The 990179-nt window shown below is 48.6% G+C and overlaps 3 protein-coding genes across 3 annotated transcripts in view; 1 reads left to right on the forward strand and 2 right to left on the reverse strand.

The window, feature by feature from the left end:
- Positions 1-158577, reverse strand: part of synpra (synaptoporin a) — a 556562-nt gene extending 397985 nt beyond the window's left edge. The window contains exons 1-2 of the mRNA XM_072472343.1: positions 158408-158577; positions 158231-158296 (exon numbers count right to left, since the gene is read on the reverse strand). Of these exons, the coding sequence (XP_072328444.1) occupies positions 158231-158296; positions 158408-158425 (84 nt within the window). The 5' untranslated portion in view covers positions 158426-158577. The remainder of the gene's footprint in view (positions 1-158230; positions 158297-158407) is intronic.
- Positions 158578-324342: 165765 nt separating this feature from the next.
- Positions 324343-398588, reverse strand: nampt2 (nicotinamide phosphoribosyltransferase 2). The gene is made up of 11 exons (XM_072470894.1): positions 398490-398588; positions 392101-392236; positions 388285-388388; positions 387072-387200; positions 384196-384354; positions 354984-355114; positions 340215-340440; positions 329255-329374; positions 329016-329156; positions 325997-326122; positions 324343-324734 (listed from the first exon to the last, which is right to left on the reverse strand). Exons 1-11 carry the CDS (start codon positions 398571-398573, stop codon positions 324579-324581), a joined length of 1512 nt encoding a protein of 503 aa, XP_072326995.1. The 5' UTR covers positions 398574-398588; the 3' UTR covers positions 324343-324578.
- A 62555-nt stretch (positions 398589-461143) lies between these two features.
- Positions 461144-974486, forward strand: LOC140387634 (calcium-dependent secretion activator 1-like). The gene is made up of 8 exons (XM_072470829.1): positions 461144-461795; positions 599470-599583; positions 624967-625299; positions 845168-845248; positions 860598-860834; positions 861646-861767; positions 973537-973648; positions 974340-974486. The coding sequence occupies exons 1-8, from the start codon at positions 461460-461462 to the stop codon at positions 974484-974486; spliced, it is 1482 nt and encodes a 493-aa protein (XP_072326930.1). The 5' UTR covers positions 461144-461459.
- The last annotated feature ends 15693 nt before the right edge of the window (positions 974487-990179 follow it).

The raw sequence follows: 990179 nt of genomic DNA on the forward strand, positions 1-990179 counted from the left end.
CTAAAATGCCTGTCCTGCCGGCGTAAATTAAACCACCTACCTTACCGGCGGGACAAGGCGGCGCGGCGGGCTCCGGGGTCCTGGGGGGGGCGCGGGGCGATCTGGCCCCGGGGGGTGCCCCCACGGTGGCCTGGCCCGCGATCGGGGCCCACCGATCCGCGGGCGGGCCTGTTCCGTGGGGGGCACTCTTTCCTTTCCGCCTCCGCCACGGTGGAGGTGGAAGAGACTCCCTCCACTGCGCATGCGCGGGAATGCCGTCAGCGGCTGCTGACGCTCCTGCGCATGCGCCGCCTGGAGATGTCATTTCCGCGCCAGCTGGCGGGGCACCAAAGGCCTTTTCCGCCAGCTGGCAGGGCGGAAATTCGTCCGGCGCCGACCTAGCCCCTCAATGTTGGGGCTCGGCCTCCAAAGATGCGGAGCATTCCGCACCTTTGGGGCTGCGCGATGCCCGTCTGATTTGCGCCGTTTTGGGTGCCAGTCGGCGGACATCGCGCCGTTTCCGGAGAATTTCGCCCCTGAAGATTACAGAATCACTGATACTAACAGTACTAAATTATAAATGTATGTTATACATTGATTCTATGTTGTACACATTTATAAATTAGACTGTTATTATTAAGTGCTGTACATTTCATCACGACTTTGTTGAAAGAGAGTTAATTCTTTATTATGGTTCATTAAAATTATCATTGTATAGGATAAACTGATTTTGGGGACAAAACTGCCCAACATGATAAATCCCCGGGACCTGATGACTTATATCCCAGAGTGTTGAAAGAGGTAGCTGTTGAGATAGTGGATGCATTAGTGATCCACTTCCAAAATTCTCTCAGTTCTGGAATGTTTCCTGCAGATTAGAAGCAAGCAAGTGTCACTCCACTATTTTTAAGGAGGGAGGGAGAGAGAAAACAGGGCACGACAGACCTGTTAGCCTTACATTAGTAGTAGGGAAAATGCTAGAATCTATTATAAAGGATGTGGTAAATGGAGATTTGGATAATAATGATCTGATTGGGCATAGTCAACATGGATATATGAATGGGAACTCATGTTTGATGAGCCTGTTGGAGTTTCTTGAGACTGTTACTAACAGAATTGATAAAGGGGAGTCAGTGGATATGATATACTTGGATTTTCAGAAGTCTTTTGATACAGCCCCCCACAGGTCGGAATAAACGGGTCATTCTCGCATTGGAAGGATGCATCGTGTGGGGGACTGCAGGGATCAGTATTCAGGCCCCAGCTGTTCACAATACACATCAATGATTTGGATGTGGGGACCACATGAAATGTTTCCAACTTCGAGGATAACACAAAGCTAGGTGTGAAGTGTATTGTGAGAAAGATGGAAAGCGACTTCAAGAGGATTTGGACAGACTTCAGTGAGCGGGCAAGGAAATAGCAAATCGAATTTAATGTGGAAAAATGTGAGGTTACCGACTTTGGAAAGAGGAACAGATGCGCAGATTTCTCATTAAATGGTTAGATATTCGCAAGTGTAGATACAAAAAGGGTCCTGGATGTCCTCGTCAATAAGTTACCGAAAATGCAAGTAAAACTTACAAAATAATTAAAGGGTAGATGCAGGTAAGGTGTTTCCCCTGGTTGGGGAGTCAAGAACCAGAGGACAATATTGCAACTGAAGGGGGGAGCCACTTAGGACCCAGATGAGGAGAATTTATTTTACTCAGATGATTGTTAATCTTTACCTCAGAGGGCTGACACAGAAGCTCAGTCATTGAGTATGTTTAAAGTAGAGATTGACAGATTTCAAAATGCCAACGGCGTAAAAGGATATGGAGATAAAGTGGGAAAAGAGCATTGCAAGTAATCAGCCGTGATCATATTGATCAGACTCAATGGACTGAATTGCCTATTCCTGCTCTTAATGTTCATATGCTGGAAGAGAATTTCCTGTTATTGATGAGAATGGAGATTGAGGAATCTTTTGATTGCAATCCCACTCAGATGCCACTCTGAAAAAACATAAGCAATTTTCTAACCAACATTTAATGTCAGTTTGTCAATAAGCTAATTCCCCAATCAGGCACTCGTTGGGTGCAGCTGTGCTCTCAGGGTGTGCTGCTCAAGAGATCCTTGCCAGACAAGCCATTGATTTTCTGTCCATTAATTTAAATGTATAAAAAAATCAGATTTTGCAGGCGCACAGAATGTAAAGAAGCGAATGATGCATCTAAAATTGTGCAAATAAAAGCATTAATATGCATGCCTGTTTTTTCTGAGTTTCTGGCAAATGTCTGTCCAACATTAATCCTGCTCAAAATGCACATCAATGAACAATATACAGCACACGAACAGCTCCTTCGACCCTCCAAGCCCGTACCCTCATGATACCAACTTTTGCCAAAACCCTCAGCACTTCCTTGAGCCTATCCAATCCATGTGTTTGTCAAGATGCCTTTTGAACGCCATTAATTTAACTACTTCCACAACCTCCCCAGGCAACGTGTTCCAGACACTCACCACCCACTGTGTAAAAATACCTGCCTCGCCCATCTCCTCTAAACTTTGCCCCATGGACCTGAAAGCTATGCCCCCTGGTGACTGGCCCCCTCAATCCTGGAAAAGAGTGCCTGCCCATCCATTCTATCCATGCCCCTCATAATCTTGTAGACCTCTATCAGGTCGCCCCTCAACCTCTGTCGTTCTCATGAAAACAGTCCGAGTCTATTCAGCCTCTCCGCATAGCTAACACCCTCCAGACCAGGCAATATTCTGGTAAACCTCCTCTGCACCCTCTCCAAAGCCTCCACATCCTTCTGGTAGTGTGGCGACCAGAATTGTGCACAATATTCCAAGTTTGTCAAAGACAAACAAAGGGTGGGATTTAACCACCGCATTTTGCCTGGTGCTGATCGAGGCAGGCTGGGTGAATAGCCGGAAATGTCAAAATCAAGTTTCGTTCCGGTACAAACCAGTTTGAAATTCACCCCGTCTGCTCCCGATGCCGAGCTCCGGATCTTGCCCAAAAATGGTGAGAATATCATTAACCCTCATTTGCGTTCATATCAATCTCATTAGCAAGATTGAAGTCGAATGCAGCGATTACCCGGCTCCCCAGCGTAAAATCATGCGGGCGTTGTTTAGTACTTTTAAAAAAAGATGAAGCTGGCACAATGGCTTCTGAGGGGAACTGAGGAGGTGAATAGCCATTTCGATTTTCAGGCGGCCATCTTAAAATATTGTGGAGACCTATAATAGGGGCAACTACAGCTACAGCCTCACTGTCCTACCAAACATTTCAGGACAGGGCCCTGCTGTAGCTTCTATCCCGAAAGTCAATTTAACCCACGTTGACTGGGAGCAGCCTCTATCTTCACAGCTGAAGTCTATTTTAAATGGGTAATTAGCCTTGTTAGTTGTGATAACACTTCACGCTCCTCAACCCTCAAGTGTCTCCTTGAGGGCACATGCGCCATGTCTCAGAGGATGGTTAGTACATAGCATGTTAAGCAAACTTTGATACCTGAACAGTGTGCCTGAACTCTTAGCACCCTAGCGGCAGTTGCCAACAATCAAACATTCAGGGTGCAATCGAATGGCCTCGTCATGCCCGACTAGGTGACGTGGTAAGGCCGGTAAATCTCATCAGAGGTCACTCACGGAATGCCTTGTGATCTGGATCTCCCTCACTTAATAATAATAATACTATTTACCACCTTCTCCCCCCCAACCTCCATTTCCCTCCTTCTCCCAATCCCACTCCCCCTTCATTTCCCCCCTTCCGCCCAACCCTCGCCTCACGTTGATTCCCTACCCGCCCCCCCCCCCCCCCGTCACACTTCCCTGTCCCAAACCACCCTGTTCCACCCTCCAAGAATTTGTGTAACATCACTCCAGGGGGATGGGCCTGTCAACAAGTCACTATACAAATGATGATAACTCACTGTGAGACAGCTCTGGTGACTCCTCAGTTTCTACAAAAGTCGGCCTCCTGTCTTTCTGCTGACAGCGCTCACATCCATCCTCTGTACGGGGTCTGCATCAGAGGCGTTTGATCTTGGACCACTGTGCCCAGGGGTGGGAGGTGGAGGGAGCAGAGGGCAACAGGGGGTGGGGGTGCAGGCAGGCCCACTGTGAATATTAACTTGACAGAAGCGTCACATATATCAGGTGGTACATGTTTTAATAGTCAACATTTTACATTTACATTCCCCACACCTACAGATAATGAACCCCCAGTGCCCGCTCGGTGCTCCTCACTCTCCTTCATCTTTTGTGGTCTAGTGTTAGGTCTAGGTGTGTCCCCAGAATGTACATCAGAGGTGGAGGCAGCCTTCTGCTTTCCGCGCCCTGTGTCATTTGATGACCTTTGTGGATGTCCACTGGAGGGACTGGTGCCAGAGGACCCTAGCCGACTTACCGGTATCACAGGCATCACCGTGACAACCTGCTCTGCCCGGTGCCCTTGAGATGCACTGGTTTCAGGAGGGGTGCATTCGGAAGAACTGGAGACCATCATTGTCACTCTGGTGGCAGGCCCCGGGTTGGCCTCCAGCACTTACTCCTCTTTGACGGTGCCCATAGAGCCCAGGGGACTCCATGAGCTGAATTGAGTTCTTGTAGCCTCTGAGTCATCTGGCTCTGCCAGTCCTAAAGGCTCCCCACCATGTTGTCACTGCCCTTAGCGATGCTCCTCAGTGACTCCCCACGCTCTGGAATGCCTTGGCAACGTGCACCTGTATCTGGGACATGTCCCTCATCAACTGGGACATGATGTTGAGGCCCTCAGCCATGGTTGTCACAGACTGAGCCATGGTTTGGGCACCACCACTCAAGATGCGGACAATGTGCTCCAGGTTTTCCACTGCGGTCGCCACCCGAGCAGCATTGGCCTCGGCGCCATGCATTGTCGGCACTATCTCCTGCGCCTGAAGCCTTTGGGACTCCTCCAATCGGTTTGCAGTCACTGGAATGTCGCTGGAACCCATTCTCTATGTCAAGGCTGTGTCCTATCATCTGCATCACCCCTGGAGAACGTTGTCCAGAGGCTCGATATCTGACTGGACCCGACTCAGTAGTGGGGTCCAGCAGACCTCCAACTGCCGACTCCCTTGGATGTTTATGCCTCCACCTGACGTGCATCAACTGTGTGGTGCTCACCAGATTGTGTTCCAGAAACCTGTCCATTAATGTTGCCCACCGAGGTGTGTGACTGCGCTGGTGGAAGTTGGGAGTGATAGCTGTGATGCCTCGATGGTGGTCTCCTCACAGCTCTTCTCAGAGGTGGTCTAGTGTGTGGCTGGGAGGGGGAATTAACTCAGTTGAGACAGCTCATCTGGGTGAAGAGGCAGGGTATCCTCAGCTCAGTGACTGCTCTCTCCTCGGACAATCCCGCAATTTCCAGGGCCCATTCCTCATAGGGGTGAGGACTCGGATCTCTGGCATCCTGCCCCCTAATCTTGGCCTTTTCCCACTTATTGTGGGCTCTCCTCTCCTGCGGGGACAAAGAGAGGATAGTGTGAGCCACATGTTTGATGGGTCAGGGAGGTCTATCTCAGGTGGCAAGTGGCACCTGGACATGAATGATTTGGGTTGGTGGGTGCCAGGGGGTGCTGAGCACCAAAATCGGATGTGACGAGGGTGTGAGGTGCCAGTGAGTGATTTGTAAGGGGATGGGGGTTTGGGAATTTGAGAGGTGGCAGGCGGAGCTGATGCCCAGAGAGAGGTGGTAACTTATCCTTGCAGCTCGGTGGAGGTCGTTCATCTTCTTCCGACATTGGACGGTGATCACCCTGGTCGTGCTGCCCAACTGAAAGCCGCTGCCACTGCCTCCCAGGTGGCTTTGCTGACCCTGCTACTGATCCTCCGACCCCCCTCGGGGAAACAAGGTAGCCCGGCTCTCAACCACAGCATCAAGAAGCCTGGCTAGGCCGGCACTACCAAACCGAGGAGCAGGTCTGCGTGCTGCCATGCTTGTAAGGCGTCTGGGAGTAAGTGGTGAGGGAGAATTTAAAAGCAGCTCCGTCTTGTTAGCGGTGAGAAGCTGAGGCACAAGTCAGGTGAATCAGACAGTGAGGGTGCCAGTAATGTCAAGAATCTTGTGGGGGCTCAGTTTTGGCACTAAATGCCATTGAATATGGGCCGCGATCTTGCCAATGGGGCCATTGATAAATAGCACACCAAACGCACCCAGAATTACACTTAGAAATATTTCCGTTAAATTGCACCCAAAATTTCCATACATGCAGAAGACAGTTCTGAAGATCATTTACTATTCATGATGAGATTTGCTGAAAAAGTGTTGAATAAAAGTTTAGGAACATACATCATACAAGCCAATATACAAAACTCAGAAAATCTGAAATCGGAAAGAAAATGTATTATGTTTGGATTTAAAATTTAAAATGTCTTGTTCAGTGCCACCAGTGGTCGTTTCTATGCATTATATAAATTTAAAGAGCCGAATATAATATTGGTGGATTTTGACAAAAATTGGCTTTGCATTTATCCTTTAACATTTCTGGAAAAGGATTACAACTGTCCATCTAATCTACATTTGTATTCCAACCCGCACCCCACCCAACTCTTGAACAAGTGGGTGTACGTCAACCTTCTCAATGACCACGAGAAGATCATAGAAACATGCAATACAACAGAACATTTCTCAACTATTTTGTGCCTCCTTAAGCCTGTGAACTGGATAGTAGCCACATTCTTAGATCATAGCACCATAGAATCTCAACAGTGCAGAAGGAGGCTTTTCGGCCCACCCAGTCAGCACCGACCTCTGAAAGAGCACCCGACCTAGACCCACTCCCCCACCCTAACCCTATAATCCCACCTAACCTGCACATCTTTGGACTATGGGAGGAAAACAGAGCACCTGGGACAAATCCACACAGACACAGAGGGAACATGCAGATGCCACACAGACAGTCACCCAAGGTCGGAATTGAACTCAGGCCCTTGCCACTGTGAGGCAGCAGTGCGAACCATTGTGCCACCGTGCTGCCCATTGGAATTCTTTTTAAGGCTGCTAATGTACTTGCTGGTTTTTCACAGATTGGTGAAGAACTCTTTCTGAAAGATTTGTAGTCTAACAGAATTGACACAAACAGCTTTATAAGGCTCAAATTTACGTCACCCGAGCGCCACAGTTTACAACCAGGTTGCTGTGAAATAATGGAGGAAATATAACCCTTTCTGCTACAATTATACCGACACTATGCATACCTATGGATGATAACAGGGATAACTTTCAATACAGTATTCAACCCTTGATAGATGGATATCAGGGTGAGAAATATTTGTGTGATTGTGAGTTTGAAAATGCTGACTCAAATGTTTGTGGTGGGTTAACCTGGCTGAAATCACAGAATCACTACAGTGCAGAAGGAGGCCATTCAGTCCATCATGGCGATCCTCCAAAAGAGCTCCCTACAGAGGCCCAATCCCCCACCCTATCCCCGTAACTCCACTTAACCTTTGGACACTAAGGGGTAATTTAACATGGCCAAACCACCTAACCCACCCATCTTTGGGCTGTGGGAGGAAACTGGAGTGCCTGGAGGAAACCCACGCAGACATAGGGAGAATGTACAAATTCCACAAAGACAGTCACGGGAAGTCGGAATTGAACCCGGGTCCCTGGCATTGTGAGGCAGTAGTGCTAACCAATGTGCCAACTTACGTCGAGCAGATTTTCATCTAAGGTCTCCTCTGGCAAAGCAAAAAATTTAAAGGAACAGAAGGAGTAAGAGGAGTAGGCCATTGGTCCATTTAGCTTGCTGCAGCATTCAATAAGATCATGGTTGATCTGACTGCAGCTTTAATTCCATTTTTTTGCTTGCCGCACCACTTCCCTTGACTATCTTGTAGATCAAAAATCCATCTAATACAATCATAAATATACTTTATGACCCAACTCCCACTGCTCACTGGGGAAGAGAATTTCAAAGATTAATGACGCTCTGAGAAAAGAAATTCCTCCTCGTCTCCATCTTAAATGGGAAAGCCCTTAGTTTGAAACACCCTAGTTCCAGATTCCTCCACGTGGAGTAACATCCTCTCGGCATCTATCCTATCAAGCCCTCTCAGAATCTCATATGTTTCAATACGAATTGCATTGTTCTGAAGTCCAACCTGCACAATCTTTCATTATAAGGTAAACCCTTCATCTCAGGAGTCAGCCGAATGAACCTTCATAGAATCATAGAATCATAGAAGTTTACAGCATGGAAACAGGCCCTTCGGCCCAACCAGTCCATGCCGCCCAGTTTTTACCATTAAGCTAGTCCCAGTTGCCCGCACTTGGCCCATAACCCTCTATACCCATCTTACCCATGTAACTATCTAAATGTTTTTTAAAAGACACAATTGTACCCGCCTCTACTACTACCTCTGGCAGCCCATTCCAGACACTCACTACCCTCTGAGTGAAGAAATTGCCCCTCTGGGCCCTTCTGAATCTCTCCCCTCTCACCTTAAACCTCTGCCCTCTAGTTTTAGACTCCCCTAACTTTGGGAAAAGATGTTGACTATCTACCTTATCTATGCCCCTCATTATTTTATAGACCTCTATAAGATCACCCCTAAGCCTCCTACGCTCCAAGGAAAAAAGTCCCAGTCCATCCAGCCTCTCCTTATAACTCAAACCATCAAGTCCCGGCAACATCCTAGTAAATCTTTTCTGCACTCTTTCCAGTTTAATAATATCCTTTCTATAATAGGGTGACCAGAACTGCACACAGTATTCCAAGTGTGGCCGTACCAATGTCTTGTACAACTTCAACAAGACGTCCCAACTCCTGTATTCAATGTTCTGACCAATGAAACCAAGCATGCCGAATGCCTTCACCACCCTGTCCACCTGCGACTCCACCTTCAAGGAGCTATGATGTGCAAACGTCTCTGAATTGCCTCCAATGCAAGTATACCCCTCCTTAATTAAGGAGACCAAAACTGCACAACATTCAAGGTGCAGTCTCACCAATGCCCTCCATAATTGTAGTAAGACTTCTGTACTTTTCAACTCAATTGCCCTTGCAATTAAGGCCAATATGGCATTTGCCTTCCTAATTACTTGCTGTATCGACAGGCTAACTTTTGGGGATTAATGTTCGAGGACTCTCGGACCCTCTATAATATACCATTCTGCAGTCTCTCTATTTAAATAATATTCTGCTTTTCTATTCTTCCTTTTAAAGTGGACAACCTCATATTTCCTTAAATTACACCACTTGTGGTGGCGTGACCCCATTAAGGTGGAAGGCTCCACAGACAATGTGATCAGCTCGGGAACAATCGCGTGGTAGCATGTGAACCCCGGCCAATGGGGAGTTTGTACGGGACCCTGGGAGCAGGACCCCGGGCAGTGTGTGCCAGGGAGCCAAAGTGCTAAGACCTGTTGTAAAGTGTTCTGTGCTTGCTACTTAACTGTCTTTGCCTTTCATCAATAAACCACTTTGTTAACTACTGGAAGACACCAGTGCATGTCTCAAGCCACCAAAATACTCCATCCACCAAATTTTTGCCCACTCACTTAATCTATCTGTATTCTTTTGCAATCTTTATATTGTCAGCAAATTCCCTTGATCCAAATCAATAATTGACCTGACAGATTTATCAAAATTCTTTGAGATGGTAATGAGCAGGATCGATAAAAAGGGAACCAGTAGATGTAATATACTTGGATTTCCAAAAAGCATTCAAGGTAGTGCACAAAACATTATTTAATAAGATAAGAGCCCAAGTTACAGGTGGTAGTATATTAGCATGAATAAAGGATTGGCTAACTGGTAGAAGACAGAGAGCTGGGAAAAGAGGGGCATTTTCAAGATGACAACCTGTAACTAGTGGAGTGCCACAGGGATCAGTGCTATGGTCTCAATTATTTACAATATATATTAATGACTTGGACAAGGGAAGTGTATGCACTATTGCCAAGTTTGTGGATGACACAAAAATAGGTGAAGATAACACAAAGAGTTTACAGAGGGATACAGCCAGGTTAAGTGAGTGGGCAAAAAACTTGGCAGTTGGAATAGAATGTAGGACAATGTGAAGTTATGCACTTTGGTAGGAATAATAAAGGAGCTAATATTATTTAAATGGAAAAAAGCTGCAGAAAATTGCAGCACAGAGTGGATTTGAGGGTCCTCGTGCATAAATCACAAAACGCTAGCATGTAAGTTTAATTAATTTAATAATCATAATCTTTATTGTCACAAGTAGGCTTACATTAACACTGCAATGAATTTACTGTGAAAAGTCCCTTGTCGTCATATTCCGGCGCCTCTTCGGGTACACGGAGGGAGAATTCAGAATGTCCAAATTACCTAACAGCACGTCTTTCGGGACTTGTGGGAGGAAACCGGAGCACCCGGAGGAAACCCATGCAGACACTGGGAGAAACGTGCAGACTCCGCACAGACAGTGATCCAAGCTGGGAATCGAACCTGAGACCCTGGCGCTGTGAAGCAACAGTGCTAACCACTGCGCTACCCTTCAGCAGGTAATTGGAAAAACAAATGCAATGTTGGCCTTTATTTCAAAGGGAATGATGTATAAAAATAGGGAAGACCAGCTAAGCTTTACAAGGCACTAGTTCCACACCTGGAAAACTGCGATCAATTTGTTCCCTTATCTAAGGAAAGATATACTGGCACTGGAGGCAATCCAGAGAGGTTGATCCTGGGTATTGAGGGATTTTATTCAGAGGAGAGGTTAAGTAGGTTGGGCCTGTTTAGAGTTTAGAAGAATCAGAAGCAACCTTCTTTAGACATATAGGATTCTCATGTGGCTTGACAGAGTAGATGCTGTGGGGATGTTTCCCTTTGTGGGCAAGAGTTTAATTCCTACCTTGGGGAACTGTGTGGCATTTGCAAGTTCTCCCCATGTCAGCGTGGGTTTTCTCTGGGTGTTCCGGTTTTCTCACACAGTCCAAAGATGTGCAAGTTAGATGACTTGGCCATGCAAAAATGCCCCCTAGTGTCCAGGGCTGTGCACGTTAGGTTATAGGGATAATGTGGAGATGCCGGCATTGGACTGGGGTGAGCATTCACCTGAGGAAGGAGCAGTGCTCTGAAAGCTAGTGATTTGAAACAAACCTGTTGGACTTTAACCTGGTGTTGTAAGACTTCTTACTGTTATAGGGATAGGGTGGGGTGGGCAGTGGAGTGGACCTGGGAGAGTACTTTTTCGGAGGGTCGATGCAGATGGCCTCCTGCTGCTTTGTAGGGATTCTACGGACTCTGTATTAATGCTATTAATTCACACATCTTGTTATAAATGCTGCTTTCATATAAAGAGTTGAAAATTCTGTCTGCTCCTATTTCCTGGTACACTCTTGTGTTTGTATGCTCTGCCCCCTCCTGCCACACTCTGGTTATCATTCCATATATTGCCTTGTCTTTTCTTGTTAACTTTCTAAATCTCTCCTCACGTGAACCCTCCACCCCCAAAAAAACTACTTTGTTTAAAGCACTATTTACAGTCCTAAATAGTGAATGATTCCCTAAGTTTTATTATAAAACAGAATGTTACCACTGTCTCATGAGTAATCAGAGAGGAAAATCTGCGTGGTTGAGAGAGACTCAGGAAAATGGAACAGAAGAAAGTGGTGCAGTGTGCAAATAAGATTGAAATGTATCTATACCTCTTCATTGACAAATGTAGGGCCCATGTACAGTTGAAGGTCGGACTAAGGACCCTTGAAGAGGTCCAGCAATTTGTTCATGGTGGTTCTTTTACAAGGAGGCTGACAGCTGAATTTGTCATGGGCAACTGCTTGCCTAGGCATCAAGACTGCATCTTTCAGACTCTTTATATCGATCAGGCAAGATGTTCCCCCAGTAGGCCACCACCTGCATAAAGATGAGATTACCTCCACATACTCCAGTCAGGGGTTGGGAGGGTAAATATCCAGATCACAACCTACAGAAATCTCAGGACCAGAATAGTCTATTGAGTTGTACACAATGAATAATTTATGGTTATAAAATATTTTCCCTGCCACTTGTACTATAACCAAGTTTGGTTTTAACTACTTGAAAACAATTTGTAACTGAAATGTTTCCGCATTGCATAAAACTATATCCCTGATATAAAGTGCTTTTGGGGAAATATATATTTTATGTGGGGTGGTGGTCCCTTAAAGAACTAGGATCTGAGTTCCGGTTTTAAAAAAACAGCTAGGTTCCAGTAAAAGATCATGTGATAAGATTGCTTCGGACCTGAACAACAGAAAGAAAACAGTCAATATGTTAATAATAGTGCTGAGTAGGTTCCTAAATAGGGGGTGTGATCTATAGGCCTCGTCGCGCCTGACGTGGGATGCAACGAGGCTGGTAAATCTCGTGGATTTACGATGCTCGTTACGCCTTGCGGGATCTAACGAGATCTCGCGAGGTGTAGCGATCTGGATCCCACCCTTTAAAAATGGCACCCTGATCTTGAAGAATGTGATATAAAATATTTGCTTTAGAGATATTAGTTACTGTAATGTAGATAGGCCGGTCTGATTTTATTAGTTCACAGACAAAGGATTTCAGAACGCATGGCAAAGCAAGGGGGAGGGGTGTCCAGCTACGGAGGAGAAAAGGATGCTGGGTAATAGGGGGCCAGAGGAAGGGATGGGAAGTGAGCCAATTAGGATGTATGGCCAGGTCAGGAGGGGTATAGGATGACCTATGGGAATCGTGTATGTGAAACTTGATGCCATTTGAATGTATCAGTAGAGATTTCTTTGTTCTACAGAGTCACTCGATTCTGTTCTGGAGGTGCAGAAAGCAGGATGTGTTCTGTACCTGTGTGAAATGAGTCAGACTTGCAAGTCAAATAAAATAACTAATGCTATACCTGCAAATCCATCTCGACTTTTATTGAGGCTAGACTGACGGGTAAAGAAATTTATGTTTTGTCAATCTCTTTCTGTACTGACGAGCTGAGCTCGTTAATGCAGGAAATGTGTCTAAGTGCGGCTGTTCCTTGTCGAGGCCCAGAAAAGAAGCAGAGTCCTGTTTAATGGCGGGGTCGTTTTCGGTGCTGCAAGTGCCGGGGAACAACCAGCTAAGCCTGTCCTAAATGCGACTCTGTTTCTTTTCATCATGCCCAGGGTTTTTCTGTTCAAGCAGCTTGGTTTGAGAGTTCAGAATATGCGAGAGTGAAGGAAACATCTCTTCAAGCAGAATTCAGTTGAGAGTCTTGGCACTGGCTAAAAAAGTTAAAACTCTTGTTAACTGAAGGATTCAACAGTGAGTTTAGTTTCTGGTATTTCAAAGTTGAGGAGCAAGAGATACAAAACTCCATAGTTAAAGAAGATTAGGACCAGCAGAGTTCTTACCTGAGGTGGCTACACCCATGTTGAATGGGAAGTGTGCAACCTTAGGAAGTTTGGAGGAAATCTGAAACAGAAGTGAATGGAAGGCCTAAGAAATCTCAGCTCATGTATGAATTTTTGACACACTACTCTGCCCAAGCAGCTAATCATTCATGCTTTAGTAAGTATTTGACTTGAGAATTTTGGAAGACAAGTCGATGGGTGGAAAGAAAGTGGAGTGAAGACATTCAATTTAGAAAATAAGTAATTCTATTCTATTTTATTATCTTTAATGTGACTAACTATTTAAGATAGTGCAGTTATTGTAGTTCATATTCTTTGCTTTTTGTGGCGTAAAATTATTTTGTTTAAATGGTGAACCTTGTGATTTCATTCTTACGTTTGTACCGGATTCTTCAGGTTTTTAAAAAAACATTTTATTCAGGCATTTATAATTTTATAACAATAAACCCAAACCTCTGATTTTGGGGGCTTCGAGTCCCTCCACGCTAACAATATCCGTCTCTGGGCTACGAAGGAGGCAAAGGCCAAAACGTCAGCCTCTCTCGTCCCCCAGACTCTCGGATCTTCTGACACCCCAAAGATCGCCACCTCTGGACTCGGCGCCACCCTTGTTTTAAGTACCGTGGACTTGACATCTGCAAATCCCTGCCAGTATCCCCTAAGCTTCGGGCATGCCCAAAACATATGGACATGGTTTGCTGGCCCTCCCGCACACCTCGCACACTTGTCCTCTATCCCAAAAAATGTTCTCATCCGGGCCACCGTCATGTGTGCCCAGTGAACCACCTTGAATTGTATCAGGCCAAGCCTGGCACATGATGAGGACGTATTGACTCTATTCAGAGCATCTTCCCACAGACCCGCCTCTACCTCCCCCCAGCTCATCTTTCCATTTACCCTTTAGCTCATCTATCTGAGTTTCCTCCCACTCCATAAGCTCTTTGTAGATATCCAAACCTTTCCCCTTCCCCGCCCCCGTTCTAGAAACTACCCTGTCCTGTATCCCCTGTGGCGATAGGAGTGGGAAGGTCGAAACCTGCCTTCACACAAAATCCCTTATCTGCCGATATCGAAACCCATTCCCTCCCGGCAATTCAAACTTCTCCTCCAAATCCTCCAAACAGGGAAAGCTTCCATCAATAAATAGATCTCCCATCCTCTCAATCCCTGCTCTCTGCCATCCCTGAACCCCCCCCCATCCACCCTCCCCGGAACAAACCGGTGATTATGACAAATTGGAGCCCACACCGATGCTCCCTCCAATCTCATATGCTTCTTCCACTGCCCCCAGGGCTTGTGGAGTACCGGGCCAGGGAGAACGGCAGAGGTGCCGTTACCAATGCCCCCAAACCCTTACACGATGGGGATTCTTCAGATTCTTAAAAAAAACACTACTGGTCGCTGCTGAGATCACAACACTTGCCAAAATGAATCCAAAGTTCCAAGTCACAATAGTGCCTGAAACTGCAATTGAAGCAACTTGACAGCAGATATATGTAGAAAACAATAATGGAACTAAATCTTCAATTCCTGGTTTAATTTCCTTGGGAAACATCTGAACCCAAAAGGCCTGTTCTTGCTTCCAAGATAACCAATGTCTCAGCCTCCACTGTAACATGTGAACAATAGTATTTGATGCCAAGTTTGAAAAGCAGCATTTTGCGAATGCTGGAAATCTGAAACAAAAGCAGAAAATCCTGGAAGCACTGCTGCCTGACCTGTTGCCTTAATTTGACTGTGTTTTAATTAGTTTTTGACTGGTTTCAAAGTACAGCATTGTAACAAAAAGTCCAAAGACTGGCAATATAGTATTTTTAAACTTAAATTATTTTTGTTGTTAAGTACAAGTGTGAAAATTTTCTTTAGTTGTCCATCATGATCCATTGGGAGAACTCTGGCCTCGCAGTCAAAGGTTGGAATTTCAAATCCTGCACCTAAGATGTGAGCACAAAATTTAGGTTGCCTGTCAGGTGCAGTGCTGTGTGAGTTCTCTATGGTCAAAGGTGCAGGGGACTAAATTCAACAGCCTCTGAATGTGAGAATAGGGGTGAGGATGTGGTATTCACCCAAATCCACTGCTTCCGATGCAGGCAACCTGCCAATTATGTGCTGCATGCTAATTGGTATCATTGCTGCACACAGCCAGTGCTAAACATGCTGTTGAATGGTTGCACACCTGAGCAGGGGCCCAAGGTTGTAAAGGTTAGCCTGCATTGCTTAAAGGCAGGGTGAAATCTGAATAAGGAGGTGCTGGAACTGTTTGTGGAATACATTCTGAGCAGCAAGATGAGTGAAATATGGTGAAACAAGGAAGAGATTGTGCTTCAAGATGCTGATGTTCTCAATGTTTTGGTGGAGGAGGTGGAAAGGAGGAGAGAGGTCTGTGATGTTCTATGCTTTCTTATTAGGATGGCTTTGATATGTAGTGTTCAACAAAGAACATCAAGCTGTGTTGATTAACAAAGCTGATTTCTTAACACTTCTCAGAACTAAATTCAAATGTCTCACTAAGATACAAAGGTTGCTAAATAAACTATGCTATAACTCTACCAACAGATCTCTTGAACACACGACTACTCTCTGTCCCGCCTAATCACCTTCTCCCAGAATCAAGGGTGTCATGTGATCTACGTGACTTCTCTTGATCACCATCTGGTGGTTAGAGCATTTACATAAAATTGTTAACACTTCATTTACCATACAATATCCGTATTGTCACATCCCCCTTTCTTTGAAGTTGCTTGGAGACTTGTACAAACATATTTACATGATATGATCATTATTTGTGCTATACGTGGTTTCATTGTTACTGTCCATGTGTTAACAATATTTTATTTTCTTTGATGTTCACAAATTGAGTCTGTCCGATTTCTTTTTTATAAGTGTGGACCTTTTCAGTTGTGTTGGTTGTTCCATTGCCGTTGTTGTCTTCACTGCTGTAACAATGTCTTGCTGTTGTGCTGGAGAAGTTGTCTTAAGCAGCTCTGTGTCAAGCTCTGTGTGTGGAAATACAGGTTGAGCGGTCTTCACTTTGACAAATGCTCTACGGTTCCTTCGTAGGATTGAACCCTCATTTGTTATGACGATGTATGAGTGTGGAGCTGCCTGGCGAATTACATGTGCCATGCAAGACCATCCTCCAATCAGAAGCTGTACCCGTATTTTATCTCCTGGGTCTAGCATTGGTAGATCCTTCGCTGTTCTGTCATAGTAACGTTGCTGTTTCTGTTTGTTTTGCTTGATTTTCTGCACTGCATCGTTATTGTCAGGATTTGCTGTAGGTAGACACGGTAGTATAGTATGTAGCTGTTGATTCATCAACAGTTGTGCTGGTGAGAATCCAGTCACTAGTGGTGTCACTCTGTAGCTTCACAAAGTTAAATATGGAGCGCTTCTGGAATCCAATGCTTTTTTGAGTAGTTACTTGGCTATATGTACACCTTTCTCAACCTTCCCATTAGATTGTGGATGAAGCGTGCTGGAGGTGACATGCTGATGGTTGCATTGTTTTGAGAACTCCGTCCAGTCACAGCTGTCAAAACATAGTCCACTGTCACTCATGATAGTTCATTGGATTCCATGCCTTGCAAATATCTTCTTTGTAGCCTTTATGACCGCTTTCAAACTGGAATTGGGTAATTTGATCACCTTGGGGGTAGTTCGAGAAGTAGTCTATGACTAACAAATAATCATTTCCGTGGAAGAAAAACAGATCGATGCCGACCTTTGACATTGGTGTTGTGACTATTTCATGCATCGTAAGTGTTTCCTTCTGCTGATGGAACTGGTTCCTCAGACAGGTTTCGCATGCTGCGGCAAGGTTATTAAAATCCTCATTGATATCTGGCCAAATACATGCTGACGAGTTCTTCGTTTACACTTTTCCATCTGCAGGTGGCCTTCATGCACTTTGCTGAGGTCTTGTCTCAGCAGGAATCCATTTATACAGCTCAGATCCGCTCATATGCTCTTGTAGTTGGGCCAACATGTTCCTTTGGGCCAACCATCTCGCATGTAATGCAACACATGTTGGATTGTTTCATCTTTGGACGTTCCTTCCTTGATTGGTTTCATCTTTTCATCAGCGACAGGTAGACTTTCTTGAATCAGGGTTGCTTGCGCTTTGATGAACTGGATGCTGCCGATCATCCCTGGATCTTCAGTTGCATGCAACAGTGCATCCGCTACAACAATTTCTTTACCCGGCATGTAGACTAGCTCAAAGTCAAAACTCTGAAGTTTCAGAACCATACGTTGGAGTCTCGGAGACATGTCATTCAAGTTTTTTTTTAGAATGGATACGAGAGGACAATGGTCAGTTTCCACTGTGAAGGTGGGTAATCCATACACAGACTTATGAAATATGTCCAGACCAGTGAGGAGACCCAATCATTCTTTTTCAATTTGCGCATAGCGCTGCATGGTTGGTGTCATCGCTCTTGAGGCACATGCAGTCGGTTTCCATTGCCCGTCACATGTCTGCTGTAACAGCACAGCTCCTATGTCGCCTTTGCGAGCATCTTTAGATATCTTTGTGTTACTCCAGTGATCAAAGAAGGACAGGACTGGTGCTGTGGTGAGTGCTGTCTTTAGGTCAGACCACTCCTTCTTGTGTTCTTCAGACAAAGTGAAAACAACATTGATTCCGTATTAGCTGTCTCAGAGTTGTGGTACATGGTGACAAATTCAGAATGAACTTTACCAGAAAGTTGACCACACCTAGCATTCTAAGAACCACTTTCTTGTCTTTAGGAGAAGACATTTCGTTGATGGTTGCAGCCTTTTCGGTGTCTGGCTGCACACCACGAGCTGAAATCTGATCACCTAAAAACGTGACTTTGGAGATACCAAATCGATATTTGGTTCTATTTAGTTTTAAACAAAATTTCTCAACTTGCTGCATAAGTTGAAGAAGTTGTGCGTTGTGTTCTTCTCATTCGCTGAGCATATGATTGTCATAATATACACCAGTATATCATGGTGCAGACACACACACTGATGGACATACAGCAAGACCAATCAACACACACAACACCGCAGCCAATCACCAGTTAGAGCACACTCACTACATAGACAGAGGACATCAGTTTTCCCGCTCATTCGGGATGCAGCCTCTCAGTAGGACAGAGCTTACAGCTTACAGCACAGATCTTCACCATATGCTGAGTGCATAGACTGGTTAGGACAGGCATAGGTCTTTAGTTTAATCTAACATCGTGTTAACCCACAGTGAAAGTATGTTCAACAGTTTCTAACTTAATAAAATAGTGCTATACTATTTTAAGTGTTGGTGGCCTGTATGTCTTCCACGGATCCAGAGCACCCAACACATCATGATACCAGGAGTTGAGGGATGTTAGAACTTCTTAGACCTACCTGCAAGTGATCTGCCTTCCACCAGCATACAGCCAACCTGCAAAATGGACAGCGTCCGCCCGCCGCCGCCGCTCCGCATCACCGGTAACCTCGGGGCCAACTGGAAGATATTCAAACAACGCTTCCAGCTCTACCTTGAAGCCACAGACCGGGAAGCTGCCTCAGACACCAGGAAGATCGCTCTCATCCTATCCACAGCGGGGAACATGCCATCCACATTTTCAATTCTCTCACCTTTGCTGATGGTGACGATAAATCAAAATTCAAGACGGTCCTCCTTAAGTTTGACAGTCACTGCGACATCGAGGTGAATGAAAGTTTCAAGCACTATGTATTCCAACAGCGTTTGCAGGATATGGATGAACCTTTCCAGTCCTTTCTCACCCACCACCGCATCCTTGCGCAGTCCTGTAATTACAGGCCCACCTCTGACTCCATGATACGTGACCAGATCGTTTTCAGTGTTCAGTCGAAACCCCTACGCCAGCAGCTCCTCAAGGTAAAGCAGCTCACCCTAGCGATTGCCATCGAGACCTGCTTGCTCTATGAACACGCCACTAGTCGGTATTCCCACATCCAAGCGGCTGAAACAGCGGTCCCCACGAGGCAGAACGGGTCCAAGCAATTGAGCAACTCCAGGGCCTCAGCCTGGATGAGGGCGGCCAATTCGTGCGCTTTTCGCGTACTCCCGCACTTGTGCGCACCGAACGAGGGGGCGGGGACGTCGACGAACGTACTGCGCAGGCGCGCACCACATACGACCGCACCGCGCATGTGCGGTGGCGCAACGAACGTACTGACGCTACAACGTGCGGCAACTGTGGCTCCGCCCACTTAAAGCGGCAATGTCCTGCCAAATCCCGACGATGCTTGCGATGTGGCAAACTTGGCCACTTACCTCCAGAAACAAGGAGTGATTTCCAACGTCACGGAACCGACCGACTGGGTCAGTTCCATGGTATGTGTAATAAAAGCCTTCCGGCGAATTGAGACTTTGCATTGATCCCAAGGATCTAAATTGCAATATTATGAGAGAGCACTATCCAATTCCCAAGCGCGAAGAGCTCACATGTGAGATGGCTCGCGCCAAGCTCTTTACCAAATTCGACGCGTCAAAAGGATTCTGGCAAATCCAGCTCGATAAATCCAGCAGAAAACTCTGCACATTTAACACCTCCTTTGGAAGATATTGTTACAACAGGATGCCATTTCGGATCATCTCTGCGTCAGAAGTGTTCCATAGGATCATGGAACAAATGATGGAAGGTATTGAAGGTGTTCGCGTCTATGTTGATGACATAATCATTTGGTCCACCACCCTGCAGGAGCATGTTAGTCGCCTCCAGCGCGTATTCAGACGTATACATGAGCATGGCCTCCGCCTCAACAGGGCCAAATGCTCTTTTGGTCAGACAGAACTTAAGTTCCTCGGGGACCACATCTCCCAATTGGGTGTGCAGCCAGATGCGGACAAGGTGGCTGCCATCACAGCTATGAAAACACCAGAGGACAAGAAGGCAGTCCTCCGATTTCTGGGCATGGTCAATTTTTTAGGGAAATTCATCCCTAACCTCGCCTCTCACACCACGGCTCTCAGGAACCTGGTCAGGAAGACAACAGACTTCCAATGGCTGCCTGCCCACGAGCGCGAATGGAGAGAACTCAAGGCAAAACTGACCACGGCCCCGATCTTAGCTTTCTTTGATCCAACAAAGAACAAAGAACAAAGAAATGTACAGCACAGGAACAGGCCCTTCGGCCCTCCAAGCCCGTGCCGACCATGCTGCCCTACTAAACTACAATCTTCTACACTTCCTGGGTCCTTAACCCTCTATTCCCATCCTATTCATGTATTTGTCAAGATGCCCCTTAAATGTCACTATCGTCCCTGCTTCCACCACCTCCTCCGGTAGCGAGTTCCAGGCACCCACTACCCTCTGCGTAAAAAACTTGCCTCGTACATCTACTCTAAACCTTGCCCCTCTCACCTTAAACCTATGCCCCCTAGTAATTGACCCCTCTACCCCGGGGAAAAGCCTCTGACTATCCACTCTGTCTATGCCCCTCATAATTTTGTAGACCTCTATCAGGTCTCCCCTCAACCTCCTTCGTTCCAGTGAGAACAAACCGAGTTTATTCAACCGCTCCTCATAGCTAATGCCCTCCATACCAGGCAACATTCTGGTAAATCTCTTCTGCACCCTCTCTAAAGCCTCCACATCCTTCTGGTAGTGTGGCGACCAGAATTGAACACTATACTCCAAGTGTGGCCTAACTAAGGTTCTATACAGCTGCAACATGACTTGCCAATTCTTATACGCAATGCCCCGGCCAATGAAGGCAAGCATGCCGTATGCCTTCTTGACTACCTTCTCCACCTGTGTTGCCCCTTTCAATGACCTGTGGACCTGTACTCCTAGATCTCTTTGACTTTCAATACTCTTGAGGGTTCTACCATTCACTGTATATTCCCTACCGGCATTAGACCTTCCAAAATGCATTACCTCACATTTGTCCGGATTAAACTCCATCTGCCATCTCTCCGCCCAAGTCTCCAAACAATCTAAATCCTGCTGTATCCTCCGACAGTCCTCATCGCGATCCACAATTCCACCAACCTTTGTGTCGTCTGCAAACTTACTAATCAGACCAGTTACATTTTCCTCCAAATCATTTATATATACTACAAAGAGCAAAGGTCCCAGCACTGATCCCTGTGGAACACCACTGGTCACAGCCCTCCAATTAGAAAAGCATCCTTCCATTGCTACTCTCTGCCTTCTATGGCCTAGCCAGTTCTGTATCCACCTTGCCAGCTCACCCCTGATCCCGTGTGACTTCACCTTTTGTACTAGTCTACCATGAGGGACCTTGTCAAAGGCCTTACTGAAGTCCATAGAGACAACATCCACTGCCCTACCTGCATCAATCATCTTAGTGACCTCCTCGAAAAACTCGATCAAGTTATTGAGACACGACCTTCCCTTCACAAAACCGTGCTGCCTCTCACTAATACGTCCATTTGCTTCCAAATGGGAGTAGATCCTGTCTCGAAGAATTCTCTCCAGTAATTTCCCTACCACTGAAGTAAGGCTAACCGGCCTGTAGTTCCCGGGATTATCCTTGCTACCCTTCTTAAACAGAGGAACAACATTGGCTATTCTCCAGTCCTCCGGGACATCCCCTGAAGACAGCGAGGATCCAAAGATTTCTGTCAAGGCCTCAGCAATTTCCTCTCCAGCCCAAGTATCCGGATAGCGATGAGGACTGTCGTAGGATCCAGCATAGATCCAGCAAAGGAGACCAAAATTTAGACCGATGCCAGTCAATCCGGCTTTGGGGCAGTGCTCCTTCAACGTGATGAGGCCTCATCAAGGGCCCCCGTTGCATATGCATCACGTGCGATGACCCCCACGGAGCAGCGCTACGCGCAGATAGAAAAGGAGTGCCTGGGCCTTCTGACCGGTGTTGTTAAGTTTCACGATTATGTCTATGGACTTCCTCAATTCACTGTCGAGACCGACCATCGCCCGCTGGTCAATATAATACAGAAAGACTTGAACGACATGACGCCTCGCCTCCAGCATATTCTTCTCAAGCTCCGGCGATACGACTTCCAGCTGGTATACACCCCAGGCAAGGGCCTGAACATTGCTGATGCAAGGCTGCCGATGCTGGGTCTGATTTCTACTTTGCCTTGCTGGCCTATCGCTCCGCCCCACTATCCACTGGCCTGTCGCCAGCCCAGTTACTCATGAGTCGCACCCTGAGGACGACGGTGCCGTCCATCCATGTCCCAGACCGCGATCACATTCCGGTCCTTCGCCGAGTGCAGCTGTCTCGTGCACAGCACAAGGCGGCTCATGACTCCCGTGCAGCTGATCTCCCTGCTCTGGCTCCAGATGACAACGTCCGCGTCCATCTTCTGGATGGTGGCTGGTCTGCAACCACTGTTGTCCTTCGGCAGGTGGCCCCCCGCTCGTTCCTGGTTCGTCTACCGGATGGCTCTATTCTGCGCCACAATCGACGTGCCCTTCGTCTCGTTCCACGCTCGCCACGTGATCCTCCAGTGTCGCCTCGCCCTCCTGCTGACCCCACCATGGACTATGCAGAGCTCCCTGTCACTCTGCCTCCCCCTGACTTTCACGCAGTCCAGCCCGCTCCTGAACCGGCGGCTATCGACCCACCCTTGAGGCAGTCAACCAGAATTCATCGCCCACCTCAGAGACTAAATTTACGAACTATTCGAATTTATGGACTCTCTGAATTGTTTCGTTGCTTTGTTTGATCGTTTCCCTGGTTTGTATATAGTGTTGATCTCATTATTCTTGTTACATACTGCTTCTCTGTACCAGGCATCTTCCCATGTAAATAGCTTAGTTCTCATCTATGTAGTCCTGTAAATATGTCTTCGCACCCCACACGTAGTTAGGAAAATTCTCACCATGCATTATTTATTGCCTCACACACACATTTTTTATAAAAGGGCGGATGTCATAATATACATCAGTATATCATGGTGAAGACACACACACACACTGATGGACACACAGCAAGACCAATCAACACACACAGCACAGCAGCCAATCACCAGTTAGAGCACACTCACTATTTAGACAGAGGGCATCAGAGTTCCCGCTCATTCGGGATGCAGCCTCTCCGTAGGACAGAGCTTACAGCTTACAGCACAGTTCTTCACCATGTGCTGAGTGCATAGACTGTTTAGGACAGGCATAGGTCTTTAGTTTAATCTAACATCGTGTTAACCCACAGTGAAAGTATGTTCAACAGTTTCTAACTTAATAAAATAGTGTTGTACTATTTTAAGTGTTGGCGGCCTGTATGTCTTCCACGGATCCAGAGCACCCAACACATCAGTGATGATGTCATCAACATATACTCTGACGCCTGCAATACCTTCTATCATTTGTTTCATTGCTGAATGAAATATTTTGGATGCTGATATGATACCGAAAGGCATTCAATTGCAGCAGTACCTTCTATATCGAGTATTGAAAGTACAGAGTTTACTGCTGGCTTCATCGAGCTTGATTTGCGAAAAGTCTCTGGATGCATCCAGTTTTGTGAAGATTCTGGCACCTGACATCTCACTCGTGATTTATTCATGTTTGGGAATTGGGTAGTGTTTCCTCTTTATATTTTGGTTCAGATACTTAGGATCAATGCAGATTCTTAGGTCGCCATTTGCTTTCGTAACACTCACCGTAGAACTAACCCATTCAGTTGCTTCTTCCACTTTGGCGATTATCCCCAGCTACTGCATACGGTCAAGTTCCAGTTTTAAGCGTTCCCTCAAGGGAGCTGGTACCCTCCTTGGTGGATGACTGACTGGTCTGGCATTCTCTCTAAGCTGTATTTTATATTTGAATGGTAATGTACCCATTCCATGAAAAACATTAAGAAACTTGTAAATAATGGCTTCAAATCTATGAAAATCTATGAATTCGGTCTTTGCTATTGGCTGAGATCTTGTCTGAGCTGTGAATGCGCTTCACCAGCTGCAGTAGCTTGCACGCCTGAACACCAAACAATGAAGATCGCCTTGGGTCCTACGATTTCCAATTAGATCGGAATCTTCTTGTCTTTGACCTGAACCGTTAGATAGCAGGTCCCCATTGTGGTAATAACATTGCCACTGAAGACCGGCAACTTTTCGTCAATTTGAGGTTTTGTTTTTAGTTTGGCTATGTTTGATTGATTTATTAGATTAGCTCGCGCATCGGTATCTAGTTTCATTTGGTTCAGTTAATTTTTCATGGAATCGTCCAACCATCATTATCGTGAACAATTGTGATCTGTTTTGAAATGTCCGCATCGGAAATTGCCTGTTGACCTTTGTCTACGCTTTCAACTATATCGACAAAGAAAGGGTCTTCTAAATCTCTAGGGCTTGCGGTCCAGTCATTGTTAGAAACAACACTATTTTTCACTGGTCGTGTCCACTTGGAGGTCTAAGGCAGAGATATATAACTCAAACTGCTGTTTGAAGTTTCTCCATTTAACAGCAACTTTACCCGATGTCCGAAATTGCTGTGGGGTTTGCAAACCTTCCAACTCGCTTGGACTGGGCAGTTCTTCGACATTACCAGCTTGAAGGAGGTCACTGAGATTGGAGCCAAATAGAATTTTTTTCTCTCTTTGCAATTTTATTTTTACACGGAGATTTTTGTTTCTCTTGCTGAGATTTTTTTTTTTCTCTCGCTAAACCTTTCTATTTTACCTTAGCAAGTTCTCCTGGTACCATGTGAGAACCACTCCTGGTACGATGTGATGTTCTTTGCTTTCTGATAAGGATGGCTTTGATGTGTAGTGTTCAACAAAGAACATCAAACTGTTTTGATCAACAAAGCTGATTTATTAACACTTCTTCGAACTAGATTCAAATGTCTCTCTAAGATACAAAGGTTGCAAAATAAACTATGCTATAATTTCATCTACAGATCTCCTGAATACACGACTACTCTTTATCATGCCTAATCACCTTCTCCCAGAATCAACGGTGTCACGTGATCCAAGTGACTGCTCTTGATCACCATCTGGTGGTTAGATTTATATAAAATTGTTAACCCTTCGTTGACCATACAATATCCATATTGTAACAATATTTCAGAGGGGTCCAGGAGACCCACTAAACAAACTATGCAAAGACAATGGTCAAGATTCACCGTTCCTGAGTACTCCTGCCAGCGGAGAATCATGACATAAGAACATAAGAACTAGGAGCAGGAGTAGGCCATCTGGCCCCTCGAGCCTGCTCCACCATTCAATGAGATCATGGCTGATCTTTTGTGGACTCAGCTCCACTTTCCGGCCCGAACACCATAACCCTTAATCCCTTTATTCTTCAAAAAACTATCTATCTTTATCTTAAAAACATTGAATGAAGGAGCCTCTACTGCTTCACTGGGCAAGGAATTCCATAGATTCACAACCCTTTGGGTGAAGACGTTCCTCCTAAACTCAGTCCTAAATCTACTTCCCCTTATTTTGAGGCTATGCCCCCTAGTTCTGCTTTCACCCGCCAGTGGAAACAACCTGCCCGCATCGATCCTATCTATTCCCTTCATAATCTTATATGTTTCTATAAGATCCCCCCTCATCCTTCTAAATTCCAACGAGTACAGTCCCAGTCTACTCAACCTCTCCTCGTAATCCAACCCCTTCAGCTCTGGGATTAACCTAGTGAATCTCCTCTGCACACCCTCCAGTGCCAGCACGTCCTTTCTCAAGGAGACCAAAACTGAACACAATACTCCAGGTGTGGCCTCACTAACACCTTATATAATTGCAGCAGAACCTCCCTAGTCTTAAACTCCATCCCTCTAGCAATGAAGGACAAAATTCCATTTGCCTTCTTAATCACCTGTTGCACCTGAAAACCAACTTTTTGCGACTCATGCACGAGCACACCCAGGTCACTCTGCACAGCAGCATGTTTTAATATTTTATCATTTAAATAATAATCCCCTTTGCTGTTATTCCTACCAAAATGGATAACCTCACATTTGTCAACATTGTATTCCATCTGCCAGACCCTAGCCCATTCACTTAGCCTATCCAAATCCCTCTGCAGACTTCCAGTATCCTCTGCACTTTTTGCTTTCCCACTTATCTTAGTGTCGTCTGCAAACTTGGACACATTGCCCTTGGTCCCCAACTCCAAATCATCTTGTGAATTGTGAACAGTTGTGGGCCCAACACTGATCCCTGAGGGACACCACTAGCTACTGATTGCCAACCAGAGAAACACCCATTAATCCCCACTCTTTGCTTTCTATTAATTAACCAATCCTCTATCCATGCTACTACTTTCCCCTTAATGCCATGCATCTTTATCTTATGCAACAACCTTTTGTGTGGCACCTTGTCAAAGGCTTTCTGGAAATCCAGATATACCACATCCATTGGCTCCCCGTTATCTACCGCACTGTTAATGTCCTCAAAAAATTCCACTAAATTAGTTAGGCACGACCTGCCCTTTATGAACCCATGCTGCGCCTGTCCAATGGGACAATTTCCATCCAGATGCCTCGCTATTTCTTCCTTGATGATAGATTCCAGCATCTTCCCTCCTACCGAAGTTAAGCTCACTGGCCTATAATTACCCGCTTTCTGCCTACCTCCTTTTTTAAACAGTGGTGTCACGTTTGCTAATTTCCAATCCGCCGGGACCACCCCAGAGTCTAGTGAATTTTGGTAAATTATCACTAGTGCATTTGCAATTTCCCTAGCCATCTCTTTTAGCACTCTGGAATGCATTCCATCAGGTCCAGGAGACTTGTCTATCTTTAGCCCCATTAGCTTGCCCATCACTACCTCCTTGGTGATAATAATCCTCTCAAGGTCCTCACCTGTCATAGCCTCATTTCCATCAGTCACTGGCATGTTATTTGTGTCTTCCACTGTGAAGACCGACCCAAAAAACCTGTTCAGTTCCTCAGCCATTTCCTCATCTCCCATTATTAAAACTCCCTTCTCATCCTCTAAAGGACAAGTTTGCACTGCTGCTAAGAGCGCTAGTGAGGAGCAATTCATGGTATGCTAATAAGCCAGCATGCTGTCCAGTTGCATCCTACTCAAGTCCCGAATCCCGAGAGGTCTATAACGCTGGGGTCAGAAAGCCCGTTGAGATGCTGACAAGCTGGAATAGCTTTTAAATGCTCCACGCAGCTACACTCCCATTGCACCAACAAGGTGGTAGCCAAAAGACCCGCTCCCAGGTTTCTGAATGCCGACATCAACAGGATGCTGGATGCCGTCGGGGAGTGGAGAGACACTATCTTCCCAAGGTGGGGTGGAGACAGAGCCAGGTATAATGAACAAGGCCTGGGAGGAGGTAGAAGAAGGCACAGTAGTTAGCACTGCTGCCCACAGCTCCAGGGACCCAGGTTCAATTGCAGTCTCTGGTGACTGTCTGTGTGGAGTTTGCACTTTCTCCCCGTGTCTGCGTATGTTCCTTCCGGGTGCTCCGGTTTCCTCCCACAGTCCAAAGATGTGCAGGTTAGGTGAATTGACGATACTAAATTGCCCCTTGGTGTCCAAAAGGTTAGGTGGTGTTACTGGGTTACGGGACTAGGGTGGAGGCGTGGGCTTAGGTAGGCTGCTCTTCCCAAGGGCTGGTGCAGACCCGATGGACTGAATGGCCACCTTCTGAACTGTAAATTCTATGATTCGATGATAAGCAGTGAGTTCTGGCAGTCACATCAAGAGGACCGGCATTGAATGCAGGAAACCACCTGTGTGCCCCTGGCAGCACTCTGAGCCTTGACCCCTCACATCTTTCCTCAATCTCCTAAATGCCAGCAACACCCCTCCTGCCAGCATGTCCCTCAACCCACCCTCCAGGAACCCCAAACACTTAGAATCCTAGAATTTGGCCCATCAAGTCTGCACTGATCCTTCAAAAAGAGCACTCTACCAATGTCACTCTCCCGATGTCCACTCCCCCATCCACTCTCGCCCTATCCCCGTAACCCCATAACCTAACCTGCACATCTTTGGACACTAATAGTCAATTTAGCATGACCAATCCATCTAACCTGCACATCTTTGGACTGTGGGAGGAAACCGGAGCACCAAGGGGAAACCCACGCAGATACGCAGAGAAAGTCCACACAGACAGTGACCCAAGACCGGAATTGAACCCTGGTCCCTGGCACTATGAGGCAGCAATGCTGCCACTGCGCCATCGTGCCTGCCCTCTTTGGGCAGAAGCTTTGACCACACATGCACCAGCTAGAAACCCCAGGCCTGAGTTTCACTATGTCCATTGTGTCACCAAGGATAAAGTTGGCTTTAATAATAATAATCTTTATTAGTGTCACAAGTAGGCTTCCATTAACACTGCTATGAAGTTACTGTGAAAATCCCCGAGTCGCCACACTACGGCACCTGTTCGGGTACACTGAGGGAGAATTCAGAATGTCCAATTCACCTAACAAGCACATCTTTCAGCACTTGTGGGAGGAAACCGGAGCACCCGGAGGAAACCCACGCTGACACAGGGAGAACGTGCAGACTCCGCACAGAGTGACCCAAGCTGGGAATCGAACCCAGGTCCCTGGCGCTATGAAGCAACAATCAGAGGGAGCATCAGAAGATGGCAGGGGCATCTGAGAGATTCAGGTCCATACCCCCTTTTGAGATCTCACAGGGAGAGGGCAGTGGGTGATATGGAGTTCAGCATGCAGCGAGGAAGTGAGAGTCCAATGCAACTTCGAACTCCATATCTCAAGTGAGTCCATCCTCTCCTACAGCCCAGTCCTTACCAAGATCTGACCTTGTATCTTTTGCCGTCCAGGATCCCCATCAGATGAGGCTTGACCACAGCCCCCATCCAAACCTTCAGAACACGAGACACTGACTCCTTGGCACAGATTTCATCTGCACCATCCACCATCACATAGCACCATCCACCATCACCCTCTGGTGAGCACCACACACATGCTGCAGCACATCAGGTGGAGGCAGGGACTCCTGAGGGTGCGGACAGTCGGAAGGCTGTCCAATCCCAGGAAACAGCTGCCGCCAAGATAGATGTTGTGCCTCTAGAAAAGATGAACCCATCACTGTTGCAGATGCAGATTCAGAGTCAGAATTTACAGGAGAGGGTGTCACATCCAAAGCTTGGGGAACACTATTCTGTCCATGGCTAAGGTGCTGGACAGGAGGGCCCAGCCACAGGCAGACATGCCCCAGGTGCAGATGGACATTGCTGTGGTACTTCAGAGCTTGGCCAACTCACAGAGGATCATTGCTGAGGGCATAGAGAGTATTGACCGGGCGTTAATTGACCATGGCCAGTCACAGAGGTACATGACCGAGGCTATGAGAGACATGACTCACTCGCTGAAGAACATTTCCCAGTCACAGTGCTCCATGGCTGAGGGCATTAACACCATGGTTCAGACAAGGGTAGGCCTCCAGGACTGGAAGGGCCACATGAGATGGCTCCGGAGCCCATCTGGCTTCCCCTCCATCCCGTGGAATAGCCCGTGTGCCAGCGAGCACCCAGAGGGAGGAGGAAATGATGGTGCCCATCCCAGCGCCATCCACAGGGGAGGTGTTGGAACACTTCACCCCTTCCGAATCCGCCCCCCTCCCCGACCTGACACTGGTGCATCTGCAGGGCAGTGGGCAGAACAAGGTGACACATTGTCAACTGTGACACTCCAACGTTGGTCAGGCCCATTAAGATCCAGGCCCTCCAGAAACACCCGCCAAGGGCATCACCAGACAAAGAGTGGGACAGGAAGCAGACCACCACCACTTCTGATGTGCTGCCTGGGGTAACACCTAGAAGGAGCAGTAGAGCATGAAAGATAAGAAAGACAGACAACACATATGTTGGCATGGGTGCAATAGATTGTACATAGTCAGGCGGAAGGAGACCTAAGTTGTAAATATGCACCATGAAACACGTTTGCACTACCAATCCGATCTACCTTGAATCTGTCCCATTGGTGAGAAGGGTGGCCTGGGTAGTGGGCTGTGGCATGTGGGGGGCTCAGGGCACCTTGGACGCATGGATGTCCCTCATGCATACACCCTCAGCTAAAAATGATAGGCTATGGGAGCCTAATATGACAGCATCCCCAGTGAATGAGCCCAAACTGTTCACCATAAGACCATAAGACATGGGAGCAGAATTAGGCCACTCAGCCCATCGAGTCTGCTCCTCCATTCAATTATGGCTGATACTTTTCTCATCCCCATTCTCCTGCCTTCTCCCCATAACCTGATCCCCTTATTAATCAAGAACCTATCTATCTCTGTCTTAAAGGCACTCAGTGATTTGGCCTCCACAATCTTCTGTGGCAAAGAGTTCCACAGATTCACCACCATCTCTCACTAAACCACCCCCCCCAATATCTTGGGGCCCATGAGACAGAGTCCCCATCATACAACTAGGAGCATTCGTGCGGACAGTGGTATGTTATCGAAAAGGCAGGAGTCAGACTTAGTCACACAATGAGGAGCGAGTCTCACAGCGAGTCGTCACCATCCTCCATCCCACAAACAAGTCCCGCTGATCTGCCAACCCAGGCCCAACACCCTGGCGTGATGCTGAGATGACCCTCGGAGGGGGGACAGGTAGCTGTGCGAAGAGGTGAAAGGCTTAGGGGAAGGTGGGTGAAAGGCTATGGGGTGGCTTGGGGAGGGGAAAGAAGGCAACAGAGCTGCTAATGTTTTGGTCTCCTAATCAAAAAATTGGGAGATGATCAGTTTGTCCCTGGTGCAATGGCCCTGAATGACTCATCTGGTGGCCTGTCAAGCCAGCTGCAGGTCTTCGCCTGGCTCCTCCTGGACACCATCCTCGTCAGCCGCATCTGACGAGGCCTAGCGTTCTTTCCCCTCCTCCAGCATGTCTCCCGCTGCTATGCAATGTTGTGCAGGATACAGCAGGCTACCACGATGTGTGCGACCCTCTGAGGACTCTATCAGAGTCTTACCAGAGTGGTCCAGGCAGCAGATGCACATCTTAAGAATACCGAAGCACCGCTCAATGTCGCTCTTGATTGCTGAATGAGCATCATTACAAAAGTTCTCCTCCTTGATCTGGGGCCTCCACACAGGAGTCATCAGCCATGACCTCAGCAGTTATGCCTTGTCACCCACTAGTCAACTCCTCATCTGACAGACAAAAACGCACTCAGTAAGCTTTGCGCAGGTGAAGGAGACACATCCTGAGTGAGTGAGACACATCCAGAGTAGGAACTGGAACTTCGTAATTTGGTGCAGTGAGGTAACTCGGTACAGAGTGGGAGAAGGTGCTTTTTCCCTGCCATTTTGTTCTCTTTCTTCTGGCTTGTAACTGTTAATCGGCAGGTAGAGAACCAGAGAGCATCCCGGGAAGGTAAGTGATTTTTATTTTTATTACCTTTTCAAATTGTGTGGGGTGGGGGGGGGGGGGGGACTGTAAATTATATCACAGTAAAGCTGTGAGCTGATTGGCTGGTTGGGAATCTGTTAAATTTGAAAAAAATATTATTGCAAAAAAAATCTAATTGATTAACTAGATAGTGGAGTAACTAAACCTGAGGGCAGAGATCGGTATTTAGCATTTAATTTTGCAGTAAAAATCATCTAGCATCAGGGCCATATCGTTAATTGTAACTCAATCGAACAATAATCAAGTGTTTATTTTAAATGAATTAATTGGTGCTTAAATCTCACTCAGCGGGGTGCAGTGCTCCAGCTGTGAGATGTGGCAGATCTGTGATGCTTCCAGCGTCCCGGTCGACTACATCTGCAGCAAGTGTAACCAATGGCAGCAATTGGATGCACTTCGGAGTATGCAGGTGGCGGAAAGCGTCATAGATAGGAGTTATAGAGATGTGGTCACACCCAAGGGATAGGCAGAGAGATGGCTGACCACCAGAAGGGGCAGGCAGTCAGTGCAGGAATCCCCTGTGGTTGTCCCCCTCTCAAACAGGTATACCGCTTTGGATACGGTTGGGGGGAATCCCCTCTCGAACAGGTATACTGCTTTGGATACTGTTGGGGGGGAATAGCCTATCAGGGGAAAACAGCAGCAGCCAGAGCAGTGGCACCATGGCTGGCTCTGATATTCAGCAGGGAGGATCAAAGTGCAGAAGAGCAATAGTCATAGGGGACTTTATAATCAGGGGCACAGATAGGCACTTCTGTGGACGTGAAAGAGACTCCAGGATGGTATGTTGCCTCCCTGGTGCCAGGGTCCAGGATGTCTTTGAACTGGTAGCGGGCATCCTGAAGGGGAAGGGCAAACAGGCAGAGGTCGGAGTACATATTGGTATTAACGACGTAGGCAGGAAGGGGCATGAGGTCCTGCAGCAGGGGTTCAGGGAGCTAGGCAGAAAGTTAAAAGACAGGACCTCGAGGGTTGTAGTCTCGGGATTACTCCCTGTGCCACATGCCAGTGAGTCTAGAAATAAGAAGATAGAGCAGTTAAACATGTGGCTAAACAGCTGGTTAGGACCACAGGGAGCTCTTCTGGGGCAGGTGTGACCTGTATAAGAAGGATGGGTTGCATCTAAACTGGAGAGGCATAAATATCCTGGCCGCGAGGTTTGCTAGTGTCACACGGGAGGGTTTAAACTAGTATGGCAGGGGGGTGGGTACCGGAGCAATAGGTCAGAAGGTGAAAAAATTGAGGGAGAACTAGGGAATAGGGCCAGTATGGCTCTGAGGACAGGGAGATGTTGCTGAAAACAGCGGGACTGGTGGTCTGAAGTGTATATATTTTAAGGCAAGAAATATAACAGGTAAGGCAGATGAACTTAGAGCTTGGATTAGTACTTGGAACTATGGTGTTGTTGCCATTACAGAGACCTGGTTGAGGGAAGGACAGGATTGGCAGCTAAACGTTCCAAGATTTAGATGTTTCAGGTGGGATAGAGGGGGATGTAAAAGGGGTGGAGGAGCTGTGCTACTGGTTAAGGAGAATATCACAGCTGTACTGCGGGAGGACACCTCAGAGGGCAGGGAGGCTATGTGGGTAGAGATCAGGAATAAGAAGGGTGCAGTCACAATGTTGGGGGTGTACTACAGGCCACCCAACAGCCAGCGGGAGATAGAGGAGCAGATAGGTGGACAGATTTTGGAAAGGAGTAAAAGCAACAGGGTTGTTGTGATGGGAGACTTTAACTTCCCCAATATTAACTGGGACTCACTTAGTGCTAGGGGCTTGGACGGGGCAGAGTTTATAAGGAGCATCCAGGAGGGCTGCTTAAAACAATATGTAGATAGTCTAACTAGGGTAGGGGCTATACTGGACCTGGTATTGGGGAATGAGCCCGGCCAGATGGTAGAAGTTTCAGTAGGGGAGCATTTTGGGAATAGTGACCACAATTCAGTAAGTTTGAAAGTGCTGGTGGACAAGGATAAGAGTGGTCCTAGGGTGAATGTACGAAATTGGGGGAAGGCTAATTATAACATTAGGCAGGAACTGAAGAACCTAGATTGGGGGCGGATGTTTGAGGGTAAATCAACATCTGACATGTGGGAGGCTTTCAAATGTCAGTTGAAAGGAATTCAGGACTGGCATGTTCCTGTGCGGAAGAAGGATAAATACGGCAAATTTTGGGAACCTTGGATAACGAGAGATATTGTCGGCCTCGTCAAAATAAAAAAGGAGGCATTTGTCAGGGCTAGAAGGCTGGGAAGAGACAAAGCCTGTGTAGAATATAAGGAAAGTAGGAAGGAACTTAAGCAAGGAGTCAGGAGGGCTAAAAGGGGTCACGAAAAGTCATTGGCAAATAGGGTTAAGGAAAATCCCAAGGATTTTTACACGTACATAAAAAGCAAGAGGGTAGCCAGGGAAAGGGTGGGCCCACTGAAGGACAGGCAAGGAAATCTATGTGTGGAGCCAGAGGAAATGGGCGAGGTACTAAATTAATACTTTGCATCAGTATTCACCAAAGAGAAGGAATTGGTGGATGTTGAGTCTGGAGAAGGGTGTGTAGATAGCCTGGGTCACATTGAGATCCCAAAAGACGAGGTGTTGGGCGTCTTGAAAAATATTAAGGTAGAAAAGTCCCCAGGGCCTGATGGGATCTACCCCAGAATACTGAAGCAGGCTCGAGAGGAAATTGCTGAGGCTTTGACAGAAATCTTTGGATCCTCATTGTCTTCAGGTGATGTCCCGGAGGACTGGAGAATAGCCAATGTTGTTCCTTTGTTCAGAAGGTAGCAAGGATAATCCAGGGAACTACAGGCCGGTGAGCCTTACGAAATGGTAGAGAAATTACTGGAGACAATTCTTCGAGACAGGATCTACTCCCATTTGGAAGCAAATGGACGTATTAGCGCGAGGCAGCACGGATTTGTGAAGGGGAGGCCATGTCTCACTAACTTGATAGAGCTTTTCGAGGAGGTCACAAAGATGATTGATGCAGGTAGGGCAGTGGATGTTGTCTATATGGACTTCAGTAAGGCCTTTGACAAGGTCCCTCATGGCAGACTGGTACAAAAGGTGAAGTCACATGGGCTCAGGGGTGAGCTGGCAAGATGGATACAGAACTGGCTAGGTCATAGAAGGCAGAGAGTAGCAATGGAAGGGTGAATTTCTGATTGGAGGGCTGTGACCAGTGGTGTTCCACAGGGATCAGTGCTGGGACCTTTGCTGTTTGTAGTATATATAAATGATTTGGAGAAAAATGTAACTGGTCTGATTTAGTAAGTTTGCAGACGACACAAAGGTTGCGGAATTGCAGATAGCTATGAGGATTGTCAGAGGATACAGCAGGATTTAGATCATTTGGAGACTTGGGCGGAGAGATGGCAGATGGAGTTTAATCCAGACAAATGTGAGGTAATGCATTTTGGAAGGTCTAATGCAGGTCGGGAATATACAGTGAATGGTAGAACCCTCAAAAGTATTGACAGTCAGAGAGACCTAGGTGTACAGGTCCACAGGTCACTGAAAGGGGCAACACAGGTGGAGATGGTAGTCAAGAAGGCATTTGTCATGCTTGCCTTCATTGGCCGGGGCACTGAGTATAAAAATTGGCAAGTCATGTTGCAGCTGTATAGAACCTTAGTTAGGCCACACTTGGAGTATAGTGTTCAATTCTGGTCGCCACACTACCAGAAGGATGTGGAGGCTTTAGAGAGGGTGCAGAAGAGATTTACCAGGATGTTGCCTGGTATGGAGGGCATTAGCTATGAGGAGAGGTTGAATAAACTCGGCTTGTTCTCACTGGAACAACGGAGGTTGAGGGGCGACCTGATAAGAGGTCTACAAAATTATGAGGGGCGTAGACAGAGTGGATAGAGGCTTTTTCCCAGGGTAGAGGGGTCAATTACTAGGGGGCATAGGTTTAAGGTGCAAGGCTGCAAGGTTTAGAGGAGATGTACGAGGCAAGTTTTTTACACAGAGGGTAGTGGATGCCTGGAACCCGCTGATGGAGGAAGTGGTGGAAGCAGGGACGATAGTGACGTTTAAGGGGCATCTTGACAAATACATGAATAGGATGGGAAGAGGGATACGGACCCCAGACGTGCAGAAGATTTTAGTTTAGACGGGCAGCATGGTCGGCACAGGCTTGGAGGGCCAAAGGGCCTGTTCCTGTGCTGTGCTTTTCTTTGTTCTTTGTTTATTCTTTGTGACCCACTTACATATATATATGTTGCTGATATTTGTGATTGTTCCCATGGCCTGGGCAGAGGCCCATGTGGTTCCAGTACCTTTCACCCTCATAATGCTGAATTGTCCCCTCAGCTTTCTAAAGGCAACAACCATATTTTCATTTATGTGATACAAAATAAATATCTTTCATTGCCACCAGAAGATGGATGAAGGGTAATGCATTTCTTTCACTGACAGTCAAGCGTGGCTGATGAAAAATAATGCAAGCACGACACAACCAGCCATCTCCCACATCCTGAGGCATGAAATGAAATGAAAATGGCTTATTGTCACAAGTAGGCTTCAAATTAAGTTACTGTGAAAAGCCCCTCGTCGCCGCTCGTCGCTACATTCCGGCGCCTGATCGGGGAGGCTGGTATGGGAATTAAACCGTGCTGCTGACCTGCCTTGGTCTGCTTTAAAAGCCAGCTATATAGCCCAGTGAGCTAAACCAACCCCTGGTAAAAATACTGAAGAGCTGAAATCATTGAATGAACGTACGCTGCTAAGAATTAAACCTGGGCCTTTTGGCCAGCTTCCCACTGCTCAACCAATCGAGCTATTTACCACACATACAAAATGATATTTCTAAAAGTAAACAGCTAACTGTTTGCAAATGTTGCTCACTAAAATAAATTTAAAAAGCACGCAGAACAAAATATATAGTGCTCAGTCTACAGCAATAAACAAACATGAACTGTTTTTAAACTCTAATGTAAAACATATTGACACAGTTTTGATTATGTTCCAAAATGTAAATACTACACCAAAAGGGTTTTTAAGAATGAATAGAAAAGGAGAGAGAAAAATCATCAAAGTCTGCAAAGTATTTTTACATATATCGAATATTCCGGCTTGGAGGACAGAAGGGCCAAAATGCAACACTGAAGCTGTCAAAATATCTGAACACCGCACAGCATTTTTACGCTTCCATCTTACTGGTTATCTTCTACTATACTAAAGCTAACATTTGATCACCAGAGACAATGCACATTATGCAATGATATTTGGCTATTGTAGATAAAGATTAGACACAAATAATTTGCACAAAAATATTAAACAAAACCAGCTTACTAAAATCCAACAAAAATTAACGACAATAAAGCTCAGGCATAAAAATAGAAGGCCATGGAAAAACTGTAAAATGTTGCTTACAAATTGTCAGTGTCCTCTTTGAAGCTAGGAAAGCCAATCACCTGTGATAATTCAGCCTCGTAAAGTGAATTTTTGCAAAGTGTAGAAACAAAATATTTTCATAACCTTAATTAATGGGATATGTTCATTATTCTGAAAGAGCCCTATTTTGAACAAACATATGGGGCGGGATTCTCCGAAAACTGGAGCGATGTCTGGGACCCGGCGCCAAAAACGGCGCAGATCACTCTGGCGTCGGGCCCCCCCAAACAACGGAATTTCTCCGGCCCCGAATGGGCTAGCAGCGGCGTGACGCCACTCGACGTGGACGGTGACGCCGTGCGGCGTCATTGATGCCGCATGGCGTGACGGCTCAAAAGACGCGCCCCCCCACCCCGGAAGACCCGACAGGAAGGCCGCCCGTCGCGCAGCCCCGAGGTTCCAGGAAAGCGACATCGAGGCGCTCCTGGACACAGTGGAGGAGTGGAGGGAGTCCCTGTACCCTGGACACGGTCGCAGGGTCACCCCACGCCTCAGCCGGCGTCTGTGGAGGGAGGTGGCAGAGGCCGTCAGTGCTGTAGCTCTGACACCACGGACAGGCACCCAGTGCCACAAGAAGGTGAACAACCTCATCAGGGCAGCCAGGGTGAGTTCCCCCCCCCCTCCCTGCCCGATGTGCGGCACACCCCCAGGTGAAACCAACCCTGACCCTAACCTTTGCACTATACGCACAACCGATAGCGTGCATTCATATACCTGTCTAACACTGTTGCCCTTTACCCCTGCCACCCACCCGCCCACAACAATAGGGAGCATGAGAAGACTGGAGGGAGCCCAGCTGATGAGAGGCCACTCACCGTACATGAGGAAAGGGCCCTGGAAATGGCTGGTGGACCTGAGGACCAGGAGGTTGCCGATGCAGAGGTCGGGGGCCCACCAGCAAGTGAGCCACCAACAGCCCATCCCCATATCCCCCCTCCCCATATCCCCCCTCCCCCATATCCCCCTTCCCCATATCCCCCACATCCCCTTCACCCATATCCCCCCTCCCCATATCCCCCTCCCCCATATCCACCATATCTCCCTTCCTCCATATCCCCCTTCCCCCATATCCCCCCTCCCCATATCCCCCACATCTCTTCCCCCATATCACCCTTCACCCATATACCCCACCCCCCCATATTACCCCTCCCCATATCCCCCACATCCCCCTTCCCCATATCCCCCTTCACCCATATCCCCCTCCCCATATACCCCATATCCCCCCTCCCCCATATCCCCCTTCCCCCATATCCACCACATCCCCCTTCCCCCATATCCCCTCCCCATATTCCCCCTCCCCATATCCCCCCTCCCCTATATCCCCCATATCCCCCCTCCCCCATATCCCCCTTCCCCCATATCCACCACATCCCCCTTCCCCCATATCCCCTCCCCATATTCCCCCTCCCCTTATCCCCCCTCCCCTATATCCCCCATATCCCCCCTCCCCCACATCCCCTTCCCCCCTATTCCCCCTTCCCCCGTATCTCCCCTCCCCCATATCCCCCTCCCCTATATCTCCCCTCCCCCATATCCCCCCTCCCGCATATCCCCCACATCCCCTTCCCCCATATCCCCCTTCCCCATAACCCCCATATCCCCCTTCTCCATATCCCCCATATCCCCCATATCACCTGATCACCGCCTGCGTGTCTAACCATGCATGCTGCATTGTTTTTTGCAGGAGCAAACGTCGAGGCATCTATCCCCGCAGATGCAGACCACCCGCAGGATGCCCCTGGGGGACCACGGGATACGGAGAGACCCGGACCCTCTGGCACGCGACGCCCGCAGGATGCCCCAGGGCGACCACGGGATACGGGGAGACCCGGACCCCCTGGCATGCGACGCCCGCAGGATGCCCCAGGGCGACCACGGGAGATGGAGAGACCTGGAGCAATAGGGAGACGACACCCCATCTCGTGCGATTGCGGCGACGCAGGCGTGTGCCACCCAGCGACGAGCAGGGCAGCCACAGGCCCCCGTCGCAGCCGAGCCAGAAAACCACTACCCAGGACACCACTACCCAGGGCACCCCTATCCAGGACACCCCTACCCAGGAACCCCTACCCACGACACCACTACCCAGGACACCCCTACCCAGGAACCCCTACCCACGACACCACTACCCAGGACACCCCTACCCAGGACACCCCTACCCACGACACCACTACCCAGGAGGCCACTACCCAGGACACCCTACCCACAACACCACTACCCAGGACACCCCTACCCACAACACCACTACCCAGGAGGCCACTACCCAGGACACCCCTACCCACGAGACCCCTACCCAGGACACCCCTACCCAGGAGACCCCTACCCAGGACACCCCTACCCAGGAGACCCCTACCCAGGACACCCCTACCCACTACCCTACCCCCTACCCCTGTTTAAGAAGGGTAGCAAGGATAATCCCGGGAACTACAGGCCGGTGAGCCTTACTTCAGTGGTAGGGAAATTACTGGAGAGAATTCTTCGAGACAGGATCTACTCCCATTTGGAAGCAAATGGACGTATTAGTGAGAGGCAGCACGTTTTGTGAAGGGGAGGTCGTGTCTCACTAACTTGATAGAGTTTTTCGAGGAGGTCACTAAGATGATTGATGCAGGTAGGGCAGTAGATGTTGTCTATATGGACTTCAGTAAGGCCTTTGACAAGGTCCCTCATGGTAGACTATTACAAAAGGTGAAGTCACACGGGATCAGGGGTGAGCTGGCAAGGTGGATACAGAACTGGCTAGGCCATAGAAGGCAGAGAGTAGCAATGGAAGGATGCTTTTCTAATTGGAGGGCTGTGACCAGTGGTGTTCCACAGGGATCAGTGCTGGGACCTTTGCTCTTTGTAGTATATCTAAATGATTTGGAGGAAAATGTAACTGGTCTGATTAGTAAGTTTGCAGACGACACAAAGGTTGGTGGAATTGCGGATAGCGATGAGGACTGTCGGAGGATACAGCAGGATTTAGATTGTCTGGAGACTTGGGCGGAGAGATGGCAGATGGAGTTTAATCCTGACAAATGTGAGGTAATGCATTTTGGAAGGTCTAATGCAGGTAGGGAATATACAGTGAATGGTAGAACCCTCAAGAGTATTGAAAGTCAAAGAGATCTAGGAGTACAGGTCCACAGGTCATTGAAAGGGGCAACACAGGTGGAGGAAGTAGTCAAGAAGGCATACGGCATGCTTGCCTTCATTGGCCGGGGCATTGAGTATAAGAATTGGCAAGTCATGTTGCAGCTGTATAGAACCTTAGTTAGGCCACACTTGGAGTATAGTGTTCAATTCTGGTCGCCACACTACCAGAAGGATGTGGAGGCTTTAGAGAGGGTGCAGAAGAGATTTACCAGAATGTTGCCTGGTATGGAGGGCATTAGCTATGAGGAGCGGTTGAATAAACTCGGTTTGTTCTCACTGGAACGAAGGAGGTTGAGGGGCGACCTGATAGAGGTATACAAAATTATGAGGGGCATAGACAGAGTGGATAGTCAGAGGCTTTTCCCCAGGGTAGAGGGGTCAATTACTAGGGGGCATAGGTTTAAGGTGAGAGGGGCAAGGTTTAGAGTAGATGTACGAGGCAAGTTTTTTACGCAGAGGGTAGTGGGTGCCTGGAACTCACTACCGGAGGAGGTAGTGGAAGCAGGGACGATAGGGACATTTAAGGGGCATCTTGACAAATACATGAATAGGATGGGAATAGAGGGATACGGACCCAGGAAGTGCAGAAGATTGTAGTTTAGTCGGGCAGCATGGTCGGCACGGGCTTGGAGGGCCGAAGGGCCTGTTCCTGTGCTGTACATTTCTTTGTTCTTTGTTCTTTGAGACCCCTACCCAGGAAACCAAAATACAGGAAGTGACACAGAGTGGCTGGGTGGAGGCGAACCGCCACCCCAAAGTACCATGGACTCAGAGTCGGATAATGCGCACCACACAACGCCACTGCTGTCTCCAACACCCTCCACCATCGCAGAGATACTCACCTCGGTTGGGCACTTGAGTGATGAGGCGTCTGGTACACTCACTGGTGCGCACAACACAGCCGTACAGGTACAGCAGGTGGAGGTAGGAGCAGCAGAGGGGCTGGGAGGTCGGAGGGCATCCTGGCGCAAGCGAACATCTGCCCCCCAGATGGATCCTGGGTTCCTGGAGTTACCACACCCACCCATAGCCCCGATGCAACCACCGAACCTGGGATGAGCGAAGAGGGTGACGGCCGGCTTGCAGCTGCTGCAGTCGCAGGTGGAGGAGTACACCCGCGTCCAGGAGCTGGGAGTGGTGCTGGTCATGCGTGCCACCCAGGCCGACACCGCACGGGTGGCGTCCGCGGTGGAGGCAATGGGTGCCACGGTGTCAAACATGGGAAGCAGTATGTGAGGCCTGGGGCTTTCCGTGCAGGCGGCGTCTGTGGCCCAGAACATGGCTGCCCTCTCACAGGCAGATGGCAGAGGCGCTCAACGGCGTGGCTCAGTCTCAGCAGGCCATGGCCCAATCCCTGCAGGCCATGGCCCAGTCTCAGCAGGCCATCGCTGAGGGCATCGGCGCCATTTCCCATGTGCTAGCCGGCGTCGCACAGTCACAGACAGGGATGGCCAACTCCCTGAGCTCCATGGCTGCAAACCTGCAGACCCTTCTCGATACCAGCACGGGCTTCCAGGACTGGCAGCGCCAGGTGTCGGAGGGGCGTCGGATGGCCAGTCCGTTCACACCCCCGATCCATGTAGAGGCCTGGGGCCAATGGGCACCCCGAGTTAGGAGGAGTTGCTGGCGCCCGTCCCTGGTCCCCCTGTAGGGGAGGTCCAGGAACACTGCAGCACCTCGGACTCCTCCCCTTCTGTATCAGGTGCATTGGGTGGGCAACGGGCAGGACAGGCTGGCAGCTCGCCATCCCAGTCGCCCGGGCCGCAGCCTGACCCATCTAGGCCAGGACGCCCCAGGAAACGGCCGCCAAAGGGATCCCGAGTCAGAGGGCAGGAATCGCAGGACTCCACCTCCAGTTCTGCTGTACCGTCTGGGGAACCACCTAGGCGTAGTCAAAGGGCCCGTAAGGCCAAACAATTAGACACTGAGTAAGTTGGCACGGGTGCAGGGCACAGATTAGTTATAGGGGCTAGGGCACGTTTATGCACTGTTTGTTATTAAAATCGCTTTAACACCTACAGAAGCTGCCTTTGTGCTCTGTCCGAAGCTTGCGGGGGTGTCATGTACGTTGAGCGTCAGTGTGTGTGTGAGGGATGGTCTTATGTGGGCCTCAGGTGAGTCTTCCCCCTTCTCCCTGGGCCGCCCTCACCATCCCCCCCGGGCAGAGGATGGGACCGTGCGCTGCAGTGTCGCAACCGCATGCAGGGATGGTCCGGGTGGATAGTGGTACTGTGGCCATGGGTCAGACATCGTCCAACAATGTGGAGCCAGGAGCTCATCGCAGAGCGGGTTGTCATCATCCTCCATGGCCTGCAATAGACACGCGTCCACCGGCAACTGTGATAGCCGGCCGTTGTGCCGCAGGTGGATCGGCAATGGAGGGGCGGTGTGCATGCGGGTGGGGTGGGTGTGGTTGGTGGGGGGGCGGTGGGGGTGCTGGGTGGGTGGCTGGGTAGGGGGGTTGAGGGTGTTCGGGTGTTGCGTTCGGGTGTTGCCATGGGGCCATACTCGCCGATTCCCAAGCCCCTTAGTGAGTGAAGCGGGTGGCTATCAGCCTGTCCCGTGTCCGCTGGCCCAGTCGGTAACGGTGGACAGCCACCCACCCATGTCTAGCCCGTCTGCCCTGACCATTGCCCCCATCCCCCTCATCTGGGGAGGACTGCGCCTCTTCCTGCTGCTCCTCCACTCCGCCGTCCTCTGCCTGCGGAACATCGCCCCTCTGCTGGGCTATGTTGTGCAGGACGCAGCACACCACAATGATGCGGCCGACCCTATCTGACCGATACTGGATGGAGCCCCCAGATAGGCCCAGGCACCTGAAACGCATCTTCAGCACGCCAAAGCGCCTCTCTATCACTCCCCTTGTCGCTACATGGGCATCATTGTAGCTGTTCTCCGCATCATTCTGTGGCCTCCGTATAGGCGTCATCAGCCACGACCGCAATGGGTAACCCCTGTCGCCCAGCAACCACCCCCTCAGCCGGGGGTGGTGTCCCTCGTACATGCCGGAGATGTAAGACCGCGACAACACGTATGAGTCATGTACACTTCCCGGGTACCGTGCGCAGACGTGCAGGATAATCATGCGGTGATCGCAAACCACCTGGATGTTCATGGAATAGGTCCACTTCCTATTGGTGAACACGGCCCTGTTATCCGCAGGTGGCCGCACGGCGACATGCATCCCATCGGTCGCGCCCTGGACCATGGGGAACTTGGCCACGGCAGAGAAGCCCACGGCCCGGGTATCCTGGCTGTCCCGGTCCACAGGGAAGCGGATGTAGCGGTCCGCATTGGCATATAGGGCGCCTGTCAATGCCCGGTTGCACCGGTGCACCGATGTCTGCGAGATGCCGGACAGGTCCCCACCTGGCGTCTGGAATGAACCCGTGGCATAAAAGTTCAGGGCCACCGTAACCTTGACGGACACGGGGAAAGGGTGTCCCCACCCAGTGCCACGCGGTGCCAGGTGTGCCAGCATGTGGCAGATGTGTGCCACCGTTTTCCAAGCTCATCCAGAGTCTCTTCCTGCATTCCTGGTCCGTGAGGTGCTGGTACAACAGCCGGGGCCGGTACACACGGGGCCTCCTCGGGTGCCTCTGTTGCCGTGGCGCCGCGACGTCCTCCTCCCCCTCTTCGTGTTCCTCCTCCACTATATGCTCCCCCTGCTCCTCCTCCTCGTCCTGTCGGGCGGGTGTCTCTCCAGCATAGGCGGCTGCCGCCTGCCCTTCTGCGGCATGCTCCTCTGCGGCAGCCTGCGCCGCCTCTCTGGCACGCTCCTCCTCCTCCTCCAGGGCAACATGGAGAATAGCGGCTGCCGCCATGGCGGCCAACATCGCTGGCTGATCAGAAAACATGACGGCCTACGGGAGGGGGTGGGGAACGACGACATGTCATCATTGCCCGTACCCCCCCCTCCCCCCAGCCAGGTGGCATGGGCTGCATGGGCGCAACTGTTGGAGAATGGCACCTTTCCAGGCGGACAAACCCCCTTGCCCTCGCACCCCGTCCCCGGCACTCATCCCCCCGTCCCCCTCACCGGCACTCACCCCCCCCCCCCGTCCCCGGCACTCACCCCCCGTCCCCGGCACTCACCCCCCCCCCGCGGACCCACCATTCACCCCCCGTCCCCGGCACTCACCCCCCCCCGTGGACCCACCATTCACCCCCCCTCCCCGGCACTCACCCCCCCAACCCCGGCACTCACCCCCCCCCTACCCGGCACTGACCCCCCCCTACCCGGCACTCACCCCCCCCTACCCGGCACTCATCCCCCCGTACCCGGCACTCATCCCCTCACCCCCTCCCCGTCCCCGGCACTCACCCCCCCCACCCGGCACTCCCCACCCCTCCCCGGCACTCATCCCCCCCCTCCCCGGCACTCATCCCCCCGTAGCTGGCACTCACCCCCCACCACCCCGTCCCCATCCCCGGCACTCATCCCCCCCTCCCCGGCACTCACCCCCCCGTACCCGGCACTCATTCCCCCGTACACGGCACTCATCCCTCCCTCCCCAGCACTCATCCCCCCCGTACAAGGCACTCACCCCCCCCCGTACCCGGCACTCATCCCCTGTCCCCGGCACTCACCCCCCCCCTACCCGGCACTCACCCCCCCCGTACCCGGCACTCATCCCCCCGTACCCGAAACTCATCCCTCCCCTCCCCGGCACTCATCCCCCCCGTAGCTGGCACTCACCCCGCACCCCCCCCCCATCCCCGGCACTCATCCCCCCCTCCCCGGCACTCACCCCCCCATACCCGGCACTCATTCCCCCGTACCCGGCACTCATTCCCCCGTACCCGGCACTCATCCCCCCCTCCCCAGCACTCATCCCCCCCTCCCCAGCACTCATCCCCCCCCCCGTACAAGACACTCACCCCCCCCGTACCCGGCACTCATCCCCCCATACCCGGCACTCATCCCCTGTCCCTGGCACTCACCCCCCCCCCCTACCCGGCACTCACCCCCCCGTACCCGGCACTCATCCCCCCGTCCCCGGCACTCACCCCTCCCGTACACGGCACTCACCCCCCCCCCCGTACCCGGTACTCATCCCCCCGTCCCTGGCACTCACCCCCCCTACCCGGCACTCACCCCTCCCCCCGTCCCACTCGCTGGCACTCATCCCCCCCGTACCCGGCACTCCCCCAAAGTCCACTCCACCCCCCCTTCCCCCCACCGCCGCACACACACCCACACACGCCTCTCCCCCCCACACACAGACTGCGGCCACACCATCACCTCTCCTGCGGCCACCCCCCAGGCCGTGACCTACCTCCACGCTGGACGGCGTCAACCATCAGCACTGGTTGACACCGTTAAAAAGATGTTTTGATTTACGCCGACGTGACCCATGGTCACACTCGGTGGGACTTCGGCCCATCCGGCCGGGAGAATATGGGCAGCCCCGGAGTCCATTGTCACCCGCCCGCCCCTGCCATTCTCCGAGGCGGGCGGCGCGATTGACGCCCCGCCGACTTTTCACCCTTCGGAGAATTCGGCGGGCGGCGGGGGCGGGATTCACGCCAGCCCCCGGCGATTCTCCGATACCTGGCGTGGGGTCGGAGAATCCCGCCCATGTTGTGTGGCTTTGCTTGAACCATCAGCAGACAGTGAGGCAAGGACCTGACTAGGAGCAGGGCATTCATGGAATTAAATGAAATATATGTCTGTAATATGAGTGAAACACCGTAATATTCAAGAAGGCCACACTCCATTCAATAACTATGTCTATTCTAATTTTAGTTGCATTATAATTCAGAGCAACATTTTTGATGAAATTTTAATCTTACTGTGTAGCACCTCAAACCTACAAAAGGTAGTCTCATCTTGGTAATGGGCTGGAAACTGAAATTATCGTCACATTTTTAAACTGAAATAGCTTTTATGACCACATTTTGTAGTGTCAACGAATTAAGGTCAAATGTTCCACACCCTCCAATATTGATCAAAGATAAGCTCCCAGTACAGTCAGAAAAGATATAAATAATGCAGTTGGTAGTGGCATTAAGCCGTATTGCCCAGGAAGATTCTCAATCAACTAACATCTATTAGGGCAGTGGGATAGTAAAAGCGAGTAAAAGAAAATCAACCCATGTCACTACTCATCATTGTCAGTACAACTCAGGGTCTGACTGTAAGCTCCCTACTGTTGAGCAGTTCGCGAACCCTCTTTGCCATCGTTCATACATAAAGAATTACCAGTTGATCATGATACCAAAAGATTGTCAGAGCTGTGGAACCATATAGCAGTACGATTCACTGACTCTTCAGGTGAGGAGGGAAGAATGGCACCACCTGCCATTACTGTAGGCATCAATTATAAAGTTGCAGCTTAACTGGATCCCTTTTCCTTGTCACAAATTCCAGGCCCTGTTTTAGAAATCAGGTTTAAAAGTAATGCATTACCAATTATTCTGTGACCGATGATAGAGATGCAGGTACGGACTTTGTCTGTTTGCTTCACCATCTGAGTATAGTTGGAGCTGCTTGTACTCATTCAAGTATGCAATAACAACCCACCACCTCCAGTGTCCCACAAGATGCCTAAAATCTCTTAGCAGCTTGGTAATAATGTCATCAGTGCAGGGGTGATGCCTGACTTCTTGTTCTCCATTAACTCTGGGACTGGTTGGTCATTAGGATCACAGAATTCCTACAGTGCAGAAGGAGACCATTCGGCCCATCGGACCTGCACTGACCCTCCGAAAGAGCCGCCTACCTAGGCCCATGCCCCACCCTACAATGTAACCCCGTACCCCACATGACCTTTTAGACAGTAAGGGAAAATTTAGTATGGCCAATCCACCTAATCTGCACATCTTTCGACTGCGCGAGAAAACTGGAACACCCACACAGACAGTCACCCAAGGTCAGAATTGAACCAGGGTTCCGGGTCCTGGTTCCAAAGCCTTTTGCAAGGAGGTGAGAGCTCTTTTATATCAAAGTGCATTGCTGTACCCACCCAGTAAAGCAGTCAAATTGCATTGACACCTGTTATAATTGATAGGGACCGTATTCCAGGTAATTTTATGCTGCTGCACTAGAATATATAGCTATTAAGGTTATGTCTGCAATATAACCTGAGATATACCTTCCTCCTTTATTGCATTTTGATTCTTATCATTTTCCAATGATTTTCTAAGTGTTGACTGTACCTGTCTAAAATGTAAACATCTGTATGCATTAAACAGTCACATGTTTTGCTTTTTGAATCAGCATTGAATTCTCATCCCTAATTGCCCTTTAATTTAGCCAGCCGCTCAGAGGACATATAAGAGTCAACCACATTGTTTTGTTTATTTTTAATTTAGAGTACCCAATTATAATTTTTTTCCAATTAAGGGGCAATTTAGCGTGGCCAATCCACCTAACCTGCACATCTTTTGGATTGTGGGGGTGAAACCTACGCAGACACGGGGATAATGTACAAACTCCATACGGACAGTGACCCAGGGCCGGGATTCGAACCCGGATCCTCAGCGCCGTAGTCCCAGTGCTATCCACTGCGCCACCGTGCTGCCCTCAACCACATTGTTGTGGTCAGGTAAAGACCAGGGACGGGATTCTCCAATTCTGCGGCCAAGTTCTGATGCCGGCGTGAAAAGCGGCGCCAACCACTCCGGCATCAACGGCCCTCGATTATCAGGTATGCTCCCCTTCCTCGGGGGCTAGGTTGACGCCGGAGTGGTCGCCTCAGCTCCAGCCGGCGCGGCACGGCCGGCGTGAGTTCGTGCATGCGCGCTACGGCCGGCGCGAGTTCACGCATGCGTGCTACAGCCGGCGCGAGTTCACGCATGCGTGCTACAGCCGGCGCGAGTTCATGTATTCGCGCCAAGGCCGGCGCGAGTTCACGCATGCACGCCAAGGCCGGCGCGAGTTCACGCATGCGCGCCAAGGCCGGCATGATTCCGCGCATGCTCGTGGGTTCCCGTCTCTGCGCCAGCCCCCGGGCAATATGGCGGAGCCCTACAGGGGCCCGGCGCAGAGGAACATAGGCCCCCACGGAACCAGCCCGCCTGCCGATCGGTAGGTCCCGATCGCGGGCCAAGCCACTATGGAGGCCCCCCCGGGGTTGGATCCCCCTGCCCCCCACCAGGATGGCCCCCCGCACACAGAACTTCCAGGTCCCGCCGTGTGGGACCATACGTGACCCATGCCGGTGGAACTCAACTGAACTCGGCAGCCATTCGGCATGTCGGGACCCGGAAAATCGCTGGGGGGGGCCGCTTTCAACGGTCCCCAATCAGCGAGGTGGTGATCCCGCAGGCACCTGAGAATCAGCGAGGCGGCGTCGGGGCGGCGTGGCGCGATTCTCGAGCCCCCCCCCCCCGGGGATTCTCCGATCCGGCATGGGGTCGGAGAATCCCGGCCCAAGTAAGGATGGCAGATTTCCTTTCCTAAAGACATTAGTGAACCAGATCAGTGTTTCTTTCACGACAATGGTTTCATGGTCATCGTTAGACTTTAAATTCCAGATTTTTTTTTGTTGACCCAGGTCCCCAGAGCATTATCCTGGATCTCTGGATGACTAGTCCATCGGCAATACCACTAAGCCACGCCCCCCCCTTCCCATTGGTTTCAGCACAGAAGGAAGACATTTGACATGTCAATCTCATGCTGACTACCTGCGAGGGCAAGTTGATGAGTTCCACACCCCTGCCCTTGCTACCTACCCTTACATTTCCTTTTTCCCTTTCAGGTGCTTATCCATTTCCCCTTTGAAAGTCACCATTGAATCTGCCTCCACTACCCTTTGTTCAATTCCAAAAATTCAGTTAGTGAAGCTCAACACTGGAGCCAATCGCTACTCAGATTTACATTTATTTACAACTTGAAACATTACAAGACTACATTTCCTAACTCAACCACAGCACAGTTTCAGTAAGTGTCTCTTTTTAAAAGCTCAAACGGAACTACAATGATTGTCCTCCACATTCGTATAATTAAACTCAACTGATATCCAATTAACACCCTTCAAGTAGATTCCAGATCATAACCACTTGCTGCACTTTGGCTGAGGCGATGAAAAGAACGAGGTGAAGATAGAATTTACAGTGCAGAAGGAGGCCATTCAGCCCATCGTGTCTTCACCGGCCCTTAGAAAGAGCACCCTACCTAAGCCCACACCTCCACCCTATCCCCACACCTCCACCCGTAACCCCCACCTAACCTTTTTTGGACACAATGGGCAACTTATCATGGCCAATCCATGGCTAACCTGCACATCTTTGGACTGTGGGAGGAAACCGGAGCACCCGGAGGAAACCCACGCAGACATTGGGAAAACTTGCAGACTCCGCACAGACTGTGATCCAGCGTGGAATCGAACCTGGGACCCTGGAGCTGTGAAGCAACTGTGTTACCGTGGCTGATGGGGTCTGAGTTACATTTAGTACTCTGGAATCTGTGCACAAGTGGTGAGGGCTGCCCTAAAACCCCAGTACCAAGCAGAGGCAAAGAAAGCAGCAGATGTAAATGTCTAACTAAACAAGTTGAAAGAGTAATGTGACATGAGCAGCTGCCACAGTGTTGAGCTTTTGAATATGAGAACTCTTTGAGCCATCATCCTGAAAGATGGAACTGCAAATCCATTTAAAGACAATGACCACGATCAAAAGGTCTTGTCGCACCCGACTCGGTGAAGCAACAAAGCTGTTAAATATCACAAGAGGCCTCTCGCGAGATTTTCAATGCTCGGGACACCTCGCAAAATCTAAAGCAGCATCGCGATCTGGATCTCCCCCTCACTTGGTGGGATCCAGACTTGCATATTTAAATGAACAGTTAGCTTAACTTAAGTAAGTCTACGCCGGAGTCTCCCAAGGCACGAGATCAAACGCCCACGCCTCGGATACTGCCCTGTGACACCATTTGCACTGGTTTCCACAAACATGGACCAGGCGTAACATCACATTGCGGGAGTCTCCCAGGCGACCAGAGGCCTGGGAGACTCGGAGGCAGTGTTCGGGCCCTGAGCAGGGTGGTATCCTGGCACCCGATTCCACTCGGGCACCTCAGCACTGCCAGCCTGGCACCTTGCCAGTGGCACCCAGACATGCTTGCAGTGCTACCCTGAAAGTGCCACCCTGCCAGTGCCAGGCTGGCAGGCACATTGTTAGGCTGGCAGTACCAAGTTGCCCAGGTATCAGGTTGCCAGTGCCAAGGTTCAGGCCCGGGGTGCCCTGCCCTGCCCTTATGGGGTGGGGTAAGGGGGGGCTCAAGGATTCCCCTAATCGGTAAGTTGGGGGGTTCTGGCAGCCAAGGTTGGCGATCTGTTCCTGAATTAACAAGCTGAGCTCCTCAGTGCAGGAAGTGAGGTAAGTGCGGTTCAATGGCGCAGTCTCCACAGTGGCCCCAGAAAAACAAAAGTCCCATTTGGCAGTGGGGTCATTCTTGGCGCTGTGGGTTCTGAGAAACAGTCCACTATTCGCGCCCGAAACAGGACTATTTTTTATTGTCAAATTGCGCCCTGTGACTGCAAAACTGACTGATAGTCAGTGGACGGGATCCTCCGCAGGCGGGATGCTCCGTTTTTCCAGCAGTCCGAGGCTGCCCCACAATGGGAAACCCCATTGGCCGGCCGGCGTAATGGAGCATCCCGCCGGCGGGGTGAAGCAGAAATGTGGCACGATGGGGCAGAGAATCCCGCCCCTTATTTTTTAAAAGAGGTTTTTCTCATGTCACCTTGGTTCTTTCGCCAATTACTTTACATCTGTGTGCTCTGATTTTTATTACTTTTGTCAATGGGCACAGTTTCGCTCTAACTACTCTGTTCAGACCCCTCATGATTTTGAACATCAGCTATGAGCTGGCTATGACAGACTAGGAAACATTACTGAAAGGAAGGACAGCAGACAGGCAATGGCAGGCATTCGAGAAACGAAAATGTGAACTCCAAAAGTTGTTTATTCCTATTTGGCGCAAGAGTAGAAAAAGAACTGTGGCCAAACCATGGCTTAGAAGGGAAATTAGAGATAGTATTGGATTCAAAGAAGAGGCATAGAAATTTAAAGAAAAAACAGTATACCTGAGGATTGGGAACAGTTTAAAATTCAGCAAAGGCAGACCAAGGGATTGATTAAGAATGTACAATGTTTGTGGAAACCAATGTTGTACAATTTGAAACTAAACTGGTAGGGAACTGGTAGGGAACATAAAAACTGACCGTAAAAGTTTCTATAGGTATGTAAAGAGAAAAATAAAAGGTTAATAAAAACTAATGTAGGCCCCTTACAGTCAGAAACGGGAGAATTCAAAACAGGGAACAAAGAAATGGCTGAGGAACTAAATTTGTACTTTGCTTCTGGTTTCACAAAGGAAGACATGCATAATGTGCCAGAAGTTCTGAGAAGCACAAGTTTTAGTGAGGAGCTGAAGGAAATTAGTATTAGTATTCCAGAGTGCTTAAGGAATTGGCCCTAGAAATAGTCCATCCATTGGTGGTCATTTTCCAAAATTCTTTGGACTCTGGAATGGTTCCTTCAGATTGGAGGGTAGCTAATGCAACCCCGCTATTCAAAAAGGGACGTAGAGAGATAAAAGGGAATTATAGACCAGTGAGCCTAACGTCAGTGGTAGGGAAGTTGCTGGAGTCAATTATCAAGGGTTTCATAGCACAGCATTTGGAAAGCAGTGGTATAATCAGACAAAGTCAGCATGGATTTACAAAAGGAAAATCATGCTTGACAAATGTACGAGAATTCTTTGAAGATGCAACTAGTAGAGGTGACCAGGGAGAACCGGTGGATGTGGTTTATTTAGACTTTCAGAAGGCTTTCAACAAGGTCTCACATATAAGATTAATGTGTAAAGTTAAATCACATGGCATTACAGGTAGTTTCTTGAGATGGATAGAAAGCTGGTTAGCAGACACGAAGCAAAAAGTTGGAATAAATGGGTCTTGGAGTATTTCCAAATTTGCAGATGATACAAAGCTGGGTGGGAGGGTGAGCTGTAAGGGTGAGGAAGATACAGAGATGCTTCAGCAGGATTTGGACAGGCTGAGTGAGTGGGCACTTGCATGGCAGATGGGGTGTAATATGGATAAATGTGAAGTTATCCGCTTCGGTAGCAAAAATAGGAAGGCAGATTATTATTTGAATGGGTGTAAATTGAGAGAGGTGGATACTCAGTGAGACCTAGGTGTCGTTGTACGTCAGTCACTGAAAGTAAGCACGCAAGTATGGCAGGCAGCAAATGTTATGTTGGCCTCCATAGCGAGAAGATTTGAGTATAATAGAGATGTTTTACTCCAATTGTATAGGGCATTGGTGAGGCCACACCTGGAGTATTGTGTGCAGCTTTGGTGTCCTTATCTGAGGAAGGATGTTCTTGCTATGGAGGGAGTGCAGTGATGGTTTACCAGGCTGATTCCTAGGATGGTGGGACTGTCATATGAGGAGAGGCTAAATTGGTTAGGATTATATTCATTGGAGTTTAGAAGAGTGAGGGGGGAATCTCACCTGAAACTGACAAAATTCTAACAGGATTAGACAGGGCAGATTCAGAGCGAATGTTCCTGATAATGGGGGACTAGGGGTCATAGTTTGAAGATAAGAGGTAAACCTTCTAGAACTGAGGTGAGAAGTTTCTGCACCCAGAGAGTGATGAATCTGCGGAATTCACAACCACAGAAAGTAGTTGAGGCCAAAACATTGTGTAATTTCAAGAAGGAATTAAATATAGTTTTTGGGGTTAAAGGGATCAAGGAATATGGGGGGGAAGGCGGGATCAGGGTATTGAACTTGATGATCAGCCATAATCATAATGAATGGTGGAGCAGGCTCAAAGGGCCAAATGGCTTCCTCCTGCTTCTATTCTCTGTGTTTCTATCAAATCTCTGCCAATCTTCTCTGGAACAGCCCCAGCTTCACCAATATATCCTCGTAACGGAGGTCCCTCATCCTTTTCTGCACTCTTTCTAAAGCCTTCACACCCTTCTGAAATTGTAGTGCCCAAAATTGGAAGCAATACTCCATGGTCAAACCAATATTTTATAAATGTTCATGATAACCTCCTTGCTTTATACTCTACGTCCTTACATTTAAAGCCCAGGATCCTATTGGCTTCTAGCCACTTTCTCAATTTATCTTCCCACCTTTCACAATTTGTGTACATATGCCCCCAGGTCTCCCTGTTCTTGCATGCCCATTAAAATTATACCCTTTGGCTTATACTATCTCTCCACAGTCTTCCTATTTCTGGCCCTTCAGCTTTAAATTCCTACTCACCACCCTAATTGTCAGGAAATCTATCTTTATGCCAATTAAGGGCTTACCCACTGAAAAATATTAACTTGAAACAATTTCCCAATGGAGGCGGGTTTCTGACCTGTTTTCTGCCACTGTACTAAAATTTCAACCTTGATTCCAATGTAAATTATCAAATGCCTTTTGGAAGCTATATATACACATCAACCCCATTATCCTCACCAACCTTCTCTGTTAGCTCACCAAATGATTTGCATTTAATAAATCCATGTTGGCTTTCATTAATTAATGCAGACTTATCCAACTGACAGTCCCAATTATCATTTCTAAAATCTTTCCCACCCTGAGGTTAAAATGACTGACACTACAGGTGCTCACTGGTGCACACCAAAGGTGCAAGTTTCAATACAGCTAGCACACAACTGGCGTAGCCTTCATTACAATATTCATTGCAACCACATCAAGTTCGATTTAAATCATCCACCACTCAAGCAAATGCTCTAGATCTATATCAATCTTGCTTCCTCGTCTTTTACTGGTTCATCACAGCAAGAGTCGGGGGAATTAGGAGCAGAAGTAGGCAATTCAGCCCTTCCAATCCGCTCTGCCATTCAATCAGATCATGGCTGATCTCTTCCCGGCCTCAAATCCACCTCCCTGCCTGTTCCCCATATCCCTTTCACCCCTTATTTTTATCAGAAATATATCCATCGCCTTCTTGAAACCATTTAATGATTCAGACTCCATCGCACGATGGGGCAGCGAGTTCCACAAATTCACCACCCTCTGCAAGAAGTAGTTCCTCCTCCTTTAACGTGTAAAAGTAGAGTCAGTGTAGAGATTGAGGCTGATCTTCAAATATTCTTATGACATTTGCTTATGGTACACATGGGGAGATTTCATTGCGACATGTGCATAGATGCCCTTTAAGTGCCTTGTGATGATTAGCAACATTAAAGTCACTTTATAAATGCAAGCACTTGTCTCAGTGAATTACCTGGATTCAGAAAATAATCATAAATAAATACATCGGGTGCAATCTGATAGTCACAGCAGGATAGCCAGTTGGCTCCATCAGTTAAAGTGGATGGGAGAGCCCCTCTGCAGAACAGCCTTTGGCTGCACTCCCATCCAGATAAGTGAGGACCTGTAGGCACTCCAGCCTCCCACTGATTTACCCCATTGTTTTGCTTTTAATTGGCTTCATGGGGACAGGCAGTCCTGCCTGCCCAAAACTCACCTCAGCAAAAGCGGCCCACACTGGGATGAGATCAGGAAACTGGTATGTCAGCTAGTTTTGGTATTTCCGGGTACTCTGGGCCTTCATTCCCAACCTCAGCAGGGCCTGAAAATCCTGCCTCGAGAGTGTCTTCCCATTACAAAATCTAGCTAATTCTTAAATCAGGTGAATATCCTGGTTGCAACTATCTTTCCTGGCAACTCCTGTGTAAAGAAATATTTCCTAATTTTTTTAGAACTGAACATACGCGCTTTTATTATACTGACCTGCCCATCCAGGATGAAAAGTCCAAGCTTATCAAGTCATTCCAGAGAGCTCTTCCCTCTGACACAAAAGATTGTTGCTGACTATAGCATTGCCTGTGGGAATTGAATGGCTCTCTGATGTCGCAATGATCAAAACTATATACAAAGTCCATATTGCTGGTTGATCAAGGTACTCCATAGCTTTAACAAGATCTGTAGGAATCAGAACACGACTGATTTTACAATATAGCCCAGAATATTATTTGCTTTGTTGCCCTTCTGATTCTCTGAATATTTCAAAATTGTTCACAAAAGGCAGTGAGTGAAGAGAAGGAACAATGAGCTCTCTGCATGACTCTGCTTTCTTGCACATGCTGTTCAGCTGAAGTCAGCAGTATGATTGAAAGCTGCTGTACGGGTAAATCTGTAATCCGCCCCCCCCCCCCCCCCTTGTGCTTTTACATTTTGTTCTGTGTAATGTTCTAAATGTTATTTTTAGGGTAAGTAATGAATTCATTGAGAAATTGGTCAGATAAACTTTTTAAAGGTTTTGGGAGAGGAAAGAGAATTTGGGATAAAGGTTTTATAGTTTAAACGAGTTAACAATTGGAATATATATATAATCAGAGAGCCGAGGATCACAAGTGCTTCACAGAATAAAATAAAAATTCCATAGCAAAGGGGGTAGAAAATGCACACACTTAACCGGAGAAGAAATGGACATAATCTTGACAACAATTTGTTTAGGATGTTCATGATGTTTACTAAAGGGGAGTTTTATTGTATAGTAGGTACATTTCCCTGATCTGTAACTTCGCCTAATTCCTAGGTCACTTATTATTATTTTTTAAAATATTTTTTATTCTCCTTTTTCCCATTTTCTCCAAAATTTACACCCAACAATAAATAATAATCAGTAACGAATGTAATGTCAATCCCCATATCAATAATAACGATCCCATCCTCCCACCAAACCCCAGACATTAACCCGCAAGTTAACATAAACAAATGACAAAAAGAAATCAGGGAATCACCCATAGTCACCATTAACACATACAGTCCCTCTCCCCCCATCCACCCCAACACCCCCCTCCCAATGTTCGATGTGATCCAATTCTAGAAAGTGCATAATGAATAACGCCCATGAATCGTAGAACCCCTCCATCCTCCCCCTCAGTTCAAATTTGACCTTTTCAAGCGTCGGGAATTCCAGCAGGTCCCCCTGAGGAATTGAACAAACGAATGTGATATAAAATAGTTAGTTCAAATATTAGTTACAGTAATGTGGATGTGATCAGGCTAATAGTAGTAAGTTCACAGACAAAGGATTTCAGAAAGCATGGCAAGGAAGGGGGGAGGGGTGTCTGGTGGAGGATGGGAAAAAGATGCTGGGTAACAAGAGGCCCAGGGTTAAGGAATCAGAAGTGAGCCAATCAGGATATATGGCCAGGTCAGGAGGTGTATAGGATGACCTATGGGAATCTTGTATGTGAAACTTGATGCCATTTGAATGTATTTGCAGAGATTCATTTGTCTCCGATAGCACTCAGTTCGGGAGACCCCAGGAGACAGCTTGTGTTCTGGATCTCTGTGAAGCGAGTCAGACTTGCAAGTTGGTTAGAAATAAATAATACTATGCTTACGAATCCATCTTGAGTTTTATTGAGGCCAGACTCACAGGTAAAGAATTCAATATTGTCATTTGGTGCCGAAACCCGGGATTTCTCCAGACGGTCACCGGCCAGCTGCGAAATCAGAATTAGACTGAAGTTGGACAAGGAAAGTGGAAATGGGCCCACATGAAGTGTGTAGCTGGAAAATGTCATTGGTTTTCCCCTCTTCTCATGGTCTGGTCACTTGCGGTTGGAACGGAAAGATCGTCTCGACTAAATCAAAGGTCAGTCTGGGGATTAGAAAATTAAACTGATGGGACATCGGAAGGATGGCTCAGTTCCACGAGTGTTTTTGATGAACTGATGGGATGTCGGAAGAATGGTTCAGTTCCTCGAGAGTGCTTTTAAAATTATAGTTGATTAAGCTAAAATTGTATCCTTGGACTGTAGTGGCGAGAAATGCAGTCTTGTGGACTAGTTGGAGATTATGGAGAATTGCTTGGATAAATTTCAAAACAAAGACGCATCCATAGAACTGGATGCTGCATGTTAGTTAAAGCAGGAGTCTCTCAAAGGGTTAACAGCAGCCAAAGTTAAAGACTACAGACAGTGCTTCTCACACGGGCCTTGAGATAACAGCAGCAGTCTGTGGTGTAATCGGATACCTTTCCTTCGAGTCAGTGAAACTCCAGCAAAGTTGCGTTTTGAATTGTCACCCCCGCCATGCCAGAGCACAGGGTGGAGGGGTTGATCTCCACCCTAACAGGATCCGCCTTTGGGCGATCAACGAGTCAAAGGCTACAACATCTGCCTCCACGCCTGTTTCCAACCTCGGCTGATCCGACACTCCGAATATAGCCTCCCGAGGGCCCAGGTCCAGCTTCACGTGCACCATTTTAGAGATTACCCTCAACACCTCCTTCCAGTAATCCTCCAGCTGCGGACATGACCAAAACAAATGAACATGGTTTGCGGGGACCCCCACAACATTCACACACATCTTCTACCCCCTCAAAGAGCCAGCTCATCCTCGCCCTTGGAGGGTGGGCTCTATACTCCAGGTCACTTATTATAACAAACTAATTTTGTTCCAAATACCACGGGCTGGATTCTCCACATCACGACGCCGAAATCGCGTTCGGCGATGGGGGGAGAATCCAGTTTCCCGCATTGGGATCGTCGCCGGTTCAGCGATTCTCCACCCCCCCGAAAAGCCGTGCTGATTATAGAATCATAGAATTTACAGTGCAGAAGGAGGCCATTCAGCCCATCGAGTCTGCACCGGCCCTTGGAAAGCGCACCCTACCCAAGCTCACACCTCCACCCTATCCCCATAACCCAGTAACCCCACCCAACCTTTTTGAACACGACGGGCAATTTAGCATGGCCAATCCACCTAACCTGCACATCTTTGGACTGTAGGAGGAATCCGGAGCACCCGGAGGAAACCCACGCCGACACGAGAACGTGCAGACTCCGCACAGACAGTGACCCAAGGAAATCGAACCTGGGACCCTGGAGCTGTGCAGCAACTGTGTTAACCACTTGTGCTACCGTGCTGCCCTGGATGGTGATTACCCACCACCTGAGGCCATTCCCTGAGGCCCGCCCCTCTATTCTCCGCCACCGACCGGCCAAATTCCCGACGGCGTGGACCACTCATGGTCCCACCATCCGTGATACCCGCATGACAGCTGCGGACGCGATCCGGGGCCACCACAGTCGTGGGAGGGCCGATCGGAGGGCACGGGGGCCTCATTCAGGATTAGGTTTTTGTGCGGGCGGTCCAGGTCGCGCAAGCGGCCAATCAGGGGCACTATTTCCGCGGTCCAGGTCCGAGTCCGCCATGGAGCACCCCACCGCCGCTGGAGGCCGCCGCTGGAGGCCGCCGCCGTGCGCATGCGCAGCCTCTGACCCAGAGGTGCGGGGGGCGGTATCGGCAGCTGGAGCTGCGAGTTCCACGCCAGCTGCCTGCTAGCTCCCTGCAAGGCTGTGAATCTGTGGCCTTTTGACGCCAGTTTTTCTGGCGTAGAAGATCACAGTTTTCACGATGGCGTGGGGACATAGTACCTGAAACGGAGAATCCAGCCCCATGTAATTATTAATAAGTTCTAAAAAATGGAGTGTATTAAATGTGGAATTAATGAAGGACATTGCAAAATGACATTGTTTTGTGTTCCTTGTTTCAGTACATGTTTTATTTTTAAATAGCTTTATTGATGCTTCTCACCATCAGGCACAATAGCAACCAACATCACAGCCAACTTCACCAATCATCAGATGGAATAAAATTCCATTTATTTTGATATCAGAGATTGTAGCCCCAAGGGTTTCCATGGTTACTTGATCAGATGACATATCGTACAGCTTTCCATGTCCTGTAGTCATTGTCACTGTGCTGTTTCAAGCCAAGCCACCCACTGGGATTTAATTGGGTAAAACCACTGACACTATCCTTTACATGCTGCATAATGGGCTCTGTAGCTCTCGAACTGACAAACTAATTAGAAAATGCCTCAGAAACAGCACTTAATGTAAAAAATATGATGGCACAAATCTTCAGGCTAAGTACTTGTGCAGAAAAGTACTTGAGGGCAGCACGGTAGCATTGTGGATAGCACAATTGCTTCACAGCTCCAGGGTCCCAGGTTCGATTCCGGCTTGGGTCACTGTCTGTGTGGAGTCTGCACATCCTCCCCGTGTGTGCGTGGGTTTCTTCCGGGTGCTCCGGTTTCCTCCCACAGTCCAAAGATGTGCAGGTTAGGTGGATTGGCCATGATAAATTGCCCTTAGTGTCCAAAATTGCCCCTAGTGTTGGGTGGGGTTACTGGGTTATGGGGATAGGGTGGAGGTGTTGACCTTGGGTAGGGTGCTCTTTCCAAGAGCCGGTGCAGACTCGATGGGCTGAATGGCCTCCTTCTGCACTGTAAATTCTGTAAATTCTGTAAAACAATTCAAAATTCAATGGATTCCATTGTGGTGTGTTATCAGTATCTAATATTGCAATATTATTCTTCCATAAGTAGATCACTATCTTGGTGGTTCAACAAAGTAATACATTTGAGTGCAATGTTAGTCTAGGTTCAGTGACATTCAAAAATCCTCTTTAGTATTTATGCAAGAAATACATTTACAGTAGAACTTAAGGGATGTCTCAGAACATGCGGTAACAGACAACAGAATATTCTAAGAATTCTTTGTATTATATTACTTAATAAAAAGTTTGAATCTGTTTTGACAAAACATGATGAGTTGACAATCTGAAACCAAAGAGAAAATGCTGGAAAATTCCAACAGGTCTGGCAGCATCTGTAGGGAGAGAAAAGATCGAACGTTTCGAGTCCAGATGACCCTTTGTCAAAGCTGAAGATTTGATTGCCTCTGAAAACGGGTGGGGGACACACAATGCGTGAATCTGCGCCCATGCAAAGTAAACAGGCAGCAAGCAAGTTTAGCATGTATGTGCATCGGAAGCTCAGGCTGAGGTCATGGAATCTCAGCTTGCTGCCATGCAGGCATAGACTGCTGCCACTATGGCTACTTAAAGGGGATTTCAGCATCTCATAGCAATCCAACAATCTGTGCTCCAACACAAGACTCAGATTGCTGAGACACTGTGCAGGAACTGTGTCAGTGGCTCCTTGGAGCACAAAGCTGTTGCCCTCCTTCAAGAGGACAGTATTTGTTCCCCCAAATCTGCCACTCCACTATTGCCCTTGATTATGTCTGCAAGTCAGCAAGCCCAGATTGCTGCTACCCCCACTCAGGGGCTGCGGTCCAAAGCTGGACCTTCTAGGCTTGAGGGCATCCTGCAAGGCCATCTGCAGTCTCCCCAACTGAAAGTCACCAGCCTTCTACCAGCCATGCTGGAGCACTGGGTAGCACCTCATAGGAGCACTATAACAGGCAACGGCAATTGCAAGATGGGCAATAAAGAAATGCACAATGGTAATTAGTTAAGTTTTGTATATTTGTTGGATAATACTGGTACAGAATGGTTGTATTGTGCTTGTGTTTATGCATCGTTATGTAATTTATGGCACAGAAGGAGGACATTCAGCCCATAAAGTCCATGCCAGTTCCTCAAGGAGCAATCCAGATGGTCCCACTCACTCAATGCTCGTAGCTTTGCAAATTTATTTCCTTCGAGGGTCCATCCAATTTCCTTTTAAAGTCATTGATTTGTTTCTGTTTTCACCATCCTTACCCTCATAGTTGGTGAAAACCATGTTGAGGCACCCTCATGGTCCCTCACCTGCCTCAGCAGTGCCCACCTCTCTCAGTGATGTTGTAGAGGCTCCAGACGTGCTGGCCCGTTGATTGGGCCTGCAGCATTGGGGGTCTTAATAGGTGAACAAACTCAGAGGTAGCCAACTAGGAGACCGTCTATGAGGCAATTGTGCCTCTAGCCTCGCTGCCAGCAAGCAGAGGTTTGGGACTCCCCGGCCAGGATTCTCCGAAATCCCGGCCAAGTGTTGATGCCGGCGTCAAAACCGGCGCGAGCGCCGCCGGAGTCAACGGGCCTCCAGGCCCAGGCACTCACCCTTTCCTCGGGGGCTAGAACGCCGAGGTCCCACCGGGTAGGACCATAAGCAAACGACGCCGGCGGAACTCGGCCTGCACTTGGCCCGTCGAGCACGGAGAATCGGCGGGGAGGGCGCTTTCAACGGTCCCCAACTGCTGCCCCGACGACCGCGCCGGCGCGATTGGCGGCGATTCTCCGGTGATACATCGGAGCGGTGTGGCGGGATTCACGCGCCCACCCCCCCCCCCCCCCCCCCCACCCCCGCCGATTCTCCGACCCGCCACGGGATCGGAGAATCCCGGCCCCCATTTGATCCCAATGTCGTGATCCCAAAGCCTTTGAGAAAATCAAGCCCAATGTTTCATTAACATTAACTCTATTTCTCCCTTGACAAATGCTGCCTGACTTGCTGGGTATTTCTAGCATTTTCTGTTGTTGTTCACATTTCAAGCATCCACACCATTTCTCTTTTGTACTGGAGGAAGTGACCTGGTAACAATCCGTACAGTCACAACCAAGGTTCTCTCTATATGCTTCACCACTCCCTGTCGATTTCACCAACTTTAACCAACACTTTAAAACACCAAGCACTTCCACAAAGTCATAAAGAGCCAGTGGAGATCCAGTAGCAATAACCCAGACATTGTTAATGATCCCTATAAATAAAACTGGAGGGAGGTCCTTCCTGCTGATGAAAGCATTTTCTGCTATGCATGTTTAAGGAATGGTGTTAACGTAAAAGTTAAAGTCCAAAATTGCAGCACTGACATCAAATCACTAACACACTGACTGACATCATGATCTACCAACTCATAAAATCATGAAATTCAGCACAGAAGGAGGTCATTGGCCATTTGTGTTTGTCCTGGCTCTCTAATAGTTACTCAGCTAGCGCCATGCACTACATTTTTGCTGGAGCCATGCAAAGTATTTCTCTTCAGTGATGCACGATCAATTGTACAAAGACTCAGGTTGGATACAACTGTGGCTTTATTGCAGTAAGATGTGTGGCCTCCCACAGCAACTGGCGAAATGGCTGCTGAATAGAGGACACGCATATTTATATTCCTCCTACTTGGCGGAGCCAGCAGGCAGGGGCTACCGGTGAACCTGTAGTACAGGTCCTACCTTACATCACCTAAGACAGGTGTAACAGTGGTTTACCACATTCAGATAATTATCCAATGCCCTTTGAAAGCAATGATTCAATCTACCTCCACCAAACTCTCCAGCTGTGCATACTCGATCCCAACACTCGCTGCGTAAAAGCTTTTCATTATGTCCCCTCTGGTTCTTTTGCCAATTGCCTTAAATTGGTGACCACAAGATTATTACAATAATACTAATCTTTATTGTCACAAGTAGGCATACATTAACTGCAATGAAGTTACTGTGAAAAGCCCCCAGTCGCCACATTCCGGCGCCTGTTCAGGTACACAAAGGGAGACTTCAGAATGTCCAATTCACCTAAGAGCACGTCTTTCGGGACTTGTGTGTTTGGGACTAGAAGAGTTAATGTGGGACTGGGCAAAGTGTTATTAATAAACATCTTCTGAGCCATTTTAAAGTTAACAAAGGCTAACGCCTCAAATGTCTGGAACGTAGCACTCCTGGTATACTATAAACACTCCAGCTAAATCAACACAATGGCTCTGCTGGGTGTTATAACCCCCTTGGGGGCCAAGGACTGTGCTCCATTAGTTTTCCCCCTTACACAGCTGAGTATGAGCTCCACCAATTGAGGGCAGGGTTTCCCCTTAACAAGTATAAAAACCCTGAGCTGGGTGCAGGTCAAGAAGGGTGGCCCTTCAGGAAGAGGAGTCTTTCACAGTTTAGTGTACACCATAATAAACCTGTCGCAATTCCTACCCTACCGTGTGTTTCTGTGTGTCTTTCCCGTTCGGCTTCTGCACTGGCGATGAAGATGGGATACCAGGTTGCCATCCAGCAGGCTCCGATCCCTAAAGACCCAACCGAGCTCTGTTCCTTTTTGGGACTCATAAACTACTATGGAAAATTCATCCCCAACTTGGCCATGCTGCTCAGTCCACTCCATAGCCTATTAAAAAAGGGGCACCAGTGGGAATGGAACCACCCTTCCCCCGCACCAGAAGGCATTCCAAGAGGTGAAGAGGCAGTTGTCCTCTGAGAAGCTATTGATGCACTTCAACCCAGGAAAGCCGCTTCTTCTGATTTGCGACACTTCTGCCTATGGCGTAGGTGCCATTCTCGCCCACCGAATGCCCGATGGGTCAGAGCAAAGGATAGCTTTTGCGTCGCACACACTGGCCCAAATTGAGAAGGAGGGCCTGGCAGTGGTATTTAGTGTCTGAAAATTCCAGCAGTATGTTTAAAACCACGCATTTACAGTCTGTACAGACTACAAACCGTTACTTGACCATTCAAGGAGGATTGAGTGATTTCCCCCGATCACATATGCCAGGATCCAGCGATGGGCATTGCTCCTGGCTGCAAATAAATACAAATAAATACATGCTGGAACACGACAGGGAACGTGGATCCCATACGCCAATGCATCGAGCCACCTGCCCCTTTCCTCAAGACCACCGGCCCTGGCCTCCGTCTGTCGAAGCCCTTGACGCTGAGATGTCTAGCACCTCATCGGAAGACTCCGACGCAACTCAGACATGGACATCGGCCCGCGCGCCGTGATCGTCCAGCCACCCGCAGTGCAAATGCCACTGCCAGCCATGCCACCCCTGCCTCGCTGATCCACTCACAAACATCGGTCACCGGTATGTTACACATCTCTCGGACCCGGGCCGTCAACACCGCACTGCCGTCCACTCCCGAAGCGGACAAGAGAGCCTCAGCCTGAGGACATGGACATGTCTCCGGACTTGCAGGGTGAGGGGGCAGAGAGAGGTGTTATAACCCCCTTGGGGACCAAGGACTGTGCTGCATGAGGGCAGCACGGTAGCACAGTGGTTAGTACAGTTGCTTCACAGCTCCAGGGACCCGGGTTCGATTCCCGGCTTGGGTCACTGTCTGTGTGGATTCTGCACGTTTTCCACGTGTCTGCGTGGGTTTCCTCCGGGTGCTCCGGTTTCCGCCCACAGTCCAAAGACGTGCAGGTTAGGTGGATTGGCCATGATAAATTGCCCTTAGTGTCCAAAAAAGGTTAGCTGGGGTTACTGGGTTGTGGGGATAGGGTGGAGGTGTGGGCATAAGTAGGGTGCTCTTTCCAAGAGCCTGTGCAGACTCGATGGGCCGAATGACATCCTTCTGCACTGTAAATTCTATGATTCTATGATTCGATTTCCCCCAGTAATTGGGGGCGGGGTTTCCCCTTAACAAGGGAAATCCAGGAGGGTGGCCCTTTGGGAAGAGGAGCTATAAGCCGGGATTCTCCAAAATCCCGGCCAAGTGATGACGCCGGTGTAAACACCGGAGTGTTTCACGCCAGCGTCAATGGGCCTCTTGGCCCAGAGATTCAGTGGGCCACAGGGGGCCAGCACGGCGCCGGAGTGCTGCGCGCTGCTGCGGCGCCGATACGCGGCCCTGCACTGCCGGCGCGGGTCCGCACATGCGCGTGGTGGCCGTTTCTGCGCCGGCGCCACGCAACATGGCGCAGCGACACAGCGGGCCTGTGCGGAAGGAGGTAGGCCGCTTCCAGATCGCGCGCGCCCACTGATCGGTAGCCCCCGATCGCGGGGCTGGCTGTCGTGCAGGGCCCCCCCCCGGAGTCTGATCCCCCCGCCCCCCCCCCCCCCCCACCAGGACGGCCACCGCGGCCGCGGGTCCGAGCTCCCGCCGCGTGGTACCAGGTTGGAACCACGCTGGCGGAACTCGGCCGGTCGACCGCGGAGAATCGCTGTGGGGCCGCCGACTGGCACCACGTCGACCGCGCGCGCGACTGCCGCCGATTCTCCAGTTGACGGAGAATCGCGTCTCGCCGTCGGACCAGTGCGGTGGGAATTTCCGGTGTCACCGGCGATTCTCCGACCCGGCGCAGGCTCGGAGAATCCCGGCCATAGTCTTTTGTAGTTTAGTGTACAACGTAATAAACCTGTCGTAATTCCGACCCTACTGTGTCTTCCTGTCGTCTCTTGCATTCGGGTTCAACACTGATGATCAGTCTGCTCTTGCCAACTTTGAACAAAGACAGCCTTATGCAAGTTCTATTCTTCAATAATGGTGTTGATGGTCTAAGCATAAACTGTTCTAACACAATAGTTTCAACAAAACAGCCTTGTTTAACATTCCAAAACCAGTATCACATGACCAAGACAGGCCAGCTGACTTCCTTTAATTATATAGTCCTGAAGCCTTCTAATTAGTTCCTGTTGGACCTCTGAAGGAAACAGCAGCTCCAGGCACTGTCTACCATCTTACCATAATGTCGGTGGCAGCGGAGAACACTTTGACCCTCATCCAAAACTGCAACTGTTGGAACTTTGGAACTTGTACCTCCAAGACTAACTCATTCTACATGCCTTCTCCTGTGGTGGAAGTCTCGCTTCCACCACAGTTTGACAATCAGTCAAACTCCCTTCAGACAAAACATTCTATTATGTCCGCCAAAAGGAAGGAATCCATACCAAGTTGCAAGGTTAAACAGGAGGTTTATTTCTAAGTACAGGAGCGAGCTCAAGCAAGTGCTACCCAACCGAGTGAGTGCCGGCCAGTTCTGGGCCAGCCAGTTTTATACCAGAAGCCTAGGTAGCTCTGCCCCTTTAGTGGGGGAGTGTGTATTCCCCTAGGGATTCTGGGAAGACTAGATCCCCGAGGCTTCAATAGGGCCTGGGTTATGACACATTCTATTATACCTCTGATTCTGGACACATGTAAAACCCGAACTTGTATTTTATTGTATTCATGCCCTGAACCCACTTCCCTTTTTGAATGATAAAGGGGTGGATGTTGCAAAATATCTCTTACGTTTGTGTGTGTGTGTGTGTGTGGGTGCGTGAAAAAATGAACCAACCTTTTTATTTCACCTTACTTCACATTTGCTGTGTAATCCATTCATAAGATTGGAACACTCCAAATTTAAGGTTTGGGGGAAATGCACCATCATTTATGAAGGGGGAAATCAGAATAAAAAAACACCTTTCTATTTATGTGTGGATAGAATCATAGAATTTACAGTGCAGAAGAAGGCCATTCGGCCCATTGAGTCTGCACCGGCTCTTGGAAAGAGCACGCTACTTAACCCCACACCTCCACCCTATCCCCGTAACCCTGCAACCCCATCTAACCTAAGGGCAATTTATCATGGCCAATCCACCTAACCCGCACATCTTTGGACTGTGGGAGCACCCGGAGGAAACCCACGCACACACGGGGAGAACATGCGGACTCTGCACAGACAGTGACCCAAGCGGGAATCTATCGTGGGACCCGAGCGCGGTGAAGCCGTAGTGCTAACCACTATGCTACCGTGCTGCCCGGATAGTGAGCAGGAAATCAGGGCATTTTAAATTGACCCATCTCCTGTCTGTAATGCAACATAGACCCTTACCACAGTTCGCAACCGTTCTGTCAATGGGAACAGTTTCTCCATGTCTCCTCTGTGATTTTGAAAACCTCATGATCTATCAAATCTCTCAGCCTTTTCCTCACCAGAACCGCCCAACTCCGCTAATCTATCCTTGGAACTGAAGCTTCTCATCCCCAGAACAATTTTCATAAATTTTTCTCCATTCTCTCATGCCTTTGCATCCTTTCTAAACTGTGGTGCCCAGATTTGGACATAATGCTCCAGTTCAAGCCAAACCTATAGGGCGGGATTCTCCGTTAGGCGACGCAGAAATCGGGAAGGGCAATTGGGCGGCGAATCGGTTCCGACGCCAAAATCGCAGCAGGCGGCGAATTGACGGCAATCCGCAATGCTCCAGCATCTCGACAGCGGCGTTAATGCGTTTCACTCCACATGTACAGTAGACACCTTTTGCATATCATTAGAGAGCCCGACCCATTATTCTCCGGGGCCTCCACAATTCTCCGCTTCCGATGGGCCGACTTCCCGCCGGCGTGATTCACTTGTGCTTTTAAAAATCGTGAAACCTGCGTGGCGGCTGCTGAGGGAGAGAGAGGGGGTATGGTAGGTACCCAACATTGCTACAGTTTGCTGACAGTTGTGTCGCTGGCCGGGGGGGTTCTGCGCGGGGAGAGAAGTGGGGGCTGGCCGGGAGATGCACTGTGAGGTCGGAGTTGACGGGCAGGGAACACCATTGCTGCAGTGGGCAAGGCAGCCATGCAGCTGCACACACCGCTAACAGCCTACTTTGAACTTAATGCCACAGGTCATAGAATCATAGAATTTACAGTGCAGAAGGAGGCCATTCGGCCCATCGAGTCGCAACCAGCTCTCGGAAAGAGCACCCTACCCAAGCCCACACATCCACCCTATCCGCATAACCCAGTAACCCCACCCAACACTAAGGGCAATTTTGGACACTAAGGGCAATTTGGCATAGTCAATCCACCTAACCTGCACATCTTTGGACTGTGGGAGGAAACCGGAGGAAACCCACACACACACGGGGAGAACGTGCAGACTCCGCACAGACAGTGACTCAAGCCGGGAATCGAACCCGGGATCCTGGAGCTGTGAAGCAATTGTGCTAATCACAATGCTACCGTGCTATAGGTGTCACCGCAGGCCACCCTGCCAGGGTGCTCTCTGGTCCCAGTCGACCCTTCAGCTGTATGGGCGCACTCCAGCATAACCAGTGCCATCTTGTTGGCTGGGATGAATGTGATATTCAGGCAGCTGATCGCAGCTATTAGATGAGATCTTGATCGGAGGTCGGCGCTTCTGATTTCATGGCGTGGGAAGGTTGCCCTCATTAAAATGAACATGGTGCCCAGATTGTTGTACCCCTGGAAATGCTGCAAATATTGTTGTCGGCTAGAGTTGTTAAAGAAATAATTGGATTGCTTAGTTCATTTATTTGTGAAAAAAATAAACCTCGCCTTAAGTTTGCTAAGTTCCCGTCACAAGGAGCTGGGGGGGGGGGGCTTCCAAATATTAGGCTGTATCAACTCTCCTCTCATCTAAGATTCATCAGGGATTGGGCTAGGATGGACTCAGCCTACATATGGCTCGATATTGAAGGAACAGAGCAATCAGTTTTCCCTCGACAGGTCTTGTTGTTTTATGGTGACATTAAGGTGGGCTCCTCTAAGTGTGATAATACTATTATTATTAATACTCTTAGAGCATGGAGGTTGGTCCACCACTAGAAGGGAGATCTAAGGTGACTTCCACTCTTTTTCCTATCCAGGGTATCCAGACTTCCCACCCTTCATAGAATTTCATAGAATCCCTACAGTGCAGAAGGAGGCCATTCAGCTCATTGAATGTGCACTGACCCTCCGAAGAAGCACTCTACCTAGGTCCACTCCCCTGTCCTAGCCCCGTAACCCCACAAATTGATCATGACATTAAGGGGCAGGTTAGCATGCCCAATCCACCTACCCCGCATATCTTTGGACTATGGGAGGAAACCAGAGCACCCAGAGGAAACACACGCAAACAAAGGGAGAACATGCAAACTCCACACAGTCACCCAAGGCCGGAATCAAACCTGTGTCCCTAGCACTGTGAGACAGCAATGCTAACCACTGTGCCACCATACCACCCCTTGACGATGCATTCGATACCTGGAGAGATAGAGAAGCATTTGTAGAATAAATGAACAAAGAACAAAGAACAATACAGCACAGGAAAAGACCCTTCGGCCCTCCAAGCCTGCGCCGACCATGATATCTGCCGAAACTAAAACCGTATGCACTTACGGAGTCCATATGCTTCCATTCCCACCCTGTTCACATATTTGTCTAGGTGCCCCTTGAATGCCGCTATCGTACCTGCTCCCACCACCTCCCCAGGCAGCACATCTATATATTTATCACCCTCTGTATAAAAAACTTGCCTCGCACATCTGTTCTAAACTTTTCCCCATGCACTTTAAACCTATGTCCCCTCGTACTTGACACTCCTACCCTAGGAAAGAGCATCAGACTATCCACTCTGTCCATGCCACTCATAATCTTGGAGGCTTCTGTCAGGTCGCCTCTCAACCTCCGTCGTTTCAGTGAGAACAGACCGAGTTTATCTAACCTCTCTGGTTGGGAGACATGTTCAGAGATGTTTCCTTGTTATCCTTTGAGCTGCAATGTCAGCAATGTAACATTTCAAGACAATCCTTTTGAAAGTACTTACAGCTTAGACTTTATCCTTAACAAGATTTCCTTGGTTTTGATTCCTCAATTTCCCCGGTGGAAAGAATCCTGATTTCTGTTGAGCCCAAACAATTGATTAGCAAGTCCTATAATGTTTTTAATTCTAGAGCCTGCACCACCATGCTGAGTGCCTTACAGACATGGAAAAAGACTTACCAATCAAGATCAATGAGGAGACTTGGGTAACATTTGGGAGTATGCCAGTAAAATTTTGGTTTACTATAAGGTGAAAGACTCAGTTCAAGTTACTACATTGCATGCATATTGCACCTAGTCTTAGACACAGGTTTGATCCTGCCTTATTAGATTCTTGATTAATAAGGGGATCAGGGGTTATGGGGAGAAGGCAGGAGAATGGGGATGAGAAAATATCAGCCATGATTGAATGGCGGAGCAGACTCGATGGGCCAAGTGGCCTAATTCTGCTCCTATGTCTTATGGTCTTATCTCCGATGTGCCCAAAATGGCAGGTAGTCGAGGATGATTATATACACTGTTTATAGACTTCAATCTTATTGGTCAGGTGTGGTCAGAAAACTGGAGAGAGTTTTTGATAGAACCTTAGAGTCTAATCCTGTATTTCTGATCCTGGGTCTCCGAGGAGGGAGAACCACAGATTCTAATGCACAAAGATGACATAACATTCTGACTTTTGCCGCTTGCAAAAACATACTATGCTTCTGGATCAGTGACAAATATCCTTCTATTCAAAACTGACATCGGCTGATTATTGAATGCATCCCTATGGAATTTATGACATCTTTCTCAACTCTAAATCCGATGCATTCTGTAAAGTATAGGATCACTACCTTAAATTCATAGGCTCCACTTTGGCTGACTTGCTCCTGTTGGGCTTTCTACGAGCGAATTCATCTCATTTCAATTCAGTTTAATGCATCTCATGTTGTTAGTCGGAATCGTAATACTTTGGGGTGTGAGATCTGTATTGTTATCCTTCTGTACCAATATGGTCTTGCCCTCTTTTTCCCCACTCACTGTGTTAACTTGTTGTTTGTTAGATCGATTCAGTTTTGCAGCTCTGGTCCCGAAAGTTGTCCTGTTCTAAATCTATTCTGTACTGTTTTGCTTGTATTTATGCCAGCAATAACTCTTGTTCTGTCTGTACCCGTTTGCAACAATTTGTTCTGTTATTCATCATGTGTATTGTTTTTAAAAAAAGGGAAGAAACCTAATAAAAATATATATTTTTTAAATCACCTGTCTGGCCATTCTGCCAGCCTGTCTATGTCCTCTTGGAAGATTATCATTATCCTCCTCACAAATTATTGCACTTCCAAGATTTGGATCATCTGCTAATTTTGAAATTGTGCCTGCACACTCAAGTCTAGGTCATTCATTTAGATCAAGGAAAGCAGTGGTTCTAATAATGACCCTGAGGAACTCCAATAAATATCTTCCTCAAATTCAAGAAACACCATTACACTCTGTTTCCTGTTAATTGGCTAACTTTGTATCCATGGTGTCACGGTACCATTAATGCCATGGGCTTCAAATTGAAGTTGGTGTGTGAACTTTATCAAACACTTTTTGGAAGTTCATGTCCACCACACCAACTGCATTATCCTCATCAATCCTTTCTGTTACTTCATTTAAAAACTCAATCAAATTAGTTAAACACAAGTTGCCCTTAGCAAATATGTCCTGGATGTCCTTCATTAATCCACATTTGTCAAGTGTTAATTCAGTCCTGGATTATCATTTCTAAAAGTGTCCCCACCACAGAGGTTAAACTGATTGGCTGCAGTTGCTGGGTTTATCCTTGAATCCTTTTTTGAACAAGGATGGAATAGTTCCATTTCTCCAGTCCTCTGACACCAACATTGTATCTAGGGACATTTGCATGTTTACGGTCAATGCCTCAGCAATTTCCATTCTTTCTTCCTTCAGTATCCTTGGATACATCTGATCCAGTTCTGGTGTCTTAGCAACTTTAAGTAGCCTTTCTAATACGTCCTCTTCATCAATTTTTAGCCTGTCCAGTGTCTCAACTATCTCCTCTTTCACAATGACTAACAGCATCTTTTCCTTGGTAAAGACAGAAGCAAAATGCTAATTTAGCACCTGAACCATGCCTTCCATCTCCACATAAAAATCCCCTTTCTGATTCATACCTCACACTAATCCTACTTTTATCACTATTTTACCATTGACATTACTAGAGTAGACTCTTGTATTCCCTTCTCATATTCGTTCTTTGCTGTTTTATTTTTTTTCACTTCTCCTCTGTACTTTTTTTGTTGACCCTGGTTATCAATCTAACATCTGCCACATCCACCCCTTTTTTGTTTCATCTCACTCTTTACCTGTTTGGTAATCCAGAGAGCCCCTGCTTTGTTTGCTGTACAGTCTTCCTCATGGGAATTGTGGTAACTTGAGCACAAAAAGGAAATGGAAATGCGTTCTAAAGGTTAATCTTCTTTAATATATAAAAATGACAACATTTAAAATACAGCATGGATTGAAAAACGGAACAGCTAGCAAAATAACAGTAACAGAACTAACGGCAGTTAAATACAAATATACACAGGTAACAACAACTAATCATGTCTCAGCACTTACTTACATCAGGAATGGATGTAAATAAGAAGAAGGATAATTGTAAAACTCGATAATCCCCCCTTAAATCCCCATGGGTAAAGAAGGTGCTGCTGAAGCAGGGGTGCGGGGGAGGGGTGGGGGGGTGGGCTAGTCTTGCCAAATATAATGAATTATTATTGGGCAGCGAATATAGCCTTGGTTAGGCAGTGGGTAGTGGGGGAGGGGTCGGCGTGGGAGCTGATGGAGGCAGCCTCGTGTAAGGGCACGAGCTAAGGGGCATTGTTGATGGCACCTCTGCCGTTCTCGCCGGCCAAGTACTCCACGAGCCCAGTGGTGGCAGCAGCATCTGAGGCTGGAAGGTGCCTCGGTCTGGACACCGATTTGCGGGAATAATTTTTGCACCGTGGGTTTGGACCCGGGGTTTCAGGGGTGGTGACGGGCAGGGATTGAGTGGTGTGGGGACCTGTTTGTGGGGGGCAGCTTTCCGAGCTTAGAGGAACTGGAAGAGGAGTATGAGCTGTCCTGCAGGAATGGGTTCCGGTACTTACAGGTCCAGGATTATGTGAGAAGGCAGGTGCTGCTCTTTCCTAATCTGCCGCCCCCGGGGCTACAGGAGGCATCGTAAGCAGGAGTGGGTGAGGGTAAGGTATTCAAGATTTACAAGGAGTTAATGGATTGGGAGGGAGCCCCGTTAGAAGTCAAACGGAAGTGGGAGGAGGAGTTGGGGGGGAAATGGAGACTGGGTTATGGAAGGAGGGTTTTAGGAGGGTGAACACATCATCGTCGTGTATAAGACTTGTATTATTCAATTCAAGGTAGTGCATAGGGAGCATATCATGGTGGCTAGGATGAGCAGGTTCTTTGAGGGAGTGGAGGATAGGCATGCCTGGTGCGCGGGGGAGGCCCGTGAACCCTGTCCACATGTTTTGGGCATGTCCAAAGCTGAGGGGGGTTCTGGCAACGGTTCGCAGACGTAATGTCTGAGGTGCTGAAGGTGAAGGTGGCCCCGAGTCCAGACGTGGCGATATTTGGTGTGTCGGAAGACGCGGGAGATCAGGGGGCGAGAGAAGCCGACGTTTTGGTTGGCATTTGCCTCTCTGGTAGCCCGGAGACAGATTTTGTTGGAGTGGAGGGACTCGGAGCCGCCGAAGCCGGGGGTGTGAGTGAGCGATCAGGTGGAAATTCCTAAGGCTGGAAAATGTGAAGTTCGCCTTGAGAGGGTCAGTGGATACTGTTTATCGATTTCTTCAAGAAGAATTAAGGTGGCAGCAGGGGGGAGGGGGGTGGGGGGGACAGGAAAGGAAGGAGGGGGTAATAAAGGGATTAAAATGGGGAAGGCAGGATGGGTGGAGGGGAGTGGCAGGGAGACTGAGCGGTTGGTAGTTATTATTCGTCATGAGATTTTCTGTTTAATCTCACTCTGGTTTCGGTTGTGTTTAATGTATATACAAAATGCCTTAATAAAAATATTTTTTTTAAAACACTTCTCCCTCCTTTAAATGTAATCCCCCTTAAAGAGAGAAATACAATGGAATTAATGCCTTAATTATAAGTCAGTCTTCAGGAGCTTTGCGATTACACTGTGATATATGGACCACTGGTGACTCCATCAACTATTCCTCCACTTTGCCTTTCAGGGCGTAGGGCTCTGTCCTCGGTTTGAAAAAGTGAAAAGTAGCCCGAGATTACAAACAATTTAACTGTCGTGTCCCACAATGTCCCCTATTCATCTTTGAAAACCTCAGGATATTTTTGAATGACATCCTCTGTCCCCTTTGTGTGCTTTATCTCACCCCAGTTCAACTGAATTTTCCTGAGCCAGTCATGCCTTAGTAGACCAGGCCCATGCCCTTTTACTACCAGGAGCTGTGCTCTTACTTCTTGGCTGTTATATGCAATGTCTACCTCCAAAGCTACAAGCAATGGTATTGTCTCTCCAGTGTACTTCCAAAGGTTGAATCCTACCTGAGTAAGGGCTGGTGTCTGCTTAGAGCCCTAAATCTTCCTGAAGGACTTCTCGCTGATTTCCAATGCAAAGGCTCCTGTGTCCACCTCCATTTTCATTTTCTGTCCATCGATCTCCACACTGCATGCCCCTCATTCATATTAATCATATAGTAATAGTGTTCCTATGCCTGGTCTGAGCTTTCCAAGCAATGTGGCATTGACTGAGGCGTCTTTACATTTGAAGTTCCTTGCTCAGCCTTCGGCTTTCTCTTAGCACTCCAGCACTTCTTTGCTAAATGCTTCCTCTTGTTGCACTGGTCACAAACATCAACCATAAACTTACAATGATTCACATAGTGTGGCCCCGTTTATGGAGACCATAGAACATAGAACAGTACAGCACAGTACAGGCCCTTTGGCCCACGATGTTGTGCCGATCATTTTTCCGAATCTAAGATCAACCTAACCTACACCCCTTCAATTTACTGCTGTCCATATGCCTGTCCAAGAGTCGTTTAAATGTTCCTAATGACTCTGAATCCACCACTTCTGCTGGCAGTGCATTCCACACACCCACCACTCTCTGTGTAACGAACCTACCTCTGACATCTCCCCTGTACCTTCCTCCAATCACATTAAAATGATGTCCCCTCGTGACAGCCATTCCGCCCTGGGGAAAAGTCTCTGGCTATCCACTCTGTCCATGCCTCTCATCACCTTGTACACCTCTATCAAGTCACCTCTCTTCCTTCTTTGCTCCAATGAGAAACGCCTTTGCTCCCTCAATCTTTCTTCATAAGACATGCCCTCCAGTCCCAGCAGCATCCTGGTAAATGTCCACTGCACCCTTTCCAAAGCATCCACATCCTTCCTATAATGAGGTGACCAGAACTGGACACAATATTCCAAAACCAGCACTGAATGGCGCTCGCCCGAGATCTTCAAGGGAAGGGGGTTAGATCCCATTGCCTTCGGCAGATTGTGGGAGTGCATATTTGAGCGAGACTAGCTATCTTACCCTAATATATAGATTTACCAAAAAGTGATCCACCCACAATGGGCGGGATTCACACTGCGATGTTTCGCGAGATTGCGGTAGACCTCGCGAGGCGTGGCGAGCTGGGGAAATCCTGGAAGGGGAATCTCTCGGCATTTACTGGTCACACTGCGCCACACTGCCTTTCAGGCATAACGCGGCCGGTAGATCGCGCACTCTGTCCTTGTCCTCTCCAGCACATTCTCTCGCTCTCCAGCACCAATATAATCCTGAATAAATATTACCACCCCTCCTCCTTTTATCTCTTCCCGATCTTTCCTGGACACTTTGCAGCCAAGAATATTTAGCACCCAGTCTTGCCCGTTTTTGAGCTAGGTCTCAGTATCACAAAATCATACTTCCATATGGCAACAGATTTAGACTCGGCATTCATCTGGCGCACATGTAATGTCAATGTTAATGCCAAGATAGTTCAGCCCTGCACCTGTAGGAATTACACGCGCGGCAGGGATACCATTTTGCTTACAAGGCGGCACCAATACCACTGAAACAAAGGAAATTAATTTTACAGATAGCGTTTTCTCTGGCTCTTAAAAAAAGTGAAATGTATTAGAAAATAAAAGTGGCCAAACATAATGGCCTGACATTTCCGCATGATTTCCGATTTTTTAAATGAGAATGCATGATGCATGCCTTCCCCATCTAACCTGCAATGTGCAACCACAGAGGGAGGAATAAGTGGGGTGGCCTATTGATGCAACAGGTGCCAAATACACTTGTGGCTACTGCAGCATGAATTCATACATTTGTGCAAATGATCAGTGAATTGCTAAATGTTCTTTAATTTGTCATTTTCAGCCTGTCATCTTTATTTGATATGATGTGTACAATTCTGAATGAAAACCCAAAGTTCCCATTTGCTCTGATACAGAAAATGGAGAAATTTCACTGACATCCAGAATATAATCATAAACATTTCAACTGCTTTCTCAATATGTTTGTAATTGTAATCTTCTAGTCACTTTCAAGGCCTACAATGAATAATGTCTACTTAGATACTGGAGAGTGATTGAAATCTCTGCACTCATCCTTCCAAACAGCCAATGATTTCAGGAGAGGGAAGGAAATTAACTTCCGTGCATCCCATCATATTACAGTATCACCTTGCATTTATCTAGTGCATTTAACTTGGTAAAACATTCCAAGGTATCCAACATCCAAAGAGCATTAAAAAATATAATTTAACATAAAGCGACATAAGGAGTTATGAGGGCAGGTGACCATAAGCTTGGTCAAAGTCGTCTGTTTTGAGCAAAACACTGTGGATGCTGGAAATTTCTGAACTTACGAAGTAGCTTATGAACTTACGAAGGAGTTTAGAGAATGTAGGGGGGGTGCATAAAAAACTAGGAGGGTAAAGAGAGGCCAGAAAATATCATTGGAAGACAGGATTAAGGAATGTTATAAGTATATTAAGAGCAAGAGGATGACCAGGGAAAGAATTGGGTCCAATAGGGACTATAGGGGCAATCTGTGTGTGGAGCCAGGAGACATGGGTGAGGTCTCAAATGAAAAATATTTTCATCTGTATTCACGAAAGAGAAATAAATGCGGCAGAATTTTCCATTCCTGAGACCATGGACACAATCTTCCCAAAAGGGAAGCGTGTTTAGCCGCGTATTTCCCGGCACTGGCAGTGCTGAGAAACACATGGCTATTCAACACGACTTGCTTTGAATAAGGGGCCTGAATGGGGAGCGCACGGCTGAGGTCGTACGTAGCCACATTTTTTGCAATGGGATACTCCGCTCGCCGGAACTTCCCATTGTAGCAAGAGATCAGGACGCGGGGTCTCCTGGCTTTCAACGGCTGTGTTGCGCTGTGGTGAGCTGCTTTTCTGGTGCAGCATGGCGCAGTGGGATATCCCATCTAAATAATTATATTGAGTTTTTTGAAAATTAATTAATTTGTTGATTGTAGGGGATTCAGCCATGGTAATTCGATTGAATGTCAAGGGGTGATAGTTAGATTGTCTCTTGTAGGAGATGGTCATTGCCTGGCCCTTGTGTGGCGCGAATGTAACTTGTCAGCCCAAATTTGGTTTAAGTCCAGGTCTTGCTGCTTTTGGACATGGATGCTTTTTTATCTGAAGAGCCTCGAATGGTGCTGAACATGTGCAGTCATCCGCAAACATCCCCACTTCTGACCTTATGATTGAAGGAAGGTCATTGATGAAGTAGCTGAAGATGGTTGGACCTAGGACATTTATAATGTGGAGTTCGAAATGTTTTGGTACTTGTCTCCATCTCTGACCACCTAGAACCCACTTCCAGTCAAAAATCTCCCTAATATTTGTATTAACATTTCTACTTATTTTATTGGAAGAACAGAGTACACAAAATTACATGAAGTGAAAGATACAGTTGTAATGGGCATTCATAATACAAGACTAAAAAAGGTATTTTACAGATTATTCTCAGAAACTAAATGAATATATTTACAAGTTATTGTGCATGTAGAAATTTTAAAGACACGCGAAGATCAACTTTAACTTTATCAGCAGGATTTTCTCCCTTCAACTGTTCTGGAAGGTTGTCAGCATATTAATTCATAAATCGTGTTTGAGTTTGAGTTCAAACTGTTTGTTCACCATTAAGTCTAGTGGCTGGAGAAGATCTGTGCACAAAACAGGAAAGGATATCAGTACCGCATCTCACTTTTTGAGAATCTGGAGAACATTTTTAGTCATGTGTGCTGAAACAGACCCAGAACGAGGGTGATGTGGTGTGCTGTTCATGTGGTCGAGCCCTCATAAATTTAATATATGTGATGGGCAGTAGCAAAATGGTGTTCCTCCCATCATGGTTGGTCTACTGAATGATACCCCATTCTGAGGGGATTTGAAAGGCTACATGACATTGCAATGCATTTCCTTCAGAAATGATTAGGAAAGCAAGAGATCCTTGAGCAATATGCACGATAACACAAACAAGCTAAGGAAGTGCCATGCTTTTAATACAGGAGATGTAACACTTTTCATTCTCCAAAGCACCAAACGCACCTTACACGTAAAGCAGCTACTTAATTGTACTTCTTTCATCTTAGTTTATTATATTTGCTGATCACAATGTGATACATATACCTATATATTGGGGAGACCAAATGCTGACTGGTGACCGCTTTACAGAACACCTCTGCTCAGTGCACAGGTATGACTCCGACAAGCTTGTGGAATAGCACCCTATTTTCCAATGAGACAATTTATAGTCTTGCGGTCATAACATTGAGTTCAACAACTTCAAATTATGGTATTCAGAGAGCACTGGACATTATTCTGAGATTAACACTTTCTGCTACTTTGCCTTCAGACAACATGTATTCTGCTATTAACACGTCTGCTATTTTACTTTCAGACAGCACTAGCCTTTATTCTGCAATTAACACAAACTGTTATTTTGCTTTCACACAGCGCTGACCTTTATTCTGACATGAACACTTTCTGCTATTTTGCTTTCAGACAGCACTGACCTTTATTCTGACATTAACACTTTCTGCTATTTTGCTTTCAGACAGCACTGACCTTTATTCTGACATTAACACTTTCTGCTATTTTGCTTTCAGATAGCACTAGCCTTTATTCTCCTCGTAACACTTTCTGGTTTTTTGCTTTCAAACAGCACTGGCCTTTATTCTGATATTGACACTTTCTGCTATTTTGCTTTCAGGCATCACTCACATCTCTACTCTGTACCAACAGTTTGCTCCTTCTCTTCCCACTCTCTTTGCCTTTTTCTCCGTGAAATCTGTATAATCTAATCTCCCCCACCCTCAAACCTATCCTTTATCTTCCCTTTTTGCTCCACCTGACCCTCCCCTTTTCCAACTGCATAAAACTCAACCACATTTTTGTTTCTCTTCAGTTGTAAAGAAGACAATAATGGACTTTATATGTTAATGCTGCTTCTCTCTTTGCAGTTGCTGTCAGACCTGCTGCATTTTTTCGGCACTTTTTGTTTTTATTTATTCTAGTTGCTGAACAAATTTATTTTGAGAAGCCCCCATTGTTAACCAATGAGAAACTATCTTTTATAAATGGGCATTTTCTGGTATCACATCTGGGGAATATGGCACTCATTATAAATTAAATAAGATCAATTCAATGAACCTGGGAACCATGGTTGCTGGGTTGTTGTAAACTAGCACAGTTAATCTCACCAAATTCAATGGGATTAGTTCATTAACTTCATTTTGAGTGACTTTTCTCCATGTTTGGCCACAAGCTCATGGTGCAGATTGACTGCATGTGGGTAAGAATTATGAAGATAAGCAGCTCTAAAAATGGGGGTTGCTCCTTTGGAAATATGCTGCTTGTTGCTTTGGGACCTCAACAGAGAGCATTCCAGAAGAATCCTTTCAATCTGGCCCAAAAAAGGTCTCATGATCTGAGTGTAAAACAGTAGGTATCTATGAAATGTCAGAATCCTCAGAATCGCAGGTTGCGTAAATTATTGTCCAAGTGAGTCTGCATTTCAATGCTTCTATTGTTTCTACCAGTGGAAGCAAGAACTTCAAGAGTAACCTGTATAAAGAGACCTCCAATGCAGATGACGTTTGAGAGACTATGGGCTGGATTGTCCATCCTGGGATGCTCGGATTGCATTCCTGGAAAATCCGGCGTCGGGGCAAAATTGGATCGGCACTGGGTGCTGACCCGAACACAATGCTTCAACCCCCCGCTGGCGGCGTGAACAAGTTCCACGCCGCACGCCAACGGGAACATGTAAATAAATGCTAATCATTTGCACCTATTTAGTGGGTCTGCCGCTCTATGTTGCGCCCTTCCGTTATTCTCCAGTCCCCATGGCTGGGAATCACAAGGGGGCGGTTCACTTGTGATCTATACAATCATCGCCCTGGCGTGGTGGACCTCGCAGTGGACCTTCTCATTGGTGGTGATGCAGACACAGAGCCAGGGTCTAAAGGAGGGGGTGTCAGCAACTTTCCAGCACCTGCAGATGGAGTACAGGGTCTAACTTGCAGGAGATCGTGCTGACAACATATGGTACCCACGTCAACACCAAAAGAGTGGCATCTGCGGTGGAAGTCTTGAGTGAGAAGGTCGCAACCATGGATCAAGATATCCAAGGCTTGGGGCACACTGTGCGGTCGATGGCTGAGGGTCAGGCCAGGGGAGCATCGGGACCCTGGTTGAGACGAGAGCGAGCCTCCAGAACTGGCAGCACCAGCAGATGGTGGAGCCTCCGGGGCTCACTCAGGTCTCACCTCCATCCCATGGCGTAACCCAGGGGCCATCGAGCACCCCAAGGGAGATAGGAGTGATAGAGCCCGTGTTGGTGGCCCCTGTAGGGGAGGTGCTGGAACACCCCAATGCCTCTGAATCTCTCCAACCTGACACTGGACTGATGGGCAGCGGGCAGAACAGATTGGCACCTCGTCACCTGTGACACTTGAACGTCGGCCAGGCCCATCCAGGTCCAGGCCATCCAGAGCACGTCCGGCAAAGGCACGTCAGGTCACAGGGTTAGAAACACAGCAGGCTGCCTCAGTGTCTTTTTAAAAAAAATGTATTTTATTACAAACATGTCTCAAAACATGTTACAATACATAAACACCCCGGAAAACATACATCCCAGCAATCAACTATACGGTCTGGACAAATATTTTCCCCTTTTTCACCTTCCCACTGGTCGCCTCATTGTCTGATGTGTTGTCTGGGGAAACACGTAGAAGAAGTTAAACACCAGTTAAGTTGGCATGGGTGCAGCACATAGATTTGAGTTCAGGGTCAGGGCACAATAATGTACATAGACACAATAAAACAAAATTGGTCTGAAATTTTGACCTGCCTCAATCATGGAATCAAAGACTCCCTACAGTGCAGAAAGAGGCCATTCGAGTCTACACCGACCCTCTGAAAGAGCACCCTACCTGCCCAAACCCCCCGCTATCTCAGTAACTCCACCTTGGGCCAATTTAGCATAGCCAATACACCTAAGCTGCACATCTTTGGACTGTGGGAGGAAACCGGAGCACCCGGAAGAAACGCACGCAGACACGGGGAGAAAGTGCAAAATCCACACAGACAGTCACCCATGGTCGGAATCGAACCTGGGTCCCTGGCGCTGTGAGGCAGCAATGCTAACCACTTGTGCCACCGTGCCACCCATAATCCTTTGTCTAAAGGGCGTGAAGGATGGGCAATTAGAGTGTGCCACGTGTCGGTTGTGGGAGGTTGGTGGTGTGTAATGTTGGAAGATGGTACGGGGCAGGGCCCACAGGACAATCTAATGTTCCACCTAGGGTCATCCTCAGAGGTGGCAGGGAGCAGGGACACAGTGTGGGGGTGCCATGCAAGACAGCTTATCCAGTGAGTTACCCATCACCGTTCACCATCCCCGTTACCGCACCCCCCCCCCCCCCCCCCATACACCCAGAGGATATATGGGCCGGTGAGATGGAATGGCCAGCAGGCATGCAGGGATGACCCGGCGGACAGTGAAATGTGATCCCGAAGGCAGAAGTCAGACTTTGTCAAATAATGAGGAGCACCAGAGCGAGTAGTAATCATCCTCCGTCCTGTGGACAAGACCTGCTGAGGCTGCCAACTCAGGGCCCACAACCAATAGCGATGCTGGCAGGACTCTTGGAAAGGATGGGGTAGCTGAGGTGGGGGGGGAGCTGGAGTGAAGTGAGGAGGGACGGATTAGTGGTTGTGTGGGAGTATGGAGGGGTTGGGCAGGGTGGCTGATCTACAATTGGTCAGGCCCCCTAGTCGGCGAACGTGTAGGTGATGAGGTTTTCTCGTGTGTGATGCCCTGGTGCACAAGTAAGGTGGCCTCCTGTGCCTGCTTGGGTCCTCCTAGTCCTCGTCCTCCTGACTATCATCCCCATCCCCTTCGTCAATTGAGTCCTGGCGTTTTCCTCGTCTTCCACAAGCATGTTCCTCCTCCGCTGCGCAAGGATTCAGAATGCAGCAGGCCACCACGATGTGGGAGACCTCCTAGGGGTATCTCGGAGAGCCCCACCAGAGCGGTCCACGTATCAGAGCCGCACCTTCAGGACACCGATGCACCTGTCCCTGATGCTCTTGGTTGCTGCATGGGCATCATTATAACGGTTCTCCACCTCGGTCTGGACCTCCAGATAGCGGTCATTAGCCAAGATCTCAGCGGATAACCCTTTTCGCCCAGGAGCCAACCCCTCACCCGGTGAGTGCCTCCAAGGTGCCGGAAACCAACGATGCCCCAGCGTGTCGGCATCGTGCACACTGCCCGGGTATCGGGCGCAGATGGGTATGATGTACAATAGGTGCTCCTATAACATCTGCACATTCAGGGAGTGGAAGCCCTACTGCTGATGAAGAGCACCCCATCATGAGCAGGTGCTCATAGGGGGCGATGTGTCCTATCTATCACTCCCTGGATCTGGGACATGCCAGTGATGGTGGTGAATCCTGCTGCCCGGGTAGCCCGGTGGGCTTGGTCCATACTAAGGTTCATGTAGTCTGCCGCTGGCTGGGCATATAGGGCAGCCATTACGCCATGGATACACCTGTGTGCCAATGTGTAAAATATCCCACACAGGTGTCTGCTTGGCGCCTCGAAAGACCCCGAGATAAAAGCGTTCAGGTGACCGTCACCTTGACGGCCACCAGGAGTGGATGTCCTCTTCCAAACCCCCATGGTTCCAGGTATGCTATTATCTGGCACAGATGTTGCATGGTCTCCCTGGTTCACTGAAGTCTTCGGCGACATGCTCGGTCCAGCGGGTTCCTGAAGGACAAGCACTGACAGTATATACGTGCTCTGATGTGGCCCCTCCTTCACACCTCCTCCTTAGCCTATTGGACGGACGGCTCTCCAGCCTCACCAACTAGCCCCTGCTCTTCTGGGGCAGACTCCTGTTCTGCAGAGTGTTCCCTGAGCAACACCTGTGCCTGCAGTATTTGTGTGTTCGCGAGGGCAGCTGCAGCCAGGTAGATAGCAAGCATTCATGGCTGTACTCTGAAATTCATTCTCTGCAGAGGGAGAAAAGAGAAGACATGTTAGGAAGATGAGTATTCCCTTGCCCATCCAATTCCAACAGGCTAACGGTGACCCTGAGTTGTACTTCAGCTTCACCCTCCACGTGCCCCCACACAAAACCCACCCCCACTCCTCAACCATCCCCCCTGACATGTTGCCTCCACACTGAACCTCTGACCCCCATTGGTGAGTGTCATCGAGAGGCCTCTATCTCACCCCCGTCTCTGTCGACAGACGTACCGGTGACTGCCACAACCCATGTCAGCGGTAAGCACTGCGGCACCCAGTGTCTCCCAGTTGGGTCCAATGTGGGTGTCCTCACTGGGTGGGCTGTGCGTTATTCCGCCAGCAGGGTGGCACCTTGTTGTGCAGTGGAAAGGGTCACAGTGTGCCACCAACTGCCTCCATGCTTGGAGGCTTGTTTATGGGCAGGTTCTACAGATGAGGTTGAGCGAGAAGGGTGGGCATCTGCTGGGGACTTAGCTGCATGTGATGTGGGTCCTGGGTGTGATACACAGGTTATATCCGGGGGCAGGATGGATCCTTGTTTACAAATCCCTCAGTATCCTTGACCCTCCCTAACTCTATAATCTCCTCCAGCCCTGCAGCCCTCTGAGATATCTACCTCCCCTAATTCTGGCCCCTTGTGCACTCGCAATCATAACCCTTTTTAACTAAATCTTTTTGTCATTTGGCCTAATAAAGCCACATGTTGCTCAGTGTAATACTTTGTTTAATAATGCTCCTGTAGGGACATTTTATTACATTAGAGGTGCTATATAAATCTAAGTTATTGTTGTATTTTAAAGCTACTCAACCTGTTGACTGCATTATGAACACACCTTCCTTGGCCCTCAAGTTCCGGGGTGGGACTTGAACACAAGCTTCTGGCTCAAAGGTAGGGATGCTATCTATTGTGCCACAAGACATCAGAATATATAATAATTTAGCAATTAAAGGAGTTGTCGAAAACTAACACCGTGCTTTTGAATGATGTCACCAAGGAGCAGCACATTAATGAGAAATAGGAAGGGGCCAAGGATAGATCTGCCGTAAATACCAGAGGTAACAATGTGGGAGCATGGAGAGAAGCAATGTCAAATGATACTCTGCCTATCATTTTATAGATAAGAATGGAAGCAGGTGAGAGAGGTCTTACCCAGCTGGACAACAATGGAGAGGCATTAGAGCAGTCCATGCCCAAATGCAACAAGACCAGGACAATATCCAGGCTTGGACTGACAAATGGCAAGTAACATTTGTGACACACAAATGCCAGTCAATGACCATCTCCAACATGTGAGAATCCAACCATTGTCCCTTGACATTCAATGGTATTACCATTGCTAAAGCCCCCACCCACCATCAACACCTTGGGGGTTATCATAGATCAGAAACTGAACTGGACCAGCCATATAAATACTGTGGCTTCAAAAGCAGGTCAGAGGCTAGGAAACCTGCTGCAAGTAACTCACATCCTGACTCCCCAAAGCCTGTCTATCATCTACAAGGCACAAGTCAGGAGTGTGCTGAAATGCTCTCCACTTGCCTGGATGAGCATGGCACCAACAATACTTAAGAGGCTCAATACCATGCAGAACAAAGCAGCCTGCTTGATTGCTACCCCTTCCGCAAACAGTCATTTCTTCCACCACCGACGAACAGTGGCAGCAGTGTGTACCATCTACAAGATGCACTGTAGGAACTCACCACTATCATTACTATACAGAAGAACAAGGACAGCACGGTAGCACAGTGGGTAGAATTGTTGTTTCACAGCTCCAGGATTCCAGGTTCGATTCCCGGCTTGGGTTACTGTCTGTGTGGAGTCTGCACTTTCTCCCTGTGTCTGCGGCCTGCTGCCTCATGGCGCCGAGGTCCCAGGTTCGATCCTGGCTCTGGGTCACTGTCCGTGTGGAGTTTGCACATTCTCCCCGAGTTTGCGTGGGTTTCGCCCCCACAACCCAAAGATGTGCAGGGTAGGTGGATTGGCCACGCTAAATTGCCCCTTAATTGGGAAAAAAATGAATTGGGTACTCTAAATTAAAAAAAAAAACAATGGCGCTCCCTGTGTCTGCGTGGGTTTTCTCCGGGTGCTCCGGTTTCCTCCCACAAGTCCCGAAAGAGATGCTGTTAGGTGAATTGGACAAAAAGTATGAAAGACAATCACAGTCTCGGTGACTTTCCACCAGAGTTACACTGTGAAAATCAAACTTCCTAGACCTGGCTCTATTTTAGCTCCAGCTTGGTGGGAAGGAAGGTGAGTTGGAAACATCCCCACTGCTTTGAAATCAAGACTACCAAAATATTTTAACTCCAGCTCTTCATTAACATGCTGTCAGTTCACTTCTCTCCCAGAATGGGCAGGAAACGGTTACCAGCCCATGAAGAATTAGGTAGATCATGGATGTACTGTAGGATCCAGTCAGGTGTTGGTATAAATCATTAGATTTATTCATCAGATTTCAAGAAGTTTACTTTGGTTAGACAGCTTGGCTGCTCATCCAAGAGACTGCATAAAAATGACAGTTGGCAGGATTTGTTCAGTTCAGGTTGGAGTAAAGAACCTGATTTAACTGCCCACCCAATTGCTGATGGGCAGATAGGCATTATCCATGCTCCTCGCCCATGTATTTTACCTTCAATATCTTCATACATGGAATATATCACAACACAATTGCATGAATGGAAATTTCAAATGAAACACAGAGCAGAAAATCTATTTATGCCATCAGCATGTTCTGCTCAATTAAATTAAGCTAAATAGTTTAATTATCTCTGAGATTCATGGTCAGCAGGAATCAGGAAACACAATAACGTCCATTTCCACTCACAGTTTACAAGTTAAATTATACTGCGAATACACTTTGGAAAACATAACATTATTCTAATACTAACAAACTGGATCTCGCTGACTTCAGCTTTTACAATTTAACCTTTACACAAGTGAGTGCCTCGAATCATTATGATTAAGAACATGTGTTTCCTTGGTGATAAGTCTTCCATTTGCTAGGCAACACTTGAAATAGAATGTGCGAAGCTGAATTCTCCCCTGGGATGTAGCGGTGCACTTGCTAAATCTCTTGCATTTTGATTCAGTAATTAGTTTTGAAGACATTTTACTTTATATGGGAGAATGTTTTGTAATCAGTAGAGCAGCTTCTTAATGTATGATTCCAACATTTTACAGAATTTGATTTGTGACAAGAATATAAAAAACTGCATAAGCCATAGTCCTTAACATATATTGTATAAAGCACAGGTGTACAAATGATCCCTGTGTTATTTCAATGCTGACGAATACAATATAGGATTCAGAAAATGTACCTAAATCACAGTAAATGTCTCTCTCTTATACTTGAAGGATTGCTTTGGAAAATCTGAGTTAGGTTTGATATTCATTTCATGTCACCCAATCTTTATTGATACCATAGTGGAATGTTAAATGCTCAACACCATAAGTCACAGTCCCACCACTTTGGTGTTTTAATCAGTTAATGTCAACTTTTACGATTCACCTGTCATGCTCATGTGGTAGTATGCAGGTCTGCACATTGTGGTGTCCCAATCAATGATCATATGAAAGGTTAGACACTATACATAGGCTAGCTACTTCTCCATGGAGAGGGATGTTTAAAGGGAACTTACCCAAGACCAGGTTCATTCAACACATGGTCCGTGGGTCACCACCCAGCATGCCAAGACTCTCTATTCGGCGCGCAGGCCCTGTGTTCAAATTGCTGGTGTGTCAATTTGAAGATTCTTCAAAAAACCACTCCTCCAATCACTGGCCATTTCTCTCCCACGTTTGCTGTTGCTTGGTGAGCCAATCAGCAGCTAACATGGGAGAAAGATAGTCTCTGATTGGAGGAACAGCTTTATTTATACTAACGCCTGAAAGCATGGCGCAATGGCAGTGGTGAGCCTGCTGAGGATAGGGAGAGGTTTTCTGGGTGGAGGCAACCAGAGGGGTGGTCTGGTGCTTGGAAAGTGCAGTGGCTGCCGAGTTGGGGGGGTGGGGTATGGCTGCCGGTAGGGACAATGTGGCTGCCAAGTGGGGGGAATGTGGCTGTCAAGCAGGGATGGAGTGGCTGCTGGGGGGGGGGAATGACGAGTAGCTGCCGAGCAGGGATGGAGTGGCGATCCAGCGGGGACAGATTTTCTGTCGTGTAGGGACAGAATGTCTGCTTAGTAGGGGCTGAGGGCGAGATTCCTTGTTTGGGAGACTGTGGGCGGGATTCTCCAATTGCCAACACCGGAATCGCGTTCGGCGATCGGCCACAGAATCCGTTTTTATGTTAGAATCGGGGGCGTTTTCCAGACGCTCCACCCCCTCCAAAATGGCGTACTCGATTACGCTGCACGCCGTTGGGACGGCCTCAGGACGTCACCTCAGGCCCTCCCCTGATGGGCCGACTTCCCGACCGCACAGGACACGTGTCCTCTCAACTTTCGTGCACTTGGCGTGGCAGCTGCGGACTGTGTCCAGTTCCGCCACAGTCGCGGGGGGGAGCCATTCCGCTGGCCGGGGCGTCTTCGGTGGGGGCTGGTGGTTGTGTCTGGGGGTGACGAGGGGGTTTACAGGGGGGCACTCTCTGGCAGGCCGGGTCCCCGTGCGACTGGCGCCATTTTGTACAGCGCGGCCGCCGGCCTGCGCGTGCGTGCCCACGGAAATTCTGAGTCCATTCGGCAGGTAAAGCGGCTTTACGTGGCGCGGCTGCTAGTCCCCCACTGAGCGGTGTATCGGTACGGGGACAGTCATAAGACCAGACATTTCCTCCGGACATAGCCGCAAAATCAGAGAATCCAGCCCTATGTTCTCCCGCCGGAGGAGAATTGCTACCGATGTACGTTCCCCTGGGAGCGCAAATTTATGCATGGCGAGGAATACGAGGATTCCAAAACGAATATTTTGGCTGATATTTTGAGAGGGCCATGAACTGCAAGCCATTTCTAGTAAGTAAAGTCGCAACAGTCTCAGATGACCATCGGCTTCTTTTCCTCGGCTTCTTTCTTTGAGGGGGAGAGCTGACTGGTGGTAACTTAACCTGAGGATCACCACACCTCAGGAGAGGGGCAACTTTGAGAAGGTGGGACCTTCATGAATAACCTTAGCCGGTACAGGAATTGAACTCGTGCTGTTGGTCTTACTCTGCATCACAAGCTAGCTGTCCAGCCAACTGAGCTAAACCGGCCCCCATGCCTGTCACTAAGTGTATTGCAATAACTCAAGCATGTAACTTCAATGCACTTACAGCTCTTTGATGTGGTTGGTGTTTCATCACTTAGAGTCACTCTTCCATGAACGGAGATGAATGAATCAAGGCTGCCGCTGTTTCGTGGAAGCTGTCAATGACAGTCCACTACAAGAAATGAATGAAAGGCTTGCAGCTAATGGATCTGAGGGGTTGGAACACAGGTCGCAGCTGTTCTCCTTCCAGAAATGAACAAGTAAAGCTTCCAGGTAAGTATTACAGCTATAATTCTTTTCATTTCCTAGCTAGTAATATCACACTGATGTGCGAGCGTGAACTTCGATCCTACCGCCAACGGGAGGTCAGAGCACCGGGTTCAGATCGGCGTCCCGGGGTGGAGAATCCACCCCGGAGTTGCTGCCGAGCGGGAAGGGAGTGTATGCCGAGCGGGAACGGAGTGGTTGCCGAGTGGGGACGGAGTGGTTGCCGAGCGGGGACGGAGTGGCTGCAGAGCGGGGACGGAGTGGTTGCCGAGCGGGGATGGAGTGGCTGCAGAGCGGGGACGGAGTGGTTGCCGAGTGGATACGGAGTGGTTGCTGAGCGGGGACGGAGTGGATGCCGAGCGGGGACGGAGTGGCTGCCGAGCGGGGACGGAGTGGCTGCTGAGCGGGGACGGAGTGGTTGCCGAGTGGATACGGAGTGGTTGCTGAGCGGGGACGGAGTGGATGCCGAGCGGGGACGAAGTGGCTGCTGAGCGGGGACGGAGTGGCTGCTGAGCCGATACTGAGTGGCTGCTGAGCGGAGACTGAGTGGCTGCCGAGCGGAGACTGAGTGGCTGCCGAGTGGGGATGGAGTGGCTGCTGAGCGGGGACGGAGTGGCTGCCGAGCGGGGACGGAGTGGCTGCTGAGCGGAGACTGAGTGGCTGCCGAGCGGGGACGAAGTGGCTGCCGAGCGGGAACGGAGTGTATGCCGAGCGGGGACGGAGTGTATGCCGAGCGGGGACGGAGTGGTTGCAGAGCGGGGACGAAGTGGCTGCAGAGCGGGGACGGAGTGGTTGCCGAGCGGGGACGGAGTGGCTGCTGAGCGGGGACGGAGTGGTTGCCGAGTGGATACGGAGTGGTTGCTGAGCGGGGACGGAGTGGATGCCGAGCGGGGACGAAGTGGCTGCTGAGCGGGGACGGAGTGGCTGCAGAGCGGGGACGGAGTGGCTGCCGAGCGGGGACGGAGTGGCTGCAGAGCGGGGACGGAGTGGCTGCCGAGCGGGGACGGAGTGGCTGCCGAGCGGGGACGGAGTGGCTGCTGATCGGGGACGGAGTGGCTGCAGAGCGGGGACGGAGTGGCTGCCAAGCGGGGACGGAGTGGCTGCTGAGCGGGGACTGAGTGGCTGCTGAGCGGATACTGAGTGGCTGCCGAGTGGGGACGAAGTGGCTGCTGAGCGGGGACGGAGTGGCTGCTGAGCGGGGACGGAGTGGCTGCAGAGCGGAGATGGAGTGGCTGCCGAGCGGGGACGGAGTGGTCGCTGAGCGGGGACGGAGTGGCTGCTGAGCGGGGACGGAGTGGTCGCCGAGTGGGGACAGAGTGGCTGCCGAGTGGGGACGGAGTGGCTGCTGAGCGGAGTCAGAGTGGCTGCCGAGCGGGGACGGAGTGGCTGCTGAGCGGGGATGGAGTGGCTGCTGAGCGGGGATGGAGTGGCTGCCGAGCGGGGATGGAGTGGTCGCCGAGCGGGGGCGGAGTGGCTGCCGAGCGGGAACGGAGTGGCTGCCGAGCGGGAACGGAGTGGCTGCTGAGCGGTGTCAGAGTGGCTGCCGAGCGGGGACGGAATGGCTGCTGAGCGGGGATGGAGTGGCTGCTGAGCGGGGATGGAGTGGCTGCCGAGCGGGGATGGAGTGGTCGCCGAGCGGGGGCGGAGTGGCTGCTGAGCGGGGATGGAGTGGCTGCCGAGCGGGGATGGAGTGGTCGCCGAGCGGGGGCAGAGTGGCTGCTGAGTGGGGACGGAGTGGCTGCCGAGCGGTGTCAGAGTGGCTGCCGAGCGGGGATGGAGTGGTCGCCGAGCGGGGGTGGAGTGGCTGCCGAGCGGGGACGGCGTGGCTGCTGAGCGGGGATGGAGTGGCTGCTGAGCGGGGATGGAGTGGTCGCCGAGCGGGGACGGAGTGGCTGCTGAGCGGGGATGGAGTGGCTGCCGAGCGGGAACGGAGTGGCTGCCGAGCGGGGATGGAGTGGCCGCCGAGAGGGGGCGGAGTGGCTGCTGTGTGGAGATGGGAGTGGATGCCGAGTGGTGTCAGAGTGGCTGCCAAGCGGGGACGGAGTGGCTGCTGTGTGGAGATGGTAGTGGATGCTGAGCGGTGTCAGAGTGGCTGCCAAGCGGGGACGGAGTGGCTGCCGAGCGGGGACGGAGTGGCTGCTGTGTGGAGATGGTAGTGGATGCCGAGCGGTGTCAGGGTGACTGCCGAGCGGAGACGGAGTGGCTGCCGAGCGGGGACGGAGTGGCTGCTGAGCGGGGACGGAGTGGCTTCTGAGCGGAGACTGAGTGGCTGCTGAGCGGATACTGAGTGGCTGCTGAGCGGGGACGGAGTGGCTGCTGAGCGGGGACGGAGTGGCTGCTGAGCGGAGACTGAGTGGCTGCCGAGCGGGGACGGAGTGGATGCTGAGCGGGGACGGAGTGGCTGCAGAGCGGGGACGGAGTGGATGCTGAGCGGAGACTGAGTGGCTGCCGAGCGGGGACGGAGTGGATGCTGAGCGGGGACGGAGTGGCTGCAGAGCGGGGACGGAGTGGCTGCTCAGCGGGGACGGAGTGGCTGCTGAGTGGGGACGGAGTGGCTGCTGAGCGGGGACGGAGTGGCTGCTGAGCGGGGACAGAGTGGTTGCTGAGCGGGGACGGAGTGGATGCTGAGCGGGGACGGAGTGGCTGCTGAGCGGAGACGTAGTGGCTGCTGAGCGGAGACGTAGTGGCTGCCGCGCGGGGACGGAGTGGCTGCAGAGCGGAGACTGAGTGGCTGCCGCGCGGGGACGGAGTGGTTGCCGAGCGCGGACGGAGTGGCTGCCGAGCGGGGACGGAGTGGCTGCCGCGCGGGGACGGAGTGGCTGCCGCGCGGGGACGGAGTGGCTGCCGAGCGGGGACGGAGTGGCTGCCGAACGGGGACGGAGTGGCTGCAGAGCGGAGACTGAGTGGCTGCCGAGCGCGGACGGAGTGGTTGCCGAGCGCGGACGGAGTGGCTGCCGAGCGGGGACGGAGTGGCTGCCGCGCGGGGACGGAGTGGCTGCTGAGCGGGGACGGAGTGGCTGCCGAGCGGGGACGAAGTGGCTGCTGAGCGGAGACTGAGTGGCTGCCGAGCGGGGACGGAGTGGCTGCCGCGCGGGGACGGAGTGGCTGCAGAGCGGAGACTGAGTGGCTGCCGAGCGGGGACGAAGTGGCTGCTGAGCGGGGACGGAGTGGCTGCCGAGCGGGGACGAAGTGGCTGCCGAGCGGGGACGAAGTGGCTGCTGAGCGGAGACTGAGTGGCTGCCGAGCGGGGACAGAGTGGTTGCTGAGCGGGGACGGAGTGGATGCTGAGCGGGGACGGAGTGGCTGCTGAGCGGAGACTGAGTGGCTGCCGAGCGGGGACGGAGTGGCTGCCGCGCGGGGACGGAGTGGCTGCAGAGCGGAGACTGAGTGGCTGCTGAGCGGGGACGAAGTGGCTGCTGAGCGGGGACGGAGTGGCTGCCGAGCGGAGACTGAGTGGCTGCCGAGCGGGGACGAAGTGGCTGCTGAGCGGGGACGGAGTGGCTGCCGAGCGGAGACTGAGTGGCTGCTGAGCGGGGACGGAGTGGCTGCTGAGCGGGGACGGAGTGGCTGCCGAGCGGGGACGGAGTGGATGCCGAGCGGGGACGGAGTGGATGCCGAGCGGGGACGGAGTGGATGCCGAGCGGGGACGGAGTGGCTGCCGAGCGAGGACGGAGTGGCTGCCGAGCGGGGACGGAGTGGCTGCCGAGCGGGGACGGAGTGGCTGCCGAGCGGGGACGGAGTGGATGCCGAGCGGGGACGGAGTGGCTGCCGAGCGGGGACGGAGTGGCTGCCGAGCGGGGACGGAGTGGCTGCAGAGCGGGGACGAAGTGGTCGCCGAGCGGGGACGAAGTGGCTGCCGAGCGGGGACGGAGTGGTCGCCGAGCGGGGACGAAGTGTTCGGCGAACGGGGACGAAGTGGTCGCCGAGCGGGGACGAAGTGGCTGCTGAGCGGGGACGGAGTGGCTGCCGAGCGGGGACGGAGTGGTCGCCGAGCGGGGACGGAGTGGCTGCCGAGTGGGGACGGAGTGGCTGCGAGCGGTGTCAGAGTGGCTGCTGAGCGGGGACGGAGTGGCTGCTGAGCGGGGAGGGAGTGGCTGCCGAGCGGGGATGGAGGGGCTGCCGAGCGGGGACGGAGTGGCTGCTGTGTGGAGATGGTAGTGGATGCCGAGCGGTGTCAGGGTGGCTGCCAAGTGGGGACGGAGTGGCTGCTGAGCGGGGACGGAGTGGCTGCTGAGCGGGGACGGAGTGGCTGCTGAGCGGAGACTGAGTGGCTGCTGAGCGGATACTGAGTGGCTGCTGAGCGGGGACGGAGTGGCTGCTGAGCGGGGACGGAGTGGCTGCTGAGCGGGGACGGAGTGGCTGCTGAGCGGGGACGGAGTGGCTGCTGAGCGGAGACGGAGTGGCTGCCGAGCGGGGATGGAGTGGCTGCTGAGCGGGGATGGAGTGGCTGCTGAGCGGGGATGGAGTGGTCGCCGAGCGGGGACGGAGTGGTTGCCGCGCGGGGACGGAGTGGCTGCCGAGCGGGGACGGAGTGGCTGCCGAGCGGGGATGGAGTGGCTGCTGAGCGGGGATGGAGTGGTCGCCGAGCGGGGACGGAGTGGCTGCTGAGCGGGGATGGAGTGGTCGCCGAGCGGGGGCGGAGTGGCTGCTGAGCGGGGACGAAGTGGCTGCTGAGCGGAGACTGAGTGGCTGCTGAGCGGGGATGGAGTGGCTGCTGAGCGGGGATGGAGTGGTCGCCGAGTGGGGACGGAGTGGTTGCCGAGCGGGGACGGAGTGGCTGCCGAGCGGGGACGGAGTGGCTGCCGAGCGGGGATGGAGTGGCTGCTGAGCGGGGATGGAGTGGTCGCCGAGCGGGGACGGAGTGGCTGCTGAGCGGGGATGGAGTGGTCGCCGAGCGGGGGCGGAGTGGCTGCTGAGCGGGGACGAAGTGGCTGCTGAGCGGAGACTGAGTGGCTGCTGAGCGGGGATGGAGTGGCTGCTGAGCGGGGATGGAGTGGCTGCTGAGCGGGGATGGAGTGGTCGCCGAGCGGGGACGGAGTGGCTGCTGAGCGGGGATGGAGTGGTCGCCGAGCGGGGGCGGAGTGGCTGCCGAGCGGGAACGGACTGGCTGCCGAGCGGGGACGGAGTGGCTGCTGAGCGGGGATGGAGTGGCTGCTGAGCGGGGATGGAGTGGTCGCCGAGCGGGGGCGGAGTGGCTGCTGAGCGGGGACGAAGTGGCTGCTGAGCGGAGACTGAGTGGCTGCTGAGCGGGGATGGAGTGGCTGCTGAGCGGGGATGGAGTGGTCGCCGAGCGGGGACGGAGTGGCTGCTGAGCGGGGATGGAGTGGTCGCCGAGCGGGGGCGGAGTGGCTGCCGAGCGGGAACGGACTGGCTGCCGAGCGGGGACGGAGTGGCTGCTGAGCGGGGATGGAGTGGCTGCCGAGTGGGGATGGAGTGGTCGCCGAGCGGGGGCGGAGTGGCTGCTGTGTGGAGATGGGAGTGGATGCCGAGTGGTGTCAGAGTGGCTGCCAAGCGGGGACGGAGTGGTTGCCGAGCGGTGTCGGAGTGGCTGCCGAGCGGGGATGGAGGGGCTGCCGAGCGGGGACGGAGTGGCTGCTGTGTGGAGATGGTAGTGGATGCCGAGCGGTGTCAGGGTGGCTGCCAAGTGGGGACGGAGTGGCTGCTGAGCGGGGACGGAGTGGCTTCTGAGCGGAGACTGAGTGGCTGCCGAGCGGGGACGGAGTGGCTGCTGAGCGGGGACGGAGTGGCTGCTGAGCGGGGACGGAGTGGCTGCCGAGCGGTGTCAGAGTGGCTGCTGAGCGGGGACGGAGTGGCTGCTGAGCGGAGACTGAGTGGCTGCTGAGCGGGGACGGGGTGGCTGCTGAGCGGGGACGGAGTGGATGCTGAGCGGGGACGGAGTGGCTGCCGAGCGGGGACTGAGTGGCTGCTGAGCGGAGATGGAGTGGCTGCCGAGCGGGGACGGAGTGGCTGCCGAGCGGGAACGGAGTGGCTGCCGAGCGGGGACGGAGTGGCTGCCGAGCGGGAACGGAGTGGCTGCCGAGCGGGGACGGAGTGGCTGCCGAGCGGGAACGGAGTGGATGCCGAGCGGTGTCAGAGTGGTTGCCGAGCGGGGACGGAGTGGCTGCCGACCGGGGACGAAGTGGCGGCCAGGCAGAGGCAGAGTGGTTGTTCAGCAGGCAGCAAGAGGCTGTCGAGTGATGCCCGAGTATGTGCCAAGCGGGAAAGTGGCTGCCAGGTACGGGATAAATGGCTGCCGAGCAGGGGAAATGTGCCTGCCAAGTGGGGGTTAAGTGGCTGCTGAGTTGGGGAAGGGCGCGACAACTAGGTGGGGAGAAGAGACTGGTTTCTGGTGCGTGTGTAGTGTGGCTAGAGAAGTTGGCTGCCAGTGAGAGGAGAGAAACTGTATGTTTGTGGGGGCTGAAGAGACTGACTGCTGGTGCAAGAGGCAGGGAGAGACTGGTTGTTGGTGGGGGAGGGAGAAACTGCTTGCCACTTTGTGTAAGAATGAGTATGGGGAGCCCTCCCTCTGAAGTTGGCCTCCCCATACTCCATACTCATAAACCACTCCCCTTGCCCGCCTCAATTGGCGCACTGCCTTCCCCGTGGACAGCAGATTAAAACAAGCCTATAGCTCCCTCCTTCTATCTATAAGTGCTGGATCTGCATCCCCTGCGTAGCTCCTGTCCACCTCCAAATTCTCATCGATCAGCCTCTGCCGCTCCACCCTCTCTTTATCCACCTTAGCCTTAAACGATATCACCTTCCCCCTCGCCACCGCCTTCAGGAGCTCCCATACCACCGCCTGCGATACCTCACCCTTGCAGTTAAAACCCACGTTCTCCTCAATTACCCTCCCGGTCTTTTCACAAAAACTTCAGACCCCCAGCAATCCCACGTCCAACCTCCACCCAGCCTCTGCACTGTCCCCTTCTCCAAGACCATGTCCACCCAATGCGGCACATGATTTGAAATTGATCTTGCCAAGTACTCTGAATCCTTAACCCCAGCCAACAGCGCCTTCCTTACTACAAAGAATTCCATCCTCGAATAAACCTTGTGGACCGAGGAGAAAAACAAATACTCCCTCTCCCTCGGGTGCAAGATGTTCCACGGGTCCACCCCTCCCAATTCCTCCATAAACCCAGTCAATGCCTTCACTGTGCCCCCCCCCCCCCCCTCCCCGGCTGGGTAAGCGGGTGTGGCTGCGACCTGTCCAGCCTTGGCACCTGCACAAAGTTCCAGTCCCCACCCACTATCAGCTCGTGTGAAGCCTCGCAATTACATCTCAGCTTAAATAAAGTCTCAGAAACATAAATGCCAATTTTTCTGCCACCGTAATCCCATGCCTTCCCAGTGGAGCAATGCACCCAAAGTGTGCTATTCTTTCTGATCCTTACTGGGATGTCCTGACAGTTCAAAGACAGATGCACTCCTAGTAAAGCCTAGCACCAGTGCCACGGTTAGGAAAAATAAGAAACACCTACAAATCTCTCAGACGGCACCTGGTAGTCTAGGGGTAATGATAAGGTGGTCTTTAACCCCTAACAACAGGTGGGATGTGGAGGGATTTAACACTTCTTAAAATTCACACCCAAATCCAACCCACTTGCTTCCGGTTTTAACAGTGCTGGGGCAAGTGAGGGTCTGGGTAGGGGGAGGTAAATGACCAATTTGCTAAGGGGACAGGTTGACCAGTGAAAGCTTACTATTTCTAACTCCTGTCAGCTCGTTTTTCTGACCTTGGGAAACGTGGCTCATAAAAGTAAACACAAACAGATGGATCATATGTGCATTTACAGCACTTCTTATGGGCCAAGAGGAGGAGTGTTTTTTCCGGACCCAACAAGCTTGCCTGCAAAGTCCTCGCCAATCTGTCCACCACCTCTACATTCCCGGATCCCGTGAATGCCCTCGATCCTGCCACAATCTGTCCAAACTCTGCGTTGATGACGTATAACCTCTCTTATGAATTATTAATCAGCCTAGTTCTCAGGCAGTAAATGAAAACACTGCAGGGCATTCAGAAAAACTTGTTCTGGATTTCCCTTCCATGATACGCACAACCACTCTGAGAACATGCTTGGTAGATATCAGGACCCGAGAGTGTCAAGAATGGGGGTAAGAATTATTAAATGAAGGGGCCTGTCTTGATACATTCGAGCTGAGTAGGACCCCCTCGGACCCATTGGATAGTTAAAATTCAGGACAGGTCACAGTACCACCATTACGGGGTGAATTTATGCTGGAGCATCCAACAGGCCGTCAGAAGTTGAAACAGCAGGCTAGGAACGCCTCTCTTACCTCATTACCTCATTCAACAGTTCTATAAAGTCAATGTCTTGTGTTGGCATAGCCACCCTCTTCTACTCACCATACTAAAACCTTTCCTATTCCTCAGAACCCCAGGAAACCCCAGAAATGCAAGTTCAGCAAGAAAGGGCAAAATCACAGCGATGCAGTCCTTCATCCCTTTTTCCTTGACTTTTAAACCAGGGAAATTATTATTTCCATGGACAAGAATCATAAAAATCAGTCCTATTGAGAGCAGTCGATGCAAATAATCATAGCATTGCAGAATCCTTTAACTGAGACTAGCTCATGCAATACTTTTGCAATTTCAATGCTACCAACAATCCGTAAAGCAAAACAAGTAAAACTAATTTTCTTTGAAACATTATGTTGCACAAAGCAACATTAAAAAAAATACAAATTGGAATAAATAAGATGTACAATGGTTTTATGAGTTGTATTTTACAGTCATTAACCTCCATCATGTAAATATTAATTTGAATGAAAAAACAACTGAAGCAAGGGTTACCACTAAGATTGAAAGTAGGCTGTACTGCTTAAAGCATAAAGCTGAGGAAATTACTGAATAGTTGAGATCATCCAATCCACCAAGAGGCAAACCCTTACCTTAGATTCTGAGAACAGAAGTCATCATTTGTTTCATTATACCCTGAAATTAAACTGATATTAAAAATAAGAAACAGAGTTTTCACTCTGTAATTTCCAGCAGCTGCTTGGACATCGTCTATTATTTTAAAGCAATCACAACTGTAAATTATTAGTGTGAAAATTACCTACTGTAGCTATCTATTAAATTGTAATTGTACAACAGCTGCTTAGACATTAGGTATTACTTTAAGCACCACATTGCATACAATCACAGCTTAGAGTTGTCAATCAGAAAACTGCTAACATCTATTTCTGGTTTGTTAGTAGGTAGCGGTAACATTGGAGGATAGAAAATCCGGTTGGGGGGCAAAGCAGCAGTGTAATCCGAGTGAGTGCACACAATTTGAGGTGGAACCCAAATGTGGGTAACAGGATCAGGCTTGAGTTTAAAGGCAAGTCTTTTTTATTTGTTGTGGAAAGCCTCATTTTAACTGCAGGGTCTTAACTGAAAGAGCAATGTGGGCAAAAGTATCTCTTTCAATGATGAAGCATCAGTAGTCTTTCTGCAGCAATGGAGGTGAAGCAGCCAATGTCATTTTCCACATTCAACAAAATAAGTTTTCAGACATCTGCAGAAATGGCAAGATATGTTCACATTCATTTGTGCATTTGCTGTTTCTTAGCTCCATGGAAAGTGTGGCACACATGATTTGTTGTTCACTTGCCCCCTCAGGGCAATCTGTTCCCCTTTCCAAGGTACTTTTGCATCTAATAGAAGATGCAGGATAATTCTGTGGTTGGCTGCTTTTACATCTGTCAGTTAACATTTGTAGATTCTCCTCATGCACAGTACTGCCATCATAAAGATCATACTATTGCCTTCGCAAAGTGCTGGCATCAATAGTGAAAAACAAAGAATTTGCTTTATTTTGTGCTTTCAGATGCTCAGCACATTCCAAAGCACTTCACAGAACAATTAATTTCTTTTGACAGCTTTGTTGGCAAACATAGCCAATTTGCACAGCACACAACCAAGCCCCGGGATCTAACTGGCTCGCTACGCCTCGTGAGATCTAACTCGTTCTCGCAAGATATTGCAATGCGAATTCCACCCATATCACTTTTTGGCAAATCTGCATCTTAGAGCGAGGTAGTTAGACTCACTTTAATGTGCAGTTTCCCGAGACACCCAATGCGTTGGAACCTATTTTCTTCACCTCAGAGACCTCGGGCAAGTGCCGTTCAGTACTGGGGCGGGATTCTCCCCTATCTGACGTGGCGGGGGGTCCCGGCGGGATGGAGTGGCATGAACCGCTCTGGTATTGGGCCGCCCCAAAGGTGCATATTTCTCCACACCTTTAGGGGCCAAGCCCTCACCTGGCGCTGGAGTGTTTGCCATCCTGCTGGTTGGCGTGGAAGGCCTTTGGCGTCACGCCAGCCAAAGCTGAAAGGATTCCGCCGGCCGGGGAAGTCCGCGCATGTGCGGGAGCGTCATAGCTGCTGACGTCATCCCGCGCATGTGTGGGGGGGGGGGGGGGTCACCTACGCGTCGGCCATCGCGGAGACCTACACGGCCCCGATCGTGGGCCAGGCCACCATGGGGGCACCCCCCGGTGCCAGATCGCCCCGTGCCCCCCCCCCCCCCCCCCCAGGAGCCCGCCCGCGCCGCCAGTCCCGCCGGTAAGAGAGGTGGTTTAATTCCCGCCGGCAGGACTGGCATGACAGCAGCAGGACTTTGGCCCATTGCGGGCCAGAGAATCGCCGGGGGTGGGGTGGGGGGGGGGGGGGGGCGCCGACCGGCACGGCGCAATTCCCGCCCCCGCCGAATCTCTGGCACCGGAGAATCCGGCAGGGGCGGGATTCTCCGACCCGGCCGGGAGGGGGGTGGGTGTCGGAGAATCCCGCCCCTGGTCTCCACAAACAGGGACCAGACAGAATGGCATTCCTGGGGGGTCCCCCAGGGGATCAAAGGCCCCCAGGTGCTTGCCATCTGTGCAAGGAGGCACTCTGGCACTGCTGGTGCCACCTGGGCACTGCCAGCCTGGCACTGCCAGGTTTGTGGTGCCAAGCTGTCATTTTTCACGTAGCAGCAATTGGGACGGGGGTGCCCTGTGCGGTTGTTGGGATAATTTCTAAATGGTGTCCTGATCTCTCGCTGCACTGAAGAGTTCTGGCAAGCAGAGCTCTCCTCAGTGCAGAAAACGAGGCTTTGTGCGGACTCGGCCGCGCGTTCCCCACCGAGACCCCTATCTAACTGGGAACCACGCGGCTAAATGCGCTCGCTATGGGACTTTGTTCCCATTTGGTTAAATCGTGCCCACAAGGTAAATGGCTGGTTAATGTGCTTTGTTTCCATAAGTTGGGATAAATGTTATCCAGGACACTAGGTAAATGAATTATGGCATCAATTCTTTTATATCGATAGGATAGAAATATCTTCATTGCTTTTATCATCCAAAGATGGCACTTTCAACAATGCAGCCCACATTCAGTTATATGCTCTAGTATCAGCCTAGATTTATGTGCTCAAGTTCTGGCTTGGAATTTCAACCCTTGATTTTCTGACTCAGGTGTGTGGGCATAAACGTGCTGTCTGAGGTGTGGGAATAAGTTCATTTCATATTTTTCATTTGGTTCTGCTTACAAGGCTGCAAATAAGCAATGGGAGAGCAGTATGATAAGTGGAAGCCAAGACACCTTTGAGGCTCTGAGTACTGCCTCCCCCACCTCAGGGAGAATGCCCTCATTATGTTCCCCTAAGACCTTTGAAGGGATGACAAGGATATGTTTGAAGATGTGGCGTCATCAGCCAGTAAGTATTTTTCACAGTCCACCCTTCGTCCTGTCTGTGGTGCCGTATTTGCTAAGCAGCAGTTTCATACACAATATGTTACATTGATTTTATGGTAATGGCTTGGGGATGCAATGTAATTGTACTTGAATCTGTGCTTGAAAGTAACTGCTATGTGTTGTGTGTAGCGTTTGTAAAATACTATCTCACACAATGCCTGAGACATCACTATAATATAGTATGAAGGATTTTCTCAAATGCGAGAAGCAAGTGGCATTTTATTGGTTCCTTACAGGAAGGGTTTACAGAGGGAATTGGTGACGACTAGGCAATCTAAGACAACCAGGCAGATAGTGCAGGGGTCTATCCTGCATGCTAATTGGTTTTCCATTTTGGATGTTATTGAGGGTGTTGACTCCTGAGAGGAATGCAGCCAGAGCCAAGCCTGTGGCTCCACAGGCAGCTTAGCTGTGCAGGGGAGGACGAAGAATAGAAGAGCTATAGTGATAGAGCATTCTATAGTCAGGGGATAAGACAGGCATTTCTGGGGCAGTAAACATGACTCCATGACGTTGAGGAGCCTCCATGGTGCCAGGGTCAAGGATATCACGGAACGGCTGCAGGACATCCTTCAGGGGGAGGGAAATCAGCCAGAGGTTGTGGCCCACATCGGTACCAATGGCATAGCTAGGAAGAGGGATGAGGTCCTGAAAGCAGATTTCAGGGAGTTAGGAAGAACATTAAAAAGCAGGATCTCAAGAGTATTAATCTCAGGATTACCCCCAGTTCCATGTGCTAGTAAGCACAGGAATAGGAGAACTGATACGTGGCAAGAAAAATGGTGTAGGGGGATAGGTATCAGATTTATGACGCATTGGGACTAGTTCAGGTGCAGATGGGATTTGTAAAGCTGGCTGGGGTACATCTTAACAGGACTGGCACTAATATACTTGCAAGATTTGCTAGTGCGGTTGGGGTGGTTCTAAACTACCTTGTCAGGGGGATGCGAACCTGTGGCCCAAATTGGAAGAAAGTAAAGTTGGCAATAGGAAGTAGTAATGGGACTAGAAGGCAGGAGAAACAAAGAAAAGCATCAAGTATGTGTCGAATGTGGAATTACGTCAAAAAGACAAAGTCAAGGGCGCTCTACCTGAATGTGTGCAGCATTTGTAACAAAGTAGATGATATAAAGGCATAAAGGTAAATGGATGATATTATTGCCATTATGGAAATATGGCTGCAGGGTGACCAAGACTGGGAATTGAATATTCATTGATATTGCACGTTTAGGAGGGACAGACAAGAAAGGAAAGGAGGTGGAATTGGGGTGATAATAAGAGATGGGATCAATGCAGTAGTAAAGAAGGATCTTTGATCAGAAGAGAAATGTGAGATAATACGGAATTCATTAAGAAGATGCTGGCAGCCATTCTGGACTTAGACTCACACCAATTGATTATGGGTGGCAATTCCAACTGAGTTTTAGATTCCAGGATGGATAGGTCAAGCCCCAAGTCATTGAAAACATCAGGAATGACGAAAGAGTTGGGGCGATTCGGGTTTGAGCCCGTATTCATCTCTTGGGTGAGATTGCTCTATGCTTCCCACACAGTGAGTGTAAGGATGAATGCGGTGAGCTCGGGATAATTCCGGCTGCATAAGGGCACAAAACAAGGTTGCCCGCTGTCCCCGCTGTTGTTTGCGTTGGCTGTTGAGCTTTTGGCTATTGTTTTGCGAGCATCAAATGAGTGGAAGGGTATTGAAAGGGGAGGGAGGCAGCACTGGATTTTACTCGATGCGGACGACCTATTGCTATATGTCTCAGACCAGCTGACATGCATGGAGAAGATAACAAGCCTCTTAGGGATGTTTGGCGCCTTTTCAGGTACAAATGCAATGTGCTAAATGGTGAGATATTCCCGGTGAACTCCCAGGAGAGAAGCACCAAGTTGAGAGCCCTGCCATTCAAGCTGGTCAAAACAAGGTTTAGGAATTTGGGGATTCCGGTGGCTAATGATTGGGGTATGATGTACAAATGGAACTTGGCCAGTTGGTAGAGAGGGTGAGAGGGGATCTAAAGGGGTGGGTAGCCCACCCATTGTCCTTGGCGGGGAGAGTCCAGACCATTAAATGGTAAGAAATTAGAAAGTGTAGCAGTACAAAAGAACCTGGGTGTCCTTGTCCATAAATCACTGAAGGCTAGCATGCAGATGCAGCAAGCAATTAGGAAAGCTAATGGTATGTTGACCTTTATTGCAAGGGGATTTGAGTACAGGAGTAGTAAGGTCTTGCTTGACTTGTATAGGAGCATGGTTAGACTGCACTTGGAGTACTGTGTGCAGTTTTGGTCCCCTTAGCTCAAAAAGGATATTATTGCTATAGAGGGAGTGCAACAAAGGTTCACCAGACTTGTTCTGGGGATAGCAGGACTACCTTATGAATAGAGATTTGGCAAACTGGGCCTGTATTCCCTAAGTTTCGAAGACTGAGAGGTAATCTCATTGAAACCTACAAAATAATTAAAGGAATAAGGGTAGATGCAGATAAAATGTCTCCCTTGGTTGGGGAGTCTAAAATCAGGGGGCACAATTTTAAACTAAGGGGGATTCCATTTAGGACCGAGGTGAGGTGGAATTTCTTTACACAGCGAGTTGTGAATCTTTGGAATTCTCTACCCCAGAGGACTATGGAACCTCAGTCATTGTATATGCTTAAGGTAGAGATTGATAGATTTCTGATTAACAATAATGTAAAGGGTTATGGGATAGTGTATGTAAACGACAGTGAAGTGTCTCATCAGCAATGATGGTATTGAATGGCGGAGCAGACACGATAGACTGAATGGCCTACTCCTGTTCCTATGTTCAGGAGTCACAAAACTGGGAGGAACCAAACACTGAAGGAATTTTCTCATAATTGCTGTCACTGTTGCCAATATGTGAATTATGCGAACACTCGGGAGTCTAGTTCTGCTAGATTGGAAAGACTCAAAGGTTATTTGAAAAATGAAATGATGGTGGCTTGATCTAGCGCTGTAGGATGATGAGGTGCACTTCTGGCACTATGGACAATGATCCTTCTAACTTCTCCAGAGGTGACAACTGAGTTTGACAAGACACATGGCTCTCTCTACCAGAATAGTCATTAAGACGTAGGGTGGCACAGTAGCACAGTGGTTATCCACTGCTGCCTCACAGCATCAGGGACCCGGGTCCAATACCAGCCTTGGGTCTCTGTCTGTGTGGAGTTTGTACGTTCTCCCCGTGAGGTGCAAGGTAGCACAGTGGGTAGCACTGTTGCTTCACAGTTCCAGGGTCCCAGATTCGATTCCCTGCTTGGATCACTGTCTGTGTGGAGTCTGCCCATTCTCCCTGTGTCTGCATGGGTTTCCTCCGGGTGCTCCAATTTCCTCCCACTAGTCCCGAAGGATGTCCTGTTCGGTAATTTGGACATTCTGAATTCTCCCTCTGAGTACCCAAACAGCCGGAATGTGGCGACTAGGGGCTTTTCACAGTAACCTCATTGCAGTGTTAACGTCAGCCTACTTGTGACAATAAAGATTGTTATAAATTATAGATGTACGATAGGTGAATTGGCCATGCTAAATTGTCCCTTAATGTCCAGGAATGTGAAGGTTAGGTTATGGGGTTTATGTGGTTGCAGGGATAGGGTGGGACATGGATCAGTTCAGACTCGATGGATCGAATGGCCTTCTTCTGCACTGTAGGGATTCTATGATCCTATGACAAGGCCTCAGAAAGATGCTTTCACTATGTTTACAAATCAAGCAGGTTTTTAAAATATATTTCTAATCACGTTTCCACATAGTTGTAACTTTCTGTGCCCTGGACAACTTTTCCATGTAAAAAGGCTAGGGCATTCCTGGGCGATGGGCTTAGTACTTTTGATGTAGAAATTCATAGAGTAGAGTAACATGATTTTGTGAGGGCCACGAAGAATCCAGCACGGGTTTTAAGGATACAAAGTAATAACATTTATTTACAATAACATATATATATGTATATATATAACAGTAGCAGTAACTTCCCTTGCTGCATACTCCTTCCTGCTGGTTCCTGAACTGGCCAGCTTTATTTGTACTAGGAGTTTACTAATGGTTTCTCCGCCCCCCCTCATTGGGGAAGCTCATACTCCCACAGGATTGTGGGATTGTCATTAGTCCCCAGCCAATGGTAAGTAGGCAGGTTATAACATCCCTCCCCCCCAAAGTCCAAGGAATCCACCGAAGACCCTGGCGAAGGAGGGCGTCGGACTCGTTTGGCCGCAGGCCGGACACCATTTGCACGCGGCGCTGGATCAGGCGGCGTGTAACGAGACGGAGACCGGCACTTCCGTGATGAACGGCGCAACGGTTGTACATCCACGGCCCGTGGATCCGAGGATTCCCCCTCTGATGCATCCTGTGTCTCCATCTCGGAGTCAGAGTCTGCTGCCTCCGTCATGTCAGCGTCTCTATCTCCATTCGGTTCCGTAACAACCTGCGCAGGCTTCGAGTGAGGCACCAGTGGAAGATTGTGAGGACTACCTTCCCTTGTCTCTGGTCTCTGCGGCTGTAGAAATGAGCTCCAGGGGCGGGGAATCTTTTGAGGGGATAGTCTTCTGGACCGAACGTGGTCTACATGTTTGCGCTGGAGACGACCCTGGGCTTGCACCTGGTAAGATATAGGGCCTGTTTGGCGAAAGATTACACCAGGAACCCATTGGGCACCACCAGCAAAATTCCGAACGAACACTGGGTCACCGGGCGCAAACTGCCGAATCGGCCGATGCCGAGAAAATCCCTGTCCCTGCCGTTCTTGTCTGCGGCGTACCTTTGCGCCAATGTCCGGGAAAACCATACTAAGGCGGGTGCGAAGTCTCCGGCCCATTAGGAGTTCTGTGGGAGCTACCCCAGTCACTGCATGGGGGGTGGTCCTATACATAAACAAAAAGCAAGCCAGTCTCGTGTCCATTGATCCGGAAGACTGCTTCTTTAGGCCTCTTTTGAATGTCTGCACTGCGCGCTCTGCCAACCGATTTGAAGCCGGGTGGTAAGGGGCAGTGCGGATATGGCGGATGCCGTTCATCTTCGTGAACCTCGCAAACTCCTCACTCGTGAATGGAGTGCCGTTATCCGTGACCAGCACCTCGGGGAGGCCATGCGTACTCAACGATAAACGCATCTTTTCAATTATTACGCAGGACGTTGTCCCCTGCATCTTATGTACCTCTAGCCATTTAGACTGGGCGTCAATTAGTAGAAGGAACATGGATCCTTGAAAAGGGCCTGCGAAATCTGCATGCAAGCGTGCCCAAGGCCGCCCTGGCCATTCCCAGTGATGTAGGGGCGCGGCCGGCGGAAGCTTCTGATGCTCCTGGCAAATGGAGCAGTTTTGGGCCACCTTCTCAATGTCGGTGTCGAGGCCTGGCCACCAGACATAACCCCGGCCCAACATTTTTATTTTGGTCACACCTGGATGCCCATTGTGCAAGTCTGTTAGTATCAGCTCCTGGCCTTTTTCCGGGACAATCACACGCGTCCCCCACAAGAGGATGCCGTCTTCCACGCTGAATTCTGACAGCTTGGAGGAAAATGCCCGCAACTGGCCTGGGAGCTGTCTATGCTGCCCACCATACAGGACTATGTGCCGAACCTTTGACAGGACTGGCTCCGTCTGGGTCCACTCACGGATCTGTGATGCCGTGACAGGCAAGGTGTCCATTAAATTTAGGGTTGCAACCACCTCACCGGTCGTGGGGGTCGACATGGGGCCGGTCGATAAAGGCAATCGGCTCAGTGGTCGGCATTTGCTATCTGCGTACCTGGTTTGTGCTCCAGAGAATACTCGTATGCAGCAAGCAACAAAGCCCAGCACTGGATCCGTGCAGAAGCAATGGGCGGTATTGGCTTATCCTCTCTGAAAAGTCCCAGCAGAGGCTTATGATCAGTCACGATAGTGAAATGGCGTACACGTACTGGTGGAAGCGTTTCACCGCAAAAACCACTGCCAGGCCCTCCTTCTCGATCTGCGCGTATTTTTCTCCGCTGCAGTCAATGTGCGGACTTTTTCTCCGCTGCAGTCAATGTGCGGGAGGCAAAAGCTATCGGTCGCTCAGCCCCGTTCTCCATCTTGTGGGACAGGACGGCCCCAATACCATATGGGGATGCATCACATGTGACGAGCAAAGGCTTTCCAGGATCATAGTGGGTTAGTAACCCAGACGACGACAATTGTTGCTTTACCCGCCGGAAAGCGGTTTCTTGCGGCTGACCCCAAACCCAGGTGTGATTTTTCTTTAGCAGAAGGTGCAAAGGGGCCAGTGTAGTTGCCAGATTGGGGAGGAACTTCCCGTAATAGTTTACGAGACCGAGAAAAGAACGAAGATGCGAAGTGTCAGTCGGGTAACTACAGGGGCATGAGGGAGGAACTGACGAAAATCGACTGGGAGCAGAGCCTAGTGGGAAAGACAGTAGAACAGCAATGGCAGGAGTTTCTGGGAGTAATTGAGGACACAGCACAGAGGTTCATCCCAAAGAAAAGAAAGGTTATCAGAGGGGGGGGGGGGGGGGGGGGTTAGGCAGCCATGGTTGACAAAGGAAGTTAGGGAATGCATCAAAGCAAAAGAGAAAGCCTATAATGTGGCAAAGAGTAGTGGGAAGTCAGAAGATTGGAAAGGCTACAAAAACAAACAGAGGATAACAAAGAGAGAAATAAGGAAAGAGAGGATCAAATATGAATTTGCCAGTAACATTAGGAATGATAGTAAAAGTTTCTTTAAATACATTAAAAACAAACGGGAGGCAAAAGTTGACATTGGGCCGCTCCAAAATGACGCTGGTAATTTTGTGATGGGAGACAAGGAAATAGCTGAGGAACTAAATAAGTATTTTGCGTCAGTCTTCACAGTAGAAGACATGAGTAATATCCCAACAATTCCGGAGAGTCAGGGGGCAGAGTTGAATATGGTAGCCACCACAAAGGAGAAAGTGCTAGAGAAACTAAGAGGTCTAAAAATTGATAAATCTCCAGGCCCAGATGGACTACATCCTAGAATTCTAAAGGAGATAGCTGAAGAAATAGTGGAGGCGTTAGTTATGATCTTTCAAAAGTCACTGGAGTCAGGGAAAGTCCCAGAGGATTGGAAAATCGCTGTTGTAACCCCCCTATTCAAGAAGGGAACAAGGAAAAGGATGGAAAATGATAGGCCAATTAGCCTAACCTCGGTTGTTGGCAAGATTCTAGAATCCATTGTTAAGGATGAGATTTCTAAATTCTTGGAAGTGAAGTGTCAGATTAGGACAAGTCAGCATGGATTTAGTAAGGGGAGGTCGTGCCTGACAAACCTGTTAGAGTTCTTTGAAGAGATAACAAATAGGTTAGACCAAGGAGAGCCAATGGATGTTATCTATCTTGACTTCCAAAAGGCCTTTGATAAGGTGCCTCGCGCGAAACTGCTGAGTAAAATAAGGGCCCATGGTATTCGAGGCAAGGTACTAACATGGATTGACGATTGGCTGTCAGGCAGAAGGCAGAGAGTTGGGATAAAAGGTTCTTTTTCGGAATGGCAACCGGTGACGAGTGGTGTCCCGCAGGGTTCAGTGTTGGGGTCACAACTGTTCTCTTTATATATTAACGATCTAGATGACGGGACTGGGGGCATTCTGTCTAAGTTTGCCGATGATACAAAGATAGGTGGAGGGCAGGTAGTCTGGAGGAGGTGGGGAGGCTGCAGAAAGATTTAGACAGTTTAGGAGAGTGGTCCAAGAAATGTCTGATGAAATTCAACGTGGGCAAGTGCGAGGTCTTGCACTTTGGAAAAAAGAATAGAGGCATGGACTATTTTCTAAACGGTGACAAAATTCATAATGCTGAAGTGCAAAGGGACTTGGGAGTCCTAGTCCAGGATTCTCTAAAGGTAAACTTGCAGCTTGAGTCCGTAATTAAGAAAGCAAATGCAATGTTGTCATTCATCTCAAGAGGCTTGGAATATAAAAGCAGGGATGTACTTCTGAAGCTTTATAAAGCATTAGTTAGGCCCCATTTAGAATACTGTGAGCAATTTTGGGCCCCACACCTCAGGATGGACATACTGGCACTGGAGCAGGTCCAGCGGAGATTCACACGGATGATCCCAGGAATGGTAGGCCTAACATACGATGAACGTCGGAGGATCCTGGGATTATATTCATTGGAGTTTAGGAGGTTGAGGGGAGATCTAATAGAAACTTACAAGATAATGAATGGCTTAGATAGGGTGGATGTAGGGAAGTTGTTTCCATTAGCAGGGGAGACTACGACCCGGGGGCACAACCTTAGAATAAAAGGGAGTCACTTTAGAACAGAGATGAGGAGAAATTTCTTCAGCCAGAGAGTGGTGGGCCCGTGGAATTCATTGCCACAGAGGGCGGTGGAGGCCAGGACGTTGAGTGTCTTTAAGACAGAAGTTGATAAATTCTTGATTTCTCGAGGAATTAAAGGCTATGGAGAGAGAGAGGGTAAATGGAGTTGAAATCAGCCATGATTGAATAGTGGAGTGGACTCGATGGGCCGAATGGCCTTACTTCCGCTCCTATGTCTTATGGTCTTATGGGGCGGGGGCATGTTGAATTGCACGCACCTTCTCTGCGACGGGGTGCAAACCTTCGCGGTCCACCCGATAACCTAGGTAGACTACTTCCTTTGCCTGAAATACGCACTTTGTGCGACGTAAATGGACTCCAGCCTCCGAAAGGCGTCTAAGGACAGCTCCAGATTTTCCAAATGTTCCTGCTCCGACGTCCCTGTAATCAAAACGTCATCTAAGTAGACAGCCACACGTGGTAAACCTCTCAAAAGGCCCTCCATAACACGTTGAAAAATTGCGCAGGCAGAGGATACTCCACAGGGCAACCGTGTATATTCATACAGGCCCCGGTGTGTATTAATCGTTACATATGGTCGGGAGGCAGGGTCCAGCTCCAACTGCAGGTAGGCGTGACTCATATCGAATTTTGTGAAGGAGAGTCCACCTGCAGGTTTCGCGTAGAGATCCTCGGTCGAGTCGGGAAACCGTATTCACTGTAAGTTTATAGTCGCCACACAAGCGAACTGTGGCATCTGGTTTCACTACAGGTACAATTGGTGCTGCCCAGTCAGCAAAACGGACGGGCCTGATAATACCCAAACTCTCCAAACGAGTGAGCTCCCCTTCTACCTTCTCAAGCAAGGCGTAAGGCACTGGGCGCGCCCGGAAATAGCGCGGCGTGGCTCCTGGTTCGACTTGGATACGGGCTACGGCCCCTTTTATTTTCCCCAAACCAGGCTGGAATACATCTGGGTATTGTCCTAGCACCTCAGTCAACCCTTCAGAAACTGTTTGGAGGATGTGCTGCCATTGCAACTGCAAATGGCGCAACCAGTCCCGACCCAACAGGCTGGGCCCATGGCCGCGCACCACGATAAGTGGGAAATGCCCCTCCAGGCGTCCATAAACAACAGGGGTCATTGTAGTTTCTGCAATGTCCAGTGGTTCCCCCGTGTAGGTGGCCAACCTGGCCTGTGAGTCGGTTAATGTAAGGGTCTGTATACCCTGCTTGATGCGGTCGAATGTCCTCTGGGCGATCACGGAGACCGCTGCGCCAGTATCCAACTCCATCTCAAGCGGGTGGCCATTGACCCGTACTGTCACCTTAATGGGGGCCACACGGGGAGCTGCCACACAATGCAGCTGCAGGCAGTCGTCCTCCGTCTCCACGTCCTCAGGGGTAGTCGCCGCAGGTTCATCCACATGGAAGGTACGGCCCCTGGGCTGGTCCCAGTTATGGCCCCTGGGCTGGTCCCAGTTTCGGTCGGAACGACAGCGCCTCTGGCGCCCCCAGGACCGCCGTCCGCGACGGGGTCGGCGCCTACAAGTCTGACACGGACATGGCTCCTTATCCATTGGTTCTGGAGAAGGCTCCCTTCGGGGAGGAATGTCCGACGGCCACTGGCGTCGGTCCGGACGTTGCCTCGCCCAAGGTACCGCAGGAGTGCGGGAGGACGTTTTCGGACGGAAGGGGTTGCGCCCCAAGGCATGCACTTCCATTCCCTGGCCCCCAAACGTATGCGGGCCGCAGGCGGTGAGCAATATGACCAACTGGCGCTCGTTTTCGGTGATATTGTTTGCCCGGAAATAGTAACACATCCGTTGTGTGTACTGGTTCCAGCTTTCCAGCGCAGCATCAAAAACATCCAAACATCCGTACAGAGGCATGGTATAATAGAAAACAACTTCTAACCTGTATCCAACAAAAATCCAGGGAAGTGGCTTCAGCAGTGTAGACAGCTATTCACTTTAACCTTCGTCGCCAGTTTTGGGAGGGCCACGAAGAATCCAGCACGAGTTTTAAGAATACAAAGTAATAACATTTATTTACAATAACATATATATATACACATATATATATATAACAGCAGCAGCAACTTCCCTTGCTGCATACTCCTTCCTGCTGGTTCCTGAACTGGCCAGCTTTATTTATACTAGGACTTTACTAATGGTTTCTCCGCCCCCCTCATACTCCCACAGGATTGTGGGATTGTCATTAGTCCCCAGCCAATGGTAAGTAGGCAGGTTATAACACATGAACACAATCGCCCAAAGAGCTGACAGCCGCAAGAACCATCAGAGTTATCAATTACATTTTTCATTTGGATAATAAAGTTTACCTTTGTCATTACTGCTGTTACTCTTTCACACCCATCCTAGAACATCATACCACCTCATTGGTCCGACATGACTTTGCAAGTTTTAATTGTGTACTTTATATCTCAGATCTATGTAGCGATAACACTAATTTCTTTGTGCGTGACATGGTTTTCAAATGTTTACTCCATATTTGGAGCTTTGGTATCCAGCTGTTGGTACAGTGTGTTTACTTTTCCCTAAGTCCACCCAGGCTAAGCCAATCAAGCTCAGTGAGCATCAATCAATTCCAATACTTCCAAAATCAAACACTGAACAATTGAACAGTTTGTCTTTTTCCTCTTGTAAAACTAAAGACAAATTAAACCATTCTAAACAACAAATTATGCACATCTTACTGAAACAGTCTGTGACAATATATAACAAAGTCTGGACAACATTCAAGCTCGGGCTGATATGTGCCAAGCAACATTTACATCACACATGGGCCAGGCAACTCCAACAAGAGAGAATCAAACCATTTCCCCTTTACATTCAAGCATCTGCAAAGCACAAGTTAGGCGTGTGATGGAATGCTCTTCACTTGTCTGGATTAATGCAGCTCCAACAACACTCAAGAAGCTCAACACTATCCAGGGCAAAGCAGGCTGCGTTTTTGGCACCCCCATCTACCATCTTCAGCACCCACTCACTCCACCACCGACGCACAGTAGCAGCAGTATGTCCCCTCCAAAAGATGCACTGGAGCAACTCACCATGGTTCCTCCGACAGTACCTTCAAAACCCATGACCTCTACCATCAAGAAAGGCAAGAGCAGCAGATGCATGGGAACACCATCACCTGTACGTTCCCTCCAAGCTACACAGTATCCTGACTTGGAACAATATTGCCATTCCTTCAGTGGCACTGGATCAAAATCTTGGAACTAACAGTACTGTAGGTGTATCAACACATCATAGACTGCAGCGGGTCAAGAAGGAAGCTCACCGCCGCCTTCTCAAGGGCAATTAGGGATGGGCAATTAATGCTGGTCTATCTAACGACCCGCCCACATCCCAGGAAACAAATTTTAAAAACATTGAATCATCTCTTAAAGTTCAGCTTGTCCATTTTCACTGAGTACAGAAATAAACGTTGAAATACAAAAGTCTCAGATGATATTTACTACAAATTTGAGGTTGTAGCTCTTGCTGTGTGATCAACTCGGTTGGGTCATCCTGTAAAGTACCCAATCTCACATTTATGCTGATGGAGATGACTTGATCATCTGTAGATGTGTAGTTTGATAATCAGATCCTGCCACGGCCAACAATGTAGTTAGCGCTTGGTGATCGGTTCAGAGAGTGAACTTTCTATAATCGAGATACATGCGCAAATGTTCGCAAGTGCAGATGCAGGGTTTGCATCCTGCTCTCCTGTAGGTATTTCCCTTCAGTTTCCAATAACGGCATGATGCCTAAGCAGGATGGTGTGTTGCCTACCGCGTGCCAGGGTCAAGGATGTCACAGAACTGCTGCAGGGCATTCTGAAGGAGGAGGGTGAACAGCCAGATATCGTGGTCCATGTTGAGACCAATGACATAGGAAGACAGATAAATGAGGTTCTGTTAGCTAGGGAGTGAGGTAGGAAATTAGAAAGCAGGATGTGACAGATAGTAATCTCCAAATTCCTCCCAGTGCCATGCAATAGTGAGTACAGGAGCACAAACATAGAGCAAATGAGTGAGTGGCTGGAGAGATGGTGCAGGAGGGAGGGCTTCAGATTCCTGAACATTGGGACCATCTCTGGGGGAGGTAGGATTGGGTACAAGTTGGACGGGTTACATCTGAACAGGATGGGACCAATATCGACGCGGGGAGGCTTGCTAATGGGATCCTGACAAGTAATTCAAAGGGGAGAGAAGCTGAGATGGAATTATAAGTTAAAATGCTAGTAAGTGTGTCTGAAAGGCAAAAGAGACAAACATTAGATGAGAAGGAAGTGAGTCTAGCAAGGTTAAATGGATCATATGTTACTGCAACAAGCCTGAGGAAGAAGACAGAAGAGCTGAGGGCACAGATAGGCACGTGGAAGTATGATATCGTAGCCAAGACTGAGACTTGGCCAAAAGATGGGCAGGATTGGCAGCTCAACATACCTGGTTCCAGGGTAGTCAGACAAGATAGAGAGGGTTATAGAAAAGGAGGGTGGGAGTCGCATTTTGCTCAATAAATCATTTATAGCAGTGAGGAGGGATGATTTTCTGGAAGGATCATCAAATGAGGCCATAGGGGTAGAAGTAATAAAAACAAAAGGGAATTACACACTGTTGGGCGTGTACTATAGGCCCCCAGGGAGAGATAGAGGATCAAATACGTAATCAAATTTCAGAAATGTGTTGAACAAATAAGGCAGGAATAGTAGGGGATATTAACTACCCAAATATTAAGTGGGGTAATTTAGTGTGCAAGGTGGAGAGGGAGCAAAATTCTTAAATTGCATCCAGGAAAAACTTTTTAGTCAGTACATAGAAAGCCCAGCAAGGGAGGGGGCAACTCCAGACCTAATATTCAGAAATGAGCACGGGTAGGTGTAAGGCATATCAAAGGCAAGAATCTTTGAGCTTTGACCATAATTCAGTTAGATTTTGGATAGTTATGGAAAAGGATAAGGATGGACCAGGCATAAAGGTTCTTAGTTCAGGAAAGGCTAATTTTACTGTGATAAGAAACAATTTGTTCCAAGTGGACTGGGAGCAGTGGGAGGCTTTCAAGGAGGAGAAATCAAGAGTACCAGGCAAATATGTTCCCATAAAGACAAAGGGTGAGACCAAAACCAGAGAACCCTGGATGTCAAGGCACATAAAGGTCAGGATTAAGAAAAAAAGAGAAGCCTATGGCAGATACAGGTGGCTCAGTATGTCAGAGACCAGGGGCGGGATTATTCGACCCCCCGCAGGGTCGGAGAATCGCCGGGGGCTGGCGTGAATCCCGCCCCCGCCGGTTGCCGAATTCTCCGGCACCGGATATTCGTTGGGGGCGGGAATCGCGCCGTGCCGGTCGGCGGGCCCCCCCCCGGCGATTCTCTGGCCCGCGATGGGCCGACGTCCCGCTGCTGTCATGCCAGTCCCGCCGGCGAGAATCAAACCACATCTCTTACCGGCGGTACTTGGTGGCACGGGCGGGCTCCGGGGCCCACCGATCCGCGGGCAGGCCTGTGCCGTGGGGGCTTGTTCCCTCCACCTCAGCCACGTCCTCCGCGATGGCCGACGCGTAAGAGACAACCCCCCCTGTGCATGTGCGGGGATGACGTCCGCAGCCGCTGATGCTCCCGCGCATGCGCAGACTTCCGCTGGCCGACGAAGTCCTTTCGACCCCGGCAGGCATGGCGCCAAATGCATTTCCCGCCGGCTGGCGGGGCGCCAACCACTCCGGCACAGGCCTAGCCTCTCAAGGTGAGGGCTTGGCCCCTAAAGGTGCGGAGAAATCCACTCCTTTGAGGCGGCCCCACAACGGAGTGGTTCACGCCACTCCATCCCGTCGGTACCCCCCGCCCTGCCGGGTAGGGGAGAATCCCGGCCCTGAGGAGTATAAAAAGTGCAGAGTGGAAATTAAAAAGGAAACTGAGAAAGCTAAGAGAATGCATGTTTTGTAAGGGCCCCGAAGAATCCAGCACGAGTTTTAAGGATACAAAATAATAACGTTTATTTACTATAACAATATATACATAACAGTAGCAGTAACTTCCCTTGCTACCTTCTCCTTCCTGCTGGTTCCTGGACTGGCCAGCTTATTTATAGTAGGAGTTTCTCCGCCCCCCTCATTGGGGAAGTTCATACTCCCATAGGATTGTGGGATAGTCATTAGTCCCCAGCCAATCGTCAGTAGGCAGGTTATAACAGCATGAAAAAGCTCTAGCGAGTAGAATAAAGGAAAACCTAAAGGTTTTTTAAAAAATGATAAAAAGCAAGAGAATAATTGGGGAAAAGCAGGATCAATTCTGGACCATATAGGTAACCGGTATGTAGGCCCGGAAGACATGGGTACAGTCCTCAATGAATCCTGTGCTTTGGTCTTCGCATTGGGAAAGGACAACGCAGGTGTCGACATCAAGGTGGAGGATGGTGAAATATTAGACAAAATTAACATAGAGACAGAGGAGGTACTAGCAGGCTGAGCAGTCTTAAAAGTGAACAAACAGAGGGCAGCACGGTGGCGCAGTGGGTTAGCACTGCGACCTCACGGCGCCGAGGTCCCAAGTTCGATCCCGGCTCTGGGTCACTGTCCATGTGGAGTTTGCACATTCTCCCCGTGTTTGCGTGGGTTTCGCCCCCACAACCCAAAAGATGCGCAGGGTAGGTGGATTGGCCATGCTAAATTATCCCTTCATTGGAAAAGGGATTTAGAGGGGCACTCTAAATTTTTTTTTAAAGTGAACAAACAGGACCGGATGAGATGCAGCCCAGCTGTTGAGCAATACAAGGGAGGAGTTTTCAGGAGCACTGGAGTAATTTTCAAATCCTCTCTGGCCACAGGTGAGGTGCCAGAGGACTGGAGGATTACTAACACTGTCCCATTAATTAAAAAAGGAGGTTGGGATAGACTCGGAAACTATAGGCCAGTCAGTTTAACCTCAGTGGTGGGGAAGTTACTAGAAAGAATTCTGTGGGACAGAATTTATCTTTCCTTGGATAGACATGGGTTAATCAGGTTTAGTCAGTATGGATTTGTGAAGGGACGGTCATGTTTGACAAATTTAATCGAATTTTTTCAGACGATAACCAGGAATTGATGAGGGTCATGCATTTGATATGGTCTTTACCAAAGCTTTTGATACAGTACCTCATGGCAGATTGGTCAACAAAGAAAGGATGCGTGGGCACAATGGATCCAAAACTGGCAAGAAGCAGAGGGTGATGGTAGGGTGATGTTTCTGGAACTGGAAGTCTGTTTCCAGTGGGGTTCCACAGGACTTGATGCTGCGACCCTTGCTATTTGTCGTATACATTAAAGGAGGCGTAGTGCATAGCACTGCTGCCTCACAGCGCCATGGACCCATGTTCAATTCTGGCCTTGGGTGACTGTGTGGAGTTTGCACATTCTCCCCGTGTCTGTGTGGGTTTCCTCCAGGTGCTCAGTTTCCTCCCACAGTCCAAACATGTGCAGGTTAGGTGGATTGGCCATGCTAAGTTGCCCCTTGGTGTCAAAAGATGTGCAGGTTTGGTGGGGTTATGGGGATAGGGCGGGGGAGTGGGCCTAGGTAGACTGCTCTTTCAGAAGGTCAGTACAGACTCGATGGGCTGAATGACCTTCTGCACTGTGAAGATTCTACAAACTCTATGGATTAGAAGGTCGTGGATGACACAAACATTGATAGGGTGGTAACGAGTGAGGATAGCCGTGTATTGCGGGAGGATATCAATGGACTGATAAGGTGGGAAGAGCAGTGGAAAGTGGAAATTGAATGGGAAAAGTGGGAGGGAATGTACTTGTGAAGGGCTAACAAGGCAAAGATTTACACTATGAATGGTAGGACACTGGATAGAACTAAAGATCAGAGGGAAATTAGAGTGCATATCCACAAATCTCTGAATGTAGGGCAGATAGATAAAGTAGTTAAGAAGGCATTTGGGTACTTGCCTTTATTAACCGAGGCATAGGATATCAGGGACGTCATGCTGGACCTGTATAAAATACTGATTAGGCCACAACTGGAGTGCTGCATGCAGTTCTGGTCACCACATTATCGGAAGGATGTGATTGTACTGGAGAGGGTGCAGAGGAGAATTATCAGGATGCTGTGTGGGCTGGAGGATCTGAGCTATAAGAAGAGATTGGATAGACTGGGGCTGTTTTCCTCGGAGCAGCAAAGGTTGAGAGGAGACCTGATTATGACAGGCATAAATAGGGTGGATAGGAAGTCACATTTTTCCATTGGCAGAGGAGTCAATCACCAGGAGGCACAGATTTAAGGTAAGAGGTGGAAGGCTAAGAGGGGAGTTGAGGAGAAACATTTTCAACCAGAGGGTGGTGGGAGTCTGGAACTCACTGCCTGAAAGGGTGGTTGAGTCAGAAACTCTCATAACATTTAATAAGTATTTAGATACTCACTTGCACTGCCATAACCACCAGGGTTATTGGACAAGCACTTAAAAATGGGATTGGTGTAGTCAGATCTTTGTTGACCGGCGTAGACACGGTGGGTCAAATGGGCTCCTTAATTTTATCCAGCTGAAGAAAGTCATACAGGTCCCCCAAGAAAGACGCCAACCTCAGTGACATTGTCGACCGCCATTCCAACAAAATCCTTTGCTGGGCAACAAGAGAGGCGAAGGCCACAAAGTCGGCCTTCCTCCCCTCGATCAGCTCCAGCATTTCTGACACCAAAAAAATCGCCACCATAGTGTCTGGCCCGGCCTCTGTCCCCACAATCTTTCATAGTGTCCCAAACACTCCCTCCCAGAATCTCTCCAACTTCTCGCAGCCCCAAACATATATGCGTGATTTGCTGATCATCGCCCACACTTCTCACACTCATCTGCCACCCCCTGAAAGAACCCACTCATCCTTGCCTGAGTCATATACACCCTATGCATCAACTTAAACTGAATCAAACTCATGCTCACACACAAGGAAGTTGAATTCACCCTACGCATCGCCTCACTCCACACTCCCATCATATCTCCACCAACCCCCCAGATCCTCCTCCCATTTCTCCTTCATCCTCACCACCTGCACTCCCCCCTGCTCCACCAGCCACCCGTATATATCCCCAATCCTACCCTCTCCTTCCACATCCGGGAGCAGCAACCACTCCAACAAGGTAACTCCGGCAGCTTGGGAAACCCTCTCCTTTCGGTCTGCGCCAAGTACTTCACTTGCATATACCTGAACTCGCTTCCCTTCAGAAGCTCCACCCTCTCGCGCAGCTCTCCCAGACTTGCTAACATCTCCTCCAGATATAAGTGCCTCACCCACACCAGCCCCACTTCTCTCCGCCTCCTACACATGGCATCCGTCTCCCCCGGCATAAACCCATGGTTCTCCCACAGCGTAGCACCGACATCCCCTCCATCCTAAAGTGTCTCCTCAACTGGTTCCACACCCTGATCATACACTGTACCAACGGGCTCTCCATATACATCCTCGGTGCCAGCAGAAGTGTTGCCACCACCATAGCCCTCAGGCTGGACCCCCTACAGAATTCCTCCTCCATCCTAATCCATTCTAACCCCTCTCCTTCCCACCACCGTATTCCACCTCTCCGTATTCGCCGCCCAATAGTAGTGCAACATTTGGTAACGCCAACCCCCTTTCTGCCTCTGCCTCTGTAGCAGGGCCCTCTTCACCCTAGATACCTTCACCGCCTACATAAACTCCGAAATCACTACATCCAGTTTCCGGAAAAATCCCTTGGAATGAAGATTGGGAGGGTTTGGAATACAAACAGGAACCTTGGCAGAACGTTCATTTTTACCATTCTGGACCCTCCTCGCCAGTGTCAGGTATAACGTATCCCATCTCCTAAAGTCCTCCCTAATCTCCTCCACCAACATTTTCAGGTTCCATTTGTCCATTATCGCCCACTCCCCCATCACCTGAACCCCCAAATGCCTAAACCTGCCCTTGGCTACCCTAAATGGCAACACCCCAAGCTTGGCTCCCTGACCCGCCGCATTCACCGGAACACCTCATTCTTTCCGACATTGAGCTTATAGCCTGAGAAGGCCCTGAATCTCTCTAGTATGTCCATAATTCTCCCCATACTCTTTAATGGGTCCGATACGAACAACAGCAGGTTGTCTGCATACAGCGACACCCGGTGTTCCCAACTGCCCCTCACAATCCCCTGCCACTCCACTGACCCCCTAAGGGCCATCGCCTAGGGCTCAATTGCCAGTGTGAACAGCACTGGCGACAGCGGGCACCCCTGCCTAGTTCCCCTATGCAACCCGAAGCTCCGTGAACATAACATAAGAACATAAGAACTAAGAGCAGGAGTAGGCCATCTGCCCTTCGAGCCTGTGTTATTCCTGGTGCCTGAATAAAGGTTGTAGTCTTACAGTTGAAGTAGATGCTTTATTTGTGTGAGTTTGTTCTCTCTCCAGCGCTTATACTATGTTACATCTGAGCTGCCTGTCTGTGTCCTGCTCACCAGCTGCCGTTCCTGTGAAGAGTCTTCTAACTTCCTGTCTGTCTGTATTTATACATCTCCCGTCTCCCTCTAGTGATTGCTTAGTTGCAGTGCTTCTACATTGACCCCTTGTATATATACACAGATATACAGATCACTACATCCTCCCTTTTTTCTTTTACATTTTTTCTGTACAGTGTTAAAGAAAATTGTACAAAACAGTTAAGATTAATTATGATCTGTATATCTGTACAAGTGGTGACGATATTGGTTATCATACAAAGCCAATTAATATTTATGAGTCCAATCTTAATAAAAACATTTATGAGTCCAAAAGTTATGAATTTGTTCGGTTGAGATTTTTGTTTCTTCTGTTGTTGACGTGGTGATGTTGACATTGTAATTTCTGTGAATGCCGTCAGTGTTCTTGTTTTGAAGTAACCAACAAGTCATCACGAGGTGTTTGAATGGTCGAACCACTGATGTTGACTGACGTGGACTTTTTTCTGTGCTTGTGGTATCGATTTAGTGTGTCATCTGCCTTGAAAGCTGGTGTGCTTGTTTGTTCCAGAGCAAATGTGAATTCGTGAGATTCGTTGTCATGCTTGGTATGTTTGTATTCTTGTCATTGTTTTGGAGTGTGCTGTTGCATTGTCCTTCATGTGCAGAGTTGTACCATGTTGAGGTCGTTGTTTCGTTATTGTTGTTTCTGTCGTTTCTGTCTTTGTTGTTTTGTTGTCGTTCTTGTTCTTGTTTTTGTCGTACTTGTTGTTTCTGTTTTTTGTTGTTTTTGTCGTTGTGCTTGTAGTTTTTGTTGTTGTGCTTGTGTGCTTATTGTTGTTTTTTTCGTTCTTGTTGCGCTCAATGACTGTTCCATGTGGATAATTTGAGTCATTCTCAAAGTTATTGGTGTCAGTGTCCTTTGTGGTATCTGATATTTCATTGAGCTTTTCTGCTTGAGGATTGTGAGAATGATCTGATGTTGCATTGATCTTGATGACATCAATCATTTGTGGTGGATTTGATTCCTCTTCTTTGCTTCCTTGGTGCTCCTCTTCTGGAGTCATTTGTGGTTCATTTGAATCATCTTTGGTTTCTTGGTGCTCCTCTTCTGGAGTCAAAATCTTCAAGATTCCATTTTCTTGTGGGTAGTTTAGAGTAGATGAGGTTTTAATTGACGTGGTCTCACTGGACTCATGAGTAGCTCTACTCTGATTATTGAGTGCTTCTGTACAGACAAGCTGAGATCTGTCAGTCTTGCTGTGATCTTGCGCATCTTGTATGTCGATTGTGATCACATTGTCACTGTTGTCACATACAGTGGGTAGACTTACATTGTCTTCTTGTTGTTCACGTGAGCTTGGTAGACTTTCATAGTCTGTTTCTGGTTGCTCAAATAAGGTGGATAGAACTTCATGGACTTGATCATGCATGGCGTTCGCTATGGAGTCTTTCATTGCTTCCATTTTGGAGTCTGTCAACGAGCTCTCTGTGGAGGCTTGCATCACTCTCTCTGTGGAGTCTTTCATCGCTCTCTCTGTGGAGTCTTTCATCGCTCTCTCTGTGGAGTCTTTCATCGCTCTTTGTGTGGAGTCGTGCAGTGTTCTCTCTGTGGAGTCGATCTGTGCTCTCTCAAGGAGTCGGTCAGTACTCGCTGTGTGGCGTCGTTGTTTTCTTGGGTATTTGACAGGTTGCTGTCATCCAATGTATCGACGATCTGCCATTGCATCATGGTATTGGATTCATCTACCATGAGTAGAGTCATATTGAGCTTTTCAACTGTGTTGCTGATGCTATGATTAGCATATCCGAATAACTCAGCCATGCCGGAGTAGTATTTTTCGATAAACAAATCATCTCTTTTTATTTCGGAGTTGTTATTGTGCTCTTCATTTTCAGTGAACAAATCATCTTCTTTGGTTTCGGATTTGTTATTGTGCTCTTCACTTTTGGTGGTGCAAACTGCTTGTTCCAGGGTGCTGCAAAATTTATTTTCAGCTGCTTGTAGAAGTTCAGGCAATGTTGTGCCTTTTGAGGTTAAATTTGTTGGTTTTGTGCCTTTAAGAGTCTTGTTTGTGATTTTCAGGCATCTTCCCTATAAGTGGGCGTGGTCTGAGTCTTCTGACGTCATGACGCTCGTGACGTAAAGCGTAGGAATCGATTGCGCATGCACAAATCGATTTTCCTTCACTGTGCGCTTTTTCGTAAACTGCGCATGCGCGATCTTTGAACTGTGTGCTCTTTTTGGCCAACTGCGCATGTGCGCTTTGCGTATCCGCAGTTCCGTCGTCGAACTGTGCGGTCTTTTCGTTAAACTGCACATGCGCGACTTGCGAATGCGCAGAATGATCTGTGCCCAAAACTTCTTTGTTCAATTGCGCATCAGAATGATCTGAGTCCAAAACGGCTATTTGCGACTGCGCATGCGTGGCTTCTGTTTCCTGCGTCTGCACAGACCCAGATTTGCGTCTTTTGTTCCCCGGGCAGTTTAAAATGTGCTCAGGCGCCATTTTAACTGCTTTAGACCCTTGGAGTAGAACTTTTTTGGTGTTCTTTCTAGGTAAGGACTTAATGGTTTTTTTTTGGCAACCTGCACTTTTCAATCGCAATTTCTAGCGTTAAACCTTTCTGTTCTGGTAATGATTGTTTGAGTTTCGCACCACTCATTCCCTGTGCAATTTGGTCTCCAAGCATTGAATGCTTAAAGCAGCATTGTTACTGGTGTTACAGTGATCTTCAAATTTGTTCAGTATTGCTTCTAATTTAGCGTTGTCTTCACCTTTCAAGTATTTAAAGCCATTATAGATTTCTCTAGCTTCATGTCCTACTAGGAGCAGTGCTATTTTCATTTCTTCTGATGCCGTGCTCAAATCATTAGCTATGATATATATTTCGAACATGTGTTTAAAACGTTTCCATCTATGACTTAAATAACCAGTTGTTTTCAGCTGCGGTGGAGTTCCAACAAGTTTCATTGAATAAGCGAAGTCTCCCCACGTTGAATTTCCGGTACAAGTTTTCTTGTCATTTTGATCTTTCTGTGTCTGCATCTTATGTAATCTTAGAGTAAGCGTTCTGAAGTGTCCTGGTGCCATGTGTTATTCAAGCTCGTAGTCTTACAGTTGAAGTAGATGCTTTATTTGTATGAGTTTGTTCTCTCTCCAGCGCTTATACTATGTTACATCTGAGCTGCCTGTCTGTGTCCTGCTCACCAGCTGCCATTCCTGTGAAGAGTCCTCTGACTTCCTGTCTGTCTGTACGTATACATCTCCCGTACTCCCTCTAGTGATTGCTTAGTTGTAGTGCATCTACATTGACCCCTTGTAAAGATTCACAGATATGCAGATCACTACAGAGCCTGCTCTGCCATTCAATGAGATCATGGCTGATCTTTTGTGGACTCAGCTCCACATTCCCACCCGTTCCCAGGAATTCATCCTGTTTGTCCATACACTCGCCACTGGGGCCATGTACAGTAGACGCACCACACCACAAGCCTTGGTCCAAACCCAAAACTTCAAACAGGTACTGCCACTCCACCCAGTCAAAAGCCTTCTCCGCGTCCAGAGGAAGCACCACCTCCAGTACCCGTCCCTTTGGCAGGGTCAGGCTCACATTTAATAACCACCTAATGTTACTGGAATGTTACCTGCCCTTCACCGTTTAGTCCTCTGCGCAACACATCCGTCCATCCTCCCGCCATTAACTTTCACATCCGTGCTTATCAATGATACGGGCATGTCTGACCCACACTCCAACAGGTTCTTCCCCTTATTCGGGATTAGCGTGATCAACTCCTGGATCAGTGTCTCCGGCAATTCCCCTTTCTCCAGCGCCTCGCTATACATCCCCAATAAATGTAGTGCCAACTCGGTTGCAAACTCCTTATAACTTGTTCACTTGTTGAGGGGAGATCTAATAGAAACTTACAAGATAATGAATGGCTTAGATAGAGTAGACGTAGGGAAGTTGTTTCCATTAGCAGGGGAGACTAGGACCTGGGGGCACAGCCTTAGAATAAAAGGGAGTCACTTTAGAACAGAGATGAGGAGAAATATCTTCAGCCAGAGAGTGGTGGGTCTGTGGAATTCATTGCAACAGAGGGCGGTGGAGGCCGGGACGTTGAGTGTCTTTAAGACAGAAGTTGATAAATTCTTGATTTCTCGAGGAAATAAGGGCTATGGAGAGAGAGCGGGTAAATGGAGTTGAAATCAGCCATGATTGAATGGTGGAGTGGACTCGATGGGCCGCATGGCCTTACTTCCGCTCCTATGTCTTATGGTCTTATGGTCTAACTTTGCTGGTTAGCCGTCCGGCCCCCTGGGCCTTCCCCGACTTCATGACTTTTATGCTATCGATCACCTCCCTCAGCCCTCGTGGCTCCTACAGCATCTGCCTCCTCTTCTCATCCAGCCACTGGAATTCCAGCTCATCCAAAGAAACGCCCCATATACCCTTCCTCACCACCCGGATCGGCCCTATACAATTTCTCATAGTACTCCCTGAACACCTCGTTAATCTTCCCCAGCTCCGATACTATCTCCCGCTTCCGTGTCTATACCCTCAGAATTTCTCTGGATGTGATCTGCCTCCATAGCTGATGGTGTAGCATAGATGGACTAAGTCCTCTGGCAGGGGCAGGACCATAGAGTGCTTCCCGCTGCAGAGGCCAGTGGAAAAACACAACAAATCTTCTGACCCCAACCTCATTAGTTATGCAACTGGGTGCTTTGCGCCATATTCTGCAGCAGGGCAGGCCAGATGGTACGTACTCTACTGTCCTATCCGGGCACCATATTGAAAAGGCACCCAACATCATTGACCCACTATTGAAGAAAGAAGGTGGACCTCCTGAAAATTAAGATGGGTATCTTGGACCACTCTGGGGTTGGAAGATGGACCACCTCCAGGACACCAAATCTGGAAGTTCCAACTTTAGATGCTCCCCCCAACCATTGCTGTGAGGGTCCAGGGTTTCTATTGACCTCCTTTCTGAACACCGGAGGCAGCCCCCTTGTTCTGGTGATTCCCAGCATCTGCACGCCACTCTGTTCCAGATGTGTTTCACACCGGTGTATTTTCCAGCTGGCACCGAGGAGATTCCAGTCAGACCTTCACCTGCATCCCATTAGCGGAATGCAAATAAGTTTCACACTGGCCTCGACTGGGTTTCTTGATTCGCCAGCAGTACATCCACAATTTAGGCACAGTGCTGAAGGTATCTGACAGTGATGGTGATGAGACTGCTGAGGTGTCTTTGCCAATAACGTTTATATTGGAGTTGATTGGACAAGCTGCGTCTGTAACCCTGAGTCTGGGGATGCATTTTGAACATTGCAGATTCGATTTGGACTGCCAAGATCATGGGTTGGATTCTCCGCAGCCCCGTGCCGAAATCGCGTTTGGCCCGCGCGGGGGCGGAGAATCAATTTTCCCGACGAAATCAGGCCCGGCGCCGGCCTGGCGATTCTCTGGGCCCCGACTATCCGCCCGTTCGCAAATTATTCTGTGCGGGTGGGGGAGCATTGCCAGAGGCCCAGCCAGCGGTACACTCCTCTCCCGACCAGCCGAGTTCACGACGGCGTGGAACTAACATGGTATGGCCGGTCGGGATGCTCGCGTGGCGGCTGTGGACTCAGTCCGCAACCGCCCTGGTGCGGGGATGGGGGAAACGGGCACCAGGAGGGACATTATGGGCGGCCGGGGGAGAGATCGGGCTGGATGGATCCTCAGGCACGCTGCCCATCGGGGGGGCCTACATCTTCCAGATGCCTCCGCGGTCCGAGTTCGCCATGGCACCTGGCGCGGCCACTGGAGGCCGCCGTCATGCTCATGCGAGGACTCGAAACTGGAAGTGCAGGGGCCTGTATCCGCAGCCTAAGCTGCATGAAGCACTCCGGGTCCCTACTAGCCCCCTGCAGGTAAGTGAATTGGCTTGTATATTTTTCAGGAAACCCGGGAGTGCAACGCCTGTGTTTTTATGCCAGCGTGGGGACATAGCCCCATTTTGGGAGAACCCAGCCCCATATGTCTCATTCCAAGGTTAAATCATCATTGTCCATGAGGAGACATTCCTTAATTCATGGAATTGAAGACTTTTCAATTGGTCACAAATGAACTTGTTGGTCAGTGTTGTAATTTACATGCAGAAACCAATTGCTGCAATTCTATCATGTACTGTTTATTGCATTCACCATTTCCTTGGCATCTCTGCCAGAATATATATCCTTCAATCATCATACTTTTCTTTGGTCAGGGATATTTTTCAAGAACACTTATCGCCGTATGAAACATGGACATGTCTTCCATGAGCTGCTCGAATATTTACTGACATTCTGGTACGAGTATCACCTTCTTGCAGATCACTACCACATTTGGACTTTCCATCCCTTTGGGGCGCAAGTGGGTCCTCAACAACAAAATCCATTGATTATAGGGCATGGATGGTTCTTCCGACGAAGAAAGCAAAGATGTAGGAGTTGTTAGATTTGTTGCTATTTTGCTGTATGTTTTATATCTCAGATTTGTGAAGAGATTGTTTTGAAGCGCTGCTCATTCACAAAGTAAAGGAGGAAGTTGGAACCAGGCTTTCCTTAACAAAGATTTATTCACAAAACTCAGGAAACAGGACTTCCTCTTTGTTCCCCCACACAGGTGGAGACCAGGGGCGGGATTCTTCTGCAATCGGCGGGGTCGGCAACTCCGGCGGGACGGAGTGGCGTCAACCACTCTGGCGTCGGGCCGCCCCAAAGGTGCGGAATTCTCCACACCTTCAGGGGCTAGGCCCGCCCTGGAGTGGTTTGCGCCCCGCCGGCCGACGGGAAAGGGGCTTTGCACCATGCCAACCAGCGCCAAAGAGCCTCTGCCGGCCGGCGCGAGTTGGCACATGCGCGGGAGTGCCAGCATGTGCAGGCGTCATCCCCGCGCATGCTCAGAGGGCTTCGTTTCCGCACCGGGAATGGCGGACCGGTACAGCCTCCGGTGCGGAAGGATAGACTGCCCCCAAGGCACATGCCCGCCCACGGATCGGTGGGCCCTGATCGCGGGCCAGGCCACTGTGGGGGCACCTCCCGGGGCCAAGATCCCCCAGCGCTCCCCCAAGAACCCCGGAGGCCGCCCGTGCCACCAGGTCCCGCCGGTAAGGACCTACTCCAATTTACGCCGGCGGGACTGGCAAATGACGGGCGGGACTTCGGCCCATCGCGGGCCAGAGAATTCGGGCAACCCGGGGCCCATTGAGTCACGCCGGACCCCGCCATTCTCCGAGGCGGGCGGCACGACTCACGCCGGGCCGGTTTTTTGGGGGGCCAGAGAATTTGGAGAACGGTGGGGGCGGGATTCACGCCGACCCCCGGCGATTCTCCGACCCGGCCCGGGGGGGGGGGGGGGGGGGGGGGGGTCAGAGTATCCCGCCCCAGGTCTTGTATAGACTTAAGAATAATGCCCTAACCTTTCCCCAGTTAGTAACAGCTACTCTCACTGACAACTAGAGCATGCACTTCATTGTGACAGGGTTGCAACATTAGCAGAGATTACACTAGTTTCTAAGCGTGTGACAGGTTTTATTCACAATGCATTTAAAATGTCTACTCCACGCGTACAGCTCTAGCTTACTGCTCTTTGTACAGATTGTTTATTTTTCCCTGAATCATCACCCAGGCTTAACTAATCAAACATAGTGAGCATAAACCAGTTATCATCCTCACATATTTAAACTCCGAACAATTGAACACAACATTAATAATCTAATAGAATATCAGCATAAAAGGACGCTTTTTCTATATATGATAATAATCTCCTTCAGAAGTTGTGCACAACATAGTAATACATGGTAATTAAAAGCCAATCTCCTCTTGTGTTACATCATTCTTTCTCCTTAGTAGCCAAACATACATTTCTTTTTCAAGTAGTTCTCTTGCATGCAAATTGATCAGTAGTATTGTAAAATATGGCTGGTAACTGTCATACAAATGACTCATGGAACTGAAGTGACTTTAATTTTATGTCAGCTTGCACTTGAGAGGGAGCAGCACTTCTAAAGTTGTTCTTTCGACTGTCTGGTATGCCCCTTACATGACACTTGTGTGGTGCTCTGGGGGATAAAGTCAAATGCCTGGTATATACTGTTTCTATGAGAAACAACCATTCCATGGGCTCTCTGCCCACACGGATCAGCAGACTGGCTGCTCCAATGACAGCTATTAAATCCTGAGAGATGGCAACCAAGGCCTGAAAGCTGGTATGGAGTTGTCTACTCAGGTACCTACAGCCACAAGAGCTGCCACAAGCATTTCCATAGAGGTAGAGGAAGTTCCGCTAGATCCCAGCCCACTGCTGAGGATTCCTTTCGTACATCTCATTTAGCAGTGCATGAAGGTCATGTCCTCCAGTTAAAAATGCTTTAAAGTACCACAAATTACACATGAACCACTCATCACAGCTTATTGTCAGTCAGATCACTGTGCCAAACATTCTCCTGCAGACCCTGAGCCTGCTGCTGCAATATTCGGCCAATCATGGTTTTTAAGAGTCTGTGTTTCCGATTTTCCAAGCCTCTCCAGAGTACTACTCTCTTGTTACACTGAAGTTACATGACTAAAGCACGATTAATAAATAGCTAGGTCAGCACTGATTGGTGTCAGTAGAGGCAAGTCCTGGTTTGAGAGCAAAACAAATATCTCATTGCTGTCAAATACAACTAATTTTAATCTACAAATTGAATTGGAAAAAGCAAAGGTAACTAACTCAGAACCATGAACACTTAATTTTGCTTCTTCTGTGATCCGGCTGAAAATCCAGCCACCCTCGAGTGTTAATTTTACATACTGCCATATGTTTCTGAAGATGCCTAGTTAACAGCCTAAACATTGATTAAGGATATGAATATGCTCTTTACATTGAACTATTTTCACAATGCCTAGCATTTAAATATCTCCAGATTCTAGAAACCACTTTTCAAATGTTCAAAACAGCTCTGTTGTGAATAATATCATGGCAAACAAGTAATTCCAATGGAAATAGGATCAGGCGAGATGTAAAATGTGCTATGGATTTTTATCAATCTTTTTACACTATCACATAAAGTCAATATTATCTCCAGTATGTTCATAGTGCTCCCTACTCTGTTAATGCAAACATTACCATGAGGCCTGAAAGGTTCGATGACAGGTGCTAGCTATTTTAGCTTTTGGCTTACACAGCTCATTTTCACATCAAGTATGTCGCATGCTAGTAGAAATACTTAAGGTACCTGGGAAATATAGTTTCTAGCTGTAAAATGTCAGCATTAGTATAATATTTGTCTGAGATTTTCTTCCTCACACTATTTTGTTCCCATCAAAGGTTTTTGCTATCCTAACTTCACCTTAAAACCACCTCTCACAACAATGTCTGTCAAATATAGTAGGTTTTTCTACCTGTTCATGACTAGGCTGGAACTGCCAGAATTCATTAATCTTCCCCGCCATATGGTAATAGATTCACTGTGATCTGTCCGAGGTGAATTTGTTTGCAGGCAAAACATAACCTTTCCCACTTGTTGATTGACATTTCCAAACAACTGAGAGATAATTCTATTGAAAATTGTTTTTAAGCTCTATCGATCCCAGATTTTATAAAGGATTGATAGTTTTCACATGCATAAGGAATTTGTAAGAGTTGCTGAAAAATAGAGACGATGATTTTAATGCGGAGCAGGTTTTAGGCCAGTGGGTGGCATGCTGCATTGAGACCCGCCAGCTGCATTAGAAACAGGCCAGAGTTATTTTAACCCACAGGCTTCAGCGGAATTTCACAGGTGAGTTTCCCAGCTGATGCGCTGACACCAGCTGGAATTTTAATTTATCTGGATACTGGGAGCAGAGGAATTATTTCTAATGATCCGATGATCTTATGAGCCTAGTAACATGCAGGGAACCTGGGGGTTCCTCCAGCGTGTTTGTCAGTGGCTTTTTACAAAGACATTCATCACCATCTGATTTCTGGGTTTTCTTACCAACCAGCGCGAGTGACTGTGATGAGTATACTTCAGCTAAATTATTTAAAGGGGCACTGCAAAGATGACATGTGTTCGAACAGAAGAAGAAATTGTACCAATGGATTTTCCATGTGGAAATGCTGTATTCTCAATTCACAGTTGCCCCCCCTAAAGCTGATGATGCGTTCTGTAAGGATCCACAGGGACACGCTCCTCCTGCTGTCGGAAGGAAGAAGCCAGCCACAGAGATCAAGAACATGGCTGGAGATTGTGATGGGGGGTTAGCAGCAAGAGTGCCATGACCTTAGAGGATTTACTGGCCACGTACAGCAAGGATACATCACAGCTCCCGTACCCATCCAGAGAGGGAACAAAAGCACCAGACACCCTGTCGTTTTAGTCGACTTACCCCAAACAGCCGAACACATTCTGGGCATCGATTTTATGAGCTCCCATAATCTTTCCTTTGACCCAGTGAACAAATGTGTCTGGCGAATGGCCAAAGCAGCTAGGGCCCCCGCTACGTTCACAGTAGGGGATTATGAACATAGGATTTGCTCAGTAGGAGACTATTGGTTTAATCCGCAAACAATTAGTGCAGACCAGACGATTAGAGAGGCCCTAGTGAAACACAAAGCTTCATTCACACAACACAAACACGATTGTGGGAAGATCCCAGGTACGGTCACAATTTCAGGTCCTGATCCAAAACCACAGAAGCAATACAGTTTCCCATAGCAAGCCGAGGGTGAAATATCAAAAGTTATTCACTGTTTATGAACATTAGACCAAGGAGTTATTCGGCTCATAGCGTCAACAAATAATGCCCCAATTTGGCCCATGAAAAAGCCCGATGGTTCATGGCAATTAACGATCGACTACCGAGAACTTAACAAGGTAATCCCTTTAGCAGCCCCCATCGTTGCCACGAGTCCCGAGGTCATGCTCAAGCAGGGAGTACAGGCAAAGTACTTCACAGTGCTGGACATCAGCAATCGCTTTTGGTCCATCCCGTTATACAAGGCCTGTCAGCCTGTCAGTATAAGTTCACGTTTACATTTCAAGGGCAGCAGTACACGTGGACATGCCTCCCACAAGGATTCCACAACTCCCCCTCTATTTTCCACCGACAACTGGCCAACGGGCTTTCCAAATTTTCCCGGCCCGAATGCCTTATACAGTATGTGGACTCCTACAGACGGACACAAAAGAAGAGCATGTAAAGCTCCTTTCGGAATTACTAGGTCCTTTGCAATCCATTGGATGCAAGGTCAACCCCAAAAAAGCCTAGATCTTAAAAGAAAAGGTCCTTTACTTAGGCACCAGTATAACCATGGGAAGAGAGAAATTGAACACAAACGAATCAAATCAATCGTTAATTTGCCCCTGCCCTACAATGTCACTGCATTCCGGTCATTCCTAGGTTTAGTAGGATATTGTAGGAACCATATAGATGTTTTTTCCACAAAAGCAGCCCCACTCTCAGAACTCCTTAAAAAAAACGCCCCATGGGAATGTCTTCTGCAGCACACAGACGCCATCGATGAATTAAAACGCGCCCTAGGCACAGCCCCCGCTTTGCAAGTTCCAGACCCACACTCGCCCTATGCCATAGAAGTAGCAACCACCAACCGAACCCTATCAGCAGTACTCCTGCAAAAACAACATGATCGCTATGCCTCACGAGTTTTGGACCCCGTAGAGCAAGGATTCGCAGCCTGCAAACGGCACTTGCCCGCAGTCTTTTGAGCAGTACAGTATTTCGCGTACATCACAGGCCTTAACCCAGTAACGATCTTAACCGAGCACATCCTAACGCAACTCTTGTTAGATGGTAGATTAAAGTACGGTTCAGGCAGCCAAATCAGAGGAGCTCGCTGGACACTGCTGTTACAAGGAAGGGACATTACAGTCAAACGTACCAAGACCCACACATTTCTGGCTGACAATCTTCAGTATGCAGGGACCCCACATGAGTGCCAGATCATAGTAGCCCAACACCACACAGGACCCTTTATTCCAAGGTCACTACACCCACATGCAGGCAGTAAAACACAGGATTCCCAGACCACAGGCAACGCTTTAAAGATTTATGTAAACGGTTCCTCCATGATAGAAAATGGAAAGAGAATAACTGGTTGTGGAATTTATGTAGAAGACGCGCAGGGACGCATATTAGAAGAAATCTCTTTAAAATTGCCCGGCCACCTGGGTTCACAAGCGGCAGAACTCTCAGCCACAACATATGTAGTGCAACACCCAGATTCTTTCCCAACGCCCGCAGACATACACTCCCACAGACCAAGGCGTGGTCTGCTCCTCTTGCTCCATGTGGCAGGCTGGGGACAGTTCCAGTCCCCAGGGTCAGCATGTGTGCAGGAAGTGTCTCCAGTTACAGCTCCTGGAAGTTCGAATTTCAGAGCTGGAGCGGCGGCTGGAGACACTGTGGAGCATCCGCGAGTCGGAGAGCATCGTGGATAGCACGTATAGAGAGGTGGTCACACCGCAGGCTCAGGCTCCACAGGCAGGAAGGGAATGGGTGACCACCAGACAGAGCAAGAGAGCGAGGCAGGTAGTGCAGGATATCCTGTGGCCATTCCCCTGCAGAACAGATATACCGCTTTGGATACTGTTGAGGGGAATGGCCTCTTAGGGGAAAACAGCAACAGCCAAACTTGTGGTGCCACGGTTGGTTCTGCTGCAGATGGGAGGGGTGATAAGTGTGACAGTGCAATAGTTACAGGGAATTCAATTGTAAGGGGAATAGACAGGCGTTTCTGTGGCTGCAAACGAGACTCCAGGATGGTATGGTGCCTCCCTGGTGCTCGGGTCAAGGATGTCTCAGAGCAGGTACAGGACATTCTGGAGGGGGAGGGTGAACAGCCAGTGGTCGTGGTACACATCGGTACAAACGACATAGGTAAAAAAAGGGATGAGGTCCTAAAAGCAGAATACAGGGAGCTAGGAAGGAAGTTAAGAAACCGGACCTCGAAGGTAGTAATCTCAAGATTACTACCGGTGCCACGTGCTAGTCAGAGTAGAAATGACAGGATATATAGGATGAATACGTGGCTGAAGGGATGGGGTCAGGGGGAGGGTTTCAGATTCCTGGGGCATTGGGACCGGTTCTGGGGGAGGTGGGACCTGTACAAACTGGATGGGTTACACTGGGCAGCACTGGAAATGATGTCAGGAGGGTGTTTGCTAGAGCGGTTGGGGAGTGTTTAAACTAATATGGCAGGGGGGATGGGAAATGATGCAGGAAGTCGGAAGGCAGTAAAACAAGGGCAGAAACAAAAGGCAGTAAGGGGGAAAGTGTAAGGCAGAGAAGCCATAGTCAAAAATCTAAAAGGGCGACAGTACAAGGTACAATGACTGAGGGGAGCTCAGTGAATAGGCCCAGTAATACTGAAAGGAATAAAACGGGAAGTAAAAACAACGGGAAAGCGACGCGGCAGGTTGTTACATGAAGATATGGGTTCAACGACAAAGAAAATGAGGAGAAACGTTAAGAGGAAAAATAACTTAGGAGAGGTTACTGATCAAGGTGTTAAGATTGAAAACAGAGGTATAAAAGCCAACATAAGTGTACTTTACCTGAATGCTCGTAGTATTCGGAATAACGTAAATGAGTTGATGGCGACTTCCGGTGACGGCGGGCGGGAGGTGGCCGTACAATGGAGAGCTCCCGTTCGGCAACGGCATTTTCGGGGCTTTAAGCCCGGTCCCGGGGTCCACAGAGGCGGCAGAAGCAGGGAGAAGGCACGGAGAAGGCACAGTGAAGACACAGGAGGAAAAAAAGAACAAAGAAAAATGTCGAGGGTGAGCAAGAAAACGGCCGGAAAAAAAACAGCTGAAGGTCCGTCGGGGAGTGGAAAGGTCACCGCGGGGTCACCAAGGAAAATGGAGGCTGGAGCACCAGGGAAGGCGGCACTGCGTACGGCTGAAGAAATAACTAAGGTGATGGCTGCGGAATTTGAAAAGCAGTTGGCGCAGATTGCGAAATGCATGGAGACAGTGAGGAAGGAGATGAGGGAGGTTTTGAGTGTGCTGGTGGAGGAGGCGGTTTCCCCGGTGAGGACAGAGGTGGCGAGCGCAGTGGCGGAGGTGCGAGAGCAAGGGGAGGCGCTGAAGGAAGTGGAGGAGACGTTATTGCAGCACGGTGATCAACTTGCCTCAATGGGGAAAGAGATGCGGAAGGTGATGGATACTAACAAGGATCTGCGAGGAAAAATGGAAGACCTGGAAAACAGATCCAGGCGACAGAATTTGAGGTTTGTGGGGCTGCCCGGAGGAGTTGAAGGACCGAAGTCGACGGAGTATTTTGCCGTGATGTTGGCAAAACTATTGGGGGAGGGGGAGGATCCCTCCTGATATGAACTGGATCGGGCTAATCGGTCGTGGAGGCCTTTACCAAAGGCGAGTGAGCCGCCAAGGGCAGTGACTCTGTGCTTCCGTAGGTACAGTGTGAAGGAGAAGGTCCTGAGCTGGGCCAAGCAGAAGCGGGTGGTGCAGTGGGCTGGAGCTGGTACCCAGGACTTTACGGTGGAGCTGGTGAGGAGGCGGGCTGCCTTCAACCGGGTGAAGAGGGCACTGCACATTAGCAAGGTGCGGTGCAGCATTGTATATCCAGCGAAGCTGAGGGTGACTTACAAGCTCAGGGACTTTTATTTTGGAACGGAGGAAGCAGCGGAGGAGTTTGCGAAGGCAGAAGGACTGTGGCAGAACTGACAAATTGAGGCATGGCCATGTGCCGATGTAACCTCATGACTGTATTTTCTTCTTTTTTGTATCACTGCACGTGGGTGTAGAGACTAAAGGAGCCAATGTGGTATATATTTGGACAAGGGAAGGGACGGGACTTTCACTCGAAATGAGGGTTCTTTGGGGTGTAGGTGGATATGCGGGGTTTGTGTGCTAAAAGGGGATCTTTGGGCTTTCCTAGGGCCGGGCAAGTGGGAAAGGGACCCGGGCGGGGGCCTCCACGCTGGCCGGTTTAAGCCGGCCAGTGAATGGGAGTGAGGTGGGGGAGGGGCTGCGGCCATCGGAGCCTGGCAGAACAGGGTCCGAGTGGTCTAGCCGGGGTGGAAAGTTGGGGGGAAGGAACCGAGGTTGGGGGGAGGAGTTTTACAAGAGGCAGTGGACGGGAGGAGCTGGAGACCTGGGGCGGGGGGGGGGGGGAGCTGTGTAAGATTAAGGGTGACTACGGGTAATCCCTGATTCCTTTTTGTCATTTGTTTATGTAAACATGCGGGTTGAGGTTTGGGGGTTGGTGGGTAGATGGGATCGTTGTTATTATGGGGACTGACATATCTTGCTGATTATTGTTTATTGTTGATGGATGTAAATGTGGGAGAAAATGTGAAAAAGGAGAATTAAAATTTTTTTTTTATTTTTTAAATGAGTTGATGGCACAAATCATCGTAATGACTATGATTTAGTGGCCATGACTGAAACATGGTTAAAGGATGGTCACAACTGGGAGTTAAATATCCAAGGGTATCAAACTATTTGCAAGGACTGAGTGGATGGTAAAGGAGGTGGTGTAGCTCTGTTATTTAAGGATGACATCCGAGCAATAGTAAGGGATGACATCGGTGCTATGGAGGATAAGGTTGAATCCATTTGGGTGGAAATCAGGAATAGTAAGGCGAAAAAGTCACTGATAGGAGTAGTCTATAGGCCACCAAATAGTAACATTATGGTGGGGCAGGCAATAAACAAAGAAATAACAGATGCATGTAGAAATGGTACAGCAGTTATCATGGGGGATTTTAATCTACATGCCGATTGGTTTAACCAGGTCGGACAAGGCAGCCTTGAGGAAGAGTTTATAGAATGTATCTGCGATAGTTTCCTAGAACAGTATGTAATGGAACCTATGAGGGAACAAGCGGTCCTAGATCTGTTTAATGAGACAGGATTGATTAATGATCTCATAGTTAGGGATCCTCTCAGAAGGAGTGACCATAATATGGTGGAATTTAAAATACAGATGGAGGGTGAGAAGGTAAAATCAAACACTAGTGTTTTGTGCTTAAACAAAGGAGATTACAATGGGATGAGAGAAGAACTAGCTGAGGTAGACTGGGAGCAAAGACTTTATGGTGAAACAGTTGAGGAACATTGGAGAACCTTCCAAGCGATTTTTCACAGTGCTCAGCAAAGGTTTATACCAACGAAAAGGATGGACGGTAGAAAGAGGGAAAATCGACCGTGGATATCGAAGGAAATGAGGGAGAGTATCAAATTGAAGGAAAAAGCATACAAAGTGGCAAAAATTAGTGGGAGACTAGAGGACTGGGAAATATTTAGGGGGCAACAGAAAGCTATTAAAAAAGCTATAAAGAGCAAGATAGATTATGAGAGTAAACTTGCTCAGAATATAAAAACAGACAGTAAAAGTTTCTACAAATATATAAAACAAAAAAGAGTGGTGAAGGTAAATATTGGTCCTTTAGAGGATGAGAAGGGAGATTTAATAATGGGAGATGAGGAAATGGCTGAGGAACTGAACAGGTTTTTTGGGTTGGTCTTCACAGTGGAAGACACAAATAACATGCCTGTGACTGATGGAAATGAGGCTATGACAGCTGAGGACCTTGAGATGATTGTTATCACAAAGGAAGTAGTGATGGGCAAGCTAATGGGGCAAAAGGTAGACAAGTCTCCTGGCCCTCATGGAATGCATCCCAGAGTGCTAAAAGAGATGGCTAGGGAAATTGCAAATGCACTAGTGATAATTTACCAAAATTCACTAGACTCTGGGGTGGTCCCGGCGGATTTGAAATTAGCAAACGTGACACCACTGTTTAAAAAAGGAGGTAAGCAGAAAGCGGGTAATTATAGGCCAGTTAGCTTAACTTCGGTAGTAGGGAAGATGCTGGAATCTAGCATCAAGGAAGAAATAGCGAGGCATCTGGATGAAAATTGTCCCATTGGTCAGATGCAGCATGGGTTCACAAAAGGGCAGGTCGTGCCAAACTAATTTAGTGGAATTTTTTGAGGGCATTACCAGTGCGGTAGATAATGGGGAGCCAATTGATGTGGTATATCTGGATTTCCAGAAAGCTTTTGACAAGGTGCCACACAAAAGGTTGCTGCATAAGATAAAGATGCATGGCATTAAGGGTAAAGTAGAAGCATGGATAGAGGATTGGTTAATTAATAGAAAGCAAAGAGTGGGGATTAATGGGTGTTTCTCTGGTTGGCAATCAGTAGCTAGTGGTGTCCCTCAGGGTTCAGTGTTGGGCCCACAACTGTTCACAATTTACATCGATGATTTGGAGTTGGGGACCAAGGGCAATGTGTCCAGGTTTGCAGACGACACTAAGATAAGTGGTAATGCAAAAAGTGGAGAGGATACTGGAAGTCTGCAGAGGGATTTGGATAGGCTAAGTGAATGGGCTAGGGTCTGGCAGATGGAATACAATGTTGACAAATGTGAGATTATCCATTTTGGTAGGAATAACAGAAAAAGGGATTATTATTTAAATGATAAATTATTAAAACATGCTGCGGTGCAGAGAGACCTGGGTGTGCTAGTGCATGAGTCGCAGAAAGTTGGTTTACAGGTGCAACAGGTGATTAAGAAGGCAAATGGAATTTTGTCCTTCATTGCTAGAGGGATGGAGTTTAAGACTAGGGAGGTTATGCTGCAATTGTATAAGGTGTTAGTGAGGCCACACCTGGAGTATTGTGTTCAGTTTTGGTCTCCTTACTTGAGAAAGGACGTACTGGCACTGGAGGGTGTGCAGAGGAGATTCACTAGGTTAATCCCAGAGCTGAAGGGGTTGGATTACGAGGAGAGGTTGAGTAGATTGGGACTGTACTCGTTGGAATTTAGAAGGATGCGGGGGATCTTATAGAAACATATAAAATTATGAAGGGAATAGACAGGATAGATGCGGGCAGGTTGTTTCCACTGGCGGGTGAAAGCAGAACTAGGGGGCATAGCCTCAAAATAAGGGGAAGTAGATTTAGGACTGAGTTTAGGAGGAACTTCTTCACCCAAAGGGTTGTGAATCTATGGAATTCCTTGCCCAGTGAAGCAGTAGAGGCTCCTTCATTAAATGTTTTTAAGATAAAGATAGATAGTTTTTTGAAGAATACAGGGATTAAGGGTTATGGTGTTCGGGCCGGAAAGTGGAGCTGAGTCCACAAAAGATCAGCCATGATCTCATTGAATGGTGGAGCAGGCTCGAGGGGCCAGATGGCCTACTCTTATGTTCTTATGTTTGGCACCGTGACAACTCTTGTAGACTGGTAAGACACAATGATTCAGATTTTCCGACGGCCCACGCGGCCATGGCACAGAAACGGCAGACACGAGTCTGGCAACCGGGAGATGGTGATGATTCAGATACTGACTCTCATTTCGGTAATGCTTTTACAACGCTGTTTGGTACAGAACCCTGAGGTGTCCAGATGATGAGAAAAAGACACCGCCTAAGAATTAAGGTGTCCTAATTTCTGATGGCACCTACCCACCTTTTTCCTTCTTCTTTTATTTCTCAATACATGGTTTTAATTGATGTCGGCCTGACACCCAATTTCTTGATACAGTCATAGTTACTCTTCTCACAGGGACACCGACGCAATTTATTGACCAATGGCCGTGAAAAGCATAATTGTTGGATCTCACATGACTACAAATTCTTTCCGCTTGTTTCGGTCACCCAGGCAGGGAGTAACGGCACTAATCCCCGCCCTACCTGATGACCCCAAATGCATCCGGTCAGTTAAGCCCGGGTGGTGGGGCAACGGCACTGATCACCGCCCTACCCCGGGATTCCACCCATTCTTGCCCTGCCGCGGCCCACATGCACCTCATGTTCCCATCACTTCGAGTACTTTGGAATGGTTCTTCACACTTTTCACTGTCCTTGGCAGGTCTTAGTTTCCCCTTCTCTGCTCTTTTATTGTGGTTAAAAGAATGCCCTTTGCCATGCTCTGTACACTCACCCCCTCTTTCCTTTACCTTCCGCGACCCTTTGGTCGCTCCCCACCTGCTATTTACACATATGACACAATTGGTTGCTGTACACGCTGCTACATGCAAACTACCTTTGGACCCTGGGACGAAGAAACTTTATAAAACTGGCCGCCCTGAAATTCGGCTGGTTAAGTTAAGCCTCAACCGCCCATGGTTGTGATTTAGGAAAAGACTGGTCGAGGAAATTGTCATACCACTCCCCACATCGACCACAAGCTGCGAGAGTCTATGTACTTTAAAAATTGGTATTTCTTGTCTCTCAAAACGTTATTTCAAAAAAAAAAACCGAGGGAGTCAGACATGGTGACGATCATAATGGGTAATTGGAGTAAGGACAGAAAGACAAATAAAACAAGATATTAACCGAAGATAAAAACAGATACTATGCTTGCACCCCCAGGAATACACGGAAGACAGAAGACAGGATGAAGCAAGGACTGCTGACGTGCGTTTTGATCATCGCTGGACTTCTGCAACTGCGCGCACAACGGACTCTTGTAACCAATACTGTACCAGCCCCAAACACTACCATACAACAGGTCACCCCTAGCCCGGACACCACACCACACATTGAGATAGACACCAAAACCCCCAGTTGGTGCGAAAACATTGCCAAATGGTACTCCCTTTCATACACAGTAGAGGCCCTTCTAGTAATTGCAATAATCTGCAGTGTCATTCAGATACTTCAACTCCGTAAATGTCAAGCAAAAGCCTCCCAGTCCTCGATATATACAGTTCAAGCCCCCTTCTTCGGAATTCAACAAAACTGAACAAAATGTATTAACTGCTGCTAAGAATTAAAACCATGTACCTCTGTAACTTTACCAGATTAAGTAAAAATGTAATGCTGTTTTAAAATTTTTGTACTGTACATAAGTTCTTTTTGATATTCGCCAGCAGCATGAGAGTAGCTTCAATAGTGTTAGTTAGAAATCAACTGTACGGATAAGTTAAATGTTTAATAGTGAAATGTTTTATAGTGACCAGTTAGAGATTAATTAATGTATGATGTGTTAATAAATATTAGGTAAATGCCCCAAAACATAGGATAGGATAGAGTAGAACTTGGCCTTGGCCAACGGTGATTGGCACACCAAGGATGGATAGGGATCAATAGTGTGATCCACCACGCTTCGTGTTCAGGATCAAGAGGACGGGATGTAGCCATCTGAGATGGCCACCTGCAAAGGACCATGGGAATTGTGTCCAACCCCGGACTCAGACAGATACAGAGCTTGTGTAAATTTGCAACCCAGATAGCTAGACCTGATCAAAACCCCCGCTCGTTTACATTTTAATGGCCCGTTCCCCAGAACAATAGGACTGCACTCAAGAAACCGATACAGACACAGACTGATTGGTGCCACTCCCTTTACTAAGAGAGCCCAACCACCAAGGTCAATGACCGCTAAGGACCCGCCCGGCCACCCGCCCCTTTATTGGCCGAAATCGAAGGCAGTGATCGAAGCCCTGTCGAACTATTGGGTCCAAGGTCAAGGACCGCCCCAAAGAGCGCGAAATCCCAGAGGGATAAAAGGGGAAACAGCCATGTGTTCTGCCTCTTTTGGACCTGGCCTGTGCCAGCCTCCTTTGAATCCGACCTGTGCCAGCCCAACTGCAGCATAACAACCAGTCAGCCAAGTTCAAGACCAACGATCGCTACCTGACGGATGACCCCAGCAGAGCCACTTCTTCAAACCAGCCACGTGAGATCAAGATAAAGGCCTTATCAATCTGCACAGCACCGATTGCCCTGAAGTTAAGCATAGATTATTGTAGCTGATAGGTGTAGTTTAACTTGTCGTATATTGTGCTTGCATGTCGAAGTAACCCTTGTGTGTAAATAAACCATCTTTGTACTCAAACTGACTAACTGGTTGTTTGGTTATTTGACCGATATATGGGAAAGCCTTGTGGTTCAGTAAGAGAAATAGAAACACCCACAGTATTGGCGACGCTGTTGGGACATAACATCATATCATAAATAGAGCCTCATCACATAAAGAGCAACATTATTGGTTGTTTAATGTGCTGTACAACACCACATTCCTGATCGTGCCCCACCCCCAACAACCCCGGCCCCCAACCTCCACCCACTCCCCTCACCCCCTACCTCGATGCCCTCAGTGATGCTCAACGTGCTTGGACCTCTGAGATCTAGCACTACGTCTTGGTGTTTCCCCAGGATGCACATCTGAGATGGGGGCAGCCAGCTGCTTAGCTCATCCCATGGTCTTCGATGCCCCTGGTGGGCGTCCTCTTGGGGCTCTGGGACTGGAGGGCCCCGACTCATTTGGCGGCGGCACATGTACAGCTGTGCAGCCTCGTCCCATGTGCTGACCTCGGGACACGGCCACATCAGAGGCGTGGAACTTGGGGGTGCTGGCGGCCACCCTCGCCACCACATGGTACGGGCCCAAGTTGGCACTCAGCGCCCCCTACTCCCGGTCAGTGCCCATAGGGCCTTGGGGTTCACCTTGGGACAGAGGGGTAGCTGGTTTGAGCCCCGGCTGCCCCTGCATCATCTGGCTCTGCCAGCCCTAACAGTTTCCCATAGTCCACACTATCGTGTTGACGCCCTCGGCGATGCTCCTCAGTGACTGGGACATATCCCCCAGTGACCGGGCCATTTTCTACAGTGCCTCGGCCATATTCACCTGTGACTGGGATAAGCTCCACATCGCCTCGCCAATTCCCATCTGAGAGCAGGATATGTCCCGCAGAACCCCATCAAGGTCAGCCTGGTACTGGGTGACATCCTGCAGCAAGGCAGAATTCATTGACGTGACTTTTGCCAGTCTGAGGGCGCGGGAGGAGAAATTTGGGTTACCCCCGGGAAATGCCTTCAGGTATATGCAGGTCAGGGCGTTTGTGAGGAAGCAGGTAGGGGGATTTCCGCTGCTGCCTGCCCGGAGGATACAGGACAGGGTGATTTCGCGTGTGTGGGTCGGAGAGGGTAAGGTCTCGGCGATTTACCAGGAGCTGCAGGAGGCAGAGGAAGCCTCGGTGGAGGAGTTGAAGGGCAAGTGGGAGGAGGAGCTGGGTGAGGAGGTGGATGAGGGCCTCTGGTCTGTCGCCCTAGGTAGGGTTAATTCCTCGTCTTGTGCCAGGCTCAGCCTGATCCAGTTTAAAGTGGTGCACAGGGCGCATATGACAGGGGCGAGGGTGTGTAAGTTTTTTAGGGTAGAGGACAGGTGTGTGAGGTGTTCGGGGAGCCCAGCAAATCACACCCATATGTTCTGGGAGTGTCCGGCGCTTGAAGGGTTTTGGAGGGCCTTCGCAAGGGCTATGCCCAGAGTCTTGGATACTCGGGTAAAACCGAGCTGGGGGATAGCAATATTTGGGGTGTCGGCCGAGCCGGGAGTGCAGGAGCCGAAAGAGGCCAGAGTTCTGGCCTTTGCCTCTTTGGTAGTCCAGAGAAGGATCTTACTAATGTGGAGGGACGCAAAGCCCCCAAGTGTGGAGGCTTGGATCAATGACATGGCGGGGTTTCTCAGGTTGGAGAAGATAAAGTTTGCCTTGCGAGGGTCTGTGCAGGGGTTCTCCAGGCGGTGGCAACCGTTCCTAGACTTTCTCGTGGAACGTTAGATGGAGGTCAATGGCAGCAGCAACCCAGGGAGCGGGGGAGGGGGGTTCTTGTTTTGGTTTATTTAAGGGGCGTTTGCCCCATTTTTGTTCTTAGTTTGTTTGATAGTTTAATGGTTAGAGGATTACGTTTTGCTTTGTGTGTTGGCGTAATGTCCTTTTTATTTCTCTTTTGTATATTTTCTTTCCTTTCTGGAGTGTTTTGTAAAATTTTATTGGAAACATTTTGAATAAACATATATTTTTTAAAAAGAGTATCATAGCAGTCAGAGCAGGGATAGAAGAAGCCTACCTCTACCTCAGCTGAAATCATAAAGGTTGCACCAAGGAGAAGCAAGGGAAGGTCAAAGATTTGTAGTTACCAAGGACATGCACATGGGTGTTTAACAGAATGTAAGATTCTTAAGTTTCTGTTCAATTTTCCAGTCACCTAAAGCATGATCTAGTTGGGGTCTAGTTGACAAGTGAACTTCTTCCCTCAGGCTGACACAATCTACCCCCAATAGCAATCTCCATCACCACCGTCCCCCCACCCCCCGTGCCAACCTCGTCCCCTCAAGCATCATTTCACTCCCACCATCTAGCCATGATCACAATCTGACACCTGACCATGATCAGCCCTCCACCTTAATCTGTCCCAGCCTCCTACACTACATGACAGTTCCTCTCCCACCCGACTTCACAAACTCCCAATTTTGAGATCTCTCTCTCCCTCCCTAACTATTTTCCAGCTGCCTCCTTATACTATAGGCCTTCCTGCCCCATATGCAAACAGCTAAACAACCATGTTGAGTGGAAAACCTGCTGGAAAAAAATGAAAATATATCCTGCACTCAACATCTGCAGGATATCTGGATAGTCCCAGATATCCCATCAGACAGGCAGACGAGTGAAGACTCAACACAGGAACACTTTCCTTTTCCCTAACATCTGCTCCCTCAGACGAATGCCTTTAAAACTGCAGTTTTTTGGAGTGTCAGAGACTTCAGTGCAAGGCCACAGCACTTGAAAAGGCTTCAAAACCCCTGAGGTCCTTTGAAATGCTAAGTATCCATTCAATTTCTCAGAACAATACCTTTCACAAGCCTGTGATTGATAGCTTAATGGTTCAGACGGAGCTGTTAGGGGATTTCCTTATTTATCTTTCCTTTCACGCTTGAATGTTTCTCCCTGCTTTGATGCTTCCCTGATGTAAATAGTTCAACCTACCATAACTACACCTTCTTAAGCCAATGGGAGGGATTTTCCAGCCATTCCCGCTGGCGGGATCTTCCTGTCCCAACGATGGTCCCCCCACCCACCCACCGCAGGTTCCCGGGTGGTGGGTGAAGAGATTTCTCCTCATCTCAGTCCTTAATGGTTCACCCCATATCCTCAGACTGTAACCCCCTGGTTCTAGACTTCCCCGCCACCGGGAACATCCTTCCTGGATCCACCTTGTCTAGTCCTGTTAGAATTCTATAGGTTTCTAAACTCCAGCGAACATAATCCTAACCGACTCAATCTCTTCTCAAACATCAGTGCCACAGTCCCAGGATTCTCCAAAATCGCTGCAAAGTGTTGACGCTGGCGTAAAGACTGGAGTGTTTCATGGCGGAGTCCACGGGCCTCTTGGCCCAGCAATTCAGAAACACACAGGGGGCCAGCATGGCGCCGGAATGCTTCACGCAGCTCCGGCTGCCGAAATGGGCCCCAGCACTTCCAGCCGCGAGTCCAGCATGCGCGCAGTGTCCATTTTCACGCAGGCCCCCGCACAACATGATGGAGCCCTGCAGCCGTCCGGTGCGGAAGAAGATAGCCCCCCCCCCCGGAATATGGCCTGGCCAACGTATAGGTCCCCCTGAAGTCTGATCACCCCCCCCCCCATCCCCACCAGGACGGCCCCCGCAGCCGCGACACCGAGCTCCCACCGGGTGAGACCATACGGGAACCACGCCAGCGGGACTCGGCGGAACCTCAGCCGGTCGACCGCGGAGAATCGCCGCGGGGGCCTCTTTCAACAGCCCCCGACCGGTGCCGCATCGATTGCGCGCGTGCAACTGGCATTGATTCTCCGGTCGCCGAAGAATCACGTCTCGGCATCGGACCCGATCGCGGGCATTCTCCGTCCTCGTGCCGATCGCGATTTCAGTGCGGAGGCTCAGAGAATCCCGCCCAATATTCCAAGTCTGGTCTCACTATAAGGTTAACATACTATTTGCCTTCATTACCGCCTTCTGCATGTATAATAATGATCACTTATTGTCACAAGTAGGCTTCAATGAAGTTACTGTGAAAAGCCCCTAGTCGCCATATTCCGGCGCCTGTTCGGGGAGGCCGGTACAGGAATTGAACCCGTGCTGCTGGCCTTGTTCTGTATTACATGCCAGCTGTTTAGCCCACTGTGCTAAACCAGTCCCGGCATGCTTACTTTAAGCGACTGGTGTACAATGACACCCAAGTATCATTGAACATTCCCCTCTCTCAATCTATAGCCATTCAGATATGCCTTCCTGTTTTGCTACAAAAATGGATAATCTCACAATTATCCACATTATACTGCATCTGCCATGCATTTTGCCCCTCACTCAATTCGCCCAAATCACACTGACATATCTCTGCATCCTCCTCACAGCTCAGCCCACCACCCAGCTTTGTGTCAACTGCACATTTAGTTCCCTCATCTAAATCATTAATAAACATTGTGAACAGCTGGGGTCCTAGCACCGATCCCTGCAGTACCCCACTATTCACTATCTGGCATTTGGAAAAAGACTTGTTTATTCCTACTCTTTGTTTCCTGTCTGCCAAACAGTTTTCCATCCATCTCAATACACTACCCTTAGTCCCATATGCTTTAATTGTACATGCTAATTTCTTTTGTGGAACTTTATCGAAAGCTTTCTGAAAGTCCAAATAAACCGTATCCACTGGCTCCTCTTCGTCAGCTCTGCTAGTTACATCCTTGAAAAATTGCTGGAGATTTGTGAAGCATGATTTGTCTTTCATAAATCCATGCTGACTCTCTCTGATCCTGCCACTGTTTTCCCAAGTGCTCTGCTATTAAATCTTTGATAATGGACTCGAGCATTTTCCCCACTACCAACGTCAGGCTGACTAGTGTAATTCCCAGTTTTCTCTCTACCTCCCTTTTTAAACAGTGCGGTTACATTAGCTAGCCTACAATCCCTAGGAACTGGTTAAGCAGCAAGCCTGCATGGACAGTTCTACACAAGACCATATTTGGAACTGTACATAGTTAACGTCTGCCAATAAATGTCTTTATGTTTATAAATACAAGCCTCAAGATCTCATGAATGAACCATCACCAGTGTAACATGAAAAAAAAACATATTAAGTACATAATATGAAACGTTGGTGGTGGATCAAGTTGGATCCCTGGAATTTTTATCGCTGAGACTGGACCCCTGTTCCAAGTCGACATGGAGGGACGGATCGTTCGTAAACATGCGGACCACTTGAGGAGTAGAGAGACGCTCCTAACAGTCAGTGTTGCCATCAAGAAATGTTTTTGAACCCGTAAGCACCAAAGTACCTGATCAACCTGTTACAGACATAACTTAAGTCTCTGTGTAAGCAAGTAGTAATGAACTGCCTGTGCCAAAACGGGTACCCTTTATCGCAATTGTTGTCACTGTCGATCCTGTGGAAACATCTCAGAATACAGAATTTCTCTGCAAGAAACAGAAAACTGTCCAACTCATGTATATAATGTTTAGTTAGAATTTAGGACTGAGTAACTTAGTTATTGAAGATTGTACACAGGAATTAAAGGGAGAAAGGATGTGATGATTTGTGATGATTGTCTTTTTAAGGGCAACACTGCCGAGTAAGGGTCACCTGGCTAATTGAGACTCAGAGTTAGTAGTCACCCCAGGGATGGAGTCCGCTCATAGGCAGGAAACATGTAGGGAGTTAGTTACAGCCATGTGGCTGCTGTTTTTTTAAATTAATAAATCCTTTTTGTGTTCTGGAATAAGTCCACGGAGGCAGAAGTCCCGTCACTAGAATTCCTTTTATTTACAAACCCAACAGCTGAACAACCATGTCCATTCAGTCTGCTGGCTACACCGGGAGTGCAGAGGATCTGACACTCCCTGTTATATACACAGAAAGGGGATCCCTGATTTGGGCCACTAATCAGGGAACTCGTATTCTAATTTGCCAATCTCAAAGGTCTGGCCTAAGTCATTACATGTTCGCCAAGGCAAGCTTGTGCTAAAGCTTAAAAGAGTGAGATCCGAGGCCTGTATTGAACAAAAAACTTCCTGTGCCTACAGTTAGGTGGATTAACCATGCTAAATTGCCCCTTGGTGTCCAAAGGTTATGGGGGGGTTACAGGGATAGGGCAGAGGATTGGGCCTAGGTAGGGTGCTCTTTCGAAGAGGTGCAGACTTGATGGGGCGAATGGCCTCCTTCTGCACTGTAGGGATTCTGTGATTCTATGAATTGGATAGATTTCTTGGCAATTCCCATTTTTGAGGTGTTTTCCAGGTTTGGATTATTCATGACAGACGCTAAGAAGGTATGGACAAATATATGAGCAGAAAGAATGGGAAATGGACCACAACATTTATCCAAGGGATAATAACTGGTCATTCTCAATTGCTTTTAGTAAACTGTTGCTTAAATACTAATGTATGAGTCTCACTAATGCTTAAGTAAAATTATAACTGTTACCACTATGAAGTCACTTTTAAATTATTGGACAGTGTAAAGAGGTTCAAATTTACTGCATTTGACATTTGAAAATGTTCTGCTGTATGATTTTAACAAAGCATTGCTCATCACTGAAAGACATAATAAATAACCTTTTGCAACCAATTAAGAATTCAAAGACAGTAATTTTATTTTTTATTTTAATTAATGTTTTTTTTAAATACAGCAAACATTTTATTTGACAGCCTTAGAAAGAAATGATTAGTTAATTTATTTTTTTAATGAATAGAAATGTTGCATTGTTACTGAATGTAATGGTTATCACAACTACTGACTACTTACTAACTGAGCTGACAATGAGATGACGATTGGCTGTCAGGCAGAAGGCAGAGAGTTGGGATAAAAGGTTCTTTTTCGGAATGGCAACCGGTGACGAGTGGTGTCCCGCAGGGTTCAGTGTTGGGGCCACAGCTGTTCTCTTTATATATTAACGATCTAGATGACGGGACGGGGAGCATTCTGGCTAAGTTTGCCGATGATACAAAGATAGGTGGAGAGGCAGGTAGTATGGAGGAGGTGGGGAGGCTGCAGAAAGATTTAGGAGAGTGGTCCAAGAAATGGCTGATGAAATTCAACGTTGGCAAGTGCGAGGTCTTGCACTTTGGAAAAAAGAATAGAGGCATGGACTATTTTCTAAACGGTGACAAAATTCATAATGCTGAAGTGCAAAGGGACTTGGGAGTCCTAGTCCAGGATTCTCTAAAGGTAAACTTGCAGGTTGAGTCCGTAATTAAGAAAGCAAATGCAATGTTGTCATTCATCTCAAGAGGCTTGGAATATAAAAGCAGGGATGTACTTCTGAAGCTTTATAAAGCATTAGTTAGGCCCCATTTAGAATACTGTGAGCAATTTTGGGCCCCACACCTCAGCAAGGACATACTGGCACCGGAGCGGGTCCAGCGGAGATTCACACGGATGATCCCAGGAATGGTAGGCCTAACATACGATGAACGTCTGAGGATCCTGGGATTATATTCATTGGAGTTTAGGAGGTTGAGGGGAGATCTAATAGAAACTTACAAGATAATGAATGGCTTAGATAGGGTGGATGTAGGGAAGTTGTTTCCATTAGCAGGGGAGACTAGGACCCGGAGGCACAGCCTTAGAATAAAAGGGAGTCACTTTAGAACAGAGATGAGGAGAAATTTCTTCAGCCAGAGAGTGGTGGGTCTGTGGAATTCATTGCCACAGAGGGCGGTGGAGGCCGGGACGTTGAGTGTCTTTAAGACAGAAGTTGATAAATTCTTGATTTCTCGAGGAATTAAGGGCCATGGAGAGAGCGGGTAAATGGAGTTGAAATCAGCCATGAATGAATGGTGGAGTAGACTCGATGGGCCGAATGGCCTTACTTCCGCTCCTATGTCTTATGGTCTTATAAGCACAGCATCCATAAAATACACAGTTTCAACAATCTTTAGTTAGGCCCTACTACAAATGTTGGATTTATGAAGTGTAGGGATTTGATCAAGGCAAACGCAAAGGTTAATTTAAAAAATCCTTCTCCCAATATCAACTGTGCGGTTTACAGATAGTCGGTTCCAAAACTGGATCACACAGGCGCACTTTTCACTTGCTTCACGACACAGCCAAAACTGTCCCAGCACATGAGGATTAATGAAGTTTTAATGTTCAGAAAGTACACTAACTTCAGGCTTTAGATGTGATGGCTTGGATTTTGCAGAGGTTTTCCAACATAGCTCTGGTAGAATACATATTCTTTGGAAACATTCTGCTGGCTCCTTCATCATCCACATTACTGCATTATTTTAAGTGTATTATGGAGCGCAGATCTGGGTGGGTACATTACAATTAGAGGTGGCTGACAAGAATATATAAAATGATGTGATTGCAGTTGTTTGTGCCATAAATCATGTATGTTCAGTGAAGGAGTCCATTTGGCCCATTGTGCTTGCGCCAGCTCCACAGTATTCCAAACTATTTTCCAAATATTTTATTCTAGCTCGTAAGATTTGTGCTTCAAATATTTTCCTGCTCTCCTGAATAATAGTGATCTTTGCTTCAACAACTCCCAATGGCAAAGGCTTAAATTCTGCAACCTCTTTTTTGCTCCAAGTGACAATTTTAAATCGATGACCTCTCACCACCAACTTCCTAACGAGAGGATATACTTGCCCTATTCAATTCATCAAACAACTTCATCATCTTAAAATACTCTATTAAATCTTCACTTTTCCTTTCCTTCTCCAATTGAAATAGTCCCAGTGGATGAAATTCTCCAGCTCACGATGCCGCAAACGAAAACCGCGATCGGATGGAGAATTGGGCGTCCGACCAAAATCGAGAGCACCGATACAGGTGTTGTGCTCCATTGGTCCTTCACTGGTGGCGGAAACGAGGTTTCCACCCTGTGCCGGCAGCAACATGGAAAAACAGCATTTGCATGCATTTAAATGTGATTAGCGGGTTGGACACAGAATGCTCCGCGATGCTCTGCTCTTCTCAGTGGCAGTCTGATGGGCGTGAATTACTACAAGTATTTACAAATGTGGACTGCGGGTCATGACTGGAAGGGGACTGGGGAGCTAAAAAGACACTGAAAGGCCGTTGAAAATTGTCGGGCTTGCTGGGGGATGGGGACAGTAGTAGGTAGTAACTTGGTGCCAAATCAATGGACTTGGGGTTTCCTGCTCATGATTGGGGTGGCCTTGCTCAGACCACCGTTGCTGCAGTCTGTCTTTTATACGCGCTCCTTTGATGCTATTAACAGGCTCCTGGCTGCTTAGCCTGCTGATTGCTGCCTATGTTCTTTAAATGCTCAGAAGGCATCTGGTCATCTGGGGGACCCCCAGGCTGCCCTTCTGGACACCCTTATACCCCAGCTGTATCATCAAGGGACAAGCTCAATGCTGCCCCATTGAGGAGGAAGAAGAGCTCAACCCAACCAGAGGACACCAGCACTGCAGCGTTTGGAACGCTCCCTGGCGAGTCCTCTGTCCCTCTCAGGTCAGAGGACACACCAGTGACCCCCATCCCTCTGGTGTCTCCTCCTGGTAAGACTGGTAGTGCTGACTGCCTCTGCCACCACCTCCCAGGTAGTGTTCAGGAGGGCAGGCTTGAGTCTGTAGCCCATGCTGGGAAGAGGGTGTCCCTCCGCTCCTCACTGGCATGAAGCTGTGGGTCCACCTTGGGCTCGCAACCTCTGGCGGGCAAGTCGTCTTTGAGCCATCTTGGTGACTGCAGTGAGTGTGTGGTAAGTAGAGCACATATAAACAGCTCGAGCTGTCAGGCTCTTTGGCACTAACTCCAGGCCCAACGTTTAGAACGCCCGCTTGGATGGGAATTGCTCAGAATCCGTGCCATTAGAGGGCTAGCCCATTAGCATGTCCTGATTTTCTCTACAAATTGCACCCTCAACGGGAACACGAACCACGCACAATTCAATCCTGGCATCAACACTTAGGGCGCAATTTAACAAAAAAAAGTCCCATTTTGGGCGCGTATCGCGGGGTGTTTCTCAACATCTGCAGCACCGAAAATGATGCCACTATCTAACGGGGCTCTGCAGGTAACACCATGCTGAGGCCACAATTGTCTCATTTCCTGCACTGACAGGCTCAACTCAGAATACAGCCAGGTCTTTCGGCCCACGTCAGAATCCCCACCGCGGCCTCATGCCCCCATCCCCCATTACCCCAACCTACCTCTTAGGGGGTCCTCATATACCCCCACTCACTCCACCACTTAAGGGTAAGGCACTCCCGGGCCTGATTCCTGGCACGAGCAGTGATCTGCCAGCCTAGGAGTACCACCCTTGCACTACTAGGCTGGCAGCGCCAAAGTGCCCAGGTGCCAGCAAGAGTGCCATGGTCCAGAGCCCGACCACCCGGGAATCTGCAATAAACTGGGAGACCCTCCCAGGTGCCATTATGCCTGGTCCACGTTTGTGTGGACCAGTGCTAAACAGAGCCATAGCGAGGTCTCCCAGGTGAGGTCATTAGTTCCCAAGCCTCGGGAGAATCGAGGGTAGATGTATTTAAATGAGCCTAATGGTTCTTATGAATACGTTAATCTGGATCTCGCTCAACGAGGGCAAGATCCAGATCACAATGTCTCACGAGATCTCATCAGACCTCACAAGGCATTCCAAGCTGCTTGAATCTCATCAGAGGCCTCTCACGAGATTAAACGGCCGCGTCATGTCACCAGGTCGGGCGCAACGAGGCCATAAAATCAGACCTTTAGTCTCCCAAATGGAGAATTTCGCCCGGTATCTCAATCCTCTGCTGGCATTTTTCACAGCTGGGCAAGGCAGCTAAAATCCCTACTGAAGTTAGCATGTTACTATGACAATAGACACATCCTGTAGAATCCCATTACCAACCTTATAAGCTGTATATTATCTTTTGTTTTTCATTATTGCATTATTCTTTTAAACCTTACATCCACAAGTGACCATAAAACAGCAGCTAAAAGCTTGTTTAAAAAATGACCACACTGTTTTGCAAAATCTTGCTGCTCTAACTTCCTTAAAGTGCAGCGAGGATTATAAAGCAGTGGCACTCTTTTCAAATTTCTGAAGTTCACTCGAGTATCAATTACATTTACATGAAGAAGCTCCATCCCAGAGCTTTGATAACATCTGTTACTCCATTTTGCAAAAGCTAAAATAATACAGGTTATTTTCCTACATCATGAGGTGAGATTGGAGTTAGAGATTCTATTTGAAAAGGCAGAATGTGAACTCAGTTTAATGTATAGAATCACTGGGCTAACTTACTGCATGCACATTATTTTAACCTAATTTGGGATTCATTAACAATCACCACCCACACATTCAATTCCGTTAGCTGGGCGCTAGAAGCTTGCTTAGCAAGAGGTAACAACAGCAGCTAGAGTGAGGAGGAGGTGGCAATGACACCTGGAGAGACGGGAAGAAGGTGGGTTGGAACAGTTGGGTGATCGGCCTCAACTAGAGAAATGTGTTACTGAGTGAAGATTGTGCAATCTGCCAGGAGCTGCCCATGGCGCCATCAACTCTCCACTCAGACACAAAATATGAGGTGAATCAGTGTCTCATCTGACACCTCCGAGTCTCTCCTGATGATATAGTTTGCATCCTCAGCATCATTCTATTGATTCTCAGTGCAAGTTCACAATCACTTTAATATCCTTTCTATAATGGAACACGTATCACTCGGATGGTGGCCCAACTCATGTTTTATTTAAATTCATCAGTACATCTTCACTCTTGTGGTCTATGCCTCATTTATAAAACCCAAAGCCTTTTTTTGTGGTTGTATCTACCTGCATATGGGCCGGAATTATCTGTCCGTTCAGGACAATGATTAAACTCCCACTAAAGATCAGTCTCATATGAAGTTAGATTGAAGTTTCAGTCATATCGGTAACTTGATTTACAAACAACCAAAAAAGTGACATTTTTAGATCATCCTTGATAAAGGCTTTTAAAAAAATTGTTAAATGATTGAACGATGAATTAATAATACATTGGATTTAGATTTTTTTTTAAATTCTACTTTTCTTCAGCTGCTCCAGACACCAACGCCTATTCTGCACTCTGACAAGATCCTGCCACAGCCAATCTCCATAAGTCAACATGTCTACCAAAATAATTAAAATAATGTTGAGCCTGCAAGCCTAAATAGAATTGGGACATATCTTTGCACTGCCAGAATTTCTACAATGCTGCATTTCTGTTACCAATATGCAAAATATCTCGGTTCGCCTATCAAGCCATATATGATATATCCATTCCCAGTAGATTGATCTTTTTCACAATAGTGAACCAACCAAATAACATAAGAATGATGAAATTGTATGTGTCACATCTAGTCATTTTATAAGGAAAACATGTCATATAGTTCTTGGAAAACCTGTTATTTGTTCCTTTGTGGAATATAGCTAAGTCATTAGTAAAATAAATGTAAATACATTTATATCATTGCTGGAAATTATTGTTAACAATATAAATGAATGGGCAGCATGGTGGCGTACTGGTTAGCACTGCAGTTTCACGCCGCAGAGGTCCCAGGTTCGATTCCAGCTCTGGGTCACTGTCCATGTGGAGTTTGCACATTCTCCCCGAGTTTTCATGGGTTTCGCTCCCACAACACAAAGATGTGCAAGGTAGGTTGATTGAACACGCTAAATTGCCCCTTAATTGGAAAAAATTAATTGGGTACTCTAAATTTATTTTAAAAAACAATGTAAATGAATGATTGCATTCACATTAAATTTTTCTGTCCACTATTTTATTGCAGGTGTTAACTTGTTTATTTTAAATAGGTTAACATCTCTGCTCACAAGAACAAAAGAGATAGGAGTATGAGTAGATAACACAGCCTGCTGACCTCTGCCATTCAACATTATCATGGCTAATCTTGGGCTTCAATACTTTCCCACTCAGTCCCCATACCCCTGGAGAGTCCAAAAGTTGTCTATCCCAGCCTAAAATATAATTAACCACAAACCTCCGGGATAGAGAATTTCAAAGATTCACAACCCTTGAGTGAAGAAATTCTCCTCAACTCAGTCCTTATCCTGAGTCCGTGTCCCTGTGTTCTAGATACCTCAACCAGTGTCTACCCTGCCAAGGCCATCCAGAATCTTGCATGTTTCAATGAGATCAATCTCTTTCTTCTAAACCTCAGAGTATAGGCCCAATTTGTTCTGTTAAAATGGTAAAGAAAAAAAAAACATTCTTTTTTAATATCAACAGCAGTAACATTGAGGCTATTGAGTATATTTTATTAATAATAATAATAATAATCTTTATTGTCACAAGTAGGCTTACAGTAACACTGCAATGAAGTTACTATGAGAAGCCCCTAGTCGCCCCATTCCGGCGCCTATTGGGGTACACAGAGGAAGAATTCAGATTGTCCAAGTAACGTAATAGCACGTCTTTCAGGACTTGTGGGAGGAAACCGGAGCACTTGGAGGGAAACCCACGCAGACACGAGGAGAACGTGCAGACTCCTCACAGAGAGTGGCCCAAGCCGGGAATCGAACCTGGGACGCTGGCCCTGTGAAGCAATGAATGGCAACGAATTTCAATCATAACAGTTTTTTTGTGACAAAACCACAATTCATAGCTGAGACCATTGGCGTGATTCGACGGACACGTCACACCAGACCTGGTGGCATGAAGAGGCCAATGGATCTCACGAGAGGCCTCTCGCGAGGTTCTCGACGCTTAAGACCTCTTGTGAGATTCAACAGAATCTCGTGAGACATCGCAATCTGGATCTCACCCTCATTAGGCAAAATCCAGATCATCATATTTAAATGAGCCATCCGGCTTTTAAAATATGCTTGTGCCATATTATCCCGGAGCCCAGGAACTAATGGCCTCGCCAGCGAGGCGGCGGCCAGGTGCCATTTAGTAATTGTCCACACAAACGTGGACGAGGCCTAATGGCACCTGGGGGTCTCCCAGGCCTTTGGAGACCCCTGGGTGGTTGGGGACAGGGCAGGGTGGATCTCTGGTTCTCCCTCTGGCACCCAGACACTTTGGCACTGCTGCCCTGGCACTGCCAAAGTGCCCAGGTGGCACCACCAGGCTGGAAAAGGCATTGCCAAGGTGCCCAGGTGGCAGTACCAGGGTGTCCAGCTGCCAGGGTGGCACTGCCAAGGGTCTAGCCCTAACTGGGCCCATGCATGAAAGGGGGCATATGGGGGGCTATGAAAAGTAGGGAGCGCATGAAGGGAGGATATCAAAGGGCCTAATGAAGGTTGTGTGGGTGAAGGGTGGGGGTTCTGAAAGGGGGGCCCAAAGGGAGGGGTGCAGAGGCCTGAAAATAGAGGGGGCCCTCAGTGACCCTATAGAGGGATGCCCTCACTTAGGGGAGTGGGGTGTAATGTCTTTATATGCAGGGATGACACAATCCATGGGTAGGGTCTTGTGGGGGACCCTCAAGCTCACTTAAAAGTCGGGGCACCCTTTCAAAATGGCACTCCGAGCGCTGAGGAGTTTGATCTCACTAGTGAGTTCAGCTGCTCAGTGTGGGTGTAACCGGGAAGAAACACCCCAAGGCTCAAAAAATGACTAAGTATGGTTGAAAAGCGGTGTCGACCTCACACAAAAAGCCAGTGATAAACAGCCCGTCAAACTCACCCAAAATTACACTTAGGGCTGTATTCTCTGGCCGCACCCGCTTGATGACCAGAGAATCCCGCCTGAGGTCAATGGACATTTACATAGTCCGCATGCCGCCCGTGGCGATCTCATGGCGGGCAAGGTAGAAGAATCCAGCCCTTAGAAATCACGCCCCATATCAATGGACCTTTTTCGCATTTGTCTTTGTCAGTTCTTTTACAGTTTTAGCTACATTGCTTCATTATGTTCTATTTTGTTTTTCTTGAAATATTTGAACATTAGGACTAATATTGTGCAAATTCATGCAATGCTAGGCATTATTAAATAATATGAACAGCAACTAAATACCAGCAATTTAAAATCAAAGCTGTTGAAGGAAATTGGGGTCAACAACCTTCAAAACTCCAAATATAGATATAAAAGCAACAAAACTCAGGAATATTATTTATTACTTAATATTTCAAATCAAATATGCTTAAAAGTTTTTATTTGTAGGTAAGAACATTGTGGCAAGTGTGCAGGGTGAGTAGATATGTGAAAATTGCTTATTTGCAAAAAGTACAAAGAATATATAATCCATTTTAGTACACACCCTGTTAACTATAAGTAAATATGAATTTCCTATGTGAACTTAAACCTCTCTAATTATTATGCATCTCTTATGCTACTAATTTGCTGATGTCCAGTAAATTAATCAATTTAAAGTTTTCCCGCATGGATGACTCATCTTTGGATTTTCACTTGGAAAGGGTGTCATTGAACGTTTTTTTTCATTGGTGTCATTGCTAAAAATGTGGCTGTGATAATGATATTTGAAAGAGGTGATGCTTTGGAATTTTCTGATTTATTTTCTCTTTAACTCAGTTTTACTGTCTCTGTCTTTTGCCACCATATACCTCCTCTAGCTGAATGAACAGAATCTGGACTCAATCCTGTTCTGTGGCCAGCTACCAGGAGGAATTATTCAGGCGGAGTGAATTCAACATTATCCATTTTTCCTGTCTTCAAGTCAGAATAGCCAGCACTGTAGGTGAACATGAAAACAGTCAGCCAAATAAAGCAAACATAATTTGAGATCCCAACATAAATTAGAAAATGCTGTAAATACTCAGCAGGTCTGGCAACATCTGTGGAGAAACAAAGTTAACGCTGCAGGGTTTTTTAATTGCCCACCACAAATTGTCCTTGAAAGGGCGGTGGTGAGCTGCATTCTTGAACTGCTGTAGTACAAGTGGTGTAAGTACACCCACAGTGCTGTTAAGGAAGGAGTTCCAGGATTTTGACCCAACGACAGTGAAGGAACAGCGATATATTTCCAAGTCAGGATGGTGAGTGGCTTGGAGAAGAACATTGAGGTCATGGTGTTTCCATAAGCCTGTTGCCTTTGTCCTTCCAGATAGCAGTGGCCATGGGATGGGAAGGTTCTGTTTAAGGAGCATTGGTGAGTTCCAGCAGTGTATCTTGCAGGTTATACATACTGCTGCCACTGTCGTTGGCGGTGAAAGGAATAAGTGTTTGCGGATGGGGTGCTAATCAAGCGGCCTGCTTTGTCCTGGATGGTATTGAGCTCCTTGAGTGTTTTTGGAGCTGCACTCATCCAGGCAACTTTTCCATCGTACTCCTCATCTGTGTCTTGTAGACAGGTTTTGGTGAGTTAGGAGGTGAGTTACTCACTGCGGAATTCCTTGCCTCTGACCTGTTCTTGGAGCTAAAATATATATATGGCTAGTCCAGTTCAGTTTCTGGTCTGTAGTAGCTCCCATGATGTTGATAGCGGGAGAACTCAGCGATGGTAATGCCATTGAATTTCAAGGGGCTATGGTTAGATTCTCTCTTATTGGTGGCGGTTATTGTCTGGCACTTAGGTGGCATGAATTTTACTTAACACTTGTCAGGCCAAGCCTGGGTATTGTCCAGGTCTTGCTACATTTAGACATGGATTGTTTCAGTGTCTGAGGAGTCACAAATGATGCTGAACATTGTGTAATCAACAGCGAACACTTCCATCTTGGATCTTATGATGAAGCAGCTGAAAAGGGTTAGGCCTAGGACACTACCCTAAAGGGTAGTTTTATCAGACAAATTATTGGATGAAAGATCCATGACTTGAAAAATTAACATTGTTTCTCACTCCACAGATGCTGCCAGACCTGCAGAGTATTTCCAGCATTTTGTGTTTTTGTTTCAGATTTCCAGAAGCCACAGCACTTTGCTTTTGAGTTTCAGATTGATGTGCTGTTCAAACTTCAGAAACTTTAGTTACTAGATAAACAAACAATTATTTTGTCTACCAGGGAACTTACTTTGTGTATCTTTAAATAATTATTCCCACCTCAAATTCAGCTGCTAGAATAGTCGACTCCAAAAAATTCACTTTCCAGATTAGTGGAGCAGAAATATTTACATTTTAGTTTTCAAAATAATAAATATGTATTGTGCTAAAAAGCATGAATCAGCAGTGCAATATTTCATTCAATTGTCAATCAAGGGATTGTATTGTCCTTTGTGTATAGACATGAGTAAGCATCTTGCAGGATACTTCACAATGGTGATACTGGTCTTGTAGCTATCTGAAATTCAATTGTTTCTGCTTATTTCACAGGATTATGGATGAAGATTTCACATTTGATTGTAGCTAACAAAATGCGTGATTCAAAATAACAGTGCTAAATAAAATAAAAATATGTATGGTCAATGTAAATTTTAAAAATAACCATTTATTGTTCTGGTTAACAAACTATAATCTGAAATATATTTTTACAGATCCCTTATGACAAATAACAACATTGGTTTCATTATACATAAAATGGCTTTAATATGTTACCCATAATAATCATAACATGCACCCTTAATAGTCATTCTGAAACACCACTTGGAAAGGATTAATCTTTAAAAAGTGATCTTAACCTATATCATTATATTTTATTTTTTGTGTTAAGTAAATTAGATATAGGAGTCAAGTAGTAAATTCAGGTACTACACATCTGAACTGCAGACCCTACTCCAATTAGCATTAGCGATACAGCACTACTTGACCAGAAGATACCACCACAAATAATAAATACGTACATTATTCACACACCAATTAAAGAAGCTTAATAAACTTAGTTTTTTTAAAGCTTTTCAATTTTCGTCAGAATAAAACAATTGCTATTTGTATAGAGTTCTGAAAGTGGCAATTATTCCTCTACATTCTGAGGTCTATAAATGTAGTCAAAATACTTCATTACAAAATCCCACGACTGGGTTCTTATCACAGTTTAATGGCATTAATACATTTTGGCACAAATCACAAAAACTCGAAGGGTAGCTAAGTACACTAAATACCCATTACCTTCTAAACAAACATCATTCATTCCCTCCGGGTTTCGTCTAAGCCAATTATATTTACCATCTGGAAAGGAAACTTAATTTACGATAAATTATATTATTTAACTAAGCAGTCAGAAATGAAATTACCAGGATTTATAAACAAAGAAATGATCCGCTGTGGTAACATGCTTTTAGAAAGAAGAAAATTAGATTCCAAGTTCCCTTCCATACGGCTGCTTTGAACGTTTGCATTCTCAGAAATGTGGAGGAAAAGAAAATCGAGGCAAAAGATAGCGAAAACCTCTCAAAAACGATTGACTCTTCAGTCAGTGTGTACAAGGCAAAATATTAATAAAGTAAAACAAGTCGTAAGATGGGGGCAACGCAGGCAAATCGATTGGCAAATGGTAATGTTTAACGTATGCCATATGTTTGGATACAAGAACTGCCCCAAAACGCCATCCTTCCCATCATCGAATTCCAACGTCAAACATTTCTAGTCATCAATTGCTCGCTGCCAAATGTATAGCTGGACCTTGTTCTTTTTCAAACCGTGCATGGTTAGAGGGGGGCGAAACATTTCAAACGCACTAGTTTGTGCAGTCATTCAGACATAACAGCCCCTCGCCTGAAGGTATAAACAACTGGTAAGGGGAAGGGGCGGCATCACGTTCTCCAGAGAAAACCTTGATTACATTTGTGTTGGGAACCAGCAGCATGCACAAGCCATCTTACAGAATCCGGAAAATTCCTTCAACTGTTCCTTTTGAAACAGAAACAAATCTTTTATTCTACTTCAAAATCAAGCCAACGACAAATAAGTCACCCAAGTCAAAGGGCGTTGCAAAGCAATATCTTAAATTCACTCTCCCCATCTGAAATGTCACAAGTGGATTTTGTGCAAAACTTACCCATTCGAGGAGGCGCACGAACCCCAGGGGCTCCTTGGCGATGCGAAATGTACCAGAGGCGACAAGCTGGCGGGGATAAAGTGCAAAGAAGGTTTATTTTCTGGGACTCCGGACAATCTAACCGTCTCTCTATTTCACACGAATGCCACTCGCGACCTGAGAAAGGAAGTCTCTTACCTGATTGATGATGTCCATCTCCGCAGCCTGAGAGAGTGCCGGTCGGTCTGTCGGCGTGGGGACTTGGAAGCAGCCGCTTGTTGACAGCTCCCAGTCTCACTCTCCGAAGATCAGGCTACTGCCGGAAAGTGCCGAAGGTTGACGGAGCTGGGATAAAAGGCCTTCTCCTATTGGACAAGCCTAGCTTCGCTCAGGCGACCGAGCCGGGAGGAAGCCTCGCTCCCATTGGTTGCCGGCTCCCTCCTCCTCCTCTCCCTAGCCCCCCGGGCCCGGAGAGGGTATGTCTATTGGTCAGTCACCACCGGCGCCTTTGTTGCCTTGGAGACGTCAGGTGCGCGTGACTCGGGGCGAGGGATCCAGTGCTGAGGCTGCCACAGGGGCTAGCGATGTTTCAGCACTCGGTCAAATAGCACCTCTTAAAACCACATGTTGCTGTGATTGGAACATTAGTTTTGCACTGCCCCCCCCCCCCCCCCCCCGGTTTCCTCTGACTGGAGGAAGGTTTAGGGTGGAGTTCCTCAATTGCCAGCGTGAGCACTCCTGTTCTGTTTGACACCTCAATAGCCTGGACCTTGGTGCCCTGGACACAGTTTCAAAGTTTGCAGATGATACAAAGCTTGGAAGCACTGTGAACTGTGAGAAGGAACTTCAAAAGGACATACACGATTTGGGGAAGGGGGTGAATGAAAGTGGTGAATCGAATTTATTAAGTGTGTTTGTAGAACACGGGGGTGGGGTGGAAGCAATATAAAACACGGTACAATTCTAAAGGGGGTGCCAGAGCAGAGGGATCTGGCCATATTCAAGCAGAAATTGTTAAAGATGGCCAGTGAGGTTGAAAGTGCAGTTAATAAAGTATATAGTATCCTGGGTTTTAATATTAGGAATATCGAATGCAAGATCAAGGAAGTAATTCCTGCTGGATCTGTCTAGTTGAATTTGCCAGAATCCTTTCGAGGCGTCAAGTTTGGAGAAGAGCTTGGCCCGAGCCATCTCGCATGTGATCTCCTCGCGCCTGGGGATTGGGTAATGCTCCCTCATTATGTTGCGATTCAGATCCTTTGGATCAATGCAGATTCTGAGCTCGCCGGAAGGCTTCTTTACGCACACCATGGAACTGACCCAGTCGGTTGGTTCCATAACTCTGGAGATCACTTCTTGGTCTTGGAGGTCCTGCAGCTGCTGCTTGAGGCGGTCTTTGAGGGGTGCTGGGACTCTACGAGGTGCATGCGCCACAGGCGTGGCGTTCTGTTTGAGTATGATCTTGTAAGTATATGGGAGCGTGCCCATGCCTTCGAAGACGTCGCGGTGCTGGTCGATGATGGCGTTGAGTTGCGCCCTGAAGTCAGCATCCTGGAAGGCAGACGTGTCATCAGGAGAGAGAGAGTGACCTCTTTGAACGAGGTTTAGCAGCTTGCACGCCTGTGCGCCAAGCAGAGAGTCCTTCGAGGAGCCCACGATCTCAAATGGAAGGATGGCTTTTCGTGACTTGTGCGTCACTTCGAGTTGGCATGAGCCGGTAGTAGGAATGATGTTGCCATTGTAGTCCCAATAGCTGGCAGGCCGATGGGAGAATGGTTGGTTTGACACGAAGGCTTTGGAAAGCAGACCACGCCATGAGATTGGCAGAGGCACCAGTGTCCAGGCGGAATCGTATATGGGACCGGTTGACCGTCAGGGTGGCACACCACTCATCGTCTGGATCGATGCTGTATACCGACAGCAGCTGGTGTCTTTGTTTCGGGTACAGCCTGTTTTTCGTTTCGACACTGACTCGAAAAGGCGCCTTCGGGTCCTCGGTGTCACTGTTGTGTGGGAGGTCGGAATCGGACTCGATGACCATGGGTTGAATTGTCCGAACATGCCTGCGAGGCTGGCTGAAGCAATATGAATTGGCAGGCTGAGCTGCTCGACGGCAGGCAGCATAGTGGCCAAGTCTTCCACATCGTAGGCATTGTCGAGATTTTGCGGGGCATTGCCGCTTTAAATGGGCGGAGCCACAGTTGCCACACGTCGTGACATCAGCACGTTCGCTGCGCCACCGTGCATGCGCAGTGCGGTCCTGCATGGTACGCGCTTGCGCATTACGTTCCTCCATGTCGCCGTCCCCTCGTTTGGTGCGTACAAGCGCGGGAGTCCGCGAAAAGTGCGTGAAATGGCCGCCCTCATCCAGGCTGAGGCCCTGGAGGTGTTCAATCACTTGGACCCGTTCCGCCTCGTGGGGACATTGCCGCGCTGTTTCAGCTTGTATATGGGAGGACCAACTGGTGCCATTTTCATGTAGGACACAGGTCTCGATGGCGGTCGCTAGGCTGAGTTGCTTTACTTTGAGGAGCTGCTGACGTAGGGGGTCCGACTGAACACCAAAAACTATCTAGTTGCGTATCATGGAGTCGGAGGTGGACCCATAGCTGCAAGATTGCGCAAGGATGCGGAGGTGCGCTAAAAAGGATTGGAAAGGTTCGTCCATACCCTGCAAACGCTGGAACACGTAGCGTTCAAAACTTTCATTCACCTCTACGCTGCAGTGAGTGTCAAATTTGAGGAGAACAGTCTTGAACTTCGTCTTGTCTTCGTGATCTGCAAAGGTGAGAGAGTTGAAAATATGGATGGCATGGTCCCCGGCCGTGGAGAGGAGAAGAGCAATATTTCTGGTGTCCGAGGCACCCTCCCTGTCCGTGGCTTCGAGGTAGAGCTGGAAGCGCTGTTTGAAAATCTTCCAGTTGGCCCCGAGGTTGCCGGCAATGTGGAGCGGCGGCGGCGGGCTGATGTTGTCCATGTTGCAGAATGACGGAATGCTGGTGGAATGCAGATCACTTGCAGGTAGGTCTAAGAAGTGCTAGTATGCAACCACACCTGGTATCATGATGCGTTGGGTGTTCTGGATCACATACAGGTCACCAACACTTGAAGTAGTGCAACACTATTTTATTAAAAAGTTAACTATTTAAACATACTTGAACTGCGGGTAAATACAATACCAGCTTTAACTAAAGACCTTTGCCTTGTCCTAACCAGTTGATGCACTCAGCACATGGTGAATGTCTGTGTTGCAGGCTGTGAGCTCTGTGCTCCTAGCTAGCTGCTACTCGAATGAGCGGGAACTCTGATGTCCCCTGTCATTATAGTGCGTGTGCTCTCACTGGTGATTGGCTGCGGAGTTGTGTATGTTGATTGGTCCCACTGTGTGTCTATCAGTGTGTGTCTGCACCATGATATACTGGTGTGTATTATGACAGGAATATCGAATGCAAGAGCAAGGAAGTAATGTTAAACTTGTAACGAATGCCCTTTTGGCCTGAACTGGAGTATTGTGTCCAATCCTGGGTGCCACACTCTAGGAAGAATGTAAAGATATGTGAGAGGTGTGTTATGTAATTTGGAATAACACAAGCTGCCACTTGATGCAGTTTTGAGATGCTCCAGACTTTGAAGTGAGTTGAATGTGTTTTATTGAACTATCAGCACAGTTCTCAATGAGTTCGACTCTCTGCTAATCTAAATGTAGTAACTCGGTCTAACTGAACCAGCCTTGCTCTAAGCCACATGCTGGGGTGTGATGCTGAGGATACACCCTGTCTTACTCTAGATGTTGGTCTGTGGAAAGAGGTGGGGTGTGAGTGCTTCATCCCTTTTATAGTGAGATACCACCCCTGAGTGTCCTGACTGCTCATTGGTCGTGTCCTATTCTGTGTGTTCAATAGCTGCATGTTTGCATATCATGACAAGAGGCTACAGAAAAGATTCATGAGAATGGTTTCGGGGTTGAGGAACTTCAGTTACATGGATAGTTTTGAGAAATGGACCTATTTCTCTTGGAGAAGGGAAGGTTGACAGAAGATTTGATAGAGGTATGCAAAATTGTGGATCCAGACTGGAGTAGATCAGGAGAAACGTTCCATTGGTGAAAGGATCAAACAAGAAGGTACATATTTAGGATAATTGTCAAAAAAAAGGCAATGGCCACATGAGGAAAAACATTTGTACAGTGAGTAGTTATGATCTGGAATGTGCTGCCTGAGAGTGTGAACTTCAATTGAGACATTCAAAAGGGAATTGAATTATTACCTGAAAAGGAAGAATGTGCAGGGCTACAGGGAGAAAGTGGGGAAGTGTCACGCGATGAATTGCTTCTTTGGAGAGCCAGCATAGAAAGGGTGCACTGAATAGTCTCCTGTGCATAACCATTCTGTGATATTGCCCACCAGGGAGTCTTTGTTGTGTCTAGTGCACTCGACCATTTCTTGGTGTCACCGGGAGTGAATGGAATTAGCTAAAGACTAATGCCTGTGATGGGTGGGGCCTCGAGGCCGTGAAGAATCACCCACTCGAAACCTTTGGCTCAAGGTAGTTGTCAACATTTCAGTCATTTGCAGTCATATGCAGGATAATTGATAACAGTGAAATCATGGCGCCACGTTCTTTCATTTATGGCTTAATTATCCATTACCATTCACAACTGGATGTGGCAGAATTGTAGAAATTAGGCCAGATTGCTAGGTTATGGAATCATTAAGCTGTGTCTATAACATGCTGTTTCTGCTCTTTCACATGCAGATTTTCCTATGTGGCTTCACCAGATTGGCACCTCATTTTCAGATATACCTCGTGCTGCTCGTTCCAGGTTCTTCTACACTTTTCATTGAACTCAAGTTGATCATACTGAATAGTTGGTGAGGGATGTGCCAGGCCGCAAGATTACTGATTGTGGTGTTGTGCAATTTTGTTCCTACTAATAGGCTGCAGCTCTTCTGGATATCCAGATTTAACATGTTAAATCTCTTCTCACCAGTTGTGAATGGTGGACTATAATTAAGCCATGAATGAAAGAAAGAGGCTCCATCAATATCACTATTGTCAGTGAGGAGACAGTGGCGTAGTGGTATTTTCACTGGACTACTAATCCAGAGACCCAGGGAAATGCTCTGGGGAACTGGGTTCGAATCCCACCAGGACAATTGGTGGAATTTGAATTCGATAAAAATCTGGAATTAAAAATCTAATAATGGAGTCCCTCACCAAGGGTGCATTCTGTGTCTTTGCTACCCTCAGTGGTGATCAACATCAGCTGTGGGAGGTCTGTTGTATGTAATCAGCAGTACTTTTCCTTATCTATTTGACCTGAACTGTGAGGCTTAATGGGATCTGGGGCCAGTGTCAGGGATTCCCTGGAAACCATTATTGCCCACTCCTCCCATCCCCCCACCGCTGTCACCCCACTCAGGTGTCCTGCCCATGGGATTGTACTTGCAGAGTAATAATTGTTGGAGGAATCTGGAAGGTTGGTTAATAGGATTAATTCTGTCAGTACCAATGACAATGTCAGACGTTGCTTTACTAGCCTGTGAGATGACTCTCCCAAATTTGGCACTAGTCCCAAAATGTTAGTATGGAAACCTTTGCAGGGTTCACTGAGCTGTGCATGTCATTGTCACATCCTGATTTAATATTTAGGGCTTAGCTGAGTGGTCAGTCCTTTCTTTGTTTCTTTCAAGTGGTTTGATACAGCTGAGTGGCTTGCTAGGCCAGTTTGGCGAGCAATTAAGAGCCAACCATGTTGATGTGAGACTGGAGTCACATAAGAGGCCAGACCAGGTAAAGAGGATGCATTTCCTTCCCTAAATATCAGGAGTGAACCAGTTGCTGCGGCCAATGCTATAAAATCAGTATTTTTTAAAAATGCAATTGCAAAATTACCAGATTAGTTGCTGAAGTTTCTTGTTTTCCATTGCCACTGAAATAGTTAAAGTATTTTTGTGGCCAATACTTTGCAGTTGTTTGATTTCCTAACCCAGCTGCCATGGTTCCACAATTGAAACTGCTCAACATCTGTGCTTTTTTTTGAAGAAGGACAATAACTGAGGAATGCTAGGTAGGTCAGGCTGCATCCCTACAGTGGAAGTACACAGGCAGAAATGCACATACATCCATTTGTACAAGGTGTAGTGGCACTGGAGGTTTCAGTTCACCAGGTAAAACATTACGAGGTTATGGTATGTACTGGCCATGACAGACATGGCATGTCATTGGCTGTGAAAATTGTGTCCAAACCAAGTGTTTATGCTTAGGAAATATTTCAAGCTGCCAGTGGAGATGTTATGAATGTTAACCGATCAGCTGTGCATAGATGTGTGAAGCAGGTCACAGCTGAATTGTTTGCTTGAGCATCGCATCTCATTTCCCTCATGGAAGTAGACAATTGCATGATCAGACTCTGCAATGTTACAGACTGGCCAGATTCCGAAAGATACAGGGGATTGTGGTTCACAAGGTGATGCACGATCAATTAAACTCAAAGACGAGGTTGTAACATAACTGAAGGCTTTAATAGACTAGATCTGTTGCCCAGACAACCCTGTAAGGAGGTATCACGGTACACGATAATACCACATTTACCCCCTGTTAAAAAAGAGTCCGGCGGGGGTGGTGGCCAGTGGTTACAATTGCATTTAACATGGTATGATCAGATGTGGAGGTACCGTGATACCTCCTTACAGGGTTGTCGAGAATATTTACAAGCGTGGAAGATATATACAGTCAGTGTTCATTTACAGTTACACTGAAGCAATCCGTCGGTCGGGTGGCCTGGTCATCCTCCTGGATCGTCTGAGCCTCGGTGGTAATTCTGGTGGGGGTCTGGGTGTCTGCGACTCCGGGAGGGTGGCCTCGGACTCCATGGCAGTTTCGTCACCCCTAGACGGCACTGGTGGGGCAAACGGTTGACACGAGAGGGGGGCGCCTGTAGGGGGCGTTAGTGGGTGGGAGGGCCTAGGCAGGAGCAACGGGAGGACTGACCCCCCTGTGAGGTGCTGTGGAGGAGGGGGGGTGGGGGTAATGGTTCGGGTGCGCGTGGGGTTCCGGCGGGCGCCAGGTCCCGGAGGGAGACTGTATCTTGCAGGCCATCAGGGAACGCCACATAAGCATACTGGGGGTTTGCGTGCAGCAGGTGGACCCTCTCGACCAACGGGTCCGACTTGTGCGCCCACACGTGCTTCCGAAGCAGGATGGGTCCGGGTGTCGCTAGCCAGGTTGGGAGCGAGGTCCCGAAGGAGGACTTCCTGGGGAAGACAAGGAGACGTTCATGAGGTGTCTGATTGATATGGAGGGCCTCCGGGAGGACTTCTTGCCAGCGGGAGACTGGGAGGTTCCTGGACCGTAGGACCAGTAGAACTGTCTTCCAGACCGCTCCGTTCTCCCTCTCTACCTGCCCGTTTCCCCGGGGGTTGTAACTGGTCGTCCTGCTTGAGGCGATGCCCTTGCTGAGCAGAAATTGACGCAGTTCGTCGCTCATAAAGGAGGACCCCCTATCACTGTGTATGTACGTGGGGAACCCGAACAGTGTAAAGATACCCTGGAGGACCTTTATGACGGTGTTTGCGGTCCTGTCGGTGCAGGGGATGGCGAATGGGAACCGGGAGTACTCGTCAATCACATTCAAGAAATACGGTTGCGGTCGGTGGAGGGGAGGGGGCCTTTGAAGTCCATGCTGAGGCGTTCAAAGGGACGGGAAGCCTTTATCAGGTGCGCCCTCTCTGGCCGGTAGAAGAGCGGTTTGCACTTCGCGCAGATTTGGCAGTCTCTGGTGACTGTCCTGACCTCCCCAATGGAGTATGGCAGGTTGCGGGTCTTAAAGAAGTGAAAAAAAACGAGTGACCCCCGGGTGGCAGAGGTCCTCGTGGAGGGCTCGGAGGCGGTCCAGTTGTGCGGTGGCACACGTGCCGCGGGACAGGGCATCGGGAGGCTCGTTTAGCTTCCCAGGACGGTACAAGATCTCATAGTTGTAGGTGAAGAGTTCTATCCTCCACCGTAAGATCTTGTCGTTCTATATCTTGCCCCGCTGTGCATTATCAAACATGAACGCCACCGACCATTGGTCAGTGAGGAGAGTGAATCTCCTGCCGGCCAGGTAATGCCGCCAACAGCTTCTACTATGGCTTGCGCCTCTTTTTCGACGGAGGAATGGCGAATTTCTGAAGCATGGAGGGTACGGGAGAAGAAGGCCACGGGTCTGCCCGCTTGGTTGAGGGTGGCGGCCAGAGCTACGTCGGATGCATCGCTCTCGACCTGGAAGGGGAGGGACTCATCGGTGGCGTGCATCGTGGCCTTTGCAATGTCTGCTTTGATGCGGCAGAAGGCCTGGCGGGTCTCCGTCGACAGGGGGAAGGTTGTGGACTGGATTAGGGGTCGGGCTTTGTCTGCGTAGTTGGGAACCCACTGTGCATAATAACTGAAAAACCCGAGGCAGCGCTTCAGGGCCTTGGGGCAGTGAGGGAGGGGGAATTCCATAAGGAGGCGCATGCGTTCAGGGTCGGGGTCTCTCACTCCATTTCGCACTATGTAGCCGAGGATGGCTAGGCGGTCGGTTCTAAATACGCATTTATCCTTATTATATGTTAAGTTAAGGATTTCCGCGGTCTGGAGAAATTTCCGGAGGTTGGTGTCGTGGTCCTGCTGGTCATGGCCGCAGATGGTGACGTTATCCAGATACAGGAATGTTGCGCGTAAGCCGTATCGGTCAACCATTCGGTCCATCTCGCGTTGGAAGACCGAGACCCCATTAGTGACACCAAAGGGAACCCTTAAAAATTGGAAGAGCCGCCCATCTGCTTTGAAGGCAGTGTACTTGCGGTCACTAGTGCGGAGGGGTAGCTGATGGTAAGCGGACTTGAGATCCACTGTGGAGAAGACCTTGTATTGCGCAATCCTGTTCACCAGGTCGGATATGCGGGGGAGAGGGTACGCATCCAGCTGCGTAAACCTGTTGATGGTCTGACTGTAGTCAATGACCATCCTATGTTTCTCCCCGGTCTTCACCACCACTACTTGAGCTCTCCAGGGACTGTTGCTAGCTTCCCTCAGTAGCCTTTGGACCTCTGACCTGATGAAGGTCCAGTCCTGGGCACTGTACCGTCTGCTCCTGGTGGCGACGGGTTTGCAATCCGGGGTGAGGTTCGCAAACAGGGAAGGTGGGTCGACCTTAAGCATTGCGAGGCCACAGACAGTAAGGGGAGGTATAGGGCCACTGAATTTGAAGGTCAGGCTTTGCAAGTTACATTGGAACTCCAACCCCAGGAGTGTAGCCGCGCAGAGGTGTGGCAGGACATAAAGGCGGAAATTGTTGAATTTCCAGCCTTGGACAGTGAGGTCTGCTAGGCAGAACCCCTTTATCTCCTCCGAGTGTGACCCAGAGGCCAGGGAGAGTCTTTGGTTTACAAGGTGGGTAACAAGTGAACAACGCCTTACCGTGTCGGGGTGTATAAAGCTCTCCGTGCTCCCAGAGTCGATCAGGCAAAACGTCTCGTGGCCGTTGATGAACACCGTCGTCGTTGCAGTTGCGAGTGTCCGAGGTCGATTTTGGTCCAGCGTCACCGAGGCCAGATGGAGCAGTTGCGGGTCGTGATCGGGCAGCGTGTAGTCGGCCATGCTGGGGGCCTGGGGCCCCATCCAAGATGGCGTCTCCCATGGATCGCACATGGTGGTCGGGGATGGACAAAATGGCAGGGATGGACAAAATGGCGGCGCCCATCCGTCCAGCGTGGTGTCCGAGGGGCAAGATGGCCGCGCCCGTGGGTCGGACGTGGCCCTAGGATAGGGGTGTGGCAGTGAGTGCTGGCCGCCTGGGGCCTGAGGGGAAGATTGCCGCGACCATTCAATATTGGTCTCTACTAACTGGTCGCCCACCTCCTTGTGGAAAGTACCTTTGCAAAGAAGGTCTGGAGAGAGATGCAGTGGTATTTGTCAAGGTTCATCCCGAGCAGTTCTGTGACACAGGACTCTGTGCTCTACAGACTGTTTCCAGGACACACACCAAGACAAACATCAACAGCTGCTGGAAGGTCATCAACTCGGTGAAAGACGCTCTTTGGTCTGCCCGAAATTTGCTGACCTTCCGGTGCAAAGAATTGTCCTCGACCGAATGTTGCAGACTGGCACATTCCAAGGTCCAGGACTACGTGCTGAGGGACACACTCAAGCTTGGGGCAGCTGCCGCCAAGGTGCAATGGGGAAAGGCCACTGTGTAAGGTCTTACCAGCAAATGTACACCGAGGGGCTGGTAACAGTGTAAAACCCCTTGGTCCTGGGCATTAACACTCCAATGTACAAAAGTATTGAAAGAAACATGACGATGTAAATACTTACAAAAGAATTGTAAAGTAAACAGGGAAATGTGTGGAATGTCATCCCAATTGAATGCAAGAAAGTCAAGTGAATATGTAACTTTGTTGGAAATGTACAGTCACAACAATTCGAAATGTTCTGTAATGTTTATTTGAGATTTTATGAATAAAGTATATTTTTTGAGGAAAAAACGAAATTGGTCTCTATTAACTGGTACCAGACAAAATGGAACTCATGGAGGTCTCCCAATGAATCAGAGACGCCCCCCCACGTGCATGCTCTTTGGGCAAGGTGGTACCCTGGCTCTGCTGGTGCCACCTGGGCATCCTATCAATGAACAGCTTGTCGTATGAGGAATGGTGGAGGACTCTGCGTCTGTACTCGTTGGAGTTTAGAAGGATGAAGGGGATCTCATTGAAACTTACAGGATTCTGCGAGGCCTGGATAGAGAGGATGTAGAGAGGATATTTCCACTTGTGGGAAAAAGGAGAGGACACCATCTCAAACTAAAGGGACGATCCTTTAAAACAGAGATGAGGAGGAATTTCTTCAGCCAGAGGGTGGTGAATAGGGTGGTGAATCTGTGGAACACTTTGCCGTCGCCACTTTGGCTGTGGCGGCCAAATCACTGAGTGTATTTAAGACAGAGTAGATAGATTCTTGATTAATAAGGGGATCAGGGGTTGTGGGGAGAAGGCAGGAGAAAAATATCAGTCATGATTGAATGACGGAGCAGACTCGATGGGCCCCGTCTCCTAAATCTGTTCCTATGTCTTATGGACTTAGAACAAGAACATAGAACATACAAGTGCAGAAGGAGGCCATTCGGCCCATCAAGTCTGCACCGACCCACTTAAGCCCTCACTTCCACCCTGTCCCCGTAACCCAATAACCCCTCCTAACCTTTTTGGTCAGTAAGGGCAATTTATCATGGCCACTCCACCTAACCTGCACGTCTGTGGACTGTGGGAGGAAACCAGAGCACCCAGAGGAAACCCGTGCAGAGAGTGACCCAGCAGGGAATCAAACCTGGGACCCTGGCGCTGTGAAGCCACAGTGCTATCCACTTGTGCTACCGTGCTGCCCCATGGTCCTATACCCTGACAATGCCATCTGGGTGCCAGTCTGGCATTGCAAAGGTGCCCAGGTGGCACTGCCTGGGTGCCAAGTTGGGATTCTTTGCGCAGTAGCGATAGGGCTAGGGGTCCCTGGGCGGATGTTGGGAGGGGGGCTGTGGGCACTCCCATAGCGGCTTGTGTGTGGGGGGTTGGGGATCACTTCGGGGGCTCCAGAGATGCAGGACGCCATTGAAAATTGGCGACACTATCTCTCGCTACAACGAGGGGCTTCATCGAGCAGCGCTCCGCAGTGCACAAAACGGGGCTATGTGTGGCCTTGGCCACGCGTTCATCGCTGAGGCCCCCTATCTAACGCGGGTGCCATTTTATAGCATTGTGTTTCTCGGCACTGCGAGTGCCGGGAAACACGCGGCTAAATGTATTCTCAGTGGAACTTTGTTACCATTTATTTAAATCCTGCCCAATTTGTGAAGTGACAAAGCTTTGTTTGTTAAACGGTAAGTTTTATATTGCATTAACAATATGAGTTGATGTTCAACTTTGTTAGGTAATGTTAACCAAATTAAACTGTGTTCCAATAAATCCCAGGCTAATAATCTAATATCAGCAAGGTTCTTCATACCAGATATTTCTTTATAAATTTAAATAATCAATGAGTATGCAGTCATTGGACCATTTAATCCATTAAAAAGATCCACAAATATCTCAGCTTTAAATTCAAAAACATACCTTGTAAAATGTTTTCAAGCATTTTTACTTGAATTTGTTCAGAAAGCTCTCAATTCTTGTTCAGTGTTGCAGTAGGTAGCTCTGAAGTTAGTTATGGCTCACATATCAAATCAGAATTTGAGAAAAGACAAGAATAATCAAAGTTATTTGCCCCTGTTACAAGGCCAAGTTTAATTTTGAAAATATGGTTTTACAACTTCCAACTGACTGGAAATTTTGTAATTTGAATTGAGACAGAGCAAACTGCTTAAAAAAGCAAGGCCACATACCAAGGTGAAGTTGAAAAAGCAACAAATCACCCTCAGGCGAGTGTGAAGAGAGAGACATTTTGTATAATCCAGACATCTATTGAAATTCATAACTATTTCAGGAAGAGACATTAAGAATGCAAAGTACTGGAAATTGAAATAATAACTGTCACAGACAGACCCACCCAAAATTTCTTGGAAATACAGAATGGGTGAAGCATTTCAAAGGCAGGGCTGACAGCCACTAATATCACTAGAGAGTGATGTGTTGGGTAGGCTGGGTCGATGTGGACTGCACTTGATGCAGTGTGGCGAGAGACAGACCTCCAACACTTGATAAGATGCAACACGATTTTATTTAAAATCTAAACTATTGTAGATGTTCAACTGTGGGTTGACACTATGCTGACTTGATTGGAGATCTGATACTAGCCTAACCAGACTTACTAGCTACCACATGGTGTTTGCACTGGCCAGCTCACTAACTCTGACTGTCTCAGAGGCTGGGTCCCGAGAGAGAACCGGAAAACTGGTGCCCTCTGGCTTTATAGTGGTCGTGTCCTGTCTGGTGATTGGCTGCTCTGTTCTGTGTGCTTACTGGTCATCCTGTGTGTCAATCACTGCCTGTCTGCACTCCATTGTATACATAGATGTATATTATGACAGGGAGAGATTACAAGTGACACAGGTGGTGCAGAAAGTCTTAAGCAGAGGGAAAAGGCTGGGATCTGCTCACTTTCCACTTTTCTCTTGGAATAAACGTGTAGCCTGGTTCAAGAAGCCAACTCTATTAGAAACCGACCAGCGAACTGAGTTCTCGTACTAATTGCAACATCTCCTGCATTTGACTACCTTCAAGAAATCATATAACCTCGGCCTCGATGTTAAAAACCTATGCCTCCAGGGCAATCAAAGGATACTTAAGCATATATTCTTTTACCTATTTTATTAGACTCTAACTCCATTCATTTCTCATACCTGCATGTGTGTGTGTGTGCAGCAGGGTGAGGAGATGGTGGGGGGGGGGGGGGTGCAGATGGTGAGAATGCTTGCCATAACAAATTTGCCCTTTCTTTGATTCAAAAAAACTTTGTCCATTTTGACTCCTTATTGCTCACAGCTTAAATAATTAAATACATTTGATTTGGAAGAGTCATATCCTCATGAAAAAATAAATTAAAACCTTTGTTGCCATCAACAGGAGGTTGAATAGAGGGGAGCCAGTTCACCCATTCTCACCAGGTCACAACAGGTACATAAATGCTCAGCCTTCTACTATCTTAAACTTCCATTAGAACATCTAAGTTTATCACGCACAACCTCAATATTTTTGTCAAACGTTTATCACACTTTGAGTAAAAAGTTTTTTTTTTTCTTTAAGAACTACTTTTTATTAACTGTTATTTACATTCTCTGGTGCTACTTTCCGGGCTTGCTTTGAGACTAGTCTGATACACTGGGCGAAATTCTCTGGCCTCCTCACAGCATATTTATCGGAGGTGGGAGCTGGCCCACCATTGGATCTTCTGGTCTCGCCACTGTCAGTGGGATTTCCCATTGAATCCACTCCAGCCACCGGGACACCTGCGGTGGGGGTGGACTGTTGGTGGGACCGGAAGATCCCATCAGCAAGAACTGGAAGATCATGCCCAATGATTTATGATATTTGCAATATGTCAAAAAAGCCCATATCTGATCAATTCCTTGCATTACTCTCCACCAATATTGTCCTTCATCCTTCTAATCCCACATCCTTTGTATCCTCTTTTTCACCAAGTCACTACAATGTCACTTGGAAATTCTCAACCATCTGGTCTTTGGACCTCCATTTGCTGCAACACTTCTATTAGAACAGGGAGATGACCCTCCACTTAACTGGACCATAGTTAACATCGTAGTCTCCTCCTTACTTGGGGATTTAAGCTAAACATTACTTCAATAATTGACAATATCCTACTTAAACATTTTACTGTAACAATATTTGGATTTAAAAATTGGGTTCTCTACCAGAAGTACGATTTGGGGCATGATCGAATGGCCAGGCTGCGCCCGAAAAGTGTTCACAGAGAAGTAATGTTGGGGGAGGCGGGGGGAGGGGAGAGGATTTGAGGGGGGTGCGGGAAGGATCACCGAGAGAGGCTGGGTCGGTAGTAAGGACAAGATGCGGCTCTCAGCAGGCCCCACCCCCACATCCCAATGTCGGGACCCTCACTCACTGAGATGTCCTCTAAAGGTGATCAGCTGGCTGAACAACATTACCTGCTGTGTATACTGCATGGATACTTGCCCACCACTGGGTTAACACCAGTGGCAGTAGGGTTAGGCTCTAAAGTGGTCATTAATGGGCCTCAAGAGTCTCAGAAGGAGGTGGGGCAGGAGGATCAGCCTCCCTGCCCAAAATGTAATTCTGGTGGAGGTGGAAAGGCGGTGAGTTTATGGTACCCCAACATCCAGCCTAGTTACATGCCCTTCTCACCTCCAAACTCGGCACTGGTGAGAGCACAAGATTCCATCCTCAATATCTACCTTCTCAAGTCCCTTAAGAATTAAAAAATATATATATGATCACCTCTTATTCTTCTAAACTCTGGGGCATAAGACCCAGTGTACAAAATCACTCTTTGGGGGGTAACCTCCTCATTCCAGGAACTGCCCCAGTGATTCATTGTTGCACTTCCTCGAAAGCAGACATGTCCAACCATTTCCCATTGGAGGAGGAGGAACATTTCAAAACCCAATCAAGGGGTAGATGAGCAAATTTCAGAAAGATAATGTTTGGCACAACATTAAACATGAATTTCCAAAAAATACTGAAGTATGAAAAGAAACAACTTGCTGAACAAAAAACAACAAATAATAAACAAAAAGATGAGTATTAGAAGTGTAATAGGATGAGTGCGTTTCCAACTCACTCTCAGGCTGTTTACTCAGTCACCCTCATCTGTGAGAGTGCATGAGAGTGTATGATGGTGTGGGTGGATGAGGGTGAGTGAGAAACCTGATACTAGGAGTGAACCAGACCGAGGGACATATTCTGACCCTGCTGTCTCCACCCCCACACCTCACAGCCCCATACGCTTACCCTCCCCACACTCCCTCACTCCCCCATGCCTTTTCTCACCCTCCCCCCGCACTCTCTCACCTCCCCCCACACTCTCTCACCTCCCATGCCCTCTCTCTCACTCCCCCTGCACTCTCTCTCACCTACCCCCACACCCTCTCTCACCCACACTCTCTCTCACCCCACACTTTCTCTACCCCACTCTCTCGCCCCCACACTCTCTCACCCCTGCACCCTCTTTCCCCACACTCTCTCTTTCTCCGCACTCCCCCACTTACCCCCACACTCCCTCACCTCCCCCTGCACTCTCTCACCACCACCCCGCACTCTCACCCATACCCGCACCCTCTCAACCCCCGCACCCTCTCTTCCCCCACACTCTCTCTTCACCCAAACTCTCTAACCCCAGCACCCTCTCTTCCCCCACACTCTCTCTTCACCCACACTCTCTAACCCCAGCACCCTCTCTTCCCCCACATTCTCTTTCCCCACACTCTCTCTTCCCCCACACTCTCTCACCCCCACATTCTCTCACCCCTACATTCTCTCACCCCTGCACCCTCTCTTCACCCACACTCTCTAACCTCTGTACCCTCTCTTCCCCCACACTCTCTCACCCCCGCACCCTCTTTCCCCACACTCTCTCTTTCCCCGCACTCTCTCACCTACCCCCGCACTCTCTCACCTACCCCCACACTCCCTCACCTCCCCCTGCACTCTCTCTCACCACCACCCCGCACTCTCTCTCACCTATCCCCGCCCCCTCTCATCCCCCGCACCCTCTCTTCCCCTACACTCTCTCTTCACCCACACTCTCTAACCCCAGCACCCTCTCTTTCCCCACACCCTCTCTTTCCCCACACTCTCTCTTCCCCCACACTCTCTCACCGCCACATTCTCTCACCCCACACCCTCTCAACCCCCACACTCTCTCTTCCCTCATACTCACTTCCCTCACACTCTCTTCCCTCACACTCTCTTCCCTCACACTCTCTTCCCTCACACTCTCTTCCCTCACACTCTCTTCCCTCACACTCTCTCTTCCCCACACTCTCGTACCCCTCCCACACTCTCTTACCCCTCCCACACTCTCCACCCCCTCAAACGTTCCACCCCCTCTCATAATTGACAACCTCCTTCACACTCTCTCTCTCACACAGTCTGCAGTCATTCACTCACTTAGATGCCAGTGGGCCCCACAGCTTTTGCCGCATGCTCAGCTCCAGCCACCTAGGCGGCCTGGGCCCCACTCTGGATGCCTGGGCCCTCCATTCCCCAGTACCCATGCTCCCCACCAACTCCAAAGAAAAGCTTTTTTGGAAGCAGAAGTCTCTGAAAGAATTCACAAAGCTTTAAGGCGTAATGTACGGCCACCAAACGCCATTTATCAGCAAGGAGACATAGTATACTGTAAGAGAGACAATTGTAATGAATGGAAAGGGCCAGGGAAGATCATAGGCATAGATGGCAAAACAATTGTTTTGCAACATGGCAATCAGACTATTAGGGTACATTCATCAAGGATAATGGGTACAGATTATAAAGTTTCAAATTTAGACAGTCATCGGGCATGATGAGGAACCAGGGTCATCTGGTATGCACGTGTTACAGAAATATGAGGACCAGTTAACTGATGTAGACAGGTTTTCTGGATCTGTGAAGCAACTGTGCTAACCACTATGCTACCATGCCCCCCTCATCCCACAAAGGACATCCCACAGCAGAAGGGAAAGATCAAGCAGTAGCAGTACAGAACGAGATACCAGGCGGGATAGGGGACGTAGTTTGTCAAGGTCTTGGATCATGGGTAATACTATGAATGCTACTAGGAGTAGAAGCCCACATGCTTGTGAGATTTTGGTGGCCTCCAATAAATTAGATGAAAAAGTTATCAAAGATGCCAAACAGCAAGAACTGCATAGTTGGAGTGAATTTGGGGTACTCACGGAAGTACTGGATAGGGGACAACGAGCTCTATCCCACAGATGGATTTGTATGGAAATGGTTCTTCTGGATGGAACTTATAAGGCAAAGGCCAGGCTTGTGGCAAGAGGATTTGAAGAAAACATAGAAGATCAGGATTTACGGGTAGATTCACCTATGGCATGAAAGATCTTCTTGGCTCTATTAGTCACAAAGGCATGGGAATGCAAATCTTTAGATATAAAAGCTGCCTTTTTGCAGGGCGATCAGCTTCAGAGAGACATTTTTTTCCGTCCTCCTAAAGAGGCAGCTAGCACAGAAGGGGTACTTTGGAAGTTGAACAAATGTGTATATAGATTAAATGATGCATCTAGAGTCTGGTATTTTTCAGCAAGGTCAGGTTTGTTAAAGTTAGGCTGTTGCCAGTTGAAAGCAGATCAGGCAATGTTTTGCTGACACTATAAAGGAAATCTTTCTGGCATCTTTATGATGCATGTTGATGATTGTTTTGTGGCGTGGGACAAATGATTTCGAAGCTATTGTAATCTTTGGTTTGAGGAAATAATTCAGGGTTGGAAGTCAGGCTTCTGGTGCATTTAAATATATTGGACTGGAAATTGGACAGACTGAGTTAGGTGCAACTTTACGTCAGCAATATTATTTGGAGAGCATCAGCCCAATAGCAATTAGTCGTGGCCGAGTTTCACAAAAAGACACAGTAGTTTCAAAGATGGAAAAAGAACAACTGCAAAGTTTAATTAGGCAACTGAATTGGTTAGGTAGACAGACTAGACTGGACGTTAGTTTTGATGTCTTAGAGTTGAGTACAAAAATGAATGTCCCTAAACTAGAAGACATAATGAGAGCAAATAAAGTGTTTGCCAAACTAAAAATGCAGGAGTGTGTTTTGAGGTTCCCGGTTTTAGGTGATCTTAGGCACTTGAAACTCATAGAATCATAGAATTTACAGTGCAGAAGGAGACCATTTGGACCATCGAGTCTGCACCGGCCCTTACAAAGAGCACCCTACCGTATCCCCGTAACCCAGTAACCCCCACTTCATAGTTTATAGTGATGGGTCCTATGCAAATTGATGTGATGGGGTTTCAGGCGCAGGAGGTTTTATAATTTTCCTTTTGAAAAAAATGGTAAATGTTGCCCCCTTGTGTGGGAAGCAAAGAAAATAAGAAGAATGGGCAAAAGCACTTGGCCGCTAAGACGTTAAGCCTTGTAGAGGCAGTGGATATTGCCTTTTATATATCCCAGATATTGACAGACATTTTGGGATTAGGGGATTTGGGTAACATACCCATTGAGTGTCACATTGACAATAAATCCCTGTGGGAAAATGTGCACTCTACAAAAAGCGTGAATGAGAAAAGATTAAGGATAGACGTCGCAAGTTTGAAGCAGATGTTGGACAGAGGGGAGATAGCAAAAATTAAATTGGTTGATAGTAGCTATCAATTGTCTGATTGTTTTACGAAAAGAGGGGCTATTTCGCAGAAACCTTTGGATAGTATTAATGAAGGAAGCCTGTTTCTGTGACTGCTTTTCTTTCCAAAAAAAAGGAGGAAAAAAGGGGGGGTAGAAATTGTGTGTGTTTTTGAGTATCTTGTAATTTAGCTTTTTCGGGGAAACCAATATTTACCAAATTATTTTGTTTCTCCAAGGAAGGGGACACGGTTAAGGAATGGGTTTAGAGACATTCCAATTAGATGTCTCATTGATGTTAAGTATCCAATAATTGACACTGATATTTAAAGGTGGAATTTGTTTGGTGTGGTGTGGTGATAGAGGTTTGTATTGAGTGTGTTCCAGGAAAATAGAGGTGCCTTGGGAAAGGAGCAGAACTCTTGACTTTTTACTCAACAGGGGCCAGAAGCTAACAATGACGTCAGGCTTGTTGATGGTGGAGATGATTCGAGAGGTCAGGAGGTAATCTATTAATTACAAACCACCCAGAGCTGAATATTCTACAAGTCAGAAGGGCTCTATGCCTTAGCCAAAATGACACTGGAGCTTGGAATCCAGAAATCCTGCCCCCAAACCCAGGACTCACCATTTTTGCTGGTGTGGGGGGAATGGGTGGGACTTATTGTGTCCATTCGTAGTTTGTGGGGGCAGTTGCATATTGTAAAGTGCATCTGCCTTCAAACTGAAGCAATTTTGATTATTGAAATTTCAGAAACATAAACCACGGACTTTAGACACTTGAGGAAAGGTCAGGTACCTGGAGAGTCCCATATCCCTTTAGGAGAGCCCAGCTAATCTTTTCAGATTGTTAAGAGTATACATAATAGTGCAGAAAACGTGGATATCTCTGTGGAACCATCAAGCTATCAAGTCATTTAAATATTTTGCCCTTTACATTTTTGGGAAAAAACAGCCAGTGTGAAATTGAAAAATATCAGTGCTTGCAATCTCACAAGTTGTTTGTTGACAAAAACCTGAATGCTATAATTATAGTATTATTTCTGCTTGACTGCTTCCACTACCTATCATTATTACAGTGAGGATCCTTTGAGTACATGGTTTCATTAATAGTTCAAAGTGGTTATAAAGAGATTAGCAGTGGATAAGAATACAAATGTTTGTTTTTATTTTGGATTAAGAACTTGAAATAAAACTTTGTTGTTTTTAGGGATTAAGCAATTTAAATGTACTGAATGGCTTTTATCTATTAAAATGTTTGCTTTAACTATAGATAAATCTATAATAGATACTTAGAACTTCATCTCACTATAGCTCCTAAGGTCTGCCCATGGTGGATACTGGGTGAATTTGCATGCAGGATGTAAGGGAAAAGGGCAGTGGATGCTGTCATGAATTGGCACAAAGTTGACATTGGGACTGTAACAGGATGGGGTAAGTGGGGAGTCATGGTTTGGTTTATTGGCTCTTAAATTGGAATGAGGGATTATGAGGGGACATGGGGGGTGGATAGAGGGTGGCATGGAGGATATGATGGGCCACAGGGGATGGTTGGGGGACATGAGGTGGCATGAATGGAGCATAGCTAGTGTGTGGGGATGAGGGGTGAGGGCTTGAAGATTTTTTGTTTGACTGTGTCCTAGTTGTACAGAAGAAAAAGGCGCAGAGCACCAAGATGGGCCTTTTAGCCAGACCGCTTTGGCACTCGGCACCTCGTGTGGCTGTTTCTGAACTATTGCTGTAGGCAGTGGGCCCAACTCAGCTCTGGTTAGCACCTGTCCTCCTATCCCCCCACTCCTCAGAAGGAAAATCTAGAATCCCAACTCTGCACTTCCAACCTGGGAGGTCAAATATGGGCCCCAATCTCTTATCTTGATCTTCTAGCCATGCTGTTTATATAGTTTATACAATTTAGCCTCAGATCAGTGGCAGTTATCTGCTTTCTCTGTCCCACACTTGCCCGATCGCACCCCAATTAAATTCAGGCTGTTGGGTCCAGTCCAATTAGTGTTAAATAATTGCAGTTCAAAAAGAACCCACCTGTGCAATATAATCAGCTAAGGCCTCCATATTTCACACATGACTCAGAAAAAAGCAGAGTAAGTGCTAATTATCTGGTTCAATTTTTTTTATCAGTATTGTGTAGCGATTTCAAATTATTAATTTGCTTCTGAGCAACACTATTGTGATTTACACTAATTTGTTCCATAAGAAGAATTTTTTGACTAGATGGAAAAGTATTGGAAATACATCTTCATTTATTCTTCATACTTGCTCGGTTTCACATTTCCTGCATGTATTTCCTGTATTTACAATAATACTCTGTAATTTAAATTTGAGCCTATAATCTAGCATCTGTGCTGCTGGAATCATGTTTCAGCTTCAGTCTCCAATATTGGTTAATTTGAATTTGTGGCCAGTAATTCAGAATCAAGACCATTGCTGTAAGATCTTTCATTCACTTCTACATGCATTACATGATATTTGGAGAAGCTTTAATAAACTTAATTTTCATTGTACTGCCTTTAAAATCCTAAAATTTCACCCATAGATTTAATTAAAATTAAGATCACATCATGATCATAATGAAATCACAGACCTTTCAAGTGGCTGAATTTGATTTGAGAAAATTGTTTGGTAATGAATTTGGTGATATTGTATCTTCATATATGTTCACAATAAATTAATGTAAAATTATGCTACAAGGGTATCTTATCCGTTTGAGGGAAAATATGTTATTTGATAGTTTACTTAGAAAAGGTTAAGTAGTTAATGCTGTGGATGGCATGTTAGCACAGTGGTTAGCACTGTTGCTTCACAGCGCAAGGGTCCCAGGTTCGATTCCTGGCTTGGGTCACTGTCTGTGTGGAGTCTGCACATTCTCCCTGTACCTGCGTGGGTTTCCTCCAGGTGCTCCAGTTTCCTCCCACAAGTCCTGAAAGACATGCTGTTAGGTGAATTGGACATTCTGAATTCTCCCTCTGTGTACCCGAACAGGCGCCGGAATGTGGCGACTAGGGGCTTTTCACAATAACTTCATTGCAGTGTTAATGTAAACATACTTGTGACAATAAAGATTATTATTATGATGCAAGTCAGTGGCTGTTGATTTTTATTCTTACATTTTACTGTTATCATACAACATTTGTCCACTTAAACTTTATAAATAACTATCATTTGCAATTGGGAGTGAAGCATGTAACTTTGAAATGTTGGTTAGATCTGGGATAAATGAAAATATGAGAGTAACAGTTAATGAAAACGATAATCAGTTGTACATTCTTCATTAATACACATCATGAAGTCATCACTTTGGTACAGATATTGTGAAGCTTAGTTTTGAACGATGTGAATTATAATACACAATACATAATTTGAAATGCACAGCCCTAAAAGTGACACATTCAAAGTGCATTTACATCAGCCATATATGCAAATGGGACATGATTAGTGATTAAGTTTATTCAATATGAGATCAATTAAAGATACTCCACAGCTTAAGCAAAGCCTGAAGATGGCTCCTGCTTAGAAATGATGGAATTCAAAACTTGCCCCAAGGAAATTCACATAGCATTCTCTGAAGCATGAAATATATTTATTCTTTTGATAATATTTTATTGCATCCATGTGATGCATTCACAGCACTACAAAAATAATCACTGATCGAGCCTCGAGTATTTCACCCAATAAATAATGAACAAGGAAATATGCATATCTGTGAGATAAATACTAAAGAAACACTAGAGGGCTTACTCACCCCATTACAGTGAAAACATGCTGCACTACTTTTGAAGCTGGGTCAATAATTCTGATACAAGTCATTTGTCACCGCTATTAAGGCCACAGTGTGTTAATACCTATTAAAATATGTGAGCTGATATGATGAAAGGTCTAATTTCCAGCTAATTTAAGAATTTCTGGTAATGGTTACTGCAGGAGTTTTTGAGAAAATGTTTGGCTCAAGGAACTCAGCTAGGATTGCAAATATCCTAAGGTGGTATAAAATGAATTTACTGTATTTATATTTACGTAGAATTCACAAAGGCGATTCAGTAAAAGACCATTTTGTAATTATGAATGAACAAACTGTGCATATTTTATAGTCAGTGAGTATTTTGATTTGTCATCTTGATGTTTTTGACTAATATTCTTCAGATTTGTTTATGATGCAAGTGAGTTCAACTGCTGCAATAAAGCACTTGTCTCTATTCATTTACAGACTAAACAAGTTTCATACTTACTAATATATGTGATTCAGAATGTTCAGCCTATACTTTATTGCATAAGTAATAAAGCACACCATAGTTATTCAAAACTCCTCTGCCAACTTTTTAATACCTCTTGGATGGATTCAGTTTGTTTTCACTTCGCACCAGTGACCAGTGACAGTGAGGCTGTTGCTGGGGTGAAGCACATTTTCAGTTAACTTATTGTAATTCTTGTTAATTCTGACCATCATAACTTTGTGTTCTTGAAGAAATCTGATGCATTAGCTGTTTTAACTTGGTAGAAATTAATTCAAGCTGATAAACTGTGCAATCCATATGTATTTGAACAAATATTTTACAAGGCGGAGTTAGAGCTGTGTGTATTCAAGCCATCAGTCTAACTGCACTAAAGCAAATGTTCATATCCTGTGATTTATTAGGAGCCATTTGCCCCTGCAGATTAGCAGTTTCTCACAGTTGGACAGCAGGAAATGACCTTTTTATCTCTTTATATTGGCTTTCCAGAAGACTGGGAGAAGGTGACTAGCCAGGATTCAGGGCGATAACTTCCCAGTATTGGACAGTAGAGAGATTCCTCGGTAGTTCCCACAGTCCGCTTTGTCTCCTTTCTTGAAGGTGATGACGATGACAGCAACCCTGGTGTCCGAAGGAATTTCTTATCTGTTCCAGATTTTCAGCAACAGCTGATGGAGCTGATCTCTTCTCCTCCAAGTTTGAAAATCTCCGCTGGGATCCTGTTCACTCTTGCGACCTTTCCACTCTTCATGGGCGTCAGTCTCCGACCCCCCAGAGGGTCGGAGAATGGCCGTTGGCCGCCGTGAATCCCGCCCCCGCCGGTTGCCGAAGTCTCCGAAGGGAGAAAAGTCGGCGGGGAGTTAATGGTGCCGCTGCCGTCGGAGAATGTCACGGGTCTGCGCAAGGCAGCCGATTTTCGGCCTGACGATATTCTCCCTTCCGGATGGGCCGAAGTCCCGTCGACGTGATGACCATTCACGTCGACGTAAATTAAACCTCCTTTTCATCGGCGTGACACTGTGCTCCAGGTTCACGCCGACCAGCGTGGAGGTGAGTGACGGCCTGGGGGGTTGGCCCTGGGCAGGCGATGGCGTGGCCGCAGTCTTAATGTGTGAGGAGAGGTGTGTCTCGGGTTGTGTGTGTGTGTGTGTGTGTGGTGGTGGGGGGGGGGGGGGGGGGGGTGGTGGTTAGAGTGGGCTGGGCTCCGGGGGAGTGCCGGGAGGGGGGTCCGTGCCGGGGAGGGGGATGGGGGGTCCGTGCCGGGGAGGGGGATGCGAGGGCAAGTGAGTTGGTCCACTTGGCCAGGTGCCAGCCTCCAACAGTTGGACCCATGCGGTCCATGCCACCTGGCTGGGGGGAGGAGGGGATATGGGCAATGATGACATGTCGTCGTTCCCCTCCCCCCCACCAGGCCGTCATGTTTTCCGATCATCCAGCGATGTTGGCCGCCGTGGCGGCAGCCGCTAATGTCTATGTTGCCCTGGATGAGGAGGAGGAGGAGGAGGAGGAGCGTGCCAGAGAGGCAGCGCAGGCTGCCACAGAGGGACAGGCGGCAGCCGCCCAGGCTGGAGGGACACCTGACCGACAGGACGAGGAGGGGGAGGAGGACGTCGCGGCCCCACGGCAACGGAGGCCCTCGAGGGCGCCCCGTGTGTACTGGCCCCGGCAGTCATACCAGGACCTCACGGACCGGGAATGCAGGAGGAGACTCCGGATGAGGCGGGAAACCGTGGCACACATCTGCCACCTGCTGGCACACTTGTCACCGCGTGGCACTGGCGGGGGACGCCCTCTCCCCGTGTCCGTCAAGGCTACGGTGGCCCTGAACTTTTATGCAACGGGGTCATTCCAGGCACCGAGTGGGGACCTGTCCGGCATATCGCAGACATCGGTGCATCGGTGCATCCGGGCAGTGACAGATGCCCTATATGCCATGGCGCACCGCTACATCCGCTTCCCTGTGGACCGATCCAGCCAAGATGCCCGGGCCGTGGGCTTCTCTGCCGTGGCCGGGTTCCCCATAGTCCAGGGCGCGATTGATGGGATGCACGTCGCCGTGCGGCCACCTGCAGATAACAAGGCCGTGTTCACCAATAGGAAGGGGACCTATTCGATGAACATACAGGTGGTCTGCGACCACCGCATGATGATCCTGCACGTCTGCGCCTGTTACCCAGGCAGTGTACACGACTCATACGTGTTGTCGCGGTCATCCATCCCCGGCATGTACGAGGGACGCCATCCCCGGTTGAGGGGCTGTTTGCTGGGCGACAGGGGCTACCCATTGCGATCGTGGCTGATGATGCCTATACGGAGGCCACGCAATGAGGCGGAGAACCGCTACAATGATGCCCATGTAGCGACAAGGGGAGTGATAGAGAGGTGCTTTGGCGTGCTGAAGATGCGTTTCAGGTGCCTGGACCTCTCTGGGGGCGCCCTCCAGTATCGGTCAGATAGGGTCGGCCGCATCATTGTGGTGTGCTGCGTCCTGCACAACATAGCCCAGCAGAGGGGCGATGTGCCGCAGGCAGAGGAGGGCGGAGTGGAGGAGCCGCAGGAAGAGGCGCAGTCCTCCCCAGATGAGGGGGATGGGGGTAATGGTCAGGGCAGACGGGGTAGGCACAGGCGGGTGGCTGTCCACCGTTACCGGCTGGCCCAGCGGGCACGGGACAGACTGATAGCCGCCCGCTTCACTGACTAGATGGGCGTGGGAATCGGGTAGTATGGCCACAGACCACACACCATGGCAACAGCCGACCACCCACACCCCCCACCCATCCACCCACCCAGCACCCTCACCCCCCTCCCCAACCCCACCCACCCCACCCGCATGCACACCACCCCCCCCATTGCCGATCCACCTGCGGCACAACGGGCCGGGCTCACACAGTTGCGGGTGGACGCGTGTCTATTGCAGGCCATGGAGGATGATGACAACCCGCCCTGCGGTGAGCTCCTGGCTCCACATCGTTGGACTATGTCTGACCCATGGCCACAGTACCACCATCCACCCGGACCATCCCTGCATGCGGCTGTGACACTGCAGCGCACGGTCCCGTCCTCTGCCCGGGGGGATATTGATGGCGGCCCAGGGGGAACGGGGCAGACTCACCTGGGGCTGAGGTAACACCACCCCTCACACACACACTTGCGCTCAACGTACATGACACCCCCGCACACTTTGGACAGAGCACAAAGGCAGCTTCTGTAGGTGTAACATTGACTTTAATAACCAAAGGAGTTCATGCACGTGCCCTAGCCCCTAAAACTCATCTGTGCCCTGCACCCGTGCCAACTTACTCAGTGACTAATTGTTTGGCTTTACGGGCCCTTTGACTACATCTACGTGGTTCCCCAGATGGTACAGCAGAACTGGAGGTGGACTCCTGTGATTCCTGCCCTCTGACACCGGATCCCTTTGGCGGCCGTTTCCTGGGGCGTCCTGGCCTAGATGGGCCAGGCTGCGGCCCGGGCGACTGGGATGGCGAGCTGCCAGCCTGTCCTGCCCGTTGCCCACCCGATGCACCTGGGACGGAAGGGGGGGGGAGTCCGAGGTGTCGCGGTGTTCCGGGACCTCCCCTACAGGGGGAGCCGGGACTGACCACACCACCTCCTCCTCCCTCGGGGTGCCCGATGGCCCCCAGGCCTCTACATGGGTGGGGGATGCGAACGGACTGGCCATCCGACGCCCCCCCGACATCTGGCGCTGCCAGTCCTGGAGGCCCGTGCTGGTATCGACAGGGGTCTGCAGGTTTGCAGCCATGGAGCCCAGGGGGTTGGCAAACCCTGTCTGTGACAGTGTGACGCTGGCTCGCACATGGCCACTGGCGCCGATGCCCTCAGCGATGGCCTGCAGAGACTGGGCCATGGCCTGCAGAGACAGGGCCATGGCCTGCTGAGACTGGGCTATGGTGTTGAACGCCTCTGCCATTTGGCGCTGGCACTGGCTCATGGCCTCCTGTGAGAGGGCAGCCATGTCCTGGGCCACAGACGCCGCCTGCACGGAAAGCCCCAAGCCTCGCAAACCGTTCCCCATGTCTGACACCGTCGCACCCATTGCCTCCACCGCGGACGCCACCCGTGCGGTGTCGGCCTGGGTGGCACGTATGACCGGCACCACTTCCAGCTCCTGGACGCGGGTGGACTCCTCCACCTGCGACTGCAGCCGCCGCAAGCTGGCCGTCACCCTCTTCGCTCGTCTCCGGGTGGGTGGTTGCATCGGATCTATGTGTGGGTGTGGTAACTCCAGGAACCCGGGATCCATCTGGGCGGCAGATGTTCGCTTGGGCTGGACTGCCCTCCGACCGCCCGGCCCCTCTGCTGCTCCTATCTCCACCTGCTGTACCGGGACGGCTGTGTTGTGCGCACCAGTGAGTGTACCAGACGCCTCATCACTAAAGTGCCCAACCGAGGTGAGTGTTTCTGCGATGGTGAGGGTGTTGGTGACAGCAGTGGCGTTGTGTCGTGCTCTTCGTCCCACTCTGAGTCCATGGCACTTTGGGGTGGGGGTTCGTCTCCACCCATCCACTCTGAGTCACTGTCCGGTATTTCGTCTTCCTGGGTAGTGCTGTCCCGGGTAGGGGTGTCCTGGGTAGGGGTGTCCTGGGTAGTGGTGTCCTGGGTAGTGGTGTCCTGGGTAGTGGTGTCCTGGCTCGGATGTGACGGGGGCCTGTGGCTGCCCCCCTCGTCGCTGGGTGGTCGCTCCCGCACGTGACGGGGGTGTCGTCTCCCTGTTGCTCCAGGTCTCTCCGTCTCCCGTGGTGTGCGAGGGGCATCCTGCGGGCGTGGCATGCTGGAGGGTCCGGTCTCTCTGTCTCCTGTGGCCTCCGAGTGGCATCCTGCGGGCGTCGCATGCTGGAGGGTCCGGGTCTCTCCGTCTCCCGTGGCCTCCGAGGGGCATCCTGCGGGGGTGTGCATCTGCGGGGATGGGTGCCTGGACGTTTGCTCCTGCGATACACAATGAAGCATGCATGGTTAGACACGCAGGCAGTGATCAGGTGATATGGGGGAGGGGGATATAGGGGAGGGGGGGATATGGGGACGGGCTGTCGGTGGCTCACTTGCTAGTACGCCCCCGACCTCTGCATCAGCAACCTCCCGGTCGTCAGGTCCGCCAGCCAGTTCCAGGGCCCTTTCCTCGTGTTCGGTCAGTGGCCTCTCATCAGCGGGGCCTCCTCCAGTCCTCACATGCTCCCTATTGTTGTGTGCGTGCTTCTCCTGTGGGGGGGGGGGGGGTGGGTGGGGGTGGCAGGGGTAAAAGGCAACACTGTTAGGCAGGTATATGAATGCACGCCATCGGTTGCGCGTGTATTGCAGAGGTGAAGGTTAGGACTGGATTCACTTGGGGATATGGGGGATATGGGGGAGGGGGGATATGGGGGAGGGGGGATATGGGGGAGGGGGGATATTGGGGAGGGGGGATATGGGGGAGGGGGGATATGGGGGAGGGAGGGATATGGGGAGGGGGGCAGCGGTGACGGCCTCTGCCACTTCCCTCCACAGACGCCGGCTGTGGCGTGGGGCAACTCTGCGGCCGTGCCCGGGATGCAGGGCGTCCCTCCTCTGCTCCACTGCGTCCAGGAGCGCCTCCACATCCCGTGACTCGAACCTCGGGGCTGAGCGGCGGCCAGCAATCTAGTCGGGTGTTCCGGTCGGGTGTTCCGGTCGGGTGGGAGGGAGCAGCGCGGCCTTATGAGCCGTCACGCCGTGCGGCGCGTATGACGCTGCACGGCGTGAACCACGTGCGCAAGCGCGGATCCCGTTATGTCGCTGCTAGCCCATTTCGGGCCGGAGACTTTCAACCCATTTTTCCAACGTGACGCAAGTCGGATTTGCGCCGTTTTTTGGCGGACTTTGCGCCGATAACGGAGAATTTCGCCCCATGTGATTAATGGCAGCTTTGACTTCGTCCACGCTTGGTGAGAGTCGAAGATCATGTTTGATGGGGAGTTGGGGGATTTTCTCAAAAATGTCCTCATTTATGGGTGTATCACGGTTTAGGAGTTCTTTGAAGTGTTCTCTCCATCGAAAGCCAATGTCTTCTCTGTCTCTCAAGAGGATTCGGACCTTACTCCACACCTGTTTGAGGCCTAGGGTGTTGGGTCCGTATATTTATTTGGTAGCACTGAAGAAGCTCCGGGTGTCTCGCTTGTCAGCGAGGAATTGCAGCTCCTTAGTTTTCTCAGTCCAGCATTGGTTCTTGATTTCCCCAGTTCTTCTTTGTACTTCTGCCTTAGCTCATTGCTGAGTTCTCCTCTTTGCCTTGCTGGTTATGTTCTTTTGCCAGGTGCGGAGAGCTTTCCTCTTCTTGTCAATGATGTCTTGGATGGTTTGGTTGTTCTCATCGAACCAGTCTTGGTGTTTCCTGGTCTTGTAGCCAATGGTTTCTTCACAGCTTAGATGATGGCTGTCTTCAGCTCTTTCCAGTTTTATGCACTCCATTAGAATGGATACTTTGGAGATTTTGGAGAAGACATTATTAGACGTTCATTAGCATGCTTGGCTCTTGAAGCCATTCAATGTTGATCTTTTTTCTGAGTTGTTTCCTCATCGTCTGCTGCTTCTTGTGGTGTTGGGTGCTCTGAGGTACAGATGAACCAACACGGTTGTATTTGGTACAACGCAGTTTTATTTCAACTTGTTATTTACAGGTCTGTCCTGGTACTCAGCACGTGGTGACTCTCTGAGTGTGTTGTTAATCAGGTCCTGTCCTTGTCCTGGTCTCGAGATCTACTGTCCACCAGGTGTCGTGTTTCTTCTCTTATACTGTCTCTGTCCTTGTCTGCGATTGGCTGTCGTGTTGTGTGTGCTGATTTGTCTGTTGGTCTGTCTATCATGATGTGTGTGTTTGAATATCATGACACTTCTGGTGGAGTTTGATGGACATAGAGAATGGGATGAGCCGGTAGCAGATTAGCTGTTCCCACAGTTGGACAGCAGGAAATTACTTTTTTTTTAAAAATCTCTTAACATGCTCAAGTGGGATGTTCAAAGAATTGAACATTGCATATTCAGATATAAGTCATTATAGATTGCATATTAACATATAAATAAATATATATATATGTCATCTTAAATATTTCAGCTTAACTGAGGTGGTCGGTTAACCCAGTTGGCTAGAATGCTGGAGTGTTGTCTGGTGTAACACTGACGACATGGGGTTCAATTCCCGTTCCGGCTAAGGTAGACTTGGAGCCTGACTCATGGTACAATAACAGAATAAACCCCGTGGTTTGGCGATCCTTGAATAATTGGGGATGCTACCTGGAGAAGAATGAGATCTATTTAACAGTCACCTTTACTGTGCTTGACTACAAATAAACTATGAATAGTGATATATAAAGTTTTATATCATGATCTAATTTTAATGTTTTGTACTTAATCCAATGGAATTGTCTTTGGTGATTGTTACACGACAGTTCTGGATATTATCTGTCTATTGGAAATGATTTAAGGTTTCAGATCAATCATTATGAAAAAGTAATTTCTGAGTCTTTTGTGGGTTTTTTTACCCGTTGACACTGGGTGAAATGAACAATTCTTGTCTTTAACAATTTTCTTTGAAAGATTGGCTCATTGGGGCACTAATCCTTTACTTAAGCAATGAAGGAATAAACCAAGTTGCCTATCTACATCTCAATTACCACCTTAACTTACTTCTTGTTATTTGTGTCTGTGTTGCCCTCGGTGCTCTCTCCTCAAACTCATGATGGAACTCGCTTTTGTGTTGGTGCTTGTAGGCAGTGAGGTGAGTGACTTGATTTATGCGAAGTGATCCATTCCTAATGGCCCTAACTGGTTCTACATCATATTTGGAATAAGTTTATACAGAGGGCAAAAGAAGTATTGCCATATTTCCAGGATACAATGTTTTGTTATAGAGATAAGATCCAATGGCTGGTTTAGCTGGTTTGTGATGCAGAACAAGGTCAGCAATGCGGGTTCAATTCCCATACTGGCTGAGATTATTCATGAGGGCCTGCCATCTCAACCTTGCCTCTCACCTGAGGTGTGGTGATCCTCAGGTTAAATCACCACCAATCAGCTCTCCCCCTCAAAGGGGAAAGCATCCTCTGGTCATCTGGGCCTATGGTGACTTTACCTTACCTTATCTAGACGTGTCCTTCCTCTGTTCTGAATGAAAGTGAGAAAAGGTAACAATTAACACCAAATCTAGACCAAAGCTTTTATCTTTGTACTAACATTGCCACTCCCTTTGCCTTTTGTTCTACGGTATCCTTATCATTTAATCTCTACTGCCATCCAAGCCATACATTGGATCAGTTCCAGCTGTAGATCTCTCCTGCACGTACACATTCATTTTTGACGGTTGAGCAGCCTTTTCCTGCAGGCACATGCAAGACAATCAGATGATAAAAATTGTCAGAGCACCCAGCCAGCCAGCCCTATGGCTAGTAAATATCCCGTCTTGTGTGGGTGTAATCCATTGCAGCATGCAAGACAATGGCACAAGTACAGAGCAGTAATTTCAGCTTTTAGATGCCACAGTGCACACCAAGTCTGCGCTGTGCAAAGTTGTGAGTGTGCAGCTTTTATTCTGTTCTATAGAAAAAGAAGAGTTTTCTCTGATTCCCATTGACTGCAGTTTTGCTAAGACTCCTTGATGCCATGCCCAGTCAAATGCTGCATTGATGTCAAGGGAAGTCACTCTCACCTCTCCTCTTGAGTTCAGTTCTTTTGTCCATGTTTGCACCAAGGCTATAATGAGATAGGAAGCAGAGTGAATCTGACTGAATCCAAACTAAGCACAATGAGTAGATTATTGTTGATGGAATGCTGCATAATAGTGCTGTTGGTGACCAGCACACTGATGATCGACAGTAGACTGATGGGATAGTAATTGTGCGGGTTGTATTTGTCCTTTTTCTTGTGGACAGGATCCGACTTTCCCTATTGTATACAGTGGCTGATTCTGGGGATAATACTGTAATGACGATGACTACCTATTCCAAGAGCTACCAGCCCAATCAGAGTTCCAGCTGCTCAGAAGCACTGGCATTAGTGGTGGCAATACTAGGGTGGCACCTGGAGAATGAGGCTGTATCAATGACTGCCGTGCACCCTCAAAAACAAGTGATTGGATTTCTGGTGAGCTGACCAGACAGGCAGGTCCTGTTGTTTGGATGTGGGTGCAGGACAGGAGGGGGGGGGGGGGGTATGGCAATTATGCTGGGCGAGAAGGGGTGGTTGTCATATTATTAGGGCATTTGTGGTTGGAAGGGTCAATGTACCACTGGGGAAATAATACTACTCAAATTATGATGTATAGAGTCACATCAGGGTAGAAGAGTTTAGTAGGGCATATGGTAGCTGTCAGCTGGGAGATGGCACCCAGTCAGGACTGTACATGTAAATAGTTAAGTGTTATTGAGAAATAGTTATTGTTCAACCTCTTCATGAAACCACACATTACAACACGGCGGCAGCAGGTGAAGAACCCCCAAATCACTAAGAATTAAATAGTAAAGAAACTTAAGTCTGACCTGAGAAAAGTCTAACTTGAAGACCTCAAATACAGAGCTGGAGATTGCCTAAGAAGTTCCATTACTAGCATGGAGGCTGAAAAACTTGAACAAGTAAATATGCTATTATATTCAGTAGGTCCAATAGCTGATGATATAATTGACAATCAAGGAATAAATTAACCTTCTGATAAATTTGAAGAGACCATTAAGTCCTTTGCCACCCACTTTAACCCAAAAGCAGTAAAAGCTCGGAGGGAGCAAAATTTAAAAGAGTCCAACAGCCTAGTGAACCCAGGCACTCTTTTGTAAATGATATAGATTAGCTGAAGGCTGTAACTGTGGTGGTCTTAAGTCAGAGCTCCTAAGAAACTGAATAGTAGTAGGAGTAGCTGACGACACTCTGTCAGATGCACTCCAATTTTTAAAAGTTCTGACTTTGGAAATGCCATTCAAATCATCAGACACTAGGACGCCCACCAGTAAAACTGATCCTTTTTGAGTGGCAAAATTAAACTGTAATGCAGAGCAACCCCAATAATCCAGCTGATATAGCAAGAAAAGGTCAAGGAGACGTGGGAAAAGAAAAGATGTACCCAACTAAAACACAAGATGGTGGCAGACCATATCATTGCTGTGGCACCAAAAGATCTCACAACGATCACTGTTGAGTGATTTCACTTGCAATCGCCTGAGACACTTTGGAAACAGGTGTAAGTCCTAAATCCCACGCAGTGCAGAGGATCCTGAACGGGCCCATGAGATAGATGAGCCACCTCAAGTCCTAAATTGCTTGGGATAAATTAAGGGTCATATTTTAGAATGCTGACATACCTGTAAATTTTACCCCAGAAATTTTGAGTTAGACCCAGGAGCCAGTGTGATGGTCCTGTCAGATTAGAAACTCTGGCTATGAAATGTCTCGCTATGGATGACAAACACACTACTGTATGTTGCTGGAGGAATACAACTACCAGTCATAGGAATAATTCAAGAGCCGCTCCAGTTTGGCCACAAGCAAAAAAGCTAATTTTCTATGTCATCCATGCTAAACTCTTTTCTCTCCTGAACAGAGATGCCTGTGTTGCCTTCAACTTCCCCAAAACAGCAGCAGACATCAAAACAACCACTGTAGCCAACTATACTGAATCGGAGACTCCTGAGGGATCCACTAATGTTAATGATCTTGACTGGGACTTTTCATTTGGAATTCTCCTCACTTTTTGCAGCGGCAGCTATTCCAGTTCTTTTGCAGACAGCAGAAAATCATCCTCTTTGGTCAGACCAGCCAAACTTCCAGGTGAGCACCAACAAAATTACAACAGAAGATACAGAGGAGAAGGAGCAGTAGCAGAAGTTTGAGCCCAAACTTCAGAGTCAAACAATTGCCGTCACAAGGCTTTCAACTGCCTTCACCAAGGATCCACTTCCAGGATTACAATCTCTCCTTTCAATATTTCTCTGCCTTGCCACGTACATTCAAGCTTCCACACAATTTCTCGGGTACTGAGCCATGCCAACAGAACGCCACTGGGGGACATCCGGTGGCGGCTATGAAGGAGTAAGTCGCACATTTGGTGGCTCTCGCTCTGGTCAGACTTTTGGACCTTTTCCCCCGATTTTCTACCGGACTTGAAATGTAAAACTGATGACAGAGGCAATTATGTACTGAATTCTCACATCGGTGCATGGAGAGAAGGACTAGAAGTGCTCGTAAAGGCAGAAATAGAAAGACAGAGAAGGCTTGGGCTGAAGCTGCAGCAGGAGACAGCATGGCGGAGGACCGGACCTCTGGTTTGTCGACCGAGCGGTCAACGGAGCAGCTGATTCAAGTTATTCAGGAAGGCTTTGCTAAGCAGAAATGGGACTGCTTGGACCAGATAAAAGAGTCAATTGAGCGGCTGGAGCTTAGATTGGACGCCCAAGATCGGTCGATCCAGAAAGTAGAGAAGGTGCTGGCTCAGCAGGAGGAACATCAAACTGCGGTGGAGTTGGAGGTGGGGATGTTGAGAGACCAGCAGAAAAGGCTCCTAGAGAAGGTGGAGGACCTAGAGAATAGGTCCCGCCGGCAGTTCTTGAGAATCGTTGGGCTCCCGAAAGGGTCCGAAGGAGCGGACGCTGGGGCATACATAGCGGGTATGTTTGAGAAGCTGCTGGGTTGAGGGGACATTCTCCAGACCATTGGAAGTGGACAGGGCTCACAGAGCGCTCGCGAGGAAGCCGCAAATGGGAGACGCGCCGGGGCAATGGTGGTGAGATTCCACTGGTACTTGGATAAGGAGCGCATTCTACAGTGGGCCAAGCAGACACGGAGCTGTAAGTGGGACAACAGTATCCTGCGGGTTTACCAAGACCTGAGTGTGGTGGTGGCCAGGAGAAGAGCAGGCTTCAACCAGATTAGGTCGATCCTTTTTAAGAAAAAGGTGAAGTTCGGACTGTTGTATCCGGCCTGTCTCTGGGTCACGCCCGAGGAGCAGCACTTTTATTTCAAGTCGCCTGAGGACGCGCTGGACTTCGTGAAAAGGAAAGGACTGGAGGTGGACTGAGAACCTTTGAACTTTGCTGCAACGTTCTTTTGTTTTTTTGTTTTTCTGTTCATTCTTTAAAAATGTTTCTCGTTTTTCGTTTTGTGGAAGCTGTATGTAATGCCTTTTGCATTGATTTGGGACCAGCGGTAGAGCTGAGTGAGTTAAGGTTTTCATTTGCACTGTTGGGGGATGGAGGTGTGCGTGTTTAGATCTTGGTGTTTTTCTGTCGGACAATTGTGTGGGGATTGTTTGATGTTGGAGTATGTTTGTATGAGGGGGGGGGGGGGGGAAGGGTGCGGAGGGAACACTAGGTGGGAGACTATCCGGCGCCAGGGATGGGGGCCACCAAGCTAGCTGGGTGGGCAAGCTCACGGAAACACAGTGGGGGGTGTGCATATGTTCAGTTTATTAAAGGGGTTGGGTCACAGTGTGTTGTTACTGGGGGGGGTGGAGGAGGGGGTAAATGTTCTGCTGACAAGGGAGGGACTTGGGCTAAGGGACAGAGAAGAGGTTGGGGGCGGAGGCTGCCTGGAGGCGGACCGGTGGAGGCGCAGAGCATGGGCTGGAGGTGGGCCCAAAAAAGGGGATGGCTGATAGGCGAAGGCGGGGGGGGGGGGCAATGAGCCCCCCAACTAGGCTGATCACCTGGAATGTTCGAGGGTTAAATGGGCCGGTCAAGAGGGCACGTGTGTTCGCGCATCTTAGGGGACTGAAGGCGGACGTGGTAATGTTTCAGGAGACGCACCTTAGGGTAACTGACCAGATTAGATTGAGGAAAGGCTGGGTCAGTCAGGTCTTTCACTCGGGACTAGACTCAAAGACTAGAGGGGTTGCGATCCTGATCAATAAGCGAGTGGTGTTTGAAGCGGGTAGAATAGTCTTGATGTGGGAGGTCGGTACATTATGGTCAGTGGGAAACTGGAGGAGGTGCAGGTGGTATTGGTAAGACAAACAAACAGAGGGAAAGAAAGGTGTGAATAATAATAAGTAGAAGAAAAAAAGAGTCTTTGTTTCATATGGTTGTCATTCGCACACTGTCCTTCAAACCCTGAGATTTCTGCTTTCCAGTCTGTCATGGTTTTCACTGTAGATTCATTCCGGTCTCTGCAGTTTCAGAAATACAGCAATTCTCAGCCTTTCTGGAGAGAGAGAGAGAGCACGTCCTTGTCTCTGTGTGTCCCGGTTCCAACTATTTTCCTTAGGTCTCAGGAAATCATCCCAGCATCCAATCACCACCTGTTACCAGGTAGAATACTGCCTTTTGGCCAATTCAGCCAACCCATCCAACAAAGTCCCACCCCATCTCTCTGGTGCCACTGCGCCTGAGTTCTGTTGTCCAAAGGTAGCAGAGTGTTCTCTTTTGTAACTTTTGAATTCCTTTCTTCACTGCTCGAGTTAAAGGTCTATGTCTATTCAGCATCCATGGATATCAAAATTATAACTGCAAAAAAATAAAGAAAGAGGAAAATAAGGGAATCATCAAGATGAACTCATACAAAGGACAGCATGGTGGTGCAATGGGTTAGCCCTGCTGCCTTACGGCACCGATGTCCCAGGTTCGATCCCGGCCCTGGGTCACTGTCCGTGTGGAGTTTGCACATTCTTCCCGTGTTTGCGTGGGTTTCGCCCCCACAACCCAAAGATGTGCAGGGTAGGTGGATTGGCCACCTACGAAACACAGTAGAATTCATCGGTAGCATTATGGATAGCACAATTGCTTCACAGCTCCAGGGTCCCAGGTTCGATTCCAGCTTGGGTCACTGTCTGTGCGGAGTCTGCACATCCTCCCCGTGTGTGCGTGGGTTTCCTCCCGGTGCTCCGGTTTCCTCCACAGTCCAAAGATGTGCAGGTTAGGTGGATTGGCCATGATAAATTGCCCTTAGTGTCCAAAATTGCCATTAGTGTTGGGTGGGGTTACTGGGTTATGGGGATAGGGCGGAGGTGTTGACTTTGGGTAGGGTGCTCTTTCCAAGAGCTGGTGCAGATGGGCCATATGGCTGAATGGCCTCTATGAAATTCTAAGGAAGGTTCATTTTGTCTTTCTCCCTATATGTTAAAATGTGCCCAGATCACTTGTTAATTTAAAAGTGATAACTGACTTGTGTAAAGAATTTATACCGACTCTTTGTTAAAAAGGGGGTTTGGCATATGGATGTTATTAGGGAAGTTATTAAGGGTCACATGTAGAGTACTGTATCTGTGGGGGGTAGTTATGTTGGGAGTTGATTAAATGTTTACTGTGTGTGTATAAAATGTTAGCTGAATTCATAGAATAAACATTGTTTTGTTTAAAAATACTTAAGGCCTCTTAACACCTGGAAAGTAGGCCCTTGTGCTCCTCATAACCAAAATCTATTAAAAATTGTAGGGCAAGTAAACTCCATGATATACTTTGGAGTTTTCTAAACCATGGCCCATAACAATTGTACACCCTTTAATTACAATGCAGTCACAGTTTAGCATGACCAAAAACCACAGACATGTGAACACATTTGTTTAACAGGAAACCAACTCAAGTTTTAACACTTTCTAATACAGAACCACAAAATTAAATTTACTTAAAGCTATACTTTTGTTTATAATATACACAAATACAAATATAGATCATTTAAAACTGTTTCTGTTTCTTTTTTCTTAACAATGTTATTGAGGTATTTTAGGCATATAGAAAAAGTGACATTGTACAGGACAAAAAAAAGAAGTCAAGACACAAATTAAACATAGTGCAAACCACGGCTCTGTTCACGCACAGACCTGCCTCAATATCCCCCTACTCTACTCTACTCTACTCATGCCCCCCATCCCTTTCTTCCCCCCCCCCCCCCCCCCTCTCTGCTGACACTTACTCCTCTGTGAAGAAGTCAATAAATGGCTGCCACCTTCGGGCGAACCCTAGTAGCGAACCTCTTAAGGTGAACTTGACTTTCTCCAAGCCAAGAAAGCTCGCCATGTCCGATAGCCATACCTCAGCCCTCGGAGGCTTTGAGTCCCTCCATGCTAACAGTGTTCGTTGCCGGGCTACCAGGGAAGCAAAGGCCAGAACGTCGGCCTCTCTCTCTTCCTGGACTCCCGGATCCTCCGAAACCCCAAAGATTGCCACCTCAGGACTCATTACCACCCCAGTTTTCAATACCCGGGACATGACATCTGCGAATCTCTGCCAATACCCCCTGAGTTTAGGGCACGACCAGAACATGTGTACATGGTTAGCCAGCCCTCCGATGCATCTAGCACACTTGTCCTCCAGCCCGAAGAATTTGCTCATCCGGGCCACGACCTTAAACTGGATCAGGCTGAGCCTGGCGCATGTTGCGGTCGTGTTTACTCTGCTCAGGGCTTCTGCCCAGACACCGTCCTCCATCTCCCCCCCCCCCCCCCGAGCTCTTCTTCCCACTTAAGCTTCAGGTCCTCGATCTGCGCATCCTCAGCTCCCATTAGCTCCTTGTAGATATCTGAGACTCTACCCTTTCCCACCTCTACCCTCGAAACTACCCTGTCCTGCCTCCCCTTCGGCGGGAGACGTGGGAAGGACGGCACCAGTCTGTGTACAAAATCCCGCACCTGCAAGTATCTAAAGTCGTTCCCTCTTGCCAGCCCATACTTCTCCTCCAGCGCCCTCATGCTCGGAAAGCTCCCTAACTGTTTCTGTTTCTTGACAACGACATGATGTCGATACTGGAACAGGAATAAAGTGATAACCAATTCACCAAGATAAAACTCAGGAAGATACCATTACACATCAGTAAACAATGTGCAGCATTAGAAGCCAAACTGTACGATGAGGAACATACAAATATAAGGGAGGTAAACTTTCAGCTTTTAGGAAGAACATGGTAGACCGCACCAAAAAGGAAAACCCAACTCCACTCTATTTATGAACAGAGCGAATATTCCATCCAGAGAGAGAGGGATAATCCCATGGTATCTGACCAAGAAAGTTAGATTGTCACCAAAGTGAAATACAACACGAAGGAACACAAGAAGTGAGCCAGATGTTAATACCAAACAATTGAAAGTACTGAAACTTCAACTCCAGACCAACATAGTCAGCCCAAAGCAATTGATATTGCCTCTCCATAATCCCAACCAAGCTCATATTAAAGCTGCAAAACCTATGACTTGGCTCCTCTCTCTGCAACTGGATCCTCGACTTCATAACCCATAGACCACAATCAGTAAAGATAAATAACAACACCTCCTTCACGATAGCTCTCAATACTTGGGGCCCCGCAAGGCTGCGTACTTAGTCCCCTACTATACTCCCTATACACACATGGCTGTGTGGCAAAACTTGGCTCCAGCTCCATCTACAAGTTTGCTGATGGCACGACCACAGTGGGTCGGATCTCAAACAACAATGAGTCAGAGTACAGGAGGGAGACAGCGAATCTAATGGAGTGGTATAATGACAACAATCTCTCCTTTAATGTCAGCAAAACTGAAGTGCTGGGCACTGTCTTCAGGAAGCAAAGTAGTGTATGTCATGATATTCAAACACACACATCATGATAGACACACCAACAGACAAATCAGCACACACAACATGACAACCAATGATAGACAAGGACAGAGACAGTATAAGAGAAGAAACACGACACCTGGTGGCCAGTAGATCTGGAGACCAGGACAAGGACAGGACCTGATTAACATCACACACAGGGAGTCACCACGTGCAGAGTATCAAGACAGAACTGTAAATAACAAGTTGTAATAAAACAGCATTGCACCAAATATAACCGTGTTGGTTCATCTGTATATCAGAACACCCAACACTACATGGTACAGGAGTGGATCGATACCTGCCGGCAAACCTGCCATCCTGAGATATGGACATCACCAACAAACCGCAGCCGTTGCAAGTCGCTGGGAACCTTGGCACCAATTGGAAGCTTTTCAAGCAGTGATTTGAACGTACATGCGAGCCAACGAGAAACAGACTGCCTCGGATGAAACAAAGATTGCGATGCTCCTCACCACCACAGGTCAGCACACCATCGATGTATTCAACTCACTGGTGTTCGCGGAAGGCGAGGACCAATCCAAGTATGACACGGTCCTCCTCAAGCTAGACCAGCACTTTAACGTTGAAGTGAATTTACCACCAAGCCAGGGGATCAACCCTGGTTCAATGAAGAATGCAGGAGGGCATATCAGAAACTGTACCAGGCATACCGATAAATGAAGTGTCAACACAGGACTACTTGCATGGCAAACAACATAAGCAGCAAGTGATGGACAGAGCTAGCAATCCCACAACCAATGGATCAGATCTAAGCTCTGCAGTTCTGCCACATCCAGTCATGGATGGCGGTGGCAATTAAACAACTCACTGGAGGAGGAGGCTCCACAAATATCCCCATCCTCACTGGTGGAGGAACCCAGCATATCTGTGAAAAAGACACGGGTGAATCATTCACAATAATCTTCAGTCAGAAGTGTTGAGTCAATCATCCATGTTGGTCTCCTCCAGAGGCCCCCAGCTTCACAGATGCCTACCTTCAGTCAATTCGATTCACCCCACGTGACAGCAAGAAATGACTGAAGGCACTGGATAGGCGATGGGCAATATTCCGGAAATAGTACTGAACACTTGTACTCCAGAATCTGCCATGCCCCTAGCCATGCTGTTCCAGTACAGCTCCAACATTGGCATCTACCCAGCAATGTGGAAGATTGACCAGGTATGTCCTATACACAAAAAGCAGGACAAATCCAACCTGGCCAATTACTGCCCTATCAATCTACTCTCAATCATCAATAAAGTGATAGAAGGAGTCACCAACAGTGCTATCAAGTTGCACTTACTTCGCAATAACCTGTTGACTGAGGCTGAGTTTGGGATTCGCCAGGGTCACTGAGCTCCTGACCTCATTGCAGCCTTAGTTCAAACATGGACGAAAGAGCTGAACTCCAGAGGTGAGATGAGAGTGGCTGCCCTTGACATCAAGGCATACCTAGCACAAAGGAAGATGGTTGTGGTGATGAGGTCAGTCAGCTCAGTCCTGGGACATCACTGCTGGAGTCCCTCAGGGTAGTGTCCTAGACCCAGTCATCTGCAACTGCTTCATCAATGACCTTCCTTCCAACATAAGATAAGATGTGGGGAGGTTCACTGGTAATTACAGTGTTCAGTATCATTCACGGCTCCTCAGACACTGAAGCAGTCCACATACAAATGCAGCAAGACCTGGACAATATCCAGATTTGGGCTGACAAGTGGCAAGCAACATTTATGCCACACAAGTGCCAGGCAATGACCATCTTCGATAAGAGAGAATCAAACCGTCACCTCTTGACTTTCATTGGCATCACCATCATTTATGGCGGCACAGTAGCACAGTGATTAGCACTGGATTTGATTCCCAACTTGGTCTGTGCGGAGTTTGAACGTTCTCCCTGTGTCTGCGTGGGTTTCCACCAGGTGCTCCGCTTTCCTCCCACAGGTCCCAAACAATGTACTTGTTAGGTGAATTGGACATTCTGAATTTTCCCTCAAGTGTACCCGAACAGGCGCTGTAGTGTGGCAACTAGGGGATTTTCACTGTAACTTCATTGCAGTGTTAATGTTAAAGTACTTATGACACTATCAAAGATTATTATTATGAATCCCCCACTATCAACATCCTGGTGGTTATCATTGACCAGAAATTGAACTGGACTAGCCATATAGATGCTGTGGCTACAAGAGCAGCTCAGAGACTTGGAATCCTACAGCGAGTAACTCACCTCCTGACTCCCCAAAGCCCAACCATTACCTTCAAGGCACAAGTCAGGAGTACAGTAAGAAGTCTTACAACACCAGGTTAAAGTCCAGCAGGTTTCTTTCGAATCACTAGCTTTCGGAGCACTGCTCCTTCCTCAGATGAATGAAGAGGTGGGTTCCAGAAACATTTATATCGACAAAGTCAAAGATGCAATATGATACTTTGATGCGAGTCTTTGCAGGTAATTAAGTCTACAGGTCCACATGGAGCAACTGGAGAGAGGGATAATCCCAGGTTAAAGAGGTGTGACTTGTCTCAAGCCAGGACAGTTGATAGGATTTTGCAAACCCAGGCCAGATAGTGGGGGGTGAATGTAATGCGACATGAATCCAAGGTCCCGGTTGAGACCGTATTCATGTATGTGGAACTTGGCTATATGTTTCAGCTTGGCGATTCTGCGTTGTCGCGCATCCTGAAGGCCGCCTTGGAGAACGCTTATCCAAAGATCAGAGGCTGAATGCCTTTGACTGCTGAAGTGTTCCCCGACTGGAAGGGAACATTCCTGCCTGCCGATTGTCGCGCGATATCCATTCATCCGTTGTCGCTGAGAGACCTGGAAATCATGCGCATGTGTTCTGGTCGTGCTCAAAGCTGGCGGACCTCTGGACATCCTTTTTTGAGACTATGTTGGCAATCCTGAAGATTGGATTGGAGCCTTGCCCATTGGTGGCCATTTTGGGGGTCTCAGTTGTGCCGGAACTCCGAATGGGGGCGGAGGCACATGTCCTGGCCTTTGCCTCACTGGTGGTAAGGAGGGGGTCCTCATGAGCTGGAGGTCGATTACACCGCCAAGTGCTTCACTGTGGCTGGGTGACTTGATAGTTTTTACATCTCAAGAAGGTTTAGTTTACCGTGAGAAGGTCAGTGGCAGGGTTTTACCGCAGATGACGGCCGTTTATATTGTACTTTAAAGAGTTGGTCACTGTTAGCTGTGGAAGGGGGGAGAACAGGGTGGTTGGGGGGAGACATAGTAACTATGTTTTACTGTTGTAAGAAAAGGGGAGAGGGGACTCTTATTGTTTAATTGTTATTCTATGTTTTTCTAGGTTTTGTATTAAAATTGTGAAATGGTCTTACTAAAAATATTTCCAAAAAAAAAGAACACTTATATATTGAGAGATGAGCAGTGCTGATCTACTCTCACTATATATCAGTTTTCATCTGTACTTGAACCTAAAATTTAAACAAATTGAAGTGAATCATGAAACTCAAGTTTATTTTGGTCAAAATGACTTTAGAATAAATCTTATGGGACTTTGTGCCTCTAAAGAAAGTGATAGCAGAGCATCATACAGCACAGGCCAATCATGTCTAAAGTACTGTTAGCTTTACGCTGAAAACTATTACCCTTTTTGTTATTCTTTTAATCTTTTTCAAAGGTGTATCCAATTTTTGTTAGCCATTGTTATTGGCTGTTTCAGGAGCAGGCACCCATGGGCCTGATCTCCATTGCGGGCAAGCTACCACTTGGGCACCATGACATTGCCAGCCTGGCAACCTAGCATCACTCCTGCCAGCCTGACCATGCCACCTGGGTACCGTGGCACTGCCAGGGTGGCACCCAGGTGGCACTACCAGGAGCCCAGGTGGCAGTCATAGGTGCCTGTCTAGCAGTGTCACGGTGCTCCAGTGGCAATGAGAGTACCAGCGGACCACCCTGCCCAGAGCCCGACAACCCAGACAGCCCAGACGTCCTCCATCGCCTGGGAGAACCCCCCCCAACCCCCAACCCCTCCCAACCGAGTGCTGGTAGTCCTGGTCCACATTTGTGTAAACCAGTGATAAACAGCGCCCGCTTGGGGTGTCTCCAAGGTGAGGCCAGGGTAGACATATTCAAGTGAGACCAACTGCTCGAATATCTAAAGCTGGGTCTCGACCTCAATGGGTGGGATCCAAATCGCGAAGCCGCGAGAGATTTACCGGCTTCACCGATCCCATTATCTGCAGTCCAAACTTTCTCAGTACCTGGATTCTTTTCTACTTTCAATTCTACCATCTTATCTTTGCAGATTCCACATCCTCTTCAGTATTTCTACTTTCACGTTCCTCTGTGAGAATGAAGGTGAAAAAATTAGTAGCCTTGCTAAATGGTTCCACCTCTTCTTTGGCTAATCCATAATTTACTTATTTTGTGTTTATAAAAAGCCTCAGTTCTTTCCTTCACATTGACTGTCTTTTTTATACTACCTGTTCACATTCCGAATTTTGTATACTACTTTGTATATTTCACAATTTTCTTCTGAATGATCTTCCCTATGTTTATCATACATCTCTTTTTAGAACATCAATTTTGCTCTAATTTCACTTAATTATCCATGAAACCAGCCTTTGACACATCCTTTTAGTACCAGTCAAAATATATTTAACTAGTATCATAATGATCCTCTATTAAATATTTCCCATGGCTGGTCTCCTGTTTCAAATGCCATTTTATCCAGCCAATTAATCTGTTGGGCCTCCTTTCATTCAACTTAGCTAATTTATAGTTCAACACCTTTATCTTGAATTCCACACTTTCTTTATCGATTTTAAGTGTAAACCTAATTATATTCTCGTCGCTATCTCTCTTGCTGTCCTTCCATCAAGTGACTTACATGTCTTTCTTCCTTACCCAGGGCCATATCTAGCACTGCAACCTTCCTTGTTGAACATGTGCCGTTCTGCAAAGTAACATGGTATTCAGCAATCTAATTACCAACATGAAAAATAATTTGAGCCATTTACCAATATTCGAATGTCTACTCTTACCCTTGTTAACTAGTGAACAAAAAAAATCAGACAGCTTCTAGATTTAGTGTTCCTTTAACTTCATTTTACTCAGGACATCCTATTGTTTATTAGAGCGGACCTAAGATAATCACATTTTTGGGAAAGAAATACATTTTTAGAAACACCACCAATTCCATCCTTGGTGCCACATTAATTATTAAGTCTGTTCTTTGACTGTATGGGGTTTGGAGTAATTTCTTTCCTCTTTTTCTCCCATCTCGGGTGCATATTAACAGATCGACTTTTGAATATCAAGTTTGCATAATAACCATGTTTTAGTTTGAATTTCCCCTGTGATCTGATTAGTATGCACAGAAATCGCGTGCACATTTTTCACATATTGGATGTAATGTGTCCTATTTACAGTTTCAAAATCCAAATGCACCGAAATCTGCACCTGCAGATATTGGCAGAAAAGGAAACTATCGGTTTTAACCTCTGGCTTATTGAATCTGCAACATTAAAAATCTATCTCTGGGGGGAAAAGAATCATATTTTGTTTGATTATAGCAGTGATGTTGCAGAATATATTGATGGAACAATGTTTTATCGCACGAGTACATTTCATATTAGAAGTTATGAAACAAAAGTTCCAGGTGAGATTGAGCAATATTGATGAAGCTCATAAATTGAATTTTGAAATGAATTAAATGTTAAAAATACACTGTTTGCTTTATTTTTAAATTGGATGCTTTCATGTCTATCCAAATTTTGCTTTTGTAGACGATGGAATGAGAGACATTTCAATTCCAGCTTCAGCTGTCATTCATACTTAAACTTCCTCCAGATGGTAAGTTGTTGATCTCAGCTGTTACACTGAGAAGAGGCAAGGTAGCTAGCTGACAAAAGAGGGAAAAGTCAGCAGGGGTGCAACCTTGGCTTATACTTCAACATCCTCACTGACTAGCCACACAGTGACACGGGCAGATGTCATGTAAATGACAGCAGTTGCCTGTGATCATTTCAACGAAATGCATGTGCATGCCCGTGGAGATCAGGAAATGAAAGATCCTGGGACTATATCATATTCAAGTAGTCATTTATGTTCACTTGGACAACCTTGAAACTACTGAATCACCATATTTATTCCAAGCCAATTAAAAGTCATGGATTAGTCATAATTATTACATGATACTAAGGGTAAGACATATGATTTTGATTCTGTTTGCACCGTGAAAGATGGGTGGGCGTGTAGTCAAACTAACCCACGGGACTTAGCAGCACTGATCCCAGTTGCCTTCCTAACCTTCTCTGAGCAAGTGAACGTGATACCCACCAATAGCAGCGAGGTCCGCTTTTAAATGTACAGATAATGTTACCAGAGCCTAAAAACATTTTAATTACAGGTCTGGTTGGGGAAGCTGTTGGATTTGTTCATGCAGTGGGGTCCTGCTGACAGGCCTGAAAGCAAGGGGGAACACAACTTTGGCAGTCTGCGGGTCCTAAGACCACATCTTGCCATGAATGGTTTGGACTTCTCCTGGACACAACGGGCTGTATTCTATGGAGGCGAAGGGTGATGGGGGGGGGGGGGACAGTGAAGTGCCCATCATCTTTCCACAGCTGTGCTATCTTGCTGGCAAGGGATAAGATGGCGGCAGACAGTCCTTCACCTAAAGGGCAGCATGGTGGTGTAATGGTTAGCACTGCTGCCTCATGGCTCCAGGGACCCAGGTTCAATTCCAGCCCGGATGATTGCCAAGGTGGAGTTTGCACTTTCTCCTCATGTCTGCGTGGGTTTTCTCCGAGTGCTCCGGTTTCCTCCCACAGTCTAAAGATGTGCAGGGTAGGTGGATTGGCCATGCTAAATTGAAATGAAATGAAATGAATGAAATGAAAATCGCTTATTGTCACAAGTAGGCTTCAAATGAAGTTACCGTGAAAAGCCCCTAGTCGCCACATTCCAGCGCCTGTTCGGGGAGGACGGTACAGGAATTGAACCGTGCTGCTGGCCTGCCTTTGTCTGCTTTCAAAGCCAGCGATTTAGCCCAATGTGCTAAACCAGCCCCTGGTTGCCCCTTTGTCCAAAAGATTAGGTGGGGTTACTGGTTTATGGGGATAGGGTGGAGGCATGAGTTTAAGTAGGATACTCTTTCTGAGGGCCAGTGCAGACTCGATGGGCTGAATGGCCTCCTTCTGCACTGTAAATTCTATGGTAAAGGCCAATAGAGCCACTGAAACAGCCAACTAAGGACCTCTTCCCACCTTCACTGCCATTTTATCCAGGCGGGGTGGGGAGTCCTCGGGTGGCCTCCCACCGAGCTCCGGAGAGGGGAATCCTCCTGTTCTTGCATTCTTTATTCCAGAGAGGGGGGGCCCCTTCCTGCCACATTGCAATGGCACTGCCTGCTCTCACCAATGCCCTCCACCCCCTCAGTGGGGTTGCCTGACAGGCATCCTCTTCTTTCAGGTCCACTGCCACTCTCTGATTGCTCAGCTTCCTTTGTGGGAAAGGCGAAGCAGGAGAGTTCCTTTGGGTGCTACAACAAAATATTAGGCCTCCAGTACTCTGGCCTCACCTCCTCACAGAGCCTCTTGCCTCCTGACAACCCACTCCTGCCCAACAGCCAAATGCCATTTCCTGGTGGGATACTGACTTGCAACTGTGGCTGAGAAGTTAAATCTCCAATGCACAGAAAAACAGGGACAATTTCCCCTACACCTCTGCTTCTGCCCACACACCTGCCCCGAATTTAAAACAGGCCTACGATATTCCATAAACCTCTGTGCTGTTTCATTGCAGGATTGATTTTATGTCATATTGCATTTGTTTGAAAACCTCATCCAGAAGGTGGTGCCACAGGCTTTTCACTGACTAAAGGGCTGTATCATTCGTGGAAGCATGCACATCATTTCCAGGAACTGGATGCAAAAAGCCTCAAGCAATGAGCCTATAAAATAATAAATATATTTCATATCAAAAATGTCCCAGCTGATGAAAATTTGATTATAATGGATAACTGAAGCTCTGGGGCCAGTTATCTGTCTGTGGTAAATACAAAGTTATAAATGTGTTGCTCTAATTCTGAATGTGATTTGGTATTGTGTTTACTTGCTAGTGTCCTGCCATTGTAGAAAGGGACGCTGATTCCGATAGACATAGCTATCATTCAGTAATGTGTTTTTAGCTGTGTTGAGAGGAATCGGGTTTCAGGCTGACGACAGTGTTCACATGAATGACTTTCTTTTTTCTGAATTCTGTTCCATTTTGACATTTTGGAACCTTAATCCAAAATATACTTTCAGAGTTTTTTTTTTGAGATACCGGGCACAAGAATTTCATTAATTCAGTTTGTTTACAGCAATGTCGTTTTTCTAAAGGCGACATCCAATTTCTCCTCCGTTCCTGTCTGCAGTCTCTTTACTGCTGATTAAATGAACAGAGACTGAGCAATTTGTCATTAATTAGCCTGATGAAGCACAAAGAAGAAGTGAGCTGGACTGTAAATTTTGCCTCAGGCAAAGTACAAAAATTGCAAATAGAACAGCTTCCTGTGCCTGCCAAAGTGATGACACTGTGAATGCAAATTAGCATAAGCTATGCTGACAACTGAGCTATTTCTGTCTCTACATTATGGCTGCTAGGCACACCAGCTTTAGGATGGCTACAGCTGTACTGTGAAGATCTGATATTAATCTTAAAGTCGTAAGGGAAAAATAGAGCATGCAGGTAGAAAGCATTTTTAATGACAATACAATAACAAGAAATATTGATATTTACTAGTGCAAATATACTATCAATTCCTCAAATTAAAAGCATTTAGACCTACACCCTCGATAGCACCATGTACAATTGTTTATTGAATGAATTGTGCAGGCTTTTCACACAAGTAATAGAACCACCATATCCTCTGACCTTAGTACAGTTACACTGTTAATTATATAAGCTTAATGCTTTTGTGAACATTCACTCTCTGGTACTCATTGCATAGCACCTCCTTACCCAGATCAGGCTAGCCTAGGTGCCTGCACACAATTATCCCCATCTGTTCGCAGTTTTCCCTTGTGGTGTAGGCTGATAGCATCATCTGTCATTCTCTGAGTTTGGTGCCCTCCAACTAGTCACAAAGCAATGCAACTGGCAAACATATCACTCTCAATGCCAAAGACTGTGATCTTGTTGTTGCCAAGTCTTGTCTTTCACGCCGTTCTCTAAGTCTTTCTACACATGATCTCAATTTCTGAATCACTTTTTCAATTCATGATTTTTTTATGGAGCTTTTAATTTTTGAAAAGTGTTTGACACAAACATTCTCACTTTTGATTTTTTTTTTGCTGCAATGGTTTACATCAATGCAGGCATTCAAGATCAAACACTGGGCAGACATCTAAGATTTCTGAAAATCAATAAGGTTTGCATTTATATCAACAGTGATAATATCAACAAAAGTCTTTCCCTTTGCCCTCCTGGATGTGATACACATATCAGACTCTTCATCGTGCTGCAATACTTGCCTGACTTTCAGCCAGATGTGTTACCAAGAGACTATATTACTGCCCTCTTTTGGAGTTGTTCGCAACATCTTTCTCAATCTCATGACGAAAGGTATCTTCCAGAGTTGAGTTGATACTTCCTACAATCAAAAATTCAGAAACGTAACCTTAAGCATTCAGTTTATGGAACAATGTGCTGCACAGAAAATAACTGTATGGGTGGAATTTCCCCCAAAAAATGTCAAAGTGTCAGGTTCAGTCAGGAAGCTGGTGTGTTCTCCTGACAGGATCTTCCCATACTTTGCCATTTTTTTGAAGGGGGCATGTTTTGCACTACCATTGTGAGGGGCTGGGCCGAAACATGAGGTCAAGACTGGCATAACAGAAATCGGGACAACAGTTTAAAGTGTGCACTGAGCTCAAAGTGAAGTTAAAAACCCTCCTCCAACCCCCCCCCCCCCCCCCCCCAATGGACATTGGAACTCCTCGTCATTGATGGTATGTTTCCTCCACCTCTCCCCTTCCACCCGCCCCCAACCCCCGCGACCAAACATAGATCACAGGCCTGATCTCCAACACCTTCCCCCCATCCCTCCGGCACCCCCCTGTATATAGATCACCATCCTTGGGGTCCTCCTAGGCAACAGATGAGTAACAGTATTAACACGCACAAGCAACCTCCGGTCAGTCTGAGATCACCTGACTCTAACATTCACTTATATACTAAGGAGACTCCTGGAGGTCAGTTGGTGAATTACAACACAACATGATATTACCACAAGGTTGAATTCGAGAATCTCTGGAATTCTGGATCGTCAGGTCTATCGTGACCTGAGAGAGAGGTCTCTCGAGGTCTGCTTTGCTGGTGATAATCATTTATGGGAAAACTTGCACCTTGTGGAATGATTGTTTCGACTTGGTATGGTGGGGAGAAGTGAACCAATGTTGGAGAGTTAGGAATGTCTTTGAGACCGTCCCTTTAATGTTACACAGCTGCTAAGAGTAAAAGTGTTTTGAATAAAAGTGCTTTGTAAAGCATCATTTCATTATTAGTTAGTGATTGTGAAACGTACCTTTTTCTTTAGTTTGATGCATCAGTTGCCTGTTAATTAATGTTTGATCTATGTTCGTTTTAATTTGTTTACTACAATAAAAGTCTTAAAAAATGAAATCTTGACCTTCGGTTACTCCCATTAACATTGTGGTGATTCAAATCTTTTTAAAAATTATCAGTCTCTATGGCGATTGTAACAAAGTCTAAGTTACAACATGTGGAAAATACTTCTCCGCGTAATAAGCTGTTACATAATACTAACTGGAGCACAGCTCAGAAATCAAAACCCTCGATTTCCCTGAAGGCAGTATATAAGTGTCTGGCATATAAGGGCCAGAAAAGGTGGGGAAATTTGAAACCGAAGGCTTTTTTCAAGCTTGGATAATAACATCCAGCTCTTATGTCTCTCTTCTCACTCACTCACACTCAAGTGTACACACAACTGCAGAAACATCATGTACGGTTAAATGTCATGTAATACGAGCTCTATTTGAAGATATATTTTGGAATCAAGACTCTAATATTTGTCCCTCTTCCTTCATTGTGGGCCTACAAGTGGCTAGTCATGCCAGAAGAATACAGCAAGATACAGCACCTGCATCATCCTTGCTAAAATTAACGAGGAAAGGCTATAATTTGTGACTTTAAGGATATCGCAGTAGCTGAATCGGAGTGCACAAGGAAAGAGGAACAAATGTACTTGAGTCACATCCAAATTTACCCTTTTCATTAGCTATACCTTCACCTGTCAATTATCATGGGACACTGCACCTTTAACTTAGTTGTCTTCTGGCTCCTTATGCATCCGTGAAAGTTGGTGGTGAAAGACTTGTCTTCATGGACCCTGCCTTCTCCCATTCTCCTGCTCTGAAGTCAGAAAATGTTTCATTTATTTTTGAATTTTTGGTGGATAATAATGCACTATGATTTTAAGGACATTTAGAAATATTCATCGCTATGAATACATAATGTGGAGATGCCGCGTTGGACTGGGGTGAGCACAGTAAGAAGTCTTACAACACCAGGTTAAAGTCCAACAGGTTAGTTTCAAACACTAGCTTTCGGAGCACTGCTCCTTGAAGGAGCTCACTGGTTGATGGAGCAATAGGTCGAGTACCTGGATGAGAAGTTCGCCCGGCATCGCAATGAATGTACAGAAGATGTAACCCAGATGATAGCCTCGATTAAGGAGGTGGTTGACCGGCTGGAGGAGACAATGACTATGCAGGAGCAGGAGATTCTAAAGTTGCAGGAGCTGGCGACTGAATGAGAGGAGGAGTCCACAGCAATAGCTTTGGAAATTAGCATACTACAGGACAGCCAGAAACGACTGCTAGATAAAGTGGAAGACTTGGAGAACCGGTCTCACGGGCAAAATATCCGAATCGTCGGGCTACCAGAGAGGAAGGAGGAATCAGATGCGGGAGCGTATGTGGGGAAGATGTTGCAGGAGATGGTCGGGGCCGATGTGTTTGACATGCCGCTGGAGGTGGACCGGGCGCACAGGGTGCTCGTACGTAAGCCCCAGGGTCGTGAGCCACCGAGGGCCATGGTGGTGAGGCAACATCGATTCCTCGACAAGGAGCGTATCATGAAGTGGGCCAGGCAGACAACACGGTACACGTGGGAAGAATCAGAGATCCAGGTGTACCAAGACTGGGGACCAGAACTCGCAAAGAGGAGAGCAAATTTCAAGAAAGTTAAGGCGGCCCTGTTTGAGAAAGACATTAAATTTGGACTGTTATACATGGCGCGTCTTTGGGTGACCTACGAGAACCGGGAGCTGTACTTTAATTCTCCGGAAGAGGTGGTTACTTTCACGAAAGACAATAATCTGGATTAAGGACTCTTGAATTCTAACTGTGGTGAGCAGAGTTTGAGGGAAGGAATGGAGTGGCGGGGAGGAGAGAAAAATGGTTCTGTGTTCTGCTTTGTCTTGTTTAAAAGTTCAGTCTTTTAATTCGGTGAGTTAAGTTGCGATGTTCGAGAAGAAAAGGGTTTGGGTGTTTTATTTTAAAGAGAAAAAAAATGTTTTTCTCTCTTTTCTTTTCTCTCATCTTGTGTAATTTGATTTTGATTTATTCTCTGTAACAAAGATGGTTTATTCTTGCATGCATAATTTTGATTAAGCTGCTTGAAGCTTCTTCTATTGTGTTTGATTCTCTTTGAAGGTGATATGACTGATAAGAATCGGTCAAAGGGGAAGCGGTAGAACCTGGCAATCTGGTGTAACGACTTATAAACTCAAACTGTGGGGGTCTGAGTTTGGGGGAAGAGACAGGATGGCGGGGAGGTGAGAAAAATGGTTCTGTGTTTTGCTTTGTCTTGTTTAAATTTTCGGTCTTTTAATTCTGTGAGTTAAATTGCGATGTTCGGGAAGAAAAGGGTTTTGGTGTTTTATTGTTTTTTCTTTCTCTCTTCTTGTGTAATTTGATTTTGATTTATTGCTTTATGTACTGGATCACAGAGGGAAGAAATTTAAGATGCGATGGGGTGTTTTAGTTCCTGCAAGAAGGATGGTTGATTCTTGCATGCATAATTTCGCTTAAGCTGCTTGAAGCTTCTTCTTTTGTGTTGGATTCTGTTTGAAGGTGATAGGACTGATAAGAATCGGTTAAAGGGGGAGGGGTTTGCCTCATTGCCTGTACGTTGACAGATGGTATGTTTGCTTTTTGGGATTGTTGTTACTGTGTTGAGTGCTTGTGTTATTGCTAGGTGTGATATAATCTGGCAGTCGGCAGGTTTTTTGACGCCAGAGGGTGGGAGATGCTGAGCTAGCTGGATAGCTGGGAGCAAAGTGGGGGGTGAGCTGAGGAAAGACGAAGTGGGGGGGGCGGGGGGGGGGGGTTACTGCTGACTGTAAGGGACAGTTCGGAGACTGGAGATGGAGATCAGATGGCGGTCGGCGCCGAGGGGCGGATCAAGTGAGGTGCGGAACACCGGCTCTGGCCTAGGAAAGGTCATGGTTGACCGACAGGGGAGGGGGGCAAAAGCCCCCCCTCCAACCAGATTGATTACATGGAATGTTCATGGACTGAACGGGCCGGTTAAGAGAGCTTGTGTGTCCGCTCACCTGAGACAGTTAAAAGCGGACGTGGCTATGTTACAGGAGACACACTTGACGCTGGGAGACCAAATTAGATTAAAGAAGGGATGGGTCGGGCAAGTGTTTCATTCAGGACTGGACTTTAAAACAAGGGGGGTGGCTATCCTGATTAATAAAAGGGTGACATTCGAGGTGGGGAGGATAGAGGTAGACCCAGGAGGCAGATTTATTATGGTTATCGGGAAGCTAGAGGGAATGGCAGTGGTGCTGGCGAATATATATGCCCCAAACTGGGATGATGTCGCGTTTATCAGGAAGGTGCTGGGGAAGATCCCAGACCTTTACTCGCTCCGGCTGATCATAGGGAGTGACTTTAATACGGTCCTGGACCCGAGGTTGGACCGGTCGAGTGCTAGGTCGGGGAAGCTATCAGCAATGGCAAAGGAACTGCGGGGGGTCCTGGAGCGCATGGGAGGGGTGGATCCGTGGAGATTTGAGAGACCAAGGAGCAGGGAATATTCATTCTACTCCCATGTACATAAGGCGTACTCCAGGATAGATTTCTTCCTAATAGATAAAACACTGTTAGCAGGGGTTGAGGACACTGAGTACTCAGCAATTGTGGTCTCAGATCATGCACCACACTGGATAGACCTACGGGCAGACACGGGAATGTCCCAGCGCCCACGGTGGAGACTAGATACAGGGCTGTTAACGGATGAGGACATCTGTGAGCGAGTGAGAGAGGCCATTAGGGGGTACATAAAGATCAATGACACGGGAGAGACTGCAGCTGGGGTGGTCTGGGAGGCACTGAAAGCGGTCATTAGAGGGGAATGTATTTTGATTCGAGCCCACAGGGTTAAAACTGAGCGGTTGGAGCTGGACAGGTAGGTAGGGGAAATCTTATAGGTGGACAGGAGATATTCGGAGTCTCCAAATGAGGAGCTCCTGAAGGAGCGTCAGAGACTTCAAATGGAGTTTGGGTTCCTTACCACAGGAATGGCAGATGGTCAGTTGAGGACGGTAAAAGGGGCAATATATGAACATGAGGAGAAAGCTAGCAGGATGCTGGCACATCAGCTGAAGAAACAGGAGGCAGTGAGAGAAATAGGGAAAATGAAGGAAAAGAGGGGGAAGACGGTGACGGACCCGAGGGCGGTGAATGAAGTGTTCCGGGAATTTTATAGCCAGCTATACAAGTCGGAACCCCCGGTTGGGGAGGAGGGCATGAATCAATTCTTGGGGAGGCTAAAGTTTCAGAAGGTAAATGAGGAGCTTGTGGAGGCCGTGGAGGGCCTGATTGGGTTTGGGGAGGTGATAGATGGACTGGGAGCAATGCAATCGGGTAAAGTCCCAGGACCTGATGGGTTCTCAGTGGAATTTTATAAGATGTTCCCTGGGTTACTGGGGCTGCTCCTGGTTAAGGCTTTCAACGAGTCCAAGGAGCTGGGAGTAATCCCCCCAAAGTTATCACAGGCATCAATTTCTCACATGTAAGAACTAACGAGTTTGGTCAGAATACTTTAGTCTTTGTTGGGGGACAAGGCAGGAATGCCCGCTCTCCCCATTATTGTTTGCTATGGCCATAGAACCCTTAGCAATGGCTCTGAGAGCAACGAATACCTGGAGGGGTATAGTGAGAGGTGTGGTGGAGCACAGGGTCTCTCTATGCGGATGATTTGTTGCTTTATATCATGGACCCGGTGGGGGGCATGACCAAAATCATGGAGTAATAGGAGAATTTGGGCGATTTTCAGGCTATAAGTTAAATATGGGAAAAAGCGAAATGTTCGTGATTCAGGCACGGAGGCAGGAAAGGAGGCTGAAGGAGCTACCTTTTAAAGTGGTTGGGAAGAGTTTTAGGTATCTGGGGATTCAAGTGGCCAAGGATTGGGGGCAGCTTCACAAGTTAAATTTGGGCAAAGCAGTGGATCAAATGAGAAGGGATTTTTGTAGATGGGACATGCTCCCACTGACGCTGGCGGGGAGGATTCAGACGGTGAAGATGACGGTCCTTCCGAGTCTGCTTTTCTTTTTCAATGTCTCCCGATTTTTGTCCCAAAGGCTTTTTTCAGAAATATGAATGTGGCGATATCGAGGTTTATATGGTCGAGTAAAATCCCGAGAGTAAAGAAGACACTCCTGGAACGGGCCCGCGGGGAAGGGGGCTTGGCTCTCCCGAGCTTTATTAACTATTACTGGGCTGCTAACATATCGATGGTCAGGAAGTCGGTAGTGGGGGGGGGGGGGGGGGGGGGGTCGGTCTGGGAGTGGATGGAGGGAGCATCCTGCAAAGGTATGAGTCTGGAGGCTTTACTGATGGCACCCCTGCCGTTCTTGCCGGCTCGGTACTTCACAAGTCCTGTGGCGATGGCAGTCCTGAGGGTGTGGGGGCAATGGAGGCAGCATATGAGACTGGAGGGGGTGTCAGTGTGGTCACCGATCTGGGACATCACCGGTTTGTCATGGGGGGGGCTGGTTGGGGCCTTTAAGGTATGCCTGCGGGCAAGAATTGAGAGATTTGGGGATCTATTCATCCAGGAGGGCTTTCCGACCTTGGAGACATTAGAGGAGGAGTTTGATTTGCCAGGTGGGAACAGGTTTCGGTATCTTCAAGTGCGGGACTTTGTATGGAGACAGGTCCCAAGCTTTCCTCGCCTCCCCCTGAGGGGACTACAGGATAAAGTGCTGTCAAAAAACGGGTTGGAGGTGGGTAGGTTTTGGACATGTACAGGGAATTGTTAGAGTGGGCATTATTACGAAGTGCGAATACGCCACAATGGACACATCGCGAGTCCAATCAATCCTGGCTGTGGATTCCGAGGACGAATGGCATGCAGTGATGAAGGTCAACCACTGCCCCATCCACTTCAAACTGGACACAGGTGTCTCCGCCAACCTGATTTCGCAGGTGGACTTCAAGAGAATCAAGAAGCCCCCCACAATCCTTCCAGCTGCCTGCAAACTCCTAGACTACAATGGAAACGCAATCAAGTCACTGGGGTCCGGCCATCTGCAGGTGTCCAGCCGACACACACAAGCAAGCTTACGCTTCGAGATTGTTAAACCATACAGGGCGACCCTGCTAGGTGCGCAAGCCTGCAAGCAACTGAACCTCATTCAAAGGGTCTACACCACGACGCCGTCCCATTCGGATCTTCAGGCCAGCATCGACAACATCCTAACCCAGTACCCAGATGTATTTAGCGGGATGGGCATGCTGCCATACGAGTACAAGATTCTACTGCGGCCTGATGCCAAGCGAGTGGTCCACGCACCACGACGTGTCCCTGCTCCAGTGAGAGAGCACCTGAAGGCAGAGCTCACGAGTCTACAACAAAAAGGCATCATCGCCACGGTCACGGAACCAACCGACTGGGTCAGCTCGATGGTGTGCGTAAAGAACCCTTCGGGGGACATACGCATCTGCATTGACCCCAAGGATCCAAACAAGAACATTATGTGGGAACATTACCCCATCCCGAAGAGGGAAGAAATCACAAGTGAGATGGCACACGCGTGCTTCTTCACAAAATTGGACGCATCCCAAGGATTTTGACAAATCCAACTTGAAGAATCCAGCAGAAGGCTCTGCACCTTCAATACGCTTTTTGTCAGATTCTGCTACAACCGAATGCCATTTGGCAGCATCTCGGCATCAGAGATTTTCCATCGCATCATGGAACAGATGATGGAGGGAATAGAAGGGGTTCGTGTCTATGTTGACGATATCATAATCTGGTCCACAACCCCAGAGGAACATTTGTCGCGACTCAAGAAAGTATTCCGACGTATACATGAACATGGCCTCAAGCTAAACAGGTCCAAGTGCTGTTTTGGGACATCCACGCTGAAGTTCCTGGGCGATCAGGTTTCGCAACACGGTATGCGCCCGGACACAGACAAAATTAAAGCCATTGAGGCAATGAAAGTCCCCGAGGACAAGAAGGCAGTACTGCGCTTCCTGGGAATGGTCAATTTCCTTGGCAAGTTCATCCCGAATTTGGCCACACACACTACGGCCCTACGCAACCTGGTGAAAAAAATCAACCGCCTTTGAGTGGAAGGCAGACCACCGAACAGAGTGGCTGGAGCTGAAAGCCAAGCTCACCACTGCACCCGTCCTTGCATTCTTTGACCCAGACCGAGAGACCAAGATATCCACAGATGCGAGTCAGGATGGCATTGAGGCGGTGTTGCTTCAAAGAGACGACACGTCATCCTGGGTACCAGTAGCATACGCGTCATGGGCAATGACATCCACTGATACCAGACATGCGCAGATTGAGAAGGAGTGTTTAGGTCTTCTCACCGGCATCCTCAAATTTCATGATTATGTCTACGGCTTGCCAACATTTACTGTTGAGACGGATCATAGGCCTCTGGTCCACATCATCCAAAAGGAACTGAACGACATGACGCTCGTTTGCAGAGAATTCTGCTCAAACTTCGGAGGTATGATTTCAATTTGGTGTACACAACTGGCAAGGAGCTCATCATCGCCGATGCATTGTCCCGCTCCGTCAACTCACCCAGTGAACCACTGGAGATCATCCAGCACATTGAATTGCAAGTCCCACTGTGTGCAAGCACTCTCCCGGCAACAGATGAGAAGATTGTTCTCATCCGAGAAGAGACCCCCTGTTGCAGCGAGTCATCCACAACCTCAGCAATGGCTGGAAGAAAGGGCAATGCCCTCAATTCTACAACGTCAAGGATGACCTGACGCTGATCAACGACATCCTGCTCAAGCTGGGCAGGATAGTCATCCCGCTACGTCTCCAGAGCATGGTGCTGCAGCAGATTCATGAGGGACACCTGGGCATAGAAAAGTGTAGACGCAGGGCCCGTCAAGCTGTCTACTGGCCCGGCATCAACCAGGACATCACGGACATGGTCCTGAACTGCAAAACCTGTCAGAGTTTCCAACCAGCGCAGGGCAATAAGACTCTCCAACCACATGACCTAGAGACTCTCCGTGGTCCAAGGTTGGCATTGACCTATTCCACGCGAAAGGTCGCGACTATATCTTAATCATTGATTACTTTTCGAACTATCCTGAGGTGCTGAAGCTGCCAGACCTCGCCTCACGGGCCGTCATCAAAGCGTGTAAAGAGACATTCTCACAGCATGGCATCCCGAACACCGTCATGAGCGACAATGGCCCGTGCTTCCACAGTCGGGAATGGTCCACGTTTGCCAAGAGCTACAATTTCAGGCATGTCACCTCCAGTCCGCACTATCCGCAGTCCAATGGCAAAGTCGAAAAAGGGGTGCACGGCGTTAAGCAGCTCATCCGCAAGGCCTCGGACTCCGCTTCCAACATACACCTTGCACTATTTGCATACCGGGTGACTCCCTTGTCCACTGGCATGTCACCAGCTCAACTGCTGATGAACAGGGACTTGCGGACGACGCTTCCAGCCATACACCTGCCCAACCTTGATCACCTCCCGGTGCTGCAGAAGATGCAGCAGCTTCGTGACAGCCAGAAGCAGGGCTATGGCGCACATGCCACCAATCTGGACATGCTATCCCCCGCAGGCACGGTCAGGATCAAGATACCGGATGGTGGGTGGTCTGCTCCGTTTGTCGTTGTTCGACAGGCCGCACTCAGATCCTATGTCATACGTATGGCTGATGGCTCCATTGTGCGAAGGAATCGAAGGGCACTGCGAAATGTTGCTTGCCCACAATCACTTTCCCCTCCATTTCCACATGTTGAATTGCCATCTCCAGACACCTCGAACCACAAGGCCACCAGTCGTGCCTCCCACTCGCCTGTCAAGACACCGTCATCCCCTCCACTACCTCTCCGGTGGTCGACGAGGATCAAAAGCAAGCCTCAGAGACTGGACTTATGAGCATTTGTTTTGTTTGTTCTGTTCTGTATTCCTCAGTCAGCCACATTAGACAGACACATTCACATGTATATACATTAAAAAAAGGGAGATGTCATGATATGCAAACATGCAACCAATGAACGCTCAGAATAGGACACAACCTATGAGCAGTCAGGACACTTCAGAGGTGGCATCACCACAAGGGGGCATGACATGAACACTATAAAAGGGATGTGGCACTCACACCCTGCCTCTTTCCACAGAAAGACATCTAGAGAGTTCTACAGGGTTGATGAGCAGCATCACACCCCAGGACGTGGCTTAGAGCAAGCTGGTAGTCAGACTGAGTTACTACAGTTAGATTAGCAGAGAGCCGAACTCATTTGCGAACTATGTTAATAGTTCAATAAACACGTTGAACTCATTTCAGAGCCTGGAGCATCCTTTAGTTAAGACTGCATCAAGTAGCAGCCTGTGTTATCCAAAGCAGCATAACACAACAAATAAGGACAGGAAATTTAGTATATGGGTAATTGGGGATAGGGCGGGAGAAGTGGGGTAGTGGTTTATTGTGTGTTGTTATTTTAGGGGGTATTTTGTGCGTCGACCCGCGCGGTTGTTTTAGAAATGTCAATACGTTAAATTGTGAAAATTACAAATGCTTCAATAAAATATTTTCTAAAAAATAAACATGGTTGCTCCAAAAAAATCCAAAAATACTTATTTTTAATAATCAAAGAAGCATTGAAAATTTTGGAATAAAACAATCTGCACCAAAAAGACACTGTTAAGTCGGAATGGAATAATCCTGTTGACCTTTAAGAGCTCTGTTGTACATGGAGCTCCCCTTGATCCCATTCTAAATGAAATTTGAAAGCAAACAGTGGAACACGGGTGTAAAAGCCAGGAAATGGTGGCAGGTATGCATTTGAATATTTCAGATGACTTCTGAGAACTAAATGAGCCTTTGACATAAAATAAATGATAATACTTTGACAAACAAATGCAGCTGTCTAAGCTGTTTAGAAAATTGTAGGATTAAGAAATTAGATCTAAAACGTGCCGAAGACTCATTTGCCAAAATTTACAATCCCTTAATGTCGATTTTGAATCTGCATAACTGCATAATAAATCTCTGTTCTTGTGTCTCAGCCACAAGTTGACCTTTAACTAACATACAGCTTTTATTTTGAGTACGATATGTTTCTTAAAGCCATTAATATAAAAGTGAAAAAAATAAAACAATTGATATAATTCTATTTTGGCACAACCTTATCATGCCAACTCATAGGAAGGAGAGGATTCTACAAGAAGGAGGTACACGTGAAGACATTTGTAATTGCACATGTCTGAGGAGATTTGTACAAGGAGATTATGATTTATCAGGGATGTTGTGACAGAACTACCCAACTAATGCAACAAGATTTTGAAACCAAACTGAGGACTGGGACAGCGCTCCATTATTGGCTATCAGGGTGACAGCTACAATACATTTTATGCCAAAATGTTATTCCAGGCATAAGCAGAGGATACCTGATGCGTATCCAGAGCTCCCGTGTGTAACGGCATCATGCAGGTGACAAATGTATTATTTAGTCAGCTAGAGATTTTCTTGGTCCGACTGAGGAGGACTAAGACTATCCATGGACCCCCTGGTTTATGATTACTTAGCACACTAAGATACAAGAAGAGGTTAGGAATGCCATGAAGCACACACACTATCAGAATCTTGATGCAGTAGACCATTAGATGTTAAAACAAAGATTCAGCTGGTTCAATGCTGTCAGGGAAATTCGAATGTGCAACTCAGATATCCCCGATTATTGTAGTCAGCCTTGTTTTATAAAATGTTGTCCATTAAAGATTCATTTTGCCATGGATCAATGAGAGAAAGAGAGGCAACCTCAAACCAATGGCAGAAGAATACCCCAGCCAAGAGTCAAAGTAGACTGCAGCTAGCTGACCCTGCTGTATACCTGGGAGTCTTATCTCAGGCTCAACTATTACAGCTTTACTTAAGAGCCAATACGCAGCAGTAATTTACACAAATGCATAATACCTTAATATGTCTTTGATTTGTCCATGGGATGTGAGTGTTGATGGCTGGGCCAGCATTCATTGCTCAACCCTGAGGGCATTTAAGAGTCAACCACATTGCTGTGGGTCTGGAGTTACATGTAGGCCGGACCAGTAGGGATGACAGATTTCCTTCCCGAAAGGACATCAGTGAACCAGATGGTTTTTTTTGACAACGGTCATAATTGGACTTTTAATTCCAGATTTTTATTGAATTCAAATTCCACCATCTGCCCTTGTGGAATTCAATCTCAGGTCCCCAAAGTATTACCCTGGGTCTCTGGATTACTTGTCCAGCGACAATACTACTACATCACTGCCTCCCTATAATAAGGAAATTCCACCATTGCTTTCGACTTAACTTCAATACTAATGTATAGTTCTCTTGTTCTCCAGAACTACAGAAAGGTTGAATAATAATAAAATTGGATGGATTATCCTGCATTGGCCGAAGCAACAGAAACAAAGTCGATCCTGCAAAGACCTCACTATCATCTGGGGACTTGTGCAAAAGTTGGGAAAGGTACAAATGGTCACAGACTGCTTCAGTAACTGAGGAGTTTTGCATGCTACTGAGCACTGTACATCCCCACTTCTGACCTTCTGGTGGGAAGGTCATTGATGAAGCAGTTGAAGAGAGTTGGACCAGTAAGAGAATTAGAAATAGGTATAGACCATTCAGCCCATCAGGCTTCCTCCAGCATAAATAAGATCACGGCTGATCTTAACTCCACATTCCTGCCTGCCCTTCATAACAGTGGCTCCCTTATGTATCAAAAATCTTCCCAATACAGTCTTGAATATATTGAATTCAACCTCTATTGGTCTCTGTGAAAGAGAATTCCAAAGACACACGAGTCTCTGGGAGAAGAAATTCCTCCTCATCTTCGTCTTAAATGGGAGACCCCTTTTCTTTAATCTATGTCCCTTAATTCTAGATTCCACCGTGAGGGGAGACATCTACTCAGCATTGGCCCTGTGAAGCATCCTCAGAATCTGATATGGTTCATTCAGATCACCTCTTATTCTTCTAAACTCCAATAAGCAGAGGCTACACCTGCTCAACCTTTCTTCATAAGATAACCCCTTCATCCCAGGAATCAGCTTGGTGAACTGTCTCTGAATTTGTTCCAGTACAAGTAAATCTCTCCTTTAGTAGGGTGACCAAAAATGTACAGAATACTTTAGGTTTGGTCTCAACAACACCTTGTAGAATTATAGCTAGACTTCCCTACCTTTATACTCCACCCTCTTGACATAAAGGCCAACATTCCATTTGCCTTCAAATTGCTTGTTGTACATGGATGCTTTTTGTTTCTTCATTTACTTGGGCACTGTCACGACAGCCCCACTCGACCCAGCGTCGCAACACAAGTAAAATAAGATGTTATTTAAAATACCTGAGGTCCTTGGTTGAACGCAATAAACTGCAGTCACCAGGTTTATCAGCTTTAACACAAGTTATGTACAGTATTATAATTAAGCTGACAGAAAAATGTAACACCCTTTGCCAACCCCCCTTTCCGATCAACTCCACTCCCTATCGATACACACACAGACAAACAACAACAGAGTGGAAAGGGTGGTTGAAAGGTGAAGCAAATATTGATCAAATAAGAGGCTAAATGATCCTTGATGCACTGGGATGACTTCTAGTTAGTGTTTGTCTGAAGTTCAGCTTTTGGTTTGGGTCTTCTTCTTTCTAGGTTTGAGCTGGTTTTCTTTGGCAGCGTTGTCTACTTTCTCTGTAGATTCAGGATCATTTTCAAGTTTTCAGCAAAGATGTGCCAGGCACTCACTAGTTTTAGAAAAATAAAACAGTTCTTGCAGCAAGAGAGAGAGAGAACAAGTTCCTTCTCCTTCTGAGGTCTAAACACTGCTGCCAAGTTCTCGCAGAAAGCATCACGCAGGAATCAATCGCTGACTGTTGTCAGGCAGGACACTGTCCCTGGTCAATCCACCAATTGCCAGCCAACCAATCAAACCGACTTCCTCCAAAGCTGGTTCCTAAGATCCACTCAGTGCCGATGAGTCTCGTTTCTCCTCTCCGAAATACAAAACCTAGGAACACACTGTCCTGGCGAGCACTCTTCTGCTCAAAGGCACATCCCAATTATGGGTACATGGACCAAAAATAATAAAATAAAATAAAATAAATGGAAACAAAGGAAATGAACAAGAAGAACTCTTAAATCCCTCCCTCCTTCGAGGGATGAAACGTCCATCACAAGGTATGTGACACAAAACACACTTCCATTCATCCTTCCTCTCCCACTTCATAAGTTCCCCCAATTCTTATATCTGTCGCTTATCAATATTTAAACTGTAATAATAATAATCGCTTATTGTCACAAGTAGGCTTCAATGAAGTTACTGTGAAAAGCCTCGAGTCGCCATATTCCGCTGCCTGTTTGGGGAGGCTGGTACAGGAATTGAACCCGTGTTGCTGCCTTGTTCTGCATTACAAGCCAGCTGTTTAGCCCATTGTGCTAAACCAGCCTGTGACAATGCATCTGCAATAATATTGTCCTTTCCAGGAATATGCACAATTTTTACATTGAAAGGTTGCAACCTAAACTCCAGTGGAACAATTTTGCATTCCAAGTTTAAAAATTTTCCACAAACGCATGTGGATTATGTTCAGTATAGACTAGGTTTTGCTTATTATCATGCCAAACATTCCGAACTTAAGCTTCAAAATGCCGAAGAGCTCGTAGCTTCCTTCTCAGTGGTGGAGTACTTCCTTTGACCCAGACTTAGTTTCTTCGAAAAGCATCCCACTAGCCTCTCTATTCCTGACTCATCATCCTGTAGTAACACCGCCCCTACCCCCAGGTCTCTGGCACCGTGGCCGTTTAAAGGGTTTGGAAAAATCAGGGGCAGGCAACACTGGTTTGCTTATGGCCCTCAAATTTTCAAAAGCTGTTAGGCGTTATGGGGACCGTACCATTTTTGTTTGGTTCTATGGGTTCAGTCGATGTAGATGCTGCTTTATCAGGTTGGAGTTACCTACGTCTACATCATGTTCAATTAATGTAGTGCATCCCGGTGTGTCCCTACAAATTGTCTTATACTTTTGCAGTATTCTGCTACTGGTTCCTTCCATCATCTTCCCTATAATGATATTTTTTCAACATACTTATGTGGCACAATCAATCCTTCTTCCTACTGTCTGGAGTATCTAGTAGATAAGTCACCTTACTCCCCCTCCTAACTACCTTATAGGGAACACAGAATTTCACTTTCAGAGGTTCACCCTTCAAAGGCAACAATCCCAGTACCTCATCTCCAGCTTGGCTTATTCTGGACCCGGCATGTTTGTCTGCCCACATTTTCATTCTTGCACCCAAAACCTTTAAATGTTCTTGGGCTACCTGACAAGCTCCTGTGAGTCTTTCCAGAAACGTGGACACGTAATCCAACACTGAGGATTCGTCTTTCTGTTTTAGAAACTTTTATTTCATCAACTATAATGGACCCCATACCTGATGGTCATAGACCAATTCAAATGGGCTAAACCCAGTCGATTCATTTGGAGAATCCCTGGTGGGAAATAGTAAAAAATCCAATCCCTTGTCCCAATCTCTTGGATATTCATGGCAATAGGCCCTAATCATGGTTTTGAGAGTCTGATGATATTTCTCTAAAGCGCCCTGAGTTTGGAGGTAATAGGTGGTCGACTTTAAATTCTTGATACCTAAACTACGAATTGTGCCCTGGAAAATTTTAGGCATAAAGTTAGAACCCTGGTCAGATTGTACTTCTAAGGGTAGGCCATAGCCTGTAAAGAACTGAGTCAACTTCTCCACAACTACCTTCGCTGTAATTGTTCTTAATGGTATACCTTCTGGAAAATGGGTACTCATGTTCATGACCCTAAAAATGTACTGATGCCCTGTCTTTGTTTTAGGCAATGGTCCTTCTACCAATCCCCCAAATCTACCAATACCCCACTAAATAGTTCATCAAACACTGCAATAGCTATCACAGGTGCTGGTCTTATCACATGTTGCGGTTTGCCTATTACCTGTGTAGCCACGTAAAATGGCTGCGTTCCAATTAGTCTGGCCAAAACCCAGTTTAAAATGGCTAACCCGAAAGGCTGCTGGGAAAAACAGCTAAGAAGACACAAGCAGGCAGCTGCAGACAGTATTGCATATTCGGCTCTGGGAAGTTAGCCCAGATCGATACTCAGGGCTATCAACAGCCCATCAACCCAGGTATTTGCAGTTGCATTCAGGACTGTTTGCAGCCCATCTATTCAGACATCCACAGTTAAATCGGCTATCCCCGGGAACAATTGCAACATATTAGCAATTGAATTCCGGGCCAGACCTGTCGGCGCCTGCAGTGGCCGAAACAAAGACAGGTGAGCGACCACCCCCCCCCCCGATCGAGGAATCGCGTCACCATTGGACACATCGACCCCAGAGATTGGGGACAGATCCAATCACTTGGGACTCAGGGTCAAGGGCCGCACCGGGAGGCGGGAAGCCCCTGGGCCCCATAAAAGTGAGGGGCCAAGTTCAGATCTCTCTCTCTCTCCTCTTCGCCTCCTCGAGACCGTCGCAAGAACAGCAACCGGCAACTGTAAGTTTGAATCCAGCGATCGCTATCTGGTAGAGACACCTAGCCACCGACCTGTAGCAGCCTTTTGAATCCCAAGGGCCAGCTCTGATTGGATAAGCCATTCGTTTCCCTGATCTGGTGGGCTCTTCCTAAGTTAAGTATTGGCCAGTAGTGATAGGTTTATTATATAGAAAGTATATTAGGGTATTAATATTGCTTGTTGTATATAATAAATGACCGTTGTTTTAATCATTACTAAGCGGTGTGCTGTATTATTAATCATAACCTGAACTTGAACCATGTGGCGGTATCATAAAGATACCTGGCAACTCATGAGCAAAGGTGATGTAATCAGAGCAAATAGACTAAGTCTAAAAAGAACAACACCTGACAGTTATGACAGTTTCTGCAGAATTGCATTACATCCTAATGCAGTCCTTGTCAGGAAAAATACCTGTTTCTGAATTCCCACATGTCCTACCATTAGTATTTCATGTGCTGCCCGCAGTATTTCCCCAAGATATTTGGGGGGGGGGTACCACTATCTGGTGAACAACCACCCATTCCCCATCTGCAGCTCTATGAAGATGTCTCCACTTCCTCATCAGGACTCCGTTTGTAATGTAATAGCACTCTGGACCCCCTCAGCCTCAATTTCTGTGAGAGCTGACTGTACCAATCTATGTAACTCTGGGTCTGCCTCCTGGGCCTCAATTAATGAAGTCCGACCAAACACTTCCTCGGAACCATCCTCATTCCCAAGGATAGTTTTGGCGACTCTACCATCCAATGGTGGTGTGACTTCCATTCCTGGTGGGGGACTGTGTTTAGCCATTGCCCTGGTCACCAGACATGATGGAAAAATATCTGGAAACTGTTCCTGCAACTGTTCTGTCTCCCTATCTTCCCTCAGACTTTCATTCCCCAAAAGTAAGTCTACTCTGTCTACTGGTAACTTCCTTTTTTAAAAATATTTTTATTCAGGACATTTTAATTTTAGATACAAAACACAACATTCCATCCAACATTATACATTTCTCTTAATAAACACTCCATCCACCTTATCACCCCACATGTCCCGTTTTATAACTATAACACAAAACAACCCCCCCTCACCCGCTGATAGTTACCGTTTCTTAACGAAGGAGATGAACAGCTTCCACCTCGAGTAGAATCCCTCCTCCGACCCCCGAATGGCAATCTTCATCTTCTCCAAATGTAAAAATTCAGATTACTCACCCACCCCGCTACACTTGCCGATTCTGGAGCCCGCAGCTCTAAAAAGGTCCTCCTCAAAGCTATCAGGGAAGCAAAGGCCAAAAAGCTAGCCTCTCTCCCCTCCAGCACTCACAGATCTCCTGATACCCTAAATATCACCACCCACGGGCTCGGGGCCACCTTCATCCCCAAGATTTCCGACATTGTCCCCAAAAAGGACTCCCAAAATCCCACTAAGTTCAGACAGGACCAGAACATGTGTGTGCGGTTCGCTGGCCCCCTTAAACACTGCTTGCAACGGTCCTCCACCTCCCGAAAGAATCCATTCATGCAAGTCTTTGTCATGTGTACTCTTTGCACCACTTTAAATTGAATTGAACTCAATCTCGCACATGAGGAGTGTGGTAAACCACTGTGTTCTGATATTAGGGGTTGTACGGTAGAACCTCCACTACAGGGTCACCTGTGGCCCCTGCATGCTAGCTCCGCCCAGAAGGCGGGTTATAAGTTTGCATGGCCTCCAGCTCGCAGCCATTTCGCCAGCTGCTGTGGGAGGCCACACGTCTAATACTAATAATGCTCAGTTTGGATTCAACGTCGTCTCCAGTCAAATTGATCATGCCTCAAGGAGGTTGAGCTTATCCTACGCAAGGCCTCACTCCAAACCGCCTCCCTCAAATGCCACACTCAACTCTTCCTCCCACTTCCTCGGTGTCCCTTGGCAGCTGAAACCTCTCTATCAGTCCCCCCAACTCTGCTAATCCACTTTCCATGAAAACCTCTCTACCCCTCCAATTCCCAAACCCCTGTATGTCGAATTCAAACCTGCTGGCATAAATCTATGACTTCCACAAATCGGCGCCCACAGCGACATGCCCTCCAGCTTAAAATGTTGCCTGAACTTATTTCAAACTCTTAAACAGGCAACCACCACTGGATGAGTAGAGTATTTGGCTGGCGCGAACGGAAGCAGAGCCATCACCAGTTCCCGCAGACTTGACCCTCTAAACGAAGCATCCTCCCCCAAACGGACCCTCCCTTCAAGACCCATTTCCGAACCTTCTCCACATTCGCCGCCTAATAATAACTAATCAAATTCGGCAACGCCAACCCTCCCCCCCCCCCCCACTCCGAATCCGAGGCAGCTTACCTGCCCACATAAAGGCCAAAATTATCCTATTTACCTTCCCAAAAATGGTTTAGGCAGGACAATCGGGAGATTCTGGAAAATAAAAAAAACTTCGGAAGGATTGTCATTTTCACGGTTTGAACCCGCCCTGCCAACGATAATGGAAGAACATCCCACCTCTTGAAATCCTCCTTCACCCTCTCTACCAAGGTGGCCATATTCAGCTTGTGCAACAGAGCCCAGCTATGCACCCCCCATATTCCCAGATACCGAAAACTTAACCTGACCAACCAAAACAGCAACTTCTCTAGGCTCCTGCCTTGTACCTGGGAACTTACCGAGAACACCTCACTTTTAATTTATAGCCTGAAAAAGAGCCAAATGTAGTCAGCATCTCCATAATCCTACTCAAAGCAGAAATCGGTTCATTCACATATAACAGCAAGTTATCCGCGCATAGGGACATTCAATGTTCCAAAGCCCCCTCTCTATTTCCCTCCACTATGTCAATGCCCTAAGAGCCATCGCCAATGGTTCAATCGCCAATGCAAAAACTAATAGGGAAAGTTGACATCCCATTCGTTGATCCCCTGTGTGAACACAACTAGCCAGACTTGTTGCGTTTGTGCAAAGACTAGCCATGGGGACCCTGTACGACAACATAATCCAGCGAATGTACACCGGTCCAAAATCAAACCGCCCTAGTACCTATAAAAGATATACCCATTCAACCTGGTCAAACGCCTTCTCCGCGTTCATGGATATTATCATCTCCGTTTCTTGACCCATCGGGGGTGTCATCACCACATTCAATAACCTCCTAATGTTGGACAACAATTGTTGCCCCTTCACGAACACCATCTGATCCTCATCTATGCCCCTTGCTCGACACACTACTCGTCTGGTAAATCTTCGCATCATCCACCAGAGGAGGAATTCTATTCTTCAATATTATAATTTTTCCACCTGCATCATCCCCCGTAAACAGGCAAGAAGGCCAAAAAATGTCCTCAGGCAGGAGCCACCTGTGTGCGACACTCACTCCATGGCCACCACCGGAAGTTACTGATAACTTGTTCACCAATATGACAACTACTGGACCTGATAATAAATCACACCCCAATTGCACTTTATACAATGGAACTGGAATATAATCTCCACATATCCCATTCACTAATACCTTAGCTGTCATTGAACTCTCTCTCCAGTAAAAGAGTTTGCATAGCAGCTGTGTCCCTTAAAATAGTTATGGATTTGGCAACATCATTTGATGAAAATTGAGTGATCTTCCCCTTCGACAAAACCCAACATATTTTCCACCTACCTCATTTGCCACACCTGCTCCCACAGCAGTGTTTACCTCAGGTCTCCTAGTTCTAGCCAGAGCTAAATAAATAATCTTTTTATTGTCACAAGTAGGCTTACATTAGCACTGCAATGCCCCTAGTCGCCACATTCCGGCACCTGTTCGGGTACACAGAGGGAGAATTCAGAATTCTCAGCTGGTACAGGAATTGAACCCACGCTGCCGGCCTTGTTCTGCATTACAAATCAGCTGTCTAGCCCACTGAGCTAAACCAGCCTCTAGCTACAGTCTAGTAGTATTGTAGTATTCTCCGCTTTCTTTCCCTTTTGGAGTTCTCCTTATGAACCCCATTATGCCCCGAGGGCTTTCCTCGCAACTTCCAACATGTTGAATGAACGTGCCTCACTTGATTGCAATGATCATACTTAGGTTTTAGAGTCTCTCCCCCACCCTCTACCTTCCTTCCTGATCTGAGGAGGAGATCTCGGAACATTCCCAGCTATCCTTCCCTGCCTTGGCTACCTGCCTTCCTTCCACTCTCCCACAAATTGTTTCTTTTTATACCTCTGGGTTTTAAAAAAAAAATCATCTTTAATGGTGTGCAAACTTTATCTTCCCGAAATTTGCTCATCGGCCCCTTGAGGCAGCAAAATTTTAAAATGTGCACCCCACCCCCCCCCCCCCACGCGAAAAGGCTGGACAACCCTGGCTTAGCCAACATGCCTCCTAACTCAGATGTAACAGGGCTACCACTGGGTCCAGGCTTTTTCAACATAATTTACATTCCACACATTTAATTGACATTTAACAATACTTCCTCAATCCGAAAACAATTCATCGGCTGACTGTGGTAGTCACCATAGTAGTATTACATGTATTACGGCACTGCCCGTATAGTAGAGGTACATGGGTAAATCCCTGCCTGCTGGCTCCGCCCAGTAGGCGGTGTATAAATGTGAGTGCTCGCCGGTGCTGCAGCCATTCTGGTTCCAGCTACAGGAGACACAACATCTTTGCTCAATAAAGCCTTGATTATTCCACTACTCTCGTCTTTGTGGTAATTGATAGTGCATCAATTTATTGAGCAAAGATTTTTTTAAACGATGGATCTCCGCATCAAGCCTGATCGCCTGCAGCTGAGCCCTCAAGCAGCCAACGCTACGTCCGCCTTTGACCACTGGCTAGCCTGCTTCGAAAGCTACCTCCGAACATCCGCTGAGGAACACTCGGACTCGCAAAAGCTCCAAGTCCTCTATTCACGGGTGAGCCCTGACATTTACCTCTCATTCGGGATGCACCCACTTTTACTCCGAAGCGATGGAGCTCCTGAAGGGACACTATGTTCACTACCAGTCAATCAAGTATATGCCAGGCACCTCCTAGTAACGAGACAGCATCTCCCCGGGGAGTCTCTGGACGGTTTCTGGCGTGCCCTGCACATCCTAGGTAGGAACTGTGACTGCCAGGCAGTTTCGGCTGTCCAGCACACCGAACGTTTAATTCGAGACGCTTACGTTACGGGCATGAAGTCTGCGTACGTCCGGCAGCGGCTACTGGAAGAGGCCATGCTTGATTTTGCAGGAACTAGGCAGCTCGCTAATTCGTTAGAAGTGGCCTCCCGTAACATCCAGTCCTACCCCCCCCCCCCCACCCCCCCGACCGCGCGGCACCCTCGTGGGCATCGTGGGCCCCACCAGCTGCCGACTCCAGCTCACCGCAAGCCTGCGCCGCACGGCAGCCAGCCAACTCTGGGGGGCCCAAGTGCTATTTTTGCGGGCAAAACAAACACCCCAGGCAGCGCTCCCCAGTGCGGAGCGCGACCTGCAACGGCTGTGGGAAGAAGGGACACTTTGTTTCTGTTTGCTAAGCCCAGTTGGTCGCCGCTGTTTCCAGGCCCGGCATTCCTACACCCCCCACGTGCGCCGCCATTTTCCCCTTCACAAGCCACGTGCGGCCCTGGGTGCCACCATCTTCTTCACCGCAAGCAACGTGCGGCCCGAGGGCATCGCCATCTTTGATGTTGCCCGCCATTTACGCCCCGTAGGCGCCGCCATCTTTGGTGCCATTTTGGACGGCATCTCAGGACCCCTGCTCATCTGGCCGTTCATCGCCTGCCGCCACCTCCACCACCGCTGACCAGCCCGGGACCTCCCAGCATCTGCCACAGCTCGCCTCTATCACCCCGGATCAGTCCCGGCCCCGCAACCTCGTGACTGCGACGACGACGGTGAAGATCGTTGGGCACGAGACGACCTCCCTTTTTGACTCCGGGAGCACTGAGAGCTTCATCCACCCCACTACGGTAAGGCGTTACTCCCTCCCGGTACACCCCGTCACCCAGAAAATCTCCCTGGCCTCCAGATCCCATTCCGTGAAAATCCGGGGGTACTGCATCGCAACCCTTACCGTCCAAGGCGTAGAGTTCAGCAACTTCCGGCTCTACGTCCTCCCCCACCTCTGCGCTGCCCTGTTACTCGGCCTGGGCTTTCAGTGCCATCTCCAACACCTAACCTTAAAATTCGGCGGACCCCTACCCCCCCTCACCGTATGCTGCCTCACGACCATTAAGGTTGATCCACCTTCCCTGTTTGCGAACCTCACCCCGGATTGCAAACCCGTCGCCATGAGGAGCAGACGGTACAGTGCCCAGGACAGGACCTTCATCAGGTCGGAGGTCTAACGGCTTCTGCGGGAAGGGGTCATTGAGGCCAGCAACAGCACCTGGAGAGCTCAAGTAGTGGTGGTGAAGACTGGGGAGAAGCACAGGATGGCCATTGACTACAGTCAGACCATCAACCGGTATACGCAGCTCGACGCCTACCCCCTCCCTCGCATATCCGACATGGTCAATCAGATTGCGCAGTATCGAGTCTTTTCCACAGTGGACCTGAAGTCCGCCTACCACCAGCTCCCCATCCGCCCGGAGGACCGCCAATACACTGCGTTCGAAGCAGATGGCCGCCTCTATCACTTCCTTAGGCTTCCCTTCGGCGTCACTAATGAGGTCTTGGTCTTCCAGCGAGAGATGGACCGAATGATTGACCGGTACGGAATGCGGGCCACCTTCCCGTACCTAGATAATGTCACCATCTGCGGCCACAATCAGCAAGACCACGATGCAAACCTCCAAAAATTCCTCCAGACCGCCAAACTCCTTAATCTCACATACAATAAGGAGAAATGTGTGTTCCGCACCAACCGCTTAGCCATCCTTGGCTATGTCTTGGAAAATGGAGTCCTAGGGCCCGACCCCGACCGCATGCGCCCCCTCATGGAACTCCCACTGCCCCAAGGCCCTGAAACAATGCCTTGGGTTTTTCTCCTACTATGCCCAGTGGGTCCCTAATTATGCGGACAAGGCCCGCCCACTCATTCAGTCCACAGTTTTTCCCCTGATGGCTGAGGCCCGCCAGGCCTTCAACCGTATCAAGGCGGAAATCGCCAAGGCCACGATGCACGCGGTGGACGAGTCCCTCCCCTTCCAGGTGGAGAGCAATGCATCGGACGTAGCTCTGGCCGCCACTCTCAACCAGGCAGGCAGGCCCGTGGCCTTCTTTTCCCACACCCTCCATGCCTCCGAAATTCGGCACTCCTCTGTCGAAAAGGAGGCCCAAGCCATAGTGGAAGCTGTGCGACTTTGGAGGCATTACCTGGTCAGCAGGAGATTCACTCTCCTCACTGAACAACGGTCGGTCGTCTTTATGTTTAATAATACACAGCGGGGCAAGATCAAAAATGACAAGATCTTGAGGTGGAGGATCAAGCTCGCCACCGGTAATTATGAGATCTTGTATCGCCCGGGGAAGCACAACAAGCCCCCTGATGCCCTATCACACGGTACATGTGCCAGCGCACAAGTGGACCGACTCCGGGCTCTCCACTATGACCTCTGCCACCCGGGGGTCACCCGGTTCTTCCAATTCATCAAGGCCCGCAACCTGCCCTACTCCATTGAGGAGGTCAGGACCGTCACCAGAGACTGCCAAGTCTGCGCTGAGTGGAAGCCGCACTTCTACCGGCCAGACCGGGCGTACCTGGTGAAGGCCCCTCGCCGCTTTGAGCGCCTCAGCACGAACTTCAAAGGGCCCCTCCCCTCCACCGACCGCAACACTGACTTTCTGAACGTGATTGATGAGTACTCCCGGTTCCCTTTCGCCATCCCATGCCCCGATATGACTTCTGCCACGATAACTAAAGCCCTCCACAGCATCTTCACTCTGTTCGGTTTCCCCACCTGTATCCACAGTGATCGGGGATCCTCTTTTATGAGCGATGAGCTGCGTCAGTTCCTGCTCAGCAAGGGCATTGCCTCGAGCAGGAAGACCAGCTACAACCCCCGGGGAAACGGGCAGGTGGAGAGGGAGAACGGGACGGTCTGGAAGGCCGTCCTATTGGATCTGCGGTCTAAAAATCTCCCGGACTCCCGTTGGCAGGAGGTCCTCCCCGACGCTCTCCACTCCATCCGATCGCTCCTCTGCACCGCGACTAACGAGACCCCTCACAAACGTGTGTTTGCCTTCCCCAGGAGGTCCACCTCCGGGGTCTCGCTCCCAACATGTCTGACAGTTCCTGGACCCGTCCTCCTTCGGAAGCATGTGCGGACCCATAAGTCGGACCCCTTGGTCGAAAAAGTCCACCTCCTATATGCGGACCCGCAGTACACCTACGTGACACACCCCGACGGGCACCAGGACACAGTCTCCCTCCGGGACCTGGCACCCGCTGGATCCCCACCCACGACCCTGACCTGACACTGCCCCCCCCCCCCCCCCCCCCCGGTTGTCTCATTCACCCCTGCGCCACTCACCCTCCCTCCAGCAAACCTCACCGCAGCCCCCGCCCCAGTAGGATCCGTCCTCCCACTGGTTCCACACAGGGGTGACGAAGACAAGGACAACACGCTCCCGGAGTAACAGGTGACCAAGCCGGCACCCACATCACCACCAGGACTGTGGCGATCGCAGACAAAGTTCAAGGCCCCTGACAGACTTAACTTGTAATGTTTTCCACCACCCCGCCGGACTCTTTTTTTAACAGGGGGTGAATGTGGTAGTCACCACTATTAGTATTACATGTATTACGGCACTGCCCATATAGTAGAAGTACATGTAAATCCCTGCCTGCTGGCTCCGCCCAGTAGGCAGCATATAAATGTGTGTGCTCGCCGGCGCTGCAGCCATTCTGGTTCCAGCTACAGGAGGCACAACATCTTTGCTCAAGAAAGCCTCGATTATTCCACTACTCTTGTCTTTGTGGTAATTGACAGTGCATCACTGACTAATTACCCTCTCCCCTTTTTTGCTGCTGACTGAGGCTAATTCCTTAAAGTGAGATATGAATGGACACCGTCTCTTGTGAACCCCTCCTCATTCCCTCTTAAGCTAAATTTAACCTTCTTTCGGTTGATGTATTTACCTTCCATAAAATTTCACACCAAAGCCCTTCCTCCAACGTCTCCCCCAATTCCTCCTCCCATTTGGCCTTCACCCCATCCAGGGATTCTGATCCTGCTTTCATAATTTTCCCATAAATAACTGAGCTAACTCCCCCCTCTATTTCCAACACGATCAACACCTCTTCCAAGATTTCGCTGTTGACTAGTTTTACACTGTTTATTATCGTTGGTGTACACTTCAAGCCAGTTTCACTAAGAGAGAAATTTATGCAGATGATGAGGTACTTTGTTAGCTGCCTGCAGATTTTGATTAAGCTTTAATCACTTTTTGTAAGCGCACATCTAATTCTTTTCAACTTAATTTCACAGTTATTCAGTGCTGCTAGACCAGACAGTGACCCTGCCTGTGAACCTTCACATCATCTGTTTCCAGGCCACCACCAAAGTTTCTTGAAGCCTCCTGCAATAAATATGACAGTTGCTGGGAGATGACTTGCTGTCTAATTTTCCTCCCCATAGAGAAGTGACTGGCATTTATTTGCCTGGCAACAGACCTGCGATTGACAAGCATTGCAGAGCGGTAAATCAATGGCACAATCGTGTGTCTCATAATTCTGCTGTGCTGCATGTTGGAGCTGTACCAGCGTGCCAGCCTGTGATCATTATTGCTCAGATAGTTAAGTTGTTTGTAGGGCTGCAGCAGAACGCCACATACCTTGTTTTGTAGTTTGTGGACTTCACACAGAGCACCTTGCTTTGAACCATGGGCAGTAAACACTGTCATTCATATATTGCTGCCTTATCTGCCAAAGATTGTTACCAGATAAACTGATGCATACACAATGTTGTGGAAGCATATGCCTCATAATGATATATGCTGCACTTACAGATGGTACAGATAAATTCATCTATCTTGTATAGAAAAAAAGACTTACATTCAGGTACAGCCTTTGGAAACCTCACGACATCCCAAAGCGCGTTATAGCCAATTAAGTACTTTTGAAGTGTTGTTCCCACCCCCAGATCCCAAGATGGTGTAATCACAAGCTAATTTCCCAGCACGGTTTTGCTGGTATTAGTTTTGCAGGGTGTCCACATCATTGTATTTTTTTTAATGTGACGGACAGGCCTCTCTCTATCCTGGATGCCTCCTTTTCATTTCTGTAGAAACATTTTATTTATGCAGCTCAAAATGGTGACATATTACCAAATGAGGTACTGGTGTAATTAGTAAGCACAGTTGGTTTGCGAGTTTTCAGCTGACATCATGAATATTTATTTTATAACTGAAAGGCTTGCTAAATCAAGATGCCTTTGGAATAAAACTTTGGAAAATATTAAAGTGACTACACCACTAAATGTAGAGTGTTCCAGTATCTTTAGCCATCCTGTTTTCTATTGCTGGCAAGTGCTGTTTCTAACAGAGCTCCCAGATAGGAGGTGTTATTGTACGGTAGGTGTTGAAAAAAACCCTCAAGCTAATCACCCTGAGGAAGATAAGTGATAACTTTCCCAACCTGGCAGCCATACAAGTGGATAAATCAACAGAAGTTCCTGCAGAGATCTGTTGCTAATTTTTTTCAAAATTATGTGACATCACTGGCAAGGTGACATTCATTGTGGTGGATCACCTTCTTGTTGCAGTCTGTGGTTGCGATTATTTTGATACAACTGAATCGCTCACATGACTAGCTGATGGGACAGTTAAACGTCAACCACATTGGTGTGGGACTGGAGTCACATTAAGGCCAAACTGGGTAAAGACAATACACTCGTGAATCAGTAGAGTTTTTACAACAACTCAGCAGTATCATAGCCACTTACTCTGCTTCAGCAGCTTCTTTTATTTTCAGATTTTTTAAAAACCGAAATCTTCAATGGTACGCCAAAAATGATCTCTTCAGATTTATGATTTTATTTGTTCTACATGCAAATAGGAGGAGGCCATTCACCCTCTTCAGTCTTTTCCGATGTTCAGTTGGATCTTGCCGAATATGTATTTCAACTCCATTCACCCACTTTTGCTCCCTTATTCAACAAAAATCTATTTCTATCCATCTATAGCAAGTAACATATCTCATTCTTGAAATTTTCAATTGATCCATTGGGCGCAATTCTCCGGAAAATATTTTACATGTGGTAGCGAGCGGGAATTGCAGCAGCTTCCCGGAGCTCGGTCCAGCGAAGCCGGCAACGCAATTCACCGTTAATTGGGCCACTTAATGAGGTCTTGTGGGCTTTGCGTCGCAAATGAAGGCTCGCCAGCTGATTCGCTGGCACCACACTCGCCAGATTCCCGCTAACAAGGTCGAGCAAAATTTAAGCTGCACTTGCTCGGCCAACCCCAGCCAGATACCCATTCCCTAAGCCTTGAAGATCACCGCAGCCCGGAACATTGATGCCACTGTTTATTCCACGGCTCAAGCAGGGACTTGTGTGGAATATCACAAGCTATAGTCCACAAGCGCATCTGTAAGGTATGGATGCCTTGTATATCTGGGCAGCTGACTATATCAATTTTGAGCTGGACCAAGCCCATCAAGATGCCCAGCTGCAGGATTCTCCGCCATCGTCAGGATGGCCCAGGTCCAGATGGCATGCATGTCGTCTTGCACGCACTGGGCGACCAGGGAGTGCCTTTCGTTAACAGGAAGGGGTTCCATCCCTGAATGTTTAACTCATGTGCGACCACCATCTCCGGATCATGCACTTGTGTGCACCCTTCCTAGGGAGCATGCATAATAGTTACATCCTGGGGCAGTCGGATGACGGGTTGGCTCTTGAGGGTTAAGGCATGCCCGCTGAGGTCCCAGCTGTCGATGCCAGTGCAGAGGCCAGAGACCGTGGCTGAGAACTGATATAACTGATTTGGGTTACAGGGATAGGGTGGTGGCGTGGGCTTTAGTAGGGTGCTCTTTCTCAGGGCGGGTGCAGGCTCAATGGGACGAATGGCCTCCTTCTGCACTGTAAATTCTATGATTCTATGATAGCGAAGCCCATATTGCCATCCGTGCTGTCATTGAGCAGTACAATGCACTGCTGAAAATGTGGTTCCGATGCCAGGACCACTCTGGTGGTGCACGGCAATACACACCCCAGAAGGTCTCCCACTTGTGGTGGTCTGCTCTTCCCTCCACAACCTGGCACAGCAGCGGAGTGACATGCTGGAGGAGGAGGGGGGACATGTGGCCTTATCTGAGGAGGAGGAGCTAGACTAGGAGAGGATGGTGGTTCGAGCCCCAAGGGGAGCTGGAGGGCGAGATGAAGGATGGAGGACAGGCGTGCCAAGGGTCCGGCATGCCCAGTGGACCAGAGAGACCTCATCCTCACCCACTTCTCATTGGGCAAGGCTTTCTCAGCTCCCCACCCTCATGTCCTGTGGCCTTTGATGCCCTTTGGCGGATATCCACTGGAGGACGTGCAGCCGGACGGTCCTGGCCATCATATCAGTGCCACGGGCATCGCCGTGGCACCTTGCTCTGCCAAATAACCTTGAGACGTGCCAGTGCCAGAAGAGGGGGATGCAAAAAACTGATATCACTGTCTTCACCTTGGTGATAGGCACTGCATTGGCACTTCCTCCTCCACTACAGTGCCCGTAGGGCCCTCGGGGTCTCCATGGTATGAAGGGGTAGCTGGAGTGAGCTCCAGAAGCCTCCGAGTCATCTGGCTTTGAGGCCCTCATGCATGGTCGACACGGACTTAGCCACGCCTTGCACCACTCTAGACACTGACCTCGTGCTCCAGGCTTTCCACTGTGGTCGCCACACCAGCAGTGTTGGCCTCTATGCCATGCATTGTCGCCATCATTTCCTGCACCCATAGCCTTTTGGACTCCTCCAATCAGCTACGTATTCGGCATAATGTCACTGACATCCCCTCCTGAATCTCACAGCCATATCCTAGCATCTACATCATCTCTGGGTTAACCTTGTCCAGAGACTCGGCATTTGACTGGGACACAGCTGAGGCCTGGGATCTAACCGACCTCTGACTGCTGTCTCCCTTGGATGTTGCTGCCTCCACCTGATGTGCATCAGCTGGTCAAGTGTTGTGCTCACCACATTGTGCCCCAGAACCCTGTCCACTAATGGCACCCATTGAGGCGTGTGTCTCTGCGCTGGTCGAAGGTGGGGGTGGCAGCTGTGACGCCTCGATGGTGGTCTCTGTGGCACTCTCCTCCCAGGTGTTCTCTTGGATGGGGGGCCCCTGCCCCATCAGATGGAGATCCTGCAAGAGAATGAACTTGTTGTCAATGAAAAGGAAGGATCAGTTTGTCTGACATGAACAACTCACTTGAGACAGGTCATCTGGGTGAAGGGGCAGTGGATCCTCACCTCTGCCGCGCAGGCTAACCTCGCTGTCCTCAGTCAACCCCATGATCTCCAGGGCCCATTCCTCATAGGGTAGGATTTTCCCGTTTATTATGGGCTATCTTCTCCTTTGGGAATGAAGAGAGGGCATTGTGAACTGCTGCTTTATGGATCTGGGTGGTCTATAGCAGGTGGCATATGTGGGCACCGCACATGGACATGAAGGGGTTGTACTAGTGGGAGCCAGGGGGTTCTCAGGAACAACCATGAAGATTGGTGTGGGTACGGTGCAAGGTGTCAGCCATTGGTTTGGAATTTGTGGGCTGGCAGGTGGAACTGATGCAAGGAGAGAGGTGGTAACTAACCCTTGCAGCTCGGTGGAGGTCGTTGGTCTTCTGCCAACATTGGATGGTGGTCCTTCTGTTCATGCTGCCCGCACTGGCAGCCGCTGTCACTGCCTCCCAGGAGGTATTGATGACCACTGCTGCTGGCCCTCCGGTCTCTTCCGTTCTCACATCCACTGTGTCTAGAACCATGGTCAGGTCAGCATTGCCAAAGTGAGGAACAGGTCTGTGCGTTGCCTTGCTTGTGTGTTGACTAGAGTGAGTGGTGAGGAACTGTTTAAAAGCAGCTCCCCCTTGTTAGCGGACAGACGCTGATGTGTGAGTCTAGCGAATCAGATGGCTAGACTGCAGTGATGGTGAAAAGCTCATGGGAGCTAATTACTGGCACAAGTGGTGTTAAAGGTGGGCTGTGTTCTTGCCAATCACGCACAGAATGACACTTAGAAATGTTTCTGTGAAATTGCACTCGATTATGTAAAAAACCCATAAGGCAAGATTCACTATTGGATCTAGAATGAGCCAGAGTAGGTGAGAAAAGTAAAAGTAGGGAAAAATCTAAGCAATAGTGACCAGAATATAATAGGTTTTAACATGAAGATAGAGAAGAACATGAGTATGATGAAAGCCAGTTTAATAGATTAGTAAAAAGCTGATTTTGAGAGACCGAAAATGGAACTTGGATAAATAAAATGGCAACAATATCGGTCAACAACAATGTTAAACAACAGAAAACATTTAAAATGGTGTTCAGCAGAGTTCAGGAAAAATATATTCCACTAAAAGGAAACAATAAACTAACATTAATGCAACTCCATGGATAAATAAAGACATGAGGGATTAGGAAAGATAAACATGAAGTGTATGGGCAGCAGGGGAGGGAATAATCAGAGAGAATGGGAAAAAGTCAAACAAATTAGGGAGGTAAAGAGGAACAATAAAAAATAAATTACCATGGAGCATAGAACAAAAAGTAAGATATTTTATAGGCGCATCAATAAAAAGGAAGGCAAGAATGGAAATTGGACCATTAAGGGATAGATAGGATAATATCATAGGGAACAAAAGAGAATGGAAGGAAAATTAAATCAGTAATTTGCTTCAGTATTTACCAGGGAGATAGGATAGGTAGACAGGACATTGATGAGATGAGCAATGCAATAGTTTAAAATTAAAAAGAGGATATGTTGAATTAACTAATTAAACTCAAGGCCTTAGTTTAGATTGATTGCATCCACATATTTTAAACGAATCCAGAGAAGAATAGTGGAGGTATTATTCCACATGTTTAGTAATTCATTAGAAAAAGATGCAGTGCTAAAAGATTGGAGGATAGCTAGTAAAATTCCTGTATTTAATAAGAATATATCCAGGGAATTAAAGATCACTCAGCTTAACATTTGTGCTAGGAAAAATAATGAAATCCTGCAAAAAGGAGAGAATAGAAAGGTATCTTAAAACTAAAAATATAGCAAAGAATATTGATTTCACAAACGGAAAGTCAAGATAAAAAGTAATAAGTGACTACCTATTCTTCATAACAAAATGTGGCATGGTGGCACAGTGCTTAGCACTACTGCCTTACAGGGACCCAGATTCAATTCCAGCCTTGCGTGACCGTCTGTGTGGAGTTTGCACCGGGTGCTCCGGTTTCCTCCCACAGTCCAAAGATTTGCGAGTTAGGCGAATTGGCCATCATCAATTGCCCCGAGGTGGGGTTACAGGGATAGGGTTGGGGATTGGGCCTAGGTGGGGTACTCTCTCGGGGGGGGGGGGTCAGTGCGTATTTGAAGGGCTGAATGGCCTCCTTTTGCATTGTAGGGATTCTAGGATTCTATGAAAAAGCAATGAGTGAGAGTAAAGGGTGGTTATTCAGAGTGCCTGAAGGTGGGAAGGTGTGTTCCATAAGATCCATGCTGGGAGCACTGCTAGTCACAACTTACATTCATGATTTAGATTGTGGAATCAAAAACAGAATTTCTAAATTTGCGAATCACTCCAAATTGGGGATGATAGGAAAACTGTAACAAATTATAGGAGGACATTACTGAATGTGCAGAATAGGAAAGTTATTGGCAAAGGAAATTCAATGCATATAAATGTGAGGTACTGCATTTTGTTAAGAAGAATAGGGTGGTCACTTATTACTTAGAACGTGTAAGGTTGGGAGAGGAAACTTGGGGTACAAGTGCACCAATCACTAAAAGTTGTGCCACAGCTGAGCAAGGCCAAAAAAACAAGCATTAGACTTTATTTCTATAGGGTTAGAATTGAAAATAGGGAAATTGTGCTAAACCTGTTTGAATCTATGTTACACCATGCTCAGAGTACTGTATGCAGTTCTTGGTGCCATATTATTAAAAAGGATATAGAGGCACCGAGAGTGCAGAAATGATTTAAAAGAATAAAACTTCAGGAAAAGATTGACAGACCATGAGCTGGATTCTCCGCCGGCGGGATACTCCGTTTTGCCGGCACGCCAGGGGTTTCCCGACGGTGTGGGGCTGCCCCACAATGGGAAACCCCATTGACCGGCCGGCGTAATGGAGCATCCCGCCGACAGGGTGAAACAGAAATGTGGTGGGGCGGAGATTCCAGCCTTGTACCTCTTTTCTCTTGAAAAAAGAAGCCCAAATTGAAGTGGTAAACAACACCCATGGGCACATTTATCAACATAATCATGCTGTTTCTTTTGGGCCAATGTCCTGACTTCCATTACAGCAAAAACAACGTCCATCCAAAGCCAGAGTGCTGCAGTGAAAGCTCAGATTACTGTCACCAGGGCTGTGGAGGGATTTTCAGCGTGTCACAACTGTCCAGAAAATCTTTCCTCCCACAGATTGGCAAACGTAGCTTGGAGGATGAGTTCATAGATTGTATTCAGACAGTTTCTTCGGACAATGTGTTCTGGAACCAACCAGGGTCAGGCTATATTGGACCTGGTAATGTGTAATGCAAAAGGATTAATGAATGGCTTCATAGTAAAAGATGCTCTGGCAAGAGAAATCATAACAGATTTCACATTCACAGTTTCGGAGTGAAAAATGTGAATCTAAAGCTTGTGCCTTAAACTTGAATAAAGGTATGAAGGTCCCGTACCAGCCTTCCCGAACAGGCGCCGGAATGTGGCGACTAGGGGCTTTTCACAGTAACTTCATTTGAAGCCTACTTGTGACAATAAGCGATTTTCATTTTCATTCAAGAAGGAGATGTTAATGGTGGGCTGGGAAAATAGGTTAAAAGATAGGACAGTAGAGAAGCAATAGAAGATATTTAAAGAGACCATTCATAATTCTGAAAATATGTTCCATTGAGAAATAGAAATTATGAGAACGTTAGCCACAGATGGTACATCCAAGAAAATTAAGGACAGTGCAAAATTGGGGAAAAAAAAGGCTTGTGATTCTGCAAAGATTAGCAGTAGACTGAAGGTTGGGACATTTTAGAAATCAGGAAAGAATGACTAAAAATAAAATAAACTCAGAAAAATTACAATGTGGGAGAAAACTAGTAAGAAATATTAAAACGGACAGTAAAAACTTATGCAAGTATATAAATAGGAAAAGTGTAGTCAAAGTGAGCATTGGTCCCTTTTGCTTAAAGGATGAAAATGAGGAATTCATAACAGGAAATAAAAAAATGGCAGAGTCTACAAGTATTTGGTATCTATCTTCACAGTAGAAAACACAAAAAGCATCCCAAGAACAGTAGAAAAATCAAGAGGCAAATTGGAGGAAGGAACTTAAAACAATCACAATCACTGAATAAAGAGTACTGGGAAAATTAATGGCTGACACGACCCCTGGACCTGATGGCCTGAATCTTAGGATCCTAAAGGAAATGGCTGTAGAGATAGTCGATTCATTGGGTCGTAAAATTCCAAAACGTCTAGATTCTGGAAAGGTCCCAACAGATTGGAAACTGAAAATGTAACACCTCTATACAAGAAAGGAGAGACAGAAAGCAGGAAACTACAGACCTTAACATCTGTCATTGAGAAAAAGGAACCCGTTGCATTTAGAAACCAGTAGGTTTAGGACATCATAATACAATCAGGCAGAGTAACATGGTTTTGTGAAATGGAAATTATGGGGCATCATGGTGGCACAGTGGTTAGCACTTCTGCCTCAAGGCACCGATGCCCCAGATTCGATCCTGGCTCTGGGTCACTGTCTGTGTGGAGTTTGCACATTCTCCCCGTGTATGCGTGGGTTGCACCCCCACAACCCAAAGATGTACAGGGTAGGTGGATTGGCCATGTTAAATTGCCCCTTAATTGGAAAAAATGAATTGGGTACTCTAAATTTTTTTTTTTTAAAGAAATGGAAATTCTTAGAGCTCTTTGAGGATGTAATAATCAGGATGGATAAAGGGAAGCCTGTAGATGTACTGTATTTGGATTTCCAAAAGGCAGTCGATAAAGTATGATGTTTGGGGCTGATATATTAACGTAGCTAAAGGACTGGCTAACTAATACAAAACAGAGAGTTAGGATGCATCAGTCATTTTCAACTTGGCAAACAGCAACTAATGGAATGCCATAGCGCAGTCATTTTCAAACTCAGGGCCACGACCCGCGGGTAGGTCGCTGGTGGGTGTCGGGAGGATCGCAGAGCGATCGGCTGTGACATTCCTGATCGTGGGACGAAACACCCAACAGCCACAACCGGCTTTGAAATATGCCGACCGCGATTGGCTTTCAAGAATGCCAGCCGTCCGACGCATGTGTGCCCCCTCAGCCGGATGTAGCAGTGCGCAGACCTGGAGCCCAACGGCGCAGTCCGCCTTCTCTGTACATCAGCGCACTGTTCCAGGAGCAGATTTTGTTTTTTAAACGATTCGTCTTTCTGCCAGAAGCGGGGGCAGAGATCAGGTCACATGCCCACTGCACTGACAATCGTGTACTCGGGTGCGAAATTACTGAGGAGAGCTTCCCTCATTTTGTAGCTGCCAGCAAGCAGGCAACAGGACTGTGTGAAGAATTGAAGGTGGATCTTTTTGGAGGAAGGAAGAGAGGGCCAGAGCACAAACAGGTGAGGATCTCACAACTGAATCTGCTGGAGAGAGCTTCACAGGAGTGTCAGAGCAGGACAAAGCAGTGCTGGTGTGAGCTCCAGGACCTCTGATGAACAACCCATACAGAAATGTAACATTGAATGACAAAGCAAGTGAGATCGTGAGGACCAAGCAGGCTCACCTGTAGCATTAAAGGTAAGTGAAAATGGTGGGTCGCGAAGGTCGGTTGGTTGGTAATAATCCCCAGAAAATAAGTTTGAAAAACACTGCCATAGCGAATAGTTGGAACCTCAACTGTTTATAATCTATATTAATGAAGGAATCATCTATATTGCAGCCAAATTTGCTGATGATACAAAGATAGGTAGGGAAGGAGTTTGTGAGGAGGGTTCAAAGATTCTGCAAAGTGTTTTGGATAGGTTAATTGAGCGGGTAGAAAATTATGGCATTGATCAAAATTAATGCAGTATAAATGTGGGAAAATGTGAGGGGCTGGATTCGCCGACCCCCAACGCCGAACTCGTGTTCAGCGACGGGGGAGAGAATCCCCGATGACGCCGACATTGAGTGCAGCGGCGCTTTTGTGATGCGCCGCCCCTTGAAAAGCGGCATACCCGCCGTACCATGGCCTCCGTACATTGGCTGAGGCCCTCCCCGCGATGTTCCGTTCCTGATAGGCCGAGTTCCCAATGGCGTGGGTTGCATTTGGTCTCACCTGTCGAGAGCTCAGCCTGGCAGCTGCGGACTCAGTCTGGTGCAGCCACAGTCGGGGAGGGCCGATCTGCTGGCAGGGGTGGACATATTCAGGGCTGGGTGCACTGTGGTGGGGCGGTCCAGGGTGCGCGAGCCGGCCGAAGGGGGGACTATTTTGTGGGCCGGGTCGGCGAGTGGCATCTGCCGCTGCAGGCCGCTGCCATGTGCACATGCGGCCATGGACCTGACAATTCTCTAGATCGTATTGGCAGCTAGAGCCGGGTGCTCTACGCTGCCGCCCTGCTAGCCCACAGCAAAACGGGGTATGAGTGGCCGTTTTGCACCAGTTTTCCTGGCATACGCCACCGTTCCCATGCCGGCGTGGGGACATAGTCTCCAAATCGGAGAATCCAGCCCGAGGTGTCCACTTTGACCGAAGAATAGAAAAGCAGCATTTTCCGTAATGCTGTGATATAGTGGGATCTGAGTATCTTCGTACCTGAATCACAACAAGTTAGCATGCAGGTACAGAAAATAATTTGGAAAGGAAGTGGAATGTAGGCCTTCATTGCAAGGGGGATGGAGTATAAAGGTACAAGGCACTGGTGAGATACCACTTGCCTCACCAATTGTGTGTTGAGTATTTTGTGCAATATTTCTTACATAAAGAGCGATATACTTGCAGTGCAAGCTATTCAGAGAATACTCACCAGGCTGATTCTTGTAATCAAAGGGTTTGTCCTCTGAGGGAAGGTTGAGCAGGTTGGGTCTGTACTCACTGGAGTTTAGAAGAATGAGAGAGATTGACTTACAACCTGATGGGATGGTACAATCTAGAACAAGGGGACACAGTTTAAAAATATCAATCAGGTCTCCCATTGAAGACTCAGATGAGGAGAATTTATCTTCTCTCAGATGTTTGTTAGTCTTTGAAACTCTCTTCCACAGAGAGCAGTGGAGGCTGGGTCAGTGAGTATATTCAAGTCTGCGTTCGAAAGACTCTTGTTGAATTACGGTCATAATCAGATCAACCATGGCCATATTGACTGGCGGAACAGGCTCGAGGTACCAAAATGGCCGACGTACTCCAGCTCCTATTTCTCATGTTCTCATGTTCCTAAGTGCGATTCAGGTTATTTTGGATCTCGAAGGCATTTAGTTACAATGTATAGGCATATCACAAATCAAAGACCCATCCTATTATTCTAGTACTGACGAAAGCTTTCTGGATTGTGCAGGTGCAGGCTATTTTGACAACACTAAGCCATTGTTTATTCACTTTAGGACTTTGAAAATTGAAGATATACAGTTTTTACAAAATGCACTCTCTATGTTTCCATTTCACTCCAATCGATTGCCATCTTTTTTGACAAAATTAGCCGCAACAGCAGTGAACTGCAATAAAAAAGAATAGCCAAAGCAAGTGTTTTGCCACAGGCACACAACACTGAAATGAAACAAAGCAGATTAACCTTTTTGAGTACAGAATTTATTTTGAAGCTTGCATGTTAGTCAATTGCTGAAAATATTTTCCCGTTTCCATTCCTATAATGCAGGCATTTTAAAGTGGGGGTCGCGGCCCGCGGGAGGGTTTCGGGAGAGTCGCGGGGCCATCCATTGCAGCATTACCGATCGCGGGAATTTACGCGCAACAGCCGCAGCAGCCAGCTTTTAACAATGCCGGCTGCGAGCGGCTTTATAAATGAAGGCTGCGACCAGCTAAAAAAATGCGGGTGCACTCCGCATGAGTGCCCGCTCATCAGTGGAGCCCAGCGAAAAGCACCACCTCCTCCTGGCGTCAGCGATTTGACCCAGGAGAAGATTTTTTTTTAAATTGAATGCAATCTTCCTGCCTGAAGTAAGGAATAGTGCAGGTCACGTGCCCCGAACGCTGATGCCGTGTGCTTTGGACGCGACTCCGAATCCTCCATTTTGTCAGCAGCAAACAAGTAAATGAAGCCCAAGCAGGCTCACCTCTTGCATTAAAGTTGAGAGAAAATGGTGGGTCGCGAATGTCAGCCGGCGTGGGTCGCAAAGGTCAACCGACGTGGGTCGCGAAGGTCAGCTGGCGTGGGCTGTGAAGGTCAGCCGACGTGGGTCCCGAAGGTTGGCCGGTTGGTAAAAATCGATCCCCGGGAAAAAGTATGAAAACACTGCCATAATGTACATCTGGTCAACCCAAAGATTACTTTAGCTTATAAATGAATGACACACTGGCCTAAGTATGTGGAATTCAATATCCCTGGACAAATGAAGCAGCGTAACAAAACTTTTATTCAAGTCTAAAGTGAAAACTTTTGCCATAATAGATAATACTGATAATATAGTAGCAAATATCTGACCCCTGGTCTCTTATGTCATTCACACTCTTTATATACATTAAGAACTTGTCATTTTATTAAGCTTTAACATCACAAAATGTATTAGCTTCTTTAATATTTATCTGACATTTATAAAATTTATGATCCCAATATTAACTATTGCACTAAAGCTCATATTTCTTAAAAGTTCTTTCTAAAGAGTCCAGGGACCTGCCCTTTCCATCACATATTGAACCTAGAAACGTTTGAAAGTAAATTCCCTGGTTTCATTTGCTGCAGCTTTTAAATGTATTTATCCAATCAATTCTGTGAGCAGAAACACATGAATTAAAATATGAAAATCTAATGATTACCGCTCTTAAGGATGATCTTAAGGATGGTTTTCATTAGTCACATTTTAATATGGAGCATAGACTTGGAAAAGGTATTAATATTAATTGGGGAAATTGAAGTTCTTATTCCTGATGAACAAAAGATAAAATATTCATTAAGTTCGACAAGTTATTAAATTCAACTCTTTAGGGTTATGGCCAAGGGTGGTATAATGACTGGTACCGTCTTGGAGGGCCGAAGGGCCTGTTCCTGTGCTGTACTGTTCTTTGTTCTTTCAGTCAAAAGGATTTCAAAATTGCTGAATTATCCCTAGATGATTTGAAACAGAAGTTGGCATGAAATATCATGTAACTATTTCCATTCATCAGAGCGAGTACCTATAGCCCATGCAGGAGCAGGAAGTATGTGAATCCTGCTCAGGGACAACAAACACTGGATTCCATTCATGACCAGAAAATAACAAGAAAAAATTAACTTGAATATTTATAAACTGCCTTTCATAACTTCGGGATATCCTAAACAAAAACATAAATTAACCAGTAAATTTGTTTTTAAATTATAGTCATAAAGATCTACAACACAGAAAAGGCTCGTTGGCCTTGTTTGCTGCTGTCTGCGGTGATCAAAAACAACCAGCTAACTATTCTAATCCCATTTTCCTGCAGTTAGCCTATAACTTTGTATGCCTTGGCATCACAAGTGCACATTTAAATACTTGTTAAATGTTATGCAGGCCTCTGCCTCCACCACCCTTTCAGGCAGCGAGTTCCAGACTCCCATCACCCTTTGGGTGAAAGATTCTTTCCTCACATACTCTCTAAACCTTCTGCCCCTTACCTTAAATCAATGTCCCCCGGCCATTGATCCCTCCAATAAGGGGAAAAGTTTCTTCCTGTTTAGTTTATCTATACCCCTCATAATTTTATACATCTCAGTTTCCTCTCCTCAAAACAACCCCAGTCTGTCAAATCTCTCTTCATAGCTAAAACTCTCCAGCCCAGGCAACATTCTGGTAAATCTCCTCTGCACTCTTTCCGGTGCTATCACATCCCTCCCATAAAATGGATTCCAGAACTGCACACAATACTCCCGATGTGGCCTAACTAACATTTTATACAGTTCCAGCATATCCTCCCTACTCTTAAACTCTATGCCTCGACTAATAAAGGCAAGTATACCATATGCCTTCTTAACCACTGTATCCACCTTAGGAGACTGATGTACATGATCCTCTGATGCTTGGTGCTTCCAAGGGTCCTACCGTTTATCATGTATTCCCTTGCCGTGTTTGTCCTGCCCAAGTGCATCATCTCACACTTATCCAGATTCAATTCCATTTGCTACTGATCAGCCCACCTGACCAACCCGTATATATCCTCCTGTAATCTAAGGCCATCCCCACTAATTGAACCCCACCAATTTTCTATCATCCACAAAGTCACTGGAAGCATGGCTCGGTTGTACCATTTTGAGTCAGAAAGTTGTGGGTTCAAGTCTGACTCTAGACACTTGCTGAGACTCCCATGCAGTGCTGAGGGATTGCTGCATTGTAGGTGAAATCGCTTGAATGAGATATTAAAATGAGCCTCATTTTCTCTCTGAGTTGCCACAGCATTATTTCGAAGAAGAGCAGGCCCTCGATCACCATAATTAAAAGACAGATTATATGGACATTATCTCATTGCTGTTTATGGGAGCTTGCTGTGTACAAATTAGCTGCCTACATTACAGAAAGTGACTACATTTAAAAATTGGTATTTAAAGGCCATTCAGCACTTGGGACATCGAAAGGTAGTAAGCTAACTCGATAAATGCAAATCATTTTTTATTTGTAGGAAAATGCAATAGCCAATTTGTTTGCATAAGTTTCACAAATACCAAAATAGATAAATGATAGCAGAATAGTCTTTACTGTTCCTGTGTCAACCAGAACAGGAAGATTTGATAGTTCAATTTAGTTTAATATCTTGTCTTCTCACCATCCGGCAGCATAGGCATTACATGATGTGAATATGCACTTGCAAACCATACATGCCTAGTCAACATTTATATTCCATGCAGATCAGCAAGCACAGTCCCTACTACCTATTGTTATAGAAGCAATTTACCTGCTATAAGCAGTACAGAATAAAGCCAGTCTCTGATTCATAATAACAGCCAGTCACCAAAGCCCCTTGTTTGAGACCAAGCAAACATAAAATATTAGCATATTTTCATCTTCATGCAGCCAGATCATGTTTTAGGGTCTGATGTGTTAGGCAGGTAGGTTCGATGGGGACTTCACTCGATGCAGGGAAGCTAGAAACACACGTCTAACACTGGAGAAGATCCAACACTGTTTTATTCAACGATAGAACTGATATACATATTCAGCTGTGGGTCGACACTATACTGAACTGACTGGAGACCTTTTAGTAGCCTGACCAGACTTACGATCTACCGGTGTTTGCACTGTGCTAGCTTGTGGACTCTGATCGTCTCAGCGGCTGGGTCCCGAGAGAGCGGGAAATCTAGTGCCCTCTGGCTTTATAGTAGTAGTGTCCTGTCTGGTGATTGGCTGCACTGTGTTGTGTGCTTACTGGTTATCCTGTGTGTCAATCACTGCCTGTCTGCATCTCATTATATACATGAGTGGATATTATGACATCTCCCCCCTTTTTTTTCAGATAAATATATACTAAGGTGTGCGTGGATATATATGCCTGACAAATACAAACGATGCCTAAATGAACGTATAGACATAGGAAGATGTCGATAGTGCAGATACATGGCAAACAAAACAATATTTACAGAGGTTAAATCGATAAAGTCACGAAATGTACAAATGTTCAGTCTACAGATTCAGTCTTTGTGGTGGCCGACAAATTCTTGTCGATCGCCGCAGAGGTGGATCAGGAGCTGCCTGCACGTGGATAGGCGGGATCGCTGCCATCACGGTGGTCGCATGGGCCGGCAGGATTGCTGGTAGATTGGTGGCCTCGTGGCAGGGTACTTCCGTGGAAGCAGCGTGGGCGGCGGGGCACTTCGGTCAGGTAGCGGGCGTGGAACTCTTCGCAGTGCCCATCTGTTGCGCCGTAGCAGGGAGCCATCAGCCATGCGGACAAGGAATGATCTTGGGGCCACTTGTTTGATCACAACAGCTGTGGTTGACCAGCCGCCCTCAGGCAACTGGACACGAACATGATCTGTTGGGGCCAGCTCGGGTAGATCCGTGGCATGAGCATCGTATGTGGCCTTCTGTTGGGCCCTGCATTTGACTGCTGCATTTTCTGTAAGACCATAAGGTGCTCAAGGTCTGGAACATGGATGGCTGGAACTGTGGTCCTCAGAGTGCGATTCATGAGCCTCTGCGCTGGAGACAACCCAGTGGACAGTGGGGTTGCCCTGTATGCCAGCATCGCCAGGTTGAAGTCGGAGCCTGAGTCTGCAGCTTTGCACAGCAACCACTTTACAATATGGACCCCTTTCTCAGCCTTCCTGTTTGACTGCGGGTAGTGGGGACTGGAGGTTACGTGATGGAAGTTGGAGGACTGTGCAAAATCAGACCATTCCTGGCTGTAAAAGCAAGGACTGTTGTCGCTCATTACCATGAGCGGAATCCCATGCCTGGCGAACGTTTCTTTGCAGGCTTTGATTACCGCCTTCGACGTGAGGTCGGACAGTTTCACCACTTCTGGGTAACTGGAGAAGTAGTCGACCAGGAGTACGTAGTCATGCCCCTTGGCGTGGAACAGGTCTACACCTACTTTGGACCATGGAGAGGTCACGATCTCGTGCTGTTGCAGCGTTTCCTTGGGTTGAGCTGGTTGAAACTTCTGACAGGTAGGGCAGTTGAGGACTGTGTCGGCAATATCCTGGCTGATGCCCGGCCAATAGACCACCTCCCGAGCTCTGCGTTGGCATTCCTCAACCCCAAGGTGACCCTCATGGAGTTGGCGCAGCACCATAGCCCGCATGCTCTGAGGAATTATGATCCTGTTGGGTTTCAGAAGGATTCCCTCCACCACCGTCAGGTCGTCTTTTACGTTATAGAACTGGGGACATTGTCCCTTCTGCCAGCCATTGGTAAGATGCTGCATTACATGCTGCAGCAGAGGATCCTTGGCCGTCTCCTCACGAATTTGGACCACCCGTTCATCAGAGGCCGGAAGGTTGGTGGCACACAACTGCACTTGCGCTTCTATGTGGCAGATGAAGTCACTTTGGTCACACGGTGAGGTAATGGACCTGGATAGGGCATTTGCAACGATCAGCTCTTTGCCTGGCGTGTAGACAAGTTGGAAGTCGTAGCGGCGTAGCTTAAGACGAATTCGCTGTAACCGAGGTGTCATGTCATTTAAATTCCTTTGGATTATTTGGACTAGAGGCATGTGGTCCATTTCTACCGTGAATTTTGGCAGGCCGTAAACGTAGTCGTGAAACTTGACTATCCCTGTCAGGAGGCCCAGACACTCCTTCTCAATCTGAGCATACCGTTGCGCAGTGAGCGTCATGGCCCTGGAGGCATACGCCACTGGAGCCCAGGACGAGGAGTCATCTCGCTGAAGGAGCACCGCCCCAATGCCGTCCTGGCTTGCATCAGTCGATATCTTGGTTTCCTTGGTTGGGTCGAAGAACACTAGAACCGGGGCTGTGGTGAGCTTTGCTTTCAGCTCACGCCATTCCTCTTCATGCGTGGGCAGCCACTGGAATTCCGTCGATTACTTGACGAGATGGCAGAGGGCCGTGGTGTGGGATGACATATTGAGAATGAATTTCCTGAGGAAGCTGACCATCCCGAGGAAGCGGAGGACCGCCTTCTTGTCCTCCGGGGTCTTCATGGCGTTGATCGCCGAGACCTTGTTGGCGTCTGGCCGCACACCCTGCTGCGAGATGTGGTCGCCGAGAAACTTTATATCAGATTGACCAAATGAGCACTTGGCCCTGTTGAGCTGGAGACCATGTTCATGAATTCTCTGGAATACCTTCTTGAGGCGAGCGATGTGTTCCTGGAGCATTGTAGACCAGATGATCACGTCATCCATGTATACTCGCACCCCCTCGATGCCCTCCATCATCTGATCCATGATGCGGTGAAATACTTCGCAGGCAGATATGATCCCAAAAGGCATCCGGTTGTAGCAGTAGCGACCAAACGGGGTGTTGAACATGCACAGCTTGCAACTGGACCCGTCCAGCTGTATTTGCCAAAAACCCTTGGAGGCGTCCAGCTGAGTAAAGAATTTGACATGAGCCACCTCACTGGTCAACTCTTCACATTTTGGTATCAGGTATTGCTCCCACATGATGTTGCGGTTTAGATCCTTAGGGTCAATACAAATGTGAAGCTCCCCTGATGGCTTCTTTACGCAGACCATGGAGCTGACCCAGTCTGTTGGCTCTGTAACCTTCGATATGATGCCCTGGTCTTGGAGGTCCTGCAATTGCTTCTTCAGACGATCCTTGAGGGGCGCCGGCACCCGGCGTGGTGCATGAATTACAGGGGTGGCGTTCGGCTTGAGCAGGATTTTGTATCGGTACGGGAGCGTGCCCATTCCATCGAATACACTGTGGTACTGCGTGATAATGCCATCTATGTCGGCTTGCAAGTTTCCATCGGGCGAGGCCGTCGCCGGTGACGATGACATGGTGTGGACTCGCTGAACCAGGTTCAGGAGCTTGCAGGCGCGAGCACCGAGCAGGGACGCCCTGACGATTTCAAATCGTAACGTTGGATACCCCTAGTTGACATGAGCTACTGGCAGCTATGGCATTGCCATTGTAGTCAAGGAGCTGGCAGGCCGGTGGAAGAATGCTTGGTCTGGCGCGGATGGTGTTGAGGTCGGATTTTGAGATGAGGTTCGCTGATGCGCCGGTGTCCAGTTTAAATCAGATGCGAGCCTTGTTAACTGTGACGGCAGCACACCACTCGTCGTCGGGATCCACACTGAGGATCGAGAGGCGTTTCGCCGTTGTGGTGGAAGGCAGCGCATGTGTAGTTATGATGCCCACCCGGTATGGGGACGAGGCACTCAGCATCAGGGTCCGTTGGACTGCCGGGATCAGAATCTGGCATGCCTTGTTGTATTGAGCGGACACTTCTGCACCGCAGCTGGGATCACTGGCTGCTGAGCGGTGGAACAGATCTGCAAAGGGCTGCGTAGTGGCCAAGCTTGCCACACTGTAGACACCGGTGTTCTTTTGCCGGACATTGCCCCTTTAAATGGGCGGAGCCACAATTCGGACACATCATGACGCCGACGTCAGCGCGTTCCGTGCGCCATCGCGCAAGCGCAGTGCGGTCGGTCGACGTACGCACCTACGCAGTCGGGTTGTCGGGCTCGTCGTCTACTCGGTCGTGGCGCGCATATGCAGGGACCCGGGAAAAGCGCGCAAAACGGCCACTCTCCTCGATGCTCAGGCCCTGCATTTGTGCAATGGCCTGCACCCTTTCTGCCTCGTGGGAGGCCAGCTTTGCAGTTTCTGCCGCCCTGATGTGGGAGTAACGATTCTTAGCATGCTCATGGACAACGCACATCTCGATAGCGACAGAGAGGGTCAACCGTTTGACTTTCAGGAGCTGCTGCCGAAGGGAGTCGGAGTGGACCCCGAAAACGATCTGATCCTAGATCATGGAATCAGTCATTGAGTCATAGTTACATGACTGCGCTAGGATGCAGAGATGGGTGATGAAGGACTGAAAAGGTTCATCCTTACCCTGAAGCCTCTGCTGGAAAACGTACCGTTCAAAGCTCTCGTTCACCTCAATGTCGCAATGGCTGTCAAACTTCAGCAGAACTGTTTTGAATTTTGTTTTGTCTTCGCCGTCAGCGAACGTAAGGGAGTTGTAGATGTGGATGGCATGGTCCCCCGCGGTGGAGAGAAATAGCGCGATCTTCCTGGCATCCGATGCTGCTTCGAGGTTGGAGGCCTCGATGTACAAGAGGAACTTTTGCTTGAAGATTTTCCAGTTGGCGCCGAGGTTGCCGGAGATGCGGAGCTGCAGAGGAGGCTGGATGTTTTCTATTTCACTGGATGACTGCTTGCTGGTCAATGCTGATTCACTCGAGGTAGGTCCGTCAAGATCAGTACCACTCCGGTATCATGATGTGTTAGGCAGGTAGGTTCGATGTGGACTGCACTCGATGCAGGGAAGCTAGAAACAGACGTCTAACACTGGAGAAGATCCAACATTGTTTTATTCAACGATTGAACTGATATACATATTCAGCTGTGGGTCGACACTATACTGAACTGACTGGAGACCTTTTAGTAGCCTGACCAGACTTACTAGCTACCACATGGTGTTTGCACTGTGCTAGCTTGTGGACTCTGATCGTCTCATGGGCTGGGTCCCGAGAGAGCGAGAAACCTAGTGCCCTCTGGCTTTATAGTGGTAGTGCCCTGTCTGGTGATTGGCTGCACTGTGCTGTATGCTTACTGGTCATCCTGTGTGTCAATCACTGCATGTCTGCATCTCATTATATACATGAGTGGATATTATGACAGGGTCTACGCCCAAGTCTACACATATTAATTCACCTATTGTAACACGTAGTAGTCCAGTGATTTTTGTCAGTGGCGACGAGGGGATTTTCACAGTAACTTCATTGCAGTGTTAATGTAAGCCTATTTGTGACAATAATAAAGATTATTATAGATACTTTAATCCCCTGTACCACTGCTTCTGCAACCATTAAATCCTAATTTAACTTGGAACAGTTTGTCACAGACATTCCCATGCAGTACATATAAATGAATAGTACACAGGGGAGAAGGGTGGCGTAAAGGCGACTGTAAATTTTACATTGCTGGGATTAACAAGGTCCAAAGCATGTATCGAATTGTTCAAAATAGCCAGACCACTTCCTACATTTAAAGTGCTGCCTGTGTAAGTGATTTCTTTGATAATGAGAACTGGTGAATGGTCCAATATATGAGGCAAGTATGGGGACTGTCCCTAAATTACATGTAAGGGCAGTAACAATCTCTGACCCATACTGAAGCAGCAATGGCACATGCAGGAGTAACAAGTAAACCGTGGAGCTGATCAATGCTATCAGCACTATTAAAGTGCCAAGAAGGCCAAGGTTGGGTCTTGTACTAAACCACCTGTTTATCCCACATCGTGTGCAAGGTGGGGTGGGAGGGCTTGAGGACCACCCACCAACTGAGTCGAAGCGTTGGGTGTGGGGGGGGGGGGTCCAGGGGTTGCATCAGGGCCTGTGTGATTGGGGCACTGTGGTAGTATGTATTGGGGGTCATGTGGGACTGGAAGCCCTAATGTCATTGGCTGACAGATCCCGGGTCCTGGTTGGCCGTTGACCTCATACTCCGCCCTGAAGGCGAAGTATAAGAAGCCGGTGCCTTCCCCCGCATGCCAGTTTACTATCGGGCTGCTGGGGAACAGACACGCTTAATAAAGCCTCATCGACTTCACTCTGTTTGTCTCACGGAGTCTTTGTGCGCCACAATTTATTAAGCGTGCCTAAAAAGGACTATGGAGCTCAGGATCATTCCAGAATGCCTGAGGATCAGCCCCCACGCAGTGAATGCAGCAGCAGCCTTCAAACACTGGCAGACTTGCTTTGAGGCCTACATCACATCGACCACAGGCCGAGTCTCAGATGAACAAAAACTGCAGGTCCTGCGCTCGAGGGTGAGCACGGAGATTTTCACCCTCATTGAAGACACCCGCGATTTCCAGACGGCGTTCGCAGCACTGAGAAGTCTCTACGTTCGCCCAGTTAACCAAATCTACGCTCGCTACCAGCTCGCGACGAGACGGCAAGCTCCCGGAGAATCGATGGACGAGTTCTACGCCGCGCTGCTGATTTTGGGACGAGCCTGCAGCTGCCCGTCGGTGAACGCAAACGAACACACGGACATGTTAATGCGCGATGCTTTTGTTGCAGGTATACAATCCTCCCAAATCCGCCAAAGACTTCTAGAAAAAGAGTCACTAGGACTCTCAGAGGCACGGGCCCTGGCAGCCTCGCTGGACGTAGCCGCGCGTAATGCCCGCGCCTACGGCCCCGACCGCGCGGCAGGCCATTGGGCCCCGTACGTACCCGCCGCGGCAAACCCCCTACCCCCCCCCCGGACACCCCACAGGCTTGCGCAGTCCAAACGCCGAGTCGCACCGGGGGCGCCCGCTGTTATTTCTGCGGCCAGGCGAAGCACCCCCGACAACGCTGTCCGGCCCGCGCAGCCATCTGCAAAAGCTGCGGGAAAAAGGGCCACTATGCGGTGGTGTGCCGGTCCCGCGTGGTCGCCGCCGTCCCGGGAGAACAGGGAGCCCTACAGGCAGTCTATGCCTCCCAACCCCCCCAGCACGCCATGTGCGACCCCCAGGCGCCGCCATTTTGGGTCCCGCGCCCCACGCCTGACCCGCCAGCGCCGCCGACCTGGACCCTCGCCCCCGTCCCGCGCCCCACGCCTGACCCGCCGACCTGGGCCCTCGCCCCCGTCCCGCGCCCCACGCCTGACCCGCCGACCTGGGCCCTCGCCCCCGTCCAGCGCCCCACGCCTGACCCGCCGGAGCCGCCGACCTGGGCCCTCGCCCCCGTCCCGCGCCCCACGCCTGACCCGCCGGAGCCGCCGACCTGGGCCCTCGCCCCCGTCCCGCGCCCCACGCCTGACCCGCCGGAGCCGCCGACCTGGTCCCTCACCCCCGTCCCGCGCCCCACGCCTGACCCGCCGGCAATACAACTCACCTGGACCCCGACCTCCGTCCCCGGCGAGGGACCTCCTCACTGTCCCAGCGCTCGCACTGACCTGCCGGTCCCCAGCGAGGGAGCTCCGCGCGGTCCTAGCGCCCGCGGCCCTGGCGCTCGCACCAAAGGAACTCCGCGCGGTCCTAGCGCCCGCGGCCCGGGAACTCTGCGCGGTCCTAGCGCCCCCCAGACCCCCCAGCACTCAATGTGCGACCCGCAGACGCCGCCATTTTGGGTCCCGACCACCACGAGGGGAGGAGGGGCCCCGCCATCTTGGACCGCCCCCGACCTGTACGACGCATGGGGGCGGCCATTTTGTCCACCCCCGACGCCATCTTGTGACCCCTCATCTACGGGCGAGGTATGGGGGCGGCCATTTTATCCATCCCCGACGTCCTCTTGGACGGCAACAACGGACCCCACCCCACTACTACAACCACGGCTCGCTTCGGTTACGCTCGATCAGGCTCGGCCCCGGACTCTCCAGACGACGACGACAACGGTCCTAATTAACGGCCACGAGACGCCATGCCTAGTCGACTCCGGGAGCACGGAAAGTTTTATACATCCCGACACGGTAAGACGCTGTTCCTTAACTACCTACCCCAGCGCACAAAAGATTTGCCTAGCCGCAGGATCCCACTCCGTACAGATCCAGGGATTCTGCATAGTTACCCTAACGGTACAGGGGAGGGAATTCAAAAACTACAAACTTAACGTCCTTCCCCAACTCTGTGCCCCCACCTTGCTGGGCTTAGATTTTCAATGTAACCTACAGAGCCTTACGTTTAAATTCGGCGGCCCCATACCCCCACTCACTATCTGCGGCCTCGCCACCCTCAAGGTGCAACCCCCGTCCTTGTTTGCGAACCTCACCCCGGATTGCAAACCCGTCGCCACTAGGAGCAGACGGTACAGCGCCCAGGACTGGACCTTCATTCGCTCCGAAGTCCAGCGGCTACTAAAGGAGGGCATAATCCAGGCCAGCAATAGTCCCTGGAGAGCGCAGGTGGTAGTAGTGAAGACAGGGGAGAAACAAAGGATGGTCATTGACTATAGCCAGACCATCAACAGGTACACACAACTAGACGCGTACCCTCTCCCCCGCATATCCGACATGGTCAATCGGATTGCCCAGTATAAAGTCTTCTCCACCGTGGACCTCAAGTCCGCCTACCATCAGCTCCCCATCCGCCCAAGTGACCGCAAGTACACAGCCTTCGAGGCAGACGGGCGATTATACCACTTCCTAAGGGTCCCTTTTGGCGTCACAAACGGCGTCTCGGTCTTCCAACGGGAAATGGACCGAATGGTTGATCAACATGGGTTACGGGCCACGTTCCCGTACCTCGACAATGTAACCATCTGCGGCCACGATCAGCAGGACCACGACGCCAACCTCCAAAAATTCCTCCAGACTGCCAAAGCCTTGAACCTCACGTACAATGAGGACAAGTGCGTTTTTAGCACCGATCGGCTAGCCATTCTGGGCTACATAGTGCGCAATGGGATAATAGGCCCCGACCCCGAACGTATGCGCGCACTCATGGAATTTCCCCTCCCGCACTGCCCAAAAGCCCTGAAACGCTGCCTGGGGTTCTTTTCATACTACGCCCAGTGGGTCCCCCAGTACGCAGACAAGGCCCGCCCCCTAATACAGACCACGGCTTTCCCGCTGTCGACAGAGGCTTGCCAGGCTTTCAGCCGCATCAAAGCGGACATCGCAAAGGCCACGATGCGCGCCATCGACGAGTCCCTCCCCTTCCAGGTCGAGAGCGACGCCTCTGACGTAGCTCTCGCGGCTACCCTTAACCAAGCGGGCAGACCCGTGGCCTTTTTCTCCCGAACCCTCCACGCCTCAGAAATCCGCCACTCCTCAGTGGAAAAGGAAGCCCAAGCCATAGTGGAGGCTGTGCGACATTGGAGGCATTACCTGGCCGGCAGGAGATTCACTCTCCTCACTGACCAACGGTCGGTTGCCTTCATGTTCGATAATGCACAGCGGGGCAAGATCAAGAACGACAAGATCTTGCGGTGGAGGATCGAACTCTCCACCTTCAACTATGAGATCTTGTACCGGCCCGGAAAGCTGAACGAGCCGTCTGATGCCCTATCCCGCGGGACATGTGCCAACGCACAAATTGACCGCCTCCAAGCCCTCCACGAGGACATCTGCCACCCCGGGGTCACTCGGTTTTACCACTTCATCAAGTCCCGCAATCTCCCCTACTCCTTAGAGGAGGTCCGTACAGTCACAAGAGACTGCCACATCTGCGCAGAATGCAAACCGCATTTTTTCAGGCCAGATGGAGCGCACCTGATTAAGGCTTCCCGTCCCTTTGAACGCCTCAGTCTCGATTTCAAAGGGCCCCTCCCCTCCACCGACTGCAACGCGTATTTCCTTAATGTAGTGGACGAATACTCCCGCTTCCCTTTTGCCATTCCCTGCTCCGACATGACCGCGGCCACAGTCATTAAAGCCCTGAACAGCATATTCACACTGTTCGGTTACCCCGCATACGTCCACAGCGACAGGGGGTCCTCTTTCATGAGTGACGAGCTGCGCCAGTTCCTGCTCAGCAAGGGTATAGCTTCAAGCAGGACGACCAGCTACAACCCCCGGGGGAACGGGCAAGTAGAAAGGGAGAACGGCACGGTCTGGAAGGCCGTCCTACTGGCCCTACGGTCCAGGGACCTCCCAGTTTCACGGTGGCAGGAGGTCCTCCCGGACGCTCTCCATTCCATCCGGTCGTTATTATGTACGAGCACTAATCAAACGCCGCACGAGCGTCTCCTTGTCTTCCCTAGGAGGTCCTCCTCTGGAACGTCGCTGCCGACCTGGCTGGCGGCCCCAGGACCCATCCTGCTCCGAAAGCACGTGCGGGCACATAAGGCGGACCCGTTGGTCGAAAGGGTTCACCTCCTCCACGCAAACCCCCAGTACGCCTACGTGGAGTACCCCGACGGCCGACAGGACACGGTCTCCCTGCGGGATCTGGCGCCCGCCGGCACCACGCACACCCCCCCGGCACCATCAACCCAACCGCCCCCCTTCCTGCCACCGCCGCACCCCGCGACCGCCCCCTTCCCAGGAGGATCAGTCCCCCTCCCCTTTGCACCGACAGCTAAAACCGTGCGGTTCCCGGAGGCGACAACGCTAGTACAAGCACTACCACCACCGCCGGGGCCGAGGCGATCGACACGGACGACCAGACCGCCCGACCGACTCGTGGCGTCGATGTAAAACAAAGATGGACTGTCCAATGAACATTTTGTTTTCCTATATCCTCTGTAAATAGTTGTAACAGGACGATACTGTCCAATACGGTCCTACCATGTAACTGTTCTCTCCTCCCAGGACCAGTACTGTAAACCCTTACCACCATACGAAGCATCACCCCGCCGGGTTCATTTTTGACAAGGGGTGAATGTGGTAGTATGTATTGGGGGTCATGTGGGACTGGAAGCCCTAATGTCATTGGCTGACAGATCCCGGGTCCTGGTTGGCCGTTGACCTCATACTCCGCCCTGAAGGCAAAGTATAAGAAGCCGGTGCCTTCCCCCGCAGGCCAGTTTACTATCGGGCTGCTGGGGAACAGACACGCTTAATAAAGCCTCATCGACTTCACTCTGTTTGTCTCACGGAGTCTTTGTGCGCCACAGGCACCATTTAAAAATATATTTTTTTATTCTTCTCCATTTTCACATTTTCTCCCAAATTTACACCCAACAATAAACAATAATTAGTAACGAATGAAATGTCAATCCCCATATCAATAACAACGATCCCATCCTCCCACCAAACATGTTAACATAAACAAATAACAAAAAGGAATCAGGAATCACCCATAGTCATCATTATCACTTACAGTCTCCCCCCCCCAACTCTCCCAACCCCCTGCCCCCTAATGTTTGATGTGATCCAATTCTCGAAAGTGCATAATGGATAACGCCCATGAATTGTAGAACCCCTCCATCCTTCCCCTGAGTTCAAATTTGACCTTCTCAACAGTCAAGAATTCCAGCAGGCCCCCCCCGCAACATTCACACACATCTTCTACCCCCTGAAAGACCCGGCTCATCCTCGCCATTGTGAGGTGTGCTCTATGTACCACCTTCAGCTGTATCAGCCTCAACCTCGCACACGAGGTGGAGGCGTTCATCCTCTGGAGCACCTCACACCAGAACCCCCTCCTCCATGCCCTCTCCCAACTCTTCCTCCCACTTTGTCTTGATCCCTTCCAGCAGTGCATTCTCCTCCTCCAAAATAGCCCCGTAAACCACCGACACTACCCCTTTCTCCAGTCCCCCTGTCGTCAGCACCTCCTCCAGCAATGTGGAAGCTGGCTCGACTGGGAAGCTCTGTACCTCCTTTCTGGCAAAGTCTCGAACACAGTCTCTAAATATTTCCCCCTGCTCCAGCCCATACTTCGCTCCCAGCTCCTTCAATCCTGCAAACCGACCCCCAGGAAACAATTCTTTTAGTGTCCCGACTGATCCAGGCCCACCGCCGCACTCCCTTTTCCCAGCCCCGCCGGCCCAACGCGCACCACAGTTTTTGCACTGCCAGGCAGCGTCGCTGCCACAGCCTTTCTTCTCCACGGCAACCACGCTGGAGGAGTATGTGCAGCCATTTGGTCCCTCGCCGACCCAATCGTCGGGGTCTCCGCCCCCGAACTCCACGGGCGACCCCTGGCCGGCGCCATCCTGGACGGGGCCTCAAGCCCCCAGCGCGGCTGGCTACGTACTGCCGGGCCAGAACCCCTCGCTGCAGCTGGCCTCCGTCACATTGGAGCAGAATGCGCCGCTAGTTTACTCCTCCCCGCCCAAAACGCCGCAGCTCCAGGCCCCGACCGCCCACCTCTCCCCGCCCCACGCCGTGGCCGCAGTCTTCTTCGCACCCGGAACGACGCAGCACGCCCCGCTCCAGGCCCCGACTGGCCAGTGCTCACCGCCCAAAACGCCGCGGCATGCCCCACTCCAGTGCTCACCTCCACCCCCCTGCCCTGGGGCCACGGCCGATCCACGGGCGCAGTCTTTCTGGCGGGTCCCGGCCGTCCAAGGCCCACCTCCGCCAATTTGCTCCTCCCCGCCGCCATCTTCAGAGTCCCCGGACTCCACGTGCGATCCATGGCCGGCGCCATCTTGTATGGGGCCTCAAGCCCCCAGCGCGGCTGGCTACACGCCGCCCGACCAAAACCCTGTGTTGCAGCTGGCCTCCGCCACACTGGAGCAGCGTGCGCCGCCAGTTTGCTCCTCCCCGCCGCCATCTTCCGAGTCCCCGGACTCCACGTGCAACCCATGGCCGGCGCCATCTTGGATGGGGCCTCAAGCCCCAAGCGCGGATGGCTACGCGCTGCCCGACCAAAACCCGTGGTTGCAGCTGGCCTCCGCCTCGTGGGAGCAGAGTGCGCCTCCCCGCCGCCATTTTGTTTCTCCCCGCCGCCATCCTCGGAGTCCCCGGACTCCATGTGCGAGCCATGGACAGCATCATCTTGGATGGGGCCTCAAGCCCCCAACACGGCTGACGATGCGCTGCCCGATCTTCACTCCTTGCTGCAGCTGGCCTCCATCACCCTGGACCAGAGTCGGCCCCGAACGCTAGCAAAGGCCACCACGACGATCGGCATCAATGGCCACGTGACGTCATGCTTCATCGACTACGGGAGCACGGAGAGTTTCGTCCACCCCAACACGGTAAGGCGCTGTTCTCTGGTCACCTACCCCACCCAACAAAGGATCTCCCAGGCCTCCGGGTCACACGCAGTGCAGATAAAGGGGTTCTGCCTCGCGAACCTCACCGTCCAAGGCAGGGAATTCCGCAATTTCTGCCTATACGTGCTGCCGCACCTCTGCGCAGCCACCCTTCTGGGACTGGATTTCCAGTGCCACCTACAATGCCTTACTTTTAAATTCGGCGGGCCTATACCCCCCCTTACTGTTTGCGGCCTCGCGACCCTTAAGGTCGACCCGCCTTCCCTGTTTGCGAACCTCACCCCAGATTGCAAACCCATCGCCACCAGGAGCAGACGGTACAGCGCCCAGGACCGGACCTTCATCAGGTCCGAGGTCCAAAGGCTGCTGAAGGAAGGGGTCATCGAAGCAAGCAACAGCCCCTGGAGGGCTCAAGTAGTGGTGGTAAAGACCGGGGAGAAGCATAGGATGGTTAAAGACTATAGCCAGACCATCAACCGGTTTACGCAACTGGACGCGTACCCCCTCCCCCGTATAGCTGACCTGGTGAACAGGATCGCGCAATACAAAGTCTTCTCCACGGTGGATCTCAAGTCTGCCTACCACCAGCTACCCCTCCATACTAGTGACCGCCAGTACACTGCCTTCGAAGCAGATGGGCGGCTCTACCACTTTTTAAGGGTTCCCTTCGGTGTCACAAACGGGGTCTCGGTCTTCCAGCGTGAGATGGACCGAATGGTTGACCGGTACGGCTTACACACAACGTTCCCGTATCTTGACAACGTCACCATCTGCGGCCATGACAAGCAGGACCACGACACCAACCTCCGTAAATTTCTCCAGACCGCGCACCTCCTGAATCTGACCTACAATAAGGAGAAGTGCATGTTTAGCACCGACCGTCTAGCCATCCTAGGCTACGTAGTGCGAAATGGAGTCATAGGCCCCGACCCCGAACGCATGCGCCCCCTTATGGAGTTCCCCCTCCCTCACTGCCCCAAGGCCCTAAAGCGCTGCCCCGGCTTTTTTAGCTACTATGCACAATGGGTCCCCAATTACGCCGACAAGGCCCGACCCCTAATCCAATCCACGACCTTCCCCCTGTCGACGGAGGCCCGCCATGCCTTCTGCCGCATCAAAGCGGACATCGCAAATGCCACGATGTGCGCCATCGACGAGTCCCTCCCTTTCCAGGTCGAGAGCGACGCGTCTGACGTCGCTCTGGCCGCCACCCTCAACCAAGCATGCAGGCCCGTGGCTTTCTTCTCCCGCACTCTCCATGCTTCCGAAATTCGCCACTCCTCGGTCGAAAAGGAGGCCCAGGCCATAGTGGAAGCTGTGCGGCACTGGAGGCATTACCTGACCGGCAGGAGATTCACTCTCCTCACGGACCAACGGTCGGTGGCGTCATGTTTGATAATGCACAGCGGGGCACGATCAAGAACGACAAGATCTTGCGGTGGAGGATTGAACTCTCCACCTTCAATTACGAGATCTTGTATTGTCCCGGGAAGCTGAACGAGCCTCCTGATGCCCTATCCCGCGGCACTTGTGCCACCGCACAAGTAGACCGCCTCCGAGCCCTCCACAAGGACCTCTGCCATCCGGGAGTCACCCAGTTCTTCCATTTCGTTAAGTCCCGGAACCTGCCTTACTCCATCGAGGTCAGGACTGTCACCAGGGACTGCCAAATCTGCGCGGAGTGCAAACCGCACTTCTACCGGCCAGAGAGGGCGCATCTGATCAAGGCTTCCCGTCCCTTTGAACGCCTCAGCATGGACTTCAAAGGCCCCCTCCCCTCCACCGACCGCAACACGTACTTCTTTAACGTGATTGATGAGTACTCCCGGTTCCCATTCGCCATCCCCTGCCCGGATATGACCACAACCACCGTCATCAAGGCACTCCAAACTATTTTTACACTGTTCGGTTTCCCCGCATACATCCACAGTGATAGGGGGTCCTCCTTTATGAGTGACGAGCTGCGCCAGTTCCTGCTCAGCAAGGGCATAGCCTCAAGCAGGACGACCAGCTACAACCCCCGGGGGAACGGGCAAGGAGAGAGGGAGAACGGCACGGTCTGGAAGGCCGTCCTACTGGCCCTACGGTCCAGGGACCTCCCAGTTCCACGGTGGCAGGAGGTCCTCCCGGACGCTCTCCACTCCATCCGGTCGTTATTATGTACGAGCACTAATCAAACGCCTCATGAGCGTCTCCTTGTTTTCCCTAGGAGGTCCTCCTCTGGAACGTCACTGCCGACCTAGCTGGCGGCCCCATGACCCATCCTGCTCCGAAAGCATGTGCGGGCACATAAGGCGGACCCGTTGGTCGAAAGGGTTCACCTCCTCCACGCGAACCCCCAGTACGCCTACGTGGAGTACCCCGTGGCCTTTTTCTCCCGGACCCTCCACGCCTCAGAAATCCGCGACTCTTCAGTAGAAAAGGAAGCCCAAGCCATAGTGGAAGCTGTGCGACATTGGAGGCATTACCTGGCCGGCAGGAGATTCACTCTCCTCACTGACCAACGCTCGGTAGCCTTCATGTTCGATAATGTACAGCGGGGCAAAATCAAAAATGACAAGATCTTAAGGTGGAGGATCGAGCTCTCCACCTTCAACTATGAGATTTTGTATCGTCCCGGAAAGCTGAACGAGCCGTCCGATGCCCTATCCCGCGGCACATGTGCCAACGCACAAATTAACCGCCTCCAAACCCTCCACGAGGACCTCTGCCACCCGGGGGTCACTCGGTTTTACCACTTCATCAAGTCCCGCAATCTCCCATACTCTTTAGAGGAGGTCCGTACAGTCACAAGGGACTGCCACATCTGCGCGGAATGCAAGCAGCATTTTTTCAGGCCGGATGGAGTGCATCTGATTAAGGCTTCCCGCCCCTTTGAACGCCTCAGTCTCGATTTCAAAGGGCCCCTCCCCTCCACCGACCGCAACGCATATTTTCTTAATGTGGTGGACGAATACTCCCGCTTCCCTTTTGCCATTCCCTGTTCTGACATGACCGCGGCCACAGTCATTAAAGCCCTGAACAGCATCTTCACACTGTTCGGTTACCCCGCATACGTCCACAGCGACAGGGGGTCCTCTTTCATGAGTAACGAGCTGCGCCAGTTCCTGCTCAGCAAGGGCATAGCCTCAAGCAGGACGACCAGCTACAACCCCCGGGGGAACGGGCAAGTAGAGAGGGAGAACGGCACGGTCTGGAAGGCCGTCCTACTGGCCCTACGGTCCATGGACCTCCCAGTTTCACGGTGGCAGGAGGTCCTCCCGGACGCTCTCCACTCCATCCGGTCGTTATTATGTACGAGCACTAATCAAACGCCTCATGAGCGTCTCCTTGTTTTCCCTCGGAGGTCCTCCTCTGGAACGTCGCTGCCGACCTAGCTGGCGGCCCCATGACCCATCCTGCTCCGAAAGCATGTGCGGGCACATAAGGCGGACCCGTTGGTCGAAAGGGTTCACCTCCTCCATGCGAACCCCCAGTACGCCTACGTGGAGTACCCCGACGGCCAACAGGACACGGTCTCCTTGCGGGATCTGGCGCCCGCCGGCAACACGCACACCCCCCCGACACCATCAACCCAACCCCCCCCCTTCCTGCCACCGCCGCACCCCGCGACCGCCCCCTTCCCAGGAGGATCGGTTCCCCTCCCCTCAGCACCGACAAAGAATAAAGCCCAAGCTGAAACCGTAAAGCTCCTGGAGGCGACAACACCGGTACAAGCACCACCACCACCGGGGCCGAGGCGATCGACACGGACGACCAGACCACCCGACCGACTCGTGGCGTCGATCTAAAACTAAATATGGACTTTTCACAAGAACATTTTGCTTTTCTTCCTATACCCTCTGTAAATAGTTGCAACAGGACAAAATTGTACAATACTGTATTGCCATGTGAATGTTTTTTTTTTCCTCCCAGGACCAGCCCTGTAAACCCTTACCACCATACGAAGCATCACCCCGCCGGGTTCATTTTTGACAAGGTGTGAATGTGGTAGTATGTATTGGGGGTCATGTGGGACTGGAAGCCCTAATGTCATTGGCTGACAGATCCCGGGTCCTGGTTGGCCGTTGACCTCTAGCTCCGCCCTGAAGGCGGAGTATAAGAAGCCGGAGTCTTCCCCCGCAGGCCAGTTTACTATTGAGCTGCGGGGGAACAGACACGCTTAATAAAGCCTCATCGACTTCACTCTATTCGTCTCACGGAGTCTTTGTGCGCTACACCCATAAAGATCCTCCATGCTATCATGTCATGGCAATATCCTCTGCAAGCCCCTGTGCACACGCGGGACTTCACCTCTGTGAAATGTGAGTAATGGCAGCGCTATGCCCCTTCCACCTTCCATACTGACGATACATATAGTCGCGCCCTGCTGGCACGTGCCCCGCAGCCCCCCCCGCACCTCCCCCTTCCATCCCCCACCGCCAAGCTTCAATGCTCAGGCCCGGCCTGTCTGACAGTATTCTCTAGTGATGAGAATCGCAAGGGCTGAAAATGTGTTGAGAGCCTGTCCACCTCGAATGTAGGTGGTGAAAAACACTAGGACCCCTAACCTTGGAGGAGGCAGTAGTAGCTGAGATTTGTCATCCAGCGTCTTTGGGTCCCATGTTATGTCTGTCCATTGGCAGAGTGCGTTCAGCTCTCTGTCAGGCAGGAGTCAGACATATCACTGAGGATGAGAGGAGCACTGCTCTGTCCTCACTGCAAGTTATCATCATTCTCCTGCAGTGTCCAGCCAATTGCTTCAGCACACTGCACATGAATGTAGCCACCATCACGATGGCCTCACGCAGACACCTCAACAGTGAATGGATGTCAGACCCCATGGTGGGAGAGGTCTTCATGATGTCGTCCTGGATGTCGCTAAGTCAACAAGGGCATCCCTAGCCCTACGCCCCATGTGGGCACTGGCCATTGCCCAATGTCTTTCCTCCACCTCCTCCGTGTGTTGCCACTTGCCACCTTACTCGACATTTTCATCTGAGGAGATGTGGCGCTGCTCCATCTCCTCCTGGTACAGCTCCTCTACCCGCTCCAGTGCCAGGTTGTGCAGAACGCAGCAGACCACTATGGTGTGGGGCTCCACCTGGGGTTGTATTGGTGGGTTACCCCAACTGCTCCAGGCACCGGATCCACATCTTGAGCAATCCAATCACCCGTTCGACCAGCACATGAGTTGGTACCCTTTATCCCTGAGTAGCCGTCCCTCCAGCCCCTACGTGATGCACAATCAATACGCTTGAGTGCACGTGGAGTCATATCGATTCAGCTTTAATCAGATAGAACTGTACCCAGCAGCGAAGTTACAGAAGTGAAGGCTGCTGGGGACAGCACAGGTTCTTATACCCCGCCTCTCAGGGCGGGGCTATGTACATTGCCCAATGGTAGACCCACACTCGGGCGTGCGTGGTGCTCCGGCGGGCGCCAGGTCCCGGAGGGAGACCGTATCTTGGCGTCCGTCGGGGAACGCTATGTAGGCGTACTGGGGGTTGGCATGCAGCCGGTGGACCCTTTCAACCAGCGGGTCCGACTTGTGCGCCCTCGCATGTTTCCGCAGCAGGATGGGTCCGGGTGTTGCTAGCCAGGTTGGGAGCGAGGTCCCCGAGGAGGACTTTCTGGGGAAAACAAGGAGACGTTCATGAGGTGTCTGGTTCGTGGTCGTACATAGCAGTGACCGAATGGAGTGCAGGGCCACTGGGAGGTCTTCCTGCCAGCGGGAGACTGGGAGATTCCTGGACCGAAGGGCCAGCAGGACGGTCTTCCAGACCGTTCCGTTCTCCCTTTCTACCTGCCGTGATCCTGCAGCTAGGGAAATCTTTTGTGCGCTGGGATAGGTGGTCAAGGAACAGCGTCTTACCGTGTCGGGGTGTATAAAGCTCTCCGTGCTCCCGGAGTCGACTAGGCATGGCGTCTCATGGCCGTTTATTAGCACCGTTGTCGTCGTCGTCTGGAGTGTCCGGGGCCGAGCTTGATCGAGCGTAATTGAAGCGAGACGTGGTTGTAGTAGTGGAGTGGGGTCCGTTGTTGCCGTCCAAGATGGCGTCGGGGATGGACAAAATGGCCGCCCCCATACATCGCACGTGTCTGGGGGGTCACAAGATGGCGGCGGGGGTGGACAAAATGGCCGCCCCCACACGTCGTACAGGTCTGGGGCGGTCCAAGATGGCGGCGCCCCTCCTCCCCTCGTGGTGGCCGGGACCCAAAATGGCGGCGTCTGTGGGTCGCACATGGTGCGCTGTGGGGGGCTGGGGAGCGCTAGGACCGCGAGCGCTAGGACCGCGAGCCCTAGGACCGCGAGCGCTAGGACCGCGCGGAGCTCCCTCACCGGGGACAGCGGTGGTCGGGTCCCAAGTAGGTGGCGCCGGCGGGTCAGGCGTGGGGCGCGGGATGGGGGTTAGGGGGGCGTTAGGGACGTGCAAAACTCCCTCCTCTCCATGGAGAGTGTTGGCCGGGACCCAAAGCGGTAGCGCCGGCGGCGGGTCATACATGGGCTGCGGGGAGGGGGGTTGGGGAGCGTAAGCAACGTGCAGGGCTCCCTGTTCTCCCGGGACCGCGGTGGTCGGGACCCAGAGCGGCTGCGCCTGCGGGTCGTACATGGCGTGCTGGGGGGGTTGGGGCGCGTAAACCGTTTGCAGGGCTCCCTGTTCTCCCGGGACAGCGGCGACCTCGCGGGACCGGCACACAACCGCATAATGGCCCTTTTTCCCACAGCTTTTGCAGATAGCTGCGCGGGCCGGGCAGCGCTGCCGGGGGTGTTTCGCCTGGCCGCAGAAATAACAGCGGGCGCCCCCGGTGCGACTCGGCGTTTGGACCGCACAAGCCTGTGGGGTGTCCAGGGGGGGGGGGTGGGTTTGTCGCGACGGGTACGTACGGAGCCCAATGGGCTGCCGCGCGGTCGGGGCCGTAGGCGCGGGTATTACGCGCGGCCACGTCTAGGGAGGCTGCTTGGCCCGTGCCTCTGAGAGTCCTAGCGACTCTTTTTCTAGAAGTCTTTGGCGGATTTGGGAGGATTGCATACCTGCCACAAAAGCATCGCGCATTAACATGTCCGTGTGTTCGTTTGCGTTCACCGATGGGCAGCTGCAGGCTCGTCCCAAAATCAGCAGCGCGGCGTAGAATTCGTCCATCGATTCTCCGGGAGCTTGCCGTCTTGTCGCGAGCTGGTAGCGAGCGTAGATTTGGTTAACTGGGCGGACATAGAGACTTTTCAGTGCTGCGAACGCCGTCTGGAAATCCTCCGCGTCTTCGATGAGGGAGAAAATCTCCGTGCTCACCCTCGAGTGCAGGACCTGCAGTTTTTGGTCTTCTGTGACCCGACCGGTGGTGGTTCTGAGGTAGGCCTCGGAGCAAGTCTGACAGTGCTTGAAGGCTGCTGCCACGTTCACTGCGTGGGGGCTGATCCTCAGGCATTCCGGAATGATCCTGAGCTCCATAGTCCTTTTTAGGCACGCTTAATAAATTGTAGCGCACAAAGACTCCGTGAGACGAATAGAGTGAAGTCGATGAGGCTTTATTAAGCGTGTCTGTTCCCCCGCAGCTCGATAGTAAACTGGCCTGCGGGGGAAGACTCCGGCTTCTTATACTCCGCCTTCAGGGCGGAGCTAGAGGTCAACGGCCAACCAGGACCCAGGATCTGTCAGCCACTGACATTAGGGCTTCCAGTCCCACATGACCCCCAATACATACTACCACAATGGGGAAGCAAAGAACGATATTACAATGGTGACTTACCTCTATGAGTGTCTACATTCACCATGCCCACTAGATGTCCATCATTTATTACTATTGCACCTTCCCGCAATATCTAAGTGTATCCCAGAATCCACAAACAGCTGAGGTTGAGAGAGCCTACTGAATTCCAAATCCTGTTGCTTGAAATGACCTTGGCATGCATCCCCCGGGGAACCTGGACCTTGAGGGCCCAGGCCTACATTTGGGTTGCACGGGTGTTGCAGTGCTGCCTTCCTCGGTGTTCAGGGCTGGAGGTGCGTCACTCACAGGGAGGGGGGTGTCAGATGGTTTGGACACCCCAGGGTCTCCTCGGTGGATCATCGTCCCTTCGTGTTCCTCCATGAGATACAGGGGCAGCTAGAGTGAGATGCCAAAGCCCCGCCATCCTCTGTTACTGACACGAGTGGATTCCCAAGTTGAAGCTCTGCACCATGGAGCTCATGCCCTCAACCATGCAGGTCATGAGCTGAAACATGGAGCGGATATCCCCTGCCATAGAATGCACATCCTGCGCCAAGCTCTCTATTGCGCACGCCACCCACTGAGTGTTGGCCTCGTTGCGTAGGAGTGACGGCAACATTTCTTCAGACTGAAGCGATGGGGACTCCTCCAGTCAGCCTTGCAGATTGAGGAAGGGTGCGCTGCGATCCCTCCCTGATGCTCGCAGCTCTGTCTCTGTAATTCCAGCAGCTCTGGGATGACCTGACCCAGTGGCACATCATTGGCCTGGGCTCTGGCAACCCTCTGAATGCTGGTTCCTTGGGATGTTCCTTCCTCCACCTATGGATCTTCAGCTGTGAGGGGCAGCACTGTGGCACAGTGGTTAGCACTGCTGCCTCACAACGCCAGAGGCCAGAGTTCAATTCCTGCCTCAGGTGACTGCCTGTGTGGAGATTTCACTTTCTCCCTGTGTCTGTGCGCGTTTCCTCCAGGAGCTCCACTTCCTCCTTCATCCAAAAATGTGCAGGTGAGTTGGATTGGCCATGCTAAATTGCCCCTTCGTGTCCAAGGATGTGCAGCTGAAGAGGGTTATGGGAGCTGCAGGGATAGGGTGGGAGCCTTTCAGAGGGTTGGTGCACACACAAAGGGCCGAATGGCCTCCTTCTGCAATGAATTCTATGATTCCATGAGGTGGTCACCAGTCAGCGACCCAGAAGCCTGCCGACGAGTTAATCCCACCGAGGTGTGAATATCAGCATTGGAAGAGGGTGTGGGTGTCAGTTGTGACGCCTCCTCAATGCTTGTCTTCGAGATGTCTCCCTCGTAACAGCTCTGGTCTGTGGTATTTAGAGGGCGCGATGATGGTCCGGGCGAGTCGACTGATTGACCTATAAGGGAAGCGAGATGGAATTAGTGCATCATGGGGCATAAATGATGGGAGAAAGTTAACTCGCCTGAAGCTTGCACCATGGCAGCCTATTTTTAGGGTTTCTCACTTTTGTCTGCTGCCCTCAGCTTGCCCTCTGAACAAGTGCGGGTCTTGCACCTTGCCTGCTCAGGGCCTCTCTCCTCAAACAATGTCAGGCATCTCAGCTCGGGCATGACTCTGACAGGCTGTGCCTGTCATAATATCCACTCATGTATATAATGAGATGCCGACAGGCAGTGATTGACACACAGGATGACCAGTAAGCACGCAACACAGTACAGCCAATCACCAGACAGGACACCACTACTATAAAGCCAGAGGGCACTAGGTTTCCGCTCTCTCTGGACCCAGCCACTGAGACAGTCAGAGTCCACGAGTAGCACAGTGCAAACACCATGTGGTAGCTAGTAAGTCTGGTCAGGCTACTACAAGGTCTCCAGTCAGTTCAGTATAGTGTCGACCCACAGTTAAATATGTATGTTAGTTCTATCGTTCAATAAAACCGTGTTGGATCTTCTCCAGTGTTAGACGTCTGTTTCTAGCATCGCTGCATTAAGTGCAGTCCACACCGAACCGACCTGCCGAACACATCATGCTACTACGGAGTGATACTGAAAATTGATGGACCTACCTCGAGTGAATCAGCATTGACCAGCAAGCAGCCATCCGGTGACATGGAAAACATCCAGCCTCCTCCGCAGCTCTGCATCTCCGGCAACCTCGGCGCAAATTGGAAGCTCTTCAAGCAAAAGTTCCTCTGGTACATCGAGACCTCCGACCTCGAAGCAGCATCGGATGCCAAGAAGATCGAGCTATTTCTCTCCACCGCGGGGGACCACGCCATCCACATCTACAACTCCCTCACGTTCGCTGACGGCGAAGACAAAACAAAATTCAGAACAGTCCTGCTGAAGTTTGACAGCCACTGCGACATTGAGGTGAATGAGAGCTTTGAACAGTACGTTTTCCAGCAGAGGCTTCAGGGTAAGAATGAACCTTTTCAGTCCTTCGACACCCATCTCCGCATCCTAGCGCAGTCATGTAACTATGACTCGACGGCTGATTCCATGATCCAGGATCAGATCGTTTTCGGTGTCCACTCCCACTCCCTTCGGCAGCAGCTCCTGAAAGTCAAACAGTTGACCCTCTCTGTCGCTATCGAGACGTGCGTTGTCCATGAGCATGCTAAGAATCGTTACTCCCACATCAGGGCGGCAGAAACTGCGAAGCCATTGCACAAATGCAGGGCCTGAGCATCGAGGAGAGTGGCCGTTTTGCGCGCTTTTCCCAGGTCCCTGCACATGCGCGCCACGACCGAGTGGACGACGAGCCCGACAACCCAACTGCGCAGGTGCGTACGTCGACCGACTGCACTGCGCATGCGCGATGGCGCACGGAACGCGCTGACGTCGGCGTCATGACGTGTCCGAATTGTGGCTCCGCCCACTTAAAGCGGCAATGTCCGGCAAAAGATCGCCGGTGTTTAGTGTGGCAAGCTTGGCTATTACACAGCCCTTTGCAGATCTGCTCCACCGCTCAGCAGCCAGCGATCCCAGCTGCGGAGCAGAAGTGTTCACTCAAAACAACAAAGCATGCCAAATTACGATCCCGACAGCCCAATGGACCCTGATGCTAAGTGCACGAGTCCCCATAACGGGTGGGCATCATAACTACACATGCGCTGCCTTCCACCACACCTACGCAACGCCTCTCGATCCTCAGTGTGGATCCCGACGGCGAGTGGTGTGCTGTCCTCACAGTTAACAAGGCTCGCATCCGATTTAAACTGGACACCGGTGCATCAGCGAACCTCATCTCGAAATCCGACCTCGACACCATCCGTGCCAGACCAAGCATTCTTCCACCGGCCTGCCAGCTCCTTGACTACAATGGCAACGCCATAGATGCCAGTGGCTCGTGTCAACTGGGGGTATCCAATAAGGCGATCAAGGCGACGCTACGGTTTGAAATCGTCGGGCCTGACAGAGCGTCCCTGCTCGGTGCTCGAACCTGCAAGCTCCTGAACCTTGTTCAACGCGTCCACACCATGTCATCATCACCGGCGACGGTCTCGCCCGATGATAACTTGCAAGCCGACATAGATGACATCATCACACAGTACCACAGCGTGTTCGACGGAATGGGCACGCTCCCATACAGACAGAAAATCCTGCTCAAGCCGAACGCCACCCCTGTAATTCATGCACCATGCCGGGTGCCGGCGCCCCTCAAGGATCGTCTGAAGAAGCAATTACAGGACCCTCAAGACCAGGGTATCATATCAAAGGTTACAGAGCCCACAGACTGAGTCAGCTCCATGGTCTGCGTCAAGAAGCCGTCAGGGGAGGTTCGCATTTGCATTGAGCCTAAGGATCTAAACTGCAACATCATGAGGGAGCATTACCCGATACCAAAATGAGAAGAGTTGACCAGTGAGATGGCTCATGCCAAATTCATCACTAAGCTCGACGCCTCCAAGGGTTTTTGGCAAATACAACTGGACGCGTCCCGTCGCAAGCTGTGCACATTCAACACCCCGTTTGCCCGTTACTGCTACATCCGGGTGCCTTTTGGCATCATATCTGCCTCCGAAGTATTTCACCGCATCATGGAACAGATGATGGAGGGCATCGAGGGGGTGCGAGTGTACGTTGACGATGTCATTATCTGGTCCACAACGCCCCAGGAACACATCGCTTGCCTCAAGAAGGTATTCCAAAGAATCCATGAACATGGTCTTCAGCTCAACAGGGCCAAGTGCTCATTTGGTCAATCGGAGATCAAATTCCTTGGTAACCAAATCTCGCAGCAGGTCGTACGGTCAGACACCGACAAGGTCTCGGCGATCAACGTCATGAAGACTCCGGAGGGCAAAAAAAAGGTCCTCCACTTTCTCGGAATGGTCAGTTTCCTCGGGAAATTCATTCCCAATATGGCATCCCACACCACGGCCCTCCGCCATCTCGTCAAGAAGTCGACGGAATTCCAGTGGCTGCCCACGCATGAAGAGGAATGGCGTGAGCTGAAAGCAAAGCTCACCACAGCCCCGGTTCTAGCGTACTTCGACCCAACCAAGAAAACCAAGATATCGACTGATGCAAGCCAGGACGGCATTGGGGCGGTGCTCCTTCATCGGGATGACTCCGCGTCCTGGGTTCCAGTGGCGTATGCCTCCAGGGCCATGACGCCCACTGAGCAACGGTACGCTCAGATTGAGAAGGAGTGTCTGGGCCTCTGACAGGGATAGTCACGTTCCACGACTATGTTTATGGCCTGCCAAAATTCACGGTAGAGACGGACCACAGGCCTCTAGTCCACATAATCCAGAAGGATTTAAACGACATGACACCTCGGTTACAGCGTATTCTTCTAAAGCTACACCACTACGACTTCGAACTGGTCTACACGCCAGGTAAAGAGCTGATCGTTGCAGATGCCCTGTCCAGGTCCATTACCACACCGCATGGACAAAGTGACTTCATCTGCCACATAGAAGCCCAAGTGTAGTTGTGTGCCTCGAACCTTCCGGCCTCCGATGAACGAGTGGTCCAAATTCATGAGGAGACAGCCAAGGATCCTCTGCTGCAGCGCATGATGCAGCACCTCAGCAATGGCTTGCAGAAGGGACAATGTCCCCAGTTCTATAACGTAAAAGACGACCTGACGGAGGGAATCCTTCTGAAACTCGACAGAATCGTAATTCCTCAGAGTATGCGTGCTATGGTGCTGGGCCAACTCCATGAGGGTCACCTCGGGGTCGAGAAATGCCGACGCAGAGCTCGGGAGGCGGTCTATTGGCCGGGCATCAGCCAGGATATTGCCGACACAGTCCTCAATTGCCCTACCTGTCAGAAGTTTCAGCCAGCTCAACCCAAAGAAACGTTGCAGCAGCACGAGATTGTGACCTCTCCGTGGTTCAAAGTCGGTGTAGACGTTTTCCACGCCAAGGGGCGTGACAACGTACTCCTGGTCGAATACTTCTCCAGTTACCCAGCATCAGTGAAACTGTCCGACCTCACGTCGAAGGCGGTAATCAAAGCCTGCAAAGAAACGTTCGTCAGGCATGGGTTACCGCTCACAGTAATGAGCGACAATGGTCCTTGCTTTTACAGCCAGGAATGGTCTGACTTCGCACAGTCCTACAACTTCCGTCACATTACCTCCAGTCCCCACTACCCTCAGTCAAACGGGAAGGCCGAAAAAGGGGTCCACATTGTAAAGCGGCTGCTGTGCAAAGCTGCAGATTCAGGCTCCAATTTTAACCTGGTGATGCTGGCATACAGGGCGACCCCACTGTCCACTGGGTTGTCTCCAGCATGAATCGCACTCTGAGGACCACAGTTCCAGCCATCCACATTCCTGACCTTGACCACCTCACGGTCCTACAGAAAATGCAGCAGTCACGGGCCCTACAGAAGGCCACATACGATGCCCATGCCACGGATCTGCCCGAGCTGGCTCCAACTGATCATGTTCGCGTACAGTTGCCTGAGGGTGGCTGGTCAGCCACAGCTGTTGTAATCAAACAAGTGGCCCCAAGATCATTCCTTGTCCGCATGGCTGATGGCTCCCTGCTACGGCGCAACAGACGGGCACTGCGAAGAGTTCCACGCCCGCTACCTGACCGAAGTGCCCCGCCGCCTACGATGCCTCCTCTGGACGTACCCAACCACGAGGCCACCGATCTACCAGCAATCCTGCCGGTCCACGCGCCCACCGCGATGGCAGCGATCCCGCCTCTCCAAGCGCAGGCGGCTCCTGATCCACCTCTGCGGCGAACAACAAGAATTCGTCGCCCACCACAAAGACTGAATCTGTAGACTGAACTTTTGTATGTTTTGTGACTTCACCAATTGGACCTCTGTAAATATCGTTTTGTTTGCCATGTATCTGCACTAGCGCAACCTTCCGGTGTATATACATTCGTTTAGACATCTTTCTGTATATAGTCAGGCACATATATATATATATTTATAAGCATCCACACCTTAGTATTTATATTAAAAAATAAAAAAAAGGGGAGATGTCATAATATCCACGCATGTATATAATGAGATGCAGGCAGGCAGTGATTGACACACAGGATGACCAGTAAGCACACAGCACAGTGCAGCCAATCACCAGACAGGACACCACCAATATAAAGCCAGAGGGCACTAGGTTTCCTGCTCTCTCTGGACCCAGCCACTGAGACAGTCAGAGTCCACGAGCTAGCACAGTGCAAACACCATGCGGTAGCTAGTAAGTCTGGTCAGGCTAGTACAAGGTCTCCAGTCAGTTCAGTATAGTGTCGACCCACAGTTAAATATGTATGTTAGTTCTATCGTTCAATAAAACGGTGTTGGATCTTCTAGAGTGTTAGAGGTCTGTTTCTCGTATCGCTGCATCAAGTGCAGTCCACACCGAACCGACCTGCCTAACACATCAGTGCCCACTCACGCTGGTTGGGCTCTGGTTTGCCCTGCAATGAGACAGATGGGGAGAGTATAGGTGGGGGGCCTGCCAGGTCAGATGGTGATGAAGTCTGGCGTGTGTGGGACATAGGTGGGCGCGGAAAGGTGAGGAACAGGCTATCTGCTGGGGGGGGGGGGGTGGTGTTGGTGGGAGACTTTGGGATGTGGGGGGAGGGCGCCATGAAGTATTGGGATCCCGTGAGGTGGCTGGATGAGATATCACCGTGGAGGTGTAATGGGTGAGAGATCACCGTGGAGGTGTAATGGGTGAGAGATCACCGTGGAGGTGTAATGGGTGAGAGATCACCGTGGAGGTGTAATGGGTGAGAGATCACCGTGGAGGTGTAATGGGTGAGAGATCACCGTGGAGGTGTAATGGGTGAGAGATCACCGTGGAGGTGTAATGGGTGAGAGATCACCGTGGAGGTGTAATGGGTGAGAGATCACCGTGGAGGTGTAATGGGTGAGAGATCACCGTGGAGGTGTAATGGGTGAGAGATCACCGTGGAGGTGTAATGGGTGAGAGATCACCGTGGAGGTGTAATGGGTGAGAGATCACCGTGGAGGTGTAATGGGTGTGTAACAGGATGCAGCGGAAGCCAATAGGAGGCAGACGTACCCCTAGCAAAACGAAGAAGGTCATTTTCCCTTTTACGGCACTGTTGTCCCGTCCTCTTCTGGAGTGAGATGGCACTTACTCTCGCGGCCACTGCTTCCCAGGTGGGGGTTTGATGGCATTTTAATAGAATCTGGGAATCGAAATTTAAAGCAATTGTGAACAGTTTGTACAGCAGTCAAGATAAAGAAATAGTGAAGGAGTGGCGTAAAACATGGAATACTGGATCCGCTGTTAAAAGGGGGCAGGAACTTGTTTAAAAGCCACTTGAAAAACTTGGGCTGGATTTTGGAATGAACCATTGTTTGACTTTCCTTTCCAGACACCTCCTTGACTACGAAATTGGCGACAAGGATAACACGGAACTACTGTCGGTGCTGCGAGCCAGTTGGAGCATAGCCACCTCCCTTCACAAAGGAATAAGGTTTGCCTGTTTTAAAAATGCCGCTCTTTGGCAGACTCGATGCATTTGATGTGGGACGTAGAGGACTGGACTCAGCACGCAGAGCACATGCACTATATTTTTAAGTTAAATGCTACCATCGGGGATGATCGCTGGATGGTAATTCTTCTGACCCCCTGTGGGGCCCCCACCTTCAGCATCATAAGGAGCCTAATGAGCCTCATGGCCCCAAACTCGAAGATGTTCGAAGAGCTAGTGGCGCTCATGACAAACCACTACGACTCCTAGCTGTCAGTCATTGTACAGAAATACTCATTTAATACGGCAGAGAGAATCCAAGGGTAGTCCATTACCGTGTTTTTTTGCCCGATTGTGCAAACCGAAAGAGTTTTGCGATCATGAGCCATCCCATACCCACAAGGCTACGGGACTGCCTTGTATGCCTTGCAAATAATATGGCGACCAGCGGAAATTGCTGGCTGAGCCATTGCTTCACCTTAAAAAGGCCGTCGAGATCTCCCTTTCATGGGAGAGTACAGAAAAGGGAGTCCAGGAACTCCAGGGGATGTCAGGGATGGAGGCAAACAATATTGGATGCCCCCATTCAGACAAACAGCACCTCCTAGGAGCGGGACCCCTGGAACCCAGCCCTGAACTAACTATCGTTGAGATCAGACCTTTTAGCCAAAGGCCCCTGCAACCAGGGAGGATACCTCCCTGGAATCGATGGAGGATCATCAAAGGTGGTGCGCACATGTGGCCAGCGAAACTGCAGGCTTCGGAAATCACAGGTCAGCCAGCAAATCCTGAGGGAGACGCCAGCCCAGAGCCAGGACCCTCCATTTGGAACAGCCTGGTGATGACAAGAGTAGCAATTGCATTGTATTGCCACGCCATGAGTTGCCCCCATCAGGATTATCGTCCAGGTGAGCAGCCAACCCTTGGAGATGGAGTTGGACATGGGGGCCACAGTTTAATTACTAGGGAGGCAAACCTTTGAAGAAATAAGGACTGGAATTCAACACCTGGGTTTGCAGGGCAAAAGGCATGGGAAACCCTAGCCACAGCAGGCACAATGATGACCCCCGTTACTTATGGGCAGCAGTCGCTAGGCTGCCCTTAAAAGTAGTGCAGGGCCCCAGACAGAGTCTGTTGTGCCGTGATTGGCTACAGCACCTCTGACTGGACTGACAACAAATCTTCCGAATGGGCACGGGAGGACTTTACAAAGTTTTGGGGAAGTAGCCAGACGTCTTCCAGGATGGCTAAGGAAAAATTAAGGGGGTCACGGCCGAGATATATGTAGAACCTGAGGCCCTGCGGAAATACTTCAGGGCCTGTCCGGTCCCATATGCCTTGCTTGCAAAAGTCAATGACGAGCTCAACCGACTGGAATCATCCAGCTGGTACGATTTTTAGACTGGGCAGTGCCAGTAGTCACAGTACTAAAATGTGGCAAAACCGTACACCTGTGCGGAGATTATAAATTGACCGTAAACAAGGCTTTCCGTCTGGACAGGTACCCAATGCCGCAGAAAGAAGACCTATACGCGAGCTGGCGGGTCATTCCTTTTCCAAGCTTGATATGAGTCACGCACATCTCCAGCTGGGGTTGGATATCGATTCAAGACATGAAGTAACCATTAATACCCACAGAGGCTTCTATGAATATACGAGGTTGCCATTTAGAGTAACATTGGTTTGTGTTATGGGGAACATGCTGAAAGGGCTATCACGCGTAGATGTCTATTTGGACAATGTCCTGGTCATCAGAGCCATGGAAAGGGAGCATCTGAGCAACCTGGAGGAAATCCTCCACTGGTTTTCCAAGTCGGGCATCCGTCTCAAGGGGAAAGTGTGTTTTTACACCCAGGAAGTCACATACGTAGGGTATCACGTTGATCGAGACTGCTTGCCTCCGATTGAGTAGAAGGTGAGGGGAAAAGCAAGCCCTCACTCTGGAACAGGCGACAGAGTTGAAGTCATTCTTCAGTTTCGGAAACTACTACAGGACCATCTTCGTCCCACTAAACGCATTGCTGGAGAAGGACCCAGAATGGGTGTGGACAGCACCTCAGGAGGAAGCCTTCACCAGGGTAAAGCAGCAGCTAATGTCATCTGGATTGTTGACTCATTACAACCCCTCCAAGTCCCTTTCAGTGACTTGCTACACCTCACCTTACGGAATTGGGGCAATGTTGTCTCATCGCATGGCTGACGTACAATAAAGTCCGCTAGTGTAAGCACCGTGGACTTTAGCTATGGCAGAACGCAATTACGGCCAATTCGAAAAAGAAGGGCTGGCAGTCGTATTTGTGGCAGCCTGGGGATGTTGTCCTGTGGGGGCCCCGATGCCGAGATGGAAAAGGTAGTGGACTCTGACACCGAGATGGAGACCCAGGCATCTGAGGCTTCCGACGGCGACCTTACCAGGGATCAGTTGCCAATGGTACACCCAGATGGCCATCGCAGAAAAGACATTCACCGAAACGCTACACACTCACCGTAGCCAGCCCCGCAGTCACAAGAGGTGCAGCCGCGAGCAAAGAGGATTAAATGTCTACCTGGACTCCCTCCTTCAGACTTACTGACGGACGACGGGGAGGAGGGATGTTATAAACCCCCACGGGACCCACAGGGACAACCCAATTAATCTCTCCATGAGCCTTATGGCGTACGAGCTCCCCCCTTCAGCGGGCTCTTTAACACGTTGCCATAAAAGCTGGCCGAGGCAGGAGCCGAGCTGCAAGTCCCGGCTGGGACTTGGACTGTGGCATATCAATACTTTCCTTTTGGAAATAAACCATTGTTTGACTCTCCTTCCCAGACTCCCCCTTCACAACTAAAATTATCAAATCAAAATTTGGCATGAAAGCAAAGCTGAGAATCCTGGAATGCGGCATCACACCAATATCGATATACGCAAGCGGGTACTGGGTGATGATTGAAGCAATATCGAGAAGAATGCAGTGGTTCAAGAAGGCAGCTCACCCCCACCTTCTCAAGGATAATACAAATGCTGACCTAGTCAGTGATGCCCACATCCCGTGAAAAGATTTAAAAAAGGAATTGAGGCCAAAGCGATGTGGTTTTTTGAGGTGAATAATGAAGATATCCTGGGTAAGTCACATGACCAATGGAAAGGTGCCAGTAAAATCTGAGATGAAAATAACTCTGCTGGCCAAGACCAAGAAGAGACAATTGGAATTTCTTGGGCACTACATAAGAAATCATGATTTTGAAAGTGTAATACTGATGGGAAAGACAGATGGGAAAAGAGTTTGAGGTGGACAAAGAGCGATCCTTTTAAAGAGCCTCGCAAACTGGATGAATATTCCACCATTGAAGATGATCTGTGCCTCTAGCACAAGATGAACATAGACGTCCATAGACGTTGCCAATGCCCTCTCAGGGCACATTTCCTGAAGAGAGAACAAGGACGTTTTTATATTTCTTGCTAGTTTTCTCACTCCAGTTTTTCCCTCTTTATTTACATAGCCCTAGAATATATTAATACAATAGTTGCATCAAGAATGACAAGTCTGAGTGAAAAGCTGCCCTTAACAGCTTAACAATTCAGCACACAATTCTCTTGAAGGTCAAGGTACTTTCTCAATCAAAGGTTTGCCATTAATTGTTGCACGTTTTTAGTACAAAATGTATTAAACATAAAGAGCATAAACTTCATCTTGTGCAGTCATTTGTTGAGGGTTAGCCCTTGAGCGATGTACTGGATTCATCAAAGGCTGTTGAATAAAAGCCCTCGGCTGCCTTGCTGATCAGTAATACTCCTGGACTGATTTTAGCACAGCATATTAATGAGGAGTTTTCTACACCTTGTTCGAGAGTTTATCATTCACAGAAGGTGCAAATATATACACATGAAGTGCTCAGCCTAAGAATCAACACTGCACTAATGAAACTTCCGTCCTCCCCCAGGTACACTTTGTCCAGATGCATAATTTTTCATGTAAAACTTCACAAACACAGACTCCTGCAAATTTCTTACTTGCAGAATCATACTTATTTTGAAGTCTGCACATCTGTGAATAATTTACTGACTGCTGTTTCAGAGTTTATATCATTGAAAGAAAAGCTACTTGCAAATTGTTTTTCTTCAGAAAGTAAAATCTGCCTATATTGAAACACTGAAACCTTCTCTCTACAGTATGAATGTCAAAATACAAAAATACTGGGGATAAAGGTACTCGATATTGAAAAGGATACAGATTAGCCGAAAACCGCACTGTCTGGTCGAAAACTGGGCAGATGGCCACCCTATTTTGAATAATCATTAAGCTAGAAGTTTCAATAAAGTCCTACCCTTGGTATAAAGTCAGTGACATACAAGTATCTCATGGCATATTGTTCATAGTTTTTTTAAGGGAGTGTGCACGAGCCGGCTCTGTGCAATTTGTGACTAAGATAAGCAGGTTTCCATGTTGAACCCAGTGGCACAAGGTGGTGGGTGACACAAGGTTGGTATTCAAGTGCAGGAAGGTGTAAATCAGGAAGGGAGAGTGGGCAGTGAGGATTGTTTGGGTGTAGGGAGTTGCAGAGGAAGGAAGGGCCTAGCTATCTGGGTGTGGTGGTCCTGTAAGGGGGTGGGGATGGGTGCGCAAGCAGGGATTGAAAGATAGATGAAGGATGTAAAGAGCAGGGTCGTGCTAACCTTGAGGGTTGAATTAAGGGTGCTGGGTGGCGGACGGAAGAGTCAGTCAAGTGGGGAAACTGTACTCGGCATGACGGTAGGTACAGAGTCAAGGTTGAGTATTGGATGGTCCATTGGGGTGCATCATAGGAGCGAATGAAAACATGGAGGAGAATGAAGAAAGGGTTTACGATGGGCATTAGCATGTCCATGGGAGCAAGCACAGTGGGGGAGAGATTGTGTTTAATGTCACCAATACAAAAAAACCTTCTCCAGGGACCAACAAACCTTCTTGTTTATCTTGTCCATTGAAATGATCGTGGAACGGACAGGTTTTAAATCTCAAAAATCAAAGCTATGAATCCTTCCACAGGTCCAATGCATCCATCTCCTTAAGCTATAAATCCTTCCACAGGTCCATTGCATCCATCTCCGTCAATATAAAATGAGCTTCATAATTACTTGAGTCTTGATTTAAAAAGAGAGCATCAACTCCCCAAAGTACAAGTCCAATTTCCTTCGAGGGCTTAGAATGGCTACCTACAGTAAACATGCAGAGTTTTGTTAGTAGTAGTACAAAAACGGGGAATTCCTGACACCATAGGCTTGATTCTCCGTGAGGTGATGCCGAAATCGGGAAACGCGATCGGCCGTAGACTCGGCTTTGGAGCCAAAATCGGGCTTGACGCCAGTTTTGTGCCGATTCGGCATTCGCTGGACTCCACAACCTGACAAAATCGCAGCACCTGCCGTGCGGCCTGGAAGTACAGTACGCATCTCATTATCTGCCCTGGCGACCGATTTTCCAGGGCCTCAGCGATTCTGGGCCCCGGATGGGCCAATTTCCCAAAGCGTGTTTCTAACGTGCTAAAGAAATTGTGGAGCCGGCGTGCTGGCTGAGGCGACTGCGAGAGGAGGTAGGAGGTGGCGTGGGGGGACCGCGGGCTCCCGTATCGGACACCGACCATGTTTTCAGCGGGGGGGGGGGGGGGGTTGCCAGGGACGGGGAGGGGTGAGCCGCGGAGGCCCCCAGCAGGGCAGGGGCAGTGCCCGCTCACCAAGCGCCATTACGGTGGCCATTATGCTGCACACCCACTCCGGCTCCTGGGTGGATGAAGAGAAAACGACCGTATGGGTAAGTGCCCCCCACCTCCCTGGCCACCCCACGCAACTGGTGACACCGACCGGGGGACCACCCATGGCCACACCAACGGCAGCCCCCAGTGAGGGAAGAGCCATCAAACGGTAGCCCTGGCAGCAGGGACAGGCACCAGGGCAGGGGGCACTGATGGGGCCGGGATGTGGGAGAGTGGGGCATGCGTGGTTGGGGCGCACGGTGACAACTGGGGCCACCGTGCAGCCCACGGTACCTGGTTGGGCATAGGTATATGCGCAATGAGTACAATTTTTCCCCTCACCCCCTGCAGATAATTATGGCATTCGGTCATCAACCAGAGATATTGGCGACCGTGGCGAAGGCCACTGCCCTGCATGCAGCCCTGTGGCAGCATGAGCGGGGGCGGCTCGGAGGGGAGGCGGAGGCTGCAGCAGAGGAGCGGGCTGCAGAGAGGCAGGTAGCAGCCGCTCAAGCTGGAGGGACGGCCGCCCAACAGGACAAGGAGGAGGAGGTGGTGCCAAGGAGGCGCGTATGCCACGACCGCATGTCCTTTGAGGACCTCCTAGACCGGGCATGCAAGAGGAGACTGCGGATGAGCAGGTAGACAGTGAGACACATCTGCCACATGATGGCACACATGGCACCGCATGGGAATGGGGGAGGACACCCGCTCCCGGTGGCCGCCAATGTGACGGTGGCACTGAGGAGCGCCGCTGCAATGTCCAGCTGGTCCTAGCACATGGTTGCCTGTGATAAGGTAGCCCTGTCCTGGGTCTCGGCCCTCACCTTCATAGAATGCCCTAGGCCTTGCAGCCATTGACCCATGTCCAACACCATCGCCCCCCCATTACCTCCACCGCGGATGCCACCCGTTCGGTTTAGGCCTGGGTGGCACGCATGACCGGCACCACTCCCTGCTTCTCTACGCGGATGAACTCCCCTACTTGCTCCTGTGTGATGTGGGGTGAGGGGGGTGTGGAGTGTGTGGTGAGGGGGCTTGGGGTGTGTGGTGAGGGGGGTTGGGGTGTGGGGTATGGGGGGTTGGGGTGGGCACACATTTGTCATGGGGATCCGCAACCAGACAGGGGGTCTCACTTCCTGGCGTGCCACCGACCTCTGCATCGGCGACCTCCCTCTCCTCTGGACGGCCGACAATGTACAGTGCCCTCTGCTCGGGCACGGTGAGGGGACACAGGTCTGGTGGTCCCCCTGCGGTCTTCTCCCGTTCCCGGCAGTTGCGCGCGACCTTGTCCTGGGGGTCAAACACAAATAGCAACAGTGTTAGACGTCCCGATGCATGCAGCCCAGGGTTTGGGTATATGATGGCATCAGTGGGCAAGGCACCCGGCCATTGCGGCTGGCACAGGTGCAGCCATGTGGGGCAGGGTAGGGGCCCGACCGTCCCCCTGGGTGGGAGAAGGGGGCGGGTCACACGTGTGTGGGGGGTAGGGGGGTTAGTGCCAGGGGCACAGCGCTGGGTACTCACCCTGGCTGCCCTGAGGACGTTGTGCAGATTTTTCCTGCATTGGTCTCCAGTCCGTGTCATCAGCCCAATGGTGCTCACGGCGGCTCCCACCTCCGCCCAGGCATGGTGAACTATGGCGCTTGATGACCTCGTCCCGGCCTGGGGTACAGCACCAGCCTCCTCTCTTCCATGGCGTCCAGGAGGGTCTCCAGTTCGGCGTCCCGGAAGTATGGCGCTGCTCTCCTTGCTGCCATGTTGGCTGGGACGCTTGTGCGTGTGAGGGGGAGAATGGATTACGTGCAGCCGCGGTGGAGTGTCAAACACGGAACCGACGAATCGGCTGCTGCTCCGTTAACAGAGTGTTGAGTTTCCCGATATGCCCCTTGGGAGCCGTTGAATCGCTGCAGCTGTGGACCCGATCACGCCATCGTGAGATTCCACCGTTTTAACGATGGCGTCAATACTTCGTCTCCAGAATGGAGAATTCAGCCCCATATGCTTGTGGAACGAATCAATCATTTAATTTCAATAAACATTAGTTAGAATCATGGCCGGGTGATAGTGCCCATAGTTTAAGAATAGTGAAGTGATTTTCACTTTCAGAGTTCTCAGCTATCTTTTCTCCAGATATGGCCAATGTTGTAACAGACGGCAAGCAAATATCTTCAGCACAGCTAATAAAGTTGTTCTAATCATACAGGAGGCCCAGGGATCTGAAACCTCAGAGTCTCTGTGGCCTCTCCTGAGTACAATCTACCCAGATGAGACAGTCGGAGGTACCTCTTAAACCAGAGACTGCTGGGCATGAATACCCTGGCCCAAGCGTGGACTGGGTACGGGAGTTCCTTCGGGGAGAAGGAGGTGTAAATATATAAGGAAATCAATCTAACTTTATCTACAGTTGTCATTTCCGAGTGGTTGTTTGCCTGTGATTTTACAAACGTACATGGAAATATTGAGGACAGGGTAAGTCCATTACATACATTTTTGCTGTTTATTCATTTTCTCCTTGAATTTCCAGGCATCATTTTTTTAAATATAGATTTAGAGTACCCAATTCATTTTTTCCAATTAAGGGGCAATTTAGCATGGCCAATCCACCTACCCTGCACATCTTTGTGTTGTGGGGGCGAAACCCACGCAAACATGGGGAGAATGTGCAAACTCCACATGGACAGTGACCCAGAGCCGGGATCGAACCTGGGACCTCGGCACCGTGAGGCCGCAGTGCTAACCCACTGCGCCAATGTGCTGCCCTCAGGCATCATTAATACTGTCCTGGCAATATCCCATGTTTGCACCAACCTATGTTGCAAGTTAAAACTTTAAATTGTCTGTTCATTTTTTTTCTTCAGTGCCTGAGTCTGTATCCCCATAGGAGAAATAACTTGAGTCTATTGTCATGTGAGAGTACCCTTTAAGAAATGGGTGTTTAAGAAATGTACCTTTAAGAAATGTTTAGCTGCTCATGTTACTGGAATGATGTCAGAGTGTGGGTGGAGCTGAACTCTACTTCTGCTTTTTCGTTTCACTTTGAGAAAAGCTTGGGTGTGTCTGTGTCTTTTTGGTTTAGCAGTGTGTTGCAGCTGAAGTCAGCCAAAGCAGCTGTATTGTTGAGCTCTCTGCCATGAAGGACTATTTCTTAATCATTTGGTGAATTCAGAATAAAAATGTTTTCAATATTGAATGTGAACCCTGATGTGCTTCTGTTTAGAGGTTTGTTAAGTCTTCTGGGTGTTAAAAGGACAGCATACAGATTACTTAGTTTTGTATTCTTTGAGGGCTGTATGTGAATTGATGGTTGTTAAGATGTTCACTGTTGTTTTAAAAAGGTTAACTTGAGTTCATAGAATAAACATTGTTTTGCTTTAAAAAATACTTTTCCATTTCTGCTGTATCATACATGTAGAGTGAGCCTTGTGCTCCCCATCCCACAATCTATTAAAAGTTGTGGGTCAGGTGAACTCCATGATACACTTTGGGATTCTCTAAACCCTGACCCATAACAATTAGGGGCTCGTCCGGGACAAAAGTCTATCCATTGGATTGGCTTAGTGAACTTAAAGACAGTGAGGGGTGAGCATATTGTGGGTGCTTTTCAGGTGTGGTATTTTAGTTTAAGTGGGGTGTGTGTTGTGGACAATGGCTCTTTCAGAGGCTCAGAAGTTTTTGGGGGTGGAGACGGTCACACGCAGTACCTTACGGACAGAGACTAAAAGCAGACTGTTAGGTTTGACAAAAACATTGCAGTTAACATTACCTGACAAAATGCGAAAAGATGAGGTAATTATGGTGGTGACTAAGCATTTAAAGTTGCCTGAGATACAGTTTGACACATTGGAAGTGGCAAAAATTCAGTTGCAAATTAAACAAATGGAACATGAAAAAGGATTAAAGTAGCTTGAATACGAAAGAGAGGAAAACGAAACAGAGAGAGAGTAGAAAGGGGAAAAGAAAGAATAGCCCTAGCAGAACAAAAAGAAAGAGAAAGGGAGATACAGATCAGAGAAAAAGACAAAGGGAGAGAGTTTGAACTTAAGAAAATGGCCATGAAACATGACAGTCAGTTAAAATTGGCAGATGTAAAGGGAAACTTACAGTTGGATGATAGTGATGAGGATAGTGAGAAAGAGCGTCAAAGTCGAAGGCTTGGTGGGAATCTATTTAAATATGTCCAAGCATTGTCAAGGTTTGACGAGAAGGAGGTAGAAGCCTTTTTCATTTCATTTGAGAAGGTAGCTAAACAAATGAAATGGCCACAGGACATGTGGATATTACTGATTCAAACAAAGCTGGTAGGTAGGGCTAGTGGAGTGTTTGCATCACTACCGGAGGAGGTATCTGGGACGTATGAGGAGGTGAGAAAATCCATCTTAGGTGCATATGAACTAGTGCCTGAAGCCTACAGACAAAAGTTGAGAAATTTAAGGAAAGAATTTGGTCAAACATTCATGGAGTTTGAAAGGATCAAACAGAGTAATTTTGATAGGTGGATAAGGGCTTTGAAAATAGATCAAACGTATGAAGCTCTCAGAGAAATTATACTTTTGGTGGAGTTTAAAAATTCAATTCCTGATGTAGTGAGAACTCATGTGGAAGAGCAGAGGATTAAAACTGCGAGATTAGCAGCAGAAATGGCAGATGATTATGAATTAGTTCATAAATCAAAGCTTGGTTTCCGACATCGGTTTCAGACTGTGAGGGATAGAAACTGGGGATATGAGAAATACTCAAGTGGTAAAGGTAAAGGTGATCTGATGGGAGATAATAAGGAGAGTGTACTGCAGATTAAAAAATAAATCCAGGAGGGTGGAAAAGAAATGAAAAGTTTCAAATGTTTTCACTATAATAAACTAGGCCATGTAAAGTCACAGTGTTGGTGGTTGAAGAAAAGCACTGGGAAGGCTGATGTGGGAAAACAGGATAAGACAGTGGGGTGTGTTAGAGTGGTAAAGGAAAGCCCAAGTGAAGTGAAGGAGGGGCAAAAGATTGTACAACCTGATCAAGAGGTGAGTGATAAGAAGGTGCCAGATCTTTTTAAAGAATTTATTTGTGTGGGTAAAGTTTACTCATGTGTATCAGGAGGAGCAGGTAAAGAAGTCACAATTTTAAGAGATACGGGAGCTAGTCAATCTTTAATGGTAAGAGATGAGGAGTTATGTAGTTTGGGAAGAATGTTGCCAGAAAAGGTGGTAATATGTGGAATTCAGGGTGAGAGGAGTAATGTTCCATTATATAAGGTAAGGTTGGAAAGTCCAATGAAGAGTGGTGAAGTGGTAGTAGGAGTAATAGAGAAACTATCTTGTCCAGGAATACAGTTTATCTTGGGTAATGATATAGCTGGTTCGCAGGTGGGAGTGATGCCTACTGTGGTTGATAGGCCAGTGGAAAATCAGACAACTGAAGTGTTGAAGGACGAATATCCTGGCATTTTTCCAGATTGTGTAACAACAAGGTCGCAAAGTCACAGGTTAAGACAAGAGGGGAAATCAAAGAGTGAAGATGAAGTTGAAGTGCAATTATCAGAAACGATTTTTGATCAGATGGTTGAAAAAGAATAAGAACAGGTGGAGGATGAGGCGGATATTTTTAGTTCAAGAAAATTGGCGGAGTTACAACAAAAAGATGTAGAAATAAAGTGGCTATATCTGAAAGCGTACACGGAAGAGGAATCTGAGTGTATACCAGAGTGTTATTACTGTCAAAGTAATGTCTTGATGAGAAAATGGAGACCTTTACATATGTAGGCGGATGAAAAGTGGGCAGAAGTTCATCAAGTAATATTGCCGGTAGGGTATAGAAAGGAGGTGTTGCGAGTTGCACATGAGGTACCAGTGGGAGGTCATTTGGGGATAAGGAAAACTCAAGCTAAAATCCAGAAACATTTTTATTGGCCTGGACTACATAAAGATGGAGTTAAATTTTGTCAATCATGTCACACATGTCAAGTGATAGGGAAACCTCAAGCAGTGATAAAACCAGTGCCCTTAATACCCATTCCAGCATTTGAGGAATCTTTTACAAGGGTCCTAATTGATTGCGTAGGACCGCTACCAAAAACAAAAAGTGGGAATCAATATCTTTTGACTATAATGGATGTGTCTACTAGGTTTCCAGAGGCCATTCCAGTACGTAATATTACAGCTAAAAAGATTGTGGAGGAATTACTTAAATTCTTTACGAGATATGGACTACCCACAGAAATACGATTGGATCAAGGATCAAATTTTACCTCGAGGTTATTCAAAGAAGTAATGGATAGCTTAGGAATAAAACAATTTAAATCAACTGCGTACCATCCAGAATCGCAGGGAGCGTTAGAAAGGTGGCATCAGACATTAAAGACAATGTTGAGGGCTTATTGTCACGATTATCCAGAGGATTGGGATAAAGGAATTCCATTCGTACTGTTTGCAATTAGGGATGCTCCTAATGAGTCAACCAAATTTAGTCCTTTTGAACTAATTTTTGGTCATGAGGTAGGAGGACCATTTAAATTGATTCAGGAAAAATTAGTGGGTGAGAAATCAGAATTACATTATTGGATTATGTGTCAAATTTTAGGGAATGATTAAATAGAGCAGGTGAATTGGCTAGACAACATTTTAAAGTTGCACAAAATGTGATGAAATGGGTAGCGGACAAGAAATCCAAAGTTCGTAATTTTGCCAGTGGAGATAAAGTTTTAATATTGTTACCGGTGGTAGGTGAACCTTTAAAAGCTAGGTTTTGTGGACCTTATCAGAATGAAAGGAAATTAAGTGAGTTGAATTATGTGGTAAAAACACCAGATAGAAGGAAAAATTACCGAGTGTGTCATGTGAATATGCTTAAAAGGTACTTTGAAAGGGAAGGAGAGAAAAAGGAGGTTTTAATGATTCTAACTCAAAGTGACGAACCAAATCCAGATGACTGTGATTTTGACATACCTCAAATTAAATTGGAAAATGAGGATGTTCTTACAAATTGGGATAAATTGGTGAGTTACCTTCCAGAGGAAAAACAAACTGACCTGAAAGAGTTATTGATATCACATGGGCAAGTTTGTGAAGATAAATTGGGAAGTACTAAAATGGCTATATATGATGTAGATGTGGGAAATGCTGTTCCAATCAAACAACATCCATACAGACTTAACCCTTTAAAATTGGCACAGGTTAACAAAGAGATTGAGAGTATGCTTAAAAATGGCATAATTGAAGTGGGTTGCAACCAAAGGAGCTCACCCATAGTGAGCGCACCCATAGTACAAAAACCAGACCGTACCCAATGGTTGTGTGTGGACTATAGAAAGGTTAATGCAGTTACAAGAACAGACTCATCCTATCCCACGTTTGGAGGATTGCATTGAGAAAGTGGGACAATCAGTTTTTATTTCCAAACTGGATTTATTTCAAGGTCACTGGCAGGTACCTTTATCCGAAAGGGCGAAGGAGATTTCAGCTTTTGTGACTCCAGATGGTATATACCAATTCAATGTTATGCCATTTGGCATGAAAAACACCCCAGCCACATTTCAATGATTAACTAACAAAGTTGTGAACTTCTGGTGGCGGCTATGAGGGAGTAAGTTGCGCATTTGGTGGCTCTCGCTCCAGTCAGACTTTTAGACCTTTTCCCCTGACTTTTTTGAGCACTGGAGGGGAAAACAACAGCACTGTAGATCTGGATCCATAGAGAGTTGTATGGACTTAAGGAGTAGAAGGGAGCGAAAACAGGCGAAGAAGGGGCTGAACAAAGGTGGTGTGGAAGTTCAAGTGGGAGGAAAAATGGCTGACGAACGGACCACGGAATGGACGGTCCAGGCAGCACTGGACAACATGCTGAAGGTCATGAAGGAGAGCTTTGCAGCACTGAAGCGGGACAATTTGGAACTACTTCAGAAAGCGGTGGAGCGACTGGACCAAAGGCTGGACGTCCAGGATAAGAAGGTCCAGGCATTGGAGAAGACAGTGGAGGAGCAGGCGGATTTCCAAACAGTAGCAGACGTGGAAATTAGAAAGCTGAAGGAGCAACAATCAAGGCTGAAGGACGGGCTGGAGGAACTGGAAAATAGGTCTCGCCGGCAGAATCTGAGAATCATTGGGCTCCCGGAGGGGGCCGAGGGAGTGGATGCCATGGCATATGTGGCAGACATGCTGCAGAAGCTGGTGGGGGAGGATTTCTTCCCGCGTCCGTTGGAGCTGGACAGGGCACAAAGAGTGCAGGTGAGGCAGCCGCAAGGGGGGCCCCCCCGGGCGATGGTGGTCAGGTTCTGATGCGCAATCAATTACTCTCAAGACAAGGTGAGTCATAACTAATAGGCTTTAATCTGCTAGAACTATTCCCCAGCAGCTTCGATACAGAAAGTGAAGGCTGCTGGGACGGCATTGGTTCTTATACTCCGCCTCTCAGGGCAGAGCTATGTACATCGGTCAATGGTAGACTCCTGGGTCTAGCCAATGGTCATCCACCTCTCAGGTACCGCAATACCTGGTATTACCACATTCACCCCCTGTTAAAAAAGAATCCGGCGGGGTGATGGCCAGCGTTAATGTCGCCTTTCGCATGGTAGGACCAGGTATTGAGGTGCCGTGATGTCAAGGGTAATAGCAAAGTGTTCATGGTGCAGCAATCAGTCGATCGGGTGGCCTGGTCGTCCTTCTGAAGCATCTGGGCTTCGGTGCTGATCCTGATGAGGGTCCCGGTGGTTGCGATTCCGGGAACGTGGTGTCGTCTTCCCAGGTAGCTTCGTCACCCCTAGGCGGCGCTGTTGGGGCGAAAAGTGGGCAGGACGGGGGGGTGGGGGGGGGGCCTGTCGGGGGCATTGGTGCTGTTTCGGGCCGAGGCAGGGGCGGCGGGAGTACTGACCCTCTGGTCAGGTGTTGCGGGGAGGGTGGGGGTGGGGGCACCGGTGCGGGGGCGCGTGGGGCTCCTGCGGGCGCCAGGTCCCGAAGGGAGCCCGTGTCTTGGCGGCCGTCCGGGAACGCTACATAGGCGTACTGGGGGTTGGCGTGCAGCAGGTGGACCCTCTCGACCAACGGGTCCGATTTGTGCGCCCTCACATGTCTCCGAAGCAGGACGGGTCCGGGTGTCACTAGCCAGGTTGGGAGCGAGGTCCCGGAGGAGGACTTCCTGGGGAAAACAAGGAGACGTTCATGAGGTGTCTGATTTGTGGTAGTACAGAGCAGCGACCGGATGGAATGCAGGGCAACAGGAACGACTTCCTGCCAACGGGAGACTGTGAGATTCCTAGACCGTAGGGCCAGCAGGACGGTCTTCCAGACCGTGCCGTTCTCCCTCTCAACCTGCCCGTTTCCCCGGGGGTTGTAACTGGTCGTCCTGCTCGAGCGATGCCCTTGCTGAGCAAGAATTGATGCAGTTCGTCACTCATGAAGGAGGACCCCCTATCACTGTGAATGTATGCGGGGAAACCGAACAGTGTAAAGATACCCTGGAGGGCCTTGATGACGGTGGTTGTGGTCATGTCCAGGCAGGGGATGGTGAATGGGAACCGGGAGTACTCGTCAATCATGTTCAGGAAGTACGTGTTGCGGTCGGTGGAGGGGAGGGGACCTTTGAAATCCATGCTGAGGCGTTTAAAGGGACGGGAAGCCTTTATCAGATGCGCTCTCTCTGGCCGGTAGAAGTGCGGTTTGCACTCCGTGCAGATTTGGCAGTCCCTGGTGACGGACCTGACCTCCTCGATGGAGTAGGGCAGGTTGCGGGTCTTGATAAAATGACAGAGACGAGTGACCCCCGGGTGGCAGAGGTCCTCGTGGAGGGATCGGAGGCGGTCCACTTGTGCGGTGGCACAAGTGCCGCGGGACAGGGCATCAGGAGGCTCGTTCAGCTTCCCGGGACGGTACAAGATTTCGTATTTGTAGGTGGAGAGTTCGATCCTCCACCGCAAGATCTTGTCATTCTTAATCTTGCCCCGCTGCGCATTATCGAACATGAAGGCAACCGAGTGAATCTCCTGCCAGCCAGGTAATGCCTCCAGTGTCGCACAGCTTCTACAATGACCTGGGCCTCCTTTTCGACCAAGGAGTGGCGAATTTCGGAAGCATGGAGAGTGTGGGAGAAGAAAGCCACGCGCCTGCCCGCTTGGTTGAGGGTGGCCGCCAGAGCTACGTCGGACGCATCTCTCTCGACCTGGAAGGGGAGGGACTCGTCGATGGCGCGCATCGTGGCTTTAGCAATGTCTGCCTTGATGCGGCAGAAGGCCTGGCGGGCCTCCGTCAACAGGGGGAGGTTGTGGACTGGATCAGGGGTCGAGCCTTGTCGGCATAATTGGGGACCCACTGTGCATAATAGCTGAAGAAGCCGAGGCAGCGCTTTAGGGCCTTGGGGCAGTGAGGGAAAAGGAACTCCATGAGGGGGCGCATGCGCTCAGGGTCGGGGCCTATGACTCCACTTCGCACTACGTAGCCTAGAATGGCTAGCCGGTCGGTGCTAAACACGCATTTATCCTTATTGTAAGTCAAATTTCGGATATTCGCGGTCTGGAGAAATTTTCGGAGGTTGGTGTCGTGGTCCTGCTGGTCATGGCCGCAGATGGTGACATTATCAAGATACGGGAATGTTGCGCGTAAGCCGGACCGGTCAACCATTCGGTCCATCTCTCGTTGGAAGACCGAGACCCCGTTTGTGACACCGAAGGGAACCCTTAAAAAGTGATAGAGCCACCCATCTGCTTCGAAGGCAGTGTACTGGCGGTCCCCATGACGGAGGGGTAGCTGGTGGTAGGCAGACTTGAGATCCACCGTGGAGAAAACCTTGTATTGCGCGATCCTGTTCACCAGGTCGGCTATACGGGGGAGAGGGTACGCATCCAGCTGCGTAAATCTGTTGATGGTCTGGCTGTAGTCAATGACCATCCTGTGTTTCGCCCCGGTCTTTCCCACCACTACTTGAGCCCTCCAGGGGCTGTTGCTTGCTTCGATGACCCCTTCCCTCAGCAGCCTTTGGACCTCTGACCTGATGAAGGTCCGGTCCTGGGCACTGTACCGTCTGCTCCTGGTGGCGACGGGTTTGCAATCCGGGGTGAGGTTCGCAAACAGGGAAGGCAGGTCGACCTTAAGGGTCGTGAGGCCGCAGACAGTAAGGGGGGGTATAGGGCCGCCAAATGTAAAGGTCAGGCTTTGCAGACGGCACTGGAAATCCAGCCCAAGGAGGGTGGCTGCGCAGAGGTGCGGCAGGATGTACAGGCGGAAATTATGGAATTCCCGGCCTTGGACAGTGAGGTTCGCTAGGCAGAACCCCTTTATCTCCACTGCATGTGACCCGGAGGCCAGGGAGATCCTTTGGTTTACGGGATGGGTGATAAGAGAACAGTGCCTTACCGTTTTGGGGTGGACAAAGCTCTCCGTGCTCCCGGAGTCGATCAAGCACGACGTCACGTGGCTGTTGATGGAGATCGTCATTGTAGCTTTCGCAAGCGTCCGGGGCCGACTCTGGTCCAGAGTCACCGAGGCCAGTTGAAGTAATTGAGAGTTCGAGTTCTAGTCGGGCAGCGTGTAGTCGGCTGTGCTGGGGGCCTGAGACCCCATCCAAGATGGCATCAGCCATGGGTCGCACCTGGAGTCCGGGGACGAAGAAGATGGCGGCGGCGTGGGATAAAATGGTGGCACCCACCCATCCAGCGTGGTGGCCGGGGGGCAAAATGGCCGCGGCCATGATCAGCTGACGAGAGGGAACTGAACCAGGTAACAGGGAAGAGGTCGGGGGGGTGGGAGCTGCCAAGAGGCGGACCAGGGGAGGCGCGGCACATAGTCAGGGGGTGGGCCCAAGAAGGGGGATGGCTGATCGGCGTGGGGGGCGGGGGGGGGCAGGGTGCCCTCCAACCAGGCTGATCACCTGGAATGTTCGAGGGTTAAATGGGCCGGTCATGAGGGCACGTGTGTTCGCTCACTTACGGGCTCTGAAGGCGGATGTAATGTTGCTGCAGGAGACACATTTGAAAGTGGCAGACCAGATTAGATTATGGAAGGGCTGGGTTAGCCAGGTCTTCCATTCGGGGCTTGTGGTGATACACCACTGTACCTCCCTACCATTGTACATAGTATATAATAGTTGTGCGTAACGTGGCCCTGTAATACTGTGTATTGTACTGTAACTCTGCAGAGGTTCGGTCACTGGTAGGTAACCCGACCTGGCCACGGAGAGCTCCGCCTTAGCCACTCCCCCGGGAGTCAGTATAAGAACCTCTTCTGGGACAGCCCCCATTCTTTCTGGGGTCGTCTGTGTCGGGTAAGCCTCCCTTGTAGTATATTAAAGCCTGAGTTAAAGTCTCACATGTCTTTGTGGTTCTTGACGCTTAGCGCATCAGGGCTTGTCGCTAAGACCAGAGGGGTTGCGATCACGATTAACAAATGGTTAAGTTTGAGGGGGTGAGGGTGGTCCTAGTGAATGTTTACGCTCCAAACTGGGATGATGTAGATTTCATCAAAAGGCTGCTGGGGAAAATCCCCGACTTGGATTCACACAAGCTGATTATGGGTGGGGACTTTAATACAGTCCTTGATCCCGACCTGGATCCGTCATGCTCCAGAACGGGCAGGGTCCCAGCAATGGCAAGGGAACTGAGGGGGTTCATGGAACAAATGGGGGGGGGTAGATCCCTGGAGAATCAGTCGGCCGACGGGGAAGGAGCTCTCGTTCTATTCACGTGTTCACAAGGTTTATTCTCGTATTTACTTCTTTATTATGAGTGGGGACTTTTTGCAGGGGGTGAGGGATACAGAATACTCGGCAATCACTATTTCGGACCATGCTCCACATTGGGTCGACCTGCAGGTCTGCAAAGAAAGTTACCAATGCCCACAATGGAGGTTAGAGGTGGGATTGTTGGCAGATGAGGGTGTGTGTGAGAGAGTGGGGAAATGCATGCAGAACAATACAGGGGAAGTCTCAGCAGCGGTGCTCTGGGAGGCGCTGAAGGCGGTGGCGAGAGGGGAACTGATCTCAATCCGAGCCCATTGGGACAGAATGGACAGGGCAGAGATGGACAGACTGGTTCAGGAGATGATACGGACGGACAGTGAATATGTGGAGTCCCCGAGGGCAGAGCTACTTAGGGAACGACAGAGACTGCAGGTGGAGCTGGGGGTACTATCCGCTGGGAAGGCCGTAGAGCAGCTCGGAAAGGCAAGTGGCGCGGTGTATGAGTATGGGGAGAAAGCCAGCAGAATGCTTGCACAGCAACTTAGGAAGAGGGAGGCGGCCAGGGAAATAGGGACGGTAGTGGACGGGGCAGGGAACCGGGTTGAACACCCAGAAGGATTGAACAGGGTATTCAGGGACTTTTACAGCAAGCTGGATACCTCGGAACCCCCCACGGGGCCGGAGGGGATGAGGCACTTCTTAGATGGGCTGACCGTCCCAAAGGTGGGCAGGGGGATGGTAGAGGGGCTGGGGGCCCCGATTAGGGCTGAAGAAGTAATGGGGGGCCTGAAGGCCATGCAGTCGGGTAAAGCCCCGGGGCCGGACGGGTATCCAGTGGAGTTCTACAAAAAGTTCTCGGGGATAGTGTGGCCGGTGCTGGTTAGGGTGTTTAACGAGGCGAGGGACAATGGGGTGTTACCCCCGACGATGTCGCAAGCCACCATCTCGTTGATATTAAAACGGGATAAAGATCTGGAAGCCTGTGGGTCCTATAGGCCAATCTCCTTGATTAATGTTGACACTAAACTACTGGCCAAGATCCTGGCGTCCAGAATCGAAGACTGTGTACCGGACGTGATTGTGGAGGACCAGACGGGGTTTGTAAAGGGCAGGCAGCTGGTAGCCAACCTAAGAAGGCTACTCAATGTGATTATGATGCCCCTGGAGGGCAGAGAGGTGGAGGTAGTGGTGGCAATGGATGCCGAAAAGGCTTTTGACCGGGTGGAGTGGGACTATTTATGGGAGGTGCTGGGACGGTTTGGGTATGGGGAAGGCTTTGTGGACTGGGTTAGACTGCTATATCAGGCCCCGGAGGCTAGTGTAAGGACGAACAGGACGATATCTGAGTATTTTCGACTATACCGTGGGACAAGACAGGGATGGCCCCTCCCTCCATTGCTGTTTGCGTTGGCCATAGAACCGCTGGCAATTGCTCTGAGAGCGGCAAGGCGATGGAAGGGAATGGTCAGGGGGAGGTAGAACACAAGGTCCCACTCTACTCGGATGACCTGCTTTTGTATGTGTCGGATCCAGTGGCAGGGATGGACGGGATTCTGGAAATCCTGGGGGAATTTGGCCGGTTTTCGGGGTACAAGTTGAACATGGCAAAGAGCAAGATGTTTGTGGTGCAGGCGAGAGGTCAGGAGAATAGGCTGAGGGAGCTACCGTTTAGGCTGGTTGGGGAAAGTTTTAGGTATTTAGGGATACAAGTGGTGCGGGACTGGGGCAGGATGCATAAGTGAACTTGTCTAGGCTGGTGGAGCAAATGAGGAGCGAGTTTCGGAGATGGAATGCGCTCCCGCTGTCACGAGCGGGTCGAGTACAGATGGTGAAGATGACGATCGTCCCGAGATTCCTGTTTATTTTTCAGTGTCTCCCAATTTTCATTCCGCGGTCATTCTTTAAAAGGATCAATAAAATCATCCTGGGATTTGTTTGGGCGGGGAAGTCCCCGCGGGTAAAGAGGGGGATGCTGGAACGGAACGGTAGCGAAGGGGGACTGGCGTTGCCGGACCTCAGCAACTACTACTGAGCGGCTAACATAGCCATGATAAGGAAATGGATGGTGGGTACGGGGTCAGTTTGGGAGCAGGTGGAGGCTATTTCGTGCAGGGGCACCAGCTCGGCAGCCCTGGTCACAGCTCCTCTGCCGCTCCTGCCAGCCAGGTACTTCACCAGCCCTACAGTGGTGGCGGCTCTGCGGATTTGGGGCCATTGGAGGAAGCATGTGCGGGAAGTGGGAGCGTCGGTCTGGTCCCCAATGTGCGACAACCACCGATTTGTCCCGGGGAAGATGGACGGCGGGTTTCGAGCGTGGCGGAGGGCGGGGGTGGGAAGGATGGGCGACTAGTTCCTGGAAGGGAGCTTCGCGAGCATGAGGGCACTGGAGGAGATGTTCGGGCTGGCAAGGTGAAATTACTTTTGGTACTTGCAGGTGTGGGATTTCGTACGTAGACAGGTCCCGTTCTTTCCAAGCCTTCCACCAAGGGGGATCCAGGACAGGGTAGTTTCCAGGGGAGAGGTAGGAGAGGGGAGAGTCTCGGATATTTATAAGGAGCTTATGGGAGCGGAGGACACGGGGACCGAGGAACTGAAACTCAAGTGGGAGGAGGAGCTTGGTGGGGAGTTGGAGGGAGGCGTATGGGCAGACGCTCTGAGGAGGGTAAATGCAACCGCAACATGTGCCAAGGGGTATTGGCAGGGATTTGCAGACGTCATGTCCCGGGTACTGAAAACAAGGGTGGCGATGAGTCCAGAGGTGGCGATTTTTGGGGTGTCGGAGGACCCGGAAGTCCAGGAGGGGATAGAGGCCGACGTTGTGGCCTTTGCCAAAGCCCCCAAAGACTGAAGTATGGCTGTCGGACATGGCAAGTTTTCTCGGCTTGGAAAAAATCAAGTTCACCTTACGAGGATCACTATCGGGGTTCGCCCGGAGGTGGCAACCATTCATCGACTTCTTCGCGGGGAACTAATCATCAGCGGGGGGAGGGGGTGGAGGGGGGGGGGGTGGAGGGGGGGGGGGGGTGCGCAGGTGGGGGGGGTAGAATAGTGTAGAGTAGGGGGGAAGAATAGGCGGGTCATTTTGCGAGAGAGGAACTGTTTTTTGCACTATGTTTTTGTAATTGATATTTGCACACTAATGTATATTGTTACAGTTTACAATGCCAAAAATACCTCAATAAAATTGTTTGTTAAAAGAGAAAACGAACAAAGTCGTTTCAGGATTACCCAATTGTGCGGTATACATCGACGATCTGGTAATTTTCAGCCAGACATGGAAAGAACATTTAAAACATCTGATGGAGTTATTCGATCGACTTCAGGAGGCGGGTTTGGTGATAAACCGAGCCAAAAGTGAATTTGGAAAAGCCCAAGTCACTTTCCTTGGCCATACAATCGGACAGGGTCGAATGGTCCCACGGGATATGAAAACAAAGGTTATTGGGGAGTTTTTTATACCCTCGAGACAAAGGGAAATAATGCGATTTCTTGGCATGAGTGGATCTGATCGAACATTTGTGCAAAAGGTTTTGGAGCGTGATTGCTCCACTGATGGACTTGCTTAAGAAACATCGAGAATTGCAGTGGACAGCGGACTTTCGACAGGCATTTGACTGCCTGAATGCTGTGATAACCAATGCTCTTGTGTTGGAGAATTGCAAGGGATTCTGTGATCAGATTGAACTAAAGCATCTAACTTTTAAGAGAAATGCCGAGGCATAGAGCAATGGACAGATCGTGCAGAGACCTTCTTGTTCAAAGAGACTGTTAATTGAGAAGGATTTCAGTTGGAGGAAGAACAAAAATGGACTATATTATTGTTCCTGTTTGCATGTGTTGTCTTTTGAAACGATAAAGTATATTTACTGTGTGCATTTCTTAAAGGATGGTGAAAAGGTGAAAAATGAAACCATCTTGAAGTTGATGGGGTTTTTTTTCGTGGGGGGGGATGTGTCATGTGAGAGTACCCTTTAAGAAATAGGTGTTTAAGAAATGTACCTTTAAGAAATGTTTAGCTGCTCATGTTACTGGAATGATGTCAGAGTGTGGGTGGAGCTGAACTCTACTTCTGCTTTTTAGTTTCACTTTGAGAAAAGCTTGGGTGTGTCTGTGTCTTTTTGGTTTTGTTTTGCAGTGTGTTGCAGCTGAAGTCAGCCAAAGCAGCTGTATTGTTGAGTTCTCTGCCATGAAGGACTATTTCTTAATCATTTGGTGAATTCAGAATTATAAATGTTTTCAGTATTGAATGCAAACCCTGATGTGCTTCTGTTCAGAGGATTGTTAAGTCTTCTGGGTGTTAAAAGACAGCATACAGATTACTTAGTGTTGTATTCTTTGGGGGGTGTATTTGAATTAATGGTTGCTAAGATGTTCACTGTTTTAAAAAGGTTAACTTGAGTTCATAAAATAAACATTGTTTTACTTTTTAAAAAACTTTTCCATTTCTGCTGTACCACACCTGTAGAGTGAGCTGTGTGTTCCCCATACCACAATCTATTAAAAGTTGTGGGTCAGGTGAACTCCATGCTACACTTTGGGATTCTCTAAACCCTGACCCATATTCTAGACACAGCACTAAGATTTCTGAGTAACACGGCATAAATAGTCTAAAAGAAATTTGACAGCTATCAAAAATGCATAATGAACTCTTTCTCAGATCGTTAAAGGTAAAAGCTGTGTTTTGACAGTCAAGATAAATAATAAATATTAATGAGCTCAGCCTTTGTAATATAAGTATCTTCACCAGTTTCTAGAACATTGTATATATATATAACACGGTATATTAAATTGAGTCACTTCAAGTACATTAAAAGCAGAAATGATTAACCATCAGACATTTTTAAACTTAAATCATTTTACTGGTAGTTTGTTAAGCTTATTTATGCAAAGTTTTCCAGCCATTTTAGCTTTGAGCCAATTGGAAGATATGGCAGTAGAGTGAATCCAATGGGATGTAACACACTTTTGGTACATTGCATCACATGGTAACTAATTTCAATGTTCAACTACTTGGAATTCAGACATGATTGAGGCAAGATTCAGAAAGAAAGGTTTCTAGAGCATTGACATTAATGAGGTTCCAAAGTACAGTGCATAAATTGGATACTTCTCCATAATTCTGCCCCCCATATAAGCAAGATTACAGATGCAATGGAAGCTTGAAAAATCTGATTAATGTCACTTTGCTTGCTGCATGTCGGGTTCGAGTATATAAATCTCCTCCTTTGTTACTGTACTTTGGTCAAAGTGAGGTGGGTTTCTTAAAGGGTTATTATTTAAACATTCAATAATCAAACATTTTAGTATGTTTCACTGAGCTATCAATCCCTTCAACCTCAAAAGATGAGAGTTTGGTAAGCGTTATTAAACAATTTTATCCTAAAATCTTAATTGGCTGTCAGGAACAAAAAGATCTGAAAGTGAGGTGGATCTGTACTTTAAATATTAATCTTTATGTATTGTATGAAGAATAAAATGATCTCTCAAGTACTGTAACAAATGAAGCTCGAGGGAGATGGAGAGAAACTATTCCTTCTCGCTCTGAATCAAGAGGCCTTTCAAGAGTTGCTCCTGCCAGGACCTGTTTTCACATTCATCACGAGTTCATTTGGATCATCTCTGTAAAACTGTGTTTTCTGTTTAGCTTCTGATAGATCGATGTACAGCAGCTCTAAAACCACTTGAGGAAAGGTCAAAAGTCTACTTCAAATTTAATTTATTTCATTCGAGGGCCTTAACTATTGGTATTCAGGGGGATTTGGAGGACTTTTGTCCATGAATCTCAGCAAATTAACTTGCAGATACAGGTAGCAATTAGGATGGCAAATGGTGTGTTAGCTTTTATTGCAAGGGAATTGCAAGAGTAAAGAAGTCACGTTTTGGTCTCAAAACTAAAGAAGGATATATTTATCTGAGGGTGGAAGCAACTAAAGTTCACGAGTTTGATTCTTGGATGGGAGTGGGGGGTCTGTCCTGTGAGGAGAGAACAAGTAGAATGGCCCATATTCTGTGGACTTTCGAAGAATAAGGAGCCGTCTCATTGAAATGTGCGAAGTTCTGAGAGGGATTGACTGACCAGATGCTGGATGGTTGTTTCCCTTGGCTAGAGACTCTAGAACCAGGAGGTATGCTCTCAGGATAAAGGATTGGCCATTTAGAACTGAAGAGGAGAAATTTCTTCAGAGTGAGCTGTAAATCTTTGAAATTCTCTGCCCTAAAAGGCTGCAAGTGTGAATTCAATGAATATCTTCAAATTGAGATCAATAGATTTTTGATCACTGCAGCATGGTGGTGCAGTGGTTAGCACTGCTGCCTCACAGCGCCAGGGACCTGGGTTCAATTCCAGCCTTGGGTGACTGCGTGGAGACAAGGCATTCTCGTCTTGTTTGCATGGGTCTCCTTGGAGTGCTCCGGTTTCCTCCCACAGTCCACAGACGTGCGGGTTAGGTGGATTGGCCATGCTAAATTGCCCTTTAGTGTCCAAAGATGTGTAAGTTAAGAGGTTATTGGGATAGGGCGGGGGAGTGGGCTTGGGTGGAGTGCTCTTTCAGAAGGTTGGTGCAGATTCAATGGCCTGAATGGCCTCCTTCTGCACTGTAAGGATTCCATGAGGATAGGGTGGGAAAGTAGAATTGATATAAAAGTTCAGCCATGTTTTTATTAAATGACGGGGCAGGCACAAAGGGTTATATGGCCGATGTGTTGGGTGTTCTGGATCACATACAGGTCACCAACACTTGAAGTAGTGCAACACTATTTTATTAAGAGGTTAACTATTTAAACATACTTGAACTGTGGGTAAATACGATACCAGCTTTTACTAAAGACCTTTGCCTTGCCCTAACCAGTTGATGCACTCAGCACATGGTGAATGTCTGTGTTGCAGGCTGTGAGCTCTATGCTCCTAACTAGCTGCTACTCGAATGAGCGGGAACTCTGATGCCCCCTGTCTTTATAGTGCGTGTGCTCTCACTGGTGATTGGCTGCGGTGTTGTGTATGTTGATTGGTCCCACTGTGTGTTCAACAGTGTGTGGCTGCACCATGATATACTGGTGTATATTATGACAATGGCCTGCTACTGTTCTTATTTTGTGCCAAGAATTTCCTTTAACTACACCATATATGAATCAGCAATAGTTTTGATGCCATCTTCTTTGGCCAGATGGTCACGGTATCAATTGCAGGGACAAGAGGAACATTTGCCTCCTCTGACTACTCATCGGAAATTAAATGGAATGTAAAAATAGGGGAAGTACCTTTAAAACAATTAGTGCTGCTCTTTCCACACCTTACATAGCAACACAAGTTATAAACTAGCTATTATTTTTTATTGTGGAAAATATTAGCGTGGAGTTTTCCAAAAACATTTTGGTGCACAAAATCAGCCAAGTTGATGAAGAAACCTGTTTCAAATATATCCTGAGAGAACCCTCATTTAATAAAGTGGATTGAAGGTGCTGTGGTTTGGAGAAGTCTGCTATTTGATAAGCATTTTTGGGTGCTGATAGGAAACCACATTGAAAAAAAGTATGCTCCCCTACACTGATTGTCAAAACACTTTGAAGGTTATGTACTAAATACATGAGGTCTTTGACCCCTGGCTAGTCTCTTCATTACATTGGTTTGGGGAGGTTGACGTGAGGGACTAGAGGGAGGTCACATCGGGGGCTGGTTTAGCACACTGGGCTAAATCGCTGGCTTTGAAAGCAGACCAAGGCAGGCCAGCAGCCACGGTTCAATTCCCGTACCAGCCTCCCCGAACAGGCGCTGGAATGTGGTGACTAGGGGCTTTTCATAGTAACTTAATTGAAGCCTACTTGTGACAATAAGTGATTTTCATTTCATTTCATTTTCAGTTGGCAAAGGTTTCCCTGAGGGGTGGATGAAGAGCATTCCAGCTCTTTCGGGCCCATGTTATCGAACAAACTTAACTTCTGGAGTCAGGCGCTTCCAGCACCTGACTTTCCAAGCCACGGGAAGTCCAGTCAGCAAGTACTAAATTTAAATCAGGCTCATAATTGGACTGTGAAACTCTGATTTACATATGTTAATGAATTGTCTCATCTTGGACAGGTCAAGCTGCCCTTCCACCATATAAATGGCAGCAGCTTACATGCATCAGTATTGGGGCTGCATTTACTTTTATTTAGGATTAACTGCCCCATCCCCAGGCTCTTCCTTCCTGTCACGTCAGAATCTGAACCGTTTGTTTTTCCTCATTTCAGTGGCTGGGATTTGACATTTTGTACCTTCTATAAGTTTAATAAAGCCCTTCACTGCAACTCATTCGCAAATCTTTTCCATTAAAATGCGGCCAAAATATTCTTAAACGTGCTCTGTGTTCGCTTCTGGCTGCTGTTGAGTGAAGAGTCAAGAGTTCTGCTCCTTTCCTAAGACACTTTTATTTTCTTTGAACACACTCTATACAAACCTCTATCACCACACCACACCAAACAAGAGCCACCTGCAACCCCTTTATATATCAGTGTCAACTATTGGATACTAAACATCAAACAAAGAACAAAGAACAAAGAAATGTACAGCACAGGAACAGGCCCTTCGGCTCTCCAAGCCCGTGCCGACCATGCTGCCCGACTAAACTACAATCTTCTACACTTCCTGGGTCCGTATCCCTCTATTCCCATCCTATTCATGTATTTGTCAAGATGCCCCTTAAATGTCACTATCGTCCCTGCTTCCACCACCTCCTCCGGTAGCGAGTTCCAGGCACCCACTACCCTCTGCGTAAAAAACTTGCCTCGTACATCTACTCTAAACCTTGCCCCTCTCACCTTAAACCTATGCCCCCTAGTAATTGACCCCTCTACCCCAGGGAAAAGCCTCTGACTATCCACTCTGTCTATGCCCCTCATAATTTTGTAGACCTCTTTCAGGTCGCCCCTCAACCTCCTTCTTCCAGTGAGAACAAACCGAGTTTATTCAACCACTCCTCATAGCTAATGCCCTCCATACCAGGCAACATTCTGGTAAATCTCTTCTGCACCCTCTCTAAAGCTTCTACATCCTTCTGGTAGTGTGGCGACCAGAATTGAACACTATACCCCAAGTGTGGCCTAAGGTTCTATACAGCTGTACATGACTTGCCAATTCTTATACTCAATGCCCCGGCCAATGAAGGCAAGCATGCCGTATGCCTTCTTGACTACCTTCTCCACCTGTGTTGCCCCTTTCAGTTACCTGTGGACCTGTACTCCTAGATCTCTTTGACTTTCAATACTCTTGAGGGTTCTACCATTCACTGTACATTCCCGACCTGCATTAGACCTTCCAAAATGCATTACCTCACATTTGTCCGGATTAAACTCCATCTGCCATCTCTCCGCCCAAGTCTCCAAACAATCTAAATCCTGCTGTATCCTCTGACAGTCCTCATCGCTATCCGCAATTCCACCAACCTTTGTGTCGTCTGCAAACTTACTAATCAGACCAGTTACATTTTCCTCCAAATCATTTATATATACTACAAACAGCAAAGGTCCCAGCACTGATCCCTGTGGAACACCACTGGTCACAGCCCTCCAATTAGAAAAGCATCCTTCCATTGCTACTCTCTGCCTTCTATGACCTAGCCAGTTCTGTATCCACCTTGCCAGCTCACCCTTGATCCCGTGTGACTTCACCTTTTGTACTAGTCTACCATGAGGGACCTTGTCAAAGGCCTTACTGAAGTCCACATAGACAACATCCACTGCCCTACCTGCATCAATCATCTTAGTGACCTCATCGAAAAACTCTATCAAGTTAGTGAGACATGACCTCCCCTTCACAAAACCATGCTGCCTCTCACTAATACGTCCATTTGCTTCCAAATGGGAGTAGATCCTGTCTTGAAGAATTCTCAACAGTAATTTCCCTACCACTGAAGTAAGGCTCACCGGCCTGTAGTTCCCTGGATTATCCTTGCTACCCTTCTTAATGAGACATCTAATTGGAATATCTCTTAACGCATTCCTAACAATCTGAACATTCACATCTCTTTTTTGGTAAGCACAATATATCTGGAATAAACAATTTTCGGTTTTATCCCACTATACATGTGTCAATTTTTAATGTTAACTGCTGCTTCTGTAGATAAGATAAGCTTAGTCGTAATGAGTCACTGACTTCAAAAACGCATTGCAGGTTATCCTGTTTTACAAATAGACTATCTACGATATGACCAGATTTAGTTTTCCAGCATCTCACTGACAGTCCTAAAATTCTCAGTGTATTATTAGGAAAAATTAGGTCCTCTGGGAAGTATCTGGCAGTAATTTATTTTTGGATGTGGGGGGGGGGGGGATCTGCTTGTTTTTCGCCCCACTTAAGTTCTGCTCCAAACGTGGCCAGAGATGAAGGATTCTAGCAAGAGTGCAGATTCCACTTGCTAACTGAGATTCCACCTTTGTGGCATACATGTTGGAGGAGGCACAACAGAGAAGTTAAGCTCATATACAGCACCGCAGGAGATGAGTTCAAACTACCTTGCTCCAGGGTGTTCAAGCTCAGATCTCACTTCAATATATCACTGCAGTAAAACATAGAGAGGCTGTAAATCAACCTAAAAGGCCCAGAAGAGCTTTGCTGCATCCTACAGGGAGATCTTCAAATTTCATCACAAATCAAGTCCACATCAAAGTGAAAACTTTGTATAATTTGGAATAATGTTCAAACACATCCGCACAACTATTCATAGAACATAGAACATACAGTGCAGAAGGAGGCCTTTCAGCCCATCTTGTCTGCACCGACCCACTTAAGCCCTCACTTCCTCCCTATCCCCGGAACCCAATAACCCCTTCTAACCTTTTTTTTGGTCACTAAGGGCAATTTATCATGGCCAATCCACCTAACCTGCATGTCTTTGGACTGTGGGAGGAAACCGGAGCACCTGGAGGAAACCCACGCAGACACGGGGAGAACGTGCAGACTCCGCACAGACAATGACCCAGCAGGGAATCAAACCTGGGACCCTGGCGCTGTGAAGCCACAGTGCTAATCACTTGTGCTACCGTGCTGCCCATTCCGCCCGAGATAGACCAGTTAGACTAAATTTTCTTGGTTTGTGTGCTGCAAATTCTACATAATACTTACTTGGTGCAGAATTACATCGATTAAAATAATATTTATGTTATGTTTAACGAATAAAGAAATGAATGAAATGAAAATCGCTTATTGTCACAAGTAGGCTTCAAATGATTTAATCCTGCTGGATGGGACACAAATGCGATCTCCAATTGGTATTGGGTGTTTGAGAGGACTGTGGGAATGAGGGGCAGAATTATCCGATATTTTTTCCAAGTGTCAGCCTGAAAAGCAGGGAGAATCCTATCAGCAAAACGCGCCATATATTCAGCCTCCTTAACAAAACATTTTATTTCCACGTGTTTCACACCGCACTCATGCCTCTGAATGGCTCGCCCCGGGTAAGTTAATCTTTGTAATCAGTGGGCTGTTCTGTTTAAACGCCTCTCCAGCACTTGTTACAAGTCGGGTCGGGGGATGGCTGTCATGTTTCACAGAGATAGCCCTCACCAAACGTCTGGATGGGCGTCGAGCAGAGGTGTGACATCCTTTACCCACAATCGTTCAGACGTCCAGCAAACAAAGTCGCCAACCCTGCCTGCAAGGCTGTGGCTCTGTGAGTGAGTGTCAGCTCGCTTCAGAAGAGGACAGGGCTACAGTGCCGAAAGAAGATGAATGGCGCTCTTTGTGCTTCCTCACATCTCCCGCTGCGCCCCTTAACACACCCATCACACCTCCACACTGATCTCTCTCCAAGCCACCGTCCATCACCCTGACCCATTCCCCCCCGCACCCCCCCCCCCCCCCCCCCCCCGCACCCCCTCCCCAGGAGATAATCCTCTCCTCATATCCCCGCTCCTACTCACCTCCCATGCATGCCAGACATCATCACCATCTGACCTGAAAGGACTCAGGTCTACATTCTCCCCATCTGACTCATTGCAGGACAAACATGAGCATAATTGGGGTGAGCGGGCACAGCCTGCCAGAGTTATGCCCAAGCTGAGAAGCCTAACGCCTTGTAAGGAGAGAACTCTTGAGCTGGCTGGTGAGAAGCAGGACTGTACCTGTGAAGAGGGTGAGGCGGGGGCTAGAGACTAAAGTGAGAACCCTCAACACTTGGGGCTGGTTTAGCACAGGGCTAAATAGCTGGCTTTTAAAGCAGACCAAGGCAGGCCAGCAGCACGGTTCAATTCCCGTACCAGCCTCCCAGAACAGGTGCCGGAATGTGGCGACTATGGGCTTTTCACAGTAACTTCATTTGAAGCCTACTTGTGACAATAAGCGATTTTCTTTTTTTTTCAACACATGCAGCCATGGTGGAAGCCTCACATGAGTTAACTTTCTCCCACCAGTCTGCCCCTGTGATGCACTAATGCCATCTCGCTTCCTCTGTGATTCAATCAGTCAACCAGACTGACCACTCTCGTGCCCTCTGGAGACCACAGACCCGAGCAGCTCTGAGGGAGACTTTCAGAGACAAGCGCGCGGAGGTGTCACTGCTGTCACCCACACCATCCACTGGCACAAATATTCACACCATGGTGGGGATAAATTGCAGGCTTCTGGGGAACTGTCTGATAAGCACTTCACAGCAGGCGGAGGAAGGAACGTCCCAGAGATCCGACACTCAGAGGGATGCCGGAGACCAGGGCTCTGCTGAGCCCCTGGCCAACGATGTGCCCCTGGGTCCGCTTTTCCCAGAGCTGCTGGATTTACAATGACAGAGTCGTGAGCAGCAGGAACAGATGACAGCATCCCTCCCCGGACTGCAAGGCCGACTGGAGGAGTCCCATCTAAGGAGATGGTGCCATCAGTCCAATGCAATGATACTGACACCGGGTGAGTGACATCCGCAGTGGTGACCTTGCCACAGGATGTGCAATCCATGGTGGGGGCTGTCCGCTTCGTGGGTCAGCTCATGACCGCCATGGTTGAGGGCACAACGTCCATGGTGCAGCGCTTCAACTGGATGGTGCAGGCACTGGTGGACATCCACGCGTGTCAGTGCCAGAGGATGGCGGGGCTTCTGGATCTCACTCCAGATACACCTCCAACCCATGTCTTTCCCACCTCACACACGGAAAAGCAGCACCCAACCCACCACCCATGGAGCATTTCCCCCCTCCCCCAACAGTAATGCCCAACCCTCTCACGTCTGCCAGCATTCTATCATAATTGGGATGTCTATGGCTAAAAAGGTGTAGAGTCTGTCCACCTCGTCAAGCGGTGGAGAAAAACACCAGGACCCCTGACCTCGGAGGAGGCAGTGGCAGCTGAGATGTGTCATTCAGTCTCTCTGGGCCCCTTGATCATCCTCTTCGGAGACAGGTCGCATTCAGCTCTCTGTCAGGCAGGAGTCACAGAGGATAAGAGGAGCATCACACTGTTCTCACTGCAACTCATCATTCTCCTGCAATGTCTGGCCAATCGCTTTAGCGCCCTGCCTATGAATGTAGCCACCATCACAATGTCCTCCCAAAGGTACTACAGCAGTGAGAGGATGTCAGACCCCCTGATGGGCGAGGTCATCACACCGTAGCCCTTCCATGCAGTGTAAAAGGGCACGGAGGACATTTCGTGAGGTGGCTCAGGCTGTGGGACTCCAGTTCCCGAGGGGGGGGGGTTCAGGACTGAGAACCAATGTGAAATTCTGTTTGAGCACTGGTACACTCAGGCGGGAGTCCACTGTACACCTGTGCTGCCTCGAGACCACGAGTGCTGTAGAGTCCAAGCATAGCCGTTTTGAGGTCACAGGTTGCATTGGCCACGGGCTGGACACCCACCTCCGCACATTGTACCAACCCATGGGGTGTCATCCAGCCCACACCTCTGCCATCCACCATGTCCCCGATCCTGGTCACCCTGGCAGCCACGGCCGGTCCCTCCGCCAGCCACTGGAAATGGTATTGGTGGAGGCGCAGTTTCCTCAGCAGCAGCAGCTCCCTGATGACAGCCGCTACTCCAGACGGGGGCGAGAGCTGCAGCGCGAGGCGACCATGTTCCAGACTTTGAACAGGTCCTGATAAAAGATGGGCAATGCCTACAGAGGAGTTACGAAGACCTGTTAGGTCTATGAACAGGAGCTGCACATCATAGTTCAGGCTGTGCACCTGGCAGGAGAAATACGTTGCCAGGGCACACCATCGAGGAGGGGGCTCGATGCAGGGTCTGAAGGCGGAAGGTTGTCACCTGGATGTCAAGGCACAGCAGTGACACGGGAAGCGCGGCCAGCATACCAGCTGCTAGATCCCTTTAAACCTAGAGGCTCACAGCCATTAAGGGCTGTTAAGACCTGCGAACGACACCACAGCCCCCACCTCCGGCCCCTTGTGAGATGCACTTATCTGTGTCCCATGCAACATGCAACCTCTCCGGTGCCCTCTCCGTCATTGGCACCCTGGAGTGTGATGGCAACCTGGGCGTTCACCTCTGATATCCCCTTCGGAGGCGAAGTCGGCAGGTTCTCATTTTTATACAGCTGTTGCAATCGGGGGGCGGGGGGGGGGGGGGGGTTTACTCACTAATGAGATGCTAACATATTCAAATGAAGTTCCGACCTTTCGTGGCAGGATTCTCATTACGTCACTGGCAAGAGGCCTGGGGAAAAAGAACCCGGAAAATGTGATCTCGGCGCAAATATCACCTTTCCCGATTCTCGCCCAAGTTATCGTTCGCACTTACGCCTAACGGGGCTGAAAATTGAGCCAGTTAGTGTTTGTTAAGAGGCTGCAACTGTAAGATTTAACAGTGTGCTGCACTTAAAGCAGAGCCAGCAGCTCAGTCTTTCCACAGCTACTTTAATCATTGCTTCCACCCCATTTAGAATGTTAGCGAGGGCTAAAATTCTCACAAAATGATTCTGTTTCAGTTGGCATGTGTCACATCTAGTTATTACATCTTTTGGCAACTATTTAAAAGTTATTGCTTTTTTTTCAATAAGGGTAGTTTGATGCTGTAGAGAGACCAGTTAAAATACAAAATGACAGGTTTCTTTAGCAATGGTGTCACTCATAATACCAAATACCAGGCAATAATGATATAAAATGGAATTAATTTTTGATGTGCATACAAAAGCTTGTATCTAAGCTTTTAGAAAACTTAAAATCAACGTGAAGCAAAAGCAAGTTGCATTTCTGTAGTGACTTTAACATAGAAAAATAGTCCAAAGTGTTCCAGTTGTGATGCGCGATCAATTGCACAAAGACTAAAGTTGGTTACAACAGTGGCTTTATTACAGTCAGATGCGTGGCCTCCTGCTGCAGCTGGCGAAATGGTAGGGCACTGAAGGTCATACATATTTATACAGTTCTCCGTGGGCGGAGCCAGCCGGCAGGAGCTACCGGCGAACCTGTAGTGCAGGTCCTACCTTACATCTCCTATTACAGTGGTTCACCACATTCACCCCCTGTTAAAAATGAGTCCGGCGGGGGTGACGTGAAACTATATATAATTAGTGCAATTATGTACAGAGGTAGGGAAAGAAAAGTCCATGTTGATGGTCCGGAGTCCGTCAAAGGTTCAGCCGGTCCGGTGCTTTGGTGCTTCGTTGGGAGCGGCGTAACGGTGGCGGCGAAGTCGGTGCTTGCGGTGGTGGATGTGGCACCGATGCCGTTGGTGGCGGTGCTGATGCTGGCCAGTCATCGGGGAACTCCGGGAGTCCTCTTCGTCCTCTTGTGCGGAAAAGGGGAGGGGGGGTGCTCTGGTGGGGTCAATATTGGCGGCGCGGTGGGAGGTGGGGGGGTCGCATTGGTGGGGGGGGGGGTTGTTGGGGTGGAACCTGACGGTGCCAGGTCCCTGAGTGAGACCGTATCTTGGCGACCGTCGGGGAACTCAACATAGGCACATTGAGGGTTGGCATGGAGCAGGTGAACCCTGTCCACCAAGGGGTACGCCTTGTGGAGTTGGACGTGCCTACGGAGGACCGGTCCTGGAGCAGCGAGCCAAGTCGGGAGCGACATCCCGGATGTGGACTTCCTGGGGAAGGTAAAAACACGTTCATGGGGTGTGTTATTAGTGGCGGTGCACAATAGTGACCGGATGGAGTGTAGAGCGTCAGGGAGGACTTCCTGCCAGCGAGGGGCTGGGAGGTTCCTGGACCATAGGGCCAGCTGGACAGCCCTCCAAACCGTCCCATTCTCCCGTTCTACTTGCCCGTTTCCCCGGGGGTTGTAGCTGGTCGTCCTGCTGGAGGCTATACCCCTGCTGAGCAGGAACTGACGCAGCTCATCGCTCATGAATGAGGATCCCCTGTCACTGTGGATGTAGGCGGGGAAACCGAACAGAGCGAAGATGGTGCTGAGGGCCTTGATGATGGTGGCAGACGTCATATCAGGGCATGGGATGGCGAAGGGGAATCTGGAGTACTCATCGACCACACTGAGAATGTATGTGTTACGGTCGGTGGAGGGGAGGGGCCCTTTGAAATCCACGCTGAGGCGTTCAAAGGGGCGGGAAGCCTTCACCAGGCGTGCACGGTCTGGCCGGTAGAAGTGCGGCTTGCACTCCGCACAGACCTGGCAGTCCCTGGTGACTGTCCTTACTTCCTCGACGGAGTAGGGCAGATTGCAAACTTTGACCAGATGGTAGAATCGAGTGACCCCCGGGTGACAAAGGCTGTCGTGTAGGGCCCGGAATTGGTCCACTCGTGCGCTGGCACATGTACCTCGGGGGAGGACGTCTGGGGGCTCGTTAAGTTTACCGGGGTGATACAAGATCTCGTAATTATAGGTGGAGAGCTTGATTCTCCACCGCAAGATTTTATCATTTTTGATCTTGCCCCACTGTGTGTTATTGAACATGAAGACGACCGACTGTTGGTCCATAAGGAGAGTGAATCTCTTACCGGCCAGGTAATGCCTCCAATGCCGCACAGCTTCAACGATTGCTTGGGCCTCTTTTGGAGCGTCGAAATTCAGAGGCATGAAGGGTGCGGGAAAAGAATGCCACGGGTCTGCCTGCCTGGTTTAGAGTGGCGGCAAAGGCGACGTCTGAAGCATCACTTTCTACTTGGAAAGGCAGTGACTCATCCACTGCACGCATCCCGGCCTTGGCGATGTCTGCTCTGATGTTGGCGAAAGCGTGTCGTGCCTCGGCCACGAGGGGGAATTGGGTGAACTGAATGAGTGGGCGGGCCTTGTCCGCATAGTTTGGGACCCACTGAGCGTAGTAGGAAAAGAACCCCAGGCAGCGTTTGAGGGCCTTGGGGCAGTGGGGGAGGGTAAGTTCCATGAGGGGGCGCATGCGCTTGGGGTCGGGCCCGAGAAGTCCGATATGGACTACATAGCCGAGAATGGCTAACCGGGTTGTGCTGAACACACACTTCTCTTTGTTGTAGGTCAGGTTGAGAAGAGTGGCAGTGCAGAGGAATTTATCGAGGTTGGCATTGTGGTCCTGCTGGTCATGGCCGCAGATGGTGACATTATCTAAGTACGGAAAGGTGGCCCGCAAACCATACTGGTCGACCATTCGGTCCATCTCTCTTTGGAAGACCGAGACCCCATTTGTGACACCGAAAGGGACCCTAAGGAAGTGGTAGAGGTGACCGTCCGCCTCGAAGGCCGTGTATGGCGGGTCCGACTTCCGGATGGGGAGCTGGTGGTAGATAGATTTCAGGTCAATTGTTGAGAAGACCCGGTACTGCGCAATCTGATTGACCATGTTAGATATGCGTGGGAGGGGGTACTCGTCGAGCTGCGCGTACCGATTGATGGTCTGGCTATAGTCCACGACCATCCTGTGTTTCTCCCCAGTTTTAACCACTACCACTTGGGCTCTCCAGGGGCTGTTGCTGGCCTCGATAATACCCTCCTTAAGCAGCCACTGGACTTAGGATCTGATGAAGGTCTTGTCCTGGGTGCTGTACCGTCTACTCCTAGTGGCAACAGGCTTGCAATCCACAGTTACATTGGCAAAAAGGGATCGACCTTGAGGGTCGCAAGGCCGCAAACGGTAAGGGGGGGTAAGGGCCTGCCGAATTTGAGGGTGAGGCTCTGGAGGTTGCACTGGAAGTCCAGGCCCAACGGGAGTGCAGTACAGAGATTAAGAAGGACATAGAGGCGGAAGTTACCAAATTCTACGCCCTGGACCGTGAGGGTGACTGTACAAAAGCCTCGGATCGGGACGGAGTGGGATCCGGAGACTAGGGAGATCCTTTGATTGGCAGGGTGGACCGCGAGGGAGCAGCGCCTTACTGTATCTGGGTGAACGAAGCTTTCGGTGCTCCCGGAGTCCAGCAGGCACGAGGTCGCTTGGCCGTTGATTTTAACCGTCGTCGACGCGGTGGCCAGGTTGTGCGAGCGAGATTGGTCCAGCGTCATCGATGCGAGCTGCAGGTAGCCATCGGATGCTTCGGGTGGTGAGCGTGTGCGGTTCCGATGTCGGGATGTCCGGAGACCCTGTGGGGGACAAGATGGCAGCGCCCATGGTGCGCACATTGCGGGGTCGGGACAAGATGGCGGCGTCCATGGTGCGCACATTGCGGGGTCGGGACAAGATGGTGGCGCCCATGGAGCGTACATTGCGGGGTCGGGACAAGATGGCGGCGCCCATTGGTCGCACATGGACCCGGGAGGAGAAGATGGCGGCTCCCATTGTGCGTCTGGCGTGGGGGAGGGGCGATAGCGGGCACGATCACAGCGACTGCGCGGGCCTGGCACACAGCCGCAAAGTGGCACTTTTTACTGCAGGCTTTACAAACGGCAGTGCAGGCCGGGCAGTGTTGGCGGGGGTGCTTCTGCTGACCGCAGAAGTAGCAGCGGGGACCCCCGGGGTGCGCGGATCGGTGTGCGGCGCAGGCGTATTGGGAAGGCAGGGCCCCAGCTGAGGAGGTCGTCGGCGTGGTCCAGGAGGGGAAGGAAGGAGTAGAAGGGTGGGCAGCGCGGTGGGAGAGGTACGATTGTACGTTACGGGATGTGACCGTCATGGAGAGCGCCAAGGTTTTCGTCTCTGCCAGTTCGAGCGTGGCCCCTTCCAGCAATCGTTCTTGGATGTGGTCCGACGCAATCCCCGTCACAAAGGCATCGCGCATGAGGAGATTCGTGTGTTCGGCGGCCGTGACGGCCTGACAGTCACAGTCCCGGACGAGTGGGATTAGGGCCCGCCAGAAGTCTTCGATGGACTCACCAGGTAGTTGCTAGCGGGTGGCAAGTACATGCCTGGCGAAGAGCGTGTTCGCCTTCTGCGCGTAGTGTTCTTTGAGGAGTTCCATTGCTTTTGTGTAATTCGTGGCCTCTTGGATCAATGGGAACACGCTGGAGCTCAGTCTGCAGTACAGAACGTTTATCTTCTGAGCCTCCATTGGCGCAGGGTCCGCCGCGTTGATGTAGGCCTCAAAACATGCTAGACAGTGAGTCGGGCGAGTGTGGATCCAGCTGCAGGCGATCGGGCTTAATTTGGATATCCATTCTGTGGAAAATCTGACTGTAATAAATTGATGCACGATCAATTGCACAAAGACTAAAGTTGGGTACAACTGTGGCTTTATTACAGTCAGATGTGTGGCCTCCTGCTGCAGCTGACGAAATGGCAGGACACTGGAGGTCATGCATAATTATACAGTTCACCGTGGGCGGAGCCAGCCGGCAGGAGCTACCAGTGAACCTGTAGTGCAGGTCCTACCTTACATCTCCTATTACAGTGGATCACCACAAGTTGTATTCAGGAGCAAAGTATATACTGAAGCAAAGAATAAACAGTGTAGGTTTAGAGGAGACTTTGAATGGAGAGGTGGGTAGGGGGGTTTAGGGAAGGACTTAAAGAGCATTGGGTCTCAATCAGGGTTTTTCAAAGCGCGGGTCGCAGACAGGTGTCAGGAGGGCCATGGAGCGATCGATCGCGGAGTTCCCACGGTGGTCCCGATTGCGGGAGAAACGCGCAACAGTCCCTACCGGCATTTTTATTGAGAATGGCGGCCGCTGCCATCTTTTAAATTAGAAGAATTGAATCTGTGTGCAGTCTTTCGGCCAGAAGTGGCAGCAGAGAGCAGGTCACATGTCCTGCACAGACACTGAGGAGCAGCACGGTGGCACATGTCAGCACTGCTGCTTCACAGCGCCAGGGACCTGGCTTCAATTCTGGCCTCGGGTGACTGTCTCTGTGGGGTTTGCACATTCTCCCTGTGTTTGCTCCGGTTTCCTCCTATAAGCCAAAGATGTGCAGGTTAGGTGGATTGGGCATGCTAAATTTCCCCTGAGTGTGCAGGTTAGGTGGGGCTACAGGGATAGGGTGGTGAAATTTGAGGATAAGGGGTAAACCTTTTAGGACTGAGGTGAGGAGAGGTTTCTTCACCCAGAGAATGGTGAATCTGTGGAATTCACGACCACAAAAAGTAGTTGAGGCCAAAATGTTGTATAATTTCAAGAAGGAATCAGATATAGCTCTTGGGGAGAAAGGAATCAAGGGATATGGGGGGAAGGCAGCATCAGTGTATGGAACTTGATGATCAGCCATGATCATACTGAATGGCGGAGCAGGCTTGAAGAGCAAAATGGCCTCCTCCTGCTTCTATTTTCTATGTATGTTTCTGTGTAGGATTATGACGTTGTGACTGCTGCCAGAAACCAGGCATTCACCGAGAGGATCTACTGGTCTTGGCCACACACCAACTGGATGGTGCAGCTATGAAACACCTTCCCATTATATTGCTCTTTGAATTCCAATGTCCATTGTCTGCAGGGGTGAAAGGCCGGCATGTTGGCATGGTGCGTACCGCCACGCACAACCAGGTCCAAGGGCTACATGGTGCCCCAGTTGGCACTGCGGACCCTGCTCCTGCATGTCCCCATCCCCACACCACTATCAGTGCCCAGCAACGTGGGGGCCACTGGCCCTGGTGCGTCTCTCTGGTGCCATGGGTACCGTCGACTGGTGCTGCCTTTGCTAGTGATACACTCTGTGGCACCCATCCGGCGCCTTCCCTATAGGGGCTACATTGGCCGTTGCCCTGGATGGCCCGCCTTACGCCCGCTGGTGGGTGGCGGCGGTAGGGGAGGTATGGCGGAGGGGGGGGTATGGCATAGGGTGGGGTGCGAGGCTGGAGGCTAGTGTGATAAGGTGAGGGCACCCATACGGCCAGTGTCACTCTGTAGAACCAGGGGCCAAGGTGGGTGGTCAGTGGGGTGCGCAACAAGATGGGTGCCTTGCAGGCCGCGGCAATGGCGGTCCATGCCTGAGTACCGCCCCTGTCCTATGAGAGGTCACCCCGGCTTCATGGCCCATTCCCCCGTCACAGCGCACCCCCTCCTCCCCCCCCCCCCCCCCTTACCCTGGCAGGGCCATCGCCACCCCAGCCAGCGTGACCAGTGTCTGGCTCGACAGCCCACAGTCGCTCCTCTCTGTGTCCGAGCTCCTCTTTCTCCCTCTGCAGCCAAGACGCCGGTTTCAGGATTTTTAAAAGCACAAGTAAACCATCAGGAATCCGCCCCAGTGGTGGCGGAGAATTGCAGAGACCCCGGAGAGTACTGGGTCGGGCTGTCTAACGATAAGTCAAGGTTGTTTACTGTAACTGCGTTCTGAAACGCATTGACGCTGCTGTCAAGGCTATGGAGAATTGCAATTTGGCGTGAAACCGATGCCCGCCACGATTTAGGTGTCGGAACAGATTCTCCACCCACTTGTGGTTCCCGATTCTGCCGTTTGCTGACAGCAATCCTACCCCGATCTCTAAAGAGAGCCTTGCAGGAACGTTGTGGAGCAAATTGTGGGTCTGCTGAAGCAATGGTCTTGCTGCCTGGACCATTCGGTAATAATGTCACTGGACCAGTAAACCGGAGACCCACAGTAATCTTCTGGGGGCCCAGGTTCAAATCCCATCACTGCAGGTGGTGAAATCTGAATTCAGTAAAAATCTGGAATTAAAAGTCTAATGATGACTATGAAGCCATTGTCGATCTGGTTCACTAATGTTCTTCAGGGAAGGAAATCTGCCATTCTTACCTGGTCTGGCTGACATGTCACTTCAGACCCACAGCAATATGGTTGACTCTTAACTGTCCCCTGAAGGGCAATTAAGGATGGGCAATAAATGCTGGCGCAGCCTGCACTGCCCACGTTCCATGAACAAAAAAAAAATGTTTTTAAAGTATTTGCCAGAGTATGACATCAAAGTTCCTGGTGGATTGCTGCCTCTTCACAATCTCACTCTTATAGGGATGCAAGCATTGCCACCAGGCCTTTGGAAGGTGCTGAATGAAGGCAGGAAAGGGGCTTTGGATACCTCTTGCTCTAGATTGACTGCACTGATACTGATACTGCAGTTCCCCCGAGATGTCATCCCAACATCACAGTTGCTCCAAAATTCTCCACTTTCAATCCATCTGCTACAGACCATCACAATGTCCTCTTGGCCAGTGTCCTGCAACAAATGTCACAACAAACATATAACATTCTCCACAACCCCCCCTCCCCGCCCAAACAGTCTGTACCGTTGTACATTTCTATTTCTTGAGTGGATGTTTTGCAGGTGCCTTTGCCTGGCTTAGTGTTGTTCAGCAGCATTACACCAGTGTCTGTGGAATATCTGCTGGCCTTCACTGGCAGAGACTGCAGATGGCCTTACCAGCAGTTCTGGGCCTTGTTGACCAGGCCTCAGGGCAGAATCTGCACATAGTCTGGCCTGACTGGCAGAACGGCAACAGCAAAAACACTGGTGCCATGACAGTGGTGGGTGCAGGAATGCTGACAACCTGAGTGGGCATGGAGCCACTGCCACTCCAAACCGTCCCTCACGCCACACCACCTGCCCCCATCACTCCTACAACCAGTGCAGCCTCAGCAATCATAGTAATTTGCTGCAGTACAGATTGCTGGTCGGCTGGGAGAGCCTTTGAACACATACAGCCATAACCATGATGAAGACAGTTTGCACCAGCATGGATCTAATCACCTCAGGCCGAGCTAAACAGCCACACTTAAAGAGGGCGTCTTCCTCCTCGACATTGGCCACCAGATGCTGCATCACAGTTGGGTTAGCAAGTGCTGTCATGGAGACATTCTGGAATAAATGGTCTCCAAGCTCTGTGTGACGTCCTATGCCGAGTTGGAGACAGATAGCTCCATAATCCGTGCAGTGTCAGGAACTTGGAAGACCAGCCGATGCAGCAAGCATCTCATTCTGCCTGCCCAATGTTCTTCTCCACGCCCCCTCATCGGCGTCTTCTGCAGCTGAATTTGGCTGTGAATCTCACTCTCTGGGAAGCTGGCACATAAACTATCATTTTAAAAAAATATAATAATCTTTATTCATGTTTAGTTCAGTGGGCTAGACAGCTGGTTTGTGATGCAGAACAAGGCCAATTCCTGGCCCACCAGGTCTGGGGAACAAATGGCCTTTCGTTCGGGTTCTGAGTCTGCGGGATTCAGAAGCTGGAGTGGACTGGTAGCTAGGAGCGCCTATCTCGTAGCAAGCGTTGACTTGAAACTTACGTTCTTTGGAGGCAGCTGGACAGGTCACTGTCAAAGGTTGGTTCGCATTGCTGAGTGACCCTGTCAAGAAGGACGATTTGAACTTGTGGGCTTTACTTTATAGTCCCCAGGGGCTTCCCGCCTTTCAGGGCGGACCCCGTACCTGGTTCTAGGTGATTGGACTTCGTTCCAATCGCTTGGTTCGATTTCTCCAATACTGGAGCGGTTCCCTGATCGATGGGTGGCCTTTAGGTGTCCGTTAACCTCTTTTGTGTTGGCTCCTGCTGGCGCCGAGGAGACTGGCTTGGCTTTGTTTATCTCAAATGTTTCGATTGTTCCCGGGGATCGCTTATTAGTATGTAGATGGCTGCTACATTATTATGCCGATGGTTGCTGGTATCGATGCTGTCTGGGCTTTTGCAAAGTCTAATACACAGTAAACTTGCACATGCTATTTTCTGCCCGTGTTGGCTGAATGTCCCTTCAGCCTTTGCTGTTCTCCATTTTATGTCGGGAATTGGCCAACCCAAGTGGCTACAGAATGGTGGTGGAGCGGTGGATAGGCAATGTTATTTGAAGATGCGATCATTGACCTCGGGCCGCATTGTTCGGACCTCCCCGAACAGGCGCCGGAACGTGGTGACTAGGGGCTTTTCACAGTAACTTCATTTGAAGCCTACTTGTGACAATAAGCGATTTTCATTTCATTTTCATTTTCATTCTCCGTTTCTGAGACTAAGGGCTGGATTCTCCGATTGATATGTCCACCAGGATACGTCTGGTCTCACGACCAAAAAGACGGCGCTGCCGGCGGCAGGCAGCCGTGCCACGTAAAGCCCTTTTATCTGCCAATACGGACACAGAATTGCCGGGTCCGTGACCGCGCATGCGTATGGCGGCGGCCTATGGCGGCCGCACCATGCAACATGGCCTGCCAAAAACTGCCCCCCTGCAACCCCCTTCGCCACCCCCAGACCACCCCCCACCAGTTTCCCCAGTCCCCGCCGAAGCCCTCCCTGCCAGCGCAACGCCCCTCCCCCCCACCCCCGGATAGTGACGGCGCTATCTGTAAGCTGCCACGCGAGGTCCCCGAAAAGTGAGAGGACAAGTGTCCACACCGTCGGGGACTCGGCCCAATGGGACTGGAGCATCGGGGGAGGGCCTCAGGTGACGTCCTGAGGGTGTCCCAATGGCGTGGGCCGTACTCCTTACGCCGTTTTTGAGGAGGGCGGAGTATCGGAAAAACGTGCCGCCGCCGATTCCGGCATAAAAATGGATTCTCCGGCCGATCGCCGAACACGATTTTGGTGTGAATCGGCAGCAGTGTTCTCCTGGCACCAATCCCCGTCCCACACACCCAGAACCCAACCCCTCCCCGGAGCGTGGCCGAACCCCCACCCTGCACCACATGCGGGTACCCATACTGGCCGTCATGGCCAGGTGCCCTGGCCACTGAGGTCATCACCTACCCACCACCCCCTGGGCTGCATGCTTTGGATTGTCTAACACTGTTGTTTTCTGTGTCCCCACAGAGATCCACCACCCCCTATCCACCGGAGAAGGCGGTGCACAACATGGCTACATGAGGGGTTGTCAGCGAGCATCCAGTACCTGCAGGCGCAGTTGGAGGAGTCCAACCGCATGCTGTAGTCGGAATTGGTGCCGACCATGCTTGCCACACAGGCCAACACTGCACGGGTGGCGTCCGCGGTGCAGGCATTGGGGACGATGGTTTTGGCTATGGATCAACATGCCCAAGGCCTGTAGCATTCTGTGCAGGCGGTGGCCAAGGCCCAGGACAGGGTTGCTGCCTCACAGGTGGCCATGCCCAGAGCCACCTCGATATTGCAGCGGTGCTCCTGAGCGTGGCCCAGTCACAGCAGGCCATGGCTGTGAACATCAGCTACGATGCCCAGGCGCTGGCGAATGTGGCGCAGACACAGAGTGAGGTAGCCGAATCCCAGAGGGAGATGGCGCAGTCTCTGGCCGATGTGACAGTCACAGTGTGATGTGGTGTAGTCCCAGACAGAGATGGTCCACTCCCTGTGCTCCATGGCCGCAAGCATGCAGGCCCTGGTCGTGATCAGAGTTGGATTCCAGGACTGGCAGCATCAGGTGTCGGGGTAGCCTCAGAGGATACCTCCCTCGCACACCTGTCCCACGGAGTAGCTCGGCAGCCATCGGGCACCCCGAGGGAGTAGGAGCTCATGGAGCCCGTGCTGGTCACAGGAGAGGTGCCAGAACACCGCAGCATCTCGGACTTCTCAGGGGCAGCACGGTAGCACAAGTGATTAGCACTGTGGCTTCACAGCGCCAGGGTCCCAGGTTCGATTCCCTGCTGGGTCACTGTCTGTGCGGAGTCTACACATTCTCCCCGTGTCTGTGTGGGTTTCTTCCGGGTGCTCCGGTTTCCTCTCACAGTCCAAAGACTTGTAGGTTAGGTGGATTGGCCATGATAAATTGCCCTTAGTGACCAAAAAATAAGGTTAGGTGGGGTTATTGGATTACAGGGGTATAGTGGAAGTGAGGGCTTAAGTGGGTCGGTGCAGACTTGATGGGCCGAATGGCCTCCTTCTGCACTCTATGTTCTATGTTCCCCCTCCTGTCCCTGGCACACCTAGTGGGCAGCGGGCAGAACGGGGTGGCACTACGCGACCCGGGCACCCGAGCAGGAGCAGGGTCCATCCAGGCTCGGTCACCCCAAAAGACGCCTGCCAACGGGGACCCATCTCGCAGGGCGGGAATCACAGCATGCAGACTCCACCCCTGCTGTACCATCTGGGGAGCATAGCTTTACACCCGTAAGGCCTGAAAGTTAGACACCAGTTAAGTTGGCACACGTGCGGGGCACAGTTTAGTCATGGGGCTGGGGCACAAATCTGTAAATATTTGTTCACAATAAACACCTGTTACCACTGTTACAGCCTGTCTGGCGGGCTTGTCTAGGCTGGCTGGGGGGGGGGGGAATGGGTGGAATTGGAGGGGGGAATGGCCAATCCTGTGGGTGGCAATCCTGACACCGTGACCATCCCCACCACCGCCTGCCGAAGGATCTGATGGGACCGTGTGATGGAATGGCCAGCTCGCATACAGAGATCAGGTGGACAGTGGAAAGTGCTATCGTGGGCAGGTGTTAGATTATGTCAAATGATATGGAACACCGGAGCTCATCGCAGAGAGGGTTGTCATCATCCTCCACCCCATGCACCAGACCCGTTGTTACTGCCAACCCAGGGCCCCCACCCTGTAGTGCGACAGGTATGTATCACGGAGGGAGTCGCAGGCAGGGGTGGCTGGGGGCGGGGGAGTGAGGGAGTGTGGGGTTGGGATGCAGTGGCTGTGCCCCTGGCCAGTACACCCCCCTAACTCCTGGTCGATCAACCTGGAGGCGATCAGAGCGAACCGTGCATGTTGGCCCGACCGCACACATTGTGCAGCCTCCCATGCCTGCCTGGGCCCCATGTCCTGCCCACCCTCGCCCTACATCCTGCTTGTCAGGCGAGGCCTGATGTTCCTCCTCCTCCTCCTTCAACACATCGCCCCTCTGTTGTGCGATGTTGTGGAGGACGTAGCTTGCCGCCACAATGCGGGCGACCCTCCCAGCATCGTACCTGAGGGCCCCTCTGGAGCAGTCCAGGCATCTGAACCACATCTTCAGGAGGCCGAAGCACCGCTCGGGTGTCGTTGTAGCGGGTCTCTGCATGGGTCTGTGGCCTCCGGATAGGTGTCAGCAACCATAATTGCAGCGGTTAACCCATCACCCAGGGGGCTCAAACATGTCAGGAATCCTCAAGTGTGCCAGGATGAAGGTGTCGTGCACACTGCCTGGTTATCGTGCACACTGCCCGGGTATCGGGCACAGACATGTATGATGCACAGCTGATGGTTACACACCAGCTGCACGTTCATCGAGTGGAATCCCTTTTGGTTTGTGTAGAGCGGCCTGTTATCTGCAGGTGCCCGTAGGGGGACATGCATCTCGCTGATTGTCCCATGTACCTGGGGAATTCCGTCGATGGTGGCGAACCCCACTGCCCAGGCATCTGGTGGGCTCGGACCACACTGAAATGGATGTATTGAGCCGCCTGGGCATATAGGGCCTCCATGATGGCACAGATGCACCTGTGCACCGAGGTCTGTAAGATCTCGGACAGATACCCACTCGGTGCCTGGAAGGACCCCATCGCATAAAGGTTCAAGGCGACCACCACCTTGATGGTCACCGGGAGCGAGTGTCCTCCCCCTACCCCCGCAGGTGTGCCATGATCTGGCAGATATGTTGCACTGTCTCTCTGTTCAGCCGGAGTCTTTGACGGCATGCACGGTCCGGCAGGTCCTCGAATGACAGATGGTGCCAGTACACAAGGCCTCATGCAGCACCTCTTTGGCACCTCCTCCTCCTCGGCCTGTTGGGCAGCCGGCTCTCCAACCTGGGCGGCTGCCTCCTGGCCCTCTGCTGTCCGCTCCGCTGCTGCAGTTTCCTCCTCCTCGAGCAGGGCCAGCTCTTATAGCCGCAGGGCATCCCCCAGGGCTGCGGCAACCAGCAGGAAGATGGTTGTATTCCAATATCCATAGTATGCAGGGGATGAACAGCTGACATGTTAGCATGGTGTGTACTCCTGTGCCCAGCCATGTCCACCAGGCTAGATAGTGGTCCCGGTTGGCACTATGGGTTCTGCACCCGCATCTCCCTTCACCCCCTCCTCCCCGCAGCCCTGGCCCCGTCGGTGCCCAAAACTGTGGGGGGTTCTGGCCCTAGCTCCCGTACCTGATGCCAGGGGTAACATTGGCTGGCACAGCCCTCACCAGGGTCTACTGTGGGTGTTGCTCTGGGTGGGACACCGGTGTGTGGTGGCTGGGGGGGTGGGGGGCGGGGGGAGCGGTGTGGCAGGGGTGTGCATGAGTCGGGGCATCCATATAGCCGGTGTCACTCTGCAGAACCAGGGGCCAAGGTGGGTGGTCAATGGTTGTGCAGTAAGATGGCCGCCGTAATGGCAGTCCATGCCTGGACACCGCCCCAGTCCCGTGGGGGGCTCACCCCGGCAACTCGGCCTGTTCTCCCCTTTCCCCCTCCCCCCTCAGCCACCGCCATCCCAGCCAGCCCGACCAGTATCTGGCCCGGCAGCCCGCAATCGCTCCTCTCCGTGTCCTACCTCCCATCTCTGCCACCACGCCGGTTTCACGATTTTTAAAAGCACAGTGAACCGTTGGGAACTCGGCCCATCGATGGAGGAGAATCGCGGAGGCCCTGGAGGACCAGGTCAAGCCCGCTCATGATATCCAAACGGTGTCTACTGTACGTGCGTTCTGGTACGCATTGACGCTGTTTTCGAGGTGGCGGAGAATTGCGATGTGACGTCAAATCGCCGCCCGCTGCGTTTTTGCCATCGGAACCTATTCACCGCTCAATCGCCTTTCCAGATTTCGGCGTCGGCCAACGGAGAATCCCGCCCCTAGATATTCTGCGGTCACTGACCTAGACTTTTCCTTAGCAAGGAGAAATGTAAAATGTGTGTGCTCCCTGACAGGGAGCCAGATAATCGCGCATTGTTATCTCCGCAGACAAAAATGGGCCAGGATGAATTTTTCTCCCCGAATGAATAATTTCTTTAGAAACTCGTGATATTGGGACATTTATTGCCAGAAGGTACCTGCAGAAAAATCAACTAATTGCCAGGGATATTTAAACAAAGTTGTATTATTGAAATGGCATTAAAAACATGTTCCATTTTAATGTTCTTACAGAATATTGTTACTGATGAAATCTTAAGAGCCTGGTGTCTCTTTTTCTAATGAGCTGATCTCAGTGGCAACTGAAGTCTGATTGTTTCAGTTTGCGGTTCTTTTTTCCATCAGCCGACATTACTTCAACCAATGCGTCCAGGTGACTGCACAGCTATGTATTTTGCTCTAATGCTACGACTGTTCTTTTAGTGAACATCTTTGTGCGGGCACTGCGTTTGGCTTGAGATACTGCACGTCACCAGCCTGCAGCTTGGCATTTATTCGGACCTCTGCAAGTGTGTAATCTTGGAGAATATTTCCATCCTCAAAAACAGTAACCAGAAGGTCCTAAAGACAAGTACAATAATCATGTTAGTTATTTATAAGACTGCAATAACACTTTCTCCACAATTTATGTCCGAACTCCAAAGCAAAACGCTAGCCATTTCAACTTGTCTTATAATCTTGGAATCATTCCATTGCCTTGTGGATAGAGAGAGTTCAGCTTCCAATGTGTAGGTTCGATGTTACTCAAGCACAAGTAATAGCATCACAGGAGCACTTAAGAGTGAACCTTTTCAAAGAAGTATCAAATGTGCCAAATCCAGGAAGTGGATACTTCAATCGCCAGGCAATCTTAATGGTGCCACAAGCTATTGAGATGACATTCACAACTGAATAGGCCTAGAGAACAGAACAGATTAAAGAGATGAATGTATTTCTCTGACAAGGGACTGAGGCCATCAGAGTTCAGTGAGCCCCAATGGGGTCAGGAACACTCATCTTGAACACTGTGTCACGAGAATTCTGCAAACGATAGCTTTTTGCTAGCTTACCGGCATGTTGTTTCAGTGTACTGCCTTCTACAAATATTTGTTACAGTTTGGGTGGCTTAACACTACCTTTGAAAAACTTAGGACAGAGGTCTGCCATGGGTAAGTCCAAAGTTGTCCGGAGCACCCCAAACAGAAGAGTGTGAAGGTTATTCCTACATAAATTTGAACATTGTACATATTGTGTTGTACTTGACCCTGAATGTCAACCCTTTTTGTTTTCATGATTGTTTGATCAGGTCTGAACTGTCCTGGCGGATAATCAGATTAATAGACATCAACATAGAATTTACAGTGCCGAAGGAGGCCATTCAGCCCACTGAGTCTGCACCGACCCTTGGAAAGAGCACCCCACTCAAGCCCACACCTCCACTCGATCCCAGTAACCCCACCTAATGTTTTTGGACACTGAGGGTAATTTAGCATGGCCAATCCACCTAACCTGCACATCTTTGGACTGTGGGGGGAAACCGGAGCATCCGGAGGAAACCCACGCAGACACGGGGAGAATGTGCAGACTCCGCATAGTCAGTGACCCAAGCCGGGAATCGAACCTGGGACCCTGGACCTGCGAAGCAACTGTGCTATCCACTGTGCAACCGTGCCACCCTAAATCCATGCTGCCAAATTTGACTGTCAAAGTATTGCAGCTGTTAATCTCGGATTTGTCACATCAACATTTCCCTTCACTGTGCTTATTCCATCCCCCTTTCCCTCGAGTAAAGACACCTTTTCAAAAGAAAGGAAATACGAACAGAAGTCAGTAGTTGCCCATACCTCCTCCGGATTCCCCTTCCCCTCTTGTATTGTTTCAAATATTCCATCTGTATTTCTCCTCAGAATTAGCTGGCCCCTCTTTGAATCTTTGATAGGATCAGTTATTGGCTGTTTGTAGACATCTAGCTAATGATAACACACACAAGTAGTTAAATGCTGAACCAGGGATAGGTGTTGCTGATTGTCACTTTTGCAAAGCACACATGATCAGTGAATAAGCAAAACATTTCAAATCGCCACTCTCATAATTGTCCTTTAAAGACAGAAAAGTTCACAAACAGAAAATATGGCTCACGAAAATAACAGTATTTGCTAACTGATTCATTACATGTGTCGACATCATTAATTCATGTTGACCTCCTGACCTACGACGTCTATCACTGACAGAATTCAGGTGAGTAGGGAAAGGCAAGTTGGGCTGCAGGTGCTTGTGCACAGTTCCTGTTGAACTGGTATTCTACCGCAGTTTCACTCTGAATTGTGAATATCACTTCCTTTGGTTTTGAGCACAAGCCTAAAACAGCACTCCGGACATTCCAAGGAGGTTAACATTTCTTTTTCCCTGTTGTTTGGACAGACCTCTTTCCCCCAGTATTGACTCATGAAAACCAGATGTGAAGGGAACGTGGAACTCTCATCTTCAAATGGGCCAAGCCAGACAACGGTATTCTCTAATGAAAATATGTGCATATCAACGAACTGTGATGAGGATACAGAGATCCTACAGCATGATCTGGACAGGTTGGGCGAGTGGGCAAATCAATGGCGGATGCAGTATAATTTGGATACATGTGAGGTTATTCATTTTGGAAGCAAAAACAGGAAGGCAAATTACTACCTGAAGGAGAGTGTGCAGCAGGACCTGGGTGTCCTTGTACACCAGTCGCTGAAGGTAAACATGCAGGTGCAGCAGGCGGTAAAGGCTAATGGTATGTTGGTCTACATCGCAAGAGGTTTCGAGTACAGGATTAGGGATGTGTTGTTGCAATTCTACAGGACCTTGGTGAGGCCACACCTAGAATATTGTGTGCAGTTTTGGTCTCCTTTTCTGAGGAAGGATGTTCTTGTTCTCGAGGGAGTGCAGCGAAGGGTTACCAAACTGCTTCTAGGGATGGCGGGACTGTCATATGAGGAGTGATTGAATAGTTTAGGATTGTTCTCACTGTAGTTCAGAAGAATGAGGGGGGGATCTCATAGAGACTTATAAAATTCTAACAGTACTAGACAGGGTAAATGCAGGGAAGATGTTCCCGATGGTGGGTGAGTCCAGAACCAGGGGTCACAGTCTGAGGATTCAGAGTAAATCATTTCAGACAGAGATGAGGAGACATTTCTTCATCCAAAAAGTGGTGAGCCTGTGGAATTCATTACCACGGGAAGTAGTTGATGCTAAAGCATTGAATATATTCAAGAGGCAGCTAGATATGGCACTTGGGGGGAATGGGATCAAAGGTTATGGGGAGAAAGCACGATTAGGCTATCGAGCTGGATGATCTGCCACATGATCGTGATAAATGACGGAGCAGGCTCGAAGGACCAAAAGGCCTCCTCCTGCTCCTATCTTCTATGTTTCTATATATCTATGTAACTCAAAATGTGAGCAGCTTTACCATGCTGTGATTTTACACAATTGATGATAGGAAACTGAGATATGGAGAGGAAAAGAGTGACCTTGGAGTGCATGTTGGCAGATTCCTGAAAGTGGGGAATAAGCAGAAAAGGTGGTTAAGAGGCATATGGGGTACTTGCCATCGCCGAGATATAGAATAAAAGAGCGGGAAGATAGTGCTGGAATTGACCAAGACACAGCCAGAGTGCAGTTCTGCCCACCGCACTCTCGGAAAGATATGACTGCACTCAAGAAGTTACAGAGGAGATTTATTTTCCCTTGACTGGAGAATTCTAATTGTGAGGAAAGATTGGATAAGATAGACTTGATTTCTTTGGGACAGAGGTGGCCCGGGGTGACTTTTTTGAAGTGTATAAAATTATGAGGGATCTGGACAGAGTAGGTAGGCCCAATTCCTCTCGGTTGAGAGGTCCGTAACCAGAGGGCATAGATTTAGGGTTCGAGGTAGGGGATTTAGAGGAGATTTGAGGGGAATTACTTTTTACCCAGAGGGTGGTGGTGAATTGGAACTCACTGCCTGAAAAGGGTGGTGGAGGCAGAAACCCTCGTAACATTTGAAAAGAATACTTGGTTACGCACTTGAAGTAACCTACAAGCTTATGGACCAAGAGCTGAAAAGCGGAATTAAGCTGGTTGGCTACTGTCGGCTAGTACGGACACAATAGTCTCTTTCCAACCTGTACATTTATGGGTCTATCATTCAAAGACTATTCATAGATATTTATTTAAGGTTTTGAAATTAGTCAAGGCAGTCAAAATGTCTTTATAACAAGTATATGCAAATATAAATGTCAACCAAAAGGTGCAATTTTTGAATGATCTTTGTTTCATCCTTCGACATCATCTTAAAACACTCACTCAGTGATGGTTGTGTATTCAAAGGACAAAGTTGAACACCGGTTTAGGAAGGATTGCTGAAAAGGGATCGCGTCCTGCAGGAAGGGAAGCTTTGCCCATTGGAAATGGATCATTAAAATTTAAAATACACTTGCACATTGTCCACGACTTTCCAACCATAATGTTGGACCGCAGTGCAGGCCCAATTTCCAGTCTGCCCTACATCGTCCTTTTGAAATAATAAAATAATATATTTTAACCACACTGATGAACCGGAAAACATACCCATGCATCAAAAATAATCAAAACTTAGCAAAATATTTGATAGCTATTGAGATGACAGGTATGTATGCAATGAGACAGCATCATTTGCGGGGGCGTAAAAATGCGGCATAATCATTTGTTCCTACCCTCTGTAAAATCAGAGGTCTGTTGGATGATATTTTCTGGCAATGCCCATTCACATTCTCAAAGTCTTAGTGTGCTACCAGCTGTAGTCCTTATCCGGAGATTTTCTTATTATTTGTAACTCAAGCCAGTAAGCATTTTTACCCCTTTTCCATTTTGTTCAACATAGCTACATTTGAAAGAGCAATTCAGCGTGTCTCTGTTGAGTTTCTGCAGAAGAGCACCGCCACAACCAAAAACAATATTCTCTGCACTCCAGTCTTCATTTTTAAGAGCTGTTAGGATCTGAAAGACAAAATAAAAATCCAGATTTGACAGTAAACCTTTATGGATGAAGTTCATTTGTGACTCCAATAAAATATTGAAAACAAAAATCCACATACTTTTTCTATGGAATTTAGATTTATTGCGTCTCCTTGAAAGACACGGATGAAAGATGGTAGCAGCTTATAGCCCTGACGGTTCAAGGTACTTCCAAAGACTTCTTCCAGAATTCTAATGACCTGCAGGTTATGAGAAAATGATCATTGCTGCACAATAGCTCAAACTGTGGCCTTTATCATTTTAATCACCTCCATAAAACCTGCACATCACCTCTGCTGGACAGTCATCAAAGCTCATAAATGTGAATTAAGTTAATAATTTAGGCATGACAATAGCAACAGCTGGCTTAGTTAGAAGCTTGGCATTGTCTACGCGGTTTTACAAAAGTATTCTGGTGATGATCTATATTAAGCTATTCATCATCATTACCTCTGTGGACCACCCAAGAAAAAGGCAACCAATCCCTGTCCACATTGCTTACAGATTCCCAATCAACCGATCAATTCCTGCATAAAAGGAGTACGTCTTGTGGGGATTGGTTGGTACATATATGCTTGTGTTCAAATTCAGCCCAGAAAAAGGAAAAGAAGGCTGATCCTGTCAGCTTTGGACACCCCAAATGTTTATGTCGAAATGTGGACACTTTGCAAAGCTGACATAGGCGAACATTTTCACCTCCTCTGTAGTGTGTTTTGTGACAATAGAATCTAAAATTTACAGTGCAGGAGGAGGACATTCGGCCCATCAAGTCTGCACCGGCTCTTGGAATGAGAACCCTACTTAAGGCGACATCTCCACCCTATACCCATAAACCAGTAACCCCACCTAATCTTTTTTTTTACACTAAGGGGCAATTTAGCATGGCCAATCCACCTAAACTGCACACCTTTGGACTGTGGGAGGAAACCGGAGCACCCTGACGAAACCCATGCAGACACGGGGAGAAAGTGCAAACTCCACACAGACAGTCACCCGAGGCTGGAATTGAATCTGGGTCCTCAGCTCCGTGATGCAGCAGTGCTAACCATTGCGCCTCTATGCCACCCACAACGTAGTATTACTAACTTTAGTATCATAAAGATAATAGCCAGAATTCTCCGTTTCAGAGACTAAGTGCTGTCGCCAGGACTAAATCACATGAGTTCTATGACCCCGGTCCCGGAGTTGCAGGTGGCAGAGACCATGGGCCCCATCACCAGAACTGGGCAACAGTGCCAGAAGAAGCTGCACGACCTCCTCAGGGTGGCCAGGGTGAATCACTAGCTCCATGCCCTGGGTACCAACCCTATCCTACAGCCCTCCACCCCCTCCCGCCACCAGGCAGACCAGTAGGCAGCGATGTGCGAGGATGGGCAACCCCCCCAGGCCACGCAGGGTGGGTCACCACCACCACCATGCCCCTGGCACCACATGTCAACACCTATACTGCCCACCATGGATGTATATGTCATGATATGCAAACATGCAGCTAATGAACTCATAGAATAGGACACGATCAATGAGCAGTCAGGACACTCAGGGGTGGTAATCTCACTATAAAAGGGATGAGGCACTCACACCCCACCTCTTTCCACAGACCACCATCTACAGAGTGAGACAGGGTGTATCCTCAGCATCACACCCCAGCACGTGGCTTAGAGCAAGGCTGGTTCAGTTAGACCGAGTTACTACATTTAGATTAGCAGAGAGGCAAACTCATTGAGAACTGTGCTAATAGTTCAATAAAACACATTGAACGCACTTCAAAGTCTGGAGCATCTTTTACTCAAAACTGCATCAAGTGGCAGCTTGTGTTATTCCAAATTACATAACAGTATAATGTTTAAGGTGCATTTAACCATGTTTTCACAATTGGAAAAGTGATTATAATTGCAGTTCATGTGGGAAGATGTGACCTCTGACATGAGTTACTGACGAAACAAATACAATTATTGCATTGTTATGCATGTGTTGCATTTTTCTTCTTACTGTGTTGTTGATTTTTTAAAGCAGGTATCCTCCACTTCATAGCTGCACAGAATACATTGCATTGTATGCTCTGCTTTTTCTTTTTGAACAAATAGAAAGATCATCTGACAAAACACTTCAGTGGTGTTCATATGAGGACAGTATAAGCTTGGCGGCTACCACGGTAGCAAATGATTTGCAACTCCTGATGAAAAAGGTTGTGAATCACTATTGCATTTATTGAGGTGGTCACAATTTAATGTCAGCTGAATGCTTCATTGATATTTACACAGCCCGAAAGGCAGGATTTGGGATATAGGTTTCCATGATCCCCTGCATGGCGAGAGAGATTTTGAAGACTTTTTTTTTGATTTCTTGAAGCAAGAGCAAAATTTTGCAGTGGAATTATTCCACTCGCTGCCTTGGTTTGTGCTTGTCCGGTTAGAATTAGTGCTGGGGAATGGAATGTTTTTCCATTTTGAACATCAAGTAATAAAATTCCCTCTGTTCCACCCCAACAATAAATCTCAAACTCAATCTCAGAAAAAGCACCTTTACAACAATGATGTGACTTTTATTCCAGATCTCTAAATTCCTTTATATGATCCATTTATAGCCAGTTAGCAGCATTTTTTATGGTCTCCTCAAGCTGTCAAGGAGTTGGGTTTCGATTACTCAGCCTTTTTTGGAGCCTGGTAGTATCTTGGTTATGTTACTAGATTGATAACCCTGAAGACTGGCCTAATAACCCAAAGAATAGGTTTTCACTCGGCGGCACAATGGCAAAGTGGTTAGCACTGCTGCCTCCGGTGGTGAGGAACCGGATTTGATCCCGGCCCCGTGTCACAGTCTGGAGCTTGCACATTCTCCCCGTGTCTGCGTAGATCTCAGCCCCCACGACTCAAAGATGTGCAGGTTAGGTGAATTGGCCATGCTAAATTGCCTCTTAATTGGAAAAAAATAATTGAGGACTCAAAATTTATTTTTAAAAAAGAAAATGCGTTCAAACTCTACTGGAGTAATTTGAAAATTAAAATTTATTATCGAAAATTATCTGGAATTTTTAAAATTCCATTTCAGCAACCATGAAACAGTTGGATTGTAATAAAAATCCAACCAGTTCCAACCATACCACAGCTCCAGGGTCCCGGGTTCAATTCCAGCCTCGGGTGACTGTCTGTGTGGAGTTTGCACTTTCTCCCCGTATCTGCGTGGGTTTCCTCCGGGTCCTCCGGTTTAGAACATAGAACATAGAACAATACAGCGCAGTACAGGCCCTTCGGCCCACGATGTTGCACCGAAACAAAAGCCATCTAACCTACACTATACCATTATCATCCATATGTTTATCCAATAAACTTTTAAATGCCCTCAATGTTGGCGAGTTCACTACTGTAGCAGGTAGGGCATTCCACGGCCTCACTACTCTTTGCGTAAAGAACCTACCTCTGACCTCTGTCCTATATCTATTACCCCTCAGTTTAAGGCTATGTCCCCTCGTGCTAGCCATTTCCATCCGCGGGAGAAGGCTCTCACTGTCCACCCTATCTAACCCTCTGATCATTTTGTATGCCTCTATTAAGTCTCCTCTTAACCTTCTTCTCTCTAACGAAAACAACCTCAAGTCCATCAGCCTTTCCTCATAAGATTTTCCCTCCATACCAGGCAACATCCTGGTAAATCTCCTCTGCACCCGTTCCAAAGCCTCCACGTCCTTCCTATAATGCGGTGACCAGAACTGTACGCAATACTCCAAATGCGGCCGTACCAGAGTTCTGTACAGCTGCAACATGACCTCCTGACTCCGGAACTCAATCCCTCTACCAATAAAGGCCAACACTCCATAGGCCTTCTTCACAACCCTATCAACCTGGGTGGCAACTTTCAGGGATCTATGTACATGGACACCTAGATCCCTCTGCTCATCCACACTTTCAAGAACTTTTCCATTAGCCAAATATTCCACATTCCTGTTATTCCTTCCAAAGTGAATCACCTCACACTTCTCTACATTAAACTCCATTTGCCACCTCTCAGCCCAGCACTGCAGCTTATCTATATCCCTCTGTAACCTGCTACTTCCTTCCACACTATCGACAACACCACCGACTTTAGTATCGTCTGCAAATTTACTCACCCACCCTTCTGCGTCTTCCTCTAGGTCATTGATAAAAATGACAAACAGCAACGGCCCCAGAACAGATCCTTGTGGTACTCCACTTGTGACTGAACTCCATTCTGAACATTTCCCATCAACCACCACCCTCTGTCTTCTTTCAGCTAGCCAATTTCTGATCCACATCTCTAAATCATCCTCAATCCCCAGCCTCCGTATTTTCTGCAATAGCCTACCGTGGGGAACCTTATCAAACGCTTTGCTGAAATCCATATACACCACATCAACTGCTCTACCCTCGTCTACCTGTTCAGTCACCTTCTCAAAGAACTCGATAAGGTTTGTGAGGCATGACCTACCCTTCACAAAGCCATGCTGACTATCCCTGATCATATTATTCCTATCTAGATGATTATAAATCTTGTCTCTTATAATCCCCTTCAAGACTTTACCCACTACAGACATGAGGCTCACCGGTCTATAGTTGCCGGGGTTGTCTCTGCTCCCCTTTTTGAACAAAGGGACCACATTTGCTATCCTCCAGTCCTCTGGCACTATTCCTGTAGCCAATGATGACATAAAAATCAAAGCCAATGGTCCAGCAATCTCTTCCCTGGCCTCCCAGAGAATCCTAGGATAAATCCCATCAGGTCCCGGGGACTTATCTATTTTCAGCCTGTCCAGAATTGCCAACACCTCTTCCCTACGTACCTCAATGCCATCTAATCTATTTACCTGGAGCTCAGCATTCTCCTCCACAACATTATCTTTTTCCTGAGTGAATACTGACGAAAAATATTCATTTAGTATCTTACCTATCTCTTCAGACTCTACACACAACTTCCCATCCCTGTCCTTGACTGGTCCTACTCTTTCCCTAGTCATTGGCTTATTCCTGACATACCTATAGAAAGCTTTTGGGTTTTCCTTGATCCTTCCTGCCAAATACTTCTCATGTCCCCTCCTTGCTCGTCTTAGCTCTCTCTTTAGATCCTTCCTCGCTACCTTGTAACTATCCATCGCCCCAACTGAAACTTCACACCTCATCTTCACATAGGCCTCCTTCTTCCTCTTAACAAGAGATTCCACTTCTTTGGTAAACCACGGTTCCCTCGCTCGGCACCTTCCTCCCTGCCTGACCGGTACATACTTATCAAGAACACGCAGTAGCTGATCCTTGAACAAGCTCCACTTATCCAGTGTGTCCAACACTTGCAGCCTACTTCTCCACCTTATCCCCCCCCAAGTCACGTCTAATGGCATCATAGTTTCCCTTCCCCCAGCTATAACTCTTGCCCTGCGGTGTATACTTATCCCTTTCCATTCTTAACGTAAATGTCACCGAATTGTGGTCACTGTCCCCAAAGTGCTCACCTACCACCAAATCCAACATCTGGCCTGGTTCATTACCCAAAACCAAATCCAATGTGGCCTCGCCTCTTGTTGGCCTGTCAACAAACTGTGTCAGGAAACCCTCCTGCACACACTGTACAAAAAACGACCCATCTAATGTACTCGAACTATATATTTTCCAGTCAATATTTGGAAAGTTAAAGTCTCCCATAATAACTACCCTGTTACTTTCGCTCTTATCCAGGATCATCCTCGCCATCCTTTCCTCTACATCCCTAGAACTATTTGGAGGCCTATAGAGGACTCCCAACAGTGTGACCTCTCCTTTCATGTTTCTAACCTCAGCCCATACTACCTCGGAAGATGAGTCCCCATCTAGCATCCTCTCCGCCACCGTAATACTGCTCTTGACTAGCAGCGCCACACCTCCCCCTCTTTTGCCTCCTTCTCTGAGCTTACTAAAACACCTAAACCCCGGAACCTGCAACATCCATTCCTGTCCTTGCTCTATCCATGTCTCCGAAATGGCCACAACATCAAAGTCCCAGGTACCAACCCATGCTGCCAGTTCCCCTACCTTATTTCGTATACTCCTGGCATTGAAGTAGACACACTTCAAACCACCTACCTGAACACTGGACCCCTCCTGCGACGTCAAATCTGAGCTCCTGACCTCTATACTCTCATTCTCCCTTACCCTAAAACTACAATCCAGGTTCCCATGCCCCTGCTGCATTAGTTTAAACCCCCCCAAAGAGCACTAACAAATCTCCCCCCCAGGATATTTGTGCCCCGCAGGTTCAGATGTTGACCATCCTGTCTGTAGAGGTCCCACCTTCCCCAGAAAGAGCCCCAGTTATCCAGAAATCTGAATCCCTCCCGCCTGCACCATCCCTGTAGCCACGTGTTGAATTGCTCTCTCTCCCTATTCCTCATCTCACTATCACGTGGCACGGGCAACAACCCAGAGATAACAACTCTGTTTGTCCTAGTTCTGAGCTTCCATCCTAGCTCCCTGAAAGCCTGCCTGACATCCTTATCCCCTTTCCTACCTATGTCGTTAGTGCCAATGTGGACCACGACTTGGGGCTGCTCCCCCTCCCCCTTAAGGACCCGGAAAACACGATCCGAGACATCACGTACCCTTGTACCTGGGAGGCAACATACCAAACGGGAGTCTATCACGCTCCCACAAAATCTCCTATCTGTGCCCCTGACTATCGAGTCCCCAATTACTAATGCTCTGCTCCTCTCCCCCCTTCCCTTCTGAGCAACAGGGACAGACTCCGTGCCAGAGGCCCGTACCCCATGGCTTACCCCTGGTAAGTCATCCCCCCCACAAGTATCCAAAGCGGTATACTTGTTTCTCAGGGGAACGACCGCAGGGGATCCCTGCACTGACTGTTTTTTCCCAGTCCCTCTTACAGTTACCCATCTATCTCCAATCTTTGGTGTAACTAATTCCCTGAAGCTGCTATCTATGACCCCCTCTGCCTCCCGAATGATCCGAAGTTCTTCCAACTCCAGCTCCAGTTCCCTAACTCGTTCTTGGAGGAGCTGGAGATGGCAGCACTTCCTGCAGGTAAAATCAGCAGGGACACTAACGGCATCCCTCACCTTAAACATCCTGCAGGAGGAACATTGCACTCCCTTCCCTGCCATTCCTCTAACTTTCTACCAAGATCTGGCTAACAACTAAATTAAAAATTTTTATATAAAAAAATATATTAATAACAATAATAAAATATGGTACTTACCTCACACCAATGGGTTTCCTCTCCACCAGAATTTATTGGTGAGGGTCTTCCCAGAAGTCCGCGGGTCGACTTCCTGTTCCCACCTTAAACACTAGAATTTTTTTTTAAAAAATTTAAAGGAGAAACTTACCTCCCAGAAATCACTTCCGCACTGCCCCCGCTGAAATGGACTAGCCTGCTCCGCTCCTGCTGAAATCGACTTGGCCTGCAAAGTAAGTAAGTTGTTAATCAGTACTTACCTCACCCCAGGCAGCGACCTTTTAAACGGTCCCCTCTGCCTCGCAGCTCCCGCGCTTTTTCAAATTCCCCCCACAGTCCAAAGATGCGCAGGTTTGGTGGATTGACCATGCTAAATTGCCTCTTTGAGTCAAAAAAAATTAGGTGGGGTTACTGGTTTATGGCGATAGGGTGGAGTTGTGGCCTTAAGTAGGGTGCTCATTCCAAGGGCCAGTGCAGATTGATGGTCCGAATGGCCTCCTTCTGTACTGTAAATTCTATGATTCTATCATTACAAAACACATTATGGAGGAGGGGGAAAGTGTCCGCCCTATGTCTGCTTTGCCAAGTGTTCACATTTCAACAGTGTTTAAATAAAAATTTGGGGTGTCCAAAGCTGACAGGATCAGCCTTCTTTTCCTTTTTCTGGGCTGAATTTGAACGCAAGCATATAAGTACCAACCAATCCCCACAAGATATACTCCTTTAATGCAGGAATTGATCGGCTGATTGAGGAATCCTGTGAGCAGGTGATTTCATATTGCAAATATGTAATAATATGTTTACTCTGACACGCAATCACTGCTGAACTCCGGAGGTTATTATCTAACTACAACAAGAGTTTATGGAGTGAAACGTTGAACTTGTAACAGTAGGGAGGCAAATAGCACATTCAATACACATGCTTACTGTGGTATTATAGGTATTACGGTACCTGATAGGCTAAAGCACCATTGGTGGAAACTGTATGCTTTCTATTGGTTAGAATGTATGATAGCTCCGCCCTGCTAGGATCGCACATTATAAGGTCTTCTCCACGGTGGATCTCAAGTCCGCCTACCACCAGCTCCCCATCCGCACTAGTGACCGCAAATACACTGCCTTCGAGGCAGATGAGCGGCTCTATCACTTCTTAAGGATTCTCTTCGATGTCACCAACGGGGTCTCGGTCTTCCAGCGGGAGATGGACCGAATGGTTGACCAGTACGGTTTACGGGCAACATTCCCGTATCTCCATAACGTCACCATCTGTGGCCATGACCAGCAGGACCACGACACCAACCTCCGAAAATTTCTCCAGACCGCTAAAATCCTTAACCTTACATACAACAAGGATAAATGCGTGTTTAGCACCGACCGCCGAGCTATCCTCGGCAACGTAGTGCGAAATGGAGTTATAGGCCCCGACCCTGAACGCATGCGCCCCCTTATGGAGTTCCCCCTCCCTCACTGCTCCAAGGCCCTGAAACGTTGCCTAGGGTTTTTTAGCTACTACACCCAGTGGGTCCCCAACTTCACGGACAAGGCCCGTCCCCTGATCCAATCCACAGCTTTTGTCGATAGAGGCCCGCCAGGCATTCAGCCGCAACATAGCAGACACTGCAAAGACCACGATGCACGCCATCGACGAGTCCCTCCCCTTCCAGGTCGAGAGCGATGCGTCCGACGCAGCTCTGGTGGCCACCCTCAACCAGCGGGCAGGCCCGTGGCCTTCTTCTCTCGTACCCTCCATGCTTCCAAAATCCGCCACTCCTCAGTCGAAAAGGAGGCCCAGGCCAGAGTAGAAGCTGTGCGACATTGGAGGCATTACCTGGCCGGCAGGAGATTCACTCTCCTCACGGACCAACAGTCGGTTGCTTTCATGTTTGATAATGCACAGCGGGGCAAGATAAAAAACGACAAAATCTTGTATCAGCCCGGGAAGCTAAACGAGCCTCCTGACGCCCTGTCCCGCAGCACATGTGCCACCGCACAGGTGGACCGCTTCCGAGCCCTCCACGAGGACCTCTGCCACCCGGGGATCACCCGCAACCTGCCCTACTCCATCGAGGAGGTCAGGACAGCCACCAGGGACTGCCAAATCTGCGCGGAGTGCAAACCGCACTTCTACCGACCAGAGAAAGCGCACCTGATAAAGGCTTCCCGTCCCTTTGAACGCCTCAGCATGGACTTCAAAGGCCCCCTCCCCTCCACCGACCGCAACACATACTTCCTGAACGTGATTGACGCGTACTCCCGGTTCCCATTCGCCATCCCCTGCCCCGACATCACCGCAACCACCGTCATCAAGGCCCTCCATAGCATCTTTGCACTGTTCGGGTTCCCCGCTTACATACACAGTGATAGGGGGTCCTCCTTTATGAGCGACGAACTGCGTCAATTCCTGCTCAGCAAGGGCATCGCCTCGAGCAGGATGACCAGTTACAACCACCGGGGTAACAAACAGGTAGAGAGGGAGAACGGAATGGTCTGGAAGACCGTCCTACTGGCCCTAGAGTCCAGGAACCTCCCAGTCTCCCGCTGGCAAGAAGTCCTCCCGGATGCCCTCCACTCCATCCGCTCACTGCTTTGTACGACCACCAATCAGACATCCCACGAACGTCTCCTTGTCTTCCCTGGGAAGTCCTCCTCTGGGACCTCGCTCCCGACCTGGCTGGCAGCACCCGGACCCATCCTGCTCCGAAAACACATGCGGGCGCACAAGTCGGACCCGTTGGTCGAGAGGGTCCATCTGCTCCATGCTAACCCCCAGTACGCCTACGTGGCATACCCCGAAGGCCGACAAGATACAGTCTCCCTACAGGACCTGGCGCCCACCAGAACTCCACGCGCAACCCAGCCACCAGTCCCACCCTCCCCTCCACCGCAGCACCTTACATGAGGATCGGTTCTTCCGCCGGCCCCGTCTAGGCCCCCCCACCCACCGACGCTTTCTGCAGGCGTTCCCTTCCCAGGTCAACCGTTTTTCCCACTAGCGCCATCTAGGGGTGCCAAAGCTGCCATGGTGATCGAAGCCACGCTCCCGGAGTCACAGAGGCCCGAGCCTCCATCGGAGTCAACACCAAAGCTCCGACGATCACAGAGGACGACCAGGGCCCCCGATCGACTGATTGCTTCATTTTAATTGTAAACTGTAAAGATAAACCATCAAATGTACATAGCTATCAGAATTGTAAATAGTTACTAAACACTGTACGGAGGTATTACGGTACCTCCATAACTAATTATACCACATTGCCATGTTTTGTAGTTTCAGGCCACCACCCCCGCCGGACTCTTTTTTTAACAGGGGGTGAATGTGGTATTATAGGTATTATGGTACCTGATAGGCTAAAGCACCATTGGTGGAAACTGTATGCTTTCTATTGGTTAGAATGTATGATAGCTCCGCCCTGCTAGGCGGGTTATAAGAACCCATGCCGCCCCAGCAGCCTTCATTCTGTACCTGAGCTGCTGGGAGAAATAACTAGCTTATTAAAGCCTTCAGTTGGACTACAACCTCGCTTTAGTGGTCATTGATCATGGGGGCTGTATAGCACAGGGCTAAATCGCTGAATTTGAAAGCAGACCAAGGCAGGCCAGCAGCATGGTTCAATTCCCGTAACAGCCTCCCCGAACAGGCGCCGGAATGTGGTGACTAGGGGCTTATCACAGTAACTTCATTGAAGCCTACTTGTGACAATAAGCGATTTTCATTTAATTTCATTTCATCACTTACCTGCACTGGAATCTGGGCTATAACTTCCTAAATTTATATGGGAACAGTATTCCATATGTAGAAGTATAAATTTTGTCCAAAGCCACAGTAAAAATGGCATAAATTCCTCAAAACATAAGTCTCTAAAGTACCTCCATAATGGTGTCTACAGGATCCCCTGAATCAGGCCGAATAACCACCACTGAATCCTCGTTCCTCTGCTCAACACAATTTTTAAGATCATCTCCCCAGATTTGCTTACAGGCGTTGAAAATGTCATAACTGTCACTGACTATTGAAATAGGAGTGGATGGAAATTGTTTGAGCAAATATTCAAATGCATCTTTTTCTCGACTCCTTCCCCAAGAGATGATAGTGCTGAGAAAGTAAAAAGTTGAACGTAAATGTCGTAAAAGGAGAAAACATAAATTTTGAACACAAACATAAATTTAAAAACAGGTAAATAAACAAGGTCTGACTTCCCAAACTAAAATGGTTGTGTTAAGAACAGATGCATCTTTGCTGTTGGGAACAGTGATTATCTTGTTCAACAAAAAAGCCAACTTGCGCTAATATTATATAACTTCATAATAACAAGAAAAGTTTACCGCCATATAAAGTTATCACAGGATCCAAAAATACAAAATCAAGGCAAGCAAAACATTCCTTATGCCCCTCCACAAAGGCAGGTGGCAGCCTCATGACTACATGTACATTCAGGCCATTCTACACAATTTTAATAGAAAGTCCTGGAATTCCTAACTCACCAGTGAGATTTAACAGAACTGGGGCTGGATTCTCTGATTTTGAGGTTATGTCCGGAGGATGTGTCTGGTTTTACGACGGAAATGTTGGTGCCGCACCCGCACCGAGGCTCTGACCGGTGCGGGGCTAGCAGCCGCACCACAGAGAACCGCCGGCCTCCACAAAATGAACGACCGGAGAATTGCTGGCCCCGTGGCTGCGCATGCGCACAGCGGCGACTGGCAGCGGTCGCGCCGCACAACATGGCGCCGGTCATGCGCGGACCCGGCCTGCCAGATAGTGTCCACCTGGACACCCCTTTGTCGCCCCCTGGCCACTCCCACCAGTCCCCGAGCCCTCGCCGAAGCCCCCTCGGCGAGCAGCACGGCTCCCCGCTGACTTTGGCACCGCTGGACACAGTCAACAGCAGCCATGCTGGGTTCCTGAAAACTGAGAGCACACGTTGGGAACTAGGCCCATCGGAGGCGGAGCATCAGGGGAGGGCCTTGAGGTAACGTCCCTACGGCGTGCGGCGTACTCCTCGGTGACGCTATTTTGGAGGGGGGCGGAGCATTCGAAAACAGGTGCCACTCCCAATTCGGTCGGAAACAGGGATTCTCTGCCCAATCGTCGATTAGAATATCTGCGTCGGGCAACAAAGAATCCTGTCGTCCCTTGTCTTTCAGAGCTACTGAGGCAGTATTTAAAGGAGCACCTAATTTTCAGAGTATGCTTGTGCCATTGTGCTGTTTGGATTGTCAGGAAGATTATTATTAGCATCCAGAATGATTGCTTCTGATTTTTGTTTTGCCATACTTGCCCTCAGTGAGCATCATCTGCTCATCACGGATGCTATTGTTGCCAGATTGATTTGGATGATGGAAGAGGTTGGGCAAGATGAGCAGCGGGCATCGACCAGCCAGCATCAGGAACAGTTGTGGCCATCACAAGATAGCAGGAAAGGAAGAATGCACATAGGATGCGGCACTGACCACACAGGCTGATTGATCTGATCTTGCCCTCAACTGGTACCTGTTCCCCATGACCATGGATGCACCTATAGGTCAAGAATCTGTCTCTCTCAGCCCTGAATATGTTCAATGACTCAGCCTTCACAGCTTTCTGGGCTACAGAATTCCAAAGATTCATGACCCTCTGGTAGAAGGAATTTCTCTTCATCTTTGCTTTAAATGGCAGATCCCTTATGAAAATAGGTTTCAACTTCCGGTGGTGCCATGGAGCGAGCAGTCGCACATTTGGTAGCTCCCACTCAAGGTGACATTTTTGGGTCCTTTATATTTCTGAGGGGTGAAACTTTTGGATGGAAAGAGGTGTAGGCGTACCTGGAGAAGGTGTAACTTCTCTGGTGTGGCTGGTGGATGGATCCACGAACTAGGAGTGGGTCGAGAAAAAGGGAGCTGTTGGAGCAGGAGAGTCTTCGAGGTGAGCCAGAGATTAAGATGGCGGTGAGCCAGAGATTAAGATGGCGGAGGGCCATGGGCCTGTTCTGCCTGCCCAGTGGTCAATGGAGCAGCTGGTGAATATTTTAAATGATAAGTTCAGTGGCAGAAGAGGGAGGCCCTAGAAGACCTGGACAAGTTGGTGGAGCTGCTCAAAGCGGGTATTAAGAGAGTGGAGCAGAGGCTGGAGTTCTAGGGCCGGGCGATCCAGAAAGTGGAGGAGGCGGTGGTGGAGCACAAGGAGCAGTTGGCCTCATTAATAGCCAAGATGGGGGTGATGCGGAGACCGAAAGGAGGCTGGCCAAATTTCCCACTATCCCATGCCTCCTTACTTTCTGCATACGCCTACCATGGGGAACCTTATCAAATGCCTTACTAAAATCCATGTACACTACATCCACTACTTTACCTTCATCAACGTGCTTGGTCACCTCCTCAAAGAATTCAATAAGACTTGTGAGGCAAGACCTACCCCTCACAAATCCGTGCTGACTATCCCTAATCAAGCAGTGTCTTTCCAGATACTCAGGAATCCTATCCCTCAGTACCCTTTCCATAACTTTGCCTACCACCGAAGTAAGACTAACTGGCCTGTAATTCCCAGGGTTATCCCGATTCCCTTTTTTGAACAGGGGCACGACATTCACCACTCTCCGATCCCCTGGTACCATCCCTGTTCACAGTGAGGACGAAAAGATCATAGCCAACGGCTCTGCAAATTCATCTCTTGCTTCCCATAGAATCCTTGGATATATCCCGTCAGGCCTGGGGGACTTGTCTGTCCTCAAGTTTTTCAAAATTCCCAACACATCTTCCTTCCTAACATGTATCTCCTCGAGCTTACCAGTCTGTTTCACACTGTCCTCTCCAACAATATGGCGCCTCTCATTCGTAAATACTGAAGAAAAGCACTCGTTCAAGACCTCTCCTATCTCTTCAGACTCAATACACAATCTCCCGCTACTGTCTTTGATCGGACCTACCCTCGCTCGAGTCATTCTCATATTTCTCACATATGTGTAAAAGGCCTTGGGGTTTTCCTTGATCCTACCCGCCAAAGATTTTTCATGCCCTCTCTTAGCTCTCCTAATCCCTTTCTTCAGTTCCCTCCTGGCTATCTTGTATCCCTCCAGCGCCCTGTCTGAACCTTGTTTCCTCAGCCTTACATAAGTATCCTTCTTCCTCTTAACAAGACATTCAACCTCTCTTGTCAAGCATGGTTCTCTTACTCGACCATCTCTTCCCTGCCTGACAGGGACATACGTATCAAGGACACGTAGTATCTGTTCCTTCAACAAGTTCCACATTTCAATTGTGTCCTTTCCTGACAGCCTATGTTTCCAACTTATGCACTTCAGTTCTTGTCTGACAGCATCATATTTACCCTTCCCCCAATTGTAAACCTTGCCCTGTTGCACGAACCTGTCCCTCTCCATTACTAAAGTGAAAGTCACAGAATTGTGGTCACTATCTCCAAAATGCTCCCCCACTAACAAATCTATCATTTGTCCTGGTTCATTACCAAGTACCAAATCCAATATGGCCTCCCCTCTGGTCGGAAAATCTACATACTGTGTTCGTAAAGCTTTCTCGACACACTACACAAACACCACCCCTTCCAAACTATTTGATCTAAAGAGTTTCCACTCAATATTTGGAAAGTTGAAGTCACCCATGACTACTACCCTGTGACTTCTGCACCTTTCCAAAATCTGTTTCCAAATCTGTTCCTCCACATCTCTGCTGCTATTGGGAGGCCTATAGAAAACTCCCGACAAGGTGACTGCTCCTTTCCTATTTCTGACTTCAACCCATACTACCTCAGTAGGCAGATCCTCCTCGAACTGCCTTTCTGCAGCTGTTATACTATCTCTAATTAATGCAGCCCCCCCACCTCTTTTACCACCCTCCCTAATCTTATTGAAACATCTATAACCAGAGACCTCCAACAACCATTTCTGCCCCTCTTCTATCCAAGTTTCCATGATGGCCACCACTTCATAGTCCCAAGTACCGATTCTTGCCTTAAGTTCACCCACCTTATTCCTGATGCTTCTTGCGTTGAAGTATACACACTTCAACCCATCTCCGTGCCTGAAAGTACTCTCCTTTGTCAGTGTTACCTTCCCCACTGCCTCACTACATGCTTTGATGTCCTGAACATCGGCTACCTTAGTTGCTGGACTACAAATCCGGTTCCCATTCCCCTGCCAAATTAGTTTAAACCCTCCCGAAGAGCACTAGAAAACCTCCCTCCCAGGATATTGGTGCCCCTCTCGTTCAGATGCAACCCGTCCTGCTTGTACAGGTCCCACCTTCCCCAGAATGCGCTCCAATTATCCAAATACCTGAAGCCTCCCTCCTACACCATTCCTGCAGCCAGGTGTTGAACTGCAATCTCTCCCTATTCCTAGCCTCATTATCATGTGGCACCGGCAACAAACCAGAGATGACAACTCTGTCTGTCCTGGCTTTTAACTTCCAGCCTAACTCCCTAAACTTGTTTATTACATCTACACCCCTTTTCCTACCTACGTTGTTAGTACCAATGTGCACCACGACTTCTGGCTGCTCCCCCTCCCCCTTAAGGATCCTGAAGACACGATCTGAGACATCCCTGGCCCTGGCACCCGGGAGGCAACATACCTTCTGGGAGTCTCAATCGCGACCACAGAATCTCCTATCTACTCCCCTAACCATTGAGTCTCCCATCACTATTGCTTTTCTATTCTCCCTCCTTCCCTTCTGAGCCCCAGAGCCAAACTCACTGCGAGAGACCTGGCCGCTAGGGCCTTCCCCCGGTAGGTCATCCCCCCCAACAGCATCCAAAACGGTATTCATGTTCTGAAGGGGAACGGCCACGAGGGATCCCTGCGCTGTCTGCCGTTCGTTTTCTTTCCCCTGACTGTAACCCAACTACTCTTGCCCTGTACCTTGGGTGAGGTTACCTCCCTGTAACTCTTGTCTATTACCCCCTCTGCCTCCCGGATGATCCGAAGTTCATCCAGCTCCAGCTCCAGTTCCCTAACACAGTCTCTGAGGAGCTGGAGTTGGGTGCACTTCCCGTAGGTATAGTCAGTGGGCATACCGGTGGTATCCCTCACCACCCACATCCTACAGGATGAGCATGCAACTGCCCTAGCCTCCATCCCTCTTACCTTACAGAATATAGCTGCCCGGTGGACCAACTGGAACTCCTCCCTCAGACTCTGCTCCCAGTCAACTGCACTCTCTGTAAACTCCCGGCTCCCTTCACACTCTTTGAGGAAATGTAGGAAATGAAATGAAAGGAGCACCTTACTCCTTCCTCACCTAACTCCGTCAGTCACCAAACTCTCACTATAGCACTCAAATGCACCCAAATTCAGCACTCAGTGCAAACAAAGTCTGCACTGTAGCTGGCTCACATTTATACTGTGAATCTAGCCTCTGAAAACTGGCCTAATCCAATTAACTAATTAACAAGCTCCAGCTGCAAGTAGCTACAAGTAGAACCTTTGTTTAAAGCTGATTGAAAATTCACCTTCTTCTAAACCAAACAGCAACTTTTAAGTTAATTAACTAAATAAAAAAAAGACTAGACTTGAGATAGAAATGAACCTTTATTATCCCTCAGTCACCAAATTCTCACTATAGCACTCAAATGCACCCACATTCAGAACTCAGTGCATCTATGTTTGTACCATCAGCATATTTGGCTACAATGCAGTCAGTCTCTTCATTCAAGTCACTGATATCGATCGTAAATAGTTGACACCCAGCACTGATCTCTGTCACAACTCAGCAGTAACAGCTGGCCAACTTAAAATGATCTATTTATCCTAATTTTCTGTTTGGTGTTAGTTAGCCAATCCTCTATCCATGCTAAATGCTAATCTGAACATCAAGAACTCTTACCTTGTGCAGTAACCTTTCATATAACATGCAAGCAAATATCTTTTGGAAATCTGAAAACACTAATTTGAGTGGTTCCCCTTTATCTGCCCAGCTATTTATATCCTCAAAGAACCCTCATAAATGTGTCCAATAGGATTTTTCTTTCATATGACTCTATTGACTCTGCTTGATTGTGTACGGTTTTTTTAAATGTCCTGCTACTGCTTCTTATGGATTTGCCAATGACAGATGCTGGGTAACGGGTCCATAGTTTTCTACTTTCTGTCTCTATGCTTTCTTAAATAGGGGCAATTCATTTGCCATTCTCAAATGCACTGGGACAGTGCCAAAATTCAGGGGTCTTTGGAAGATTGCAGCCAATGCATCCACTATATCTGCGTTCCTTTGGATATCAATATTCTAATGCTCAGAGTCGCCAGGTATTAAATGATACCACCACAAGGTTCAACTGGCTATCGATAAAGAGCCAAACACCAGTTAGTTAGTTCAAGGTCAAGGGTACGTTATTTACACACAATTAATCATGCAACGTAAACACTACTAGTTAAACTACACCTATTGACTATGACAACCTGTACTTAACTTCAGGCACCCAGCTTAGGTTAGAGGAACAGTGGTCGTTGTTCGAATCTGGATCTATCGGGTCTGGAGAAGTAACTGCTGCTCAGCTGGGCTCATCCGTCTGGTAGCGGGCGTTGAACTTGAACTTGCTTCTGGTGGTGCTGCACTTGGAGGTGGACGTTTCCGGAGCGCCAGGTCCAAGAGAGGCCGAACACATGGCGGTCTCTCTTTTTATTCTTGGGGGTTTTCGCGCTCTTTTGGGCAGTCCTTCAGTTTGGACCCCACTAATTGGGTGATTCCTGATCGCTATGTTCGATTCGAACCAATAAAGGGGTGGGTGCCTTGATGGCTGGGCGTGTCCTAAGCGGTCATTGACCCTGTTGTTTACGCTTCCCGAGTACAGGGAGTAGCGCTGAAATGTCTGGGACTGTATTGGTCACTCAAGTATCAGTCCTTTGTCTGGCGGAGATGGGCCATCAAATGCTAATCGGTTGGGGGTTTCGATACCGTCTGGATTCCTCACTCGCAAATATACATTCAGGCCGTGAGCCTGCCTGAATCTCGCATTCTTCATTCTTTCCGCTATGCTTTGCGACGTTCCCTGTTCCTGGTTACAAGTGGCCATCCCAGATGGCTACATTGGCACAGTGGTATAGAGACAGGGCTCAGAAACATCATTATCAACCAAGCCCTAATGGCACAGCTGCTAGACTGGGTCTGCAGCACATGGCGAGGAAACCAACAAGAGGGAAAAACCTACATAACACCATCCTCACCCAATTTCAAATGCATCCGACCAGGATAGTATTGGCAGGAGTGACCACCACACTGTCCTTGTGCAGATGAAGTCCTGCCTTCACATTGGGGATACCCTCCATTGCGTTGCGAGGCTCTAGACTTGGAACAAATCTAGCAATTCAATTGCTGTCGGTCATCAGCAGAATTAATCTGGCTTTTCATTCATTTTACTATGACCATTAAACCAAGGAATCAAACCTAAACCATTGAGAGGTGTAGGAGGGTGTACCCAGAGCAGGACCAGGCATATCTGAAAATGGGGGGCCAGCCTGAGGAAGCTTCATTTTAAACAGTAAAAATAGCACGCATTAGGCAGAGCTAAGTGATCTCACAATCATCGGATCAGATCAAGTCTGGGGTTTTCCAATTCCGTTTGCATCAGGGAGGTTGGCTATGGGAGTGGAAAATATTGCGAGAAGTGCAAAGTCATGTTAATGCATGATGTGATTGTCCCCTCCCCCCCATCAGTGATGGGGCATGTTTCCAGATGGTCAACATCAGGAGCCTCATTTGAATACATTACCATTCCAGAATCATCCCCCTTCAAAACATCCATCCATGACAGGACAGTGCGATCAATCAGAACGGCATGAAGCCCAAATGGCCTCCGAAAGCATTCACTTGGCGAGCAGGCAGTCCAACAGAGCACAGGTTAGCGCAGCGCTCACAAAGGACAGTGTCATGCCCGGTTACCGCCCTAATAGTACTCTGGTAACCGTCTGGCACTGTCTGAGCATTGCATGGGCAATCTCAGGGGGTGGCCGGACGGTACGGGTTCCAGGGTTAACTGGTTTGGTCACTATGCACTGGAGCAGCTTTTAAAAATGGTGCCCTGATCCTCGCGGTTCTAAGTTGCTGGCTGGGCGAGCCAATCAGAGGCCGCCCCACGAGCGATCCGTCATAAGAAAGCCGCCATTGCAGTCAGCAGCTTGAATGGCACTTTTCCAACCCACTTTGCCGGTTTCTGAGAACGTTTTGCCCACAGGCTCTGTAGTTCTGTCCTATCCAATCGTGAATGGTGGCAGACAATTACACAAATAATTGAAGGATAAGGCTCCATGAACATCCCATTCTGAATGATGGTGAAGACCAGCACTTCAGTGCAAGTCAAGCCAGAAGTCTCGAGTGGGCAATCCATCTTCGCCTCCTCCCGAGATCCTGTTCATCATAAATGGCAGTCTTCAGCCAATTTGATGTTCTCCACTTCAAACCAAGAAACAGCTGAGCACATTTGATACTGCAAAGGCTATGGCCCTGTCAATTTACCAGATATAACATGGAAGACGTGCTTTAAGAACATAAGAACATAAGAACTAGGAGCAAGAGTAGGCCATCTGGCCCCTCGAGCCTGCTCCACCATTCAATGAGATCATGGCTGATCTTTTGTGGACTCAACTCCACTTTCCGGCCCGAATACCATAACCCTTAATCCCTTTATTCTTCAAAAAACTATCTATCTTTATCTTAAAAACATTTAATGAAGGAGCCTCTACTGCTTCACTGGGCAAGGAATTCCATAGATTCACAACCCTTTCGACCTAGTTGTACCCCTAGCCAAGCTGTTCAGTACAGTTACAACACTGGCATCTACCCGGCAATGTGGAAAGTGTCCACAAAAAGCAGGACAAATCTAATATGGCTAATTACTGCATAATGCTCTATTTTTGATCATTAGCAAAGCAATGGAAGGTGTCATTGAGTGTGCCATCAAGCACTGCTCATCGATGTTCAGTTTGGGGTCCACCAGGATCACTCAGCTCCTGACCGCATTACAGCCTTGAACTAAATGTGGGCAAAAGAGCTGAATTCCAGAGGTGAGGTGAGAGTCACTGCCCTTGACATTAATGCAGCATTTGAGCGTGGCTTATAGGGGCCCTAGAAAAATTGGAGCCAATGGAATCAAGGGGTAAGTTCTCCAATGGCTGGAGCCATTCCTAGTACAAAGGAAGATGGTTGCAATTGTTGGGTGCCAACCATCTCAGTGCCAGAATAACATTGCAGGAGTACCTCAATGCAGTGGTCAAGGCCGAACCACCTTCAGCTACTTTATCTTTTTAAAAAAATATATTTATTACAGTTTTTAACACAATTTTTCTCCCTTACAAACAATAACCCACCCCCCCCCCCCCCCCGTAAAAAAAAAAGAAATGAGAAATCGCGCGGAGCAAGATATATACATGGCAAAATAGTATATTTACATAGCTTTGTACACTGGCTCTCTCCCGTATTCAGCTACTTTTTCAATAACTTTCCACCTCTACACAGAAGTGGGGATGTTCTTATATGGTTGCACAGTGTTTGATACCTTTTGCAACTTCTCAAACAATGAAGAATCTGCGCCAACATGCTGCAATACCTGGTCAATGTTCAGGTTTGGGCTGCTAAGTTGTATGTATCATTCATGTCACACAGTGCCAGGTAATGACCTTGTCCAACAAGAAAGAATCTAATCACCTCTCTTTGACTTTCAACTGTTTTACCATCAATATCCTGGGTTTTACCATTCTGCTGGAAATTCTGTTCCATCGCCAACAAGACTGATTCATTTCTGCATATTTATCTCATCTTGTGAAGCCAGTTCACCAGAAAAGTGAATTATACAGCACTGGTTTTCAACCCGCCAACTTCAGTCAAGGAATACCTAATTATACTTTGATTCTGGAACCCACACAAAACAATATTTATGTGGTCTCTGTAATCTAGACCCTTCTTCTCTCTATCCCTCCTTTACTGTATGAATATGAGGGAGTGACATTGCGACCCTCCTTTCCATATTTTGAGTGTACAAATAAATTAACCCTTTTGAGTTTATTCCGTCTCAGATTTGCTGCAGGGTTATTAATTGAAAATTGGATCACACCAAAACCGAGGGATTGGGAAAGAGGGAAGCAAATCAAAAATACTTTTCTATTTACAGATGGGTGGTGAGAGGAGGAATTAGTGTTCTTTAAATTAACCTTCCCTCCTGTCGGTAACAAATTTTTATTTTTATAGGGCTAGGAGGAGCAATGTATCCCTCTTGGATCCACAAAACAAATCTGGCTCAGAGCCGCCCCTCTGAGGTAGTGGCTCCCCATGTTAAAGCCTGACCTGCCACCCAACGCAGCTTGGGCACCAGCCAAAATCTCACCTGCGGACTGCTCCAGGACATTTGTTTGCCAGCTGCAGCTTGCTATCAGCATTTTTAAAGAGCCCAAACCTCAAAATGCAAGTCTTCTTTGTGCAAAGAAATGACCCACAAAGAGGATCCACTAAATGAACGACCTGAAAAATGTACCTTTTGTCAGTACCGATTTAGAGAAGAATATTCACCGGGGCAACAAGAAAGCACTTCAAATAATATTACGGGACCTTTAATGTACGCCAAACCACCAGAACAGGCAATTGGTTACCATCTTATTAACCAGTTAGTAGCACAAACAATCAGCACTGTTAAATTATATGCTCGAACCTGTGATGGGTTTGAACCTACAATCTTTTCACACAAATGCAAGAGTACGACCAACTGAGCCATGCTCAAGATGGCAACAATTCCAAGATTAAATTACAGTTTGTAACAATTGAGTTTTCAGCAAATTCCTGCAGTGATAATTTGTGGAACAGCTTTCAGTTTAAAAGGCTATTGTGATTTTGCACAGCAGTGTTACATTCAGTAATGCAGCCAATGATGGAACAGGCAAGCCACATAAAACGCTGCAGACATCGACAGGACAATCCTGCTGTCGGCCAATGGCGAGAAAACAGGGTGGCTGCAAGAAGGCCAGTAAATCTCGTCCCGTATGTAAATTCCAATAATAATGTTATAAAATATACTTTAAAAAACCAACCCAATTTATTGTTTTACTGATTAGAATCATGGTACTTGTCTTAAACCAGAGGGATTCAAAGTTTGGTGCATAAAAGGAACACATCTCAGCATGTTATCGTAATCCAGCTTCTTGGGAAGAGTCACTAGGACAGGGGTTGATACAAACACAGAATACAGATAAATTAAAGACCTAAACCAGGCAGATCAGATGTCCTGCAGTTGAGCTCATTGCCAATGTTTTAATTGCTGTGATTTGCAAAGGACAATAAAATTACATTTGCAACCTGTAATGAACTCATGGAATTAACTAATGGCATAAAGTCAGACTTTACCTACAGCATTACAATTTTTAAATAGTTGACAATGACAGAAGTCATAAGTGTCAGCGAATGTTGTTCTGACCCTGAACCAGAATCCCAAATGTTTGGTACCACCCGGTGAGGGACCAGTAGCCTTTTGTTAAAGTAGACAAAGTTTAAGGTACAAGAAACGTGCTAAGAAAATAAAGTCACAAGATTCACCATCAACAAGACACAAGACAGGAGTGTGACAGAATACTCTATGTTTGCCTGGATGAGTACAGCTCCAACAACACTCAAGAAGCTCGATACAATCCAAGACAAAGCAGTCTGCTTGACAGGCACTCCATCCACCACCTTAAACGACCACTCCCTGCACCACAGATGCACAGCGGCATCAGTGTGCCAATTACAAGATGCACTGCAGCAATTCACCAAGGCTCCTTAGACAGCACCTTTAAAACCTGCAACCTCTGCCACCTAGAAGGACACGGGCAGCAGATGCATGGGATCACCAACACCTGCAAGTTCCCCTCCAAGTCACCCAACATCCTGACTTCGAACTATAATCACCATTCCTTCACTATCACTGAATCAAAATCCTGGAACTCCCTTCCTAACAGCAGTGTAGGTGCTCCTACAATACTTATACTGCAGTGGGCAAAGAAGGAAACACACCATCACCTTCTCAAGGGCAATTAGAGACGGGCAATAAATGCTAGCCTATCCAACAATGTTCAAATCCCATGAATGAATACAAAAAGCTCTTCAGCTGTGCCGAGATACTACCTGGGTACCTATGACCGAACTGCCCGCAGCATAGAATCACCAAACCTTTCCTGGATTCTCAGATATCCAGGGCCCCCAGTACTTAGTGAGTGCCAACTGCTGCCCTTTACCTGCTTGGAGCCTCTTCTCCTTCTTTTTTAATGAACAATTTTAATGAGGTATTTTTTGGCATTGTAAACAGTAGAATTACAGAACGAGAAAACAAAAGGACTGTACAGTAAACAAAGTACATAGTGCAATTGCCGTAGCCTGTCCCACCCAGATCTGCCTAATTGACCCCCTATACATTCCCCTAACCCTCTCCCACCCGCCCCCCTCCGCCCCTGCTGACGATTAATTCTCTGCAAAAAAGTCATGAATGGTTGGCACCTTCGGGCGAACCCTAACAACGACCCTCTCAAGACGAACTTGATTTTCTCTAAGCCCAGGAAACTCGCCATGTCTGACAGCCAGGCTTCCGACTTCGGGGGCTTTGAGTCCCTCCAAGCTAGAAGTATCCGTCTCCGGGCTACCAGGGAAGCAAAGGCCAAGACGTCGGCCTCTTTCTCCCCCTGGACTTCCGGGGCCTCTGAAACCCCAAAAATCACCACCTCTGGATTCGTTGCCAACCTCGTGTTCAGTACTCTAGACATGACGTCCTCGAACCCCTGCCAGTATCTCCTAAGTTTTGGACAAGCCCAAAACATGTTGACATGGTCTGCCAGTCCTCTCAGACACTTTACACATCTGTCCTCTACGCCGAAGAATCTACTCATCCGAGACACTGTCATGTCGGCCCGGTGGACGACCTTAAATTGAATCAGGCTCAGCCTGGCACATGTTGCAGTCCCATTGACCCTGCTCAGCGTGTCCGTCCACAGGGCTTCCTCAATCTCACCTCCCAACTCCTCCTCCCATTTATGCCTCAGCTCCTCGGTCTGAGTCTCCTCCGCCCCCATGAGCTCCTTGTAAATATCCGACAAAACCTCCCTCCCCCACCCATCCTCTAGACACTACCCTATCTTGGATCCCCCTTAGTGGCAAGAGTGGAAAAGATGGCACCTGCCTGCGCAAAAAGTCCCGCACCTCAATATACCGGAATTCATTCCCCCTCGTCAACCTAAACTTGGCCTCCAGCGCCCTCAAGCTAGGGAAGCTCCCTTCCAAAAACAAATCTCCCATCCGCTCAATCCCTGCCCTCCTCCATACCCGAAACCCCCTGTCCAACCTCCCCGGGGCAAACCGATGGTTGTCACATATTGGGGACCAGACCGATGCTCCCGTTGCTCCCATTTGCCTCCTCCACTGTCCCCAGATCCGAAGAGCCACCACCACTACAGGACTGGTGGAGAAGCACGCCGGCGGGAACGGCAGAGGCGCCGTCACCAACGCCCCCAGACTGGTACCCCTACATGAGGCTGCCTCAACCCGCTCCCAAGCCGATCCCCCCCCACCACCCACTTCCTTATCATGGCTATGTTAGCCGCCCAATAATAGTTGCTGAAAATCGGCTGTGCAAGCCCCCCTTCCCCCCCCGGTTCCGCTCGAGCATCACCCGCTTCACTCGCGGGGACTTGCCCGCCCATACAAAGCCCAAAATGATCTTGCTTACCCTCTTAAAAAAGGAACGTGGAATGAAAATGGGGAGACACTGGAACACGAATAAGACCTTAGGATGGACCGTCATTTTAACTGTCTGTACTCTCCCAGCTAACGACAGCAGGAGCGCATCCCACCTCCGGAACTCGCATTTGATCTACCAGCCGGAACAGGTTCAGCTTGTGCAGTCGACCCCAATCCTGCGCCACTTGTATTCCCAGGTACCTGAAACTGTCCCCAACTAACTGGAACGGCAGCTCCCTCAGCCGGTCCCCTTGGCCCCTCTCCTGAACTACAAACGTTTTACTTTTTGTCATATTCAATTTGTACCCCGAAAACCGGCTGAATTCCCCCAGGGTCGCCATGATTCCGTCCATCCCCGCCATCGGGTCCAAAATGTACAAGAGCAGGTCATCTGCATACAATGAAACCCTATGCTCCACCCTCCCCAACGCCCCTCCCCCCCGAACCAGCCCCTTCCAACCCTCTGAAGCCCAGAGAGCAATTGCCAGCGGGCTCTGTAGCTAGCGCAAACAGCAGTGGGAAGAGCGGGCACCCGTCTCGTCCCACGGTGCAGTCTAAAATAGTCGGAAGTCGTCCTGTTTGTCCTGCTCTTCTCCTGCTTCTTAATTAGGACCTCGCCCCACCCCCTGTCGAGCACACCGTTTGGGACCACTCTTTGACCCATTTAACTGCCGGAAGGTGCATGCACTGCCTGCTCCCGGTCGGTGCAGGCACAGAAACTCCGGGAGCTTGTCGGGATTTGGAATTCCTGGCTGATAAGTTAAGTGTGGTCATCGTAACAATAGTCACACAAGCAGGTTAATGAATGTGCATGTTAAGGGAATTAATTAGTTTGCAAGCACTTGATTAGAACATATTTTTCCAGCATATTCTTCCAGCAAATTCCTCAGTTCACCTTGCAAAATGTATAAATAATCTCACTTTCAGATCATGCTGGACAGCCCACTCTGTAATGCTCCATACCTGTGTTCTGCTGCTGGGATTGAAAATCCAGCCATTTGGCAGTAGTAAAATTGTTTGGCCATCAAGAGTCCGGCCACTGTGTCCGTGCTTTGGAAATTCACCAGATGGGCGGCCCCTCCGAGAGCTGCAGACTGGAAGGAAAGTCAAGCAAGCAATCAAAAATAATAGCAACAATCAATCAGAACCTTCACAGACAGGGACACTTGCACAGCTTTCCTAAACCTTTACTGTTCAAATACTTTTTGCTTTCAGTTAGAATCACAGGGTTGAATTTCAATCTCTTAAAAACCCCAAACCCTGGAGGTGGGGTTCGTTATTTCAGTATTATAATGAGGTTGAGAGCCTCACATTCAACCTGTTTACATGATCTGACAGAATAGAATTATAAAATGGGTTATAGCGCAGGAGGCAGCCATGTCCACGCTGATTCTGTGGAAGAGAAAATCAGCTATTCTTAGTCTTGGCTGAACCTGCCTCCAGCAGACTCTCAGACAGTTCAATCTCAATCCTAACCACTGACTGCACCAATGTTTTTCCTCATGTCCAGAGTGTTTCTTCTGCCAATCTTCTTGAAATCAGTACCCTCTGGCGAATCACTGGGAATAGCCTCACTCTGTCCACTCTATCTAGTCCACTCATGATTTTGAACAGCTCTAGTAAATCTCCTCTCAACTGTTACGTTCCCAGCTGGTGTCACTACTGGACGATAAGATCCCAGAATGAAACCCCCCGGGTCAATAGACCATTGTGATGTGTAGGAACAGATTCACAGGACTTTCAATTAGTTTTCAACAAAAGAATAAATCATTTACTAAACATTAAAGGTTTGACTATAATACTGGACTCCTTCACCCCACCGATATCAAAGCTTAAATACTGCAGATGCTGGAGGTCTGGAATAAAAACGGAACATGCTGGATAAACTCAGCATGTCTGCAGCAGTTGTGGGGAGAGGAATAGAGTTAATGTTTCAAGTCCAGTATGATTCTTCTCCTGAAATGGAGAGAGGTAGAAATGTGATGGGCTTTATGCTGTTGAGACAAGAGGGAAGGGCAAATGGAGCAACATAGAAGGTCAGGGATAGGTTTGAGAATAGGGGAAATTAAATGACAAAGAAGTCATGGAACACAAGACAAAGGAATTGGTAATGACAGTATTGAAGACAAAATCTTTGTCCTAGTGTAGGTGGTAATGGCTTTCCATAAATGTTAGCAGTCCTATAGAGCTTTCCCAGCATTCTTGTTTTTATTTCAGACTTCCAGCATCTGCAGTATTTAGCTTTGATATAGGTGGGGTGAAGGAGTCCTGTATTATAGTCAAACTTTTCATGTTTAATAAATGTTTCATTCTTTCGTTAAAAGCTAATTGGCAGTTCTGTGAATCTGTTCGTCCACATCACTTTAAAAATAAAGGTCAGCACTGTCTGAAAGCAAAATAGCAGAGAGTGATAATATCATAACAAAAGTCAGCACTGTCTGAAAGCAAAATAGCAGAATGTTTTGATAGCAAAATAGAGGGGCTGGATTCTCCGTTATTGGGACTATGTCCCCACGCCGTCGGGAAAACTGTGGTCCTTTACGCCAGGAAAACTGGCATGAAAAGGCCACAGATTCCCCGTTTTGCTGGGGGCTAGCAGGCAGCTGTCGCAGAGTCGCAGCTCTAGCTGCCAATACAGCCCCCAACACTTCATCCTCCAGCAGCCTCGCCGTGCTCCACGGCGGACTCAGCCCGCAGTCCTGGACCACCGAAATAGTGCCCCGCATCGGCCGCTCGCGCTCCCCGGACCACTCGCTCACATTGTCCCCAGCCCCGAATGAAGTCTCCGCTGCCCACCGATCGACCCTCCCCCAAGACAGAGTCTGCAGCCGCCACGCGAGAATCACGGATAGTGGGACCATGTTAGAACCACGCCATCGGGAATTCGGCCGGTTGGGGACAGAGCATCGCGGGGTGGGCCACCTGAGGCGGTGGATACGCGGCGTGACGTACTCCACGAGTATGCCGATTTTCGGGGGGGGCGAAGAATTGCAAAACCGCCGCCGGTCCCGATTTTGTGCGCCAAAAGAGATTCTCCGCCCCGTCGCCGAACACGACTTTGGGGTCGGGCGACGGAGAATCCAGCCCAAGTTCAGTGCTGTCTGAAAGCAAAAACATGAGAGCAAGATACAGACGAGTAGCTGGACAATAAATCAAAATGGAGGGCAGAGTTCATGGTTTGAAGTTGTTGAACTCAAAATTGAGTCCAGGAGGCTGTAAAGTGCATCAATCACGTGCCGTTCCTGCAACTTGAGTTGGGCTCCATTGGAACATCGTAGCAGGCCGAGGGCAGAAGTGTGAGCATGAGAGAAAGACTGTGAATTGAAATGGAGAGTGACCGGAAGGTCAGGGAGATGTTTGTGGGCAGAGCAAAGGTGTTCACAAAGTGGTCACTCAGACAGCGTTTGGCTATCACAATGTAGGGGAGACCACATTGTGAGCAGCAAATACAGGAGACTAAATTGAAAAAAGAACAAGTGACCCATTCAATATATAGAGTTCAACAACTTCAGACCATGAATAGGGCGGCACAGGGGTGCAGTGGTTAGCACTGCTGCCTCACGGCGCTGAGGGCCCGAGTTCGATCCCAGCCCCGGGTCACTGTCCGTGTGGAGTTTGCACATTCTTCCCGTGTATGCGTGGGTCTCACCCCCACAACCCAAAGTATGTGCAGGGTACGTGGATTGGCCACAGTAAGTTGCCCCTCAATTGGAAAAAAAATAATGTTTGGGTACTCTAAATTTATAGAAAGGAAACTCCAGACCACGAACTCGGTACTCCATTTTGATTTTCCTCCGCCACCCCCTCATGTTTTTCCTTTCAGACAGACCTCTATCTTTTTCTGCTCCTAACGCATTCTACTATTTTGCTTTCAGACAGTGTTAACCTTTATTCTGAAATAAATACACAAAATGGTGGGAAAACTCTGGGGGCATCTGTGGAAAGAAAAACAGAGTTAACATTTCGAGTCCATATGACTTCTTCAGAGCTGACCTTTATTCTGCTATTAACAGCTGGGAGATGATGTCCCTGGCACATTTATTGCTTTCTGCATCCTATTGACACTCCCTGTTTCCGTGGCCAGTGGGCTTTTCCAAATTAAAACTGATCAAAACATACATTAGCTCCTCAAAGGTGCAAGAACGACTTGACCTGAAGGAACTCGTTTCTACATTTGCAGAACTCAAAGCATGGAGAGATATATTCTAAATCTTCATCAACTTTCTGGAAAATGCACAGTTCTGTATCATGTCATGCGAGCTAATATTACATATTAATGCATGTGTATCGTACATATAATATTCTGTGAACTGTGTACACCAGGCTTGGCCAACCTTTCCAATCGGGGGGACACATTTCCATTTTCGACTCCCTCATGGGGCCGGAGAATATTTTGGAAAGAAAAGGCTCGGCACAACTTTTAATTTCAAAAATAAAAAATTGAGGTATTAAAATAAACAATTGCTGAGAAACAATAAAGCAATGGAACAGCAATAAGTTTAAAGTTTAAAAAAATGAGCAAATAATGAAAACGACCAGACGCATTCCCAGTCTCAAGCAGCTCTCTCACTAACCCCCCCCCCACCCACTGTGTGTGTGTGTGTGTGTGTGTGCGCGTTGGTGTGCAGTGGAGAAAGTAGGTGACGAACATCAGACTGGGGGCAAGGATCACACACAATCTCTCACTTCCCAACACCCTCCACCATCTCCTCCACACACATTCCCTCTCATTCACCCACACCCGCCCCTCTCTCAGTCCTGCCCCTCCCCCTCTCCCCCCCCCCCCACCCCCCACCCCCCACACACACACACAATCTGTCTCATTCCCACATATTCCCACTCTAGCCTGAGGCAGAAAGGGGGTGTCTCTCATGGCCCCCTTTCCACATGAGCCCCCCGCCCCCCCCCACCCCACCCCAGGTGCTCCCTCCCCTACTGGCACCTTCATCAAGACTCTTCACCCTTTCTCCCCATCTCCACAATTTCAGAACCCCTCTATACTTACCTGGTAATAATAAGAATAATAATCGCTTATTGTCACAAGTAGGCTTCAATGAAGTTACTGTGAAAAGCCCCTAGTTGTCACATTCTGGCACCTGGTCGGGGCGGCCGATACGGGAATTGAACCCGCGCTGCTGGCCTTGTTCTGAATTACAAGCCAGCTGTTTAGCCCGCTTTGCTAAACCAGCCCCTCTTAAGAGTCCTGGACTCTGTTTTTTAAAATTTAGAGTACCCAATTATTTTTTTCCAATTAAGGGACAATTTAGCTTGGCCAATCCACCTACCCTGTACATCTTTGGGTTGTGGGGGCGAAACCCACGCAGACACAGGGAGAATGTGCAAACTCCACACGGACAGTGACCCAGAGCCGGGATCGAACCTGGGACCTCGGCGTCGTGAGGCAGCAGGGCTAACCCACTGTGCCACCATGCTGCCCTCGAGTCCTGGACTCTTAAGACATCTTGGGACTATGTGTAGTCCCAGTCATAGCCACTGCTGGGACTACAGAGTTGCCGGCTGATCAGATTGGCTGCCAGCTCCCGGGACTTGCACCTGAGCGAGGAGCAGAAATCTCTTTGCCAACCAATTAATACTGGGGAGCTGCTGTGATTGGTGGGGATGCATTCCCCGTTGGCGGGACAGGAAACCCCATTATCCAACTACTCCTGCCCTCGATTTACTAATTGAATTTAATGCCCCCAGCTATCTTGGTGGGATTTAAACTCATCGCTGGTGCATTATTCCGGACATTTGGATTACTAGTCCAGTAACATTACCACTTTGCTAGTTTTCATTACCTTGCTAATTTGAACCTATTTGACCCAAGCCAACACTGTTACATTTTGCTCTCTGATAGAATTTCTGACCCTCACGTGAAGGGATAAAATAAGGTAAAGCTTTCCATACTTTGAGACAAACCTTTAATGGAGCTCATCATATGACTTTAGTGAACATTCAGATGCACAATTTCCTTTTCCTTCCCTCTCTTTTTCTGCCAGGCATCCTCCCACCTCTGACCTTTGAAGACCTTGTCCATGTAGCACAGACTAACTCATGTAACTGGATCATGCTGAGCGACATACCGCACCTTTATTTGATCAATAGATATTGATATAAACAGAACCGAGCTGGAGAAGTGGTGACCTTTTCTTCAATGACATTGCTAAATGACTAGGCCAGTTTCATTGGCCATACCCACAGGTGCCAAGCTGGCTGAAGGACACAGGCATAGAGTTATTACACATCAGGGTATGTAACAGTTTCCCATTGAACATCTAATTATTGTCAGTTTCACAAATCCGAAATTAAACCAAAATAATTCCAAACTGATAACACCATATTCACACATAACTATTTCCAGTAACAGTTACCCTGACATTGGGTCATGAGCAGAGATAAAACAGTACGAGTCTGCAATTAATAGGCTGATCTTTCTCACTCTGCTCCTTCATCTGAAAAGTTCAGTGTACAGGCCTGGATAAAAGGCCTATAAACCAGGCTCCACTTGGATTGAGAAAAAACAAACTAAGGGAATTGGGAAGTTGTAAAGCCTAAAATTTAGAAGGAGGAAAGACTGAGAGGGCAAAGGATTTCCTCATTTGTCAGGGAATAGTCTGGCTACATGAAACTGGAATTCAAAGCAGGAGGAGGTTTTCTGAGGGCCACGAAGAATCCAGCACGAGTTTTAAGGATACAAAGTAATAACATTTATTTACAATGACATATATGTATAACAGCAGCAACAACAACTTCCCTTGCTGCACACTCCTTCCTGCTGTTTCCAAACTGGCCAGCTTTATTTATACTTGGAGTTTACTAATGGTTTCTCCGCCCCCCTCATTAGGGAAGCTCATACTCCCACAGGATTGTGGGATTGTCATTAGTCCCCAGCCAATGGTAAGTAGGCAGGTTATAACAGGGGGGGAAATTATTCAAGGCTGCTAACTTGAAGCTCAGAAAGAATAAAATTTAAAGGAATTCAACAAAATTGTCAAAACCGGAAGGAGGAAGAGAAAGGTTGGAGGTGACAGTAAGGGATGGGTTGTCTATGCTATTGTATCCTGTCCAAGAGTGGAACAGAAGGAATTTCAGCTGCCAGTCAGATTCGCAGAGTCAGGAAAATTCCCCATTCCACAAACCCAACTTTTAAAAAATGCCTGCCCCCAAGACAGTTTTCAGTCTGGCTGATATTCGGAGTCAGGGTGGGCGATTCCGGAAGTAGTGAATGATCAGAGGCGGGCCCACGGTGTCTCAGGTACAGAAAAAAGTGGGCCTTTAGAGGTCAGTCGTTCATACTTACCTTCTTGTATGTCTGAGGAGATGTCGTTGTCTTGAGTGTAAATAATGTAAATGTTGTCCAACTTAGCTGATCCTGGAATGGATGGCCTATCATGGACTTGAATTGTCATTGTTGCTGCTGATTCACAGTGTACTCTGCTGAAACACTGGAGCCGTGGAGTGGATTCTTAATACACCATAATGCTGATGGTATCGTCTTACCACCACGACCTTGAATAGATATTCTGCATTGTGTACTTAGCTGCCAAGTGCCCTGCTCATTATCCCATTCACTTCCCTCTTGCCACCCATCATTCAGCATGAGCCCACAGTGTTGACCCTTGGCCAGGTCTCCCACATCTGCACACTGTTATGTCATAACAGCGTAACTAAGAGGGAGGAAGCCAGTAGAGCTCTCAGTGGTCCCAGAGCACAGAGTTCTTCTCTCCACCACATTGTCAACAGTAATCATTGAAATACAGAAAATTATAATAATCATAATAATCTTATTAGTGTCACAAGTAGGCTTACATTAACACTGCAATGAATTTAATGTGAAAATCCCCTAGCCTCCACATTCCGGTGCCTGTTTGGGTACTGTTGCTAACTTTGGTTGGCTCTTAATTTGTTGCTCATTGTGTCTTTACTTAATTTGCTCTGTTTCTATAACCTTTGCTCTCGAGTCGCAGGTATCTTTATGATACCACCACGAGATTCAAGTTCAAGTGCTGATCAATAACTCAATACACCAGTTAGTAAGTTTCAAATCAAAACACATTTATTACTCACAGTCAATCACTACTCATGCATAAAACTCTACTTACTAGACTATCTTTCACACTAAAAGGCCTATACTTAGCTTTGTAACTGGCCCACCAGGTCAGGGCAACAAATGGCCTTTCATTCGATTCTGAGTCTGCAGGATTCAAAGCTGGTATGGACTGGTAGCTAGGAGCGCCTATCTCGTTGACTGGAGACTTACTTGGTTGCTGCGGCAGCTAGGCAGGTCACTGTCAAGGGTTGTTTCGAGCTGCTGAGTGACCCTGCCGAGAAGGACGAATTGAACTTGGGGGCTCTACTTTATAGTCCCCAGGGGCTTTGCGCCGTTCGGGGCGGACCCCGTATCTGGTTCCAAGTGATTGGACTGCGTTCCGATCACTTGGATCGATTGCTCCAATACTGGAGCTGTTCCCTGATCGCTGGGTGGTTCCTAAGTGTCTGTTGGCCTTCCTTTGTCTTGGCTCCTGCTGGCGCCAAGGAGTCTGGCTTGGCCTTATTCACCTTAAATGTTTCAATTGTTCCCGGGGATCGCTCATTAATATGCGGATAGTTGCTCGTTTCAGTGCTGGCTGGGGTTCTGCAAGTTCTAATACACAGGAAACTTTGCACCTGCTAGTTTTTCCAGGCTTGGCTGAATTTCCCTGCATTCTTTGCGGATCTCCATTTTAAGTCAGGAAGTGGCCAACCCAGGTGGCTACAGTACACAGAGGGAGAATTCAGAATGTTCTAACTACCTAACAGCACATCTTTTGGGACATCTTTTGTGGGACGAAAGCGGAGTACCGGGTCTTCTCGACAGTGGACCTGAAATCTGCCTACCACCAGCTCCCCATTCGCAAGGCGGACCGCCCATACACCGCGTTTGAAGCGGTCGGCTGCCTTTACCATTTCCTTAGGGTTCCCTGTGGCTACACTAACGGGGTCTCGGTCTTCCAACGAGTGATGGACCGAATGGTTGACCGGTACAGACTGCGGGCCACTTTCCCATACCTGGATAACGTCACCATCTGCGGCCACGACCAGCAGGACCACGACGCTAACCTTTCCAAATTTCTCCACACCGCCAAACTCCTCAACCTAACCTACAACAAGGAGAAGTGTGTGTTCAGCATGAACCGATTAGCCATCCTCGGCTATGTGGTTCAGAAGGGAGTTCTAGGGCCCGACCCCGATCGCATGCACCCCCTCATGGATCTCCCCCTTCCCCACTGCCCCAAGGCCCTCAAACGATGCCTGGGGTTCTTTTCGTACTACGCCCAGTGGGTCCCTAACTATGCGGACAAGGCCCGCCCACTCATCCACTCCACCGGTTTCCCACTGACGGCCGAGGCTCACCAGGCCTTCAACCGTATCAAGGCCGGCATCGCCAAGGCCGCGATGCACGCAGTCAACGAGACGTTCCCCTTTCAAGTCGAGAGCGATGCTTCAGACGTCGCTCTGGCCGCCACCTTCAACCAGGCAGGCAGGCCCGTGGCATTCTTTTCCCGCACCCTCCATGCATTCGTTAATCGGCACTCCTCCGTCGAAAAGGAGGCCCAAGCTATCGTTGAAGCTGTGCGGCACTGGAGGCATTACCTGGCCGGCAGGAGATTCACTCTCCTCACAGACCAACGGTCGGTTGCCTTCATGTTTAACAACCCACAGCGGGGTACGATTTCATAGATTTCATAGAATTTACAGTGCAGAAGGAGGCCATTCGGCCCATCGAGTCTGCACCGGCTCTTGGAAAGAGCACCCTACCCAATCCCACACCACCCTATCCCCATAACCCAGTAACCCCACTCAACCAACGCTAAGGGCAATTTTGGACACTAAGGGCAATTTAGGATGGCCAATCCACCTAACCTGCACATCTTTGGACTGTGGGAGGAAACCGGAGCACCCGGAGGAAACCCACGCACACACGGGGAGAACGTGCAGACTCCGCACAGACAGTGACCCAGCCGGGAATCGAACCTGGGACCCTGGAGCTGTGAAGCAATTGCGCTAACTGCTATGCTACCGTGCTGCCCCTTGCGGTGGAGGATCGAGCTCTCCACCTTTAATTACGAGATTTTGGATCGCCCCGGTAAGCTCAACGTGTCCCCCGATGCCCTGTCCCGAGGCACATGTGCCAGCGTACAAGTGGAGCGAGTCTGGACCCTGCACGACAATCTCTGTCACCCAGGGGTCACCAGCTTTTATCACTTCATTAAGGCCCGCAACCTGCCCTACTCCATCGAGGAAGTCAGGGCTATCACCAGAGACTGCCATGTCTGCGCGGAGTGTAAACCACACTTCTCCCGGCCAGACCGTGCGCGCCTGGTGAAGGCCGCCTGCCCCTTTGAACGCCTCGGCATGGATTTCAAAGGGCCCCACCCCTTCACCGGCCGCCACACATATTTTCTCAATGTGGTCGACAAATATTCCAGATTCCCCTTCGCCATCCCATGCCCCGATATGACGTCTGCCACCGTCATCAAAGCCCTCAACACCATCTTCGCTCTGATCGGTTTCCCCGCCTACGTCCACAGCGACCGGGGATCCTCATTTATGAGCTTCGCTAGTACCTGCTCAACAGGGGCATTGCCTCGAGCAGGACGACCAGCTATAACCCCCGGGACAAGGGGCAGGTGGAGCGGGTGAATGGGACGGTCTGGAAGGCCGTCCAGCTGGTCCTATGATCCAGAAATCTCCTGGCCTCCCGCTGGCAGGAGGTCCTCCCCATCGCACTTCACTCCATTCGGTCGCTCCTGTGCATGGCGACAAACAAAACCCCCCATGAACGTCTCTTGGCCTTCCCCAGAAAGTCCACCTCCGAGGTTTCGCTCCCAATGTGGCTGGCAGCTCCAAGACCCGTTCTCCTCCGCAAGCACGTGCGGTTCCACAAGGTGGACCCGTTGGTTTAGAGGGTACAGCTACTCCACACAAGCCCGCAGTACGCCTACGTTGCGAACCCCGATGGCCGCCAAGACAAAGTCTCCCTCAGGGACCTGGCACTAGCTGGGACCCCCCCCCCCTGCCCCGGCGCCACCCTCCCTTCCTCCAGCACACCCCACCACTGCCCCCGCACCAGGACAATCCGTCCTCCCCTTGATCCCACCCGGGAATGAAGAGGATGTCGACACGCTCCTGGAGTCACTGACGACCAAGCCGACGCCTGACTCGCCACCAGCACTGCGGCACTCTCAACGACGGATCAAGGCGCCGAACCGTCTAAATTTGTAATCTTCTATGAAATTTTAATGACACCACCCCCGCTGGACTCATTTTTAACAGGGGGTGAATGAGGTAGTCACCACTGTTGTATTATATTGTATATACTGCACTGCATACAAGGGTATTACGGTAAGACCGCTGTACTACAGGTACGGGGGTAGATCCCTGCCTGACGGCTCCGCCCAGTAGGCGGAGTATAAATGTGTGTGCTTTCCGAATGGCAGCCATTTCGGCAGCAGCTGTAGGAGGCCACACATCTTTGTGTAATAAAGCCTCGATTACTCTCTACTCTCGTCTCGTCGTAACTGCATATCTGCATGCTGCAGCTAAGGTGGGTGACCTGGTACATACCTCTAATTCAGCATTGAAGCTTGTATATATAAGCAGCCTTTGTAGGTGCATAAAGGAGCCATGTGAATGAGCACTGTGATACTCAGGCACAGTGAAGAGAAATATCACTGCATATACAATATATTAGAATGGGGCACAGTGGACTGTGGCTAGCACTGCTACCTACGGTGCTGAGGTCCCGGGTTCGATCCCGGCCCCAGGTCACTGTCTGTGTGGAGTTTGTACATTCTCCCCGCGTTTACGTGGGTTTCACCCCCCAACCCAACGATGTGCAGGGCAGGTGGGATTCGCCACGCTAAATTGCCCCTTAATTGGAAAAAATAATAAAAAGTGGGTCCTCTAAATTTAAAAAACATGCAATATATTGGAACAGCTATGAACTCGAGGGGTCAAATGGCCTACATCTGCTCATTTTTGTATGTTCAGATTCGGTTCACATGAATTCATATTGTCGCTCCAGCCTAAAAGAGAAAAGGACACTAAGGAGATGGCCTAGAATTGGAAGTGGGTCAGCCTGGCTCAGCACAATTTGCTTGGTTGAACAGTTGTCCATGGTGGTTGCCAGAGTCCCTGAGCAGCTGTCTGTTGGTGATGGTGAATCACCGGTAGCAGGTAGTAAGAAATCACCCTGTTGCGTAGTGGAAGCATACTGTCACTTCATTGAGCACAATGGGACATTGGTGTCAGAGGGAGTGCAAGTGTTCGGAAAACAAAGGTAGATTTAAGGGAGTTATATCTGTACTGGTAAACTGCGAGAAGCAATTGGTTTTAGAATGCTAAAGAGGGAACATTTCTCTCAGCCAGCCTTGCTAGAAGAAAAGCCAGACTATGGAGTAATGATTAAGAAAACAGATGCCGTAAATCTAAAGTGCAACTAGTTAAGGAAACTGGAGAAGTGTCAAAGAAGTCCGGAGTTAAGTGAACAGAGACCAAAGTATTGTTTAGAAGAATTCAAGGCAGCATAAACAAAGTGTTCTGTGTTAAACGGACAATTGCAGTAACCAGATTTAAAATGGGACAGTAGCCTTCAAACGAACATTGCAAAAGCAAGGAAATGGGCAGTGGAGGAGCAGTCGGTTTGGGAGCTGACGAATTATCTGGTGTCCTGACGAATTATCTGTTCATGATCACATTAATGTTGGCGGAAGCCTGCTGTGTAGACATTGGCTGCCACCCTTCCTATATTACAAGAGCAGCTACACTTTAATGTACTTCACTGGCTGAGAAATGTTTGGAGAGGTGGTCACTAAATAAATACAATTTATTTTTTCTCTGCAGATCTTGTCTGTGACAAAGTCCTCCAGTGAGTGAACTATCTTTGACCCCCCCTTCCCCCCAGCCTGGTTGCAGTCTATTCATGCCCACATGACTTACCAACCCGATACCAGCCTTCAAGCGGTATCTGAGCTGGAGGCTGAGTGTCAGATTAAGTGATGGGACGTCTTCATTAGTGCTTTGCTGAACAGCTAATAATTCTTGCATATTAAAAGCAGGAACTGAGATGGGGAGGTTAGGTTAAGGTGAAAAGCACACAGTCATGTTCATATAACCTGCAGCTTCCTCGTCCTGCTGGATAACAGGATGACAGTGAGCTGGAAGTTGAGAAGGAGCATAAGGTAGGAACATATCGTCACCCACAATGTTTTGTATCTAATGTTTTGTCACTAATGCTGACAGCCATCTATATGTCACCAATTCCATTCTGCTATTTTCTGCTATTGTCCAGCAAAGGAGATAGCAGAGTGTTAGTGATTTTGTGACGTGCTGCCATGCTGAATAGCTGAAGGTATATGGAGTCAGTGAGATGTTTAATTGCCAACAGTAATTGGGTATGCAAGGATAAGGTGAAATACCTGAAAGTGAGTCCTCTGTGCCAGTGATTGCTGATGGCTGAGTGAGCAGTACCAGAGGTTAATGACTTGCAGGGTATGAGATGTCATTTGAAGATGCAAGCACTGACCTTGAACACGCATAAATGGTCATTCTACTTCTTGTGGTGCTGCTGTCAGGTCTTTGGTTCCAAATGCCTTCCCATCCATCTGCACCCACTCCTATGACAGGGTGGTCCTTGAGGGCCGCCTGGCCAGCTCGCTCCTCCTGCCCATCTCCTCCACTAATGTTCTTTGTTTTTAATTTTTCCAATTCAGGGGCAATTTAGCATGGCCAATCCACCTACTCTGCACATCTTTGCATTGTGGGGGTGAGACCCACACAGACAGGGAGAATGTGCAAACTCCATACGGCATCCTGAAGGGAGAGGGCAAACAGGCAGAGATTGTGGTACACATTGGTACTAACGACATAAGCAGGAAGGGGGATGAGGTCCTGCAGCAGGAGTTTAGGGAGCTAGGCAGAAAGTTAAAAGACAGGACCTCAGGGGTTGTAATCTCAGGATTACTCCCTGTGCCACGTGCCAGTGAGGCTAGAAATAGGAAGATAGAGCAGCTAAACACGTGGCTAAACAGCTGGTGTAGGAGGGAGGGTTTCAGTTATCTGGACCACTGGGAGCTCTTCCGGGGAAGGTGTGACCTGTATAAGAAGGACGGGTTGCATCTAAACCAGAGAGGCATAAATATCCTGGCCACGAGGCTTGCTAGTGTCACACGGGAGGGTTTAAACTAGTATGGCAGGAGGGTGGGCACGGGAGCAATAGGTCAGAAGGTGAGAGCATTGAGGGAGAACTAGGGAATAGGGACAGTATGGCTCTGAGGCAGAGCAGACAAGGAGATGTTGCTGAAAACAGTGGGACTGGTGGCCTAAAGTGCATATGTTTTAATGCAAGAAGTATTACGGGTAAGACAGATGAACTGAGAGCTTGGATTAGTACTTGGAACTATGATGTTGTTGCCATTACAGAGACCTGGTTGAGGGAAGTACGGGACTGGCAGCTAAAAGTTTCAGGATTTAGATGTTTCAGGCTGGATAGAGGGGGTTGTAAAAGGGGTGGAGGAGTTGCGCTAATGGTTAGGGAGAATACCACCGCTGTACTGCGGGAGGACACCTCAGAGGGCAGCGAGGCTATATGGGTAGAGATCAGGAATAAGAAATATGCAGTCACAATGTTGGGAGATTACTACAGGCCTCCCAACAGCCAGTGGGAGATATAGGAGCAGATCGGTAGACAGATTTTGGAAAGGAGTAAAAGCAACAGGGTTGTTGTGATGGGAGACTTTAACTTCCCCAATATTGACTGGGACACAGTTAGTGCCAGGGGCTTGGACGGGGCAGAGTTTGTAAGGAGCATCCAGGAGGGCTTCTTAAAACAATATGTCGATAGTCCAACTTGGGAAGGGGCTGTACTGGACCTGGTATTGGGGAATGAGCCTGGCCAGGTGGTAGAAGTTTCAGTAGGGGAGCATTTCGGGAACAGTGACCACAATTCAGTAAGTTTTAAAGTGCTGGTGTCCAAGGATAAGAGTGGTCCGAGGGTGAATGTGCTAAATTTGGGGAAAGCCAATTATAATAATATTATGCGGGAACTGAAGAGCCTAGATTGGCGGCGGATGTTTGAGGGTACATCACCATCTGACATGTGGGAGGCTTTTAAATGTCAGCTGAAAGGAATTCAGGACCGGCATGTTCCTGTGAGGAAGAAGGATAAATATGGCAAATTTCCGGATCTTTGGATAACGAGAGATATTGTAGGCCTCGTCAAAAAGACAAAGGAGGCATTTGTCAGGGCTAAAAGGCTGGGAACAGACGAAGCCTGTGTGGAATATAAGGAAAGTAGGAAGGAACTTAAGCAAGGAGTCAGGAGGGCTAAAAGGGGTCACGAAAAGCCATTGGCAAATAGGGTTAAGGAAAATCCCAAAGCTTTTTACACGTACATAAAAAGCAAGAGGGTAGCCAGGGAAAGGGTTGGCCCACTGAAGGACAGGGGAGGGAATCTATATGTGGAGCCAGAGGAAATGGGTGCGGTACTTTGCATCAGTATTCACCAAAGAGAAGGAATTGGTGGATGTTGAGTCTGGAGAAGGGTGTGTAGATAGCCTGGGTCACATTGAGATCCAAAAAGACGAGGTGTTGGGTTATTAAGGTGGATAAGTCCCCAGGGCCTGATGGGATTTACCCCAGAATACTTAAGGAGGCAAGAGAGGAAATTGCTGAGGTCTTGACTTAAATCTTTGGATCCTCACTGTCTTCAGGTGATGTCCCGGAGGACTGGAGAATTGCCAATTTGGTTCCTTTGTTTAAGAAGGTAGCAAGGATAATCCAGGGAACTACAGGCCAGTGAGCCTTACGTCAGTGGTAGGGAAATTGCTGGAGAGAATTCTTCGAGACAGGATCTACTCCCATCTGGAAGCAAGTGGTTGTATTAGCGAGAGGCAGCACAGTTTTCTGAAGGGGAGGTCGTGTCTCACTAACTTGATAAGAGTTTTTCGAGGAGGTCACAAAGATGATTGATGCAGGTAGGGCAGTAAATGTTGTCTATATGGACTTCAGAAAGGCCTTTTGACAAGGTCTCTCATGGCAGACTGGTACAAAAGGTGAAGGCACATGGGATCAGAGGTGAGCAGGCAAGATGGATACAGAACTGTCTAGGTCATAGAAGGCAGAGAGTAGCAATGGAAGGGTGTTTTTCTGATTGGAGGGCTGTGACTAGTGGTGTTCCGCAGGGATCAGTGCTGGGACCTTTGCTGTTCGTAGTATATATAAATGATTTGGAGGAAAATGTAACTGGTATGATTAGTAAGTTTGCGGACGACACAAAGGTTGGTGGAATTGCGGATAGCGATGAAGATTGTCAGAGGATACATCAGGATTTAGATCATTTGGAGACTTGGGCGGCGAGATGGCAGATGGAGTTTAATCCGGACAAATGTGAGGTAATGCATTTTGGAAGGTCTAATACAGGTAGGGAATATACAGTGAATGGTAAAACCCTCAAGAGTATTGACAGTCAGGGGTCACTAAAAGGGGCAACAGGTGGAGAAGATAATCAAGAAGGCAGACGGCATGCTTGCCTTCATTGGCTGGGGCATTGAGTATAAAAATTGGCAAGTCATGTTGCAGCTGTATAGAACCTTAGTTAGGCCACACTTGGAGTATAGTGTTCAAATCTGTTCACCACACTACCAGAAGGAAGTGGAGGCTTTTGAGAGGGTGCAGAAGAGATTTACCAGGATGTTGCCTGGTATGGAGGCCATTAGCTATGAGGAGAGGTTGAATTAACTTGGTTTGTTCTAACTGGAATGACGGAGGTTGAGGAGCGACCTGATAGAGGTCTACAAAATTATGAGGGGCATAGACAGAGTGGATAGTCTGAGGCTTTTTTCCAGGGTAGAGGGGTCAATTACTGGGGGGCATAAGTTTAAGGTGAGAGGGGCAAGGTTTAGAGGTGTACGAGGCAAGTTTTTACACAGAGGGTAGTGGATGCCTGGAACTCGCTGTCGGAGGAGGTGGTGGAAGCAGGGACGATAGTGACGTTTAAGGTGCATCTTGACAAATACATGAATAGGATGGGAATAGAGGGATACAGACCCCGGAAGTGTAGAAGATTTTAGTTTAGACGGGCAGCATGGTCGGCGCAGGCTTGGAGGGCTGAAGGGCCAGTTCCTGTGCTGTACTTTTCTTTGTTCTTTGTTCTTTGACAGTGACCCGGGGCCGGGATCAAATCGGGTCCTCGGTGCCGTAAGCAGCAGTGCTAACCACTGTGCCACCGTGCCTCCCTGGCTCTTGCACTAATGCCTCCAGTACTGCAAACATCACCATGAAATCCTCTCTTTGCCCTGGTGTTCAATTTTTCATCATTTAAATTCTAATATTATTCATTGCTGCTTCGCTTCAAGATGGACAGCCTGTCCTCAGGAAGAGCAGGATGGCTGCACCACATGGGTATCTGCAAAACGCCACTTCACTCCCCTGCTGAGCATAGATACAACCACCTACATGAAGGAAGAGGACTACATGCAGAGGAGGTGAGTGCATCAAATTTGCCTGCTGCCCACCTCGAGCGGAACCAGCATGGGAAAGCCAAGAACCCAAAACCTGAGGCGCACAAATGTCTAGCCAGTTATTTTGATAATCCTCTGGTAGCCTGTCATTGACAGGAAGTACCTGCAGGAACAAGTTAATGCTGGAATAGCCAAATGGAAAGGACATTCGACAGTGTTTATGACAGGCCCAGGTATCCAATATCCACCGCTGCCAAATTTTAAAGTCAGCACCATCCGTAAAACTGTAAACCACAAATACTGGACTCGGGCACCCAATTTCCACTAGAAAACCGTTCTTGCCAGCTTATACAGTAAGATTACATAGAGAAGGGGGGGGGTTACATTTCATTTCATTTATATCCTCCATTTGATGGTACTGTCACAGTAGTACCAATAAAAAGTATATCTCTGAAGTACTAATGTGTCAAAACTGACATCTTTGGAAAACAGATCTATAGATTGATTGAATTCTGTTTGCTTCATCCTGTTATTTTACAGACAGATTTTAAGCAATCTTCATTGGCTACAAGGGGGAATAGAGTTTAACTTCATCGGACAGCTGTTGACCCACTAACTGATATAAATTCTACTCGTCCAACATTAGATTGCTTTGAAATAAGTTTGTTAGCCTGCAGTGAATTCTGTCCTTGACTTCCAAGAGATAGAAACAGCAGTTACACAATCTCAAGGGAGAGGTGAAAGTCATAACAAATCAAAGATTTCAGATAGAATGCAGGAATAGTCCAAACAAAACATCATTTAAAATAAAGTAAATGTTGGATCCATTGCAAAAATAATTAAGCTGACATATTTGGTAAATTGAAAATATGAGATCCTGATTCTGCAGGAGAAACACAAGGTCACACCTCAACCATGACGAGCTGAGAACAGCAGAAACCTATGCAGGAACTGGATTAGTCCCTCAGTAAAAGACAAATTCTTTGCTGGTGAAGGATATCTGAAGAACATGCCTGACACTTGACCTCCAAACAGTGAGGCTCACAAACCAATACCAGCACATGATATTGAACTTCTTTACCCACAGAGAGATGGCTGAAGTTGGCAATGTTGGAAATCTTGCCAAATGAGTCCATGTGCGGGTTAGCTTAAAGTATAAAATAAAGATCTGTGAGCAAAGATGATCAGGCTAGAGCCGGTTGACCTTCCAGGGCAATCCAAATGGGGTGTTGAGGACAAATGTGGTCATCCAGGTGAAATGGCATTGTGAGGTGGCAAAATAATTCGACCAGAGTTCGCGGATATATTTCAGATTCCACTTTTATAGCCAGATATTATATTCTGATAATGGAAACTACCTGTGCAAATGGAGTAGTTGGGAAGGATACCTGCCTAAAATCAGTAGGGCTCTTCTTTAAATGAGGGCCTAAACTTTCAGGTTGGCAAGCATTTGGTGCCCACCTTCCGGAAAGTCAGCAGGGCGACTCCTGTCAAGCCCATTGTCATTTCATGATTGAAGGAGCCACCCGTTCTTGTGAGGAAGTCCCGCCTTGGAGAGCAGTCAACCAATCTCCAGCCCATCCCAGCACAGCACTACAGTGGCCGGAGAAGATATTGCAGTGCTATGCCTGAGACTAAGGGCACGTTTCACTGGCCTCGTTTCGCTCGTGCGAGAGCGAAACGAGGCCAGTGAATGGCGGGAGAAGCCGAGAACGAGAAACTTGCCAGGCGGCAACCAGTTTACGATGCAACCAGCTCCCTCTCCTGGGCGAAATCGGGATCTCACCGTAGCTTGGCGAGAAACCAATTATCATCACTTAAGCCCTATTTCCATACAATTAACAGGAGCGACCCCATAGCCAACGACCTCTGGTCATTCAGCGGCATCCCCAGCAAGTGTTCACACTGGCACCAATTAGTACTCATTTTGAAAAACGTGAACCTGGTGGAAGGGCTTCTGTGGATAGCTGATGAGTTGAGTAGCCATCTTTGCTCACAGTCAAAGAGCCCGGGGGCGCTGGGCTTGCCACCCCAGCGCTTGGCTGGGGGTGGGGGCCCCTCCGCAGGGGTGGGCTGCCATGGGAGGGTGGGGGGAGGTGCTGAGGGCAGAGGGGGTATGCTTACGGCACCACCATGCCAACCTCTGGATCATCTGTACCCGTTCTGGGGGCAACCCTTGCCCCTGCCCCACCAAACACCCATAAAGCCCATCGACTGCTGAGGCCTTTAGCCGTGCAGCTGAAGGCTATTGATAATAGGGAACTGACAATCATGATTAAGTGAGCACTTCACACAACCCAAGTGGATTCCCATGGGGAGGCGGGCCATGTAGCTTTTGGGAGTCATTACCTAGCATCCCAATCTCACCTTGGTGCCTGGACACTGTGCCTGAAGACTGCGGGAGGCAACACCACACACGTAGCAGCCAACATCCGAACACCCAGGCGATGGAACACAGCACTGAGGACTTGTCCACGGACAGAGGGTGGATGAATGCCATGGGCGGAAGGAATACCTGGAGAGATGGGCCAAGGGTTCTGAGGTCGGCCCGCATTGCGGAAGAAAGTGACAGAGGCATCATACTGGTTGTGCACAAGGGTGTTTATTGTGTAACAATTCCCCACTCCGCCAATGGTGCCGCCCCCTCCCCCCCACTGCCCCCTCACCCCTTACCTATCCCCCCACCCCCTCCCCTGGTGCTCTCAGTGATCCTCGATGTGCTTTGTCTTCTTAGCTCTACTGCGACATCTAGGTGTGTCCCCAGGATGCACATCAGAGGTGGAAGCAGCCAGCTGCTTACCACATCCCATGGCCTTCGGTGCCCCTGGCAGGTGTCCACTGAGGGCTCTGGGGCCGGAGGGCTCTGGCTCACTTGTCGGAGGCACATATGCAATCTCATCAGAGGGATGGAACTCTGGGGAACTGGTGGCCATCGTCGGCACTCAATGGTATGGGTCTGGGTTGGCACTCAGCGCCCCCTCCTCCCAGTCGGTGCCCATAAGGCCCTGGGGTTCACATTGGGCCGAAGGGGCAGCTGGTCCCAGCTGCCCCGCATCATCAGGCGCTGCAAGCCCAGGTGCTTCTCCATGCTCTGTACCATTGTGTCGACCCCCTTGGCGATGCTCCTCAGTGACTGGGACATGCTCTGCAGCACCTCGACAATGCCCACCTGAGACAGGATAAGCTCCGCAGCACCTCACCCATTCCCATCTGTGAGCAGGGCATGTCCCGCAGAACCTCATCAAGGTCAGCCTGGTGCTGGGTGCTGGGCGGACATTCTGACGAGACCCTCAGTCATGGCCATCACCAATTGCACCACACCTTGGACACCTTCACTAATGCTGCTGATGTCATGCATCAGGCTCTCCACTGCGATCGCCACCCTAGCAGTGTTGGCCTCGGTGTCACGCATTGCCGTCATCGTCTTCTGCACCCAGGGCCTCTGGGGCTCCTCCAATCGGCAATTGACCTGCTGGAGCGTCGTTGAGATCTCCCTCTGAATGTCATGGCCGGACGCTAATGTCTCCATCAGCTCCGGGTACCTCTGTACCACAGGCTCAGCATCAGGCTCGGAACCAGCTGGAACCTGGAATCCAGCAGCCCTCCAACTGCTGTCGCACCTGGGGGTTCCTGTCTTCACCTGATGTACATCAGCAGCAGTGTGGTGCTCACCAGATTGTGCCCCAGAAGCCTGGCCACGAACATTTCACACCGAGGTGTGTGTATCTGCGCTGGTGGAGGGTGGGGGTGACAGCTATGACGCCGCTCTCATGTCTTCCTCAGCTTTCCTCTGAGGTGGTCTCTTGGGAGGCTGGAAAGGGGGCTACCTGGGATGGGTCGGTGCCGTCGGCTGGAGGACTTGCGGGAGAATGGACATGTGGTCCGTGGGAGGGATAGGTGAGTCAGAAAGGAAATAACAACTCACGTTTGACACGTCCTTTGGCTGGGGCCGAGTGGTTCCTCACCTCAGCGGCGTTTGCCAGCCTCTGCGTTGGTGACCGCTCTGTCCTCAGCCACCCAGAGCCTGCTCCTCTCAGGAGGTGTGGATTCTTGTGTCTGGCACGCCTCCGCCGGTCTGGGCCCTCTCCCGGTGAGTGGGAGACTTTTTCCTGAGGAGACACAGAGAGGGCATCGTTAGCCACACGTGTGGTTCACCACTGTGGTGAGGGGTGGTGGGGATACGAAGGGTTGGGGGTTGGGGGAGAGGGGGTGAGAGGGGTGTGAAGGGAGGGTTGGGGGTTGCATGGAAAGTTGGGGATGGATGCTTGCGTGCGTCGGAAAGGTCTCGGAGGGGACGGGCATTGGTGTCTACTCATGTGCTGCCCGGTGTAGGTTGTTGACCTTTTTTTGACACTGGAGGCCAGTCCTCCTGGTCAAACTCCGAGCCCACAGCCGCTGGCACTTTCTCCCAGGCAGCACTAGCTGCCCTGTGGCTGATCCTCCGGGACCTTCGGGGGAAGAGGGCATTCCTTCTGGCCTCCACTGCGTCTCGGAGCCTGGCCAGATCTGCATCTCCGAATCTTGGGGCTGGTCTCCTGGGCGCCATTGTTGTGAGCTGGCTGGGGCTGGTTGACCAGGAGCTGTTTAAGTGCTGCGCGACCTTGTTAGCAGGAGGCTGGCGAGCGCAGTGTCAGTGAATCAGATGGCGAGCCTTCACCTGCAGCAAGAAGCCCATGAGGCCTTGTTAAGTGGACTGATTAACGTTGAATTGCGTTTCCGGCCTTGCTGAGCCGAGCGCCGGGAAGCTCACGGCAGTTCTCGCTCGCTACCACACTTAGACACCTTTCCAGAGAATCGCGCCCTAAGTCTCGGGAACCGAGTGCCAGTAAGTAGCAAGGTTCCCATGGATGAGGGCTGGGGATGTGCAGGGGGCTCAATAAGGTGGGGGGGGACTACGATCTTGCTGTCAGGGGTGGGTCAGGTTGGGGGTTAAAGAGAGATGACTGAAGGGAGTCCGTGAGGGGACCGTGCCCCCAGACCGAAGGGGCCTTCTGATGGAGGTCTTCATGCTATCATCACTGCCAGCAGCCACCTCACCACCCCCTCCCCCTGCCATGATCAAGGTTGAGACCATTTTCTGTTTCCCACCCCCAGTCACCAGGCACCCCATCAGCCTAGAAAGTGAGGCTGGCCAGAAAAAGAAAGTTATTGGGAAATGGGTGGGCTTCACATCTGAGGTCCTGTCCACTTCACCGTAAAATTGCCTCTGGGGCAGGCAGGATCATGGCAGAAGTCCCTTCAATGCTATTTTATGCTCCCCACTGGAGAAGGGGGCACAGAATGTCACCTGAGGAAATCACGGGGCCCACATTGAAAATTTAACTGACAGCCTGAGCTGGGAAGCTGTTGTATTAACACTACATGTCGGAAAAACTGCAAAGAGAAGGCAGGTCTAGAATAGGCACAAAAAGATAACGTTATTTTTTAAACGTTTCACAAGAAAAATTGTTGTTCCTTGTTCAAGGCTCAATTCCAATTTCCAAATGGAACACCCTCCTGAAACTTTTATTCAATAACTCAGCCGAGTGTTAGGCCTCACCCAATGGGTACCCACCACCCTGTCCTTTCCATGTAGCCCTGACTTTTTTTTTCCATTTAGACAATTATTCAATTTCCTTTTAAGAAATCAACAATTGAATCTGCCGCCACCAAACGCTTAGGCAGTCCGTCTCAGATCCGGGCAAATTGATGCGTAAAAATATAAATCTTTTCCTCATATTACCTTTGGCTGTTTTACCATTTGCCTTAAATTGATGTCCTTGTGCTCTCAAGCCTTTTGCCAATAGTTTCTCCCCATATATTCTACTCAGACCCCTCATGGCTTTGAACCTCTGTATGAAATCTCCCCATCTGAGGCCCTGCACGCCCCACTGTAAAATTGCATCTGGGCGGGCAGGAACTCATCCCTTCTCTTCCAGTGGGGATCAGCCCCAGCTTCTCAAATTTATCCACGCATTTGAAGTCCCCCATCCCTCAAAACATGGAGGGCCATCCAGGCTAACTGGAAAGCTCCAGTGAGCCTGTGACAATAGGCCTTAATAGGTCATATAATTCCCTTAACTGGCCACCCGCCACTTGTAGACAAGTAGCCCTGCTGACCCCCATTTCAACTCTGGGAAAATGGTCCCTGGCAGGATGGTGCCTGAAGATTGGCACACTGATCAGGGTGTGAATTTTCATGTTTGCCTGTCTTCATACTTGCCCCCATTTGGGGTGAAAAAATCTCCCTAATCCTTTATATTAAAACCAAGGATTGCGTATGCCTTATTGATCACTTTCTCAACCTGCCCCGTCACTTTCAATGATGCTCCTGTCCCTCTGCATTAACACTTCTCTTGTAATTGTATCCTTTATTTTATATTGCCTTTCCTCAATCTTCCTACCAAAATGTATCCCTTCACACTTCTCAGCATGAAATATCATTCTTGCACATTTCCACTTCTTCCACCAACCTATGTCCTTTTGAAGACAACCACTATCCTCCTCACATATTTCAACATTTTGAAACTATGATCCACACACCCACGTCAATCTCATTAATTTAAGTCCAGGAAAGTGTTAAGATCCTGGACGACAAGCCAACTATTTGCAATTTGCAAAACTGTGAGGAAATGTTACTGCACCACAGGAGTGATAACACTTACCAATAGGTATCGTTTATGTTAAAAACTGTAATTCAAAAACACAATCAACCACATTAGCGACAAATAAATTGCTTTACAGTTAACAGTTACAATTCTTAAGAAAAGCGAAAACCCTCATCACGTACTGAACCTGCTACTATATTCCAATTAAGCAAACCAATGTATTTCAATATATTTCAAATACCACTCATGGATAAAGTTAACAACCAGGTTTCTACTTTCTTTTCTCCGTGCAGACCCATTAGAGAGAGAACCGTTCAGGACCAAGCTCACCTCTGTTCAGATTAGAGTTCTAGGACCAACTGCCTTTTCAGATAGAACTGGGGCGGGATTCTCCCCTACCTGGCAGGGCGGGCTGTACCGGCGACGAGGAGTGGCGTGAACCACTCCGGCGTTGGGCTGCGCAGAAGATGTGTGCTGGCGTCATCCCAGTGCATGCGCAGGGGGGTTCTTCTCCGCGCCGGCCATGTCGGAGGTTGACAGCAGCCGGCGTGGAGGGAAGGAGCGCCCCCACGGCACAGGCCCGCCCGCGGATCGGTGGGCCCCGATCACGGGCCAGGGGCCAGATCCCCCCGCACCTCCCCGAGGACTCCGCAGGCCGCCCGTAGAGTCAGGTCCCGCCAGTACGGACCTGGTTTGATTTACGCCGACGGGACTGGCCGAAAGCAGGCGGCAGCTCGGCCCATCGCGGGGCGGAGAATCGCCGGGGGGGGGCTCTGCCAGCAGCCACCGACCGGCGCGGTGCGATTCCCGCCCCCGCCACGACCCCGGCGTCGGAAAATTCGGCAGCCGGCGTCGGGGCAGGATTCACGCCGCCTCCAGGCTATTCTCTGACCCGGCGGGGGGTTGGAGAATCCCGCCCCTGGTTCCTCCCACTGACTACATAATCTGTTCCCAAAGCATAAGGCATTACTTTGTCTCTTCTTACAAGATTTCCCTTGAATTGTTTAGCCAAGATCAAACACACAATACCCCTCACAAATGATCTACTCCCCAGAGGTCTTTCAAACATAAACAATATTCCATTAGCTAGCTATCTGTAAACAAGTAAATGGTTCTCAAGATCTATCATCAGAACACTTTACCTGGAATTCAATGTTTACCCCTCTTTTACAGCACCTTAATCACTGCTCTAGCTGCCATACTGCCTGTATACATCTTAACCCAGGTTTTAATAATAATAATAATCTTTATTAGTGTCACAAGTAGGCTTACATTAACACTACAATGAAGTTACTGTGAAAATCCCCGAGTCGCCACACTCTGGCATCTGTTCGGGTACACTGAGGGCAAATTTAGAATGTCCAAAGTTTAGAATGTTTCCTCCCACAAGCATGTCTTTCAGAACTTGTGGGAGGAAACCGGAGCACCCGGAGGAAACCCACACAGACACGAAAAGAACGTGCAGACTCCGCGCATTGTCTCAAGCCGGGAATCAATAACATTCCTGCAAAAAACAAAAAATATAAAATGTGACAATTTCTTACATTCATCGCAAATGGTAATGTCCCTGGGGAACCCCAGTATATACTTCCCCCAGGTCGAAAAACAGCCATTCACCACTATTCCGTGTTTCCTGTTGCTCAGTTAACTTCACATCCATGTTACTACTGTCACTTTGATCCCAATGGCTTTAACTTTGCTGACAAGTCTGTTACGTAGCAGTTTATCAAATACTTTTTGGAAGTCCACCTATGCCACATGAACTGCATTATCCTCATCAACTCTCTTTGTTACCTCATTAAAAATCTCAAGCCAATTAGTTAAGCACGATTTGCCTTTCACAAATCTGTGACAGTTTTCATTAATTAATCCACATTTTGTCAAAGTGACTGTTAATTTTGTCGTGGATCATTTTGAAAACATTTCTCACCACTGAGGTTAAACCACCCGGCCTGCAGTTGCTGGGTTTATCCTCACACCTTTCCTTGAACAAGGGTGGAACACCTTTCCTTGAATAAAGGTGTAACTTTGGAGCAATTCTCCAATCCTCTGCATGCCGCCCTGGCAGCTAAGGAATATCAGATTATAGCCAGTGACTCTGTAATTTCAATCCTTGCGACCCTGAGTATCCTTGAATGCATCTGATCCAGTCCTGGTGATTTATTAGCCAGCTTTTCTGACACCTCCTCTTCGTAAATGTTTAGCCCATCCTGTGATTCAACTTCTTCCACAATAACAGCATTGTTTCTTTGGTTGAGACAGATTCAAAGTATTTATTTAGGCTCTCAGCAATGCCCTCTGCTTCCATGCATAAATCCCCCTTTTTGGTCCGAAAGACTTCTGGATTCCTTTTTATGTTAGCTGCCAGTTTCTTCTCATACTCTCTTTTTGCTTTTCTTATTTCGACAGCCTGGTTCTCACTTGTATCATCAATCTGAATTCTATCATACAGATTATTCCTTCAGGTACATTTTACTTTCTGCGACTTTTGACATGCAAGGAGCCATTCAGGATTAGAAAAAGACTCGCATTTATACAGCACTTCTCACGAGCACCAGTTATCTCAAAATAGAACATAGAGCATAGAACATTACAGCGCAGTACAGGCCCTTCGGCCCTCGATGTTGTGCCGACCTGTGAAACCACTCTAAAGCCCATCTGCACTATTCCCTTATCGTCCATATGTCTATCCAATGACCATTTGAATACCCTTAGTGTTGGCGAGTCCACTACTGTTGCTTTACACCAGGTACGTACTCTTTTGAATTGCAGTCACTATGTCGTGGAGGAAGTCAATAAGGATAATTGAAAGCCCCCATTCTCAATACCCGATAGCTTTTACACCTCTGATTTCCTTACAAATTTGTTCCTCTGTATCTTTCCTATTTGTAGCCTATAGAATATACCTAGCAGTGTAATGGTACTTCAAACAAATAGATTCAATCCCTGAACCCTCTAGAACATGCACTATCTCCAGCACTGTAATATTCTCTTAATTAAATCTGTCACCACTTTTCCTTTCTCTCTTTCCTGAACACTTTGTATCCAAGAATGTGTAGTAATCTGTCGGTGGAAGCCAGGTCCACATATTACTTTAAGCTTTAACCAAACCAAGCATAGAGCTTTCGTCAGCTCATATATAATGATCAGATTAACCGACAACATTGTTCCATGGTGATTTAAAATCATTCAAGAGCATTTCCACTTAGATCTGAATAATGTTCATTTCTGGATAGACACTTATGAGGTCTGAATGAATGGTTCACACAGCAGGATGCTAACAGGAAGTTAGCTCCTTCAAATACAAAATATAACATAATCAAAGATTAATATCGTGTGATGCTTTATTTATTGATAAATACTGATATTTATGGCGGAAGAAAGCATGTTTCCTTTAAAGATCCTTTTTCCAGGGTCATGAGATTCAAAGTTTCAGCTGTTTTACTGTGTCAGTTTGTGACTAAGTCCATGACCCAAAGAAATGGGCATTCATCCTTGTAATGCAGGCTTTTTATTGCCAGTGTGGGGTCAGAGATTCTCACCTTGGATAGGACACTCAGCCCATCAGATCTAGACAATTGTTCACCAACTTTTGAAAATAATCCTCCATCATTTTACTGGGACGCACTCAGTCACAACACTTAAATGGACAATTAACTTAGAAAATTAATACAGTAAAAGAAAGCTAAACAAACTGACAGCTACTTCACCTGAAAAGGAACACATTTCCCTCCATATATTAGAGCTCTTTGTGGCGAAGGAAAGCACAATAGAAGAAATACAATTCAACTGCTTTGAGACAACTGATAGCATTTTATCCCGAAGCATACCATCCTGAAAAATATTAGTATTTATTGGAAGGAAAGAAAATGTAAACCATATTTAGCCCAAATACATAAGGAGTATTTCTGACTCAGCATCCAGACACAGCTGCAACCCTTACGTACTAAGACCAAACACTGTATGTGTTTATAAAATATAGAGTTCCTCATGGCTATTTCTAAATTTTAAAAAACTAAACAAATGTCCTTAAAATAGTTAAACAAAAAAGTGACTGTGCCCCATAATAAAATAAATCACCTTATGGTTTCAGAAATCTCACACCTTGTTATTTGAGGAGCTATCTGGGGACGGCATCGCCCAACTTCAAAGAGAGCTATACAAAGGACATCTGCATGTAGTAATCCAATTTGATCAGAAGGAAATGGATCATCTGCTAAGACAAAGACCTTGCAACCACCCTTTCAATTGCTAATCATGAGACATTTAACAGTCAAACATGGCGAAGAGGTGACTGTCATGTGACATGGGCCTCTGGCTTGTAGAACCAACAAAATTGCTTTGCTGAACTGTAAAGCACAGTCTGCTGTTTACCATCTGATTGACAGCCTCACAGAAAGGGAGGTCTGGCCAGGTTGAACACCTGGCTCCAACTACACTTCATTGACTGAAATTTAGTAACATTGCTTCCAAGACTGATCCATCTCTACATGCCTATCCCATTGTGTAAAGTCAACACCACCAAAAAAGTGAATTCTGCAATACTGTTTTTTCAGCCCACAACCTCCATGGATACTCATTGGACTTTGATTCTGGAACCCACGTGACCCAATATTTACTTTTGCTGTGGACTCGGCACTGTAAATCCTTCTATTCTCTATCCCTCCCTTTACTTTGAGTTTGGAGGTGACATTGCGACCCTCTTCCCATGTTTGTGCGAATAAATTAACCCTTTGAGTTTATCCTATTTTGAGTTTGCTGTGAGGTTATTAATAGAAAATTTGATTGCACCAAGAGGGAAAGAAATCAAAACAACTTTCTGCTTACAGATGGGTGGCGGGAAAAATTAGCACTGTTTAAATTAACCCCCCTCCTGTCTATAACAAGGTGCAATTCTGTGAAGGCCTTCATCTGGTTGTTCTTCAGTGATTTGAAAATAGAAGAAAAATCAGGTTGATTAGTTCCAAATCTCCAATTTTTAAAATATTCTGTGCGTCTTGTTTCTCCAATGCATTGGATACAGATCAAGGAAAATCACACTTCATTTGTAAGCATACTACATTGTCATTTTCATTGGAATGATCTATTTTATAAGCTAAATTTCAACATTGCAGAATGAAATCCTTTGATTCATGTCAATACAGAAGAAGTTATTAAAGCAATTACAGTCTGACACATTTGGGTAACAGCACAAATTCCCTTGCATACAAAAACATGGAGCTAAATTTTACGTGGCAAAGAAATGTTGACCATCAGCCGAAGGCAGCCCGGCAGCTGGTGGGTTAAACTCAGTGAAAGTGGAAACCTCCCACTCAGCTCCCTAATTCCTCCTCCCCCAGTAGGAGGCAATCCCCCACCCTTAATAAGTACCCATCAATCTGATTGGCCAACAGCTCCATCAGTCCCAGCAGCACCAGAGCTCAGTAGTGGGTGCTGCCGGGACTATGAGGAGGAGCAGGAACAGGAAGGCTGCCAGAGCTACGCGAGTTCCATGCTTTTACGGCGGGAAGTATCCAAGAATACAGGGAGGAGGGAGATGCAAGTGGAGGGTCAGGTCTTGGAAGGCAGATGGAGAGGAATGAATTGGGGGTTCCCCCAATGTACGCAGGGCATGCCCTGCATGATACCCCCCTCACACCCAAACTAATTTGAACACGTTATCCCAATATAACCTACCAAAACTTGTCTCATTTAATGGAAACACCTCCCAAGTTAACATTTGCTTTACTTGCTGTCATCATACGCATCAGAGGGCGGCACATGGCACAGTGGTTAGCACTTCAGCCTACGGTGCTGGGGACCTGGGTTCAAATCCCGGTCCTCGGACACTGTCAGTGTGGAGTTTGCACATTTTCCTCGTGTCTGCGTGGGTTTCGCCCCCACAACCCAAAGATGTGTAGGGTAGGTGGATTGGCTTTACTAAAGTGCCCTTTAATTGGAAAAAAATAAAAATAATTGGGTCCTCTAAATTAAAAAAAAAATCATACGCATCAGAATGGTTTATTGGTCATCCCCAATCAAAATTACATCATAAGGTACAAAATTCAATCACATCCACTGTTGAAATGAAATGTAAAATAATAGTACCTCCTGAGAAGAAACTCCCCTGTAACCAAAGTCATGTAATCTGAACTCCAGAGTGTCCAGACTGCCTGATGTTTTGTGTAAGAACAGAGCTAGAATCTTCTTAAATTCCCTGGATATGGTAGCAACAGTAATAGGATACCAGACCTGTACCAGAATGGTCTGTTGAGAGAAGGCATATAGATTCATTTTCGCTGGATTGTTACTAGGCAAAGATGTAATGCAGTCTATTCAGCTCATTTTAATTCACAGATTCTCAAAGGCAGAGCTTCGTTACTTGTTTCAGGGTCAGTGCCGGTTTTAATTTTCCAACATTTCTGAGATTCTGGGAAGCTTCATTAGATTGGAAAATAACAAATGCAGCTCCTACATTCAAAAAGAGAGGGAGACAGAAGGCAAGAAACTATAGGCCGGTTAGCTTAACATCTGTCATAGAAGCTATTAGAAAAGGCATTATAGCATGGCAGAGTCAACATGGTATTGTTTGATCATGTTTAACCAATTTATTTGTGCTCTTTAAAGTAGTGACAGGTGCTGTGTAGAAAGGGGAATGGATGAATGTACTGTATTTAGATTTCCAGAAGGCATTTGATAAGGTGCCACATCAAAGGGTATTGCAGAAAATAAAAGCTCATGTTGTAGGTGTAACATATTGACATGATTGACATTGGGAGAAAACTGGCTGGCTAATAGGAAACAGACAGCAGGCATAAATGGGTATCTTTCTCCTTGGCAAGATGTAACAAGTGGCGTGCCACAGGGATCAGTGTTGGGGCCTCAACTTCTTACAATTTATATAAATGACTTCAATGAAGGGACCAAACGAATGGTTGCTAAATATGCTGATAACACAAAGATAGGTAGGATAATGAGATATGTGAAGATGACAGATTGAAGAGGACAGAAAGTGGCTATAAATGGATATGAATAGGTTAAGTGATCGGGCAAAGATCTGGCAAATGGAGAATGATGTGGTAAAGTGTAAAATTGCCCATTTTGGCAGGAACAAAAAACATTATCGAAATGGTGAGAGATTGCAGAGCTCTGAGATGCAGAGGGATCTGGGTGTCCTCGGCGTGAATCAGAAAAGGTTAATGTGCATGTACAGCTAGTTATAGAATGTTACCATTCATTGCAAGAGTAATTTAATATAAAAGTAGGGAGGTTGTGCTTCAGTTAGATAGGACATTGGTGAGACCACATCTGGAGTACTGCCTACAATATTAGTCTCTTTATTTAAGGGGCTGGTTTAGCACAGTGGGCTAAATAGCTGTCTTGTTATGCAGAACAATGTCAGCAGTGCGGGTTCAATTCCCGTACCGGCCTTCCCGAACAGGCGCCGGAATGTGGTGACTAGGGGCTTTTCACAGTAACTTCATTGAAGCCTACTCGTGACAATAAGCTATTATTATTATTATTATTATTATTAATAAGGAAAGTTGCAATTGTATTGGGAGCAGTTTAGATTTACTAGACTAACACCTGGATTGGATCGTTGTCTTATGAGGACAGACTGGACAGGCCAGGCTTGAATTTGTGGAGTTTAGTAGAGTAAGGGGCAACGCCACAAGAATAGTTACAGTGCAGCAGGCCATTCAGTCCATTGAGTCTGCACTGGCTCTCTGCTTGATTGAAACATATAGGTCCGTAACTTCCTCAGAGTGGCAATCTCTGTAAGATTGCGTGGTGAGACTGGGAATGGGGAGTGGTTGGGGGTGTCCTGTCCGTGGTTGGGTCTTGGTTATTTTTAATAGTTACTCTGGGGTTAGAACTGATTTATTTCCTTTAACTCTTTCAGAGTAACTATTAGGGTAAAACTGGCAGAACCATTTAAATTGCTTCTGTCGGATGGTTCCCAGCCCAGCGCAATTGTCCAGAGGAAGTTAGCACTTCTGGGCAATTTCTGGGTAAACCCTTACGTGGCTACTGTCTAGAGAGATACCCCAGCACATCATCGAGGTACCCCCTAAATGCTACATTGGGAACCAGGAAGTTACAGGCCTACAGATCCTGAGGGGTGGTGGAAGCAGAACCTTTGAATATTTTTTAAAGGCAAAAGCAGATAGATTCTTTACAAGAAACGGGGTGAAAGATTATCGGGGGTAGGCAGGAATGTGGGGTTGAGGTTATAAACAGATCAGCCATGATGTTATTGAATGACACAGCAGTCTCAAAGGGCGATGTGGCCTACTCCTGTTCCTAATTTGCATGTTTGTATGTTGTTAAATGTTCGTAAGGTTTTCAATGGATACTGTCCGTGTGGAGTTTGCACATTCTCCCCATATCTGCGTGGGTTTCACCCCCACAACCCAAAATTGTGCAGGGTAGGTGGATTGGACACACTAAATTGCCCCTTAATTTGAAAAAAATAATTGGGTACTCTAAATTTATTTATTTTAAAGTTTTTAATGGATAGTACAGGGAAATGGTGGTGGCAAATGGAGCAAGTAATACTTGCATCCACTCCCTTACAATCTGACATCAAAAATGCAGATGGGATAGCATTAGCCACTGGAATTCCTACTATTCGTGACTTTCATGCTCCCAATATATAGTATGCCTAAAAGAGGCTGAAATTAAGTCTACAAAAGTAATTCCTGTCAATTTTATGATCTGGACACTGGAGAGAAGTTGATTCTGCCACTTGTGATACTGATTTCCAGTCTTCACTAAAATATCTAACTTGACTTGTTGTCTCCTCCTCCAAGGGCTTGTCTAACACCATATTTTCCCCAAACGCCATCCCAAGTTTTGGGCAAGGGGTGCAAAACAACTGTGCCAATCCTGATGTTGGCAGCTGTTGGCATTATGCAGATGACCTGATCGTTGGAATTCTTAGATCAGGCATCAAGATTTAACGATAAGCAATGAAAACAAACCTCAATGTAGTTTGTCAACCAAAAGCAGTTGGGATCCGTATTCTCCACCGTAAAAAGGACATTACCACGAGGAATGATGCTTCCTTCGGGAATGGCTTTAATACGAATTGGTAAATGTCCATTATGTTTCTGAAACAAAAGATTTCAAGGCACTTTCAGACGGATCATATTATACAATAATAATAATCTTTATTAGTGTCACAAGTCGACTTACATTAACACTGCAATGAAGTTACTGTGAAAATCCCCTAGTCGCCACACTCCGGCGGTTGTTCGGGTATACTGATGGAGAATTCAGAATATCCAATTCACCTTAGAAGCAGGTCTTTTTGGACTTGTGAGAGGAAACCGGAGCACCCGGAGGGAAGGCACGCAGACACAGGGAGAACGCACAGGTCTATTGCCAGATCTGCTGGGTTTTACCAATTTTCTGTTTCTACTTCAGATCTCCAGCAACCACGGTATTTTGCTTTTATTATTGTAGTATACTTCACTGTATTTTCTAATAATACAAAGGCCCAAGATCTATTTCACTCAATAGGACATTAAAAAAAAATCTTAACAGGTGATGCACAATGCATTGTGGGAACAAACAATAGCCTAGAATTTCAGATGTAGATTAAAGCAAGATTCAGAAGTCCATTTCAATTAGTTTTGCAAACAATAACGAAAAAAGGGTTTTCAGAGATTTTTGTAGACTTCAAAATCAAACAGACTTCTTTGCAATCACTGGAATATTTCACCTGACTTGGGCATTTGTGTAGGCCATTAAGCTGCTATGGGTCAATATACTCCAGTCCATGGGTACTATGTTTTCAAATCAAGTCCCACAATGACGTTGAGCAGTTCAATTGTGAGCTCCTAGGATGCAACTTTGACAGAGTGAAAAAAGTTCAGTAAAAGTTCTGGATTATAGGGAATAAAAGCACAGCAGTTACTGCTGAGAGAGATCATTTAAATCCCAAAACAATAATGCCTTATTTAACCAGGGTAACTCAAGTTCAAGGTGTGTGTCTATGGATTGGTATTCAAGCATGAAATCACATTACTGACAGTGACATAGCTGTATTTGCAGTTTAACTGTGAAACTAATACATAATGAAAATGGTAAAGAAAAACATTCCGCATCATGAATTGAACATACTCATAGGATTGATCTAAATAGAACTGCTTGTACATTCTAATAACACCCCTCAAGGGATAGTTATTTTACCGTTACAATGTATCGCCATCCTTCCTCATGAAAAACAGACTGCTTGAAATGAAGATCATAGATTTGTTTGGCTTGTTGAATCTTTTCCTCTGTCACAACTGAACCTGTATAGGATGTATTAATGAGACAAAGTGGTAATATGTCAATGCAGGACCCAAATGAATAACTGAATGAGTCCATGTCCCAGGACAAACTGAAACAGTTAGGTACTAATAGTACTCGCCTGGCCACAAGGGGCACAAATCAAAATTGCACTCCTCTTGCGCCAGCCAATTATTAAAAGATCAAATAAAATCTTCTACTTAAGTGTCAAACAGTCAACAGTGTAAACTGCAATCTACTTTAGTCGTGTTGCTGCTTAACATAGTCATTCCATTCCTGTGAAACTTAATAGCAAGACGGGAACCAGGGAGAAGAATACACATCCTTTACCCTGCCAAGTGTTCAGAACTATTTTGTAGTAATTACAGATGGAGATTGAGCTGTAATGGCCAGGGTATTCCTGGAAATCATATTAGGCTATTGAATGCCAGTAAGAAATAGATTGGTTATTGTGACAGCAACAAGCTGCAAAAACTCAGATTACTGCAAAGGCCTAGCCATTTCTCAAATTGCTGGAAATTATGCAAGAATAGAAACCATTGAAATTCATACATGATTTCTGTTCCTGTTCCACAAAGTCAATGTGTTGTGTATTCATGTTTGTTCCTAGTTGGAATAAGGTCACTTTCGGAGTTCAATCATATGACACACTGATGACGCCATCGGCAGTTTTGGTGGACTAACGGTCAGTGTATTCTAGCAGCCTGTGATGAAGAACTTTTCGAATGAAGCTCGTGTTTGTTTTGTACCTTTGTGTTCTGCAAGCCTGACTTTGAAAATACTGCACAATGTTAAAATCCAGCAGATACTTGGGGAAGATATTCAGGAGTTATTCTGTTGTCATAACTGACCTGGATTGCACAAGTGTCGCATTTCATGATCAAATGTTTTCGAAGTATAACTTTTAGTTTGGGGATTGAAGTTGTGAATGTAACATAATGGAAGTGCCTGGTTTGATGAGAAGCTGCTAAATAGGTGCAAGATAATTGCCATTCAAAGGATGATCCATGTTTATTTAAATTGGTCAAAGGGGTGGAAGTGAGAATACACTTTGGGTCGCCACTTTCTAGGTTTCCTCCTAGAGACCGGATGCCTACAGTTGACTCCATAATTACATTATTCATGTGGGTCACTAGATCACAGAAAAGTGTGAAAAATAACGGGTAAATAAGAGAAGGTCTTAAAGTAGCCATATACTTTTCAGATTAAATGACAGATTTGAAATAGGAGGTAATGGGTTTAAATTTCTGTCTGGAACATTCAAGATGCATCGCGTTACTGTAGGAGTAGATTGCAGGGAGGTATGTTTTGGGTTTATCTGTGTGTTTTCTCATAGATTATGTTAGTCAGCTCAAGACTGGCACTTTATGCCAAGAGATAGAAGAGCTTAGAAGCTGTTGAAGCTTGGGAGCATCTTAGAAGGAGAGAGAGAGAATTTGCGTGAAATGCAGACCACAATTAAAAGAGTTATCAGAAATCAAGGATATTGAAGTTGGGGTCACTAAGCAAGAGGGCAGTGAAGCCCATGTTTGAGCTGCTGTATCCACAATCATGAGGTACTTCAGAAGAGTTGGAAGGTCATTTAACTAGATGCTAGTGTAAGGACCCCAAGAAATCTCATACCTTGAAGAATATCAAGAATACTGAGGAGAATCAAAGTGAATTCCTGAAAGCTGTGGCACACTTTGGTTTCATCCCAGAAGAAGAGGAACCCTCAAGATCCTGTAACGAATAGGGGAACGCTTAGGTGGAAATTAAAATAGAATAGGGAGAGTCCTGTTGTGATTTACGGGCTTAAAGAACAAGTGTTTACAAAATATAGTTTCAATTTGTTTTCCAATTTAAGGGGCAATTTAGCGTGGCCAATCCACCTACCCTGCACATCTTTGGGTTGTGGGGGTGAGACCCACGAAGGCACAGGGAGAATGTGCAAACTCCACATGGAAAGTGACCCGGGGCCGGAATCGAACCCGGGTGCTCAGTGCCGTGAGGCAGTAGTGCTAACCACTGCGCAACCATGCCACCATAAAATGTAGTTTCAAGTTAGAAATACTTGCATTGTTTAAAGTAGAGTTAAAGTTGTTTTGTTTAAAACATGAAACCTCGTGGTGTAATTCTTTCAATTAATAACTCAAGTGTTTGGATTTAAAGGTTAATTGCTGACCCTCACCTAAAAATAAGAGAGAACCACATGGACACACTGGGAACGATAGTGGGGGAGTGGGGGGACAGGATGAACAAGAGAACAACAAATAACTGGAAGGAATAAGACTGAGAAAAAAAAAATTCGGAAAACAAAATTTACACTGTCAGCATGCAAGATTTTACAAAGAAAATACAGAAAATGGTGGAAATATTCAGCAGGCCAGGCAGTAAGTTAGTCGGCAGAATTTCATCCAGCCCATTCTGGCAGGAAACGTGGCAGCCAGGCCCAATTAATCATCTCCTTGCAGCAGCAGAAACTCCCGCAACTAAGAGGGAAGCGAAACGGGCCATTGCAGGAAATTGGCCTGCTGGTGCTGGAATGTTGATTGAGGCCCATCATTGAGTCAATTGACACTGATTATCTCTGAACCCTCCAGGATTTATCAGTAGCTCAGGGATTAAATGCGGATGGCACAGCTATTCCATGCCTCCCGAATGCTGCCATTCTAAGACTTTGCCTGGGCTTTCTTGGGGGTATGGGCAGCACGGTAGCACAAGTGGATAGCACTGTGGCTTCACAGCGCCAGGGTCCCAGGCTCAATTCCCCGCTGGGTCACTGTCTGTGCGGAGCCTGCATGTTCTCCCCGTGTCTGCGTGGGTTTTCTCCAGGTGCTCCGGTTTCCTCCCACAGTCCAAAGAAGTGCAGGTTAGGTGGATTGGCCATTATAAATTGACCTTAGTAACCAAAAAGGTTGGGAGGGGTTGTTGGGTTGCGGGGATGGGGTGGAAGTGAGGACTTAAGTGGGTCGGTGCAGACTCGATGGGCCGAATGGCCTCCTTCTGCACTGTGTGTTCTATGTTCTATGTTGTGGGTGAGAGGGTGTCCCTCTTTTAAAGAGATATAGTGCCTGATGGAGGAACCTGGCATAGGGAAGGGTGGACGGATGCAAAAAACTACCCCCTGCCTTCAGCTCCCACTGGGACTACTGAAAAATAGAGATCTACCGTCCCCTGATTGACTCGCAGCTTGAGAGATGATATTTCTGCCAACAGGGTTCTATATCCTTGGGTACACCTGGCACTGGTCAGTTAGGCCTCCCCACAGAGGGGACATGGGTTTCCCCTCCATTCTCCAACTGGAAGGTAGGATCCACATCAGGAACATTAAATTCTGCCCAATATTTCAGGTCAGTGATCTTTCATCATAACTCAGAGATGTGAAACATTAACTCGGTCTCTCTCCCTACAGGTACTACCTTTCCAACAGTTTCTGATTTTATTTCAGATTTCCAACATTTTTGTTTTAGCATTTTGTGGCAGCGAGGAGGTTTGAATAGAGCTCTTGCTGCTATAGTATAGGGCCTTAAGGGAATCTGCAGCATAGCTAAAATTCTAGGCCAATTTTCATTGAATTTGGCCTAGTTAAGGATGTGTTCTAGTGAATCCCACCTCTCAACTCGCATATAAAAATGCAAAATAAAATTAGAATTTCTACTAAATTGTGGCTGGTCTACTCAATGGTTTACAGTATAGATTTTTGTTTTAAATCCCTGGTCAACAATATTTTACCTGATAGATATTTTTTCAGGATATACTGTAATCCAAAGAACACAGTTTCTTTGAAGTCATCAGCTTTTCCTTTACGACATTCAAAATAAGAGTAGATTTTACAGGTGTTCGGTGGATACTGTTTGAAATGAGTAACCTGAGGAAACATTAAAAATCTTTTGTGTCAATTGTTTTAAGTCTCAAAATAAAATTTACCCACCTCAATGGTAAACATTTGAAAGACAGCTGTCACATTTCACAAGCTTTTAAAATATCAAGTTGTCAAGAGTGCAAAGATGGAGAGAGGAGAAAGACAGAGAGAAAAGGAGAAACAGAACATGAAAGAGGGCAGAAGAAAAAGCAACAGAGCGTAGAGATGTGAGTGGAGAAAGAGAATGTTAAAAAAAAAGTATTTGTATAAAAGAGCCATACTACACAGTTAGACAGACAATTATGAAAGATCAATTTTTTTTTTTTTAATGTTTTAGAGTACGCAATTCATTTTTTCCAATTAATGGACAATTTAGCATGGCCAATCCACCTAGCCTGCACATCTTTGGGTTGTGGGGGCGAAACCCACGCAGACACGGGGAGAATGTGCAAACTCCACACGGACAGTGACCCAGAGCCGGGATCGAACTTGGGACCTTGGCGCCTTGAGGCAGCAGTGCTAACCCACTGCGCCACCGTGCTGCCCCTGTGAAAAATCAATTATATCAGTTCTTGTCAATAATCAAATTACAATCCCACTGTTGTTATCAATGTTGAAATCACATTCGATGATCGGCCGGAAGATCCCCATTTGCACAAAAATTGGGGGCTGCGCCACTTTTGCGATGCTCCACCCCCTCAAACACGGCGTCGGGACGGCCTCAGGACGTCACCTGAGGCCCTCCCCCGATGCTCCACCCTCGATGAGCTGAGTTCTCGATGGCGTGGAACATTTACGGTATATTTTTTCATGGACCCTGCGTGGTGGCTGCGGACTGTGTCCAGTCGGGGGGGGGGGGGGGGGGGGGGGGGGGGGGGGGGGGGGGCGTCGGGGGGGCGTGATGCTGGCCAGGGGTGCTTTGGCGAGGGCTGGGGGGACTGGTGGGGGGTGGTACGGGGGTGGCAAGGGTGGTTACTGGGGGACATTATTTGGCAGGTTGGGTCCATACGCGGCAGGCGACCGCCGTGCGCATGCGCGGCCATGGACCCTGCCATTCTCCGGCCGTATCCACATGTAGAGGGGCTTTACGCTGAGCGGCTGCTAGCCCCCACCGGATGGAGGATCAGTGCAGCTGTTGTCCCATTTTTTCTGGCGTAAAATGCCACTGTTCCCATGCCTGCGTCAGTGCATAGTCTGGAAATCGGAGAATCCAGCCCATGCATTAGTATAACCTGACAAATGTAAAAATCAAGATTGTGATTCCATTTGCTACATGACCAAACAATTCCAGTCGCTGCCATTCTCAAAGGGAGCTTCCGCTGGCAGCAAGACTGACCACTGGTTCCAGACAACAGTACGAAGTCTTACAACACCAGGTTAAAGTCCAACAGGTTTGTTTCGATGTCACTAGCTTTCGGAGCGCTGCTCCTTCCTCAGGTGAATGAAGAGGTATGTTCCAGAAACACATATATAGACAAATTCAAAGATGCCAGACAATGCTTGGAATGCGACCATTTGCAGGTGATTAAATCTTTACAGATCCAGAGATGGGGTAACCTCAGGTTAAAGAGGTGTGAATTGTGTCAAGCCAGGACAGTTGGTAGGATTCAGACAACAGAGCTTTCTAATATGCAAATCGAGGTCGAATGATGGCCAAGTCTCCGACAACAAAACTTTCAATTGCCCAACTTCCCAACTCATTATCATGAAATCGTGAGATTTCTGTAGCCATTGATTTGTTCAAACACACCCTCATTTCCATCTCTGACGCTCAGTTAGTATTTTGACACCTTTATTCTCTCCATTCTGTTTATGTCCCCTCTAGCCTTTTTTGTTTCCTCAAGTCAGGGGGAGGGGGGTTCAGTTGAGCGAATCTGGACCGCAGCTGGCTGACCTCGATTGAAATTTCGCTGGACAGACAGGAAAAGGCAAAAAAGGCACCAAAACATATTTGTAAGATTTTTTTTGTGTAGCTAGGAGGAGCAAGAATGCTGTTCCAGGCTGCAGAAGAATGATGCAGAGTGCATAATTTCTAACAGTAAAAGCTATTCTGGACAGTCAAACATATCAGAGAATTTACAGTGCAGAAGGAGGCCATTCGGCCCATCGAGTCTGCACCGGCTCTTGGAAAGAGCACCCTACCCAAGGTCAACATCTCCCCCCCCATCCCCATAACCCAGTAACCCCACCCAACACCAAGGGCAATTCTGGACACTAAGGGCAATTTATCATGGCCAATCCACCTAACCTGCACATCTTTGGACTGTGGGAGGAAACCGGAGCACACGGAGGAAACCCACGCACACACAGGGAGGATGTGCAGACTCCGCACAGACAGTGACCCAAGCCGGAATCGAACCTGGGATCACAACTTAGACAACATACCTCTTCTTTCACCTGAGGAAGGAGCAGCGCTCCGAAAGCTAGTGACATCGAAACAAACCTGTTGGACTTTAACCTGGTGTTGTAAGACTTCTTACTGTGCTCACCCGAGTCCAACGCTGACATCTCCACATCATAGACAAATATTGTCATTCCTTCAACATTGTTGGCCAAACTCCTGGATGTCCCTAACTTACAACATTGTGAGAGTGTAGTTCAAAAAACAAGGCCCACCATCACTTTCTCAGGAGCGACTAGAAATGGGCAATAAATGTCAGCATTTCCAGCAAAATCCATATCTTGAGAATGAATTAAAAATACCACTGCAATATGTTGTGCTGCAAAATGCAGCTGCAGAAATGGCAATTATAGAAGGCACGGAAATAAAATGTCAAGATGGTTGTAAATGTTTTCAAGCAATAATACTACAAGATTACATCCTTGATTGCTAACAGTAAAATCTTTGCTCTCCGGATTTTATGTCACATTTACACTGTTTTCCAAATCGGTTGAGAGTAGCATAGATTTTAAATATTCACCTGCTTTCCTTTGTACGATCAACAGTGAAAATTGCAATGTGGGAAGATGACCTTTCTTCGAAGGTTACCTTCACACTGCAAATGAAGCAATATGGCAAAGAGATTTAGCTTCACAACAGTAAAAAGTGATACTTAAATTCAAAGTTAAGGCCCAGCTCGACCCCAAAGAAATTCGGAGGAAGGCTGCTACTTTCTTCATTATTCCAACCTCCTCCAGTCAGGTTGGAGTCCCTGACTGCAGATTCACACTACCACTGCAGTTTATTTTTTCATTTTTAGAGTGTGGACTGTCATAGCCACGCTCATTTTGCATGCAAATACAGCTGCCGCATTTATTGTGTAACTTGTTTCTCCAGGAAAATGAAGTAATGAAATGATCCTATCATATCAGGCATACGTGGGCAGTAATTTACACTGTTAACAATTAAACAGCTGCTCTCCAGTGTCATGATATGTATATTGACTGGGATGTAAAGGGTTCACAAGTTAATGATAATGATTCATACCACTAGAGGGAACCACAGGACAGTCATATATATATCATGTGACTCTGGGATTAGAAGATTAAGAAGATTAGATAGTAAAAGGATTAGATAGAGAGGTCTGAGAGAGAGCAGTTGTATACTTGAGAGTTCTATAAATTAGAGATAGCATAGTTTTATACAACAATCTTCTACTTTAGGAATTGAATGGATCTTAGTTCGTAGTGTAAATAAATTAATAGTTTGGTTTGTGAACAAAGCTTTGTTCAACACTACGCATCAAAGCCATCCAGGTAAAGCAGAATACAGAATACGACATCCAGGCTATATGACTTGAAGAACAGTGATATATTTGAAGAATTTGCTACAAAATAAATGTTTCAGTGTACAGTAATCCTTTTAACTTTGATGCTCAAGGTAAATCAAAAACAGAGGGACCTCAGTGCTTGAATTTGCACAAATTATTTGGCTTCAAAACTTCAATACAAGATGGTTAAATTTGAAGAGGGTAACTACAGTTTTTAAAAGAGGAAAGCAAAACAAGTTCTTGCAATTTTTCAGTAAGAAATGTCATTTTCTTTAAACCAATATTATGAGTGAAAAGGTGATATTTCTGCAATGACATGCAATTATACAATTCTTTACACAAACACTGGGTACTTTACAGTCAGTGAAGCAGAGCTGCTTTTATTACTTAAGCATTAACAAACAGTTTTTTAAAACCTATATAAAATTGTGCAGGTGAGCAATGAAACTGGTCTCCATTGGCACTTAAGGTGTGCAAACACTTGTTCACAACTGCAAACAGAATTTTTCATTCAACCCAGAGTTTCAAAAAACCTGCTGAACAACAAGAATGGGTATATAGATTCCAAGTTGACAAACTGTCAAGGATCATACTCTGAACCATCATTTTGAGCAATGCTCCACTCTCCTATTTGTGGATAACATTACATGCAATCAGCAATGTGACCTCCCACCAGCAGGTGGCATCAGACATCAGTCATGTGACATCCAGCTATCGGCAGAAGGCAGCAAGGTGTACATCAGGACAGTCACACATAAAGGTAGTTCCAGGAGAGTCTCATGTCATTCTATGATAACTTGGTCTGCTTAGCATTCTGGTTGTTACGTTACCACTTGTACATCAATAAATCAGCATTCTGGTTAAGTCGCCTGTACAATGTAGTTCTGTACAATACGTGTAACGACAAGATCACAGAAAACAACATGCTACTAGGAGTGCTGAAGATTTTAGGGTAACATCGGAAAAGGTGAAGTTGCATCGTCTGAAGAACCGACCTGGTGAACTGCAACCATTGGCAACTCAATGCAACAAACGACACTGAAGTTCGAGGTGGAAGGTTTAAAAGCACCCAATCAGCTTCAAGTCTTGGGTAATGTAGACGAAAACTGGCATGTTTTCAAACAGCAGTTTAAACTCTATGGGCGGGATTCTGCGACCCCCCCCCCCCCCCCCCGCCGGAAGACTCCCAGGGGGACGGCGTGAATCCCGCCCCGCCGCTCCGACGCCAGCTGCCGTATACTCCGGCGGCAGTTTGCAGGCGGGGTTTACGCCACGCCGGTCGAGGGCCGTTGGCAGCGGCCCCCCCAGCAATTCTCCGGGCCTCGATGGGCCGAGCTGCCGTTGTTTCCTGGCCAGTCCCGCCGGCGTGAAATGGACACGGTCCATCACAGCGGGACCTGGCTTGTCGGCCGTCTAGCGGGGTCCTCGGGGGGGGCGCCGGGGGATCCGGCCTATGAGGGAGGCACAATGAGCTGTGCGCAAGGGACATACACTGAGCAGGCATATCATGTCTATGGACACACTAGTTAAATTTGTTTATGTTGTTTATGCATAAACCAAATGTGCAAAGTAAAGATATTAATCATGTTTGTACATAAACATCCCGCTGGTTTAGCACACTGGGCTAAATCGCTGGCTTTTAAAGCAGACCAAGGCAGGCCAGCAGCACTGTTCAATTCCCGTACCAGCCTCCCCGAACAGGCGCTGGAATGTGGCGACTAGGGGCTTTTCACAGTAACTTCATTTGAAGCTACTTGTGACAATAAGCAATTTTCATTTCATTTCATATCTCCAAAGGAAGGGGGGTGGGGTGCTATGCCTGTGGATAATATTACACGTACTCTGCAGTGCGACCTCCCACCAGCAGGTGGTGTCAGACATCACTGGTGTGACATCCAGCTATTGGCAGAAGGTTGGAAAGCGTACACCAGGACAGTCACACCTGAGGGTAGTTCTAGGAGAGTCTATGATAACTTGGTCTGTATAGCATTCTGATTGTTACCTTACCACATGAACATCAATAAATCGTCATTCCGGTTATGTCACCTTAGTTCTGGACAATACTTGCATCAACACGATCACCTGCCCACTGGCCTTTGTGTTGGAGCAACAAATGCTTCAAGGCAACGGATATACCACAACTATTTTTCATCTTGTCAATCCAGCTCACCTGAGAGAAACAGGGCTGGCTATTTTGGGGAATAGATTCTCCACTTAATTCTCTACCCTACTGAAGGTTTAGAAAGTGTCAGTCAGGATTAATAAGTGTTTAAATCCAGCACACTTTGTGTGCCCACACTTAAGAGTTAGCAGGCATAAAAAGTAGAACTTGTATAATAGAAACAGTGAGTCCTTTCCCAGCTGTTCTATTCCAGTTGCAGTCACTGCCAGTGGCGGGTGTATCAAGTGTGACTATTGCTCGTTGCAAGGCTGCAGGTTGAGCAGTCAGCCCCACTCAGTCCCACACCGCAGGGCACAGGTAATAAAGAGGCTGACAATGAGCAGCTGACGCCCGGCTCCCCGGCTGCAGCACCAGCCTTTCACTCTACCTTGTAGGAATCGGTGGCCAACAAGATGTTGAAGTCGAATGAAGCAACGACGGGTGCAGTGGTGGCGGCGGCGGCTTCAGCCATCGCCCACGCACTGAACTCTATCTCGGACTAGTGAGCGTCAGCTCGGAGCGGAGCCTGACCAAATCTAACGTCAACCCTGACATAGCGTCACAGCCCAGGGCGGAGACAGGACAGAAACCAGCGCAATCCCGGAGTCATCCCGGACTTATACCGGAGTCATCCCGGATTTATAACGGAGTCATCCCGGATTTCCGACCTTCGGGGGTGGACCCTGGAGTAATCCAGGAATTATCCTGGGTTAATCCAGAAATCATCCCAGATTTCCGATTTCTGATGAGGAACCTGGAGTAATCTCGGTATAATCCTGAACTAATCCAGAAGTGATCCTGGATTGTTTGCTCCCGGGGTTGGAACCTGGAGTCATTCTGGAATGATCCAGGAGTGATCCCAGATTGAGCCAGGATTTCCGACTACTAGGGAGTCTTCCCTGAGTGATCCGAAAATAATCATTGAGTAGTCCAGGAATGATCCCAGATTAATCCAGAAGTGTTCCCAGACTCCTGGTGAGAAACCTGGAGTATTCCTGGAGTGATCACAATTGTTCCCCGAATAATCCAGGAGTGATCCCAGAGTAATCCAGGAGTGATCCTGGATTATCGACTGCCGGAGGTGGAACCTGCAGTAAACTGGGTTGGCATGGCACAGTTTTTCTCTGCCCTTATTGGTTCGCCTTTTGGGGCCTTGATTGGCCTTTTGGTTAGAATGTCCTGATTGAACCAGATTTTGTGCCAGAGGTGAAGAAATGGTTTTGAAAAATTCCTTTTACCCAAACTATCAGACCAGAAAATGTAAACCGAGAAAAATACATCCCTTTGAAGGGGATGGCAAAATCAGGATAATTCAATTTTAGCAGAGGGGGTTTGAGGGGTAGAGGAGTGGATCAAAAACTGGGTCTGGATTCTCCGTTTCAGCGGCTCAGTGCCGGCTCGAGAATTCGCGGGAGGTTTACGACCAAAAAATCGGCGCCGACCCTCATCGATTCCGGGACCAGTGAGGGGCTGGCAGTGGAGCCGGGTGAAACTCCCGGCTCCCGCACCGAAAATGGCCGGGTCCCTGGCTGCGCATACACGCAACTGACAACCTGCAGCGGTCGCGCCATCTGCGACCCCACAGGCCACCCCCTGGCCACCCCCAACGAATCCCCCCTGCCCTCGTGGAAGTCCCCCCGGCCAGCGGCAGGGATCCTGGCTGAATGTGGCGGTGCTGGACACAGTCCCCAGCTGCCACGCTGGGTTCCCGACTGCTGAGACCACACGTGGCCCGCGCCGTCGGGAACCCGGCCTATCGGGGGCGGAGCATCACGGGAGGGCCTGCCGATGTCACGCCAACGCTGTTGCAATGGCGCGCGTGATGCGATTATGCCATTTCCGAGGGGTTGCTGCATGGCTGACCGGCGTCAAACTGATGCCAGCCCCGATTTGAGCGTTGGAGTCGATTCTCCTCCGCCTGATCGACGATTACAATATTGACATCAGACTACAGAGAATCCAGTCCCTTGTATTTTATACTTAAATAAGGGCATGAAAGCGGAGCGAGCTAAAGGAACTGGGAGATGAGATTAAGCAACAAGTCAATAGAGGTTCAGTGGCAAACACTGAATAGGATATTTCAGAATACACATAATAGACTCATTCCAAAGAGAAAGACACATTTAAAGGGGAGGGTTCACCATACGTGGTTAACTAAAAAAGTAAGAGGCAGTTCAAACTTGAAGTTCATACTTAAAGTATGTAATTAGGCAAAAACAGGTAGCAAGTCAGAAGATTGGAAGAAATATAAAGAACAGTAAAAAATGACTAAAAGATTAATCAGGAAGGAAAAATATGAGTATGGGAGAAAGCTAGCTAGATACATAAATATTTAAAAAGAAAAGTTAACAAAGTGCACCTGGGGAATTGATAATGGAAAGTAAGGAGATGGCAGAAGAATTAAATAGATATTTTGCATCGGTCTTCACTATAAAGTGTACAAGTAACATTCCAGAAATAACTGTAAATTTGGAAATGGAAGGAAGAAAGGAACTCCAGAAAATTACAATTGCCACGGAAGTGATTTTGGCCACATTTAATCTTTATTATTGTCACAAGTAGGATTACATTAACACTGCAATTAAGTCACTGTGAAAATCCCTGTGATTATCATTGTTAGTGCTGCAGGCTGACAGGTCCCTGGGTACAGATGGACTTCACCCTAAAATCATAAAAGAAATAGCTCATGAGATGGCTGTTCCACTGGTTTTAATTATGGTTACAAAATGTCTGCCGACAGCAACAAATATATATGCAGAGTAAAGTTCCACTGGGACAACCAAAATGATGTTCCCTGTCCGGGCCGGCCTTTATTCTATGTACTTATGAGCACGATAGTAGTGAAGCTCATATTCCATGAGTACCACAGCGAGATGAATCAGGGTATCCCCATGGCCTCATGGGGGTTATTACATGCCCTCTCCCCCCACCCCAGGCCTAAATGTTCCCCCTCTGCAACCATCTGAGGAGGCCTTCTGTGCCAATTTGCAAGCAGTTACGCATCTGCCAGCAGCAGTTTGGGGTCGGGAAGCATATAGGCGTTCGTAGACCGCCTTTTCCGAGATGATCTCCAGAGGTTTTCGGCTCTGGACACGACGCCGTCTGTGAGCATGGACGCTTTGGTTTCCATCTCCAAGCCTGAGTCGTCGTCGTGATGGTCTGGGCTTTGGACCAGGGCGGCTTGCACTCCCTGGCTAAGGAGTGGTCCATAAGGCGGTGGAGGTACTGACGTCCCTGGATGGGCGTCTTCTGAGGCGGGCTCTCATCTTTTAAGATGGTCGATGTGCTTACACAAGATCTTCCCTTAGGTCTTGACCTTCTAAGATATAGGCCCTGCTTTTTCCAACACAGTCCCCAGGAGCCAAAGGGCACCATCTCCGAAATTCCAGATATAAATAGCATCTCCCAGTTGAAAGCTTCTCCCCGACGTCCGATGTTCATTATACCTCCTTTGCATATCTCGTAACAACTCGACTTGGGAAAGTCAGGCTTAAGCGAGTTTGGAGACACAGGCCCATTAGCGGCTCTGCCGGTGCTACCCCTGTCATGACCTGTGGTATGGTTCTGTAATGAAACAGAAATTCTGCCAATTAGGTGTCCAGAGAGCCCGTGGTCTGCTTCTGCATGCTCCACTTGAATGTCTGCACCTCCGCCCTACCAAACCATTTGAGGATGGGTAGGACAGGGTGGTCCAGGTGTGTCTTCTCTTGTTTTTTGTCTCCAAATGTGGAGAACTCCTCGCTCATAAACGGGGTCCTGTTATTGGTAACCAGCACCTATGGAATCCCGTGGGTGCTAAAAAAGCACCTTCATTTTTCAACAGTGGCTCTCGAAATGGTGGAGGTCATCCTGCATACATCAAGCCACTTAGAATGGGCATCCGCAAGGATCAGGAACATGGACCCCATGAAATGTTCGGTAAAGTCAGCAGGCAAACTCACCCAGGGCACACTGACCATTCCCAGGGGTGAAGAGAGGCCGAAAAAAGTGCTCTTGACATGCTGGACATCCTTTCACTACTCGCTCAATGTCTCCAGCGATACCTGGCCATCAGACATTGCTCCTTCCCAACATCTTCAACTTTGAACCCCTGGGCGACCACTACAGGATCAATTCCTAGCCGGGATGACACCACCAAGCTCTCCACAGGAGGGTGCCGTCTTCTACACTTAGCTCCTGCTGTTTCAAAACATAGGTCTGCGGGCCGGGGGAAGGGGGTTTTCCCTGGGGGTTCCCTGTAATCTGCCATGCAGTATAATGTGGTGAAGCTTCATCAATGTGCCATTTCTGTGTGTCCCACGTGCAAATCTGTGCGGCTGTTGGAGTTTCCATGAAATTTAAAGATGCCACGACTTTGTCCACCAATGTGGGGGGGAGGGGGGGGCTGCTCACAGGCAGTGGAAAACAGCTGAGGGCATCGGCATATGCTATTTGCACGCCTGGGGATGTTGAAAGGTATATTCATATGTTGCCAGTAATAGAGCCCAGTGCTGAATCCAGGCCGAGGCAACAGGGAGAATCTCCTTGTGCACCTTAAAAAGACCCAGGAGTGGCTTATCGTCTGTGAAAATGCAAAATTGCTGCCTATAGACATATTCATGGAATTTTTTTACCGCAAATATCACAGCCAAGCCTTCTTTTTCAATCTGGATGTAGCAGCGTTCCATATCTGCCAGGATTCTGCAAGCATATGTGTTGGGGCGTCCTATGCCATTGTCCCATCTATGGGATAGCATCGTCCCGATGGCACGTGGAGCACACATCCAGGCAGCTCCAACAACACTCAAGAAGCTCGCCAACATCCAGGACAAAGCAGCCCACTTGCTTGCTCCTCCTTCCAGAAACATTCAAACCCTCCACCACCGACGAACAGTGGCAGCAGTATGTACCATCTACAAGATGCACTGCAGTAACTCGCCCCCCAAAAAAGATTTCAGTACAGGGGTCGAGCAATACTATGGACACTATAGTCCATGGAACCTTGGAGTTCCTGATCTCCCTTCTCTGCATTCTCGCTGGACAGCATTAATTCAATGACTCTCTTCAAATCAAGCGTACGCTTTGACAAAGCTTCCCCTGTGTGACCATGTTAATATGGTGGTGAAAAAGGCATATGGTACACTTGCTTTTATCAATCGTGGCATAGATTACAAAAGCAAGGAAGTCATGTTGGAGTTGCATGGAACATTGGTGAGGCCACAGCTGGAGTACTGTGTGGAGTTCTGGTCGTCACGTTATAGGAAGGATGTAATTACACTGGAGGAGGTGCAGAGGCATTTCACCAGGATGTTGCCTAGGATGGAAAATTTTAGTTATGAAAGAGAGGTTGGATAAGCTTGGATTGTTTTCACAGGAGCAGAGAAGATTGAGGGGCAAATTGATTGAGATGTACAAGATTATGAGGGGCATGGACAGGGTGTAGGGAACAGCTGTTCCCCTTCGTTGAAGAGTTGGTTACAAGGGGACACAAGTTCAAGGTGAGGCGCGGCGGATGGTTCAGGGGGGACTTGAGGAAATACTTTTTACCCAGAGGGTGTTGTCGGTCTTGAACGCACTGTCTGGGAGGGTGGTAGAGGCGGGTTGCTTCTCATCCTTTAAAAAGTTCCTTGGTGAGCACTTGGCACGTCTTAACATTCGAGGCTGTGGGCCAAGTGCTGGCAAGTGGAATTTAGATTGGCATGTCAGGTGCCTTTCATGCAGAGGTGCAGTCTCGATGGGCCGAAGGGCCTTTTCTGTACTGTATTTCTCTGTGATTCTGTGATAGTGTCTCCATTGTTCTTGCCACAGAATTCAGGCCATTAAATCTGGTTGCTGCCCAAAACTTGATTTTTTTTGGCATAACTGTGAATCAGTGCTAAATTATAATGGCAGGAATGTTTGACCTCCTAAATGTTACTATTTATATGTTGCTGAGTGTGTAGATTGTAAAATGAAGAGGGACTACGTATTAGTTACCTTATGATCTTAATTTCTCAGGGCATTCTCCATTCAACGGACTCCCTCCTCTCATCCCTGCAGCCTTTGATAAAGGTTTATATCTAGAATTCAGGTGCATTGTCTGGTTAGATAATGTAGCTGTAAGTCAAACTGAACAGACAGGGCAGGAATATGGCCTTTTATAGAGGACAAACCAGTCAGTCATATGTTAACAATGAGGCCTGTGACATCACATTTTGCATATATGACTCCTGGATCAATAAGATTAAAGGACAGATTCCTGAAGTGCGTAGAGAATGCTTGCAATCAAATAACAAATATAGGCAATTGTTAAATATGATACAGAATGGAAGGAATGAACTTCACCCTCTAAATAGCTTTCAAAACAAAGAGAATCATCTGAGGGTCCATTAGTGATGAAAAGCATCCAGTTGGGTGGGATTGCACTCAATTAGTTCCATTCTTATCTATCTAACTGTAGCTAGAGGAGGTTTTGTGATGCAATGGGTAACGTCTCTGCCTCTGAGGCAGAAGCTCCGGGTTTGAATCCTATCCCAGGACTTGACAGCCACGATTGGGGGCGTCCGTAATGTGGCCAAGCAGGTTAATTGTCAAGCTGTAAATTCTTTCAATAGATTGATGGTAAGCGGTAAGAGTGGGAGAGATTCCTGGTCAGCCATTCTTGATGAGGAGTGGTGCCCCTCAACCTCTATCCCCTGGATTCAGGCGAGCAACCTGTTCTGAGAAAAACAAGCTGCACAAAACAGACATAAGAATGGACCTTTCCTGCCTCATGCATCACTAGCCATGGGAAATCTTCTAAGTCTAAATCTAATTGCAGCGAGAGAATTATCTGAAATAGCTTTGCTGGCAACAAGCTTAATTAGCAGGCCTATTTTAAATCATTTCATAAGATCTGTTGATGAAAACAACAAAAAATTATGAAGGGGAAGAATCCATTTGCCACCTGGAACTAATTCTGTACAGTGTACCATTTTGTAACTATTGTCGTGGTCTCCAACTGACCAAATCGAAATTCCTGAGAAAGGAATATATCCTATAGGATATAGAGAGTAGAAACATAGGGTGGGTTCAACCAAAATTTTGAAGTGTCATTTTGGGTGGGTTTGGCAGGGTGATTCTCCCTGGCCTTTTGAGTGAGATCAAAACCAGTATTCACCCACACTTAAGATGCGATCTGTTGGCCGCGTCCCGCCAGAACCAGGGCGAGACGTGACTTGTAGATACTGGAGGAGGGTTCCCCCAGGATTCTAACCAGATCTCGTGAGATCGCATTCTGGATCTTGGCCATAATGGGCGGGACCCGGTCTCGCGCGGCTAAGTGAGTTTAAGAACCCACTTAGCCATGCTGCCGTCGGGTCTAACCACCACCCAGCATCTATCGACCTCGCTGAGGAGAACCCAGCCGGGCACCGTTCAGTACTGGCCCCCACAAATGGGGACCAAGAGCAACAGTACCTGGGGGGGTCCCCCAGGCGACTGGAGGCCCCGGGTGGTCGACCTCCAGGCTGGGTGGCACCCTGGTGGCACTGCCAGATTGGCATCCTGGCAGCACCACCTGGCATTGCCAGGGTACGCAGGTGGCACTGCCAGGCTTGAAGGAGCACTGCCAGGGTGCCAGGCTGGCAGTGCCAAGGTACCCTGCTGGCATTTTGCCTACAGCAGGGATCAGACCCGATCGTGTCTTGCCTATTTGAGGTGGGATGCGGTGCCCCGAGGATCCCCCAACAGGTGAGTTGGGGCATGGGGGGGGGGGGGGGGTGCATTAGGGTTTGTGTCAGAGTGTGGAGAGATTGAGGCACCATTTATATATGGCATCCCAATCTCTTACTGCACTGAGTAGCTCCACTCACTGGAGCTCCTCAATGCAGGAAATGATGCTGAGTGTGGCCTGGGGTAGCATTCCCCACGAAAAAACCCAAAGTGTCATTAAATAGCTGAGTAACGCCAGGTACTACACTCCTAATCCCACCCAAACAGACTCAATTTTTTGGATTGGATTTGTTTATTGTCACATTTACCGCAGTACAGTGAAAAGTATTGTTCTGTGTACAGTTCAGACAGATCATTCCGTTCATAAAAAGAAAATACATTGTGCAAATATAAAATACACAATATAGGTACATAGACACAGACATCAGGTGAAGCATACAGGAGTATAGTACTACTCAGAGAGTATGTGTGAAGAGATCAGATTAGTCCATAAGAGGGCCATTTAGGAGTCTGGTAACAGCGGGGAAGAAGCTGTTTCTGAATCTGTTAGTATGTGTTCTCAGACCTCTGTATCTCCTTCCTGATGGAAGAAGTTGGAAGAGTAAATAAGCCAGGTGGGGTCTTTGATTATGCTGCCCGCTTTCCCAAGGCAGTGGGAGGTGTAGACAGAGTCAATGGATGGGAGGCGGGTTTGTGTGATGGACTGGGCTGTGTTCACGACTCGCTGTACTTTCTTACGGTCTTGGGCCGAGCAGTTGCCATACCAGGCTGTGATGTAGCCAGATAGGATGCTTTCTATGGTGCACCTGTAAAAGTTGGTATGAGTCAATGTGGACATGCCGAATTTCCTTAGTTTCCTGAGGAAGTATAGGTGCTGTTGTGCTTTGTTGATAGTAGCGTCGACGCGGGTGGACCAGGATAGATTGTTGGTGATGTGCACACCTAGGAATTTGAAGCTGTCGACCATGTCCACCTCAGCCCATTGATGCTGACAGGGGTGTGTACAGTGCTTTGCTTCCTGAAGTCAATGACCAGCTCTCTAGTTTTGCTGGTATTGAGGGAGAGATTGTTGTCGTTACACTACTCCACTAGATTCGCTGTCTCTCTCCTGTATTCTGACTCATCGTTGTTCGAGATCCGAACCACTACTGTTGTGCAATCAGCAAACTTGTAGATGGAGTTGGAGCCAAATTTTGCCACGCAGCCATGCGTGTAGAGGGAGTAGAGTAGGGGGTTAAGTGTGCAGCCTCGCGGGGCCCCAGTATTAAGGACTATCGTGGAGGAGGTGTTGTTGTTTATTCTTACTGATTGTGGTTTGTGGGTCAGAAAGTCGAGGATCCAGTGAGGAGCCAAGTTTTAGGTTTTGGAAATTTGATATGAGCTTGGGTGGGATTGTGGTGTTGAAGGCGGAGCTGTAGTCAATACATAGGAGTCTGGTGTAGGAGTCCTTGATGTTGTGATTCTCGACGGGTGAGCGTAGGACCAGGGAGATGGTTTCTGCTGAGTACCGGTTGCGGAGGTATGCAAATTGCAGTGGGCATAGGCATTCTGGGAGTATGGAGTTGATGTGCCTCATGACCAACCTCTCGAAGCACTTTGTTACAATCGATGTAAGGGCCACCGAACGGTAGTTATTGAGGCACGTTGCCTGGTTCTTTTTTGGCACCGGTATGATGGTGGTCTTCATGAAGCAGGTGGGGACCTCGGAACGGAATAGGGAGAAGTTGAAAATGTTTGCGATGTTAAGCTGAATGTTGAATTCATGATTTGTGCGATCATGATCTTTATCCTAATGTATCCGGGGAGAAGACAAGCAGAACAGGAGTCAGAGGAGGGGTGGAGTGCTTGGGTTGGTAGGATTAGTTCTGTCCTCACTATGCTTGAGGAAGGTTCCTCCAGTGAGAGCTAATCTTTTTTTGTCGTGCCTTTTTTTCCCTCAGGCCCAGGCACACAGTGTATTATCCTGTTGAGGAGTGGAGTTTATTGGATCCCCTTTAAGGAGGGGAGTCAGTCGTTTCTCCTGATATGTGTGTCTCTCTTTGACTGTCCTAACTGTTTTCAGAGCTTTTGTGAGGGAGGCCAGTCTGAGGAGTTAATTCTGACAGTTCTTGCTTTTCTTCTTCACCCTTCTTCTGACTTTGAGAGGTTTGGGGGTCTTGCTTGTATCTCTCTCTTTGTATTGGTGCCAGTGAGGGCTGGCTCTGGTGGCGTTGGATGGTGGGTCTTGGTGTCATGGACATTCAGATGCAGACCTATGTTGGCTTTGGGGTGGCCTTATCCTTTCTTTTTCTGAGTGGTCCTCGTTATGGGGAGGGGATCCCATGGTTCTGGGCAGTGGGTCAGCCCTCCCTCCCAGGGCAGTCCCCAGTATGGGGTCGTTCAGATGGCCCTCCCATCCTGGGGTGGATTTCCTCCCTATTTTACAGTTGGGACCAGTTGATATTCATTTTGGCCCTTAGCCCCATGATACCCTGTTGTCACTTTGAGGGCGGTACTGCTGCTGGTGGTTGGGTGATCTGTTTTATCCTTTAATCTGGGGCATGGAGATGGTTCTGGAAGTTTGGATTCTTGCTCCTGTTCATGCTCTCTTTTTGCTTCTTCTATGATAGACCCGATGCTGAGTATTAAGGTTTGGTTGTGCCTGGTCCTCGCTTTGTATTTGTTTTTGTTATTTTGTCATCTCGAAGGTATTGGACGTCTGCCTTGTGGATCTGGAGAAGAGTTTAAATTGTGCTACAAGCGATAGTCAATTTCCCCTTAGCACTGGGGTTCTCGGGGTATTGTTTACTTTTGTTTTATAGCTGTGTGAGATGTAGGTCTTTAATGGTGCTCGTATCCTGTTTGGTTGCAGTTGGATCATTTACCCGTGGAAGAAACATGTTGGGGATTTGTCCCTGACTCATCCAGTCTTATTTGTTAAAAGCAAATTACTGCGGATGCTGGAATCTGAAACCAAAAAGAAAATGCTGGAAAATCTCAGCAAGTCTTATTTGTTCCCAGTTATGTAATGACTGTTGTTTTGTGCTGTTCCTGTTTGCGTGAGTTCATCCTGTTTATTTTCTTTGTTCACCTTTCTTTTTTGTTGTTTTATTATTTTGTTCCATGGACCCAGCATCGGAATGTGCCTTTAAGCAGAAGAGTCCAAGTTGAAGCAGCTGCTTGTTGGGACATAATGTTGCCAGCTTTTGTTTTTGGAAAGTAGAAGTCAGAGAGTGGTCTTGGGAACCAGGTTTGGAGGGAGTTTGTTTGATTGGTTAACTGGCAATTAGTGGGTTGGCCGGTGATGGTTCCTGTGTGATGCTTTCTGAGAGAACTGGACAGAGGCGTTCAGACCTGGAAAGTGACCCTCTCTCTCCTGCTAACTGAAATAACTGCTTCATTGTTCTAAAAGCGGAGAGTGCCTGGCACAGTCTTTGCTGTGAACTTGGAAAGATGCAGAGTCTGCAGAACACGATTGACAACCTTGCCAGAGAAGGTATAAGTATCAAATCAAAAACTGAGCTTTGGAAAGACAAAGAAGAACAAAGAAAAGTACAGCACAGGAACAGGCCCTTCGGCCCTCCAAGCCTGCGCCGACCATACTGCCCATCTAAACTAAAATCTTCTACACATCCGGGGTCCGTATCCCTCTATTCCCATCCTAAAAGAACAAATAACTAGAAATCAGCCCAATGCATCAAAGATCTTTATCCTTGTATTTTATTAATATTTTCTTTCCCCTTTCCCCTCTGTGGTATTTGTATGTGTGTGTGTAGAGAGTGGGGATAGTGAGGACGGGAGGGTTGGGAAAGGGGTATATGATAGTTAAATTTCTGTCAGTCTAATTATAATACTGTACCAAATAAAAGGTTGTTTGTGCTAAAGTTACAAACCTGGTTACTGCAGTTTATTGGTCAAGGACCTTGGGTATTTTAAATGAAATCTAATATTGCTGTGTTGTGACTCTGGGTCAAGAGGGGCTGGAATTGCCACGCACTAGCCCAGGGTGTTGCAATATGTTGCGATACTTATAGCTTTTTCTGCTTTTGTTTGTTTGATGCAAGTTGTTGTGTTACAAAATGTAAAATCCCACTAAATTTCACAGTAATGTAATTGCAGTGTTAACGTAAGGCTATGTGTGACACTAGTATGACACTAGTATAGATTATTATTATTAGATTTTTTTTTTAAATAGATGGAAGGCTCATATGATCTGCTACCCTTATGATCTTTTTGGGTATGTCAACTTAATTAACAAATAAATTTAAGGATAAATTAAAAGGGGGCAGCTCCTGGTCGGGGCACTGCCCAAAAATAACAAAAAGCAACAGAAACCTTCTGCTACCCTTGTGCTGGGGATTGCAGGATGAAGTTAAGGATTGCGTTGAGTGTAATCTGGAGGCTTGAAATGAATCAGGTTAGCCTTGTCTGCCATAGGAGGAAGTCATTTCCCGAATAACATCCCTGGTTCTTCCTTGAAGAATTATGCCCATTAAGTCACTATTGTAATGCATGATCCTGCCACTGATTGGCGCCCACTAATTAACCCTTTGTTGGGAGCTGAGCCCCCAAGCATTGAACTCCATGGCTTGCACTCACGTTTCAATAAGAGAGAGGTGTTGCAGGTTTAGCCCCCAATACAGGGACAAAGGTAACAGAGCTCAGCTGGCAGCCCTGAAACGAGAGCCACGTGCGACTGCACATGGATAGGACCAGCGCCCTGCAGAGGAGGGAGTGGCAAAGCCCCATGAGTGCACTGCCACACATTGAGGTGACTCAGAGGCAATACTACCAGCCACGGGTGTACCAGAGGAGAACGTACCTCCAGATAATGGAGAACCAATGCCAGTGCCGATTTCGTCTGCCACAAGGGATGGTGGGCCACTGTGCCAGGTGATGCAGGAGTTGGTGCCACATGGACTGGGAGGTCACTCATTGCCTTTGGCCCTGAAGGTTACAGTCGCACTGAATGTTTATGCTAGCAGCTCATTTCAGGCCTGCATGGGTGACCTCTGCAGCATCTCCCAGTCTGCCACACATAAGTGCATAAGGGAGGTTACCAATGCTCTATTTGCCAGGGTACATAAGTTCATAAACTTTTACCAGGACCAAGCTGGCCGGGACACCAGAGCCATGGGCAAGGTCTGATTGACTGCACGTACGCGGTTCTGCATTCCTCATGCCAGCATGCGGCACCACAAGGGAGTCCACTCCCTCAATGTGGGGATCGTCAGCGACAGCGCCAAGAGCATCATACAGACATGTGCCCAGTTCCCAAGGAGCATCCACGATAGCCACATTCTCGGATGCTCTCAGCTCCCCGCCCTCTTTGAGGGAGACCAGTGGCTGGAGGGATGGCTTCTCGGGGAAAGGGGTACCCTCTCATGAGGTGGCTGATGATGCCAGGAGGGATTGGACAAACACCTGCTGAGACTCTATACAACGAAACTCATGCTGCTACACGTGTGCAGCTGGATCAGACGATCGGCCTGCTGAAGATGCAGTTTCAGTGACTGCACTGGTCGGGGGGAGCTCTTCGGTACAGTCCCAGAGGGTTCCACGCATTGTCGTGGTGTGCTGCACACTCCATAACTGGCACTACAACAAGGGTGAGGAACTGGATGAGGAGTAGATGGAGAACCGACATATCATCTCAGATGAGGAAGGGTGCCTGTGACCAGGATTACATCAGCATCCCTGCGTCATTACAGTGGAAGGGGGTCGGTGACTATTGAGCTGCCATCCCCTCTGAGGGGAGATTGGGGATGAGCCAGCATAGCGCTTCCAGCCTAAACGTACGGGCTGGCTATGCATGCTGCAATTAAATAAGAGCGGGGAAGCATTTTAAAGATGCTTAACTTGACTTTTGATGCTGACTTCCGGGTGCGGCGATGACCAGCTGAGTCGCACGTTTCGGCAGCTCCCGGTGAAACGGACTTTTGGGCTCTTGATAGGAGCCCCAACGGCAATTCTGACGGCTTAAAACACCGTGCGGTAAACCAGAAGGGAATCCCCCCTGGATACGGATGAAAAAAGGAGAAAGTGGCCGGACTGCAGTGGATCCTTTAGAACAGCGGCAAGGAAGGCAAGCAAAAACCAAGATGGCGTCGGAAGGTGGCAGTTTAACATGGGGCCCTGAACAACAAGAGTTCTTGAAATGCTGTGTGGAAGAGCTCAAAAAGGAAATGAAGAAAGAGCTGTTGGCCCCGATACTACAGGCGATCGAAGGGCTAAAGGAGGAACAAAAGACCCAGGAGCGGGAGCTTCGGGTCGTGAAGGCAAAGGCAGCCGAGAATGAGGACGACATACAGGGCCTGGTGGTGAAGATGGAGATGCATGAGGCACATCAGAAACGATGTGTGGAAAGGTTGGAGGCACTGGAGAACAACGCAAGGAGGAACAACTTGAGGATTCTTGGTCTTCCTGAAGGTGCGGAGGGAGCGGACATCGGGGCATATGTGAGCACGATGCTGCACTCGTTAATGGGAGCGGAGGCCCCGGCGGGTCCGTTGGAGGTGGAGGGAGCATACCGAGTGATGGCGCGAGGACCGAGAGCAGGAGAAATTCCCAGAGCCATAGTGGTGAGATTCCTCCGTTTTAAGGATAGAGAAATGGTCCTTAGATGGGCAAAGAAAACTCGGAGCAGTAAATGGGAGAACGCGGTGATCCGCGTTTATCAAGACTGGAGTGCGGAGGTGGCGAGAAGGAGGACGAGCTTTAATCGGGCCAAGGCGGTGCTTCATAAAAAGAAGATAAAATTTGGAATGCTGCAACCGGCAAGACTGTGGGTCACATATCGAGGGAGGCACCACTACTTTGAGACGGCGGATAAAGCGTGGACTTTTATTGTGGAAGAAAAACTGGAATGAGCGGGTTATTAAAAAGAACGTTTGAACAAAGTGGTGGGGCGAATGTGGGGGGCGAAGAGGGGGGTTAAAAAGGGGGGAAAGGAGAAGATTATCCAGTGCACAGCCTGAGGTCTTTCACCCAGGAGACTAGCTCATCTGACTACCACTTCCTGTGACCGACATACCTCCAGTCCCGTACACTGAGGTGGGTAACACTGCAATATCCATGCTGTCCGAAAGCAGGCCAGGTCCTCAAGGTCCTGGGTTCCAGGGGACCCCCGCCAGGGTCATCTCAGGCAACAGGGCTTGGCAGTCAGCAGGCCACTTCAACCTCAGCTGTGGATCCCGGGGAAACATCCAGAAGTGACACTAGGGTAAGGAAGGTTAAGAGATTATAGTCACAGCGTATGAATGGGTGAGTTTAAGCACAAGTAGATATTAACCACCTATGTTAGCACCATTTAATCTATCAAAAGTCAAGTTTTTTTTTAATAAAATATTTTATTGAAAATTTTTGGTCAACCAACACAGTACATTGTGCATCCTTTACACAATATTATAACAACACAAATAACAATAACCTATTTTATAAACAAAAAATGAATAAATAATAAATAACAAAAATGAAAACTAACCCTAATTGGCAACTGCCTTATCACAAGTAACACTCTCCAAAAATATAATTTAACAGTCCAATATATAATTATCTGTAGCAACGACTTATACATATTATACAGTATATATTAACAACCCTGAGAGTCCTTCTGGTTCCTCCTCCCCCCCCTCCCACCACCCCCCCCCTCCCACCCCCTCCCACCCCCTCCCCCCCCCCCCCCCCCCCCCCATCCTGGGCTGCTGCTGCTGCCTTTTTTCCATTCCATCTATCTTTCTGCGAGGTATTCGACGAACGGTTGCCACCGCCTGGTGAACCCTTGAGCCGACCCCCTTAGAATGAACTTAATCCGCTCTAGCTTTATAAACCCTGCCATGTCATTTATCCAGGTCTCCACCCCCAGGGGCTTGGCTTCTTTCCACATTAGCAATATCCTGCGCCGGGCTACTAGGGACGCAAAGGCCAAAACATCGGCCTCTCTCGCCTCCTGCACTCCCGGCTCTTGTGCAACCCCAAATATAGCCAACCCCCAGCTTGGTTCGACCCGGACCCCCACTACTTTTGAAAGCACCTTTGTCACCCCCATCCAAAACCCCTGTAGTGCCGGGCATGACCAAAACATATGGGTATGATTCACTGGGCTTCTCGAGCACCTCGCACACCTATCCTCCACCCCAAAAAATTTACTGAGCCGTGCTCCAGTCATATGCGCCCTGTGTAATACCTTAAACTGAATCAGGCTTAGCCTGGCACACGAGGACGACGAGTTTACCCTGCTTAGGGCATCTGCCCACAGCCCCTCCTCGATCTCCTCCCCCAGCTCTTCTTCCCATTTCCCTTTTAGTTCATCTACCATAGTCTCCCCTTCGTCCCTCATTTCCCTATATATATCTGACACCTTACCATCCCCCACCCATGTCTTTGAGATCACTCTGTCCTGCACCTCTTGTGTCGGGAGCTGCGGGAATTCCCTCACCTGTTGCCTCGCAAAAGCCCTCAGTTGCATATACCTGAATGCATTCCCTTGGGGCAACCCATATTTCTCGGTCAGCGCTCCCAGACTCGCAAACTTCCCATCCACAAACAGATCTTTCAGTTGCGTTATTCCTGCTTTTTGCCACATTCCATATCCCCCATCCATTCCCCCCGGGGCAAACCTATGGTTGTTTCTTATCGGGGACCCCCCCAAGGCTCCAGTCTTTCCCCTATGCCGTCTCCACTGTCCCCAAATCTTCAGTGTAGCCACCACCACCGGGCTTGTGGTGTAGTTCCTCGGTGAGAACGACAATGGGGCTGTCACCATAGCCTGTAGGCTAGTCCCCCTACAGGACGCCCTGTCTAATCTCTTCCACGCCGCTCCCTCCTCCTCTCCCATCCACTTACTCACCATTGAAATATTAGCAGCCCAATAATACTCACTTAGGCTCGGTAGTGCCAGCCCCCCCCTATCCCTGCTACGCTGTAAGAATCCCTTCCTCACTCTCGGGCTCTTCCCGGTCCACACAAAACCCATGATGCTCTTTTCAATCCTTTTAAACAAAGCCTTCGTGATCACCACCGGGAGGCACTGAAACACAAAGAGGAATCTCGGGAGGACGACCATCTTAACCGCCTGCACCCGCCCTGCCAGTGACAGGGATACCATATCCCATCTCTTGAAATCCTCCTCCATTTGTTCCACCAACCGCGTTAAATTTAACCTATGCAATGTGCCCCAATTCTTGGCTATCTGGATCCCCAGGTAACAAAAGTCCCTTGTTACCTTCCTCAACGGTAGGTCCTCTATTTCTCTACTCTGCTCCCCTGGATGCACCACAAACAACTCACCTTTCCCCATGTTCAATTTATACCCTGAAAAATCCCCAAACTCCCCAAGTATCCGCATTATTTCTGGCATCCCCTCCGCCGGGTCTGCCACATATAGTAACAAATCGTCCGCATACAAAGATACCCGGTGTTCTTCTCCTCCTCTAAGTACTCCCCTCCACTTCTTGGAACCCCTCAACGCTATCGCCAGGGGCTCAATCGCCAGTGTTTTATGTACTAATCCTGCGATGTGGTAACTTTTCTCTCTTCCACAGGTGGTGATGGGGGGAGGAGGGGAGGTGGAGGAGATGGGGCGTTGGCCATTGTGGGCGGGGCCAAGGGAGAATCGCGGGCTTGGTTCCCGCGCTATGATAATCATGGCGGGAATAGAGAAGCAGGAAGGAGGGGGCGTCGCACGGTGCGAGCCGAGGTCACGGGGGGAAGCCGAGGTCGGCCAGAGTTTGCTGACTTCTGGGAGCAACATGGGGGGAGTAATTACGCTAGCGGGGGATCTAGCGGGGTGGGTGGGAGGGGGGAATTACTGGGTTGCTGCTGCTGGGGAGAGGGGGGAGCTGGTATGGGAGGGGATGGGCGAGTGGGCACTGCCTGGGGGAGATACAGCTGCGTGGGAACCGGTGAGGAGCTGGAAAAAGGGGATGGCTAATCGACAAGGGGGCGGGGGGGGGGGGTAGGAAGCCCCCCAACCCGGCTGATCACGTGGAACATGAGAGGGCTGAACGGGCCGATAAAGAGGGCACGGGTACTCGCACACCTTAAGAAACTTAAGGCAGATGTGGTTATGTTACAGGAAACGCACCTGAAACTGATAGACCAGGTTAGGCTACGCAAAGGATGGGTGGGGCAGGTGTTCCATTCGGGGCTAGATGCGAAAAACAGGGGGGTGGCTATATTAGTGGGGAAGCGGGTAATGTTCGAGGCAAAGACTATAGTGGCGGATAACGGGGGCAGATACGTGATGGTGAGTGGCAAACTACAGGGGGAGACGGTGGTTTTGGTAAACGTATATGCCCCGAACTGGGATGATGCCAATTTTATGAGGCGGATGCTAGGACGCATTCCGGACCTAGAGATGGGAAAGCTGATAATGGGGGGAGATTTTAATACGGTGTTGGAACCAGGGCTGGATAGGTCGAAGTCCAGGACTGGAAGGAGGCCGGCAGCAGCCAAGGTACTTAAAGATTTTATGGAGCAGATGGGAGGTGTAGACCCGGGGAGATTTAGCAGACCTAGGAGTAAGGAGTTCTCGTTTTTCTCCTATGTCCATAAAGTCTACTCGCGAATAGACTTTTTTGTGCTGGGAAGGGCGTTGATCCCGAAGGTGAGGGGAACGGAGTATACGGCTATAGCCATTTCGGATCACGCTCCACACTGGGTAGACTTGGAGATAGGGGAGGAAACAGGAGGGCGCCCACCCTGGAGAATGGACATGGGACTAATGGCAGATGAGGGGGTGTGTCTAAGGGTGAGGGGGTGCATTGAAAAGTACTTGGAACTCAATGATAATGGGAGGTCCAGGTGGGAGTGGTCTTGGAGGCGCTGAAGGCGGTGGTTAGAGGGGAGCTGATATCAATAAGGGCACATAAAGGGAAGCAGGAGAGTAAGGAACGGGAGCGGTTGCTGCAAGAACTTTTGAGGGTGGACAGACAATATGCGGAAGCACCGGAGGAGGGACTGTACAGGGAAAGGCAAAGGCTACATGTAGAATTTGACTTGCTGACTACGGGCACTGCAGAGGCACAATGGAGGAAGGCACAGGGTGTACAGTACGAATATGGGGAGAAGGCGAGCAGGTTGCTGGCACACCAAATGAGGAAAAGGGGAGCAGCGAGGGAAATAGGGGGAGTGAGGGATGAGGAAGGAGAGATGGAGCAGGGAGCGGAGAGAGTGAATGGAGTGTTCAAGACATTTTATAAAAAATTATATGAAGCTCAACCCCCGGATGGGAGGGAGAGAATGATGGGCTTTTTGGATCGGCTGGAATTTCCCAAGGTGGAAGAGCAGGAAAGGGTGGGACTGGGAGCACAGATCGAGGTAGAAGAAGTGGTGAAAGGAATTAGGAGCATGCAGGCGGGAAAGGCCCCGGGACCGGATGGATTCCCAGTCGAATTCTATAGAAAATATGTGGACTTGCTCGCCCCGGTATTGACGAGGACCTTTAATGAGGCAAAGGAAAGGGGACAACTGCCCCCGACTATGTCTGAAGCAACGATATCGCTTCTCTTAAAGAAGGAAAAGGACCCGCTACAATGCGGGTCCTATCGACCTATTTCCCTCCTAAATGTAGATGCCAAGATCCTGGCCAAGGTAATGGCAATGAGAATAGAGGAATGTGTCCCGGGGGTGGTCCACGAGGACCAAACTGGGTTTGTGAAGGGGAGACAGCTGAACACGAATATACGGAGGCTGTTAGGGGTAATGATGATGCCCCCACCAGAGGGGGAAACGGAGATAGTAGTGGCGATGGATGCCGAGAAAGCATTTGATAGAGTGGAGTGGGATTATTTGTGGGAGGTGTTGAGGAGATTTGGTTTTGGAGAGGGGTATGTTAGATGGGTGCAGCTGTTGTATAGGGCCCCGATGGCGAGCGTGGTCATGAATGGACGGGGATCTGCATATTTTCGGCTCCATAGAGGGACAAGGCAGGGATGCCCTCTGTCCCCATTATTGTTTGCACTGGCGATTGAGCCCCTGGCGATAGCGTTGAGGGGTTCCAAGAAGTGGAGGGGAGTACTTAGAGGAGGAGAAGAACACCGGGTATCTTTGTATGCGGACGATTTGTTACTATATGTGGCAGACCCGGCGGAGGGGATGCCAGAAATAATGCGGATACTTGGGGAGTTTGGGGATTTTTCAGGGTATAAATTGAACATGGGGAAAGGTGAGTTGTTTGTGGTGCATCCAGGGGAAAAGAGTAGAGAAATAGAGGACCTACCGTTGAGGAAGGTAACAAGGGACTTTTGTTACCTGGGGATCCAGATAGCCAAGAATTGGGGCACATTGCATAGGTTAAATTTAACGCGGTTGGTGGAACAAATGGAGGAGGATTTCAAGAGATGGGATATGGTATCCCTGTCACTGGCAGGGAGGGTGCAGGCGGTTAAGATGGTCGTCCTCCCGAGATTCCTCTTTGTGTTTCAGTGCCTCCCGGTGGTGATCACGAAGGCTTTGTTTAAAAGGATTGAAAAGAGCATCATGGGTTTTGTGTGGACCGGGAAGAGCCCGAGAGTGAGGAAGGGATTCTTACAGCGTAGCAGGGATAGGGGGGGGGCTGGCACTACCGAGCCTAAGTGAGTATTATTGGGCTGCTAATATTTCAATGGTGAGTAAGTGGATGGGAGAGGAGGAGGGAGCGGCGTGGAAGAGATTAGACAGGGCGTCCTGTAGGGGGACTAGCCTACAGGCTATGGTGACAGCCCCATTGTCGTTCTCACCGAGGAACTACACCACAAGCCCGGTGGTGGTGGCTACACTGAAGATTTGGGGACAGTGGAGACGGCATAGGGGAAAGACTGGAGCCTTGGGGGGGTCCCCGATAAGAAACAACCATAGGTTTGTCCCGGGGGGAATGGATGGGGGATATGGAATGTGGCAAAAAGCAGGAATAACGCAACTGAAAGATCTGTTTGTGGATGGGAAGTTTGCGAGTCTGGGAGCGCTGACCGAGAAATATGGGTTGCCCCAAGGGAATGCATTCAGGTATATGCAACTGAGGGCTTTTGCGAGGCAACAGGTGAGGGAATTCCCGCAGCTCCCGACACAAGAGGTGCAGGACAGAGTGATCTCAAAGACATGGGTGGGGGATGGTAAGGTGTCAGATATATATAGGGAAATGAGGGACGAAGGGGAGACTATGGTAGATGAACTAAAAGGGAAATGGGAAGAAGAGCTGGGGGAGGAGATCGAGGAGGGGCTGTGGGCAGATGCCCTAAGCAGGGTAAACTCGTCGTCCTCGTGTGCCAGGCTAAGCCTGATTCAGTTTAAGGTATTACACAGGGCGCATATGACTGGAGCACAGCTCAGTAAATTTTTTGGGGTGGAGGATAGGTGTGCGAGGTGCTCGAGAAGCCCAGTGAATCATACCCATATGTTTTGGTCATGCCCGGCACTACAGGGGTTTTGGATGGGGGTGACAAAGGTGCTTTCAAAAGTAGTGGGGGTCCGGGTCGAACCAAGCTGGGGGTTGGCTATATTTGGGGTTGCACAAGAGCCGGGAGTGCAGGAGGCGAGAGAGGCCGATGTTTTGGCCTTTGCGTCCCTAGTAGCCCGGCGCAGGATATTGCTAATGTGGAAAGAAGCCAAGCCCCCGGGGGTGGAGACCTGGATAAATGACATGGCAGGGTTTATAAAGCTAGAGCGGATTAAGTTCATTCTAAGGGGGTCGGCTCAAGGGTTCACCAGGCGGTGGCAACCGTTCGTCGAATACCTCGCAGAAAGATAGATGGAATGGAAAAAAGGCAGCAGCAGCAGCCCAGGATGGGGGGGGGGGGGGGGGGGGGGAGGGGGGGGAGGGGGTGGTGGGGGGTGGTGGGAGGGGGGGGAGGAGGAACCAGAAGGACTCTCAGGGTTGTTAATATATACTGTATAATATGTATAGGTCGTTGTGACAGATAATTATATATTGGACTGTTAAATTATATTTTTGGAGAGTGTTACTTGTGATAAGGCAGTTGCCAATTAGGGTTAGTTTTCATTTTTGTTATTTATTATTTATTCATTTTTTGTTTATAAAATAGGTTATTGTTATTTGTGTTGTTATAATATTGTGTAAAGGATGCACAATGTACTGTGTTGGTTGACCAAAAATTTTCAATAAAATATTTTATTTAAAAAAAACTTGACTTTTGATAGATTAAATGGTGCTAACATAGGTGGTTAATATCTACTTGTGCTTAAACTCACCCATTCATACGCTGTGACTATAATCTCTTAACCTTCCTTACCCTAGTGTCACTTCTGGATGTTTCCCCGGGATCCACAGCTGAGGTTGAAGTGGCCTGCTGACTGCCAAGCCCTGTTGCCTGAGATGACCCTGGCGGGGGTCCCCTGGAACCCAGGACCTTGAGGACCTGGCCTGCTTTCGGACAGCATGGATATTGCAGTGTTACCCACCTCAGTGTACGGGACTGGAGGTATGTCGGTCACAGGAAGTGGTAGTCAGATGAGCTAGTCTCCTGGGTGAAAGACCTCAGGCTGTGCACTGGATAATCTTCTTCCTGAGGCCTCCTGGACTCCTCCATGAATGGAGGGGCAGCTGCAGCGAGATCCAGAAGCCCCGCCGTCCTCTGGCACAGACACTCATGGATTCTTAACAGTGCCTGCACCATGCAGGTGATGCCCTGAGGCATAGAGTGCATGAGCTGTACCATGGAGAGGGCAATCCCCGCCATGCAGACCATGTCCTGCACTAAGCTCTTCACTGTGGTCGCCACCCAGTTTTAGCTTCATTGCCTCACTATGACGGCACCATCATCTCGGAACAGATTCAATGTGCCCTCTCACGCCAATTGTGCTCGAGCTTGTCCTGAAATGAGACAGATGGGGAGAGTGTAGTCACGGCATTTGCTGGGTCAAATGGTACAGATGTGTGGTAAACACCACTGGGACACACTACGTGTATTACGGTACTGCCACTGTACTCCAGTTAATACAGTAAATCCCAGCCTGCTGGCTCCTGCTGTATGAAAGTGTATGCTCTCCTGCGCTGCTTCCATTCTGGTTCCAGCTGCAGGAGGCTTAACATCTAGAGCAACAAAGCCTCAATAGTTCCACCATTTCGTCTCGTGGTCATTGATGGTCCATCAATTTATTGCACTAGACGTTTAGAGATCAACGTCTTAATCAAGCCTGATCGCCTGGAGCTGAGCCCTCACGCAGCCGACGCCACAGCCACCTTCGAGCACTGGCTAGCCTGCTTTGAAGGATATCTCGGAGCATCCACAGAAGCCCTCTCAGACCCGCAGAAGCTCCAGGTCCTCTACTTACGGGTGAGCCCACAAGTTTTCCCCCTCTTTCGGGACGCGCCCACCTACACGGAAGCAATGGCATCACTAAAAGGACAGTACATCAGGACTGTGAATCAGGTGTTCACCAGGCACCTCCTGGCCACGAGACGGCAACTTCTGGGGGAACCTCAGGACGATTTTTTGCGTGCTCTGTGGATACTTGTAATTGCCAGGCAGTGTCGGCAGCCCAACACACAGAACTGCTGATCAGAGACGCCTATGCCACGGGCATTAAGTCCAATTACGTTCGCCAGCGATTATTGGAAGGGGGTACGCTCGACCTTACAGAAACTGTACAGCTCGCTAACTCCCTAGAAGTGGCCTCGCGCAATCTAGAGTTCTACACCTCCGACCGCGCGGCACCCTCGTGGGCGTCATGGGCCCCACCATCTTCCGACCCGGGTACGTCGCAAGCCTGCGCCGCGTGGCAGCCAGCTAACTCCGGAGGCCCCAAATGCTATTTTTGTGGCCAGAACAACCACCCCAGATAACGCTGCCCAGCACGGAGCGTGACCTGCAACGGGTGTGGCAAGAAGGGCCACTTCGTCTCCGTTTGCCAGGCCCGATCAGTCGCTGCCGTTTCCAGGCCCAGCATGGCTATACCCCCCACGTGCGATGCAGGGGCACCGCCATCTTCGCCGCCACCTGCCACGTGCGGCCCGTGGGTGCCGCCATCTTGGATGTCATACGCCATGTGCGCCCCGTGGGCGTCGCCATCTTCGGCACCATCTTGGACCGCTCTTCAGGACCCCTGCTCGCCTGGCCGTTCGCAGCCCGACAATACCTCCGCCACCGCCGATCAGCCCAACAACTCCCAACATCTTCCGCAGCTCGCCTCCATCACCCTCGATCAGTCTCGGCCTCGCGACCGCTGCTAAGACTGTATGGATCAACGGGCACAAGACGACCTGCCTCTTCGACCCCGGGAGCACAAAGAGAGTTTCATTGACCCTGCTACGATAAGGCGCTCCACCCTCCCGGTCCTCCCCGTCACCCAGAAAATCTCCCTGGCCTCCGGATCCCATTCCGTACAAATCCGGGGGTACTGCGTCGTGACCCTCTCCGTACAGGGCGTAGTGTACAGCAACTTCAGACTCTACATCTTCCCCCACCTCTGCACTGCCCTGTTACTAGGTCTCGATTTTCAGTGCCACCTCCAGAGCCTTGCTTTGAAGTTCAGTGGAACTCTGCCCCCTCTCACTGTCTGTGGCCTCACGACCCTGAAGGTCAATCCGCCCTCACTTTTCGCAAACCTCACCCCGGACTGTAAGCTTGTCGCCACGAGGAGCAGATGGTACAGTGCACAGGACAGGATCTTTATCAGGTCGGAAGTCCAACGGCTTCTGCAGGAGGGGATCATTGAGGGCAGTAACAGCCGCTGGAGAGCCCAAGTAGTGGTAGTTAAGATTGGGGAGAAACACTGGATGGTCATTGACTACAGTCAGACCATCAATCGGTACACGCAGCTCGACGCGTACCCCCTCCCACGCAAATCTGATATGGTCAATCAGATTGCACAGTATCGAGTCTTCTCCACAGTTGACTTGAAGTTCGCCTATCACCAGCTCCCCATCTGTCCGGAGGACCACCAATACACTGCGTTCGAAGCAGATGGCCGCCTCTATCACTTCCTTAGGTTTCCCTTCGGCGTCACCAATGGGGTCTCGGTCTTCCAGCGAGGGATGGACCGAATAGTTGAACAGTACAGGCTGCAGGCCACGTTCCCGTACCAAGATAATGTCACCATCTGCGGCCACGACCAGCAGGACCACGAAGCGAATCTCCAGAAATGTCTCCAGACCGCCAAACTCCTTAACCCCACCTACACTAAGGAGAAATGTGTTTTATGCACCACCCACTTAGCCATTCTTGGCTACGTTGTGAAAAATGGAGTCCGAGGGCCCGACCCCGACCGCATGCGCCCCCTCCTGGAACTACCCCTCCCCCACTGCCCCAAGGCCCTGAAACGATGCCTGGGGTTCTTCTCATATTACGCCCAGTGGTCCCTAATTATGCGGACAAGGCCCGCCCACTCATCAAGTCCACCGTTTTTCCTCTGACGGCTGAGGCCCGCCAGGCCTTCAACCACATCAAGGCAGACATCGCCAAAGCCACGATGCACGCGGTCGACGAGACCCTCCCCTTTCAGGTGGAGAGCGATGCATCGGACGTGGCTCTGCCGCCACCCTCAACCAGGCGGGCAGACCCGTGGCTTTCTTTTCCCGCACCCTCCATGCCTCCGAAATTCGGCACTCCTCTGTCGAGAAGGAGGCCCAAGCCATAGTGGAAGCTGTGCGACATTGGCGGCATTACCTGGCCTGCAGGAGATTCACTCTCCTCACTGACCAACGGTCGGTTGCCTTCATGTTTAACAATACGCAGCGGGGCAAGATCAAAAACGACACGATCTTGAAGTGGAGGATCGAGCTCTCCACCTACAGCTATGACATCTTGTATCGCCCGGGGAAGCTCAATGAGCCCCCAGATGCCCTATCCTGCGGTACATGTGCCAGCGCACAAGTGGACTGACTCCGGGCTCTCCACAATGACCTCTGCCACCCGGGGGTCACCCGGTTCTTCCATTTTATCAAGGCCCGCAACCTGCCCTACTCCATCGAGGAAGTCAGGACCGTGACCATGGACTGCCAAGTCTGCGCGGAGTGCAAGCCGCACTTCTACCGGCCAGATATAGTGCACCTGGTGAAGGACTCCCGCCCCTTTGAGCGCCTCAGCAAGGACTTCAAAGGGCCCCTCCTCTCCGCTGACCGCAACGTGTACTTTCTCAATATCATTGATGAGTACTCCCGTTTCCCTTTCGCCATCCCATGCCCCGACATGCCATCTGCCACGGTCATCAAGGCCCTGCACGGCCTCTTCACCTTGTTCGGTTTCCTCACCTACATCCAGAGTGATCAGGGATCCTCTTTCATGAGTGATGAGCTGCGTCAGTTCCTGCTCAGCAAGGGCATCGCCTCGAGCAGGACGACCAGCTACAACCCCCGGGGAAACGGGCAGGTGGAGAGGGAGAACGCGACGGTCTGGAAGGCTGTCCTGCTGGCCCTTCGGTCTAGGAATCTCCCGGTCTCCCGCTGGCAGGAGGTCCTCCCCGATGCGCTCCACTCCTGTGCACTGCTACTAATGAGACCTCTCACGAACGTGTGTTTGCCCTCCCTAGGAAGTCCACCGCCAGGGTCTCGCTCCCAACCTGGCTGACAGTTCCTGGGTCCGTCCTCCTCCGGAAACATGCGAGGAGCCATAAATCAGACCCCCTCGTCGAAAAAGTCCTCCTCCTCCATGCGAACCCACAATACGCCTACGTGGCACGCCATGACGGGCGACAGGACACAGTCTCCCTCCGGGACCTGACACCCGCTGGTTCCCCAACCACAACCACCACCACCCCTGACCTGGTACTATCTCCTCCTCCTCCGGTTACCTCCCCCACCCCTGCGCCATTCACCCTCCCACCAGCGACCCTCATCGCAGCCCCACCCCAGCAGCACCCGTCCCCTCACCGGATCCACTACGGGGTGACGATGGAGAGGACAACACACTCCCGGAGTCGCAGGTACCCACATCGGCGCCCACACCACAACCAGGACTGAGGCGATTGCGGCAGAGGGTCAAAGCTCTCGACAGACTCAACCTGTAACGTTGTTTTCACCCCCGCTGGACTTTTTTTAAACAGGGGTTGTATGTGGTAAACACCACTGGTCACACACTACGTGTATTACGGTACTGCCACTGTACTACAGTCAATACAGTAAATCCCAGCCTGCTCCTCCCAGCAGGCGCTGTATAAAAGTGTATGCTCTCCTGCGCGGCTTCCATTCTGGTTCCAGCAGCAGGAGGCTTAACATCTAGAGCAATAAAGCCCCAATAGTTTCACCATTTCGCCTCGTGGTCAGTGATGGTACATCAAGATGCCTGGCATGCCTGGCAGGTTAGTGGGAGTGGGAATGTGAGGATCCACTTGGGAGGGGTGGGGTTTAAGGCCGAGTGTTGGGACCCCGTAAGTGGATGGGAGTGGAATGAATGTGTTAGTGGGTGCGGGTGGACACATGAGAATGGTGACTTACCCTGGCTGCACGAAGAAGATCATTCATCTTAAACCAGTGGATACCTGTCCTCTTATTGAGCGAGCTGGCCCTCACTAGCGCTGCCATCGCCTCCCATGTGGGATAAGTCACCTTGTGGTAGACTGACTGCCCGTGCAAGGGGAGAGAGTGTCACACCTCTCTCTGCTCCACCCCATCCAGCACCTTCACCAGGGCTCCCTCCGAAAATCGTGGGGCTGTCTTGGGGGCTGTCTTGCGGGCTGCCCCCCCCCCCCCCCCCCCGCCCGATTGGCCTTGGAACAAGTGCTGGGGAGGTGTTTAAAAGGTGTAACCCCACACCACCTGTTTGCTGAGGTCCAGCAGTGATGCCAGGGTGAGGCAGGTCATAACGGGCACTGCGTGAAACTCGTGAAAAAAGATTTTACTTTCAAAGCGGTCGAAGATACGTTGGTATCTCTTTTCCAACGACGCCATCATGATTCTCTCGTTCTTTGATGAAACTAACATTTTGTAAAAATATCAGATGATTTGACTCAATGCATCCAGATTCTCTGCATAAAAAGGTTTTTCCTTATACTCCTCGTTCATTTGTCAGTCACCTTAAATCTGTGTCCCCTGTTTCTCGTCCCTTTCACCAATGGAACAGTTTTTGCCTATCTCCTCCTCCTCGGGCAGCACAGTGGCACTGTGGTTAGCACTGGTGCCTCACAGCTCCAGAGTCCCAGGTTCAATTCCAGCCTTGGGTGACTGTGTGGAGTTTGCACTTTCTTCCTGTGTCTGCGTCAGTTTCCTCCGGATGCTCCAGTTTCCTCCCACAGTCCAAAGATTTGTAAATTAGGTGGATTGGCCATGCTAAATTGCCCCTTAGTGTCCAAAAGGTTAGGTGGGGTTACTGGGTTACGGGGATAGGGTGGAGCCAAGGGCTGGTGCAGAACTCGATGGACTGAATGGCCTCCTTCTGCACTGTGAATTCTATGATTTTGAACACCTCTATCAAATCGCCTGTCAACTTTTTCTTCTACAAGGAGGACAGCCCCAACTTCCTTCAGAATGGCTTCTGCCTTCACCTGGAGAAAATTGAGAGATTTGTATTTCAATTAGCTTTTTTGAGGCATGGAAGAACCACGAACGCAACGGGAGGATTTGGTTCTCTCCATTATCCTTTTCAGGCTCGCATCATCTGGTTTTTTGGCTGTATTTTGAACACAGAAAAATGCCTATCCATCCATGTAAGAAGCGTAAGCCACTCCTTATCCTCTCTCGTTGGGATTCAGTTATTTTTCCTTTGCTTGATTTGGCCATTTACTGATTAAATGGCTGTTTTGGATCATCTTATCTTGTCGGCTCCTTCCGATCTGTCATATTCTTCGCAATATTTCAGCTCCTGCCTTAATCCCATGTCAAATGTAATTAAAAGTGAAAGGTAATTAGTATTTTTTTACTTCTTACTTCTTCTGGTCAGTTGGAATATTTAATTGTGATTGGGGGCTTATCGTGCTCTGTGACATCACTGTTAGGTGGCTGGAAAATGCCTTTACTTCGTATCGAATTCAAACTGACAACAGGAAAGGGGAAATCCACACCAGAGAGATCATTTAGATCTTTGTGGGCAGCTTTCCTCAAGGTTAGGGGTGAGCACTGTCACTTTGCAGCTGACCATAAATCTTGGGCCATGAACAGAAATTACATAGAAAGCAAGAATACCTCTGACTAAATACACTGTATTTTTGTACAACAGATAGGCAGGTATAACGCTGACAGCCAACTGCAGAAGCAATGCTAGGCCATGAGTGAAAAGTGCACCATTTCAACTGTTATCACAAAGTGCATGATATGCTCTTATGTACAGTTGCAGTGTCTGTCATGCACCTCGGTAATCAAGAAGTCTCCAGGGACAGACTAATGGCAAATTAAGCCATTCATTTCAAAGCCAAACTCCATACAATTCCCAAAATTGAATAGCAGTGGGACTGATGTGGCACACACTAATACCAGTATATCTTAAACATACAAACTGGGTTCTGTTCATTGGCCAAATTAGTAGGAGGTGGTTATATTTGTTTGACGTCCCAGATAATCACCAACAAAATATAAAATGTTGGAACGCCCCATAGCCTGTTTGAAATGCTTCGAACTTAGTTCCACAAATGCACCCAAGCCAAAGGAATTGGCTGCTGAAACGTAGCAATTATTCTTTGATGTAGAAAGCATTTTTCAATTAATTCATTACTTTGGAAATGCAGTCACTATTGTTATGCAGGCAAACAGTAGCCGATCTTTGCTCAACCAGGTTCAAGGGACAATAAATGAGGCAATTAACCAATTAATTAATTCAGAGTGTTCATTGCAGGATAAATATTGGACAAAACATTGGGTGAACTGAAAGTGTGCTTCAAATACTACCTTGAGATCATTTTGATTCGCCTGAACAGGCAGATGGTGCCTCAGCTTGACATTTCATCCTAAATAATCTTTATTAGTGTCGCAAGTGGGCTTGCACCAACACTGCAATAAAGTTATCGTGAAAAGCCCCTAGTTGCCACACTCCAGCACCTGTTCAGGTACACTGAGGGAGAATTCAGAATGTCCAATTCACCCAACAAGCGCATCTTTTGGGACGTGTGGGAGGAAACTGGAGCGTCCGGAGGAAACCCACGCTGACACGGGGAGAACGTGCAGACTCTGCACAGACAGTGACCCAAGCTGGGAATCGAATACGGGTCTCTGGCGCTGTGAAACAACAATACAGCACTCCCTCAGCACTGTACTAAATTATCAGCAGCTTGTCTGCTTAATTCCTGTATGATGAGTTGAACCCATAATTGGCTGAGTGCAACCATCTCAGCTCAGCTAGGTAAACAGGAGTAAAATTATAATTGAAAAATGCACATTTTCCATCAATAATATTATTATTCCGAGCCTTGCTCCTATTCTAAAATAATTTAACGGGAGGCAATATTTATGCAAAAATGTTTTAAGTCTTTTGAAGTAAACAGCAAAGGAGAGTCCAGAGTTGATAAGACATTTATTCAGCATAACAGCAGTATTTCCACAAGACCCAGCAAATCATCTCAGGAACCTCATCCCTCTCTGTCAGCTCCTATAGCAGCTGACCTGTTAGACTAGTGCTGGTTAACTCACAACCCAATCAGCACCAGGGGACAATCATCCCCAGCTGGATGAGTCCCATGCAGGGTTCGAATACCTTTCCAAAGGACAATCGTCACAAACTTATGCCTAATTGGAGAAGGTGGAGGAGGTTTGAGTCAACTTGATCAGGGCTGCTTTCATTCCACCTCTGCAACTTCAGGTGAAGTTCAGCACAAATTCCATTTGGACATATAAATTATTGAAGTTACATCTATGGAGCAGGATGGCCCCGAGGAATAACTCTCAGTACAATAATTTCTCAAAAGCATTGTCTGCAGCAAAATTAACATAAGAACTAGGAGCAGGAGTAGGCCATCTGGCCCCTCGAGCCTGCTCCTCCATTCAATGAGATCATGGCTGATCTTTGTGGACTCAGCTCCACTCTCCGGCCCGTACACCATATCCCCGAATCCCTTTATTCTTTAGAAAGGTATCTATCTTTTTCTTAAAAACGTTTAAAGAAGGAGCCTCAACTGCTTCACTGGGCAAGGAATTCCAGTGATTCACAACCCTTTGGGTGAAGAAGTTCCTTCTAAACTCGGTCCTAAATCTACTTCCCCTTATTTTGAGGCTATGCCCCCTAGTTCTGCTATCCCCGACCAGTGGAAACAACCTGCCCGCATCTATCCTATCTATTCCCTTCATAATTTTATACGTTTCAATAAGATCCCCCCGCATCCTTCTAAACTCCAATGAGTAGAGTCCCAGTCTACTCAACCTCTCGTCATAATCTAATCCCCTCAACTCTGGGATCAACCTAGTGAATCTCCTCTGCACTCCCTCCAGTGCCAATATGTCCTTTCTCAGGTAAGGAGACCAAAACTGAACACAATATTCCAGATGTGGCCTCACCAACACCTTATACAATTGCAGCATAACCTCACTAGTCTTGAACTCCATCCCTCTAGCAATGAAAGACAAAACTCGATTAGCCTTCTTAATCACCTGTTGCACCTGCACACCAACTTTTTGCGACTCGCGCACCAGCACACCCAGGTCCCTCTGCACAGCAGCATGTTTTAACATCTTACCGTTTAAATAATAATCCATTCTGCTGTTATTCCTCCCAAAATGGATAGCCTCACACTTGGCAACATTGAATTCCATCTGCCAGACCCTAGCCTATTCACCTAACTTATCCAAATCCTCCTGCAGACTTCCGGTATCCTCTGCACTTTTTGCTTTACCACTCATCTTAGTGTCGTCTGCAAACTTTGCCACATTGCACTTGGTCCCCAACTCCAAATCATCTATGTAAATTGTGAACAACTGCGGGCCCAACACTGATCCTTGAGGGACCCCACTAGTTACAGGTTGCCAACCAGAGAAACACCCATTTATCCCCACTCTCTGCTTTCTGTTAGTTAACCAATCCTCTACCCATGCTACCACATTACCCTCAATGCCATGCATCTTTAGTTTATACAGCAACCTTTTGTGTGGCACCTTGTCAAAAGCTTTCTGGAAATCCAGATATACCACATCCATTGGCTCCCCGTTATCTACTGCACTGGTAACGTCCTCAAAAAATTCTACCAAATGAGTCAGACACGACCTATCCTTTATGAACCCATGCTGCGTCTGCCCAATGGGACAATTTCCCTCCAGGTGCCCCGCTATTTCCTCCTTAATGATAGATTCCAGCATTTTCCCTACAACCGAAGTTAAGCTTACCGGCCTATAATTACCCGCTTTCTGCCGACCTTTTTTAAACAGTGGTGTCACGTTTGCTACTTTCCAATCCTCTGGGACCACCCCAGAGTCTAGTGAATTTTGATAAATTATCACTAATGCATTTACAATTTCCCTAGCCATCTCTTTTAACACTCTGGGATGCATCCCATCAGGGCCAGGAGACTTGTCTACCTTTAGCCCCATTAGCTTGCCCAATACTGCCTCCTTAGTGATTACAATCATCTCAAGGTCCTCACCTATCTTATCTTTATTTCCATCAGTCACTGGCATGTTATTTGTGTCTTCCACTGTGAAGATTGACCCAAAAAACCTGTTCAGCTCCTCAGCCATTTCCCTGTCTCCTATTATTAAATCTCCCTTCTCATCTTCCAAAGGACCAATATTTACCTTAGCCACTCTTTTTTGTCTTATATATTTGTAGAAGCTTTTACTATCTGCTTTTATGTTCTGAGCCAGTTTACTTTCATAGTCTACCTTACTCTTCTTTCTAGCTTTTTCAGTAGCTTTCTGTTATCCCCTAAAGACTTCCCAGTCCTCTAGTCTCCCACTAATTTTTGACACTTTGTATGTTTTTTCCTTCAATTTGATACTCTCCCTCACCTCCTTGGATATCCACGGTCGATTTTTCCCCTTTCTACCGTCTTTCTTTTTTGTCGGTATGAACCTTTCCTGAACACTGTGAAAGATCGCTCGGAAGGTTCTCCACTGTTCCTCAACTGCTTCACCATGAAGCCTTTGCTCCCAGTCTACCTGAGCTAGTTCTTCTCTCATCCCATTGTAATCGCCTTTGTTTAAGCACAAAACACTAGTGTTTGATTTTACCTTGTCATCCTCCAACTGTATTTTAAATTCCACCATATTGTGGTCGCTCCTTCCAAGAGGATCCCGAACTATGAGATCATTAATCAATCCTGCCTCATTACACAGGACCAGATCAAGGACTGCTTGTTCCCTTGTAGGTTCCATTACATACTGTTCCAGGAAATTATCCCGGACACATTCTATAAACTCCTCCTCAAGGCTGCCTTTACCAATCTGGTTAAACCAATCGACATTAAAATCTCCCATGATAACCGCTGTACCATTTCTACATGCAGCTGTTATTTCTTTGCTTATTGCCTGCCCTACCATCCTGTTACTATTTGGTGGCCTATAGACTACTCCTATCAGTGACCTTTTTGCCTTACTATTCCTGATTTCCACCCAAATTGATTCAACCTTGTCCTCCATAGCACCAATATCATCCCTTACTATTGCCCGGATGCCATCCTTAAACAACAAAGCTACACCACCGCCCTTACCGTCCATTCTATCCTTTTGTATAGTCTGATACCCTTGGATATTTAACTCCCGGTCGTGACCATCTTTTAACCATGTTTCAGTAATGGCCACTAAATCATAGTCATTCACGATGATTTGCGCCATCAACTCATTCACCTTATTCCGTATACTACGAGCATTCAGGTAAAGTACACTTATGCTGTTTTTTATGTCTTTGTTATGAATCCTAACACCTTGATCAGTAACTTTTCGCAAATTATTTTTCCTCTTATCCTTTCTCCTAATTTTCCTTGTCTTTGAACCCATATCTCTACATAATAACCTGTCACGTAACCTGCTGCCTTGCTCTCCATTAACCATTATACTGTCCATAGCTTTACCCTTCCCCTCCCCCCAACTTGCTAGTTTAAAGTCCTTGTGACCAACCTATTTATCCTATTCGCTAGAACACTGGTCCCAGAATGGTTCAGGTGAAGACCGTCCCAACGGTACAGGTCCCTCCTGTCCCAGTACTGATGCCAATGCCCCATGAAATGGAATCCCTCTTTCCCGCACCACTCCTTTAGCCACGTGTTAACTTCCCTAATTTTCTCAACCCTATGCCAATTGGCACGTGGCTCGGGTAGTAATCCAGAGATTATAACTCCGGAGGACCTGTTTTTTAATTTAGTCCCTGGTGTTTGATAATCCTCAAACAGGTCCTCTTTCCTAGTCATACCTATGTTGTTAGTCCCAACGTGGACCACAACAACTGGATCCTCCCCCTCCCTCCCCAAAATCCTTTCAAGCCGATCAGAGATGTCACTCACCCTGGCACCGGGTAGGCAACATACCATGCGGGACTCACGATCTGGCTTACAAAGGATGCCATCAATCCCCCTAATTATAGAATCCCCTACAACTACCACTTGTCTTTTTGCTCCCCCCTCTTGAATGGCTTCCTGTACCACGGTGCAGTGGTCAGTCAACGCATCCTCCCTACAGCCCTCTTCCTCATCCACACAGGGAACAAGTACCTCATACCTGTTGGAGAAGGTCAAGGGCTGAGGCTCCTCAACTCCTAAACTCAGGATCCCCCTACCTGCCTCCCTTGCAGTCACACCACTCTGTCCCTGACCACTGACCGAATTAACAGTACTTTGCACTCTACCTGCATCTGGATTAGCTTTTCAATTGACAGAAAAGATAGTCATTGACCCTTTTTATTAGAAAGAACAAAATATAGCCCAAAGAACTGAAGAATAGCTCAGAAATATGCCAACCATTGATATCAATATAATATTTTCATTTATTAGAGGGGAAAACAATTCATAGAATCCCTACACTGCAGAAGGAGGCCATTCGGTCCATCAAGTCTGCCCTGTCCCATTGGAAGGGCACTTTACCCACGTCCCCTTCACCCTAACCCCATAACCCCACAACGTAACCTGCATATCCCTGGACACTGAGGGGCAATTATCACAGCCAATCCACCTAACCTGCACATCTTTGGACTTTGGGAGGAAACCGGAGCACCCGGAGGAAACCCACGCAGACCCGGGGAGAAAGTGCAAACTCCACACAGAGAGTGACCCAAGGTCAGAATTGAATCCAGGTCACTGGATCTGTGAGGCTGCAGTGCTAACCACTGTGCCACCATGCCACCCTAATTGATTTTATTAAATCTAACGTAGCTGTCAAATATGGGGTAAAATCAAACTGGGGCAGTTTTTCATCCTCCCATCAGAGGGGAATGTGGTTGTGGCATGGCAAAAGTGATGCTGCATAAGCCACTGTCGTGCCAATAGTCACTGAGATATCACTAATGATGCAAGCCAATTGTGTTATCAGTAGTTTCTCTGTAAGGGAAGGCTGTGGCAGAGTGCTACTGTCCCTAGACGAGTAATGCAGAGACCCAGGGTAATACTCTTCCATGTTGAACACCACTTGGAGGAAGTACTGAGGATTGCAAGGGGCGTCAATGGTAGGACCATCACAGACTAATCTGGCCGGGTCCGAAAGGTCATAGCAGCTCGACGGGTCTGTGTCAACAAAAGAGAAAAACATACTTGAGCTCATCCTCACCAGCCTGCCTGCTGTAGATTTGTCTGTTTGTGACAGTATATGTAGAAGTTATCATCGCACAGTCCTTGTGGAGACAAAGTCCTGGGTTCGCATTGAGAATACCCTCAAGCTGTTCCAGTACAGTTACAACATCCGGCAATGTGGAAAATTGACCATCTATGTCCTGTACACAAGCAACAGGACAAACCCAACCTGGCCAACTACCGTCCAATCAGTCTACCCTGAATCATCAGTAAAATGATGGGAGGGATCATCAAAATGATAGTGCTATCAAGTGGCACTTACTTAGCAATAACCTGCTCACTGATGCTCAGTTTGGGTTCTGCCAGGGTCACGCAGCTCCTAACCTCATTACTGCCTTGGTTCAAATGTGGACAAAAGAGCTGAATGCCAGAGGTGACTGCCCTTGACATCAAGGCAGCATTTGACCGAGTATGGAATCAAGGAACCCGAGCAAAAATGGAGTCAATTAGAATCAGGGGGAAAATCGTCCATTGGTTGCAGTAATACCTGGCACAAAGGAAGATGATTGTGGTGGTTGGAGGTCAAGCATCTCAGCTCCAGGACATCACTGAAGGAATTCCGAGGGGAGTGTCCAGATCATATTCAGTGCAGATCTGGGGGTACTGTGTCGCGAACCTCACGATACAGGGCACTGAGTACGCCCGTTTTAAACTGTATGTCCTCCCTCACCTCTGCGCCCCGCTACTGCTTGGACTCAACTTCCAATGCAGTCACCGAACCCTGACCCTCAAATTCGGCGGACCCCTATCCCCCCTCACTGTATGTAGCCTCACGACCCTGAAGGTCACCCCCCCTTCACTCTTCGCGAACCTCACCCCCGGCTGTAAGCCCGTCGCCACCAGGAGCAGGCGGTACAGCGCACAAGACATGATTTTTATCAAGTTGGAGGTCCAGCAACTCTTGAGGGCGGGGGTCATCGAGGCTAGCAACAGCCCTTGGAGAGCACAAGTGGTGGTTGTCAGGACTGGGGAGAAGAATCAGATGGTAGTGGACTATAGCCAGACCATTAATCGGTTCACACAACTTGATGCGTACCCCCTCCCCGCATTGCAGAGATGGTCAACCAGATCGCACAGTACCGGGTGTTCTCCACGGTAGATCTGAGGTCTGCCTACCACCAGCTCCCGATCCGCCCGGAAGAGCGCCACTACACTGCTTTTGAAGCAGCCGGCCGACTCTTCCTCTTCCTCAGGGTCCCATTCGGTGTCACTAATGGGGTCTCGGTTTTCCAGAGAACGATGGACCGAATGGTGGACCAGTACGGGCTGCGGGCGACATACCCGTACTTGGACAATATCACCATCTGCGGCCATGATCAGCAGGACCACGACGCCAATCTCCAGAGGTTCCTCCAGGCCACCCAATCCCTCAACCTCACATAAAACAAGAGAAGTGCGTTTTCCGCACAACCCGGCTAGCCATCCTCGGCTATGTCGTGGAAAACGGGATCCTAGGGCCCCACACCGACCGCATGCGCCCCCCTCATAGAACTTCCCTTTCCCCACAGCCTCAAGGCCCTCAAACGCTGCGTGGGGCTCTTTTCCTACTATGCCCAGTGGGTTCCCAACTATGCGGACAAAGCCCGCCCACTTATCAAAGCCACTATATGCCCCCTGACGGCTGAGGCCCGCGCGGCCTTCAGCCGCATCAAGGCAGATATTGCCAAAGCCACGATGCACGCGGTGGATGAGTCCATCCCTTTCCAGGTAGAGAGCGATGCGTCAGGCATCGCCATGGCCGCCACCCTCAACCAGGCGGGCAGGCCAGTAGCCTTCTTTTCTAGAACATCCACACCTCCGAGATTCGACACTCCACTGTCGAGAAGGAAGCGCAAGCCATTGTGGAAGCTGTGCGGCACTGGAGGCACAACCTAGCCATAGGAGGTTCACCCTCGTCACCGACCAACGGTCGGTTTCCTTTATGTTTGACAACGCACAACGGGGCAGAATAAAAAACGACAAAATCTTGATGTGGAGAATCGAACTCTCCACCTATACTTACGATATTAAGTATCGTCCTGGGGAGCTCAACAAGCCCCTAGATGCCCTGTCCCACGGCACATGCGCCAGCGCGCAAGACGACCGACTTCGGGCTCTCAACACTGACCTCTGTCACCTGGGGGTCACTCGGCTTATCCACTTTATTAAAGCCCGCAACATCAGGTTAATGGGTCCTTGGTGTGTGGGGGGAGGGCCCAGGCGCTCGGGTGGGAGACAGACAGGCGCCAAGGGCAAGGGTCAGCGTAGCTAGCATAGGTCAGGGGGCCCCAGGGAGAGTTGGAGGAGGGGCGGGGCTGGCCTGGCAGGTCAGGCCTCGGGGGGTAGGGGAGGTTGGGGGGGGGGGGGGCAGCAGCCAGGAAGGAGAGCAGAGAAGACTTAAGTGGGCAAGGGGGTGGGGTGTCTAGGGATCCCCCGGGGGAGAAGGTCACTTGCAGACTCTCAGGGAACAGCGCAGGAAACCGACAGCGGGGGGGGGGGGGGGGGGGGGGGGGGGTGGTTAGAGCCACGTTAGTTTAGTTAAACACGTGGGGCAGGGCAAACAGAGCTGACAGGGGAAGTGCTTTATTAACATGTTTATTCTTTCCCACTGTTTGTTTTCACTATGTTAAGGCTCTTTGCATAGGGCCCGTTTTCTCTCTGGGAATGTTACAAATTTGTTTTAAATTTAAAAACAACATTTTTTAAAAAATGTTTTATTTAAAAAATTAAAGCCTGCCCCACTCCACCAAGGAGGTCAGGGCCATGACCAGGGTTTTCCTAGTCTGTGCGGAGTGCAAGCCACACTTCTACCGGCCAGACAAGGCCTACCTGATAAAGGCCTCCCGGCCCTTTGAGCACCTCAACATCGACTTCAAAGGGCCCCTCCCTTCCACCAACCGTAATATATACTTCCTGACCGTCATTGACGAATGCTCCCGCTTCCCCTTCGCTGTAACTGCCCCGACATGACCTCGGCCACTGTTATAAAGGCACTGCACAGCATTTTCACCCTGTTCGATTTCTCTGCATACGTCCACAGTGACCGGGGCACCTCGTTCATAAGCGATGAGCTGCGTCAGTACCTGCTCAGTAAGGGCATCGCCTCGAGCAGGACTACGAGCTACAACACCCAGGGAATCGGGCAGGTAGGGAGGGAGAACGCGACGGTATGGATGGTCGTCCTTCTTGCCCTTCGGTCTAGAAGTCTCCCGATTCCCCGCTGGCAGGAGGTCCTCCCCGACGCGCTCCACTCCATTAGATCACTCCTCTGCACAGCCACGATCGAGACCCCTCACGACCGTTTGTTTGTCTTCCCTAGGACGTCCATCTTCCGGGTCTCGCTTCCATCCTGGCTGACAACTCCAGGGCCTGTCCTTCTCCGGAAGCATACGAGGAACCATATGACCGACCCCCTGGTCGAGAGGGTCCAGCTGCTGCACGCCAACCCCCAGTACGCCTACGTCTCGCACCAAGACGGACGGCAAGATATGGTCTCCCTCCGGGACCTAGCCCCTGCTGGATCCCATGCCAACACCCTTTATGTCCCCCCGGGGCTCCTGTACTGTCCCGAGCCTATGCTGCCGCCATCCACCTCCCCCTTACCGCTAACTGCCGCCCCCCTGCCTACCCCCACTCCTCAACCGTCGCTGACATGCCGGACTGAAGCTCCAGATGACACGCTCCCGGAGTCAACGACTACGTCAGCAGCACCCGCCGCACCGCCAGGGCTGAGGAGGTCCAATAGAACAGTCCGGCCTCCAGACAGACTGAACATTTGCTGACCCCACTTCACCCCCGCTGGACTTCATTTTTCTAACGGGGTGAATGTGGTGAATGTATTCACCAGAATAAGTTGTCTGTAGAATATTGTAATATGATCCCTTTTCCATGTAGTGTACTGGAACCCTGGTGGGCTCCGCCTCTGGCTCTGCCCCCCCCCCCCCCGGACTGTATATAGGCTGGCCGCCTGGGGGCGGCGCTCAGTTGTTACAGCGATCTCAGGCAGGCAAGTTCTTGTGTAATAAAGCCTATGTTCCCTCGCTCTCATCGTCTAGCAGTGGATTAATGGTACATCACTGGTTTACTCCCACAAGCCCCGAAAGATGTGCTGGTAGGAATTCTCCCTCTGTGTACCCGAACAGGCGCTGGAATGTGGAGACTAGGGGCTTTTCACAGTAACTTCATTGCAGTGTTAATGTAAGCCTACTTGTGACAATATAGATGATTAATTATTATTATTATTATTAATTAAGAAACTCAACGCCATCCAGAACAAAAGTAGCCAGTTTGATTGGCACTCCTTCCACAAACAGTCACTTCTTCCACCCCGACTAACAATGGAAGCAGTGTGCACCATCTACAAGTTGCACTGCATGAATTCACCAAGGCACCTTAGGCAGCATCTTCTGAACCCATGACCAGTACCATTTAGACAGATAAGAGCAGCAGATACCTGGGAACACCACCACCTGGAGGCTCCGCTTCAAGTTCACTCACCACCCTGACTTGGAAATATATCTCCGTCTCTTCACTGTCACTGGGTCAAAATCCTGGAATTCCCACCCGAACAGCACAATGAATGTACTTACATCTTAAAGACTGTGATGGTTCAAGAAGACAATTCACCACCACCTTCTGAAGAGCAACTAGGGATGGGCAATAAATGCTGGCCTAGCCAGCCACACCCTCATCCTGTAAATTGATTATTTTAAAAATTAAGTTGGAGTCCCATCTTACAGGTCGAAGCCAATCTTCAATTTTAACTTTGAAAAAAAGAGGACCCACTGAATATGTTTGACCTGCACCGGAAGCTGGCTAGCCATGTGGAGCAACATTTAAAGGGGCCATAATATGACAGTTTTTGAATCAGTGGATGTTACTGGAATCTCAAAGGGGCAATGTTTTAGGAGGTTCCAATTCTGCTGCTAGGCTGTTCCCACATTGAGTCTCCTGCAGCCAAACCTGGCATTCACAATGAGAAGCAGCTATGTCTCTGATGATGATGCTGCACAGCATGTCTGAATACAATCCTGAGATCCATCTGCTTTCATCTCCAGTTCATCCCAAGCTGCAGCAGGTCACACGGCACATGTCAGTTCACCTCTGCTTCAAGGAGGTTATCGATGCAACTTTCTAAAGGGCCAGCATGTACTTCAAGTTCGCCTTGAACAGCAAAGACAATTGGAGAGGACGTTATACTGTGCAAGCAGAATACAATTCACCCAAGTGAAGTGAACTATGGATTGCACACGCATTCTCATTTGGACCATGAACCAGTGGCATTCCAGAACTGAAAGCAGTATTATTACTGGCATCAAATAAATGAAATTTCTTTCATTGTAATAAATTATTCCTCTAAATTAGTCCTTTAAATATTATATTCACTTGCAAGTTACATAAGATATAGATTGACTTGATACAGAATTAGGAGGGCTAGTATTAGAAGTGTGGAGTAACTTACAATTTTTGTTGTAATCTGTTTTGTCACACTTTTATGTCAACTGTTTTTATTAGAAATTTTATATCGACATTTATATTGGAAACACCTCAGTAAACGTTGCAAACAATCTAACCACAAGGTTTATTTGTGTCCAGTTCGTGAAAAGCCTCACAGAGCCTCTCAGAAAACGTTTGAGTCTTCGTCCATCATTTTGTTTCTCCCTCTGGTATATTTATGTTTCGAGTCTGTCTTGCTTATTTCTCAATTATTTTCTGAAATGTATACAGTCTGTCAGCCTGTAGTCTGTTTGCTCCGATTATTAAATAAAGCTTTGACAGGAACAAGAATAGACCAATTAATGGCTCATGCCTGTGCCACTATTCAGTTGGATCATGGCTAATCTGATCCTCAGCTCTATCTACCTGTCTTTGTCCCACATCCCCTGATACCCTTACATAAGAGCATCAGAATTAGGAGCTCGAGTAGAGCATTTGGCGGGTCTTCTACCCCAACATCACTTTCCCATACTCTCCCCAGCTCCCATCATTCCCTTAAATCTATTGACCTCAGTTTTGAATATCCTCAACAACTGAACATGCACAGCTCTGGGGTGGAAAATTTTAAAATTCACAGCTCTTTGAGTAAAGACATTTCTCCTCATTTTGGTCCTGAATGGCTGACTCTTATTCTGAAGCTGTGACCTTATGTTCTAGATTCTCCAGCTAGGAGAAACATGTTCCCCATCTCTATCAAACCCCTTACAAATTTTATAAATTTCAAATTCATAAGTTCAAAAGATATAGGAGCAGAATTAGGCCATTTGGCCCATTGAGTCTGCCCCGCCATTCAATCATGGCTGATCTCACCCTGGCCTCAACTCTGCCGTCCTGCTCGTTCTCCATTACCCTTCAACCCATTACCAATTAAAAATCTGTCTAATTCCTCCTTAAATTTACTCACTGTCCCAGTATCCACTGCACTTTGGGGTAGCGAGTTCCATAGATTCACAACCCTTTGGGAGAAGTAGTTTCTCCTCAACTCTGTTTTAAATTTGCTACCTCTTATCCTAAGACTATGACCTCTTGTTCTAGAATGCTCCACAAGAGGAAGCATCTGCTCCACGTCCACTTTGTCCATACCGTTTATCATCTTGTACACCTCAATGTGATTCCCCTCATTCACGACAATTAGATCACCTCTTGTTCTGCTAAATTTTGGAGAAAATAGCTCAAGTAATTATGGCCTACCCGAGTGTGTCGTGTTTATTCGTACTCCGTGTTCTGTCCGTTGACCAATCCTCAAATATGCAAACTATTACCCTTCATTCCATAATTCCTAATGTTGTGTAATAGCCCAACCAAAGTCTATCAATCTTAGAATTGAAAAATTCAACTGACCCAGAACCACAGTTCTTTAGGAAAGAGACCACTGGACTTTCATTCCCCTTTATAATAAAAAGTGCTTCCTTTCTCCAAATTGCCTATCTTTAATTTGAGGATTGTGCCTCCTGCTTTTGGATTCTGCCACCAGAACATAGGCTTTCTGCAACCACTCCTTCAGATCCCTAATCATTTTCAGATGTTTGATTAATCTTCTAAACTCAAGGGAATATGCAACCTGTTCTCATAGTTTAATTCTTTAAGCCTTGATATTATTTTGGCCAATCTGTACTGTCCCCCTTCTAAGGCCAATATATATTTCCAGAGATTCAGTGGCCAAAACTAAGCACCATACTCTGAGATTCTAAACAATGAAGCATCATTTTGTCACCATTGAGATACGGGCCAACTTTGGGAGGGCAGGTAGCATTTGTTTAAACGATAAAAGGTAAGAATAGAATGGATGTTAGGCTTCCTTCTTTTCACAAAGAGTAGTGAGCCTCTGGAATATGTTGCCAGCTGTGATGGGTATGAACTCTCTGGATGCCTTCAAGAGGGAGCTGGACTGATTTTTGATTGAACCACAAATTGCATCAAATAGGAGAGGGATTTCTCAGGGTATTTTGTCCATATTGGCCCTGAGTTTTTCTTTGTTTATATACTTCTCCCAGGAGATTACTGTGACGGATAGGAAGTATCCAGTCATGGTGTTCCAGACGTCATGAGGGCGGTAGGTTTGATGGACCAACAGGTCATTTCCTGTCCATCATTTTTGTGTTTTCATACAGTCTTTTTGTTTACTTTGTTCATACCTGTACACTAAACCCTATTGTTCCTCCACAGCTCCTAGCCTCTCAATGAAAGAAAATATTCAGATTTCGCATCCTCAGATCCAAAGTCAATGATCTCATGCTTCCTCACATGGAACTCCAACTGTCACATATTTCACTATTCACTCATTCTCTCAGTCAATTTGTAAATCCTTCTCCCATCCACACAATTTTCCGCACAGCTTATCTTAGTGCCATTTTCAGGTTTGGATGTACAACTTGATTTCATTGCATCACAGCTCCAGGGTACCAGGTTTGATTCCCAGCTTGGGTCACTGTCTGTGCGGAGTCTGCACGTTCTCCCTGTGTCTGCGTGGGTTTCCTCCGGGTGCTCCGGTTTCCTCCCACAAATCCCGAAAGAAATGCTGTTAGTGTAATGACTTCGGCCAGGCCTTTGAGATTGGCCAATTAGAATACGAGTTCCCTGATTAGTGGCCCAATCAGGGAACCCCTTTCTGTGTATATAACGGTGTGTCAGATCCTCTGCACTCCCAGTATAGACAGCAGACTGAATGGTCATGGTTGTTCAACTGTTGGGTTTGTAAATAAAAGGAATTCTGGTGACGGGACTTCTGCCTCCGTGGACATATTACAGTTAGGTAATTTGGACATTCTGAATTCTCCCTCTGTGTACCCGAACAGGTGCTAGAATGTGGTGACTAGGGGCTTTTCACACTAAATTCATTGCAGTGTTAATGTAAGCCTACTTGTGACAATAAAGATGATTATTATTGTTCGTAGTAGATATACTGTAATTAATATCTAGTGAAAAGGAGGGGTCCCACTATGGATTCCTGGAGACACTTCACCTTGCTAATCAGAGTATTAATGCTTAATCCCTACTCACTGTCTGCTATCTCCCAATTAACCAATGACCAAGGTTAACTCCAACTCCATAGGCTTTCATTTTTGCTACTTTGAGTAGGATCGTATGAAATGCCTGTCAGAGGTTCATTTGGTTAATATCTAAACAATCCCCTATTCATCGTGCTGGTGACCTAACCAAATCCTGAACTAGATTAGTTAAACATGGCTTAGCTCTCACAACTCCATGCTACTCTCTTCGATCAGCTGATATTTGGCCAAGTGATCAGTCATTCTGTCTCTGATAATAGATCCCAGTAACCTCCTCATAATTTTTTTTTATACATTTAAAGTTCCCAATTCATTTTTTTCCAATTAAGGGGCAATTTAGTGTGGCCAATCCACCTAGCCTGCACATCTTTGTATGGTTGTGGGGGCAAAATCCAAGCAAACACAGGGAGAAAGTGCAAACTCCACATGGACAGTGACCCAGAGCCGAGTCGAACCTGGGATCTCGGCGCCATGAGGCAGCAGTGCTAACCACTGTGCCACCGTGCTGCCCACCTCCTCATAATTGATGCTAAATTGGCAGCTCTGTAGTTAGCTGATTTCTCCCGCCTTCCTTTCTTAAATAAGGGAGTGACATCTGTAATTTTCCAATCCAGGAACACATTCCTGAATCTAGCGACCTTTTAAGATCCTGACAAATGCACCAGAAATTTCTCGCACATATTTCTTTCAATACTCTGAGTTGGAAACAGTCAGGGCCGAGAAAGGTATCTATCTTAACTCAAATTATTTTCTGCAGCTCCATTATTTACACTTAAGTACAATCCGAGTTATAAAAAACTTAAATCTGAATTTTTTTCTCCACCCCTAGTCATTGTTGTCTGTATTATCAACAGATCTTCACATTTTAAACAATGGAAATGATCACAATAGAGAATTCAGCAAAAAGTACAAAAGCCTTTTCTCTCAATTTAATTTCACTCAACGCCACTCTCTGTTCCCGTAGGATAGACTTTCTTAGTCTCACCCAGTGGAACCGATTGCTCATAACAATCTTGCATTTTCCTTTGGCCATAGTGGCTGGAACAAAGGAAAATCTCTGACACCACAGTGTTAGGGGAAGGCGTAATGCAGTGAAAAGGAAAATCGATATATTTTCTTAAACTCGAATGTGAAGACTAGACACTGTAGATAATGAAAACATCTTTAACACAGCATTCATAGGCTTGTGCTCGAATGGTTAGATCTTCACCGTTTGTCCCATTTCACTGTATAGGAGTATATTAACCTATTTTCCAGAAATCCACAAATTCTTGTACTTTGCCCGAACACCCATCAGCTGTTATTTGGTTCCAAAGTCCCCGCACACTGAACGTGTCCAACATGCAACGCCCCTTCCCCTTTGAAGCTTAATTTCCAATACTTCTCTGACTCAGAAGAATGATTGCAATGTTGACACTCCTCCCCTTCTGGTGATAATTTTCAATACCATCCATCCCAAACTCTCACTGAGAATTATGAAATCCTCCATCCCCATTGTGTATTGATTCCAGGCCATGCCTGTGCAGCATGATTTCCACTACCCAGCCCTGCCCAGTGAGGAGCTTGCCCATGCAGCATCCAAAACTCAGATCAATGGGTTTCTAAATCTTCTGCAGTTACAAATGTATTTGAATGGGTTTTAATGAAGCATTTACTTATTTTTCCTAGGACGCTACCTGATCTTTCCCAGTTGCAGAGAACAAAAGAAGGAGGAAGGGAGAGGAGGAGATGTGGAAAGGATGTAGAGGGAAAGGAAGAGGAGGTGCAGAGGAAGAAAGGACTGGGAGGAGAAGTGGTGGAAGAGGAGGACCGTAAGATGGGAGGAGGGAGAGGAATTCTGGGCAGTATAATTTGCATAAATGTGAGGTCACCCACTTTGGTAGCAAAACGGGAAGGCAGATAAATGGTATGTTAGCCTTCATAGCGAGATGATTCGAGTACAGGAGCAGGGATGTCTCGCTTAAATTATATAGGGCGTTGGTGAGGCCACACCTGGAATATTGTGTGCAGTTTTGGTCTTCTTTTCTGAGGAGGGGTGTTGTTGTTCTAGAGGGAGTGCAGCAAAGATTTACCAAACTGATTCCTGGGATGGCGGGACTGACATATGAGGAGAGATTGAGTCGGTTAGATTGTATTCACTGGAGTTCAGAAGAATGAGGGGGGATCTCATAGAAACCCATAAAATACGAACAGGACTAGACAGGCTGGATGCATGAAGGGTGTTCCCGATGGTAAGTGTGTCCAGAACCTGGCGGCACATGGAACACAATCGATTCCAATGAAAAACGGTGTGGGATTCGCCAGGTCCGTGATTGATACTCGGGAGGCTGACAAGCTGCAGCCACATATACACATTACAATCCCTGCACACACCATGCCAGCCAACAAGATGGCACTGGTTGCGCTGGGTCACGCCCATACAGTTGATGGGTCGGCTGGCGCCAGAGGGGGATGGCCTGGGGGACATCCATAGGACCTGTGGCCCTAAGTTCACAGTGGGCAGTCAGCAGCGTGCGCAGCTGCATGGCTGCCTTTCCGGCTGCAGCAATGGTGTTCCGTGCTCGTCGACCCTGACCCCACAGCCCACCCCCAGACCTCCCACCCTGGCCAGCGGCACAACTGTCAACAAACTATGGCAATGTTGGACACTTTCTGTACCCCCCTCAGCAGCCATAGTGCCGATTTCACGATTTTTTAAAGCACAAGTGAACCGCACGGGCAGGACTCAGCCTGTTGGAGGCGGGGAATCGCAGAGGTCCCAGAGAATACTGGGTCAGGCCCTCTAATGATATGCAGACGTTGTCCACTGTACGTGCATTCCAGACTGCATTGATGCTGCTGTCGAGGTGATGGAGAATTATGATTTGGCGTCAAATCGGTGCCCACCACAATTTTGGCGTTGGAACCTATTCTCCACCCAATCACGTTTCCTGATTTCAGCATCAGCCAACGGAGAACCTCGCCCTGTTTCAAGAATCAGTTATATTTAGCACGTGGGGCTGAGGGGATCAAAGGATATGGGGGAAAGGCGGGATCAGGGTATTGAGTTGGATGGTCAGCCATGATCATAATGAATGGTGGAGCAGGCTCAAAGAGCTGAAAGGCCTCCTCCTGCTCCTGTGCTCGATGTTCTATGTTAATGGCAGCATTAAGGACTGAAGAAATGCTGCTGGTTGTATAAAGGTGGGGTAGCAGAATATGTGAGTAGGCGAACAAAGGTCAGTATCCAGTGAAAACAAAACTGAAGAACAAGTGACAGGGGCCCTGTGGATGCTGAGTTGGGGAGACTAAACATAGACTGGGTTCCCGCTTCGCACAGTTCACAAACATTATCCCAACCTCCCCGGTACTTGCCATTTCAACTCGCCACCTTGCTCTCATGCCCACATGTCTGTCCTTAGCTTGCTGCACTGCAATGTTCCAGTGAAGCCCAATACAAGATGGAAAAAGAACGCCACATCTTCGGAATGGTCACGTTACAGCCTTATGGCTTATCATTGAGTTTAGCAAATTTAGATTGTGATCTTTCCCCTCTACCTTGATGCTTTTTTGACTTTGTAGCCTCGGTTTGTTCCAATTCAAACAACACCCTCCCCCACAAGGCCATATGTCACTGGTTCTACCCATGCTATGTTTTTCTGAAGCACTGATTAAGATGTTTCATCTCAGCCCAGTTGATACCAACATCTCTTACTGTTTTTTTAAAAGATATTTTTATTCAACTTTTTCAATTTTATACATAAACAACAAAACAATAACAAACACCCAGAACGCACCCCCCCCCCCCCCCCACACTGTGCAAAAAGAGCCCCAACAGAATCCCCCCCTCAACTTCTCCTCTCTCCCCCTCCCTAACAGCTAACGGTGACCAGCTCTTTAAAGTACAGAATAAACCGCTGCCATCTCCAGTAGAACCCCTCCATTGCCCCCCTCACGGTGTGCTTAACTTTCTCGAGATATAAAAACTCGATAAGTTCCCTCTGCAATACTGAGGCACTGGGTGGAGGAGCTGACCTCCATCCCAGCAGCACCCGCCTTCGAGCAATCAGTGAGGCGAAGGCCAGAACATCAGCCCCCGCCCCAGTCTGCAGCTTGGCAGTTCCATTACCCCAAATATGGCTCCTAAGGGACAGGGCTTCAGTTGAATTTGTAGGATTACCAACATGGTGCTAAAGAAGGAGACCCAGAACCCCACGAGCTTAGGGCACAATCAGAACATATGCACATTATTTGGGGCGGCACGGTGATACAGTGATTAGCACTGCTCCCTCACAGCACCAGCGACCCGGGTTCGATTCTGACTTGGTGACTGTCTGTGTGGAGTTTGCACATTCTACCCGTGTCTATGTGGGTTTCCACCTACAGCCCAAAGATGTGCAGGTTCGGTGGATTGGCCATGCTAAACTTCCCCTTAGTGTCCAAGTGTTAGGTGGGGTTATGGGGATAGGGCAGGGAGATTGAGCCTAGGGAGGGTTTTCTTTCGGAGGGTCGGTGCAGACTCAATGGGCCGAATGGCCTTCTTCTGCACTGTAGGGAATCTATGATTCTATTCTATGATTAGCTGGCCTCTCCCACAACGCTCACACTCATCTTCTACTCCTGCAAACAACCTGCTCATCGTGGATTTGGTCAAATGTGCCTTATGCACTACCTTCAGCTGTACCAACCCTAACCTCGCACATGATGACATTGCATTCACCCCAATCAGAGCATCGCACCAACCCCATTCTCCAACTCCAATCCCAGCTCCTCCTCCCACTTAATCTTAACCCCTCCACAGAAACTGCATCTTCCACCATAATCCTACCATAAATCCCTGATGTGCTCCCCTCCTCCTTCCCCGCCAGCGACAAAGCCTTCTCCAACAACGAGGACGGCAGCATTACAGGGAACGTCAGAAAGATCTTTTTCGTGAAATTGCAAACCTGTAGGTACCTAAATGTGTCCACTTCTGAAACCCAAATTTCTCTGACAACTCCTCCAACTCGCGAACGGCCCCTCCAAAAATAAGTCCCTCATCCCTTCAACCCCCTTCTCCTCCCATCCCCTAAACCTAGCATCCAACCTCGCCGACTCACACATGTGGTTCGCACAAATCGATGCTAGCCTCGATGCCACCCCTAATTCAAAGTGCTACCAAAATTGTCCCCATATCTTCAGTGTGTAGACCAGCACTGGCTTTGCAAAATACATCCCCGGAGAAAACGGCAGCGAAGCCATCACTAACATCCTTAAACCCGACCTCCTACATGACCCCGACTCCTCCCGCATCCATACAGCCTCAGGATGCCCACACCATGCCACACCTTCTCAGCATTTGCCGTCCAGTAATAATATACCAAGCTCGGCAATACCAAGTCCCCTGACTGCTGGTCCCTCTGAAGGACCATCTTCCGAATCCTAGCCACTTTACCCACCCAGAAAAGGGACAAAATCAATCTCTCCGCTCCCCAAAAGAGGATTTGGGCAGAAAAACTGGCCAAACTGGAACAGGAACAGAAACCGTGGTAAAACATTTATCTTTACCAACAGAATTTTGCCCGCCAAGGACAGAAGGGGACTATACCACCTCTGTAAGTCAGCCTTAACCCTGCTCACCAAATCCGTGAAGTTAACTTCTGTAGCTGGGCCCAAGCTATCTGCACCCCTAGATACCTAAAATGGAAACCCGTTAAGCAGAATGGTAATACACCCAGTTTGGCTCCCCTCTCCGGCAGAGTGACCAGAAAACAGTCACTTTTCTCCCAATTCAATATATACCCTGAAAAAGCCCCAAAGCGCTTCAACAGCTTCATAATATCATCCATTGTGGGGATCGAATCCGTCATGTGTAAAGGAAGATCATCAGCGTATAAGGGCACCCTGTGTTACACCCCCCCTACCAATGCACCCCCCCCCCCCCCACCCCCTTCCAATTATCCCTTTCCACTTATACCAGGTCTTCAGGGCAATGGCCAAAGGCTCAATTACCGATGCAAACAAGGGTGGGGGGGCACCCCTGCCTCATTCCCCAGTGCAGCTGAAACTATTCCGAACTCACGTTATTTGTACGGACACAAACCTTAGGTGCCTTGCATAACTACCAAACCCATGACACAAATTTAGGCTCTATTGCAAACTGTTCCAACATTGCAAACGAATACCCCCATTCTACCTTATCAAGAACCTTCTCAGCATCCGGTGGTGGCTATGAGGGAGTAGGTCGCACATTTGGTGGCTCCCATTTCAGTCGGACTTTTGGATCTTTTCCCCCGACTTTTTTGCGCTTTTGAGCACGGAACTGGAAAGCAATAGTACTCAGGCACAGGCCCCATACAGAATTGTATGGACCTAAGAAGCCGGAGGGACCATAAACAGCAGAAGAAGTGGTTGTGTAAGGGCACAGTGGAGGCTGTGAGAGAGACCAGCTTGGCTGGTGTTCAGAGCAAGGTGCCGACAGCCCAGCCCACAATGGAGCAGCTGCTGCAGGCTATGCAGGAGGTCTTTTTGGCTCTGAAGCGTGACAACTTGGAGCCGCTACAGAAGTCAATTGACCGGATGGGAAAAAGGCTGGATGATCAGGCTGAGAAGCTCCAGCAGTTAGAGAAGTCAGTGGAGGAGCAGGCTGACTTTCAAACGGTGAGGGATGTGGAGATTCGGAGGCTGAAGGACCAGCAAAAAATGCTTCTGGAAAGGCTGGAGGACCTGGACAACAGATCTCGCCGGCAGAACGTGAGAATCGTGGGCCTGCCAGAGGGGCAGAGGGGCTAGACGCTGCCGCATATGTGGAGGGTATGTTTCAGACATTGCTGGGAAACGAGGTGTTCCCGCACCCGCCGGTGGTGGACAGGGCACGCAGAGTGCAGGTGAGGCAGCCGCGACGAGGGGGTCCCCCACGAGCGATGGTGGTACACTTTCACAGGTACCTGGACAAGGAACGGCTGCTGCAATGGGCAAAGAGCACACAAAGCTGTATTTGGGACAATACCACCCTGCGCGTTTACCAAGATTTGAGCGCTGAGGTGGCCAGGAGGAGGGGAGGCTACAGGCAGGTGAAGGAGATACTGTATAAAAACAAGGTGACATTCGGGCTGCTTTTTCCGGCGCGACTCTGGGTTACGTATGAGGGTCAGCACCACTATTTTGAGGAAACCAAAGAGGCGATGGACTTCGTTAAGAAGCAAGGGCTGGCCCTGAACTGAGGACGTTTGGACTCATATTAGAACTTTGAAGTATATGTGGTGTCTCTCCCGTTTTGAAAATTACCTGCATGTTTGGGTCAGTTTTTGTCGTTTCTTTTTTCGACCTTTTTTGGGGGGTTGGAAGGTGGTAGGGATGTTTTTTTTTTGCGTGCTTTTTGCGTGGTTTACCTGAATGTTTCCTGTTTGGGCTCTTTGATTAGTTGGAGTTTGGCTGGGGGGAAAATAATAAAGAAAACAGTTAAAAGGGTTGGGTTAAAATGGATGCTTCAGGGGAACTTTGTGCAATCTTTTTCTGTGTCTGCATGGGGAGGACTGAGAGTGCCTGTTATTTCTTATCACGTTTTTTCTTGTTTAACTTGAATTGTGCTATTGTGGGAGTTGTTTATGACTTGTATTGAGTGTTTGCTTAAGTAGGGCTGATCTGGGGAAGTGGTATGGGTGGGTCGGGGGAGGGGTGACTGGGAACAATGGGTGGGCGACGTGATGGTGCCGAGGCTGGGAGCCCCAGGCTATCTGAGTGCAGCTAGTCAACGGTAGCTGAGGTGGGGAATGTGCATATAGTTAGATCAGAGCAGGGGTTAGGTGATAGGATGGTGTTGTTAGGTGGGGGAGGGGAGGAGTCGTTATGCTGACGGGGATGGAAACTGGGCATGGAAACAGTGAGGAGGTCACGGGTGGAGCCAGTCAGGAGGTGGGCTAGATGAAGCGCGACACATGGTTGGGGGGCTGGCCAAGGAAAGGGGATGGCTGATCGGCAAAGGGCAGGGGGGCGAAGTCCCCCCAACCAGGCTGATCACCTGGAATGGTAGAGGGTTAAACGGGCCAGTGAAGAGGGCGCATGTGTTCGCGCATCTGCGGGTTCTGAAGGCGGACACAGTCTTGCTGCAGGAGATGCACCTGAAAGTGGCAGACCAGGTTAGGTTAAGGAAGGGCTGGGTCAGTCAGGTCTTTCATTCGGAGCTTGATTCTAAGACGAGGAGGGTTGCGATCCTGATTAATAAAATGGTACAATTTGAGGCAGAGGGCACAGTCGTGGATGGGGCTGGCAGGTTTGTTATGGTGAGGGGTAAGCTCGAAGGGTGAGAGTAGTCCTGGTCAGTGTGTATGCCCATAATTGGGACAATGTGGATTTTATTAGGAGGATGCTAGGGAAGATCCCCGTCTTGGACCCGTGTAAGCTGATCATGGGCGGGGACTTTAATACAGTCCTGGACCCGAGCCTGGACCGGTCATGTTCAAGAACGGGCAGGTTGCCAGCGATGGCAAAGAAACTGAGGGAGTTCATGCAGCAAACGGGAGGAGCAGATCCGTGGAGATTTAGCCGGCCGACGGCGAGGGAATTCTCAAACTACCCCCACGTCCACAAGGTGTATTCCCGAATTGACTACTTTGTTGTGAGTCGGGACCTGATGGCCGGAATGGTGGGGGCAGAATATTTGGCAATTGCCGTATCGGACCATGCTCCGCACTGGGTAGACCTGCAGTTTTGTAAGGACAGCTTTCAGCGGCCACCATGGAGGCTGGAAGTTGGACTACTCGCGGACGAGGCGGTGTGTGCGAGGCTGAGGAAATGCATGCAGAATTACCTGCAGGTGAACGATACTGGAGAAGTCTCGGCAGCGGTGCTCTGGGAGGCACTGAAGGCAGTGGTGAGAGGGGAGCTGATTTCAATCCAGGCGTACAGGGACAGGACAGATAGGGCGGAGACGGACCGACTGATTAAGGAAATTCTACGGACGGACAGGAGTTACGCGGAATCCCAGGGGCCAGACTTACTCAGGAAACGACAGAGGCTGCAGGCCGAATTTGGGGTGCTGACTACAGGCAAGGCTGTAGAGCAGCTTAGAAAGGTAAAAGGCGCGATTTATGAGCATGGGGAGAAGGCCAGTAGAATGCTTGCGCAACAACTGAGGAAGAGAGAAGCGGCGAGGGAAATAGGGAGGGTAGTGAATGGGGAAGGTAATCGAGTGGGTGACCCGGCAGGGCTGAACAAGGTCTTTAGGAACTTTTATAGGAAGCTGTACACTTCGGAACCACCCGGCGGACCGGGGGGATTAGGCGATTCCTGGACGGACTGACCTTCCCAAGAGTGGGGAGGGGGTTGGTGGACGGACTGGGAGCCCTGGTCAGGATCAAAGAGGTATTGGGGGGCCTGAAGGTCATGCAGTCGGGTAAAGCCCCGGGGCCAGACGGGTATCCGGTGGAGTTTTACAAAAAATTTGCCGGGATAGTGGGGCCGGTGCTGGTCAGGGTCTTTAACGAGGCAAGAGACAGAGGGAGTTTACCCCCGACGATGTCGCAGGCCACCATCTCGCTCATTCTGAAACGGGATAAGGACCCGGAGGCCTGTGGCTCATACAGGCCGATCTCGTTGATCAACGTAGACGCCAAGTTACTGGCCAAGATTCTGGCGACCAGAATTGAGGACTGTGTCCCGGATGTAATCGTGGAGGACCAAACCGGGTTTGTGAAGGGGAGGCAGCTGGTGGCCAACCTAAGAAAGCTGCTCAACGTGATTATGATACCCCCGGAGAGTAGGGAGGTAGAGATAGTGGTAGCCATGGATGCTGAAAAGGCTTTTGACCGGCTCGAGTGGGATTATCTGTGGGAGGTACTAGGACGGTTCGGGTTCAGGGCGGGGTTCATCGACTGGGTTAGGCTATTGTATCAGGCCCCGGAGGCGAGTGTAAGGACGAACAGGATGTCATCGGACTACTTTAGGCTGCACCATGGGACAAGACAGGGCTGCCCTCTCTCCCCACTGCTGTTTGTGCTGGCCATGGAGCCGCTGGCAATTGCACTGAGAGCTTCTAGGGGCTGGAAAGGGCTAGTCCAGGGGCGAGTGGAACACAGAGTCTCGTTATATGCAGATGATCTGCTGTTATATGTATCGGACCCAATGGTGGGGATGGACGGTATTATGGCCACTCTGAGGGAATTCGGCCGGTTCTCCGGATACAAACTGAACGTGGCAAAGAGCGAGTTGTTTGTAATTCAGGCGAGGGGGCAGGAGAGTAGGCTGAAGGGGTTGCCGTTCAGGCTAGTGGGGGAGAGTTTCCGATATTTGGGGATTCAGGTGGCACGGGACTGGGGCAAGTTGCATAAGCTCAACCTGTCCCGACTGGTGGAACGAGTGAGGGAGGAGGTCCGTAGGTGGGATGCGCTCCCGCTGTCATTGGCGGGGAGGGTGCAGACTGTTAAGATCTCCCGCGGTTCTTGTTGGTTTTTCAGTGTCTCCCCATCTTTATCCCGCGGTCCTTCTTTAAGAGGCTGAATAAAATTATTCTGGGATTTGTGTGGGCAGGGAAGTCCCCGCGGGTGAAGAGGGTGATGCTTGAAAGGAACAGAGGAGAAGGGGGGCTGGCATTGCCGAACTTCAGCAATTATTACTGGGCGGCAAACATAGCGATGATAAGGAAACGGATGGTGGGTGCGGGGTCAGTTTGGGTACGGATGGAGGCTGCTTCGTGCAGGGGCACCAGCTTAGCAGCCCTGGTCACGGCGCCTCTGCCGCTTCCGCCGGCACGGTACTCCACCAGCCCGATAGTGGTGGTGGCTCTTCAGATCTGGGGCCAGTGAGGAGGCATGTAGGGGAGGTAAGAGCATCGGTGTGGACCCCAATCTGCGGCAACCAACGATTTGCCCCGGGGAACATGGACGTGGGGTATCGACTGTGGAGGAGGGCGAGGATGGGGGATCTGTTCCTGGAAGGGAGCTTTCCGAGCATGAGGGCATTGGTGGAGAAGTTTGGGCTGGCGAGAGGGAACGACTTTAGATACTTGCAGGTGCGGGATTTTGTACGAAGACTGGTGCCGTCCTTCCCACGTCTCCCGGCGAAGGGGAGGCAGGACAGGGTAGTTTCTAGGGGAGAGGTGGGAGAGGGGAGAGTCTCAGACGTCTACAAGGAGCTAATGGGAGCGGAGGATACGCAGATCGAGGACCTGAAGCTTAAGTGGGAAGAGGAGCTCGGGGGGAGATGGAAGACGGTGTCTGGGCAGAAGCCCTGAGCAGAGTAAACACGACCGCAACATGCGCCAGGCTCAGCCTGATCCAGTTTAAGGTTGTGCACCGGGCCCACCAGACGGTGGCCCGGATTAGCAAATTCTTCGGGCTGGAGGACAAGTGCGCTCGATGCATCGGAGGGCCGGCTAACCATGCACACATGTTCTGGTCGTGCCCTAAACTCAGGGGGTATTGGCAGAGATTCACAGATGTCATGTCCCGGGTATTGAAAACTGGGGTGGTAATGAGCCCTGAGGTGGCAATCTTTGGGGTTTCGGAGGATCTGGGAGTCCAGGAAGAGAGAGAGGCCGACGTTGTGGCCTTTGCTTCCCTGGTAGCCCGGCGACGAATACTGTTATCATGGAGGGACTCAAAGCCCCCGAGGGCTGAGGTATGGCTATCGGACATGACGAGCGTTCTTGGCCTGGAGAAAGTCAAGTTCGCCTTGAGAGGTTCGCTACTAGGGTTCACCCGAAGGTGGCAGCCATTTATTGACTTCTTCACACAGAGGAGTAAGTGTCAGCAGGGGGGGGGGGGGGGGGGGGGGGGGGGGGGGGGGGTGCGGGGCTAGGGTAGAGTAGAGTAGAGTAGGGGGATATTGAGGCAGGTCCGTGCGTGAACCGAGCCGTGGTTTGCACTATGTTTCATTTATATCTTGACTTTTTTTTGTACTGTAGAATGTCACTTTTTCTCTATGCCTAAAATACCTCAATAACATTGTTTTTTTTAAAAAAAAATAACCTTTTCAGCATCCAGTGCCACAATAACCTCCTGCTCTTTCCCTTCTGCCTAGGGCGTTACCACGTTTAAAAGCCGCCTCACATTAGACGACAACTACCGATCCTTCACAAACCCCGTCTGATCCTCCCAACAACCTGAGGGAGGCACTCCTCCAATCCCAACGCTAAAAGGTTGGTCAAATTCTTGGCATCCACAATTAATAAAGAAATAGGGCAATACGACCCACACTCCACCAGGTCCTTTTCTTTCTTTAGCAGAAGCGAGATGAATGCTTGCATCATTGTCTCCAGAAAGACCCGACTCAATCCTCAAACATCTGCACCAATGACGGCGCCAGTCGAGCAGCAAACTTTTTATAACAATCCTCCGGGAACCCATCCGCCCCAGTGAAATGCTGCTTAACCGGGAATCAGTATTTTGGGCCTGGGATGTTAAGCATGGAAGAGGTAAAGTGACAGGTGTTACACCTTCACTTTTATTTGCACCTCTTTCAATTTGGTCTATTGCATTTGCTGCTCCCAATGCCGTCTTCTCTACATCTGAGAGACCAAACGTAGACTGGGTGGTCGCTTTACTGAGCACCTTAGATCTGTGCACATTCAGGACCCTGACCTTCCCGTTGCTTGCCATTTTAACACAAGACCCAACTCCCATGCCCACATGTCTGTCCTTGGCCTGCTGCAATGTTCCAGTGAAGCTCCACGCAAATTGGGGGAACAGCATCTCACCTTCCAGTTAGGCACGCTACAGCCTTCCGGTCTCAACATCGAATTCAACAACTTCAGATGATTAGCTCGACCCCACTTCGCCCCCTTTGTTTTCATCCCATTTCATTTTAACTGTCTTTTACCTTTTATTTCTTTCATGTCTTTCTTTATCTGTATTTTTCCCCCACAGTTTTCCCCATCTTATCCCCCTTTCCTTACCTCTTCTCCCCTTTGCTTCCCCCTTCTTCTCATTTTATCTCTCTCCCACCCAAGTCCCCCCCACTCCCCACCACACACATCTACATCTGTCACAACTGACCCATCAAATTTAGTTTCTCTGCTGTTTGGTCATTCACACCTTTTATTCTCTCTGGGGATTGCCATTAGCACTCTTTTCCCTTGCTTTCTGTGGCTATGACTCATCTTTCATTCCCTCATCCTACAGTATCAATATCTCCCGCTTTCTATGCCTTTTCGCTTTGACAGAGGCTCATCTGGACTCGAAACATTAGCTCTTTTCTCGCCTTACAGACGCTGTCAGACCTGCTGAGATTTTCCAGCATTTTCTCTTTTGGTTTCAGTTTCCAGCATCTGCAGTAATTTGCTTTTATGAAAATATATTTCTTTACAATGCAAAAAAGACAAAATAACATATACCAGATCATGATTTTACAGTAACATTGAGAATATTACAGTTTTGAAGAACAACTATAAATTGGCTGTACTTTGAGGTTAAATGGTTGCAGTTTGATGATAAAGTAATTTTAGGAAATGTCAGTTACCTGGATATTTTTGAATCACTTGAGCTATAGTGAATTATTAGGTTAGCTTTCTGGCTGTAGATTTCAGCTGGCAGCACACTTGCTGTTGGGTTTTTGTGACTTTTTTTGAGGACCAACAAATACCAAAATGTCTAATCAAAACATTAATATAACCCATTGCATGGAGTGCCTATGAGTTAGAACCCCATAATAATACTCGCAACAGACTCATCTGATCTTGTAAGTGTGACGCCTTTATTGTTTACACTGACCTTGGCAAGGTGAGGTAAAAGTCCCTCAGTGGATCCATTGGTGCTGTATCTTTTTAAGGTTAGCTGCATCTCCCTAACCTGACATTACTACATGAACATGTCCCATCGAAATGAAATTGGTACACAAGTAAGTTTACCTGATACCATTGTGGTAAGTGACATTTCTGCTTCCTTCCTGCATTTGCAAATGTGTAATATTACTATTCTTTGTGTTCATTGTTCTTGCTACTTGAATGATCATGGAAGTCAGACACAGCCATCACTTATCTAACTCACTCCTTCTTCTTCGAGAGACAGAGAGAGAGAGAGAGACAGAGCGAGAGAGAGAGAGATCTAGTAATTCCTTACATTTTCTTGTAAGTCCAGGGAGTTGGCACCATTCCTGCTCATTTAAATTCCTTTTCTTACATCTTTGCACTGACTCCTGCTTGTCTTTTAACTTAGAAACTGACTATGTCCCTATTAATGCATACAGAGACTACTCAAGTTAGTTTAATAACTCTTCTATTTAGTGTGTTTAATTTCACACCACTAGGCACAGTGGGTACCCCCTTTGCAATCTTATTGTAAATGCTATTTGGAGGAAGATGGCGAGGAATAACTTTTGAACATCAAGGAAATGAAGCACTGTCTTAGGAGGCAGTGATGGAGAATGGCTCTAGGTTATGTTGGAGCATGTTGCATAACTTATTGATGGTTTATTTTGTTATATTTTCATGTGAGAGTACCTTTAAGAAATGGGTGTTTATAAATGGGTGTGTATATAAATATCTGTAGTGAGAGTACCTTTAAGAAATGGGTGTTTATTACTGCAGTGATGTCAGAGAATGGGTGGAGCTGGGCTATCAGTCAGCTTTTTACTTTTGTTTTAGGCTGTTTGCTGCAGGGTGTGTTTTAGTTTCGTTTTCAGAGCTGGATAGCTGCAGTCAGAGCCAGAAGGTGTATCAGAGTCTCTCTCTGTAATCTAAAGAATGTAAATCGATCCTTTGGTGATTTAAAACTAATAACTGCTCTTAGTAGTGACTTTAACCTGATGTTCTTCTGCTGAAAGGTTTTTTTTAAAAGTCTCCTGGATGTTGAAAGGACAGCTTAAGGATTACTTAGTGTTGTATTCTTTGGGGGTTGTATTTGAATTAATGGTTGCTAAGATATTCACTGTATGTTTTTAAAAGGTTAACTTGAGTTCATAGAATAAACATTATTTTCCTTGAAAAAATACTTCTCCATTTTTGCTGTACCACACCTGTAGAGTGGACCGTGTGCTCCCCATATCACAATCTATTAAAAGTTGTGGGTCAGGTGAACTCCATGATACACTTTGAGGTTCTCTAAACCCTGGCCCATAACAATATACAGTTGAGGAGTTGGACCAACTGAAGGGAGAAGTACATCAATCTGTACTATGGGGTGTGAGGGTTTTAGTTGGTGGATGCTGTGTGTTTCTGACACTGCCTGACTTTTCGTCATTCCTCCGCTTCAACAGCTTGCAAAAGATAATAGGAATTGCAAATGAGGCCTCATTATTGCCTTTTTAGAATGGGAATGTGAAAGCCCCACAGCAGGAGCCACAAAGGTGGATGCTCAAACAATTTCTGCAGACAAAATGGAGCTAAATAAGCTTTCTGTGAATTCATTTAATCTTTCTGGAGGGCTCTTAAACTTACCGTTGCCATTTCTGCAACATCTAGCAGTGGAACATCATTAGAGCTGATGGAAAATGATATGATTAGAGTGGAAAATAATTACCCAGCAATAATAATTACCAATGGTGAAGTGCTGACTTTGAAGGAAGAAGTCCAGAAGAATGCACTCTGTGGCATGGATTTCACCCTTCCCACTGTTAATTTGAATAATCCAAATTTTGTGATTATAAAGTCAATGAAACTGTCCATCATTGCTCAGTTTTCAGACTTGACGACACTTAGCTGCACGTTACCTCACACGGCTCCTCAACTGCCTTCAAATGATAAGACTGCTTGCCCAACATCCAGTGCAGATAAGCATAAATTTCCTCCAATTATACATTGGGAAGATCAAAACCACTGTCTTTGGTCCCTACTACAATCTCTATTCATTAGCCATAGACCCCATCACGTTGCCTTGCAACACTCTTGTGGCTGAAGGTTTGGCCTATCATCTCTATACTCACTTACCTACAATCGCCTATCATCTCTATACTCACTGACCTACAATCGCCTATCATCTCTATACTCACTGACTTACAATCACCTATCATCTCTATACTCATTGACCTACAATCGCCTATCATCTCTATACTCACTGACCTACAATCGCCTATCATCTCTATAGTCACTGACCTACAATCGCCTATCATCTCTATACTCACTGACTTACAATTGCCTATCATCTCTATACTCACTGACTTACAATCGCCTATCATCTCTATACTCACTGACCTACAATCGCCTATCATCTCTATACTCACTGACCTACAATCGCCTATCATCTCTATAGTAACTGACCTACAATCACCTATCATCTCTATACTCACTGACCTACAATCGCCTATCATCTCTATAGTCACTGACCTACAATCGCCTATCATCTCTATACTCACTGACTTACAATTGCCTATCATCTCTATACTCACTGACTTACAATCGCCTATCATCTCTATACTCACTGACCTACAATCGCCTATCATCTCTATACTCACTGACCTACAATCGCCTATCATCTCTATAGTAACTGACCTACAATCACCTATCATCTCTATACTCACTGACCTACAATCGCCTATCATCTCTATAGTCACTGACCTACAATCGCCTATCATCTCTATACTCACTGACTTACAATCGCCAATCATCTCTATACTCACTGACCTACAATCGCCTATCATCTCTATACTCACTGACCTACAATCGCCTATCATCTCTATACTCACTGACTTACAATCGCCTATCATCTCTATACTCACTGACTTACAATCGCCTATCATCTCTATACTCACTGACTTACAATCACCTATCATCTCTATACTCACTGACTTACAATCGTCTATCATCTCTATACTCACTGACCTACAATTGCCTATCATCTCTATACTCACTGACCTACAATCGCCTATCATCTCTATACTCACTGACCTACAATCGCCTATCATCTCTATACTCACTGACTTACAATCGCCTATCATCTCTATACTCACTGACCTACAATCGCCTATCATCTCTATACTCACTGACTTACAATCACCTATCATCTCTATACTCACTGACTTACAATCGTCTATCATCTCTATACTCACTGACCTACAATTGCCTATCATCTCTATACTCACTGACCTACAATCGCCTATCATCTCTATACTCACTGACCTACAATCGCCTATCATCTCTATACTCACTGACCTACAATTGCCTATCATCTCTATACTCACTGACTTACAATCACCTATCATCTCTATACTCACTGACTTACAATCACCTATCATCTCTATACTCACTGACCTACAATCGCCTATCATCTCTATACTCACTGACCTACAATCGCCTATCATATCTATACTCACTGACCTACAATCGCCTATCATCTCTATAGTCACTGACCTACAATCGCCTATCATCTCTATACTCACTGACTTACAATTGCCTATCATCTCTATACTCACTGACTTACAATCGCCTATCATCTCTATACTCACTGACCTACAATCGCCTATCATCTCTATACTCACTGACCTACAATCGCCTATCATCTCTATAGTCACTGACCTACAATCACCTATCATCTCTATACTCACTGACTTACAATCGCCTATCATCTCTATACTCACTGACCTACAATCGCCTATCATCTCTATACTCACTGACCTACAATCGCCTATCATCTCTATACTCACTGACCTACAATCGCCTATCATCTCTTGTCACTGACTTACAATCGCCTATCATCTCTATACTCACTGACCTACAATCGCCTATCATCTCTATACTCACTGACCTACAATCGCCTATCATCTCTATACTCACTGACCTACAATCGCCTATCATCTCTATACTCACTGACCTACAATCGCCTATCATCTCTATACTCACTGACTTACAATCACCTATCATCTCTATACTCACTGACCTACAATCACCTATCATCTCTATACTCACTGACCTACAATCACCTATCATCTCTATACTCACTGACTTACAATCACCTATCAGCTCTGCATTCACTGACCTACAGTGGCTCCTGGTCAAGCAACATCATGATTTCATAAATTTCATCCAATTGCTTCCCTATCTTTCCGTGACCTTGGCCCTCTTCATCTTTCTACGTTTCTCCTTATCTGGCTCAGTCTTTCAGTTTGCTTGATAACATTCTTGCCAACTGCTTTGGGATGATTTGGGAACTTCTAGATGTTCTACAATTACAAATTGTTTTTTTTAACTTGATGTCCCTGACAGCATCTTCTGGATTTCGATATTTAACGTTTTGTTGTACAGTTTCTGAATGAGTGACATCTTCTATGGCTGGTGGCCACTCCACACCCATGAATTTGCTAGATCTTTGTGGGCAACTTTAATCGAGGTCAGCAGTGGGCATCGCCACTCCACTCACCGCAAATCCGGCCCATAATTTGCTGATAATATCACCGCCTCATTTCAAGATCCCTGAACACTTAAGAGTGGGCACTTCCACCGTGGGCCGGGAACGCTGGCGGAAAATTGGGCATGGGCAAACACCGATGGTGATCGGGCATAACTCCCTGCTCTACACTCCTGCCAGAATACAACCTGAAAATAAACTGGGAATACGATGTTGAAGCACAAGTTATGACTGCTGCTTCATATAACGCGCTATGGATATTGTTTTTTACATTTTATGAATGGGTCTGGAAAATCCTCTGCACTGCCTGTCTTTATCGTTTCTTTGCAGCAGGGGGAGTAAGGGGTAGAATTCCGTTGAAGGCCACTTTCAGAGGGAGCAAGTAATCCGATCTAATGTTAGGATGTTTCATGTGAAACCTTGAAGAATTGTGTCTCTAAACATGTCGAGAAACCTACGCAACTTAGAATATGTGAAAGGGTTTTCATTAAGCGATTGGAATGAAGGTTCCAGTAGGAAATTCACCTGAGTGTACATTGACAACGTTTATCTGACAATTGCTGTGGGTGTGTGTGTGATTAAATGGTGTTATATTGTGTCATGTAAAGGGCACAATGCCCCAAACTTTTAACTTCTCGATGTGGGAATTTCGTTCCTGAGAATGAGTAAATTGGCACAATCTAGTTTCGCCCGCTACAAAACAGCGGATTTTTAAAAAATGGATGATCTCAATCGTCAGGAAATTATTTTTGTTTATTCATTTCTCTTTGCGAATTGCCTCAATTTATAAATGCACGGTTTGAATAAAGTGGGGGTGAACTTCAATGACACCAATGAATGGATATTTCCGATTTTCACAGTGTCAATGTAAGCCTACTTGTGACAATAATAAAGATGATCATTAGTTAATTTCCCAGTTTCTGTTCAATACTTTGACATGAGATATGCCAATGAAAAGAGACCCCCCCCCCCCCCCTTACAATGGGTGTGAAATATTGTTACACATTTGCCAGTCGAATCAGATTCTTAAGCGAATAATCTTGGCAGTGAATAGGTGCTCTTTTCTGTGACCCTCCTGAATAAATTGTTTTTTTCCGCTCCTCGCGACGTTGCAGACCTGGAGCAGGAAGTGCTGGCCATCGATCACATTGTATTGACAGAATCCGGCTGGCAGAAAGGGATTGTGGTTGAATAAAGCCTCGATCCTGAGCTTTGCACATCCCCTCCACCCCTAATCTTCCCTCGGTGAGAGCAGAGTTAAACCACACAAACGAAAGCAGTCGGCTTCCTGCTTGCTGACAATCCGGGCAAAGCACAGAGAGAGAGAGAGCTTCCTCTCTTGCCTGGCTTTCCTGGCACACGCTACCTGCAGTCTCTTGTCCCTCTGCTCTGTGTTCACAGTGTCAGTGAGTGTGTGCAGGCAGCGGACCCACGATGTTGGACCCGTCGTCTAGCGAGGAGGAATCGGAGGAGATAGTCGAGGAGGAGAGCAAGGAAGTGCAGCCTCCGGCCCCGGGCAGCCGGTTGTCCCCGAGCAGGACGAGCGACAGCAGCGGGGGTTTGCAGCCCAGTAGCCGGAGCAGCAGCATCCGACCGTCCAGCCCCAGCCCGTCCGTGGTGAGTGAGAAGGAGAAAGAGGAGCTGGAGAGGCTGCAGAAGGAAGAGGAGGAGAGGAAGAGAAAGCTCCAGCTGTACGTTTTTGTGATGAGATGCATCGCCTACCCGTTCAATGCCAAGCAGCCCACAGACATGGCGAGGAGGCAGCAAAAGGTAAGGCAAGAGCCAAAAGGGGGATGAAAAATCCCTGCCTCCGGGCATGAGCAGCCTTTCTGGGTACAAGGGGGCACCGCAGTCCCTGGCAACAGCTTTAACCCTCGTGTTAATCAGCTGGTGACCAAAAATAAAAAATTGCAAGCAGCTTTTGACATTGCCCGTGTCTTAGGGAGGCTGGAAACGGATCGATGTGGGTGCTTATTTTGCTTCTCACTGCAGTAACAGTCCTTCATCCAGTTACAGAGGAGCCAGTCTGCGGAGAAACACTTTATTGCACAAGCGCCCTTTAAATAGAACCAAATAATTAGCACTTCAAGGTGACTTCTTAATCATGGCGGGGAAGCCGAGACAACTTTGCGGTCGCTCTTGGCTTTGCGGCCCGCTCTCAGGAATTGCAATCAGGCCGAACTCTGGCCAGCTAATGCAAAAACTTGATTTCCAAACGCATCCTTTCTGAAGAGATGTGTGAATGTCCCTTTGTTCTCTGAGATGCGCATATTTCATCAATGCCCTGCTGCACATACTGTGCAGTAAAACACTACCATTAAATAAGCCCAGATCGATTTTGGACGTGCTTTACCTGCCCATTTTTTTTTTAGGAACTCTTGTCCTGAAAGACAAATAATCATACCTGCACTCGGATATGGAACATGGGGCGTCATCATCCTCATGTATGGATCAGTGTCACCGCCAAGTGGCGCTCACAGTGGTTATTCCAGCGTCGGTGCTAATACATTTCAAAATCAACACAATGCATAGCTTGTATCAAACTCAAATCTATTACTTTCAGCTGCAATATATAGATTTAGAGAGTCTGTTAATACAGTGAGAACGCTAGAGTTGGAACACTCCTGCCCTGGCCTGTCACCCTGTAATACAGACTGTATTCCCGAGCTGTTACCCACAGATCATTCCCTCCTACCCTTCCTGACCCTCTTCTGCTGCATACACCATTTACTGTCCCTACTGGCACCAGTCATCTGGAACTGTCTGATTTGCTTTTGGAAATATTATGCCTGCTCTTTGCAATTTGGGTTAGGCACTTACTTCGGAAAGGGGAGAACGAAAACAAAAAGCTGGATGAATTCTAGTGTCCCATACTCTCTTTGGCTGTGTGTATTAATTGTAAGCAGTTATTCTCCATGTTATTTGGGTATGCCACATTTTGTAACATATGATATATTATTTTGCAAGGAAGTAATTTAAATGTAAAACTTCACGAGTCCAGAAGGTTTGAACAATACATTGGTCATTTAAAGTCACTGTAAATCCCAAGCTCTGAGGCGAATAATGTGCCAACTTACTGCTGTTTAGGTTAAAAAAAAAGTAATATTGATACATTTGATACTTGTCTAAATCTCTCTTTAGATTTGACAAAGAGTCATCCGGACTCGAAACAAACGTTAGATGCTGTCAGACCTGCTGAGATTGTCCAACATTTTCTGTTTTTGTTTCAGATTCCAGCATCTGCAGTAACTTGCTTTTATCTCTTTGTATTGTTATGGATCTGTATGACAAAATAGTTAAAACATCAAACAATGGCATATAACTTAAAAGAATCAAAGGAATCTTGGTCTGCTTTGGTGGAGAATTCATTCAATTTAAATATGGCACTGAATCCATACAGTCACGATTGCCACTGTAATAATATGCTGAAGTGATACTTAAATAATTCCGCAGTTCAATATCTTTAATGGATATGCCAGATTTTCAGGAAGAATCATGGTTAATCGATCATTTAATCTGTGAATTACCTGGACTTTGCATTTGGAACACGGACATAATACTCATTGCGTCCTGCATAATTTGAAATGAAGTATAAATCTTTGGCATCACAGAAGTACTCTACATGCTGCTAGATTAAATGTTTGTTTTGTATTCTAACAATTATGTCCAAAATACAACCTTGACTTATTAGGCATCACAAATTGCAATGTGTCACTGAAGAGTTATGGCATAGCTAGGAAGAATAGAAACATCGGCTATACACATAGATTAGGATTAGGTTATCCGCATAATCGGTGACACCACCCAAATTCCTTCCAATAAAGGAAAATCCATGGCTATCGAATACAATGAAGGTCAATACTACAGTTTCTGTCTGTCAAACACTCGCCTTTCATCTCAGCTTGTATTCTGGGATTCACAGATATATTTTTGTGTTCTTTCTCATTTCGACTAGGTATGTTTGTCCACTGTTGCTCAATTTCTCTGGTGCCAATGTAGCTAAGGAACAGCTCCCTCCCATTTTTTAATTCAGTTAATGAGATGACTTCTCTCTTACCTATCCTGTGAGGCTCTGTCTGATTTCAAATCAGTAGCAGATGCTGAAGTTGAATTTGCGAGAGGGAAGTACGAGAAACACCCAACGATAGCAGTTGGTTGTAATGTAGTGATAAAGCATTGTTGCTGGGATGGCCACCCTTTGCTTGGGGAGTAGTTCGCGAGAGAAAATTGACTTGGCATCACACAACATCGCACTTCACTCATTTATCCACTTTTAGCTCCAAATTGTGTCAAAAACGTTAGTCTTAATATGTAAATATATTTTTTAATGCATTATTTGATTTGATAATGAGTGGTGAGAATTACTGCTCTTTCGAAGTTGTTCCCAACAATTAAGTACATTTGTATTATAAGTATGAGCCAGTTTGAGTTGAATAATGCAGAAATTCAGATTTAAATCTGCATGCCCCAAGAATCACAAAGAGCACAGAAACATAATTTATGTCGTTAGTGGTTCGAAGCTGTTGGGGCACCCAGCATGTTTGGTATCAACCTCTAGCTTAATTTTATCAGGGGTTTCCTGCATGCACAATTTATTTTTACTTTAATGTCAATCAATTGCTCGTCACTTATTGATAGGCTATATTGAATGCATCACAGATGTCTTAATCTGTACTATGAGTGTTTGTGTGCATTTGACAATGATCATTTACAATAATGGGTGATTTGGGCCTAAAATGAGTAAAGGTTGATGTAGCATAGCTTGGATTCTGCATTGGACAATACGTAAATAGCTATAAAATGTGGAAGATATCTTCACTAGGCTAGGCCATTCCCCATCCCTAGTTGACCTTGAGGAGGTGGTGGTGAGCTGCCGTTGAAGTTCATGTGGTGTAGGTACACCCACAGCGCTGTTAGGGAGGGAATTCCAGGATTTTGACCCAACGATAGTAAACCAATGGAGATATATTCCCTAGTCAGGATGGTGAGTGACTTGAAGGGGAACCCCCAGGTGGTGGTGTTCCCAGGTATCTGCTACCCTTGTCCTTCTAAATGGTAGCTGTCATGGGTTTGGAAGGTGCTGCCTGAAGAACCTTGGAGAGTTCCTGCAGAGCATCTTGTAGATGGTACACACTGCTGCCATTGTTTGTCGGTGGTGGAGGGAATGGATGCCTGTGGAAGGGGTGTCAATAAAACTAGCTCCTACACCCTGGACGGTGCTAATACTGGCAGTAGTAAGTATGTGGAACAATATAATTGAAGGCAGGTCAATGAAATTACTCTCCCATAATCCATGTTCCAGTTAAAGTGTTACTGGAGAGAGGGCCAGCTGGAGTTTAATCTCAGCTTTCTGGTATCAACAAGTTAAAGATAAGATTCTCGTCTCTTTGACAGATTGTGGGGTATGGTAGAGTAGTGGTTATGTTACTGAACTAACCATCTAGAAACCTGGACTAATGACCTGTGGACTAGAGTTCAAATCCCTCCATAAAAGCCTGGAATTTAGGTTCAGTTATTTAAATAGCTGGTGACCAAACGAGAGGTGCACTCTGCACCTTGAGCTTGCTAGACCTTTGTTGGCAGCTTTCTTCGAGGTTAGCAGCAAGGTGCTGTGGTGAAACCACGTGTTGTACAGTATTGCCACTATATTGCATGTTGTACGGTTTTGACTCTGCCCGTGGCTCCTCCACCTAGGGCCCGGGTATATAAGCTGCCGACCTCTCACACTGCCTCATTGTGGGGCACGCTGCCAGCTCTGTTGTAAGTCAATTAAAGCCATAGTTAATTCACTCTGCGTTTTCCATCTTAATTGATGGCATATCAATTTAATTGATACGACCGCATCAAGGCGGATATTGCCAAAGCCGCGATGCACGCTTTGGATGAATCCATCCTATTCCAGGTAGAGTGCAATGCGTCTGACTTTGCCCTGGCCGCTACCCTCAACCAGTCAGGATGCCCGTGGCTTTCTTCTCCCGTACCCTCCATGCCTCCGTATTCGGCACTCCTCTGTCGAAAAGGAAGCCCAAGCCATTGTCGAAGCTGTGCGATATTGAAGGCATTACCTGGCCGGCAGGCGATTCACTTTCCTCACTGACCAACGGTCGGTTGCCTTCATGTTCAGTGACACACAGCGAGGCAAGAGCAAGAACGATAAGATATTGAGGTGGAGGATCAAACTCTCCACCTACAACTATGATATCCAGTATCGTCCTGTTAAGCTGAATGAGCCCCTAGATGCCCTTTCCCGCGGTACTTGTGCCAGCGCACAAGTAGACCGACTGCGGGCCCTCCACAATGACCGCTGTCACCTGGCTTTTCCATTATGTCAAGGCCCGCAACCTGCCTTACTCCATCGAGGCGGTCAGGACCATGACCAGGGACTGCCAGGTCTGCGCGGAGTGCAAACCACACTTCTATCGGCCAGATAGAGCACGCCTGGTAAAGACCTCACACCCCTTTGAATGCCTCAGCATTGATTTCAAAGGGCCCCTCCCCTCCATTGACCGTAACGTGTACTTCCTCAACATACTTGATGGGTACTCACGTTTCCCTTTTGCCATCCCATGCCCAGACATGACCTCTGCCACAGTCATCAAGGCCCTGAGCAGTGTCTTCACCTTGTTTGATTTCCCCACTTACGTCCATAGTGATCGGGGTTCCTCCTTCACGAGTAATGAGCCGCGTCAGTTCCTGCTTAGCAAGGGCATTGCCTCAAGCAGGACAACAGCTACAATCCCCAGGGGAACGGACAGGTGGAGAGGGAGAACGCGACGGTCTGGACGGCCGTCCTTCTTGCCCTACGGTCTAGAGGTCTCCCGCTGGCAGGAGGTCCTTCCCAATGCGCTCCAATCCATCCGGTCGCTTCTCTGCACCACTACTAATGTGACCCCCCACGAGTGGATGTTTGCCTTCCCCAGAAGGTCCACCTCAGGGGTCTCGCTCCCGACCTGGCTGACGGTTCCAGGGCCCGTCCTCCTCCGATGACATGTAAGGACTCATAAGAGGGATCCTCTGGTAGAGAGGGTCCTTCTCCTCCATGCAAATCCCCAGTACGCCTACGTGGCTCACCATGACGGGCGGGAGGGCACAGTCTCCTTTCGGGATTTGGCACCCGCAGGTTCCCCAGCGACTGTCACCGGCGCTCCCGACTCTATTCCTCCCCTCTCCATACTACTCGACCCGACCCTATACCCCCTTCCCCCATTGCTGCCCACCCGCCTGAGAACACAGAAGCTGTCTTCTTCCCGGGCACGCAGGCCTCAACGCTTCAGCCGACTTTGGTACCCACACCACAGCCGGAACTGAGGCGGTCACGGCGGACAATCAAAGCCCCCGTCAGACTCAATCTCTGATGCAACCTGTTCACTTCACCCCCGCCGGACTTCTTTTAAACAGGGGGTGAATGTGGTGAAACCACGTGTTGTACAGTATTGCCACTATATTACATGTTGTACGGTGTTGGCTCTGCCCGTGGCTCCTCCCCCTAGGGCCTGGGTATATAAGCTGCCGACCTCTCACACTGCCTCATTGTGGGGCACGCTGCCAGCTCTGTTGTAAGTCAATTAAAGCCATAGTTAATTCACTCTGCGTTTTCCATCTTAATTGATGGCATATCAATTTAATTGACTTACATTAAATTAAAGAGCTGTTTAACATGGATCCGGGCCTCAAACCGGACCTCCTGTAGATAGTCCCCCAATTAGCCAACGCCGATGTCATCTTCGCACACTGGCTACGCTGTCTAGAATCTTTCATCAATTCTGTCGCCGTCACCGAGGAGCATAAGCTGCGAGTCCTCATCTCTCGGGTGAGCCCGCAAATTTTTCTCATCTTCCGGGACGCGGCCTCATTTGACGAAGCCATTAATCTCTTGAAAGGGTATGTAAAACGGGTTAACGGACTGTTCACCAGGCACCTCCTTGCCACGCGGCGTCAGCGCCCTGGAGAGTCGCTGGCAGAATTTCTGCTTATTTTGCGTGTGCTCGGCGGGGTCTGCAACTGCGAGGCGGTGTCGGCTACGAAGCATACCGAACTTCTGATCCGGGACACCTATGTTGCCGGCATTGACTCACACTGCGGTCGCCAGCTAGAGAGGGAGACACTCGATATCGAAATGCACTCGAAATGGTGCAGCTTGCTGAATCGCTGGAGGTGGCCTTCCGTAACATGGGTGCCTATGCCTCTGACCACGCGGCGCCCTCGTGGACGTCGGGGGCACCGCCATCTTCGACGCCATTTTTGAAGTCCACCGCCACATATCTGACGCCATTTTTGAAGTCCACCGCCGCATCTCCGACGCCATTTTTGATGTCCACCGCCGCATCTCCGACGCCATTTTCGAAGTCCACCGCCGCCTCCCAGGACCCTGGCTCGCCCGTCCGTCAGCTGGCCCCTGCTACTCTCCACTGGCCCACCCGCTGTCCGAAGTCCGCCCACCGTCCGAAGCCAGCCCGCCGAACCGTGGCCGCCTCCATCACATTAGACCAGTCTCGACAAAATCTATGATGGCGGTCTGGATCAACTGCCACGAGACGGCCTGCCTTTTTGACTCCGGGAGCACAGACAGCTTCATACACCCGGACATGGTACGGCGCTACGCCCTTCCCGTTTTACCCGCAGCCCAGAGAATCTGCCGGGCCTCTGGGTCGCATACCGTGCAAATCCGTGGGGACTGTGCCGTGACTCACGGTACGGGCGTAATTTCAAAAGTTTTAGGCTCTACATCCTCCCACACCTCTGCGCGGAAGTTCTTCTGGGTCTCGACTTCCAGTGCAACCTCCAGAGTATCACCCTGAAGTTCGATGGACCCCTGCCCCCACTCACCATCTGTAGCCTCTGGACCCTTAAGGTCGTCCCTCCCTCGCTCTTCGCCAACCTCACCCCAGACTGTAAGCCCGTTGCCACTAAGATCAGACGATACAGTGCTCGGGACATGATCTTCATCAGGTCGGAGGTTCAGCGGCTCCTGCGGGAAGGGATCATAGTAACAACCCCGGGGAGCTCCAAGTGGTGGTTGTCAAGACTGGGGAGAAGCATCGGATGGTCATCGACTACAGTCAGACCATCAACCGGTACATGCTGCTCGATGCGTACCCACTTCCCCGCCTATCTGACATGGTCAATCAGATTGCGCAGTCCCGGGTCTTCTCCACTATTGACTTGAAGTCCGCGTACCACCAGCTCCCTATCCGCCTGGAGGACCGCCAGTACACTGCCTTCGAGGCAGCTGGCCGCCTCTACCACTTTCTCCGGATGCCCTTCGGCGTCACCAATGGGGTCTCGGTCTTCCAGCGAACGATGGACCGAATGGTTGACCAGTATGGGCTGCGGGCCACGTTCCCGTATCTAGATAATGTCACCATCTGCGGCCATGATCAGCAGGACCACGACGCTAACCTAAAGAAATTCCTCCACGCTGCCCAGTTCCTTAATCTGACATATAATAAGGAGAAATGCGTTTTCCACGACGTAGCCATCCTTGGCTACGTCATGGAAAACGAAGTCCAAGGGCCCGACCCCAACGGCATGCGCCCCCTCCTGCAACTCCCCCTCCCCCACTGCCCCAAGGCCCTGAAGAGATGCCTGGGGTTCTTTTCGTACTATGCCCAGTGGGTCCCCAATTATGCGGACAAGGCCCATCACTCATCAAATCCACTGTTTTTCCTCTGACGGCTGAGGCTCGCCTGGCCTACGACCGCATCAAGGCGGATATTGCCAAAGCCGCGAGGCACGCTTTGGATGAATCCATCCCATTCCAGGTAGAGTGCAATGCGTCTGACTTTGCCCAGGCCGCTACCCTCAACCAGACAGGAAGGCCCGTGGCTTTCTTCTGCCATACCCTCCATGCCTCCGTATTCGGCACTCCTCTGTCGAAAAGGAAGCCCAAGCCATTGTCGAAGCTGTGCGATATTGAAGGCATTACCTGGCCGGCAGGCGATTCACTTTCCTCACTGACCAACGGTCGGTTGCCTTCATGTTCAGTGACACACAGCGAGGCAAGATCAAGAACGATAAGATATTGAGGTGGAGGATCAAACTCTCCACCTACAACTATGATATCCAGTATCGTCCTGGGAAGCTGAATGAGCCCCTAGATGCCCTTTCCCGCGGTACTTGTGCCAGCGCACAAGTAGACCGACTGCGGGCCCTCCACAATGACCGCTGTCACCTGGCTTTTCCATTATGTCAAGGCCCGCAACCTGCCTTACTCCATCGAGGCGGTCAGGACCATGACCAGGGACTGCCAGGTCTGCGCGGAGTGCAAACCACACTTCTATCGGCCAGATAGAGCACGCCTGGTAAAGACCTCACGCCCCTTTGAATGCCTCAGCATTGATTTCAAAGGGCCCCTCCCCTCCATTGACCGTAACGTGTACTTCCTCAACATCCTTGATGGGTACTCACGTTTCCCTTTTGCCATCCCATGCCCAGACATGACCTCTGCCACAGTCATCAAGGCCCTGAGCAGTGTCTTCACCTTGTTCGGTTTCCCCACTTACACCTATAGTGATCGGGGTTCCTCCTTCACGAGTAATGAGCCGCGTCAGTTCCTGCTTAGCAAGGGCATTGCCTCAAGCAGGACAACAGCTACAATCCCCAGGGGAACGGACAGGTGGAGAGGGAGAACGCGACGGTCTGGACGGCCGTCCTTCTTGCCCTACGGTCTAGAGGTCTCCCGCTGGCAGGAGGTCATTCCCGAGGCGCTCCAATCCATCCGGTCGCTTCTCTGCACCGCTACTAATGTGATCCCCCATGAGAGGATGTTTGCCTTCCCCAGAAGGTCCACCTCAGGGGTCTCGCTCCCGACCTGGCTGACGGTTCCAGGACCCGACCTCCTCCGATGACATGTAAGGACTCATAAGAGGGATCCTCTGGTAGAGAGGGTCCTTCTCCTCCATGCAAATCCCCAGTACGCCTATGTGGCTCACCATGACGGGCGGGAGGACACAGTCTCCTTTCGGGATTTGGCACCCGCAGGTTCCCCAGCGACTGTCACCGGCGCTCCCGACTCTATTCCTCCCCTCCCCATACTACTCGACCCGACCCTATACCCCCTTCCCCCATTGCTGCCCACCCGCCTGAGAACACAGAAGCTGTCTTCTTCCCGGGCACGCAGGCCTCAACGCTTCAGCCGACTTTGATACCCACACCACAGCCGGAACTGAGGCGGTCACGGCGGACAATCAAAGCCCCCGTCAGACTCAATCTCTGATGCAACCTGTTCACTTCACCCCCGCCGGACTTTTTTTAAACAGGGGGTGAATGTGGTGAAACCACGTGTTGTACAGTATTGCCACTATATTACATGTTGTACGGTGTTGGCTCTGCCCGTGGCTCCTCCCCCTAGGGCCTGTGTATATAAGCTGCCGACCTCTCACACTGCCTCATTCTGGGGCACGCTGCCAGCTCTGTTGTAAGTCAATTAAAGCCATAGTTAATTCACTCTGCGTTTTCCGTCCTAATTGATGACATATCAGGTGCTGTCAGCAATTTTCCCACTAAGCAGCCCATGTGTGTTGGAACAACATGGAAAGTGACACGTAAAACCTGTTCCTTTATAAAGTACCACAAGATTAAAAAATTGACTGGTTACTCACAAGAACATTTTAGAAGGAACATTGAGTACCGGTAATGGTGACCAGGAAATTGCTGCATTGTCATTTTTTAAAAAATCATTTAAATTATAATGTCCTTTAAGGAATAAAATCTGCTGCCCATACCCAGTCTGGACTGCACGAGATTCCAGACTCTCAGCAATGTTGCTGGGTCTTTTATATGCCCTCTGAAATGGCTAGCAAACTACTCAGTTGTACAAGGGTAGGCAATAAATTGTTTCCTTGCCAATGACGTCTACATCGTTGATTGAATTTTACAGAAGCCCTCCCCGAGTGGGGCATGGCTCCAGCATACGTACTTTGTTTCAACCTGATTCCATGAAAGTTGGCCGAGACATTACCTCTGATCAGCCATTTGTTTATTATAATAAGTAGTAATGCCAGAAATTTAAAATTCATTGCAGTGAAAGAAAGGCCTAGACTGTATGTTCTGCAGAATAAGAAATCCCAGCAAGCGAAATTGAACCAGCCAACTCATTTTGGGTTTCATTTGACTGTCATAATCTGCTTCACTTTCCGTCAAGTGTCGCAATGTTGCCTGAAGTCATTGACTAAATTATTCTTTTGGAATTACTCTTATTTGTCTATTATTATTTTTTTAATCAATGCATCATAGAATCACAGACTTTACAGTGCAGAAAGAGGCCATTTGGCCCATCGAGTCTGCACCAGCTCTTGGAAAGAGCACCCTACCCAAGGTCAACGCCTCCACCCTAACCCCATAACCCAGCAACCCAACCTAACCTTTTTGGACACTAAGGGAAATTTAGCATGGCCAATCCACCTAACCTGCACATCTTTGGACTGTGGGAGGGAACCGGAGCACCCGGAGGAAACCCACGCAGACACAGGGAGAATGTGCAGACAGCAACTGTGCTAACCACTGTGCTACCATGACGCCCATATTTTTATTATTTTGTGAATTATACAGTATATGTGTCCAAAGTATCCTTTGGCTTCTAAATGTGCTATATTTGTATGATAATACACAACATTTAGATATACTTGGTATGTACTGCATCCACATTATATTCATGCTGTTTCTTATTGTCTTGATTCGTATTGTGAATCTTCCTTTGCAACTCATTCTCTTTTTATTTTCTCATTTTGTTTAAAATTCGCTTGAGCCTTACTCCTCAGCATCTATTCCTAAACTCAGTCCTGCCATTGAAACATTACAGGTCAAGTTACCCAACATCACACTCAATCGTTGGTCACTTCCGTATACATTTGCTGAAGACAAAGCCAAAATATACTTCTAATCAAATAACCTGAAACATGTTTGGCTGTCACAATTGCATACGTTGCAGAGTTTTCTTCGAAGTTAAAGGACTTGTTGAGGTTTGATTGCAATCTGTAAACTTAAAATTTTTTTTAAATAGAGTACCCAATTCATTTTTTCCAATTAAGGGGCAATTTAGCATGGCCAATCCACCTACCCTGCACATCTTTGGGTTGTGGGGGCGAAACCCACGCAAACACGGGGAGAATGTGCAAACTCCACACGGACAGTGACTCAGAGTCGGGATCGAATCTGGGACCTCAGCGCCGTGAGGCAGCAGTGCTAACCCACTGCGCCACCGTGCTGTCCTTGCAATCTATAAACTTAAGGACACGTATGCAAATAATTCCAATGAGAAATCATTGTTTTTTCTTTCCCAACCTTCATTTGAATGCATTTAACAAAGTTTTAGCTCAACAACAGTAGAAACCACTTGCATCAACCCAAGGAGGTAAGCAAACCTTTGAAACATTTTGGGCTTGCTGGGGGAGTGTATGCCTGCACTTCAGAGAGTAGCAGGGAACAACATGGTGACAAGTGCATGGACTTGGGGCGTTCCCCTCGGGAATGGGGCGCCCTGGCTGAGACCCCCATTGTTGCATAAATTTGTTTAAACCCACCCCATGGCTGCACCTTAAGGCTCCTGGCTGTTGAGGCTGCTGACAGTGTGCTGCAAATGCTCTGAGGGCTTCTGGACATGTATCAACCCACCCAAACCTCCCCTCTGGATACCCTCATATACCATCAATATCATCAAGGGGATGGGCAATGGCCATGCACAGTCGATGGCTCACCAGGTGTTGGCACTCCTCAGTGCACTCCTCAGTAGCACAGAGGAAGCAGGGACCCTCACTGGCACACAACTCCTCTCAGAGTCAAAGCCTCATTCTAGGGAATGTGTGGGAGAGGGGAGCGTCTCGGACATTTACAAAGAACTTATGGGGGCGGAGGAGACGCAGACCGAGGAGCTGAAGCGTAAGTGGGAGGAGATGTTTGGGGGTGAGATGGAGGATGGCTTATGGGCAGACGCGTTGAGCAGAGTCAACGCGACCGTTACATGCGCCAGGCTCAGCTTGATCCAATTCAAGGTGGTCCATCGTGCCCACATGACAGTGGCCCAGATGAGTAGATTCTTTGGGGTAGAGGACAGGTGTGTAAAATGTGCGGGAGGACCAGCGAACCATGTCCACATGTTCTGGCCATGTCCAAAACTTGGGGGATATTGGCAGGGGTTTGCGGACGTCATGTCCAGAGTATTGAAAACAAGGGTGGCAATTAGTCCAGAGGTGGCGATTTTTGGGCTGTCGGAAGATCTGGGAGGCCAGGAGGAGAAAGAGGCAGATGTTCTGGCCTTTGCCTCCCTGGTAGCCCGGAGACAGATATTATTAGCTTGGAGGAACTCAAAGCCCCCGAAGTCGGAGACCTGGTTAACCGACATGGTGAGCAATCTCGGCCTATAGAAGGTTAAGTTCGCCTTGAGAGGGTCATTGTTAGGGTTCGCCCGGAGGTGGCAACCGTTCATCGACTTCTTCGCGGAGAATTAATCGTCAGCGGTTGGGGGGGGGGGGGGGGTTGGGTAGCGTAGAATAGGGGGTTAAATAGGCGGAACCTGGAGAGATGGGAGTCGGTGTTTTCACTACATTTATTGTTCTTTGTACATTGTTTTTATACTGTTGTTGTTTGTAATGGCAAAAATACCTCATTAAAATTGTTTGAAGAGTAAAAGCCCCACCAGTGACACTGTCAGCTAGCCCACCCTTGAGGATCAAGATGTCTCTGCCTGTCCACCGCACCCCTGAACCCATCCATGTCGCATCCAGCCACAAAACCTGACCAGCTCCCTGTCACTAACTGTGTGTAAAGCACAGATTCCACATCACACTGAAGCTGAGGTCCAAGCAAACGCACGCTTCCCTTGCTCACCCCCATAATGTACGACCTGCCCGCACTCCAGGCTCTTATCATGGAGATGAATGACTGCACATTATGAATGTCTCCATCACACAACCAGTTGCCCAACCAGTGAGGCGATCCACAGTAGAACCCACTCGGAGAAACAGGACCGGGGTCGAGCTTATCGCTTACACTGGTTGCTTGCAGCAGCCACCAGTACTCCTGTTGGCAGGGAAGGGTAGTGAGGATAGAGGCTCTCCACATCACCAGGCTGGGTGGTCACTGATGGGGACAAGGATGCAGTGTGGACGCGTCATTTCAAAGGGGTCGGTGTGGGGCAGGGGGGCATGTTGAGGTGGCGCAGCAGTACAACTCAGGGTGACCATGTAGCCTGGTGGTATTGGATGGTCAAGGGGATCCTCATCGTGCTGATATTCTCTGTCACTCTCCCCCCCGCCCCCAAACTTCCCTCTCGGAGACATGGATTTCAGACTACAGCCAGCCATACTCGCTATCTACCAGGCTGCTGCTGCCTTCGTGGACGCACAGCGGTGAGAGCGTCAGTGCCAGTCCAGGGAGGACCCTCCATGAAAGGAGCCTGCCTCGGAAAACCAGGGGCCAGCTGCTGATCAGGCTCAAGTACCGGCCTTCCAACAGGCCGAGTAAATGGTGCAAAGGGGCACCACACCAGGGCACATTTATACTGTGGGCACCTGACCATCAAGGGGCTGCCGGATTGTGTGTGCTTTCTCTAACTCTGGCTCACCAGGGAGACTGTGCACACCTGTGCCAGATGCTGGTTCACCTGGCACCGCAAGGGTTAGGAGGAGGACAACCACTCCCAGTGGCCGTCAAGTGACGGTCGCCCTGAACCTTTTAAGATACTGGCTCATCCAACGGCTCAAGCGGGGACCTGTGCGGGATCTCGCAAATGTCCGCAAACAGGTGCATCTGCACTGTCACAGAAGCCTTATGCACCCGCGCATCGGACTACATTACCTTCAACCTGGGCCAGGCCCAACAGGATGCCTAGGCAGCAGGATTTGCTGCCATTGCTGGCATGCCCCAAGTCCAGGAGAAGATTGATGACATGCATGTCTCCCCCTGAGCACCGGTTTGTCATGGGGTGCACTTCATGACAAGTTGCCCTGCTGCCGCGCAATGTTATTCAAGAGAATGTGCAGTTGCTGTGCGGCCAGCAGCTGCACATCATGCATGTCTGCATCTGATTTGCAGACAGCGTGCATGATGCATACATCCTGTCGAGCTCATCAGTTCCCAGCACCTTTGAGGCACTTTCTTGGGTGAGGGACTGGATAGTGGGCGACAAGGGTTACCTGCTGGTGTCATGGCTATTGACACCTGTGCAGAGGCCGCAGGCTGAGGCGGAGCAGGCCGAGGCGGAGAACCGTTATAATGATGCTCACTCTGCAACCAGGAGCGTCATCAGGCGGTGCAATGGCGTGCTCAAGGTTTGCTTCTGATACCTGGACTGCTCTGATGGGGCACTCCAGTATAGCCGCCAGAGGGTCTCGAGCATCGTCGTGGCATAACATTGCGCAGCAGCAGGGCAACATGCTGGAGGAGGAGGCCACCACAGCCCGGACAACCCCGTCACCTCCCGATTTACCAACTAGGAAACTAGCAGCTCCACCACCCTGTCCCAACTCTTTCCCCTGCCACCCAAAATCCAGTTACCCCTGAGCCGCTCAACCCTGTCTGCAGGACGGAGCAGGATGATGATGAATCGCTGAGATGAGCTCTGCTGCTCCTCATTGACAAGGTCTGTCTCCTGTATTTAAGATAACATACCACTGCCCACCAGGGTGATCGGACAGTAATTGGCTAGGTTGGATTTGTCCTGCCTTTTGTGTACAGGACATACCTGGGCAATTTCCCACATTGCCGGATAGATGCCAGGTTTGTAACTGTACTGAAACAGCTTGGCTAGTGGCGCAGCAAGTTCTGGAGCTCGTCCTCAGTACTTTTGCTGGAATATTGTCAAGGCCCATAGCCTTTGCAGTATCCAGTGCATTCAGCCGTTTCTTGATATCATGTGGGGTGAATAGAATTGACTGAACATTGGCATCTGTGATGCTGGGGTCCTCCGGAGGAGACCGAGACGTATCATCCACTTGGCATTTCTGGCTGAAGATTATTGCAGATGCAATCACATTTTTTGCATAGATGTGCTGGGCTCCTCCATCATTGAGGATGGGGATATTTGTAGAGCCTCCTACTCCAGTGAATTGTTTACTTGTCCACCACCACTCATGACTGGATGTGGCAGGACTGTTGGTTGTGGGGTTGCTCAGCTCTGTCTATCACTTGCTGCTTATGTTGTTTGGCATTTATGTGCGACATGTGTCTTGTGCTCACTAGAGGGTGACCCAGGAGCCTGATAACTAACATTACCCACCGAGGTGAAAGTCTCTGCGAAACTGGATGGTGCTGGTGAAAGCAGTGCCGAGACGGTGCTGTCTTCTCCAGAGTCGTGCTCTGAGGGTTTGGATGGGGGCAGCAACCTTGGACGGCTCGGCCTTGTCTGGTGGGGATCTGGTAATGCTCTCGCATGATGTTGCGATTCAGGTTTTTGGGATCAATGCAAGTGCAGAGTTCGCCAGAGGGTTTCTTTACGCAGAGCATGGAGCTGACCCAGTCTGTGGGTTCCGTGACCTTTGAGATGATGCCCTGGTCTTGGAGCACTCGAAGCTGCGTTTTCAGATGATCCTTGAGAGGAGCCGGCACCCGCCGTGGTGCATGGATGACTGGGGTGGCATTCGGCTTGAGCAATATCTTGTAGCGATATGGGAGCGTGCCCATCCCATCAAACACACTGTGGAATTCTGTGAGAATGTCGTCTATCTCAGCCTGGAGATTCGCATTGGGCGAGGCCGTCGCCGGTGTCGAGGACATGGCATGAACTCGCTGTACCAGATTTCGGAGTTTGCATGCGCGGGCACCGAGCAGGGATGCCTTGTCAGGCCGGACAATCTAGAATCTCAACGTCGCCTTGATTGCCTTGAGAGAGACACCTAGCTGACACGACCCACTGGCAGCTATGGCATTACCATTGTAGTCAAGGAGCTGGCAGGCTGGTGGAAGAATGCCAGGTTGGTGTCGGATGCTGTCGAGGTCCGACTGTGATATGAGGTTCGCAGACGCGCCAGTGTCCAATTTAAATCGGATGCGAGACTGGTTGACCGTGATGACGTCACACCACTCGTCGTCAGGATCCACAATGAGGATCGAAAGGCGGTTGGCAAGCACGATAGAGACCAACTCGCGTGTGGTGATGCTGCCCACCCGATATGGAGACTCGAGGCAATCAGCATCGGAGTCCTTTGGGCTGTCTGGATCGGAATCCTGCATGCCTTGTTGTATGCAGCGGACACGTCTGCGCTGCAGTTGGAATCGCTGGCTGTTGTTCGGTGGAGCGGACCTGCAGAAGGCCGCGTAGTGGCCAGGCTTTCCACACTGTAGACATCGCCTGCCTTTGGCTGTACATTGCCGCTTTAAATGGGCGGAGCAACAATTCGGACACGTCATGACGCTGACGTCAGCACGTTCTGAGCGCCATCGCGCATGCACAGTGCGGTCGGCCGACGTTCGCGCATGCGCCTCAGGGTCTTCGGCCTCATCATCCACCCAGCCGTGGCGCGCATGCGTGGGGACCCGAGAAAAGCGCGCAAAGCGGCCACTCTCCTCGATGCTCAGGCCTTCCATTTTCGCTATGGCCTGCACCCTTTCTGCTTCGTGGGAGGCCAGTTTTGCAGTTTCTGCCGCCCTGATGTGGGAGTAGCGATTTCTGGCATGCTCATGGACAACGCACGTTTCGATGGCGACGGAGAGGGTCAACTGTTTGATTTTGAGGAGCTGTCCGGGCAGTCAGACTGGACCCCGAAAACAATCTGATCCCGGATCATGTAATCAGTCGTCGAGTCATAGTTACATGACTGCGCTAGCATGCGGAGATGGGTCAAGAAGGACTGAAAAGGTTCATCCTTACCCTGAAGCCTCTGTTGGAAGATGTACCGTTCAAAGCTCTCATTCACCACAATGTCGCAGTGGCTGTCGAATTTCAGCAGAACTGTCTTGAACTTTGTCTTGTCTTCGCCATCGGCAAACGTAAGCGAGTTATAGATGTGGATGGAGTGATCCCCCGCAGTCGACAGGAACAGCGCAATCTTTCTGGCATCCGATGCTGCCTCGAGCTCGGAGGCCTCGATGTACAGGAGGAACTTTTGTTTGAAGACTTTCCAGTTGGCGCCGAGGTTGCCGGAGATCCGGAGTTGCGAAGGAGGCTGGCTTCTTTCCATGCCGCTGGATGGCTGCTTGCTGGTCATTGCAGATGCACTCGAGATAGGTTTGTTAGGATTAATAGCACTCTGGTACCATGATGTGTGAAGTAAGTTGGTTCAACGTTGACTGCAACTGGATGCAGTGAAACTAGAAACAGACTTCTGACACAGGAGATGGTCCAACACTGTTTTATTGAACTTCCTGATTGCTGTACATAGTCTGCTGTGAATTGACACTCTATCAATCTAACTGATAACCTCCTACTGGCTTGACCAGACTAACTCTCTACCTCATGGTGATAGTGCTCACTGGCTTGTGCACACTTACTATCTCAGTAGCTGCGTCCTGTAGAGAGAGAGAGAGTCTTAATGCCCTGTGTGCTTTATAGTGGTGGTGTCCTGTCTGGTGATTGGTTGTTATGTGTCGTGTGTGTTCATTGGTTATCCTGTGTGTCAATCATTGCCTGTCTGCATCTCATTATATAAATGAGTGGATATTATGACAAATATCACAACAACATTTTGTCAACCATAGATAGTTTACATAAAACAGCTATTAGAAAACCTTTTTAAAAAAAAATTTAGAGTACCCAATTCGTTTTTTCCAATTAAGGGTCAATTTAGCATGGCCAATCCACCTATCTTGCACATCTTTGTGTTGTGGGGGCGAAACCCACGCAAACACGGGGAGAATGTGCAAACTCCACACGGACAGTGACCCAGAGCCGGGATCGAACCTGGGACCTCGGCGCCGTGAGGCAGCAGGGCTAATCCACTGCCCCACCGTTCTGCCACAGCTGTTAGAAAACCTACTCCTACATAACATTTTTCCCAATTCGGCAACTTGTAGTCATTTGAAGAGTTAAAAATTAAATTGATTCTTTTTGAACACTCACTCTCGTTTTTATTAAAAAACATAGATGAAGGGCGAGGGCCAATAATAGAGTACCGCCAAGGTTACAAAGCATGAAATGGAAAAATTATGTGTCTTGGAAACTCAAGAATTTCTGAAATTATTATTTAAAATATTTCCTGGAATTGAAGCATTTTAATTATGAGCCAAGCAGAATTAGACATTTTATTGAACATTCTTTTTTTTCATTTTTACTTGTTCCCCAGTGCTTGACAATATTACTATGTTTGTATTGTTGTTCCATTCATAACATGTTAGAAATTACCATATAGATACTTAGCTTGCTGCATTGATGTGTATTATTTTATGTTTCTAGTTCGGACCAGTAACTTTAAACAGAAGTTGGAAATCCCAGTTATTTAAAGAATGAAAGAACAAGATTCCACTGTTTAAAACTAAACAATTTTTAATATACAAAAGTCAGACAAAGCATACACTAAATACTATCCAAAACCCCAAATCATCATAAGTTAAATATGAATTAACGGGCAAATTGTGGTCAATTATAAATGACACATTAAATGGCAGATACAACTAAGGCAGATCTTACGAATAGGCTTGGCAGCCCTTTCAACAGAGATGTCATCAATTTCAGTCCTCAAAACTCTTTGTTCCTCACCAAGAATTTTAGCTCCTTTTGTAGGTTTTAGCCTGATCCTCAGCTGACAGCAACCCAAATTCCACAGGCACGATCGCCACCCAAAATGGCACACCTTTGCACATACCTCAACTCTGCTTACAATAATCTGGATGGTGTAGATACACCAATCATATTTGCAACTAACAGAAACAGCTGTAGCTACTGTTATTTGCCCATTCAGTTTCTATTCCTAACCTCTGTCTTCTTCAGCCTGCCTGTACTGCACCACTGGGATCATCATCTGAGCTGTGATGGCTCCATGTCCTTTTACATTGTTTCAACCAGTCTTAGTCTCCCAGGAATTTTGGTTTCCAATTATTGTTTTAGTCTTAGTTTCTTTAGGAATTGGAAGGCGAGCTTCTCAGTTTCACTTTTCAGTGTCTACTTTCAATTCGGGTTTATCTCAGAAAATACAAGCTTTGAAACAATAGATTCCATCACAATATAGAACATTTTAGCATATTTAGCTGTCTGGTGGTATTGTCTCTCTATTCAGTATAACAGTGATTCATCATGACTATGTACCATATCAAGAATGGGTTGGTTGATGTCTAAACATCCTGTCATCATAATTGTCTTTAATTAACCATACATATTGAATAGGTGTGCCAATGATAAACTGATTGTAAACAAGCTATGGGCACCATTATATTTCTGGTTACTTGACTATTATGGTGTGTATAAATATAAATGAAGAGTCAAGAAACAACTGACATCAAATTAAATGTATTGAATTTGTGTAATATACCAAAATCCACGATTTATGTGTCCCCAAACCCCTAATTTGAATTTAAAAGAAGTGGCAATTAATTTGTCTCCAGAGCTAGTTCAGGTTCAGTTGCTTTTGAAGGTTTCTTCCTTTTAGGTTCTGCCATATGTCAATATTGCAGTTTCCAGTCTTAATGATGTTAAAATATTCACAATGGTACACTTCCTCATATAAGGCAAGGATCCCATAATGCATGTATTTGGTGTAGCGTTGAGTGAGGGCTGGATTTTGCTTACATTGGGAAGTAACAGCATTTGCTGCTGACTCTGAAGAAAGGTATCCACAAACAAGGTCCCCTTTTATTTATGCGTATGGTCCCATTAAATTTTTATGTGACCATGCACATATAGAACATAGAACATTACAGCGCAGTACAGGCCCTTCGGCCCTCGATGTTGCGCCGACCTTTGAAACCACTCTAAAGCCCATCTACACTATTCCCTTATCGTCCATATGTCTATCCAATGGCCATTTGAATGTCCTTAGTGTTGGCGAGTCCACTACTGTTGGAGGCAGGACATTCCACGCCCTTAGTACTCTCTGAGTAAAGAACCTACCTCTGCCATCTGTCCTATATCTATCTCCCCTCAATTTAAAGCTATCTCCCCTCATGCTAGACATCACCATCCGAGTAAAAAGGCTCTCACTGTCCACCCTATCCAATCCTCTGATCATCTTGTATGCCTCACTTAAGTCACCTCTTAACCTTCTTCTCTCTAACGAAAACAGCCTCAAGTCCCTCAGCCTTTCCTCATAAGATCTTCCCTCCATACCAGGAACATTCTGGTAAATCTCCTCTGCACCCTTTCGAATGCTTCCACACCCTTCCTATAATGCGGCGACCAGAATTGCACGCAATACTCCAAATGCGGCCTCACCAGAGTTTTGTATAGCTGCAACATGACCTCATGGCTCCTAAACTCAATCCCTCTACCAATAAAAGCTAACACACCGTACGCCTTCTTAACAACCCTCTCAACCTGGGTGGCAACTTTCAGGGATCTATGTACATGGACACCGAGATCTCTCTGCTCATCCACACTGCCAAGAATCTTACCATTAGCCCAGTACTCAGCCTTCCTGTTATTCCTTCCAAAATGAATCACCTCACACTTTTCTGCATTAAACTCCATTTGCCACCTCTCAGCCCAGCGCTGCAGCTTATCTATGTCCCTCTCTAACTTGTAACATCCTTCCGCACTGTTATTCACCCATCCTTCTACGCCCTCCTCCAGGTCATTTATAAAAATGACAAACAGCAGTGGCCCCAAAACAGATCCTTGTGGTACACCACTAGTAACTGGACTCCAGTCTGAATATTTCCCATCAACCACCACCCTTTGTCTTCTTCAAGCTAGCCAATTTCTGATCCAAACTGCTAAATCACCCTGAATCCCATACCTCCGTATTTTCTGCAGTAGCCTACCATGGGGAAACTTATCAAACGCTTTACTGAAATCCATATACACCACATCAACTGCTTTACCCTCATCCATCTGTTTGGTCACCTTCTCAAAGAACTCTCTAAGGTTTGTGAGGCACGACCTACCCTTCACAAAACCGTGTTGACTATCTCTAATCAAATTATTCCTTTCCAGATGATTATACATCCTATCTCTTATAAACCTTTCCAAGATTTTTCCCACAACAGAAGTAAGGCTCACTGTTCTATAGTTACCGGGGTTATCTCTACTCCCCTTCTTGAACAAGGGGACAACATTTGCTATCCTCCAGTCTTCTGGCACTATTCCTGTAGACAAGGATGACTTAAAGATCAAGGCCAAAGGCTCAGCAATCTCCTCCCTAGCTTCCCAGAGAATCCTCGGATAAATCCCATCCGGCCCAGATGACTTATCTATTTTCACACTTTCCAGAATTGCTAACACCTCCTCCTTATGAACCTCAAGCCCTTCTAGTCTAGCAGCCTGAATCTCAGTATTCTCCTCGATAACATTGTCTTTTTCCTGTGTGAATATTGACAAAAAATATTCATTTAGCACCTCTCCTATCTCCACGGACTCCAAGCACAACTTCCCACTACTGTCCTTGACTGGCCCTACTCTTACCCTAGTCATTCTTTTATTCCTGACATATCTGTAGAAAGTGTTAGCGTTATCCTTGATCCTACCTGCCAAAGACTTCTCATGTCCCCTCCTGGCTCTTCTTAGCTCTCTCTTTAGGTCCTTCCTAGCTAACTTGTAACTCTCGAGCGCCCTGACTGAACCTTCATGTCTCATTTTTACATAAGTCTCCTTCTTCCTCTTGACAAGTGTTTCGACTGCTTTAGTAAACCACGGTTCCCTCACTCGACCACTTCCTCCCTGCCTGACAGGTACATACTTATCAAGGACACGCAGTAGCTGTTACTTGAAAAAGCTCCACATTTCCATTGTGCCCATCCCCTGCAGTTTTCCTCTCCACCCGATGTATCCTAAGTCTTGCCTCATCGCATCATAATTGCCTTTCCCCCAGATATAACTCTTGCCGTACGGTATATACCTATCCCTTGCCATCACTAAAGTAAACGTATCGAATTGTGGTCACTATCACCAAAGTGCTCACCTACCTCCAAATCTAACACCTGTCCTGGTTCATTACCCAGTACCAAATCCAATATGGCCTCTCCTCTCGTTGGCCTATCTACATACTGTGTCAGGAAACCCTCCTGCACACATTGGACAAAAATAGACCCATCTAATGTACTCGAACTATAGCGTTTCCAGTCAATATTTGGAAAGTTAAAGTCCCCCACAACAACTACCCTGTTGCTTTCGCTCCTATCCAGAATCATCTTTGCAATCCTCTCCTCTACATCGCTGGAACTTTTTGGAGGCCTATAGAAAACCCCTAACAGGGTGACCTCTCCTTTCCTGTTTCTAACCTCAGCCCATACTACCTCAGTAGACGAGTCCTCATCAAACGTCCTTTTTGCCACCGTAATACTGTCCTTGACTAACAATGCCACCCCTCCCCCTCTTTTACCACCTTCCCTGAGCTTACTGAAATATCTAAACCCCGGCGCCTGCAACAACCATTCCTGTCCCTGCTCTATCCATGTCTCCGAAATGGCCACAACATTTAAGTCCCAGGTACCAACCCATGCCGCAGGTTCACCCACCTTTTCCGGATTCTCCTGGCATTGAAGTAGACACACTTTAAACCACCTTCCTGCCTACGGTACACTCCTGCAACTTTGAAACCCTACTCATGACCTCACTACTCTCAACTCCTGTATACTGGAGCTACAATTCAGGTTCCCAAGCCCCTGCTGAACTAGTTTCAACCCTCCCGAAGAGCAGTAGCAAATTTCCCCCCCAGAATATTGGTACCCCTCCGGTCCAGGTGTAGACCATCCCCTTTGTAGAGGTCCCACCAACCCCAGAATGAGCCCCAATTATCCAGAAATCTGAAACCCTCCCTCCTGCACCATCCCTATATCCATGTGTTCAACTCCTCTCTCTCCCTATTCCTCGTCTCACTATCACATGGCACGGGTAACAACCCAGAGATAATAACTCTGTTTGGCCGAGATCTAAGTTTCCACCCTAGCTCCCTGAATTCCTGCCTTACATCCCTATCCCTTTTCCTACCTATGTCGTTGGTACCTACGTGGACCACGACTTGGGGCTGCTCCCCCTCCCCCTTAAGGATCCCGAAAACACAATCCGAGACATCACGCACCCTGGCACCTGGGAGGCAACACACCAACCGTGAGTCTCTGGTTCCCACAGAATCTCCTATCTATCCCCCTAACTATGGAGTCTCCAATGAAATGAAATGAAATGAAATGAAAATCGCTTATTGTCACAAGTAGGCTTCAAATGAAGTTACTGTGAAAAGCCCCTAGTCGCCATATTCCGGCGCCTGTTCGGGGAGGCTGGTATGGGAATTGAACCGTGCTGCTGGCCTACCTTGGTCTGCTTTCAAAGCCAGCTATTTAGCCCTGTGCTATACGAGCCCCGAATGAAGTTACTGTGAAAAGCCCCTCGTCGCCATATTCCGGCGCCTGTTCGGGGAGGCTGGTATGGGAATTGAACCGTGCTGCTGGCCTGCCTTGGTCTGCTTCCAAAGCCAGCGATTTAGCCCTGTGCTAAATGACTAATGCTCTACTCCTCTCCCCCCTTCCCTTCTGAGCAACAGGGACAGACTCTGTGCCAGAGACCTGTACCCCATGGCTTAACCCTGGTAAGTCCCCCCCTCCCAACAGTATCCAAAGCGGTATACTTGTTACTGAGGGGAACGGCCACAGGGGATCCCTGTACTGACTGCTTCCTCTCAGCCCCTCTCACCGTCACCCATCTATCTTTATTCTTCGGAGTAACTACATCCCTGAAGCTTCTATCTATGACCAACCCTGCCTCCCGAATGATCTGACGTTCATCCAACTCCAGCTCCAGTTCCCTAACGCGGTTTCTGAGGAGCTGGAGATGGGTGCACTTCCCACAGATGAAATCAGCAGGGACACTGACGGCGTCCCTCACCTCAAACATTCTGCAGGAGGAACATTGCACTACCTTCCCTGTCATCCCCTCCAGATAAAAAAAAGAAAAAGAAAGAAAGAGCTGATCTGTTATTCACTCCCCTTCTCAGCAAGCACTCACTCAGCAACCTCTGCGCCCCGCACGATAACACCTGAGGAAAAATAAAATAAAAACTACTTACCAGTCACCAGCCAATCCCTTACCTGCAGGCTGTGACGTCACGGCTCAACTTTCCACTTCTACCTGCCCTCGAGCCTTCCTCTTGATCCTTACAGCAGCGGGGTTTTTTTGGTTAGAGGAGGGGGTAGCGAGGGAAACACTGAAGAAGTGTTTCGGGTTTCAGTGTTACTTGACAACAGCTTCTCCACAAACCGCCTCCAAGTTAGGGTGAGCACACGGATGTATGCAAATTCCCCCTGCAACGGCCAATCAGCAGCTCCGCTCTACTGCCCTCTGCTGGATGCTTGTCTTCACTTGAACAGCTAGGGTCCCTTGTTCAGGTAGGCCTCCAAGTTAGGGTGAGCACACGGACGTATGCAAATTTCCCCTGCAATGGCCAATCAGCAGCTCCGCTCATCTGCCCTCTGCTGGAAGCTTGTCTTCACTTGACCAGCTAGGGTCCCTTGTTCAGGTACGCCTCCAGGTTAGGGTGAGCACACGGACGTATGCAAATATCCCCTGCAACGGCCAGTCAGCAGCTCCGCTCTACTGCCCTCTGCTGGATGCTTGTCTTCACTTGAACAGCTAGGGTCCCTTGTTCAGGTACACCTCCAAGTTAGGGTGAGCACACGGACATATGCAAATTTCCCCTGCAACAGCCAATCAGCAGCTCCACTCTACTGCCCTCTGCTGGATGCTTGTCTTCACTTGAACAGCTAGGGTCCCTTGTTCAGGTACTTTAGAAGCTGACTTGTGCATGGCCTGTGCGTGAACTTTCCGCTTGCTGCATTGCTGTGCCATTTACGGGAAACATTGCGCACAAAAATGGGTAAGTGCTCATTTGAAGGGTCGGTGCAGACCCGATGGGCCTCCTTCACTGCAGGGATTCTATGATCTCGCAAACTCTGTGGCATAGACTTGCACTTCCCTGACACCAGTTTAAATCTGGTATCAAGTCAAGGGGATATCCTGGTGTCCAACTGCAGTAATGTGAGGAAGCAGAGTAAGCAGCCAATAACATTGATGTATTCTCACAGGCCGCAAACTAGGAAGTTAATAACACTGCATCTCTGCACTTTTAATTTACATTTTCGTAAAGCAAAATAAATAATTATGATTGGTTAAGATACAAACTAAATTATAAATAGGTGGAATTTTCTACCATGGAAAGAATTGACATTCCACACAGAGAAATTGGCTTTGCAGGTGCAGTGAGTGTGTTTAGCCGTAATTAAGGAGTTAGATGCCGCTAAAACCCTGTTACATCGTATTCAACAATTTGTAACAGTTTTCCAATCAGGCCGGCCAGAATTTTATCGCTCCTCCTGGCAGCGGGATTTTCTGGTCCTGGACTTTTGAATGACTCGCTGCATTTTCTGGCCCCACCCACGTTGCGCTGGGTCGTAAAACCCCACCCATCAAATGTATCACAGTGAAATATTTAATCAATTTGACTGCTTTGGGGTTGTTTTCTGGGGGCACCGCCATACGCATCTTCTGAAGGAGTGTAGAATCACTGACAGAAAATTCTGGACTTTCAAAAGGTGAAGTCACACGGGATCAAGATGGATACAGAACTGGTTAGGTCATAGAAGATAGAGAGTAGCAATGGAAGGGTGCTTTTCTGATTGGAGGGCTGTGACTAGTGGTGTTCCACAGGGTTCAGTGCGGGACCTTTGCTGTTCATAGTATATATAAATGATTTGGAGGAAAATGTAACTGATCTGATTAATAAGTTTGCGGACGACACAAAGATTGGTGGAATTGCGAATAGCGCTGAGGACTGTCAGGATACAGCAGAATTTAGATTGTTTGGAGACTTGGGCGGAGAAATGGTAAGATGGAGTTTAATCCGGACAAATGTGAGGTAATGCATTTTGGAATACAGGTAGGGAATGGACAGTGAATGGTAGAACCCTCAAGAGTATTGACAGTCAAAGAGATCTAGGTGTACAGGTCCACAGGTCACTGAAAGGAGCAACACAGGTGGAGAAGGTAGTCAAGAAGGCATACGGCAAGCTTGCCTTCATTTGCCGGTGTGGTGATATGCATCACTGTAAATACACAAGGGGTTAATGTGAATATACTAAGACTAAATAAACACTAGAGGGAGCACCAGAGACATCATGACACACAGACATTCAACCAATAGGTCAGTAAGATAGGACATGACCAATGGGCAGTCAAGACACACCCAGAGGTGACACTACCCCAAGGGGGCTACCCATATAAAAGGACAGGGCACACGTGCTCTTTCTCTTTCCATAGACAACACTCAGAGAGACAGGGGCAGATCAGGAAGCATCACACCCACACATGGATTAGAGCAGACTGGTTAGTTAGATTGAGTTACTATAGTAAGATTAGCAGGAGAGTCGAACTGAAGTAGGAGAATTGTTAACTGCTCAATAAATGTGTTAAACCTATCTCCAAGTCTGAACCTTCCTTTGTCAGAGTATACATCAAGGAAGCAGTTTATGCTACGTGAAGAAGCATAACACAACATGGTTCCAGGAGTGCCTGTTGGATCTATATAGTTAAACTCAACAAATCTGTGACTCTCAGCAACAGCACCCAGGCAATGTTCGAGATTCCGGTTCCACAGCAGCTCAGGCACCACGGCAATCTCAGTGCAAACTGGCGTGCGTTCAGGCAGAGATTCAAGATCTACCTGGTAGCGTCCGACCTAGGTGGCGTGGCGGATGCAGAGAAAATAAAGCTTTTGCTCACCAATGCCAGTGCAAGAGCAGCAGAAACCTTCAAGACCTTCAAGTACTCCAAGACAAGACAAGAGAGACTTCCAGACAGTCCTGGAAAAGTTTCAAACATACAAGAGAGAACAGTAAAAGAGACGCCAATACGCACCACGAGGTGAAGGTAGGCCTGCAAATGCAGAAAACGGCAGTTTTGATTTGCAGCCACCTTGGGAAAGGAGCCGCACATGCGCAGTTGCACAAAGTGCACAAAGTAAAGGAAAAGCGATCTGCACATGCATGATCCATTCCGACGCTCTACGTCACAAGCGTCATGACGTCAGAGGCCCCCGGACCACGCCCACTTAAAGGGGAATTGCCCGAAAATAAGAAAAATGTTTTTAAAGCTGTAAAACACAATTCTTTCACCTGGAACGACAGCACAATGCCTGAACTTCGACCAGTAGCTGAAAGTAACCTCCGCAGAACCCTGCGACAAGCAGTTAGCACCGCCCTAAGTAATGATTTAGTCCTTGACGACTATGACTCAGACGTTGATTACTTCTTTGGACATCGCGAGCACAATGACAGCTCCGACACAAAAAGTGATGATATGGTCCTTGAAGACTCCGACTCAGACGATGATTTCATCATTGGACGTGGCGACCCCAGTACCAAATCCGAACCACAACAAGATGTGTTGTACAGTGAAGAATCCGACACAGACATGGACAGGTTCTTCGGATTTGAGGATCCTCAGCCCAGCACAGACGACATCCTAACCCAGAAGTACAGGATTCTGCTGCAGCCTGACACCAAGACACAGAGAGAGGTCGAAGCCCACAGAGAGCGGGCTGACGCCACAGAGAGCGGTCTACACACCACAAAGAGTCCCCGACTCCACACAGAGAGTGGTCCACGCACCACGAAGGGTCCCAGCCTCCACAAAGAAAGCGATGACAGTCTCCACAGTGAGACCAATGTACGATTCCACACAGGGAACACTGCAAAACTCCACAGAGAGAGTGGCACAAGCCTCCACAGCGAGCTCGTGGACAGACTCCACGATGGAAGCAACGCAAGACTCCAGAGCGCAGTCCTTGCATGAACAAGACCATGAAGGTCTAGCAACCTCAAGTGAACAGCAAGCAGACTATGACAGTCTACCACGCTCAAGTGCACAAGAAGAAGACTCTGACAGTCTACCTAGCTCAAGTGAACCTGAAATGACTCCGGACGGGGAGCATCAAGAAACCTCAGCTGACTCAAGTGAACCTGAAATGACTCCGGACGGGGAGCATCAAGAAACCTCAGCTGACACAGGTGAACCAGAAAGGGCTCCAGACGGGGAGCATCGACAATCCAAAGCTGATTCAAGTAAGCCGGACATGACTCCAGACGGGGAGCGCTGCGGACTCAGTGACGGCATGCTCAAGGAAACAGCAGATGCCACAAAGGACGCTGACACGAGTAACTGTGTGAAGGACTCGTATTATCCACTTGGTGTGGTCGTTGAGCGCAACAAACACACACAACAAAACCTGCAAAACAACAACACTGACAGCAACAAATGGCGTCCAAAGGCACCAACATCAACAACAAGCACGCCAAAAACATCAACACTGGAACAACGATTGGTACGACATGGTACAACTCTGCACCTGCAGGACAATGTAACGGCACAGCGAACACTGGCAAGAGTACAGCCATACCATGGCATGACAGCAAATCTCACCGATTCAAGTTTGCTCCACTATGAACAAGCAAACCAGCTTTCAAGGCAGCTGACATACTGCATCAATATCGCGATCACAAGACACAGTCCAGGTTGGATGACACAGATTAAATACTGCATCGCTACCACAAGCATAGAAAAAAAGAGTCCAAATCAGACAGCGAAGTGATTTGACCATTTGCACACCTCCTGATGACTTCTTGGTTCCTTAAGCACAGGGACACTGACGGCGTTCACAGGGACATGCCACCATCAACATCACCACTTCACTAACAAAAGAAGAAAGCCACTCGACCATATTAGTTCATGAACTTTGGACTCGTAAATATTATTTGGTATTGTATAATCATCACTGTCATCATGATTTGTACATGTCACCACTTATCTACCTATTTTGTTCAATTTTCTTTAACGTAGTACAGAAAATATGTAACATGAAAAAGGGGGGATGTGGTGATATGCATCACTATAAATACACAAGGGGTTAATGTGAATACACTAAGACTAAATCAACACTAGAGAGAGCCCCAGATACATCATGACACACAGATATTCAACCAATAGGTCAGTGAGGTAGGACACGACCAATGGGCAGTCAAGACACACCCAGAGGTAACATGACCACAAGGGGGCTACCCATATAAAAGGACAGGGCACACATGCTCTTTCTCTTTCCATAGGTGACACTCAGAGAGACAGGGGCAGATCAGGAAGCATCATACCCACATATGGATTAGAGCAGACTGGTTAGTTAGATTGAGTTACTATAGTAAGATTAGCAGGAGAGTCGAACTCAAGTAGGAGTTAAGCGTTCAATAAATGTGTTAAAGCTATCTCCAAGTCTGAACCTTCCTTTGTCAGAGTACACACCAAGGAAGCAGCTTATGCTACATGAAGAAGCATAACACAACAGCCGGGGCATTGAGTATGAAAATTGGCAAGTCATGTTGCAGCTGTATAGAACCTTAGTTAGGCCACACTTGGAGAATAGTGTTCAATTCTGTTCGCCACACTATCAGAAGGATGTGGAGGTTTTAAAGAGGGTGCAGAAGAGATTTACCAGGATGTTGCCTGCTATGGAGGGCATTAGCTGTGACGAGAGGTTGAATAAACTTGGTTTGTTCTCATTGGAATGAAGGAGGTTGTGGGGTGACCTGATAGAGGTCTACAAAGTTACGAGGGGCATAGACAGTGTGGATAGTCAGATACTTTTTCCCAGGGTAGAGAGGTCAATTAATAGAGGGCATAGGTTTAAGGGGCAAGGTTTAGAGGAGATGTATGAGGCAAGTTTTTACACAGAGGGTAGTGGGTGCCTGGAACTCGCTGCCGGAGGAGGTGGTGGAAGCAGGGACGATAGTGACATTTAAGGGGCATCTTGACAAATACATGAATAGGATGGGAATAGAGGGATACGGACCCCGGAAGTGTAGAAGGTTTTAGTTTAGACGGGCTGCATGGTCGGCACGGGCTTGGAGGGCCGAAGGGCCTGTTCCTGTGCTGTACTTTTCTGTGTTCTTTGTTCTTTGTTTGTTCACATTACGTGGGGACTCCCATCAGTTTCAGTGCAGTATGGTGAACGCTGACAGTTTTACCGCAAATGCCATCACAAAATCCAGACCATTGAATTTACAACATAAACACAGGTCATGGAAGCATCTTGTTCGACAGTTGAGGCCTGACTTTCTTACCTGTAAATAATGAAGTATTTAACGTCTCACACTATTGTGCCTTCCAAGTTCCTTCTAATATATATTGTTTTCATTAGATTTTTGAAAACAAGGATTAAAACACACATTTAGCTTTGGCTATAAACTTCTGTTATTCTGCAGTGTCGCTTTTGAATACTGATACAGGGATCATGTTTATTTTATATTCATGCATGCAACGTGGGAGTTGCTGACAAGGCCAGTTTTTATTGCCCATTCCAAATTGCTATGGAGAAGGTGGTGGTGAGCCACCTCTTGTATACATCTGAGTGGCTGGCCAAACCACTTCAGAGGGCAGCTTAACAGTTAACCACATTGCTGCCGTTCAGGACTCATATGTAGGCTCGATCTATTTTTTACAAAAATCATCGAGTTTCATGGACATCATTACTGTTTTATATTTAGTTTTATTATTTTTTTAAATTTAGAGGACCCAATTTTTTTTTTTCCAATTAAGGGGCAATTTTGCACGGCCAAACCGAAGAAGGCACTCCCGGAGTTTTGAGGTTGTTGCTGAGGTGGAGAGTAGCTGCTGCTGTTCTCTCTCTCGCTCTGGGCTGGATTCTCCGTCCCGCTCCGCCAGATTTCTGTTTCAGCACGCCGGCGGGATGCTCCGTTACGCTGGCGGGATGCTCCGTTACGGGGTTTCCCATTGTGGGGCAGCCTCACACCGTCGGGAAACCTCCGGGCTGCCGGCAAAATGGTGTATCCCGCCGGCGGAGAATCCAGCCCCTCTGTCTCTGTTTCTCAGTTTGCTGCCTGCTTTCAGGGTTGGTTGCTGCTGAGCAGCCTGGAGGAAGGAGAGGGGAGGGAAGGAAGGAGAGAGAAGAGAAGGACAAGAAGGCAACTTCAACACCAAGGTGGGAGCAGAGCCCTTTGTTTGCTGGACCCCTCCCAGACTGAAGGCCCTGCCCGGCTCCGCCAGGTTCTCTCATTCATCAACATTTGGCTTCAGCAAATACAAAGCCTTCCTTCTTCCATCAGGTGAGCCTGTTCCAGGACAGGGGGATCCAGTGGACAGTGTGTTTGCTCCTCCCGGACAGAAGACCTCGGACACCAGCGGCTTCTTTGGGCAGGGAGGACATCGGTCTCCATCAGTGTGGTCGTCCTGGGGTTGGAGCATGGACTGTGTTTTTGCTGGGCTCCTTCACGGGCTGAAGATCTGCTTGTGCTCACTTATCCTCCCAACCTCCAACTTCACAGGAGTGTCAGCAGTCTCCCACCTCAGGCACCAATCCATCCACAGTGCCTCACCCTCCTTTGACACTATCCTCCTTCTCCCGCTGTGGCCCTTGCTCTCTCTTCCCTTCCTTTCCTCGTTCCTTCGCATACCTTCTGAGGGGGAAGAGTACATTGTTCCACCTCGCTTTTCCCCTAACCCCCCCCCCCCCCCCCCCCCCCAGTCTATTTTCTAATCTACACCGACACAGTGAAGCCCACATTGGGGTGGGAGTGGCACTTGCCCTGATTGCCACTCCACTTACGCCAGTGGAGGGGCAATCCAGAGCCTCTTCAGCCTCCACTCCTCCAGCAGCCCTTTCCCATTGCCAACCCGGAAACTGCGGGTTAAGTGCTGCGCTCACCCCACCGCCATCATAGAGGCGTGCGTTTGTGCAATGGCTGGGGTCGTCAGCCCCTTGCCATTGTGGCCGCCGCTCGTATGGACAGGAAGGTCGTATTTTTCTTGATGACCGTGAGGGTGGTCCACCTCGCCCTTGAAAAGCGGCTCACGGTGGGCGGGATCCACGTGGTGGCGGACCCTCCTGAGCCCACCGCCAAGAGGGTCATGCTCTCCAATGTCCCGCCCTACCTCCCTATGGAGCTCCTCCTCCCCCACCTCCAAGGTACGTCCCGAGGTGGTGCCGCTTCCTCTGGGCCTAAAGGATGCCCCCCTCGGGCACATCTACTCCTACCGATACCAGGCTTTCGTCTGCCCGGCCCGGGAGGAGGTATTACATGGGGGTTTCGAAGTCTCCTATCAAGGGGAGACTTCCATAAATTTTGGTCTATGGATGGCGTGCAATGCCATGCCTGCAAGAAGGTTGGGCATGTGCGAAAGAATTGCCCCACCTCCAAGGCCACCACGGATATCAAGGTGACCACGGCTGGCACTTACGCCCCCTACCCCTCTACTGATGTTGCCATCCCATCCCCACGAGAGCACACCACACCAGCGCCTACCAACCAATTGACTACCGGCATGGAGGAGGGCCGCAAGGCCCTTAAGAAGGCGAGACGGGGATCATCCACGACACCGTGATCCCGTCGGCCTAGAAAACCCTGCGACCTGGAACTCCGGCTCGGGGGTACTACTGACCGATATTGCCCCACAGACACACCACCTCATCTGGGGCACATTTACGCACCCCGTTGGCGTTAGTTTTCACGACGATGGAAGGCTGCGGCAGCTCCCCAACCTCGGGGTCATTGGGTGGTGGTGGCATGGAGAGCACGCCTCTCTGCCCCAGCCTCCGACGCCGGAGGCTTCCATTTCCATTCCGGAGCATTTCTGGAATTATTCCCGGATCTGTCCGGCGGCCCGGCGTCGCAAGAGGAGACGGGATCTGAGCCACCGCCTCCCTCTGCCCCAGTTCCCTGAGACGTGCCCGCGAGGATCATGTCTGTTGATGATTCGGGGGTGAGATCGAGGCAGACCCAGGGCGAGTTGGTGGGACCATGCCGTCCAAAATACTCAATGTAGCGGGGGACTCGGTCCCAGAAGGCAACTATCCGGAGGAGGACAGCTTGTCGGTGGGGGCATGAGGATGATTTTGGGTCCATCTGTAACGCGGCGGTGGACTCCCTTGTACTGACACCGAGTCGCCCCTTATCCCCCAAAGGGAACTCTGGGACTTTTTAAATGCCAACTGTGGTTGTCAAAATCGAGTACAGCTAGCCCTCGACCGGTGGTCGGACATGGCACTGCTCATTAAGTCTTCCCGTGCCAACGTTAAAGAGGCGGAAGATGCGGGTGCAACTGAGCAGCTCTGGCTGAAAACTTTCCTCGCTGGACGCCAGAGGGGCACCTGAGTCACCTGACCTCACATTTATCTTGTGGCTCTCTTGTTCTAATAATCTTTATTAGTGTCAGAAGTAGGCTTACATTAACACTGCAAAGAAGTTATTGTGAAAATCCCCATGTCGCCACATTCCGGCGCTTGTTCGGGTACATAGAGGGAGAATTCAGAATGTCCAATTCGCCTAACAAGTACGTCTTTCGGGAGGAAACCAGAGCGCCGAGAGAAAGCCCACGCAGACATGGGGAGAACGTGCAGAATCCACAAAGACAGTGGCCCAAGCCGGGAATTGAACCCGGGTCCTTGACGCTGTGAAGCAACAGTGCTAACCACTGTGCTACTACGCCGCACCACTTTTTCAGCTGGAGATCTTGTAAGTCAAGGAGCCAGCCCACCATCTGGTTTGCGTGGTGCTCGCCCTTTTTCGCGCTCAGTTGCGGACCGCATACTGGCATGGTAACAACCTGCTGCTGGAGGACGAGCGGTTCCTGGGTTTGATTTGTCGCTTCTGGACCATCTGGAAAAGGAAGCGGGGAGACTTCCCCTTCTTGAGGCAATGGTGGGACGTGGGCAAGACTCACGTGCGTTCCTTCTGTCAGGAGTATGCGAGGGGGTCGACAAAGAGGCAGAAATCCAGGGTGGAGGAGTTTAAGAAGGAGGTGCTCGACCTGGAGTTACATCTCAGTCAGTCTGATGAGGACCCGGTCCTGTGGCTGGTATGCAGAGAGAAGAAGGGCGCGCTGCGGGACCTGCAACTTGTTGGGTCCCGGAGCGTGTATCCAGATCCTTATGGACATGGACCACAGCTTCCCCTTCTTCTACTCGCTGGAAAAAAGGCTCGGGGTCCGTCAGCAGCTCCTTATACTGCTGGCCGACAACAGGTCCCTCATCTCGGATCCGGATCAGGTTCGGGCCCAAATTCGAAGCTTCTACAGCGCCTTCTACTCTCCAGATCCGTCCAGCGAGGATGCTTGCAGAGTTTTGTGGGAGGACCTACCGCAGATTGGCCAGGAGGGTTCCGGGAGGCTGATACCCCTCTCTGATTGGGGGAGCTGACCAGCGCCCTTGCCAACCTGTCCAAGGGCAAAACCCCAGGGCTGGATGGGCTGACCGTGGTGTTCTTCATGGCGCTCTGGGACGCCCTGGGGAGCGATGACGCGGGGGTCTTGGGGTAAAGTATCATGACAGGGGAGATGCCCCTCGCATGGCGCAGGGCCAGCATTACCCTGCTGCCTAAGAGGGGGGGATCCCTGCCACCTTAAAAACTGGTGACCGGTCTCCCTCCTCAGCACGGATTACAAGATTTTCGCCAAGGCAATGTGTTTGCGCCGTGGCACTGTGCTGGACCATATGATCCACCCTGGCCAGTTCTACACAGTCCCGGGCCGCACGATCCATGACAACATCCATCTGATCCGAGACCTGGTCCAGCATTCCCAGAGGCCTGGTTGACAAATGCCTTCCTGTCCCTTGATCAAGAGAAGGCGTTAGACAGGGTGGATTACAAATATATATTCGGTACTCTGCAAGCATTCGGGTCAGGGTGCATTTCGTTGCCCGGATCCAACTTCTGTGCACTGCCGTGTCTCGTTAAGGTTAACGGATCCCTGATGGCGCCTCTTCGCTTTGGGCTAGGAGTGAGTCAGGCTGCCCCTTGTTTGGTCAACTCTATTCTATTTGCTGGAGCCTTTCCTGCGCCTCCTGCGGAGGACGTTGTCGGGACTGTGTCTGTGTGGGCCGGGCATTGAGGTAATCCTCTCGGCCTACGCTGATGACGTGCTTCCCATGTTCACCAACCCTGCTGACCTGCGGAGGATGTAAGAGTGTGAGGCTGTGTACTCCGCAGCATCCTCTGCCAGGTTCTACTGGGCCAAGTGTTCTGGACTCCTGGTCGGTCTGTGGCAGATGGGACGTCCTCCCAGAGGAGCTCAGACCTTTCAACTGGAACACGACTAGCCTCCTCTAGTTGGGTGTCCATCTTTGCCCGGCTGAGGGATTCTGGCCGGCTAACTGGCAGGAGCTGGAGACCAAGGTCACCGCTCGCTTGAGACGCTGGACAGGACTGCACCGAGTGCTGTCTTACAGGGGTTGGCTCTCGTCATAAACCAGCTGATAGCCTCGATGTTGTGGTACTAGCTGGTCACTTTGACCCCTCCCCCTGACTTTGTCACATTACTTCAGAAATGCTTGTAAAGTTCTACTGGAACAGCACACTGCACTGGGTCGCTGCTGAGGTTCTGAGTCTCCCGTTTAGGGAGGGCTGCCAGGCGCTGGTGTGCCTTCGTACCCAGGTGACGACCTTTCACCTTCAGACCTGCAGCGATACCTTTACGTTGAGCCCCCTCCACGATGGCGTGCCCTGACGACGCATTTCTTCCGCCAGTTGCACGGCCTGAATTATGACGTTCCGCTCCTGTTCATAGATCTGCAGGATCTTCGCTACTCTCTGCAGGTGCTGCCCATCTTTTACCAGGACCTGCTCAAAGTTTGGAACATGGTCGCCTCGCGCCGCAGCTCACCCCCATCAGGAGTAGTGACTGTCGTTAGGGAGTCGCTGCTCAGGAATCCGCACCTCCACCAATACCAATTTGAATGGCTAGCGGAGGAGTGAGCTGTGGCTGCCGGCATGACCAGAATCGGGGACGTGCTGGTGGCGGAGGAGTGGGCTGGATGACATCCCACGAGTTAAGGCAACGCACAGCGGTGGACATCCGGCTCGCGGCCAATACAATCCGAGACCTCAAAACAGTTGTGCTCGGACCCGATGGCACTCGTGGTCTGGAGGATGCGCAGGTGTGAGGTGGTATCCTGTCAGGGAGAACCCCTGCCTGGATGGAATTCCGCATTGGCCCCAGGCCCCGAAACCTCCCTCGGGGCTGGTGCCCCACAATCCTAGCCACCTCACGGAAATGCACTCCGTGCCTTTTCCCACTGAATGGACAGGTTTCCTGTACAGGCTGCTGCTGCACACCCTTCACATCCTTACCCTTGCCCGTTGTATGGACACGCCATGGCGTGCCTTGTTGCTGTCCGGAGGCGGAGATCCCCACTGGAAGTCCCTCGATGGAGGAGTCCTCCCCCCCAATCTTGGGGACCTGGGGTGGGGAGTGTTGCATGCAGCAGTGAAGTACAATCACCGACTATCCCGGTTCACGGACTCCCAAGAAGCCGATCACCTTTGCAGCCTTGTGGAGTCCGTGGACCATGTCTATGTTTTTTAAAATAAATTTAGAGTCTCCAATTAATTTTTTCCAATTAAGGGGCAATTTAGCGTGGCCAATCCACCTCGCCTGCACATCTTTGGGTTGTGAGGACGAAACCCACGCAAACACAGGGAGAATGTGCAAACTCCACACGGACAGAGACCCAAAGCCAGAATCGAACCTGGGACCTCAGCGCCGTGAGGCAGCAGTGCTAACCACTGTGCCACCGTGCTGCCCCTTGGGCCATGTCTATGTTCCGTGTTATAGGCTGCACTCCCTTTTTAGTTTTCTGACAAATCTTTTCTTGAAGTTTTGTTTGCATTTCAGCCCCACGCTCCTGATGTATGGTTACCCGGTGCGGAGAAGGGCTGGAAAGGCGGAGGGCCTCCATGTGAACCTGCTTCTGGGCCTGGCGAAGCGCGGCAGCGGTCGACCGAGGGGGTCATCCGACCAGACTGTTCCATGGCTACATTTGCGGCCGGGTCTCCCTAGTAAGGGAGCATGCGGTGTCCACGGGCACCATCGAGGCCTTCCTTGCCCGGTCGGCACGGCAAGGGTTGGGGTGCTTTATTGACCCCTTTAATTGCACTCACATTTGATGTTTTTAAGTTTCCGTTGATCTTTGTTATGTTCGGGCAGTGCCGCTAACAGGATTGGCCCTTTTTGCTTTGTCCGTAAGTTTGTTTCCTTTCTTTTATTTTGTTGGTTGACCTCTAAAGAGTGGCCAATCCACCTATCCTGCCCATCTTTGGGTTGTGGGGGTGAGACCCACGCAGACACGGGGAGAATGTGCAAACTCCACACAGTGACCCGGGGACGGGATCGAACCAAGGTCCTCAGCACCGTGTGGCAGCAGTGCTAACCACTGCGCCATCGTGCCACCCCACGACACCATTACTGATGTCACCTCCTTATTGCAGATTTATTTAATTACATTGAATCTCTTGCTGCCATAGTGGGTCTTGGCTATATCTCCAGATCAGTAGTCCTTGTTTCTGAATTATTGGTCCAGTAACATAAGTGGTGTGCTGTCATATTTCACGTGGTAGACAACTTTATCTGTTTTTTTGGACTCCCTGACAGAGCTGCATATATGTGACAGTATTTTCCGTATTTCTGTGGTGTCGCCAGCAGAGAGTGTTCGCCCGTGTTTTCTTGTGGATTAGTTACAGCTGTTCCCTTTTGTTATCAGACAGCTAATTCAGACTTGCATAATTCATGATTACAAGGTGTTTGCACTTGATGATAAAAGAAACTGATGTTTAATTTACAAGCTTCGTGCAGGATATTGGACTCCCCAGATACGCAAATAGCTATGTTAATTGAGAGCTGCAGCACCAATGTAACTCCGTTGACACTGTGTCATGACTTTAAGAAGTTGTTTGCCTTTCGTCACACTTTGTTAGAAATAGGATCCGCATTGAAGTCATGTGTTTGTTGGCGTTTCTCTTGAGTAGATTGGTCTGGGACTGCAAAGAAGGTTGGTTCTGTTACAGCAAACACTGTTCTGCAGAGAAGCAAACAAGGCATGTCTTTTGTTTCTATTTTTGAATATGACCGCATGCTGTCCGTTGGCGAATTAATTTTATTATCCAGATACGCACCATGTATTTGTGTGTGCCACATGTTAATAAACAAAGAAGCATGATTTGACGATGCACTGAATTCAGGTGACTACTAAAAATTGAAATGCCTTGCTTAGTTATATCCCAAAGTCGGGAGGAGGGATCCTGTGATCCTGAGGCTAGGTGTTGACGCCGTCGCGTATCTCGACGACTGCAACACGGCCTCCGGATCAGCAATTCTGGCCCCTACAGGGGGCCTGCACGGCACTGGAGAGGTTCACGCCGCTCCAACTGCTGATCCCGGCGTCAAATGGGCGCCACGGGATCCACGCATGCGCAGTGGCACCGGTGCCAATGTGCGCACGCGCAGTGGCTTCCTTCAACGCGCCAGCCCCGATGCAACATGGCACAGGGCTACAGGGGTCAGCGCGTAAGAAACGAGGCCCCCAGCCAGAGAGGCCGGCCTGGCAATCAGTGGGCCCCGATCGCGGATCAGGCCACATCGGAGGCCCCCCCTGGGGTCGGACCCCGCTCCCCCCCCCCCCCCCCCCCCGCCCCTACAGGCCACCCCCCGACCCTACCACGCTGAGTTCCTGCTGGCTGAGAGCAGGTGTGGATGCGCCGACGGGACTCGGCATTTTTACGACGGCCGCTGGGCCCATCCCAGGCCGAGAATCGGTGGGCCGGCCGCGTAGAGCGGCCCCCGACCGGCGCCAATGTCGTGCGTGCCGGTGTCGGGGGGGGGGGGGGGGGGCGCAATTCGTGCCGGTCGTGGGGGTTCTCCGGCCCGGCCCCGGGCTGAGAGAATCCCGCCCATTGTTCCCTAATAACTGCAATCAGGATTTGAGGCCATAGGTCATGTTTGCCCGACTATCAATAAAGTCAGGCAAGACATTTTTGGGGCAGTATAGAGTATGGGCGGGATTCTCCTTTTCGTTGTTGAAGCCGGCGGAGAATTCGTGGACTTCCACAACAGTAAAACTGGCGCTGCATCTGGACCGATTCTGCTACTATTGAGCTAGTAACTGGCACCATGTGGAACACATATATATTTATTTTGTTTAGTTGAGGGGCAATAGTGCATTCAGAGATTTGAGTATTTCCATAACTTCGTACACAGCTTTATCAGGCAAAGTTATAACAAAAGCAAAATCTAACACAGCTGCTTAGTAACTCAGTGCTGTGGCAATGGCGATCTGACTCATATTCCTCCGCACAAAGCTAGAGTAATAGATTACAGGATATGAATTAGGATTTCCTTTCAAAGGAAGAATTAGGTGTAACCAAATTGAGAACTCCTTTAGCAAATTCGGACTTCCTGTTTAACAGTAGAAATTAAATCAAATGTTTTAAAAGGAAAGGTAGGCAGTTTGTGAAACTTGGGACTAAAGTGAAGCTATGAGCACTTTGTGAGTTTTTTGAATTGTAATAAATTATAAATGGCCAAATTGTAAATGAATTGTATACTGATTCAAATCCACAAATCTATCTTAAACATAATGAGCTAGAAATCTCATGTGTGTTCCCAATGTACTTACCAATACACCATACAAGTAATTTTGAAATGCAACCCATCAAAGTGACTTTTGATATGCTTAGTTTTCGTCAGTCTAGTTGAAATCTGGATTGCGTAGTCACAGTTCTCTTATTTTCCTGTTTTAGTTATCCCTCACGCCTTTCTCTCAAATGTCTTTCACATTCTGGGCGACACAGTGGTTAGCACTGCTGCCTCACTGCTCCAGGGACCCGACTTCAATTCCGGCCTCGGGTGACTGTCTATCTGGAGTTTGCACTTTCTCCCCGTGTCTGCGTGGATTTCCTCTGGGTGTTCCAGTTTCCTACAACAGTCCAACAATGTGCAGGGTAGGTAGATTGGTCATGCAGAATTGCCCCTTCATGTCAACAAGGTTTAGGCGGGTTACTGGGTTATAGGGTGGAGGCATGGGTTAGGTAGGGTGCTCTTTCCAAGGGATGATGCAGATCGATGGGCCGAATGGCCTTCTGCACTGTAATTTCTATGATTCTCCATACCTGTAATTTAATCTTATTCCCTCGATCATGCTTTTTTCCTCTCTTTTACTCCCTTTGTTCCTTTTCCTTTCATTCTTTCTCTCCTTGTCTCATTTAATTTGTTATTTAAAAGTTATAATTTTAGGCTTATACCTACATAATAAGCACCTGAGATAGTGATACATTTTCATCTTTTAATTTTTGTAAAGAAAAACATGCCGATCAAACGTTTCTTTTTTTGAAATGCGACATTGCATTTAGGTCCCTAACTTCATTAGGATGTTGTGATGTATCTGAAAATGGTACAACACCCCCAGTGTTAAGCAGTTAATATATTACAGTAAGTTCAAATCATATAGGTTTCCTAGCCTGGAAATTTAGGAAATAATTTCTCGAGACTGTGGATTCATGTAATCTCTTTTCCTTCTGTCCTATGTCATATTCAACAACGGCCTGGATTTTTTGATCAAATTAACATTGAAGTTAATCAGCGCTCACAATTCCTGTAGAATAAACCAGATAGCAACTTCCAGTGTTCTCACCACCGCATGGTAGCACTGTGATTAGCACTGCTGCCTCACAGTGCCAGGGACCCCAGTTCAATTCTGGCCTTGGGTGACTGTCTGTGTGGAGTTTGCACATTCCCCCTATGTCTGCCTGGGTCTCCTCTGGGTGATCTAGTTTCCTCCCACAGTCCAACAATGTGCAGTTAGATGGATTGGCCATAATAGTGTCCAAAGATGTGTCGGTTAGATTACGAGTTTGCGTGATTAGGGTGGGGGAATGGCCTAGGTAGGGTGCCCTTTTGGAGGGTCAGTGAAGACGTGATGGGCCAAATGACCTCCTTCACTGCGGAGATTCTATGCCCAGTTAAACACAGAAACTGGGAATCTGTTCTGCGAGTGGCCATGCTTCTCTTAGAAGCTGTTCTCACCGAGAGACTCATTCAGACACATGGAATGGTTGAATTTGCAGAACTTACACGACAGTTACACATAATACACCTACCAGGAAAAGTTCAAGCTTGCTCACTCAAGTGTACATGAATTTTTACCTGCATGATAAGTCTTAATTACTAATAAGCAAGCTCTTGGGTACAGAAAAATAACTTCGACAAGTGTGAATTCTCACTTCTTCTGACTTGAGAATATAAGAACCATGAAAAGTTATGGTGCAGAAAGAGGCCATTCAGCCCATCGTGTCTTTGCCAGCCAAAAAAGAGAGAAATAAACTAGCCTCTCATTCTAATCCCACTGTCCAGCAGCTTGTCCGTAACCTTGCAAGTTACAGCAATCCCGATGCAGATCCAGGTGCCTTTTTAAATGATTTGGGCATTTCAGCCTCAGCCACCAACTGAAGCAGGGATTTCAAGAGGTCCACTACCCTCTGGGTGAAAAAGCTTTTCCTCAAGTCCACTCTAATACTTCTACTAATCACCTTAAATCTATGCTCCCTGGTGATTGACCCCTCAGCTACGGGAAATTAGTCTTTCCTGGCTACCCTATCTAGGCTCCTCATAATTTTGTGCACCTCAGTTAGGTCACCCCTTAGCCTCCTATGTCCTCAGGAAAACAACCCGAGCCTAACCAATCCCTCCTCATGGCTGCAATTTTCAGGCCTCGGCAAACATTCTTGTAAATCTCCTCTGCATCTCCAGAGCAATATGACCTTCCTGTAATGTGGTGACCAGAACTGGAAACAAAATTCCAGCTACGGCCTGACCAGTGTTTTATACAGTTCCAGCATTATATCCCTGCTTTTGTATTCAATACCTTGCCCAATGAAGGAAAGCATTCCATATGCTTTCTTGACCACCTTGTCCACCTGTCCTGCCACCTTCAAGGACCTGTGGACACACACTCCAAGGTCTCTAATTTCCTCAACCCCTCGTAATATCTTATGTTTATCCCAAGCTTTAATCTTTGAGATTTTTTATAAATATAAAAAATACATGTATTTAGCATTTTTATTTATCTGTCTGTTACTCCTCTCTATTTTGCTTTCTGTACATGATTTAACATCAAATTTAACATTCTAACCTACACTTTGGTTTAGACTCTGCATATCTCAGTAAGAATTCTTCAATCTGATTGGTAAAGGAGACACTTTGTTAGTTAACTTGTTCACATAGGTTTCAGATCCCCTGTTTCGAGTGTTACCTTGTTCTGGCACAATAATCCGTGGAAAATCTACGGACAAGCATAAGTGAGAATGAATGATCAGTGTCATTGACTGAAAAAGCTGGACCATTATGTTTCTCTTCAAGCTACAAATTCAATTTTACCTGAAAGATATCTGAACTACTTGCTCCTGCAGTCTCCCTGAGTAAACTATAGTAATCGCCTTTTCCAATGTTTCTCACTCTAAACTTGAACTTCTGCTGCCCAGATTTTGATTGTGCCAAATCCTGTTCACCCATTACCTACTGTACCTCAATTTTAATATTCTTAACCTGGTTTTCAAATCACTCCGTGCCCTTGCTCCTCCAGTCCTACAGTAAGCCACTGAGGTGTTTGCACTCCTCCAATTCTGGCCTCTTGTGTAATGCTGATTATAATCGCTTGAGTTTTCTGCCTTCAACTGCCTCAGCCCTAAACTTTGGAAGCCCCTCGCTAAATTTCTCTACCCCTCTCCTTGCTTTTAGAAGCTTGATACCTGACCAGGTTTTTGAAAACCTGTCCAGATTCATCTTATCAAATTTTGTTTGCTATCGCTCCTGTGAAGTGCATTGGAATGTTTTACTACATTAAAGGCTCTATTTAAGGACATAGAACATTGAACATACAGTGCAGAAGGAGGCCATTCAGCCCATCGAGTCTGCACTGATACACTTAAGCCCTCACTTACACCCTATCCCCATAACCCAATAACCCCTCCTCATCTTTTTGGTCATTAAGGGCAATTTATCATGGCCAATCCACCTAACCTGCACGTCTTTGGACTGTGGGAGGAAACCGGAGCACCCGGAGGAAACCCACGCAGACACGGGGAGAACGTGCAGACTCCGCACAGACAATGACCCAGTGGGGAATCGAACCTGGGACCCTGGCGCTGTGAAGCCACAGTGCTATCCACTTGTGCTGCCGTCCTGACAGAATCCACCACATTTGTACTCATGTACCCTTGTTTCGCTGTCTCATTTCAGTTCAGCTAGCCTAACTGATTCCCCCGCCCGTAATGTATTGTCCAGTGGCAGAGGCAGCCCACGTTTGGACTGGCGGTTGGATCTTCAGGTTCTGCCTGTATCCTATGGGGTTTGCATGTCCCGCATTCTACACCATCAGGAAATGTGGCATTGTGTGTGTGTCTGTGGGGGGGAGGGGTCAGTCACCATCGGCGGGACCGGAGGAGCCCACTGGTGGGAAGGCCTGGAAAATTTCGACACCTGAGACTTATTAATTGTAAGACCTTGTACTTATCCCTTGAGATCTTCTGCTTTTCAATATCGAGAAAGAATATTGTTGTGACTTATGGCAGATTTTCCTATTCTGTATTTCTTAACATCAGGAGTGAGGACATTTCCAGGAGAGGTCATAAAACGTTCAGAGCCAAACTTAAGAGACATAGAAATTTCACAAGGTGCCATTTGCCAGGCCTAATAAAGATTAACAAGGCATATGCACCCTCCTTTGGCAAAAAAAAACAGTTTTCATTCAGTGCATAGCTCTGTTAACAAGATGAATCGTGCAAAGTGAACAAGACCTGTGGTAAACCACTGTATTATATTGTACTTACTGTTCTTACTTATTGTACTGACTGTTCTTACTGTTTGTTACATGTATGGGTTTGTCCCTGCTGGCTCCGCCCCTCGGGCTCAAGTATAAAGGTGGCTAACCTCCAGCCCTGCCCTCATTCTGGGACCGGCTGCCAGCAGGTATCTTTTAGCTGATTAAAGCCACAGTTTACTCTTCCGACTCTCGTCTGTCATCATTGATGGTACATCAATTTAATCAGCTAAAATGTTAAGATGGATCCATCGCCCAAGCCTGATCGCCTGGAGCTGGACCCCCAAGCAGCCGACGCCACTGCCACGTTTGAAGACTGGCTAAGCTGCTTTGAATCTTACATTGATTCCTCCATTGCCGCCGTCGCTGAGACCCACAATCTGCGAGTCCTCAACTCCCGGGTGAGCCCGCAAGTTTACCTTCTTATCAGGGGAGCTACCTCGTACGAGGATGCGATAATGCTGTTGAAGGGGCAGTATGTTAAGGAAGTCAATGAGGTGTACGCTAGGCATCTCCTTGCCACGAGGCGACAGCGCCCCGGAGAATCGCAAGCTGAATTTCTGCGGGTACTCGGCCGGAACTGCAGTTGTAAGGTAGTATCGGCTGTCAAGCCCACCGAATTGCTGATCGGGGACGCCTATGTCGCAGGTATAAAATCTAATTACATCCGCCAGCGCCTACTAGAAGGAGATACACTCAATCTCCAAGACACAGTACAGCTCTCGGACTCGATCGAAGTGGCCTTCCATAACATGGATGCCTACGCCTCTGACCACGTGGCACCCTCATGGACGTCATGGGCGCCGCCATCACCCGACCCAGGGGCGCCGCAAGCCTGTGCCACGCAGCGACCCGCAAACTCCGCAGGCCCGAAATGTTACTTCTGTGGCCAGGGTAAGCACCCCAGACAACGCTGCCCAGTGAGGAGCGCGAACTGCAACGGATGCGGAAAGAAGGGCCACTTCGCAAAAGTCTGCAGGCCCGACCTGTTTTTAAACCCAGCAGCACTGCATGTAGCCTGCGGGGACCGCCCCCATCTTCCACTCCATCCACCACGCGCGGCCCGTGGGGGCCGCCATCTTTGACGCGACCCGTGGGGGCCGCCATCTTCGGCGCCACCCACCAGGTGCGACCTGTGGGGGCTGCCATCTTGTACTCACCCTGCTGCCTCCCTGTACCCCTGCTCACCAGATCGTACACTGGCCTCCGCTACCCTCGATCAGCCCACCCACCTTCCGAAGCTCGCCTCCATCACCCTCGACCAGTCTCGACCTCATCACTTCACTAAATCCTTGATGGCCGTCCGGATCAACGGCCACGAGACGACCTGCCTCTTCGACTCCGGGAGCACGGAGAGTTTCATTCACCCGGATATGGTACGGCGCAGCTCCCTCCCAATTTTACCCGAGACTCAGAAAATCTCCCTGGCTTCCGAATCACATTCCGTGGATGTCCATGGATACTGTGTCGCAACCCTTACAGTATGGGGTGTCGAGTACAAAAATTTCAAGCTCTACGTCCTCCCCCAACTCTGCGCTGCCCTACTACTAGGTCTAGATTTCCAATGTCACCTCAAAAGTCTTACCTTGGAATTCGATGGACCCCTGCCTCCTCTCACCGTCTGTAACCTCTCGACCCTTAAGGTCGCCCCACCCCCGCTCTTTGCTAACCTCACCCCGGACTGTAAGCCCGTTGCCACTAGGAGCAGACGATACAGTGCTCGGGACAAGGCCTTTATCAGGTCGGAGGTCCAGCGACTCCTGCGGGAGGGGATCATAGAGGCCAGTACTAGCCCCTGGAGAGCCCAAGTGGTAATCGTCAAAACTGGGGAGAAGCACCGGATGGTCATCAACTACAGTCAGATCATCAACCGGTACACGCAGCTCGATGCGTATCCTCTCCCCTGCATATCTGACATGGTCAATCAGATTGCGCAGTACCGAGTCTTCTCCACTATTGACTTGAAGTCCGTGTACCACCAGCTCCCTATCCGCCCGGAGGACCGCCAATACACTGCCTTCGAGGTAGGTGGCCGCCTCTACCACTTCCTCAGGGTCCCCTTCGGCGTCACCAATGGGGTCTCAGTCTTCCAACGGGAGATGGACCGAATGGTTGACCAGTACGGGCTGCAGGCCACGTTCCCATATCTGGATAATGTCACCATCTGTGCCATGACCAGCAGGACCATGATGCTAACCTCCAACATTTCCTCCACACTGCCAAGCTCCTTAACCTCTCATACAATAAGGAGAAATGCGTTTTCCGCTCAACCCGCCTAGCCATTCTTGGCTACGTTATGGAAAACGGAGTCCTAGGGCCTGATCCCGACCGCATGCACCCCCTCCTGGAACTTCCACTCCCCCATTGCCCCAAGGCCCTGAAGAGATGCCTGGATTCTTTTCCCATTATGCCCAGTGGGTCCTCAATTATGCGGACAAGGCCCGCCCACTCATTAAATCCCCCATTTTTCCCCTGACGGCTGAGGCCCAACTGGCCTTCTACCGCATCAAAACAGATAATGCTAAAGCCACGATGCACTCAGTAGACGAGTCTATCCCATTCCAGGTGGAGAACGATGTGTCTGACTTTGCTCTGGCCGTTACCCTCAACCAGACGGGCAGGCCCGTGGCTTTCTTCTCCCGTACCCTCCAGGGCTCCGATATTCGACACTCCTCCGTCAAAAAGGAAGGCCAGGCCATTGTACGACATTGGAGGCATTACCTGGCCGGCAGGCCATTCACTCTCCTCACTGACCAGCGGTCGGTTGCCTTCATATTCAATAATACACAGCGGGGCAAGATCAAGAATGACAAGATCCTAAGGTGGAGGATCGAACTCTCCACCTATAATTATGATATCTTGTATCGATCTGGGAAGCTCAATGAGCCCCCAGATGCCCTATCCTGCGGTACATGTGCCAGCGCACAAGTAGATCGACTTCGGGCCCTCCACAATGACCTCTGTCACACAGGGGTCACCCGGTTTTTCCACTTTATCAAGGCTCGCAACCTGCCTTACTCCATCGAGGAGGTCAGGACCATGACCAGGGACTGCCAGATCTGCGAGGAGTGAAAACCGCACTTCTCTCGGCCGGACAGAGCACACCTGGTAAAGGCCTCCCGCCCCTTTGAGCACCTCAGCATCGATTTCAAAGGGCCCCTCCCCTCCACTGACCGTAATGTGTACTTTCTCAACATCATTGATGAGCACTCACGTTTCCCTTTTGCCATCCCATGCCCTGACACGACCTCTGCCACAGTCATCAAGGCCCTGCGCGGCCTCTTCACCTTGTTCAGTTTCCCCACTAACATCCATAGCGATCGGGGTTCCTCCTTCATGAGTGATGAGCTGTGTCAGTTCCTGCTTAGCGAGGGCATCACCTTAAGCAGGACTACCAGCTACAACCCCCGGGGAAACGGACAGGTGGAGAGGGAGACCGCGACGGTCTGGAAGGCTGTTCTTCTTGCCCTACGCTCTAGAAGTATCCCTGTCTCCCGCCGGCAGGAGGTCCTTCCCGATGCGCTCCACTCCATCCGGTTGCTCCTGTGTACCGCCACCAATGCGACACCTCACGAGAGAATGTTTGGCTTCCCCAGGAAGTCCACCTCAGGGGTCTCGCTCCCATCCTGGCTGACAGTCCCAGGGCCCGTCCTCCTCCGGAAGCATGCGAGGAGTCACAAGTCAGATCCCCTGGTCGAACGGGTCCTTCTCCTCCATGCTAACCCCCAATATGCCAACGTGGCACACCATGACTGGTGGGAGGACACAGTCTCCCTTCGGGACTTGGCACCCGCAGGTTCCCCAGCGACCAACACCACAACCCCCGACTCTACACTCTCCCTCCGTTGCTACTCACGATTCTACACCGTCTCCCTCCGTTGCTACTTATCCGGAAGACGACACGCTCCTGGATACGCAGGCCTCAGCACTTCATCCGGCACCAATGTCTTCACCACAGCCGGGACTGAGGCAATCACAGTGGAAGGTCAAAGCCCCTGACAGACTCGATCTCTAATTCAACCCATCCACTTCACACCCACCAGACTCTTTTCTAACAGGGGGTGAATGTAGTAAACCACTGTATTATATTGTGCTTACTGTTCTTACTGTTGGTTACATGTCTGGGTTTGTCCCTGTGGCTCCGTCCCTCGGGCTCAAGTATCAAGTTGCTAACCTCCAGCCCTGCCCTCATTCTGGGACCGGCTGCCAGCAGGTGTCTTTTAGCTGATTAAAGCCACAGTGTACTCTTCCGACTCTCGTCTGTCGTCATTGATGGTACATCACAGACCTTGTACAATCATACAGCACAGAAAGATGATAGTCAGCACATTGTGTCTGTGTCTCTTTGAAAAACTATCTAATTAGTCCTCGTCCTCTGCTCTTCACCACAGCCCTGAAAATTTCTCCTTTTCAAGCATTTATTCAATTCCCTTCAGCAAATTCATAACTGTGCTCAAGACAATTGCCTGTGTAGCTAAAGGTGAAGTGCATTGAAATCTTCTGGGAACAGAATCGCTTAATAAGTTGAACATATTTATCGTCAATCAGTTAAACTGAACTATACCTATTTGAGGTTGTTCAGCATTGATTAGAATTAGTGCCTTGGGCATATCTGTGTTCATATTTTGAAATGTTAAGCTATAAGCCACAGGAAATCAAAAGCAATTTATTGATCAGGCACATACAGAATTGTACTGTTGGCTTGTTCAATGCCTTTCAAATCTATTATTATCTGAGCGACAGTCCTCAGTTGATTAGATAACCTTACCTGAACAACCGCCATCGAAAGGAGAGGACTTCTTTTAAGCTGTTTAGTTTGCTGATGAGCCTTCCACCAGTAGTTTTATATGATTACATTCTAACTTGTCACCAATAGCGTTGACATAAATATGACCATTCTGGTTTTCAATGCATGATATTTTAGTCATAAATTACTTTTTCCTCCATTGTTATTTTCCCATCTCCTCCTGATAGCATTGATTTCCTGCTGAAGTAGTTTCTTTCTGTGCCTTGGCAATGACCAAAGAAGCTGTTCCAAATGACATTTCATCCAAATGGCCCAATGCAGGAATAAAGCCCTCATCTAATAGACACTCGCTGGCTCAAATAGTGGGATTGCCTTTTATGGAATTTAAAGCTATGAAATGAAAATCGCTTATTGTCTCAGGTAGGCTTCAAATTAAGTTACTGTGAAAAGCCCCTAGTTGCCACATTCCGGCGCCTGTTCGGGGAGGCTGGTACCGGAATTGAACCATGCTGCTGGCCTGCCTTGGTCTGCTTTCTAGGCCAGCAATTTAGCCCTGTGCTAAACCAGCCCCTTCAATGAAGTAGACACTTGTATATTCAACAGCAGCAACAAATCATGTCCACATGGCACCTTTAATGTAATAAGATATCCCAAGGCTCTTCATAGGTACCTTTTATAAAGCAAGGTTTGATACCGAGCCACAAAACACATTATCATGTTAGGTGGCCAAACTGTTTGGTCAGAATGGTCAGTTTTAAGGAGATTCTTAAAGGAGGAAAGAGATGCAGCTTGACAGAGGTTTAGGAAAGAGATTCCGATGTTTAGGGCCGAAGGAATATCCATCAGTGGTTGACCAATTAAAATTGGGGATGTTCAAGAAGCCAAAATTATATGAGCGCAAATATGAGGGTTAGTCCATTCTGCAGTGGTTCCCCTCACCCTACCATTGCAAACATCACCCCGCTGAGTCAGCCTCCCAGCTGTCTGCTATTGCCATGATGAACATCAGCAGAGTGTCTGGTTGGGGTAGGAAGATGGCCAGGGAGGACAGCTCCCAGTATTTTAACCCGAGGACTTGGCAGCACAAGAAGACTCCTGCTCTCATTCGGATGGTTAAGGAAAATGAATGCATCTTGGACCTGACATTTACTACTGTATTGGCCAGACCACCAGCCTCTCAAGCTGCTCAATATGTCGCTCATCTAGCAACGCTTATTGACACACAGGACTGACTCCTAATAGCTAGATACTCCACCTCACCCTCAAACATCCACCAATGCTTTTTTAAAAATAAATTTAGTGTACCCAATTCATTATTTCCAATTAAGGGGCAATTTAGCGTGGCCAACCCACCTACCCTGCACATCTTTGGGTTGTGGGAGCGAAACCCACACAAACACGGGGAGAATGTGCAAACTCCACACGGGGACAGTGACCCAGAGCTGGGATCGAACCTGGGACCTCGGCGCCGTGAGGCAGCAGGGCCAACCCACTGCGCCATCGTGCTGCCCTATCCACCAATGCTGCCAACCTCACACCTACCTCTCACTGCCTCTGCATGCCTACAATTATTCAGCACTGGCAGTCACAACAACCAAACAAAAGAAAACACGATCACTGACATTCTGCCATTTATATTACAATAGAAGGGAGCAGAGCTGAGGCAGCGCATTGGCACTGTGGTTAGCACTGCTGCCTCACATCTCCAGGGACTTGGGTTCAATTCCGGTTTTGGGTGACTTTTGTGTGGAGTTTACACTTTCTCCCCATGTCAGCGTGAGTTTCCTCCGGGTGCTCCGGTTTCCTCCCACAGTCCAAGGATGTGCAGGCCATGGTCAATTACCCCTTAGTGTCCAAAAAGGTTAGGTTAAGTGGCGTTGTTGGGTTAAGGGATAGGTTGGGGCCCTTCCAAAGGTTTGATGCAGACTCAATGGGCCGAATGTAGTGATTCTACGAGGGAACAGGATGTACTGAGACCAATGGAGGAGATGGTTCTCTGCATCATGGGGTTGGCTGTGACAGAGGCTCTCGTGTCTGGTGTTCCTGGGAAAGTTTAGGATGATAATATGTTCTCAACTCCCAGGTCACCCCCATGCTGCTGATTGGCACGATGAACAAGCTGCTGTTGGTTTGATTATGGATTAATTCCAACCCCCTCCCTCACTCCAACTTTTCCTTTCTGATTTCCTGTTTTCATCCACCCAAGAACATCCACCTTCCCAGCCACAGCAGCCCTCGCAGGGAGTGTGAGAGCATAGCAGTGCAGTAATGAATAGGCCTTGACACTTCATCAGACACTAGCAGCCACTAGTTCAGATACTGGCACTGTGCTTGCTTTGGAGTCTAACATAGAGTGCAGATCATCCATGGTCAGTCACCGGGCATGTGGACTGCAGCCAGGCTGGGGTTAAAGGATGGATCCTTTGTCAGTTCACCAGACGGTGAGGTGAATGGCAAGTACTGTTGTAAAATATCCGATGACGGACTCAATGGGATGACATGTAGAAGAATGCTGAAAGGGCGTATCTACTGTGGTGTCAGGTGCATTTGCTCGCCAGCCAAGCCAAAGATAGAGGAGTCTGGATCCAAGCTGGTAGTGGGCATTATGCAGAGCTTGCCTTCTATGAAGCATTTCCATGCCAACCTGTAGACCCAGGGGCACTGCCATTGCTTTATTGCAACCTCTGTGTGTACAGGTCACCAAACCCCCTGTCCCCTGGCAGCAGCACTGTCTGCCAAATTCAGGAACTCCCAATACCTCCAGCAATATTTAGAACACTTTCACACTTTGCAGGAGCAGGGGTTCTTCAAATTCACCTTGCCTGTAAGTTGGGTGCGTAGCCCTTAAGATATCACTGATGCTGGACCTGTCTTTTGCACTTGTTCTTTGGTGAATGATATGCACATTTGTTGAATGGCTCTTGTCGTGTTAGGTACACTGGTCTAACACTGGCTGCAACTGGATGCAGCTTAGATCAGAAAGATACTCCAGACCTTGAAGTTAGTTCAATCAGCTTTATTGAACTAATAGCACAGTGAGCACAGTTCTCTGTGAGTTTGACTCTCTGCTAACTTAAGTGTGGTTACTCTATCTGACTGAACCAGACTAGCTCTTAGCCACGTGGTGGAGGTGTGAGATTGTAACAACACCCTTGACTGACTCTTTAGATGTTCATCAGTGGAAAGAGGCGGAGTGTGAGTGTCTCGTGTCTTTTATAGTCAGATCCCACCCCTGAGTGTCCTGCCTGCTTATTGATCATGTCCTGTTCTCTGTGTCCATTAGCTGCTTGTCTGCATATCATGACATTGTTAAGTAATGGGTTAAGAGACATTGCAATTAGTTGTCTTATTTATGTTAAGTATCCATTAATTGACACTGATATGTAAAGGGGCTTCAGGTGGCCTCTGTCAGGTGATGTACAGTGAGAGATTTGTGCAAAGGCTGTTGGAATGAAATAAATGGGTGTTTGTGAAAAAGGAACCGAACTTTAGACTCTTCATATCACAGCAACTAAAACGTCTAACAGACATCTCCCCTTTTTTTTATGTTTGGATGACATATGTGAACGTATTTACAAGAATAGGCCAATATTAACATGTATACATGCAGTGGATGTGAACATATGTACACAAGGAAACAGCTGTCTAATGCGAGAACACAGAACATAGCAAACAGAACAAATGTTCATAGGTCCAGTCTCTGTGGCTTGTGTCTGATCCTGGTCGACCGTCGGAGAGGTGGTGGTGGGGACGACAGCGCCTTGATGGGCGGGATTGAAGCCTGACTGGTGGCCTCGTGAGTCGAGGTATCAGGAGGTGGCAAAACAACAGAAGGAAACGGAGAAGAATGCGGTTGCGGGCAGGCAACTTTGCGCAGTGCCCGTCTGTTTCGTCGCACAACAGAACCATCAGCCAGACGCACAACATACGAGCGGGGGGCAGCCTGTCGAACAACGACAGCCGGAACTGACCAGCCTCCATCAGGGATCAGGGAACAGTGTCTGACGGGGATAACACGGGCAAATCGGTGGCATGAGCATCATAGCCCTGTTTTTGCCGGTCTCGGAGTTACTGCACCTTCTGCAGCACCGGGAGGTTATCCAGGTTGGGCACGTGTATGGCTGGAAGTGCCGTTCGCAGGTCTCTGTTCATCAGGATTTGAGCCGGCAACATGCCAGTGGTCATTGGGGTCACCCTGTATGCAAGCAGCGCAAGGGGAATGTCAGACGCAGAATCCGTGGCCTTGCAGATGAGTTGCTTCACTATGTGCACCCCTTTCTCAACTTTTCCGTTTGACTGCGGATAGTGTGGGCTGGAAGTGACGTGTTTGAACTGATATGACTGGGCGAACAGAGAGCATTCATGGCTGCTGAAGCACAGGCCATTGTCACTCATGACAGTGAGTGGGATACCATGCCTGGAGAACGTCTCCTAACAGGCCTTGATGATGGTCCGAGATGTGAGGTCTGAGAGCTTCACGACTTCAGTGTAATTGGAAAAGTAATCAATGATCAACACGTAATCACGACCATTTGCATGAAAGAGGTCGATGCCAACCTTGGACCACGGAGAGGGTTCGATTTAATGCTGCAGAAGTGTCTCCTTACTCTGCGCTGGCTGGAAGTGTTGACAGGTTGCACAGTTTTTTTTTAAATAGGTTTTTATTAAGATTTTTTTCAACAATATTTTCCACCTTACAAACAACCGCCCCCCCCCCCCCCCCCCCCCCCCCCCCCCTCCGTAACAAAGAAGAGAAAGAGAACTCGCGTGGCAAGACATGAACATAGCAAGTCAATACGATACAGAACTTTGTACATTGGATTCTTCCCGTACATGTCAGTTTCCGGGTCAGTCATGTGTTTTCTTGCTCACATTCCCCCCAGAGACACGCCCCCCCCCCCCCCCCCCCCCCCGCCCCCACCCCCGGCTGGGAGTAGCAGAAATTCCCACACCTGCCGCCTTACAAACGCCCTCACTTGCATGTACCTGAAAGCGTTTCCCGGGGGTAGCCCAAACTTCTCCTCCAGCGCCCCTAAGCTCGCAAACGTCCCGTCAGTGAACAGGTCCCCCATTCTTCTAATCCCTGCCCGATGCCAGCTCTGAACCCCCCCCCGTCCATCCTTCCTGGGACAAACCGATGGTTGTCTCTGATCGGGGACCACACCGAGGCTCCCGTCGCACCCCTGTGCCGTCTCCACTGCCCCCAGATATTTAGCTTTGCCGCCACCACCGGGCTCGTGGTGTACCTTGTCGGCGAGAGCGGCAGCGGTGCCGTCACCAGCGCCCCCAGGCTCGTTCCCTTGCATGACGCCATCTCCAACTTCTTCCACGCCGCACCCTCTCCCTCCATCACCCACCTACGGATCATTGCCATGTTGGCTGCCCAATAGTAACCAGCCAAATTCGGCAACACCAACCCTCCTCTATCTCTGCTACGCTCCAGGAACCCCCTCCTTACCCGCGGGGTCTTCCTCGCCCACACAAATCCCATAATGCTCCTGCTTACCTTCTTAAAGAAGACCTTAGTAATCACAATTGGGAGGCATTGGAATACAAAAAGAAATCTTGAGAGGACCACCATTTTAACCGACTGTACCCTGCCCGCCAACGAGAGTGGCAACATGTCCCACCTTTTAAACTCCTCCTCCGTCTGTTCCACCAACCGCGTCAAATTAAGTTTGTGCAGTGCCCCCCAGCTCCTAGCTACCTGAATCCCCAAGTATCGAAAGCTCCTTTCCGCCCTCCTCAACGGTAGGTCGTCTATCCCTCTTCCCTGGTCCCCCGGATGGATCACAAAGAGCTCACTCTTTCCCACATTGAGCTTATAGCCCGAAAAATCTCCAAACTCCCGTAGGATCTGCATTACCTCCACCATCCCCTCCACTGGGTCCGTCACATACAGCAACAGGTCGTCTGCGTACAGAGACACTCGATGTTCCTCTCCCCCTCGAACCACTCCCTTCCATTTCCCCGACTCCCTTAACGCCATGGCCAAAGATTCAATTGCTAATGCAAACAGCAGAGGGGACAGGGGGCACCCCTGCCTCGTCCCTCGATACAGCCGGAAATATTCCGACCTTCGCCGGTTCGTGACCACACTCACCACCGGGCTTTATACAGGAGCTTAACCCATCTAATAAACCCTCCCCCAAACCCAAACCTCCTCAACGCTTCCCAGAGATACTCCCACTCTACCCGATCAAAGGCCTTCTCCGCGTCCATGGCTGTCACTATCTCCGCTTCTCCCTCCACCGATGGCATCATTATCACATTTAGGAGCCTTCGCACATTAGTATTTAACTGCCTACCCTTTACGAACCCCGTCTGGTCCACGTGAATCACCCCCGGGACACAGTCCTCAATCCTCGTGGCCAACCCTTTTGCCAGCAACTTGGCATCTACATTAAGGAGCGAGATCGGTCTATACGACCCACATTGCAGTGGGTCCTTATCCCGCTTCAAGATCAAAGAGATCATCGCCTCCGACATTGTCGGGGGCAGGGTACCCCCCTCCCTTGCTTCATTGAAGGTCCTTACCAGCAACGGGGCTAACAGGTCTACATATTTCCTGTAAAACTCCACTGGGAACCCATCCGGCCCCGGGGCCTTCCCTGCCTGCATGCTCCCCAGTCCTTTAACCAGCTCCTTCACCCCAATTGGCGCCCCCAAACCAGCCACCTCCTGCTCCTCCACCCTTGGAAACCTCAATTGGTCCAAGAATCGCTGCATCCCCTCTTTTCCCCCTGGGGGCTGGGACCTATACAGTTCCTCGTAAAAGGCCTTAAAAGCCTCATTCATTTTCCCCGCACTCCGCACCGTAGTTCCCCTGCCATCTTTGACTCCGCCTATTTCTCTAGCTGCCATCCTCTTACGGAGCTGATGTGCCAGCATCCGGCTCGCCTTCTCCCCATATTCATATATCGCCCCCTGTGCCTTCCTCCACTGTGCCTCTGCCTTCCCTGTGGTCAACAGGTCGAACTCCGTCTGGAGACTTCGTCTCTCCTTGAGTAGTCCCTCATCAGGAGCCTCTGCATAGCTCCTGTCCACCCTTAAAATCTCCCCCACTAACCTCTCCGTTTCCCAGCCCTCTCTCTTCACCCTATGAGCCCTGATGGAGATTAACTCTCCCCTCACCACCGCCTGCAACGCCTCCCATACTACTCCCACCTGCACCTCCCCGTTGTCGTTGGCCTCCAGATACCTTTCAATGCACCCTCCCGCACACTTCCTCGTCTGCCAGCAGTCCCACATCCAACCTCCACGGCGGGCGTTGGTCCCTCTCCTCCCCCAGCTCTAACTCCACCCAATGTGGGGCATGGTCTGAAATGGCTATGGCCGAATACTCCGTTCCCTCCACCTTCGGGATCAATGCCCTGCCCAGAACAAAAAAATCTATCCGGGAGTAAGCACGTGGGAGAAAAAAGAAAATTCTCTGGTCAAAGGCCTGGCAAATCTCCACGGATCTACTTCCCCCATCTGGTCCATAAACCCACTAAGCACCTTGGCCGCAGCCGGCCTCTTCCCCGTCCTGGATCTGGAGCGATCTAATGCTGGGTCCAGCACCGTGTTAAAAGCCCCACCCATTATCAAGCTTCCTACCTCCAGGTCTGGAATACGCCCCAACATCCGTTTCATGAATCCAGCATCGTCCCAGTTTGGGGCATATACATTCACCAGTACCACCTCCACTCCTGCAACCTACCACTCACCATCACGTATCGGCCTCCCTTATCCGCTACTATGTTCTTGGCCCTAAACGACACCCGCTTTCCCACCAGTATTCCCACCACTATTCTTTGCATCCAGCCCCGAATGGAACACCTGTCCTACCCATCCCTTCCTTAACCTGACCTGGTCTGCCACCTTCAGATGTGTCTCCTGAAGCATGGCCACGTCTGCCTTCAGTCCCTTTAGGTGCGTGAACACTCGGGCCCTCTTAACCGGCCCATTCAGGCCTCTCTCATTCCGCGTGATCAGCCGGATTGGGGGGGTTACCCCCCAGGGGGGTTTCCCCCCCCCCCCTGCCAACTAGGCATCTCCTATCTTAGGCCAGTCCTGCCCCCTGTGGCGCAGCTCCTGTTGCAGCCATTATCCCAGCTCCCTCATCCCCGAGTCTCACCTCCCTCCAGCACCGACACCCACATTCCCCATCATCATCATCTCGTCTACAGAAAAGAAAAAAGGGAAATTTTAGGAATTTGAACCCGAACTCTACCCACATCCCCATCCATCCTCCCACCCAATAATTTATTCTTTACCCATATTTACAACCCCATATACAACCAACATCTCCCCCACAACCACATCCCCTCAGTTTGAGTCCAGTTTTTCCATCTGAATAAAGGTCCAAGCCTCTTCTGGCGTTTCAAAATAATGGTGTCGGTCCTGATAAGTGACCCACAGTCGCGCAGGCTGCAGCATGCCGAACCTGACTCTTTTTTTATACAGCACCGCCTTGGCCCGGTTGAAGCCAGCTCTCCTCCTTGCCACCTCCGCACTCCAATCCTGGTAAACTCGGATCACCGCGTTCTCCCATCTACTGCTCCGCCCTTCTTGGCCCATCTCAGCACACTTTCTTTGTCTGCGAAGCGATGGAAACTTGCCACTATCGCCCTTGGCGGCTCATTAGCCTTGGATCTCCTCGCCAGGACCCGGTGAGCCCCTTCCAGCTCCAGGGGGTCGGAGAGGCCTCCGCACCCATCAGCGCATGGAGCATCATATTCACATACGCCCCGGCATCAGCTCCCTCCACTCCTTCAGGAAGACCCAGAATCCGGAGGTTCTTCCTCCACGACCTGTTCTCCAGGACCTCAATTCTCTCGGCCCACCTCCTGTGCACCACCTCGTGCGCCTCCATTTTTACCGCCAGGCCCAGGATCTCGTCCTCGTTGTCATTCATTTTATCTTTCACCTCACGAAGCTCCACCGCCTGGGCCTTCTGGGTCTCCTTCAGCCCCTCGATCGCCAACAGCATTGGCGCCAGCACCTCCTTTTTCAGCTCCTCCACACATCGCTTAAGGAACTCCTGCTATTCCGGCCTCCATGCTGCTCACTCTCCGCCCTCCGCCATCTTGCTTTTTCCCCCTCGATTTTGCCGCTGCTCCAGAGCCTCTTTTTTTGCCCTTCCACCGCTGATCTCGGGCATATATCGTAAGGGGGGACCTTACTGCACCTTCCCACACAGGATCAACTCAAAAAAGTTCCGTTGGGGCTCCTCTGGAGAGCCCGAAAGTCCATTGCCGCGGGAGGTGCCGAAACGTGCGGCTTAGCTCCGCTTCGCCGCAACCGGATGTCCGACAGGTCGCACAGTTAAGGACCATGTTCGCGATGTCCTGGCTGATCCCGGGCCAGTGGACAGCCTGCCTGGCTCTGCATCTGCACTTTTCCACACCCAGGTGGCCCTCATGGATTTGACGGAGCACCAAGCTCTGGAGACTGTGTGGAATTACAATCCGGTCCAGTTTGAGGACGATACCATCAACCACCGTCGGGTCGTCCTTTACATTGAAAAATTGAGGGCACTGCCCTTTCTGCCAGCCATTGGCGAGGTGTTGCATAACATGCTGCAAGAGGGGGTCTTTGGCTGTCTCCTCACGGATACAAATCACCTTCTCATCAGACGCCGGGAGGGTGCGAGCACACAGCTGCACCTGTGACTCAACCTGTGACTCAATTTGCCGGATGACATTCAGTGGTTCACTAGGCACGGTGATGGAGCGGGACAGTGTATCGGCAATGATGAGCTGCTTGCCAGGCGTGTAGACCAGGTCAAAGTTGTACCTTCTGAGTTTGAGGAGGATGCGCTGCAACCGAGGCGTCATGTCATTAAGGTCCTTGTGGATAATGTGGACCAGGGGCCTGTGATCCGTCTCGACTGTGAATGTCGGCAGTCCGTAGACATAGTCGTGAAACTTGAGAATGTCAGTGAGAAGGCCCAGGCATTCCTTCTCGATTTGTGCATATCTTTGTTCGGTGGGCATCATTGCCCTTGATGCGGAGGCAACCGGTGCCCAGGATGAAGTGTCATCGCGTTGCAGCAGGACCGCACCGATGCCATCCTGGCTCACATCTGTCGAGATTTTCGTTTCCCTGTCTGGGTCAAAAAATGCCAATACGGGTGCAGTGGTGAGCTTGGCTTTCAACTCCCATGTGACACATCTAACTTTGTGAAAAAACGTGCATATGCCATCTTACTGGTGAGTTCCTCCCGATTCGGGATGGGGTAGTGTTCACGCATTTCATTCTGGTTGAGATCCTTGCAGATGCGCAAGTCTCCAGAGGGTTTTTTAACCACCGCCATTGAGCTGACGCAGTCAGTCGGTTCAGTTACCCTGGATAGATCCCTTGCTGCTGCAGCTCCTTGACCTGTTCCTTCAGGCGCTCCTTCAGCGGAGCCAGGACCCGGCATGGTGCATGGACCACTGGCTTGGCATCAGGTCGCAGTAGGATCTTGTACCGATATGGCAAAGTGCCCCTCCCGTCAAACACATCTGGATACTGAGCGAGGATGTCGACAATGCCAGCTTGAAAATCCACATTAGAGGATGTCATTGAATAAACCTGCTGCACCAGGTTTAGCTTTTTGCAGACATGCACGCCCAGTAGGGATGCCCTGTCCGGCTTGACAATTTCAAACCATAGCCGTGCATGGGTAGTCCGGTTGGAGACGAGTGGATGGCAGGACCCCAGTGCCGTGATGGCATTACCGTTACAGTCCAGGAGCTGGCAGGCTGCTGGAAGGATCTTGGGGGGCTTCTTGATGCATTTGAAGTCTGCCTGTGAGAGGAGGTTGGCAGCAGCACCCGTGTCCAGCTTGAACTGGATGGAGCAGCGGTTGACCTGCATCACCACATGCCATTCGTCCTCCGAATCCACAGCGAGGATGGACTGGATGCGAGATGAGTTAGGTGTGGCATGTTCACGTGTGGTAATGATGCCCACTCGGTAGGCAGACTCCAGGCACTCGTCCTCTGGATCCGTTGTACTGCCAGGATCAGAATCCTGTAATCATCATTGCACATTCTGGACGCGCTGTCGTCGGAATTGGGAGCCCTGGCCTCTGACTGGTGGTGCAGACCTGCACAAGGCTGCATAGTGTCCAGGCTTCCCGCAGTTTAAACATCGCCTGCCTCTTGCAGGGCAATGTCCCTTTCAGTGGGCGTTGCCACAGTTCGGGCACGTCATGACGTCGGCGTCGTGACGCGGTGTACGTCGTCGCACATGCGCAGTGCGGGTGTCGGCCGCGTCGTTATCCCGTTCGCATCGTGCATGCGTGGGGCTCCGGGAAAAGAGCGCGAGATGGCCGCTGTCTTCAATGCTGAGGCGCTGCATCCGGGAGATGGCCTGCACACTCATTGCCTCGTGAGAGGCAAGTTTCTCATATTGTATTGGGAATACTGATTTTTTTTTTTGCGTGCTCATGCACTGTACATGTTTCAATCGCAACTGGCAGGGTCATATGCTTGATTTTTATGAGCTGCTCTCTCAGAGGATCAGAGTGAACTCCAAACACGATTCGGTCTCTGATCATGGAGTCAGCAATATCACCAAAGTAGCAAGACAGCGCTAGCAGGCGGAGGTTAGTTAAGAAGGGTTGAAAGATTCGTCTTTACCTTGAAGACGTTGTTTGAATATGTAGCGCTCGAAGATTTCATTGGTGTCCACTTCACAGTGACTATCAAACTTGTCCAGGATGGTCTGAAACTTTGTCTTGTCCTGGTCTTCGGTGAAGTTAAACTAGTTGAAGAGTTCGATGGCTTGATCACCGCTGTTGTGAGGAGAAGCGCGATCTTCCTTGCATCAGACGCACCCTCGAGGTCTGAGGCTTCGATGTACAGCAGAAACCTTTGCTTGAATATCCGCCAGTTGGCACTGAGATTGCCGGAGGTCCTGAGCTGGTGAGGAGCCTGAATCTTCTCCATGGTGCCGGGACACATTTGCTGGTCGTCACGGAACGGACTGAGGTAAGCCACCTTAAATTAGTAGTCTCCTAGTATCATGTCGTGTTCGGTACACTGGTCTAACACTGGCTGCAACTGGATGCAGCTTAGATCAGAAAGATACTCCAGACCTTGAAGTTAGTTCAATCAGCTTTATTGAACTAATAGCACAGTTAGCACAGTTCTCTGTGAGTTCGACTCTCTGCTAACTTAAGTGTGGTTACTCTATCTGACTGAACCAGACTAGCTCTTAGTCACATGGTGGAGGTGTGAGATTGTAACAACCCCCCTTGACTGACTCTCTAGATGTTCATCAGTGGAAAGAGGCGGAATGTGAGTGCCTCGTGTCTTTTATAGTCCGAACACACCCCTGAGTGTGGTGCCTGCTTATTGGTCATGTCCTGTTCTCTGTGTCCATTAGCTGCTTGTCTGTATATCATTTTCTGTGTCTGCATATCATGACAGCTCTGTGTGGTTCGAATTAGGCCAATGGATGGCAAATCAGCCAGTAAGACAGTGCAATATCAGAATAGCTCAGCTGCATCTGGTGCATGCAGGGAGTATTTCTGTGAATGACCTTCTTAAGGTTGAGGGCTGAGCAGGCCGCACTGGAAACGGCACCCACCCCCGGGAGTGGGATGGACTTGTGTATTGCTGCTGAAAGCGATGCTATGGAAATGGATTCCATCCCCTAACCTAGCCTCAGCAAGCACCTTATTAACTTTGATCTATTTAGCTGCTCCATTAAATTTGGATCTCATCGGGGTGCACGCAAACAAATTTGTGCAACAGCATGCTGACTCCACGTTTCGGTGAACATTCATTCAGACGGAACTGGACTAAATGGAGGGAAATTGAATTGTTGGGTTAGATCTTTGATTAGTTTGCTAATGCAGTACTGAATACAATGCAGCAATTCAGGAAGGTATAGGTTTTCTTCTTCCTTTTATTAGCATGATGGAGGCAATGGAATTTGTGCTCTTTGCTGGTGTTTTATATTATGTAACCATTCGCTGGTGAATACAACCACAATAAAGTAACAGTTTTGGATACTTTTCATCATCCTGCAGAATTAACATGCTTTCTGCTTTATAGTTGGCACAGTGGGAGAATCTTACCATCCATAGTTGATGCAAAGGAAATAAAACGTGTGAATGAGAAGATGATAAACAGCTGGAAGTTAGAGTCTGAGATTGCTGCTGTCATGAATAGGACTACACTGTTGAAGGCAGTTGTCAAATTTAGCCCCATAGATATTAACTTAAAAAAAGCTGCTCTTGACAAAAGAAAAACAATTAGCAACCGGCGTAGGAATTTTCAGAATACCATTACTACTAAGCCAAGGGATCAACTCTGGTTCAATAAGAAGTGCAGGAGGGCACATCGCCAGGGCCCCAGTTTCGATTCCAGCTTTGGGTGACTGTGTGGAGTTTGTACATTCTCCCGTGTCTTGTGTGGGTTTCCTCCGGGTGCGCCAGTTTCTTCCCACAGTCCAAAATTTGAATGTTAGGTGGATTAGCCATGCTAAATTGCTCCATAGTATGCAAAGATATGCAGGTTTGGTGTGGTTATGGGGATAGGGCGGGCGGGGGGGGGTTGCTAGGGAGGGTGCTCTTTCAGAGGATCAGTGCAGTCTTAATGGGCTGACTGGCCTCCTTCGGCACTGCAGGGATTCTGTGGATTCATACCTAAAAAGTGAGTCGAAGCTGCAACACAGGACAACTTGTAAGACAAACAGCATAAGCAGCAAGTGATAGGCAGAGCTAAGCGATCACACAGCCAACGGATCAGATTTAAGCTCTGCATTGCTGCCACAAACAAACAATTGTGAATAGTGGTGGACATTTAAACAACTCACTGGAGAATGAAGCTCGACAAATACCCCCATCTTAATGATGGAGGAGCCCAGCACGTCTGTACAAAAGATAAAGCTGAAGCATTCACAACAACCTTCAGCTATAAGTGCTGAGTGGATGATTCTTACCGGCCTTCTCCGGAGGTCCCCAGCATCACAAAGGCAGTTTCCGCCATTTTGATTCACCCCACATGATATCAACAAACGTCTGATGACACTGGATGCAGGAAAGGCGATGGGCCCTGCAAATTTTCCAGCAATAGAACTGAAGACATGTGCTCCAGAACTTGCCGCATCTCTCGCCAAGCTGTTTCAGTACAGTTACAACCCTAGCATCAACCCGGCAATATGAAAAATTGCACAGGTATGTCCTGTGCACAAGAAGCAGCACCAATTCCACTCGACCAATTACCGCCCCATCAGTCTACTCTTGATCATCAGTAAAGTGATTAAGAATGCAATTAAGCAGCACTTGCTTCGTAATAACCTGCTCACTAATGCTTAATTTGGGTTCCGCCAGGGCCACTCAGCTCCTGACCTCATTACAACCTTGATTCAAACATGGACCAAAGACCAGAGGCTGAATTCTCCGCAGCCCCGCGCTGAAATCGCGTTTGGTGCAGGGCGGAGAATCCATTTTCACGCGGGGATCGTGCCCGGCGATGTTCCCGCGATTCTCCAGCTTACGCGCGGATTACGCGGCGTGGCTGGGGGGCCATCGACAGAGGCTCCATGGCGATTCTCTGGGCAAAACTGGCCGAGTTCCCGACGGTGTGGTTCTAACCATGTATTGCCTGTCGGGCACAACGGGTGGCGGCTGCGGTCTCTGTCTGCGGCCGCCCTGGTGGGGGGGGGGATTGAGTACCGGGGGGTGATGCATCATGGGAGGCTCGGATCTACGGGTGTGCGCCATCTCGGCGGGGCCTACATTTCCGAGGTCGCTCTGCGGTCCAAGTCCACCATGCCGCATGGCGCAGCCACTGCAGGTCGCCACCGTGCGCATGCGCAGACTCCCAACCAGATATGGGGACCTGTTTTCGGAGCCAGATCTGCGAGCAGCTCCCCGGGGCCCTGCTAGCCCCCTGCAGGTAGGAGAATCGCTCTTGAGTTTTCCAAGGGAAGTCAAGAATGAAACACCAGCGTTTTTACACTGGCCTGGGGACATAGCCCCAATTTTGGTGAATCCAGCCCCAGAGTTGAGAGCGGCTACCCTTGACATCAAGTCATTTGACCAAGCGTGACGTCAAGAAGCCCGAGTAAACCAGGCGTGAATGGGAACTGGGGTGGGGGGTGGTGGCACTCTGCTGATTGGACTCCTACCGAGTACAAAAAGCAAGATGGTTGTAGTTATTAGAGGTCAGTCATCTCCGCTTGAGGACATCACTACAGAAGTCCCTCAGGGGAGTGTCCAAGGTCCAATCATCTTCAGCTACTTCATCAACGACTTTCCTCTTTCCTTTCATCATAAGGCCAGAAGTGGGGATGTTCACAATGATTGCACCATGTACACCATTCGTGTCTCCTCAGATACTGAAGCAGTCCATTTGCAAATGCAGCAAGACCTGCACAATATCAGGCTTGGGCTGACAAGTGGCAAATAACATTTGTGCCACACAAGTGCCAAGCAATGACCATCTCCATCAAAATGGAATCTAACTATCACTCCTTGACATTCAATGACATTACCATCACTGAAACCTCCACTATCAACATCCTGGAAGGTTACTGTTGACCAGAAACTGAAGCGAACTAGTGGCTACAATAGGAGGTCAAACACAAGCAATCCTGCGATGAATAACTCACCCCCTGACTCCCCAAATCCTGTCCACAATCTGCAAGGCACAAATCTGGTGTGTGATGGAATACTCACCACTTCCCTGGATGAACTTAACTTCAACAACACTCAAGATTGACACCATCAATGACAAAGCAGCCCATTTGATTGGCACCCTTTCCACAAACATTCACTCCCTCCACCACCGACAAATAGTGGCAACAGTGCATACACCTACAAGATGCAATGCAGGAGCTCAGCAAAGCTCCTTAGGCAGCATCTTCCAAACCACAATCACTACCATCTAGAATGACGAGCAGCAGATACATCGGAACACCACCACCTGGAAGTTCCCCTCCAAGCAATTTGCCATCTTCATTTGGAAATATTTTGCTGTTTTTTCACTGTCATTGAGACAAAGTCCTGGAACTCCCTCCCAAACAGAACCTCCAGCACATAGACCGCAGCAGCTCAAGAAGGCAACTCACCACTACCTTCTCAAGGGCAGTTAGGGATGGGCAATGAATGTTGGCCTAGCCAGTGAAGCCATATCTCTTGGATGAATTTTTAGCAATGTATCTGTGGCTAACTAAATGATCTACATTTGATCAGATTCTGAGCTTGATTCATTCATGTGTTTCATTTTACTTGGAACACCCCTTTTATTAGTTATGAAAAATTAATGATATCTTGTAATTAATAATGCTGTTATGTTTGTGAACAGTTCTGATGTTTTTTCTACATCATTGATACATTACAACTTGTATCATATATTCAAATGTAGTAAATAAACTAGCATTGATGCTCACAATGTTTCTCAGTTTAGATGTGATACTGGCAGGAACTCTCTGGCCTATGCAATTTCATTTTTCCCACCGGCAGTGCACCCCCGCTAGCGGGTTTCCTGGTGGGGTGGGGAGGTTACGACAGAAAATCCCACTGACAATCGGCGGGAAGATAGAATCCCGCTGCCAATGAGCATCGCGCGACCGAGAAACGCGCAGCTGGCGGACGGGAGAATCCCGCCCATTGTTAATTCTGTGACACATTACCATAGCCGTGTTTTTGTGGAAATGATTTTCTTTTGATCCTGTCACCTTTATGTTCTCTAACTTTAATGAGAAAACTTGGCAATAAGAATTGACCAGTTGTATGGTTCTAGAACAAATCTGTTTTGAAAATAAAATTAGTGATATTTGGCAACAGAACTACAGCAATTTGTCTTGAAGCTGGGGTATTGAGTAATATGTTTACTAGCTTTATATAATTATAAAATGGGCACATGGATCATGATTACTTGAATGTTTGCTTATTTTTACAATTTTAATTCTTTCTGACTCCATGCAACATTACTGCTTTTTTAACTGTTCCAGTGCAACAACAGTTTTGTCGACTGGGTACTCTTCGATGAACAGACTTGTTCTTTCAGAGCTCACAGGTCTGAGTAATGAGCTAGTGGAAGACCTCTGCAAAAGCATTACCAAATTAATGTGCGGTGAGAGCTGCTAATGGATAAGGCAGATTGCCAGCATTTTGTCATTTCCAGCCTCTGTCCTTCTTTAAAGCAGACATTAACCTTCTCGAAATGCTTCTATTCCTTTTTCTTGCTGATATGCAAGGTTAGGATAATTCAATCATAACCTATTCTGAAGTACTGTAGTTTGATCTGTATGGTATAGAATGAACTTCCTATTAGTATGTTTTGATCTTATTTCTAAAAATAGAAATAACTGCAGGCAGTACATTTAATTACCTCAGCACCAGTAATTACAGTAACTGGATCTGTTTCAATACAGTATTAGTTACCTTTTGACAGTCTTCACAAAGATCTAATGGAGCAGCATAATGCATGATGATTTGTAACAGTTCCTGTTCATTTCAAGTGCGTCAGCATGAGTTATGTCTATTCATAGTGTATTGAATTAGTGTTACAATTAAGAGGTTTACAAGATGGCTATGTTTTGGGACTGTGTCTTTAACTTAAGTAAAATGAAAGGGGTTATTTGACCTGTTCTGAGGTCTGCTTGTCAGTAAGCCTGAGTCATATGATTGTTAGAGATGAAAGAGAACTCAGATTGTTTTACAGAAAGAAGATACAAGATGTTTATGCTTGGTGTTTATGCAGCAACCTGTATGCTTACAGTGGGATAGACCTGTGAGTCACCAAAATCACGGACAAGTGTTCAGATGCTGGGTTGCAAATAGTTGTGCATTAAACTGTTTATTTAGTTCCAAGAAAAAAGAGAGTTGGGCTGTCAAGGTTGACTAATCAGTATCTGGATACAAGGCCCATGTGATTCATGTTGCCATGTTGATAGGTTTTGAGATGGCAATTTTACAGATAAGGTTACAGGCTTTCCTAAAATATCAATGGGCATCGTAGACATGGTCCATATGTGAGAGGAAGAGCTAGAGGTCGGCAGCCTCTATAGTTTGCCCCACCACATTGGTAGAAGCTTGTGCTTTGATTGAAAAGACAAAATTTGTGAGGAGTTAAAATGAAACTGGAAGATTTGCCTAGTTTTAGCTGGAGTGAGACATCACCAATTATTACTCTCAAGGATAGTTTGAGATTAACTGTTAGCTGAGAAAAGAGCAGAACAGAAGTAAACCTTTAGGAGCTAAGAATCATTTTGGACTGATTCTGGGAGCAATGAATGTCTTCTTAAAGGACAGTGTAACATGTACTTGTGAACTGTATTTTTTCAGTTGTGCTAAAAATAGGAAGAGAGATATTCCATTTTGTGCTTTAAATATAAGTTGTCTATAAAGATGCAACCAAACTGGTTTAAAATCATTCAGGAAAGGCTACATCATCATGGAGATGGGTAGAGCTTTAAGAAGATTCTCTGGGTTCAATGTATCAGTGTGTCTGTTGGGAGAGGGGGTTGGTTGCAATTTGGACCTTGTGTGATTTGCAGCTCACAGAGAAGCTCTGGGTGCTATTAGGCTTCAAGCATTGAGGGTTCAGTGAAGTCCTGGGAGAGCTGAGATGGCGGCGGAAGGTCACTGGTACTGTGTCAGGCAGTTAAGGCTCAGAGAAGCCCTGGGAGCCATTTATAGTTTGGTGCGGCCAGGACATTGGAGTTCAGAGAAACTCTGGGACAGTGACAGCTTAGTGAAACTAACAATTTGCAAAAAGAGTTGTAATTGTGCCAGCAATTCGAGGCTGCAGTACAGCTTGCGAATCCCATGTAACACAGTCCCAAGGGGAGAGATTGAATCATCAGGAGGTGAGCCGTCATTGATGTAGTCAGAGTTGGAGCAGCGTTTGTGGGAATTTGGAGGTTATATCTTCAAAAGATAATAATTGAAATCCCTTGCGAGGGAGAGAGTTTTAACAAGATATTGTAGCTCACAGTGTTCACTGATGTCTGGATGGGTTCCTGAGAAATTCCTGGAATGTCCGGTTGGTCACATCTTCCTTTAAATGTGCAATGTTCCACCACAATGTGCCTGTTAATTCATATTTACCTCATGTTAATTCTGAACGTTAGAGTATAAAATAGATCTTATAAATTGTTTTACTTTTCTGAATTTATATAGTGACCTTTATTTTGTTTGTTTAAAACTATGGAACCTGGGCGGCATGGTAGCACAGTGGTTAGCAGTGTAGCTTCACAGCGCCAGGGTCCCAGGTTTGATTCCCAGCTGGGTCACTGCCTGTGCGGAGCCTGCACGTTCTCGCCATGTCTGCGTGCTTTTCCTCCGGGTGCTCTGGTTTCCTCCCACAAGTCCCAAAAGACGTGCTTGTTGGGCGAATTGGACATTCTGAATTCTCCCTCTGTGTACCCGAACAGGCGCTGGAGTAAGCCTACTTGTGACAATAATAAAGATTATCATAATTATTATTGTGGCTTTATTCTCCATGTGGGTAACTGGGATTTCAGACTTAATCTACTTTAAACAAAGTTACTGGTCACTAACTGGATCATAACTTGAATGGTTGAACCCTTTGGTTGTATGAGGCACAGCTTGTGCTTAATAGCAAGTTAACAAAATGATCAATATAGAAGCATATATGAGGCTCTTTTGATAAATTGATCTTCTTTGATCCCATTTTCTCGTGGTAATACCACAGTGCTACAGCTGAATACCTAATCTATGATGCTTGCAACCTAATTGCAACCAGACTAAAAAACCTATCAGGAGTGCACTAGGTATGAACAAGTATCCTAGTGACTTCTGACATATATACTTATTTTTTCTTAATGTTGACAGGCTGTCTAATTTGGCCAGTGTGTTTGAATTGGAATGCCACCTATCCATTTGATCGTTATTTAAATAGGACAAACACGTGTTTGGAACTGTTAGCTAACTAAGTGAAAAATTAAGCCATAATCCAAAATTGATGCTCGAATGCTTAATGCAGTCTTGACCTACAGTCCAGCATTGACCTTACTGCAATATGAAGTTGTCTGTGGTAAAAAGCTATCTCTCTAGTTGTTTTTACAATCCGTTTAATCTTGGATTATTTGTATGCTGTTCCCATGTCTTATGTAACATCTGGCAGAGACACTTTTCATTTGTTGGTTTTGCACTAAAAAGGCAGCTTACATTTCTCAGTTCTGTCTGGATACAGAATCCATCAATAACCAAAATATGGACCAATGGTCTTGACACCATCCTCCATTGCTGATAAATGGAGAGCTGGAAAGTCACCTAGTTTAAAAATTAAATGGGAATTGATTTTCCTTCCCCTTGTTAATTCTCCTCTGAGGTGATTAAGCCTGTGTATTGAAGTGTTCTGTATAAATATAGTCAAGGGTTAGCATATAGAATGACTTCATGCTGTTGGGTTTGGACCATCTACTAATTGCGAATGATGTCTCAGCAAAGGACAGACCAGTTTTCATTCTGCACCACATATTTAACTGCACCACAGAAATATCAGAATATTCCCAATGTGGAAGAACACAATTCCACCTCATTGCTTTTTAAGTCAGAGGGAGGCAACATAGTGAAGTTGGAGGGTGCGAGGAATCAGTGGCGGATTTTAACCTTCCCTGTCTGACAATATCTGGGTGGGCGTGTTTAAAGTACAATTGGTAACTATGTCCTACCTGGATCCCGCTGTTGCCAAATTTTACCTGAATTTCTCGGTGGATGGCTAACCCGTTGCTTAAAGCCACTGGAGCCCTTATTAAATGTGCAGATTGGGGATTCAGTAATGTCATTAACTCCAGCCTCAGTGGGTAGCTTCAGCCGTACCTGTGTCAGTGATGAACTGTCAAAAGAATTCAGAAGCAGAAGAGGCCATGTACGGCATGGGCACAATTCAGCGATCGCGTTATACCTGCGCGTATCCGAGCATGCCAGGTGAATCCCAGTAGAGCCCCAAATCGTGCTTCAAGCCGGGCTGATCCGCCTGGCATGATCTGGATCTCACCCTCACTGGGCATGATCCAGGTCAGCATGTATAAATGAACCATTAGGTTCCTTTAAAAACGTGGATGCCAGATTCACCCGGCTCCTGGGAAGCAACAGCAGCACTTGCGAGACCTCGCCAGGGCGTCATTTAGTAAATTTCTACACAAAGGTGGACAAGGAGTAAAGGCATGTAGGGGTTTTTTGCAGGGCATTAGAGACCTCCTGGCCCATGGCACCTAGCACATTGCACTGCCAGGGTGCTTGGGACACTGCCAGAGTTCCAGACTGGCAGTGGCAGGTGCTCGGGTGCCAGATTGGCACCGTCAGGGATCGAGCCTTACCAATTGGGGGGCTTCCTGGGGGCCGAGGGAAGATTGGAGGGGAGGAAGGGGGGACCTGAAAGTGGGGTGGGTGGAAAGGGGTAAAGATCCCCGTTCAAAATGGCCCCCCATCTGCCAGCAGCCGTTCCTGCTGGCAAGATCAGCAGGATGCGGAGGACCCTCCCATGTTGTGTTCGGGCTGGGGAAGAGGTCAGGGATTCATTTTGTGGCCTCAGCGATCGGGGCGCCATTTATAAATGGCGTTTAAAAATAGTGTCCCGATCTCTTGCTACAACGGGGATTTCTGGTGGGCGGAGCTTCCCATTGTAAAAAAAAAAGGGCTACGTGCGGGTCGGCTGCCCGTTCCCCGTTTAGGCCCCATATTCAAAGCAAGTCGCTGCGAGTGCCGGGAAACACGTGGCAATATGCGCTCACTCGGGGAGAAGATCATGCCCTGAGTCATTTTGTGGGAAAATTCCACCCTAGATGTTTCTAGAGTAGGTGAGTAAATGCGAAAGACAGAATGATCGTCAGTTGCTGCCTTAAAGCAAACAAAGGGAAAAAACAAGATAGCAAAAACAAAGCATCCAAAGCGAAAGGAAACATATTGGGTGCAGAGGTTGTGGTCTGAAATCATTGAACTCAAATGATGAGTCCGGAAGGTGAGGTGTTGTTTCCTCAAAAGCTATGTCGAGCATATTTGAGGAAGGATGCAGTTGCATTAGAGGCAGTTCAGAGGAGGTTAATTAGATTGATTCCAGAGGTGAGTGGTTTGTCATATGAAGAGAGATTGAACAGTTTTGGCCAATACTCTCTCAAATTTAGAAGAATGAGAGGAGATCGAATTGAGGTATATAGGATAATAAAAGGTCTGACAATGCAGATGTAGATCGGATGTTGCCTCTTGTGGGGTGATCTACAACCAGGGTCACACTTTTAGGATAAGGGGTAGCAGAGTTATAATAGAGGTGAGGAGAAATTACTTTTCTCAAAGGGTTGTGAACTGTGGAATTCACTACCCCAGAGTGCGGTGGATGCCTGGACACTGAGTAAATTTGAGGAGGAGATGGACAGTTTTTTAATTAGTAATGGGGTGAAGGGTTACGGAGATGGGCAGGAAAATGGAGTTCAGGCCGGGATGGGATCAGCGATGATCGTATTGAATGGCAGATCAGGCTCGAGGGGCTGAATTGCCTACTCCTGCTCCTTGTTCTCATGTTCATTGAACTTCATTGGAATACTACATGAGGTCAGGGACAGTAATGTCAGTGTGCGAGAAAGGTGGAGAATTACAATAACAGATATCTAGAAGCAGAGTCAAACTTGCGAACTGAATGGAGTCATTCCATTCCGCGTTTGTTCTCCCCAATGCTGAGCAGACCACATCATGAGCAGCAAATGCAGTATAATAAACAATCTACATTTACAAAACACCTTTAACATTATGAAACACCCAAAGGTGCTTCACAGGAGCATTATAAAATTGAGTTTAACACTAAGCCACGCAGGAGATATTAGTCCAGATGACCAAAAGCTTGACCAAAGAGGTAGGTTTTAAGCAAGGTCTTAAAGATGGAAAGCAGGGCAGAAAGGTTTAGAGAGGGAATTTCAGAGTTTTGGGCCAAGGCAGCTGAAGGCATGGCTGTCAATGGTGGAACAATTACATTTGGCTGAAGAGGCCAGAATAAAATGAGTGCAGATATCTCTGAGCTTTCTGGGGTTGCTGGGGATTGCAGAAAGGGAGGGGCAAAGCCATGGATGAGGATTTTCAAATCAAGACGTTGCTTTATCGCAAGCCAACGTAAGCCAGCAAGCACAGGGGGTTTAGGTGAACAGGACCTGGTGTGAGTTAAGACACGAGTAGCAGAGTTTTGTATCTTCCCAAGTTTACAGGTGGGTGACCAACCGGAGTGCAGTCAAGTCTCGAAGTAACAAAGGTATGAATTAGGGTTTCAGCAGCAAATGAGCTCAGACGGGGACAAAGTTCAACGATGGGAGTTAATATGGCACCAAGATTTTCAGTTTCTGTCAGTTGCAAGGGAGAGGGATGGAGATGGTAGCTATGGATCGGAGTTAGAGAGGGTATCAAAAACAATGGTTTCAACTTTCCAAGTCTGTAATTGCAGGAAATTACTACTCTTCCAGTATTGGATGTCGGATCAGGAGTCCGAAAATTTAACAACAATGGGGGAGTTGAGAGGGGAGGTGGTGAAGTAGAATTGGGTGTCGCAAGTTTAGGTGTGAAAACTGATGCTGTGCTTTCAGATGATGTCATTGAGGTACAACCTGAGGGGCACCATTGATAATGGTGCAGTTAGCAGGAAGGGAAGCGATCGTCAGTGAAAACTCTGGCTGCAATTGGACACAATTAAAATTAGATTAAATAAAAGGGAGAACACTGTTTTACCTGGAAGGAGTAATTGGAGACCTGTCCAGAAGAATGATCTAAAACCGCCACTGTTGTATCTTCTTGCCATACAATCGGCAGAGGTATAGATAAGGGAGGGGCTGTTGAGGTGTGAACTAGGATATCAGGAAAAGAATGGTCCCTCTGGAGTGCTGAAAGGGAGAGGAGGGGAAGATCTGTTTGGTGGTGGCATCATGTTGGAGGTGGCAAAAAAGGCAGTGGATGATCCTTGGATATGGAGGCTGGTGGGGGAATTCACTTCCATCTGCCACCTATTGTGTTTCAATCTTTCCTTTTGCCCAGTTTGGGGCATGTAAACAGGTAGTCTGGTAACTCCATAGTCTTCATACTTGTGACAATAAAATGTTATTATTGTTATTATTTTGTGTTGGCCCATCCTTAGACAAAGGGGTATATGAATTCGAAAGAGAAAATGCTGGAAAAAGGGTTGTATGAATTCCTTGGATGTCGATATTTAATTAGGTATTCAAATGAAATTTGCTATGCCTGTAGCTCAAAGATCACATGATATGTAGCAGCCATTTTAATAGCTTGCTTGTGTCCAGTGCTTTAAAGTATTTCACTGAAAGTCCATAATATACATGGGCATGACACAGTTCAGGCAGGGAGCTTACCACACCATCTCAGGGTAATTTTGGAATGAATGTCATTGCCATGGAATGTTAACTTTGTTTCTCTCCATCAGTGGATTCTGCCAAATCTGTTGAATATTTCTGGCATTTGCTGTTTTTTATTTCCGTTTTCCAGCATCCACGGTATTTTGCTTTTGTAATGAATTGCCAGCGACGCCCAGATTTAAAACAAAATCCACTCAAAATAGAATACCGCAGATCCTGGAAATCAGAAACAAAAACAGAAAATACCGAAACTACTTAGCAAGCCCTTCAGTATCTGTGAAGGAAGGAAAACCTTATTCTAATGGCCGATAATGATATTTCCTCTTTCTTTGCAGCTTACCAAAAAGTTTGATTTTGTTTCTATGTAAATCTGATTTTTGTTCGAGCACTGGTTTTTCATGATTAGGTTCTTCGTAGCGATGTCGGTGTCATCTTTGTGCTTCTTTCCTGCTTTGCCACATGAATTGACATGTTTCTCCTGCAGTATTTAGCTGTTTTTCTGCATGGAGTTGGTGCTAAGACCCCTGGTTTCCTGTCTCAGCGTGGCTCTCCTTCAGCGATTTCCGTAACAGCCTCCCCGAACAGGCGCCGGAATGTGGCGACTAGGGGCTTTTCACAGTAACTTCATTTGAAGCCTACTTGTGACAATAAGCGATTTTCATTTCATTTCATTTTCATATCTGTACTCACTATTTCCTAATTTGCTTGAGGTATTGTTTCTTCAGGAAGGGAAAAACATTGGGGTGAAAAGTTTGACAGCAACCAACAGAATAATTAATGCTGGTTCAGTTTTGTGTCTTTACACCGGCTGCCTTTAATGCCGTCTGACTCACCCATCAAAAGCAGCACTTTGATGCATCAAAGTGATTGCTGTGTAAGGGCAGAGAACTAATAAATAAATCATGTTGCTGATCTATTAACCATGCAGTGGTTTACAGAAATTACTTTGGATTATTAGTAAGTGAGGAAAGCTACTTGGGCCCCATTATTTTTTTGGGGGGAAGAGCAATGCGAGTTGCAATTAAGAGAATTCACCAAAATAAATAGCCATAGCAAAATCATGGGCGTCATTCTCCGCCGGCGGGAGTCTCCGTTCTGCCGGCACCGGGGGGTTTCCCGACGGCGTGGGGCTGCCCCACAATGGGAAACCCCATTGACCGGCCGGTGTTACGGAGACTCCCGCCGGCCGGTCGGCGCAGAAATGTGGCGGGGCGGGTAGGAGAATTTCGCTCCATGAGTCCAAATCGTTTAGAGTAATGGTACAACAGAATTCTCCTCCATGTAAATAAGGATATGAACAGAGGATGTTCCATTTGCATATTGCAAGTAACAACATGAAGGAAAATGCAGCGAAGGAGTGTCCAGTGGCAGCCCTACTGGATGTAGGGGAAGAGGAATGTTGTTGGGACCATGATATATTGGGGAACCTCACTGTCTGAATTTTCTCTCATTCCCGACTGAAATTCCATCCATTCATTCTTTACAAATCTTGTGACCTGTTAATTTGCAGGATTTATTAGTTCTGATACGAGTGTTCCCTTTTGACTTTCTTTGCTTATCTAGTGAAGGATATTGGGACTAGAAATGAAACATTTCTCATTTAAGTTAAGCAGAGAATCTGGAGTTTTCCTGTATATACCTTTGGGATGTAGAGGGAAAAGCCTGAAGAAGCTTGTGTAAAGAAAATAAAGATTAGAAATTATGATGTGCAATATGACCATTTAAATGGCAATTTTAACGTGAAAGATTTCTCCAGGTACTTCATAAGTGGAAAAATATATACAGGAAAGATGGCAAGTTATTGAATGTGGGATTTGAATGAGCAACTGAAAGAAAATATTGATTTTGAGAAAGTGGAAGAGATTTAGCAGTTCAGACAGGATGTTTCAGACAGTTGGACCGAGACAATTGAAGGTTCTCCCGCTAATGATGGAACAAGGAAGAAATTAGGAAAAGTTCAAAGTTGGAGGACTTTGAAAGGTTATGGTGGGCAACTGGTTTCTCTATCCACTGCCAGATCTGATTGGACCATATAAAGCACTATCGGGTTCTGTTCTCATCTGGTGAAGCTGCTCATTATTCTCGGATCAGATTGTTTGAACCTTGGTGTCATATTTGACCCCTGAGATGCACTTTTGACCAGATCACCAAAACTACCTATTTCCACTTTTGTAACCGTCCGACTCCACCCCTGCCTGAGCTCATCTGCTACTGAAATGCTCATTCATGCCTTTGTGACTCTAGACCATTGTGCACCCCAAACCTGGATCAACAAATGTTTGACATTTCTACCAAGTTGGATGGATTGTTGCCTCCTTGAGAAGGGCTGAAGGATTAGTACTGCAGATGTATCATGACTGAGTGATATTTTACATTACCATGAATAGCATTTGGATTATGCTCATTCCCATGATTTTGTAGAAGTCCACTAATTTCAACAAAATGCTGCCATTTATCCCAATTGCTGAGGAAACATGAGCTTTGGCCTTTGCAACAAAATAATAGTAGGAGAGGAAAATATGGGAAATCTGGCAAGGAGTTGAGGGTTCCTTTTGCCTGAGAATAGAGCAGAAGGAGGACAGATTGACTCCAGGGGCATGAAGCACCTTACTTGCTGTAGAATTTAGGGAGTCCACATTGAAAGCTGCAGTCTCCATGTCCTCTGCTCCTAGTAGCTCTGGTACAACCAGTTTCCATTACCAGCACCTGCCTGAGGGAAAATGGCTGCAATGGTTACGATCTAAAGCTGGCAAACTCAATGTTGCATCCTGAAGGCTGTAAAATGCTGTATAGAGCAACAAGGTGTTGTTCCTTGTGCTTCCATTGGGTTTTGGTAGAGCAGTGTAGCAGACCAAGGACAGTGGAAGTCGAGTAGGAATTAAAGATGCAACCAACTGAAAGTGCAGGGTCAGCTTATGGACTGAATACAGGTGTCCAGCAAAGAGATCACTCCATCTGTGTTTCATCTCAACAGTGAAGACAAACCACACTGTGACTAGTGTATACAGTATGTTAAGTTGGAAGATGTACAAGTAAATCACTGCTTCCCTCTATGAGACTGTTTGTGACACTAGACTGTGCAAAGGGAGGAAGTGAAAGACAGATGTTGCATCTCCTGTACTTGCATGGGCAGGTGCTGGACGAGATGGAGCGGGCTTTGGAGGTTATGGAAGCGTAACTCAGCCATGGAAGTAACAGTCCCCCGGATGGGTAGAGGAGAGGGGTGGTGGCATCTCATTGTCAGTGGTGGAAATGGTGGAGGATGATTTGTTGAAGGTGAATGCTTGTTGGATGAAAAATGAGGAAGTTCTGGGAAGAAGGGAAAATGGTAAGAGCATAACCGTGGGAAATAGGATGGACAGTCGAAGGCCCTGTCGCTCGTGGCGGAGGGAATCTTCAGCTGAGGAAAAAGAAAGACATTTCAGAAGCTCTATATGTGAGAAGTGACGTTGTCAGAATAGATACAATGAAGGTACGGAGAAAATGGAAGCATTCTACTGGGAAATGGGGTAGGAGGAATTACAATTGAAGTAGCTATGGGGGTGGATGGGTTGCTAGCAACATTAGTAGACAGCCTATCCCCAGAAATTGAGAGAGAGTCTGGAAAGGAATCTCCAATAACCAGTCTTGAGCAAAATAACAGCCATGGCACATAAGGCACCTGCCATAATGCATAATACGAAATGGACTACAAAAGGGGTATGCTACCACATTGGGGCCAGAGGTAACAGCCCTATTCTACCAATTCTAATTGACTTTTTGATCATGTGTAGTGTGTCTTAATTTGATTCTTTAGATGTGTACATACCACAAAATATATGATGAATACCCTGTGTTCCTATATCATTCACTTTCCCATTATTCTTTTTCAAATTATACTCCAAGAGGGTTACCCTAGTGCCATAATATTGTGTTATTTAGCTGTTCGAAGATTTTCATTACTTAATGGCACTGCGCAAGCAAACAAAAGTGGTGTGTGTGCAAATATGAAAGACCAAAAGACTTGGCACATGCTGAATGAGTTGAGCCAAATTGTGTTTCAAATCTAATTTGGAAATTACAAATCAATTTGTCAAAATTCATTATACAATTAAAATGTCTGTCACATGCTTAAAGCTTGTACACTCCTCAGTCAAAAGACATTTTATTGGCCAGCTTCTGTTTTTCTATATTTATATTCCTACATGGAAGAGTTAAAAATAATTCTTCATACCTGTCACTTGTCCTTATGTGAAGTATTTGATGATTGAAAAGGATATTAAATGGGGAATAACGGATAACCAGAAGTGATTACAAAACAACAATGTCATTGAAGGACTCAGTTGATGTTGTAAACCCACAGATGAAATTACAGCTTTGAATTCATGCCCACATCTCCATTATTTTTCTAATGCACTGCCAGATCATCCATGTCATTGCATACAATGAGTGAGAGGATGTGATGGTGGGTTTTAACTGCCTGTCAGTCAGCCGGCCTGCAGAGCAGACGGGTCAGCTGCCCAGGTTTCCTCAGGTGGGAGGTCTGGAATGTTTCAAGGACCAAGTTTAATTAAAATGCAACTGACGAGCTGCAAGCTGTGAGTGGGCAGCCTGAAGAATTGTGGAAGTTGCGGTGGAGCGCAGAATAGAAGTGGCCCATGTTGTTCTTGCATATTTTTGGGCAGAGCTCAGTAGTTCATTCAAATTACATTTGGATCCAATGTACATCACCGGATGGTGATAAAATCCCTGCAGTGCAGAAGGAGGACATTCGGTCCATCAAATCTGCACCAACCCTCCGAAAGAACAATCGACCAAGGCCAACGCCCTCTCAACCCCTTAACCCCATCTAACCTTGGGACATTAAGGGGCAATTTAGCACGGCCAATCCATCTAACCTGCACATCTTTGTATTGTGGGGAGAAACCGGAGCACCTGGAGGAAACCCACACAGGCACGAGTGAAAGTACAAACTCCACATAAACAGCCACCTAAGGTCAGAATCAAACTCTGGTCTCTGGCACTGTGAGGCAGCAGTGCTAACCACTGCTGTGATTTGCATCGTTTAGTAAAACCCCCGCCTAATCCAGCTGGTCTCTTTAGCTGCCCAGCACAAGATGACATTGGTGCAAAAATCAGATGTTAAATTCATAACTTCCATTTTAATTGCCCAATGTCAACTTTTGCTGAGCGAACGAGAGATTTTGGGCGGGATTCTCTGATCCCACGCCGGGTCGGAGAATAGCTCGGGGGGGCGGGGGAGAGAATCGTGGAACGCTGCCCCGACGCTGGCTCGCTGATTCCCCGGCGCCGATTTTCACGTGTACGGGGGATCGCCGCAGCGCCGGTCATGTGCCCCCCCGGCGATTATCCAGGCCTCGACGGGCCGAGTGCCCGCCGAGTTCAGCCGAGTCCCGCTGGCGTCAGTTACGTATGGTCCCACCCTGCGGAACTCTGAGTTCTGTCTGCGGGGGTCGTCCTGGTGGGGGGGGCGGGGTGAACCGACCCCGGGGAGGGCCTCCACGGTGGCCTGGCCCGCGATTGGGGCCTACTGATCGGCGGGTGTGCTAGTTCCGTGGGGGCCTATGTTCCCCCGCGCGGGACCACTGTAGGGCTCCGCCATATTGTCTGGGGGCCGGCGCGGAGACGGGAACCCATGTGCGAATGCGTGCCGGCCCTGGCGCGCATGCTTGAACCCGTGCCAGCCGTAGCACGCTGGCTTTCGGGGCCAGAGCTGCGGACACCACTCCGGCGCCGTACTAACCCCCTAGGAAGGGGTGGATACCTGCCATTTGAGGCCTGTTGACACCGGAGTGGCTCACGCCGCTTTTCACGCCGGCGTCAGAACTTGGCCGCAGGATTGGGGAATCCCGGCCCTTATCTCCCCTCTTTTAATATACTGAAAGCATTATGTAAGTTGCATGCATTTCTTCCAACATAATATCAGATTATAATCAGATGAGTTACTTTATTTTCATGGTAAATTAGGTTAGAAGACGTTTGCTCCCCAAAATTGAACCCCCTAGATTGACGCAGCCTGGGTGGAATCCTGGGTGAGCTTGTTGTCATGAAGGCTAGTAACACTGTAGCTCTAAGTTTCCAGCTTTTGTATTGCCAATAGTTAGAATAAGAATTATTTAGTGCAAGCGTTGACAGGATCAGATGGGAGAGATGGTATTGAGGAGTTAGTGAGCCTGAATAATGTGAAGAGTTTCGATAACTGAAGTTGGGACAATATGCAACGTTTTTGTTTTGATATCCGCCCAGATGTAATTGTACTTGCTTTGGGAGTATAAAACTACTGGAAGATTTTGGCCTTCCAATCCACTTATCCTTCTCGGAATCGGGTGTACTATATCCCAAGGGCATGTATTTGTATGATTATAACACCGAGGTAGTGGAGGAGTAGAAACTGCACAGTAAAGTAATGTACTCCATCTACCAAACAATGTACAGACAACACGGGCCATGTGAGAATCTTAGTGAGCAGATGTGTATATGAAGTGTGCACCATCAAAGAGGAAGTCGGGGATTTATGATATCTGCTGCATGAGGACGTGAAGCTATAATCATCTTACCTGTAATTCTCTCTCTCTCTCTCTCACTTTGGCTATGACGGTGATGCATTATTTTTCAATTTTATGATACAGGGTCATTTCATGCAGGCACGGCCAGATGACTCACAGGAGAGCGAGGGAATTCCTCACCTTTGACATTGTAGTAAAGCATCAGTGAGACGAAGCCTGCAAGTTTCGTAGAATTGTTGGCTTTCCTGCTGTTCAGGGTGCAGCAGATAACTTCGACAGAAAGTATCTTCAATCGGAAGGACTTCCACTATCTGTGCAAGTTGTGTGTGACAACAGGCAAAGGATCCTACACCTCAATGAATGAAAATGAAAAATGAAATGAAAATCGCTTATTGTCACAAGTAGGCTTCAATGAAGTTACTGTGAAAAACCCCTAGTCGCCACATTCCGGCGCCTGTTCGGGGAGGCTGTTACGGGAATTGAACCGTGCTGCTGGCTTGCCTTGGTCTGCTTTCAAAGCCAGCGATTTAGCCCTGTGCTAAACAGCCCCTAAAACCTCATCAAAGGGCTCGTCCGGGATGTGCTGGGATGGAATGGGAGATGTGCTGGAAGTTATCACAATTTAGCCCCTTTAAGAAAGTTTTTTGTCTTATCACATGGCTTCAGTGATGTCATTTTGTGGGTGGAGCTGGGCTGTGTCTGTGAGCTGTGCTTACTTTTGTTTTTCGTTTCGGCTGCTGTGGCCAACAGAGAAAATACGTATTTTCGCCTGCCTCTCTCTATTTTCATTTTCAAGAGTTGTTCCAGAGAAAAACTCATTGATTATAGTTACCTGTTTTGGTAACTTAAAAGATATAGTTTGCTTTCCGGAAGGGTTTAAACCTGCTGGTGAGAAGGGGTCAGAATCTCAGGGAAAGCCAGTCTTATTCAAGTGAGAATGCAGAGTGCTGGGCCACGCCCTTGAAAAGTGGTTTTTGGTTTATGAGATTTTGTTTTTGAACTGGAACAGTTACGGGGAGTTCATTAAGTGTTATACATAGATTACTGTAGCTGTGGGGTATCTTTATGTTTGTAATTGATAAAAGTTCTTGTTGTGTGTTTATATAAATGTTAACTAAGTTCTTAGAATAAAGCTTATTTTGATTAAAGTGTCTGGGAAGACTGTTGAGTCACACCTGACGGGAAGGCTCTTGTGTTCATCCTAGCCAAATTCAACATAAAGGTTGTAGGTCAGGTGGAGTTTATAATATACTTTAGAGTTTCTCAGCTCTGGCCCATAACATCATCCTTTAAGTAATGTCATTGGACAGCTTGTGGGCAGCTAAGCTTACTTGCATGGATAATGACCCGACCAAAATTAGCCTGAATAACAGCAGGGGAACACTACCACAAAGCATTTACCTCCACAATAATTGTCACTGAGTGACCCATGTGAGTTCAAAGAGGACTTTCATTGTTACAGTGGGGTGAGAGGCTTTCTACAATATGCTTCAGCTCATGTATCACATTTGGTTGTAGCCGATATGGCCCAGCACATCTTTTGCCGTACAAAATGTCTTGGACGTAGGCTTGTTAGGAAGGCAGCCTTGGTTAGGTGGATTGGCCATGCTAAATTGCTCATGGAGGAGAGAATATCCAAACACTGAAAACATCACTGAAAACTTCTCTTCCACTTTTCCCCAGTCTAACTTTAATATGAGAGCTTTTGCCTTCTTCATCCTCCAAATTTAAATAAAGGACTGAACTTTCAATGTATTTTTCACTTGACCATGGCAACAAATCAACCATCTTTGTTCCATATGAATAATAAACATGCATTCAAATTCTGCTTTAATATAACAAAGCCTAAAATAAATACAAACAACCTATCCTTTCCTACATTGTGCTTCTTTCTTTCATATCTTTCATTGCAGCTGCTGCGAGCTGCAAGAGATTGTTGGCTGGCTGTGTTCTACAAAGAGTTATAAAATGAAAGCTGTTTTCCTCTCATGGCAGTTGCTTCTGTAAATGAGCCATTCCGGGCAGCATCCTGTTATTGTGCTGCCATTATTCTTGGAAGGGCAAAGAGTCAGCTGGTGCTCTGGTCAAGTCATTAAAAGTTCTCTAATACCGGACTACTGTTGTTAGCACTGATGCCATCTCTGTACATTGCACAAGTGTCTTCCATAGACACCCAACACCTAATCTTGCCTGTACGCTATTTCATTTTGGACATAATGAAATTGTGATATCCTTCTCTTCCATGGTGTCTTCTTTGCCTCCCTCTGCTTTAAAAGTCATTCAGTCATAAGAAATGTAGTCAATCTTGTTGACAGTCAGCTCTGAGTGAAGCATGACTTCTTGTGATTCTGTTGCTCCCCCAAGTTGCTGCTGCAAACTTCAGCATGATCAAGCTTTTTAAAGGCTGCTCTCCAATATCCACACACCCCAATTTACTATTTCAATTTGAGCTTTTCACCAATCAATATTCCAAAGTTTGTCCGATACTTGTCTGGGAAGTTCATCTCCAGCCCACATGTTGAACTCATTTTCTATTGGCAATGCAATTCACAGTGTGGAGGTTTATGTTATTGCTTTTTCCCTTTATATATCATATACATACACACACACATACACAAGTACGTTTGGACTACAAATATTTTTTCAGTATCAGTTACTTTTAAGTTACTTTTGCATATATATTTTCATTGTTAAATGTTGATATGATTTCTGTGGCCGGGGGAGATCATAGACTACCTTCAATGCAGAATGGGGGGCTGCTCTGCATTGAGTCGGCACCAACCCTATGAAAGAGCTCCCTACCTAGGCCCACTCCCTTGCCCGAATCCTGCAACTCCACCTAACCTGCACATCTTTGGACTGATGATGGTTTCGAGGTAATGTCAATGGACTTATAATCCAGGTGCCTAGACTAATGCTCTGGGGACATGAGTGCAAATCCGAACGTGGCAGCTGATGGAATTTAAATTCAATTAAAATCTGGAATTAAAGAATGACTAGTACCAGAATGGTGACCAGGAAATGATTGGATTGTCGTAAAAACCCACCTGGTTCACTAATGTCCTTTAGCAAAGTAAATCTGCCATCTTTACCCGGTGTGACCTCCATGTTACTCCAGCTCTATAGCATTGTGGTTAACTCTTAACCATCCTCTCAAATGGCCGAACAAACTACCGGGTTCAAGAGCTATCAGGGACAGGCAGTAAATGCTGCCCGTCTCATGAAAGAATAAGTTTTAAGTGAAATTCTCCCATTTGTGATAGAAGTTTAAAGCTTGCACAGGGTGATGGAATGTCTGGCCATGCAGCAGTATCGATGACTATTTACTCTGCTTGGTGACAATATTGCAGCATTCTCACAGGGCGCAAGCTAGGAAATTAAAAGCGCTTAAAATTCTCCACTTTTTTCATTTGATTTTTCAGATGGCAAAATAAATGTGCAACTGTATTAAGATAGAAGCTTAGCAATCAAGGTAAACCGACTTTTAGAAAGAAAAATGGTTTTGAAATTGTGATTATGTTTTTTTGAAACATTGCGAAGAAATGTATCTTTCTATAAATATAAAATTCGTTTTTCTGGGCCAGTGAGGGATTTTAAAGCAATTATGAAGTCATTTTGCTCATTGAATGAGCTTTAATGTTTTCAAAGGTTTTTACAGCAAAACTAGCAATTTAAATGTGAATGTTTATGTCAATTCATGAATGCAATGGAGATTATAATCTGTGGATTTCCGACAGTGCATCGTGTGGAAGGGCATAGAGGCACTGACAACAATTTCTGGATTTCCGCATTACTCTCTGAATGTCCCAGCTAAGTTGCTGTCAGTTTCAGTGGAGTAATGATGGCAAATGTTATCAATTACCCCATTATTACCACAGCAAAATCTGGACTTGTATGTTGACTAGTGTTACTTAATCGTGTTATAAAGGAAGCTACAATTCAAGACATGACGATTGGATTGGATTGGTTTATTGTCATGTGTACCTAGGTACAGTGATAAGTATTTTTCTGCGAGCAGATCATTCAGTACATGAAAATAAAATTAAGATAAAAGACATAATAGGGCAACACAAGGTACATAAACACCGGCATCGGATGAAGCATACGGGGTGTAGAGTTAATCAGGTCAGTCCATAAGAGGGTCATTTAGGAGTCTGGTGACAGTGGGGAAGAAGCTGTTTTTGAGTTTGTTTGTGTGTGTTCTCAGACTTTTGTATATCCTGCCTGATGGAGGAAGTTGGAAGAGTGAGTAAGCTGGGTGGGAGGGGTCTTTGATTATGCTGCCTGCTTTCCCCAGGCAGCAGGAGGTGTAGGTGGAGTAAATGGATGAGAGGCAGGTTCATGTGATGGACTGGGCTGTGTTCACGACTCTCTGAAGTTTCTTGCGGCCTTGGGTTGAGCAGTTTCCATACCAGGCGGTGATGCAGCCAGATAGGATGCTTTCTATGGTGCATCTGTAAAAGTTGGTAAGAGTTAATGTGGACATGCCAAATTTCCTTAGTTTCCTGAGCAAGTATAGGCGCTGTTGTGCTTTCTTGTTGGTAGCGTCGACGTGGGTGGACCAGGACAGATGTTTGGTGATGTGTACCTCTAGGAATTTGATGCTGCTAACCATCTCCACCTCGGCCCCATTGATGCAGAAAGGGGTGTGTACAGTACTTTGCTTCCTGAAGTCAATGACCAGCTCTTTAGTTTTGCTGGCATTGAAGGATAGATTGTTGTCGCTGCACCACTCCACTAGGTTCTCTATCTCCCTCCTGTATTCTGGCTCGTCGTTATTCGAGATCCGTCCCACTATGGTCGTATCGTCAGCAAACTTGTAGATGGAGTTGGAACCAAATATTGTCACGCAGTCGTGTGTGTACAGGGAGTAGAGTAGGGGGCTAAGTACACAGCCTTGCGGGCTCCGGTATTGAGGACTATTGTGGAGGAGATGTTGCTGTTTATTCTTACTGATTGTGATCTGTGGATCAGAAAGTTGAGGATCCAGTTGCAGAGTTAGGAGCCAAGTGCTAGGTTTTGGAGCTTTGATATGAGCTTGGCTGGGATTATGATGTTGAAGGCGGAGCTGTAGTCAATAAATAGGAGTCTGATGTAGGAGTCCTTGTTGTCGAGATGCTCTAGGGATGAGTGTTGGGCCAGGGAGATGGCGTTTGCTGTGGACCGGTTGCGGCGGTCTGCCAATTGCAGTGGTTCAAGGCGTTCTGGGAGTATGGAGTTGATGTGCTTCATGACCAACCTATTGAAGCATTTCATTCCGACTGAAGTCAGGGCCAGTTAAATAACAAAGTTTATACTTATAGCAAATAAGACTTTGGATACAACCTGTTAATAATACAAGGTTCTGAGGTGGTTAAACTTCCAGCGATCTAAAGTCTCTCTGGTTCTACTTTTGGTAAGATTGGAATATTCTGTGCTTTGGACCCACACTTTGAAATTAATCAATGAGTGATTAGTGTGTACAGTGTTTCCCAAGCCGCACAACCACCGAACAACTTTGTCATATTCCACAATTAGTGGGAAAAGTTAAGCATTGATTCTGATACTATGACCCACAAAGAAAAGTTAACTACCCGGCAGGGAAATTAAAATGATCACTACAGCTAATATCATAGCATACTGCAATGCTACCACTCTTAAACCTTCTCTTGTGATTTTAATTTGTACGTACTCACTTTCTTGATCCACTGCTATATGTACTACCTGGACTCGTTGCTATGTCCCATTGTCTGGTTCCACTGCTGTGGTGCACTCTTTATCTTCCTACTTCCTAGATCCACGGCAGCACGATAGCATAGTGGTTAGCACTGTGGCTTCACAACGTCAGGGTCCCTGGTTCGATTCCCAGCTGGGTCACTACCTGTGCGGAGTCTGCACGTTCTCCCCATGTCTGCGTGGGTTTCCTCCGGGTGCTCCGGTTTCCTCCCACAAGCATAAGCAAGTTAGGTAATTTGGACATTCTGAATTCTCCCTCAGTGGACCCGAACAGGCGCTGGAATGTGGTGACTAGGGGCTTTTCACAGTAACTTCATTGCAGTGTCTTGTGGCAATAAAGATTATTATATTATCCTTTGTCCAGTTATATGTTCTACACCTCTTTGCTTCTCAGCTCAACTCTCTGCTATTCTCCCAGGTTGCCCCACCTCTGCTGCTCCTTGCTCCCTAGCTCCCCTCCTGTAAGCCATTCCCATCTCAGAATGACATCAAGTTAAGCATAACCATCTCCAGAACTCAGGCTATGCATGATATGGCCATCCAAAGCAAAAATAAGGAACCTTTTGAGAAAATGCTGAAAACCTTATTTTGAAAAGGAAAGCAAGGCGCTGAACTCAGAAAAATAATTAAAATATATGAGCTGGAAAACACTCGCAATTGATTGCGGTTGAACGCAGTCTGCAAAGAGGCGGTACTCTGAACTCATCAATTAATGTCAAAACGGCAAAAAGATTACCAAAAAAGATTCCCTTTTGAACAATTTTGGCTTCTATAAACTATAAAATGACTGCTGGAAATTCTCGTCCGTTATGACATTATTCATCCCTCACTAGTTGGCTTCTATGGAAATAGAAATCAGGAGAGGCATAAAATGGGGGAGTCACTTACTCCCATTTTCCATGATTGCACAAAATGAAGGCCTCCCCCTCTCTGATCTTTCACCCACCCTCCACCTTTGACACAAAAAGTTCTTGACTCGTGCAACCCAGTATCTTAAAAATGTATCCAACTAAATTACATTTTGTCATATAAAGGCTGACGTCAACGCCCCCAGCCCTGCCCTCCCCAGGATTAGCTCAGTTGCCTAGATGGCTAGGGTGTGGTTCAGAATAACGCCAAGAGGTTCAATTCCTGCTCTGGTCAAACTACCACTGACAAAAACCACCATAGAAAACTGTTCAGGATGAACTATCAGCAAAGAGTGAGTCAAGGACATGTCTTTGGGCAGATGCCCTTCCTGATGGTAATGGGGTGCATGGAGTGGGCATTAAATTGTTGCAGTGTGGTTTTCATCTTCGCCATGTCATATCTGTTCCCTCCATCATCCTAACAGGCACATTCTGGGCAGCATGTATGGATCCCTGTCCGAAGCAAGTGAGGACTTCATAGATATGCAAATATAAGACTATGAGACCATAAGACATAGAAGCAAAATTAGGCCATTCAGCCCAACGAGTCTGCTCCGCTATTCAATGATGGCTGATACTTTTCTCATCCCCATTCTCCTGCCATCTCCCCATAATCCCTGATTCCCTTATTAAGCGTCTTATATTAATACCAGCGTCCGATGATGCCATTGAGGCTCAGTATGATATTGTGATGCAGGTGTATCCTTGCCTTGTTCTAGATCTGGTGCCGCAAACTGTTATTAGATGGGCATCAAAAGGCAGCCATGCTGAGGAGAATCAGCTTAGCAGCTTCAACAGTGAAGGACCAGGGCATTGTTTGGAATCAAAAGGAGAAAACCTAACCAAAGCACAAACTAATCAGACCTGTCTCCTTCAACATGTTTGTGTGGGTCTAGAACATGGTTACTGCTTAAGCAAGACATCAAGGGATTAGCTATGCCCTGTTAGAGGCAACTGATGAGAATTAAATAGCACAACTTTAGCTGCAACACAGATGTAACAACAAAAACTGATTTGAGAAGATTGTTTTCATTATTGAATGCAGTTTCCTGTAAAGCAGCACTGAGGATTGGAATTGATGTCAGGAAAAGCAAGATACCAATCTGTCCTATGGACAAAAATAGAGATGCAAGAGGAGGAAAAAGAACAGCATGAAGCACCAGTGTTCCAAGCTGCAAGAGCTCTTACACAGAAGCTCTTCCAAGAATACTTCACCTGAACCAACCCTCCAGTCTCCAATCCAGTGTTTTCAAACTTTTTTTCCGGGGACCCATTTTTACCAACTGGCCAACCTTCGGGACCCAACCCGGCCGACCTTCGCGACCCATGCCGGGCTACCTGCGCGACCCACCATTTTCTCTTACCTTGTTTGCTCCTGACAAAAATAGAGGAAATGGTTTTGGGTCCCTTTGGCCCTCGTACACGCTCCTCCAATGGAACCTGTTGGATGAAGGTGAAACCTTCTGGTGTCGGAAGGTATGGAGTCTCCATCTGTCCAAAGTTCTGCATTTTTTTCCTGTAAAGTTTTATCAAATAAAACCACCCCGAACTTGTAAAAAAAAATGAATAAAATAAATGAAAAAAAAACCCTGAACTTGTAAAACAAAAAGCTGCAACTGTTTAAAAAACAATGCGGCCGCACTGCGCATGCGTGCCCGATCATCGGCGTGCATGCGCATTGTTTTGCGCATGCGCGCAGATGATCTGGCACGCATGCACAGTGCGGCCGGATTTCTTTTACATGTTCGTGGCCATTTTGAAGGCCACTTGCAGCCGCCGTTATTAACAGCCGGCTGCTGTGGCTGTTGCGCGCAGAGTTGCGCGATCGGGAGTGCCACGAGGGACGGCTCCGCGACCCTCCCGACACCCGCCCGCGACCCACCCGCGGGCCGTGCCCCGGGGTTTGACTATGCCTGCTCTATTCCATCAAAAGTCCCACAATCCCTATCATCACTGTCCTTCATGCCAACTGCCTCCTTTCAGTCCAACAGGCCTTTCTCTTGCTTTAGAACAAATATTAACATCAACAAAATCCAGATTTTTTTTTAAATTTAAGGAATTCATTCCATCTGTGCTAAATATTTAACAGCAATGATTAAGAATTGACCTCTGCAAACCCTTAGCACTTGTCTTCTGTGCTCACTTCTATTCAAGTATTCCAGTAAACTATTCTAGTATTTTTCCAATGACTGCAGCATGGGTGACGGAACATTTGCTGAGCTTCCATTTTGGGCACTTCAAGGTCCTTACTTAGTGGCGTTGAGTAGCTTTTGGCCTCAAAAGCTTGGCTATTGACTGTAGCATCTCTGCATTGTCAAGGCAGTTTGTCTTGGCTGGCTCTGTACTACTAAGGTCCCTGGCAGAGTGAGTGGTGTGGAGCATCCCGAGAGTGGACAGGAGATGTGTCTGCCATGAAGCTATAGGGACTCTCTGAGGGCAATGATTCAGCTCTGCAAGAACAACAGCCAGGAGGACTGTGATGCTCCAGAAGACCCTGCCAACACTGGCCCTCAAAACCAACTTAGCAGCCATCCGGGTTTCCATGACAAGTGTTATAACCAGGGAGTGAAGGATAGAATTGGAGCTTAGTCTTTATACACTTAAAAGCTTTCATTTACAAAGATACTGTGGTGAACGTATTATAGTAACCATTCACCGCTGTACTACATTGTACCACGCTGTTTCCCATGTGGGCTCCACCTATGGACCATTGTACTGAACTGCGCTGATTGTATTATGTTGGTGCCCTTGTGGGCTCTGCCCCTGGCTCCGCCCCCTTGAGGGGAGGTATAAAGAGCAGCTGCCCTGTAGGCGGCTCTCATTGCAGAGCAGTCGCAGGCAGGCACTGTTCTAGTTGATTAAAGCCACTGTTCACTTCAACTCTCTGCCTCGTGTGAATTGATGGTCGCATCAATTTAATCAACTATAACACCGCGATGGAAGCAGCCCTCAAACCTGACCGACTGGAACTCGACCCACAGGCCGCGGAGGCCAAAGGGATTTTTTCACACTGGCTCCGATGTTTCGAGGCCTACCTCGCCGCCTCCTCCTCGCCAACCGTCACCGATGAACAGAAGCTGAGCCTCCTCCACGCCCAGGTGAGCCATTAATCTCTGTGCAACTCGAGGAAGCGAACACATACGCAGACGCCCTCGCGATGCTGAAGCGGCAATACGTGAGGCCGGTGTTCGCGCGGCATCTCCTCACCACTCGCCGCCAACGCCCCGGGGAATCGTTGGAGGAGTACCTACGCAACCTGAAAGTACTCGCGTGAAGCTGCAACTACGAGGCCGTCACGGCCTCACAACACATGGAACGCACCGTCCGGGACGCCTACGTGGCTGGAGTCCGGTCCAACTACGTCAGACAGTGCCTGCTCGAGAAAGGCGCCTTCGACCTAGAAGAGACGGTAAAACTAGCCACCTGCCTAGAAGTAGCATTTCAAAGCCGCAACGCTTTCCCTTCCGATCACGCGACTCCCTCGTGGACCCCCGACCAGAGAGTACCCCAGGCTTGTGCCGCATGGCTGCCCGCCCAACCCGGGGGGGGGCCCACCCTGCTATTTCTGCGGCCAGCACCAGCACCCCAGGCAGCGTTGCCCGGCTCGAAATGCGAACTGTAGCAACTGCGGCAAGAAAGGACACTATGCCAAAGTTTGCCTGGCCAGGTCCAAGTCCGCCAAACCACAGGCCCAACTCTCGAATTCACAGGCCCGCAGACCCCGCAGCGTGGCTGCGTGCCTGCTGGCTCCGCCCCCTTCAGATGCGTCATCTGCCTCGTGCTGGCCATGGGGGCAGCCATCTTCGACTCCGCACAGCACGTGCAACTCATGGGGGCCGCCATCTTGGCCACCGTCTCCAACGCAGCCCGCCATGTGCGACTCATGTGGGCTGCATCTTCGACGCCACCTTCCTCGCCGCCTGACACGTGCAACCGACGGGGGCTGCCATCTTGGCCACCATCTGCAACACCGCCCGACACTTGCGACCGACGGGGGCCGCCATCTTGGGACCACACCACCATCTCTGACCACGCCAGCTACCCGCAACTCGGCGCGGTCACCCTCGATCAGTCACGCCCAAAGCACCTCCGGAACTCCCATGATGACCGTCCGGGTCAATGGACACAAAACGCCTTGCCTGTTTGACTCCGGGAGCACAGAGAGCTTCGTTCACCAAGACACGGTAAGGCGTTGTTCGCTCCAAATCTCCCCCGCACTTCAAACAATCTACCTCGCTTCCGGATCGCACTCAGTGAAGATCCGGGGCTACACTGTCGCAAACCTCGCGTTGCAAGGCATCATTTATGCAAACTTTAAGCTATATGTACTCCTTGATCTCTGCGCTCCTCTTCTGTTGGGACTGGACTTCCAGTGCAACCTCAGGAGCCTGACCCTGAAGTTCGGCAGGCCCCTACCCCCTCTCACCGTATGTAGCCTCGCGACCCTGAAGTCGACCCTCCCCCGCCCTTCGCAAATCTCACCGCCGACTGTAAACCAGTCGCCACCAGGAGCAGGTGGTACAGTATCCAGGATAGGACTTTTATCAGGTCCGAGGTCCAACGACTCTTGCGGGAGGGAATCATCGAGGCAGCAATAGTCCCTGGAGAGCTCAGGTGGTGGTCGTCAGGACCGGGGAAAAGAACCGGATGGTTGTAGATTACAGCCAAACCATAAACCGGTACACGCACCTCGATGCGTACCCCTTTCCCCGGATAGTGGACATGGCTAATCAGATTGCACACTACCGGGTGTTCTCCATGGTGGATCTGAAGTCCGCATACCACCAGCTCCCAATCCGCCTGGGAGACCGCCACTACATGGCCTTTGAGGCAGATGGCTGCCTCTTCCACTTCCTTCGGCGTCACCAACGGGGTCTCGGTCTTTCAAAGAACGATGGACAGAATGGTGGATGAATACGGGCTGCGGGCCACATTTCCGTATCTGGACAACATCACCATCTGCGGCCACGACCAGCAGGACCACGACGCCAACCTCCAGAAGTTTCTCCAATCCGCCCAAACCCTCAACCTCACTTATAACAAGGAGAAATGCGTTTTCCGCACAACCAGACTAGCCATCCTCGGCTATGTCGTGGAGAACGGAGTTCTAGGGCCCTACACCGACCGTATGCGCCCCCCTCCTGCAACTCCCCCTTCCCCACTGCCCCAAGGCCCTGAAAAGGTGCCTCTGGTTCTTTTCCTATTACGCCCAGTGGGTCCCCAACAATGCGGACAGAGCCCGCCCACTGATCAAAGCTACCATCCTCCCACTGGCAGCTGAGGCCCGCCAGGCCTTCAGCCACATCAAGGCAGATATTGCCAAAGCTGCGATGCGCACGGTGGACGAGTCCGTCCCCTTCCAGGTGGGGAGCGATGCGTCAGAGGTTGCCCTCGCCGTCATCCATAACCAGGCGGGCAGGCCAGTAGCATCTTTCTCCCGTACCCTCAACGCCTCCGAAATTCGACACTCCTCAGTCGAAAAAGAAGCTCAAGCCATCGTGGAAGCTGTACGGCATTGGAGGCACTACCTCGCTGGTAGGAGGTTCACCCTCGTCACTGACCAATGGTCGGTAGCCTTCATGTTCGACAATACACAGCGGGGCAAGATCAAGAACGATAAGATCTTGAGGTGGAGGATCGATATAGTGTATCGTCCTGGGAACCTCAATGAGCCCCCAGATGCCCTGTCCCGCGGCTCATGCGCGCAAGATGACCGACTCCGGGCCATCCACGATGACCTCTGCCACCCGGGGGGTCACCCGGCTTCTCCGCTACACCAATACCCGCAACCTGCCCTACTCCACCGAGGAAGCCAGGGCCATGACCAGGGACTGCCAAATCTGCACGGAGTGTAAGCCGCACTTCTATCGACCGGATAAGGACCACCTAGTGAAGGCATCCCGGCCCTTCGAGCGCCTCAATATCGACTTCAAAGGGCCCTCCCCTCTGCCAACCGCAAAGCATATTTTCTCAACGTCGTTGACGAGTACTCCCGCTTCCCCTTTGCAATCCCTTGCCCCGACATGACCGCGGCCACCGTCATTAAGGCCCTGCATAGTATCTTCACCTTGTTCGGTTTCCCCACTTACATCCACAATGACCGGGGCTCCTCGTTTATGAGCAACGATCTGCATCAGTACGTGCTCGGGAAGGGCATCGCCTCGAGCAGGACTACCAGTTACAACCCCCGGGGAAACAGACAGGTGGAGAGGAAGAACGCGACGGTATGGAAGGCCGTCCTCCTGGCCCTACAGTCTAGGAGTCTCCCAGTTTCCCACTGGCAGGAGGTCCTCCACGACGCGCTCCACTCCATTAGGTCACTCCTTTGCACAGCCACGAACAAGACCCCTCATGACGCCTGCTTGTTTTCCCTAGGAAATCCATCTCCGGGTTCTCGCTTCCGTCCTGGCTGACGACACCGGGGCCCCTCCCACTCCGCAAACACGTAAGGAGCCATAAGTCCGACCCCTTGTCGAGAGGGTCCAGCTCGTTCACACAAACCCCCAGTACGCATACGTAGAGCACCCCGACGGCCAACAGGATACGGTCTCACTCCAGGACTTGGCACCCGCAGGATCCCCTACCATCACCCCAACCTACCCCCCCCCCCAACCTACACCGAACAGCGCCCCTGCCCCTACATGGCCTCCACACCCCCTCCTAGACCCTCTCCCCCCTTCGCTGACCTACAGGAATGAAGCTCCTGAAGACACGCTCCCGGAGTCCACACCTGTGCCTGCATCGACGAGTTCAACACCCATGCCCGCACTGACAAGTTCGACAGCCGTGCCCACTGCGAAACCAGAGCTCCAGCGATTGCAGCGCACGATCAGGGCGCCGGACAGACTGAACATGTGAACCCTTCACCCCCGCCGGACTTCAATTTTTTAACAGGGGGTGAATGTGGAGAACGTATTATAGGAACCATTCACCACTGTACTGCATTGTACCACGATGTTGCCCATGTAGACTCCACCTATGGACCATTGTACTGTACTGCACTGATTGTATCGTGTTGGTGCCCTTGTGGGCTCCGCCCCTGGCTCCGCCCCCTTGAGGGGAGGTATAAAGAGCAGACGCCCTCTCATTGCAGAGCAGTCGCAGGCAGGCACTGTTCTAGTTGATTAAAGCCACTGTTCACTTCAACTCTCTGTCTCGCGTGAATTGATGGTCGCATCAGATACACATTGCACATTTTGCAACTCCTATCTAACCAGCACTGTTTGAGTCTGTTCCAATGAGCCAAGCTGAGTCCCCAGTTAATGCCCATAAGCTGAGTATAATTAAACACCCAATAAATATAGAGTTAACAGAGTGGCTGGCTGGCTGATGGCTGGCTGCCACTTCCATATTCACAGAACAGATCACTCGACCAATGTTGTAGAAAATGATTGCCACGCTCTGTTCAAAGCCCCAACTGGAGCTGCAGTTCTTCATATTTTGAACTCACTGACAAGCAACTAGTAATTACTGATATATTCCTACCAGCTTTTTCCAATAAACTGAGCCCTGAAAGTTAACGTCCTTAGCAGCAGCGCTGAATTATGGTTTCACACACACAGTACGCCATTTAGTTCAATCCCCTGCTCAAGCCCGTGCACACTGGCAGCAGGTAATTCACCTCTAACCTAACCTGTGAAGTACCCTTGGTGTCAGACTCTTTGCAACTCCCTGTTGGGAGCACAGCATTATTGGACTTACCGATAAGTTCAATACTTGTGATTTGTTCAATGGGGCCTCGTTCTTATCAATGTGACATACATAAAGACATTCAAAAAGAGAAACACCATCAAAGCCTTTCATTTTGCACTGATCAAGACATGCAAAATACTAATGTTGTTTGTTAAAATATTACTACAATTATTATATTGTTTTCACCAATAGTTGTTAAAAGAAGAAAAACATGCAAAATGTGGAATTAAAGTACACTCCTCCCTCCATAAGCTCTTTCTATAATGAGCAAAACACTGAGGATGCTGGAATCGGAAACAAGAACAGAGGATGCTGGGAAAACTCTGCAGGTCTGTCAGCATCTATGAGGAGAGAAAATGGGCACGATTCTCCTGATCGGAGACTAAGTGCTCCCACCAGAGGGAAAACCAGAGTGATTCCGGCTGGCACTGGGTGCGGCCCTGATGTGCCATTCAATGGCACTTAGGAAAGGTTTTAACCTCAATCGGGTTTTCATTGCCATTCCATGGCACACAGGGGTCCTTGCTGGAATTGCCTCCACCCTAATCACTGGCAAGGGCCCCCCCTCTCAGTGTCTTCCTCCAGCCACCCCCCTCATCCCCCTTCAGTCCCTCCCATTTCCTTCTCACCCTGCAGCCCTGCCCCTTGGCAATGCCAACATCTGAGGGGTGGCAAGAGGGCGAGTGCCCTCCCGACAATTGCCTCCAGGTTGCCAGAGGGGGTCCTTCATGAGAGGAGACCAGCTTTTTCTATATATATTGTGCATAGTGTGTAAGCTGGCATGTGTTTCAAAAACATAACACATTTCAGGATGGAGAGATCATAATTGTGACATCTGTTCAAATCCTTGATGTGTTGACATCTTATCACATCCCACAGCTTCTGTTTCCTGCAGCCCATTGTGTTTATAAGTATCTTTATTCCTCTTCTTGGGTAAAAATAGACCAGAAGGATCATGCCAAATCAGTGGGAAAATGCTCAAGACATTGTAATGGTTTTTTTTGCTTGTATGTAAAAAGATAATTTTAACATATCAGTTGCCTGCCTTGAACCGTTGCTATGGTACCCATAAAAATAGTACATTGTGATACCCTCAGTAAAATGTGGCTATTCAGATTGTCTGTTCATTCCCAACTGTTCTTTTTGTTTAATAGAAAGAGAAGGTTAACAGATGGATTGACTAAAACCTTTCATTGTAGACCCGATTTTTTAAAAAAAGCTGTTGTGTTATGCTGCTTCAGAAAACACAGGCTGCTACTTGATGCAGTCTTAACTAAAGGATGCTCCAGACTCTGAAATGAGTTCAACGTGTTTATTGAACTATTAACAGTTCTCAAAAGAGTTTGACTCTCTGCTAAGTAACTGTAGTAACTCAATCTAACTGTACCAGCTTGCTCTAAGCCACGTGCTGGGGTGTGATGCTGCTGATCAAACTGTCTAGATGTCTGTCTGTGGAAAGAGGCAGGGTGTGAGTGCCTCATCCCTTTTATAGTGTTGATGTCATGCCCCCTTGTGGTGATGCCACCTCTGAGTGTCCTTACTGCCCATTGGTTGTGTCCTATTCTGAGTGTTCATTGGTTGCATGTTTGCATATCATGACAAAAGCCACACTGGATTCTGTTGCTAATGCTGTTATCATGTGTTTTGCTTGAGCTAAATGGGTCTGTTTAAGAGAGCTATGAACAATGTGCTGGAAATACTGAGCAGATCTGGCAACATCTGAGGAGAAACAGTTAGTTGGCCAGATTTTCACAGTGTTGCACCAACTCTGGAAGCCTTTAAAATGCCTGCCCCTATTTCCGGCAGATCTCACTTTTGCCAGCGGGGGTAGGGTAGGGGCATGAATCACACTGGCAGGTATTTCAAACTCAACAAAGCCATTTGAAACTAGTGATGAGTTTAAACCAACCCTATTTTTGCTGTTCCAAGGGTCTTAACCCATGATGTGGAAGTCATGAATTTCTGGAGGAGGTAAATGCTGTTAACGGTGGTTAAGGTCTTATAATGACTTAGGCCAGGCCTTTGAGATTGGCCAATTAGAATACGAGTTCCCTGATTAGTGGCCCAATCAGGGAACCCCTTTCACTGTATATAACGGTGTGCCAGATCCTCTGCACTCCTGGTGTAGACAGCAGACCAAATGGTCATGGTTGGTCAGCTGCTGGGTTTGTAAACAAAAGGAATTCTGGTGACGGGACTTCTGCCGCCGTGGACTTATTGCAGGTCTATTTAATTGTCATTACCTGAAGTTATTTAAATCCTTGGCTGTTTAAAGCGGAATTAAAAAGTAGGCTGCAGCTTTCACTTGGAATAAAAAGAGAAGACAATGGCTGCTGGTGTACATTGCGTGACAGGCCATGTGATGTGGCTTAGAAATAAAACATTAGTTACCTCTTCCTGCAGTTTGGGGACTTCCGGTGGCGGCACGTAGGAGGAAGTTGCACATTGGGTTGCTTATGCCAGAGTCCTGAGTTTTAGACCCTTTTCACCCATCTTTTGTGGGGAAAATTGCATGAAAATATTTCCCTGTCAAGATTGGTTGGTGAGAATGGGCAAGAACCTGCGGATAAATCAGGGGAGGAAGGAGGTTCGAGCACAATGAAGGGTGCGTGGGCAGGGAAGTGGGCTGGGAGGGGCCGCCTGTATAACGGTGGATACATTGATGGACGTGATGGCGGTGGAGTTTGAACGGCAGTTGATTAAACACTTTGAGGGTCAAAGGAAAGGGATGCTGGAGTCCCTCAAGCATTCGGTGGAGGACTTTCCCTGATAAGGGATAGACTCGGAAGAACGTCGGAGATAGTGCGGGAGCAGGGCAAGGTATTGAAAGGGGTGGAGGAAGCACTGTCGAGGTACAGTGACCAGCTCCCCTCGCTTGAAGCCAAAATGGCCAAGATGGAATCGGGGCCTGAGAGCTAAGGTGGAAGATCGTGAGAACCGGTCTCGGAGGCAGAACATGATTATGGGGCTGCCGGGGATGTGGAGGGTCTGAGGCCAATAGGGTTTATAGCAGAGATGCCAAGGAAGCTGGTGAGTAGGAGGAAAATGTCCCCCACCTCTCACCGCCCTCTGAAGTCGGATAGGGCCCAACAAACGTGCTGGCTGACGCCGCGGGGAATGAGCCGCCGAGGGTGGTGATCGTGTGCTTTCATAGCTATCAGCTGAAGGAGAAGGTGCTGAGGTGGGCCAAGCAGATACGGGAGATGAAGTGGGAAGGCACTGTGATTTGAATTCACCAGGTTCTCACAGTGGATTTGGCGAAAAGGAGAGTTGCCTCCAATAAAGCAAAGGCGGCACTGTATAAGGGTGAAGTGCCCTACGGGGTGGCCTACTTTGCAAAGTTGAGGGTCGTGTACAATAGGAGAGACCATTATTATGAGACAGTGAAGGAGGTGTTTGTTCAAACAGAAGGACTGGGACTTGGCTGATCATGGCGGATGAGAGACATTGGTGTTGGTGGTGCATTGGGGCTGGTGAGGGAACTCATTTTTTGATAAATTTGTATGTTTTGTTTTCCTAGCTGTTCTAATTGTCCTAGCTGGTCTTGGAGGGCAGCTGGGAAAGGAGTAAGCGTTGAGGGGCCGGTCCTTTGCTGGAGGTTTTGTTTTTTTCGTATGGAGAGATGGGGTGGAGAGATTTTGATTCCTTTGTTTGAGTGGGAGGGAAAAGGGACTTTGGTGGAGGGGCGCACACGCATGCACGCGTGGTTAGCTAGCGAAAGGGAGCAGAGTGGGCCAAGCTGCAGCCTGCTGAACCTGCAGGTTTCGGTGAGCCTCGGCGGTATGAATATTCGGGGGATGGGTAGGGTGGGGAAGGTTTCGGCCCTGGAGAAGGTGAATAGAGTGCGGTGTTTTACAAAACGTTGGACAGCTCGGGACCTCTGGAGGACGATTCGGACATGGTTGATTTTTGGAGGGGTTGGAATGTCCAAGGGTGGAGGAGGAGGACCGGGAGAGACCGGAGGAGCCTCTGGGGGTAGAGGAGGTCTGGAAGGCAATTAGGAATATCGAGACGGGGAAGGCATCGGGGCCGGATTGGTTCCCGGTGGAGTTTTATATAAGGTTTGTGGACAGGTTGGTCCCGATGCTGGTGGAAGCGTTTTGAGGATGCGATGGCTCGGGGAGTGCTCCCAGAAATGATGGCTCAGACTTCCATTTCACTCCTGCTCAAGACTTTTAGGGACCCGGTGGAACGTGGGTCATACCGACCAATCTTGCTGTTGAACGTGGACGCATAGATTTTAGCGACGGTCTTGGCGGCACTCAGGTTGGAGGGGTATTTCCTGCAGGTCATTGGGGATGATCAGATGGGATGCGTGAAGAGTAGGCGATTGTCTTCCAATATGGTGTTGTCTCTGGCAGAGCGGGATGAGCAGGAAGTGATTGTGGCGCTGGATGCAGAGAAGGCCTTAGATAGGTTGGAGTGGAGGTATCTGTTCGCCGTGCTGGAGTTATTCGGAATAGGGCTGAAGTTTGTGTCAGGGGTTAAGTTGTTGTATCAGGAGCCAACTAACTTCAGATTAGATGGTGCAGTGTGAAATGTGGTGCAAATGTTCCACCTTCATGAAGATTTGTATGGGGAAGGAAAGGGGTCAGGGTCGCAGATAACATGATCAGCAATTGAGTTTTATGATATTCATCACACATTGTGATGTTTAAAATGTACAATACTCATCAAGGTGGCTAAGTGCATTCAAATTAAAGATATTTACCATGCCGCTGCATGTAGTGTTCAGAGTGATTTCACTGCCCCCCGCCCCCACCACCGCCACCACCACCACCGCACTCCCATATTGTTTTTGTTGTCCTGCAGTTTGATAATGGTAAACCCTGATAATTATTTCAAATATAGAGAAAAATGTCTTTAACAATCACAGTAAAGATATTTTGCGACACAGAGAAAAATATTCCTGAAAGATGACAGGGTTCATGCAATGCTAAAATCGCAGTGTACTGAGATACTTCTAAGCAGTATCCCGGCCGTGTGCTAAAATTAAACTGCAGTGTACCTTGTTCTATTTAATCAGATTTATCATCAGCTTTCTTCCAGAGCTTTATTCTGGGAGGAAGAGAAGGTTAAAAGATTGTATGCACAGTAGTATTACATTTTTCCATTACATTCTCTTAAAGGGCAGCACGGTGGCACAGTGGTTAGCACTGCTGCCTCACAACTCTGTGTTGAGTTTGCACATTCTCCCCGTGTCTCCGGGTGTTCCAGTTTCCTCCCACAATCCAAAGATGTGCAGGTTATTTTGATTGACCATGCTAAATTGTCCCTAAGATTAGGCGGGGGTACAGGTTTGTGGGGGAGTGAGCCTGGCAAGGTGCTCTTTCAGAGGATCGGTAAAGACTCGATGGGCCGAATGGCCTCCTGCACTGTAGTCATTCCATGATTTCTATGATTATTTGGCACTCAACAACTGAAGTATGGTTCTTAGCAGTAGTTACCCATTGTGGACTGTCAGGAAACCAAATTTCTCATACAAGTAGTAAATGGGTATACTCGGTGCCGGTATTCTGATATCACGGGCGCGAACGAATGGCCTTGTCGCGCCCAACTCAGAATCCCTCACAAAATCTAACGAAATCTTGCAAGCCATCGCAATCTGACTCTCGCCCAGTGAGATCAACACATTTAAATGAGCCATTAGACTCATTTAAATATATCGCCGCCCGGTTCTCCTGATGCCCGGGAACAAACGCCTGCCCCGGGAGACCTCACAATAGAGCCATTTAGCACTGGTCCATACAAACATCGACCAGGCCTAATGGAAAGTGAGAGGGTTTCCCAGACCATCAGAGGACCCCAGATTGTACCCTGCCAGCCTGGCATATTGGCACTGCCAGTTGGACACCCTGACAGTGCCACCCAGACACCCTGACAATCCCAGGTGGCACTGCCAGGCTGGGAGGGCACTGCCAGATTGCCAGGCTGGCAATGCCAGGTACCCAGATGCCAGGTTGCCCTCGTCAGGGATCTGGCCCGGGGGGGTGCCTGCCTTTGAGAGGTGGAGTGAGGGGGGCTCAAGGACCCCCCCCAGGAGGTAGGTTGGCGCAGTGGGGGGATCTGGAGGCTGCGATGGGGTGTCCGAAGGGTGGCTTGAGAGATTCGGGAGGCATTTAAAAATAGTGCCCGGATGTCTTCCTGCACTGATGAGCCAATGCAGGAAGTGAGGTAAGTGCTCATCAGGGCGTTCCCGACAAGAGGCCCGATAAACGACAGAATCCCATTTGATAGCGGGGTCATTCTTGGAGTTGCAGGCGCCGAGAAAGACCCTGCTACACGTGCCCAAAAAGGGACTCTGTTTTTTTTTCATGTTAAATCGTGCCCTTTATCTTATAGTTCCGATAAGATTGGTATCTATTCATGTGGTTTCTGACCATGAAAATCTCTCTTGTTTTTCTTTGGTGCTGAGTAAAGGAACAAAACCTATCCTTGTTTTGGGGATTCAATGACCTAACGGGCTATATCTATGCCCTTTGACCCTCGCACTCTAGGTTCGAATCTACCTGAGGCTGCTGGGATTAGAATCTTCGTTCCCTGTCATTTGGACGCGTCGTGTGTGAAATTACTTTAGGAATACTCAACCCAGTTCCCAAGGAGCACACAAAACTAACAAACAGAAGTGGAACAAACAGGGATTTCTGTGGTTGCAGACTACTTCCGGGTTGGTCTGTGGCCTGCTTGGTGCCAAGGTCAAGGGTGCCACTGAGTCACTGGATCGGTGTTGAGGGAGGTGTACAAGCTGAATGGGTTGAACAGGACTGATGTCAGTGTCGTCATGGGATGGTCGGCTAGAACTGAGAAGGAGAGTTTGAAATAGCTAAACTGGGCGGGGGGAGGAGGTGGGAACCTGAGTGTTACGTCTTTTGGCCCAAAACATGAAGAAACTAACTCGTGGCGGAAATCTCCCACGGCAGGATTAGTGGGGCATGTGTGGAGAATCGGGCAGGAGCCAAAAATCTGCTGGTGTCAAATCACATTGCAATTCTCTTAATGGCGGGTCAAAGGCTGGCCGGTCTTCCCGCTGGCTGGTGGCGTGAACGCCATTTGTATTAATTTACACCTCATGAATGCTCATTAAAACAGCTGCCCGCCGGAATTCCGTCAGGCCTTCCAGTCTTGCATCAAACCAGTGGGAAGTCACAGCTGTATCAGATCTGATTGCTCAGCACTTGAATGTGAGTGCAGCAAAGGCTACCTGCCACCGTGCTGCTGCGTTGCTCCTGCTGCGCTGTTCACCACTCTGCTGTGGCAGACCGATTCCTGCTCTCCATCTCCATGCCTAGCTGGACTTCATGCACAGCACCATGCTGTTCAACAGCCCCCCCCCCCCCCCCCCAAGAGCCACAGACCAGTGTCTTATCTGGACAGCATTCTACTGCAGCCAACAAATGTCCTAAATTCGACCGGGATGTGTGGCATGGTGAGGATGAGCGAAGATTAGGGGGTGCAATGTAGAAGGAGGATTGTGCAATGAGGGGGGTAGGGAAGGGCAAGGCTTCATGGTGGCAGGCAGAGGGGCAAGGACATGGATGAAGAGGTCAACCAGTGGAAGTTGAAAATGAAATGAAATGAAAATCGCTTATTGTCACAAGTAGGCTTCAAATGAAGTTACTGTGAAAAACCCCTAGTCGCCACGTTCCGGCACCTGTTCGGGGAGGCTAGTAGGGGAATTGAACCGTGCTGCTGGCCTGCCTTGGTCTGCTTTATAAGCCAGCTATTTAGCCCTGTGCCAAACCAGCCCCAGATCGATGGAAGACCAAGGGCAGGGAAGCTGCAGGCTGCATAAAACACAGACAACTAAGGTAGTCAAATGGATAGCACATGTGTGCCTGGAATGAAGACTGCAGATTACGGGGTGGTGGCCTGTTAGTGTGGTATATTAGGTAAGGTTCACAGAAATATTGAACAGGACGTGGCTGCAGTGCCTTATTGTCGTCCAAAGCCCTCTTTGGAAGCGGGAGCTATGTCAAAACCCCGTTTGAGTCCAGGTGCTGGCAGACAGTCAGAGTCCAGGCATTCCTGCTGCAAAATGGAAAGGAATCATAGATGATGGGGCTATGTGGATCTCACAGTCAGAGGTGTGGGAGGATGGCTAAGCTAGGCTCTGGGGCTCCTTGGAATGCATATTCACTTGTTGGTGCCGCTGCAGTGGACAGGATCCAGGTCTATTACACAGGGCATGTACCCTGTTGCCCTGGAAGAAACAGCAAGCCAGTTTTCTGGATTTGCGCTTTTAAATTGCAAAAGCTGCATCGTGGAAGACAGGAATGCAGCCTTGGAGAGTGGAAGCTATAGTGAACGGTGCACAGCTGCATCAGTATGCCATCCCATCTGTGAAGAGGAATCTCAGGTTAACAATTAAGTCCATTTGTCAGTGGCCAAATAGATTGCAGTCATTCATCATGAGGGAACAGATGCTCATAGCTATGCCAAGTCTATGAATAGTGGTCAGAGCCACATTGGTTCAATAATGTAAGGCACAAGTTCTCACCCCGACAAGGCTCATCTGTGGAATGGATGGTTGTTGACCTCTATGTGTGTGCTAGAGTTCCAGGGGTAAGGTAGCAGGAGGAACAATACAAACTAAGGTGCCAAAGCTCAGCTGCCCAACTTCTCCCATCGGTCTATTGTTCACACATTTAAACTCAACACCTTTTAACCATTCTGGTCTTCACTATCTCTTTTCAGAGAGGAGGCGAAAATGTGAATGGATCCAGTGATCCAGGGAGCTTTATTCATTCAAGGCAGGAGGAGAAGGAGGGAAAGGTGTCGATGCATACAGTCTCTGCAGCATGTTCTGCATGTGGGACAAGGCCAGGGGAAATATGAGCATCAACAGTAGACTGAGGAGCAGAGACCCAGATTGCAGAGACAGCTCACCACATCGAGGGTCTATCATCCACAAGTCTCCATTCTACAAATAGGTGAGACGCAGTGCAGGGCAAGGCTGCAATTGTCCAGAACTCTAGTCCACCACATATGCCACGTGCTCGGAGAAGACCTTTTTTTTTTTAAATTCAGAGAAGATCTGATAGCATGTGTGTTTGGAGGCTTCCCCCTGCCAGTGGCCCTGTAGGTCACAGCAGCATTCCAGTCTTTGGCTCTGCGTCTTTCCAGGGAACAACTGGGGACCTGTACAGCATTTCACCGTCAGCAACACTTCACTAAATTCAGGAGGTGACCAATGCTCTTTACAGGAGGGTCCATCATTATGTGAACTTTGCTCTGGATGAGGGTAGCCAGCCTCAGAAATTCACGGGTTTCGCAGCTATAATTGGATTTCCCAGGATGCAGGGTACAATAAACCGCACCCATGTGGCTATAGGGGTTTCCTGGCAGCAGCCCTTGAGGTTAATCAACCACAAAGGCTTAAATTCCTCTGCAGTCACTCCCCTGGTTCTCAGTGTCCTTGATCACTGTGTTGAATCATTTGATGCCACCATTCGATTGCGGGTCGTATCACGATGTGAATTCTGTAGCTTGCTAAAAACTCTCATTGTCCATACCGAAGGTCTCTGGAAAACCCGACTTTGTAAACAACTGGCCTAAACTGTCAATAATCACAATGGTGGTTATTGAATTTGTTGTAACAATTTCTGGTCATTTGCTGTGTACTTCATGAACAACAGGCAAAAAACTGATTGCGAAGGACTGCTTGCACTTCTCTGAAAATATCAACTTGGAGTTACTGCGACGGTTTTGTTGGCCATGGGGTCAGTTGTAAAGTTGCGGGGACATGGTTTAACTGATTTTCCACTGAGTGTACAAAACTACACAGTTTTAAAGAACTCTTTTATGTGGCACCTATTGCCGTCCCCATGACTTCTTTGTGGGATCGTTGTTTCACCTTAACAACACCCGGACGTCCTTCAGGACCAAGATGAAATACATGTTGCTGCAGCACTTTCAAGATAACCACTTGAATTCAGCCTGCCATGCAATTGCTATCGAACAATGTGTATTCAATGCATGCCACGGAGTGTGGGACCAGTTCTTCCTCTATTGTGCAAGGTTGGTCGAATTTTAGGTGCTGGCTTACTTTCTGGAATACATTGTCTGCCACAGACTATGCCTTCAACTCCTCTTGCTTCGCAAGATTCGCAGTCCTTTGAGAAATCACCACCATTACATTGTTTCCAATGCCACAAGTAACTTCGCTATCACTAAAACTGTATGTGATAGTCGTGCGGCTTTAGTAGTGTGGCTAAGCATGTCAGCTCACAATGTAGTCAGCACTTGGTGATTGGTGCAGAGAGTGAACTTTCTAGTGTATGGATAAGGCGACAAGGTGGCGCAGGTGCAGTGGTTAGCACTGCTGCTTCACGGCACCGAGGACCCGGTTCGATCCCGGCCCTGGGTAACTGTCCGTGTGGAGTTTGCACATTCTCCCCGTGTCTGCGTGGGTCTCACCCGCACAACCCAAAGATGTGCAGGGAAGGTGGATTGGCCATGTTAAATTGCCCCTTAATTGGAAAAAAATAGAATTGGGTACTTCAAATTTAAAAAAATTCTAGTGTATGGATGCATGTGCCAATGCTCACAAGTGTAGATACATGTTAGTGCTTCCCACTTTCCAGTGGAGTATTTGCATTCCGTTTCCAACGACAGGTGTGACACAAATGTGATCAGTCATTCGACTCCTTCAATGTTCTTTGAGGATACAGCTTCCATTGTGTTTCCTGACACGTAGGTTGTAACTTTCTGCACGTAGGTTGAAATTCGCGAGGACTGGTTGAGATGCTATCTTCACGTCTAACATGCCAAATGTTGTTTGCTGTACAATTGTCCACTTACATCATGTATCTTTCGCAGTAGCATTTGAAGAGGCTGTGCAAATATTAACCTGGCCCCTACGTGTGGAATTGGACACTTTACTGTCTGCAGTAGCGTACCCATACCTTATTTCACTCTCAGGAATAGATTCCTCCACGGAATGGATTGAAAAAGTCGTCATCGTCTTTGACTGCATGCCTTTGTGAAGTGATTCATCTTTGACATAAATTGTACCTTTCGCTCGGTGCTAGACATAATAATAATCTTTGTCACAAGTAGGCGTACAGCAATGATGAAGTTACTGTGAAAAGCCCCTAGTTGCTACATTCCAGCGCCTGTTCGAGAGCGAGAATCAAGAATGCCCAATTCACCTAAAAGCACGTCTTTCGGGACTTGTGGGAGGAAACCAGAGCACCCGGAGGAAACCCATGCAGGCACGGGGAGAACGTGCAGACTCCGCACAGACAGTGACCCAAGCTGGGGATCGAACCTGGGACCCTGGCGCTGTGAAACAACAGTGCTTTCCACTATACTGTGAATCCATAGTTAGCTCCACAATTTGGATATGTGTTTGAGAGTATCTGACCATGATGAGGCATGGATTGATGGGACTGCTGAGGTCCCTTTGTCTCTATTTCTTGCATTTGAACTGATTGATTGGAAAAGCAATGTCTGTAACCCTGATCTTGAGGGTGCATTTTTGGGTAACATCTTCAAATCTAACAGGGCAGATTCTATTTGGAAGGCCAAGGTCAAACCATTACCCTCCATGGGTGGGTGTTCAGTAATTCGTGAGATTGAGAATTTTTCAATAAATTGGTCATGGATTAGTTCATAATTTAGTGCGCCAAATTTGCATATGGAAGCCAACTGACAAAACACTGTCACATGGGCGGGATTTTCCACTCCCGCGCCGAAGTGGCCGCGCCGTCGTGAATGCCATCGAGGGTCACGACGGCGCGAAACGGCCCCGATCCCGACCGATTCAGGCCCTGACAATGGGCCAGGATCGGGGCGGCATCATCTACACGCGCCAGGCCTTGTCGCCAACCCGTGCATGCGTGGTTGCCATCCTCTCTAAGTCCGCCCCGCAAGAAGATGTCTGACGGATCTTGCGGGGCCGTGGAAGGAAGGAGGTCCTCCTTCAGAGAGGACGGCCCGACGATCGGTGGGCACCGATCGCAGGCCACCCCACATTTGAGGTACCCCCCGGTGCAGGATCCCCCCTCGCCCCCCCCCCCCCCCCCGCAGGCCGCCCCCCCCCCCCAGCGTTCACGCACTGTTCACGACGGCAGCGAGGTGTGGACGGCGCAGGAGGAACCCACCGTTTTGGCCTAGCCGCTCGGCCCATCCGGGCCTGAGAATAGCGGGGGTGCCTGAGAATCGCCATTTTGGGTGTCTCCGGCGATTCTCCGGCCCGGAAACCCGACCGGGCCGTTCCCGCCGCTTGGGAGAATCGCGGGAGGGCGTCGGACCGGCGTCCCGGGAAATTTTGGCGGCCCAGGCGATTCTCCCAACCGGCGCGGGAGTGGAGAATCTCGCCCATTGTTTGTTGAGTTCACCACTTCCCCAGAATGTCTGGCAAATACATGTAGTTCAATTATCCCAATTTTCTCCAGGCCAAAGTATTTCTCAAGCCTTGTTGTCGTAACAAATTAAGACGTTTCATGCATTTGATGCTTAATATAGTTTGCCCTCTGCTCTGAGGTAATGCACGCACATCACCTTCTTGAGCGTCACTACTAAACCCACACCCGTAGCGAGCAAGTAGGTTTCAAATTCAGAAATCCATCTGTCCCATGAAATGGGCAGATCTCCCAGTGATGACAGGAAAGGCATTGGGGCTAGTAGATTTAAATTACTCACCATCCTCATTGCCAGATGTTATGTTTTCTACCCCCAAAACATGAAGAAAGTTGACTCAGGATTTCTGAGTGCAAAAACATGTATTCAAGATGGTTGCACACAGACTGAGCATGTGCAGCAACTCCTCTCTGTTTACATTCTAGGGGACTGCGCCCTCTAGGTTGGCTGACAGCATTGAAGGCAGACTCACGAACATAACAGTAAGCACTGATTTAGAAGGGACGGCAACAAAGCTGGAAATGAAAGGCAGATAATTAATTTTTTTGTAATTGTTCATGGGATGTAGGCATTGCTGACTGGACCAGCATTTATTGTCCATCCCTGAGGACATTTAAGAGTCAACCATATTGCTGTGGATCTGGAGGTACATGTAGGCCAGACCAGGGAAAGCGACAGATTTCCTTCCCCCAAAGGACATTAGTGAACCAGATGGGTTTTTACGACGCTGGTTTCATGGGCACCTTTTAATTCCAGATTTTTAAAATTGAATTCAAATTTCACCAATTGCCCTGGCGGGATTTGAACCCAGGTCCCAAAAGCATGACACTGGGTCTCTGGATTACGCCACTCCCCCCCCCCCCGCCCCCCCCCAGTAAGCCAGTGTAGAAAGCAGAGGAAACAAAGACTAGAAATAGGTAATAAAATAGGCAAAGTTGAAAAAAGCATATACTTCAATGCAATATGTCTGGTGAGTAAGTTAGAGCAGCTGAGGACACTGACAGACCGCTGGAAGTATGATATCATTGCTATTTCTGAAATGTGACTTAAAGAAGGGAAGGCATGGCAGCTCAACATTCCTGGTTACAGGATTTTCAGACAAGATAGAGATGTGTTCTGGGCGAGGCGTTTTCAGAACCCCAAAATGTATCATGGAGTTCAACCAACCTCACCCTTTAATGGATTTGTTGCTTTTCCTAGCACACGGCTTTTTCCCTAGGTGTGGGATTACAATTATGGACAAGTGGGTTTTTAAACACAAAACACTGTTTATTCCATGAACTCAACTTAACATCTTAAATAAACATTGGATCTCTTAACGCCCCTTACTTCTAAGATAACTCAGAAAATATTGCAACAGTAAATTACTCCTTAAAATGTTTCTTCAAACTTCCAAGAGATTTAACACCTTTAAACAGTATCACATCAGGTTAAAGGATATATATATATTCTGTTGAATGGCAGAGATATATATGCTTGTTTGACTTCAGCTCCAGCACCTTGCTTTCTTCCTGCAGCTCGCTGGACACACAGACTGCTTTTTCCAACTGGCTTTTTCCCTTCAAGCAACTCACAGCAAACCAGAACTTCTCAAGCTGCTGTCTCAAACTTGCTTTCTCCTTTTAATCAGCTCACAGCAAAACAGCCAGGCACTTTTAAACTGCTCTCAGCAAAACCAGCCAGGCACTTTTCCAAACTGCAAAACCAAACTGCAAAATGGCTGAACTGAGCTGAGCTCCACCCACTCTATGACATCATTGTTTTCTTAAAGGCACTTTGCTTAAACATCCAGTTCTTAAAGGCACTCTCGCATGACAGATGGGAATGAAATGTTTTTAATGTTAATGATAGCGATCATAATTCAGTTATATTTAGCGTGGACAAGAAGAAAGAAAGAAGAAAGATCGGCCAGAAGTAAAAGGCAAATTTTACTGAGCTGAGGTGTGATGCTTCTAGAGCTGCAATAAATCTCACTGAATTATGATTGCTATCGTTAACATTTTAAAATAATTTCTCTATCTTGTCCAAAAATTCTGTAAGCTGGAATGTTGATCTGAGATGAGTTTTAGCAAAAAGGGAGTGGAAATAGCGAAGTGAAGGTACACCAGTGTCAGAACAGTAGGAGGGATTCAAGGGGGAGCTGGTGGAGGTTCAGAACAAATTCTCACCCACAAAGCCTCTGTCTTCCTACTCCAACCCCATACCTTCTCCACATTTGCCACCCAGTAATAGTACAAGAAGTTTGGAAGGCCCAACCACCCCGACTGCCGTCCTCTCTGAACAACCGACTTCCTAATCCTAGCCACCTTACCTGCCCAAACAAATGACAAAACCAACCTATCCACCCCCTTAAAGAATGATTCCGGCAAAAAGACCTGCAGGCACTGAAATAAAAATGAAAACCACGGGAAAGTATTCATCTTCACCTCCTGCATCCGACCACAAAGGCCAGAAGAAGACTATACTGATCCACCTCAGTAGATCCGCCAGAGTGTGGCGACTAGGAGATTTTCCACAGTAACTTCATTGCGGTGATAATGTAAGCCTACTTGTGACAATAAAGATTATTTTTCTCAAAAACTCTCGCCATCTTCTTCCCCTGATTCCTCTTCTGGAACTTTGACATCCCACGACTTCTTCACACTTTCCAATACCTAATCATCCAAAAAACTGGGTATTAAGGGCCAAAACCCAAGGGCGGGATTCTCTTGCAACTGGCCGGATGGTCCGTCGCCGGCGCCAAGAGTGTTGCGAACCACTCCGGTGTTGGGCCGACCGGAAGGTGCCCCCCGCTAGGCCAGCGACAGAGGGGTTGGCGCCACGCCAATTGGCACCGAAGGGCCGGCGTGAGTTGGCGCATACACAGAATCACTGGCGTGGTTGCGCGCATGCGCATACCGGCCGGCATGTCCCTGCGCATGCGCAGGGGGGTTCTTCACCGCATCGGCCATGGCGGTGCCCTACAGAGGCCGGCGCGGAAGGAAAGAGTGCCCCCACGGCACAGGCTCGCCCGCAGATCGGTAGGCCTCGATGGCGGGCCAGGCCACCGTGGGGGCTCCCCCGGGGCCGGATCTCCATGCGCCTCCCTGAGGACTCACCTAGCCGGCCTACAAGCCAGGTCCCGCCTTGATGGACCATGTCCATTTCACGCCGGCGGGACTCGCCAGGAAACGAAGGCTGCTCGGCCCATCGGGGCCCGGATAATTGCCGGGGGGGCTGCTGCCAACGGCCCCCGACCGGCGCGGCGTAAACCCCGCCCCTGCCTGAAAACTGATGCCAGAGAATACGGCAGCCGGCACCGGAGCGGGATTCGCACTGCCGCCCCGGGGATTCTCCGACCCGGCGGGGGGTCGGAGAATCCGGCCCCAGAATTTCTAGCATGAGCTCCACCTACATGTCACCACCGGAAGTTGAGGTGTATGTTTTGGGGCGCTATCCCTTACGTGGCATCCCCACAGCCTTGACCAAACACTGCTGCGACCCTGGCTTTTGTCCTTAGAGCCGGCCACCGAGACGGGTGACGTTCCGGGACTTGGTTGAAGTTGATTCCGGCCTGTATGCTACATGTGGATGCAGGTCCAGGCATACCTGCCAGCAGCAGGAAGGCCAGCCCCGGGGCCGGGCCTTACATCTGGATAACCCAAAAGAGGCAGAGGATGAGGTTGGGATGCAGCTGAACTGCTTGCCAGCGCCCCATCTGGCCCCTATTCACGTTCCAACAGAAGTAAATGGTCATATGCGTCACATGGAGGGGCTGTTCCTGTAGTGGCGCAGAGCATTTTTAATCTTTTCAAACAAGGAGAGTTTGCTTTGTCTTTGGCTGACACGGCTGCTTGTTTGGCCATTTATACAGGGGAATGACTAAACGTTGTGGGGTCCACCCTACTCCGGGGTTTATGGGTGTCAATCAGTGTGCCTTCCCCTCATTGTTGTGCAAGGAAGCGGCCCTAGCCTGTTGGACCGCGATTGGCTACACCGGCTGCAATTGGATTGGCAACTTATTCTTCAAGTGTGGTCTGGAGGTTTGTGACGGTAAGGATCACATTCCCGGTGGTTTTCCACCCTGGCTTGGTACCATTCAAGGGGCATGGTTAAAGTCCAGCTGGACCTGGAAGCCCAGCCTCGATATTTTCATGCCTGGCCGGTTCCTTACGCTATTGCGGAGAAGGTAGACTGAACTTTGGCATTTAGAGAATTTAGGCATTATTCTGTCTGTGCGTTACGCTGATAGGGCAGTGCCGGTGGTCCCCATCATGAAGCCGGATAAGACAGTCCGCCCTGGCGGAGACTATAAATTGAGAGTGAATACGGCTTTGAGATTGGACTGTTACCCTTCACCACGCATCGAGGATTTATATACAACATTGGTCAGTGGCTGTAAATTCACGAAATTGGACATGAGTACATTTTTCTACAGCTGGAGCTCAATGAATCCTCACGGACGTAAGTCACAATTAATATGCATGAGGAACTCGGAGTACACCCAGCTCTGTTCAGAGAATCCTCGGTATGCGCAATCTTCCAGCGCGTCATGGAGAACACCTGGCGGGGATTGCCGCATGTGGCGGTTCACTTGGAAGGCATGCTAGTCACAGGGGCCATGGGATAAGAACATTGCAGAACCTCGAGGCGGTATTGAAGCGGTTTTCCGAATATGGGGTCCTCCTGCGCCATGCGAAGTGTGTACTTCACGTGAAAGACGTGATATAATTGGGATATCCGGTGGACTGAAACGGCCGACACCCAGTTGCCAAGAAGGTACGGGCAATCAAAATGGTCCCCACTCTGCGAGACGCCACGGAGCTTCGCTCTTTTCTTGGATTAGTGAATTATTATGGGCGCGCTATTCCAAATCAACCGACCATCCTCATCCCCCTCCACTTGTTTTTCAGAAAGTGCCAGCCTCTTGCTTGGGGCATGGCCCAGGATATGGCATTGAACAAGGTGAAGGAGTGTTGGCACATTTCTACTCCTCAAAATTATTGTAAAGCACATGTGATTCTACACCTTATGGCATTGGGGCAGTTTTGTCCCTTCGAATGAACGACGGTCATGAGTGTCTGATCGGCTTTGGCCCTGGGACGCTGGCTGCGGCCGAAAGAAAATATGTTCAGATCGATAAAGAAGGTCTAGCGGTCGCATTCGGTGCAAAGCGATTTAATCAATACATCTATGGCCGCCACTTTTTTTATCACAAGCCATTGCTCGGCCTCACACTGATCACAAGCCATTGCTCGGCCTCTTCTGTGAGACAAGGCGATCCCATCAGTATCGTCTGCAAGGATTAAGCGCTGGGCTCTGTTTTTGATTGCTTATGAATACTCTTTTGAGCACTACCCAGATTGTACATGCTGATGCGTTGAGCCATCTTCCCCTGCAGATCGATGCTGCGAACCATCCTACGGCGGACAAAGTGATTGTGTTCATGCATTTCATGGATTCTTTGTGCTTGCCAAGGTGCGTCATTTGGTGCTGTACGGTGGGCAACATCGGCAGCTACCAGGGGAATTGAAGACTTTCTCCTCTAAATTGTCAGAGCTGACCATGTTGGGCAGTATCCTCCTGTGGGGCACTAGGGTGGTTGATCCAGTGAAGGGACAGGCTGTCGTATTGAAGGACCTTCACAACGGACATCCGGGAGTGTCAAAATGAAGATGCTAGCGAGAAGCTACGTCTGGTGACCAGGTTTGGAGATGGTATCGAGATGTTGGTCCAGCAGTGCTCCCATCTGTCAAGAGCATCAGAAGCTCCCGTGGCGATATCCCTACATCCTTGTGGCCAGGATGCCTTTGACCCAGGGAACGTTGATTTTGCCAGTCCCTTCTTGGGTTTGATGTTTCTCGTTCTGTTGGCGCCACTAAAAAGTGGCTGGAGGTCCACAAGATGGCGTTGATCACCTCCCGAATGATCATTGAGCGATTGAGCATTTCTTTTTCCACCCACGGAATCCCGGAGGTATATGACAATGGGGCCTCTTTCACGAGTGAAGTGTTTGCTGCTTTGTTGAAGAGCATGCCTGCACCACCCTGTACCATCCAACATCGAATGGCTTGGCAGGGACGGCCATGCAGATCATTAAATGGGAGCTCAAGAAGCAGATGTCCAGCTCGATGGACACAAGACTGGCTAGATTTTTATTCTCGTACTGGATCACGCCACATGCAGTAACTGGGTGGCCTTCACTGAGATGTAATGGGTCATAGACTTCATACACAACGGAGTTGATTCCACAAAATATCGGTGCGAAGGAGTGCAGTACCCAAGATTTGCAAGGGCATTGCCCAATTTGCCGTTGACCACTTTGACGCTTCGCACATGGTTACGTGGTGTTCATTCATAACTTCAGCAACAGTGCTCGCTGCCTCTCTGGAAATGTCATCCGTCAAACGGGATCAGTCTCTTACCAAGTTCGGGTCCAGGGGCAATAATGAAATGACACCTGGATATGCATGCATTTGCATATTGGGGTGGCACAGTGGTTAGCACTGCTGCCTCACAGCGCCAGGGACCCAGGTTCGATTCCAGCCTCGAGTGACTGTCTGTGTGGAGTTTGCACATTCTCCCTGTGTCTGCGTGGTTGAGCCGGGGTAGGGTGCTCCTTCAGAGGGTTGGTGCAGACTCAACGGGCTGAATGGCCTCCTTCTGCACTGTAATGATTCTGTGATCATATTCGCTCACTGAGTTTGCTCCCTTGTGAAGTGCCTCGAAAGTAGCCAAACCTGGATCATCCAGCTCCATTGCCGAACCAGCCTGCTGTGACGCCTCCAGTCTCTTCCGACGCTGATATGCCTGATGTGAGTCTTCCAGCTCCGAAATGGAGACGCAGACCTTGGAGGTCTCGGACGCCGACTCTGTAGTTCAGCCACCTCCTGCCGACTGTCCACCACATCGTTCCTGCCGCAGCTGGCGTTCACCAGCACGGTATATGGCAACTGATCTGGCGCATTAGCTCCATCAGGGGCTGGTTTAGCTCACTGGGCTAAATCACTGGCTTTTAAAGCAGACCAAGGCAGGCCAACAGCACGGTTCAATTCCCGTACCAGCCTCCCCGAACAGGCGCCGGAATGTGGCGACTAGGGGCTTTTCACAGTAACTTCATTGAAGCCTACTCGTGACAATAAGCGATTTTCATTTTCATCAGGACTTACTGAAGCCAAAGAGACTCTGATGTCCTCCGCTTACTCCTCCTTCTCCATCTCATCACTCGTCGACGGGGTCTTCAGACTTTTGGGGTTCGGAAAGTAATATCCCTCATGGGACCTACGGGGTGAGAATGCTTGTTTTCCCCGTGCTTCTTGAGGAGCAGGAGCTCCCGCGCTAGGGTCGGGATATCTCAATTACCCAGAGTACATAAGATCAGCCTGTAAGGCACCGATCTTCCCGGGGGTCTACCGGGAAGTGTATATCCATATAGTTTGTAAATAAAACTTTGTTCTTATTTTTACTCGGTGTAGACTCCCCGTGCTCTGATTAAACTGAGTCTGCGTGGGTTTCCTCCAAGTGTTCCGGTTTCTTCCCACAGTCCAAAAATGTGCAGTTTAGGTGGATTGGCCATGCTAAATTGCCCCTTAGTGTCCAAAGATGTGCAGGGTGAGGTTACAGGGATAGGGCAGGGGAGCGGGCCTGGGTAGGGTGCTCTTCCAAAGAGTCAGTGTAGACTTGATGGGCCGAATGGCCTCCTGCACTGTAGGAATCCTATAATTCTGTTCTATAAATCACCAAGCTTGTAAGTGTATTCCTGGATTGTAACAAGAAACAAAGGAGAAAATAGTGGAGGCTCTATCCATCATTTTCCAAATCCTTAATCTCTATATGTATGTTGCTGGAGAGTGAGTTCAGGTATCTGCAGGTTAGGGACTTTGCGCAAAAGACCTGGAGGGGGTTCCCTAGGTTGCCGGGATACACCCTGCTGGAGCGACTGCTGATTCCAGATGTGGAACGGGAGGAAAGAATTGGGGATATATACAAGTGGCTGGGGGGAGCAGGGAGGTGAGCGGGTGTTGAAGATCAAGGTGAAATGGGAAGCGGAGTTGGAAGGGGAGATCAATTGGGGAGTATGGAATGAGGCACTGCGTAGGGTAAACGGAACCTCCTCTTGTGCAAGGATGAGGAAAAGGTGGTGCACAGGGTGCATATGATTCAGGCAAGAATGAGTTGGTTCTTTCAGGGGATAGCAGATGAGTGTGAGAGGTGTGGGCGGGGGCCAGCGAATCACGTGCACATGCTTTGGAGTTGGGAAGAATTGGAAAGATTCTGGGCGGGACTGTTCGCGGTCTTAACCAGGATAGTGGAGGAGGAGGTGGACCTGGATCCTTTGGTGCTGATATTTGGGGTTTCAGAGAAGCCGGAGCTCATGGAAGGGAGGAAGGCCGATGTGGTGGCATTCGCCTCTCTGATTGCATGACGGGCAGAAGGAGGGGGGTGAAAAAGAGGAAAACATTTGTACAGGCTGTATAGTTGATTGCTGGGAAGTATGTTTCCCGGGGTGTTTATTTGATGTAATCTGTTGTGATACATGTGTGTAACAAAATACAATTTTAAAAAAGTATGTTGCTGGAGAACTTCTAATGTTCTTTAAAAAGGCGATAGATGGAGTTAGAATAGCCCAGTCAGTCTAACCTCTATGGTGGCCAAATTAGGATGATAGCACTTAGGAGGAGGAGTAAACCATCCAACCCTTCAAGCCTGCTCCTCCATTCAATAAGCTAATTACTGATCTGGTCCCAAGTCCATTTTCCTGTCTGCCCTCCATAAGCATTGACTCCATCTGTCTGACTCACCTTGAAGAAATTCAATGACCCAGCCTCTACTGCTTTCCAGGGAAGAGAATTGCACAAACTAATGATCAATTGAGAGAAAAAAGTTCTCTTTATCTCCGTCTTAAATATCTCCATTCTTAAACTATCTAAAATTAATGGAAGAAATTCTGAGGGAGAATATTAATTATTATTGAGAAAGGCATGGATCAATGAAAGACAGTCAGCATTTAAAAGAAAAAATTCCATTTAAGGGACAATTTAGCGTGGCCAATCCACCTACCTTGCACATCTTTGGGTGGTGGGGGTGTGACCCATGAAGACACGGGAGAACGTGCAAACTCCAAAAGACAATCAGCATTAACCTGCCCAAAGGAAGGTTTTTTTCTGACAAAATTGCTTGATTTTCTTTGAGGAGGTAACAAGGAAGATCGGCGAGGGTAGAGTGTTTGATGTATTTTAGCTCGGCTTGTGACAAAAGTCCCATGTGGCAGATTGTTCAGAGTAGTTAAAAACCCATGAGATCCAAGAGACGTGGCAAGTTAGATCCAAATTTTGGCTCAGTGGCAGCAGGCGAAAGCTAATGTTCACAGGTGTTTTTGTTATTTGAAAGCTGTTTCCACTGGGGTTCACAGAGTTCAGAACTAGGTGCCTAGCTTTGATTTGCTTATTGATTCGGTCTTAAATATAGGAGGTATGATTAGGAAGTTCGGCGATGATGCGGAATTTGGCCATGTGGTTGATCGAGGGGCACGAACGAAGCTATACTTGCAGCAAGATATCATCAAGCAAAATAGTGGCAAATTGAATTCAGTCCCGAGGAATGTGAGGTAATACGTTTAGGAAGGGCAAACAAGGCAAAGGAATGCACAATAAACTGTAGGTTTCTGAGGAGTTTGGACAAATCGATGGACCATGTATTGCATGTCCACAGATTTCTGAAGGTAGCAGCACAGTTACGCAAGGTGATTAAGAAGTCATATGGGACGCTTTCCTTATTAGTCAAGGGTAGAATATAAGAGGCAGGGAGGTTATGCTTGAACCCTATAGAGGACGAGTTAGGCGATGTAAGAGTACTATACACGGTCCTGGTCACACATAAGAGAGCATGAGGATATCAGGAAAGGAGAATTTTACCGACGAGGAAAGATTGGATAACAGGGGGGTTGCTTTCTTTGGAACAGAGGCTGAGCAGTGATTTAATTGAGGTGCATAAACTTGGGGCTAGAAAGGGAGAATAGGAAGGACCTGGTACTCTCAGCTGGCAGGTTAACAAGTAGGGGTTATCAATTCAGAAGAACCTCCTTTATCCAAAAGGTTATGAGAATGTAGAACTTGCCACAACAATAAAGGTTGAAGCAAATATCTATGCATTTAAGGAGAAGCTAGACAAGCATGTGAAGGCGATGGGAATAGAGGGTTATTATGATAGATTTGGATAAGAAAAATAGGAGATTTAAGTGGAGCATAAACATAAACACCTGTATGGATTGTTTGGATTGAATAGCCTGTTTCTGTTCAGCATAACTACATAAATGACGTTATGCGAGCCTGCAAATTGTCTGATGAAGATGCCTTATGGTAAAAATTCAGTTAACATCCAGCTTCCGATGAAGAGAAACCAAAATTAAAAAAGGAAATTTAGCAAAATACCTTCCCACTTTGCAGCCTTGAATAAACTTTACCAGGATTGTCTACCTAGTTAGCCATGAACCAAAGGTGGCTAATAAGGAATCCAGGTTTTAAAAATTGCATTTCTAATTAGCACACAAAGAGTGATAGACACCAAGGGCTGGATTCTTCGCTGTCGGGATTTTCCGTTCCGCCGGCAGCCTGGGGATTTCCCGACGGCGTGGGGCTGCACGCAAAGGGAAACCCCATTGGCCGGCTGGCGAGACGGAGATTCCTGGGGGAGTGCCGCACCCATCCCGCCCCAAGTTTGGGCATGTGAACTCGACTCCTTCTCACAATGTGCACAGGAGAAGGAAAAAATGCCAGAGTTACAAGGGGACTGACAAAGAGAGGAACTTCATAGATTTAATGTAAGTTTTAAATGCCTATTTATTGGGATTCTCAATTTTTTGCAAAAGATTTGCATTAACCAAACAAAAGCAGAACATAAGAACTAGGAACAGGAGTAGGCCACCTGGCCCCTTGAGCCTGCTCCGCCATTCATTGAGATCATGGCTGATCTTTGTGGACTCAGCTCCACTCTCCGGCCCGTACACCATAGCCCCGAATCCCTTTATTCTTTAGAAAGGTATCTATCTTTTTCTTTAAAATGTTTAAAGAAGGAGCCTCAACTGCTTCACTGGGCAAGGAATTCCAGTGATTCACAACCCTTTGGGTGAAGAAGTTCCTCCTAAACTCGGTCCTAAATCTACTTCCCCTTATTTTGAGGCTATGCCCCCTAGTTCTGCTTTCCCCGACCAGTGGAAACAACCTGCCCGCATCTATCCTATCTATTCCCTTCATAATTTTATATGTTTCAATAAGATCCCCCCGCATCCTTCTAAACTCCAATGAGTACAGTCCCAGTCTACTCAACCTCTTGTCATAATCTAATCCCCTCAACTCTGGGATCAACCTAGTGAATCTCCTCTGCACTCCCTCCAGTGCCAATATGTCCTTTCTCAGGTAAGGAGACCAAAACTGAACACAATACTCCAGATGTGGCCTCACCAACACCTTATACAATTGCAGCATAACCTCCCTAGTCTTGAACGCCATCCCTCTAGCAATGAAAGACAAAAATCGATTAGCCTTCTTAATCACCTGTTGCACCTGCACACCAACTTTTTGCGACTCGTGCACCAGCACACCCAGGCCCCTCTGCACAGCAGCATGTTTTAACATCTTACCGTTTAAATAATAATCCATTCTGCTGTTATTCCTCCCAAAATGGATAGCCTCACACTTGGCAACATTGAATTCCATCTGCCAGATCCTAGCCCATTCACCTAACCTATCTAAATCCTTCTGCAGACTTCCGGTATCCTCTGCACTTTTTGCTTTACCACTCATCTTAGTGTCGTCTGCAAACTTTGCCACATTGCACTTGGTCCCCAACTCCAAATCATCTATGTAAATTGTGAACAACTGCGGGCCCAACACTGATCCTTGAGGGACTCCACTAGTTACAGGTTGCCAACCAGAAAAACACCCATTTATCCCCACTCTCTGCTTTCTGTTAGTTAACCAATCCTCTACCCATGCTACCACATTACCCTCAATGCCATGCATCTTTAGTTTATGCAGCAACCTTTTGTGGCACCTTATCAAAAGCTTTCTGGAAATCCAGATATACCACATCCATTGGCTCCCTGTTATCTACTGCACTAGTAACGTGCTCAAAAAATTCTACCAAATTAGTCAGACACGACCTACCCTTTATGAACCCATGCTGCGTCTGCCCAACGGGACAATTTCCCTCCAGGTGCCCCGCTATTTCCTCCTTAATGATAGATTCCAGCATTTTCCCTACAACCGAAGTTAAGCTTACCGGCCTATAATTACCCGCTTTCTGCCGACCTCCTTTTTTAAACAGTGGTGTCATGTTTGCTACTTTCCAATCCTCTGGGACCACCCCAGAGTCTAGTAAATTTTGATAAATTATCACTAGTGCGTTTACAATTTCCCTAGCCATCTCTTTTAACACTCTGGGATGCATCCCATCAGGGCCAGGAGACTTCTCTACCTTTAGCCCCATTAGCTTGCCCAACACTGCCTCCTTAGTGATTACAATCATCTCAAGGTCCTCACCTATCATATCTTTATTTCCATCAGGCACTGGCATGTTATTTGTGTCTGATAGCGATCGGTATCACTGTACAACAGGTGCAGCACAAACAGTAGTCATTACATAACTGGGAATAAATGAATCAGGGACAAAATCCCCAACATTTTCCTTCCACAGATAAATGACCTATTTGCACCCAAACAGGATATGGGCAACATTATAGACCTACATCTCACACAGCTATAAAACAAAAGTAAAGAAAAAGTAAACAATACCCCGAGAACCCCAGTGCTAAGGGGAAATTGACTATCTCTTGCAGTGCAATTTAATCTTCTCCAGATCCAGAATGGAACAGGCAGCCATCAAATACCTTCGAGATGGCAAATAACAAAAACAAAGACAAAGCGAGGACTAGGCACAACCCAACCGTAATACTCAGCATCGGGTCTATCATAGAAGAAGTAAAGAGTGAGCATGAATAGGAGCAAGAATCCAAACTTCCAGAACCCCATCTCCATGCCCCAGATTAAAGGATAAAACAGATCACCCAACCACCTTAAGACCACAAGACCATAAGACATAGGAGCAGAATTAGGCCACTTGGCCCATCGAGTCTGCTCCGCCATTCAATCATGGCTGATATTTTCTCATCCCCATTCTCCTGCCTTCTCCCCATAATCCCATAGCCCCTTATTAATCAAGAACGTATCTATCTCTGTTTTAAAGACACTCAGTGAATTGGCCTCCACAGCCTTCTGCGGCAAAGATTTCCACAGATTCACCTACCCTCTGGCTGAAGAAATTCCTCCTCATCTCTGTTTTAAAGGATCGTCCCTTTAATCTGAGATGGTGTCCTCTGGTTCTAGTTTTTCCTACAAGTGGAAACATCCTTTCCACGTCCATTCTGTCCAGGCCTCGCAGTATCTTGTACGTTTCAATAAGATCCCCTCTCATCCTCCTAAACTCCAATGGGTACAGACCCAGAGTCCTCAGACATTCCTCATACAACAAGTCCTTCATTCCAGGGATCATTCTTGTGAACCTCCTCCAGACCCTTTCCAAGGCCAGCATGGGTCCTTAGATATGGGGCCCAAAACTGCTCACAATACTCCAAATGGGGTCTGACCAGAGCCTGAGACAGCCTCAGAAGTACATCCCTGGTCTTGTATTCTAGCTCTCTTGACAGGAATGGTAACATTGGATTTGCCTTCTTAACTGCCGACTGAACCTGCACATTAACCTTAAGAGAATCGTGAACAAGGACTCCCAAGTCCCTTTGTGCTTCTGCTTTCCAAAGCATTTCCCCATTTAGAAAATAGTCTATGCCTAGATTCCTCCTTCCAAAGTGCATAACCTCACACTTTTCCACATTGTATTTCATTTGCCACTTCATTGTCCACTCTCCTAGCTTGTCCAAATCCTTCAGCAGCCCCCTTGCTTCCTCAATACTACCTGTCCCTCTACAGATCTTTGTATCATCTGCTAACTTAGCAACAGTGCCTTCAGTACCTTCTTCCAGATCATTAATGTATATTGTAAAATGTTGTGGTCCCAGCACAGACCCCTGAGGCACACCACTAGTCACCGGCTGCCATTCTGAAAAAGACCGCTTTATCCCCACTCTTTGCCTTCTGCCAGTCAGACAATCCTCTATCCATGCCAGAATCTTACCCTGAACACCATGGGTTTTAACTTATTTAACATTCTCCTATGCAGCACCTTGTCAAAGGTCTTATGGCAATCTAAATATATCACGTCCACTGATTCTCCTTTGTCTGACTTGCTTGTTACCACCTCAAAGAACTCTAACAGATTTGTTAGACACGACCTCCCTTTGACAAAGCCGTGCTGACTCAGTCCTATTTTGACATAAACTTCCAAGTTTTTCGCGATCGCATCTTTAATAACAGACTCTAAAATCTTACCAATGACCGAAGTCAGGCTAACCGGCCTATAATTTCCTGTTTTCTGCCTCCCTCCCTTCTTAAACAAAGGTGTTACATTAGCCACCTTCCAGACCTCTGGGACCCTTCCTGCGTCCAGTGATTCCTGAAAGATCATCACCAATGCCTCCACAATTTCCTCAGCTATCTCTTTTAGGACTCTGGGGTGTAGTCCATCCAGTCCAGGTGACTTGTCCACCTTCAGACCTTTCAGTTTCCCCAGACCCTTCTCCTTAGTAATGGTCACTGCTCTCACCTCTGCCCCCTGGTTCTCCTGGAGCTCTGGCATCCCGCTGGTATCTTCCACCGTGAAGACTGATGCAAAGTAACTCTTCAGTTCGTCTGCCATTTCTTTGTTTCCTATTATTACTTCTCCAGCCACATTTTCTAGTGGTCCAATGTCTATTTTTGCCTCTCTCTTACCTTTCATATCTTGAAAAAGATCTCTTCCTATCTTCCTTTATATTACTAGCTAGCTTGCACTCGTACTTCATCTTCTCCCCCCTTATTGCTTTTTTAGTTGTCCTCGGCTCACTTTTAAAGGCTTCCCAATCCTCTGGTTTCCCACTAATCGTCGCCACTTTGTATGCTTTTTCCTTAGCCTTTACGCTGTCCTTGACATCCCTCGTCAGCCATGGATGCCTTGTTCTCCCCTCAGCATGATTCCTCCTCCTTGGGATGAATTTCTATTGTGCCTCCCTAATAACCCCCCAAAACTCCTGCCATTGCTGTTCCACTGTCTTCCATGCACGGCTCCTTCCCCAATCAACTCTGGCCAGCTCCTCCCTCATGTCTTTGTAATTACCCTTATTTAATTGTAATACCGTTACATCTGATTGAAGCTCCTCCCTCTCAAACTGCAAGGTAAATTCTATCATATTGTGGTCACTGCTCCCGAAGGGTTCCTTCACCTTAAGTTCCCTAATCAAGTCTGCCTCATTACACATCACCAAATCCAGAATTGCCTGTTCCCTAGTCGGCTCTGTCACAAGCTCTCCAAAAAACTGTCTCTTAGACATTCCACAAATTCTATTTCTTGGGATCCACTACCAACCTGATTTTCCCAGTCCACCTGCATATTGAAGTCCCCATGATTATTGTAATATTGCCTTTTTTTACGTGCCTTTTCTATCCCGGATTTATTTTCTGCCCACATCCTGACTACTGTTAGGGGGCCTGTACATAACTCCCATCAGGGTCTTTTTACCTTTGCGATTCCTCAACTCCACCCACAGAGATTCTATGCCTTCTGATCCAATATCACTCTTTGCTATCGATTTAACTTCATTCCTTACTAACAATGCAACCCCGCCTCTTTGCCCATCTGCCTGTCCTTTTGATTGGACATATATCCTTGCATATTTAGATCCCAGCCCTGATCCCCTTGCAGCCACGTCTCTGTGATGCCCACAACATTGTACCGGCCAATTGCAATGTGCGCAACAAGCTCATTTACCTTGTTCCGTATACTGCTCGCATTGAGGTACAACACCCTCAATCCTGCATTGACCACCTCCCTTTTCACACTCTCCTCAGTCACTGTACCCTGTACTGTGGCCCTTTTTGATTTTTGACTATGGCTTCTCTGCCTTACATTTTCCCCCTTACTGCTTTTTGTTTCTGGCCCCGTTTTCCTTCCCCCCCCCCCCCCCCCCCCCCCCCACCGACTTCCTAAATTGGACCCCATCCCCCTGCCACATTAGTTTAAACCCAGCACCAGTACCGCCCTCAAGTTGACAACCGGATATCGTGGGGTCAAGAGCAAAAAAGAATATCAACTGGTCCCAGTCGTAAAATAGGGAGGAAAACCACTCCAGGATGGGAGGGCCGTCTGAGTGATGCCCATACTGGGGAGTGCCCTGGGAGGGAGGGGCAACCCACTGCCCAGAACCATGGAATCCCTGCCACAACTAGGACCACTCAGAAAAAGAACGGATTAGGCTATCCCAAAGCCAACATATCCGTACCTGAGTGTCCATGACACCAAGACCCACCATCCAACAACACGCAGTCTGCCCTCACTGGCACCAATACTAAAACCTCTCAAAGTGAAAAGAAGAACGAAGAAGAAGCAAGAACTGTCAGAACGAACCCTTCAGACTGGCCCTCACTTACAAAGGTTCGGACAGCAGTTCGAACAGTCAAAGAGGGAGACCCATATCAGGAGCCGGAGGATGGAGGACAGGCGGCGGCAAGATTCTCTAGGACGAGGCTGTGTCTATCACCTCATGCCATCCAATTTCGCTCCCTTCTCCCCAACCCCCCATTTCCCTCCTTTGACCCCCATTTCCCTTCTTCCCTCCCCAATTCCCTGCTCCCTACCTCATTTCCCTCCCATCCCCCATCCTGCCATTTCGCTCCTTCCATCCTCTTCCTTCTTCCCCCCCCCCCTTCTCAATACCCTCATCTCTCTCTCTCTTCCCCCCCCCCCCCCCACCCTTCCTCGCCCACCCTGTTGTATCCTCCAAGGGTCTGTGTAACATCACTCCAGGGTGATGGGCCTGTGTCGGCACTGTCAGTGGGTTAATATACAAGGCAGGAGAGCAATGATATCCCGCGGTGAGGAAAGCTATAGTGATCCTCAGTTTATGCCGAAATCTGACTCCTATCTTTCTCCCAATAGTGCGCTCACATCCATTCTCTGAACCTTATCAGAGCTGGGGCTGGTTTAGCACCGTGGGCTAAGACAGCTGGCTTGTAATGGGAGCAGCTGAGTCCTGGGATCCAGCAGACCTCCGACTGCTACCTCCCCTGGATGTTCCTACCTCCAACTGATGTGCACCATGAACTGTGTGGTACTCACCCGATTGTGCCCCAGAAGCTTGCCCACTAATGCCCCCACCCAGTTGTGTGTCTCTGCACTGACGGAAGGTGGGGGTGATAGCTGTGACACCTCAATGGTTTTCTTCTTGGAGCTCTCCTCCAAGTTGTTCGCTTGGGTGGCCAGGGAGGGGGGGGGCGGGATAAATGACTCCGGGTGGCCCAACCTCATCAGATGGAGATCCTGCAAGACCAATGACCGGGAAGGACGAGAGCTGGAAAAATGATTTCACTGTCGCTGGGTCAATATCCTGGAACTCCCGAATAGCACTGTGTATACCTACACCACATGGACTGCAGCAGTTCAAGAAGGCAGCTTACCTCCACCTTATCAAGGGCAATTAGGGATGGGCAACAAATGCTGGCCCAGCATTTATTTGGCCACTGAACTACAGGCAACGAAGGGTTAAAGCTACCTATTTATTTTTCAAAATCCAGAACTTCACTCATATTCCAAGCAAAATCTTGCAATGTGCACACCTGCAATAGAATGTAATTGAAATTACCGCCCGGAAATCACAATTTGGACTAACTGGTCTATCCTGGTGATTGTGCTCCACATGAGCCTCCTCTAGCCCTGTTCATCTCATCCTGTCTGTATAATGTATTCATTTCTCCCTGGTGTATTATCTAGCTTCTCTGGCTTGTTGATGCACCAGAAATATTTTAAGGGAATAAAAAATATTCAGTCCACAAAAGTTACCCATAAAGTATCAAGCTTTGCTTTTATAACATGATAAAAATGTTTTGTATATACCCTGTTTTACAGTTGCTGTTAAAATGGGCAATTGTGAAACAGACTGCGTACTGCTCCCTGCAGCTCAATTGAGGATTGGGTTTATTTTAAATACCCCTATTTGCCTTTCTACCTGGTGAACGACCTTCTTGAACCACTGCAGTCCATACAGGTATACACCAACAGTGCTGTTTGTTGGGGTGGGGTGGGGGAGAAGGAAGTTCCAGGATTTTGACCCAATGACAGTGAAGGAGTGGCCTGACATTTCCAAATCAGGGTGATGTGTGACTCGAACGGGAACTTGCAGATAATGGTGTTTCTATGCGCCTACTGCCCTTGTCCGCCTAGGTGGTAGAAGGCTGCAGGTTTGGAAGGTGGTGTTGAAGGAATCTGAGCGGCATGGTTGCACAGTGGTTTGCACTGCTGCATCACAGCGCCAGAGATCCAGGTTCAATTTCAGCCTTGGGTGACTGTGTGGAGTTTGCATGTTCTCGCCGTGTCTGCATGTGTTTCCTTCGGGTGCTCCGCTCTCCTTCCACAGTCCAAAGATGGGCAGATTAGGTGGATTGACCATGCTAAAATTGTCCCTTGGTGTCCAAAGATGCGCAGGTTAGGTGGGTATGGTAGTCTGTGTAGATGTATTACGGTACCTGGTAATGCTGGAACACCATTGATAGATATTGTATGCTTCCTATTGGTCAAGTTCTATGGTAGCTCCGTCCTGCTAGGCGGGGTATAAGAGCCCGTGCCACCCCAGCAGCCTTCATTCTGTACCTGAGCTGCTGGGGGAAACATCTAACTTATTAAAGCCTTCAGTTGGACTACAACCTCGCTTTAGTGGTCATTGATCGTGCATCAGTGGGGCTATGGGGGTAGGGTGTGGGTCTAAGTCGGGTGCTCTTTCAGAGGGGTGGTGCAGACTCGATGGGCCAAATGACCACCTTCTGCACTGCGGTGACAATGGGTTCTGAAGAACAAGCGTGAGGATCAGATGTAAGGAGGGTGCGAGGTGTCAGCCAGTGATTTGTGGGGGTGGAGGTTTGGGAATTTGAGTGGTGGCAGAAGGAACTGATGCAAGCAGAGACATGGTAACTTATCCTTGCAGCTCGGTGGAGGTCGTTGGGTCTTCTTCCGACATTGGACGGCCGTTCTCCTGGTCATGCTGCCCGCACTGGCAGCTGCTGCCATTGCCTCCCAGGCAGCATTGCTGACTCTGCTGTTGGTTCTATGACCTCCCTCGGGGAAACAGGATGCTCCATCTAGGAGCTGATCTTGTTCTGCATTGCCATTTAGGAATTTTTCTGTTAAAGCGTGCCCTTAAGAGATACTTCACTTTGCCTTAAATCAGTGAAGATTTTCAAATAATTAAGCAGTGGATTAAATAATTAAGGCAATTATATTTAATGAGGTGAGAAAAGCTTATTGAATTGCCCAAAATAGGCATTGCACTTAACAAGCAGTGCCTTTGCAATTGACTTAAGTGGAAATGAAAGATGGATAACACCATTTTCTCGAGGTTACTTGTAATAAACGTGAGGGTGGAGACTATATTTGTAATGAGAACCCACAGAGCTAGAAGTTTTACGTTAGTTGTGAATTGGTTGACAATTGAGAGCTTGAATTTTTGTCTGGGTGTAGAGGTGTTTTTAGTGCACTGATAGCCACACTTAGGCTTTTTTGGAGGAAATCCGAGTTTCCTCCGCATTCCTGAACCCGTGGAATTTTCCTCTTACTTTTTTGTTGGTCAGCAATGCCTAGTGTGCAAAATGCACACCCATCATAAGCAGGGTGGGTATGGAGGGATACAGGCCAAATGCGGGCAAGTGGGACTAGCTTAGTGATAGAAACTGGGCGGCATGGACAAGCTGGGCCGAAGGGCCTGTTTCCATGCTGTAAACATCTATGACTCTATGACTCTATCCCGCTGATACTGGGTCCACCATTTTAAATGGAGGATAAAAATCAGATTTTGTCTTGCACACAATTTTTATTGTGTGGTGTGAGGTTTTTGAAGCCCATTAAAGAATGCCAGGCTTGAGAGATTCTGATGAAAATGGAAAGCCTGCTGAGGAGTCTGGAATCTTTTGAAAGGCAAGTGCAAAGTGTTTCCACGTCTTCAAATGTCACTAAATGCTCCTGGTAGATTTTTTTTTAATGGATTTTGACCGTTGGAAAAAATCCACTCTTTAAAACAAATAAATTTAGAGTACCCAATTATTTTTTTTTCCCAATTAAGGGGCAATTTTGCATGGCCAATTCACCTACCAGACACATCTTTGGGTTGTGGGGGTGAGACCCATGCAGTCACGGGGGGAAAAATCCAGTCTTGAAACAAATGTAACCACTTTCATTGATTGACAGGCATTCTACTTTGAAATTGAAAGGACTACTTGTTGTTCTTCTCAGAGATTAGACAATTGTGTCTGGACAGCTGTGACCATTATCAATACTTGACTGATTTTCAAGTACTAATGGATTTCAGCAGTGTTCCATTCAACTGTAAATGAAATGCAGTTTCAAAAAGTTGTAAGATTGTCCCATTGATGTATTTTCTGGTTTGTTGACAGAAGTTAATATGATTACCAATATTACAAAGTTTGTTCACATGGCAGAATGCAATTTTTCTCCATCAATGATATGGGTGCTTTTGTTAGATGGTGAGAAGCTTATTTCTTCCCAAGGAATGTATTTTCCATTGATATTGCATGGAATCTGAAGACTGTACATAATGCTTAAAGGGTGAGTGGCATTGGAGTATTCATTGGGCATACAGGTGGCATGGAGTAGCCTGGATGATCTGAGGGGAATGGGCTGGCCTTGGGGTGGGTCAGTAGGGGAAGGGAGAGGGAGATGAGCTGTGAAATTTAGGGAGTTTTGAAAGAGTGTTTGAAGCTGGGAAACTGTGTTGGAGAACCAAGGCAGGTTTTCTATCTGGCTCATCTCCGCACCCACACTCTTCACGGTCTCCAGTCCTGTTCTCAAATTGCACTGCGAGCCTGACCCCAGTGTGAAATGTCAAAAATGGCATGTGACGTCACATAGGTCAAGTGTGCAGTTTGTGAGTTGCTTCACAGCGCCAGGGTCCTGGGTTCGATTCCTGCTTGAGTCACTGTGTGGAGTCTGCACGTTCTCCCCGTGTCTGCGTGGGTTTCCTCCATGTGCTCTGGTTTCCTCCCATAAGTCCTGAGCGACGTGTTTGTTCGGTGAATTGTACATTCTGAATTGTCCCTCAGTATACCCGAACAGGCGCCAGAGTGTAGCGACTAGGTGCCTCAACTTTTTGTTACATACGTGTGGATGAAGGAAAGGAGAGTTGTAAATGCATGTTTTCAGATGACACCACGGGGTGGGGTTTCAGATGACACCACGGGGTGGGATCGTGGGATCCCCCCCCCAGCATTTTTTCTGGTCGTGGAAACAAGCAGCCTTGGCCTTCCAGTCCCGCCAGTGCCTACTGCATTTTGAGTGATTCTCAATCCCTGCCGCTGGGAAACCCACTATGGGGGTTTGCAATCGATGGGACTGGACGATCCCACCGGTGAGAAGGGCCAGAAGATTCGGCCCGAAGTTAGGAAGTACGGTAAGATGTGTGGGTGGGAAGAGCAAATTGCAATGGGGTCATAGACAGACTCATTGAATTTGCAGAATATGTCAATTGGAATACAATGTAGGGAAGTGTAAGGCCTTTCACTTTGAATGTGAAAAAGACATCTAAATATTTTATTGGTGGAGACTGGAAACAGTGGAGGAACCAAGAAACGTAGATATCTTGTCCAAAAATCATTAAAGGTCTGCGCACAGAGCACACTAAGTAATCAAAAAAGGTTAATGGAATATTGGCCTTCATCTCAAGGGGATTGGGTTATAAAAGTGAGGGAATCATGCTTCAGTTATACTGAGGCTTACACAGACCACATTTCTAATGCTGTGTTCAATTTTGGACACTGAGTCTCACGATAGATAGATTGGTCTTAGAATCGGTACACACAAATTCACCAAAATGTCACCATAAAGACATAAGTGTTTAAATTGCGAGGACAGGCTGCTTGAACTTGGCTGCATTACTCTGGGAGGTTTAGAACCCTCAAATGGACACGTTGAAAAAATGCTTTCAAGCACAATGTTTGAAATTATCATAGTTATAAAATCGCTGTCGTCGATAAAGCCATTTCTCATGGTTGAATACTTTCCATGTCCCTCTCATGATGCACAACTCAATGATGTCATCGTAATAGGTCACGGGTCAAATTTGGGTCAATCTGCAATTTTTAAATCGATGGTGAAGACAAGGGGAATATATTCTGACTTAATCTGTCAACCTCACAAGCTTAGTTTCAGAACCGAAAGACATTTGCCTCGCGATTTTGAAATACTCCCTCAACATTTTAATACAGCAGCATTGATAGTTTTTTGAGTAACGTGTTTATCTGCCATGACCTCAAGATGAAAATGCTGTGTGCCATGTTCTGTAGACTGGCCGATATGAATGATACACTACAGAACATCTTGTTTAAATAATTTATTATGAAACAACTGCGTGGTAAAGAACTACCGGATTATTGGAGGGAGGCGAATGTTGTTCCCCTGTCGAGAAAGGGAATAGGGAAATCCCTGGGAATTACAGACCCATCAGTCTTACGTCTCTGGTGAGCAAAATATTGGAAAGGATTCTGAGAGATAGGATTTATGATTATTTAGAAAAACATAGTTTGATTAAAGATAGTCAGCATGGCTTTGTGAGGGGCAGGTCATGCCTCACAAGCCTCATTGAATTCTTTGAGGATGTGATGAGACACATTGATGAAGGTCGGGCGGTGGCTGTGGTGTATATGAATTTCAGTAAGGCATTTGATAAGGTTCCCCATGGTAGGCTCATTCAGAAAGTTGGGGGGCATGGGATACAGGGAAATTTGGCTGTCTGGATACAGAATTGGCTGGCCGAAAGAAGACAGCGAGTGACAGTGGATGGAAAGTATTCCGCCTGGAGGTCGGTGACCAGTGCTGTCCCGCAAGGATCTGTTCCGGGACCTCTGTTCCTTGTGGTTTTTATAAATGACTTGGATGAGGAAGTGGAAGGGTGGGTTAGTAAGTTTGCCGATGGCACGAAAGTTCGGGGAGTTGTAGATAGCGTTGAGGGTTGTTGCAGGTTACAGCAGGACATTGACAGGGTGGAGAGCTGGGCTGAGAAGTGGCAGGTGGAGTTCAACCTTGATAAATGTGAAGTGATTCATTTTGTAAGGTCGAATTTGAAGGCTGAATACAGGATTAAAGGCAGAATTCTTGGAAGTGTGGAGGAACGGAGGGATCTTGGGGTCCACGTACATCGATCCCTCAAAGTTGCCACCCAGGTTGATAGGGTTGTTAAGAAGGCGTATGGTGTGTTGGCTTTCATTAACAGTGGGATTGAGTTTAAGAGCCGCGAGGTTTTGCTGCAGCTTTCTAAAACTCTAGTTAGACCACACTTGGAATATTGTGTCCAGTTCTGGTAGCCTCATTATAGGAAGAATGTGGATGCTTTGGAGAGGGTGCAGAGGAGATTTACCAGGATGCTGCCTGGACTGGAGGGCATGTCTAATGAAGAAAGGGTGAGGGAGCTAGTCCTTTTCTCACTGGAACGAAGAAGGCAGAGAGGTGACTTGATAGAGGTGTACAAGGTGATGAGAGGCATGGATAGAGTGGATAGACAGAGACTTTTCCCCAGGATGGAAATGGCTGTCACGAGGAAACATAATTTTAAGGTGATTGGAGGAAGGTATAGGGGAGATGTCAGAGGTAGGTCCTTTACACAGAGTGGCGGGAGTGTGGAATGCACTGCCAGCAGAGGTGGTGGAGTCAGAGTAATTGGGGACATTTAAGCGACTCTTAGACAGGCACATGGACAGCAGTAAATTGAAGGGTTGTAGGTTAGTTTGATCTTAGATTCCCACACCAGCCTCACCGAACAGGCGCTGGAATGTGGCGACTAGGGGATTTTCACAGTAACTTCATTTGAAGCCTACTTGTGACAATAAGCGATTTTCATTTCATTTTTCATTTCATTTTCCATTTTCTTAGATTAGGATAAATGGTCGGCACAACATTGTGGGTTGAAGGGCCTGTACTGTGCTGTACTGTTCTATGTTCTGTAACTGGAATAAATAAATAACAAACTACAAACTACTGACACTATCTAACTATTATAAAGCTACTGCAAAATATGTCTATCCTCCAACACGACCTACTCCCAACTGCCAAGAGGCACAGAGCTGCATGGTAGACTTACACTGCCACCTGCTGGTTGGAGGTTCTGTATTATATTATATGCAGAACTGCTTTATGCATATCATAACACTGTGGTCTGAAGCTCCGAACGGGTAGAGGGCATCCTGAAGGGGGAGGGCAAATAGGCAGAGGTCGTTGTACATATTGGTACTAACGACATAGGCAGGAAGGGGCATGAGGTCCTGCATCAGGAGTTCAGGGAGCTAGGCAGAAAGTTAAAAGACAGGACCTCGAGGGTTGTAATCTCGGGATTACTCCCTGTGCCATGTGCCAGTGAGGCTAGAAATAGGGAGATAGAGCAGCTAAACACGTGGCTAAACAGCTGGTGTAGGAGGGAGGGTTTCTGTTATCTGGACCACTGGGAGCTCTTCCGGGGCAGGTGTGAGCTATATAAGAAGGACAGGTTGCATCTAAACCAGAGAGGCATAAGTATCCTGGCCGCGAGGTTTGCTAGTGTCACACGGGAGGGTTTAAACTAGTATGGCAGGGGGGTGGGCACGGGAGCAATAGGTCAGAAGGTGAGAGCATTGAGGGAGAACTAGGGAATAGGGACAGTGTGGCTCTGAGGCAGAGCAGACAGGGAGATGTTGCTGAACACAGCGGGTCTGGTGGCCTGAAGTGCATATGTTTTAATGCAAGAAGTATTACGGGTAAGGCAGATGAACTTAGAGCTTGGATTAGTACTTGGAACTATGATGTTGTTGCCATTACAGAGACCTGGTTGAGGGAAGGGCAGGATTGGCAGCTAAACGTTCCAGGATTTAGATGTTTCAGGCGGGATAGAGGGGGATGTAAAAGGGGTGGTGGAGTTGTGCTACTGGTTAGGGAGAATATCACAGCTGTACTATGTGAGGACACCACAGAGGGCAGTGAGGCTATATGGGTAGAGATCAGGAATAAGAAGAGTGCAGTCACAATGTTGGGGGTTTACTACAGGCCTCCCAACAGCCAGCGGGAGATAGAGGGGCAGATAGGGAGACAGATTTTGGAAAAGAGTAAAAACAACAGGGTTGTGGTGATGGGAGACTTCAACTTCTCCAATATTGACTGGGACTCACTTAGTGCCAGGGGCTTAGACGGGGCAGAGTTTGTAAGGAGCATCCAGGAGGGCTTCTTAAAACAATATGTTTTAGACAGTCCAACTAGGGAAGGGGCGGTACTGGACCTGGTATTGGGGAATGAGCCCGGCCAGGTGGTAGAAGTTTCAGTAGGGGAGCATTTCGGGAACAGTGACCACAATTCAGTAGGTTTTAAAGTGCTGGTGGACAAGGATAAGAGTGGTCCTAGGATGAATGTGCTAAATTGGGGGAAGGCTAATTATAACAATATTAGGCGGGAACTGAAGAACCTAGATTGGGGGCGGATGTTTGAGGGCAAATCAACATCTGACATGTGGGAGGCTTTCAAGTGTCAGTTGAAAGGAATTCAGGACCGGCATGTTCCTGTGAGGAAGAAGGATAAATACGGCAATTTTCGGGAACCTTGGATAACGAGAGATATTGTAGGCCTCGTCAAAAAGAGGAAGGAGGCATTTGTCAGGGCTAAAAGACTGGGAACAGGCGAAGCCTGTGTGGAATATAAGGAAAGTAGGAAGGAACTTAAGCAAGGAGTCAGGAGGGCTAGAAGGGGTCACGAAAAGTCATTGACAAATAGGTATAAGGAAAATCCCAAGGCTTTTTACACGTACATAAAAAGCAAGAGGGTAGCTAGGGAAAGGGTTGGCCCACTGAAGGATAGGCAAGGGAATCTATGTGTGGAGCCAGAGGAAATGGGCGAGGTACTAAATGAATACTTTGCATCAGTATTCACCAAAAAGAAGGAATTGGTAGATGTTGAGTCTGGAGAAGGGTGTGTAGATAGCCTGGGTCACATTGAGATCCAGAAAGACGAGGTGTTGGGCGTCTTAAAAAATATTAAGGTAGATAAGTCCCCAGGGCCTGATGGGATCTACCCCAGAATACTGAAGGAGGCTGGAGAGGAAATTGCTGAGGCCTTGACAGAAACCTTTGGATCCTCACTGTCTTCAGGTGATGTCCCGGAGGACTGGAGAATAGCCAATGTTGTTCCTCTGTTTAAGAAGGGTAGCAAGGATAATCCAGGGAACTACAGGCCAGTGAGCCTTACTTCAGTGGTAGGGAAATTGCTGGAGAGAATTCTTCGAGACAGGATCTACTCCCATTTGGAAGCAAATGGACGTATTAGTGAGAGGCAGCATGGTTTTGTGAAGGGGAGGTCGTGTCTCACTAACTTGATAGAGTTTTTCGAGGAGGTCACAAAGATGATTGATGCTGGTAGGGCAGTGTATGTTGTCCATATGGACTTCAGTAAGGCCTTTGACAAGGTCCCTCATGGTAGACTAGTACAAAAGGTGAATCACACGTGATCAGGGGTGAGCTGGCAAGGTGGATACAGAACTGGCTAGGTCATAGAAGGCAGAGAGTAGCAATGGAAGAATACTTTTCTAATTGGAGGGCTGTGACCAGTGGTGTTCCACAGGGATCAGTGCTGGGACCTTTGCTGTTTGTTGTATATATAAATGATTTGGAGAAAAATGTAACTGGTCTGATTAGTAAGTTTGCAGACGACACAAAGGTTGGTGGCATTGCGGATAGCGATGAGGACTGTCAGAGGATACAGCAGGATTTAGATTGTTTGGAAATTTGGGCGGAGAGATGGCAGATGGAGTTTAATCCGGACAAATGTGAGGTAATGCATTTTGGAAGGTCTAATGCAGGTAGGGAATATACCGTGAATGGTAGAACCCTCAAGAGTATTGAAAGTCAGAGAGATCTAGGAGTACAGGTCCACAGGTCACTGAAAGGGGCAACACAGGTGGAGAAGGTAGTCAAGAAGGCATACGGCATGCTTGCCTTCATTGGGCGGGGCATTGAGTATAAGAATTGGCAAGTCATGTTGCAGCTGTATAGAACCTTAGTTAGGCCACACTTGGAGTATAGTGTTCAATTCTGGTCGCCATACTACCAGAAGGATGTGGAGGCTTTAGAGAAGGTGCAGAAGAGATTTACCAGAAGGTTGCCTGGTATGGAGGGCATTAGCTATGAGGAGCGGTTAAATAAACTCTGTTTGTTCTCACTGGAACGAAGGAGGTTGAGGGGCGACCTGATAGAGGTCTACAAAATTATGAGGGGCATAGACAGAGTGGATAGTCAGAGGCTTTTCCCCGGGTAGAGGGGTCAATTACATGGGGGCATAGGTTTAAGGTGAGAGGGGCAAGGTTTAGAGTAGATGTACGAGGCAAGTTTTTTACACAGAGGGTAGTGGGTGCCTGGAACTCGCTGCCAGAGGAGGTGGAGGAAGCAGGGACGATAGTGACATTTAAGGGGCATCTTGACAAATACATGAATAGGATGGGAATAGAGGGATACGGACCCAGGAAGTGTAGAAGATTGCAGTTTAGTCGGGCAGCATGGTCGGCACGGGCTTGGAGGGCCGAAGGGCCTGTTCCTGTGCTGTACATTTCTTTGTTCTTTGTTCTAACTGAGGGCAACCGAATACCACATCTGTGATTCCTCGACTGTGGTATAAGCAAGAGACTGAGGAGAAGATAAATGCTTCCTGCAGATAGGGAGGGAGAAACGGAAGGGCCTGTTTGCTGAGGACTATTCAAGAGGACAGTTCTCTCCAGTAGGAAGCTGTATGGCCATGGGGAAATTTCATCAGGGAGAAATAGAGTTTCTATGTATGATATCACTGTTGAAATATTTCCAGTTGCTTTGGGAGTAATTGTTGCTTTGGGAGTGATTGATTGTTATTGCAGTGCTACATTACTCAAGCATGAAGGAGAAATTGAAAACATTACACTATATTTACGGGGATGAACCATGGAGATATCAACACTCCAGTTTAAAAAAAAATCTAAATGTTCAGTTCCAATTATTTAGTTGAGATAGGCAAACACCGTACCTCAGGGGAAGAAGGGTGACCGAAAACAGGAGGCCAGGTTGGGATTTGAGTTATGATCTAATGCTTTAGGTAAGAACGATATCAAGAGACAACAGCTTGCATTTATATAGCATTCTTAGCAGTAATGTTACTGAAGATTTTGAATCCTTAAGTTACGGAATCACGCACCTGATTCCACCTGAGGGAAAGGAAGGTCCGGCGAGGAAGTTTGTTCATGGATTTTGGCAGTGGTGGTCAGTTAGGAGCACTCTCGCCTTCTCAAGTGCAATTTCATTCCATATACTGCCTTAAATTGAAAAGGAAAACAACAGAGGAATAACTATGCTGTCAAAATTGCAGCTATTGACAGAATATATTAGTCGAGAAGGCCTAATAGTGCAGGTTTGAATGAAAATGCTCAATCTGTTATCAACACGATTTCTTTGGTGAGATCCACCAAAACTGTATTTTTTTTTAAAATTTGTTTTTATTCAAAATTTTTCAATAATTTTTACAAGCCACTACAAAAAGAAAACAATAAAAGAAAACATAGCAATAAAACAAAAAACAACTTAACCATTTAACAAATTAACAATTTAACAAAACAAGGTGGGGTATCTGCCCTCTACAAATGAAGTCAGTCGGGTTGCTGCTGCTGCTGACCTCCACCTAACGTTCTGCGAGAAAGTCAAGGAACGGTTGCCACCACCTGGAGAACCCCTGCAAGGACCCTCGCAAGGCAAACATTATCCTCTCCAGCCTGAGAAACCCCGCCATGTCACTGACCCCAGCCTCTACGCTTGGGGGTTTCGCGTCTCTCCACATTAACAAGAGCCTTCTCCGGGCTACCAAGGAGGCAAAGGACAGAACTCCGGCCTCTTTCGACTCCTGCACTCTCAAGATCGTCTGATACCCCAAATATCGCTATCCCCAGCTCGGTTTTACCCGAGTGTCCAAGACCTTGGACATAGCCATCGCGAAGCCTTTCCAAAATCCTGTAAGTGCCGGGCATGCCCAGAACATATGGACATGATTTGCTGGGTTCCCTGAGCAGCTCACACACCTGTCCTCCACCCCAAAAAACGTACTCATCCTCGCCCCTGTCATATGCACCACTTTAAACTGAATCAGGCTCAGCCTGGCGCAAGATGAGGAGGAATTGACCCTGCCCAGGGCGTCAGCCCACAGGCCCTCATCTAGCTCCTCGCCCGGCTCCTCCTCCCACTTGCCCTTCAGCTCTTCCATGGAGGCCTCCTCCGCCTCCTGCAGCTCCTGGTATATGTCCGATACCTTGCCGCCCCCTACCCACACGCCTGAGACCACCCCCCCCCCCCCCCCCCCCCCCAGAACAGTCTCTTAACCCGCGGGGTCTTATTTGCCCTCACAAATCCCGTAATACTCCTATTTACCCACTTGAAAAAGGACTTGGGGATGAGAATGGGCAGGCACTGGAAGACAAACAAGAACTTGGGGAGGACCATCATCTTTATGGACTGCACCCTGGCCGCCAGGGAGAGTGGCAGCATGTCCCACCTCCTAAAGTCCTCCTTCATCTGATCCACCAGCCGTGCTAAATTGAGCTTGTGCAAGACCCCCCAGCTCTAAGACACCTGGATGCCCAAGTAACGAAAGCTCCTCTCCACCATCTTGAGCGGTAGCTCACCCAATCTCTTTTCCTGGCCCTTCGCATATATCACAAAAAGCTCGCTTTTTCCAACATTCAGCTTATACCCCGAAAAGTCTCCAAAGTCTCCAAAAATCTGCATGACCTCCCCCATCCCCTCCACCGGATCCGCAATATACAGGAGCAGGTCATCCGGCTCCCCCCCGCCCCCCCCCCCCTCCCCCCGAACCAGCCCTCCCCTCCAGTTCCTGGACTCCCTCAATGCCAGGGCCAGCGGCTCGATCACCAGGGCAAACAGCAGGGGGGGGGGAAGCCCGTGTGAAGCGAGAAGGAAAACAAAACAAACTACCGCACCCACCAGCTCCCAGCTTCAGGCACCACCCCAACCATTTCGCGGGAAAAACCGCGCTCCCTGCCTGGGCCGACCCCACCTCATGCGACGCAGCTCCTCTCAACTGCGACCTCGCCCAAAGCCCCGAGAGCCCCGGCCAAAGGGGCCACAAAAACACAAGAAAATGCGGGGAAAACCCCAACAAAACACCGCCCCATCCCCCCACCAACAACCCCCACAACATACTGCAGTCCATTAACTCGAGTCCAACTTCTCATTCTTGATGAAAGTCCTCGCCTCATCCGGCGTGTCGAAATAGTGGTGTCGGTCCCGATACGTGACCCACAGCCTCGCCGGCTGCAACAGCCCGAACTTCACCCCCTTTCCGTGGAGGACCGCCTTGGCCTGGTTAAGCCCCGCACGCTTCTTGGCCAGCTCTGCACTCCAGTCCTAATAGATCCGGATCTCGGAGTTCTCCCACCTGCTGCTCCGCTCCTTCTTCACCTATCGCAGGACACACTCCTTGTCGGTGAAGTGGTGGAACCTTACCACCATAGCCCTCGGCGGCTCGTTCGCCCTCGGGCTCCTTGTCAGGACTCTGTGCGCCCCATCCAGCTCCAGGGTCCGTGGGAAAGCCCCCGCGCCCATCAGCGTACTCAGCATCGTGGCCACATACGCCCCAGCATCCGACCCCTCCACGCCTTCAGGGAAATCCAAAATCCGCAGGTTCTGCCTCCTTGACCTATTCTCCAGGTCCTCTAGCTTCTCCTGCCATTTTTTGTGCAGCGCCTCGCGCGCCTCCACTCTAACCACCAGGCCCAGAATCTCGTCCTCATTATCAGAGGCCTTCTGCTGCACCTCCTTGATCGCCGTCCCCTGCATCTTCTGGGTCTCCACCAGCCTTTCAATCGACGCCTTCATAGAGGCCAACATCTCCGCCTTTAAATCAGCAAAGCAGCTTCTTAAAAACTCCTGCTGCTCCCGTGACCACTGAGCCCACGCTGCCTGATCCCCGCCTTCCGCCATCTTGTTTTTTCGCGCCCGTTCTCCTCTCTTCTCTAAAGCCACTTTTTTGACAGCTCCACTCCTGGTCCACTCCATACAGCGCTGGGGGACCCGCACTGTTTCCTTCCCACACCGGGAATCATCATCCAAGTGCCGCTGGAGCTCCTTAAAAGGGGCCCAAAAGTCCGTTATCGGCGGGAGCTGCCAACCGTGTGACCTACCTAGGCTGAGCCGCAACCGGAAGTACCAAAACTGTATTTAAAGTGAAACCTTTTATGTGGCATTATTGATGCAGCACTTTTCTGTCCCTTCAATCTGAATGGCTTTTAAACATTTCAATGTTTGTATACAGTTATTTATTATTCCTGTTTGTCTTTTCTAGATAAATAAGCAGCAACTGCAGACAGTGAAAGATCGCTTCCAGGCTTTCCTGAATGGGGAAACACAGATTGTGGCAGATGAGGCCTTTATTAATGCTGTGCAAAGTTATTTTGAGGTAAGTTGATTTTTCAGGTAATATTTTGCTGGTAAGTTAATTGCCCAAATCTTCCAACATGAGAAGGGTTCTCCGACTTACCTTGCATTGCTAATACACATCAACACCTGAGGAAGTCCTGGTGTGTGCACATCCATGGTACCTACAGGGAGGGGAAAGCACCCTGCCCCGATTCCAACTACAGCAGGATCAGATGGCCAGAACCCCAGAGATTTGGCTGTTTGTGCTATACCTACCCGGCTTTTTACACAGGTTTATTTAGGGATTTTCATAGTAGGCATAAAGCCAGCAAAACCCTTAAGTAAATCAGTAGGAGTATCAAAAGCCCTTGAGCAAATGTTGATCCTGCATTCCCTGCCCTGGCAACATTCACCTGCCTCCTGGCAATGCACCCCCCTCCCCCACCCCGTGCTCCCCCATGTCTCAGATGGCACAGGGATATTTGAACTGTAAATGGAAAAAGGATGAATGATTGTACTTTAAACTCTGCTTCGGTCTCAGTTAGCGTGCACAGCTTTCAGAGGGCCAGTAAGCATGTACTCCACTGAGTGCTGGTCAGAGAGAGAACTCCCCAGATCGCCTGCAAAATCACCGTATGGGTTAGGCGTTTACGAGAGGGGGGTAAACCCTGCCAGGGGTGGGCGGGTAACACCGTCAGGCGTGTGGAGGGTGAACAGTGTCAGGGTGAAAGAGTGGTTGAACGCTGTCGGGGTAAAGGTGGGATGTGAACACACTCCGGGTGAGGGAGGGGGTGAACACTGTCAAGGGTAATGGACGAATGAGAACGGTGTCAGGGTGAAGGAGGGAGGGAACAGCATTGGGGTGAGGGAGGGGTAAACACGGTCAGAGAGGGAAGGAGTGAACACTGTCAGAGTGAGGGAGGGGTAAACACTGTCAGGGTGAAGGAGGGATAAACACTGTCAGGGTGAAGGAGGGGGTGAGGGAGGGGTAAACACTGTCAGGGTCAGGGAGGGGTAAACACAGTCAGGATGAGGGAGGGGGTGAGGGAGGGGTAAACACTGTCAGGGTGAGGGAGGGGTAAACACTGTCAGAGTGAGGGAGGGGTAAACACTGTCAGAGTGAGGGAGGGGTAAACACTGTCTGGGTGAGGCAGGGGTAAACACTGTCTGGGTGAGGGAGGGGTAAACACTGTCAGGGTGAGGGAGGGGTAAACACTGTCAGGGCGAGGGAGGGGTAAACACTGTCTGGGTGAGGGAGGGGTAAACACTGTCAGGGTGAAGGAGGGGGTGAGGGAGGTGTAAACACTGTCAGAGTGAGGGAGGGGTAAACACTGTCAGGATGAGGGAGGGGGTGAGGGAGGGGTAAACACTGTCAGGGTGAGGGAGGGGTAAACACTGTCAGAGTGAGGGAGGGGTAAACACTGTCAGGATGAGGGAGGGGGTGAGGGAGGGGTAAACACTGTCAGGGTGAGGGAGGGGTAAACACTGTCAGAGTGAGGGAGGGGTAAACACTGTCAGGGTGAGGGAGGGGTAAACACTGTCAGAGTGAGGGAGGGGTAAACACTGTCAGGGTGAGGGAGGGGTAAACACTCTCAGGATGAGGGAGGGGTTGAGGGAGGGGTAAACACTGTCAGGGTGAGGGAGGGGTAAACATTGTCAGGGTGAGGGAGGGGTAAACACTGTCAGGGTGAGGGAGGGGGTGAGGGAGGGGTAAACACTGTCAGGGTGAGGGAGGGGGTGAGGGAGGGGTAAACACTGTCAGGGTGAGGGAGGGGTAAACACTGTCAGGGCGAGGGAGGGGTAAACACTGTCAGAGTGAGGGAGGGGTAAACACTGTCAGAGTGAGGGAGGGGGTGAGGGAGGGGTAAACACTGTCAGGGCGAGGGAGGGGTAAGCACTGTCAGGGTGAGGGAGGGGATGAGGGAGGGGTAAACACTGTCAGGGCGAGGGAGGGGTAAACACTGTCAGAGTGAGGGAGGAGGTAAACACTGTCAGAGTGAGGGAGGGGGCGAGGGAGGGGTAAACACTGTCAGGGCGAGGGAGGGGTAAACACTGTCAGGATGAGGGAGGGGGTGAGGGAGGGGTAAACACTGCCAGGGCGAGGGAGGGGGTGAGGGAGGGGTAAACACTGTCAGGGCGAGGGAGGGGTAAACACTGTCAGGGTGAGGGAGGGGTAAACACTGTCAGAGTGATGGAGGAGGTAAACACTGTCAGAGTGAGGGCGGGGGTGAGGGAGGGGTAAACACTGTCAGAGTGAGGGAGGGGTAAACACTGTCAGGGTGAGGGAGGAGGTAAACACTGTCAGAGTGAGGGAGGGGGTGAGGGAGGGGTGAACACTGTCAGGGCGAGGGAGGGGTAGACACTGTCAGAGTGAGGGAGGGGGTGAGGGAGGGGTAAACACTGTCTGGGTGAGGGAGGGGTAAACACTGTCTGGGTGAGGGAGGGGTAAACACTGTCAGGGTGAGGGAGGGGTAAACACTGTCAGGGTGAGGGAGGGGGCGAGGGAGGGGTAAACACTGTCAGGGTGAGGGAGGGGGTGAGGGAGGGGTAAACTCCCTCACAATGTCAGGGTGAGGGAGGGGTAAACACTGTCAGGGTGAGGGAGGGGTAAACACTGTCAGATGAGGGAGGGGTAAACACTGTCAGAGTGAGGGAGGGGTAAACACTGTCAGGGTGAGGGAGGGGTAAACACTGTCAGGGCGAGGGAGGGGTAGACACTGTCAGGGTGAGGGAGGGGTAGACACTGTCAGGGTGAGGGAGGGGTAAACACTGTCAGGGCGAGGGAGGGGTAAACATTCAGGGTGAGGGAGGGGTAAACACTGTCAGAGTGAGGGAGGGGGTGAGGGAGGGGTAAACACTGTCAGAGTGTGGGAGGGATAAACACTGTCAGAGTGAGGGAGGGGTAAACACTGTCAGGGCGAGGGAAGGGTAAACACTGTCAGAGTGAGGGAGGTATAAACACTGTCAGGGTGAGGGAGGGGTAAACACTGTCAGGGCGAGGGAGGGGGTGAGTGAGGGGTAAACACTGTCAGAGTGAGGGAGGGGTAAACACTGTCAGAGTGAGGGAGGGGTAAACACTGTCAGGGTGAGGGAAGGGTAAACACTGTCAGGATGAGGGAGGGGGTGAGGGCGGGGTAAACACTGTCAGGGTGAGGGAGGGGTAAACACTGTCAGGATGAGGGAGGGGGTGAGGGAGGGGTAAACACTGTCAGGGTGAGGGAGGGGTAAACACTGTCAGGATGAGGGAGGGGGTGAGGGAGGGGTAAACACTGTCAGGGTGAGGGAGGGGTAAACACTGTCAGGATGAGGGAGGGGGTGAGGGAGGGGTAAACACTGTCAGGGTGAGGGAGGGGTAAACACTGTCAGGGCAAGGGAGGGGTAAACACTGTCAGGGTGAGGGAGGGGTAAACACTGTCAGGGTGAGGGAGGGGTAAACACTGTCAGAGTGAGGGAGGGGTAAACACTGTCAGGGCGAGGGAGGAGGTGAGGGAGGAGGTAAACACTGTCAGAGTGAGGGCGGGGGTGAGGGAGGGGTAAACACTGTCAGAGTGAGGGAGGGGTAAACACTGTCAGGGTGAGGGAGGAGGTAAACACTGTCAAAGTGAGGGAGGGGGTGAGGGAGGGGTGAACACTGTCAGGGCGAGGGAGGGGTAAACACTGTCTGGGTGAGGGAGGGGTAAACACTGTCTGGGTGAGGGAGTGGTAAACACTGTCAGGGTGAGGGAGGGGTAAACACTGTCAGGGTGAGGGAGGGGTAAACACTGTCAGGGTGAGGGAGGGGGTGAGGGAGGGGTAAACACTGTCAGGGTGAGGGAGGGGGTGAGGGAGGGGTAAACTCCCTCACAATGTCAAGGTGAGGGAGGGGTAAACACTGTCAGGGTGAGGGAGGGGTAAACACTGTCAGGGCGAGGGAGGGGTAGACACTGTCAGGGCGAGGGAGGGGTAGACACTGTCAGGGTGAGGGAGGGGTAAACACTGTCAGGGCGAGGGAGCGGTAAACACTCAGGGTGAGGGAGGGGTAAACACTGTCAGAGTGAGGGAGGGGGTGAGGGAGGGGTAAACACTGTCAGAGTGTGGGAGGGATAAACACTGTCAGAGTGAGGGAGGGGTAAACACTGTCAGGGCGAGGGAAGGGTAAACACTGTCAGAGTGAGGGAGGTATAAACACTGTCAGGGTGAGGGAGGTATAAACACTGTCAGGGTGAGGGAGGGGTAAACACTGTCAGGGCGAGGGAGGGGGTGAGTGAGGGGTAAACACTGTCAGAGTGAGGGAGGGGTAAACACTGTAAGGGCGAGGGAGGGGGTGAGGGAGGGGTAAACACTGTCAGGGCGAGGGAGGGGGTGAGGGAGGTGTAAACACTGTCAGGGCGAGGGAGGGGTAAACACTGTCAGAGTGAGGGAGGGGTAAACACTGTCTGGGTGAGGGAGGGGTAAACACTGTCAGGGCGAGGGAGGGGAAAACACTGACTGGGTGAGGGCGGGGTAAACACTGTCAGGGTGAGGGAGGGGTAAACACTGTCAGGATGAGGGAGGGGGTGAGGGAGGGGTAAACACTGTCAGGGTGAGGGAGGGGTAAACACTGTCAGGATGAGGGAGGGGGTGGGGGAGGGGTAAACACTGTCAGGGTGAGGGAGGGGTAAACACTGTCAGGATGAGGGAGGGGGTGAGGGAGGGGTAAACACTGTCAGGGTGAGGGAGGGGTAAACACTGTCAGGGCAAGGGAGGGGTAAACACTGTCAGGGTGAGGGATGGGTAAACACTGTCAGGGTGAGGGAGGGGTAAACACTGTCAGAGTGAGGGAGGGGTAAACACTGTCAGGGCGAGGGAGGAGGTGAGGGAGGGGTAAACACTGTCAGGGTGAGGGAGGGGGTGAGGGAGGGGTAAACACTGTCAGAGTGAGGGAGGGATAAACACTGTCAGAGTGAGGGAGGGGTAAACACTGTCAGGGTGAGGGAGGGGTAAACACTGTCAGGGCGAGGGAAGGGTAAACACTGTCAGAGTGAGGGAGGGGTAAACACTGTCAGGGTGAGGGAGGGGTAAACACTGTCAGGGCGAGGGAGGGGGTGAGTGAGGGGTAAACACTGTCAGAGTGAGGGAGGGGTAAACACTGTCAGGGTGAGGGAAGGGTAAACACTGTCAGGATGAGGGAGGGGGTGAGGGAGGGGTAAACACTGTCAGAGTGAGGGAGGGGTAAACACTGTCAGGATGAGGGAGGGGGTGAGGGAGGGGTAAACACTGTCAGGGTGAGGGAGGGGGTGAGGGCGGGGTAAACACTGTCAGGGTGAGGGAGGGGGTGAGGGCGGGGTAAACACTGTCAGGGTGAGGGAGGGGTAAACACTGTCAGGATGAGGGAGGGGGTGAGGGAGGGGTAAACACTGTCAGGGTGAGGGAGGGGTAAACACTGTCAGGATGAGGGAGGGGGCGAGGGAGGGGTAAACACTGTCAGGGTGAGGGAGGGGTAAACACTGTCAGGGCAAGGGAGGGGTAAATACTGTCAGGGTGAGGGAGGGGTAAACACTGTCAGGGTGAGGGAGGGGTAAACACTGTCAGGGTAAGGGAGGGGGTGAGGGAGGGGTAAACACTGTAAGGGCGAGGGAGGGGGTGAGGGAGGGGTAAACACTGTCAGGGCGAGGGAGGGGGTGGGGGAGGGGTAAACACTGTCAGGGCGAGGGAGGGGTAAACACTGTCAGAGTGAGGGAGGGGTAAACACTGTCTGGGTGAGGGAGTGGTAAACACTGTCAGGGCGAGGGAGGGGCAAACACTGACTGGGTGAGGGAGGGGTAAACACTGTCAGGGCGAGGGAGGGGTAAACACTGTCAGGGCGAGGGAGGGGTAAACACTGTCAGAGTGAGGGAGGGGTAAACGCTGTCTGGGTGAGGGATGGGTAAACACTGTCAGGGCGAGGGAGGGGAAAACACTGTCTGGGTGAGGGAGGGGTAAACACTGTCAGGGCGAGGGAGGGGTAAACACTGTCTGGGTGAGGGAGGGGTAAACACTGTCAGGGCGAGGGAGGGGAAAACACTGTCTGGGTGAGGGAGGGGTAAACACTGTCAGGGCGAGGGAGGGGTAAACACTGTCAGGGTGAGGGAGGGGTAAACACTGTCAGGTTGAGGGAGGGGGTGAGGGAGGGGTAAACACTGTCAGGGCGAGGGAGGGGTAAACACTGTCTGGGTGAGGGAGGGGTAAACACTGTCAGAGTGAGGGAGGGGTAAACACTGTCTGGGTGAGGGAGTGGTAAACACTGTCAGGGCGAGGGAGGGGCAAACACTGACTGGGTGAGGGAGGGGTAAACACTGTCAGGGCGAGGGAGGGGTAAACACTGTCAGGGCGAGGGAGGGGTAAACACTGTCAGAGTGAGGGAGGGGTAAACGCTGTCTGGGTGAGGGATGGGTAAACACTGTCAGGGCGAGGGAGGGGAAAACACTGTCTGGGTGAGGGAGGGGTAAACACTGTCAGGGCGAGGGAGGGGTAAACACTGTCTGGGTGAGGGAGGGGTAAACACTGTCAGGGCGAGGGAGGGGAAAACACTGTCTGGGTGAGGGAGGGGTAAACACTGTCAGGGCGAGGGAGGGGTAAACACTGTCAGGGTGAGGGAGGGGTAAACACTGTCAGGGTGAGGGAGGGGGTGAGGGAGGGGTAAACACTGTCAGGGCGAGGGAGGGGTAAACACTGTCTGGGTGAGGGAGGGGTAAACACTGTCAGGGCGAGGGAGGGGAAAACACTGTCTGGGTGAGGGAGGGGTAAACACTGTCAGGGCGAGGGAGGGGTAAACACTGTCAGGGTGAGGGAGGGGTAAACACTGTCAGGGTGAGGGAGGGGGTGAGGGAGGGGTAAACACTGTCAGGGCGAGGGAGGGGGTGAGGGAGGGGTAAACACTGTCAGGGCGAAGGAGGGGGTGAGGGAGGGGTAAACACTGTCAGGGAGGGTGTGAGGGAGGGGTAAACACTGTCAAGATGAGGGAGGGGATGAGGGAGGGGTAAACACTGTCAGAGTGACGGAGGGGTAAACACTGTCAGGATGTGGGAGGGGGTGAGGGAGGGGTAAACACTGTCAGATGAGGGAGGGGTAAACACTGTCAGAGTGAGGGAGGGGTAAACACTGTCAGGGTGAGGGAGGGGAAAACAGTGTCAGAGTGAGGGAGGGGTAAACACTGTCAGGGTGAGGGAGGGGTAAACACTGTCAGGGTGAGGGAGGGGGTGAGGGAGGGGTAAACACTGTCTTGGTGAGGGAGGGGTAAACACTGTCAGGGTGAGGGAGGGGTAAACACTGTCAGGGTGAGGGAGGGGGTGAGGGAGGGGTAAACACTGTCAGGATGAGGGAGGGGGTGAGGGAGGGGTAAACACTGTCAGATGAGGGAGAGGTAAACACTGTCAGAGTGAGGGAGGGGGTAAACACTGTCAGGGTGAGGGAGGGGTAAGCACTGTCTGGGTGAGGGAGGGGAAAACACTGTCAGGGTGAGGGAGGGGTAAACACTGTCAGGGCGAGGGAGGGGTAAACACTGTCAGGGCGAGGGAGGGGTAAACACTGTCAGGATGAGGGAGGGGGTGAGGGAGGGGTAAACACTGTCTGGGTCAGGGAGGGGAAAACACTGTCAGGGCGAGGGAGGGGGTGAGGGAGGAGTAAACACTGTCAGGGTGAGGGAGGTGTAAACACTGTCAGGGCAAGGGAGGGGTAAACACTGTCAGGGTGAGGGAGGGGTAAACACTGTCAGGGTGAGGGAGGGGTAAACACTGTCAGAGTGAGGGAGGGGTAAACACTGTCAGGGCGAGGGAGGAGGTGAGGGAGGGGTAAACACTGTCAGGGTGAGGGAGGGGGTGAGGGAGGGATAAACACTGTCAGAGTGAGGGAGGGGTAAACACTGTCAGGGTGAGGGAGGGGAAAACACTGTCAGGGCGAGGGAAGGGTAAACACTGTCAGAGTGAGGGAGGGGTAAACACTGTCCGAGTGAGGGAGGGGTAAACACTGTCAGGGCGAGGGAGGGGGTGAGTGAGGGGTAAACACTGTCAGAGTGAGGGAGGGGTAAACACTGTCAGCGTGAGGGAGGGGTAAACACTGTCAGGGTGAGGGAAGGGTAAACACTGTCAGGATGAGGGAGGGGGTGAGGGAGGGGTAAACACTGTCAGAGTGAGGGAGGGGTAAACACTGTCAGGATGAGGGAGGGGGTGAGGGAGGGGTAAACACTGTCAGGGTGAGGGAGGGGGTGAGGGCGGGGTAAACACTGTCAGGGTGAGGGAGGGGGTGAGGGCGGGGTAAACACTGTCAGGGTGAGGGAGGGGTAAACACTGTCAGGATGAGGGAGGGGGTGAGGGAGGGGTAAACACTGTCAGGGTGAGGGAGGGGTAAACACTGTCAGGATGAGGGAGGGGGTGAGGGAGGGGTAAACACTGTCAGGGTGAGGGAGGGGTAAACACTGTCAGGATGAGGGAGGGGGCGAGGGAGGGGTAAACACTGTCAGGGTGAGGGAGGGGTAAACACTGTCAGGGCAAGGGAGGGGTAAATACTGTCAGGGTGAGGGAGGGGTAAACACTGTCAGGGTGAGGGAGGGGTAAACACTGTCAGGGTAAGGGAGGGGGTGAGGGAGGGGTAAACACTGTAAGGGCGAGGGAGGGGGTGAGGGAGGGGTAAACACTGTCAGGGCGAGGGAGGGGGTGAGGGAGGGGTAAACACTGTCAGGGCGAGGGAGGGGTAAACACTGTCAGAGTGAGGGAGGGGTAAACACTGTCTGGGTGAGGGAGGGGTAAACACTGTCACGGCGAGGGAGGGGAAAACACTGACTGGGTGAGGGAGGGGTAAACACTGTCAGGGCGAGGGAGGGGTAAACACTGTCAGGGCGAGGGAGGGGTAAACACTGTCAGAGTGAGGGAGGGGTAAACGCTGTCTGGGTGAGGGATGGGTAAACACTGTCAGGGCGAGGGAGGGGAAAACACTGTCTGGGTGAGGGAGGGGTAAACACTGTCAGGGCGAGGGAGGGGTAAACACTGTCTGGGTGAGGGAGGGGTAAACACTGTCAGGGCGAGGGAGGGGTAAACAATGTCTGGGTGAGGGAGGGGTAAACACTGTCAGGGCGAGGGAGGGGTAAACACTGTCAGGGTGAGGGAGGGGTAAACACTGTCAGGGTGAGGGAGGGGGTGAGGGAGAGGTAAACACTGTCAGGGCGAGGGAGGGGTAAACACTGTCTGGGTGAGGGAGGGGTAAACACTGTCAGGGCGAGGGAGGGGAAAACACTGTCTGGGTGAGGGAGGGGTAAACACTGTCAGGGCGAGGGAGGGGTAAACACTGTCAGGGTGAGGGAGGGGTAAACACTGTCAGGGTGAGGGAGGGGGTGAGGGAGGGGTAAACACTGTCAGGGCGAGGGAGGGGGTGAGGGAGGGGTAAACACTGTCAGGGCGAAGGAGGGGGTGAGGGAGGGGTAAACACTGTCAGGGAGGGGGTGAGGGAGGGGTAAACACTGTCAAGATGAGGGAGGGGATGAGGGAGGGGTAAACACTGTCAGAGTGAGGGAGGGGTAAACACTGTCAGGATGTGGGAGGGGGTGAGGGAGGGGTAAACACTGTCAGATGAGGGAGGGGTAAACACTGTCAGAGTGAGGGAGGGGTAAACACTGTCAGGGTGAGGGAGGGGAAAACAGTGTCAGAGTGAGGGAGGGGTAAACACTGTCAGGGTGAGGGAGGGGTAAACACTGTCAGGGTGAGGGAGGGGGTGAGGGAGGGGTAAACACTGTCTTGGTGAGGGAGGGGTAAACACTGTCTTGGTGAGGGAGGGGTAAACACTGTCAGGGTGAGGGAGGGGTAAACACTGTCAGGGTGAGGGAGGGGGTGAGGGAGGGGTAAACACTGTCAGGAAGAGGGAGGGGGTGAGGGAGGGGTAAACACTGTCAGATGAGGGAGGGGTAAACACTGTCAGAGTGAGGGAGGGGGTAAACACTGTCAGGGTGAGGGAGGGGTAAGCACTGTCTGGGTGAGGGAGGGGAAAACACTGTCAGGGTGAGGGAGGAGTAAACACTGTCAGGGTGAGGGAGGGGTAAACACTGTCAGAGTGAGGGAGGGGGTAAACACTATCAGGGTGAGGGAGGGGTAAACACTGTCTGGGTGAGGGAGGGGTAAACACTGTCTGGGTGAGGGAGGGGTAAACACTGTCAGGGTGAGGGAGGGGTAAACACTGTCAGGGCGAGGGAGGGGTAAACACTGTCAGGATGAGGGAGGGGGTGAATGAGGGGTAAACACTGTCTGGGTCAGGGAGGGGAAAACACTGTCAGGGCGAGGGAGGGGTTGAGGGAGGGGTAAACACTGTCTGGGTGAGGGAGGGGAAAACACTGTCAGGGTGAGGGAGGGGTAAACACTGTCAGGGCGAGGGAGGGGGTGAGGGAGGGGTAAACACAGTCTGGGTGAGGGAGGGGAAAACACTGTCAGGGTGAGGGCGGGGTAAACACTGGCAGGGTGAGGGAGGGGGTGAGGGAGGGGTAAACACTGTCTGGGTGAGGGAGGGGAAAACACTGTCAGGGCGAGGGAGGGGTAAACACTGTCAGGGTGAGGGAGGAGGTAAACACTGTCAGGGCGAGGGAGGGGGGTGAGGGAGGGGTAAACACTGTCAGTGTGAGGGAGGGGTAAACACTGTCAGAGTGAGGGAGGGGGTGAGGGAGGGGTAAACACTGTCAGAGTGAGGGAGGGGTAAACACTGTCTGGGTGAGGCAGGGGTAAACACTGTCTGGGTGAGGGAGGGGTAAACACTGTCAGGGCGAGGGAGGGGTAAACACTGTCTGGGTGAGGGAGGGGTAAACACTGTCAGAATGAGGGAGGGGGTGAGGGAAGGGTAAACACTGCCAGGGCGAGGGAGGGGTAAACACTGTCAGGGCGAGGGAGGGGTAAACACTGTCAGGGCGAGGGAGGGGGGCGAGGGAGGGGTAAACACTGTCAGAGTGAGGGAGGAGGTAAACACTGTCAGGGTGAGGGAGGGGGTGAGGGATGGGTAAACACTGTCAGGGTGAGGGAGGGGGTGAGGGATGAGTAAACACTGTCAGGGTGAGGGAGGGGTAAACACTGTCAGGGCGAGGGAGGAGTAAACACTGTCAGGGTGAGGGAGGGGGTGAGGGAGGGGTAAACACTGTCAGAGTGAGGGAGGGGTAAACACTGTCAGGGTGAGGGAGGGGTAAACACTGTCAGAATGAGGGAGGGGGTGAGGGAAGGGTAAACACTGTCAGGGCGAGGGAGGGGTAAACACTGTCAGGGCGAGGGAGGGGTAAACACTGTCAGGGTGAGGGAGGGGGTGAGGGAGGGGTAAACACTGTCAGGGCGAGGGAGGGGTAAACACTGTCAGGGCGAGGGAGAGGGTGAGGGAGGGGTAAACACTGTCTGGGTGAGGGAGGGGTAAACACTGTCAGGGTGAGGGAGGAGGTAAACACTGTCAGGGTGAGGGAGGGGTAAACACTGTCAGGATGAGGGAGGGGTAAACACTGTCAATGTGAGGGAGGGGTAAACACTGTCAGGATGAGGGAGGGGTAAACACTGTCAGGGCGAGGGAGGGGTAAACACGGTCAGGGCGAGGGAGGGGGAAACACTGTCAGGGTGAGCGAGGGCTAAACACTGTCAGGGTGAGGGAGGGATGTGGACACTCAGGGTGAGGGAGGGATGTGGACACTCAGGGTGTGGGAGGATGTGGACGCTGTCAGGGTGAGGGAGGGATGTATACACTCAGGGTGAGGGGGGGATGTGGACACTGTCAGGGTGAGGGGGGTATGTGGACACTGTCAGGGTGAGGGGGGAATGTGGACACTCAGGGTGAGGGGGGAATGTGGACACTCAGGGTGAGGGTGGAATGTGGACACTCAGGGTGAGGGGGGGATGTGGACACTCAGGGTGCGGGGGGGATGTGGACACTGTCGGGGTGTGGGGGGGATGTGGACATTCAGGGTGAGGGAGGGATGTGGATACTGTCAGGGTGAGGGGGGGATGTGGACGCTCAGGGTGAGGGGGGGATGTGGACACTGTCAGGGTGAGGGGGGGATGTGGACACTGTCAGGGTGTGGGGGGGATGTGGACACTCAGGGTGAGGGAGGGATGTGGATACTGTCAGGGTGAGGGGGGGATGTGGACACTCAGGGTGAGGGGGGGATGTGGACATTCAGGGTGAGGGAGGGATGTGGATACTGTCAGGGGAGTGGGGTCGAACACTCTTAAGGGGTGAGGGAGGGGCCAAACACTGTTGGGGTGTTGGAAGGGGTGAACATTGGCGGGGTAAACACTGTCAGGGTGAGGGAGGGGTGATCACTGTCCAGGGCGAAGGACAGGGTGAAAGGTGTCAAGGGTAAGATTGGGGTGGACTGTCACGTTTGAGAGGAGGCATGAACACTGTCGAGGGTGAGAGTGGAAAAACTCTGACTTGGGTGAGAGGGGGTAAACACTGTCGAGGGTGAGAGTGGAAAAACTCTGACTTGGGTGAGAGGGGGTAAACACTGTTGAGGGTGAGGGGGGTGAACACTGTCGAGGGTGAGAGGGGGTAAACACTGTCGAGGGTGAGAGAGGGTAAACACTGTCGAGAGTGAGGGGGGTAAACACTGTCGAGGTTGAGAGGGGGTAAACACTGTCGAGGGTGAGAGGGGGTAAACACTCGAGGGTGAGAGGGGGTAAACACTGTTGAGGGTGGGGGGTAAACACTGTCGAGGGTGAGAGGGGATGAACACTGTCGAGGGTGAGGGGGTGAACAGTGTCGAGGGTGGGAGGGGGTAAACACTGTCGAGGGTGAGAGGGGGTAAACACTGTCGAGGGTAGAGGGGGTAAACACTGTCGAGGGTGAGAGGGGGTAAGCACTGTCGAGGGTGAGAGGGGGTAAACACTGTCGATGGTGAGAGGGGGTAAACACTGTCGAGGGTGAGAGGGGGTAAACACTGTCGAGGGTGAGGGGGCAAACACTGTCGAGGGTGAGAGGGGGTAAACACTGTCGAGGGTGAGAGGGGGTAAACACTGTCGAGGGTGAGAGGGGGTAAACACTGTCGAGGATGAGAGGGGGTAAACACTGTCGAGGGTGAGAGGGGGTAAACACTGTCGAGGGTGAGTGGGAGAATGAACACTGTAGAGGGTGAGAGGGGTTAACTCTGTTGAGGGTGAGAGGGGGTAAACACTGTCGAGGGTGAGAGACGATAAACACTGTCGGGGGTGAGGGGGGTAAACAACTGTCGAGTGTGAGAGGGGGTAAACACTGTCGAGGGTGAGTGGGGTAAACACTGTCGAGGGTGAGAGGGGGTAAACACTGTCGAGGGTGAGGGGGTAAACACTGGCGTGGGTGAGAGGGGGTAAACACTGTCGAGGGTGAGAGGGGGTAAACACTGTCGAACGTGAGGGGGCAAACACTGGCGTGGGTGAGAGGGGGTAAACACTGTCGAGGGTGAGAGGGGGTAACACTGTCGAGGGTGAGAGGGGGTAAACACTGTCGATGGTGAGAGCGGGTAAACACTGTCGAGGGTGAGAGGGGGTAAACACTGTCGAGGGTGAGAGGGGGTAAGCACTGTCGAGGGTGAGAGGGGGTAAACACTGTCGATGGTGAGAGGGGGTAAACACTGTCGAGGGTGAGAGGGGGTAAACACTGTCGAGGGTGAGGGGGCAAACACTGTCGAGGGTGAGAGGGGGTAAACACTGTCGAGGGTGAGAGGGGGTAAACACTGTCGAGGGTGAGAGGGGGTAAACACTGTCGAGGATGAGAGGGGGTAAACACTGTCGAGGGTGAGAGGGGGTAAACACTGTCGAGGGTGAGTGGGAGAATGAACACTGTAGAGGGTGAGAGGGGTTAACTCTGTTGAGGGTGAGAGGGGGTAAACACTGTCGAGGGTGAGAGACGATAAACACTGTCGGGGGTGAGGGGGGTAAACAACTGTCGAGTGTGAGAGGGGGTAAACACTGTCGAGGGTGAGTGGGGTAAACACTGTCGAGGGTGAGAGGGGGTAAACACTGTCGAGGGTGAGGGGGTAAACACTGGCGTGGGTGAGAGGGGGTAAACACTGTCGAGGGTGAGAGGGGGTAAACACTGTCGAACGTGAGGGGGCAAACACTGGCGTGGGTGAGAGGGGGTAAACACTGTCGAGGGTGAGAGGGGGTAACACTGTCGAGGGTGAGAGGGGGTAAACACTGTCGATGGTGAGAGCGGGTAAACACTGTCGAGGGTGAGAGGGGGTAAACACTGTCGATGGTGAGAGGGGGTAAACACTGTCGAGGGTGAGAGGGGGTAAACACTGTCGAGGGTGAGGGGGCAAACACTGGCGTGGGTGAGAGGGGGTAACACTGTCGAGGGTGAGAGGGGGTAAACACTGTCGAGGGTGAGGGGGTAAACACTGGCGTGGGTGAGAGGGGGTAAACACTGTCGAGGGTGAGAGGGGGTAAACACTGTCGAGGGTGAGGGAGTAAACACTGTCGAAGGTGAGGGGGCAAACACTGGCGTGGGTGAGAGGGGGTAAACACTGTCGAGGGTGAGAGGGGGTAACACTGTTGAGGGTGAGAGGGGGTAAACAACTGTCGAGTGTGAGAGGGGGTAAACACTGTCGAGGGTGAGTGGGGTAAACACTGTCGAGGGTGAGAGGGGGTAAACACTGTCGAGGGTGAGGGGGTAAACACTGGCGTGGGTGAGAGGGGGTAAACACTGTCGAGGGTGAGAGGGGGTAAACACTGTCGAGGGTGAGAGGGGGTAAACACTGTCGAGGGTGAGAGGGGGTAAACACTGTCGAAGGTGAGGGGGAAAACACTGGCGTGGGTGAGAGGGGGTAAACACTGTCGAGGGTGAGAGGGGGTAACACTGTTGAGGGTGAGAGGGGGTAAACACTGTCGATGGTGAGAGCGGGTAAACACTGTCGAGGGTGAGAGGGGGTAAACACTGTCGATGGTGAGAGGGGGTAAACACTGTCGAGGGTGAGAGGGGGTAAACACTGTCGAGGGTGAGGGGTCAAACACTGTCGAGGGTGAGAGGGGGTAACACTGTTGAGGCTGAGAGGGGGTAAACACTGTCGAGGGTGAGAGGGGGTAAACACTGTCGAGGGTGAGAGGAGGTAAACACTGTCGAGGGTGAGAGGGGGTAAACACTGTTGAGGGTGAGAGGGGGTAAAAACTGTCGAGGGTGAGAGGGGGTAAACACTGTCGAGGGTGAGAGGGGGTAAACACTGTCGAGGGTGAGAGGGGGTAAACACTGTCGAGGGTGAGAGGGGGTAAACATTGTCGAGAGTGAGAGAGGGTAAACACTGTCGAGGGTGAGAGGGGGTAAACACTGTCGAGGGTGAGAGGGGGTAAACACTGTCGTGTGTGAGAGGGGGTAAACACTGTCGAGGGTGAGAGGGGGTAAACACTGTGGAGGGTGAGAGGGGGTAAACACTGTCGTGTGTGAGAGGGGGTAAACACTGTCGATGGTGAGAGGGGGTAAACACTGTCGAGGGTGAGAGGGGGTAAACACTGTCGAGGGTGAGAGGGGGTGAATACTGTCAGGGTTGGGACGGGGAAACAGGGTCAGGGCAGGGGGAATACTGTAGAAGGTGAGACTGGGTGAACACTATTGGGTGTGAGATGGGCTAATCATGGTCTGGGGTAAGTGAGGGGGGGGGAATACTGTAGACCGCGGATGAACACTGTGTGGGTTGAGATGGGGTAATTATGGTTGTGGGTAAGGGAGGGGGTAATACTGTTGACGGTGAGGAGGGGTGATCACTGTCTGAGTGAAATGAAAAAAAAAAGAAATGAAAATTGCTTCTTGTCACAAGTAGGCTTCAAATGAAGTTACTGTGAAAAGCCCCTAGTCGCCACATTCTGGCGCCTGTTCGGGGAGGCTGGTACGGGAATTCAACTGTGCTGCTGGCCTGCCTTGGTCTGCTTTAAAAGCCAGCGATTTAGCCCTGTGCTGAACCAGCCCCATGGGGTCAACAAGGTCCGGGGTAAGGGAGGAATACTGTTGAGGGTGAGACGTGGTGAACACTGTCGGGGCTAAGGCAGGGGGTATACTGTTTGAGGGTGAGAGCGGGGCAAACGCTGTTAGGGGTGAGGGTGGGGAGGAGAACATTGCCAGGCAGTGTACATTATTGGGGTGGAGGTGGTGTTAGCACTGTCAGTGGGGAAGAGGCTGTGTAGTGTCGGGGTTAACATCTCCATTGAAAACCGTGTAAGGCAATGAACTGAACCTTAAAGAGCATCTTCAGTTCATGAGAGGAACAGGGGCATGGCTGCACTGACAGTTTGCCTTCCAGCTCGTTCTGTCCCTGCGCCCCTAGTGGAGCCAGCATCAGAAGCTGTAAAGGGCAGTTTAAATTACAGTCAGAGTTGCCTACACCCTCACCAATGCTGACTGGAAGATATGGGCCATTTCTTTCAGCCCTGTTATTACATATCCATTTTATAAAGCAATAATTTAATATTGCTGAGTGCCACAATTTGGACATTTTTCTCGGAAATATATCTTTCTTCCTCCAGATTTGAATATTCTTGAGAGGGATCTCTCACTTATCCATTGTTTTGTTAGAATGTCACTGATACAATTGGGACAGTTAACCAAAATTGCCAGAGAGTACAAATGGTTTGCAGCTCAATATCTGTAGCACAAACGAATATGCAAGTACCCGGGAATTAAAGAAGAATACTATTCTTACTTTGAATCTTCAAGAGTATATAAAGTTTCAAATAATACAGGATGGGTTATGGATAATTTTGTAATGGCTTCTGATCAATATAGTAACAATTTACATTAGGGGAACATCAGAGATTCCAGTTAGTAGTGAATTCCAGTTGGGAGAGTGTCAGATAGCACAACATCTACTGTACATCATAATGTAGTGATGCTCACCATTGCGTCATTTACGATTGGGTCACAACAAGAATTTAAATGTGTCAATGAAATCAACCTCACTCTTTATCGAATTCAGCAGTCACAGAGATATTACAGCAAAGGATTTAAATAATGAGTCGCTGCTGGTGAATCAGTGATTCTATTACAGAAAATAATCTTTCTCCAAAACATAGAAAATAGGAGCAGGAGTAGGCCATTCAGCCAATCAAGCCAACCTTGCCACTCTCAGTGCGGTCATGGCTGATCTTCTATCTCGGTACCATATTCTCCCCATATTCCTTGACTCCTTTAGTGACAAAGAATCTGTCTATTTCTTTCTTAAACACATTCAGTGACTTGACCTCCACAGCTTTATATGGTCGAGAATTCCAGTTAAGAAACAGAAAATGGGGGATAAACTCAGCAGGCCTGGCATCATCTGTGGAGAGGGTAACTCAGTTAACCTATCAAATTTCCAGCATCCGGATTATTTTGCATTGATACATGAGAATTCTGCAGTTCACTACCCTCTGAGTGAAGAAATTTCACCGCATTCAGTCCTAAATGGCCCATCCTGTCACTGTGACCCTTGATTCCAAACCCCTCAGCCAGGGGAAACAACATCCCTGCATCCAGTCTGTCCAACCCTACCAGAATATGTTTCAATGAGATCCCCTCCAATGAATACAGGCCCAGTCGACCCAATCCCTCCTCCTACGACAATCCTGCCATCCCAGGAATCAGCCTGGTGAAACTTGGCTGCACTCCCTCAATGGCAAATATATATTTTCTTGAGTAAGGAGACCAAGACTGCACCCTGGGTGTGCTCTCACGAAGAGCCACTACAGCTGCAGTAAGACATCCTTGCTCCTGTACTCAAACACTCTTGCAATGTAGGCCAACATACCATTTGCCCTCCTAACTGCTTGCTGTAGACTGAGGGCATAACCGAGATAAACTCACTAATTACTCTTTAACAGTTTATCCTAATAAATTATTCATATTGTTGTTTCACTCTCTCTCTGTTCTTCTCTCTGTTTCTTCCATCCCTTTCTCAGTCGCTTTCTCTCTTTTTTTTTCTCCTCTGGAATAATCATTCTCTGCAATAACTTTCCCAAGGATCTTTTCCCATCTGATTTTATCCTGACATTCTGTCCATGAATCATGGGCTGGATTCTCCGCCGGTGGGATGCTCCGTCTTGCCGGCAGCCCGGGGGTTTCCTGATGGCGTGGGGCTGCCCCACAATGGGAAACCCCATTGACAAGCCGGCATATCGGAGCATCCCACTGGCGGGGTAAAACGGAAATGTGGTGCGGCGGGGAAGAGAATCCAGCACAATTTGTTGAATGACTCTGATCTCACTGTCTGAAACCTCTGTGGCCAATCCAAATACACATTTCTTTTATATTTCAAAATGTATTTTATTTTAATTGTTATTTCATTTAGGAGTGTTCTGTATATGTTTAGTATTTCAGCTTATCTGAGAAAAGAATCCAACTCCAGTTTATAATATAATAATCTTTATTGTCACAAGTAGGCTTACATTAACACTGCAATGAAGTTACTGTGAAAAGCCCCTAGTCGGCACATTCCGCCGCCTGTTTGGGTACATGGAGGGAGAATTTAGAATGTCCAAATTACCTAACAGCAGGGGCGAAATTCTCCCCAAACGGCGCGATGTCCGCCGACTGGTGCCCAAAACGGCGCCAATCAGACGGGCATCGCGCCGCCCCAAAGGTGCGGAATGCTCCGCATCTTTGGGGGCCAAGCCCCAACATTGAGGGGCTAGGCCCGCGCCGGAGGGATTTCCGCCCCGCCAGCTGGCGGAAACGGCGTTTGTTGCCCCGCCAGCTGGCGCGGAAATGACATGTCGGGGCGGCGCATGCGCGGGAGCGTCAGCGGCCGCTGACAGTTTCCCGCGCATGCGCAGTGGGGAGAGTCTCTTCCGCCTCCGACATGGTGGAGACCGTTGTGGAGGCAGAAGGGAAAGAATGCCCCCACGGCACAGGCACGCCCGCTGATCGGTGGGCCCCGATCGCGGGCCAGGCCACCGTGGGGGCACCCCCCGGGGTCAGATCGCCCCGCGCCCCCCCCCCCAGGACCCCGGAGCCCGCCCACGCCACCTTGTCCCGCCGGTAAATAGCTACTCTAATTTACGCCGGCGGGACAGGCAATTTCTCGGCGGGACTTCGGCCCATCCGGGCCGGAGAATCGAGCGGGGGGGGGGGCCGCCAACCGGTGTGGCCCAATTCCCGCCCCCGCCGAATATCCGGTGCCGGAGACTTCGGCAACCGGCGGGGGCGGGATTCACGGCGGCCAACGGCCATTCTCCAACCCGCTGGGGGGTCGGAGATTGACGCCCCTGGTCTTTCAGGACTTGTGGGAGGAAACCGGAGCATCCGGAGGAAACCCACGCAGGCACGGGAAGAACGTGCAGACTCCGCACAGACAGTGACCCAAGCCAGGAATCGAACCTAGGACCCTGGTGCTGTGAAGCAACAGTGCTAACCACTGTGCTCCTGTGCCGCCACATTCGTTCTTATACATTAGTTCTTAATGGAAAAATCTGAGTTGCTTCACGTGGTTTTATTTAAAGTTGCACTTTTCAGGAACTCGACTATGATAAGCGAGGAATTACTGTATAATGTATCATTAACAATTCTATCACATTACACTTTCTGAGCTCTGATTATCCACCCACATAAAATGACCAATTTCACGATATCCAGGTGCTTACATACTGTTGGTACCTAAATTTATTGTCAAAATTTTCCAATTGCACCTTTAACTCTTGTTATCATTCTCTTCTTTTCTCTCCGAATGCTTCTTAGATCATTTCTTTCATTGATGTTGCGGTACCTGTTTGTCTCTCGTACTCCATCTTTCTGAGTCTTTGCAAAATCATTCAACTGTTTTTTTCCTCAAACTCTTTTTGTTTATCTTGTTCCTCTCCGTCTGTTTTTCCTGCGTTTCTCATCGTCTATGTTTCTCTCGCAGAACTCTAAGGATTCAATCTGCTGATATTTGTAGAAGTGATCTTGTCTTTACCTGGAACTGTGGGCCACTGTGCTTGTTTTGTTGTGCTTCTTCTATACCTTTTTTAAAAAAACGTATTTTATTACAAACGTGTATCAAAGCAGGTTGCAGCAAATAAACACCCCTGGAAATATACTTCCCAACAATCAACTATACAGTCTGTACAGATTTTCCCCCTTTTTCACCCCCCCCCCATCCCCCACGCCCCTGTGATGAACAGCTCCTCAAACACGGTCACAAACATCCCCCACCTTTTCTCAAACTCCCCTGCTGAGCCCCTTAACTCATACATTATTTTCTCTAACCGCAGGAAGTCGTAGTCACCCAACCATGCTGCTATCCCCGGTGGCGATGCCGACCGCCACTCCAGCAAAATTCGCCGCCGTGCAATCAGAGAGGCGAAGGCCATGACATCGACCATCCTCCTCTCCATGAGCTCCGGCTTCTCTGAAACCACCATGGGGTCCGGGTCCACCTCCTCTTCCACTATCCTGGCTAAGACCGCGAACACTCCCGCCCAGAAACTTCCCAATTTTCGCAACCCCAAAACATGTGCGCGTGATTCGCTGGCCCCCGCCCACACCTCTCACACTCATCTGCTACACCCTGAAAGAACTCACTCATTCTCGCCCGAGTCATATGCACCCTGTGCACCACCTTAAACTGTATCAGGCTCATCTTTGCATAAGAGGAGGTCCCCTTTACGCTTTGCAGTGCCTCACTCCATACTCCCCAATTGATCTCCCCTCCCAACTCCTCTTCCCATTTCTCCTTGATCTTCCCCACCCGCTCCCTGCTCCCCCAGCCACTTGTATATATCCCCAATTTTTCCCTCCCCTTCCACATCCGGAAGCAGCAGTCGCTCCAGTAGGGTGTATCTCGGCAACCTAGGGAGCCCTCTCCAGACCTTTTGTGCAAACTCCCTAACCTGCAGATATTTGAACTCACTACCCCTCGGTAGCTCTATCCTCTCCCTTAGCTCCTCCAGACTGGCGAACCCTTCCCACAAATACAAATCCCTCACCTTGACCAGCCCCACTTCCCTCCACCTCCTATATACACTATCCATTCCCCCCCCCCCCCGGCTCAAACCCATGATTCTTGCACAGCGGCATTAGCACCGACATCCCTTCCAAAGTAAAATAACTCCTCAGCTGATTCCATATCTTCACCGTGCACTGCATCACTGGGCTCCCTGAATAGCTACTCGGAGCCATTGACAATGCTGCCGTCACCATAGCCCTCAAACTAGACCCCTTACAAGATTCCTCCTCCATCCTAACCCATTCTACCCCTTCTCCTTCCCACCACCGCTGCAACTTGTCCACATTCGCCGCCGAATAATAATGAAGCAAGTTTGGCAACACCAACTTCCCTTGCTGCCTCTGCCTCTGTAGCAGGGTCCTCCCCACCCTTGCCACCTTCGCCGCCCATACAAAGTCCGAGATGATCGTGTCCACTTTCCGAAAAAAGGCCTTTGCTATAAAGATCGGGAGAGCCTGAAAGATAAACAAGAACCTCGGAAAAATATTCATTTTCACCACTTGGACCCTCCCCGCCAACGTTAAGTGCAGTGTATCCCACCTCTTAAGATCCTCCCTGGCCTCCTCCACCAGCTTTGTTAAGTTCCACTTATGGAGCCCCGTTCATTCCCTCGCTACCTGAATCCCCAAATACTTAAACCAATCCCTTGCTACCGTAAATGGCATCCCCCCCAAATTAGCCCGCTGTGCCAGTTTATTCACTGGGAATACCTCGCTTTTCGCTACATTCAGCTTGTGCCCCGAGAACCCTCCAAACCTCCCCTACAGGCCCATAATCCTTCCCATATTCTCCAACGGATCCGAAACATACAGCAAGAGGTAATCAGCATGGAACAACACCCGATGCTCCCTCTGTCCCCTCATTATCCCTCACCACTCCGCCGACCCCCTGAGAGCCATCGCCAATGGCTCTATGGCCAGCACAAACAGCAACGGCGACATTGGCACCCCTTTCTCATCCCTGTGTAAATCAAAGCTTTGTGAGCTCATATCATTCGTCCTCACCCTCGCCCTTGGTGCCACATACAGCAACCGCACCCAGCCACAAATCTCGGCCCAAACCCAAACCGTCCAAAAACCTCAAACAAGTACCGCCACTCCACCCGATCAAATGCCTTCTCAGCGCCCATGGACACCACCACCTCCAATGCCAGAGCCCCCGACGGATTCATCACCACATTCAACAGCCATCTTATATTACTCGCAAGCTGCCTGCTCTTCACGAAGCCTGTTTGATCTTCTGCCACCATCCCTGGGACACAGTCCTCCATCCTCCCCGCCAACAACTTAGCCAATACTTTCACATCCGTGTTCAATAGTGATATGGGTCTATATGACCCACATTCCACTGGATCCTTCCGGTTTTTTGGGATTAGTGTGATTACTGCCTGCGTCATCGTCTCCGACAACTCACCTTCTCCAGTGCTTCATTAAACGCCCCCAACAGATGTAGTGCCAGGTCCGCCGCAAATTCCTTATAAAATTCCGCTGGGTACAATCCAGCCCAGGGGCCTTCCCCGACTTCATACCCCTGATACTATCCAGCACCTCCCTCAGCCCCAGGAGACCCTCCAACACCTGCGGAAATTCCAGCTCGTCCAGAAACCTCCCCATGTCCCCCTCCTCTCCCCCCGGATCCACCTCATAAGGTCCCTGGTAATACTCTCTGAATGCCTCATTCATTTTCCCTGACTCCGACACCACATCCCCAGCCACAGCCTGTATCTTCAATAATTCCCAGCATGCGACTCGCCTTCTCCCCTTACTCATATTGCACCCCTCTTGCTCTACGCAGTTGCCCTACCGCCCTCCCTGTTGTCAGTCTGTCAAACTGCCCCTGCAACTTTTTACTCCTTGCCAACCCCTCCATGGTGGGCACCCTCAAATATTCCCTGTCCACCTCCACTATCTCGCTCACTAGACGGCCATGTTCCGCCCTCCTTTCCTTATCCACACGAACCGTAAACAAAATAATTTGTCCCGGACCACTGCCTTCAGTGCTTCCCAAAAAATGCCCGCCGACACCTCCCCATTCTGATTCAACTCCACATACCCCTTAATCGCTGACCGCACCTTAATCGCTGACCGCACCTTATCACAAAAGAACATCCGCCAACAAACCCGCGTCAAGCCTCCACGCCGGCATCTGCTCTCACCCGATCTAAACCGAATCTCCAGCCAGTGGGCTGCATGGTCCGAGATAACTATCCCCGCATAATCTGCCCCCTCCACTCCAACCAAAATCTCCCGACTCACTACAAAATAGTCAATCCTCAAAAACACCTTATGGACGTGTGAAAAGAAGGAATACTCCCTTCCCCCTGAAAACACCATGGGTCCACCATACCCATCCTCTCCATAAACCCCCCCAGCTCCCTCGCCATTCGCATCCTACCCATCGACCTGGGGCTCGACCTATCCACCCTCGGCTCCAGGACACAGTTTAAAATCTCCTCCCATGATCAACTGGTACGTGACTAAATCTGGGATTGCTGCCATCAACCCCCTCATAAAATCCACATCATCCCAATTTGGGGCATACATAATTACCAACACCGCCGGTGCCCCTTCCAATACCCCACTCACAATCACATATCTCCCAACCGGATCCCTCACCTCTTTCGCACTCACAAATCCCATTTCTTTGCTCATTAAAATCGCCACTCCCCTGGATTTCAAATCAAACCCCTTCCTTAACCTAACCTGGTCCTTCACACGGAGGTGTGTCTCCTACAGAAAGACAACCCCTGCTTTCAAGCTCCTGAGGTGCACGAACACCCGCAACCTTTTAACCGGCTCATTCAGTCCCCGGACATTCCACGTTGCCAACCTTACCGGAGGCTTGCGCCTCCAATCCCCCCTAACATCCGTCATCTTCCCTGCTTCTTCTATACTTCAACCTGGGGTACAAACCTGCTGTGCCAGCCTCCTGAGATTTGGCTTTCACCCCTTCTTTCCTGTCAGACAGGAGGGAATGAACGGTTGGGCTGGAGCCAGGATTAGACATTGAGGAGGTATGACTCACTCAAGCAGAATCAGGAGAGTGCAAAAGGGGGCAGTGGTCTGAACATAGAACATACAGTGCAGAAGGAGGCCATTCGGCCCATCGGGTCTGCACCGACACACTTAAGCCCTCACTTCCACCCTGTCCTCGTAACCCAATAACCCCTCCTAACCTTTTTGGTCACTAAGGGCAATTTATCATGGCCCATCCACCTAACCTGCACGTCTTTGGACTGTGGGAGGAAACCGGAGTACCCGGAGGAAACCCACGCAGACACGGGGAGAACGTGCAAACTCCGCACAGACAGTGATCCAGCAGGGAATCGAACCTGGAACCCTGGAGCTGAGAAGCCACAGTGCTATCCACTTGTGCTACTGTGCTGCCCCTGCAGGTCTGCTTGAGCCTGAGAGGCAACAGTTGGAATGCAGTGAGCTGGAGTCCGCAAGAGAGTATTATAGTCCTCCCTTTGCCTCCAGCTCCCAGCCCCATCCTATCCATTCACTCCAATGGCTGCTGCAAAGTGTAGCCCTGAAACTAGGCAGTGATGAAATTCAGTGCTGAGATTTGGTGACAGTGAAGGCCAGCATTGGATGAGGATTGGGAGAGACCTGAAGTTGAAGGATCGGATGGGGAGCTGAGGAGTGGCAGCAGCCAGGCAGAGGGCTAGGGAACACGACCTGGAGCCTTTAAGAACAGAAGGGAGCTGGAAGCTAGAGCTGCAGAGACAGGGGTTGTAGCAGTGGTGGGCAATGAGACTGGGGGGGGCACCATAGAGCATGTATGGCACAGGTTAGCTGAAGGAAGAAAGGAGAACATTACAGCCACTTCAAACAAATATCTGGGCATTTATCCCATCACTATGTGAGAGCGTGAGTGAACAAATGCCTTTTTCATGTATTGCCATTTAATAGCATAGCACAGCAAAAGGCCTTTCGGTCAGTAAGTGACATTCCCCTGCTGTTTCCTTTTGCATCCTGATTTTTTTAAACTCCTTCAAGTACTAATCCAAGTCCACTTTGAAGGCTACTATTGAACTTGTATCCATCACCTTATCAGACAGAGCAATCCAAGTCCGAGCCACTCATTGCATAGAAGTTTTTCTTCATGTGATCTCTGTTTCTTTTGCCAATCACCTTAAATCCATCCTCTCGTTTTTAATCCTTCAGCTATTGGAAATAATTTCAGTTTATTGATTCCATCTAAACTCTTTATCATGATTTTAAACACCTCTGTTAAATCTCCTCCTCGCCATCTCTGCCCAGCGGGGAACACCACCTTCTCCAGCCCATCCATGTACTTGTACTCCCTCATCCTTGGAACGATTCCAGTAATTCCCTTCTTAACCCTCTCCAAAACCCTCACTTCCTTCTAGAATCGTACAAAAGTGCCATTTATTTCAACTTCTTTATCTGCTTTTCATAGATCAATCAGTATCTTGTTGTGAAATATTTGAGAATTTAATTTGAAGCATTGTTTTTGAAGAAAGTTTTATTTTCCCCAGTCACATCTAAAAATTAACGGTGGTAACTGTTGTTGAAACCACTTCATATATTCTAGGTGTTTCTGAAGAGTGATCGCGTGTCCAGAATGGTGCAAAGTGGTGGATGCTCTGCCAATGATTCTCGAGAAGTGTTTAAGAAACACATTGAAAAGCGAGTTCGAAGTTTGCCGGAAATTGATGGCCTCAGCAAGGAGACAGTCCTGAGTTCCTGGATGGCAAAGTTTGATGCTATATATCGCGGTGAGGAGGACCCACGTAAGCAGCAGGCCAGAATGACGGCGAGTGCAGCATCGGAGCTGATCCTCAGCAAGGAGCAATTGTATGAAATGTTCCAGCAAATCCTGGGGATCAAAAAATTTGAGCATCAACTACTATACAACGCATGTCAGGTGAAGGAACCTTCTCTTTTTTCCTGTTATGGCCCACCCATATTAACTCACTGCACTGAAGGAAGGCAGATTGCTGTCACTGTTGGTTCAATTATTTTGTGATTGGTGCTGTTGTTTCGATTTGTCGAGCAGCCAGAGGCAGCAGTTTTTAAAGAGCATGATCATGAGGTCTCTGAAACCAAGACAGAAAATGGTGGAAAATCTCAGCGGGTCCAACAGCAGCTGTGGAGGATGAACGGAGCTAATGTTTTGAGTCAGAGCTGGGACAAAAAGTCGTCCAGTCTTGACACTTTCGCTCCGTTTTCTCTTCACAGACGCTGTCAGATCTGCTGGGATTGTCTAGCAGTTTCTGTTTTTGTTTCTAATTCCAGCAACCGCAGTAATTTGCTTTTATATTATTATGATCATGCGGTCTCATCTGGTTGCGAAACAGAAATAAAGGAGTCAAAACATTTCAATGTGTAAGAAATGCTGCGTGCAAGTGTGCGTTATTATTGGAGTGTTGTCACAAGGAGATTCCAGACCTCAATATTGTTAAAGATGTCAACATTCTTGGGGTCCATTGTGCTTGCTGTTGAATGTGCTGTCATGTTGTTGTTTATTTTATCTGGCATCTAAAACAAAACATTATTTAGTCACATAATTCATTCCACTTGTTGAAATAGAAATTTTAAATTGTGTGGATGGACAAATATTTCAGAAATTGATGAATCGATGTCAGCACTTTTTTTATAAATGCAGTGGGGATTATTGATGCGTGTTAGGTGGAAGTGCAAAGAATTATAGTAAAGTGGCAACTTGTTTTTCAGTTTTTGAATGATAAAGTTTAGGATGGAGGTAAGAATCTGCCCAAAAGTCTGGAGTTTGATTGAGGAGGATATTATGATTAATGGATGTGCATGTTGCATCTTGGCCATAGTGGAGAGTGATCGTTATACTGAGAATAGTTTCCTCAGGCCACTTGAAGGCCCACACGTTATTCAAATGAGAATTTAAAATATTCAAGACTGTAAACATTTGATGATAGCAGGAATTAAATAAGTACATTTCAAGTGATCTCACCCCTCACCCCGCAACCCCAGTTTGTCAGAAGAGGATTTTAAATAAAGTAATACAATTTTTTTACTTGAACAGACATAAGTAATAGGAAAAGGTCAAAATTAATTTTATAAGTTGGGCCATTTAAATGGACAGGCATGTTCTCTTGCATCCTCTATCATGCACCAAGTGTGGAGCTCACAGGCACATTGATAAGTGGATAAAAGCAAATTACTGCGGATGCTGGAATCTGAAACCAAAGAGAAAATGCTGGAAAATCTCAGCAGGCCTGGCAGCATCTGTAGGGAGAGAAAAGAGCTAATCTTTTGAGTCCAGAAAACCCGTTTCGAAATGTTAGCTCTTTGCTCTCCCTACAGATGCTGCCAGACCTGCTGAGAGTTTCCAGCATTTTCTCTTTGGACATTGATGAGTGGGATTTCCTTGTGTGATTTGGGGTTTTTAATTCATGAACAAGTTTTGAAACAAAGGCAGAAAACCATTGTTATCCTCATTACTCACATAATATGTGTATGCATATAATATGTTTTTGTCATTGTAATAGTTCTTTAAATACCTGTCAAATACCAGGACAAGTCCTTGTCAAAATACTGGATTTCTCTTAGTGGCAGCGGCTCAATTTTGACTGGCTCCACAAATGCACTATTTTGGAATTCGGATCTCTAACTTGACATTTTTGATAGTTGGAAATTGCTCCATGCCTGAAAACCTTAGTCAAAAAAATCCATGTTTATTGCCTGTAATTTGAAAGAAATGTCCTATTAAGTAAAAAAAAACTGCAAATCTTGGAAATTTGCAGTGGTACAAAAAATTGCTGGGAACGTGAATCAGATCCGTCAGCGTTTGTAAGAAAGAATGGCAGAATAATGCATCGCTATGGATCCTTATCAGTTCTGATGAAGGACACGTACTTGAAAAATCACAACCGGTCTTTTTTCTGCTGACTAACCTGCTCTATCTCCAGCAATTTGTGTTTTCATTTGAAACTTCCTGTCAACTGCTTTCAACATTTTAAGTTACAAGCCAGTTCCAGTTTCAAGAAGTAATTTTGCCCAGAGATTTGTAGCCAGGTCTAGCAGTTGCTATTGGATTGCACGGTAATTCTTAAAAAAGTATTTTGGTCTCTTAACATAAGCGTTTGCATTGATGTAATTTAGTGCCATATTTTGATCAGGAGGAAATAAGAAAGAAAAGCCATGTTTCTTCATCTATGGTACATTTACTGGGAGAACAATGAGACCATTGTTTTCGTGATGTTGGTGCAGGAGTAAATATTGGGATCCATGGGATCTTAGTTTAACGTCTCATCCAAAAGATGGAATGCAGGCCAAAGGATCGTAATTTAGATTCCTGAGTTGGTCATTCTAAATCAGGAGCTCAAAATGTTGGATGGATGTTGAGACATTGAAGTTTGCAGGTGTAAATGCGATGCTGCGCTTCACAGTTGTTGTGGCTGGATGAAGACGAGGGCCCTAAAATTACAATGTAGGTAACAGTGTACGAATGTTTAAAACAAATGAGTTCATGCTTTGCTACAATAGAGCACAAAGTCATTTCGGACAAACTTGTTAAGTGTTCATATCATTTCATCCTGTAATTTTTTTTTAAAAACGCGTTTTATTACAAACTTGCATCAAAGTAGGTCACAGCAAATAAACACCCCGGCAAAACGTACTCCCCAACAATCAGCTATACAATTTGTACAGATTTTTCTCCTTTTTCACCCACCCCCCTGCGACGAACAGCTCCTCAAACACTGTCACAAACATCCTCCACCTTTTCTCAAACTCCCCTGCTGAGCCCCTTAACTCATACTTTGTCTTCTCTAGCCGCAGGAAGTCATACAGGTCATCCAAACAAACTGCTACCCCCGGTGGCGATGCTGACCGTCACTCCAGCAAAATTTGTCGCCGTGCAATCAGAGAGGCGAAGGCCACGACATTGGCCTTCCTCCTCTCCATGAGCTCCGGCTTCTCCGAAACCCTGAATATCGCCACCAAAGCGATATTTGGATATCCCACTCCCTCCTCGACTATCCTGGCTAAGACAGCAAACACTCCCGCCCAAAATCTTCCCAATTTTTCACAACCCCAAAACATGTGCGCGTAATTCGCTGGCCCCCGTCCACACCTCTCACACTCATCTGCTACCCCCTGAAAGAACCCACTCATTCTCGCCCGAGTCATATGCACCCTGTGCACCACCTTGAACTGTATCAGGCTCATCCTTGCACAAGACGAGCTCCCGTTTACCCTTCGCAGTGCCTCACTTCATACTCCCCAATTGATCTCCATTCCCAACTCTGCTTTCCAGTTCTCCTTGATCTTCATCACCCGCTCGCCTCCCTGTTACCCCAGCCACTCGTATATATCCCCAATTCTTCCCTCCCCTTCCACATATGGAAGCAGCAGTCGCTCCAGCAGGGTGTATCCCGGCAATCTACGGAACTCCTTCCAAACCTTTTGCGCAAAGTCCCTTACCTGCAGATACCGGAACTCACTACCGCTCGGCAGCTCACCCTCTCCCTGAGCTCCTCCAGACTGATGAACACTTCCTCCAAATACAAATCCCTCCACCTCCTGTATACACTATCTATCCCCCGGCACAAACCTATGATTCTCGCACAGCAGCGTTAGCACCGACATCCCTTCCACCCTAAAATGCCTCCTCAGCTGATTCCATATCTTCACTGTGGATTGCACCACTGGGCTCCCTGAATGCCTACTCGGAGCCATTGGCAATGCTGCCGTCACCATAGCCCTCAAACTGGACCCCTTACAAGATTCCTCCCTTATCGGAACCCACTCTACCCCTTCTCCTTCCCACCACCGACGCACCTTGTCCACATTCGCCGCCCAATAATAATGAAGCAAGTTCGACAATGTCAAACCCCCCTGCTGCCTCAGCCTCTGTAGCAGGGTCCGCCCCACCCTCGGCACCTTCCCCGCCCATACAAAGTCAGAGATGATTGTGTCCACTTTCCGAATAAAGGCCTTTGGTATAAAGATCGGGAGAGCCTGAAAGATGAACAAGAACCTCGGCAGAATATTCATTTTCACCACTAGGACCCTCCCGCCAATGTTAAGTGCAGTGTATCCCACCTCTTAAGATTCTCCCTGGCCTCTTCCTCCATTTTCGTTAAGTTCCACTTATGGAGCCCCGTTCATTCCCTCGCTACCTGAATCCCCAAATACCTAAACCTATCTCTTGCTACCGTAAATGGCATCCCCCTTAAATTAGCCCACTGTGCCAGCTCATTCCTTGTACCCCGTGTACCCTTCAAACCTCCCCAACAGGCCCTTAATCCTTCCCATTCTCTCCAATGGATCCAAAACATACAGCAAGAGGTTATTGGCATAGAGCAACACCCGATGCTCCCTCTGTTCCCTCATTATCCCCTGCCACTCTGCCGTCCTCCTGAGAACCATCGCCAATGGCGCTATGGCCAGCGCAAACAGCAGCGGCGACAGCGGGCACCCCTGCCTCATACCCTGTGTAAGTCAAAGCTTTGTGAGTTCATATCATTCATCCACCCCCGCCCTTGGTGCCACATACAGCAACCACACCCATGCCACAAATCTCGGTCCAAACCCAAACCTTCCTAAAACTTCGAACAAGTACCGCCACTCCTCCCAATCAAATGCTTTCTCCGCGTCCATGGACACCACCATCTCTGGTACCAGAGACCTCGAGGGGTTCATCACCATGTTCAACAGCCGTCTTATATTACTTGCGAGCTGGCTGCCCTTAACGAAGCCTGTTTGATCTTCTGCAACCTCCCCCGGGACACAGTCCTCCATTGTCCCCGCCAACAACTTAGCCAATACTTTCACATCCGTGTTCGATAGTGATATGGGTCTATCCGGCCCACATTCCACTTTATCCTTCCCTTTTTGGGGGATTAATGTGGTTACTGCCTGCATCATCGACTCCGGCAATTCCCCTTCTCCAGTGCTTCATTAAACGCCACCAACAAATGTGGTGCAAGATCTGCTAAAAATTCCTTATCAAATTCCGCCGGGTATCTATCCGGCCCAGGGGACTTCCCCGACTTCATACCCCTGATATTATCCAGCACCTCCCTCAGCCCCAGGGTATGCCTCTTTGCTTCCTCCACCTGGGGAAATTCGAGATTGTCCAGAAACTGCCCCATGTCCCCCTCCTCTCCTCGTGGGTCTGCCTCATAAAGTCCCTGGTAATACTCTCTAAATGCCTCATTTAATTCCCTGGCTCTGACACCACATCTCCAGCCCCAGTCCGGATCTTCAATATTTCCCTGCCTTCTCCCCATACTCGTATTGCATCCCTCTTGCCCTACACAGTTGCCCTCGGCAGTTGCCCTACCACCCTCCTCGTTGTCAGCCTGTCAAATTGCCCCTGCAACTTTTTCCTCCTCGCCAAACCCTCCACGGTGGGCACCCTTGAATATTTTCTGTCCACCTCCACTATCTTGCTCACTAGACGGTCATGTTCCACCCTCCTTTCCTTATTCGCACGAACCGTAAACAAAATAATTTCTGCCCGGACCACTGCCTTCAGTGCTTCCCAAAATATGCCCGCCGACACCTCCCCATTCTGATTCAACTCCACATAATCCCTAATCTCCAACAGCGCCTTATCACAAAAACCTCCATCCGCCAACAACCCTGTGTCAAGCCTCCACCCCAGCCTCTGCTCTCGTCCCGTTCTAAACCGAATCTCCAGCCAGTGGGGTGCATGGTCCGAGATAACTATCCCTGCATTCATCCTGTAATTATAGTGTCTTTAAGCAAGCTGATTGTGAGGAAGCAGTCCGAACATAATTTAAAAGAATCCAGACTGCTTCTGTTCCAAACTGGCAAGAGTTTGGAGCATTTATTAAAATGATCACTTTTTATAAATTTATGGCATAATAATGCAGACCTTGTTGTCTTGTATTCCCGTGTTCTGATCTCTTTGGAATATTGGGACAGGTGTGGCCCATTTACTCCCTTGAGCTTGTTTCACTACCAGACACGAACCTCCTCCCGCAAATTAATTTGTCTTGCTGGTCGCTGTCTGCCTCAGACGTAACTGTCAGAGCCTTCCACACTTTTATTGCCAGAGCATCGAAATCTTGCAGCTGCCAACTACAGCCCCGATTTTAACTTTTGTTGGGAGTCAGGTGCATGGCCGAGGGCCAAGTTCAACATCAGTCATGAGAAAGCTATTAGGATTATCACTTGAACAAAAATGAGCGCATCATAAATGGCCAGAATGACTTTTTGAATTTGTCCTTGGAACATAATCAAGGGATGTGGCAAAAGCAGAATTTATTGCATCCCTAATTGCCCTTGAGAAGGTGATGGAGAGCACCTTCTGAACCACTGCAGTCCATGTGGTGTAGGTCAAGCCACAGTGCTGTTAGGGAAGGATTTTGACCCAGTGGCAGTAAAGGAACGTCATTTTAGTTCCAAGTCATGACATTGTGATACAGAGAACTTGCAGGTGGTGATGTTCCCATGCATCTGCTGTTTTTATCCTTCAAGGTAGTAGAGGTCACGGGTTTGGTAGGTGATGTTAAAGGATCCACGACAAGTTGCTGCAGTGCAGCATGTGATGGACAGAGCACATTGCGGTCACTGTGTGTCAGTGGTGCAGCAAAGTCATCTTTTCTTTAAAGTTAGAGTTCCCAATTTATTTTTTCCAATTAAGGGGCAATTTAGCATGGCCAATCTACCTACCCTACACATCTTTGGGTTGTGGGGGCGAAACCCACGCAAACACAGGGAGAATGTGCAAACTCCACAAGGACAGTGACCCAGAGCCTGGATCGAACCTGGGACCTCGGTGCCGTGAGGCCGCAACGCTAACCACTGCGCCAGCATGCTGCCCTGCAAATTAATCTCAATGGTAATTAATGGGGTGCTGATCAAGCAGGCTGCATTGCCTTGGATACTGTCAAAATTCTTGATTGTTGGAAGAGCTGCACTCCTCCAGGCAAATTGAGAGTATTCCGCCGCACTCCTGACTTGCGCCTTTTAGGTGGTGGACGAAGCTTGGGGAGTCAGGAAGTGAGTTTCTCACTGCAGAATTTCTAGCTTCTGACCTGTTCTTGGAGCCACGGCATTTATATGCCTGGTCCAGTTCAGTTTTTGGTCAATGATAACCCCCAGAATATTGATAGGGAGGGGAGATTAGTGAATGTCAAAGGGAGCTGGTTGGATTCTTTCTTGGAGATGGTCATTGCCTGGCACTTGTGTGAAGCGAATATCATTCGTCACTATTAGCCCAGGCATGAATATTGTCCACGTCTTGAAAACAACATCTTCAGTACCTGAGGAGTTGTAAATGGTACTGAACACCTGTGCAATTGTCAGCTAATATCTCCACTTTTGACCTTGTGTAAGAGGGAAGGTCATTGAGAAGCAGCTTGAAGTGGCTCAGGACACTACCATGATGAACTCCTGCAGTGATGTTAAAGGTAAGCCATATCTGACTTAAACTAGTCTGGCATTTTGAGGAGGTCAGAGTAAAGGGTACTATCTATATAGACTTTCAGCAGGCATTCAATAAAGTGTCACATGAAAGATAATTGGAAAAAAGTGAGCACATAGAATTAGAGCCTTTTGACTTCTGTTAGAAATTATTTGGGAGATATGAAACAGAGTGACACAGAGGATATGTACTGAGATGAACGAGATGTGCTGAGTGATGTTCCCAGGGATCTGTTCTGGGCCTCAACATTTCATCATATTTGTGACTTGGTTAAAGGAATAGAGAGCTGTAGCTCCAAGTTTGCAGATGACACGAAATTAGAAGGGACGACTGGTGCACATCAGAGCAAGAAGCTGCAATGGGAAGATGGATGAAGTGAATGAACCAAATTATAACAGATGGACTTAAATATGGGCAAGTGTGAACTTATTGGGCTGGATGCTCCGCAGGCGGGATGCTCCGTTTTGCTGGCAGCCCGGGGTTTCCCAGCAGCGTGGGGCTGCCCCCTAATGGGGAACCCCCTTGACCGGCCAGCATAACGGAACATCCCGCCGGCTGGGTGAACCTGAAATGTGGCGCGCCGGGATGCAGAATCCAGCCCATTGTCTTTAAGCTGAAAGCTAAATTTGAATATTTCCTAAATGGTGGGAAATTAGGAACAATAGAGGGACAAATAATTTTGAGAGTTCAGGGGCGAAATTCTCCGGAAACGGCGCGATGTCCGCCGACTGGCGCCCAAAACAGCGCAAATCAGATGGGCATCGCGCCGCCCCAAAGTTGCGGAATGCTCCGCATCTTTGGGGGCCGAGCCCCAACATTGAGGGGCTAGCTCGGCGCCGGACGAATTTCCGCCCCGCCAGCTGGCGGAAAAGGCATTTGGTGCCCCGCCAGCTGGCGCGGAAATGACATCTCCGGGCGGCGCATGCGCAGGAGCGTCAGCGGCCACTGACGGCATTCCCGCTCATGCGCAGTGGAGGGAGTCTCTTCCGCCTCCGCCATGGTGGAAACCAAGGCGGAGGCGGAAGGGAAAGAGTGCCCCCACGGCACAGGCCCGCCCGCGGATCGGTGGGCCCCGATCGCGGGCAAGGCCACCGTGGGGGCACCCCCCAGGGCCTGATCGCCCCGCGCCCCCCCCAGGACCCCGGAGCCCGCCCGCGCCGCCTTGTCCCGCCGGTAAGGTAGGTGGTTTAATTTACGTCGGCGGGACAGGCATTTTAGCGGCGGGACTTCGGCCCATCCGGGCCGGAGAATCGAGCGGGGGGCCCCGCCAACCGGCGCGGCGCGATTCCCGCCCCCGCCGAATCTCCAGTGCCGGAGACTTCGGCAACCGGCGGGGGCGGGATTCACGCCACCCCCCGGCGATTCTCCAACCCGGCGGGGGGTCGGATAATCTCGCCCCAGGTATACAAAGCGTATAAACAAGTTAAAAAAAGTTCTAAATTCCACTTGTGTTTGAAATCAAAATGTCAGGGACTGGGGGATTATATAACGGTGCATTCATGGTTAAGGTTCCATCGAGATATTTAAGATGTGAAAATGATTTGATTGGGCACATGCAGAGAAACTGTTTACTCTGGTGGAAATCAAGAACAAGAGGGACATAATCTCAAAGTTTTAAATTTCAGAGGGAATTCATGAAGCACTGTTTGAGATAAGAGGTAGGAGAAGTCTGAAAGTCTCTCCCTTAAAGCCGGAAGAGTCAGAACTGTAAAGGCTTAATTTGATCCAATTTTGATAGGTGGTGGTTTGATGAGATATTAAGTCATGGTGGGTAAATGGAATTGAGGTACAGATAAGCGATAATCCAATTGAATGATGGAGCATGTTCAGAGCTAATCTATTTACTGCCAGCATGAGTTACTGGCAAAACTCAGGCACCTGATCCAGCAGGAAGTCATGTTGCAGGATCATGCCAGGAGAAATGCAGACTCCTGTTAAACTTCCCTTTAGATGGAGCCAAGAACATGGCTCCTGGTGTGTAATATATCCTTGGTGCTGGATATGAACTCCTCTGAGCAGCCCCTCACCTGCTGTCTTCTAAAACCTCTGCTGTTGCTCATGCTGGTCACCTTGTTTGCTGCTGATGCTGCTACCCCTGCCACTTCCTATTCCATCCCATGAAATTGGTGGTAGCAGCAGGTAAAGCTTGCTGAGGGAATGTGATCGAGGCAGAAATGCCAGAACGAAGTTGAAAGCTTTCCTGACGATCCTAACAACACGACCTTATGCAGATTGTATGACCCAGTTACTTGCAGGTAAGGGGCACGATTCTCCAAAATGGAGGCAAAGTCCCGACGCCAGAGTGAAAACCGGAGTGTTTCACTCCGGCGTCGGAGCCCGCTCCCAGCCCCCTATTCTCCCGCCCCCGGGGGGCGAGGAGCGGCGTCGCGTATTTTACGTGCGCTGGGCTTGGCGCCGCGTAAAAAGCGGATGGATCTTGCGGGGTGGCGGAGGAAAGGAGGTCCTCCTTTAGAGAGGCCGGCCCGCCGATCGGTGGGCACCGATCGCGGGCCAGACCCCATCGGAGCACCCCCCCCCCCCCCCCCCCCCCGGTGCAGGAACCCCCCTCACCACCCACCCCCACAGGCCGCCCCCCCCCCCCCAGCGTTCCCGCGCAGTTCCCGCCGGCAGCGACCAGGTGTGGACGGCGCCGGTGGGAACCTGTCATGTTGGGGCGGCCGCTCGGCCCATCCGGGCCGGAGAATCGCTGCTTGCCTTTTGCAAACGGCGAGCGGCGGTTCTCCGAGCGGCCAGGCGTGATTCTGGCGGCGCTGGTTTGGGGGGGGGGGAGAATCGCGTGCGGGTGTCGGGCGGTGTGGCGGGACTCGCGCGGCGCCCCGGCGATTCTCCCACCCGGCGTGGGGGGGGGAGAATTCCGCCCATGGTATTAGAGTTCTGTTTTAGTGTCTCTGAAAGACAAATCCTGCTACTTTCCATTGCTAATTTCTCACTAAAACACATTTCCATTAAGCCCATAACATAAAACAGGATAAGAGTTGATATATAAACGCGCAGCTTTAAATCAGGAGCATCGTTAGACAAAAGAGAACCAGTGGATGTGATTTATTTAGATTTCCAGAAGGCCTTTGACAAGGTGCCGCATAGGAGACTGTTAAATAAGTTAAGAGCCCATGGTGTTAAGGGTACGATCCTGGCATGGATAGAGGATTGGCTGACTGGCAGAAGGCAGAGAGTGGGGATAAAGGGGTCTTTTTCAGGATGGCAGCCGGTGACTAGTGGTGTGCCTCAGGGGTCTGTGCTGGGACCACAACTTTTCACAATATACATTAATGATCTGAAGGAAGGAACTGAAGGCACTATTGCCAAGTTTGCAGATGATACAAAGATTTGTAGAGGAACAGATAGTATTGAGGAAGGAAGGGGGCTGCAGCAGGATTTGGACAAGCTAGGAGAGTGTGCAATGAAGTGGCAAAAAAGGAGGAATTAAGGTACAGACTATTATCTAAATGGGGAAATGCTTAGGAAATCATAAGCACAAAGGGACTTGGGAGTCCTTGTTCACGATTCTCTTAAGGTTAACGTGCACGTTCAGTCGGCAGTTAAGAAGGCAAATGCAATGTCAGCATTCCTGTCAAGAGGGCGAGAATACAAGACCAGGGATGTACTTCTGAGGCTGCATAAGGCTCTGGTCAGACCCCATTTGGAGTATTGTGAGCAGTTTTAGGCCCCGTATCTGAGGAAAAATGTGCTGGACTTGAAAAGGGTCCAGAGGAGATTCACAAGAATGATCCCTCGAATTAAGAACTTGTCGTATGAGGAACGGTTGAGGACTCTGGGTCTGTACTTGTTGGAGTTTAGAAGGATGAAGGGGGATCTTATTGAAACTTACAGGATACTGCGAGGCCTGGATAGAGTGGACGTGGAGAGGATATTTCCTCTTGTAGGAAAAACCAGAACCAGAGGACACTATCTCATACTAAAGGGATGATCCTTTAAAACAGAGATGAGGAGGAATTTCTTCAGCCAGAGGGTGGTGAATCTGTGGAACCCTTTGCCGCAGAAGGCTGTGGAGGCCAATTCACTGGGTGTCTTTAATCATAGAATTTGATTATCATAGAATTTACAGTGCAGAAGGAGGCCATTCAGCCCATCGAGTCTGCACCAGCTCTTGGAAAGAGCACCCTACCCAAGGTCAACACCTCCACCCTATTCCCATAACCCAGTAACCCCACCCAACACTAAGGGAAATTTTGGACATTAAGGGCAATTTATCATGGCCAATCCACCTAACCTGCACATCTTTGGACTGTGGAAGGAAACAGGAGCACCCGGAGGAAACCCACGCACACACGGGGAGGATGTGCAGACTCCGCACAGACAGTGACCCATGCCGGAATCGAACCTGGGACCCTGGAGCTGTGAAGCAATTGTGCTATCCACAATGCTACCGTGCTGCCCTTAAGACAGAGATAGATAGGCTCTTGATTAATAAGAGGATCAGGGGTTTTGGGGAGAAGGCAGGAGAATGGGGATGAGAAAATATCAGCCATGATTAATGGTGGAGCAGACTCGATGGGCCGAGTGGCCTAATTCTGCTCCTATGTCTTATGGTCTTATGGTTTCATATTTAATCTTTTTGTTGCAAATTTCTGTTACTCAAAATGTGCCTAAGTCATTGAATGTTGCAGGCAGTTAATAAAGCACACAGTATCCTGGGCTTTATTAATAGGGGCATAGAGTACAAGTGCACAGTGGCTCAGTGGTTTGCAAAGCCTTGGGTGACATGTTTGTGGAGTTTGCACATTCTCGCCATGTCTGCGTGGGTTTCCCCAGGTTGCTCCAGTTTCCTCCCACGGTCCAAAGATGTGCAGGTTAGATGGATTGGCCATGATCAATATACAGGCTTACGAGGACAGGATGGGGTAGTAGGCCTAGGTAGAGTGGGCCGAATAACCTCCTTCTGCGCTATAGGGTTTCTATGGAGAGCAAGGAGGTTATGCTGAACTTGTATAGGACACCTAGTTATCCTGCAGATAGAGTATTGTGTACAGTTCTGGGTGCCACACTATAGGAAGGATTGTGAACATGTTGGAGAGAGTGCAAAGAGGTTTACAAGAATAGTTCTAGGGACAAGAAACTTCAGTTACGAAGGTAGCTTGGAGAAGCTGGAGCTGCTCCCCTTGGAGAGGATAAGCTTAGAGGAAGTTTTATAGAAGTATTCAAAATCATGAAGGCGCTGGGCAGAGTAATTAGGGGGAAATTGTTCCCGCTTTTAAAAGGATTGAGAATGGGTGGGGACAGATTTAAAGTAATTTGAAAAAGGAGCAAATCTGATGTGAGATAAAACATTTCCACACAGCAAGTGGTTCAAGTCTGGAATGCACTGCCTGAAAGTTTGGCGGAGGCAGGTTCAATTGAGACATTCAAGAGGGCACTGGATGATTATTTGAATAGAAACTATGTGCAAGGGTACAGCGAAAAGGCAGGAGAATGGCACAAAGTCATAATGCGTATTCAGAGAGCTGGCACAGACATGGTGGGCCAAATGACCTCCTTCCACACTGAAACAATTCTGTGACTCCATGAAAAATATATTGTCAAATCAGGCACATCTATATTTGGAATATGACCCAAACAGATGGTAGTGTGTTGGTCAAAATGATTCGGTAGGTTTGCCACTGCTGTCCTTTCAATCCGAAAACATTTTTCCCATTAATATTTCACTCTGTCAACCTGAGAGAGATTGGGAAAGCAGTGAAGGTTCCCTAGAGGTTGCCAGCGCTCTTCATTCCCACTCTGGTTTAATGAAAAGCTTCCTAAAACATTTTCTGAGCATGGTTGAGGAGTGTAGCATGAGAAAGGCATCACCAATATATTTCAGTAACTCGGGGAATTCAGAAATGGCAGTCTACTGGATAACATTCAATTAATTTCCCAAACTGGTATTTTCTGACACTTATCCTATTCTGGGCACCATCGTTGACCTTGTAAAAGCCTGAATTTGTGGCTCCTTAAGATCAAGATGGCTATCAAAATTGACTATTAAAGGAAATGGCTGTGACTAATGTTGATCAGCTATTTTGCAATGAAGTAACTTTTGACCGGAAAAGGCTATGTTAGAATATATATAACTATGGCTTCAGTGAGCGTCATCCTTTGTGAAGCAAGCCTATGTGTGCACAAAAATCATATTTTTATTTGTCTTTGCTGCAGGAATGAATTAACGCAACCAATGTTTATTCCTTTAACCTGACAAGTTATCATATTAGGTTGCATTCATTTATTTCAGTTCTATCTATATCTAGCCATTAACGCATTGCTCTTCATGGGTGCTTGCAGTGCACCGATTGACTATACTTCAAAAGTGTTTAATTGTGTGTAAGGCACTTTGGGGTGTCCAAAGTTCATTATAGGCACTCTATAAATGTAAAATCTTCTCTCTCTCCTTTCATTTAACATCATTAAAAGAGATTATTGTGCAATTGTTTCCCCTATCTTAAAGCTTGGCGTTGGGCTGAAGGAACTCCTTCTGTCTCATGCTTATAGCCATGTCAAAAACAACTGACATTATGCTCCTCCATACTTGTAAACTCATTTTCAGGTCCGCAGACATTGTTCAGCGGTATTTGTCTTATTAAGCTGTTCAAAACTCACAGAGCTGAATGCACTTGCCTTAACTTTCCATCTATCTTTAATGTGGAAATGGTGGAGAATTAGTCCCAAGTCCATGCCACTGCAGTGATCTCAGTGCCGAATCTATCAGCAAAGACTGCAGCAGTGCATTTTATGCAGGAGAGAGGCATTTCCATGTTTAACTGTGCTTGGTAGGGATGCCAGAAGTTGCCATCCGACATATGCTGTAAGAACCGCCGGGATTGACAGCCTCAGCTTTAAGATTCAACTGAAATCTGGGCTGTAGGAACTTTAAATTTGTGGCTTTAGGACACCGGTAGCCAATGTAGTTCAACAAGAACCGAAGTGATAGATGAACAGGAGTTGGTGTGGAGCAGGAGTGTTTTCAGTTTATGGGCTACAATAGAAAACGAAAGGCCAGAAAGGAAAGCATTGAAATATTCAATTATGCAGGAGACTATGTGGGGTGGCAATGGTGTAGTGGTATTGTCACTGGGCAAGTAATCCAGAGACCCAGGATAAAAGCTCTGGGAACCTGGGTTCGAATCCCATCGACAGATGCCAAAATTTGAATTCAACAAAAATCTGGAATTAAATGTCCAATGATGACCGTTGTCATCTGGTTCACTAATGTCCTTTAGGGAAGGAAATCTGCTGCCTTTACCTGGTCTGGCCTGCATATGACTCCAGAGCCACAGCAATGTGGTTGACTCTTAACTGTCTTCCCAAGGGCAATACGGATGGGCAATAAATTGGATTGGAATTGGATTTGGATTTGATTTATTGTCACGTGTACAGAGGTACAGAGAAAAGTATTGTTCTGCATACAGTCCAGGCAGAACGTTCCATACATGAAAAAGCATAGGACATACATAAACGCACAATGTAAATACATAGACACAGACATCAGGTGAAGCATACAGAGTATAGTACAACTCAATAGAAAAGATGTGTGGATAGATCAGTTCAATCCATAAGATACACTGTCTGCTTTTGCAAGGCAGCAGGAGGTGTAGTCAATGTATGGGAGGCGACTTTGTGTGATTGACTGGGCTGTGTTCACGACTCTCGTAGTTTCTTACGGTCTTGGGCTGAGCAGTTGCCATACCAAGCTGTGATGCAGCCGGATAGGATACTAGGCCAGATGGTGACGCCCACATCCCATAAATAAATACATAAAAAAAGATAAGGGGAGGGATTCTCTGATATCCGGCAGGCGGGCGGTACCGGCGCCAAAGAGTGGCGTGAACCACTCCGGCGTCGGGCCGCCCGGAAGGTGCGGAATCTTCCGTACCTTCGAGGGCTAGGCCAGCGCTGGAGTGATTGATGCCGCGCCAACCGGCGCCAAACGGCCTCCGCCGGCTGGCGCGAGTTGGCGCATGCGCAGGAGCGCCAGTGTGTTCTCAGAACTGCTGCCGTGATTCCTGCACATGCGCAGTGGGTTTCTTCTCTGCGCCGGCCATGGTGAAACTTTACAGCGGCCGGCGCGGATGGAAAGAGTGCCCCCCACGTCACAGGTCTGCCCGCAGATCAGTGGGCCCCAATCGCGGGCCAGGCCACCGTGGGGGCCCCCCGGGGCCAGATCCCCCCGCGACCCCCCGAGGATTCCGCAGGCCCCCCGCAGAGCCACGTCCCACTGGTAAGAACCTTGTGTAATTTACGCCAGCGGGACAGGCCGAAAACGGGCGGCCGCTCGGCCCATCGCAGAGCGGAGAATTACCGGGGGGGGGGGGGGTGGGGGGGCGGCTGCCAACGGCCTCTGACCAGCGCGACGTGATTCCCTCCCCTGCCAAAAATCCGGCGCCGGAGAATTCGCCCGACGGCGGCGGGGCGGGAGTCCCGCGCCCCCGCCAATTCTCCGGCCCGGCGGGGGGGGGGTTGGAGAATCCCGCCCAAGGCATTGATGGAGAGTTTTAGTGGAGCATGAAGGTGGCTAGTCGCAACTAAATTTGAGGTAGGTGGCCTTTTTATAATGGAAGTGAAGTTCAGCCCAGGATCAAATAGTATGCCCAGATTGTGATTAGTTGAATAGTCTCATTTAACCTGAAATTGGTTTTTCTGGGAAGAAGGTGTGAAATTTGCAACAAAGATGATGACCCCAGTGTTCCCAATGTATAAATGGAGTAAATTACTGCTCATATATTGGGGAGGTTATTGGGGAGGTTAGGTGGGGTTTCGGAGATAGGGCAGAGGAGAGGGCATAGCGAGGGTGCTTTTTCGGAGGGTCGGTGACAAATGGCCTCCTTCTGCAGGCATTCAATAGATTCTATGGAGAGCAGTCTGCCAATATAGTGCCTTTTGAGAGATTGTTAAAGGTAGAACTGAGTGTCGTCAAGTATAACTTGCCCAAGTGGTCATGTCGATGAGGTATTGGGGGAGTCGAGGACAAATCTTTGGGGCACACTACATTTCAGAGTTGGAACAGAAGGAGAAACCATTGCTTGATATGTTCTAGATACAAACAGATACATAAGAGTCAGGAACTATGTGAAGCCGATTCCAATGAATTGAACAAGGATCAAAAGGTGTTTTGTTTTTGAAAAAAATATTTTAATTCAATTTTAGCAACTTTTCAACAAACCCACCCTTACAGAAAAAAGAAAAGCATAAAACACACAGATCAACATCGTACACTTATATCGCAAATTCCCCCAATGTACAAACCCCCCCATGAAGCAATAATAAACACATACCCAAACCCCCCCTTCCCCCCCCCCCCCCCCCCCCCCCCCCCCCCCCCCGGGCTGCTGCTGCTGACCACCTCCTAACGTTCCGCTAGAAAGTCTAGGAACGGTTGCCACCGCCTGAAGAACCCTTGCACAGACCCTCGCAAAGCAAACTTTACCCTCTCCAATTTAATGAACCCTGCCATGTCACTGATCCAGGCTTCTACGCTTGGGGGCTTTGCATCCTTCCACTGTAGCAGAATCCTCCGCCGGGCTACTAGGGACGCAAAGGCCAGAATACCGGCCTCTTTCGCCTCCTGCACTCCTGGCTCGTCTGATACATCAAATAATGCTAACCCCCAGCTCGGCTTGACCCGGGTGTTCACCACCTTAGACACAGTCCTCGCAAAGCCCCTCCAAAACCCATCCAGTGCCGGACATGCCCAGATCATATGGGCATGGTTTGCTGGGCTCCCCCGAGCACCTCACACACCTGTCCTCTATCCCAAAAAACCTACTCAACCTTGCCCCTGTTACATGCGCTCTGTGAAGAACCTTAAATTGTATCAGGCTAAGCCTAGCGCAAGAGGAGGAAGAATTAACCCTACCCAGGGCATCAGCCCACAGACCCTCATCTATCTCCTCCCCAAGTTCCTCCTCCCATTTACCCTTTAGCTCCTTCACCGAGGTCTCCTCCTCTTCCTGCATCTGCTGAGAGACCGCCGAGACCTTGCCTTCTCCAACCCACACCCCCGAGAGCACCCTATCTTGAATCTTACGTGCTGGAAGCAGCGGAAATTCCCTCATCTGACGTCTCCCGAACGCCCTCACCTGCATGTACCTGAAGGCGTTTCTGATGGGCAGCCCAAATTTCTCCTCCAGCGCCCCAAGGCTCGCAAACGTCCCATCTATAAACAGGTCCCCCATTCTTTTAATTCCTGCCCGATGCCAGCTCAGAAATACCCCATCCATTCTCCCCGGGACGAATCGATGGTTCTCTCGGATCGGGGACCAAACCGAAGCCTCTACCTCACCCCTGTGGCGCCTCCACTGCCCCAAAACTTTCAGAGTCGCCGCCACCACCGGACTCGTGGTGTACCTTGTCGGCAGGAGCGGCAGCTGTGCCGTCACCAGCGCTCTCAGACTCATGCCCACACAGGACGCCATCTCCAGCCTCTTCCACGCCATCCCCTCCCCCTCCGTTATCCATTTATGGATCATCGCTACAGCCCAGTAGTACCCACATAGATTGGGCAACGTTAGCCCTCCTCTGTCCCTGCTATGCTCCAGAAACACCCTTTTTACCCTCGGGGTCTTAAGAACAAAGAACAAAGAAATGTACAGCACAGGAACAGGCCCTTCGGCCCTCCAAGCCCGTGCCGACCATACTGCCCGACTAAACTACAATCTTCTACACTTCCTGGGTCCGTATCCTTCTATTCCCATCCTATTCATATATTTGTCAAGATGCCCCTTAAATGTCCCTATCGTCCCTGCTTCCACTACCTCCTCCGGTAGCGAGTTCCAGGCACCCACTACCCTCTGCGTAAAAAACTTGCCTCGTACATCTACTCTAAACCTTGCCCCTCTCACCTTAAACCTATGCCCCCTAGTAATTGACCCCTCTACCCTGGGGAAAAGCCTCTGACTATCCACTCTGTCTATGCCCCTCATAATTTTGTATACCTCTATCAGGTCGCCCCTCAACCTCCTTCGTTCCAGTGAGAACAAACCGAGTTTATTCAATCGCTCCTCATAGCTTATGCCCTCCATACCAGGCAACATTCTGGTAAATCTCTTCTGCACCCTCTCTAAAGCCTCCACATCCTTCTGGTAGTGTGGCGACCAGAATTGAACACTATACTCCAAGTGTGGCCTAACTAAGATTCTATACAGCTGCAACATGACTTGCCAATGACTTGCTTATTCGCCCACACAAATCCCATGATGCTCCTGCTGACCCTTTAAAAAAGGCCTTAGGGATCAGGATAGGAAGGCACTGGAACACAAAGAGGAACCTCGGAAGGACCGTCATTTTCACCGACTGCACCCTACCCGCCAATGACAGTGGCAACCTATCCCACCTTTTAAACTCCTCCTCCATCTGCTCCACCAGCCAGGTCGAATTGAGCTTGTGCAGAGCCCCCCAACTTCTAGCCACCTGGATCCTCAGGTACCGAAAGCTCCTTTCCGCCCTCTTCAGTGTCAGCTCGTCTACCTCCCTTCCCTGGTCCCCTGGGTGCATCACAAAGAGCTCACTCTTCCTTACGTTAGGCTTGTATCCGGAAAAGTCCCCGAACTCCCTGAGGATCCGCATAACCTCCGACATCCCCTCCACTGGGTCCGCTACATACAATAACAGGTCATCGGCATACAGCGACACCTGATGTTCCTCTTCCCCCCGAACCAATTCCCTCAGTGCCATGGCCAAAGGCTCAATTGCCAATGCCAACAACAAGGGGGATAGGGGACACCCCTGCCTCATCCCCCGGTACAGCCAAAAGTATTCCGACCTCCGCCGGTTCGTGGCCACACTCGCCACCGGGGCTTCATAAAGTAACCTAACCCAACTGATGAACCCCTCCCCGAACCTAAACCTCCTCGGCACTTCCCAAAGATACTCCCACTCCACCCTATTGAAGGCCTTTTCCGCGTCCATAACCGCCACTACCTCCGCTTCCCCCTCCACTGCAGGCATCATAATTACGTTGAGGAGCCTCCGCACATTGGTGTTCAACTGCCTACCCCTCACAAATCCCGTCTGGTCCTCGTGGATCACCCCCGGGACACAGTCCTCAATTCTGGTAGCCAACACCTTCGCCAACAACTTCGCGTCGACGTTGAGGAGCGAGATCGGCCTGTACAACCCACACTGTAATGGGTCCTCGTCCCGCTTCAGGATCAGCGAGATCAGCGCTCTGGACATTGTCGGGGGCAGGGCCCCCCCCCCTCACTCGCCTCGTTGAAAGTCCCCACTAGTAGTGGGCCCAACAGGTCCATGTACTTCCGGTAGAATTCCACCGAAAACCCATCCGGCCACGGGGCCTTCCCTGCCTGCATGCTCTCCAACCCCTTAACCAGCTCCTCCAGCCCAATCGGTGCCCCTAGCCCAACCACCTGCACCTCCTCCACCCTCGGGAACCTCAGCCGATCCAAAAATTGGCGCACCCCCCCTCCCAGTCGGGGGCTCAGACCTATACAGCTCCTCATGAAAGTCCCTGAATACCCCATTTATTCCCACCGCACTCCGCACCGTGTTCCCCCCTCTATCCCTAACTCCCCCAATCTCCCTCGCTGCCTCCCGCTTCCGAAGCTGGTGTGCCAACATCCGGCTCGCCTTCTCCCCATATTCGTACACCGCCCCTTGCCCTTTCCTCCACTGCGCCTCTGCCTTCCTGGTAGGGATCAAAAGATGATAAGTGAACTTTCAAATTTGTATTGCTGTTAAATTGTTGCATGTTATGATGCAGATCCACAATTACTGAGAACTGAGTTCAGATTACAAAATCTGAAAATGCTGGACAATCTCAGCAGGTCTGACAGCATCTGTGGAGAGAGAACAGAGCTAAGATTTCGAGTCGGAATGACTCTTTGTCAAAGCTAGAGAGAACTTGAAATAGGATGAGATTTATACTATTGTTGGGGGGGCGGGGGGGGGGGACATAACATAGAGCAGTGGGACTGGATTTGATTCTCGGTTTGGGTCACTGTCTGTGCGGAGTCTGCACGTTTTCCCTGTATCTGCGTGGGTTTCCTCCAGGTGCTCCAGTTTCCCCCCACAAGTCCCGAAAGACATGCTGTTAGGTGAATTGGACATTCTGAATTCCCCCTCTGTGTACCCAAACAGGCGCCGGAATGTGGCGCCTAGGGGCTTTTCACAGTAACTTCATTGCAGTGTTAATGTAAGCCTACTTGTGACAATAAAGATTACCAGCCTGGTGAATATATTCCAGGGTTGTTACAAGAAACAAGGGAGAAAATAATAGAGGCATTAACCATGATTTTCTACATCCTTCATCTCTCTATGTATGTCGCTGGAGAACTGCTAATGTCGTGCTGTTCTTTCAAAAGGGGGAAGGCGATAGATGGAGTTATAACAGCCCAGTCAGCCTCACCTCTGTGGTGGCCAAATTAGGAACATAGGAATTAGGAACATAGAACTTAGTAATATTATTATTACTCTGCGTGCAACCGCACCCTTAGGAGCAATTTAGCATGGCTAGTCCACCTCACCTGCACAACTTCGGACTGTGGGAGGAAACCAGAGTACCCGGAGGAAACCCATGTAGATACAGGGGGAATGTGAAAACTCCACACAGAGTTACCCAAAGTCGGAATCGAACCCGGGTCCCCGGCGCTGTGAGGAACAGTGCTAACCACTGTGCCAAAGGACACTTACTTTCCATTGTAAGTGGATATAGCATGCAGCCAACTGAGATGATGAGGCAAGCATTCTGCCCCACTATCATTAGCAAGCCTCCGCATTTCTCAATTTCCTAAAATTATCGGTATTCTTCCCCTTAAGTTCATTCTCCGGTAATATTGCATTTTATGAGTGTTCACCATGAAGTTGCCAGTTCTCGTTGAACTGCAAAGCTTCCTGGGAGAAATGCATTAACAGATGGTGCGTTGAGCTAAGATGTGGCAACATCCAGGTACCATAGATTTATATTGGCATGATGTCAAACTAGTATGTCTTTATGAGTGAACAGAAATTTTCTTTTACTTTCATTTTAGGGACGCGGGGAAAGAAACCTTCAGAAATAAAATGTTAGGTGTTATGTTAGTGTAATTCTTGTGGTGCACAGCACATAAACCAGTTATGGCACTCTGAGGAAACGCATACTTCAGAATGTATATTTACTCTGACAATTTACATTTCGACATGCATTTTTATAGAGCATGAATGGATCATAGCAACATTGGCAACATACACAATTTTGTCAATGATATTTAAATTTTTCACTATTGCTTTAATGCACGTGACTTAATGAGATTGAATCTGTATGGTTCCATGCATTAAAACCAGAATGCAAAAACCAATAAATCATCAATGAAATTCGGAGTGTTGGGCAATACTGTGACTGGATTGTGTTGCGACTTTATGTGTTATGTTTAAAGTAATTGCTTTAAATAATCCATGATATAGCGGGCTGGATTCTCCGAACCTGCGGCTATGTTCGCAGAATCCGTCTGGTCTAATGACCAGAGATTCGGCGGCGCCCCCGCACCGATCCTCCACTTGCTGGGGGGCTAGCAGCCGCACAGCCACTGGCTTTACCGACAGATATAGCTGCAGAATGGCCGGGTCCATGGTCGCGCATGTGGACGGCGGCGGCCTGTGGTTGCCACGCCGTGCAACATGGTACCGACCGCGCGCGGACCTGGCCTGCCAAAAACTGCCCCCTGTAACCAGCCTCGCCACCCCCAGATCACCCCCCACCAGGCTCCCCAGCCCCCGCCGAGACCCCCTTGCCAGCGGAACGGCTCCCCAAACAGTGTGTAACCAGCCTCGCCACCCCCAGATCACCCCCCACCAGTCTCCCCAGCCTCCTCCGAAGTCCCCTTGCCAGCGGAACGGCTCCCCAAACAGTGTGAGCACATGCGAGCATCTGTGTCGGGGACTCAGCCCATCGGGGGCGGAGAATCGGAGAAGGCCTCAGGTGACGACCTGAGGCTGTCCATATGGCGTGCGATGCACTCTCTGAGTACTCAGTTTGTGAGGGCAGAGCATCGCAAAAACAGCGCCGCCCCCGATTTCAGCATAAACGTGGATTTCCCGGCCGATCGCCAAACGCGATTTTGGCGTCGGCGATCGGAGAATCCCACCCACTATATTTAAAGCAAAGAGAGTCAGTTTGTATATGTGCACAATAAAAAGTATTGTGACTTTTGCAAAGAATGGATTAGATTTAAAAGTGATTAATTATTTCTTGTCCTTCACTTACTAGTACATTTTTGTTCATTTGTCATACTTCAGGAAGGTAACCAAGACAACTGGGAAGTTCTGAAATACTTGTCCTTTTAAGAGACTTGATATTAGAATTGCTTACTCTTCTCTAATGTAAGGGAAACCCTATCCTCACTACCAGCAGCAATTTGCCCCTGCTATTGACAGCCAGTAACACTGCAGAACAGCAAAGTCTAGTGTTTCTTCAGGGTGCCATAACTTGTTTATGTGCCATTGTATAATTCCCTTATTCCCTCTTTCTTTATTTTTTTGCTGTTATCATTTTGATCCATGGCTGCTTAATGGACCTGTATCTTTAAGTCAAGCAGCAGAGAGAATGAGGAGTTCAAAAGGTTGCAACGTAGTATGTGGTGCTAGTTTTCGAGCAACAGAACTCAGACCCGAGCGATGGGGTGGGACTTGGTTCAATTGGTTGGCTGGTGACCAATGAATTGGCCAAAAGGCCATATTCTGCTCGATAGGTGATTGGATACTGCCGGAGGGGGATGATTTTCAGAGACCTGAGCAAAGCAGAGTTGGAGGTCTGGGCACTGAGAGAGAAGGACCTGCTCACTCCTTCTGTATCTCTCTCTCTCTCTCTCTCTCTCTCCAGAAATGCTGTGAGCTTCTGAATTTCTGAACCTACAGTGAATCTGAATGAATGAATCTACAATGGAAACCATTGCAGACTAGAACTAGAGACCTCGACCTGAAAGCCTGGTTTGAAGAAAAGTGTGCTTCAAGGCAAACATCTGACACAAAGACACTGTCATTTTATTTATTATTTTCATCCTTCTCTTCCCCTCTGTGTTTTTTTGCTTTGTGTGTTTGTGTGTGTGTAGAGGGTGGGGTCAGTTAAATTGGGGGATTAGGAATTAGATAATAATTAACCAATTGTATTTGCTGCAGATTTCATTATAGTTCTTGTGTTAAATAAAAAGTAATTGTGTTTAAATTTACATACCTGGTGACTGTAATTATTGGGCAGCCAAGGGCCAAAGACTTTGGGTATTTTTATGAGAATTATTAGTTAATTCAGTTGTGTTGCGACTCCGGGTCAAGGGGGAGCAGGAAATCAGTGCACCCTAGCCCAGGGTGTAGTAACATCCGTGCACTACAAGAGTTACACGGACGCAATGACATCTGACATGAATTGCCTGAAATTGGCCAAACCAGCATAAACGATTGAGGAATTTTAAATGAAAGTTGTGTTGAGTTTTTTGATTGCTCATGCTAACTTGAAACACATGCTGCTGGAAGCTGGTCCTGTCCACCAACTAGGCTATACCTCCGAAACAAAATAATTAGCATGTCACGTTTCCACTGCTCGTGTCCCTTTGTAAGTGTTCTAGAAGGTTGATGTTCTAGAAGGTCAAACAAAAAATTTTGTTTTAAGTGCAAAGACACATTTATAAGTTTCAAATATTTAAAGAATTTACCCAGAAACTGATTCATGTTTAATATAATTTTTTGCCGTTATTTTCAGCAGGTTCTAAATCCGGTTACTCACAGGCAGACTCACTGATTAAAAAACGATTTTCATGAAAAAAACATTTTCAACTGTATTAATAAACCGACACCACTTAAACATATCAATTACATTTTTACTGCAAGGGAACTAAAATAAATAATTATGCGCTGTTAGGCTGAATGATTCGCCCTGCATTTACATTTTATCTTTGTCATTATGCAAATGAGTTTCAGTGGAAATTTGAACTGTAATTCCAAGCACCATTGATGCCCAGGTTGCTGCTTGTACCGAAAGCAGAAACGTTACCCTCATGTTTATTAATCTGCTTTTAGTCTTCTGATTCGTAATAGGGGGGGCGGGATTCTCCCCTACCCGGCGGGGCGGGGTTTCCCGATGCCGAGGAGTGGCGTGAACCACTGCGGCGTTGGGCCGCCCCAAAGGTGCGGAATCCTCCGCCGGCCGGCACGAGTTGGCGTCATCCCAGCGCATGCGCGGGAGGGTTTGTCTCCGATCGGCCATCATGGAGGTCCACAGCGGCCGATGCGGAGGAATAGAGTGCCCCCATGGCACAGGCCTGCCCGCGGATCGGTGGGCCCTGATCGCGGTCCAGGCCACCGTGGGGGAACCTCCCGGGGCCAGATCCCCCCCCCCCCCCCCCCAAGGACCCCAGAGGCCGCCCGCGCCGCCAGGACCCACCGGTAAGGACCTATTCTAATTTACGCCGGCGGGACCGGCCTAAAACGGGCGGCTACTCGGCCCATCGCGGACCGGAGAATCGCGGGGGGGGGGGCGCTGCCAGCGGTCGCCAACCGACGCAACGGGATTACCGCCCCCTCCAAAACCCCGGCGCCGGAGAATTTGGCAGCCGGCGGGGGTGGGATTCACGCCGCCCCCCGGTGATTCTCCGGACCGGCGGGGGGTCGGAGATTCCCACCCAGGGTGTTTTGCATTGAAATAGTTCATGGGGATATATTATGAGGTACTACATTCAGCAAGATTTTATGCAATAAATGATAGGAAACTGAGAGGCCTTGCTTGGAGTGCATGTCCACAGGTCTCAGAAGATAGCAAAACAGTGGATAAGATGGTTAAGAAGCCATATGTGGTACTTTATGGTCAGAAGTGTTTCTCTGCATAACGTTTTCCTTGAGGAACAGGTGGTACACCACGGTCCAACTACTTGCAGCGTTCCTTGATAGCGTGGCCAGACCCATCCTTCGTAACACCGGGGTCAGGTAAAACCTCAATACGTAGTGACATTTGGTGTTAGCGTACCGAGGATCTATGCTCAGCTTGTTGCAGCCACACACAAAGGTGACCAACAAGATTGGGGCGATGTTTTTTCTCTGCCATCTGGTGGTTTGTATATCACGTCCCTGCGAACACCAACCATTTTCAACCACCAGATGAAGTGGAAAATGGCTCGGGTAATCACCACAGCGCAGGAATAAGGAATTTGGAAGACCTGTGCCATGTACAGCAACACTGAGTGCCTCATACCAGATGACCAGCAATGGAGAGGGTGCGTTGCTCCCACATACAGTTTTTGTTTCATTATACCTACTCGCTCTTTCCAGTTTCTAACGCATGCCCAGGACCCTCCGGATCATACTCCCAGCACCCTCAGGCAGTCTGACCTGATAGTGAAAGAACAAAGTAACGGTCTGCCCAGTTCCCATTGAACACAGCCTCGATCTTGCCACAATTTACCTGGGCACCTGAGGCGAGTTCGAATTGGTCACGGATGTTGATTGGCCTGCCCACCAACAGCGGATCTGAGCATAAGATGGTGATGTTCTCCATGTACAGGAGGACTTTGACCTGAGTGCCTCCACTGCCTGGGACTATCATTCTTCTAATGCCCGAATCTTTCCTGATGGATTCAGGAAATAGTTCTATGCCAGACATGAACAGGACATTTGAGACGTAGAATATAGCGCAGAGCGGTTATACTACAACTTTATAAAACACTAGTTAGGCCACAGCTAGAGTACTGCATACAGTTCAGCTCATTACAGAAAGGTGTCATTTGAGTAGATAAAGGGAGATTTAGGAGGATGTTGTCAGGAACGGAAAATTTAGCTGTGAGGAAAGATTCTGTAGGCTGTAATCGTTTTCTCTGGAACAGAGGCGGCTGAGGGGCGATTAGGGATTATGGGGAGAAATCCGGAGAATAGGGATGAGAAACATATCAGCCATGATTGAATGACTCGATGGGCCAAATAGCCCAATTCTGCTCCTATGTCTTATGGTCTTAATGACAATTATAGGGCTGGATTCTCCACTCCTGCAGCCGAGTGCCGGATGGAACGGAGAATTTGTGGGATGTTTATATGAAAAGAATCGGCGTGAACCCCTCACTGATTCCGGTACCGATGAGGGGCTAGCACCGGCACTGACTGAAACTCCTGCCTCCCATGCCGAAAATGGCTGGAGAATGGCCGGGTCCCGGGCCATGCAACGCATGGCTGATGACCTGCAGTGGTCGCACCGTACAACATTTAAAAAATAATTTTTTTTTAGAGTACCCAATTCATTATTTCCAATTAAGGGGCAATTTAGAGTAGCCAACTCACCTACCCTGCACATCTTTGGCTTGTGGGGGCGAAACCCACGCGAACACGGGGAGAATGTGCAAACCCCACACGGACAGTGACCGAGAGCCGGGAGTCGCGCCATACAACATGGCTCCAGCTGTGCGCAGACCAAACCCGCCATCTGTGACCCCCAGCCTTCACAGAAGCCCCCCCGACCAGCGGTATGGATCCCAGCTGAGTGTGGCGGCACTGGACACAGTCCGCAGCCACCACGCCAGGTTCATGATTTGTGTGACCACTCATGTCCCACGCCGACGGGAATTCAGCCCATCGGGAGAGGAGCATCGCGGGTGGGCCGGCCGGTGATGCGCCAACATCATTGCGACTGCGTGCATCACAATTACACCATTTTAGAGGGGGCGGAGCATGGCAGACCGGCGTCAAACCAATGCCGGCCCCAATTTTGGTGTCGGAGCCCATTCTCTGCCCAATCCACAACATGATTTCGCCGTCAGGCAACGCAGAATCCCACCCACAGAGTCCATTTGGCCTATCGAGTCCATTCCAGCTTTCGGTGGAACAACCCAGCCAGTCTCCCTCCCCTGCTCGAAACCTGCAGTTCTGCAGGTTTATTTTCTTCAGGTGACCATCCTATTTTCTTTTGAAATCATTGATTGTTTCTAATTCCGGCACCCTCATGGGCTGTGGTTTTCAGACTATTGCCACTCGCTGTGTAAAAAACTTCTTCCTCAAATTCCCCCTGGATCTCTTGCCCAAACCTTAAATCTTTGTCTCCTATCAGCTAATGGGAACAGTATTTTCCTGGTCTACCTTATCCAACCCTGTCATAAACATTTCTATCAAATCTCCCCTCAATTTCTTTTGCTCCAAGTCGAACCACCTTAACATTTCCAACTTAACCTTGTAATTAAAATCTCCCATCCATGGAACTATATTGGAAAATCTCTTCTGCACCTTCACAAGGCTCCTTGTATTCTTCCCAAAGTGTAGAACTGGTTGCAATACTCTAGATGGGCCTAAGGTTCAGCATACATTATTGAGGTGTATAAAGTTATGAGAGGCTTAGATATAGAGAATAGAAAGGACCAAAATCCCTTATCAGAAGTGTCAATAATCTGGCGGTTTAGATTTAAAGTGGTGATCCTGTAGTACCTGCCTCTGAGGCAGAAGCTCTGGGTTTGAGTCTCACCCCAGCACTTGACGGCCAAGGAAGGTGCATTCATGATGTGGTCAAACAGATTGAGTGTCAACTTGCAAACCCTTCCACACATGCCAATGGCCATTGGTAAGAGCGGGAGAGACTCCTGGTCAGCCATGTCTGATGCGGAGTGGCACCCCCTCAAGCTATAAGCTTCTGGTGACAGACTAGCAACCTGTTCCAGGAATAACTAGCAATGAAAAGAGACAAAAGTCTGCCTTAGTGCACGTCGAGGTGCAGGAAGAGAATTGGATTTGGAATAGAGTTGAAGTAATTGGGAGAAGACGAAAGGAGAGTTGAGCTGGTTTTTCACCCAGTTGGTGATGGGAGTCTGAATCTCACTATCTGAAAGGGATGCATGTAAAAATCACTTGGATATGTACTTGGATGCTGTCACCTACAGTGATATGAACCAAGAGCTGGTCAGTAGGATTGGGATAGCTCTTTTTTGCTGTCATGGGCATAATGGGATGAATGACTCCTTCAGCATCATAGACTTCTATGATTCTGTGAGAGAATCGGAAAAAACAAATGCCATTTGTAGTTGATGCCTGATTCCAAATATTAGGATGAAATTCTCTTGAATGCAAAATTGCTCTTCAATTGCAAAGATCTGCTTTCTTTTAAGGTTGTGGTACCATGCATATTCTCTCAGGATCTTGAATTCCGATTATCCTGTTTAAGGCTAATCAACTTCCTCTTCCTGCTTGTTTTCAATTGGCAGCATATGGAATAAACTGCTTTAAAATCTGTTTGGAAAACCAGTGATTGAACATCAGGAACGGGGGCCATTCCACGCATGGTATTGAGGAATGAGCCAGGCCAAGTGATTGATGTTTCAGTGGGGGAGCATTTTGGGCTTGTCGAGCATAATTCCATAAGGTTTCGGGTAGTCATGGATAAGGATAAGAGTGGTTCGTGGGTGAGGGTGTTTAATGTGGGAGGCTTTTAAAGACCAGTTGATTGAAGTGCAGGACAGGCATGTCCCTACAAAAATGAAGGATAGAAATGGCAAGATTCGGGAACCATGGATGACAAGGGAAATTTTAAGCTTAGTCAAAAGGAAAAAGGAACCATACGATAGGTCTAGGCATCTTATAAACTGACAAAGCCCTTGAGGAGTACAGTGAAACTAGGAAGGAACTTAAACGTGCAATTAGGAGGGCTAAAAGGAGCCATGAAATGCCTTTAGCAAACATGGTCAAGGAGAATCCCAAGGCTTTTTATGCATATATTAGGAGCAAGGGGGTAGCAAGAGAAAGAATAGGCCCACTCAAGGACAATGGAGAGAAGTTTTGTGTGGAACCACAGGAGGTGGTATCCTTAAAGAGTATTTTGTATCAGTATTCACCAGGGAGAAGGACATGACGGTGTTTGTCATGGAATAGGTGTGTGAACGCTCTTGAGAACGTAAATATATCAAAGGAGGAAGTGTTAAGTAATCTAAATTGCATTAAGGTAGACAAGTCCCCGCGGCCAGATGCGATCTATCCCAGGTTACTGCGAGAGGCAAGGGGAGAAATAACTGGGGCCTTAACAGATATCTTCACATCCTCTTTGACCGCAGCCGAGATTCCAGAGGACTGGAGAATAGCCAATGTTATTCCCTTGTTTAAGAAAGGAAGTTGGGATAATCCAGCAAATTATAGTGCGCCTGACATCAGTGGTGGGGAAGCTTTTGGAAAAGATACTGAGGGACAGGGTATATGCACATTTGGAGGAAAATGGACGAGTTAGTTGTACGGGAAACGTCATGTCTCACCAACTTAAAAACATTTTTTTTAGAGTACCCAATTATTATTATTTTTTTCCAATTAAGGGGAAAATTTAGCGTGGCCAATCCACCTAACCTGTACATCTTTGGATTGTGGGGGTGAAACCCACGCAGACATGGGGAGAATGTCCAAACTCCACACGGACAGTGACCCAGGGCTGGGATTCGAACCCGGGTCCTCAGCGCCGCAGTCCCAGTGCTATCCACTGAGCCACATGCCACCCCTGGGTGTCTCACCAACTTGATGTGGTTTTTTAAAGAGGTGACAAAGAAAATTGATGAGGAAAGGGCTGTGGATGTAGTTTATATGGACATTAGTAAGGCGTTTGACAAGATCCCACATGGCAGACCGGTAGAAAAACTAAAATCACATGGGATTATGGTTGGGCTGGCTGGATGGATACAGAATTGGCTTGGTTATAGATAATAGAGATATAGATAGATTGGAGACTTGGACACAGAAATGGCAGATGGAATTTAATCCAGACAAATGTGTGGTGATGCATTTTGGTGGATCAAATCTAGGTATGAATTATACTGTAAATGGCAGAACCGTTAGGAACATTAACATACAGAGGGATCTGGGTGTGCAGGTCCACAGTTCCCCAAAAGTGGCAAACAGCTGGCCAAGACGATTAAGAAGGCATATGGCATGCTTGCCTTCATAAACTGCGGCATTGAGTACAGGTGTTGGTAAATCATGTTGCAGCTATATAAAACCTGGTTAGGCTGCATTTGGAGTATTGCGTGCAGTTCTGATCACCACATGATCAGAATGATAAGGAAGCTTTGGAGAGAGGCTGAGAAGGTTCCTGGTGTCGAGGGTGTTGGCTATGAGGAGCGGTTGAATAAACTAGGATTGTTTTCACTGAAAAGACGGAGGCTGAGGGGAGACCTAATAGAGGTCTACAAAATTATGAGGGGCATAGACAGGGTGGATAGTCGGGGGCTTTTTCCAAACGTGGAAGTGTCAATTACAAGGGGGTACAGGTTCAAGGTGAGAAGGGGAAAGTTTAAGGAAGATGTGCGGTGTAGGTTTTCCACGCAGAGTGTGGTAGGTGCCTGGAACTGGTGCCAGAGGATGTGGTGGAAGCTGGCACATTAGCAACATTTGAGGCGCATCTGGATAGGTACATGAATAGGGAGGAAATGGAGGGATATGGACCAAGTAAGGGCAGAAGGGTTTTTTTCGGTCATCATGAGCGGCACAGGGTTGGAAGGACCTGTCCCTGTGCTTACTTTTCTTTGTTATCATTCAGTTTTTGTTTTGGTCAGAATGTACCAACTCCACATGCCAATTTCTATAGTGAGACGTAGATTTCACCACATACAAAAGGAATATACAATCATGTCACTGAAATATACAAAACAGCAATCCTCAGTGCAAGTCAAATTGTTAATTGAATCAAAGTCTTAACAATGGGAATTTCGCAGGGAAGTTTTATTTAAATCAATGAAACCATCTGTAAATTAAATACATGAGCCAATCTTTGAATACTATGGTCTATATCAGTGCTTTTTTACGGAACCCACTTTTGCCAACCAGCTGACCTTTGCGACGCATGCCAGCTGATCATCGCGATCCACATCGACCAACCTTGGTGACACACCACGCAGCTTACCTTCAATGCAAAAGGGGAGCCTGCTTGGTCCTCACGATCTCATTTAATCAGGTTCACAGGAGGAGAGGGCAATGTGCACACAGGTGTAGAGTTCAGCCAGTTCCTTTGTGCCGTCTTTATCTTTATTAAAATGGAAAATCCAACCTTGCACATATAGGTCGACATGAAGGGCAATAGCAACAAAATGCCTGTTTTACTCAACACTGGATACCTTTAGAAAAAGCTACACCAGAATGCTGACAACCTCATGGACTTTTGGTATGTTTTTAATGTGGTATTACAGGTCAGCTTCAGCAGCATAGTCTTTTCATTTGGAGTCAGCTCTAAGTTAGTAACTGACTCTGGAGACTCAACCTCAAAACAAATATTTCACCCACCACTTCTCTTTCAAAATCTGAAACTTCTCCTCTCATTTGCCAGTACATCCCTGCATATAACACACATGGGTTTTGCATCCTTATTTTGCATACTTGCACAAGTGACAAACCCATACCTCAAGAAATCACCTTTATACAACTTTGTCCCTGAGTTAGGTTTTATCTTTGTAGGCTGTTAACCAGAGGCCCTGGAGCTCTGTACAGAGCTAACATTAGCACTTCTCTGTCCTGCCCTGGACTCCTCTGAGCAACTTTCTCCAGCAGATTCCATTGTGAGATTAATGCCAATAGGCAAACTGCCTATCTGAGTCTCTGGCTGTTTCTTACTTTTAAGAAAACCATTCATCTTCACAGTTCACTTGCCTTGTTTGCCAGTAGGTGGAGAATGGAAGCAACACTGTTCCGTGATTTGGTGGCAAAAGCACGTACCTGGAGGGCACTTGATGTTAAGTGTGCACGCAGGGGACGTGACCTGCTCTCTGCTGACACTTCTGGCCAGAAGACTCCACACAGCCGCATCCATTACCATTAAAAAGGTGGCAGCCGCTGCCATTCATGTACAAGAGCTGATAGCGGCTGTCGGGTGCTTCTCCCACGATCGGTACCACCACGGGAACAGCATAGACCGATCACTCCGTGACTCACCCACGGGTAGTGATCTGCGGTTTGAAAAACCCTGGTCTACATAATACAATACAGACGTTGTCACTACAATGTGTGTTTATGTATTTTTATTAAATGTAAAATAATACGGAAAGCACACAAAAGTGTAATTTTATATTTGTTTTATGAATCCCCATATATGAATTATATGACTTGTCGATAAAATATTCCATTGTTTAAGAGTTGGAAAATGTGAATTAAGGAACTTTGAGTCCCCTGCACAGAGGATAATCACGTATCTCCATGCACTCCATACAGATGTTGCACTCTGATTTTTCATAATTAAATTTAACGCAAACATGCTGTTCCATTGAACAAACTAAATTAAATTCATCATTGTAATGTATTCTCGAGTGAGAGCTGATAAATATATTCGCAAAGACTTTCAGATAGATTTTGATGGATTACATCTGAGAATAGTCAATTAAATTCAAGAGCAATGTTAAAATTGTATTTGTGCTGGATTTACACTACTTTATCTATGTGACATACAATGTGGTTGGTTTATATTAATATTCAGTGATCATTTGGTAGGTGTGTTTTTCTTTGTTTGGTGATAGACTGTTTATAAAACCATCCACATACAGAAGTAGGAAATAAAAAAGTCTGAGCCTCCACAGACAACATATGTTACCCCATCTCAATCTAATTATTGCTGTTGGAAAGCTCTGCATAAGTATGATTGGTGCATAAGATGATTAAACAAAACATGAGAACATTGTCACATCTGCACAGTTGAACCATTGCTTCCTGCCCTTTATTGTTATCAACTGCCCTCTCCACAACCCCCACCCTACCATATCATGATTGGAATTATTGGTCCCACTGCCATGACCATATGAGGACTTTTCTTGAAAATAATGAGGGTTGTACATTTGTAGGCTTGAGCAGAGTCCAGGACTGCCAATAAAATATATTTTACCTTGATTTAAAGGAACATTTTTAAACATCATGGGGCTCCCCTAACTTTGTGGAGCCTCGCAGATTTTGCACTGTCTTTGCAAAATGTATAATACCTATAATTTTAACAGTAGTATACAGTAGCAGCTATTAGGAGATGTCGTTGATTATGTGCTGTTGCATGCATACTCTGACATCAAAGTGATACTAAACTGAAAATAAAAGACATTGACCCAAACTTTGGTCATTATCGATCATTTCTTCCTAGTTGCTGGTCTTAAAAAAAGTTGTCCTTTGGAATGAATTAAGTGAGTTGGCTGTAAAATTCTGACATTTCAATGAGTTTATTATTCAAACATTTTACCCAGGTGCCCTTATTTGTGAGATGAACAAAGGATAGACACAAGTTCACAATTCAACCCAACTTTATTTCAAAACACAAAAGAACAGTTGTCCCTTAAATGACCCCAACCATAGGATGCCTTGAGTTGCTTAATACGACCCGTGCCGGTGAACTGGATCGAGCTGTGGGTCCAATCCTCGGAGTCTTGATCGTCTCAGGGCCTTCTTCTGGGTCTCGCAAGCTGCTTCCTTCTGTCCTCTGATCTGCCGTGGAGTCTCCTCCTCTGCCTCTGCGTCGAGTATTTGCTGGGGAGCGTCTCTGGATGCTTCTTTCTTATACCTCTCTTTGCATCCTTCCAGAAGCTTCTCTAGCTCTCAGCCAATGAGATCTCGGGGTGGGGGTTTCAATAACCAATAGAGCTGCCAATGGTAACACTGCAGAACACCACAAATCCCCCAGGGGTCCATCTGCAGGTGCATTGTCCGCAAGTAACCTTATCCCATATATGGTAATGGCGGGAAATCTCGGTGCCAGAAAGTCTGGCTTCATCTGGGCAATCCACAACAATCGATCCCTTTGAATGGGACCCATTATCTTCCAATGTCTTGTTCACAGGGCAGGCCCAGACATACCCCGGCTGTCTGTCTTTGTCCAGTGTATTCGAACATGGCTATTTGAATTCCCATCAGGCCGGTCTGCGGTTCGGACTGTGATTGAATTTAAAATGCCCAATTCTTAATTTAGAATGTCCAATACTGTATTGGACCTAAAATCCAGGCCGTTAGCCATTTTACTTCAAGTGGCTCTTCATAAATGAAACAAATTAAAGTCATGTTCTCTGTATCAAAATAAACCCACATTATGCATAGTCACTCACTGAGGTCAAGCCAACAGGGAGTGCTGTCCGTGTGTTCCTAACTAGCTGATAATCTACTTGAAGCATTGAAAGATTAAATATTACTGTAGTAGGGAAGCAGTCTGTTCAGCAAGTTAACAACTCTGCATGTGAAATAATAGGAGCATTGATAATTGTGATTAGCGCTGTATTGAGCAGAGGCTGAAGTCCACCCGATCAGTAATGAAAACTTCTCCCGAGACAATTAATAAATTACAAGGCCTCCAGTCCTAATTGGCATGATAATAGGGTGACTCTGAAATCTTGCCTGCAACTCCTCTGAAAAGTATTCATAAAATTCCACCTTGTGCATGGAACAGATTTTCCTCGGTTGACCTGACCGATTGGAGGAGGCCTGTGAATTCTATTACGTCGGTGGGTGACGACCAGGACGGAATTCCCAAGGGCATAGCATTTGCTTTCAAGCAAAAACTGGCCATGTGACGCATGCTGTGCCGTACCGGTGTCAGCTATTTGGGTAAAATATTTGAGGAAAAGAGCTCATTTGATCAAATCACACAGTGACAGTCTGGGACACAGCAACAACTAACACTTTTCCAGCATCCCAAGGCACTTCACAGGAGCTTTCAAAAGAGTAAATCCTTGAGGATGTCTTTGTAGCACTTGTGCATATATTTTCCTCAGCCTTAACTTTAACAATGTTGCTCAGATTTTGAAGAGACCGTGGTCTAGACTTTAACCCAGTTTTGATGTAGACAATGAAGCAAACCTGTTCAGAGAGCCCTACTGCCAGTCCCTGGGAAGCCATAAAACCAGTTGTATTTATTTTTATTCTTTCATGGGTTGTGTGTGTTACTGGCAAGCCCAGCATTTATTGCCCATCCCTACTTATCTTTGAGAAGCTGGAGGTGAGTGACGTTCTATAACCATTGTAGTCCATCGGGTGTAGGTACACAGGGAGTGCTGTTTGGGAGTGGCTCCTGGATTGTGGCTCAATGAATGTGAAGGAACGTCAGTACGGTTTCAAATCAGAATGGTATGTGGCATGGAGGGAAACTTGTAGGTGGTGTATCTTGTCCTTCCAGGTGGTAGAAGTTGTGGGTTTGGATGGTGCTGTCAAAAAGACTTGAAGAGTTGCTGCAGTGCAGCTTGCACACACCACATACATCGATTGGGGGGGGGGGGGAGTGCACATTTAAGGTCGTGGATGGGGTGCCGATCAAACAAACATCTTTCTCCTGGATGGTTTCAAGCTTTGCTGGAGCTACGCCCATTCAGGCGAGTGGAGAGTATTCCATCACACTCCTGTCTTGTGCCTTGTAGATGGCTTAAGGAAGTCAGGAGGTGAGTTACTCACTGCAGAATGTGTCCATAGTAGAACAGCAGTCACTGATCTGTGGGAGCAAAACATATGGCTCAGTGGGGGAGGAGGGGGTTGCAAAAAAAAAAAACCAAACTGGAGGACAGAGTTCATGGTCTGAAGTTGTTTGACTCAATGTTAAGTCCACAAGGCTGGAAAGCGCCTAATCAGAAGATGAGGCGCTGTTCCTCAAGCTTGAGTCGGGCTTCACTGGAATATTGTCCTCTCTCTCGAGGACAGAAATGTGAGCACGAGAGGAAAGTGGTGAATTGAAATGGCAAGCGGCACGAAGATCGAGGTCATGATTGCGGACTGAACAAAGGTGTTCCGCAAAGTGGTCACCCAGTGTGAATTTAGTCTCCCCAGTGTAGAGGAGATTGCATTGTGAGCAGCAAATGCAGGAGACTAAATTGAAAGAAGTGCAAATAAATCACTGCTTCAATTCGAAAGAGTGATTGGAGCCTTCGACAGTGAGGAGGGAGAAGAAAAAGGGGAAGGTATTACATCTCCTGTGATTGCATAGGAAAGCAACGTAGGAAGGGAATGAAGTGTTGAGGTGATAGAGAAATAGACTAGGGTGTCACAGAGGGAATGGTTCCGCATGGAATGGTGATTGGAGCGTGAGGGGAAGAAGAGTTTGGTTGTGGTATCATAGTGAAATGGCAGAGAATGATCCTTTTATTATGGAGGCTGGAACCCTATCACAGTTCTGGGAGGGTGGGGAAAGGGTGAAGGCAAAATGTGCAGGATATGGGTCGGACACAGTTGAGGCCACGTCAACCATAGTGTGGGAGGAAACCTCAGTTCAGGAAAAAGGCACTCGAGTGAGAAGCGCCATTTTGGAAGGTGGCATCATTGGACCGGGATTGTTCGAGACCCTGTTCAAGGAAGAAGTGGAGAGCCCTCACACCATTCTGGTGGGGGTTGAAAGTGTAAAGGGATTGTACGTCCCTCGTGAAGTGGAGATGGTGAGGGCTGTAAAACTGGAAATTGTTAAAATGACGTAGGGGATCAGAGGAATCACGGATGTAGGGGGGAAGAGGGTGCACAAGGGGAGAGAAAATAGAGTCATTGCATGACACATATTTTGCATGAACATTACGTGCAATTTATCAGCCCAAGTCTGAATGTTGTTCCGGTTATGCTGACTATAGACACAGACCGCATCGATATGGAAGGAGTTGCAAGTGATACTGAATATGGCAAAACCATCGGCAAACATCCCCACTCTGACCTTATGACAGAGGAAAGGTCATTGATGAAGTTTCTGAAAATGGCTGGGCCTTGGACACTTCCCTGAGGAACTCTTGCAGCAATGTTTTGGTTGAAGATCTCCAACAACGACCAGCAGAGCAGCAGAGTTTCCCTCTGATTCCCATTGCCAACAATTTTGCAGGAAGTGCCACTTGATAACCCTGTCAGCAACATTTTTCAGCGCTTTGCTGATAATTGAGAGCAGACCGATGGAGCAGCAATTGACCAGAATGAATTTGTTTTGGTTTTTGTGGACAGAATATATTGTTGGTAACTTTTGGTTGGTTCACTTGGCTCTGTTTTATAACCTTTGCTCTCGAGTCGCCAGGCATCTTTATGATACCGCCACGAGGTTCAAGTTCGAGTAATGACCAATAACTCAATACACCGATTGGTAAGATTTAAATCAAAGCACATTTATTATACACAGTAATCACTACTCATGACAAATTCTACGTCTAAGCTACTTCTACGACTAACAGGCCTGTACTTAGCTTCGGACTGGCCCACCAGGTCAGGGGAACAAATGGCCTTTCGTTCGGGTTCTGAGTCTGTGGGATTCGAAGTTGGTACGGATTGGTAGCTAGGAGCACCTATCTCGTAGCGAGCGTTGACTTAAGACTTACGATCTCTCGGCGGCCGCTGGACCGGTCACGGTCAATGTTGGTTCGCGTTGCTGGGTGACTCGGTCAAGAAGAAGAGGGCCGATTTGAACTTGGGGGCTTAACTTTATAGTCCCCAGGGGCTTCCGGCCTTTCGGGGCGGACCGTGTACCTGGTTCTATGTGATTGGACTTTGTTCCAATTGCATGGTTCGATTTCTCCAATACTGGAGCGGTTCACTGATCGATGGGCGGTCTTGAGGTGTCCGTTAACCTCTTTTGTGTTGGCTCCTGCTGGCGCCGGGGAGTCTGGCTTACTTTTGTTTGTCCCAAATGTTGCTATTGTTCCCGGGGATTGCTCATTAGTATGTAGATGGCTGCTACATTATTATGCAGATGACTGCTAGTATTGATGCTGTCTGGGCCTTTGCAGAGTTAAATACACAACAAACTTGCACCTGCTGGTTTCTGCCTGTGTTGGCTGAATTTCCCTTCAGCCTTTGCAAGACCTTTAAATCGGGTCTTGGCCAACTCAGGTGGCTACAATACCTGAGCAATTTTTCACATTATATAGTAGACGCCAGCATTGTAGCTTTAATGGAATAGCTTGGCTTGGAGTGCACTGAGTTCAGGAGCACAAGTCTTCAGTCGTACTGATTGAATGCTATCAGGGGCCCAAAGCCTTTGATGTATCAGTCCTTTCCAGATATCACATGGAGTGAATTAAATTGGCTGAAGACTGGCACCTATGATGCTGGGACTGGGGGAGGACGCCAAAGTGGATCATCCACTGGGCACTTATTACTGAATATTTCAACACCTTGAGATGTAGGCAGCCCACAGTATCTGCCACACTGCATGTGTATCAGATGTGAATGATGCAGTGCCACCAACACTGAACGTCCATTCCCTACTGCCTCCAGCCTGCCTCAATATCAGGCACTGCATGAAAAAGGCTTTCTTATTTCCTAAGTGGCATTGCTACTGTTATTGACCATCTTATTAGTTAGTGTACTTGGTGAAATTTTAGTGTAAACAACAGCAACAATTTCTATTCATATAGCACCTTTAACATAATGAAATATCCCAAAGTGCTTCAGAGAAACATTATCAAGCAATGTTTTGACAGAGGTCTGAATAGAAGAGAGGGAGTGAGAGAGATGGGGAGGTTTATGTGTGGAATTGCAGAGCTTAAGACCCTGACAGCTGAACGCATGGTCACCAATGGTGCAGTGAAAAAAATTGGGGAGGTTCAAATGGCCGGATTGGGAGACCACAGGTACCTCAGATGGTTACATCTGATGGTAGGGACGGAGAAAACCATGGAGAGATTTGAAAGTGAGGATGAAAATTACATAATTGAGGAGTTACTTAACCAGGAGCCAGTGTGGGTCAGTGAGCACTGGACTGATGTTTGAACTAGACTTGATGTGAGTTAGGGCACAGGTATCTGAGCTTTAGCCGAGTTCAGCATTACGAGGGTAAAACATGACAAGCCAGTCAGGAGTGCACTGGAATACTCAAGTCTAGGGGTAATAAAGAATGTTGTATTGTTACCTTTCAGGGATATTTCTATGACCTTCAACATTGACTTGATGCTGTGGGAATTCAGCTATGAAACACAGCATTTATGTTTCCATTTGGGATTCCACTGTACCGATGTTACGATCAGCAATGAAAGGATAGTGAAGAAGGGCAATGTGGTAAGCAGGCAACTGATGAGTTGTTTCAGGAAGAATTGGCCTAAGAGAATTAATTCCCAGCTTCATACAGCTGGGCACAGGTCAGAAGGGACATCTTTGGCTAAATAAAATTGATGCTCACTACCAAATTGACCTTGCTTTATGGTTCCCCTTGGGTGAATATATCAGACCATTCACTTGCTGTCATGTAACTCGTTTCCACAATTACCAAGGCTTTCGCTTGGAAATGATTCTGCTGCAGGTAACCCCTTCATCTTGTCCCACATCATTCTGCTTGCATCCCATTAGTGATGAGAAACATTTTGATAGATAGAAATTTCATGCCTTTCTGCTTTTTTTCCCCGATTGTCTCCCACTTTTGCATGCTCAGAAATTAAGTAGAGTAGTCCTATAGGGCTTGATTCAACCAAATGGGAACAAAGTCCCATAGCGAGCGCATTTAGCTACATGTTTCTCGACGCTTGCAGTTGTATAAGAGGCCTCAACAGGGAATGTGATGCCACGGCCGTACATAGCCCTTTTATTGTACATTGGGTAGCCCTCTCGCCAGACCTCCCACTGTAGGAAGGGACTTGGCCCCCAAAGTGATCACCAACCTCACCCCCACCCGAACCCACTGTGAGAAGGTCCCTGACCTCCCCAAACACCCACACAAGGCACATCAGCCCATTTGTGCGCATGCAAAAAATGCCAATTAGTACCTTGGCAGTGCCAACCTGGCATCACCCATGCCACTTGGGTACCTTGGCACTGCCAGGGTGCCCAGATGGCACCCGCAGTGCCAGGGCACTATCCTGCCCAAAGGGCATGCAGCTGGGAGCCTCTGATCGCCTGGGAGATGCCGCAAGTGCTGTTATATCTGGTCCCTGTTTGTGGGGACGAGTGCTGAGCAACGCTTACCCGAGGTCTCCAACGCAAAGGGAATGAATCCCAAAGCCTTGGGTACCTCAGGAATCTGCACATTAGAGTGACTAACTGTCTCCCTCTAATATGCAGATCTGCCAAAAAGTGTTCCCACCTGGAGTTACATGGAAAAGCCTCGCAAGATAGCGTTCGATCTCGCAAGGCATACAAGCCGGGTAGATCCCAGGAGTGGGGTCTCCCAGCGTATCGGCCACGCTTCGCCGCGGCGAGCTGATTTTCTGCCGCAGCGTGGCCATTGGATCGCGTCCACAGTTTCTAGAGTTTAAAAGAGAGACCGATTACCTTACTGAACAATGTAAAATTCTTAGTCAGCTTAACAGGGTAGATGCGAGGAGAACGTTTCTCCTGACTGGGGATTCTAAGAAGTAGGAATCGCAGTCTCAGAATAAGGGGTCAACCATTCGGGACTGAGATGACGGGTAACAGTCTGATATTAAGCCAGTCTGTTCACAACCTTGGTGTCACATTTTATCCCAAGATGAGCTTCAGACCTTAACTCGTCCCATCACTAAAATCACCGGTTTCCATCACTTGACTTTACCACGTCTTATCTCCTTTACTGCTGAAATTCTCATTCATGCTTTTGTTATATCTAGACTTGTATCCTTGAATATTCCAGCGTATCCCTGGCTGGTCTCCCAAATTCCAACCTCCAGCAACTTGAAGTCATCCAAAACTCTGCCTGTGCCATAACACGCAGCAGTCCCATTCCCCTATAAGCCCTGTGCTCGCTGACCTACTTTGGCTCCCGGTGAAGCAACATCTTGTTTTTAAAGATCTCATTAATGTTTTAAAATCCCTCCATGGCCAAACCCCTCCCATCACTGGAATTTCCTTCAACCTTGCAATGCTCTGAGATATCTGCGCTCCTCTAAGTCTGGCCTCCTGTCCATCACTAATTTTTCTTTTTGCTTTTAAATTAAGGGTATCCAATTCATTTTTTCCAATTAAGGGTAATGTAGCGTGGCCAATCCACCTACCCTGCACATCTTTGGGTTGTGGGGGTGAAACCCACGCAAACACGGGGAGAATGTGCAAACTCCACAAGGACAGTGACCCAGAGCCGGGATCGAACCTCAGACCTTGGCGCCGTGAGGCAGCAGGGCTAACCCACTGCGCCACCGTGCTGCCCTGCATCACCACTTTTAATTGCTCCATGTCAGTGGTACTGAAGTTACCTCAGGCCCAAACTCTGATATACCCCCCCCCTCACACCTCTCTGCCTCTTTGCCTCACTTTCTTCCATTAAGACATAAATGATCGATGTAGTGAAACAGGGTTTTATTTTAAATTATGTACAATAATTTGCTCATGGCAGAAACTCTCCACAATCCTCATAGGCGTTATTTTTTCTTTCATACTCATGGAAGCCACGCAATGGCAGTCATGACACTAAACTGCGGCAGCCAGTTTAATGCTGCAAAGGCATCAGACTTCCTCTCGTACTCTTCCAGCAGCACCAAGCTCCCCATTCAGAATACCAGTAGCACTGGACTCCCATCATACTGAACTAGAGTTCAGTGAACAAAACAATAGGGCAAGCTTATAGCAGAGTCACTCTGGTGACTGGAATTGCAATGAATGCACTCCTGGGGTAGTTAATCTGGTGCGGATGAAATTCAAGCCCCGTGACGATTAGTTTAATATCTGGTTATATTGGTTTCTTTATTAACCTCCAGTAGAATTGATCCATGCAGAGAAGTACCAGTTGCCCTCATTCCGGAAACATGAGATAAACTGCCTTTTATATTCTCATCTTTTGACTTGAATTTTTTAAACATTTATGACCATGTGGAAAAGGTCATGCCAGGAAATGGGAAGGTACGCAGGCGAGATTCTCAGGCCTCCCCGTTGCGCGTTTCTCTGCGGCAGGACGTGGCCTGCCGTTGGCCGGTGGTGGGATCTTCTGTCTCCCGCTGCTGTCAATGTGATTTCCCATTGAATCCACCCCACACCGTCAGGAAGCCAGCAGCAGGGGAGCTGTCATCGGCAGGACCAGAAGATTCCGCCGGCGTGAACTGCCAGAAGATCTCGCCCTACATATTGGCGAAGAATGGGGTCAAACTTCCCAATGGGCTTTGTGATATTTAAGTGAATATTTATTACATGGAGAAGAGGTTAATTAAAAGGCCTACTGGTCTAATTGTGAGCAATCTTTATGTATCTATTTATAGTTACTGATCGAGAAATTTGTGAAATAGGTCGCCCACATTGTGTGTTCATGCTGATTGCAATTACCTGAAAATCAGATTGTTCACCATTTATAATCATTGATTAGCATAGAAATTGTTAAGTGTGACTTCCTTGCACTGGATTTCATGGTAAAGGAAAGTTACAAACAGCAGATCTGTCACTTCCAATGAACACTAGAGATGTGCTGTTCTATCTGATTTTTTTTAATGTGCTTGTTTTTAACTATTAGAAAACAGATTCAAGTGCTTCAAAACCTTTATTTTGGCTCATAATATTGTTCTGCCAGTTTGGGTTGGAAAATATCTGACGGTGTTGTATAATGGATCGACTGAATTAAACACTGACCCTTAGCTGCACATCCTGTGTTTTCATTTCAAACCAAAGGCCCGAGCTGAAACCTCGTGACAGAGATTGAGTTTCCTTCTTGGTGGAGGACGGTTAAGAGGTCAGTTAGGCTGTGCGCCCTTGAGTTGATTCACATGTCAGGATTTATTTTCCGTATAAAGGAATTAGGGGGAAAGAGCTACTTTTGACGTTGGGTGTCATAAGCAAGCGGGTATAAACTTGTCTTCGACAGCAATAAATTGGCAGCCCTTTTCTACACTACCTGATTTGCTTTTCCATTGACTATCGCTGCTGAGACAAATTTATACCGCATTGTGCACTTTCATGAATTTAAAAAGGGCATCTGGTTGAAATGCTAAACAGGAGATGTTTTCTGCAGAGCTGAAACAGTAAGTAATTAATTAGCATAACTGGGCATTGAAAAACACTTCACGTGTAAGGTATCAGAAAACCCTTTGATCTTTGTCTGCCTGTGGAAAAAGAGAAAAGAGGGACAGAAAAGCTTTTGCAACATGTAGCCTGTGAGAGCAATGAAGCATGATAAACAGAACGTTGTGAGGACCTTATTTTGGTGAAAGAGTTAAGAAATGCTAGGAGATAGGAGATATAAGCTAAGAAACACCATTCACTAACGCGGGGGAAACATGGCAAATTTTTAATATGGTATCATTATGCAAAGTGAAGTCACACTAAGTCAGTGGGCGTTATTCTCCAGTCGTGCTAGTGGCGGGTATCATTTTATTTTTATTTTTTATTATTAAATATTTTATTGAAAATTTTTGGTCAACCATCCCAGTACATTGTGTATCCATTACACAATAATATAACAGTATAAATAACAATGACCTGTTTTATAAACAAAGAATAAATAATATATAACAAAAACGAAAACTAAAACTAAATGGCAACTGCCTTGTCTCAGATAAACACTCTCCAAAAATATGATTTAACAGTCCAATATACAATTATTTATAGCAACGACCTATACATATTATACATATATATTAACAACCCTGAGAGTCCTTCTGGTTCCTCCCCCCCCCCCCCCCCCCCCCCCCCCCGGGCTGCTGCTGCTACCTTCTTCTTTTCCATTCCCTCTATCTTTCTGTGAGGTATTCGACAAACGGTTGCCACCGCCTGGTGAACCCTTGAGCCGATCCCCTTAGGACGAACTTAATCCGTTCCAGCTTTATAAACCCTGCCATGTCATTTATCCAGGTCTCCACCCCCGGGGGCTTGGCTTCCTTCCACATCAACAGTATCCTGCGCCGGGCTACTAGGGACGCAAAGGCCAAAACATCGGCCTCTCTCGCCTCCTGTACTCCCGGCTCTTGTGCAACCCCAAATATAGCCAACCCCCAGCTTGGTTCGACCTGGACCCCCACTACTTTTGAAAGCACCTTTGTCACCCCCGCCCAGAACCCCTGTAGTGCCGGACATGACCAGAACATGTGGGTGTGATTCGCTGGGCTTCTCGAGCATCTCGCACACCTATCCTCTACCCGCAAAAATTTACTGAGTCGTGCTCCAGTCATATGCGCCCTGTGTAACACCTTAAATTGAATCAGGCTTAGCCTGGCACACGAGGACGATGAGTTTACCCTACTTCGGGCATCCACCCACAGCCCCTCCTCAAACTCCTCCCCCAGCTCTTCTTCCCATTTCCCTTTCAGCTCATCTACCATAATCTCCCCCTCGTCCCTCATTTCCTTGACACCTTACCGTCCCCCACCCATGTCTTTGAGATCACTCTGTCCTGCACCTCATGCGTCGGGAGCTGCGGGAATTCCCTCACCTGTTACCTCGCAAAAGACCTCAGTTGCATATACCGGAATGCATTCCCTTGGGGCAACCCAATTTTCTCGGTCAGCGCTCCCAGACTTGCGAACTTCCCATCCACAAACAGATCTTTCAGTTGCGTTACTCCTGCTCTTTGCCATATTCCAAATCCCCCATCCATTCTCCCCGGGGCAAACCTATGGTTATTTCTTATCGGGGACCCCACCAAGGCTCCCGTCTTTCCCCTATGCCGTCTCCACTGTCCCCAAATTTTCAAAGTCGCCACCACCACCGGGCTTGTGGTGTATTTCTTCGGTGAGAACGGCAATGGGGCCGTCACCATAGCTTGTAGGCTAATCCCCCTACAGGACGCCCTCTCCAATCTCTTCCACGCCGCTCCCTCCTCTTCTCCCATCCACTTACTCACCATTGAGATATTGGCGGCCCAGTAGTACTCACTTAGGCTCGGTAGTGCCAGCCCCCCCTATCCCTACTATGCTGTAAGAATCCCTTCCTCACTCTCAGGGTCTTCCTGGCCCACACAAAACTCATGATACTCTTTTCGATCCTTTTGAAAAAAGCCTTCGTGATCACCACCGGGAGGCACTGAAACACAAAGAGAAATCTCGGGAGGACTACCATTTTAACCGCCTGCACCCTCCCTGCCAGTGACAGGGATACCATGTCCCATCTCTTGAAGTCCTCCTCCATTTGTTCCAACAATCGCGTTAAATTTAACCTATGCAATGTACCCCAATTCTTGGCTATCTGGATCCCCAAGTAACGAAAGTCCCTTGTTACCTTCCTCAGCGGAAAGTCCTCTATTTCTCTGCTCTGCTCCCCTGGATGCACCACAAACAACTCACTTTTCCCCATGTTCAGTTTATATCCTGAGAATTCTCCAAACTCCCGAAGTGTCCGCATTATCTCTGGCATCCCCTCCGCCGGGTCCGCTACATATAACAACAAATCATCCGCATACAGAGATACCCGGTGTTCTTCTCCTCCACTAAGTGCTCCCCTCCACTTCTTGGAACCCCTTAATGCTATTGAGCCAGGGGCTCAATCGCCAGTGCAAACAATAATGGGGACAGAGGGCATCCCTGCCTTGTCCCTCTATGGAGCCGAAAGTATGCAGATACCCGTCCATTCGTGACCACACTCGCCACTGGGGCCCTATACAACAGCTACACCCATCCAACATATTCATCTCCAAAACCAAATCTCCTCAGCACCTCCCACAGATAATCCCACTCCACTCTATCAAATGCTTTCTCGGCATCCATCGCCACCACTATCTCCGCTTCCCCCTCTGGTGGGGGCATCATCATTACCCCTAGCAGCCTCCATATATTCGTATTCAGCTGTCTCCCCTTCACAAACCCAGTTTGGTCCTCATGGACCACCCTCGGGACACAATCCTCTATCCTCATTGCCATTACCTTGGCCAGAATCTTAGCGTCTACATTTAGGAGGGAAATAGGTCTATAGGACCCGCATTGCAGCGGGTCCTTTTCCTTCTTTAGGAGAAGCGATATCGTTGCCTCAGACATAGTCGGGGGCAGCTGTCCCCTTTCCTTTGCCTCATTAAAGGTCCTCATCAGTAGCGGGGCGAGCAAGTCCACATATTTCCTGTAAAATTCAACTGGGAATCCATCCGGTCCCGGAGCCTTCCCCGCCTGCATGCTCCTAATTCCTTTCACTCCTTCCTCTATTTCAATCTGTGCTCCCAGTCCCACCCTTTCCTGCTCCTCCACTTTGGGAAATTCCAGCTGGTCCAGAAAGCCCATCATTCTCTCTCTCCCATCCGGGGGTTGAGCTTCGTATAATTTTTTATAAAATGCCTTGAACACTCCATTCACTCTCTCTGCTCCTCGCTCCATCTCTCCTTCCTCATCCCTCACTCCCCCTGTTTCCCTCGCTGCTCCCCTTTTCCTCAATTGGTGGGCCAGCAACCTGCTCGCCTTCTCCCCATATTCGTACTGTACACCCTGTGCCTTCCTCCACTGTGCCTCTGCAGTACCCGTTGTCAGCAAGTCAAATTCTACGTGTAGCCTTTGCCTTTCCCTGTACAGTCCCTCCTCCGGTGCCTCCGCATATTGCCTGTCCACCCTCAGAAGTTCTTGCAGCAACCGCTCCCGTTCCCTACTCTCCTGCTTTCCTTTATGTGCCCTTATTGATATCAGCTCCCCTCTAACCACTGCCTTCAGCGCCTCCCAGACCACTCCCACCTGGACCTCCCCATTATCATTTAGTTCCAAGTACTTTTCAATGCACCCCCTCACCCTTAGACACCCCCCCTCATCTGCCATTAGTCCCATGTCCATTCTCCAGGGTAGGCGCCCTTCTGTTTCCTCCCCTATCTCCAAGTCCACCCAATGTGGAGCGTGATCCGAAATGGCTATAGCCGTATACTCCGTTCCCCTCACCTTCGGGATCAACGCCCTTCCCAAAACAAAAAAGTCTATTCGCGAATAGACTTTGTGGACATAGGAGAAAAACGAAAACTCCTTACTCCTAGGTCTGCTAAATCTCCACGGGTCTACTCCTCCCATCTGCTCCATAAAATCTTTAAGCACCTTGGCTGCTGCCGGCCTCCTTCCAGTCCTGGACCTCGACCTGTCCAGCCCTGGTTCCAACACCGTATTGAAATCTCCCCCCATTACCAACTTTCCCACCTCTAGGTCCGGGATGCGTCCTAGCATACGCCTCATAAAATTGGCATCATCCCAGTTCGGGGCATATACGTTTACCAAAACCACCGTCTCCCCCTGTAGTTTGCCACTCACCATCACTTATCTGCCCCCGCTATCCGCCACTATAGTCTTTGCCTCAAACATTACCCGCTTCCCCACTAATATAGCCACCCCCCTGTTTTTCGCATCTAGCCCCGAATGGAACACCTGCCCCACCCAACCTTTGCGTAGTCTCACCTGGTCTATCAGTTTCAAGTGCGTTTCCTGTAACATAACCACGTCTGCCTTAAGTTTCTTAAGGTGTGCGAGTACCCGTGCCCTCTTTATCGGTCCGTTCAGCCCTCTCACGTTCCACGTGATCAGCCGGGTTGGGGGGCTTTTTACCCCCCCCCTTGTCGATTAGCCAGCCCCTTTTTCCAGCTCCTCACCCGGTTCCCACGCAGCTGTGTCCCCCCCAGACGGTGCCCCCCCCCCGCCCATCCCACCCCATACCAGCTCCCCCCTCTCCCCAGCAGCAGCAGCCCTATAATTCCCCCCTCCCACCCCCCCGCTAGATCCCCCACTAGCGTAGTTACACCCCCCATGTTGCTCCCAGAAGTCAGCAAACTCTGGCCGACCTCGGCTTCCCCCCCGTGACCTCGGCTCGCACCGTGCGACGCCCCCTCCTTCCTGCTTCCCTAGTCCTGCCATGATTATCATAGTGCGGGAACCGAGCCCGCGCTTCCCCCTTGGCCCCGCCCCCAATTGCCAACGCCCCATCTCCTCCACCTCCTTTCCTACCCCCACCACCTCCTGTGGAAGAGAGAAAAGTTACCACATCGCAGGATTAATAACATAAAACTCCTCTTTCCCCCCTTTTTACCCCCCTCTTCGCCCCCCATACTCGCCCCACCACTTTGTTTCAAACGTTCTTTTTTTAAAAACCCACTCATTCCAATTTTTCTTCCACGATAAAAGTCCACGCCTCATCTGCCGTCTCAAAGTAGTGGTGCCTCCCTTGATATGTGACCCACAGTCTTGCCGGTTGCAGCATTCCGAATTTTATCTTCTTTTTGTGAAGCACCGCCTTGGCCCGATTAAAGCTCGCCCTCCTTCTCGCCACCTCCGCACTCCGGTCTTGGTATACGCGGATCACCGCGTTCTCCCACTTACTGCTCCGAGTTTTCTTTGCCCATCTAAGGACCATCTCTCTATCCTTAAAACGGAGGAATCTCACCACTATGGCTCTAGGAATTTCTCCTGCTCTCGGTCCTCGCGCCATCACTCGGTATGCTCCCTCCACCTCCAGCGGACCCGCCGGGGCCTCCGCTCCCATTAACGAGTGCAGCATCGTGCTCACATATGCCCCGACGTCCGCTCCCTCCGCACCTTCAGGAAGACCAAGAATTCTTAGGTTGTTCCTCCTCGCGTTGTTCTCCAGCGCCTCCAGCCTTTCCACACATCGTTTATGGTGTGCCTCGTGCATCTCCGTCTTCACCACCAGGCCCTGTATGTCGTCCTCATTCTCGGCAGCCTTTGCCTTCACGACCCGAAGCTCCCGCTCCTGGGTCTTTTGCTCCTCCTTTAGCCCTACGATCGCCTGTAATATCGGGGCCAACAGCTCCTTCTTCATTTCCTTTTTGAGTTCTTCCACGCAGCGTTTCAAAAACTCGTGTTGTTCAGGGCCCCATATTAAACTGCCACCTTCCGACGCCATCTTGGTTTTTGCTTGCCTTCCTTGCCGCTGCTCTAAAGGATCCACCGCAATCCGGCCACCTTCCTCTCCTTTTTTCATCCGTATCCAGGGGGGATTCCCTTCTGGTTCACCGCACAGTACTTTTAGCCGTTACAATTGCCGTTGGGGCTCTTATTAAGAGCCCAAAAGTCCGTTCCACCGGGAGCTGCCGAAACGTGCGACTCAGCTGGTCATCGCCGCACCCGGAAGTCAGTGGCGGGTATCATGATGGGTTGAACCGGAGAATTCGGAGTGTGGCCAAAAGTCAGTTTCCTGCCGGCATGAAAAAGCATCACAATTTTTCTGCTCCAGAGTTTTATATTTTTAATATAAATTTTGAGTATCCAATTCATTTTTTCCCAATTCAGGGGCAATTTAGCACGGTCAATTTCCCTACCCTGCACATCTCTGATTTGTGGGGGTATGATCCATGCAGACATGGGGAGAATGTGCAAACTCCACACGGACAGTGACCCAGGACCGAGATCGAACCCAGGTCCTCGGTGCCGTGAGACAACAGTGCTAACCACTGTGCCACCGTGCGCCCTGGACATGATCTTTTTGCATAATTCGCACAGCGAACTTCAGGTAAGATAAAATAAAAGGGTTGGTTTATTTCATGCACATACAAAATGTGGAGAGGGGTTTTGCAAGATCTGCCCCTTTTTGCACTTCATTCACGCAAAGGGGGAGAAGGGAAAGGAAGGAGGTTTAGGGCCAGACCACAATAAAATACAGGTTATGGTTTTAAGTGCAAGTCAAGAATCAATAGTCTATTGCAATGTTTATTCAGAGGGAGATTGATTATTTCTGTGTGATAATTTTTCTAGATACAACATTTCCACCAGGGGAGAAGGCACGTGGAGTTGAGTTGGTCATAAAGGCACAAGTTCCAATGTTCCAGTAGTTGCAATTTTGGTGAGGGCCAGAGTTCTTTCTGCTGCCACCTGCTTGATGCTAAGATGGTGGACAGTGCAGGCTGTGGCCTGGAGCCACTGTTTCTCTTCAGAGGTCAAACATTAATTGACTTCAGGTCCACAGGGATCCAAGTTCTAGCAGCTTGAGGGAAGTCATATGACATACCTCCCACCATTTATCCTAGATGTCGGACAAAAGATGCATTTTCCGAGGGCTGGAATCTTTAGGTGTTTAAGAGAGAGCTTCAGCACTGCTGCCTTACAGAGCCAGGGACCTGGGTTTGATTCTGACCTCAGGTGACTGTTTGCACTTTCTCCCTGTGTCTGCATCGGTTTCCTCTGGTGCTCTGGTTTCCTCCCACAGTTCAAAGAAGTGCAAGTTAGGTGGATTGGCCATGCTAAATTACCCCTCAGTGTACAACAATATGCAAAGGTTAGGTTGGGTTATGGGGTTAGGCCAGGGGAGTGGGCCTAGGTAGGGTGCTCTTACAGAGGGTTGGTACAGTCACGACGACCCGAATAGAACATAGAACTTAGAATATTACAGCGCAGTACAGGCCCTTCGGCCCTCAATGTTGCGCCGACTTGTGAAACCACTCTAAAGCCCATCTACACTATTCCCTTATCGTCCATATGTCTATCCAATGACCATTTGAATGCCCTTAGTGTTGGCGAGTCCACTACTGTTGCAGGAAGGGCATTCCACGCCCTTACTACTCTCTGAGTAAAGAACCTATCTCTGACATCTGTCTTATATCTATCTCACCTCAATTTAAAGCTATGTCCCCTCGTGCTAGACATCACCATCCGAGGAAGAAGGCTCTCACTGTCCACCCTATCCAATCCTCTGATCATCTTGTATGCCTCAATTAAGTCACCTCTTAACCTTCTTCTCTCTAATGAAAACAGCCTCAAGTCCCTCAGCCTTTCGTCATGAGATCTTCCCTCCATACCAGGCAACATTCTGGTAAATCTCCTCTGCACCCTTTCCAATGCTTCCACATCCTTCCTATAATGCGGCGACCAGAATTGCACGCAATACTCCAAATGCGGCCGCACTAGAGTTTTGTATAGCTGTAACATGACCTCATGGCTCCGAAACTCAATCCCTCTCCCAATAAAAGCTAATACGCCGTACGCCTTCTTAACAACCCTCCCAACCTGGGTGGCAACTTTCAGGGATCTACGTACATGGACACCGAGATCTCTCTGCTCATCCACACTGCCAAGAATCTTACCATTAGCCCAGTACTCTGTCGTCCTGTTATTCCTTCCAAAATGAATCACCTCACACTTTTCTGCATTAAACTCCATTTGCCACCTCTCAGCCCAGCGCTGCAGCTTATCTATGTCCCTCTGTAACTTGTAACATCCTTCCGCACTGTCCACAACTCCACCGACTTTAGTGTCATCTGCAAATTTACTCACCCATCCTTCTACCCCCTCCTCCAGGTCATTTATAAAAATGACAAACAGCAGTGGCCCCAAAACAGATCCTTGTGGTACACCACTAGTAACTGGACTCCAGTCTGAACATTTCCCATCAACCACCATCCTTTGTCTTCTTCCAGCTAGCCAATTTCTGATCCAAACTGCTAAATCACCCGGAATGTCCTCCTTCCGCACTGTAGGAATTCTATCATCTGATTAGAAACAAACACTCATGACCCAGACTTTGCCTGGACTTCCCCAAGTTCCTGTCCAGTATTGCCTTGGGATCTGTGGTCCAGAAAATGTCAACACTGCATTTAGGTATTACTTAGCAACTTTGTTGATAATGTTGCATATGCAGTGGAACTTTGTTCTGATCCCATTTGAGACCTCTATATTTTTATTCCAGCAGTTTCAGATGAACAGAAGGAAATCTGGGCAATGATGACATTGTGCCAATCAGATAACCTCACTGATTGTCTGTCAGAGATCTGGCTCAGGGATCATTTCAAGACATGCTAGCCAAACCCTCAGGTCCAGAGCAACATTCTTCAATTTAATAGTCTGGCATTTGGGCTTAGACATACACCACTGATCTTGCATAGTCGTTAGCTGCCTAGCAGACATTCTAGGCATCCTCAAATGCCAGATGGATCCATAGCTCTCCATCAAGCAGGTGGAGAATGGGAACTACTATGGCTAGCTATACACATGGTCATGATGTCATGCTGCAGGCAGCCAGGAACACCTAAGATCCATGCCTATTACTTGAAATGTAACCCACACTCCAGCCTGAGCAATGTTACGTGGGGGCCATTGAAAGATCCACTGAGTTAGATTGACTCCAATGCAGGTCAGCCCTACAACTTGTCAGATCCACAACTTGTCAGATCCACATAAACCAATCTTCAGTGAAGCAGCATCAGGAGGAAAAGAAAACACATGATATCCTCTGACACAGTATAACATATGCATTGCCCAACCGCCATGTTGATGGAGAAGTAGGCTTTGCTCATGTCACTGTGTGACTGAAAGACAACTCACTGAACTGGGATTGGTGAAACACCATAGGTCTGAGGCACACGCTGGGAGATATCTGAGTGGCAGAAAGGCACCTATTACACTGATATGACCCCAAAGCATTGCATCTGATAGAAGACCGATTCACTAGATGAGAATTTCAGATAAGCAAAATATATTTACAGATGTGCAATGTATATACAGTGAGTGAATAAGCATGCCACCCTGTGCTCTCAATATTTCTTAATTTTTCTTACTCCATCGCTTCATCGAGGTGCTTTTCTGCTATCTGCAGCAGAGGTGGTTGCAGACTGCTGACTGTTATGCCCTGTTGTCTGGTTGCTGACCTTGGCGGGCGTCCTCAGGAGAGCCAAGTCCGAAGATCCCCTACCTGCTTTGATTCTCCTGCTACAGGGAAGGCTGTCTGAGCAGCTGGAATCGCTGGGGTACTGGCAAAGGGGACTTGGAGCAGCTAGACAGCCCAGGAGAGTCCAGGATGGGTTGCCCGGCATGTTCGGCTGTTTCCCTCATCCCTATTGGTGTCCAAGGGCTTCCCGGTGTCCTTGAAGAGAAGTAACTCCTGAGGGGAGATAGACTTGCCTCATCCCCCTCTCATATAGCCACTGATGGATCCCACTCACGGCTACAGCGATGGTGTGCAGGACCTCATACCTATCCAGCAAAAGCCGAGCATTCTACTGGAGCAGGATCTCCTTGGTGGTCGCCTCCCTTCCAATGGTGACCTCAATGTGCTGACATGTCTGTACCACAACATCAGACAACGCTAATGGACTTCTCCATCCTCCATTCTAATCTGCTGATAGTCTCTGCCAATCCTTCCTGCTGCACCGTGACACAGTGGTGAGCACTGCTGCCTCAACGCCAGGGACCCGTGTCCAATTCTCTGCGAATGCCTGATGGCCTTCTGAAGAGTGTGAGCTGAGAGAGAGGAGAAGGTTGACTTACACTAGTGGAATGGATGAGATCATTCGTCCTCTGCCTGCACTGGAGAGAAGCCTTCTTCTGAGGAGCACTGACCCTGGCGGCCTGGCCTTGGTGGTGAGGTTGGTGGACCTCCGACTCCCATCACTCGGGTTAAGGATCTTCTGTTGGTCCTCGACTGCCTGGAGGAATGCCACCAGTGGATTGTTGCTGAACTTGGGTGCTCAGTATTTATCCCTGTTCTGGTCCATCAGGTCCTGGCTGCAGAGAGTGAATGTGTGGGCAGGTGCCACTTCAATATGGCACCCAGAAATTTGAGCCAATGAATTAACACCCCAGCGCGGAAAAATCTCATCCTGCCCTGCCTCACGGCGTGCATCTCATTAATGCATATATAATGAGGCGAAAATTGAACAACCTGGTGCAAAAACACGCCAAACAGCATCCACGTGTCCTTTCCTGCAACTTTGTCTCTGGAACGGAAAATTCCTCCAAGTAAATCTGATTATAACTGGCTTTGCAGCTTCATGATTCATATCATGCTTCACTTTGGAGAAATCGAGGAAATATAAGTCCAAACAACATAGATCAGAAGGTGGTGGAAGTGGTGCCAGTAAAATGGGCTGCTTTGCCCTGGGCGGTGTCGAGCTTCTTGAGTGTTGTTGGAGCTGCACTCATCCTGGCAAGCAGAGGGTATTCCATCACACTGCTGACTTGTGCCTTGTAGATGGTGGTGGACAGACTTTGGGGAGTTGGAAGGTGAGTTACTTGCTGCAGGATTCTCAACCTCTGACCAGCTCTTGTAGCCACAGTATTTATATGGCTGGTCCAGTACAAAAAAAACCCAGGATAATGGGGGTTTGCAAGTCGGGGAGATGGTTGGATTTTCTCTTGGTGGATAAGGTCATTGCCTGGTACCTGTGTGGCAGGAATGTTCCTCGCCACTTATCAGCCCAAGCCTGTATGTTGTCCAGGCCTTGCTGCATATGGACATGGACTGCTTCATTATCCAAGGAGTCACAAATGGTGCTGTTAATTTACTATGACTCTCTAAGGAGAAAACACACATGCTACCATGATGAGGCTGGAGTAGCATTAGTATTATAACAGCAATATAGGGCAAATTACAAACAGCAAATATGAATTTCTAAAAACACCTTAAATTCTGCATGTCATTTCAGTTCTTTTGTTCCCATTCTCTCTCCTCCTTCAGTGATGTTTCAATTATTTTATCTCTTTTAGTTTCTTCACATCACTTTTCTTTTCTCTTTAATACTGCTCTAAAATAAACTGTTTTTAATTTTTTTAAATCGTCATTCGGCTGGCTCGAACGGAAGACTTTAGAGATGGGATTAGTTTTCAAAAAAATAGGTTTAACTTGCACTTAAAAAAAGGTTGGAAAGAGTTTTTATTGAACCAAAAGGCTCATGCGTTACAGGCATCAAAATCAATGTTTGGCATATCTTTAATTAAAACAACAAAGGGCTATTAACAAATAAATAATAATTTTGTGCTGTGACTGAAGGCATTTAATAAGCAATAGATTTATACTACACATACGATGAGAAAAACATATATGTAACATGACTAAATGTGAATTAACAGAGTGAATACTTTTACATTGTTGCATAACGACCCCCTACCCTTGCAGCAGCCAAGCTGCAAAAAGAATGCTGAAACTTGTATTTAGCGAAAAGCACCAGACCTTCTGCACAGCAGAATTTAACCTCCTTTTCCGAGCTCGACTTCCCAGGAAGGTCTCGGGTCCAGTATCCATGTTGACCAGTGTCCATTAGGTCAGCATTAGAATTGACCACGGCATCACTGAGTTAATGGGGGGTGGGGGGGATGCTACGCGATTACTGGATTTTTACATGTTTGGATTTGAGTGAGCACCGAATCCCACTTGGCTGCAAAGTCCCTCTGGCCCTGTAAGACTGACCTATAAATAGAGGCCACGTGAGAGTTACTGGCTCATAGAACTAGGTCTCAGTCATCGCCTTCAGGAGAGGAGGAAATTGGAGGAAAAAAAAAATCAAATATGATAGTCTGTTCTTGCATTTAAAACCTACAATCGCTATAACAGGATTGCAAACACAGTGGGAACACACTCATACACTTCTAGGATTGTGCATATGTTTTCATAGCAATATGTGAAACGGCTTCCAAATGCACTGTTTCTCCTGCTGCAACAATCATTTCATCGCATATACCACAAGAATTCTCAGTGGGAACTGCAATTCGAGAAAAGTCAAGAGGCTTATCTGTTATTTGTTGTAAAATGTTACTTAAATATGGAATAATTAATTTTTAACGAGGCTCCTACTGCTCTAATGCCTAGCAGGAATCTTTCTTGATTGTTGTACTGCAGAGGCATGGCAGTTAAGTTCATAGGTTCATTACCCTGGGGTATTTTGAAGGATTCTTTTAATATATGAAAAGAATGGCAGTCTAGATGTGATCATGATTGCATTAACAGCACCGATTCTTCAAATTAAAAAGAGATTACACATTGTGACATAGTGTTTCCACTCGACGATCGAGGGTTGTGCGCTGCCATCGAAAATGCTGGTAGCCATAGAGACGTAAAATGAGGCAGTGGTCCACCCAACAGTGTAAATGTTATCTCCGTCCCTAAATTTCTAACAAGAGTTGCGATGTATTTGCCCTGCATTGGATGATAAAAGCCGAATTCCAATGTCATATGAAATATCAAAGCAGAGACCAAACCTATGAATCAATTTATAGAAGAGAAAGATTAAAAACTTTACTGATAAAATATATTAGAGGATACTTTTTCCCCGAAATCGCGCTTTTGTAGATCATGATAGTAAAGTGGGAGCTATCAAGCTAGCTGGACAGGATGCAGTAATGAAGCTATTCATTAAAGAAAAGAAGAGAAAATGTGAACGCATGCACATTGTGCTTTGCACCTAGTGCTGGACATTTAATTAGAACGCAGTTCATTTCACACTATGGTTGATTGGTTGACATTTTGGAATGCAGCAAAGTTAACCACCTCCCTCATACCTGCAGAATCCTTCTCATGACTACCTAAAATGATTGGATGATTGCCGTGATCCATTCCATGACCTTCCAGCTGCAGCACACATGAGGCCGGGTTAGGTGGGCGGGGAGGGGGGCGGGGGGTTCACACGTAGATATCCTGTTGAACTCAATGGCCTAGTTGATATTTTGTAGGTCAATGGCCTGTCCTACAGCTGACCAAGTAGAAAGCCAGGTCGGCAAGTGGGAGTGCCAATGTCAGGAGGCTCCAAGGGTGGGGGTGGCGGACGGGGGGGGGGGGGGGGTAGAGAGGCCAAAGGCTTCCTTAAATGGCCATGGGAATATTCCTGCTCTGCCAAGCCCGCACGGAGGGCTGAAAAGGCAGTTATATTGGGGAACGGCAGCTCCCACTTCCTTGTTGTTGCCAGGTTTCCTGAACTCTGAGGAACATATGCAGCAGCAGTAAATTTCAAATTTGGTTCCCAATTTCAATATTTTAATTTTGCCCATTGTGCACCCCCGCCACCCCCACACACACCCAGGCTAATATCTGCCTAATTTAAGTCTTGAGATTATACACCGTATTTTGCCATTTAACTGCCCCGACTGACCCCCTTTCACCCATCAAGCAGGATTGTGTGGTTAATATTGAGGCCTAAGAATCAGACAGTGGAGTAAGGTTTGATTCTGTTATGGCCCAGGGTTTCGAGAACCCCAAAATGTATCATGGAGTTCACTTGACCCACAACCTTTAATAGATTGCGGTATGGGGAGCACACGGCCCACTCTACAGGTGTGGTACAGCAGAAATGGAAAAGTATTTTTTAAAGCAAAACAATGTTTATTCTATGAACTCAAGTTAACCTTTTTAAAACATACAGTGAACATCTTAGCAACCATTAATTCAAATACAACCCCCAGACTACAACACTTCAACACTTCCTTTTTAACATCCATACGGCTTAAAAACAAAACCTTTATCAGAAGCACATCATGTTAAAGTCACTCCTGAAACATTTATAAATCTGAATTCACCAAATGATCAAGAGGTAGTCTTTTGATGGCAGAGAGAACAGCAGTACACCTGCTTGGTCTGGCTTCTGCTCCAACACTGAAAACTAAACTAAAACACACCCTGCAGCCTGCTCAAAAACAAAAGTAAAAAGCTGACAGACAGCCCAGCTCCACCCACTCTCTGACATCACCCATTTCTTAAAGGTACTCTCACTACAGATATTTATATACACACCCATTTATGAACACCCATTTCTTAAAGGTACTCTCACATGACACCTCCCCCAAGAAAAAAAAAAACATCAACTTCAAGATGGTTTCATTTTTCACCGTTTCACTATTCTTTAAGAAATGCACACAGTAAATATACTATTTTGTTTCAAAAAACAACACACGCAAACAGGTATAATAATATAGTCCATTCTTTTTTGTTCCTCTTCCTCCAACTGAAATCCTTCTCGATTGGCGGTCTCTTTGAACAAGAAGGTCTCTGCACGATCCATCCATTTCTCTACGCCTCGGCATTTCTCTTTAAAGTCAGATACTTTAGTTCAATCTGATCACAGAGTCCCTTGTAATTCTCCGACACAGGTAAATTGGTTATCACAGCTTCCAGGCAGTAAAATGCCTGTTGAAAGTCCGCTGTCCATTGAAATTTTCAACGTTTCTTCAGCAAGTACATCAGTGGAGCAATCACGCTACAAATCTTTTGCACAAATGTTCGATCAAATTAACTCATGCCAAGAAATCGCATTGTTTCCCTTTGTCTCAAGGGTATTGAAAACTCCTCAAGGAAAGTGACTTGGGCTTTTCCAAATTCATTTTAGGCTAGGTTTATCACCAAACCCGCCTCCTGAAGTCGATCGAATAGCTCCATCAGATGTTTCAAATGTTCTGTCCATGGCTGGCTGAAAATTACCAGATCATCGATGTATACCGCACAATTGGATAATCCTGAAACAACTTTGTTAGTTAACCGTTGAAATGTGGCTGGGGCGTTTTTCATGCCAAGTGGCATAACTTTGAATTGGTACATACCATCTGGAGCCACAAAAGCTGAAATCTCCTTCGCCCTTTCGGATAAAGGTTTTGGAAATAAAAGCTGATTGTCACACTTTCTCAATGTAATCCTCCAAACGTGGGATAGGATAAGAGTCTGTTCTTGTAACTGCATTAACCTTTCTATAATCCACACACAACCGTTGGGTACCATCTGGTTTTGGTACCATCACTATGGGTGAGCTCCATTGGATGCATCCCACTTCAATTATGCCATTTTTAAGCATACTCAATCTCCTTGTTAACCTGTGCCAATTTTAAAGGGTTACGTCTATATGGATGTTGTTTGATTGGAACAGCATTTCCCACATCTACATCATTTATAGCCATTTTAGTACTTCCCAATTTATCTCCACAAACTTGCCCATGTGATATCAATAACTTTCAGGTCAGTCCGTGTTTCCTCTGGCAGGTACCTCAACAATTTATCCCAATTTTTAAGAACATCCTCGTTTTCCAATTTAATTTGAGGTATGTTAAATTCACAGTCATCTGGATTAGGTTCGTCACTTTGAGTTAGAATCATTAAAACCTCCTCCTTTTTCTCCCCTTCCCTTTCAAAGTACCTCTTAAGCATATTCACATGACACACTCGGTGAGTTTTCCTTCTATCTGGTGTTTATATCACATAATTCAACTCACTTAATTTCCTTTCAATCTGTTAAGGTCCACGAAACCTTGCTTTTAAAGGTTCACCTACCACTGGTAACAATACTAAAACGTTATCTCCACTGGCAAAACTACGAACTTTGGATTTCTTGTCCGCTACCCGTTTCATCACATTTTGTGCAACTTTCAAATGTTATCTAGCCAATTCACCTGCTCTATTTAATCGTTCCCTGAAATTTGACACGTAATCCAATAATGTAATTTCCGATTTCTCACCCACCAATTTTTTCTTAATTAATTTAAGTGGTCCTCTTACCTCATGACCAAAATTTAGTTCAAAAGGACAACATTTGGTTGACTCATTAGGTGCTTCCCTAATTGCAAACAATACGAATGGAATTCCTTTATCCAAATCCTCTGGATAATCTTGACAATAAGCCCTCAACATTGTCTTTAATGTCTGATGCCACCTTTCTAATGCTCCCTGCGATTCTGGATGGTATGCAGTTGATTTAAGTTGTTTTATTCCTAAGCTATCCATAACTTCTTTGAATAACCTTGAGGTAAAATTCAATCCTTGATCCAATTGTATTTCTGTGGGTAGTCCATATCTTGTAAAGAATTTAAGTAACTCCTCCACAATCTTTTTAGCTGTAATATTACGTACTGGAATGGCCTCTGGAAACCTAGTAGAAACATCCATTATCGTCAAAAGATATTGATTCCCACTTTTAGTTTTCGGAAGCGGGCCTGCGCAATCAATTAGGACCCTTGTAAAAGGTTCCTCAAATGCTGGAATGGGTGTTAAGGGCGCTGGTTTTATCACTACTTGAGGTTTCCCTATCACATGACATGTGTGACATGATTGACAAAATTTAACTACATCTTTATGTAGTCCAGGCCAATAAAAATGTTTCTGGATTTTAGCTTGAGTTTTCCTTATTCCCAAATGATCTCCCACTGGTACCTCATGTGCAACTCGCAACACCTCCTTTCTATACCCTACCGGCAATACTACTTAATGAACTTCTGCCCACTTTTCATCCGCCTGCATATGTAAAGGTCTCCATTTTCTCATCAAAACATCACTTTTACGGTAATAACACTCTGGTATACACTCAGATTCTCTTCTGTGTATGCTTTCTAATACATCCATTTTATTTCTACACCTTTTTGTTGTAACTCCGCCAATTTTCCTGAACTAAAAATATCCGCCTCATCCCCCACCTGTTCTTGTTCTTTTTCAACCATCTGATCAAAAATCGTTTCTGATAATTCATAGAATCATAGAATCATAGAATTTACAGTGCAGAAGGAGGCCATTCGGCCCATCGAGTCTGCACCGGCTCTTGGAAAGAGCACCCTACCCAAGGTCCACACGTCCACCCTATCCCCATAACCCAGTAACCCCACCCACCACTAAGGGCAATTTTGGACACTATGGGCAATTTAGCATGGCCAATCCACCTAACCCGCACATCTTTGGACTTCACAATTGCACTTCAACTTCATCTTCACTCTTTGATTTCTCCTCTTGTCTTAACCTGTGACTTTGCGACCTTGTTACTACACAATCCGGAAAAATCCCATCATTGTCATCCAACTGTAAGTTTCCCTTTACGTCTGCCAATTTTAACTGACTGTCATGTTTCATGGCCATTTTCTGAAGTTCAAACTCTCTCTCTTTAACTTTTTCCCTGGTCTGTATCTCCCTTTCTCTTTCCTTTTGTTCTGCTTAGGGCTATTATTTCAGTTTTCCTTTCTTCTCTCTCTTTTTCCTCTCTCTCTTTCTCTCTCTCTTTCTTTTTCCTCTCTCTCTCTTTATCTTTCTTTTTCCTCTCTCTCTCTTTCGTATTCAAGCTGCTTTAATTCTTTGTCATGTTCCATTTGTTTAATTTGCAACTGAATTTTTGCTGTTTCTAATGAGTGAAACTGTACCTCAGGCAACTTTAAATGCTTAGCCACCACCATAATTACCTCAGCTTTTCGCATTTTGTCAGGTAATGTTAACTGCAATGTTTTTGCCAAATCTAACAGGCTGCTTTTAGTCTCTGTCCAAAGGTACTGCATGTGACCGTCTCCACCCCCAAAAACGTCAGAGCCTCTGAAAGAGCCATTGTCCAGAACACGCTTCCTACTTAAACTAGAATACCACACCTGAACTGCAACCACAATATGCTCACCCCTCACTGTCTTTAAGTTCACAAAGCTAATCCAATAGATAGATCTTCATCCCAGGCGAGCCCCCAATTTGTTATGGGTCAGGGTTTCGAGAACCCCAAAGTGTATCATGGAGTTCACCTGACCCACAACTTTTACTAGATTGTGGTATGGGGAGCACACGGCCACTCTACAGGTGTGGTGGAGCAGAAGTATTTTTTAAAGCAAAACAATGTTTATTCTATGAACTCAAGTTAACCTTTTTAAAACATACAGTGAACATCTTAGCAACCATTAATTCAAATACAACCCCAAAGACTACAACACTAAGTAAACCTTTAAGCTTTCCTTTTTAACATCCATACGACTTAAAAACAAAACCTTTATCAGAAGCACATCAGGTTAAAGTCACTACTGAAAACATTTATAATTCTGATTTCACCAAATGATCACGAGATAGTGTTTTGATGGCAGAGAGAACAGCAGTACACCTGCTTGGTCTGGCTTCAGCTCCAACAAAAACGAAACTAAAACGCACCCTGCAGCCTGCTCAAAAATGAAAGTAAAAAGCTGACAGACAGCCCAGCTCCACCCACTCTCTGACATCACTGCAGTAGTAAACACCCATTTCTTAAAGGTACTCTCACTACCGATATTTATATACAAACCCATTCATAAACACCCATTTCTTAAAGGTACTCTCACATGACAATTCCAATAGAGTGAGGAGGAGGCGGCAGGATGTAGGTAGTTGTATTCTGACTTCAGCAGAGTTAAGGTGAAAAATTCAAAGTAACAACTGTTACTTTGTGACAACAGTTTTGCTAATAATAGACAGGATAGGTTACAGAAAAATACTGGGGCAACGCTGGGTGAATTTTCACCTATTGTGTCCTTTTCATCAGTATGGAGAGATGTTACAGAAACAAGTTCTCAGATATGCAAGTAGATTTGAAGTCTTGGATTTCGGTTTATAGGGAATAAAAAGTTATTGAAAGAAGAGTAAGCCTCATTCAATTTATAAAAATGAATAATATAATTTTCTACATTTTCCCAAGGGAAATACGCTGTAATGATGAGAAAAATGCAGCATAGATAGCATTTGATCTAATTACTTTTATAACTTATCAAATGGTGATGAATATATTTAATTTATAATGGTGAAATTATTATGATTAGACCCCCAATTGAACTCATCCTAAATATAATGGTGCTTGTTAGAGATCCAACGCATGAGCATAATTTTCTCCCCAAATAATTCAGGGTTGAAAAATTGGTCGCAAATGGAAAACATGAGAATTCGACAGATCAGCTGGAGAAACAAATGCATATATTGAAAATATTCACGTTTGATATCATCAGGATCAACTGGAAATAACCAGAAAACAGCATGAAATTTCCATAGATTGTGTAGCACGGAAACAGGTCATTCACCCAGTGGGTTTGAGTTAACGTTTATGCTGTTCACCAGTTTCCTCCGACCCGCCTTCATCTAACCCTATCAGCATAACCTGTTATTTACTCCCTCATGTTACATAGCTTCCCTTTAAATGCATTGCACATTGTACATTACTCTTCATTCATGAGTAATTCATTATAGTTGGCGCAGTGTAGTCCCAATGTATTTGTGCATTACTATATTTATGATTTATCCACAAAACAGAATGAGTAGTGTTGAAACTATAATGCAGCAACAAAGATGGTATATTACTGCTCTCAGAGGTTTGAAATGCGCCCCAATCTGTTTGAATGAAGCAGCAGGGTAATTGTGGCTTATCACGACTTGAGCTCTTTGATATTTATGATGCTTGTCACTCAGTCAGACCCAGTATTTAGTCTTGTTCATTTGTGTTCCCTGCCTGAACAGGGGTTTTGAGAGCTGGGCATTCTAATCTCTCTTGCCTCATGGGTGTTTTCTAATGGTTTACAGCTGGTTTATGCTTTTCATTTCATCTATCTGATCCTTTTTATCAGTTTTTAAGGGAAAACAAGTGTACACCTTGCAGCTGGTTTGTTACCTTTGATTGTAAAGGATCAGTTATAGTTTATTAAAATTAAGCAATCAGTTTGGGTTGGTTATTGAGCAAATAAGCCTTCATGTTTTGAATGTAGAAAACTACCATCAATAGATGTGTTTTATTTAAGTGAAGCAAAAACGGGCTTCAGCTGACCAGACTGACAGCGATATGTTCATTTTCTGATTGGAGTTCCACCCCAAATTTGAATAGTTCATTGATGGCACAAAAATTGTTCAGAAAGCTAGGTCTGTTAACAAATTTAGTGAGGAAGCGGAAAGCCTGGAATGACAACTCAACATTAAAGGACAGGTTGTGGCAATGCGAGAAACATGGATTAATTGTCACAGTGGTGCAGTGGAAATGGTGCTGGGAAAATTGATGGGATTGAAAGCGGATAAATCCCCAAGGCCTGAGATCTGCATCTCAGAGTGCGTAAGGAGGAGGCTGGAAATAGTGGATGCATTGGTAGTCATCTTCCTGGATTCTATAGACTCTGGAACAGTCCTTGCAGATTGGAGGGTAGCTCATGTCACTCCAATATTCAAAAAGGGAGATAGAGAGAAAGCAGGGAATTGTAGACCAGTAAGCCTAACATTGGTAGTGAGGAAAATTCTTGAATCCATTATCAAGGACTTTATAGCGGAACATTTAAAAAGCAGTGGCAGGATCAGTCAGAGTCAGCATGGATTTATGAAGGGGAAATCATGCTTGACAAATCTGTTGGAATTCTTTGAAGATGTAACTAGTACAGTTGACAAGGGGGAGCCAGTCGTTGTGGTATATTTCGACTTTCAGAAGGCGTTTGACAAAGTCCTGCATAAGAGATTATTGTGCAAAATTAAAACGCATGGGATTGGGGAAATGTATTGAGGTGAATAGAAAACCGGTTGGCAGAGAGGAAACAAAGAGTAGGAATTAATGGGTCCTTTTCAAATTGGCATGCAGTAACTAGTGGGATGCCACAGGGAGTGGTGCTGGCATTCATAATATATATATTAATAATTTGGATGAGGGAACAAAATGTAACATCTCAAAGTTTGCAGATGATACCAAGTTGGGTGGGAGGGTGAACTGTGATAAGAATGCAGAGATCCTACAGCATGATCTGGTCAGGTTGGGCGAGTGGGCAAATCAATGGCAGATGCAGTATAATTTGGAAAAGTGTGAGGTTATTCACTTTGGAAGCAAAAACAGGAAGGCAGATTACTACCTGATTGGTTATAAATTGGGAGAGAGGAGTGTGCAACGGGACCCGGGTGTCTTTATGCAACAGTCGCTGAAGGTAAGCATGCAGGTGCAGCAGGCAGTCAAGAAAGCTAATGGCATGTTGGCCTTCATTGCGAGAGGTTTTGAGTACAGGAGCAGGGATGTGTTGCTGCAATTGTACAGGGCCTTGGTGAGGCCATACCTGGAGTATTGTGTGCAGTTTTGGCCTCCTTTTCAGAGGAAGGATGTTCCTGCTTTCGAGGGAGTGCAGCGAAGGTTTACCAGACTGATTCCAGGGATGGCAGGACTGTCATATGAGGAGAGATTGAGTAGGTTAGGATTGTTCTCGCTCGAGTTCAGAAGAAAGAGGGGGGATCTCATAGAGACTTATAAAATTCTAAGAGTACTAGACAGGGTAAATGAAGGAAGATGTTACCAATGATGGGTATGTCCAGAACCAGGGGTCATAGTCTGAGGTTTCAGGTTGAACCATTTCGGACAGAGATGAGGAGACATTTCCTCACCCAAAGAGTGCTGAGCCTGTGGAATTCATTACCACAGGAAGTAGTTGATGCTAAAACATAGAATATATTCAAGAGGCAGCTAGATATAGCACTTGGGGAGAATGGGATTAAAGGCTATGGGGAGAAAGCAGGATTTGGGTTCTCCGGATGCAGTTTGGGGTCCAAAATGGCATCTGCATTTAGGGCAGGTCGCCATGATGCCAGATTTATGAGGGTAACATGTGTGACTTTTCTGACACCTCTTGCTTAAAACCCAAAAGGTCAGAAGGATCATGAGGCCCCACTTTCACGGTCTGTATTCGTACTGAAAATCAAGATCAAGCGAGCTTTTGCCCTTCTACTCGATGGGAGTTTCTGTCCATTAACATGTGTGTAATGTACAGGAACTGAAGTATGTAGAGCAAGTGGATCATGATGTCAATTAGCTTGCAATATAAATTTGAAGCTAGTGATGCCATTTTGGAGCCTCCTCACCAGCTAAGACGCTCTCTTAACCTCATGCAGTTGCTGCTCTGTTTCGATCCCAATAGCGTTGCCAATACTGTGGGTATTTCTATTTATCTTAGTGAACCACAAGCCTTCCCTTATATAGATCAAATGACCACACAACCAGTTAGTTAGTTCAAAAGATGGCTTATTTACATACACAAGAGTTATCTCAACATGCAAACACAATATCTACTACAAGTTGAACTACACCTATCAGCTACAATAACCTATACTTAACTTCAGGGTGACTGGCACTGTGCAAATGGACCAGGCCTTTCTCTGGGTTTTCTTGGCTGGTTCGAAGAAAGTGGCTCTGTCTCTGCTGGGCTCATCCGTCAGGTAGCGATCATTGGTCTTGAACTTGGCTGGCTGTTCCTGCTACAGTTGGGCTGGCACAGGCCGGATCCAAAAGAGACAGAACACATGGCTGTGCTCTCTTTTATCCCTCTGGAATTTCACGCTCTTTGGGGTGGTCCTTAACCTTGGACCCAATAGTTCGACAGGGCTCTGATCACTGTCTTCGATTTCGGGCAATAAAGGGGTGAGTGCCTTGGTAGATGCATGGGTCCTTAGCGGTCATTGACCTTGGCAGTTGTGCTTTCTGAGTAATGGGTGTGGCGCCGATCAGTCTGTGGCTGTACTGGTTGCTTGATTGGAGTTCTGTTGTTCCGGGAAAATGGGCCATTAAAATGCAACGGAGCAGGGGTTTTGGTCAGGTCTGGTTACCTGTATTTTAGATACACATAAGCTGTGTATCTGTCTGAGTCCTGGGTTGGCCATAATTCCCATGGTCCTTTGCAGGTGGCCATCATAGATGGCTACACAGTTGTTGGAGGGGCTCAACAATAGAGCTATTTAAAGGGATCATCAACTGCTTACAGGTTCATTTCTGATTTTCTACTGGTTGTTGTTTCAATTCCATAAGTGTTGAGTATGTTTTATAACAGTTTCAAAGTTGCAAAGTCTATAGGAAGTGGTGTGGCAGGTGCTGAAGGGCATTGTACTGAGTACATGGCTTCTGTGCAAATCGGTTGTCTCCAGACAGGGTGCAGTGGTAGGCATTGGAGAATGAGCAGAGACAGATAGTGCAGGACAGCAGGACAACTTTGTGGAAGAGGGAGGAAGAACAGGGGGAGAAGGGCTCTCAGCAGGAAGTCACATCTGCCCAGGGTGTTCAGGGAGATACTCACTTCCTGAATGTGGTGAGGAAAAGTATGTGAGAATCTTTGCTAAGTTGCCATCTGCTGCAGCCAATATAGCTTCTGCAAGGCATGGACTGATGCCAGTGACTGTGAAGGTGAACATGGTGATGAATGCTTATGCAGCTGACTGCAGTTTGGAGCTGGAGATATTTGCAACACATCACTGCTTGCATCCCTTCTATAAAGAACCGGCGCTCCCTTCATTTTGAGCACTAAATGCATTTTAATCTCTCTTGCCAGAGACAAGCATGCCAAGTGAGCACGCAGCTTTGTTAGGATTGCAGGCATCCCCACCATTCAGGATACCATTGGCTACACATGCATTGCTTCGGACGTGCCACAGGTCAACTCTGCCATATGTTAGAACCAAAAGGAACTCTATCCCCTCAACATCCAACTGATCTGTGACATTTGGCATTACTCGAGCAAATCAATGTTCCGCATCCTGGTAGCAGTCTTGGTGCCTTAATTCTGCAACAGTCTGTTGTGCCAGCTGCGTTTCCACCATCACAGCAAACCAAAGATCAGAAATGTTATCCACTGACCACTTGGTTGATGACTCCAATGTGCAATCTCTCTGCAATGAAATCCATGCAACCTCATGAAGTATGAGATCAGACAATTGGTTTGCTGAAAAAGCTCTGGAGGGGACGTGGGCAGATGCCCTAGGGAGGGTGAATTCTTCCTCTTCGTGCGCGAGGCTCAGCCTCATACAGTTTAAGGTGCTGCACAGGGCACACATGACCGGGACAAGGATGAGCCGGTTCTTTGGGGGTAAGGACAGGTGTGTTAGGTGCTCAGGGAGCCCAGCAAATCACAGCCATATGTTCTGGGCATGCCCAGCGCAGGAGGAATTTTGGAAGGGCGTAGCGAGGACGGTGTCGAGGGTGGTAGGATCCAGGGTCAGACCGGGCTGGGGGCTCGCAATATTTGGGGGGGCAGAGGAGCCAGGAGTACAGGAGGCGAAAGAGGCCGGAATTCTGGCCTTTGTGTCCCTGGTAGCCCGGCGAAGGACTCTCCTTCAGTGGAAAGATGCGAGGCCCCCAAGCGTGGAATCCTGGATCAGCGATATGGCAGGGTTCATTAAATTGGAGAGGGTGAAATTCGCCTTGAGAGGGTCGGTACAAGGGTTCTTTAGGCGGTGGCAACCGTTCTTAGACTTTCTGGCAGAACAATAGGCATTGGTAAATGGCAGCAGCAGCTCGGGGCGGGGGGGGGGGGTGTTTACTTTATTTTTGTTATTTACACTGGAGGGTCTGAGGGGGTGTATACACCTGTTGTGTTAAGTCGGGGTGTTAATGTTAATTTATTATTTAGGTATGGGGGGAGGGGTTTGGGGGGTTGCTTTTTTAGATTGTGTTTTGGACTTAATCCTGTTGGGTTCTTTTTTTCTTTCTCATTTTGTTATTGATATTTTATGAAAACCTTTAATAAAAATTATTTAAAAAAAAAAAGTAAAAGCTCTGGAGGAGCTTTGCATCACTTAGCAGAGTGGATGTCTATATTCATGGTGGGGTGTGGGAGGCCTGAATGGAGCATAAGCACCAGCACAGACTAGATGGGCTGAATGGCCAGTTCTATGAGATAACTGCCTGTGTATTCACTTTGATCTTTACGGGATGTATTCTGCATGCTGCACATCCTTGCCATCACATGGGGACACCGCTTGTCAACTGTACGGAAAACAGCTGAGGTGTATGAGGAGGACGAGCAAGTGCGTGAGGAGAAGGAAGAGAGAAGATAACCTTGATGGTCCCTTTCTGATTGGGCTCTTCATGAAGAACACACGTGTGATACCAATAACTGCAACCAAGCATTCACCAACAATCCTACGCTTTATCTTACCTCTGCTGATCATCACAGGGTGTCCTTAGCAACAATGCAAAAATAAAGCTACAGGAATTACAATTCCAAACCAAATATATAAATTACATCTCTTAGTGTTGCCGACAAATTCAGCTGATCACCCGTCTGAGTTCCTTTTAGTGCCTGTCAACTATGTGCCTTTGATTGGCCCAATGCCCCTGTGCAGGGCTAGCCCAATGGTTACAGCAGGGCTGGTGTTAATTTGAACCTCTGTGGAGGATTCCATAAATAGCCTTGGAGGACAATCTGGAGCAGCACTCGGTCTGGAAGGTCAGGCTGTGGACTGGATTGCACCACCTCGACATGGGTGGCAGTGTTCGGGACTGGCTGACTGAGGGGCAACAGTAAAAGCACAGATGGAATCTGAGGAAATGTGCCCACTCCTGAGTGATGAGAGCAGGTTCGTGCTCCAGGGAGCCACAGCTACTCCCCTGGGGTGGCCACTCAGCAACCCTAGTAATCTGTAGAAGGACTGATTGCTGAACTGCTTTGACGCCTTGTACGTATACCGCAGTCCACAGCCTGAGCTTGCATGGTAGCAAACTGATCTTGCATGACGTCTGGCCTTTACTGCTCTCCTAGAAAGTCGAGGAATGGCTGCCACCTCCGAGAGAACCTCGTCATAGACCCTCTCAAGGCAAACTTTATTTTCTCGAGACTGAGAAACCCAGCCACGTCACCAACCCAGGTCTCCACACTCGGGGGTTTTGAGTCCCTCCACATTAAAAGGATCCGTCTCCGGGCTACCAGGGAGGCAAAGGCCAAAACCTCGGCCTCTTTCATTAACTGAAGTCCCGGATCGTCTGACACACCAAAGATCGCTATCTCAGGACTCGGCACCACCCGCGGGTTTAGGATCTTGGACATTGCCTGAGCGAATCCCTGCCAGAATCCTTTGAGAGCCGGACATGCCCAGAACATATGGACATGGTTTGCTGAGCTTCGCGCACATCTCGCACATCTATCCTCAACCCCAAAGAACTTGCTCATTCTCCCTGCCGTCATGTCTGCCCGATGGACCACCTTAAACTGAATTAAGCTAAGACTGGCACATGATGATGAGGAATTAACCCTGCTTAGGGCATCCGCCCACAGGCCTGCATCCAGCTCCCCGCCTAGCTCCTCCTCCCACTTGCCCTTAAGTTCCACCACTAGGGCTTCCTCCGCCTCCTGTAGTTCCTGGTAGATGTCCGACACCTTCCCCTCCCCTACCCAGGTGCCAGAGACCACCCTATCCTGTATCCTACGTGGGGGTAGCAACGGAAATGTTACCACCTGTTTTTTTAGAAAGGTGCGTACCTGAAGGTATCTGAAGGCATTTCTGGGGGGCAGATTAAATTTCTCCTCCAGCGCCTTCAAGTTGGGAAAAGTCCTGTCTATGAACAGGCCCCCATCCTTTTAACACCTGCCCTATGCCAGCTTTGAAACCCTCCGCCTATCTTGCCCGGAACAAATCAGTGATAGTTGCGTATCGGGGTCCAAACTGAGGCTCCTTCCACCTCCCTGTGCCTTCTCCACTGACCCCTGATCCTTACTGCCACCGCCACCACTGAACTTGAGGAGTAGCGCGCTGGCAAGAACGGCAGAGGTGTTGTTACAAGTGCCTCTAAGCTGATGCCTTTGCATGACGCCGCCTCTAACCACTCCCACGTCGACCCCTCCCCCACTACCCATTTCCTAATCATGGCTATGTTAGCCGCCTAGTAGTAGCCGCAAAAAGTCGGCAGCGCCAACACCCCCCCCCCCCCCCCCCCCCCCCCCCCCCCGTCGACTGTGCGCCAGATACAGTCTCTTCACTCGCAGGGTTTTATTTGCCCATCCAAATCCCGAGATGATCTTGTTCAGCCGCTTAAAGAAGGATTTAGGGATGAAGATGAGAAGGCACTAGAAGACAAACGAAAATCTGGGGAGGACCGTCATCTTAACAGTCTGCACCCTCCCCGCTAGAGAAAGCGGGAACATGTCCCACCTTTTAAAATCCCCCTCCATCTGCTCTACCAGCCGCGATAAATTAAGCTTGTGGTGGGCATCCCAGTTTCGTGCCACCTGTATACCTAGGTACTGAAAGCTCTTCTCTACCATATTAAGCGGAAGCTCTCCCAGTCTCTTCTCCTGCCCTTTAGCTTGGATCACGAACATCTCGCTGTTCCTCTCGTTTAATTTGTACCCCGAAACGTTACCGAAGTCCCTCAGAATCTGCATGACCTCCCCCATCCCCTCTAGTGGGTCCGAAATATACAGGAGCAGGTCATCCGCAAAAAGCGAGACCCAATGCTCCTCTCCCCCCCTCCCCCCGAACCAACTCCTGCCAGGTCTTTGAAGCCCTGCAAGGAGCATTACGGGTAAGGCAGATGAACTTAGAGCTTGGATTACTACTTGGAACTATGATGTTGTTGCCATTACAGAGACCTGGTTGAGGGAAGGGCAGGATTGGCAGCTAAACGTTCCAGGATTTAGATGTTTCAGGCGGGATAGAGGGGGATGTAAAAGGGGAGGCGGAGTTGCGCTACTTGTTCAGGAGAGTATCACAGCTATACAGCGAGAGGACACCTCAGAGGGCAGTGAGGCTATATGGGTAGAGATCAGGAATAAGAAGGGTGCAGTCACAATGTTGGGGGTATACTACAGGCCTCCCAACAGCCAGCGGGAGATAGAGGAGCAGATAGGTAGACAGATTTTGGAAAAGAGTAAAAACAACAGGGTTGTGGTGATGGGAGACTTCAACTTCCCCAATATTGACTGGGACTCACTTAGTGCCAGGGGCTTAGACGGGGCAGAGTTTGTAAGGAGCATCCAGGAGGGCTTCTTAAAACAATATGTAAACAGTCCAACTAGGGAAGAGGCGGTACTGGACCTGGTATTGGGGAATGAGCCCGGCCAGGTGGTAGATGTTTCAGTAGGGGAGCATTTCGGTAACAGTGACCACAATTCAGTAAGTTTTAAAGTACTGGTGGACAAGGATAAGAGTGGTCCGAGGATGAATGTGCTAAATTGGGGGAAGGCTAATTATAACAATATTAGGCGGGAACTGAAGAACATAGATTGGGGGCGGATGTTTGAGGGCAAATCAACATCTGACATGTGGGAGGCTTTCAAGTGTCAGTTGATAGGAATACAGGACAGGCATGTTCCTGTGAGGAAGAAAGATAAATACGGCAATTTTCGGGAACCTTGGATGACGAATGATATTGTAGGCCTCGTCAAAAAGAAAAAGGAGGCATTTGTCAGGGCTAAAAGGCTGGGAACAGACGAAGCCTGTGTGGCATATAAGGAAAGTAGGAAGGAACTTAAGCAGGGAGTCAGGAGGGCTAGAAGGGGTCATGAAAAGTCATTGGCAAATAGGGTTAAGGAAAATCCCAAGGCTTTTTACACTTACATAAAAAGCAAGAGGGTAGCCAGGGAAAGGGTTGGCCCACTGAAGGATAGGCAAGGGAATCTATGTGTGGAGCCAGAGGAAATGGGCGAGGTACTAAATGAATACTTTGCATCAGTATTCACCAAAGAGAAGGAATTGGTAGATGTTGAGTCTGGAGAAGGGGGTGTAGATAGCCTGGGTCACATTGTGATCCAAAAAGGACGAGGTGTTGGGTGTCTTAAAAAATATTAAGGTAGATAAGTCCCCAGGGCCGGATGGGATCTACCCCAGAATACTGAAGGAGGCTGGAGAGGAAATTGCTGAGGCCTTGACAGAAATCTTTGGATCCTCGCTGTCTTCAGAGGATGTCCCGGAGGACTGGAGAATAGCAAATGTTGTTCCTCTGTTTAAGAAGGGTGGCAGGGATAATCCCGGGAACTACAGGCCGGTGAGCCTTACTTCAGTGGTAGGGAAATTACTGGAGAGAATTCTTCGAGACAGGATCTACTCCCATTTGGAAGCAAATGGACGTATTAGTGAGAGGCAGCACGGTTTTGTGAAGGGGAGGTCGTGTCTCACTAACTTGATAGAGTTTTTCGAGGAGGTCACTAAGATGATTGATGCAGGTAGGGCAGTAGATGTTGTCTATATGGACTTCAGTAAGGCCTTTGACAAGGTCCCTCATGGTAGACTAGTACAAAAGGTGAAGTCACACGGGATCAGGGGTGAACTGGCAAGGTGGATACAGAACTGGCTAGGCCATAGAAGGCAGAGGGTAGCAATGGAGGGATGCTTTTCTAATTGGAGGGCTGTGACCAGTGGTGTTCCACAGGGATCAGTGCTGGGACCTTTGCTCTTTGTAGTATATATAAATGATTTGGAGGAAAATGTAACTGGTCTGATTAGTAAGTTTGCAGACGACACAAAGGTTGGTGGAATTGCGGATAGCGATGAGGACTGTCTGAGGATACAGCAGGATTTAGATTGTCTGGAGACTTGGGCGGAGAGATGGCAGATGGAGTTTAACCTGGACAAATGTGAGGTAATGCATTTTGGAAGGGCTAATGCAGGTAGGGAATATACAGTGAACGGTAGAACCCTCAAGAGTATTGAAAGTCAAAGAGATCTAGGAGTACAGGTCCACAGATCACTGAAAGGGGCTACACAGGTGGAGAAGGTAGTCAAGAAGGCATACGGCATGCTTGCCTTCATTGGCCGGGGCATTGAGTATAAGAATTGGCAAGTCATGTTGCAGCTGTATAGAACCTTAGTTAGGCCACACTTGGAGTATAGTGTTCAATTCTGGTCGCCACACTACCAGAAGGATGTGGAGGCTTTAGAGAGGGTGCAGAAGAGATTTACCAGAATGTTGCCTGGTATGGAGGGCATAAGCTATGAGGAGCGATTGAATAAACTCGGTTTGTTCTCACTGGAACGAAGGAGGTTGAGGGGCGACCTGATAGAGGTATACAAAATTATGAGGGGCATAGACAGAGTGGATAGTCAGAGGCTTTTCCCCAGGGTAGAGGGGTCAATTACTAGGGGGCATAGGTTTAAGGTGAGAGGGGCAAAGTTTAGAGTAGATGTACGAGGCAAGTTTTTTACGCAGAGGGTAGTGGGTGCCTGGAACTCACTACCGGAGGAGGTAGTGGAGGCAGGGACGATAGGGACATTTAAGGGGCATCTTGACAAATATATGAATAGGATGGGAATAGAAGGATACGGACCCAGGAAGTGTAGAAGATTGTAGTTTAGTCGGGCAGTATGGTCGGCACGGGCTTGGAGGGCCGAAGGGCCTGTTCCTGTGCTGTACATTTCTTTGTTCTTTGTTCTTTGTTCTATGACCAACGGCTCTATTGCAAGGGCGAGTAGTAACGGGGAGACCCCTGCCTCGTCCCTCGGTGAAGCCTAAAATACTCCGACCTCACCCTATTCGTGCATACACTTGCTACGGGGGCCTGATAAAGTAGTTTGACCCACCCTATGAATCCCTCACCGAATCGAAACCTTAGAATATAGAACATAGAACGATACAGCGCAGTACAGGCCCTTCGGCCCACAATGTTGCACCAACATGGGAAGTCAAAAAACAAAAGCCATCTAACCTACACTATGCCATTATCATCCATATGCTTATCCAATAAACTTTTAAATGCCCTCAATGTTGGCGAGTTCACTACTGTTGCAGGTAGGGCATTCCACGGCCTCACCACTCTTTGCGTAAAGAACCTACCTCTGACCTCTGTCCTATATCTATTACCCCTCAGTTTAAGGCTATGTCCCCTCGTGCTAGCCATTTCCATCCGCGGGAGAAGGCTCTCACTGTCCACCCTATCTAACCCCCTGATCATTTTGATTGCCACTTAACGTTTCCCACAGGTACTCCCATTCCACCTGGTCAAAGGCATTCTCTGCATCCATCGCAGCCACTACTTCTGCCTCCCCTCCCTCTGAGGGCATCATAATAATGTTTAGGAGCCTCCGTACATTGGAGTCCAGTTGCCTGCCCTTAACGAAGCCTGTCTGATCCTCCCCTATCATCCCTGGGACACAGTCCTCTATTCTAGCGGCCAAAATCTTGGCCAGCAATTTGGTATCTACGTTCAAGACCGATATCGGTCTGTAGGACCCACATTGTAGCGGATCTTTCTCCCATTTCAGAATGAATGAGATCGAGGCCTGTGACATTGTTGGGGGGAAGGTCCCTCTCTCTTTAGCCTCGTTAAAGGTCCTTAGCAGGAGTGGACTCAACAGTTCCGAAAATTTTTTGTAGAATTCTACACGATGGCTGTCCGGCCCCGGGGCCTTGCCCGACTGCATACTCCCTGGGCCCTTAACAATCTCCTCCAACTCTATCAGGCCCCCAGTCCCTCCACCAGATCCTCTTCCACCTTTGGAAACCTCAATTGGTCCATGAATCCCCTTTCCCTCCGGCCGGGGATTCTGACTCATACAGTTTACCATAAAACTCCTTGAAGACTTTGTTCACCTCCTCTGGGTCCAAGACCGTGTTACCTTCCTTATCCCTAACTCCCCCAATTTCCCTGGCCGCCTCTCTCCTACGAAGTTGGTGCGCCAGCATTCTACTCGCTTTCTCCCCATATTCATAGGCTGCCCCTTTAACTTTCCTCAGCTGTGCTACCGCTTTCCCTGTGGTCAGCAGATCAAACTCCGCCTGCAGTCTCTGGCGTTCCTTCAGTAGCCCCGTCTCGGGGGTCTCCGCGTAACTCCTGTCTACTCTGAGTATCTCCTCAACTGGCCTCTCTCTCTCCGCTCTTTCTTTCTTCTCCTTATGGGATCTGATAGACATTAACTCCCCTCTAATAACTGCCTTCAGAGCCTCCCAAACCGTAGTCGCTGTTAACTCTCCCGTACCATTTGTTTCCAAGTAGTTTTGGATGTTCCTATTTATCTGCCCACAAACCTCGTCATTCGCTAGCAGTCCCACATCTAGCCTCCAGAGTAGGTGCTGCCCTCTCTCTTCACCAAGTCACAAGTCCACCCAGTGCGTAGCATGGTCCGAGATGGCAATGGCCGAGTATTCCATCCCCTCCACCCTTGGGATTAACGCCCTGCTCACAACAAAAAAATCTATACAAGAATAAACTTTGTAAACGTGGGAGAAAAAAGGGAACTCCCTCGCCCTCGGCCGAGCGAATCTCCATGGGTCTACGCCCCGCAACTGTTCCATGAAACCCCTCCGTTCCTTAGCCACTGCCGGTCACTTTCTTGACCTGGGCTTTGACTGGCCAGCCACGAGTCCGCGCCCCCCCGCTTACTCGAGCCCTCCCATTGGAGGACCCCCCCCCCCGCCGACTCTCCATCTGTTCCCCAAAGTTGGCTTCTCTTCTGTCAGCAAAGCAGCATCCCTCACCCCCCTCCCCCAACAGCCCCACGATCCCAATCCCCCAAGTCAAGCACCAGCTTAACACTAACTCTCCTCCCATTATGCTTCCGTGAGTCAGCTGACCCCAGACGCTCCCACCTCTGACTCCGATCATCCTGTTGCCTCGTTATTCGGGCCCCTCCCTTCCTATGGAAAGCCCAATTTGACCGCCTTTACAGCCCCCAAAGAATATTTCCCTCCCCCCCCCCCCTCCCCAGTGAAACAAGAAACAAACCCCGGGCACTAACCCGGCCCCACGAAAGAAACGGCTCCAGATGCCTGAAGAGCAGCCCTAAGTATAGGGCCCCTCTCCCCACTCTGTGGCTGAACTCCGTAAAAGCAGAGAGCATGGCCAGAGAAAAAGGGAAACAACATAACATAGCTCCCTCCAGCCACCTCCCCAGCCCCCTCAAACATTTAACATTACTCCAATCTTATGTTAGGACAACATCAAAGTGTGGCTGTCCTTTAGCTCGAGTCCAACTTTTCCTGCTTGATAAATGTCCACGCCTCGTCCGGTGTATCAAAGCAGTGGTGACGATCTTGATACGTGACCCAAAGCCTCGCCGGATGCAGCAGTCCGAACTTCACCCCTTTTGTTGTGGAGGGCCGTCTTAGCACGGTTGAATCCAGCGTGTCTCATAGCCAGTTCTGCTCCCAGGTCCTGGTAATGCGAATTACACTGTTCTCCCACTTGCTGCTCCGCTCCTTTTGGCCCATCGCAGGACACGTTCCTTGTCTAAGAAGCAGTGAACCGTACCACCATAGCCCTCGGCGGTTCGTTAGTCTTGGGCTTCCTTGCGAGGACTCTGTGCGCCCCGTCCAGTTCCAGAGATCGAGGAAATGCCCCCGTCCCCATCAGAGCCCCAGCAGCGTGGTCACAAATACACTCACGTCCAACCCCTCCGCACCCTCAGGAAGGCCCAAAATTCGCAGGTTTTGCCTCCTGGACCTGTTTTCAAGGTCTTCCAATCTCTCCTGCCATCTCTTATGCAAGGCATCATGCACCTCCACCCAGGCGGCCAGACCAAGTATCTCATCCTCGTTATCAGAGACCTTTTTCTCGATCTCCTTGTTCGCCTTCTCCTGCATCTTCTGGGTCTCCACCATCTTCTCCATTGAGGCCTTCATCGGGGCCAGCATCTTCATTTTTAACTCTGCAAAGCAGCTTCTGAGGAAGTCCTGCTGTTCCCGTGACCACTGGGCCCACGCTGCCTGATCCGAACCGGCCGCCATTTTGTGCTCCCGCGCCCATTCCACCCGCTTCTCGGCACTTGCTTGCTTCGCAGCCCTACTTCTGGTCCCCTTCATAAACCGATGTGGGGAACCTTTCCAGCGTTGCTTGCCCCGTCGAATTTCACCGAGGGAGAGCCGCTAAATCTCCTAAAAAGGGCCCGGAAGTCCGTTCGCGGCGGGAGCTGCCGTATTCACGACCTACTCTCGCATGGTCGCCACCGGAAGTCAGCTCTCACACTTAATGGAAGCTGCTCGTGCTGTAATGAAAGCTGAGATACCGGCCATCCGACATTGAATCATGGCTGGGTCCACATGTGTGTTGATGGTTTTGACCACCATTTTCCAGGCTGGAATGAATGGTTTCCAAGCTTTACAAAAACCCTTTGCTCAATTGGTGTTAGATTTCCCCATGCTCTGTGGCAGTGAGCATTTCATTATGTACACCGATCAGCATTCTTCTGTATACTGTGCCAGTGAGTGTCTTGGCAATGTGTTTGGCTGATGTGGCTGTCATGGTTGAATAGCTGACATTGTATTTGAACTAATGGGAGCCGAAAGACATCAGGAGCCAGTTGATCTGCCTGGCGATCTCCGAGCCCTGGTTCTGGGCCTACAGTTCACCACCACGACCTGACTTTAAAATGGCTGTGGCCTCACTCATGGTAATTGATGGTGTTTGAATGTAAATCATCGCATTTGGTGTATGTTTTTCAGTAGATCAATCATGATTCAATCCTATTAGTTGCAAAGTATTCTGATATAATTACATTTGTACACTGTCTATAATCTACTGCATGTTGAAGAAAAGATCTTGAAATCAGTCTGTATTTAGAATTATTAAAGTTTTAAAATTATATACTTAACTTTTTGCTGCCATGAGATTAGCGGGTAGGGTGCTGATGAATATTTTACGTAAATTATAGCTCTGCAAAATATTTACCTTTAAGATTTACTGTTCGAATCAGTGGACCTCTTGTCACATTTTTTAAAATGTTTTTTTGAGCTACATAAATAGAAGTTATTGGTGTTTTTGATATAATTTTAATTAATAGTACAACAAACTATCAATAGAAATAGAATGAGGCTGTTACTAAACAATGATCTGATGAATGTTAATAGGTTTCACAGATAATAATCTTTATTGTCACAAGTAGGCTTATATTAACACTGCAATGAAGTTACTGTGAAAAGCCCCGAGTCGCCACATTCCGGCGCCTGTTCGGGTGCACAGGGAGAATTCAGAATGTCCAAATTACCTAACAGCACGTCTCTGGGGACTTGTGGGAGGAAACCGGAGCACCCGGAGGAAACCCACGCAGACACGGGGAGAATGTGCAGACTCCACACGGACAGTGACCCAAGCCGGGAATCGAATCTGGGACCCTGGAGCTGTGAAGAAACAGTGCTAACCACTGTGCTACCGTGCTACCCAGATTGGATCAAACGAGAGAAACTTTCAGTTGTCTTAGTCATAGCCAAAAAAAGAAAAGTGGCAGAAAATAATAGTATAGAAATTTTTCTGTCTTATTTGTAATTACCTGGGAAATTGAGTATTTGCTTATGAGAGTAGTCTTTTAAAGTAAGTTTCAGATAACATTCAAAGATGTGTCAATGTAATTTATTTTGTCTCAGTAATTTTTCTGAATATGTTGTTTTAAAAAGCCCAGTTATGCTGTGAGGTGTAAATGGTAAATAATAACGTCTGATCCTTTATGATAAAAGTTCATGGCCAGGGCGCACAGTGACACAGTGGTTAGCACTGCTTGTCTCACGGCGCTGAGGACCCGGGTTTGATCCCGGTCCCGGGTCACTGTCCATGTGGGTCTGCGTGGATCTCACCCCCACAACCCACAAAGATGTGCAGGATAGGTGAATTGCCCCTTACTTGGGGAAAAAAGGATTGGGTACTCTAAATTTATTTTTAAAAAGATCATGGCCAGAATTCTCTGGCCGTCGGGATTCACTTTTCCGATTGGCAGCGCACCGCCGCCAGTGGGTTCCCCGGTGGCATGGAGTGGTTTCAATTGGAAGCTCCATTGACAAGCGGTGGGAGGATAGAATCCCGCCGCCAGCGCACGGCGCATGGCTGAGAAACACGCGGCTGAGGGACCAGAGAATCCCACCCCATGTATCATGGGCGAAATTCTCCCCCAACGCGCGATGTCCGCCGACTGGCGCCCAAAACGGCGCCAATCAGACGGGCATCGCACCGCCCCAAAGGTGCGGAATGCTACGCATCTTTGGGGGCCGAGCCCCGACATTGAGGGGCTAGGCCGGCGCCGGAGGGATTTCCGCCCCGCCAGCTGGCGGAAACGGCGTTTGTTGCCCCGCCAGCTGGCGCGGAAATGACATCCCTGGGCGGCGCATGCGCGGGAGCGTCAGCGGCCGCTGACAGTTTCCCGCGCATGCGCAGTGGGGAGAGTCTCTTCCGCCTCCGCCATGGTGGAGGCCGTTGCGGAGGCAGAAGGGAAAGAGTGTCCCCACGGCACAGGCCCGCCCACGGATCGGTGGGCCCCGTTCGCGGGCCAGGCCACCGTGGGGGCACCCCCCGGGGTCAGATCGCCCCGCGCCCCCCCAGGACCCCGGAGCCCGCCCACGCCGCCTTGTCCCGCCGGTAAATACCTACTTTAATTTACGCCGGCGGGACAGGCAATTTCTCGGCGGGACTTCGGCCCATCCGGGCCGGAGAATTGAGCGGGGGGGCCCGCCAACTGACGCGGCCCGATTCCCACCCCTGCCCAATCTCCGGTACTGGAGACTTCGGCAACCGGCGGGGGCGGGATTCACGGCAGCCAACGGCCATTCTCCGACCCGCTGGGGGGTCGGAGAATGACGCCCCATGTCTTGAAGTGGTTTCACCTTTGCATCCAAGTAGTGTATCATGTAGTGCAAGCATCATCTTTTCTACATAGGTATACGTTAGTAAAGCATTGTGAGTTGCAGCAAGCAATTAGAGACTCCATTTCTAACCACCTGAAGTGTAACCATATTACAGCTGGTACAAGACCAAGTTGAAAAGGAAAGTTTAAATCTTTCTAATGTTAACTAAGGGCTAAACAACAGTGGTTTAAAAATTACCCGGTATTCAGTTGCTAGCGATCGTACGTTCTGTGCCTCTGTAGCCACAGATGTAAAACAAACTGTTTCCTGATTAAAGATATAAGTATCTTTGGGCCTGTTACACTTCGATCACTGTCAAAAGGTAATACTTTCAAATAACCTACCTGCAGTATAACAACCTGCGGTGATATACATCACTAAGTACACAAAGGGTTAATGTACATACACTACACCTAGCTAGACACTAGAGGGAGCACCAGAGACACGACACACAGCCAGTTAACCAATAGGTCGGTAAGATAGGACATGACCAATGGGCATTCACGATACACACAGAGGTGACACTACCACAGGGGGGCATTACACCAATCCATATATAAGGACACTGCACACATGATCTTCCTCTTTCCAGTGGAGACTCTCAGTGAGTACAGACACAGGGTTGATTGAACATCACTCCCATCACGTGGATTGTAGCAGACTGGTTAGTCAGTCTGAGTAGCTACAGGGATGTAAGGCAGGAATTCAGGGAGCTAGGGTGGAAACTTAGATCTAGCACAGAGTTATTATCTCTGGGTTGGTTACCCGTGCCACGTGCTAGCGAGATGAGGAACAGGGAGAGAGAGCAGTTGAACACGTGGCTACAGGGATGGTGCAGGAGGGAGGGTTTCAGATTTTTGGATAATTGGGGCTCATTCTGGGGTCGGTGGGACAACTAAAAATGGGATGGTCGACACCTGGATCAGAGGGGTACCAATATCCTGGGGGGGAAATTTGCTAATGCTCTTCGGGAGGGTTTAAACTAGTTCAGCAGGGGTTTGGGAACCTAAATTGTAGCTCCAGTATACAGGAGGTTGAGAGTAGTGAGGTCATGAGTAAGGTTTCAAAGTTGCAGGAGTGTACCAGCAGGCAGGAAGGTGGTTTAAAGTGTGTCTTCTTCAATGCCAGGAGCATCCGGAATAAGATGGGTGAACTTGCGTACCTGGGACTTCGATGTTGTGGCCATTTCGGAGACATGGATAGAGCAGGAACAGGAATGTTGTTACAGGTGCCGGGGTTTAGATATTTCAGGAAGCTCAGGGAAGGTGGTAAAAGAGGGGGAGGGGTGGCATTGTTAGTCAAGGACAGTATTACGGTGGCAGAAAGGACGTTTGATGAGGACTCGTGTACTGAGGTAGTATGGGCTGAGGTTAGAAACAGGAAAGGAGAGGTCACCCTGTTAGGGGTTTTCTATAGGCCCCAGAAAAGTTCCAGATATGTAGAGGAAAGGATTGCAACGGTGATTCTGGATAGGAGTGAAAGCATAAGGGTAGTTGTTATGGGGGACTTTAACTTTCCAAATATTGACTGGAAACGCTATAGTTCGAGTATTGTAGATGGGTCCGTTTTTGTCCAATGTGTGCAGGAGGGTTTCCTGACACAGTATGTAGATAGGCCAACGAGAGGCGAGGCCATTTGGTTTTGGTACTGGGTAATGAACCAGGACAGATGTTAGATTTGGAGGTAGGTGAGCACTTTGGTGACAGTGACCACAATTCAATTACGTTTACTTTAGTGATGGAAAGGGATAGGTATATACCGCAGGGTAAGAGTTATATCTGGGGGAAAGGCAATTATGATGCGATGAGGCAAGACTTAGGATGCATCGGATAGAGAGAAAACTGCAGGGGATGGGCACAATGGAAATGTGGAGCTTCTTCAAGGAACAGCTACTGCATGTCCTTGATAAGTATGTACCTGTCAGGCAGGGAGGAAGTGGTTGAGCGAGGGAACCGTGGTTTACTAAAGCAGTCGAAACACTTGTCAAGAGGAAGAAGGAGGCTTATATAAAGATGAGACATGAAGGTTCATTTAGGGCGCTCGAGAGTTACAAGTTAGCTAGGAAGGATCTAAAGAGAGAGCTAAGAAGAGCCAAGAGGGGACATGAGAAGTCTTTGGCAGATAGGATCAAGGATAACCCTAAAGCTTTCTATAGATATGTCAGGAATAAAAGAATGACTAGGGTAAGAGTAGGGCCAGTCAAGGACAGTAGTGGGAAGTTGTGCATGGAGTCCGAGGAGATAGGAGAGGTGCGAAATGAATATTTTTCGTCAGTATTCACACAGGAAAAAGACAATGTTGTCGAGGAGAATACTGAGATTCAGGCTACTAGACTAGAAGGGCTTGAGGTTCATAAGGAGGAGGTGTTAGCAATTCTGGAAAGTGTGAAAATAGATAAGTCCCCTGGGCTGGAATTGGATTTATCCTAGGATTCTCTGGGAAGCTAGGGAGGAGATTGCTGAGCCTTTGGCTTTGATCTTTAAGTCACCATTGTCTACAGGAATAGTACCAGAAGACTGGAGGATAGCAAATGTTGTCCCCTTGTTCAAGAAGGGGAGTATAGACAACCCCGGTAACGATAGAACAGTGAGCCTTACTTCTGTTGTGGGCAAAGTCTTGGAAAGGTTTATAAGAGATAGGATGTATAATCATCTGGAAAGGAATAATTTGATTAGAGATAGTCAACACGGTTTTGTGAAGGGTAGGTCGTGCCTCACAAACCTTATTGAGTTCTTTGAGAAGGTGACCAAACAGGTGGAAGAGGGTGAAGCAGTTGATGTGGTGTATATGGATTTCAGTAAAGCGTTTGATAAGGTTCCCCACGGTAGGCTACTGCAGAAAATACGGAGGCATGGGATTCAGGGTGATTTAGCAGTTTGGATCAGAAATTGGCTAGCTGGAAGAAGACAAAGGATGGTGGTTGATGGGAAATGTTCAGACTGGAGTCCAGTTACTAGTGGTGTACCACAAGGATCTGTTTTGGGGCCACTGCTGTTTGTCATTTTTATAAATGACCTGGAGGAGGGGGTAAAAGGATGGGTGAGTAAATTTGCAGATGACACTAAAGTCGGTGGAGTTGTGGACAGTGCGGAAGGATGTTACAAGTTAGAGAGGGACATAGATAAGCTGCAGCGCTGGGCTGAGAGGTGGCAAATGGAGTTTAATGCAGAAAAGTGTGAGGTGATTCATTTTGGAAGGAATAAAAGGAAGACAGAGTACTGGGCTAATGGTAAGAATCTTGGCAGTATGGATGAGCAGAGAGATCTCGGTGTCCATGTACATAGATCCCTGAAAGTTGCCACCCAGGTTGAGAGGGTTGTTAAGAAGGCGTACGGTGTGTTAGCTTTTATTGGTAGAGGGATTGAGTTTCGGAGCCATGAGGTCATGTTGCAGCTGTACAAAACTCTGGTGTGGCCGCATTTGGAGTATTGCGTGCAATTCTGGTCATCGCATTACAGGAAGGATGTGAAAGCATTGGAAAGGGTGCAGAGGAGATTTACCAGAATGTTGCCTGGTATGGAGGGAAGATCTGGGGCGAAATTTTCCGGTATCGGCGCAATGTCCGCTTATTGGCGCACAAAACGGCGCAAATCAGTCGGGCATCGCGCCGCCTCAAAGGTGCGGAATGCTCCGCATCTTGGGGGGCCGAGCCCCAACCTTAAGTGGCTAGGCCCGCGCCGGACTAATTTCCGCCCCGCCAGCTGGCAGAAAAGACCTTTGGAGCCCCGCCAGCTGGCGCGGAAATTACATCTCTGGGAGGCGCATGCGCGGGAGCGTTAGCGGCCGCTAAAGGCATTCCCACGCATGCGCAGTGGAGGGAGTCTCTTCCGCCTCCGCCATGGTGGAAACAGTCGTGAAGGCGGAAGGAAAGGAGTGCCCCACCGGCACAGGCCCGCCCGCGGATCGGTGGGCCCCAATCGCGGACCAGGCCACTGTGGGGGCACCCCCCGGGGCCAGATCGCCCCGTGCCCCCCCCCCAGGACCCCGGAGCCCGCCCGCGCCGCCTTGTACCGCCGGTAAGGTGGGTGGTTTAATCTACGCCGGCGGACAGGCATTTTAGCAGCGGGACTTCAGCTCATTCGGGCCGGAGAATCGCGGGGGGGGGGGGGCCCGCCAACCGGCGCAGCGCTATTCCCGCCCCCGCCGAATATCCGGTGCCGGAGAATTCGGCAACCGGCGGGGCCAGGATTCACGGCAGCCCCCGGCGATTCTCCGACCCGGCGGGGGGTCGGAGAATCTCGCCCCTTGTGAGGGAAGGCTGAGGGATTTGAGGCTGTTTTCGTTAGAGAGAAGAAGGTTAAGAGGTGACTTAATTGAGGCATACAAGATGATCAGAAAATTGGATAGGGTGGACAGTGAGAGCCTTTTTCCTCGGATGATGATGTCTAGCACGAGGGGACATAGCTTTAAATTGAGGGGAGATAGATATAGGACAGACGTCAGAGGTAGGTTCTTTACTCAGAGAGTAGTAAGGGCGTGGAATGCCCTGCCTGCAACAGTAGTGGACTCGCCAACACTAAGGGCATTCAAATGATCATTTAATAGACATATGGACGATAAGGGAATAGTGTAGATGGGCTTTAGAGTGGTTTCACAGGTTGGCGCAACATCGAGGGCCGAAGGGCCTGTACTGTGCTGTAATGTTCTCTGTTCTATAGCAGGATTAACAGTAGCGTCGAATCCAAGTAGGAAAGTGTTAATAGTTCAATAAACGTGTTGAAGCTATCTCCAAGTCTGAATCTTCCTTTGTCAGAGTGCACATCAAGGAAGCAGCTTATGCCACGACAAGAGCATAACAAAACACTGTGATGTTCTCTGTTGGGTCTATCAGGATGCTCCGAGAATGTAGTGTTAGCAAAGAACATCTAGCTGGGTTATTGAACAAAGCCTTTTTAAAAAGATTTATAGTACCCAATTCATTTTTTCCAATTAAGGGGCAATTTAGAGTGGCCAATCCACCTATCTGCACATCTATGGACTGTGGGGGCGAAACCCAAGCAAACATAGGGAGAATGTGCAAACTCCACACGGACAGTGACCCAGAGCCGGGATTGAACCTGGGACCTCGGCGCCATGAGGCAGCAGTGCTAACCACTGCGCTATCATACTGCCCTTGTTACTGAACAAAGCTGATTTATTTTACACTACTAAATTAAAGATTCTAACCAGTCAACAAGGAAGAAGTTATTGAATAAAACAATACGATATCTCTTATAACAGAACTTTATGCTATACATCTCTCTAACACCTTACAACCTTCTCACAGAATCCCAGAAGTCACATGATATTTCTGCCACTGCTCCTTATCTCCATCTGGTGGTGAGAAGTATTATTACTTTACTGTTAACCCTTTGTATTCATTACAATACACATATTCATACACACGTAGCTGAATTGTAACTGGTGGTTTCTTTCCCAACCATCTGTCCCCATGAACTGGGACACAAACTTTGAGAGAAAAACTGAAAATGTTGTTGCTTTGACCCTGAAATTTCTACGGTGGGATCACAGAAGCTTGACTGTGGCTTTATCCCGTTACGAGCCATTGAACTCTGCACAGTTTGCAGGCATTGGAAATAAAAATGAGGGACAAAATAAGGATGTGCAACTTAAAGCCTCCAACTTTGAGGATAAATTACCAACAAATGGAGGTCAGACCAAATTGAAATCATCCAAGGAAGTTAAGCCTTTGACTTTCATTTCCATCGTGCCAAAAGAAAATCTGGAATCTCACAACATACCTGATCATCTGCCATGAAATTTACTTCTAAAAAAAATCAGTGATCAAAAGGCTGATATCTCATCATTGTGAAATGTAATCAATGCCCTAATTCGTCAGCAGGTCTATCTAGAATTATACTTGTGATGAGACTGGAAATTTGCCAAAGCATAACTAAAAGATTCAGAGAATTATAAATTGTGTTTACTGCAGAAGCAGATGGCTAATGCAGTGTCAGGAGGCAAAGAATTTGCATCTTTACCATTCGTAATTTACCATAGTCTAGACATGCAATCAGGAGGACCAGTGAGCTAAATATGATGAATGGTAATATTAGTTGCTTCAAATATTATTTTTTATATGTGCACATTAACTAATATCACAATGTAAACATATATTTTGCTATGTTTCATGCTGTCTGATATGTTTCTGTGGTTTCCACTACAAACTGTATACTTTCGTCTCTGATTCCACCATTTGCTCTCTTGGGCTGAACCCCACAGTGTACAACTTTGGGGTGTCTACTTGACCTGAACTAAGCTTTAAATCCTACAGCTAAAGTATCTCAAAGAAAGCCTAGTTTATTGGGCTCTTGAGTGCCATCCTACATACGCTGCAACGCATTTAGTACATCACCATCCTATTGCGTACTGAACCCTACTCCCCTATTTTCCTTGTCTTTCAGAATGTTCTCAGTTCCCTTTGCTCAAGTGGCAATTTCAAAACCCTGGACCTCTTTTTTGTATATTAATCTCTTGCAGATCCTTCCAACCCCATTGACAACCTCTGTTTTTCTGCATTCGGTCCCTTCATCCTCAATCGCAGAGCCAGCCACTATTACAGCTTCTGGACCCTCCTTCCTCAATTTTCTACCTTTTGATGTATTCATCTATAAGTAAAAAGCTCCTTTAAACCGATCTTTGACCATAACTCCAGTTGCCTCCCATAATTCTGAACGTTCGCTGAGTATCTGTTTTCCAGACTGCTGTGTGATATTTTACTATTGCAGTTCTTGTAATCACTGCCTTCACCATGAGTGATAGTCACTGTACTACTAGTAAAGTCTGTCGTGGGTGCATAGTATAACATCAACTCATCTTTATATACTGCCTTTAACAAGAAGTCCAAGGCTCTTCACAGGAGTTTTATGAAACAAAATTAAACCCTGAGCCATATTGGGTGATATTGGACCAGATGGTCAAAAGCTTACTCAAAAAGTGGAGTCAGGGAGGTTTAAGGATGGAAGGAAAACTGAAGGCACGGCTCCAATGTTCGGGAATGTTCAACGGATCACAATTAGAGGAGCGCAGATATCAATAAGGGTTATGGGGCTAAAGGGGGTTACAGCTATCGGGAGGGACAAGGCCATGGAGGGAGTTGAAAACAAGGATGTTAATTTTACAATCAAAGTGTTTCTTGACTGAGAGCTGGTGTAGGTTAGCGAGCTCAGGGCAGATGGGTGAACCGGACTTGGTACGCATAAGGACACTGGCTGCAGAGTTTGGGATGACCCAAGTTAACAGACCATAGTGATGTGTTAGGCAGGTTGGTTCGATGTGGACTGTACTCGATGCAGGGAAGTTAGAAACAGATGTCTAACACAGGAGAAGATCCAACACTGTTTTATTCAACTAGATGAACTGCTGTACATATTCAGCTGTGGATCGACACTATACTGATCTGACTAATGACCTTGTAGTAGCCTGACCAGACTTACTAGCTACCGCATGGTGTTTGTGCTTGCTAGCTCGTGGACTCTGACTGTCTCAGTAGCTGGGTCCCGAGAGAGCGGGAAACCTAGTGCCCTCTGGCTTTATAGTGGTAGTGTTCTGTCTGGTGATTGGCTGTGCTGTGTTGTATGCTTACTGGTTATCCTATGTGTCAATCACTGCCTGTCTGCATCTCATTATATACATGAGTGGATATTATTACATCCCTTTTTTTTTGAGTTAAATAAATACTGAGGTGTGTGTGTATATATATATATATATATATATATGCCTGACTATATACAAACGGTGATTGAACAAACGTATGTACATGGGAAGATATCGATAGTGCAGATACATGGCAAGCTAAGCAATATTTACAAGAGTTAAGTCGATGGATTCAGTCACCAAAATTTACAAAAGTTAAGTCTACAGATTCAGTCTTTGTGGTGGGCGTCGAATTCTTGTTGATTGCCGCAGAGGTGGCTCAGGAGCCGCCTGCATGTGGAGAGGTGGGATCGCTGCCATTGCGGTGGTCACGTGGGCCGGCAGGATCGCTGGCAGATACCGGTGGCCTCGTGGCAGGGTACATCCGGAGGAAGGAAGATAGCCGGCGGAGCACTGCGGTCAGGTGGTGGGCGTGGAACTCTTCGCAATGCCAGTCTGTTGCGCCGTAGCAGGGAGCCGTCAGCCATGCGAACAATGAAAGACCTCGGGGCAACTTGTTTGACAACAACAGCTGTGCCTGACCAACCGCCCTCAGGCAACTGGACGCGAACATGATCGGCTGGAGCCAGCTCAGGTAAATCCGTGGCATGAGCATCATATGTGGCCTTCTGTTGGGCCCGGGACTGCTGCACTTTTTGTCGTACCGTGAGGTGGTCAAGGTCTGGAACATGGATGGCTGGAACTGTGGTCCTCAGAGTGCGATTCATGAGCATCTGCGCTGGAGACAGCCCAGTGGACAGTGGGGTTGCCCTGTATGCCAGCATTGCCAGGTTGAAGTCGGAGCCTGAGTCTGCAGCTTTGCACAGCAACCGCTTGACAATATGGACCCCTTTCTCGGCCTTCCCGTTTGATTGCGGGTAGTGGGGACTGGAGGTAACGTGACGGAAGTTGTAGGACTGTGCAAAATCAGACCATTCTTGGCTGTAAAAGCATGGACCGTTGTCGCTCATTACCGTGAACGGTATCCCGTGCCTGCCGAATGTTTCTTTGCAGGCTTTGATGACCGCCTTCGACGTGAGGCAGTCAGTTTCACCACTTCTGGGTAACTGGAGAAGTAGTCGACCAGGAGTACGTAGTCACACCCCTTGGCGTGAAAAAGGTCTCCATCTACTTTTGACCACGGAGAGGTCACCATCTCGTGCTGCTGCAGTGTTTCCTTGGGTTGAGCCGGTTGAAACTCCTGACAGGTGGGGCAATTGAGGACCGTGTTGGCAATATCCTGGATAAGGCAAGCACGGTAGCATTGTGGATAGCACAATTGCTTCAGAGCTCCAGGGCCCCAGGTTCGATGCCGGCTTGGGTCACTGTCTGTGCGGAGTCTGCACACCCTCCCCGTGTGTGCGTGGGTTTCCTCTGGGTGCTCCGTTTTCCTCCCACAGTCCAAAGATGTGCAGGTTAGGTGGATTGACCATGATAAATTGCCCTTAGTGTCCAAAATTGCTTTTAGTGTTGGGTGGGGTTACTGGGTTATGGGGATAGGGTGGAGGTGTTGACCTTGGGTAGGGTGCTCTTTCCAAGAGCCGGTGCAGACTCGATGGGCCAAATGGCCTCCTTCTGCGCTGTAAATTCTATGATAAGTTAATGCCTGGCCAGTAAACTGCCTCCTGAGCTCTGCGTCGGCATTTCTCGACTCCAAGGTGACCCTCATGGAGTTGACCCAGCACCATAGCCTGCATGCTTTGAGGAATAACGATCCTGTCAAGTTTCAGAAGGATTTCCTCCACAACCGTCAGCTCATCTTTAACATTAAAGTATTGGGGACATTGTCCCTTCTGCCAGCCATGGGTAAGGTGCTGCATCACACGCTGCAGTGAAGGATCCTTGGCCGTTTCCTCACGAATTTGGACCACCCGTTCGTCAGAGGCTGGGAGGTTGGTGGCACACAATTGCACTTGCGCTTCTATGTGGCAGATGAAGTCACCTTGTTCACACGGTGTGGTGATGGACCGGGATAGGGCATCTGCAATGATCAGCTCTTTGCCTGGCGTGTAGACAAGTTCAAAGTCATAGCGGTGGAGTCAAAGAAGAATTCGCTGTAACCGAGGTGTCATGTCATTTAAATCCTTCTGGATTATGTGGACTAGAGGCCTGTGGTTCGTTTCCACCGTGAATTTCGGCAGGCCGTAAACGTAGTCATGAAATTTGACTATTCCTGTCAGGAGACCCAGACACTCCTTTTCGATCTGGACATACCGTTGCTCAGTGGGCGTCATGGCCCTGGAGGCATATGCCACTGGAGCCCAGGACGAGGAGTCATCTCGCTGGAGGAGCACCGCCCCAATGCCGTCCTGGCTTGCATCAGTCGATATCTTGGTTTCCTTGGTTGGGTCGAAGAACGCTGGAACTGGGGCTGTGGTGAGCTTTGCCGTCAGTTCCCGCCATTCCGTTTCATGTGTGGGCAGCCACTGGAATTCCTTTGACTTCTCGACGAGATGGCAGAGGGCCGTGGTGTGGGATGCCATATTGGGAATGAATTTCCCGAGGAAGCGGAGAACCGCCTTCTTGTCCTCCGGGGTCTTCATGGCGTTGATCGCCGAGACCATGTCGGCGTCTGGCCGCACACCCTGCCGCGAGATGTGGTCGCCGAGAAACTTTATATCAGATTGACCAAATGAGCACTTGCCCTGTTGAGCTGGAGACCGTGTTCATGAATTCGCTGGAAGACCTGCTTGAGGCGAGCAATGTGTTCCTGGAGCATTGTGGACCAGATGATCACGTCATCCGTGTATACTTGTACCCCCTCGATGCCCTCCATCATCTGCTCCATGATGCGATGAAACACTTCGGAGGCAGATATGATCCCAAAAGGCATCCGGTTGTAGCAGTAGCGACCGAACGGGGTGTTGAACGTGCACAGCTTGCGACTGGACGCGTCCAGCTGTAATTGCCAAAAACCCCGGGAGCTTAGTGAAGAATTTGGCATGAGCCATCTCACTGGTTAACTCTCACACTTCGGGATCGGGTAGTGCTCCCACATGATGTTGCGGTTTAGATCCTTGGGATCAATGCAAATGCGGAGCTCCCCTGACGGCTTCTTTACGCAGACCATGGAGCTGACCCAGTCTGTTGGCTCCGTGACCTTCGCGATGATGCCCTGGTCTTGGAGGTCCTGTAGTTGTTTTTTCAGACGATCCTTGAGTGGCGCCGGCACCCGGCGTGGTGCATGGATTACAGGGGTGGCGTTCGGCTTGAGCAGTATTTTGTATCGGTACGGGAGCGTGCCCATTCCATCGAATACACTGTGGTACTGCGTAATAATGTCGTCTATGTCGGCTTGCAAATTTTTATCGGGCGAGGCCGTCGCCGGTGACGATGACATGGTGTGGACTCGCTGAACCAGGTTCAGGAGCTTGCAGGCGCGAGCACCGAGCAGGGACGCCCTGACGATTTCAAATCGTAACGTTGGATACCCCTAGTTGACATGAGCCACTGGCAGCTATGGCATTGCCATTGTAGTCAAGGAGCTGACAGGCCGGTGGAAGAATGCTTGATCGGGCCCGGATGGTGTCGAGGTCGGATTGTGAGATGAGGTTCGCAGACGCGCCGGTGTCCAGTTTGAATCGGATGTGGGCCTTGTTCACTGTGAGGACAGCACACCACTCGTCGTCAGGATCCACACTGAGGATCGAGAGCATTGCGCAGGTGTGGTGGAGGCCAGCTCATGTGTGGTTATGATGCCCACGTGATATGGAGACTTGAGGCAGTCAGCATCAGGGTCCGTTGGGCAGTCGGGATCAGAATCTGGCATGCCTTGTTGTATTGAGCGGATACTTCTGCGCCGCAGCTGGGATCGCTGGCTGCTGAGCGCTGGAGCGGATCTGCAGAGTGCTGCATAATGACCAAGCTTGCCACACTGGAGACATCGGCGTCCTCTTGCCGGACATTGCCGCTTTAAGTGGGCGGAGCCACAATTTGGACACGTCATGACGCTGACTTCAGCGCAATCCGTGCGCCATCGCACATGCGCAGTGCGGTCGGCCGACGTACGCACCTGCGCAGTCGGGTTTTCGGTCTCGTTGTCTACTCGGTCGTGGCGCACATGCGCAGGGATCCGAGAAAAGCGCGCGAAACAGCCACTCTCCTCGATGCTCAGGCTCTGCATTTGTGCAATGGCCTGCACCCTTTCTGCCTCGTGGGAGGCCAGCTTTGCAGTTTCTGCCGCCCTGATGTGGGAGTAACGATTCTTGGCGTGCTCATGGACAACGCACGTCTCGATAGCGACAGAGAGGGTCAACTGTTTGATTTTAAGGAGCTGCTGCTGCAGGGAGTCGGAGTGGATCCCGAAAACGATATGATCCCGGATCATGGAATCAGCCATCGAGACATAGTTACATGACTGCGCTAGGATGCAGAGATGGGTCATGAAGGACTGAAAAGGTTTATCCTTACCCTGAAGCCTCTGCTGGAAGATGTACCATTCAAAGCTCTCATTCACCTCAATGTCACAATGGCTGTCGAACTTCAGCAGGACTGTATTGAATTTCGTTTCGTCTTCGCCATTGGTGAACGTAAGCGAATTGCAGATATGGATGGCGTGGTCCCCTGCAGTGGAGAGAAATAGCGCGATCTTCCTGGCATCCGGTGCTGCCTCGAGGTCGGAGGCCTCGATGTACAAGAGGAACTTTTGCTTGAAGATTTTCCAATTGGCGCCGAGGTTGCCGGAGATGCGGAGTTGCGGAGGAGGCTGGATGTTTTCCATTTCGCTGGATGGCTGCTTGCTGATTCACTCGAGGTAGGTCCGTCAAGATCAATATCACTCTGGTACCATGATGTGTTAGGCAGGTTGGTTTGACGTGGCCTGCACTCGATGCAGGGAAGTTAGAAACAGACGTCTAACACAGGAGAAGATCCAACACTGTTTTATTCAACTAGATGAACTGCTGTACATATTCAGCTGTGGGTCGGCTCTATACTGATCTGACTAGTGACCTTGTAGTAGCCTGACCAGACTTACTAGCTACCGCATGGTGTTTGCACTGTGCTAGCTCGTGGACTCTGACTGTCTCAGTAGCTGGGTCCCGAGAGAGCGGGAAACCTAGTGCCCTCTGGCTTTATAGTGGTGGTGTCCTGCCTGGTGATTGGCTGTGCTGTGTTGTATGCTTACTGGTCATCCTATGTGTCAATCACTGCCTGTCTGCATCTCATTATATACATGAGTGGATATTATGACACATAGAATGTGAAATGCCAGGCAGGAATGAGTTGGAAATAGTCCAGTAGTGTAAAGAAGCTAGCAATTGTTTATCCACTAATCCAAAATATACAAATTTTCATTGAAAAAAATTTCAATTAATACACAGTAAAACCACAACACACAACAAACATAATTCTGAACTTATCTTCCCTCCCAGCCCCACCCCCCAAAGATAAAAACAAAACGTTACCAGAACCCTCCCCCCCGCCGCAGCATCTGACAGTGACCAGCTCCCTGAAATGGGAAATGAAAGGCTGTCATCTTGAGTAGAACCCTTCTGCCAACCCTTCATGGTGTACTTGACCTTCTCTAAGTATAAAAACTCCATAAGGTCTCTCAACCAGGTTGAAGCACTGGGCAGGGCCGAAGTCCTCTACCCAAGTAGAACTCATCTCCGGGCTATCAATGAGGCGAAGGCAGCACGGTAGCATTGTGGATAGCACAATTGCTTCACAGCTCCAGAGTCCCAGGTTCGATTCCGGCTTGGATCACTGTCTGTGCGGAGTCTGCACATCCTCCCCGTGTGTGCGTGGGTTTCCTCCGGGTGCTCCGGTTTCCTCCCACGGTCCTAAGATGTGCAGGTTAGGTGGATTGGCCATGATAAATTGCCCATAGTGTCCAGAATTGCCCTTAGTGTTGGGTGGGGTTACTGGGTTATGGGGATAGGGTGGAGGTGTTGACCTTGGGTGGGGTGCTCTTTCCAAGAGCCGGTGCAGACTCGATGGGCCGAATGGCCTCCTTCTGCACTGTAAATTCTATGATATGAAAAGCATCCAGCTTCACCCCCGTCTGCAGCTCCGATGTGTCCGAGACTTTAAAAATGGCCACCAGCGTGAAAGGCGCAAGCTTATTCCCAAACATTCTTGACATCGTGTTGAAGAAAGAGACCCAAAACCTTACAAGTTCAGGACATGACCAGAACATGCATGAATTTTTAAACAAAAAGAAATTTTGAGGGTACGGACATTTATTGCAATGAACATTTACTGTTGATTTGATTTGATTACATTTTAAGATAATGCCATTATCAGTTATATACTTGTGTGGTGTTTGTCCCTTTAAGGGCAGCACAGCAGAAGAGAGTCACCTCGCTTGAGGGGCCAATTGGGACTAGAGTGAGTAATCACCGCAGGAAGTGGAGTCCTCTCTTCAGCAGCAGACATCTAGAAGATATGTAGGGACTGATGCAGCCAGTGGACTGCTCCAGGGCAGCAGTGAGCTGCTGGCCTCTGTACAGTTTGGTTTATTAATAAATAGCCTCTGTGTTCCTGACCATGTCTATGAGCATACAATTACTACATTGGTGACGAGGATAACACGGATGATTGATGACACTGTCTGTGACCTGACATGTCTGACTGAGTATCTTACTTTAATCAAAGTCTGCAAAAGAGCAAATGCTCACCTGAATGCCTGTCTTTGAGCGAAGAGAACCCAGTAAGATGTTGAGATGTTGCCAGACCCTTGAGGGATGGATGCGGAGCGAGGCTAGCTTGGCCAGTACAATCAAAAGTTTAGAAATATATAAGAGAAAACATTGAAGAGGAAGTAACCCTTAGAAGCAAGAGCTGTGATTTTGAGTTTAAGGAAAAGTGGAACTTAAATGTAAACAGAACACAAAGAGTTGCTGCACAGTTTCTTTTTAAGAAAAGAGAGCAATGTTGTTAAGTGATTGAAGCAAAATGCCCCCGGGAGCTGTAGCATGATCTCTGGAGGCACGGGAAAATGAAGAGGCTGAGATTACCGTGCTTCAGATCCAAGTGGAGCTTGCAGGAGTTCTGCGGCAGTGGTCCCTGCACTGCGTGACTACAAGCAACAAAGTTCGAAAGCTTTAAAAAGTAGAGAGGACCTCAACCTGTTTAAAAGAAAATAAGTTACAAAAACTCTTGCTTGCCCAAGGGGAACTCATTAAGGTTCTTACGGCTGTGTCCTTGGCACCCTGCACCCGCTCACCACCATTTTAGCTGCACCATTTGGAGTTAACTGAAGCAGGTGCCAAAGACATTTCGGGTCTTCGTGAATATATGTAAATTGGGATATGATGCAATTCAGACACCAATACTATTTTAACTACAAAAAGCAACACAGAAGTCCTACTCAGTGCTCCACCCACCAGTAAAGTGTGCTGTAATTGGTTTCTCAGCCACTAACACACACCTACAGCTAATAGTATCATAGGATGTCTGCCATTGTGCTGTTGGGATCATCAGGAGAGTTTTCAGCTTACAGATCACAATTTGTTAATGCTTTATTACAATCAGTGAGATTTTATTTATTTTATCTTGCCAATCTTATGTGGTTGGAGGAATGTTTAGAGGAGGAAGCAGCAGCCTTTGAAACCAACAGTAGGATCCACCAGAAGACAGCAGGTGAGAGAGGCTGGAGGAGACCATACCCAGTATGCGTGGTTTACAAGCCAAGAGTCACTTTTTTGGATTGATCTAAAGGGCATCAGGAGTCTATGATTCGCCAGGCTGGATGTTGCTGACCTCTGCAGCCCCTATGATGTGACCTGCTGCCTGCTTGCTGGATCAAGGGCTCATTCTTTTCCACAGGCTGTCAAACCTACAATAGTCCTTAAATTCCTTGCCGCGAGTCCTTCTAACCTGCTGCACACAGCTGTGGATTATCATTGAGCACTCACCATAAAGAAACTGAGAGTTTGAGGTATCCCAATAGATCTGGGGCTCCCTCCTGCATACCTCATAAAGTAGTATTGTGGCAATGTGCTGAATCCTGCACATGCTCACATTGGAGAGAGATCTGCATTTGGAGGAGGCTCAGTGGCAGTGATTCGTTGAGGGGAATTTGGATGAGATGGTGAAGTAACAAAAAGAGAGGAGCCACCTCAGTGCTTTGTGGCGAGGGATAGAAAGAATAAAGTAATTTCACACTGATTATGGGACTTGCTCATTCCCCTGTCCTCAATGTTACCCAGGACCTGTCTCCATCAATAGTCATAGAATTACAGAATTTACAGTGTAGAAGGAGGCCATTCAGGCCATCGAGTCTGCACTGGCCCTTGGAAAGAGCACCCTACTTAAGCCCCACACCTCCAGCCTATGCCCGTAACCCCATCGAACCTTTTTGGACACTAAGGGCAATTTAGCGTGACCAATCCACCTAACCTGCACATCTTTGGGCTGTGGAAGGAAACCGGAACACCCGGAGGAAATCCACGCAGACACAGGGAAAATGTGCAGACTCCACACAGAGAGTGACCCAAGCCGGGAATCGAACCTGGGATCCTGGAGCTGTGAAGCAACTGTGCTAACCACTGTGCTACCGTGCTGCCCCTTGTTACATCTTTGACTAAACCCTTAATCCTCTACTAAAGAACCATTTGCCAACCCATCAATAACTGACTCACAGTGCTGACTCAGAAGCTGCAATTTCAACACACTGCAGACCAATGTGGCAAATTTGATATAAGAGGGTTCATTTAATACAACAACTAATATCACAACTGTTGTCGGTTCTTTCCTTCGAGTCCACAATCTTACTTCAGTGTTTAGACTCAAACACAGAAAATTTCCATCAATGAAGGAATGGAAATATTATTTTAAAACTCTAAAGTTAATTCCAAGATTAATAATTGCATAGCTAAGAATACCTATAAGTTTGTTATATTTTAACATGTTAGTGGCCCTGTTTGGAAACTCCCAGAATTTGTGGTTGAGTTACCTTGGAGTACATTACTGAATGCTATCTCCTTCCTTCACACAAACGTTTCTTCTCAAATATCAATGCACTTTCAACCAGCTGCAACTATACCAAGCGTGAAGATACCAGATACCTAACCAGCATATCAAATACTGTAATAAACCCATGGGTACACTTTTTCTATTCTTCATACAAGAGAGCACAAAAACATTAAAGAGGTAATATCACATTTGTCTGCCATGGGGTAAGTAACTGATTCCCTGTCTTAATGAATAATCCATCATTTTAAGATTGATAATGTATCCATATGCATAGTTAACACGTTATGCCTCCAGATATCTATCAGTAATAAAACTGTAAATCTTTTGTAGCTATATTACGATAGAGGGGAGGTGGTGGCATAGTGGTATTGTCACTGGACTAGCAATCCAAAGACCCAGGATAATGATCTTGGGACCCGGGTTCGAATCCCATCACAGCAGGTGATGGAATTTAACTCAATAAAATATCTGGAATTAAGAATCTAATGATGACCATGGAACAATTGTCAATTGTCATAAAAACCCATCTGGTTCACTTATGTCCTTTAGGGAAGGAAATCTGCCATCCTTATCTGGTCTGGCCTACATGTGACTCCAGATCCACAGCAAAGTGGTTGACTCTTATCTATGCCCCCTTAAGAGCAATTAGGGATGGGCAATAAATGCTGGCATGGCCTGCGACTCCCACGTCCCATGAACAAATTTTTTAAAAATCAACATAAGTTTCTAATTCCACCTTGGTTGCTTCAACTCTTGACTCGATATCAACGCTAACCTTCTGAGCTAACACCTGGGTCGAAAATCCTCCTCCAGCTGAGGTTCTATTCCTCTCTGCTGCTACTGATTCTGATCTTCTACGTGACTTTGGCAATCCTACAATTGGCACTGACATGATCACAAAGTGGTAGCGCTGCTAATAAACCTTGCAATCTGTGCAATGGTTATCAGGGTTAGCAAACTTCCTTACATTTAACACTCCTGCATCTTTAGATTTGTTTTTGTTGTGTTCCTCTGTCAGTATAATTATAAGTAATTAAAATTGAGGACGATGAACTGGACTGCATACAGTCAATTGTCAATGAGATTTAAGGGGCAAAATTCTCCGACCCCCCGCCGGGTCGGAGAATCGCCGGGGGCTGGCGTGAATATCGCCCCCGCTGGTTGCCGAAGTCTCCGGCACCGGATATTCGGTGGGGGCGGGAATCGCGGCGCGCCGGTTGGCGGGCCCCCCCGCACGATTCTCCGGCCCAGATGGGCCGAAGTCCCGCCGCTAAAATGCCTGTCCCGCCGGCGTAAATTAAACCACCTACCTTACCGGCGGGACAAGGCGGTGCGGGCGGGCTCCGGGGTCCTGGGGGGGGGTGCGGGGCGATCTGGCCCCGGGGGGTGCCCCCACGGTGGCCTGGCCCGCGATCGGGGCCCACCGATCCACGGGCGGGCCTGTGCCGTGGGGGCACTCTTTCCCTTCCGCCTCCGCCACGGTCTCCACCATGGCAGAGGTGGAAGAGACTCCCTCCACTGTGCATGCGCGGGAATGCCGTCAGCGGCCGCTGACGCTCCCGCGCATGCGCTGCCCGGAGATGTCATTTCCGCGCCAGCTGGCGGGGCACCAAAGGCCTTTTCCGCCAGCTGGCTGGGCGGAAATTCGTCTGGCGCCGACCTAGCCCCTCAAGGTTGGGGCTTGGCCCCCAAAGATGCGGAGCATTCCGCACCTTTGGGGCGGCGCAATGCCCGTCTGATTTGCGCCGTTTTGGACGGCAGTCGGCGGACATCGCGCCATTTCCGGAGAATTTCGCCCTAGGATTTTATTTAATGCAGCTACTTTTTTTGTAATTCAGGCTACAACTCGAGTATTAAAATAACATACAATGAATTGAATGTCTTTGTCCTTTTGAAAGAGGCAAAATTAGCATTCAATAAATGCTGATACTTCATTGTATACAACTTTAAATTCGAAGGCTAATGTTGATTTACATGAATTAATTTCAGATTTACATTTTCCTTTACTGTGACTTTAGGAGATTAAAAACATTGCTACATTGAAAGTGCATTGATTATTAGATTGAAGATTCAATGACGTGAGGAGACTACTGAGAACAGTTTAAGCAAAACGTCTTGCCTACATCAAGTGAAGTGCCAAAATAGGTTTCCATTAATCATTCTTCAGTGATCAACCTCTATTGTGGAAGACACAATTCATATCTCTCTTTCCTAAAGTAATTGTAAATGTATAATATCTTCTCCATGTACCTTTGTGGCCAACTCAAATTATTTCTCCTTTTGTTAGTAGATAACGGTTAGTATCGGATCTCTCTTTCTAATATATGATCAACACAAAAAGTTAAAATCATCGGTAATACAATAAACGTGTGATTTGGACCTCAACTGTGATAGCATCGCCTCCAACAATTTTCCTGTTTTTGTGCAGCGTTCCCAGCTGGCGGGCCAGATCACAAAACTCACCCCATATATTTACTTCAGATGCTTCATTAATGTGTAGTTCCTATTTTAAATTTGCTAATCCTGAAAAATACTTTCATGTAACCAGCAATTATCTTCTTGGGCGCCTTGTGTTAGAATATGATTTTTTTTTTACTGTATAGAAGATGTTGGAGCTCCAGAGGAAATGTAAGGGGAAGAGGGTGGTTTGTGTGCCGGCTCACTGGAGGACACGTTGCACATGTGTTCTGCTGCAGAGGACACTGCTGGGGACTTTGATGAGGTGGCATACAGGAGAATGCTGATGGGCATCCATACTGAGCTGCTTGGTCCGAAACAGTGAGCTGTCACTGCCATGAAACATGGATGTTTCTGTTTCCAATTTGACACAGGGCTTCGCGCAGAGCTTGGATCCCATCCTTTGCAACATGACGATGATGGCAACCCCATGACAGCACTTGCAGATCGAACTATGCTGCGGTGTCCGATGGGTGATGGCTCAATTTCCAATGCAGCACAACAGAAGTCATTCAACATTCTAATGCTACAAGGAAGCTCAGTCTGAGGCCATGCTGATATTTCTGCTTGTTAAATGCAAGCCCTGCTTGGTGCATTAGAGACTTAGATGGCACATCATGATTGTGGATGCCAGTGCTCAAAGGCTCTCACAACAGTCCAGCAATTTATCCTCCAACAGATTGTTTGGGGTTGCTTAAGTTGCACCCTGGTAAATGGCAGTGGATCTGTGGAGCACAAACCTTCTGCCCTCTTTTAGGTTGATCACATTTCTGCTCCCACCTGCCACTCCACTAGTGCCTTTACTTTGGCCCCAATGCCAACCAGCCTGCACTGGTGCTGTCCGTTCTTGAGGTTTTGCACTCTGAAACTGGGCCTACAAGGCAGATCACCCACAGTGGACGGGTCCCGGATGCCTCCTCCCTGTCTTCTCCTCTGACCAAGGTGACTTTGATGCCTGATAGTAAGGGTTGTGCCCTTATGATAGCGGGGTTATTGAGGACACTGCAGATCACCTTGAACTTTGAAGACTCCAATAAGTGGTCCAAGCAGTGAAAGCACAGTTTTAGCACGGGGCTGGTTTAGCACACTGGGCTAAATAGCTGGCTTTTAAAGCAGACCAAGGCAGGCCAGCAGCACGGTTCAATTCCCATACCAGCCTCCCCGAACAGGCGTCGGAATGTGGCGACTAGGGGCTTTTCACAGTAACTTCATTTGAAGCCTACTTGTGACAATAAGCGATTTTCATTTCATTTTAATTTCATGTTCCATTACATTATAGACACACTGTCCTCACGTGGTTAGGTGGTGGAGGTCCGTCATTAGCCAGGTGCTGAACTGGTATCCCTTGTAACCCAGCAGCCAGCCTCGGGTTCTTTGTGGTGAGTCAAAGTTGGCAGCTGCGGCTGGCTGGTATAAATGAGTCATTCACCAGGAGGGGCTGGTTTAGCACACTGGGCTAAATCGCTGGATTTTAAAGCAGACCAAGGCAGGCCAGCAACACGGTTCAATTCCCGTACCAGCCTCCCCGAACAGGCGCCGGAATGTGGTGACTAGGGGCTTTTCACAGTTACTTCATTGAAGCCTATTTGTGACAATAAGCGATTATTATTATTCTTATCCAAATGCTCGACATCTGACTGGGAGCAGCTGAGTCCTGGGATCCAGCAGACCTTGTGACAATAAGCGATTTTCATTTAATTTCATTTCATTCTTGGCATTGGATCTTCTTGGATCCTCTTACATCTTCTTGGCAATTCCAGCTGCTTTCTGGTCCCGATTCTCTTTGGTCAGTGAGAGTACAATGAAGTCCTCACTCTATCAATATCAAGCCTTTGTGACCTCTGATGCAGTAATGGGCATGTTATTCACTGGGAGAGAGATGTGGGATAATTTCCCCTTTGCTCACCTCTTGGCTGACTGCAGCAAGATGTATTTGAGAGGAGTTTTCACCCGTTTGTATGCTGTGGCTTTAAAGAACATGCACAAAACAGATTTTCTTGTAAATTGAAATCAAAAGAAAGGATGAATGTTTATTTTCCACAACACCCAAAATGTAAATACAAAAACACCCACTCCTCATTCACCTAGATACGCATTGTAGTCTAAAGATGTAGCATGCACTTGGTTATCACAAAGAGTTTTAAAAAAATCTCTTCTCATCAGTCCTCAACATGGTAGTTGAAACATTGCCGGCCGAGAGGATTCTCTCTTGGTATACTGAAGAAAGATGAATGTTGGCGGTTTCTGGTGAGTAATTCACACAGGTTCTCTCCAAATAACAACAACTTTAGCTTTCCAGTCAATGTTAGTTGAGCCCATGGAGTGAAGAAATATAATTTTGCAAGTAAACCCAATACTCCCCAATTCTCTCCTTAATAGCTGCCTGGGCTGAATCTCCAAATAATATTGCAGCCCAAAATGTACCCCAATTATAGCCCTCATTACTGAAGCAGGCTTTCTCTTGACAGGCCAACCAACTGCTCTGACTTCCTTGTCAAGATCCTGCATCACACCATGGAGAATGATTGTGGTTAACTGGATCTGCACTGTCCGAAATAGCAGATGGCACATAAAATCAGCATTTGGGGGATGTTTGCTGCCACAATCCACCCACTTGCATTCTTCCAGCGCATGCACATCACACCTGCTAAGTCAGTGCATACTGTGAGCTGCACCAGAAATACTCAGAACCATTCTGATGGCCAATTTTGATCTTGGAGCTTTTATGGTGCTAGGACCAGCAGGACTACTGAGAGAAATTTTGCAGCCCTAAGGTTTATAAACTCCAAACTTGATTAAATGGGATCTTGGTTTATTTTGCAATGCAAATACTGTAGCATACAAAATTAAGGTTTCACTCCCCCTCTTTCGGTTTCCTTTTTCACTTCCATGAAGGAAGCGTGGCAAGGAAACATTGACAAAAAAAACTAAAACATAAGACTCTTCCTTCGGGGCCCGCTCTGCACTGTCATTTATGTCCAGTGTCTTAGAGACAATGTCAGCAGAATGAATCCCACAGTCCAAAGGTGTGCAGGTTAGGTGGGGTTACAGGGATACAGCAAGTGGGCCTAGGTAGGGTGCCCTTTCAGACGGTCAGTGCAGACTCGATGGGCCGCATGACCACTTTCTGCACTGTAACAATTCTATGGCTCTAAGGTCATGGATTCAAGTTTCATTTCAGGTGGAAGGTCACAGACCTGGAATGTTAACTCTGTTTTTCTCCCCACATGCTGCCAGTCCTGCTGAGTGTTTCTGGCATTTTCTGTTTCCATTTCAGCTTTCCAGCATCTGCAATATTTTGGATTGGATTGGATTGGATTTGTTTATTGTCACGTGTACCGAGGTACAGTGAAAAGTATTTTTCTGCGAGCAACTCAAACAGATCATTAAGTACATGGGAAGAAAAGGGAATTTTAAAAAATACATAATTGGGCAACACAAGGTATACAATGTAACTACATAAGCACTGGCATCGGATGAAGCATACAGGGTGTAGTGTTAATGAGGTCAGTCCATAAGAGGGTCATTTAGGAGTCTGGTGACAGTGGGGAAGAAGCTGGTTTTGAGTCTGTTCGTGCGTGTTCTCAGACTTCTGTATCACCTGCCCGATGGAAGAAGTTGGAAGAGTGAGTAAGCCGGGTGGGAGGGATCTTTGATTATGCTGCCCGCTTTCCCCAGGCAACGGGAGGTGTAGATGGAGTCAATGGATGGGAGGCAGGTTCGTGTGATGGACTGGGCGGTGTTCACGACTCTCTGAAGTTTCTTGTGGTCCTGGGCCGAGCAGTTGCCATACCAGGCTATGATGCAGCCTGATAGGATATTTTCTATGGTGCATCTGTAAAGGTTGGTGAGGGTTAATGTGTACATGCCGAATCTCCTTAGTTTCCTGAGGAAGTATAGGCACTGTTGTGCTTTCTTGGTGGTAGCGTCGACGTGGGTGGACCAGGACAGATTTTTGGAGATGTGCACGCCTAGGAATTTGAAACTGCTAACCATCTCCACCTCGGCCCCGTTGATGCTGACAGGGGTGTGTACAGTACTTTGCTTCCTGAAGTCAATGGCCAGCTCTTTAGTTTTGCTGGCATTGAGGGAGAGATTGTTGTCGCTACACCACTCCACTAGGTTCTCTATCTCCCGCCTGTATTCTGACTCGTTGTTATTCGAGATCCGGCCCACTATGGTCGTATCATCAGCAAACTTGTAGATGGAGTTGGAACCAAGTTTTGCCACGCAGTCGTGTGTGTACAGGGAGTAGAGTAGGGGCTAAGTACGCAGCCTTGCGTGGCCCCGGTATTGAGGACTATTGTGGAGGAGGTGTTGTTGTTCATTCTTACTGATTGTGGTCTGTTGGTCAGAAAATCGAGGATCCAGTTGCAGAGTGGGGAGCCAAGTCCCAAGTTTTGGAGCTTTGATATGAGCTTGGCTGGGATTATGGCGTTGAAGGCGGAGCTGTAGTCAATAAATAGGAGACTGATGTAGGAGTCCTTGTTTTCGAGATGCTCTAGGGATGAGTGTAGGGCCAGGGAAATGGCATCTGATGTGGACCGGTTGCAGCGGTATGCGAATTGCAGTGGATCAAGGCGTTCTGGGAGTATGGAGGTGATGCGCTTCATGATCAATCTCTCGAAGCACTTCATTACGACTGAAGTCAGGGCCACCGGACGGTAGTCATTGAGACACGATGCCTAATTTTTCTTTGGTACCGGTATGATGGTGGTCTTCTTGAATCAGGTGGGGACCTCGGAGTGGAGTAGGGACAGGTTAAAGATGTCCGTGAATACCTCTGCCAGCTAGTCCGCGCAGGCTCTGAGTGCACGACCAGGGATCCCGTCCGGGCCTGTCGCCTTCCGAGAGTTCACTTTCAGGAAGGCCGATCTGACTTCGGAAGCTGTGATGGTGGGTATGGGTGAATTATGGGCTGCTGGCTTTTGTATTATTGTTGCTTTGCTTTTGTATTATTGGTTTCCGAGAGCTTTAAACAATGGTCAGGATATTGATTATCATCAGTGCAACTAAGCATTGGCATCTGACATTAAAGTGTTTATTAGGCAGCCTTGATTGCAGCAGAAATCTTCATTGATCTTCTGACATTCTGCCCTCCATCACCTTGTCATCCAGACCTCTGGGGCGTCATCCTCCGACCCCCCGCCGGGTCGGAGAATGGCCGTTGGCCGCCGTGAATCCCGCCCCCGCCGAAGTCTCCGGTACCGGAGATTGGGCGGGGGCGGGAATCAGGCCGCGCCGGTTGGCGGGGCCCCCACTCAATTCTCCGGCCCGGATGGGCCGAAGTCCCGCCCAGAAATTGCCTGTCCCGCCGGCGTAAATCAAACCCGGTATTTACCGGCGGGACCAGGCGGCGTGGGCGGGCTCCGGGGTCCTGGGAGGGGGCGCGGGGCGATCTGTCCCTGGGGGGTGCCCCCACGGTGGCCTGGCCCGCGATCGGGGCCCACCGATCCGCGGGCGGGTCTGTGCCGTGGGGGCACTCTTTCCCTTCCGCCTCCGCCACGGCCTCCATCATGGCGGAGGCGGAAGAGACTCTCCCCACTGCGCATGCGCGGGAAACTGTCAGCGGACGCTGACGCTCCCGCGCATGCGCCGCATTTCCGCGCCAACTGGCGGGGCAACAAACGCCATTTCCGCCAGCTGGCGGGGCGGAAATCCCTCCGGCGTCGGCCTAGCCCCTCAATGTTGGGGCTAGGCCGCCAAAGATGCGGAGCATTCCGCACCTTTGGGCCGGCGCGATGCCCGTCTGATTGGCGCCGTTTTTGGCGCCAGTCGGCAGACATCGCGCCGTTGGGGGAGAATGTCGCCCCTGGTTCCTATGTCTTAACTTACAGCAAGTCCTGTGTCCCATTAACCCTATGCCCATTCATCCATTAGCTACCATGCAAATGGCACCTTGATTTTAAACTTGTCATCCTTCTTTTAAAATTCCTCCATGGCCTTGCCCCTCCCTCTGTCTGTAATCTTCTCCAGTCACACCTCCCACCGAATTATCTGCAAGCTTCTGATGCTGGTCTCTTGTGCATCCTCAATTTTAATTGCTCCACCTTTGTTGGTTGCTTCTTTAGTTACCTGTGTCCCCAAACCTGGAATACCTTTCCTACAACTCTCCATCTCCATCTCATGTTAAGACACTTCTTAAAACCCACTTCTTTGACCAAGCTTTTGTTCATCTGACTTAATATCTCATGTGTTCAGTCTCATACTTTGTTTTATAATGCTCCTGTGAAGTGCCTTGGGATAATTTCTTTTGTTAAAGGTGCTGTAAATTGTTGATTTCTTGATACTGTTCTGGTTTCTTACAATGTACTTTGCCTTTTTTAGAAGCTTGCCTTTGTGATTAAAGAAGGGACAGCACTATTAGTGAAGTAATTCTCCAGAATAAACTCTGACAGTGGCCTTATCCCTGGGACGACCAGGGGCGGGGCGGGCCGTACCGCGCCGAGGAGTGGCGTGAACCACTCCGGCGTCGGGCCGCCCGGAAGGTGCAGAATCCTCCACACCTTCAGGGGCTAGGCCTGCGCCAGCGGGGTTGGCGCCGCGCCAAACGGTGCCGAAGGGCCTCCGCTGGCCGGCATGAGTTGGCCCAAGCGCGGGAGCGCCACCGTGTACTGCCGTCATCCCAGCGCATGCGCAGGGGGGTTCTTCTCCACGCCGGCCATGTCGGACCAGTACAGTGGCCGGCGCGAAGGGAAAGAGTGCCCCCATGGCACAGGCCCGCCCACGGGTTGGTGGGCCCTGATCGCGGGCCAGGCCACCGTGGGGGCCCCCCCGGGGCCAGATCCCCCCGCGTGCCCCCGAGGACTCCGCAGGCCGCCCGCAGAGCCAGGTCCCGCCAGTACGGACCTGGTGTAATATACGCCGGCGGGACTGGCCGGAAACGGGCGGCCACTCGTCCCATCGCGGGCCAGAGAATCGCCGGGGGCGCGCTGCCAACGGCCCCCGACCGGCACAACGCGATTCCCGCCCCCCCCCCCCTGAAAAACCAGCTCGGGAGAATCTGGCAGCCGCGTCGGGGCGGCGGGGCGGGATTCACGCCGCCCCCCAGCGATTCTCCGGCCCGGTGGGGGGCCGGAGAATCCCGCCCCATATATTTGATCATTGAAAAATGTATTTCAAACCATTCATTAATTTCAGTAGAACAGCAAGGGTATTACAGGATTTAATGCTAAGCCGCAATGCAAACTTCCAATTCCTGTTTTCGGAAAAGCAGCTCTAATCAGGAAGGCAGCCAATATATGGAAGGTTTGTTTAAAAAAAATTATTTTGATCTTCCAAATAAATTTGAATCCCAAGAGTGAATTCATTCTAAGGGTCAAACCTGGATTATTTCAAAATTCCTGTTTGCAGTGTATTGTAGCTTAATCTCCTAACTATAACTGTGACTGTATTTTTCATTCATTCTTGTGCAATCAGTGACAAAAAAGGGGCAATAATCAATTTTTGGAGTTGGAAGGCAGTCGATTATTTTGGATGACAGTAGTCTGCAAAGACAGAAACATTGAGAGTACCTGTTTGAGAAATTGGTGGTAATGGCGGTATTGAAAGGGAAGACGGTAGTATGTGGAAAGGAAAGTAAATTACAATGTCAGCCAGTACAGAAACCAGGAAGGGACGTCAGGTAGCCAGCAGTTTAATGGGAAGAGGGAGAAGGAGGTGGGTCTTGTGCATCGAACATATGGGAAGATAGAAGAGAAACTATCAAGAAACATGAGTCAGGAAAATGAGCGCAAGTTTTGCTTGGTTGAAAAGAGGTAGAAAAGAGGAAGTGGGGAAGCAGCAAAGACAGCTAAATGGTTGATACCAATCTCAGAAAAAGCCTGTAAGCTTGTTGGAGACGAGGGTGGAGTGGGTCGAGGAGGGGATTTACCAAGATCATTGATGTGAGGAAAAAAAGAAACCAAAGTTATCTTTCCTCTTCTCGATGATCCTGGAGTAGTGTATGTTTTTGAATGGAGTGAGACCCCACACCACTGTTGATGTACATGTATCCTAAACTGCTGTCTGTCCATCACTATCACTGATACAGGATGTGATATAGCAAACCCATGACTCTGAACACCGCCTACAGCAGCAGCAGCTTGGAGAAGTCAGACATGCAGACTCAACCTCCCAGTTAACATTATATGTCAGTGGTCTTATCTTCAAATAAAGAACCCCCATTATTGTTTTACCAGTCTGTGTTGTGTGATTGGTTTATGTTGAATAGAAGAACATAGCAACCACTCGGGCCTGGATTTCGGCAATGATGGAGAGCCTCTCCGTCAACATGAAAATGCAGAAAAGACCAAATTTGAAGGTCCTGCCCCCAAACATGGCACCTACCATTTTGGGGAGGGAGTGGGACAGGAATGATCCAGGTTGGGATTTGCATGTGCGCATTTTGCAGAGACAGCTGTCTGTTAAAATCAGCAGCTGCCATGCCTCATATAATTTTGATGCGAGAGGTGTCTGAAACCTGGCATGCACAAGTTACACCCACTAAGATCAGGTACGAACTTTGTTTGGATATTTAGGGTGCATTGCCCCTCTGGATGGAATCCCCGGACACCTTTTGGAGAGGTCTGATGTCTTTGGGAATTTTAAAAGTAGGCATGAATGTGTGTTAAAAAATGAATAAGCTCAGTGGAACTGTGAAGATTATTTGAACTGTCAAAAACTGTTAAGGAACGTCCGGTGGTGGCTTGTAAGACGAAGTTGCATGCTTGGCAGCTCCAGCGAGAGCCTTTGATGTTTTGGGCCCCTTTGGATCCAGTTTTTGGTGAGAATTTTATCTGATCATTCGTGGGAAAGCTTAAGGCAACTAAAGGATGTCAAAATCCCAGAAAAATAATACAGAAAAAAAGGGGGCGAGCGAAAGTCCGCCGGTGAGTTTGGTGGGGAGTTCAGTGGGAGGAAAGATGGTGGGAGGAAGCTCATCAAGCAGGGCCACGCCCATTACTGTGGATAAGCTGGCTGAAGTGATGGTAGGGGGGTTTAGGCGGCTGTTTTTGAATAATTTTTAGAAGCGCGAATGGAGATGATGACCTCACTCAAGGAGTGGATAGGTGACCCTTGCCCCGATGAAGGAGGCTTTGGAAAAGACGTTGACAGTGGTATGGGAGCAAGGACAGGTGCTGAAAGTGGTGGAGAAGGCATTGTTGCAGCACAGCGACCAGTTAACCTCAATGGGAGAAGAGCTGCAGAGGGTGGTGGAGAGTAACAAAGGTCTGAGAGTCAAAGTGGAGGACCATGAAAACAGATCAAAGGCAGAATCTCAGGATCGTGGGACTGCCTGAGCGGCTGGAAGGCCAGAGATGTTCGCTAAGCTGATGGGGGGGGGGAGGTGTTGAACATGGCCCACTGGTCACTCTAGCCGAAACCAAAGGCAAATGAACCACCGAGAGCTGTGATCGCCTGCTTCCACAGCTGTTAGGTGAAGGAGAAGGTGCTGAGATGGGTGATGCTGAAACTAGGGGTGAGGTGGGCAGGCAGGTGGCTCGGGACTGGGCTCTGCTCTGCTAGTTGAACTTCATGAGTCTGGTGGGCAGAGTTAAAGCAGATTTGCTGAGGTGGGACAGTCTTCCCCTTTCGTTGGTCGGCGAGTGCAGGCGGTTAAGATGAACATTTTGCTTTGGTTTTTATCCTTGTTTCAGTGCTTGCTGGTCTGTTTGCCAAAGACATTTTATATGGGGGTGGTGAGGCTGATTTTGTCATTTGTGTGGGCAGGTAAGGTAGCGAGGATTAGGAGGACAATGCTCCAGAGAGGGCAACAGTTAGGGGCTTGACCCTTCCGAACTTGTTATACTACTACTGGGCAGGGAACGCTGAGAAGGTGCGGGGCTGGAGTAGGGAGTCGGAGGCTTTGTGCGTAAAGGTGGAGGCAGACTCTTGTAAGGGGTCGGGGTTGCGGGTGTTGACAGTAGCGCCGCTTCCCTTTGCCCTGGGGAGTTATTCGGGGAGCCCGGTGGTGGTAGCCATGCTGAAAATATGGATGCTGTTTAGCAGCACTTTAAGTTGAGAGTGGGGTCAAAGTTAATGCTGATTTGGGGGGGGACCATGGGTTTGGGCCTGGAGGATGGATGTGAGGTTTCGGGGATGGGAGGATCAACAGGTGGTGGAATAAAGGATCTGTTGCTAGTAAGGCAGTTTGTGATTCTAATGGAGTTGGGGGTGACGTTTGGGGTGCTGGGAGGAGAGGGTTTTAGGTACAAGCTGGTGTGGGATTTTGTGAAAAAGGGCTGTCCAATCTTTCCGGTGGCGTCACCCTCTTCTTTGCTGGAGAGGGTGTTGTCTGTGATGGGGTTAGAGGAGGAGTGATCTTGGTGATTTATGGGAGGACTTTGGAGAAGGATAGGACGTCTCTGGAGGGGGATTAAGACCAAATGGAAAGTGGAGCTTGGGATGTTGCTGGAGGAGGGACTGTGGTGTGAGGTGCTGCGGAGGGTGAATTCCTCAACCTCATGTGCGAAAGGTAGTACAGAGAGCACATGACAAAATCGAGGATGAGCAAGTTGTTTGAGGGGGTGGAGGATATTTGTGAGTGGTGTGGGAGGAGCCCAGCCAATCATGTACACATCTGGCCCTGCCCGAAGTTGGACAGGTTTTGGGGGTAGCTCGTCAGCACCATGTTGGCAATTTTACATGTGGACTTAGAGCCCAGTCCCCTGGGCGCCATATTCGTGTGTCAGACTTGGAGTTACAGATGAGAGCGGGGGAAGATGTTCTAGCCTTCACCTCATTGATCACTCGCAGGAGGATCCTGTTGGGGTTGAGGTCAGCTTCCCAACCCTGTGCCTCGGTGTGGCTGGGGGATCTAATGGAATTCTTGTATTTGGAGAAGGTGACATTTTCTCTGAGGGGGCAAGTAAGGGGTTCCACGAGAGATGGGGTTTGTTTGTATTGCATTTTGGGGAGCTGGCTGCTGCCAATTGTTAGGGGAGGGTTGGAGGGGGGAAGGTGGGGGGCTGAGGTTTTGTTTAATTTTGGGTTGGTTGTATTTTGTAAATTTCATGTGTTTTATATATTTAATTGTTAAAATGTGAAAATTTGAATTAAAATATGTTTTTAAAACAACTGTTAAGTGTCAAGATGAGCTTTCAAAAACAATTGTCAGAAGTGTTAGAATGAACTGCCAAAGAGAGCTGTCAAGTTATTTAATACTCCTGCCCTTTAAACCTTTGAAATAAACTGTCTTAAGTGTTGCCAAAATATGCTGGCTATTTCACTCTATTGACGTAAGCCTTAGGGCTGCCATTACTGGATTACTGCTGCATGACTGATTTCCCATCCATTCATTGTCACAGCATGGGTCCTGAGGTCAGCCCTGGGGAGAGAGTGGTGGGTCAGGGGCCGGGTTGGTATGAGTTGGCACTATATTGGTGTGGGGCTATAATGGGCTATTGTGTTGGCAAAAGAGCATAGGTTCTCATGGATGGTATGAGGGCCTTGGGACAGGCAGAAGAGCACATATTGGGATGGAGGTTATGAGGGAACCATTGGAAGGGGGCGTGAGGTGACATGAATTGGCATGGATTTGGAATGTGTGTGTGTGTTGGGGGGGTGAAGGGCTGTGAGAGGAAGCCCCCTCCCCCAATGAAAATCTAACATTCAGTCAGACATTTATGGAAGTTGGTCTTGGAGAACTGGGAGTTCTCTCGATGCTGTGCACCCAAAGAACAAATGGAAATGTTAGTCTCGGTATTGTCCAGCCAGATATGGTGAATAATCTGGTTGTGTATCAGATTGTGGTCCTCAGACTGGAGCAAATGTTTAGTGATTATTTTTTAAAAAGCTATCATAGATTCTTGGGGTCCTATAGCACAGTGGGTAGTGTCCCTGCCTCAGAGGCAGTATCTCTGGGTTTGATTCCGACCCCAGGACTTGATGGCCAAGGAGGGTGCGCCCATAACACAGTCAAACAGGTTGAGTGTGAACCTGTTATAAAATTAGCAAATTAAAAAATAAAAGATAATTATTAATTAATCAGCAATCACTGATAATGAACACATATAACTAATAACTGAATTTATGAGGTGGATTATCTAATTGCATTCCCTCTATGAATAGTAATTACTATGGCTTTAACCTAATATTTACACATACCATAGGCCACTCTGATTCAACAATTCCTTCAGGAAAACCGACCTCTTTCATTCTCACAGTAACTCTTAATTTAGCATGGGCACTGCGTGAATAAAATGTCTGAATTCCTATAAACTCTGGTGCTTTCTCAGAATCGCAGCTCTTTATGTATAAACCCATATGGGGATTGGAGGCAAGCAATTCAATCATGAGATATCGCAGATGAACCCAATCCCGATCTCCTAATAATTCATCCACTCAGTTTTCACCTGGGATTGGGGGGTGACAGGGAAATCACACGATTGAATTATGCAACTCTTTCTTCTCTAGTTAGTGTCAATTACATAGGGTGCGATTTACCGGCCCCATTGTGTCCAACTTGGTGATGCAACAAGGCTGTTGAATCTCGCGACATTCGCGATGCGTGTGGCGTCTTGAGATTCAACCAAACCTCGCGAGACGTCGCTTGCCCTGGACGAGATCCAGATCACATTTCAATGAGCCAGATTCTCCCGGGGATTAACTGCCTCCCCAGCTAGGCATCGACTGGGCGGCGTTTGGCATTAGTCCACACGAACGTGGATCAGGTATAACTGCACCTGGGAGGGAGATGCAGGCTATGGAGATCCCTGGGTGGTCGGAGACAAGGGGGGCCCTCACTTGGGGGGATGTGGAGTAATGCCTATGTATGTGTGGGGGGGTTGACATTGCCCATGGGTGTGGGGGACCCACAAGCTCATTTAGCAATTGGGACACCCTTTTAAGATAGTGGCCCAATCTCTGAGGAACTGGTCTCGCTGGCAAGTTCAGCTTCCCAGTGATGAAAACAGTTCTAAATGTGGGCTTGATGAAGAGAAACTCCCCAAGGCCCAACAGAATTACTGTGGGCTGTTCAGGCTGACGGAATATTACGGTCCCACCAACGGTGCACGGATTTCCTGGTAATGAAAGGACAATGGGCAGGATCAGAAAATCCCGCTGGCGGGCCCCATCTGTCGCAATCGAAAACACACGGCGGGCAGGTCGGTAAATCCCGCCCTGTGGTTGAATAGCGGTGTGGATCTCAGCTGAAAAGCCAGCGAGCAACACTCCGTCAAACCTGCCCAGGGCTTAGGGCGCGATTCTCTGACCTGGGGTTTTGCTCGAGTGAGAGCACAAGGAGGCCGGTGAATAGTGGGAGGGGCCAAAAACAAGAACCGCGCCAGGTGCCAAACTGTGGGCGAAATCAGGATCCTGCCTAGTGTGACGAGAAACAAATTATCACCACTTGACCTGTTTCCATACAAGTAACGGGAGCCATCCCATATCCAACGGCGTGCTGCAATCCAGCGGCCTCCCCAGCAGGTGGTCACGCTGGCGCCAATTAGTACTCCTTTTGAAAAACAGGAACCTGGCGGATGGGCTGCTGCAGTGAGCCGAGGAGGTGAGCAGCCATCTTTGCTCACAGGCAATGAGCCAGGGCGTGTAGCCCCAGTTGGGAGTGGGCTACCATGGGGGCTGAAGGTATCAGGGTTGTGTGTGGCGGGGGTTCTGCTGGTGGGGAGGGTGGGGGGCATGGGGGTCAACCGTGCGCAGGCCCTCCATGCCAGCCCCTGGACCGTGTGTTCTGATTTGGGGGCAGTCCTAGTCCCTGTCTGTTTGCCCAACGGCCATCCATAACTTCCACTGATTGTGGAGGCCTCTGGCCTTGCAGCTGAAGGCTATTGCAAATGGGGAATTGTCAATTGTGGGTAAGTGAGCGCTTCACACATCCAAAGTGGATGCCCGGGGTGGGCGGGCCATGTCGCATGTGGGGCTCACTGCCGAGCATCCCGATCACACCTTGATGCATGGACACTGTGAACACTGCGGGAGGCTGTACCACAGGCGCAACGGCTAACCTTTGATCACCCAGGGGATGGGCCCCAGGGGATGTGGCATGGGATTGTTGGTCAGTCCACATCGCGAAACAAAGATGCACAGGTGTCATTCTGGTTGTGAGGGTATTTCAATGTTCCTCATACAAGTCTACACCACCACTCCACTTTCCCGATGGTACCACCCCACTATCCCCGACCTCCCTCCCTCTTAGTGCTTGCTGGTCTGTTTGCCAAAGACATTTTATATGGGGGTGGTGAGGCTGATTTTGTCATTTGTGTGGGCAGGTAAGGTAGCGAGGATTACCAGTACCGCCTCCTCCTGACGTCAGCGCGCTGTCTCAGTACCGCCTCCTCCTGACGTCAGCGCGCTGTCCCAGTACCGCCTCCTCCTCACGTCAGCGCGCTGTCCCAGTACCACCTCCTCCTCACGTCAGTGCGCTGTCCCATTACCGCCTCCTCCTGACGTCAGCGTGCTGTCCCGACATCGCCTCCTCCTCACGTCAGCGCACTGTCCCAGTACCACCTCCTCCTGCCGTCAGCGCGCTGTCCCGACATCGCCTCCTCCTCACGTCAGCGCGCTGTCCCAGTACCGCCTCCTCCTGCCGTCAGCGCGCTGTCCCGACATCGCCTCCTCCTCACGTCAGCGCGGTGTCTCAGTACCGCCTCCTCCTGCCGTCAGCGTGCTGTCCCGACATCGCCTCCTCCTCACGTCAGTGCGCTGTCCCATTACCGCCTCCTCCTGACGTCAGCGTGCTGTCCCGACATCGCCTCCTCCTCACGTCAGTGCGCTGTCCCATTACCGCCTCCTCCTGACGTCAGCGTGCTGTCCCGACATCGCCTCCTCCTCACGTCAGCGCACTGTCCCAGTACCACCTCCTCCTGCCGTCAGCGCGCTGTCCCGACATCGCCTCCTCCTCACGTCAGCGCGGTGTCTCAGTACCGCCTCCTCCTGACGTCAGCGCGCTGTCCCAGTACCGCCTCCTCCTCACGTCAGTGCGCTGTCCCATTACCGCCTCCTCCTGACGTCAGCGTGCTGTCCCGACATCGCCTCCTCCTCACGTCAGCGCACTGTCCCAGTACCACCTCCTCCTGCCGTCAGCGCGCTGTCCCGACATCGCCTCCTCCTCACGTCAGCGCGCTGTCCCAGTACCGCCTCCTCCTGACGGCAGTGCGCTGACATCAGGAGGAGGTGGTACTGGGACAGCGCACTGACATCAGGAGGAGGTGGTACTGGGACAGCGCGCTGACATCAGGAGGAGGTGGTACTGGGACAGCGCGCTGACATCAGGAGGAGGTGGTACTGGGACAGCGCGCTGACATCAGGAGGAGGTGGTACTGGGACAGCGCGCTGACATCAGGAGGAGGTGGTACTGGGACAGCACGCTGACATCAGGAGGAGGTGGTACTGGGACAGTGCGCTGACATCAGGAGGAGGTGGTACTGGGACAGTGCGCTGACATCAGGAGGAGGTGGTACTGGGACAGCACGCTGACATCAGGAGGAGGTGGTACTGGGACAGCACGCTGACATCAGGAGGAGGTGGTACTGGGACAGCGCGCTGACATCAGGAGGAGGTGGTACTGGGACGGCACGCTGACATCAGGAGGAGGTGGTACTGGGACAGCGCACTGACATCAGGAGGAGGTGGTACTGGGACAGCGCGCTGACATCAGGAGGAGGTGGTACTGGGACAGTGCGCTGACATCAGGAGGAGGTGGTACTGGGACAGCGCGCTGACATCAGGAGGAGGCGGTACTGGGACAGTGCGCTGACATCAGGAGGAGGCGGTACTGGGACAGCTCTGCGGAGAATTGCGTGCCAGCGTCGGGGCGGCGTGGCCCGGCCCAGGGCTGGGAGAATCCTGCCCAAGGTCTGTCTGCACTGCTGTCTGGCGGTACTGGGACAGTGCGCTGACGTGAGGAAGAGGCGGTACTGGGACAGCACACTGACGTCAGGAGGAGGCGGTACTGGGACAGCACGCTGACGGCAGGAGGAGGCGGTACTGGGACAACACGCTGGTGTCAGGAGGACGCGGTACTGGGACAACACGCTGGTGTCAGGAGGAGGCGGTACTGGGACAGCGCTTTGACGTGAGGAGGAGGCGGTACTGGGACAGCGCGCTGACGTGAGGAGGAGGCGATGTCGGGACAGCGCGCTGACGGCAGGAGGAGGCGGTACTGGGACAGCGCGCTGACGTGAGGAGGAGGTGGTACTGGGACAGCGCGCTGACATCAGGAGGAGGCGGTACTGGGACAGCGCGCTGACGTCAGGAGGAGGCGGTACTGGGGCAGTGCGCTGATGTCAGGAGGAGGCGGTACTGGGACAACACGCTGGTGTCAGGAGGAGGCGGTACTGGGACAGCACGCTGGTGTCAGGAGGCGGTGGTACTGGGACAGCACGCTGGTGTCAGGAGGAGGCGGTACTGGGACAGCGCACTGGCGTGAGGAGGAGGCGATGTCGGGACAGCACGCTGACGGCAGGAGGAGGTGGTACTGGGACAACACGCTGGTGTCAGGGGGAGGTGGTACTGGGACAGCGCTTTGACGTGAGGAGGAGGCGGTATTGGGACAGCGCGCTGACGTGAGGAGGAGGTGGTACTGGGACAGCGCACTGACGTGAGGAGGTGGTGGTACTGGGACAGCGCACTGACGTGAGGAGGAGGCGGTACTGGGACAGCGCGCTGACGTGTGGAGGAGGCGGTACTGGGACAGCGCGCTGACGTGAGGAGGAGGCGATGTCGGGACAGCACGCTGACGGCAGGAGGAGGTGGTACTGGGACAACACGCTGGTGTCAGGGGGAGGTGGTACTGGGACAGCGCTTTGACGTGAGGAGGAGGCGGTATTGGGACAGCGCGCTGACGTGAGGAGGAGGTGGTACTGGGACAGCGCACTGACGTGAGGAGGTGGTGGTACTGGGACAGCGCACTGACGTGAGGAGGAGGCGGTACTGGGACAGCGCGCTGACGTGTGGAGGAGGCGGTACTGGGACAGCGCGCTGACGTGAGGAGGAGGTGGTACTGGGACAGCGCGCTGACGGCAGGAGGAGGCGGTACTGGGACAGCACGCTGACGGCAGGAGGAGGTGGTACTGGGACAATGCGCTGACGTGAGGAGGAGGCGGTACTGGGACAGCGCGCTGACGGCAGGAGGAGGCGGTACTGGGACAGCGCGCTGACGTGAGGAGGAGGCGGTACTGGGACAGCGCGCTGACATCAGGAGGAGGCGGTACTGGGACAGCGCACTGACATCAGGAGGAGGCGGTACTGGGACAGCGCGCTGACATCAGGAGGAGGCGGTACTGGGACAGCGCGCTGACGTCAGGAGGAGGTGGTACTGGGACAGTGCGCTGATGTCAGGAGGAGGCGGTACTGGGACAGCGCACTGACGTGAGGAGGAGGTGGTACTGGGACAGCGCGCTGACGGCAGGAGGAGGCGGTACTGGGACAGCACGCTGAAGTCTGGAGGAGGCGGTACTGGGACAGCGCGCTGACATCAGGAGGAGGTGGTACTGGGACAGCGCGCTGACGTAAAGAGGAGGCGGTACTGGGACAGCGCGCTGAAGTCTGGAGGAGGCGGTACTGGGACAGCGCGCTGACGTAACAGGAGGTGGTACTGGGACAGCGCGCTGACGTAAGGAGGAGGTGGCACTGGGACAGCACGATGATGTCAGGAGGAGGCGGTACTGGGAGAGCACGCTGATATCAGGAGGATGTGGTACTGGGACAGCGCGCTGACGTAAGGAGGAAGTGGCACTGGGACAGCACGATGATGTCAGGAGGAGGCGGTACTGGGAGAGCACGCTGATATCAGGAGGATGTGGTACTGGGACAGCTCGCTGACGTAAGGAGGAGGTGGTACTGGGGCATTGCTTTGACCTGCGGAGGAGATGGTACTGGGACAGCGCGCTGATGTCAGGAGGAGGCGGTCTGCTCTGCTGGTCTCCGGGCCACCCTCCGTGTTATGGAGGAATACCCACGACCCACAGGAATGGAATGTGGCTCTGAGAGCGGTGCGGGGCCGGGACGGGGTTGACTGCTGGGGAATGCCAGTGTAACGTTCGAGTTGGTGTATAGAGGAGACAGGAGGGGGAGGACCTCAGATATCGAGCCTGCACACTGTCGGACCCGTCTGAGGGGGCACGCATGTGCGGACGGCCGGCATTCTTGAAAGCTCTGTGGTCCTTCCGACACCGGTCTACACCGACCCTGACTTTGAAAAACCTGCTCTCTACCCTGCAGCAGTAAGAGCTGGAGTACTGATCAAACAAAGTAGACTCTCCATGCTATAAAAAACAAACTTTTCTTTTCATAAGCCAAATTAATTCTTATATAAACCACCTACTCCCTGTGGAACAAGAGAGTCTCTTCAGTTTGATTTAACAACACTTTTTAACAGTGAAAAACAGCATTCATACTTCTTTGCAATATTCTCATGTTAAATTATTTTCTGCTGATTAAAATCAATTCACACTCTTTTTGCCTATCATTGAAGTAGTAGGGTACCAGCTGACCATACTTACCCTGAACATCCTCAAAGCAGAACACACCAGTTTCCACGCTCCACACCATCTCTGATTTTTCCACTGCACCTTTATAGGTTTGGCACAATCTGTACACATTTAGTTTCTTAGTTTTAATTATTACCTAATCCATTCTAAAAATTAAGCTTGTTAATTTTCTAAAATGTTTTTGTGAATGCTTTAATGGAAGTCTCGCACATGGCAGATGTTGAAATGAAAAACGCGCATCTCTGCCGCCTTGTTAATCCAAATACAACCCGGAGATTGTGGTGATATGCATCACTGTAAATACACAAGGGGTTAATGTGAACACACTACACCTAGCTAGTCACTAGAGGGAGCACCAGAGACATCATGACACACAGACATTGAACCAAGAGGTCAGTAAGGTAGGACACGACCAATGGGCATTCAAGACACATCCAGACGTGACATTATCACAGGGGGGCATTACACCAACCCATATAAAAGGACACAGCACACATGCTCAGGCTCTTTCCAGTGGAGACACTTAGTGAGTACAGACAGGGTTGATTGAAACACATCACACCCACCACGTGGATTGTAGCAGACTGGTTGGTTAGTCTGAGTAGCAATAGCAGGATTAACAGGGTAGTCGAATCCAAGTAGGAGAATTGTTAATAGTTTAATAATGTGGAAAAGCTATCTCCAAGTCTGAACCTTCCTTTGTCAGAGTGTACTTCAAGGAAGCAGCTTATGCTACGTCAAGAGCATAACAAAACCGAGATCTCAGCAGCAAAGCCGTTATCAGGAAGAAATAGCAGCGAGTGAAGTGATCATTGTCGTGGAACTTATGTTTGTCAATTAAAAAGGAACAAATATGGTTCGGAGCTGTAGAAAGACATATTCACAATTTCTTCCATGTACTAAGCCAATGCTCTGATTTTTAGATCGGGAACCACAATTCTTCATTAAGAAAGCACAGTGTTTTGATTTGACATGTTGTGCATTCGGCATCCATTCCTAAGATGTTGCTGTCAGGTTTTGAAACCTTCCTGCAAATATTCTTTTTTTAAATATATATATTTATTAAAGTTTTTTAACACAATTTTTCTCCCTTACAAACAATAACCCCCCTCCCCCGTAACAAAAAAAAAGAGAAATCGCGCAGAGCAAGATATATACATGGCAAAATGATATATTTACACAGCTTTGTACACTGGCCCTCACCCGTACGTGCCAGTTTCCCCAACCCTTCATGTTATCTCTTGCTCATCCATCTCCACCCTCCCAGGCAGTCCCCCCTTCCCCCCCCACACCAAGGACATCCCCTCCACCCCCCCCCCCCCCAAGGTTGCTGCTGCTGCTGACCGACCTTCCTCTAACGCTCCGCGAGATAGTCTAGGAACGGTTGCCACCGCCTGTAGAACCCCTGCGCAGACCCTCTCAAGGCGAACTTAATCCTCTCTAACTTTTTGAACCCAGCCATATCATTTATCCAGGCCTTCAGGCTGGGGAGCCTCCCACAAATATTCAACAATATTCTCTTCGTCTCCGTGTTTCTTTTCCTTCACCCCTCCCCCCACCACCTCCAACCCTCCCATCACTTCAGTTTTAGAAAGAGAGCCTATGATTCTTATCTCGAAATCCTTGACTGGAATCACAGAACTGTATTACAGTATCAACCTTTGAAAATACTTTTCCCAGAAGGATAAAAAAATTGTCAGACATTTTTTTGTGTGAAGAGTTCACTCGACAAGCATTCCTAAAATTAAATGGTAGTTATTTGCAGTGTGCCTTTATTGGACATTTATGGATTTTTACTGACCAATATACCATCCGCTTGTGTGGTTAAGTGGCATATCATTTCAGTTTGCAGCCGTTCTTAACAAAAGTGGACAGTTAAAGTGTGCAGTTGTGATCATGGCACTGAAAACTTTGTATGTTGTCCTACTGATCATATCTGTAAATGCACAGTTATTCAAAAGCTGAAGGTCACAAATATGGTAACTTTATTTGCTTTCCCATGGTCCTTGAGTATTGTAGTCTGAGAGTCGTAGTTAGTGCTACTCAACTTGAACAAGGGTTGAGTTTGGCACAGATCCAAAATTATTAAGAAAATTGAGTAGCATAGTTAGCATTGAGAAAGACTGTAATAGACCACAAGACAACGGCGGCACGGTGGTTAGCACTGCTGCTTCACAGTGCCAGGGACCCGGATGACTGTGTGGAGTTTGCACTTTCTCCCAGTGTCTGCGTGGTTTTCCTCCAGGTGCTCCGGTTCCGTCCTACAGTCCAAAGATGCGCAGGCTAGGTGGGGTTATAGGATTACGTGGATAGGGCAGGGGGGTGGGCCTAGGTAGGTCGACTTTCAGACGGTCAGTGCAGACTCGATGGGCCGAATGGCCTCCTGCACTGTAGGAATTCGATGATTTTAACATTGACAAGCTTACATGATGGTTATCTAAATAGTGCAATGTGGTCGGCGGAATAAGGAGACCACCTTCTCCTTGGAAAATAAAACTTTAAATATGGTGTAGACATTTCTGCATCTTGTGTATCGTTTCACAAAATATTAAAAGGAGGAATACAGTTGAACAAAGCTATAGAAAATTAAAACAAAGCAATGGAGTTCATTTCTGGCTGAAGATCATTCACAAGTAGGGAAGTTTTCCAGAAACCTTGGTGAAACCACACTTCGGATACTGTGTACGGTTATGGTGTCCATGTTACAATAAAATTCTGGAAGCACTAAGAAGTTTAAAAAAACGATTTACAAGGATGGTAACAGAGAGGATACAGCGAATGTGAATGACCAAACTGGACGGGTCTCTTTTCTCTAGAAAACACAAGGCAACAAAAATAACCTGATGGGGATCTTTAAGACGATGCAAGCGTTGGATAGGTTAGATATTTCTACTTGTGAAAGTGTCCAGAACTAGGGGCCATAAGTATAAGATTGTTACAAATAAATCTGTTGAGAGCACTCTTAAGTTCCAGGGTTCTGGGTTCACATGCTACTCCAGAGCTTGGGCACTGAAATCAGGACTGACACTCCGATGTTGTACTGAGGGACTGCTGGTGGTGTGGTCCTTCAGATGACACATCAAACCAAGGCCCCAACTGCCTGCTCAGATGGATAAGACCCCATGGAGCGCCCAGGCCAATTTTTATCCCTCAATTAATATTGCAAAAAACAGATTGTTTGATCTTTATCACACTGCTGTTTTGGGAGTTTACAAATTGTCTGCCGCTTTCCCTACCTTACAGCAATGACTACACCTCAAGTACTTCGTTGGCTGTAAAGTGCTTTGAGGGGTCTGGTGCTCGTGAAAAAAACTTTATATAAATGCAAGCCTTTCTTTCCCACAAGGAATTCCGGAAGAATTCTTTAACTCAGAATTCTGAGAACGTGCAGCTGGCTACTACACAAAGAGGTTGAGGTAAATTTGCCACAACAAAGATGACAACGTAAAATAAGAGCTCATGGTGTAGGGCATAACATATAATCATAGATAGAGGATTGGTTAGCTGACAGGAAGCTGAGTGGGAATTAATGGGTCATTTTCAGGTTGGCAAGGTGTAATGAGCAGATGGATCAGTGCTAGGGTGTCAACTATTACAATCTATATCAATAACTTGGACGACTGGACCGAATGCACCGTTGCTAAATTTGATGGTGGCACATAGGTTGGAAAGTAAGTTGTGAAGAGGAAATAAAAAAAATCTGCAAAGGGATGTAGATGAGTTAAATGAGTGTGCAGAAATTTGAGAGATGTAGGAAAATGTGAACATGTCGGGCGAGATTCTCCGTGAATCGGCTCGATGGCCCGACTCCGGCGGCAAAAACGGCGCGAAACACTCCGGCGTCGGGCCCCCCGGAACGTCGCGAATTCTCCGGCCAGGAGAGGGTGTCCTCCCCCAGTGCCACGCGGTGACAGGTGTGCCATGAGATGGCAGATATGGGCGACGGTCTCCCGGCTCACCCTGAGTCTCCTCCTGCATGCCTGGTACGACGAGGGGGCCGGTACACACGGGGCCTCCTCGGGCTTCTCTGTCACCGTGGCACTTCCTCCTCCTCCTCTTCCTCTTCCTCGTCCTGTCGGGCGGGTGGCCCTCCAGCCTGGGCGGCTGCCACCTGCTTCTCTGCGGCAGCCTCCGCCACCTCCCTGGCACGCTCCTGCTCCAGCTCCGCCAGGGCAACATGTAGAAGTCCGGCTCCCGCCACGGCGCCCAACATCGATGGGTGATGTCCAAACATAACAGCCAGCAGGGGGTGGGGGTGGAAGGGATAGATTTCATGTCATCATTGCCCATACCCCTCCCCCAGGTGCCAGGTGATATGGGCTGCATGGTCGTGACTGTTGCAAGCTAGCACCTGACCAGGCGGACTCCCTCCCCAACACCCCCACCCCCCCAAACACCCGTCCTCCCCGGCACGCACTCTCCCATCATTCGCCATCCCCAACCACCCTCCCCCCTCCTCCCCGGCACGCACCCTCCCCGGCAAATACCCTCCCCATCACTCGCCATCCCCCAACCCCCCGACTTCCTCCCCGGCACGCACCCTCCCCAACTCCTCCCTGACACGCACACTCCCCATCACTCGCCATCCCCAACCCCCCCCCCCCCCCCCCGTCCTCCCCGGCACGCACCATCCCCATCACTCGCCATCCCCAACCCCCCCCCCCCACTCTACTCCCCAGCACGCACCCTCCCCAACTCCTCCCTGGCACGCACCCTCCCCATCACTCGCCATCCCCAATCCTCCCTCCCCCCTCCTCCCCGGCACGCACCCTCCTCATCATTCGCCATCCCCAACCCCCCCCCCCCCCTCCTCCCCGGCACGCACCCTCCCCATCACTCGCCATCCCCAATCCCCCCCCTCCTCCCCGGCACGCACCCTCCCCATCACTCGCCATCCCCAACCCCACTCCCCCTCTACTCCCCGGCACGCACCCTCCCCAACTCCTCCCTGGCACGCACCCTCCCCATCACTCACCATCCCCAACCCCCACCCCCCTCCTCCCCGACACGCACCCTCCCCATCACTCGCCATCCCCCAACCCCCCCCTCTACTCCCCGGCACGCACCCTCCCCATCACTCGCCATCCCCAACCCCCCCCTCTACTCCCCGGCACGCACCCTCCCCAACTCCTCCCTGGCACGCACCCTCCCCATCACTCACCATCCCCAACCCCCACCCCCCTCCTCCCCGACACGCACCCTCCCCATCACTCGCCATCCCCAACCCCCCCCTCTACTCCACGGCACGCACCCTCCCTATCACTCGCCATCCCCAATCCCCCCCCCCCCTCCTCCCCGGCACGCACCCTCCCCATCACTCGCCATCCCCAACACCCCCCCCCTCTCCCCTGGCACGCACCCTCCCCATCACTCGCCATCCCCAACACCCCCCCCCATCTACTCCCTGGCACGCACCCTCCCCATCACTCGCCATCCCCAAAACCCCCCCATCTACTCCCTGGCACGCACCCTCCCCATCACTCGCGCTCCCCGGCCCCCCCTCTCCTCTCCGGCACACACCCTCCCCATCACCCGCCCTCCCCGGACCCCTCTCCTCCCCGGCATGCACCCCCCCAACACCCCCCCTCTCCTCTCCTCTCCGGCACGCACCCTCCCCAACCCCCCCCCCCCCCTTCTCCTCCCCGGCACGCACCCTCCCCATCATTCGCCCCCCCCTCCACAGCCCCAGCCCTTCCCCCCACCCCCCTGGCACGCACACTCCAATGGCTCCTGTGACCCCCCCCCCCCACCAATTGCGGGCGTGCCGTCACTTTGCCGGTGGGCGCCTCACGCAGACCCATACCTCCGCGGTGGCTGGCGTCAACCATCACGACTGGTTGACGCCGTTAAATAGGTGGTTCGATTTACGCCGGCGTGACCCGTGTCACGTTGGCAGGACTTCGGCCCATCAGGCCCGGAGAATTCGGGCAGCCGCGGGGCCCATTGCGTCGCACCGGTCCTCGCCATTCTGCGAGGCGGGCGGCGCGATTCACGTCAATGGGGTTTTTGGGGGGGCCGGAGAATATCGCGGGCGGTGCCGGCGTGGCGGGGCGGGATTTACGCTGCCCCCCCGGCGATTCTCCGACCCGGCGGGGGGTCGGAGGATCCCACCCATCTAGTTTGGCAGGAAGAATAGAAAAGCTGTGTATTATTTAAACAGAGAGAGCTGCAGAACTGAGGTACAGAGAGTCTGGGTGTCCAGGTATATGAATCACAAAACATTTGTTTGCAGGCACAGCAAGTTAATAGGAAAGCGAATTGAACATTGGTTGGTATTCTCAAGTCCCCCAGCTGCATGTTTCTCTGCGGCATGCCGTTCGCTGGTGGCGGGATTTTATTTTCCCGCCACTTGTCAATGGGATTTCCCATTGAAACCACTCCACCCCCTCCAGGAAACTCACCAGTGGGAAATTTGAATCCGACGACGGGAAAATTCCACCATTGTCATTTATTGCAAGGGGGTCGAAAGAAAAAAGTTGGGATATTTTGCTACAGTTGTCCAGGGCATTTGTGAGTTTGCACATGATTGTGTACAGTTTTGGTCTCCTTATTTAAGAAAGGACATATTTGTATGAGAGGCAGTTCAGAGAAAGTTCACTTGACTGATACCTGGAGATGAGGGGAGGGTTTAATTTATGAGGAGAGTTTGGATGGGCTGGTCCTGGTTGGAGTTCAGAAGAATGAGAGGTGATCTTATTGAAAAATATGAGATCCTGAGGGGACTTGACAGGATGGATGCTGAGAGGGTGTTTCGCCTTGTGTCAGAAGTTTATAAGTGTTCTCCATTACCTGTAAATATGTTAAAATAAATGTTAATATTTACAGCTCGCAGTTTTTGGAAATTATTAAAAAGGTTCCAATCTAACACTACCTACGGTAGCAAGTTGTAAAATGATGGTGAAAAGTTCAATAAATGTGCCTAGAGACACAGGGAAAATATCAACATGGTTATTCATGATTTGTGCTGGTTAGAAGATTGTGAATATGGTAATCTAAAAGAGGAGTGAATTCACAAAAGAATAGTTATTGGTGTAGTGGATGATGAAGCATCAGATAATTTATAGTCCAGGGAAGACTGACGAACGTGATCCAGTTAAGTAGTCAAACCAAGATCAGGAGGCTGAACCGATTGGTAGTCAGAGGTGAGAGAAAGAGCCTGAATCCCAAAATAACACACACTTCAATTCTTCAGACGTAAAAAAGAGAAAATAGAGAGAAGGAGACATGCGAAACATGAAATGCAATTAATGAGAAATGTACAGTGTGGACATTGTCCTACCAAAGATGCACAATGCTGTTGGAGTAAAAAGGTTGGGCATTTTTAGGCAGCATGTCACAGTATAAAAAAACAGGCAGAATACTGAAAAAGAAAACATTTTCAAATGTAACAGATTCAATGAAGTTGAAGATCCATAAGATATGGAGATTCCCATCGTAGAGAATAAAGAAGCAAGTGGGAATTATTGTGAGAGCAGAAATCCTCGTAGGAAGTCATGGGACATTGTTTCAATTAGATTCTGGAGCAGCAGTTTTAGTTCTTTCAGACTCTAAACCTGTTGTGATATGTGCCTACATGCTACTGTAATGCAAAGCTGCTCGGCAGAGCAAGGGTTAACATGGGATAGGAGAATGGCACCTTCCACGGTATGATGTCTAGAGTCTCATGGTAAGCGACTCAGAGAGAACAGTCCAGAAACAGAGCTCTTAAGTTAACAGCGTACCGGCATGGAACAGCACCATGCATAACCATACCTTAGATTTGAAAATAGTTTTTTTTCTTTTTGTAAAATTTACAGTACCCAATTATTATTTTTTTTCCAATTAAGGGGCAATTTAGCGTGGCCAATCCACCTCACCTGCACATCTTTGGGTTGTGGGGGTGAAACCCACGCAGACACGGGCAGAATGTGCAAACTCCACACGGACAGTGACCCAGGGCCGGGATTCGAACCCGGGTCCTCAGCGCCGTCGTCCCAGTGCTAACCACTGTGCCACGTACCACTCAAGATTTGTAAATAGTTAAAAACTAGCAATAAATGGTTTGTTTTTAAATATACAAGTCTGACAATCTCCTCACTGAGACACATCCGCAGCAATGAAAACAGTATGAACATGACGTGCAGCAGTAGTATCGGCGGTGATGACCAAAGAAAGGTGGCAGCTAAACTCATGAACTCAGAACAGTATCCCAAGGTATGATAACGTGAAGCTGGACGAGTGGCATGCACCTAAGAAGAAACATTGCAAGACCCCTGAGTGAGAAAATACAATACAGGTGAGCAAAGCTACAGAAACCTGCAAGACCCTAAGTGACACAGTCCACAATACGGTGCGAAAAAATACAAAAAGGAATATGTACTTCCATTATAGAATTGATGGTGGACCAATGCTCAGCATAGAGGACCGCTGAAAGAAAGCTGTAAATAAAACACCAAAGTTCAAAAACAAACTTGCAGAATATAACCTGGCAGAGTTAAATACAGAAACCTGCAGTGCTCAGGAAGAAACGGAGTTTTTGAAAAAAAAAGCAAAGAATTGCTGATGTTCTAACGATTAACATAAAAAGGCACGGAAGTTTAAAAAAAACTGCAGAGTTTGGAAATGGAATCCTTTCCACTTGGGTCCCCAGGCTTCACGTTAAAGAAAAGGGCTTCTGCAGAGTTGACAGCTCGTAACAGAAAAAAAAACACAAGCCCGCCAAGTCGCTGAGTGTGGGACAATCAAAAAGAAGAAAGCCTGCAGAATTAGGAAGACAGGATTGCTGCAGTGCTCTTTTTGCAGGATTAATTTATTTTTTAAGTTTTAAAAAGCTTCAGGAGAAAGTAAAGTACCGTTCAACAAAGGTCCTGACAGACTTCCGGGTGCGGCGATGACCAGCTGAGTCGCACGTTTCGGCAGCTCCCTGTGAAACGGACTTTTGGGCTCTTGATAGGAGCCCCAACGGCAATTTTAACGGCTGAAAACACCGTGCGGTAAACCAGAAGGGTGTTCCCCCTGGACACGGATGGAAAAAGGAGAGGAAAGTGGCCGGATTGCAGCGGATCCTTTGGAACAACGGCAAGGAAGGCAAGCAGAAACCAAGATGGCGTCGGAAGGTGGCAGTTTCATATGGGGCCCTGAACAACAAGAGTTTTTGAAACGCTGCGTGGAGGAGATAAAAAAGGAAATGAAGAAAGAGTTGTTGGCCCCGATATTACAGGCGATTGAAGGGCTGAAAGAGGAACAAAAGACCCAGGAGCAGGAGCTTCGGGTCGTGAAGGCGAAAGCAGCAGAGAATGAAAACGACATACAGGGCCTGGTGGTGAAGTCGGAGATACAGGAGGCACACCAGAAACGATCTGTGGAGAGGTTGGAGGCACTGGAAAATAACGCAAGGAGGAACAACTTGAGGATTCTTGGCCTTCCTGAAGGTGTGGAGGGGGCGGACGTCGGGGCATATGTGAGCACGATGCTGCACTCGTTAATGGGAGTGGAGGCCCCGACGGGTCCGTTGGAGGTGGAGGGAGCATACCGAGTTATGGTGCGAGGACCGAGAGCAGGAGAAGCTCCCAGAGCCATAGTGGTGAGATTTCTCCGTTTTAAGGATAGAGAAATGGTCCTTAGATGGGCGAAGAAAACTCGGTGTAGTAAATGGGAGAACGCGGTGATCCGCGTCTATCAAGATTGGAGTGCGGAGGTGGCGAGAAGGAGGGCGAGCTTTAATCGGGCCAAAGCGGTACTTCACAAAAAAAAGATAAAGTTTGGAATGCTGCAACCGGCAAGACTGTGGGTCACATATCAAGGGAGGCACCACTACTTTGAGACGGCGGATGAAGCGTGGACTTTTATTGTAGAAGAAAAATTGGAATGATTGGACTACGAAAATGAACGTTTGGACAAAGTGGTGGGACGAGTGGGGGGGGGGGGGGGGGGCGAAGAGGGATTGTATGATTAATCCTGCGGTATGGTAACTTTTCTTTCTCCCACAGGTGGTGATGGGGGGAGGTGGGGAGGGAGAGGAGATGGGGCGTTGGCCATGGGAGGCGGAGCCGAGGGAGAGGCGCGGGCTTGGTTCCCGCGCTATGATAATTATGGCGGGAATAGAGAAGCAGGAAGGAGGGGGCACCGCACGGGGCGAGCCGTGATCACGGGGGGAAGCCGAGGTCAGCCAGAGTTTGCTGACTTCTGGGAGCAACATGGGGGGAGTAATTACGCTAGCGGGGGGTCTAGCGGGGGGGGGGGGAGGGGGGAATTACTGGGTTGCTGCTGCTGGGGAAAGGGGGGAGTGGGTGCGGGAAAGGATGGGCGGGGGGGCACCGTCTGGGAGAAATACAGCCGCGTGGGAACTGGGCGAGAAGCTGGAAAAAGATGATGGCTAACCGGCAAGGGGGGGGGTGGGAAGCCCCCCAACTCGGCTGATCACGTGGAACGTGAGGGGGCTTAACGGGCCGATAAAGAGGGCACGAGTACTCGCACACCTTAAGAAACTTAAAGCAGATGTGGTCATGTTACAGGAAACGCACCTGAAACTGATAGATCAGGTTAGGTTGCGCAAAGGATGGGTAGGGCAGGTGTTCCATTCGGGGCTGGATGCGAAAAACAGGGGGGTGGCTATATTAGTGGGGAAGCGGGTAATGTTCGAGGCAAAGACTATAGTGGCGGATAACGGGGGCAGATACGTGATGGTGAGTGGCAAATTACAGGGAGAGATGGTGGTGTTGGTAAACGTGTATGCCCCGAATTGGGACGATGCCAATTTTATGAGGCGAATGCTAGGACGCATCCCAGACCTAGAGACCGGAAAGCTGATAATGGGGGGAGACTTTAACACGGTGTTGGAACCAAGGCTGGATAGGTCGAAGTCCAGGACTGGTAGGAGGCCGGCAGCAGCCAAGGTGCTTAAGGATTTTATGGAGCAGATGGGAGGGGTGGACCCGTGGAGATTCAGTAGACCTAGGAGTAAGGAGTTCTCGTTTTTCTCCTATGTCCATAAAGTCTATTCACGCATAGACTTTTTTGTGTTGGGTAGGGCATTGATCCCGAGGGTGAGGGGAATGGAATATACGGCTATAGCCATTTCGGATCATGCCCCACACTGGGTAGACTTGGAGATAGGGGAGGAAACAAGAGGGCGTCCACCCTGGAGAATGGATATGGGACTAATGGCGGATGAGGGGGTGTGCTTAAGGGTGAGGGGATGCATTGAAAAGTACTTGGAACTCAATGACAATGGGGAGGTTCAGGTGGGAGTGGTCTGGGAGGCGTTGAAGGCGGTGGTTAGGGGGGAGCTGATATCAATAAGGACACATAAAGGGAAGCAGGAGAGTAAGGAACGGGAGCGGTTGTTGCAAGAACTTTTGAGGGTGGACAGACAGTATGCGGAAGCACCGGAGGAGGGACTGTATAGGGAAAGGCAAAGGCTGCATGTGGAATTTGACTTGCTGACCACAGGCACTGCAGAGGCACAATGGAGGAAGGCGCAGGGTGTACAGTATGAATATGGAGAGAAGGCGAGCAGATTGCTGGCACACCAATTGAGGAAAAGGGGAGCAGCGAGGGAAATAGGGGGGGTGAGAGACGAAGATGGAGAGACGGAGCGGGGAGCGGAGAGAGTGAATGAAGTGTTCAAGACATTTTATAAAAAATTGTATGAAGCTCAACCCCCGGATGGGAGGGAGAGAATGATGGAGTTTTTGGATCGGCTGGAAATTCCCAAGGTGGAAGAGCAGGAAAGGATGGGATTGGGAGCACAGATCACGGTAGAAGAAGTGGTGAAAGGAATTAGGAACATGCAGACGGGAAAGGCCCCGGGACCGGACGGATTCCCAGTTGAATTTTACAGAAAATATTTGGACTTGCTCGCCCCGCTACTGACGAGGACCTTCAACGAGGCAAAGGAAAGGGGACAACTGCCCCCGACTATGTCAGAAGCAACGATATCGCTTCTTTTAAAGAAGGAAAAGGATCCGCTACAATGCGGGTCCTACAGACCAATCTCCCTCCTCAATGTAGATGCCAAGGTCTTGGCCAAGGTAATGGCAATGAGAATAGAGGAATGTGTCCCGGGGGTGGTTCATGAGGACCAAACTGGGTTTGTGAAGGGGAGACAGCTGAACACGAACATACGGAGGTTGTTAGGCGTAATGATGATGGCCCCACCAGAGGGTGAAACGGAGATAGTAGTGGCGATAGATGCCGAGAAAGCATTTGATAGAGTGGAGTGGGATTATCTGTGGGAGGTGTTGAGGAGATTTGGGTTCGGAGAGGGGTATGTTAGATGGGTGCAGCTGTTGTATAGGGCCCCAGTGGCGAGTGTGGTCACGAATGGACGGGGATCGGCATATTTTCGGCTCCACAGAGGGACAAGGCAGGGATGTCCTCTGTCCCCATTACTGTTTGCACTGGCGATTGAGCCCCTGGCGATAGCGCTGAGAGGTTCCAAGGGATGGAGGGGAATACTTAGGGGAGGAGAAGAACACCGGGTATCTTTATATGCGGATGATCTGCTACTATATGTGGCGGATCCAGCGGAGGGGATGCCAGAAATAATGCGGATACTTGGGGAGTTTGGGGATTTTTCAGGGTATAAATTGAACATGGGAAAGAGTGAGCTGTTTGTGGTGCATCCAGGGGAGCAGAGTAGAGAAATAGAAGACCTACCGTTGAGGAAGGTAACAAGAGACTTTCGTTACCTGGGGATCCAGATAGCTAAGAATTGGGGCACATTGCACAGGCTAAATTTGACGCGGTTGGTGGAACAGATGGAGGAAGATTTCAAGAGATGGGACATGGTAGCATTGTCAATGGCAGGGAGGGTGCAGGCAGTTAAGATGGTGGTCCTCCCGAGATTCCTTTTTGTGTTTCAGTGTCTCCCGGTGGTGATCACGAAGGCTTTTTTCAAAAGGATAGAAAAGAGTATTATGGGTTTTGTTTGGGCCGGGAAGACTCCGAGAGTGAGGAAGGGATTCTTACAGCGTAGTAGGGATAGGGGGGGGCTGGCACTACCGAGCCTAAGTGAGTATTATTGGGCCGCTAATATTTCAATGGTGAGTAAGTGGATGGGAGAGGAGGAAGGAGCGGCGTGGAAGAGATTAGAGAGGGCGTCCTGTAGGGGGACCAGCCTGCAGGCTATGGTGACAGCCCCATTGCCGTTCTCACCAAGGAACTATACCACGAGTCCGGTGGTGGTAGCTACACTGAAGATTTGGGGACAGTGGAGACGACATAGGGGAAAGACCGGAGCACTGGGGGGGTCCCCGATAAGAAACAACCATAGGTTTGCCCCGGGGGGAATGGATGGGGGATATGGAATGTGGCAAAGAGCAGGTATAACGCAATTGAAAGATCTATTTGTGGATGGGAAGTTTGCGAGTCTGGGAGCGCTGACCGAGAAATATGGGTTGCCCCAAGGGAATGCATTCAGGTACATGCAATTGAGGGCTTTTGCGAGGCAGCAGGTGAGGGAATTCCCGCAGCTCCCGACACAAGAGGTGCAGGACAGAGTCATCTCAAAGAAATGGGTGGGGGACGGTAAGGTGTCGGATATATATAGGGAAATGAGAGACGAAGGGGAGACTATGATGGACGAACTAAAAGGGAAATGGGAAGAAGAGCTAGGGGAGGAGATTGAGGAGGGGATGTGGGCAGATGCCCTAAACAGGGTAAACTCGTCGTCCTCGTGCGCCAGGCTAAGCCTGATTCAGTTTAAGGTATTACACAGGGCACATATGACTGGAACACGGCTCAGTAAATTTTTTGGGGTGGAGGATAGGTGTGCGAGGTGCTCGAGAAGCCCAGCGAATCATACCCATATGTTTTGGTCATGTCCGGCACTACAGGGGTTTTGGATGGGGGTGACAAAGGTGCTTTCGAAAGTAGTAGGAGTCCGGGTCGAACCAAGCTGGGGGTTGGCTATATTTGGGGTTGCACAAGAGCCGGGAGTGCAGGAGGCGAAAGAGGCCGATGTTTTGGCCTTTGCGTCCCTAGTAGCCCGGCGCAGAATATTGCTAATGTGGAAAGAAGCCAAGCCCCCGGGGGTGGAGACCTGGATAAATGATATGGCGGGGTTCATAAAGTTAGAGCGGATTAAGTTCGTCCTAAGGGGGTCGGCTCAAGGGTTTACAAGGCGGTGGCAACCGTTCGTCGAATATCTTGCGGAAAGATAGATAGGGGAGAACAAAGAAGGCAGCAGCAGCAGCCCAGAACTTGGGGGGTGGGGGGTGGGGGGGGGGGGGGGGGGGGGGTGGCCTGAGACAAGGCAGTTGCCAATTAGGGCTAGTTTTTTTTTTATTTTTGTTATTTAATATTTATTTATTTGTTGTTGTTTTCTTTTGTTCTTGTTTAAATAAAAAAGGTCATTATTATCTGTATTGTTATAATGTTGTGTAAAGGATGCACAATGTACTGTGTTGGTTGACCAAAAATTTTCAATAAAATATTATTTAAAATAAAAAAAAAACAAAGGTCCTGACAAAATCATAGAAGCACAGGACATCCACAACTGAGGAACTGACTGCTTTCAACAGCACGGTAGCACAGTGGTTAGCACAGTTGCTTCACAGCTCCAGGGTCCCAGGTTCAATTCCCGGCTTGGGTCACTGTCTGTGCGGAGACACCCCATTTTTGCGTGGGTTTGCTCCGGTTTCCTCCCACAGTCCAAAGATCTGCAGGTTAGGTGGATTGGCCATGCTAAATTGCCTTTAGTGTCCAAAAAGGTTAAGTGGGATTACTGGGATAGGGTGGAGGTGTGGGCTTGTGTAGGGTGCTCTTTCCAAGGGCCAGTGCAGGCTCGATGGGCCGAATGGCCTCCTTCTGCACTGTAAATTCTATGACTATAACTCAACTGTAAAAAATATATATTTCCCATTTAAGTGGTACTCTTTAACATTTACTTATCTGGGTATAATGGTTACCCCTCCTTTACGGGGCAAACCCCCCCATTAATTGCATCTATTAGGTGGGACTTGCTCCATTGGTTCTCCTTGTCGATCTCACGCAGGAGATTGCCCAGGTTATTGTATTTTTTACAGATGCTGTCAATCTTGTCTGTTAGGTTAAAGGAAATCAGCGGGGTATTCGGTTCATCAATACAGACCAACAAGAAACCTTTCTTGTAACTGGCTAAACTGCAGCTCCCTGGCTCCGGAGGGGAGGGTGGGTGGGGGTCGGGGGGCAGGGACGGGGAGGCTGAGCTTAGGGTAGCCGAATATTAAAATGTATCAATTGGCCCATCCTCCATTTGGCCCGATATTGAAGCAGACCAATCTGTGTACTCCTTACAAGTCCTGTTTTACAGGGATTTCAAGGCTGGGTCGACCAAGTGTGAGAATCCTATAATTATCAAGAGTCTTAGAATGTGGTCCTTCATTGGAAGGGAGATCATCAAATCTACAGTGCAGAAGGAGGCCATTCAGCCCATCGAGTCTGCACCGGACCTTGGAAAAAGCACCCGACCCAAGCCCACACCTCCACCCTATCCCCGTAACCCAGTAACCCCACCCAACTGTGATAACCACTGTGCTACCGTGCTGCCCACAAAATCAACTTCCATTCTCTCTCTCGTTCAGGGCAACCCGGATTTCCCACCAGGTCCTATAGACCATGGATTTGCTATCTGGCGAGCTAGAGGTATTTGTAGGTTGGAAGACACAGTCAGTGATGCTTCCTTGTCATCTTTTGTCATCTTTTGAGCAGTTATGCCAACAACTTGATATCGCAAGATACTCTTTTTTAAAAATATCTCTAACTTAGAGACTTCATGCTTAGTAAGACAGTTTTGCATTTTGACACTTCAGTCTCCCCTATGGAAAAGTCCTGATTTCTGTGGCACCTAATCAATTAATCAGTAAGTTTTATTATACTTTGGGCTCTTGATCCTGTGTGACTATATTAGAAACATTGCAATCTTGGGAAAAATACTTTGCAGTCAGTATTGATGAGGAGACCTGGGGTAATATATGGAAAAATACCAATAAAGTTTCAGTCTGCAATAGAACAAAGGAAACTCAGTTCAAAATATTACACCTTCTGCATATCACAGCAAGCTTGAGACACGGGTTTGACCCTGCTATATCCTCATTGTACCAAAAGTGCAAGGTAGTCGAGGGAAACTACATTCACTGTGTGTTGTCCTGTGTCAAAGTTCAATCCTACTGGTCTGGTACACGTAAAGAATTTGTGAAGATATTTGGCACAACCTTAGAATTTGATCCTTAATCCTAATTCTGAGCCACCCAGATAGGAGAGACATTGATGCCAATGAAAAAAAAGCTGTACAATAATATAACCTTTGTGGTACGAGAAAACACCCTTTGCTCTTGGATTAGTGATAAATATCCTTCAATTCAGAATTGTCATTAAATTATTATGGAATGTATCCCTATGGAGTCCCTAACGTGCATACTCCCTTCTAAATCGGATGCATTCCGAAAAGTATGGGATCTTAATCTGAAATGTTTAGGCTGCGCTCTGTCTGACTTGCCCCTGCAAGGTTTTCCATACATTATATAGCACTGTAGTGAATTTGCTATATGTGTTGGTGTGCACCAGATGACCATGCTTACATGACATTATCCTCTTCTCCTCTCGTCTCTAGCTTACCCATTCATTGTACCGTTTTATTGTACAATTGGAGACAGCAAGTATGATTAAGCTAAACCAATTGTGCTGCCGTTCTTTGGTCTTTTTCTGTATTCATGTATGCAGAAGCATTTAACTGTACTGTACCAGTATTGAGTGTTTGTTGGGTCATTTGTAAAAATGAAAAAAGCTAATAAAAATATATAGATTTTAAAAAACGAGTGCCTGCCGAAACTTCCAAATCAAGACATTCAAAAGACTAAACAAAGGCAAAACTAAAAATGAGAGGATTGCCCAGAAAAGAAACGCTGCTGTCTTAAAGTTTTTTTTAAAATGCAAAGCAGCCATTTTTCAGGGAGTCCATTAAGATCCAGAACTGCACGGGAAACTTGAAGGCAAAAAAACCCAGCAGCTGTAGTCACTGTCTTGAAGTGGCAATGCATTTAAAGCAGTAAATACAAGAAAAAGCAAACATGGGCAGAAAAGCAGAAAATCCAGACATATTTGTGATGAGGAAATGGTTAAACCAGACACGAGAGTGGTCCAGCAGATTCCCAATACAGCGCCCAGAGTAACAAGAGATCAAAGAGTGAGGGTGATTCTGCCCAGGACAACAAGAAACCGCAGAAAAAGGCCAACTCTGTCAAAAGAAATCAATAGACCCCAGAGGGGGACAACAAGAAAATTAACAGTTGATTGTCTTTCAAAATCAAATGCCAAAGGAATGAGTGACCATTCAGTTACATGAAGAAATTAACATTGTCGAAAGCAGCAGAATGTAAGCTCAAGAGAAGACACTCAAGGTGACAGTCTCGAATTACAGAGAAGCAGAAGGTGAAACAAGCAAGCTTTGCGAAGAAATCTGTTGAAACACCTTCATATGCTACAAGAATTCCTTCAAAGTATCCCAGCTACAGGAGATGAAAAAAAAGACAAAAATAAGATTGGAAACTGTAAATCCGACACTGCGATGCAAGGCATGAATAGAAGAAAAAGCACTGGATTGCTGTGATTTTACTGCCACATTCACCACGAGTGCAAACGGCTACGTGGGCACAAAATAACCCGAAACTCAGAAAACAAGAATCACATCGGTGAGATCTCATTTCCCGATCTATCCCAACCCCACCACTGACGTAACGAAGTTCTCACCCAGGAAGGTGGGGAACCACATTTCCATACATTTAAAAGTAATTGGGGTGCGCTTCCCCGTTATATCGTCCCCCTACATTAGGAATTCCCACCAGGTCGGCGAGGTTTACAACAGGATTTTAAAAATGGCAACCGGACTAAAGGAACCCACTGGGGGTGCACTTGTAAGTATATCCCCCAGGAGGAAAAGGACATGCCTGGGGACTACCAGGCGGGGAGCTGGGGGGCAGTGCTGAGGGGGCACTCTGTGGAGCTCCATAGGGGGGTTCCCTGAATCAGTTTGGGGGTACTCATGTGGTAGGGCGGTGGTTCCTGCGTTTTCAATCAGAGAATGGGTACCCTTTAAAAATGGCGCATGATCTCGGGATTCCTGGCCGCTGTTTTTTTCCCGGCCTGGCCCCGCCAGCGTGATGAGGTGGGCGAAGCCTGCGGACATTTTCAACACAGAGTGCTGGATTATCTGCCGAGAAACTCCGGCTATGCAGCCGCCGAGAGGCAGTTTTCTCGCCTCAGCCAGCACTCTGTGTAGAAAATGGAAAATTCCGCTCCATGACTCGGACATACTGAAATCCATCGAGCTGAATGATGAGGTTCATCAGCTTCCAAAATGATTTGCGAATGCATCAGTAAACAAACATTTGGCTGAAATTATGATACAAGTGGAAATGAAGACCATCTAGGGAGGGCGGTGGTCTTGTCACTGGATCAGTAATCCAGAGACCCAGGGTAATGCTCTGGGGTCCCGGGTTCCAACCCCACCATGGCAGGTGGTTGAATTCAGTAGAAATCTGGAATTAAAAGTCTAATGATGACCATGAAACCATTGCTGATTGTCGTAAAAACCCATCTGGATCACTAATGTCCTTCAGGGAAGGAAATCTGCCATCCTTATCCGGTCTGGCCTATATGTGACTCCAGACCCACACAGCATTGCGGTTGACTCTTAACTGCCCCCCCCCCCCCACCACCACTGAAATGGCCTCGCAAGCCACTCAGTTCAAGGGGAGTTAGCGATGGGCAACAAATGTTGTGCCAGCCAGCGATGCCCACATCCCAAGAACGAATAAAGAAAATGTTAAGTGCAGAATGAAGAGTGCAGAAGAGCATGCCAGGAGCAACACCAGGCATACCTAAAAATGAGGTGTCAACCTGGTGAAGCTACAACACCAGACTACTTACATGCCAAACAGTACAAGCAGCAAATGATAGAGCTAAGTGATTGCACAATCAGTGGATCGGGTCTAGCTGTGCGATCCTGTCACACCTAGTTGTGACTGGTGGCGGACAATTAAACAACTCACTGGAGGAGGAGGCTCCACAAATATCCTCATCCTCAATGACAAATGAGCCCAGCCCACCTGTGCAAAGGATAAGGCTGAAGCATTCATAACAATATTCAGCCAGAAGTGCCGAGTGGTGATCCATCTCGGCCTCCTCTGGCGGTCCCCAGCATCACAGATGTCAGTTTTCAGGCTACAATTCACCCCTCGTGATATCAAAAAACGGCTGAAGGCACTGGGTACTTCAAATGCTATGGGCCCTGACGATATCCCAGCAATAGTCCTGAAGGTTTGTGCTGCAGAACGTTTGACGACCCTAGCCAAGCTCTTCCAGTGCAGCTGCAACACTGTCATCTGTGTGACAATGTGGAAAATTGCCCAGGTATGTCCTGTGCTCAAGTGGAATAAACCCAACCTGGCCAATTACTGCCCTGAGGCTACTCGCGATCATCAATAAAGTGATAGAAGAGCTCATCAGTGCTATCAAGTGGCACATCTTAGCAATAACCTGCTCACTGGTGCTCAGTTTGGGTTCCGCCAGGGTCACTCAGCTCCTGACCTCATTACTGCTTTAGTTCAAACATGGTAAGAACAGCTGAATTCCAGAGGAGAGGTGGGAGTGACTGCTCTTGACATCAAGGCAGCATTTGACCCAAGTGTGGCATCAAGGAACCCGAACAAAACTGGAGTCAAATGGAATCAGAGGGAAAGCTCTCCGCTGATTGGAGTCATACCAAGCACAAAGGGAGATGGTTGCAGTTGTTGGAGGTCAACAATTTCAGCCCCAGGACATCACTGCAGGAGTTCCTCAGGGTTGTGTCCTCGGCTCAACCATCTTCAGCTGCTTCAGTAATGGCATTCCTTTCAACATAAGGTCAAAAGTATGTTCACTGATGATTTTACAATATTCAGCACCATTTGCGACTCCTGAGATACAGAAGCAGTCCATGTCCAAATGCAGCAAGACATGGACAATATCAGTTCTTGGACTGACAAATGGTAAGTAACATTCATGCCACACAATGGTCTGAGTTATAAGGAGAGGCTGGATAGGCTGGGACTTTATTCCCTGGAGCGTAGGAGGCTTAGGGGTGATCTTATAGAGTTCTATAAAATAATGAGGGGCCTAGATAAGGTAGACAGTCAACATCTTTTCCCAAAGGTAGAGGAGTCTAGAACTAGAGGGCATAGGTTTAAGATGAGAGGGGAGAGATACAAAAGAGACCAGAGGGGATTCTTTTTCACACAGAGGGCGGTGAGCATCTAGAATGAGCTGCCAGAGGCAGTGGTAGAGGCGGGTACAATTTTTTTCATTTAAAAACAGTGAGACAGGTACATGGGCAGGATGGGTATAGAGGGATACGGGCCAAATGCGGGCAAGTGAGACTAGCTTAGTGATAGAAGCTGGGCGGCATGGACAAGCTGGGCCGAAGGACCATCTATGACTGAGTGCTGAATGAGGTGCATTTGAGTGCTATAGTGAGAGTTTGGTGACTGAGGGAGTATAAGGGTTCATTTTTATCTAAAGTCTAGTCTTTCTTTTATTTAGTTAGTTAACTTAAAAGTTGCTGTTTGGTTGAGAAGATGGTTAATTTTCAATCAGCTTTAAACAGAGGTTCTACTTGAAGGTACTTGCAGCTGGAGCTTGTTAATTAGTTAAATGGATTAGGCCAGTTTTCAGAGGCTAGATTCACAATATAAAAGTGATCCACCTACAGTGCAGACTTTGTTTGCACTGAGTGCTGAATTTGGTGAATTTGAGTGCTATAGTGAGAGTTTGGTGACTGAGGGAGTGCTGAATTTGGTGCATTTGAGTGCTATTGTGAGAGTTTGGTGACTGAGGGAGTGCTGAATTTGGTGCATTTGAGTGCTATAGTGAGAGTTTGGTGACTGAGGGAGTGCTGAATTTGGTGCATTTGAGTGCTATTGTGAGAGTTTGGTGACTGAGGGAGTGCTGAATTTGGTGCATTTGAGTGCTATAGTGAGAGTTTGGTGACTGAGGGAGTGCTGAATTTGGTGCATTTGAGTGCTGTAATGAGAGTTTGGTGACTGAGGGAGTTAGGTGAGGTGGGAGTAAGGTGCTCCTTTCATTTCATTTCCTACATTTCCGCAAAGAGCGAGAAGGGAGCTAGGAGTTTACAGAGAGTGCAACTGACTGGGAGCAGAGTCGGAGGGCGGAGGTCCAGTTGGTCCACAGGGCAGCTATATTCTGTCAGGTAAGAGGGGATGGAGGCTAGGCCAGTTGCATGCTCCTCCTGGAGGATGTGGGTGGTGAGGGATACCACCGGTGTCCCCGCTGACTATACCTGAGGGAAGTGCACCCAACTCTAGCTCCTCAGAGACCGTGTTAGGGAACTGGAGCTGGAGCTGGATGAACTTCGGATCATCCGGGAGGCAGAGGGGGTTATAGAGAAGAGTTACAGGGAGGTAACCACACCCAAGGTACAGGACAAGAGTAGCTGGGTTACAGTCAGGGAAAGAAAACAAACAGGCAGACAGTGCAGGGTCCCCTCGTGGCTGTTCCCCTTCAAAACAAGTATACCGTTTTGGATGCTGTTGGGGGGGGGGATGACCTACATAGGGAAGTCCCGAGCTGCCAGGTCTCTAGCACTGAGTCTGGCTCAGGGGCTCAGAAGGGAAATGGGGAGAATAGAAAAGCAATAGTAATAGGAGATTCAGTGGTTAGGGGAATAGATAGGAGATTCTGTGGTCGCGAGCGAGACTCCCGGAAGGTATGTTGCCTCCCGGATGCCAGGGCCAGGGATGTCTCGGATCGTGTCTTCAGGATCCTTAAGGGGGAGGGGGAGCAGCCAGGAGTCGTGGTGCAAATTGGTACCAACGACGTAGGTAGGAAAAGGGGTGTGGAGGTAATAAATGAGTTTAGGGAGTTAGGCTGGAAGTTAAAAGCCAGGACACACAGAGTTGTCATCTCTGGTTTGTTGCCGGTGCCACGTGATAGCGAGGCTAGGAATAGGGAGAGAGTGCAGTTGAACATGTGGCTGCAGGAATGGTGTAGGTGGGAGGGCTTCAAGTATTTGGATAATTGGAGCGCATTCTGGGGAAGGTGGGACCTGTACAAGCAGGACGGGTTGCATCTGAACCAGAGGGGTACCAATATCCTGGGAGGGAGGTTTTCTAGTACTCTTCGGGAGGGTTTAAACTAATTTGGCTGGGGAATGGGAACCAGATTTGTAGTCCAGCAACTAAGGTAGCCGATATTCATGACGCCAAAGCATGTAGTGAGGCAGTGGGGAAGGGAACACTGACACCATCCCCTCTTACCTGACAGAATATAGCTGGCACGGAGATGGGTTGAAGTGTGTATACTTCAACGCAAGAAGTATCAGGAATAAGGTGGGTGAACTTAAGGCATGGTACTTGGGACTACGATGTGGTGGCCATCACAGAAACTTGGATAGAAGAGGGGCAGAAATGGTTGTTGGAGGTCCCTGGTTATACATGTTTCAATAAGATTAGGGTGGCATTGTTAATTAGAGATAGTATAACAGCTGCAGAAAGGCAGTTCAACGAGTATCTGCCTACTGAGGTAGTATGGATTGAAGTCAGAAATAGGAAAGGAGCAGTCACCTTGTTGGGAGTTTTCTATAGACCCCCCCAGTAGTAGCAGAGATGTGGAGGAACAGGTTGGGAAACAGAATTTGGAAAGGTGCAGAAGTGACAGGGTAATAGTCATGGGTGACTTCAACTTCCCAAATATTGAGTGGAAACTCTTTAGATCAAATAGTTTGGATGGGGTGGTGTTTCTGCAGTGTGTCCAGGAAGCTTTTCTAACACAGTATGTAGATTGTCCGACCAGAGGGGAGGCCATATTGGATTTGGTACTTGGCAATGAACCAGGGCAAGTGATAGATTTGTTAGTGGGGGAGCATTTTGGAGATGGTGACCACAATTCTGTGACTTTCACTTTAGTAATGGAGAGGGATAGGTGCGTGCAACAGGGCAAGGTTTACAATTGGGGGAAGGGTAAATACGATGTTGTCAGACAAGAATTGAAGTGCATAAGTTGGGAACATAGGCTGTCAGGGAAGGACACAAGTGAAATGTGGAACTTGTTCAAGGAACAGGTACTACATGTCCTTGATATGTATATCCCTGTCAGGCAGGGAAGAGATGGTCGAGTGAGGGAACCATGGTTGACAAGAGAGGTTGAATGTCTTGTTAAGAGGAAGAAGGGGACGTATGTAAGGCTGAGGAAACAAGGTTCAGACAGGGCGCTGGAGGGATACAAGATAGCCAGGAGGGAACTGAAGAAAGGGATTAGGAGAGCTAAGAGAGGGCATGAACAATCTTTGGCGGGTAGGATCAAGGAAAACCCCAAGGTCTTTTACACATATGTGAGAAATATGAGAATGACTAGAGCGAGGGTAGGTCCGATCAAGGACAGTAGCGGGAGATTGTGTATTGAGTCTGAAGAGATAGGAGAGGTCTTGAAAGAGTACTCTTCTTCAGTATTTATAAATGAGAGGGGCCATATTGTTGGAGAGGAGAGTGTGAAACAGACTGGTAAGCTCGAGGAAATACTTGTTAGGAAGGAAGATGTGTTGGGCATTTTGAAAAACTTGAGGATAGACAAGTCCCCAGGGCCTGACGGGATATATCCAAGGATTCTATGGGAAGCAAGAGATGAAATTGCAGAGCTGTTGGCTCTGATCTTTTCGTCCTCACTGTCAACAGGGGTGGTCACAGTAAGAAGTCTTACAACACCAGGTTAAAGTCCAACAGGTTTGTTTCGATGTCACTAGCTTTCGGAGCGCTGCTCCTTCCTCAGGTGAATGAACACCTGGGGACTTGTCTATCCTCAAGTTTTTTAAAGTCCTGGGTCAGGACTTTAACCTGGTATTGTAAGACCTCTTACTGTGCTCACCCCAGTCCAACGGCGGCATCTCCACAGTTCATACTTCTTTTAAAGTTGCCACTCAAGTGGATAGAGCTGTGAAGAAGGCCTACGGTGTGCTAGTGTTCATTAACCGAGGGATTGAATTTAAGAGCCGTGAGGTGATGATGCAGCTGTATAAAACCTTGGTAAGGCCACATTTGGAGTACTGTGTCCAGTTCTGGTCGCCTCATTTTAAGAAGTATGTGGAAGCTTTGGAAAAGGTGCAAAGGAGATTTACCAGGATGTTGCCTAGAATGGAGAGTAGGTCTTACGAGGAAAGGTTGAGGGTGCTAGGCCTTTTCTCATTAGAACGGAGAAGGACGAGGGGCGACTTGATAGAGGTTTATAAGATGATCAGGAGAATAGATAGAGTAGATAGTCAGAGACTTTTTCCCGGGTGGAACAAACCATTACAAGGGGACATAAATTTAAGTTGAATGGTGGAAGATATAGAGGATATGTCAGAGGTAGGTTCTTTACCCAGAGAGTAGTGGGGGCATGGAATGCACTGCCTGTGGAAGTAGTTGAGTCGGAAACATTAGGGACCTTCAAGCAGCTATTGGATAGGTACATGGATCACGGTAGAATGATATAGTGTAGATTAATTTGTTCTTAAGGGCAGCACGGTAGCCTTGTGGATAGCACAATTGCTTCACAGCTCCAGGGCCCCAGGTTCGATTCCGACTTGGGTCACTGTCTGTGCGGAGTCTGCACATCCTCCCCGTGTGTGCGTGGGTTTCCTCCGGGTGCTCCGGTTTCCTCCCACAGTCCAAAGATGTGCGGGTTAGGTGGATTGGCCATGATAAATTGCCCTTCGTGTCCAAAATTGCCCTTAGTGTTGGGTGGGGTTACTGGGTTATGGGGATAGGGTGGAGGTGTTGACCTTGGGTAGGGTGCTCTTTCCAAGAGCCGGTGCAGACTCGCTCGGCCGAATGGCCTACTTCTGCACTATAAATTCTATGATAATCTATGATTAATCTAGGACAAAGGTTCAGCACAACATTGTGGGCCAAAGGGCCTGTTCTGTGCTGTATTTTTCTATGTTCTATGTTCTATGACTCTATGACAAGTTCCAAGCAATGACCATTTCTATCGAGAGAAAATCAAACCATCGTCCCTTGACATTCATTGGCATCACCATCACTGATTTCCCTACTTTCAACATCTGTGGGGTTACCATTGACCAGAAACTGGACTGGATTAGCCACATAAATACTATGGCTACAAGAACAGTTTAGAGGCTCGGAATCTTGCGGCGAGTAACTCACCTGCTGACTCCCCAAAACCTGTCCACCATCTACAAGGCACATTTGAGGAGTGTAATGGATACTCCCCAGTTGCTTGGATGAATGCAGCTCCAACAACACTCAAGGAGCTTGGCACCATCCAGGACACAGCAGCTTATTTGATTACTCCTCCTTCCACATACATTCAGTCCCTCTGCCACCGACCAACAGTAACAACAATGAATACCATCTAAACGATGCACTGCAGAATCCTGAGGCAGCACCTTCCAAACCCATACCATGTAGAAGGACAAAGACAGCCGATGTATGAGAACATCATCACCTGCATGTTCTCCTCCAAGCTGCTCACCATCCTGACTTGGAAATATAGTACCATTTCTTCACCATCGCAGGATCAATGTCCTGGAACTCTCTCCATAAAAGCACTGTGGGTGTACTTACTTCAAATGGACTGCAGAGGTCCAAGAAATATCACGGTCTCAAAGGCAATTAACCATGGCCAATAAATGCTGACCGAGCCAGCGATGATGCCCGCATCTCATGAATTAATTTTTTTAAAGTAGCCTATCTGTATGAAACATCCCCGTTCATGACCATATCTTGGATCTTTAAATAGTTAAAGACTGGCAATAAATGTTTCATGTTTAAATATACAAGTGTCAAGATCTCCTCATATAAGGAACCCACATTGCAACAAAACCATGGTTTAGAAAGAGAGTTCTTCAGCCATCCATAAAAAGCTAAACGGACCACGAGGAATGGTACTGAAGGTTCTGGAAGAGGAACAGCTACTTTACAGCACAGAGAGAAAGTATATTACAGAAGTTCTCTATCTAATTCAAGATTAGCTTTGTTTACTTTTGAGCAGAAAGGCATGCCTGGAATTGGATCTAACCCGTCAAATAGAAGCCATAAAGAATGGTGAAGGTCAATCAGGAGACTTCAGAACATAATTCCCAAAGTATTTACAGGTCTGGGGAGCTGAAAACTGCATATTGCATAACACTGAGTGCAGAAGAGAAACCAATATGCTTCTCCTTACACAGAAAGGTTCCACGCCCACTACTTCGGAAAGTCAAGAAAGAGATAAATTCAGTTGTAGAAGGAGCCATTTCACCTGTCAAACAGCCAATGAGTTAGCTGCTCAGGAATGGCACCAGTTCCAAAACCCAACCGTTCCGTAAGAATATGAGTTGATCTCACACAACTCAATAAATCTGCGAAAAGCAAAGACCTTCCAATGGTATGAGTAGATGGTATTAGTGCACTAATGATAATGGTATTATGCACTAGTGATAATTTACCAAAATTCACTAGACTCTGGGGTGGTCCCAGCAAATTGGAAATTAGCAAACGTGACACCACTGTTTAAAAAAGGAGGTAGGCAGAAATAGGCCAGTGAGCTTAACTTCGGTAGTAGGGAAGATGCTGGAATCTATCATCAAGGAAGAAATAGCGAGGCATCTGGATAGAAATTGTCCCATTGGGCAGACGCAGCATGGGTTCATAAAGGGCAGGTCATGCCTAACTAATTTAGTGGAATTTTTTGAGGACATTACCAGAGCGGTAGATAACGGGGGGCCAATGGATGTGGTATATCTGGATTTCCAGAAAGCCTTTGACAAGGTGCCACACAAAAGGTTGCTGCATAAGATAAAGACGCATGGCATTAAGGGTAAAGTAGTAGCATGGATAGAGGATTGGTTCATTAATAGAAAGCAAAGAGTGGGGATTAATGGGTGTTTCTCTGGTTGGCAATCAGTAGCTAGTGGTGTCCCTCAGGGATCAGTGTTCGGCCCACAACTGTTCACAATTTACATAGATGATTTGGAGTTGGGGACCAAGGGCAATGTGTCCAAGTTTGCAGACGACACTAAGATGAGTGGTAAAGCAAAAAGTGCAGAGGATACCGGAAGTCTGCAGAGGTATTTGGATAGGCTAAGTGAATGGGCTAGGGTCTGGCAGATGGAATACAATGTTGACAAATGTGAGGTTATCCATTTTGGTAGGAATAACAGCAAAAGGGATTATTATTTAAATGATAAAATATTAAAACATCCTGCTGTGCAGAGAGACCTGGGTGTGTTAGTGCATGAGTCGCAAAATGTTGGTTTACAGGTGCAACAGGTGATTAAGAAGGCAAATGGAATTTTGTCCTTCATTGCTAGAGGGATGGAGTTTAAGACTAGGGAGGTTATGCTGCAATTGTATAAGGTGTTAGTGAGGCCACACCTGTAGTATTGTGTTCAGTTTTGGCCTCCTTACCTGAGAAAGGACGTACTGGCGCTGGAGGGTGCGGAAAGGAGATTCACTAGGTTAATCCCAGAGCTGAAGGGGTTAGATTATGTGGAGAGGTTGAGTAGACTGGGACTGTACTCGTTGGAATTTAGAAGGATGAGGGGGGATCTTATAGAAACATATAAAATTACGAAGGGAATAGATAGGATAGATGCGGGCAGGTTGTTTCCACTGGCGGGTGAAAGCAGAACTAGGGGGCATAGCCTCAAAATAAGGGGAAGTAGATTAAGGACTGAGTTTAGGAGGAACTGCTTCACCCAAAGGGTTGTGAATCTATGGAATTCCTTGCCCAGTGAAGCAGTAGAGGCTCCTTCATTAAATGTTTTTAAGATAAAGAGAGATAGTTTTTTTAAGAGTAAAGGGATTAAGGGTTATGGTGTTCGGGCCGGAAAGTGGAGCTGAGTCCACAAAAGATCAGCCATGATCACATTGAATGGTGGAGCAGGCTCGAGGGGCCAGATGGCCTACTCCTGCTCCTAGTTCTTATGTTCTTATATTCTTCTGAGAGTTGAGTAAAATTAGTGAGGAGCTCAATATTCTCTGAATTAGTTGCAAACAGTGGCTTCTGGCAAGCACCACTAGAAGAGGAGTCCAAACTTCTCATAACATTCTAAACACCATTTGGAAGATTCTGTCTGAACAGATTACCCTTTGGAATTCCATCAGCTCCAGAGAGCTTACAAAGAACAATGTCAAATCTTTTCATGGTCTTACATGGAGTTGTTAGCCATATCGATTGTGTTGATGCCTGGGCCCTCAAACTGAGCATGGCATGAGAGTGAGTAGATTAGAAGAAGACAAGAGGATGGTTTGGTACTCATCAGTAAGTGCGGGTTTTCACAGACAACAATCAGGTTTCTTAGTCACTTACTAAATGCATCAGGAAGAGGGTTGATCCACCAAAGACCAGAGTCATAAATTAATTGCCAGCTCCAAGAAACATTCGGCGTTACACAGGTTCATGGGAATGATGAATCTGAATCTGCGGGGGGGGGGGTGCAGGTTAGGTGGATTGGCCATGATAAATTGCCCTTAGTGTCCAAAATTGCCCTTAGTGTTGGGTGGGGTTACTGGGTTATGGGGATCGGGTGGAGGTGTTGACCTTGGGTGGGGTGCTCTTTCCAAGAGCCGGTGCAGTCTCGATGGGCCAAATGGCCTCCTTCTGCACTGTAAATTCTATGTCTATGTCTATGTCTATTGCGCTGTTATTAATGGGTACATAGAAGAGATGAACAGTAAGCAAAAACATTGGCAGCCATTTTTTAAGTTGAAAAAAAAAAATTTAGAGTACCCAATTAAGGGGCAATTTAGCGTGGCCAATCCACCTAACCTGCACATCTTTAGGTTGTGGGGGTGAAACCCACGCAGAGATGGGGAGAATGTGCAAACTCCACAGATACAGTGACCCAGGGCCGGGATTCAAACCCGGGTCCTCAGCGCCACAGTCCCAGTGCTATCCACTGTGCCACATGCCACCCTAACATTGGCAGCCATGTGGGCATGTGAGAAATCTTCTGACTTCATCGTGGGTCTTCACATTATGATAGAAACAGACACAAACCATTTGTCACCGTGCTGAGTTTGCAGCGCTGCCATCATGAGTTAAAAGATTGAAATCAAGTTTGCTGATGTTTGGTACTCATACAGTATATTCTCAAGGGAAACAACAGAGCACAGGTGATGCATTATCACGCATTGAAATGGAAATTCCAGAAAAATGCATTACAGAATTTGTGAAGTAATTTGCTACAATGACAGTGCAAGCATTACCAGTAACTACACAAGGATTGAAGGAAGCTTCAAAATCAGACGAGGAATGTAAGCAGATCTGAGAATTTTGCATTAGAGGATGGCCCACATATGTACCACACATCCTATCTTGAGACCATATTTGGAGCAGAGAGCACATCTGACAGTGATCATTGATTTATTGTTACACAGTGATAGAACCGTAATCCCAAGAGCATTGATATTTGCAAGTTTACAACATCCACATCAAGATCATTCAGATATTCCCAAGTACCGAGCCAGAGCAAAGTATTCAGTTTGGTGGTCAGGTCTGCCGACATCATTGGAGAAATGATATCTAGATGTACAATTCACAGACAGGAATCAAAAGTACCACAGATGTCATCATCTTTCTACAAGACCATGGGAATGCCCAGAAATTTAATTATTTGAGCATAAAGAAAAAATAATCATTATAGTAGATTACTGCTCGAGGTGGTTGAAGTGAAACAATTACATGGGCACACACCTGAAGTAGTGATTACCTCCTTGAAAGTTATTTTCGCATTCCATGGGATTTCTGATATTGTGATACCAAATAATGGTCCACAATCCACACAAGATTTTACAGAATTATTTGAATTTGTCACACAAATTCACCAAAGTTACCTCGGGCTCATGGAGAAGCTGAGAGATGTGTCAGAACTGTAAAGGCGTTACTGGAAAGGAATGAGGATTTTCATCTAGCACTCTTGCTTATAGATTCTCAACTTTGCAGAATGGATTGTGTCCATGGGAGTTCCTCATGGGAAGAAGATTGTGAACACCAATTGCCGCCCTTCTCACATTTATTGATATCACAGGTCAGACTTGGAGAAAGTGTGAGAGAGAAAACTTCACAAAGTAAACAGATGAAACACTCTAGTCATCACAGAGCAAGAACATTATCAGATTTTTGTCAGAGAGAACAGGTTTTGATCAGAGATCAGGCGAGGTTTGGTGAAACCACCACACCTGAGATTTTACATTGTCCAGATGGACCAGGGCACGGGAAGAAGAAACAAAGAGCTTTGACTGTAATTGATCAACAGAGCAACATGGGAGACCAAAGAGGTCGCAATCATCAGATATGAGGAGCACACCGAAGCAGGTGATCCCAAGCCATCTGCATTTAGAGGATTAGTAGAATGAAAATGCCTGAGGCTAGATTCTCCCAAAATGGGACTATATCCCCATTCCGTTGCAAAAATGCTGGAGTTTTACTCCAGAGATTCCTGGAAAAAAAATCAGCTAATTCAATGACCTGCAGGGTGCTAGCAGGGACCCGGAGTAATTCACGCAGCTTTAGCTGCGGATACGGGACCCCGCACTTCCGGTTCGGAGTCCGCGCATGCGCATGCCAGCGTCTCCAGCGGTCACGCCGAGCTCCATGGCAGACTCGGACTGCGGACCCAGACACAAAAATTAGACCCCCCTCCCCGATTGGCAGCGCCCCCGAGCATCTAACCTCGCGGATCTAACCCACAACTGATTATAAGCCCCCCCCCCGGTGTCCGATCCCCCCGCCCCCCCCACCAGAGCGGCAGTGGACTGAGTCTGCAACCGCCACGCCAGCATCCCGACCGCAATAGGTGGTTAGTTCCACGCTGTCGGGAACTCGGTTGGTCGGAAGCGGAGGATCGCTGGGCTGGTCTCTGTCAATGGGTCCCCCAGCCGCGTGGTGTACTCCACGATCACGCCAATCCTCAGGTCCCGGAGTATCGCCAGGCCCGATTTCAGCGTGAAAGTGGATTCTCCGGCCCAGCGCCGAGCGAGATTTCGCCGCGGGGCTGTGGAGAATCCAGCCCAATATTTCCTTCAAATGAGAAGAGAACGAGGTGCGGTTGAATAGTGAAGGCTTATTGGGAAGAGAAGTTGAGACTCTCAAATAAACGGAAGAAGAGAAGAGAAACCAAGAAGAGAACACGGAGAGCAAAAAAAAAATTATATTTACGTAAGAAAACAAAAAGAAGCTACATTTCGTACCAGACATCAAAACACTGAAATGTTCAGAATGAATAGGTGATATTGGGTTTCCAGGAATGTCAGAGAACAATGAAATCTGAACAGGGACTTAGGGGGAGATGTATTAGCATGGAGTCTGTCAAACTAGTTTTTTGGACAGAGTGGAAAGAATTTGATAGAAAGACAAGCTGCTGGCATGACAGAAGGTAACAAAGTATTTCCACTAAACTGCTGGATAGGAGAATCTATTAGCGGCTACAGTAATGGACAAGGTTAATGGTTTGAATTAATCTGCCTGATTACAGTGCCATGTCAGTTCATGTCTAGGTAATAACAAAGTAAAATTAACTAGTTGGTGGGGAGTTGGTGTTTATATTGTACTGAAAATTTAAAACATGAAGAGTGAAAGGCCTTCATTACCGTTTGGACAGCCATCAAAGATGTGAGAATGGTACAGATTCACAGAATTGTGCACTGTTATGTTTTATTCAAGACATTTTTCTCTGCACAAATCACAGGGACTGTGCCTGTGATTTTCCACTGTGCAATGATGGTGGGTGAAATTCCTCACCAACCATGTGGACTCTGAGGAATTAAACATGTATGAACGAACCTGACACAAAATTCTGAAAGTTAATTCCTTAGGTATCTTTTAAAAAGCACAAGGCAGTGTCTGAGCTTGTGATGCACAAGAACATAGAGTCCAGAATGGGGAAAGGTCAACCAGTTCACACTTTCCACTGGACATTTAAATATTATCTAGTCATGCAGTCTCTGCTGCCAATTAATCTCCTGAGAGAGAGTCGAACACAGTTGCTCCTTCCAGATAATTAACTGAAACATTAGAATATTTATATCTGCATTAGTCACCCTGACATACTGAATCCCACATATAACTCCATTCCTCCCAGACTATTGCTTTAGCCCGGAAGCAGACAATCGCTGGGGATGAAATCAATATTTATTGCACCTCACTTGGGTGAAAAATTGAGGTGAAAAGACCAATTACACCAGCTCCAAGAACATCGAAAATATGCTCAAAACCCTGCTGGTTTTCAGGTGGTGATCTTAAACATGGTTAGGTCCCTTGAATATATTAATTAGTAAACTAGTACCTGTTAAAGGACCTTTTTTTGTGAAATTAGCAGGGGTCTGCTTTACTTGTTTTTTGGTTCCTAATGCATCCTAAAGAGAAGTAAATTGTTACAATCTACCTTTAAGTGGATTTTTCAGTGGAGAGATTCAAGAGGGCAGATGTTTACTTGAATAGAAGAAATGTGCAGGTTTATGGGGAAAAGGCAGGGAGTCAGACTAAATCATGATGTTCGTTTGGAGAGCTGGTGCAGACACAATGGGCCACATGGCCTCCTTTTGCGGCGTAACAATTCTGTGATTCTATGATTTAGGGACCGCTCTGTCTGTCTCTCCGTAAGTTGGTTGCAGGCCCATGATTACCCCCACTCCAGCTGCCCTGCCTTCCCCTCTGGTTAACATTGTCAATATCAAACTAATGAGATGTCTCTGAATTCCTGACTGGCATCCGCAGCTCACCAGAAATATGCTGATGGGCGCCAAGGTTCGGTGTCAGGTGACCCCCAAAACAGAGGTAACTCCAAGCTCCATTCCTTCGCCTTTATCGCATGCTTCATCCTGTGAATCTTTTATTAACACCTCTCCTTATCCCTTGTCAGAAAAGACTAACTCTACAATTCACATCCTTGCTCCCTTCCAGACACATGCCATATTCCCGTTTCCTTTCAGACGCACGCCCATACTCTCCGTCAGACATGCATGCTCTCTCCACTAAAAAAATCCACTTAGATTGTAACAATTTTCTTACCTCTAGGATGCATTAGGGCAGCACGGTAGCACAGTAGTTAGCACAGTTGCTTCACAGCTCCAGGGTCTCAGGTCGATTCCCGGCTTGGGTCACTGTCTGTGTGGAGTCTGCACATTTTCCCCGTGTCTGCGTGGGTTTCCTTTGGGTGCTCCGGTTTCCTCCCACAGTCCAAAGATGTACAGGTTAGATTGGCCATGATAAATTGTCCTTAGTGTCCAAAAGGTTAGGTGGGGTTACTGGGTTATGGGGATGGGGTGAAGGTGCGGGGTGCTCTTTCCAAGGGCCGGTGCAGGCTCGATGGGCCAAATGCCCGGTAAATCCTATGATTCTATGATTAGGAGCCAAAAACCAAGTAAAGCAGGCCGTGGCTAATCTCAGAAAATAAGGTCCTTAAACAGGTACTAGTTTCCTCATTGACCTATTCAAGTGACCTAACCATGTTTAAGATCCCCACCTGAATATTGCAAGAAACAAGCCGGCTTTGGGGTATATTTCAGATGTTTTTGGGAGCAGGACATAACCCTGAGAAATTGTCCTTTTCCCTCAATTTTCCACCCATGAGAGAACAAAGAACAAGAACAAAGAACAAAGAAAAGTACAGCACAGGAACAGGCCCTTCGGCCCTCCAAGCCTGTGCCGACCATGCTGCCCGTCTAAATTAAAATCTTCTACACTTCCGAGGTCCGTATCCCTCTATTCCCATTCTATTCATGTATTTGTCAAGATGTCCCTTAAACGTCACTCTCGTCCCTGCTTCCACCACCTCCACCGGCAGCGCGTTCCAGGCACCCACTACCCTCTGTGTAAAAAAACTTGCCTGATACATCTCCTCTAAACCGTGCCCCTTGCACCTTAATCCTATGCCCCCTGGTAAATGACCCCTCTACCCTGGGAAAAAGTCTCTGACCATCCACCCTGTCTATGCCCCTCATAATTCTGCAGACCTCTATCAGGTCACCCCTCAACCTCCTTCGTTCCAGTGAGAACAAACCAGTTTATTCAACTCTCCTAATAGCTAATGCCCTCCATACCAGGCAACATCCTGGTAAATCTCTTCTGCACCCTCTCTAAAGCCTCCACATCCATCTGGTAGTTTGGCGACCAGAATTGAACACTATATTCCAAGTGTGGCCTAACTAAGGTTCTATACAGCTGCAACATGACTTGCCAATTTTTATACTCAGTGCCCCGGCCAATGAAGGCAAGCATGCCGTATGCCTTCTTGACTACCTTCTCCACCTGTGTTGCCCCTTTCAGTGACCTGTGGACTTCTACACCTAGATTTCTCTGACTGTCAATACTCTTGAGGGTTCTACCATTCACTGTATATTCCCTACCTGCATTAGACCTTCCAAAATGCATTACCTCACATTTGCCTGGATTAAACTCCATCTACCATCTCTCCGCCCAAGTCTCCAAATGATCTAAATTCTGTTGTATCCTCTGACAGTCCCCATCGCTATCCGCATTTCCACCAATCTTTGTGTTGTCCGCAAACTTATTAATCAGAGAGGTGCAATAAAAATTGATTTCACCTCCAATTCAGGATTTCGGGGTATCACAGATGTGCCATAGAGAACATCCTATCCGGCTGCATCACAGCCTGGTTTGGCAACTGCCAAGATCGCAAGAAACTGCAGAGTTGGCATCACATAAGCTTGCCACCCGCTCATTGATTTTGTCTACACCTCCCGCTGCCTCAGGAAGGCAGACAGCATTATCAGAGATGCCTCCCACCCAGGCTTTGCCTTCTTCCAGACCCTTCCATCAGGCAGAAGATACAGAAGTCTGAAGACCCGCACATCCAGACATAAGAACAGCTTCTTCCCCACAGCTACTAGACTCCTCAACGACTCTCCCTCAGACTGATCTGTTCCCTGTAAGAATACTATTCACCATGTCCTATACTGCTCTTGCTCATTTATTTGCTTTGTTTTGCCCCTTGTTCCGGACTGTAACCAATCACTGTTGGTCGATGTACCATTTGTCAATGTACTCTGTCGATTATTCTTTTTTTGTCTACTATGTACATACCATGTATGTTCCCTTGGCGGCAGAAAAATACTTTTCACTGTACTTCGGTATATGTGACAACAAATTAAATCAAATCAAAAATCAAATCAAATTCTGGGCACCAACCACCCTTTAGAAAGGAAGTGAAGGTCTTGGAGTGCAGGAGTGGTTCCTGGTATTAGGGACTTCAGTTACTTGGATAGATTGGAGAAGTTGGGGTTGTTCACCTTCGTTAACTTGGGCATATGCTATTGAGGAATAATTGACCAAGCTTCCTAATTCCTGATCCTGCTGGAAAGTTCACATGTTTCCGGATCAGATCAGGCTTCACTATGATGCCCCGAAACCTTGAAAATCATCAGTATTTTTGCAAAGTTACAGTAAGATACTACGAACGTTGTGTTTCTAAATATTTGAAAGAAATTCTGATGGAAAAGTAAAGATCAGGTCCCTCATGTGTATACGTGAATGTAAATTCAATTCGCAAGATCTGGTACAACACTTAGAATCACTTAGAGTAGCAAACATGCTTTCACCCCAGCCATTAATATCAATTATTAATGAGGAAGCTCTTGAAGTGGTTAAGGATAAAATCTTACCTCATACAGCATTGCTGGCTTTCCTATTCTGCTTTGTGCTATTGATGGAAATGTTTTTTTGCCCTTATTTGGTACAGGACAATCTGTGATTATTTTAATAAGCGGCACGCAAGCAAGTTATTCAATTCGATTTTACTTTCTCGAATCAACAATTTGCCCGCTCTCAGAGACCTGGAAAATGGTTTGTGCCCATACACGGGAGAAGCAAACTAGCACCCAAGGAAGCACACATTTTCAACCCACACTGCAGCAAAAGAGATGCAAATGTGTACGTCTCTCCCTGTCAGGACACAGCCTCTCCATCGCCAAGTCTTCAACTCTGCCTCTTTGTAGCAACACAGGAAAACTGGGCCCCTCACAGTCCAAGTCTCTCAAAGGAGGTTTAGCCCCTCAGACATGCAAAGTGCAGACCCACTGGTATGTAGTCTGCCCTTGGCACCCCCTTTTTACAATTGATATCAATAATTTAGATGAAGGGGAGAAAAGGCATGGCAGCTGAATCAGCAGATGACACAAAGATAGGTAGGAATGTATGTGGGGGAGAGGACATAAGGAGGTTGCAGCTGGTACAGATGCAGTAAGAAGTCTGACAACACCAGGTTAAAGTCCAACAGGTTTGTTTTGAATCACTAGGTTTCGGAGCACTGCTCCTTCCCCAGGTGAATGAAGAGGTGGATTCCAGAAACATATATATAGGCAAAGTCAAAGATGCAAGACGATACTTTGAATGCGAGTCTTTGCAGGTAATTAAGCCTTTACAGATCCAGACAGAGCCCCTGGATAGAGGGATAATCACAGGTTAAAGAAGTGTGAATTGTCTCCAGCCAGGACAGTTGGTAGGATTTCACAAGCCCAGGCCTAAATATATGTTTTTATATGTCTATATATAATGTTTCTGGAACTTACCTCTTCATTCACCTGAGGAAGGAGCAGTGCTCCGAAAGCTAGTGATTCGAAACAAACCTGTTGGACTTTAACCTGGTGTTGTAAGGCTTCTTACTGTGCTCACCACAGTCCAACGCCAGCATCTCCACATCACTGGTACAGATAGGTTGAGTGAGTGGACAAAGATATGACAAATAGAGCATAATGTGGGAAAATGTGAAGTTGTTTGCTTTGGCAGGAAGAATAAAAAGGCCGAGCATTACTTACATGGAGAACGGCTGCAGAATTCTGAGGTGCAGAGGGACCTAGGTGTTCTAGTGAATGAGTCTGAAAAAGTTAGTATACAGGTATAGCAAGTAATTAAAAAGTCTAATAGAATGCTGTCCTTTCATTACAAGAGGATTTGAACATGAAAGTAAGGATGTTATGTTTCAGTTATACAGGGCACTTGTGAGACCACACCTTGAATACATTTTGTGCATGATGTGGAGATGCTGGCGTTGGACTGGGGTGAGCACAGTAAGAAATCTTACAACAGGTTAAAGTCCAACAGGTTTGTTTCGAATCACTAGCTTTCGGAGCGCTGCTCCTTCCTCAGGTGAATGAAGAGGTATGTTCCTATATAGACAAATTCAAAGATGCCAGACAATGCTTGGAATGCGAGCATTAGCAGGTGATTAAATCTTTACAGATCCAGAGATGGGTAACCCCAGGTTAAAGAGGTGTGAATTGTGTCAAGCCAGGACAGTTGGTAGGATTTCGCAGGCCAGATGGTGGGGGATGAATGTAATGCGACATGAATCCCAGGTCCCGGTTGAGGCCGCGCTCATGTGTGCGGAACTTGGCTATAAGTTTCTGCTCGGCGATTCTGCGTTGTCGCGCGTCCTGAAGGCCGCCTTGGAGAACGCTTACCCGGAGATCAGAGGCTGAATGCCCTTGACTGCTGAAGTGTTCCCCAACTGGAAGGGAACATTCCTGCCTGGTGATTGTCGCACGATGTCCGTTCATTCGTTGTCGCAGCGTCTGCATGGTCTCGCCAATGTACCACGCTTCGGGACATCCTTTCACCTGAGGAAGGAGCAGCACTCTGAAAGCTAGTGATTCAAATCAAACCTGTTGGACTTTAACCTGGTGTATAAGACTTCTTACTTTTTGTACAGTTTTGGTCTCCTTAATTAAGGAAGGATGTAAATGTATTGGAAGCAGTTCAGGGGAGGTCTACTAGATCAATCCCTGGACTTAGTTTTTGACTTGTGAGGAAAAATTGGACAGATCACTGGAGTTTAGACGAGTGAGGGGTGACTTGATTGAAATATATAAGATCCTGAATGGTCTTGAAAAGGTGGATGTGGAAAGGATGTTTCCTCTTGTGGGTCATCCAGAATGAGAGAGCACTGTTGTAAAATTAGGGGTTGTCCTTTTAGGAAAGAGATAAGGATATATTTTTCTCTGAGAGTTGTGTGACTTTGGAACTCTGCCTCAAAAGGCGGTGGAGGTGGGGACATTGAATATGTTTAAGGCGATGTAAATTCTTGTTAGACAAGGGAATGAAAGGTTAAGGAGGGTATGTGGAAATGTGGAATTTGAAACACAAGCAGATTAGGCATGATCTTATTAAATGGGAGAGCAGGCTCGAGGGCACGACTGGCCTACTTCTCCTGTTTCGCATGTTTGCATGAACCAGACTTCCAGCTCTGGGTGAATATCTTAGGAGAGCTGAAGGCAAAGCAAGTAAAAAAATCTGGTGGGGAATTCAAAGTTGGACTGATGTCTAAATATGTCGGGCGTGATTCTCTGATCCTGAGGCTAAGTGTTGACGCCGTCGGAAACGCCGTCACGTTTCTCGTCGGCGTCAACATGGCCCCAGGATCAGGAATTGTGGCCCCTACAGGGGGCCAGCAGGGCGCTGGAGCGATCATGCTGCTCCAGCTGCTGATCCGGCCGTGGAATGGGTGAGGCACTGATGAGGAGGCACTGAAAGACAAACAGAAATCTGGGGAGGACCGTCATTTTCACGGTCTATACCCTCCCCGCTAGTGATAGCGGGAGCATGTCCCATCTCTTAAAGTCCCTTTCCATTTGTTTTACCAACCGGGATAGGTTTAACTTGTGCAGTACGTTCCATTCCCGGGCCACCTGGATTCCCAGATATCGAAAGCTCTTCCCTACCATTCTAAGCGGCAGCTCTCCCAGTCTTTTCTCCTGTCCTCTTGCCTGGATCGTGAACATCTTGCTTTTCCCCATGTACAATTTATACCCTGACAAATTGCCAAATTCCCCCAAGATTCGCATTACTTCCCCCATCCCCTCCAACGGGTCCGAAATGTACAAGAGCAGGTCCTGAGCAACATTCTCAACACACACACATACCACAGCAGCTACTGTGATCCAGATCACTCCCTGGAGTGCACTATTATTATTATTATTATTATTATTATTACTATTACTAGGGTGGGAATGAAAGCCTTGGAAGTTTTTTCATGCTCAGCAGAAATTCTGACCTTATATGAGCATCAGCATTATTGCCTAACCAGATAAAAGCTAACAGTTCCGTCACTCAATTAAATAAGCACTCCCTGGCATTCCCACACAAGAGTGCAGAAGCAAATTAGAAATTTCAAGACACAATTTACAATACTCCACTCTCAACAAATGGAAAGCAAGGATGGAAAATTGCTGACTGATTTTAAGCTAACATCACCGTGATTGAACCTGCCATTCAATTCAAGCGGTTTGTTCTCATTAATTATAAGAGAGATCCGATTAAGAAAACTATGAATGCTCTAATAATCACTCAAAGTAAATTCCAACAAGCTGCTGCAAGGAGGTGTACCAAGGATTGACTTACAATTCTGATAGAATATCCAGATGTACGTTGGCACAGGGAATGTTAGGGGCATGTGTGAAGGGATCAAAAAGAAACCAGGTCCATCAGCAAAGAAAACAGCTCCAATGAAAACAAAGATAAGAAGGTCATCACTGACTGCCTTAAACAGTGGGAGCGATAGGTGGAACTCTAGGGAGAGTACTGCACTGGGGAAGCTCTAACACCATGTAAAGCCTGCCTATCATGGCAGAGCTGCATATTGAAGCCGCAGTGGAGGAGCTTAGCAAAGCTCTTGACTCACTTGCACGGGCAAAGTGGTAGGTGCTGGTGCTATACCACCTGAACCCACCCAGCATGGAAACCCTTGCAGCAACAGCACAGACCTCTGTGTCTCTGCTGGAGGGAAGAGATGGTTCCAGGATATGGTTAATGCCAAGGTAGTGACCCTGTACAAGAACAAGGGCATCCATGGCGATTGCAACAATTCTCAAGGCTCTACTGGGTATTGTGAGAAAAGTATTTGCCTGTGTTGTCCTGGTTAGACTGAAGACCAGTGTGGATTCAGAACTGATATATTTACCATAAACTTGTCCCTCTCACTCCGGTAGCTGCAAGAGAAATGCAGTGAAATGCAGGAGACCAATACATATTGACTGGTCAATTTCAGCCGGCACCTGCCCATTTGAGCAGGGGCAGTCTATTTTATTGCTGGAGAAAATTGGCTGCCCGCCAAAGCTGCTTAATGAGATCTCCCTTTTACATGACAATATGATGGGTGAGGTCAGCTATGGGGTGGGGGGGGGGGGGGGGGGGGGGGGGCAACATCAGAATCCTATGAGATTCACAGTGGGATCAAACATGGTTGCGTACTGACACTGACTTTCATTAGCATACTATATTTGCTGCTAATGTGCATTCAGTTCATCTACAGAGGGTGTCTACTTACATTCCAGAACTAATGGAAACCTAATCAGCCTTGCTTGCCTATGATACAAGACAAACGTGCGGCAAGCCTTCATCTGAGAGTTTCTCATTCCGTATTAAGGAATATCTGCAATGGCAAAGAGACCCTATCATGCCTGTAAAGATTGGTTTGCCTATCAGCATCAGGAAGACAAGTGTCATTGGCTAGGATGTTGGCATGTTACCATCTATTAACACAGACAATGTGGTGCTGGAAGTTATTGATATTCACATAACTAGGTTCCACAATCACCAGCAATCTGTCACATGATGCTGAAGTCAGCAACACATCACAAAAGCTGCATCTGTTATGACCAAGCTGAGTGAGAGTGTGGATCAGTAATCTGACCGAGAACTACAAATCTACCAAGCCTGCTTCCCCAATGCTCTCATCTACAGCGGTGAGACCTTCACAATGTACGCTCGGCAGAGGAAAAGGCTGAACAGTTTCCACCGTTGGTGTCTCAGGCGTACTCTCAGCATCTATTAGCAATTCAAAGTCGTGAAGGCAACAATGTCTATGCTGTCTCGGTCACATTAAGCGGATTCCTGACAGCTGTGTACGTAAATCAGCCACTGGATCTCAAATTCCTGGGCATCCATACCTCCGCCACGAGGATACCTGCAAGGGAGGTATGAAGATTCCAGATTTTGACACTTGACAGTTGGATTACAGTCACTGACGGCGTGAGCTCTGGAGGCTGTCTGTTTGGAAGAACATTGCAAGAGGTAAGCAGAAACAAAAATTTCAGCTGGCCAAAAACGGCCCAGAGAAAACAGAGACCAGCAAATCACGTCCCTTCTTGGCCCATTGTCTTCCCAGGCAAACCTGACAGAGACCCCATGCTAGGGTGTGACTCCTCAGCTACACTTGGTGACGTTTAACACAGAATTGACCATCCCAGCGCAAAAATTCATCCAAAAAAATGAAAGGGAAATCTCTCAGCATTCTGCTACACGGCCCACACTTTGACATCCTTGTTATTGATGCCATGATCTGTGTACATGATTTAATTAGAAAAGATTCTGGGCTGGATTCGCTCACCGCAAGATCGCCAAGGGCAGGACGCGGACCATGTAACGGTCCATTGATATCGGGCGGGAATTGCCGGTTGCCGGGCGTGTGCAGTCGGAGAGTCCCACCCTCTGTCTCCACCTTTATAAAGTGAAGACCAATATGTGGGCTGTACAGTGGTTAGCACTGCTGCCTCATGGCACCAGAAATCCGTGTTCAATTCCAACCTTAGTAACTGTATGGAGTCTGCACATTCTCCCTGTGTCTGTGTGGGTTCCCTCCCACAATCCAAAGAGGTGCAGGTTAGGTGGATTGACCATGCTAAATTTCCCCTTGTGTCCAAAGATGTGCAGGTTAGGAGGGGTCATGGGGATAGGGCGGGGGAGTGGGCATAGGTAGAGTGCTCTTTCAAAGGGTCAGTGCAGACATGATGGGCCGAATGGCCTCCTTCTGCACTGCAGGAATTCTATGGTTCTATATAGTGCTGCACATTACACTCCACACTTCATTTTGTTCCAGATGCATGTGAATGTAGCCCAGTGTAATGTTCCAGAACTATGTGTGAGAAATGGAAAAGGACACATTCAACATGCATTCCAAACTGGCCGTGGCACTGAAAAACACATTGCTCTGAAATTCAATATTGTGATTTTTTTAAATTAAAGTAACCCAAATGACATAAAGATGTATAGAAAATCCTTTCACTGCATCAATAATTGTAAACACTGAATAAAGTAACAAAAAACAGAATTATGTATCAATTATGGAAGAAATATAATATCAAATTCATTGCTAATTTTATGCAGGTGGAAAGACCAACAATAACCTTCTGCACAGAGCTGAGGTTTGCTATTCGCATGCTGCAGATTTTTGAAAGCTCTTGACTTTAATTGCTTTGATAATGCTGCCCATTTACTTCTGAGAATTTTGTTCCGATAAATCTGTATATTATTGTGTCAGGATATGTGTATTTATATTGTTAATCTGCGGCTTTATGTAATTTTAATGTCTGCCAGCTCACACCTAATAATCTTTTTTATTCTCAAGATGTGGGCTTTGTTGGCAAGGCCAGCAGCAGCATGGTGGCACAGTGGCTAGCACAGTTGCTTCACAGCTCCACGGTCCAAGATTCGATTCCTGGCTTCGGTCACTGTCTGTGCGGAGTCTGCACGTTCTCCCCGTGTCTGCATGGGTTTCCTCCGGGTGTTCCGGTTTCCTCCCACAGTCCAAAGATGGCCAGTCCATAGATGATTGGCCACGCTAAATTACCCTTTGTGTTAAAGAAAAGGTTAGGTGGGGACTGGGTTATGGGGATAGGGTGGAGGCATGGGCTTAAGTGGGGTGCTCTTTCCAAGGGCCGGTGCAGACTCGATGGGCCGAATGGCCTCCTTCTGCACTGTAAATTCTATGATTCCATGATCTTTTGTTGCCCTGAGAAGATGGTCGTGAGTTTACTGTTTGAACCACTACTAAGTGGATTGATACAAAATACTGGCTTTCTATGCTACTTCAGAGGAAGCAAGAATCTACCACGTTAGTGTGGGAGGAGAAACACAGATAGGCTGGATCTAAGGGTACAGGGTAAATTATAGGACATGAGGCAATTGTTGGGACAAAGCACTGAAGGAACTTACTAAACGAGGTGGAATTCTGAATTTGATGTTGGGGGATTGGGAGTCAGTGAAGGTCTCTGAGAATGAGAGTAAGTGGTGAGTATCAAGCACGATGGACATTGTGGGACTTTGGCCAAGTTAGAGGTTTTGTACGATGGCAAGCAGAGCATTGAATAAATTGAATCTGGAGAAAACAAAAACGTGAGAATGGGTTTCAGTGATATTGAGGATTACAAGTTTATGACGGGGTGGTTGGTGTAGTGCTGGAAATAAGCAGGGTTGATGACGATTATGATGTACTCTGGGATTTTCCGTGCCCCTTTACAGAAGTCCGCAAATGGTTTTTACACCAGCGGGATTTCCCATTCCAGTTGTCCTCACCCCTACCAATGACGTAATAGGGCTCCCACCATGAAAGATCTATATCTTTACATCTAATTAGCATTCCATTATCCGCTCACATTAGCTAATCCCCACTTCGGGCGGGCGGGGGTGGAGAGGTGGTTTTGCAACAGGTCCTGACAAACCGGAACCTGGCGAAGAGAACCTGCCGAGAGCACCCAGGTAAGTATAGCCCCCATGGGAAAGAGGGTCATGGCCACACAGTACCCTGGCAGTGTGCCAGGGGCACTGCTAGGGAGGAGGGGCTTCCATTGGGAAGGTCAGTGGAGGGGGGGTGGTGGGTTTGTCATGTCTGTGGGGGAGAGGGAGTCCCTCTATCCATGGACGAGGGGACGATGATGGGATAGATTTCCCTGTCTGATGGTTGGGGGAGGGGTGGTTACAGTCTCCATGTCCATGGGGAGGATCCTTTTTAAAATACTTTTCTAAAGGCCGCTCGACCTCTTGGTTGCCGCGGTTGCTGCCAGGGCGGGCTCATAGTGTGACCTCGTGGGAGCCGCCTCCTGAGTATTTTTTAACTAAATGTCCAAAACTATGGTGGGAAAAGGTGGCAGTGGAGTCGGCGGGCAGCACACTGCTTTTCCCACCTGCGTTGGCATGATTAGAAAATGATGAAATTCCACCCCCTTGGGTTTGCAATTCAGCTCAAGGCAATCAAGACACAGAACTTGCTCACCACCTGGTTAACCTGAATAAACAGTTGGTGAGAGGAATATAGTTGAGACGAGAATCGTGAAAGGAACAAAAAGTGGCTTTGCTCTAATCTGTAACTTGACATCTGAATAAAATGGAAGTTATTGTGGAGTGGAGGATGCTGGTGAAGTGGTAGAACTGGGTTTCATCAGACTGCAGGGTCAGGAGAAGATGCCATTCCATAGTGTTGTTCGGAACCCCATGTGGGAACTGTAAACCAAATTGACCAAATTTACTAAATGACCCCCAAATAAGAAATTATTAATGAGATTCCACTTTTTGTACCTTTTACTTTAATATGAATTTCACTTTCAATCGTCGATATAAAAGATGTGTCTTACGCAATCACAAGCATTTGCATTACTCCCCGCACAAATCTGACACTTTGTAGCTACATAGTTCTATAATGTGCTGTTCTTTCTATTCCTACAGGGTGGGTCGGGGGTCCAACAGCTTTCATCTTTCAGTTTCAATGGCACGATTATCATCAGCAAGACACACTTCTGTGGACCCCCACTCCCTTGGGTCACAATCCTCTTTCAAACAAAATATTTTTATTAACAGTTTTCAATCTATAAAATACAAAATAGAAAAATTAAACATTTACTTAGATCAACCATACAAAACAGAAAAATAGAACCTAAATCGCAACCCCACCCCCCTCCATAGTGATTAATGCTGACCAATTCATGAAATAAACAATAGAAGGTTGCCATCTCCGAATGAACCCCTCGATTGCTCCCCTCACGGTGTACTTGACTTTCTCGAGGTATGGGAACTCCAGCAGATCCCCAGCCATAATGAGGCACTGGATGGAGGTGGAGACCTCCATCCCAGCTCTACTCGCCTCCATGCAGCAAGGCTAAGGCCAGGATATCAGCCCTCGCGCCCATCTGCAGCTTCGCGAGTCTGACACCCCAAATATGGCCACTACATGGCAGGGCTCCAGCTCAGTCTTCAGATTCGTCGACATGGTGCTAAAGAAGGAGACCCAGAAACCCACAAGCTTGGGACAAGAAAAGAACATGTTTGTGTGGTTATCCGCGCCTCCTGAACAGCGCTTGCACCTGTCCTCCTAAAAAGAAGCGACACTTTCTGAACTTGGTCAGGTGCACCCTAAAAACTACCTGAAGTTGGATTAAACCAAGCCTCACGCACAAGGTCGTGGAGTCCACCCTGTGAAGGACCTCACTCCACACCAGGATGATTCCAGATTTTTATTGAATTCAAATCTCACCATCTGCAGTGGTGGGATTTGAACCTCTTGAAGCATTACTCTGGGTCTCTGGATAACTTGTCCAGTGACAATACCACAAATTCCATAGATATTCTGATGCAATTTCTCATTTTTATTGTACTGCTTCTTGGTCAAAGGTCGTCACAATAGATGATGAGTTGGTTATGTTGGAACATGTGACAGTGAACAGCAAAATGGTTCTGATTGGTTTCACATGAGTGCATTTCCATTCTTGTGGTGAGTCTGCATCATTTCCCCATAACTACTTCAATTCCTAATGCACACTAGGTTATTCAGGTGCTTCTTCTGCTACGTTGCTGTGCCATTATAGATCTCCTTCCAAGTTGTTAGCTCAGCTGGTGGATTGTGATTGAGTTTGTTAATTAGATATTTTGGCATGTTATGTGAGGATTGATCCCTTCATTTTCATTATAAATGGTGAGTTAAGCCTGGCAGTTTTATTGAAGACCTGTCAGAAGTTGAATCAGACTCGAGATAGTGAGCTACAATGTTTTGGAACAAGTTTAACACAAAACAGCGTTCATAGATAAGAAATATAACGAATCACGCATAATCCTCGGTGCACCAAGAAATGTTCTTTGAATTTGTTCTAGATATTCAGTTAATTTAATATACATTACCAAAATATTGACTACCGCTAACGCAATAACAAAAAATCCATCGACCCAAGTGTTACAGAAGTGACTGAATGTCTATTCTAATCACTGAACCTGAAAACAGAGCACAGTTAAGGGTCACTTTTCTAACCTGAGGGGCAGCAGTTTGTTTTATAACATGATGAATATTTTATAATCCCTGTCAACTGAGATTCAAAATGGAAGCCCTCTTATGCACGTACATTCTGTTGCCTGTGACATCAGCGGCAGGAGGATGTTATTTTGATGTCATTCTGTCATCATTCACTTTATCAACGATCAAGCGGTACTTGAATACATATTCTGGCTCCAAAGGCAATGGTGTCCAGTGTTACAGTCTAAGAAAGTAATAAATATGTACTTCAGTTTTTCTACTCATCCTTTTGCTGCCTGCACTCCCATTCCCCCATTTTCCTCAGCTAGAAGCTGTGCTGATATACATCACTGTAAGAACACAAAGGGTTAATGTACATACGCTACACCTAGCTAGACACTAGAGGGAACACCAGAAACATGACACACAGACAGTCAACCAATAGGTCAGTAAGATAGGACACGACCAATGGGCAGTCACGATACACACAGAGGTGACACTACCACAGGTGGGCATTACACCAACCCATATATAAGGACACTGCACACATGATCTTCCTCTTTCCAGTGGAGACTCTCAGTGAGTACAGACACAGGGTTGATTGAACATCACTCCCACCATGTGGATTGTAGCAGACTGGTTAGTCAGTCTGAGTAGCTATAGAAGGATTAACAGTAGCATCGAATCCAAGTAGGAGAATTGTTAACAGTAATAAATGTGTTAAAGCTATCTCCAAGTCTGAACCTTCCTTTGTCAGAGTGCACATCAAGGAAGCAGCTTATGCTACGACAAGAGCATAACAAAACATGGTTCCAGGAGTGAACTGTTATATCCATATAGTTTCAACTCAGCGAATAGTGACAACCAGCAACAACACCCAGGCAAGATGATGTTCGGGATTCCGATTCCACAGCAGCTCCAGTACCAAGGCAATCTCAGTGAAAACTGGCGTTGGTTCAGGCAGAAATTCGAGATCTACCTGGTAGCGTCCGACCTAGATGGCGTGGCGGATGCAGAGCAATTAAAGCTTCTACTTACCATCGCGGGTCCAGAAGCAGCTGAAATCTTCCAGACCTTCAAATACTCGAAGGGGCAAAACAAGAGCGACTTCCAGGCAGTCCTGGACAAATTCCAAGAATTCTGCGAGGAAAATACAAGGAACAAAGGTAAAAGAGGCGCCAAAACTCACCGCCAGATAGGCTTGCAGCAACGAATGGCAGTTTTGAATTGCAGCCATCTTGGAAAAGGTGCTGCACATGCGCAGTTGCGTGAAGAGCGCACAGAACGGGAAGGTCTGTTTGCGCATGGGCGAGAAGCCACGCATGCGCAATTGCAGAAAAGGCCCCAAGTAAAGGAACAGCAATCTGCGCATGCGCAATCGCTTCCTATGCTCTACATCACAAGCGTCATGACATCAGAGGCCCCTGGACCACGCCCACTTAAAGGGGAAATGTCCCAAAACACGGGAAAAAAAATTTAAAGCCGTAAAACCAGATTCTTTTACCTGGAACGACAGCACAATGCCTGAAATTCGACCAGTAGCTGAAAGTAACCTCCACAGAACCCTGCAACAAGCAGTTAGCACCGCCCAAAGAGATGATACAGTCCTTGAAGACTAGGACTCAGACCTTGAATTCTTCTTTCGACATCGCGAGCCCAATGCCAGCTCCGACACAAAACGTGATGATATGGTCTTGGAAGACAACGACTCAGACAAAGCTTTCACCTTGGGAGGCTCCCCCAGTACCAAATCCGAACCGCAACTAGACGTGTTGCACATTGACAACCCCGACGACGAATGCTTTGGATTTGAGGATCTTCAGCCCAGCAGATATGTCATCCCGACTCGTGAGTGCAGGATTATGCTGCGGCCTGACACCAAGAGACAGAGAGCGGTACAAGCCCACAGAGAGCGGCTTGCTGCCACACAGAGAGTGGTCCACGCACCGCGAAGGGTCCCCGACTCCACACAGAAAGCGATGAAAGACTCCACAGCGAGCTCGTGGAAGACTCTTGACGTCTACCACACTCAAGTGTACAGAAAGCAGACTATGACAGTCCACCCAGATTATTTGAGCCACCAGAAGAAGACTCTGACGGTCTACCCAGCTCAAGTGAACGACAAGAAGACACTGAGGCTCTAAAAACAATACCTATGGAACTATGACTGGTACGACATGGTACAACTCTGCAAATGAGGGACACTGTTACTGCTCAGCTCAGTACAATGATATGCCATGGCAGGACGATGCATCTTATCAATTCACGTTTGCTGCACTACCAACAGGCAACCTGGCTTTCAGGACAGATGCCATCAAGAATTACCACCACAAGCATCGAAAGGAAAAAAAAAGAGTCCAAATCCGACAACGAAGCGATTTGACCACTTCTTAGTTCCTTCAGCACAGGGACACTGATGGAGTTTGCAATGCAATGCCACCATCAACATCACTAACTCACCAACCAAACAAGAAAGTCACTCGACCATAATAGTTAAGGAACTTTGGACTCATGCACATGATTTGGACTTATTGTTTAATGATCACTGTTATCATAACTTGTACAGAGTATCACTCATCTACCTAGTTTGTTCAATTTTCTTTAACACTGTACAGAAAATATGTAACACGAAAAAAGGGGGGATGTGGTGATATACATCACTGTAAGTACACAAAGGGTTAATGTACATACACTACACCTAGCTAGACACTAGAGGGAACACCAGAGACATGACACACAGAAGTCAACCAATAGGTCAGTAAGATAGGACACGACCAATGGGCAGTCACGATACACACAGAGGTGACACTACCACAGGAGGGCATTACACCAACCCATATATAAGGACACTGCACACATGATCTTCCTCTTTCCAGTGGAGACTCTCAGTGAGTACAGACACAGGGTTGATTGAACATCACTCCCACCACGTGGATTGTAGCAGACTGGTTAGTCAGTCTGAGTAGCTATAAAAGAATTAACAGTAGCGTTGAATCCAAGTAGGAGAATTGTTAACAGTAATAAATGTGTTAAAGCTATCTCCAAGTCTGAACCTTCCTCTGTCAGAGTGCACATCAAGGAAGCAGCTTATGCTACAACAAGAGCATAACAAAACAGAAGCATTGGACATGTCATTCTGCAAAATTCTTTGCGGATTTCCTGCAATCCTTTCCCAGCTAGTCCACATGTACTTGTATTTGAATAGAGCAACAACTGCAGAAAATGTGCATTTATTTCATAGCTTTGCCGCAACAAAACATCCCGAGGCTGTTGTAAGCAAGGCTGGTCTCTGAGTCCCTGTTGGGGGAAATGGGATTTATCTTGGCAACCCAGGATGATTCTGGAATAATGAGAGTTTTCACAGATGAGACTTTACTGTGTTGTGTGGTCCTGCTCGACATGGCAGTGAATGGCTATACCAGTTGTTTACCATATCCATTCAAGTTGCATCCTCTGGGCATAAAGCAACAGAGATGAGTACTATGGTGAGCAAGACGAATAATTGTATTGGTGCCAAGGGCATGAAAGATGGAGGTGAGGGTGCAGCTGAACAAAAATCAGCAGTAAAGAGGGAGAATGGAGCAGCCACGTCTCGGTGGATGGGATATTGAAAGTGCAAATTGAAAGTGATTTGGGATAATTGCTTTTCAGGGATGAACACTGAAGTGGGTAGGGTCGGAATGTTAAAGAAGGACGTGAGGCAAGGAAGTGACCAGACATGGCTATCTGTGACTGATATGAAAGGACTAGCAAGGCCATGTGAGATGATGAGATCAAAGGGGCAGCTGTGGCTATGAAATAAAAATAGCAAGTGCTGGAAAAACTCAGCAAGTCTGGCAGCATCAGTGTAGAGAGAAACCAAGTTAACATTTTGAGTCCAATATAAATCTTGTTTGGATCTGAATAGATGTAGAATTGAGATTGGGTTTATGCTGTTGAGAAAGGGGAGAGCAGGATCAGGCAGAACAAATGTTCAGGGCTAGAAAAAAAGGGTATGGAGATTAAATACCAAAGATCCATGGAACAAAATGTAAAGGAAATTGTAATGCTAGAAGTAAAGAAACAAAGCATAGAACATAGACATACAGTGCAGAAGGAGGCCATTCAGCCCATCCGAGTCTGCACTGACCCACTTAAGCCCTCACTTCCACACTATCCCCGTAACCTAATAACCCCTCCTATCCATTTTGGTCACTAAGGGCAATTTATCATGGCCAATCCACCTAACCTGCACATCTTTGGACTGTGGGAAGAAACGGGAGAAGCCGGAGGAACCCCACGCAGACATGGGGAGAACGTGCAGACTCCGCACAGACAGTGACCCAGCAGGGAATCGAACCTGGCACCCTGGCGTTGTGAAGCCACAGTGCTAACCACTTATGCTACTGTGCTGCCCCAGCCTCAAGTAGGTGGCAAGAGCAGAATAAAGCAAATCGCATCAATCTGACCACGAAGATGAGTTAGGGAATTTGCATGGAGGGAGAGATAAGGGAGGATCGGCGGGTAACATACTCTGAGGAGGAAGAACATGAATTGCGATGAAGTTTGAAATCATCAAGGATGTGAAACTGAAGATGGAAAGATCGCTCAGTGAGAATAGCACCTGGGTAATTCCACCAACCAATCTCTCAGCAGAGTTCCAAATTAGAGTTGGAGAATAAGATCATAAGACATAGGAGCAGAATTAGGCCACTCGGCCCATCGAGTTTGCTCCGCCATTCAATCATGGTTGATAGTTTTCTCATCCCCATTCTCCTGCCTTCTCCTCATAACCCCCGATCCCCTGATTAATGAAGAACCCATCTATCTCCGTCTTAAACATAGATAGATTGTAATAGAAGTTGTATTTGTTTTCAATCGATCTCAAAACAAAGTGTTCATTTAAAAGAAATTATAAAACTTTTCTTCGAAGGTAATAATTGGAAAATAATAACAAACATAATTGCTTTTAATTGGGGGATAAGTGATCATTCTTGGCCTTAATGGTTGGATGTACGTGAAGAAGTCCACAGAGAAAATGATTACTTGGATTTTGCAGTCAATGATGAAGTGACACCATTTGAGCTGACCTCAAAGACAGCTGCCCACAAAGATAGCCCTGAAGATTAAATTTCTCCCTTTGAAGTGTCAAACTCATCCTGACACCATCAATAGGGGTCTCTGATATCCAGGAACAGTGAAGTCATCAAACAAGCTGAGGAACCAGACAGATTGAGGAACTCTCACAAACAGCAAACCAAAAGTTAAAAAGCAAAGATTATTATTCACTTCTTAATCATTTTCCAGAAAGTGAAATAAAGATCGGGACACACACCTTGGATTAAGGTAGAATTTGAAATGTAATAAAACTTGCAAAAAACTTTTTAAACACGATTTATTTTTAAAAATCTATGATTTTTTTTCTATCGTGGAATGGTATGATAGACTTTGTGACGAGAGATGTTATTCAGCAGTCATTATGATTTCGTACATCTGTTAAAAACTGTTATGCTCATTCATGAAGACTTACTTTTTTCAATGGCTTTTCGGAGACTTGTGCTTAAAAAGTTGAAGATCACATCAGATTACAGATTCTGTGCTGTTTAATTGTGCATGTGCCCAGTTTTGCCATTAATTCAGTTGCAACTTCCAAGTTCTACCAGTGGTGCAGAGCCTTACAAGTTGTGAATGCACGGTGGAAAATTAAACCCCAACCTTGTGGGCAACTGAGTTTTTAATGGGTAATTTGAAGAAATATTTGGAGGAAAATGATGCTGCTTAACTACCAGGAGTCATAACCTCATTTTAACATCGATATTGGGTGGGATTCACCGTTCCCCAACGCCGATTCCATAATCAACAATCCTGCGGAGAATTCAGGGGAAACGCCTGTTTGACGCAGGTTTTGTATCCTCTGCTCCTTCCGAAATGGCGTCATCGCGCCGCGCACGACAGGCCGTTGGGATGGCGTGAGTGCGTCATCTGAAGGCCCTCCCCCGATGCTCTACCTCCGATGGACTGAGCTCCCGACCGCGCGGTGGATGTGTGGTCTCAGCAGTCGAGAATCCCGCATGGTGGCTGCGGACTGTGTCCAGCGCCGCCACATTCAGATAGGAGCCATGCAGCTGGCTGGGGGGGGAGGGGGCTTCCGCAATGGGCTGGGGGAACTGGTGGGTAGTGGCCAGGGGGTGGCCAGAGGGGAACTATCCGCCAGGTCGGGTCCGAGCACAGTCGGCGCCATGTTTTATGGCGTAACTGCTGCAGGTCGTCGCCGTGCGCATGCGCGGCTGTGGACCCGGCCATTCTCCGGCAGTATTAATTGTGGGAGCCAGGAATTTTACTCGGCGCACCTGCTAGCCCCTCACCTGTCGCAGGAACGGTGAGGTGTCGGCGCCGATTCTTTCGGTTGTAAAACGCCATCGTTCCTCTGCACTTAGTTTCAGAAACGGTGAATCCAGCCCATTGAATTTAAGTTAATCTTATTGTTTGTTTGGCACTACCGATTAAAGTAGGTGAAGGGGAGTGACACAACATATTTTTGTCAATTAGGATTGTTAAGGGCATTTAAAGGACTTTCTCCAGGTATAGATATATATTTTTGTATTTATAATTATCTCTTGCTGTGGTTGAATGCATCCATTTGCTGGGTACTCTTCCATTTTTGTTTTCCTTGTTGATATCTTTTTCTTCATTCGTTTTAGTTACTGCTGGTATTTAAATGCCACCTGCAAAATACTAATTGAGGGGTGTAAGGGGTCAACATGTAGGTGTGGCATTGAAATGATACCCATCAGTATCACATACTTTGTGTTAAAGACCCCTCTACACATACCTGAAGAAAGGATCTCAGATATTTTGCACACTGACGGGATTGGATATTTCTTGTCACGTGTACCGAGGTGCAGTGAAAAGTATTTTTCTGCACGCAGCTGAAACAGATCATTTAGACACAGACAGACAGGTGAAGTATATATAGACACAGACAACAGGTGAAGCATACAGGAGTGTAGTAAGAGAGTTGTTTAAGAGTCTGGTAACAGCGGGGAAGAAGGTGTTTTTGAATCTAAATTCGTGTGAGTTCTCAGACTTTTGTATCCCCTGCCCGATGGGAGAAGTTGCAAGAGTGAGTGAGCCGGGTGGGAGGGGTCTTTGATTATGCTGCCCGCTTTCCCCAGGCATCGGGAGGTTTAGGTAGAGTCAATGGATGGGAGGCGGGTTTGTGTGATGGACTGGGCTGTGTTCACGACTCTCTGAAATTTCTTACGGTCTTGGGCCGAGCAGTTGCCATACCAGGCTGTGATGTAGCCAGATAGGATGCTTTCTATGGTGCACCTGTAAAAGAACAAAGAACAAACAAATGTACAGCACAGGAACAGGCCCTTCGGCCCTCCAAGCCCGTGCCGACCATGCTGCCCGACTAAACTACAATCTTCTACACTTCCTGGGTCCGTATCCCTCTATTCCCATCCTATTCATGTATTTGTCAAGATGCCCCTTAAATGTCACTATTGTCCCTGCTTCCACCATCTCCTCCGGTAGCGAGTTCCAGGCACCCACTACCCTCTGCGTAAAAAACTTGCCTCGTACATCTACTCTAAACCTTGCCCCTCTCACCTTAAACCTATGCCCCCTAGTAATTGACCCCTCTACCCTGGGGAACAGCCTCTGACTATCCACTCTGTCTATGCCCCTCATAATTTTGTAGACCTCTATCAGGTCTCCCCTCAACCTCCTTCGTTCCAGTGAGAACAAACCGAGTTAATTCAACCGCTCCTCATAGCTAATGCCCTCCATACCAGGCAACATTCTGGTAAATCTCTTCTGCACCCTCTCTAAAGCCTCCACATCCTTCTGGTAGTGTGGCGACCAGAATTGCACACTATACTCCAAGTGTGGCCTAACTAAGGTTCTATACAGCTGCAACATGACTTGCCAATTCTTATACTCAATGCCCCGGCCAATGAAGGCAAGCATGCCATATGCCTTCTTGACTACCTTCTCCACCTGTGTTGCCCCTTTCAATGACCTCTGGACCTGTACTCCTAGATCTCTTTGACTTTCAATACTCTTGAGGGTTCTACCATTCACTGTATATTCCCTACCTGCATTAGACCTTCCAAAATGCATTACCTCATATTTGTCCGGATTAAACTCCATCTGCCATCTCTCCGCCCAAGTCTCCAAATAATCTAAATCCTGCTGTATCCTCTGACAGTCCTCATCGCTATCCGCAATTCCACCAACCTTTGTGTCGTCTGCAAACTTACTAATCAGACCAGTTACATTTTCCTCCAAATCATTTATATATACTACAAAGAGCAAAGGTCCCAGCACTGATCCCTGTGGAACACCACTGGTCACAGCCCTCCAATTAGAAAAGCATCCTTCCATTGCTACTCTCTGCCTTCTATGACCTAGCCAGTTCTGTATCCACCTTGCCAGCTCACCCCTGATCCCGTGTGACTTCACCTTTTGTACTAGTCTACCATGAGGGACCTTGTCAAAGGCCTTACTGAAGTCCATATAGACAACATCCACTGCCCTACCTGCATCAATCATCTTAGTGACCTCCTCGAAAAACTCTATCAAGTTAGTGAGACACGACCTCCCCTTCACAAAACCATGCTGCCTCTCACTAATACGTCCATTTGCTTCCAAATGGGAGTAGATCCTGTCTCGAAGAATTCTCTCCAGTAATTTCCCTACCACTGAAGTAAGGCTCACCGGCCTGTAGTTCCCTGGATTATCCTTGCTACCCTACTTAAACAGAGGAACAACATTGGCTATTCTCCAGTCCTCCGGGACATCCCCTGAAGACAGTGAGAATCCAAAGATTTCTGTCAAGGCCTCAGCAATTTCCTCTCCAGCCTCCTTCAGTATTCTGGGGTAGATCCCATCAGGCCCTGGGGACTTACCTACCTTAATATTTTTTAAGACACCCAACACCTCGTCTTTTTGGATCTCAATGTGACCCAGGCTATCTACACACCCTTCTCCAGACTCAACATCTACCAATTTCTTCTCTTTGGTGAATACTGATGCAAAGTATTCATTTAGTATCTCGCCCATTTCCTCTGGCTCCACACATAGATTCCCTTGCCTATCCTTCAGTGGGCCAACCCTTTCCCTGGCTACCCTCTTGCTTTTTATGTACGTGTAAAAAGCCTTGGGATTTTCCTTAACCCTATTTGCCAATGACTTTTCGTGACCCCTTCTAGCCCTCCTGACTCCTTGCTTAAGTTCCTTCCTACTTTCCTTATATTCCACGCAGGCTTTGTCTGTTCCCAGCCTTTTAGCCCTGACAAATGCCTCCTTTTTCTTTTTGACGAGGCCTACAATATCTCTCGTTATCCAAGGTTCCCGAAAATTGCCGTATTTATCCTTCTTCCTCACAGGAACATGCCGGTGTTGGTAAGAGTCAATGTGGACTTGCCAAATTTCCTTTGTTTCCTGAGGAAGTATAGGCGTTGTTGTGCTTTTTTCGTCGTAGCATCGACGTGGGTGGACCAGGATAGATTTTGGGTGATGTGCACACCTAGGAATTTGAAGCTGTCAACCATCTCCACCTCGGTCCCGTTGATGCAGACGGAAAGGAAAAGCAAAAGAAAACGTTACATTTTTTAAATCTTTAAATTAAAACTTGAGTGAGACTCGACCCCAGCAATGGTTATTTTTCAGTGCTAGAGAGGCTGACTGGCGATAATTAACACTTAATCACATCATTAAATGGTGCCATTAGCCTCATTGTTATTCTGACAGCACATTATGGCCGAATGTTCTAAAAGCATTGATTGATGCATGACTCTTCCCATTTATGTCTAATGTCAACTTTACTTGCTATATCAAATCTATGCTAATATTGGAAATTAAGTTGGGAATCAGTATTTGGAATTGTACTTCAGGAATCATAGAATGACTTTCACAATCGCTTTTGAAATTAATTTATTTCGTTTCAAATAGGCCGAATTTTGGGTTGGAAGTTCTTCAGCAGCAGGTCAGTGAGTATAAGATTTATTTTAAAAATTGTCCGCCTCCTACTTTGTTTTTTTAAGAGTTAAGTATGCAGGCAAAAATTGCCACCAAAGTGCCTTGCTGTGGTTCGCTAAGACTTTGGAGCCTGATTTTTCCAAGATATTTTGAAAAAAGCCTTAAGTTGGCCAAAATGGGGCCTGAAGCTGGAACACGAGCTTAATCCACGTTTTGTGCAGGATGCTAGCTTGGTAAAGGAATTGAGATGAACACGAGGAACTGCTGCCGAGAGGACAGTTAAGGGAATGACTGCCATTTAAATTGTCTGCTAGTACTCGTTAAGGAGGCTATGCAGTATTTTGGAAGATTACGCTTGACCTAACGGCGACCAGCTGATTGGAAGCAAACAGAGGATTTCAAGGTATATCATATTTTACCTCACTGCTGGAGGTTTGGAGAGGACATTTGAACTCGGCATTATCAAGACTTCACCAATACTATCAACATTTTGTCCTCAAAATTCTCTGAGGCTTTCGCCTAAACAGAGTAAGTACCTTATTGGACACCTGATTGACGTCACCATGAGAAAGGGTGATTGGCATCATTCCACTCCCCCCTCCCCGTAATGATGCTATAGGTCATCCCTCCTGCACCAGAGCCGCCAGTGCTGTATCCAAGAACCTATCCAAGAACCAGTGTGTCCTGTGTCTCATCACCTGGCTCTGAACCATCCTGAAATATCCCTCCATGTCAGCCTACAAATTCCACAGATGGAAGTTTACCTTTTTTCTTCTAAGTGCCGGCTCAGACTTTTCTCACCATATTGTTCAACACTCGGAAGAAAGAAAATCTGGAGGTGTGGCCCACACCATGACACTGGTGGAGGGGGACCGTAAAAGGCTGGCGACAGCGAATCGAAGAGCCCCCCCAATCTCCGGTAAAATTGATAAACCCCTGACACTGCCAGGGTTGTCCATCTCCCCCCAAGGGACTATACTTACCTGTGCACCCCTGGCAGGTTCCTTTTGCCTGTTTCCCAATTTAAAAACCTTTTGTAAACCTCGCTGATGTGGGCGTAAGCGAGGGGGAAGATTCCAATTGGGGTATGATATGGTGGGGAAGCCCTATAATTAGATGTTCATTTATTTATATGAGGTCCCCAACTTTCCTAGGTGGGAACCTCATCACGTCAATGACAGGGGGTGGGGGTGGGGTGGGGGCTGCGCAGGGGCGATCGTGCCGGCGAGATTCTCGTTCTTTGACTCTTGCGGGAGCTTGCACCCACCTTGCCATTTTAAAATCCCGACCCACACTTCAGTGCAACTGGATGCGTGTAATGCTCCACAAAAATGGTGTCTAATCAGCGGTTGGTTGTTAAATCTGCAGCTGCCTGGTTAGCACTTCCAGGCAAATTAAAATTATGGTAATCAGCAATTTGTATGCTAAATCCAGACTTTCAAACAGATGTGTTTTATTAGTAAAGCACCTACTTAGCACTTGTTTTCACCTTTTGGCCAAAATAACTCTTGTAAACCCAACCGATTGGAGCCATGAATTTGACTGATGTCTTGATCAGAACTTGTTGAGGTATATAGAATCTCAAAGTCCAAGATGTGGAGGATGATGCATTCCAAAAATCCCATGACTGGCTTCGGGCCAACTGACTTATCTTTGCTTGCTTTCCGGATCAACATTGCATTTACTCGGAAGTAGTTCTCCATGACTGAACTCAGAAATGTTTCTCACTGTAAAATTGAAGACATTACATTATGTCTGACATTTTTAAGAAGGCAAAAAGAAGTGCAACAATAATTATTCATCAAAATGTATTGTCTATGAGGTGCACAAAAAATAAATTTGGTAACTGTGAAAGTGAAAGCATTCGGTCATCTCAACAACATAAACCAAAGTGCTAAATGGTACAAAGAAATGGGTGGTTGGGATGTGTGGCTGAATAGTTTTGGAAGGGAAAGAATGTGCTGGAATCTCTGGGCCCCCAGCTGCCTGTTTCTTGGCGGCGTGCCATTCACTGGGAGCGGGATCCTCTTTCCCGCCACTTGTTAATGGCATTTCCTATTGAAGCCACCTCACGCCGTCAGGAAACCCGCGGGCGGGGTTGCTCTGCCAGCGGGAATCGTGAATCCCAATAGCCGGATAATTCCGGCCCAGGAGTCAATCTTTCAGCCAGTATTGCTTTGGAATTTTTGTTTTTACTGTCTGTGCCTTTCAGGATGTAATAAAATAAAGTATAGATATTCATTAATTAGAAACACATGGAACTTCCACAGTAGAAACTGGAGAAACAGCATAATTAGTTGTCTGTATGTATCTCCATGGTTTCCACTGAATGATCTTCTACCAAAGTTAAGGCAGGAGATCAGGAGAACGTTTTTTTCGAAATTTGACTCCATTGTGTACACTTAACAGGCAACATACGGGGCGGGATTCTCCGACCCCCCCGCCGGGGATCACGCTGCGCCGATCGGGGCCGTTGGCAGTGGCCCCGCTGGCAATCCTCGGGCCCCGATGGGCCGAGAGGCCATCATTTCCAGGACAGTCCCGCCGGCGTGAAATGGACATGGTCCATCACAGCGGGACCTGGCTTCTAGGCTGGCTAGGTGAGTCCTCAGGGGGGCGCAGGGGGATCCGGCCCCGTGGGGGGGCCCCACGGTGGCCTGGCCTGATATCGGGGCCCACCGATCTGCAGGCGGGCCTGTTATGTGAGGGCACTCTTTCCTTCTGCGCCGGCCTCTGAAGGGCTCCGCCATGGCCGACGTGGAGAAGAACCCCCCTGTGCATGCGCAGGAACACGCCGGCTGGTCTGTGCATGTGTGGAACCACGGCGGCGGTTCTGCGCATGCGCCAACTCGCACCGGCCCTTTGCCGCTGGTTGACGCACCGCCAACCCCTCCGGCACCAGCCTAGCCCCCGGATGTGCGGAGGATTCCGCACCTTCCGGTCGGCCCGACGCCGGAGTGGTTCGCGCCGCTCTTGGCGCCGGCGTCGGGCCATCCCGCCCACAGTGTATGTAATGGATTTATTGCTTTTCTTTGTAATATAGAGTCTGCACCTTTGATATCAAGACAGTTGGGACTTTAAGAAATTTGAATGTTAACGAGGAGTTTTGTGATAATAACTGAAGCTTACTATTTTTTATGTTCTGACATCAAATATCACACAATTATTGCAGGAGTTCCTCAGGGTAATGTTCTAGGCCCACCCATCTTTTGCTGCTTCCTCAATGACCTTCCTTCCATCATAAGGTCAGAAGTGGAGATGTTCACTGATGACTGCATAATGTTTAGACCCATTCGCAACTCCTCAGGTACGGAAGCAATCCATGTCCAAATGCAGCAAGACCTGCCTGGACTGTATCCAGGATTGGGCTGACAAGTGGCAAATAACATTTGTGCCAGGCATGACCCATCTCCAATAAGAGAGGACCTAACCATCGTCCCTTGGCATTCAATGGCATTACCATCGCTGAATCCCCCAATATCAACATCCTGGGGTTACCATTAACAGGAATTGATCTGGATTAGCCATATAAATACTACGGCTACAAGAGCAGGTCAGAAGCTGGGATTCCTGCAGCGAGTAACTCACCTCCTGACTTCCCAAGGCCTGTCCAAGATCTACAAAGCACAAGACGGGTGTGTGATGGAATATTTTCCACTTGTCTGGATGAGCGTAGCTCCAACAACACTCAAGAAGCTCGACACCATCCAGGACAAAGCAGCCAACCTGATTGGCACCTCATCCGCAAACATTCACTCCCTCCACACCGACGCACAGCAGCAGCCGTGTGTACCATCTACAAGGTGCACTGCAAGAACTCACCAAGGCTCCTTAGACAGCACCTTCCAAACCCATGACCATTACTATCTAAAAGGACAAGGGCAACAGAATCATGGAAACACCAGCACCTGCAAATTCCTCTCCAAACCACTCACCATCCTGACTTGGAAATATATTGCATTTCCTTCCCTGTCACTGGGTCAAAATTCTGGAACTCCATCCCTGAACTGATGCGGTTAAAAAGGCAGCTCATCACCACCTTCTGCAGGGCAATTAGGGATAGGCAGTGAATGCTGGTCTAGCCAGTGAAGCCCACATCCTTTGTATCCCTTGAATGAATAAAGGAAAGTTCTAACTATGACCGAGTGAGGTTTCTAGATTGCAAAGCAATATCCTGAATTTTAACTCTGGCGGGTTTGAGGCAATTGGATCGTAATGTGAGTGCAAAACTCATCTTCTGCAGAAAATTTGAGACTCCAGTAATATTGGTCCTCGGGCCTCATTTTAATTTGACTGATGGTTCATTGTCACAGTGGGAAGCTTACCCACTATCTATGTTCGATTTCTGGAGGGCTGCACCCCCCGAGCTAAAGCAGTGGAGGAAGAAACCAATGAAAGTGGATGTGCAGATTCTTTAGCTCTTCCACATAGAATAATTCAAAATGGAAAGCGACGTTCACTAGCAACCGGGGAAAGAATGATCCTAAAACATGCATAGAGAGAAATTGTGGAGTTAGTCAGCTACGTGGGCATCACCTCCCTGTGCCCCGTCCACCCCAGATCTGAATATAATACAAGAGTTTAAAAAAAGCGAGTAGAGATCCTTATTTCACTATCTTCTCAATAACATAGTCCTTTCTGCCCCCTCCCTACTTTCTGAACACTTTGAACAATTCCCTCCCTTTCAGCACCTCACCATGCAGTGCAAGGGCACACCATATCTCCTCTCATTCTCACTGGACACACACTCGCCTCTTCCTTGCTCTTTTTATAGTGGTACTAAAAGCATTCTCTTCTGAATTGGTAAACATTGAAGAAACGCTGTCCTCTGTCATGGTTCAATCCTCCCTTGAGATTCTGGAATCATGCCTTCTGCGCAACACCTCCCCACTCTGTTTGCATTCTGCTGTTTCTGTCTCTCAGCATATGCATAGCAATCAGAAACCCCAACACATTTACTCTCCTCTGAAGAAGATAGTCACTAACTATTGCCCTCCTGTTCGGCAGGACACAATATATACGAGAGGAGTAAGACTGAGAGGACCAGCCATCATCATGCACTCCTTTGACCTGAGAAGAGGAGATTTTGAGGCCAGCGAATTATCTGACCAGGGCGTCTGAATAATTTCTTATACCGCTCAACAACCTCAGAGAAATCATTTAATCAGGCCATTGAGTTTCATCAAGCAATGATGTGGCGACTACCACCCAGTACTGGCAACTTCTCTATGGTAGTCACCACTGTTGTATTTTATATACCGCATACAAGGGGTATTACGGTAAGGCCCCTGTACTACAGGTATGGGGCCTGCTGGCTCCGCCCAGTAGGCGGAGTATAAATGTGTGGGCTCTCCGAGCTGCAGCCATTTCAGCAGCCGCTGCGGGAGGCTACACATCTCTGCATAATAAAACCTCGATTACACTCTACTCTCGTCTCGTCGTAATTGATAGTGCATCAATTTATTACGCAGAGATTTTACAACGATGGATCTCCGCATCAAGCCTGATCGCCTGCAGCTGCACCCTCAAGCAGACAACGCCAAGTCGGCCTTCGCACATTGGCTAGCTTGCTTTGAAGCCTACATTGGATCTGCGACAGACCCACCCTCAGAGGCATAGAAGCTCCAGATCCTTTACACACGGCTGAGCTCCGATATCTTTCCCCTCATCCGGGACGCGCCGACCTACGCTGAGGCCATGGCACTACTGAAGGAGAACTACACTCAGCAGACCAACAAGCTCTACGCCAGGCACCTCCTGTCCACGCGGCATCAACTCCCCGGTGAGTCTGTGGAAGATTTCTGGTATGCCCTGCACGCCCTGGTGAGAGACTGCGATTGCCAGGCCGTTACGGCCGTTGAACATTCTGACCTGCTAGTTAGAGACGCGTTCGTTACGGGCCTACATCCGCCAGTGCCTTTTAGAAAGGGCTACCCTCTACCTTGCGGCGACCAAGAAACTAGCGATCTCGCTCACAGTCATCTCACGCAATGTACAGGCGTATGCCCCAGACCGCACGGCCCACCTCTCCTGGGCATCGTGGACCCCTCCAGTGAACACCCCACCGTGGACCCCATCAGCGACCGCCCCCAGCCAACCCCAGGCCTGCGCCGCGCGGCAGCCAACCAACCCCGGGGGACCCAAGTGCTACTTCTGCGGACAGACAAAACACCCCCGGCAGCGCTGCCCGGCGTGGAGCACGCTCTGCAAAGCCTGCGGGAAGAAAGGACATTTTGCCGGTGTGTGCCAGGCCCGCTCGATCGCCACTATTGTCCCTGCAGCCCCCACGTGCCACCCGTGGGCACCGCCATCTTGCCCGCCTCACAACACGTGCGGCCCATGGGCGCCGCAATCTTGCCTGCCTCAGGACACGTGCGGCCCGTGGGCGCCGCCATCCTCCCCGCCTCAGGACCCCTGCTCGTCAGCCACCTCATTGGGCCACTCATCGCCTGCAACCACCGCTGACCAGCCGCGTCTCACCTCCATCATGATCGACCAGGCCCGACCGCACAACCTCACGACCGCGTCGACGACAGTGAAGGTCGACGGGCACAAGATATCCTGCCTTCTGGACTCCGAGAGCACTGAGAGCTTCATCCACCCCGATACGGTAAGGCGCTGCTCTCTTACAGTACACCCCATTAACCAGAAAATCTCCCTGGCTTCTGGATCCCACTCCATGGCGATCCGGGGGTACTGCACCACCGCCCTCACCATCCAGGGTGTAGAGTTCAGCGGCTTCCGGCTCTAAGTCCTCCCCGACCTCTGCGCTGCCTTGCTACTCGGCCTGGACTTCCAGTGCAACCTCCAGAGTCGAATAACACTGAAATTTGGTGGGCCCCTACCACCCCTTACTGTCTGCGGTCTCACGACCCTTAAGGTTGACCCACCTTCTCTGTTTGCAAACCTCAGCACGATTGCAAACCCGTCGCCACCAGGAGCAGACGGTACAGCGCCCAGGACAGGACCTTCATCGGGTCTGACGTCCAGCGGCTGCTACTGGAAGGTATTATCGAGGCCAGCAACAGCTCCTGGAGAGCCCAAGTGGTAGTTGTGAAACTGGGTTGAAAAACAGGATGGTCGTTGACTACAGTCAGATCATCAATCGGTACCCCCAGCTCGACGCGTACCCCCTCCCACACATATCTGATATGGTCAATCAGATTGCACAGTACCGGATCTTCTCGACAGTGGACCTAAAATCTGCCTACCACCAGCTCCCCATTCACAAGGCGGACCGCCCACACACCGCGTTTGAAGCGGATGCCGCCTTTACCACTTCCTGAGGGTTCCCTTTGGCGCCACTAATGGGGCCTCGGTCTTCCACGGGAGATGGACCGAATGGTTGACCCGTACGGCCTGCAGGCCACCTTCCCGTACCTGGATAACGTCACCATCTGCGGCCACGACCAGCAGGACCACGACGCTAACCTTTCCAAATTCCTGCACACCGCTAAACTCCTCAACCTAACCTACAACAAGGAAAAGTGCGTGTTCAGCACGAACCGATTAGCCATCCTCGGCTATGTGGTCCAGAACGGAGTGCCCGACCCCGATGGAATGCGTCCCCACTGCCCCAAGGCCCTCAAACGATGCCTGGGCTTCTTCTCGTACTACGCCCAGTGGGTCCCTAACTATGCGGAGAAGGCCCGCCTACTCATTCACTCCACCGTTTCCCCCCTGACAGCCAAGGCTCACCAGGCCTTCAACTGTATCAAGGCCGACATCGCCAAGGCCGCAATGCACGCGGTCGACGAGACGCTCCCCTTCCAAGTCGAGAGCGATGCATCAGACGTCGCTCTAGCTGCCACCCTCAACCAGGCGGGCAAGCCTGTGGCATTCTTTTCCCGCACCCTCCACGCCTCCAAAATTCAGCACTCCTCCGTCGAAAAGGAGGCCTAAGCTATCGTTGAAGCTGTGCGGCATTGGAGGCATTACCTGGCTGGCAGGAGATTCACTCTCCTCACTGACCAACGGTCGGTTGCCTTCATGTTCAACAACACACAGCAGAATAAGATCTTGAGGTGGAGGATCGAGCTCTCCACCTATAATTACGAGATCTTGTATCGCCCCGGTAAGCTCAACGAGCCCCCCGATGCCCTATCCCGAGGTACATGTGCCAGCGTACAAGTGGACCGACTTCAGACCCTGCACGGCGATCTCTGTCACCCAGGGGTCACCTGCTTTTATCACTTCATAAAGGCCTGCAATCTGCCCTACTCCATCGAGGAAGTCAGGGGTTTCACCAGACACTGCCAGGTCTGCGCGGAGTGTAAACCGCACTTCTACCAGCCAGACCGAGCGCACCTGGTGAAGGCCTCCCGTCCCTTTGAACGCCTCAGCGTGGACTTCAAAGGGCCCCTCCCCTCCACCGACCGAAACACGTACTTTCTCAGTGTGGTCGACGAATATTCCAGATTCCCCTTCGCCGTCCCATGCCCCGATATGACGTCTGCCACCGTCATCAAAGCCCTCAACACCATCTTCGCTCTGTTCGGTTTCCCCGCCTACGTCCACACCGACCGGGGATCCTCATTTATGAGCGATGAGCTGCACCAGTACCTGCTCAACAGGGGCATTGCCTCGAGCAGGACGACCAGCTACAACCCCCGGGGAAACGGGCAGGTGGAGCGGGAGAATGGGACGGTCTGGAAGGCCGTCCAGCTGGCCCTACGGTCCAGGAATCCCGCTGGCAGGAGGTCCTCCCCGATGCCCTTCACTCCATTCAGTCGCTCCTGTGCACGGCGAATAACGAAACTCCCCATGAACGTCTCTTTGCCTTCCCCAGGAAGTCCACCTCCGGGGTTTCGCTCCAACCATAGCTGGCAGCTCCAGGACCCGCCCTCCTCCGCAAGCACGTGCGGCTACAGAAGGCGGACCCGTTGGTTGAGAAGGTACAGCTACTTCACGCGAACCCGCAGTATGTCTACGTAGCGTACCCCGACAGCCGCCAAGACACAGTCTCCCTCAGGGTCCTGGCACCAGCTGGGTCCCCACCCCCCCTGCCCCGGCGCCACCCTCCCTCCCCCCAGCGCACCCCACCACAGCCCTCGCTCCAGGACGATCCGTCCTCCCCTTGGTCCCACCAGGGGATGAAGATGAGGTTGACACGCTCCCGGAGTCACCGACGACCGAACCGACGCCAAAATCGCCATCAGAACTGCGGCGCTCGCAACGAAGGATCAAGGCGCCCGATCGTATGAATTTGTAAACTTTTCCTTAAAATGTTAAACACCTGAATGTAAATAGTTTTCCACCACCCCCGCTGGACTCTTTTTTAACAGGGGGTGAATGTGGTAGTCACCACTGTTGTATTGTATATACCGCATACGAGGGGTATTACGGTAATGCCCCTGTACTACAGGTATGGGGGTAGATCCCTGCCTGCTGGCTCAGCCCAGTAGGCGGAGTATAAATGTGTGGGCGCTCCGAGCTGCAGCCATTTCAGCAGCAGCTGCGGGAGGCTACACATCTCTGCGTAATAAAGCCTCAATTACTCTCTACTCTCGTCTCGTCGTAATTGATAGTGCATCATTCTCCCCTTTCCCTTTTATCTTGGCCTTTCTCAGCAAGTATGCTGTGGCAGAATAACTCTCCGAGAAGGAGAGTCTTTTTGAGGAAGATTCCTAAGCACCAGCACAGAGATTAACATTGCCGACTGGGTTAAAGTTTTTTTAATATAATCTTTATTGTCACAAGCAGGCTTATATTTACACTGCAATTAACTTACTGTGAAAAAACCCCAGTCGCCACATTCCGGTGCCTGTTTGGGTACCCAGAGTGAGAATTCTGAATGTCCAATTCACCTAACAGCATCCGTTTTGGGACTTGTGGGAGGAAACCGGAGCGCCCGAAGGAAACCCACGCAGACACAGGGAGAACGGGCAGACTCCACACGGTCTGCCCGTTCTCCCCATGACTGCGTGGGTTTCCTCCGGGCGCTCCGGTTTCCTTCCACAAGTCCCGGTTAGGGAGTGAGTTAGAGGGGTCTTCACATATTAAAAGTTCCCCAGACAGAAATGAAGACTTCAGTGGCCTGGCCAAGAGGGGAAAATTGCATTATTTGCACAAGTCATTGTACAAGATGTTGGAAAGCCCGAACAGGAATTTTGGAGGCAAGGTTGAAACTACAAGCATGTAGAAGTTCCCAAAAAAGACAACAGCAGCTATTCATGCAGCATACAGTCACTGTCCGCAATCATCTTTTGTCTCATTCTTTCATTAATAAAATGGGAAGTATGCGACCTAGTGCTTGATTTCGGCCGGCATCATTCTGTATAGCTGCTAGGAGGCTTGCACAAATGGTACCTGTTAAGATCCGGGACCAGGCCCCAGCATTTGTTAGGATACCTGACAAGAACCCCAAACACTTTTTTTTGCATTTGAACAAGTATGAGGAAAGCATACTTCCTCCATGAGTGATTCCACTGACAAATAGGGATATGTTATATTAAAGCAAACTTTATTATTACTTTTTTAATATAAATTTAGAGTACCCAATTATTTTTTTTTCCCAATTAAGGGGCAATTTAGTGCGGCCAATCCACCTAACCTGCACATCTTTGGGTTGTGGAGCTAAAACCCACGCAGACACGGGGAGAATGTGCAAACTCCACACGGACAGTGACCCTGGGCTGGGATTCGAACCCGGGTCCTCAGCACCGCAGTCCAGTGCGAACCACTGTGCCACGTGCCACCCCAGCAAAATTCATTATTAACGCAGGATCAAACTTTTTTAACATCACAGATAATAGCTTACAATTAACAGTCAAACAATTCTTAACGATAAAAGGAAACACTTGAACTTCAAACTGATAACTTTTCTATCTCCAATTAAGCAAAGTCCATCACAGGTCAAAAGTCACTTATAAATTCATAAGATATAGGAGCAGAATTAGGCCATTTGACCCATCGGGCCTGCTCAGCCATTCGATCATGGCTGATCTCAACCTGGCCTTAATTCCACCGTCCTGCCTGTACATTCTCCATAACCCTTCAACCCATTGCCAATTAAAAATCTATCTAACTCTTTCTTCAATTTACTCACTGTCCCTGCATCCACTGCACTCTGGGGCAGTGAATTGCTCAGATTCACAACCCTTTGGGAGAAATAGTTTCTCCTCAACTCTGTTTTAAATTTGCTACCTTTATCCTAAGACTATGACCTCTCACTCTCAAATGCCCCACAAGAGGAAGCATCTGCTCCACGTCTACTTTATCCATACCTTTTATCATCTTGTACACCTCAATTTGATCTCCCCTCATTCTTCTAAACTCTAGAGAGTATAGGCCTAAACTGTTCAATCCCTCTTCATACAAAAAAACCCTCATCTCTGGAATTAACCGAATGAACCTCCTCTGAACTGCCACCAATGCCACTACATCTTTCCTCAAATAAGGGGACCAAAACTGTGCTCAATACTCCAGGTGCGGTCTCACCCACGCGTTGTACAGTTACCTTTATACTCTATTCCTTTAGTTACAAATGCCAACATTCCATTTGAATTCTTTATTATCTGCTGTATCTGCAAGCTAGTTTTCTGTGACTGATGAACAAGGTACGCCAGATCCCTCTGCATCGGAGCACCCCAAAGTCTTCCTCCATTTAGATAATAAGTTGCCTTCCCATTTTTCTGACCAAAATGCATGACCTCACACTTATCCACGCTAAACTCCATCTGCCACATTTTGGCCCACTCTCCTAACCTATCTATATCCACCTGTATGGTTCTTATTTCCTCGTTGCAACTTATTTTTGTGCTTTCCGCAAAAAATAAATGAAGTTTGCAAACACAAGGATACTTGTCGAATTCTGGGTACAGATTTATTCGAAGGACTGCTTGAAGAGAAAGAAAAGCCCTTGCAGACACCATCTGCAAACCTTGCTATCTTTTAGAGACAACTGCTTAACCTGACAGCCTTTGGCAAAAACTTCTGCTCAGCTTCAAGCTCCCAGCAAAAACTAAAAGCTGAAGTGCCTGTTCCAGAGCTGACTCTCCCATTAATTATATAATTTATATCCCACTAACTGGATTATGACCACCTTACTAAGGCTAATCACAGCCCCTTAATTATCTGAACACCAGGAAATTATCTTTCAAAAACAAAATTCCATTAGTCCTATGTAGGTGAACAATATGCATGGTTGGAATGAAGAATGATCTCACTTTTACAACATCTTAATTGCACATTCTGCAGGCGCAAAGTCTGTAAGTCAAACTAGGATTTTAAAAACAAAACTGCACCAGATATATATATATATATGTACCTTAACCAGGTTTTTTTTAAGTCACATTACTGCAACAGATTATATAATACAAACTATATAAAAATTTCCATTATTCGTCACACATCCTATTGTGCAGAAAAGCAGTAAACTTCTCTCCATTAGTTGGCTTGGCATATGGTTGACCCATGCCAAGCATCTTGAATCTCTGGATGTTTTTAAAACGATACGCTTGGTTATTTGATGTGATTTTACTCTTTTTCTCTTGACCTCTGCACTTTACAGAAGTGCCCCATAGTGATGACGCTTGTGACTGAGAAAACTGCAGTAGGCGTAATTGCCAAACTTTTAGTATCATCTGCTCCCTGACTAAACTCTATTTCTGTCATTGAACGTAGTGCTGTGAACGCAACAAAAATGATTATTCTAATGCATTAACAATAACTATCTGTACAGAGTCAAGCTCTATTGTAATGCAATGTTATTATTATAATTATATTATTATTTTTATGTCTGAAAGTTTACAACACATGATAACATTTGGATACCTCTGTTATAGATAATAATTTACTCGGGATGCAACGAGGCCCTTAAATCTTGTGAGCGGCCACTCACAAGATTTACCTGTGTTGTCACGCTTCGTGAGATCAAACAGGATCTCGCGATACTTCATGATCTGGAACCCACAATGGGTGGTACATAAATTTACATATTTAAGTGTGCAGTTAGGCACATTTGAATATGCACTCCCCTGATCTAACCAGCACTTGGGATCGAATCCCCTCACTGAGAAGACGCCAGCTGGGTGCCATTTAGCACTGGTCTCTGCAAATGGGGACCCAGGTGGCACTGCCAGACTGGCAGTGTCATAGTGCCAAGGTGGCATTTTGCTCACTCTGGGGATCTGGCCGAGGGTAGCCATGCCTTTATGAGGTGGGGCTCAAAACCTCCCAACAGGTAAGTTGGGGGGGGGACCTGGGGGTCACATTGGAAGATCGAGAGATCGGGGAGCCCTTTAAAAATGGCACCCTACTCTCTTCTTGCACTGATGAGCAGAGCTCCTCAGTGCAGGAAATTAAGGCATGTGCGGCCTCGGTAGTGCGTTCCTTGCTGAGGCCCAAAGAAAACCGGAGTCCCATTCGATAGCGGGATCTTTCTCAGCGCTGCAATCTCCAGGAAACACCCCGCTAATCCCGCCCACAACTGAACTCTCTTCTTTGCATTAAATCGTGCCCTTAGTCTTAATCAAACTCATACCCCAAAACCCCAAAGCTATGTATACTGACTTGGCACATTAAAAAGTCAAGCTTAATATGCAGTCGGTTATTATAAATGTAAACACCAAGAAATGTATGAAACAACTTGAAGAACGTATGCAAAAGTTCTGCCCTGATCATGCCAATAAGAATGCATTAACTTATCAAAATTTAAGCAAAGTTGACACACAATAGTCATATAAAGAATTATGAATGCATACTGATATTAATCCTGGAAAAGTTGGATTATATCACGTAGGCAAGGGATTGAAGGATGATTTTCCTGTTCTGTACTGCATAGTACTAGACCAGGTAATTCACTTATCCTCTAAACTATGAGGGCAGTTCCTTTTTAACAAGGTAACCGACGAGTACATTAATTACAGCAGCTTGGTGATGTAGTTTGGGAAATCAATACAGTGCACATTAGGATGTCTGCTTTCCTAAAGGGCTGGGATTTCTTGATCAGATAATTGATTCAATCCTTTTTCCTTAAGGAGTGAAGCTGACACTCATGGGGACACTCGGATGCACGTCGCATTAACTACCAGTGAATTCACAGTTGCATTTACAGAGACCAATTAACCAGTCCACCTGACTGCTCGGGCAATAATGAGGTATAATTTGTGTCAAATGTAAAAGGGAAAAAACAACTTAATAATTAAGTCAAATAGAGATTTTCTACGTGCAGTTTCTCGAAAGTGAGCTGAGGTACATACTTAGTCACAGGCTTTGTATCAGGAAAGGTTTGAGCCTCGCAGTTCTTGTCATTTTTGTGAATATTGCATGTGAAGGAATGCAAATATATTAATTATTGAGCAGAACAAGACGCCAACTGGTTATTGGATTGGCTGCTGATAGCTCATTTAAAATTTGCATCCTCATATTTGAATTTCTCATGGTGAAGCCACATGATATCGCTGTCCTGCTCTGCATATGGCACAGGATTCTGCAATCCTGTCTTTGTCTCTTATATCACCTTTTCACCCCACTTTTGGAAGCTGCTTATTCCCATGCTTTGGAATGCCATCCCACTCCACCTCCCTTTCCTCTTTAAAACCTTTCTTAAAACTGATTCCTTTTGAAATAGCTTTTGCTCAACCCTTCCAATATGTCTCTGTGAAGTGTTTTGAGACATTGAAGGGACTATACATGCAAGTTTTTAATCAATCATTGGACACTGTCCCAAAAGAACATTTAAAATTTGAGATAATTTGATCTAACTATTCTGGATAAATGGAAAATCTACAGAATCCCTGCAGTGCAGAAGAAAGCAATTCAGCCCATTGAGTCTGCACCGAGCCTCTGAAAGAGCACTCTATGTAGGCTCACTCCCCCTGCCCTATCCCCGTAACCCTGCCACGCAATGATCATGGCCAATCCACCTAACCTGCACATCTTTGAAAGTAATTGTCTTATGCAAGCTTGAAGTGTTTCCTCACTTCCAACAATACATTTTGGAATCAGTTTTGCAATTAGCCGCCTTTCCCAAAAGATAGAAACAGAGCCTTAACTAATTAGTGGGGGGATTCCCATGAGGGAGATTTGGAAAGGACTGGGCAATAGTGCGGGATAGCAATGTGGGTATTGATAAACCGAGTGTGACAGGAAGTGGGAGCAAAGTAAGAAGTCTTACAACACCAGGTTAAAGTCCAACAGGTCACCTGAGGAAGGAGCAGTGCTCTGAAAACTCCTGTTTGAAACAAACCTGTTGGACTTTAATCTGGTGTTGTGAGACTTCTTACTGTGCTCACCCCAGTCCAACACCAGCATCTCCACATCACAGAAGTGGTAGAGCATACAGATATTGTACCAGCAAATAAGAAAAAATGGCATAAAGGCAGGATTAAAAACTTTTTTTGCATGCGTGTAGCATTCATAACATGATATATGAATTAACACAAGTAGAAATGAATGAGAATATGATAGTCATTACAGAGACATGGTTGCAAAGTGACCATAGTTGGGTCCTGAATGTTCATGGGTATTAGACATTTTGGAAATACAGGAAGAAAGGAAAGTAGGTGGGGTAGCTCTGTTCGTAGAGGATGAGGTCAATACAGTAGTGAGAAATGATCTTGATTCAGAAGATCAAATGTAGTATAATTTTCGATAGAGATAAGAAATACCAAAGGAAATAAATCACTCGGGGGAGGACTTATCGGCTTCTGACAATTGCTACATTATAGGACAGAGTATTAATCAAGAAATAATGGGGAAGGGGGATTTGAAAGAAAGGTACTGCAGAAATTGTGGGAGATTTTAATCTGCATTTAGATTGGACAAATCAAATTGGCAAAGGCAGCTTGGAGGATGTGTTCATAAGAGTATATTCAAGACAGTTTTTTTTTGTTTTTAAAAAATATTTTTATTGAAGCATTTGCAAAATTGTTATAACAATAACAAACAAAACAATAACATAAACATCAACATGGTAAACTAGACATTTCCCACCCAACCGCTTCTGTACACCCCTTAACCATATTGCACCTATCCGCCCCCCCCCCCCCTTCAGAATGCTGCTTCTGCTGACATTTTAATTTTCCCGCAAAAGTCGACGAACTGCTGCCACCTCCGAGAGAACACCAGCATTGACCACCTCAAGGCAAACTTTATTTTCTCCAGCTTGAGAAACCCAGCCATGTCACTAACCCAAGTCTCCACACTCGGAGGTTTCGAGTCCCTCCACATTAAAAGGATCCGTCTCCGGGCTACCAGGGAGGCAAAGGACAAAACATCGGCCTCTTTCACTCCCTGAACTCCCGGGCCTTCTGACACTCCAAAGATCGCTATCTCTGGACCCGGCACCACCCGCGTACCGAGCACCTTGGACATTGCCTTGGCAAACTCCTGCCAGAATCCTCCAAGCTTCGGGCATGCCCAAAACATGTGGACATGGTTTTGCTCGGCTTCCCGCACACCTCGCACATCTGTCTTCTACCCCGAAAAACTTGCTCATCCTCACCGCCATCATGTGTGCCCCGGAGTACCACCTTAAACTGTATTAGACTGAGCCTAGCACATGATGAGGAGGAATTAACCCTGCTTAGGACATCCGCCCACAGACCCGCCTCTAACTCCCCACCTAGCTCCTCCTCCCACTTGCCCTTCAGTTCCTCCACCGGGGTCTCTTCCGCCTCCAACAACTCCTGATAGATATCCGACACTTTCCCCTCCCCCACCCAGGTACCGGGATCAATGGGAAAGCCAACACCTGTTTCCTCAGAAAGTCCCGGACTTGTAAATACCTGAAACCATTCCCCGGCGGCAGGTTGAACTTATCCTCCAGCGCCTTCAGACTGGGAAAACTCCCGTCTATGAATAGATCTCCCATCCATCTAATTCCTGCTCTCTGCCAACTTCGGAACCCGCCATCTATCCTACCCTGCCCGAACCTGTGGTTGTTGCAAATCGGGGTCCAGACTGACGCACCCTCCACCTTCTTATACCTCCTCAATTGCCCCCAGATCCTCAGTGCCACCACCACCACCGGGCTAGTGGAGTACCGCAAGACAGTTTTTTTTAGTAACACATTCTGGAGCCTACCAGAGAATAATCATTATGATAGGCTTATATTAACACTGCAATGAAGTTACTGTGAAAAGCCCCTAGTCGCCACACTCCGGCACCTGCTCAGGTGCACAGAGGGAGAATTCAGAATGTCCAATTTAACTAACAGCACATCTTTCAGGATTTGTGGGAGGAAAGCGGAGCACCCAGAGAAACCCATGCAGACACAGGGAAAACATGCAGACTCTGCACAGACCGTGAGCCAAGCCGGGAATCGGACCTGGGACCCTGGCGCTGTGAAGCAACAGTGCTAACCATTGCGCTACCATGCCGCCCCACAGACTATTTGGACCTATAGTGTGTAATGAGACAGGATTAATTAATTAATACTTTCACCTAGGTAAAGGGATCGGTAACATGGATAGAATTTCACAATGTGAATATCTATTGCATGGCTAATGTTAATATTCTGGGAAGATTCTTATGAAGCAAAGTAATGAAAATGCTGGGCTTTGGAGATGTTTAAAACTCCAAAGGAAAATGGTAGTTCAGAAGGTAACGTATGTTTATTTAATACAGTTAGAGAAGAGGTGAAGTCATAATACAGCAGGTGGACTTACCTATCTGGAGATATGAGGCGGGATTCTCCAATAATGGGGCTATGTCCCCACTCCCACGTGAACCAGACTCCCCGAACAGGTGCCGGAATGTGACGACTAGGGGCTTTTCACAGTAACTTCATTTGAAGCCGACTTGTGACAATAAGCGATTTTAATTTCATTTCCAAAAGCGCCGCCAACCACTCCAGCGTCAATGGTCCCCAATAATGGGGAATGCTCCCCTCCCCAGGTGGCTAGGTTGGCCCGGGAGTGGTCCCCGCAGCTCCAGCCGGTGCGGAACAGCCCGCACGAGTTCGCGCATGTGCGGAATGGCCGGCGTATTTCTGCGCATGCGTGCTACGGCCGCGTATTTCTGCGCATGCATGGGGGTTCCCTTCTCCGCGCAGCCCGGGCAATATGGCGGAGCCCTTTAGGGCCCGGCGCGGAGTAAAATAGACCCCCACGGAACCAGCCCGCCCGCCAAACGGTAGGCCCCAATCGCGGGCCAGGCCACTGTGGGAGGCCCCCCCCCCCCGGGGTCGGATCCCCCCCCCCTCCAGGACGGCCCCCGCACACTCACCTTCCAGGTCCGCCATGTGGGACCTGAGTAACCCACGCTGGCGGGTCTCGGCCAAACTCGTCGGCCCATCGGGGCCCAGAGAATCATCGGGGGAGGGCACTGTCAACGGCCCCCGACCGGCGCGGCGGGAATCCCGCGGGCACCCGAGAATCAGCGCCAGAGAGCGGGGAAGCCGGTGGCGGGTCGCGATTCCCGCCCCCCCCCCCCCACCCCGGGGATTCTCCGACCCGGCAGCGGGTTAGAGAATCCCGGCCGTGATGTCAACACTGCTCGCAAAGAAGTGCAGTGCAGAGAGATGCGTTGTCTTGGGAGGTAGAGCTATATTAGTCCAAAAGAGTTCAGTACATCCTGAAAGACTACATTGTCATGGAGATGCTTAGAGCATAAGAAGGTTGTCTGGTTTCAATTTATCTTTGTGTTTGCTGAGAGAGAGTGATGGTTGTAGTTTAGCCCTTGTGTGATTTGCAGCACACACAGAGCCCAGGGAGTGGTTAACAAGTGCCAGGTAATTAAGGCTCACAGGAGTCCTGGGGAGGGTTGGAAGGTCACTGGTTGCAAGCTTGAGAGGGTTAGGGCTCAGAAGAAGCCCTGGGCGCTATTTATAGCCCAGTGTAGCTGGCAAATTGAAATTCAGATAAACCTTGCTTAGCACAACTAGCAGTCTGTAAAAGAGTTGGATGTGTGGCAGTAATTAAAGGCAGGAGTGCAACTTTGTGAATCCAATGGAACAAAATCTCAGGACAAGAGATTGAACCATCATGGGGTGAAATGTCATTGAGGTAGTCCGATTCAGAGCCGTATTTAAGGGAATTCAGAAGCTAAATGTTCAAAAGAGAAGAGTTAGAATCGGTGCGGGAGACAGAATTTTAATGAGGTTGTATAATTTTGGGTGAGTTGCTGAGAAATCCCTGGGATCTGTCCTGGCACATTTGCCATTTAATGTGCAGTGTGGTGTGTTTGACCACGATTAATTAATATTTACCTCATGTCAATCCTGAATTTTAAGAGTCTAAGATAGATATTGTAGATTATTTAACTTTTCTGACATTGTACAGTAACGTTTATTTTCTTTTGTATAAAACCTTGGACTCTTCTAGCTTTAATTCTCCTATAGGGTAACTGGGATTCACACTTTGTTCAAATAAAAAGTTACTGATCCCTAACCGGTTTGCAACAACATTCAGTTTGAGGGTGAGAAATTTGAATCTGAAGCTAGTGTCTTGAACTTAAAAGAAGACAATTACAAGAATATTAAGACAGAGTTGGCAACAATGGAATGGGAAACCAAGTTAAAAGAAAAGGCTGGAGCAGCATCAGCAGGCCATTGAAGGAGATGTTTCATGACCCTCAAGAAAGATAATTTCCATTGAAAATTAAAAACTCCAGTGGGAAAAATGTCCATTGATAACTAAGGAAGTTCAGAATGGACCTAGATGAAAATAATAATAATATTTGCTTATTGTCACAAGTAGGCTTCAGTGAAGTTACTGTGAAAAGTCCCTAGTCGTCACATTCCGGCGCCTGTTCGGGGAGGCCGGTACGGGAATCGAACCCGCACTGCTGGTCTTTTCTGCATTACAAGTCAGCTGTTTAGCCCACTGTGCTAAACCAACCTTGGTTTATGACAGACAATGCTGCAAAGTTTAGTCGTAGGCCAGAGATTGTGAACATTTTAGAAACCAGCAAAGGATAACGAAAAAAATAAAAAGGGAGAAATTGGAGTGTAAGAAAGAGCTAGCAAGAAATATATAAACAGGCAGTAATAGCTCTTGCTAATATGTAAAATGGAAAAGAGTACCCAAAGTAAGCATGAGTTCCTTAAGGGTGAGACCGAATAATTCATGTTCTGGTCTTTGTACTTAAGCAGGAATATTCTTGAATTGGAAGGTTCGTTGGGCTAATTCCTGGAATGAAGGGGTTATTTTATGAGGAAAGGTTGAGTGAGTTTGATCTTTGCTCACTGGCATTTAAAAGAATGAGATGTAATCTAATTGAAACATAGAAGATTCTGAGGGGGCTTGACAGGTTGGCTGCTGAGAGGCTGTTTCCACTCATGGAGGAAGCAAGAACTAGGGGACATGGTTTAAAACAGAGGTGAAGAATTTATTCTCTCAGAGGGTCATTAGTCTTTGGAATCCTCTTCTCCACAGAGCAATGAACTGAATCATTGAACATATTCACTGCTGAGTCAGACAGATTTTGATAGCAAGGGAGTCGATGGTTAGGGGAGTGAAAGGGCAGCACGGTGGGGCAGTGGTTAGCACTGCTGCCTCACGGCGTCGAGGTCCCAGGTTCGATCCCAGCTCTGGGTCATTGTCCGTGTGGAGTTTGCATGTTCTTCACGTGTTTGCGTGGGTTTCGTCCCCGCAACCCAAACGATGTGCAGGGTAGGTGGATTGGTCATGCTGAATGGCTCCTTAATTGGAAAAAATGAATTGGGAACTCTTAAATTTATTTTTTTAAAAGTGTAGGCCACAATCAATTCAACCATGACCTAATTGAATGGCAGATTGGGCTCGATGGCCAAATGGCCCATTCCTGCTCCTATGTTTTATGATCTAAGTATCTTATCTAGGCTAAAAAGATCATTTAACTTCTTTTTGCAGAGGAGCATAATCAACAATCAAAGGAATGTTGAGAGAAAAACAAGTTCATTACAATGTTAAAGAAAGGCGGAGGTGTTCAATGGTATTAGTCAGTGGCTCCTGGGAGCTGCTGTGGCCTAGTATCAGTGGGTGGGTAGGGAAGGCTGTAAGATGCACTTATTTAAATATTCAAGTCAGAAGGAGAATTGTGCTTGAGAAATGAATGCACATGCAAGGTTTTAAAGGTCAATTTGTGGACACTTTCAGCTGTTTATTGTGGGTTTTTAAGTGTGTTACACTTCAGCTTTATTAGACTCTGGCTTGTCTCTATGGGTGGGATTCTCCGTTGGCCGATGCCAGAATCGCCAGTCACTATCGGGTGGACAATACGGTGTCAGCTGAAAAGCGAGGTCGGCACCGGGCGCCCAGCGGAACGCCAGGCTTTCGGCACTTCGATAGCAGCATGAATGCGGTCCGTGCGCCACTGGCGTGGGCATGCAAAATGTACGGTCGCATGAATTAACATTTCATTAGTGAGCACGACCTGGTAGTCACCGGCCTCCCACGATGCTGCACCCCTGCCAGGCGGAAGTGATGACGGCGAGGTTCACTTATGATGTTTAAAATCAGGAAACAGGTGCCGTGGCTGCTGATGGAGAGAGAGGAGGTAGGTCATATCCCCAAAAGCGGGGGGGTGGTCTGACAGTTATGCCGCTGGCTGAGAGACATCTGCCAGGACCTAGGGGAGTAGCAAGGGGATTCCAGTGGATGGGCCGTGGGGTCAGGGTGGTCCCTCCAGGACCAGTGCCACGGGCTGCAAGGTAGCCACCTGGCTCTGCACTCTGCTGATTGCCCACTGTGGCCCGTAGATTCGCAGAGCATCACCGGCTGTACGGCTGCACCCCACCCCCACCTGGGGCCCACAGACCCCAGCCGACTCATTCACGGGATGTGCGTGGTCCATCGCAGTCCGTGGCCCACCAGGTGTAGGCATACCCCCGTGCACCCATCAGAGGAGTTGTCCCACTGCGAGGCAGCAAGGGAGCTGCGGAGCACGCCTCGACTGCAGGCACACGCACTGTGGTCAACGTCATCCACGCTGGCAGACTGGCCCTCGCAGGGTAGACGTCCCACCAGTGACACAATCAGCCAGCCCATCCGGCAGGACCACCGGTTGTCACCAAGCCCCGTCTGCCCACTGTGCCCTTGCCCTCATCCATCCTGCCCCCGGGCAAGTTGACTCAACCAGGACCCACAGCACACCACAGCTACGCTCCCAGCAGGTGTCCACCCCACCCTCACCGAACTCCATCCCTGGCCCTGCCTGCAAGCATACCACCAAGCATAGCATCGTGTGATAACCTGCTGGCGGGGTATCACACAGCCCACCCAAGGCGGTTCCCTACAGTAGACCCCTCAGGAGGGCGCAGGACAGGCGCAGCAGTGCGTAGTGTCAGCCACCGGTAACCGTGCTGGCAGAAATGCATGGCAGGATTAAGGCCCTCTGGTACGGGGCCATGAGTGCAGTATGAAGGGCAAAGTGTCAGGGGGAACAGGTGGGAGTGGGAGGTAGGGGGGACATGCGGAGGCAGGGGCTACAGTGCAAGACAGGGTCTCCATGCAACCCTGGATCTGGTTGGGCACGGGAGTACTCACCATGCTAACATGTGTGCCCTTCACGCCCTGCAGATAATAGAGTTTGGTATGCAACCAGGTGTGATTGGCACCTTGAGGCAGCACGGTGGCGCAATGGTTAGTATTACTGCCTCATGGCAAAAAGGTCCCAGGTTCAATCCCGGCTCTGGGTCACTGTCCTTGTGGAGTTTGCACAGTCTCCCCATGTTTGCGTGGGTTTCGCCCCCACAACCCACAGATGTGCAGGATAGGTGGATTGGCCACGCTAAATTGCCCCTTAATTGGAAAAAATGAATTGGGTACTCTAAATTTATTTTAAAAAAGGAGTGATTGGTATCTGCCTGTTCATGGTGGCCCTTGCGGACGCACTGTGGCTGCACGAGCAGGAGCTGCTCGGGGAGGGCCCAGCAGAACTGTAGCCTGCTCCAGAGGTGCAGAGGCCAGCCAGTGAGTTTGGAGAGCCGGCCAAAACAGGCCAAGGAGGAGGTGGGAAGGATTGTTGTGTCAAGCTTTGTATACACCAGCAGCTCCTGTCATTCAAAGACCTGCTGGACTGAGTGTGTTGCCAAAGGCTCCAGCTAACCAGGGACACCGTACGACATATCTGCTGGATTATTCCGCATCTGGAACCACGGGGATATGGGGGAGGGCATGTGCTCCCGGTGACTGTCACGGTGACAGTCGCCCTAAACTATGCCATGGTATCCTTCCAGTTGCCAAGTGGGGACTGTCTGGGATCTCTCAGACCTCTGTGCACAGGTGCATCTGTGCCATAACAGACCCTATATACCCAAGTGGCACAATATATCAGCCTGAATATGGACCAAGCCCGCCAGATTGCCTAGGCAGCGGGATGCCCCAGGTCCCGGGATGATCGACGGGGCACATGCCCCCCTAAGGACCCTACCGCATGAGGGAGTGCCCTTCACAACCCACAGGGGATTCCACTCGCTCAATGTGTAGTTAGTGTGTGACCACCAGCTATAAAGACGCCCATGCAGCAACCAGGCGCATCATCGAGCGGTGCCTCGATTGTTTTGGCCGGGCCCTCGAATACAACCCTGAGAAGGTCTCCCAAATCATGGTGGCTTCCCATGTCCACCACAGCATGGCGGGTCCTCCACAACAGAGGGGTGACGTGCTTGAGGAGGAAGTGAACGGGTAGGCCCTACCACATGGTGTGCGCACATGTCGGCCTGCTGCATATCTCCCCCCACCCTCCGACCTTGGTCCCTGCAGTGATCTCTGTATATCAATGTACATGGATCAATATATGTAATGCAATTGAACACTAGAGGTCTCACTATCAGAACCTATATTAATGGTTTTCCTGCTTTTTCTGATGAGAGTGTGTATCAGGATAAAATAAATAAAATAATCTTTATTGTCACAAGTAGGCTTACACCAACACTGCAATGAAGTTACAGTGAAAAGCCCCTAGTCGCCACATTCCAGCGCCTGTTTGGGTACACAGAGGAGAATTCAGAATACTCAGCCAATATGGGAATTGAACCCACGCTGCTGACCTGGTTCTGTCTCACAAACCAGCTGTCCAGCTGACTGAGACAAACCAGGAGCGAAGAGAGAATGGACATAGTAAAGCTAGAGAGAGAATTTTGTAAGGGCCACGAAGAAACCAGCACGAGTTTTAAGGATACAAAATAATAACGTTTATTTACTATAACAATATATACATAACAGTAGCAGTAACTTCCCTTGCTACCTTCTCCTTCCTCCTGGTTCCTGGACTGGCCAGCTTATTTATAGTAGGAGTTTCTCCGCCCCCCTCATTGGGGAAGTTCATACTCCCATAGGATTGTGGGATAGTCATTAGTCCCCAGCCAATCGTCAGTAGGCAGGTTATAACATCTCTCCCCCCCAAAGTCCAAGGAATCCACCGTAGGCCCTGGCGAAGGAAGGCATCGAACTCGTTTGGCCGCATGCCGGACGCCATTTGCACGCGGCGCTGGATCAGGCGGCGTATAACGAGACGGAGACCGGCGCTTCCGTGATGAACGGCGCGGTTGTACATCCACGGCCTGTGGACCCGAGGATTCCCCCTCTGATTCATCCTGTGTCTCCATCTCGGAGTCAGAGTCTGCTGCCTCCGTCATGTCAGCGTCTCTATCTCCATTCGGTCCCATCACGACCTGCGCAGGCTTCGAGTGAGGCACCAGTGGAAGATTTGGAGGACTCCCTTCCCTTGTTTTTGGTCTTTGCCGCTGTTGAACTGAGCTCCAGGGGCGGGGATGATCTTCTGGACCGGACGTGGTCTACATGTTTTCGCTGGAGACGACCCTGGGCTTGCACTTGGTACGATATAGGGCCCGTTTGGCGAAAGATTACACCAGGAACCCATTGGGCACCACCAGCAAAATTCCGCACGAATACTGGGTCACCGGGCGTAAACTGCCGAATCGGACGATGCCGAGACAATCCCGGTCCCTGCCGTTCTTGTGTGCGGTGTACTTTTGCGCCAATGTCCGGGAAGACCATACTAAGGCGGGTGCGCAGTCTCCGGCCCATTAGGAGTTATGCGGGAGCTACCCCAGTCACTGTATGGGGGGTGGTCCTGTACGTAAACAAAAACCGAGCCAGTCTCGTGTCCATTGATCCGGAAGACTGCTTCTTTAGGCCTCTTTTGAATGTTTGCACTGCACGCTCTGCCAACCCATTTGAAGCCGGGTGGTAAGGGGCAGTGCGGATATGGCGGATGCCGTTCGTCTTTGTAAACCTAGCAAACTCCTCACTCGTGAATGGAGTGCCATTATCCGTGACCAGCACCTCGGGGAGGCCATGCGTGCTAAATGATAAACGCATTTTTTCGATTGTTGCGCAGGACGTTGTCCCCTGCATCTTATGCACCTACAGCAATTTGGACTGGGCGTGAATTAGTAGAAGGAACATGGATCCCTGAAAAGGGCCTGCGAAATCTGCATGTAAGCGTGCCCAAGGCCGCCCTGGCCATTCCCAGTGATGTAGGGGCGCGGCCGGCGGAAGCTTCTGATGCTCCTGGCAAATGGAGCAGTTTTGGGCCACCTTCTCAATGTCGGTGTCGAGGCCTGGCCACCAGACATAACTCCGGGCCAACATTTTCATTTTGGTCACGCCCGGATGCCCATTGTGCAAGTCTGATAATATCAGCTCCTGGCCTTTTTCCGGGACAATCACACGCGTCCCCCACAAGAGGATGCCGTCTTCCACGCTGAACTCTGACAGCTTGGAGGAAAATGCCCGCAACTCGCCTGGGAGCTGTCTATGCTGCCCACCATACAGGACTATGTGCCGTACCTTTGACAGGACTGGCTCCGTCTGGGTCCACTCACGGATCTGTGATGCCGTGACAGGCAAGGTGTCCATAAAATTTAGGGTTGCGACCACCTCACCGGTCGTGGGGGTCGACATGGGGCCGGTTGATAAAGGCAATCGGCTCAGTGCGTCGGCATTTGCTATCTGCGTACCTGGTTTGTGCTCCAGAGAATACTCATATGCAGCAAGCAACAAAGCCCAGCACTGGATCCATGCAGAAGCAATGGGCGGTATTGGCTTATCCTCTCTGAAGAGTCCCAGCAGGGGCTTATGATCAGTCACGATAGTGAAATGGCGGCCGTACACATACTGGTGGAAGCGTTTCACCGCAAAAACCACTGCCAGGCCCTCCTTCTCGATCTGCGCGTACTTTTTCTCCGCTGCAGTCAATGTGCGGGAGGCAAAAGCTATCGGTCGCTCGGCCCCGTTCTCCATCTTGTGGGACAGGACAGCCCCAATAACATACGGGGATGCATCACATGTGACGAGCAAAGGCTTTCCCGGATCATAGTGGGTTAGTAACCCAGACGACGACAATTGTTGCTTTACCCGCCGGAAAGCGGTTTCTTGCGGCTGACCCCAAACCCAGGTGTGATTTTTCTTTCGCAGAAGGTGCAAAGGGGCCAGCGTAGTTGCCAGATTGGGGAGGAACTTCCCGTAATAGTTTACGAGACCGAGAAAAGAACGTAAGATGCAAAGTGTCAGTCGGAGTGGGGGCATGTTGAATTGCACGCACCTTCTCTGCGACGGGGTGCAGACCCTCGCGGTCCACCCGATAACCTAGGTAGACTACTTCTTTTGCCTGAAATACACACTTTGTGTGACGTAAACGGACTCCAGCCTCCGAAAGGCGTTTAAGGACAGCCTCCAGATTTTCCAAATGCTCTTGCTCCGACGTCCCTGTAATCAACACGTCATCTAGGTAGACAGCCACACGCGGTAAACCTCTCAAAATGCCCTCCATAACACTTTGAAAAATTGCGCAGGCAGAGGATACTCCAAAGGGCAACCGTGTATATTCATACAGGCCCCGGTGTGTGTTAATTGTTACATATGGTCGGGAGGCAGGGTCCAGCTCCAACTGCAGGCAGGCGTGACTCATATCTAATTTTGTGAATGAGAGTCCGCCTGCAAGTTTCGCGTAGAGATCCTCTATGCGAGGCATTGGGTATCGGTCGAGTCGGGAAACTGTATTCACTGTAAGTTTATAGTCGCCACACAAGCGAACTGTGGCATCTGGCTTCATTACTGGTACAATTGGTGCTGCCCAGTCAGCAAAACGGACGGGCCTGATAATACCCAAACTCTCCAAACGAGTGAGCTCCCCTTCTACCTTCTCGAGCAAAGCGTAAGGCACTGGGCGCGCCCGGAAATAGCGCGGCGTGGCTCCTGGTTCAACTTGGATACAGGCTACGGCCCCTTTTATTTTCCCCAAACCCGGCTGGAATACCTCTGGGTATCGTCCTAGCACCTCAGTCAACCCTCCAGAAACTGTTTGGAGGATGTGCTGCCATTGCAACCGCAAATTGCGCAACCAGTCCCGACCCAACAGGCTGGGCCCATGGCCACGCACTACGATAAGTGGGAAACGCCCCTCCTGGCGTCCATAGACAACAGGGGTCGTTGTAGTTCCTGCAATGTCCAGTGGTTCCCCCGTGTAGGTGGCCAACCTGGCCTGTGAGTCAGTTAATGTAAGGGTCTGTATACCCTGCTTGATGCGGTCGAATGTCCTCTGGGCGATCACGGAGACCGCTGCGCCAGTATCCAACTCCATCTCCAGCGGGTGGCCATTGACCCGTACTGTCACCTTAATGGGGGCCACACGGGGAGCTGCCACACAATGCAGCTGCAGGCAGTCGTCCTCCGTCTCCACGTCCTCAGGAGTGGTCGCCGCAGGTTCAAACACATGGAAGGTACGGCCTCTGGGCTGGTCCCAGTTACGGCCCCTGGGCTGGTCCCAGTTTCGGTCGGAACGACGGCGCCTCTGGCGTCCCCAGGACCGCCGTCCGCGACGGGATCGGCGCCTACAAGTCTGACACGGACATGGCTCCTCATCCATTGGCTCTGGAGAAGGCTCCCTTCGGGGAGGAATGTCCGATGGCCACTGGCGTCGGTCCGGTCGTTGCCTCGCCCAAGGTTGCCTCGCCTCCGCTAACAACTTTCTCTGGGTGGCCGCATTGTTAATACCGCAAACCAAACGGTCGCGTAACATTTCTGACAAGGTCTCACCATAGTCATAGTATTCCGCAATCCCGCGTAGCCTGGATAAAAAATCGGCAAGGGATTCTCCCGGGGTCCTCTCAGCGGTATTAAACCGGTAACGCTGGACTATCGTGGACGGGGTTGGGTTAAAGTGTTGCCCCACTATATTCACAAGTTCGTCAAACGTTTTGGTGTCCGGCGCAGCTGGGTACGTAAGGCTCCTAATCACCCCAAACGTATGCGGCCCGCAGGCGGTGAGCAATATGACCACCTGCCGCTCGTTTTCAGTGATATTGTTTGCCCGGAAATAGTAACGCATCCGTTGTGTGTACTGGTTCCAGCTTTCCAGCGCAGCATCAAAAACATCCAAACGTCCGTACAGAGGCATGGTATAATAGAAAACAACTTCCAACCTGTATCCAACAAAAATCCAGGGAGGTGGCTTCAGCAGTGTAGACAGCTATTCACTTTTACCTTCGTCGCCAGTTTTGTAAGGGCCACGAAGAATCCAGCACGAGTTTTAAGGATACAAAATAATAACGTTTATTTACTATAACAATATATACATAACAGTAGCAGTAACTTCCCTTGCTACCTTCTCCTTCCTCCTGGTTCCTGGACTGGCCAGCTTATTTATAGTAGGAGTTTCTCTGCCCCCCTCATTGGGGAAGTTCATACTCCCATAGGATTGTGGGATAGTCATTAGTCCCCAGCCAATCGTCAGTAGGCAGGTTATAACAGAGAAGTTATTTGTTATCAAAGCATTGTATTGTATAATTTAATTAGTTGTCTCTACAATTGTTTCTTTGTTTTACTCATTTAGTATTAAGTAAAAGATCTCACAATATTTATTGATATTACTCAAAAAATTAGTTTATGTTTACAAGAAGACAACTGCTCATTTCAACAACTCGGCTGGTTCAAAAGAGTAATATATGTATTACGTAAGGTAATATAACAGTCTCCTTTGGCAGCCATCGTCTGTGGCGACTGGGTCCAGTAGTCTTCCAGAACAGATGCCACCATGTTCTGTCTGCTGCCCATCGGATGCAGCAGGGACAGGTGGGGGGTGATTCAGAGGCGCTGAGGTGTTCCAGCACCTGAGGGCTTCACCGGCATAGGCCCCATCATCTCCTCCTCCCTCAAGATACCTGATGGCCCCCGGGCTATTCCTCAGGACAGGGGGTGGCTGGAGTGAGTTCCGGGGCTTCCCCATCACCTGCCGTGCAATTCCTGGAGGTCCGCTCTTGTCTTCACCAAGGTCTCAATGCTCGCTGCCATAGAGCACAAGGATTGCACCACGTCCCTCTGCGACTGTGTCACATCCCTCTGGGACTCTGCCACATCACTCAGGGACCAGCTCAGGCCGGGCAACGCCAGGTCAATACCTCGACGCTCGCAGCCATGGGCCATTGTGACTGGGAAAACCTCTGGAGTGGCACTGCAATGTCCATGTGGCCCTGGTACATGGCCGCATGTGACATGGCCGCCTTGTCCTATGCATTGGCTACCGCCTGCACAGAGTGCCTCAGGCCTCGACATCTTGACCCATGGCCGATACCTTCACTCCCAAGGCCTCCACCACTGACGCCACTCATGCGGTGTTGGCCTGGGTGGCATGCATGGTCGGCACCACCTCCTCGTACAGACGGTTGGACTCCTCCAACTGCACCTACAGGCGCTGGACGGTTGCTAACACCCCGTAGTCCCCGGCAATGCGTCTGCAACATTGATGGGACTACCCTTTCCAGAAGCCCGAGACACAAAAGGATGGCAGCTAGTCCCTGGCGTGGGGCTGCCCTCTGACCGCCCACCGCCTCGGGGGTTTCTACCGCCACCTGATGTACCGCTGCATGTGTGTTGTGTGCACCAGAGAGTGTCCCAGGAGCCTCTTCTATAGTGCCCAACTGAGGTGAGTGTCTCTGGGATCGTGGAGGATGCCAGTGACAGCAGTGAGAAGTCGCTGTCCCCCCAGACTGGTGCACCGGGATGCTGCAGGGTTGAGGCTGGGGGCGTGGGTCACCAGCAGGTCCTGATTGTCGCCAGTTGCGGGGTTGCAGCGGGGGGATGAGGAACCCCAGATGGATCCGTCTCATCATCAGGCGATCCTGCAAGACAAAAAACAAGATGCATGGTTAGATCGTCGGTAGGCTCGGTGTGGGGAGAGGGGTAACTTGTGCACCATAGGAACATCGCAATTCATTGGGGGCTCACTTGGATCTCCGAAGCTGACCTCCGCCTCGGCAACTGCCCACTCTCCAATCCCACCAACCAGGTCCATCGCCCTCTGCTCCGAGACAGCGAGGGGCCATAGATCCAGCAGGCCCTCTCTGGTTTTCTCTCAACCCTACGGTAGTGGGCCACCTTCTCCTGGGGGGACATATAATGGCACAGTGTGAGATACTCAGTCGGGGCAACACAGGTGGTCCGCCAGTGGCCATGGCGGGCGGTATGGGTATTGGCATGTGATGCGGGGTGGGGTGCGGTCAGCCTGCCGAGAGGCGGGGCTCGATTGCCCTCTGGGGTGGGGGGGTTCCTACGGATGTGGGATGGGGGATGGTGCCAGGGACAGGGTGGTAGTGGTGGTGACTGGCTCTGGCTAGTCTCACCCAGCACTGTCCACCGGTCCGCCTGGTGGGGGCCGCACTGGGGGGAGACGGGATGATAGGTGTGCTTTGTGTGGAACAGGGGTGGTGCAAGGGGCATGGAGTTGGTGACTCATCCTGGCCACCCTGAGGAAGCTGTTCAGCTTCTTCTCCGCTGTTGCCCAGTCCTGGCAGTGGAGCTATGGCGCTCACAGCCTCTGCCACCTGCACCCACAGGCTCGGTTGACCTCGGCAGGTGGCAGCCTCTTTCCAATTCCGGGGAACAGGGTGTCCCGCTCCTCCTCCACGGCATCCAGCAGTGTCTCCAGCTCTGCATTGGCGAACCTCGATGCCGTTCTTCGGAGTTGGCATCTTCGTGGCTGGAATGAGAGTGTTTGGGGAGTGGAGTGCTTACACGTGGCTGCAGCTTGTCAGGCTCTCGAGTGCCAATCCCGACCACGGCGAATCACATGCTGTCGTGCGTTGGAATTGCACTAGTTCCACGTGGCGTCGGTGCTGGCCCATTAGCATGTACCGAATGGCACCGGGACCGGTGACCCCCATCGTGACCGTACAACACCTGCAGTTCTGTCCCGGCGTCAGTACTTAGTCTCTGAAATGGAGAATCCCAATATCTTTCAATATTTTGCTCATATATTCACAATGTTTATGTTATTAGGAATTTGTAAGCTTGACATCATTGCCATTTGCTTTCTTACAAAGGGAAACAAAAGTAATTGCTGATCATAGAAGGACAATTTCTTGATGGCACATTTAATGAATTTGTAATGTTGAGCAAAGCTTACTGAGTGGGTTGACTGCCCTGTGTAGTTTGTCTGAGTCATGTTTGCACAAATTAATTTCTACAGATTTAGGTAATTATCAGCTTATAAGTCTTTATTCCTAACTCCTAAAATCCCGTTTCCTGTAAAGGTGAGTTGAATCTGATCCAAATATTCATGCTTGCTCATGTCTGCCAGGTGTATTGCATTGGTGGTTTTTATTATTCAATTAATGAGCAGATTGATTTATTTGGAGTGTTACAGGATGGATCGTGAAAGGCATCACCGAGTGCAGTACAGCTGCATATAAAATGAGGGACAGATTTTCCTGTCCCTCCCACACCCCTAGACAGGAGCAGGGCAAACCAAAGTTGGCTTCTGATATTATGCCCAGAAATACCTGTCCCAAGCTATAAGCATGGCCTTGGGAGTTGTCATGATATGCAGACATGCACAGACAGGCAGCTAATGAACACAGAGAACAGGACATGACCAATGAGCAGGCAGGACACTCAGGGGTGGTATCTCACTATAAAAGGCACGAGGCACTCACACTCCGCCTCTTTCCACTGATGATCATCTACAGAGTGAGTCGGGGTGTATGTACAGCATCACACCTCCAGCACGTAGCTAAGAGCTAGTCTGGTTCAGTCAGTCAGAATAACCACACTTAGGTTAGCAGAGAGTCAAACTCATGGAGAACTGTGGTAACTGTGCTACTGGTTCAATAAATCAGATTGAACTGACTTCAAGGTCTGGAGTATCTTTTGGTTAAAGCTGCATCCAGTTGCAGCCTGTATTATCCCAGAGTACATAACACAAGATGCTACCAGGAGACTGCTTAATTTGGGTTGTTTACATCAGTCCGTTCCGTGACGACCAGCGAATGTATCCCGGCACCATGGAGAAGATTCAGGCTCCTCACCAGCTCAGGACCTCCGGCAATCTCAGTGTCAACTGGCAAACATTCAAGCAACAGTTTCTGCTGTACATCGAAGCTTCAGACCTCGTGGGTGCGTCTGATGCAAGGAAGATTGCGCTTCTCCTCACAACAGCGGGTGGTCAAGCCACCAAACTATTCAACTCTTTTCACTTCACGGAAGGCCAGGACAAGACAAAGTTTCAGACCATCCTGGACAAGTTTGACAGTCACTGTGAAGTGGACACCAATGAAATCTTCGAGCACTACATATTCAAACAGCATCTACAAGGTAAAGATGAATCTTTCAACCCTTCTTAACTAACCTCCGCCTGCTAGCGCTGTCCTGCAACTTTGGTGATATTGCCGACTCCATGATCAGAGACCAAGGGCGGGATTCTGCGGGAATCGGCGGGGCGGGCAACTCCGGCGGGAAGGAGTGGTGTGAACCACTCCGGCGTCGGGCGGCCCCAAAGGTGCGGAATCCTCCGCACCTTCAGGGGCTAGGCCGGCCCCGGAGTGGGTTGCTCTGTGCCAGCCGGCGGGGAAGGGGCTTGGCGCCACACCAACCGGCGCCGAAAGGCCTCCGCCGGCCGGTGCGAGTTGGTGCATGCGCGGGAGCGCCAGCGTGTGCTGGCGTCATCCCAGCGCATGCGCAGAGGGGATCTTCTTCGCGTCGGCCATGGCGGAGGACCACAGCGGCTGATGCGGAAGAATAGAGTGCCCCCACGGCACAGGCTCGCCCACGGATCGGTGGGCCCCGAATCGCGGGCCAGGCCACTGTGGGGGCACCTCACGGGGCCAGATCCCCCCCCCCCCCACCGAGGACCCCAGAAGCCGCCCGCGCTGCCAGGTCCCGCTGGTAAGGACCGACTTTAATTTACGGCAGCGGGTTGGCCTAAAACGGGCGGCCACTCGGCCCATCGCGGGCCGGAGAATCGCCGGGGGGGGGGGGCCGCTGGAAGCGGCCGCCGACTGGCGCTCCGCGATTCACGCCCCCGCCAAATCCCTGGCGCCGGAGAATTCGGCAGCCGGCCGGGGCGGGATTCACGTCGCCACCCGCCGATTCTCCGACCCGACGGGGGGTTGGAGAATCCCGCCCCAAATCGTTTATGGAGTTCACACTGATCCTCTGAGAGAGCAGCTGATGAAAATCAAGCATATGACCCTGCCAGTCACGATTGAAACATGCACAGTGCATAAGCACGCCACAAATCGCTATGCCCAGTACAAATCTGCTGAAAATGAGAAACTTGCCTCCCACGAGGCAGAGAGTGTGCAGGCCATCTCCCGGATGCAGCGCCTCAGCATTGATGAAAGCGGCCATTTTGCGCGCTTTTCCCGGGGCCGCACGCATGCGCGATGCGAACGGGATAACGAAGCAGCCGACACCCGCACTGCGCATGTGCGACGACGGCGGAGTGTCAAGCCGCCGACGTCATGACGTGCTCGAACTGCGGCAACACCCATTTAAAGAAACACTGCCCTGCAAGAGGCAGGCGATGTATAAACTGCAGGAAGCCTGGACACTATGCAGCCTTGTGCAGCTCTGCACCACCAGTCAGAGGCCAGCGCTCCCAATTCCGACGACGGCGCGTTCAGAGTGCGCAATACCGATTACAGGATTCTGATCCTGGCAGCACAACGGATCCAGAGGAAGAATGCCTGGACTCCGCCTACTGTGTGGGCATCAGTACCAAATGTGAATATGCCACATCCAACTCATCACAAATTCAATCCATCCTCGCTGTGAATTCTGTGGACGAATGGTGTGCGGTGATGCAGGTCAACCACTGCTCCATCCAGTTTAAGCTGGACACAGGTGCTTCCGCCAACCTCCTCACAGGCAGATTTCAAACGCATCAAGAAGCCCCCCAAGGTCCTTCCAGGAGCCTGCAGGTTCCTGGACTACAACGGAAATGCCATCACGGCACTGGGATTCTGCCATCTACTCGTCTCCAACCGGATCACCCATGCACGGTTACGTTTTGAAATTGTCAAGCCAGACAGGGCATCCCTACTTGGCGCGCATGCCTGCAAGCAGCTGAACCTCGTGCAGTGGGTTTACACAACGACATCCTCCAATGTGGATCATCAGGCCGGCATTGACGACATCCTCGCTCAGTATCCGGATGTGTTCGGCGGGATGGGTACACTGCCATATCGATACAAGATTCTGCTACGACCTGATGCCAAGCCAGTGGTCCACGCACCACGCCGGGTCCCGGCTCCGCTGAGGGAGCGCCTGAAGGCACAGCTCAAGGATCTTCAGCAACAGGGCATCATTTCCAAGGTAACCGAACCGACTGATTGGGTCAGCTCGAGGGTATGTGTTAGAAAGCCTTTGGGAGACCTGCGCATCTGCATTGATCCCAAGGATCTCAATAAGAATATAATGAGTGAACACTACCCCATCCCGAAGCAGGAGGAACTCACCAGTGAGATAGCACATGCACGGTTTTTCACCAAATTAGATGTGTCACATGGATTTTGGCAAATCCAGCTGGATGAGTCCAGCAGATGGCTCTGCACCTTCAACGCACCGTTTGGCAGATACTGCTATAATCGCATGCCGTTTGGCATTGCCTCGGCATCGGAGATCTTCCATCGCATCATGGAGCAGATGATGAAGGGCATTGAAGGGGTTCGTGTATACGTGGACGACATCATCATATGGTCCACAACCCCTGAAGAGCATGTTTCCCGTCTCCAGCAGGTATTCCGCTGTGTCCATGCCAATGGCCTGAAGCTGAACAGGTCCAAATGTTGCTTCGTTATGTCGACACTCAAGTTCCTAGGTGACCAGGTCTCTCAGCAGGGCGTGCGCCCGGACACAAACAAGGTCAAGGCCATCAAAGCCATGAAGGTCCCTGAAGACAAGAAGGCGGTGTTGCGCCTCCTGGGCATGGTCAATTTTCTGGGCAGTTCATCCCAAACCTGGCCTCACACACCACGGCCCTACGTAACCTGGTGAAAAAATCCACTGCCTTTGAGTGGAAGGCAGCACATCAGGCAGAGTGGTTGGAGCTGAAAGCCAAGCTCACCACTGCACCCGTCTTGGCATTTTTCGACCCAAACAGGGAGACGAAGATCTCGACAGATGCGAGCCAGGGTGGCATCGGTGCGGTGCTGCTTCAACGCGATGACACTTCATCCTGGGCACCGGTAGCCTACCCATCAAGGGCCATGACGCCCACCGAAACAAGGTATGCGCAAATAGAGAAGGAATGCCTGGTTCTTCTCACTGGCATTCTCAAGATTCACGACTATGTCTACAGCCTGCCGACATTCACTGTCGAGACGGAGCATAGGCCTCTGGTCCACATTATCCACAAGGACCTGAACGACATGACGCCTCGGTTGCAGCGCATCCTCCTCAAACTCAGAAGGTACGACTTTGACGTAGTGTACACGCTGACAAGGAGCTCATCATCGCTGATGCATTGTCCCGCTCCATCACATTGCCTAGTGAACCACTGGAAATCATCCAGCAGATTGAATCACAGGTGCAGCTGTGTGCTCGCACCCTCCCGGCATCTGATGAGAATGTGGTTCGTATCCGCAAGGAGACAGCCAAAGACCCCCTCTTGCAGCGTGTCATGCACCACCTCGCCAATGGCTGGCAGAAAGGGCAGTGCCCTCAATTTTACAATGTAAAGGACGACCTGACGGTGATTGATGGTATCCTCCTCAAGCTGGACCGGATTGTCATTCCACTCAGTCTCCAGAGCTTGGTGCTCCGCCAAATCCATGAGGGACACCTGGGCGTCGAGAAGTGCAGACGCAGAGCCAGGCAGGCTGTCTACTGGCCCGGTATTAGCCAGGACATCTCGAACATGGTCCTCAACTGTGCGACCTGTCAACGCTTCCAGCCAGCGCAGAGCAAGGAGACGCTCCAGCAGCATGAAATCGAGACCTCCCCGTGGTCCAAGGTTGGCATTGACCTCTTTCGTGTGAATGGTCGTGACTACATGTTGATTATTGACTATTTCTCCAATTACCCTGAAGTCGTGAAGCTCTCAGACCTCACATCTCGGACCGTCATCAAGGAACGTAAGGAGACGTTCTCCAGACATGGTATCCCACTCACTGTCATGAGTGACAATGGCCCGTGCTTCAACAGCCATGAGTGGTCTGTGTTTGCCAAGTCATACCATTTCAAACATTTCGATCCCACTGTCCACTGGCATGTCGCCGGCTCAACTCCTGATGAACAAGGACCTGCGGACGACACTTCCAGCCATACACTTGCCCAACCTGGATCACCTCCCGGTGCTGCAGAAGGTGCAGCAGCTCCGAAACCAGCAAAAGCAGGGCTATGATGCTCATGCCACCGATTTGCCCGTGTTATCCCCGGCAGACACTGTCAGGATCAAGATACCAGATGGTGGCCGGTCTGCTCCAGCTGTCGTTGTCCGACAGGCTGCGCCCCACTCGTATGTTGTACGTATGGCTGATGGTTCTGTTGTGCGACGAAACAGACGGGCACTGCGCAAAGTTGCCTGCCCGCAACCGCTTTCTTCTCCGTTTCCGCCTGTTGTTTTGCCACCTCCTGAGACCTCGAACTACGAGGCCACCAGTCAGGCTTCCATCCCGCCTGTCAAGGCGCCGTCGTCCCCTCTGCCACCTCTCCGGTGGCCGACAAGGACCAGGCGCAAGCCCCAGAGACTGGACTTATGAACATTTGTTTTGTTTGCTATGTTCTGTTATCGCACATTGGACAGCTGTCTTCACATGTAAATACGTTCACATATGCCACCACTTGTAAATATGTTAATATATGCCACCACATGCAAGTACGTTCCCATATGCCAACAAAACATCAAAAAAAGGAGAGATGTCATGATATGCAGACATGTAAATAATGATATACAGACAGGCACAGACAGGCAGCTAATGAACACAGAGGACAGGACATGACCAATGAGCTGGCAGTACACTCAGGGTTGTTATCTCCTATAAAAGGCACGAGGCACTCACACTCCGCCTCTTTCCACTGATAAATATCTACAGAGTGAGTCAGGGTGTATTTACAGTATCACACCTCCAGCACGTGACTAAGAGCTAGTCTGGTCCAGTCAGACAGAGTAACCACACTTAGGTTAGCAGAGAGTCAAACTCAGAGAGAACTGTGCTAACTTTGCTACTGGTTCAATAAATCAGATTGAACTAACTTCAAGGTCTTGAATATCTTTTGGACAAAGCTGCATCCAGTTGCAGCCTGTGTTATCCCAGAGTACATAACACAAGAGGAGTATCCCAACACTGCTCCAACAGCAATCAACAGCCAGAAGATCTTGTGCTCTCATTTGGGGGCGTGGAGGTCGGTTGGGGTGGGGGTGGGAAGGTGAAGTGATTGTGTGGAGAGACTTTAGGCGATTGCCTTTTGAGGCACTGTAACCTCTGACCAATGCAGCTGGCATGAAGACATGCCATGTAGTGGCAGAGCCAAGCTGACTGGTTTTGTTGGGGAACATTAAGCATTTAATAGAACAAGTTGTCTGTAAGTGACAGGCACGTCAGTCACCTTGGTTGCAAATCTCTTTCATCCATTTCCATGAAGAAGGCACTGTTAACATCTAGAAGACCAAAGGAGCTGCCCTTTTAGATATTTGATAAATATCACACTGTAGAAGAAACATGTGTGTCTAGTATTTGGGGAGAGAAACATTTAGCATATTTGTTTGAAATACAACGATCAGACATCAGTGCTTCATCATTATTCATCACATATGTCATCAACAGAAAAAATATGAATCATGATACCATGTAAAGTGTGGTGAGAATTGTATTTAAAACAATCTTTCGGGCTTTAAGAGGGGGAATGACTGATACTATTTTCATTCTTGGGCAGAAAATGGTAGAATGCTTTCCCCGGGATTTCAATTATATCCTTGAAAGATCTAGGCATGGACTTCTGATTAGTTGTGCTGGTTTCATCAGCACAAACTGGCAAAACCGACAAAAGATCCATGCATTTAAGTGCATTTTGCACTCAGTGCATCTCGAGTTTATGTATTGTCCGATAGTTTTAAATGCGTCTTGCTGGAAGAAGGCTCTGCCTACATGTTTGCTCCTCTGGGACATGTTCAAATACCACCTTGTCCATGATGCGAAATTGACCAACACCAACTTGGCAGTTAATCCCAGCAATCTTCAGTGTTATTCAGCCCCTCGAGAATTGGCCAGTTTTGTGGGAAGGACCTTATTCCAGCATGATTGACACTGATTACAAACATTTTTTTTGTGATTCCATTTTCACCAAATTTCATCGAAATATCACTCTTAAAAATATGTAGGAAAGGTTTTTAAAAAAAAAACAAAACAAAAACTTCACATTTTTAAATTCACCTCAGTTCCATTGGCTTGGAACAGATTTTCCATTCGCCGATACTGAGAAAAGGGTGAGTGGAAATCCAGGATGGGAAGGGGCAGGGTAGCACCTCCCAAAATTGGTACAATTTGCGCTGTAAATACTGATTCCACCCAAAGCAGGAACTCCAACCCATAACGTTTCATTTAGTTCCTCTCCTGGCATAATCACATAGGGATACGGTGACAACACTCAACATCAAATCTCAATGCCGCAGTCTTGAAGCAAGCTGGAGCCAAATGTATGCTCCATTTTCTTTCCTTCCTGTGCATTAGCTGAGTCACACTAATTTTGCACATGTTATTGAGGGAAAGCAAAGACCTTTGCATTGATAAGTAGCTTAATCTCTGGCACTGGAACTTGAGGCAAATACATCACCAAGTTAACATTCTTAACCTTGGAAAAACAGTTTCCTGCGTTTTAATCTGTCAGGAAATAACTGGGAATGTGTAGAAAATAACCTATTGTAATGTTAAATATAATTATGTATCATTGTTGCATTATTAATTCATATTTGGAGAAAACTATTTCAATAGCTTTAACTATGTTCTGTATAATATCATATTTCTCAACCAGTGAGTCATGAGAGTAATGATTATGGGTCTTGAAATGTTCCAGAGAATTCTTGTTTTACATTTTTGTCTACTCGTGTACTGTTGATGTAAGGGCAGGCAGTGTCAGGGTAATCATAGCAGGCAGCATTGCATAGCATATAAAATGTGATTCAACAGTGACAATTAAGAATCACGGAGGGCGAAATTCGATTTATCCCCAAAATCAGGCACAGGGTATCGTGTGATTAGAACATAAGAACATAAGAACTAGGAGCAGGAGTAGGCCATCTGGCCCCTCGAGCCTGCTCCACCATTCAATGAGATCATGGCTGATCTTTTGTGGACTCAGCTCCACTTTCCGGCCCGAACACCATAACCCTTAATCCCTTTATTCTTCAAAAAGCTATCTATCTTTATCTTAAAAACATTTAATGAAGGAGCCTCTACTGCTTCACTGGGCAAGGAATTCCATAGATTCACAACCCTTTGGGTGAAGAAGTTCCTCCTAAACTCAGTCCTAAATCTACTTCCCCTTATTTTGAGGCTATGCCCCCTAGTTCTGCTTTCACCCGCCAGTGGAAACAACCTGCCCGCATCTATCCTATCTATTCCCTTCATAATCTTATGTTTCTATAAGATCCACCCTCATCCTTCTAAATTCCAACGAGTACAGTCCCAGTCTACTCAACCTCTCCTCGTAATCCAACCCCTTCAGCTCTGGGATTAACCTAGTGAATCTCCTCTGCACACCCTCCAGTTCCAGTATGTCCTTTCTCAAGTAAGGAGACCAAAACTGAACACAATACTCCAGGTGTGGCCTCACTAACACCTTATACAATTGCAGCATAACCTCCCTAGTCTTAAACTCCATCCCTCTAGCAATGAAGGACAAAATTCCATTTGCCTTCTTAATCACCTGTTGCACCTGTAAACCAACTTTCTGTGACTCATGCACTAGCACACCCAGGTCTCTCTGCACAGCAGCATGTTTTAATATTTTATCATTTAAATAATAATCCCTTTTGCTGTTATTCCTACCAAAATGGATAACCTCACGTTTGTCAACATTGTATTCCATCTGCCAGACCGTAGCCCACTCACATAGCCTATCCAAATCCCTCTGCAGACTTCCAGTACCCTCTGCACTCATGTCTGGTGTTTATAATGCAGGCAGGCAATTTTGCGCTGCATGATCATTTAAATCTCTTCTTCCAGCGAGCGCTAGCCACATTGTCCATTGACTGCACCAACAGGTAGCCAATATCCGGGGGGGGGGGGGGGGTGGGGGGGCTGTCACGACTTAAAGCCAGCCCACATCCCTTAAAGAGGAGGTGGCTGGAGCAGATGTGGAGAGTTGTGCTTGAAGATAATCTGACCTGGGAAATGAGTGAGTACTGGCACAACAGGGGAAAGTGGACTCCAATGTTTTCAGCCTTGGTGAAGAGGATGGAATGGAGGAAGCCCTCCAGACGACCTGACCAGGCAGTGATAATTAATGCACAACGTCATCATTTGATTTCATACACTCAGCCACCAGCTCAGATACTGACAGTAAGGATAGATTAGCAGTGGGATCTACATCTGGTGAGACACTGGGCAAGAGTGCAATTGCAGCCAGGCAAGAATAGCAAAGATGCCAGCTCACCTAAGCTTTCTTCTTTCGAGGTGAAGACTTTGATCAGGCAACTCAAAAAGAATACTGATGGGTCTGCACAAAAAATGCTTGGTGTATTGGAGAGCTTGCCAGAAAGGCTGTGTACAATGCCAAGGAACATGGAAGCTTTTCAAAGCTTGGAACATAAACCTTTTAGCAAAGAAGTGGTGGCTAACTCCAGCATATTTGTAGATTCAACTATGATGCAGTTTCTGACGGCTGACATCTCCACTTCCATTACAACATGAAAATGAAAATGATGAGCAGCAACCAGCCAATGTCTGCAGTGGCAACTTAGACTGAAGTCCTGGAAGGTCAAACCGCTGTCATCATGACTGCGTTGCACCATGCACAAGGGCCTGCTGGCTCTTTCAGCAATTAAAAATGAGTCCTCCAGTTGCTGGTTTAGCTTAGTGGGCTGGACAGCTGGTATGTGATGCAGAGCAAGGCCAACAGTGTGGGTTCAATTCACGTACTGGGTGAGGTTATTCGTGAAGGCCCCATCTTCTCAACCTTGCCCATCACTTGAGGTGTGGTGATCCTCAGGTTAAAACGCCACCAGTCAGCTCTCCACCCAGCCCCTGATATTTACACTGCTTGCAAAGAAGTTCAGTCCAGAGAGATATTTTGTTTCAGAAGTTGGAGCTAACTTAAAGTCGTTTAGTGTACCCTAAGAGGCTACATTGTCATGGTGATGGATGGAGCTGAAGAAAGATTAACATTTTCAATTTCTCTGCTTGTTTTTTGGGAGGGGTTGTTGGTTGCAGTTTGGACTTTGTGTGCTTTGCAGCACCCGGATAACCACTGGAACCTGTCAACAGCCTTCTGGCACTGAGGACTCAAGAGAAGTTTTGAGAACTGAGAAGATGGTGGAAGGTCACAAGTTCTGTGTCAGGCAATTAGGGCTCAGAAGAAGCCATGGGAGCCATTTTAGCTCGGTGCAGGTGGGAATTAGAGTTCAGAGAAACTCAGGGGCAGTGCAGGCTAACGAAGCCAGCGGACTACAATTGTTGGAACCATGTCGGTTATTGGAGGTGGGAATACTTTGTGAATCCTGTGGGATGCAGTCTCAGGAGTAGAGATTGAACCATCGGGAGGTGAACAGTAATTAAGGCAGTCCAAGTTGGAACGTTTTTGGAGAGATTCCAGAGACTCGATCATCGAAAGTGAGGAGTTGAAATCCCTCATGTAGGAGACAGAGTTCATGAGACTTTGTGACTCACAGTGATTACTGACTTCTAGATGGGTTGCTGACAAACCAGTTGAATCTGTTTTGGTTGTGAAACAAAAGAGAAAATGCTGGAAAATCTCAGCAGGTCTGGCAGCATCTGTAGGGAGAGAAAAGAGCTAACGTTTCAAGTCCAATGACTCTTTGTCAAAGAGTCAAAGACTCTTTGTCTTGGTTGTATCTGCCATTTAATGTGCAGTGTGTAGCATATGACCTCAGATTGTCTGTTAATTCATAGTTACCTGATGTTAATTCTGAATGTTAAAATATAAGATAAATATGGTAGATTATTTAAATTTCCTGCCCATGTACAGTAAAGCTTATTTTGTTTAAAACCGTGGAATCTTGTGGCTTTATTCTCCTAATAGGTAACTGAGAGTTCAAACTTGGTCTGCTTTGAACAAAATGTTGCTGGTGCTTAACTGGTGGAATATAAATTGGCGGCTTGTCCCGTTTCTCAAATCCACAGGCGAATATGGGTGCTGGGACTGATGAGTCTGATAAAATTTTTACAATGAATCTTACAAAAATAATGCTCTGTTTCTTCAACTTTTCTGGAGAGGGAAAGATTTATCCCTCAGTGATATACAACAATTAATCAAGGTTAGTTTATCACATTAGTAGAAAAGTTGAAGCTAGTATTAAAGGCAGGGGCTTAGAACGCAGACACAATTGAAGCAATTGAACAGCCCTTAGAAATAGGAGAAGATAGGGCGGAACGGTGGCGCAGTGGTTAGCACTGCTGCCTCACGGCGCCGAGGTCCAAGGTTCGATCCCAGCTCTGGGTCACTGTCCGTATGGAGTTTGCACATTCTCCCCGTGTTTGCGTGGGTTTCGCCCCCACAACCCAAAGATGTGCAGGATAGGTGGATTGGCCACGCTAAATTGCCCCTTCATTGGAAAAAATGAATTGGGTACTCTAAATTTATAAAAAAGAAATAGAAGAAAAGCCTGACTAGGATCTAACGCAGCTTGAATTAGCTTTAATTCAATTGAAGATGAAGCAGCTTGAGATAGAAAGAGATAGAGAAAAGGAAGAACTTGAACTTGAAAAAGAGAAGAAAGAGAAATGCGGAAGCTTGAACTTGACGGCCAGGAAGAGAACTGAGCAAGGGAGGAAAGAGATAAGAAAAGAAACCGAGAGCTTCAAAGAGAGAAAGAAATTGGACAGTATTAACTGGATAAAAAAAAGCTTATCTTATTGGTGGAAGAAGAGACAGTTTGAATGATGCCCTGAGTCCCACGCTGAGGTTTGAAATATGGAAGAATCTTCACCTAGAGCCTAAATTCACTGAGGACAGAGTTGAAAAATATTTTGTCTCATTTAAAACTGTGGTTACAAAGCTGAAACCGCCAATGGACACATAGGGTTGGATTCTCCATTGTATGCCGCCGGCAGTAGGTTTCCTGATCCAACGGAGAATCAAGCAGCGGCTGGAAAACAGGATTGGCGCTATTCCGTTGCTCCTGTCCCCCGCTGGCGGCGGCAGCAGCGAGATACATACCCTGCACCAGCAGCAACATGCAGATAGGCATTAGCATCCATTTGCTGGCTGCCCGATTTGCCAGGCCCCTCAGCCGGGATTCGGTGCAGGTATTTTCAAGCGTGGCCTTGACCCCGAAGTGGGTCAAGTGGGTTAGTGCCATTGGAGGTGTGTCCCAAAGTCCATCGGAAGACTCAACCTCCTCGCTAAATTGTAAATCCCGATCAGACGCCCCCTCCATCAGATCCCCCCTCCATCAAACCCCCCTCCATCAGACGCCCCCTCCATCAAATCCCCTTCCATCAAACCCCCCTCCATCAGACGCATCCTCCATCAGATCCCCCCTCCATCAAACCCCCCTCCATCAAACATCCCCTCCATCAGATCCCCTTCCATCAGACGTCCCCTCCATCAGCCGCCCCCTCCATCAGATCCCCCCCTCCATCAGATCCCCCCTCCATCAAACCCCCCTCCATCAAATCCCCTTCCATCAGACGCCCCTTCCATCAGACGCATCCTCCATCAGATCCCCCCTCCATCAAACCCCCCTCCATCAAACATCCCCTCCATCAGATCCCCTTCCATCAGACGTCCCCTCCATCAGCCGCCCCCTCCATCAGATCCCCCCTCCATCAAACCCCTCTCCATCAGATGCCCCCTCCATCAGACCCCCGCCTGCATCAGACCCCTCTCCATCAGACACCCCCAGCACTGCTGCCTCATGGCACCGAGGACCCGGATTAGATGCCAATCCCGGGGTCACTGTCCGTGTGGAGTTTGCACATTCCCCGTGCCTGCGTGTGTCTTACGCCCACAACCTCAAGATGTAGTGGGCAGGTCGATTGGCCATGCTAAATTTCTCCTTAATTGAAAAAAAATGTTTAAAAGATACCCCCCCCCCCAATCAGAGATTCCCCCAAGAGAAACCCCACCACAGCTTTCTGCAGTGAAAAGTGGAAGTGAACGCACTTTGCTGCTTTTGATGTGGTGAGGAACTGTCAATCATAGCAAGAATGTTTATAAGCATTGTGGTTAGCATTCAGGCAGGGTACTTGAGATGCATTCAAGAGTCAAGGGAAACATTGACCAACACTTCACCAAGCACCTGTCTCTGGAGTAATAAAACTGTCAATCATTGGCAAATGCAATATATTGCTGTGTGAAATTGAATGGGAGATTTGTATTTCAAAGGCTGTCAAGGGATTTGAAGCCCTTTGAAGTGTATGTGGCTTTTGAGGAAGCCTCTGACACTTGAAACACCTGCTGCATTAAACATGAGGCAGCAGATGTTATGGAAGGGTAAATCAAAATGCATAGATTTTTCACTCTATTGCCTGGATTCATCTTTAGGTTTCAGGCAGGGGTCTCTAATGGGGTTCTCTGATGGGGATCTCTGATGGGGATCACTGATGGGGTTCTCTGATGGGGATCACTGATGGGATTCTCTGATGGGGTTCTCTGATGGGGTTCACTGATGGGGTTCTCTGATGGGGATCACTGATGGGGATCTCTGATGGGGATCACTGATGGGGTTCTCTGATGGGGATCACTGATGGGATTCTCTGTTGGGATTCTCTGATGGGATTCTCTGATGGGGTTCTCTGATGGGGGTCTCTGATGGGAGGGTCTGAAAGGGAGCTGAGGGGTCAGTCGAGGTGGTCAGGTGGTGGGGCAGGATTTGCATTGTGGGGAGAGTGGGTACTTACAATGGACTTGTGGGGCACCTCAGTTATGCACTGATCCTCTTGATCCACCAAAGGGTCCACCACATCAGGGCCACGCTTGGGAAAATTGGCACCAAATCCCACCAGGAGGATTTCCCGCTTGGGGGGATCGGTGCATAATTGGGGAGTGGAGACTTGACCTTCCAGCCTAATCGGATTAATTGGATGCAAATCGATAATTTGCATCCTCCTACCGACGCGTAGATCGCTGCTGCCACTGGGAGCCTTTCCAATTTTATTGCCAACACTCTATTCTCCGCCCAATTGGGAAAACCACAATGGAGAATCCACCTCAGTATTCATCCTTCCACAGGCCGCTTTGCCAGTGCGTTTGTTGTAGTATATTAATCAAACTAGCCCAGACCACTGCCACCCATGCCAACATGGTGCAAACTGCAGCTAGGTCATCTAGACCCAGAGCTGCTCGAGGTAGTCCTCCAAGGCCACTTGCAGTCTCCTCCACTGAAAGCCAGGGATCGTCCATGCAGCAGGCACTAGCACTCTGTAGGAAGACTAGGACAGGTAATGGGCACAAGGGGGATACAAAAGGAGCATTTGTGTGCAAATGCATGATTTTGATCATAACATTTGGTATGCTTATTTTGTAATAAGTCTAAAAGTCAGTTACAGAGAGAGGTTATGTGTGGAATTGACGCTGAATGTAGAATTTGGGGTTGCAAGTACAAGTATGACTCCAAGGGCAGTCCTTTGCAACCAACCCAACCAAAAAGGAGCTGTCTAGGTTTTCTCAGGTTCCCGCTTCCTGGCCCTAAGCCGTTTGGCTAATGGCAGCAGGTGTCCCCTCATGATGATAAGGTTGTACAGCCTGCAGCAGACCAGCTCAAACTTTGATTATTCTATCTGCCAAGTCCTACAGCACTCATTCAGTGCAGTATATGCATTGGAACTGTCGCTTCACCACACCGATACCCTGCTCTATCAGATTTTGTGTGGCAGCATGGCTCTCATTGTATGTTTGCTGTGCGCGTGGGTGAGTGGGTAACGCCCCAGAGTGTTCTTTCTACGACTGAATGCCTGTAAAGCATGCCAGGTTGGCTGGAATGTTGAACTCCAAACTGGCACCACTCACGTCAGATTAGTGTGAATGGCTGATTAATGTTATGATCTATCTGCTCTGTATACTCCTGGTGGGCGTTTATCATACGCAAACTCATGCCTGTAACTAAGTATCAATCGACGCAATTCGCTCCAGAATTGCGCACATGCACTGCGGGTGCCGTTTTGGAGCTTTCAGATCACCGCTGAAAGTTGCAATAGCCACCCAATTTCTTGGTCTATTATCCTTAATTTCCTTCTCTTCCACAGCAGTGACAGTGAATCAATGGCAAATTTAAAATTTATGAATTCTATTGTGTTTCCAGCTCGATAACCCCGATGAGCAGGCAGCTCAAATCAGGCGGGAGCTGGATGGACGTCTTCAGATGGCAGATCAAATAGCAAGGGTGAGTAAAAGGACTGCACTAAACACCAACAGATTTCTCTCCCATTCTTTGCACGATGTTTTCCTCCATGTGCTCTTTTTACATTTTCTTTTGAGAACTAGTGACCGGTTTCATTTTTATCTCCGTTGATTTTTTTTTTGTGAAGCATTGTAACTTCGGAGTACCTGAATTTATTTAAATAGATGGAAATTGTCGCTGCTGATTTCTGTAAGGCACAACATTTAAAAACTGTGACTTTCCCACTGACGATTACCCTGAGCAAATAAATGACTCAACTGCAAGTTATATCACGCAGTAGAGCTTACTGACTACACTGTCAAGATTTATTCCTTGAGTGGTTTCTGGTGAATATACTGCAAGATGATCATGGCTTCAGAGACATCCAGGGGAACTAAACACATGCTGTGAGCTATTATATAATCCGACTGCTTCAATTTAACCTTTAACGGTGAACAGAGTTTTCATTGTCTAGTTACAGCATCATTTCAAACCGAGTAAAAGTATCTAGTGCCTAATTTGAAAAAATGATCAAATATTTATTGTCAAAATTGACATTAAAATTCAGTTCTCGCACTGCAATCTGCAAAGGGTAATAGATAGGTTAAGTGAGTGGGCAACAATTTAGCAGATGGAGCATAATGTGGGAAAATGTAAACTCATCCACTTTGGCAGGAAAACTAGGAATGCAGCATATAATTTACATGGAATTTACATGGAGAGAGATTGCAGAACTCTGAGATACAGAGGGATCTGGGTGTTCTGGTATAATAATCAGAAAAAGTTAGTATGCAGGCACAGCAAATGATTAGGCAGGCAAAAGGAATGTTGCTGTTTATTGGAAAGGGAATGGAATATAGAGGTAGGGATGTTTTGCCACATTTGTACAGGGCGTTGGTGAGACCAGTCTAGAGTATTGTGTACAGTTTTGGTTTTCTTGTTTAAAAAAGGATATAAATGCGTTTGGACCAATTCAAAGAAGGTTCACTCAAGTGATACCTGGGGAAGGGGGAGGGTGTATCTTACGAGGAAAGGTTGAACAGGCTGAGTCTTAGTCCTTTGGAATTTAGAAGATTGAGAAGTGATCCGACTGAAACGCATAAGATCCTGACGGGCATTGACAAAGAGTGGATGCTGAAAGGATGTTTCCCTTGTGGGAAGACTAGAACTAAGAGACTCACTTTAAAAATAAGGGGGCTCCCATTTAAGACAAGAGATGAGAAGATTTTTGTTCTCTCAAGCGGGTTGGAACTCACTTCCCCAGAGAGCGGCAGAGGCAGTGTCAATGAATATTTTTAAGGCAGAGGTGGAAAGATTCTGGACTGATGAAGCAAATCAAAAGTTATCGAGCCTAGGCAGAATGTGGAGTTGACACCACAATCAGCTCAGCAATGATTTTACTGAATAGCGGAGCAGGCTAGCGGGACAGAATGGCCTACTCCTGCTCCTCATTCATATCCTTGTCTGCAATCTCATTTTTTTCCCTGCCTTTTAGATGCAAAGGTAATGGTTGATTTCTGTGGTGCTGTTATCATTTGGTACTTGGGACATATAATAATGCACTGTTTACCCATAGCATGCAATTAAATAAAAACTATTAGTGCTTCAGTTCAAAGCAAGTGATTCAATCCAGGAAGCTGGCCATACACCACTGTGCATAATGGCATTCGCAGTACTGGAGTATGTATGGATGGATTAGATGACAATGATAAATTGCTCTAACATCATCTTAAGCCATAATCATGTTACTAAATTGAACTATAATCCACCCTATGCTTTATCCTACATGTTTTACTGTCTTGTTTGTGATGTTACTGGAAAAGCTCTTGATAACTCAAATGTGTGATAAAATCATGCTGCATGTTAATTATAAACAGCAGTTGGTCAAGTTGTGGTACAGTACGTTACCGCATCAGTGCCAGGCTATCACTGACTAGGCATTCATCCAAATGCCCCATCTGCCCAATGCACCAACAGTTCTTTCCATGCACACAGTGTAATTTCCAAATTCATCCTTGGCTGGGAACTTCCTCAAAGCTGCTCCCACTTAATTGGCATAACTTCACTGAAAATGGGGCAGTTATCCTGTTCCATATGTATGTGGGATTCCTGCTGCACTTTGGCAAAATTACGATGGAAGAGACAGAGCGGCTCTGCAGAAATCCTGGCCTCCTTCGGTGGCATCACTTTTTTGCTTTTGTTTTAATTTTTGGAATACTTGCATGCTAATGGAGTAACATTGGATGGTAAAATAGAGGAATATTCAGCCCTTTGTGCCTTGAAAATCATAATGTATATGTCACATATTAACATTAAGGTTTTATGAAGGGTAAGTCATGCCCAAAAAACTTGCTTGAGTTCTTTGAGGATGTCACCAGCAAGGTGGATAATGGGGAACCTGTGGATGTGATATATCTAGATTTCCAGAAGGCGTTTGACAAGGTACCACATAAAAGACTCATCCAGAAGATGAGATCACAGGTGATTGAGGATGGAGTACTAGATTGGATTGAGGATTGGCTGACTGACAGAAAGCAGAGGGTTGGGATAAATGGGTCCTTCTCTGGCTGGCGAACTGTAACTAGCGGTGTGTCACAGGGGTCAGTCCTCTGCCTTTAACTGTTTACAATCTATATAAATGATCTGCAAGCAGGGACAGAGTGTAACATAGCAAAACTTGATAATATAATAGGTGGAAAAGCAGCCAATGAAGAGGAGATAAAGAGTTTACAGATGGATACAGATAGGCTAGGAGAACGGGCCAAAATTTGGTGGATGGAGTTTAATGTGGATAAGTGTGTGCCGAAAAAGAGACAAGCAAATTATTATCTAAATGGAAAGTGGATTCAAAATGCAGCTGGCAGAGGGGTCTAGGTGTCTTTGTTCATGAATCACACAAGGTCGATATGCAGGTACAGTATGTAATAAAAAATGCAAATGGAATTTTTGGATCTTATTGCAAAAGGACTGGAGTATAAAAATAGAAAGGTGTTGTTGCAATTGTATTTGTGAGACCACATCTGGAGTATTGTGTCCAGTTTTGGTCTTTTTTGAGGAAGGATATGGTGGCATTGGAAACAGTTCAGAGGAGATTCACCAGATTGTTTCCGGGGGAAAAAGGGTTGACATATGAGGAGAGATTGAACAGTTTGGGTTTATACTTGCTGGAGTTTAGAAGAAAGGGAGAGGATCCGATTGAGGAATATAAACTAAGAGGGATCGATGAAGTAAACGCAGACCAAATGTTCCCCCTTATGGGATAATCTAGATTTAAAACTGCTTCTCGGAGAGGGTTGTGAATTTGTGGAACTCACTGCCTCACAGTGTGGTGGAGTCTGAATCATTAATGGTTTCAAGAAGGAGATCTGATCAAAAAAATGGGTTAAAGGGATACGGGGAACAGGCAAAGAGGTAGATTTGAGACCAGGAAGAGATCAGCCATGAGATTCACGGTGATTTAGCCGTTTGGATCAGAAATTGGCCAGCTGTAAGAAGACAAAGGGTGGTGGTTGATGGGAAATGTTCAGCCTGGAGTTCAGTTACTAGTGGTGTACCACAAGGATCTGTTTTGGGGCCATTGCTGTTTGTCATTTTTATAAATGACCTGGAGGAGGGCGGAGAAGGATGGGCAGCTCCTAAATTAAAAAACATGACCCTGCCAGTAGCCATCGAGACGTGTAAAGTGCATGAACAGGCGAAAAGTCGCTGCTCCCGCCTTAAATCGGCAGAACAGGACCAACTTGCCTTCCACGAGGCAGAGAGTGTACAGGCCATCGCCCGAATGCGGCGCCTTAGCATCGATGAAGGCGGCCATTTTGCGCGCTATTCCTGGAGTCCCACGCATGCGCACCACGGACGGGAGAACGAAGCGGCCAAAGACAACACTGCGCAGGTGCGAGCGGCGGCTGACCGCACTGCGCATGTGCGACAACGCACGGCGCCTTACGACGTCAACGTCATGACGTGCCCGAACTGCGACACCGCCCACTTAAAGCAGAAATGCCCTGCAAGAGGCAGGCAATGTTTAAATTATGGGAAGCCTGGCCATTATGCACCTCCGATAGGGGGCCAGCGATCCCAGTTCCAACGCAAACACGTTCGAAGTGTGCAACAAGCGCTGCTGGATTCGGAACCTGGTAACACCACTGATCCAGAGGACGACTGCCTGGAGTCCCCATATCATGTGAGCATCAATACCACGTATGACAAGGCCTCCTCAAATTCAGCAACACGCCTACCCATCCTCAACGTGGATTCTGCGGACTCAGCTTCTGACTTTATCCTTGCGCTCCTGGCGTACAGGGCAACCCCTCTGTCCACCGGTATGTCTCCGGCTCAACTCCTTATGAATCGTGACCTGCAGACGACTGTTCCGGCCATTCATTTACCTGACCTGGATCACCTCCCAGTGCTGCAAAAGGTGCAGCAACTCAGAAACCGGCAAAAGCTGACATACGATGCTCATGCTACTGATTTGCTTGTGCTCTCTCCAGAAGATGTTGTTCGCATCAAGTTGCCTGGTTGAGGCTGGTCAGCTCCAGCTGTTGTTGTTCGACAGGCTGCTCCCAGGTCGTTCGTGGTTCGCATGGCTGATGGATCCATTGTCAGGCGCAACAGAATGGCACTGCGCAAACTTGCCTGCCCACCATCGGATCTCACGTTCCCAGCTGTCGTTATGCCTTTTCCAGACACCTCGCTCCACGAGGCCACCAATCTGGCTGCAATCCCGCCTGTCAAGGCACCGTCGTCCCCACCTCCACCTCTCAGGCGGTCGACAAGGATCCGACGCAAGCCCCAGAGATTGGACTTATAAATATTTCCTTTGTACATATTGTTCTGTATCTGCACACTAGACACCTTACATGTACATATGCATTCACTTGCCATTTGCTGTAAATAGTTATATCTGTAAATATGTTGTATATGCACTAAGCAACCGTCAAGTTTTTTTTTTAAAGGGAGGATGTCATAATATGCACCCATGCACATCATGAGTGTTACAACCTGCCTACTGACGATTGGCTGGGGACTAATGACTATCCCACAATCCTATAGGAGTATGAACTTCCCCAATGAAGGGGGCGGAGAAACTCCTAGTATAAATAAGCTGGCCAGTTCAGGAACCAGCAGGAAGGAGAAGGTAGCAAGGGAAGTTACTGCTACTGTTATATATATATATTGTTATAGTAAATAAACGTTATTATTTTGTATCCTTAAACCTCGTGCTGGATTCTTCGTGGCCCTTACAAAACTGGCGACGAAGGTAAAAGTGAATAGCTGTCTACACTGCTGAAGCCACCTCCCTGGATTTTTGTTGGATACAGGTTGGAAGTTGTTTTCTATTATACCATGCCTCTGTACGGACGTTTGGATGTTTTTGATGCTGCGCTGGAAAGCTGGAACCAGTACACACAACGGATGCGTTACTATTTCCGGGCAAACAATATCACTGAAAACGAGCGCCAGGTGGTCATATTGCTCACCGCCTGCGGGCCGCATACGTTTGGGGTGATTAGGAGTCTTACGTACCCAGCTGCGCCGGACACCAAAACGTTTGACGAACTTGTGAATATAGTGGGGCAACACTTTAACCCAACCCCGTCCACGATAGTCCAGCGTTACCGGTTTAATACCGCTGAGAGGACCCCTGGAGAATCCCTTGCCGATTTTCTATCCAGGCTACGCGGGATTGCGGAATACTGTGACTATGGTGAGACCTTGTCAGAAATGTTACGCGACCGTTTGGTTTGCGGTATTAACAATGCAGCAACCCAGAGAAAGTTGTTAGCGGAGCCAACATTGACTTTTCAACAGGCAATACAAATAGTCTTGTCCCGAGAGAGCGCAGAGCAAGGAGTACAGGAGCTACAGGGAATGGAAGTGCATGCCTTGGGGCGCAACCCTTTCCGCCCAAAAACGTCCCCCCGCACTCCTGCGGTACCTTGGGCGAGGCAACGACCGGACCGACGCCAGTGGCCATCGGACATTCCTCCCCGAAGGGAGCCTTCTCCAGACCCAATGGATGAGGAGCCATGTCCGTGTCAGACTTGTAGGCGCCGACCCCGTCGCGGACGGCGGTCCTGGGGACGCCAGAGGCGCCGTCGTTCCGACCGAAACTGGGACCAGCCCAGGGGCCGTAACTGGGACCAGCCCAGAGGCCGTACCTTCCATGTGGATGAACCTGCGGCGACCACTCCTGAGGACGTGGAGACGGAGGACGACTGCCTGCAGCTGCATTGTGTGGCAGCTCCCCGTGTGGCCCCCATTAAGGTACGAAGTCTTACAACACCAGGTTAAAGTCCAACAGGTTTGTTTCGATGTCACTAGCTTTCGGAGCGCAGCTCCTTCCTCAGGTGAATGAAGAGGTATGTTCCAGAAACACATATATAGACAAATTCAAAGATGCCAAACAATGCTTGGAATGCGACCATTTGCAGGTGATTAAATCTTTACAGATCCAGAGATGGGGTAACCCCAGGTTAAAGAGGTGTGAATTACATCAAGCCAGGACAGTTGGTAGGATTTCGCAGGCCAGATGGTGGGGGATGAATGTAATGTGACATGAATCCCAGGTCCCGGTTGAGGCCGCACTCATGTGTGCGGAACTTGGCTATAAGTTTCTGCTCGGCGATTCTGCGTTGTCGCGCGTCCTGAAGGCCGCCTTGGAGAACCACATCTCCACATCATGGCCCCCATTAAGGTGACAGTGCGGGTCAATGGCCACCCGCTGGAGATGGAGTTGGATACTGGCGCAGCGGCCTCCGTGATCGCCCAGAGGACATTCGACCGCATCAAGCAGGGTATACAGACCCTTACATTAACTGACTCACAGGCCAGGTTGGCCACCTACACGGGGGAACCACTGGACATTGCAGGAACTACAATGATCCCTGTTGTCTATGGACGCCAGGAGGGGCGTTTCCCACTTATCGTAGTGCGTGGCCATGGGCCCAGCCTGTTGGGTCGGGACTGGTTGCGCCATTTGCGGTTGCAATGGCAGCACATCCTCCAAACAGTTTCTGGAGGGTTGACTGAGGTGCTAGGACGATACCCAGAGGTATTCCAGCCTGGTTTGGGGAAAATAAAAGGGGCCGTAGCCCGTATCCAAGTTGAACCAGGAGCCACGCCGCGCTATTTCCGGGCGCGCCCAGTGCCTTACGCTTTGCTCGAGAAGGTAGAAGGAGTGCTCACTCGTTTGGAGAGTTTGGGTATTATCAGGCCCGTCCGTTTTGCTGACTGGGCAGCACCAATTGTACCAGTAATGAAGCCAGATGCCACAGTTCGCTTGTGTGGCGACTATAAACTTACAGTGAATACAGTTTCCCGATTCGACCGATACCTAATGCCTCGCATAGAGGATCTCTACGCGAAACTTGCAGGTGGACTCTCATTCACAAAATTAGATATGAGTCACGCCTACCTGCAGTTGGAGCTGGACCCTGCCTCCCGACCATATGTAACAATTAACACACACCGGGGCCTGTATGAATAGACACGGTTGCCCTTTGGAGTATCCTCTGCCTGCGCAATTTTTCAACCAGTTATGGAGGGCATTTTGAGAGGTTTACCACGTGTGGCTGTCTACCTAGATGACGTGTTGATTACAGGGACGTCGGAGCAAGAGCATTTGGAAAATCTGGAGGCTGTCCTTAGACGCCTTTCGGAGGCTGGAGTCCATTTACGTCACACAAAGTGTGTGTTTCAGGCAAAAGAAGTAGTCTACCTAGGTTATCGGGTGGACCGCGAGGGTCTGCACCCCGTCGCAGAGAAGGTGCGCGCAATTCAACATGCCCCCACCCCGACTGACACTTCGCATCTTCGTTCTTTTCTCAGTCTCGTAAACTATTACGGGAAGTTCCTCCCCAATCTGGCAACTACGCTGGCCCCCTTGCACCTGCTGCTAAAGAAAAATCACACCTGGGTTTGGGGTCAGCCGCAAGAAACCGCTTTCCGGCGGGTAAAGCAACAATTGTCGTCGTCTGGGTTACTAACCCACTATGATCCGGGAAAGCCTTTGCTCGTCACATGTGATGCATCCCCGTATGGTATTGGGGCTGTCCTGTCCCACAAGATGGAGAACGGGGTCGAGCGACCGATAGCTTTCGCCTCCCGCACATAGACTGCAGCGGAGAAAAAGTACGCGCAGATCGAGAAGGAGGGCCTGGCAGTGGTTTTCGCGGTGAAACGCTTCCACCAGTATGTGTACGGCCGCCATTTCACTATCGTGACTGATCATAAGCCCCTGCTGGGACTCTTCAGAGAGGATAAGCCAATACCGCCCATTGCTTCTGCACGGATCCAGCGCTGGGCTTTGTTGCTTGCTGCATACGAGTATTCTCTGGAGCACAAACCAGGTACGCAGATAGCAAATGCCGACGCACTGAGCCGATTGCCTTTATCGACCGGCCCCATGCCGACCCCCACGACCAGTGAGGTGGTTGCAACCCTAAATTTTATGGACACCTTGCCTGTCACGGCATCACAGATCCGTGAGTGGACCCAGGCGGAGCCAGTCTTGTCAAAGGTTCGGCACATAGTCCTGTATGGTGGGCAGCATAGACAGCTCCCTGGCGAGTTGCGGGCATTTTCCTCCAAGCTGTCAGAGTTCAACGTGGAAGACGGCATCCTCTTGTGGGGGACGCGTGTGATTGTCCCGGAAAAAGGCCAGGAGCTGATATTATCAGACTTGCACAATGGGTATCCGGGCGTGACCAAGATGAAAATGTTGGCCCGGAGTTATGTCTGGTGGCTAGGCCTCGACACCGACATTGAGAAGGTGGCCCAAAACTGCTCCATTTGCCAGGAGCATCAGAAGCTTCCGCCGGCCGTGCCCCTACATCACTGGGAATGGCCAGGGCGGCCTTGGGCACGCTTACATGCAGATTTCGCAGGCCCTTTTCAGGGATCCATGTTCCTTCTACTAATTGACGCCCAGTCCAAATGGCTGGAGGTGCATAAGATGCAGGGGACAACGTCCTGCGCAACAATTGAAAAGATGCGTTTATCATTTAGTACGCATGGCCTCCCCGAGGTGCTGGTCACGGATAATGGCACTCCATTCACGAGTGAGGAGTTTACTAGGTTTACAAAGACGAACGGCATCCGCCATATCCGCACTGCCCCTTACCACCCGGCTTCAAATGGGTTGGCAGAGCGTGCAGTGCAAACATTCAAAAGAGGCCTAAAGAAGCAGTCTTCCGGATCAATGGACACAAGACTGGCTCGCTTTTTGTTTACGTACAGGACCACCCCCCATGCAGTGACTGGGGTAGCTCCCGCAGAACTCCTAATGGGCCGAAGACTTTGCACCCGCCTTAGTATGGTCTTCCCGGACATTGGCGCAAAAGTACGCCGCACACAAGAACGGCAGGGACAGGGATTGTCTCGGCATCGTCCGATTCGGCAGTTTGCGCCCGGTGACCCAGTATTCGTGCGGAATTTTGCTGGTGGTGCCCAATGGGTTCCTGGTGTAATCTTTCGCCAAACAGGCCCTATATCTTACCAAGTGCAAGCCCAGGGTCGTCTCCAGTGAAAACATGTAGACCACATCCGGTCCAGAAGATCATCCCCTCAAAAGATTCCCCTCCCCTGGAGCTCATTTCAACAGCCGCAAAGACCAGAAACAAGGGAAGGTAGTCCTCAAAATCTTCCACTGGTGCCTCACTCGAAGCCTGCGCAGGTCGTCACGGGACCGAATGGAGATAGAGACGCTGACATGACGGAGGCAGCAGACTCTGACTCCGAGATGGAGACACAGGATGAATCAGAGGGGAATCCTCGGGTCCACAGGCCGTGAAGGTACAACCGCGCCGTTCATCACGGAAGCGCCGGTCTCCGTCTCGTTACACGCCGCCTGATCCAGCGCCGCGTGCAAATGGCGTCCGGCCTGCGGCCAAACGAGTTTGACGCCTTCCTTCGCCAGGGTCTTCGGTGGATTCCTTGGACTTTGGGGGGGAGGGATGTTATAACCTGCCTACTTACGATTGGCTGGGGACTAATGACTATCCCACAATCCTATGGGAGTATGAACTTCCCCAATGAGGGGGGCGGAGAAACTCCTAGTATAAATAAGCTGGCCAGTTCAGGAACCACCAGGAAGGAGAAGGTAGCAAGGCAAGTTACTGCTACTGTTATATATATATATTGTTATAGTAAATAAACGTTATTATTTTGTATCCTTAAACCTCGTGCTGGATTCTTCGTGGCCCTTACAAAAATGAGGTATAAACAGGCAGTGACAGACACCCAGGTTAGCCAATCAACATACAGGATAGAACACAACCAATCACCAGACAGAACACCAGAGGGGGACTTCCAACTATAAAACACACGAGGCATCTTTCCACTGGTGACAACTGTAGTGATAGTCAGGGTGTATATATCAGTCAACACCTTCTACATGTGGATCAGAGTTAGCCTGGTCTAGTAAGTTAGAGTTAGTACACTTATAATAGTAGAGTGTCAACCCACAGCCAGCTGTGTGCATTGTTACAGAAGTTCAATAAATCGTATTGAACCAACGCCTACGTTTGGTGTATGCTTTATAGTTCATCTGCATCCTGTTGCAGTCCGTGTTACCCCAGGGTGAATAACACGACAGGGGGAACTCCATTTAGCAATGTTTAAAAGGCCGGCCAGTAAGGCATCAATCAGAAAGTGACCCGGTAGGGATCGACCGGGAAATGTGTGTACCATAATTGTAAATAAATCAAAGTTCTTTATTTTACTTGGTGTGGATTCCCCATGTCCTTAATAAAATGGGATTGTTTGAAATTTGGCATTCTTGGTTTTGTCCTGATGGCTAAAAGACAAGACGCTTTGGCAACATATCTCTAATTACAACAATGAATCACTATTTTTATAGCGATTGAAATTTAATCAAACTATAATTATTGATGAGCATTGTGCTCATTGGAATGGGTTATTCAAAGTTTACATGTGCCAGTAATGCATATCGAGAGTAAACATTTTTCTTCTACACTATCAGTCAATGATTATTCCGCACTGTTTACAAAATAATTATTTACTAGATAGAAATACTGAAGGTTGGATTTCATGTTGAGTGGGGGATTCAAAGTGTATAAGGGAGCCTGAGGAATGAATGCTTGCACCCTCTCAGGAATGGCTTAAATTAAGACTCTGGTGGCGTGTATTAGTTACCTGATAAATCTATGCTGTGTTGCGCCTACGGTGATATTGGACCCAACTTAATGCCAAACACATTGCATGTGTAAAAGCAGGAAACTGAGCTACAAAAGCATTGGCTTCTTTGAATATGTAACTGAGCTGACTTGGGCAGGCAAATTACAGGAAGAACCTTAAGCCCAGAAGAATTTGGGTAACAATCAATTCTGAGGCTGAAACTGCCACATTGGTTGTTTCATCCATATTGCTGCCAGAGAAGTTATTTTTCCACATCATGGACCCTGCAATTATGCTAAAAATGACGTGGGATTTTGGGGAATGTATTTTCTTAAAATACACTATTCCAAATAACAGAAGTGTGCATTAGCAATGATTGCAATTTCTTCTTTATTTAACATTTATTCTGGGTTAAGTAGCCAATGCAATAAAGGCTCCTGTTTGTTTAGTAATTGCCAAAATAATTCTCTCTGCTTTTTCTCATTTAAAAGACTAGTCCTTCTCCTCCCCATTACCAAATTAGACTAATCTTCTATAGTCAGCTTGAACATTTATTCAAATGTGACCAGGCTGTGGCCCTGATAGTATTATTGAGTTTCTGCTTGATTTAGAACTAAAAATAACTTTTCTGATATATGTCAAGTCCTGGTTTCGAAACCGCCATCAACTGTAGAAAGGCTATTCCACTAAAAGATACTTAAGCCTGCTGCTTTAATTCTTTTTGTGTAATGAACTTGTTCTGTTAGATCCCATTGGGAAAGCTAATAAAGGCTATATATTTCTTTAGGACATCATTAAAGCTGCAGTTGTCAAGGTCAGAAAGTCCAATCGGGACCATAAATCACCCTTTTTTCCATTCCCAGCTGCACCTTTATAGTGAACAAATAAATGAAAGTGTTAAATAAAGGAAGCATTTCCTTCAAGTTCAACTCATTGAAGAAAATCTCAGTGCTGGGTCGAAATATGTTTCTGTTATTGGCAGTGCGAAGTGCCACAATTCATAATAAAATCATTACATGCATTTATGGCCCTGAATTAACTTTACATCGGGGTTCTCCTGGTTGTTTACAATGACCTCTGTGGAAAATCTGCAGAATGCACAGCATTTGTGTCCTTTGGGGTTCCTGTGCATCTACCAAAGTTACGGTAGGTGGTTGGCAGACCCCCATAGAAATTCAACTCCAGTACTGCCTGTTCACCGAGCGGTAACCATTCTAGCACCTCTGTCACCCATCACAGATACAGGGACTATAATCAGAGTCTTTTATTCTGCAGGAGGCGGTCGCGTAGTGGTATTGGACTATAACCAGAGTCCTATGTTCTGTGGGAGGCGATGGCATAGTGGCATTGGCACTGGACTAGTAATCCAGAGACCTAGAGTGCTGTGGGGTCCGCGGTTCAAATCCCACCACTGCAGATGGTGAAATTTGAATCCAATAAAAATCTGGTGATGACGAGTGATGTTGATTGTCGTAAAAACTCATCTGGTTCACTCATGTCTTTTAGGGAAGGAAATCTGCTGTCCTTCCCTGGTCTACATGTGATTCCAGACTCACAGCAATGTGGTTGACTTTTGCTGCCCCTCAAGGACAATTAGGGATGTGCAACAAATGCTGGCACAGCCTGCAATGCTCAGGTCCCATGAACAAATGTTAAAAATCCATAAAACACACATTGTTAGCCTCGTGGTTATGATGCTGGACTGTCTGTGTTGAGTTCCAATCCTATCATGGCAAATTGTGAAATTAAATTAAATAAATCTGGAGTTAGCACCAGCTATCAAATTCTTGGAAAAATCCAACTAGTGTATGAATGTCCTTCGGAGAAGGGGGTCTGTCAACCCTGCTGTTACAACACCCTAGGCTAGTGCATGGTTAATTCCACCCCCCACCCCCCCTCCCCACACACACATAGACACACACACACATACTTGACCCGGAGTCACAACACAAGTGAAAACCAGTAATTCTTAAAAATAAATCTGATGTTTTTGGCCGTTGGAATATACTCCACTGATAATCACAATACAAATGTAAAATTTGTCTTTCTTTTCTCTTGACTGTAATTGTTGGCTGTCCAATAATTACAGTCAGCAGGTTTGTAACTTTAAACGCAATTACTGTTTATTTATAACAAGAACTATGATGCAGAAAATACAACTGGTTAACCATTTCCTAATTCCTCACTTCAACTTGCCACTCCATCCTCTGCACACATACACAAGGCACACAAATACAGAGGGGAAGAAAGGGGAGTAAAAAGGGTAAAGAGAAAAGGAGTCTTTGTTTCAGATGGGTGTTTCCAGCAGCTTGCTCCTCTTCAAACCTTGCGTTCAGTTTGAAGCTTTTACTGTAGATTCATTGAGGTCTCTGTAATTTCAGGAATAGAGCACTCACATCTTTTATGGAGAGAGGGAAAGAGTCCTGCAATTTATTCATTCAGGCTCTCTGCAGCTCCAAGAACTCTTTCTGGCGAGGGCGAGAAAGCATGTCCTTGTCTTTTTGTGTGCAGGAGTCAGACTGAAACTCCTTGGACTCTTGAGAACCATCCCACTTGGATAGGATCCAACCATCACTCCAATCATCCTTTTGGGACTTTTCATTGGCTCTCAGCCAATCAATCAAACCAAGTCCCAGCCCATTCTCTCTCTGGTGCCAAGAAGTCTGAAGCTCCTGTTCAAACGAGCAGAAACTAGCAGAGTGTTCTCTCCTGCAATTTCTGAATTCCTCATTCTCTCTGCTGCTTGACTTAAAGATACATGTCCATCAATCAAACATGGGTCAAAGATTTTAACTGCAAAACAAAAGAGGACATAAGGGATTAAACAGGAATTATCCTTACACTGTTCAGTTTACTTGACATGTGATTCCCATCCTAAACTATGGCATTGATTTTTAATAGTAATAATAATAATCTTTATTAGTGTCACAAGTAGGCTTACATTAACACTGCAATGAAGTTACTGTGAAAATCCCCTATTCGCCACATGACAGCACCTGTTAAGGTACACTGAGGGAGAATTCTAAATGTCCAATTCACCTAACAAGCACATCTTTCAGGACTTGTGGAAGGAAACCGGAGCACCCGTAGAAACCCACGCAGATATGGGAGAACATGCAGACTCCACACAGACAGTAACCCAAGCCGGGAATCAAACCCGGGTCCCTGGTGCTGTGAAGCAACAGTGCTAATGGCTGTGCTACTATGCCACTATTGATTTTGATGTTGACTGAAGAAGCCTATCAAGCAGCTAGTTGAAAGTCATCACGATGAATTCACCACTGACACAATGACTATAGCTGTTCAATGTGAAGGCCCATTGCCACCTTCTCAGGGCAATTATATTGCGATTTTCAGTGGAGTCTATTACATCATGCTCTTGACCTGTGCCTTGTAGATTGTGAACAGGCCTTGCGGGGTCAGAATTGGGGAGTCAACTCAGATTTACTTGCCTCTGACCTGCTCAGTATTTACGTGGCTGGTCCAGTTCAGTATATGGTCAATGGTAAGCCCCAAGATGTTGATAGTGGGGGATTCAGCGATGGTAATGCCATTGAATGTCAAGGGGCGATAGTTGGATTCTCCACTTGTTGGAGATATTCATTTCCTGGCACTTGCGTGATGAAAATGTTACTTACCACTTATCAGCCCAAGCCTGAATATTCTCCAGGCCTCGCTGCACATTGGCAAAGGCTTCCTCAGCATCCAAGGAGTTGCCCTGTCTGCTTTCTGTGCATCTCATTCACTAACTTTAGCCAAGAGGTAATCTAAATGATTTGGTGAATGTGTTTGCTATGATATCACGTTTTCACTTTTAATTTTTTTTCAACCTTCATGTTTGACAATATTCATTGCCCAATCCTGCTAATCATGTTGACTTCTTGGGAACAACAGCATTTTTTAAAAAAAAGTTTGAAACGGTTAAGTCACTTTGTGTAATGAATATGGAATTTGGTGATATCATTGCCAAGCCTGGTGCTGATTGCTTCTTCTGGGGAAAGTATCCTTCATGGGGTATGGTATAAGACTGTCAGATGGACAGTTGAAATTCCTTAATATGACAAGATTGGTGTGATTTCCACGTTGTCTGGATGTTTGGTTCATGAGATGTAGGAAGTAACTGTTGTGAAGAATGAGGATTATTCCATGCTTTTTGCTTTGTGTAATAAATGCAATGATATTGCATAACATTTTTCTCACTGTTTTGTAGGAACGCAAGTTTCTAAAGTTTGTGTCCAAAGAAATGGAGAACATGTTTATTGAGGAGCTTAAGTCATCTGTAAATCTACTGATGGCAAATCTGGAAAGTATGCCTGTTTCTAAAGGAGGCTCGGAATTCAAACTGCAGAAGCTGAAACGCAGTCATAATACCTCCATCATTGACATGGGAGAGGAAAATGAAAATCAGCTGTCCAAATCTGATGTTGTCCTGTCTTTTACACTTGAGGTGAGTGGATAGCAAATATTAGTTTGGTATTGTAATTTGTAAAGCTACAATAATGTAATTTGTCAAGTAAGCATTCCTTGATCTTCCCACTTTATAGCGTTGTTTGCAGCAAAATTAGGTCCTCCAAAGACAAACTGACTGGGCAGGTGGTATATTGCAGGCCTCTGGTTGGGTGGCCAACATAGTAGGTAACTTACCTACTATTTGACACACCCCAACTCCTCGGGTGAAATGTTTTCCGACAGCTGCATATTGGGAAAACTGAAGCAGTTGTCTTTGGCTCCACCACAAACTCCGTTGCATTTCAAGAAGTTGAATTAAAATAAATGACTACAAGCCATGAGAAGAAATCAGTTGAAAACTTAAATGATGAAAGTTTTGCTGCATTGGTTTAGTGAAAGTGAAGTTGAAGTTGGGAGATCTCTCGAATATATGGGTCAATTTCATTCAAGCTGGGTTGAAATAATTTCTTTTTCGGCTCTTGTGCATCTCTATTAAAATATGTTTATGTAATTTTGCACGAGTTCGAATGTGTGTGAGCCAGTGGAGTGACTCAGAAACTGACATTAATTGCATTCTCAAGGGGCTCAAAGGCTGGGAAGCAGAGAAATGAAAGTCATGCTGGTGCAGTGGCTGATGTCCCAATAAGGTGTGAATTTACCTGTACCTGACCAGTGAGTGCAGAATACTCTGTCCAAACGTTGCAGAGATATCTTCACATGTTACACTTGCACGTTTACCAACGCCAAAATGAAAAGGAGAAATGATTTGAAAGATAGAAGTTATGGTGTTAAATTATTTTGTTTTCCAGGTAGTGATCATGGAAGTGCAGGGTCTCAAGTCTTTAGCACCAAATCGCATTGTGTATTGTACAATGGAAGTGGAGGGAGGAGAGAAATTGCAAACTGATCAAGCTGAAGCTTCTAAACCAACGTGAGTGGCTTTGTAATTTTGTTTTACGCATGCAGTGGATTCATTCTTGTCTTTTTTCACCAACTAGGTATTGTGTGCCTTCTCCAGACTGGGATTCAATATGTCATGATTGCAAAATTCACAAACATACAGGGACACGCCCTGAAATATTAATGATTTCCGTTGATCCTGTGGGTCTGCAGTATACATTACACAAAACACATGTGCAGTTGCTATGTCTTAATTTATGAAGACTTGGCTAACATAGGTGAACTGGGGAATATCTATGGATGTTTTTTATATGGCTTCCAGAAGGCATTAAATAAGCCTCTCAAAAAAAACTGTTTGCTAAAGTTGAAGCTCATTAAATTGAAATAATTATTGACCTGGTTAAGAAATTGAAAGCTATAGTGAATGGGGATAATGACAGGTACTCTTAATTAATATAATGTGACCAGTTTTATCCTGCAAGGTCCTGTCATGGCCTCAATTATTCACCGTATTTGAAACAATTTAGATGACGGAATAGAAACCCACATCTCCAAATTTGCTGACAACACAGATGGACAAGATTGTAAGCAATGTGGTTGCAAGTGATATATTAATAGATTAACTGAATGGGACAAACTGGAAAATGAATTTCCGTGTAAAAAAAATTAGGTTGCCAGTTCAGAGCGAGAAAGGATAGAACGGTATACTTTCTAAATGGGGAAATCGAAAAGCAGTGGAAGTCTTCAGATCATTATAATATCATGAACAGGTACAGAAAATAATCAAAACAACTAATGGAATGCTGACCATTATATGTAAAGACTGGGGGTACAGGGTGGTAAAATCTATGCTCCAGGCATAAAAAACGCAAGCTAGACCACTGAGGCCAGTTAAACTGAGATGCTCTGAGAATGACACTTTAGAAAAGATTTATTAGCCTTGATTCGCCAAAATGTTACATGGTTGCCCAAGGAGGGATTACACAAGCCAGAGCAGCATTCCATGGAATCCAAATAATGAAGAAGCAATTTAAAAAAAAAATTTTTAGAGTACCCAATTATTTTTTTTTCCAATGAGGGGGCAATTTAGCATGGCCAATCCACCTAACATGCACATCTTTTGGGTTGTGGGGGTGAAACCCACGCAGACACAGGGAGAATGTGCAAACTCCACACGGACATTGACCCAGGGCCAGGATTCGAACCCATGTCCTCAGAACCGTAGTCCCAGTGCTAACCACTGCATCACATGCCGTCCATGAAGAGGTGATTTGATCACGATATTGAAGGGACTGATACGTAGACAAGTGGAAACTATTTCCACTGGGTGTTTAGGGCTGTGGGCACTGGAACCAGGCCTTTCGGAAGTGAGGTTGGGAAACATTTCTATGTGCAAAGATGGTGGAAGTTTGGGATTCTCTTCTGCAGGCAGGAAATGATGCTATTTGAATTGTTTGATTTAAAATCTGAGGTTGATTTTTGTTATCCAAAGATATTAAGGGATATGGGGTAAAGGCAGGAGGACAGAGTTAGGTCGCAGATAGACTATGATCTCTTCGAATGGGGAGCAGGCTGGGGTGGCTAAATGGCTTACTCCCATTTCTGTTTTCTTTGGGGCGCGTTTGGAGGACTAGGACAGATGTTGTCTTTTTATCCAACCCAAAATCGTCAAGATTAGAAATCTCCATTCGTCAGTGTGAGACTGATTCAATTTTATGGATTGAGCAGTTTCGTTGCACTGAGGGTAGATGGAACTGGAAATATCAAAAATGCAAAGATACTTATAGAAACAATTATTCATGTTGGAATTAGTAGTCACATAGAAAAATGTGGGTTGATTATAAAGAGGCACCATTTTTAAAAATGTGTTTACGGGATGTGGGTGTCGCTGGTTCGGCCAGCATTTATTGCCCATCCCTAGTTGCCCTACAGAACGTGGTGGGGAGTTGCCTTCTTGAACAGCTGCAGTCCCAGAGGTGTAGGTACACCCACTGTGCTGTTAGGGAGGGAGTTCCAGGATTTTGCCCGTGCGACAGTGAAGTAACGGCGATATATTTCCAAGACAGGATGGTGAGTGACTTGGAGGGGAACCTCTAGGTGGTGGGGGTCCCAGGTATCTGCTGCTCTTGTCCTTCTAGATGGTAGTGGTCATGGATTTGGAAGGTGCTGTCTAAGGAACCTTGGCAAGTTACTGCAGTGCATCTTGTAGACGTTGCACACAGCTGTCTTTGTTTGTCAATGGTGGAAGGTTTTAATGTAGGCGGAAGAGGGAGCAATCAAGCGGGCTGCTTTGTCCCGGATGGTGTCGAGCTTCTTGAGTGTTGTTGGAGCTGCACTCATCCAGGCAAGTGGAGAGTATTCCATTACATTCCTGACTTGTGCCTTTTAGATGGTGGACATGCTTTGGGGGGTCAGGAGATGAGTTACTTGTCGTAGGATTCTTAGCCTTTGACCTGCCCTGGTAGCCACAGTATTTTTTAAAAATATTTTATTCAAGGCAATTTCATATCAACAAACAAACACAGAAGCTGCATTTCCCATACCAGCTTACCCAAACAGGTGCCAGCTTGTGGTGATTAGGGGCTTTTCACAGTAACTTCATACTTGTGGCAATAAAAGGTGATTATTATTATTATAGAAGAACATCCATACAACTTTATAAACAACCAACACCCACTACACCCCCGCTCCCCCAATACCGGCCCCCTCTCCCAACATGTCTTCCCCATTTTAACTCTCTTTGCTGACCCCTCAAACCTCCTTAAAGAAATCAATAAACAGCTTCCACCTCCGAGTGAACCCATCCACTGACCCCCCTCAAGACAAACTTATCCTTCTCCAGCCTCTATAATTCTGTCAGGTCGCTCACCCACACACCTCAGCTCAGAGTCCTTCCACCCGAACAAGATCCGTCTCCGGGCTATCAGGGAGACAAAAGCCAAAACATTGGCTTCTCTCACCCTCTGGACTCCCAGGTCTTCCAACACCCCAAATATCAGCACCTCTGTCCTTGGGGTCACCTTCACCCCCAGCACCTCGGACATTACTTCTGTAAGCCCCTGTCAGAACCCCTTCAGGTTCGGATATGCCCAAAACATGTGGATGTGATTCACAGGCCTCCCCGCTCACTGCCCACACCTATCCTCTACCCCTTCAAAAACCTTGCCATCCTTGCTACCGTCATATGTGTCCTATGGACATTTTAAACTGACTGAGTCTTAGCCTCACACACAACGAGGATGCATTCACTCTCTGCAGGGCCTCAGCCCATGTCCCAACTCCTCCTACCACTTAATGCTTTCTATCCCCCACCCCCCCAGTCCAACAATTCCTTGTAGACCTCAAACACCTTCCCCTCCCCTTGCTGATCCCTCAACAGCATCTTATCCTGCAACCCCATGGGTGGCAGATCAGGAAAGGACAGCACTTCTCTCTTTAATAATTCCTGGACCTGCAGGTGCCTAAAATCGTTCCCCCTGGGCAGCTCGTACTCTTCCTCCAGGTTCTCTAACCTCGCAAACTTGCCCTCTGTAAACAGGTCACCAAATCGCTTTATCCCCGCTTGCCAACACCCACAAAATCTCCCGTCCGGCCCCCTTGGCGCAAACCTATGGTCATTGCAGATCGGTGCCCACACCGAAGCATTTTAGCCACAGTATTAAAATGGGAAGTCCAGTTCAGTTTCTGATCAATGGTAACCCCCAGGACGTTGATTGTAGGCGATTTAGTGATGGTAATGCCATTGAATGTCATGGGGCGATGGTTAGATCCTCTCTTGTCAGACATGGTCATTGAATGGCACTTCTGTGGTGCAAATGCAACTTGTCCAGGTCTTGCTGCATTTGGACATGGACTGCTTCATTATCTGAGGAGTCGTGAATGGTGCTGAACATTGTGCAGTCATCCACAAACATCCCCACTCGGAGCTTATGATTGAAGGGAGGTCATTGATGAAGCAGCTGAAGGTGGTTGAGCATAGATCACTCCCCTGAGGAGCTCCTGCAGTGACATCCTAGAGCTGAGGTGATTGAACTCCAACCACTACAACCATCTTCTTTTATGCCAGGTATGACTCCAACCAGCGGAGAATTTCCCCCCTAATTTCCATTGACTCCAGTTTAGCTAGGGCTCCTTGATGCCATACTCAGTCAAATGCTGCCTTGATGTCAAGGGCAGTCACTCTCACCTCACCTCTGGCATTCAAGCTCTTTTGTCCATGTTTGAACCAAGGCTTTGATGAGGTCAGGAGCTGAGTGACCCTGGTGGAACCCAAACTGAGCATCCGTGAGCAGGTTATTGTTGAGTAAATGCCACTTGATAGCACTGTTGATGACTCCTTCCATCATTTTGCTGATGCTTGAGAGGAGACTGATAGGGCGGTAACTGACTGGGTTTGTCCTGTTTCCTGTGTACAGGACACATCTCGGCAAGTTTCCACATTGCCGTGTAGATGCCAGTGTTGTAGCTGTACTGGAACAGTTTGGCTAGGGGTGCGGCAAGACCTGCAGCACACGCCTTCAATAATATTGCTGGAAAATTATCGGGGCCCATTGCATTTGCAGTATCCGGTGCCTTCAGCTGATTTTTGATATCACATGGAGTGAATCGTATTGGCTGAAGCCACACCTGTGATGCTGGGGACCTCCGGAGATGGATCATCCACTCAGTACTTCTGGCTGAAGATTGTTTTGAATGCCTCAGCCTTCTCTTTTACACATATGCGCTGGACTCCTCTATCTTTGAGGATGGAGATATTTGTGTTAGCTCCTCCTCCAGTGAGTTGTTTAATTGTCCACCACCATTCACAGCTGGATGTGGCAGAACTGCAGAGTTAAATCTGATGCGTTTGTTGTGGAAACGCTTAGCTCTGTCCATTATTTACTGCTTATGCTGTTTGGCACACAAGTAGCCTTGTTCTAGCTTCACCCGATTGACACCTCATTTTTGGTATGCCTGATGCTGCTTCTGACATGCTCTCCTGCACTTTCATTGATCCAGGGTTGATCCCTGACTTGGTGGTAATGGTAAAATGAGAGAAAAGCTGGGCCACAAAGTTGCAGATTGTGGTTGAATGCAATTCTGTTGCTGTTGATGGCACAGCACCTCATGGATGCCCAGACTTGAGTTGCTAGATCTGTTCGAAATCTATCTCATTTAGCACGGTAGTAGTGCCACATAACATGATGGAGGGTATCCTCAATGGATTTCTAAAGGGGAAATCATGTTTAACGAACTTGCTCGAATTTTTGAATAGGTACCAGAAAGGGTCAATGAGGGAAATGCAGATGGACTTTCAAAAGGCACTCGAAACAATGCTACACAACAAAATAAAAGGGATAGTAACAACATGGAGACAAAATTGGCTGAGTAATGGGAAACAGGGTAACGCTCAATGAATATGTCTGGGGTTGGAGGATGTTTATAGTTGTGTTCCGCAGGAATTGGTATCGAGACTCATCCGTTCCCTGGTATGTATTAATGATCTAGATCTTAGTTTGCAGGAGACAATTTCAAAGTTTGTGGATGACACAAAACTTGGAAATATTGTACACTGTGAGGAGGGCAGTGTGCAACTTCAAACCGACAAGTTGGTGAGTGGTCCGATAGGGGACAGATGGAGTTCAAAGCGGAGAAGTGTGAGGTGATGCATTTTGGTGGAAAGAAGATGGACAGACGATATAAAGTAAAGGGTAAAAGTCTTAAGGAGTGCAGGGGCAGAGGGACCTGGTCTATATGTGCATAGATTATTGAAAGTTGTAGGACAAGTGGAGAGAGCAGTTAATAAAGAATACAGCATCCTGGGCTTTGCTAATAAGGTCATAGAGTACAAGAGCAAGGAGATTATGCTGACCCAATACCAGGCACTATAGGGTGCTAGACTATCGAGAGGATGTGAATACACTGGAGAGCGTGGAAAACAGGTTTACAAGATTGGCTCGAGGGATGAGGATAGATTAGAGAGGTTGGGATGGTTCTCCTCGGAGAGAAGAAGACTAAGAGGAGATTTGATGGAGGTGTACAAAATTATGAGGGGGCTGGACACAGTAGATAGGGAGAAACTGTTCCCGTTTCGTAAAAGGATCAAAAACAAGAGGGCGCACAGATTTAATGTGATTTGCAAAAGAAGCAGATGTGACATGAGAGAAAACATTTTCACACAGCGAGTGGTTCAGCTCTGGAATGCACTTCCTGGAAGTGTGGTGGAGGCAGGTTCCATCGAGGCATTCAAGAGGGTATCTGAGGATTGAATAGAAACCATGTGCAGGATTATGGGGAAAAGACAGGGGAGTGGCACTAAGTCACAATGCTCATTTGGAGAGCTGGTAAAGACACGATGAGCTGAATGGCCTCCATTGACGCCATGACAATTCTGTGAATCTGTAACTGGAAGGCACAGCCTCAGAGGCTGAGATTAAGAAATGTTGTCAGAGTGATAAACGACCTATAGGTACGTTATGATACGGTGTTTCTAACTCACAAATGCTACCTCTTCACGATAAGCATGCGTTTTTGAAATAATATTCTTTAGCTTTCAAAATTAGTTTCAATATGATTTATCATTTAAACAGGATCATGTTTCATTGTTGAGAACCCTTTGATAGAAATTCAGATACATTTTGTCTCGAAACATGGCATCTGAAAAATACAGTTATCAAAACATAAACAACACAGTTCATGTTTGGCTATTCTTCGTCCCATAAGACAATGAGTGGAATTTTAGTTGCCCTGACAGACATGCAGTTAAAATGGATTGGATGGAATGCGCACTCCATTCTGCTTTTAAAATGGTTAATTTTTCACTTGTTTGAGGGATCAGATGATGACTAAATTCACACTTTATTATTGTTTCAGACACTGCATATTCTAGTTTTCTGGTAAAAGTTGGGACTTGCAGACTGCACTGACAAATATAGAGGGCAGGATTCTCCCGAGCGGGGTCGGGCCGGAGAATCGCCGCCACCGGCCTGTATCGCGCCACACCGCCCCGACGCCCCTCCAGCGATTCTCCGCCCGGGATGGGCCGAACGGCCGTACTGAAAAACCCAAGTCCCGCTGGCGCGTTCTAACCTGGTCTTACCCGGCGGGACCTTGGCGTGGAAGGGTTCGGGGGCGGCCTATGGGGGAGGGATGGGGGGTCCGACCCCAGGGGGGACCTCCGCTGTGGCCTGGCCCGCGATTGGTGCCCACCAATCGGTGGGCCAGCCTCTCGGGCTGGGGGTCTCCTTTGTTCCGCGCCGGCCCCAGTAAGCCTATGCCATGTTGCGTCGGGACCGGCGGGGAGAAGGGAGGCACCGCGCATGCGTGGAAATCGCGCCGGTCCCACTGCGCATGCGCCGTTGGCTCCGGTGCCACTGCACATGCACGGACCCCTGTGGGGGCCAGAATTACTGATCCTGAGGCCATGTTGACGCCGTAGGGAAACGCGACGGCGTTTACGACAGCGTCAACACTTAGCCTCAGGATCGGAGAACCCCACCCAGAATGTTTTGTTCCCCTTTTGTGAAATAGATTTGTTTTCAATGTTAATTTTCAGGATCATAATCCATTTGAGCTTTTACTTAAATATCATCCTAGATTTGCAGCAAGTCAAAAGGCAAATAGCTTGGTTAGCACAGTTTCAAATTAATACTGTGTTGCGATAATTTATGGATTTGAATCATTTCGTACTCCTAAACTCTGCTAAATTGCATATTGGTTTAATTAAGCTCAAAATTATTCTGTGCTGTAAGAACAGAATCACAAGTTTTGCAGCTTATTTACACATTTGTTCCTCTTGCGTTGTGAATATTTAAACTACTGGGATTTTGAGAGCAATGAAATGTGTTGTGGCCTGCAAATAATTTCTGAAAAAACTCAGCTCTGATCATTAAGTGTTGGGATGTAGGAATAATTTGCTACTTTCCAAATATGGATGGTAATTATCGTATTGCTTCTTATTGATGTACATGGTGAAGTGGTTGCAGTTGCAGAGACAATTATTAACTGAAAGTGTTGCATTGCAGACCTTTTTGATTTATCCTTGCTGGCTCCACATCTAAAACCTGCAATGAAATGCCTGCTCATCAAAGACTGAATGGTCTTTATATGTGTGTAAAGCACTTTGATTTTGATTTTTGATTTGATTTATTGTCACATGTACCGAAGTACAGTGAAAAGTATTTTTCTGCGGTCGATTAATGTACACAGTACGTACATAGTCGACACAAGAATAATCAACAGCGAACATTGACAAATGGTACATCGACCATTGGACTTGAGGTCTGCACTGGTATTACCACATGCAGTTCTTGGTTTTACACAGTCTATTTCAATTTTTTCTTTCACTCCCTTCCTCCAGCCCCCGCTTCATTGTGTTCCCCCCCCCTACTGTCTCACCTTGTTCAACTCACTGGGAGGCTGCTCCCACATTTCTTCATTTCTGAATCTCGGCTGTCTGTGGTGTTAGGTATTCAACCTTGTGCATCACTATAGCAGACTCCAATTTGATCCCTACCTGATGTCTATGTGGTGTAGTTTCAAGATGTCCTTGCTGAACAATAATATTGCCAATTGAAAAGCTTCCGTTGATGCTAAATATGCTAGGAATAGTTTACTCAGACGAGGAATTGAACCAGCAATCTTCTTGGAATGTGTGTTCATCACCACACTGCTTTAACCAATTGAACTATCAAGGGAGCAGAATTAACTTGTTCCTAAACCCACGTCATAGCAATCTGGTACAACATTGACTAGCCCAACATATTGTGGTGGATGCAGGTGTTCTCAAGATGATGCCTTGGATTCTGGGAGGTAATGAGGCAGTTATTTATCTTTCAATTTCTGTTATTCATTTGCAGAAAACACACTGACCCAGTCAATAGTTCAACAGCGAAAAATTGCATTTAGGTGCCACTGAATGACTTTCCCTGGATATTTTTTGATGGTATATTTTGAATATTTAGCGCCAAGGTTTATAACATTTCAGATTAAAAGACAATTCACGCTCTTATTTGGCTATCAAAGCATGCACACCAATGGCTCAAAAACTTCAAAACTTGTGATAATTATCTGGAGTATATAAAATAGATTTGTGAGGTGCTGTTTGTGGAGTATTTACCTGGGATTGCATTTGGCTATGTAGCACAGAAACAGGCCATTCAGCCAGCCTTTCTGCTCCACTCAATCCTCCTCCCATATTTTTTTCCTCATCTAAATCTGACATTGTGACCCTCTATTCCCGCCTCTCTCATCTGCTTGTCTCCCTTCTCCGTTAATGCAGCTCTAGTATTGTTTGGACAGGGGAGGGTTGATAAGGATAGTTCTCCTTTTTCCACCTCTCGATTGACCGAAGTCCGTGTGGTGATGTGCCTCAATGTAAATACATGTAGGCTAGCTAGACACTAGAGGGAGCACAAGAGACATCACACACACACACTCAACCAATAGATCAAGTAGATAGGACACGACCAATAGACATTCACGATACACAAGGAGGTGACACGACCACAGGGGGGCATTACACCAACCCATATATAAAGTACACCACACACATGATCTGTCTCTTTCCAGTGGAGACAGTCAGTGAGTACAGACACAGGGTTGATTCAATATTAGACAAGGAAGCCGCTTATGTTACATCTACAACAGAACAAATCATGGTACCAGGATTGAACTGTTTCAATCCAGATAGCCATACCTCAGCGTACAGTGACAACCAGCAACGATACTCAGGCAAGATGTTCAGGATCCGGGTTCCGTAGCAGCTCCAGTGCCACGGTGATCTCTGCGAAAACTGGCGGGCATTCCGGCAAAAGTTTGAAATCTTCCTGGTGGCAGCCGAACTAGAAGAAGTGGCTGATCCTGAAAAAACAGAGCTTCTCCTCACCATCGCCGGTGCCAGAGCAGAAGAAATCTTTTAAAAATTCAAGTTCTCCAAGGGGCAAAACAGGAGCGACTTTCAGGCAGTCCTGGATAAATTCGGCAAGTACTGTGAGGAAAACACACTCCAACCAGCAAGAAAAGGTAAGAGAAGCGCCAGTACAGGGTTGATTCAATATTAGACCCACCACGTGGATTGCAGCAGCTGGTTAGTCAGTCTGGGTAGCTATAGTAAGATTAGCAGTAGTGTCGAACCCGAGTAATAGAAGTGTAAATAGTTTAATAAACGTGTTGAAGTTATCTCCACGTCTGAACCTTCCTTTGTCAAGTGCACCACAAGGAAGTCGCTTATGTTACACCAACAACATAACAAATCAGTCAGTGTGTTTTTCGAAGAGAAATAAGTCTTATAACCCCATGAGTACGATAACTGTCAGCAACACGCATGTGGCAGGTTTTCTCAAACATTTTTTAAAAGAAAGATAATTTTTTATTGCTCAACATCTAAATATATATGCAATCAGACCCACCTGCAGAGTCATATAGACATACTAAACATCCACTGCACTCAAAGTACAATTGAAGTCCTGTAGCAAAACCCTGGTCTAGTTCCTCGGGTAGAGAGGTCACGGTCAACCGGAATTTTCTGGCAATTGGTGTTTCTTTGGCAGACTCATGTTCGTATGCTGTTCTAAATGATTCATCCTCAATGCTCCAAAATGTTGTGCCTTATTAAATCTCCAGTGGTGGGCATGTGCAGAAAACTAAGCGTGAGTCCCAAAGTCTGAATCTCACCAGAGGGAAAACAAGTCAGGATTTACCAGCCCCCCCCCCCCCCCCGCGATGGTGGGCTAGCTTACCTGCTGACAGTACGAAGTCTTACAACACCAGGTTAAAGTCCAACAGGGTTGTTTCGATGTCAATAGCTTTCGGAGCGCTGCTCCTTCCTCAGGTGAATGAAGAGGTATGTTCCAGAAACACATATAAAGACAAATTCAAAGATGCCAAACTATGCTTGGAATGCGACCATTAGCAGGTGATTAAATCTTTACAGATCCAGAGATGGGGTAACCCCAGGTTAAAGAGGTGTGAATTACATCAAGCCAGGACAGTTCGTAGGATTTCGCAGGCCAGATGGTGGGGGATGAATGTAATGTGACATGAATCCCAGGTCCCGGTTGAGGCCGCACTCATGTGTGCGGAACTTGGCTATAAGTTTCTGCTCGGCGATTCTGCGTTGTTGCGCGTCCTGAAGGCCGCCTGGGATATTGTGTTCACCCCAGTCCAACGCCGGCATCTCCACATCATGGTTACCTGCTGACATGTTGAGAACCACACTTACATGTATTATCATGTCATGAATACTCAATGAATATGCAAATCTCTAGACTGGCATTCTCCCTCCCAATTACCTGCCATGCCAGCGGGAAATTCATAGAATGAAAGAATCAGAGAATCTCTACACTGTGCTGAAGTGTTGGGTGCTCTGCTACACAGACGAACCAACACGGTTGCGAATGGTACAACTCAGTTTTATTACTAACATATATTTACAGTTGTATACTGTTTACTGAGGTTCGATCATAACCCTTGAATCTGTGGACCTACTCCTAATTCTATCTTGTAATGGCACTCAGCACATGGTGGATGTCTGACTGGCTTGCTATGAGCTCTGTGTCCTGAGCTGTCTCGTCCTCGAGTGCCCAGGAAGTGTCGTGTTCCCTGTTTTGTACTGTGTGTGCTCTTGCCTGTGATTGGCTGTCGTGTTGTGTGTGTGTTGATTGGTCCGTTGATCTGTCCATCAGTATGTATGTATGTATGTGCTATGATGTATACCTGTATATCATGACATGTGCCACCTTGCCACTTTGAATCACCAACAGATATAAGTTGCCTGGAGCTGTCCACCTTCACTTTGCATGTGACTTCAAAGTGAGAGCAACATTCACAGTCGATCTGCAATAGCACTGCTCTGAGTTGTCAGCGATACCAAAACTGCTGTGTCGGGCAAGACTGGTGGAGAAGTCTCGTGGGAGCTGCCCATAGTAGGTGCCCCTTGTGTCCAGTGGGTCTTAGGTATTTAGTGATGCTGCTCACGCTGGGTGCTTCGGAGGTCCAATGCGTGATGTTCATGGTGGGTGTCTCGGGTGTTTAGTGGGTGCTGCTCACAGTGGGTACCTCGGCTATCTAGTGGGTGCTGTTCATAGTGGATGCCATGGGTGTCTAGTGGATGCTGCTCACGGTGGGTCTTTCGGGTATATATTGGGTGCTGCTCACAGTGGGTGCCTCGGGTATGTAGTATGTGCTGCTCACTCTGGGTGCCTCGTGTATCCAATGGGTACTGCTCACAGTGGGTGCCTCAGATATGTAGTGGATGTTGTTCATGGTCGGTGTCTCTGGTGTCTTGTGGGTGCCCCTGGTGTGTAGTGGGTGCTGCTCACGGTGGGTGCCTCAGGTGTCTGATGGGTGCTGCTCAGGATGGGTGCCTTGGGTGTCAGGTGGATGCTGCTCACAGGTTTCTTGGGTGTCTGGTGGGTGCTGCTCAGGGTGGGTGCCTTGGGTGTCTGGAGGGTGCTGCTCAGGGTGGGTGCTTTGGGTGTCTGGTGGGTGCTGCTCAGGGTGGGTGTCTTGGGTGTCTGGTGGATGCTGCCCAGGGTGGACACCTCGGGTTTCTGGTGGCTGCTGCTCAAAGTGGGTGCTGTTGCTAACTTTTGCCTTAGTTTAATTGCTCTGTTTTATCACCTTTGCTCTTGAGTCGCCAGGTATCATTCTGATACCGCCACGTGGTTCAAGTCCGAGTAATGATCAATAATCCAATACGCCACTTAGTAAGAGTTAAATCAAAGCACATTTATTATATACAGCAATCAATACTCATGCATAAATTCTACGTCTAAGCTACTTCCTACAACTAACAGGCCAATACTTAACTTGGAAATAGCCCACCAGGTCAGGGAAATGAATGGCCTTTCGTTCGGGTTCTGAGCCTGCGGGATTCGAAGCTGGTACAGATTGATAGCTAGGAGTGCCTATCTCATGCAGGCGGGGAAGGCCCCGGGACCGGATGGATTCCCAGTTGAATTTTACAGGAAATATGTGGACTTACTCGCCCCGCTACTGATGAGAACCTTTAACGAGGCGAGGGAAAGGGGACAGCTGCCCCCGACTATGTCAGAGGCAACGATATTGCTTCTCCTAAAGAAGGAAAAAGACCCGCTGCAATGCGGGTCCTATAGGCCTCCTGAACGTAGACGCTAAGATTCTGGCCAAGGTAATGGCAATGAGGATAGAGGATTGTGTCCCGGGGTGGTCCATGAGGACCAAACTGGGTTTGTGAAGGGGAGACAGCTGAATACGAATATACGGAGGCTGCTAGGGGTAATGATGATGCCCCCACCAGAGGGGGAAGCGGAGATAGTGGTGGCGATGGATGCCGAGAAAGCATTTGATAGAGTGGAGTGGGATTATTTGTGGGAGGTGTTGAGGAGATTTGGCTTTGGAGATGAGTATATTAGATGGGTACAGCTGCTGTATAGGGCCCCGATGGCGAGCGTGGTCACGAATGGACGGGGGTCTGCGTATTTTCGGCTCCATAGAGGGACGAGGCAGGGATGTCCTCTGTCCCCATTATTGTTTGCACTGGCGATTGAGCCCCTGGCAATAGCATTGAGGGGTTCCAGGAAGTGGAGGGGAGTACTCAGGGGAGGAGAAGAACACCGGGTATCTCTGTATGCGGACGATTTGTTGTTGTATGTGGCGGACCCAGCGGAGGGGATGCCAGAGATAATGCAGATACTTGGGGAGTTTGGAGAATTTTCAGGATATAAACTGAACATGGGGAAAAGTGAGTTGTTTGTGGTGCACCCAGGGGAGCAGAGCAGAGAAATAGAGGACTTACCGCTGAGGAAGGTAACAAGGGACTTTCGCAATTTGGGGATCCAGATAGCCAAGAATTGGGGTACATTGCATAGGTTAAATTTAACGCGGTTGGTGGAACAGATGGAGGAGGACTTCAAGAGATGGGACATGGTATCCCTGTCATTGGCAGGGAGGGTGCAGGCGGTTAAAATGGTGGTCCTCCCGAGATTCCTCTTTGTGTTTCAGTGCCTCCCGGTGGTGATCACGAAGGCTTTTTTCAAAAGGATTGAGAAGAGTATCATGAGTTTTGTGTGGGCCGGGAAGACCCCGGGAGTGAGGAAGGGATTTTTGCAGCGTAGTAGGGATAGCGGGGGGCTGGCACTACCGAGCCTAAGTGAGTACTACTGGGCCGCCAATATCTCAATGGTATGTAAGTGGATGGGAGAAGAGGAGGGAGCGGCGTGGAAGAGATTGGAGAGGGCGTTCTGCAGGGGGACTAGCCTAAAAGCTATGGCGACGGCGCCGTTGCCGTTCTCGCCGAACAAATACACCACAAGCCCGGTGGTGGTGGCTACTCTGAAAATTTGGGGGCAGTGGAGACGGCATAGGGGAAAGACGGGAGCCACGGTGTGGTCCCCGATAAGAAATAACCATAGGTTTGCTCCGGGGAGAATGGATGGGGGATTTGGAACATGGCAAAGAGCAGGAGTAACACAATTGAGAGATCTGTTTGTAGATGGGACGTTTGCAAGTCTGGGAACGCTGACCGAAAAATATGGGTTGCCCCAAGGGAATGCATTCCGGTATATGCAACTGAGGGCTTTTGCGAGGCAACAGGTGAGGGAATTCCCGCAGCTCCCGACGCAGGAGGTGCAGGACAGAGTGATCTCAAAGACATGGGTGGGGGACGGTAAGGTATCAGACATATATAGGGAAATGAGGGACGAGGGGGAGATTATGGTAGATGAGCTGAAAGGGAAATGGGAAGAAGAGCTGGGGGAGGAGATTGAGGAGGGGCTGTGGGCTGATGCCCTAAGTAGGGTAAACTCATCGTCCTCGTGTGCCAGGCTAAGCCTAATACAATTTAAGGTGTTACACAGGGCGCATATGACTGGAGCACGGCTCAGTAAATTTTTTGGAGTAGAGGATAGGTGTGCGAGATGGTCGAGAAGCCCAGCGAATCACACCCACATGTTCTGGTCATGTCCGGCACTACAGGGGTTTTGGGTGGGGGTGACAAAGGTGCTTTCGAAGGTGGTGGGGGTCCAGGTCGAACCAAGCTGGGGGTTGGCTATATTCGGGGTTGCAGAAGAGCCGGGAGTGCAGGAGGCGAAAGAGGCTGATGTTTTGGCCTTTGCGTCCCTAGTAGCCCGGCGCAGGATACTGTTGATGTGGAAGGAAGCCAAGCCCCCGGGTGTGGAGACCTGGATAAATGACATGGCAGGGTTTATAAAGCTGGAACGGATTAAGTTCGTCCTAAGGGGATCGGCTCAAGGGTTCACCAGGCGGTGGCAACCGTTCGTCGAATACCTCACAGAAAGATAGATGGAATGGAAAAGAAGAAGACAGCAGCAGCAACCCAGGCCGGGGGGGGGGGGGGGGGGGGGGGTTGGGAGGGGGGAGGGGGAGGAACCAGAAGGACTCTCAGGGATGTTAGTGTATAAGTATAATATGTATAGGTTGTTGTTATAGGTAATTGTATACTGGACTGTTGAATTGTATTTTTGGAGAGTATTTATTTGGGACAAGGCAGTTGCCATTTAGTTTTGTTTTTTTAATTTTGATGTTGTTTATATATTATTTATTTCTTGTTTAAAAAACTGGCCATTGTTATTTATATTGTTATATTACTGTGTAAAAGATACACAATGTACTGTTATGGTTGGCCAAAAATTTTGAATAAAATATATTTTTAAAAAAAGGAGTGCCTATCTCGTTGCGAGCGTTGAAGTAAGACTTACTGGATGTTTTGCGATGGCTGGACCGGTCACTGTCAAGGGTTGGTCTGCGTTGCTGAGTGACCCGGTCAGAAGAAGAAGCAGAAGGGTGCAGGAAGATGCAGAAGGGGTAGCAGAAGGATCAATTTGAACTTGGGGCTCTATTCTTATAGTCCCCAGGGGCTTCCCGCCTTTCGGGGCGGACCCTGTACCTGGTTCCAAGTGATTGGACTTTGTCCCAATCACTTGGTTCGATATTCTCCAATGCTGGAGCGATTCCTTGATAGATGGGTGGTCTTGAGGTGATCGTTCACCTCCCTTTGTGGAGGCTTCTGTTGGCGCCGATGAGTCTGGGTTGGCTTTGTGTCTAAAATGTTGCACATTGTTCCCGGGGATTGCTCATTAGTATGCAGATGGCTGGTGTTTTGTTGTGCTGATGGTTACTGGTATCGATCTTGTCTGGCCTTCCCAGAGGTGAATACACAGTTTACCTGTAGCTGCTTGTTTTAGTCCTGTTGGCTGATTTTCCCATCAGCCTTTGCCGTTCGCCATTTTCAATCGGGGTTAGCCATTCTAAATCGGGAGTTAGCCATTTTAACTGGCTACATTGCCTTGGGTGTCTGGTGGGTGCTGCTCACGGTGGGTGCCTTGGGTGTCTGGTGGCTGCTGCTCAGAGTGGGTGCCTTGGGTGTCTGGTGGGTGCTGCTCACGGTGGGTGCCTTGGGTGTCTGGTGGCTGCTGCTCAGAGTGGGTGCTGCTCAGGGTGGGCGCCTTGGGTATCTGGTGGCTGCTGCTCAGAGTGGGTGCCTCGGGTGTCTGGTGGGTTCTGCTCACAATGGGCCAAGCTGTAGGCAGCTGCCTCTTAGGATTTTTATCTCAGGGTTTTAGCTGCCACGAGACTAACCAACCCAAGTGGTCAGATGGGACACAGGTCCAGGGCCTAGTGAAATGGCAATGTCTGCAGGTGACCTTGATAGGGCTGCTCACTATCCATTAAGATGCCAGGGATGCTCTCTTCCCCTTAGGGCTCCAACCCTGTGTGGGTGTACAAGGGGTGACTCCAGGCAGAAGTGCCAGAGCTGCAAACAGCAGTGACTACCCATCAGGGCACATTTAGACACCCAGGGAAATATTTGTGAATCTTAGGTTCACTGGGGAGCTATTGGTTTCAAAAACAAGATGCCCTTTTATTCTTTTTTATTCATGGAAGTTAATTATTGTAATGAATTTAAGTCGGCTGCCTGCAAAATTCAATGGCATCAGTGATTCCCATAAGATGTGTGAGCATCGTGGTTTTCTGGTCATTGACTGACACAGCCCTGTATCTACCTGTCATCAGCATAACCAGCATAACCAGGCGATGTTGAAATACAAAAATTCCTTACAATCTGAACAGGATACATGCTTGTGGGTTTTTTTCAATCTTCATCGGCAGAACAAATTAATTAGATGAAGCAAAATATGGTTCAGGTCACAAGGTGCTTTATTCCACAGCAAGGTGGGAGCAGAGCCATTTAGTTTAAACAATGCAGCGAAGATTACAGTGTTGCTGCTACCAATGGCTTGCTCATGTAGCCACATCAGAACCTTACATCAGTACAAATTAGACTGTAATCAGCAAATTCATTGAGATCATGTTACAGGCGTGCACCTCACGTCTTGTCAGCTGCTGTTTTATGATCACAGTACAATGTCTACTCACAGTTTATTATTTCCTGTTTGTTTACCGTGTTTGTTCCAATGACAGATAACACCATACACATTGTGGCCTTGATGTCGAATGACACTTTCAGAAGGATATTAATGTCTGCAGCATCAGTGCTGCTTATTGCCTGACTTTGTTTGAAGGCTGAGTAATGGGGAATACTGTGCAAGTGTGCATTAGCACTGTTTTCAGAGTGCAAAGTGGGTGGATTAAGTTCCATTAAACAGTGTGGGCTTTCAACTGCACACTGCATTGCCCATTAGAAATTTTCCAGAGGTTAATGTGATCATATTTTTGTCATTGCAGCTACCAGTTTTACCATGTTATAAGCAGCATGCCACTAATCACTGCATCACATTAACAAACAAAAAGATAAGCACACTTTCAATGTTCAGAAATTATTAACAAATGTTGTTACTTTGCCAACACGCTGGAAGGCAGGGTGAGTCACTTCCACTGTTAACAGAACAACCTTATTATTAATAGTTTCGCTTTTACATTTGTACAATATGTCAAAAGAACAGTTCTCAGCGCTCAAGGCTGTGCTCTTAGATGCAACCCACTCTTGCCCTGTTTGTTTTCTATTTGACGTTATAGCAGAAGATTCTGCTGGAAACGTTAACCTAAAACTTCAGCATTTTTTTCCAGTAAGTGTATTGTGGGGTAGTCTTGTTTCAGAATGGTGTTAATAAAGACATTTTGTATTCCTGGGGCGACATTCTCCGACCCCCTGCCGGGTCGGAGAATCGCCGGGGGCTGGCGTGAATCCCGCCCCTGCCGGTTGCCGAAGTCTCCGGCACCGGATATTCGGCGGGGGTGGGAATCGCGCCGGTTGGCGGGCCCCCCGCTCGATTCTCCAGCCCGGATGGGCCGAAGTCCCGCCGCTAAAATGCCTGTCCCGCCGGCGTAAATTAAACCACCTACCTTACTGGCGGGACAAGGCGGCGTGGGCGGGCTCCAGGGTCCTGGGAGGGGGCGCGGGGCGATCTGACCCCGGGGGGTGCCCCCACGGTGGCCTGGCCCGCGATCGAGGCCCACCGATCCGTGGGCGGGCCTGTGCCGTGGGGGCACTCTTTCCCTTCCGCCTCCGCCACGGTCTCCACCATGGCGGAGGTGGAAGAGACTCACTCCACTGCGCATGCGTGGGAAACTGTCAGCGGCCGCTGACGCTCCTGCACATGCGCGCCTGGAGATGTCATTTCAGCGCCAGCTGGCGGGGCAACAAAGGCCATTTCCACCAGCTGGCGGGGCGGAAATTCCTCCGGCGTCGGCCTAGCCCCTCAATGTTGGGGCTCGGCCCCCAAAGATGCTGAGCATTCCGCACCTTTGGGGCGGCGCAATGCCCGTCTGATTGGCGCCGTTTTGGGCGCCAGTCGACGGACATCGCGCCGTTTCCGGAGAATTTCGCCCCTGATCTGTGGTGAGTTTATGCTCTCCAAACAGAAGAGACAATTATTCCAAAATGCTCATATTGAATGCCTTTGAATCCTATCTTTATTCAGGCCAGGTTGCGTGACAGTTCACTTAGAAGACTACATATTACTGTCAGCAATATTAGCAGACTGAAGTATAATATTTGCTAATTTATTGAAGGCATTCACCCATTTAATATTAAGGTAGTTGATGTATTTGTTAAAATAACAGACAAAAGAATGCCATATGAATTTATTAAATATCCACCTGCTACTATCACTATCAACAATTTCAAACCTATAATATTTAACTCAAATAAATAATTTGCATTTGTAGAACTACCACTTTGTTAAATATATCTGTCATCAAGATATATTTTCAAATGAGAGCTGCAGAGCTTAGGAGAAAGAGGTCACAGTAAGTCAATCCAATTCAGAAATCAGAGTAGTCCAAATGAAAACTATTAACTAATCTATGAATTAATTGGCAAGTAAGTGTTAGACTTCTTGGGTTCTTGTTCGTAAAGCTGAGTTATATCCCCACAAAATATTTTTTCTGTTTCTGTCTTTGGCATGGATTTTCCTCCGCTATTCCACTACAAAGAGTTCTAACCAGGAGCTGACACAGACACAATGGGTCAAATGTTGTCCTCCTGGGCTGGGGAGATGGTGGCATAGTGGTATTGTCACTGGACTAGTAATCTAGAGACCCAGAGTCATGCTCTGGGAACCCAGCTTCGAATCCCGCCAAGGGAAGGGGGAAGGGAAAGTCAGGGAACCAAGAGGTGAAGTAATCAGTGGGTGCTTAGGAATACAAAAAAGCACGAAAAGACAGAACTCAGGAGAGGTTACGATAGTCCCCATCCCACAAAATATGACACAGTGTACGGAAAGGCTCAGTAAACCAAGGTCCACCACACTAAGAAAACAAAAAGGGACGGTCAATAGAGAATTAAAGGTGCTATATTTAAATGCGCGCAGTGTACGGAACAAGGTAGATGAGCTTGTGGCCCAGATTGTGACTGGCAGGTATGATGTGGTAGGCATCACAGAGACGTGGTTGCAGGGGGTTCAGGACTGGCATTTAAACATCCAGGGATTCACAACCTATCGAAAAGACAGAGAGGTGGGCAGAGGGGGCGGGGTTGCCTTGATAATTAGGAATGAAATTAAATCAATAGCACTAAACGACATAGGGTCAGATGATGTGGAGTTGAGGAACCACAAAAGCAAAAAAAACATAATGGGAGTTATGTACAGGCCTCCTAACAGTGGTCAGGACCAGGGGCACAAAATGCACCACTAAATAGAAAGTGCATGTCAGAAAGGCAAGGTCACAGTGATCATGGGGGACTTCAATATGCAGGTGGACTGGGTAAATAATGCTGCCAGTGGACCCAAGGAAAGGGAATTCATTGAATGTTTACAGGAGGGCTTTTTGGAACAGCTTGTGATGGAGCCCACGAGGGAACAGGCCATTCTGGACTTAGTGTTATGTAATGAGCCAGACTTGATTAAAGATCTTAAAGTAAGGGAACACTTAGGAGGCAGTGATCATAATATGGTAGAATTCAATCTCCAATTTGAAAGAAAGAAGGTCGAATCAGATGTAAAGGTGTTACAGTTAAAGAAAGGTAACTACAGGGGCATGAGGGAGGAACTGACGAAAATCGACTGGGAGCAGAGCCTAGTGGGAAAGACAGTAGAACAGCAATGGCAGGAGTTTCTGGGAGTAATTGAGGACACAATACAGAGGTTCATCCCAAAGAAAAGAAAGGTTATCAGAGGGGGGATTAGGCAGCCATGGCTGACAAAGGAAGTTAGGGAATGCATCAAAGCAAAAGAGAAAGCCTATAATGTGGCAAAGAGTAGTGGGAAGGCTACAAAAACAAACAGAGGATAACAAAGAGAGAAATAAGGAAAGAGAGGATCAATTATGAAAGTAGACTAGCCAGTAACATTAGGAATGATAGTAAAAGTTTCTTTAAATACATTAAAAACAAACGGGAGGTAAAAGTAGACATTGGGCCGCTCCAAAATGACGCTGGTAATCTAGTGATTGGAGACAAGGAAATAGCTGAGGAACTGAATAAGTACTTTGCGTCAGTCTTCACAGTAGAAGACATGAGTAATATCCCAACAATTCAGGAGAGTCAGGGGGCAGAGTTGAATATGGTAGCCATCACAAAAGAGAAAGTGCTAGAGAAACTAAGGTCTAAAAATTGATAAATCTCCGGTCCCAGATGGGCTACATCCTAGAGTTCTAAAGGAGATAGCTGAAGAAATAGTGGAGGTGTTAGTTATTATCTTTCAAAAGTCACTGGAGTCAGGGAACATCCCAGAGGATTGGAAAATCGCTGTTGTAACCCCCCTGTTCAAGAAGGGAACAAGGAAAAAGATGGAAAATTATAGGCCAATTAGCCTAACCTTGGTTGTTGGCAAGATTCTAGAATCCATTGTTAAGGATGAGGGGCGAGTTTCTCCGACTCCCCGCCGGGTCGGAGAATCGCCGGGCGCTGGCGTGAATCCCGCCCCCGCCAGTTGCCGAAGTCTCCGGCACCAGATATTCGGCGGGGGCGGGAATCACGTTGCGCCGGTTGGCTGGCCCCCCCGCGCGATTCTCCGGCCCGAATGGGCCGAAGTCCCGCCGCTAAAATGCCTGTCCCGCCGGCGTAAATTAAACCACCTACCTTACCGGCGGGACAAGGCGGCGCCTCCGGTTCCTGGGGGGGTCGCGGAGCAATTTGGCCCCGGGAGGTGCCCCCACGGTGGCCTGACCCGCGATCGGGGCCCACCGATCCGCGGGCAGGCCTGTGGGCCGTGGGGGCACTCTTTCCCTTCCGCCTCCGCCACGGTCTCCACCACGGCGGAGGCAGAAGAAATTCCCTCCACTGCGCATGCGCAGGAATGCCGTCAGCGGCTGCTGACGCTCCCGCGCATGCGCCGCCCAGTGAAGTCACTTCCGCGCCAGCTGGCGGGGCACCAAAGGCCTTTTCCGCCAGCTGGCGGGGCGGAAATTCGTCTGCCGCCGACCTAGCCCCGCAAGGTTGGGGCTCGGCCCCCAAAGGTGCGGAGCATTCTGCACCTTTGGGGCGGCGCGATGCACGTCTGATTTGCGCCGTTTTGGGCGCCAGTCGGCGGACATCGCGCCGTTTCCGGAGAATTTCGCCCGAGATTTCTAAATTCTTGGAAGTGCAAGATCGGATTAGGACAAGTCAGCATGGATTTAGTAAGGGGAGGTTGTGCCTGACAAACCTGTTCGAGTTCTTTGAAGAGATAACAAATATGTTAGACCAAGGAGAGCCAATGGACGTTAAATATCTTGACTTCCAAAAGGCCTTTGATAAGGTGCCTCACGGGAGACTACTGAGTAAAATAAGGGCCCATGGTATTCGAGGCAAGGTACTAACATGGATTGACGATTGGCTGTCAGGCAGAAGGCAGAGAGTTGGGATAAAAGGTTCTTTTTCGGAATGGCAACCGGTGACGAGTGGTGTCCCGCAGGGTTCAGTATTGGGGCCACAGCTGTTCTCTTTATATATTAACGATCTAGATGACGGGACTGGGGGCATTCTGACTAAGTTTGCTGATGATACAAAGATAGGTAGAGGGGCAGGTAGTATGGAGGAGGTGGGGAGGCTGCAGAAAGATTTAGACAGTTTAGGAGAGTGGTCCAAGAAATGTCTGATGAAATTCAACGTGGGCAAGTGCGAGGTCTTGCACTTTGGAAAAAAGAATGGAGGCATGGACTATTTTCTAAACGGTGACAAAATTCATAATGCTGAAAGGCAAAGGGACTTGGGAGTCCTAGTCCAGGATTCTCTAAAGGTAAACTTGCAGGTTGAGTCCGTAATTAAGAAAGCAAATGCAATGTTGTCATTTATCTCAAGAGGCTTGGAATATAAAAGCAGGGATGTACTTCTGAAGCTTTATAAAGCATTAGTTAGACCCCATTTAGAATACTGTGAGCAATTTTGGGCCCCACACCTCAGGAAGGACATACTGGCACTGGAGCGGGTCCAGCGGAGATTCACACGGATGATCCCAGGAATGGTAGGCCTAACATACGATGAACGTCTGAGGATCCTGGGATTATATTCATTGGAGTTTAGGAGGTTGAGGGGAGATCTAATAGAAACTTACAAGATAATGAATGGCTTAGATAGGGTGGACGTAGGGAAGTTGTTTCCATTAGCAGGGGAGACTCGGACCCGGGGGCACAGCCTTAGAATAAAAGTGAGTCACTTTAGAACAGAGATGAGGAGACATTTCTTCAGCCAGAGAGTGGTGGGTCTGTGGAATTCATTGCCACAGAGGGCGGTGGAGGCCGGGACGTTGAGTGTCTTTAAGACAGAAGTTGATAAATTCTTGATTTCTCGAGGAATTAAGGGCTATGGAGAGAGAGCGGGTAAATGGAGATGAAATCAGCCATGATTGAATGGTGGAGTGGACTCGATGGGCCGAATGGCCTCACTTACGCTCCTATGTCTTATGGTCTTATGGCAGATGGTGAAATTTGAGTTCAAGAAAAATTTAGAATGAAAAGTCTGAAACCATTGTTGATTGTATTACAAACCCATCTGATTCACTAATATCGTTTCGGGAAGGAAATCGCCTGGTCTGGCCTACATGTGATTCCAGACCCACAGCAATGTGGTTGACTCTTAAATACCCTCCTGGATGGGCAATAAATGCTGGCCCACACCCCATGAATTAATTTTTAAAAAAAAATTATTATTTGACTTTACGGAATCAGATAGGATGATATTCTGAATAGCGCAGCTAATTGATCAGATCTCAATTTCCCTCTCACTGACCTGTTCACACCAATGCTGGCGGCTGACAGGGGTGGGTCTGTATCCCACCCCTCCACACCCTCGTAAGGCCATTTCCCAGAACCATCTTGTAGGCCAGGATATCAGCAGGAATGCTCGACAATGTCAAAAATGCTGAGGACCTGGTTGAGCGCTCAACTCCCTCCTTTGACCTGGTGGCTTTTCTTCACCAAACTCTGCAGGAAAAGAATTGATGCACTCTTTGGCATCATGCGGCACCTCAAGATCTTCCTGTCCTTCCGGTGCAGCTGCAGCATGGACTGTAACTTACTGATGGAGATTGACAGACTCCCATTTACCAGCCAAGGTCATGATAGGGGTGGGGTAGCAGGTAGAGTTCCTGCCCTGATCCTGTAAAGACAATGAAAGCAAATCCAGCCTATGTTGGTGCTTAATTGACAATGCTGTAAAGTCAAATCCCTGAGACTGATTGGAAACGGGCCCTTGTGCTTTATTAGCGTATTTCTGATGAGCTACATGCACCAATTGGGTACCTAGATGCAGCTCAGCAGATAGACCAGGGTTGATTCAGGCTGACTGCCTTCCCAGCCCTCAGGTAGGCCATGGGGTTGGGTGGGGGTCAAGGTGGATGGTAGGTGTGAAGGGGAAGAACAGATGAGGAAGATCGGTGACTGACAATGGCTCACAGGAGTGTTGTGGGGCCAGGAAGAACACTCCTGCTTCTTATTGAAAAACCATGGAAGGGGAAGGGAACATTTTGCTGCAGGGTCATGTGTTGCTATTCGGTGACCACCTAAATATTGACAAAATAGAAGTCAGAGGGTCCTGAGCACCGTGGCATTGTACCGAGTCTTGATGACATTTTGGTTTCCTCTGACACTGTGGAGAAAACTAGAAAATCAATGAACTGCCATGCCCTTCAAATCCTTGTTGTTTTCCTGTGGGGAAAGTAGTGAGACTGTTTGCCCTGCCTAACAACACCTCAGATACATGTTTGACTGGCCTGTGCATGGAGTATTGACTGATGTTGTAAACATACCTGTGGTAGCTTGAGAAGAGCTAGAAATCTAAAAGCTCACAGAGGTGGTGATGTTGATTGACACCAGCAATGCCGTCCCCATGGTGGAAATTGTCTGCATGTCAAACAGCACAATTGCATTCGGGCATGTTGTATACACAATGGAATCCCATTTTAAAGAACAAAATTGTCACCTGATCTCATTTCCAAATGGTTTATAATAATTACAATGATTCCCCGATGCATTCAGTTTATGCTCGGCAGAAGGTCAGCCAATGTAAGTTGAGCAGGGCTCCAGCAAAACTCTGTCTGATTTTCTGATATCCGTATACATGAGTAATGTGATCATAACTTTCTATGTGTTCAGATCCTCCAGGTTGATGCAGGTGATATCTCTATCATATTCCTATTTATTATCCTCTGCTCTGTAAGGGGTGGACTGGGGGTGGCTGATGCACTTTATGGCAGAAGAGGCGAGTCTGTGATGTTCTCTCTGGCACGAGAGAAGCAGGCCGAGTGTGCACATGACTTTGCCAGAGTACTGGGCTTCCCCATACTGCAGGGTGCCATAGATTGCACACACATGACTTTAGTATTGCTGGGAAAAGAGACTTTTTGACAAACCTTTTCATTTTGCACTCATCAGGACATTTCGCAAGAATATAAATCCAAGGGAGACGCAAACATATATGTGTGAGAAGAGAGTACTCATTGGTGGCAAGTGGACTCAGATTGGCAGAGAGGTTGCCATGGAGAATGCACCAGTCGATTGTGACTGACAGTTAACTGCCAAGCATTGTTTGAAAATTAATTCAGACAGCTTGGGCGCGATTCTCCATTCCCACGCCGGTTGGGAGAATCGCCTGGGCCGCCAAGATTTCCGGGGACGCTGGTCCGATGCCCTCCCGCGATTCTCCCAAGCGGCGGGAACGGCACGGTCGAGTTTCGCGGGCCGCAGACCGGAGAATCGCCGGAGACACCCAAAATGGCGATTCTCCGGCACCCCCGCTATTCTCAGGCCCGGATGGGCCAAGCGACCAGGCCAAAACGGCGGGTTCCCCCCGGCGCCGTCCACACCTGGTCGCTGCAGTCGTGGGCGGTGCGTGAACGCTGGGTGGGCGGCCTGTGGGGGGGCGAGGGGGGATCCTGCACCGGGCTTGACCTGGAATGTGGGGTGGCCCGCGATCGGTGCCCAACGATCATCGGGCCGTCCTCTCTGAAGGAGGACCTCCTTCCTTCCGCGGCCCCGCAAGATCCGTCCCCCATCTTCTTGTGGGGCGGACTTAGAGAGGACGGCAACCACGCATGCGCGTGGGCCTGAATTGGTCGGGACCGGGGCCATTCCGCACCGTCGTGAACCTCGACAGCGTTCACAACGGCGCGGCCACTTCGGCGTGGGAGTGGAGAATCCCGCCCCTTGACTCTGATTGGTCAAGGCATTACCCTGAGGAATAAATCAGTGAAACCTGATAATTATTTTGTTTAGCTGAAGCAGTCACATTGGTGTGTATATGTTCTTTCTGTCTGCAAAGAACAGGGCCCTAAATATAGTAATATATGTAGCTTCCAGGACATACACATGCGACACACTGCGAGCCTGACTGACAATCTTAAATTGGTTGTGAGTATAATTCTTAGCACACTTTGGATTATTTTGCAAATGTTGTCCAATTGCGGAATCGCATCTAATGTTGGGCACTGTGTTTTGCACTTTGCAAGCATGGGCTGGTTGGGTATGGCCTGTACCTTGCCCGTTGTGAAAAGTGGAAGGATGTGCTGTTTGATACAACCCGTCAAGTCTTTGGGATGTTCTGCCTACATACTTGGCAATGAAATTCATAGACCACATTACTCATTTGTGTGATAGACCGAATGTCTTTTTGGTTTGATGGCAGTATTCTGTTGGTGATGAATACCACTTATATTGCTACAGCATAGAAGCAGCGTGGAACAGCTAACTTCACCAGTTGCTCAAATGTTTGAGGTACCCTGTCCTTCCAGGGTAATCTGAGGTAGACTGGGTTCCTTTCAGGGCTGAAAGTGACGGCCTTAGACTTGTTCATGAGTCTGTGTAATATATGGAGCAAAATTATCGAATCAGGGTAGCCATTATCCCACAGAATGTCTTTGATGGGCTCTACTTCGGCATCAAGCTTGCATGGTGAGCAAATGGCTTGGGCCCTGTAGCAACCCCACCGGTGGTCACTCCAGTAATGGCAAGAACTATCTTCTCTCTGGAGTTGAGGACAAGCAGTTGTGCCTGACCCCTACTGGCTGGATGCAGCTGTGTGTGGCACCACACCAGTGAGGGAAATGCTTCACTGAGTGGAATGTGTTTGGGCTGTCATAGTTGAATAGCTGGCAGTGTGTGCAAGTTAAGAGATGTGGGTGTGAGGCTTGCAGAAGTGTTAAGTGTGTGAGGGTGAGTTAAGACTATGAATATTAGATATGAGTTGCGCTAAATAGAGAATGCTGACAGGTGAGTGGATGGAGCAGTGTGAGAGACTGCTGCTTTACTTATAAGGGTTTAACATTTGAAGATGCATTCATCGGCCTTGACCACTCATAAGGGTATTAAACAACTTGCACTGCATCTGGAGGTTCAGGGCTAGACCTCTTGTATTAACAGCGATGGCACACTCTCCCACTGCCTTTTCAGTGTCTTGTCTAATGGGGGCCTCCTGTGGGGAGGGACCTTTTTCCTTTCCACCTCCTGCATCAAGGCCCCCAGTGCTGCATCAGAGAAGGTTGCAGCACACTCTCTGCCCTGTTGTGCCATTTTCACTGTTAGTCCTGCTTAGTATATCTTCCCCAGCCACTTCCAGCAGTTGCAGGCTGGCTTAAGTAGTGCAGGTTTGCTTTAGTTGGTGCGAACCTTGCACAAATTGAGGTGTGCAGCCACTCAGCGGTGCACTTAATGTTGGTCTACTCATTGCTACTATTAATTAGCAGGCAGCACAAATTTGCACGCTGCCCCCACAGCAATCACAGATTCTGATCCCTGTGCCGATTTTTGGGCCTTGTTGATTTTTTTTTCCTCCTATGTTTTGGGACTGATTGGGACCATTTTATAAACCATTCCCGATCTCATTGGTATTTTAAATCATTGGTGTTTACACTGTGGCGACAGTGTGGAACTGGCTACTACATGGAGTAGTGGAAGCAAATAATGTAGATGGATCAAAGGGAATACATGAGAAATAATACATGAGAGAGAAAGGGATTGAAAGGTCTGATGCTGGGATGAGGTGAAGGAGGGTTCTTTGGAGCAGAATTACTGGCATAGACCAAATGGACCAATATGTCCCGTGCCTGTGTGACAAATAATAATAATAATAATCTTTATTGTCACAAGTAGTCTTAGATTAACACTGCAATGAAGTTACTGAGAAAAGCCCCTAGTCGCCACACTCCGGCATCTGTTCGGGTACACAGAGGGAGAATTCAGAATGTCCAATTCACCTAATAGCACGTCTTTCGGGACTTATGGGAGGAAACCGGAGCACCCGGAGGAAACCCACGCAGACACTGGGAGAAGGTGCAGACTCCGCACAGTGTGACCCAAGCCGGGAATCGAACCTGAAACCCTGGCACTGTAATGCCATGGAAATACCGCACCTTTATTATTACCTGGGTTATTATTTTGTGTCTCTGAGGACTCATTTCAAAAGTGTAACAGTTTCACACTGTGAAAGTGCCTGAAAGGTCACATAAACCGTGATTTTAGTCTCTATGATCAGTTTTCTTTGTATGAGCTGGAAATTAAAGGTTTGGACCTCCCCGGAACCTGTAATTTTGTGAGATCCTTTATTAGAACTTGACAATCCAGTGCCATTTTAACCAATGATTGTATCACTTGAAATTGATTTGTTTCAAATCAGAAAAGTTATTTCTGTTCGGTGTAGCTCTCGTATGGATTGAGCCGTTAAAAGTGGCAAAAGTAGAAAGTGTCCTCTACTGCAGGGACACTGAAGGCTGTTGGCAGTTCATTCCCTTACTATAGTATTCAACTCAGGACTAAGCAGGTTTAATGGAACTTTGTCATTGGTAAGGTCACTGTTTCTTGTGGTTTGAGTGTACTGTAAAATGCCACTGTGCCTAGCCATCAATTACATTACACACTACATATGCAGCAACAAAAATAACTCGCATTTAAACAGTGTCTTCTAAGTATAAAAACATCTTGGGCGCGATTCTCCGACCCCCCCACCGGGTCAGAGAATCGCCGGGGGCTGGCGTGAAACCCGCCCCCGCCGTGTCGCGAATTGTTGATTGAACCACATTTGGGAATGCGGTGCGGGCGGGCTCCGGGGTCCTGGGGGGGGGGGGGGGGGGGCGGGGCGATCTGGCCCCGGGGGGGTGCCCCCACGGTGGCCTGGCCCGCGATCGGGGCCCACCGATCCGCGGGCGGTCCTGTGCCATGGGGCACTCTTTTCCATGGCGGAGGCGGAAGAGACCCCCTCCACTGCGCCTGCGCGGGGATGCCGTGAGCGGCCGTTGACGCTCCCGCGCGTGCGCCGTCCGGTAAAGTCAGTTTTGCGCCAGCTGTCGGGGCACCAAAGGCCTTTCCCGCCAGCTGGCGGAGCGGAAATCAGTCCGGCTCGGGCCTAGCCCCTCAAGGTGAGGGCTCTATTGTCTTTGAGACTGCACTATTGTCGTGAGAACATATCTGTGTCTTTATCAGTTATTACGGAAAGAAAAAAAATGAGAGAAAAAGGATGATAAATCTAACTCCACCCATTCCCCATTGATTCACTGTTACTTCCTGAAAGTGACGCACAGCCATAACATTGAGGGGTAGAGCTCCACATATATACATATATATAGCTCCATATATATCTCCACATATCTCTCTCTCTCTCATATATATATATATCACCATATATAGAGCTCCATATATATCTCCCTGCAGGAACAGTGCGGACTGTTTGGAAGTCTGAAGGACACAAATCATAACTTCCAATTGGCTGCCTATATCTTAGTGTGTCCATTAGAAAATGGGCTTGTGTCATACTTTTGTATTGGAATAACTTCTTCAGGGAACACCTAGTTTGCTGCTGGACATTGACCTCTGTTATAACATTGGCATATATGTAAAGGAACGAAAGAGCAAAGTAGTTGTTTTGTGTGCAGTTCCAGTTCATGTGCAACAAGGTCGGGGAAACATTCATATTTGCCATGCTAAAGGAAATGTTGGCATAGTCGTCACGTGGCAGATTATGTGATGGCTGAAAAGTTCTATTTCGTTTTGTGATGTACAGTGGTTGGACATGATCATTTCCTAGACTTCATCAATGGAGAGGGAACCCTGGAATACTGATGAGAACAGCTCTCCTATGGCACACCTTTAATGTTAGGAAAGAGTTCATGTTCCCTGGTACTTAAGTTGGAATTGGGGTTTAATTGTTTAATAGATTGCATTTTTTTAATAGACTGCACCAATATATAAAGGGAATACAGGTGGCACTGTTTTGTTGGAGAAATTATTACTGAACACAATAAACTTGGAGGCAAAGATGTCAAGATTTGATTCCTTGTTCTTATAAAAGAGTGACTATTGGAGTTCAACATCTAGCAGCATATGCTCCAATTTAGTAATTTGATAAATTATGCATCTCTTCCTTGATGCAGTTCCCTAAATCTTCATTTTTAAAGTTTCAGCCTGTGCTCCTTTAACTTTGCAGCAGATGAACTTGCCTTTAAATATGTGGTGCAGTCTTTTTAAAAACTGCAGCACCAATGCAGGGTTCCCACCCCCACTGCTGTGTGAGTATCTGACAGCAGGCTCAAATTGCACTGAGAACTAGGGATACTTGTATACTTAAAGAATAAAACTTGCAGTTCAATTGGATGTGCCAGATTTGAGAAAGTGCAAATTACACATTGTCCAAATACAGGCACCTCCACACTAAACAAATGATAGTCGACAATCCTCGATCATACTTATATCACAAACAGAATTTGTGTATTCTTTTGCATTGCCTGTGATCAATATGTTTGTATGCAAGGGGTGAGTTTTCTTACCCTGAGAGATGACCCAATTAAATAATTTCAATGGCAAGATTTGGGGGAAAGTATCACACAAAGATTCGATACAGATGAAGGTAAAACGATACCATGAAAATTTATAATTATCTCAATCTCTTTCATGGCTGGCCTGTAGTGTTTTTTTAGATAAAGTTGATGCTTTAGTTGAAGTGAAGGTTTTGTAAAACAAAAGTCGCTGAGCAGCCTGCGAGGCTTCTTTTCAGCAAATTTCCAGGAGGTTGGTTCTCAGGTGAGTTTGAAGTTGGGACATGCTGACAGAGGACTTCTCCCACTTTCAAGGTATTGCTGTTTATTACCTCGGTTGCTTCTATGATTTATAGCGACTTAGATGGCTCTCTGGTGGAATTCTGTCTGCAGAACAGCTCCTTGCTTTATTTTGAAAGCAGACAACAAAAATGACTTCCTCATCATGTGACTTTCTCAAGTTCAAAGTCTTTTTCCAAATGAGGTTGATTCTACATCTTGAGCGTTTGAGACAGCCAGTGTCTTTGTGTTTGAAAAAGCCATTTAATTTGATAATACCCGTTTGAATTAGTTTCAGGAAAGGTGATTGATCTGGAAGGCTCCTCTTGTTCCCTCTTGAGACAGGAGGATGGTTTCAATCCAGAAGAGTAGTCAGCTGATCCTTGGGCAGCCATCAATTTTGCAGCCTTTTGTGGTTAGTTTTAAAATCTAAAAGTATACGAGGACATGGCACTTACCAAGTTTCTGTATTATTCTGCACCTCCCAGGCATGGGAGAAGGTTTGATTCAATGGGTGGATTCTAACCAAAAAATGGCAAAGTATCAGTTCCGGTTACAAAAACGGTGAAAATCCTGCTGATTTCTCAGGGAATTTTGAGCCTCCTTATCAAAAAAGGTGAGAGGACGTGCATTACACAGTTACTTTGGCACGGTGGGGGTCTCTTAGAGCGGGAACTGGCTCCAAATATATCATGGCACCATATTTAAAGCGTTCCCTGACCAGCGGTGTAGTCTAACAGTCCCATCCACCCCCGACATTCATCGCCGGCCTCTCCCCCTAAATGTTCGCTCCCTTCACCCCCCCCCCCCCCTACCCGCCATGCATATATGCACCCCCCTCCCATGTGGCTCCCACTCGGTCCCACCCTGGCACTGCCCCCTGGCATTTTCTCCATCTCCATTACACCTGTTCTCATGATACAACTTTCCACACCAGCGCTTCAAATATATCCTTTTCCTGAAAGCAAAGATTCCCTCCACCAGGGTTGACTGTCCCTCAACCATTCCCATTCCAAAGGCCTACTCCTGCACCTATTTTCTATTTTTCCATTTCCTTCACTTTTTGTCTCACCCCCTTACCCTGTCTCTGAGGCCAATGTTAGGGTTCCCCTTGAACTCACCTTCCACCCCACCATTCTCTGTAATCAACAGGTCACCTGTCACCATCCCTGTCACCTCCAGCATGATACAACCATCAAGCACATCTCTCCGTGATACCCTGGTCCACTCCTCAGTCAACCCCTACAGCATATTTCAATGCAATGCAAGAGATGGAACACCTGCCGTTTTACCTTCTCTTTCCTCATTGTACAAGGTTCCAAAGAACAAAGAACAAAAAGAACTAAGAACAAAGAAATGTACAGCACAGGAACAGGCCCTTCGGCCCTCCAAGCCTGTGCCGACCATGCTGCCCGTCTAAACTAAAATCTTCTACACTTCCGGGGTCCGTATCCCTCTATTCCCATCCTATTCATGTATTTGTCAAGATGCCCCTTAAATGTCACTATCGTCCCTGCTTCCACCACCTCCTCCGGTAGCGAGTTCCAGGCACCCACTACCCTCTGTGTAAAAAAACTTGCCTCGTACATCTCCTCTAAACCTTGCCCCTCGCACCTTAAAAAGAACAAAAAGCACATTCTTCAGGTGAAGTAGCAATTTACTTGCACCTCTTTCAATTTAGTATACTGTATTCAGATGGCAACCTCTCCTTTATATTGGTGAGACCAAAATCAGATTGGGTGACCGCTTTACAAAACATCTCTTTTTAGTCTGCAAGCATGACTCCGAACTTCCAGGCACGTATCATGTTAATCCTTCGCCTTGCTCCCACTCTAAGCTTTCTGTCCATAGTCTCCTGCGATGCCCCAACAAAGTCCATTGCTAGCTGAGGGCCACGGCATTTCATCTTTCAACTAGATTGGTCTCAACAATTTTAGATTGTAATCTCATTTTCCCCCATTTTGTTCCTTTTTTCTTTGCTGGTTTTGCTTCTTCTCCACTCTGGTTTCTCTCTTTGTTTTCCTTTGAGTGACAGTGTTCATCATTCTATCATTCAAACGTCATTTTGACACATGGGGCGGAATTCTCTCCCCCCCCCCCCACCCACCCATGCCGGGTGGGAGAATCACCGGGGTGCCGCGCGAGTCCCGCCCCGGCACCCGCATGCGATTCTCCCCCCCCCCCCCAACCGGCGCGGCGAGAATCACGGCTGGCCGCTGGGAGAATCGGCGCTCGCCGTTTGCAACGGGCGAGTGACGATTCTCAGGCCCGGATGGGCCGAGCAGCCTGCCCAACACGACGGGTTCCCACCGGCGCCGTCCACACCTGGTCGCTGCTGGCGGGAACAGCGCGGGAACGCTGGAGGGGGGGGGGGGTGGCCTGTGGGGAGGGAGGGGGGTTCCTGCACCGGGGGGGGGGCCTCAAAAGGGGTCTGGCCCACGACCGGTGCCCACCGATCAGCGGGCCGGTCTCTCTGAAGGAGGACCTCTTTTCCTCCGCCGCCCCGCAAGACCATCCGACATCTTCTTGCGGGGCGGCCTCGGGGAGGACGGCAACCGCGCATGCGCTGGTGACGTCGTCCCCGCGTCTTTTACGCAGCGCGGCTTTTACGCAGCCCCTAGCCCCCCGGGGGTGGGAGAATAGGGGGCTGGGAGCGGGCTCCGACGCCGGAGTGAAACACTCCGGTTTTCACTCCGGCGTCGGGACTTAGTCTCCCGATGGGAGAATTGCGCCTAGTATTAACTTAACCCATTACCATTCCTTTTGACCCTGTCCCACTCGCGCTTTTGTCATTTAATTTCTCCTGCCTTCCAACCTTTTGTTTTTTACCTACTCATTCCCCCCTTCACTTGCTAAAAGCCTGTTACATCTTTGACTTTTTTCCCCAGTTCTGATGACCGATCATTGACCTGAAACGTGGATTCTGCTTCACAGATGCTGCCGGACCTGCTGGGTATTTCCAGTATTTTCTGTTTTTATTGAACGTAGCTTTCCTTTTTTTTTTCAATTCCCTTCGTCTAGAAATGAACCCCAGAGTTTTTGCACTTGTTGGCCTTTCAAATTGACATTGGTATTTCTAACGATTTGTGAACCGGTACCCGAATCCTTTCACTCCTCTAACTCATTCAGTCTGTTAGTTGCCAAGCAGAGGTGGCCCCCTTAGCCCTCCTGCAAAAATGAACCACCTCACATATATCAGTATTTAAGTTAATTTTCCATTTACATTCTCGTTCTGCATTTGCATCCATGTACTGCACTGGGGTTACTAAATTCCATCTTTGCAATAATTGGGTCGACCCTGAAATTTTTTTGATTAGAATTGCCGAAACGGTGACTCCAATTTTAATTAGCCCACCAGGCAGAAACCAGGGCAGGGACTTTCTGCTCTCTTTCACATCAGGTGAGTTCAGTGGCGGGAGTGTAAAATGTCGTGAGACGTATTTTACGTCAGCATGAATGCATGACGTGATTGTCTCCTCCCTCTTCGGGGCCCCACCCCCCCGGCCTTGTCAGTGACGGGCCACATTTCCCAATGTAATGCCGGGAGCCTCATTTGAATACAGTAACATGTTATTATCAGACTCATAGGGGGAATCATTCCCCTCCCATCAAAAAACCCTTTTACAGTGGCATCATGGCAGAACAGCATGAAGCATGACTGCTCTCTGAAGACATGCTCCTGATGATCAGATCTCCTGGGGGAGCTCAGGTGCAGTGCCCAGGGGAAGAAGCTCATGCCAGGGCACTAGCCTGGTGCCCAGATGGTGCCAGAATAGTGTCCAGGCAGTGCTTGTGGGTTGCCGGGGGTTCCAGGTTTAACTGATTTGGTTGCTGTGTGTTAGGGTGGTCTTCAAATACAGCACCCTGGATTCTTGAGTTTCTAAGTTGCTGGTGGGGTGAGGAAATCAGAGGCTTCCCAGCCAGCAATACATATAATAATAATCTTTGTTGTCACAAGTAGGCTGACATTAACACTGCAATGAAGTTACTGTGAAAATCCCCTAGTCGCCACAGTCCAGCGCCTGTGCAGGTACACAGAGGGAGAATTTAGAATTTCCAAATTGTCTAACAGCACGACTTTCGGGACTTGTGGGAGGAAACCAGAGTACCCGGAGGAAACGCACACAGATGTGGAGAGACTCCGCAGACTCCGCACCAACAGTGACCCAAGCCGGGAATCGAGCCTGGGACCTTGGAGCAGTGAAGCAACAATGCTAACCACTGTCCTACCGTGCTGCCCCCGTCCTTTGAATTGGGGCTCGTCCTTTGAATTTTTTATCCAAGTCCAGCCCTATATGATGGAGAAAGCCGCCATTGCTGTCAGCGACTTCAACGCCGCTTTTCGCGCCCGACATTGGTCTCGGCGGATATCCGGGAAAATCTTAGCCCAGTTGTGCGGTGCAGTTAAAATAAGAAGCACAACTCGCCCCATCCAATTCCACTGCCTTCCCGACAAGTCTGAATATTAACTTGCTCTTTTGAACAGCTGATTCAGACCCAAGCTTGCAGGAACCTTTTAAAAAATATTACGTCAGTGGGACCCAATCTGCTATTTCTAACCAGAGCTTGAGTAGAGCAGTGGTCACAACTTTCCAGTGAGGTTAAACCTGCCCAGAGGGGGAATTGTAAGCCAGCAGAGTTCCAGGCAGATTCGGATCTCATTCTGGAAGTGGAATAAAATTAGGGACAAGAACTTTAAACATTTTCTTTAAATGCCGAGATCCATACTATTTTAATTGAGAAGAAAGTAGTGTCAAACTGTGCTGTTTCACTGCAAGATCTACTTTTTGTGCTGTTGAAAATCCCCCCATGATTTTGGTACCTGCAGAGTGGTAAACCTTTGTAATTGGAAACTGTAATGCCATCTAGAGGTATGTTTCATAATGACAAACCCAGACATTGTTATCTAATATGTTGAAATTCACGGAGGAACTTCTCAGTATTTCTGTACCATTGCCTAAATCACCTAAGAATTCTGGTTGATGCAGCCCACACAATGTGAATAATTTCACTTGAAAGGACCAGCATCTATGGAGGATAAACAGCATTCTGATATTATTTATGCAATTGATGGAAGATGTTAATTAGACTCCAGAAGCTCGGCTGGATTTTCACGGAGTTGGGGAGATTCCATGAACCTTTAAAAATGGTGGCGGGGACCCAATTCTGGGATTCCCAACCCTATTCATAAGAACATAAGAACTATGAGTAGGCAATTCAGCCTCTTGAACCGACTCAGCCATTCAATACGATCGTGGCTGATTTCACCTCGGACTCAACTCCACTTTCCCGCCCGTTCACCATTCAACCCATTACTAATTAAAAATCTGTCTATCTCCTGAAATTTATTTAATGTCCCAGCATCCACCGTACTCTGGGGTAATGAATTCCACAGATCTTTAACAGTGACGTTTAGGGATTTGGGTCACAAGATCGCACCCTACATTCCTGACTTGGTCGGCTCTGTTGCAGGGATATGCATGTCCTCGTCCTCCACAATTTTCATGCTGTCAAGCCAGCTTTCTAGAGAATCATGGTTCAGAGCAGATTAGAGGTGTCGTGAACCATAGTTTGTGTAGCGCACAAAGACTCCGTGAGACGAATAGAGTGAAGTCGATGAGGCTTTATTAAGCGTGTCTGTTCCCCCGCAGCTCGATAGTAGAATGGCCTGCGGGGGAGGACTCCGGCTTCTTATACTCCGCCTTCAGGGCGGAGCTAGAGGTCAACGGCCAACCAGGACCCGGGATCTGTCAGCCAATGACATTAGGGCTTCCAGTCCCACATGACCCCTAATACATACTACCACATTCACCCCTTGTCAAAAATGAACCCGGCGGGGTGATGCTTCGTATGGTGGTAAGGGTTTACAGGGCTGGTCCTGGGAGGAAAACATTCACATGGCAATACAGTATGTACAATTTTGTCCTGTTTCAACTATTTACAGAAGGTATCGGGAGAAAAGCAAAATGTTCTTGTGAAAAGTCCATATATTGATTTAGATCGACGCCACGAGTCGGTCGGGCGGTCTGGTCGTCCGTGTCGATCGCCTCGGCCCCGGTGGTGGTGGTGGTGCTTGTACCGGTGTTGTCGTCTCCGGGAGCCTTACGGTTTCAGGTTGGGCTTTATTCTTGGTCGGGCCTGAGGGGAGGGGAACCGATCCTCCTGGGAAGGGGGCGGTCGCGGGGTGCGGCGGTGGCAGGAAGGGGGGGGTTGGGTGAATGGTGTCGGGGGGGGTGTGTGTGTTGCCGGCGGGCGCCAGATCCCGCAGGGAGACCGTGTCCTGTCGGCCGTCGGGGTACTCCACGTAGGCGTACTGGGGGTTTGCGTGGAGGAGGTGAACCCTTTCGACCAACGGGTCTGCCTTATGTGCCCGCACATGCTTTCGGAGCAAGATGGGTCCTGGGGCCGCCAGCCAGGTCGGCAGCGACGTTCCAGAGGAGGACCTCCGAGGGAAGACAAGGAGACGCTCATGAGGCGTTTGATTAGTGCTCGTACATAATAGCGACCGGATGGAGTGGAGAGCGTCCGGGAGGACCTCCTGCCACCGTGAAACTGGGAGGTCCCTGGACCGTAGGGCCAGTAGGATGGTCTTCCAGACCGTGCCGTTCTCCCTCTCTACTTGCCCATTCCCCCGGGGGTTGTAGCTGGTCGTCCTGCTTGAGGCCTTGCCCTTGCTGAGCAGGAACTGGCGCAGCTCGTCACTCATGAAAGAGGACCCCCTGTCGCTGTGGACGTATGCGAGGCAACCGAACAGTGTGAAGATGGTGTTCAGGGCTTTAATGACTGTGGCCGCGGTCATGTCAGAGCAGGGAATGGCGAATGGGAAGCGGGAGTATTCGTCCACCACATTAAGAAAGTATGTGTTGCGATCGGTGGAGGGGAGGGGCCCTTTGAAATCGAGACTAAGGCGTTCAAAGGGGCGGGAAGCCTTAATCAGGTGCGCACCATCCGGCCTGAAAAAATGCGGTTTGCATTCCGCGCAGATGTGGCAGTCCCTTGTGACTGTACGGACCTCCTCTAAAGAGTATGGGAGATTGCGGGACTTGATAAAGTGGAAAAACCGAGTGACCCCCGGGTGGCAGAGGTCCTCGTGGAGGGTTTGGAGGCGGTTAATTTGTGCGTTGGCACATGTGCCGCGGGATAGGGCATCGGACGGCTCGTTCAGCTTTCCGGGACGATACAAAATCTCGTAGTTGAAGGTGGAGAGCTCGATCCTCCACCTTAAGATCTTGTCGTTTTTGATTTTGCCCCGCAGTGCATTATCGAACATGAAGGCTACCGACCGTTGGTCAGTGAGGAGAGTGAATCTCCTGCCGGCCAGGTAATGCCTCCAATGTCGCACAGCTTCCACTATGGCTTGGGCTTCCTTTTCCACTGAGGAGTGGTGGATTTCTGAGGCGCGGAGGGTCCGGGAGAAAAAGGCCACGGGTCTGCCCGCTTGGTTAAGGGTGGCCGCTAGAGCTACGTCGGAGGCGTCACTCTCGACCTGGAAGGGGAGGGACTCGTCGATGGCGCGCATCGTGGCCTTTGCGATATCCGCTTTGATGCGGCTGAAGGCCTGGCAAGCCTCTGCCGACAGAGGGAAGGTCGTGGTCTGTATTAGGGGGCGGGCCTTGTCTGCGTACTGGGGGACCCACTGGGCGTAGTATGAAAAAAACCCCAGGCAGCGTTTCAGGGCTTTTGGGAAGTGCGGGAGGGGGAATTCCATGAGGGCGCGCATACGTTCGGGGTCGGGGCCTATTATCCCATTGCGCACTACGTAGCCCAGAATGGCTAGCCGATTGGTGCTAAAAACGCACTTGTCCTCGTTGTATGTGAGGTTCAAGGCTTTGGCGGTCTGGAAGAATTTTTGGAGGTTGGCGTCGTGGTCCTGCTGGTCGTGGCCGCAGATGGTTACATTGTCGAGATACGGGAACGTGGCCCGCAACCCATGTTGATCAACCATTCGGTCCATCTCCCGTTGGAAGACCGAGACCCCATTTGTGACGCCAAATGGGACCCTTGGGAAATGGTATAATCGCCCGTCTGCCTCGAAGGCTGTGTACTTGCGGTCACTTGGGCGGATGGGGAGCTGATGGTAGGCGGACTTGAGGTCCACGGTGGAGAAGACTTTATATTGGGCAATCCGATTGACCATGTCGGATATGCGGGGGAGAGGGTATGCGTCTAGTTGTGTGTACCTGTTGATGGTCTGGCTATAGTCTATGACCATCCTTTGTTTCTCCCCTGTCTTCACTACTACCACCTGCGCTCTCCAGGGACTATTGCTGGCCTGGATTATGCCTTCCTTTAGTAGCCGCTGGACTTCAGACCGAATGAAGGTCCGGTCCTGGGCGCTGTACCATCTGCTCCTAGTGGCGACGGGTTTGCAATCCGGGGTGAGGTTCGCAAACAAGGACGGGGGTTGCACCTTGAGGGTTGCGAGGCCGCAGATAGTGAGTGGGGGTATTGGGCCGCCGAATTTGAACGTAAGGCTCTGTAGATTGCATTGGAAATCTAACCCCAGTAAGGTGGGGGCGCAGAGTTGGGGAAGGACGTTTAGTTTGTAGTTTTTGAACTCCCTCCCCTGCACCGTTAGGGTAACTATGCAGAATCCTTGGATCTGTACGGAGTGGGATCCTGCAGCTAGGGAAATCTTTTGTGCGCTGGGATAGGTGGTCAAGGAACAGCGTCTTACCGTGTCGGGGTGGATAAAGCTCTCCGTGCTCCCGGAGTCGACTAGGCATGGTGTCTCGTGGCCGTTTATTAGCACCGTTGTCGTCGTCGTCTGGAGTGTCCGGGGCCGAGCTTGATCGAGCGTAATTGAAGCGAGACGTGGTTGTAGTAGTGGAGTGGGGTCCGTTGTTGCCATCCAAGATGGCGTCGGGGATGAACAAAATGGCTGCCCCCATACATCGCACATGGCTGGGGGGTCACAAGATGGCGGCGGGGGTGGACAAAATGGCCGCCCCCACGCATCGTACAGGTCTGGGGTGGTCCAAGATGGCGGCGCCCTTCCTCCCCTCGTGGTGGCCGGGACCCAAAATGGCGGCGTCTGCGGGTCGCACATGGTGCGCTGGGGGGGTTGGGGAGCGTTAGGACCGCGCGGGGCTCCCTCATCTCTGGGTACAGCGGTGGTCGGGACCCAAGTTGGTAGCGCCGGCGGGTCAGACGTGGGGCGCGGGGGGGGGGGTTTGGGGGGCGTTAGAGATGCGCGGAACTCCCTCTTCTCCGGGGAGAGTGGTGGTCGGGAGCCAAAGTGGAAGCGCCGGCGGGTCATACGTGGGGACGGGGGGGGGGGGGGGGAGCGTTGGGGAGCGTAAGCGGCGTGCAGGGCTCCCTGTTCTCCCGGGACCGTGGTGGTCGGGACCCAGAGCGGCTGCGCCTGCGGGTCGTACATGGGGGGCTGGGGGGGTTGGGGAGCGTAAACGGCTTGCAGAGCTCCCTGTTCTCCCGGGACACCGGCGACCCCGCGGGACCGGCACACAACCGCGAAATGGCCCTTTTTCCCGCAGCTCTTGCAGATTGCTGCGCGGGCCGGGCAGCGCTGCCGGGGGTGTTTCGCCTGGCCGCAGAAATAGCAGCGGGCGCCCCCGGTGCGACTTGGCGTTTGGACCGCGCAAGCCTGTGGGGTGTCCGGGGGGGGGGGTGGGTTTGTCGCGACGGGTACATACGGAGCCCAATGGGCTGCCGCGCGGCCCGGGCCATAGGCGCGGGTATTACGCGCGGCCACGTCTAGGGAGGCTGCTAGGACCCGGGCCTCTGAGAGTCCTAGCAACTCTCTTTCTAAAAGTCTTTGGCGGATTTGGGAGGAATTCATACCTGCCACAAAAGCATCGCGCATTAACAAGTCCGTGTGTTCATTTGCGTTCACCGAAGGGCAGCTGCAGGCTCGTCCCAAAATCAGCAGCGCGGCGTAGAATTCGTCCATCGATTCTCCGGGACCTTGCCGTCTCGTCGCGAGCTGGTAGCGAGCGTAGATTTGGTTAACTGGGCAGACATAGAGACTTTTCAGTGCTGCGAACGCCGTCTGGAAATCCTCCGCGTCTTCGATGAGGGAGAAAATCTCCGTGCTCACCCTCGAGTGTAGGACCTGTAGTTTTTGGTCTTCTGAGACCCGGCCGGTGGCCGTTCTGAGGTAGGCCTCGAAACAAGTCTGCCAGGGCTTGAAGGCTGCTGCCGCGTTCACTGCGTGGGGGCTGATCCTCAGGCATTCCGGAATGATCCTGAGCTCCATAGTCCTTTTTAGGCACGCTTAATAAATTGTAGCGCACAAAGACTCCGTGAGACGAATAGAGTGAAGTCGATGAGGCTTTATTAAGCGTGTCTGTTCCCCTGCAGCTCGATAGTAGAATGGCCTGCGGGGGAGGACTCCGGCTTCTTATACTCCGCCTTCAGGGCGGAGCTAGAGGTCAACGGCCAACCAGGACCCGGGATCTGTCAGCCAATGACATTAGGGCTTCCAGTCCCACATGACCCCTAATACATACTACCACAGTCTGCATGGGGGAATCTTTGAAAGGGAAATTCAAAAGGTCCTCCTCATACCCTCCATACAAAGGCTTCCCCTACCCATCTCCTATGGCCCCCCCATGCCCACTAACCCAAGTTCTGACCCCCAGATATCCCCTAGGGCCCCTCATGTTCCCCCTTACCAAACAATAGCACGCCCATATCCATCTAGCCACTATACAATTTATAGAATCAATAAACTCTAAGGTGACAATCAGATGTGTGAAAAAATCTTTTAAAAAAATACATTGATAACTTGCCACTTTCTGAAAGAAAAACTCCTTTTTACAATAGATCAGTAAAGATTTCTATCATCTAGGCTCTTAAAGTATCAATTGCAAAAAACTGAAAACATTCAAAACCTCTTTATCGTGTGTAAATAAACATTGTGCAATTGACAAAATCGATACGAGATAAGCAATGTTTCCCCTGGGGCTCGGGAGCTTCAGTAAACTAATCATTATGCATTCTTGGCAGAAAACCCAGAAATCCAATAGAGTACTGAAACACCTGAACCAGAAGGAAAACATTGCCAGATAGCTCTGTCTCTCTGGCCTATGCTGTAAATTCTACAATGTTTATTTGCACAAGATAAAGAGGTTTGAAGAACTTGCAATTTCTGCTATTGATACTTTAAAGGATCTGGACGGTTGAAACTTTTATTAACCTTTAGTAAAGAAGAGTAATTACTGGGTTCATGGGTCCTATACAGTGTACAGTGGGTGAATGAGAATGCAAGGGCATGAGGATAACTGGGGCATTGATGGGAGTGGCTTAGCTTGGTATGGGGGGCAATGGGAGGTGGGTGGAGGACATGAGCTGGCATGGGGAGTGTGTGGGGTGAGAAATGAGGGCTGGAGAGTCTTTCTGTTGTTGTTATAACTGGGAATTAAGTCCCACAGCACTGAGGCAAGCCTTTTAAATAACCCACCTCTGCACCCCACAGCCCCTGTGTCTGCCTCCAAACTATTTCTTCAGTCGACTAGTCTGACTGTAGCCTACAGCCACCCCCATCCTCCAGCAGCACGGTGGCACTGTGGATAGCACAATTGCTTCACAGCTCCAGGGTCCCAGGTTCGATTCCGGCTTGGGTCACTGTCTGTGCGGAGTCTGTACGTCCTCCCCGTGTGTGCGTGGGTTTCCTCCGGGTGCTCCGGTTTCCTCCCACAGTCCAACGATGTGCAGGTTAGGTGGATTGGCAATGATAAATTGCCTTTAGTGGCCAAAATTGCCCTTAGTGTTGGGATGGTTACTGGGTTATGGGGTTAGGGTGGAGGTGTTTACCTTGGGTAGGGTGCTCTTTCCAAGAGCCGGTGCAGATTCGATGGGCCGAATGGCCTCCTTCTGCACTGTAAATTCTATGATAATCCACCCCCACCTCCAGGAATGAACTCTTGTCTTTATGGGCACTTTCCCCTGAGGTGGGCGGAGCAAGATGGGAATTTTCCTGACTTCTGGGACGCGATTCTCCGACCCCGCCATGTCACGAATTCTCCGCCACCGGTGATTTGGCGGGGGCGGGAAACGCGCCGGTCGGCGGGAATCCCCCGGCGATTCTCCGGTCCGCGATGGGCCGAAGTCCCGCCGCTGTCAACCCACGCCAGCCGGTGTGGATTGAACCACCTTTGGGACGGCAGGACAAGGCGGTGCGGGTGGGCTCCGGGGTCCTGGGGGGTCGCGGGGCGTTCTGGCCCCGGGGGGTGCCCCCACGGTGGCCTGACCCGCGAACGGAGCCTACCGATCCGCGGGCGGGCCTGTGCCGTGGGGGCACATTTTTCCTTCCGCCTTCGCCATGGTCTGCACTATGGCGGAGGCGGAAGAGACCCCCTCCACTGCGCATGCGCGGGGATGCCGTGAGGGGCCGCTGACGCTCCCGCACATGCGCCGCCCGGCAAAGTCATTTCCGCGCCGGCTGGCGGGGCACCAAAGGCCTTTCCCACAGCTGGCGGGGTGGAAATCAGTCCGGCGCGGGCCTAGCCCCTCAAGGTCAGAGCTCGGCCCCTCAAGATGTGGAGAATTCCGCACCTTTTGGGCGGCGCGATGCCGGACTGATTCACGCCGTTTTTGGCGCCGGTCGGCGGACATCGCGCCGATTACGGAAAATCCCGTCCCAGATATCTGCCTTGAGGGTGAAAATCCAGCCCACTGTTGCATATGCCATGTATTACAGCTGTGGCCCTTTAAATCTCTTTCAGAAACTATTTCAAGGCTTGTTTCAGACTAAATCAGACAGTTTGCAATTTCACTACATTATTCAACTCCAGGCAGAACTTCCAACCCACTTAACCTTCAGCACAAAGTCCTTCTAGTTCCACCCCGTAACATTGTCCGCCTCTGTCCCTAAAACTGATCTACCTCTGTAACCCTCACCCTTACCGTTTTGCTCACTAGATTTGACTACTGAAATGGTCTTCTGGCTGGCCAGCCATCGTCCACTGTATATACACATCAGCTCAACCAAAACTCTGCTACCCATATCCTGGGCGGGATTCTCCCATGCCACGCCATACCGGAGAATCGATGTTTACGCCATTTTCCCACGCGACGCCGGTCCGACGCCGTCCCGCCATTCTCCCAACCGGCGGGAACGGCTTCATCGTGGTCTGCGCCGCGCACATCGGAGAATCCGCCGAGAGGGCAATCGAGGCGCTTCACACAGGCCCCGCTATTCTCCGGCCCGAATGGGCCGAGCGGCCGTTACGACACGACAGGTTCCCGCCGGCGTCGTCCACCCGGGGGGCAGCCTGTGGGGGGGGGGAGGGGGGCTCCTTCACCGGGGGGGGGCGGGGTGGCCTCCGATTGGGGCCCACCAATCAGCGGGCCGGCCTCTCTCCACCCCCCCTCCGAGCCTAACTACTTCCGCGGACGGCCCCAGAACACCGGCGCCATGTTGGTGAGGGGCCGTCGCGCGTAAGAAGACCCCCGCGCATTCGCAGGGTGGCGCGCCCCAACCGCGCATGTGCAGGATTGGGCTGCCCCAACTGCGCATGCGCGGGTCGGGACGGCGCCCAGGCCCTGTTCACGCCATCGTGAAACGTGACGGCGTTCATGACGGCGCAAACACTTAGTCTCCATTTTGGAGAATCGTGCCCCCTAACTTGCATTTGGCTCTGCTCACGCAAGACCACTGACCTTGTTGACTCACATTGGCTCCCAGTCCCCTAACACCTCCTGTTTAACACTGTCATCCCTTGTATTTAAGCCCCTTTATGCTCTCACCCCTTTTCTATCACAGTAACCTCCTCTAGTCCTCAAAGTCCTCACTAACGCACCATTCCTCAGACTCTGTGTATTCCACCTGCCCTTTGTACCATCTTTGGTGGCCAGGCCATCAGCAGTCAAGGCCCTGCACTTTAGAACTTACTCCTTAAACGCCTGGCTCTCTGCATGCCGTCTCCCCTAAAACACACCTGTATGAGCAAGCCTTTGATCTTTCCTTGCAATATCTCTTTTGTCTTTATTTATTTTATGTCTGGTTGTGCCGACTGCCTTTGGATTTTTTTATTGCATTAACAGCACCAGAACAGTGTCAGTAGTTATTGTTTTATATCTCTGCAGCTTCAAAAATCCCATATCACAAGCAGGGCCAATAGAAGTTCTGATCCGAAGCAGTTCTAGGTTTTTTTTAACATTTAGAGTACCCAATTCTTTTTTCTCCAATTTAAGGGGCAATTTAGCGTGGCCAGTCCACCTAACCTGCACATCTTTGGGTTGTGGGAGTGAAACCCACGCAGACACGGGGAGAATGTGCAAACTCCACACGGACTGTGACCCAGGGCCGGGATTCTCAGCGCCGCAGTGCCAGTGCTAACCACTGCGCCACATGGCGCCCTTCAGTTCTCGTTTTTAATAAATGTACACAATGTGTAATTACTGAATCCATGAAACTGAATGCTGTCAGTTCTGTGCAGTAAGGTGTGTTCCTTTGCTCTTGATTTCAAACTGGGAATTTATTAAACATGATACCAAAAACAATTCTTGTTTTTTTTTAGAAGACTTTATTAATTTCAAGCATTTTTTTTTCAGAAACATTTTATTGAGTTATCAAAGAAAACAATAATATTCATATCGCCAAAAATATACACACAATACAACTTTCATGAGCAACCAAATACTAGCCTACCCCCCTCTACGCCCCCTCCACCTGCCCCCCCCCCCCCACAGCACTCTAACGTGTCCAGATCCTTAAAGAAATAAATGAATGGTTGCGATTTCTGGTAGAATCTCACCACCAAGCCTCTGATGGTACACTAATTTTCTCAAGTATTTGTTTTTGATAGTTTATCGTGTTTTGAAATTAATTGGCTGAGTTTAAATGCACGGTTTTATATGTACCCAAATTCCACACTCCTGCATTTCCAGATGAACGCTGAATGAGGGTGATTTCACCCCCCCCCTCCCGCCCGTCTCCCGTCCCTCCCTCAATGCTGAATGCTCATCGAGACTAATTGCAGAGTTCCCACTGTTATGACAACCATCATCAGCTAATTCACCACAGCCTATTTTCTTGACCTTCTTGGAATGTTGATTCAACTACTCAATGGATACATTTGCTGAAGCATCCGTGAAGCACACTTTATACCGTTCACCCAAAGCAAAGACAGCAGATGCTGGAAATCTGAAATAAAAACAGTTAACACTGGAAATACTTACGGTAACATCTGTGGAGAGCGAAGCAGAGTTAATGGGCTGGATTTTACACCACTCTGCTGGAATTGATTCGTCAAATGCAGCACGAGGCCTACCTGCCAGACCCCAACCAAGATCCCATTTTACAGTGGGAGTGAGAGGCGTCAGGCAGCCCACCCAACCTTGGGCCTAATAAGGCCCTTAAACAGCCAACTAATGGTCACTTAAGAGCCTCATCCTGCCTCTGCCACTATTTTACCCATGGCAGGGGGAGGCCCATGCAGGATAGGTAGCCTAGCAGCTTTTACGAGATGGGCTGGTGTCTGGCAAGGGGACCTATCCCCATCCTCAAGATTATTCACTCCTTTGATCCTCCCCTACTCAAAATCTAACTTTCACTTTGCACCAGTTATATTGTAGCCACTGAAAAGTAAAAGCAGTTCAAGTCAACCACGCTGAAATAGCTCTGTCTATAATTGTCGGCTCAACTGACAATGCCAAATTGTTTGGTGTCCTAAATGTACAATAGGACCCTGCCTTTACATATTTATCCCACCTGCAGTAAGCTCCTTGGATATCTTCCAAAACCCTGGAATAAAAATGGTGTTGGGGTGGAATGCAGTGCAAATGGGGAGGTGAGTACACAACCCCAATTTTAACTCCCACCCCATTTCCCCTTAGATATGGGATTGTTGGCTGTTGCGTGTTAAAATCAAAACTTTTGATTGAGAATTTGTGACAAAGTACAATCTGTTCCCAAAAACAGAACCGTACCACGTATCCAATTACAGCAACTGACGATGATCCTTCACCTGGAATTAAAGAACAACTGACTGATTTCTGACCCATTCTTCGAGGTTAACATAAGAGTCTAAGAAATAGGAGCGTGGCCAGCCACGAACCCCTGGAGACAGCTCCAGCTTTCAATAAGATCATGGCTGATCTTTGACCTCAATTCTACTTTCCCACCCAATCCTCATAACCCTCAATTCACTTAAGAATCCAAAGGTCACCCACTCTCAGTTTTGAATATGTTCAACAACTGAGCATCTGCAGTCCTCCGAGATAAAGAATTCCAAAGACTCAAAACGCTTGGGTGAATAGGTTCCTCCTCAACCCATTTCTATTTGGCCATACCTTCACCCCGAGACTACGGCCCCTGGTTCTCCAGCCAAGGAAAACAACCTGTCAGCATTTACTGGCTAAAACCTTCTCAGAATCTTATACATTCCAATGAGATCATAATAATATCTTTATTTTATTATTATTATTATTATTGAGTGAGATCACCTCTCATCCTTCTAAACTCCAGAAATTGCTGGTTCAGGATCTCGTCTCCTTGCATTATTTCTCTGCCTCTGACGAACACTAGCTTTCAAGAGAGGCCGTGCCCTTTTTTATTTGATTGCACGAGGTGCAGTGATCCTAGGCAAGCTTCTGGCTCGATATAAAAACTCCTAATTCACACTCTGCAGAGAAGCTTCGCTTTGGTAAGTGAGTGGCTGACAAATTGGCTACATGACCAGCTCAGTATGGTGTGGATGCTTGGCCAACTCAGATGGTCACCTTTGTGTCTGGTATTTTGTCCTGCCATCTGATCTTTCGTTGTTTCTGAATGCAGCTCAAGTGAAAGTGGTTGAGCCTCTTGACTTGACCCTGCTGGTACACAGTCCAAGTCTGACTACGTAGAGCCAAGTAGGCAGGACTACTGTTCTATGGACTTCCAGTTTGGTCACTGACTTGCTCTTCATTCCCAGAATGGTGATTGAAGGCTGTCAAAGGCTACACTTGCTTTGGCAATTCTAGTGTGTGGTTTGTCATCAGTATGAGCAACTCGAGAGAGTGTGATTCTGAGGTGAGTGAACTTATCCACTGCTGAATGATTCTGATTATGGACTGAAATTTTGGGTTTGAGATAGGACTTTCCTGGAGCAGGCTGGCTTCTTCGAGCTGATCATAAGGCTGAAGTTGTCACATAATAATAATCATTATTAGCGTCACAAGGAGGCTCAGATTAACACTGCAATGAAGTTACTGTAAAAATCCCCTAGTCGCCACACTCCGGCACTTGTTCAGGTACACAGAGGGAGAATTCAGAATGTCCAATTCACCTAACAAGTACGTCTTTCTGGACTTGTGGGAGGAAACAGGAGCACCCGGAGGAAACCCACGCAGACACAGGGAGAGCATGCAGACCCGGCACAGACACTGACCCAAGCTGGGACTCGAACCTTGGACCCTGGAGCTGTGAAGCAACAGTGCTAACCACAGTGCTACTGTGCCGTCCATGCATTGGAGAAGAAGTCTGTGCTCTGTTACATGCGCAGCTCTGCTCCAGCAGCTAGTGCACAGTCTTTGGCAAGCAGGTAATCATCAAATATGTCCTTGGAGACCTTGGTCGTCTCAGTTTAAGCCGCTTTGGTCCACGTGATATCTGATTTTGATGCCAGAACCACCATCATGGAAGGCATTGCAGAGCATAGCAGAGAAAAACTTGCTGAAGAGGTTTGGCGCTAGTACACAGTTCTGCTTAACTCATTTAGTCACGAGGAATGACTCAGAAGACTCACCATCATCCAGGATATATGCAAGTATGCTGTCATAGAACTATAGAAACAGTGGGATGAATTTCTCAGAGCATCCAAAAACCCTCATGGTCTTGGGTCAGATCAACAAACATGGTATAAAGGTCAATGTTCAGTCTTAGTATTTCTGCTGGAGTTGTCTTAACTACAAACACTTTAACAGTGGTTCCTAGACTTTTTCTAAAACCTCATTGGTTCTCTGGCAGCAAGTCCTGGTCGAGATATTGCAAACAGCAGTTCAGAAGGATTCTGGTGAAGATTTTGTCCATGAGAGAGTGGACTGAGATTCCTCTATGACTCTCACAAGATTGCTGAGGTCCTTTCCACTTGGTGACAGGTTTGCATTCTTGCGGAATAGCTCCTTGCTCCCACATAGACTAAATTAACTTTATGACGAGGCATTGGTCTCTGGCCTTGTAGACACCAACTCCTGGAACTTTACCACTATGATAATCTTTCTTAGTGTCACAAGTAAGCTTACATTAACACGACAATGAGGTTATTGTGAAACCCCCTAATTGCCACACTCTGGCGCCTGTTCGGGTACACTGAGGGAGATTTCAGATTGACCAATTCACCTAACAGGCACGTCTTTTGGGACTTGTGGGAGGAAACCGGAACACCCGAAGGAAACAGACGCAGATACAGGGAGAACTTGCAGACTCCGCACAGACAGTGACCCAAGCAGGAATCGAACCCGGAACCCTGGTGCTGTGAAGCAACAGTGCTAACCACTGTGCTACCGTGCCGTCCAGGAGATTGATGACTTTTATCTATCTATGTACCAAAGGAAGGACTCACTTCAGAGCCCAGCATTCACTCTTGTGAACCTCCATGACCCTTGCTTCGAGGCAAATCCTTCCTTAGGTACATAGATAGATAAAAGCCATCAATCTCCTGGGTGGCACGGTAGCATATTGATTAGCACTGTTGCTTCACATCACCAGGGTCCCGGGTTTGATTCCCAGTTAGGTCACTGTGTGTTGAGTCTGCATGTTCTCCCCGTATTGCCGTGTGTTTCCTCCAGCTGCTCCGGTTTCCTCGGTGCTGTTTTGGTCTATGTACCAAAGGAAGGACAAGCTTCAGAGCCAAGCATTCACTCTTGTGAACCTCCATGGCCCTCGCTTCGAGGCAAATCCTTCCTTAGGTACATAGACCAAAACAGCACAGTACTTTCACTAAAAGACTGCCATACTCCAGTATTCTATCCCTTTTTTAAGAAGGCTGACATGTCTTCCTAATTGTGAATGCTACCTGCATGTTAATGTTTTGTGTTTTGTGCCAAGGACAACCAAATTCCACTGAATTTGATTGTTTTTCACAATTGAAAAATGCTTTTCTCTTCTTCCTACCAAAATTAATAATCCTGTATTTTCCCAAATAATACTACACCTGCTATCTTCTTGCCCCAGTGACTTGTCTGTTAAGAGAAGAAATGTGTTCTCTTAACAGTGCTGTACAAACATAATGTCAATTCCCAAGGAAAAGTCAGCACTGTGGTGGCCACCTGTGTAGCCTGAATACCAATCATCTTTGTGTCCTCCTTATAGCTTACTTTCCCACCTAGCTTTACATCATCACAAAACATGGATACACTATTTTTGGTCCTTTCATCGAAGTCATTAACGCAAATTATAAATAGCTGAAGTCCCAGCACTGCGCAGTGCCCCAATAGTTATAGTCTAACAACCCAAAAATGACCTATCTTTACTGTCCCCTAGCCACACTAGTATATTATCCCTTGTCTTGTGCAACAACCTTTTGTTTGTACAATTTTCATCGTATCGTATGTAGATATACCACATCTACCGGATCCCCTTATCCAAACTGCTAGTTACAACCCCCCCCCAAAAAATCTATTAAATTTGCCGAAAATAATTTCTCTCTCGTAAAACAATGTTAATTCCACCAATGATATTATGATTTTCTAAGTGCCCTGTTACCATCTGCTTAGTAATGAATTCCAGCATTTTCCTAATTGGCCTGTAATTTCCTGTTTTCTCTCCCCCTCCCTTCTTGAATATTTGCTACCCTTCACCCGATTCTTGGGAATTTTGGATGATCGCAACCAGTATCTCTGCAGCCACCTCTGTTAGGTTTCTAGGGTGTGGGCCATCAGGTCCAGGAGATATGTCTGTTTACATTCCCTTTGGTTTCTCCAGTACTTTTTCTTTACTATAATTCCTTGCTCTCATTGACACTTTGTTCCCTTTTATTTGTGCTATGGTATGGCTTTTGTATCTTCTATTGTGAAGACAAAAACAAAATATTTTTGGGTGTCTCTGCCATGTCCTTATTCCCTATCATACTTTCTCCCATTTCTGCTTCTAAGGGATAGGTTTTTATTTGCGCCATTCTTTCCTTTTTACATACTTGTAGAACTTTTACAATCCACCTTTTATATTTATGGTCAGTTTACTGCCATCTCCTATTTTCTTCCTCTGTCAGATTTTTTTTTTGTCACCTTTGCTGGTTTTTGAAGCTCTCCCAATCCTCGTGTTTGCTACTCTTTTTGCCAAACTTCTAAACCTCTTCTTTTAATCTCTTGGTCTCTTTCGCCACAGGTAGATCACTTTCACGTGGAGTTTTCATTTCTCATGTTCATTGAGAATTTTTTTTTTTTTAATTCATTTACGGCATGTGGGCGTCGCTGGTTAGGCCAGCATTTATTGCCCATCCTTAGTGGCCCTTTAGAAGGTGACAACCGCTGTAGTCTCCGAACTGTAGGTACACCCACTTTGCTGTTGGGAAGGAGTTCCTGGATTGTGCCCCAGTGACAGCGACAGACGGCGATATATTGAATGTCATGGGGCAATGGGTAGATCGTTTCTTGTGGGAGATGGTCACTGTCTGGCACTTGTGTGACGCGAATGTAACTTGTCTAAGCCTTGCTGCATTTGGACAAGGACGGCGTCATTATCTGAGGAGTCGTGAATGGTGCTGAACATTGTGCAGTCATCCGAAAACATCCCCACTTCTATCCTTATGATGGAAGGGAGGTCATTGATGAAGCAGCTGAAGATGGTTGGGCCTAGGACACTGCCCCGAGGAACCCCTGCAGTGATGTCCTGGAGCTGAGATGATCGACCTCCAACCACCACAACCTTTGTGCCCAGTATGACTCTCAGCAGAGAGTTTTCCCCCTGATTCTCATTAACTCCAGTTTAGCTCGGGCTCCTTGATGCCAGACTGGGTCAAATGCTGCCTTGATGTCAAGGCCAGTCGCTCTCACCTCACCTCTGACACGCAGCTCTGTTGTCCATATTTTAATCAAGGCGGTAATGAGGTCAGGAGCTGAGTGACCCTGGCAGAACCCAAACTGAGCGCCGTGAGCAAGTTATTGCCAAGAAAAGAAATATGCGGAATAAAAAACATGAAGTATTTCTTTAAATGTTTATCGATGGCTTAATGATCACCATACCTTTTATTCTAATTTTCTAAACGACCTCAACTAACTCACCCCTCATGCCCATGTAATTCAGTTTATTTAAGTTTCAGATTCTGGTTTCAGACTTACGTATGTCGCTCTCAGTATGAAATCCATCATACTGTGATCGTCTTTCTCCAGAGATCTCTTACTATGAGATTACTAATCAACACAGTCTCAATATACAGGACAAGGTTCCAAAATAACCACTTCCCCGCTGGTTCTATGATGTATTGTTGTAGGGAACTGTCTTGAATGCATTTCATGAATTTATCCTCCTAACTATTTTTGTCAATTTGATTTGTCTAGTCTATATGAAGATTAAACTGCTCTACAATTATTATCTCTGTTAGAAGCTCTTTTTATTCCTTGATTTCTTGATCCGAAAGTAAAGCTCCTGTTAGGGGGCCTGCAAACTACTTCAGTCAGTGTTTTCTGCCCCTTGTTACCTATTCAGCCAAACAGGCTCTACTTCCTGATCTTCCAATCCAAAATCCTTCCACACAACTCTCCTTACATTATCTTTTAATACGTCTCCTCCTTTTCCATCAGGTACCCAAAATATTTGCTTCCCGACCCTGGGGCAGAATTCTCCCATCCTGCCCGCGATGGATTTGGTGGTAGGCGGGAGCAGAGAATCTATCAGGAGCCAAAGCGTTAGATCGCCGCAGGCGAAAAATCATGTTGCCATTCTCCAAGTGGTGGGTTAATGGTAGGCCGGTCTTTCCGCTGGCAGGTGGTGGGAACGCTATTTGCATTCATTTACATCTCATGAATGATCATTAAATCAGCTGCCCAGTGGTGTCCTGGTTGGCCTTCCACCCTTGTATCATGCCAGCAAGAAATTACATCGGTCTAAAATGTGATTGATAAAGTCTAGTGAGCACAAGGCGATCCTCAGTTTTCAAGAGATTTCAAGTTTAGTGGAACAAAGCTTTTCTGGCACAGTGCTGCTCCACTCCAGATGTGCTGTTCACCACTCTGCCGGGGCAGATCAGTTCCTGCCCTCCATCTCCATCTTCATGCCAAACTGGTTTTCATGGACAACACCATGCTGCTGGACACCTGGACCCTCCTATATCACTGTCTCAGTTCAGTACTGCACCTGGAGTTGGGGAGTGCTGGGATCTCCATCACCCCTGGTGTCACACACCAGTGTCTATGCTGTGGGGCACATGCAGCCACCACAACATAGTTTCAAAGTTCGACCTACGATGGAGTGTGAAGTGAGGCTGAGGGGGAGGTGGCCTGACAAAGACAAGGGGAGCGATGTGGAAAGAGGGCTGTGCAAGAAGTGGGGGTGAAGGGTGAGGGCACACAATGGCGTGCAGAAGGGCAAGGTGGTGGATGAAGGAGATGAATAATGGAAGACCGAGGGAAAGTCAAGGGGAAGGGAGCTGGAGTCCGACAAGCCTGCATGAAAAGCTCACAAACAAGGGAGTCACAGGGATATCACAGCGTTTTCGGCAGGGCGCACAAAGACTCCGGATTGGGTGGATAGAGGTCAAAGTAGGACATGGGCCTGGGGAGAGGGTGGGTGATTTAAAGAACAAACTTCTTCTTGAGATTACTAGCCTTTTTCCTCTGGGTTGTTGACATCCTGCACAGTGTGGTGAAGACGGGTGGGCTGGAGAGAGAGATAGGAGTGTGCTGGACTGGTGTTTAAATATGGCGCCGGGTCCTTCAAAGCCACCAGCTGTGGCGGGCAGACGAACCAGGTGCAGGCTCACCCGGTGACTCAGAGGGGAGCTCACCTGTGCATAATTAATGAGGGTCCAAGTGCCGAATCTGGCGAGGTTCCAGCCCTTTTGGCCAGCGGTACAGGCACCCCTGGATCTGCTCGCTACCGTACTCCGTCTCGAAAACAAAGATTATTGTCCCTGGTCACCATGCAAACAGCTTGCTAGAATGGTTATTAGACGAAACCCATTGATCTTCTGTATTTGAACCATCACTTCATCAAGCTTGTTACGAATATTTTATGCATTCAAGTAAAATTTAAATTTTTAACCTATGTTCCCTGATCTGACTTCATTTACTGATGCACTATTAACTCACTGTTCCTTCCTGTTATACTCTGCGTATCTTTACCCTAACGTATGCACCGCTCCTTGACCATGACTTTTCTCTTTAGATTTATGAATTCCCTTTCACTTGAACTCCTCCCCCACCCTACCTTATTCGTTTATAGCCCTTTTTATGACCCTAGTAATCTCATTTTGATTTGTTAGAAAACTGGTATCAGCAACGGTTTAAATGGAGCTCAGCACAGTTTCCTCTGTCCCCAGTAGTGATATAGAAACATAGAAAACAGGAGCGGAAGGAAACCATTTGGCTCTTTGAGCCATTCTTTATGACCATGGCTGATCATCCAACTCAATAGCCTAATTCCGCCTTCCCCCCCCCCCCCCATATCTTTTGATCCACTTCGCCCGAAGGGCTATATTTAACTGCTTCTATACTGTTTTGGCCTCAACTACTTCCTGTGGTAACAAACTCCACAGGTTCGCCACTCTCTGGGTGAAGAAACTTCTCCTCATCTCTGTCCTAAATGGTCTGCCCTGTATCCTCAGACTGTACCCCCTGGTTCTGGACACCCCACCATCGGGAACTTCCTTCTTCAATCTACCCTGTCTCGTTCTGTTAGGATTTTATAGGTTTCAATGAGATCCCCCCTCATTCTTCTGAACTCCAGCGAATACAATCCTAACTGACTCAATCTCCCCTCATATGTTCGTCCTGCCATCCCAGGAATCAGTTTGATAAACCTTCGCTGTACTCCCTCGAGAGCAAGAACATCCTTCCTCAAATGAGGAGACCAAAACTGCACACAGTATTCCAGATATTTACAGGTGCTCTGTAGAAAGCATCCTATCAGGCTGCTTCACAGCCTGGTATGGCAACTGCTTGGCCCAAGACCGCAAGGAACTTAGAAACTCTTGAACACAGCCCAGTCCATCACACGAACCTGCCTCCCATCCATTGACTCCATCTACATCTCCAGCTGCCTTGAGAAAGCAGGCAGCATAATCAAAGACCCCTCCGACCCGCCTTACTCGCTCTTCCAACTTCTTCCATCGGGCAGGAGATACAAAAGTCTGATATCACGCCCAAACAGATTCAAAAGCAGCCTCTTCTCCGCTGTTACCCGACTCATAACTGACCCTCTCATGGACTGACCTGATGAATACTGCACCCCTGTGTGCTCCACCTGATGCCGGTGTCTAGGTATTTACATTGTGTTACCCTATTATGTATTTTGTTTTCATTTCATGTACTAAATAACCTGTTTGAGCTGCACGCAGAAAAATACTTTTCACTGTACCTCGGTACACGTAACGATAAACAAAATCTAAATCCAAGCTGCGGCCTCACCAAGGCCCTGTATAATTGCAGCAAGACATCTCTGCTCCGAAATTCAAACTCTCTCGCCACTGTAAGGGTCCTTCCCATTGATTCCCTCATTTCTGCTTTCTTTATTTTTGCCATTATTATTTTTGATCCATGGATAATTAATGGACATGTATCTTTAAGTCAAACAGCAGAGAGAATGAGGAATTCAAGAAGTTGCAACATAATACATGGTGCTGCTAGCTTTGGACAGCAGAACCCAGACTGCTCGGCACTTGAGAGATGGGGTGGAACTCTCTCTCTCTCTCTTTTCTCTCTCTCTTTGCTCTCTTCTCTCTATATCTTCTCTCCTCTCTGCTGTCTCTCTCTCTCTCTCAAAAGGCTGTGAGTTGATGTGTGGACTTACAGAGAAGCTAATTGAATGAATCTACAGGGAAACCATTGCAGGCTGCAAACAGAGACCTGGGGCGAGATTCTCCCACCCCCCGCCGGGTCGGAGAATCGCCAGGGGCTGGCGTGAATCCCGCCCCCGCCGGTTGCTGAAGTCTCCGGCACCGGAGATTCGGCGGGGGCGGGAATCGCGCCGCGCCGGTTGGCGGGCCCCCCCACTCGATTCTCCGGCCCGGATGGGCCGAAGTCCCGCCGCTAAAACGCCTGTCCCGCTGGCGTAAATTAAACCACCTACCTTACCGGCGGGACAAGGCGGCGCGGGCGGGCTCCGGGGTCCTGGGGGGGGGCGTGGGGCAATCTGGCCCCGGGGGGGTGCCCCCACAGTGGCCTGGCCCGCGATCGGGGCCCACCGATCTGCGGGCGGGCCTGTGCCGTGGGGGCACTCTTTCCCTTCCGCCTCCGCCACGGTCTCCACCATGGCGGAGGCAGAAGAGACTCCCTCCACTGCGCATGCGTGGGAAGCTGTCAGCGGCCGCTGACCCTCCCGCGCATGCGCCGCCCGGAGATGTCATTTCCGCGCCAGCTGGCGTGGCACCAAAGGCCTTTTCCGCCAGCTGGCGGGGCGGAAATTCTTCAGGCGCCGACCTAGCCCCTTAAGGTTGGGGCTCGGCCCCCAAAGATGCGGAGCATTCCGCACCTTTAGGGCGGCGCGATGCCCGTCTGATTTGCGCAGTTTTGGTCGCCAGTCGGCAGACATCGCGCCGTTTCCGGAGAATTTCGCCCCTGGATGTGAAAACTTACTTTGAAGAAAGGTCTGCTTAAAGACAACCAGCTGAAACAATGGCCCTTTTTCCTTTTACATCCCTCTCCTCCCTTCTGTGTTTGTCTATCTTATGTGTGTGTGTGTAAAGGGTGGGGGCAAGTTAAAGTGGGAAGTTAGGATTTAGATGATAGGTTTTTAATAAAATATATTTTATTGAGGCATTTATATATTAACAAAACAGACATAATCACAAACCAAATCAAGCCCACCCCCCCCCCCCCCCCCCCTGCTCCCCCGCTGGGCAAACCCCTCCACCGACCCTCTCAAAGCAAACTTTATCTTTTCTAACCTGAGAACATCTGCCAGCTCACTCACCCACACCCCCCGGTTTCGGGGCCCCGAGTCCCTCCATTCTAACAATATCCGTCCCCGGGCTACCAGGGAGGCAAAGACCAAGACATCGGCCTCTCTTGTGTCCCTGGACTCCCGTTCCGAGTCTTTTGACACTCCAAAGATGGCCACCTCTGAACTCGGGACCACTTTCACCTTCAGGACCTGCGACATAACGTCGGCAAACCCCTGCCAGAATCCCCCAAGCTTCGGACATGCCCAGATCATGTGGACATGATTCGCGGGCCCACCCGCACACCGCCCACACCTGTCCACCACCCCTTCAAAAAGCCTTGCCATCGTCATATGTGCCATGTGGCCCACCTTAAACTGGATAAGGCTAAGCCCAGCATACGGCGAGGAAGCCTTCACTCTCCTCAGTGCCTCCTCCCACAGCGCAGCCTCCAACGCCTACCCAACTCTTCAAAGAACAAAGAACAAAGAAAATTACAGCACAGGAACAGGCCCTTCGGCCCTCCAAGCCCGTGCCGACCATGCTGCCCGACTAAACTACAGTCTTCCACACTTCCTGGGTCCGTATCCCTGTATTCCCATCCTATTCATGTATTTGTCAAGATGCCCCTTAAATGTCACTATCGTCCCTGCTTCCACCACCTCCTCCGGTAGCGAGTTCCAGGCACCCACTACACTCTGCGTAAAAAACTTGCCCCGTACATCTACTCTAAACCTTGCCCCTCTCACCTTAAACCTATGCCCCCTAGTAATTGACCCCTCTACCCCGGGGAAAAGCCTCTGAAAAGCCTCTTCCTCCCACTTGCGCATCATTACCCCGATCGGGGCTTCCTCCCAATCCGTTAGCACCATGTAAATTTCCGACACCTTCCCCTCCCCTACCCCTGTTCTTGACACCACCTTATCCTGTATACCCTGGGGCGGCAGGTGAGGAAAGGACGGTACCTGCCTCTGAAAAAGTCCGTCCCCTGCAAATACCGGAACCCATTCCTGACGGGCATCACAAATTCCTCCTCCAAACTGGAAATCCGCCGCCGTCAACGAACAGATTCCCAAACCGCTCAATCCCCGCCCGCTGCCACCCTGGAAAGCCCCATCCTGCACCCCCCCCCCGGAGCAGACCGTCATTACCACAAATCAGTGCCAAAATTGAGAGCCCTTCAAGCCGCAGGTGCTGCCGCCACTGTTCCCACACCCTGAGGACCACCACCAACACCGGGCTTGTGGACTACCTGGCCAGCGAGAATGACAGAGCCGCCGTTAACAGTCATCCCAAACTCGTGTCTTTAAAAGAGGCCGCCTCCACCCGCTCCCATACTGACCCCTCCCCCACTACCCACTACCGAACCATAGCTATGTTCGCTGCCCAGTAATAATTCATGAAGTTTGGGGGAGCCAACCCACCCCCCCCCCCCCCCCCCCCCCCCCCACCCATCGACCCCGCTTCAGCAGCACCTTCTTCGCCCACGGGGTTTCACCCTCCCACACAAACCCTGAAATCACCGTGCTCACCCTCCTAAAAGGAGCGTTAGGAATAACAATCGGGAGATTCTGGAAAACAATCAAGAACCTCAGGAGGATTGTCATCCTCACCGTTTGCACCCGTCCCACCAATGACAACGGGAGCACATCCCATCTCCTAAAATCCCCCTTCATCTGTTCCACCAACCTGCTCCCACCCCCATGCCACCTGACTGCCCAAGGCAAAGAGCAATGGGGAGAGTGGACATCCCTGCCTCGTCCCCCGCTGCAGCCTGAAGTATTCCGAGCTCACCCGATTTGTCCGTACACTCGCCACCGCTGCCTGGTACAACAACCTGACGCAATCCACAGATCACTGCCCAAACCGAAACCACCCCAGAAACTCCCACAGATAGTCCCACTTCTCCGCATCCATGGTGACCTCCACATCTCGTCCCTCGGGGGACGTCATTATCATGTTCAGTAACCTCCTAATGTTGGTCGACAGATGCCTCCGCTTGAATAACCCCATCTGGTCCCCCCCTCTCACCCCAGGCACACACTCCTCGATCCTCAAGGCCAGGATCTTGGCCAGTAACTTGGCGTTCAGATTTAGTCGCGAAATTGGCCTCTGGGACCCACACTGCTCTGGATCCTTGTCCCTCTTTAAAATTAAGGAGATTGAGGCTGGCGATAATGTCGCGGGGAGCTTCCCCTTCGCCTTCGCCTCATCAAACGCCCTCACCAGCAGAGGCCCCAGGACCCCCAAAATCTTTTTGAAAAATTCCACTGGAAACCCGTCCGGGCCGGGGCTTTCCCCGCCTGCATCGCCCAAGACCCTCCATCATCTCCACCAGCCCAATGAGGGCCCCCAGCCCCTGCATCAGCTCCTCCTCCACCCTCGGGAACTCCAACTCCTTCAAAAATCGCCTCATTCCCTCTGCTGGGGGTTCTGACTCATACAGCCCCCCGTAAAAATCCCCAAACACCCCATTCACCCCACCGGCTCCAAGACCATGTCCTCTCCCCCCCCCCCCCATCCTTCACTTTTCCGATCTCCCTTGCTGCATCCTGTTTCCTCAGTCGATGCGCCCAACATACTACTTGTCTTTTCCCCATATTCATAGACCGCACCTTCGCCGCCCTCAACTGCCCTACTCCCTTCCCCGTAGATAATAACCCAAACTCCATCTGCAGTTTCTGCCGCTACCTCAGCAACATGTACCTCCAAATACCTCCTGTCCACCTGCAAGATCACCTCCACTAACCTTGCCATCTCTGCCTGCTCCGTCTTATCCCTGTGTGCCTGTATCAAAATAAATTACCCCTCACTACCGCCTTCAATGCCTCTCACAAGGTGACGGCCATAATCTCCCCCATGTTGTTCAGCTCCGACTATCCTCGAACGGCAGCCTTCACCCGCTCACAGACCTCCTATTTGCCAACAGTACCATATCCAACCTCCACTTTGGGCACTGCCCCACCCCCCTGCAAGTCCACCCAATGGGGCGCATGGTCCGATACTACAATTGCCGAATACTCCGAACCGACCACCACTGCCAACAACATCCTATCCAACACAAAATTGTCGATTTGGATGTACACCCTATGCATGTGGGAGAAAAATGAAAATTCCTTCGTCCTTGGCCTGTCAAACCTCTGCGGATTCCCCAACCCCCCCCCCCATGTGTTCCATAAACCCCCTCAGCTTCTTCGGCACCGCCGATACACTCCCTGACCTCGGACTCAACCGATCCAACTTTGGATCCATAATTGTATTAAAATCCGCACCCCCCCCCCATTTTCAACCGGTGTGAGTCCAGGACGGGATCCAGATTGCAACATCTGGCGAGATGTTGTGAGCGTTGCGAATCTCACGAGAAGCCTTTCACGAGATTCAACAGCCTCGTCCCATAAACCAAGTCAGGCGTGATGAGGCCACTAAATCGCACCCCTGATCTGTGTATGTAAACAGCCTTTCACATTTACAGACCAGTCTGGAAATGCATCAGGTGGTTCAAAATGGTCTGAATTGCCTACTCCTGCTCCCTATATCGTGGGCATCTTTTCTAAAAGGCTAATGGATGTAGTTTTGAATAAAATAAATGAGAAACGGCTCAGCAGTTGCCTAGAACTTTGGTTGGACCCCATCTGGAGGACAAATTCAGTTTTGGACACCAACATATTGGCTCAGGAGGGAAAAGTGTGCATTTCAAGTACATTATTAAGAGTTAAATTATGTAGTTGCATATTCCTTTGACTTTGGAAAGTTGACAGATGAACTAAGTAAAGTCTTTGACATTATGACGGGATTTGATAGGTTAGACGTCGAGAGCCTACTTCTGCTGATAAAGGAACTCAGAACAAAGAGGTAAAATCGTAAAACACTTTTTTCCACAAAGGGTAGTAAAAATCTGGAAAACTTTCCTTCCAAACGGATGTGGCTCATTTGAAATATTTAAGATTGAGATCGATAGATGTTTCTTAAATAAGGATATCATGGGATATGGATCAAAGGCAGCTAAATGGAGTAGAGATACAGATCAGCTATGATCTAATTGAATGGTTAAATTGAATGGAGCAGGTTCAAGGGAATAAATGTCCTTGTTCTGTTCCAATCTTCCTATCTTTCTATTATCATGCTAAATAACTCCAATCAATGTGTTTTGTTGGTATTTAGTTTACTAGAGTAGACTGAAACTGTCTGTGAGGAATTACTCATGAATGTATAACAGCAATGTGTTTTTCTTCGATATTTTCTAAATTACAGACAATAATGGGTATATTTTCTCAATTCTGCTTTGAAACTGTTTTGCACATTGGCCTGCTTTTACATACAGCCACAAATAGGTTATTCAAAAGAATTATTGTACCTTCTAACAATGAGTAGGAAAGCTGGTGAAAGCAGCAACGCTAATCTGTTTCCTTTAGAGGAAGATTGTAAAGAAGAGGCATTCATTTATACAAGGAACATGCCACATTTGCACAAAGAAGAGGTTGTGTTTTCGGGTGTTCCGAACAGTTTAACATATATCATTAAGGGTATCAGTAGGTATTGTGTGGACGTTGTTAGGTTGCGATCAAATGCCTGAGCAGCTATGTGACTGATTCGGATGAATTAAATGTCCCAGTTGGACTTGATTAAATACAAGTTACGACTGACAAATTTCATTGAGTTCTTTGATGAAATACCAAGAGGGATGATAAAGGTAGTGCAGTTGATTTTGTGGATGTGGGCTTTCAAAAGGCCTTTCTTAAAGTGCATCTTAATCTTACTTTGCGTGAACACAATCCAATACAAAGCAGTTTGATCAGCAGTTTGTCCACTCACCTAAGCATCCATCCCCTTCATCAACATCTCACGGCTGCTATCTATACTTTCTTGGATTAAACCACCTCTCTTACCGGAGGAACAAGGCGGCGCGGGCGGGCTCCGGGGTCCTGGGGGTGCCCCCACAGTGGCCTGGCCCGCGATCGGGGCCCACCGATCTGCGGGCGGGCCTGTGCCGTGGGGGCACTCTTTTCCTTCTGCCTTCGCCACGGTCTCCACCATGGCGGAGGCGGAAGAGACTCCCTCCACAGCGCATGCGCGGGGATGCCGTGAGCGGCCGCTAATGCTCCCGCGCATGCGCCGCCCGGCAATGTCATTGTCACTTCCGCCAGCTGGCGGGGCGGAAATCAGTCCGGCGCAGGCCTAGCCCCTCAAGGTTAGGGCTCGGCCCGCCAGGATGCGGAGGATTCCGCACCTTTGGGGCGGCGCGATGCCCGACTGATTTGTGCCGTTTTTGGCGCCGGTTGGCGGACATCGCGCCGATACCGGAGAATTTCGCCCCAGATTTGGCAGCGCCTCTCACAACTGTGGCACCCACCTTCTAGAAGACCAAGGGCAACGATGAAACCATGATCACTTCCCAGTCTCTCATCATATATTGCCATTGCTAGTTCACGCATGTTATCCTGCGCTCATCAGGCCATCTGGGGATGCCCTATGTTAACCAAAAGGGGTTCCACTCCCTCAACATACAGCTCGTGTGCGACCACGGGATGAAGATAATGCATGTGTGTGCCCGCTTCCCGGGAGTGTGCACGAGAGCTACATCCTGGGGCAGTTGGTCCTCCCCGCCCTCTTTGAGGAGCACCCCAGGATGGACAGCTGGCTCTTGGGGGATAAGGGGCATCCGCTGAGGACCTGACTAATGATGCCAGTGCGAAGCCCAGTGACCAAAACGGAGACCCAGTAGAACGAGGCCCATGTGACCACCCAGGTTATGATCAAATGGTGCATCAGACTGCTCAAGATGCATTTCTAATGCATCAACTGCTCCGGGGATGCCCTGCAGTACACTGCCCGGAGTGTCGGCCGCTTTGTGGTGGCCTGCTGTGCTCTTCACATCCTTGTACAACAGCATGGCGATGAGCTGGAGGTTGGAACATGTGGCCACTGTCAGAATATACATCAGTACATGATGGTGCAATCACATACACACACTGATGGACATGCAGTAGGACCAACCAGCATACATAACACCGCAGCCAATCACCAGTGAGAGCACAAGCACTATAAAGACAGGGGACAGGAGAGTTCCCACTCATTCTAGCAGCAGCCAGCTCAGAGCACAGAGCTCACAGCCTGCATCACAGACATTCACCATGTGCTGAGTGCCTCAGCATAGCTAGTGATAGGAAAGGGTCCACAGTTAAGCTGGTATTGCTTATACCCACGTTTACAGTATGTTAGCATAGTTGAACAGTTAATAAAATAGCGTTACACTACTTCCAGCATTGTTGGCTTGTTTGTGAACCAGAACACCCAACACGACATGGTACAAGGAGTGGCCGCAATCTAGCACTTGTGAGACGTACCTGCAACTTCTCAGCATTCCGGCATCCTACAGGATGGAGAACATCAACCTGCCGCCGCCGCTCCGCATCGCTGGCAATCTCGGGGTAAATTGGAAGATATTGAAACAGTGCTTCCAGCTCTTCCTCGAGGCCGCGGACAGGGAGAATGCATCGGACACGAGGAAGATAGCCCTTCTTCTCTCCACGGCTGGGCAACATGCCATCCACATCTTTAACTCCCTGACATTCGCAGACGACAAGGACAAGACCAAGTACAAGACGGTGCTCCTCAAATTCGACACACACTTCAGTGTTGAGGTCAACAAAAGTTTCGAAAGGTACCTGTTCCAGCAGCGCTTGCAGGGTAAGGAAAAGCCTTTCCAATCCTATTTAACACACCTCTGCATCCTCACGCAATCCTGCGGCTACGGGCCCGCCTCCGACTCCATGATACGCGACCAGTTTGTTTTTGGGGTCATGTCGGACACCCTGCGTCAGCAGCTCCTTAAGGTTAAGCAACTAACCCTAGCGACTGCCATCGAGACCTGTGTCCTGCATGAGAATGCCACCAGCCGGCACTCCTACATACAGGCAGCTGAAACGGCGCGGCAAGGGCCCCATGAGGCGGAACGGGTCCAAACGATCGAACACCTCCTGGGCTGCAGTCTGGAGGATGGCAGCCATTTTGCGCGCTTTCCGAGACCTCCCGCGCTTGTACGCGCCAAACGAGCGGATGGTGACGTGGAGGAACGCGATGCGTAGGCCCGCACCATGCAAGACCATACCGCGCATGCGCGGTGGCGCAACGAACGCACTGACGCCACGACGTGCGGCAACTGTGGCTCCGTCCACTTAAAGCGGCAATGCCCTGCAAAATCGCGACAGTGCCGACGCTGTGGCAGACTTGGCCACTATGATGCCTGCTGTCGAGCAGCCCAGCCTGCCAACTCGCAACGATTTAACCAGCCTCACAGGAATGTTCGGGCAATCCAACCCACCTTCACCGAGTCCGATCCTGACTTCATGCAGACCAGTGACACCGAGGACAGGGAGCCTTTTCGAGTCGCTGTCATAACCAAGAACAGGCTGTCCCCGAATCAAAAGCACCAGCCGCTGTTGGTACACAGCATTGATCCGGACGATGAGTGGTGTGCCACCCTGACGGTCAACCGATCCCAGATCAGATTCCTTCTGGACACTGGTGCATCCGCCAATCTCCTCGCATGGTCATCATTTCAAACCCCAGGGGTCAAACCAACAATTCTTCCATCCAATTGCCAACTGGTCGACTATAATGGTAACGTCATCCCCGCCACCGGGTCATGCCAACTCGAGGTGTACGCACAACTCGCGAAAAGTCACCCTACCCTTCGAGATCGTGGGCTCCTCAAAGGACTCCCTGCTAGGCGCACAGGCGTGCAAGCTCCTCAACCTTGTGCAGCGCGTACATTCCCTCTCTCCAGAGGACACGTCTGACTTCCAAGATGCGGACTTCAGGGCGCAACTAACTGCCATCATCACTCAACACCGAGATGTCTTCGAAGGCATGGGCACACTTCCCTACACATACAAAATCCTGCTCAAACAGGACGCCACGCCTGTGGTTCATGCACCTCGCAGAGTCCCAGCACCCCTCAAGGACCGCCTCAAGCAGCAGCTGCAGGACCTCCAGGACTAAGGAGTGCTTTCCAGAGTGATGGAACCAACCGACTGGGTCAGTTCCATGGTGTGCGTCAAGAAGCCTTCCGGCGAGCTCCGGATCTGTATCGACCCAAAGGATTTAAATCGTAACATCATGCGGGAGCATTACCCTATCCCCAAGCGTGAGGAGATCACGTGCAAGATGGCTCGAGCCAACATATTCACCAAGCTGGATGCATCAAAGGGCTCCTGGCAGATTCAATTGGACAAGTCCAGCAGAAAGCTGTGTACTTTCAACACCCCATTTGGCAGGTACTGCTACAATAGAATGCCATTTGGGATCATATCAGCATCTGAAGTGTTCCACCGCATCATGGAGCAGATGATGGAGGGCATCGAGGGTGTGCGCGTCTATGTGGACGACATCATCATCTGGTCCACCACCCCGCAGGAGCATATCAGTTGCCTCCAACGCGTTTTTAAGCGAATACGGGACCAAGGCCTGCGCCAGAGCCAAATATTCTTTCGGCCAGACCGAACTCAAGTTTTTAGGAGACCACATCTCCCGGTTGGGTGTGCGGCCGGATGCGGACAAGGTGGCAGCCATCACGGCCATGCAGAAGCCGGCGGATAAGAAGGCGGTGCTCTGGTTCTTAGGAATGGTCAACTTCCTAGGAAAGTTCATCGCTAACCTCGCTTCCCACACCACGGCTCTCCGCAACCTAGTTAGGAAGACGACGGACTTCCAGTGGCTTCCCACCCACCAGCGTGAATGGGAGGAGCTCAATGTCAAGCTGACCACCGCCCCGGTATTGGCGTTTTTCGATCCTGCAAGAGAGACGAAAATATCAACAGACGCTAGCCAATCTGGCATAGGGGCGGTGCTCCTGCAACAAGATGACGCCTAGTCATGGGTCACTGTTGCCTATGCGTCACGGGCCATGACCCTCACAGAGCAGCGCTATGCGCAAATGCACAAATCGAGAAGGAGTGCCTAGGCCTGTTGACCGGTGTCGACAAGTTCCAGGACTACGTGTATGGCCTTCCCCAGTTCACTGTGGAGACCGACCATCGCCCGCTGGTCGGCATCATCCAAAAATACCTCAATGACATGACCCCTTGCCTACAACGCATTCTGCTCAAGCTCCGGAGATACGATTTCCAGCTCATGTACACACTGGGTAAGGACCTGATCATAGTCGACGCTCTGTCCAGGGCAGTCACCACTCCGTCCGACCCAGAGGGGTTCGTTTGCCAAGTCGACGCCCATGTGGCCTTCATGGCCGCCAATCTGCCGGCCACAGATGAACGCCGAACCCACATTCGCCGTGAGACTGCGGCTGACCCCCTGCTACAACGTGCGATGTGCCACATGACTGACGGATGGCTCAAGGGACAATGCCCGCAGTTCTATAATATTCGAGACGATCTGGCAGTCGTTGATGGCGTCCTCCTGAAGCTGGACCGCATCGTGATCACACACAGCATGTCTCACCTGGTTTTAGAGCAGCTGCACGAGGGCCATCTCGGCGTAGAGAAGTGCCGACGGAGAGTCCGAGAGGCTGTCTACTGGCCTGGCATAAATGAGGACATTGCCAACACTGTGCTCAATTGCCCCACCGGTCAGCGGTTCCAGCCGGCCCAACCACGGGAGACCCTTCAGCCCCATGAGTTGGTCACGTCCCCTTGGTCTAAGGTAGGCGTGGACCTGCTCCATGCGCTCGGCAGGGACTATGTTCTCATAGTTGATTATTTTTCCAGCTATCCCGAGGTTGTACGCCTGCACGACATCACGTCATCGGCTGTTATCCGTGCCTGCAAAGAGACCGTTGCTCGTCACGGCATCCCACTCACTATGATGTCGGACAATGGCCCCTGCTTCGCGAGCCAGGAATGGTCTAACTTCGCCAGCAGGTACAACTTTGTACACGTGACGTCCAGTCCCCTCCACCCCCAGTCAAATGGCAAAGCAGAAAAGGGTGTCCACATCGTAAAGAGGCTCCTCTGCAAGGCTGCTGATGCAAGATCCGACTTCTGCCTCGCCTTCCTGGCCTATCGCTCGGCTCCACTGCCCACGGGCCTGTCACCAGCCCAGCTTATGATGGGTCGCACCCTCAGGACAACTGTACCGTCCATTCACGTCCCAGACCTCGACCCAGACCTCGACCATGCTCCGGTCCTTCAGCGGATGCAACAGTCTCGTGCGCAGCACAAGGCGGCGCATGACGCTCGAGCGACTGATCTTCCTGCTCTGGTGCCAGGTGACAACGTCCGAATCCACCTTCCGCAGGGTGGCTGGTCTGCGACTGCTGTGGTTCTTCGGCTGGTGGCTCCCCGTTCATTCCTGGTTCTTCTGCCTGATGGCTCCATTCGCCGCCGCAATCAGCGTGCTCTTCGTCTCGTTCCACGCTCGCTACGCGATCCTCCACCGGTGCCACGCTCTCCTGTTGTCCCCGACTTGGACTTTGTACAGTATCCGGATACTCTGCATCCTCCTCACTAGGCCGCGGCCCAGCCCGATCCTCAGCCGGTGGCTCCTGACCCACCCTTGAGGCGGTCAACCCGAATTCGTCGCCCACCTCAGAGACTTGATTTATGAGCCTTGCAATGTTGGACTCAATGCTTTGTTCTTTCATCCTGTTTCAGCATTTCACTAGTTTGTTTATAGCATTCATTATTAGTTTTGTTGTTGGTGTAACACCTTGTTTTTCTTTTGTCTGCACCAGGCACCACCCCGTGTATATAGACTAGCCTCATGTACATAGTTATGTAAATACAGCACACACATGGTCAGATACACTCATTACACGTTATTTATTCTCACATAGGCACATGTTCTTTGTAAAAAAAGGGAGATGTCAGAATATACATCAGTACATGATGGTGCAATCACAGACACACACTGATGGACATGCAGTAGGACCAACCAGCATACATAACACCGCAGCCAATCACCAGTGAGAGCACAAGCACTATAAAGACAGGGGACAGGAGAGTTCCCGCTCATTCTAGTAGCAGCCAGCTCAGAGCACAGAGCTCACAGCCTGCATCACAGACATTCACCATGTGCTGAGTGCCTCAGCATAGCTAGTGATAGGAAAGGGTCCACAGTTAAGCTGGTATTGCTTATACCCACGTTTACAGTATGTTAGCATAGTTGAACAGTTAATAAAATAGCGTTACATCACTTCCAGCATTGTTGGCTTGTTTGTGAACCAGAACACCCAACACGACAGCCACCTCCTAGGAGGACGAGGATGATGAGGATGAGGCCAGGGAGGAACCTGAGGCCCAGCCGAAGGCTGCAGGGCAGGCATCAGCGGCGAAGGTCCAGCAACCCTGGGGGGCCAGGGAGGCTCTCATACCCGCCAGGTTCACTGAGGACGTGACCCCCCCCCGCTCCCATTTTCCACACTCCCAGGGTACGAGTCACTTCACGCCAGGGTGCTGGATTGTGTTGGCACTGTCAGCGGGTCACTGTCGAGGGCAGAGGGGTGATGATAACCCCCATAGAGCTGAGTGCTAGTGCTCCTCAATCTGTGCCAGTCTGACCCCTGCCTGTCTGCTGAGTGTTCGCTTATACCCATCACTTGCACGCGGTGTGCAAGGGAGGGAGGGATGTCTGGAGAGATGGGCCCGCATTGCAGGAGAAAACGATAGAGGCATCATTGTGGTTGTGCACAAGGGTGTTTAATAGGTAATACTAAGTACCCACTCTCCCGATGGAACCGCCCCCTCGATGTGATCCTCGATGTGCTTTGCCTTCCTAGCTCGTGGTGCCAAAGTTGTGCACCAGGCTTTCCACTGCAGTCACCACCCTAGCAGTGTTTGCCTCAGTGCCACACATTGCCGACGACATCTCCTGCACCCATAGGATCTGCTGGAGTGATACTGACACCCCCCTCTGAATGTCCCGGCTGCTCCCTATTGTCTCCATCAGCTCCAGGTAACCCTGTTCCAGAGGCTCAGCATCAGGCTCGGAACCAGCTGGGTCCTGGGATCTAGCAACCCTCCGACTGCTGTCTCGCCTGGGGGTTCCTGCCTCTGGCCGATGTGCATCAGCAGAAGTGTGGTGCTCACCAGATTGTGCCCCCGAAGCCTGTCCACTAACATCTCCCACCGATCTATCTGCGCTGGTGCAGGGTGGTCTCCTGGGAGGCAGCATGGGATGGGCCGGTGCCGCTGACTGGACGACCTGCGAGAGAATGGACATGTGGTCAGTGGAAAGGACGGGTCAGTCAGTAAGGCAATAACACGTTTGACAGGTCCCCCGGGTGGAGCCCGGTGATTCCTCACCTCTGCGGCATCCGCCAGCCTCCGCATGGATGACCGTTCTGTACTCGGTCACTCCAGTCACCCCCAGGGCACGCTCCTCAAAGGATTCTTAAGCCCGGCACCCCTCTGGGTGCTCAACCTTGTCAGCGGGGGGCTGACGAGCGCGGTCATGGCGAATCAGCTAGCGAGCCTTCATATGCGCTGGGAAGTCCGTGCGGCCTCGTTCAGTGGACCAATTAATGTTGAATTGCGTTGCCGGCCTCACAGGGCCGAACACCGGGAAGCTCGCGGCAATTCCCGCCCGTTACCACACTTAGAATTTTTCCGGTTAAATTGCGCAATAAGTGTTGCCGTCGTCTTTGCGTTGTGGGCACTATTCGTTCCGTGAATCAGGACATACAAATAGGCCAGCACTCTGCTGGTGAGAATTGAAAGCAATTCCTGGCCCGGCAATCAGTGTAACCGCTGGGGTCGGAATTAGTGCTAAAGGGCCCACAGGCTGGAGCTGCTGTTAAGTGCTCCACTCACTGCTCACTCAGAGTCTGAGGTAGACCCATTATGCAATGCCAACGGGGAGAGGAGGAACACCTTCTGACCATCCTCCTAAATAGCGCTTGGTAGGTAATGCAGAGGTAGTCAGCCTCACCAGGAAGAGACAGCTCATGAACCATACGGGTGGGGGCCACTGGTGAGGCCTCTGCCCTGAGAATGGCAGAGTACCAGGGAGCGTTTCAAAGGCCATGGTACAGGTGTCCTTTGTCTGGGGTGAGCTCTGCCAATCCCCTGCTTCCTCTGCAGTGGGGCAACACTTCTGACAAATGCCGACACCTTGTGGGCCATGCCCATTCCTGGCCACAGCCATCCCCTTGATGATACAGCTGCGGTATGAGGGTTTCCAAAGGGGCGGCTTGGTTGGTGTCCCACATCACCAGAAGCTCTCTGAACATTGACAGGACACAGTGAGCAGTCAACAGTGTGAGCAGCCAGGAGCCTGTGAATATCACCAAAGCGGGAGGCATTTAAATCTATATACTGCAGCAATGGTGGTCTGAGCCAGGCCACCCTGATCCTGAGTGGGACACCCTGGGCGGGATTCTCCCTTCTGGGGACTAAGTTCCCACGCTCCCCCGAAAACGGGCGGGAATCACTCCGGACTTTTTCCTACATCTCCGTCCTCAAGGGGGCCAGCAGGGCCTCGGCGTGCGTCCCGCAGCTCCGGCTGCCAGCGGGGCCCCGCTGTACAGTCCGCACGGCTGTGGATCCACACATGCGCGCGGGGTCCGTCTTTGCGCCGGACCCCGCGCAAAATGGCGGCGCTCTACAGGATCCCGGCACGGAGGAACATAGGCTCCCCCGCCCCCGCCCCCGCCACCGATCGCAGGCCAGGCCACCGTGGAGCCCCCCTCCCGGAGTCGGATCCCCCGCCCCCCACCAGGACGGCCCTCACAGCCGGCACACCGATGTCCCGCCGGGTGGAACTACATGTGAACTACGCCGGCGGAACTCGGCAGGCACTCGGCCCGCGGAGAATGTGTCAATCGCGCACGCGCGTCTGCCGGATTGTCCGGACGCCAGAGAATCGCGTGCCGGCGTGGGAGCGCGATTTCGACGCGGAGTGTCGGAGAATCCCACCCCCTGAGTCCACGTACTTGGCACCAAATCATTCCCCGATACTCCCTCCAGCCCAGGCAGCCACCCCTCAGCAAGCCCGACAATCTTTGAGTGTTTTCTTAGCCTCCTGCTCCACCTCAACAGCCGTGGCCCCCCTTGTAAATACGTGCACCAATTCGCACCTGCGTGATTTACACCTAGAGGAGCAGTTTATCGCGGGGGGTGGGCATGAAGTGTCCAACCGCTAATGGATAAATCCATTCAAATGATGGTTTTGCATGGACCTGCCGGTGCAGGATGCAAACTTCGATAACGCCGCCAGTGAGGGACCAGAGCATGGCGAGGGAATCGGCAGCGGGCACAAATCGTAATTGTTCACTTGCGCACAATTCTCTGCCCAATCGCAATTCTCGCTCCCCCCCCCCCCCCCGGGTTGCTGCCACTGCTGACCATCTTCTAACGTTCTGCCAGGAAGTCTAGGAACGGTTGCCACCGCCTGAAGAACCCTTGTACCGATCCCCTTAAGGCGAATTTCACCCTCTCCAATTTAATAAACCCCGCCATATCGCTGATCCAGGATTCCACGCTTGGGGGCCTCGCATCCTTCCACTGAAGGAGAATCCTTCGCCGGGCTACCAGGGACGCAAAGGCCAGAATACCGGCCTCTTTCGCCTCCTGCACTGCCGGCTCCCCTGCAACCCCAAATATTGCGAGCCCCCTAGACCAGAATATTTCTAGTGAGAGGAGCCCAGTGTGAGAGATCATTGCAATAAAATGAAATGAGGGGTTGGGACAAAGAGCAAAATAGACTTTCTTTAAAATAGGGTGTGAGGATGTGGAATTCATTAATGCAATTAGTGAGTGAAACAGAGGTCTTGTCAAGATTCAAGAGTAGATTAGATAAGTGATTAAGGAGGAAGGATGGAAGGATACAGGAACAGAACCAAGCATATAAATTAGCATTAGATAGAGGATAAATACCAATACTGACCAGTAGAGTTGAATGATCAATTTTCATTTAATAATGTCTGTGAAACCTACCTTGTTCTGAGGAACATCCCCTCATGTTCCTGATTTTAATGGGCACGCAGCCATTCCAGATTTGATCTGGTAAGCCACTTGTCTGGATGTTGAAATCAGCCTGTCAAGACTCAATTGCTGCGATTCTGACCTGAAAAGCAAAGTTTTAAGTATTGAAAATTCTGAAAATAAAACAGGAAATGCTGGAAAGACAGGGCAGGTTACTGAAAGAGAAAGAAGATCAATTCTTCCATTGAGACCCTCAATGCAATAGCCTCATCAAAAGCATTTTCCTCTTGGGTGGCTGGCCTGCTATATACTAATATCATTCCCTGTTGCTATTGGGTCAGATCTTGCTGTCAAAATGATGTGAGGGGCAGTGAGGATAATACCGCCCAGCAATATTTATGTATTAATGTCCCAACAACTTCAGGCAGGGTAAATGACAGCTTAAATGCAAATATCTATCTGAGGATGAGAACAACAGGAAACCCCTGTTGACGACGACAGGACTGGAAGATCCCACTGCCAGCCAATGGTGGGTCGACTCTGTCACCACAAAACAACACATCGTGGGGGTAGGCAGAGGGGCCAGGAGGAAGAGAACCCCATGTTAGCCTCTAGCTGCTGTTGAGTAAAGAGTCAAGAGATCTGACCCTTTTCCCAAACACCTTTATTTTTCTTTGAACACACTCAGCACCAAACTCTATCATCACATCACATGCTCCAAAGGCCACCTGTAGCCTCTTTACATAAGATCAATGAGACATCTGATTGGAATATTTCTTAACCCATTCATTAACACCCCAGGGTTGTGGTAGAAAACACCGCCCTTTATTCCCGTCATTCATTTTCCTGCTCTTCCCGGGTCTTGAAATCCTATTGGTTAAGGCGCGACCCTGTTGCTTATAATGTACTGTCAGGCCGCGAATGCCCTGTTCCTCCTCACTGCACCATCATCGGCTCACCACTCTCAGCAAATTTCTAGCCACCGGAATTTGAGCTGAAGGGTGCAGGGGCAAGTCTAACTGACGCAGGCACCAGTAGATGCCCCGTGGCACAGCAAAGTCTATCCCAATAAATGTTTCTGCCTCTGTGCGTCTTACTGAGTTTGTGGTGCAAGGAGACATAAGTAAAACTTCAAAGATACTTCTTGAATTTTGTCTTTTATTTGGGGTCTTTGAAAGTCATAGGTGGGTATGGGCGGTCTCTGTTGCATGTTTCAGTTGTCAGTTCTGCTGCTGCAGTAGTAGTAACATTGCAATAGTGGAGCCCATGTTATTATTAGCAAATTTATAAAATCAAAAATAGTTATAAGTGAGATAGTAAGGCTCAATCAATCAATCGATGATGACAGCAGATTCTTGTTTTGCACTGTAGGTATTGGCAATGTGGTTATATTAATGAATATCGAAAGGGAACTAATTGCATTTCTATTTGATCTCCACCATGTAGTTTCCTTTTAAGCAAGGATGTATACCTTTGAAAATGCTTTACAGATCTCCTAACAGTAACCTAAATGTGATTCTGGCTAAATTTAGCAATTACATGGATTTTAAATCCTGTGCACATATGCTGTGTATTCTTCAGGAATACAAATTAGATTTTTTTTCCCGACAGATACATGGTCCTGTGCTGGCTGTTGCCTTGGCAACTAATGACATCATTCCACGTTCCATTCCGCTTCACATACAGTCCTTGAAAGGTTTAAATTCTTCACTGGCAGAAATGTTTATTATGAACCTGATTTTTATTGTTAGATGTATTTGTGTATTTTTGTTGCCGTGTTTACAGATTTGCAGTGCAATGTTTACTGTAATTGTCAAAGGCTTATGACCTTGCGATTCAATATTTTCTTTTCAAGGAAGATGCAAGGAAATTACAGTGGTTCTAGTCCGTTCCTGGACTTGTGGTAATGGCATATGGTCTGGTGAGCTTCAAGCCAATAAAAGATGTGTCATTTTTATATGTAAAACTAACAGCAGCCAGATAAATTGTGCTCGGGGAAGCTAAATTAATTATTTCAGCTGTTTCACGTTCGATTCTTTCACCAACTCTCGTACCTCGCAGTTCACTGTTTTTCTTGCAATTAAGGCAAATAAAACAATTTGCCAACACTGATTTAGCTTTTATGCTACACCTCAATGTAAACAAAGTTAAAGACCAGAGATTGGAATCATTCCCACTCAATACTTGGGTCTAAAAGAAATGCCAGATGGTGTCATGAATGCAGCCGAGTAAACCTGATCAGGCTGCAGCAAGTGACATCACATGCCAGTATCCTTAGTTACATGAAGTCATGATTTAGAAAAGGATTTGTTCTTTAACCTCTAATTCATTCGAGAATGGAATTCCGCAGAATTGACTTTATTCATCAATTCGTTGTCAAAATTCAGGGAATTGTCCATGAGTTCTGAAAACAAAATTGCCTTCTATTTTTTTGAACAAGAGGGGAGAAGTTGCCATTTCGATGTACACCCTGTTGACAGATCAGGGCCTTGAGCTTTCAAACTAAGCTTGACAAATACTAGCAATGTAGCTCGCTGTAAACATTTTGTTTCAGTTAAAAGTGTGATCACGGTACTGGAGAACAAGATCACAAAATTGACAAGAGTAATGGCATGTTGGAAAATTATTTTCCACATCACAGGGATGGAATCACAGCAAAATCCATTTCGTGTTTTATTGACTGACTCTTTCAAAAAGGAGCCGGAAGATAATTTTGTTAAGCACCAGACCATAGGAAAGAGAAATGATGAAATAGGTAACGTTTACTGGGCTGCGAAGGAATGCAACCAGTCAGGAATATAATATTGAAATTTGAAATGTCCACCCAATTGCATTCAGAATTAGGGAAAATGTACATAATTTTGTTGCCACAAGCTCGGCACCCCAATTCTTCCCTGTCCTCTGCTGCTTATAGCCTGGACGCATAACTGCCCTGCTTAATTCTGAGCGAGCCTCAACCTTCAGAGCTGGTCCATCATTTATGCTGCCCTTTTTCACCTTTGAAGTAAAGAACATCTCTTCCCCTGGCTCACGGTGACCACAGCCTATGATCTCGTCTGTGCCCCTTGGACTCTTTCAGGCTCAATTTTATGACGGCCTCTCAGTCTTTCTCCCAAAACTGGAGTGCTTCACCACATCAAAAGGCACTACTGAATATAAGTTATTGTCATATTATCACATTTGAGTCTCACAATGGAGGGTGAGAAATTTGAAATATTTAAATATCTCTGGGACATGAAAAGACAAACTGCGTCCAGCCCGTTGTGAGGAATAGCTCACTAAGCTGAATCAAGGGGCACGGTTTAATGGCTGTGTTGTGCTTAAGTGAGAGTGCGAGGAGGCTGTTAGATTGCGGGAGAGGCCAAAATTGAGAACCGTGATGGGCGGCGGCCGCCGGTCTGTTTGCGATCTGACCGGCCCGCTCCCGTTGGCCAAAACAGGATCCTGCCTTGGCATGGCGAGAAACCAATAATCACCACTTAAGGCCAATCACCAAACAATTAAAGGGAGCGACCCCCATCTAACGCCCTCTCCAGCAAGTGGCACTGAGGGTGCCGCTTAGTACATCTTTTTTAAAACGTGAAGCTGGTGGAAGGGTTGCTGCAGAGATCCGAGGAAGTGAGTAATAATAATAATCTTTAATAGTGTCACAAGTAGGCTTACATTAACTCTGCAATGAGGTTACCGTGAAAATAGACATCTTGGCTGCCGGGAAATGAGCCTGGGAGCACTGGGATTGCTGCCCTGGTGCTCAGAGGGGGTGGGGTATCCCCCGGAGAGCCAACTGCAGTCGGGGTGGGCTGGCATCGGGAGGGATTTGCAGAGCAGGGGGTAGCTGCCCATGGCCTCGGATGGGGGAAACGATGGGTGTCTCAGCGCCCGCGGGTCCATCGCACCACCCCTGGCTTGTGTGTTCCGTTCCTGGGGCAACCCCAGTCCCAGCCCGCCAGCCCCACCAACCACCCAGAACTCCCACTGACCACGGAAGCCTTTGCCCGCGCAGTTGAATGCTATTGTTAATTGGGAATTGGCAATCATATTTAAGTGAGCATTTCACACCTCCTAAGTGGATTCCTGTGGGTGGGCGGGCCACAAAGCATGTGGGAGTCATTGTCAAGCATCCCAATCAGACCGTGATGCCTGGACACTGTGGTAGGCAATACCACAGACGCAGCAGCCAACAATCGAACACCCAGGGTTGGGCCCCGGCGACTAGAGGGTGGGCATGTGCACCAGGGAGGGGACCAGCGCCCGGTCCAGGTAACGACGTATGGGTGTCTGGGGTACAAGATTTGGGGCCCTGTGAGCAGGTCCCCCACTGCAACAATAGGGGAATGGGGGGAGGGGGAGCAGTGGACGGATGGGGGGAGGGGGGAGAGGGGTGCAATGGAGGTATGGGGTAGTGCAATGGGGAAATGGAGAGTCCCGGGCTGGGGGACACCACAGGTTGTCAGTCTCACGCCCTCTCCAAATTCCTCACAGTTACACGGGGTGGATGATATCTTGGACTCCGCGGAAGCTGCCCTCGTGGTGCTGCTGGCAGGCCAGGCGGTCAGGCACCGGAGCAGGCGCAGCAGTAGCATCGATGGAGAGTTGAGGTGGCAGCCCATGTGCAGGACCCGCCCCACAACCTGAGGACCCGGCTGCTCACCTGGCCAGGGAACAACGCAGAGGGGGAGGCCGGCGATGGCCCAAGGTGTACAGGCGACGCTGGTCTCTCGAACAGATGACAGACAGCGTGTGCTGCATTCGCCACACTACCAGAAGGTTGTGGAGGCTTTCGAGAGGGTGCAGAAGAGATTTACCAGGATGTTGCCTGGTATGGAGGGCATTAGCTATGAGAAGCAGTTGAATAAACTCGGTTTGTTCTCACTGGAACAACGGAGGTTGAGGGGAGACCTGATAGAGGTATACAAAATTATGAGGGGCAGAGACAGAGTGGATAGTCAGAGACTTTTCCCCAGGGTAGAGGGGTCAATTACTCGGGGGCATAGGTTTAAGGGGAGAGGGGCAAGGTTTAGAGGAGATGTACGAGGCAAGTTTTTTACGCAGAGGGTAGTGGGTGCCTGGAACTCGCTACCGGAGGAGGTGGTGGAAGCAGGGACGATAGTGACATTTAAGGGGCATCTTGACAAATACATGAATAGGATGGGGATAGAGGGATACGGACCCCGGAAGTGTAGAAGATTTTAGTTTAGACGGGCAGCATGGTCGGCACGGGCTTGGAGGGCTGAAGGGCCTGTTCCTGTGCTGTACTTTTCTTTGTTCTTTGTTCAACAAGGGGACTGTGCAGCACCTGTGCCATGTCCTCGCGGACATGCGCCACGTGAAGGAGGAGGATTCCTGTCCCCAGTGGCCGTCAAGGATGCCTCAGGATCATTCCTGGGCTTGACCGGGAACTTGTGCGGCATTTCACAAGCTGCAGCCCACAAATGCATCCATGGAGTCACGGATACCCTATTTGCCCAGGCAGCGAACCATATAGACTTTCACATGGACCAGGCTCAACAAGATGCCCAGGCAGCAGGATTCTTCGCCATTCACTGGATGCCCCAGGTTCAGGGGTTAATAGATGGCAAGCATGCTCACTGGGCTATCTGGGAGTGCCCTACAACAACCGAAAGGGATTCCACTCCCAGAACGTCCAGCTCGTGTGCAACCACCACATGAAGATCATTCACGTGAGTGCACACTTCCCAGGGAGTGTGCAGGACGGCTACATCCTGGGGCATTCAGACATACCCGATTGGCTCTTGTGGGGTAAGGGGGTACCTGCTAAGGACCTGGCTAATGACACCAGTACGGAGGCCGGTGACCGATGCGGACACCCGATACAACGAGGCCCATGTGACCACCCGGTCATTAAGTGGTGCATCAGACTCCTCAAGATGCGGTTCCGATGCCTTGATTGCTCTGGTGGTGCACTGCAGTACACCGCCCGGAGGGTCGCCCATTTTGTGGTGGTCTGCTGTGTCCTCCACAACCTGGCACAGCAGCGAGGTTACACGCTGGAAGGGGAGGAGGGGGAACATGTGGCCACCTCCGAGGAGGAGGACGAGGAGGCACCGGACCAGGAGGGGCTGGACGATGAGTCCAGGGAGGACCAGCCGGTGAATGGAGGACAGGCGACAGCAGCAAATGTCCGGCAAACCCGGAGGGCCATGGAGACCCTCATCCTCCCCTGGTTCACATAGGATGTGACCTCCATCACTTCCCACCGTACCTCCCCCCATCCCTCAGCCTCCCCCCTCATCTCACCCCCACCCCCCACCCAAAGGTGGCATATTGACCGAGTTCAACTTTTAAAAATTCTACACACGTGTCCTCGACTGCTCCAATCGCCCGATGGTTCCGCCACATCTCCCCCCCCCCCCCCCCCCCCCCACCCCACAACGCACCCTCACCCCTAACCCCCTCCCCCCCATTAGCACAGGGCTAAATTGCTGGCTTTGAAAGCAGACCAAGGCAGGCCAGCAGCATGGTTCAATTCCCGTACCAGCCTCCCTGAAGAGGTGCCGGAATGTGGCGACTAGGGGCTTTTCACTGTAACTTCATTTGAAGCCTACTTGGGACAATAAGCGATTTTCATTTCATTTCATTTTTCATTTCCAGTGTCGTCTCAGTGACGCTCGATCTGCTTAGCCTTCCGTGCTCTCCCACTACGCCTAGGTGTGTCCCAGGATGCACATGAGAAGTGGAGGCAGCCAGCTGCTTACCACGTCCCATGGCCTTCGACGCCCCTGGTGAGCGTCCTCTTGGGGCCCTAGCCCCAGAGAACCCCGAGCCACTTGCCAGTGGCACATGCCCCGCCGTGCACCCAGTTCCAGCTACTGACCCTGAGATGCACCTTTGTCAGGGGGTTGGGTCTCGGGGGAGCTGGTGGGCACTGTCGCCACTCCTTAGGGTGGCTCCAGATTGGCACTCAGGGCCCCTTCTTCCCAGTCAGTGCCCATTGGGCTCTGGGTTCACCTCGGGTCGGAGGGGCAGCTGGATCGAGCCCCAGCTGCCCTGTGTCATTTGGCTCTGCCAGCCATGGTGGCTCCCCAATGTTTGCAGCAGAGTGTTGCTGCCCTTGGCGATGCTCCTCAGTAACTGGAACATGCTCTGGAGCACCCCGGTAATGCCCACCTGTGACTGGGACATGCCCCGCTGTGCCTCATCAAGGTTCACCCTCTACAGGGTCCCGTCCTCCAGCGACTGGGCCATATTCTTGAGTCACTCAGTCATGGCTGTCACTGATTGAGCTCCACTTTGGACGCCTCCACTCATGCTGCCGACGTTGTGCACCAGGCTCTCCACTACGGTTACCCCCTCAGTGTCACGCATTGCCGGCACCATCTCTTGCGCCCACAGCCTCTGGGACTCCAGCAAATGGCTATGGAACTGCTGGAGTACACCCTATCGTCTCCATCAGCTCTGTGTCAACCTGGTCCAGAGGCTCAGCATCTGGATGGGACCTAACTGGGTCCTGGGATCCAGCAGACCTCCGACTGCTGTCTCGCCTGGGCGTTCCTGCCCCCACCTGATGTGCATCAGCAACTGTGTGGTGCTCACCAGAATGTGCCCCAGAAGCCTGTCCACTAACATTTCCCACCGAGGTGTGTGTCTCTGCGCTGGAGGGTGGGGATGACAGCTGTGCCGTGACTATGGTAATGTCCTCGGAGTTCCTCCCTGAGGTGTTCCCATGGGAGGCTGGGGTGAGGCGGGACCACCCAGATGGACTGGCACCGGCGAATGGAGATCCTGCAGGATAATGGACATGTGGTCAGTGGGAGGAAAGGAGCATTCTGTATGGCATTAACAACTCACATGTGACTGGGCATCTGGCTGGAGGTGGTGGATCATTGCCTCTGCTCCGTACGCCAATCTCAACTTTGGCAGCACGTCTGTCCTCAGCCACCCCGCAACCTCCAGGGCCCTTTGCTCGTAGGGGGTGAGGACTGATGTCCGACACATCTCCTGGCTGTTTTGGGCCATCATCTCCTGCAGGGACACAATGGGGGCATCGTGAGCCACACACGCTGTTCATCAGGAGGGAAGGGCTTGGGGGGGGGGGGGGGGGGGGGGAGGTGTACGGGGGGATTGGGGTGTACAGGGGGGAAGGGGTGAATGGGAGCATGGAAGGATGGAGAGAAGGTGGAGTGGGAAGTTTGGGGAGCGTGAAGGGTATGGGGGTGGGGCAGCATGGGATGCACTGCTGAACATTGATTGGGTCGGGACACGGAACGGTGCTGGGCGGGGGCAATGTCAGGCGCATTCACGAGGTGCCAGTCCTCCTGGTCACACTCCCCGAGCTGACGGCCACTGCCACTTCCTCCCAGGCGGCATTGGCTGCCCTGAGCCTGACCCGCCAAGACACTCGGAGGAACAGGGGTCGGGATTCTCCCCGACCCGGCGGGGCGGGCCGTACCGGCGCTGAGGAGTGGCGTGAACCACTCCGGCGTCGGGCTGCCCGGAAGATGCAGAATCCTCCGCACCTTCAGGGGCTAGGCCGGTGCCGGCGGGGATGGTGCCACGCCAGCTGGCGCTGAAGGCCTCCGCCGGCCGGCACAAGTGTGCTGGCGTCATCCCAGCGCATGTGCAGGGGTTTCTTCTCCGCGCTGGCCATGGCAGAGGTTGACAGCGGCCGGCGCGGAGGAAAAGAGTGCCCCCACGGCACAGGTCCGCCCGCGGATCGTGGGCCCCAATCGCGGGCCAGGCCACCGTGAGGGCACCTCCTGGGGCCAGAACCCCTCGCGCCATCCCTAAATTGCGGCGCTGGTCTCCTCCATGGCATGTGTGTGAGCTGAATGGGGTTGGCTGTGTAGGGTTGGTTTAAGTCCTGCTCTTCCTTGTTCGCAGATGGCTGGCGATCGCGGAACATCTTTTGCGGTGTGAAGCCCGTGGGGCCATGTTAGGTGGACAAATTAACATATCATAGCAGTGACGGCCTCACCGGTCCGAGTGTGGGGAAAGCTAGTGGCAGTTCCCGCTTGCCACCCAGTTAGAAACCTTTTGGTTAAATCGCACCCAAAGGGTGGAAATTTATGATTTTTTTTCTCTAACTGTTGACTCAGGCAGGAAAAGCAGAGGGCAGCCCGCCAGCTGCCTTGCCGGGATTCCCCTCAGCGTTTTAAAACACTCTGAAAACAAAATGGAACGGGCGGGTCCTGTGACGTCACGCTGCCATTCAGAGCCCGCCCTGCCAGCAGCCTTGACTCCTGAGAGATTGGGCCAAGATTCCTGATGGGCAGGTTCATTCAGAGCCCGCCCCACCAGCATTTGTTTTTACTAAGTATCAAAATATATGGTGCAAAATGCTAGCAGTGGCGCCAGCAGGCTCCACACCACTTTGCCGCCTGAGTTGACAGTTAATTTTAAAATGATAAAATTCCGCACGTAGTCACTGTTGTTAGGTAGACAAGATGGCAGCTAATATGCACACAACAAGGTCCCACAAACAGTCATGTGATAAGATATAGATATAATTTTAGCTATGTTCTTCCAGGGATAAATAATTGGCCAAGTCACCAGGGGAAACTCCTCTACTCTTGTGGGTGGAATCTGTGGTGATATGCATCACTGTAAATACACAAGGGGTTAATGTAAATACACTACGACTAAGTAAACACTAGAGGGAGCACCAGAGACGTCATGACATGCAGCCATACAGCTAATGAACACATAGAATAGGACACGACCAATGGGCAGTCAAGACACCCAGAGGTGACACTACCACAAGGGGGCATTACACAACCCATCTATAAGGACAGGCATACATGCTCTGTCTGTTTCCACAGGCGACACTTAAGAGAGTAAGACAGGGACATATCAGAAGCATCACACCCACCACGTGGCTTAGAGCAGACTGGTTAGTTAGACTGAGTTACTATAGCAAGATTAGCAGGAGAGTCAAATTCAATAAATCACATTGAACTTACTTCAACGTCTGGAGTATCTTTTGGTCAAAGCTGCATTAAGTTGCAGCCTGTGTTATCCCAGGGTACATAACACAACAGAATCTTTTGAGTAAGCAGGTGGGGCCTCAGTTTAACATCTCATTTGCCAGACAGCACTGATGACAATGCATCACTCCATCAGCACTGCTCTGAATCTTCGGCACTCTGGTATTGTGGATGCAGCCAAATGTTCAAAAACACAAGAATTAATCTTCATTTTAAAATATGCGGACTAAAACTCTGGTTATTGAGTCACTTCATTCATTCCCCCATCTGCAAAGCCAGTGTTGAATACTGGACAGGGAGTGTATAAGAGCGATTACAAAGATTCCAGTAATGATGGGGGCCACAAATGTCTGTCCCCAAGGCATTGTGGTTGATCAGTGAAGGGTTAATTTATTTTTCAGATTTAAGTAAGAAATACCAGAATATGGAAAGATTATTATTCATGTTTAACTGAAAGGTTTCCTTTGCTTCAGAGCTGATGTTTCTGATGCATTAAATCAGAACCTGCATTACTGTTCGTGGTTAGTTTAGAAAGTATAAATTATTACAAAAAGCAGATACCCATAATTGTCTGGCATTCCTCATTCCTAAAACAGTTCAAAGTGTTGATAGTTTTTAAAAAGTGACAGTAACTCAGCTGTCAATGGTGAGACATTTGACATTAAGCAGAAGAGATGGTCTCTGGTCTCTTTATAGTGCTTTTTGGAAGCTATTTTGTGGAGCAGCGTTGAATTTTGCAGCCGTACTTAATGATGGGGCCAGTAAATAACCACCATCGGTAAGTCCGAAAAGTGGCCTGTGCACACCGTATTAAAAGTTTTTTAAAAAGTTCTGAAAACATTGTGCCAAGCACTACACCCACATGACTACACGTTGTAAACTTGATTTGTTTTTTCTGTGCATCTGCAAAGTGAGACCTGTTGCACCAGAACACATTCTTCGTAGCACTCTACAACAACATTGTAGCCTGTTCACCGGGTGGTTTAGAAGGATTGCCTGTTTATTAACAAGGAGCCAGGGATTGATTGTTTTCCGAGGTGCTGCAAAGCCGAGGCTTGCCAATTCCGGGGTTCCTGACTGGGAATAGGACAGAGGACATCATGGACGCTGTCCACTGCTGCGGTAATTTTGACGGTCAGCTTTGCGAAACTACTTCGGGTGCGCTGCAAGTATCAACAACTCCTCTGATATAGGAGATCACCTGTTGAGCAGCCCTCAACACACTCCCATCGTTGAAGAGCTATGCAAAAACAGTCATTGTAACAGAACATATCTATATAATGTATGATTTGGATTTGGATTTTGTTTATTGTCACGCATACCGAGGTACAGTGAAAAGTATTTTTCTGCGAGCAGCTCTACGGATCATTAAGTACATGAAAAGAAAAGGAAATAAAAGAAAATACATAATAGGGCAACACAAGGTACACAATGTAACTACATAACACCGGCATCGGGTGAAGCATACAGGGTGTAGTGTTAATGAGGTCAGTCCATAAGAGGGTCGTTTAGGAGTCTGGTAACAGCGGGGAAGAATCATTCAACAAAGACCATGTTGTGCCCTATACTTAAGAATTTCACTGTTTCCTTCAGGTGACCATGTCACGCTCCCTCTGCTTTTTGATTGGAAAGAAAATACAAGTGAAGGCCACACTGATCAATGCACAAGCCAGCTGTTTGACACGCATTTGGGCAACACATTGGCTCCTACAGCAGGCGAGTGCTAATCTGGCCTGAACGGTGGCAAAGGCAGAGGAATTCAGGGCAAGCTAACTGCCATGGGCTGTGCTGCTTCTACAATACAGGCCAGCCACAGATATTATTCCAACATGTAGCACAGTCTTCCAACTAGTTCCACAGCTTGGAAAGCCAGATCCACATGGTCATTGTCAGAAAGTTGTACCAGGGTCCACACATGTTGATGAGTGAAGGGTGTAGTCTACCAGTGTGGTTAGCCTGGTCCCGGTATCATCTGACCTTCCAGACATTTCTTATTTGATCTTGTATCAATTCAGCCAAAAAATACAGTGGGCAAGATTCTTCGATTCTGAGGCTACGTGCAGAGGATCTGTGGCGTTTTACGTGGAGAAATTTGGCGGCACCACTTCACCGATCCTGGGACTGGTGAGGGGCTAGCAGCCGCACCACATAAAACTCCAGGCCTCCAAGAAATAAATGGCCAGGTCCGTGGCCAGGCATACGCACGGTGATGACCTGCAGCGGTCGCACTGTAAAACATGGCACCGGCCACCCCCCACCAGCCCTCACAGAAGCCCCCCCCCCCAGCCAGCAACACGGCTCCCGCCCGACTGTGGCAGCGCTGGGCACAGTCCACAGCCGCCACGCCGGGTTCCCGCATGGCTGAGACTATGAGTGAACCATGCCATTGTGAACTCAGCCATCGGGAGCATCGGGAGGGCCTTCGGGTGACGCGCTGAGGCCATCCCAACTGCGTGCGGCGTGCACCACGAAGATGCCATTTTGGAGGGGGCGGAGCAGATAACACCTGCGTCAAACAGGAACCGCCTCCGATTTCAATGTCAGAAGGGATTCTCCGCCCGAACGGCGATTACGAAATCAGAGTAGGGAACGGAGAATCCCGCCCAGTGTTTGTGCTTCAAAGTTAAAACCCATCATTCACTGCAACTTGCAGTACTGATTATGGTGAGGCAAGTCATGTGCCTTGCCCTTGCTTTAACCCCCTTGAAGGTTTATATTGCAAGAGATCTAGTTTCAAGTCCGCTGCTGTTCTTGACAATTTTATTCTGCATTGGAGCATGTGGGACATTGGAAATGCTTCAATTACTGTTGCCTATTCCAGCTAATTAACAGAGAATGGTTGATTATTTAGGATCCACATAGACATTATGCACTGTTGGGATAAAGAGATAAAAGCTCCAACATTTTTATTAACAGAATATATATGGCTCCCCAGCACCTGTCCTGCTCCAGTGCTATTAACCTTAGCGCCTGTAAAATATACGTCGACATATTGTTACAGTATCGTTACAGTATCGTTTTACAAGTCAGTCTATCAGTGCACATTATGATTCAGCTATCAGCGTGTGATACTGAAGGTTCAGAAGCTTTGTAATTCATGACATCTCAATGCCTGTAAAATGCTAACTTATTGGTTCATAACCAAAAACATCATCTGATGCGACCCTATTTAACAGTGAAGTAATAATCTGGTCACAGTCTTTTTTTTTGTGACAATCCATGCTTACTGAATGGACCATAAGGGATTTAAAGCGATTGCTGTGTGTTATTTAATTTCCCAATTAATTCCGTGTTTGGATTGGTTCACGCCAGTCTTTAGAGTAGTTGCAAACTGTTAACTCTGTACTGTAGCTGCAGTGTTACTGGTTCAAAGCAAGAAAACTAGCTTTTTAAACCAAAGGCATAAATTTCCAATCACCGTGTTAAGATCCATGACTTATAGGTAAAGTGGGAGGAGGGATGATGCCCGGTGGATTGATAATTGAGGCCAAAAACCCAGAAGCACGGGGTAGTCCACCCAGAAATCCTGCCACCAGCACGGTAGCATTGTGGCTAGCACAATTGCTTCACAGGTCCAGGGTCCCAGGTTCGATTCCGGCGTGGGTCACTGTCTGTGCGGAGTCTGCACATCCTCCCCGTGTGTGCGTGGGTTTCCTCCGGGTGCTCCGGTTTCCTCCCACAGTCCAAAGATGTGCAGGTTAGGTGGATTGGCCATGATAAAATTGCCCTTAGTGTCCAAAATTGCACTTAGTGTTGGGTGAGGTTGCTGGGTTATGGGGATAGAATGGAGGTGTTGACCTTGGCTAGGGTGCTCTTTCCAAGAGCCGGTGCAGACTCGATGGGCCGAATGGCCTCCTTCTGCAGTGTAAATTCTATGATAATCTATGATATACATTTTCATCATTAGTTTCCGCCCTGCAGAACCCAGCCAGACTGGCAGGCTGTGGGGCGGCCTGACTGAAAGACCTGTGCTGGTTGACCATAGTAGGAGAAGCAGAGGAAGGGGGAGAAGTCAGAAAGGCCTTTGGGAGATGGAGAGGACTGGGGATGGGAGGATGGTTTATAGGGGGTGGTGTGAGCAGATTACCAGTAAGGTTAGGTTGATGAGATGGGGGAAGCATGTTCCTGCTGCGTGTCTTCTTTCTCAAACCCTGGGAAACCTGGCCCAAGGACATAAAAATGAGACGCTGATAGAGTTTGAAACACTTAGCCTCGTTAACATATTGAAATAACTGTCCTGCCTGACGAGAGCAGGTTAATTTTAAAGCACCTTCATCCCTGCACCAACCCCATCCCATCCTCTGCCTGTCCTTGGGATTTAAAACTCCCCTCCTGGGGCTGAAATTTTGTGCTTATATGAGGATCTTGTCTAGAGGTGTTGTAGCCGTCGTGCCGGTTTGCTGGCACCATCCCGTTATGGGTCACACAGGCTACCTGTCCACAGGTAGTCAATTGAAGTAAGTTAATGGCCTGCCAAGATCTACTGCCAGAAGCCCACTGGAAAGTTCCAGTTATGTGGGCCCCCCCCACAGCAGCAGGAACAGGCCAATGGCCTGGAGGCAGCCTCCTGGTGGCAGAGTAGGGGTTTAGCACTCAGACTGGCTGTGAAATCTCCCATCTACCTGGCGAGAGTCGCAGCCTCGGGCTGCCTGTGCAGAGGTCCCCCCTCCACAATGGTGGTCCAGGTGCTGAGGCCACTTTCTTTTTAATTTCAAATTTGTAAACGTTGTGGTCAGGGTGTCTCAAAATGGAGAGCAAGCCCGCCCTCTGCCCGCTCATTGGCCATTTGGGGTAAAATCACTGTTGGGGGATTGTTTCCCATGGTGTGCAGGGTTGTGACCCCATTTAACCCAATGGGCTGGATTCTCCCGCCCCGCTCGCTGCAAGAACGCCACGGGCGAGACTCCGACAATGGAAAAATCCATTGACCTCGGGCGGGATTCTCCGGTCACTGGGCGAACCAGGCCGGAGAAGGACAGCAGTACTAACCACTGTGCCACCTTGCCACCCAAGAGTTATTTCAATAGAACCCTTTCTGCTCTTTTACTTGGTGTCTGGTGGGGTGTTAAATGGGGTTCATCATTGTCTCATCTCACACTAGCATCAAAGACCAAGGGTTGGATTCTCTGCTGTCGGGATTCTCTGTTACGCCAGCAGCGCACCCACGTCCGGGGATTTCCCGGCGGCGTGGGGCTGCCCACAGTGGCAAACCCCACTGGCCGGCTGGCGGAACGGAAAATCCCGCTGCTGGGGAGGGAAGGGCGCTGCACCTGAAAACTGGTGCGACGGGACGGAGAATCCGGTCCCAACTACTTCCCCCAACTGTCAGATTGTTTAAAAATCATGGGACCAATTAGAACAAAGTTTATCTCCTTTGGGAAGTTACGATTATAGTGCTGGCTGGAGCGATAAGGCCCGAGTAATGATAGTTAATGACAACCTTTTGCTTGCAGTCTGATTAATCCATTTTTTTCATGCATTAAAACAATTGTTAGAGAGACACACTTTAACATGTTGGCCTGCATCCAAGAAAATCTCCACATGGCAGTTGCTAACCTATTTCCAGTAATCTATTCTTCCCCTTCTTTCCTGTCTTTTTAAGATCTCTTCTAGTTTTCTCTGTGGATTTTATTAAACTTCAGGAAAGTCATGCTCGATCAAGCCATATATCATTTATTCCTTTAGAAACCACTGTAGCACGAAAACTGTTCCTCGAAACACTGAAATCTTGTGTGCGAGCAAGCATTGGAGCACAATGCATTTTCTCATGTAGAGGCTTTGATTTGAAAATCATTGCAAAGCAGGATCAAAGCTTTATCCGACAAGAGCTTTTCCACGTCTTTGTTAAGGACAGCTTTGACCCTGGGCGGGGGAGTGGAGGGGTGGGGATTGATCCTGGCATCTGAATAATTAGGCCCAAGGCTCACCTGATCTGAGGCCTTTGCTTAAAGCTGCGTCTGTTTGTTCTTCGAGTTGTTATCTTGCAGCCATTGAGAGCAAAGCTGGCAATTGGTGCGAATGAAGAGCTGGAACCTGCTTGAAGGGAGAGTTTAAATTACATTTGGTTGAAAAACTCAAGTCGAGCAGTGAAATCTGGATTTTGGGCACAGATTTGATTTGAATTTCACGACAAATTGTAAATTTCCGTCCAAATGGAGGAACATGGGGCCAGATTCTCCGAGTCTAAGTGCTGATCCCAACGCAGAATCCGTGGATTTTCACGTCAGAAAAATCGGCGCCACACCTGCGCCAATTCTGCTATCACCGGCCCTTGGTGGAACACCATCGAATCCCATGAAAAAGGGTGTGGGAAGCGCCGGGTCTATGATGGACGCTCACAGGGCTGACAAGCTGCAGCCACGCGTAAACAATACACCCCCCACTCACACACTGATCGTGGCCGAAAAGATGTGACAGGTTGTGCTGGAGCGTCCATACCGATGCTGGGTCAGCTGGACCAGAGGGCACCCATGGAGGTGCCCTATGGGGGGGTCACCTATACGACCCAAAGCACCAGGTTTAAAGCGGGCTGTCAGCAGCATGCGCAGCTGCATGGCTGCCTAGCCAGCTGCGGTAATGGTGTTGCGTACCCGTCCACCCCGACTCTACCTCCTGGCCACCCCCCACTACTCATGCCGGCCCTGGCAGAAGCCCCCCCGGCCAGCGGCACGGCTGTTGGCAAAATTAGGCAGTGCTGGACACTGTCCGTACGCCCTCTCTCTCTCTCAGCAGCCACCAAGCCAGGTTCACGGTTTGTGAGAGCACACGTGGAACTCAGCCCATCGGAGGCGGAGAATCGCGGGTGGGCCCACTAATGATACGTGAACGGTGTTTCAACCACGCGCGGCATGCGTCGCATTGTCGCCGTTTTTGAGGAGGCGGAGCATTGCGATTCGGCGTCAAAGCGCGGCCTGCTGCGATTCCGGCATCGGCAAGCTATTCTCTGCCCAATCACATGCCCCAATTTCAGCGTCAGCTGAGGGAAAATCCTGCCCATGATCTTTATGAGCAGGGAGGGGTAACTAATCAGGTTGAGTGGGTTGTTAAGAAGGCGTACGGTGTGTTAGCTTTTATTGGTAGAGGGATTGCGTTTAGGAGCCATGAGGTCATGTTGCAGGTGTACAAAACTCTGGTGCGGCCGCATTTGGAGTATTGCGTGCAATTCTGGTCGCCGCATTATAGGAAGGATGTGGAAGCATTGGAGAGGGTGCAGTGGAGATTTACCAGAATGTTGCCTGGTATGGAGGGAAGATCTTATGAGGAAAGGCTGAGGGACTTGAGGCTGTTTTCCTGAGAGAGAAGAAGGTTAAGAGGTGACTTAATTGAGGCATACAAGATGATCAGAGGATTGGATAGGGTGGACAGTGAGAGCCTTTTTCCTCGGATGGTGATGGAGGGGACATAGCTTTAAATTGAGGGGAGATAGATATAAGACAGATGTCAGAGGTAGGTTCTTTACTCAGAGAGTAGTAAGGGTGTGGAATGCCCTGCCTGCAACAGAAGTGGACTCGCCAACACTAAGGGCATTCAAATGGTCATTGGATAGACATATGGACGATAAGGGAATAGTGTAGATGGGCTTTAGAGTGGTTTCACAGGTCGGCGCAACATCGAGGGCCGAAGGGCCTGTACTGCGCTGTAATGTTCTATGTTTTATGGTCTATGTTCTAGTGCCTTTCCTGCTTCTTAGTAATATCAGTCCTGCCCTCTCTTTTAGATTGACCCCCCTCCCGAACAGAGTGACCCTCCCCCTCCCGTACTGATCTCCCAGTCTGACCCCTCTCCAATGTAGCCACGTAAAATGGCTGATTCCCGATTAGAATGGTCAAAACCCCGATTTAAAATGGCGAACGAAAGAGGCTGATGGGAAAATCAGCCAACAGGACTCAAACGGACAGCTGCAGGTAAAACAGTGTATTCGGCTCTGGGGAAGTCAGCCCAGACCGATACCTGCAGCCATCAACATCACAACAACCCAGCCATCTGCATAGTAAGCAGCCATCCCCGGGAACAATTGCTACAAATTAACAATTGAAAGCCGACCCAGACCTTTCGGCGCCAGCAGGGGCTGACACAAAGGAAGGTGAATGACCACCCCCCCCGATCAAGGAATCGCCCCATTATTGGAGCATATCGAACCAAGTGATTGGGACCAAGTCCAATCACTTGGAACCAGGTACGAGGTCCGCCCCGAGAGGCGGGAAGCCCCTGGGGACTATAAGAATAGGGGCCAAGTTCAACTCGACCCTTCTTCTCCTCCTCGCAACCTTCGAGACCCTTCGACAAAGAAAACTGTAAGTGTTACTCCAGCGATCGCTACCAGGTAGGCGCTCCTGACTATCGACTTGTACCAGCTTTTGAATCCCGCAGGCTCAGAATCAATTCGAAAGACCATTCGTTGCCCTGACCTGGTGGGCCATTTCCAAAGTTAAGTATTGGCCTTTAGTGGTAGGTAGTAGTCTATAAGTAGGATTATTGTATAAGTATTTATTGCTGTATATAATAAATGAGCGTTGATTTAACTCTTACTAAGCGGTGTGTTGCATTATTAGTCATTACTTGGACTTGAACCACGTGGCGGTATCAGAAAGATACCTGGCGACTCATGAGCAAAGGTGACAGAATAAGAATAAAGAAAACTAAGGCTAAAACGAGCAACACCAATCCAACAACTACTCCAGGACTCACCTGTCACTCCCAGTCCGACCTCCCCTTCATCCGGATTGACACCCCCTCCAGTCCGACCACCTCTCTCCTGGACTTCCATCCCCCTCCCGGACTGCTTCTTAACCACCCCCCCGCGCTCTCTCTCGGGTCCAACTCGACCCCCACATCACCTGTGCCACTTACTTTTTAATTGTCCTTTTAAGCACCTCCTTTACAGAAGCTACTGCTGTAAAATGGAGGAGTGACTTACCTCTCTGTGCTCCAGTTACTCCAAACTGATGCAGTCAGGGGCACGCTTCTCTGCTCCTGTCGCCCCCGCCCTGAGTGAAGATGGTTAGGCGAGACAGGGGCTTCAGAATCAGTGTGGGCAAATCCATTGAGAGTATCAATCCACCGATGATTGTCACTCTGAGGAAGTTACAGGCAATAGAGGAATTATTCCCCTGTATCTCAGCCAAACCCTGGGGATTGCGCATTAAAACCAAATACCCAGCATAGCGCTCACTTATATCCCTGTGCTTGTTCTCATGCAGTCTCAGGGGATGAGGTGTTATGGGTGGCCCGGTGCCCCCTTGAGGGCACAAGCAGGTAGACAAGCTAGCAATCAAATATTGCTCTCCTTACAAAAGCTATACCTTTTAAATTCCATTGATGCGTGGTCAAGCAAATTCTTCAAAGCCAATGTCCGATTCTAGTACCTAACATAATGGGGGCGGTTCTCCCAAATGGAGCCCAAGTGTTTGCGCCGTCTTGAACACCGTCGCGACGGCGCGAACCGGGCCCGAGTACGACCTATTCTGTCCCCCACAGGGGGCCAGCACGGCACTGGAGCGGTTCACGCCGCTCCAGCGATTCACGCCGCTCCAGCCTCCTTTCCCGGCACCAAATGGGCGCCGCGCCAACCTGCGCATGCGTGGGGGACTTCTTTAGTGCCCCGACTCAACATGGCGTCGGCGTTCGGGGGCCGGTCGCGCAGGGAAGTAGGCCCCGGGGGGTGAGAGGCCGGCCCGCCGATTGGTGGGCCCCGATTGCGGGAGAGACCCCATCGGAGGACACCGCCCCCCCCCCCCCCCCCCCCCCCCCGGCCCCGGTGAAAGAGCCCCCCTGACCGTTCGCGCAGAGTTCCCGCCGGCAGCGACCAGGGGTGAACAGCGCCGGCGGGACTCTGTCGTATCCGCGCGGCGGCTTGGGCCATCCGGGCCGGAGAATCGACGCGCCCCGTCGATTCCAGCGGCCGGCGCCGCGCCAAATGTGCCGCCGCCGATTCTGCGCGCCTCGGAGAATCGCGCGCCGGCGTCGTGGCGTGGTTGTGCCGATTCTCCGGCCCGGAGTGGAGCTTGGAGAATCACCCCCAATATAATTAAGCTTGTTGCAGTTTCTAGATATACTGTGCTGTGTTTTGTTTGGATTGTCATTTTACAGACCTCTGGTTTAGTGGCGATGGATTTTCATTCATCAGTTCTATTAGGATTATAATAGTGTTCTGGTTGCCTTATTGACTTCATCATCCAGAGGTCTGGACTGATAATCGAGAGTTCACCTGCCATCTTGTTAATAGCTGGAGTTTGGGAGTCTTAAATTCGGAAATGTCACTATCAGTGCAACCAGCGATGGACAATAAACGGCAGCAATTATACAGCCACTCACAACCTAAGAATCATGTTTGTTTTACATGAGTGACTAGTAATAATGAAAATATGAATTACATATCAATTTGAACTTCCTATTGCAAATATTGAATCTTTTAATATTGTTACATGAAGGGAGTGAGTTTTGCTGCAGACTCTGCTGAAGGTACTGTTTTTTTTTAGTTTTCTAAGTAGCTACATGTAGTTTTACCTTTTGCCCCTTGTTATTATCCTGTATCTGACAGATTTTGCATGCAGAAAAAAGCTCATTCTGTTTTCACTGTGGGTGTTAATAGAGCCCATCTCCGGGACAAAGGTAAATTTACAGCCTTATTAATCTCAAACAGCAGCAAGCCACCGCCTGCATTTGTCCCACTGAATACCCGTGGGCTTAATGACCCCGTGGGCGTTTTACATAACTTTAACCCCATGTTTACATCAGACAGTAATTTGGGCCAACATACAGCTCAGAGCACTGAAATGGATCAGAACCGATTTCTGCCAAGGTAGAAGTCATCGAAGTGACAGCTTGAGGCCTGAGCCATTTTGAGGCTTGAGCTTCATTGACTTGCTGCCGCTGAGCCCTCTGCAGCTCATCTGTTGTACGGCGACGAGGTGGTGGTGGGGGGGTGGTGAGAGGTTCTGGACGGGGGTGGGAATGGTTGAGTGATCAATACGGTTGCCTTCAATGGGATAACAGCGGGTTGAACTTTTCTTTGGGTCTCCAAGAGAACCACAGTAAGGGCCCCTGGATAGGCTGCTCAGTGGGCGCTGCTTGCAACCACCCCCCCTCGTATGCCCCTCAGAATTTCAATGGATATAGGCAACTGGTTTGCACATTTATGCTGCCTCCTGCTTGTCTCATTTCAAACACCTGAAAAATACGTCTGGCAATAAACAGGCCTTGGGGACTTAGGAGCCAACCCATTCCCTGTCGCTTCCCTACCCACCCTACCCCAACCCCCACGCGCCCCCCCCACCCCATACTATGCCAGTACATTTCCAATGAGAAAGGCTGCTTTAATTAGATGAAAAATGTAGTGGAAACATGGGTGTCGCGTAAATAAATTTCAGATCTTCCCAACATACGATTACTTTTACTGAAGGAGATAAAAACTGGTGTACGTTGTTTTTAAGCAATGATTGATTTTTACGTTATTTTGAGGGGGGCCAGCAGAGAAGTCAGCAAATAAGTGCTGAAAGTGCAGGAATTTATTTCTTAGAGTGTAGGGTGGTTCAATCAGAAAACTGGGATACTTGATGTTCTATTTGCTTTATTTTCTGATATTTTGCCTTTACAGCACAGTACCACAAGTAGCAGAAGAAGGGGCGGCACGGTAGCACATGTGGCTAGCACTGTGGCTTCACATCGCCAGGGACACAGGTTCGATTCCCCGCTGGGTCACTGTCTGTGCGGAGTCTGCACTTTCTCCCCTTGTCTGCGTGGGTTTCCTCCGGGTGCTCCGGTTTCCTCCCACAGTCCAAAGACGTGCAGGTTAGGTGATTGGCCATGATAAAGTGCCCTTAGTGGCCAAAAACATTAGGAGGGGTTATTGGGTTACGGGCATAGGGTGGAAGTGAGGGCTTAAGTGGGTCGGTGCAGACTCGATGGGCCAAATGGCCTCCTTCTGCACTGTATGTTCTATGTTCATGTACAGCCCAGAAATAGGCCATTCGACCTAACTGCCATAACCTGCATCCATATGATACGTAGAGCATCGGGGATCTCATATTCCCAGAATCCTTCGGAAATACGCGCTTCAGCAATGCCCCGTCTGCCTGGAACACCAGGAGCTCCCTGCCGCTGCGCCTCTTCGTCCCTGGGACTGGCCAGGCCACCCCTGAGCCCGGGTTCACACTGACTTCACTGGTCCATTCATGGGTTTCATATTTCTCCTGTTGGTGGACGCACATTCAAAATGGTTGGAGATCCACCGGATGACAACGATCACCTCTCGCGCTACCGACGATTAACTGCGTCTCTTTTTCCACGCATGGCATTCCCAGTGTCCTCTATACAGACAACAGGGCTTCACGGCGTTCATTAAAGCTTTACCACTCGGCGTCTAAAGGCTTGACTGAGCCAGTCGTTCAGGCATTCAAGCAGGATTCTGCAAGCAGACAGTGGTTTGCCTATCAAACCACGCCACACGCAGTAATGGGGGTAACTCCAGCAGAGTTGCTCATAGGCCTGCGGCTCTGTACCCACCTGAGTTTGTTCCTGGATATTACTGAAAAGGTGCACCAGACCCGAGAAGAGCAGGAATGTTGCCCTGCTCCACGTCCTCCACCCTGACAATTTTCTCCAGGGGATAGTGTCCATCCAAAACGTTGCCATTGGTGCCCACTTGCTCTCAGGGACTGTTCTACGCCAGATTGGTCCAGTCTCCTACTGGATTCAGGTCGGCAGCCAGCAATTACGGCGCCATTTGGATCACCTTCGGTCGCGAAGGCTGCCTTTTTGTCCGGTTCCTGACGTGCACCCCGTCCAAGAGGATCCGGTCCTGCAGTCCAACCAGACCACTGTGGCGCCCCCTGCAGGCCTTGCTACACATCCACAGGGCATGCCCTCTTCAGACTCCAAAATGGACACGCAGCCTTCAGCGGCCTCTGAGGTGGAATCCATTGCACAAACGCCTTCTGCCACCATCCTACTGCGGTGCCGCAGTATAAAGCATCGTTCCCTGGGGCAGCGCCATCGGGCCCAGTGCCTCGGACACATGATGGAGCCGATGAGAGTCTGTCTCCCCTCCTCTCCTTCTGTTTCTCCTCCTCCCCGTCTGCAGCCAGTGGATGATCCTTCGGAGTTTGGGGGAGGGATGTCATAACCTGTATCCATATGATACTTACGGCGTTGGGGATCTCGTATTCCCAGAATCTTTGGGGGAATAGACACTTTCCCGTTAAGGGGGCAGAGCGACTTAAGCACTTCTGGTATAAGCTTGGTTGGGTAGCGTCGAGTGCCGTGTATCCATTGTTATTTCACTCAACTCGGTGAGGACTACCTTTTCTTACAGATACAAAACCAACCATCCATGCTGATGTTCATCGTCCCCTCATGTCTCCTCCAATCCTTCCTCATCTAACACTTATCAGCCAAACTCTCTTGATTTTCCCCTTAAATACTTTTCTCACTTCCCCGTAACTATCTAATAAATACCGCTCCATATGATAGTGAGTTCCACAATCTTCTATTTTTCGTGAACAACTTATATCGATGGCTACTAGTTTTGCTCTTTCCCACAAGTGGAAGCACACGGGACTGAATTTTCTTGGCCCTGTGAAGACAAGGTGAAAGACAGGAAGCCTCTTCGGGACAGGCCTCCCCTCATTCCTGCCCCTGAGGCACTTATTACTCGTTTACAGGTTGTGGGTGTTGCTGGCTAGGCCAGCATTTATTGCCCATCCCCAGTTTCCTTTGAGAAAATGGTGATGAGCTGTCTTCTTGAACCACTGCAGTCCCTGAGGTGTAGGTACACCCATAGCGCTGTTAAGGAGGGAGTTCCAGGAATTTGCCCCAGCGGCCGGGATCAGGGTTGGCTGCCCACTCCAAGGAGACAGGCAATCAATTTGAGCATTTAAGGGCCCACTTCGGGACCATTTTGTGACAGCGGCAGTAGTTTCCCCACCATTGGTGCAGTCCCCCCTTTGAGTACAGGAGGCAGCCAGCTCATTGGAGGCTGCCTCCCAGCAGTGAGGCCCAGCAGCCATCAGGGCCAGAGAGCCCATGCCCCAATAATGAGGGCGCAGGGCCAGAAAAATATCAGTCACAACTCCACCTTGGAACTTTCCCTCCACCCTTATAGCCCTATAGGCTTTGGGCCTCTTTATTTGCTAACTTCCCTGCAGGCATTGAGCCCACACACACTCACCTACATGCCTCAGCAGTGCCCACCTCCGCTGACGTCATATTGCTGCAAGCCTTCTGATTAGACTTCGTTGGCCTACCTGTCATCCTAAATTGGACAGGACCTCCCAGAGGCAGCTTTGTGAAGGTTGCACATGATGTCCCACCATTGCCCACTGCAGACTCCTGACCTGGAATTGAGGTTGATATCAGGATCGTGACCCATCCGGGAAAATCCAGCTTCCCGACTCTGTTAAAACCTTTCTAATTTTAAAGACCTCTATCAGGTCACTTTTTTCAAGGCCTAACCTGATCATCTTTTCCTGATCGGTATAACCTCACTGTTCTGCTGTCACTGTTGTCAATCATTCTTGCACCCTCCACAGAACTGCCCTCCAAATGTGGCCTCATTAACATTCAATACAAGTTTAACATTACTTCTCTGCTTTTCAATTCTGTCCCTCTAGAAATAAGCCCGAGTGCTTGGTTTGATTTTATTGATGATTTTATTGACAACATTGTTACTTTTATTTTTTAATACAAATTTAGAGTACCCAATTATTATTTTTTTCAATTTAGGGGCAATTTAGCATGGCCAATCCACCTAACCTGCACATCTTTGGGTTGTGGGGGTGAAACCCACGCAGACATGTGGAGAATGTGCAAACTCCACACGGACAGTGACCCAGGGCCAGATTCGAATCCAGGTCCTCAGCGCCGTAGTCCCAGTGCCAACCACTGCTCCACATGCTGCCCCCAACATTGCTACTTTTAGTGATTTTAGTTCCTGTCGGTGGGATCTTCCAGTCCTGGCAACGGAGACCCCCCATGCAAGTTCCCCGGCAACGAAGAGTTGACAGCGGCAGAACCAGAAGATCCTGCTGCCGGCCAATGGATCACCACCTCCGTAAAACATGCCCCGCGGGGGGGGGGGGGGCGGGGGGGCATGTGGGGAGCAACGATCTGACTGGTTGATATTGACAACCTCCAATAGTAGCGAAAAAGATTACTTTTATTCAGAAACTGTAAAGCTGACACATTGGGTGGTATTTAATAGAGGCGCCAGGAGTCTCACCTGCCTGCTAGAAAGCTGCCGTGAATCCCACATGACTTTGAGTGACCAAATATTCCAGTTCTGCTCAGAGCTTCCTGGTTTTTAATTAAATATACCAGTGTCCCGACAATTTCCTCAGAATTGCTGAAATATTCTGGTGTTCAACATTGTCCTTACAGAAACCATGGATTTCCATCAGCGTTTTAGCTTTTCGCAAAGCACCACGTCTCTTCCTCTTCCTGCCTCTTTACCTAGTGCTCCATTTACTGTTGACAAGCTTTAAAAAAAACTCATGCCCTACTGCACCATGGGAATCGGAATGCTGCCCATTCGCCAACCATCAAGCGACTGCAAAGGGATGCTCCCATATGCACAGAAATTGTTCCCACCTCTCTCAGTGTTTCTGATCTCTCTCAGGGGGTATTTGCTGCTCATCTCTAATTATCTTGATCTGCTGAATCTTCCTCCTCAGACTGAACTTTTCTGGGGGGAGAGGGGGGAGGGGGGGTGGTCCTTGCCCTAACCCCGCCCCCTTGGACTTTGTACCACTTTTACCTGGGGCAATGAACGAGATGCCTGATGTGACCATTTTCCAATCTGCACTCACATCGTATTCAGCTGGAAATGCAGCAATATTGAGCAAAGGGGAAACCCAGGGAGTTCAAACTTCAGGGCTGGTTCTGGGACTGTCTGCTCTCTCACCGAGAAAATCCCAAATAATCTGATGGAAATCCAGATTCCTGGAGCAGAAATTTCTTACGCCCGACCTCTGTCAATCCAATAAAATTGGATGTTGATGCAGAGTAAATATTTTAACTCAACTGCAGGTCAATCGGGAATCTCTGCTCAGTGAGTCCCAGATTTTCATTGAGAGTGAAATATTTGTGAAATGATCCCGGGTATTGGTACTGGTGGTAACCTTCAGAGGCACTGGTGTTATGTAGGTCATTTATAGGAGGTCATGAAGGGGAAATTGTTGTAATATGCCTTTAAGAGATATCAGCATGGCATCACTGGAAGGGAAGTGTGTCACGTGAGCCAGTCTTAGTTTATTTTTTGCTCTGAGCAGAGCACACACACAATCTGATACCTTCAAGCTTTATAACTGTATAACTATTGTCATGTGCCTCGTCTTAATAAATTAGTCCACACCATGTTTATCCAATCCCTTATGAGTGATTGGTGCTCTGTGTCCTGCATGGTCACAAAACTCAATTATCATAATAACACAACATAGTGATCAGTAGTGGTAAGGCAGGTGACAGTGATATGAAGCAATGCAACATGGTGAACAGCCTTAGATCATGCTACATGGCCTGAAAAGACCATTGATCTTTTGGTCAGACCACAACAAGTTGTAGTATTGGAGTGTGTTGAACATGCAGTGTGGTGACTGCAAAGAAAAGCTTTGGAGACACAGCGCTGAGCTAGTGCTCAAGTAAAGAGTTGATAAGCAGACGGATCCATCGTGGTGAGATTGCAGTGCCTGGCCTCTCAGGAATTGCTGAACAGTACATTGAATAAAAAGCAAAGACACCATTACTCCATGGTCCATTCCCACCACAACTTGTCCTTGAGGGTGGAGCTTTAGAAAATTGCACGAAAGCGGCCAAGGTGACACTCACCCCAGGCACTACAGCAGAAGGAAGGTCAAAGAGGTATTATCAGAATGGCCACTAAATTCCCCAGCTTAGACTGAGATGCGGATGACCCAAATTCCAAATATTTAAACAATGGACAGAGCTATGAAACATTGTCCTTACAAAATACGCACATCACCAGAGTTAAATTTGAGATTTCCAGGTGCAAACGTCTGCTCTAAGCGATGCCAAGCATGGTTACTGCTCAGTACATCTCGCGGAGACGTTGCAAGAGCTTTCTATGTTTCGTAATCGATCTCTTTCAAGCTCACATGTCATGCATTGCACCAGGATGCATCTATATGGGAGAAGATTGCTGCGCCGTTGGCGATGATCTTTGTGTCCTCACTCTCCACTGGAGTAGTACCAGGTGATTGGAGGGAGGCTATTGCTGTTCCCCTGTTCAAGAACGGGAATAGGGAAATCCTGGGAATTACAGACCCATCAGTCTTATGCCTGTGGTGAGTAAAATATTGGAAAGGATTCTGAGAGATAGAATTTATGATTATTTAGAAAAACATAGTTTGATTAAAGATAGTCAGCATGGCTTTGTGAGGGGCAGGTCATGCCTCACAAGGCTCATTGAATTCTTTGAGGATGTGACGCGACACATTGATAAAGGTCGGGCAGTGGATGTGGTGTATATGGATTTCAGTAAGGCATTTGATAAGGTTCACCATGATAGGCTCATTCAGAAAGTTAGGGGAATGGGATACAGGGAAATTTGGTTGTCTGGATACAGAATTGGCTGGCCGAAAGAAGACAGCGAGTGGTAGTGGATGGAAAGTATTCCGCCTAGAGGTCGGTGACCAGTGCTGTCCTGCAAGGATCTGTTTCTGGGACCTCTGCTCTTTGTGGTTTTTATAAATGACTTGGATGAGGAAGTGGAAGGGTGGGTTAGTAAGTTTGCTGATGACACAAAGGTTGGGGGTGTTGTAGATGGTGTTGAGGGTTGTTGCAGGTTACAACAGGACATTGACAGGATGCAGAGCTGGGCTGAGAAGTGGCAGATGGAGTTCAACCTTGATAAATGTGAAGTGATTCATTTTGGAAGGTCAAATTTGAATGCTGAATACAGGGTTAAAGGCAGGATTCTTGGAAGTGTGGAGGAACAGAGGGATCTTGGGGTCCACATACATAGATCCCTCAAAGTTGCCACCCAGGTTGATAGGGTTGTGAAGAAGGCATATGGTGTGTTGGCTTTCATTAACATGGGGATTGAGTTTAAGAGCCGCGAGGTTTTGCTGCAGCTTTATAAAACCCTAGTTAGACCAGACTTGGAATATTGGGCGGGATTCTCCACTCCCACGCCGAAGTGGCCGCGCCGTCGTGAACGGCGTTGAGGTTCACGACGGCGCGAAACGGCCCCGGTCCCGACCGATTCAGGCCGTGACAATGGGCCAGGATCGGGGCCGCGTCATCTACACGCGCCAGGCCTTGTCGCCCGCGTAAAAGCGGCCGGCGCTGCATAACGGGCGTCATCCGCGCATGCGCAGGTTGGCCGGCGCCAACCCGCGCATGCGTCGTTGCCGTCCTCTCTAAGTCCGCCCCGCAAGAAGATGGCGGACGGATCTTGCGGGGCCACGGAAGGAAGGAGGTCCTCCTTCAGAGAGGACGGCCCGACGATCGGTGGGCATCGATCGCGGGCCACCCCACATCTGAGGTACCCCCCGGTGCAGGATCCCCCCTCGCCCCCCCGCAGGCCGCCCCCCCCCAGCGTTCACGCACCGCCCACGACTGCAGCGACCAGGTGTGGACGGCGCCGGGGGGAACCCGCCGTTTTGGCCTGGCCGCTCGGCCCATCCGGGCCTCAGAATAGCGGGGGTGCCGGAGAATCGCCATTTTCGGTGTCTCCGGCGATTCTGCGGCCCGCGAAACTCGACCGGGCTGTTCCCGCCGCTTGGGAGAATCGCGGGAGGGCGTCGGACCGGCGTCCCGTGAAATTTTGGCGGCCCTGGCGATTCTCCCAACCGGCGTGGGAGTGGAGAATCGCGCCCATGGTGTCCAGTTCTTGTCGCCTCATTATCGGAAGAATGTGGATGCTTTGGAGAGGGTACAGAGGAGATTTACCAGGATGCTGCCTGGACTGGAGGGCATGTCTTATGAAGAAAGGTTGAGGGAGCTAGGCCTTTTCTCACTAGAGCGAAGAAGGCAGAGAGGTGACTTGATAGAGGCATACAAGGTGATGAGAGGCATGGATAGAATGGATAGCCAGAGACTTTTCCCCAGGGTGGAATTGGCTGTCACGAGGGTACATAATTTTAAGGTGATTGGAGGAAGGTATGGAGGAGATGTCAGAGGTAGGTTCTTTACACAGAGAGTAGTGGGTGTGTGGAATGCACTGTCAGCAGAGGTGGAATTAGAGTTACTAGGGACATTTAAGCGACTCTTAGACAAGCACATGGACAGCAGTAAATTGAAGGAGTGTAGGTTAGGTTGATCTTCGATTAGGATAAATGGTCGGCACAACATTGTGGGCTGGTAATCATTGTGGGAAGAAGAAAGCAAGAACATGACTATAATCTGCACTTATTGATGCAGGTGACACGTGATGAAGGATTGGTATTCAACAGCCTGAAATGCAATATCAAAATGCTGCAGATGAATTTCTTCAGTTCTATTCACTCCTGCTGACGTATGTCCCAATTCAAGTAAAATACAGGATATTAAAATTATGCCAAATCTTCAAGATACGGACAATCCTTGAAGATGTCTGGGTCACTTTAATTCCTTGTCTCCATACATTTCCAACTTTGCTCAAAAACATTCCTCACTAAGGGAATTGTTATGAAAAGATGTGCTTATCTTGTGGCACAAAGAACATCAGTACCTCCTTCGAACCACTGAAACATTCATTAGCAGAAGCATCGACATTGCAATTTTGCAATCCTAGAGAGACAACTACCCTGGAAATAGATGCATCACAGAAAGATCGGAGAGGATGTATATGACAAAAAGGCAAACAGATTGCCTTTGGCTTCAAAATCTGTGTCTGCAACACAATCTAAGTATTCCAACATTGAGCTTTACTATTTGGAATCATGTGATTTATTTCCTGTCTCTTCGGCAAAAGATTAGTGGTAGAAACTGATCGCAAGCTGCTGGAGATAATTTGGTGAAAATCATTGGCCGGTGCACCACCAAGATTGCTGCACCTCTTGATAAAGATTCAAGGATTCGACTGTGAGACTAGGTACAATACAGTTCCCAGGTACAAATGAGGTTCTAAATATTAGACTGTACCAACTAGCCTCTCATCTTGGGTTTATAAAGGACTGGGCTAGGCAGAACCTACCTCCATTTGGCTCGATATTTAAGCAGTCCAGTCAGCTTTCCCTTTGCAGGCCTTGTTATTTTATGATCTTTTGGTCAGACCGCAACAAGTTATAGTATTCGAGTGTGGTGAACATTAAGTCGGGTTCTGCCAGGTGCAATAGTCCTATTATTATTAATACTCTTAAAGCACGGAGGATGGTCTCTCAATTAAAAGAGAGATCTAAACTGACTTCCACTCTTTGTCCAATCCAGGGCTGTCCAGATTTCCCACCGGATCTTAGAGACCATGGGCGGGTTTCTCCGACCCTCCCCCAGCCAGCCGCCCCCCCGGCGATTCTCCGGCCCACGATGGGTCGAGCGGCCGCCCATTTTCGGCCGGTCCCACCGGCATAAATCAAACCAGGTCCGTACCGGCGGGACCTGGCTCTACGGGCGGCCTGCAGAGTCCTCGGGGGCAGGGGCGCGGGGGGTGCCCCCACGGTGGCCTGGCCCGCAATCGGGGCCCGCCGATCCGCGGGCGGGCCTGTGCCGTGGGAGCACTCTTTCCCTCCGCGCCGACTGCTGTCAACCTCCGCCATGGCTGGCGCGGAGGATTCTAGGCACCGGCCTAGCCCCTGAAGGTGCGGAGGATTCTGCACCACCTTCTGGGAGGCCTGACGCCGGAGTGGTTCATGCCACTCCTTGGCGCCAGTACAGCCCACCCCGCCGGGTAGGGGAGAAGCACGCCCTATGGATTCGATACTTGGAGGGCGGAGAGATACAGGCCCAGATTCTCCGATCCCCGGCCGGGTAGAAGAATCCCCTGGGGGGCGGCGCGAATCCCGCCCCGAGGCCGGCTTCCATATTCTCCGGCGTCGCTTTTCGGGCAGGGGCGGGATTCACGCCACGTCGGTTGGGGGCCGTTGGCAACCCGGCAATTCTCCAGGCCCCATTGGGCCGAGCGGGCGACCGTTTTTGGCCAGACCCACCGGCGTGGGTTACGTATGGTCCCACACGGCGGGACCAGGCAGGTAAGTCGGCGGGGGCAGTCTTCGGGGGGGGCGCGTGGATATCCGACCCCGGGAGGGGTGCCACCACAATGGCCTGGCCCGCGATCGGGGCCCACCAATCTGCGGGCTGGCCTGTTCCATGGGGGCATTTCTTCCTTCCGTGCCGGCCCCTGTAGGGCTCCGCCATGGCCGGCGCAGAGAAGAGAACCCCCCGCGCATGCGCCAAACTACGCCGACCCTTCTGCGCATGCGCGAACTCGCGCCATCCCTTCGGTGCCAGCTGGAGCCCCCGATACAGGGGAGAATTCCTCACCTTGGGGGCCGGAGTCGTTCGCGCCGGTTTTCCCGCTGGCATGGGGACTTAGTCCCCAGAAGGGAGAATTCCGGCCATAGGCATTTGTAGGCTGGGAAATATGTTCAGCGGTGCTTCCTTATCATCCTTTGAGCAGCCATGCTAACAATTTGATATTTTGAGACATTCACTTTTTTAAGTATCTGCAACTTTATCCACAACAAGTCAAATTTGAGTCTTGTCTCTCCTATTTCCCCAGTGGAAAAAAATCCTGATTTCTGCAAGCCTAAACAGTTAATTAGCAAGTTTCACGATACCTTGTGCTCTAGATCCTGTGTTTGTACATTGCGTACTTTGCAGTCTTGGGAAAGAGACTTAGCAACTAATATTGATAAGGAGACATGGGATAGTATATGAGATTATGCCAATAATATTTCGGTATGCTATAGAATAAAGGAGACTCCGTTGAAGATACTGTATCGTTTGCAAGTCTGAGACACAGATTTGCTCCTGCTATATCCCCAATGTGCCGAAAGTGTCTGGGAGTCGAGGGTAATTATATACACTGCGTATGGACTTGTGTCAAAATTCAATCCTACTGGTCTGGTGGAGTTAAGGTGGATATTTAACAGAGCTTTCGAATTTGATCCTTAGTTCCTAATTCTGGGTCTTCCAGATAGGAGAATTGTACAACATCCTAACCTTTGCGACTTGTAAAAACACTCTCTGCTTCTGGATTAGTGACAAGTATCACTGAATTCAAAATTGGTATAAAATAGTCACGGAATGTTCTCCTATGCAATTCTTGACGTCCATGAAGTGTTGGACCCCTGTCTCAAATTTGTAGCCACCGCTTTGCCTGACCAGCTCCTGCAAGTTTTCCATGAACCATTTTGAAAGTCATGCTCTCACTGTACATAAAGGTGTGCATCTTGATACGTTATCCTATCATTCTTATTTGGCCTTATCCTCTTCACTCCCTCCCCCCGTTTACTCATTGATCCGATCTATAAATAGAGGCACTCGATCTTGAAAACCAATGTTCTGAATTTTTTTCTGTCTTTTTCTGTTCTTATATCTGCAGAAATGTTGTTTGTTCTGCACTGTACCAGTCATGCTTTGAACAATTTGTTGTGTTTTATATTAAAAAAAAGATAAAACTTTAATAAAAATATATTTTCTAAATATTGCAGAGGAAAAACTGAGTCTCGGCCTCTATGCTAAAAAGGCAAAGAAACCAATGGTTAAAAAAGCTTGTACTGAAGTGAGAGAGATATGGATGTATAATAAATGAAGGAAGGTGAAGCAGAGTCAAGAATGCACATGTCAGCCAGTGTTACAGTATCTCAAAGCTTTACTTGTGAACCTTAATGAATGTTGGTATTCACAGGGAGAATATATGTCAAAGTTTATCTCTGAATCTGGTTGGCAGAATTTTACCAAGTACCAAGACTACACAAAGAGTTTCATGATGGCTTACAATAATACGCCACAGGAGGCTGTTCAGCCCATCAAAATGTTGCTGGCACTTGGAAGAACGTGTCTCATTCTTTGCAACTTTTTCTCCTTCATGTGTTTATCCAATTCCTTTTTGAAGCTACAATTGAATCTGTATCCATTGCTTCATCAGGCAGACAGAGCAGTCAATATCCTAACCAACTCATTTTAACCAACTCATTGCACAAAAGATTTACCTCATGTCGCCTCTGGTATTCTACCGGTCATCTTCAAACTGTGCTCTCTCGTTATTGATGCTTAAACCAAGGTTTCTCTTTAATTACTCTTATCGGAGCTGTTAATCATTTTTAAACACCTCCATGAAATTTCTTCTTTGTCTTCTCTGTGATGAGGCGATCCACCCAGCTTTCCCACTCTGTCCACGTGACTGCAATCCTCATCCCTGGAGCCACGCCAATAAATTTCTTCTGTATCGTCTCCAAAACCTTTGTGTCCTTCTTAAAATGTGAGGCCCACAACTGGACACAATACATCAGCTGGGGCTGGATTGGTATTTCACATTAGTAATCACTTACTCAAGAGTTTCAACTGATTTATTTTTCAATTATTGTTGGCATCAATGATCTGACCTTTTATAATGCAGTGATGATCCTGGCTCCTCCCCTCTGCACTGACTAATTGCAACATACGAATAATGTCAACCTCTGCAATCAGTGTATGATACATGATTTCTTACATAGGACATACCGCTAAGGCCCAACCAGCCCATGCTGGTGTTATGCTCCTATTGAGCCCCCTCCCCCTCTCCTCGTCTGAGCCTATCATTGTAATCAGCTATTCCTTTCTCCCTCCTTTGCTTCTCTAACTTTCCCTTAAAAGCATCTATACTATCCGCTTCGCTTCCTCTGGTAGCGAGTTTCCGTGCATTGTCACCACTCTGTGGAAAAAAACATTTCTTCAGAACTCCCAATGGATTTCTTGGTGACTTTTTGAAAATGAGAACATTTTCTCTGTATCCATTGTATCGTTATCATAATTTTAAAGCCTCTACCCTTCACCCCTGCAACCCAAAGATGTGCAGGTTAGGTGGATTGGCGCACTAAATTACCCCTTCATTGGAAAAAAGATAATTGTGTACTCCAAATTTATTTAAATTTTTTTTTTAAACAAAACAGTTTCAGACTTTTTCAGTTGCCCAAATGTGTGTATTTTCAATTGTTTAATACTATCGGATCAGAGGCGGACTTACACTTTTAGGGGACCTGTGCACTTTGTCTTTGTGTGGGCCGCACATCACGTCCTGCCCCCCTGGTGATGTGGTGGGCCGTCCCCGATGATGTCAAACCGTGCCTCCATTGACATCGAGCCCCGCTCCCAATGATAGAAATGCCCTCCTGACCCTGCCAACGCTCAGCTCACACAATGCAAGGCACAGAAACTCAAAATCACTGCTTGACAGAGTGCTGGAGTGCAATTGTCTGGCAGGATTCTGAAGGCCAATAAAGATGGTGGTTACTCACCGGTTATAATTGTCTGCATGTGACACCATGTGACACCAGCATGTGACACCAGCTCAATTGTCTGCACCAACCATTATATCAGAGCAGAATATGTTCTCTCTTAGAGAACAGAAATTTAGACTGGAGGAAATGGTAGAGGGATAGATGTTTTAGATTTTCTTGCTTCATCAGTTGTTTGCAATCCATGGCAACTTCGATGGTTTGTCTTCTTTATTTTTTTCTTCACAAAATCATCAATCACATCATTGTAGGTAAAACCGAGTAAAGATGCATTTTCGTGTGTCATAATTGCTGAACTTGTCAAATGTTCCTGACTCATTGTACTCGCAGTAAACTTTCACTCTTTTCAATATAGAGAAATATATGTATCATTTGTGACAGGTATTGTTAAAAATATTTTCAGAATGGGTTCACATTTGGAAAGGTTGCTGCAAACCATCACTGACATGTCTGTACTAATCAGCTGGTGATCTCAAAGCACAGAGCTCATCATTATCAATGAAATGAATTCATTGTTTCACTTCACCTTCAAAAGAATTTGTGTCTATATCCTCCCGGTAGAATTCAACAAATCTTTTACTGCAGTGGCTCTTAGCATTCTCATTTGTCGAAAAGCACGCAAAAAAATTCTTCAGTGATTCACTTCTACTCTGCAATTGCACCATTATTGTGTCACAAATAACATTGACAATCTCACTGATGATCTTTTTCCCTTTTAAAGTGATTTCATTGCTTCTAGTGTCATCAAAAAATAACTTCCTGTTTCTTGCACGCTTCTCATAACGTATTCTTTGTTAATGATAGTGCCTCTGCTTCCACTGAGGAACTTCCGTGACAAGACTTTAACTGAGGCTGACAATTGTGAAGTAAGGCCATTTGGCCCATCGAGTCCACTCCACCATTCAATCATGGCTGATTTCATCTCCATTTACCCGCTCTCTCTCCATAGCCCTAATTCCACATTATAGGCTTTCTCTTTTGCTTTGATGCATTCCTTAACTTCCTTTGTCAGCCATGGCTGACATGTGTGATCCATGTGTGATTGTAGCATGTTCCACTAATGCGGTGAAACCGGAAAGAAGGCATACAAGTTTTGAATAAAGTCAAATGGATGAACGGCTGCCTCACAAGATTCAGCTGTTGCATTGCAGATTAAATTCAAGGATTGCCGGTGCATGGGATGAATAATGCACAGCGGTTTGCATTGTTCAGTCTAATTTGTAGACTTGATTATTTCCTGTCATATTTGTGGCATTGTTGAAGGTGTGCTCACAACAATTTTTGACAACCTACTTTTGGAAGGATTTTCAAACCGTTGTCTCCAGGCACTTCGAAGTGTGAGATTATAGCTGAACAAAACAGATACATCACTCTACAGCTTTTCCATTGCTGGTCGCTTACCTTCAAATTAATGTTAATTGGTCCACATGGCTCACATCTGGTTTTGAATCAACTATCATGGAATAGTATTTGACATCTTTGACTTCATTAGCGAATTGATTGGTTTCTGAGTCACTCTGCCATTCTAGTGACAAAGTCATCATCGGTTCCGTGCGTTGATAAGTTGGTCTTCCCTGAGCCACAATATTGATACATTTTCAAATGTTCTTTGGGAAGCTCATCAAATTCAGAGACATTCAAAGCCGGCTAAAAAACTACCTCTTCGACTTGACACTGATGACTCATCATGGTCTCTTAAATATGGCGTGGCACGGTAGCACAGTGGTTAGCACTGTTGCCTCACACTGCCGGGATCCCGGGTTCGATTCCCGCTTGGGACACTGTCTGTGCGGAGTCTGCATGTTCTCCTTGTATCTGCGTGGGTTTCCTCCGGGTGCTCCAGTTTCCTCCCACAAGTCCCAAAAGACGAGCTGCTAGGTGAATTGGACATTCTGAATTCTCCCTCTGTGTACCCAAACAGGGGCCGGAGTACATAGAACATACAGTGCAGAAGGAGGCCATTCAGCCCATCGAGTCTGCACTGACCCACTTAAGCCCTCACTTCCACCCTATCCCCATAACCCAATAACCCCTCCTACCCTTTTTGGTCACTAAGAGCAATTTATCATGGCCAATCCACCAAACCTGCATGTCTTTGGACTGTGGGAGGAAACCGGAGCACCCGGAGGAAACCCACGCAGACATGGGGAGAATGTGCAGACTCCGCACATACAGTGAGCCAGCGGGGAATCAAACCTGGGACCCTGGCGCTGTGAAGCCACAGTGCTAGCCACTTGTGCTCCGTGCTGCCCCGAAGTGTGGCGACTAGGGGATTTTGACAGTAACTACTTTTCACTGTTAATGTAAGCCTACTTCTGACAATAATAAAGATTATTATTATCATTATTATTATTAGTCCCAAAGAAGACAGCAGTTTGACTGTGGCAAAAACACGTCTCAGCACATTCCTCCAATAAGAACACTCCTTTTCAAACTAAGTCGATAACGCAGAATCAATTCTTCCAGATGATTTACATATTTGAATAAATGCACACATAGCTTTAATATGACTTTTGGAAGTTTCATGATCAGCAATATCTCTTCCAACATTTCTCCAGTTGGAGTACCTGGTTGACAAATTATTGTTTCCTTTTACTAGGGTAAGGGAATTATTGGCAAACATAACAATAGACTGCATTCGAGGTCTCCAAAAAATAATCAGCCAATTTCTCCTTTCCATCATGCCATTTCTCTTCACCCTCAGAAAATGGGACTCGTGAAGACTTCTAAGCTGCTTTCAGCCTCGAACTTCAAACTTTTTTCTCAAATTTCCCATGTTACCTTTGTTCTCTGGTCTATTTATCAGAAAATATTCAATTGTACCCAGTGGAACAGATTTTGGCCATAAGGCAATGTCTTCAGGGTAGGTTTCTTTCCTCACTTCAGAAGCAGAAAAATGAGTTTGAACAGTATCTTGTAGTTCTCTTCCCATTTTAGAGTTCACTTGTCCTTCTTGTTCACATTTTTCAGGCGATGTGTTGTCTCCGGAAATCGGTAGGTCGAAGTCATCAGACAAGTCACCAAAACTTTCAGTGGATATTGTTGTTGGGGATGAATGTGCAGTTAGGGAACTGCTCAAACCTTCAAACCTTTTACAGTAAAGTGCCACATTTTTTTATTGCTTTGCTGCGTCCTCTTTCCTCGTTTCCAACTTTCTGCATTTTTGACTTCTAGATTCATAGTGTCACTTCATATTGACTAGGATGATCTGTCTTGATTTCAGTGGTTCACAAATAAGTCTTCAGAATCTTCAGTTGACTGAAGCCTCGTTCAGCTAAAGTCGCCCATTGTTTAAGCTGCTCAAAACCAGACAAATTAAACAAAGCTTATGGAAGAGTTGGGAGGGGGATAGTCTTCAGAAATTGTGACACTAATTGGTGTGAGTGTGAGCCGGAGTTCTCTCTCAAATTCCTACAAGAGTAACTGGCTGCTAGAAAAAATATTCGGGAAAGCTATGGTGCCAATGGTCAAGGATATCATAAAAGACAGCGGCATCAATTCGAGAAATGGCAGTGAATTCAGCATGCTAAAACAGGAAGAAACAAGGGGCGGGATTCTCCCCTACCCGGCGGGGCGGGGAGGTTCCGGCGTAATGGAGTGGCGGGAACCACTCCGGCGTCGGGCCGTCCCAAAGGTGCGGAAGTCTCCGCACATTTAGGGGCCAAGCCCTCACCTTGAGGGGCTAGGCCCGCGCTGGGGTGGTTTCCGCTCCGCCGGCTGGCGTGAAAGGCCTTTGGCGCCACACCAGCCGGCGGCGAAATGTCTTCGTCGGGTGACGCAGGCGCGGGAGCGTCAGCGGCTGCTGACGTCATCCCCGCGCATGCGCAGTGGAGGGGGTCTCTTCCGCCTCCACCATAGTGAAGACCATGGCGAAGGCGGAAGAAAAAGAGTGCCATCACGGCACAGGCCCGCCCGCGGATCGGTGGGCCCCAATTGCGGGCCAGGCCACCGTGGGCGGCACCCCCGGGGCCAGGTCGCCCCGTGTCCCCCCAGGACCCCGGAGACCGCCCGCGCCGCCTTGTCCCGCTGTTCAAAAGGTGGTTTAATCCACGCCGGCGGGAGAGGGTTGACAGCGGCGGGACTTCGGCCCATCACGGGCCGGAGAATCGCCGGGGGTGGGCCCGCCGACCGGCGCGGCGCGGTTCCCGCCCCCGTCGAATCTCTGGTGGCGGAGAATTCGGGACACGGCGGGGGCGTGATTCACGCCAGGCCCCGGCGATTCTCCGACCCAGTGGGGGGTCGGAGAATCGCGCCCAAGATGTTGGTTGCTGTCCAGCCCTCTCGCTCTCAGCGCTGCCTGGCTGCCCTCTGACTCTGGTCGAGTCGCCCCATCCCTGCTGACCGCTGATACCTGATTCCCTGAAAACCACTGCACCGGCGCTTGCCTGGCCTTCTTCGCACCTCCCAACTGCTGCTCTGCTCACCCCTCAGCTCTCGCTCAGGTGGCCAGACCTCAAGCCTCAACCTTCAATGACCATGTATGCTCCAGGCTGGCTGCCTGGCTCTGCTATTGGCTATCTACCCTAGCCTCTGTTCTTTGTTTGGTTGATTGCCTGCCCGCCCGCCCTCCTCAGCCCTGACCTGGAGATCGAGAGTCCCCCGCCGCTCCCCTTGATGGCCGTTGACCAGTGCCTCCTCCTTGCCTCGCTATAGGCGTTGCAGGCTCTCACACTCCGAATGTTAGATCGGTGACCTCACTTTTGTCTCAGGCTGCCCACTGAGCTGAATGCCAGAAACCAGCCTTGCACCTTTACTCACTGAAAGTCCAGAAACTTCACACCAATTCAAGAGATCCGTGTCTGAACTGTCTTCAGTCTCCACCACCTCTCAACGCCTGGTAAATGTTTTTCCCACTCTAAAGGGGCGGTCATTAATCAGAGCCGATGTTGTTCTGTGTTGCCTGCAGATATGCTCTTGAGCCCATCAGCAAATTCAGGGCCACCAGGCTCAGTATGGATGCCCCCCCCCTATTGGCCAGGGTCCCTCACTGCACCATTGTGTGTTTCATTGAAAATCTGTATTGGGTGGACCCATATCTGCCTCTATATATAATGAACTTGCATTTCACAAATAATTACAGTGAAATTGGGATTTAATGACAGCTGAATGAAAATAAAGGCCGGAAAACAAATAAGTCACAAATCAAAATGTGCGTGCAATATCTTTGATAGAATTAACTATAAAAATGTTTATGTAGATTGGCATTGCATCTTCTCTCCATTACTTCCCCTCGCCCACACTGGCCTCATCACTGACCCTTCACAAGCTTTCTCATGTACCCTACCCAGCAAGCATGGTGACTACATTACAGTAATTAATTCTGTCAGAATGAAGCCAGCATGTTTTAAGGGGGCTGTGCATTTCACCTCCCTTCGTCGCTGTGACTCTGTGTGGACCTGTTTCAGGTTTAAATGTTGTGACAGTTCCCAGCTGTGCTTAGAGCTTTTCTCTTTTCACGTCAGTCCATGTGACCTTTCCTGAGTTAACTCTTATTTCACTCTCCAGCTGTGCAGTAAACCTTAGCTTTCAATTCTGAACAGTGCAAACATTTTTCAATTAGCATTTTCTGTAAGGATGCTTTTTAATGAAAATAAATGGTGATTGTGTTTGAGCCCAGCAATTTAAGTTATTTCAAAGCCCAACTTTTGATTTTGCACTGTGGATTGAAGTTCATGATTAGTCACTTGATATTTAATTCTGGTATTTCAAAGACACTGGATTTACTACTTCTAAAACGGTTTCTCTTCTGCAGCTGGGGTACCCAAGGTGACTTTACCAGCACACACCCACTTCCTGCAGTAAAGGTGAAACTCTTCACAGAGAGTACTGGCGTGTTGGCCCTGGAAGACAAAGAGCTTGGGCGGGTAAGTGCTTCTTGCTTCCTGCAATTAATGATTTATGCCAGTGAGACAGTGCCAAGTCCATACTGATTGCATTTAGAGTCTACAGCGAAAGAGGTGCTTTGCAGTACCAATTGCACAGTCTGATACATCTCTCCAAATCTCTCTCAGAAAATAACAAATAAGTAGGAACTGCCTTTACTTCCTAAAGCTATTAAAAACATCTTAATAGGGAAGCAATGAATGCATCTTGTACAAGGGACTGATCTTCTGTTCGGAGATCAGTGTAATACTTAATACTGAACTGCTAGTCAGTAAATCTGCCACTTTAATGCTTGTCTGTTCACCCACACCCCCTCCCACACAGAATGTTTTTAAGAGCCTTTAACTCATTACTTTATGAACCAGACCACTTTGACTGGAAGGTCTTTAAAATATCCTGACGTTCATGCTGCTGATATGAGAACATTTTTCCACCTACCTCGACCCCTCTCTGTGGAACTACTGGCCTGACTTAAAATCAGTTCAGGATTTCCTTTCTGCGATGTTTAAGGACATTGGTAAATAAAGCATACAATCAATGTTGACTTATTTTTCACACACTGGGGGTGATTTTGAGCCTGCCTGTGAAAACCTTGCATGGGCTCAAAATCCCGAGAGAATCAAAATTGTCTCCGGTGTGATTGTGTTTTGAAATTTTCAACCCCCTTTCCAGTGGAGTGCTCTGCGGGAACCTCAGAATATTCAACCAGCGCTGCTATGGTGTCACGCTGGCGTAGTTTACAATAAATTTGGTCAGGCGTCAGGCAATCAAGGGGATCCCTCCAGAGGCACAGAAGTTGTTATAGCTCCAGGGGGGTAGAGGGATATGCCCAGGCAGTGCCTTGGCACTGTCCCCGAGCACAGATGCCAGGTGATTTGCGAATGCTAGGGATTGGGGATGCCAGCAATGAACGTGTGGATGTCGGACTGGGAGCGGGGGTGGGGGGGGTTTAGTATCAGAGGATTCCACTGCCGAGAACGGACGGAGAATCTCGCCCAATATCTTTCATAAAATTTAATTCTTAGCCGGTCTCTGGACATGCACTGCTTAGCCCAGTTTTCAATCATGAGGATGGCACCACCTGCCGAACATGCATCTGTGCGCTAAAATCACGTAGAGACCCTGGGCTGGATTCTCCCAAAATGGGACTATGTCTCCACGGTGGCGTAAAAACTCTGGAGTTTTACTCTGGAGATTCCTGCAAAAAAGATGAGCTGATTCAATGCCCTGCAGGGGGCTAGCAGGGACCCAGAGTAATTCACGCAGCTTTAGCTGCAGACACAGGTCCCCGCACTTCCAGGTTTGAGTCCACGCATGTGCACAGCGGTGTCCTCCAGTGGCTGCGCCGAACGTCATGGCGGACTCGGACCGCGGAGGCAGATTGAAAATGTAGACCCCCCCCCCCCCGATCGGCCGCTCGCCTGAAGATCTGACCGCGCAGATATTGACCTATAAGGCCCACCCCCGCCCCGGTGTCCGATCACCCGATCCCCCACCAGGGCGGTCGCCCCACAGCCGCCACACGAGCATCCCGACCGGCAATAGCAGGTTAGTTCCACACCGTCGGGAACTCGGCCGGTCGGGAGCGGAAGATCCCTGGGCTGGCCTCTGTCAATGGGCCCCCAGCCGTGGGGTATATTTCACGATCACGCCGATTCTCGGGTCCCAGTGAATCGCTGGACTGACACTGAACCCGATTTCGGCGTGAAATTGGATTCTCTGCAGCCCCGCGCCAAAATCGCGTGATGCGACCATCAATTCACACGAGACGAAGAGTTGAAGTAAACAGAGGTTGCATCAATTTAATCAGCTAGAAATGTGCCTGCCTGCGACTGCTCTGTACTGAGTGCCGCCTACAGGCTGCAGCTCTATATACCTCCCCACAAGGGCATCAACATAATACAATACAATGTAATGCAATTACAATGGTGAGTGGTAGCAGTAATACATTCACCACATCGCGTTCGCCGCGGGGCTGCAGAGAATCCAGCCCCCTATTTATTATGTTAAAGGACCCTGACGTTTCCATACGTATGAGGCCCTTGACTGGAAACACCGAAAGCTTCCAATGTTGTCCAAATCCCATCTGTTCGATTGCTGTGGAGTGTGAGTGCACCGGAAACAGAAAAGTTTGCTCAATTATGAATCCCCTCCCTGTCCTACAGACCCCTTGTTGGGAGTTAGTGGGGGAGGTTAAAAGTGGTTCTTAAATTTACGACATTCTATTCATCCCAATTGGCAAGTAGTAATAACTTAACATATGGGTTAGAATTTTGTAACGTTACTAAAAGGGAAAGAAGTGATATTCTAAATATTTAGAGTACAATCTTCTGTGATGATGATTTCCAATATACACTGAAGATGATGCACATTACAGACAAGAATGAAAGAAAGTGTGCATTGAAATGAAAGAGAAGATAACAGTTCAGAAAGACAGAAAAAGTAGAAGATGAACAGAAAAAGAGAGATAATTTGGCAAGAAGAAGAGAATCTCATATCTGCAAGCAATGACATTGGTGAACAGTAAATATCTTTCGATTGTCAGCTATGTTGTGGGTATCAATGCACTGAGTCAGTCATTTACGTCAAATAATGCAGATGCTAGGAATGGACAGTATATTCATCAGCATCTCATAAAATCGTAAAGCACAGAAGACCATACAGCCTGTTGTGCCTTTGATGGCATTCTGACAGAGCTATCCAATTAGTCTGCCTCCCCTGCTCTTTTCCCATAGCTTTGCAATTTTTATTTTCTTTTGTAGCTTGCGATCCAATTCCCTTTTAAAAATCGCTCATTGAATCCACTTCCACCACCCTTTCAGGAAGTGAATTCCAGGTCATAATGGCTCGCTGAGTTTTAAAAAAAGAAATTCTCTCGCTCTTCCCCCTAGTTTTTTTTGCCAATTATTTTAAATGTGTCCTCTGGTTCTGGACCCTTCTGCCAGTAAAAACAGATTCTCTCTGTCTGCTCTCATCAAAGGCCCTCATAATGTATAGCACCTCGATTAAACCTTCTGTGCTCTGTGGAAAACAATTACATCTTTCTCGTCTCTCCTGAAATTTTCATCCGTGGTATAATTTTTACAAAGCTATTCTGCACCCTCTCCAAGGCCTTCCTGAAGGGCGCTGCCCAGAAATGGTCACAATACCCTAGCCGAGGTCGAACCAGTGACCTGCATCTGAACCAGAAACTGGGTTAGTCTGTCCATAAATGCACAGCACAGGTGCCATTTCAGGAAAATTGACTGTTTTGTCCAATGATGAGGAATAATCAGAATGCGATGTACTTTTCTGCGGTGCATATTTAAAATGCCAATTAAAAAGACCAGTCTCGCATACATAATAAAGATTTGCAATCAGGATGGAGCAGTATTACGGTGATTATTTAATCACAGATGAGTTGTCTGCATTGCAGATGTGTTGCTGTTTCAAAAACAGTAACTAATTATCCTCAAGCAGAATACAGAGGATACAGACTCGTCCATCCAGTCATTGGGAAACCACCCAGTAACATATAGAGCCATAAGTCACAGGCATTACCACTGGGAAGGCCACCGAGATGCAGTTGTAGTCAGTAGTCACAGACAGAGCCAACAACGCAGAGGCAGAGACAGCAGCAACACGCAGAGATCCCAGTACATCTATAATACAGATAAAAATAACAAATTGAGAGATTCATCAATGCAGATGTAAGGGATAAGTCAGTAAAATGCAAGGATACATATAACAGACATCGGGACAGTTGAACACCGAAGCCAATAACAGACATAAGCCACTCGAAGACATTGACACAATTACAATTGTAGCAGAGACATTTTTTTTTAAATTCCAATTAAGGGGCAATTTAGTGGGGCCAATCCACCCACCCTGCACATACTTGGGCTGAGACCCACACACACATGAGGAGAATGTGCAAACTCCACACGGACAGTGACCCAGGGTCGCGATCGAACCCGGATCCTCAGTGCCATGAGGTAGCAGTGCTACCCACTGCGCCACCGTACCGCTCTATAGCAGAGACATAAGCCATAGATAGAGGCAACAGGAACAATAACTTGTATTTATATAGTGCCTTTAACAAAATAACATATCCCAAGGCATTTCACAAGTGCATTATAAAACAAAATATGATACCAAGCGACTTGAGATATTAGGGCCTATGACCAACAGCATGGCCATAGAGACAGCTTTTAAGGAGTGTCTTAAGGAAGAAATTGAGTGTTAGGCAGAGATGTTTAGGGAGGGAATAACAGAGCTTAGGGTCTAGGCAGCTGAAGACATAGACATCAATGGTGCAGTGATAAAAGCTGGGAATGCTCAAATGTGCAGAGCTAAAGGAGCACAGATATTCTTAGCACTGTAGGGTTGGAAACGATGAAAAATATAGGGAGGTGCTAGACCACGGAGGTTTCGGAAATAAACATGAGAATGTTAATATCCAGCTATTGTGTAGTTAGGAGCCAGGTAGGTCAGTGAGCACAGGTAGGATGGAGAAATAGCATTTGGTGTGAGTGGGAAGCCACAGTTCTAGTAAGAACAAATGTTGAGTTTGAAGAACACTTTTTGTAACCTTAGTAACCCCCAAAGTGCTTTATAGCCAGTGATGTACTGAAGTGTAGTCACTGTTGTAATGTAAGAGAAATCCCAATAACTAACAATAATAATAGGCAAAGTCGAGCAGAAATAAATATTTCATGTAACACATTAAATATTTGCAACTGTTATCTCATTATGTAGTGTCAGGTCCCAGGACTCACTGGCAAGATAAATATGCAATATAATAGATACCAGTCTAAGAATCATCGTCAAACTTTCAGTGTGAGTTTCTCTGGGTGGGGTGAGGGGCACAAACACTCTCTCTGCCCTATCCATGGCAACTCATGTCAGCCTTTGCCCCTTTACCCAACCCCATGGCCCATCATACCTTCCACTCCACCTCATGAGCCCCAAGTAAGGATTGCACCACAAATTTCTGCGAAGTGCAAACGTCCTCTGGGCAGTGCCCTTGCACTGGGAACTTAAATCGCCAATTTTTGGATTGTACATACCCACACAGATTTTCCCACAGGAATCACCTCACATCCCCTCAAAGTCCCAGGGGACAACCCCAATCCCCAGCTACAACCACCGCCCCCCCCCCACACCAACTGGAATGCCCCGGCCTTCAACTACCTCCCCATGCTCCCCCAAGGCTCAGCCTAACTGGACTCCCAGCCCAAGGCCCGGCCTAGCCTAAACTGAACTCCTCCACCCCCAGAGCCCACCAAGGCATAGCATGACCTCCCTCCACCTGCCAAAGGCCTGACCCGACCCAACCCCCTCTCATTAAAGGCCCCCGATAGGATCCCTCCACCCACCAAGATCCGACCCCATGCCCCCACCCCTTACGACCCGACGTGCCCCAAATCCTACCCACTTACCTATGCACTTACCTTGTTGTCGGACCTTGAAACTTACCTGGTTTACAGCAGCCAGTGTTATTTAAACATGGTCGTGGCTTACTTACCTTTGACACTACAGCCCTCGATAGTAGGCTCCGGGGACATGGTGCTCTGCCCAGGTCTCGCCCAGCCATAGTCTGAAGTCAGGTGAGGTAGGATCAGCTAGAATTTCAGGTAAGAATATTCGAGCGGAATAGCAATCCGCCTCAATTGCCACTCAATCGGAAGTTATGGTGTAATATGACACTGAGAGACATGAGGAGATATTAGGGCAGGTGACCAAACGCTTGGTCAAAGAAGTAAGCATTAAGGAACATATTAAAGAAAGGAAGAGATGTAGAGAGGCGAAGAGGTTTCGGGTTGGAATCCCAGAGCTTTGGGCCTTGGCAGCAGAAGACATGGCCATCAATAAGCGATTAAAATTGGGCATCTCCCAGGAGGCAGAATTGAAAGAGAGCAGATATTCTGGAACATTCTGGGGCCTGAGAGTAAACCAAGCCATGCCAGGGAGGGATTTAAAAACTAAAGTGAGAATTTTAAAATCAAAGCTTTGCTTAGCCAGGAGTTAATATAACTCAGTGGGCACAGGGTTGATGGATGAACCGAACGTGGTACAAATTGGGACAGGGGCAGCAGAATTTTGGATGATGCCAAATATATGGAGATGCAACTTGGGAGGTTACCCAAGGATGTGCTGGAAAAGTCAAATCTAAAGGTCACAAAGTGTTGGATGAGTTTCAAGGCAGATAGCTGAATTGGAAAAATGACTTATTCTGTACAGTGGTGTCCACGTACTGAAGTAACTTGCTGTTGTAAATGTATAAAATGCCAATTAGCAAGGTCAGCCACGCGGGTATATAATTAGAAAGCAGATGGGGGAAAAGAAGTTGACAGAAACGAAGTTGACAGAAACAGTTGTGAAACTAGGGCCTTGTCTTTAAGATGATTGATTTCCTGCTCCTGAGAAACATTTCTTGGTCTTGGAAGGGCCGGTACAGAACCACAACTTATCTCAGCAGACAGAGCCGAAGGAATGCATAATGGACAGAATTCACAGACCGAGGAACAGCCCAAAAGACAGCCTCAAATGTCATGAGCACCACTCCTCCACTCCATCATTCTGCTTCCCCTCCTGATTAGGATTTGTAATGGACTTCAATGGGGCAGATTGGTTCAGGTGTGGCTTTTAGCCCCCGGCCCATCATGATTCTGGTTTCATTCAATCTCACCCCAGGAACTTTGGCCCTTGATACAGCAGTAACAACCATCAGAGCAATAGAAACAGATCAGACAGACATATGCAGAAAATAACAGGCAGCCTGAAACAGTAGTAACGGGTCGACGGACGCAGGAGTAACAGGCTGACAGGCACAGTGGTACCAGGCAGATGGACACAGCAGTGACAGACAGATGGACACAGCTGTGACAGACAGATGGACACAGCAGTGACACACAGATGGACACAGCAGTGACACACAGATGGACACAGCAGTGACACACAGATGGACACAGCAGTGACAGACAGATGGACACAGCAGTGACAGACAGATCGACAGCAGTGACAGACAGATGGACACAGCAGTGACAGACAGATGGACACAGCAGTGACACACAGATGGACACAGCAGTGACACACAGATGGACACAGCGGAAATGGACACACAGGCACAGCAGTAATGGACACACGGGCACAGCAGGAATGGACAGACGGACACAGCAGGAGCAGATAGATGGACACAGCAGTAACAGACAGATGGACACAGCAGTAATGGACAGACGGACACAGCAGGAGCAGACAGATGGACACACCAGTAACAGACAGACAGGCACACCAGTAACAGGTAGATGGGCACAGCAGTAACAGACAAATGGACACACCAGTAACAGACAGATGGACATACCAGTAATGGGCAGACGGACATACCAGTAATGGACGGATGGACACAGCAGTAATGGCCAGAGGGACACAGCAGTAACGGACAGACGGACACACCAGGAACGGACAGACGGGCACAGCGCTAACAGACAGATGGACACAGCAGTAATGGGCAGACGGACACACCAGTAACAGACAGACGGAAACAGCAGTCATGGACAGACGGAAATAGCAGTAACAGGCAGAGAAACACACTTAATGGACAGATGGTCACAACAGTAATGTACAGACGGACTAAGCAGTAATGGGCAGATGTACACAGCAGTAACGGCAGATGCACACACCAGTAATGGACAGACCAAAACACCAGAAATGGACAGACGGATACAGCAGTAACGGATAGATCGACACATCAATAACGGACAGATGGGGTCGGCACTAACAGACAGATGGACACAGCAGTAATGGGCAGATGGACACACGAGTAGCGGACAGACGGAAACAGCAGTAACGGGCAGACAGACACACCAGTAACAGGCAGATAGGCAGTAATAATGGACAGGTGGACACAGCAATGACAGACAGATGGACACAGCAGTGACAGACAAATGGACACAGCAGTGACAGACAGATGGACATAGCAGTGACAGACAGATGGACACAGCAGTGACAGACAGATGGACACAGCAGTGACAGACAGATGGACACAGCAGTGGCAGACAAATGGACACAGCAGTGACAGACATTTGGACACAGCAGTGACAGACAGATGGACACAGCAGCAACGGACAGATGGACACAGTAGTAATGGACAGATTATACAGCAGTAATGGACAGATGGACACAGCAGTGACAGACAGATGGACACAGCAGTGACAGACAGATGGACACAGCAGTGACACACAGATGGACACAGCAGTGACAGACAGATGGACACAGCAGTGACAGACAGATGGACACAGCAGTGACAGATGGACACAGCAGTGACAGACTGATGGACACAGCAGTGACAGACAGATGGACACAGCAGTGACAGACAGCTGGACACAGCAGTGACAGACAGGTGGACACAGCAGTGACCGACAGATGGACACAGCAGTGACAGATGGACACGCCAATGACAGACAGATGGGCACAGCAGTGACAGACAGATGGACACAGCAGTGACAGACAGATGGACATAGCAGTGACAGACAGATGGACACAGCAGTGACAGACAGATGGACACAGCAGGGACAGACAGATGGAAACAGCAGTGACAGACAGATGGACATAGCAGTGACAGACAGATGGACACAGCAGTGACAGACAGATTGACACAGCAGTGACAGACAGATGGATCACAGCAGTGACAGACAGATGGACATAGCAGTGACAGACAGATGGACACAGCAGGGACAGACAGATGGAAACAGCAGGGACAGACAGATGGACACAGCAGTGACAGACACATGGACACAGCAGTGACAGAGACATGGACACAGCAGTGACAGACACATGGACACAGCAGTGACAGACAGATGGACACAGCAGCAACGGACAGATGGACACAGCAGTGACTGACAGATGGACACAGCAGTGACAGACAGATGGACACAGCAGTGATGGACAGATGGACACAGCAGTGACAGACTGATGGACGCAGCAGTGACAGACAGATTGACATAGCAGTGACAGATAGATGGACACAGCAGTGAGAGACAGATGGACACAAGGAGAAATTGCCAGATGGACATAGCAGTGACAGACAGATGGACACAGCAGTGACAGACAGATGGACATAGCAGTGACAGACAGATGGACACAGCAGTGACAGACAGATGGACATAGCAGTGACAGACAGATGGACACAGCAGTGACAGACAGATGGACATAGCAGTGGCAGACAGGTGGACACAGCAGTGACAGACAGATGGACACAGCAGTGACAGACAGATGGACACAGCAGTGACAGACAGATGGACACAGCAGTAACGGACAGATGGATACAGCAGTGACTGACAGATGGACACAGCAGTGACAGAACGATGGACATAGCAGTGACTGACAGATGTACACTGCAGTGACAGACAGATGGACACAGCAGCGACGGACAGATGGACACAGCAGTGACAGACAGATGGACACAGCAGCAACGGACAGATGGAGACAGCAGTGACAGACAGATAGACACAGCAGTGACAGACAGATGGACACAGCAGTGACAGACAGATGGACACAGCAGCAACGGACAGATGGACACAGCAGTGACAGACAGATGGACACAGCAGTGACAGACAGATTGACACAGCAGCAACGGACAGATGGACACAGCAGTGACAGACAGATGGACACAGCAGTGACAGACAGATTGACACAGCAGCAACGGACAGATAGACACAGCAGTGACAGACAGATAGACACAGCAGTGACAGACAGATGGACACAGCCGCAACGGACAGATGGACACAGCAGTGACAGACGGATGGATCACAGCAGTGAAAGACAGATGGACACAGCAGTGACAGACAGATGGACACAGCAGTGACAGACAGATGGACAGAGCAGTGACAGAGAGATAGACACAGCAGTGACAGACAAATGGACACAGCAGTGACACACAGATGGACACAGCAGCAACGGACAGATGGACACAGCAGTGACTGACAGAGGACACAGCAGTGACAGACAGGTGGACACAGCAGTGATGGACAGATGGACACAGCAGTGACAGACTGATGGTCACAGCAGTGACAGACAGATTGACACAGCAGTGACAGATAGATGGACAAAGCAGTGAGAGACAGATGTACACAAGGAGAAATGGCCAGATGACACAGCAGTGACAGACAGATGGACACAGCAGTGACAGAGAGATGGATCAGCAGTGACAGACAGGTGGACATAGCAGTGACAGACAGATGGACACAGCAGTAACGGACAGACGGACACAGCAACAACGGACAGATGGACACAGCAGTGACAGACAGATGGACACAGCAGCAACGGACAGATGGACACAGCAGTGACAGACAGATGGACACAGCAGCAACGGATAGATGGACACAGCAGTGACAGACATAGATACAGCAGTGACAGACAGATGGACACAGCAGTGACAGACAGATGGACACAGCAGTGACAGACAGATGGACACAGCAGTAACGGACAGATGGATACAGCAGTGACTGACAGATGGACACAGCAGTGACAGAACGATGGACATAGCAGTGACTGACAGATGTACACAGCAGTGACAGACAGATGGACACAGCAGCGACGGACAGATGGACACAGCAGTGACAGACAGATGGACACAGCAGCAACGGACAGATGGAGACAGCAGTGACAGACAGATAGACACAGCAGTGACAGACAGATGGACACAGCAGTGACAGACAGATGGACACAGCAGCAACGGACAGATGGACACAGCAGTGACAGACAGATGGACACAGCAGTGACAGACAGATTGACACAGCAGCAACGGACAGATGGACACAGCAGTGACAGACAGATGGACACAGCAGTGACAGACAGATTGACACAGCAGCAACGGACAGATAGACACAGCAGTGACAGACAGATAGACACAGCAGTGACAGACAGATGGACACAGCCGCAACGGACAGATGGACACAGCAGTGACAGACGGATGGATCACAGCAGTGAAAGACAGATGGACACAGCAGTGACAGACAGATGGACACAGCAGTGACAGACAGATGGACAGAGCAGTGACAGAGAGATAGACACAGCAGTGACAGACAAATGGACACAGCAGTGACACACAGATGGACACAGCAGCAACGGACAGATGGACACAGCAGTGACTGACAGAGGACACAGCAGTGACAGACAGGTGGACACAGCAGTGATGGACAGATGGACACAGCAGTGACAGACTGATGGTCACAGCAGTGACAGACAGATTGACACAGCAGTGACAGATAGATGGACAAAGCAGTGAGAGACAGATGTACACAAGGAGAAATGGCCAGATGACACAGCAGTGACAGACAGATGGACACAGCAGTGACAGACAGATGGATCAGCAGTGACAGACAGGTGGACATAGCAGTGACAGACAGATGGACACAGCAGTAACGGACAGACGGACACAGCAACAACGGACAGATGGACACAGCAGTGACAGACAGATGGACACAGCAGCAACGGACAGATGGACACAGCAGTGACAGACAGATGGACACAGCAGCAACGGATAGATGGACACAGCAGTGACAGACATAGATACAGCAGTGACAGACAGATGGACACAGCAGTGACAGACAGATGGACACAGCAGTGACAGACAGATGGACATAGCAGTGACAGACAGATGGACACAGCAGTGACAGACAGATGGACACAGCAGTAACGGACAGACGGACACAGCAACAACGGACAGATGGACACAGCAGTGACAGACAGATGGACACAGCAGCAACGGACAGATGGACACAGCAGTGACAGACAGATGGACACAGCAGCAACGGATAGATGGACACAGCAGTGACAGACATAGATACAGCAGTGACAGACAGATGGACACAGCAGTGACAGACAGATGGACACAGCAGTGACAGACAGATGGATCAGCAGTGACAGACAGGTGGACATAGCAGTGACAGACAGATGGACACAGCAGTAACGGACAGACGGACACAGCAACAACGGACAGATGGACACAGCAGTGACAGACAGATGGACACAGCAGCAACGGACAGATGGACACAGCAGTGACAGACAGATGGACACAGCAGCAACGGATAGATGGACACAGCAGTGACAGACATAGATACAGCAGTGACAGACAGATGGACACAGCAGTGACAGACAGATGGACACAGCAGTGACAGACAGATGGACACAGCAGTAACGGACAGATGGATACAGCAGTGACTGACAGATGGACACAGCAGTGACAGAACGATGGACATAGCAGTGACTGACAGATGTACACAGCAGTGACAGACAGATGGACACAGCAGCGACGGACAGATGGACACAGCAGTGACAGACAGATGGACACAGCAGCAACGGACAGATGGAGACAGCAGTGACAGACAGATAGACACAGCAGTGACAGACAGATGGACACAGCAGTGACAGACAGATGGACACAGCAGCAACGGACAGATGGACACAGCAGTGACAGACAGATGGACACAGCAGTGACAGACAGATTGACACAGCAGCAACGGACAGATGGACACAGCAGTGACAGACAGATTGACACAGCAGCAACGGACAGATAGACACAGCAGTGACAGACAGATAGACACAGCAGTGACAGACAGATGGACACAGCCGCAACGGACAGATGGACACAGCAGTGACAGACGGATGGATCACAGCAGTGAAAGACAGATGGACACAGCAGTGACAGACAGATGGACACAGCAGTGACAGACAGATGGACAGAGCAGTGACAGAGAGATAGACACAGCAGTGACACACAGATGGACACAGCAGCAACGGACAGATGGACACAGCAGTGACTGACAGAGGACACAGCAGTGACAGACAGGTGGACACAGCAGTGATGGACAGATGGACACAGCAGTGACAGACTGATGGTCACAGCAGTGACAGACAGATTGACACAGCAGTGACAGATAGATGGACAAAGCAGTGAGAGACAGATGTACACAAGGAGAAATGGCCAGATGACACAGCAGTGACAGACAGATGGACACAGCAGTGACAGACAGATGGATCAGCAGTGACAGACAGGTGGACATAGCAGTGACAGACAGATGGACACAGCAGTAACGGACAGACGGACACAGCAACAACGGACAGATGGACACAGCAGTGACAGACAGATGGACACAGCAGCAACGGACAGATGGACACAGCAGTGACAGACAGATGGACACAGCAGCAACGGATAGATGGACACAGCAGTGACAGACATAGATACAGCAGTGACAGACAGATGGACACAGCAGTGACAGACAGATGGACACAGCAGTGACAGACAGATGGACATAGCAGTGACAGACAGATGGACACAGCAGTGACAGACAGATGGACACAGCAGCAACGGACAGATGGACACAGCAGTAACAGACAGATGGACATAGCAGTGACAGACAGATGGACACAGCAGTGACAGACAGATGGACACAGCAGTAACGGACAGATGGACACAGCAGTGACTGACAGATGGACACAGTAGTGACAGACAGATGGTCATAGCAGTTACAGACAGATGGACACAGCAGCAACGGACAGATGGACACAGCAGTGACAGATGGAGACAGCAGTGACAGACAGATGGACTCAGCAGCAACGGACAGATGGACACAGCAGTGACAGACAGATAGACACAGCAGTGACAGACAGATGGACACAGCAGTGACAGATAGATGGACACAGCAGTGACAGACAGATGGACATACCAGTGACAGACAGATGGACACAGCAGTGACAGACAGATGGACACAGCAGTAACGGACAGATGGACACAGCAGTGACAGACAGATGGACACAGCAGTGACGGACAGATGGACACAGCAGTGACGGACAGATAGACACAGCAGTAACAGACAGATGGACGAAGCAGTGACAGACAGATGGACACAGCAGTGACAGACAGATGGACACAGCAGTGACAGACAGATGGACACAGCAGCAACGGACAGATGGACACAGCAGTGACTGACAGATGGACACAGCAGTGACAGACAGATGGACACAGCAGTGATGGACAGATGGACACAGCAGTGACAGACTGATGGACGCAGCAGTGACAGACAGATTGACATAGCAGTGACAGATAGATGGACACAGCAGTGAGAGACAGATGGACACAAGGAGAAATGGCGAGATGGACACAGCAGTGACAGACAGATGGACACAGCAGTGACAGACAGATGGACACAGCAGTGACAGACAGATGGACATAGCAGTGACAGACAGATGGACACAGCAGTGACAGACAGATGGACACAGCAGCAACGGACAGATGGACACAGCAGTGACAGACAGATGGATAGAGCAGTGACAGAGAGATAGACACAGCAGTGACAGACAAATGGACACAGCAGTGACACACAGATGGACACAGCAGCAACGGACAGATGGACACAGCAGTGACTGACAGAGGACACAGCAGTGACAGACAGGTGGACACAGCAGTGATGGACAGATGGACACAGCAGTGACAGACTGATGAACACAGCAGTGACAGACAAATTGACATAGCAGTGACAGATAGATGGACAAAGCAGTGAGAGACAGATGTACACAAGGAGAAATGGCCAGATGGACACAGCAGTGACAGACAGATTGACACAGCAGTGACAGACAGATGGATCAGCAGTGATAGACAGATGGACATAGCAGTGACAGACAGATGGACACAGCAGTAATGGACAGATGGACACAGCAACAACGGACAGATGGACACAGCAGTAACAGACAGATGTACATAGCAGTGACAGACAGATGGACACAGCAGTGACAGACAGATGGACACAGCAGTAACGGACAGATGGACACAGCAGTGACTGACAGATGGACACAGTAGTGACAGACAGATGGACATAGCAGTTACAGACAGATGGACACAGCAGCAACGGACAGATGGAGACAGCAGTGACAGATGGAGACAGCAGTGACAGATGGAGACAGCAGTGACAGACAGATGGAGACAGCAGCAACGGACAGATGGACACAGCAGTGACAGACAGATGGACACAGCAGCAACGGACAGATGGACACAGCAGTGACAGACAGATAGACACAGCAGTGACAGACAGATGGACACAGCAGTGACAGTCAGATGGACACAGCAGTGACAGACAGATGGACATAGCAGTGACAGACAGACGGACACAGCAGTGACAGACAGATGGACACAGCAGCAACGGACAGATGGACACAGCAGTAACAGACAGATGGACATAGCAGTGACAGACAGATGGACACAGCAGTAACGGACAGATGGACACAGCAGTGACTGACAGATGGACACAGTAGTGACAGACAGATAGTCATAGCAGTTACAGACAGATGGACACAGCAGCAACGGACAGATGGACACAGCAGTGACAGACAGATGGACACAGCAGCAACGGACAGATGGACACAGCAGTGACAGACAGATAGACACAGCAGCGACAGACAGATGGACACAGCAGTGACAGATAGATGGACACAGCAGTGACAGACAGATGGACATACCAGTGACAGACAGATGGACACAGCAGTGACAGACAGATGGACACAGCATTGACAGACAGATGGACATAGCAGTGACAGACAGATGGACACAGCAGCAACGGACAGATGGACACAGCAGTGACTGACAGATGGACACAGCAGTGACAGACAGATGGACACAGCAGTGATGGACAGATGGACACAGCAGTGACAGACTGATGGACGCAGCAGTGACAGACAGATTGACATAGCAGTGACAGATAGATGGACACAGCAGTGAGAGACAGATGGACACAAGGAGAAATGGCCAGATGGACACAGCAGTGACAGACAGATGGACACAGAAGTGACAGACAGATGGACATAGCAGTGACAGACAGATGGACACAGCAGTGACAGATGGACATAGCAGTGTCAGACAGATGGACACAGCAGTGACAGACAGATGGACATAGCAGTGACAGACAGGTGGACACAGCAGTGACAGACAGATGGACACAGCAGTGACAGACAGATGGACACAGCAGTGACAGACAGATGGACACAGCAGTAACGGACAGATGGATACAGCAGTGACTGACAGATGGACACAGCAGTGACAGAACGATGGACATAGCAGTGACTGACAGATGTACACAGCAGTGACAGACAGATGGACACAGCAGCAACGGACAGATGGACACAGCAGTGACAGACAGATGGACACAGCAGCAACGGACAGATGGAGACAGCAGTGACAGACAGATAGACACAGCAGTGACAGACAGATGGACACAGCAGTGACAGACAGATGGACACAGCAGCAACGGACAGATGGACACAGCAGTGACAGACAGATGGACACAGCAGTGACAGACAGATTGACACAGCAGCAACGGACAGATGGAGACAGCAGTGACAGACAGATAGACACAGCAGTGACAGACAGATGGACACAGCAGTGACAGACAGATGGACACAGCAGCAACGGACAGATGGACACAGCAGTGACAGACAGATGGATCACAGCAGTGACAGACAGATGGACACAGCAGTGACAGA

Source organism: Scyliorhinus torazame, chromosome 13 (assembly GCF_047496885.1).
Source record: "Scyliorhinus torazame isolate Kashiwa2021f chromosome 13, sScyTor2.1, whole genome shotgun sequence".
NCBI classification, from domain to species: domain Eukaryota; kingdom Metazoa; phylum Chordata; class Chondrichthyes; order Carcharhiniformes; family Scyliorhinidae; genus Scyliorhinus; species Scyliorhinus torazame.

Excerpts from the sequence above, each read along its gene's own strand:
- nampt2 (XM_072470894.1), bottom strand. The coding sequence starts at position 398,573 with ATGGCTGAAGCCGCCGCCGCCACCACTGCACCCGTCGTTGCTTCATTC. Across the intron at positions 329,157-329,254 it reads ATCTAAATTCCATAGAAAAA|ATCCTAACAGCTCTTAAAAA; the intron begins GTATGTGGATTT and ends TTTGTCTTTCAG. Across the intron at positions 324,735-325,996 it reads GGAAGGGGAATCCGGAGGAG|GACCTTCTGGTTACTGTTTT; the intron begins GTATGGGCAACT and ends ACTTGTCTTTAG.
- LOC140387634 (XM_072470829.1), top strand. The coding sequence starts at position 461,460 with ATGTTGGACCCGTCGTCTAGCGAGGAGGAATCGGAGGAGATAGTCGAG. Across the intron at positions 461,796-599,469 it reads TGGCGAGGAGGCAGCAAAAG|ATAAATAAGCAGCAACTGCA; the intron begins GTAAGGCAAGAG and ends TGTCTTTTCTAG. Across the intron at positions 860,835-861,645 it reads TCCTGTCTTTTACACTTGAG|GTAGTGATCATGGAAGTGCA; the intron begins GTGAGTGGATAG and ends TTTGTTTTCCAG.